Below are 1,153,433 nucleotides of genomic sequence, written 5' to 3'. Positions count from 1 at the left end.
TAGCAGTTCAAATTTAAACCCTGAATTTTCATACAAATTCGAACTAGCAAAATAGGCTAAAACTTTAGTCAGTGCTTTATAGCACATGCCATGAAGAATGCTACTTTATAACCAAATTATAGCTCAAGCAAAAAGAAATAGCTATATAGAAAGAGATGTGGAAAAGAAACACCAATGATGGGATTTTGCGGAGGATTCCCTTCAAATAAGCAGCAAATCTGTTCTTCAGAAGCATTGTCTAAATATCTGCACCAAGCCTGGATTCCAAGCCTTGGGCCTCAGACCATGGAAGGTTTTTTAATCTTTTTTTTCCCCCCCTCAGCTCTGCTTTACAGTGCATTTGGAGTCATCATTGAAAAAACACGAGGTGCAGAAGATGACCTGAACACCATAGCTGCTGGAACCTTGACAGGAATGCTATACAAAAGCACTGGTACAGTAGCAAAATATTTCTCCTTTTTCTTCTCTTGTGCTTATCTTAGTTATTAGGATTCTCATTACTTTTACTAAATACTGTCCTGCTCTGAAAATTGACAGTGTAAAAATGGCTATTAACCCAATGTCCCCTAATTCACGTTTTTCATCCAACTAAGGCTACTTAAGGAAAACTTGCACTAAAAAAAAGTCCAGCTGAACTAAATTTGAGTATTTGAAACTGCACAGGACTAACAGTAACCATGAGAGCCAAATTATGACTGTTGTACATATATACTGAAGAAAAAGTCATTTATTTCCTCAGATATATGGTGAGGTTGTATAAAATACACACCTACCTCATTCCTAGCCATGTTTTCAGCAATAGCAGGAATAAAAGTAATTGTTCCTCAAGTCCATGAGTGGGTGCAGGCAAATGGGAATTACCTTCCAAAGTGAATGGGGACAGGGAAGGAAAACACAGAACACAGAGCTTGATTGCATGAAGATGAAACCTTCTACAAGTGATCCTTGTGATAGTAATGCACATGATAGTGGTACCTGGAGCTGCAAAAACCCTACACACAGAGAAACTGATGTATTTATGAAATTATTACTAAGGTGTTCATGAAACTGTTGTCTTGTGGTAGGATTCTAGTCTTTGCATAGCAGTCAAAACCAATAAACAAGGTTATTTGAGAACAGCATAGATTTAAGGTGAGTTTACTGATACAAACTGAATTGTTTGCAGGAGAGAGAGTCTGAGCTTCATCAGCAAAATGGCTGTCAACACATGTTCCAAGCTTAACAAGTGGAGGTGTCGTCTGTTTTAGAGGATTGCTGGGTAGCACAGGTTGACATTGGCACACGGAAAAAAGTTTTATGTTTAAAGTAACTTAGTAAATGTTTGTCTGGATGACTCACATGCATTTTATGAAGGAGATAATGCAAGAATTAACCTATGCACTTTTGCATATCTAACTGAGCCACAGTGTCAGTGTTCCTGAAGGCCTGCTTCATGTATGGGGCTAAACAGTTTGAGTAACTATTTTCCTGATGGCTTAATCTACCTGAAGCCAAAAATAATTGGCTGGAGCAGCCATCATAAATATGAGACTCTTAATTTTGCAAGGGCACAGAGCTCTCCTGTAATCCATTTCTTCCTAGGAATTTCATGAGTGATATGACAGATTACCAAGAACAGCCAGAAAGGGTAGCATATAGAAGCCTAATATTTTCTGTAGGAGTTCATTAACAAGGAGAACTGTCATCTAATACTCCAGCAGAAGCATCCCCCTTACCTTTCTGAACTATAGAGCTGGCATTATGTGCAATCTTTTTTTGACACAGTGCAACCATGGATAACTACTCCAGTCACATGCACAGTCATCTGACAGCACTAAGGTTTTTATTACCAGAGCACAGTGGGACATTTGTTTTGTAACACAAGATCTACAGAGCTAGTGGCAGCCCTGATAAAAGCAAATTAAATCAGTAAATCTCTATTCATTACAGTATTGTATTTCAAGTGTGTGTTGGGCATATGAACCATAGTGCAGAGAAACTGCTGCCTCTCCTGTCACCTTATGCCAGAGCACCCTTTCTTCTTCTGTATGGTCAAAGTTCTGCCTTTACACTGCATCAGTGTATCTATTTACCTTAAAACCTTGAATATTTAAACCATGCAAAAGATCAGCACACATCTGACATATCAAGACTGTAATAATCACCTGTGTTATATGGAATGCCATGACATGTTGGCATTAAGAAAATGTAAAAGCTTGTCAAGGACACTGAGTTATAAATCTCCATATTTTAGTGTCAGCTGGAAGCTCACACAAACATGCCATTGCAAATCAAGGCTGCTCTGTAGTCCACAAGGGGTGGATACAGAGTTGCAGGCAGTGCTGTTGAAACACACAAATTTCCCACTTCCATCATTCCTGTTTTGTAAAGAGCTCAGGAACATACTTAGGAAGAAATGGGATAATGTATGGCAGGTCTTTTATAACTTCATGCTTAACCATAGCACTGATGGAGGAATCACATCAGCAGCCCTGATGCACTGCAAAACACTCCTGTGTACACTGCAAAACCTAGATTGAATTTCTGAAACCAGCGATTAAACATCTGATGAGTGGACAGGAAAAAAATGTAGTGGGAAGACTTTTTTAAGGTTGAGATTTGTTGCCCCAAACTGGTCCCAGTTTTCACAATTTGTCCTTGTAGAAGTGTTAATCATTACCAAAATGGCAGCAGTCAAACAGAACATGCACGTTCTAAAGCCATTGATTGTGAGCAGTTTTGTGTAAAGCTACTTGACACAGCTTGTGTGGGAGAAGATAAGAGAGGATTGAAAGCTCTGCAAGGGAGGACAGTGGCAATTCAGCCCCCTCCCTGTGTTCACTGGCAGTGCCATCACTCATTGAAACTTGCCGTTGAAGTGACTGAAGCAGTTCAGTCCCCATTAAAAGCAGGTGATGGCTGGGCTCCATCTCAGCAGTACTGCATGGCTTAGGTCAAAAAACACCTATTGAGTGGGAATGGAAAACTGATGTGACGAGTTTTGAAGCAACTTCTTGATTCATCTGACCAAAGTGATCTCCAGCTTTCACATTTATTTCTATTTAAGTTTAATGCCACAGTTACTGACTAGATTTTAGCCCAAATGCAGAAATAAAAGTACATATTAATTTGTTATACCAGTCTTACAACTTCATGGGAGCAATTTTGTGAGCTCACCACTTGACTTCCACGCAGAACATTCAGTTTGGGTAACAGTTAGAAAAAAACCCTTGGGATTCCTCTGCCAGTGGCATATGGAATAGAAATGCTACAGCAACTCGGTTAATTTGAGTTTTGCTAAAAGGGAGTCTGATATCGTAAGTCCACAAGGATGACTTTTCCATTTAATAAGATACTATTCTTCTTCAATTTTAAGCAAAGGCAGAAATTAGTATCTGTTATGCCATGTTTCTTCTGATAAATGTTACAAAAGACAGACATATCTTAAAACAAGTATTTAGCCTCCTTGCATGTGTTTCCAACCTCTTTTTTAAACTAACCATTTTTATTTGGTTTTCTTATAATTGTATTAGTCATGAAAGTGACACAAAAAAATACCAAACAGAAATGATTGTCACTGTGCACGATGTCGCTGTTTTACCCTCCCACCCTGAAAATGTGTGGTTCCAGTTGTCACAAAGGTGCAACTGCCTGAGGCTCCTACAAGCACGCAGGATTGATCACTCAGAAAAAGATACTGAGCTAGGTGGGACTTTGGCCTGACCCAGTGTGACAGCAATTAATTTCTCACTGGAATTCCTGATGGACTTCAGTAAGCAAAAAAGTTAACCAACCTTTACCTCTTCTCTGAAGTAGATCTCCACAGACTGCAGATATTCTTTTTCTTGGATAATTTTTTTCCTCTCTAGGGATAACAGCAACAAAAGTAAACTAATTCTGTGGACAAACAAAATTCCTTTGTTTACTTTTGTGCAGTAGGAACCCAATCCTAGGTACAGCATCTCATGCCTTTGAACAATAGACATGATAAAATTTGGTACAGAAAATGGTGTGTGTCTGAAAATTTACATGCTAGCAGTAGATGAATGTCATTTTAAGAGCTCAGAATACAACCCTGCAAAGTCAATGTGTTATGAATTAGGAAAGGCTAAATGTTTTATTGCCAGCAGTAAAATCTGGCTGGAGCTAAAGATCGGTTTTGTGACATCCAGTGGGTACTTCAGAGCAGATATGTTACCTGACAGCTTCTAGAGCTGTAAAAAGCCTGTTCTCTGAGCCCAACCCATGTTTTTCTTTAGGCCAGATAGGGCTGTTTCCTTGCTCCTTTTGGCTGGAGAGGGGGAGAGAAAAGCTTTTGGGGGAGGGCTGTAGGTACAGGCCTGGGATATCCTACTTTTCTGCAGTATTTAGAAAAAACTGAAGACCTTGCTTGTCATCACTTAAGTTTATGGCTGGCATTTTGGAAATTTAAGAACTCCTTTTCACATAACAAGTCTATAGGATTATCAATCAAGTGATGTTTAGAGAAAGGATTTTATTTTTTTTAATCTGAAATACGGAAGAGATAAGGACAATGTACAAGCAGCACTACAGGTAACAGCTTGTTGAGGCTTTCTTTGTTACTTGAGGACTGATGTCTGAGAGTATGTGTGGCCACTGAGCGCTAGCTCTGCTGGGCAGGAGCAGAGAACTCAGAGCTGCAGGGGTTTGCAGGTGCCATTTACAGTAGCTGAAGTAGCCTGTCAGGTGCTGCTGCTTTCACTCAGCGAGAAGACAGCAAATTTTAATCATGTTTGCAAAGTAACTTCAACAGCTCTAGTATTTCCAAACCAGTAAATTAAATTGTAGATTCCTACTGTTTTTTCTAATTTAGCCTTCATACCACAGTAACTGCAGGAAATGTTCCCTTTTAAGCTTTGTTGTTTCTGTATTCTAAGCACAATACTGCCTTAGCTGCAGCTATATGAAAAAGGAAGATGCTTTTCTGGAATATATCTTGCTTCCAAATAGAAGTTTATCCGTTTCCTCAGTAATTTATGTATCCACAGACTTCCCCACTGCTTAAAAGATTTCATGAAATGAACCCCATGGAGCAGCAAGAGGAAACTCTTGATATTTTCTAATGACATCAGGCCACCCACAGATGTTCAAACAAATGACTGCTTGATGGTTCAGATGGTCTGATTACTGAGCTTGAATATGGAGCAAAACTGAGATTGCTTTGTATACTTGAGTCCTTTAAACCATTTTAAAGTATTCTTGTTCCTGAAGGCCCAGAAGGAAGAGAAGCTGTTTTCTTTCAGAGTATCCAAGAGAGATTGGAGGGCAGAAAACTAATTGCAATTTAAAGATTATTCTTCTTTTGTTTGGCATAAGTATGTGGGTCTGAGGTTTTGGTGAAGGTATTTGTAATGTTTGCTGCTGGATGGTTCTTGCTTTAAACATTCCAGGAACTATCCCAGGACATTGGAGTAACAATCTGAAAATAGGGACCCTAAGGTTCTAAATGGAAGATTCTGCCCTCACAGTTTTACCTGCGGGATAAATGCAGCTCAGTGTTAGGAGTGGCTCCTGCCATGCTGGAATTCAGAGTTGTGGGAATGCTGTGAGCTGTGGCACAGTGCACTGGGATGCTGAGCTGTGCCACAGCACAGTGGAAGCTGGGACCTATTGAAAGGCATAGAGGAGGGACAACACTTGGTGGTGAAAGGGTGCAGCAGCTGAAGCCAGAGAACTAACTTCCCCTTTAGAGAGCATCAGATCTATCTTTGGAAACCCACAGCAGTTCTCAACTCTTGTGCAAGGTGCCTGATCTCAAAATACCTGCTTCCAGAAGTGTCTGTCAGCTGGAACCTTTATCTTACTGGGACATGCAAGATTAGGGGCTCATGGCCATGTCTCAGCAGGCCTTGTCAGGGCAGACTTGGTATCAAAGGCTTGCAGAGAGTGATTGCAGAGGAGGGGTGGGAACATGTTCTATCATGCAAACACAGCTGGGATGGGAGTGGAGAATTTATTTTTTATTTTTGTTAACAAGTCAATTTTCTCTGAGGCCCTAAGATTTTCTGCCCAGCGACGGGGCTGCATTCTAAAGTGCATTACTGTTTGTAGTCTTCCACAGACCTGGACACACTTACTCAAACACAAATCTGACCAGTTAGGGAAAAGAAAGTTTTCTTTCCTTTTTTTTTCTTTTTTGTAATTGCTTTCAGTAGTTCAGAAACCAGGAGCAAGTGCTACAAAAAAAAAAAAAAAAAACACAAAAACAAAAAACACCCCAACAAAACACCCCCAATGTAGCAGAAACATTGTATGAAACACTGGTCAAGAAACACTTCTTGCATGTTTTCTTGGACGTCTTCTCTCTCAGTCATGCACCTGTACCAACTGCACAAGTTTAGTACCCTGTTCATTAAACATCTCCAGAAATGTCCCTAAGTTGTCTGCAGGCCTAGAGATGGCTTTAAGCCCTGTGGTTGACTTTTGCCAGGGGGGGTCAGAGCTGCCATCCTTACCTGACTGGGTCAGCACATGAGAACGCCAATATCTATTGTGGTAGGAGCAGCACATCTAAAATCCTCATACATGGATGCTAGAATAGAGCTTGGCAATCCTAATGAAAGATGACACCTTTCTTCTACAGCCCTGACTTCACAGAATCTGGACCCAGGCTTGATCGTCCTTCAACTACATGTTCTTGCATAGGAAGAATAGGATTTTAAGGGGAAATGAGAGGAATTGAACCTGGGGGGTGAGGAAAGAGCCTCACAGTTCCATAGTGCATTGCATTCTGTGGGGATGTTCTGAATTTCCTCGTACACCTGATGGTCATGAGCCCCCTTTGGGGGTCCCTGCTGTGATCTCTTGAATCCTGATAGGAACAGGAGAGAGTTGGGCTCTAATGTTTTATTCATTTACCTCAGCAGGAATGAAGAGTCAGTATTTTACAGATTATCTCAAATACTTGTTTTGTACAAAGTGTCCTTTAAATTTCAACTCTGGCTTTTTGCCAGACACTGCTTGCACATGGTTAGTTTTGTGTACCCAGCTGCAAGCCCTTCATGTTAAAAGCTTTTTGTGCAACAAATTCAGGATCAATTATCAAACACAGACGTCTGCATTCGCTTTCCTAAATGCTGATTTAGGCACATAGATCATATTCAGTAGGGCTTTTCTTAGAGCTGTGAAATTCTCAATAGCTACAGCAGTGAACTCAGCCTTACAGCCTAAAAACCTCTCAAATTGTCACAGCTGGTCTGTCAATTAAATTTTTAGAAACTATGGCTAGACATGGCTTCTAATACCAAGTCCCATTTCTTGTTTTCATTGCATGCCTGGGCAGAACAGGGGGGTTCTGCACAACTCCAGTGAAACCCATTTAACCTTACAGCACAGTTAACAGTGTCAGTCTAGCTGATGCCAACAGCTTCTTGCCTCACTAAAAGCCTAAAGGCAATTCTGTGAGACAGCTTTATGACCCATAATGGAAAGAAAAAAAAACAAATACAGTCTCTCTGATTACTGAGATATATTTGTTTTCAAGTTTGAGAAACCTGAACTGCACTGCCAGTTTCTCCAATAATGAAAGCAGGGCTTTTTATCTTGCTAGCAGAAACTGGCCTTGTTCTATACACTGTACACATTATCTAGCTTGGTTCAGCTGCAATGATAAACATTGCAGAATCAAACTCACTGAAATTTTCCTAGCATTGAGGGTCAAATACGCAGGTGTTCTGTGCATTTACAGTGCATTTTGGGAGCTCTGTCAAAGCACAGAAGTGTTTTGCTGTTTAGTAAAAGCAACAGAAGTCTCTACTTGTGCCCCTGTGCATCCCAGTCCTTATGTGGATGGAGTGGAGGTAGAATGCTGCCTGACTCCCAGCTCCAGCCAGGTGCACTACCTGCAGGCAGTAGCCAAACTTGTCCTGTATTTCTTAAGGTGCTCACCAGTACCTTAAGATTTCCTGTGTGACTCTATTTTTACAATTGCAAGGTGATAATTCTGATTATTAATAAAAGAATAAAGAAAGCTGTTCAATATACAACACAGTAAATACCTGCCAGTTAACCCTTTTCATCTACTTCCTATTTTTTAATCAAAAAGTTTTAAAATTCCAAAGACACAAAAGCACTTATAGGTTTTGTATGATGGCCCTAATGAATCTCTGGAGCCCAATGTCATGTCCCTATCAGCTGCTGTTTTGTTCACTTATTTGCCTCCTGCCCAGAGCTAATTACCATAACTGAAAACCTGGAGGCAATCTTGTAAGAGGAGGAGAGTGTGTCCAACTGTAAAAAGAAATGTAATAAGGACAGAGAGAATGGATTAAGTAGGACTTGGGAAAAGCCACCTTGGCTTCCAGTGCTCCGTAATGGTTCCCTGAAGCAGTAGTGCTAACACAATTTGAGAGGAAGTCATTCCAGCAGAATTAGTGTCAGGATCAGGAGTGAGTGACCATGAGCCTGGCAGCAGGTGTGAGAGGAAGGTAGAAAAAGCACAGGGACTCTTTCTGGAGAGTTAACTCAAGAAAGAACTGTCCATTAAGATGCCTCTGGATCTAAACAGCTTCTTGGAAGTTGCTGCTCACTGACCATTTCCTGGAAGTAACACTAATGAGCTGCAATGTGTTTTGTTTTTCCCAGGTGGAGTGCGCGGGATAGCACGAGGTGGGATCGCAGGCCTGACGCTGACCGGCCTCTACGCCCTGTACAACAACTGGGAGCACATGAAGGGCTCCCTAGCCCGGCAGTCCCTGTGAGCAGGGCAGAGGACACGCTTGCTTAGTCACCAATCAAATCAGTTGTGAGATCTATCTGGTGCCCCTTGCTATTTTATTTACAATTAGTGTGAAACTGATGGAAGCTGTGCTGGAAGGAACGTCTTGACACCGTGTGGCTGGACTGGCCCTTCCTGCCAGCCAGTTGCTGGACAGGCAACAGTATTTGTTGGACATGCAAGTGAACAGAGTGGCCATGGCCACCGAGACAGTCTCCCTGCCACGCTCCCCAAGCAGCCCTGGCCAGAGCTGCCAGGCGTGCTGGGTCCCCATAGCTGCTCCTGCTCGCTGCCAGGTTTGTTGGGTGCCTGTAAGGTCTGTCCACAGAGCATTCCCAGCACCTCACTGGCCAGGCCAGCAGCACAGCCCCAGTAGCCATGGCACAGGCAGGGCTTGCTATTCTGACAGCACAAGGCAAGCTAGCACAAGGGACATCATCAGAATAAAAAGGGTGGTACTTACTCAATACCATTTCTATCCTTTGCTCTTCCTGCTACAAAAGTGTGCTGCATCCAGTGACCTATTTATGGATTCATTTTAAAGGACCAGTGTGGTGAAATCCTGGGGGAATTGGTGGGTGAGGGGAAGTGGACAAGCAGTGTGATCATCTCTTGATGGGTGGTTATGGTAAGGCACAGCAGGGCTTGACTTCACTCCCTTATTTGCTCTAACAAGTAAGGACCTGGTTGTTTATGGATGAAATACAGTTGCTGTTGCAGAACAGCTGCCAGTTGATTACTAAAACATTTGGGTGCTCCAATATCTGAGAACTCATTTAGCCAACAATTATAAAGCAAACAGTATGAAGACTGCACTCATTACCTATTACAGAAGTTTTAATTGGCAAGAAAGTTTTTGCCTAAAGTGCCATTCATAGGTTATTGGTGGAATAAAGACTGTGATGAACCTACACGTTCTCCAGTGTTAAAATTAAACCATGTACCAAGCATCATTTGCAGATAAACTAAACAGTAAGTTGGGAATTAGTTCAGCAATTAGAGTTACTGTATAACAGCTCATTCTTTCCACATTTAAATAATTAAACAGGTGAATTATTAAAGGAAGACAGGGAAGGCAGAGCTAGGGAAAACCAGGAAACTAACTGGTCAGAAAACAACTTAAAGCAAACCAAGTTTTTACATTTGAGTTTTTGCTACTGAAATGGCTCTTAATAATTACATTGCATACACCAAAATAACAAAAAGCAGTAAAGGGAAGGCAGTAGCTCTTACCTTCCCCCAAGAAGTACCACTTTGCTAAGAAGCCTCATTGGCAGCAAATAACCACTGAGACCAGCTTTTAATAGAGCAAGTCTCCAGCTAACGAGCCCTCATGGGTGAACTCAATCAGCTTTGCTTGGATACCAGGTCAAATTAGATGCTTTATGCCAGCACTTAAAGTAGGATAAAGGAAGCAGGCCTTTTCTCACCCCCTGTGTCAACACTTTTTTGTTAAGCCTTATTTTCCACAGTTCCATAGTGCTCTGCATGTTACTGTTGTGGTGTGAGAGCTGGACTTCCTAGCATGCATTTTTTGAGGGCTGTACCACCAAAGAAACTGTCCCCCACTTGTAGGCTGCAGAGGGGTAACTTGGGCTTCATCTGCACAATGCTGTCACATGGGACATCAGAAAAACACATGCACTTTATCCTGAGCTTTTTCTCTCCCCGCTGGCATCAGTGAGTTCCTCCCCTGCATGTTTCCTGGTCACCATTGGTTAGACTTGTGTTCCTGTACTCGTGCTGGATGAAGGATTGAGAGCTGCTTTGGGGCTTGATGAGGGGCAAAGGTGGCTTTTTAAATGCCAGGAACTGCAATATATCTTAGGTTTTCTAAAGACTTTTTCAGGACTAAAATGTGACCCAGGAGCTGTCTGCCCTAATTGAAGTGGGTAAACCATGAAGTTTAACAAGTATTTCCTTCTTCAGGTGCACTGGAGATAACACAGAAGCCTTTTCAAATTCATAGTTAGCACAACCTTAAGGCTTGGCTGACTCTTGAACAACTTAGCATGTTATCTGTTCTGCAGTGCACCCAGATTTCCTGGAACTGCTCGCTTCAAGGGCAGAGCTGAGAGCATTTTTCTGAAATAGCTGAGTTAGAGCTGTTAAAAGCTTTTGTTTATAATCTGTTTGTATATCGAGTAATCTGTAGCTTGAGCTATGAAACACAACCAGCACAGAGGCAGCAGTGAGGGAGGTGAATTTGTAAGATACAATACAGAGAATGTGTTTACAATATTCTGTGTCATGACATACTGCATTCATGGTTTACTGGCAATCAGTATAAAATTGCTACTTTATATTGTGACCAAAAATATATCCAAGTTCAGTAGGAATAAAAGGATGTAAAAATCAAGTTGAAAACAGGATTTGGCTCAAATTAGAGCCGTTACATGCAGTGTTACATAAATGTGAGCATGGGAGACCTTGGCTGTCTTGGAGGAGGGGGGTTTTGGTGCCAGTTGTGATGTCTTTGCTGATAGATCCAAAGCAGCTTTCCATGCTGTGGCACCAAGTGAGGGAGCTGAGACAGCAGCTATAGTGGAAGGGTTCTGAGTCTTGTGAAGCTGCTGCTGCTTAGTCTTTGGAACAGAAGGGCAAATCCACTTACACCATTCCCTGTCAGCAGGTGACTTCTGTTACCGTTGGAGGAATTTGTTTAAAAATTACTGCTTAGGGTGGAAATCTCTGGACACCCTGAAGCAGAAGCAGATTCTGAAAACAGAAGGCAGAAAGGGTTAGGGTGTAAAAACAACCCCACGTTCATAGTCTGTTTCCTGTGATCTAATCTGGGACTTCAAAAGGAGGGGGGAAATCCTTTTGTATGCTTTAACAGAAGGTTACCCCTATGCTTAATAAATTCTAGATAGGAAACTGGTATGTTTAAAGTGGAGCTTTGTGCACTGTGTGAGTACTGGTCTGTGCTATTCAATGCCAGCCAGTGCAGGGACACCAGAGGGTACCCCATCCCCTTTTTGGTACTTTCCCAGCATGATTAATACCTGCTCTGTGTTCCTCACAGGTATTTCCCCCTTTGTCAGCCCCCCTCTCTCCGTGCCCTGTGGGAACAGCTGCCCCACTCACTCCACAGCTGCTCTGAGGACAAGGAGTTAAGGGGCTGGTGCCTCTGGAGCCTGTGGCCACCCTGCTCCAGGGAGGTGTGGGATGGAAGGAAGTGTTCCTCAGCAGAGGGCATCAATCTCATAGCTCAGCTTGTTCAAAGAAAGTGCTCCAGCCATTTGAGAACCCATGAATAGCATTCTCTTCCTGCTACTCTGTCCTTGTCTTGGGCAAATTGTCCCTTTTCCCCATCTTTGAAAGTTAAACATTCAGGATACACATTCAGGAGTTCTGCATGTGACTACTAACAAAGAACTTCCAGTCCACTTTAAAAAAAAAACGTGTGCACACCCCCACAGGACATTTAAGGTTGAAAGGCTGCCAGGTCCAGCTGTAAACGTTCTCCTGATGAACAATACAGGCTGCAGTTTAAATATGGGAAAATGCTCAGTGGAGGAACCAATCATGCAGAGAGGCCGATGCTCAAACAGCAGGGAGACAGAGAGGAACTCGGTCCAAGTGCACAGGCAGACCATAGATGTTCTTCAGCCATGGGAGAAGGGGACCAAATGCTACTAAAAATCCGTAAATCCTCACTAAGTATTCGAGGGTAGCAAGAAGCAAATGGGTCATTTTGTCCAAGTCTATTTCTTCCAACAGCTGAGTAAATCCCAGGTGACTGAGACACCCACTGCATGGCCAGGGAGTCACATTGCAAGGCAGTACCCACAGGAGTTTCCCACTAAGTGTGTGGGATTGTGCCAGCTCCCAGAGGTTCCCTGCTCTGGAGCTCAGTGCAGCTCCAGGCTGTGGTGAAATGAACTAAAGCACGTCACTCCCACGTGGATGGAAGCACAAGTGCAGCAGCTTCCTGCAGAGGCAAACTGCACATGTGCCACAGCAGGTTGTGCTGGCCATCTTGTAAATGAGACATAACACACACTTGGATTGCAATTATTTTTTTTAATGGAAAAGACTAATCAATGTTTTACATAAATATCAATTAGTGACAAGAAGTCAGTTGAATAAAGGAATACATACCCCCAGGTTTTAAAGGCTCATAATGAACTGACAAAGTAGCACACAATGACAACTACGTGGAATTAATTGGAAGAGGTGGGCTGCACGTCAATCACCTTCATTACGTTCAACTGCTAATCACATCAGGCTGTTACTGGAGTAAGTCACAGTGCAGTCTTCCCAAGCAGCAACAAGGACATGTGTGAAGGGGAAAGTGGACTCCTAAAACACCTCTCTGCCTCCAGCAGAAAGCCCTGGCTATGAAAGTACAAAAGCCTCAAGTGTTTTCCTGATGTTAAGCCCTTTCAGGGTCTGGTTTCAGATGTGCAGTCTCCCCTTCTCGGACTAAAAACTTACTTTTAAATGAATGCACAGGATTGATCAGACAGGAATGTGTTCACACTGCAAAGTGACACCAAGGTCGGCTCTTAATAATTTCTTTCCTACAGGGTTGTGAAGAACTCAAATCACTTTTATTCCCAGAGAGGCTGCAAGGATGGGGAGAAGAGGGGCCTTTTTTCATAGTCACTAAGAGCAATTTGTTAAGTGAGTAGAAGCTGCACTAGAAACTATGGAATTTCACAGTTTTTCCATGGAGCCTGACAGGCATGATCCAGGTTTCCATAACATCTTTGCACTCGTTCCTACAGGCTCAAAAGGCTAAATATCTGAAGAGGTATTGCTCATATTATATCCACAGCTTCAGGAAGATCCGAGTTACTGGACCCCACTTTCACATACATAATCACATGGAAACCACAGATTAAATACCTTTAAACTGCATCAGTGGGAGCCACAGTTTGCCAAGTTAGTGTTTCCCAACTAAACAGCATGACATCAATCTGCTGAAGGCATCTAATTCCCCAAATATTACCTTTAAATTTTAGGTGGCTAAGATGCCTCCTTTCCAGTGGTTTAGTCAATAAAAATTCATTATGAATTATCTAGAACTAACAGAAACACACATTTCATTTTACAGCTTTTTCAGTGACATTCAAATAGTTTGTAAATGCTGGGGATAGTAGGGCCTGATCTACTGGTGCATGAAAATTAACACCCTACCCTGTTCTCTGAAAGGCTCAAAATTCACAAGTTTTGATTTAAAAGTAAGTTACCATTTCTCCTGTCACGTGTTAGGTCCCATAAATCCATGTCTTTTTCAAAGTCTGGATTTCACATATTTAGCTGGGAAATGCACCAACACAGGACGCAAATGAAACCTCTAAAGTGAGCAACTGCTCCATAAAACAAATTGCTTGCAAGTACAGCCTAAACAAGCTGGAACCCAACGCGTGACCAAGTTGTAGCAGCTGAAAGGAACAGCAGCACTTCTGAAGTCACTGTCAAAGGTGGACGTTCCACAGCACCAGGAAGATTCTGCTTTATACCTGCCCTGGCTTGAACATACTTCAAGTGACAACCCATTCAAGATCCTTGTATTCCCATAATAGATACAAATTTGCTAACACCTCTAAAGCATCAGATTGCTTATGGTCAGTGGGTTTACATTTCAGAATTAATGACAACAAAAAGGGATCTTCTGCACCATAACTCTGTTAGATAAGAAATCTTTCTTTTTGTTATAATTTTAGAAGAGAAAGCAGACGGCCAAACACAAAACACAAGCACTCAGCTGGCTGCAGTCACTCAGCGTGATGTGCGACTGATAGCAGGAAAGGGATGATTTCAATACTTCCAGTTCTTCACATCTAAACAAATTTAAAATAGGGTTATTATCTTTGATAAACAACACTTTGAGAAAAAAACAACTACAAGATACCCTTGAAAAAAGTGATATTAACATTACTCCTAGAACTGAATATTCTGCCTTTTAGGGTTTGAAGTACTGCTAAGGACCATCTTCATTAATTTCAAAAACAAGAGTTTATCATCAGAAAGAAAAAACATGATGTCAGCTGTAAATACATTACTAAGGTAAGAAAGAAGCTGCCTGGAGATTGACACATTAATTCCATATCTTGGTTACAGACTTACCACGTGTCAATCAGTTGAGAGATTTACACAAGAACAACAGTAATTCCCTCCCTGGCCTGTGATAAAAAAAGGAGGAATAATAACAAAGGAGACTGGTCCAAGCTGTTAGAAAAGTCTATGAGGGCATAAATTACTACACTGTTAAACTAACATTTAAAGAATTGAAGATGACCATTAGCTGCCAGTGTCTATGTTCTGTACCCCCAAGTGATGATTAGGTTCAGCTGTTCTAACACATTCTGTATCCTACCTGTAAAGGAGACCGATACAGCCATTTTTCGTTATCTCCGCTGAGTTTCATACAGGCAAAAAGGTCACAAACTGTAGGAAGGCCAAAGTCCTGAAAGAGAAGTTACCATAATTACCAACCCCAAACATAAACACATTTTGATGTATCTTCAGCTTCTGTAGTGTTCAAAACCAAAATCAATTTTTGAGTCTTTGACATTAATGCTTTCTTCATTTAGTATAACATATTATCTTGTTTAGTGCTAAGTATCTAATAACTGTGAAAACATTAAAAGAGCCAAGAAACCTAAAAACTTTCAGTCTGTATTATCCAGAAGAGCTACGACGTTGGAAGAGAATGAAGTCATTAGACTCAGCAAAGCAATAAACCTGGCACATAAGACACAAAAGTATCAAAAACTTATGCTCACTTGTGCTTTCTTGCGCAGAAGCCATTTATCTTCCACTGGAGGTGGGTTTGCACTTTCTAGGTTATTTGAAGTCAACACCCAACTGTTTACATTTAAGGGGAGGTGGAATGGAGCCAAGATGTCTAGGAAAGGACTCTTGAAACTCTTGTCTGCTTTTTCCCAACTCTCCTTTTCTTCTGTGCTTTCTGCTTTGTGCTCAGTCTTGGCCAGCCAGCTTGTCAGAGGCCTCTCGAGCAATGCTTTCCAGGGTTCTGCGATCTCTGCTGAATAATCTGCTTTCTCTGCACTCATGGGTTCCCCTGGGAGCTGCTGTGCAGGGCTAAGCCAGGAACTGGCAGCAAACTTGGTCTTCTCATGCTCAGGGTCTGGTACATCTCTCTGGCTGACCAGAACTCCATTTTTGTCCTTTCCATCTTTCTTCAGAAGCCATTTGCAAAGAGCCTCTTTTCCACAGTTTTCATCACACACACATTCTGAAAAGCTGGCGCACAGATCATTAGCTTTGCACACATCTTCCACTTTAAAGGGGGCCTGAGGATGCTGAAGAAGCCAAGCATTTACAGCAGATGTAGTGGGTGATTTTTTTCCATCAAGATGCTCATTCAGGCACTTCAGATTTCCCAGGTTCTCAATTTCCACACTTTTGCTCTGGCTGCCACGACAACTGGTACATGTTTCAGCTTTGAGAAGCCAATCATTCAAATTGCATTCTTCCCTAAAAGGTTTAAATTCATTCTTCCATTTCTCATCTGAAGCAATACTTCCATTTTCTGTGTCAGGAGTAAGCAGCCAGTCAGAAAGGTCCATCTCTTCCTGTTCAAGGGATTCTAATTCCTCCACCTTTTCAATAGTGGAAAAGGATGAGTTGAGAGTAGAGGTGGAGTCCTTGCGACCAGGGGAATCTGTCTTCCCAGCAACATCACGCTGCTGATTGTGCAGGAGCCAGTTCTCCAAATCCTTCAGATTTCCCCAGGCTTGCTCAAAATAGCAGACTTTGGAAGAGTTCAAATCCTAGTAAAGACACATTGAAACACATCTATTAAAACTAAAAGGCAATGTTCAGTAACTGTTTGCATAGTTAGAGCTCAGACCATTCAGCTAGTAAGTGCAAAAGCATCAGCTGAACATGAGGCAGAATGAAGAATTCTGGAGAGAGTTTCATTCCCACCATATTCTGTTTGCAGTCAGATACAGTGTTTTCCCCTCTGTTCAAAACTACGTTAGTGCACAAAAGGTTTACCTGGCTGGGCTCTGACACACACTTTTGTGTAACCCATTCCTCAAGATTGGTGCTGGGAACATAGGGAGCCTGGCGCACACCCACAGGTCTGCTTCCGAGTAACCAGTCAGCCAGCGAGGCACTCACTGTCCCACACAGCATCTGCTGCTGAGAGAATGCCCTTGGTTAGGAGAAATACTGACTGCCGAGCCAGTCTGTGCTGAACATCAACACAGGCATGCAGCAGGCATCAGTATTTCTGCACCAAAAGTAAAAACAGTCCTCTTTAATTACAAAAAAACCCATAGGAATTGGATAGTTCCAACATCAATGAACATTCAATTAAAAAATCCCATCAGTCACACCCCACATACACTTTCATACTCTGGTCTTGCCTGTCTGTTCCTGCAATATCAGATCACTGCTCACCATAGCCACAGCTACTGGCTACTCAAGCATCTTAACAAACAAACACAAGCCATTACTCAAGCTCACATAACATGCTTGAGTTCTCCTCTTCCCTCTAATGCAATTAAACACTCACAGACACAGGGCAATCTTACCTGCTCACAGTTCATTAGGGCACAATTCTGCCCTGGAAACCAGGGAGAAGCATTCTGTCTCTCTGAGGTTTGCTAAAAGAAAAGTAAAAATTAATTTATATCTCCATTTTATCCAGTTTCTAGGACAGATTCTACAATAAAGCAGAAGTAAAGCACAGTTACAAATGCTTACTGCTTTATGGCTAATAATGTTCTCAACATTTACAAATGAAGAAAGATTGACTACCTAGAGCCTGCTTCCTTTAACAGAATTGTCTCAAATAATACAGGAAATATGTCGCTTACGTAAGAATCCCAAAATACGTTTATCACAGAAAGCATCTACAATGTCTTAACTATTGCAATCTAAAGAAAACAGTAACAAATTTTCATTTGATGGAATAGAGTAAAAATGCAGTAGCCATTCCCTCATCCTCTGCCAAAATACATTAAAATAACATGTGTTTAACTAAGCTCAGTGAAAACTACATGCAATAATTAATAAACCACTGTGTATTTATCATACAGCTACAATTATATGATTCATGCACAGGATCCATTCAAGCTGTCACTAAAAGCAAAAGTATCATTTGGAATATATTGCACAATTGAAAAACAAAAATCTCTGAGGCAAGTATTCCAACCCAGGGAAGTCCTACTGCTTACCATCGTTTTAATGGAACCAAATGAGGTAATAGCTTGGCGAAGGTGAGATGTGTCAGCCTCAAAATTTAGGATGGAAGACTCTTCAGGTTTAAGTGTAAGACTTCCCAGTCTGAAAGAATAAGGTGGTAGTTACAGAAAGGAAAAAAAATTACAATCTTCTTCATCCGTCCTGTTTTGGAAGTCGGTCCGTTATTTCATAAAAAGGTTTTCAAGCTAATTGGCAGTAACTAGGTAAAAAAGAAGACTTTTGATACAGCGTACAAGAAAGGAATCGCTATCTACAAACCAAGAACAGAATAAATTGCCAGCAAAACACAAGTTTCACCTTCTTACTTCAACTGCCATCAACAACTAATATTTGAAATAATCTGCATAAATGAGTACCTCTCCTGCTCACTATAGTCCTGGTTTATCACCTCAGACTGCTTTAAAGTTCTTTTTTCTAGGAATTATTAAAAATGTAGGAACAGTCAGATCTATTATTAGTTCTATCAGAATAAAAAATCAGATTAAATTCATAAACTAAAATAAACCAAACTGTGTTAACTTCCATCATAAAACAGCTTTACCTCTCCAGGCAAACTGCAATCTGGTTTGCCAGTTCATTACTGTAGGAGCGTTCCAGCTGATGAATAAGGCAATTGAACTGTCCCAAGTACTGCATGGAAGACAAAACACACATTATTGTTTTGGACTTCAGGAATAAAATTGAGCCAATATTTGCAAGGACAACGTTTGCTTGAAAATGCCAGTGCAGCAACTGACAACCAAGGCTCACCCAGTAGAGCTGCTGCGCCTGCTGCTGCAAGGCCTCCTCTTTGAGCTGCTGGATGAGATCCACCTGCTCGAAGAGCCACACCTCACGGCTGCGCAGGCATTCCAGCTGCCGGCTGATGTGGCTGTGGATCTTGGCCTTGACCTGTCAGAGAACACACACCATGTGTACATCTGTCAAGCAGAGTGAACATACATGTGCTGCAGTGATTACAAACTACTGTTTGTCACTGGCAAGTGATAGTTTTGGAGTTAGTTATTTCTCAAAAATTCATCACAGTCACCCACAGCACCACATGACTCAGGTCAGTAACAGTTCCAAGGCTACCTTTAAAGAGTTATCAAAGAATAATGTTCTTTGTAATCTCTCTCTATTCTGAGGTTTCAATCAACAGCTTTCTGGAAATTCTGCATGCCTAAGTTAGCAATACAGGAATACCTTTATCAAGAGCATAGCCAAATGACACAGCAATGTGTTTGCAAGTTGCTAAGAAAATTTCAGTCCACCATGACAATAGTAAATATTCTGGAATAATAAAAATTCAATTGAAGTCACGTAAGTTATTAAAAAATCTTTAAGAAGTAATTTAAAATTACCTCCCGCCAGTTTTCTTTAATCTGCTGTTCAGCTTTGACAATTCCAGATATAGCTGTTTCCAAGTCCTTCTTTGCTTGAAGGCACTTTGCCAGAGTCTCACTGCTGCAGGAATTTCTATTTCTATCTTGTGGTGGACTCATTCTTGAAGTGTTCCTAAAACACAATGGAAAAAACCGATTTCTTAATAGTTTCTATTCCTCTTTAACAGAAGAGGAAGGGCATCATATGAAGAACCATCTGTTTTACTTCACTATAGAGGTGCACAAAACAGCCTCTAAGACCCTACAAAGATGCAAGTTTTCTAAACATAGATAAAGCTCTCCTCCAGGAGCAATAACAGCGTCTCAAACACCTCAGCCCACGGAATTTGCACAATCACAGGAAAACCAACAGATATTTGACAAAAGCTTCAGCCACAGGAGTTTAGGCAATCCTCCCCTGCCAGTCACCTTCCTCCAGCTTTTATGCCTAGCCGGCAAGCTCCAGAGCTGAGGGGCTGATTCAGGGAAGGTTCAGCAGCAATGCTAAAGCTGGGGGAGAATGGCCTGGCCAGGGACAGGAAATATTTCAGTCATCCTTTTTTCCTCTGCAGGCAAATTAGCTGATTCCCATAAATAAGAAAATTCCAATACATTTTCATAAACTGAAAACCCACATGCTACTATGAAGATCACTCTTTACTAAGGTGCAAAGGCCAGAACTTTTAACAGCTACCCATTATTTTGTCCTGGTCACAGCTGTGGAAACTTAGCTTCAGCACAGTCTCAAGAAAAAGAGGCTCAAATACAAAATTTCTACAAATGTTGTATTATTAAGGATTCTGCAAGTAAGGTGAAAAATATAGTACTTAGTAACTTTTAGTAAAGATGGGAAGGATCAGCGTAAGCACTTCTCCTAAACAGTGGGTTATTTTGTTACTGAAGAGCTTGAATTCTCCTGTCAGTTTCCTGGGATTCCTAAAGCACTAAACATTCATAGTATTTGTTCTATTTAAAACAAGTCCTCAGCAATGACAGCTATGGAAACTCCCAGCAGAGTTAAAAGCGTACACATGTGCCAATCTAAAATGTCAGAGATTTTACCACTGCTCTGGAGGGAACTGAAAGTAGTTTTGAATACGACAAGACAACCATGAGCTTTTGGTACTGAGCAGCTATTTAGTCTGCAATTTCCAAGACCCACGATCATATAAAGTGCAACTCAAAAGTCCTACCCTACAGCCAAGCTTTACCAGACAAATATAATAGTGTGTTTCACACAGGAGAGGGCTAAAAGTGGCTTGCAAGTGGGAGGGGACAGAAAAAGCAATGTTCACCATGGGGCAGGAACAGAGGCTGCAACCCCCTTAGTTCCCTCAACACCGTGGGCCTTCCTGTCTCTGCAGCGCCTCCAAACACAAGACACAGACGAGGCACAGATGCCACCCCAAGACCCTGCAAGTAACTCAATCCCATCCTCACCATAACATCTCATCTTCTAGGAATTGCAGAGCATAAATACAAGAGAAGAGAACTCAAATATAATCTTTAAGCTTATGTTATTTTGCATCAAATCAGCGCAGAAGTCCAAAATACACAAACCCCCACGCTGTGCTATGAATGCCAGTTTTTTCCTGGTATTTGCACAGCCTAGCTTGTTCACAGGTTCACTTCAGTAAAGTTTCATGATCTTCACCATGTCAGCAATGTTCAATAAAAGGTAAGCTAAGCTTTTTCTCACAACACTCCGTAGACTCTGTCTTGCTTTTCAACTCTCATGTACAACCTACAGGAAGTAGGAGCCAACAGTGTAAGTGGGAGCCCTAGCTCTCAGATATAATCTAACAAACAGAATTACAGCAATACACCCAACCAAGAAAACAAGGGTCTTAGATACCTTAAGAACTATCACATAGTCAAAAGTAAATTTAAAAATTCATATTGGTTATTATTTCATTTTTTCTATTCTTACATAATGAGTCAAAGTGTGAAAGACTACATGAAACTACCATCTTTGCTCACACAGTAGTTAACATACTTAACTCTTGTGAAAATTATGTTAACCTACTTTATCTGTATTAGCAACTTCATAATGGCGCAATTTAAGCTTACACACACTTCTCTAAAATGATCTCTGAAATTACTGTTTGTTACTTTTCCTTTTATCGATGATTGCAAGAGACTTACTCCAGAATGTACAGAGAGAATGAATGCTGCCTTCCTCCAGCCAGCCAGCTCCTGTTAAAATGGCTGTTCTTAGGCTTTGTCGCAAATAAGCCAGTAAAACTCGCATATTGCTCATGAGAGCCAATCCTTTCAATTTCCTTTCAATTTCCGCGAGCCTCTAACGAAACTAAATGGAGGCAAGCACCTATTTCCTTGTTCCCAATTACTCCCAAATAGCACTGAGAATTTAGACGTTTTCAGGTCACATGCTCTGAAACAACCGCGATCACACACTTCGGCTCAGCAGTAACTAAATACAATTACTTCTGCAAGAAAACGCACGGCTGCAACACGCCGTCACCTGCTCTGGCCATTTCCTTGCCATCAAACTGTTTCCAAGCACACGGGGGTCCCCACCAGTGCCTGCTATGTGCGTCACGGGATGCACACCCCCAACACATGAGCTCGCACTTACTTGCCGCGCTCAGAAAGAAATCCCGCGATGTCCTCTTTATAAAGCGGCTTCCATTCCCAGGCACGGCCCCCGGAATACTCTCCGGAATGCTTCCAACCCGGCAAATTCCGCTCCAAGCGCTGTCTCGCCGGAGCGGCCCCGCGCCTTATCGGGGCGGCCCAGCCCGCGCCCCGCCCCGGCCACCGCGCCCGGCCGAGCCGCACGTCGGCAGCGCCGGGGCGGGCCCGGGGCGGGCCGCGACCACCGGCCCCGTGCGGAGCCGCATCCGCTCTGCCCCGGCCTGGCTCCGCTCCGCCGAAACACCGAGTGCCCCCCAACATCCCACTAGCATTTCAAACCGCGAAACCTCAACGTTTTGCAACAAAACCGCTATTTCTTGCAACTTCAAATGTGTGGCAATGTGCCTTCTTCACGCAACAACAAAGCAGACCCGAGCGCTGAGGCATCCAGCGCGGATGCAGCAGCAAGAGCTAAAGAGCTGCGGGGCGATTCAGCCGCCGAGCTCAGCCTTCTCTCCCTGGCCAGGCACAGCCCAGCAGTGAGGCTCCCCATCCAACACTGAGCCTGCGACGTGCCGGAAATCCTGACACGGGGCCGCTCGGATACAATTTAGCTCCTGGAATGGCCAAAATAACACACACACATGCACAATTCTTGTCACATCTACTCTTGCTTCCACAATCTCACACACACCGCTGAGGAAAGCACACAGAATGGCCTCGGTTGGAACGGACCCTGAAGATCATCTCGTTCCAACACCTCTGCCATAGGTAGGGACACCTCTCACTAGACCAGGGTGCCCAGCGCCCCATCCAGCCTGGCTTTGAATACTCCCAGGGATGGGCCACGCACATGCCCCCACCTGCATGTAATCAGTAAAAATGTTATAGCCATGGAATCAAAAGAACTGCCTGAATCATGAGGAAGATGACATTATTGTTCCTAATAGTAAAATAACTACGTTTTTACAAGAAGATTTTTGGCTCGTTGGAGAGGTGTCACCACAAGACCCTGCAGCTATAACTCCTGGTCACAGGTGCTCTGTGCAACCTCCTGGCTGCCTACACTCCACCCCTGAGATGGTAATTCCCATAGGTCAGAAACTGCTGGACAAAAATAATTTTAAGCTTTTAATTAAGTATTTGGTGGCTGGGGAGCAGAGGAGGAGACAACACTGCATCTTCTGCACAGTATGCAAACAGGCCGGCAGGAAACTGGTTCTACCAGCTTTTTACTCTCGGCACAACCATCCACACTGCCCTTGAGAAGAGCATTGTTTTACATTTCAAATGGGTGTGGAAAAATCACCTCAAAAACAGAGCTGTGCAGAGCCTTTGTTGGGGAAAAGCTGAAGGGAACGAAGCCTCCCATTGAACAGGCTCTATTTATAAATGTGGAATGATTTCTTCCATTTGGCAGGACGAGGCTGCTCCAAAGGCCTCTCTGACCTGTCTTTATGCAGCTGGCTTGTTTGAATTGAAATCCCCATGGATTTCCATCTAACCCCACCAAAAAAACAGTAGTTCCTCTTAAGAAACACTCCCAAATTAGGTACGTGGGAGTTGTGGTCAGGGAGAGAAGTACTCTAAGCACATGAGCTGAATCTGGGAACTTCCCATTTACATCCAAGCATAACAAGCACTTTGTACAGTGCAGCATCAGCATTACATTCCAGTATCTGTATGGAGGTTCTGCTGGGGAGATTATTTTACTCCAAAACAAGCATATAACACCCTAATTTTAAAGTCACAAGCCATGTGAAGAAGAAAAAGTAACCTTTAACAGTTTCAAGTAAGAAAAAAAGTGAAATAAACACCTTAAGAAATTGTAACAGAAGTTTCAGGTATTACATTTTCTAAAACTCAGGTAGTTTTCACCTGTCTGCACAGTATATGGTCTGTGCCACACACCTGAACACGTGTGACTACCTTTTCTGCCTGTCTTAGCCCCGAAACAGCCTGGCCAGTGCACAGAGACACCCTCACAAGAGCTGGGCTCTGAGCAGTCACAAGTCACTAATGCAACTGTGAAGAAGTCTGATCACAACTTTATTCCATCTATCATAAATATATATTTTATGCACAACAAGCATATTACTGAAATCACAAAGTATCTGAATATGAAGGCCTGAAATCTCTATGCTATAATTACTAACAATATCAAAGAAGATACCACAGAGTGGGGAAGACACACACTTACCTTAATGCAGACTGCACATTACAACGCATCTTCCAGAGTATTGCACTTAAAAACCCTTCGGAAAACAAGTGACAAACCCCTGGTTCTGCCTGAAGCATTTAGCCCCAAAGATACCACTCCCATGCTCTCTGCCCACCCATCTATCCAATATTACGCACTTGCAGCGTGACGAACAGTGGTTTTTACATGGGTGCCAGCTTTCTTCTGCTCCCGTGACTGCATACCTTATCGAAAGTCTCGGGGGAAGGTAATCTTGTTCCTCTGTCAGTTTTTCTCTTTAATCCCAGCCATAAACACCGGGTTTAGAGCTGTCAGGATGCCTAGCACACAACCCCCGGAAGGGCTGGCTCACACCACTTACCAGCATCCAACGACACAGGTCTGCCAAACTTTCAACAAGCACGATGCGGCACAACCCCGACCATTCCAAACCCAGACATTTACTGCTTATATAACCTCTGAGAAGCGCAGCTGCTAACAAAAGGCTTTGCCTTTGCAATTAGGAACGCGGCTTTAGGAGCGCTCGCGGCACCACCTCTCCGGGACACGGAGAGCGAGATCGGTACAAAATCCCGTCTCCGTGTCCCGTGTGAGCCCTGCGCCGCGGAGCGTCCATTTCCCGACCGACCTAAACCACCCAGGCCGGGTGCCTGGGCACTTCCCGCAGCGCGGCAGGGGGTGCCTGCGGGATGCCTTACGCGGTTCCTCGCGGGATTCCTCGCCGGACTGCTCTCGGATCCCCCCGGATGTCTCCCCCGCCGTGCCGGCCCCGCCGCCGCCTCACCGCCGTCCGCGCGCCGCTCCCTCAGCCCCGCGCCGGCCGTCCGTCCGCCCGCCGGCCCCGCGCGCTCTCGCGAGACCGCCGGCCCGCGCGCCCCCTGCCGGCGCGGCGGAGCGGCTGAGGGAGCGCTGAGGGGCGGTGCTGCTGCTGCCGCTGCTGCTGCTCACGGCAGCCAAAATCCGGGAATCACGCCTCACCCCGCACGGCAAATCCTCGGAGCACAGAACGTGTATCATGGGGCGACCCACCGATTTGGGTTTTTTTCGTGTCCACCGGAAATTTCCCAGAGTACCTGGCTTGGTTTGGCTTTCCACAGTACAGGTTTTGTGTTTTCCTTTCCGCAAGTGTGAAGCGCGGCAGAACACCTCCCAGTACTGCCATCCCGCTTTCCAGCTGGGAAAAGGCTCCAGTTACTGCTCCCCGCCCGCGCGCTTTATTTGGTCAGGGGCGAGGAGATCGCTCAGCTGGCCCGAGCGTGGTGCCCGTAACGCCGAGGGTGCGGGCTCCGTCCCTGTGAGGGCCATTCAGGAGCTGGACTCGATGATCCTTGTGAGTCCTTTCCTACACAGACTGTTCTGTGATTCTGTGAGATTTTAGCCTTTCCGTGACCGCCGGCTAGCACATTCGTGAAGTGCTGCCTTTTGTAGGTGTGTGCATAGCATTAAAAGCTTAACAGATACTGTATCCTTTCTTCAAGCAGGAAGGACTTCAAATGGAAATCGAAGTAGCTGACTACATGTGGTAGCTGAGTCGCAATTTCCTACACCTCTCCTCCTCTGGGCACAGATCAAGGAGCCGTTCTTTCGAGCGGGACCTTACTCGCGGTTACAAGTACAAATTATTCAGTGCTGGCATGGAAAGCAGAAGTTCAGCCACCTAATCCCAGATGTGCTGTTACCCTAGGAACAAGCATTTCAGGTATTTGGCTTCCTTGTCTAAACACGTAAGAGACACGGGGTGTGTTATATAATCCTCCTCTGTGTACTTGGATTTAAGAGGAAAAATAATACCAACCCTGCCTGACCTTGGAAAACCAGGAGTGCTCATACACATATGTTCCACCATGCACTTACCCAGCAGTGCTCTCCAGAAGAAAGCAAGCTGCCTCTCCTGGGCCAGCAGGCACACAGGTTTCTGTCATGTCTTCCACGGGTTTGACCAAGACAATATCATAATCCAGATGGTCTGAGAGATTTTTTGTTGGTAGAGTTGCTTCACACAGCACACTTTTTGTGTGGATTCATTGTGGTTAAGGTCATGCCTTCCTAAGAGGATTTGCCCTTTGGATACATCTTCCATCTTACCCCTAATGGAATATCAAGGGTAAGGAACCACATGCATCTTGTAATGGTCTCTTTCCTCCCACCCCTCACAGCAGTACACTCTGCTCCTCCCTCAGCCATAGCCTCTGCCACACCAGATGTGCCTTTTTACACAAGCCTGCATAGCTGATCAGAAAAATAAATTTAAATTGCATCAACTTAAGCAAAAGGCAAATTGGTGATCTACTGAAATAGTGGCAAAAGGTTGGGTAGAGATACAGTTTTATTGAAAAATAAACAGGATAATCTGCTCATATTTAAAAAGCAGCAAAGATAGAGACTTAGTGGGTATTTTCTCAGCACTGGATAAAACTGTGTATCAGTGTTCACAAAAAAAACTCCAACCAGAGTAGGAAGAAAAGGATTTTGGATGCATAAAAGGGGTTTAAATACACGTCAGAAATAGTTAATGAGGATACTTCAGAAGTGTGTGACACCACATAATGCACACACCCAAGATTCAGTGCTATTTCTTGCTGAATGGGAATCCCACTTACAGTTCTGCAGCATAAAGCAGCAGAATAAAGCAAGCTTCCTTGATTTGGCAAAAGCGTATGATTCCCTTGTCACACTCAAAGACATTCTTCCTTGCTCACCTCTAGCATGGGAATGAAGACCAGGGAGAAAGTCATCCCTTCCCATTCCCTGGAAAGGGAGGTTTTGATAGAGAACTGGAAGCTTCTTCTAAGTTTCTTAGGTATGGGCCTGCAAAACTGTACTACAGGGCACTACTCAAATCACAAAGAATTTGAAGAATATTCTCTGGTGCAACGGCTTTAGAGCAAATTTTATGGGGTTTAAAGAGTGGTTCTGTTTTCTGTTCATATTGTTCCTCTTTGAATAACTGCAATAATGTAGTTGAAGGGCATCAGCTGAGTTAACTTCTCTGTTAAGTGCCCCAGAATGTGATTTCCCTGTTCTGCGATGCTACCACACAGCTGAGCAGTCCATCCCTGCCTCTTAAAGGGGGAGTAAGGAAGCAAGCCTGGCACAGCTGTGGGTGCAGCCGGTCGCCAAGGCAGACCAAGCCGCCGGCTGCTCCCGTCAGAAGCAGCAAAAGTCCCAAGGCAGAGTATTAAATTCTAGAAGAGTCGTCATTGTAGCTGTCAGGAAGCCTCAGGCAGCTCCCGTGGGAATCGCTAGTTTCCCCAAGCTCTGCAGCTGGAAAGGGACTGTTTTCCCTTCGTCCCTGCCAGCATGACCCTCCCTCGCACGTATCCTCTCTGACGTGTGTCCTTGGTCCCCTTCCAGGCAGGCCATGACCTGGCACTCGGTCCCGCAGCTGTGCGCCAGATCCCTCCCCTGCCTTCCTGCAGGACCCGTGGCCCCAGGGCGACCTCAGCCCCAGCCCGCCCAAGGAGCCGAGCGGAGCAGCCGCCACCTGCGCTGAAGTCCAAAGACTTCACTGCCCTGCAGGGCACTTTCAAAGCTCTCTGCACTGTATTTACTCACCTTGAATATCTGCTGTTTGTGTCGAGCTACCCCAATGCCAGAGAGGAACTAAATGTTTTTGAATTCTCAAACAAATAGTTTCATATATAGACTGTAAACAGATGTTTTAATAGCCTTTTCCTGCACACCACACACAGCCTTTTTCCTTTCTCTAGTTTAGGGATTTCTCATTTCTGCAAACTTTTTAATTACAATTACGCTTCAGTCTATTCTTCTATCCAACTTCACACTGAACAAATGTACCGACTACACCTAATGCCACACTCATCTTTCATTTAAAGAGGTTCTCAGGAAGGTCTTCTGTAGCTTCTCCAGACAGCCTAACCAAAGGCAGAACTTATGGAAGTAATGGGTTGCTTTTGTGCCTTAGGGTCCCACCACAGACATGAACAAATCTCTTACTTGTTGTGGCCCAAACCTATCAATGCAAAAAATAACAGGCACAGCAACAAAGGACTCATACTAGAGGGAGAGAGGCATGTAAACAGCGCATAAACAATTTTAACTAAACTAAAACTGTTTTCACAAAGCTTCAACCAGCTCCAGAAAAGTTGTTCTATCACAAACAGAGACTGAGCCTGTAGCAAACCAGCAGTGTGATTTTGGTCACTAAATATTTTGCAGCTCCCTCCAGTATATATACACACACACATTCCAGTCAAAATTGGAGCAGGAAAGGACTCGTAGTGCAGACTTGGAACACAAGGGCTGTGTTACAGCTCCAGGGTTTGCTCTCATTTGAATGTGGGAGCAGGTTGTTGAACAACATGCAGCACACAATCAAAACAGATCTCTTCAGCTTTCTCAGAGGCACTTGTCTCATGTTTTCCCAAAATCCTTTTTAAGAAAGCAGTTACAGCAGCATGACAGTAAATCAACCCCTCATTCTATTGTTAGAGTGAGGTTGATGCTGAAATAAACATGAAATTTAGAAAACACAGACCACTACGAACAAGGAAGAAATTACAACATAACGGATTATATAATATTGTGATTTTAAATCAATGTAAAATTTTTTCTAAAATTGGATTCTCTGAGGCAGTGGCATTTATAGGGTTTTCCAGACAATGTGAACACAAGACAGCATTCAAACAACCTGCACGCAGGAATTTCTGCCCAGTCCCATCTGGAGTGCATCAGTTTGCACTACAACCAGCACCAGAGGCAGTGTAAGCAAACTACCTACAAGCCTGCAAAAGGCCTAACTTTTTATGCATGTATCATCACTGAGGGTGTTGTGTCTGTGTCAGGGGAAGGACCAGAAACTCCAGCTCCCGTTGGAGTTGCTTTAAGGGCAGTACAGCACAGGTCAGGTGCTGGAACTCAGGCCCAGACAGTTCTGTGTGCTTCCTGCACCACAAAATCTGCCCGTCAGCGTGTCTGCTGGAAAGCACAAATAAAAGGGTGTTCGAGCAGGATTCACTGCACCCCAAGCTGTGACCCCATCTCTGCTTCACAGTAAAAATTGTCGGAGGTGAGCAGGGACCAGAAGATGCTGGAGAGGAAGAGTGGGTGTGTCCTGCAGAGCTGTGCGGCGGCGCTGAGCACCAGGTGGAGCTCGGAGATCTAATCCTGGCCAGCAGGAGAGCACCAGAGGGCCTGACCCACATTCCTTAAGCCCTATTACCTTTAACACCTCGGGGGGAAAATCTCCCCTTCATCACACCTGTAACACCATTGTTACTGGAGTTGTCTTTAGTGCCCGTAGGCGAGCAGGAGGTGGCTGGAAGGGGGTGGAAGTCTGCAGCATCATTTCCTTACCTGTGTCCCTCCCCTTTGTTTTCTAAGCTTCCTTCACATGCCATCTGAGTGGCATAGCCTGTAGTATACTGAAAGCCTGATAATAAGACAGATGACATCTGTTTAGGTCACATATTTGAAAGGATTAATGCTCCCAAAGACTTACAAGCTACAGCTTAGTACTCTGCTATCTGAACACATTGGCCCTGGTACATGTGATGGCTGCCAGCTCAAGGCTCAGCACTTCTACAGCTCAAGAAAGATGGAAGCCAGACATCCATGCAGCCAAGGCAAAGGATATGCACCATTCCCTTCACGGATGCAGTAAAACTGTGTGCCAAGTCTGGTGAAAGTGTCCCAGGAGAAAGAAACAACTTCATAGCACTGGTTTTGCCTGTGGCAGAATGTTGTCCCACAGAAAATGGACATGCTCATTCCAGCTGGCAGAGGTGAAAATGGAGCACAACCATTTTTTCATGGAACAGAACTGCTGTGGCAAGTTGCTTTCTGAGCAAGAAAAGGAACAGAATTCTCACTAATCCACATCACCCACAAGGCTTACCCATCTCTTTCCCTTTAAAACCACATGGCTCTGTAGAATTTCCCCTGTAAAGCGGCAGGGGAGTGCAATGACCTGGACTACAGCATCCACAGAAAGCACCACAGCTCCCTTCCTCAGCAGGCATGAGTGGCTTGCAGGACACACACTACTTGTGGACAGGCAGTACTTGCAGACACGAACAGCCCTCTGCACACAGGCTCACAGGCATTAGATTCCCCTGTTTTGACGAGGCTCAGCTGGACCTTGCTGCCTGTGTAAATAACAATGCTTTGGAAGGAAGCTGAATTATATTCTCCATTTCAGATCCATAACTCTGAATGGAGGGAAAAGAAACAAAATTTAGAAATCAATCCTAAAGTCCCCTGAAGGGGAAAGACACAAGAGATTGACGCAGCAAGTTCAACTAAGTTATTTAACTGGTACCATGAGTTGATTAGAATTACTTATTTCCAGCTCATAAACCCACATGCTGCCTCTTTCTCTCTTGCCAATTAACAGTATTACTTAGCACTAATAAACTGCTTTCAATTTCAAGGGGCTTAAGAAGACAAATTAATCACCTCAACATGTCTGAAAGGAACAGATGGCAATGAAGTATTAACATTGCAATTTCACAGTTGGAAAAGCTCCGAGAGAGGGGGCAGTAGCAGCGTCTGGAGGACACCTAGCCCTGTTCCCTCTGTGGAGCTGCTGGTCCCTCGATCTCACCTCCACTCTCAGCTTCTGCTTTAACACAACCTCACCACACATTACTTTTCCTAGAGCAAAGCTACACTGTTTTCCTTACTCATTCTTTAATAATGAGTTATATCCTTCTAGAAGGCCTCTTACCTCAGCACATCTCCAGACAGGTCATTACTGCTTTGGATTTGAAAGACTAAATGTCTATCCAATAATGCAATTAGTCCAGCCTGTCATTATTCTTACTGGCTATAAGGAGAGAAGTGATCAGAAAGAAACACATCGCTGTCCGTACAGTGGAGATGCTCTTTTTCTGGAACGTCTTGCTTTCATTTCAGTACAGAACAGCTGACTGCCTTTTCCTCTTCTCACTTGCCCGTCTCAGATGACTGTGCAAAAGTGTAGCTCTGTGGGGCCTTTTGGCTCAGCTGTACAACACAACCTTTGTTAAGCTACATCTGGAAGGAAGATAGGCTTTCTGTGGAACAGGGGTTCCTAAAGCAAAACATCCAGGTGAGGACCCAACAAATAAATACAATTATTTTAATAGTAACTAATATGACAATGACTAAGCAACTGTTTAGTGTGTTGTTTTGGCATTTTTGAAGAACTTGTTTAACTGTGGAAGGTTGTTATTTAAAGCATTGAGATATTTCAATATTTAACCCCAGTCAAAGATTATCTCAAATTCAAACTGCAATGATAATAGTCAGTGTCAAATATCTGACAGGCTTTGGCCTCTCCTCCTGTTAGGAATGGTAACAGTAAATGCTACTTCAGAAGGAAATGAATTATTCTAACACCTTTTAAGAACTATTTCAACAGCATACTGATATTAGTATCAATTGCCTTCAATCTCTGCTGAGCCACTGAGCTAAGCATCTCAGCCCATTATCAATCTCAGCCATCAAGTATCAATGTACAATGTGCAATGAAATCCTTCTAGAGCCATTAGTTAGTGTCCAGGGACAATGTAACATATGCAAAATATTGCATGAACTGCAGCTGTTCCCATATGTTAAGGTAAAGACGGCACACTGAGACATATGGGTTAAGTACCCAGTGTGCCAGTGCATCCCTCCCTGAGAACTCCTGGGAAGGGCAGCCCCAATCAGCTCAGCTGGAACTGGTACCTGAGCATTCAGGCTGGGGAGCAGAGGCAGCATGATGCAATGCACTGGTTTTCAAATGGGCTTGAGAAAATAATACATCCTGATTTCACCCTAGCTTGACAAGCATCTCTGTTCAGCATTGACCCATTCAGTTATAAATCTAGTGTGAGTTTTCCTTCTACTTTATTTATATTTAAGAGTAAAATTTGGATTTTCCTAAGTTAGAAAACATTAAAAAACAGAATTCTCACATTTACAAGAGTAACACTTCAACAGAGAATACTTAATATACAAAATGGCTGCATTTGATTTTTTTTAAAAATTGAACCCAAATGCAAAATTAATCCAGATAGCCTTTTTTTCAAGACTTCAATTGTACAAGTAAAACAACTTGTTTTATCCTTCTAGCTAATATTCAGATGAATGTTTGTTGTTGGGCTTTTTCCTCAGATTTCCATTATATTCTTGCACTTTAAACCTTTCCAAAAGTGTAGGAAGTCCTCAAATATAAACACTATTTTTTGTAAATATCAGCAACCCTGATTAATAAAATGAAGATTCAGAATGCTCATAATGAGTGAACGTCAGTTTTTCTGAACTTGCAAATCATTGGAATCCTTTGCCTTTACTTGTAATTTATTTTTCTCTTCCAGGAATGATAATCAGTGTTTAGGACTGTAGTAGCAAGTCATACCAATATATAAAGTAATGTAATTACAATGTAAGTAAGTGACAACAGAACTGTATGAAATACAAGAATTCCAGGTTTTATAGCACAACAGCCAAAGAATTCAAGGGACTTTGCCGTATTATTCCAGTTCCTTCTGCAAACTCTCTCTTTCTGACCAGTTTGATACTGGTCTTTTATATAATTTTCCTACAACTGGGGTCTTTATTCTGAAGAGATGCTTGGAATGGCAGTGGTGGAAAGGAGAATACAGATATTCCACATGTCAAAGTATGGATTACAATGACCATGGGAGAAAGGTACTCTTGCTATTTTAAAGCTTTAGTTTGACTCTTCCAATCTTTAATTCTCCTGCACACCCAAGGACAAGCTAACAGACAGCACAAGGTTTTAAATCACTATAGTGCTTAAAATTCTCAAAGTGTAATGTTTGATGAAAGAAAAAAAATAATCAATGTTAAATATTCTGGACAATAAAATAAGTTGTATAGAAACTGCTTAGCTAAACCCTAAATAACAGCAGAGTAATTTTATTTAGTTATTCATTTACTTCCTACTTTAGTTATTTATTTACTTCCTTACTCCTATTAGAGCTTCAATAAAAGGAATTTTAACATCCAGAATGATTAGCAGAACTGAGATGCTCACAACTATAGAGGCACCCTGATTAAGGCATTATATTCCAGTGGTTTCATGCTTGGTTTGTATAAAACTCATTTTGAGCTCAGACGTCTTTGAGGCCAAAGTCGCAGGATCTGAATGAAGCCTCCTGAGTGCAAGATGAATTTCACAGGATCCAGCTGTTAAATCCCACTTTGCCCAGGAGGGAAAATTTTATCTTGAACTACTCTACACCATTAAATTAATGCATCACAGAACATTCCGGCTAGGAGGTCCTACATTTAAGGATTTTCTAGATGAAAGTTTAAAGCTGTCTTAATCACCAGAGGTTCCTCTTGATATCAAATGTCAGGTGAACATTATGAGGACAGTCTGCTAACTTACTGGAACAGAAATGAAACCAAACCAACAAAGCATAACCACACACATTTGAAGTAACAGTGGGTAATTCCACAGCAGTAAGTTCTCAGGCACTGCAAATTTTCCTTTGAGACAGAAATGAATGTTTCTCTTTTCTCTCATTTAAAAAAAAAAAAAAAGGCTTATCTCATTCCCCGCGAATCTTAGGTGTTCACCAAAGGCACGTATTACACTGGAAATAATATTCTCACCTTCCTTGACAAACCTTTCACTTAAAACAAGCCCTGCACCATGACTGCATTACACTATCATAACAGGTTTCTCATGGATAACTTGTTTGTGAAGTTGTTTTTAGAAGAAAATAAATCTTTAAGCTGCCCAAATGACCAAGGCACTCAGAATAACCTTAGGACTGTCCTTTGGAGAAGACACAAGGTCTCACTTTCAGTAGATGCCTGACGTCAGACCAGAGAGGGAACATAAGACAGGCAAAGGTTACATGCAAACTGTCCCCTGTGGCTTATGCAAGAGCCAAATAACCACTGCTCAGGAGAGATGCACATAAAAAGAACTCACTGGAAATTATTTTTAATATAAGCAAACCAAAACTGCTTGTGAGTTGTAGGGTATGGTGATGCCACAGACTAATCTGAACAGCTCCCATTTCAGGTCTCTAAAACAAGCATTCAGTAAGTAATTCACGTTACATCAGTCATCTTTGGTAATATTGTACATTTGTGTCAATCACTTGGTAAACATAAGTTCTGGATATTTAGAGTGTAACTCACTGTAAATACAAACTAACTGGAAAGTTGATGGAATGTCCTCCAGCTGTACATGAGCTTGCTAAGGGAAGAGTTCAGACTAGCAACACTGAAATTACTTCACAGTTATGTAGAAAAAAGTTACAATTCTTTGTCATAGAACATTACACTAGTTTGTTATTTTGTCTACAGTTAAAGTAGGCTTATAGTCAGGATTATTAAATGAACAGCAAAACAGCTGCCAAAACAATTTAAGGGAATGTGATTGAAAGTGAAGAACTTTGATTAAAGCATGATTTTTAAACTTTGTTTTCTAACCCTAAATTATTAAAATACAGAAAAAAGTCATCATTGTTTCAAAAAGACACATAATTGAAAAAGAAGTTCCATTCCTTACAATACGGTTTAAAACTAACATAGAAGAAAACAATGCTACATTAAATACAGTCAAGAGCATTTGGATGGCATTATTTAAGTATAATCTTATGTTCTGTGTTATATGGTCCAGCCACGGACTTTTCCTTGCTTTAATGTACATTTGATGATCACTAAACTTCTCCCACTCATCCTGATGTGGGCTGTCCACATACACTGTGTTAACACTTAAGAGTCAGCATTTATGTACAATTTAAGAGCAGCACAGCTATCCTACACCCTACAGCTGCGCTCACTCCACTGCAGTACTGGAGCGAGCACAGCAGCTTGGGTATCTCAGGGAATGCATCATTGTTCTGAAAGGCCTTTTTTTCCCAGTTTTTTCAGGGGGTGGCTCCTCATTACTTTTCTCAGCTGCCTCAGCAGGCTCTGTCTGGAACTGTTCTATTTGAAACTCAAGATGTTTTTGAATGGCTACCCCGAGGACTTCTGGATCCACAGATGCCCCATATACTTCCCATGTCATTCCTTCATCATCCCATCTCACTTCCCGAACTGGAGATTTGGGGGCCTCCAAGTCTTGCTCCAGGTTCACCTCTGGGAACACATGTGAGTGACCTTCTGCTGCAGCTGCTGGGCTTGTTGCCACTGATTTGCATTCCATGGTTGGAAGAGTTTGTACCTCGGCATCTCTGCGCTCCAGAGCTGGTTTCAGGCCTTTGGTTATGTCATTCATAGAGGTCATAGTCCACATATCCTTAGTTGTCACTACTACATCTGCACCTTGCTGGCTGCTCAGGGCAACACGGGCAGCCTTGGCTTCTGGAGGAGCTCTCTCCTGCTGAGCAGGTTGCAGTTGCTCTCCAGAAACATTACAGCACTTCAGGATTTTCTTGGCATCCAGGCCTGATTCACTTACTGAAGACACCAGCTTAGGATATGTCAGAATGTCTGAAGCAGAAAAGGAATTAAAGTAGCCAGGTGCTGCCTGCTCTTTTCCTGTCTCACTGACAGAGCACACCAACCGTGGAACGAGCTGTATGGATGGGATGGGCAAGGAGTGGCAATAGGCCGGGATGGTGGCATCTGCCTTCAAGGCATCCTGCCTGAGACTGCAGGGTCCCACAGAGTTGTTGTGAACTGTCATCACCATGGGGGAATACGCAGAGTTTGGAATATTACCATAAGTCAGACCACCATGAACAATCCCAGGAGCTTGACTGAACATTGTTCTGTTCGGGAAACCATTTCCAGGCATGTGGGGTCCTAGAACAGCAGCGTGAAATGTGCTAGGATCTGTGTAAACACTAGTGTTATGTGGAATACTGCCACTGCCAAAGGTATTTGTGGGTACTTGTTGGTCTCTAGGTAGGACCGGAAGATGAGTTACAAGGTTTTGATAGTGAGATGTATTCTCATTTGTTTCTGATCCATATCTCTGCGTTTGGAAAGACATCCTAGCCACTGGCAGACAATGCCTGCAGCCAGAAGAGTTTAGGCTGGAGTGAGTAGAACTGGTTTCTATGTGAGTGACATAAGTCTGCTGTTTGCAGCTGCAGGTTAGGTCTGAGTGGCTTCTCTGAAGGGCAGTTCCTGATTCTTCCATTTCACACATGCCTTGCTGGTGAACAAAGCAGGCTGAAGAAACATTCTCAACAGTGCTGCTCTTTACACACATCTTAGCATCCCCAGTTCCCCAGGATGCTGAGGACTGTTCAGTGACAAGAACATGGTTTGTATTCTTAGTTCTGCCCTCTGAATGGTCATTGGCTGATGGGTCATTTATGCTCTGGACCTCTGATCCAAGTCCCATCACCCCAGGCTGAGAGGAGGACCATCCGGGACTCCCTGCATCACTCCCTGCATCACTCCTGTTTTCCAGGATACGGCAGATGGTGCTGCTATGGCTTTTCTTCAGCTCCTGTTTGTTTTGCCTTTCCTCTAAACTCCTTGAGTGCCCAAGAGAGGCCAGATTTGAGGAGCTCTTGGATAGGGGGTGGCTGTTGACATTCAAGAGACTGTGACAAGTAGAGCTTAGTGAGTCCTGGTAGGAATGGGTGTGGAGCTGGTAGCTTTCAGATGACATGGCAAAAAAAGAGAGATCTGCAAGAAATGGTGGAAAAGAAAAAGAAGCAATTTAAGTAGGAAATAAGTGTAATGGAAACTTTAATCTCTACTGACCTTCTGCATGGGATTCTTGCCTTTCACAGTTCAAAAACACTTTTTAAAAAGCACAGTACTCTAGTCTAAGTGTACTCAGACCAGTTGGTTTCCATTTTCACTTTCCCCAAAGAGTTTTTCCCTAAATTAGACCCAGGATTTTTTGAAATTCTGGTGGTTTTTTCCCATTCATAAAACACAAAAGGAAAAAATCCTTCTTGGTTTCTACCTTTTAACAATAACTGTCTCAACATTATCAAGTTATCATCTTCCCAAATTCATTGGAGCCATTTTTGAAACATCCAGACATGTCAGGTAACTTAAGCAAAGACAGAGATATTTTCATACTAGATAGCTTTTCACCACAGTGGTCATTAAGCCAATGATATTAACTGTATTGTCAAAACAAAACAAAAAAATTTTTAGTCTCTTGATATCATAATTTCAGAAGTTATCCAGTCATTGATGGAGCTTTTAAACCTTAAAGTCACAACAACTGAACAAGTTCTCCCCTTTCCCCATACCTTTTCTAACAAACTTCTTAATATTTCATGTTACAAGAAGATCACTGTTTTAGTCCACTGCTTTCCCTGAGCACACACAAATGTACAGTAGGTATGGACAAAGCTGTTTCAATGTCCTGTGACAGAGATTACCTGAAACACAACGAAATGACCTCTGCCAGGCCAGTGCAGGGTCGCTGCCAGTGTTCCCAGAACAAATAATGTTGTGCAGTACTCCAGCTTGTGCTCACCTCTGGCACTACAGGAGGTGGCTACAAAGATAGATCCAGAGAAAGGTTGGAGATGAAATTCCCCTCTCTCTGTAAGGAGAATCTGCACCTCAGCACTGCTTCTGTTAAAGGTGAATGCTCTGGGCTCTTGGGCTGCTCACCTTTGCAAATCCTCAAGCTCATGCTGGCTGTGGAAGGCACACATTCATGCCACCAGATACAGGATAAAAATGAAACAAGAAAATCTTTAGCCAAAGTCTTGAAGTTCTTCTGTCCTTTTTTATAGTGTACTCAGTCATTTCTAATTTTAGAAAACCCTTTTTTCTACTAGTTGGTTCAGTACCCTATATGTTGTTAATATTTAGCAGTTTCATGTTAGCAGTTTCACATCTAATGGAAGTTGTGATTGAAGATTTTGAATCTCACCAGATTTAGCTGACTGAATCAGATATTCCACTGATTCACTATACATATTGCCTTGCTGTCACAGAGGTGTTGCAGCATTTGTACAACTAAAGTTATTTTAACACGCTGATACACCTATATCTATCAATCCAAATACATATATGTCTTTTCTACAAGAACTCACTGTATTGAACAGAAATATCCAGAGTACCTGTGCTTTGCTTCCAGGCCAAGTACTACCAGATATCCTGTTGTGCAGATGTAGAGAGTGAAAGCCAGAATTTCTCATTTTGGACAACTTTCCCCCAGATAACCTCTATGTACTCTGTCTCCTTAGCAGGTCTCGTGACAGAAACCTGTACAATTTCTTGTGCACTATATCACTAAAATAAAAGTGCATGTGTGGAACAGGAAAGGTACATACACATGGTGAACAAAAGCACTCTGCAAATGTAACAGGGAAGTTCACTCTTACCATCAAGGACACAGTGGCTGCAAGGGATCACATTCAACCCTCTCAGTGAGAAGCTTCTCATCTGTGATTCTTTTATGTGATATTTACAGGCTTCAAGAGTCATGTACCAACATAACTGAAAAGAACATGCCTTTTGCCACCTCTGCCAACCAAGAGCGCTATAGCTGATTCAGGCAGCTATCAGTGCTTGTAATTCCATTTCCATTGTTAACTTCGGCAGGCTAACAAGTTGCAATTTTCCCAACACCTGAAATCCACTCGTGTTGGCTGTTTTCCATAACAAAATTAAATTGAGCATGACAACATTAAAAAATAATAATATTTGCAATCACATTCTTACAAAAATTCTCATTGTGGGCTGTGTAGCAGGGACTTGTGACCAGCAGCAATATCCTCTAGCACAGGGTTTGCTCCAATTTAGACTGTATGCAGAAAAAAGGTGATTTCCCATCCTCCATACTTTACCTCTCCTGTGGCCAGTTCCATGCATGACAATAGTCTGCCACACAGGGTTCAAAGGAGTCTAGAGGATTAAACACCAGAGCAATAGCTGTCTACAAGGTGAAAACCTTACATTTAATCTCTTTAGAAGATAACACCTGCAAAGGCTCTCACACACACCTGGATGAAACAACACTTACTAATGGAAATCCTCAGACACAAATATTGAGACTCAGGTGAAAGGAAGCTTTAAACATATCTTGTTACAAATGATACAAGGCTGTGGGAAGTTTGAAGGGCTCTCTTACAAAGTTTACAGCATTCAAATATGTACATGTACACAGAAATTAAGGCCTTTATTTGCTTTCTTTATGTAGCAGTAGACTGCAGAAGCCTCTGTAACTGAAAGAAGTGATGCATTTGAAACTAATTTGTCACCTCACATACAACACATTCAGATGGATCAAACAGACCAAATGCAGTGACATCGCAGAAAGCAATATCCAGGGTGATGTTGGCAAGGAGATCTCCAGAGGAAATTCTGAAGATATTTATTTTTGCCCACTGCAGGTGAAATCACGACCAAACATGGGCTGATGTGACATATATTACACATGTACATGTAGAATATATTACACATGTACATGTAGAATATTCTAACCAGCTACTCCCAACAGCATCTGAACTTTGCTGCACAGGCAGACCAGTGTTCCACGCTACCATAGTTTTCACAGTTCTCCTATGGCCTTGGGCTTCCCAAACTCTGCACTTCACAGGTGCACCGCTGGCACCGATTGCTCAGGGTGCACAAAATCCCCTGAGAAGAGGCCCAGCACTGCACACACACCTCCCGAGGTGCCAGACCTCCCTCTGAGCCCAGTGTCCTGCCCACGGCTTCTGGGAAAAGCTGGGAAGCAGAAGGGTCTGGATGATCCTTCCGACACCTCTGCCAGCGAGGGGCTGGGTCTCGTACGGAGAATGAGGGGCCAAAGCTTTTAAAAATCCAACCCCAAAACATGTAACCTCTTCAATGTCACAGCCATGCAACACCCTTTTAGTTTGTGAATCAGCTAATCAGGAATGGATTACCCACATGAAACATGGATAGAAACACACTGATTTTGGGTACATAGGCGCCCAAAACAACTTTCTTTGTGCATGCTGGGCAGAGCAGACTGCTTGGCTTAACTTTAATTTTTAAAATGTAAAAATATAGTTTATAGGAAAATAATTTTACTCCAAAATATCTACTTTAAGTTCTGAGTCTGTCTGAAAGATTTTGATTTGAAATTTCATAGGAAATTCACACCTGAATACACAAACAGGAAAGTATGAATTTTTGAGGCAGATATTCTGCTATGAATACATAGAAAATTGTTAGACAAGCAGAGAAAGGATTAGGATAGAAATGGAATTAACATCCACTATTTTTGGCTTAGCTTCAGATAGCTTATGAGGGGATCTAGGCTGCTTTCACTAATTCCACTGAACTACTTTAAAGCAACAAACGTGTATTTTGCTATGACTTATGATTAAAGTTTTGACCTATTTAATGCACCAGTAAATTCAGTCTCAAAATATTAAATATAATGTATGTTATCAATTGAAAGACATTCACTGTAAATTAACTATGATTCTAAAATCCTTTGGTATTTTTGTATTCTGCACATGTACTTCAATTGAAATTTTCACAACACTCATGTTTTAGTTTGAAACTGTTCTCCCTTGTCCTATCTGCCCACGTTAAAAGTCCTGTTCCCTCTTTTTTTAAGAACCCCCATTTAGTACTTTGTTACTATAGTAAGTTAACAGACAGTGAACCAGTGAGAATCACCTGACATGCTGAACAACACAAGTTTGTTGCAGAATTTGGGAAGGGTCAGAGAAATTTAGTACTACTTACTAGAAACATGCATGCAATGCCAGAGACTTCTCTAAATCTTCCAGTTATTTTTTCTTTATATAACTCTGATGGTCAACCCACAAGTCAACAAGATTTGTAATAATGACTGCAGCTGTTTCACCCATCTTCACTTGGCTAATCATACAATAAAAAAAATGGTTTTCTTAATTTTATGCTTTTAAAACCAGCATCTGACTGCAAAACAAGCTATAAAATCAAAGCCATTTCAGGGGTGAGAGCACTAATATGCAAATGTGGAATTTGGAAAAGCTAAGCTACCTGATCCATAGCAACATTTTTGGATAATGACTGTTATTTTTGGTTGCTGACCGGGACCCTCCATGGCAGGACTAGCCCGTTCACTTTCTGAGAAGTGTTAGGGGGTTGCAAGGTCTTTGTCCTGAATTTGCTCCTCCATTTGCATCATTCTGGCCCTGCAATAACCAGCTCTGCAAGGCAAACGCAGAATTTCTGCAACACCTAACTCCAAGACAAACACAATTATATTTTATACATGAAGAATAGTGCCATTTTAATTAAGAAATTTACTTGAATAGAAGGCTGATAGATAGAGGTTCTTAACTTTATTTAATCTTATTACAAACACCATGGCTATAAATTTGAAAGTGAAGAGCAGTTTATGGCTAAAATGATGGAACTTCAATTACATCCTAAGGGGCAGTGGTCACTTAGCCATAAACACTGCTGACCCCTGCCTGGAGCACAAGGCAGCATATACAGGAAAACTTGCATTTCTGCCCAAACAGCCAAGTTCTCTCAGGTACCAGAAGCAATTCAGTATATTCATACTGGCTTCTCTTCAGGCCTGGCATTTTATAAGCAATGTGGCTTCCTTACTGCAATCCATGACTAAACTTCTAAGATACATGCTTAAGGTGGTAAAATGACATAAAAAGGAACATCACCTAATACGACATTCATTTATTTTAGAGTTGTACTAATTTTAAAGAAACTTATACCATCAAAATTATAATTAAAAAAAATGTGATTATGTCTAAAAATTGTACTTGTGTGCCCACACGGAGAACTACTTGCACAAGATAAGAAAGAGCTGTTTTGCTTTAGACAAAGATTGGCATGATAGCATTATGAGATCTGATGGCCTCTCACTGACTACTACTACTACTACTGAAGGAAATAGTTCATTAACAGTAATCACTAACATTTACACTGGGGGGGTGAGGGGGGCACTTGAAAGGCATTGGCAAAACAGGATTAGCCATGGTAAAAAGCTTAGAGATTCAAGTATCTGGGATTAGGAGTTTTGTTGTTGCTGTTTTTAATTGTTATTTTATTTTGGTGAGGTGTAAGTGAAAAGAAGAAACAGAGGAGTTACAGTAGAGGAAAAGGTATGACTTGTCAGGGAACATAAAAAAATTCCTCTAAATTCTGTCAGTACAAAAAAATAATTTCTCTAAATTCTATCAACTAGATTAATAAAGACTCAGGCTGAGACCCCAATCACTTAACTTTTAATCCATCATCTTTCTGTAGGCTTCCCATTTTGGAATAGCATTATAAACAAACTATGCCTTGTTCAATTTAATCTGCTAATGCCCTTTTGTAAATATCATATTTTCTATCATCCTAAGTATTCCCAAGCATCAGCCAGATCTACAGAACGGACTGGGTTGGGCATCTGGAGATACCAACAGACAAACACCACAGATGAGAGCACACTTTGTATGCAAAGGGATGGGGTTGTTTCCCACTTCTGCACTGCAAGAAGCACTGGGGACAGTGGGGCCATGTCACTGGGACCATAATTCACGAGGGGGAGGGGGAGTACATTGACAGGCTAGAAAACATGAGAGCAGGAGAGCTGTGACCCTCAGTGCTCAGCACTGCCAAAGCAGAGGCCTTGTGGCTGATGCCCTTACAAGGCCACTGGACACAGACTCATTAGTTTCTGCTAGTTACCACTTTGGCCGCTGGGCTTTCCTAAGAGACTTTTGTCTTTTCCCCATCCTGTGCTGAGCATGTTGGGCAGGTATCTCTCTGCAGTGACAAGACTGAGAGTGAAGAGTCCCCTTTACCCTGAGTGTTAATGAAGCTCGGCTCTCTCCTTCTCAAGGGCCACAGCAGAGACCTCTTCCCCCAAACACCGAGGGTGCCACGGGTGCCCTGGCTACCAGTGGCCTCAGCAGGAGACAACAAATGAGTTATCACATCAGAAAATGAACAGATTCCAACATTTGCCAATGCATTCACCTCAGCGTGGAACGACAAGGCCACTGGCCACAGTGCCCCCAGTTATCCCAACAGCTTAGAAGAGCCATGCAGGAAGGTTAAGCATTCTCTTTTAAGGACCAGGCACAGCCCACAGCCCTGGCACAGTCTGAGCCAGCAAAGCAGAGCTGACAACTCTGTAATCTAAAACTAAAAAAAGGCTAAAATGAAAGCGCCATGAGAGAGGATCCTGGTAGGGATGAACCAAAGGACCATTTCAGTAACACCTTCAGCTGAATTCCCAGGAAGGACAATTCACACGGCTGTGTATAAATTATCGGGAAACCAGAGAGAGGTGCACTCTGTCACAAGGGAGGCATGTACTGGGACATTGTCCTAACACCGCCACATGATTTACTACTGCAACATGTGATCTTCTTTGCCACCTCTTTTATTTAATCATCTCCCCCAGAAACAACTTCAAAAATCTCTGGGACTTCATCTTTTTTTAGAAGAATTTTACAAGCAAACATTACTCCCACTATATCTCCATGTGGAGATCTGCCTCAGCATACAAACTACCCTACAATATACTCAACAGAGCTAAAATATGAGATATTGTACAGTCATATTTGATGCTCACTTTTACTGTTTGACCGCTTACTTCTTTAAAGCTCATCTCTTCAGTTAGAAGGTTTCAAACTTTAATTACAAATTAAATATGATGACATGGTCATGTAATCAGCTGTTTTCACCAGCTGGAGCTTAAAAAAAAAAATCAAATATAATGACAGCAGGCAACACTGACCTAGAATCATGCTTACAGTGAATAACGTGTGCTAAAGAAGTGGTATATTAATATAATTGTCTTTCTGGCTTAAGCAGAACAGAATTAACCAAAATGAAACTGTTAATTCAGCTGCCAGGATTATGCTGCTAAGAATTGGTGGCTACTGATATCCACTGGTATTGCAGAAATCCAGCGAAAAAAATACTTCATAGTTTCTTTAGGAATTCATCTTTAATGCAGAGAATATGCAGTGGCCTATCCACATTTGGATTTCTTTCAGAGAGACAGACACTAGTGAGCTTTTTCCTCTTCACAGCAGGGGATCAAATCCAGGTCCTTCACATGTTCCAACTTTGAGGAGACAGAATTGGTCTGGTGTTGAACAATTCATGCTCCTTGGAGCTCTGCTTTTGTACCCACTCTTCAGTTCTAAACAGACCAGCTCCAAAGCAACCCCACTGATCTGGAACTTTGCAAAAACACATAGCTTTGTTCAGCAAGCCTCTGCCTGTCAGAGGCCCAAGCCTGCCAACTGTGTGAATCACAGCTGTCTGGGCAGCAGCATGAACTTAAAAATCATACAGAAAACCAGAAGCTTTCTTACAGCCTTTCCAATCTCAGAGAACAGATGGATATCAGTGCAACTGCACAAGAGCCCTGAAGTTCGCACATCCAACTCCACCCAAACTGGCTAAATTATTAGAATATCTACTTGCAAATTCATGTGTTTTAGTAGAAAATATTAAAATAAAAATTTTTGCTGTTTGCTTGAAAGCTTAACAGCGACAGTTACAGGGAAAGCACGAACTCAGCTTACTCTCCCTGCCCTATGGACATCCCAGCTTTAATGGCTCTGCACTTCTGAGTCTGAGGGCAGTGGGATACCCCTCTCTTCCAGGTGAATGCACCTGTGACAGCTAAAGCTGTGTCACAGCCCATGTGAGTGGATGCACAGTCTGTGTGTGTGCTCTGTGCTGGCTGCAAGGAGGCAGAAAAGCACAGAGCCTGTCTAACATGCCCAACCTCCCCATAAAACTCACTCCCTTGCTTCAGTGTTGTGCCAACAAAGATAAAAGCTTTACAACCAGCTGCAGTGGCAGACAAAGGAAGCTCAAATCTGCCTTAAAAATACTGAATAGATATAGCCGCAAGTACAGCAGCTTTTCATGTTCACATACCATCCTTAATTGAAGGATGGTAATTCCTACAGCAGCATCAAACAGGAATAATGGTGATATAGTCTCCAAACATCTCCATTAGGATAAAGACAATATTTTAGATTGAAGGATGCCGCACCAAAACAATTAAAGATAGTTCATTATTCTTCAACATGTAATAGTTGAATCTCTTTCCTACCTAGAAAAACGTGGCAACTTACCTAGCAAAACCTAGAAACTTACCTTCATTGCTTGTTCCCTTGTTTTCCCCTGTGACTGAACACTATACAAGGGCCACAAAATCCCCTTCAATTCTTTATATAAATAACAGCATTTTTGAACTGTATGCAAAACCTTAGGGAAAAACACAATCCATCAACCTCTAGAAGCTGCTCTCAATGGTGGCAGAGAAAAGATTGACTTCAACATTGTGGACTGACAGAAAACTGACTTCCAGTACTTTTAAAAAAAAAATTACTCAGCAATTAGAAAGAGGAAACAATTGCTTTCTAATTCTGTTTGTGCTCACTGACATAGTGTATGACCTTGAGCAAGTCATTTGCTTTGTGACTCAGTTTACTCATCTGTGACTCACAGATTAGATGCAGAAGCCCCTCATGTAGGTATTTAAAGGCTTAACTCATGATTGTAGAGAATTCTCAAATCCTAGAATAAAAGATATTAAATATAAGATGCTGAAGATAATGTATTCTGGCCCTTCTTTTGTAATATTTGGATTGGAAGAAATAAATAGAGCATCTCTACAGGAAGTTCTTGTTGCACTTGCAGAAAACTCACCTTACCAGTAAAGTTCAGGCACTATGTGTTCTTCAGAAGCATGTTTAAAGCATCCCCTGCAACTTTCTAGCATCGTGAGCGTAAGTAATCTCAAGGATTTCAAATACTCAAACTCAGCAGAGTTTCTCAAATGAGGTGTTGCATGTATATACAATATGCATGCTGACAACATGTATATTGTATGTGCATGGTATATTAAGTAGCAATGAGTAATTATTTTAAGCAGCTTCATTAAACTTTCTAAGCAGAGTTGTCACAACAGACTGTGCTGCCTTGCAGTGCCACATGCACTTGCAGGCCTTTATTTACTATGATGAACTTCTCATGGAAAAGAGATTCTGTGACTAATTTAAGCCTTCAGTTCACACTGCAAACTGTCTTCTCTATATCCTTAGGCTGGAAAAGAGCTGGAAACCTCTATCCAAGAGGCTAAGTGAGTATTGAAAAGAACTAAAGAGGGACCAGATAATCATGCTTCATAGCATTAAAAGTTGCCATTGTAGTATGAGCTTTGAAACTATTTAAACAAGGAATATGGGAAGAAGAAGTTTTCATTTCAAACTTGGTATTTTGTCATAAAAAAGCATTATGTCAAAATTCAATGTCTGTCTCTCAGAAAAGCAACTGCCCCAGTTCATCTGTGGTCAAATTAGACCTATGTGGGGAATTATTATCTATAGTTTTCAGAGAACATCTGTAAGGGATGAAAGGGAGTATTTCTCTACTCTCTCAGGACTGAGAGAAGAAAAACATTAGAGCCTGGCTAGAGGGGAGCCCCTGCCTCCCAAGGCTTGACACCAGAGACTGAAAGGAGAAAAAACCCAAGAGAGAGTAAAATAACAGTCCAATGCAGCAGACTAAAGTTTCCAAATACTTTGTCAAATCCAAGTATGTGAAGGATATAGAGCTAATGTTTACACCCTACTCTACATAAACAAACAAATTTCCCCTCCTCTTGGTTAATCTTAATCATAAAACAAACTGCAGAAGTCTCCACTTCCTTATTAACATTTAATAATGTCAGAATCACAAAGTTTTGATGTATAAATTTGGAACAACTCAAGAGCCACAAGACAATTCAGTTCCTGTCATCATTTAGATAGAGGAAGATCCCACTTGTGTGACATGGACAACTAGAGAATAACTCTTCAGGCATCTGCTGTTAAAACTGCTAGCAACAAGACACTGATTATAAAGAATAAAGGCTCTACTACAGGAATTCTTTGCTTTTCAAATATTAGTTTGACCATATTCAAGACTCACATAGAACCCTAAGAAATCTAATCTGGCCTCATAGTTGTCTCTGCTTCGAGGAGGGCATTGGAATAGATGAATTCACAAGGTCTCTTCAAAAATGACCATTTTTTATTCTTTTCATAAATACCTGCTTTTATCCATCAATGCCAATGAATGTCATGTACCTTTTCAACCTGAGAAGCTGAAATGTGCAGCCATTTTGCAATACTGAACCACTTTTAACTGATAAGTGGAATCTGTACATTTTACTGAAACCTTAATACCTTTTCCTGAGACAGGAATGACTTTGGAAAGGAAGCACAAAGATGATCCTCATATTCTACATGAAAGATGATCTATAGGAAGGATGCAGTGACTCCAAAAGTTTCTTCCCAAAACATTAGCACCTCTCCTGCTACTAAATCAACAAAATCACTCCACCCCTTTCACAGTTTAGAGGCCATTGAGAACCAAATAAAACTGCTATAACAAGATGTATGTTTTTCCTTGATGTTTCACAAAGTACTGATCTACCCTGCTCAGTCATAAGCACTGAACTTTTCCAGAAGATTCTCTGCAGGAAGCAATAATCTTAAAAGTCTTTAAAAAAAAAGTCCCATTTATCAGAGCAAGGGTGGCTTTGTGCATTCTTCATCTCTCTAATTTCCATGTCGGGTTTGCTTAGCTTGAGTTGAAAAGGATCTGGATCTTTCACTTCAGATCAGATGAGCTGGGTTCTGTCAGTCTTCAGAAAGGAGTAAAGCTCTGCAAGTCAAATGAAGGTCTTACAACTGCTCAATCCCATTAACCCTCATTTGCACACTCAAGTGGACCCTTGCTAAAGCTTAATTACCAAATATTCTGCAGATAGAAAAAGACTCCTGCTCCTTCCTCTGCTTTGTATTAAATCCACAGTGCACAAGCCAAGCCATCATTTTGCAAGAACTTCCCCACACAGAGACAGGCCAGTTTAAAGGTAATCTTTCTTATGAAGCTTTTTTTGGTGCAGAATGATGTGTGGCTATAACTCATATGCTTAATGCTCACACACCAAACTAGGAAAGACCTGGCTGATGTCAACTTCATTTAGTTGGCCTGACCCAGTTCCCATGCTCTGAGTGCATCTAACTAAGCAGCCCCAAAGTGATATTTTTTTTGTGGTTCCTGTTGCTAAAGATAATTTCTCAGAGTGAACTTTATTCTGAAGAACTTCAACAGCTTTTCTAAATGGAAGAGGCCAACTTCTTCCCAATAATCCCCTAAGCAATCAGAGAATACTTTTAAAGGAGAATTCTTAACATACACATGAACTACTACCTGCACAACTATAGATTAATTCAATTGTTATAAGGCATCCATATGAAATACTGCATCAAATTACCTTACCCAGAGAAAAGCTCAGCAGTATCTTTCAGTTCACTGCCTTCTCATTGTATCCCTCATGCAGATATTCCTGACCACTGTACTCCAATATTTATTTTGATTCTCCCCCTCATTTTGCTTTTACAGAAAAGATTTCTCTCACCACTGAAACACTGTCCCAACCGCCCCAGGAAAAAAAAAAAAAAAAAAAGCTATTCAAAGTTTGGATAATTCACATCCTCCAGAACCTTAGTATCCCAGGGAGACACTGTGTATGCATACAACTTTACACCAGTTAAAAACCTCTTATTTCTGTACAATGAAGCTGCAAGAATTAGCTAAAAGGCTGCAGTTCCTATGGTGTGGTTCATGGCCATGGGAATTGATTTTTTTTTAAGAAAGAGTTCAGGCCTGACAAGGAAAGTAAAGTGCAAGATCATTTGCAGCCTATGATTCCTGCTGTACTGTTGCTCTTGGGCCAAAATGGTTTGAGACTAGAAGCAATGAAATATCACACACACCTGCCAAAGCTACTTGCTGCAACAAAAATATTGGTATGATAACAAAAATAAGATTTTTTCCCTGATTAATTGGAAAAAACACTTGCAGAACAAATACCATTAACCGGTCTCTTTCAAGTCCCTAGCCTTGGAAAGCATCATTCCTAGGCTGCATTTTCCTGCAAACTGTGTATCAGCTTGCAATATTCAAATACAAGGCACCAGTGAAGTACGTGCCATCCTCATTTACAAACATCGACTCCAGAGCAAAGGAATGAACAATTCAGTCTCTGTAACCTCCAGAAGAGTCCACTGGAGAAGAAGCAGGATTTGTTGCTGTTCTGCTCAGAAATAACCTGCCTGCAGTCAGGTGTAACAGTATCTCACTGGCACAAGCAAATATCTCTGCTCATCTGCAGTGGTTAAAAGCTACCTCCAATTTACCCTTTGTCATTGCCCTAACAGACAAGAAAGAAAATCAAACTTCAGAAGTCTAATGATCATTAACAACAGTTTTCCTCTGTTTTACCCTCCTTCACACATTTTTATTTTTCAAGTGCAGTTTGAATATGCATAGTTTACTGTGGAAGATAAAATGTAGTTTTGGCATGGTTATCTGATGGAAATTTATCACTTTTCATATTATAAACCAACTCTGACACCACAAGGCCATATACAGTTTACTGTTCTTGTTTATGCACCCCTAAATAACTGTCAGATAAACTAAATTGCAATTCCAGCTTTCCCTGGAATACAGTTAAGATAAAATGTCTGGACAATAAAAATCAACAAAACCCTGTAAGTGGAGAAGTGTTTATGGAGTAACCAAGACATGGCATGAAGACATAAAGCCCTCATCTAATCCACCCTCCTAAATGAAAACTTCTCAAAACCTCATTGTTTTACACAAAGACTCCATGCAGAGGTCTCCAAACTCAGATCTGACTACAATCGATGTCCTGCAATTATTCAAACAGCCACTAAAACATGCTAACAACCATCTGCAAGCTTTCATCAATGTCTTGGTGCAAGAAAACCACTGATCGTTTTTACATTTTTGTATGAGATTATTACTTTGAAGCATGAGTCAATGGAAGAGAGGTAGATTTTGATCTATGTAAGGTCCATCTCATTTATGTACGAGATCAACATCTTGCAAAATATATTTATCTCATGGCTACCTTCCCCATCACCTTTCATGCTTACAGTTCGGTAAATGGAAATAACTGCTTGCTCCCTCTCCCTTTTCCCTCTTCCCCTAAAATCCAGGAGTGCATCAGCACAGATTATTGCTTTTAGTCACAACATATACACAAAATAGTCTTCTACTAAGGATTCTGGTATAAGATTTTTAATCCAGTGACAATAAAAAGCCAAACCAAATCAAATTTGTGACTTTGGAAAAATCATGTTTTGACTTAAGAGAAAAAATTAACTTGCCATTTTAAATAGCAATTGACCATTTATCTAGGAAGGAAAAGTGTAAAACAAAGCTGATATGCAGAAAGCACTGAAATTTTCCTCACATTTTTCTAGTATTGGATATTCCTAGGAATTTAAAAAACACGTGGTAAAAATGGTGGAAAACAGTAAGGTAAACAGTTCTCTGGCACATTAGTACTAAAACATAGAAATTTAAAGCAATAAAATTTAGTCTTTTTTCTTATTTTTAATATCCAAACCCTAACATACACACAAGAGATAACCAAAAAGCATCTTCATAAACTCACAGGTGTGCAGAGGAATAAGATGAACAAGCTTATGGAGGGTTTTTTTACCCCAAAGAAACAGTGACACGTATATTCTGGAAATATTTACTAAAAGACAAACACAGACACACGCAAGTGAAAGACATCAGCACAAAAAAACCACCTTCTACAGAACCACATTAAATTCAATTAAAGCTCAGAGTCATAGTTCCCATCACTTCATTAAAAGAGAAAGCTACCATTGCCTGAGATTTTTCAGTCCAGCTAGCAACCCCCTGCTGCCAACACAGCACTTACAGAAGCCTGGGTTTGTCTCTGTGCAGCTCCTCTCCCTTTCCTTCCCCTCATCTGCTTTGTTACTCTCCTGGCAAAACGGAGAGGGCTCGGTGTCCTTACAGGAGACGAGAGAACGGGCAGTGCATGACTTCCGTGGTCCTTACCTTCCCCCCACTCAGAGACTGCACATCCAGCTTCCCTGCACAAGTTACTTGGAGGGTATTTAAAAACAGATGCTCAGAAATCTGAGGAGAACAAAAGCCCAAAGAGTTCAGATTTCCTCTCCGTGATCCGCCTGATGCTGTTGACACTAAAGTGAGCATATGATAAGGGGAAGGAGGTGGGATTGTTAGAGAGCATCAGAAGCAGGAGATTGGGAGATGGGGTTCCCTCTGCCTTGACGTGGAGCCCCTTCCTGGCTCCCCCCTTGGCTGGAGAGGAAATAAAATGGAGTCTAGGAGGGAGGGAGAGAGATAATCCTGCAGCTTCATCTGATTAGAGAAACTGGGCCTGTGCAGAGCTGGCAATGCTGCCAGGCAAGCACAGGGAGGGGAGGCAAACAGGGGCAGGAGGGGGAGGAGCAGGGAGGGGGGGAATAAAACTGTAAGGGTTAAAGGAAAATTATAAAAGGTATACAAATGAACTGACTCCTGGGCCAAGGCATCCTGGTATGTGTCCAATATCAACCCTCATATAAAGGTGAAATCACCAGTAGGAAACACCCATTGCTTCTCTTAACATGGAACAATCAGAAAGAAAACAAATCAAACCCCAAGCCCAGAATGCATCCATCCTGGAGGCACAGACTGGGAACAAGGATGTATCCATGGACTGCAAAGAGTGAGATTGTTTGTGCTGAGCAGGGAGAAATGGAAAAAAAGCAGCATCTACAGATAATTATCTAGTTTGTGCCAAACTGGACACAATTTAGAACACATTTTCTATTGCAAGTCATTTTCCAGAACCTGTTTCCGCTAACTTAAAACACATCTCAGTTGAACCAAAGTGACTTCCAAGGAGTTGGTGCCAGCACACACTGGGGGCTCGCAGCTGAGGCTGCCCTCCTGCGTGGCTCCCACTTGTGCCACCCCTCTGTCCCACACCTGGCACAGGTATTTCTGGGCTCACACAGACCACGGCCATCCCCACCCCTGCAGTACTGCAGCCCTCAGGGGATCCCAGCCTGCCCTGCCTGCATGCAAACATGCATCCATCACCCTCAGCCTGACACAGGAGCTCACCCAGGCATGGGCAGGGTCCTGAGGGTGCTGCCCTAGAGTATCCCCCACCCTATCCTCACCCAACAGGAATATCCTGCCTTGAGGACACAGGCATGCAGGTCCTCCAAGCTGCCAGGTGTGACCTGTGGTGCATCAGGGAACATCAAGGACAGATGTGACTAGAGAAGTCTCGTCCCCATCCACAGTGGCCCATTTGTGTGTAGAATCTCCTCTTTTGCTCACCTTTATGAGGGGCAGTCCTTTCCCAAGGGTCACTCCAAGTTTTCACATTGTAAGCCACTTCTATTCCTTCCTAGCCTATTCCCTCCACATAGAACTTCACACAAGGGAGGGTGGCTGGATCTCTAGTGGGGCAAAGAGAAAGATGCCAAAACATCAGAAAAGAACCCTTTCAAGTCCCGTTTCTTTCTGTTCAGGAAGCAGTTAATAATTGTTGTTACACTTGAACACTTCCAGCAGCTCTCAGTTTGTTCCTAAGCCTTCACAACACCCTCCCATCAGACCTAGCTCAGCTGAGAGAGGGGGATCAACACCCCTCCCAAATGCTTTTAGAAATGTACAATTGCTCCCTGAGTCTTCAGAACGGGCTGCAAAACCAGTAAATTTCCTGTGTGCTTCCAGGCTTTGTTCCTAAGATGCACAGCCCCACAGACTCACTGAGCAATCACACCCTGGGGCTGCAGGTCAGGAAGCATTTCGGGGGTTAAGAGCCATACATGGGTCAGCAGCAGCTTTCTGGCTGTGTTATTTTACCTGCCATGTATTACAGCAGTGGAGCAGAGCAGGCACATGCAGTCAGCTCTTTGTGCTGACCCTGACATCCTTCCTGCCAGGCTGGAAACAGCAGTTCATTGAACCTGTCCCTTCCAGCACATCCTTATCAGCATTCCTGCTGGCCCTAAACCAGGCCTGCTTTTCCCCTAAACCCATTACAGAGCAAAGTTGTGAGGCTTTCTTGTCCCAGATTTTCTATGTCCAGCAAGGTTGACTATTTTCATTCAAAGCATCAAAAATGTGCTTACTGGAAGATACTTGTGACCAACTTTAACATCAACAGGTCTCAAATCTGGGCAGCCATAGTGATGCAATTGGCATACAGCTTTCTCACTCTAAATTTGATGAGAAAAGGTATAAAACTGCTTGAAATTCAGATCTGGAGAGTTTATTCTTGTATCTTTCTTTAAGAAAGTTGATAGTTAAAGGAAGCTGAGTAACCAGTAGCCTACAGATCCATTAGGCCAAATCCAGACAATGCTGATGAATTTCTTTTGAGAAGGACAGCATTCTTTTTCAAGAGAATGATTTCAGAACATTTCTGCCACTGTGGCTCAGCCTGACTAGCATTCATGTTTTCCTGAGAACTCCACCCAGAGAGCTTAGACATGTGAGAATGTGTTTAATTTCATGAAATTGAAGTCCTATGCCCAGCCATGGAAGAAAGCCCTTTCAAAATTACAGTTTACTGATATGGGTGCTTGGGGGTCATATGAAAGCAAGCCACCAGCTCCCTGACTTTGAGTCAGCTTGTGTGAGGACAGGCAGTCAGCTCTGCGTGCCTGCTGAGGAAGGGCACCATCCAGGCAGAGCTGTCAGACCTGCAGGCCAGCTTTTGTCGGTCTCCATCCAGGCAACCAGGGCTTCCACATGCAAGAGAGGAGAAATCCAGTCCTAACCCAATAGCCCTTTATTTAACCTAAAATTCACTGCCACACTTTGACCATCTACTCCTCTTCAGAAGAGGAAATGGGGTAGGAAAACCATCCTGATTGATTGGTGCATCCTAAAACCATGTACAGAAGTCCTTTCACCCCTTCCCATTTATAACCCCACAGTATTTTCTTGCACTGCCTGTTTGCTGTCATTTAGAGCAACTTTTTCCTGCCAGGTGGGTGACCTGGACCTGCCCAGACTGTGCCTCCCGAACTCCTCATCAGCCCTGAACCTGCCAAGCTCTGCTGCTCTTTGGGGGGCAGGTTTGAGTGCCCACAAACACTGCTTGAAATTTGTTCACATCTGCCTGGAGGCTCTGCATGCAAACCCTGGAAGGCTGATATTTGCTGTCTGTTGATTCAAAGCCACTCAAGCCAGTGAAACTGCACCTTTCACCAGGCAGATTTTATCTTAATGCATTTCTGGGATATGTTCTAATCTTCTACAATAAGGCAGCCCTCCAGGAACAATATGCTGTCTTGTGGGTAAAACTGCTCATTTGCCTGAATGTCATCTGCCACAGCCAATTTGGATCAGGTTTTGGATACCTCCATTGTAAAGTATTTTCAAGTGTTTCTGAAGAATAACAGCCCCTTAGCACAGTCTGAGAGAGTCTTCAAGATAATAACTAATGCACTATGGACAAATTTAACTTTTTCAATGCCTGTAACCAGTCAGAAGCTCTCCACTCCAGATGCTACTTGTTCCTTATTGAAATTGGCATTCTGTATGCAGTTCCAGTTTTCAGTTTTTACATATACTGAGACACCCAAAATAATTCCAGTCAGTCAGGTGTAGGAGCTAGCACAGTAAGCGTTCACACACAAACTCGAAGCAACTGAAATGCACCTGAGGCTGTTTAAAAACATGAAACTGACCATCACCTCCCATTTGATATAAACAGCAGGGTTATTTCTTACAGAGATCTATAAAGAAACCAATTCTGTCAGGTAAGTGATATCACATTAACTTCAAACTTTCCAATACATCCAAATTAATCACCACAAACATCATTCCATTAGGCCATGTGCCACATGTCTAACACATCTGTCAACCTAATATGTCTATAAACACTCTATATAGAGTTGTGGATATAAACATAAACACTATATAGAGTGTTTCTATCCAACATGCATCATGACAAGTTCTGCTTCTTGTGCCTGGGAGGAAACAACTGCTGGTTAGACACCCCAATTATAGCAGGCATGATCTCTGAATAAGCCTCTACTCTGCAATTTTATTTTTCTGAGGAAAGGAAGATGATTTGTGTGGGTTTATCTCATACAGTCTCCACGAGATCTGCCAGGTCACCTACATTTATCTTCATTGGGAATAATGCCGTAACACTACTGACATGACTTTTTTCAAGGAGCAACATAGATGCAGCTCTCCTCTTTGCAGAATTAATCTTTTTGAAAGCTGTCAGAATTTTTAGACCCGTAAAAACTGGTGGTTTTGAGCTCTGTCATCTCCTTTCTTTTTCATCTTGGATATAAGACCAGCTTTCTCAACAAAGCAGACCAGTTCTTTTGCCTTTATTTTACTTTGGCAGTTAGCGAGGCAGCCCACTGATACAAACAATCACATGTACTTCAAAGACTTAGCAAATCTCTACAAAGCACTATTTTTAGTTTGGTTATCAAACAAATAGAACAGTAGCTTATGGAGAATGAAAACAAGGTCCCTTTTTTAAGCATGTTTTGCAATAAGCCAAAGATGATATTGCACAAAACCTTACATCTCCTCTTAAATCAAGGGACTATCACATGGACTCTCTGCTCTGCTTCTCCCAGATGTCATTTCCTCCCATGCACAACCACCAGAATATCTTCCCTACACTTCCTTAATATCCATTAGCAAAAAGCAATAAATAATTGCACCAAAAAAACCTCAACCCTTCAAGCCAGTTTTGGGGTAGCTTTAAGCTGCCTTTCATGCAATAAGGGCTTTGGCCTTTTGATAATTTAATCACATGTTTAGCTTCACCCTGCATTTGATTGCTATTCTTCCATCTGTTCTGCACTCTCAGTTGAAAAGGAGGCAAGCCAGGACCACATAAGCAGGCAGGGCTCCCAGGGCCTGCTTCCAGAAAAAAAAAACCACTACAGAACACCACACTTCGAGAAGTCACCACTAATTCTGTCCTTATGTGACTTGCCCACCAGGATATTCTTGTAAGTTTGGGCTTTTTTTTTTTTTTTTTTTTTTTTTTCAAAACTACAATCACATAGATACTAAACCTCCTTGGTTTACTTTTACAAATGGTGTCATTCAAAGAAAAATTATTTGGTCTCTGAACAACAAAGTATCAGAGTCTGTTCTAGATGTTAACTGGTGCCCAGGGCTGAGGGCTATGAACAAAGCCTGCTGTAGAGAGAGTTTGCTTTACTTAATGGGAGTTAAGCATCTAAATAAAGACTTGAACTTTGATGCCTCAATTCCCATATGTAAAATAGTGAAATGGGATCAGCAAGAAGCTGGGGAAAGTGCAAAGGAAAATACTACACAAGAGGAAAGTACTGCAGCCTGGGAGCATAATTTGCCCTCATGCACTTAGAAAAAACGCAGCTCTGCAGCTCCAAGAAAAGTGTGCTCCAGTAAAGGGTGTGACACCTGCAATATTCCCAAATAACTCAGCCATCATAATGTCTCATGGCCTGTGGATCAGCTCCAGTCCACTCAAAATTCCTAATCCAGACTCCCTTTCCCCAGACAACACTCCTGGGTAACATATCCATCCTCATTTCTGCCCTAATCAGCAGGAGCTGCTTATACTGGTCTCCTTGACTTCATCCAGGATATTCTGGGGAGAGAGTATGATGGAAGAGGGACAGAAGCTTCAGGAAAGTTGCAGGGAAATTTGGAGAGGATCTAGGATGCCTGGATCTAGGCCCTGTGGCTGCCTGTAGTGGATCAGTCACATAAGAGGTATGATGATCCTTGGTTAAATGAAACAGAATTATTGTGCAACCAATATACTAGAGTGACATCCCAAATCAGACAGGAGTTGAGAGCAACACCACTGTATATTAAATAAGGCTTGCAGCACTAAGACCTAGATTTCAGAGGAGCCCCACAGCAAGAGGGCAATGGTACTTCAAATGTATCCAGTGTCAGAGGCAGTCCAGCAAGATGGACTGTAAGCCCCAGGCTAGCTTTGCCTGCAATAATCTGTTGGCTTGACTCTGTGACAGATTGAAATGCAGTAACAGTGTTTATGCAACTAAATCTTGTTCTAATCTATTAGTTTATGTAACCTTTGCTCATGGACATACTGACTCATAGGTCTCGGGAATCTAAAGAAAATCTCCTTTAACTCTCTCCCATCCTTCAACCCCTGGTTGCCCATTAAACAGGTTGTCAGAGATCTTGTTCATTCTCCTTGAGGAAAAATTATGTTGGCAATAGGAAAAAAGGTATCAATTAAATTTCTCAAAACCAGCGTACTTCTCCATGCATGCAAATGAAGTTATATAATAAGCTCACCCACGGTGTGCAGGTGTCCTTCAGGTTAGTATTTCCAACCACAGCATGTACCGTTTCAGCCCTAGGCTGGGAAAGGCACAGGAATTGTTTGCTTAGCTCCTACAGAAAAAAACCAAACCACTGCTTTCTAGCATTTAGACTCTTTTTTTTCCCTAAGGAAAAAACAAGACAACAATATCTTGTCAGTGACACTTATTCTTCCTGGCTTGAAAGATTTACTTTCGTCCTTCTCATCTTTCTTGTATTCCCTAGAACATTCTCACCTCTATTTTAAGTGAAGAGCTAACCACAGGAAGAGTGTGCAGCATTCTTTCTGCAGCAGTCACAACTCTAGTAATTATCAGACAAAATGTGCCTGCATCAGCTTATTTTACCCCTTCCTGGCTAGGCTCTAACCTAGATTTTTGTTAGATCAACCCTTTTTGAGATTTTTTTTGGATGTGGGGTTTTTTTGTTTGAGGGGGGTGGGGGGTTGGGAGGAGGATTTGGTGGGTTTTGTTTGTTTGTTTTGTTTTTGTGTGTTGGTTTGTTTTTTGGTTTTGGTTGTTTTGGTTAGGTTTTTTTTCCTTTGCTGTCACTGGAATAGTTCACACAGCTGCTGTAGTGTTTCCCTCGTGACATTTGGTAAGTACCCTATACCTGATTAAATTTCTAACCCTTTGTATCTAGGATTCCGACACAGGCCAAACCTAGTTTGATCGATATCAACTGGAATGGAATTTGGAGCCAAATCTCATGGTATTGGTTGTATTTAGGAGAGATCATTATGTATTGTTGATTCATGCTGGACACTATCAGTACTAGATAAATATTCTGTAAATGCGTCAGGGATTCCTTATTACTTGTTGCAAAAGCAGCGTAAGAATGGGCAGAGTGCCTCTTTCTATTAAGTTCCTTTGCAGGTGGGATGGTGCCCCGGTGGATTCTCTGCACCGTTTACTCCAGCAAAGCCAGAGGCTGTGTCCGAGCGAGGCTGGTCACTTTCCAGCACCGCCCTGTGGGGCTCCTCGCCAAGGAAATCCAGCAGGCACAGCCCCAGGATGGCGCCTGCTGGCCACCTCCTGGCCACTTGGCAAAGACAATAACATCACTTACCCACATGAAACAACGACTTAATTATATGAAAGGTTTACCCCTTTTTCCCTACACTCAGCATTTTAATTTTTTTCCTTACACCATTGATCCTCAAGAGCCCCCTACAGTCTTTACCAGGCTTTTGAGCAACCTTTATTTCTTTTTAAACACAAAATTGTATGGGATGACACCTTTAAATCTGTTGCTGCTATACAGAGAGCGGTTTTTGGTGCATGTGCCTGCAGAAACATCTTTAAGTTAGAGCAAACAGCTCTGCAGTTTCCAGCATCTGATTCCAGATGTAAATGCTTCCAAAAAGAAACATCACCTTTTGCTCTCAGTTAAAAGTTTGCATCCCATAAAGCTGTACCAGTTAGGGCTGTATTACACATGGTATAATTGTTATGCTGCATATATGATTTTGTGCTTCCCTGAAAATCTTAAGATGGATTAGTGTCTATGGATTCACCTGCCTGCTCAGCAATCCCTGCCCATTTGTCTAATTCACATTATGTCTGGCCAAAATTCATTATCCCTCGCTCAGAGAGGGCGAGGTTTAGGAAAAAATGTCTAAAATATACACCAGTCTTGCCTTAGAGCAACTTCTGTTGTTCACTACAGCTGTGTGAACAGTTCATTTTTCATGTGTACACACATAATCTTGCAAGGCCCTGCCAAAGTTATGGAGTTTAGATTATTCTTATCAAGGCCAGGAAGTATACAAAACTGGAACAAAAAGCCAAATATTGCCCCCAAAAAGCTTGAAAACGACGCAAACCAGACCTTCACAAGTAATTTTCTCTGCAAAAGTCTCTATTTGTGCATATTATCTCTGAACTTGGAGTTTATTAATAAAGTCACTTTAAAAGGAACATTTTGTACTCTTATTTTCTGAAAACATCAACAGCCAGCTACTAACTTTCTTAATGCAATTTACACCAGAGAAAAACCCTTGCAACCATAAGAACACATTCTAGTAAAAGCAAACCTGAAATTCCCATTACAAAACACAGGAAAGAAAAGTCACTTGAAAGGAATAAAAGTTCACATTTTTCCATTTTACTTCATACATTAAAAAAATGGTCACCTTTAAGAGAACTTTTTGCTTTGCTCTATTATTTGCACCAAACCTCAGCTTTGGACAGGAGGTGGTGCTATAGCCTGTGTAAATTTTGCTATTAGACAACACCAACAGCTAAAGCTTACTAAAAGCAAAAGGTAAAAAAAGAGAAACATTCTGAATCCTGTAGAGATGCTGGCATGTGGACTTCACCTACAGATGCTTTCATATCAGTAGGTATTCTGTAACAGTGCTAAAAAGATTTGTAAGGCATTCAAATGTTTGTGTCTGTCAGGGATTTCAAATACCTAACAAAAGATGGCTATCAAAGCACAGGAAAAATCTGCCTGACACAGCTCTGTCCAAGCTGTAACTGTTTTTATGTGGCAGAGGCTCTGTTGAGCAGACCTGTGTCGTGAGGAAACCGATGGAACAGCGGAAGATTTTTGCAGGTGCAGAGAGAGCATTCTGTCTGCCTCTCCCTGAAGAATGTCAAGGTTAGCTGCAGGGTCAGTTTCACTGGGCTAAGATGAAATGCCAAAGTAGGAATCCAAACCCCATGGCTAGGTTAATGCTATTTCCCCTCATCTCCTTTCTTCTTTTGCTGCCTTTCTCCTCATGCCTATCTAGAAGCACCAAACATGGCACCTTCTGAAGATTTTTTTTCTTGTTGTCCATGTTGCCCTGTCTCTACCCCCATTTCACACCTGTAATTTTACTGGGGGAGCTATTCTGGGTTGCAGTCTGCTCAGCCAAGCTGAGAGAAAACAATTGTGGAACACTCATTCCCTTGTGGATGCACTTCTCCCATTCCCATCTTTTCTTTAGAAAGGAAAATAACAAATAACTCCCAGAATGGATCTAAAGGATATTTTGTAAAAGAGTAGATCTTTCTTTCACATATTTTTTCTGAAACTGTCTATTATCCATATCCTCTAAAGCCAAGAACTAGGTGTCAGACCAAGGCCAACAGTAAGACTGTGGGAGAAATTCTTATCTCAGTTACACAAGTGTGGATCTGGAGGAACTCCAGTTATTAAACAATCTATAAAATAAGGATAACAATAACTATTATTTCAAAAAGGTTTGTGATGGTTAACTACCAGTAATTAATGCTGGTATAGAAATCAGGAAATGATTGCCTGAAAATGAAAGGCACTATAGAAATTCTAAGTACTCATTATTTCTGCCATTTGCAATTACACTTTTCAATGTAATCTATTTGTTGTAGTCAGGGTGCCCATCAGTGCTCCCTGCAGACCCTAATCTATTGTTCCTGAATAATTCACCAGTCTCAACAACATTTAAAAAAAAAAAATTAAAAAAACCCTGTTTACCTCTCTCTAGATACCATTACAGATGATGGTACCACCAACATGGAAGTAAAAATTCACAAACACGAGGGAGTGGGTGTGAAGGCAGAATAACTTGAACATATTTCACTTGAAATGGATGGACTTGAAGATCATTCTACAGCTGCAAAATGGGATTAAAAAAAAAAAAAAGAATGAAAACGCTCTTATTAAATGAGATCTGTTGAAACTTTATTAATAAATTATAGTAGGAGTTAGACCTCAGTGTAAAATGATGCTACAATTACTTACCTTTCTAAAGACCTATTGATGCTTGTGATCCTACACCTATATCTTCTTTAAATACTTTTCTATCCTTTTATCAAGGGATGTTCTTATAAACAGCTTTAAGTAATTACATGCAATCAAATTAATGGTAAATCAGAAGGGGATAAAAGGGCTTATAGGTCAAGCAAATATTCACAGATTTTTTCAAGGATATCCAACTTAAAAAATACACATGTTGAATTTCACCCAGTCTAGTGGGAATTACATGAATATATGGTAAATTATTTACTGTTACTTAGATAGCTGTCAAATGAGCAATGTGACATTGCTGTTTTTGAGGTACCACAGTTTGGAAAATTGTTTTGTGACAGATTTTTTAAGTGGTCTTTTAAAGCTCAAGGTTTGACTGTAAGATGTCCCTGCACAGGACCAGAAAAATGTGTATGTTACAAAATATGCACCAGAAACATAAAATATTTATAGTAAAATATCTATGTCCACAAAACCTTAAACTCTCAGCTGTTCCAGGGATTTAGGCTAGGAAGGAGACTAGCAACCAGAGATAAAAGACGGTACAGTTGTGTTTCATGTCCTGTATTTATTCTGATTTCCAGCTATTGCAAGAACTCAGCACAGAAAGACTGGAAACAGGAACTTCACAGTGGAGCACAGAATCAAAATTAAAGCTCTCTGCTCGACAGCTTTGCCATTAACTCCTTCCATGGGAGCTCGGGGAGGGTGAGATCTGCCCCTCCAGGTCTGTCCCATCCAGGGCTGACTGAAACAGGAGCTGAATCCGCAGATGGTTACTGGGTATTGCTTCCCAGATGCCAAACTTCCCACACTCCACACAGGCAGCACGGCTTGTATGGGAGACTGTGTATCTGGCACAGATCACTTTACCGCTCAACAGTGCTCTGGGAAGCAATCGGCTGTTTAAAGCTACTGTAGCTCTCCTCACACTGCCAAAACAGTGAGCTCGAGCAAGAACACTGCAAGAGAAAGCAGACTGTTATCTTGCCACACAACTCAAAATTTTTGATGCTTATAGATGTTATCCTGACAAGTGCAAAACTGCTGAGCAAAAAACCTCCACTTCAGTGTTTGCACTCATTCAATGGAGAAATAAGAGTAGCAAAAGCACTGACTGTGCAATATTTATTTAATAATTAACTATCTTACAAGCACAAAACTAATACATATGAAGCTTTTTCTTTTTTGGGTAAAAATTCTCAAAGTACTTTCTTTCTTCCAGAGGACTCAAAAAATTTATAGAAAAAGCTTAACTATGCTACATTTACGGCAGAACATTTTAAATGCAATAAAAAGAATTTTAAGGTTCCACAGAAACAGAGGATATTTCATTTGGATCCTACCGGTTTTAATTCCTTTGCTGTTCTTTTGCTTTTAGATTAAACAACACCATGCACTATACATGCAACAATTGTGAAGAGAACATGTAATACAAACAGCTGTTAAATTTAAGGTGTAGGTTCTCGTCATACTGGCTGTGAAAGAAGCATTAGCAGACAAGAAGTGATGGCAAATACTTTGTTTCTGAACTATGCATGAGTAATTTTGCTGGTTAAGATCTGGTGGGTTGTATTTATTACACACTCAGAGCTTAAAGATCATAACGTTCAAAAATACAAATAGGAAAGGCTGTGATCACAATTGTCTAAGGAGATCCATATTCCTTTGTGCTTACATGTTTTGTTAAAGATATAAAAGACACGCATGTTACTTTCTTGCCCACAGGAATATTCAGAATTAAGCCACTAATACTGAAGAACTTTTCTGAGCGTAACTGCAGTTTTTGGAGCTCTCTCACACAGTCAGTGTGGCACAGGTACCTTTTTAGGGCTGACAGAAGATTTATAATAATTCCTGCCCCATTCCAGCCCTCCCTCCCCAGAAGATCGGCAATGTCTGTCCCTCTCTGGCCGGGCTCGGGGAGCCTGGGGCGGGGCGGAACCTTTCCCGTCCCTTTGTTTTTCCTCCGTGGGGCACCGGGGATGCCTCTCCACAGTCCGGTTCCCAGCCGGTGGCGGTGGCGGTGCGGGGGCGAGGCGGGGCGGCGGGGGCGGGCCGGGGCCGAGCGGCGCTCGGGGCGGTGGCGGCGGGCACTCGCCCCGGCCCGCAGGAGCAGCAGCAGCAGCAGCCATGCCCGGTAAGTGCCGGGCCGCGCACGGGGGAGGGAGGGAGGCAGGGATGGGGTGCCCGGCTCCTCCCGCAGCCCCGGCCGGGCACTGCCGCAGCCCCGCTGGCGCCGGGGAAGGCTCCCCAAAGCATCGGCTCAAAGCTGTCCCTCCGGAGCCGGCCAGGGAAGAGACAGCCTGGAACTGCAGGTCTGGGAGGCACCGCCCGGAGCGCCTCACCCAGAGCTCGGCTCTGGAGACAGACACAGCAAATGCGGAGTCTTGCCTCCACTCCCCCTCAAATATTTCGTTTATACTGTACATGTGCTTAGAACGTGTCTTTATATGGGGATTAAAACTCTTGGTGGAGAACGGGCTGCTCGTAACTCCAAAAGTTACTTACAGCAGAGTTTAAGTAAAGCTTATTAAAAGCATATAACCAGACAGTATGCAAAAAGGGATGCGATCCCAGAGGAGACAGAGGATGCCTGCCAACACCTCCTCTATGCTAGGATAAACCTATTAGCAGGAGACAGTCCTCGGCTCAGGTGGGGGGAGATAAAGCGATCCAACAGGTCTCTTCTATCTCCTGTTGCCATGATCCTGTACCACAGCAGGATACAATACATCAATTTCTCATGATGACAGGTAGTTTTTTTTAAATATACATATTTTCTCCCTGCACACAATGGATGCTACTCATCTCAGTGGTCGATTTTGTGACTAGTGCAACACTGTGCCCTAAGTCACTGGTTCTGTTGCTGATCTAATCAGGTAAGATGGTCTAAAAGTGAGACAAATTCTCCTTACTCTCATTAAATTACAGGTAACTACTGAAATGAGTAAAAATTTACCTTTACAAAAAAATTTACAGCTGTGTAAAGTTAAAAGATGTTAAAAAGTTAAAGTTAAAAGATGGCTATGGGTGTGTCATAAATACTTAACATCATTCTGTTCCGTAACTTAACATCCTAACCTTAAAATCTTAACATCACTGTTCTACAGTGAACAAATTCAGAACATACAAACTAAGAGGCTGGAAACTCATTCTCTTATTCCAAAACCAATGCACACCTCATCTTACTGTCTTTAATGGTAAATGGTGACAAACTGGCTATAGAGAAACACAGGACTGCTGCTGAGAGCATAAAAGACTTGTGAATGAAGAGGACAAGTTCAACAAAGACCTGTACAGCTTGCTTGAAATGTAAACCTTTCAGATACTTATGTCAGACAGTAAAACTACCAGCCAAATAGATATTTGTGTTGTTTATAATGCACCTACATGAAGGAAATCATTCATTTCTATTATGTTCATGGGATTAAACGGAAGCATTTTTTCTGCATCTGGCCTTCTGGGATGCAATAAAATGTGAGTCTGACTGAAGACATATTCGAGGATGCCCTGCAAAACTGAAAGGAACAAACACACAAAATTCCCATGCTCATATGCATTTCCTCATACTGTGTATTCTTATCAAGGAAAACCAATTTACCCACATGACACAACCAGACTTGTTTCTGTATTAATATTAACCCACATCAAGTAGGTGCTTGTTTCCTGTTGCTCAGAAAAAGGATTGTACTAACAGTCTGGCTGAACGCTGGAACCTACTCACTTCACCTACAGCTGCAAGGACAGCACAGTGCTGTTGCTGTGGTGCAGCCATGAGCAGGGTGGCTGCTCCGTGGTGGTGCTGGGAGACACGAGTGATTATGTGCCTCAGGGAAGCAGACAGGCAATTCCTGCAGAGGGAGAAGGCAACACACCTGGAGGGGAGCTGCAAAACCAACTTGGCTCCGGTGACTCTACCAAATGCAGGAAAATGAGTCAGGATCAGATTAAGGCCTTTGAGGCTCTATAGCCAGGTTAATTTTATAGCACAAGGTAATTACTTAAGTGTTCTGTAGCTGAAGGACATTTCATGTCATTTATTGCAACAGGGCAACACTGAAAAAGATCAGCAATATATGCATTTGCAACTCACCTCCCATAGTCTTTACAGCTCTAATGAATAAACTAAATGAAATAAAATTAGTTTTTAACTATTCAAAACTATCACTAGTGTTGACTGATTATTTTGTGCTTTATTGTCTTTATTTTACTTGTACTGTTGTGTAGAGATGGCTTACTGCAAGGTACCTATCAAGCACAGACAGATAAAAAGAAAAAGGAATAAAGCATAATCACAGTTATCTCTACCTAAAAGCTCAGAAGAGGAAAAAAATTCAATACCAATTGTGAGAAAATGCCAGGTCACCTCACTACTTCAGTTTCAGGGGAGACCTTGAGAACTACCAGTACCCAGTACTTAGCTGCTCCTGAGCTGCCTCCCATGGCTGCAGAGTGGAAGATAATTCTGAAGTTTAGGTACAGAGCAAAATTATCTTTGCAGCCTATCCCTCCAGCACTCTCAACAAACATGTCAAAGCAATGAACTGAGCCCATTATCAATTGTCTACCCTTGGTCCAATGAGAAATTCTCACAACAGAATTTCTCATATTTATATTAAACACATTAATCAGGTTTATTGGGGTTTTGGTTTGTTCACAGTAATTATACAAGATTTTGTTGTAGGTTAAGTTCTCACAATTCAGGAAACTATGTTTAACAGATATTTAACTCTGACTTCACAGATCAGGAAACACATGCATCCTTAGAAAGAAAACAACCCATAGGTTTACTTCATCCCATGTGCCATGGTCTAGATTCAATTCAACATAGATGAATAGTTGGAAGAACAAACCAAACCAAAATAATGGTACCTTTCATATTAGGTGTTCCTGGGTTCTCTTTTTCTTCCATTATGCAAGCTCCAGCACTTCTGCCATGCTAAGGTAAATGCTAATGCAAAACAAGAGCCTGAACAATTCTTTGGCACTTGGGTTTTTTTCATGTCTGTAGTTTCTTACATTCCAGTAAGTGCCAGTGCTTCTGAACTGTAATCTGTCACTGTCATTGTCATATGTCTTCAGGTGCTGCACCATGCTATAACCAAGAAAAATGTGCACGTGAGCCGAATACTTCATTTAAAAATAATTTTGGAATGGTTTTTGTTAGCTTTAATATTCCTGTCTACTCACAAAATACACTTTGCTCTTCCTGTGATGTTATATGTGCTTTTATGTTTGAACAGAACAAGCAGTTGCTGTGGCAGGAGGTATAATAGGAGGAATCCTTTTCTTTGTTCTCCTTGGAATAACGGCGTATCTGCTCTGGAAAAAATTTTTCCGCCTCTTTTCTTACGAAAAGCTCATCAATCCTGTCAAAACAACAAATGCAAATGCCATTTTCCATGACCAGGCAAATTCTGAAATTCAACTAAAAAGCACAAGGTACATATTTTAATTTTGTTTCTAAAGCATACACTATGTAATTTATTTCAACTTGTCAAATCTCAAATGAGCAGGTGATCCAAATAATATGCATGTACAGAAATAAAGGAGATCCCTAAATTATATGAAAACATCAGTCATGCTCTGTTTTGTTCCTTTAGGAAAAGGATAAACTATGAAAGTGATGATTATTTCTGATTTATTTAAAAGAGAGAATATACTCAAGTGTAATTGGTGCACGGATAGCATTACCTGTTAGACAAACCCAGCCTATGTTTCAGAGTCATTTCTAGTCTAATAACAAAAGCAATAGGACTTCAGTTCAGGAAGGAGACTCTCTTAGAGAATTAAACATTGCAGGGGTTTTAGGCTCTAAAACAAACAGCTGCAGTTAATTCTTTCTTTTGAAAGATAAATAAAGGGAAGAAAAGTGGGAAAGAGAAGAATCAGTTAGAAGAATTAAGACCTAATGTGCCTCACTGAGTTTTTATGCATTAAGCAATTGATTTTATTTGCTTTTGATTTCATTTTTACCTTTGCATGTCCATAGAATTTTAATATTGTGACATAAGAACAGTAAATTTACTACTCTTACAAAGTTTGGTTTCCACATTTAAACCAGAAGAATCAATAGGCGCTGTTGTCTTGAACAGATCCAGAAGTGTTCCATTTATCATTCCACCAACACTGCATGGGCGAGACTGGATTCACCTGACAAATGAAGAACAGGTTCAGGAAGACAGGGACCCCTACATGACCCCTCAGTCTGGGCCACGGTCATCATTTCATTCTTTGGGTATGGAATTGCAAAAATGGGACTATTTTTAAGGCTAGGGTGGCTTTATTATTATGAAGCATGTATCTTGGGGGCACACCAGAGATAGCATTACACAGCACAAGCCCTGAAAACTCTGAGCACTTTTAAGTGTAAGACTTGGGAAAGAATGTAGTCATTTTGGTCCCAGTGCTGTGATACCTTACACATCTGGCAGACAAAGCAGTCTCTCCTCCCATATTTTGTAAAGGCCAGGAAGTGTCTGCTGTCCCCAGAAACAGCAGATTCACCAGTCGCAGACTGCAACAACAAATAGCTAGAACTAACAAGGTACAATCACAGCAATAAGAGAAAAAAGTGGTGCAGCCTACAATTACTCCCCCAGATTTGAGGGAAAAGGAAATAAAATATGAAATTCTTACCAAAAATTGATTGTTAATAAAGAGGGTAATCTGATTTACCCAAATACAGCAGTGGTTATAAAAATGCCTGCAATGGTTCTTGAGGCTAATCTGAAGGCTTGTTTTGTCTTTTCTTGAAGCTGGAGCTTATGTTGTAGGGACCATTAACCCAGATCTGTACAAGTTTCCTGAAGACAAAAGCGAAACAGATTTTCCTGATGGCAACATTGGCCGCCTCTGGTTCTCCATAGAATACGAGCAAGAGTCAGAAAGGCTCCTTGTCTCCTTGATCAAAGTCAGAAAGCTGCAGCCTCCTGCTGATTCCTGTAGTCCATTTGTGAAAATCTACCTGCTGCCTGATGAAAGAAGCTACCTGCAGTCCAAAACAAAACGTAAAACTCTTAACCCGCAGTTTGATGAAAACTTTGTTTTCCAGGTACTTTTGATGAGGCAGATTTTTGTTTGCAAATATTAACTTGTCAAACTACAGTACATGTCTGTATGTTCACAATGCTTCTATCATGGTAGAAGTTGTTTCCACCAGAGACAGGATTTTTTCACTGGGGCTTCTGGAGATCCTGGGCTACTGAAGTGTGTGGCTCCAGAACTGATCTTACTGCACGTCTGTACCAAAGTTAATGATTCCAGAACTTGCCCTGGGAATAACAAAAACTACAGCTGAGCAGTTCAGCCCATCAGTTCTAGAAGTCCAGAAGGAGCCAATACAGATATATTGCTTTCACAGCTTTTAGTTTCTTTGCTGTGGAAGTAGTCTAGACAGCAGAACATGGGAGGAATGTCTGGGCTGCTATTTGTACAGTACTCTGCAGCTTGGATCCCCATGCTAAGAGGCTTTCAGCACACATAACAAGACAAAAGCTTTAAAACAAAGTTTGTGTTTCAGACAACTAAAAAAATATTTACATATTCTAAACATTCGTGTCTGAAAGTGAATGCATCACACAGCAATAGATCCATATGAGCTAAAAACCCACCAACTAACTTCACAGCTTTCAAACGAACTTGGGTTTTAGCTTGGATCTTGACTTTTACACAGCTAAAACTTCAGGCAAATTTTAAAAGCAGACTTCAAATAATTAAAGGAAATCTCCACCTACACTCAACACACTTTGAAAAATATTTCCTTTGAAGTCATGCTATAGTAGAAAACTGTCAGATGTTTTGTAATTATTAATATTCTTCCTTTTCCTGTACAGGTTTCCAGTAAAATGTTGCTCCAAAGGACTCTAAAGTTTTTGGTTTATCATGTTGATAAACAGAAGAAGCATCATCTCCTAGGCCAAGTTATCTTCCCACTAAAAAATGAAGCATTAACCGAGGACAACAAACTAGTCATATGGAGAGATCTGGAGAAAGAAAACTTGGAGGTATGTGATACCAGGCTTCTTGGCACTGTGGAACTTCTGTCATTTTACAAGTATTGGAAGGATATAGCTGAAGTAGAACTATGTTCTACCAAGTACCTCAAATGCAAAAGTACTTTATAAACATTTGGAACTGAAATTCCCATCTTACCAACCGGCAGATCCGTAGCTGTCGTAAAGAGATTACCCAAACGCTTGGAAAAAGTCACATGAATCAGGAGGTAATTACATAAGAACTTTTGTTATTTGCTTCTCTTTTCAGTTAGTAAGAGCAAAAAAGAGCAGAAGAGGCAAGGAAATAGATGACCCCTAGAAAAGAATAATTCTGAGGGTTAGGAAGACTGATTAATTGGTTCCATCAAACGTTACAACAGCATAAATAAAGCCATTACATTTCACTCACATGCCTTAGTGTAACACATACCATCAGTATGGAAAAGGATTTTTCTCCCCATTTGATGGGGAGAAATGGCGAGAGTTTTCCAGACATATTTGACAGGTGTTGCTCTGCTTCCAAAGCCTCCTTCAGAGCATGGTGATATCCAGTTCTCCCTGAGCTACAATGACTACCTGGGCCGTCTCACTGTGGTGGTTCTGAGGGCGAGGGGATTAAAGCTCCAGGAGGAGAGCCCTGCTGTTGGTGAGTGGGATTTCCTCCCCGCTATCAGTGCCACAATTCCTGTTTTAATTTGCTCCTTCCTCATCTGTCCACCCAGGCTTGTGCTGTGGGACTCTGATAGGAACAAATAAACATCCTGGTGATTTGAGTGGAAACAAGCCATATTTTGCCCTGAGGCAATTAGATTTTGATTGCTTAGTTCTGCTATGTTTGGGGTTTGTTTCATAACAAATGATTTGTCCTGTGACAATTGGTGGTAACTTTTTTCTCCTGTTTCAGTACAGTGAGCAAAATCCTTTTGCTGCTCTCCAGTCCAGAGAAGGCAGCATTTCAGGGGATATTGACATAAACAGTTGCCTCAAGTCAAATTCCCAGAGGTAACAGCTGCAGGACAACTGCTTATGGTGAACAGCTGTCTTGGGAGGAATGGAGTTGGGAGAAAAAATCCCACTTTACGTCAACCTGGCTATTGTTTAAAGGACCATGGCGTGGAGTCACAATTTTCTCCCTTACTGCAGAGAGCTTTTTCTGGTACATCATACCCATGTGTCTCTGGTCTCAGAGATTACCTCAAAATGCTGTTTAAAATCCAAAACTCAAAGCAAAAACAGATGAAGATCCAAACTTGTATTTCAGTCTGTAGTGATTTCTTGCAGAGCTTTGAAGCTAAACAATACAAATGCAAAATACACCTACCATTTAAAAAGAAAAGAGGTTTAGTCCTCTATATACACTCATCAACTATGAAGTTTTTTTGACTGAACAAATTAAGCCTACAAAAAAGTCTCCATCAGATGATGGGAAGGCATAGAAATGTAAGATCAAGGATGCAGGGTGGCAGATCCAAATCTGGCTGCTTATTTTAACTGCACTTAAATTGTAAAGCCCACTGCAAAACTGCACCCTCAGTACTTTCTGTAGTCCCGGCTGTCATGAGTGTTCCATGAATCTTTCACAATCTGATGTTATACTTGATATTGACTCCCAAAAGAAAGAAATTCCTTAATCCATCTCCCACCTGCTTCTTGAAGGTGTCTTTTAGTCTTGAATTTCTTTTTCTCTAAGGTGTGTATGTCAAAGTCTCACTAATGAACCATAATAAATTCATCAAAAGTAAAAAGACAGCCACTCTTCTGGGAACTCACAATCCTGTGTACAATGAAACCTTCAGTTTCAAGGCAGATCAGACAGAGCTGGATACAGCAAGCCTGAGTCTATCTGTGCTCCAGAGTAACAAAGGAGAAAGTAAGTTCCATAAATTATTACAGTCATATAAATTATTACAGTCAAGGTGTCAAATCTCTTACGTATTTGAGACATGTTTAAACCTGAGAGGAAGTAAGTCCTGTTCAGCAATAATCATAAAACAGAAGTGTTTTGGTGTATTTCAAAGGCTGTGTCTTTAAAAGAAGAACAACTTATTTATAGTTAAGCACTTCTCTCTTTCAGAGCCTAAATTTCATGAAAGACATGAATAAAATCACTGTAGGCTAGTCAATGCCAGTACAAGCTGTGCCTCTGTTCCATTCCAGTATCCTATTAAAACAAGCTTATGTGAACATTTGTGTGTATAACACACAACCTCCAAAATTTTGTGGCCATTGCCTCTAAGAAAATCTGAAAGAGGAATAGGAATTTTAATTCTCTCAGCAGTGAGGAATAAGGGAGATAAGCAAACACCTCCATTCCCTGGAAGAAAGCCTGATGCTTGAGGCCACCTCTTACTAATTGTTAGAGAATCCATTAAGGAGTTCTGCTTACAGAAGCACATCAGAATTCAGGATTTCCACTGCTCACAAGAAAAACATCTTCCCTGCAGTGCAAATATGATCTCAACTTTCCCCATTCATAGCTGAAAAGTCCAGGCATGAATAAACAATCTGCTCCTCAGCAGACATCTCAGCTGTCTCAGCAACTGCATTTGTTTTTTGCGAAAATCAATTGCAAAGCATCATATGAATCCTAGTGAGGTCGCTGATGCCCAAAATTAAGGCACACTTCCACTGTAAACCCGAGGTAAAGGGGCAGAGCAGATACAGATATTTGTACCTTGAAGATGTTTTAGTTTAACTGCAGGCAAAAGGACAGGCCTGCATTGACTGAACACCCACTTACTCCCATACCTTTTAATGCTGAACCTCAGCAGGTAGAAGTTACAGAACCTGAAGTCCAGACTTACTTCCTTCAGGAATATTTTGGCTTTAAAATAACTTCGAGAACAGGCAGTACTTGGAGAAATACAGGTTGATATTCTAATTTAGGCAAGGATTTCAGAGAAGCATCACAGATATTCATCACTAACTGCTTTCTTTTTTCCCCAGAAACGCTTCTGCTGGGACGAGTAGTAGTTGGGCCTTTCATGTACACACGTGGCAAAGAACTGGAACACTGGAATGAGATGATCAGCAAGCCCAAGGAACTGGTGAAACGATGGCATGCTCTCTGTCATAGCATGTGAACAGCACTGAGAAAAAACCAACCTTAACATGGAAAAGCTCTTACTATCTTTCTCATCTAAAGGGTACAAAAATCTTTGCTAAGATTTTGTATCCAAAGTAGAAAACAATAAAATAAATTATTTCCTTAACCAAACACAAATAAAAGATTTGGTCCCTGGTAGGCTGGGAGTCTCTCTTTCCTCTTCAAAATATATGTTAAATTTAATTAATGTGCAGCTAAGCAAAAAAAAACCAGCCAAACATGATCTCTCAGTATTAATTATTTTGACTAATAAATTCCACTTCTTGGTCATGAGTTCTGGGCACAAATGATCATATATCATGTAGACAGAGCCCAAACCGACCCAAGAATTGCCAGTGATGATACCAGACCTATCTGCCCATTGCTCCACATTACCACAGTGGCTTCACCAAAGGGGAGAGAAGCCTAGTGAGCATGCCAAAACAGACAAAGCCCAAAAGATACTGACTAATACATGTAGAACTTAGATCTAACATAGAGGCATTATATTTAAAGCCTCTTTTGAACAGGAAGGGTGAAGGCACTGCTTATTGGTCACACACCTAGAAGCAGCTGTTCACATCCCTCAGCACAATGTATTTCCTGCAGTAACTCAGTTCAGGGTTTTCAGCTGACCCCAGCTGCAGCACTTTGTGTTGACAATAAGGGACAAGCAGAGAAGTCACAGAGTCACCAGTGACTGGAGGCTATTCCAGTACTGGAGTGTTGGAATACTCTGAGACAGTAAGATGAAGACCTGTCCTGTCCTTTTATATTTCTCTCTAAACACATCTCTGCTGGAGACAGAGCACTGATTACAAGAGCATTGGGTTTGACCTAGTATGACCATTCTTAGAGTGAAAATCCAATTAGATTAAGGCCCCTGGGCATGTGTCTGTTTTAGTAGTAGAGTCTTCTTCATTAAGTAAATTACTGCTCTGTAAAGTAATTCAGAGCGATTATTCCTAATCAAAATAAAATAGGACATTTTTCTCTTCTTGATTTTTCACTAGGGACCTGAGCTCTGTACCCATCTCACTGTACAGGCATAAACCAGACACACAGACTACTGCAGCAAAACATTTTGCAGAATTGTGTTCCATAACCTCTACAGCTGAGATCAAACCAACGTACTTTCAAACAGGATATGAATTCAAAATCTTAAAAAAGTTAGGCTTCTCTGGGGAGATGAAACCACTTTCCATTGTGATATTTTTATTACCTAAAGGAAATGTTATGAATGAGAAGATACCACAGAGGAATTGTAAGATAACAGACTTCCCTGATCCACCATCTGATATGTTACATGGTACCCTCACAGTCTGTCTTGCTAATTACACCACTGGATACAAAATGAGCCTAAACTCATTACATTAAACTGAATTTGACAAAGTGCTCAATCCTCCTTATATCTTTGCTGAAGGAGTAATACCAGCAACTTAAACCCAAAGAGCTGTATTCCAATTTCAGCCCCACAAAACTACTGCAAACCAATCTGATAAACAAAGTTACTGCCTTTGTTCTGTAGAAAAGCTACACAGTTATCGTACAGCTTACATATTACTAGAATATAATGATTTTACCAATTATATTTTGTCTTTTATTATTTCAATCACACCAATAAAGATCTTACAAGTTGTTAGTAGTGTTTCAGACAGTTGGTTTATGAGCTTGTGCAAGAAGATGCATGCAATGTAGTGTCTGTTAACAAATACCTCTAAGGTGGGAAGTCACCTATATGACTTGGTGTACAGTATGGTCCTCTCTTCTTATACATTAAAGTAACAATACTTTCAGCTTGTATGTTCAGCAATTTCAGCTAAATTGTGAAGGAAAAAATTCTAATGCACTTACCAAGGTACTTGTACTCATGGTCATCCAAGTGAAACAAATAAGAAAGGCCCTTTTTGACTCTTCTTGAACAAGAGCTATTTCAAAGTGAGAAACATCACCAAATAAGGAGATGTAATACAGTGTTTTTAACTGTCACATGAGTAATTTTTTGTACCTACTGCCTTTTATATAATATCCATCTAATCCCGTGCTTGAGACTTACCTTGAGCTGAAGGAGAATGATTATAAGACAATTCTGTTTTACAAGAGAAAAGAGGAGCAGCAAAATTGCTGAGGGTAAATGGCAAAAATTCTGCTGTTAAACCACAACAGCAAAACAAAACCACCAAGCTACAGATAGCGTATGGGACAAAACAAACAAAAAATTGTGTAACTAAAATAGTAGTGAATTCTGTCTGTCTTCCTCTAACGTGCCAGGCAGGTCTAATGAAAATTCAGTCTCTCAATAGTAGTGAATTTTTCTGAGGAGAAAATACTTCAGATACTAAAGAAATTGCTGGAGTTTATTAACATAATTATTAACATAAAAATACATGTATAAAAATATACTTTATGAAAATTCATCAGTATTACTCCCACAGTATATACTATTAGCATATATTCCATACCAGTCCTTTTGATGATTTTGCTTTTTCCATAAGTTAAAACCAAAATCCTATATTATAGAGATTGCTTCCTTCAGCTAAGTCATTTTTCTTCTGCTTCATATCTGTGTGTTCTTATGGTCTTTGTTATTCAGTAAGTGCAGAGGTCAAAGATCAGGATGAAAATTAAGCAGATGGAAATCTTTTTGTAAAGGATAGCTGTTGTCATCTAGCACAAAGTGGCTTCTGATTTCCAACAAATAGGATGCTTCTGTATCTGCCAGCAGTGAATGACACAGATCTGCTACTATTGTGCTGTAAGTTATATCTGAAGAGGGCACTGCAAAACACAAAACAATTCAATTTACACATGATTTTCACAATAGCATGTAACATTGAAGTTCTACCTCCATGAAGCTCCATGGAATTACTGGAAGTGAAGTGCAACATCTGAATAGAAAAGTAACTTTTATTTTTAATTCCTTTTTAAAAACAATGAGCTGAGCCTGTTTCTCATTAAACTGTTCACACCTGTGAATCACATAAACCACCTCTCAAGTGAAACAGTACTTATCAAGTGAAGCTTGTCTAAAACACAGCTCAGTGTTTCAAACCATGAAAACACGCCTATTACTTCTAAAAGCTCCTAAGAGTCTCTATTTTGCACATAAGGAATCCATTTAGTTATTGAATATTTAGGTTTATAACTACAACTATTTAGTTAAATAATAGGTATTCATATCATCTCACCTCCTGTTGTTGCAGCCTCTCCTCTGAAATTCTGAGTCTGCCACACAGCCACTGAAATATTCTTTGATGTTGGTTGTTTAGGGATTTTTTAAACTGTCAATGATTAAAAATTTTGCTTCCATTATGAACTTTACTGCCTGTTTCTATCACAAGTAATTAATGGATCAGTACCTACTAATCTCTTCAGCCAGTCTGCAGGAATATTGAGGAAGATTTTTTCCAGTAATTCAGACACCACATGAACATAAATTTCATATCCTTCATCTTCTACTGTCATCAAAGCAGGTCTAGATCAGAAAACAAAAGTTTCATGAAAGTTACCTGCTATGGTTTGCTTTTTATTGAAGTAAAATTTAAGATAGCACTACAATTTAATCTTACTCTGCAACAAAAACCAAGAAATAGAAAAGTGATAAAATCTCTACGTACTCATCTGTCAAATCTGTAGCACTGGAATCAGTTTGAGGCATACATAAGGAAATGGCCTTAAACTGAGACAGGAGATTCAGATTATACATTAGAAGGGATTTTTTCACTGTTAGGATGGTCAGGATTGCCCATGGAGGTGGTGGAAATGCAAAGTGAGGAGACGAGCTTAGGTGTATCACATGGAATTGTATCATCTGTATCAACATCACTCAATATTATGTCTTAATACATCACTTTACAGCCACATAATACCAAGGCATATCTTTGTACTGTAACAAATACCATATGTTTTCACAAAAAACTGAACAAATAAAAATCCCTCCTTGAAATACTCCCAAGTTGATGCATTCATACTAAACTGATCAGAAAAAAAAAATTCAGTGAAAAATGTCAGGCTTTTCTCTGAAAAAAATGGACATGCAAATTTTACATCTAGAATCTACATTCTCAGGCTGAGAATACAAACATTGGAAATCCTTATTATTTTTTTACCACCTTTTTTTGCAGGAGCAAATTGAGGTCCTTCATACCCACTGAGATTTTATAGTCTTAGTATATTTTATAGTATGAAAGACTGGCAGAACCTTTTCAGTTAAGAAAAAAGACCTCTTTGCACTTAATCCTCCCTCACAGGAAAACAAATAGCACATAAAGATGCAAGACTATTTTGCTTACAGGAAAAATACTAAGTCACTACCTGGTTAGATAAATAGGATATTTAATTCATAGTTCATTAAGTAATAGTATTTAAGCCAATGATTCATTAAGCTCATTATGAGTTTAAAAAGTATTAGAGAAAAAAATTAGATAGAAAATTTACATATTCAAGAATTCTATTACGTCCATAGTTGCCTCCATAAACATTCTCTACCTACATGTCCTTCTAGTCACTATGATAATTACATTTCAAAAGCCCATTTCAAAAGATAAATGTGAGAATTGAACAATTAGCTAATAAAGATGTACCTACATCAACTGGATCCACTTAATTTATCTTCCCTAAGTGTGAATATCTGTGTCTCGCAGTGCCATCTGGTGATAACTCACTATCTCTGCTCTCCAAGAAAGTTTATTGAAAACATTTGTCAATATTATTTCTGCACAGCTGAAACTACTAAATCAGTTTAAAAACATGCTTCTGCATTCAAATGATTTCAGATTTAGGCTGGAATGAGATTCTCAAGGAGTTTTCCTTTGATCCTCAAGCTTCTACTCCCATCTTAGCTTTATCTGACACTGTACTGGGTAAACATGATTCCTGCATGATACAGTACTCAAATAAATTAAACATTTAGATTTAAACTAAGAATATAATGTATAAATAATGACAATATAATACAGCAATTCAAGAACAACAACTGAAAAACTCATTAGAGAGACAGGGATTGCTAACCACACCTTAAATAAAGAATTTTAGATATGGGGGAAATTAAAATAAAGAAAGTTTACTTCCCTAATAATATACATTACTTTAGCTCTATTTTGTTTACCTGTAGAATGTTTTTACTTTTCTGTATGGCAAACATCTAATACACTGCTTGTAGATCATGTTCTCATCTGCCTGTAGCTCCAAACCACATTTGGCACAACCTGAATACGTAATCATAGGCAGAGAAGCCAAAACACTTTCCAGTGAAGTGTCAGCAGAGAAGATGAGTTCCTTGTACTGACCAGTGGAAATAGTAAATTTCAGTTCCAAGATATGGGCTTTCACTTGAATCACTCCTACAAAAACAATTCAAATCTGAATTAAATTTTATTTAGAACTGAAAGCAAAACCAATGGCAACAGCTGATTCAAAACCAAAATTGCTATCAAAAACTTTCTTAGTTTTCTCCCCTTTGTTAACATATGATCAAATTTTTAGATCATGAAAAATCCTGGTGGTTAAATATTATTTTAAAATACATAAAAGTACTACTTTTTCAGGTACTATATCAGTAAATGCCACAATAGAAGGTGCCTGAATAAGAGATCAAAATTGTGCAAAGTGATTTTCCTCCAACTGTTTCAAAGACACTGAACAGCATAGCTTAAACAACTTAGCTTTCCATTATTTACATATAAATTAGTGTTCAATGCTGCAAGAACAACTTTAATCACTTCCTAGAATTTAACACCAACCACAGCAATCTTCTAGGTTTATCTGGAAAAGTATGACTGTGTAAAATGTCATCTTTGTCCTTTTGTAAGAAGTTTTCAATAGCAGCAGCTATTTTACTCTTTACTCTCTTTACTCTAGAGAGTTCTAGTGTTTGAGAAAGACTGATATCTTTCAGTAATTAGTCACATCATTACTGGGCTGGTTGGTGTGGACAAGTCAGCATTTCCCTCTGTGTTCCAAAGCTGTCATCACACACAACTATCTCTCCCCTGGGCTCATGGGATGAAGGCTGCATTCAGTCTGGCCAAGTAAAGAGCAGCAGCCTCCAGAATAAATTCAGAAATTCAGAACCAGACCTTAAAAAAACAGCCATTTTACTTCGTCAACAGAGCATCTATTTTGCCTACTTATGCATGGCACAACAGACATTATAGAGTTATGGATAACATTTACCTGAGCATTTTTCTTCCAGGTGTGCCGAGAGCTTTGTCAACTCCATGAGCGATGTTTGACTGTTCTGAAACTTTTCCTTAAATTCAACTGCCCTTTTGTCATCATCAAACAAGCACTCATAGGATGACCAGGGAGTTGTGTGCAGTTCCAAGTCACCTGAGACAGAACTATGTTGGACCAGAAGGTATTTGAAGTCCCATATGTGGTCTACAGAACAAAGAACAAAAGAGCAAACAGAAGAGTTTACTTTCTATACAGTGGCTAATTTACAGGAAGCCAAAGGTCACTTACAAGACTGAGAAACAAATCAGAAGACATTCTCATACGGTCAGCACTGGCAACTTCATTTTAAGTATGATGACATGTAAGGTTTTTCCTTTCCCTATAAACTTTGCATGAATTGTCCCATAACAGAAATTTCATTTCACCTCTACCAAATTCAGCTGTCAAGACAACTCAGCCTTTTCAAAAAGAAACTAGCTCTGAAATTTGTTGTCAGCTCTAATGCTGTCAATGTCTCAGAGAAAAAAATCTTCATGTAACTAATCAGCTTCCATTTCTTTAATATGTCCGTTTTTTAATCTTCTATCTTTACAATTATCAATTTAACTTAAACCTAGTTTAACAGAACAAGACTAGGAATAAATCAAAATTTGGTAGTAGTCACTGCTGAAACACATTCTATGTAATTCTTGCAAGAGATGCTTTCACTTAGTTACAGTGAATTGGACTTGATCTCAAGACCATCAATATATAAAGCCTGACACAAGGTGGAAAGCAGAAAATGAAAAAAGGAGTAGAAAAAACCCAGCAATTCATGCTAAACCAGAGCCTAGACAATGATAAGGAAGACCCAGCAAAACTGGTAACACACTTAAAACTCATGGATTTTTATAGTTACATAACCAGGCCCTATGCAAATAAGTGCATCTTGTATATAGATTCAAGTTTTTGAATATTTATGCCTTCTCAGTCTTCTAAAGTGCATTCAAATTCTGCTGCTGATGGCACTGCTTCTCAACAGAGGAGACATGTCAGAATTAGCATAAAATATGTTGCCCCTCCAAGGGGAGTATTTAAAGATTGAATGGATAAATGTTACCAGCTGAACACTTAAAAGGAACTAACAGCATCACAAAAATCCTTCTACACCTACCAACAGGTACAAGGACCTTCTTACCTTTTTTCCTCTGAAGCTGGGGGCACCAGGCAGCCCCTGCTCCCCACAGAACCATCCTATAGGGTTGATCTCTGTTCTGTTCTACTGTTAGAATAACTTTTTTTTGGCTGCCACCTCTGTAGCTGTACACAGACTCTGAAAAGAATTGAAATTACCTTACTTCTACAGTGAAGAGCATATAAGCACACAAACCCCATGTGCCTCAGTATTACAGTGAAATCATGGTATTATCACATTTTATGCTATGATTAAAAGCAAAGAAGAATACACCTACAATTTCTTCTGGACAGAAAATAATCTGGTTTCTTCTGCAACAGGAATCCAGTTTGAGGGAGTGCATAAAGTATATTAATTTACTTTTATTCATCTAAGTACTCAGTAATTGGACAACTCCCTTTGAAGCAGGAGGTATCTGAGCATCTTTCAGCTCCTACTCATCCTGACTGGTATTGAGTATAAAGAAATTGTACTTAATCTCTCAGCAACTGCTGTAATTGGAAGTTCCCATAACTTCTGTAGAATACAATGAAAGAAACATTTCTCTAGAACTTTTCACATAAAAGAAAACTATAGTGATGTATTGTCAAGGCATACTAAAACTATTTGTAATAGTTCATACAAATTGCAACAATTGACATCTCTACACTACCCTTATCCAGGATACTGCATGTTTGTTTCAGTTCCACACTAAAACTACAGCATTTTTCATAAATAATTTTCAAAGAAGATGAAATATCTAACTAATATCTAGCTCCAAGATTTACATACTAGAGAAAATTATGAAGATTTCTGTCTTCCAAATTCTGCATTTACAACTAATAAACATGATATTGATGATGTGGGTAGAAATTTGTATTTCATTAATTCAAGATGAGAGTGCAATGTGATCAAATTTTTGTGCAAAGCTTGAAGTCAAGCAGTGAGAAACATTTTGCCTTGCAAAACAACTATTTAAGTTCCACCTATTTCAGAAGTCAAAGTTCAGTGCATGAACTTACCTGTTACCACAGAAATATTGATAATTTTCAGGACTGAGTGCACCAAAGTATTTGGCTGGAGCTGATCTAGCTGCACATACCGAACATCATCCAGTCTCTGAACTTGTCGTTGTGGAATGTCTCTGAAGTGTGGAAATTCTGATGAGATGTATGCCAATAAGCCAAGGAGAACACCACCATCCACTAGAGGATAAACTTATGTGGAAAAAAGGCCAAGTCACATACTGCTTTTTACACTTAGAAGTATATAACTTATGACTTGGAACATGTTTACACTGACAAAATCAAAACAGTTTAAGAACAATATGAAGGTAAGAAGAGATATATAACACTTGATCTGAAATTAAACCGCACTTCAGGGTAGTATCAAGAGGAGGCAGATGAAGCTAACCTAAGTGCAATACTTTAAAATACACAGAAAATAATCTCATATCATAGCTTGGTAAGAAGAAAGCTGTTCTTGATTATTGACCTCAGAATCTGCTGTAAAGAGCTGGCATCTCAATAGCAGACACCACAAAGACAGTAAGAACAACAGTGATACTTCCACAGTATTTTCCCCTCAGTCTTCAATCCCCTTTGGCCTGCAATTAATCACTTTCCCTGAATGGATCTTCTTACTCCATTTTGCAAAAAATTTAATCCTCATGAAATCTCAGACATCACACAACCAGTTCCTGGGATAACTGCTTTTTCCTAAGCTAAGCTTTTTTTTTTAGAGTTCAGAGTAGTAGCCATCAAACTTTACCATGGTCTCCACATGCCTATCTGATGCTATATCCACATCTTGGGTTCAGGTGTTCCTGTCACACTTTTCTATTGTGTTTTGTACCTCTCAGTTGCACACAGTTCCGTTTTATTCCATGTGTGAGACATTGCCAACAAAATGGAGTGCTTGAAATAGCTCTTTTACAGTGATTTTCATGGCAACTGATGCACTAAAATCTTACATTCTTCTGGATTGAGAGCTGAGCAGTTCCCCAGATTCAGTAACTGACTGGTAAATGTAGACTGAAGCATGACCTCTCCGCACCAATGATTCTCATACATTATTACATCTGCAAGAAAAAAGCAACCTTATCAACTCATGTGTCGACAATATTGAAGTGTATCATGTTTTTCTTAAATATATAACCATCTTACATACAGATGTGTAAGGAACAGGGTCTGAAAGAGATCACTTGGAAACACAGTGATTATTTTTTTAATCTACCAACACCATTTACAATGAGCTAAAAAAAAAATTCCCATTAGTTTGATGTAATTCTGAAATTCATTAGCCTCCTAGCAGACACTGCTTAGGTCCGGTAGCACTTGTACTTTTCAGGAACAACTGTTTTAAAACACTGGCACCTTACAGAACAGCCCTGGCTCCCCATGGCTGTGTCTGAGGGCAAACTTCCATGGAATAGTCAATGTTCCACTGGCAGGATGACTGAGAACTCAAATGATCTAATTGATGTAAGAAAGCTTAGCCATAGTTCCAAATTATTTGTTACATTCTTCTACTTTAAACAGGCATTTTAAAGATCCATACTTTAAAAAGGCAAACAAAAGAACTCTCACCTGTAAGCAGTACAATATCCCCAGGAAACACAGTGAGGGACCAAAATGCAGCACCACGCCACAGCACCACCTTTTTCTCAGTTTCTGACTGGTCAGTAACAACAATTGTTGCTACAGGAACCTTACACGAAGATTTTGGTTTAGTCTTCATCTGTATTTCTTTGATATGACAAGGATGTACAACAGTGACCAAAATATTGTACTTTTGATTTTTGCTGCAGCAATTCTTAAGTAGTGATAGCTTCTTCTGGAGTTTCTTGAACTCTGTCATCCTGTCTGGATCCACTCTCACCCCAGAACCAGGTGGAGAAGAATTCAATTTAGCTCTCTTGGATTTCACCTGTCTTTTAAATGCGGAGTGAAAAAGATGAAAGGAACCTTCATACTTGCGGGGTCTTTTAGAGGAGTTCTTTTGAGAACAGTTCCCTTGAGAGCACAGTATTCCAGAACTCAATGGCTCAATATGGATTTCATTTACAGATTGCTCAGCAGGAACATTAAGTTCTTGAAACTTTTCTGCATTTTCCTGAGCACTTTCTTCCTGTCTTGTAGCTTTAATCCAAACATTTTCCCCATCATCCTCGGAACTGAAAAGTTCAAGAGAACTTGCATCCTCCTCCTTATATTCATTTTCAGTCACATTAGTAGTACATGTTCCAAAACCAGAATCACATTGGAAGTGATTATACTGTCGTTCTTCAGCTTTTTTATCTGCTTCTATTTCTGATAGTTTTACAATTCTTTCTTGCATTTCATTCTGCGCAAAAACAGCCACCTGACTCAAAGTCACTACACTACGAAATTCAGTGTCTGCTGACACTGCAGAGTCTGCACAGTCATTCTGTTCTTTTGGTTTGGACTCCAGACTTTCTTGGAAACACATATCCATATATTGACTTAGATGCTCATGATGCTCACTTCTGTGACCTGCCTGAAGTCCCAAGGACTGTAGATGGATGCTGACCTGCTCAGTACTGGCAACCAAAGCAGGAATGTCAGAGCTGTTAACTTCCAAAGGACTGCCTTTTCTCTCAGTGGGGTCTGGGCAGCAGGCACGTGATGGCTTCCCTTGTCCAGCTGATTCTGCACAGCTCTGGGGCAGGTGCTCCCCTGCAGCCTGACTTACACCTGCGGGTGTGCATCTATCTTTGGATACTTGACAATCAGAGCAAGTTAAACTTGTGCTCTTTTTAAATGTGCTGGTACAAGTTACTGCCATAGGGGCAGGAGATGTCAAATCTTTTCCTTCTTTTGCCATGAACCTGCCCTGCTGAGCGCTGGCCCCACTTGCAGGGACTCCTGTGAGTGTGGAGCTGTCTGCCTGGGACACCGAGGGGGCAGCAGCAGCCTGGACCTTTGCAGAAACAAACCCACGTGTATCACACAAACAGTGCAGTTCTCGCCATTTCTCACCAGCAGGGGCTGAACTACTCTGCTCGAACCCCTCCAGCAGGCTCGGAATACTGGGTGCTCCCACAAAAATATGAATCTGAGATCTTTTTGACATTTTTGACTGCTGTGTGAGTTTGACTTTAAATAACGTGGTTTATGCAATAAGAACAATAATAAATAAATACTAGCAAATGCAAAAAAAAAAATTTTACTTTTTCCTTTACAATTTTAAAAACACCTAAAATCCATAGTTTAGGGAGTATTTAATAGTTTAACTGGGAAAAAACACTACTTGACTATTTAAACCCTATAAAATTAGACGTACAAAATCTAAAAAGGGGAATTTATTTTAGAAATATTTAACATTTATTTGTGTCAAACCTGCGTAGAAAAATAAAATTACAGCAACACCTAGTTTCTGATTCTGACACATGGAAACACATTACAGAGAAGTTAAAAGTAAGTTCAATTATTGACCTATTCGTCTTTATTTATTATTGCTAATTAAACAGTCAAATGTGACTTCACTATTCAGTACTTGATTTTGACTCTTCTGAAACAGCATGGTTAGGAGATCATTTCATCTCCCAGAAAATTAGTTTCAACTAAATGATTAAAACACTAGAGCTATTTAAAATTAAAGTTTGCTAGAAATACAGTATTTTACATGCTGTTTTAGCATGAAACTACTGTTTCAGGCTATTAATGATCAATTATAATTATTTAATAATCACTAAGAGGTCAGTAAAGTTTGAGCAGGTGATTTAGCATTTGCTTTAATTCATTTATGTAACAGCAAACTACTCAAGAAATTACTAGCTTTTCTAGCTAATTAAAAATAAGCCCACTAACACAGCACACCAAAAGACCTGTCATTTTTAAGAATTTCTGCTGTATTATTGTAATTTTAAAATATGCAGAAACAGCTATAACTGTTCTTTAAAATGGTGATTACAGCTACTTCTTTTAGGAGTAGTTTTTACTTTTGTTGTTAATAGAAGTTGGTTCAATAGGCAATTCTGCAGATGTAGAGAATACCAGAAATAAATCGAGAGCAAATCCAGCTGTAAACAGAAGGAAAAGACCATTGAAACAAATGCAGCATTGAGAAATATGGAAATTTATCATTTAGCACTAATTAAATTAGCAACCATTTTCCTAACAACCCCACTAGGGGTCGATAAATCTACATATTCATAAGGCTCATTGTAACATGGAAAAACCATAAACATCCTGGAATACTGATCTCTGGTATATCATTGCTATCACTGGAAAAGCAATATACAGTCACTAAAATTAGACAGGGCAAAATATAAAGAAGATACAAACCCCATATTTTATGTTCATGACAAAATAAATACCACTTACAACATTGAAGTGTCCAAACTTCTGCAGTTGTACATTTAAATTTAGTCACAGAAAATGGTAATTTTTAAAGGACAATACCCAAAGCTGTGAAAACTTTGAGTTACATAAAGAATGGTAATATACAAATAGCCAGAAGAACAGAATGGACAATCAACACTAAAGTAGTGCATTAGGTAAGGGAAAGACAAAGCAAAGTAATAGTGAGGTTGAATCCCTAAAGAAGTGATGCTAATAAGTTTTGTAGATAAAAGGCTACCTAATATACATGATGCAAAAAGCCTAGTAACAGATCTGTGAGAAACAGAAAATGTTACTATCAGTTCAAATGAACTTGGTAAATGAACAGTTATATAGTAATTTATCAGCCCCTCATTTTAAGTATCACTTCTCTTTTGCTTTTTGACATGTTTAAAGGCTTCTAAGTTACACAAAATTTCAGAAAGTTTTCCTTAACTTTCCAGTTCTGTAACTTCTCTAAATTTAGGATTTGCTTTCCTGACTCACATTTTGCAGTGCCAGTACATTCAAGGCTGGACGGGGCCCTGAGCAACCTGGTCTAATGAAATGTGCCCATGACAGGGGATTTGGAACTTGATGATTTTTAAGAACCTTTCCAACCTGAGCTGTTCTATGATTCTATGATCACACCAAAGGAACTTTATCTTGATGTTATTTAATGAATGTTTGCAATTAAAATACAGTTTATATTTTCAAAACATAAATTACCTTAGGAATGGTAAGTGACCTCTGCCAACTTTCTGATTCATGCAATAGGTCCACTACTAAATGACCTACTTTGCCAATTTCCAAGTGACTTTTTGAGTCAGAGATGTCAAACTCCTTCCTGTATGAGGAATGACCAGTACCTAAAATCATTTAAGTCTGTAATTCAGAAAAAAAAAAATAAAATTAGAGTTTACATAAATTCTCTGTACACAAAACTATTCAAAGAACCTTTGTTTTGCTGCTTTAGAACAGAATTATTACTCACTTAATGAGTTTTGTTAGTGAAGTTCTGCACCTTGTTATAAATGAAAGTCTGAAAGAACAATTCACTACAGATTTTAAGAGGTGAGCAAAAAAACTATCAATCATTTTAGTAAATTCTACTTCCACAAAAATAATCCATTTTATACTATAGTTAAATTATCTATGGGCAGACAGTGGGTTAACTAACTACACCAAGGATAACAGGAGCTAAAACTCAAAAATACAACTGAAACCTGAATGCACATATCCATTATACCTGTTAATTATTACACCATTTCCTAATTTGTGGAAAGCTGTTCTTTTCCTAAAAGCCAATGAAAGCCAAGCTTTTTATCTCTGAAATGGTCAGAGTCTGATTGATGGGTCAATGATCTATTAAAAAACGGTAACTACATCAGCAAGTTTTACATTTGCAAGACATTGCAACTGATAGTTGTATATAGTGTATTTCCTCCAATTTAAGCAGTATTTTAGTGTATTTCCTCCAATCCCAACAGAAAGACAGGAATTCTAAATTTAAAGGTTTTTAAAACAAACTGTCATTTAACAGATTGGTAATCTCTAGTGTTCTGCGGCACACAGAACAAAACAGCTTTAAAAATCCTCTTCCCATGGTTACTTTTCAAATGTTCTGATGCTACATACATGACCTTAAAGTACCCCTAAAATACCCTAGAAATATTCATCAACTTTATTCCATATTTTTCTATTCATTGATAGTATTCACTCACCATGATAATCATTAAGCATTATGCCAAGGTAATTTAAGAGGGTGACACAACTTCAGCTTCCTATCATTGCTGAATATTCATGGTAGCCACATGTCTAAATCTCTGTTTTGATAAGATACATCCAAATAGTCTCATCAAGTCTTTACTTAAGCAGTCTACACTAAAAGTAAATCACACTAATTTGACCTCCAGTTAAAAGTTTCTTTATGTCTGTTACACACTACAAAGTTTCAAGCTACAAATAGAATTACAGAAATAAAAGACAGCAATGCATCAGAAGACAAAGGACTATAGCAATAGAATGCAAAAGTGTACCTTCCCCTCTAGAAACACTAAAGTTTTAGGAAATAAACAGTGTATTCTTTTAACTTCCTACTTTGATTTGCTGCAGCTTGATGATGAACATCCTAAGTGGTAAGTGGCAAAAGAATTGATCCCTAAAATATGCAAGAAAACATTATATTGTCATTTACCTGCTGAAAAGCTGTCCCAGTATGTAAAAAATACATAAAGTAGGATATTCCTAAAATTCTAAATTTTAACTTCTATTGTGAAACTTTGCCCTCCCTTATTCGCATACTTGACTTTATACTCCTCCTACATGTAGTATAAAAAATTAAAGGATTAATTCATCTACCTTACAACAGAGGAAACTGAATTATTCATAGCCATCTTTGGAGTATTTAGTTTCAGTTCAATTCAAGCTGTAGGGTTGTTTGGCTGGGTTTTTCTTTATTCAACAACTCAACCTGTGAGGCTGTGGAGTAGAAAATCTACAAAGACAGTTGCCAACAAAACGAAAAACAGAAACTCTTCTGGCACTTCCACCTAGCTGCTCAAATCTCCCTCCCAAATTCAACATGATCTTTTTAAAAAGCCAGGTACTGCAACTGCACAGTAACTCTGAAAGAGAAAAAACAGCAAACAGTGTAGTAACAGTTTCATACACTTAGAAACTGAAACAACTGTGGGATGAAGTGATGAATGCACTACACTTTTGCTTGCAACTTGTGCAAGAAAAAGAAAGTTGATCTTTCTGCCAACAACTCCTGCTGGCACTGCAAGTGAATCAATATACCAGCGACAGCACCTATCTACTAAATCAGTAAGCTTGGTCCAAACATATTAAGAGGAACACAATGGAAAATAAAAATTGACAGAAAAAATCAAGCTAAGCAACTTGTAGCTGAAGCAAACTTACTCTACATAAGAGTGAGGGTATCATGTGGGCTTAAAAGAAGATTAAACCTATACATGAACGGCAGCTCAGGGAGATTTATGTATGTTGCATTAGCCAAGGCTGGTGGGATCTAACAAGAAGCCAAGGGAACACAGATGTGGGGAGAACATACACGTACACATGGGCAACTGGGGAAATGGATAGGATAGGTCTTATTTCTGTCACCCCTTGTTTGGTGATTGTTACAATCACCAAATACCTTTTATCTGAATTTCAATACAAGGTTTCAGGCAAAGACTGTAGTCCTGTCCATAACTGACCTGTATAACCCCATGCAATTTTACACCATGATGGTTGTTTGGCTCACATAAGTAACACCATGTTAGCACATGGAATACTGTGCACAGAGGCTGCCAGACCTGTGGTATAGCAAGAATCCTGCTAGTTCATATCAGAATTGATGAAAATCACAAGTCTTCATTTGCCTACAGCAGTATCTGTAATTAGTATAAAGTTACTTCTAAAGGAGGTACTTGGGTTATTATTGACCATAAAATAATTTCTATTAATACTCACTATTGAAGTTAAATAGCAAAAATACTAATCCATTCAGTATTTAGTTTTTCTCACTGGCTGTTACCAGAGGGCTACAATACCATTTGGACTCAAGATAGGTACAGGTGGTTTACAAGTACATAAAACCTGTATTCAGCAACACATAGCCATAAAACATGAGGTACCAAATTTTTTTCCTTATTTGGAGCACTTTCAGTAACAAGATGATTTTTAGCATATGGAACACCTATGGTTTAGGCATCACAATAGAAACCTTCCTAAATACTGCTGCAGCAGCAGCAGGGAAATAATTTAAACATGAAATCAATGTTCTAAGCAGTTCTACAGCCTGACACCGTAAAAAATGTTAAACTACTGAGTAAGGAGAGGCAAGCTGTTCTTCATAACTATTACTGAACTATTAATATACAAAAAGAAGGTAAGCAATCAAATGGCATTGCTATTGCTAATATTTAATGTGTATCTACTTGCCTGCAGGATCAGGGCCTGTGGTTACTAAAGTTGTGCTCTAGAAGGACAATATTTCCCTGGATGTGAAACAAATATATTTCTTCTCTAAATACAAGCTTGGATCATATAAAGACATCTACTGAACAGTTGCATCAGCCATTTTATTTTACCATTATTATTTTTTGGAACCAAGTGATGCAAAAATCTGAACACTGATAATACACTTCTGATTCAGCCACTCAGAGATAGTCTTCATAGTGTTTGAAAATTGGAGTAAAGTTAGTAGGCTTTTGTGACTAACTTGATAATTCTTTCCTCACTGCCTTCGTGCCTTTCAAGATGGCCCCTTAAGTAAATGCTATTTATTGATTTTAGTTTTGCAACACACAAAAACATATAATTAAGGAGATATGAGCATCCAGTGGCTGCTACAAACAAAAGAAGTTAAAAGTTCTAGAGAACACTGACCTTTTGAGTAGAAAAGAAAGATAAAGGTAAAAGGTCAAAGATACACAAACGTGCCATGCACGTTTCGTTGAAGAACGCTCATTTCCCAAACCCTTATTTTTGAGAACTATTTAAACAATTAAACTGATATACTGTCTATCAAGAAAGATATTGTTCCATATATTTCAGCATATAAAATACCTCACAATATTAGGCTTTTTTTATAAAAACTATTTAGCTGGCAGAAAATTTTCCACAGGTATCATAACCAATGAAAACCTATGTTGGGACTGAAACCTGATAAACAGAGGTGGACAAAACAATACAGGACCTAAGATGAAAGCAAAGTAACTGGTCAAAGAAACATCATAATAGCCTGACTTCCATCAGATTAACTGCTGGTAGATTTGACTTATTAGGACAAGAAGATAAATATATAAGAAAAATTTAAAATACAAAGCCACCAATATTATTTTCTCTTTACAAAAGCCTTATTCAAAAAAGATGAAGTTTTATAATGAAAACCTGGATGATGACTGCACGTTCATAACCAAAAATGAGATACTGTCAGTGTTTTGGACAACAGCCATAGGTAAGACTGTCCTTTTGCTTTTGTACTGTGGGAGACAGGGTGTTGAAAAGGTGCATTTCTTAAGTCTACCATGTAAAGTGATCTACTTTATTTTGTTACTATGTCAGTAATCTATTAGTGCCAGAAAAATGTCTTTCACTCTCCACCACGAGTGGTTATGTTAGCAATAGACCTTAACAGAAGCTGCAGTTCCTCTTGCCTTTAGGACAAATGGGATACTTCTCACTTGTCAGCATCACTAAACAATTCAAGTTCACTGTCTGGCAACTGAAAAAATCAGACACTCACTTCAAGAAGTCATATTGGAGCACACAAGTCATCACTAGATCAAGTCAAGTACTTTTATACTTCAAAACTCCCAGCTACACAAGGAGATACAGTGAAGCCAGTTGGCACATGAGCCCGCAAGACACTTTAGACCAACAGCTCAATCATGACTTCATTTACTTCATCACTTTTTATACAGGACCCCTCCAGGAGAGCAAACATTTAACCTTCCTGTAAACATAAATGGCAGCAAGTACTTCTTGTCAGGACTGAACCTATAGCACCAGACCTACCTATCCCCTCCCCACCCCAAACCACATTGTGCACATTTTATCTGTTCCTCTAGTGTGCAGCTACATCCTTTATGTGCTATCATTAGTGTATTTCTGTGAGGATCAAAGGAGCTGGCAATCCAACCCAATCAATAGCTGATCTCCTCAGTGCTTTCATACCTCAGGAAGATGAAAGCTGACTTTACACACTTCTATAGGTCCAGTGTCTCAAAAGAAAAGTTCAAACACATGCTTTGGATGTGAGCATTGTAATTTAAACAAAACACTTGACAGATGTTAACTACATGACAGTACTGACTTTTATATCCAAATCTTGAATTTCAGTCCTTGAAAAGGCAAAGGATTTTCAAGAATATTTTAATGTTTCCCTTTTGCACATACCCCAAGAACACACTTGAGCTGTAAGTGAAAAGGATTTGCTCTTCAATCTGTAAGTCAAGAGGTTTAAGATTTTTTAAGATATAAAGCTCCCTTAAGGAAACATAACCTTCAGACTTGGGCCAAACTGTCTCTGTACACCGATGAACAGCATTACAAAGATCACTGATGGTTCACTGCCCACACCTGCTCCTTGTTGTGGCCACAGAAGGAACACACCTACCAAATTCTTTGCAGAACTGTATGAACGCCAAACACTCCTTCATGGCTATTCCAGCTAAGTAGTAAAGTTGTTAATTTACAAGGGCATTGCAGTAAACCAAGACAAAAAAAAAATCAGATTATTTTAAGTGAGTGAGAACTACAGTGAATCTTCTGGAAACAGAAACAAAGTTTTCAAATCTTTTGGCATTTACCTAGGAAAAAATTAAGATATGGTAAATAAGGAGAATTAGCATTCGTTTTTTAATATATAAGCCTTTACATTCCAATGGCTTAGATGAATGTTAGTTTAGCAAACTGGTTAAGCTTTAACAAGGGAACAGGTAACACTGAGTAACTATCAACATAGCTGACTGAGCCAAAGGTGTCTTTTAGATGCAAATTTCCTTATTTCAAAGCGGTAGCTTCTCTCTCAGAGAAGCTTCTCTTTAGGGCAGCAATGCACTTTGACTATTTATTAAAAACAATTTGACTAATTATACTTAAAAAAATTGTAGATCACAATTTCTATCCTATTGTGCCCCAAAAAGTTAAAGGAAATCATCACAACTGAACAAAATGTGCATGAAGTATACTAATTAAATCCCAGAAACACTGATTTGGCCTGTACCCTTTTCCATGGTAATTCAGCTGTCTGAAAACACCTCAAGCAAAATCAAAAAACTCAAGGTATGATGTAACAAGTCATCCTGGATCTCCCTCTACTGTTCCAATTCATAGTGTGGAACAGCAGGGCACACCAGCATAACCATTGATAAAAACCTTCTTGTAACTTTGTTCTCAGTCAAAGCACATAATTTTCATCACTGTTTTTGTTCAAGACAATACCTCAGTTACTATCTATACAGTGCTATTATTGTTGTGCACCTTCACTCAGCTGCCTTTGATTCAGTAACTTTTATAAATGTTTTTATTACTTGCAGTACTACATAGTTCTGCCCCTGAAATTTTAAGTAAAGTTCCAAAACTCCTGAAGTATTAAGAGTTAAGGATGGAATCTAAAGAGACTTATCTATTTATTCATTTGTCTTCATGCAGAAGCTCCTCCAATCTGAAGTAAAATTGCTATAAATTGCTTCTTTCTGCAATATAATGCAGAGAGAGTAGAGATTAAAGAAATGGTCACCTCATATTTTAACACCTTCTGTTTTGGAGCTGTAATCCTGTTTGCAAATGCAATTTTTTTCAGTCTGCCAGGTGCTGCAAGTTCTATACTTGATTTTCACTAGAATAGAAACAATAGAACTGATGTACACAAGGCCAATATTGGCTACTGGAATATTAGCATTTTCTTTATCCAGAAATCTTGTGAGCTGCTATACAAAGCTAAAATCACAAGAGACTTCAAAACATATTTTATAAAACATTAGCAGGAAGTTTTCACATAGAACAGAAGCAGCAGTGCCAGTGTCATAAATCTCTCTTTTTAACAAGAGTTCTGTTTAATGCCCCAATACACAAATGAGTTTGGTACTAAAGTAACTCTGAAGAGTGTTTTGTAACCCACCCTTATTCCATGTCAAGTGACATCATTTACAGAAAGACAGTTACTGCCCTGTGTGACTTGTGGTGCTTTAGTGCCACACACACACGGAATTTTACATTCTGTAAAAACATGAAAGAGGAAAATTAGAGGTGAAGAAACACAAGAAATTTGCACTCTATTCCATATCAAAGTATCCTATGTATCCAGCTAATGATTTGAGTAACTCCAGGTTTAACTTGCTTGTCTTAGGGAAGCACACAGAATATAAATAAACAGCTAGTGTAGTACTGAGCATATGACAGGAAATGAGCAAATACATATTTGCTTCCCTTCCAATAAATTTCACATTAAAATCTGTTTATATGAGCTTACTTTAAAAGATTTTAAAATTAGCAGATAAAGCAGAAAACCCAAAAAGCTATTACACTAAACATGTGACCCATTATCTTTCTCTGGAGATTAGTAATCTTTACAACAGACCAGAGAGACAGCAATTCAAAAAGCAGTACAGTTTGTTCTGTCTTGGCTAATCTTCTGGGTTACCTGACATTGCATTGCAAGAACTATGTTAACATTACATTTTATATAAAAACTGTATCTTGCAGGTAAAACTAACATACCATCTAAATGGGTGTCACTTTAGGAGCCGTGTGCTCATAAAACAACATTAAGTGAGGTATGGCAACACTGCATGTTAAGTGCTGTGAAACACTAGAGCAGAAGAAAAATTTGAGCTAAATAAAAGACATAAAATGAAATCAAGACTTTTAAGCACAAATCTAAAAATTAGCAAATGGAGATTTAGTTTATATGATGGAAACTAGATTAAAATATAACTGAAGGCATATTTTCAAAAATATAGTCATTCATTCAGTAAATACAAGGTATTCAGAGACAAGTGAGAATCAAAATATTAATATACTTCTGTCAACAGGAACTTTATGACATTGCAATATATAAACAATGTATTATGAAGTTCAGCTACCAACACAAAAACCATGCAGAAAACTGAACAGTCTGATCATAGTGAGAAAAAAATTAGTAAGTTATGGGTATGGATAGAAAGTTTCACAAAATGAGCAAGTGTAAGAATTTGATTTAATGAAGCTGAGAAGAAAAACATCCAAAACAATGTCCATTTAAGTTGCATTCCCCATTTAAAAAAGGCAAATACAGAAGAGGGAAGAGGTAACACGAGAATTAAGAACTGTGCAATCATACTGTGTAGTTTTTAATTCCTTCATACATTATGATATTACTTTGTCACTTCTTTCTCCATATGGCAAACAAGTCTTACTTTACCAGCTCTCAAGGAATTTATTAGTTATTATTAGTTATTATTAGTAGATTCCAATCCCAAATGGGAACCAGCTGTCAAGTCCCTTTACCTACGTTTATTCCATTAACTTGGGAAACACAGTGTTTAAAAAACAAGCACTTACATTTTATCTCCAGGTAAGTTTAAAGGATAAAATTCTGATCCTGGAAGCTATTCTGCACAGTTCCTTTCTCCAGGCAGCCCTAAACTGAAAAGCTGTTTAATGGGCATTTCAGCCTTCTTTGGAGCATGCAAACATGGAGAAGGAAGCTGTCCATCAGCAGCATTCTCCACAGCTGAGCATTGCAAAGCCACTTATACTGTACAGCAGGATAGAACAGTGGTGTTACGTAAAGTTTTTCCTCTCCAAACAGAGCCCAGCTTCTTAAGACTATAATATAAAAAAATGAAAGCCCCTTAAAAAAATGTCTTGACTCACCTTTCAAAAAAAGGAAATTTCACTCTTGCAGCCAACATCAGTATTTTAGAAAGATGTGAGGAAACTTTACCCAAATAGGTCAAACCCTATTCTTTCAAATTCTCAATTGCTCATTTTATATAAATCATAATACACTTTAGTGGGGACTGAAGCTGTTCCAATGTAAAAGTTATTTAGGCTTTTCCACATTACATTGGCTTTCTAGTCTAGTTCCAGGCTCCATGACAGAAATTTGCCACCACTCTTCATGTTAACAAGAGTACTCACGATACTTCAAAAGTAGTTCTATCCAATTATTCTAAAAATTAAATAGTGACTTCTCAGCTCAGGAACTAGATGTCAAGAGCAGAACTATTGGCAGAAAGCTTGCCACTGATCTTTAGGATTGCTTTAGGACTGTTTTACAAGCACTGATGCAATGTGGGGTTTGAGCTTACTGCAGGAATGAAAGTCTCACGCCTGAGAAGTCAGAGCTGTGCCTCCTGTGGTTGCACTGCTGGACACAGGAAGGCCTGGGAACAGCTCAACTGCAAAGTCTGTATTCCCAACAAGTCCATTAGAATTAGCAATCCATGCAGTTACAGAGCTAATAAAGTCACCTTCCTCTATCTCATCTCAATTTCATGCTCTTTTATGACCTAGGGTGGAAAACACAAAAAAACAAACAAGTCTAAGTTCAAGACTGCTTCACTCCAGAAGTGCTGTTCACTGCTTTAAACAAGTTGATCTGACATTCTCAGCAAAAAAGCACAATCATATCTACACTGGCATATTCCCAAAGAACTCATGCCAACCCCAGCATTTACTTTGCTTGTTGAGTAATTCCACTTTACTTGGCATTTCAGAAATTCTTCTAACCAAATACAGCCACAGGTCAAATTATATTACCTACTCTTCACCTGCCATCATCCAATTTGCTGGATGAAGACTCCCTTAAAGACTGACTTCTTTTTAGACATAAGCATTTTCATACATTTTATTTGAAAATAATTCAAATAAAATCTGCTGGAAAAACATAAATGCAATGTATTTGACAAGCATTCCTTTCATCCAAACTGATTCATTAAAGTTGGCTATGAATGAAGCTATGGATAGTATTTGTTATTCCAAGAGAACATCTGCTCATTCCTCTATCACTAATTTCTATGGATTCTTTTAATCCAACAGAACCTGCAAAAGCCTACATAACTTCTATTTTTCATCATCTTCAACATAAAATTAATGATCTGCAGTTCCATTAGACATCCCTATTTCTGTTCCTAGGAATGAGTAAATTGAATGTGCTCTGAAAAAAGGAGAAACATTCAAGACTAGAAGTATTTTACTTACCACTTTGGAAAATAATCTAAGACTTTCCTATATTTCTTGAAGAAAATCAAGTCTGATAAGAAAGAAACTGTATGAGTTTATTAGAAAAGCAAATTCCAGGAGTTTTTCCTTAAGAATACATAGTGTCCATACTTTCTAGCCTATATTCATTCAGATATGAGGACCATACGTATAACCAGCTCAGTTCCAAGCAATACTTAATGTATTTGTCCTCCCAATATTTTTAAGAAGTTGGGAATAAATTATCATCTGGATTTTTTATGGGAACTGAGGCAATGAAAGGTTAAGTAACTTACTTTTGCTTGCATAGCAAATTGAACCAAGTGTAGAACTTACTGAGTGAATCTTAAATACTCATACCTTAAACATTGCACTGCAATTCCCCAGTACATAATCCTTCGCCTTTTTGATAAGATACAAAACTACCCTTTTCACCTCAGCTTTTCACCCTACCTCTTGAGATCTTAACAGTCATCATCCCTGGTTGTTTAATTTCTATAACTACAACTCTCCCTGCAATATGAGATTTATTGTCCTCTGCTGCTTTTATTCCTTACTTGAGGTCTCAAGTGCTGGTTTATAAGCACAAAATAATCAAATTATTCAAAGTCAGGATTAACACAGGGCATCTGATGTAACTATTTTTTTTGTTTAGTCCCTGAACCTCATAGACTATTTGAAGGAAGTTCTCTCTTACCTTATATTGTGCAGAAGACACCCACACAATCAAGCCTTAGTTTTCAAAATGTTAAGAATTACTTTAAATCCTGAGGCAGTGCCTTATATTCTATTGTGACTTTAGAACTCACTCAGGGAGAAAAAAGATGTTTCGCCACGTAACAGACTTTATTTTTTCTTTTCATTAACAGGCCCATTAACTTCCTTAACTTACATAACCTTCACTGAATTAGCCATCTAATAAACAAGAATAAACTGTACCTAAAACTGAGTAACATTAATGGACTTGCACTACAAGCATGAGTTCGGTGCAGGTGAGGGGTAAAGTATTTAGGGAGAACAGAACAGTGAAGGAGATTGGCTTCTAATTCCACCCTTCACCTATTCATCTATTACTCTGAGGTTTTTGGTCACATGAGGAAGAAGCTCAGTTTCTGCTTAGGTAACCCAATGTTAGATTGAAGTAAATGCCACAGTGATAATGTAACCTTAAAGCCTGAGGTGAACACATAACATCCTCTGTTCAAGAAAGCTGATCTCTAATGATAACTGAACAATCTAAAAGCATACATTATTTAGATTGCCATTTAGTGTTCCTTTACCAAACTAAAGAAAAACAGCAAGCTTATGTGAAAACTGATAAGATGAAAGAAACCAAGATAAGCTTCTACAAATTCCATGGTGATTTTAACTCATTTACTCAGAAGACCACAATATAGTAGTCTTTCCAAAACCAGAAAATCTCTTACTAATGACATGCAGACACCCTAACTTTCCAAGCGCTTCAAAATAAACTTAATTTCAACCTACTAGCTTTCAAAGGAAAAAAACCAGAAAAGATTAAGTAGAACAGGTTAGACGTTATCTTGCTAATATTGACAAGATCAGACAATAATAATCAAGAAAAACCTGATACAGTGTTTTCAAAAATTGTTCAAGAGTGCTCAAGAAGGAACAATTTAATTAAAACAGAAACATTTCCTTTTTTGACCTATTTTCTCATTCTGAGATTGCTCTGGGATGACCTATACAACAGTGATTTTTTGCTGGATCTCTACATCCAGTGGACACCAAGAACAATCCCAAAGTCTGTGAAAGATGACAAAGAAAAGATATCACATATACATTCTTACATCAAGCATAACCAGCTATGTTTTAACCCTCCCAGGAAATCCATAATGTGTTGGAAAATACCAGCCAATATATTCGTGGAGTTTTCCAATAATACCAATTTTAATTATGCCAACAAACTTGAATGGCAAATCTTAATGCTTTGTATCTGGACTTCAACCACCAGCATATTTCACAGAAGATTTAAGCATTCAAACATATTTTAACAATCTTGATTTCCATAACCACTCTTCTAAATTGAAAGAGGCTAAAGTTGATTTTGCTAATAGAAACGCAAATAAAAACACTACAGGAGACTAGTAATCTCTAGTTCATAAGAGCTTTAATGTTTGTTATTTAAACAACACACACTATATTTATGTCAACAACTTCTGACTGTCAATTGAATATTAAACCAAGAAAAATCTGGTTTGCAGCCTCTGATACTGTGATTCCGGGCTGGAAAGATCTCGGGTATAATTTTCAGCCAGACAGCCAAGGACACCAAGAGTTGCAAAAAAGATCCATTTCAGTTTTAAATGTTACTTTCATACAATTCTTATTTCACTCCTGGCAAACCACTTTCTACTATCTGTTATTTGCTATGTTCACTGAAGTAGACAAGAATTTTCTAAAAAACAGAATTTCCAGGAAATAATCTGAGTGAAGTACTTTCTTTTCCTCCGAACTTTATTTAAGATAACAAAGCTGGCGTGCTCAGAGTGCATCTGTGGAAGAGTAATGCCTGTATATCTACCAGCTTTCCCATTACTAGATTTTTCATCAGCTGATTTCAAACACACTTAACAGCAGGATGATTTCAGGATTGGGTAACTACATCATGCCCTCTTTTGTATTTTAAATTAGAAATGAGGAAATACCAATCAAAACCGAAAGATTATGCCACAATGACACAAACCAGCTCCTTACACAGATTCTCACTGATACAGGAATTGAGAAAGGGGAAGCATTCACGCTGACCCACAAAAGCCTCTATCATGAATGGCCATGTTGATGGAAGGTGACAGAAATCAGATTAATTTGTAACTGACTTCAGCAAGCTTTGGGTCAAATCTGCATCCTTCAAATGGAGTTAATTTTTGTCCTACACATCTGAAAACCAGAAGTGGTGTTACAGGGGTAAGTCTCATTAAAAAGCCTACTTAAAATCTATCAGTTAGATTATCTGGCAATACTCATTATCAATATATTGATAGTAACAGTACTGAAACATGGCACTGAGAATTTCTGTGTATCTATAGACTGCCTGACCAAGAGATGAGGGCATCAGTTCCCATATACATGAAGAGCTTTTTTTATCTACTCTGTCACAGAGCTGAAGTAACCAGTTGGCAACATCAGTCATCATGCACAGCAACTATATAAACAGATGGCGACAGAAGGCCTTTAAAGCTAATAAACATAAGCACGACCACTTTTCATGGCGATTAAAAATATTTACTCATGAAGTAGTTATCAGAATTTATTCAATATTTTGATTTCAGCAGCAGAATTATTAAGTTAGAAGCTCAAAAAACTTCTCTGAACCACTTACTGAGGGTTTTCCCAAGTAACTTTCACTTATGAATCCCTGTCAAATACACATCCTAAATAATGGGCTAGTAGATCTATTATCAGAATTTTGAAATAAGAATGGTATCTTGTCACAGAAGTTCTGGAAAGGTAAAAAAAAAAAGTAAAAAAATAACAAAAACAACAACAAAAAACCCCACCCACACAAAAAAATCCAACCAAACAAAAAAACCCCAAAAAATTCTGTTTGATGAAATAATAAATTTACACATTATTTTGCACAGCTACAGATTATTTTTGTAGCAATGCCTCAAGTAAGAAAACAAGACCCACTTTAGCCTAGTCCCTACTAGGCTAGACCTAGAGAACTTCCTACTTTACTTGCAGAATTATGAGTTTCACTCCCTACTTTTACAGTGCTATAGACAAGCAAAAATATTACTATTTACAGATAAGAAAATTATAGGAGCTTATTACTTCAACTTAGCAGTTAGACTTCAATTTAGTGCAAAGTAATACATAAAAGCATTAAATAATGTACCACAGGCACCTAAGCATTTCATTAGTGAGACAAAGTATTGAAAGGTTTAAAGCCTTTATCTCAACACAAAATAATCTGAATACCTCTACTCCAATTTTGCAACACTGCAGAAAGCACATCTCAAATTTGCAGCATGTGCAAATTAACTTCTGCAGCCTGCCTGGAAAACCAACAATTTCATGTTCGTTTTCATTACAGGAAAAGCAGTAAACAAAGAAAATGTACAAGTCAGCTCTCTAGATTGGCTATGGCTCAACACAGGTGAAGTTATTTATAGAGAAAAGGCTCTAAATCAATAGATCTCAGTGTTGATAGCTATCAGTAAAAATACTTTTAATAAGCCTTGGTCTCTGATTGTAAACAGATGACTGAAATGAAGATTTCTAGTTAAGTGTTCATTTGGTAGAAGTGCTCATATAGCACAAATTAAGGGGAATCTTCTGGGATTCACCTAATTCATGTGCTGCATGTAACAGCATCTTACAGGCACATCCCTCCAGCAACATGGAAGCCAAGCAAACATCCTGGTTCATTTCTGTTACATCCTTGGCATAAAAAGGGAAGAATATAATCAAGAAATATGGCACTTAAGAGTACAATTTATTCACTAATTTGGAGTTAAAATTAATTTGAATTAAAGTTAATTACATTAACTATTTCTTAGACTCTTTAATCTGTAGTATATTTGTTTCATCAAAAAATACATCTTTAAAAGAACAAATGCTGTATCAAGATTACCTTCCATTACTCTGAAGACTGAATTCTGGTACATCTTCCTGCACATAAAGAAACTGCCATCTCTATTTCCACATCCTATGCCAAAACTAATTAGACATGAAGTTTTTACTTTAAAGCATTGGGAAGGCGGAAAATTAAACGCATGAGCTTGAGAACACCTCAAGCTAAAGATCTGGAAAATAATTAGATTTCTATTTGGCACTATTTTAGTACATTTTCCCACAATATGCAGGCAGCTCCCATGCAGGAGGATTTCTGTGAAGTCCTACACACTTGCTGCTCATCTGCATCTCCATTTAACACAAACACACAGGATTTTAGCCAAGAGGCATGTCAGTAGTACTACACTTACATTCCTATCAGATTCATATCCTCCCATTCACTCAGAAAGTATTCTTCAACTGTCCAAAGATCTGTTGATTCAGAAACTGAACAGCTTCTGCAGCAGTTTGGGGTAAGAAAATAACCCCAGCTCTCACCTATTTAGTTACACTACCAAGGTCTACATAAAGCAGTACAGCATAACATCTAAGCAAAGAAAAAAAGGCCTTTTTTTGCAATTTATGCTGAAATGAGGAAGGGAAACAAATGCTCATATAAGCAATTCAAAGGCAAACAACTTGTTTCAATTTTTATTTGGAATTTATCTCAATCAATTCTTTAAGCAAGGGGTAAGAACTGTCAAGTGCATCATGCAGTATGGCTCACAACTTAAAATGATATTTTCTGAAACAACTGTAATTGCATTTTCAGTTTATTTCAAAAGCAATTTTGTCTTCCCAGAAGACAGTTTACCACAGAAAGGAAATGGTCCTCTGTACAGATGAACTTTTCTCCTGAGTGTGTTGTCTAATGGAGGCTCAAACTCTGCACCAGAGGCAACCCCAGGGTTACCCTGGATTTGAAGGGCTCAGGCAGAGAAAGAGTTATCCAGAGCCCTGGGAGGATCCCTAATTTGCAGCTTCTCTGGTCCTTCTCATCTGCTCTTGTCAGTTGTTAAGAGGACTGGGATGCAAACTGGGAATAGCTATCCTAGTTTCTGAGGGAATTCAGCACCAGTACACCCTGGAAATGTTTTAGCCCAAATAGCTAGTACTTCAAATAACATAATGGATTAAAGCAGGAAGTATTTGATTCTTGTCTTAGATCCTTTTTCTCAATAAAATCTTAAAATCTGACACATAGAAAATTACTCCTCCTGCTATGAAATTGCTAATATACACCTTAAAACACCAGATTGCTTTAGGACGGCACAACACAGTATTTATTATTGTTCTTATCTCTAATAAAAATAATGTTAAAGATTATATATAGGATGTTTTAGAAACAAATTAAATCAAGCTGTTTGTCTCCTTCAGTTATAAGAGATTTTAAACAGAAACTGATACCTGTCATGTACACACAGTTGAAAATTACCTAGCTGCAAAGTCCATGAATCATACAGACAGTTCCTACCACACAAGTGTTGAGTTTTCTCTACTTATGTCTCTCTTCAGATGGACCAAAACTTTGTATGAAATTAATGAAGTTAGTGAAACTTCTGGTTGTGAAGACAAAAAAATTACCTTTTAATCCATCCCAGCGGTGTTTTTTCTTTTTTACTGATGCTACTCAAATCTGAGTCTTCTGATGGCACCTCACATGCTATATGAAAGTAAAGAAGATACAGCTCCTCTTTTATTATCACAATTACCACTTTCATGCCTGCTAAAATTCATTCTGAAGCATGCCATTTTTAATTTACTCCAGCAAACTGATTTTGATTCAACTGCTTAGCACATAAATACTCGAATGGAGGACACAGATAGTGTAATAACTCCTGCCTTGAGAAAGGACAAATCAAACAGAAATATGGTGCAGACTTGCTGAGTTTGACAAACTGCCTGTAAATTGTACACATGATTTCAGTTATAGGAACATACAAAATAAAACTCCCTAATTATCTTATCTCTTACAATATTTAAAGACTAAGAAATTTAACATGCTGATTTAGTTATTCTCAGCATTCAATGCACAGCTTGTTAAATGTTTTACTGTAATCCAGTCTTGTTTAGAAAGGAGGGTAGGCATGGTACTGTCATTGCTTCAAATACAGCTGTGTGACTGAGACCCTGGAGACACCCACGTGGTTCTCACATTGCCACGTCCCATGCTCAGTCTCAAATACATCCACATACATGTGCTACAAACAGCCTGACACTGCAAGCAGCTGATAATTGAGTGTGCTCGTAAATCAGAGAGAACACAGCTGAAAGCAGGATAGGAGCTAAGCACATTAACCTTAAGATCTACATGCTTGAGCAAACCAGCTAATCACATTCTTCATTTAACCTCTCTGTTTGTGCAATGATATTCCAACCTACAGAACAAGGCGGAAATAATTACCTGATAAGGACTAATTGCTACAATACCTCTCACCACCTTCTTTCCTTATGCATTTACAAAATATTTTGTACAGGAATTGAGCTCTAGCTAATGAGAACATGCAGATGACTGAAGTAGTAGCTCAAAGATACAAAGACTGAGAACAGTGCAGTTCTGTGAACTGAAAATTAACACCAAAACAGAAGTTTTCCACAAACCACCTATACTATGGACAGAAAACTAAATCAGTCTGCTTGTTTCTGAAGCCCTGTGTGAACATCCAATGAACAAATCAGCTTTTTTTCCCCCCCGTATCACTATCAAGGATCTTTGTTCTCTAGACTACAATTATAAACCATCCTCATTACAGATAAAAGCCAGCCTTAATAGTGGTCCGGACTTAAGAGAACTTCTTCAGATTCTTAGGACAAAGAGCAACATCAAATCAAGATACAAATTGACCATCAGTTGTCTGAAGAGTTTATGTGAGTTAAAGAATCTGTGACTAATCTCCCTGCTGACAAATACACACAAAAAGTTAAATAACTTTCCCACAAGCCCTGCAGCACAGCCCATAGTGGTTAAAGAGATTCCCACAGTGATAAAGCAACTTCCTGGTAATTCCTGGTTTAGGGGCATTGATCTCCCACAAGCCTAAAAAGAAAAAAAACACCACTGTGTTTTCCAATTAGCAGCCCAAACCGACAGAAAATTAACAAGCTACTTAATTCTTCCAAAATGAACCTAGTTCAATAGTACAGCACACTCTCTCATGCTTTGAAAGCAAATCTTACACAGTTTAAAGAAATATTCTTAAGAGATGGTGCCTGAGCTACATTAAAAAAAACGGACTTGAATGGACCAAGACCCAGCAAAATGAAAAACAGTGGAGGAAACAAAGTAGATAAATCTCAAGGTCTTTTCCAACCTCAGTGATTTAAGGGTGCTATGAAAGCAGCCATGTTGACAGCTTTACTCGAAGCCTCTGTCCCCTCTCGGCAGGGCACTCACTTAAACACCCGTGGAAAAGCTGCGTTCCCTCACAGGTTCCTTTCCCTGAGAGTGCTGAACGCTGTGTGAGCACGCCCTCATTTGCACCGTACTTGCGCTAAGAGAAGCCTCGTTTTTCACACGGCTGAAGGGCGGCACCTGAAGGCTACTTGCCCCAGGCTCTTCATGGGCCGCCGCGCACCCAGCCGGCGCAGGGCCCCGCGGGCCGGGCGCTGTAGCAGCGGCCGCGCTCCCGGCCGGGCGGGCGGCGGGCCCGGCCTCACGGGCGGCCGCGGGAGCGGGAACGGGAAGGGGAAGGGGCGGTGCGGCGAGTGCGCACTGGGCAGGCGCGGCCCGGCCCGGCCCGGCCCCGCCCGCCGCGCCCCCTCCCCTCCGCGAATCCCGCCGGGGGCGGTGCGGGGCGCGGGGCGCAGGCGCGGTCGGGAGGCGCGGAGAGCTCCCGCCCTCCGCGCCCTGCGGGCGCGCCGCCCCCCTGCAGCCCGCGTTTAAAGGCGGCGGCGGCGGCGCCCGGTGCCTCCCGTGACAGCGGCAGCGCCGCTTCGATCCTCGCTTCTGGCGGCCGCCGCCATGTACCGCTACTTAGGGGAGCTGCTAGCGTCCCGCCTGGCCGCCGGCTCGGTGCTGGCGGGCGCGGAGCCGGGCGGGCCGGCGGCGGCCGGGGGGGCAGTGGTGGCGGCGGCGTGGGGCGGGGGCCGGTGTCCCCGGCGGCACTACTGTGAGGCGGCAAAGAAGGAGGACGACCCCAACTTCTTCAAGATGGTGGAGGGGTTCTTCGATCGCGGCGCCAGCATCGTGGAGGACAAGCTGGTGGAGGGGCTACGCACCCGCGAGAGCATGGAGGAGCGGCGCCACCGCGTCCGCGGCATCCTCCGCATCATCAAGCCCTGCAACCATGTGCTCAGCGTCTCCTTCCCTATCAAGCGCGACAACGGCGAGTGGGAGGTGATCGAGGGCTACCGGGCGCAGCACAGCCAGCACCGCACGCCCTGCAAGGGAGGTGAGAGCCGCCGCCTCCCTGGGCCCGCGGAGGGCCGGGCCGCCGTGCCCCCGGCCGGCCCCCCCGTCCCGCCGCGCCCGCTGCCCGTCCGGCCAGTGAGGGCAAGCGGCTGTCTCCCTGTCCCCCCGTGGTATCCGATAGCCGAGGGAAGGCAGGCGTAGGGCGGTTCCTCCGCAGCCCTTCAGCGCTCCGCTGTCCCGGCCCCGCGGGTGACCCCCGGGCCAGCTCCGGTGCCGGGTGTCGCGGCTGCCGGTCGGGCCTTCGCCGCACCCACCGGCGGTCCGGCCCTAGGCATGGCGAGGAGAAGCCTCGCCTAACTGTAACTCGATGTGACTCAGACCTCAATAGTGTTTGTAGGAAAACGCGGGCGCACCATGCTAGAAGTGCCTGCTCGAGTCGAGAGCTGGAGGAGCCGCTGTCCCTTCATACTCAGCCTTCTGTGTTCGCGAAAACCTGGTACTCACACAGAAAACATCCGTAGAAAAAAATTACAAGTTAACTGTGTTTCTCGTTACCGGCTGGATACATAGTTAGACAAAAGTGATTTTTCTGGAAGTAGCTCTCTCAGGGTAGGTAGGTGAGACCAACAACATGCTGAGAGACCGAGAGGGTGAATCCCACTGGAGCTGAGCAGGGCTGGGCTCAGGGGATCGGCCGTCATGTCAGAGGAATCAGAGTCCCTTTTAGTCTGGGATAGATGGCATCTCCTTGAAAAACAAATACAGATGTCCTTCAGCATAACTTACTCAAGAGCTCTGATGTTTGTGGACATTTGAGTCTGGGAAACCATTTCAGATCTGTGCCTCAAACCAGAGCTTCTGTAGTCTGTAAACACTTTTTTTTTTTTCAGTGTACATCAGCTTTATGGTAAATAATGGTTACAGAAAGCAAGTGGTTTCTTATAAATGAAGTCCTCTGACTTCAAGACTAGATTAGGAAGGGTGTTCCTAGGTAAATGTGTTTTTGAGAATCAGTTCAGCTGGTATATATATATGACATGAGGATTTCTCCCTGCAGCACAAATAGTGTGTCCTGTTAATGTGATTCCTAACATTCCAAAATCAAATATCTAATGAGTTTCCTGTGACATGATACATTCTTAGCCAAAAGAGGCTAACTCAACTTTTGGTTGTTTACTTGAAGCAAGAATTAGCATCAGACTTAGTTGTAGCTGAAGTTGGGTGTGGCTGAAGCTTACTCTGTGTGAATCTATGCCATTGCTATGATTTTTTTTTAAATCCTGATGGATATCACACTGCTGTTGTATCACTGCTTCAGTTAAGTTACTCTTTGCTGCTGCTTGCAAAAAGTCCTTTGCTGTACAGCCTGTGTTGCTCTTAAGATCCTGCTTGCATAACAAAATGCAGTTCAGTGGCAAATTAAGTAATGAAATAATATCGATATATGATAGCTTCTAATATTTCACATTAGTATTGCTTCTAAGTGAAGGAACTAATGTTTATGCAACAAATAATTATAAAATGCACTGTACATGAACAAACCCCACCAGCTGGGTAATTGGACACTCTCTGTTCTGATACCTAAATTACTAAATCCTCACCAGAATTGCTTGATTTTCAGTGTCATTTGTTATACCTGTCTGCACTCACACCGGAGCACTTATAGGCAATTGAAAATGACAGCTACAGAAAGGAAGTCTCAGTAGTTTGTCGTTTTCTTGTGTTGCTCCCCCACCCCCTCTGAATTTAGGGAAGGAATTGCAAATGATATTTCCTTTCCATTCTTAAACACAGAGATCATGAATGGATTTCACCTTCTACTGCTCTCTAGGAATTTGCTCACTATCAGGTGACAGATCTGAATTTGTAGTAAATTTAAATGGGATGCATGATAAGCATAGATCATTTGCTTGAAACCTGCTATGAAAAAGGTGTGAGGAAGCAGAACATTTCTACTTTAATGGCAAAGGAGTGGTAAAAGTATTTCTGCATTTATAGTACATTTGATCCACCTGAAATTCACCAACAACTTGAACTTTTGTCTGAAAGGCTTTTTTGAACTAGAATCTTACAACAGTCCACAGGGATAAAAGCACAAAGTCCAATGAAATACAACTCCAAACTCTATATAATGGTATGAAATAGGGAAACTTGCTGAAGTGAGTGTCCCACACACTGTGGACCCCAGTCCAATGCAAGTAATTAACACCATCAAGGAACAGCAGGGGACATAAGGCCCCCTTTTAAAAGAAGGGATGAGTTAACAAGTGAAAGGCTTGCAAAGACTTTGGGAAGAAGACAGTTTCCACATCTTTTCACATGCAGAATTATGACCTTTAAATTTGTGCTTCCGAAAAAGTAAACTTTGGTAAAACAAGGTTACTTGTTTTGCACTTTTTATTTTTTTTTTTTTTGAGTGTGTGTGTCCTTGCTACTAAGAAAGAAATGGTTATTCACTAGAATAGTAAAGTTACTATTAGTTTAATAGTAAAGAAATGAGTTTAGTTACTGTTAGGTGATTACTAGCAAGTGGGGATGCTTTGCCATGTCTATTCTTTCAAGTGGCATTGTGCTTTAAAGGCTCATCTTATATCTCTTGAGGTTTATGTAAACTGAAGGATAAGAGATGCTGGTTACAGAATATTAAATACTGTTCTCTATGCAGATAAAACAAATGATCAAAGTACACTTTAAGATTCAAGTCGCAAATGTAGGAGTACGAAAGTTTTCTGGTCTTTTAAAAGTTGTCCTTTTTTAATTGTTCCTAATTTTTTCAATACATTCATACCAAAATACTTCATTAGTGATTGTATGTTGCTTCTGTATGCCTTTCTGTTTATAAGGGCATTTACAGATTTAACCATGAACTAATCAAGAATTTTAAAATCTTGATTTAAATGCTCTAGTCTTGGAGACAGCTGAATTAATCAAGGAAAGAGTCTAAATAAACATTTTAATTATAGGCACTTTAGCAGCACCTTCTTATTTCTACTAAATATTTGTAGTTACCAGTATAACAGACAATGTTTCTTCTATCACAGATGTCAATTTCTTTGCCTGCTTATTCTCTTCTGGAGTGAAACCTCAATCTCAATTTGGTGTTCCAGCCCAGATGTGAAAACTGCTAGACTTTAAATGCATGGTTTATCTTTATAAGTCTTACATGTGCAAGCAAATGATATCTGCTGGCACAAACCAGCAGTTCCTTGAGTGGTAGTCCTTCACCTACTCTGTGCTGGCTTCTCTTTTGCCTGCAAAGCAGAAATACCTCAGCAGAGTGAATGCCATGAGAGGACTGCCTTGAAAAATCAGGTCCTGAATGCATGGATGACTGTGGCCTGATACAGCTGCATGAGGGAAAATTCAAGATCATCAGCCTTAAATTTTTTGTATAGGCAAACTCCTACACCATGGTGAGAAACTTGACTGTCCTATTTCTATTCAAGAAGTACAATGCTCTTAATACCCTAATTCTAACAATCAAAAGCATTGTTAATAAAAATAGGAAGTTATTTAAAGGCTTATCCTACTTTCCTCTCTCCCCCCAAAAGCACATGTAAGAACACAAGTCAGCTTGGCTGTGTTGGATGTAGCTGTCATTACATAGCAGTGCAGGTGACTCTTCAGTGGGTGAAGAAAAGTGCTTTTCTGGAAAAGAAGCATGAGGTACTGAAGCATGCTTTCTTTTCAATTTACAACTTCTGGTGGTTTTTCACCTTATGGAGAGAACCCAGAAATAACACTTGTTGTTTAATCTTGTGGTGCTTACCAGTTTAATTGTTGTAGAAGTTAATCCTTAATTCTGCTTTGGGGGTTGCAAACTCCTGCAACTTGAGAAGGTGGTGATTCTTTTTCTTAGCAGTGCTTCTCTGCTGTACTTTAGGAATCTTTACAGAACAGTCATAAATATCCCCAAGTGGCAGATCTTGTAGTATGTCCAGCATGCAAATCCAGGTTTTAAGGACACCATTTTCTGCAATGTAACTTTTTGCTAGAAAGGAAAAATCAGATGCCTCCTCATCCCACTGAGAATATGGAATAAGCAGTTTTCTTGTGTGTTGGAACTCAGGTTTCTTACACTCCAAGTGTAGTATTTATACAACTGGATTGATGCTGCCTGGTAGCTGAAGTAATGCTGTGGGTCACATCACTCTTTCCTTTGCTGATGTGGTGACTTGCATGCCAGTGGCCAGTACTAACAGGAAACCACAGCCGCTCTTGTTCACTGCACTGACAGCTGCCTAAAGAAGTAAAACAAACCAAATAGGGTACAGGAAATGAGATGTCTGAATACAGATGACTTTGTTGGATAGTACTCTGGCAGCTCCTACTTAAAATAATAAATTCTAAATAAGTTCATCAGGTTCTATGAAAGGTGTAGCTCTGGTTAAGCTGCTTTTTATGTGGTTGCTGATGGGTATTTATCATTAATTGGTCAGTTTTAGAAAACAAAATAAACTTAATGAATTTTTACCTGCTTAGTAGAATGAAAGTGATTCCATGCTTGTTAGGCAGCACTTACTATGGAAATAATGCTGTTAAGTGGTTTTAAAACCTTTTCAAGCCTTTCCATGTTAATCAGCTGTCCAACAGGTCTGTTATGAATGAAAGCAAATGAATCAGAGCTGGAAACAGCCTAACTTTTGTTTGTGCTCACCCAAATTGCTGTAACCAAGTCTCAGCTGCTTCCTCAATTCAGAAAGGCTTTAAAACCATCCTTAGTTCTGGACTAGATTTAGTATAACTTTCATTTACAGAGGAATTTTACAAAGCTTTGTCAAACATTACTTCAGAGTTCACTCTTTTATGTGAAGACAAATAAGTCTTACTTTATTTGTTCAGTTGACTTGGAGGTAAATTAATTTGATTTCCTGTGTGGTGCTGCCTTGGCTGCTTAGTGGAAGGAGCTATTCTGTACTGCAAAACTTCCCTGTTGTCTGGTCTTGGCTGCTTTTATTCTGCCTGTCAGGATTTATCCTTCTCTCTTGGCTCATGGGTTCATATTAATGAGTTTCTTACAGCATAAGGTGACTTTTATTCATGCCACCCTTGCCGCAGTTTTCCAATTGCAGAGGTCCAAGGCTGGCACTGATCTCAGTGCCCAGTCACAAAATACCCTCTGCTGCAGACATTATTGTGTTGAAAACAGTGTACATACCTGATGATGGAAACCTTACTTGCAAAAGAAAAACTTGCACATGCAGGACTTGGACCAGTACAATCTCATGTGCTGTCTCAACATTATTTATTCCTTTTCTAAGAGGGTAAGGAATAGTGCTGTAAGGTATCTTGGAATCAGCAGAGCTGTTTATCTTGGGGTTGAGTTAATGGCTTTGCTTTTTTTTAAGTCACGCATGGGTGAAAGTTAAGAGCTTGTGCCTTTGGCCTGGGGTCTTTCGAGTAAGACATGGAAATGTACCCTATAGACCATGCAACAGATGGAACTATAACATGGACCATCTGTAACCTGAAATAAACCTTGGAAACTGATCTAACTCCAAAGGAGTGTGAGAGTTTTTTGGTGGGGAAAAAAGATAATTAGCCCAGTTGTGATAACGCTTCCAGTGTTGTAGCTTAAACTTACATGAGTGCCTTACTTGCATGGAATCATTAAGACTGGAAAAGACCTCTAGGATTGAGTCCAACCTTTGACCAATTTTCATAGGTTTCTATTCTGTTTTTGTAGTTTAACTTCACAATTAGTGCAACAGGGGATATACATTTAAATTGCAAATTGAAAAAATAAGGAAAGAAATGTGTGCCTTGTCTGTTACTCTTTTAATATGCTAGTTGTAATGTGAACTATATCAGATTTTTGTTTTTACCTTTGATATTCTTGTAAAAGGCTATGCCTTGCTCTTTTCACTGTGAATCTTTTTAGTCTCAGCTTTTTCATATAATCAGTTCATACCATTGCTGTGGTAGCCAGCTTTGTCCTTGATCTTAAATAGTTGTTTTCCCTTGCTACTGTTGGCTCTTTGTCTATTTATAGAGAGATCATACCTCTCTCAGCATTGGGCTTTCTGCATAAACACGTGTTGGGGAGAGGAATCTCCTGTGTGATAGTCTCCCTCCTGTTCTCTGGGTGATCCTAGCAAGCACTTCTTTGTTGCATGAATTGCAGCAACTCCATCTTGTCAGGAATTAGACTCTTAGGAGGAGCATGGAATTTGCCTGCCTCATGTCAGCACTGTGGTGGCTTCTTGTTTTGTGGCTCCTATGGCATTTGGACCAGCCAGGGCCAACTTGTGTGTTCTTTTCACCCTCTGCACAACCCCCCCCTCCACACGTGATAATAATAATATGTGGGTGGAAGCAGTTTACTGTATCTCCTGGTTTCTGTCCTTGTTACTGCAGTGTTGAGTGCAGTTTAATGAGTGACCGAATCCTTTAGGTGGGGCTGAGGTAGTTCTGTAGGTGAGAGACTTCATAGCCAGATTCTAAGTGCATAAATTCACATCCTATTTGCTTGCCTGGTAGTGTACTAAATTTGCCATATTCACATTTAAAACACTAAGTCTAATCAGTGCATCAGAGGTAATTTTTGAATAGAGAAAATTTTTGCCTTTTCTCAGTATGGATTGAAATAAACATGTATTTTTGAACATATTTCAAGTGCAGCTTCTTAAAAACATACAGTAAGTGGTATACTGAAGTATTCTGTCTGGCTGAGTACCCATGGTCAATTTATACATACTGGTGCTTAAAGCAGAACAGTGGGGTGTCTCTATAGAAGAATTTCTGTCCTGCCCCAGCTTTGTAGCTGGCTAGTGCTGTGTAGGAAGAGATAAATATTTTTATCTCCTCTCTTGGCAGTTAGTGAATTGAATTTAGGAATTAGCGGTTCTTGCTGCTGATTGGTGTACAGTGTTCTTGTTTTCCCATACTGAATTACTCATCTTGCTTTGTTAGGTTTATCTGGAATTTCTTTGTCTTCAATAACTACAAATTGGTTGCTGTGCTGTTTACCACACTTTCCAAATGGTTAAATAAGGCTCAGCAGTTTCCTTCTTGGGAAAGTTGGAATGTTTTTCTGATTACTTTTCTAGAAAAATGTGTGTTCTGAAAGAGTGTATTGCTTGGATGATATGTCCCTACTGAGTTAGGTGTCAGTGAATACTTAGTTTGATGGTAGTACAATCACAATTGCACTTATGTACTTACTAAACATGAAAATATTATACATAATCCAGAGTTAAAACATTAAGGAGCTGGGACTGATACATGGATTTTGCAGAATACATAGATGAGCTTCTATAGTGAAACTCCTTCAGACTGTGGACTTAAGCCTTTGGACAGGGTCAGGCAAGCTGCTAACCCACAGAGCTGCAGCAGAACCCAGCGTTGCTCGTTGGGAGATGAACATGCCTGTAGTCAGTCCTAGAAACTTCCAAAGGAGATCATGGCATCTGTGGTGCTGAGTGCTGTGTGTAGGGTAGCTGCTGCTCTGGAAGGCTTCTTTTGATGAGCAAGCACTTCGCAAACAGAGGTGAGCAGAACAAATGAACCATATTAACAGGAATTGTCATCTGTAAAGGACCCAAATTAGTTCCTAAGTTCACAAGAGCATGACAACCAGAAGAAAACACTAAAGTCAATGCAGGACAAAACCCTTGGTTAGGTATTAATACTTTAGACAGAGATGCAAATGTGTTCCAGGTTCTGGGGAACTTGAAAGACTTACTAAGATTTGCAAGATATTTAGTACAGGAGGAGTAGTTTACCAAGTGTTTTGCTTTGAGCTGTTGCTATGGCAACTATTTAGGGGTTTTTAAGAGACTTTGTATACCTCATGCTCGTTAGTAGTGGGGGCACATGGAGGTACTACCATTTAGGATCACTGCGCGAGAAGCTTAGAAAATAGTGACACGAACTTCCCCAAATAGATTTGTAGGCGTACTAGAAAGGCAGTAGTCATCCTGTTGTGGTGGCTCTGTACACCACATTTTCTAAGGAAGTGTAATAAACACACTTAATGTTACAGAACATACTGAAATCTGTACAATGCAAAATCTAGTAGGATGTATAACCAGTTTTCTTGGAAATCAAGGTCTTTGTTATGTGTATTGTTAGTACACCCCTTGCTACAAAATGATAACACGATTAAAATGATAACTGACTGCTGTTGCTATAGAACCCAAAGTAGCCTTGCTGATAAAAGGACTACTTTAATGTGAAGAGGTCACTGACTGAAGTATAATATTTCCATAATACAGACCATAAAAAAAGTTTTAAAAGCATAGACACTGTAGTGTAGTGATAAAGCCTTCTCTTTTTACTGACCAATGCTAAAAATTTAATTGAAAACATTTCCTCATTTAGAAGCTTTTGTGCTTAGAAAAACAAAGTCACTCTTAGCATACTGTTTAACTTCTTAGGGCGTGGTAAGTAAGGAGAATTCTCATCTAGAACAAGAATTCATATGTTTTCCAATGAAAAGTATTTTCCATGGCCATGAGTCATACTGTAACTTGAGGCTTCCTTCAGACTATTTTTTGTAGTAGTTTGCTGTAAAAGGCACAAGTTTCCAGAGACGTACTGCGTGGGACTTGCCAGGGTTTAAAAAAATTGTAATCTTGCTACCTAACAGTGACTTTGTTTGCTTTTATGCAGCGAGAACCTTAAAAAAAAAGCCAAAAAACCAAACCCTGTTTTTTATCTGTGCATATGGTCCATTTTTAGGCTCAGGCTATTGAATGCATAGTAACACTGCCAAAAGAGTCACACAAATGCGTGGCAACACTCCTGCCAATTTAGGAAGCTGTCAAACTAATTTTCAATGATGTCCAAATAGAATAGAAATTAAATAAGTCTTTTATCTTTGTGCATCTGCTTGCAGATGGAATGTACAGCGTTTTCAGATGCCTGCTTCTCATCAGTCTTAACAGCTTAGCACAAATAACTTCCCTATCAAGAGGTGGCCTTCCTGTAGAGTAATTACAATTCCTGGAAAACAGTAACTGGCTGAATTGTGAAAAGGAATAAAATATTAGCACATCTTAAATGTTATGTACTCCTGCCAGGGAAGGGAAAAATTCATCACACCTGTCAGAGAACCTGGGTTCATACCTTGAACTTCACCTAATGAAAGATTTTACCACATTAATTAGAGAAGACTGACCAGTAAAGTCAGCACAAGTCTCAGAATTGACTGATCTTCCACTTACGAAGATAAAGCCAGCAGTCAAACTATTTTAATTGCAACTGTTTAAAAGCCTGGAAAAGGAGTTAAACCTTATTCAGAAGTACAAAGTTGCGCAGAAAATAACAGTTTTGGCTTCAAGTCCAAAAATTTTCTGTTTTCTGGTATGTGTACATGCCTGACAGATAGGCAGCTCAGTTGAAAGCCTGTCAGTACTTTGTTAGTTTTGGGACTTTTTCCCTATTTACCTTGATAGGAAATCTTAACATTTATTACATCAAAGTTTGTGGTAGTCCTTGATTGTAATACAAGGAACCAGAGATCTAACTTTTTGACATGCACTGGAGTGAGTACATGCACTAGCTACTGTCCTGCTACTTAACTACATTCTAGTTAAAGTGCTGCTTGTTTACCTCTTCAGATCCTATCTTCAGTATGATTTGCAGAAGAGGCTTCCCTCTCTTTCTGTATTTTGCTTCTCTCTTTAAACTGTACAAGATAATTATCCCAAACTACTTAGTCTCCTTGCTGCTTCTCATATATCAATAAATAACATTTTGCATGCCTGCAGGAGTACATTTATAGCAAAACTGCTTTTGTATACACAGCTTGGACGTTTAAATAAGTATATGGGTTGAATAAATACACGGTGATCTAGTTCAGCTGGGGGTTGAGGGGCAGAGTTCACTTCTGGCCAACACAGGCTGTGACTCCAAACTTGGCTGGCTTGAGCAATACTCAGATGAGACCTGTCCCCAGAGTATCTGCTCAACCAAGAGGGAATGATTTCCTCAGGCAGGACAGACAGTGCCATAGGTAGTGTTCATTCTTGCTCAGAGCTTGACAGAAGGATAACTGCTACTCTGAAGGATCAATCTAAGACACATTAAAAAAAACCCAACACATTTATGTTCTAGCTTTGACTGGTCTTTTGGGCTCTGATAGGTTCTACTTAAATTTTGAATATTACTTCTGATGAGAAGGTTATTGAAAGCTCAGACATTAACTCCTTGCAGCTATCTAAGTCAGAAACTACTTAGTTTGCTTTTGGCGACCACCCTTCCCTCATATACACAATAAATTTAAATTCTGTTCTGCAGAGGCATGGTACTTTCTTTTACTGATTGAACTCACATAAGAAAGCAGCACTTGGCCCTCAGCTTTATTTGAGCAGCACTTAGTTCCTTTGAAACTGGGATTGTTTCCAGAGCATTCAGGAATGGCTTTCATAGCAGCACAGTGCTTTAGTTTGGGTAATGTATGCTGGCCTTTTTTCACTCCTTAGAACCTGAATATGGTCTTCTCTTTACATAATAGGAAATTTGTGGTGCCATGTTCTGGCATCTAAGGGACACTCTGTGCCTGCTACAAACCACCGTGCAACTTGGCAGAGCCTGCAGCCAAAGATTTGGGGAGTAGAGATGGGAATAATAAATTATTCATGGCTCTGTTGTATGGTTAGTTAAGGAGGAGAAGCTTGGATGGAAACAAACATACAGTCGTAGGGCCCTTTTGGCTGTGGCCACGTGACTTTGGGCACATGTTGATCTTGAACGTCATGTTTAAGCTTCTCTAGGTCTCTATAACTGCCCTGTCAGTTTGGTTAAATATTTCCTACCCAGTAGCTGTCTTCAGATACATGAATCTTAACTTTGAGTGCAATCAATTTATTGATCCATTTTTCAATTTTTCAGAAGACTGGTAAGAGGCAGGTGAAAAGTCTCCTTACCTTTGTGTAACCATTTTTTCACTCAGCTTTGAACTGCCTTGGGTGCTGGGCTCATCTCTTTTGCATCTGAGCTGCTGCCAGCACACAACAAATTGAATTTGCATTTGTACCATGTGTCAGCATACACTTGCAGCCCTGCTGAGTGACTTGGAGCAGGGAATGCAGGTGTGGGCTGGCTTCCATGTGGATGTGGGATGGGTGGCCTGGTCTCACAAGCTCACTGGTGTAGGACTATTCCCTCAAAATGTTTTTAAAAAATTCAAACTAGCAGAGTGGTTTGTTGCGTTTTGTTTCATGGCTGTGCCAAGCAGCCCGGGCCTTGAAGCCAAGGCTTAGAATTTAACAGGAGCTTGTATTACTCTATCAAAAAGACCTTGATTATAACCTGTACTGATAAGTTATGTTCAGGAAAAAAGTTAATCTTGTATATACAGTGAATGAAGTTCAAAGCTAAAGATATTGTGGAATGCTGAAGAGCTTTATCAGCCTCTTGAAAACTCTGCTCTTAGCTACCTGTCAGCTTGATTCATCTTCAGCACAAGGAATATTCACTTTTTTCCCTAAGGCTGAGTGCTACCATTAAGCTGCTTCTTAGAAAATGACTGAAGTAGTGAATTTCTGCTACATAAAAGATATTTAAGTAGGGAGCAGGGTCTTGTTCTTTACCTCTTAGAGTAAATAAGTTGATAAACGACCTACTTGCACGTTAAAGATTGTTGATGTAGAATTACCCTTCCCAATTTATAAATACTTATGAAGCTGTTAAATGAATTCCTATTTTTTCTCACGTGTCTTTTGCAGGTATTCGTTATAGTATGGACGTTAGTGTGGATGAAGTGAAAGCCTTAGCATCTCTCATGACATACAAATGTGCTGTGGTTGGTAAGTGTTCATTTTTCAAGCAAGATTTCCATCTTCAATTTCAATCAGAGCTGATATAATTACATCAAAAACCAAACATGTAAAGGATTAAAATGCATTTCAGACACTAATCTCTAACTTAAATCTGTAGCAAGGTGGGAAAAGTCTATAGTGACCAAAATAATAATACATATTCCTTCTGCTGTTACTGAAAATAAACTTCTAATAAAGTTGCATTTTCATTTGAAAAGTCCAAATTCTGCTAACTACCCTTTCCTATAGAAAGTACTGCATCTTGAACTCAAATTCAAGTATGACCAACGTGGATTAGTAGGGGACTAATTTTAGGGGGAACAGATGGAGGCTGTAAAGGATTTAGGCAGGGGGAGTTGTGGAGAGAGAAGGATAAAATTCCTTTATGGGTTATAAAGAAATATAATTTGTACACAGCTACTAAATTGTAGAGGAGTTTGGAGAGTCTGCATATTATGTGTAAGAAAATAAAGTAGTTTCCTAATGTATATAGATGTGCTTTGGACTTCCAAAGTAAAATTTTTGAACTAAACCAGTAAAATATAAAAGGTAAAACTTATTTCTACAAGTGTCAAGGACAAGAGATATTTAAGCATAGAAAATCTGAATAATGAATTTTCAACTTTTAAGGACCATTTTCAAAGTGCCTTTAAAGATCTCCCATTTTTATAAGAGTACCTAGATCAGATTATAACTTACACTTCAGAAGCCATGAATGCGGCAAAACCAAAATCACTGCTAAAATCAAAGACATAATTAACACATCTTTCTCATGTGTTCTGCCTTTATTGTTGAAAAAGTAAAATGATTTTCCTTTGCATTCTTGTAGATGTGCCATTTGGTGGGGCAAAGGCTGGTGTCAAGATCAATCCCAAGAACTACACAGTAAGCCTAATCATAGATAAAAATTTGGTTATCTGCAGTACTGAAGCCAGCCAGTTAAAAAAGCTCTTCTAAGGGCATTATTGACCACTTAAAACCTCCTGCCACTTCTGCCTCTGTAAAGGCTGAATATAGCCTGTGCATGCAAATAGGTAGGAGAAGAATTTCTAAAAGGTCTGTGTTTCAGAGGTGGAATACTTCAATTACTTTATTTTTTTTTTCTGAAAATTAGGAGACTACAAATAATTTGGAACCTGGATTTTTTTTTGAAGTTGACGTTGTTAATAAAAGCTTAAATTAAGTTACTCTTTGAAAAAAAGTTAATGTTTTTGTTTATTTTGACTAATAGTTTTATGCTCCATTAAACCATTCTATGCAGTGTTCCAGTGTGAATAATAACTAACTTGGCTTATAAAAGGTTTACTTCAGGCTTGCCTTCTTGCCCTAATTAAAATAACTGGTACAGAAAGGAATACTAGAATACATAACAGATATTCCAAGCTCAAAGCTTCTGTAAGGATTTGTGTCAAGTCGTTTGCTTGTGTTGATTACACAACTGGCCAGGGCCAGCTCTTGCTGCTGCTGGTTGTAAATCGTTCACACGGGATATCAGATTTGCTTGCTGGAAATCTCTGCTGTGGGCACAGGTGGCTCTTCCTGTGCCATGCTCCTGACTTGTCACGGATCAGAATGTACAGAAAGAAAGCCCAATGTTTCTTGTGCTGCCTGAATACCAATGGTCTGCTAGGGAGTGGCATATAAATTATATAAATTATGAATCATCCTTCTAAAAGAAGAGGGCGTTTGCTTCTGCTTGGGCTAAGTTTGAGCAAATACTTGTAAGCATTAATGATTTCTTCTGATATTTATTGCATTTTCTCTGTAGGACAATGAATTGGAAAAGATCACAAGAAGGTTTACCATGGAGCTGGCAAAAAAGGGCTTTATTGGTATGTTGGGCAGCTTTACTATTCAAATTTAGGAATCTGATTTGTTGTGCACTGGCAGTGTCCATTAGGTAATATCCTTAAGTAACAGTATTTTTGAGAACTGTAAACAATTTGGGTACAGAACTTTCAGCAAGAACCACAAAGAATTGAGTCATTGCATCCTACTGCATTTTAAAGGGAACCGTGTCTTAACATTTTCTGGTGGCTGTTCTGCTATGAGAAGCCACAAAAGCTGAGGTCACAGTATCCAAAATGAATCGCATTTCTCTCAGAGCATAAAATGGTGACCATATTTGTTGCAGTTTTAATCTCTAATAGCAAACTCTTCACTGTTACTGTTTCCTGGCATCTCAGTTGAGGCTTTTGGCAGGTATCTGAGGAAAGAGAGGAAGGAAATAGAAGATCCACCCCAGCAAAAGCTGATGGCTTCACCCATGGCAACCAGAGGCTGCAAGGGAAGCGTAGGCAAGAAGCATAGGAGCTTGTAACAGAACCTCTGTTCTGCTTCTGTAATGTCAGTAGGGGCTTCATTCACACTCAGCCCTGAACTGTTCTGGTAGCTTTGCTGTCTGGACATTTCCTCTGCAGAAAGCTGAATATTACCTCCTCAACCTTTAATTAAAGGGAGCAGCTTTACCCAGAGAAGGTTCTTATTCAAATGAATAATGAGGCATGTAGCTAGTTAAAGGTCTGTCATGTATTCCTGATATCTAACTGCCTTGGGAATATCTATCCTTTTATCTGCATTTTCTTGCTCTTCAGACAGAATGTTTGTCATCTGCTCTTCCAGAGTATTATCATCTAAATTAAACTCCTTTATAAACACACTTACTGATGTTACATGTGACTATGGTTTTACTATACACAATGCAAGCTATAGTGATCATTAGTTCAGTGACAATTAAAATGCCTTGATAAAATTGTCTTCCATTTTGGCTCTCTGGTTGGTGCTACACAACTTTGACAAACCTTTTAAAAATACTTAGAAAAAATTGTTGGGGCAGAGTTGCATATAATATCCTGATTAGCAAGTTTCTATAATCTTAAATAGTCTGGGGAAACACTATTTTTAGCTATCTACATAAAACAGGTGTTTTTTTTTATTTCAACAGATGTGAGAGATTTCTTTTAAGGGTTTATTTCATCAAGAAAGAGAAATTAAACCTTTCTTGAAGTAAGTAGTAAAATCAAGTCAAAATCATGTTCTACAGTGCAGTGACTAGGAACAGCCTACCTTCAATATATAAACTTACCCAGGAACAGAAAGGAAATTCTTATGCTGAAGAATCCAGTCAATGTCACAGGAGATAGCACTTTGCCTGCAAAAAAGCCCAAACCACTTTTGATGCATGATTTTTATTGATGAAGTGGCCTTCACCTTTTATCAAATGGCTTATGTAAAGGTTGGAGGTTTTGATAGTATTTTAGAAAGGTGTGACACAGCATCTAAAACTGCATTGAATCCACAAGAATATGTTGGGTGCATAATAAACTGAGGATTAAACAGGAAAACGGTTCTTCTTTGCACAGTTCCCAAGGGAATAATGATTGAAAATAACTATTTGTGTTTGATCCTTAAGAGCTGTTTTCACTGTTGCCAACAGGACCTGGTGTGGATGTGCCTGCTCCTGATATGAGCACAGGGGAGAGGGAGATGTCCTGGATTGCTGACACCTATGCCAGTACCATAGGACACTATGTAAGTCTTGAGCAGAGGCTTTCAAGCAGAAAAGTTGCCTAATCATATCAATTTGTTTACTTCTTCGATCTAGAAATATTCTTGCAAACTGTGACAACCTCAGTGGTGTGAGGATTTTAGGGTACAGCAAAGGAATAATAGCTGTAAGGATAATATTCTTACACTAGCCTTAAAAGAAGCTTCTCTGATACAATACTTATTGCAACTGTTCAACAAAAAGAAAATACAGTTTTTAAAGGCATATAGTCTAAAATGGGTTTCTGTTTCTATATTTTCCTCTGTTTTTCATTGGTACTGTAATTACTAATTTAAAGCTGTTAACTGATAACTGAATTTACAACTTCTATTAAATACATGCTTATGGTTTTGTTCATTTAAGAGACCATGTAAATTAAGTTCACACTTGGTATAACTTGTAAAAGTTTTAAGATTCTCTGCAGTCTCCTAGAAGTAACAGGTTTTATTGTGGACTTCAACGAATTCTTCAGAGTGTAAAGCAAAAGGACACTGACATAGTTTACAGCCAGGGAGGCAATAAAAAAAAATAAATTTAAGTTTTAAAAAATTACTTTTTGATGGTAGCCCTTGGTTTGACATTTGTCCTTGTGTCAGTGGGGTTATTTGTGCCTGTTAACCAAACACTTCTGTTGTATACTTTAAACAGGTCAGTTCAAAGGAAAATACATTTTGGAGAACTCATTTGTTAGTAGCTGTGTATTAGTGTGTTAATGTGCTAATCTATTGCAGATTTGCCTATCCCAGCTCCTTTTGAAATGGAAAGACACTTTCCTTGTACTTTGTACAGTCCTACAGCGGGGTGTGCGCCTTGGGCACTGGTGCCACCCACCACATTCCTCACCCTGGCACATCTGCCCAGGACGTGCCTGGCTGTCCTCAGGCAGTCTCCTGGCACGAGACTTGTCTGAAGCCTTGGACAGTAGGAGGTGGGGTGGCACAGGTTATTATTCTAAGTCTGAAATACATTCTGAGGTACCTTACGGACGGAAAAAAGGAATGTTTGAGGAATCAGCTGTGGCATGCGGATTAGTTGAGTTAAATCACTTTTACACAGAGCTCTCCATTAGGGATACCACTGTAAAACATTACTTGCTTTTTGCTATTCACATAGGTAAATATTTTAATTAAAATTTGATATCTGATAAAAAGCCAAAAATATGACTTCAGAAGGATTTCAACATGCAGGGTTGCAACTAGTTCCCTCAGTCAGAACTTCAAATTCCAACTTAGAGCAAAACTACTGCCACAAAGCACTGAGTTTCAACATTTCACTTATTGCACTAAAATGTGTATTTCACTGTGATACAACAGCACTGTATTATTAAGACTGACGAATAGGATCACAGCAAGTGACCTGCTTTAAGATTTGCTGTATTGAAGAGTTCTCATACATTTTAATACAAAAGCTTCATTTTTTAAAAATGAAACAAAACCCTGATAGAGAAGTCTTCAAATGGATTCATTTCTTATTCTTTCCACTTTATAATTGCACCTTATTGTGTAGTCCTATACATTCTTATGATTCAATGACAACAGAAAAGAATATAACTACTGAGGATTAAAATTGAAATTATACTACCACAGCTTTGTTTTAGACTCCTTCTGTATGGTAGTATCCTATTGAAAAATAAAAAAAATGAGAGGATTCAGGAACACTTTTCTGCAAAGTTAATTTAAAAATGCAAATGGGGGGGGGGGGGGCAGAATGTTAGTTTATTTCATTTTTGTCATGTAGCTTGTTTGTACGCTCAAGAGAGAGTGGTAGCCACAGTGGAACTCCAGAGCTGTTGTGGAGAACGACTAGGTAATGGAGAAGGAAAGTGAGAATTCTGACGAGGCTATAAAAGGGGGAAAAATCCATCAAAACCAGTTTCTAGAGGAAGATGTTTCAGATAACTAGCTGGTTGGGAAATCAAGAGCAAAAAGAAAGGTGATTAAGGAATCCTAAAAAGATAAGTGCCCATGGGGGAAGAAGGGAAGGGGGCTAAGAGCAGAAAATGAGCAACAAATTAAAGAGAAACAAGCCATAATTCCAAACACAGATGGAAGCTGTGCAAGGGACTACATTCAGTGGAGTGGAAAGATAACTCTGGTGAGAGGGATCTGTTGAGATACAGACCTAATGGCTCTGTGCTTGCACACTGCACACAGCTGTGTTCAGGGAGTTTCAAGTGGGAAGGATAAATCAAACAGATAAAAACACATAAGGGAAGTTTGCTCAAAACCTACCATACAGATCCAGGAAGGCTGGAGAGACAAGGAGAACATCATTGGATGATTGGAAAGGGGTTAAGAAAGGAGCAAAAGTTGATGCCAGAACATCACCAACTAAGTTCATGAGATAATAGTGTTGATAGAGAAGTCTTTGATGCTAGCTATAAGCCATTTTTCAAGGTTCTTAGAAAAAGCCGTGCTCTTTGGTTTTCACCCAAGGTGTGTTAAAAGTTTTTGTTTATTGACTTGAAACCAAAGATTTTAGGACTTTGACATCAGATGTGGCTTTTATATGTGACTTTAGAAGACCTGGATCTGCCCTCACTTCATGCTCTGTTTTCTTGACAAACCATGCAAGTTGTTAATAAACTACTGTGTTAACTGTTCCAGAAAATCCATCTGAAGTTGCTGGATCACTGAATTATATATGGCTGAAGTTTTTTATTAAATTAATCCTTTCTGCTCTTCTGAGCTTCCTGACACAATCAACTGACTTTTGGTACACAGGAAAGGACTTTGATAAGTACATTCCTTTATATGGTGGGAAGCTGTATTTCTTCATGTATTTATAAAAATACATTTCCTCTTTTGTGAATGCATGAAGCCCAAAGCATATAAGAGAATAAAAACCTGAAAGTCCATCAAAACATCAGGCCAAGCTGTTCCACAAAAACACCCCTGCCAATCTTTGTTACAGTTGACATGCCACAAGAGGGAGCATACAGCTTACGGAGAGCAGCAAGCTGTATTTTGGGAGGCTGAATTAGGAATTCTGTAGCAAGGCCAGCATCACTTCTGTTGTTCTTAGAGAGGGTTATATGTTAACTCGCTATCGTTTTCAAACAGAAAATAGTTTTAGTCTTCATTATGGCTCTAGTCTCCTCCAGTCCTTCTGCCTCCACTTACTTTTGTCTGCTCCTTTCCTTCCTCTCACCAAGCATCCTGCACCACAGGCATGCAAATGCCTTTGGCACAAGGGATGGAGCAGAGGGAGCCTCCCAGTGAATGTGTGGCTGGTGGAATGGAAACCCATCCGGCTGCTGGCACACTCGTTTCAGTGGATTCTCTTTCATCCCTACTTTTTCACTTGTGTTGGAAGCCAAGCCACCGTGTGACTGTGCTCCCAGGGTGTGGGAGCATGGGAACTGCTGGTGACAGAAGAGGGAGGTCCAGTGTCTGGTTTGGAAGAATTTCTTTCAAGTTATTAATTTCAGTTGGAAAAATCAGCTATGGTTTTAAACAGTGCTATTTTCTCTTGGCTGACTGGCATATGGAAAACTTAATTTTATTGCCACCAAATTAAGAATAGAGGCTTGATTGTAAATGCTGCTTTTCTGAATAAAAGTAGTAAATACCCAGCTTTTCCCATATGACTTTCAAACTGCAGACTTCCTCTGAGAGCACCCTGTATTTTGACTACATTACCTTGTTTTGTAATTGCAAAATAACTGACTTTCTTGTAAAGGAACACTAAACACTGTTTAAAGATAATTAAAAGCTAGTTCAAGGGTATGTCTGAGCCCTTAAAACAATTAAGACTTCAAAAGTAATGATGTAAAGATATTACGGCTGTAAATAGGGGCTGACTTTGAGATGCATTCCTGAAAGCTTTTTGATTTGTTTGCTTGTGGATGTCACCATGATACACAGACTGAAGTTAACATACACACTTAGAGGCAGCAAAAAAATCACACACCATATCCACTACTGCATTACACATCTTTCCTGAAAGAATATTCTGAGGTGTTCACACACAGTGAGGAAGGAAATCATCTTTACAAACTAAGTGCATTTAAGCTATATCATGTCTGACTCTTACAATTTATGTTTTCCCTTATGTCTAAAGTGCACAAAACTTCTTGTTCCAGCTGTTCTTTGATTGATTAATTCCATGTCTCACGAGTCCTTTGCTGTTTTACAGGATATTAATGCACATGCATGTGTAACTGGTAAACCCATCAGCCAGGGTGGGATCCATGGACGTATATCTGCAACTGGTCGTGGTGTCTTCCATGGAATTGAAAATTTCATCAATGAAGCCTCATATATGAGCTTATTAGGAATGACTCCAGGATTTGGAGATAAAACATTTGCTGTTCAGGTAACTTTTTTCCTTGGACTGTAGGAAAAGAAGTAGTACATAGACTTTCAGTAGAGCTGTTTTTAAAACAAGCTGTAGTAGCCCTTAAAAACAGAGAGCTTTAAAACTTCCAAGTTAACCTTTATTCTCAAATTCAACATAGGTGTCCTTTATTTTGGACTGGTTTTTGTAAACTGAAATTTCAATTGCACGCCACAGGCACAAAGCCAAATCTCTGTAGTCTTTATGGTCTTATAAGCTGCAAACACCAAAATGATATACTGTTTTGGGAGTTTTTTAAACTAAGGCATAGCACACTTTTCAGTGAGCTGTGACACTGGCTTTACCTACACAAAATTTGTTGCAATGTTTTACAGTAAAATATTTAAGGAGAGGAGGAATTGAGGGTTATGTTCTTGTTCCATTATGGAATAAACAGTTGGAAAAATAGAAACTAAGACCTTATCCTAAATTTGTATGGTTGAACGTATGTTTTTGGTGTTCCTAAGACTTTGGGATTTATGTAGTTGGACTTTGAAAGCGTTTGATAGTCAGTAGTATGCATTATAATTCCTAAAATTTCAAAGAAAGGAAACTTATTCAACTTTAAACAGTATGTTACTTGGAGGGTTTGAGGAACTGATTTGTTTTGTTGTTTTCAAAAAGTGCTTGTTAGAAATAGCAGAGTAATTGTTACCTCCAGGTTGTCCTCTAGTTAACCTGTGGGCTGGAACAAACATCTTTACCCTGCACAGGCCCAGCAGCACATTTGTCTCCCTGCACTTCAGCATTTTCATGCCTGGCAGAGGACTAACCAACAGGCACTTAAGCAAAACTTAGGCTGAAAACATGGCTGTAAGAGAAGCAGAAAATTTTCGTAGGCAAATGAGCCTAGAGCATTTCAAAGAGACCTAAGGCATGACAGACTCTTCTATCAAGGTTTGCTTCTAATACATAAGTAAAAAGTATAATTGAAGCTATGTTATACAGGAATCGATTATTCAGCTTTTTTTCAGCCCAGAATTGTATGACAAGCTTTCAACATCAATCATATGACTTTTTGCTACGTGTGTTCTTTTCCTTCCAGAACATCAGCATTCTGGAAGTAAAGGAACTTAATGGCCTGGAATTAAGTCAGTAGTCATACAAAAATCCACTATCATAAAGTACATACACAGAGTGTTCCCAAGTTGATAAACATCATAGTTTTGAGAATTTCTTAGCAGCATTACCTCTTCCTTTCTATATTTCCAGTATAAAACACTTACCACAACTGTACCTTGCTGGCTACAGTGCATAAGTTCTGCAATGGTATTCAGACAAGACTCTAATGTATGTAGATTTCTTCCATCTAAACACATCATCTAATGCCAAAGTGTGTCAATAGCTAAATAGATAAATATAAATAAATAGATAAAGAACTATTTAAAACTGTATAAGTCTTAGTAGTAGTCATCATTTTAGCTGGAGGGTTCACTACTTTTCCCTTTCTCTTTCCACCTTCAGGGATTTGGTAACGTGGGCTTGCATTCTATGAGATATTTGCATCGTTTTGGTGCAAAATGCGTCGCTGTTGGAGAGTTTAATGGTTCCATCTGGAATCCTGATGGGATTGACCCAAAGGAACTAGAAGATTTCAAATTGGTATGAAACTTAGCTAAGCAAAGAAAGTTTCATTTTTGTCAGCTTTGCAAGTACACAGAATGACTGATGACTGTAGACTGGTGTTGTGATATTTAAAGCATGTTGCAAATAGTCCTTACAAAATGGCTTAGAAATGTTGATTCTTCTGACTTTCCTTCTTATCCTCAAAAGAATGCAAATGAAGGTGGTACCTTTTTTACCCTTTGACCTGACTCTCAAAATAATGTCTGTATGTGTGCAGGCTAATTACTTTGTTTTCAGAATTGGAATTATTATTATATTGCCTTTCTCCTGCCTAAGCTAGGAAGGATGTCTCAAGGAACCAGGGCAAGGAGGTTTCCTGAAGGATTCCTTACTGAGAATCACAAGCACATGGTCTTTTAAAATGTACAAAGTGTACTTCTGCTGTTTCTCACGTATTGGATGTTTTTGAAAGAACGAAAGCCTGCCTGGCAGTGTGACTTGAATGTGTAGTTCATAATGAAAACTGGATGTGGTCTTTTTATTTCAGTTTCCAAGTGAAGCAGACTTGAGGGGACATTTCACAGGCACTACAATACAATCTTCTGCTTAAACTTTCTTAGGGGCTTTTTTGATGTGTCTTCTTTTATATAGGGAATATTTGAATTTCTTTATCACCCTCTTTCTCAAAAGACTGAAGATTCTATCACTAAACAAAGGCTATCATTGTAGTACTGAATTTTAAAAACCACTTATCTTATGTGATGCAACTTATCCTGGGTGTAGCAGACTAGTGAGTCATTTCTGTTGTTTGAAATCTATTTTAAGAACTGAGAGGGACCTTTTTTTTTCAGTGTCTTTATGCATAGAGCAGTTGTGCTTCAGTCTTGGGAACTGTGTTCCTGAAGCTTTGTTGCTTGCTTTTCATGTCTAAGTAAGGATAGGAATTATGTTATGTGCTGTCCCTCTAGTACTGTTGCTTCTCCCTTTCCTCTCTCTGAAAGTCAGAAGGGAAGAAACTCGTATGAGTGCATAACACACTAAAACCGCTGTGGTTTGTTTTCTTCACACAGCAACACGGGACAATCATGGGCTTCCCTAAAGCAAAGCCACTTGAGGGCAGCATTCTGGAAACAGACTGTGACATTCTCATCCCTGCTGCCAGCGAGAAGCAGTTGACCAAGGCCAACGCACACAAGGTTAAAGCAAAAGTAAGTCAAAGAGTTCAAATGGAAATGAAAACTAGAGATGGTCTATTTAAATACTAATATTCTATAATCAGCATATATAAGCTATAAACTATATAACCCAAATCTACACCTCTGAGTTACTCTGTGCTGTGATTTCTTTCAGATTATTGCTGAAGGTGCCAATGGGCCTACAACTCCCGAAGCTGACAAAATCTTCTTGGAGAGGAATATCATGGTTATCCCTGTAAGGTTCTATCATGACCTTTGAGTTTCATTGGAACATTGAAAAATATTCAAAAGGAACATTTTTGTGAAGAGTGGCAAGATGCTAGTTATTGAAGGCTTTTATTAATGGCCATTCATTCTCTCAAGAGTGGTTTTTAAAAATTGATGTCTAGGAAGTGGGTGTCAATGTTCCTGAAGAATGATAATATTTATTAAAGACCTCATTACAACTGTAAATGACCAAAATGACCGTGATTATTAGCTGACATTTGCTCAATCAAAATGTGCGTTAAACACAGGAAGAAAGAAGAGTAAATATTTTGGCCACTTTGTAGACATGGTGAGTCTGGGTGAAGCTCTGACAGAACTGTGTACTGCAGAGTATATAGAATATGTCTAGTGATAATTTGAAAGAATAAGACCTATCCAGCTATAGTGACAATTTTTTCACAGAGAAAGGGTGTCCTGATCAAGTGATCTTGCTAGATAGATTAGCTGATCTTCAGCCTTTGCTCACTGAGATGGCCTAAGAATGCTCTAATTTTCTTAAACATTTGTGCTAAAATAGAAGTCTGTCAAGTGCATCTGAACTTGATGTGTTCTAAAGTCACAATAGAAGTAAATCAGTAGAAGTAATCCCTAAACTGAAGAAGAGGGTGTTGTCCTGTAAGAGTAAGAAGTGGATCGTCTTCTGTACTGCAGTTTAAAATGGTGCCTCATACATAATACTGCTTCCTTTTGCAGAGTATGATAGTACTGTCTTTGTCACATGGTCACAATTCAAAATATTTATTCTTCCTGTGCAGGACCTTTACCTGAATGCTGGTGGTGTAACAGTATCCTACTTTGAGTGGCTGAAAAACTTGAACCACGTCAGTTATGGCCGTTTGACTTTCAAATATGAAAGAGATTCAAACTACCACTTGCTCAGTAAGTGCTCACTTCTGCTTCCAAGCACTGTTTAATTAATGGACTGGACCAGCAAACACCAAATGTGGTAGAAATGAAAATTGAACTCTTAAATTTACCACAATTTCCCCAGAAGTCTGTAATTGCTGCTTACTAAAGAATAGAAAAGGTTTTATAGGTTAACTGACCTGTAACTCTAATGACTTAAGTTAAATGCATACTTTTTTGGTTATCTTTTAATTCTTTCCTTAGTTTTGTAAAATAGTAAAGTCAAGGCACTTAAGTAAAATATTTATTACTTCTTAATAAATGTCTTTCAGCTGTACACTTTGTATTTAGGAAGCATTCAAAGTTCAAGTGGGTGCCATTGTTCTGCACATACAACAATAAAGGATTTCTATAAAGGCCAATAATATAATAGAGACAGGCACTGGAAAAACCTGCTTGTGGCTCATAGCTCCACTTATGGTCATTCTGTGCTGCCTGCTTTCTGGGAAACAATAACAATTACATGAAGAGAGGAAGCTCAGTGGAGAAGAACTGGAGGATGTTGCTCCATTTTAAACAATACTCCCTAGAAAACCTGAGAATCTTGAGACACTGGGCTTGACAAAACATACACCTGCATAGTTTTTAATATAAACCTTTCTCATAAATCATACATTGTAAGGTGTTTCTAAGGTAGTGGAGAGTTATGGCAATTCTCACTTAAATCCTTTTCTTAACTTTGAGATTGTATAATCTCAAATGCTTTTTGTTGCTGTTTAGGAATTTCAGAATTTCAAGAACTAAGATGAAATAAATATCAATGAAAATACCAAAGCACTGCTCATGTCCTAAGGAAAAAAAAAGTCCTAAAATTTCACATTTGTTAGTCACCTTGCATCTAATTTTTTTTTTTTTTTTTTTTTTTTAGTGTCTGTCCAGGAAAGCTTGGAAAGAAAATTTGGGAAACATGGGGGAACTATTCCAGTTGTGCCTACAGCAGAATTTCAAGACAGGATATCGGTAAGTCATTGCTGCTGGGTTTTTTACTGTTAGGGGAGCTGTACTCTGATATTATAACTGAAATCTAAATGTTACCATTGTAGCTATCATGGAGCACTTCCCCAAGCAAATCATTAGTACATAATTAGCCTGATGGCCAAACAAAGAAAGCAAGCAAATGATCTGAACTGCTCCAGAATATTGGAAATAAGCTATTTTTGATTTTTTTTACTTCAGCCCATACAAAATACCTCCAGTATCGTAAAAAAGCAAATTTTAATACAGATGCATTTTGTATTTTGAAGCTCTTGTTGATATAGTTTGCCTGGTTTTCCAAAAAACTTTGAACAAGATATCACACCACAGACAGTTTGATGTTTCTGTAACTCCAGAATAACAGCTGGGTGAAAAACTTTAGCTTGTTCCTTTAAGAGTGAATCAACAGACAAAGAAATGTCAGGCAAAATTTATTGCTGTCTATTGTGTAGCAACACACGATGGGGAAATTGCCACATGAACTGATGAGTTGTGAGCTCATCCATTTGCATTTAAAAGGAAATTTGAAAGTGATGACAAAATGCAAGCGTAGAAATCTATAGTAATCAATAAGCAAATACAGCATTAGAAATTTTTCTGAATTTTTTTTTTAAATTCTTCATTTCTTTTTTCTCTTGATTCTGCTGTTGTGCTTCTTCTGCACTTTTTTTTCACTCCTGGGTTTCTCAGTCTCCTCTGAGCTGAGCTTCTTGGGGATACTACTTCACGGGGAGTCCCGCTTATTACAGTTCTCTGGGTCAGGACAAAAACTCCAAACCCTGTTAGGATCTTGTTTCTTGTGTTTATTAGGATGTTATCACAAAACTTGGCAGGTCTCTCCAGACTTTCTGCTCAAGTTCAATTCACTGCAACCTGGCTCATTTCTTTCTGATGGTACAAAATGGCCTTCTGGTTCATTTTGGCTTTGAAGGCACAAAATGGTCCTGAACTACAGTTTTTTTATCTTTATACTCATTCTTATCCAATTAACAATAGACACATATATTATTTTTCTTAATGACCCAATGACCCAGCACCTGTGTAGTGCATTGTGGCATTTTTTATCCAATCACCTACTATTCCCCAAAAACTTCTAGAAGAAGATGAAGAAGATAGAAGGAAAAGAAACAATATTCTAAATCCTTCGTCTTGTCTTCTGCTTTCTAAACTATTTTAAACTCTAAACTTTTTCACCCAGTGACTTAAGAAAACTCTAATCTATACATTCACACTTTTAGCTTTTCTATTTAACTTGAACAGTTTTTTTCATGTATCACTATGAAAAAGTGCTCATAAATTTCATGTTATATGAAAATCAGTGTTCTTCTGCATCTCAGAGCTAGGTATCAGAAACAAGGGCAAACACTCTGTGTTTCAGACTCCAACAAAAGGGTAAGACTGGCTAATGATGCTACCATATGAATTCAGAGTGTGCTGCCTTCTGAATACTGTGTGCAGGTTAAGTCTCTGCATCTTCAAACACTGGAAGTGTAGAGAAAGTTCAGAGCAAGATCACAAGGATAGATAAAAGTACAGGAGCTTCTCCAGCATGGAACACTGAACTAACCTAGGTCCTACTAGCCTGAAGGAGGCCTGAGGTGGAGACAGTGATCTGTAGAATGAGGGATATGAAAAGAGGTGGGTAAGAATAGATTGTTCACTGCAGGGAATATTGGAAGAGACTGAGATGTGTTCCAACAAAGCCAGCACAGTGAGGTGCAGAATGAAGAATAAGGAGATGGTTCCTAGAAGAGCAGTTAGCTTCAGGTGTGCAATACTCTGCCAAGGGATACATGGAAACTAAAAGCATTGGTTGGTTTGGTTTGTAAACTCAAATTCAGGAGGAGGAGGGACAAATGAGGAGGGGAAAAAAGTCCAGCAAGTTGTGGAAAACATTAAACCATGCTTCCTCAGGTATAAATCAGGGGAAGTGCATATAAACTTGGACTACAGCCAGATGATAGCAATAGACTTTAGCCTGATTCAGAATGGTGCATATTATACATGTTAGGCTACATGAGTAGCTTGTGTGATGGGTTCTCTGGCTTAAAGCAAATGCTGTAGTTCTTAAGCACAAGCCATAGAAACTGCTCTTGTACTTTCTACTTCCAGACCAAATTAGTATTTGAGGGAAAGCAAGTGTTTTGTGGAGTCAGATGTCAAATTATTAGTAACTTACAGCAATCAGGATGGTGGAACATTGAACCTGTAATGAGTCATCCTAATTCTTCAACTGCTTATTGTTCTGTGTATTTAAAGTTTTAATGGGAATAAAGATGTGGAATTGCTGAGGGCTAATATAATGTGGAGTACATAAATTTGGGATCTATGCCCTTCCTAAAACCTGTCTTCGAAAAACAATTGCAATAGGTTGTTGACTCTTGGAAACTTTTTTGTTGAATATTTACTGTGTGGTCTGAAGGCTGAAAACAGTAATTACTACATCAGTAGATAATGGTAGCAGCATGCTTCTAAAAGCTAGTCTCATAAAAGTCTTCAGTGCTTACACCTGATGTTTTAGAATTGAATTGTCCATAGCTAGCTCTTCAAGTAACACAGTAAAGGCTATTTAGATTCTTCACCCATCATTAGAAGAGTATGAGTGAGCAAGCTTCAGTAATTATGGGAATCCAACATGTCATTGGCCCCAGCACACAACTAGGACCTTTTTGTGTCTTGGATTAAACCTTCATTTTACTCTCTGTTGTTGCAGGGTGCATCTGAGAAAGATATTGTGCACTCTGGGTTGGCTTACACGATGGAACGTTCTGCCCGGGTAAATACTGCATAACCATATATACTTACTTGAAAGAAAACTCTCATGACTTTGGGACAGTTTTTTTAATAGGTTGTACAGAATTTCTTTGCAATTAAAGGAGTAGATAAATAGTACATGATTAATGGAAGTCAGAGTATGAAGCATTTCTGCTGTGTCATCATGGCCAACTTTAACTGGGTATAATAAACATTAGAGATTATTCTGGTAGAAGCTGTAGTAAGTAGAAACTTTTTAGTTGTCCTCTTGTACCTGGCTAATCTGGGACATGTACCTAAGAGTGCTTTACTTCACCATTAGCAGTTTTAGATTAATTCCTCTATGCTGTATGTTTAATTAGTGGGACAAAGGCTACTTGAAACATCTCATCTCTCCCTATCATGAAAAGTGGTAATATAGTAACCTGGGAAAGATGTTCTTCCCTTTCAGTTCTCAGTTGTAAGGGGAATTGAGAAATTTCAGAATTGATCCATAAAGGATCAGAGCTCTGATAACAATCTAGCAGCTCCTCTTACTCCTTACTTGGATCCAACAAGCAAAATTGTTGAGCTATTATGGAGAAACTTGCAGAAACTACATGTAACTTTTTCTGTTTCAGCAAATCATGCGTACTGCCATGACATACAACCTGGGTCTGGACCTGAGAACAGCTGCCTATGTCAATGCAATTGAGAAAGTCTTCAAAGTGTACAATGAGGCTGGTTTGACCTTTACATAAACAGGCCATGACCGCTCCTTGTTGTATCCCACCCCTCGCTGTTAATGTACCCTCTTCTTGAGAAAGCTTATCACAAGTTTACATGTAACCACAAAATTTTCTTTTCTTCTGATATTATAGTGGATTCTATTCTCAATTAGTTTCAGTTCCAAACTAGTCTTTTTTACAATAAAAATCCATGGATTAGGAAATTGTATACAAGTATGTATCTGAAGATAACAGTTCATCTGCACTTGTGGGGGCCATTCTGGGTGTTTCGCCTACAAAACAAAATGGTACATTTTATGTATGAAAGAGTGGTCTTGCCACCTGAGCCACTTCTCAGACTTCAGATCAGATACTGTACTATATGAGCACTTAGCTCATTATTACTTCATGCACTTTTGTTTAATGACATAATTTTGGCTTCAGCACTTTCAGTAAGGCCTTGTATGATCAATGCTGTGGCATTGTCAAAGGAAGAATGGGCCTCCAGCAGGGATTAACTTTGATAGGAGTCTAGTTTTTATTTGTAGTAAAGCTTCAGGCCTGATTCTCTTAAGGCAATATTTTTTCTTTAACTGTGCTACTGTTACAGGACTGCCTTTCCTCGCTGGTTCAAGCTAGTTTGACGATCATCATGACATTTGTAGCGCTGACAGACTAATATTTTTATAAGCTGAAACTATTGAGCAACTCTAGTTATGTTTTTAATCAAGTATCTACATAACTATTCTGACTATAGGTTGTTTCCTTTTTTTTAAGAAAGGGATATTCTGAATTTGGTAAGCAATCATACTTAGGTTTTTTGGAATTCTTTTTCAGTCTTTTCCTTTCAGAGGCTTTCTGAAAATTAAATACTGCCTCAGTGAACAACTAGAGTGAAACTGAACCCAGAAATCATTGGCCAAACCACAGAGGAGCTAGAATGCTGCTATAAACTTAATTCACTGTCTTAACACACACAGCCTTTTTTTTTTTTTTTTTTTTTTGTCATCTTGAGGTCTTGAAAGTTTTGAACATAAAGTATAACAAAATGGACCTCAACAAAATATTGGATCAAGCACAGTTTTTGAAGTGTAAGGCTTTTGTCCCTTGGAGTCCCCTTGAAGTGCCAGATGTTATTTATGTAATGAATATGAATGTTTTTTTTAAAAAGACAATTAGTCCCTCCCAGAAACTCATGCTTTTTCCTAACTACTTTGTAACTGCATGACATAACCTGGAGAGAGAGCAGTTATTAAAAAAAAGTTGACCTTTCCAAACCTACTATGCTGGTGTATTACTGTTTTCTTTTTCATGCAATAGGTTTCTGTAGCTACAATCTGCAGTTCTTCAAAGCACACATGGTCTGTTCATTACCTGACCACTACTAAGATACTGTCCCTGAATTATCTAAAGGGGCTCACTAATATGGATCTTTGTCTCTTGAGCTTGCCTGTCAGCAAGATTTTGAAGTTGCATATATTTAGTAAATCATTTCAGGTCTTTTTAGCTTGTCCTCTAAAATTTGTGTGAAGAGCTATTTAGTAGTTAGCATGGAGCAATAAACCTGTGTGAGGTATTTTAATTAGTTGCTTACTCCATCATATATGCTGGCATCTAGGGTTGTAAAACTACTACAGATTAAATAAGTGCAGCATATATATATATATATATATGTATGTATGTATCTATGTGTATATATATGTATATACACATTGATACTATTTTAAAAAAATATGAACCCTTTGAGCTTGAGAATTATTGTGATCAAGGTATGAATCTCTAAACACAAGATCTATATCATGGATCATATCCTTCAGTGCCGATTTTACATAAACCATTATAAAGTAAAACAAAATTATGACTTTAACAATTCAGCTCTGAAAAATTGTACCCAAAATGTGGGAGCTGAAAGCTCACAAAGAAACAGTTGTATTATAAAAAACTAGAAATAATCTTAAAAGCAGTGTTGCATTATCTGGCAGCAAATCCATTTAACGCAAAATTACTGTTGTTCTCCCTCCCCTGCTGAATTTCCTCTATAGCTAGTAAAGCAGCCCTAGTTTGGCTGAGCAGACTTGACAAATGGAACCCTTTCAGTGCTGGAGCATACAGAAAGCTGCCATAGAGAGCTAGCTGGGATATCTTCTACCTCCTACCTACTTGGAAGGGAAAAAAAGCCAAAGCCTGCACCATGCCTGTATTCCCTGGTTCATTAGCATCCTCTGTTCTTTTGTACACACACATTAACACTTCTTTTCTGAGGATATCTTGAAACAGAAGCAGACTTACCACCTGGCAGGATTGGACTAAACCCGGAGATGAGCCCTTATGGTTCACTGGATCTCTACTCAGCAGCTTGACTGCAGTAGTTACTGACCTCTTGTTAAACAGTCAGTGTTGGAGACATGAATCCAAGCATTTCCAAGGGTGGGTGTAACAACAACTTAAGGTATTTTCAATCAAAGAGTTGAGATCCTTGAGGAGACATGCTTGGAGGTTGACTTAAGAGCACATCAGCTGATTTGTCCTTTTTAGTTAAACACAAGAACCAAATCCTTATCAGTGATTCCAGGCTTCTTGTGATAGCCTACTCTGAAATAATCTTGTACCCATTCTGAGCATTGTTGACCTTAGTCCTAATGTGATCAGTTAAGAAAAAAAAAGAGTCCCATGTTCCTTACCACATTTTGTGCATGTTCCTTTCAACACCTAGCAACAACAGAGAGAAGAAAGTAGCACAATTTTGTACGGTTTCTATGAGTTAATGTGATTTTAGAGGTTTGAGTACAAAGCAGCTCTAGCCTTTTCCCAGCCCAAGCCACAGTTGAAGAAAGCAATCACTCTCTGGGATGCATGTTATAAATACTGGGGGTTTTTTACTAAAACTGTAATTTCAGTTAGGTGTTGGACCCTCCTTACATATAACGTACACACACACACACACAAGTCTTATCTGCCAGCTAATAACCTTATCACTGCTTGTATTCACTTACATGCCACTGGACATTTACTAAGAAACTTGCTGGCAGTGAGCCAGTCAGGACCTGAAGTTAGGTCTGAACAGAGATTTGTGACTGCTCTGAACCACACCTAGAGCAAAGCACATCCTTGCCAGGTGTTTGCAACCTCTCATTCAGCACTAATACTGCTTAGGTCCATAGTTTGTTTTGAAAGGCAGCTCAGCAAGTACTCTAAAGCTGCAAGTGAATCACATAAAGATGACAACCACGGTGCTCAGGGTCATATACCAGCTGCAAACTACTAAATTCAAAATTTTTCTAAAATGTTTCTATTATACAGAAGAGCAAGCAGAATGATAATTTTTTTATCCCAGCAAAGAACTCAGTACTACACCTGTGTTTCATTGATGACAACTGTCACCATCATGAAGAAGTGTCAAAGCAATGGAAATTCTTGCTGTGATTTCAAGATGCTGGGTAAGTAACTTCTAAATTATTGTTACTAATTGAGAAGTCTGTAGTATCAGATTCCAAGATTTCATTTTAAGTTCATATGCACAGAGGGTTCCTGGCTTTTGAGGATTTTTTCTGGTTGTTCATGAGTTACTCAGAATTACCTGGTTCTGATTCTTTCAGCTGCTGTCCCTGTGTGGGTTTGACAGGAGCCCTGCAGATGTGGTCAGTGCCTCCTCTGTGGCACAGGGTGGCTGCCTTGCCTGTCGTGCCTGTGCTGTGCTCTGCTGGCAGCAGTGCAACCTCCTGCTGCTGGCACTGGCTCTGAGTGTCACAGTGTGCTGCTCTACAGCAGTCACATACACCTCAAACATACTTGAGCCTTCCTCAGCACAGGAGCTAACTGAGATTTCACCAGTAAGATCAGAAGAACAAAGAGAGGCAGAGGTTCTTACCTTGTCTGGAGAGGACTGTTGGGTGCTCAGCTTGTGAGACTTGCACACACACACACACACACACAAACACACACACACGCAAAATCCGAATTTAGGCTCAGTGACAGAATGGGAGACCAGCTCTGAAGTGCTTGACTTTACATGCTGCCCACTTTAAGCCAGCCCTTACCCCACCAAAAAAACCAAACCCAAACCAAAAAACATATTTGCATTAGTAGCTTGGCACAGCTCTAGCTGCCTGCTTTGTGCAGTAATCCAGTCTTTCTAGACCAGTGATTGTAAATGTGTTTTTATATGTGTAACCAAAGAAATACATGCAAGCCAGACAGAGTTAAGAATTGTCTTTATTTAAGAGTATATGTAATAGAAACTTGTTTACAAAAATTTCAGTGGTGATACATTTTGATCCTTATTGTCCAAAGCTTTTGCCCCATGAAGTTGCTTGGTTTGCTACATTTTTTACAGCTTTTTCACCAGTTTCAGCAACTTTGTAGACTTCATCAAGTGCTTTTAAAAGAGAAAAAACAAAGGTAACTGTAGCATCATTGCAACACCTTTCCCTTTCCCACCAGGTGTGGGACAATGACCAAGGCAGGGTAGGGGGCCCTATCTGGGATTTCACTGTTGTGACATTTTGAAATAAACACCAACCGTACCTTTCTGACCAGCACTCTTAGCCTGTTCCGCTGCTTGCTGCACAGTCTGGTTCACCGTGTCAACTGCAGTTAGGAGAAAAAAAGTCAATTAAGCAGTCTTTACCCTTCCCCTAATTTCAATAGTCATATTTTCAAAGGGTTCCCTAAATGTTTCAGGGCTTGAAGATGAATAATTATTTCATAAGGATGGGCATCCTGATCTAGTGGTAAAGATGCTATTAGGACTCTAGTTGCAGTTCCTCACAGTATCCATATATCTTATGGTATTGATTGAAGATTATGGATGTAAATGTGGGACATCTAGACTGTCAAGAAAGCCCCTAGTAGAGAACTGGGTGCAATGAAACCTTCCTTTTACTTAGCCTGAGTACACTCTGCTGAGAGCAGTTTGATTGGTAAAGATTCTTTTGCCAACTGCATAAACTGGTGCTCACTCTCTCAACTGACATGCTGTACGAGTAGCACATCAAAAATGTAGTGATTAGTCTAATACTTTCTCTTGTATCTAAAGCAAATGTATTCTATAAGAGACCAGAGTAGTTTTAAAGGCATGGAAAAGTTCAATAGAAGAGACATACTGAAAAATGAAGAACAAGAGGAGGTACTGTCTTAAAAGCCTGCAGCCTAGAAAATAGTGGTAAATATTTGGATGATCAGCTTCCAACAGCTATGATCAGGGAAGTCTTGCTTACAAGAGTCAGAAGTTTGGGGCAAATGGCCTTGCATTGGACCTATATTTATTTTAGTGACTGTATTTATTTTATTTACCTGGCTCCAAGCACTACTTTTTAAAAAACATCATAGATGTGTTCTGCACAATAGATACTGAGGGGGTAGCTGACTGAACAAGGCATTCCTCATGGAAGTGGCAGGAGGGAGAAATGCTAAGGTGAGGAAAAACATTTAAGTGGACTGGGAGAGTCTAAAACTTCAAAGGTCTCCAGGCTTGCATTGAATGTCTCTTCAACAGTGTTTTTTTTAAGTGTCTTTTAAAAATCAGTGACCTATTTCACCTTGAGCTTGTAGGACATTTGCTACTGCTTAAAATACATGCTAATTATCACTACATGCCAGCTTTTGCGTGTTGCAGTTTTCTAATGTGAATGATGTTCACAGCTCATAAGGTGCAGCTAAAGAAAATACTTCCCGTAGAGTCTTGGGTCACAGCCAAGTTGGTGACTCCTTTTAGGACCCATGGGATAGGTGCTAATTTTAGATACTTGCAAAGCCCAGTTGTGCCACTCTGTACTTGGCAGTGGCTCACGGGACTGTGCCTTTGGGGCACGTGCAGGCACAACAGAAGTGGTTCAGAAACAAGGTAATTAGTAGTTGCAAAACCACCAGTTAGCCAGACTTTTTTCAGTTGAAATCTGATATTAATCCCCCTTTATTTTCATTTGAATGGGTGTTTAGAGGGTTCATCTAGAATCCTTCCAGTCAGTGCAGTACTAACAGTGGCGTGATGAGTTCAGCATCATGGGCTGTGTATTTAGTGCCTGACATCAGGGTATGTGCCCATTGCACAGAAGTGGCCAAAGGCAGGCCTGTGCCCCTGTGTTGTTCCAGAATCCTACTCCAGCTGGAAGAGCCATGCTGCAGTGCAGGACTTGCTGGGAAGATGTAGGGGAGGTTTCAGGCAAAGGGCTTCAGACTGATGATATCCAAAGCCCTGGTTCAGCTTCAAATGCTTGGGACACAGGAGGAAGGACTGCAGCTACTATTTATAAGCTTTGCTCTTAGAGTTTGTTGACTCCTAAACACTTCGTTCCATCAGCTGATTGAGATTAATACTCAGCTCCTCTGACAAATATCCCTTCTAAAATATCCATATTGTCTTCTAGCATAGGAAACAGTAGATGTTTCTGCAATGTTAAAGAAGTGAGGAACATCAAAAAGCTGCCACAAGATGCTCATTTCTAGGACAACTGTATGGCAAAATCAGAAAGAAATCTTCATTTGAAAAATTGATGGTTCCCTTCCAATTGCCCACATCCTGGTGTTTATCTTTCATGCTTCAGCATAAAAATAGCTGAATTAAGAATAAATCCAAATTCTTTGGAAAAGAAGATGGCTGTGGGATTGTTCATCCTTCATCTTCCTAGCAAAATGAACCAAGTCATGATAAATAAGTAGCAGGATTCCCACTTGCTTCATTGGGCACATAGCCCACAAGTAATATTTCTACAGCATTTGAAGCAAAATAACTAGTTTCAAGAGTTTACCTAAATGTCATGTAAGGAAATATGAAACAGTTTCCAGTGCTCACATACTAAGCACAAACACTTCAGGAATCTCAGCAGTGCAGGTCTCCATGTTAAAAGCTCCACTAACAATGGTTATTTAACTTCGGGGCCAGTTCAGCAAAACTCTCTGCAGGAGTGAACTTGACTCATGCCCTGAGCCCCAGCAACTGCACTTGTGCTCTCGGTGGGGTGCGTGACTGCGGTGCTGGCAGGGCTGGAGCACTGACATCAGGGCACTTAACTGCGCCTCTCTGGGCAGCACCGAGCGGATCTGAGCCCTCAGAGCTGATACTGCGCTGCTGTGGGGCTTCTATTTGTCATGGCTGGTCATATTAGGAAGCAAAGCCCTAGATAAGCAGCGTCGCCTCCGCTCTCAGCTTTCTGCTGTCCTGTCATCAATGTATCATCTAGGCACCCACGCACTATGAGCCAGAATAGGAAAAGTTGTTGGAAACCCAGTAGTTAACATCAGACCATCACTTACTATAGTGTTAGAGGGCTTGGAGATTACAGGATGTGCTGACCCCACCCTTGAGGGCAGCAGCTATGGAGTTCATGCCCCAGGGGCAGATTTGCTCCCAGCAGCAGGGGTGGGAGCAGGGAAAATTAACACCCAAGGCGCAGGAGGAAACAGCAATTTGTATTTACCTGCCACCTGTGCAGCACTTTCAGCTTGTTGCACAGCTTCCCCAGCGAGCTTCTTCCCAATCCCGAACATGGCTGTGCTCAGTCCTCTCTCCCCGGATGAGATGGGCGAGTGAATCCCTAAGTTCGGTTCTGTTACACTGTTCGGCAAAGTGCAGCTTTTTATAGACAAAGCAGGACTCCTCCCAGTAGTTAGAGGGCAAATGCAAACTGGAACAGGGAAAAGTCATGAGCCCTTGTTGGGTGATTAATATACCAGGCATAAAAGGGTGAAGAGACATTTATGTTTGTTATGCTTTCCTCCCCGGAGAGAGGGCGTGGATTCATCTGTAGAAGTTTTCCATAGCCCAGGAATGAAAGCTTTGTTTTTCCATATCGGGGAGTTGGTAAACAGTGTGCATGCCACAGCTGTCCTGACCAAAGGCTTCAGTGCCGCAGGGGGATATGCAGGCTGGCACAGCCCGTCGTGAACCGGGCACAAAAACGTTGCATTGTGAAACACTCTGCTGAAGAATTGCTTAAATCAACTCTGTCATTTCAAAACCTTACATAGAAAAGTATCCAGTTTCAGATGATTCTTGCCCACGTTCTTTTGATCCCCAGTGGGACTTAAAAATCACGGTTATAAAAAGAAATGGGAGGCACTAACCCTGCTTTCTGAAGCGTCTGATGAAATCTTTATTGTGTTAGAGAAGGCTCATAATTTTGTGGTGTGTCATAATTAATATTTTAACCTCTTATTTCCGTGGTCTGACTCAGGAGAGTAGATTTGTGTCCTTCCCCAGTGTCCCCACAGCAATCACTTTGCAGGACCCAGCACAGCCTCCAGAGTGTCAGGCATCAGCAACAGCTGGTGGTTTTCAGGCAGGCTCACTCCAGCTGCCAAAAACCCTGAGCTGCCCAGCCTTGTCCCCCCAGCTGTAGCCAATGGGATGGGATGTGCAGGATGCAGGCTGCTGAGCATATGGCCCCCACAGCACCCTGCTTCCTCTCACAGGGTGCCTTTATGTTGTCCAGCCACACAGGAGCTGACCTCACCCCAAAACACTAAGATTACTTTTTTCTGGGATCACCAGCTTTCCAGCAGAGCTACTGTTGTGTTCTTTCACACAGAACAGAGGGTTTCACTCTGTTGATCAAATAATTATTGCTGAAAACAGGGTGAAAATGCATAATCTACCTCAGAACAAAAGTTTATTTATCAAACTGTTCTTTATCCTACAGCTGCCACCACAGCAGCCGCTAGGAATGCAATCTCTTGATGCCTGGCATGGCACTCCGTGAACAACAGTTCCTCTGCAATGTCCCTTTCCAGCATTACAGTGAAAGCTCTGTTTTCTTCCCACCACTGCAATTTTTTTCCAGACTACAAAGTCCTATTTTATATCAGTTAAATAGGATATAGAGTTCCTGAGGGTAGAGAGGGGGTTCCCTTTCCCCTCTTGTCTTCTGACAGCAGGGAAAGGATTATTCTCCATATCTGAAAGCAAATTCCATCAGAATATGCTCACAAAAAAAAAAACAGAGGGAAAGTAACAATATTGTTACTAACAATATTAAGGTTGTTGACAAAGTTCAAAACAGACCTGCAACGCAAGAAAAAGAAACAAGCTCAGAAATATTTCAGATAACTCAGACCAGCATCTGACCAGTGGAAATTCTTTGCACAGCAGCCAAGCAGTAAAACGTACACACTGTTCCCAGTGACATCCTCAACTACTCACAGCCAGCCTTGTTCACAGGAAATGGCAATTTCCTAGTCCTGTTCTGCTGCTGCTCCAGTTACTGATAGCAGAGACATGTGAAGAGCAAGACTCAGAGTCAGCAACAGATTTGTGTATTTGCCGAGGTGCGTTTATATTATCACTGAGAGTACCCCTCCTCATCCTATCCTAATTCCAAAGTGAAGAATGGTTCCCACTCACACACACTCCAGTACCACAAATACAGCTTTATTTTTTTAAAGTCACATTAGCTCAGGAGCAACTTCCACGAGTGTGGACTGGTACAGCATCAGCACTGGCTTTGCAGTGAACATCAGCGCAGAAATAAAATTACAGCACCAACTCTAATTACATTACACCGATGCACTGCAGGTACATATTTAATTGTAACATGGGAGAGGAGAGAGTATGTGCCATCACAACACTCCCTACACACAGGTAAAGGTGAAGTTTGCCTCACGGAGTGAAAACACACAGCATTAAAATTCACCGCACTTTTCAAATACAAAAAGGACTTATTTTCTCTCACTACATATAGACCAAAGCCACGGGAAACCATGAGGAGGTGCAGTTCCCTGCAGGCACCAGGCCCGAGCACGTATGCATTTAGGCAGACGTTAGCTTGCACTCATTGTCAGGGTTTCTGCAATCGCAGCAGCAGTCCCGGTAACTGCATTCCCCAACTCCAGCTCCTGTAATGGAGCCCCTGCACCACAGCCGCTACTTCTGCCCTGCCGGGCTCCTCTCTGTCCCCAGCACCTCCCGAGGAGTCCGGCTCGTTCCTGCGTGAGGCTGCCGAGAGCCGGGCCCTGTGAGCAGGGCTCGTCCTGCGGGCGGCCCGGCCCAGCCCGGCCCCGCTCCCTCCCGGCCGCGCCGAGCCGGGGCCGGCCATGCATGGGCCGGCCGGACACAAGGGCTGGAGCTGCCGAGGCACAAACACAAACACTGCCTGAGCTCAGCCACCATCCCGCACGGGCAGACACACCGAGCTGCGGAGCAGAGACGAAGCCCAGCACCTTCGCCACGGGCACGGGCGGCAGGGCCCTCATCCCTCGGGCTCAAGCGCAGCCCCCACAACAGCAACACTCGCCCACCCTCGCAGCCGCCAAGCGTGCCCGGGTCCTACCTGCCCACCATGTCTGTGGTCAGCAGCTCCCCTGGGAATCCTCTCACAGCTCCTTTAAAGCCTGCCCAGCCCAAGCACAGGAGGTTTCGGAGTCAGGCCCTTATTTGCCAAACCTCATGGGGTTTTGATGAAGGGTTCATCTGTGTGATCGGTGGGGAAATGAACTTCAAATGTGAAAGGACATAAAAGGCAACTTGTCCTGTAGGCAGGAAACCCCACTGCCGCCAGGGACCTTGGGGGCAGACAGTGCTGATAGCTCCAAAAGGGAGCTAGACAACATTGTTCATAACCAGAGACTTCAAGGAGTGGCTGGGATATCCTCTCCAACATTGCTAATGCAGCAATCATGGTTACCTGGGAGGTGGTGCCAAGAGGGGCCCAGTTTGCCACATGTCCTATTGCTGCCCTCTGCTGCTGCTCCCCTTTGGGGAGGAGAGAGCCTGAGTGGGGCCACCTGACATTGTTTGAGGCCTGGTGAAATGGCATAACCCAGGCAGAGTGTGCAGCCTGCACAGCAGCTCCAACTCCAGGACAATCCCAGTGGCACATGGGCTACAGCATCCAACACACCAACAGTTTATTCATCTCCAGGTTTCTTGATATTACTTTGCCACATGACAAGAAATTACAGCTGCAAAGACAGGTTTCAGAGAGCTTGGATTCTTGATAATCTTTAGACCATTAATCACAGTATTCACCCACGAGGAGGATAAAATCTGGTAAAATCTGGTAAAATCTATGCCCTCCCCCCATGCCCCTAGCCTGTTGAGCTGTGGAGATGGGGAGGGCTGTTTGCCTCTCAGCCACCCTGGGAAGGTCTCTGGGGCATTGGAGTGGGACATGGAGCAGAGGTGCTTGGGCTTGGCAGCCCAGCCAGGCTGAAACACAAATCCCCTTTGCTCAACATTTCACAGCTTAGGCAGATGCAGGCACGCCCAGCACCAAATATAAGGAAGTTTGAGAACCGCAGTGTTAGATAACTTCACGTGTCTGGGGCTGAAGGCACAGGAGCTGCTAAGAGCTCTAGGGATGTCTGCTTTACTTTTACAGAACACCTGAAGGCTTCAGTTGGGATGGGAAGATGCAGTCCTGGGTTGGGTCATGGGTCCCTGTGTGATGCATGAGCAAGAGAGCGCCTCAAATACTTCCAGACCAAAGAGCACTGTGACTAAGGCACCTTACTTGTGGTGCAAAGTGCTTAAGTTTAGACCTGGAAACGCTTGCCAGCAAGTGACTCAGACTCACGGGTGCCCATGGCACAGCGTGCACCCTCAGGACAAAAGAGATGTGAAATACTCCAATCAGGCTCCTGAAGCAACAAGGGCATCCCTGCACTGGGGAGCAGGAGTCAGGAACTGCCTCTGGGTGCCCCCTGGCTGGATGGATAAGGTGATTTCTACTCTCTCAACTCAGTGGGTGACCTCCAGTAGTCCATCCAGCCAGGCTGTCCAGTCCCTACCCTGCCAACACTGGGCCAGAGCAGTGGGAACTGACAACTGTGTGGTTTTACTGAAGACAGCTGGAATAAGGGGGTACCAGACTGCACACCAGGAGTCAGGGCTGTGTTCCCCATGAACAAAGCAGGAGGAATAGTGTGCGTCATGCAAGGGGACAACAGGCTTTGCTGGTGAAAATACCTGCAAGTACAAATTTTTTAGTAATATTTAAGTGATTTTCAGGCAAAAAAACAAGGTGCGATGGAGAGTGGTGTATGGGTCATGATCATACACAAACACAGCATTGGTTTCTGAAATGCTGAGCCTAAAGAGCTCAGTCTCCAAAGATTTCACCGTTAGGGAGGTAACCATGAAAAGTACTAAATAATAAAGTACTATTGGGGGTTGCCCAGTAACTGAGAGTGTAATAGTCTAATGCTTTTTCTGTGAGCTTGTACTTGGGTAAATATTTAGGCTTTTAAAGCTTTAAATGACAGAAGCCGTTGCATAGGGGCACTGTGCAGAGCCCTGGACTATATTTACTCACAGATGGTCTATTACTTATAAGGTCCTGTAAAGGCTTTTCTGTTCATGCAGTCCTTGTGCAGATTGCAGACAAGGGTGGGTTCAGCAATGAGCCAGGCTCTCCTTGGACCAAATTCACAAAGATTGGCTTCCAAAAAAGCCCTCGACAATCACAGCTCTTGGTCAAGAAGTGCAAGACCGATACCTCAAACAGGCCTGGACTTCCCTATTTCATTGCAGCCAGATGGTTTTGGTCATGCTTTGGTTTTCTTTTGTAAGACACAAATTAGATTCCTACTGTAACAGGCTGGTAAGGCTTCAAAGCAAGAGAGGAAAAAAAAAAGGAAAAAAAAAAGAAAAGAAATATTGCCTAGCAATGAGAAACACCCAGAGGCCAGATAAGAGCACTTACTGTGAATAAGTGGGTATTAGTGCCTTCTGTTGACAGAGGCAGTACTAAGAGGGCATCCTGTCTGGCTGCACAGCCTCTGATTGCCCAGCAAGCAGCAATCTCAAATAAATATTTCCATCTCCTAGGCAAGAAGATTGCCCTCTTGCCTGTGTGGCAACGGCTCCGTCCCTGCACAGGCCATGGCTGGCCGGGGCTGCCTCGGAGCACCCACACAAGGTGCACACAAACCTCAGCTCAGGCGTGGCTCAGCGAGAGCAGAGCACCCTCCGGCATCTCTCGCACCTCAGGGCTCCGCTCGGCCTCGGCAGCAGCGCCCCAAGCGAGCGCTGCGGTAAAGACGCCGGGGTTTGCCCCCAGCAGATTTAACAGATGTGCAGTGGATAATGGAAACAAGACGTTTAGATGGGCACCAAACGTGTAGGAGAAAGGAGAAGGGGTGGACACCACTACTCCGTTCACCCACAGACACCACAGGGCTCCTCTGCAGTGCGGGGCTGTTGGTGTCCATCCGTCTGCCACACTGCAGAAGGGCTCAGTACTCCCCTTCTTACAGTGACCTCACAGGGCTTTGTATCAGAGAGCAAAAGTTTAGCAAGACACTGTGTGATCCTTCACTGAAAGCCTCAGCAAAATAATGAGATTAAATAACAAGACGATCTGAGTAGTGGGAATCTTACATACCTTTATTTATCTTTATCTAAAAATGCAGAGGATGGGAACAAACAAACAACTGACAAGACATATAACCCCAGCTTAAGTTTTGACTATTGGAAGAAGACTCAGTTTCATCACATGACTATTCTGGTGTCCTAATTATGAACAGTTTCACTGGCTTTGTAAATACACTCAGCAAATGTGGCAATAATCACTGAGCTGTTGTAAGAGCAGGGGAACAGCACTGCTGAAACCTTTTGAACCATGTTGACAATTGTGAGCAATGGTGCTAAAAGATGTAATTTTTCTTTGTAAAGGATGAGGGAGACCTTCTGCCTTAAAAATTTGTATTTGAAGAGAACAAAATTATCCAGATATCAAACAGCTTTCATTTTTCTACACAAAGAAGTAGCTAATAGCAGACCAAAGAGATTTATACAAGCAGTACTGTTGACTTGAATTAGCATCATTTTTTAAATCCACATTTTTTCCCGAAGCCAGACATTGCTTCTGCAGCCTGTCCAGCCACCTTTTCTACTCCATCTTGTGCTGTCTTGGAAGCCTTGTCAAAAGCTGCAAGAGAAGGAAAAAGATAAGCAGAAAGTTGGAAAAATGCAACATGGTTTAGTACTTATGATAGAAGAAAGGTGTTAAAATGACTAGACTACAAAAAAAGAGTGATATATCTCCAAAAAAAGATTTTGGACATTTTGCTGCTTCCCCATCTAACATCAACAGGTGCCCAAGCCTGCCCTTCTTGTTACATCCATGGAGCTGTGGAAGGTGTCAGCTTTTAGGGGATACTGCCAGTGCATTTTAGCTTTCATGAAATATTTTAGACCCCAAAATTGCTAATTCTCCCCTCATACTTGAATATTATTAAATCATTAAAAATAAAAAGAATCAGACTAGTTTTTAGTTTAGCTTAGTCACAGTCTCCAGCTGCAAGATGCCAACACTTTCTAGACAAGAGCTTTTCACCTGCAGGATCTGCAATGTTCGACCCCAGCTGCTGCCCCAGCAGCTGCTGGGATCCAGTGTAGGACTGGACCTGGACAGACCCCTGCCCTCAGGGCCAGGGTGGGGGGAGCAAGATGTAACATAGGGTTACTTAATGCTCTTGAAAGAAGAGCTGTCCCCACAAGTTTTCTAAATAGGAAGCCAATGTCTGAACGCTGTGCTTGAGACTCGATGGCCAGGGAGTGTCAGCTACAGTCTGCCTGTACCGTAGCTGTGTGCAGCTACTCAGCAACAGATCCTGAAATCCTTTTGTGAGATTTATAAAGGTTGTTATAAAAACGTTAAAGTTGTTATAAAATATTAAAGGTTATATAAAGTCGTCACTGAAACCAAGGAGTTTCAGGCTGAGAACACCTGTGGAACAGAAGAGAATGAGCACTGGCCGCTTCTGGCTTGTGTTGAGCTGCTCCATCTTAATTTGAACGTCATTGCTCCTACCTTTCTGGCTTGCATCTGTAATCTGGTTGACTGCATCCTGAGTGGCCTGTCCCAATGTGTTTGCTGTAATTAAGGTAAAACAAAATCAAAATCCTTTCCAGCTGTTCGCTTTTCTGGTTACAGGAATTCCGTACGTCAGTCGGCTTTCTGCACGCCTGCAGCAGGCTGTGTCCCTGGCAAGTCCTGGGCTGGTACAGAGCAGGCTGAGGCTGTGCCCTTCACAGGGCACCCTGGGCACTGTGTGCTGCCACAGCAGCTTGCTCCGAGATTAGCACTCACCTGGCACCTATGGTCAGCTGAGCAAATCAATGGCAGATAAGCAGGAGATAAGAAAAGATTAGCAGTGAGTTGGAATGATGACATTTAGCTGCAAGTTGCTTATTTAACACTACACTTGCTTTTATTGATTTTTCTGCCTTATTATGCTTGGGGTAGGTTGGCCATCTAATGTGCATTTTCACTATGGGCTGTTTGGGAGTAGGGCCTATTCTAAAATGGAAGAAAGTGCATTAAACAGCTGGACAGAAGAAGGGAGATTTTTACAAACAAGATATGAATAGAAGAAGAGGAGCAGAAACTAGAAACATCACAGATCAACTCCAGAATATGAAACATTAAAAAAGTGAGATACCTTGTGAATGTAAGATAGCTGATGGTTTATAAAGCAGCAAAGTGCCCCCTCAGTGGCAGGAATATACTCAGGATGCAGCAAAGACTATTTAGTTTTTCAGAAAGGGGTTCTGTCATGTTTGTGGGGCTACTACACATTTGTCCCCAGATGCATAAAACTGTAACTTTAATATAATCAATGATATTACTCATATATTATATATATGAGTATATATATAAAGGAAGTGTTTGCAGAATCAGAATCCAGAACCATATCTGACCAAATTATATGCTGGAAAGAGCTGCAGGCAAACCGGGTAAGGGATATACTATAAAAAGCTACTACAAGCTATACACATTTTGCAACTTTTCATTTGAAGGAAAAGCTTTTATGCTTTGCATTGAAAAGCTGTTTTCCAATGCCCAATGCTTATGACAACAGTGCTCAGCCTTAAAACATGGACATTGCTATGACAGAAATGTGGTGATTACTACTGAAGAACACAACAGAAACACGTCCTATATATTACAAACTATCCATTGCAATCAATGTAGTTATATTAACAGAAGACACTGACAGGCCAAGTGGCAAATGTTAATCAAAGCTTAATTCCAACTTACTTAAAGGAGAGCTGATTAAAAACCACCTCCGAGCATGAGAAAAAACCACCATGAGCAATGCAAATGCTACATATAGAAGGTTGTTATCACCAAAAAAAAAGGCTTCGCTGCTCTAAAAATATTAACATTTTGGAGAGTGATAAGAGTTTGACAATGCTCAGGAGCCACAGAGGGAGAAGTGGGTGAGTGGGTTGACGCAGCTTTGAGAGCCACAGATGGCCTGTGTTCTTCTCCAGGTGATGGCCAAAATTTGCAAAGTGAAGATAAAAGAGAAAGCTGTGTCCTGCTAGCACTGATGCAGCTACAAATTGTAGTATTTAGCAGCTAAGCCCCCCTCCAAATATAGAACAATATTTAATCTTTCTTACCAGCATCTTTTGCTGCACCTTCAGCTTGTTCCTTCAGTCCCTGGAAGCTTTTACCCGACATTGTGGCTTCTGACACCTGTTGAAAGTCCTCTCTTTGATAACGTTGAGCACCTGGTGATGTATAGCACACTATGTGATAGTGTCCTGACTTGTTCTGGTTTTATACATCTGCCAGAAGACCTCCTGATTCTTTTGGGGGTGACTGATACAATGGGTGGAGTTTGAATGTGAAGAATGAGAGGTGAAAATAGAGAAAAGCTGTTTATTTACCCTCCCTGATGAGAGGGTGTGCCCAGATTGAGATTTTTGCTCCAATGCACTGTCTTTGTTAATTTGTGCAGGTTGTTTTTTTTAAAACCAGAACTGCAAAAATACCTGTTCCACCATCACAGGCAGAGGAAAGCCACTGAAGTAAGCTTTACAGAGTGTTGGAAAACTACTGAAGTGCAGTGTGTGGGCATAGCCAACTTTCGTCCCCGCCGGGCTAACTTCCTTCTCCTTGCTTCAGTCCCTGAGCAGACCCTCATGAGAACAGAAACCAGCCCAAACTTGTTTCTGTTCTTAGAAGTTTTAATCACAACCCCCTTTTCCTGTCAGGTGGGATAATGTTAGATGGTGAGAGTTGTTATTTATGTGTATTTTTATAAGAAACTGCTAATCTGATCATCTTTCCAGCTGCCTGCTCAAGGTGGATTGCAAATCTCATCATCACAGAAGGCCTTGCCTGGGTAAAGCAGGTAACCAGTGCCAACACTAGCAGCTCTCAGAGGAAGGGAAGAAAAAAAAGAAGCCAAATTAACAAACTCACATTTCCCTACCGTGGCTTTGTGGTAAGATCCTTTTAGTTCAGAAATTATGTTTAAACTCACTTCCTTTCCTAGCATCACCACATTAATAAAAGTTTCTGGCTTTAACCTCTGGCATTTCCCAGGTTTCCACTAGCCTTTGGAGTTTACATTTCCTGCCATCAATCCCCAGTAAAAAGGTACTTTGTACAAATAAACTATTGGCAGACTCAGGAGCCAAATGGCTCTCTGGTTTTGTGGGGTTCAGGTCCCTTATTGCCTTTTCCAGGGTACAAAGAGTCTCTCTTCGGATGGCCACACTCATACCCATATTTTTCCTCCTGAGTAAAGATTTGTGTTGGTAAACAGGCATGAGAACAAGATGCCACAGATGAACTTGGGTAGGCACTGACCGTTCTCATAAGTTTAGGACTTCATTAGTACCCAAGTGAGGAAGAGTCACAGAAAACAAGGTTCCGAGCATTTCTCTGCTGCTCCTATTCCGCCTGTCATTTCTGAGAGCTCTTGTCAACTTTTGCACCACTCCTTTGTTATTTCAAACAGCAATCCTCTTCCCCCCTCAATGGCCCAATTAGACTTTTAATCATATATTCATATCAGGTGTCTTTTTCAATTCCTTGCTGATTCCTTTCCAGGAATGGTTTTCTTATTTGAATTTGCAAAAACTCAGATAAAGACACCCAGTACTGTGGGGCTCTGGCATTTTTTGAACCAAATCACTAACAGAGACCTACTTATTTTTCCCACCCAAACCTGAGAACACAGCCACAGCAAAGCCACACCAAACACATGGATTTCAGCTGTTCTTAGCCCATTAGGTAGTTTAACTTTTGTGTGAAGTGCTAGCGAAAGGCAGGAAGAAGCTCTCCAGAATCCGCCAGGCAGTTTGTCACAGCTCAAGAGAAGATGTGCCCAGGTTTCAGCAGCAAATACCTTCCAGATGCCCTTCCAGCTTGTTTCCACTGCTGGGTTTTCAGTGCAAGGGCCCTGCAAGTTGCTGGCTGGGTTATCCTGTCTGAAAGGGACACTGGGAGTTTGGGAGAGCTGAAAACTGAAGCACGCTTACATTAAGCATTAAACATGCACTACATTAGAACAATATTTTATAGGCTACTAGTCAGTGCAGGTAAATATTGCTCTCTAGTTCTGCTCCAGTAGATTTCCCCAGCTCCAGCTATTATTCTTCCAAGTAGAAATACCTGTTCAGCATTTTGGACTCAATATGGGTGTCTGATGTGTGCCTGTGCTTGCTGTACCTCCTGCTCAAAGCATTAGGTAGCATGAATTCCTGAGTAAAACCCACACTGCTGGCAGCATGGCAGCATGACTCCTTATCTAATGTAATCTTATCCTTAGCATTAATATCATTATCCTGATTGCAAACTGATAGAAAGAAACGTGAGCAAATTACTGTTGCCCAGACTGGCATGGCATGATCATTATAATGCAGTCCAGAGCAGAATGAAGAGGGATATTTGCATAGTATTAATTCCATATGATGGGACCAATAATCTGTGCATCAGGTGGCTGGCTGAGTTACAAAACCACAACAGAAAATTAATGGAATATATTGCATAATGTTTATCCACTCTGTGAGTTAACATTACTTTTTAGAAGACAATAATAAGTCTTTTGAACTGATGTTCGATATTAATTAGAGTGCTTAAAAATGAGGATCTGAAAGGGTGGAAAGTTAGTTTGGATTTCTGTTCCGTTCAGCTCTCAGTATCTGCTGAGGCTGCAGATCGAAATTCTGGTTAATGCCAGCTGGGGCAGGTACCACAGTGTGGGCAGAGCCACATGCTAAGGTGCCTCTGCAATTTCAGGCTATTCCAAAAGTTACTCCACCTGCTGATGCCAGGGTGCATCACTGACACAGGCCAGGACCAGAAGTTTGAAAGTGCCACCACCCCCAGCAGCACTGTCTGCTCACCTCTGACACATAACATGTCTGGCACCCTTCTCTGTGTCTGAGTCCTTGGCACATTCTGACCTTCACAGCCTGCTGCTTGTGATGAGCAGTTGTTTGTGTTTGGGGAAAAGAAACCCAAAACTGAGTCCTCAAGTGCTAGGAGTGCTCCACAACCCATGGCTACAGATATAGTTGGCAACTCCAAATAGGCAGCTGAAACAGCTGTGAGTTAAATCTGAAGCACCACAGGGAAATTAGAAATTGTTCTGGTTTCCTTTTCTTTCACACATCTTCTGTGGCATTTTTGAGCACCCTCTCATACATCAGTGATATGAACCTTTCTGCTCTATTACCTGATGAAGGTCAGAAGTAATTAATCAGAACTAGAGCTTATGTTTTATACATGGAAAGGGGCAAGTGAAGTTAATTTAGAAGTATTGAAATTTATTTGGGTTTTCTTAAATTTTAATTTTACCAGGGTTGAGATTTATAGATAGGTGTGGTATCCATCAGCAAGGTGAACACAATGATGTGTCAGGGCTAAAAAGTTTCACACAGACCACTCCAGAAGTTTACAAAGTGTGAGTGTTCAGCATTCATGGCTGCTAAAGGAGACTGATGATAGTGTGGAAGGGATGTGATGTTTGTGCCATGAAACAGAACTGTTTTAAGAAATGCAATGATTTGCTCATAGATAATTATTGTAAGTCATTTATTAGTCATTTAGGAGATCAAACTAAAGTTGTTCTAATTAAGTTAAATTAGGTGTTCAGTTCAAATATTGATATACAGGGAGAAAAGTAGGTTTAACTGATTATTCCTTTACACAGGTGGTAACATCCTCCAGGAATCATCAGTCAGCTCTACTTCAAAGCATGAGATCAACATAAGGCCAGGGCAAATAGAGTTCTTTACCTTCTACTTTCTCAATCTTGAGGTAGCATCCAGGTGAAGTGTCATGTTTCTACTGTCATCTGGAGCACCTGAAACCATCCTTAAATACTGAGGCAGCTGTGGAGTCTCACAATATCCTGCAGATTTAGGAATAGAAAAAACAAAAACCAAAATTGTCTGGTCTTACTTACAAAAGCTAGGAAGATGAGAAAGGCTTGACTCCCACCTTAAAATCTGGCATGAGACTGGGGAAATAAATAACTGGTCCTATCTCAGGAGGGCCTGGCTGGGAAAGCTGAGGATGTGAGCTGGGATGTAAAGTCTACCAGAGAGCTGTGTATATTTTCTAGGCACACTGAGAGGAGGGAGTGCTGTGGCTCTGCCCTTCTGGCACACAGCTGTGCTGCCCACCCTACGTGGGCTTAGTGCAAGGGGAAGGGTGGAGGAGCAGAGCTCCTTGCATGCTGGGATCCATGCGAAAAATCAGCACCAAAGCTTGACAGAGAAACTCTGTGCTGCTTCAAACTCGTGTAGGCAGACAATATTGTCTAATATTCAGAAAGTGCAGGTTTAATTTGAGCTTTTTCTGCTATGTTATTAACAGTATGGAGTATCTTGTGATTTGGTAAGGTTTCAATGCATTTATGAAACAGTTAAGCTAAGTTTCAATGTGTCAAAGAGGTGAGAATGTGATTTTATAGAGAACAGTATTTAAAAAAAACAGCCCTTCAGTTTTTAATTGGGAGCTTTGTGAATTCAGTTTTAGGACATGCATTATGCAGACACAAAAATAGGACTTTCAAATGAAGTGGGATTTTAAGTGTATTATTACCTGATTTGCATTTAAATTAGTGGAATGCTGTTTGGGATATTCTGTGGAGAGCCACTGCTTCCTCTCCTTCATCCCAGACATCTTAGAAAAATCAGGCCCTGCATACCCTTCAGCCCTTGGCTAGGACATAACTGGGGGGAGCTCGCAAAGGCTGTAAACTCTATCAGAACAAATCACTCAATAAAGCGTAACTGCAGTTTTACATGGTAAGGAAGTTTTGCTGTTACGAGGGGAAAAAAGTGTTTTTCAGCACTTTGTTGGTCACTTGTATGGTGAGGTTGATGCAACACTTGGCAGCAGCTGCTCCTGGCTCCCTGGATCCCCTCAGAGGTCAGGGTGCAAGTGCCCAGAGTAGTCACTGGGGACAGATGGTGGCCATGCTGTGCCTGGCACTGGGTGCTGTCTCATCACAGTGGGATTAAGTTAACAGCTTGTGTGACAGTGGTATCGCATGTACAAAGTCCTCTTAAATAATTCACAGGGTGAGATGAGTAAAAGAAATGCTTGATCGCCCAGACCTTGACCTGTCAGCAAAAAATGATTTTGCTAGTGTTTGCTTCCCTCAGTACTCACCTGGGACAGGGGGTGCCAGCACTTCCACAGTGAAAGTACCTTCTCCTGTGGGATGTTTCTGGGACATCTCTTCCACCATTCCACTTTTCACCTTCCATCACCTCTCATTACACTTGTCCGAATTCTCATTGAAAGCACAGACTTCCATTCAATGAACCAAACAGATGTACAACGATGTTTAGTTGAATAATTAATAGACAATATTTTCTCTCTTTAATGTAAGACCCTTCTACTTCAAAAGAAACAAGTATTCACCTTTCTAACCTCTGACAAATGTGGCTCAGACCTCTGGCTTCTGCTTCCCGCAGCTGGGTGACAGCCAGTCTGAGGAAGGGACAGGGATGAAATAGAGGCTCACTGAGCCATTGCATGGGCACAGCACTACCCTGTTCCCACCCACTGACACAGGGTACTCACGTGGGATCAAACTGCATGTCCTGGTCCTGTCTCCAAGACTTGTGACTGCTGTGACAGATGGATAAACACGCTGTGGGCTCTGACTGCCATGGGACTAGACCAGACCAGTGCAGGCACTGCACCCGCCTGGGCCCAGAGCAGTGCTCCCCCACGTGAGGGGCAGGCAAGTGCAGAGCCACATCTTTAGGAAACATTTGGACACTTCTGGTGCTCAAATGTTGGGCAGTGATCAAGCAGAATTTTCAGTTCCACAGTTCCAGATACAGGTGTGTAAATACTGGTAAAAACACTTTCCCTCCTACAGCGAAGGAAACACAGAGAGCTGCATGTGATCCTCCCAAGCAGCCACATAGCTCAGTGTGGCAGAGATGTGGCCCCCTATTCTTAGCTCAGTAATTACCATTCTCTCCTGGTTTAAGCCCTGGGAATCAGGGGCAAAGCCTGCTTGAGAGATGGGCATTTGGGGTGCAGCTTACTCCTCCTTTGAGTTACAGCCCTCTCCTGCCTCCCACACGTCCTACATAGTGAAGGCATTCACCTCCTTTTTTTTGCAGAACACTTTTTTGCAAAACACTTTTGTTTGTATCCCCACAAAGCAAAGTCTTTGAGCAAAAGGTTTTTTTGTCTCTCTTTGGCAAGCACTGAGAAGAGACTCTGGCCTCCTGCTGCTGGGCATGAGTATCTCTTTATGTCCTGTTACCTTGGCCCCAATTTTAGTAACTCTCTTTAATTCGCAGATATTTGCAGGACATCATAAAAGAGTATGCATATATCAGATACATCTTCCTTTGAGGTGCCTTGTTACCTCTGCTAGGGCTCTTCTGTTCCCTTTCTGTGTTGAGATCAAAGACCCACTGGAATGGAAATCCTGTGGTCTCTGCAAGGCAATGCTTTACATGCACTGTTATGCCCAAGAGAAGATGCTAGCACACTTGCTAGATGCTTCCATGCCACAGCAACTCTCTTCTGTAATACTTTCCATAGTCATCATCATTTAGCAGCTTAATGAAGATTATTGGTCTGATTTTGAAGCAGTTTAAATCTCAACAGTTTACACTGGCTTCTCCTGGATTAGTGGGTGCTCTTCCTGTAGGTAAATAAAAGAACCCTTTTTTGTATCCATACCTACTGATGTGCTTTAAACATAGCCCAATATTTACACCAATGAGCAACATTTTCCTGCTCTCTACCCTGGTGAATGTGGAGTGTCTCTGCTGCTTGCACTCAGCAGCTGATCTGCAGCCTGACTGAGTGCTGTAACTGATACCAGCTCCGTGTTTGTGGTGCACCAGCAGATTCTCCTTTGGCACCTGCCCTCACAGTCACACATTTCACAGCAACCCTTCCAGTCCCTGCCAGCAGCAGTGCCGTTCTGATCAGTTCAGTTGGGGGCCATGACATTTCTTTAATTACCTTCTGGCAGCTTATTACATCCTGGTGTCAGGACAGCTTTCTGGTGCAAACAGAATAAACTGAACTCAACATCCATTTCCCAATTCTTTACAAATCCTCCTTTACAACATGATTTAAGGCCCTTACAGTTTTGAGTATTCTAATACTGCACTTTTACAGAAAAATGTATCACTTTGGAAGGATCCACATTTTAAATGTGCAAACAAAACCAACAAGACAAAAAACTTGTTCAAACACCTTTTATTAGTTAAAAAAAAAATTCCACAATGCCTAGAGATCCCAAGGGCCAGTGCACATGGATGCAAGACACAGATTCGTGAGTCCAACCAAAATATACAAAGCGACTGGGAGGCCAGAAGGGAGGTTGGGAAAGACACACAGCCCAGTACACACCTGCACATTACTTACAATTACAGGAGTCTGGCATACATATATTGTACGACTGGTTTATGAGGCAAGTGCAAGACTACAGAGCTGAATGTAGTTAGTCTATGGACAGTGGAATTTTCCTGTTGTGGTGTCAGCTAATACTTCCATGTATGCTCTTGGAATGGTCTCTTTTGAGCAAGAATTCCCTAACTTGATGTATCACCTTCAATTTCACCCTGTGAGAGAAGACAGATAAGAAAACAGGTAAATATTTCCAGTGGAAAACATATATAAATAAATTTAGGAGAAAAATCAATGCTGACTGTCACCATGCAAAACCCCACAAACAGCTAGAAAATAATGAGGACCATAGGTGATGCAGAAAATAAATTAATTATCCATTCCTTCTGGAAACCATACACTCTCCTGCTGTTAGCTTAGGGGTTAGGGGAAAACGAGGGTGTGAATTCACATGTGGTGGAAGTCAAGCTAATGTGGGGTTCCACTGGCAGAATTGTCCTGCTTTGTGCTCCTGGCTCTGCTCCTGCCTGACCCAGCCTGAGATCAGCACTGGTGCAGCCATGCAGCCAGTGGAATTACAGGGCCCATTTCTGGGACTGGTTGGGGGAAAGTGGTAGATGAGCCTTTGGGGAACTTTGGGGAGCATGAAAACAGCCTGAGCTTCAGAAAGGCTGAAAACTGTGGGGTTTGGGTGCATGCAGTACTTGTGAAAGGGGCAGACAAAGGCCTTAACACTGAAATTGTAAAGGGAACACTACATGAGAAGCATTTGCCCCTGTTGTCCATGTTGGACAAAAAGTCCTGTTTGTTCAAGAGCTGAATTTGGCCCAGAGACTAATGTTTGATCCAGGGCTTCAGAAGAACATTGCAGGTACAACAGTTCAAAAACTAAATTAACTAATTTAAATACAGAAAAATCTATAGAAAACCCTAACTAGTTATCTAAATCTCTTCTAAAGCATGGCTGCAAACAGGAAAAAGCTATTCCATGTGATGACAGAACTATAGGACAGCATTAACTTTTATATGTGCATTTACATCCCAAAATCAACCCAGCAGTTTGCAATATGTAAATCTGTTACTTATGGAAAATTCCCAAGATAAGGAAGTGGCAAAAACAAGAACAGATGAGCTCAGGTTTTTGTCCAATAACTCAGGGAAGTGAGAACAGTGATGGGCTCCTTGCATGGCAGTTATAGAACCACGGGAGGCAAAGGGGAGATTCTGCCAGGGGGAAACCAGTAACCCAGCAAGATCCCCGGTGTGACACGGATAGCCCGGGGCAGCGGGGCCGTGGCAGCACTCACCTCTCCGCCAGCGCTTGCCGGGGCCCCCTCTCCCTCCACCCTGGGCTGCTCCGGTGGCTGCGGCGCTGCCAGGTCCTCCTGCCAAGTCACAAGCAAGATGTTTGTCCTTGCTGCCACATGCAGAGTCACTGCCCTAATCTTAGACAGACTGCGCGAGATGGGGCTGAGCATTACACACGCAAGCGAAACAACAGCTTTAATAGACAGCAGATACTGCTTGAAATCCATTTTTGTCATGCAGCTGGTTAGAGCAGATATCTATGAAAAAGCCAACTCAATTTCTTACAGCCTGGCTTAGGGTCTTTTTTGTACAGAAAATCAGATCTTCCTGTCACTAAGACCAGAGCTTTGATGTCTTCAGTGTGAAGACTTTGGGAGGAACAAAGAAATTTACGTATAGTAAGGCTATACCCAGCCTTTCCCTGCACTGTCTTACCTAAGAACTCATTGCATAGAGTAAAACTAATCGAAGATATAGCAGTACTGTGGTGCTGTTAATGTCATGCTTCAGATAAAATATCAGTATCAAAGGATGAGCTTTTCTTTTTGTTTGCATCCAAGCATTCACTGAAGTATTTTGGGCTCTTCTAGCTACTTGCCTACATCTTTCAGCTACCTCCCTATTCAAAGAAGAAGAGAAAAGGTTGCACTACCAGGCAATTACATTAAACACAATTTGGCTGCATGGGAAGAGAAGACAAAATCCTGACCATACTGGATGTGCACAGGGGATGGACAGATAGCAGAAATGCAGCTGTGTGGAATCAGTCAGTGAGAGCAGGGATACTCTCCCACATCTCCCAGAGATGGGACCTCTGTAGCCCAGTCCTAAATCGCCAGAGAACTCAACTAAATTAGAAAACTTCTCTGTTCCCTTCAAGCACACATGCCCAGCAGTTTCCCTTGAATGATCATCTTCCCACATGGAGTCAGGGCCACCATAGAGGAAACCAGAGACACATGTATTATGGAAAGGGAAAGTCAATGTTGCATGGAAGGCAAAGTTATGGATTTAAACATTTTGGAAACATAAGGCCACCACTTTGCTTGCTGCTGCAATGCAATGCAAATCAATGTCCCTGCCAAACCTACTGTAAACAGAACTTCATGCTCCATGTGTTTAGGGGACTCTACTTTTCCTTTTGACACATGTCCTTACTTTCCTGTCCAGTCACAACTGTTCTCATCAGGAGGAGAACATTCCTGCCATCGCTGCTGCTTTTTGGACAGGATTTGGGAAATAAAGGTAGTGTGAAGTAAAAAAGGAAAAAGTAGATGGAGTTACATAGATACAAGGTAGAACCCATGAAAATTTAATCTGGAAATTGAACTTCAGATCCATTTGTGGCAGCAAGGGGAGCCAGGAGGTGGAAGCACTGCAAACCTGCTTGTACTACCTATTGGCTTCCTGCTCTCCATGCAAGCTACTGTAAGATCAATCCACTGGAGACAGGAAATAGCCAAATACAAGCTGCAGCCCTGTACTGATGTCCGTCACAGATGCAGGCATTCCCTTCATCTCCCTGCTGGGACCAGAGCTAATTAGTCTGTTTATGGAGAGCATCATGTGCTACTGTCTCCAGATGAGAAGCACAGTGTGATCATCTTTTCCTAAGGAACATGCCCTCAATTTGCACTGTATTGTTGGCTGAAATGATTCTTGCTGGTACCAGCCTGAGCAAGCTCAGGTAACCAAATGACATCAAACTTGCACATCATGGAAGCCAGTTTCTCCTGCAGGGAGACCTGCAGCTCTCCAGGAGAGGCCACTGCTCTGATGGAGCCACTCAGCCACAGCCTTTTTGAAATGAGTCAACTCTCCTGCTGCCAGCAAACAGCTCACTACTCTGAATTTATGGATGCTCATTCAGCCTTAGGATCCAGCCTGTGGCTTTAAAGCACTTTACATTTGCATTTACATTACACTTTGCATATCTACACCTTAGAACTCAACAGCGCATTAAGCCAAAGCAGGTAAATAGCTTCAAATTATATTTTGAAGCTTTACAAACAGCTTTTTGACTATTAGGTGGAAAAGAAAGAAATCTCCAATGCAAGCCACTGACAACAGCTGCAACAGCAGATGTTTCTTTCATAGTGTTTTGCAGGTGCAATTTCACCAGCTGCTGTGTGAAATCGTGAAGGTCAACCAAAGGCCACTGCCTAAGGTGCATTGGGAAAAGTGGAGAACAGCTCCCAGGAGCACAGGGACAGTGCACTCCATCTTTCTACAGGGTATGACCACCTATTGTTCCAGTGGGCAGGGAGCTCAGCTCTGGGAGATGTGGAAAGAGTCCTGGGAGAGAGATACCTTTCTCAGGATCACCCTTGGGACACTGTATCCGAGAGCAATGGGTGGGCTGGAGAATCCCTGTTCAGCTATTGTGCTGCTTGTTAGATCCCTTAGATCGTGCTGTCTGCCAAGACTGCTCCAGAAGGCTAAAAATCAACCATCTATTTATAGAAAGGGAAGCAACTGAGTTTCTGGAGGGTGTTTCTAAACTATGTTGGAGGAACCAGCACAATAGCAGGATGAAGAGGTGTCAGGCCGTGTTAGGGATGTCGCCTCACAGGCTTTTTCTCACGCGCTTCCACCCCGCCCGGAATAGGGAGCAGGAGATGAGGAAGGGCTGCATTCTTCAGCTGGGTGTTAGCTGGCTGGGGATTTCAGGGACTGCTCAGGAAGGCAATAAACAGAGGAGGACCGTGTGGTGTAGGGGTCATCACTTGGGACAGAGACAAAAATTCCTGGGCACCAGCTGCAGCTATAACACTGACTCACAGAACAATGCTGAGCAAGAAAGAAGGGGTGAAAATCCAACTTCCTGAGGGGCAGCAGGACTTTCGCCATTCCTGTCAGTGCTCATCTCCTCATTAAAAGGGGTAACATTTTCTAAGTAAAAGGCATGTTGAAACCATGAAGCAATTAGTAATGCTCCTCCTGCTTTTCAAGGGTGAGCTGAATGTTCCCCCTCAGAAATTACGTACTTTCTTAGAGAAAAGTATTTTAAATGGAAAAAAAAATATTTAGTTTTTTAGGGGCTATTTTCTTCTATTTTTGGGGGGGGCAGTTGCATCTTTTTTTGCTAGTGAAGAAAGAAAAGTGAAGTACTTGAACATAATAGTTAAGTGAATCACAAGAACTCAGAATTCCTTCCAAGAATAGTACACAAATTTTTAAATATTTTGTGTGTTTAAAAATATACTTTTAGGTAGAATATATATACCACAGAAGATTTATATTTATATATATAATACAATATTTTGCTAAGGTTATATACAGCAGGTACATGTTCAGCTATCACTAATTAAAAACTCAACAAATTAAGACCTGCCATTTATAAAAATAATCCTGTGAAATGCTAAAGGTTCTTAAATAGACTGTACTATAGGCTTCTGGGTTTGGATATTTTAATAAGATTTTTTTTAATACTGATTTTAAAAGCCCAGAAATACTGGAAGAAATTAATTACAGTTTAATTCTCTAGGTTTCTCATTTTCACAGGTTCCATGAAAATCCCTTTTTCAGCTCTTCAGCAATTGACTTGTCTGCTGTCTGAGTTCATATATGAAGTAGAATTTATCCTTTTTATCTATATTATCTTCCAGGCCAGTGGGAGTTTTGTTGCTGTCCCCAAATCATAAGATTGTTTACATCCAAATAGCTTCCTTATATAACAGAGAACACAGTCCAAATATTGGATACTGGAATATACTCATCAAATCTCAGCAAGTTCAGTGGCAAGCAAGAGTCCATTATTATTATTATTATTATTATTATTATTATTATTATTATTATTATTATTATTATTATTTATTATTATTATTATTCTTCAGTAAAGCCAGAGAGGTTCTCTGGCAGCCTAATCTGCTACAAATTTAGGAGCCCTCAAAGGGACATCAGTTGCATAAGGTAGAGAGGTTCAGCCTCTTGTAGTGCTCTTGACCTTGGGTGCTGGAGCAAACACGATGCTGCCTGGCAGCATCCCCAAACCACTCCCTAGGAAAGCCTCAGGCAGCTTGGCAGGTCCCGTGGACGAGCTGTCCTGGACAGGTTTCAGGCTGAGTGTGCTCAGAGTGATGCCAACAGCTCTGACTAAGGGATCAACCCTTGACTAAAATGAGTGGACCCATGAACAGGACAGACAGACGGGCATGCAGGATTCCTGTCTTACTCTACAAATCCAGCTAGACTTTTTGGGTGGCTTTGTTTTTATCCAGGTCACAGCCAGACTCTCTGAGTGGCTCCTGTGACTGCTTATACAAATGATATTTAATGAATGGGATTGCTGGGGTACAGCCTTGAGCTATGAAGCACATCCATGGTCTTGTAGGCTTTAAGGTTTCACCAGTGCTACTAACTCAGCTATTTTGCATAGGAAAATGTCTGCTTGGATACACTAATGAGACTGAGAGGGAAGCACAGAAAAAGAGCCTGTAGGCAGAGTGCCCCCTCCACAGTACTTTTAAAAAAACGTCCTGTGTTCCATGAGAGGTGGAAGGATACCACTGGTATGCATCACTGCATCAGCTAAGTACAGGGAAGCTTGAATAAAAAGGGGAACAAGTTTCAACTATCTGTTCTACTTAATTGTTGGGTAGTTTGGCTGTTGATTTCCCTGCTCCTCCTGCTTAGCAGCTCTGCCCTTGGCTTCTCAGATGCCCTTGGTGGCTCTCTCCTAGTGGGACTTGCCCAGCCCAATCCAACTTGAACAGGAAAGTCACTCAGTTTCTGCTTCTAATTCCTTCCGTGCGACAGACTGTCTTTGCATGGGAGGCACTGGAGTGTGTAAGTGAAGGGAATTAAGGCCATGAACAGCAGCCTTTCACATTCAAGATGTGCAGTTGTTATGAAAGAGATGAGCCATGGCGTGGGTGCGGCCCACGTGCTCCAGATCAGGTGTACAGAAACACTGTGATCCAGCAAACGCACCCAGTGGTTGCACGTAACTGACAAATGCTCATTTAATTAATGGGGTGAAGTGAAAAAAAGATCAGACCAAATTCAAAGTGACGGAGTCATGAACTGACAACTAAACCATAAAAACTGACAGGACAAATAGATCTAAAGGGAAAATTTATGTGGAAGGTGGAGGGAAGCATCAGTTACTGGGGAAATTGTTCCAAACCCTGAGGGACATTTTGAGAGCATATGTAGGTACATGGGCTTGCTCCCAACCACGTGGTGTCTGCATTGCAGCAAGCTCTGTGCTGTGTCATACAGATGAAGAATTAATCCTCTTCTAAGACAGGGATATTTAGTGGGTGGTTATCTCACTGGAATCTCTTAATGTCCACCCCTGCGATGGGCATGGGTGCAAAGCCACAGACAGAACACACTTCTGACTGATTTCATTCCTTTCTGTATCAGAAAAATTGAGGAGGGTTTATAATCTCTTCATTTACAAATTTTTTAGTTGATACTTAAAAACTCCCCCAAATGAGTCAATACTTTCTTGTACTCAGCAGTGACCAGGTCAGTGCCAAAGCCCTACCAGGCAGTGTCAGCACAACTCAAGGAGGTTCTCATCTGGAGCTTGGCACCCCTCCACAGGTGTAGGGTTACTTCAGCCCCATTTCCTTCTGCATGGCTCTGAGTGCTTCCCCCAAGGACAGTAAGGAACAGCAGGCTGCCAGGGTGTCCACATTTCAGTGCCTGCCATGATGCAACAAAGGGCTGGGCTCCTTCCCATGGCCAAAATCACCATCTGATACACCTGCACCCCACGGCTATCCTGAGCAAAACTTAATCCAAAACCTTTAGAGTACCCCTCTCTTTCCTAATGTGTGCCTGCCACTGATCCCAGCTGTCAAATGCACAGATTAAATGTCAACAAGCTCGCCACAATTGACATTAATACTGGAAATGGTCAGCTGGGGACATGCCTTCTAGGCCACTGGAGGACACAGACCTGAGTCACCTCGAGCACTGCTCAGTGCCATACATTCACAGATCCCTGGCATTTTGAACAGCCCTTCTATAGCAGGGAACAACACTGGAGACAGTTGAAAACCCAAATAAGACATTGGCAATTGCTCTGAGCAATTAGAAAGAAGGAGGATGGTATGGAGCACAAACAAGTCTCAGGACTGAATGCAACTGATCTCAGGACTGAATGCAACTGGACGCTCTCTCGGACTTCTAGGGCTGAAATGCTTGTGATGATTCCAGAACTGCAGGATTATAACGGTGGATACTCACTGTTTAAACATTTAAAAGCTATACATTATCACTCTTAGTGTATCTCCAGTGGGTCTCCCACATGCATTATAGTGCCTGGTGCTGCTATTGACAAACTCTGAATGTATTTCCATGAGCAAACTGTGTAACACGATAGGAGCAGCTCTAGAGAAAAAGCAGCCGGTGCTGAGAGCCCAGCACAACTCCTTATACTCCTTTTAGGGCCCTCCCTCTGGAGCAGCTTTGGCTCCATGGCAATTATCCATTAGCAGTGGGGATGCACTAGATGTGTGTTGGGGTCAGAGATGCAAGATACATACCTTTATCTGTGATGCCTAACTCTGACACCCAAGAAAGCACTGAATTTCATATAGCACCATGGAGACAACTGTTAGAGTTAAGTAGAGAAACTGAATATGTGTGTAAATTAGAAAGTTTTCTTAAGTCACTGGGTGAAAAAGTTAAAGTTTGGGGTTTAAACTAGTTTAGAGAACAGAAGACAAGATGGCAGATTTAGGGTGTTGTCCCTTGTCCTTCTTTCTTCTTCATTTTCTTCTTCTAGAGGTTTTTGGGTAGTAGTAGGTGGCTAGAGAATGATGCAGTGCAGCTCACAGGTGTTGGGTCACTAAGAAAAATAATTTACTTGACATCTGTTAATTGGGTAAAAAGACATATAAAAGACCTTGAAGAAGATCTTTGTTAGCCATTTTGCGCCTTTCTATCTTGGTGCACATAGCTCCTTGTACCTTGTATACATGTAATGCAGATAAGAGAAGACTAAACAACCAAATCCGAACAACAGAAAAAACTGCCTCCCTCTCATCAATTTCAGTTCAAGGGGAGAAAGAACCTAACCACGAGTGCCCTATAGAGACAGATGTGCACATGGGGCTCAATATTCTCTGTCTATCTGCATCTAAAAGTGTCTAGCTACATGCTAAAGTACAGTGAGTATGAATAAAAGATTCGCAGTCCTTAACTGAACCATACCAATAGAACAGATGAACCCTCTTGTCACAGAAACAAATGTTTTTCCTGACTTTTTTTCTCCTGTGATTTGCCTTGTTTTTCTCCTCCTGTTTTCAGTGTGCTGCCCACCTCTGCTGTTTGGCATGACACCATGATGCTGTATCCAAAGCAGTTTCCTGGCTCCAGTTAGTCTGCCCTTTAGTATGTGGCACATCCTAATTTTTCATTTCTTAATCAATCTCCATTTTAAGTCTAAGCAATTGGACATCAATGAAGACATGAGAATAATATTTCAGATGCTCTGGAAAATCTGCAGTGGTTTGAGCTCTGAGATTAGCTGTAAACTGTAGCTGTTGGTCTTTGAGGTGGGGTTCTCACTTAGGAAGAGGATTGCTGGAGGGGAGACAGTTTGCTATCTGCAGCAGGGATTCCTACCATCAGCAAATTCCTCGCTCTCCTGGATCAATCACCTCATGGTCAGTCAAATGGTAGGAAGGGGTATTCTGGCCCCATGGAATTAGGAACTGCTGTTTGCACTCCTGCAGCCTAACTGCTGTTCCCTGTGGGAATAGAGATTAAATTTATCCCAATGGCTTAGCAGATCTCCTGTATCTGCCCTGTTCACATGCTTTCAGGAGGACATTTTGCGTCACTTGTAGCCGCTGTTCTCCTCTTTTGTTAGGCTATTCTCTCAGGATTTATATGCTGTGTAGAAGTTTTGTTTCACATCACAATGTGTTTATGTGCAGGTCAGGAAATTAATCAGCCGACTATCTGAACAATTAAAACAATTTTGGCCAGCCTGGCTTTGCTTTGATACTGGGTTTGGGTTTGTTGTGACTCATAAAGCTTATGTGGCCATAAACAGCACTGGTCACACTCTCTGAAGAGAGGAAAAATGGGTTTACCAAAGAGCTGCCAAGTATTGGCCTCCTGCTGTACAAATGGGTGCTGTTTGTTACCAAAGCATCTTCTCTAATGATCAACACTGCCTTCAACTAAAGAGCTGTTCTGCTCCTTCAAACGCCCCTTAATCCCCTCACTTGAAGAAGCCCCGTTCATTAAATTAGGCTGGAGGACAGAAGATGCCTTGTCTGAATCTGGCTTAATCCGTACACAAATTGGGTCACATGGCCTTTTATCAATAAGCACTTGGTTGTTGTCAAACCAGCAGGAAGCAGAGCATCAGGGTCAGGCTTTCTGCTGGAACCAGGCTGTGCCTGACTTGCTGCTGCCCTCTGCTGCCTCCAGAGCTGCCGTGGCCAGGGCAAGCCTGTGCATCCCACCAACACAGCACAGGGGTGAGGGCAAGTGCTGGCTCCTGTGCCTTCCCACTCTGCACATCCCTGAGCTCTGACTCAGTCCAGATATCTGGGCTCTCTGCAGCCCAGACACTTTTCTACTCAAGCACCTGGGCAAAATGCTTTTCTACATTCATAAGGAAATGGAATGGCAGACTCTTGCCAGCAGTGCCCACTGATGGGACAAGAGACAATAGGAACCAAGTGATTAATGTGTCCATCTGAACAGAAGGAAACAATTCTCTTTTTTCCCATGAGGGTGGTCAAACACTGGCACAGGTTGCCCAGGAATACTGTGGAGTCTCCTTCCATGGAGATATTCAAAACCCAGTGGGGCAGTCCTCTCTCATTGGCCCTAAAGGGTTTGGACTAGATGATCTCAAGGGGTCCCTTTCAAACTAAATGATTCTGTGACTATATTAGGCATTATAAGATATTATTAAGTATTATACAAAAGCAGATATTGTTGAAAGCCTGTCATTAAATAAGTAAAGCCATCAACTGTAAATGTTTGCAGGCAGTTTAAGTGTAATCCAAAGGCTCTTCTGTTCTGCCCATCACTGAAGAAAGAAACGCACCTTTTTTACAACTCCTGTAGTGGCCACAATGGTCTCTGCTCCTTCTACAGTCTTGTTTGCTACTGTGTTCACGCTGGCTACTACAGCTTCTCCCACCACATTGGCCTGCTCTTTGGTCTTCTCAGCAACTACAGTTTCAAAAAAAGCAGAAAAGTCAGCAAACTAGACACTGCCAGAAGGCTGCCAAATTCCCTGGGATGACAAAATGATTGCATTGATGTAAAAGAAGAAATTAGCCCTGGTGCAGTCCTTGTTTGGATTTTTTAGATGAGATCATGTCTGAATTTAGATTGTGTATGTGAGGATTTTTGTCTGGCACAAACTGCTGCTTAGAGAGCAGCACTGCAGCGTGTCAGTCTTTGTGGGCAACTGGAGAATGAAAAATTCACAATTAGTCAGATACTAAGAGGCAACAAGGTTGTCAACAAGTAAATAAGGTATTTTGCATTGCAGACTGTGCATGACCTCTTCCAGGTTATCTTCTGTTTGTTTTAATACCCCTTGGCAGAAAAAAGCAATGGTTATGAAATTCTCCAGGGAAAGGATCATTTTCCTTCAGGACAGTCCATATGGCTTCTCTGCCTTGGAGCTGGGGATTCCCTAGAAGGAACCCTTTGGGTCCTTGACTCTGCAACTGCCTGGCAGGACTCTTCCAAAGACCACAGTTTTGGCCAGACGGGATCTGATGCAAGTAAATCCTCCTTATGTGCTGGGCTGTGCACCTGACATTGTGAAATGTCTAAATTGCTGTGAATCATCCCAGTCTGCCAAGTAACCTTTGTTAGATTTTTTTCTGACTTACAGTACTGATTAAATATTTTCTCCCATCTGTGTGCACTGCAAATGCCAGACCCTGAACCATCACTCCTGGCAAGCAGCCCCTATTCAGGGGCTGGCAGTGGGAAGGTCAGGCAGATCAGTGGTGTCCCACAGAGACCTCCCACTTGGCAGGGGTGATGGCCTTCCCAAGAGGTCTGACAATCACCACAGATTTCCACATCCCTCCTGGGCTGCGCTCTTACCTGAGGTCACACTTTGCACTACGCCCTCCTTGGTCTTGGTGCCTGTGAAAGGAAACACAATCCATCAGTGCTGCCTGGAAATCACACCCTGATTTCTGGACACAGATGGCTTCTTGCTCCGAGGAAGTGCAGCAGAGAGCCAAAGTGCTGCTGGTACCTCCTGCTCAGACACAAACCATTTGTAGAGTCAGAAAAGAGACCAGCTTCCCTCCCCAGTAAAGCAAATGAGTACCTTTGTGTCGAGAGCTGGAGAGCTTCAACAGCAAATTCTCTGGAGATGCCTAGACCTGAAAAATCTTAATTATGAAAAATTGTCCCTGCAATATTTTCAAAATGAGCAGTTGAGTGGTGGTAAATCAACTTTAAGCAAGTTGTAAAAATGAATGTAATTAAAATCACCTGGTAATATCTCACCTACTTCACTCCTGCAAGACAAGGAGCCACATCCATGACTTTGACCTTTCAGCCAGGATACTTGGCTGCAATGGTCATTTAAAAGTCTCATTCTATACCACTGATAAAGACTCTGGAGAAACCTGAGACTGAATTTACAGAACTGCCTACTGCATACCTACTTACTAGATTCCCAGTTTGGTGCCTCAGCCTAGGCTGTAAGTGCCTGCTCACAGCAATACATAGAAAGCAGATGGTTTTATCTCAAATTATGAAAATACACCATATGTATGCTTACATTGTAATTTATCTTGCTGTTCTCAATGTAGAAAAGCTAACAGGATGTGAAGGCATTCAGTTTGCAACACAAACAGCCCTAAGGAATAATTAGTCTCTGTGATTTTCCTCCACGCTTGAAGTGACAAGCTATATATCCCTTCTACTTGATACTGCTGCAGATAAGTGAAATCAAATGGTACATTGGCAGCCTCCATGGTAGCTAGGGGCTTTACACATTAAAAAAATAAAGGATCAAATTTATCTGTCTTGGAACTTAAATAAACACAAGACAAAATATTCCACCGGACCCACTTTACTGTATATTGCAAATCATCTGCACCTATACAGGTTCTCTTCATGTTTCCCATACTTATACAACAAAAGGATTTCTATGGCAAACTATCAAAATTATAATAATGGACAACAACCAGGCAGATTTTTGACTCCATCATAGTGGAGCATCCATGGGTGTGGTGGGAGAAACGAGCTACAAACCACAACTCATTCTCATTAACATCCATAGAAGCAAAACAGGTGCAGTGCCCTGATAACAACAGGTCCAGCCTAGCTCTGCTGTGCCTGATACATGTTATTGTATTTTTGAATGTAATTCTCCATTCTTGATTTATTTTGGTGGTTGCAATGTTTGCCTGGGGCAGAACAAAACTGTTCTATTACAATCTGCCCTCAACATTTCACTCCACCCTCCCAAACTGTCTTAGAAGTCAAAAGATGAAATTTTTGTATCTTTAACTTGTTACTGCTGTCAGCTGCAGCTCCTAGTGATGCACATGATACACTGTGAACTGGATTTAATAATGGTGCCCATGACACACAAATGTGTGCAGGAGGACAGGACTGAGCAGAGCAGGTGCAAGCCTCAAGCCATGAATGTGAGCCCCGGAATGGGCCAAACACACAAGCTTCAATTCAGAAACCATCCTGCTTTGTTTTCTCTCCCAGTACCATTCCAAGAAAAGACTGCCACAATATTGATGTGACATACAAGGCTGTCTTATATCAGACTCAGCTGCTCAAGCTTAGCCCTTTGCTGGTTTTTGGTCAAACAGCAGTTGATAGGTAAGCAAAGTACATCATCTGTACCAGCCTTTCATGCCTTTGCAGTTTTGCAGTAAATACACTTACTGAGACAAGAGCTGAACTTTTGTATGTTTTTTTTCCCAGACTTTTAAGGTGACTATCTGGGCTCAATCCATTTATGGGGAAGGGGAGTAGGCAGGTGCTATATTTGCAGATGGAAAATAATTCCAGAAAGGAGGGATGCAGACAGAGGGAAAACATCCGAATCCATTCCATGGCAGAAGCAATGTCAGTGGGAAGAGCCACTGCTGCAGCCTGGGGAGAGCTCGCCTCATCCTCCCAGCCCAGCCACACCCGATGACTCAGGCTGCCATCCATTATGCACCGCATGAAACCCGACCTTCCGGCGCACACTCCTGCCAGCAACCCGCATCTGTTGAATCAGAAAGCAATCACCTGATGCTCAATCTCGTTTCACTCATTAGTCCTTGCCTGCAGCTTCTGTACCCAGAATTAAAAGTTCATGCGTCCTGCCTCTTCTGAGTGCCGTGAGTCATCAGCAAGAGCTTTGGGACCGCCAGGGTGGGACCGAGGTGGTGGAATGCTATGCCCTGGGAGAAGTTCTAGACCAGAAAGGGATATTTTGATGTGCATTAAGTCCTGCAGGAATCACTCAGCTTAAATACAGCTCAGTGTATTGGGGCTTTCTGCAGTACACAAGGCCGAAAATCATTCTGGAAAACTAGAAGTGCATTCTTTGTTGAGGCTTCCTGAACCATAGCATTACACAGTACTAATGACTCAATACTCTGATGTGGCTTTTCATTAAATTCATTAATTAACTTCAGCATCACTAACACCCCTATTCAAACCAAATTAAAACAGCCCACTGAGCCAACTGCTGGATCCACACTAACCATACAGGGATCTCCTGACACTTGAGCACAGTCAGAGGCTGTGAGAATTTGGAGAGCAGATGGTGATTTCACCAAGGACAAAGGTGACCCATGATACAGGATTTCTCTCTCTCTTTTTGTACGCTCTCTTCCCTACCTGACCGGTTCAGCAAGGCCGGCAGCAGGGCAGGAGCACCGCATTGCAGGCTCAACGCAGGAGGGAGGCATCTCCTGCTCTGCCATGAGCTCTGGGAGCTGAGCCTGTATGGATCAGAGAGGTGGCCACAGTGTCCCAGTGATGCTGTTCACTCCAGACAGATGCCTCTGAGTGAGCATTATTTTCTTCTCCTGGGTAGCAGCAAGCGACTCACCAGACGTGGTGGTTGTGCCCAGACATTTGGAATCCTCCTCAGAGAGTCAGCAATGAATTAACACAAACCTGAATAAAAGTCAGGGATCCACTTCATCCATCCTAGGTGCTGGGGATTTTGCTCTTTTTCCTAAAGTTCTCAAAAGACCCTTGAGGTTCAATACATTTTTATTCTCTCCTAGCATCCAAAAACTCAAGTCTCATCACCTAATGCTCTAGATGAAGCTGCTGGGATAGGGCTCTGCAAGGGAAGAAGTAAGGAAGGAACAGTTCAAGTCTCTGATTTACTCTTTATGTGGCACAGAATGACAAAAGGCAGCATGAACAACATACTAATCACTCCACTTTGAACCAATATACCACACCTCCACCTTCTCTGGCTATACAAAACCCCCATTTTCTGAGCTAATCAGCATCTGGCCTTTACTTTTCCTGCCTGTGAAAGACTGAATTTTCCCTAAAGGGCTCAGCTTCCCAACAGGAACTGAATCAGGTCAAGGCAAAGCTGTGTCCAGTGCATGACAGGGCAGGAACCAGCAGTATACCAACAAACCAAACCAAGAAAAGGAGAAAGCGCTTAATCCTCACCTTGTTCCTTATTTGATACTCATTCAGAGATGAAGGTTTCAAGGCTTTTAGTTTTAGGATCATAGAAAACTTTATTGAAAAGGTTAGAATCTCCTAAAGAGACCTCTTGGCTGTGCAAAAATGAAAACCAGGTCACAGTGTGGAGCTGCACAACGTGACTGAACAGAGATGTGAGAAAATACGTATAAAAACTCTGAATAACCCCAACACAATTCAGATCTGGAAGCAGGTGGAGCAGTAATGATGCCACAATGTGACACCCACATGTGACATTTCTTAGACTGGTGTTTCACTTACTGTAGTTAGTTTAGTTGTTTACAGGGATGCTGCTTACCTTTCAAGACAAAGACATTACCAGACCTGCTACATACAAATTTTATATTTAATTTGTAACATACAAATATAAATCTGTAGCCATTGGCAATAGAGCAGTTTTAAATATAGTACATAAATACAGCTGTGGATGTTGCAGTATGACAGCAGGAAGAGCCTGCATGTAAACTTTTCTACAAAAAGAAACACTCCCACATCCAGCAAAAATAAAGAGCTGTGTGAAATGCAGTAATCAGCAGTGAGATAATCAGTCTTGGGAACCTAAGACTCTTTAGTTTGTATTATATGGAATATCTGACCATCCAGCCATATAATTGCATGTGCTAGATAAGTGGAGATAGTGGGTTTTGAGGGTGACCTTGAAAAGGGAGGTTTCAGCCCATTAACTGTGAAAGAGGTCTCTAGGCAGGACATCAGGCACGCTGTTTTCCAGATCCTATTCTTTGGGCAAAAGGAATTTGGGCGTCTCTTGTAAAGCAAGATTAATGTGTGCATGGGCAACGAAAGAGGTCGGTGAACAGGAGAAGGATTTCAGGACAAACCCATTTGTTTGTGGGGAAACAGATGCATCCTGAAATCCCCTCTTAACTAACCCTGGCTCCTCTCAGGAGCCTCCTCAGTGAGCCTCTCTCAGTGTGGAGGTGAGGCAGAGACCAGCAGTGCTCACTTGCCTGGAGAGTGCCTGACTCACCCTGCAAACAATCAGTGAATAGTCAAACAAACCTTACACCTGAGCATCTGCTCCTTAACACCATTCTGCTTTCCCTGAAGTAGTGGTTGCTATGTCTAACCTGGGGAAACTGAGGCACGGGGAGGTTGTGGAACCCCAGGTTTACACAGCAACTCTGCAGAGCTCAGGATCTTATCTGGACTATTTTGCTAGTCACTCCCAAGCTTCAGCCACAATGTCACTTCCCCAGACTTTCTCAGAGACAATCTATGCAGCAGTTCATGCTCATCAAAAGTAAATCAAAACTAGTTCTCTCTTACCTACATACATTACCCCTTCTTTGGTCTTCTCTGCAGCCTCTGTCACTCCCTGCTTGGTCTTTTCTGCAGCAGCCACCACACCTTCTTTAGCAATGGAGAAACCTTTCTTAAAAACATCCATTCTTGTTGCTTGTTTGGGTATTATCTGGGATGATCTGAATGAGGGAGCAAAAGCAGCAAAAAGCACCTCAAGGCTGGGACTGCGAGATGCAGCCTTGCCCTCGGCAGATACTCAGCTTCTCTGGCAGGCTCTGCCTTTGCTCTTCCTCCTGTGCTGGATGAAGGCAGTGTGGCAAAGCTCACAGCCCTCGCTGGCTCTTATTGATGAAGTGTGCTGCAGTGTAGCCAATGCCCGTGTACAGCTGATACTGAAATATTAATGATACAGATCTGCTTGGGCAGCTTTAAGAAGGGAGGGGGAGAGGAGGACAACGACAGCAGTAGGTAAGGAGCTGTCTGGAGAATTTCCAGAAAGACAGAGCTTTTAGAATATGCTGCAATGCTCTCAGTGAAGGATGGTCTCAGTGAAGAGGGAGGCTTCAGCAGGAGAGCCGAGTTCCTGAAAGGGCATCTTCCTGAGGCTGCAGCAGGAGCCAAACACCAGCTCTCCTGGGCCCCAGAGGGTGGAGAGCACGTAATGCTGACAGCATTTGTAGCAAACAAACAGGGTCAAGGTTTCTTGGTCTGGCACTTACCAGAACCCAGTCTGCACAAAATGGTAACAAGAACATTATTTCTAATAAATCCTGAGAAAAAGGGAACCAGCTACAGCTTGGTGCTCAGGTGAAGCGAGCTTGAGGTCCCACCTGCTATGTTTGTCAAGTGTGAAGTCATTCTGTACAAATTGTGAGGTTTGCTCAGCTGTACATCCCATTATAACGGTTCATTTCTGAAAAATCAGATGCCTGTTGGGGGAAATCCTGTTTCCTATTTGTTTCTCTGAGTTGCTGTAGACAGAGCCCTGCTCTGTCACCGCAGAGCGAGACAACATCTCACACCAAACACCATCCCTCACGTCAGAGCTGGTGCTGCAGAGCACAGCAGGGCAAGAACTGCCAGCACAGAACTGACTGGGGAAATCTTACAGAGGATCCATCCAGCCTCAAGGCCTGGCTAGGAAAAAATATGAAAACATGATCATTAATCACAGTAGGATATCCTAATGCACTTGCTGTTAAACTCAGGTTAAAGTGTTTTCTGAAGCAGAGCCTAAGTGGCCCAAATCAGCTATTGCCCCATCAGCAAAATTAAGTTCAGTGCTAGCTGTGAAAGCAATTGCTGGTGCAGCAAGGTGATTTTTAATTTATTTTTTTTAATAGTGCCAGATGTGAAACTATGGAAGTCACATTGCATCAGCCTCTGAGCCCAAGGCATGACCTGCTTTGGCTGTTTCTCCTCACCAGGCAAACAGAATATGAAATTCAGAGGCTGAGTTGCATTTTGGAAAGATAGCACACCACAATGTCATGAAGTGCAGTGATCTGCAAGCCACTGCTGCCACGAGTTACCAGCCTGGAAGTATCAGACGGGGAATGACTACACACAAAAAACTCTGAACACAAAATGTTGTATCTCTATGTACATGTACACAAACATAGTTCTTACTGTGGAACTAAGAATAATTCTTCAGTTTTTGGAAGCATTTTTTTTTTACCCCACACTGGAATTATTGAAAAGCTGTTGATCTGGGAAATAACATATACAGCTCTTAATCCTTTTCTCACAAATAAGTCTCCTTACTTATAAAGGAAGAACAAATTTCCATCTGAACATAAAGGAGCCAAATCTCTGTCAGACTAATGAATTTATCAATTGTTAATCTTTAAAAGTGCAGGAATCAGAGGAAGGCCAGCACAGCATACTAATTACTATAGGATCTCACATAGCTACAGAATGTTGCAGCAAGAAGTAGAAAAGGTTTTTCTTATCATCTGTCAAAATTCCCCCTAGGTGGTTGTTGCTATGGCTGGTGCTCCTTCCTGCTCCCAAGGTGCTCTCAAATTGAAGATATCTGCACCTTACTGTGCCATACATACAACAGTGGTTTAACCTCGCTGCTCCTGGAGCCAATCCCAAAACTTCCATTGATTTCACCAGACACAAGCAGGAGTCTTGTTTTAACTACGTTTGTTTTAAAAAAAAGAATTTACTATCTTTGGGAATAGCTCCAGGGCCTATTTACTTTTTCACCAGACTTTCAAAGACCATTAAAGCAGAGCACAGACATTCCCAGGGTTGTGAGTTTTACTGGTATTTTCAGAACACCAAGGCTGATAAGGCTGAGTGAGAATATATCTTGATTTCGTTCAGCTATTGTTCTGTCACTGTGATTTGTACAATTCAATTTTATGTATTTTACATTGCTATAAAAGGTAACAAATGCATGAAATACCAAACCATCCTGGGATGTGAAACATGAATCATCACCAGATTGAATTAGCCAATACTCAAGTGGGATACTCCTTTCCTGCCTTCTCCTGTCCCGATGACCTTGAGAAAGGGCTCACAAGACACATTTCAATGCTGTTGGATCCCTCCCAGCCAGCAGGCAGTTTGCACAGGCATTGTTTTACCTTGAAACCTTTTTAGGAAAGCTCTGGACTAAACACAACATCGTAGGCAAGCATCCATAATGGCTCCTCAATGTTTGCCACCTGCAGGTGATTGCAGGATCCTTCTACTCCAAGCAGAGGATTCAGTTCCAGCTTGTTGCCAGTCCTACCTCAGACAAAACTAACAACAGAGTTAACACAAGCTACCTTCACTTTGAGATTTTGCTAGGGACTTAACTTTCTGCCTGGTAATGTTTCCCCCTTTGTATCAGGTAAGATAATCAGCAGCTAAAGAGAAAGGCTTCCAGCAGGCAATTCAGAGACCCCAAGTTCCTATCTCCCCTGGCATCAACCTCTTTTTCTCTGTTTTCTGCCTTGCAACACTAGGAAAATCCAGTTAAGCCATATCACTGTAAACAAATCTATATCTAAAAAACATTTGGCTGATCTGCATAATACCAAAAGTTGGCTGATCTCCATAATACCAAAAGAAAGCCTTGTCTTAAGTTGTGCAATGACAAACCATCCACTTGCTGTTCATTTAAAGTTTGAATTCTGCTCAGACCTGACCATTGAGCCTCTTACTGGCTAACAGCAGAGTTTCTTGAAACTGCCCCTGAAAGGAACAGTTCCCCACCTCTCATGGGCCTCCAGCAGTCCTTGGGTGTTGGTGGCTGATACCACCACAAGCAGGTCTGTGCAACGCCTGCCAGCAATTCTGGAATATGGGCAAGAGAATTCTAACTTGAGTCTACCTATTCCCAAAGCACTGATGCAAGGCAAAGAAAAGAATGCAAAGCAGAAATCAACATTCCCTATCCTCTACTGTCCTATTCTTGGTGCCTGCAACAGATTAAACAGGATTTTACTTAATTTGGGTCTCTTCCTTCTTGAATTTTCCCAGTTGCAAGCTGCTCCACCCACAAAGCCTTAACCTTGTCCTTTAACAATGAACTTATGCTGGAGACTAACAGCTGACAAAGTAATTTTGCTGGATGAAAGGAGTGTGATTTGGTCATATTCTTCTGAAGAATATAAATTGTGTATGATATTGTTTGAAAGACAGGTAAGGAAAGACAGGCTGCTTTTGTGGCTGGTAAATTTCCTTTGTTCAGGAAGTTTTTTTTATGAAGAATATTAACATTAACAGGATTGAACCTTGCTATATATAAACAGAAATCCTTCCCCTGTCTCTCCATTTATGAAAACTTCAAAATGCAGAAAGGAGAACTGTCACAGATCCGTCATTTCCATGCCCTAATGAAAACAAGCAGTTGTCTGACATCCTTTGGCAAACAGTTTAGGATTTGAATCCCTGCATGTACGTTTGCATAGGTAATGAGCTAATTTCCTTAGCCAGAGAATGAATAACCCAGGGACAAGCCATTTTTCAGGAACACACACAGGGATGAGCCACATGCAGCGCATAGAGTGCTGCCAGTACAGAGATCTTCCGTGACTGATCTCTGCTGTCAAATACCACTGATAGCTTTTGAACAAACCATTAAAAATACAGGCAACAAGAATTCGTCTTCTCCCCATGATGGACAGACCAGCAAAGGGAATTGCTCTCTAGCCCTGCAGTCCCCTCCTGACACTCTTCTCCCCGTGCTGCTGCACACGCATGAGCGCGCATCGGCAGCGGGCAAGGGATGAGACAGCATTTTCCAGATCTAAATCCCAGTGCCTAATGAGAAGTTATCCCCTTGCTGTGCACCTATCAACTAAACTGTCTTCCTAGACATAAAACCCTTTCATTTATTCAGTGTGCTTCAGAGATTCGGAACTGGGATATATGAATCTAAAGCCACACCTGCTTTCCATCTTTTCTTGGCTTTTTAAACATTTTTTCAAGGTTTTTTTTTTTCCTTTTAAATACACAAATTCAGAATTTAAGTCTGCATTTAAGAGCATCACAAAGTAGGGAGTGAATCTGCAAAGACAGAAAAGAAACAAACAAATTCATGAGAATCTATTAAGAGAAAACTGAATTTCGAAGGGTTGTTTCTCCAGAGACATACTGACTGGAACAGCCAGAGCGTTTGCTTCCCAAGTACGGCCAAGCCATTTATCGGATCAGCCATTGATCAAACGCAGTGTTTGGCACTGTTTACTCTGAGGTTGCCCCCTCCTATCCAGACGTAGCTTCAGGGCTCTGACCCTAAACAAAAGGAAAGGGGCCAAGAGAAGATTTTGCACCTTAAGCAGATTACCCAGGAGACAGTGCTGGCATTTGATGACTTGGTTATGGAATTGCAAACAGAACACTGAATTCTCAGGGTGGGCAACATCAGAGGGCATTAAGAGCTGTGTTTAATGGAAGTGGTTAGAGTTATCAGACAAGGCAAGAGCAGTCCTGACACTTATTGGCAAGATCCCAGGGCATAAGTGATCGACCTGGTATAACTGGCAATATCAACTCTTTAAAGACGAGCTTGAAGTCTGAAGAATAGTTTGAACACTTTGAGGAAGAACTTCTCAGAAATACTTAGAGAAAAAGTATTTTCATGAATAAGAGCACAGAGGGAAAAAAAGGCCACTAGTGACTGGGGACGAAGAGTGGAGGAACAGTGTCTTTGGCTAGCTGTTCTTGGAACCAGTAAAAACCTGTGAGAGCCACAAGGGCATCTCCAAACATCCCCACACCACTATTAGTATAACATCACTTACTGAATGGGTTTCAAGTATATTTTTGGAGTAACACTTCACAATAACACTTTCCCAATAATTTTCCAAACTATCTTTTAAATTGATTTAACTCACTCATTTTTTCATTAGAACAGTGGTACCCAGCTGTGTAATGCACACCAACACTCAACTAGGCAACTGAAGAGTGACTAAGTATCTACTGATGTTAGCTGGTACACATCTAGAAATGAGCACACTCCTAGAAGACACTGACCTCAGAAAACAATGAGCAGGTTGTTACAGCAAATGTATGTCTGTTTTCCCTGGTTCCACACTGAGGTAACAGCATACAAAACCAAACAAACAAACAAGGCAAAGTTGTGGTGTATCTCATTCCTGAGTAGGTACACTCCTCATACTTATTTCCCTAGAGATGTAAAAGAAACCTTACAGCTCAATCTGCCAGCAAATCTGATATTTTGAACCAACAGTATAACCTGAACGTGTTATTCAGATACCACAAATTATAACAGCTGTTACACAAAAATCTCAACTACTGCTCAGTAAGGGAATTCCTTTGAATAATGAATGTCTTTCATGTCTTCATGGCAGCATTCTATGTTATGCCTACCACAAGGAAAGGGATCCCCTGCCTTGCTTCATATTTAGCATCCTTCGAACCACTACCAAAAAACAGTCATGTTAAATTATTAACCTGCAAATCTGTGCCTGCTGCACCCACAGGGCAGCACCATTACAAAGGTACAGAGAACAGGTTCTTGCACCTGGAGGAGCAGTAGATGTTCTGATCCAGGAGGATGGCAGAGAAACACTGCCCCACCACTTGGCAGTGATTGCACCCATTAAGAATGACTTCAACACCTTCAGCACAAAGTCACTTCTCTGCAAGCAAGGATCTCACTGCAGGTCAAGTTATAAGCCTGCTGCTTGTTTTGTCTCATGCTTGCTTTAGTTCCTTCCTGATGATGGTCTTAATACGTAAACAAATAAAATGCTTAGGTCACATCCAGTTACTTGTGAGAAAAGCACATTTCTGTGTGAAACATGGCTCATGAAATATTCACACACTGACATGTGTTACAGCAGGATGCACACAAATCTGAAATAAAAGCAGCAGGAAGGAACAGAGGGAAGTCGCTAATTTTTTTCAGCCTTCAGTCCAGACCTTGTGATTTCATCTCCCTGGAGAAGTGACTGCTACAGCAAGAACAGGTCTTCCCTTAGAATTAGCAAACTCTCTCCCTGCCTGGCCCCATACGCTGCTGTCACTGCTCTTAGGCAGCAGTGTCTACCAGGTCAGGAAGGACACTTCTGTGTTCATCTATGTTCTTCCATTAAGCATAAAATTGGGGCATCAGGAGAGGAGTGCAAATCCAGCCAGTGATAAGGAGATGCAAATTCATAGCCTTTAATAACAAGGCTTTCCAAAATCCTGGAGAGACTTTATCCTCTATTTTCAGCTGGTATTGGAATGAATCCATAAAAGCTTTACATTTAATGCTCTGCAGGACATACTGAACTTTGGGCTGCTTATCTGATCATTCACACTGCAAGATGATCTAGCAGTCCTGTGTTCCCACTTGTTTTGTCAGTGGAGCATCATTCTCCTTCACTTTATTCTTTAAAATGCCAGAGCACACCACCCTGCAAGGCAGTGAAAGGAGAAACACAGTTAATGAAAGCGACAAAACTAAAAGCAGCGCCACCAGCAAGGCCAAACCAGTAAGAAAACTATATGCAACCTCCACAGCCTTCTTAAAAAAAAAATATTATTAGAATGTGGTGACAGAGGTAGCTCTTGACAGCAGCTCTTGGCTAGCAGATTTTCTTTTCATGCTAATTAAAAATACAAATAAAAAAAACATAAAACAAAAAAAGCAACCTAGGTCTGACACCAAGAGATGACAACCCAAATAGAAATTCTTAAAAATGCTCCATTATCCTGACCTCCCTGAAGGACAGCTTCATGAAAATCTTCCATTTGGATGGGAACAGACTATGATTCACAGAGCTACTTTGCAAAGGTCTCACAAGCATGGATGTTTGTAGGCTCTTTTTTACTGTACATTTGCTCTGAGTCCCTCAACACCCACAATTTGTTCTACGTACCACAAATACTCTGCTGTTAAAACCAAGGTATTTCAGCCTTTAAACTGTAGGAAAAACTTCCATGTGCAGCACTGGACCAGGCAGGTCTGTGACATTTTCTGGCAGTGCAATGACAATCTGTTAGAGCACTCAGGATTTTCTTTCCTTTCTTTTCTCTTCCTTTCCTTTAAGCTAACATCCTTTTCCTGTGCCTGAGGGAGAAGGCAGCTGATAAAAGCCAAGTTCCTGTTCACAGATAAGTTTAGAAGGCAGGCAAGCTCTGAAGTTCCTTTAATAAGCTATATTCCTACCACCTTTCTCCCCCCCTGTCAGAGACGTCTGAGCCCCACACAGGAACCAGGCTCACATTGTTCAATAGCCACCGACGTTTCCACAGTAGCTGGGAGGGCCGAAAGCTCTTTCCGCTCTTTGTTATAATTTTTTTTTTTTTTCCTTCCTTCTTCCAACTTTCCAGTTAAAGAATATTGCTAGGGCATTTCTGAAGTAATTCAGGCTGAGCTTCAGAGAAAAGAACAAGAGACAGGTGTAACTGGGGGGGAAGAAGCCCAGGATGCTCGTGAAGCTTTTGCTGGTCTGCAGTACAGTAGGACTGGCAAAGCTGGTGGAACATGCAGACCATCATGGATATCGTGATGGTTCCGTGCACAGCCTAAAGCCACGAGTTCATGAGACCTCTGCACATCCCCAGAGAGCTCTGCCACGCCAAGAAGGTTACTGGGAGGCAGAAGGGCTCAGGGAAGATACTCAAGATTACCCTTCAAGTGTGATCTCCTCACATCAGGAAGAGAGAGGGGATTTTGAAGCTGAGAGCCCACAGCCCCGAAATGGGTAAGTACCCCAACATGTCTGTCTCACACATAACAAGAGTGCAATCCTCTCTGATACTTTTATATTCTGTTGATACAGGGCTGTTTTTATTAGAAGTTTCTCATTAAAATACACTAGATTCTAGGGGCCAATCTATATCCAAACAAGAGTGGTTTAAATGCTTTAACTACACAAACAGAAAGCTGAATTGCCTGTGGAGGATGAAACCACAGATGGGACCATCTTTGCTTAATCTGAAACAGCAGAATGGGGTTAGAGATGTGCATACACCTGGCAGAGGAGAAGCCTCCCAGTTCTGCCATAAACCAAAACACTACCTCTGGCAAAGCAGAACTAGAAGAAGTTAATGTACTTACTGTTTCTTATCATCAACCAATGCTGATTATTTCTGTTGAGCATGGCAAACTTTGCTCATTAGCAGAATATGCCTGCCTGCAGACTTGGGCCTTGGAAATGGAGAGGGAAAGAGGATGTTAGCAAAATAAAAATAGCGAGGAGTAAATATAACAAAGCAAGAAATAATGAATAAGCATTAAAATTTCTACAAATTTCACGTCCCCACCCCCTTCCAAAGGTTTTCATGCCAGCAAAATGCTTTTCATGGTAATCTCTAGCAGAAGAGCAGCCATTGTGAGAGCAAAAGGCATGTACTTCAATAGAAATATTCCCAAAACCTATGATTTGTGTAAGTTTTACAGGGCACGTAAGTAGGTCTCTAAATGTTTAAAATAGATGAAAAACAAGCAGGACAGTGGATGAATCTTTTATAGCCTTGATGGATGGGTACAGCAGAGCCCTGCTCAGGAGAGCTGAAACAGCAGCACACTGAGGGCTATTCACAGCTCAGTGCTTTAGGATGCCCTGGTATTTTTCCTTTTAAATGCTCTTGAGGAAAGGAAAAAAAGTGAGATGGAAAGAGACTGTAAAACCTTACTCATGACATGCTTCTCTTTCATGCAAACTGAAGTATGCAATCTTGTTCCTAATCTCATCTGCATGTAAAATTAAGGTCTCTCTTCTGCATGTAATACAGTGAGTGTATGAAAACCTTGCTGTCTTTCATCCTACACCTTCCCACAAATCTGTACCTCCCCCCCTAATAGCCCTGAGGCACTTCCTAAAGCCTGCAAGGCTTCCTGATGGGCACTGTTCGATTAACCAAGTCCTGGTTAATGCAGTTCAGACACTGTCAAAGGAAGGAAACAAGGCCCGAGGGGTACCTTGGGCTTCCAAATTGCACTGCAAGGTGGTAATCATTTGACTGCTAGTTGAAATGCTGCAAACATTCTGAAAACTCCCAGTACTATGAAAATTCAATGCTGTAAAAAGGTCAGCATTACAGGTCAGCAAGATGCTGTAATATATTGTCCTAATCAGGATTTCTTCCTTGGCTCTGTAGCTCTGTTCAGTACCAGCTTGTCTAATTCAGCTCAGTACCAGCTATGACTCATCCTAATTTCCTCCCAAGGAGAGAAATACTTCCTTTTTATGGAGATAGTTGCATAATGAGTCAAATCATAACATTCTTCCCAATTATAAAGCTATGTGGATGACTACAGGCAATCCAAATCAAGCCTGGCAGTAGATTTAAGGTATTCATTGTTTTATAGAGCCATCACACTTAGACCACACACAAGGCCAGGCAGCTGTTAGGTCCTAGGAAAGAAATTCAAGACTTTGAGAGAATTATATCTTAAAGTAAAGGCAGTGAGGGAGAATAAGAAGGGACAATACAATTTCTCTTGTAACCACACTCTGAATTCTAATATGGTTGAAGCAACACACTTCCAGAATATGAAGTCCTCATGTGCCTGTCAGCTGCTGTGGCTGCAGTGCCCTGCTATGCACAGAGAAGATATTGTCATGAATCTGGTATTTCCTCCCTACAAGTGTGACACATTCCCTGGAAAAAAACAAACATCGAGAAACAGGGTTTATATCTCTCAAGAGGAGAACAAGAAGAAAAGGATCAGGAATTAAATAGGAATTGAGAGATAAAGGGAGAGAAAGACATGCCTTAAAAAGCCCAGGGTGTTGGAGAAGAGTTTTCTACCAAAATGACGTCTTACATCTAGTTTGCTTTTGAAATAAGAAAATACCTTTTTTTGCAGAACTAGGAAACAAATGAAGTTTTGGGCTGACTCTCATTATTTAAAAAAAAATAAAAGCAACGTGTGTTTTGTTCAACCACTTCTTATTTTCTCTTTGTATTAGGAATAGTGGTAGTTACAAAATAATCTTATATTTAAAAAAAATTAAGAGTATCATTTTCATATTGCAGTTATTTGAATAATTGAGACCATCATGACTAAGTAGTGAAAGGTATTAGTCAGAATCCTCTGGTTTCTGTTACAACATGTGAGATGAAATGACTCATTAGATCCCAGTCAAATGCTTGCATATGTTATTTTGCTAATTCCTCTAAGAATAATAAAATTTTTCATGCAAGAGTTTTAAAATATAAATCAGTAAGAAGTCTTTAAAGGAAGAACTACGTAACAGTTTAGTATTTCAGCTGTTGCTTGTATCTAAACAAATATGAGAAGCTCTGCATGTTCAAGTGGACAAGTGTCTGTACGTGTACAAAATCAAAACTATCAAAAGAAGCCAACTTTCCAAAGGAAATCAACCTTTATACTGCTTTTTTCCCCCCCCCTCCCCCAGCATCTGTGTCTCATATGAGCTGAATGGTTTCATTTCAGTTATTTTATTCTACTGCTGAGGTAAATGGATTCACACGTACCCAAAACTTTCAGCAGAATTAAAAAGGGAGGTTAAGAGACCTGTACATCAGGAACAGTCAGGCTCACAACTCAGATTTCATGCACTTAGTGTTGTATTTCATTAAAGAAACCAAAACAAATGAAGCATGTCAAAGGCACATGCAGCTCTGACAGCAAAGCCCAAAGCTGCCTGTACGCTCAGTTAGCCTGACCTGTCTGTCAAGTAACACTGTAAACCAGATCACTTAAGCATTCCAGGCTAAAAATAATCTTAGGAAAAAGCAGAGGTTATTTTTAACCTTCCCCCTCAGGAACCACACTGATGGAGCCAGTCCCCAGGTGGAAGGCTCACCCTGTAAGGGAGAAATGGATGGTGGTGCTGGAATGGGAAGGAGCGCAGCAACTACAGTTGGCTTCCCCATCTATCCAAAGTCTCACAGAACTTCTATTTCCAGAAGTGTAATCATTGCCAAGTGGCCCCTGTTCTGCTTCTGCCCTGCAGCTTGGTAGGGGGTTCATTTTAACTTCTTTCTTTTTAATCCATGAACAGTGTCATCTTACAATATAGCTACAAGAAATGGAAAAGCAAAATGAAAATGTCCTCAAACTCTACCACCTGATCTGTTAAATAGGAAAGGCAGAAATCTTCAGCTTAAATAAATCCTTAATTTCATTAATATATTTTGAGTTGTGCTCACACAATTCTGTGAAGTCATTATTGATTAGAGGAAGGTTTCCTGATGCCAGCCAGGTGTGTTTTTATCTCTGAAACACCTCTTCCTCTCATTCCACTTCAAGGAGCCACAAAGAATCAGGCCTGTTCTCATGACTACCTAGTGAGTCAAAACATGTAACTATCCTCCCAAGGGTACACAAGCAGAGAAAAACCAAATCACTTGTTCTAAGGAAAGTCAGTGTTCAGTCTTAATAGCTTATTATTTTTTGTGTGCTTTTACAGGAAGAATCCATTAATTTAATTAAGACCAGTTACACACTGACTCATCCATTTCTTTGAAACAAGGCAGTGGGTTTTGTAGGAAGCTTATGGGATACTGAAGTTTCCCACTAAAGGGGCACAGAACATATTTAAAATTAAATAATGAAGTGCAGCTAAAAGTGATCTTCAGCACCCTGCAAAGCAGTGGAACAGCCACTGAGTGCTCAGCAATAGATTTTGCAGTGCCAAGTGCATCAACAGAAGCAATGGCTCCCTATCAAAGTGATGCACTTGGCTCCTTTAGGACTTCAGGAAATTCTCCAATAATCTCCAATAGCTGCTGTCATTGAGCAGCTCAGCTGCAGGTGGAACAGATCCACACTAGCCTGCTTGATGCAAATCACACAGCTCCATTCCACACAGTGCAGGAGTTATTGAGCCCTCTGTGCCCATGGGATTGATTTGTTTCATAGCTCATTATTGCAAGCTGCAGCAATTAATTTCTTCAGCAGATAGCACGGGAGCTCCTGTCTCAGCATAGCCACAGAATCACTGTCAGCACTGTCCACCACCTGGACCCAACCCCTTCCTGCTTGTGCAGGTCAGGACCCCTTGAACAAGAGATCAGCGAGCAGCCCTGAACAAATCTCCCCTTGTGCCCCAAACACTGTCAGTCCAAACCTCGTTGCACACTGCCTGCACCCTGAGCACGTGCCAGTGGGAAGCTTGGCCTCCCAAGGAGTTTTGACTCCCTGGCATCAGCACAGGTGTGCCAAAGGGTGGCCACTGGCTGCAATTCCAGGCAAGTCTGACAAAGGAGTGATCGGGTTGGACCAGGGGTGAACTTAAGTCTGCAGAAAGCAAAGGAAAAAATCCAAGTGTAAGCTGCCCTCTCAATGGGCTGTAAAGCTGCTATTGCAGGGGTGATAAGAGAAATGAGGCAATGGCTGTGGATGCTCTTGAAGAGGAAAAAACGCTTGCATTTACTTCTCTGAAATAGTTTGTACAACAGTTGAATTTGGCTCAAAACCAGCTCCCAGTCAAGCTTGCTGCTCCTTGAACTCTTGCTCCCAAGTTCAGGCCTGCACTTGCTCGAAAAGTCTTCGCTGCACTATGGTCTTAGGATGTCCTGCAGGATGGGACTAACCCAATTGGTAACAGTCTGTTGGAATACACACTGCATTCAGCCTGGGCTTCTCAGGGTTCTGGAAGATTTCCAGCACTGCATGGAAACCCACACGTTTGAAACTACTACTGCCACTCTTTTCAGTACAGTTTGTTGAGGTGAACTGCAAGCCAATCTGCTCTCACTCCAGTGAAAACAAGCGTGTTTCATGGGATGAGACACAGGAAGATCCCAGACCCTACCTGAGAAGGAGTTCTACTTGCTTTGGGAGTTTTCTTGAGGCAAAGATGGAGAAATATGAGTTTATGCTGTCTGGTTCTAATACAGGGCTGCTGGCTGCCTGGGAAGAGCTGGAGAATTCACTGACAGACCACCAGGCATCACTTGTCTGCTGATTAAAAACCCAGTGGCACACCATGCTGCTTTGGAGAGCCAGTGCCTTCCCCAACAGCTGAACACTTTTTGTATTCCATAAATTATAAAAAGATACGTCTGTCTCAATACTGACATGCACAGTCTTAGTTTAGATTAATTTTAATGTAGTACTTTATTTCTGTTTTATTGAGGCTGCTTTTTCTTGTCAGTGAGAAATTTGCACGGAGGGAAAAACCAACCACAGCTAAAGTCTTGTTCTTATATTCCTCTTCAACTGCTATAAATCAGAAGTCATTCTGTACAAGTCAGTGGAAAATCACTTGTTTAAACTGAAATAACACTCTTCTACTACGTTCCTACAGCACTCTAAGCACGCATTACTGCTTATCTGGTGCCTTTTGTGTTGCATAGGAAAATGTTACGGTCTTGAAAAGTTTTGCACACTGTGAGTAGTAGACAGGCATGGCTAGGCAGGAGTTTTCAAAATAATTATAGACACTGGCTTCCTTGAGAATAGAAATCTGAGGAAAATGATGGTGAAGGACAACTCAGTTGGACCAGTTCAGCCAAAGGAATAACAAAACTTATGAAAAACATCTGAACATCCTGAATTCCTGAAGCTTTTGTTCAGGCAAAAATTCCACTCACCCAGGAAACATCTAAAATTATGCACTGCAGTGGCAATCAAGAGACCATGTAGCAAAGAGAACTAAAGTATGTCAGTCCCTTGCTGAGCTGGGGAGCATTACTCATGCTCACTCACTCACACGCTGTAATTGTCTGTATGAAGGAAAGACACTACCCCACATTCTTCTGAGCAGAGTCAATTACTGCAGAGCAGCCATCTAACCTTTTCTCCTGGTTCTGCTGGTTTTATTTTGTTTCCTATGCTATAAGGTGGCCCAGTCAAATCCTAGAATCAGAGAAAGAAATGCCTCCATTTTGCTATGTTTCAGTAAAAGCAGAACTAGATCCAATGTAAGAAAAAAATCATTTTAGTATCAGTTTCTAAACACCTGAAAGCTTCAAATAAAAAGAGCTTGAGCTAACCTACATTTGCTGAATCTTATTTAAATACAGAATGCTTTGTCACCAGATATATTTAACCTCAGACATAAGAATACAGTCGTCTCAGAATTAGGCAGAAGTTAATAGATACATGTGAAGACTCTATTTAAAAAGATTAATTCATAATTTGAATGAGATCTAGGGGAAAGAAAAAAAACCCAACACCACAGTCTAGCAAAGAAAATTACTAAAACACTTTTTTGGCTGGTTTAAACTACCTGGTTTAAAAAAAAGGGATTAATTTCTTTGGAGTGTGAACCAGGAAAAGCCACTGAACAAATGGAACGTCTGCAGCCCTGAATTTCCGAGGGCCCCCTCAAGTGTTGCTCTAACTTTCAGCATTTTGATAAACATTACTATTCACCAGATTACAGGGAAGGCTTTTCTGTTCTCCTCACATGAACAGCTTCTCTCTGTCCCTCTCTCTCCCTGGCAGCAGAAGCTTGCACCGAAAGGAAACTCTATTAAAGGGAATAAAAGCAGAGGGTGTTAAGTTGGTAACATATTCAGTGAATGAAGCGACATAGTTACAAAGAGGGAAAAAACTGCAGCAGCAGAACACAAAGCTGCTGTGTTCCAGAAACCAGCTCAAGAAAGTGCTATTTGTGAAGGAGCAGCTCTTTGAAATTTCACAGGCTGATTCAGAGCCTTTGCTGCCAGAGAAGTCCTGCTTGCCTCACTGAACTTTAGATCAAGCCCTTCTCAGTCTTTTACATGGTTGCACTTAACATTAAAGAATGACATATTTTCCCTCAAGGTTAATCCCGTTAAGGAGTATTTTTAGTTACAGATAGCAAAGTTTCCCTAAAGGAAGCATTTGACAAGTTGTAAAAAAATACTGCAATAGAAGTTTCATCTTCGGGTACATGCATCTATTTGGCAGCTCATTATAGGCCTTATCTACTTATTTGAGGAAAGAATAAACTTTGATAAGTTTTATGGAACTCAAAACCTCTGAAAGTTTTTGTGATTAAAACAAAAACATTACATATTACAAACAAAAAAATTACATGGCCCTTCAGCTCCAAAAAGAAACCTTTAAGATCAAGTGAGAGATAGCCAGTGAATATATAGTAAAGAAAACTGGACATAAAGAACTGTGACCAGCCTTAAAGGAAGTTTTGATTGAGAGTCCATCATATTCCTCTTTTCTTTTTTTTTTTTTCCTCATGCTATTCATTCTGCAGAATGCTAGTAATTGTCCAAAACATCAAGTTGGGATCAACCACTGATTAAATTTCTTACACAACATAACCCCTTTCTACAAGTTGGAAGCCCACCAGGTACCTCCAACACATTCACATGTTTTGAAAAGGAATCCTTGTGTTTCCTGTTCCATGTGTGTGCACATCCACCTGTGCAATACAGCAAAAGCACTCACAGCCTCACAGTGCCTCATTCTTGCTCACACAGGTTGATTCATGTGCAACACTTGGCATTGCTCTGCATGGCTGACACGACTCCAAGGACTTCTTAGGAAGGACTTGCATATGGTGGGAAAAAAAAATCAGCCTAGATGATGATTCACTGGGTGTGGATTGTTTTCATTAGGAAAGAACAAAACCCTGCAGCCAAAGAATCCTGTTTTAAAAGGAGGTTTCCACGCTGAATGCAGACTCCTGCCTGGATCTGGCAGGCATCCCGCTGGCAGGGGCAGGGATCCTGCACCTAGCAACAATACCAGCCAGCTCCAGCAACAGTGCCTGGACACTTCATTTCCCCAGGAAAAAAGCAGAGAGGATTTGAGGGGGGAAAGCCTCTCCCAGCCATGCTTTGCCAAGCACATGAGAGAGGACAGCCCAAAACCAAGCACAAACCAGGCCTTTGTTTTAGTTATTGAACTGACACCAAATACCAGAAAAGTGCCACAGGCTTATAAAGATCTCAGATGTCACCAGAGCATGTAATGTTGGTCTGCTGGATTTTACTGAGTGGTTTTACACTCTGACACAAGCAGAGTGTTTGACTCTGGAAGAGTAATGCTTCAATAAAAATTTGATGATTTGTCTTCTAGTTCAGTCCTGTAAGAACCAAGACTCCCATTGATTACAGCCCCAGAATTTCCCCCAGTCACTTGCAAAGGCCTCAAAGCTACAACTCAAACAAGTTGTTTTGGCTGGAAATCACTACAAAGGCAACAATCTCCTCTCCTGTCCTGCTTTCCCAGCACTGCATGCTTTGCCAGGTTCCTGCCCTTGCTTCTAGCAGATGAAGAGTTTTGCTTGCATGAGTGCTTGCTGAAATCTCCGTCACATTTTCCTTGAGAAACAGGGGAGCAAAACAGGCTACGGCCCAGCAAGGCTGGTGAACTGTTCCTAGCTAGCCCAGGCTGTCTGCCCTTCCATGCTGATGTTTCCAGCTTCCTCCCCTTCTCCTGGCTCCTGCAGCACCAGCTTCTGCTTTTGTGCAGGACTCGCTTCCCCATTGTTTTGCCAACTCCCTGAGAGGGGCAAACTTTTTCCATATATGCTGATAGTTAGAGATTTGGTTCCTGTATTCCCATTTAAAAATATACTGCCTAAAGTTCAGCTGTTTCCATTATAGTTATTGCTCGTCACTTCCTGCCCCTTCTGGTCTTGGATTTAACCATCAAACAGCAGCCAAGTCTTGACTTTAAAGGAAGAGGTTCACCTACACTCTGGGATTAATAGCTGCCTATGTAATTCTGACTTGGAAAATTAATCAGACTATTAAAACTACTAAAACTCACTTGTCCTTGCTAGAAACATAAAACTAAAACAACCCTTTTCCCCCCCAATATTATTTTCTTGCAGGTGATGGGAGAAATTATTTTGAAGCTAGCCTATTTAATAAAATCCAATCACTTACTATATTACCTTGAAGAAGTAATACTTAGGAAGATATTATTAATGGAGTTAAAGTCAGATTATGTTTGCAGAAGCGGTCTGCCTCAACCTGGTGAGTCAGTCATTAGGCATCTGAAATGGCAATATGCCTAGAAAGGCAATTTGACATTTAAAGTGACATTAACCCACAGGTTATCATGGGTTGGAAATTTCTCCTGCAAAATGAAAGGATTGGAAATGGAACGAATGCATCAAAGTTCAGACAATCAGCCCTTTCATAACAAACTCAGATAAACATCTCAAATGAAAACAAACGAATTGGGAGTGGAGGGAGAAGGTAGAAAGCATTTTCCACTTTCCTCATCATACAGCTGGGAAAAAATACAAAAGTAAAAATAAAGGCCCTTCTGCATTTTGCTTTTTCTTGGCACTGTTACAGCCAGAGACTTAGAGACCTATTTAAAACTCTTTTCCCACGTTTTTCTTCCCTAGGAACTGGTGTTCCTTCACGCAGTCCCGGCTGGTCACATACATAGAAGCCTGCATGAAGGAGAAGTACATTGTCAACTCCCAGCAGCCCTGCCCAAACGGAGCCCCAGACTGCCAGAAGATCATGTAAGTGTCCTAAGTAAAACCAGTGAAGAGAACAGAATTTTCTCTGAAGTATCTAAAGGATGTTTTCAACAGTTCTGAAGCCTCATCATTATTTCTAGGGGAGTTTTAAACAAATTTCTATCTTCCTTGGTATCTGTGACATTTTGGAGTAATGTGTTTAATAATAAAACTCTCTCTACACATCATCAGAATACTACAGAAGCTCAGGATCAATCCAAACCTGATTGAAAAGGACTCTACTACAATAAATCTAATGCCCAGACCTTTCTTCCCCAGGTACAGGACAGCTCTGAAGCCAGTCTACCAAGTGAAACAGAAGGCTTTGAAGTCTTTGCAGTGGAAATGCTGCCCTGGATTTACTGGCAAGGACTGTGAACAACGTGGTAAGCAAAGCTGGAGAACAAGTACAGGAATGAATGACTAAATGCCAGGCACAATGGCAAGAAATGAATTTTCCTAATTTTTCTCTTTTTTTTCAGAACTGATGCCTTGTTTTTTTCTATGCCTTTTTTTGCTATGTCCTAAAACATTGGTACTTTGAGACAAGATATAATTAGCTGCAATTAATAGTTAAATATCATTAGCTACTTACTCTTCTGTTAATAGCACCTTTGTAATCTTTGCACATAGAGAAAGGTATTAATTTGCTGGAAAGCCTGTCAGAGGTCCATCTTAGACAAGTCCATCTAAGAATGCCTAATTCCAGGTAGAAACTGGCGACATCAGAAAACAACACAAGTGTGTGTGTGTGAAATGCCCCTATGGTCAGCACAGGATGAAATCATCTGGCTTGGGAATCACAAGGTGTCCAGGTTCAGAGGAGAGGGCAGCCTTCACTCTGCATTGCTCCCCTGGCTGCAAAGCACTGGCTCCTCGAGCCGGGAGCAGCTCCACAGCACAGGAACAATGCCCAGACTGGAACCTCCATGAAAGCTCCAGGAGCAGCCTTTAGAGTGAACTTCTGTAATCCACTGCACTGTTGAAGAAAGCAGTGGGGGCAGCAGGACTGGGACTGGATTTTGCCCCTCTACTCCATCCTCCTAAGACTCCACTTGGAGTCTTGCATCCAGCTCTGGGGTCCTCACCTTAAGGACATGGACCTGTTGGAGTGAGTCCAGAAGCACCTCTGCTATGGAGGCTGGCTGAGAGAGCTGGGACTGCTCAGCCTAGGGAAGAAAAGGCTCAGAGGGGACCTTAGAGCACCCTTCAGGGCGTAATGGGGCTGCAAGAGAGATGGAGAGGAACTTTTCACAAGAGGATGTAGTGGTAAGACCAGGGGAAATAGCTTCAAACTGAAATAGGGCAGGTTTAGATTAGGTATTAGGAAGAAACACTTTACTGTGAGGGTGGTGAGGCACTGGAACAGGTCTCCCAGAGAAGCTGTGGGTGCCCCATTTTTGGAAGTACTCAAGGCCAAGTTGGATGGGTCTCTGAGCAGCCTGGTGTAGTGGGAGGTTCCCTGCCATGGTGAGGGGGTGGGAAATAGATGGTTTTTAAGGCCTCTTCCAACCCAAACACAAACTTACGATTCTAAGATCTAAGATCTGTGCAGCTGCTAATAAAGAGAAAGGGGAGACAGTGTGGTTTAAAAACTGAATGGTGGTTTAAAAATGCATTGGCAGGATTTAACAAGTAATACTCAAAAGCAGAATTTAAACAGATTTAAGAACTTAAATGGAATTAAAATGGATAAAAGGTAATTCCCTCTAGCAATTAAGGCAACCATAACAAAAAAGGCAAACATATGTCTGAACTCACCTACAGACTCCACAGATAAAAATCTCAGTAGGTTTAGCTTTTCTTCACAAATAGCTTTCATTTGTGTGTTGATCTCTAGATGGTGAACTTCACTCATCATGTTGGAAAGATGTTACCAAACACAGTGCAACTATTTTGGTCTCTCTGTTGTTAACACTCATTGACCAAAGCCAGCACCTCCTTCATTGTCTCCTCATTTGTACAGCATCATTCATTAATGCTGCCACCAGAATGTTCAGGTAACTGTGGAACAAGGAAGAAGAATTTGCACATCTCTAGACGGAATCCCCAGAAAAGAAAAAAAGCCCCATTTATTTGCAATAGACTAATTTCTTATGAGCAATGATTTGGCATGAGATAAAAATCTCCATGCTATACTGCATAGCACTGCCATGTATGCAATGCTGTTTGCTAGTGCAAGGAAAGTGAGTTCTGCATAGAAAGTGTTCTTTCCCCAGGAAGCTTGTCTCCACACCAGTTACATGACATGAAATTCCTGTGTGGCCTTGCTAAAATGTAGTCATTTCTGCATCTAAAACATTTTCACAGCTGTGTCATATCTTGATTGCAGATCCTAATTTTATTCTGCTGCCCGGAACTGAAACTGAAGGACGAGAAGAGTTCTCAAACCACAGTATGTGCTTGAAGTTATTTTGCTTGTCATCCTTTTACCTCTCAGTCACTGATCAGGGGAGTAAAAAAGAAAAAAAGAAAAAAAATTATGAAGCTGTAATTTTAAAGTGATAAGCTATGGACAATCTGTGAAAGCATTCTCTGGGAAAGCTTTGAAACAATACATTTATTGACAAAAATGAGGGCTTTTGCTATAAAACTCTGTGAATGCTCACAACAAAGGATCCCAAAGTTTCAAAGCTGTCTGGTCATCAGTGAATGCCAGCTGGTGCAGAGCCTTACCCCTTTCAGTGGCATGGATGTTAACCCCTTGCTATGCAAAGTGGGTTCACAGGACAGCACACCATGTTCACAAACCTACCAGAAAAACAGTCCACTGAAAATGCTACTTCAGAACAGCCCCTGAGTAGCTGAGATTATGATTACAAGGTACCGTAGATTTATATCTCAGGAACTCCACCCTTGCCAGTGTAGGTAACAAGAAGGGCCTTCCCTTACCACCTGGGAAAGGGTGTTGCTTGCAGAGCTATGAAGTGCCTTTCAGCAATTAGCTTCTGGGAAGTATTGCACACTTGGAAATCTACAGCTCAAATTTAAAAGTATTTATTTAGAAAAACATCAGTTAAAGGGCCCCACCATGAGCTCTGACACTTAACACTGTGCTCCTGATTCCTCAGTGGAACGTCTCAATTGCTCTTCCATCCCCTCCTTTTATCCTACGTTGTAAAGCCTTGCCATCCTTTCAGTCAATGGTTTGAAAAGAGTTAGTATTCCAAAACATTCTAATGGCATGGGGAGATTTCTAATTAAGAGCATTTTACTACCATCACAGTGGTTGTAGCTGAAATTCTCTGCAAATATTTGAATATATTAGGTTCCATCACTGTTGAAAAAAATCCTTGCAGATAAACTGCAATTTAAGGTGCCAGAAATCAACAGACTCCCTAAATGTCAGTGCAAAATTTTCAGAGTGAAAACCATACAGGTGTTCTCAGAGGTCTTGCATGAATACCTGTCACCTGGTCGCTGCACCCTGTTGCATGACTTTGTTTTTCTAATCTCATGACTAGTGTCAACATCAGTGGATTCAAGAGAAATGTTCGAAGTCATTCAAAATCATGAGGCTTTACTGGATGATCTTCAAAGTGATATTCATCAAGCAGCCAGCACCTTAGGTGACTTACAGAGACTATTTGAAAACAACGGTACAAGCATGGTGTTAGAAGTGAACCAGAGCAATTCAGGTGAGAGGACTGATGCAGAATTATCAGCCCATGACAGGCCCTGTGAAACCACATAGATCAGAAAGAAAACGTGAGAACAAATATACCCTGATATTCCTTGGTCTGCTGGTTGCTTATAAAGAAAGAAATAATGGGTGCAATCCCAATGTAAATGAATGAACCAAAGAGTAACTCAAAATGGGAAATGAGAGGAAAGGCAGAGTTCTGAACATGCCTTAATCACAGAATAAAGAAGTTGCTTGTATTTAAAATTTGTTAACCTTACTATTCTGCTTCTATGGCTTCTTCTCTTCTGTGGGGATGCAGAGTTTACATCTGTTCTTTTCCCATATTCATGCTATATGCTCTGATGTATGAAATAGCACACTGGAGTTACATGAAGAAATGAGACATTTGACCTATCTCTGGAACACTCTTCCTGCCATATACAGGAGTGGGAAAACAAGAGCAGCTGAATTTAACCTGCTATAGTGAGCCACTGGCTTGCAGAAACATTTTCTAAGGATACAGACTATGGTACTCAGTGAACTTCAGGGTACTCAGGTTTGAACTTTAAAGTTAAAAACTGAGTGTTAGTATAATTTCCATATAATCCAGATACTTCAGATTTTTCAAGTTATTTATTCCTGACCTGGAATATTCAGCTGCTAGGATACTGTATAACCTTGTGGAGTTGAAAGCATGAGAAAAAGAACATTATGACACAGTCAAAAAAGGAAGAGCCCACCAACTAAGAACTGTTGGGAAAATGGACAGTTATGGCCACTGGAAAAAACACTTGTCCAGGGATTTCCAAAAGCATAATTTTTAAGACATAAATGGGGAAGTCAATACATATCCAAGTTATTTTCTGTGCACTGATTGACACCATGTGCTTTACAGTAACCTTGATTTAACACTAAGCTATTTTTGCAATTGTTGAAATTTATCATTTGAGGTCAGATTCTGGGAAGTAAGATGGCAGCTACTATAGAAAAACACACACTTGAGTTATCCTGGCTAGACTGTGTTCCAAAAGCAGAATTTGATTTTATATTTTTTTTCAACTGTATTAACAGATCATCAAGAAAGGCTTCTGCAGCAAGTTTTGTTTCCTCATGTGGAGAATTTTCTTAGGAGACATTTTAACCCAATGTGGGCAAGCTTCAACAGAAGCTTACAGAACCTCTCCAACATAGTAAGAAACCTGTCCCATGATGTGGAAGCCAACAGGAAAAGCATAGAAAGGTTCCAAGAGAGCACTGTGCCCAAGAAGGAATTCCAGGAGCTGGGAATGAAATTTGAATCAAAAGTCCAAGAAAACATCGTGAAAGTTGATCAGGCGAAAAGAGATATAGAGAACCAAGTGCACATACAGCAGGCTAATATTCACTATAATCTCAGCATGATCAAGGCAGATACTGACACGAAACTCAAGAAGCTTCATAAGATACAGCATTCCCATTTCTTAGCTTTGAACAACAGCATAGCAAACATGAAACAAGAGCAAAACCTTCTTGAAAATAAATTGGAGGCTTTGAAAAAAAATTTAACAGAACTCTCTTCTCATCATGGTCCCAAAGACGAAAGCAGCCAATTAACCATCAAACAAATGAATGACATTCTGTCAGGGCATGCAAAGCAGCTTAAAGAACTTTACATGGAGTCAGATGTGGCCTTTCAGAATATTGCAGTTTTAGAGAGGTGGTTTAAGGAGTTAAAGAAAAACATCTCCAAATATAGGCCAGAAGATATTACAATAAGTTTGGCTGAGAAATCAGTTATTATGGAAGAAAACAATGCAGCAATGGAAAGGCAGATATCAGACCTCAACTACACTCTCTCAAACCTTCAGGAAAACTATTCAGATCTGCTGCGGTACATGGAGGAATGCAATTGCCAGAGATTATCTTCTGACACTGATGTACTGAAGGAAGATCTCAGGAATAGCACTTATTCCCTTGAAGATACCCAGTCAAAGGATATGAAGCACTTGGAGTTAGTTTTCAGAGATTTCTTCAAGAGTGAAATTGAAGAGCTCTCCTCAGCTATTCCATCCATCCACCTATCTCTTAACCTCCGTCAAGAAGAGAACAGACAGCTTCAGTCACAGGTTACTGCTTTTTCAGAAGACATAGGCTTGCTGAAGAAGAAAGATGAAGAAATTCATCGACACATCAAGTACCTCAACAGTTCTTTTAGCTCTCTTTTGAAAGACGCAATGCGGCATGAAGAAGCACTGGAGGCTTTACTGAGACACGAATTTCTGGATGTCTTTTTTGAAGATGACTTTAGTAGCCTAATACCATCAGTATTTCAGCTTCAAGAATCTCTCAGATACTTCTCAGATAAACTGCAAGAACAAAATGTGACTTTAGAATCTCTTGCAAGGAGATTTCACCCCTTGCAGAGAGGCCACCAGAATCATCATGATGCTCACATGCCTCCTAAGCACCCCAAGGAAGAAACACAAACCTCCTCTACTCTACATGAAGTCAGCAGCCAACGCAGCATCATAGAACACATGGAACCTAACTATGAGGCTGCCAAAGATGATTCCTTGGACAGCTCAGCTTATAATGATATCATGACTCTGAAGAATGATATCAAACATCTGAGCTTGGCAATCAAGAGGCATGAATCCAGAGGTGACACGAGTCTCTGCAGCAACCATACAATAGCAAATGCGATTGAGCCACTCAACGCTTCTGTAGAAACTCTCTCTGCAGATTTAGAAACCATCAAACGGAATCTGGAGGAACATCTGCTGACTTTTAAAAAGCTATTTGGAACTACTGAAGAATTAGTTGACTCAAATATAAGTCTGGATGTTACAAAGATTCAGTCAATGCTGAACAAAAAAGGGAGAAGGCAACAGAAAGGTCAAGACAAGCAAAGAGACAAGAAGAGGCCTGAGAAGCACAGAGGAAATACACAAACCATAGGTGGAAGAAACACAGCACAGACAGAACTTGTGGAAAAAGGTGTGTTCTTTTCTTTTACTTGCTCATGTGCAGGTCTAGCTTGTTTCTGGGCCCTGCTGCAAGTTCCACACACAGAGCATATTAGTATTAGTTATGACAACTGTCAGGTATTTTGTGGGATCCTGGAGGGAGAAATTCTGACATTACTTACATTCTCCCCCTCCACCAAAAAAAGCAGTTTGAGTGAGAACCAAGTCAATATTGTGCTGTGTTTTGCTCAAGGCCAATAAAATTACACCCGTTATAGCTGCTAGGAAATTTGCCTTGAACTAATTCAACTTCGGGTGTTAAGAAGACAAATGTTTGTAGATGTTCATGCTAATGCACCAGCAGTTTTCTCTTTGGAAATTGATGTGGAATGCTTCTTTTTCCCTGTTACTTTGTTACTTGAATCTGGAAGGAAAGTACTCAAAGAACCAAATCCTTCCCAAGGCAGACAGATGCATGAAATGAACTATAATTTACATTAAATACTATAATTTGCACAAGTGGAACAGGCAGGACTGACCAGAGAGCATATACTCTCCCTCTTACAACTCAGCTTCAGAGAAAAATTTTCAGCTTATACTTCACTGGGACTGGCCAGTTCCCTTTCCCTGTAAACATGTGACCATAAGCATCTGGTAATTACAACCACCACAGCTTTAAGGCTGGCTTTTATGATTGCAGCTCTTGCTATGGACAAATAACATAGAGCAAAAATCAGCCCCTTTAGGCCATTGTGCTGCAAAAATGTACTTAAGACTGAAAAAGTAGAAAACATATTCTTAACTAATTTATTTTTAGGACAGTTAAAAAATTGCTATTTTTTCCCCCTGGGTGGTCCCACTGTTATACTTTTCCAGGAGTTCCAGGGAATCATTTGATCGACTTCAGTGCACATACCATTTCCAGTGTCTAGCTTTGCAAAGCAGCATACAAAAATCAGGCCTGATAGGGATTCACCTTATCTCCCATCCTGATGATCCTGGAGAGAGAAGAGTGCTCACTCACTGCTAAAATCCTGTTCTCTTTCTTTTTCAGACTCATTGGTGGCATTCCATGTGGGATTCTCAGAAAGAAAGGATAAAGAAAAAACCGTGAGGTTTAATGAAACATACCTCAATTATGGAAACAGCTATTTCTCTGAACACGGCCACTTTAAAGCACCACACAAAGGTGTCTACCTGTTCATCATCTCTGTGGAGTTCAGCACAGGACCAGCACTGGGACAACTCTCCTTCAGCCGTGGGTACAAAAGAACTCTCTCAAGCAGTCAGAGGAAAAGCCCACATGGAAACACTATGACTACTTTTGCTGTGGCAGAAATGGAGAAGGGGGAGACAGTGTGCTTTGAATTGCTGCACGGCTCTGTAGTGAAACGAAGCCCACCTGGGACAACTCTGGGTGGATTCCTAATATCTAAAACTTGAATAACGACATTTATATTTTATTAATCTCTTTCCATAGATGAAATGGATGCATTCACTATTGCCTCATCTGTGATGTATTCAATGCTACTGCATGTGTTTAAACATAGCACTACCCTAGGTTTGTCTTCATGCTTCTTTTCTGGAAGTGTTTGGCTTTTGATTAGTTGCTTATGAGCAGCAATGGGATTTTCCTTCAAGTGAAAAGCTAACAGTTTGGACTCCAGATGTACCAGTACACACATTCCAAAATACTTCCAATGTGAGAATTGCACATCAGTGTTTTGTGGGACTTCACTTTTAATGCAAATTTCTCCTTTCCCTTGGCAAAAGAATATCCTCCCATGGCAAATACCCCCATCGGTGGCAAGGAAAAGATTTTAGGTAGGACTATACACTCTCATGTCGATGGTACCTTAAAACCCAGAAGCCAGGGAAATTTTACCTTTTAGTTCTCTGTGGACCACAGACTATCTTGGAAACTTCTGCAACTCACTCCAATGTTTCCATCTGTGCACAACAGGAACACTAGAAGAGATCCATCAAACCCAGTAAAATTCACTCTACTGCCAGTATTTGCAAGCAAGGATCTTGTAAATGGCCTACTCCTTGTTTCTGGGCCTGTGATGTATTTCAGCTACACTGAAAAAATTTAAAGCACTGTTAAGATGAATTACATTTACATTTGGACACTAGGAAAATGTCAATGATATTTTAGAAGTATTGGTGAAAATGCAGTTTATTTTTACAGTTAATCCTGGAGATTATCATGAATTCAGCCCAGAGTTCAGCCTTTAGTAAGTATTTCAAAACCAATCAAGCAAAACTAAAACCAAAAGGCAAGCTCATTCATCTGGTGTCACTGCTGAATAGAAATCTGTAATTAAGAGTAAACAAAGACTAGAACTTGTGAAATGTAGAGGGTTTGGTTTTTTTTAAATTTCCAAAACTTCAAGGTGACCATGCCTGGTCATGTCTTAAACTTTTTTTCTGTCAAATAAAACTTCCTAAAGACTTTCACTTTAAAGAAGGTCAATTAATGTGGTATTTTTGTCTATCCTAATACCTTACAAAGCAATATTAAAACAATTAAATTTGCCAAAATGAAATGCACTTTGAATTTTCCAGTACTTTTGATGACAATATAAATTCTTATTATGTAAATTGCACCCTTTTAAGGTAGAATTTTTAACAAATCTCTTCTGCTGTTAAGAATTTTCTCCCCACCTACCTGTATTCTAAGCAATGCTAAACTATCATTACTTGTTAAATACCCCCAACAAACACATCGGTACCAACACACAATGCACTTAAAGTAACACTTTGACAAGCAGATAATACATATATCTTTTGAAATAAAGCTACAAAGCAATTTCAGCTACTGACTTGCTAAGAAGATTGCTTTCTCTATCCTGAAAAATCCAAGAAAACTAGCAACAAAAATTGCTCCTTATCTCCTCCTGGCCAATGCTGATTTCCACAGGAGATGCCCAGGCCAGGTGTCCCTGTTTTTCTAGCACAGAGCCACAGCTCACACTGCTCTGCTACAGGCAGCACCAAGTGCCTGCAAACGCAGTGTCCCTTTCTGTCCCACTTTTGCTCAAAATATCTGAGGGAAGAAAGAGAAGAACAAAATTGAAGAGGTAAAATGAAGAAAACAATCAAATTGTAAGATTAGGTTCTTTCAGTAGAAAGCTACCATCCTGGGTGTCTCAGATGGGTTTTTACCAGTGTTCCTCCAATTCCTGGCTTTTGTGGTGGCAGTGTTCAGCAGAGCCAGGCCAAGTGTGCTGCCTAGGTCAGGGTGGTTCAAGGAACACCTCATCTTCAGCACACACCAATTCTGCACCTACCAGCCAAGCTCCAAAAATAAATACCACCGGGGAATTCGTATGTTGCATACGGGGGTTATGATATGCATATATATTTCAAAACACTTTGTTTTTAAAGTTTTGACAGAAAGCTTCAACTGGAATGAAAACCACTTGGAAATGGACACAGGAAGCAGCATTGCAGTTCATCCAGCCAGAACTTCTACAGGTTTGGTGTCCTTCCTTGTGCTTACCAGCATTTACTTTTGTTGAAGAATATGCCAGATGAGTTCAGAGAACACTGACTCTGGAGTGAACAAAATGCTAATTTAAAGATGTTTTTGTATTTTAAAGACATCTTCAAATATGTGCTTAAGTTAGCCAACTGCACATACAAAGAAGACACGCTTGACTGGAAGACTAATTTTTAGACCATGAGGCAAGAAATTAATGAAAGACAATGGGTTAAATCACTCTGCGGGCTGCATAAGCCAGGAAGACTGTCATCCTTCTCAAGCAACAAGAGAATGATGATTAACCTACTATGGTTTTGTTTGTTCAAAGCAATAAACCAGCTTTTCATAAGCCTCCATCTAAACCACTCCTGCATTTTTTTGGTGGGATGGTTGTTTGGGCTTTTTTATTAGATTAACACAGCCACCTCGCTATGACCTGTATTTTTAGGCAAACTAGAGGAACAAATTTAATGAAGATAATTTAAAATTTAAAACATAGCTACTGGTTGGCTCAGTGGATTTTGGAGGATTTCTAAACATGAAAATCAACCTGAAGCTGACCATAGGCACTGAGAAGAGTTGTCTGTAAGAGCTTCAGTTTCCCTCACAGCAGACTGACTACACTAATGTGCCTGATGGCCAGGCAGCAATAGACACAGAAATGTGTGCTCACTCCAGGACACAGATAGACGTAATGTCAATTTGACTCTCATATTTTAAAATAAAAGCTTCCAACAGCTTTTAGTACTTCCTAGAAACCTGCCAGAACATATCGCCACTGCTTCAAGTTTCTTTATTTCCAGCTCAAACCACTAAGCATTGCAATAAGGTAGAAAGCTGTGTATCTTAGGATCTTCAAGGAATCTGCTGCTTTACAAATGCCAGTATTTTATAGTATATTTTAAAATTAAGGTCTCCTAATGTTTTTTTTTTCTTTTCCATTACTAAGACAATCTCCTTACTGTACTCCAAATTCAAGTACCCACTGTATCATATATAAATAATTTTACTTTCTATAGATCCAGCAGTGCCTGAATTCTGCAGATAATACCCACATCTAACCAGAGTCTGAAGTCCATGGAGGTCTCCTCATGAAGCAGACTCAGGAGGTGGTCAGCCCATAGCAGTGTTCCTTCCATGGCTCAGATTCATGGTTGATACTGATTTACTGCATTAACATCAGTGAGAAAGACTGAAGTGGTGTTTTGGGGAAAGGTGAAGATAAAACTGCAGAAGGAATTAAGGAAATTAATAGAATTAAATCTGACCCTTTCTGAATTTAGTGATACTTCTTCTATTTATTTAAAAGCTTGTGATTCAGTTTGCTAACTACTCAGTTTGCTTTTTGGTATGCCCACAAAACATCCATGAGGTATGTATACATATTTCATTGGATACAGCCGTTTCACCTCTTAGATACTGATGCAAGCTCTTCATTAACATATTTTATATCGTGGCCAAACCCACCCATTTATAATGGAGAACATTTTGGTATTTATTACATTCTCATGGCTCAAAACTCCCCGTTTTTTTCCAAACCCTTTCTTTAGGACACAGCGCCACCCGGTGGCCGTTTCCTGAAACAAGACCGAGAGAAAAGGCTGCTCATGAAAACACGGACAGGTGTAAAAACACTTGGCCACAATTTTCATTATGTCCTCCTGCAAGGCTAACATGAAATCCAAGTTTTAAATCCAACCACAACCACTGCAATCAGTGAAGACATTCCATTCTATAAGCAATGTAATAGCCACAACCATAGGAAAAAGGTTTCCTTTGCCAATATGCTAATTTAAGGAGACCAAATCTTCAGGCAGTCTTATTTCCTGGTATTATGTGTTAAGAAATGTTTGAAACTACATCACTAATCTTTCCACTGCACTTGCCAGAACTATACTGCAAGAATCTAACTTGATTGTATAGGGAAAACAAATCAAGGCTTATAATTATAGTATACTGGTAACAGTTTTTATGATGTTCAGATATCCAACTTTTGTAGCTACTGTAAAAAATATGTATTTAAATATAAGATTATTCCTGATTAAATGCAAAAAGATAACAGAAACTGATCTTACTTATTTCTCCTTGTAAACTAAAGGTGAAATTGATGGAGATTAGAAGCCAATACATTTCTGCAATGAGAAGACAAATTCTGACACTTTCTTTATAGTACACACAGGTGAAATATCCCCTTGACTGGTCTTCATTTGCTTGAATCATAAAAAACAGAGTAAATTTAGCAGGATATACAGAAATATCTTCATATTTTTGCAACAAGCAGTATATACACATATTAAACTCAAATCTCTTAATTTGGATACTATTACACAATGAGAACATTGTACCCAGAGGGAACAAAAAGCAATTACAAACTTCCCCATCCCTTTATTTTTTCTTTTTACCTGATAGGCCTGAGGCAAATTTATATGGATAAAACCAACATGTAGTGAACTTGCATATGTTCAAATGAAAGTATTATTTGATTTTGACTTGCTCTTGGGCTTTGCTGTAACACAGGGATAAAAATCAGGAGAGGGAAACATTGTTTCTAACTGTTGCACCCAAATTTAAATTTTGTGTGAGGAATAAAGAGCACCAAGTAATTTTCAGTACCACTGAACAATAAAAGCAGTAATTAACAACTTATTCAGAGGCTGTGAGGGGAAAAAAACGATAAACGAGGTATGAAAAAGTAGGGAATTATTTAGTTACAGTATTATTTCCAAGTCATTACATTTTTCAGGCAAAATCTTATAGTAACAAAACACATTACTAATGTGTACTAAAATAAGGTTATTTACTTAAAAATGATACATTGGACATAATCTGTGTACAGAACAAGCAAATCATGGTAAACTCAATAAGGCACCTTCTAAAGCAGATGCTGTACAAAATACATTAGTGTGTTACATTTTTAAAGTAGTATTCTACACTTCTGGCATATAACACACACAAGAGTGTGACCATTTGTCTTGTTCCACTCTTCTTTCATATTTTATTTACATCTTCTCTAGGTTAACTACAATGTTATTTATTCTTCTTGTATACAATATAGTACATTTCATTTTGGGCATGTCATGTCAGAGCACAAATGTCACTACATGATGTGGGCTTCTATAATTGCATTAAACAGTAAAATATCACAAAGCAACAATTACATTAGATTTGTCCAAAAAACAGAAGTAATGTGCCCTCTACTTCTGCTGTACAGCCAAGTCTGAGCACCATGGTTCCATAAAGCACTGTACTGTGCAACACTGCCAGCTGCTTTTAGACATCACCCCTACTTGGAATAAAGACTGTGGGCACAGGATAAAGACTTAATTCAGAGGCACTGTCAGGAGAGTGAGGAAAGGCTAAATCATTCTTATATTTCACAGAAGACAAGCATGTAACTTCCCTTTAAAAATATCTGCAATAGCAAAAGAATGTTTTTTAACTTTATATCTCTGCTCTTCAAACACTTCTAGACCATTAAAATACAGTCTGTTAAGACAGAGCAGATGAAATGTATCCAAATAATTTGTTTTATAAACACATTCAAATGGTCATTTAGATCAAGATCTAAAATTTGATTCTAGACTACTATGGAGGTAACTTTAATATTAATTTTATATTTCATTCAAGACCTCAAAAAAGGCCAATTAAGAAAATAATTGGGAAAAAGTGATGGGTATTGGTTTCTTGAGGAATAAATACATTAAGTAAAACTCTGAATAAACTCAAAATGTAAGCCTAATTTTCTCTGTAGGAATACCCACATTTCTGATGGAATTTACGAGTTAACCAGGAACACAAAAATTTTCCTTTAAGTTGCTGTAACCATAAGAATGAAGTGACTCCAATTACGTCTATCTAAAATCATATGAAACAGGTTAAATAAGCATAAAAAATCCCTCCATATGAGTGTTTAAGGACTTCCAAGGCACAGGCTTGATAATCCCCAAGCCATTTTCCACACAGTTGATTTTTTTATAAAAAAAAAACCAAAAAAACACATTTGCCAGTTTTGGTGGATTTTTTTTTTTTTGGATAATAGATGCTTAAAATTTTGACCATCAAAATGAGATTTATCACAGTCCAACAGAAGAATCCTATTACCCTCTCTGACCTTAAAGGCTTCTGAACTCTACAGGATTGTATAAAGCAACAACTTAGCTCTGGAGTCTGCATTAATTATGCTTAGTTATGTAAAAATTAATGAGCTGGCTTTGAGAACATTTTTTTCCCCCAAATGATTAAGTATCAGTATAGACATACTTTAGTTTTAACATTTTGTTGAGTATTAGAATCCATGAAGCTCCTTTTTAGCACAGAAAAAACTGCACATGCATGATAAATTTGAGTATGAACAGAGTAACAGAAGTGCTGATAAATTAGGTTTAAGGCAAAAATGATTTTTTTTTTTCCCCTCTCAAAAAATCATCTTTGCAGTAGTTGGCTCCCTCTATGTTAATGTGTAAATCAATTTAGGTTCTAAGGTGTCTAACCATCCTATTGCTGCCTTGAAAATACCTAAACAATGGAAAAGAAAAAAGTGAAAATGAACAGATTATTGAAATTCATACTTCCAGAAGGGGCTTCCTGAAGACTTGGAAAAAATGAACTAAAAAAAATTCACAAGACATGTTTACAGCTAACGATGATGTAGCAAATTCTAAAAGAAACAAGATTCTGCATAGGATGGGGTTAATTTAGACAGCTCTCCATGATTTTAAAGTTTAAGCTAGCAGGGTACTTACATAAACATTTTTTCCTTCTTATTGATAAAAATTCTAGAGAAGGAAGAAAAAAAGCTTATCCCTTACTTTTTTTGGCTTATACCAAAAATTTTCCAACTACCTGTGCAAAAATCATGCACGAAGACATGATTAACAATTGCAAAATCATCATACATTTCTTGGCAATGGACGGAGAAACTTTTTTTTAAAAGCCTTTATCATGAGGATTGTGGCACAATATCATATATCTCTTGCTGTTCTCAAATAAGTTAAAGTTGACACACCTACGAACTTCTCAGCCAGAATACATATTAATACTTAAAGGCATTACTAAACAAAAGTAATGACTTTATTAAAAAACAAAAAAAAAGTCCCTTGAAATAGCTAGTTTTCTATAAAATATGTAGAACTGTTAAATAAAGTCTGTACATCACAATAGAAAATAAAAATACTGCAATCTTTTGCCTGACCATTTACATTATGGGAACTACAGGATTAAAATAAAAAAGTAACATGCTAGAAGGTTGTAATTGTTCACAGATCACATTACTTCTGTGTTACATTGCTTTTTATGAGTTGTATTTTCAAGGGAAATTTAAACACATCAAAACAATCTCCATGTAAATATTTTAAGACAACAAATAATCTGGCATAAATCAATCTGAAATTTTAACATTTTTCATCAATATCGATATTATTCTTAACTTTTTTTATCAAATCTCAACTATGGCGTGTGTGTGCGCATATATCTAATTGTACACATGTACACAGGACTAGGTATTTGTTTTGTTTTTTTTTTTACTAAAGCACAAAACACACTGTATAAATAACTTCCCTTTTTAAAGTTATTTAGAACAAGACTTACAGTACAAAGCTATAGGCACTTAAATTACCAAATAGATACAATGGTTTCAATACTGTGTGTTCAATCTTCAGATGATTCATGCTTTGAAGCTTCAACTTGAGTTATGGTACTATTTTCTAACTTCCAAGTAGAAGTGCCAAAGGAGTTATAAAATAATAATTCTACTTTACAGTACCTCACAGAGGGTTCTGGCTTCTATCCAACTTGTGTGGGTCAGTGGTGAAAATGGGGGAACTTTAGTTTCTCGTGCAGGGCAAACAGTTACACAGAGTGACTAGGTTGGAACAGACCTTCAAGATCATGGAGTCCAACTCATGTCCTAACTCCTCAACTAAGCCATGGCACCGTGTGCCACATCCAGTCTTTTTTTAAACGCATCCAGAGATGGTGACTCCACCACCTCCCCGGGCAGACCATTCCAGTACTTTATTACTCTTACTGTAAAAAACTTTTTCCTAATATCCAACCTATATTTCCCTTGGAGCAGCTTAAGACTGTGTCCTCTCGTTCTGTCAGTTGCTGCCTGGAGAAAGAATTGGCACAATAAAACCAAGTTTTGCAATTGTGCTAACTTACTGTATATATCAAGAATTATTTTCAATGCCATTCCTCCCAAACTTAACTAGAACATACAACACCCACTGATTTACCTTGTCTCAAATCTTCACTTCCACTAAGTGGCCCACAGATGTGGCCTCCTGTGTCTCCATCACAGCAACCCAGCTCCAAATCTTCTGCATGCTGTGGATCTCATCTTTAACAGTTCATGCACTCAGTTCTCCTGGTCTTGACCTTTATGGCATTCTCTGATCTTCAGAGCACCCAGAGCTTCCTGCCTTCCCTCTTTTGTCTGTACACCAGACTTGTTCTCAAGCCATTCTAAACTCACCTTCTGCCTAGTTTGGTCAAATGATGAAAGAGCACATTGCTACGGCTGACAAATCCCTCCCTTCATGGGAAGAAGATCAGAGCATGACAGACACCTATCAGTGGGTTCCAATACAGCAGGAAGGCAAAACACATCATCATTGGTCTTTCTGCTAAGATGTAAAGCATTCTATGGCAAAAATGCTGGTTGCATGTGGCACTATGAAAAAATCTGACAAATTTCAAGGATCCAATTATGGAGCTCTCTCTAGACTGCAAGTGAGATGAGCAAGGCAGCCTACATCTCTAGAAAAGATTGTTTTAAGCTCCTTACAGATTTAGGTGGGCATTCCTTGATTAACGGTTCACATTTTTGCAGTTCTCCTTGTGATCAAATAAAAAACAGAAAACAAAATTCAAACTGTGATTTCTGAAGATAACTTAATGGCAAAAGATTCTGTAGCAAATCTCTGATTGTGGAGCCACAAAATGCACAGAGCCCTGACCATAAAACTTTGTTCATTTAAATGGTTTCTTATATAATCCAAATGACAGCAAAACTATCCTGGCACACACATAAAGGCATAAAGAACTGTTAAACTGAGTAGTATCACAAACAGATTCATAACCTACAGGCTGTTTCACAAAAACTTGGTATGGATTGACTAGGTTTTATCAGGTAGAAGGAAAAAAAAAAAAAAAAGCTTATATTCTCCATCTCTGTTGAATCCATATAGCTTGTTAGGCTTTCACAGAAAGCACTGTAATCTGAACATTCAATTCAGTACCCAGAGTTTTACTGGAGACTCACTAAATATGATTGAAGTCTCAATGCAGCTCAAACCAAAACAAAATGTGTATTGTCTCAAGGCTGTCCATATATGTAGCACGTAGTGTATAGAGGCTCTCAGTATCATCGTCTATGAAGTACTGAAAGATTTCATTAGCAGCCTGTAGAAGTGTGCTGAGAAAATATACTGAATCTCAGTTATTTCCTCTTCTCTGTTTTTATCTTCCTCACCCACATTTGAGTGAAAAGATTTAGGGAGTCCAGCTTTGCTCTCCAAAGTCAATTTCCTATGTCAAATCTTTACATCTTGCGATTCCACCATCTTGGCAAGTGTCTTCTTGATCCTCAAGGCAGTGAGCCTTGAGGCAGGATTATGAGCCCAGCACTCAGACATCAACTTCAATATTGCTCTTAAACACTGCAGAAGGAAAAACAAAGGCACATTATTGTAACAACCACTACACCCAAAGTTATAATTCTGGTTCGCTGTCAAGCTCAAATTATAGAGCTTTCAAGTCCAAAAATGTGCGTTTTCCAAATTTTCTGCAAAATTGTAGGTAGAAAACTATTATAAAGAGATCTACTGAAGGAAAAACCCCCAAAATGCCCCAAACCCAACATCCACATGCCAATTCTTCTTATCCCACCCCCTCATTGCCTAGTAGTGCACTACAGTAGCAGGAACTAACACAAGTGTTGATTTAGTCTCTCAATGATGCATTACCAGAACCTCTCTGTACAACTCTAGAACAGTGGTACAAATATGGCAGTAATAAACAGAAAAATCTCCACATATATGGATGGAAAACCATAGAGAATTCTTCCAGGGAAAATGAAGATGTGACAACAGGTCTTTCAGCAGTCAAAAAAAAAAAAAAAAGAGAAAACTGGGAATTCATAGAAGCCAAGGACTTGGGGAAGAATGGATATGGCATGTTCAACTTGCTGTGTGAAATAGTTACATCTTATTTACTATGTTCAAGCTGCGGCCCTTTAAAAACACATATAAATGAGAGTATTTTAGTTACATCACAGATTGTCCTGGGATGTAACAGGAAAAAAGGAAAGAGGAAATCCACAAAGGAACTGCTTCATCTTTCATGAAATATCTTATGCCACAAACCAATAAGCTATATCCATTAAGACTAATAAAATGAATTAAAAATTAATTTGTGTTCTAGCTCCAATTAAAACTCTGAATATATTCCACTATCTAAAATACATGACTTCAAACAGAGTAGTATTCATACACTTGCATGCTGCTTAAGGGCATTTTCCCCTCAGATCACTGAAAAGATACAGAAAAAAATACAGTATTTTGAATTGATCTTACACATGTCTCTCTCCTATTATTGCTATCAGGTTCTCAAACTATCAGAATGTGTGAATGCAGTCCCTACTTTACATATTAATGAACAAACTGAAGTAGCTTTTCCTCTCAGCACACTCACTTCATCGCTGTTCCATCTGTTTGATACCACTGGGCGCAGGCGTTTGACACACACCACTTCTCTCATGTCCTCATAGGATGGATCATTTGGCACCATGTCATAATATGGCAACTGATACTCTTCAACAATACCTGAAGATAATTGTGAAAGATTAGGAACAATTAAAATAAATAAAACTATATATCTACTCTTGGATTTCCTTAGCTAGGAACAAAAAATTAACTTTGTGCCAAGTTAAACTCACCAGATGGCTTTTCTGTGGTAAAAATCTGAAAATTTCACCGCAATAATTTACCATAAAAGCAAAATATTATGATTATTAACTTTAGTAGCTATGTTAATTCCTTGTAGTGCCTTTGATTTTGTTACCAAATGGTGAATTTGGCTCTTTCTGATTTACTACTTGCTACAAAGAAGCATAGATAAACATAAGATGGAAGAAGAATACAGGTGAAGATGCATAAGGATACAGAAGAGTAAAAGAAATGAAAGGATGAGTCACAAAAATACGTGTCAGACTATTACTACTGCTTTTAAAGAATACAAGTCTGATGACACAGCAAGCTAATTTTATTATTTCCTGGTGAAACATTGCTAGAATGAGAGAAGGACCTGGTAGATTTTATAGAGAATATTTAAAAGTTTACCTCCTGTGACACAGCGCCGAGCCATTTCCCAGATGATCAGCCCAAAACTGTAGATGTCAGCCATGATGTACGGCTGGAAATGGTTTTTATTCAGGCTTTCATCCAGGACTTCTGGAGCCATGTAACGTTTTGTTCCCACTCTGGTGTTCAAGGGAACCTCAACTTCATTTGTGTCACTATGTGAAAACATTAGCAAGTTACTGAATTGTGGACTGTTACAAGGTATGAACTCCTATATGGCACAACCACTAAAAAGACAATTCTCTGCCTCCACAGCCTCCACAGAACTTAAACTAACAAAAGTATTTAATAATACTATTAAAGTATCACATTTTCCATTAAGTTTCGACTGCCTATTTGCTGTTCAAATTTTCTATGAAAAAATTTACATGACTGCAATTACTATGAAAGGCTAGCTTTGAATAAAAAAAAAATCAGTCTCCATTTCCTCTACAAAATTTTTATTTTCCATAAGAAGAGTATTCATTGTTTCTTAACAACCTATTTTCATCACGATGTCTACCAGCATTCAAGAACATTTTCCTCTCAAAACTAAAAAAAAAGAAACCCTGAAAGCACACAACCAAATGATTCCATCTGCCTTTTTAAACTGAGCATCTGGTGCATTAAATAAACAAATTCCATGCAAGTTTTCTCATGACAGAGGATTTTCTACCTGTTAAACTTGACTGCAAGACCCAAGTCTGCAATGCAGCAGGTTCCGTTTTTCTTTATCAAGATGTTTTTACTCTTCAGGTCCCTGTGTGCAATCGCAGGCTTGCCTTGTGTCCCATAGATTTCCGTGTGCAGGTGGCACAGGCCACACGCAGCAGAATAGGCCAGTTTGAGCAGAGCCCTGTTGTCCAGCGTAGTGCACTTCAGAAAATCATACAATGATCCGTTTTCATGATAATCTGTGATCAAGTAAAGCTGTGTCCAGGAGCCAGTGCCTTTAATATCTGCTGCTATGAAACCTATAAACCAAGTTATGTATTTAGTTGTACATAAAATTTTGGTGTAGTAGATTTAGTAATAATTCCACAAGCTGTATTTTCTCATACTGTAGCAGAAGATACGTGTTCCCCTTATGAAAACTATGTAGAAGCTCTGATTCAACTGTATGTGAGGTTACCAGTCCAGCCTTCCAGCAAAGAGACTGCAGACACGTTTCCAACCAGGAGCAGCAAGATTCTACGCTTTCAATAGCATTTTAATAGCACACATTAAGAGAAATCCATCTGGTTATTCCAGAGAAGCTGCCTTAGAACCCCTTGAGCCACCCACTAAGAGCTCCTCCTCCCTCATGCCACCCTCCAGCAGCTGAGCACTGTTCTGCTGCCTTACCGAGGATGTTTTCATGTCGCATGAGAACAGTTTGGTAAATCTCTGTTTCTCGGAACCAGCTGGCTTCTTCTGTGGTAAAAAACACTTTCACTGCCACTTTTTCACCCCTCCATTTGCCCATCCACACTTCACCATATCGCCCTTTTCCAACCTGCCTCACCATCTGAATTTGTTTGGCAATAGTGCGCTGAACCTAAGGAAGACAAAAAACAAATTAAAAGAAAATACAAGAAACAAGAGGGCATAGGACGAAGGAGGGAAACAAAGCAGTTAACCAGGCATCTTGTCAAGCTTGGATTACTTTAAAGTTTGATCCCATTGTAAAATTTGTTCCACAAAAGTTTTTACATTCCAATTTTGGACTCATTATTGCTGCGTCCAAGGTGTAAAAAAACCTGAAAAGATCTAAGTCAACTCAACTTCTAATTGAAGGGTATGTTCTCTTGCATTTTATTTCTGATTTATAAATAGCCATCTGTCTCACTGGCTAATTTTTATGCAAGTATTATATAGGATGGTGAATGAACAAAATTATGAATAATTATCACAAAATGGTTTGAGTTGGAAAGGGCTCTGAAGATCATCTACTTCCAACCCCTCTGTCATGGGTGAGGACACCTTCCACTAGATGAGGCTGCTCAAAAGCCCCATCCAGACTGGACTTGAACACTGCCATGGATGGAGCATCCACAGCTTCTGTGGGCAACCTGTTCCAGTGCCTCAAAGTCCTCAGTGAAGAATTTCTTCCTAATATCCCATCTAAACCTACTCTCAGTTTAAAGCTGTTTCCCTTTGTCCTAACTCTACATGCCCTTGTAAGAAGCCCCTCTCTGGCTTTTCTATTTTAATGGTCAGTGCATACTAAGAAAATAAAATGTCTGAGTTCACTCAACTTGATACTTACATTAGCCATTTCTTGTATTTTTATCTTAATGGATGCAGACTCTAAATTTTCTGCTTACAACATTTTTGTAACAATATATTTTGTAATGTATCTTCATACTTTGTTTTAATTAATTCTGTGAAGTTTGTAATTCACCTTTCATCATAATGGCATATAAAATAATAAGCATTTTGTATGAACAAACTGCTTTGCTCTAGGCGTTAGATCCAAACCAAACTTTGTACATGATGGAGAGCAATTCAGTGAAGAGAAATATTAAGTTTAGGACTTACCAACAGTGGTAGCCCTGATCCACTCCCAGAACTCTGTGACTGGTCAATAAGGTCTTTTAATGACTCCCCAGCTGGAATAAATGCTTCATCTTGTTCCAGGTCACGATTATAACAGTGCCTCTTTGCCATCGACTTACAGTAATGCCTGCAAAAGTAACAGAAGTTAAGCTGAACTCCAAAATACTTAAAATATGTAACAAACTGATCTACTCAAAGAGCTATTTAAAGACAGACATTTTCTCAAAAGAAAAAACAGAGAAGCAGATTTTACTGTGTTTTTTCTTTTCCTGAAATGTAACTTACGTAGCTTTTTAATGTTAAGAAGCTGTTGTAATGCATGTCCAGGTGTGTCAGGTGATTATCGGTCAGGTGGAAACCCAGCATTTTTGATACTCAGCTCTCAGCCAGAGTTACCAGCACAATATGGCTGATTTTGTGTTAAACAGACAGAACCTTGAACCACAGCAGCTGAGGCTGACACAAACCTTGGAAACTACTAGAACAGTGATCATCTCCAGCACAGGGCTGGGGCTGACAGAAGCACCTGAACAAACTACCATAACTCAGCTGGACAATTACTTAGTTTTGAAACAAAATGAAGCAGATGAAATTTAACAATTGAAAGTGACTGAAGACCCAAGAGCATGAAAAACATGAAGATATTCTTGCTTACCAGCTGCTATAGCATCAAAGTTATGTGTAGCTTACAAAACTGTAAATATTTTGTAGCCAGAGGAAAGGATCAAATTCACTTAAATTCTCTGCCATGAGCACTTCATTTTACCTAGTGATGGTGACTGCTATCCACAGAAATGTGAAATTAAGTTACAACTGTTTCCAATCTACATATGATTAACTGAGTACATTTGCAAAATAACTGTTATGTATACACTGACTTGCAAAATTAAAAATGTTGTCAATAAAGAAAGTGCTTTCTTACTTGTAACAAAAGCAGCTAAGTAAGATGACCATGACAATTATGCAGACTGCCAAAGAAATCAACACTGCCATCCAACGAATGCTGCCATCAAAAAGTCCATCTATTTGACAAAAAAAAGAAAGGAAAAAATAGAAAGAAAAAAAAAGAGTTTCCAAAGTCTATTAATTAAACATATATTGTAAACAGTTTATTTAGGTATGGTTTCATATACTGTGTATCAGAGTGAGTATTTATACCACAAAAGCAAAAATAAATTCATTTCGATGACAAAAAAAAAAAGAAAAAAGATTTAGCTTGAGATTTTGGAGTTGTTGATTTTGTTTGACTCTTCCTAGCTAGAAATAGAAATTAAGGATTGAGAGCAGTAAGATCCTGAGAAGATATAAAGTAACAATTAACCAGTATGACTTGCCTCGCAATGAATGAATAAGCACATGCAAAGTACTTTTGCTGGGAACAACAGAAATAAGAGAATGAATTTGCAACAAAAAGGGGTTAACAAGGTCCAAATACTTTTTTTATGATGGCATTCATAATGGTAAAAGCACAGCAGAAATTAAGAAAAAAGATAACAGACTGTGGAAACAGAATAAAAACAGATCAAAATATCACATTCAGATCAAGATATGAGCACACTAAAAACAAGAATAAAAATTAACTTGAAAGTGGCAAAAAATCAAAACTGAAAACAGAAAAGGAAGTGTAGTACAGATCTTCATATAAAAATTACTTAGTAAGGAAAAAAACAGATCTGTGCAATACTGTAATTACATTTTCTCCTTATTTCTACTGTTGATCAGGAAGAACAGAAGCTACACAGCATTTCTTAGCAGAGTGAACATACAGGAGGTGTTTACCTGTACTATCAAGAGGTGGTAATGTCGGCTGCAAATCCTGATTGCAGAAATCAGTACGACAGCATTCAATTGTTCGACGTAACTGCGCTTTAGGTGAGTCCTGTTGAAGGAGAATTCAGTGAACATTTAGATTTTGAAACTAAAACAGGGACAGGAGATGCTACAGTTACAACATAGCACAGACAAAAATGTAAGCTATTTTATTTACAAGGCACCTCAACCACACCATTTAACATATGAGATCAGTCTGCAGTGGCAGACATCATCTAATATCTGAGTACCTACATTTGATCTTGCATTTTTTTATATTTCATGGACTGTTTTTCACTTGTTCCACAGAAATAGACAATTTCTGCTTAAGTTGTTATTTCATACATGGGAAAAGTCTTGAGCTTAGTTAAAACCTGTTAATCATATATTAAATAAATACTGAACTTAAGACAAAAAACCCAATCCCTTTAGAAGTTTTCTTTTTATACTCATCATGGCAGCAGTATTTGCTTTAGAAACAGCTTCAGAATGCCACATAAAAAAGGGAGGGCACAAAAATGAAATAAAGTAAGGCACTGGTATAAATCTCATTTTTTCACCTTGCACTGGAAGTCTGAACCTTCATACTTCATGCAGCCAGAAGCAAGCGTGGGCTCTCCATGTTCATCCTCCTCGATGATAGCAAAGCAATGCCCATTAGTTCTGCAATAAACATATCATGTGTGCTTTACCAGCATGTTTGTCATTTAACAGTCAGCATTAGTTGACCATGAACTCATTAAGAATTCTAGAATGAAAACTTCAAGAAAACTTTTTTAATACAGTGGTCACCATCCAGTTTGAGAATAAAAGACCCCCAATTAGAACACTACAGGGATGCTTTCTCACAAATATTCATTCATTCCCTCAACACAGATATAAGGGAAACAAATTTAGAAATAATTTTGTTTACCAAAAATCTATTTACATTAATTCCAAGAAATGCAGATGTGGAAACCATAATGCCAATAAGGTACCCTGCACGTACACACTGTGTGTTTTTCATTAATAGCTTCATTATCAGCATAATGACCTACCAGTTGCTAGGTCAGACAAAAATTAATAAGGTCTATACAGACTGCATACACTAGAGGGCAATAAAAACTAATAAATAAATACTAAGAGGGTTGAAAGACAAAATACTGGAATATTTTCTCAGTTCAAAACTGTTTGTAAATTACTGCCTGTGTTTACATTTAAAAAGACAGGAGTGTTTATTCTACCTCTTTGGGTTCCACAAAACCTGCCAAGTGACACCTTAAAGAGACTGAAACCTATGTTAAAGTGAATACTAAAAGTACAGGAACAAGTAATATGTTTTCAAATGTGTATTTGAATTCTTAAGGAAGAAAACAGAAGGGCCTTGAACATGGAATTGCAAACAGGGAGGAAAAAAAAGAAAAACAAGGATGTTTAAGGACATGAAGAAAAAAAAAGTACCTTAAGCAAGCACATAACCTGTGCAGAAGTCTGTTAGGCTTCTTATACCTAACAAAGATACAACTTCCCTCCTGTCTCTACATGTCCACAGGCTTTACATTATTTTCTCCTGCCTTTCCTTCATAATCAGTAACTACTGAACACGTAAAAAGAAGAATTCCCGGTAAATGGCCATGTTGTTTACATTACACTACCTTTCTGACTACTAGGTGAAGAAATAAGCAAACAGGTGGTCATGTCAGAAGGCTTAGATTTGGGTCACTTAATACTCACCCAGCTATAAAATACCAAGAGGTTACTTAAAACCTCTGTCCTTCAAAGCAGTTGCTGGGCTTAAAATGACCAGTTGCAAATTGTTCTAAGGTGTGGTGAAAAGAGGGTACTCACAGAACATAATCAATTATGGTCAGATCACCTGAGAGAACATTGGTCAGCCTCCAGAGGTAGTTTGGTCGCTCAAAACCCAAAATTATATTCTTCAACGAGCCTCTCTATCCTGAATGCAACACTTACATGCATGTGTTGTTAATAGCATCATCTGGACAATGTCCTGAGCAGTAGCATTTAAGAAAAGGTAAGGTGTCCTCTGGAGCAAGTGTTACTCCATTTGCTTGTTTCTTTTGGTCAGAATTTGTCTTCATTCCTGTACCATGAAGCATGCTGTCTAGCTTTTGACCTGGACAGAAAAATAAACAAAAAAACCCAACTTTGCATCTCTTTGACAACTGTTCAAGAGTTTTACAGGCAAAACATGACAACAATAATTATATTAATAACTGAAGTATGCAAGGCAATCTCCTCTCCCAAGATTATGGTAGAAATTTGAGTTAGTAATTTTATTCTAGAAATACTTAGCTGACACATTTTGTAACTTAACAGCAGATCTTCCAACCATAATCAATATAAACAGAAAGATATTTTCTCTTTTCAAGGCAGGGCAGAAAAGCAGTGGTGTAACTGGTTAGAATTTTCTGAAGAAAGCTTCTCTCATTCGTGTGTTTAGAAAACCAAAATGCTGAGGGCTTGATAACCACAACAAGAATAATTTTATGCATGATTGAACATACTTAATATGCAATTTTTTAATTTTCTGAAGTAATTTTTTATAGATTCACAGTCCCATGGAAGAGCAGTAATAACTCCAAAATCTCTGGGTTTTTTGATCTCTGTATGCATTAGTACTTCAAAACACAGCTAAACTAAATCTTGTTTGCAAATTAAATTTCAGTAAATGACATGAACATCCATCCAAACAAGCTTTCACAGAATAGAAACAGGGCTACAATCACGTTCCAAGTAGCCCTCAGTTTCTCAACAGTAGCAGAGTTAAACATAATTTGATCTTGTTCATATTATTAAAGTGCTTTTGTGAATGTAGGCATTCACAAGAAAATATTCATCTGTTTTCTTCTTAGTGAAGAACATCCAGAACAAAAATGATGACCATTATCTGTCTCATTTGAAATATGCTATGTGATTACTATATGAGATGAGAACACCTTTACCCATCTCCTTCAGCTTTATCATACACAACTTTAGCAACAGGAAATCTCTTTCTACCACCTTGGCTCTAAATCCTCAAGGTACGAACCAAATACAGATAGAAAGCTGTGAACAAACTATCACCTGCACTGATACAGATTACAGCAAGGCTCTGTGTGAGGTTCACTGTTGGCAAGATAAACCAGCAGCCAAGTCAGGACCAGCAGGAACTTTTACAAATTCAGTTATTAGTAAAAAAATGGAGGTCAGAATAAAAATTTCAGTTTTTCTAAGGAAAAGAAACCTGACCAGGAAACTCACAGTCCCTTGGAACAGATTCTTGGGCTTCCTGTCAAACCTAACAAATATGAGCTGTAGAATGATGAGAATATCAATGTTCTGTTGTACCTTGCTTGAAACATGTCCAGAAAAACTGATTAAAACCCTGCCCTCTGCATCACTCTACTGTAATATCCACTATGTCATTCAGACAACTGCCAATTACATATTTGTAAAAATTGATCCTACTGTACTGAAAATAGCAGACTTGCAGATTTCCTCATCTGGTTAATACAGCACACCTAGTGCACTGTCCAACATAGCAAAGTAATGCAACTGTGCTTCTTCTGGATACAGCTAAGAGAATATCCCAAGAAATACACTATTTAACTAAACACTAACTAAACTGTTATAGGCATCTTGTGACACTATGCTACTTGATGATGTAATTAACTGAACACTGAAATCTCATGTTTATGTGATTAAACATGTTTAATCTTTATTAATATATTATATTAATATATGGTTTTCAAAGAGTATTTCAGTAATGCCCAAGTTAAATAGTCCTGATCTATACAGACTGTTCACATGAAACAAGTTCCAATGCTAGAATAATAGTAGGCTGTAAGTATTTTTGATTTTACGAAGAGGAATCCGGCACAATTGGAACAGCTCCTCCATCCACCCCCTCTCTTTCTACATATTTCTTCCCAGCATAAACTGAAAGGTAATTTTAATACTGTGCTAGAGACATTACACAACATTCTGTATTCACATTTAAGAGATCCTTACCTGCTCAGAGAACAGGTAATTCTGCTTCATATTTAAAGGAAAAGCAACTGCATATGTACAAATATTGTCTGCCTCTCTAACTTTGCTGAATGACTACAGTATCTTTCCTAATTGATGTTATAAATCCCCTCTTATCTTCAGGGACATTCCACATGTTAGAAGTCTTTATGGTACTTTATGATCAGTGTCTTAAGTCACTCATCCATTTTCCAAGCCTGATCTCTGAAGGCAATGTTTTTTCAGTTCATTAGAGGAGAAATCCAAGGAACCCTTAAAGCGCGGCTTCTAGCTCAGAACAGAAAGAACATATTTGTGTATGTCTGGCATCTTTTAAAACAGTGTAAGTCTCTGTAAACTAACACTGAAGCATGACTACAGGTATACCAATCTTTTATACTAAAAGTGACATGAAATACATTTTCCCTCTTCATTTATTAAGATGGATTGCATTACAAGATTTATGAAAAGCACATACCATATAAAATCCAAACCAGATAACTGTATTCTCAAAGAGACAGCATCTTTGTCTTTTGTTCAGTTTCTGTAGGCAAAGATTTTTATTCAAAGCAAGAAAATACTACAATTTCATTATTTTTATTACGTGAAACACCATAGTGCCCTGCTTGCATCTTACAGGTAACACCTGAACTGCACAAAGAACGGGAAAAAAAATCACTTGCATTTTTATTTTCGAAGACTGTATGCAGAATTCTTCTTGGACAGAAGTTTGAGCATCCAGGGAATAGAATAGGGAAATTTTGAGGATGCTTGGGATTACTTCAGGAACCAGTTTTTAATAGCCTCCACCTAGGATACCCAATTGTATCCTTTACAGCAGTGCTGCAATTCATCCTCAGCATTTCAAGGCAGATTAGTATCCATCTTAAAGCTGCTAGGTATGGGGATGGGAGTCAAGCGTGGAAAGACTTGGCTTCCATCCACTTGAGATGTGAAGAGGGCAAATGAAGGCCCTGAACTCACAGGACACTTCATTGTTGTCTGAACAAGAGAGAACTAAGCATAGGCCTAAAGAACATCTTGCTCCAAGGTTTATGTCCCCACCCTCAGAGCTCCAGCTCTCACACATTCATACTGCTGTATCTTCCCCCACAGGAGCAGGATAGAGAAAGGGATGGTAATTTTTTAGGGATCTTGTGGCACTATGATACTTGATGATGTAATTAATCTCTTCCACAACTCTTGCAGTCATCACTCTGCAGTACAGCTACGAAACATACATACACAAATGTCACATAACCTTCAAAGGTGTAAGTGCAGTGTATTGTGCACTGAAATGCAGCACCCACAGATTTCAGGCACAGCAAAGCTTCCTTTCCACTATTTCCTAACCTCCACCTGCAAACTGTACAGAGCTGGTGGGGCAAAAAAACATACACGAGCAACAAATGAGCCATCACACACTGGAGGGCTTGTTCAGAATTTTGGATAACTTCTAGCCTGTTTATCCAGCCTTGAGAATGAAAGTATCACAGACTTGTAAACATACAAACTGCCTGTAATGTGTATTTTACTGAATTACAAAGTTAGAACATTCAACAAAATATCAGAGTAATGGTGGAACATTCTCTTCAGTGTAACACACTGACAAGAAAAAAGCTGATGGAACTTCAAGTTCTGATTTTGTCTTTTGCTCTGCCCCATCATACACTGTGTCACTGTAGAGTTCCACAAGTGTGAACAAGTATTACAGACAGGACAACACTTAAATGGTTTTCTGTTTAAAATTAAACTTTATTTTAATAAAATAAATAAAATTTCCAAAAGTTAATAATGAAACGAATTGTTAAAATAGAACAACGCCTAACAATATATCTTATCCAGCCTTTGATCAAAAATATAAATTATCCAAAGCACTACTCCTTCCAATCACAGAAAATAACTTAAGACTATAAAATATATTTCAAAGAAGCACAGGATATTAAAAATCTCACTGGGTTAGAAATCTAAGTCTACTTGAAAGCATGCTTCAAATATGAATATTAACATGGATAAATCTTAAAAATGTACTGTGTGTGACACTGCAGTGTTACTAATCACTAAAACCCAAGTTAACCTGCTTGCAACTCAATGTCAGGGTACAGATATAATTTCATTAAATCTTCTGATCTAAGAAAAGATCTGTGTCACCCATAAAAAGCCAGCTCTATGAAATGCAGAGACAGCAGTAAGTGAAAGAAGACAAATATAAAAGCAAAATTATGCCTACAATATTCTACTTAATTTTATCCTCTCTTTCTCCACAAATCAAGGTCCAATATGGCTACAGAAGTCAAGTTGTTTGATAGCTTTCTGTATTCATAATATAGGTGTTGCCCATAAAAACACTTCTAATTCCATATTACATTATCCTTTAAAAGGATTTGTCCTAGCAGAACTACAGTGCTAGAGGCATTTCTTTGTAGCAACTCTGATCCATGCTTGTAAATTCCAAGAAATTCAATATTTAAGTAATAAGAATCTTTGTCAAAAGAGCCCCTTCACCTGCCTCTCTGCTGGTGCTGACAGACACTGGGGTCTTTTAATCAAAGATGAAAGTTGTACCAGTGCTCTTTATGTTGGATATGCCTTCCTTATGAAAAAGGCACACCTTGATATTTTTATGTGGTAGTTTTAAATTACTTTTTCTTGCTTTAGGATGCAGATAATGCAAAATCCCCCACTCCAGTAAGCACATTTCACCTTTCTGCCTATCACATACTTTCATAATGATTTAACATTTTCTGTTATGTGAATTAAACCTCAGTACAACAGACATAGCTTGAATACAATAGTAGCACCTGCTCTTGAAAGACAAAAGTTTTTTTAAAAAATCAGAAAAACTGTATGTGGGCAAAGAAAGTATCTTAAATGCTTCTATGAACTCTGTGTTTTGCATTCTAACTCTAATTCTCCCTATAGTGCTTTTTTATATATCAAGGCTGTGATCTCCGAAGACCAGGCATGTTAGAGGTAGCTCCATCCAGCAGAACTGGTTCCTAAAAATCACAGCATGTTCCCAGACTACTGGTTTAAAATCTCTCCTGCCTTTCCAGCTCTCCCAGGAGCTACACCAGTGTTCAACACAGACAGGCAGCCCCTGCCTCCTCTGCTTTCCAACCCACAGCCATCAGCCTCTGCTCCCACTTCCCTTCGCCAAATGTCACTTCTGAAGACTGTTCTGTTCTTATGCACTTGATATGAAAGCCAAAGACATGAAAACTTTGTGTGTTTTCCTTAAAAAAGTATACTGCATTCTAATTTAAATTAAATGGACTTTTAAGGAATAAAATTTCTTAAAACTAAATGCAAAACAAATGGATCAACTTTTAATAATACCTTGAAAGAACTTTAAGCAGACAAATTCACAGGAACATGGTTGCTGCCCATGTTTTAAAGACAGATGCAGCCACTAAATGGGGAAATCGCCAAGAAACAGAACTAGTGGCTTCAAGTAATGAATCAGCTACTGACAACTGTAAGTTCCTGCTATAGCTTTTAGAATTTTGTTTCAGATTCATTTACACATGCAAATTCAGTACTTTACCTGAAATTAAGAAAGTGCATAAAGGTTTTAAAATGTATCTTAATCTACACCTTATCTATATAGAGTATTCGAATAAGAGTAATTAGAGCAGTGAAATAAAATCAACAGGATGTTTTTTTAACTCACTAACCAACAGTGGCAACTTTAAGTCCATTTTAATATTTAATATTAACACTAATTATTTTTAAATTTAACTTTTAATATATCTTCATACATATCAAGTGGTATTAATACATTTTTAGCCAACTAATTTACAAGCATTAAAAATACTGGTTTTCTGTGGTGTCTCTGAAGAATACATGAAGATGTGATGAACCACATGGTAAGTAAACTGCCAGCAATGAAGTACCAAATTTATGAGAACATGTTAAAATACATATTAAGCACTTTATTACTGCTCCATATATTGATCAGACGTGCTCATCAACGCACTATAGCAACAAAGAAAGAACTCTACTTGGAAGTAAAACTTGTTCTCATCATGAAAACCCTGCACTACTGGGCAGACAAAGCCTGTTTAGTGCAGTCACAAGTGCGGCTGAAGCCCAAAACCTCTTGCCTTAGATCAGAAATAGGAGGTGGATGAAGATGCAGAGCAAGTCATAGACTTAAAGCTACTGCAAAGGCCTTCAACAGCAAGAAAGGAAATAGAAAACAATTTAATTGAAGAGGTTGCTATTAAATCCATCCATCTGCAGCCCAGGCTTATTTCTGACTATTTCTCAAAGTAAGTGAAGAAGTCCCAAAGCTATAAAGACACAACACAACCACAACCACTGTGTCACCGTGCTGCATAGTACCAACCTGAGAAACTGCAGCTATTCACCAATGCCATAGAACTGCCTCTGGTTTCTGTTGTTATGGTAAGAATATTTTCACAGTAATCAACACATGCAGACACTTGCTTTTTCAAGTTACCTGTTAGGGAATCTGGTATGTATATATACATGCAGCTATACAGACATACTTGCTTTTATCATTCTCTCAGGTCTTGGTAAGCTCTGAAATTCCTAACATTCTGAAGAAGCCTCCAAAAAAAACCCAAGAGAGCAAACCATTAAGCTGGATGCCAGACACTGAAAGTACACATACTAGTTTCTACTTTCCCTGCTTTTATTTCTGTAAATTACACAAATTCTCTTCAATTCGCCCTAATGAATCTTTTTCACCTCTGTTGATTGATTTATGATGCAATTTTCTAACATCCTATATATCTTCCTTGCTGAAACTTAAACAACTATTTAAACTTTTCACTTTACATTGTCTCTTTCCTATAAAAATTTCAAATGCTTTATGCCTATGATCTTAATTCTTTCTTCCCCCATGAATGTAGGGAAAAGCAGAGAGACTTGACTGGATTTTTCCTCACCACCCCTGGAAACCAAGCATTTTTCATACATTTGAAGAAAAGCCCTTAGGCAACTTGCAAAGAACTAACAACACCTCGATAAGCTCAACTTTTCCATGGCTTTCAGAACTCCCTCCATATTGATTTGAAATTCAGGAAAATTTCTAAAATAAGGCAATTTCTTCTTTTGACACTGAAAAATAATTTTTAGGCTTTAAATTTAATTTATCTATATTACTTATTAGAAGTTATTTACTGAACTTTATTATTTATTACTATTTACTGAATTTATTTATTAATCATCATGATCATGGAAGGAGTTAATATAATTTAATTTTAAGCCACTAGAAGACCTATATATTTGTATCATTATTTCTATTTGTATCTAGAGAGAAAAAATAATCCTTCAGGTGCTATTGCCTATGAGTAAAATGATAAATATTGACTAATTCATATGTGTCTGCTGGACATGCATTGCTGCATTTTTTTATTTTTTTTTTCAATTTGACCCAATTTGACAGAGGAGTTAAAACTTCTAATGATAATTGGATTTCCAGACGTTTTTGGTAATTGGTGTATGGAAAGACAACAGACACACAAATGAGTATCTTCACTAACTAAAAATGAGGGTATTTGTAAATAGTCCATAGCATCACTTTGGCTCATCAAGTAGGCACAACAAGTTAATTTAGATTAACTATGCCACACTACCTCTAGGCTGCTGGGAGCATCAGAAGGTGTGGGCAACTGCACACTGTAAATTCTTCAGTGGGCCAGGTTAAGGGGATCAAATATTCACACATAGCGGAACTGACATTCAGAAAGCCAAACCTTCACTTCTGCTGCTCATCCAACTTGCTCCGTGGTGTACCAGGCATTTCTGGTATTGTTTCTATTTAAGTATTTGCCAAAACAGACCTAATCTATACTTCAGTGAATTACCACTAGAACATCATTCTTTTTTGGGAAGCATTTGTATAGACCATCAGGCTAGTAATATCATCTGCCTGCAAAAGAAACTTCAGAAGAAAAATAATCTACTTCAATCACTGGAAAACACACAACTCTTTAACAAATCAGAAAGACAAGCATATTTCAACTAGTTCATATTTACCTTGAACATGAAGAATGATAAGCAGATAGGCTCCAAGCAATTGCTCATGAACTCTCAATCGAGTCATTGTTCACTTTTAATCCTTCCTGTGCAGGGCAACCAGCCCTTCTGCTCGACAAATGCTAAGCTCAGTCTGTTTGGTGAAGTCTGGTGAGATTCAGTGCTTGACTGCAAGGATGCTCCTGTAGCTTTTCCACCTTTGTTTCCTGGAAAATACAACAAAAAAAATGTTTAAAAACTTCATGTATTTGTGAAGCAAGAAAAAAACCCTCCAGATGGTCATCAAGCTGAGCATAAGCAACAAAACCAACAAAAACCCCCCATTTGTTTATTAACATTAGTAACTGAAAACATTAGCTAAGTTTACTATTTAAGTGAATAGCAGGGTTCTTCTGAAATATAAACTTTTGGTAACAACCCAGAGGGATGTTTTTACATTCCTAAAAAAAAATATTAGATATGTCAACTCATAGGTCACAGCTATATAATTTTAGATTTGCATACAGCTGCTACAGGTAGTATTCAACAGATTTAACATGTAAATCTGTTAGAAAACTATTTTCTTTATAGAAATAAAAACTTCTTTTAATGATTTTAAAATTCAACTCAAGTGCTATAATACATCCATAATACTGGGTGGGGGAAACAGCAACACCATGGTAGGCCACCTGTTGAAACCTGCTGGTAGAGAAAAATTTTATTGCAAAAACAACCCCAGCCTCTCTGCTGGATGAAAACCAAATTTGTATTAAATTTAACAGTCAGTTTGGTTACCTAATATACTTATCTTATTACTTTTTTCTCCTAGAAGAGTACTGCATCTTAAAAATATAAAAAACCAGCACTAACTGCAATTCAAAATCGTGACATCCTGGATTCCCAAGCTGTGTGCAAATTAATTCCTCCTGAAAAATTACACTAGCATATGCACATGCCATTTGCTCCACAAATAAAACATAATTCCACTCTTGTGCAGTGGGTGAACACATGGCTAAGACACCTAAACTGAGCAAGAAGTCTCTTTTTCAGACTGTAGTAGTCACGTGTGGTCACATTCTGCTTACAGAACTTTTCAATGGTGATGCACAAGGGGAGCATAATTGGGCCTCAAAGAACTAAAAAGCAGCTTGAACACCTCAATAGTTCCTTGCAACAAAAGCAAAGCTGCACAAAGATGAACAGAGCCCTGATTTTGCCTCTCCTTGGCCTCATTTCGGTGGGGTTGACCCCCCTGACCCCTGTCAGCCTGGCGCTGCTCATGAATGCCAGAACGGGCGTTCGCTCGGGGATGGGCAGCAATTACTGTTGGTGGCCGCTTCCAGCATCAATAACTCAATCTGTCTGTCGGTGAGACCCAAGAACTTTTCATTTTAATGAGTCTTCTGAGGCATTTAACATGGAGGCAAATTAGCGGCTGAGCCGGGAGGTGTCCGTCAATTCCAATTTCGGCAGGCGCGGCGTGCCGCCCCGACCCCTGGCCTACTTTTCACACGTCTCTGACTTCTCTCTAATGCAGCCACAAAAAGGAGCAGGGTGCCCCGAGCACCATGGCAGCCATGGCCCTGGCCAGGATTATTGCTAGGTTCTGCTGGGATGAACTCGGAATTGTGCACTGTGCAAACGTCCGGAGCACCAGGAACTTCCAAGTAAACTTCCTGGCCAGGCAGAGGGAAAAGCGATGTGACAGCAAAAGTACAATTCTTTAGTGTTCCCTATGCACAAGACACAGCACCAGCTCTGACAGTTAATAAGGAACGTCCTTCTAGCTATAAAACATCAGGCCAGCAACGTGAGCAAGTATTAATGCTTTATTCTGTGTTTCAAAGGCAATGAACTTCCAATCCTCAATAAAACACGTGGAAGTTGAAAACTGCCAACAGCTTTATGCAGCAATAATAACAAAGGCTTTATTTACTGTATTCTAGCAAGCAAAACCAAATAAATCTCAGTAATAGTCTGTTTAAAGCATTTTTAAAAATAATTTCTGTCTTGTCCAGTTTCAGAAGGAATACATACTTGCAGTCTTGTACATTATAAGAGTAGGAGAGTTTAAAATTTGGCAATATTCCCCCCAGTTCATCAGTGGGCACACTGGCCCAGGAACATGTATTTGCCACTGCACCACACAGCATGTTACTAAAAAAGCCCAAGGAAAAATGGAAGAAATAAACCATTTAAATGCAACTCACTCCAATTTCATGGTGATTTTTGTTCAGTGACATACTAAGGTAGTTTCCAGAAATGCTGTCCAAGCCTATTCAAAACATAATGCTCTCCACCAGTATTTTGTACCTCAATCTTCCTTCCAGTAATATTTCCCTTTTCACACACACACACACACACACATATACATATATATAAAATATCATCGTATATAAAACCATGCAATAAAAATCAAAGAGAACAAATTTGAATTCCCCATTTTAAAACAAAAAATACCCTTTCCAGACTCATATTAAAGAGGAAGACTAGCAGCCCCGGCTAAGGCACAAAACTGGAAGAGCAACAGCTGGAATTTCGCCAAAACCTGCCTGATATAACAGTTTAGAATGACACAACTAAATAACCTCTTCAAATATATTGAAGCACCGATTAACACACGGAATGCTACTCTGCCAACAGAATCACGCTGAAGAGATTCAAACCCATAAGTTAATCAGTTTAATTTTGAATTCTTAATTTTGAAATTCTCAATGTCTTCTCTACCACACCCACAAAGAAACATTCAACTATAATCCACTAAAACATAATTTATTCATGGATGCTAACACCTGATTTTTCTGCACTGTATTTTATTATCCTTCGTAGTAGCAGTTTATTGAAGAAAATTCTTTTACTATTAAAACTGTGTGTTTTTTCCTGAACTGGAACTCAGCAGTGAATTCACAGCATTATTACAGCAGTCCAGCCCTATGTTTTGTATGACTCCAAATATATGAAGTTGCAGTGTGCAAAATCTGTCATATGGCACAAACCAAGTCTGAAAGCATGGAGTTCAGTGGTAACTGTTCTTTAGATGTGGCTATGTAATATTTTTAACAGCATGATCCCCAAACCAAGTGAGCTGTGCTGTTTCAAATTTCAATGATAGTGCTGAATGTAACAACAAAGACAGTATTGTATAAGGGGAACACATGAAAAAAAGCCAATCTTAGACTTCACAAGAATTAGAACATACAATCCATTTCAACAGACAAGATATTTCAAGCCATTTGCAGCAGTACATGTAACACCAAGTTAATGTATTTAAACACAACAAAACTAAAACTTACTAAATGGTTCTCTGATGTGTAACTGGGGCAAGAAGCAACTTAGGTAACTGTAAGCATATTACCTCAATCACAGGTACAGTTTTGAACAGGACTTTGAGATGAACAGAATGCCAGAGATAAACTGAACTGTCAGTCTAAGTCAGTGTGCAACAACAACTTCCCTGGAAGATTATGAAAAAACCTGATATGGTGCCACAAAGAAAATTACTCATTTGGATGAAGAAAAGAGGGATTATAAGAACAGTAAAGAATTCACTACAGGGCAGACAAGTAGTTTCAAGAACAGAGATTAGTAGCCTAGTTCAAATGGCATTTGAGGACCTTGATTCTTGATTCAGCTTGACTGAAGAATACTCACCCTTTTCATTAATGAAATAGGCACAGAAAGCAAAAATTTAAAAAAATTTGCTGACAAACAAATTGTCAGTTCAGCTGAGTGTTGTTTTTATGCAGGAAGATTTGGATCATGTGAAGAACTGAAGTAACAGAAATGGAATGAAGTACAACAGCATGAAATTGGAAAAGTCATGCATATTGGTAACTGAGGAATTTCTGCTTCACACAGACTAGAAGCTTACATATAAGAGACAGCTATGTCCAAGGACACCAATGATTACAGAACATCAGACACAGCCATGTGATGTGGCTGGGAGAAGACACAAACACAACTCTAGCATTTCCTAGGGAAATTTCCCAGGGAAAACAGTAAGGCATGACTAGCACAGAGACAATATGATCGACAAATTCAACATCCATCTAGAAGGGTACTATCTCAAGGAAAGAAAGACATGTGGAGATAAGAAGAAAATAAAAAAATGTAATTAAGACCGTTAAAATTGATGGGTGAATAACCACACTTTGACAATATACCAGGAATAAACACAATGAAAGACAGACAGCTATTCAACCTTAAGAAAATTACTGGTTCAACAACTAGGTATGGATTAGCCATTAAAATTCATTTAGATCAGAAATTAGAAGACAATTCCTAACCACTAGTTAGAAGGTTGTAGGGCAGATTTTCAGACTAAATAGACTTCAAAAACTTAATTAAGTCTTTAGTTTACAAAGGCCACCATCTCATGTAGCTACAGGTATCAGGACAGTAATGAACTGATCTAGGACTACATTTCATTATTCTTAATACAAAAATAACTGTTGTTAGCTTCAGTTTATCCAAAGTCAAACAGTCAAATTTAACCAAGCCCGTAATAAGAAGAAAGTTTGAGATTGTGTATTGTGTAATTCTGTCAAATACTTGTACAAACCTACTTTTCAAATGTGCTTTGATTATTCTATTGCAAGGCATGCTTACACTAATTGTAGAAAAGTGTCACAATGAAACACTTGAACTACCTACGCTTGAGTGCTGTCAAATATGTTAAATTAAGTGAGCAAGGTAAATCCACCCCCAAAATCTGTCAAGAAATCCTACAGCTGATGGAGAAGACTGCTGGCTACACAGCCATCAACAGAAACAACTTCACATAAGGCCCTATTTGTTTGGGCACTAATCTGCTCAAGCTCACAAAAATAATTCCCCTGAACTGTGGCTTGTGTAAGAATTATTTCAAACTATTCCTGATTGCATAAATTTAAAAGTCAAGAGACTGTAAATTATACAAAAGTCTTTTCTCCCTCTATAAACTGAAGTGAAATCTGAAATGCTAAATGAAGCACATTTGTATGCATTATATACTTCTCAAAAGACTGAAAAATTAAATCTTACTTCTCTCTGTAATACATATAGAACCATGTGTTTAGAACATGCACTGCAACACATTTATTCATTCAAAAAACACAAGACCCTAAGAACAAGTTTTCTGCAGCAGGGGAGCTCAAAGTCTTCGAAAAGGACTTGGTATTTCTGATCAGTGGGAAAAGCCACCAACTCACCTTGGACAGTCAAACAGACATCTCCTGAAAGGAAGATTTCTCACTGCTGGCAAATATCAAACGTGTACATCACGGCAAAATTTAGAAGCCAAAGTACTAAATTATGATATAGCTGTTTCATAAACAAAGTTGTTAACTGTGAAGAAATTAAAGCCTAGCTGCTTTCTACCATGCCCAGCAAAATTAGGTAATTGGGGACGCCACTCACTGGACTCCTGAATGCCCATCTTACTGTTACTATGGCATTACAATTAAGTAACTGCTACAAAGTTTCTTCAATTAAATTACCTTCAATGACATTCAGCAAAATTGTTTTCTCACTGCAATAAGGTATTCAGACAAGACATATCCTAATGTGTTACAAACGTGACAACTCTCTTAACATATTCAGAGAAAATTTCACTACACAATTTTTATTTACCTTCACCCATTTCCCTCTTTTCTCAACTTCTTCACTTTGGTGATTAGCTGGCTTAGAGCTTTTGCCCTTAAGACAATTAGGAAATGGACACCCATGCTCTTTCCACAATAAATGACATCAACTTCTGCTATTCTACCCAGAAGCTATCCTTCTCATATGTTTTTATAATCTATTTATAATTTTTGCTAGTTCCTTACTGTCATACCAGTCAATGTGAACAAGAAGAAAGGTCTCCACATGCAATGCCTTCCATCTCTAAATTTAATGACTCCAAATAGGGAATCATAACTTAAACCTTTTAGATCTCATTCATAAGAAACATACTTTTGTTCACCAAACATAAGCAGCAAGGGGAAACAATCATCAAAACTGTTAGAAATTTTACACGTCACTATTAAAAATATAAGTCACACTATACTGCCTATGAGGCATCACACATTTTGGCTCCGAGTTTCAATAATTTGACACAATATACTTGGGGTGAGGAAAGGATAAAGATAGGCCTCAATTCTGAATATAGGTTTGCTCACATTTTTAGAAGTGGAAAAAGGACCTAAAATAAGTGTGCCAATGCCTTCAAAATTACAAATGCTTTCATAGAAAGAGTTTCTAATGTGCAACATCCCTTTCAGTGCTATGAAGACTAATGAATGTTTTCACAACCTTACAGTATTTTTTTCATCATTTAAGGGCAGTTATTCATTAATCTACAATAAAAAAAATCCCTAGATCAATAAATGGAAAGAGTAAGCATTTCTTTTACTCAGCTCCAATGATCTTGGCTTGCTTCTGCTAGACCTACAACCTCTGCTCAACCTAGAAGAAGAAATTCACAACTTCTTTATGTCTCCAAAATGAAGGTGATTATGCAAATTAAGGAACTCGCGAGGAAGAGTTCTGCAGAAACTGGGTTTTTGTCTGGCGCTTCAAGAGCACAGTTTTAATTTTATGATGCCTAAGGAAAACAGCCTGTATTTTTGGTCGTTGACTTTAATCAGCAAGAAAGCGTGCTGGACAACCCGCTGCTTTTCCCCTGTGCCAGTGCCATCGGTGTGTCCCAGAAAAGGAGCGAGGGGCAGGAAGCACGGCTGCTCCGTGCCATCCTCAGGCCAGCCCGCAGCTGCGGCTCCCGGCGGCTTCCCAGCCCGAGCGCTTCGCCCACAGGAGGGAGGTGTAAGCTCATTTCCCACCGAGGGCACCTTGCTAAAGCCTACCTCTCCCGCACAGCCTTCACAAAATGCCGCTGCTGTTTAAAAGACACATCACTTGCATTTCAATTTTTGGTACAAAGGAAAAAGCAGCAGCAACAAAGCTGAGACAACTCAACACGGGGTTTGGGGGTTAGCTTTTTCTAACACGAAAAAAACCCCAAGACTATAAACTACTTCTCTCCCTTGTTGCCCTCGCCTCTTCCAGCCTTAACTCTTGTTTTCTAGGTAGTAAGATTTTTCCAAGTGTGCTGGCCAGCCGCCAGCTCCATAAAGCGAGCGGGAGGCGCTCCCCCCGCGGCCCCTCCCGGCAGCCCAAGGCGCCCGGCCTGACATGCTTTTCAAGGCGTGCTAGACTGCAGCGCAGACTTTCTGGCTCCACTTCCATTGTTTGCACGGCTGCTTTGCTCCTTATCCAGAGCCTGGATTAGCATAAGAATACTGTCTTCCCCCTCTGCAAGCCAGCTCCCCTCTAGAAGACCTCCACCCCTTAAGAATAAACATAGGCTTGGGTTTCTTTTTTTGGGGGCTTTACTCTTTAAATCGCCTTTTCCTATTCAGGACTTGTAGAAACCAATAAAATAAATAAAACGCTAAACAAGCGAGACTGACAAGGCTCAGAAAGGCCCGATTGCATAGATTAGTAATTACCAAGGTCAAAAGAGTCAACCTGATAATGCACGGAGCCCTCACTCCTCACACTCACATTGTGGACAGAAAGTTATTAATGGATACGCTTTCCATACAGAGCTGGAAAGAAATAAATTTAGGAAGGAGTAGCAGAAAGGGGCGTTTTTTAAATCCCCCTTCCTTTTAATTTACACCTGGAAGATGGAGTTTCAAATTACCGAGAACAGACAGAAAACATTACTTATGAAGACAACCCTCAGCCAAAAATACAAACAAACCCCTCCAAACTGCAATTGGTGATGTCTTACACAGGGGAATCTGCCTGCTTACACATCTGCAAACCCTTTTCCTCTGGTATGTGACAAAGGGACTATGATGTCCCTTTTAGAGCAAGTGACATGTGATCTAATATTAAAAAAGGCCGACAGAAGAGCATTTCACAAGAGGCAAATTGCTTGCCCTCACAACGCTTCAAACTCTGAACATGGATATATTTTTTTGTTCAGCTACTCAGAAGGTAACAGCTGTCCAAGGTGCATTCATATGTTATTTCATGAACAAGATAAAAACACACTTGTAAATATTACTTCATAAGCAAGCAACATAATTTTTAAATCATCGAATTCAGCACTCCCCACTGCAATGGGCGAGGGATGAGCTTTCTTTGACAGTATTGCTCGACACATACAAACAGCAGAGACAAGACTGGCAAGTTCAACATCATGAAGATTTGCTAATACAAAATGCTGCTTAGCAAGGTAAGCCTTAATCCTCATTTTCTTCACCTGCTTGCCATGCCCATGGAAGCACTGTATTCTGCTGAGAGGAGAAACTCCCTGTCTAGCTGTTCTCACAAATCACTGTAAATAACACACAGATATCCTCAAAGGAGTGGTCTCCATCAGACTTCCAAAGAGGCATTTTAATAGCTGGATGGGACAAATAAGTGAATTGCTCCTTTATGCTGCTCTAAATGACTGCTGTGGCAGGGAGAAGCAATTTTTAAAGTCTTCTTACTACAGAAACAAAATTTTAGATAAATGTAATTTGCAAATTACACTTACCTATTAAGTTTGTTCTTTGCGTTAGTTATATTACTCTTATAACTTAAAATTGCAACCTTTCTTATTCTTTTGAATTTTAATGAACAGTTGACTAACTTTTGTCATCTGTGAGCCTTCACCCTAGAAACTTACGTTGGGGATATTTTCATGAGATTACAAACTCCAGGCACAGAACATGAGGAGGTTACTACCTTCACAGCAAGGGCAAAAGAAGTGAGCAAGTATTATCGGTGGCAAGTTTAGAATAGCCTAAACTAGAATCATTCAGTATCTTACACAGAACCTGCAAAGTGTTCAAACATTCTCAATATCAGACTGATAAATGCTTATGAGTAAAGCATGACATGCTCACCTACAGAGTTACCTCACAGATAGTGGATATACTAAACTACATTGCTATATAAAGAAAATGCTTACACAGGACAAATAATATAAAATTAATTATATGCTGCATTCAGCATCTATTTTCATCTGCAACGTTTAATTTCAACATGACATATATAAGAAAGTATTATTGCTCTGGGAAAAATTTCCAGGACTCAAAATATATGTGTCTGAGCACTATCTTACCCTGTTAGCGTTCTGCAAGTCTTACTGAGATAAAAACAGATTTTAATGCAAACTTCAGTTAAACTCTAAGTGCACTGTAGATCTGCTTGGTTAAATAACTACAGAAACAACATGGCATGCACATGCACACAAATACTCCTCTTAAGTTTGAACAATGTACTTTCATCAAATATAGCTTCAAAGACATTTCCAAACCCAAATACAGTAATCTTTCAATAGGTAGACAAAAACAGTTCAAAGGTAATGTTTACTTCAACAGTTATAATCCTCTATTTCCCTGCACTGAAGTGCTAAAGTAATACTGTTAATTTTTTTTTTTCCCCCACAAAATTCAAATGCAAACGAGAGCTTTCTGGTCATGAGATTGAGATTAAAAATCTCCCATTTGTAATTAACCAACTACACCAGTTCTTTTCTCAGTGCAAAAAAGGTTCTTTTAAACACGCTATGAAACATTTTTCAACAACTGTTGCACAGTAGAACTCAGGACAGCAGGACATCAACATATAGGGTAGAAGCTTGGTTTTAGATTAGGTGAAGTTCACATTCAACTTATAAAATCTGTAAGTTTTTTTTCATTCAATCTCTGTTTTTCTCTCCATATTGTAAGAAAGCAACTGGACTAAGACCTAATGAGACTAAAAAGGTAGACATTATATGATATACTCCTATGAATTTCACTTGGTTCCCTACTTTTGTCTTTGACTATCATGGTGGTTTAAACTGCCCCTACTCAGTATTACAGGGATGACTTGGACACTATTTTTTATTGTAAACATTTTTCCCACTCTCCCATCATCTTTAAATTTGCAGGTATTTCCTCTGAAGTCTCAAAAATTCCTTAAGCTAAAAATTTTAAAAGTGAGACCATGTTCTTCCTAAGTCACCTCTGCATTAACTATGGCAATTAAATTATTCCCCAGTCATTCAAGATCACATTCTTAAAACTGTCTCATTCTGCCTTTTTTTATATTACTTCTGTCAAGGCTGTTATTCCATGTAGGGGTGATTTATTCCTTCCACATCTTCACTATCAAAACCTTCTTTCTTTCAGGATTCTTTAGCTTACATGAATCACCTCTAATAGAATGGAATTAAGGCTGATTCAAATTAAATCTGTGAAGGAAAAATTGAGGTTACAGGAAAACCACAGATTCCATACCGGGAAGCAATTTTTGTTGCTAGTTGAAGAGAATACTGAATTATTTTTGGCAGAGAGAAAGGGGGCAAAAAAAGCCATCATTATTGGACCTTCTCTATCAAGCACTACATAGTGTCTTGTAATCCTTTACCACATCCTAAGTATTTTTCCATTTCCCTTTTCTCTTTTGAGATTTTTCACACATTTGAGTTAAGAACCGTGCTGAAACCAAACCATCTGATGAAAGACTGCAGTAATTTATTGGGCCTGTGTGACCAGGTTTTGGTAGTGGGGGACTAAAGGGGTGGCTTCTGTGAGCAGCTGCCAGAGGCTTGTCCAGTCAATGCCAGCTGGCTCCAGGATGAACCCACTGCTGACCAAGGCCGAACCCATCAGGAATGATAATGCCTCTGAGATAACATATTCAAGAATGAAGAAAAGTTACTGCACAGATGTTCCTGTGGCCAGGGAAGAGAGGAGTGAGAATATGTGACAGAAACAACCCAGCAGACACCAAGGTCAGTGCAGGAGGAGGGGCAGGAGGTGCCCCAGGCACCAGAGCAGATTCCCCTGCAGCCCTTGGTAGGGCCATGGTGAGGCAGCTGTGCCCCTGCAGCCCACCAAGGACCACGGGGAAACAGAGATCCACCTGCAGCCCATGGAGGAGCCCATACCAGAGCAGGTGGATGCCTGAGAGGAGTCTGTGAGCCCATGGGAAACCTGTGCTGGAGAGGGTCCTGGCAGGGACCTGCACACTGCAAGTTTCCTGGTAGGACTTGTGACCCTGTGGCAGACTCCCATCAGAGCAGGCTGAAGGATGCACCCCAGGGAAGATAGACCCACGCTGTAGCAGTCTGTGGAGCAGGGAAAGAACTTTCCTCCCTAAGCAGCAGCAGCAGGAATGTGTGATGAACTCACCAGGAGCCCCATTCCCCATTTCCCTTCACTGCTGGAGAGCAGAGGTAGGGCCCAGAGGAAGGAGGGAGGAGTAGAAGAACATATTTTTAAGATTTCTACTTCTTGTCCTGGTCTGATTTTGTTAGTAAGACATTCAATTAATATCCTCAAATTCACTCTGTTTTGCCTGTGACGGTAACCAGGGAGTGACCTCTCCTGCCTGACCTCCAACCCACGGAGACGGGAGTGGCTTTGGTGGGTACAAATTTTAAAGACCAATAAAGCAAACTTTTTTCCTCTTCCCCATTAAAAAAGTCTTATTAATCCAGTAATTGGTAGTACCACCAAACATGAAATTTACTGAGGGGAGGGGGGGATACCAAGTAGATTGCAAGTGTACATCTGCAAATTCCAAAACAACTCAAAGTGCATGGAACTTCAAGACACCTGTATAAATATCTCTCTCCTCATACACTGCCATCTCAAAGACTTCAGGGACTCTCCTCTGCACAGGCAGACCCCTTATCACTTCTCTTTCATCCCACTGAAAGCCTAGGACTGAACTGTTTCTGTAAAAAAATTTCATATGCTTTACCTGCCAACTGAAACAAATAATTGTTTTTAAACACCAGCAACTTGAATGAGCATGTTTGAACGAGAACAGGAATTTCAGATCTTAGAACAACAAAATGTGTTTGAAACATGGTGAAGTGTAGCCATCTGGGAACCCCTCTACACTGTGGAAATCCTCCTAACAGATGTGACTACTGACCCCTCTACCATTACTCTAAACAGATTCAGATTTTTACTCAAGATATCCTGAAATTCCTTTACTGTCCTGTAAACTCAAAACATACATATTTTAAGGATATGATAAAAATATCCTTTCTTTACATGGACTTGGCTATGGCACACAAGTAATTTTTTTAAAGGATGATACATATACCTGGTTTAGAAATAAGAAAATTAGGACATTTCTATCGCAGTGCCTTTATAAACATTAAGGATTTTATAAAAAGACCCTTATCTAAAGTGGTCTTAGATTTTGGTAAACTAACAAGTAGCTTCTTATTATTTTAATATTTAGTATTTTTAAATACATTTGAAGTTGATCCCTAATTAAATTCTGTATCAACTGCGACACTTCACTTAGAAACACTTCACCTAACATTTCATGAAACTTACAGTACCTTCACAACCTTGGAACCTCTGCAGAAGCATATTCTTGACTTTTAACCTAGTTTAGAGGAACTTGCTCCATAACTGACTACTTAGAATTAATTCAAAATAGTACCATCAAAAAGAAACATGTATCTGCTTTGTTTTGGCTCAAGGGAAATAAGAAGAAAGAAAACAATTCTTGCTAGCAAAATTAATCCCTGTATTAATGTTTGGTTGAAACACACATTTTACCATTCCTCATCTAAACATTTAATAGAAAATAAACAAAAAAAGGCAATCTGTTATGTTTCTAATTACATACCCGTGTTACAATAATCTGGTTGCAAAATACATTCCTATCAATACAAGCATCTTCAGACTATATTGCAAATGCATTCCTTGTATGCTTTTCTCACTGTAAGATCTTAAATTGTTCTCTATTCTACCCCATAAAATTCCCATCCTCAGAAACAGGAATAATATTCAAAATTCACTTCCTTTTACTATACAGGAACTTGTCTAGATTTCTTTGAAATCTGCTGCCCATGACACTTTCAACAGGAGCTCCTGAGCCAATCAGAGCCACCATTAAAATGGAGGCATTCTCAGCAGCTTAATCTGACCTTGCTGAGCCTGACAGTCTTGACCTAGCAGTAGGCAGGCTCTTGTTTTATGTAGTCTGAGATCAAGATGGTGAGACTACTGGAACAAGCTGGGATAAGCCAGGGGCTACGGGAGTAAGGAAAGTCCTGTTAGGAGGACACTGCAGAACAGAGCAGCTCCGGAGTGGATCCACCGGCACTTCCTGTTTTGATCAACTGATTCACAAGATGACATGGATGTCTGGTTCCTCCACTCCTGGAAAATGCTTTGAGCACACTGACCTGTATTTCCCATTTGTGGTTTGAGCCTCGAGTGGCTCACCCTGTTTGTTATGGAATTAACTCCTAGCAAATAGTTTGCCACCAAGGAAATCCAATGACAGCTAACCCAACCTTACAAAATAATTGTTTCCTAACAGAACAGAGGGTATCTTTGGCAGTTTTGATGATTAATAAGAAAATCATTGCAGGAATACCATCTCATCACTGACACCCTTCATTCTGACACACCTGGTATGTGTTTCTGGCTACTGAACGAATGAGCTGCATCACATAAAAGATGTTCCTACCACTACTGGTTTGGAGGACACAGGAAGATGACAACTATGGACAGTAGAAGCTGAAAAGTAGGAAGTTATTCCTAAACTGTCAACAAAAGTTATTGGCTCAGCAGTTGTACTTTAGAGGTCTTTAACATCCTTCAAACTCATGCCTTGCTGTAGGCAAGTCAAACTACGGGAGTATTTGACATTTTAATGGGTGGTGCTGGGAAGTCATCCAAGTCCAGTTTTCAACATCCCAAAGAAAATAATCATACAACCAAAATCTTTCTATTAAATAAAGAGACAACACTATATGGGACACCAGTTGCAGAAGGGAATTGAGTGCACATAACCCTACTGATTATGTGTAATATACTAATCAATTTCTCCAGCTGCATTGCACTGGAAATGCACAAATTCACAGGTATAATTAAAAGAGACCTATTTACCATATTAAGTAAGAGGTAAGAAAATTTTACACTGTCTCACAAAATAAAGTAGAATTAGCAAAAGTACAATGAAGGGTTGTATTACAGAGATTCCATATTAAAGAAAGATAAAATAAACTATTTTGGGAGCTTCAGACATTTGATACTATTCACTAAACCCTAAAATGGAAGAGGCAACCAAACAAATTTAATCCAAATTTCTCTCCATGAACTAACAAATAAACTGTCAGGCAGCAATTTAGATGCAAACAAAAGACACCTTTTGTATATAACCAATATTTAAAACTAAAACACTCACTTTCACTGTTTTTTGCAGGTGTCCAAACTTATAAATGGGCTCAAAGACATACCTGAAAGCAGGACAGGCAATGAAATACAATACTGCTGATCACTCACTCAGGAAGCACATAAAATGTGCTGGGCAATATACCCTGCTCACATCTGGTATTTATAGTATTTCCCTATTTTGGCATTCATGATCCAATTTTTTCTTTTGTCTTTGTCCCTTTGCTATTGAAATTCAGGTATAAAACGTATGACAACAAGAGGCAGTACATTGGAGGAGTAATAATTAGCACAAGGACCTGCTTTTATTTGGTTCTAATTCCCCTCTTCTTGCCATTTTTGTGCTTGACTTAGAAACCCATAATCCCTACTAAAAAGAGAACCAACTGTGTGAAGATAGAGAATTTTTTTGGTGGAGTGGTGTTGCCATTTTATTTTTTGCCAGATCAGATATTTACATACAGGGAAAGCAAAAAACAACTTCCCTCCCTCAACTGCTTCTAATACTACTCATCTTTAAAAAGGCAGTGGACTAGAAGGCAGAAAAAGTAACTTGTGAAGGTGACTGGGGGTGTGTGTTTTATGTTTCCCTTTTTAAAACAGTATTGTGTCCAGAGTTTTCAACCCAACTACTTATGCTCATGCCCTGCCACTTGATGCTGTATAAAGCTTTTACCTGGTCATATCAGTAAACAGACTAAAATAATAATCAACTATAGTATTAGTAGTATATATGACAAAGCAGATTCTACCAAATAAAATTTGCCTGATACCATAACTCTTTTCCAATGTGCCTTTGTACAACAGATGTATGAAGTTGATGCTGATTTGTCTTTTTTCATAACTGAGACATGGACAGACATTAGATCAAACAGCTGTTTTAATATGATAATAAAGACTGTCACTAGCATAAAAAAAGGTGGCTCTGAAATCTTTTGTAAGATATGGTGGCTGCTTACCATATGCTTTTTATCCCTGAAATACTCAAAATAAAATTTTGCGTGCATTAACCTTACCTCTGAATTAGGAAACTGAATAAAACTGTGCTGTACTTCAAACTTCCTCCAGACTGTTCTCATCTGTACTTCCACTTCATTAGTTCAAAGGTGGTATTATGGAAATGCATATTTCTATTGATCTGCAAAACACAAAGGGGATTTGATTAAAGAGATAGTTGAAGAAACTGTGTTGACAGTTTATGTTCTAGAATGTGAACTGTACATTGCAGATACTTGTATCTGGAATTAGAGAAACCATCTCCTATGATGAGCTGCTCCCAGCTAGAGAGAAACTTTCTAGGAATCATGCATATCCAATAGCTGCATGGTTGCAGCATATCTGTAAAACACTGACACAAAAAATAAATTTATTGTTATCAGTAATTGCTCACATTAAAAATGAACCAACAAAAACATTTATATCCTTTAGTTTAAGCACATTTATCTTAGATGAATGGTGATGTCAAGGACAAAGGGTGTTAAAAATTTCTGTAGAGAGTCTTCCTATGAAAATAAGTCTTTCTTGTCTCTCCTCATAACTCTTGGATTCTCCTGGCCAGCCAGATTTGCAAGCCTCCAGACACCAAGTTTCTAATTTCTTTTTTTCCTTTAAAAAAATTCAGCAGACTAGATAATCACAGAATCAACTAGGTTGGAAAATACCTTTGAGATCAAGTCCAACCCATGACCTAACACCACTCTGTCAACTAGACCATGGTACTGAGTGACAGACACATCCAGTCTCTTCTTAAACAACGCCAGGCACAGCGACTCCACCTCTAGGGGCAGCGCATTCCAATGCCCAATCACTCTTTTGTGAAGACCTTCTTCCTCAAGTCCAAAGAAAGGACACACTGTTGGTGACACCAATGGAAAAAGCAAGATAATTTAAAGATAATTTAATCTTTATTATAAACACCAGAGAACAGGTAAGACTGCAGCTCCACACCAAAAATCCACTGCTGTCACACTATAATTTTGAGTACACCAGAAACTGCAATATACCGCAAAATAATCGATAGTTTTTTTGTAGCTGTACACAGGCATGATTACTCCTGGGAACTGAAAAGCAAGCCAAGAATTTGGACAAAGGTATTGGCAGTCAGGTGGGTTTGATTTTTGGTTTGTGTTTTTGAATTGCTGTATATCCCAGCATCAGAGGCAAGCCTGGCACAGGCTCTTACCCAGTTCTCTTAAGGATTGTGAGCAAGCCTGACTTAAGTGCCAGCATTTTCAGATGCACTGTTGATAGCTAAAATGGGCTTATTGGCTTTGTTAGTTTTATTCCACAGTGAACAGATGCCACCTATTGCCAACTTTTCCTACTTTATCAGTGTCACAATTTCTGAATGTTTCTCTCATCCGATGTTTTTAAGAAGATCCTGCAAGAATCTTACCATTTACAAATTCCAGGCCTATCATAAGTGATCATAACCTTGAAAATCACACAAAGGCTAAAACACCACCATTCCAGCTTATGGTTATGTTAAATAACATACAACCATCATACAGTGTAGAGATGTAATGACTTTTGAATACCAAGGCAAACAGGAGGGATGCAAACAGAAAACATGTGCATGGTTTCAGCAGAGAGAGTTCAAGCATCCGCTCTCCTCTTTTCCTTCCGAAGCACCATAAAGACCTTTACCATTACAAGAAGGTCAGAATACTTCTGTCTCCACATCCATTTATAAGCACCGCTCCTCACACACTGAGGTTTAATAGTCTTGGTAATAAATAATAAATTTGTGCTAAATGGTAACCCAAAACCATCCAGAATATCAGATAGCACCAATTCTTAAAGACAGCTGTCTCCTCTGAGCAGACAAGCTGACACTTGACTTATTTCTTCCATGGTAAAACTGAAAAAAACATTCTAGCCATGCAATAGTGTTTGTAGAGATTGGTTTTGCTTTTTTAAGTAAAGGATCTGTAAAATATATTCATCTCTTCTCCTCTCTCTAACCAAGGACCTCAAGTTCATCTTCTGGTAGACTCCAAAAGAACAACAGAAAAAAAGTTAGTGTGCATTCTGTTTTTACAACACCTCCAATCTCCCTGTATCTAGTATTTGATTTATATGAAGTCCACTTTGTATTATTTAAAGAGTTTGCTTTACAAGAGTAAAGACATTTCTGAACAACGCAGCTCAGGGTTTTTTTGCTTTGTTTTTAAAACCATGTCCTCCTTATATTTTTCCAAACTCTCAAACTGATGAAGTAGCTGTTCAATTCTGTAAGCATTCACTGCCTTTCCTGATTCCAACCCCAGGAATAGATAAAGCCCTCTTACTAAACAACTTTATTTTGGTGAACTTCCTGATCTGCATGACTCTAGGTATGTCTATATTAGCATTTAATTCAAATCAGGACTGCACTTTTGAAGTCCATCTCCCAAACAACCCTATTTTGCTTTGCTTTACATTGCAAAGCAGTCATCAAGTACATGAACTAGATTTCTTTTGAATAAAATTAGATCACAGAATGAGCTTCAGGTGTACATTGTACACGCTCCAACCTCCAAGAGGAATTCAGCCACAGAATCAGACCAGGACCAGCTTGAAATAAAACTCTCACCACCTGTATAGCACAGATGCCAGGTTCTCAGCACCTGAAAGATCTGATCTTGTTACACCACACTGCTTGGTAGTGTGGACACAGACTCTTTTATGACTTACTGAATTTTTGTGTCAGTTCCAGATTCATCTCTCCCCTTTTTAAAAGGAAAACTAAAAAACCTCTCTCAGAGATAGGACAGAAATTAATGATAATTATTAAATTATGGGAGTGACCTCCCTGTGTTACTATTTCTTCCACTTCTTCATCAGCATGAAATGCTACTTGAGAACATACTCAATTTTATAAAAATCAATTTACTAAAATATTTATTTTTATATACTTATCCAAACTGCTTAATTATTAATATACAAGTTTTTCAAAATGTTTAGTACTATTCTTGATGGTATCTTTCAGAGAAGTACTATCAAGTACAAAATAAATCAATAAATTATTTGCATAACTATACCTTCACTTTATTAGAATTTGCTAAACTAAAGCAATTATAAGAGACACAGCTTCAAAAGTACATTGCCTCACAGTCCTTGTCACTAGTTACATATTAAATCCAGCTTTACCTACAAATTGTTCTTAGTACCAAGATTAAATTTGAGATTGTCATATACTATCAACTGAAAAATACCAGGACTCAATAGGGGAAAAGAAAAATCTGAATTACATGAACACACTAGCTACTAGATAACCCAGAAAACTGTGTATTTTCTGCCAATGGAAGGCCTCAGGGAACAGTCAGAGTATCTAAATTGAGTAGATTTTAACCTCAGTCAGGAGTGGGGGTGGTTCTCCTGCTAGCAGAGAGTGCAGGAAGCAGTAGCTATGAGCAGGACAGACAGACCGCAGGGACTCGCAGTGGCAAAACTCAAGTCAGTCTGACTTGCCTGGAGGAGCAAACTTACTCAGCTTGTGGATTCCTTTTTCTTGTCCTACCACTTATCTCCAGTTACCGCTTCCCTTCTGAGTAGTTCCAGTTTCTTCAGTTCCAGGGCCACATCCAACTCATTCCCTCACCTGTCTCTTCTTTTGACTCCAAAACCTTTCCTGGCACTTCTGCACTCTGTTCATTCCCACTTTGCTCCAACTGCCTTACCAGTTTTCAGGTGAATTACTTTGTTCATCTTAAACTATCTTTCTTCCTGAAGAAGCCTGCTACTTGTGAAATAGTGTGTATTTAAGGAACAGAAGTTTGTAAAGTAACTTAAAGCAACATACACGTTAAACTAATTTAGTACAAAGTGCAATTAAGTACATGATCACACAAGGACTCGTGGGTACAGACAGGGTTAGATACCTGACCAATCACTCCAACTTCCAGTTACTTCTTTCCTGCTCTTTCACTTCCTCCAGCCATCCATAGAGCACTTCTGCAGGGTGGCCATTCAGGTAAGCATAGCTTTATTTCAATTTATGAAACAGAACTTGTTTTGGAGTTTCTGTAAATTCAGATCATGGCACAGACATAAGCTTGGGTGATATCAGACTTACAGCTATATCAGAAAAAAAAGGCAAAATCATTCAGCATCTGAGACTTGGGTAGAAGCAAAAGGGAAAAGGAGAAAAGAGTGCAGTGCTCACAACACGTCTCTGAGTGCAGAGTTCATAGCCAGCTGACAGCTCTGGTAACCAGAGATGGGAGAGGTTTCAGAAGCAGAATTATTCCTTTTCAGGTAAACTACAGTCCTAGACAATAGGCTTTTTGTTAGAAATCTATGCACAATGAAAATACACTGCAGACCCATATGGCAGACTGGAAGATGCTTCAGTTAACAATCTCATGACTGCCACTAGAAAATACAGCCAGAATTGCTGTAATCTATTGCTTTTATGGGACTACTACAGCTCCAAAATGAGTTGAATTGCAAAGGGAAAGAAGCCATACCAGGCTTCTAAATTTTACTCCATAGTTCATGTCCAGATAGGAATTTATTAAGGAAACCTTTTTCAACAAGTTTACATATGAGTTAAACCCCCACAGCATGCCGGGAAAAGCAAACATCATATTGCATGGCAAATCTGGGGCTTGCTGGTTTTGTCCGTCAAACAGTGAAGAAGTTTAAGCAAGAACATCTCATTGAACAAACAGCCCTGCCAAATACAGTGAGACCAATTTATGAAACAAAATAAACTGGCTGAACACTTTCCAGTCCCTGAACACCAAGTCTTCCAGGTAGAAAGAGGAAAAGTAAGAGCCTGAGACATGGTTCAAGCACCTTTATTTGTTCTTTGTAGTTAAAAATTGTTCAAAATCACGTAAGTAAAAATATACATCCATGAAAGCTAATTTTTAAAATTACTTTTATACCTACCTTTTAATTAACAATCATTAAGTTATTCTTTCAAGGTATTAAAAATGCAAGAAATTATACAACATTCAAGCACTTTATGTTTTACAGTTCTTCACATCGGTATTACAGTAGTTTGGCCTTCCTATTTATCTAGTCAAAACACTCAAATTAGTTCAGGATACCACTGACCTTTCCAGTACTTCCAGGTTGTTCTTGAAAAGCCTATATTTTGTTGTTTTTATTGATCACTCCATGGATCTTTGACGGCAAAGTGCATTCTTAATAATTTGTGAGAACTATAGAAATACTACCATGAAGCAATTTGAAGGAAACAAGATATCACACAGAACAGAAATAATACAGATTGAAACAGTAACTGGGCCATTGCGGTACTAATCAAACCTGGCTGGTCGATTGTGTAGGCAGGTGGAGTAATGAATGAGTGCTGCTGCCACTAATAGAATCAACTCTTGATTGACCTTCCACTTCCAGTCTGACAGAAAATATAGAACAAGTCTGTATAATTAAAAAAACACCTGAAAACCTACATATGTTTTTCTTTAACTCAGGTCACTCTCTATTTTGAGGGAGAAGAAGTTCTCTACAAGAGCCATAGAACTTCATCCTTCCTGACTGTTCTTTATTTCATGAACATGACTAGCTGGAAATTACATCAATGGACCAGGCCTGGCACAGCAAAAATATTTTTCTGCAGAACAGATAGCTCCTCCTGTCTACTCAAGTGGTATCAGAAGACTCCTCACATCATTTGTCCCATTTTCATAGAAGGGGAGAATCTGTGCCCTAGAACAACCCAAGCTTTTCCTTCTGAGGCCTTACAACCATGTAAGCACACACAGACACCCTGAACAGGTGGCATCTGAAGGACCAACCCACCGTTTAGCAGCTAAGCAAGCACTCTCCCAGCCCTTGTTACACAGTTTTGTTTTCATCATCTTCAGTGAATTCTGTGATAGAAGACAAAATGGTCTACATGATCAAGCTCCTGAAATATCATTGCCCCTGGGCATATCTAGAAGTATGAGAGCACAAATAAATTCCTGAGTAAGGTGGGGCTGTGCAGTACCTAACAGAAAAGAAGCATTTTCCAGAGTGACACAAATCTGCATAAATTACAATACAGCATACTCTCCACTGCATCTGGTGGCACAAATAATTCATTACTCGGGCCATGAGAATCCAGGCACAAGGCTCATTCTGCCTCATCAGTAGGGCCAGATAATTCCACCAAGTTTTTACTTTGCCCTGGCAGATATAATTTCCCATACCAGAAAGAGTCTAAGCCTCCTGATTTCTTACAGGGTACCTTCAGTATTTTACTTTGGCATGCCTAGCTACATCATCTGTAGTCATCTGAAGGACTTCACAGGCTGCTGTGCTGTGAGAGCAGGTGCTTCCAGGAACACTGCATAATTCCTCACAGTCTTCCTAAATATGATTCACCATTGAGCCAGTAGAAGCTGAAAAGTCAGCTCACCCTCCATACTTTGGAGGTAAAAGGAATCTGACAACAGCTTGCTGTTAAAAAAAAAAGCAGTTACCCTCAAAAGGAAACCCATCAGCCTGCAGCAGTGGTGACAAATCAAAGCCACCAGTTCATTCTGTGCTGAGAGGTGAAGTCAGAATCTGACTTGTCAAGCTTTGTCAAGTAACAACTCCGCAAAAGCCTTTGCTGAGCAACTCCTCCTTTTATCACATCCCACAGCTCTCCAAGTATCCAAAACAATTTCTCTAACAAATACGCTTGGTTTTCAAGAGATGTAAAACTCAACTGCTTTAGCACAGCTTTGGAGGTACCTGGCTCAAAGCTCCTCCATCTGCAATCTCAGCCTCCTCTTGAGATACTGATGAGAGTGGCCCCACAATTAACAGTCTTCTGCTGGGTCTGACATCCCTGAAAACACAAGGCTGCTTGTGACACCACTGACTACTTAAGTCTTCCCGAGTTGCAAAACAATTTATCAAAAAAAATGAAACCATGCTGTGTTTGACCATCAGGTATATTTCCCAGTCAGCCTTCCTTCCCAGCAAGCTTCAGACAGTCACTGGGCCACACTTGCCACCTGGCTAATAGGTTGCCTCGTGTGGATGGAAGCAACAATTAAATTCGATCACTTGGCACACAGACTCCAAGGCGCGCATTCTTATCGTAATTCTGATCCTGGGAATGCTGCCCAGAGTGCAATTTCTCTCTGACAAAAGAGCCAATGAAATTTAGCTTCTGCCTGTCCCGCAGGACATATTAGACCACATTCTGATAGGCGATCCTCTCCTCCCTCCCCCTAAGATTCCTGCAAAAGGTCAAGTATTTCTTCAATCTGTCTGTTTTACAGAGTAATTCAAATGGTGAGAAACATTTTCAGGAGCCCTTTGATTTAAAAAAAAAGAAAATAAAAAATTCTATTACAACTATAAAATCCCATGGTTTTGTGCACTATCAAAATACTATAGAGCAAACAACCTGAACACTACACTAATGTTCTGTCACATTGCCTTCTACCTCTGTGTGTGTAGGATTGATTAGATTTATACTTTACATTAGAAATTTTTAAAGTTTTAAGTAGTGTGGTGGGTTGACTGAGATTGGATGCCAGGTGCCCAAAGTCACTGTCACTGCCCTCCTCAACTGAACAGGGAGAAGAAATATAACAAAAGGCTTGTGGGTTGAGGTAAGGACAGGGAGAAATCACTCACTGATTAATGTCACAAACAAAACAGACTCAGCTTGGGAAATTAGTTTACTTTATTACCAATCAAATTGAAGTAGGATAACGAGAAATAAAGCCATACCTTAAAAACACCTTCCTTCCATCCCTCCCCTCTGTTTGGGCTCAACTTTACTCCCAAAATCTTTACCTCCTCTTCTGTCTGCATGTGGAACAGGGGGGACAGGGAATGGGAATAGTGATCACTTCATCACACATAGTCTCAACTCATCCTTCCTCTTCAGGGGAAGGACTCCTCACACTCTTCCACTGCTCCAGCATGCAATTCCTCCCCCAGGAAGCAGTTCCCCCAAGAACTTAACCAACATGACTCCTTCCCACAGGCTGCAGTTCTTCATGAATTGTTCCAGTGTAGGTCCCTTCCATGGGGTGCAGCCCCTTAGGAGAAGGCTGCTCCAGCATAGGTTCCTTCCACAGCATCACACGTCTTGACAGCAAACCTGCTCTAGCTCCTCTCTCCATGGGGTCACGGCCTCCTTTGGGCATAAATCTGCTCCAGCATGGGGTTTTCCATGGGCTGCAGGTGGAACTTTGCTCCACTGTGGACCTCCATAGGCTGCAGGGGCACAGCTGCCGCACCATGGGCTACATGGGAATCTGCTCTGGCACCTGGAGCACCTCCTACCCCTCCTTCTCCACTGACCTTAGTGTGTGCAGAGTTCTTTTTTTTTTCTCTGACATATTCTCACTCCTCTCTCCAGGTGCAGCTGCTACTGCACAGTAACTTCTCTCACTCACATGTGTTATCCCAGAGGCCCTTCCACCATCAGAGATGGGCTGATGCTTGGCCAGCAGTGGGTCCCTCCTAGATCTGGCTGGCGCTGGTTTAATTTGACACGGGGGAAGTTTCTGGCAGCCTCTCACAGAAGTCACCCCTGTAGCCCCCCTGCAACAAAAATGTTGCCATGCAAACCAAATACACACAAAATCATATTAAACATGGGTTGCAGGCTGGCTCACTTCTGACAAGAAACACAGGTCACAGGAACACATAGCTGGGAATGAGAAAACCTTTCCAACAAGATCACTGCCTTCAGCAAAGCACTAAGTCAGAGCCATCAGCTCAACAGCTCTGCACACGTGGGAGCATGACAGATTCTTTAAGGATGTCAGGAGACACCTCTGACACCACTCCCATCACTAGAAGGTTAAAGGCCTTCACCATGAGCAGACCACTCAAGTACATAAGTTTTTCTATAGAAAAGTATGTGGATTACATGCTTATATTCAAGAGTAAAATAACTCTTGTGGAGGAACCTTTGGAGTCCACATTCCACGGAGTCTCCTGCTTTCTTTAAATCACTAATTATATAACACTACATAGCAAAACAGAAAGAAAGGCACGTAAAAATACTTCAAATTATTCTAGACAACTTCAGAATTCATTTGGACCACATGTAGTATCTAAAATTTAGATATTTGGATAGTTTCATAGATTCCTTTAGATAAAACTTCAGAAAGTCATAACCCCATAGTTTTCTAATGCACAATGTTACACATGGTTGACTACAGGAATGTTCTGGCTTTCCCCAATTAACTGAAGCTCCCAAAACAACTGCAAGTCTTTGGCAGAGAAGATACACAATTAAATGTTTTACCCTTTTTTGTAATTCAGTGGTATAAACCTCCCCACCTTTCTGTACATAAAGTGAAAGAATGCTCTATAATCCAGATGACCATGTGAAATTGGGAGCCTTTGATTGTATCTCATCTCAAGCTGACTGAACTTTCCTTCATCTGTTTACAGGTACTGTAAACTTCTCCTGATACACTGAGATCAATTAATTATTCAGATAACTGAATATTATCCCCAAAAAACACAAGTCATCCTTTTTTGCAAAAGTGGTTATACACAAGAAAGCTATAATTATGGCATCAACTCTTTTAGTAAGATGTTTCTACTAGGGACTTGCTGAAGCACACTCGATCTCTGAGATTTCTTTAAACATTGTTATTTCAGGGGGAAAAAAAAAAAAACCAACCAAAAACCAACAAATGGAAATTAGAATCATGGAATATTATTCTGAGTTAGAAGGGACCCACAGGAATCATCTAAGCCCAAGCCCTGGCCCTGCAGAGGACCACCCCAAGAGTCACACCATGTGCCCAAGGACATTGTCCAAACGCTTCTTGAACTCAGCCAGCCTTGTTGCTGTGACCACTGCCCTGGGAGCCTGTTCCACTGCCCAGCCACCTCTGGGGGAAGAACCTTTTCCTGATATCCAACCTCAACCTGCCCTGGCACAGCTTCAGGCCATTCCCTCGGCTCCTGTCAGTGTCACCCCAGAGCAGAGATCAGTGCCTGCCCCTCCTCTTCCCCTCAGGAGAAAGCTGTACCTGCAGTGAGGTGTCCCCTCAGCCTCCTCTTCCCCAGGCTGAACAGACCAAGTGCCCTCAGCTGCTCCTCACACGGCTTCCCCTCAAGGCCCTTCACCATATTCATTGCTCTCCCTTAGACACTAACAGCTTTCTGTCTTTCTTGCATTGTGGCGCCCAAAACTGCACCCAGGACTTGAGGCAAGGCTGCACCAGGGCAGAGCAGACAGGGACAATCCCATCCTTTGACCAATCAGTGATGCTGTGCCTGATACACAATTAGAATAAATTTCTCAAGTAATAAAACAAGTTGGATATTTGCTAAAGTATTCTTTACTTACTAGGATTTTAGAAGACATGAGCATAAAATAATTTCCATCCTTAACATTTGCATGATGATACAGCACTTGCAAGTCTAAACTCAGGCCACCATGGCCTCAACATCTGCCCCACCTGAGGTGAATAGGTTGGAGTAAGGCAGTGCTGCCTCACATAGCAAATAATACACAAGGGTAATTCAGTGTAGACACTAAGGTGCTCAAAAATCCTCAGCCATTTCAGCTATAAAGTCTAACAATTATTCATTCTGAATGCTAGAATGTTATACTGCCTTTAGTTCTTTGGCCACCACATTATGAATGCTTTCAACTTGACCTAAGATTTCTAATGACAGATTTCTGAAATACTACATCCAGAATAGACCTGAAGGGCACAAACACAGGGCAGGAAAACTCATCACCAGGTTCCTGGACATGCTGTACAGTTATCTAATATCTAATCTGGCCTCTTGCATTTCCTATTGATTTACGTATTTGGAAGCAATGACGAAGAATTCATCACATCTCAAATTCTCTTCTTCAAATGCACAGGAGTTCTGGTGCCCTCATCAAGGATTTGAAACAAAACTAAGCTGCCTTTTTTTTTCCCCCTTAGCAAGGCCATAATAAAAAACTCATTGTGGTAAAAGGTGGTGACAGGCCACTTGCAGAGAACAATGCAGATCTCTTCTGGTTAACTGCCTGGGAACAGGTTCATTTCATACAGCAACACCACCTTCCACGAACAAACACTAAAGGAGACGGGCTGTATCCTGAAAAAAACACAAACAAAACAACAAAAACCCTTGAAAAAGAATAGCTAAATTAAATCTATGGCTTCTTCAGCAAGGGAGAGATTTTTGTCAACAAATCTCTAAAGGCACCAGAGGTGTGCCTGCTGAGAACTGCAACACAGCTGGTACTCTGCACACACCTCGAACTGCCCTGACAATGCTGAAACAAGCTAACAAACCTGAGAGCTGCTCTCCTTCAGATATCTCAATACTTTAGCTTGGAAGTTACACCATCATCCCACAAGCTGTGGACGGGCAGGGTGTTCCCAAGAGAGACCTGACAAGTACAAGTGATCATCCACTGCTGTGCCTTTTGAAGACACCACTTTTTACAGAGATGAGCACAAAGTCTATGGAAGAAAGGGGAAAAGGGAGAAAAGAAGCACAATTTGATTTTTACCCAGTTAAGCGCTCTTGGGGTTGGAGAAAACCCTGAGATACAGCCACAGTTTTAATATATACTTTATAGCAAAATACACACCAAGTCAGAAGTTATTTTATTCTTGGTACATAGAGAAAGTAATTTAGACTTCACTGTGTTCCAGAGTGGCTTGAAAAATAATATGAAAGCTTTTCCATGAACATTGAGAGACAGCATCAGAAAAATATGAGCAAGTTATTGTAATGAGGTAGTTATTGTTCAATCATGTTTTTGAAAAATTCATGCTTATTTTAGCTCTGGAAAGCTTGTCCTGCTGCAAGAAACTTAAGATACTTGGCATTGTTGCTTTAATATGACTTCTAACAAAAACCCCAACCAACCAAAAAAAACCCCAAACCCACAAAAAACAAAACCCTCTGACTCTAGCAGCTTTTTCTATTTACTGAAGACACAAGAGCCAGCAGCTGACATTTGAATCTCATCTAAATTCAAACAGGAAATACACTTAAAGGAGTTGTCAATTGCAGACTGATTCAGCCTTGATGTAGTGAATTCTCCATTCTGAGAAGACTTGTAATACACAGGTAAAAGCACTAGGAATTTATGAATTTATGTTGTTTCCTTTTGTCCTCGAACAGAAAACAATCCCAAGCAGAATTACTCAAAGCTGAATACAATATCCACACTGCTCAGCCCAACCAAGCAGAGCTACCCATAAACAGGACCAGTCTGAAACCAGTGAAGACAAAGTTCCACTGCACAGAGCATGGACCATCACAAGAAGATTTTTTATTTTTCCATCTTTGTCCCATTTGTGGCTAATTAATAATATTTAAACTTAAAAAAAAAAACAACTTTGTAAAAAGATGAAAATGGAGCTATTTCAGATGTATAAATTAATACACATGTGATGTATATCTTTCAACAAAAATCTAAAAAAAGTTTAACATTATTTAAATTATTAATTACCATAAGTAATTTTTCTTTCTCCCTTTTTCTTTTGGGGAAAAAGGAAACAGAGCATTCTTTTATGTTCCTTTAACTTACTTATTTAATTTCCTACTCAAATAAGTGAATAAAATTCTTGTTTTCTCCAAGGAAAAATAAGAAAATGAGTTCAAATAGAGAGGTAGCCTCTGTTCCTCTCTACACTGAGATTCATCTATTAAACCATCAAGCCATTTATATGTTAACCAGGGTTAACATATAAATAAAAGAACCAGCAAAACGTTTAACACTGGTAGCTTCTTTACTGGCTATGCTAAAGTTCTATATGAATCTCAGCTGATTTAACCCTTCAGATGCATGACATCTATTTTATAAAATTATACAGGCAACACTGCAGCAAAATGTTTTTCCCTACAGACCAGCTGCCACCTCCTCCTCCTCAGCAATGTGGAAAACTATTTATATAATACCAGTCAATACTGAGAAATTTAGGGGAAGGCAGCAAAAATTTCCAAGTAAGATTGCTGGGTTATCTTTTCTTCCAGGTTTCTTTGTTTTCACCTTCTGTAACACAGACTACAGGCTATACACACCACTGCTCAAAGACTGCAAGACAAGGGCCCAAATGCAGACAAACCTCCTTTGGGCTCAAAAGGAAATCAGTCACATCTAGGTATATGCTCAAAACAAACTTGTGTATGATTTACAGACTTCACTAACAGAAGCACTGCTTGGAATATTTTCATCCTTTAAAGGGGTAACAACAGTGCAACTGAAGTGCCATTCTTCAGGTAGGTCCTTTCAGCATAACAATTTCCACTGAAACACAAAGCTACTGAGCTTCCTTAGTCCTTGCAGAAAGAAATTTCAGCCCACTAATGACTTACTGGAACTTCAGCATTCTCTGTTTGACAAGAATGCAAGACACTTGGAAGTGATGATAGATTTCAACACTAGATACTTTCCAAAAGTATTTACTGGAAATGAAAAAGAGTCCCAGTTCAGGGCAGCAGCTTCCTTATTCAGGTAAAAACAGGTGAAAAGCTGTCCAAGAGCAAACTGAAAGTAAACAACAAAAAAGTCTGTTTTTCCTGAAGGATTTTATAAAGGATGGATTGGTTATTTATATTTTGCCAGTTGATTTTATCTTTTTTACAGCAAGATGCATAAATTAAAACTACTATGTATATAAAACATAATTAAACAAGACTGCAAAAAGAAGAGATAAATATACACACACCATCATAACAACTTTTGCTTGTTCAAATCAGAAATACAATTGTTGGAACAAACAATTGCATGAAAAATGTACAGGCTTACAGGCTGTGGATTCAAAATGTCTAAGATTACATGCCTTACAAAGCCGAGGAGGAACAAGTTCAATATTTGTATTTTGAAAAAACGTAAAAGAATATTAAAACTTATTTATGTAGTCTTTTCTTTATAAACCACAGAATCTTTGGAATGACGAAACGACCTTTTACCTTATTATAAGCTGCTTTGAAAATTACTAAAATTGAGACAGAATTACACAGTCTGCAGCAGCAGGTTCTGTTGATAGGAGTTATCTTTCACAGAAACACACAGCTTTCCTTACGATCAGCCCTACCAACTCAGCTCAGAGCCAACAATGGCTTACTTTCTTGGGATTGCTTTAACAGTGGAAGATTCTGTACAAGTATGTACCCCAGGTATGTCCCTGCCTTTACTTCAGGTGATTTATTCAAGTATATGTGAGTGCAAGTCAGGAAATGGCTTTCCAGCACTCAAGGAAGTTTGGAAAGTCTGACTTGGTTCTGCTGTCTCTAAAAGAGTCACAAGATAAAATAATAAAAGTTACTTAAGCAAGCAGAAAAAAAATGAGTATGTTTAAAAAGAAGTTCTGCTGAATAGAAGCAGTACTCTCGCACAATCCTTCTACCATTAGTATATTCTCAGAACCAAAATAGAACAAATATTTAAGTATATTTAAACAGAACCACACAACAACTCAATAACAAGCTTACAGCTCGAAAACACAACTTGAAAGATCTAAGCAGTGTAACTAAATCTTAATCAAAGCAGCATGCAATCATATTCTGGCAGTCACTAGAGCACATGCCTGCCACTAGTGTAATGTAAGCATCTCCATAACCTAACTCCTCCTTATTTAGAAAGAAGAATATCTGGGGTAAGAACAAAAAGAAAAGTCTGGAGTTGCAGGAAACACAGGAAAGGGTGAGTTTAAGATGCTGTAATGTATTTTACTTGAGCATGTATGTCTGGAAATCAGGTGAGACCCAGAAATTCTGAAGTTCTTTAAAATACAGAGTGTCTGTCTCTAATAAACCAGAACATTGTATGATAATTCAATGACCTGATTAAGTGAGTTTTGACTGTCAAACTGCTAAAACCCAGTGTAGATCAAACTATATGGGTCTTGGCCTTTCCTAAAATCAGAAAAGGGAGTGGGGAAATAGGGAGGAAACAATGATGTCAGGGGACAGAGATATGTATGACCTAACCCAAAAACTCCTAATAGTGTCCTTGGACACTCCTGCCAAGGTTTGCAAGGGCATCCAATGCCTTGGGTTATATGCTGTGTTTCCTGAGATAACTAGGGAGGGAGAAGAGGCAACCACACAACACACATTCTTCAAAATACTGCTAAAAAGCTTAAAAATTCCAAGTGTTCAAGAATTCTGATGAATTAAGCTTGCAGGCTTTCCTTGTCTTCATGCTACCTCAGGGGGAAGGTTTATCTCTTTGTCAACAGACCCTAATGCTTTGCAATTTGTACAATGGCAGTACCAGTTCTATGCACAGAGTCCAGCAAACAGGTTTGGCAGAGGTGGGGGGGCTTCTTGGTTGGCTGTAGGGGATGTTTTCTTCTGTTAACTAAGCTGAAAGCTGTTCACAGTTCCTCTTTGTTAAAAGATGTGAAATATTTATAAGCTATCTTAAGAGGAACATTCTTAGATACTGTAAAATAGCAGCAGTTTGGATATGTAATTCTTATCACACTACTTGTAACCCGAGCCCAGAACTGCCAAACTGAAAAGCAGCCTCAGAATCGTTTATCTGCCTCCGGGAGGGGGAGGACATGGAAAAAAAATTTAAAAAGGCATCTGATAATTTGGAAACTGCATGATCAAGATGCTTTTAAAGATCCCGAATCTGTTGCACCAAATCCAGTGAGAACATGAGCAGGATGCAGAATACCCTTCTGTTCTGAGTTGACAGATGAGACTTTCAGAAGTGTATCAAGAAGAGCAGGAAGAACAAGAATTCACCCTCCATCAGCTTCAAAGGTCACAACAAAAAACTGTTTGTCAGCAATGTATATAGGAAGGTGCAAAAATTAATAGCTATGAATATTTATACTTTTTTATACTTTGGGATACTTTTTATACATTGACTGGGATGAAGAGGAGGGAGATTGTTAAGAATAATGAAACAGGTATAGAGAAGATGTGGAAAGAGAACAGCTTTTTTTTCAGCTACTGCTCATCTCCAGATGGAAGTTAAAATACCCCAGAACTCAGCCTACCCAAACAGCAAGGGAGAGACTCACTGCAAAGCTCCTCAGCCTCACTGTGCTGCTTTAGGCACACTGACTCCACATGAGAAACCAAAGTGTCTACTGCACATGAAGTGATGACAAATAACTTTTCCATCTCTGCACAGTGAGAGTACATTTTTTTACAGGTTTTCCACCACCTTGATTACTTAAAAAGTTTTCTACATTAAAAAAATAAAATCTTAGATTTTATAATTTTTAAACTCATCAACTGTAAATATTAGAAGTTTTCACAGCATAGGCTATAATTGTGTATCTAAAGCTCAGTGTATTTTGATGAGCTGCAAGTGCCTATTTTTCCTTATAAGCAGGAGAGGATACAACCCTAAACAAACAGAAAAGCCCATTTAATACTTTAGATTGTTCTCATGTTATGTTTTTAGGAGAAAGAATTGTGTGAAACACCAATCATACAGCAGCAGGATACACAGCTACCACTAAAAAAGAGATAAAAGACTTTCCAAGCCATTGTCGGCAAGTGAAACTAAAATAGTTTATGGAGAACCTAGGAAGTGCTAGATTTCTGCTACTGCAGTACTGCAAAACAGTACACAATTATAACTGGAAGTTCTTTATAATCTAGTCTTATCTTTATTACATTTATCTTACTTTATTTTATCCTCCTTAAAAAGGCTTCCCCAGATGCTACTAAAATCAAATAAAATATAAAAAAATCCACTTTTTACATGAGAAATTTTTCCAATACAGCTGTCACAATAATATCAGAATTATTACAATAATATACAGAATATATCAGTGGAGGAACAATTTTCACTTTATTCTTTAGCAGACTGTCTGCAAGATCACTGCTGTTTTCTTACAACATTTTATATCTTACATGATATTTAAATGGATCAAAACTACTAACATACACAAAATCAAAGAAAAAGACATGGAAGAAATCCCAAAATTCCAAGAAAATGGACTGCTTTTTTAAGCCTGAGTTAATGCAAGAGACCACAAAACAACAACAAAATACCCAGTGAAAAAAACACAGTTGTATTCCCTTGACAGTTTCTTGAGTCTTTGATGAAACTACAGCCCTATGTGAGAAAGTGTTCCAGTTCACAGATATGTTCTCTTTCTCGTTGATGTTGCAATAAATCCTAATTAAAAACAGTAACAAAAATGAAAACATGAAATCTGCAGTTTCAAGTAAAAGCCAAGAAAGACACTAAATGCTTGTATTTCCACCTTCTAATGAGGTTTGGAGGGGGGGGGAAATAGGCCTCAGAAGAGAAGTAACAGTTGCAGAACTGCTGCCAATACACAAGGTAAATAAATAAAGGAACGTGGGGACAAATGTTTTTGCAGGGCTTTTGTGACTGGGCAAGAGGTAATGGTTTTAAACCATGTGGTAGGTTCAGAGTAGATACAAGGAGGATTTGTTTACCTCCTGAATAAACCAATGCAGCTGGTGAAACACTGGCACAGGTGGCCCAGAGAGGTGCTGGACACCTCATTCCTGGAAACATTCAAGGTCAGGATAGACAGAGCTCTGAGCAGCCTGATCTACTTGGAGATGTCCCTGTTCACTGCAGGGATTTGGACAAGATGCTTTGGAGACCCCTTCCAACACAAACCATTCTGTGATTCTATGAATATTCTGGGTTTGGGCTTAACTTACACTCACCATGTTAAAAGTAAACACAACTTGCAAGTTGCCGCTAGTCCTCTGGAGCTATCTCCATATATTTATGTATATGCAGTATAGAAACTGTCATTTTCAAGCAATCAAAACTGAAGGAAGTAGCAAAAAAAGAAGACAGGCTAAGAGATCTTAATGCCAGTACACAGTTAATACCTGAAAAAAAATTACAAAGAACCAGGGAAAAATATTTTTGCCTTTAGTATTTGGGGAATTTTCTCTAGTTTAGTAATTTGCATTAAGACTTCTCATCCTCTACCAAGTTCCAGCATGGTTTATTTAACAATTTGTTTGAAAAAAAATTAACACAAAAAGGATTCTGTGGAGTTGAGTGGTAACATTTACATTTGGTAACATTGCCAAGAAAAATCCAATTGGAAAAATAACAATTATTTGCTTGTACAAGACTTGCAAAAGGCCAGAACACTGATACAAAACCCGTCACAGTTTATTATGTATTATAACAGAAATGACACTATTGCCCTCTCTTGAGTTTGAAAACTTGACATGCATAAATTTATGCTGAAAAAAATGACTGTCAGTTTTCAATTATAGCTATATAAAAATAGTTCCCTACTAGGGGACAACAGGCAACAGTTGACTAGGCAACAGTTCTACCTAGAGCCATTTCATACCCCACCTCACAGAAAGGAAGAAAACTACTCACAGTTCACTTTGAAATAAACTCCCTCATTCTAAGCCCAACAATAGGATTTTAACACTTGAAAAAATAAGGGGACTCAGGAGAGGTACATTAAGAGTTACTCCTTTCCTGGCAAATTATTTGTCATGTTTGCAAACCACTGCCAAATCTAACACCGACAGAAAAAACACTTCAGAACTTCAACATTTTTTAAAGTCTTTCCATTGTTTCAAATATGCTCTTCAAAACAAACAGCATTTAACATCCTTTGCATTATGTTGTCTTTCCTAGGTGACAAAACCCCATAATTTAAAAAAAAGTAGGTACCAACTGCTGTAGCATAAGACTATGTACAGTTTTCTGCTAATACAAATGCTAAGATTTAAAATAAAATAGGAGCCCAAATCTATTTAGACAATCAAGCTGTCAGACTAAAAAAATTTTAAAAAATAAAATGCTAGGCATTCACCCAATAGCTCCCACTGACAAAATATTCAGATTGAGATTTTCAGATAGCCTGTAGCACCAAACTATTTGGCAGCTCTATTGGCTCAGCTCTCTGTACAAAGTCAGATTTAAATCAGGGAATAGAAGACTACCACAAATGAGGGATAAACAGTCTACATAGTTCTTCATTCCCCAGTCTAGATCTTCAGAAAGCTAGAATGCAGGCCATCTGAAATAAACAAACCTTAGTTACAAGGAACTAATTTTAGAAGGGAATAAAAAAAATAAATTGTTAAGTCTCCTTCTAAAGAAGGATCTACTAGAAAAAGCTCTCAAATCTGACCCTAAAAAAAAGGCCAAGCACTCAGCGCCACATCTGTTAGCTGAGTTCTTCCCTCCTGTGATACAGAAGGATGAATGCACACAGAAGTTCCAGTTTTCATTTTCACCCCAATACACAATACAAATGAAAATTTAACCACTGAATCCAGATAAACCAAAATGGTTGGTGTTACACAAGGTCAAACAATTTTCATCCCAATCCTCCATTCAATAACTTTGACCCATTAGGCTGGGTTAGAAATCAGGTGCAATACAATCTGCAAGAGCTCTGGAGAAAAACAGTGTGACCTCTTCACATGAACTGTCAGCCCCACAGAACCCCGCTGCTGTCAGACAGAATGATCAACTCTCACACGTTGGAAGAGACTTCCAGAAGTTGTTCAGTCCAACCCTGTGCCCAATAAAAGGCCAAATTCAATGTTCAGTTAAGCTGCTCAGGACTTTGACAAGGAATATCCTGCACATGTCCAAGAAAGGCAGTTCTGCAGCCTTTCACAGCAATGTGTCCCAAGTACCTCACCATTCTAATTTTTTTTTTTTTTTTTTTTAATCCAGTAAGACATTACCTTGCTGTAACTTGCAACTACTAATTTACCATCCTTTCAACATATACTTCTGGGAAGACTCTAGCTCCACCTTCTCTGAAGACAACAAACATCACTCCTCAGCCTTCTGCAGGCTGAGCAAACACACCTGGTGCGTGGCAGCCCCTTTCCTGCAGGCCACACTACTGCATCAGTCTCCCTCTGGTACTGAGGAACCCACACCTGGAAGACCAAACCTGCAGCCTGCTGGCTGTGATTTCTCTTCCAATCCAGCAGAACATTGAGCCAAACCCAAAAGGCTTCAGCTTGATCCCACTGTTGTCCCCCCAGCTGCAGACCAGAGCTAGCACTGTGTGTAACCGAAGCATGAAGTTCTTCAAATAACTGATATGATGGGTTTCATGTTATTGATCAGGGTTTTTTGTTTGGTTAGGTTTTTGATAGGTTGGATTTCTGAGATCAGGACAATGACTTAACCTGCTACATGGAATATCATAAGAATGAAAGGCACAGACCCACCCATGACCTCACTGCCCGATCAGACAGGTGAACAAATAACAGCTTCACAGCAAAACCAACAGCAGACACAGAGCATATCCTCCATTCCCTAGGCCCTCAGCTCCAACACCATGTTAATTTAGTGCCAAAATAATTTTGTTGCTTGCCACGGCAGATTAAGGGAAGTGTTTTTATGAAGATCTATGCAAACATTCTGCAAGGTAAGCATGTGTGGGCGGAAGCAGCATAACTCAGATACGTGAGTTAACTTACAGTGACTCCAGCAGCTGTGCTCTTTTTCAGCTAAGGCAAGAAATTGGGTGTTGGTGATAAACTTTTACCCAGAGCTGTGCAGTTATTAATTTGCCCTGGATCTCAGCACAGGGCCTTTAGCATCACAGACTACTGGCAGTTTCTGAACTGGCAGAAATACCTAAGTAAAATACATTACATATGTGCATTTATAGTTATTTTCTCATTTCTAGTCAATATACACACTAATCTCGGTATGAAAATGATGGAACAATTTGAACTGTACTGAAACCCATTACAGAGGTACAGTCTGGAAGAGAAACAAAACTGTGTGGTGGTTTTTTACATCAATTACCTTTCTATATTCCCAACAGCAGCTGCATCCACTGCATACTGCTTTGTGTGAATCAACTTTTTTTCAAACCAACAACACACACACATTTTAAATTATAGCACAAGGAGCAGTAAATTGAGAAAACACTGAAGAATTTGGTGAAAGAGTAAACGAGGTGATGAAGTAATTTCTTTTTATTACATATAGTCTTAATAAGAAAATGAGATTCAATGTCAATGTTTCATTTTTTGCTATTATTGTCAGATTTTAATGATCTTAGGGTAAACTTAATCTTAGCAATAAGTTTGAGGCTGAGGTGAAGAAAAATTCGCCAACCTGTACTTCTGCTGGCAGAGACACAGAAGACTCCCTGCAGTGAAACAAAGAATCAGTTGGATCCCTTCAGTTTTGGGGAGCTCAAGGACGCAGCAGCAACAACTCACAGAAAGAATTTTCATCAGAAAAAGATACTCTTCTCAACTGTTTCATTTTAACTAAAACAACTGCAGAGGACTCTTCAATTCAGCGTGTGATGGCTTTTATTTGTGGGAGGAGGGAGGGGAATAAAAGGAATTCCTTTGACAAGAGAGCTGCACTGCAAACCACAACCAGGATCATTTTACTTCTCTAGCTACAAAGAGATTACATGCCATGAAGAAAAATCCCATGATCTAACAGCTTCAAGTTATTTTACAAATAATACCACTCTAACCAGTTGCCAGAGAAGGTATTTTTGCAGCTGATTTGCTTTGTACATTTCACAGCATTTGATACACAGTATTCATCATTAAAGTTCTGATGAATGTGGTATCTCATGCCCTGGCTGAGTCTTCCCACGGACAAAGCTGTACTTAGCTCTTGAACTTAATCTAAAGTCGTTATTTATCTCATGTTTGTGATAATATAGTGAAGGTAGAGGAAAAAAAAATTCAATAGTTATGGACTCCTGATTGGCAGAATGATTTACAACCTGAATTAAAAGCGGTGGAAAGAACACAACACCCCAAACAGCACAAAAAAACATGCTCAGAATTTCAAATTGAGATGTCCTCCTTAGTTTCTTTTACCTGAAAAGATTTATGAAGCCCCACAGAAGTACACAAAACATGCTAATGACCCTGCAGGAACAGTAGGTACCAGCTGATGTTGCTGTAACAACTACAATAAATACTCCACAAAACATTCCGTTCTGAAGTCAACCTGAAACTTTAAATACAAACTCAGCTCTATTATAAAAAGCCTTAATGATATTCTCCTGCAGGTTGTTTTTTTTTTTTATTTTTTTATTAATGGTGAGAGCTCTGAGAAGTGTGCACTAAGTACCCAACCATTGTTCTGCCAAGGAACAACTGAGTACTGCTGCAGTGCAAATATGACACGGAAATCATACGACCTTTAAAACACAGTACTTCAAATCGCTATTTGGTATCTATGGGAAGAGAAGGGAAAACAAGCAAAATACAAAAATCTACACCTCCACGAAAAAAAGCAAATATTTACCTAGAATTTACATAATACTGTAAATACAGGTAACAACTTGAAAAATGAGAAGGCAATAAACGCATCAGATAATAACTTTCTAGCTCTCAAAGAAATATCTGAAGCACAATATAATGCTTCCAGAAAGTCCTTATAACCACTGTTAGAGCTAAGCAAAATTTAACAGCGTCACAAGGATTTCTGATCTCTAAAAATAGTCCAAAACCAAGTTCTTTGCTAGTACGTTCTGATGCTTACTGGGAGCCAAGGCACAGCCCCGAAGCGCTGTGGCGGCGGCCCGGGCCCGGCGGTGCCCGTGAGGCGAGCCCCTGGCGGCGCGGGCGCGGCGGCGGCGCTGGAATGCGGGGCCCGTAACCCGAGCCGCGCCGCCCCGCCTCCCGCACGGCCGCGCTCGCACACACGGAACCTCAAAATGGCATCCCGGCACGGCCTCCCCGGGAGCCGCGCCGCGCCAGCCTCTCCTCAAAGAGCCAGGAAAAGCCTTTCCTCGGGCTCCGGCGTTTCCGCCGCCTGCCCGGCCGCGTCCCCTCGCTGCGGCAGCCGAGGGGAACCAGTGCCCGGCTCCGGGAAGCGCCGCTGCCCTGCCAGGCAGGCCTCCCTCCTTCGGGCCACCTCTGCCCTGGCTCCACACTCACCCGAGGTGCGCTACCCTCAGACACGAACCCGTCTTACTCAGAAACCAGGAACTGGCAAGAGCAGCTCGTCCATTGCAAAAGCCTCGCGTCTCCAAACCAGTGCATTCATGTAGATCCAACGAGATAGATTTCTGGAATGATGTGAATTGTCCCTCTCGAATGAAAGGGACAATTTTGTTATGAATTCACTTAACTTTCCAAACTATAGGCACGTAGTTTGTTTGGGATAGAACAACACTGCAATGTCTCAAGTTCCAGGTCAATTACGTACAAGCAGTTACCCCTCAACAGAAGTGTGAGATAATCTTACAGATAAACTGTCTCCATCTATTTTCTCCAAAAGCAAGTAGTTTTGTACCATGAAAAAAGGCTGTTGCAATTTGGAATAAGTATTTTGCTGTAAACAAAACGGACAAGAATTTTACCATTCTGGACATACTGAAATTACTAAGATGCCATTATGCTACCAGATAAAAGAGACTTGGAAAAAATAATCATTCCAGTGACAGTGCATGTAAGAAGAGAATAACCTGAAAAACATTTTTTCTAGCCATAGTAATTTTACTCATTAAGCACACTACCAAATGTTCTATCAGGAACTGAGGAGAAAAAAGTTCTCCATGTATCTCAGGAGGGTGCAAGTCTTTGGGCCATCAGTGTGGAACCAGGAGCTCACACTGATGCTCTGGTACCACTCCCATAGGAGGTGCTTTGTACTTTTTCTACTATATCTATATTTTTGTACTATATCTGACTCTGCAGAGAACTGCTAAGGGGTAATTCTGCAACTCTACCAAGAGGAGACCTTTGGTCCCTGTACACTGGATAGGTAGGGTCCCTCTGTTCATGTAAAAAAATACCTCACTAGCAATAGACTGCCAGAAACTCTTTGCTGTTACAAAGTTTTAGACCTGGATCTTAAGTCAAAACCAGAAATTCAGAGCTCAATGACTTTTACACAGGATTCCTTCACATACATATTTTCCCCTGTATTGGTTCACAATGACAAAATAGGAAAGAATTCAAAATGCTAAGAGAATTGACCTAAAGCACTGTCTTCACAGTAAAACCTTAGAATCTAGTGAGGAATGCCAAATACCACTATGATGAGAGCTTCCAAAAGACTTTAAATCTGAAAAAAAAACCCGCAAAAACTAGAGTAGGCAGGATGATGAAAATAATCACTTGTTGATATACACCTATCAAAAATCCCCACTATCAATAAGTTATTGCAGGTCAAGGATCAGAAGCACTAACAACTGGCTATCTCTATAATTCTAGGCAAAGTAAGCAAAGAATTGATTATTTTTTGTTTGTTATGTATGAGAACAAAAACCCTACTCAGGTGCCATTGTTACAGAATATAAGCACTAAACAAAGACTTATATTTGCAAGACCTCTTTTTACAGAAGGCAAAATATGGTTAATGTTGCTTCTGTGTATCATACATGATAGTATTTTGTCTCTCAGCTTATGTAAAACTCAGACTTAATTTTTTTCCCAAAGGAGCCTCTTCTATCTGTTAGGATTCTACAGAATTTTGTTTCCAATTTGTAATTTCTATCAGATAATCAAAACTGGAAGTATCTGCTATTTTAACCAGAATTTCTCTTATTAACCTAAGGTAACAGAAAATGTCATACATATAATAATAATAAGCAGCTATTTTTCTTTTAAAATATATTTAATAATGCTTACTCATTGGAATAAAATTTATTCAAATTGTTGGTTAGCAGTGGAAGAGCAAGTATGTTTACACATTAGAACTGAAGCTCAAAACACCATAACATGATTACCTGACAGCTATTAAATGCCCTGCAAGAAGTTATTAGTGTTGATTCTCTTTCAGAAGACCAATATAACAGTTCCACCCTTAGCATCCTCCCTGAAGTTTTACTTTGTTGTGTTTTTTTTAACATAAACTTTCCCGTCACTCCCACAGGTCGTGTTTTGGTCTCAAGACCTATTATTGGGATATTTCACACAACTACATATAAAGAAAATTAAGCCAGTGCTAAAACTACAAAGTAAACCTAAAGGTTTCAACAAGGGTTAAGCCCACTGTGCTAAAAATAACAAGAGGTAAACATATTTTACCAAGGATTCTGTTTTCCAAAAGAGTGGACAGAAAATGCCACTGTGATGTTTTACAAGGACATTCACAAATACCTTCAAGTACTTCAGCACAAGTTTCATGCCAGCAAAGATTAGAAGCAGTCACTGTGGGAGGGAGAGGGAACCAAGGAGAAAAACCAAAACAAAACCAACCAAAAATCCAAACTCAGACTGCCATTGCAAATTAATTTTAACAAATGAAAAGCAGTGTCAGCAAATATACCTGCTTATAACAGTTTCAATATTTCCACAGTCACAATCTTTGAAAACTATAGACCACATATCACAGAAACATACATACAGGGTGAAAGGGTGGTGAAGGGGATACAGAGATTATAGAAAGTACTGTTGGAAAGCACTCTGGAGGTGGAAAATGTCCTTTAATGTCTTTTTGTACTTCTCTGGGTGCATGAGTAACGCAGAGCCTGACAGGTGTGTCATTCTAAACAAAATGTCCTTTTGAGCACACTTTCCTATGAGAAATGTGACTGTGAATATTACTAGCTGTTCTAGCAAGTGCCACTTTATTCATTGATCTCTAACATACCATGGACAAGCAGTCCCACTGAGCTGTAACTGAATGCTGTGTGCCTGGCCAAAGAAAGCTGTGCCAGTCACTGCTTCCAGGAGAAGAGAATCTTCTGAAAGATGTATCCAAATTAATGGTTTAAATAAAGTTGGGGTTTTTTTAAGTATACTTTTAGAAACCTGCATTCTAACTTAAAATTAAAAACTCAACAGGTATTGGCAAATTTCTTTGCATGAGACTAAAATACTTCCTAAAAGCACAAAATTCTGGATGACACTATTTCCTCTGATGAGGAAACTCATCACAGAAGAACAGCACTTGTTAAATCCAGCACTTCCAAAAAACAAGTGAATTTGCAACAAGCAGTTTAAGCGGAATCTGTTTTTTATTACAATGTAATGGGTTCCGTAGGTGGAAGAGTGTGGACTGCAGACATACTAATATATAAACACGTGGCTGCATCAGTACTCCTATGAGCTTGTCAGACATTTCAACACTATTTTTAGATTATTCTCTCATACCAACTGCACTGTTACAGTGGCATTTAATTCCATTATGTTCATTGTCAAAAAGATAATCTGCTTCAACTACAGCAGTTCTTTGAAAAAATACATTTTTAGAGACTGTACTTAATTCTCAATTATATTTCTCCAGTCATAGCCATGAGCCAGCTTAGTGTAATACAGAAAAGAGCACCCACATTTCACTTTCTAGATAGATGCTATGTCACTTCATGCTCCTTTTGACCAAGTCTGTAAAAATCCTTGGATTTGGGAATAGATCACCTGTTGTTATATCTGAGCCTGCTATATAAAGATTTTATTGTGCTTTCTCTCTGTTCTAATAAAGCCTGGTTTAATGAAGAGAACAGAAGAAAAAACTTGGCTGAATTGATCTACTCAGCCCTGGTAGTGATGGCAAACACACAACTATGATATTTCTAGTTCTTAAAACTCAAGTGACTCTTTCATCTCAAATTTTTTTCTTCATTCAGGGGAAAAAAAAGAAGGCATCACGCAACAAACAAATTGCATTATGAGCAACAGACATAGGTTTTCTATCAGAATACCTATGGCTTCTATCATAGGTTTTCTAACAGGCCTGGTTTTCTACTGATTTGTTCTATTTTGGTTTATATATTTTCCCAGTGTAATTGCTCCAGCTCACTATATATCCTGTATGATTTCACTCTCCTTGTCCCTTAGCAATAGATCCATTTCCCCACTCACACACATATTCCTCTAACCACAGTTGTCTCTCCCTTTCCTCCCACATCCTCTGGTGCCAAACAACATCTTGCTGGCTGGACAGTAAAGTGCATATTGACCTCCCTCTTATCAGGCAGAACAAGTTTACTGAACACTTCTGATTGTAACATCCTCCACCTCTGGGGACATTAACACAGCTCAAGACCTTTGAAACAGAAACAGTGTGACATCCACTTCATAATCTGACTAGACATCTAATCTTGAAGCCTGCTGATACATGAAGCTTGTCTTTGAAGTTTTAGTATTACGAGTTTGCCAAACTCCAAAACCTTACAGTCTACATCAGAGGCAGAAAAAATTAACAGAACTACAAAACAAAGGACTCAGCTGTGAAAGAGTGAAGATAAATGTGGGGATGGGAAAGAAAAGATTCTGACCAACCTGTTTTCGCTTTGTAGAGTAAGAATATAGTCAATATACACTAAAAAGTTACATGGGATCACCAACATTCAAGCTCATATTAAAAAAACCAAAAAACAAAAAAACCAAAAACAGCAACAACAACAAAAAAGTCACTCCAAACTGGGTAACATTCCCAAAAAGCAGACTTACCCACAAGCACAATACACTATGATGAAACTGGGCCTGGAAGGGGCACTCTTGTTCTCTACACTAACAGTAATACTTGGTCTGCCCCCACATCCACAGCTAGACTGGTAAGAAGTGAAGCCTACTGAAAAAAAAATTTAAAAGGAAGGCAAAAAAGGGTAATGGGCTCTCAGCCAGTTTAGATTCCTACAGCATCAGAGCAGTGCCAGCCAGTGCTGCTGCAAAGGAAGAGGGAAGGACGCATCAGGGTGGCATGAATAAGGAGTAGAACTGGCCCTTCGAGTGTACCCGGCTGCTTATCTGCAGCACACAACTGCCCTCTCCATCTGGCAGTTAATTATTCATCCAGCAGACATCAATGCAAGTCTACCTGGCTACACTGCTCCAGTCCTTAGGAAATTATATGATCAATCTTTCCACACTAAGCAAAATAAAGTACCTGAACAGAAAATGTTTAAGATAAGGCAGATACAAAAAAACATGTTACTTCACGTTTGATGGCAGTTTTGTTAAAGCAAACCTAAAAAACGTGTCAACGAAGGCAGATGGGTGCCAATGCAGCAAAAAAAAAAAGCTGTAGGCGTTACAGACACTACTAAGTGCAACAGCAGAGGAGCTGACGTGCCTGGCTGCGTGTGGGTGTGATAAAAGGCCTCCGAATTTGCCGCCTGCTCTGTGGCAGATGTCTCGCCCAGCACTCTGCCTGTGACACTGCCTGCTATCAGGAACTAAGGGAGAACAGAGTCCTCCCTGGCTTCATCCAGAAACCCGCGGAGTTCCCGATCTACAAGGCACAAGTGACTGCGCTATTGCCATCAGTGCACACATCCATCAACAAATCAGTGTGATTGCAAATCTGCACAGCTCTTTCATCCACAGCCACGTATTCTCACAGTGACTTTTCAGCTGAAATATTTGCTCTGAGGAAGGGTAATGCCCCATTTTACCATCCTTGTAAACCTGCCATTCCCTTACACTGTGGAGAAAAAAATCCAGTGGTGAAACACTATTCATCAGTTTCTTAATTTCATTTAAAGTTTGACAGATTACCGTCACCATCTCTCTCTCCATTGTTTCTCTTTTCTTAACTGAAGAGGCCCAAGTCTATTTGTAATGCATCCTATTTGTACTGCTGGAAGAAGGAACAATCAAACCAGAAAAAAATTATCTTCTCATTTTAATGGGACTGTTGAAATTGTGTTACCAAAAAGACATTACCTGCATGTCCATGTATAATGAACTTGTACAGCTGAATAATCACATTTTTAAAATACTTAACTGTATAGAATGCTGCTTCAATATTGGCTTAAATTCATTTAAGCCTGTACTGATTGTAAGAAGGGAAGTGCTGACCCTCCTCTCCTCCTACTCTTCATAAGGTACCATAGTGAGCTGCTAATACTGAAAACCTAGGGGTTTTAATGCAGTTAGTTTTCAGTTAAATTAGCAAACAAATCCAATCTTTTACTTGGGCACAAGTACAAAAGTGAAAGTGGAAACAAAAAAGAGGAGAAAAAAAAAATCAACACCATACACAGATAGGTTCAATCTAAAGTAGGCGCTTCAAAACAAAGATGTCTCCAAGTGTTAATACCTCATTTAGAGCCTATTACTGTTTTTGCCTCTGTTTGAATTAAATTACATTGCACTTACTGTACCTCATCCAGTATTTTATCATCCAGGCAGCATTCAATACTGCTCAAGCCAGTTTACAGTACCTGTATCAGCTACAAATTTCACCACCTCGTCATCCATTCCCCCCTTCCACACTATTTCCAAACACACAGAATAAAACAGCCCTCATCGCTTGCTTCCAGTGAGGCTGTTACCACCTCTCTGCCACACGGCTATCTACCCAGTTCTTCCTGGGAGCCCAGAGGCAGCCAGGGCCTTCCAGATGTGTCTCACCAGTGCTGAGCTGAAGGGCATCATCACCTCCCCACACCTGCCCACAGCACTCACCCTTGGAGAGCCCAGGAGGCACCTCCCACAGTGCAGGGCTTTCCACTTCCCTTTGTGGAGCTTCATGAGGTTCCTCTCTGCTCACTTCTCCAGTCCATCCAGGTCCCTGCAAGGGGCTGTGCAAGCACCTGGCCCACCAAACACTCCTCCCAGTTCTGTATTGCCCACAAACTTCTGAGGGTGTGCTCTGTCCCATTATCCATGAACGTTCACTTGGTTGCACTGTACTGGAAATCCAGCTTGATCCCAGGGTCACACTGCTAGTCACTGGTCCCTAGCTGGACTTTGTGCTGCTGATCACAACTCCTGGTAGCTCATCCAGTTTTCAGTCTGTATCACTGTCCATTTGTCCTGTCTGTACTTCCATCACTTTGTTGATGAGAATGTTAAAAGTGACACTGCCACTACCCTAAGGAATTCAAGACAAACAATATCCACTGCTCCCCACTCAATCACGGAGATAACCTCCTGCAGGCACCTACCAACACTGCCCACGCTGGCCTGCTGTTAGGCCTGACACACACCTCTCAACCCACTCCTCCTTCACCCAAAAGGAAGAACTTCAGGAATCTCCACGGCACTCTCACAAAAACCCAATCTTTTCCACAACATACGGAAAATAGTGAAACCCAAATGAAATAATAAACTTAGGTTAAATTTTAGAAATTTCACACTGGCTACACTTTAATAGCCTGAAACCTCATTTCACACTATGACAAAGTTATAGATGCTAGAGAGAAAAATCAACAGTGACAGTGGAATAATAATGTATGGATTGATAGATATGGGAAGAGGTGCTTTGCAGTTATATACAGAGCAATAAGATTAAGAGTTCTGTCACTCCTATCCCAGGTTAGAAGAGAGCTCTGGGCTCCTCTCCCAGGGCTCAGACCCAGCAAGCCTTTCTCACCACACCACTGCTCGTCTGCCCACACTCCCTGTTACCCGAACACAAAGCCCCACTCTGCTCTTTCAAGTGCTTAGGAGACCCTGGGATCTGTATTTACAGCACACCCACAGCTTCTCTTATCAATCAAAGGAACCTGAAGGAGATTTATTTTACCTTCAGTTGGAACAAGTACACACAGTAAAATCTTCCAGTAAACAATTAGTTCTTCCAAAAGCAGAAACAGTTTGAAATCAAGGTTCAAAATAGCTGAAAATTGACATTTCTCTTACACAACCTCAAACTTTTAAATTTCGGTAAAAATTCTTTGAAGCAAGAGTCCCTTTGTACAAAGCAAAAAAAAAACCCACCATCTTAGGGTCTTTCATTAACTAAATAACCCTTTATATCAGCACTCAAACCAATGCTTTTCTCAAAGCTCTACCATATGTAAATCTTACTACTATCAGGTAACTCTGATGAACACCAACACTGTCAAAAGGTACAAAGACAAAAAAGGACACAAATGAAAATGTAAAATTACACATTTTTATAACCTGCTTTGTAGTTCAGAGAGACCTTTTCTAACTACAATTGTTTCATGTGCTATGGATATACACTGCAATAGATTTAATGTGCCTTACAGACTTCAGCTAGCTCCTGGTTATTGGGATGTAGGAAGAAGCTTCCACAGAGTGGTGTAATTCCAGTTGTCTGCTAGACTGTCTTATGTGTTCCTCTGGAGCAATTCTGCTGGCCACTGATGAGAGGAAAGCACTTGAAGCATTTTCTCACTAGTGCACCCTCCTTTCATATACTTTTAGTTGGTTACTTTTCCTGTAACCAACTTCTCCTCTGAAATTAAGTCAGCAGAAATTAAGATATTTATAAAGAACAACCAAGCAAGAAAATCAGAGAATTTCATTCCAGCAAACAACTATACACACTACAGATGCTTAAGGACAAAGAAGGAAATTCTTACATCAGCTCTTCCCTCCACCTCTATTGTCCAGGCTCCTAAGACTATTACTGACAGTATTAGAGAGATGTAAATATTATACAACAGCATTTGAAGCTTTGAGAAAAACTTGAGTAATGCCAGTTCTGCAACAGAACCTCTGGCTAAGGAACGCACAGCTGCTGAGCAGATGTATAATTTCAGCATTTAGATTCCATTATTTCAAGGGGGATTTTTTTTTTTTTACTCCATGTTTTCAGATTTTCTATTTCCATCTGGTTTTTGACCTCCCTCAGCTTTGTCCACTCTTCTCTGCTTTAGTTCATTACACCAAAATAATTTTCTAAATTAGAAACATCTCTACATTTAAAAACTTGTGAATTTAAAGAGAAGTGGGGGAGTGAAACAGGGCCAGTGGCAGAACAAAAACAGACAGTTCAACAGAGGCTTGGGTTTGAATAAAAACTGTCCTGTCTGGGTCGGGCTTGATTTTGCAGTTCCTGGTCTAACCCAAATTGGCGAGCCTCTAATTGCATTCCTTCCATGAAATTTTAAGAGCAGGAAACTGAAGAATATCAGCTATAGGGGAATGTTTCTACACTCTGCCAGAGCCTTTTGCCATAAACTTCTGAGTAAAACAACACTTCAGATTTTGATTCTTTTTAGAGTTATGATTAATTATAGCTGTAAATGTAAAAAAAAATAATTCATCATGCACTAAAAGAGCAAAACATATAAAGATTTGTGCAAACCAGTATGAGTGGTTGTCAGATCAGCTCAATAAAGAATTTATTAATGTAAGAATAGTAAAACATTTAAAAAATATATATCAAGATAGCATTGTTTAGAAATATTTCCATTCATCTAAGTCAAGTAGAGGACTAGGCCATAGAATACTGTCTGTCTTAAACTTCAGTCTACACTACAAGTTTTAAAGATTAATTATCCCTGGTGTACCCACTCATTCAAATGTGACAGATTGGCCACAAAACCTATCCAATTTTCCATTTAGTTTTAGGCTCAGAATAATAATTTGCCTGGGTTGGGAAGGGCACAATCTTCGATCCTAATGAATGGCATACACATCAGAATATTCTACAGGAAACTTTCTATAGAGTATTTTCACAAGAAAAGAGAAGGTAAAATTATTATGAACTAGTAAATATGGAAGATAAAATTATAAAAATACATCTCTACTTTAGAACAGAAATCCCACATTTTTATTCGGTGGGATTTATTGTTTGCTTTGTCTCTAAGAGAGGAGACATTCAAACCAAGTTTTAAAAAAACTCTTTAAAGTGAAACTTCACATTTTTTCCATCACTGGGGACATTTCTGCTTAATACTTGGTACCACTACTGAATTTTTCATTACTGCTAAAATCCCTTCCATAACCTGAACAGAAGATAGATTCAGATAGAGTCAGTGCCCAAAACACTGAGTGAGAAGAATGCCTGCATCTCATTAGCTGGCAGTTCATCCCTGTGCCCTGTCCCAGTCTTGTGCTGTAATTAACTCTCAGTTGTTCAAACCTAACAACTGCAAGGCCTGCTCCTCGCACAACACCGAGAGGGAAACAGGAGGGTTTCTAAAACCTTCTCCAAGGCATTCTGTTAAAGATCATTTTCTCTTTCACCAAGAAGGACATGCAGCCAGGAAGAGCACATTTTACCCAGCTTTGTGGTCTCCTCACTCACATTTCCAGTCACCGAGGTTCATTGTTTTCTTCCGATAAATCCCTCTTGTTCTCATACTACTCCCCAAGTTCTTTCATTCCCAAATATAAAGGGACAAGTAGATGATACATTTTTCATATTTTCAGTATCCATTATTCCTGCTGAACAATTCCTCCCAACCCTTCTGTTTATGCTTCCTTTTCAAGCCCTCTACACCCCTGCAAAACCACATGGAACAGTTCCTCTCCCTGAACACAGCACTGTGAATTTCCAACTGAACACAGGGTTGTAAAAGAATTATTAAATTAGAAAATTTTATCTGAGCTTATTCACCACTTCCATATCCCAGACATTCTGACTCTGAGCACACAATGTGCTCATTTGCACACATCTCATGAGCAGAGTACTGATTCTCTGAAATCTTTGATGACTTCAGTCCTTCAAAGTCATTTGAGCTCTGTCCATCAATTTCTAGCCAAATTTGGGATCAGGCTCTCACAGAGGAAGTAAAAAGGCCTACAAACGGTTCAAGGTGGGATTTTTTTTTTTTTTTTAACAAGAAAAGCAAATTTAAATCATTTCAACACCTGCAACAGTGAAAAGGAAATCGCTTCCACAAACCAGATTATTTCCTGATATCTATCTTGTGAGACTTAGATATTTCTCTAACTTATCCCTGCTACATCTGCTTGTGTTTATCAACAAAAGCATGGCAAGACTGACAGTTTTCTCTTTAAGATGGTGAAGTGAGGGAATACAGACAAAAAGAATTGCTAGTTGCTTCCACATTTTAAATTAATAAAGTTGACTGAAACCACACTGCAAAAATTTATGTGAGATCAAATTTTTGTAAAAAGCATTGCTGCTGTTATAATATATGATGCAAATTAAGCTACAATACTGCAGAGCTGAATTAATAATACTGATTTTTTTTCCCTTTTAATGCAAAACAATTCATGACACCTGAATTACATTTAAATGCACTACATTTTCCTCTGTATTTTGGGGAATCCTATTTTGAGGAAAAAATGAGCATGACAGCATTTAACTGCATGTTGCAGGAACACATCCTGTGAATTGCTACTACACAGATTTTTGTCTAATCAAAATCTTTTAAAACATTCAAAGTTCACACCATCATGACACTCAGAGCACCTCCCCCTCCCCCGTGAAGAGTCATCTCACCAGTGACAGGGCGGTGATGGCAGGGACAGCTCCATCAGGGCAATCACTTTCACTGTAACTACAGGTGTCACTGCAGAAACTCAGAGCTGGTGACACACCTGACCTTCAATAAAGCTTTGCTGTGGCTTTTCCTTTCCTCCTGCTTATACAACCTATGAATATTATCACAATCATGAACCAGAGTTTATCTTCCTACCCTAATGCTGACTGTCATTAGACAGTACTAAACCTAACCGTAACACATAGAATTCCAGTGAAATGGGCTGGCAGCTACAGGACACCCTTTAGAAAAATGGCAAGAAAAACCCCTCTGGATCATAAATCTGAAACAGAATGCCTCTATTTCTCACATCATTTGTGTACAGCTGAAACAATGGAGTCATAACCAGAAACCCAAGCAAGGGTTTTGCACTACCACAAGATGAATGAAATTCTTGCTCTTCTCAAATATATGAACCTAAAATGCTCCAGTGTCCAACCTGCTACAGCGAATTTCAAAATATATATTGCAGACTAGTAGCATAATTGCTTTGTTTTACTTTGGAGGCAAACAGACATGAAATACACCTAATATGCTCTGTAAATATACCCAGCAAAGTCCCCAGAAGCCAGTTCTCAACAAAGTCCATCCTGGCAAGTTGGCAGCTTGTCCCCTGATTTGCTGGTCAGTGGTGGGCCAGCTATTTGTTTTATCAAGTTAAACCTCTTGGGATTTACACACCCCGAATACAATGTACTACACAGATGGTTCCAAATCCCTCACAAAATAGCTATTCCATAGATCTTCTCAATAAGAGCACTGAGATTGCTAAAATTACGTTTTCTGTACAAAAGAAAAATTAGGTGAGTGTTTCAACCTTTTACCCAGTTCCAAGGATCACCTAGTGTAGCCTCTGTGTTATTCTTAAAGGACACAATATAGCAGGGCAAGTTTTTACATTCACTGTCAGTTTAAAACATTTTAGAGACTAACTACTCTGTCTAGTTACTTTTGTGCCAGAGAGTAGTGAACCCTCAACAGCTTTCACATCAACCTTTAACAGATTTCAAGAAAACAATACAGAAAGAAATCACATTTCCCCTTAAAGCACTAACCATCCTGGAAGGCACAAAAGAGACCGCTGCAACTGGAGCCCATCAGCCCAACTGTGGTGGGACAACTGCAGAGGGTTCTGCAGATCTTGTCCAAGAAAGGGAAAAGTGGAACCAATAAAGCAGCAGTGAAAGGAAAAACTTCTTGTCAGGCACACTCTGTGCCTGCCTCCAAGTCTTGCATTTTCAGAATGCTAGCAAAGGAAACAAGGCTTCAAGTACTCCATCTGTACTCACATATGACTCTGACAAGATATACTTTTAAATTACCAAGTTCCTTCTGCCATTTATTTACAGATGACAGTAAGATAAATGAAGAAATCCCAGGCACTGAGAATATGCCCTCTTTTTACTGAGGAACCAAGAAATACCTGAGGCTTTCCCAGGTATCCAGATAGGACAAATTTTCTGACAACTGATGCTTGATAAGCAAGGACAAACACATTTGTAATAGTTTCTCTGATAGATATTGATTGGTCTCCTTCATTCATCTGTGTTTTCCAGCAATTTACCAAAGAAGCTACTGCAGCTCTGTATGTCAGACCTGGTATCCAGCAAAAGCTCGTATATCATTTACACACTCAACCATATCCAGTATTTTTAATGTGCATAACAATTTTCACTGTGAGGATATTGCAGAGCAGTGTCCAAAACATTAGGATTTGGGGTTCCACACACTGGCTTTAAGAAAGTCTGTGCTCTAACTACGTACTGTTTTAGTAAACATGTCTTTAATCAGTGAATTCCAAGTAACACGTTATTTCAGGCCTGCAGTTTACAGAGAGCTTTCTGCTCTGACTTGAACAAAGGCTCAAACAGATAACATCCAGAGGTCCATTTCAAAACTAAATTACTTCACAATTAAGGGAAGGAAATAATTCAGATCCAGCCACATAAACTCTCTGTCGCTGGAAGAGATCAGCCAGCAGGACATACTGAGGACTGGCAGCTGAATCTTGCAGGTGCATGAGAAGACCCTTCATAAAATTTCAAACCAGATCTCAGAGCCTATCAGGTTGTACCTGTCTATATAAATACATACAAAATACACAGCCACACACACACCCCCCAAAGAAAATGTGATGCATAGCCTAAGAAAAAGGTACAAAAGGACAAAAGTGCAAGACCAAACGACAAATACATCGTCAGCAAGAGTTTTATCCAGGCTGCTATAAACACTACAACCTGGAGTATTTCTAGCTGTAGACTGGATAGATAAATTATCTGACTATAAATCGTGCTTATGTTAACTTTTTTATTCCAGGACTAGGTTCTACTGCAAATCAAACAAGACTGTCAATTTGGAGAGTCTTCCTTATCTACAAAAGCAGCTTCTCCATCCCTTCAGGTAACAGGCCTGAACAATCCCTAGCATGCTAACTTGATAAAAGAACTCAAAGATAATTACCTCTAAGCAGAGAACAAAACATGTAAATTCGGAGAGCAATCAATTTACACTGGGAAAAATCGTCATACAACTAGACACAAAGTAACAGGCAACTGCTGAAAGGAAATACCACAGCTTACGACCATTCCCTGCTGCTGAATTCACTCTTAATTTTACCAAAACAACATCAGAGTGTGGTTGATTGAAAGGTGGTAAAAACCCATTTGTGCTTTTGAACGCTGTTCAATAGATTTTGTAATCAGCTATGAAAACCGCGTACATAATCGGTCCTCAACAGCACAATCTTTCACGACTAAGGTACGGACGTTACTTGGGGTTATTATTTCTTCAGACTTTTTTTGTTTGACATCGCTGAACTGCAAAAACCGATTTGGAAAGCCGGCGTCCAGCTTTGTTCAAGGCTCGCACAAAAGGAGGGCGAAGCACCTTATTCCTCGTACCCTTCCCACGACGACGGGCGCTGCCGCTCGCTCCGGCTGGGGCGGCTCGGCACCGGGCCCGGGATTACAACACGGGGAAGGGAGGCAGGAGGGAGGCAGGAGGGAGGCAGGAGGGAGGCAGGAGGGAGGGAGCGCACGGCCGGCGAGCGCCGCGCCGGCCCTGCCCACGCAGGGACCCGCGGGCCCCGCGCAGCCCCCGCGGCGCCCACCCGGCCCGGCCCGGCCCGGCGGCGGGCAGCGCCCCCAGCGCCCCGGCGGGGCAGGGCGGCCGGGCCGGGGGCGCTCCCCGGGCCCCGAGCAGCCAGACCGGGGCGGGAGGGCCGCCGCCAGCGGCAGCGGAGTCCGCCTTCGACGGCGCTGCCCGGGGCCGGCGCAGACCCCGCCGGGCACCGCCCAGGCCGGGCCGCCCGACGGCGGGGAAGGGGCACTGGCGGCGGAGGGAGCGCCCCGCGCAGCCCCGGCAGCAGAGGGAGCGGTGCGGGCGCGGCGCTGCCCGGAGCGCCCCGGCTCTCCCCGCCCGGCCGCCCGGCCGAGGCCTCCGCGGCGCGGCCCGCACTCACCGGCGGTGGGGGCTCCTCATCCTCCTCTCGGGGACGGCAGGCGAAGGGGGAGGGGGCCCGCTCCCCGCCGCGCTCCGCGGGCCGTTCCCGGGGCCCCGACGGCTCCGCTGAGACGGGGGCGAAGGCGGGTGCGTGTCGGGCGGGGAGGGCGGGACGGCTCGGCGCAGGCTCCGTGTCCCGGCAGGCGCTCCCGGCGCGTCCCTGCGGGGCGGGGCGGGAGCGAGCCGGATTCCAATCACTGCAGCCGGGCGCGCGCGCGGCGGGGGCCCGCGGGGAGGCGGGAGCGCGCCCGCCGCCCCCGCCCGTCCATCAGCACGTGCCGTGGGCGGGAGGGCTGGCGGGGCTCCCCGGGAAGAAAAGTTGGCCGGGAGGAACCCGCCGGGCCTGCTTTTCCTCCCCAGTAGCCCCTCCGCGGGCGGGAGCGCGGGCTGCAGCCTGGGCCGGCTTGTCACCGGGCGCCCGGGCCCCAGCAGCGCTTTCCCCGTGAAGAAGCTCCTCTAGGAAAGGGCAGGAAGGCGTGAGGGAAAAAGTGGCCAAGCCGGTGTCATGGAGGCACTGCTGGCCTTGAAGAGGGTCGAGAAGCGAGAAAAGCACAGCTGCGGCTGGATTCGGCTGCAGGGCCGGGAGGTCCCATCCAGATGCCGGTGGGGTTGGTGCCATGGAAAGCGGACAAGCTGCCGGCATTCACGGAGGAGGTGGGATGGAGGGTTACCGTAGCACTTTTGATGGGAGTTCAGGGGGGCTGCGTGTGAGCTGGGGACAGCAGCGAGCAGTCAGCGGTGGCAGGCACGTAGGGAGAAACGAGAGACTCGCATGGGCCTTTTGGCTTCGTGGAAAAGTAGTTCTGAGAAGGCTGACGTTGCAGTGCCGCAGGAGGGATAGGGTTCTATTGCAAAGGACAGCATTGTTTGCTTTTTCCATTTCCTGTATCTATATAAATATGCCCAGTTAGGTAGACTGGAATACTAACTTCTGCAATGAGCTGCTCTGCTTGCTGATAAGGATGCTGAAGGCCATAATTTGCATTGTTTCTTGTTTCAAAGGTCCTTATCATTAGGACAAATTGGAAAAGTAATAATTTGTCTGTCTGTCTTCAAGTGGGGTCTCCCAGCAGCAGTGCAGAAGGAGCTCCAGTGACAAGTGTTCTGTGCCAGGCAGGTGGCACAGCTCCCACCTGGGCTGCTGGTTTTAATCCTTCACTCAACGATGTGACAGCAGTTGTGCTGCTGGTGTCCTCTCGCCTTTCACCTGTCCTGTCACCTGGTTACTCTGCATCAAGAACTTTTCACACAAAGCCAGCTACAGTGGGAAATGAAGATCACGATGAAGATTGTACAAACCTACTCAGTTTCCCTTTGCTGCGCACCAAAACACTCTTTAGGCCTTCAGGACACGCCAGTAATTGCTGGTGTGGAGATGCCTGCCCAGATAAACTGTTTCCAGAGAATAACCAGCTGGGAAGTAATCTGCCTTATTGGTGCCAAATAGCCACATGTGCATGTATTGCGGGAGACATGGGCTTGCTTATTTTGTTGACCTCTCCACAGTGTAGCTCCATTTTTGCATGCTAATATCAGATAGGACTTGTAAATGTTGTGTACTCCACTCCAGAGTTGTGACCTCTGAATGTAAGATGAGAACACTGGCTTTGCATTCTGGCTCACACACGTTTTGCCCACAGATTGTTAGATGAATGCTTCACTTCTGTACTATCCTACACAGCAAAACAAAAGAGGAAGTATAACTTCACACCTGTCACTTTCATAGACTTCTTTAAAATATAGGCAGGTAAAGGCACACCTAATAATTGTATGTGGCCAGATACTGTGGTGATAGGCATTTGAAAATGCAGGTCTTGTCTTAATAGACTTTTGGAAAATTTTTTCCGATCACCGTCATCCAGAAAAATCTGTCAGTGTCCAAAACAAAGCCAGCCTGCAAGAAAGACAAAATCACAGCTTCCATGCCAAGCAATACAGAACTCCTATGCTTATGTTTATAATTTCAAAGGAAAATCTGAGTCTGCTGTTCTTCCACTCTGTGTACTATCAAATTATAGCAGCAGAATAGACACTCAATATGGAATAAGAATGCAACATGCGTGTGTGTGCTCCCAAGCAGAACTAAAGCTGTTAGTGCTAGCATCTCTTCAGTAATAATGTGTGCCAATACAGCCCAGTGCTTGTCAGATGTTAGATATTGATTCTAAGCCAGGATGCATGAATTTAGCAACAGCCACTCGCCTTGAAATGTATTTAACCCTTTTTGTGAAATGGATCAACTTTTTTCATCCAGTTCCTAGCGTGAAAATTCGCACATTGCAGAAACTGCTGTCTCAGCCAGTACTTTTCAAGGCACTTGGGCATTGAAGATACCCACAAGTGAATGTCCCTGTCAGGTCAGGAACAGTGTTGCTGAGGATGAAGTTTGTGTTGCTATGGCAAGTAATGCCCATCTCTGCATTATTGAGTGCTGTTAACTCCTTGTCTTAATCACAAAATAAAGTCTGCAAAAGTAAACTACATTATAATAATATTTGGGCTGCAGGACACCAAACTGGATCTTAATCTAAAAGGATGAATCATAACGACCTTAGAAAGTATTCAGATTGTGATGGATGTCTGATGAAACATCGCATGGGAAATAGGGATGTCTTTCAAAACAGTGCAATACTTACATTTCCAATATCTCTCCCAGGATAGGTAGAGAGACCTTTTTAAACCAGAAAGTGAACACTTTAGCTGATGGGCTCTCAGAAGGACATAGGGTTTCAGTGAGCTAGTTAGCAGGAGCAGATATCTTACCTGGCGAGGATTTTAGGAATTTGTAAAAACTCAAGACACACCAGGTTTAGTAACACAAAGTATTTATTTTGTTAATTGAGCAACACTCAAAAAACACTGAAATATGAAAATCAGAAAATAAATGTAAGTTAATTTGCCATCTGGCCGAGATGAGCTGTGGAAGTCTAACATGAGATACAGAAGAAGCAGTTCAAAACGGACTGTCATGATGAAGAGAGCTATATTAGAAAAAAAAAGAAAAAAAAAGTATGGTCTTCCAGCTGCTTTAGCTGCTTTCATTGTTATTTCCTCTCCAGGAATTTCTTATTAGTTCTTGGAATCACTAGGGAACTACAAACTTGAATATCAAAAGAACAAAGAGGTATATATAGGGAGAAGGTCAGCCATGTGATAGGACTTGATCTTTGTAGATCTGTCTTCCCTTCAGTCTCTGGAATTCAGATGTCTTAAATCTGCGGTCCAAATATATTTTTGAGAACTGTTTGCAATTAGATGAGTATTTCTCTGTTACTGTTACAAAAATAAATATCCCATGTTACATATTAAAAGAATATTGCCCTTCAGCCAGGGACACAATTATTTCACTTAATATGACATGAATTTGGCTTTGTCTCGTTTTCAGAACTATTTTACTTGAAAGCATATTCTTTTGATTATAAATTTATTCAGCTGTTTGTTACTTGCAAAAGTAGTGGATTTTATTAAGTTTTTTAAATGTAAGCAAAACTAATTTAATAAGGCAGAGTCAAATCTATGAAGAAAGGTGTTTTTAAAGAGTTTTTGCTAGTGGATCACCAGTAGTAAAGAGGCAAGCCATGTCCAACCTTGAGTCCAACCAGCCTGGTGTGGAACTGAGTCCAGGGCAGCATTGGAGAGCACTGTGGCAATAATCCAAGGAATAACAGCTCAATGTGCAGAGCATGGGCACAAGGAAACAGAGGTGTTCCCACAGCTCAAGCACTTGGTGTGTTTTGGGGTTACTTGGGGTTCTGCAGGGGATTCTTCCTCAGCCTTGTGCAGGTGGCTGTGGAGGAAGGAGAACACAATGGCTGTACCTGTCCCCAGCAGCTGCAGGGTGGGAGCTGATTCCTCGCTGAACTGAGCTGTGGGGAACTGACTCTCCTGCCGTGACAAAGGGCTGCAGTAATGGGAGCACTTTGTTCTGGGAGACATCTTCCCAGTCAAGAACCAAACTTCCTGCTGCTTTTTCTGTTTCTTCTTCCTGTGCCTAGTTGAGCTGTATGGTTTTGTTTTTATGGATTCACATTTACAAAACCCTTGTTGCAGTCTTCTCACTAGGTTGTAATAAACCCTGAAGTAACTCTCCTTTTAAATACAAATTACTTTGTTTTTATTAAAGCCAGAGCATTAAAAATCTCATCACAGAAAAAGAAAATATTTGTAGGCTCAGCAGAAGCTTCACCAGGGTGCCTCACTCCCATCAGTTTGTTTGGAGAACTAGTAATATGTTTTCCCCTAGATGGATGCACATAAAATCCCAGAAGTCTTCAACTGCTCAGAGAAGATTAAGTATTTAGATTGTAGTGCTGATTTTAAAATTTATGTTCTGAATTATCAGTCAGTGGTGCCAAATGATCTACAAGGAAGTTTGAATTATACTCAGAGAGAAGCTAAATGTTTGTGTTCCTCCACCTTTTGATACAAGAAGTATTTGTTTCTTTGACAAGTTTGAATAATCCTTAGATCCAAACCCACACTGTATTAACAATTCCTCTGTTAAGCCTGATGCTCAGGCTTTGTCCTGAAACTGGAGCAATGCTGAAAGTGGAAATGTTTTTAAAAGCTGCTGTTACACAAGGCAAATTCTTATCAATACAGAAAATTTCTGTCCTGATGTGTATGACAGCTTTGTCCTCACAAGGCATGGATTCAAGTGGATGTGTTTCTGGCAGCTGTAGGAGTGGGTACTGTAGAGATTTACAAAGATGGACATTTATGAGACTGAAAATTCTCTGTTCTTCCAAGCTTGTTAAAATGAAACAGATATGAAACCTATACAAAATAAATGAATGAAATAATTTCATCACTTCCTTTTTTCTTCTCAGTCTAAACATATCTTTAAACATGAATAAATTGCTGTTAAATAAAAGCAAGCGCAGCAAAATAGTCTCATTTACTTTTTTTTTCATATTCTAGTGAAACCAATATAGGTCTACAAAATAACAAAAGAATATCCTCGTATTTCACCTAGAATGTCTGAAAATATATAATGCAGTTAAAGGCATAGCAATGAAGCTTTTCTCTTAGTCTGTAAGGTACTTGGATATTAACTGAAACTGCAACTTGAAGAAGTTAGACTCACAGCTAAAAGCAAATCCCGGAAAACAGTCTATAACTACCTTTGCTTCCAATAAGAAATTGGCCTGTGTCTGCAAATCTCTTCATTTGGCAGCTACACCTAATACAGTTTAAACTCTCACTGGCATCAGCAAAAAATTACCTGATTAGAGATGCAGGATTGGATCTAAGATAATAGCATATTAAAAATCCACTATGGATTCAAAAGCTACTAATGGAAATTAAATCCCTGAGAATATAAAATGTTCCAAGCAGTTGTACAGTTTCCATTGTACATACTCAGAATGCTAAAGAATAGCAGCTATTGCACGTGTGACCATCAGGAAACACAGCTGTGCTTCTTTGTGTTACAATTAATTACTTCCGTTGTATATAAAATTGAAAGTATTGGTACTCTGGGGCGGAAAAAGGATATCCTGATACACTGCTCCTATTTCCTTACCAAGGCCTATTACTGAATGTTTCACCATTAATTCACTTACAATGAATTACCCTGCAAGGAATGAAGGAAGGGTTGATTGGGTGGTTAATTGTCATGCTAAAAGCTACTTTTTCTTTGGATTTTCGCTCTCCTACATTTTTATCTCATTTTACTACTTTTGCATGTTCCCTCTTTGATAGTAATTGTTCACTTTTAAGTAGTTGCACTTAATAATGAAGGTCTAAAATAAACATTTACTTAACTATCTTTTGACTTAAAGATTGTTCTATTAATATTTTTTAAGTTACAAGATCAGAGAAAGCACAGTCTTTCTCACTGTCTTTTAAAGAAATGAACAAAATCATCTCAACTGAAGCATTTGTGGCCAGGTTCTCTGAACTGAAGCTGGCACACAGAGATGCAATTTATATTTTTCTGTGCCAGTGAATTTCCCTAAGCTGGAGGGGAATGAAGATTCTTACCCAGAATTAGGGAGGAGTAGTAACAGCCCTCTGTTATGCTTTTTTTTTTTTTTTTTTTTTTTTTTTTTTTTTTTTTTGTGAGAATTGCATAGGAGCAAAAACTGGTTGAGGTTATACTAAATAGGCAAATACGGAGCCTAAGGATATAGACTAACCCCAAACTTTAATATCTACTTTTTAATAACTGATGCTTTCTTTTTAGAGAACTTCTAAACAGAGAGCAGCTTCTGTGACTGCTTAGGAAGTCAACAGTCTCCAACAACCACCAACCATGTTAAGTCTATAAAAGCTGGATAACGTGTTCTCTATTTGTCTCTGAGAATTTAATCTCTCAGGATGTGTCTCCTGTCCTAGAAGTCTGTTTCAAAGACTGTTTGAAATCTATTCTAGAATGTCAAACACAGAGCTGAGTAAGTTACATGTGGAAAACATCCTTCAATGTGAAAATAAGTAAATTTTGCCAAATGAGCTAAAACCTTTTCAAGATTGAATTCAGACTGGTGTCATGATGCTGTAACAGAAGAATGGCAGCTCAGAAGAGCTCCCATTCCAGAAATTGCTTTACATAATAAAAATGGCAGAAAATCACAACCCAAGAAACAGCCCTGTTGTCCTTTTGCTGCTGCAGCTGGCACTGGGAAGACAATCTCAAAGGCAAACTGTGCTCTGCCATTATTTGATAACCACATGGTTTAGATTCAGGTATGCCCTGAGGCCACAGCTAGAACCAGAATCCCTGACTAGCACTCTGGATTTCTTGCAAGGGCTTTTTGGCCAGAAGTAGATGCCGTGTGGTGCACATGCAATAAAGCAGAAAATTTCAATTAGTGTCATCTATATTGTGGATCCACAATAAATCTCAGGAAGTCTGGTATTTGCAGGATGCAGTGGGCTGAATATACTCACATGAGCAGCACAGCCCACTCTGTCACCTTTTACCCCACAGCTTACAGGCTTGTGTAAGGAACAGGAACTCTGCTCAGGCTTCTCCATATGCATTAATCACAGGGAAATTTACAGTATCTTTGGAATCAGTACAGGGAAAAAATTTGCAGAAAGAAAATCTGTCAAGGAATGTGCAGGGGACAGCAGAAGAATATTTTGTTGTGAAAGAATAATACCTGGTCTTTGTTTATAATGCACAAATAAAAATTTTATTCCCGAAATCCTATTTTTTATGTGAAGCCAGATTTTTGGAAAGTGTGCCCTTTTTTTCTGCTTCCACATCTCCCGTGTTATCAGAATTGTGGAGTTGTTACTTCGTAAAGCACAAACACCTAACAGATAACAAAACCCAGGTCTTGAGGTGCACTCAGATTTGTGCATTATTCTTAAGCTATATTCAATAAATGGACTATATGATAACAATTTAGGCTCACATAAAGCAGGTATGAAACACATCCACTTGAAGGATATCAGAATCTCAGTTCTGAGTGTTTTAATCCACATATATGTCCACACATGCACATAGGAATGCTTGCATTAGTCAACATGAAGATTTCTTTAAATGAAACTAAACCTCGATCCCAGCATTATTTTCCTGTCTACATATGATTAGATCTTAAAATAATTTAAACACTGTAAATCATTCTTTTGTTTTGAAATGAGATCTTTAATTAAGGCTATAGGTTTTTATTAAACTTCCTAAAAATCCAAAACATCCTCTTTAATGTACAATCTAGAACAGTGAGTTTTCTGGCTTCAGTGTAGCAAGCAGCATTCATTCCACAAGCACTGGAAGAATCATCACCCTCATTCAATTCATGGCTATATTTTTATCTATATCTTCTAATTAAAAGAAAATTAAATCTCAACTCTTTTTCAGTAACAGTATGCACAGTAAAACTAAGTCGAAGCAGAAGAATTTCTGTAACATTTTTGTCATTAATGAAAATAATCTGATTTCTAAAGCAGTAAGATTAGAAAATACTTTTGTAGTAGAGGCAGATTTATTAATGATACTTTATCAATTAATTTATTATTCCTGAACAGTTATAATCTGGAAACTTTTAAAGGAAAAATGTTTTGTTCAAAAGTTTAGCTTTGTTAAAAAAAATCCCTTCTTGTCTTTATTACAGAGAAGATTCTTGTGACTCAGCCTGACAGTCCTTATTAGTACAACACACATTTGTTAGTGTTTTCCTTTGATGTAATCTTCCTAAGAGGAGGAGGAACTGTGTTTTAACAGCTATCCAAGAGCACATTTCATAGGAACACAGCACAGAATTTATGCCTGAATATAGTCTGAATCTCATCCACAACTCTGATTTGCCTGGGAGAACAAAGCATTTCATTGTGTATTCAATAATGATTTCAGCAATCTTATTCACACATTCCTTCTTTTCTTAATCAACAGAAACGAGCTGAATTCAAGATGCACGATTGGGAGGGGGAACACAATGCCAAAGCCTATACTTCTGAAATCACCATTTTCTTCAGAGCAATAATCTCTCTTTAAGAATCTCTGTTAAGAATCCCTTAGTGCAGCACTTGTCAAGCCTTTTGCACCATGTCCTTTCCTAATGAACTTTGCTCTATTCACTTTTTCCACCCTGTCAGCTGGCATGGTGCTCTGCTTATGCCTCTATTGCTTCCAGTTCCAACGACTGAACTCTACAGGGATCACAGTGCACAGTTTAGGGAGCACTGTCTTGTGCAAAGGTTAAAGGTCAGAACAGACAATCTGAAAAACAGCAATTTTATCTGACAAAATACTGTGTACACTCTGGGCATTCTTTTCAATTGCATTTCCTTATGCACACTGTAAACAGAAATCAGGGCTGGAAAATAAAATCAAAAGTGCACAAAGTTGTGATTCCTGATGCTGTGCTTGGTAATGGCATCTAAATCCAAGTCTGCCCATTTATTATCTAACTTCTTAATTATGTTTAGTATACTTAATTGTATCTCTAAAATGCCTGCATTTCTGAGGGGTGTGCAACAGGAATGCACAAAATGGCTGTTTTTGTAAAAGACACTGTTATATGAAGTCATCCTTTCATTTGTACATATTTCTTGGCACTAGAGCTCAATGAGGGTGTTTAAAACATTTTGTATATTTTAAATAATTTTTGCTAAGAAATGGAAGAACACCTACCTGAACTTATGTAGTCAAACTTTGTTTGCAGATGTGTCAATGTAACTGAAGACAGGATTTACCCACTCCTTACAAAGTTACTATAAACAGTATTTGTTGACACAATAAGGTCTGGGACTATACAGGTCTTGCTCAGTTACAACACGTACTGTTAGCAGACTGCATCTTTTAAGCATACTAATATTTGTTTAAAGCAGCATTATTTGGTCAATAAAATATTCAAGACTGATATACAATAATGTTGAAACCAATGCTTTTAATTTTTATTTTCAGGTCTGAAGTAGAGAGTACAAGTTTGTGTATGCTTTCTTACTGATATTACATGGCTAAAAGCTGTCAGCTGTTCACATGGCATATTAATAAATATACCCAAATAATAAAGTTTAAACTGTATTTGCACATTGCTTTTATTACTAGACTGTTTTATTCATGTTGGCACAGATAATCCATGCAACGTAATTACTCACATCTCATAAACCACCAGACATTCTGTTCTGAAATAACTAGCAACTTAGGAAAAAATATCTATCTAAAAGCAAGGGCACTTGTGGCATCAAGTCAACATGTCAAAATATTATAAAACCTAGACTTCTAATATATGATCACTGCAGGCAATAAATCACTCAGTTTCAAATTTTGATGTTTATAAATACTAAACAAATTAATATCCACTACCAGGAGACAAATATTGCAAACAAACATTAGTGTGCCCAGCATTAGACACTAATGAGTGTGTTCAGTGCTGTGGACATTCACATTATTAAACATAAATACAAGTAATCTTCAGCAAAACATTTCACCCAAAGTACTGACCACTGAAGGACCAATGGAAAATATTTTTCCTTGTTTTGAATTGATTTTAGAATTGTGTAATGTGTGAATCTAATATAGTAAAAACTAACGAAAAAAAGTCCGAAGACTGTTTTATTTTGTCCAGATAATAAAAGTAGCCTTCTTTGGAAACATTTAATTTGCCCTGTTCTGCAAAAAAGAACACCAAAAGAGAGAAAAGAATTAAAAAAGCTTTTGAATCCTTTGACTGAAAAGTTATTGAACACTTTTTAGTTAGACAAAAGACTGACCTTTTAAATTGATCATTCAGAGGTACAGTATCTTTGATTTATTGGGTAAAACCTCACATTAATTAGAATTAAAAGAAATATTCAAAAGAACTTAGGAGTTATCCCAGGCATTTCTTACAAGACATAAAACATAATCAAGTACACATTATTCATCTTGCATATTTTTGTACATTATTTTCAGTGATAGTTAAAAGGCCATTTTCTGAATTTAGAGATACATATATTATTATATATATATATATGCATTTTACTCTCTCCCTATCACAAAAGTGACGTAGCAGAAGAGTATCAGCAGTTATGTGGTATTCTACCCCTGTGAAAGTTAAAATGCTACATTATTATTCACAAATTTCTGGTTCAGATATGTGCAAAAATTATATCCTAATATAGATATCAAGGGCGGGTACGTGGATTCCCTGTTTTTGGACCACATTATGAAGCAGCACAAGTCATAACAGGAAAATTTTATTACATGACAATCCTCAGGGTATCTCTGTTCTTCATTCAGAGATATCACCGTAGCTCATATAGTGCTATGTAAACTCGCTTTAATCTCACTCGCTCAGGCAGCAGCTGGAGGCAGGGCATGCGCTGCAGCTTCTCTGCCCCAGGAAATCTTCAGCACTCTCTCAAGCCAGCACTGAGCTCTGCGCTGCTGCCCCCCTGCAAGCCAGCTCAGCCCTGCTTACATACCCTGCATTCCCCTTCCTGCAGTCCAGGCTTCAGATTTACCAGATTGTATCCTTGCTCACCCTTCTGTACGTATTCAAACCACCTCTCTGGGCTATCGGGAGCTATTTCTACCCTTATTTCTTACTCGGAGCCCGCTCTCTGACTGTGGTGAGTGATCCTGGCTGCCCCCACCCCACGCCTACTCTGCCATGCCGGCTTGGTGAAACCGGCCCGACTTGGCTGCTCCTCCCCTCCAAGCCCAGCCTCAGGACGGGCTTCCCGTGTCCTCAGTGCCTCATCTTTCAGTGCCTCATCTTTCCCCACTCAGGCAGGGCCCGCAGAGCCCCTGCACTCCGGCTGTCTCAGGCTCTCGCCCCGGTGAGATGGCAGCCTCTCCTCTCCTCCCCTCTCCTCCCCTCCGGGCAGGCCCCGATTCCCACACCCCGCCCCACGCCGGGAACTCCGGGCTGGCCCGGGCCGCCTCAGCTGCCACTTCTGCCCTACCCAGGGACCTGGAGGAAGCTCAGCCCCAGCCATGCTGCCTGCCAGCGCCTTTCCAGACTGTACTCCTCCCTAAGCTGCAGCCCGACATCCCTGGCCAGATCCTAAAATGATTTATCCTTCGTGCTGCCACGGAGAGGAGCCTTACAGGGACACGGAGAGGGAAGGTGGAGGGGAGAATGAGACACACAAATAAACACATGCAGATCAGAGGGGAAAGAGCCCGTGAAATTCTCCTGAGGCATCATCACAAGCCCTTCCCATGGAGCCTGACTCCCTGTTCTGATGTTGCTGTCAGAGATTAGTCCCAGTCAGTGGCCAACACTGACACAAATCTGCCTAAAGAATATCTTCCATGCATTCTCAGGAGAGAGTATGCTGATGTGAATTCTCTCAAAGAACAATTAATAATAAACAGCATTTTGTTGAATGGCACCGAAAAATGAAATGTAGAATTTTCTCACTTGTGTGAATATGTATTTAATGAAGTCAAATAGGAGTGGAAAAATATTTAACTTCCATAATTATGATTTACTCCTCTGGAGAATATTATGAGTCAGATTTTTGGATTTTATAATCTGTGGGACCATATTCACACCAGCCCAGCACCAACTGAAAACAGAAAATTTGCTTACTTATAGAAAAAAAGAAAAAGAAAAAAAAAAGAAAGGAAAAAAGGGCTTTGTGTATAATGTACTAGTGTTTTAGAATAATTCATGCATACAAAAATCTGACCCTGTAGCAATGGAGATCAGATCACTGCTAAGATCAGTGAAAACTAAGATACCTACTGAATAAATACAAGTCATATATGTCAAAACTGCCACAGGCAGTTCACGCTGTTATTTTTGTCCAAGATGCAGACTGCCTGCAGCTAACTTAACTCTTATATTAGAACTCCAAATTTCATTTATTCCTCCCCCAAGCTTTGAATAGTTTTTCATCCCTTAAAAGACGCACAAATGAAATGGGCATTACCCATGGGAGGGACAAGACAGACAATGTTATGTCGTTTTTTGCTACTCAGAACACAAGGTAAAATAGGTGCAGATGGCACCAGCATGTGGCCCACAGAAAGCATCCTCAGCCTCAGAAGTACTAATTCAAAACTGTCAGTACTGCAAGCTGTCAACACACACATCATAATTCTCACTTAAATGAGTTAATAAAGCTTGAATGGTGATCAGACTTTCCATCTTAACTCCATCAGACAGAACTGCTGTCTCCAATATTAAAGTCATTGATATTCAAAAATTCAAAAGTATTATCAGTACTACAGGTATTGCTTATTTGAAAGAAAGAGTTTTATAAAGAACTGTTTGACTAACTTGAAAGTTATTCGCAAACTATTAGGATAGATGCCTGTATGGTTATTAGAAAAGATGACTGTATGGTTATCCTCACTGTTAGAACATAGCTACTGCTTTCCAATGGCAAATACTGCTACAATTCATGATGTGTTGCATTTAAATTAAGGAAAGGAATAGAGTATGTGCCTGCTGCCTTAAGAATTTTTGATCAACATTCATTCACTTTAGGAAAAAGAAAGCCTTTTTCCTAATTATGTGGGATAGAGTAGGGAACTTTTGCAAGCTATTTCCCACAACCTAGCTGTGCTAGATGGATGTGTTTCTTCTGACCTTCACCGGTGTGAAGGTCCAGATGTAGGTTCCTACCTCCCTCTGATATCAGTGGGAATTAGAAACCAAAGCAAGATTGAATCTCCTTTTCCGCAGGAGGAAAGGAAAACTGGTTTTGAATTAAAAGTTGGCCTTTCCAGCCAGCCCTATTCCATTCAATGTAAGAGCAATTCAGAGAAAGCCAGTTGTCCTTTTCCATTATGATTTGAGAGTGAATTATCTACTGTGCACATAGAAGCCAAGTGCACTAGCAAGGCTGACCCAACCATTTTATTATCAAACTGTTACGGATTGTCACCTAGGCTTCCCAGCTACATATGGATCCAAGGAAGACTTGTTATTTGGAAAGAATCTAAAATATCTGGTGCTATGAGGAAGCACCACAACATAACGGAATAGCACTCACTTTTCCTAGAGGAAGCCCTAATCTATTTTATTTCCCTTTGAAAGCTATGGCCTTTGGTTCTACAGATGACTGTACATATGGCACTTACTCATTCTTGCTGTGAAAGAAAAATGACTTAATACAGAAGTATTTTTCCAGTTGTTTTTAAACACCAGTGTGTGGTCTAAGCAGTAAAACTGCTGTGGGTAGTTAGCTTAAAACTATATTTGCACATTACTTTTTATATTAAAGTTTTTAGTTAATTTCAATATTTCTGCCATCTGTTGCTCTAATAATGGATTAGTTCATTAGTTCATTTGGTTTTGACTGTTCATTCAATCGGTTTTTGTATGAACTTTGCAAAAAGCACATTCTGCATTTATGAAAAAGGATAAAGTTAAACTTGAGAAGTACCAACTTCTAGCTTTTACCGAGAGAAATGCTAGCCATGGTTATTAACTTTATGATTGCCCAGTTAGTCATCTGTTTTACCCCAGCATTACTGACTACCAACTCTTCTTTTAAACATTGATGGCATGGGCATGCTTCTTGCACAGTGGCTTGTCCTTCTTGGAGTAGAATGGCTGACCTTCCAAATTCACATGGCAGACCTAAAATTAATAATAAATGCAATCAGGAATAATTAAGGAAAAAGGGATAAAGATGTGACTATCAGTTTCAGCTGTATTGCTCTTCTGCCTATGCATTTCTTTGGTGATCTTTAGAAGTCATGGATTGATTTGCTGTTGATTTAACCCACTGAAGGAAATAAAGTTAGGTCCTTAAAAAGAACCCCACTGTGAGAATTGCATATTAACAACATATAATGAAACTATCACTCCCACAGAAAACAGGGTAGCCATGAACAAGCAAAAAAGAAACATAAAATATTCAGAGAAAGTATCTTTATAAGTGATCAATATTTATAAGTGATTAAGAGCTGTTAGCTTGTGAAGGAAACTTGCTTAATGTTCCATGTTGGAACTTCCAAAATATTTAAGTTTTCACAAGACACATTTTTGCAAAGCTAGTTTAGCTTCAGATATTTATAAACATTTCTATACTTTCAACTATTCTACTTAAATTTTAGACTTAAACAAACATTAGAAATTGTCACTGTTGGTTTGGTGTTGCCAACATACTATTTTTAGCTGATTAGAGATTCTAGACATTATTACTTTTGGAATAATATGTTGCAGATCTGCTCAGTGGTATTAGAACCAGATGAAAGTACTGTTTATCATATGGATTTTTCTGCTTTGTGTGCAGTGTGTGTGAATATGTGGGCCACACGCTAGAGCTATGTGCACACCACAGATTGATGAGTTTGACCAACTTCTATGCTAATTACTATTCCCACTCTCTAAACAGACTTCTTTTTGCAAGTTTCAACAAGCATTCAGCATGGAAATACAAACTTCACTGCTTTGTAAGTAAGATTATGGTTATACTGTTCGGCATGGTGTTCATTTACTTTCAGTCTTGCCCTAGCTTTATTTGGCAAACACTGGAAAGAATAACAGCAATAGTGCTCTTTACTACTGTATGCAATATCTAAAACTGGATGTGTTATTAGAAAACACTCATGATGGTCAAATTTCATAATTCTAGTGAAAGTTATGGAGGAGAAGATAAATTACTCCTATCCTTCTCCAAATGCAAGTAAAAAATTAGATTCCATCCCTCTGCATTCTTAAGCATATGTTACCAGTTATTGCTGCTTTTAGGTTTTCTGATGTTACTACACAATTTAAGAGTATAAAGGAAGGAGATAGTATTTCTTGTAGAACCTACAGCACAAATGAAACAGGTGTCATGCCAAGTGTGTCCAAGAGCTTCAATGAATTTATCTCCAGCTTCAACAGGATAATCACAGCCATGACATTTTGTGCTGAACAAAGCAATATAATCTAAAATGAAACAAAAAGAAAACTTAGACCAAACTCTTAACATAATCATACTAAGTCCAAAAGAAATAGAATGTTTCAAGACAATGAATGTTTTGATTGTTTTTGCTCAGATTCCTACTACATTTACTGAAACGCTCCTACTGAAATTTTCTTTTCTTTCATTATTTAATTACAAGCACAGTCCAGAATCCCCCATTAGTACAACATTTATCATTAAAATGTAGAAGACATACAAAAAGTCCATGGAATTTGAAGTTATGTTTCTCACATTACTTTCAATTTAGCTTTAGTATATGTGGAATCTATTCATAAGACAAATATGGTTATACAAAAGAGTCTAATGACAAGGGAATATTACAAGTTTCCATGCCTGGATTAATGCTCTTTTTCCATAAAGAGAGAAAACTATGGAAACCCCATACTGGCTGATTAATACATCTTTACTTTGGATTTGGATAGGCTTGACATTGAAAAATATTAGTGGAAATTCCAAAGGTATATGGAATTCATGAGAATTATTTGAAGTTCTGACAAAACCTCCAATTTTAAGGGGTAGGTACCCAGTCAGTCATGCTATATGGTTTTTGTTCTTCACCAAGAGCTACTCGGACTTGTAAAATCTGAATTGCATAACCATTAGGAAGGAATCTCCAGAGATAAGTAGGCCACGAGCTCACTGAATGCACAAAGGGAATATAGAGGGAATGCCACTTAAACATTAACCTCCTTCCTGCCTATGTCAGGCAACTCGTTTGCATGGCAAGTACCATTTTGGGAAAACATGGCATTTTCTTTTCCTAGTTGGCAAGAAGCAGTTTGTTGCAGCAGCCAGGAAGCAAAATCTGCACTAGCATGTGCTGCACATCTGTGCAGAGCTATCTTCTCATAAGTGTTGGCTGAGAAATTCTAGGGTGAGGCAACAGCATCAGAGGTCACAGCTCCAGCAACTCAGTGGGATTGCGGGCAGCCCTAGAAGATTAATTTTTCATTTCTGGTGAGCAGAGTCTACCAAGGAGGGGAGTGGAACAAGGGAAGATGTGTAGAGAAAAAAGTACAAAGTATGATAATACAGAAGGGAGAGAAGTGAGGGAAGGCATTGTGGACACTGAGGCAAAGACCAGTGCTCTACCATTCTCTCATATAAACTGGAGAAAAATACAGAGACACGACACTTGTATGTGTGGAGAGTGGAAACAAAATCCATGCAGGATGGGTATCTGATACTATTTTTTTCACCAGCTGCTTTATTCTTTCATTGTTTCCATGAACATGAAGCACACAGTTACTGTGCAGAACTGTCCAGACTGCCATACCTTTCTCACAGTAAGGCTCCCCATCCTCCATGTGGAACAGGCTATTCCCAAATGGTTTCTTACAAGCAGCACAGACAAAGCAACTTGTGTGCCAAGTCTGTCTTAGGGCATGCATCACTTCCTGTAAAACAAACAAACAAGCATACAAAAATCTCCAGCAGACTAGCCAGCCCTGCAACTTCCTCCTGGAGAACAAACACAAGGCAGAGATGCTCTAAATTCTTCCCTTCTGTATCAGCCAATTTCCCTCCTCAAAAGAAAGAATTATGACAGAAATTGGGCTCCTTTTGGAAAGAAAGAGGAAATAGGACTACAAGCTTTCTAGAACAATATATTTGCCAAAGTAAAACAACATGGTTCAGCCAGCAGTTTGTATCAACATGCCCAGTCACTGTTATAGAAGGGATTCTGCACAAAGATTCTGATTATTTTCTCTTTTGTTTTGCCACAGCCAGTATGAACTCTTCGATGCAAGAGTACGATTTGTTAAATAAATTTCAAAGAGCAATTTTCTAAGACCAAGAATAAGTGGTGTAAGTCTGTTGCTTCAAACTAATCTAGATTCTGTAGCAATTTTTTATGCTTCTTATAAGAATGATTCACAAACTAATGTAAAAATCTAAAAAAAAAAAATAAATAAAAGGGGGGGAAGGTTCTTTTAACTTATGTGATTAGTAAAAATGAATCTGCATGTCTGTCCCTCGTCCATGTGTTTATCACAAAAAAACCCAATTCTGTGCAACAAAATTCTCCTCAGAGTATTTGAGTACATCTAGATTTTATCAGCTTCTTACTTCTGTCCAGTGTGGAGAAACCTCTATTCCTGATTCATTCTTTTGTCATAACCAAGTCTTCCAAGTCCAAAAGCTGCTGTAGGGGGCTCTGATACACAGTTACCTGCTAATTTGTCAATCTTACATGTAGCCATGATAATGTTTGTCAGTGCATCTCTGTCCAACTGCCCAGATTTCCAAGGGCCAGCTGCGTAACTGATGTAAATTAACTTTGTTAACTTCAGTGAAACAGCAATGATTTATACCAGCTGAGAATCTAGATCCTATTTTATGTTGCTTCCAATCATACACATAGACTCTCATTCACTTTTAAAGATTGTTTTTAATATCCACTGATTATGACAAAATGGATTGAAGTCCTCTTTCCGTGCTTTCAATCCAGTGAATAGACAAAATAAGTCTAATTTAGAGTTGCCATATATCTCATTAGAGAATCACCATTTGAGATTCATTAAGTTCTGTTACTGTTTGCAAAACAACTATTGCTGATAAATAGGTTTGGATCCATTTATGAACCTCAGTGAGGTAAGAAGCAAAAATAGCTTGAGAAATCTTATTAATATAAATAGAGGCAGCTGGCATCTTTGCTATTTTCCTGATGAAAATCCATAATGGGAAACTGATTTGTGCCAGCATTCATTAGGTAGGTTAAGTCAGCACTCTGCTATAAATTACTCCTTCTGCTGCAGTAGCAAACAAGACTTGGTTGGAGCCAGAGCTTCACCATGGATGTCTGATGCTGCCACTGCTAACTGGCAGTTGCAGAGAAGAGCATCTGTAATGCCAACATTTAGACAGATGTCAAAAGGTGACAGCTAAGCAATGAAAAACCAGTGGGGGTCTCATTGCTTCTTCATTTGAGTCACACATTCAATAGGACTGCATGCATAAATACACTGCTAAAATTATTGATGGTATTCCAACCTCACCACCATCTAAGGCAAGTGGAGAGCAGATTAAATTGTACATTTACTTGTACATGACTCCTTTAAGACAAAGTGTCATTTTTGGCTTTGTGAATTCAGATATTTGTATTTATTCTGTATTTTCTTAACTATAAGAAGCAAGCAGAATTCTTCAACAGCTGTGCTGCTAACTAACAGTGAGGTGCAGCAAGAGCAATAGGCCTCTTCCCAGCATCACTGATTTCTCTACTGAAATTTTGACTAAGTCCTGTAAGAAATAAAAACCCAGTTCAAGTCTCTTACTACAAGGAAGAGAGAGATAAAAGTAACATAGTGGGTATCAGATAACAAAAAACTACCCAGAAAGTGTTACTTATTTTAGATCAGTGAGATGGTACCTGGATCACATATTCTGTCTATGAGCTCAGTAAGGTACAGAAATAACCAAGCCTTCAGATGAAAAAAAAAATTATAAAATAATATGTTTCTCATTCTGAAATAATCAACAACCTGGGAAATAATTAAAAGGATGCAATAATAAAACATCTACATTCACTGCTTACAGTCTAAACTATTTCACTATTTCAGAGATCCACACAGTTGCAGAAAGGGTTAATCTTGTTCTCTTACCCCCATAATCTTAGTGTGGCATCTGGCACAGGTTGGTGCAAAGAACTGTTCATAGCAGCGCTCACAGTACACACTGTTCTGCTCCTCCACAAAGCACATGTCAGCCAAGGATGTCTTGCAGTAAGCACAATTGAATTCTTCTGGGTGCCAAGAGCGACCCATGGCTACCAGGAAAGGACCTCTGGAAACAATCGTAATTGTCTTATTTGTATTGCAAAAAGGTTGAATGACCCTGACTGCAAACTCACTTTGTCAGACACCATGTACACATGAGAAGCTACTTGAATCATGAGGTGCATATTAAAATAACATTCAGAAACCTGAATAGAAGAGGTTTCTTTCAAGACTATTACTCAAAACACATTGGTTAAAACATTACATTATTGTTTGGTATCATACACTGCATTTACAGACAACTGTTGGAAAAATCAATTGTTTTCATATCTGCAAAGCTGTAAGTGGTCTTTGTAAGCAGATGCAAAGAGAATAGGAAAAGGCCAAAGGCAACAGAAGATAATGCTACTATTTGAAAGCATGAAATAACAAACAAATTTCCATCCTTACACACCCACACCTCCCAAGAGCTACTAAAGTCTCCTGCCTTCTTTCTGTCTGAGAGCATTGCATGCAGCATGTTCTAGAAATGTCAGACTATTAGGTGACAACTTTCTGTTTCATTATGTGGAAGACACATTAAATTCATTTTGGTGATTGACTCTGGTGATTGTAGTTAGATATAGTGATTATTACTGGAATATTTCCATTCCAGAACATATAAAGGGCAATAATCAGCACTTCCACATCACCAAACTAGCTCCTTTTAGTAGGGAAGACTGTCATTAAACGTGGATTACTTAAAGTTGGACAGCAGTGCATAGGCTAACAGGAGGCACTGATCCAGCAGAATGAATTGGGAGAAATGGGAGAGGCATGCTATGAATCACTGGTAACAGAGTGTGGGCATTATCTTTCTCCAGACACAAAAGCAACAATTACATTTGGCTGCTGTTCCAAAATGCTGCCTCGTTCCTTTTCTCTCCCCAGTCCCCCCCTCTGCCCCCAGTCCCCTAACTGTCCCAATTAAGTTGCATGAACCTCCTTCAAAGGGTTACCTTAGGACCAGAAACCTCTTTAAAATCAAGCGGGGATTTGCTGCAGCATCCAAGAGCCAAACAATTAGCATGCATAACTTTACAGTGATAAAAAGTGAACCACTCAACAACAGAATGAGCTCTGGAAATGTTAAATGAATGAAGCAGACAACGGACATCCCTGCTAGGTAATTTAACGGAGTCTGAGGCTCTGGAACTGTATATTAATGTACAATAATCAGTCTCTCTGATACTTCTTTTCCTGCTTCATCCCTCTTCAAAGGCCCATGACCTTACCGAATGATGCTGTTACAGTGCCCACAGAGAGGAGTTCGGCTGCTGGCTGGAAAACGCTCCGCCCTCTGAACTGTTCCCCGGGCTAATGCAGGGGGCTGGGAAGAAGTTGAAACTGGAGACGGGTAAGCAGAAATTGTGGCAGGAGATGGCACTGGAACACCCCTTGGTAGGATGTGCTTTGTGACAGTGGTGGTGGATTTTCCAGGTGCAAATTTCTGGGAAAAGGAGTCGTCTGTTACCCAGGGAGGGCGACTCGCAGGCTCCGTGTTGACAGGGGTGTAGGAATGAACTGGTGCTGGCGCTGTTTTAAATATCCCAAAAGAAACCAAGAAGGATTTTAAAGTCTTTCTTCTACTGTCAGTACAGCAACACTTACCAAAGGGTACTCCACGACACACATACAATAAAAGCTTTAGGTGATAGTTAATTATGGCCTGTCCCACTGCTGCTCATTTATTCAGGGCTGAAGCCAAGGGTATCAATCACTGACTTCTAATACACAAGAATTACAGAAATCATTGTCTACTGGCTTTTACAGATTTTATGGAGATCATTGTCAAGATCATCTCTTAATTTTCTAGTAGGAATGGACATGGCAATTCTGTGATAATTTCAAAGACTGTCATATACTCTGTTCAAGATAAGGTTAAAAATAGAAAAGCTGGATGATAAAGTTTTAGATAGAATTCCCCAGAATTTCAGTAAGTTATGCTTAACTTTTGATCTCATTATATTAACTGAAATACAACATGTTCTACAGATGTCACTGTTATCTATCATTTGTAGGTTTATTCCTAGGTTTTTGAAGAAAAACAGGCTCCCACAGGGAACACAGAGATAGAGAGCACTGGAAGCAATACTGAGGGAGACAATTCAGCTCACATGACCAGCAAGATAAAGCCAACAGCACTTAGAGAAAGGCCAGACTTGTGGTTATGACTGATCTCAGTTGAGTTCTGGGCTCTGCCACAAACTTCCTGTATAACTTTGAGCAAAGCAAAGTGTGTCTGTGCCTCAGTTCCTGTGTGTAAAACAGAATATTATCCTTTATCTCTTCCACCCTTTGACTAGCACACAAAACCTTCAGTGCAGCCTGTCTCTGTGTTCGTGTGCAATAGGCTCTAATTTTGGGTGGAGCTTTATCACATTAAAATAAGCAAGAGGCATGGGCCGCACATACTGACAAGTTTTCCCACTGCCCTGTTCTATTCAAAACATCAGATCTTGCATTATGTAGGACTGAAGTTACTGCCCAAGAAACAGCCTCACTCTGCCAACTACAGGAGCACTAAAAGCACTAAAGTTTCCCTTTGCAAGGAAAACAAAGCAAATTATCATGAAAAGAAGCTTAGAGAGCTGAAGTGTTTTGCCCAAATGAGAGAGCACAGTTTTGGAAGCCAGTTTTCCAGCAGTCTGGGCAAACATTCAAGACAGTAGATCCCAGCACTAAGAAAATCATGACCAAATACAACATGTATAGGTTTAAGGGGCTTGCAGGAGGTATTTAATCCAAGAGGGTTCTTCTGAAAGTAACATGGTTCTTTCTGCATAATTAAGTGCTGAGAAGATTATGTTTGACTTAACAGCCCTCCCTCAGCCCACACCCTGCCACATAATAACTTACACTGATAATTGGCAATTGCTTAAATTGCATATAAATGTACACACTGTGATCACTCTCGTGATCTTTTTATTGAGGTCAGAGTTGAATCTAGTGCATTTTCTTGATAAAAATTTCTTATGGTATAGCATCAGCAATGTTTCTATTTCATAAAACTGTATCCCACCTTAGCTTGAGGCTTCTTTTTTTTTTAACTTGGAAATAGTAAATAGTATTTAAAAATTTCAGAACAGAGTTTATAAGCAATCTCTTTAGATCCTGAGGCTCTTGCTATTTATGTATTACAATATTAAGATAGGGAAAATTAGAAGTTAATATTTCATCTCTAATTGGTGAGCTCAAAAGGCTCCCGCCTATGAGGCTAATTAAGCAAGGTGACTTCAACTGATTTCACTACATTCTCTCTCCCTTCTATTTCTTTTCACTCTTCCATTTGCTGCAGTAAAATAAAGAAACAGAAAAAAGGAAAGAAAAATAAAACAACAAAATAGGATTTTTTCCAGTTACTAAAAGGAAGTACTGGAGGAATTATTGCAAAATTACAAATGCTGGGTGTTTGCATCTGCCCAGAGTTCTCTTTTCAGATGTTATAATTTAATTTTACAGGCTTGGTTTATTACAATACATTTTCCTCCTGTGAGCAAGCTGCAATTTCTATTGCTTCAAAATAGCACCACTGCAATATATTAGAAAGATTTCACTAACTTTGAGATTTTAGCAATTGTTATTAAAAGGGAATTACCTTGTTTTCTTAGAACTACATCCCTAAGCTTATATGAACAATTCTTTTGTCTTAGTAGCTACTGCCATACACATTCATCTAGAACATTTATCTATTTCAAAAAGTCTTTCAACACTAATCAGCAGAAAAAAGGGGCTGTTTGCTGATAAAAAAGTATTAAGATTCAGTATATTACAGAATATATTCTCAAAATACCAGTATTGTACAAGTTGACCATTAACTTAAAAAATGAAAACTTCAAATAATTCAGCAACTTAGCCTCTATCACCTTGTTTCCTTCAGCCCTCACATTCTCTTAGAATAGGAAAGAATGAATGGGATTATTGTTATCCTGACAGAATGGCAGGAGAAGAGGTCTCCCTTAACAGGAGTAGGAACAAACCAATTCCTTGCTTCTGGGGAATCTGGAATCCTCCCCCTCAGCTCTTTATTTATGGTCTATGGCTATTTTCTCTCCAGACAAAAAGTCACATTACCAAGACTCATTTAGTAAAGCGAAGATTTATAGAGTCTCAAATGCTTTGGTCACACACTGACTTGCACTGTGAGAACATTTTTATCTTTTTTTTACCCTTTGTTAGTAAATGATGAAAGTATTACTCTTTACTGTTTTCAGTTATTTTAAGTTAACTTAAATTAACAATCACAACTGATATGGCTTGTTCTACACTTGGTGGCCACATCCTTGAAGCCCAAAGTTTTCTCGTATACTTTTATAGTACAGAGTAGATGAGAGACAAAGCAGATGACGTTTTATAGGGAGACATTATTCTTATTTAGGGGAATTAAAAATTAAATGGTGTGGAAGATGCTTCTGCTAAGCTGGAAACGCTTAGGATTCAATATAAAGTTCATTAAGAACTGTGGGAATCTCTCTACCAATTGCTAAAACAGCAGATCAGGCCTTTATGCTTGACCAATTTTGCATACACAAGTAGGCCCAGTTGGACTCAGGGATTTAACAGGAAAGATCTGCTTTCTTACATTTAGGTATTGTGTTACTTCGTGGTACAGAACTGGAGCTGGATTTGCTTGGGGTATGTGAAAAGTTATCCTGGTCTGGAAAAGTCTATGGGAAAGGAATACCCAGGTACGTTCTGCCATCTAGTGGGCCTTGTTCAGAAGAGAAATCTGTGCTCCTTTTAAAAACAGGATATGAAATTTAGGGAAAAGATTTCTGAGTTCATAGCTTTCTCTACTGGAAAAAACTAAAGATCTTTACCAGCAGAAAATTTCCCATCTGAGCCAGATATTCAACAATGCATTTTCATTTTGAGACTTGTTTCAGTTTGTTTGAGGTTTTTCAGTCTGAAAGCTTAAAATAGCCTTGTAAATCCTCTCAGTGACTGATTCAGGTGTCTCTCTATTGGGTAAATGAGCCTGTTTATTGGTGTTTTAATCTGGAAGTTGCTGCCCCACATTTCCAAGGGAAGCCAGTCATTGGCAAAGTTGGATGAGGTTCTGTCTTGGTGGTTTGTTTCTAAGTACTATTGATTTTCCCATCTGTGACAGCAACTGCCATTTCCTCCATTTCTTCCCAAGTGGCAACTTCCCATTTGCTCTGCAACTGTCTCCGAGGCAAGCTCATGTTCCAAAACCACTCTGAAATGCTACTACATCAAATATATAACACTTTAAAAAAGGTACCAAACAAGAACCAAATATCTTCACTGAAATCTCTGCCTGGAACCTCTCTTGTACCTGAGTCACTTTAGGGTTCAATTATGAAGGTATTTTAGAATCCCTTATTGGATATTTCAAACTCCTAAACAGTACAGGAGGACATTTTATTTCTCTGCCAACTATTTTGAGCCTTTATTGAGATGCAATAAGGCTCAAAAACAGCAATGTAAGGAATTGCAAAGGAACACCAGCAAAGTAAGAAAGTGCAAAGAAGATGCCCAACCCAGGAGAAAACCCAGGAAAAAAGCCTTTCTTCTTATGCCAAGTAGAATTCAACAGCCAGCTTTGACTTTACCAGATCCAGCCAAAAATTGGAAATAGCTGCAGATGTATTTCTGTGGCAAGTTTGTATATTGAACTGGAGTTTATACTTCCCCAAATGAGCACAGGGCTTAATGTCAGTCAGTGTATTTAGGAGCTATTTTGACTTGCCACAGTTTGCTCTTTTCTGCATTATAGAAATATATCTGGTGTCATCATCTTTTCAAGTCAAAAATAATAGCATTTGCCTTCAGTGAGAACATGGTATAGACTGGTGCACTTAACCAAAAGCAAATGAGGAGGAGCTGAAGGTTTATTTACATTGAGACCCTTAAATAGCTCATGAGAGCTCTGACTTGACTTTTTCTACCTTTATGTCTCAAATATAAAGATCATTTGATTTTTCTGCTTTATGCCTAACTAAAATTCCTACATTTGTTTAATTTCAGTACATCCAGAAACAGAACATCACAGAAGACAGAGTTTAAGACTGTTAGAATTCTTGATCTTTTCATATTTATTTGACTGTAAAGATATAAATCAACTTTTTAATTCTCTTAAAAATCTAAGATCAGAAAAACCTTAATTTGAAACAGAACTGCCTTTAGAATTATATTGCTGCCTCATTTAACTCATTCAGTTTGAAGGTTCGCATTTTGATCATCAATGGCTTTAAAATCTCAGTCCATTTGTAACACATTAATACCAAGGGAATTTAAATAGTATCATGGAGCATATTTTCCAAATGAATGGTCAAATACATTCCTTAAGTTTCTAGATCTCTGGGAAATGGAATAGCATTATGAGGTGCTTTAATGCCTGATCCTTTATTTCAAATGTAAGCCTAAGTTTGAGAAGTTCGATATATGGTCTTACCTATTTTGCAAATATATCCTATTCAAGCAAACTCCACTTATTTTACCTCCTTCCTGAACTTTTAATTCTTTAGCTGCTTTATCAATTCTGTAGTGTCACTGTCCTCCTAAATGGATACACTGTGTTATTTTGTGAATGTATTTCTGCTAAAAAATCAGCCTACACATTTTTTATTAGACTTTTCCCTTGCTTTTAGTTTTCCCTCAGTTTGTTCTACATTTTACCTCTGAGGCAGAATACAAATACAACATAATCCTCAACCTTCAGACAATCTGAGGAAAAACTAGCAAGATTTAGTCCCATATATATAAATACTTTCTGAAATGTCTGTGTACAAAATATGTGCTTTCTATATTTTATTTTTCCAAAATAAATGCGTGAGCATTTTTTTTTCTGAATCTTTTCAGTACTTTGAAGGCTCCTTACCTGGCTGGTAGACAGAGGGCTTTATGCTGGCAGTAGTAACAACTCTCATTTTTGAAGCAGCAGAAGGAGCAGGACTTTCACTGTAGCTTCCAGAGACTGGCATTGGTGTAAATGACTGGGTTGTGTTTCTAAAAGCAAAATGTAGGTGTGAACAACCTTATAAACAGCAAAAATTACTGCCCATACAGTAACAGACCTGGCAGTGTTCAGAGCACTCCAAGAGGAACTGTCTGTGAGACCTACAGAGAGAATGTTGGGAGATTCATCAGTCTTTATCATTGCTAAGGAAGTCTTGGACAATTCTTTGGACAGAAAAATTAGTCAGATAAGGATTTCAAGCAGTGGCACGTTTGCTGTTGTTGTCACAGAAAATAGCTTGCTGAGGGAATATGACAAATTTGAAACTCTCAGTTTAACAAGGGATGAGGCTTCACAAAGCTGCACACAAAGTTTGTGTTCTCTGTTCCTCTGCAAACAAAAAGGCCTGGTCTTGTCTAAGATAAATCAATGAGGGATACCTAGATTTAGAAATATACTTGCTCAACATAATTACTACTATTACAAATGCTAATTAGTATTTATATACTGTTATACTCTTTTCAAAAATATTGAAGTTACGTTTAAATTTTTTTCTGGAGCTATCTCTTTTCCGTATTTACACTGACACCAAAATTTACATTAATTTTCCTAATGTTCAGATTCATCCTTCAGAAAAAAAAATGTGATATGTAATATTATGATCCACTTTCTTGCAGTCCTAGAATAAAAACATTTGCTCAGGATTCCAAACATTAGTAAGAAACAGTTTTTCTCTATTTTATGGCTTAGATGATGATTCTCAGTTTGATTACAGTAACAGATTAAAAAATATGCCTCTTCTATCAGCCAGTTACCTGGGATGATTCTGTTTGTAGTGCCTGTGCATCACAGACTGCTAAAAGAGCATTACAGTCAAAGCAAGCATGAGAAATAAAGAAGTATGAGGAAGGGAAGCAAGAGATAATGAGATGTGTGCAGTAAGAAAAACCTATTCACTACAGAACATCCTTCTTACTCACCCTGAAAACATAGTTTTGCTTTTTTTTTTCCTTCAGTGTCACTGCCCTGTGAACTACCTACAGATCTCTACCTATTTGTACTGACAATTAAGGAGTTATTTCCATAGTGGGTTTGTCTATAGGAAAACATCTGTCAGCAAGTGAAAAGGAGCATCCAGCTTTGCCAGATTATTGCTCCATCTTGACTTTACTTTCTTAAGAGTGGAACAGATGCCATCTGGAGAAAACACATTATAGTCTTACATGGCAAACCCAGCAGATTTCTTCTGGTAAGAAGGTAAGAGGTAAGAAACATTCTAAGATATGGAAAATTTCAATTTTTAATTTTGAACAGAATAAACCTGTTCTCAATGTAGCTTTTTGCTGCTCTGACAGTGTTTCTACTATAGATCTAGTTTGCATAGCATTGCTGCCTCAGGCTAACTTATTTTGTCTATTTAGCAAGACCTAGAAACTCAGCTATTGCTACAATGACTATAGCTAATTAATTCTGTACCAAGTCCAGGGCTTAGGCCTGGATTTGGGTCCACTATACCATGGGTGAACACAACTCTCCAAGGTAAACTATTTTAGTGGGTTTGTAGTCACTGTAAATTCTGTTGTGAACTGTGCTGTGATTTGTAACTGCCAAAGCTATTCTAGGCACTGTAAAACTTGCTGTTTTCCATTCTTTCCATCTATTTCCTGACGATACCTCCTGTGTGGTGCCTAAGAAGGCACTGTGCTTGGGATCACTGGACAGAGGCCACTGCTCCTGCCATAGCACAGGGACACACACACACTGTGGGCACACTGCCTTCACCCACAGCTTTCAAAACGCCATCGGCTAAACACACCATCTAAAGATTTGTTTGTGTTTTAAAATTTGCTACCCAGGGTAAACTAAACAGCTCAGTGCCCAATATTTACAATGTGGGTTAAAAGATTTTAAAATTATGTGTTGCACAGCCTTAATCTGTAAATGTCATCCAGTCAGGAAAGTCTACTCCCAGGTGCACAGGTCCAGCAAAAGACTCATTTGAATATCTCTTAATGCACAAAATAAATAAAGAAACCCTGACCCAGATTAGTAATACTTAGACTGTCATGAAGAAAACTGGTTATTCAAAATTCAAGTGTTTCCCAAATGTAATATCATAGTAGAGCCATACCACAGATTTCCTTGTGTTCAGGAAAATCAATCTGAAAAATACCCCAAAACAACACCCTCCTCCCCACAGTCATAGTACCAGAACCATAGCAAAATTAAAAGAAGTAACAGAAACTTCTAACCCTTTGCATGTGTATGATGCATGTTAAATACAATAAAGAAGGTAAGAAAGCTTGTCAAAGAGAAATAAAGTGTTACACTACATCATTAAGGATTTAGTGGAACAAAAGATTTATCAGAATATCTGCTGAAGAAAAGGAAATGGCATGTGATTAAAAGAACAAAAAAGAAAAAGAAAAAAGAAACAAGAAAGAAAAAAAGAAATAAAGAAAGAATAAAAAGATGTTGTAAGGACCAAAGATGCTTTAATGGATCAAGAAGCACTGGCATCTCAAAAAGCAGTGAAAGCAATCCTATTGAATTTATCTGTAGCAGTCAATGGCATGTGACAGGCAGCAAATTAAATACCGGCTCTGAAAACTATTAGTTGTCAGAAAAAGAAAGAGTAAATATTTCTAAGCAGATCATTTTTATGTTAACGCTTCACTAGATGCCTACTAGTAGCAATAAACTGGTTTGTTAAGTGCTTTTAAGGTAGAATAGCTGCACAAAACATTTTTATACCTCTGCTTTGACTGGTAGCTGATGGAGGTGGAAGAATGCCGGTTGAAACTAAAATGAGACAAAAGTGGTATTTGAAAAAATATACACAAAAGATTGGGATATCTTACCCTACCATGAATTTCCTATGAGTAAGAAGTGCTCTTAAATGCTAAAATAAACAACATGTACATATTTTTAGTCACATAAGATGAGTATTACATTACATTTTGTTTTCTTATTTAAGCTGAGAATCACAGTGAAACCTGAAGAGGGGTAACATTAAGTCAAAGAGCTGAATATATTGTTCCACAAGTCTCTCTCATCTGATCTTGTTACTTGATTGTGGAACCCTAATTATTTTTATTAGCACAAAAAAGTAAATACAAGGAATTTTTCTCAGTGTCGTAAGTTTACATTGCATCAAACCCGAGAAGCAAACCTTGAATGAACCAAAGGCCAAAGACCAGGGAAGTGCTCCAGCTTATGAAGCAGCTCGGAGAACCCCACAGAAAGGACAGGCTGGCATAGTTGAAACAAAAACATCCACCCACCATGCTCAACTTTTGCCTTGCAGAACCTTTCTACTTCTACTGTCTTAGGTAAACAGGTAGATTTTTTTTTTTCTTGGGGAAAAAGCATAATTTCAGAACAGAAATGAGTCATTTATGCAAATACAGGAAGTACTTGAAAGCCTGCACAATCTATGATCTGAGAAACAAGAGATTCAGAAAGAACAGAGCTCCTGTCTGCAGGGCAGTGCAGAGCTGCATGGCATCAATCCCATCCCACAGAAGCACAGCCCACATTTCCCAGAATCACCAGGAGTCTGCCTTATGCCAGTTATTTTCCTGACTTCTGGAGAAGAGTTCTTCTTCCCTTTACCATGGACACAGTGCTTGGATTAAAATCTCCTGATCAAAAGCTACACTTGACCTTTAGAACCGTAATTGTAACTCTCTCCATTGTTTCTCCTGGTTTTGTATTCCCAGAGTGCTGTTGCACGGGGTGCCCTGCTTTAACCCTCTGGATGGAATAACCCATCCTTAAAGAGCTTCAGGCTTATTCAAAACTCTCCTGCTGTGCTTGCTTCTGTTAAGTGAGATTGTAAGTGGAATAGATAACAGTATGTCAGATTTCACTGCAGATGTAAGAGTAACACAGTCTGTTAAAGGTTAGTGATTTACTTCAAACACTCCTCTTCAGGAACATTATAAAGATTTTACTCATGTTAAGTGTATGCATATGCTCACAAAAGCTAAGTCACTATAGAACTGGATGTACTGAAGGTTAAAATCAGATTTAAATAGTTAAAGATATTAATCAAGAAATCCTCCTGCGTTTTCTTTTAAAAGAAACTAGAAGGAAAAAACCACCAAACACTGGAATAATGGTGATAAAATCTCAGCCTCATCTACCCAAGAATATCCCCAGCCTGTAAAACAGTGTTGTTATTAAGGTCATCCATATTTTATTTTGAAATAAAATTGTATTAAATACGCAATACTCCTCTGGTGTATGTCAAGCTGAAACTGGATTTTTAAGTCTGTATTTTGGCATGCTAAAGCATTGCTTGGTTTCTAAATGAAAACTACCAGATGCTCAACAATTTGAATTATACATCAATTTAGAAGCCAGTTTGAGTTCCTTACATTTGAATACACAAGCTATAATACACACTTTTTAAAACTAACATGGAAGAAGTACACCAAGATATGGAACCTATTCCAGCTGCAAGACAGCCATCCAAAACCAACCAACCAACCAGCTTGCTTCTTGTACTTGATTATCACGGAATCAAATTTTTACAGGTCCTTCAAGTCTCTGATTTGCCTTTATGTCCCTGTCCAAGCCAAGACAATAACATTTGCCTGTTGGCAATGAGGAAGCAGGTGACAGCATCACACTTGTGTCATCCATTGACAAAGCAGCAGTGTATAAAACTGATATGCTGTAGATCTTTTATATGTCACCAAAGTGCCAGGTGCAAGCAAGAGGACTCTGATTAAAGCATTTCTTTTTGAAACGGACAGATGTTTTTCATAGATTCACAGAATATTTAAGGTTGGAAGAGGCCTCAGGAGAATCTGATCTAACCTGCTGAAAGCAAGGCCAGCTCTGAGGTCAGATCAGGTTGCTCCATGTTTTAGCCAGTGACGTCTTGAAAACCTTCAAGATTGGAGACACAGCCTCCCCACGCAAGTCACTTCCTTTCAAAGGGGCAGGAAAAGCAGCAATGGTTCATGCCAATCTAATTTACTAATTTACTTTCAATTCAAATGTCCCAATATCTCAGTGTCATCTTTTTATCCTCATTAGAATTTTGTTTCACACTGCTTAGTCCATACTGGTACGTAACTACAAATGAATTTACATGGATTTGAGGCCTCACACTGCTTCCCCTCTCCCATTAAATGGATATGAAATTTAAGGGAAACAGAAAAAAGCTCAATCAAAAATAATTTTACATTACCTCTAAAAAAGACATGCAAGTAGTGTCAGCAAGTACTGGTTACCTTTCTACTAATTCTATATGTAAATTATGCATAATTTTTGCTTAACTTGTCCCTGTCTATGGAACTAGATGATCTTTAAGATCCCTCCCAGCCCAATCCATTCTATGATTCCATGATTTCCATGGCAGGAATGGAAACAAGCTCTTAGGAAAGATTTAGATGTGTCCTAAGATACAGACTGGTGAAACATGAATAGATGTGCTCTGTCTGGCGAGAGTAGTCACCAAAGCTTCCATTTAACTTCATCTCTTCTGACTGATGGATACATTTCAATCTTCAGCTGAGAGAAACCCTAAAATCAAGTCTTTTCTGTAGCTCAGGAGAAATAACAGGTTTTTAATCAAACTCAAATGTGCACAGTTATTAATTATTGCGTAAAAAGCAAGGAACCTTACCCAAGTACAAGGGGCTTCTTGAAACTAAAGTTACAATTTGTATACTTCCACTCATCAGCAGTTAATTTTGTTCTTACATTTTATCAGCTCCATATTGGGATTACTTCCCCTTTGTAATTCCCATGGCTGTAAACAGACAGGTTCACATCCTAAAACTGAAAACTCTTCCGATGTTTGGTTCCGTAGCTATTTCATTTCTGCACTGGTTTCAGTGGTATGAAGCCAATCAAACTGCTCCTAAGTACTACCTGTGCTGCTCACTTAACTGTTCTGTGATTCTTTTGAGAAAAACCATTACACTTCTTGGTGTGAAGCCTTCAAACTTGTGCGTTTTGTCAATTTCAAACATCGCCTTTGGGTGATTCCTAACTTTTTTTTTATATAAAGATAAGACACACATGGATAATTACAATCTCAGATGTATTGCTGATTGCGTTTTTCATTATTTCTGAAAACTGTGTTCAAATGAGTCTTAAAATCTACTGCTTTTTCCTCTGTTAGTTGTCAAAGTGTTACGAAAGCAGTGAAAAGGCTTAGAAGTGAGGCAGTACAGCAGCATTCTCTCTTTCTAGCGATAAAAGATTCCTGTGATCCCGTATTTTCACCAAGAAAAAAAAAGGTCCATCATTCTCACCCAGTGTCTCTAGACAATTCTCATTTCAGGATGGCAAAAGCAACACAAACCAACCTCTGCTCCAACAGGACCTTGTGGTCACCTACCATACATCTAATACTTAGCTGTTTCCTAGCTGGGCTGTCATGCAGAAGATAAGGAAGGAGCTATTCCTTTAAACACATCGTGCTTTTTCTCTGCCAAGTCAATCCCTTCAGAAACTGGAAACCTCATATCAGAGAGCATAATACAAAATCAAAACAAATTAGGTTAAAAGAAGAGAGCTTTGCAGATATACCTAGACTGAGATGAGATAGCAGATGAAATAGTGGAAGCTGCTAATGACATGTTCTTGGGCCCATGGAAAGGCTTAGGCTGGGAAAGAGAGCTGGGGGCTGCAAGAACTCTGCAGAAGACACATAAAAGCATGAAAGCATGAACAAAATGATTTAACAGGGACACAAATCATGACATCAGAACCAAGCTCTGGCAGGATTCAGACACAGAAAGACTGCTGCATAGTTACCAGGAACAGGTTTTCTCTAGCATACATCTGCAGACTTACAGAAAAGCACAACCAAGCACATTCCTACAGAACACAAGGCAAAATGCACACATTATGGAAAAATTTTAAAATCAGACTCTCTCAATAACTAAGAAAGACAATATTACAGGACAGGACTTTTGTCAATGATACATGCTTTTATCTGAAAGACCTGAAGATGTTTGAGTCTAAATACAAGATAAAAATTTTACTATGCAAGCAGACCCAGAGAGAATATTGACCTATAGAAACCAGAATGAATTGGAATGATTAGTTTAGTAAAGGCATTTTTTTGTCTGAAGCAGATACTAGCTAATACATTTTCTTCATGCTATGGTTTCAACTGAGGGATAAAAATTACTTAAACATTATCATTATTTTATGTGGAAGTGCCTCTCAGGCCAGGTCGGAGTTAGAACATAAGACTTTATTCAAATCTCCTTTGCTGTCCGATTAATGGATTTTCGTGCATTGGAATAAAACCAGTGCGTTCTGGTAAGTCACGGCTAGGTAAAAACTGACTAAAGTGAGAAACTAATTACTTGGTATATATATATATACTGCAAGTCAACTAGCAAAAATTAATCAAGAGGGTAGACACAAGACAACATTCCCAATTCCATTTATACATACCTAAAATATGATACCTCTGAGGTCTCAATTATTTAAAATGGTTTATATTACTGGAAATGTGTTTTTCCTTGGATTTTAAAAGCATGCTTAAATAGACATTATTTCAGATAAAAGAATATTATATACCAAAAGAACTCACTATCTCCAAAATTGCTGTAATGTAAGCGACAGCTGTATAAATCCCACACATTTCTTCACAAGCTGTCTGACAGTTTTAATATACAACTGTAACTCCCACTGTGCTACAAGTGTTAGGAATGCATCTCCTTGAAACTTACTTCAGCTTGTACGCTAATTTTCATTAGAAAAAAAAATAGATAAATCTAATAGAAATGAATTGATTTAACTTACAGAGCAAGTCAATCATCAAGTGTCCACCACGTTTTACTGATACCTGCTGTGACACAGTAAGCTCAATCATGTGAGTAAATGGCATTTTCTGATTTTCCATTTCTTGTCCTACTGCAGAAATACTATTAAAAGAATCTTCATTCACTGCAACTATTATGAGGAGTTGTTTTGGTTTTATTATAAGTGGTGTAAAAACATTTCTAACTTTAAGCCCAGACTCGCTTTCTGAAAAGGAAGTTATTTTTAGGGAGGTTTTATTCTGCAAATTCTATGCAAGCATCAACAACATATCACAAATTAAAAAAAAAACAAACAAAAACAACAAACCCAAAAAACCAAAAGAAACCACCCAATCCCCCCCAAATATATAAAAGCATATAAACCAGGTTACAGCTTTTCATACTACATTCTTAAGCTAAGAATGTGTATGCAGCATGTCCAAAGCCAGAGGGGTATAAAGCAATGGAGCGTTACCTTTGGAAGGAGGATGAGAAAGACTCTTGCACTACTGAGGTGGTGGCTGGTGCTGTCATCGGGCTGGCTGTGTTTGGAGCAGCAGTAGCAGGCTGAGGTGCTGAAGCATGTGGTGCAGGAGCAGCAGAACTGGGAGCCACCGGGGCATGCTCAACAGGGGTACTAATTAGAGTTAAATTAAATAAAACAAGAAGCATCTTAAGAAGGCGCACATTTACATGGAGAGCATAAAACCTACTATGTTTGAACCTGCAGCTGCAAACATAGTAGCAGGCTGGGTTACTGAGGGAAAAGCGCAATTATGCAAAGAAAAGATAGACATTTGTTCAGCCTTTTCCATTGTGCAGTTCTGACTGCAACACGGGGTTGGTCCTGCTTGACTGAAACTTACCCCAGATGTTAAACAGCACTCCAGTCCTGCTCCCACTGATGCCAGGGGTAGGAAATGTGGCACCCAGGACTGAAATGGCTGTGAAGAGCCTGCCACAGTCTTGTCAGCTATATAAATTCCATCAAATATATTGAAATGAATGATAATAATCTAGTCCTGTAGCCTGTTACCATTTCAGTAACATGCTGAATGACTAACGTCTTCCATCACCTCCCTCAAATTTGAGAATTACTCATCTCTTACAGACAGATAAATGGAGGAAAGTTAGCAGGTTTTTTTGAAAATCACGACATCACTGTACCTAGTTGTCTTGTCCATAAGCAGTGGCCTAGAAGAATAATGGATATACGTCTACTTGTTTAGACCTATGTCACAGGTATATTGTTACCTCTCTGTGTTCTTACAAATTACTCCTATCAGGGTGATGAAATTCAGTGATTCTCTTGCTCAAGGTACAAAGCCCAAAATGTTTCTTCCTGAGCACAGCAAGTATCAAATAACAAAAGAAACCTTACAGTTCCACAGCTGTTTCTTCAGCCAACGTTAGCCCTCCAACACCCTCAGCCTTTTTTCCTAAGCAGATTTACCATCTATTATGCAAATTATCTCATATTTTCTTTTGATTCTCTCAGAAGCACTGATTTGACAAGTTATGCTCCTCAGGACCTAGAACAAGTGCTTGGTACTTCTGACTTTGTGATACTCCTTGTTCTCCAAGAGACTGTCCCCTTTCCCCTGTCCTTCACCTCCTCTTCTAGAATTCAATAGTCTACATGATGGTGTCTTAATTCAGCTGAATATTTTGTTTGATTAGCTGAAACAGAAGCTGGTTGTTATACCCACAAACCTCAAAGCTGAATGCAGCCCACAATAAAACCAGGAAATCGGTATTTTCTCCCTATGAGTCCCTTATGGAGATTCATCTATAGTTATGTACATAATAAGAAAGTTCTAGAAAATAATCATCCGGTTTGATGGCTTTCAAATCCTTACACCAAGTTTTGCAACAGTTTTGCAGAAGTTCTTCCACTGTAATTTGCATTTGAGAGTCAGATGACTTCTTCCATCCTGATGCATTTCATTATGTAAGTTCTTCCAATTAACTAGTAGATTATCATTTTCACAGCCTATGTAGCAGAGTGGCTGTGTATTTTCCACCACAGCAATCTGGTACTGAATTTCAATACTGTGAAATTTTCCCTGTGCCACAGGGGGCACCAGAATTACCCCATTAAAAGCAGTCAAGTCACAGTTTCCATCTCACACACTTAGATATCTTTGATTTAGCAAATAGGAAAGGATTGAAATTATGCTGCACATAAATAATGGAACTTAACATACATGTTAAAAACAAACACAAACTAGGATTTCACCTATTTTGTATATTTGCACTGATGTGTAGCAAAGGGAATTTGCTACAGATTTCTAGAGTTCAAGACTTCACATCTTCAAGAGAACAGTGAAGTTAATTAATTGTAACTCAATTGTAACAATTTCAAAAACAATCATAAAAATACAAATAATCAAAATACATATTCAGTGATAAATATTGAAAAGAAAGTGAAAAAACCAAACCAATATGTGCGGACATGTACCTGTGTGGAGACAGATTTGAACAGAACGAACCCATATAAATAAAATAAATGCAAATATACTAGAATACCTTTTAAACTTCTTTTAAAGTTTAAAAGAAATACAAACAAATTTTATCTTGCATAGTGTTTGTAGTATTTCTTTTTATGTGATCAAAATGTTAGAGGCTTACTTACCTTCCTTCATGGCAGAATATATTAATTATCAGAACAAGGAATTGGAATAAATATAAGTGAAGGGGATATAACCATAAAAATCAGAGTGGTTTGGTTACATAAATCATATGCAATTGATAACATTCTCAAAACAGTTTTATAGAAAGAGCTTGAGACTAACTTGACTGGCTTTAAATTAGCAACTATAAATTGTACATATTTTTATTTATACTGTCAAATACAATGGCCATACAATAACTGGGTTTTTTTGTCCTCCTTTCTAGTTCTTCAGTCTGATTTTTCATTTTAGTTCTTCAAATGCAGAAGAATTTTAAGAATTGATAAATGTGAGTGCTGCTTTATAAAATAGAGCATCTAATACAATAGTGTCATTATAATATGCTACAGAGGGTTTTTTGGTTGGTTGGTTGGTTTTTAAATACAATAGTTTTGTAGACTTTAAATCTTTACAGTACTTTTCATGTTAAAAGAAATTGAAAAAATCAAACATCTTCATATTTGTGGTAACAAACATAAAAGTAAGTTAGGTGGATGAAAACAAACACACATCTCTTCTCAGCTGATTTTCACTCATGAAAAGGAACACAGATCAGTAGAGGTTAAGCGGATAATAATGGTTAACAACCATAATGAGAACACAGCAACAAATGCACTCTAACATTTAAAATATAAGTGTAGATTATACTTTTTTCTCTTGGTGATGTCCTAAGTTCTGAGACTTTCTATCCAAATAACGAGGAGTGGATGATTAAAACAGCACTTAGTCTCCTTTATGTAATGCATGAAGGTTTTTGTGTTTCTAATCCTCCAAAAGATCACTTGGAAAGAATCAAAAATACAGAGAACAAAACTAAAATGGATATGAAAAAAAATCTATTATCACATCATTTGTAGAAAAAAAGTGCTGGAGAAAGTATTTAGAGAAAGCTGTAATGTGGAAGGATTTTATATTTGAAAATGGGAATGTTTGTGGAATCCACTGAAAATACAGAAATATCAGCTGCTGTTTCTCTGCTGAAGACGCTTAATGACTTGTCTCTGTACTGTAGGTGTGATCCTATGAGAGCCACTGGAAATCTAACACCCACATGAACCAGAAGTTGCTGGAACTGGAAGAATTTGAATGTCTGCCTTTGAGGCAAGGGGCACTTCCATCTGCAGGAGTTAGAGGTGGTTATTACCAAACCATTGCAAAGCTCCAAACCGGGTCAGTTACGCAGTTACACGGCACAGTGTACCTTTGGTTACTGGATGAAGCAAGAGGGGCTTTCTGGCCAAAACCGGCCTCCCCCTGGCTTGTACCCGCTCCAAGCCTCACAGAGCCCTTGGAGGCCACTGGCTGAGCATTGGCAGTGTTGGCATCCCTGGTGGATGACTTAGGAGGATGCCAAATACTCGAGGTCACATACTGGGGCGCGTGCGCGGTACCTGTAGGCCTGGGTAACAGAGATTACAAGGGCGTTTGTAAATGAGGCACTTCCTGGGTAATAGCAGGGGTTTGAGGAAGAGACAAAATTCCAGCCACAGCTGGAGCTGGAGATCATAATGACAGTGCAGATGAAGTAATGACTAACCTTGACAGCTCATTGGTTAATTACTGCTTAAGACCAGGAAAGGCTTGACAAATTAAAAAAGGTACCTTGTGTTAAATCTGGAAGGCATATTGCTATGAATATCAAAATAAGCAGAGCTGTGATGGTAATGGAGGTGGAGAAAGGCTGTGGTATGACAGATCACACAAGATTAAGGCAACAAAGGAGGACAATAACAACAGTCATATATCAGAAATTGTTCCTGGCAAAATAAAATAGTAGTTAAAAGAAAAGGAGATTTCAGGGAAGCATAGTCCTATATTTAGTTTTACACAAATGAAACTGCTTATGAAAGTCTAACATGTGCTGCTTGTTCTTTACAATTTAATTTATAATCAGGAATCATGGGGTTTATTTCTTTCTTTATCATTAATTTAAAAAGCAAAATCAATTTTCCCAACTGCTCAAGTGCCAGTGACCATTACTTGTGTCATTATTAACAAATAATGCTTGCACTCAGATATTAACTCTACGCAGCCTTTGTTCAAACATAAGCAATCTTAAAAATAAGATCAAAAATAATCTCAAAATAAGAAGTGGTTGCGTATCACTGAGGCAGGAATCAACAACAAAGAGAAAAGCAGCAGGATAAAATTATTTTCATGACTAACTAGTAAGAGGCTTTCTTTGCTCCACAAAACAACTGGTCAGATTCACTCAAGAAATACCTGTGTATCAGTATTTGGAGCTTTAATAAATAAACTAGTAGAAAATAACACATTTCTATACTTAACTGCAAAATGTTCTGAGATCCTTTGGGAGAAAACAACTTGAAATGAAAGAACTTACAGAGGAACTGTTTTGAACCTCATAAGCCATTGAGGATCAATCAAGATCTGACATAAGTTTTCTTGAAAAGATGATCTTATTTAGATTTTAAAAACACCTTGAACAGTCTAGACAAAGTTTAAAATGGAAATTGTTCTTAAAACTCCATCACAAACTGACAGTACTCCATTTCAAGCATATTTGATCTAAAACTTCTTATTTTTTTTAGGTTCAGAAGTTCTGAGAAACACAATCCCCACCTGTTCCGAATCACAGTGCGTGAGAAAGAAAAGCCTAATGAACCCACTTAGCTGAAGAAGTTTCTACTTTCATCTGCTCAAACAGTGTACAAATTTCATGTTTTTGAGGTAAGAACAATATGCAGAAAGGGGATATACACTCTTAACAGGAAGTAAATCAAACACAGCAAACATTACCTGTTTTCTGATGCTGCTGCAATGTTTTCCTTGTCTCTGTGAAAGGAGGGGATACAGCATGAAATAAATGCAATTTCCAGCAGTGGCAAAAATCATCAACCCATAACAACCAAGGAAAAAGAACATGGGTTGGGGAGAAATGTTTGGTTGCAAAAAGCATCCTAGAGTGGTTGCTCATAAATACAGCTGTGAGAAAGCTCTTCAGCTTTCCAGGTGAAACCACCAGATATACAAGTTTGCTGTATGCTTCTTATCAGTTGCAAACAACTTTGTTTCAAGAATAAAGAAAAATTAACAGTTACAAATGAGACATTGTCTGTATGTATACAATTCCAGGAATAGTTTTGACTTTAGTAAGTTCCCTTTTAAGAAAGAATTCAACGGTATTCCAGCAGAACATACTTAGATGCCAAATCCAAGCAGTAAAAATAATCAGAGTTGGGCAGTCCTCATGGACCCAATATTTTGAAGTGATAAGCAGTTAAACAGTTAAAAATTTACACAAAAAGGATTTCTTATGCCTGGCATTACACTTAAAAATTCTCTGCCCTATCCAAACACTAGTTTCCTCTGCTAAACTGGATTAGAAACAATTCCTTCACCTGGAAATCATTCCTTTTTTGAGGTGAGGATTAAGTCAGCCTCAGCTTCACTGATAGAGAACTGGGCTGTTATTCTGTAAACACACATACACACTTAAAAATAACTGATCAGTTTAAATGCAAGCAATTGTTTATCTGTAAGAAGTTAAGACACAAGTATTTTCATAAAGAACAGAATCCATTAGCCTTAAACACCAAAATTTGAAATCCAGATAGTTAAGTAATTGAGATAGTCTCACTATTTAGCAATTTAATTGCTAATTGATTGCATCCCTTCCTATTTAGGGAATTGTGTTGAAATTTCAACAGGTTTAAAGCTGAAATATGCCAAATGAGAACACTTTTCTTAAGTGGGATGTAAAATTACAAATCACAAAGCAAATGTCCTCATTTACCCAACTGAACCTTCTTTCTGAAGCATCCTTTGCAAACAAAAAAAGGAATACATGCACTTCTTGATACAGATTTGCTGGTCTCCAATCATTGAGTTACATTATGTCTGGAAGGCTATTCTTAATATTTTCCACATCATTATCAGAATTGTGTTTATGTACATATACATTTACACATATATGTAAAGTCGTATTCTTTACTTAGTTCAGTTACAATAAAGTTAAAAAAAACCAATCCAATTAAGATCAGCAAAGGCTTGAGCATAGGTGCTCCCTATAAATTTTAAAAACCTCTAACTAAAATGTAGCCCTAAAATATATGAATTGAAGCCAGATGTTGACCTGAAATGCCCCTCAGATGTGACTAAGATGTTCCTGTGGTCAGAAAAGACTGCTTTGAACAGAGATCCCCCAACGAGGTTGATGTGTCACCACTCTGAAGCAATGAGAAACCAAACACCGTCTTATGGTAATCAAACTGTGAGTTCACTGCAATGCCAGCTATGAAACAAGGTGCAGGAGGATGGATTAGAGACTGTGCAGGTGTGGAAAGTGTTAATTACCAAGAGCCATAATCATGCAACAATTTTAAAGAAGACAGTCAGGGCCTGGAAACAAAATACAGCATTATTTATCTCCAGAGCTGCTGAATGCTCTATGAGAAATTACAGCCAAGACCAAAAGGCAGGCAGTTGGGGTCAGGCTGAAGCAGTGCTAAGCCTCTGTTGTTACAATTAATCTGATCCTAACTTTTCTGCTCCAATAGCTGTGGCTACACTGAACAAGGCAAAAAAGAAAAAGTCACTTGACTCAAGGTCCCTTTGAGGTCAGGATTTCACAAAAGCTTTTCCCTCAAGTGTACAGTATTGGATAATGTTGAGTGACAATGGCAGGGAAGTTATGAAGGTTAAAAAGAGAGAGAGTAGTAATAATACTTCCACAAAATAAAAAAAAAGGAAAAGGCAAAGAGTAAAGGGAAAAATTAGTTCAAAGGCACATAACCGTTCTTCATGGTTTTTCTTCCAGGAACTATTTATCTTCCCACTCAATAGGAGCAATTCCCATTTGGCTACCAAGAAGAAAGGCTCAAGATCAGATGTGTCTCTGACTGACAATACTTGCATTTTAAGGAACCAACTATTGGATTTCTGGTCTTTACAATCAAAACATTTTTTGCTAACTAAATTCAGAAATGACTTTACTTTTGAGCCAAATACATCCCTCGGGCAGGCTCAGTACAGTCAATACCTTCACAACATGAAAGAATTTGGCTCAGAATATTATGAGCTGTTTGTATCTCTGTCTACACAGGCTGCTGCAATAACTGACAGTAGTGGATAATAGTTCTGAGCTATCTGGGAGAGATTTAAAATTACTGTAGGGTTTTTTTTTTTTGTCTGCAGTTATTTGTAGTCCCCACTGAAATGGCTTTTGATAGAAGGGCTTCAGTCAACGACTGTTCTGAGGGAACAGTGCAACTCCTACAGATTTCATTAAATGTTGGACGTGTATTGCAAACAAGACTTATTTATGCAATATAAAGTCTTCCCAGTTACACAGTATATTATACAGTGAAAATTATGGAATGTTTTCTTCTCATAAAACATGCCACATGATATGGTGCTAAAGACAGAGTGAAATTATAGAAATAGAGTCTTTCCCTCCCACACACCAACAAGAATTACAATAGTTTGAGTAACAGAAGGCAAAATTCATTTGCAAGCCAAGTTCGTGTACTATTGGATCCTAAAAATAGCCTGGAGAATCTTCAGAGAGTTTTCAATAAATGAGTATGTTAAATCTGAACTGTATGTACTGGACATTGGAATGCTTTCCCATTCTGCTTTATTTTTGGGAAGCAAATGCAAAAGATTCCCAAACATGTACATGTAGCAGGCAAGCTGAAATGTGGAGATGGTGCACCTTCCATCTACCTTCTTAGGTAGTAAAGGATCCAGACTCTCTCTCTCTTGAAAAGCTCTGCTCTATTCCACTAAAATGTAGAGACAGAATCATATGATGGAAGTCCTGGTGACATAAAGAAACATGAGGTGTCCTGAGGGACCACATGGTCCTTCAACTACTCTTTCAGTACTGAAGCAAAAAGTGAATATCCTGATTTTTTTCTCTATACTCTTGTGGAACAAGACTATTTTTCTAATTTTACAAATGAGAGACTAAAACTTAATGGATTTGTTCATGGTCTAAAACAAAGTCCACAGCAGTGTAAAGAACTGAAATAAACTTTCCCAAACACCAGCTGAATATTTAAAGTATCAGTTCATCCTCTTTAATGAGGTATTACAGATTCTTTAATAAATTTATCTGCTCTGTTTATCAGTATTTTACAGTATTGAGAATACAACAGTCTTCTACCAAGTCTGACAGATATACAATAGTCTTTTTTTTAAGGGGGAAATATACCTACAGATTATTAGGGTCTATATTTATTGAAATTAAAAATTCTGTTTTTCTAGTAGTATAGTGTGGATTTTCAGGACTAATCAGACTTATGGTAACTTTCACCCCAACATGTACTTATATTTATATAAGCATATTTTCCTACAAATAAAATTTCCTTTTAAGAAGTAAAATTAACAAAGTAATTTTAAAGAAATTCTTATAGAGTGTCTGTGAGTAAAGCTGTGCAAAAGCTATTTTGTAATTGCCTTCCAAACATTTTTTGTCTTGAAAAGGCACAAGACACCGACACTGTTGGAAACTGGACACTGAGCTAGATTAACTGTTGTTCTGATCCAATGAGGCTATTTCTATCTTTCTGTATTTGCAGCTGAGAATTTTTCCATGGTCAGATGACTGTTGACGTTGCTTGTTTTATTTTCCCCCATGCTTTATTTCTGTTATTTTAACAAAGACACCAGAAGACAAACAAAGAAATGACAGGCAGTTAACTGGAGAGGACAGAAGATGACTATCATGCTGGTTTAGTTAACACTTCAGCTTGGGATCACAAAAAGGGGTAGAAGACCTAGTCTCTCTTTTTCAGCCACTGAAGTTAAGAATGTGAGCAGCCCACGCCAAAACAATTGCAATATATCCTACTATGTCTGCTTTCCAAAACAGGGAAAAACACTTTTCTCACAGGGGCATCCTGGTTTTTGCAGAAAGTGCCACAGAATAGGAAAAGCATTATCATAGATTCAGTGGAAAACAACCAGCAGCTCATTCTCAACATGTCGTATGGAACTCAATCAAAGCAGCTCACTAAAATCCAAGCCAATCCCTCCTATGAATGCATTTTAGTGGCATCTACCGGTTGCTGTTATATTTAACAGTCACAGAATAAATGCAGCTGGACATACAGCAGCATCAGTGTTGGGGAAAGGTAACTCTTGCCCAAGGTTTACATTGTGATATTTAGCATACAAACTCCAGTTTTAAATTTTATCTTCTTGGTAAATACATCACTTTAATAAGAACAAAGACTGCAAGATTCTGAGCATGCGTAGCAGTTTGAGCAGGGATTTAATTCAGATAATTATTCCCTATCTTGGCCTTAAGTGTACAATTTGACTTAATTGAACGTTTCCCTGTAGCTTTCTATAGCTGTTCTGTAAAGTGCAGGGATCTGCCATCAGGCACCTGAGCACAGGATCCAAATTCTCAGTCTGTGTCTGTGACCACTACAGACAAAACCAGTGCACAACAAGTCTGGGTATTGTATGCCAGGAAATGAATCCCCTCTCACTGAAGTGTTCTTTCTCATCGTGACTTCTCTTTTCTCCAGGGAAGCTGAGGAAACAACAAGAACTCAGAGGTTTGACTTTCAGGGGGTAGTTTTTTAGACCGACTGTTGAATTTGTGCACACTGATGATAAGAAAATTCATACTTCCTCTACATGGCATTAAGCTAAGTTTGAAGCTGACTCTGAAACCCAGCTATGCGTCTGTGCAGTTCAGCTCCTGACTCAAACAACTAAGTGCTATGAATTAGAAACGGTTGTCATTCTTTCAGAATGTGGATTAAATTTTATTTCATAAACTGTTTTAAGGATTTTCTTACCTTCCCTCTCTCTCATTTGTAATCTTATAACATTCTGGGTCAGCTACAACACATGCTTGCATGGAAATGAACTATTAGGAAGTTATTAGTATTTAGGGTAATTTTGCTGACATTAATGCAATTTAGAAGCAGAATAAAAGGAAGCAGTGCCAGTGCTATGCTCCAGCTCACCCTAAGCAAAGCTGTGAGCCAGGCTGATGATCCACAGACCCCACAGAGTGCCTCTGAGCTACAATGCTTGTTGGAAAACCTGCTGCATGTTAGAGCTGCTTTTCCCTTGTTGGACTGAGCAATCAGAGAGAAAGGCAGCATTGGTGTCTTGGTTAGCCATCTGCATCAGCTGAAGGATGCACATGAAAATTTTAAAGGTTGCACAGTAGAAATGAAAGTTAATGTTCATTTCTGATCATGCAAGAGTTACATGGTGGACAGGAACATGCAGGAGACTGAGGTGGTAAAGATAAAATGCTACATATAGGTCAATACACCCACACCCAAAGTTTAATTTCAGCTTTAACAGGCTCTGTGAGCTTATGCATTACTTTCTTTATGAACTGTTTTGAGAAAAGTTTCATGGTATTTTTTAATTGCATTTGGAGGCTTCACTCTTTCAATTTTAAGTGGGTACATTCAAGTGGATACGCTGCACCCTACACTATCATTGACGAATTTATTCTACAGGGAACTGACTTGGAAAAAAGGGATTTATGACATCTATGTCCCATAGAACTTCCAGGAGTATTTTGAGGAGGAAAGACTTTATATTTGATCAATTTTCACTTCTGATTTCACTCAGGATTCCATAGAGACAATTGAGTTATTTCACTGTTCCTACACTTTTGTCACTCTTCAGGTGTTAAAAGGTAAGTGGGGATTAGAAGATATTAAATGGATGTGCTTGTTATCTTTTATTATGTTCCTTAAGTGGGAAATCTACCAAGAGAAGTCTGCTTTATTTCACAGGCTGTTGTGGAAAGATAGGGCATGTCTTTCAAAAGTAGCAATTCTGGTAATTTGAGCAGCAGATAGGAGGTTCTTGGCAATTGGGCAGGTCAGCAATGTTAATCATTGGGAGTTCTGGTCAACCAAGGAAGGAAATCAAGATGCATTAGCTTGTCTTGGTGGTGTCAGATGGCTTTGATTAGCAGCCATAGAACAAGGATGTTACTGTGCTTGAGAGCAAGTTTTAGTCAATTAATTTTCATGTATCCTGCAGAAAGTTATCAACTAAAGGCAAAATGATTAAAGAAAGTAATTATCTGATAATACCATGCACCATACCAAAATTCTGACTTAACTTCGCAAACTCAAATTTGTATAAGGATCCATATAAGTTTCTGATACATATAATGGTAATCCCAGTCACTGAATCTCATAGTAGGCACAGCTAAAGAAGCCACAAAATCAACTTAGCTCCTGTGGGAACTGGAGAGCATAAGTGAAAAATTGGTGTCACTTCTTCCACCCCGAGGAAGGCTTCAGAAAGCTCTGTAATGTGCAAGAGTTGGACTTTTGAAAAGTGATAAAGTAGTCCCAGAAATACTTGTTCCTTGCTATGGAAGATATACTCCTCCCAGTTGTGCATAATGAGAGAGAAACTGCAATGAAGTGACCTCTATTACTAAGTAAAAACATACTGTCCTTTCTGTGCAGGCAGGCATGAGGAGAGCGAGGGAAGGGAAGCAGCCACTGAACCCTTCTCCTTTTGTCATGCATGAAAGGAAGAGAGGTCAAGCTGGCACACCCGCTCCCCTAAAGCCACACTGCAGCCACATCCCATCAGCACACTCTGCATGCAGTCAGTGCCTCTGCTGCAAACTGGGCGCTGCAGGAGGTCAGGGGGGCTCTTGGAGCAGAAGGCAGGGCAGGAAACAGGTTAGTTTAGATCAAACAGCCTTATATCACAGCAGAAAAGGAGCAAGTCCCTGTGCCATAACCGGACAAGCACATTTACCTGGAAGGCCTTTTGGTTTTGATTTCCTACTGGCATCAGCTTTGCTGTGTCTTCATTAAATGCTTCTAACTCTATGCTTTATTGGCAATATTGGGAAGGGCAAGGGGTGCATGTGACTACCCACATCCTGTGTTTTACATTATTTTTGGCATGGAGGTTATTTAGAAGCAGTACTGTCACCAACCATTGTCCTCTGCTCAGCAGAGCAGTCACAGGTCAAAACATACTCAGCATGGGACAGATACACCTGCCTATCATCATCACTGGTTTAAAGAATTACATGACTCATCGAGTCTTCAACCAGGAACCTATTTTAAGCCTCACTGCCATTAATTGTGACTGATTTTCCCTTGTAAAACAGCAGACTTCTGCAAGTGCTCAGGAAACACTGCAAGATGGGGTTGGTCACTCAGAAGCCAGGTACAGTGAGATAAGCCTGAACATACTAAAATATAATAGGTCAGACTTATCCTTTTGCTAGAACAAAGCTACTCTTTTTTTCAAAGTTTTAATGCTTTTTTAACGGGGCCAAGTTTGTTACTATCACTAGCAATGATATGGAGTAGCGTGAAAATCCAGGCCAATTTCTCTGTCTTACAGACAAAGTCCTGCTCAGGAAGCAAAACAAGGCCTCTTCAGAGTTATACAGAAAATATATATAACATTCATTTTCTGGATTTGAAGATCACCATGACAACATAAAGGAAGAATTTTTAGGAGTATGAGTTGAGGAATTGCTAGTGTAAATATAAAAAAGAAATTACATAGAAATACTTCACTGGAAGTTTTAATACAAAAAGTCTATCACTCGTGAGATTTTTTAAAAGAGACAGGACTAAGCAGTTGAAGTAAGTTGTGGTAAAAATCTTGATGTAAGGATTAATGAAGGCACCTTCAGAAAAGGTCTTTATCATTGCAAAAGTTCTCAAAGCTACCAGATATTCAAAATTTTTTCCTATTTTTTCCCCCTCCTATAATTGCATAAAGAATTGACATTCTAAAAGCTTGGAAAGTATTAGATTCCATTTTGTGGCCTAATGAAAAAAGGATTAAAACTATTGCCCTATATGATTACACGGTTTCTATGCACTGAATTTGTATCACTAAAACCACTGAAGCAGAGCTAAGCGGAAGGGATTCCTTAATTAAATCTCCATTAATTTCATATCTGATAAAATTATTATTAGAAAATACCTTTCAAAATAACATTAAGTGTAAACACTGAGATATAATCTAGACATTTTCATTCCAACACATGCACTAGGACTCTTGGAAACAAATAGTGTCTGTATTATATTCATAAAACATTAAGGATACACAATTGTTATATAATTGTTATTACCGTGAAGAGATTGTATTACCACTTATTCATAAAACCATCTAATTTGGTTGAAAATTAGACGTGGAAGATTTTTTACTTAGGTACATTTTGTGTTTATGAAAAAAAGCTTAATTATCTATTGGTACATTAAATTCTATCAAAATTTCCTCTACATAAACAAAAATATACCACTTTGGTTCATCAAAAGTTGCTCCTGGCAGCAATCAGGAAATGTTAAAATGTTGTTCTTATTTCGTGCAGTGATGCCAATTTACCATAGGTACTAATAAGATGGTGTGATCAGAATCTGCATTACCATAAGGAAAACATAATGCATGTTGTGAATTAAGTAGCATGTCCTGAAGTGCTCTGGTATTTAGCTAAGAAAAGGGAAATGTATTTTAAAATGTATTTTATGTACTCTGAATTAATACTGAGGAATTAGTTGTTTTATATATGTATGGTAACTCTTTAAACATTCAGTATTTGGCCGATTCTGGCAAGATTCTCCATGAACAGTAGCTTTTCCTTATTTCTATAACAAAGAAAAAAAATGGGAGTTTGAAAGAACTTGGTTCTTGCATGTACTGCTGAGATAAATCTGGAAGCAGAAAAAAGTGTAACAGTTTCAACCTGATCTCATGCAGTAAGCCCTTTGATTGGAATCACTGCTATCAGATAAAGGTACCTAACTCAGCTGCTTTGTCAGGTTTATTCCAATTCTGACAACTTAAAGGTCAATAATAATGATAGCTAATAATGGAAAGCTTTTTGACCAAATGTTGTATTTGGGAAAAAAGTTCTTTCAATAATCAGCTGAAGCAGTTATTGTTTTAAAACAGAATAAAGTACTGTGTGAAACAAGCACATAATTATTTTAGTTTTAAAACCTTTTATTTGAGATAAAGCATGCTGCTATATACAGAAAAAAATGTGAGTCAAGGCAAGAGCAATACAGAATGGGCAACATATTCCTTAAAACTTACAAGATGCTTTTAAAAGCTTCAGTGCACCAGCAGTATGATATATTCTTCTCACTCCTAAATCACCTCAAGCAAAATGGCATTTCCTTGCAGATCCTGAGCAACCCCAGCTCTCTTTTATATAATGATAAATTTAAGTTTCCAAAACAAAACTTACAGCAATGGCTTCAAGAAATGACTTGTGCCAGTATAATATACTGAAATATAACTTCACATTGCTAATACCTTATTTCAAACAGCATCATTCAACTATGCAAACTAAATGTGTTATACATGTAGCAAAGTCTAGGCCAATCAGTTTTCCTTTTCAACTTTCTTTCTCCTATTTCATTACTTTCACATCAGTAAAACTCTGTGAAAATCTCATTCTTTTTCCTCCTAAAGAAGTACTATTAATAACTTCCCTCTCATTTTCTTCTAGAATTAAAGTCAAGAGACTACAATAGTGATGTGTTGCTGTATACTGAAGTTTGAGATAATAAAGGGAAAAAAAGCTAAACTACTTTATCATGAAGAACACGACCTGGGTTCATCATGATTTCACCTTAGGTGACAGTGTATGGCTAAGAGGCTAACAGCAGAAACCTACTGCCTAGCAGTACATCTTTGCACGAGGGGCACGCTCAGGCTCTAAGTCAGGCCAGCAGTTAATGTGTTACTGTGGCTCTCTGCTGTTTGCTCTGACTGGGGCCCTTTAGCTTTTAACATTAAGGAGCTGCGCGGACAGGCCGTGATGCCAGTTGCGCAATTTGGCAAAGCGTGGGCTGTTACGTTCCGTTTCAAACCTCTCCCTGTGGCATGAGGAAAGAGAGAGACAGAGAGAGACACACATACACAGAAGAAAGAAAGGAGGGAGAAAGAAAGGGGTTAGGGACCATGGCTACCACTCCCCTGCCTTACAACTAGGGCAACGGCAATTTATTTGGATTTTTTTCCTCAGCTTTCAAATCAGCATAGTGAAGGCTGGACGATGATTTTTGGACCATGCGTGAAAGGTTTTGCAGTGGTTTATTTCTGAGAACTCGATACAACTTCTTGCTCTTTGACTTGTACTTGGTATTACAGGGCTGCTTTTGCTAGAAATGCAGTGCAATCCCATTGTTTTTCTCCCAGCAGTTTCTCTTGGCTTTTCCCTCCCTCTCACACAACTGAGGAGCCAGTGAAATTTAACTCATACAAGTGCAAAATGAATGCAAATATTCCCCATTCTGTAACACCTAGGTCAGCACATATATTACCTGCTGTCCTTCCTGCAAGGACCACCAACCCCAGGTTTCAGCAATACTTTTCTACAGCTTACTCAGAATTAGTGAGTATTAATGTTGACATTTGCATAGATATTTCTGGTCATTTGTGTCACAAAGCAGAACAACAGGGGATATTCAAAACAAAGTCCTATGAAGTATTGGCCACCTCCTGCCACCCCTGACTGCGGACTGGGGTGCTCGAGCCATGTTCAGCACCTCTCAGGATTAATCTTTTCTAGATGCTGTTTGAATTCAGCTTCTGTACATAAAAAGGGGGACAAAGGAGGATGTGAGATGATAGCACAGTCAAGGAGAAGTATATCAAACAGAATAAAAAACAAAATATTCTCATTATTTGCAAAACTTTTTGCAGTCATTTTTTCCTCATTATTTGCACTCAAAACACAAGACAATTAATTGTGTTAATGCAATGGAACTTGAGAGTGAAATCAGCCAAACAGAAAGGAGCAGACTGGGCTGGTTTTACTCCTCAGGCTGAGGAAAGCACAAAACAATAAACAGAGTAGATGCCAACAAATTCACTGATATTTCTAAATCTTTTGCTCTTAATAACACAGTGCCATGCAAGTAACAGTCCTAAAGGAGTCTTGATGTATGACTTCTCAAACTATTTTTAATGCTTTTAGGTAATTAAGAGATACAAAGTATTCCTAGCTTAAACTTCCTGATGGTATTTTTTTTCCAGCTACACCGGAATATACTCACTCCAGTGGGTCTGATATGTAATTTAAGAACTCCTTACTGTTTTCAAGATACACCCTCCACTCAAGAAAAAGATATTCAGAAACATCTGTTTGGCTTGAAATGGATCCCATCTCTCCAGAAAATATTCCACAACAATCATCACACCAGCAATGAAAAGTTTTCATAGCAAGTTATACTTTTATGTGTGCCTTCAAAATAGCAACAGCATGAGCAAAGGACAGTCATGCAACACACTCATCAATATTAACTGAAAGGAATATTCTGCCACCCGAAAATTCCCAAATTTTATGGGTTTTTTTTTGAACATATGTCATGAAATTGGAATCAGCAATCTAAAAGTGACTATTTTTATGTAAAACAGTTCTGCCAAAAATAAGCTACATCTTTCCTCCCCCCACTCCTAAGTGTTTGTAAGAAACCTGATCACCATTCCATGCAATTCCTGCTGGCTACACTGCAGAGCTGACACAAAAAGACAAGAGAAAGCACCAGAGAAAGATTGCTCACAGCCTGCCTGAGGCCACAGTGATGGATGCCTGCACAGCCAGGGCCCTGCTGCCAAATCCCCACTGGAGTGTGTCCAGTGTTTGAGGTGGGCATCAAGCACCCAGATGGTGCCAGCACTGTCAGTGGGGCAGGAAGAAGACCCCGTTTTATTCCTTGCACCAGATCTTACAGCAGCTGCACTGTCCCTGCGTAACTACCTATATATGCTCCCATATGCCTCTACTGTAAATGCACACCTTAAACCTATTCAGCCGTGCCTAAACAAAACCAGAAGTATCCTTGGGCAAGAAAAGGATAACACAGTGATACCGAAAGACTGCAGAAAATGTGCAAAGCACAGTGGATATAGTCATTTATTTGGAGTTACACTTGGATAGAACGTGCAATTTACACATGTTGATGTGTTATCAGATAATTATAGTCAACTTATCTCACACCATGTAAAGTTTCCACTGTTTTGTATTTCCCAAAGCCATAGATTACACCTAGAGAGATTATTTCTTTAAAACCACATATTACTCTCAGATATGAATGGGGCACTGTTAAGTTCAGCACAATGCTTTAAATCCCATCATAGTAAGGATTTGGGTATGTGCTATTACATCAAAACAGATAATGCACAATACATGTAATGAGAATTAGGCTTGCACATTAGAGGGAAGAAATAAATCCCTGAGGGATGGCTATAATGTCAAGCCTGATGTTCAGGCACCCAGCCATGAACTTGGGCGAACTGCAACAGAGGGTTTATAGCAAACACCAACTGAAAGCATTCTTGTATTCTCACAGGGAAGACAGCAGATATCTTTCTCACTGATTCAACATTTGTAAACTGCATTGTGATCAAAAGATCAGAACCTTTAAAGAACCCAAAGGGCAGTAAAATATAGAATAGAAAAAGAAGAGGTGGATTGAGTACCAAACACATCACAAACCCAGCCGGTGGCTTAGACAAGCTAAAGTGAAACAGGGATTGAAGTATGCAAACAGAAACTAAGGATTGCACGTAGAACGCTCCTGATTCAACTGCAGTTTTTAAGCTCAACATAAGAATCTTTAATACATCTATTTCCTGGCTATGCAGGATGATGATAAATCTTTAAATCCATATTATATCTCTGAACATATCCACTTTTTCAGTGTTTTTGATACATCATATGAAACAAATACATTTATCCATTAGCAAAAGCAGTCCTGTGCTTCCATATTCTACACATTTAGGTCATATTTATTCCAAACAAAACATAAACTAATGATTATGGGTATGAATGGAAAAAACTCCTTTACTGGATTATTTAAGGAGCCTCAAATGTCAATCAGAGGATCATCCAAATAAATTGCTCTCACATTACAGTGCTATCACAGCATTATATATTTTTCTCCACTCACACATTCAAGTAGTTACACAGGGCTTGGAACTCATCACATTCACACACCCAGTAAAGTACAGGAAAGTTGCATGAGCAGAGAGCTTTCAGACTTGAACATACACTTCAGGAATTTTGCAGTTTTTCCTAAAAACATGCTGATTTGTTATCTTTCTCATTCAAATGCCTCTCAACGATAGCACTTTAATTTTAGTGATTTTTAAGTAAGTGCATTAGAATATTTTAGGACAAAAATATAATAAAGGAAGTTCATATTAATGCCATTTTAAAACATTATTGGGTTATCAGGAAGGAGAAAGCTGCATTTTTCACAGGGAGTTGCCTACCTTGACCTCCTCAGGGCTTCTTCATCTGGATCTTGCACTGTAGAAAAAATGTTTCCGTTAAAAAACAGAAAGAAAGGGATTTGCTTTATGCTATTTTAAATTCTTTAGCAACTTATCAAAAGCCTATCTAAAGGTTTTGCAGCAGTGGAATTTGCAAGAACAAAAAGTGGAACAGTTCCCTAGGGACAGGAAGGAGGATGTTAAGAGGAAGGTAGCTATTACAACTACTTTCCCATTCACTATTAGCAATGTTTCACATTGCTGTAGGCAATGATTCTACAGAAAGGTCCTGATGTTTAGTACAAAGCAGAAGAGACAGCAGCAGCACATTAATGGGGGAAGGAAATATTAAGTATTTCCTCCTGACATGGGAAAAGGCCCCAACCTTCCTTCCTCTCTACATCAGAAACCACCTGTGAGCTTAGTACCAGGTAGCCATAAAAACTTTTCCCCAGGCAACAATCAACAAAGCTTAAAGCTCCGTGACACTCATATCAGATCTAGGTTTAGATAACTGGGCTGGCAGAGCCATAGATTCCATACAAATGGTGATTGATTAATTTTTTTGACCTCCAGAAATCACTTCTATGAAAGACTCCTAAAGGAGACATGACTTGTTTAATTTTTGTCTAAAGAATGGACAGCTCTGTGTGTTTAGGCTGCAGGAAACCCAAAGATTGCACTACAGAGACTCAATTTGTAAGTAGGAGTAACTATAGGGTCCCAAATGCTCATTTACTGTACAATCTGTTACACTTTCATGGTGATACCCTTGGCAGATCAAAGAATTTTCTTCATAAAGCATAAGATGAGATTGTTCACTTTGATTTCTAAATACCCTCAAGTTACATCCAGGATCTCCACCCTTGCTGACAACTACATGAGCCTGGACAGGAGTATTCCCTGAGTATCAGTGGTCAATACCAGGGCAGTGAGGAAAGACATGAATCTAAAATTAGGATGAGAGGCATGTTTTGTCTTTCAACTTACTGTACTCAGTTCCAGTCATCTGGGCAAGGATGCGGAAGGACTTGGACTGCAGGTTGGCAGAGCGACGGCTCCAGTCCTCGCTCTCATCCTCAGGCTTGTTCTGAGTTTTAAGCACAGCCTGATACACCGGAGAGGCACTGTCTACATGAGGATCCTTTAAAGGGAGGGTACTGCAATTCAGAAAGGGAAATGTTGGAAGCAGCTCTCTGATCTCAGTTTCTCACCCAGCCATCCCCAACGTGGCTTTGAAATTACCCCTTCTTTAAAAAATACATAGATCAATTTTATGTTATGGCTCATTCTGTCTCTGAAAGGGCCTGTTATCATTCAAATCTGCTAGGAAATACCTGTTCATGATTCCTCAGTCAATGCAGGCACACAAGTGTATAGTGGTTAGAATAATATGTGGTGATAAAGGTGAGTATGCCAGGCAAAACCATTTATTTTTCTGACCATTTTTGTTCCATATTATTTCTTATAAAAATGACTTCATGTTGGGCCAGTGTACCTTAAAGTCGGAATTAGAAATAAATGCGTATTTCATTATAAAAATAATGTGGTAAGGTTTTATAGCTTTTTCTAGAGATGATTCTTTTTTAAACTAAATTAAACTTCCATCTGCCATAGTCTAGACTCATTGTCTACTAAACATGTGAAGCACAGGAAGTCTAGACTTGCACTTCAGGCTTGCATATATAAATAGTATATGAAATCTTTAATGACAGAATGTATCTCAGAGTCTTACATGCTTAATCATCTTGCAAAGTGATATATCCAGTCGTGCACACCTAAAATCAAAGCTACACAGGTCTGTAGCACAAGTGAGGTAGTCTCTCTGATTTATGACACAGGCTAGAAACAGGCTTTGTAACCTCACAGCTTTTTTTTTCCCAGTGAAAATACCTTCTGCATAGCAGAATTAAAATTAACTATTAAGAGAGCTGCACAAATATACACTTAGGGGATGATGTGTGCTTGGAGCAACTTGGCTCCATGGCTGCTCTAAATACAAGGTCTATTTCTGAGGAAGTGATTTATTGTAACAGTTTTATGCTATTCCATAAAGAGCTTTGCAAGCAGGAAGCTCAACTTCAAGAAAACTGAGAAACAGTTCTGTTAAAAGTTAAGGACCATTTGGTCCAACAGTTACTTCCTTGGTTCAGGCTCGAAGTTAGTGCTCTCTAAGATATCACTGTGCAGAGAAAATCTACAGAGAAGTTGGGTTTGTGGTTTCAAAGCCTGAGAGGAATCATGAAAAAAACAGGAAGTATGTCTGACATCCTACAGACAGTGGGATGAAAAATGTTACCTGGTAGTGCTTTAAATATCATTATTTCCCAGCTGACACAATCCTCTTCTTCAGCAGTATGTAATATACACTGGTTTTATGGATTTACACATGATAGCATGTATTTATGTCCTTCATAACCCTCATATATGCAAGCTTTTCACTTTCTCAAGGAGCCACCAAAGTACAAGCCCCAGATAAGTTTTTTGTGTGTTTCAGCACAATCAGCTGTGGGGTGCAACACAGCTTAGAAAGGTGAATTTCGAGAAAAACTTGACTCTTCAGTTTAAGCTCTGCCATTAAACATACAAGTTATGCAAAAAAGTCCCTCAGTGTGAAAGATGGCCTGTAGGAGGAAGCAGTTATTTTCCAGCTCCTTTTTTAGCTCATGTTTCCTAACCACAATCCTTACTCTAGCAGGTACAGAAGGCAGAATACAGACTTGTTTATTTTGGGAAGGCTGTGCCATCAGTGGCTTCCATTAGTGCTGCTCCAGTTTGCAGCAATGGACAAAGTGGCACCATAGCCTTCTTTAGGTGGAAGAGGGGAGAAAGAGCAGCAGTCCTCCTCTTCTGGCCCATCACACATGGCTGAAAGGCTTGCTGAGGCAGGAAAGAAAGCACAGTAGTGAGTTTTGCCTTCTCCTCCCTTCTGCAGGAATAGTCTTTGCATGGAAAAGAGATTCTCTGCAATAGCAACAGTAAGTCACAGCAACACCCTCGGCACTGCTCTGCTGATGTTTCTGACACTTGGCTATGCTGAAAGTTCTGTCACATTAAAGTTCCCCAAAAGATCACCCTGTTTTCAAGTCCCCAAGGCGCTTCAGGGTGCTTCACACCCAGAACCTGCCCCTTATGAATACCAGAAGTGACTGTCTGATGTGGGTCAACAGTTAACTTTATATCCCCACACTAACTTCTTAATTTTGTGGAAGCTTAAAAACCTGCTGTATGGGACAGAAAAATTCCCAGCTGAACACTGTTCTAAAGTGGACAATAAACCACTAGATAGACAGTGCTGCTGATTTGAGCCACCGACCACTGTGGCAGCAGCGGTGTGCCAGGCACAGACAGTTCAAATTCCTCTATTTAAATCCTCTACCGCAAATGCTTTCTTCTCATATTATGACCACTGTACAAAAAAGCAGTTCAACAGTTTATGTATAGATATGCCATTAACTCAAGCATTGTTAAAAAACTAGAGCTGGAGGCTGGACTACAAATTTCACAGTAGCAATGTGTGGCATTAATATGATATATTAATATCCGTATGGTAGATGATTAAGGCAGGAAATGGAGCTTGGTGAATTAACCTCCCCAGCAGAGTAAAACATGCTCATATAAATTGAACTAAATTAATGCAATACATTGGAGTACTTCCAACTCTGTCTTTAATTCAGCAGGCCTTTTTCTTTTTTAAAAAACATAATTATATTGTGGGTGAGCAACTAAGATCTATGAGCCACTCAGCGTGGAAGTGTAAAATAGAGCACATCACTGATTATGAGCATTTCATAAACCTAAATGTGACAGTTGATCCTTAAAGACAACCTAAAGATGCACATAACCATGTTAATACCTCTGTTATACCTCTTTGTAATTTAATTTCTTTCCATCTGGGTGCAGATGTTCACAAATATCATGCATCTTTAAGCATATTTTTTTAAACTGATGCTATTGGAAAAAAACCCTCTTCCCAAAAGGGTTAGAGCTGTTGGAGGTTTTTATTCTAGAGACTAAGGTATTCTAATATGAGTCAATAAAAATAATTTTCCTTTTTTTTTTTTACTACCATTTAAGTCACATATTCTTAACATTAAAACAAGCTTTAAAGACAGTCAAATCTCTGAATAAGCACCAATGGGATTTTATTTTTTTGAGTTCATTATAAATTGTGGTTTACTATGTGAACCACTCCCTGGAGTCATTATTCAGATTTAATTTTGGTAGGTATTAAGTAAAAACTTAGGAACACTGCAGTGTTCTACCCTTGATGTAGACATACAACGAAATATTATGACATCAGCTATTAGATTGATTCCAGCTATTTTAAAAAAAGCTCTTAAGAGATAGAAACCCCACGACCCAACAAACGAAAGTTAATGTAGACTGGAAAATAGCCAGCAAAGTTGACTTATTGTAGAGGACACACAAGAACTTAGTTTGTACAATCACATTATTGATTCTTCTACTTCAACTGTCAAACCTTATCCCTGATAAAGGTGCTGGATTTATGTCTTTATACAGCTTGTGAATTTGGCTAAAACTGCATAATGGAATTTAGAAGTGGTTTGACATGAATGTACTGAAAATGCACTGTCCACATGGTTTTGCTGCAGCCACTTGATTCTTGATTTAGCAAGATCAATTAAAACAGAAAAACAAAGAGTAGGAAAATATATAAAGCCAGGGCATTCAAAATTTTCTACTTTTAAGTTTCAGCATAGAATTTGAGTATGAGTAATTCTGTTCTTCCCTTTATGTTTTCCATGGTGATCCAGTAAGACTTATTTCTAAGTGACAAGAGCCTGACTGAACTCATGAAGTTACAACATCACTGATTTCAAATGGTCAAACTAGAAAATTAGTTCTTATCTTAAGCCTGTCTGTCCTTCATCATTGATAAAATAAGTAAATTGTTCCCAGCTGCTGTCTGCCCTTTAGATGTGCAGTCTGAGTGTGCTTACCACCCTACAGACACTTGGGGAAAATGAAAAGGACTGAGATTATTAATAAAGAACCAAGACCAAATTATAGGCTGGTAATTGAGACAAAATCAATCAGCACACAATTTGCTGCTGGTCAGCTTTTCTATTAAAAACTTCTCATACAAATACTTCCACATTAAGCATAATCTTAACTCAGACTTGATTGATTAAGCAAGCTAAAGAGCATCTTGGTTTCCACTGCAAATTAAAGTTCAGAATATCACAGAGGAAACAAAAGGAAATTTATAAAATGAAAAGGATACACATATTCAGCATTAACTTTATAATCATCTGATCTTTTAAATAGGTACATTTTTAAAACATTGCTATTTGCATCATATAATGCTACAGCACTTAATAGGAAGTGCCAGTGTATAATAAAATGTCTCCTATAATCTATGCCTGTGGAAGATGTGAACCCTTATAAAGAACACCAATGAACTTCTTTGTACTTCACTAATTGGAAATATGAGTCTACTCAACACCTGTGGAGATTCACTGAGTCATGGCCAAAGCCAGCCAAAGGTATTGCTTGTGATCCATCAGGGGAGAGAGCTGTGATGAACAACAGTATTGGTGCAAAAAGTTAGCAGAAAAGAAAAGTAATTATAAAATAGAGAGAAAAATGGCCAGCAAAGGGAGAACAGCAAATACATAAACCATCCTCATTTTAAATAAGCCTCCAGCTAATGAATATGAAAAAGAAACTACGTTAAAGTGTGTTGCTATACCTGTATTTTGGTGTCAAGTCAAAGGAAAGCAATTTCTATTTTGGGTAGAAGTGCACCCAGTAAAAGAGAAACCTGGCTACATTTATTGCATATATAATTTCAGTAAAGTTATTACAAGTCTGGATAAGTAAATCAGATAAGATTTCCAGAAACATGCATTGGAAAAGCAGAGTTATTAAAGATCAGTGGATTTTGCCATAGTCCAAAGGATCTGTGTAAAACACATATACTGTATGTAAACATACATAAAAAAATATAGCAAAACACTCCATCCTGAAGAACAAAACAGTAGCCAGCACTAAATAAATATTTTTCATTCTTCATCTACATCTCAGTAACAATTCCACCCCATTTTTCTGTCCTTTCTGAGCTATGCATGTAATAGTGACTATAATAAATCATAGTTGTCAGGAATGAAAAGCTATCCAATATCATATACAGAGCATTAGATGTATTTTTGTGGGGTTTACCAGTTCTAGGAGGAATACCAAAAAAATCTAGGTTAAATTAAGGTACCCTTTAAAATTAACCCCTCCATGGTAGGGGGTTGGAACTAGATGATCTTTAAGGTCCCCTCCAACAGCAAGCCATGATATGATTTTCTAGTGATCCATCCTTCTAACTTCAAAACAAGAAAGTGCTTTTGGACACTGTCTAGGATTGATACACATTTTTCATGTGTAATATACCCCAGGAAAAAAGAAAAGAAGTTCAGAAAGAGAAAATGTTTCATGCAGGTAGGGATGTTACAAGTACCATGCAGAGAAAGAGCATTCCACAGAAGGAAATAACCTTACCCAGCAAATTCTCCACCCTGGGCTTGTGCCTGGCCTGCAATTGCATCCATGATAGCATCCTGGGAATACATGCTGATCGGGGTGTTATACTGCGCGTGAATTATGGTAGCCTTGCCGCCAAGGCCCTTCACCTCAATGGGTTTGTGGGTAGACAGGGCAGAGTCCTTCAGGACATTGGGGTTGAAACGCTCCGTGAAGTCCGTGCTGGGTTATGCAAGAGTGAGGTTCCATGGGGAAGGGGTGGGGGGGAAGAAAGGAGAGAGGCGTGAAGTTAAGTGAGGGAAGCACCACCAAGAGAGGAGTGTGCACGTCTGTTCATGGCACCTCACCACCAAAGCTTCTCATCAGAGAAGAGCAGACAACATAAGTACCAAGCCACAGCAAAAAGATGGCTGTGCTAATGGATGTAATTTTTGGGTTGGCCCAAAAAGGAAAAAAAAAGGTGAAATAGCTGTCACTGTATTAAAATACCACAAAAAATGCTTAAGTATCTGTGTGATACTTACATATAACAAAATTCTGTTGTTACATGCATGTATCCATCTAAGTGTATACAGACATGCACATGTAATATATGCATGCCCATGGGATGTACATGCACAAATTCACACTTTTTTTTTCCATCTATTTGTGTTTTCAGAAGGGTCTTACAAAGGTCTAGAAAGTATAGTGAAGTGAACAGGTATCAGGTTCTCTATTATTTAGAAGGTTTCAGTACTTTCTGTCTGTGTTATTAATCACAGTGAAATTTAGTACTTGAGCCTTTTAATCTTCAAGGCCTTCCTCACAAAGACTAAATCTTCCCAAAATCTCTGTACAGCCAGCCTGAAGTGCTGCTATGGCATGGTAAATACTCAGTCCCAGATCAAAATACACAACACTGCAACCAACGGGACAAGTGCAGTTGGAAGACTTGCTGCCTTAGTTTCCAGCAACTCCACTTACAAGGAAAGATTTTATATTTGACAGACTGACCCCACAAGCAAGCTACCTGAAGCTCCCATGACACCAGAATGAGTCAGTTTGATGTCAGACTGCAGCCAAAGAGCAGCTGGTTTTCTTGTAGGGCTGAGTTGTGCACAGCTCCAGTCCTAGAGCTGGGACTGAGCACTGCCCAGAGTTCCAATGAACAAGCTAAACCTCAGTCTGTCAGCCACTAATGTGGCTGCTCTTCTTCAAACTATGGGAGAGCAGGTGAATCTCTAGTCTGCTGTTCCTGTCCTGCCAGCAGCAGGAGGATGCCAGCAGGAGAGATTCCACACACTCACCAAACTGGACAAAACTGGGAATTCTGTCCTTTGTGAAATAACAGATATTTCATAAATGTTTCGTTCAGAACTGAATCCAAAATCTGGAAATGGATATTTCTGTCCTCACAGAAGAAATGCCAAATAATTTAATTCCATTTGACTTGAACTATTTTCCTTTCCAGTTCAAGTCATTAGACTGTAAGTTTATTGGCTAATACTGTTTTTCTCTTTACACACACAAGTGTGCTTGTTTACCCAGTGGGTGAGATTTAAAACTGAACCCTCAACCCAGCATGATGGAAAAGGTAAAATCAAGTAAGGCTGGCAGCCATCTGACTTAATTTTCTGGAGATTATCACAGGTACTGTGCCACCTCTGAAGCCAGCCAGGGGATTCTGCTCTGTTTTCAGCCTTTTGTTTGGTGGGATGCCCTGACTGAGGACGGACAGAGAGAGATACAGTCACATATTGCAAATCCTTGATAGAACATCGACAGCCACATGCACAAGGACCAGAGACACACAGGTGCACATGCTGCATTACAGCCACAGACTTCAGTTGCACATGCCAACATTTTAAGGGAGGGAACCAGGAAGCAGCATTATGCATTCAAAAAGTGAAAATTATCTTTTTACAAAGATATTCTCACATTTAAAATACAACTCCCTTAACTATTCATCACCTCTGACAATTCTATAATTACACTGACATAATCTCTTGAGGGGTGATGCGAAGAGATGTGCAGGTTGGTGTACTGAGCATGCATATGCCTGACTTCAACAATATCTCTTTTCTTTGTAATACCCTAAATAATCACATGATAATTACAAACACATAGGTCCTCAAGATCTTGGATTTGGTGTTCTCTTTTTTTTTCACACTGTTGGAAGTACTAAAGAAATTCTAAACCCAAGATCTGAGAAGACTGTGTGAAGGAAAGGACAGAAGTAAAATATGCCACCTTTAAAGAATAATGCTGTTCTAAGCAATTGGTTTCCACAGTCAGAGAGAAATCAAAGCTACTAATTTCAGAACAGCCTAAACTTCCCTCATGGTAGCAGCAGGAATCATTTGGGCTTTCACTTGTCTTTAAACAGTTTTAGTGATGTCTTTCAAAAGGTTTTAGTCACATTACATACATCAAGGCTAAACTTCCCCTGAAGTTAACAGGATTCCCATAAAAATAACAGAAAAAAGTACAGATTGACAACTGCTGAGTTATTTTTCTAACTCTGGAAGCAAACAGAAGATATTAGTGCTTGTAAGGAGTGCTGGGCTCTAAGACAAAATGGCAAAGAGACAGCACCTCTGCAAAATGAATGGGATCTTTCTCCTAAGCTAGAAAAGGATCATGAAAAACAAATCCCAAAGCAAGAAAGATTACAAACACCCCCTATAAAGTGACTTCTGCTCTCTAAGACAATCCTGTCAGAATAATTATTAATGTAAACTGGCAAGGGTTTTTCACTCCAAAGGAGTTACATCATCACACCCACATGTCACTGAAATCAACAGAGAATGACAGATCAGTGTAAATTATATTCACTAAATATTATTTCTTTCAACTTTATGTATTCTACTACTTCTAACTTTGTACTGTCAGTTTAAATTTTACATTTAACTATTAGAAATATTTATTTTATACTCAATTTAACCCAGCCTCTGGCAATTTATGGACAACACTTGGGTCAGAGGCAAAAAGTAAGAGTTTAGAGACAACCCTCGGCCCCCAGAAAACTAAAGGTCAAAACTGAGGACCCTCTGAAATCTCCTAAATAAAGCAGATCAATCATGTTTTCAAATCAATAGTAATTCATTTTTTGGGCAATAGATTTATCAAAGTAAATTACTTTGTAGATTTTTTTTTGCTACTTCAGTATCTTACTAAATCTGAATTTTAGCAGACTTTAGAAATCAATTTAACATTGAAGCTAAAAGTACTTTACTAATAACACACCAAAAAAGGCTCAGATATCTCCAGATTCTGAGGGCATGAAGATGACTTCAAGATTCAAGAGGACTTAAACCTGCCCATAGAAGCAAAACCACCTGAAAGCCTTTAGAAGAACTGGGCAGGCTCAGCTGGCAGCTCCATTCACAGCATTAGAGCATCACCAAGAAATGCCAAGCGGGAGCACTGCTGGACAGCAAGGGCAGCGCAGGGCGCCTGCCACACCAAGCAGATGTTTTAAAAAATACTTGCACTTGCAAGCAGACACAGCAGGAACACGGGGGGGGATCATGCTACCCCAGAAAACACATCTTCACACACACAGCGTCACACAAATATCTGGCACTACACAGAGGTGATACTAACTTGGCAGCGGTGTTGGTTATGACCTAGAAGAAGAGAAAGAGAACAAACAACATCAAAACCAACCACACAGAAAAAAGTCAATAGTTTGTAGACTGCAAAGGGCAAAAAGTATTTACAAAAGATTACTCCAGCTCTTCTCAGACCATCTACAAATAAGAACAAAGAGTAAATATATGCCTAAAATCCCCAACATGATTAAGAAAGGAAAAAATGCAGGGATTATAGTTGATCCACCAGGACTTATTGGGGTACTATGGCATTTTGGCTGACCCTTGAACATGATCTTATTGCTGTGCATCCTTAAAAGTACTGCTACCAAAGTGAAGGGAGGAAGGAGTAGAGGGAAAAAAGGAGGATTTTCAGAGTATATTCTCATCTGAAAGTAGCAAGTGAGTGGTAGAAACTATATTTTTCTCTTAGATGCTGAATATTCAGGGATGAAGTCTGTTCTCAGGCCACCCTGAGAGTTAGTTTTGCAAGACTGATTTGTAAGTCTTGGTACATGCTGGAGAAACTCCAAAGAATATATTAGCAAATGTTTTAAAGCTAAAACTATGCAAAATGCCTTTGTATGTAACAAAGCAATTGCCTAAATATGACTGTACCTACATTATACCAAGAGAAGTGTAAGCCAAGTATGTTCACACTCCATTCCTGCATCTCTGCATAAACCAGTGATGGTGCTTGCACAGTAATTCCAAAGGATATATCCACAGGATAAAGCTGGGAAGCTGGGAGTGCAGAACAGAGTGTGTTCAGTCTGGACTATGGTGCTCTATCCAATAATTCTTTATGGTGGTTGCACAAATAACAGTAATAGGCTGTGATGTTTATTTCAGATTTTTTTTCCAAAGCTTAGAATACCCACATTCTGCTGTTTTCTTGGTTGAAGACTAATTAATCATATTTTGTGCAAAATAAAGAGAAAGAGATCCAGGGTCAGTTAATAAACTTTTCTCCTTACTTGGCTGATTGGAATAGTATTGACAGAACTGGGCACTGAGGATTCTAACTTGCTGCTGTGACATTTCTGTATCTGGGACTGATACAAAATACTGGACAGAAAAGTTTCACTGTCCAGAGTGATATTTCAAGTGAATTTGGCTCCTCCTACTTTTTTCCTTGCAGAACCTTTGATATTACTGCTTCTTCCTACATATGATCCTTTTGCCTTGACTCATCCAACAGCAGTTTTCATGATCAAAAGCACTCTAATGAGCCAAAGCTGCAGTAAAGGCTTTGCACTTCTGCATTTCCATGGTAAAGCAATCACAGATCACCCTCTGTAGCTACTGATCAGACTCCCAGATTTGAAAATATTCTTCTAGCTTTATAAACCCTACATTAAGCCAAATATATCAGTCTCTTACAGGAACTGGTAGAGATATATTAGGAACAAGCTGCAGCCTGTAAGCTGTAGGTGTATGTGGGACAGCTGGGCACTCATTTACAATGAAACCAAGTGTAATGGCATAATTTTCTGACTCAGCTAGGCATCTATCATACATATAAAATAACATTTTCAAGGCAGAACTACCAAACCCCTAAAATACACCTTAATTAAAGGAATATAAGAGTACGTCCACAGAAAAGAAACACTATGTGCACACACTAAGAACAGCTCAGCAGTCATGTCTTAGTAAAGATTTTTGAGACGTGAAGAGGCTCCTGTAGCTTCTTTCAGGAACAGTAATGCTTTGCTTCTCCTTATGTTAAGGATGTGATGAGAAAATTCCTCCCAGTTCAGAACCACACATTATTTTACTTTGATTCTATATAGGGACATGGCTGGAACACCCAGCTCGCTGCTTGCAGAGGTCACACAGTAAGAGGCCAGTAACCCAAGCCACCTGGCACATACTTGTGGGACAGGTATTTACTGCCCTTGCCCTACAGTGTGAAAAATAACTTCCTCTGGAATGAAAAAGAGGCACATGTTACAAACTATGACTCACTGTTCATATTTATTCATACACTCCAGAGCTTTCAGCACATCACGTTCCACACTCCTAACAGGCTATCTCATTTTTCACCTTGGGTCAGAGTGATAAAGCTTTAATGTAAAATTTATCAGACAAACAGATGCTTGTTATTCTTCACAGATCAAGGAAATAATCTCAAAATTTATTTCAGCTTCTTGATAGGATTTTCCAAAGCGTTTAGCTAAACCTGTAACAGCAATTCACACAATTAAATTTAAATAATTTGGTGAAAAGGGCACAGAATTAAAATATACCTTAAGTTCACTTCTCATGCTTGAACTTTCTCACAGCTTTTACCATACAGCTAAGTGCACGTTTGTGAAAGCACAATTAATTCAGCTTTGGAGCACCACAATATCACAACCACGTTGTATTATATGGTTAGAACGTTCCCAACAAAGACCAGAGCTGATTTTGTAGTGCTCACAGTACTTCCTTATTCACATATATGCATTGTGAGATTGAGATTATCATGGATGCCACCACATCCTAAGATAGTTACAGGCTCCATGTTTTTCTCCACAGAGCAGGAGGCAAGATACTTCTTACTTCATGGATAACAGTCAAGTGAGAGTGGGAATGATAGCACTACTGAGCTCTGAATTTTCTCTGCATGTCAACAGAGATGTACACTTCTCTAAATCTCAGAGAAGTTACTTGACAATACACATTTATTTAGTGCTTCTGGGCTCTTTCATCTTTTCAGAATGTTCCTGCACTGCAAGATAAGGTTTTTTTTATTTTCTTGTTTGTTCATCACTATTACAGATAGTAAAGGCAGATAGCAGTTCCCTAAAATTTTGTTCAAACTGAATAGAAAGGCTCACATTGACTTTAGTGAGTGATGGATGCAGCTGTGTTGTATTCTGATAACAAACAGTCACAATGCTGAGCCATCCAAAATTCAGCCCCTTCACCCTCACCCCTGCAGGTATTAAGGAGGGTTATGAACATAGTGGAGAAAAAGACAAGATATAATCCCAGGAAGCTCTGTATATTGAAATAAGACAAGAATTGGTATTCTTCAGAAAACTCTAATTTAAGAGAGAAGTATTCTGAGGTTTATTTTTCTGATCTTGCTTACTAACTGAAATTACTTTCTTTTAAACAGTAATTGCTTTACTTAATTATCCACTATAAGAACGGATGATAGAATTTTCTCAGATAAGTTAATTAGGATTGTTAATGTTGAGTGCTCAAGAGAGTGGCAGTGAATAATCTTAAACTGCTTGAATCATCTAAAACAGGTGTATGTGCTCTTGTAATAAGATGAAATGTCCCTACTTTGCTACAAGTTAAAACCTCTTGGTTTTACTTTTGCAAAGAGCTTCTGCAAAGGGATATAAAGTACTTGAAGATATGCATTTGCTATCAGACCTTGAGCAGATTGTCAGAAGTTTCTGGTTTTCCTTGTATAGCCAAGTCCCTAGTTTAAAAAAAATACTTTTCCCCATATTCCTAACAATAAATAAATTTATTCTAATTTAGAAAAACAACAAACAAAGAACCCACATGTAAGAGACGGTCTGAAGCTTCCCTCATTTGCCCCACAACCGTCACAAGAACAGAGACTAAGACCCTGAGGAGCCCAAGGGACTTTGTACAGGGGTTCTGGCCTGGTTGAGGTTGATGCTTGCTAAGTGACTATTTGCAGGTGTGCTTGCTGTGCTGCCATGGTACCCTGCCTTCGTTCCTGCTGCTGAGCAGGGGCTTGTACAGAGCAGCCTGTTCTGTACCTTACACCTGCTTCCCAGAGCAAGGGGTCTCATCACAATAGCCCAGGAATTTCCCCACCTCCTGGCCAGCTGCCCCTCGCTTTTGAAACAGACTATAAAAGTGACTTTCTAAGTTACTATCTGAGAGAGAGATCTCCCCATGGAAGAAGACACCAGCGCCCCCAGGTCATCTGTTGGTAGCTATAACCCCCCCTTTTCCTCTCTTTTTACTTTGCCTCTTTATCTCTCTCTCTCTTTCTCTCCCTCTCATCTGTAGCATAACCCTTGTTGTTGGCACTAAAATAAAGGTTGCTAAATTATTGCTGTTGTGATTTAAACCGAAATCCCTTGGTGTCCTTTCTGCACTCTGAGATCAAACGAATCTCGCACGACTCCCGCTTGTGTTAGCGGATTGTGACACCAAAAATAAACTAAAAAGTTATATTTTTTTGATGATTTATACATGAAGGCAAAAAAATCAAGAAAACCTGTTTCTTACTGCTTTTTCTCATGTACTGTAGTCAGAACTCACTCCATAAACCTACTAATAAAACAGGTGACCTGCAATACAGGAATATGGAAAACCTTGACAGCATGGGATAAAACTATCTGGGCAGTATCTGGAGATCTTTCGTTGTTACAGCAAAGTTAACATTAAAGCTAGCAGATGCAAGACATTCTTCAAACCGGAGGATTCAAAATATTGCAGTTCTGACTCATTTTACATAGGAAAGCCAACACATTAAGGCAGGAATTACAGCAAGACCTGCCAGTGCTGGTCAAAGTCATTTCTCTTTAGCAAAGTACTGAAGATCAGGTGTGGTTTACAGCAGCTGCTCTGATGTCTGACAGCAATATTTGGTTCTCTGAGACTCCATGCATTAGTCAGAACTGCTGAGTTCTACAACCCTGAGATGATTACAGTTACTTCAGTCCTAGTGCTCCCCATCATGCTCTGCTGACTATTGCTAATCCATGCTGCACTTCAGATACCAACAACCATTGCTCTGTAATGGCAATGTGTGTATGTTTTGGGGGCTACTGGAAAATTTAATGATTGATCCAGACCTTAATCATGATTGCCAGACAAATGCACAATAGGGTAAGCACCATTACATTCACTGTTCAGCAAATTCATTACTTATTGAAATAATTGAAGATGTTACCATATTACCTACCCTCTAGGAAGTCCACCTTCTGAAGCCCTTCGGTTGAGACTCAATTTATGCATCTCAGCCATTTCCCTCAGGGTCTCTGCCGAGTAAAGGCCAATGGGGTTGTTATACTGCCTTGCAGGGCTCAGCTGGTGTGCAGGGCTACTGCCACCAGCCAAAGCAGGGCTTGCTTTGGAACCTAAAGTGCTCTTGGCAGGTGAAATGTCAGAAGTCACAGACTGAGAGGACATGGAAGATCTAACTGTGGTAGTCTTTAGGTAGGAAGAGCTATCTGAAAGGCTGATCTCTTGCTGGTTGAGGTAGCCTGAAAATGTTCCATTGGTTGCTAAAACACTACTCATAGGCCCAGTCGCCGTGTTAGTTAGAGGGCTGAAGGTTGTTCTGTTGCCATTGATTTCCCAAGCAGGTTCCTGTAGTAGCAAACATGCAGGCCAAGAAAAGAAAAAAAAGAAAAGAGCAATCATAGAACACATGCAAAAACAACATATCTGCAATTAATACTGTAATACATAGTCATAAACTAGCAATAAATAGATTGGAGCCAAAGCATTCAAACTTTCAGGGAAGATTTTCAACAAAGAAATGCATTGTTTCAAAATAAGGGAAGCAAAACCAACTCAGGCATTTCTTTACCAGGTTTTAGTTGAAATCAACAATTAAAGCATTTGCTACTAGTCAACCTCACAGCAATAATTTTATATTAAGCCAACACTGTCCATTAATTTCTAGAATAATTAAGAAATCTTAAAAAAAAAAGTCTTGAGGTAAGAATCATTTTAGATCATGTACAACCATAAAAGTCAATGCCATTATAATAAAGACACAATGATTCTAAACCACACCACTCTGTTTTCTATGAGTGCAGTTGAAGTTATGGAAGTTATGCACTGCTTTTCTGGGCTCTGGTTCATGCTGATCAGGCCATGCAGCAGGGTTAGCAGAGACACCAACAGGACTCAAAAACATGTACTGCTCCACAGAGAGGTTGCCCCTATGCTGATTGTTCCTGCTTAATTTCCACTTGAGGGAATGTGTGCTTGAGTATGCAGGTGTGTGTATGATCCTACAGTCCTGTGCCAGATAATATTCCTAACTGGGACAGCAGCAGATATTGCCTTAGCCAAAGGAATCTCTCCTACAATGCCTACACCCATAGAAGTCTGTGCTGATGCTCATATTCAAACAAATCTACCAAAAACTCATCCTGAAAAAACTCAATCGAACATTTTAGTTCCATAAATGATTCATGATAAATGCACTTTAGTGAAACCAAAATAAGAGGCGATATAAATAATGAAAAATGCTCACAGCTAAAAGGCCCAGCAATGCTGGCTACTTGCTGCAGTCCAGCTCAGGGGACATCAGCCTGAAGAAGGAAGGGAGCCCACAATCTGGCCTCAATGATAGCCAGTTCAAGAGCAGGTGGTTGCCTGCAGAGATGTTTTGCCTCATTCACTGGCAATTCAATCATCATCTTTAACACCTTACACTCATCTGCCCCCACAGCCTTGCATGAAATACAGGCCTAAGAATAATTTGGCCTCTAATTCTATACTTTTGCTAGTACTGGTTATCATTAATGTAATTTACTAATTTTGATACTATGGTCCATGAAAAAAAAAATTATATAATTATATATAATATGTATAATTTTATATAATATTTACATATTTATATATAATATAGATGATTATATATTATTATATATAATAATCCTTTTGGATTTTTCTAAATTGCATATATAAATTTGGGTGCATGCCTTTGAAAAAAAAATCAAGATAATATGCCTTGATTAATTAAAATTTATTGAAAAAAACCCCTTAAGGTCTAAGGATATAAATAATCATAACATTAAACACATTTAAGACATTTTCAATCAAAAATATAAGGCAGATAAAATTAACTGTGATAATTTTCCTTAGTGATAAACAGGAAGAGATTTTAGCTGGCATTAATAGCTGCCCGAGGCTGTAGAAACAGATAATCCTAAAAGCATTTTCAGACCATGCCTTTTTAAATAAATACATTTGTAATACATACTTTGGTTATTATACCCTGACACTGAAAACAGCAAATAAAAATCCTTTCCAGTGGCCTATTGAAAGCTTCCGGATATCATTAAATAAACAGAGAACTGGTTCTCTCCAAAAATGCGTTCATAAAGAGGCACAACGCCATGTTCAAAAATTAAGTAATCACTTGGGCAAACCATTTTTACATGCCAGCACAAAGGGACAAAACAATTATCAAATAAAAAATAAACACAGAGGTAATAGAAAAGAAAAAGGATAGGCTGCAGTTATGTTCATTTTTTACCCTGAAAATTCCATGGCTTTTAGTTAACTGTGGTTTTCTTCCTATACCCCAAAATAAAAGGACATGCAAGGAGAGATGATAGTAAAGTATCAATTGCAAGTGCTAATTAGAGAAATGGCAGATATTTCCTTAACCTAATGCATTTTCATAGTCTTGGTGTTACTGGACAGCAACAATAGACAAAGGGAAAATTATAGGACAGTCATAAAAAATTATGGCTAATGATTTTGCTACTTCTTGGAATGAATGTAGCTCTGGTTTTGCTCCTCAAATAATCTTTAGCTGGAATACCAGCATGCTGGCAAATCAGCATTAGAATTCTTAAGAACCCAGCAGTGCCAGGTTAGCAATCTCCACTTTGAGTTCATATTTTGGATAGTTGTAGGGCAGTTGTTTTCCCTGTGTTGTGGGGGAGGAAATGGATAAAACAGGAAATGTCTAAGGGAGCAGCTGTATTACTTCTTCCAAAGAATTACTGCCTCATCATCAGCATATTTAGCTCTTTCCTTTTGTGACTAACAAAAAAACCTCTGATTCAGTTTACTCCTGGGAGAATATTGTAGAATTACGTTTTGTCTCCAGTTCAGTGTCAAAATCATATCAATGGAGAATTTCAGAACCCATTTCTGACTGTGAAGGGCAAATGCCTAATACTGAGCAGCAGTACTGAGCTTTCAGCATTGCATCACACGAAATGCAGCCAAAGATAACAAACGTCCCCCTGTTCCCCATTTCTCATGCCATTCTGTTTCAGTGGCTGGAAAAGCAAGCTGACATTTCCAGCTCTAGGAGTCTGATGCTACCCCTCCAGCCGACCAGGAGAGGAGGCTCTGACACTGAGCAATGGGCTTCCCTCCAGAAAGATAACGGATCGTGCAGCAATCCCTTACTGCGGGAGGAAAACTGCATAATGTCAGGGAATGAGCTTAAAACTAATATATGTAGAAGGGTCTCAAACCTTTTGAAATAGAAGAAAGCTAGGAATCAGTTCAATTTCCATTCTGAAATTTTTCTTTCCATGTCTTTCCATATTATTATTATTATTATTATTATTATTATTATTATTATTATTATTATTATTATTATTAGTTTATAAAACATCCAGTTTTTATGAAAGGCAAATATTTCTTCTTATGTATCAGGGACGTGAGAAACAAATTTATATTGGGAGATACAATACCAGGTTTTTCAGGTCCTCTCCCTTTGACAACTCATTTTCTATTTATCTATTACTGTGACCCTACAGTTATTATTCACCTCTTGCATGTCTGGGAGACCAATTTGAACAGTATACCAGTGAATTTGACCACTCAACGTGCCCAAGAAGCAACTGTTGCTTTCAGAGGAAAAAGGGAATGGAGGCACCATGGCACTGAATGACTCTGCTCAAAGACATGATCAAACTGCTTTTGGCTGAGCCAGCTCCTCCATCCTATACTCTACTTAAAAAGTCAGTCATCTCCATCTATTTTCTCTTAGACACATATGCTCCCAAATTTGGCAGGAAGCAAATCATAAGTATGACAAGATCCTCACTGGGATTCCAAAATAAGTGTGTTCAGTAGTGTTTCAAAGAAAGCACAACATACAGCCATATTATTAGAATTGACAAGGCTGTCAATACCTTCATGCAAATGGACAAATGTTAAAGCCATGCTTACCCCTAAAGCTCCAGCTTGAATGTTTTGAACTGCACTGAGCTGAATTTTCATTTGTGTTGTGTCCCCTCTGAAGAGCTGCAGGAACTCATTGACTGATGGCTTAGTTTAAATCCTTGGGCCCAAGCTCACTCTCATTGTTATTTGAATGCTTTCAACATTAACTATGCCCTTTCTTCCAGCTGTGCCCCACTTGTGCAAAAGACTTCACTAAATCAAAAAGATTTGACTAAACTAAATGAAAATTGTTTCTAGTTTGAGATTGATGTCAGATATAGTGAAACTGAAAATGAACCAAGCCTTATTTACAATAATAGCCCCACATACCTATGGTTGCAGAACCCATATCATCTATAACATTGATCAGCTTTGTGAAAGAATGACTGATCTTTGTGAAAAAAGTATGTTTGTTTTCCTAAAACAATAATAAAAACAAAACAAAAACCACACAGTGAAAGAAGCGCATGCTTGAAAATTAGTGGAAGCTGCAATCAGATCAGCAATAATGTACAAGAGGATTTATGGTTTTAACTAGACACTGATGTTGCACATGCAGATTGTTTAGCTAACATTGCCATGCCTTAACCTTAACCAGAGAAGGGTGAGGAAAGCTTCTCTTGATGTATGAGGATGACACTGTCACAACTGTCTTGTAATGCAGTTTTTTGCTGATTTTTAAAAAATACCATCAAATTAATTTCACATGACCCATCAGTCTAAACACTGTCAAGCAGACATGTGGAGGTGACTTCTGCCTGTGTGTCACAGAATTCTTCATTTCTACAGTGATACTATTACTACAAATAAAAAAGGGACAAGCAAAGGAACCTTGGTTTTAAAGTGCATTTACTGTAACATACCTTACTGCCATATCAGCATTACACTGTTTCTATCAATAAAGTATTTTTATTCTGGATTTTGAGATTTCTCTGAGGGCTCAATGCCTTTTTTCCCTTATAAACAATCCCCAGAGAAGACTTATTCACTTAAAACTTATTGTTGTCCATTAGCATAGACAAGTGACACAAGTGGCACTTCTCTTGATCTGCAAAGGGTCATCATCCTCCCACCCAGCACTCTAAGGTTACCTCTTGACCCTACAGATAAGATATTCCTGAAAACTGCAAGATAACCTGTTTCCCACCATATCTTCCCCTGGATGCCACCCTTTTCCACCAGAAAGGTTCCAGTAATTCTTTTCCAGCTGCTGGTACTGACTGTAGCCTGTTCAGAAAAGGCTGTCTCCAGCAGCTCCTACAAAGCTTTCCTGAGCACCTTGCACAGAATCCTCAGGTGTAAGACAGCAAGCTTCTGAAAATGTGTTGAGTCCTTTGATCCTCATCTCTCTCTGAAGGGTTACAATAGGAAATGTAAAGTGTCTTTATGGCTTTCATACCAAGGGTTCTTTTAGGGCCTTCAAGAAACCCCTGCAGTGCTTAAAGTTAACTTTTATATACAGTAGATAGCTAAGGGAGGAAAGTTTCTGTGGTAAACATCTTTGAAAACCTATGGCAGCAATTTTAAAACTGACACTTGCCAAGGAAGAAATGCACCTAAAATGCACCTCAGAGAGTAAGGAAAACCCAATATATAAAACTTAACATGCCTGTGGACGGAGGAGACAAAATTTTCATACCTGTGCGGGTGCTATAGAGTCCCAAAAGGAAGGTGTCAATCTTGTGTTGGTGAATAACTCTGATGAGACAGATCAACTCAATGCCTAGCAGCATTCTGGGTGGGTCTTCAGGGAAAATGAGAACTCCTTTCCCTTCCTGTCCCTATTATTTTGCTGGCGCAGTCAAACACCAGTTTAAGCAAAATAATGATACATCACTTTTGTTCTAGGAATTTCACAGTACTGTTTGGTGACTCTTCCAATAAGTTCCTCCAAAATAACTTTAAAAATCATGATATAAATAGAAACAATTCTGAGCAAGATAAATTTTTAATTTCATCTTCCCTTGCCAAAAAAGTCTACAAGATCCAGTCTGAAATAATATTATTTCTGCCTCAACTAATAAATGGCCAGTCAGGTTAATTTAAAATGTCACAAGATAAAACCGAATCAAATTATTCCCCCCAGGTGCATTCTCTTCTGCTATCTTGAACCTATTTGCAGCAGTTTCAGGGATGATGTTACTGTCTGTACTCTGAATTTGGAAAGCATAGTGTTTATAAAAATTACTTAAAATTGATCTATGGAAGTTGGTGTCAAAAACAGTAGAAAATCATCTAATTCCCCAAGTGTTTTGATCTACACTGCTTTTATTTATATGCATGCTAGGAATGAAACTGGCACTGACTGCAGGGATAAGTTGCAGCAATGGAAACTTTAGCTCCTGTCCGTTTATCTAATCAAATGCATCAGCAATACAAATGCCCCATCCAGAGCCTGAGCCTAGGGATATATACACCATCTTTCAGGTACCCTTGCTCCTCGGTGTCTCCAAAGATACAGAAGATGAGTTGCCAGGTACAGTCAGTGTTTATTCTAAAATGAACATTTATTTTATGAAAGATGATGTGGTTTGACAATGGAAACCAAGCCATTCATTTCCTCTGCCACTTGCTGTTATTCATTAAATTGACTTATCCTCTTTATTTTTTATTCTCAGGTCTTCTGAATTCTATGATAAGAAGCTTGCATTATATGATGCAAGCTTTCAAATGCCTTCATATCCTCTTTCCAAATAAGTGTCATTTCAGTTGCAGCCAGGATTTGGACTAAGACACATTCTAATGGTTCTCCCCAACAATCTACAAAAGCAAATGTAGATTTTGAGAAGCTTCAGTGGCTTCTTGTAGACTAGATGAGAACAGTTGCTCAGAATTGGTTAGACCAAATCCCATCAGAGGATAGCGGGATGCTTTGGTCCTGCTAATCAGAAATTATCAAAATACTGATCACTAACACATTGCCTTGCAGCAGTTTTGCTGCCTGTGTATTCATGCAACATTTAATTATTTAGGGCCGGCAAAAGCTATTTCCTGTAATAGATATTTACCTTCACAGCAGATAAAAATGGTATTCACTTTGGCTGAGGAGAAATGTGTCACTTACCTTCTGATGGGGAATTACAGCCCTGGGAGAGTCAATTCTGGGAGCTGTGGTTGAAACTGGCACTGGACGTTTAGATCTGGGGATAAAAAAAAAAAAAAAGAGAGAGAGAGAGAAAATAACAGATGTGCAATCTGTACTCCTATTTTTCAGCTCTAATTTCATGCCAAAAAGCTGCTACATCAGGACTGAAAGTTAAGCGTAGCCTAGACTTTTTCTGTCAGTAATCAAGCTTTTCCTACATCCTCATTTACAAAGGTATTAAATGAGAAAAAGTTTGAGAAAGTTTCTCTGAATGATGAAAATCCACCAGTTATGGAACCAACCTCTGACTTGAGAGATCATCTGTTTTCCAATACTTGTGACAAAATGCATTTTCATAGATGAAAGTCAGCCACAACTAGATAAATTCAAATTTGGGCAGCACTCTGGAAAAAGAGACTTAAATATGTTTTAAAATGCAGAGGCTAAACTTTGGTGCTGAGGCATCTCTAGATAACTCCTCAAAAGATTATTATTTAATAGCTTGAACTGTACAACTACAGCTGAAATTACTTAAACCTCTCTTCAAGAAGAAACACGGGCATCATTTCAGACACTTGAGTTTCACAATGAGCAGAACACTACTGAATTAGCCACTACAGGTGCCTGTCTTTCACCTGTATTTGATAAATATATGTCCTTGATCATTTAAATAACCCAAAATAAACCTCACTAAAATGCTCTGAAAACATAGTTTGCCCTTTTATTTGCGTAACAAAGAAAGCACAGTGGCAAATGTCATCTGAAGCACTTCTAGGATGCTCAGGTAAGTGAAGATGTAGTTGTGAGAGGTGTTGTGAGAATCTGCCTAGTGGTGAATGTTCCTGAAATCATTCCAGTACATATGGGATCACCAGAAAAAAGGAAATTAAAAACAAAATAGTCAAAAGAATCAGAATTATACAAATAATATCCCATTTCCAACCTACAGATCAGTATAATGCCTCAAATTCTATTTAAAAAGTACATTTCAAAATTAGGACTGGTACCAGAATTAAATAAAAATACTTAAACACTTACAAATCAAGTAGAAGCAGCTAAGACATTTTGAATTGTTTGCTTTAGACAGGAGATGAAGAAGGGAAGACATTGCAGAGGCTTAGAAAATAATGAATGGTAGAAAAAGGGGAATAAAGCTACTCTTGTGGACATTGAATGGAATTGAAAAGACAACACGTAAAATTGATAAAGGCAAACATCTTTTTCTAGAGAACTTGATTAACCTGAGGTGAAACTCATTGTTACAAGATATAATTAAGACTATGAGAAGAGCAGAGTATCAGAAAGGATCAAACAGTTATACTTAACAACAAAAAACCCCAAGAGCTGCTTTAGATGGGGTATAATAAGTAAACATACAGACTCTCATTTTTCATGGCACAGCTTAAAAGACCTCTGTGTTAGGTTCATTATTTCCTAACTGAGGGCTGTGCTGCACTTTCCTCTGAAATACTTACCAGGGGCATCTATCAGAGAGGGAAAGCTGAGCTCAACAGGAACAGGGCTCATCCCTAGTGGCAATCCCTGTATTAATACCCAGCCTCACCCTCAGCTCTGGTTTAACTTTAGCTGCCACACATAACACTTTTCCATAGGCAGTAGTGAATGTACAAAAAAAGACCACCTAGGAAAAAGGAGTAATTCTTACAGAAACTGGAAGATTTCCACTTAGAAGGTATGGAAATTTTGCTACTTTGAGAGTTGAAAACAAAGCTGATATAATAGATGCCTACCATACAGCCAGGTACTATGAAAATGAACACAGCCTGAGGAAACAATGAAAACTGGCATTTTGTTAAACAATGTGTAATTAACCTGTGAAATTCACTGAAAAAGTGTTCCTGAAACAACAGGCTAGAAAATTTTAATTCATACTCACAGCTGAAATATATCACAATATACTCCCAAGATATAATTATCTGAGAAATAGATACCTTCAAGTTCTAAGAACAAGAGCTACTCACTAACTGCCTAAAACAAACTTTCCTCAGGCAAGTTACCTTCCCTCAGGAATTAATGCCATACTCTTCCTCCAACCATTTTAGCTTAAGAAGAGAAATGATAGATCATATTTATGAGACATGCACATGTATCATGAAAGACAGCAAAAAAGAGAAAAAAAATCAACTGCAGCTCATAACACAGGATAGCTGAAAACTGACAGTGACAGTTTATCAACATACAAAGATGTAGGGGACAATTCTGCTCCTCTTTCCATTATTTCTGAGTAATTTCTGAGTACACCCAGTTACTTCTCTGAAGTGAACTGGTGAACCATGTTAAGTGTCCCCCTGCTCTCCTCACTGATGAATTTTAGTGCCAGAGTTGCTTAACACTGTAAATGTGGTTTGCCACATACAGAGGTGTAGCAAACAACCACACACTGCATGTTTGATGCTTAGCTGAAACAGTTGTATTGCAGGAAAGGAATTTATTTACCAGACTATCCCATCACTTCTGATGTTCTCTGTATGTTTAGTTTTTCCTCTCTCATTACCAGCCCACAGAAGATGATGCTAAAGACCTGCATTTCTTCCACATTAGTGATAAAATACATCTGTCATTCACAGTGTTAGCCAAGATTTGCATTTGACAGCAACTTGGAGTTTTCAAGATGTTACTTGAAAACGATGTTCCTACACATCATTGGATGTTTATAGCTTTGATATTTAAAAACAGAATAATGAGGCTTGCTAGATCTAGCAGAGGCTTGCACAAGAGAAAAGGGCAGAAGAGGTGAAATCAATTTGTGGAATGAAATTGTATGCACTTGCAGAATAAAGTGATTATTTACATAAGAGTCATTACTCCTCCAGGAAAAACATCTGCAAGTTCAGAACATTCTTTTTTTCCTCCCTCTCTTGCTAGATGGATCAAATCCTGCAGCAACAGAAGTTTGCTTTTCAAGTCATTATGATGGTGCTGTAGCGAACATATGTGTTGACATTTTAATCCAGTGATTGCAAAATTATTTTATTTTATTCCAAACACTTAAGGGCATACTTGCTCAGTAGGGCTATGAGAAGGATGAAAGCCCAAATTTCACAGATGACTGTGGTAATTTTAGATTTTATGTTGTAATTTTTCATCAAGATTCTTTTTCATATGCATTTAATTTGATTTCAACTTTCAGACATTTTCTTCTACATTTTCCAAGTTAAAGATGGAAAGAAAAACCTCTTTTCAAAATGAACACTTGGAACAGTTCTAATGGTGATCAAATACATTCTGTTTTGTTTTAAACTCTCCTCCTTTCCACAGATACACTTCTTCTCTCCCTCAATACTGGTTCTGTTTTCTAATGAAGTTCAAAACCAAGATGGATGTAGTTTTGCAAAGCAGTTCAATTCTGATAGCACTGCTCAAATGACTGCCAGAATGTCTTCTTGTTCCCACCTATATAGATCTTTAATTGAAGAGCACTTGACTTCAATCCTGTTAATTTTGTACTCACAACAAAGGTTTATTATAAGCCAACTGCACTGAGGAGTGCAACTGCTGCCTAAGAAAAGGCTGCCAAGGAGTTCTGTGATGCACTATCAGTTTAAATTCCGTCCTCAAGGGAGCACAATATTGTACTTGCAAAGAGGTGACATGATCTATGAGATTATAGCTCTTTTTCATCTTCATGCAGCTTTTTTTCTATTTCATATCTTCACCAGTCAGTGTCTATCTTTTCTAATTCTCAGGACAACTAAAATCAACATTTCTTTTTTACAGTATGCTTTTTCATTTGTCATTTCATGACACGTGAGCATTTATTTACAACTTGGATATCTTAATAACTGTATCCTAGGATTTCAACTACTAGAAAATGAAAAGGCATCACATGCATATGGAAAGGTAATAAAACATATTAGAGTTTAAAATGCTTACAAAATATTGTACGTACTTTAGCTATCACCTAACTGAAATGGAGGCATTCTGTAGTAGAGAAGGTGAGCACATATATATATATATATATATATGTTTTAATGCATTAACATTCCTGAAAATTTGCAGGGAATGATGATGGGAGTGTCAGGGAGAGACGTAAAAAGATGAAATATTACTCATGGTTATCAATTAGAGGTGTCCATTTAATAAATGCTAAGATAGTAATGTGCCAGTTAAATCTTCAGCTAACCAGTGAATTAGGCAGCCAAGCAGAAGCTGCTACTTGTTTCTAAGTCTTGCATGGAAAATCTTGAGTCCCATGATACTGTGGTGTAATTCTCTGTGCCCTGTCTGGGACATCAGCAAGCATTCTTAGTGACTCCAATGAGAATCACAAAGACAAAGCCCTGAGCATTTCACAGTACTTAAATACAACTGTGATCACTCTGGGCCTAGGATCCGACCTACTTTCCCTCTCTCAGGATATCATCTGTGCCTGCAATAAAAATGAAAAATATTTCCACCAGCACTTTTGCTCTGTATATATCAATGGCAAATGCAAATATTAGCATTTGGTTGGATGACTGATTCATTAAGTATTTCCCTGCATTATGCTGCACTCAGATTGGGAGTTGGACAATTACACTTTCCAGACCTAATGTTCATGCCCACAGCAACATAAGGACAAAAGCTTGTTAAGCATAGAAGCTCAAAAGGAAGCAGCTATCCAATAAAAAAGCTGTTTGGAAGTATGAAATATCTATTTTCCCTTAGAAGGAATCTGAGTCACAGGCAAGCACAAACATTAAGGGATAGAAAGGGAAAGTGAAAAGGAAGAAGCCTTGGAGATTTAGTGAAAGGGAGGAAGGGATATGAACTGAAGCCAAGATGTGAAAAGATGAGATTTTTCCAAGGCTCTCCTGATCTCTCTTTGACTCTTTCTGTTTCTCTGGTATGTGCACAGTCCCTGCTGCATCCTCCTAACTCCTCCCCTGCTGTGGAAAACCCCTGCTTTCCTGAACTGCCACACATTCTACCCTCTAGCATGTTCCCTCCTGAATGGAGTCACTGGCTGTCAATGCCTCCATCTGCTCTTAATTGACTTGGTACTGACCCGAACATTCCTCCACCCCAGCAGCTTCTATGGGCAAACAGGGAGGATATCCAGTATCCCTGCAGCTCTGCCCTGGGGGTGACAGTTATCCACAGAGTACCAAGTATGAATGCTGAGCACATGTCTGGCACTCACCCAACACACACAGCAAGCTCCACACTTAACATCCAAGGAGCATGGACACCTTTACTTAGGCAGGTTACTTCTCTGTCTCCTTCCTCCTGTCTCTGCACTGTTTGTAAACCATTTCCAAAAATTTCCTCCACATATCGCTATTGAAAACTTAGGTAATCCATAAAAAATGTGTCCATCCAAAAATCCATTAAAAATTTCCTACTAAGGAAATTTAATTCCATTTCAAAACTTGTTTATGCTGTCATGGGCTGAATTTGTATGTGGATTGCCATTAACACTGTTGAAGAAATACATTAATTTATTTCAAATTTTTGTGCAGCCCAGTGCAGACAAACCCACAATACTCTTGAAATATTCAGAAATACCTAAATCAATATTGATTATAAATAGGAAGCCACTACTCTCACCAATAATAAATTGGTTAATTGCAGAATTTGCATTGCCTAGTTATAGACAATGAAGGACCAGAATCAAAAACAAGAGGCAGAAATGCAATCAGATTTATCAGAGAGGGATCAAGGCTTAATGGCATAAAAACTTCAGCTATAGCAGCTCACTTGGAATGCAAAGTTTGGCATAATTATGTATTATTAATGATTTAATTATTAGATTGATTATTTATAATTACTGAGAGATGCTAAAAATCTACTTAAGGTAAACATATAAATAATAAAAATATTTGTTCATTTAAGATCATCAGAAAAAATGTTTGGGCTAGGAAATTATCTAGTAAGTAAAACAAAGAATTAGTAATAATTAATAAAAAGCAGAAGATGCACTGAAAAAATATTCGGTTCTTTGATGTAGCCTATCATACCCTGGTCTTAAGACATGATGCAACTCTTCCTAGTTATCATAATAAATAAGAATGTTGAAGAATTTAGTATCAAATATTTAAGTAAGTTCTTTAGTTGAAAAATATTTGACACGAACCAAAATTAATTCCTCTGCTTATTCTTCACCACCCATGCAAATAGTGCACCTAAGACTTTGACTGCTCCCATTCCAGTATCATCCGGGTCCTCCTGAAGTCCTGCAACTCTTGGCTTCTTAGCAGCTTCCTTATGGGTGAAAGTCATTCAGGTGCAGATTTCAGAGCAGCAATGGAGACTGATGCAGGGAATTACCCTAAACAGCCAGCTCCAGATTCAGGAAATCACCTCCAAACTCCAAAGATACAACGATTCTCAAAAAAACTAACATCAGGCTTTGTAACTGCCTTCTGTTCACTTAGAGGAGTTCAAGTGTTGTCCAAACCCGAAGAGATTTCTAACATTACACAGAAAAAGTCTGGTTTTCCCCTTACCACTGAACATTTTCTAAAAGCTAAAGCCTAACTCCATATACTTCAAGCATCCTGACCACATTAGTTTCCTGAAGCTATTAATGAAGTGTATTTGCTTAGTTAATTTTCCTGTAACTCCTCTTCCCTGGAATGCAGACCTTACAATCTCTAATGGCTTTTAGAGCACTTCTGATGAAGATATATAGGAGAGAAAAACTAACAAACATGGATAATTAGACCTTAAGTGCAGTTACCTCACTTAGGCCTGCCCTTTCTGTTTCCAAGCTAAAACACTTCAGTAAACTTTCCATTAATATCTGTATCAGAGATTTTGACTAAAACCCTAATTCTGTGTCTTGAGACTAAGTAGATAAAGTTATCCAGCAGTTGTCGAAAGAGTTTGTCTCCCTTGGAGGTATTTGAGTGTGGTTTGGGGTTGTCATTATGTCGATGCAGTAACATCCCTGGGCCAGCCTGGGCACAGTGCTCAGCACTGATGTGCTTCAGCAGCCACCAGCCAGGGACAGCACAGACACCAAGAGCTGCCCAACCCCAACAGTACCCGACAGCCAGGCTAAACAGACCTTGGTGTATCACTGCAAGAAACAATGGGCTGCCAATAATTAAGAGTTTGTGTGAGAAAAAAAAAAAAAAAAATAGGGCAGACAGCTTTTATAAGGGTTGGTGGGAAAGAAACACCATAGTGAAAAGGATCCAAAGGAAACTAAAAAATTCATAGACACAAAGAACATCTACAAGACTGATCTAGTAAAGCCTCAGTGTTTTACCTGATTGAAAAATTCCTCATTCCACATCTAAAAAATACTTCCCATCCACTCTAATTAGCTTTAAGTGTGTAATTTACATTTTTCCATGACTGTGTTTAAGCTAATCAGCATTAATAGGAAAAGGTCCCAGCCTGAACAGACTATGACCTTGTTCTCTACTGTAACATTTTGGCTAACATATCTACTTCCTCCTTGCAGACAGGAACTGTTTGTCTGAAAGAATACAACTGCCATGTATATTTACTAAGCTGTGTCAGCCCACTGACTTCAGTGAGATGGGCCCATGGTAAGTGAAATATAATATGTGAAAGAATTCACATGGAGATTATCTTTAGGGAATACAGAAAATATTTCTCATATAAAATGATGAATTTAAAACTCACCTTTAAGCTGGTATTGGGGGAGAAAAAAAAAAGTGATGTGCACTCTGAGAACAGCTCTAATCCCCAAGTAGAATCTTGTTGCAATGAAAACTTCACTGCCCTTTAAAGCCTTGGCATATATCCACAGTTTCCAGGCTCTTTTCTAAAACTAACAAGGACACTTTATACAGTGAGTGTAAATAGCAATGCACTCAATTAAACAGCTAATGTAAGGAATACATTTGTATTTATTGCAGTGACTGACATTGATACTTTATTTCATTTTCCAGCTGCTCATTAATTTCACCAGCACTAAACCTTACTACTCAGAGAGAGTAGCTCATAGTCCTGTCCAACTGATAGCCTGACATCTGTAAACAAATCCTACTGTCCTCTCCTACCTGCATACAGAGACAACTGGGCACACAATGGGAGTCACCTCTATTTCAGAGGGAATGAGGACCACCTCAGTAATACAGTGTAGCTTCCTTAACCCAGTAGTGAGATGTGTCTTTTTTAACACTTTAAGCACACAGGACTATCAGAAGGAAGGAAAAAAGCCTTGGCTATTGGTGGCAGATGACTCTTGGATGTTCTAGAGTCACATGTCTAAGCAAAATAAGCTAACTAGTATGGCATGTCATATCCACCATTAGTGTTCTTTTTTCTACTTATTATTTTGAATAGTCCAACTAGTTCAGACCATGCTTTCATCAATATTGTGTATATAGTTCAAATTTACCTCAAACTGGGGCAGATACCATCTTATAATTCTTCTGAACATAAATACAGCCCTATTCTGGTTCTGATTTAAATGTGCCCATCAGCAGAACTAAAACATGCACAGAATTGGTTACTAGACCCAGCATTAGACAAAAGACAGCAGTTTACAATAACCACTGAGTTCCCCTTGCTTGCAGTCTGCTGTCACCACATGCTTTATTTATAGTAGGCCTGAAATAAATACTGCAGGATCAGCCATCTTTTGGGGCTGCACAAAAAAGGAAAGCTATTAAATATTTACCATAAGTCTCTCATAGCCTCGTCTCTGACACTTTCCCTTTCAGTAGAGAAAAGAATTATTTAGCTCATGATTTTCCAGCAAAAGACAGCCAATTGTGACTGTCTGGAAGTGAAGGGTAGCATCCCTGGCATGGCCTGGGAGGGGGAAGCTTTGTCAATGTGCACCAGGCACAGAAGTCTCCACCATCCACTGCTCCTCTCCAGCAGCACAGAGTGATGCCAAAGCGGAGCCTTGGAGTGACACAGGAATGTTTGTGCCAGCAGAATGAGGCACACTCATGTTACAGCACTTTCCAAAACTAAGCCAGTACATTTGGTGAATCCTTTCCAAGGAGGCTGATCAGATTACTTGAGTTATGATCAAATGAATATTGTGGATGCTCCAGTGAAACATGTTGACAAATAATGCCACTCTCTTTTTGCATTTACTGTGCATTTAAAAAAGAAACCCATTTGTACAAAATAAAAATAGACTTTGCATGCATTTTGTTTTTCACTATGAACTGAATACTGCACGTCCCAATGTTTATGGCCTAGTATTTGTGGGACAGACAGACAGTTAAAGATGAACTTTGACTGGCCTAGAATTAAAATGCCTGAGGGCAGCTGCGTAGCTCAAGTAACTGATTAGAAACTGATACTGAAAAATGACTGAGAACTGCAGGAGGTCACAAAAAGACTAAAAGCAAAGCAATGTCTTTTTCCACCCCAATCCAGGCCATTTTAGAGTATGATCACAGCTTTCCAGAGCATGGTCCAGCAGAACCAGCACCAACCCCACCTCAGTACATCTAGAGCAATGCAGGTTTCTAAGGTATAAGCTGCATCTATAAAGGTATGTAACACTTTAGAAGATCAGCCTGGTTTTCCTGAGTGCCTCATGGGAGTTCTGCTAAGTAATAGTGCACAGTGCCAAAGACACTTCTCTCCTTCTCCTCTCACTCCTGCTCTTTTCTTCAGCAAAAAATAATTCACTTCCTAGATGTACTTTGTCCCCTAAATTTAAGGAGGCAGTGCTAGTCTGGAGGGTCCCAGACATTCCCAGATCACTGGATCACAGGTCCCTTTCTCCAGGCATCATCCAAATACTTCAACTTCCTGGCACTTGACCGTCTGCATCTCTTAGCTTCCCAGAAGCAGCAAAGGGAAGCACGCTGCAGGCTCTAGAAAAATAGGCAGCCAGACAATGCAGCTCAAGCCCCTAACACATTGTGGCTGCCTGATCAAACCTCTGGCATAGCTGGTGAGACTTCCAGTCTAATTTTGTGAGTTTATGTGAAAACATAAGGTGATAAGAACAATTTGAAGAGGGAGTTTAGGGAAGGAAGTTGCCAGGAAACACTTGACATCCACAAATTGCTGAACCCATGGCTGAAACATGAAGAACACCACTCAGGCCAGCACTGAACATTCATAGAAGTTCTATGTTAGTGTGCTTTGAACAATGCAGCTGCTACTTCCATTAAAACTAAATTAATACACAAAATCACAGAATCCTAATGTTTAGGCAGGCAAGTATGAATGGAGGCTCTTAGCACTTCCCTTTTTTTCTATGATTGATGCCTTGCAGGTGGATGTCCTGCACAAGTGCTGACACCACGTACAGCTTCTCTTGACAGCCAAATTAAAACAATAACCAGTTCCCCACCCTGAACAAAGCCCACAGGGAATGAAGTGTTATAATAAAAGTGAGTAGCAGCAAACACAGTCTAAAGTGTCAGGTAATAAACTATGCTCATGAAACCTTCATGGTCACAATCAATAAAGGGAAAGGCCATCGCACTTGAGAGCCAAGAACCATTAGAAAAATAAAAAGCTTTCTATCTCAGAGCATTTACATTGAGATTTCACATTCTACTGCTTCTTTCATGGCCTTATAGATTAAACAAGCAAGAACAGTTCTACTTCCAGCGCTGCAACATCAAAACCAAGCCACAGATTGCCCGGTAAGTCATTCCATGACCTTGAAACATATTCTGTAGAGCCATGTGAGTACTCCACATACATGTCCAATATCATCACAATTCAGAGCTTAAGTTTTCCTATTGCAACAGTCAATCTCCTAATGCACATGTGTTTTTTCCATTGGAAAGGATTTCCAGCGTTTCCAAACTTTTATACAAATAGGACACGGGAGCACTTCCATCCCTGTGCTCTTTAGGGCAACTAGGGCTACTTTTCCATAGTAGTAGAACACTCTGCTCCAGTTTCATTGCTGCAAGCCACGTCTAAAAAAAGTCAAAGTGATCTCTTAGCACAGTCATTTTCCTGGTAACCATGTCCCAGGAGATTTTGCCTCTCTTCTGTCTTGTCCATATTTGGTTGAAAGTTACTGTCCTTTGTCACTGCTACCTTCTTTTCATGTTAACTGTTATTCCCTTCACCAATCCAATATTTGTAAATTTTTTTTTTGCTGAAAAAAAAAGGATATTGCATTGTAAATTTTGGGCAGGTGACTAAACTGACAATCTTTTTGTCCTTAGGTAAATTAACCCATTTGTGTCCAGGGGAAAAAAATATGTTTTTAAGGCAAGAATAATGTAATTTCCTTATTATAGTGGAGATGCCTTTTGTTCAAGACATTGAATTGATGATAGGGTACACATAGGCCTATGTGTACATCAGTTGGCCAATATCACCTGCAGGGTTTAGCTTCTATTAGTCTGAATTGTGCAAAGCAAAGCCAGCTTAATGCCTCTGACCACAAGTTTTTTTAATAGCCCCATGCCATCTAAGAAAAACAAAAAATGAAAAAAAATTGCTTTTCAATCTTCTTCATTGGGTTTTCCCAATGAGGTTGAATGGACAGCCAAGGTGAACTAATAGCTCACATCATAAGGCAACTGGAGAGGAGACTCCATTAATTGTATAAGTTCAGAGCAAAAACATGATCTGAGAAAGTGTTCATTTGCTACAGAGAGCTGTTTCATGAACTATTTATGTTTACTAGTATTTAATTTTACTTTATGCCATTTTCCTTTTTTTTTAAAATGGATCGTAGTTCATCTGCATCTATTATCTATGCAAGCGTATTTCAGTCTGTTGAAAACTCCATTACTGTTTTCTTTGGTTGTTCTTTATCCATAAAACTTGAGTATCTGAACTATATATTATTGTTTTGGAACCAGGAGACAGGGCACACCTTAAAAAATGGAAGAAACAATAAACAGAGATGAAAGCAATTAATACAGGTACTTCCACTAGTTTTCTTTTTTTTTTTTTTTTGAATGATGTGACCACCATTAGAATTGCTGGTGTTATAATTTAGAAGTCAGCAAATTAAAAAGCACAATGATTACTCAAATGAAATATCCCTGGCAACACCTGATCACAATTACTGTTTTAAGTGACTTGTCTCTGTGATATGCATTAGGACAATCTGGATTTGTTAGTCATGAATTTTGGAAATCCTTCCTCTGTGTGTAAGAAGAGTTGGTTTGTAGCTTTAAACCGTTTATGTGAGGCCATAGAGGCAGACACCAGAGAACTTTTCAGGTTCAATATTCAGGAAAATTAATACCAAATGTGCAACAACCCAAAGCACAATAAGAAATGTTTTCTCTTGGTGCAAAAACACAAAGGTTCAATAGAAAAGCAGACAGACATTCCAAAACAATCAGAAAAGATTTTTCTTTACTTTCAAATAAAAAATATTCAGAACAACCTAAATCTTTGTAAAAAAAGATAAAATGTATATATTTGTAATAACACTATCACTTAGAGTGAAAAAAAAGAAGCTGGAGTGGGTGACAGGATGAGAATTCCACTACATGCATCAAGATAGTGATTTTCTACTCTATCTGGAACACTCAAAGACAAAGCGATGGAGGAAAATCAGCCACACATTTTGCATTATAGTACCCTGTCCTGTCTTGGAAACTTCATCTAAACTCCTTACTCTTTGGCTACTAGTCTGTTCCTGATACTGATTATCTCTACTGCACTTTTATGTATGAGATTCTTTGATATATTCTCAGAAACTGTACTTCCACATTACAGTCTGCTTTCTGTACTTATCTTTGCCTACCCTGTACAAAAATTATCTTCTTCATAATGCAATAAAATTAGCAGCAACTTCTCTTTCTATAATTATAGAGCTTTAAATATTAATGCATTTATTACAGAAATCCTCTGTGCAAGGTTATCTAACTTGAGAACAAGTTTCCTTGGAAGCAACATTAGCCAGCAGAAGTTAAAAGACCTATTAACTACCTTCTTAATGGCAAAGCAACTTTTATCACATCTCTATGATAAAACCTGCCCTCTCCATGTTCTACTGCCTCCCTTTCCTGCACTTGGGCTACACCTTTCTTATTCAGTCAGATTCAGAGCAGACTTTCAAGCTCACAGGTGCCAGACCATTAGCACAAATTCTCCTGAGGTTCCTCCCATGCACTTATAACACTTGTTCTGTCTGTTGTCTCTAGAACAGTTGCTCATAAATTAGCCAAACTAAACTGTGTTTCCCACATGAGAATAACCGAAAGAAACCTCACTGTTGGATTCATTTAACAGAAGCTTGAATGGATATGAAATTACATCTGTATTCAATAGGCAAAATCCCATAGAGACACTCCACATAACCATTCTATTTCTATAGGAATCCATGCTGACTTCTACAAGAATCAGATCAGATTTTGGCATTTCGTCTCCTATCTGCGCCATGAGCACCACAAATATATCTAACTGCCAGGCATAAAACATTTGCAACCTTCAGTCACAAGCTTCATAGGTTGTCCATAGGCATGCAAAGAGTTTAAGTTACACCAACATACTTCTGCAGAGTGAGGCTCAGGTTGTGGCTGGCTGATTTGATCTTGTTCTGGGCCTCCAGGTGGGTCATGCTGTCAGTGTTGACTCCATCAATGGCCACGACAAGGTCCCCCTGGTTCATCTGTGACTGTGCTGCCTTACTGCCAGGGGTGATCTGTGTGGGAGAAGACAAAAGAAGAAGTCTTATCCTGATAAATCATTCTGTATCCAAAACAGTTGAAGAACTCACCCAGAATTATAGTACAGAATAGGTACATCAAAAAATACTCTAATAGATACAACAATAGTTGTACCCATAATTGTATGGGTAGAAAATGAAAACTTAAAGAAATTAAGCAAATCAAAGTTAACTCACACTTCTGCAAAACTCTAGGACACCATCTACTTGTTGTTACTTCCATTTTGAAAGGTTAAGCCTCTGTAGTGGTTCCCTTACCACCTATTATCACTATCTAAAGGGGATAATTATCTCTATACAGCAGCAGTATATAGAGATGCTACTCAGAAGAGGAAAACTAAGGAACCACTACCCACTGCATGATTTTATCATATTTTTCCTCCTGAAAGTAATTTTCACCAAATTAATTCATTTTACTGAGGGGATGGAAAATGAATGCATGTGAGTGGCCTTGGGCACACTTTACCCATATACAACTGCAGCTCCACTACCAACACAGATCGCTATGTACCCATCTCATCAACCTGTTGGACCTCACACTCCAAAGACCAGCACTCTCAGAAGTAAAAAGCCACAGTGCTGCAACCACAAACCCAACAACTGACACAATTCAGAAGTTCAGTTTGTTCACTGTGGCAACACATTTTGTTAGCTCCAGTTAGCTTGTGAACTGCATCTTCTCTGAATGGACAGTACCCTGATCTCAATTTTACACAGCCCTGTCACTTCGATATGAATGACACCAGTAGAGTACTAAATCAGAAAAGCCTTCACATACCATCAGCAAGACAAATTTTAATGGATACATCAGAGATGCCCTCTGCTTTCAGCATCCAATACATAGACAGCATGGATATATGCGATAGGTCTTTGCTATTAGAGACTCCCTTACATTCCTCACTAAAACACCCAAGCATAATCTAAATTACTACAACAAAGGTTGCATTCAAAGATTCTGTTCCTTTAGTACCGTGAACATAAAAGAAAAATGTGTTTGATTATGAGCCAAAAGTTCCCTGTGAATTCAGCCAGGCTGAAACCATGAAGTTAAATTTCTAGGGAAACCAAAACCCAACAGAAATTCAAACACTTGTGCTAAGTGAAATTCCTTAACTTGCCATCCTTAATACAACCTCAAAACACTTATGAATATACACATACTAAAAAAACCCCTCCTTCCAAAACAATTTCCTAGACTGTTTGTTTGTGCACTTTACTGGCAAAGACAAATAAGCAAAAAAAGGAAAAAATCCTTTCTTAAAATGCCATAAAGGTGCTCAGTATTGAGGTCAACTGACAGTGTAGTCTGACAGTGGGAGGTGTCACTTTACTAGAACACTAGCTGTAGTATCAGAGCGCTAGAACACACAGCACCCTGGATACGCAGAGTACTTCAAAGTAAAGATTAATTTGGAATTTGTAATTCCCAGAACTAATTTGACTGGAAGAGACAAGTTTTAATACCTTTTCATTTGAGATAGAAGCAATGAGTTCTGCCTTTTCCGAGTGAAGGACAGCCACAGATACAATGTTCTCATGCAAGTAGAATTGACTGATAAGGGCAGTACTGTTTCCCAGTGTATTTTCCTGGTGTTAAGGAATAGAGGGATGAGGGAAAAAATATTTTGTGGTAGTTTCAAAGATAAGAGTTTTATTCTGCAGTCTAATGCACCCTCACAAGAAAAAAAACCGAAAGAACAAAAACCAGACTGGTGTTACAAGCATAGTTTTCCTGTTACACACACATTAGCTTCTATGCATTTTATTGACTTGCATTGTGCCAAGTACACAGAATTCAGAAGTCCATAAAGAATATGGATTATTTGTACACCCATGTGTACTTATACAGTTACCTAAAGATCCTTCCCTGCTCAGTCCCACAAATATGTCGAGGAACAGAATTTGCAATAGAATAAAGGGTAAAGAAAGGGAAAAAAGCAAACCAAAGCCGAACTCAAACAAACGAGTCAGTAAGACTTGAATTCATCAAGTAGGACACTTCAGTCTTTTTCAAATTATCCTTTTTTAAATAAATAATCTTCACACATCACCCTTTTAAAGGCACCACTTTTAACCTCCCGGTGAAACATACAAGTTCTTGCCACAGACTATTAACTGTGCAATGCTGGTTCCAAATTCTGTGCCACTCTCCTCCACATACACCTTTTTCTTGTCAGATTGGTTTTTGAACATCAACCCAGTTTCTGAAAGCCAAACATCTGCCCTAATTTGAGTATTCTTACTCAACACATCTGTCTCTCCTTCCACTCCCCAGTGATGCCTCAAAGAAAATAAGCCCAGAGAAGCAGAGCTTCCACAGACAGGATAAAGAACTCTAGACCGGGGGCTAATTTAACGCAGCTTGGACACACTGGCTTATCTCTAACTTTCTCTGACTTCTGCTTTTAGCAGCCCCACATGTAAATGCTATACCTTAAAATAAAGACACAGCAACTACAACCCTCCTAGAATTATAGTCGTCAACTTAGAGGGAGGGGATGGTTGTAATGAGTGACCTAAATTCACTTCTTCTAATGGAATATTTTCTACCTAATACTTTTAGAAAACACGACCTAAATGAAAAAACGTTCATCTCAAGATTCTCTCAAACAAAAAGTCCTCAGTAACTCTGAATTTGTGATTTACAATGACTTTCTAACTTTGCAACACTGGTTCTGAGGCAAAGAGCTCCAGGAGAATCATACTCCTGAAAGACAAGGAAACAGTCTCAGTCATGGCTCAGTCAGTCATTATTTAAAAAGGAAAGGAAAGGGATTCAACTTCTTCAACTAAGTATAAGAGTAGAAAATTCTGTGTGTGATTCTTTCATATGATTATATTTCTTCAATTCTGATTTCAGGGGACAGCATTCCACTGATGTCAGTTTACCTCTTAAAATCAGCTTATCCTTACTTCACAGACAGCAAGATTCACAAGTATAAAAGATGGATCTAATTTATTGTATCTGCAATTCAGACAAGTAGTAAGTATCAGAAAAGAATTACTTCTTCTCATGGTCTTCCCACTGGTTAAAAGCACACTAGATTATTTGGTCCTGTAGAATTTTATATAGAAGGCATTATTTAAGACTATATGCATAATCTGTGCCATGTTTCTGTATGAAACATGAAAATCAAAGTACAAAATTATATGTATTTTAGTTAGAACCCGAGAGACATCTCTAGAGATAAGAGGGAGTTCCAAGTGAAGTCACAGCATACATTTCCAGCAGACATTGAGAACAGTCAGTAATTGTTGTGAACAAATACCAGTGTACAGATGGAGATACAGGGCAGACAGATCTGAAGTGTCAAGGCACATTCAAGACTATCTTGTTCCCATTTCTAAAGATCCAGCTGAAAGGAATGGAATGCAGAGTTTATCTTTTATCTGTTGGTATTTTCCTTGGAAAATTCATCTCTGATCTACTAAAACATTTACAAAATATAATCACAAACAGAGAAGAGCTCACTGTGTCTTTGTAAAATCTTTGGTAAATATTTTCTATTTAAAAATATTTTTTGAAAATATTTTTGAAGGACAAATGTTAATGAAACCTTAGAAATAGACTGGAAATCCAGATCTGTCTACACAGCAAATTCTACTTTGCTCTTATCTTAGCCCCTCTTCTATTAACAGAAGTAACAAATTTAGAGAAATATGTTACTGCCAAGGATAAATATGCATTTTTCTATTTGACCACAAATTTTCTTTTTCTTAAAACAAATCTCTGGGCAGATTCTAGACAAAATTATTTGAGAAAACCTTTGTAATAGTCTTAACTCACTTGCTGTGGATTACAACATCACTTTCAGTTGCTAGGTGTTGCAAATGCCTTTATTTAATGCTACAGTGAGAAGCTCATCAGAGTTTCAGGGTACAGCCATTTCTGTCAATTAATTTACAAAATCCAATCCAGGGTACCACCAAAAGATCTAATTTTAATAATAGTTCTTTAGTTCCTCAAGCCCAAGCACAGATTTCATCTTGAAAAGCCAAACATCCCACCTCTCTCAGAAAAGCAGAGGAATACGTGCTGCTTCAGAGATGTGAATTTTCAGCCCTCACAAATTTCCTACAAGACAGACATCTGACTTCCAACATCCCCAGCTTAAGGCAAGTTGGCAGGCTGGAAGTATCACATGTTACTTTCAACACACTACAGAGAATTCTTACTACGCTGTGTTGTGAGCGGATCTGTACACTGGGTGAATATATAGTACCACAGTGACAGCTGAGCCCTAAAAAAACTCATCTGCACTGGGTTCACAGTAGATACTACTTAGCAGGAGCTCTGGGAGGCAGCGTACAAAGAGCAGCTGCTGCACCACCTTGAGAACTGCACATGTTGCCAGCCAAGTCCCCTGAACTCCACTCCAGAGGGAAGAGATAGGGATCAGGCAGCATTTGAGTGGATGAGTGTTTAAATACTAACGAGAATGCTTGTATAAACAGATGGATGGACACAGTTTTCCTACCCCCAAGGAGCTCCTAATTTACAAGGCAGACAAAAATACATAGGGAGGCCTACACAAATGAGAAGCTGTTAATATAGCCTGCAGCATTCGCTGGGGCCTCTTCTTTTTCCAGCTCTTAAGTATGCCTGACTCCATCCTGACATCAACCCCCATATCAACAATTTATATTTTCTGCTTCTCGTTTAAGAATGTCATTTCAGAGAATCAGATATTCACTAGCACCAGAAATGCACAAAAGCACAGGGAATGAATACCGTCTCTTCTTGAAGACCTCTGGAACAGAAGAAATAATTAAAAGGAATGTTCTTTTCCATAATCAGAAAATCAGAGACTATAATATGTTCTTACATGAAAAGGACTGGAAAGAGACTAAGGAACACTAGAAGACACAATATGTTTCCTCTCTGGAGAAAAGAGCATTTAAACCTCCTTCCATCACATTTATGCAAGTATTTTTTTGCACAGAAGATTCCAGCAAACTCTCAGAGTAATTCTAAGCTCTGAGGCCGTAAGTGCCTGCAAAACTTCCTCGCTTTTTAAGGTCTTTTTGAGAACCCACCACAGAACAGCTGCTGAATGCCCACATGAATCCAAGCAGTTACCTCTGGACCAGAGACATCTCTTCCTCTCCCACAGTAAGAAAGTTAATTGAGGAAATTTATATTATTTTTTTCCTAAATGAGTCACTTGCCATCTCTGTCCCCACAATAAATGTATAAGAGCTCCAAAGGGAAAATAATGTTTTTTCTGAGAAAATAGAAGTCAATTTTGGACAAGAAAAAAATGTAAAGAAAATGAGTAAGACCCACTAGGATACGTCATGGCAGAAATTCACCATTTCATTTGACACATTGCTAGAAGGCACAAAACATAAACAAGGAAAGAAACAGCCTAGATAACCTATATCATAATGCAAGCATCCTATGGCTTTGATTCCTTTCTGTGTCAGATAGGAGAGCTGATAAAGACCAATTAAATGTAAAGACAAGACTCTAGGAAACCTGAAACTAAAGCCTTTGCATGTATCACTAGCCAAAACTAAAGAAAAAAAAAATCCATTTTGCAACTAGCATTTGCCAGAATAACATGTGTCATTGTTTTCAATTCACTATTGGGCTTTAATGGTGGGGGTTTTTTTTCTCCTGTGGTGTTTCTTTTATTGCTTTGGTTTGGCTTTTTCTTTTTGTTTTTAATAGGACAACAAGAACTGCCTTAAATGAACACTCATGGCATGTGCAAAACATGCCACTGACACCCCGAAGAGATTCCATTTATACTAAACAGAGCTGCTCTGGCAACCTGAAAAGACACTCTGAAGTGGCCTCTCAGGCTCTGCTTCATCTGTAGCTAGGAAGGGAGATTACAATACATGTGAGAACACCCAAAATAGCTCTAATCTACCTCTCTCGGGTACCAGGAATCACAATGCCACAGCAGCACAGGGATTTTGTGGGATGAACAGTAAAGCACTTACAACTCAGGACACCCTGTGCTGAAATCTGTACTCTGACAGCAGAAGGGCTAGGGGCATTCAAACCAGCCAACTTACCTCAGTCTCAGGAGCCAGGCTGGAGTGATGCCATCTCAATTAACACCAAAAATTTCCCTTACATTTAACACCACTCAGGCTGCTTTTCATGCAAAATATATAGACTCTTCAAGGAAGAAGATGGACAGATGATAGCCCTTCCTGCCTAGCTAATTAGACTCAGGTGATGAAAATAAGACAAATGTAAGACTTTCAGTTATGGAATGAAAGGAAGCATATAGGCAATGCTTAGGGAATTGCCCTAGGCAAGGCTTTGGGGGATGTTTTGAGAGGCAGTGTGAATACACCTGTTGCTATTTGGAAGATCATTTAATTCTCTAGCCCACCTCCATGTTGTTTGATGGAAAAATTTTCAATCCTTTGTTAAAAAATAAAAAAAAAAACCAATATAGTGGACTTTGCAGATTAGGTCGTTAGATAGCATGACTGCTCTATGTTACACCAACTATACAGATGATAGTAAAAGAGTGGTTGTGGCTTTTTAATAGGATATGTTGGTGTAACTAGAAGGTTACACAGCTCTTTACATCGTGTGTGGTATGACTAATAGTAATATCTCTTCTCCCAATCTTTATCCAAATATAGCTGTTAGATCTCTTCAGTCTGTTCTCAGTTAGCATCACACGCCGTGCCAAGGTAGTGTGTGCTGTATATCTCACAGGAATTAAATGGAAGCAAAGAGGTGAGTCATATAATGACAAATGTTGATTGTTCTGTTACAACAGGTTTTGAGAAACAAGTGACTGAGCTCTTATTTGGTATCAGGGAGTTTAATAATCTAAATACAAATCAAAACCAAGAATTAAACTGAGTTACTGATCCTTAGTATTCTGGTAGCCCCTGTGTGTGGGCTGATCTGTCAGCTTCCACAGAACAACCCCCTGCAGCAAAAATACACACAGCTTCCAAGTGCCTGCAGGATCAGAACAGCCAAGTTTCTTCAAAGGTTCCCCATCCTCTTCCCTGCTTCTCCTTTTCAAATTTGAATTCACTTTAAGGCAGTTGTATAAGGCAGGATGTTTCTTTGTGTTTCAAGCAGACAGATCTCAGTCATCAATACTGCCTCCTATTTTCAGCTTCTTGAATTCTACATTCTGTGCATATTTTTAACCTGCTCACAGAAACACAATTTGTCTTGTCTCCCCCTACAACCATTAGCAATAAACTAAGGATTTATGTCTTGCTATTGGCCACTCTGGTAAGATTCTCTTTTTCTGAGTTCATTCTGCTTAATGTATCTCCCTGTATGTAATGAAGCTCACGATGCTTTATATGGTCGCTGAATGGCTTTTGATTGTTTCAGCAACAATAAGGCCTGACTAAAAGGGCATTTGAGACAATACTGGGAGGTTTAGTTTGGCAGTTAGTGCCTTCAGCCACTTCTGATATTAAGCAACTTAAAATAGCTTTGACTTTGAGCAAGTCCTGAGGTTCTGGCAGAGATATGACTGATGGGTGACTCTTCTGCTCCTGCATGTTTGCAAATTAGGGTTCTTATTAAATGGATGCAGGCTTTACATTTAATTGTTTGAGTTCTCTTTGTTTCTGTCCACCAGAATACCAGGGGAGTCATGCTTCCTCTGCTCACTAAAATACAAGCTGCCAGTCTGACACAGAAAACAGCAGTCCTGTCTCTAGATCAGAAGTATTTAGTACTGAGCTCTATGCTTAGCCTAGAGAGGGTAGAAGAGCATAGCACATACCAGCTGGCAGCTGTATGAAGGAAGATGAAATGCAACACATGTCCACACTGACAGAGGTGCTGAACCAGAACTAAACTTGCAGGAACTGCACTTGGTATTGTGCCCTTACTTTAGCACCTAAGGTTTTCAGAGGCCATAGTGCCCAGTGCGAATCAGCTCCAAGTGGAGGGCCCAGGATTAGGCTGCCAGCATACAGCATCAATGTCTCCCTAAACACTTTCTTTCATCACAGGAATAACTGTTTTGTACCTGGAGCATTCATGGAAGCTCTGTGAGAGAATAAACAAAAACACAGGCTTCAAACTTCAGAGTGTGAAGAATTCTTTTTAAGATCAAAGTGAATAAAACAGAATAGAAGCAAAGTTCCCCCGAGAAAGTGCAATGCCAATTTCTTCTGTAATAGGCTGTATCACTTAGTGCATAACATGACATCCCGCCAGGCATCTCAGCAGGATCCCTGGAAATTTAAAGATGTAGCAAGTAAAATAAAATTTTAACATATTTAACAGTTACATAAACTTTTGAATGTTTCAGGAACCTAGAAAACTGCAGAGATTGAAGTTGGTTCTTGTACCTGTTAAAATGTAATGACTTAAACTTTGTTTTCCTAGCGGTATTCAGTTGAACACAGAGGCCACTTCCCTTGGGAAGCCACAGGAACCATGATTGTTTAACAGGAAATAATCTGAATGTACAATCTCAAATCTAAAAGGGAAATCTTGTTATGTTGAAGATTATTATGTTAAAGTAACACAACATGAACTTTTTAAAAGGCAGGATCTTGTTTTACTTAATTTTCAAAAACAAAATTCCTCCATCTCTGAGGAGGAATGTGGCTATTGCTGAGGACAAGGACTGACCTTTATTGATAGTATGATAATGCCAATGCTGGTTTTGGGCATTTTCACCCATTTAAGTTGTGGGTACAGCAATCTTCAAAGATTTCCCATTGAAAGTTTGCATAGTGTAACAACACACACATACACACTATTTTATTTGATAAAGAACGAACGAGTGGCATAGATGGCTCTGGAATGTAAAAGCATCCCTGTAGGTGAATTTTATATCTGTTAGCTTTATAATCCTGTCTTACCTAAGTGCAGTATCTTCCCACACATTTTCAGTGGCTTCAGCACACTGAGAAGTATTAAGCTGACAAGTTTTCAAAATGTGATTTTCTGTGGGTTTTTTGCAAATAGTACTTTCCATAACTCTCCAATAATAATAATAAAAAAAATATGACTTTAGAAAGTCTTCCTATTTACAGACAAAAGAAAGTAATATAAATTAATTGTGGAAGCATACTGTTTGCACAGTCTGTAGTTAAAGGCTATTTAAGACTCAATTTTTTTTTAAAAAAACAGAAGTCAAATTACTAAGACAGAAGAAGTATCATTTATTGAGAAAGATACACTAATTTTTGGTTCAACTACTAATGTTTGTTTAACTTCTGGCCAAAAAGAAGTCAAATCAGCTGTCTGTGCTATACACAAAAGTAACATAGGCTGAGAGTCCTCTTTCTCCGTAGAGTACTGCTTCATCAGCTCCCCTTCCCAGCCTGCACCATTTTCTAGGGAGAATTGGAAGTAAACATCTTTTACAAAACATTACACAAAAAACAAAGACATTTTGTTATGATAATTTACTGAAAGTCTTCGTTAAACACAATTATTGTTTATGAGCCAACACATCCTGGAAAGCACAACTGAAAATACTGCTAAGAAAATGCAACATCAAGAGTAGTGTACTGAAATAAGGTTTTAACAGGAATGTCCCATAAAGCTCAGAAGCCATAAGCAGATTTAGAAGGTTATTTATTTTAAAGACCTCAGCTAGTAAATATTTGCCTGTGGTGAATGGCTCTTCATTTAAAGTGATCTTGAATTGGAAGATCCAAACAATGCCACTCACCTCCACTGAACCATGTCTTCTATTTCTACGTCCTCCAGGTTTCAGACTGAAACTTGTTTCAAAAATTCCCAACCACTAAAGAAAAACTCTTCTTGGGATATTTCATTCTAGAGGAAGGCAGTCTATAATCTCAGAATTCTTAATTCAGCAGAGTACACACAGCCTCGGTTACCTCTGGATAATGTACTGGGTTTCTATTTGTGTTTTCTGCTGCCTTGTTTGTGCTGGCGTGTTTCAAATTCCTCGTGGAGTGACCCAGCACAGGTGTGTGTGGTGGGGGATTCCAACTTGCAAAGCCTATGATCATAACTGGCACTTGAAAGAAGGTATTAAGGCAGGAAGAGAAGCCTGATCAGAGTTTCCTCTCCAGTTGCCATCCTGCTATGGATAGCCCTTCCCCTTCTGTTCTGCTCACCCTGCTGATTAACAGGTGAGGGCTAGAAAGCTTTCAGTCTCACTGGGAATGCTAAGACATGTCCCATCTTAATACATTCTTCAACTTTATTTTGTGCTACATTCCAGTGGCTCACTCAAAAACATCCATTGTTTTACTTACAGACAGCAAAGTGGGCACCTATCAATTGTGAATGAACAATTTCTGCCAAACCAAAAGGCCCCTGTGAAAACCAGCCTGCAGATCTGCCTGTGGTACTGATACTGCTGCTTAGTGACACTTTTACCTGTTAACATGAGGAGCAACATTTCTGCCAATTCCTTTTTAGGTATTCTGCTTCTTTCCTGTTTTATCTCATCTAGATTTGGTGTTCACCACTTACTGGTGTAAGCAGCAACAAGACACGCCAGTGTTTTTCTTGCAGAGCATGTATGCTTACATGTAGTGTTTTAAGAAGGGCCTTGAAGATGCTGACTGCATGTTCCCCCAGCTCTCACTCCTCTGTACACTCCTGTTTCTTTCAGGTGACTACCTGTACTTGGAAACATCAAATATTTCTACCAGTTTGGTAGCATGATCAGTGCTTTAGCAACTTAGTGTGGGTATTCCAAAATGGGTTAAACATTCGTATCTAATAAATATTCTTAGGTAACAAAAGTTAGGAGCATAAATTGTGTGAAAATCATCATTAGTCTGCTTGGGATACTTAACTAGGCTTTAGAGAGAAGAATATGATTCTGATTCTCAGTTTAAGACATACATTCATGCTCAGTTCCGAGCATAGCTCCTTAAGGATCATTAGGCTGTGTAACTTGCGTAGAAGTAACAGAATTATTCTGCAGGGTGCCTCACTTCCATTTCAAAGTTGTACTTTTATCTTTCATTTCTTTAATGATAAGTGCAGACATTTTTCTCTGCACTGCAAGCAGAGGCTGTAATGAGCTCCATACCTAGTCACCATGAGTTTCTAAACTCTACTTGTCTAAATTAGGAATTTTCCTCTCCTGTTCCAGAGTAAATATGCTAATTATGATAATCTGGTTGTATATTTTGTTAAGGAATAAATGTTCACAGGACATCTATTTAAATCCATGGAAGGAATGCAATCAAGTTCAGAATTTGCCTTAACAGTATTTTCCTTGGCTACATTAGACACTGACTATTGCAATGGAATATGTCAAAATAATTGGTTTGGAAGAAGCAGGAAGAAAGTTGTCATTTGACCAAGAAAAAGTTTCAGAAGGTCTGAGGTGGTCTGCCTTTCTGTGTCCATTTTTTCCTTTTTCCTTCATTTGGCACCAAACAGACTGCTGAACAATGAATTGTATAGATGAGAAAATATGACAATTACCTTAATAGGGATTCCTGCTGCTAGAGAAACCATTAGTTTCCTGATGCAAATGAGGAATGAAAGGAACACAGAAAAAAAGATGTTAAACCTCTACCTTGATCTCAAATGAGGACTTAGTTAAACTGCAGGACAATGAGCTTCATCACTGTATTTTATCATCAAGCAAACATCTGAATTAGTAAATTAAAGTGGCATTTTGGACTGCATAAAGAAAAAAATACTTTAACTAAGATCGACGTATTCCCTAACACCAGCATGCAAATATCAGATTCAGCCAGTATTATGACTGATGGAATTATGAAAGTTCTCTATTCTAGGCAGTTACATTTACAGTGATATTTTTCAGAGCTGTATACCCACATGAAAACAAAGTTTGTAGGCATTTTTGAGTTTTATTATGTTGTCAGAGTTTGATCTTGGCCACCCTCTCTAGTTTCATTTTTCATCTGTGTTCTTTTCTTCTTATATCCTTCTTCCTCTTACAATATCTTGTTCAGTAACCTTGCTTAGTTTCATTAATCATGTTTGCAGAGAAAATATTTAAAAATTGTCAGTACTGGAACTTTGATGGGATCAACATCAATGTTGTAACAACTGCAATGGCAGCAGAAAACACTTCTCAAAGTGAATATACACCTATTTATCAAACAGGAGGATTTTACTTCAGATACCAGGAAGCGGAAATGAATGAAAATTAGGAATGCTTGGATGGTTATTGGACAGCTGGGGAGATTCCTGGGGCAGACAAAAGTGCCAAATGGAGTCGTATTAGTAATCTCTCTTTATCCAAGGGTGGTTCTTCTATTTATAGAATTATACAGCCCTTGAAGAAACTATAAGATTGCATACGTAAATGATACAGGAGCAACACATGCATTTTATGTGAACCTGCCCAATAAAATCTAAAGATGCTCCCAAACCTTTAGTAGACCTGTTTTAAATAGTACAACATTATGTCCATCTGGTTCTCTCAGCTGGTGACGGGCATTTTCTTCTGAATGGCCTTCCCCCCTGCATTTTTGTATAATTTTCAGGATTGAAAAAAATTCACCCTCTACCTTCTGCTCACACTTTTCATCTATCTCCTACATAAAATCCTCAGAAAAGAACTCCTTAATTCCTGATGATACTGCTCAGTCTTCTGGGTCATATCCAGTCCAGCGCACATTCAAGTGAAAGGAATTCCCATTTCACACAATTACCTCCTATTCTATATCTAGAAAGCAACTATTTCATGACATAATTGTTCAACAGCTATCCAAAGGAAGAACTAGAAAAAGACTCTTACTGTTCTGTCTTGCACTGAGTTAAGACTGAACTAATTTCATGAGGAATGTCATGAAGTTCATGGCTGAGCATTAACTACTGGAAATAGCTTTTTTACCCAGCAAAATTTTATCAAATTGAAGAGACTCACAAGGCTGCAGAGGAAAATATGAAACGTAAGACAGTAGTTGATATCAAAGCTATATGCATCAACCACTCAGGAAGAACATAATTTAAGCCTAGATTCACCTAGCGGTCTTCTTCGATATGAGACACAACAGTAATTGGAGGAAATTCTCTGTTTTTAAACAGTGAGGAATCAAAGGCTTCTCCACATACTTCAAGTACCGAGTGTAACAGGGCCCAGAACTTCCCAGGCTCTGTACTTCAGGGTAATAAAAGTATGGAAAAGAAAGAATCAGCATGTTTCACAGTGACAAACAAGACATCCAACAAGATTTTGGGCAAATGACACAGGAGACTGGCATTTAAATGAGTTCCTTATAAAAATACAAATAGGGGAAAAAAAAAAAAAGAGAAGCTGAGACATAAGAGAAAGAGAAAAGATATTTTACAAGTTTTCTGGCTGTGTCAGAAAAGAATAAGATATTCTCCACTTCAAAACATTTAAAATCATCTCATCTGCTGCTCTGTGTGAATACCACAGAAAAGCAGAATTAATATGAAAGCATGGATTTCAAGCTCTATGCTACTTTGCTCTGCAGTCTAGGTAATAATTCTAGCATCTTTTGCAGCCTCTGTGAACAGATTTGCATGAATAGTGTAGAGGTAAAAGCTCCATACATAATAAGGTGTTGGTCAAGCCTCTTTGAAGGCCCCTTATCCTTTTTTATCATGCATGACCCTGTAAGAATGCGCAATGCAATCATCCAGAGGAAAAAAAAAAGCACTAGGCTGTCAAGCTAAGCTTTTACTTAGCTTGTTGTTGGCTGCAACTCAAATATGACACAAAGTCATGCCCATCTTATGTAAAAATTGATAAGAAGGCTGTCTTCTGTTTATGGTGTATCAGTGTGTAATTAGAAAGTCTTGTGCTTGTATCAGCGGGTACATTGATAATCGACTCTCAGGAAAAAAAAAACAACAAAACCAAACCAAAGCAAAAAAGCAGAATGGAGAACTGAAAGTGTGAATATCCAAAGTGGTTAAATCCTTCTACAGAAGGAAGGGCAAAGAACAGAACTGCTCTAAGATTAGCAGCTTTTGAAACAGGATTATTACAAGTACACTCCCTAAGTAAGGTGTGAATCAAGCTGCTGTGAAAGTTAGTGAGTCAAGGAGTCTCATGCAGGAAATTAATTTCATTGTGCACATTCTTCCTGTGACCCCAGCTCATTTGCATTGCAGAACCAGAGAACTTTTTCTGTCCTGCCAACACATTAGAAATAAAACTTCAGCAGAGCAAAAATATTATGGTCCCAATTCCCCTTTATTTTCCACAAATTTATTATCTTCAGTGCAAATGCAAGTATTTCAGTTTCTCTGTTAATTGCTTTGCAGTACAAATGCCTTCATAACTGCCTGGCAATGGTAAATCAGTGTGCTCATTTTCACCTCAGGCGAGACATCAATGATTTTTGTCTTAAATCACGTTTGGAAGATACAACTTGAATTTACAATAGAGTTCTAAAAGCTCTTCTATTCCCTCTATAGTTTTATGTTCATGTTGGTTTTATGAGTATGGAAGTAAAATTAAGGATGGCAGGCAGCCTGGCACTCCTGTTCCAAAAAGCAACCTCCCTGTTGCTCTTATCAAAGTAAGATCTTTTAAGTCCACCTCGTCCTTATATCTGCAAACCCCCTCTAATGACTATGGCTAGGGCCAGAGCAAACACTTCACAGAAGAGACTCACATATTACTTGCCATTTTGCAAAGCCAGTATGTAACACACCTTCCTCTTTGTAATGCAGCTGTCTTCTGCTCCAGTGCAGACACTCAAAGCACACTACCTTTCAACTTCTGAACGACATATAAGCTTAAATTACAGAAATAAAAGTGTGAAGTTGCCTATGTTGGCAGAAGGCAGACAACCAGCCCATGTTAGTGGCAGAAAGTCAGAAGAATGCTCCACAGGATCAAAAGGATATGTCTACGTGTCTGTAGTTCAAGAATGAAGCAACTCCTTGTCATGACAAACCTATGGAGCACAGAGATCTATCAAATATATATATACATGTAATGGATGTAGGAGAGACTGGATTTCAGAGTTGTACACTTATCTCACTGGGAAGAAAGGATGACTATAGAACTTTCTGAAGTAAATATGAACCAATACTAAGAAAAGAACATTTTTCCCCTTAAAACCTTTCTTTCCCTTTCTGTAATAAATAAAACAATCAACTGGGAAACATCATCCATGTGTAGATAGTGCATATGCTGTCACATATGTTAATATGCCAAAGAACCTGATGAATCTGTATGTTTTTGCATAAGCTATAGACAAAGTATTTATGAGTGCATAATGCACATATTTCCATAGTGTTACAACATAACATTTTGTTAACCCATCATTGTCAAACTCTATTTGTACTGATAATGGAAAAAGTTTATTTTTAATATAAACTTGTATCTTGAGCTATTGATAGTATTTTCAGTATTTAGTAATACAGATTGATGCTGCTGAAACCTGACTTAAAAGCATTCAGTACAACAGCACTTACCAATATTTTGATTGTCCTAAGTATATTTTTAGAAGTGGAGTTTATTTGTCACAGAAATTGTTTTTCCTTGTTAAAAAGTATGCCTCTATGTGGCCTTTGCTTTTATACATGGCCCTGTTCATGAAGGGCACTAATCCATATTTTTACATGTATTAAATGCCAATTAATTCTCCGTTATGAGTTAGGATAAATGATTATTTTAAGGTGGAGCTACACATTTTCCAAAGGGTCTTTATCACAGCTATGTTGACAGGACTTAAAGTATAGCGGTATACTTAGTACTCCCCTGAAGTAGCTGAAGTATGTGCCACAGCAGGTGCCACAAGTAGAACATAGATTTCCTCTGACATTAAAACAGGGTAAAGAAGCAGTGCAGGGCTGTTTGATGAATTTAAAAAAGCATATGTTGTGAATGGTTTGGAAAAGTGGAGCCTTCAGGGTACAGCATTAGACTCAAAGCTAACTGAATTCAAATAAATCATGCCTTGTCATAGCAACAGTTTTGTACTTCATGACTGGCAGGGTATATGTCACTAAAGAAACATTTTGACACCCTTTAGGAAAAGCTCACTGAAGTGTAACCTTTTGGGGACAGTAAGACCAAACTATTAAAACATGTTCTTTGAGCTTTAAGGGATACATTTCTGGCAAAGAGCTGTAAAAATTATGCTAGCATGTGTTTTACAAAATAGAAAACATAGTTTACATTTCTTTCCCATTCTTGACCATACCCTCTTTGTAAAAACTGAAGTCTTGAATTTTTGCACCAACTCCCAGTGTCACAGGGTGTTGGTAATCAGTGTAGTTCTAGCTCTTTAGGGACAACAAGGCAGAGAAGGTGACAGCTTTCACCAAAGGATCTCTCCACATCTATGGCTTTATGTCCCCTAGACTGACCAATTCACTCCCACAGAGCAGGAGATGGAAAGCCCCTCCTCATTAGCCATAGCTAAACCTCTCTGCCAACACTCACACACTTACTGCATCCACAGGGTGACATTTGCTCCTCTGCTTTCCACAATCAGTGTGAAAATGTCAGTGTGGTTGTGATCTCGCCAAAGTTTTTCCCACAAGATTTTTTTCACCTTACCTAGTACTTTTGGCCTTTGGAATGTCATTCTACAAAGACATTGATTATTCCTTTACTAGTACACCAACGATAGTACAGTATTTACTTTTCATTTTCTTGATCCATCTGCAAAATCAATTTTTGCTTTCTGTGTGAATTAAGGTCACAGATAACTTGCAAAAATTAAATAAAATATCTAACCAGTCTGCTTGATAGTCAGTTTATGGACCTGAGTGCCAAAACTGCAACTAAAATTAAAGATCTGTAAAAAATAATGCAATCATCCCAACTGTCACTAGGAAAGCAGCCTAGGCAGTGTATGTATTTCCTAGATTAGTCCTAAAATATTTACACAGCCAGAAAACCTCAGCCTCACTCATAATTAAAGAAGCCAGAGTTAGATTCCCAGATATTAGAAAAAAAATTACATTCTACAGTGGTCGGTCTCCTTAATAGAGTTATACTAGTTTATTCCAGCTAAAACTACTGCCCTTATCTCAGCGAGTGTAGAATTTCTCTTACAGAAGAATTTTAACATTATGTTAAATAGTATGTTTTCCAAGCTCTTTTTAAACACAAGTGAATGAGAACAGTGGTATTATCCTTCAACTCATAGGGCTCTCTTGACAAGTATATTCCCCTGTAACTTCATAGAACCAGTGGACTTATACCAGGAATAAATCTGTTCCAGTATCTTCAGTTACTCTATTTGGAAACCAGTCATTTGCCTGACCTTCAGTGCAATGCTAAAAACAGAGTTTGTCTGTCATCAAGAGCCAGTGAGATTTCAGATAAAACAGAAGTCATGGCTCCTGCAATGAAATTCCAGGAGTGTCCATCAAAGGCTTGCCAACAATAGCATCTCACTCAAGACTTTCATACTTTGATAAAATTGTGGGAGAGGGGGAAGAGGGGATTTGACATTGGGAATTGGCCATGTCACAGTAACTTAGGGTCCAGTCTCAACTATATAAATCCAAAAGAATTCTTTAATTATATTCTACTAAAACGTTTATGAGTTGAATAGCTTTGGTCCTTTAAAAGTCCAATAATTTCTCACTCTATTGACAATTTACTTTCTGGGTTTTTTTAGTTGGCTGTGAGGTTTTTTTTTACCGCTCTGGGGGAACATTCCTTCCAACTACCAGCACAACAACGTATTTAAAATAACATATAGAGCAACACAAAATGAATCAGGTCTGTTCTAAACATCAAAGTAAATATTGTGAGCAAGCAGTGAAGTGGAAGCGGGACTTCCTTGTTTAAATTACAACAGATTAATCTTGTGTTCACTAGAATAAGAGGACTGTTGTAGAAGGACAATTGCCAGGCAAGATTTCAGAATTCTTCCTCATGTTCCCATGCCAGTATGTAGGCTTAGAGTTCTCTCTCTTCTGTTAGACTGGCATTTGTCTTGACACTACTTAGTCCAAACTTAAATCTCAAAATACCATTGCAGTCCTAGCAGAATATTGCCCAATGCTTTGACAGTTAGAGATGGCAATAGGAAAAATTACCAGTCATTTCCAGATGCAGCTTAGATATCCATCAGTATATACAGTGCCTGCTAACAACCTCACTATCTTGGGATGCATGCTTACATTCCTAGTATTTGCACAGTTTGCTCAGTCTTGGAGTTCCTTTGGTTTCTACTTAAAGGATATAAACTTATATATATGTTGAGACTATGGATAACAGTGGGTTGGAGTGAAGTTAAGAAAAAGAAGTTCATGTAATATGGTCTCCTCATCTTCCAAAATTGACAATGTATATTTTAATCAAAAAATAAAGTCCTGTCCTAGTCTCTCTCACTGGTCTTTGCAATGAAACTTAACCATAAAAAACACACATTATGGAGGTGTCAGAGGTAAGAATGGAAAGGAAAATGCCACTTCAAGACAATATCTAGGATCACAGAAGTGAAAGACATATTTCAAAGTTAAGAGGATGTTAAAATTCATATTATCAATTTTTAAATGCAACTTCTAGGCAGCTCTCTTTCAACATGAGGCCATGGCATTCTCTGTTACATTATCTAATTGAATTTAGGACTATCACAGTGCAACCTACTTGCACTCCAAAGTGACACAAGTCACCAGAGGAAGGGAGGAAAATGCCAAGAGGCTGAGCCAACCACTGGCTATTTGTCCTTGGAATGAAGCTGCACAAAAAGTACAATGATACCATCAAAAAAGCCTTGATTTTACTTATTCTGGTATCAAAGCAAGATAAACTGGGAAAAAAGTGGACCATTAGCATCTAAAGATAAATACACAGGTCTCAGTATACACTCAGAAAGGAAAATAGGGAGAACGCCTTCTGTGTTCCAGAAAATGAGCTCAACTGAAAATGTACTAAGGACATGGAAATCACTGCCCTCTTCATCTATTCTCAGCATTTGATATCTTTCTACAAAACCATGCTTTTACCTGATTATTTGTTGTTGTTGTTAACAGATAAACTTAGGGATTTAATTATTATTACTTTACTCAATAAATATATTAAAATATTTGAATAAATACTAAGAAAAAATTAGATGTTTCAAATTCACCTCTTTCAAGAAGGTCACCATCATCTCTTTTAAGGTGTTACAATTTAGCCAGAAAAAATCTTCTCTCATGACACACTGAGAATATTAATTTTTATTTGGTATCCCATTATTGTCATTGCTGCAATGGTGAGAAGATATGAAAAGCTTCAAAAGATGGCACGTTCCCTTTATTTTCAAAAAAACCTTGGCAGTTTGGGGGGTTTTCTCAATATTTCATGATCCCTATTTCGCTATGGCAAAATTGTGTTGCCTGCAGTGGAAAAGATAATGTTTTAGAGACTATTTTCTAAACATTACAGTACTAGTGTATCCAAAGGCAGGAGCACACTGATGTGGATGTATGGCACAAATAGTCTCAGACAGTAGCCAAGATGCTTTATGAGAAGGCTGAAACCAAATACTTGTGGCATCCAGGCCAGAACATTCACCGTGGATATTCTAAAATTAAGCACCAACAAGAAAAGTTTATTCCTACTTAAACCCTTCATCTACACATTGAACAAAGGGAATTAACAATAAACTACATAGTGAGAACTCTTTCCTGGCCTCCTAAGCTTGCAGATGCATTAAATATTGGAGCCCAATCCAATCTCTGCAAAACTAGTGGAGAAGGAGCAAGACTTAATGGAGACAAAAGAAGTAATATTGTTTACCAGTCCTCTTAACAATACTTCCCTCAGACAAAACTAACTAAATGTCCCATTAACAAGGCAAATAAGGATTAAATTATAATAAAACTACTTCTTTGTGCTGCTTTCTAGTCTATAAAAAGTTTTAATAAAGCAAGATTTAGAGACCAAATTAAGCATTTGAGCTAAATACTCAAAGTAGCAAGAGACAAAGACATCTACCCATATGATCAAATGGCATGAAACTCAGATCCAGCCTGGAATTCTTTCCCTATGAGAAAGATCAGCATCTCACACTGTACTTATAAAATATAATACTGTACAAGAGAGTGTCCTGCCTCCTTTCCAGGTTGTCTTTAGGACACATGAACTCCAGGGAATCGTGGGTGGAATGTATAAAAGATCTTATTGCAGCTGCTGGTACTGCATCTGTTCAAAGGATAAATAAAGCAGCTAAGATCTAGTTTTGGTTTCATACACTGCCAGTCCCTTGACATGCACAGAAATTATATACCACCTCCTCATCTTGTCAATCACACTGCAACTATATCTTCAATATTTGATCACTTTTTTTGGCCAGGAATGTTCCCTGGGAACAAGGGAAGCTGGGATAACCTCCATGACAAGTCACACACACTGGAAAAAAACAAAGCCACTTAATTTTCTTCCAGAGAGCAACCTGTTCATGTAAATTATCACTCTTCAGACTTCTTCTCTTTCTTTCTAGGAAAGTATTTCATCTAGATAAAAATGATGTGAAGTTACAACGGAATTAATTCACTAATTATCTAGACCTTCAAGAAAGTTTATTCTGTTTCCCTTCAACACCACTTAATCCCCATATCTGACATGTGGAATTTATGGAAATGTTCTCATTCACTATCTGCTTGTATTTTTATATATATTTTTAAAGAATATGTTTTTTTAAAGAATGTGTTCTACTATCTATGCTCAGCATATTTTCTTCAAAGAAAAAGTTGGAGATTACAACCTAAAATGGCATTTTGCAGACTGAGGAACCACTGCTCTGAAGAAAAGCACAGATATGGAAGGAAAGGGAATTGTTGCTGACCAGGTTAAATGCATCTTTTTGTGGACCATAGGATGTGTGGTTGTAAAGGGGAGAAAGTCTCTTCCAGGAATCTCAGTGAAGCTGCACTCTATTGTCAACACAGAAATGATATTGGTATTATTTGCAGCTTGGGTTCCTTAACAGAGGCTAGAGAGGACTATTTAATACAGCAACACTTGTAATCAGAGAAACAGGAAACCCCCCAGCTTCACAGAGAGCATGAACTGCTATGTGGCACCATATTTAGCCAGCTCCTTCCTGCACATTCCTTCTCTGTCTCTTCACGGCTCTATAGGACATTATAACAACTTTTGGAAGTTCTAAGTCTTTCACTTCCCAAATGCAGTCTTCATCTTCTTGCTCCTCCACTCTTAAGTGCACTTAATCTGAACAGCATTGAAAGCTGGGAGCAAAGAAAGGATAGCACATTCTGGTGAGGCAGAATGGGGGAATAGAGCAAGAAAAGAAGGCAGGAGAAGAGGCCACATAAGCATTCCTGGCATATGGAAGGAAGAGACAGCAGAGAACAATCTCACATGGAGTGAGGATGAATGCCCAGAGCCATCACTACTTGTCCTTGCACCTGGCTGCTACAGCTGAGGCAAACAGCTCTCAAGGGTGGGATAAAGCCTCCCTCAAAAGAGAGGAGAGCTTTGATGTTCCTCAGGGGTGAAACAGCCAAACAATTCTGCACCTCAACAATTTTTTCACCCTTCCCATGAGGTACCAACAGTTTGACACCCACAACTCTGTGCACTCAGCCTGAACTACTGAGAATTATATGGCAAACCAGCACGTTTCAGTTTTAGAAGTGCTGCCCTGAAAAGCAGTATCAAGCAGTAGACAATCAAACAGGGAAGAGATTTTAGTTCAGGTAGGTGTCGTTTGCTGCTCTCTGCACAACTGATGATGCTTGCAGACTGCTTAGCACTTCTTGTCATGAAGAAAGCAAAGCACACATGTAGTAGAGAGATCCTCATCCACCCCATACATTTGACAAAAGGATTAAAGGATTTCATCCTGCATAATCTGTTAGATAATTTAAGCAAAACAGTGAGGTAAGAATCTTTTAGAGAGGAAAGGAATTTTGACAGTAGGTTAGGAGGATTCTTGAAATTTACAACTCTTGTCAAAAAAAAAAAAATTGCAGAAAGAGTATTATTTTTTTTCCTACAATAATTAACTTTAGCCAATGCTGATGAAAAAAAAATCTTGCTTTGACTATTCATTTTTTAAACACCTGCCATAGTACCAACTGTCCTTAGCCATTTTTGAACTAGCTATGATTAGGTAAGGAGAGAATGCTGACATTGTCAGATAGAGCAGGATGGTCCCAGTGAACCCCAGGATCAAGGAAAGGCAGCCCACATTCACCCTAATACCAGAGCATTCCGATTTGGCACTATGCACCAGAATCTGGGGTTACGTGTAGTATTTTTGGAGTTTTGGATAAGATGTCCCATTCCAGAAGCTTGAGGTAAACGTAGCATTGGTTCCAATTCAAAATAGCTTCCTAAGTTACTGGATGCTTTAAATATAGCATGAGAGTCCCACAGAGGCTTCTCAAGAGTGCACAGCACCCTAACCAGGTATAGTAAGTACTACAATGCATTGCAAGTATTTTTATTCATGCCACAAAGACTAATTGTCACTAACACTGGCTTCAAACTGAGAACCCAGAAATTGTTTAAAGTAAGCCTGTGCCCTTAAGCCTGCTACTTTTAATAAGAATAAGGGTTTATGTCTGTATTAGGTATGGCTAAGCAAGAGAGGCATGGAGCCAAAATAGCCCAGAGGCTGGAATTTGGACTCTGAGCAAGGAAAAGGTGAGAATAGGGTGAGACCATGTGAAAGGCTGTGTTCCTCCTAATCCTCAGCTGCCATTGCTACAAATCAAGTGTATTCAGAAGGATTTTGGAGAAAGGTTAAAACCTATTTATGCACTGTGTCCAGGCACTGAACACCTGTGGCACAGATGATCACAACACCAGCAATGCATGTGGGAGGTGCAGAAAGTAACTCTACCCTCATTGGGGGATTTGCATATCTTTAAGATATTTGGCCCATTTCATCTTCCTAAAAGAAGAGCAAGATCTCGTTGACTTTTTGGGAAAATGGCTGCTAACCACCACTACCTTGTAGGTCTCCAAGAGGAGACACCTTGTAGGAAGCCCATTCAAGATATCTGGAGCCATTCGTAAGCTGAAAATGAATTTTTTGAGGGTATGTTCTTCCCTCTATTTATTGTGTGCTTTTTCTCCTGTAAATCTCTTAGAAGAACACAAACAGCTTTACATTTGGGGGAAATATTATACCCTTCATGGATCTGAAAAATGGGAGATTTTAGAATTGTCCTCAAAGGACACCCAACAGTAAGGCTGACCTAAGCTTCAGGGCCAGCTTTACGTGACCAAACTTTTATTTCTTTTACAACGGGAGTTTTATAATAGTAGCTAAATAAAATACTTTTATAAAAAGATCATCATCTATGCAACACATTTTGACAGGTGACAGCTGTTTGCTTTTAAATATATAATATGAATTATGGGTCAACACAAAGTGTCTTAACAGCACATTTATTGAGATCCTTGTCCTCATTCTGTACCAGCAAAATGTATTTTTTCATGAATTAATGAATGTCATTTATTAAATATCATAGCATACTTCTGTCAAATTAGTATTTAGGAATTTAGACAACTGGAACAGAAAGCCTACTCGTATCTTTTGCTCTCAGATAACCTTTTTATTAAGGCTTTAATTACACTAGTACAGAAGAAACAGCCCTTTAACATGCTGTGTACAGAAACCACTCTTTTACAATTAGCATTATTCATTTCTACTAGCACAGTACTGCTGACATTGCCAGACAAGGTTTTAAATTAATTTATTCCCTCAAAACTTGAAGTTGCAATTGATTTTTACCATGTTCAGCAGAAATTTCCCACCTTCCTCTCCCCTTCTCGAGATTTTTCAACAGGGACTAATATTTTATTCGCACATTGATAATTTGGCTAATCTTGCAACAAAACTCAGTGGAAAAGAGCATTATCTCATTTTACACTAGACACTATTTAATACTATATTATGCATTAAAATGGTAGCACCTCAGGTACCCATGTGCAGAAACTCCTAGTTACACACAAACCAGGTACATGAGATTGTCTTCTCAGATACCTCCAGCCCACCATAAAAGCTAGATTATGATGAAGACTACTGCATTTTGTACACCATTTTCATACTTCCACATTACTACTCAAGGTTGGTGTTATTTTGTATTTGAATACCCACATTTTTAATAGTTATAGTATAACATACACTTTATGCTACTAATTAGACAACAAGATGAGAACTGCTGTTGCTAGTGTAGAAAGTTAATGATAACATATTTGCAGAGCTAATTTCTTCTTGTGCTCCACTGGCTGGAGAACATTTTGCAATAATGTATTCAGAATGGCGATAATGATAGAGTTATGTGCCGTGTTATTAAGACAGTAATTTACAGAGTTCAGATACTAATAAAAAAATTTTACCTGAAAAAAAGCTTATTGTGCATTTTAATTATAAAGCACTAACAGTTCATCAGCTTTAAATTCATAATTTAATGGTTACCTCCAGAAGTTTACTCATTCTAAAGGATCTGCAAAATTATTGACTTCAATAATAATTATGTAAATCTGAAGACATCCTGAAATACTACATCAACAATATTCTCATATAAGTAAACTCTAGGTCAAAGACTGACCAATGTGTCAGGCCACATTATCCAGTTGCCAGAGCACACTGTTAAATCTTAAAATATGTGAAAAAAGGAATATAAATAATCTGAGTTGTGGATCTCTTTCCTTAGGTTAAGAAACCATTTTCTCCCTCCTCCATAAAACCTCAAGAGCTACTTTTATCCCTCACTGTGAACTCAGTTCTTCTCCAGTCGTGAGCCCAAGTTTCCCACAGCTAACATTATATGCCTCCTGTTCAAGGGAAGAGCTGCATTTCCCTTTCTTTTGCAGGAAAGAAAGCTGCAAATTTGCTTTATAACTGACCTGGCAATTGCATAGATATTATTCAGCCCAGTTATTTCACAGAATGAGCTATTTTCACAGATAATGCCACACAAGTTTTGATGATTTAGCTACAGTCCCACTCCAAATTAAAAAGCACTTAGGAAGTGAAATGAAGAAAGGGCTTCAAACCCATGAGTTATGTATTTTGTGTCCGAACAGAACACCAGGTTTGATGATATAACACAATTTAAACCAGAACCTCAGCTATCACAGGCTGTTACTCACATTTATCTGGCCTATATTCTACCAGGGTGTTATATTTCTCCTGAAATTCAAAACAGATAGAATTGAAGAACATAGCCTTAAATAGACAACTTTTGCACAGTATCTGTGCAGAACACATAATACTCCTTATATACCCCTGACCTTCAGCAGTGGGCTTAGTATTTGGTGATTACTTTAATCACACAAACAGATAAGAGAGGTTGCCTTTGTGTTCCGAGTACTTGATTTAAAGAAGAAATCATTTGACCAAGAGCTGTAGCTAGCTACATGCTGTTCTTGAAAGTTATTTTGTCAAGTAAAATACGTGCACTCAAATCACATTGTGTTATCATGCTACAGTTTACATAAAAATTGTAATCAGACTTCAACAAATAAACCTGAGTTTAAAGTTACAACAAACTTCATGGATTTTTCAGAATGTTTTCTGCAAGGAAAGAAAACAAAAGCATCTTACTTGTATCATGACTGTTTACCCAGAAGGGAAAAATAACCCAACTTGTGCTGGAACTGCTTAGGATACAAAATTGGATATTTGCAGAAATCAAACCTTCTCTTAAAGTGTTAGAGGCTCTGGTGAAACAACCATTACTTCTCAGACCTCTGTAAAGTATTTTTGGTCAAGACAGGAAATGTCGTCTACCTCAGAATAATTAATGCCTTACCTCTTAGAGCAGCTGCATAGCCACATTTAAGACTGTTCTGTTTTACTCAGAGCAGAGACTTGAACTGCTTCCCCAGTATCCTGGGATTTTTTGATCCCCAGGTGCCAGAACCCATTTCTCTGGTCAAACAAGTAATATTTAAATGGAACGCAACTATAGAATTTGCTCCCTCTCTCCGTGTCTCACATAGACATGACACTTGTGTTTGATGAGACATGCAACCTTATCATACAAATGACCTGTACACTGAACTGCCATTTATAGGACAGATGCTGTCTACTGGAACATCTCAAATAAACAATACCAAATCAGGAGGCTGATGAGTTACTTGTAGGGCTCAGGCTCGCAGAAACACAATAATTTCTGATGGAGTTGTAAACATACCAGAACTGGTTTGCAAATTAGTTTGAAAGCAAACATACCACCTCAGATAACTAGCACTCTCCTAGGATACTGATGTTGTTTGCATATACAACAAATAACTGTAGGTAATAAAATTCAGAATGCTGTAACTTCAGATGAGGTGACTGTTATTCAAGAAGTAATCAAGAAATTAAACAGATTATCCCAAAGAAATGCTGATGCCCACAGAATAGTTGTTTTATCAAAAAAATAGACAATAAAGTTTTGGAGTGTTCTGAAAAGCTGGACTGGAAATATTTAATTTTCCTCTTACAAGGGACTATTTTGAGTTAAACTGTAAGAAGACTAGAAGAACGTGAAACTGCTCAGGCCTAAGAAATTACTACAGTTTGTCTAGGCATAAGACAGTCATTATATTAAATGGCATACTTCCTTTCCAGAAGCTGACTCAGTCATATGAACTTTAAAGGAAAAAGGAAACATCTCTACTGAGTAATAGTTAAAGAGGAAAACTCTTAGACTTCTAGAGGACACCAGACTTACCTGTTAGTTTAGTAGAATATCCATTATTATAAATACTAATCTATAGCTTTTGGTATTGTGAAGGAATTCTTATTTGGAGATTAAAAAAACCCTCTCAAAGCTGCATTTGCAGCTTTAGGACAGCTACTCAGCAGTCTCATTCACCAGAGGTGGATGCTTAATAGGTGATGCAGCACCAGCACTTCAAGAGAACTTGCTGAATTGTTTCAGTTCAGTCAGTACAGGTAAACTGCATTTTTCTGATTATAGTTTATGTACAGCACCACATGGCCATTGAAAGGACAGCTGCAGAACACAAAGAGCCTGATCCAGATCATTTGAGGCTTCCCCACATTCAAGAATAGAAGAAAAAAGTGAGGAGGGAATGCCTTCCCTCCTCAGTTGTCTGTTGTAAGGCACTGATACGCAATAGCCCACAGGAAATGAATACTCTCACATAGCTCCTCTGAAGCAAAGGCAGTGACAGCCAGAGGATGGCATATGTATGCCAGGGAGTGGAGGAGGGACAGGAAGCAATCAGCAAGAGATGCTGATAAAAAGAAAGAGCCTAACAACTGTGAGAAAAAAACCCTCCTGCTCCTGCAGAGACAGGCTGCAAAATGCTAGACCTGGGTTTTCCCCAGACTGGAAAAGCTGTTTCAGGCTTCTTGTAACAGAGTCTAACTAATTCAATTATTTTTGTAGCAGTGTTTGTTATATTCCCTCCCTGGTCTTACATCATGACCAGATTTCAACTTTTGCATCACTTAATCGAATAAAGAAAAATATTTCTTTAATGTTTTTGTTTTGTTTAAACATTATCTCCTGTTTCAGGCTCTGGCTTTTGATTTGGAACCCAAGATGCTAAAAAACCTATTAGGAAATACAAAACTATATGAATAACCGTAGAGTGAATATACCAGTCATGAACTACCACAGTGATTTTGATAATATTTCTGCTACCTCAGATAACAATAGCTCCTTCACACCTTTCAGCTCATTGCATCACCTGCAAGTAAGCCTGTCTCACTAGAAACGTTCACTGTTCAGAAATAAAGGCTCAGAATTATATGAAGATGTTCTGTTATTGCACCCAACCATGTACAACCATACCATCTTAGGTAACATGGCAACTGAGCACTTAGATAATTAACTATGTCCAAAAGCCTTCTTACAGAGGATTAAGTCTATAAAATTAATGAATTCTGCTTGCTTCCAGACAGTTCAAGCACTAGAGGAAAATAAACAGCTTTGCTGCCCACGTCAATTTGGAAATACCAGATTTATGTATATGATCATGCCACTGGTGACAGCGCTTAGCACTGCCAACAACCTGCAAGACTCATTCACTTCAGCAGGGCTGACAGATGCTCAGCTTTGCTAAGTCTGTCAATACAGTTTTCCTGTGTCTGCTACCTGCTCATAACATCTCATGACAGAATTTGACATCTCATGACAGAATTTTTCTAGTGGGTATGATGGTCTGCAGGGTGGGGACTGGAAAAATAGTTTACAGATGATTTCCCAATGCTATTGTTAAAGCAGTGTGAAACCTGAAGAGTGACCTTAACTCTTCCCTACTTGTTTTTGTCTCCTGTTTTCTTGTTCCCACCCCCTATGTTAGACAAGCATTTATTTTTAGATAAAGAACAGATAAGCAGAACAATCCATTTCAGGGGAGCACATCACCTGTCACCCAGCTGACTGACTGCAACTCCTGTGCTTTATACTGTTGACTATTCAGCAATGAGCTGATCACCTGGGCCTACCTGAATGGAAGAAAATACAGTGTCTCACACCATTTTAAAGATTTCTTTAAAAGTGAACTGTTATGCCAAACAGCTCTGTGTAATTCCCTTCCTCACCCACTGTGTTAAGAGCATTTTTCCTGAACAGAAGCATTAGCAACCCCACAATCCTGTATTGTGCTTTTCTCAGCAGGTTTCAAAAACCTTCAGGATTTCTCCCCTCTCTCCAGGTAAAGAGTGAGGCGGATGGGAATTGTATAGGGCTGGCTGACAGAGTGCAGGTCAACAGGTCTTGTCTATGCACAGGCTAGCTTCATAATGGTACAATACTGGTATCCTCTTTTGGGAGGGTGCTTGGAAACATGTTGGTCTAATACTATAGATGGGATGAACAACCCTGCTGTGTTAGACATCTTCCCATCATCTTTCTCAGGAGCTTTGAGGCAGTGCTCTTGTAGCATGACAGAAGAGCATAGAGCCTTCATGAAAAAGGAGGAATCTTTCTGTTCCCTGTGGCCTACCCACAGACAGTCTAACTAACTGGGGGCAGTCAGAGCACAATGAACATGTCTGCAGGCAAGCCCAGACTGCAGGCTTAGAAGCACATTTGTAGCCAAAAGGGCCACAGCACATCTGACATTAAAAGCAATTATAATAATGTTTAAGTTGAAGTATTTGGAGTTTAGGACTCATCTTGCACATAGAAAGTCTCATCTCAGGGCAGCTGTGGATCAAAATGGCATGTGGATAACTAGGTATACAGCATCCACTAGCAACATTTAGACTTGTGTGCGCTTTCCATGAAGGAGACCTTCCTCACAGTTATCTTTTTACCCCTCCTCCCCACCAGGAATATTTTAAAAATTTAAGAACAGCTTTCCTTTTCACACCACAGTAACACTGCAACTATGGCTGAGTTCATAGGTCAACTCACTTATGACTGTAATTTCTGATCTGTCTGGAGATATATTTATGTGATAGGTGATAAACAAAAAACCATATTACCATCAAAAGTCATGTATTACACCGTGTTCCAATTAAAAACATCACAAACAGCAGGCATAACTATCCTAGCTCCCCCTGAAAGATGCTATGTTAATTCCTGTATGACTGCTTCTGCCCTCATAAGGCAGGCTCTAAAATCCATTTCCATCCCAAAGCTGTAATCCCAGCTAAAAACTGAGCCTCACTGGGAAGGAGTTAAAAACATTTAGCAGTCCTTTCTGACACTGGTATGGCTGAAAATGCAGTCAGCTGTGTGAAGAGCTAATTCCTCCACACCTCTGGGAATTCAGCTGTTGCAGTTTCACTTCTGCTCCTCTTATGCTCTCAAAAGGCCCATGAAAATCACAGAGCCTTGGGGCATAATGTTTACACTTTCACAGACTGCAGTCTGAGACAGTGAGCTTTTTGGGAAACAATTGTCTTTTCATTACTGATTGTGTCATATACAGTACAAGTGCCACAGCCCTGGCCCCTGGCTGACAGACTCGAGGTACCATACAGTGCAGGCTGTAAAGTGTCGTGAAAATGCCTACAAAAATATGATGGTACCTCTCTGTACTTACCTTGGGTGGGATGAAAAAAGAAATACCAAAACTATTTACAGGAGCAAAATTAATCTGAGTTTATGAAGGGAGTTTATTTTTGTAGACAGGGGGTATTTTAGGTAGTCTTTTGCTTGTTTGCTTTTGATAATACTGCCAGAACAGCCTTCTTTATAGTGACTATGTTGCAAAAGGAGTTATGAAAAGGAATCATCATAGGCCTTAGTATTAAGGTAAATGTGGCTCTGTCTTCCAAGAAAGGGATAATATACATAAGAACAAGGGAGATCAGGTGATACAGTTTCACAGGATAAATATGAAATAGCATGGCTAAGATTTCAGAAGCTTACCAACTGACTTTGAATCACATTTGTTGCAGAGACACACATTTTATACCCACGACTTAACAGACTGTATTTTTTCATTACAAAAAACCCCATAGTTTTAAAAGCAGTGTAGGTGGCTTTTTTATTATGATTTTTGCAGTGGAGCAGACCTTTTATTTGCATTCTATTTGTTTGTCTGATTAAATCATTCTGGTATTTCTCTTACTGTTATGTAAGTAACCTCTCTTGTCATTGTACTGCAAAATAAGCCTTCTGCAGGTGGTTTGTGGAGGAAACAAGACCTCTCTAGAAAGATCTGAACATTCTGGAGCAGATTTGAGACTGTCAAGAAACAAGAAAAAAATAAGGGAGCTACCAGAAATCACACAGAGCTATCTCATAAGAGGAAAGTGGGTAACGGAAACACAAATTTCCTGAAAACCTTCCAATGTTAAAAATATTTAAGAAACTGAGCTAATTCAGGTAATAGGAGTACTGAACTGCAACACTTTAAAATAATGCTTCAAGGGGAAGAGAAAAGAAAAAGGCAGCTAGGAGACATATGGCTGTAATTGACAGATACAGCAGGTAATTAATTATTAAATCCATGCTGTTTGTCAGCTGCAAATGGAAGGCTTCTGCATAATTTAAGACAGTATTTTAAGTACTCTTGAGTCTTCTGCTTGATGTGTCTAATTTTTATCCAACTATTGCACCTCATCACAAGAGGGGACACATCCCTGTCTTTGTTCAGTTTTATCACCTGACTTCACATACTTACAGTTACATGTTTATTTTCTAGAAATATAATTCTATAATTCATTTAGAGTTGTTCTACTTCCTGCCCCCCAAGATTGCACCAGTGAGGCCCCTATCAGCAGAAAAAGAGACAACACTGTACAGAATAGAACTGGAAGCTCACTTAAAAGAGACAGTATCACCATCCATAAAAATATACTAACCAGAACTGTCTTCCTGGGGCATTATCAATGCCAGCTTGTACTCTGAACTGGTACATTTCTAGTTCACATTATACTCTCTTTATTCACACCTAGGTGCAAAGATCCTCAATTCTACCAGGCCAGGTCAAAGTGTACATATGACTGCTATTTTTCAACCCAAACAAGCTCAACAAGGTTTTTTTGCACACTTACTCTGGAGATGGTCAAGGGCATGTTGAAGTCCTTGCCCCCTTGCAGTCGGAAGCCCCATGGTCCAGGTCCATTCAGATTCACACTGTAAGCCATGTTGTACCGCTTTCAGAGGCAGCAACAGGGCACTGCAGGACAGAAGGATGGGGCAAACAGAAAGAAGTGTGAAAAAACAGACTGAGAACAGGGAAGGGTTTTACATAATGAAAGCAATTCCCTCTGCCTTGCCTGCTCAGTCGTGCTCTGATACCACCTAAGAATAGATGAGAGCTATAATGCAGATGCTGATATCCCAGCTGAGCAGGGCCCATAAAAGGTTTGTAACCAGACACCTACTATGCAAAGACTTCATGACTCAGAGGTCTAATATAGCCCCCAGGGAAGAGGACAGATCTTTCTAGGCTCCTCGAGCCCCTCATGCTGCTCAGTTACTTTATGGACAAAACACATGTTTTAATAAAACAAGCCAACAAAATTCCATTCTAAAATCCCAAATACCCAAGTTTCTTCACTAACCTGTTAACAACTACAAAGCCATTTTTAAATTCTGCTTCAGCACGTAGGTATATTGCACTGTGACAAATAATAGAAGTCCTTTCTACATAGGTCTTTCCACATGTAGCAGGAAATGCACAAAGGAAGTGTTTGCCTTATTTTGCAATGCTTTGTTGAACTGAAAAAAAAGTATATACTACATGTATTTAGCACCACCAAGAAAATAAATTTAAAAAATAAATTAAGAAAAAAAAATCCCACAACTTCACGTTTGGCTCTTGGTTCCACAGCCCTTGCTTTCCTTAGGAAAAATTAGCATTTCTTCTTTCTGAATGCAGAAAGATGTATCATAGGATACTCCTAAACAGCATTTAATTTCTGTGACAAAAGCATGGTTTCACGACATACCTGTTTCATCATTTCAATACAAGTCTTCTAAAGGTGTGATGCTTGAATGAAAGGCTAAGGATACAAATACTTAGCTAACTGCTTCCTTAATTAATTCCCCAAGTTTTTCATAGCTTACATTGCAGTTCTTAGGAGTTCCATAAAACTATAACCCTTGTTCAGTTCAAATGCTGGATAGCATTTCTGGCTTAGATTGGAAATAGATAAAATACAGAGGGCATGAGGGTAGGGAAGAAGCTGTTGGCAGAAATACAGATATAAACAAAAAGTTTCTGCTCTCAGGGTAAAGCTACAAACATTAAGTAACGCTCACTCCTTTCAAGTCATTAATCTGTGCAGGACCTCCAGAACCCCTCTTCTGTATCCTTGCAGCATTTATACTCCTTCATCCTCTGGTTAGAAAGAAATTGCCATTATATTAGAGAAAGGGGGAAAAAGCCCCCACAGGTTCTACTTCAATAATCAAAAAGACAAGCAAACCTACACAATGCACATGAGAGAAGCAGCTCAGCTTGAACACTGATAATGGGTCACCCTGCCAATACACCTACCTTAAAACATGGTAAATACCTGATGACAAAACAGCAGAGAGCAAACACTACCAGGAACTCAGTCTTTGTCTAAGGAGATGGTCAATAATTTTTCAAAACCATGAAGCAATAAAGTTTTTGTCTAGCATTCACAGTGCCAGAAAAGCCATTTGTACAAGGGAATAATTAATCTCTGCATAGGCACTAGACTAAACCATGTAACCCTCTATTTTAGCCAGCGGTCCACATTAAACCACAGCAATTCACACAGATTTAAATAAAAGTTACGCTAAGCCAGTGGAACTGGCCTCAACTAAAATGAAAGCAAATAGCAAGATACAGCTTGAAAATAAAGCAGGGTTTTGATGTCTCACAAATACCTTGAAGGTACATTTACATTAAGAGTATTTATAACCTGTCCTCTGTGAGTCCAGAACCACTGATGTTTGAAAGATTACTTTAAGAAGAGGCAAAACTGACTTGTTGGACTTAAAATGGCAGAGTTTCCTGGCCTGCCAGTTTATCTAGTACTGATTTATTTTATTTTTTTTTTTAAGATATCCATATGCATACACAAAAGTTTGAAGGTATATTCTCATTGTACTTTTCCTTTTACTTTTCATAGGAATTCACTGCTGTTTTAAGTGCCCTTTCTTGGCTCCATTTCAAGAGTTCAGGAGAACAGAATAAAACCAGGAGTAAGATAAACGTAACAAGTCATTGCTTCACTACTAAAGACAGTATCACATACATATTAGAAGAAAGACCACAGTTTTATGGACTGTGAATTCTGTGCATGTTACCTTTCCATACCTACATCTTCAATCATTTGCGTAAATAACAGAAAAGGGGAGGAAGTAAAACCCAGAACAGAATAAAACCACACAGAAAACTGAACAGAGCTAAGAACTAAAAAACAGAGACGTTGTTTAATCAAACACTATGTCCTTCTCCAAACAGCTTCTGTCCTACTTTCACATCTATAACATGCCATTTGCTTATCAGGACATCTGAAAGGATCTGAGAGATCCTTCAGGCTGAGCAGTGAGCTAAGAAACCAGAGCGGGCATCGCATTCGGGGCTCTGTCATTTGAATGAAATGTTAAACTGAGGTCACTTGTTCCTACTCCTTTGGTTTCTGTCCATGTCTGCCGAATGTTCAGCATAGCTTGGCATTTTTAAAAGGAAAGTGTAGAGGACATGCCAGCGTCCCAACCAACATTTCCCTTCAATGCATTGGGACCACAGCTCTTTCATGTGTCTGCACTATCCCTACCAGGTGCAATTTGGAGAAAGACTATTCCGGAGTTTTCTCTCTCCAAGCCTTTCTCCTGTGTCTGTATCCCCGCTGCTTGCCTGAAGAAAGCTCTGCTCCCAATAATGAAGTTTAAATGCTGCAGAAGCTCATACCTTAGTCACAGCTCCATTTGTTGAGGACACCCTTAGCACAAGTCTCACCTTCTACAGACTCAGTACAATCAGCCTCTAAATAAGAAAGCTGGTGATCTATCCAGATGGCTGTTTCAGCCCTGCCGTGTTTTCAAAGGTGAGACAGTGCAGCAGCTACAGTGCCACCACAGCTACCAGAACAAACCTCAGCAAAAGCTTCTGGAATACCAGAGGCTGAAATAAACTGTGTGTAGAGAAGTGGCAATTTCCTTGTTTTTCAGATGCTTGTGATATTCAGATTGTGTTTTAAGTTGCTTTACATAATTTCCTGCTAGTCTGTTTCAAAAATAATATTTGTTTGCTCAGATAATAGTATTTTGTTTCTCATGGTGTGCCTTCTTCCCTACATTCTCTGGTTATGTCAAAATCTGTGACCTGCTTAAAGCTCCCTCCCTTCAGAGAGAAGCTGTGCTGAGTCAGATGAGGTCACTGATGTAAGGAGTGACATTTAAACAAAAAACATATTCCAGGAGCATGGTGACATTTTCTCTACACATATCAAATCAGAGGATTGTCCAGAGCTCCCCAGGCACCCCCCCCTCCCTGCCCCAAGCTATTCCCAGATGACTGATGGGAACATTTGTGAGGAAGCTGGATGGGTACCAGGCAGAGGAGAGTGTCACCACCTCCAGCAAATGCCTCTGAGCACGAGCAGGGCTGTCCTTCCACAAGTCCAGCAGAGATGTTACGCCAGCGGAAACAATTCACTCGTGCTAGGAGACCATGCTGTGTGTATTACAGTGAACTGACTTTGGGACAGCCACAACTGCATGCTCGGGAGTACACAGACATTAGGTGAATGAAATAAAAGCCACTAGTGTCAATACTAAATTAAGGTGGAAGGAAACAAGTAATGGAAATTCCAATTGTTAAAGTTGCAACTACTTCACAAAGCTGGCCAAATTAGTCAGGGGTTATATTTTGTCTGCTGTGGCAAATGTACGCACAGGGGAGACTTGAATTACTGTTACTGCAGCAACAAGGTTTTATCATTTGGATCATCAAGGTTTGCAGAAGTGGATTGCTTGAGAGTTTGACTTCTGAGCTGCAACAGATTATGAATCTCTGGCAAATAAAAAGATGCATACAAGGTCATGGTTTGAATGTTTTATGTTTAGCCAAGTGGAAGATTTGTGTCACACATGAATTAACTACCATCTCCTCTTTAACAGAATGATATTCAACAAGCTGGATAGACTTTCCTTTAGAAAAAAAAAGAAAAGAAAAAAACAGGCAAAAAGATAGTCTTTCTTTCATCTCCCTCACCTGAGGGATTGGCAGTACAAGAAGGCAGCATTCAGCTTTATGACTTTTTTGTCCCATGGATTCCTGTACTGTCCCCAGTACAATTATCTACAATCCTTCAGAAGAGTGGAAAAGCAAGGCGAACGGAGTAGTTTCTTTGAAGAAACTACTCACTAGATACATGCATGAAGAAAACCCAAGCTTTGAACCAGTTGTCCAATATACACAATCCTAGAGTTTTGAGTCTACCCAATGTTAAGCACATTTCACATGAAATCAACAGTTGTATTTGGGGACTGATCTTCATTGTCACCAACAGGATGAAATGGTACATATTTACTACATATTAGCTAAGTAGTGCTAAGGAATTTGAAATTGACACATTAGAGATGGAAAAAAAATTTAGCTCTGAATTCCTACCTTGCCAGTGGCAAAATTAATGACCAAGAGAAAAGATATTTTCCTCCCAGAAGTTCAATATTGCTTCCAAAGTAAGACCATTCGGCAAAAGAGCTCATCGCATTCTCCTTTCCCTCACTGCTGAGCTCTGAAATAAGTTGAGCTAATCCTACTCCTACTTCCATATACAGCTTTGTTTCACCTTTTTAAAATCCTCCAGTTCTCAAAGACCTTAGGATTTCTGAGTTCCTTTTAGCCTTTTTATCAAGTTGTCCTAAGTCTTGATCTTCCTCAAGCTGCTAAATTTTCTATCACACGTGGCTTCACCACAGTCTGCTTTGTCAATTATTAAGATTGTGTTTTGTGGATTCCAGAAAAAGTTGATAATGCTGGGGAGATATGCTAGAGCAATATAACGATAGCATATTACCTTCCTTCTCTAGAATATAATGCCTTCAAAAATGCAGCTCAAATGTTTTCTCTATGGCTGTTTGCTACTGTCAGTATCTCTACCAATTAACCAAATTTGCTACTTACTCCTCCCTCTAGATCCTTCACCAGGATTATTTTCACCTTTACAAAAAAAACCATCTGTTTTCAGACTTTTTTCCTCTACTGAATGGCCTTTTTTTTCTCTGCACCAACCTCCTTTCGCTACCATAAAAAATTTGGTATATAACACAGTTTAGTCAGAATTAAATTTTAAAAGACATGAAGATTTTTTGGTAACTGTGTTACACTGGACACCTGTGGAGAGACAGATTCACCATGAAAGGAAAGGGGAAGATACACTTAAGTCTTCACAAACAGTCTGGAGAGGTGTGTTACTAAGTTCTCATCTTACGAGTTTTTCAGTCATCGTTTTTAAAGACACTACAGCAGGTAATACTTAAGAATACTATGGCACTTACCTTCCCATGACAAGAAAAACTCTTCTTTTAAGGCAAAGAACACTTAAACACCTGTTGTTTTAACCATGTCCTGCTCATAAACATAACCATAGCACTTAGGTTACCAGCTTTAGGTCAGAAAATGAATCAACAGCAGCAAAATGGATTAAAATGCAGGGCTCAGTTTCTAACGTACTTAAGGCAGAAAAAAAAAGTCCGCAAAATGTGTTGCTGTTCAGTTTTCATTGTGACACTCCAGCTCTGGGCTGAAATCAGGAAAGTTTGCAGCAATCCTGTGACTAGTGTAATCTGTGTCCTGCTGCAGGGGGACCTAACTGACTATTTGGCCTCAGGAAAGAGATAACAGTGACCGAAAAAATCCAAACAAACCCGAAGACATCACCGTCAGCTCCACACAGACCAGGGGCTGAGCGCTGACATCGAGGTCACAGGAGCTCTTAGAGAGCTGGCTTTGTCTCCTGACAGCCCGAGGTCTGGCATAGCTCAGGGAGCGCACAACGAAGCTCACGAGAAGGATCCTGTGTCAGTGTCATTTGGCCATGGCAGATTCCTCAGGGATCACCACAGCACGCTGATGTAGCGGTGCGCCTATACCCAAAAGGGTGCAAGATAACTAAGCAGCCTCCCAAAAGTTACACTTCAGCCTCGCCTACTCACTTCTGCCTTTCCAGAAAGGGCTCCCCGGGATTTAATTTTCCACTACAGACACGCTGTAGTCGCGGCGCGACCCACCTTGCCCGCTCGCAGTGTCTCCCTCACCGGTACCTCCGGGCCGAGCGGCCGCCCCCCGCCCCCTCCGGCCGCGCAGCGCTGCTCGGGCCGCGCCGGGTGGGTCCCGCCCCCGCGGGAGCCGCGGCTGCCGCACCCACGGACATCGGCCCCGCAGCCAGAGGGCGGCCACGACCGCGGCCGAGGGAAGCGCTGAGCCACCCGCCCGCCCCCGTGGCGAGAGAAGAGCCGCTGCCCCGCAGGTGGAGCCTTTAAAGCGGCCGGGCCGCCGGGAGCGCTGCGCTGAGGGAGGCTGCCGCTCCCCGTCCCGCCACGAGGGGGCGCTGGGCGGGCGAGGCGGCGCGGGAGGGGATTTGCCTCAGGCGGTGGCGCAGGGACCGATCCGCAAGAAGCCGCTGCCGGCGGCGTGTAAATATCCGAGTTTGGGCCGAAATCACCTCGGGGCCGCGGTGGCAGAGCAGGAAGGTGACACAGAGCTCTGGGGAGCGGTTCGGCCGAGCGCCGGGGCAGCAGGTATCCCGGGGGGCGGGCGTTCCGCATCTGAGCCCTCGGGGAAGGATGCGAGGGATGAAATGGCGGCGGGAGCGGGGGGGCTGCGCCCGCGGGTGGGACCAGGAACTCTCTGGAAGGCGGCGAGGGCGGCCGGGAGGGGCTGCTGTCCTGCCCAAGTTCAGCAAAAGCTCTTGAGCCTTGTGCGTTAATGCTTTGCGGGCTTGGAGCCTGCAGCCTTCAGCCCGTTCGCTCACCGCCTGCTGCCTTCAGCCCCTCTGCTCGCCGCCGGAACACGAGTGAGAACGGTGCTTCCATTCACTGACCCGTAGGAAATACGGAAGCGAGGTTGTTTTCCCCCACTGATTCACTGGTGTTGATAAGCAGTGGTCGTTTTAGTTAAGTAGAAAACTTAAAACTATGTCCTGAGAGGAGACAAAGGTTTTGGAAGACAAAAAATGCAGAACGAACGATTTAATTGCCCACCAGGATACTGATGCTGAGATGATTTAAGAGATTGAGCCTTGTGGTGCCTTCACATGGTCCTGCTGAGTGCTGTCAAGGACCAGGCAGCTCGCCCCATGCATCCCTCTGTTCAGCACTTCTGTTTGGTTTGCTTTTTTGGCTTCTTATGTTATGCTCCCCAAAGCACCTGCAGAAAGTCAGCTGTTTTCTCAGTGCAATGACAGAGCCACTGCTTTATGAATTTGGTAAAAAATTAAAAAAAGGAAAAGCCTGTTCCCAAGCGTTGAACCGCTGGAAACGCGTGCGGTGCCCCGTGGCATGGGAGCCCGCTGGGATTTGCGAGAATTGCCCGTGCCGGGAAGGTCCCGGGCAGGCGGCGCCGCGCTGGCTGTGCCGAGGGGCCGCGCCCGGTCAGCACCAGGGACAGGGCGGCGGCGCCGGGAGAAAGCCCCGCAGACAGGGGCCGAAAGCGCCGCACGGGCCGGGATAAGCACAGCAATGGAATCGCTGAAATACACGGCCCTTCTGAGAAGATTCTCAGCTCCAGCCTGCTTAAAAGGGCCACAGTTCAGGTTCAGTGTTTCTTGTCTTATGGAACCTCAAGTCTCTTTACACTTTTAAATACTGACTCCTCTTTTGGTCCAATATACAGCATGCACAGACAAGGCCAGGAAAAGTTGATCTAAATTACTTCTGTATTTATATTTGGCCAACATTCATATTCATATGGATTGTGACTTTATGGTAGTTGCAAAAATATTCCACTGACAAGTTGGCTTCTATCCCCAAAGGAAACATTTTGCATCTTGTGATGAGGTGAGCAACCTCGTAAAGTAGCATACTAGGTGATTTAGGCTGGAAAATATGATCCGGATGGTGGGAAATTATGTTTATTTCATGATGTTCTGTTCGATTATCCCATTCTATGTGTGATGGAAAAAATCAGATTTAAGGACCTGTACCCGAGCCTTTCCAAGGCCTTCAATAACCTGATTTTCTGCTCCCTGGTAAAAGTATCAGCAGGGATAACTGGGAATTGTCCAATAATCCTGTTCTGATGAGTGGTGGATCAGTTTTGCTTCAGACTTTGTTTTTGTTTGAAACAGGATGAAATACACAAGCTTCTATACTTCTCCATAAGTCACTCAAGTCTGGGGAACTTGGAAGTATGGGAGCTCTACCTGCTCAGCACTCTCTAAAAGAGCCTGCAGGCTTGTTCCCAGAAACTTGTGCCTGTCATTTGAAGGGACAAAATCCCCTGTCCCATTTTTCGAGAAAGCACTAGTGACAGTATTAAACTCATATTTTAGATGACGTTGCTTCCCTACCAATGGCCTTGGAATAGTTCCCTGAAACACCTCTGGGCTCACCACTTAGGATGAAAAGCTGAGCACTGAGACTGCACTGGCTAGGCCGTCTTGTGCAAACAATCCTATTTGCTTTCTGGAAAGTAGCTTACTGATAGATTTAGCTGTCCATTTTCCTCAGTACTCACTCAGTGTGATTTTCTTTTGACCCATGAGTTTCATTTCAGCCTGGGTAATTTCCTTTTCTGGAAAATTCAGATAGTTCTGCCAAGGGCTAATTTTCTGCAAGTCTTTCTCCTGGTCTTTTATCCTTTCTTCTAATCACAATCTGATCTTCCAAACTGTTTCATCAACTGTTCAGCCTCAGAGCAGTCTCAGAAACATTGCTTTCCTTGTAAATAGGCCCCTTTTTTTTCATAAATGTCTGCAGTAAGGTTTCATTAGGTTTATCAGGTACTTCAGTAAGCTGTCTGCACAGTTTATTTGAAGTAGTTTTAAACTGAAGATGCAACCACCACGGATAGAAACTTAAAAGAATGGCTGCTGCCCAACAAGGCTGGTCTCCTCAGGTACTGAGGGGCTTCTCACCAATGATTAGGAAAATTATCAAGTAAAGTACAGACACTGCAGCACAAAGTATGGATGTGCTTTATCCCGGGATAATGCTTTTGACATCTCATCTCACTCCCTGCCCAGCTGAAGGGGTTCTGAGTTCAGAGATAAACTGGTGAAAGTTTGGCTTTCTGAGAGTCCCGACTGAGGAGCAAGTAACTGGGAAGAAGATACTGCCTTTGGTTTGGATGGGCTGTGTAGGTGTTACTTCTCTGTGGCAACACTGATGTGACTGTTCAGACAGAAGTGCTAACATTGAGAGGAGTGCAGATCTGGCCTGCATTTGCACTGTCATTTACCCAAACTGTAACAGCTCCAGTAAAAGAGGCTGTTCCATTTGTGATTTTCTCAGTTCTTTGCACATGCTGTGTAAGGAGGCAGGAGAATCAGTGTTTTGTTCCTCCTGTCACTGGCAAATAAATGGGCAATTTACAAAACAACTCACAATTTTCACTTCCCTTCTGACAAAAGACTAGGAGGAATTTCTTTAGAATTAGGACTACAGATATGTCCAGTTAACAGTCTGATTTATGTGGTATGTATGCTGGTATTGGCAAAAAAAAGCTGCCAAAGGAATCTAATACTTTGGATCACCAAAACTATTTTGTTTTGCAGAAATTTTACAGAAAATCTTAGGAACATGTAGCAAACACAGTTCAGATGAGGATCATATTTTTATTTCTACTTAATTTTATCCTTGTAAGATAGAGATTCATTGTTCCCATTTTCTGTCTTACTCTAATAATTTTGCAAGCTTCCTAGTGTTGCCCACATATAAGAGCAAACAGACATGCAAACAAAATAATCAAAATGTGAAGCTGTTACATACAGTTCAATAGAACATGGTGAATTGCAGTTCTAGAGTGCTGCTCAAACATGAAAAAGAACACCATCCACATGATAATCTCCTTGGACTGTTCCTGTCATTTCCCTGGGCTATATTATTAGTATAATATTCCTGGTACAGGATGAAAACAGAGTTATGGCAGTAGGTAATTCAAGAGGGACTGTCAGCAGAAATTCTGCATGACTTATAACCCTCACCACTTTCATGCTGAATTTAGGCCAATCTGGCCCCAAAATTTCAGCACAAATGTCTTGTGCACTGATTTTAGATAGAATAAAAGCTGGAATTCTCTTGAATTAATGTTGTCTTCTTAATTCTAACTCACTGTTTAAGTGTAAATACTCAGCTGTAAATGCAGACTTTTTGTTCAGTGGGAAAGGTGAATCTCTTCCCACTTGTTTCCTTTGGTATTTCTCTGCATCCCTCCATTGAAGGTTGATTATCATTGCATCTTTCTTACAATAGGCATTGTTAGTCTTCTGTTTGAGTATGCAAAACCTTCCTCAATTTGCCTTGCAGCACTCCAGGAGTAAATGGTATGGCCTTTTTCAGGTAATCTTGGGCACTAAATTGAATTGCCCAGGGCACAAAAGGAGTTAATGCCCTAGTCTTACTCAGAGCTATCTTTGATACTTACCACAGAGCAGTGTCAGCTGAGTAGCAGGCTTGTTCAGTTTGATTCAGTTTGGTGCCTTCAGTTGGGTCCATTGATTTATTGAAGCAGTTTTCATTGGGATGCCTGAGAACTGGGATAAAATTTGCTGAGGAAACTGTGAGCTAAGTTTAACTTAGCTGCTGCTGGAGTCTGGGTGCTGGTATATGTTTTTCTTCAAAGGGTAGCATCTTGGTGCCCAACCTTGAAGAGAGATAAATAATATCTCAATGGTCAGGTGCTAAATATACATATACATAGATGCTAACTGAGCAATCAGCTCTGTCCTTGCACAATGTTTTCATGCAGTAAGCAGAGTAAGGACTAATAGAGAAAGGCACATCATGTCAAAAAATTTTCTAGACCATATTTGTACAATCACAATAAGTAGAATACATTTATTTTGTAGCTTTATTGGCAGTTTCAGTAACTCAGAGTTTGTTTAGAGTCAGCTGAGTTTTCAAACTGAGTTTCAGTGGTCTAGGGGAGGACAAGTGGGATACAAATTCAGGATCCTATTGTATAAGTTAAATTCCCCAGTTGTTTAACACAGTGCATGGGTTAAGAAGAACAGAGCTTCCAGACAAGTCAACAGGAATGTATTATTCTTTATTCCACTTTTACTAATATTCTTCAACCCTTTACATGCTGGATATAAGTGGTAGAGGGAATAGAATAGACATTTCAGTGATGAGCTTTTTTCTTCTTATGCGCTCTTTCAAGTTTAGATCAAATAAACTAGTAACAGTCACATTTTACTGAAGTCAAATAATTCTGCTGGAGCCAAGCCACTAGCTCTTGGAAGGAGGAAGCAGAGAAAGACAAGTGCCTGCAAGTGAATCACATGTTGAAACAGATACATTATGGGGTCTTCTTGTCAAATCAACATTTTGAGTGTAATTGGTGTAACTTGCACTATATATATGCAATAGCTGTGAGTGTTGCATTTGGGATTTCCAAAGATTTTCAGTTGTTGAAGTTCATTTGAATGTCCTTTGGACCACCAGAATCCCTTTTCAAATCTCTGTCTCCAGTCCTGAGATACAAAACCAAAGAATAAATACTAGTATTGTGAAAATCTTAAGCAAGTAGTCACAGAGACACAAAATGCTTAGTAGAGATGTTGCTTTATTGCCACTGAACTTTTTGTTTTTTAACTGAAAATTTCAGAAGTGATTTATGATCCATCCCCATGAAGTTGTTTAATTACCATGATTTTCTGTTCAGAGAATTACCCTCAAGTAGTGGATGAGAAACCCAGTTCCCATCAGGATCCACCTGATGCATGGCTGAATTCTCTGAATCCTTTGCTGTCAGTCTTTACTGGTATAATGCCATTCCTACTTGTATGTCTGTTTTGATAAGACATCTGGCCTTGACCATCTTTTGGCTAAAGAAATGCCGTGATCCTAGACCCCAAATCCTGGGTTTCCCAGAAATGGCTTCCAGTGATGCTGGACAGTCAGCTGTATTATTTTGAAAACTTCTGCAGTAATTTTATTTTTAAAAGCTGAAATTCAGGCAGCTCACTGCTGCCATGTTCATGAACTGCTGTAGGAAGCAATTGTCTTTGTACTGTGACCCAGTGAAAATGGAACAGGTTCAGCTGTGATGGGACTCTTTCTATTTCAGGAAACAGCACAATGAAGGGAAGCTGCAAGCTGCAGCTCCGTAACACGTGCTGTGGCCTCCTTAGCCCTGTCTCTGGAATCATGGTCTGGCTCCTGCTTGTGAGGAAAATCAAGGATTCAGTGAAAGGAGCAAAGAGAAATCTGACACAAGATGGTAACTCTGAATCCCTTTTCTGGCCCACAAAAGGAAAGAGAAGATGCCTGATTAATATGAGCTTACTGGTTTTCAACATTTTTTGATTCCCTAATTTATTTGCAGTCAGGTTATTTTGATGCAGTGCTAATGGGTATCCTGAATTGTGTTTTCTTATTTGCTTCTTTTGCCTTTGGTCATAGTCTACCATCACAGTTTGGGGTAAGATGAGAATTAAAGTGGGTGTGATTTATTGAAATGAAGTTTCACATCATGTTTCATGGAATTTACATTGTTTTAATTTCTTCAGGTAAAAAAAAGTTATCTCCAGTGCCTAAAGAGAGCAGCTCTTTCTGAGTGAAACTTCTCATCTAACTGAACATAATGATCCTGAACCTGAAAGGCTGGTGTGGCTTTTTCTTTTTCAGAGGAATGATTTTCAAAAGGAATCCATGCAGTGAATGTGATGAACCGCCAATCTGCCTGATGCTACTACCCCAACTCTGTCCTTCATCAGATTAAGTTCTCTTCTTACTTCACTGAGAAGCAGCAGAAAGTGAGTTTTAACAAGTGCATCTGGAAAATAGCACTTCAAATAAGATCTATCAATACACATTAAGGGTTCTGCCATGTGCTTCTGTTACTCAGAGACTTCAGCTGAGGACAGCAGCATCAAAAGGATTCATATTTTTAAATCACAGTTGGAGGTTTATTATAAGCCCAGACTCCATCTGTTTATATGTTAAGGTAGAAGCATAAATAGTTCCTTTAAAACTAGGAGGGAGCTGTGTTTAATTAATGCTGGTTTTGCCACCTGAGAGCATTGGGTCTGCTTGGAAGGGAGTGCTGGAAGTGTGAACTACTAAAAATTAGAGGAAGATGGTGATACTGCTGGGAGGGCGTGAAAGCAGGACTGTCCATGGGATGACTGTCAAGGAATGCTCAACTGCTGGACCTGGCAGGTACCAGGGAGCTGAGTCCTGATCAAGAGATCAGGGTTTGAATGGGAAGTGAGGGGACAAACAACTATTTCTTAGCAACTTCATGGAAAGGGTAAGCAAGGGCCTTCCCTCTGGCCCTGTGGGTTAGCTAGAGAAGAGTTGACTGGTCCCTCTTTGCTGGAAGTAGGGAAAATGAGAAGAATCTCTAAGAGATGTGGACTGAGCTAAGCAGGATTTTTGCAGTCTGCACAAGAGGATGAATGTGGACATGATTTTCTGAGCCTGAGAGAGTTTTCAGCCTGCTAGTGGCTGATCTGTTCCCAAAGGAAAGTTTCCTGAGAACATGTTTCTCTCAAGGACTTTTTTTTGTAAATAGGTTTTTGGTTCTCAAAGCAATATTGTACAGATGTCCTGAGTGTTTTCTCTTGTTCCACCAATGGGACCAGAAAGGTGTTGTTCCCTTTACCAATCATGTTAAACCTGTAGCGGAACACCTTATAAAAGGGGCTGAAAACCCCGAAAGTAAGGCTTCTGCCTTCTTGGGATGAAACATCTGCTGCTGTGATTTGAATCTGCTCTTCTATTTCGTGTCCACTAGCAACAGATGAAGGTGAGCAGTCACAGTGGGAAAGATCTTGTGAGTTTAGATCTTAAACTTCTTGTCAAAAAGAAAACAATTTTTTTGTTTTTAAACTTCTCTTTTTTGTTTTTCTTTAAAGGTGAACTTGCATAGCATACCTAATATAGACAAATGAGGCAAGAGGTATTGCTGAAAACATTATCATATGTCTTGTTCTATGGTTATGTGTTTACAACCATGCCCAGTCTAGTGCATATTAATACTGCTGGGACTCTGATGAGAACTGATTTCCTCCAAGTCACAGGTCAGCACTGGACCTTAGATATTTTGGCATGTGATAATAGCCATGTGCTCCAGCCACTAGAAATGCTTCTATAAGCTTTTATGGGTATAGTCTTACTCTTGCCTTCTTTCCTGCCTTTCATGGTGAGCCTCACTTTATTCTTAACAGCTCTTGGAGTTCAAGCTTTAATGAATTTCCCCATTTTAAATCCTTTGATATTAATGGGACTCTTTTGTGCATGAAAGTAGAAGTTGGTCCTGAAAGTGTAACTTGGGTCTGGACAGGGCAGAAACAACTATCTGATGTTCAGAGCAAGCTAAACCATACAGTGTTCTCTGATTTTCATTCTAGGCAACATTCAGGGAAGTTTGTGGAAATCTTGTCAGTTTGATCTTGTAGTGCTTCCCCCAGTTCATTTTACCCTTGTTTCCCGGATGACACTGCTGGTCAAGGATTCTCTTCTTCCATGAACAATTTCTGCCACATTAATAGAGCAGAAAATCCTAAAAATCATTTGCCACCTGTTAGACTTTGCTCACTCCAAGAGACAAACCTTTATATTTCATAAAGGCCTTTTGATCAAAAACATGTTCACAATTGCATAATACATTTTTTTCTTAGTTACAACTTAACAATAAAATTCCTGATTCTACTTCACTCATGTTACCTGTAAACAACAACTGAAGTCTGTGTGGTGGGCATCTGTAAATTATTTCTGTTGAGAAAAAGAATGCCTATGCATCCCTCATCCCCTTTCAGTAACCATCTGTCTTTTATATGTGATAGTGTAGAGTAGATGTTTTGATAACTGTTCAGTAAAGGAAGAAAATGTGAATAAAATAAATGGAAACAATAAATTCTATTTCTAGTTGTGAATCTTGGAACAAACTGTAAAAGTTGTTTGAGAGTAGCCACATGACGATGAAGAGCATACTATCTCTCTTTCACAGGCAGAAATATTTAGATATAAGATGATTGGGTAATTTTCCCAAGGTCACACAGAAAACATGGAGAAAAAAAAAAAACCTTGAACTTCTGATTCGTCATTTTATTAAATTTTTTCAGGACTGTCATACTTCCTCTTGATAAGGGTTTGCTATGCCAAAGTGCTTGCTGCTTTCTACATCAAATCAAATTTACAACTCAGCTCACCTATCAGTATTAATCTTGGCTTTAAAAAATCTGCAAATTAGAAAAATGTGATGTTCTATAGTGTTAGCAGCATATACTAATCTGGAAAAATGTTTTAAAAATTCACTAACTTGTAGTACTGACCTAATATAACCTTAACTCCTTCATTTTACTTGTGTGTCCTGAGGGTTTGTGTAAGTATTTATGCATATGATTAACTTAGGCATCTGAAAAACTTAATAAGAAAGCAGTTTTACCAGTTTTACAGCAAAGGTTGCATCTGGGTGTGTTTTAGTACATTTTTGAAGAACTGAGGATTTTGAAGGAAATGCTGTTACATTAGAGGTACAGTCACTTTCTTTGTAACCTTTCAGGCATGGCACTGTGTGGAAGGGTATAGATTTTCCTTTTTATTTTTCCAGTCAGTGGAAAACATTGTAGCAATTGTAAGTATGCCCATAAGTCTCCTGCAGCCTATTCAGGAAATATTCTTCTATGGAACTTTATATTGGAGACCACATTCTATACAATGATGTAGTCTCAGATTTTTGTGTCTGTTTCCAAACCATCTTCTTGTACACTTGTGGAAGTTACAGTGAAGTGTAAATGTTGAGGGAAATGAGCAATGGCTTTGCTTTTACGCTGTGGGTAAAACATGCCCCACAAAAATTCTCCTTAGCAAGTTATTTACATAGGTGTCATGTTTACTTTTTTATGTGCATGATGAGCTTTGCTCTCAGGTTATGTCTGTGCACTAGCACAGCTTAACCAGAGCTGCAGCTCTCTCTGCTCTAAACCATACTTAAGGCTTGACTCAAGCCTGATAAAGTTGTACATTCTACCTATCCTCCAAGTTACAGTCAGCATCAGAAGACTTACTTAGGCCATTTTTGCTGGGCTTCTGAGTCATAGATCTGGTGGATTATGGCTGAGTATGGATTGCAGTAAGCCAAATGAAAGTGAGTCTTAAAAGGGTTCTCCCATATAAAGTCTCCTTGGCAAGGGTTCGTTAAGATTTTTGGTATTAAATCTACATAAAATAAATCTACAGGTGTTTAAGTTTAAAAAGAAAAAAAAAAAGAAAACCAAAAAATTTAAAACTATGCAACTCTCCCTCCCCCAGAAAAACCAAATATACAAACAAAAAAACCCCAAACCACCAAAAAAAAATTCACCCAAAAAAACCCAAAAAACAAAACAAAACCCTAAAGTGTCGCCCTGAAAACTCAGCTTCTGAGCTTGCTAACATAGTTTTCTAAAGACTTTCCCAGGACAGTAACTATAAACATAGATATGTGTACATTCTTTCTGTTACATGTCTTGTGATGGACATCTCTCATGGCCAGTGCAGTGAGAAAGTGTTATCCTGACCACCCAATCCCTGGCTGTGGTCAGGAGCCTATAAATCCTGGAGGGAAAAATAAACCTCTCTCTTTCCTTCACCACACCTCGACCAGTGTCCATGTGATCTATTCATCTTCAGTGGCAACACTAAAGTTTTTTAGGGTAGGGGAGAAAAGTTCACTCTGAACAGGGGCGAATTTTTTTCCAGTCACTGGGATAGTTCTACTACTTACCCCCAGTTTCAGGTGAATTTTAATTTTGAGAGCAAATTTCATTGCCAGAAGAGTTTGTAGGGTAATTTTCAAACCAACCACCATGAGTCTTTTTAGTCTAGTATCATGTGATTCTGACAGCTCTGTATTCAGTGAGTGGGCATTTTCGTACACTAAGGTGACTCTTGCAGCATTTTCTTTGCTCTGCAAGCTGGGTATATAGAATTCCTGTGGTGTGTCTCCAGCAGAGCCCTGGTGCTGCCAGAACCACTGTAACTAAAATAAGTGTTTTCCTACAAAACACAAACAAAACTTTTATAACTGGTTTGTATCAGACTGTTAAGCTAGTTTTGCTGTGGAGAAACTTTTCTGCCTTTATTAAGCTTATGCTGATGATCTGCTCAGTCTGTTCCCCTTAGAAGGGAAGTAAATAGGACAGCTTGTAAATCTTGTCAGCTGTGAAGTCTGCATATGTTTGAAAATGAGCATTTATGTTATAAATTCGAGGGGGTAAGGGAAGCACAGTAATCATTTAGTGTACAGGATTGCGGCTCATGTCTGAAGTTGCTCAGAATGACACTAATAAGAATTTATTTACTTGTTTCAAGACTGCTTTTATATAAACCTATTTATAACATTCCTATGACAATAGCAACTCTAAGGCTACAAACACAAGGGTTTCAACAGAGATACTTGTTACCAGCCACTGAAATACCATTGTTTGATACTAACATTGCATTGCAGATAGGGGCCCTCTCTCAGCAGTGGTTTCAGCAGCAGAGACAGATAGGTGCCCCATCAGGGTTACTGGGATGGCAGTACCTTTCACTGAGGGATCAGAGGGTGAGGGGACGTGGTGGCACTTCTTGGGATGGCCTGAGGAAAAAATGGCACCAAGCACCCTGAGGAAAGTGGGCACACGTGGGAATGATGACTTACCTATGTTACACCCTAAATCTCTAGAAACACCCAGAAAAGCATTGAAGGTGTCTTTGTTTACTTCTGAATGTCAAGCTTGCTGTAGGTTTTGAACATTACTTAAAGGAAGATACTGTTTGCTATTCTGTCTTACTTGAGAATGTGTGAAATGTCGATACTCAATGTCATATTCTATGATGACACTTTTAAGTTCAGTGGTGGGTGTAAAAAAGTTTCCAAAAGTATGGAATGTGAAAACACAGGGAGTAAGACCCTGGTTGTATGTGAAAATTGGGAAGATTGGCAATGTGTGGCTGCTGCCTTAAGCAGTCCTTCAGTCTTGGCTTGCAGCAGCCGTTCATTACACTGGCTCTTGGCACGTCCTTTGCAGGTCCAGCAGTAGTGACCAATTGCTCAGCAGTTTTGCAGAATTGCTTGAATGATCAGACCAAACAGTTTTGCTGGTGACCCAAGCCTGAGTTTGTGCCCCCATGAAAGGGCAGAGCTTGTGTGTTTAATTCCCAGCACCGCTTGCCATTGCCTTTGCCAGCAGCCTGCTCTGTGAGCAGCTGCTGGAGTACAAAAGGCCAAAGGGAAGTGTCTCAGATTTGCCCTAGTCCTTTCACACTCCAAGTCACTGGAACATGTCCAAGTGCATGGTAAACTACAGGCGGTCTCTGCAGAACAGCCTGTACAGTTGACTTTAAGTGAAACGTGAATCATCTCAGTCCTGAATTATTTTAATCCAATCAGTCAGTCATCTGTGTTGAAGGGTGTAAAGAGACAGCAAAACCAAGAGAATGGCTGCCAAGTGAAGGATACAGGACACAAATAAATCTGCTAGGATGAGATGAAATATGAACTAATAATGATTTATTCCAAATGCCGCAGGGGTTACAGTGTGAACCACTTGTAGAGATATTCAGATGAGATGAATTTTTTAGGCTTTCCCCTGTATGATTTTTATAGACACAGCAGAGGTGAAGGGAAGGCAAAGCTGTTAGTTACACAGAGAGTGCACACAAGGGTTTTGAAGTGCTCACATACAAATTCTCCCTAATTAATATATGCTTTACAAGTCTCTTGTAAGTAGATGAGCATGAACAGCTGTAGTTCTTTTTATAGATACAAAGTAATCTCTAATACATGTTGGAGTTGAAGGATACAGAGAACAACATGCTGTGGATTCATAAAGCTCTTCTAGCCGTGGAAGTACTCCTTTTATACCCTCTAAAAGTGGAAGAGAATGCAGAAGAGTGCAGAGTGCAGTCTTGAAGAACACTGCGTAGAACAAAATCATGACTGGAGTAAAGGATCTAGCTATTAGTGACATGTATCATACACTCCTTGTTAACACATCAAACAGCACGTGTGAGTTGGACCTATTTTCTTGACAGGTTCAGTCCTTTGTGACCCATATGAAACAGGCAGCATTTGCTAATGTTTCTTCCCATCTTTTAGTACTGTCATTGGCCTCCATAATAAAGAAAGAAATACATGTTTCATGCTTTTAAATATTTTTAAAAGCCTCAGCAATAAGTCATAATAGAACTCCTTAGACTTGAGGAATATCTTTGAACATGCTTCCTGTTTGAAGATGTTTTCTCTCTTCTTTCTCCTTAATGCTAGCTGTTTATATTAGTTTAATATTGTCCTCTGCTGGGAGACAATATCCTGTTTTAGTAAGTGAAGGGAGAGATTCTTACGACTCCTTTCCATCTCTGATGCCTATGATTTCATTTATATGAAAACACTGTGGATTTTGAACAGTGTGTTGCTTTTGGCAGTTTATTACCAGCCTGAATGCCTCACTTTTTCTTGATCTAACATTTATCTGCTGCAGAAGTCATTGTCTCCTTCATTTTTAGTTTTAATAACCTTCCTTTTAATAAACCTCAGTCTGACCTAAGTTTCCAGTAGCTTACTTCAAAACAATGCCCCTGACCTTCTGATTTTAACCAACTGATTTTTCCTCTCAAAATAATAAGCTCATTACATTTTTATTGATTTCATGGCTTTTTCTGATGTGACATAGGGAAGAATCGATTGACTCAGGACAAAATGCTTTGCTGGGTTCCCTCCATTATTGCAACTGCTGGAGGGCCTATGGGGAAGAACTGTTTCAAGAGCGCTTTCTGCCCTGTTCTTTTGGGCTTAGCCCCACTTTGGATTGACTGCTATGATTGCAAATGAATTTTGTTCACTTCCTCATGCAGTCGAAGAGACACTAAGGAAAAGCTGAAAATCAATACTGATAGAACTCTTTCCCTTTCCTTTTAGGGGAAAGAAGTACAATCTTGTGGATTTAGTCACTGCGGAAGAAAACCCTCAGCTATACAAATGCTGCTGCTTAGAAAAGGGGAAAAAGAAAATGCCGAAGTAGGGGTGATGTGGATTTCATACGTCGCTAGAACAGCAATTTTTGGGGAACTAAACCTTCTCCTCCCAATACTTACTTTAGAAAAGCACATCAAAGGGTAAACAACTTTGAAGTATCAGAAAACACATATATTGACTTACCTATAAGACATTTCAGTACAAACATTGCTTTGTATTCTGCATTCTTCTCATGAAACCTGCTAAAGGAAAGTCAGAAGGAGTTTCATAATGATCTCCTATAGCTCTGGGGAAGTTAGCTGAGAATGGGTTATAATCATCTCCTAAGCCACTGTTGGAAAAGAAGCTAAGTATGGAAAGGACCATAGCCTTTTCCTCAAGTGTTACTGCTTTCTCTTTCCCTGTCTCAGAAATAAAAATAAAGCTATGAGGCTTCAAATTACTGCTAAAGTGCATTGCCTTTCATTGGATTGTAGAAGAAAATGGGGGGAAAGGTATCATTAATGAGAGAAGGGATCACTGACTGTGTACTTAAGTTTACATTTGGTTGAGAAACTTCACAATAATGAAGAAACCATCTTCAGGAAGTAATGTACATTTCCCCCCAAATTTCTCAGCTTTAGCTCTGTAGTAGTTTTGAAGTTAATACACTAGGTGAACAAAGCCAGTTTTGAATTATCATACTTCTTTCCCTCTCAAGTTAATCCTAGAAGACTTCTAGGTAAGGTTTGTATAGTGGTGGGAATATACATGAGCAGAATAAAGTCCAAATGAAAGAAATTTTTTCATGAGCTGCATAAAGAAGAAATATTGAAATTACAGTGTGACTCAGATCAAGATGTAATCCACTGGAGAGAGTTCTGTTGCTGAAAAGATCACTCCTCTTGTTTTTATCCTGGCTTGACTTGTGCTGTGTCTTTGTAGGAGCATTTCAGACCAATCTAGGAAAGTATTCTGGATTCAGCCAGTCCACAGGTGCTCCAGAGCTGTTGGCTAAGGTGATGTTCTGACTTGCACCACTCAACTGCTGGACTTCTTGTTCTACTTGTGACTGATGGATTTAGGGTACAGGAAACCAGAGTTGTATCTAGAAGGCAGCTCTACTCCTTGGACACTGCTGCACGTTATTGTAATACTGGGTATCTGGGCTGAAGATGATCCCTGGTGAGACTCTCCTTTTCTTTGTCCAATACTGTTCAGGCTCTCACTTTTCTAAAGGATGCAAAGATTTACAAGAAATGGGCCACACAAACATCTACAAGGAGATCCCACTGAATCATCTATAAAAAATGACATATATTTAGCAATTTGCTACTACCCATGGCTGACTGAAAAGCAAACTTAAATGATGGAGGGAAAAGTAGATGTGAACATTTTTTAATATTTCATGAATAACTTATGAAAAAAATCCCCCACCTGTTAAACAAGCTAATATACTGAAGCATTAAAGACTTTGCATTTGCAATTTAAGTGCTTATCTACTTGGAAGAAAGACCAGGCTAATGACAACACATTCAACTATTAAGAGAAATACTGTGAATATGCTCAGCCAGCCTATTCAATCGGATAAAGGGTTTCTCCATAAAGAGGGACTGCTTAGGGTCTTGGGCAAGAGATAATGTAAAATGTAGAGTTAACAGCATGGATAATTTGAAGGGGGAAGCAAACTACATAATGAGGTAAAAATTGAGGGAAAGATTAACTAGCATTTTTTGATAATAAACCATGTTAGCTGTTGCTTGCACAGTACAAAAAAATCAATTAGGATGAGGCTCACAATAGCTCATAAGGATCATTTCAAACAATAAAGAGACAATTTAAGGTGATTGTATTACATTGGGGTTAGTGCTGCAAAGAAAAAAACTACTTTGTTTTCACCCACCAGCTCTTTTATTTCCATATCTGCTGAGAATTAAGGCAAGTTGACTCACTTGTGAGAGATGTCAGATATTTTTACCCATATGCAGTAGCTGTGTTAGATGAAGAACAAGCAGACACTAGTACAACATACAACATCCTACTGAATAGGTTACATGGCATGTTTCAAAAACTGACCTTGATTTCCTCCAAGCTGCATGTTTTAGATGATTGCTGCAACCCAAAACAGAGAACATTAAACAGTTAATAACATAACTTTGTACAGCAGTCCTTGCCGTAGGACTAAGGCTGTCTCAGAGGTACAGCCATCAGAATGGCTGTCTCAGCTTACCATATACATCATTAATATAAAGATTGCACAAAGTTAATGCTTCCATTCTCCACTAGGGAAATCACAGACCTCATCAGAGGACTTACTAAATTCAAGAAAATATTCAGGTTCCTTGAAGAAGTTGGACTTCAGAAGAATCCTGTAGTACCTATGTTCTCCTGCTTAATTTCGGCAATGATCTACCCTTTGTGGTCATGTTTTCTGCGTTGTGCTGGGAATATTGTGTAATTTTTACATCTCAAAAACAACTTAATTTGTGCTCAGGGACTGGGATTGTCATTAGTTTTGGTTGCCAAATATTAAAATAATAGTTCTTACAGTAGGTGTAGCCGTGTACTCTGTGACATTCAATTCCACCATCAATATGTCATCAGCATCTACAGCTGTCTGAAAAATGAACACAGATAAGGCAGATATAAATGGCATAAAGGTATGTCACAATATCTGACATGCAAAATGCATAGGGAAAAAGAGGACAGCAGATGATTGACTAAAAATCAGTGATACATTAAAGATAGCCTTGTTTTTTACCTCTTACCAAATTTGTTCCTTTGTTAGCAAATGGTGAGGCAACAGAAAGATCGACCAAGTAATTGGGACAGTGAAAGACAAATATTACTAAATACACACTTAAAACCAAACACAAGACAACTCTCCATTCAGATGCTAAGTTCTCTAAAACAGCAGCAGAAACGCAATGAAGACAGCTGAGTAATGAACCAGGCAGGAATAAAAAGCTGATGACCTTTTACAGCATCTAAGTCATTACTCATTGTGTTAACTCATAGGTTATCTGCTTCTTCTTGGCAGGAACCTTCATGATTAATTATGGTACAATGTACAGATTTGTTAACTTGTCAGTTGTCCAAGAATTTAGGTATTACACAGTCTATTACCTTCCCACAATTCCCAGAATCCTGGCTTGTTGATTTGGCTCTTATGTCAGTAGCCTGAGTTGTGTCTTTATCTGTTTCATAGGAAATTTGTCTTCTGGCAAGTCTGGAGAACATACTGGGAGTATCAGTTTCTGTTTCAGTACAGCCCTAAAATTAATACAGCAAAAACATTCATTCTAGGTCCCTTAAACTTTCATCCAATTTGCTCCATTTTTACCTAGACAGAAATCATAAAAGAGACAGGCATTGTATAAAAGGCATTTCACAAAAGTTCTACCATAGAACTTCATAGCTTCATAAAATGTTTAGTTATAAGAAGTACAAATTAAATTATCAAGTCTGTTGTGTCTAAAATTCAGCTTACTTTTTTTTTCCTCCACAGGATGCACTGCAAAATTTGAAAGAAAATAGTATTTTGTTACAATCTATTGTTGAAACTTCTCTAATGCCTTTTGTAGCTCCAAGGAGACAGTGTTTCCATGGTACTACCCACTTAGGAAGTACAGGTGTTTGGAAGAATTAGGGCCAAAGTTTCCAAAGTGGCTTGGGTGAAAGCAGAAATGAAGGAAATGTCTCTGGACTGCAGAATCAGTCCTTTAGAAATATTTTGTTTCAGGACGGAGTCTTGAGTTTATCAACTTTGTTCCACTTAGTGGGAAAACAAAACCATATTACTGAGGGCATCTGTTGTTTTTTTAAGAATCAGGATTTGTAGTGTAAGAGATGCAATATAAAGATGTTCCTTTTCTATTAGTCAGTTTTAAAACCTTCCACCTGACAGGAGGCTACCAGCCAGAAGAATTTAGTTTTGATTGGACTGAAAAGTCAAAGGAACAGAGAGGGCAAAGAAATTGAAATGTCACTGTTAAAAAACAACTATCAGAATTCAGCACTTGGCTGGTTTAGATACAGTTATTATCCTGACTGTGAAAAAGAATTGCCAAGAAAATTTTGTCTTTTAAGTTATTTGGAAATTTAATTTTAAATTACTGCAGTGAACTAACTAATATGCTTATTTAGTTACTAATATTTGAGTTACAGGAGGGAGCCTGGATGCCAAAGACAGCCTGTTTTCAGCAGCTGTGTAAAACATTTGTTTCCACTGAGACTGGCAGCAGCAAGCTGTTGAGGTCTTCTGTGAGAAAGATTCTGTAATGGGTTTACTGATTTATCTAAATCTGATGATTAATATGTTTCCAAATCAAACCCACTTTCAGAAAACATTATCTATTTTATTACAACCTTGCTTTCACTAGAGAACTATTTTGTGACTGGCAGCTTCTTTTTTCTGTGTCCAGTCTGCAAATCTGTGGTCAGACAAGCTCTACCTAGAAGTACGATCAGACTTGCAACTGAGCCCTTGACTCTGCTTCCTTTATTGTTACCCATAGGTAAGGCTTTATAAAGACTTACCTATCGGTAACACTTTACTTCCTAAAATTCCTGTTGTTCCATCTTTCCATTCTTCTTTCAGTGTCACCAATCATCAAGAAGAAAATTATTTGCATTCTACTTTTATACTTCTGCCCTCTGTCTTTAATTTTGATTTGTCCCTCCACTTTCTCTGGAGCTTTTATAACAAGCACTATAATGCATTTCATCTAAAGAAACTACCACCTGGAAAGACTCTATATGAAAATGAATTGCTTTGCAATTAAAAATGGGTGTATGGGAAGTGTCTCCCTTACTGATTCACTGTCAGAGAGAGAAGACAATCTCCTTTTTCCTTTCTGCAGGCCAGTTATCTCAGAAGACTGGCTGGTTACGGTTGCTCGTCTGGAGGAGTGGTAACTGCTGAAGGACCGTGAGTCTTTAGGAGAAACTCTCAGTAGGGGTCCAAGGCAAGGAACATATGTTGCAATGGCTCTTCTAATGGATAAGAGATAGAACCAATCAGATTTTCTTTTCTGTTAGCACAAAAATTCAATCATCATAAACAATTAATTTATTCAGAGAGATGAACTAATACAGCATGGACTGGAAAATTACTGGGTACAAAAAGAGTTTTCCAGATATCAGATATCTCATCTACAATCACCCTGCAAGATCACTTATTCACAGTGTTCGGCAGAACTCAAATTTATTGCTTGGCAGGGATAAAGGCATTAAAATATAACTTTTGGAACTGAAGAGAGCTATTAAAATGATGTTTTATCTGCTTTCAGCTTAATCAGGGCAAAAATAAAATGCTATCCCTTTAAACTGAACCTCACAGAAGTACTACATAATGAATTATTTTAATCTTCCCCTAAGCAGCTATTCTAGCTCCTCTTACACATCTGCTGGCTATCTGTAGAGTTGTACAGAATGTGCATTTATATGACTGCATTACTTTGTTCATATGCAGTGTTAGGAAACTCTGGTCTAGCTCTACTTTTCCTGCCAGCCTTCCCCACGTGCCCACCTCTTCCCTGTCCAGTTCCTCAGTAGGTCTTTGAAAGTGGTGAAACAATAGCCTATCTGTGGCTTTGCTGCCATCTGTTAAATCTTACTGCCTCTATCTGAACTTGGAGTTGTAATGACCTTTCATGTTACCTGTCAGAGGAAATACCACCTGAAGTATGAAAGCCTTGAGAAACATGAAGAGGATACAGAAAATAGGGAAGATGTGGTTTGCCTCACTGTATTGCCTCTCTCACTGGCCTTGTTAATGTAACAAAGTGCTATTTGCAGCACTACCCAATGTCTGCCTCTCATGAAGACAGTTAAAAATTGATGGTGCTTTCCTTTGAGATGGAAAGGTTTCCAACTTTTATCATGCTATAGGTAAATACAGATCAGTATCCATAAGCATCTCTAACTACTATCTCTTCAGTATTTTGTTCCAAGTACAAATTCCACTGACATTTCTATGGCATTGAAGAGTATTCCTGGGGAGGGCAAGGCTGTCCTACAGAGTTAAAATGAGCAGGTAAAGGAGAGCTCAGGTACTAAACCTAAAAAGACATAGAAGTGATAAATTTACTCTCAGATTTTCTTTGCTATATTAAACATAGCTTGTAAGTGTGAACTTACCTGTATTTGGGGTGAGTGATGGCATAAATGATGGGGTTATGGATGACAGAAGCTTTGGCAATCACAGCTGGTATGGAGTTCATTAAAGGTGTTAGGACATGGGAATACCTAAAGTAATACAAATACATCATGTATTTACTATTGAGTTCTGCATTGTCCATGCAGTTATACAGTGCCAAGACAGTGCTTTAAGGCTCTAGACAGAGCAAAAGGGGAGTTCTGTTCCAAAACAGTGAGAAAAAATTCTACATCCTTTGCCTGTAAAGATCAACATCCATCTAATTGCATTTCTGAGAAATAAGATTTTCTGGGGGCTTCTCTGGCAGTACTTCTCTACTATGACGCAGGATTGTGGTAATTCTCGTGTTGTTTAACCTAGGGACAATGTCAGCCCTTAGGAAGGCCTCAACATCCTGGTGAAGAAGCTTTTCATCATACTATGGGAATATATATGCTCTGTGATGAGGTGGAAATGGTTTGCAATTGCAATATAGGACCCATTTTGTCAGTTGCCTGAGTGTTGAGATGCCATTTCACCTCTTAAGGCACCTCTCTTCTGATAAGGATGTTCTCCATGTGCAATTTCAACATGGTTTCTCCTGCTCATACTTTAAAAACATTGAATAGTGGTATAAATCTTCACAGATTCTGGATAACACACAGTGTGACCTTACTGGAATGGAGATTTTGACCCTGAGCTGAGATAATGCTTTGGGAAGGCTGATGGAGAGTTCACCTAAGAGAAACAAACAAAAGGCAAGCAAAGCCTTGTGTTTAAGCTAATTATTCTTGTGTTTAAGCTAATCATTCCCAGAAAATGCAAACTGTAGACCAAAAATATTAGTGACCATGACTGTGTGCTAGCTCACCATTCCCCATTCAAAATATTTTCTAAGGGAATTAAGGTCTTCCTTCCTTTTTCATATGTTTTTGCTCAGTTAGATGAGTTGTCTTTAGTCCAAGACTGACTATAGTCACACACTACATATCTGCCTCCCATATGTAGCATGCAGTGAGATTTTATCTAAGTCCCTTGCAATAAAATTTCACAGCAGACATCCAGACTTGATCTATTACTCTCTGAAAAATCCAGGTAGGATTGCCTAAAAGACATAGTTCAGAAATTGAAAAAATCTGAATGAAGCTATGTTGCTCCCGAGGTATCTTTATAAGCAAAATTTGAAAATGCTAATTTCTAACATACTGCAAAATTATAAAATTGTTCATTTGTTCAGATTTTTGAGAGTGTGAGACATGGAGCAGAAGCCAGGTTCAGCAGGTACGTGATCCTCCTAAGACAGGTGCTGAATCATACTCGACTGTGCAACAGTTCTACTTAGTGGTCAGCTTAAAGCATCCCCTAATTGATTTTCTTTTAAGTCTCTTACATTACTGCAAGGTAGCTGTGCTTCATTTCTGTGTCTCCTTGCTTCTCCTCTGTTTCTGACTGCTCACATGTCACCAGTGGAGGATGTCCAGTAGCTAAGTTCCCCTTTGACAGGCAGTGGGACACTTGGACACATGCAAAGGATTTGTGTTTCTGCATGAGGAACATGTTTACCTTCGTGGAGAAGGTGTTCATTGCAGCTGAGAATTACCCATCTGCATGCAAAGGGAGAGAATTCACTTCCCTCAGTATTTTTTCTTCTTAAACCTAAAATTTTAGAAGTGCTGTGTTTAGGAAACTGCCTTTCTAAGCAGTGTTCGAGACAAGGCCCTGCAACAGCCTCTTCTTTGGGTGTGTAACAAAAATCACCCTTGTCTCCCAAAATGCTCCGTCCTAAGTTAATTTGAGCTATGTGCCAATTATAGGAACACCTACTTTTCTCTGACTTGAAAAATACAAAGAGAAGTGTTTAGTACTGTCATAGGAATTGTCCAGGTGAGGTTTTGCAGGTGACAAGCCTTCCTAAAACAGATAGTCACACACATTTTAGAGAGGCTAAACTGAAGCACAGGAAAATTCACACCTTGAGGTGGGGGAAATAACCACGTAGAGCCAAGGCATCTGGATTCCCAATCCATTACTTTTGTCTGGATTGTGTCAAGTTTCTGGTGTCAAGTTACATGTTTTAATACTCTCATGCTTCCATTGAAATTACTGTATAAAATACTGACAATTAAATAGATTAAAAACATGCTACAATGATTTATATTTATGATCTTTTATATCCAGTATCAAAAAGCTCCCCACACATGTATGTACTAATTTTCAACTTGCTTATACATGTAAGGAATTCCAGCAGTTTGATGTCACAAAAAAAGAATATACTTTTATAGATTAAAAGAAATAGAGAAAAAAGAGAATCAACCCCTGGGAGGATCTTTCTGGAGTGCTTTATTTAGCATTTTGGTGCTAAATAAAGTTCAGATAGTTCAAATATCCTAGCATAGAGAATGCATTCAGAAATCTTCAGCATGGCAGTTTATGTTGTCAGTAACAGTATTCTTGTTTTCTCTCTCTTTTTTTTTTTTTTTTTGTTTTAATTTTCTTAAAGTCAAACTAAGCAAAAATCAGTCAACACCTGCCCCATCTATTAAATAGCACTCCTAAATATGTGAATGTTTTGGACGTGCTTCAGACATCAAACACAACAAGTAGCTTTGACTTTCATCTGTCTTTTACAATTCCACATCTTTTGCTTTCACTGAATATTCCTTTGCTGATACATTTATAATTACCCAGCAAAAGCTACCAGAGCAACAACAGAGTATGGTGACCAGGAAACGACGAAAAACAAGATGACAATCAGTGCAATTTTGGCCATCTTCCATTCATTTTTCATCCTCTCATACTGTTTCTGGAACTCTTTATTTCCACGTTTGCATCCAAATGTTTGAATAGATCTAGGGAAAATAAACATACAACAGCAAAAAACTAAGGTAGGGAAGTGAGCAAATAGCTTCATAAAGTAGGGCAACAATTACTCTTTTGCTACTTTAGGCTAAAATTCATGCACTTCTGACTTGCATGTTAATGCAAGTGCGTGACCCATCCTTCACAATTCAATACTTCTGTTGCATTAATCAATGGCAAAATGAATCATGTGCTTCAATGAAAAAATACCCCTGTACCAAAAGATTTTCCACAGAAAGCAGGTATTCAAGCCAATTGAATAATGCTGAGTTAAAGACAGTTAGAGGAGTCTTTGCTTCCTTGGGTCCTGTTTTGCTACCCTGCTGTCACTTTGTACTTCTGAGCTAAGTGGCCAGATCCGCTGGGGTCTATGGGACTGGTACCTACACGTGGCACATAGAGTGGCAGGCTGCCCTTTACTTTTGAAGTAACAGCTTTTTGTTTCAGAGTCCTAATATTAAATCTTTAATCTTTTCACCTGTTTCTCTTTTTTTAAAATTTATAGTTCAATTCCATCAATTTTTCTGTGAAGTAGTTATTGATACACTGTCATTAGGTGTTTCTGAGGTCCTGTTTTGTTTTCATTCTGGTTGCTTAATTTCTGTACATTTTTCCATGTCATTAGATAATATACTGATAAGCTCAAGCCTAAATTCAGGAATGGCCCTTCTGAGAACCATACTTCTTACCATGTTGAGTATTGACAGAATTCTCGTTTAGTTTTCTGTTTCAGTTGTGCTTACAAAATAAATGCAAGAAACATCGCAATTTTCTTCTGTTCTTTGTTTTAGAAAGAACATTTAGAAATGACTGTTTTAAGAGAACAGTCATTTAAACACAAAGATAAAAATTTAGGACTGTTGGCTACTTACTTGTTGGCCTTCTTGATAGCCTCAAAGATAGAGACATAGCTGTATATGATAGCAATCAAAGGAATGAAAAAGACAAAGCAGAAAAGCAGCATTGTGTAGGCACGGACTGATGGTGTGAAAGTCATGTAGTCCCAGGAACAGGAAGTCAGCAAACCCTCAGGAACATATGCACCTAGAAAGGAAGACAGGAGAAGGCATAAACCATGAAGTGATTGTTATTCTGAGTGTAGAAGTTAGAGAAGATACTCAGAATAACATGGGATTTAATCCTATTCTCTGAAATAGAAAAAAGGGTTTAAAACTATAAACAAATCTTAATATAAAGCACTTTTATATTTTTTTTTAATTTCATTTCCCTATTGTATTTATGTTTAGCAGTCTAAGGCTTCAGAAAACTGAATTATTTTGCTTCAGTCTTGAATATTGTTTAAAACTTAATCATAGTCAAAGGGAATCTCTCTGAATACTTGTTTGGATCTTGGACAGTCTTGGCCTGTATTGTTTTTAAATATCTCCATTTCCTGTCAAAATGCTTTCTTCCTAAGAAGTCAAACCAATTGCTCTGTGTACCAGTTTTCTAAGTGTGTGCAGATAAGAGAAATTTACTGGGAAAAGGAGAAAGATTTATTGTGTAGTCCAAATTATAAATTATTTTGTCATGAAGTAAAGCTGAATAGAAATAAAAAAACAACAAAAGCAAACAAACAAAACCCCAAAAACCAAAAATAAACATACATACCTAATGTTCTGCCTGAAATAAAATATATTCTCTTTAAAGGAACTGTTTTGAGCTGTTAGGTAAATAAATTAGCAATAACAATGTCTTTTTACTTTGGAATTTTAATTTTAATTGTTTACGCTGCTATTTTCTGTTCCACTCTTAAAAATATTGCACCAGATGTTCTCAAATGCATCTAATTACAGTGTGAGAGTTCATACTGTGGGCACTATTAGAATCTAATTACAAGATAATAACACACTTCAAGCAATTATTCCACCTTCTTCAACTGAGAATCTATAATCTAACGCTATATTGTCATTTTGTTATTGCAGCAGCTCCTCACTCAACTAAAGACTGCTTCTGTGAGTATTGCAGTTTGCCTGCTTAAGCATGCTTCATGTTTAGGGGGAGCAGAATGGCAATAATACAACAGCAAGGTACAATAACAAAACTCTGCTGAAATTCTCAACTCAGTACCTGAGTTGGTTGTTGCAGCCTTTACTAGTCAAACATGTCTATGTTCTCACCTCAGTTGGCAGACATTCTCTTCTGGAATTAGGGAGCATAATGGTGGGCTGTGGTTTTGAATGATGAGTTCATTCCAACTTAGTGACTGCAACTGGTGCCTCTTGGGAAACAAACTTAATGGTAGTGAGGCAGATTCCAATGAGGAAGAATAACAGAAACTCGCTTTGACACAAATTGCAATGATCAAGGTGCTGTATGAATGTTTCCAATTTCCGTGTGAAAAGGATTTACAATCACATTTACAAAGGCATTTTAGTTACTACTAAATGCCATGCTTATTGGAAGCTAGTGACAACACCAGTGACTGAATGGAAAATGTGGACCGAGTGCAATTTGTCCATCCAGAACACAGTCAAGACTTACTGAAGATCTCTTGGCACAAATGCTCAGACTGTATTAATCTTTTATGTGACTAAAAAATAATTAGATTGACACCGTTGTCTTAGCACCTTTGGGGATGAAAATTCATCAGAAATAACACAAATACGTGTATTTAACTTATGTAGTGTTGAATTTGATTCAGTGGAAGTAGACATGGGATAATGAGAAGGCACATTCTTCATAAATTTTGGTCACAAATTTATCTACTGTTCTTTATGCAGCAAGTAATATGCTTAAGGAAAAGTGCCACTGTCATATAATATGCTGTAATGTCCACTGCTTTATTTTCTTTTGATTAGAGACCTTCAGTTTCAACATGTATTTCATCTCTTATTTTCACATTGGTCTATTCGAGTCTCGTATGTGAGCTATTAATTCAGCCCTCTTCTGTACCTTTAACTGGTCTTTAATCCAATACTATGAGGGCAAAAAGTTTTATTCCAGTTCACTTACTCCATCCAAAGAAGGGTGGGAGACTCCAAGCCAAAGAGTACAGCCAGACTCCTACCAGGATTATTAGGGCCTTCTTCTTTGACGTCACTCCAACAGAAGCCAGAGGTTTAGTGATGACAAAATATCTGTCCAAGGCAATCACCGTCAAAGTGATCATAGATGTAATGCCAAAAAGAGCTCCGCAGAAGGCATACAGCTCACAGCCTTGCAATGAAGATGACAGAAGTAGCAGTGAAATTAATCTATCCATGCTAATTATTTCTAGGAGAGTTCAAATCTGTCTAATGTCTTCTGGAATTTGTACTGCAGGAAACTTGAGTTTTCCTGCAGTTACAATGCTACTTCAAAGCTGCTGTCTGTCTTGCTAATTACATTATCCATGGAGATAAACTTCAAAGATTTTGTTTGCTTCAATTGCCGGAGACAGTAATACTTAACATATTTTCACTCATTGATTTCTGATGTTTCTAGTGGGATCATTTCAGCAGTCCATTAATATCTCGTTTAACTCCAGTTTTACTGCAGGTCCCATAGAAGCAGCTGTTTTGCTTAACAATGTGATATAGTTACTTTGGTACTGTTCGTATCTCAAGGGCAGAAAAACTGAAGTAAATATGAATATATTAATGACTAATTTAGCTGAAGTAAATATTCAGACTATGAATACATTAATGAGTGATTTTAATTGTTCAGACTACCTAATGATTAAAAGCAGTGGTTTGGATTAGTTTTAACATGTATGCAAATGAACACTTAATGGAAGTAAAATAAAATATGCCTTTGGTCATCAGAGATCAAAATAGCAATTTTACTTCTCTGAGTTTCCTTTCTGTCAGTACCTGTTCAAAAGGCAAAGACTAGTCTTCCTCTTACAACAGTTACATTGGAAGAATGAAAGCATCTTCATTCCACATTTACTTACTACACAGGAAGTGTTAACATTTCTGTTGTGAAAAATCAGGTTTTCCAGGCTTTCTTGCCTCACCTATGCCAGATCCAAGTCCCAGAGGAGGTTATTTAGAAGGGCTTTTAAGCTGGTGTGCTGAGGGTGAGTGCTTCTTTGTCAGAGGACTCTGACAGTAAGTCATGAGGTGATTGGACAAGAACAATGGCAAGAAGATTAGTGCTGTCCCTCATGTTGCCAGTGGTATGGCCCTATGTGGTTTTTGTATCTGTCTCATTAATGTAATTTTCTTCTTATGATGGCAGTGTATTTATTGCATACAGACACAAATATTCAAAGAAATGTTTCGACACTGAAACAATGTTGAGAAATGTTCTCAGTATTGCAAGAGTACCTGAGGGACTGCCACTATTGTAAGAACATACATAATGAAATCTTAGAAAGAATATATACAAACCTTTCTCACCAAAAATCCAGTGTTTGTAGAGGCTGCTGGTGAAAAAAACTGGAGACTGTGTAATGGACATCAGGAAGTCACTAATAGCTAGATTGATGATGAGTATGTTGGCTGGGGTCTGAAGGCTCCTACTCCTACAGAGATCAGAAGAAATGTTGCTAAACACTGCTGCACTGTTAATTATGCTGTTACTCACTCCCATGAGCTCACAAATACCAAGGAACACTACATGGAAAGCTAAAGCAGAGTGCTTCTCGTTTCCTTCATGAGGGAACACAAGCAAGGCTCAGTTTCACACCCTCCTGTGCACTTTACAGGATAATTTTGATGACCAGCTCAATGATGGGGATAAATCACAATGTTCTTTAAATATTCTAACCAGTGCACTGCATGTCCACAATTAACAGGAAGTTAAAGTTGATGTACACTATGGATTCCTGGATCTGGACCATGTTAAGCAACAGGGATTAAGCAAACTCCCTATGAACCACATCAAGCACTTTGTTTTATATCAGTTCTTCTCTGTGACACTCATTTCACTGGCCCAGACTCTGTCTTTAAAAGAGCAATAAGCAGCCTTCAGTGTATTCTGCCTGTTTTTGTTATTCATAATATTACATTACTGTGTTTTTAGTGTACACATCAAAACTCAACCAAGAGCTCTTCACTTTGGGGCTTAGTGTAACTGAGCTCCTTTCTCAATTTCAGGCTTAGACATAATTAAAAAATAGGTGAATAAACCATTCTTTTTTGTACTGGCCCAGAATCAATCACTAGGACCACTGTCCCCTTTCTGTCAATTTAGGACCAAGGAGGTATTATTAGTAGGTGCTTAGGAGTTGTGTGTGTTTGTAGTCTGTGAAGTCACTGAACACATTTCTGTTTCATGCAGCTGGTTCTCTTATGGTTTGTCATTACCTGAAGCTGCTTTGTAAGCACCTAAACTATCTTCTGAATTTCTGATGTACTCGTTACTTAGCTATCAGTATCTCTTTCTGTCTTCATATCACCTTCAAATGAAGACAAGCTGCGTCCTCCAGTGTAAGTGCCATAACTGGATATCCTATATGGGACCAGCCAAAGAGCTAAGCTGGCTCATGTACTTATTCCTCACATATCTGATCTGCGTGCCAACACCTTTTTCTTTTCTTAAAGCTACTGTCATTCTCATTTAAGTGTGGCTATCTACTTTGAATGAATGTGCTGAAACCCACTGCCCAAAAATACAGGCTTGAGACCAAGACAACTTTCACCTACACTTCAGTGATCTAAGTTAACACAGCCAAATTATCCTATAATTTGTTACTGTTATTTTGGTTTATTATGCTAATGCCTAAAGACCAATCACACAGTAGAAGTTCACTGGCTTGAACATCATGTCAATGCTTTGCCCCAGTGTGACAAATCAGACACAGAATGAGGAGTTAACAGGAATGGTGAGCATATGACATTGTTGTCAGAGATCCAACTTCCCTCAGATATAAAAGTTGGAATATGGCTTTAGCTAAAAGGAAACAATCCAAGTGTTGGAAAATGTGAAAAAATGGGATGTGGACACTAATGAACAAGGAGGAAGAAAGAAACTGACTAGTAAGAAACAGAAGGAAGGAAGCATCTAAAACAGAGCAGATTTGTGAGGTACAGAGGTGCAAACCAGCCCATCACTTTAATGCAGACACAGTTAGCCAGTAGAAAAAAAGTCACAATTTTGCTCTGGCTGTTGTTAATGGGAAGAAGTCAGAGGGAAATGGCAGATTGCCACTCTTCCCTACAGCAGTGTCTCTTGGTGCATTTTACCCTGCCAGTAAAGTAATCTGATATTATTGCTGGACTGTGTTTGCAGTGCACAGGATACAGTTCAAGTTCATACAATTGAATATTTAAAAAGACATTCAAAAGAAATGTACCTGCAGAAAGCATAGAAGACCAGGAAATTACCCAGAGTTCCTGTAATCCCCACTATAAGAATGACAACTCCAATTGTATAATGGGCATGATCTGGGACATCCACTGTGGGAAAGGCACGAGGAGCATCTTGCACTGTCATCTTCTGTGGAGCAAATAAGAGGTCATAGGTATGCCAAACTTTTCTGAATAAGCTAGCATGTGCTTCTCTAGAACAGAAAATGGTCAAGAATGCAAAAAGGCAACAAGCAAAAAAAGTTGGAGTAAATTCAAATTCCATTTATTGTTGATCATCTTTGGGGGATAAATATGCCATCATCAGTGCAAAGGGCAAAGGGTGGTTGTGTGCTTACTGTAGATTTAGAATTTTGGTGAAGAAAAGCAACCTAGTTTCTCCCAAAAGAAAAATAAGGATATAGAGGAGAAAAAGAGACAGGAAGGGACCTGTTTCATTGCATCTGATCTCACTATCTGATAATGCAGTGTTTAACAACAAGTAAGCTTCCTATAGGTTTAATTTCAGGGAAGTTTCTGTACCTGTGAAGTAAAATTTCAGTTGTCCTCTGGTATCATGGGTTAGACTTCTCTAACTAAGTAGAAATGTTCTATGGTTAAATAGGCATTTACTCCTATATCAGTATAGCCACTTCATTATTCCCACTGAGAGACGCTGAATTTTGAGTTGCCCTCAAGAGCTGATTACCAAAAGCCTGGCAGCTTGAACAAGAGTCTTTTGGGAACTAAATTAAGGGTCAGAAAAACTAAACCACAAATCCTTTATACCTTATGCCTGGTTTCCACACCAGTTCTGGTCTGCCTGAATAAAGGTATTTTGCTTTCTGTGAAGTATTTCATAAACCACTTGATTGAAGCATTTGTGTCTAAATCAGCTAATAACTCACAACAAAATTCATTAGCCAAGTCTGAAGATTACAGTATTGGAAATGGGTATTTTTCAACAATAGAGGAGGACACTTCTGAATACATACTTATATATATATATATACTTACATATACTTCTGAATACATCTTTGAGGTTGGGCTGAGGTTATTACAGGCAGGGTGTATTTAAAACCAATATGCCAGTAGCAAGAGTTGAACCCCAGGAGTGCCTGGAATTCTGGATGAGATTACTTTGTGTGCTGAAGATCTGCCCACAGCAGTCCTCAACCACCAGAGTGCACTCCCTGGGTTTCTACATTAGCAGCAATGAAATGCTGGACAAATGCTCTGATCTTAGAGAATGAAAATGTAGTTCTGGCTGTTATTGTAATTGGAGCAAAATGTTAAGTTTGATACACTAACTGAATGACAGTATTACAGCATCTATGGTTCAGGTTCCTGCAGCAAAGTGCAAGTTGGCATAATATCATTAACATCAATGGGCATCTTCCCAGCTAGAAATTGCTGTGCTCAACACATTGCCAGTAAACTAACAAAAATAATCCCATACTAATAGCAAGTGGATAGGGAGAGTTGAGATAAAACTCTTTCAAGTAAATGAGATCAGGTGTTCTTTGGTTTGGGTTGGTTTTATTTCTTCTTAGTCTTGTGGCTAGAACATTTTTAAACACTTGCTCTGCAAAGAGTTAATTATGATTATTAGTGGAATGGAGATTTCTGATGGTTTTTCCCTGTAGCTATCCATTTAATCAGAACTGGATCAGTGTAATAGAAGTGAAGCAACTAAAGGAGCTTGTTTTGGCTGTGAAGAACAGATTAAAGTGGCTTGAATTTGAATAAAATTTGTGGAGCACTAAGGACAAGGAAAAATTTGAAAGATAAATATAAATACATGGAGAAATCACTAGAGAGGCAAGGTTAGTTAAGGGAAAGTAGAAGACTTTAAAATTACTTACTCATTAATGAAACAAGTTCATAGTCAATAAAAATGTCAAGAGTGAGAAAAAATAAAGGAATAATATTTACACTGGAGCAGTGTGCTAGGGCATAAATTATAAAACTACATATACAATCAGGAGAAGGTGTATGGTAAAATGAATAAATTAGCATTTTAGTGGACTTCCTGTAGGCCTTGGATTTTTACCAGAGGATACAACTCAGATGTTCTCCAAGAGATAAAAATCAATTATTTAAAAAAAGCTTCACTATTTTAATTGGAAATACAATTATTATTCTTTACATCAAAGAAAGGTACTAGTTGATCAAGAAGGCATTAGATCAGGCCTAAGCACTTCAAATACATCACTAAGTTGCATATATACACACAGCTTCCTTAGTAGAAGACAAAAATATGTGCTTATATCAAGTTCAGCCCTTTGTCTGCTGCGGGGATCAAAAGAAAGGACAGGGAGAAAAAGATAGTGCTTGAAAAATTCAGGTCAGCAGGATAATCAAGAAATCAGATAATTCCCAAAGCCTTTCTCTATTTAGTTTCTTCAGTGCATTAGCCCTGTTTATTTTGTCTTCTATTATCATCACAGAGTACAAATACTTGGTTGGCAGGGGAGAATAAAAATCCCCCTGTTGTCCATATTGTAGCACTTGTCCTTTGAGAATACTGCAAACAACTATTTCAATTGCAGTGATAATACACAGCAGTGTTGCCTTGCATGTTTTCTGTTCAGCCTTCTTTCTATAAACACCTTGTAATAAAGATATTTGGACTGGGACTGGCACTATATAACATTTTGTTAGCAATGGGGGCAGTGGCATTGAGGGCACTCTCAGCAGCTTTGCTGATGACATCCAGCTGTGTGGTGCAGTCAACATGCTGGAGGGAAGAGATTCCATCCTGGACAGGCTTGAGAGGTGGGACCATGCAGACCTTATGAAGTTCAACAAGGCTACATATAAGGTCCTCCATATGGATCAGGACAATCTCAAGCACAAATATAGGCTGGGTGAAAAAGGGCTTGGGAGCAGCCCTAGGGAGAGGGTCTTGGGGGTGTCCATAGGATCATAGAATGGTTTAGGTTAGAAGAGACCTTAAACATCATCTAGTTCCAACCCCCTGCCATGGGCAGGGACACTTTCCACTATCCCAGGTTACTCAGAGCCCCATCCAGCCTGGCCTTGAACACTCCCAGGGATCCACAGCTTCTCTGGGCAGCGTGTTCCAGAGCCTCACATCCTTACAGTAAGGAATTTCTTCCTAATACCTAATCTAAACCTACCCTCTTTCAGTTTGAACACATTACCCCTTGTCCTACCACTATGTTCTTGTAAAATTTTCTTGTAGTCTCTTTAGGTACTGGAAGGCTGTTCTAAGGTCTCATCAAAGTTATCTCTTCCCCAGCTCAACAAACCCAACTTTCTCAACCTTTAGTCAAGTTTAAAATCAGGTTTTATAACTTTGTTTGTCTTTTGCTAGAGCTGTGTAAGAATTTATGTTTTTAATCTCTGGAAGGCATATCATTTATTATTTATTTACATCTTAGTTTTCCAGAAACAATTTGAGAAGTGTCAGACAATCATGCCTGATGAAACACCAGCCTGCCTTTAGCCAGGACTGGGCATTTCAGAGATACCAAATATGCATAATGAATGGTGATGTGGGAATTTAATTTCAAGAAGAGTCTTAGTAATTGATTTGTATCCCAAAACAGCATTATTATCCATTGGAAAGGAAAATCTTAGTCCTCCATAAATTTTAATCCTCCACATATAGGTGTAATCCTTTGCTAAATCCTACTCTGTCATTTGCCTCAATAGATGCAGAGTCAGAATTTATGGAGTTGCTCCGTGTCAGTGTGTTTCTTTCCAGCAGGTTTACGTGTGTCCTTGTGGAAGCACTAGAGTAGAGGGAAGCAGGTAGGTTTAATGAAGTTTGCCTTCTTAAAATGCTCAGTGGTTTCCCTAAAGGAATATTTGTCTACTGCCTACAACAGCTAAACAGCTAAAACAGAACTGTGTTTTCAGTTGTCTTGCAGCAGTAAACTTGCCTGAGACTTACAAACTTGAGATGCTTTCTGGGAGTTTGAAGAAAAGCAAATGTTTTAAAGATAAATATGTCTAAATCCTTGCTGCAGCACAATATGGAGCCTCATTATTCCATATTTACTACTTGCTGCCACAGCTGCTTGCAAGGGAGGCAGAATTCTTCATTGAGGGACAATCTGAGGAACCAGCTTGCTTCTTTAGGAAGAGACAAAGGCTTGGTGCAAGCAGAGAAGGGAGTAAAAATGAAACAGCCACAGGGCAGATTCATTAAGGCACATAGGGCAGAACTTGTTGTTCACTATGAAGTTTGTCAAGACCCTCCAAGACACTAATCTGAGGAGAATTGAAAGGATAAAGAAATTCCTTTGCAATCCAAACCAAAATCACTATTCCTAAGTGATTTGTCCAGGTAACAAGGAAATCTAGATTGGATATTAAACACAGGAATATTTGATGCCTGTGTCTGTTTTGTCTTGGGAATTCATTTATCATAGTTTCCTAAAGAGAATTTTTTCTAAATAGTTACTTCATAATTGATTAAATAAAAAAAAAAAAACCCAAATGAACCAAACCAGCTAACCTCTGAATAAATTCTAGTTGAAGAATACAATTTTTGAAAGTCCAGCACACATCCCCATAGCATGAGGAAGGTATTTGTGTACAAGTGATAAAAGGACAACATCTGAAGAATAGAATTCAGCTATTACTGAGAAAAAACAGCTCTTCTTTTTCAGAGTGAGTAAATAAAATCATATCACTTAATTACCTTTCACTTGGAGATGTTTATTTCTGAAGTCCTTCTAAAGGTAACAGTGAGGATGGTAGGAACAAGGCCATGTAAGCAAATGCTCATAGTAAATATAAGTCATATCTGATATTGGCCACTCCTCACAGTCTCACAAAGGCAAGAGTATAAGATCAAGTTTAGTTATAGCTACAGGGAAAGAAGAAATCCTCCTAAGGTCATTTGGGCATTTGAACATATTTCAGTGCTGATTCTGATTGATTGAGTTGTATGACATCGATTCCAAAGTCAGGAGCAGAAAAAACTGTCAAAGACATTTTTTCAGCTACTCTGCCTGAACATGGCAGAAGAATTGTATCTAATTTGGTGTAAAGACAACAAAAGGGGAAAGAAAATAGGGCGTTCTATGTAGTTGCTTTTATGAATTCATCTTACTTCAAACTGTAGGCACTGGTTTTGCAGGAAGAATGTTAGAATAGAATAGAGCCCAGTTCCAAAACACTGCAAGTTTTGGCAGTCCAGTGTGATCTTTGGTAATATAATAAGTTTCTTTGTTCTTAATTTTCCCACAAATGCAGGTAAGGAAGCCACTTATTTACACAGTATGACTTGCACAACCAATGATAGTGTTAGGCCTTTTACATTAAACAAATTACATAGTTTAGAAAAGTTACCTGACCAGAAACACTGTAATTTCCTGGGGTTCCTTGTGTGATATTTGTACTGCCTACCTACAACAGGCCTCAAACAACTGATGGCACTTATTTTCCTTTACAGATCCTTGCTCTGATTTCTGAGCTTGCCTCTGTGGGCACTTGCTCTGTGATGACAGGCAGCACAGAGAGGAGTGTAATCCCCCCTCAATTATGGTTTCAGCAGGGTGACGCTAACTGCTAAGCCCTCTTTCCAGTAGACAGCAGGGCTTTCCATAGATGATGCTTGTCCTGTTGAGCAATTTGGATAGCAGATTTTGTAGCCTATCTTTGGATTTAATCTCAGCCACAAGCAGTACACACTGCTTTCACTCCTGAAACTCTCTTAAGCCAGTCTTTTTGTCAAGTTAAAATGCAGAATTTTGGCGGTACAGACACTTGACCTAGGGAGAGGAAAGGGACAACTAATTAGATCTTTCAGCAGAATATAGAAAAGATCAATTTTTAATTTTCCTGTGTAAATCACTGTGTCCCCAGAATCCTTTTCCATTTTTCCATGCACTCTCCAGTCCCTTTTCTCCCTCCCTGCTACATTCTGCTATCCTTTTTCACATTATCCATCTAATTTAGTTTTATAAGTGCCTTAGCTCAGGACACTTCTTTATTTTTTGGTAATATACTGCAGATATCCAGGTTTTATTAAATAATAGATTTTAAGAACTTTAAAAATTAGGTTGGTTCATGTTTTCATTATAAACTTTTAAACATACTTTTTTAAAAACAGCACATGAACAAAACCTGTAGTCCTAGTAATATTCTGAGTGACAAAGCCAGGATGAGGACTTCTGAACTCTTTTGGTTCAAGTTTGTGGGGTGGGATGGAGGAAATTTTTAGCAAACCCAAAAAATTCCATCCTGAAATGTCATCACAAGAGATTCTCACTTTCACACTTCCAAGGAAAATGTCTTTCTCTTTAGTATATAAAAACTCAGAAAGAGCTTTGAGAGGACTTACCTGAGAAAACCTTCCAAACAAGTTTCTTGGGTAACTGCACATAACAACTCTTTTAACATTTACATAAGCACTCCACTGCATTTACAGATTATTACAGAAATTATGTGGATTTCCGCCCTAAATAGCAACACAAGAGAGCATTGTGTTTGAACTGCTAAACAGCAGTTTAACGTACAAGACCATCTTGTTTTGATAGTTTGCAACATATTTGATGAACTTTACCTTTAGACATTCCTGCCTGTTTTCTGCCCATGCAACTCTGCTGAAAAACAGGTTGTACAGCCCTTTCTGCATTAAATAAATAAAGGAATGAAAATAAGTTTTAAAAGTTTTTGTTACGTCATTCATTATTGCATTGCAGCATTAAATGTGTACATGCTCCTTAACTATCCATTTACAGTCCCATAAATGCCAGCCTTGCCAGAGATCTACATGCTAAGCTTTAAGTGACAGAAAACACTTACTGTTGGAGCTCTGAGAGGCAGATCCATCGGTGTGTATGCATTGGCTTCCGAGTCATTCCATGCATTAAAGGACTCCACAGTTTTGGTGCTCTTGGTGTCCTCGGAGGGACAAAAGATCCCCTTCTGAGTGGGCTGATTATTCAGGTGAACAAAATCTAAGCAAAAACCAAGAAAGAAGAGCTGTCCTCTGGATTTAAGTCAGCCACTTTACCTTTGTGTGTGTGAAGCAGGTTGTTAGATTCTTTGGAATGGTGTGAGATCCAGTGCAGAGTTTCTCACTAGAGCTTCAGATTGCTTCAGTCCATCATCAGCTTAGCAAAGGGCAGCGGCAGCGGCTTCCATTTAAATACAGGAGAGGGCAGAGTGTGCACATGCCCAGTTCACAGCTTGTTCCATCCTAATTCCAGCTTTAATGACAGCATAAAACTGATGCTCATTTAAAAGTGCTGGTATCCATTTTTTGCCTTTGACCAATGTATGTCTGAATTTTAATGCTATTGCCACAGTATGTCTATGAAAACAGAGAAGTTAAAAGGTGGAGTTTACGCTATCTTCAATATAGTTATTTTTTATCATATTGGTGAGTTAGTTTTTTGTAGTCTGTGTTTAAAGAAGATGCGTGTGTACAGTTCTGCTGAAGTTGTCAGAACTCAAATAGATTCTGATATTTAACAATGTGGCTGCATGCACTTCTGTCTTATAGAATTTAGGTCATGGTTGTTTGTTGGTCTACTTCTAAAAATAAACAAAACATAGGGATAAAACCTGACATCATCCTTTTCTGCTCTTTAGTTAAAAAACCAAACAAAACAAAAATCCCCAAACAACTACCTTAGGCAGAAAACAGCAAATATCCATCTATTTCAAGAGTTGCCTGCTTTCTTTTCAGCTGTGTTTAGGTAAAGTACACACAAACAGATTCTCATTCACACAAATCTGGCTTTACATTCCACTGTGCAAAGACAGATGAATTGCTGTATTCCCAGTTGAAGGCCCATTACTGTTGTAAAGTGAGGTTTAATTGCAACAGAGAATTAGGCACAGTGTGTGAAAAAGCTCTTCTAGCAGATATTGCAGCCTGAGCATCACGGAGTTAGGCCTTCCATCCACTGTCAAAATGACCCTGATGCAGGCTATTAGCTTCACTGCAGTTGGTATTAAAAATAGATGGTGTGAACTGTTACTGGAAAGCCATTGTGGGAAGACTGTGTTAGTAATGGTGGGAATTGCATTGCTCTGCACTCATACCTTTTGTTAAGTGAACACCTGCAGTACCTAATCATAAACTGAAGGTTGCATTTCTTTGTATGAATAGGAGCTGTCCCTCAAATGGAAGGCACTCACCTATAGTGTTGCAGTTTCCCTTGACAGTGATTTAAGGAGGGAAGTGATCCTTGTTGTCACCAGGCCACTGAACATTAATCAGCAGAGACACTGCTTAAACTCCACAGGCTCTCAAACCATGACACCCTAAGAGTAATTATTAGCAGGCCTATTATGAAAGGCAGAGAGATTTCATCAAGTGTCCCTGTCTTACAGTGTTGGTAGATGCAACCAAGCCAGATTTAAACCAGCTGTGGCAGAACTGCACCCAGAAGTGGCTGATCCGGTGACAAGTTCACCTTTGCCAATGTCTGAGATTCTATAGTAACTTTGTAGAGTGTGTTCTTCCCTTCTCTTTGTGTCACGTCAGACACATGAATATCAGGGCAATAGTGGATGTGACATTAATGTACAAAATTCAAAAGACATTGATGTGAACTCCAAATCCATGCCTCTGCATACACAGTGCTTGCACTGTAAGGATGCTGCAGCAAGCAATGGTGGTGGACATTTCGGGGACCAGGACCTTTTTGGAAGATAATTTTGCATTTTACTACTAAATAGTGGGGAGATGTCATTACAGAAAGCCACAATGTGAAACTGGCAAAGGCTCATACTACCTTCAAATGAAGCTTACTAAGGAGTAGAGCAGAAAGTACAGAAATGATTGACATGAAGAGGAATGAGACAATGGGAGGTCTCCCATGCGTGAGCTGTGTACTCAAAGGAGTTGCACACAGTTAGATCCTGATCTTGTCAAACAGATAAGACAAAGTTTGAGACATACAATCTTCAAGATAAGCATAAATACTAGATTAGATGTGATATTTGACTTGACGTGCTCACTTTCTTTGCTTAGATCCTCTTAGTTTTCTGCTTCATGTCTTAGTTTTGGACAATGCCGACGCTTAATTTGTTTACAAACAGCTTGTACATAAAGTTCTCCTTTTCTCTGGGTCACAGATGACATTTTCTTTCCTCTTACTTCCTCTCAACAAGTCAATGCACTGAAAATACTTCATTTCCAGTTAGCCTGGAAGCATTGACTTTTTTAGCATTTTTAGGGGAGCCTATAATATGTTTGGCAGAGTAATCAAACCATAGAATAAATATACAATTTTTTAAAGTAAATTGGACATTATAGAAACTGTCTTCCTGCTTCATTAGATTTGGTGTTGATATACACACCTTTGTGGAGAGATTACTTTAATTAGTTCAGCAGTCCCTGAGAGCATATTATGAAAGAATATGCAGTATAAAGGTCAGAAAGGAAGTTCTTCCATTGGGAAGCAGATACTAGTCAAAGAGGGCTACTAATTTGGTATACTTCCTTAGCCTTAGGACTCTGCTTCTGTGAATCCTAGGCACTTGCAAGCTAGGGAGATTATTTCTGAAAATTGGACCCTAACACTCATATTCATGGCCATTGGAGATGTTCTCATATGATGGTAGTTGTGTGATCCTTTATTTTGGCCAATTGCTAGAGGCAATTCAGCTGCCCTGTTTTATGTATGATGACTCAGCTTCCATGGAAGGAGAGGAATTATCCTAGAACTGTACAAGGTGTGAAGTATGAGACAGCTCATTCTCTGTCCCTAAGGCTTGGGGGGTCAGACAAAGACATGCAACAAGTCACGCACGAAACTTTTTTCTCTCAGGTTTTCCTTGCTTTATATACAGTGTTAAACCAGAGAGAACAGTTCTAAGTATTCTGTTAAGCAATAATCGCTTTTCTTTATCGTTAAGGCTATTTCACTTGAAGTTATCAGAACATTAGATTTGTGGATCAGAAGGGAAATTTGGCTTCTCTCTCTCCCTTGTATATTCTCTACCAAAAGCTTACCTCTGTTGTATGCCTGGGAAGCCTAATGGAGAAATCATATCAGTTTATGACCCCAGGTACTTTCCAAAGGCATCAGCTCATTCTAAAGCTTTCAAACATTTCTGCCACAAGTTCTGTGTGTGAAACATGCAGAAAGTTCATCTGGCTTACCTTGGTCCCAGGTCTGAATTGCCCTCCAGTAACTTCTAGAGAAAGGAAAACCTGACTAGCATTAATCTCCCAGAATTCTGTCCCATTGAAGTATGCTGAGAAAAGCCTTTCCACCCTGAGAGTTCTGCCTTCATCTGGATGTCAGCTGCCTACCAAGTGACTCCATCCCTCCCCCTCTTCAGCAGGATGAGGAGGAAAGGAGAAAATAAGATGGAAAAAAACTGTGGCTCAAGATAATGGAAGTTTAATAAAACAAAAGCAAAAGCTGTGTGTGGAAGCAGAGGAGAAGAAAATACTTATTCTCTACTTCCTGTCAGCAGCAGTTGGCCAGCCAATTCCCAGGAAGCAGGGCTTCAGTAGGCACAGCAGTTATCACAGAAGACAAACATTGTAATAACAGATGCCCCCCACCTCCCTCTTTTTTTTTAGCTTTTATTGCTAAGCAGACATCACAGTGACATGGAATATTCCTTTGGTCATTTGTTGTCCTGGCTGTGGCCCCTGCCAAGAATTTCCCACCTCCAGCCCACAGGCAAGCGGGGAATGTTGGAGAAGACAGAGTTGCTGCAGTGCCAGAGCCAAAACACTGGGTATGAGCAGCACCTTTCTAGGTACCAACACAGCACAGCTCAGCGAGGAAAATGAGCTCCAGCTCAGCCAGACCTGAGGCAACCTCTTGCTGCTGATAATTTACTTCTGTTCACATTTTTTTTTATAAATTACAAGCAAAAATAGCAGAAAGACCAGACTCTGGGACCCTTCCAGGAAACTGAGAAAATTGTCTAGCAGAAAAAGGGAAAGATAATGCCTCAATAAAATTTAATTGAAGTCTAAATGAGTATAAGATTTCTTTCACAATGATGGGAAAAGAACTCATTGTCCTCTTCTTTGGCTGGGAGCTGTGGGTGGAATTAGGTGTTAGCTCATCTACAGGAATACAGAGTGCACTGCAAGAACAGGTAATCTGCTGCCTACAAGATAAACAGACTGCTTTTGGGAAGTGTCAGGAGAGTTAAAAGACCAGGGGCATGGTCAGCTAGGTATTAATGACTTTGCAACACCTTTGCAAGGCTCACCTGGGCTTCTTTAAACTTTCTGAAAGATCACCTAGGCTTCCAAGGCCAGCATAAGGAAAGAGGAACAGACTACTCAGAAATGGGAAAGTCCCACTTTGCTTTGAGTGTAGACACAGGTCTGGGATTTGAGTTACCACAAAGAGGGCATGCACAAAACAAAGGTGTTTGGTATTGTTAGTAAGTTGAGTGATTTTATTTTTTCCCCATTGTAATGTGGGAACGATAGTGACAATTCCTGAAAACATCTTGGGGAAGACAATTCTCATTGCTCAAAACATGCTCTGCTTGCCCTCTAGACATGCTAGGTAATCATATAAGTGATGGGATAAAGGGAAGAACTATTGATTTTTCATTTGAGTGTCCACTCATTTACAGTATCTGCCTTTCAAAAGGCAAAATCACACTATAAAAATCTGAGTCCACAGCAGCCTTCCCCACACAACCTCCCCCGTATAGTGTGAGCCCTGGGTATCTTGTTTGGTATTGCTTCTCAGTGCCTGCAACATCTGAAAACATGTTTATCTCAGAAGCATTTTTAGGGCCCTATTTTTGTACTGGTACCTGCAACAAATATATCTCCTTAGATATGCAGGTGAAAACTGGTTGCTCGTTTTACACAAAACTCTGGTTTCAACCATCTGTGTTCTTTTTGCCTTTTAACAGCTAAGATCTGTCAGAGGGGAGCTCTCTCACTTCTTAGCTGCTCTCAGAGAGTGCACTGCAATTTTGGCACCCCAAATAACAAGGCAGGGAGAGAGTTGTATAATACATACCTTTTGTGTACTCTATTAATCATAAAAATTAAATTTAGTTCTTCATGCCTGCAGCAGCTTGGCAAGGGGACAGGAGGCAAGAAGACCCTTGGTAAATAAAATTGTTAAACTGAATACTAAGTTCTGTATGGCCTTTAGTGAGAGCATACTCTTGGGACTCCTCAAAAATCAATAGATAAAATAGAAAACAGTAAATCAAATGAATATGGTTTCTATTGTGCTGTGGAAGTGAATAATTCACCTTATGGGTAGTTCTGATTTTGTAGGGTAGCCAAGATCTGTAGTGAACAGCAAAGGCACAAACTGTAGGGTGCAGCCAGCAGGCGCTAACACTGGGCTGTTTAGCCCCACAGCAGGAGAGGGAGAACCCCAGGGCTGGGCCAAGTACAGAAGGGCCAGACCAGAAAGGATGGCTTAGAACTAAGTCCCTTCAAACACAAGTTTTTTTCTAATACTTAGCAAAAACAAAATCTTTTCCACTGAGATGAAAAGATTCCATCAGTGGTCTCTCCAAAAGTCTGAATGTAGCCCTGTAAATGGCATTAGGCTGCAAGTCTATGGTAAGGCACAATCCAGCAGCTTCTCTGCCTGAGTTTCCCCAACTGTTCTTCCAGCTTACTCTGGGGGTTTATGGCTTCAAGGCCAGCTAACTTGACAAGGTCAGCCCACCTCTGTCCCTCTTGTCCTTCCTCACAGAATCTGAACACAAAGTAGTTGCACAAAGAGCTCTCAAGACCAGACAAGTTATATTTGCAGTGCCTCCAAAAAAAAGCCTCTTAACCCTGATTTGTGGAGTGAGCTCTCAGATTCATTCTTCCCTGTCTCCTATAGCTTAACCTCTTTGCAAAGCCTACCCTTCTCCAAGGAATTCTGGTTAGCCAAACTCTTTTCAAACAATTTCAGCTGAAAGCTTCCCTACTTCTAGTTCCCAAATAAGAGCTCTCATCCTTCTCACAGGTGTGAGCTAAAGCCAGTTGTGCTGGTGCAGCTTAGTGCCTACTGTTGGCAAGGAGAAATCATATTTAAAAAACAATTGAAAAGTTGCTGTATCATTGCAGAAAAAATGCCCCATCTTTTTGGCAATAATTAGATATAAAACTTAAAGAAAACTTCCCTTATTATTCTCTTGCAGTTAATAAACCATGTCTCTGTCACAGACAAGTCAGTCTACAGTAGGCTGAAGTGTGGGATCAGATCAGCATATGGTGGTCTCAAAGCTGCTTTGTAATTTTTGCTGAAAGCAGGCATTATGAAAGAGATACAGCAGAATTGTGTGTTTCCCAGCTAATTATTCCCATCAACAAGAGGAGGATTATTGACAGAGAAGGAGTGAGAAATAAAATTGCAGAAAAATTGTATTGAGCATTTTCCCCCTACTGAAATGCTGGCTGCCACTAGAAGTGCACACAGTGGCCAGTGGCAGACAGCAGTGCCAGGATTTGGTCAGCACTGGCAGACAGCTTTTACTGCTTACAGGAAGTAGTACCAGTACTGTTTGTTTTTTGATTGTTGTTTTTTTACTGCAATCTGCTTATGTGGTACTTCCGAAATACACAGAACTCAGTGACTTGAGCCTCTTGTGGGAGGGGCTGCAGAAATATCTTGCCAGATAAGACAGAGGACAGTAATGGAGAAAGACAGATCTCTGATGAATAGACTAAGGAATGACAAACAGTATGAAGTAATTTTTACTCACACACAGCAATCAAAATGCAAACTCAGATATTTGAGAAATAATAGTTTATGATAACCAGTGGGTAAACAAAGTGTGGTGTCACTTGGTATTGAAGAGTTATATTTCTCCTTAGAAAATAGCACTATTGTCCACAAATTATCTGCAGAGAATACATTTGCTGCCCTGATGGCTCTATAATTACTTTTTTCTGCCACACACATCTTGTCTTACAACAGCTCTGTGAAGGAAATCTTACAGGTTCGAGAAATACCATCAGTGGTTACGTAGGTGAAAAAAAGCAGGCCACAATTGTCAAGCCACTGCTGGGAGAAAATTCTGTTGGTGCACTAATAAGGAGGCATCTGAAGTCTCAGCAACTCCCAGCCATTGCAGATGCCCTGTTTTGCTGTTTCAGACTGCACTGTGCCCAGTGCTTTCAGAAACTGGAGCAGGATGAGAAGGAAGAAACAGACCACTTGCTAACATCACTGAATTTTCAAAACCTTGTATTTGAATTGTTTCTGAAAAGAGCCTGATGAACAAGCGAAAATTAAAATTGCCAGAGAATATTTTAGCCGAGTCTGTAATAGATTTCAGTGTCCTACACAAGACAAATAGGCCAGCAGTAGCCTGCACCGAATTCTGCTTCAGCTGCAACAGTGTTCAAGATTTGGGCAGGATTCTGTAATGGCCACTGAGAACAGAGACATTATGAGGAGTTTGTCCCAGTTGCAACTTGAAACTCTTCACACAAAGTCTGAAATCAAACAGACCTAATGCTTAAGCTAGAGCAGAATCCAGTGCAGATGTACTACCAGAGGTTCTCAGTGTACAGAAGTGTTAAGCCACATGTATGTTTCTTTATAAACTCTTCTACTAGGGCTGTCATCCTGCCTGTTATCACCATGGACTCTGATTTCCCAAGTACCCAACATGAGGCCTCTAAATGAACACATTCTTCTTTGCTTAGCTCTGTAGTGTGGCCTTTATTAATACCTACTATGCTAAATGCCTCCTCTGGATCCTCATTGACTTCTGTTTCAGTTGCTATGACATCCTTTTACTCCAGCCTTAATTAATGGAGAGTACAGGACAGTTATCACAAGTTTGCAGATAGGATGCAAATGTGCAAGTGAGACTGTTCAGCTTAGTCTAAGTCCTTTCCATTTTGATCCTGTGTTCTCCCAGCTCCTTTCTTTAACTGCTGTTGCCCTGCATCCCCTTCTTTGACAACCCTCCACCCTTCTTTTCTTTCAAATCAGATATATATTCTGGTTTTCACTCTGAAAAGCCTTGATAGATTCCCTATCTTCAGCTTAGCTATCATCTTTCAGACAGCCCTGGCTTGCCAGCTCTCTCATCCTGTCAGCCAGTGATGCCCATTTCCATCATTCCCTGAACACAGTCTCCACCATGCATGATTTGCTTGTATCCATGCAGTTCTGCATGCTGGTGGCAGTAGCAACAAGAGACATTGACAAGGGCTGGGCACGTTGACATCACAGACCTATAATGTCTGATTTTATCTGCCCCTCGTCTGCCAGTACACCTCCGTTTGTTGTCTCCTTGTACTTTGGTAACAAGCTCTTTGGAACAGAGACTTTTTATTATATGCTGGGATTGTGTTCTGACTTGCCTAACATTTGTAAATATTAGAGCAAAGCAAATGTAGTAGGACTTCCATTTTCTGGTAATGCCATGAATTAGCTTTAAAAATATACTCTAAATTTTTTGGTGAACTTGTGAATAATTCAGTATGACTACAAGAAAATGTCAGTGTTCTGTTATAATAAAAATATGGACAGCTGAAAATGGTTTTCAGAGTTTAAAAAGCAAGAGTAAGCCTTCTGAATAGATACACATCTCAAAATCAAACCTGTATGAAGTGATAAACACTGGCACCAATCCTCAGACAAACTGCAGTTTCTTTCTTTAGTTTTAGGGTTCTGCCTACTCCCTTCAGAGCTGGCATTCCTGCTCATGACTTGCAGATGATATTGCAAACCACAAAAACATAATTGGGTGATCATTTTGCTGCACAGCAGACAAACAGACAAACGTATAATCTCTACTTACTGTAAAAAAAATTACTGAAATAATACCCTAAAATTCATATATATGATTGGGAAAGCTGAGCACTGCGCTGTGTGTAAGAAAACACATTAACAACATACAGACTTGGACATGGGCTTGAGTCCTCAGGATGCTTGAGTGACTTTGCACACCACCATACAGTTTCCTTGTCATATAAACTGAAAGTTAAGGATGTCACCAGTGACTGACCTGTCCCTGTGTAATAAACAAGTGGATACATGGAGAGGAGTATCAGATTGAGACAGGCCTTATCTCGCTTCCGAGTGAGTGACTCAGCTACTTCTTTTCCTAGGGAGAGAAAATAGGGAAAGCAGTTTCTAAGCAGTGTTTCAGTAATAAGACTTAAGACCATAGGACACCTCAACAAAAAATGGACATTTAAGAGGAATTTCTCCCTGATCACAAAAACATTTTCTTTGTATGCTTCTACCCCTTCTTGCAGCTTCAGTTACAAGATGTAATTTAATAATTATGCTTGCCTTCTCGTTCCTCCCACCAAAACAAAACTATGCAGCCTTTGCCCTTAACACACATATATTTTACTAAACAAATGCATTGCTGCTGCTTTTGAGTCAAGAGGTGAAAATGCTACTTTTTTAGTGTTCATTTATACTAACTAATAGTCAGGAAGAAGACATAAACAGAAATGCAGTCACTTCTATCTTCACAAATTTAAATGACGCTCAAAACATCCTAACCACACGATCAGGACAAACTTTTGCTATTATATTCCTGACCATTGACATAATTAAAATCCCACAAAGTCTCTTTGTTTTCAAATTCATTGACTTGTGGCACAATCTTTCTTGGATTTCTTTTAGAGTGAGAGAGCATGGCTGTTTATGTCTCAGTTCAGAGAGAAACATCCTTGGGCAACAGTCAAACTTGTTACCATCATTAGACAACTGCAGAGATATCAGTCTGCTCTGGTATACTGCAGACAGCAAGACAACAGTGATAATGGTTGGTTACTCCATGAACAAAAAAAACCTATGGCAGCATTCTTAAGTTCAATACCAAGGAAACTCAGACCTATTTTCTGAGCATAAAGAGTAGAGTATGAGAATGGCCATTCTGAGTCAGTCCAAAGCTGTGTCAAACCCCACATCCAGTGACTGAAAGCAACATGCCAGGAAAGAGTGCAAGAATATGGAGAGATTTCCCTAAAATACTCTTTTAGCCTCAAACAGCATGCAGCTCAACAAATCTGTGCTTCTCAACCCATATTTCAGTGATCTAACTCAAACATTGATAGGGCTTTGTGGGTTTGTAAAAGGATTCAGGATGTAGGTAGGAATGTCGTTTCAAATTGACAGTGTAAAAGTCTGGGAAAAGAAAGGCTGCAGTCTGAACAATGAAGTTATTTTGGTCCAAGCTAAATTGCTCTTTAGCTTGAGCACAAGCACAGAAATCGGAAAGCTAACACAGCCTCTCTCAGAAAGCTTTGTGTAATTTAAAACACAGTCATACTACAAAACCAGTTTTCAGCTCAGCTTAGCAACTCTTCATGGTATGCAAGTGCATTTCAAAAGAGTTGCCAGAATGAACCATCGGAGACCCAAGCTCCCTTTCCTTCATTTCTTCTAATTATCAGAAGATAAATTATTCCTTTTAAAATGAATTCTTGCTTCACCAATATTAATGAAATATTTTATTTTTTTTTAATATTCCAGATAGTCTTATTAAAAGCTCAGTTTTTCAAGGTTTGATGATCAGAACTGAGATTCACATTCCAGGGAAGTGCTTGTAACTGAAGCACCCAGACTACCTGAAGACTTAGGAACGTGGTTTTTGTATAACAATTAGGCCTAAGAATGGAGAGGCTGGATAGAACTAAAAATCTAACACAGTAATGCAGTATAAACAGTCACTGGGAATAGTTTCTAATCGCTGCTGTTTCTCATGCTTTTATGGTGCTGCTGAATTTCATACCTTTGCTTATTGACATTACAGCAGTAAAAGACTTGTCATGATTCACTGACCATAGAAAAATAATGAAGGGGAGACTTTAGAGAGACTATTTTTCATTCTCCAACTATTCCACTGGGACCAGGCTCTTAATTTTTGGTAGTCAGCAGAGTTATGGATATATGAGAAACATCCACTCATAGAGAGATGAGTATTTTAGTCCTTTAATGATCATCTGTGCATGTGCATTTTGGAACCCTGGTTCTGGATCTTGACCTATGTATTTATTGTGAGATCACTTGAGGTACTTTTCTGAAAATACATATGCAGGAGTCAAAGATGCCAATGATCTTTTGCGCAGGGTATTTACCTAACTAAATTCTGAGGAATAATTTGCAATTTGCTTTCTTATAATTAGAATTGAATGAGGCAGAAGGTTGACACTGTTTAAATTCAGTATACAACTCATTTATTTACCAAAAGAAAGAAATTACTCAGCTTATTTAAATTAATTTAAATCTTTTTCCTTCACAGGAAGGAAAATTTTTTTAACCACCTGTGGAACTTTCTGCTCCACTTAATACAGGATGCTTCCCTCTGTCTCTTGCAGAAAAGTAATGGAAACTAGGTGATAGGTCTAACAGAAAAACACCACCCAGACACATGAAACCATGTACATTTAAAACTTCTGTAACTCTTATTTTATAATCACCTGCACTAACTTTTATACGAAAGTCCTAAGTCTTAATTTACACAGGCATGTGATGTTTGTGTTTCTGTCCCACAGCTGATGGAGGTGGTACATTCAAAAAAAGAGAATTAACTTGACTAACTGAATCTCACAGACATTTGATAACCTGGTATTAAAGTAAGATTTTCCCAAATTTCCATTTAAGTACTTAAAACCCCCTAACTTTGAAATATGGTATAGATTATCAGTGCTGACAGCCAAATATGAAATCAAATTATTATAACTGTGAAAAAAAAATAGTGAGGGACTTGTGATGAGCTTTATACTCAACAGAGCAAAATGTCTGTGATCTCCAGGGTCATCAGCCATCAGACAGGTGTAGAACAGTATGTGGAAAACAGCCAAAGGTGCATGACTTGTACTGAACAGAGGTGCTGATGACTGAAGCTTAGGTATTCAACATATAAAGTAATTCAAAAGTGCAGACTAAATGATAGCTAGAACACCACACACAGTGTAATAAGTTACTAGTTAAAAAGATAAAAGGAGACAAAGTTCATAGTCTTTGAATACAAGAGATTGGAGAGCTGGATCTGTGTTTATGGGGCTTGGTGACAAATCCAAAGTGCACTGTATTGCCCTGGATGAATCGTGAGAAATCCAGCACCAAGTTATCCCGTATACCTGGGCACTACAGAGAATCTGGAACGTGGGAGTGGTGGGATAAGGAGCTGCTTCAATGACCAAAGAGCCTGCACAGGGCCAGCAGCAGCCCGTGATCCCTGGGGAGCAGGAGCGGCCACGGGCAGAGTCAGGCTCTGGAAGGAACAGCGCACATGAAATATCACCCTGTTAACTTTGAAAAAAACACTGCTGCATATGCATGAGTTTCCCATTTCTGTACTGCTTTATTCTTTCCAAAGTTTAGTACAAACTTCTCTTACAGAGAAGGCAGATGGAAAGCACCTAACGTTTAACAAAGTTTTAGAAAAAAACATCATAAAAGGGACAGAAGAGAGCAGAGGAAAGGAGTCAGCACAGAACTGACCAAAGCAAGCAGTAAAAATACCATTCATCTAACAGAGGTGCCAATCCTTTACTCTCTAGGAACAGAAATAAATCTACTTACAGCGTTAATCAATAATGCCTGAAATCAATAATACATAGCAGACTAATGGAACTGAAAAGTCATTAGTGGTGTGGGAAGCTTACTAAAAGCAACCTGCATGAACATTGACATTAGCCCTAGTCAGAGAATGGACAATCTTGCCTGTGCAAAACCCAATATTATATCTTCAAGTGATATGAAAAGCAAATTCTGACCTTTTTTTTGCAAGAAAAGAACTGCCAAAATACATCTCTTGATAGGTCCCTTTCAATGTTTTTTGCCTAAAGCTTTTAAACTAAAAATATCTTTGTTTCAAAAAGGTTATGAGAGGATATTCTAGGTTTTTTCAGGTTACATTAATAAAAAATAACTAGTTGAACTGTCTTTTGGTAAGGTACAACAAGGAACTTTTTAGTAAAGCACTAACTAGCACAAGAAGTTAATATAGGAAGCAGTGAAATACAGTGACTGTGCCATGTTGCTATCTTCCCCTTCAGCTATGTGAAAAGCAAAATACTTTTATCTATATCATCTAGAAGAAAAAGCTGTTCCATTACAGGAATGTTTTGTTGGAGAGTTTTTCTTATTCTTTAGATAGAAAGAAAAGAGCTGCAAGGGCTGTTATAAGTCTAGTAAGTCAAATCAAATGTATCTTGTATAAGGAATATTTATTGGCATGAAATATCTTACTAATGGCTCTGACATAATATTTATTTATAAATAAGCATTATCGTACTTATCAACAGACTTTAAGGAAGTCTGTCACAGGAATGATCTCTTCAAAAAAGGGACTCCTCTGAAGAGCAGCTGTTCTCAGACAGGAATAGCCTTTGAATTTCCAAAGCAGATGGAAAAGATCTCTTGCAGGTTTTACTAACCAAAAGACTGATATTCCTAATAATGAATAGCAAGCACACAAAGAGAAAGATATATCCTTCTCATTGCCACCACCCACAAAGGAGGAAAACCAAAGACAGTTTTCTAGAAAAAAATGAATTCTGAAATTCTTTATCAAATATTTTTTAAAGCAACCAGTAGACATTTGAGACTTCCAAAATTTAATGCAAATGATCATGTTACTTCCCTTCTCATTCTAATAAATTCTCATAATAAATTCAAGATTTATTAACTTCAGGCCCCACTACTAGTTTTCTTCCCTTTGTTTTATCCCTTTGGTCCTTTCTTTTTGTGCCTAGAAGTTGGCACTTCCTTGAAAGGCAAGTTAAAAACTAAACTATCTGGAAATAGCAAATTAGGTTAAATCACAGCAAATGCAAATTCTGTTAATAAAACCATTTTCAAAAAACTGGGCAAGTTTCCAGATATAGATAAAAAGCTATAAAATAAGATTGCAGAAGGTCTGTAAGAACCAGTGTGATAATATAACTGGGATCACTTAACCTCTATCAAACCTAATAATGTTATAAAGCTTATGGTAACTGAAACTGAAGCATATGCTAAGTCATGTTGATTTTGATTTCATTTATGTGTGTGGTAGATTAAGGCATAAATAGTTTTAACATCCCTTTTGTTGTCCAGGAAAGTAAATATTAATATGCTCATTTCACTAATGAACATATAGCTTTGCTAAAAAAGTTACGCTGAAAAATTAAGAACATTCAATCCCTACAGGTCTGACCAGAGCCCCCTGTGTTAAACTGAGGCACACTCTGGTAAAAGCAAAACTCTGAGGTGAGTTCTCAGTCACCCTTGAACATGTGGCAAATTCCATAATGGTGGACATTGGAGGGGTTTGTTTCTGTCAGGAGTTTGTATAGGAAGACAATAATAACTTCATATAGTGTTGGACACACTGGTCTACCAGTGCAGAAGATGTTATCCTAGGGGTTGGAGTCCTGCTGGAAAGAAATTGAGTTTAACTGGAAGAAATTAACAGCAAGATGGCCTCCTAATATTACACTCATTACTATTTAAATGGTGTTCTGTGAAAGCTTGATAGTTCAAGCACTAGTTAATTTACTCAACTTCTGCTGTTCTTGTTCCACTATAAATATTGTCTTAGTGATGAAGTATTTTTGTCACCTCTTTCACCTTAATCTGTTCTTCCCATCCCAATCTTTTCTTTTTCCTCCCACCCTTCATTCCTTTCCATTTTCCCAAGCTGTATATCTCATTCATTCTATTCTCTTACTTATCCTTTTTTTCATTTTACTATCTTTCAGTCTTTGAGGAAGAAAAGTTAGTTTTGTAGGAAAATGGAAAAGCACAAAAGAAAGCTCTTTTTTCTTAACAGGGAACCATAGCTACAGCCAACTAATGTGGGATTGTTATTGGAACAATTCTGAGTTTCACATCAGCCAGTCCCACTCAAATTCTGTGTCCAAGAAGTCTTTGCACACCCAGCAGTCTAACAAACACAGACTTTTTAGCAATACCTTTAAAAAGTTTTCACTCAAATACTGGGTTCAGACTTAGGGGCAGTTTTTTGAAAGAAACCTCCTTTGAGGATAATGGCATTACTTAATAAGATGAAAACATGAAAATGTGCCTTTCCACCCCCAGAGGAAAGACATATTACTGTATGTTGCTGCATATAATTCACCAGTTGAATTAGTATAATTTAGAAAATTCTATGCTTATTCTAAAAAATAAACAGTTTAAAAGAAATCCATGACCTGTACTATCAGACTGTCACTACATATAAATTACTTTATAGATACAACTGTTTTGTGAAATAGATGTTGACCTGGTTATTTGTAAATTAGTTCAAGAACAGCCTAATTCTGGCTTTAGAAGCTAGACAAGGAGGGAGTATTTTCTTTAAAACAATAGCATTAAGGTGAGCTTGGTGAACTATTTTAGAATCTGTTTTACAATTTGATGCAGTCTATTGAGCACTAAAAAATAAAACTAGGTTTTGTTCCTTCATTTGATTACATTGTTCCAGCAAATGCAGTCACAGAAAGATTAACTGCCTTCAGAGATAAGACACAGGCCCCAGCCAGAGGCAGCTGTTAAAATTTCATAGCTGCTTCACAAGCAATTATCTGTGTCTAAGTAAAAAGTGTCTTATACAGAAGGGATGGACAATAGCTTGCTGTGTGTGAAGGAAGAGGGCTAATTTTGATTTCTTTGAGTACAGTTTCATTTGAATAGCTATTGATTTTTAATGTGAAAGCGTTGACACGGCACAACACCTCTACTTGCAACCTATTTTATCACATGACAAAACTACAGTGCCTTTTTTCCATCTCTTCTTCAGCAGGATACCCAGTGTATGTTTGCTACGTTATACAAAACATCTATTCTTTTTTTTAAGTGAAATGATAGCTCCAAGAAAGGCTTTCTGATATAATAGAGCAATTATAATAGAGCATTTTTTAGCAAAGAGCTTAAGTCTTTAGAAGGACCTCTTTATTGGTTATCAGTTGTGAGGAAAGACATAAAAGAGCCTTCTATAAATAGAGAAAAGTAATCTTCTCTGGTTGAACTTGTACCTTAACAGAGCCTATGCAGGTCAATGTTTCTCTCCCTTGTTTCTGTTTTGGTAGTAATGTTTGATATAGTCTCAGTTGTACACCACTTTATTCCCCTACTACCACTTGATCTAAGCAATTCTCCGTGCTTGAAAAGCAAGTTGAACCTTACTTGACTTGTCTACTGTTCCTGAATATGATTAGATTATAATATCTATTAGATTCTGATTAATCACTAAGTAGATCTCTAGTACATTCAATTTTAAGAGAAGCATTTACTCTTTCTGTTACTTCAAGCCACATGCTCTAGTGTGACTGGAAATTGTTCAGGTATTATGAAAAAATACTTATGATTTTTCTAGCCAGCTTATTAATTTAATTACAGCAAGAGGAAAAAGCAGGAGAAAGCAACTTCTTAGTTATTGGGAAAAACAGTGAATATTCTGACAGCAATGATCAGGAGAGCTGAAACATAAAATAACTGAAACATGAACCACCCATGAGGAACTTACTTTGTAAGGAAATTTCTCAGTTGGGAGCTGCAGAAGCGAACAGTCTGGGGCATCAGAGAAAGACTGAGAACCATTGCTATAACTCACAGCAAACATCAAATTCCTGCTCATAACATACTACAGAATTGTCCAATTTAATACGCAAATTTTAATTAGCAAAGACAGCAGCAATTAATCTGTCAAGGATCCTGGGGTACTGTCACAAGACTAGAGCTATAGAAGAGAGATCAATTAATGAAAAGTTAAGTTTGAACATGAATAGCCTTTCCTAAACAGGGCTTTGTTGCAAGGGTGACTTTAGCCTAAATAATAGAAATAATTCTCAGTTGCATCTCCCAGAAGCAATTTTTATATACAATAAATCAACACAAGATAACATATATCAGTGGTTCCCACTTGGTATCTATCACTTAGAATTATAAATTGAGAACACTTGTACACACTTTATGAACCCTGTTACCTTCATCTCAACTCGGAAATTCAGAGTTGTTGACTAACTCAGTGAAAGCTTACTTCTCCTTGTCTTGGGAAGTTGAAGGATCACAGGAAATGCTGAGAATTTTGGTTTGCTGCATACCAGGAGGGATGAAATTGTTTATTTACTTATCACTTAATAGCAAATACCCTTGCTTTAAGCTATTATAGAATTAATATTTTATCTCTAGAAAAAGGATTAACACCAATTTGTGTTGCATATAAGAATCACTGCAGCTTGTACAACAGTGGAGAGTTTCACAGATGTAAATAGAAGGCTACTCTGCTAATATATTATTAAAATCATTGAATATGAGATTTTTAATGAAAATTGACTTAGCATGTCTAAAGAAAGCTGACTACAATAGTCTGAACTAGTTTTCAAAGTTCCCTAGGAGGAAGGATCACAGGATGAAAGTCTTTTCACATAAAATGTATTTAGACAGGGATCACCAGTAGAAGTATAACTGAATTGAGCCTATTCATAAAAGCCTTATCAAGTTACTACCACTCAGTTACAAATGTAAAAGAACAGAAGAAACATTCAAAGTATGATTTTCAGCAAGTAAAACTGGTGTAAAAACTCTGTATCACAAAACAGCAAGGGCCAGCAGTGGAAACCAGACAAAGCAGCACAACCAGGAGAGCAGAGACCCCCACCAGCCAGCATCCAGCCCCACTTTACCTGAGAAGCTGCCAGGTTAAGAGACAGCAGCTGGGAATCTAAATCCTTGGGAAATTGTTTTAGGATGTGACTTGGCAGGGTTAATAAGGGCAAGACATCTCAGGGAGCAGCTCTACAAGTCAAGTTGAAGACCCAGGCACAGCAGGACTAGAGCTGCAGCCCAGGAGCTTTCCTACAGAGGAAGAGAAGAAAGGAAGGAAGGAAGAAACAAGCACATAAATAAATAAAAAAACCCAAACCAGAAAAATATCCAGGGCTGAGCTAAATAGAGCTCCTCATCAGGAGGGGTGGGTGGAGGCAGCAGGTGAGGCTGGTCAGGGCAGTTAGGGCCTGTTATTTCACACCAGGTTCTGGGAGCTTGAAAACACTCTTGTTCACCTGAAAGCAGCTGGTTTGCTAACCTTTCTAGCTCTTCTTTTACCTTTTCTTGCCATACTCACCAAGCTAAAAAGTTAAGAAGAAAGTATCTCTTTCAAGATTACGGTGTGATCACTCAAGCTTAAATTACATCCCCAAGTATTTCTCATGTTGCATTTAAATTCACTATAGTTTCTCTTTAAGTTCCTGATGTGACTTGTACAGCAGTGATCTTCAGCCTCTCCTCTGCTATAACTTGGACTTTAACAAGCTGTCAGATCAGTAGACTGTTCGTGCTTCCCCTTCATTTTATCAACAGAGCAAGTGAATGCTCTGAATCAAGGAGAGAACAGAGGACATGTCAACACCATACAATAAGCACCATGCAGAGGTGATAGTTTGGGTTGTGGAAGCAGAATGGAGATATCACAAGAACACTTCTTCCCAGCAAGTTACTGCTGTTGAGCAGAACTTTTCAGTAATGTTAACTGTTCTAATTGTAGTGCTGCACTTTCTTCCATGCCTTCTTTTACCACTTTTAGCTCCTCTGCGTGGCAAAATAGCATATGGTATAGGACACTAAAAATAACAATAACAAAGAAAGTTATACAGGGATAATAGTCAAGAAGCTACACCACCTTATACTCTGGGATGTCCTGATGTTAGGTACACAAAGATCCCTGGTATTGGGAAGGTTACACATGTAGCATGTTCTGCTAGGCACTTTGGGATATTATTTAAAATAGTAGTTGGAGGGAAAGAGAACTGGCCACATTGATTCAAAGCCAGTAGTGTGGGGCTCCTGCCATTTTCAGAACAGTAAATCAAATTGATGCAAGTGAGCATAGGCAGAGAAAAATGTTTTGAGCTGTCACAAGGCTGTGAGGAATGTGATCACATGCTGTGTAGGCACAAGTCATGTGCAGAGCCAGCTGTGCCAATAATCACTTGAAAATTAAATTGTAAGAGCAATGGGGCCTGTGATATCTGTTTGAGACAGTATAACTCCTCAAATATATCCAAGGTCTGTGCAAATACAGTGTTTGCTTAGCTGTGAATTCTCTGAAGAACTGTGTTGCTTTTTTTTTTTCTTGCTTAAGATGAGTGGTGTCAGCCCTGAGTGACAAGGCTTTAATGACTCTAATTGACCTAATCTGACACTCCCACCCACACGCTCTGCCTATTGGCCCAGGAACGCTACGTAAACTCGGGTCTGAGCATGTGTAGTTTTGGTAACTACATTTTTATGTGATATGGCCTTTTTTTCTTAGTATTGCTGCTGGTAATGCTTTACAGCTTGAAGAAATCTCTCTGCTTCTTCTCACCTTCTATGCTTTAGGCTGTCCCTACAGCATGTCATTTATGTAATCTGTTGTTATGTTGCATCTTAAAGGTATGGTTCCTCCTTCCTGTGCAATGAGCCAGTTCAGAGAACTGAAAATGAAGCACCGCAAAAGTGAGTACAGGAAGGTGATGGAGGCTGAGTATGAGTGATGATACTGCTTTATTTTGGCTTCTTTAGATATGCCCATTACATTACTTGTAGTCTTCTTCTTAGCTCTTCTGTAGTCAGAGGGGTTTTGCTGCTTTTACTGCTTCAGAAAGCAATTATAGGGCAATTGTTTTAGCGAAGATTTCTACTTTATTTGCTACTTGTTGTAGCCTCTTTTGTTGAATGGTAGTAATATAATAATTACAGAATAGTCAGTATGGCACTGAATATATTCTGTGAGCATTTTGACCTTGTCTTATCTTAAAAGTGTGAGAAGATAAAGGTTTATTATGGTGTACCATGGGCCAAACTGCACCTCAAATGTGACCACTCTGGTTGTATCAGTGAACTCTACTGCACTTTATGAAGAAGGCCTGCCATGTTAGATGCTCCTCTCATAAAGAAGGCTACTGAGAAAAGGGAAGTAATAACATTCCCTTTTCCCCAGTGACACATTTCTCACCAAAGAATAAGCTCTTTTTAATGGGAAGCTGTAAAAAACTGCAAGAGGCAAGATATTTCCATTCTAAGAGTACCAAGAAAGGGGGTTTTCTCCTCTCTAAAACCACATGGAAGAAAAGGAAAAAAAGGAAGGTAGGAAGAAAGAAGTAGTATCTCATCCCTGAAGCTCATTAATTGGACATGAATTAAGAGTCATGTAAAATTAATCAGAAAGTCCATACCAAAAATAGAGACTGCCTGAGTCACAGCTTTGGCTAGAAGGCTTGCCTGTGCAGAAAGCTATGTTATTCTGGAAAGAAAGAAGGAAATTATTTCTGCCTTATGGCTACTACTGAAGAGGAAGTCAGTAGTAAGTTGTGTGTTTGCAGGTGTGAATTTGCTGAGGGCTCTGAAGCTGCAGCGGGTATAACCTGGTCAGATGGGGACTATGGCAGCAGAAGCTGCCTCAACAGCATGATTATGCAAGACAGACCAGGTGTTTATGGCACAGGGAATTTTTAACAATCAGAGATACAAATGATGATCATCATAGGTGTTGTTAGGGACAATATTTAAAGTGATTTGGTCAACCCTGTCTGACTACCAGATACTCTAGGAAAGGCAAGGAAGGAAAATTATATCCTCTTAGTGAGAAGTAAGAATCTGTTTTCAGTGCAGGACTAGTGTATAAAGTACGTGTTTTTTTTCCATCAATATATAGAGGAGGATGCTGCCTTTAAGCAGGAAAATTACTTTCCTTTTCCCTCCCTTACTTCTGCATTTTTCACTGCCTTCTTCTTACAAGTTGTCTGCAGTTTGTTGTTAAATCACTTTTGCCCCACAAGACACTGGTTTTTTTAAACTGATTTTTAAAAACAATGCTCTGTACGCTTTTTATATGATGGGTAATCTATCATGGAGCCATGGACATAGGAATTAATGTTCAACCTAAATCACCATTTTTTCCAGTTCATCAGGCTAGTGTATCTCAAAGGATACTGTTTTGCACTCAGCCTTCATGCTGTTCCCTATCTTTCTTCAACCCTTTAAAGGTCTTGGTGTTTCCCTTGGGCCACAGTCTGTGAATGATCTCTTCACCTGATCTCAGAAAGTTTTCAATTCTGCTTTTGTGGTCTCTGGTGCAACACCAACAGCCCTTGGCAGAGCAGGACCTGGTTTCTCTTCTCATGCTTTCAGTCCCCAACGCTCTGTGTGAATGAATATCTCATAGTCTGTTATGACTGTATCTGAAGGAACAGTCCTGTTCTCACAGGGAAAAAGATCATACACAGGAGAGGTGTTTCTTTATCTGGTAGAACACTGGGTTGCCATGTTGAAGTATTTTACCAAGGAATATAAAAGATAAACAATAAAATACCTGAGAAGGAATGATAAGTTAGCTATTAACTTTGGCTAGGAGCTTTTTTTTTTCCCCCCCAGTATTTAGGGAAACTGAAGCTAAAAAGGAAGTCTCTTATTTTCATAGCTATTTTGATCTGAAGAAGTATTTTGTGTGTAGAAAAGCCTTTAGGCTCATGTCTATCTTAAATGTTCCCTAATTACTGATGCATTGTAAGCTATCAAATAAATATTAAATACAAATAGGCTTTTATATAAGGACAGACACTTTCAAACAGTGGAAGGGGTAATACTCTGGCACATCAAGGCCTGTTTACAGAGTAGCTCTTAGGTACACTTGTACAACAAGCAGAACCATTCAAACCTACTCAGTAGAAATAATTCTCACCGATATTTGGAGCTGTTATGGGTTTATGACAGGACCTACATGGACATTTTCCAAGCCACAAATTATACAACAGAAGAGGTTGGGAACAAGCAGTGGATTTAGATATTCAAAGTCAGTATGACACAATGCACTGTTAATAAGTAATTGACTATAAATGCAGGTCTCCACAAGAAGATTAACTGTGCTCTCTTTTGGAGCATAATTAGTTGAGTGAACTCCTCAAAGAGAAATGAAGTATTTGTGGGAGTCTTCTGGAGGTGAAAAACCCCTTTTTGGATTAGCACAGGAATGTATTGTTGTAAAATATATATTTCAATTAAGTATAAAGTAATGTTTGAGTAAGTTGCAGTTATCTGGTGATGAATCCCTAGGATTGTTGGCTGTTGAGAAAGTGTAAGCCTGATTCAAATTACTGGCCTGTATGAAGCAAAGAAGTCTGATGGTGTGGGGTGTGGGGTGCTGTGCATTGGGCCAGTCTTTTGCTGCTGGGGATTTGCCTGTGGGGACTAACAAAGCCTTTACTCTAGTTTATTTATTCATTCACATTTGTGCTTGCTTCCCTTTAAAGGAACTGAACCCCAGTGTCTTAGAAAAACCTAAACTCTGCTGATTTAGCCAAAGAGCACAGTTTTATCTAGCTGGATCAAAGCTAAGTGCAGTGATGAAGACATAGCATGAGTGCCTTTGTGTGCCATCCATTTTGCTCTTAAAGATTCAGAGAAGCCAAGGGGGGAAATACAGGAGAATTAGGAAAGGAAGAGAATGAATGTGGTAATGAGAGATGGGTGAGGAATGCCAGAGGCACAGTGATCAGATGAAGCAGACTGAATGAAGAATGGTGATGGGAAAGACTGCATGCTTGCTTTTTGTGTAAGGGTAATGGAGAAGTGTGTGGCTTGCCAGTTTTCACTCCCTGTCTCCAAGATGGTCACAGCTATGACTGTGAGGAGGACTGACACTCAGCAAGATGCTCTGTGTCCTGACTTCTGCAGCTGCTACCTGGTCAAGATAAATATGTTTGGCTGACCTGGAAGTCTGCAGACCATGTCTTTAGTTGCTGTATTTGATAACTGGTGCTCTTGAACCTGTGCAACTGCAGATGGACTTTGTCGTGCAGTCTGAGGAATGTTTGTGCCAGCAGTACTCTGAAGCCTCAGGTGAGACCACCTAACATCTGTATGATAATCCTACCCCACACCAAGTCTCTGGAGTCCCTGCTTGCTAGGTGCAGATTGCATCTTTTGTAGCAAGTGACTGGCTGTTAGACAGCCAGGTCTGACAGAAGGAACAATATATCTCCTGCTAAGGTACAGCAGTTGCACGCTTTCCTCAACCAGGCAGAATCAGGAGTATGCTTTACACAGTTCTTTGCAGGACTACATCACTTTATGGTCCAATTGTCAGAATTTTGAAAAGGCAAACCATTGCCCATTGAAAGGTGAGCATAGATGGATAACCATCACATTGCTCTGGACTTACTGCTTTCACCAGTGTTTCTATATCTGGGAGTCTCTTTGCACTATGTGAGAGCCGCAAGTTAACTAAATGTCACATTGTATTGTGTTGTGTGATGTGTTGGCAAACTACAGTGGAGTGGGACCAGCCATGCCAATAGTGAAACTGTTCCCAGGGAAGTTCTATTTGCATTCCTTGTAAAGTGCTACTGCAGCCTCTGCAGGATTCAATTTCCTTCCTATTTTTGTATCATTTTCCAAGTCTGTGGTTAATATTGACTGACAGAGCCAGCTGAGAATCTTGGGATTTCCTATTACAGATAATTAAGGAAAATACTAATTCATGCACAGACAGATGCCTTGTAAATTACACTGCATGAATAACTTTGCCTTCACTGCTAATTCTGTTTCCTACTGATTACTGAATCTGACTCATTGTATAAGGTGCTAGGGGAATGCAGCAGGTTTCCAGCCAGGAGACTTGTAAAGAAAGCTGCAGAGAAGCTTGATCTTAAGTTTTGTGAAGTGTTCTGTACCTAAGATACCTTGTATTTGTATGCTTTCTTAATGGAGCTTGGAGAAGGACCTGGGAGAGAGAACTGCTTTCATCAATAACTTTTCCAGTTCACCTTATTTATTTCCAGATAGGTGTTTGGGGTTTTTTTTTAGGCTAAATTTAAGCTTCCTGTTTTTTTCAAAAGAGAGATTGCTGTCAGGGAGCAGTAATAATAGGCTGTGAGCCAGAAGCTGAGGATGACAGCAAGGCAGGTGTAGAAAGTGGCCACACCAATCCCACAGGACTTGTGCAGGAAGGGCCAATGGCAGCCACAGCCATTATGAGACAAATCTGTGGTGCTGAGTTGTGTCAGGGTCTAATGAGAAAGATGAGTTGGGGTCCAGATCAGCAGGGCACATTCATTGTCAGCATAAACATGTAACCAAATATTTGAATAAGCAAGTAGCTGGTGATAGAAATACAAAGCTGTCCTCTTCAACATCTTGTGGAATAGATCTGTTTCCTGGGAGACTGGCTGCTTATCTTGTCAGTAAAAAGATCTTATAGTAATCCCTGTTCTCTAGGAAGGAATGTGCTGAAGTCCCCTGAATCATAACTTGCCAGCAAGTAGAATGGTAAATGTTGTTTGTAACATGTCTAAGTGCAATGAAACATGAGTGGAGAGGAAGGAGATCTGTACTTGCACATTCTCAAGTGTCTCCTCCAGAGGGATATGAGACCAGGTTTGCTGGAGCTGCCCTAGTTTACTCCCATCTGCCCACATGGGTATCACCAGGAGGGACATTGACAGTTCTGCGTTTTCCAGTCTTTTACCTGATGAAGAGGTAGTTTGAGTGTGCCGGCTCAGGCCACAAGGAAACACACAAGTACAGCCTGGAGCAGATCAGAGCTTACCCTTCAGCACTTCATCCAGATGAATTTTGGAGTTCTGTTCTTTTAATATCCAAGTTACCAATCTGAGGGCACTTAGGATAAATCAATGCTGCTAGCAGGCATGCTTAACACTAACTTCCTTGTGCTGGGGAAAAAAATGCAGATTAGATTGCTGGAGTTCAGCATGAAAGATGGGAAATCAGTAGAAATAAACAGGACACAAGTTTAATATAATATGAATGTATATGGTTGAGGTTGCTGAATGTCCTTAAAGACAAGGATATGGCAAAGCTCAGTAACTGGGTTTTGACAGACTCCATTGCAATCCCTTCCTTTCTACTTCTGTTGTGCCTCTACTTTTACCTAACTTTATGTTCAGTTTTATGTTCATGTCTCAGTATAGTTAACTCTGATTATGGTCATTGATATCTATTCAGTGAAATGTTTTTTACAAAGCTTTGCTTCCAAGACTCTTAACCCCTAAATGCTGGGACATGCTATTAACTAGTGGTAAAACAAAGGCAATCTATGCACCTCCAAATTGCTACCAATTCCCTATATCCTCTCCCTTGGAATACTGCAAAAACAATGTCTAGCCATGCACACTTATTCTATTGATCTGAACAACCTAGTAAATGCTGAAACTTGTATTTTTTAGCAATGCAGTGCAGCCATCGTAACGTACAGCATTGGTGCTACACAGAATAAGGTGTTCTGGGGGCTTTAGTTTAGGCTCTTAAAATTAGAGAACTGAAGTTAAAGTATTATAATGTATAGGTATTAGTGGGTCTGTATATGTATGCCATTTTGAAAAAGCATATGAATCACTTGGCACTTACTAGCATATGGAGTTTATCATAGAATTATAAAATAGTCCTGCTGAGAAGGGACCTCAGGAGGTCTCTCATCTAGCCTCCTGCTCGAAGCAGGGTAGGCTCTAAGGTCAGAACAGATTGTTCAGGGCTTTATCTAGGTAGGTTTGGAAGCCTTCAAGAATGGGAACTACTGTCTCTCTAGGCACCTTATTTCCCTGCCTGCAAAGGTTTTTCTGTACCTGCAACTGGAATTTCTCATTATTACAATTAAATTAATATTGTGAAGCAAGTGTGTTGGATTGTAGTTCAGGAGTAATGGCAGATGCAGAGCACAATGCTGAGAACCTACATGGGCCACAAGGGAAATGCTGCTGATGGGGACAGAGGCCAATGTCTGTCAAATCTGTTCTAGGCAGGATCCAGGGGCCCTACTCATAGTTCTTAATTGCACATGGAGCTCAGTGTCTAACACAGCCAGAGTACAGGCTGCTACAGAAACAGTGCCATCCACCAAAAGTACCCTGAATTAAAAGGTGTTTGTAAAAGTTACACTTGATTAAATCTCCTGTACCTTGTTTTCCTGAGGAGTTTGACATGTTTTTTTCTCCTGCAATCTAGGCATGATTCGTGTCTCTGTGTGCTGCTCATATCTTTGTAAAGCAGCAAAACCAGCATGAAATTGATGTGATCTTCTTTCATTGCTGCCCAAAAGGTTCTGAATAGCAACCCTGGAACAGAGTGGGCTTGTTGACTTCATTCTGCAGCTGCATGAAAAATCTGCCTCTAACCCTGCAGCTTCAAGAAGACAGCACAGCATCTGTTCACATAAAAGATAGCTTTGAGCTTGTCTTTTTTAAATAATGAGAAATTTAAACTACTGGGTTTGAATGGAAACTTGGAAACAGGTTACTTGGCTTCCCTCATTTGCCAAGGAAAGTTTTCCACTTATCTTTGACAAAGGACTGGATGGATTTTCTTCAATTTAAATAATTTTGCTGCACATGTGGAGAAATCAACATCTAATTTATGAGAGGCTTCAATTTTGGTATAATAATTACGTGAATCTCTGTTTAGTCAAGGTACAAAGTCTGATTTTTATGGGATGGCTCTTTCTCTATGCATCCCTTTATATTCATTTGCTCATTGCCATGATAGCTTCCTATCAGTTTGCCAACACTATGCACTTCACAGAAGTTATGGTTAATCCAGAGGCCAAATGCAGAGTGCCAGGGAGCAGCATCTGGGTATCTGATTTCCATGGGATCGTGCATAGTTCTGTTCTGATAAAGTTTAATGCATCATGTTTAAAAAAAAAAATTACATTCTTTGAGCAGATCTTGAAGTTGCAACATACTGCACTTTCTCTAATATCTTCCTATTCTAATTATGTAAAGCCATTATTATGGATGTGTTTGTAAAATCAATATTGAACTATTGCTTAGCAGATTTATAGTCTGACTTCTAAAAATGTTTCTACAGTTGCTTTAGAAGTGGTTGTTATAGTCTAAATGGTCTTTATAGTCCAGCTTAGAAGTTTTGTTATTGAGTACTGGGAACAGCATTTAATTGGCAAGTATTCTACCATAAAACCAAGGTGCTTGCTCCTTTCTGTCTGCTTTCCAATAACCTATAACAATATTCCTGCCTGTGCAAATCTGGCTGATGTGTTCTGTCAGAAGTGATTATTCAACTTAAACTTTGATACTCAAAAGAAAAGAAAAATTCAGTGCATTCTTTGTTCTGAGATACCTGGGTTGATACTTTGAGAGTTGTGCTGATTTATGGTGGTGGATGTTCATTTCCAGGTGGCCTCGCCACTCCATTTTTGTTGTCCTGGGACAGTTTGCAGTGGAGACTGTCAGACTTAACCAAAATAGACTTTTGGACAGGAAGCTTCAGTTCCTAAAAGGAAGGATATGCAGGACAAAGAAGTAAAACTAGACGGCTTTGTTAAGCATAACTGAAAGGACCTCAGAATTAGAGGGGAAACTAAGACACTTCTAAGCCTGCCAGAGGTAGTAAGGGAAAATTTTCCTGATGCAGTGGGGATGGCTAGAGCTCCATCAGTGATGTTTATGGCCAGTTGTTTGGCAAGACTGTGGTTTGAAAACCTTGCATGTGTAATTTCCCTGTAAATCACATCAGTCATAGGTTGCCTCAAACAGAAATATTCATGTCCATACACTGAACTAATTTACACAATGGAGCCCAGTGTAGAAAGGGAGATGAGTCTGGTGCCCAGAGCTGTAGTACTGCTTTTCCTTGCTGTGTTGCTTCTGCTTCTGTCCGAACTGGCAACCAAAGTGTCTCTGCACATACATCGTGCATATTGCATCCATTTTCTGAGGGTAAAGCCTCGCATCATGTGAGGTTTTATTGAAATTCTGGTCCCACAGCTGTCACTTAGGGAGTTTATTGGCATTTATTCTCTTACAAGTGCTGGCTGAAATGACATTCAGGAATATCTGTATGACCTGCCAGACTAACACAGCTGTGACAAACCAGTTCAGCACTATAAACAGCAAGGAGGTGTCAGAAGCAAAGCTATGAGCTTGGTCAGTTGTTCTGTTCATGAGATCTTCATTTTTGGAATCTGTGCTAAAAGGAACGCACCTGAAAGCAAATGGAGATGTATTAAATTATTTAATTTTTGACTATAGTTATATTAATGAAATCACTAAGAGTAAAATTGGATATATGTCCCAGTGTACTCTATTGAGCCAAAAATCCACTGGCCTATCTACAGCTGCCAGTAGCAAAATGTATGACTTGACAATACCTTCTGAGTGATAAAAATGCAGTTTCAAATAGTTAATAATCAGATGAAGTCAAAATCCAGATTTGAAAAATAAATACACTGTTTCATTAACTCTAACACCTGATTGTAGCGTGGTTCATAGCCTGAGCTGCTACAAAAATTATTAGTGAACCTAAGGGCAGGTGCATAAATTAATGCTGCTGCATTTTCAAGAAATGTTTGGTAACTTCTTTGTTTACCAGTAGGTGTCACTGGAATCCAGCAGAGAGCTATTACTGCTTTAAAACATCCTTTCTGCTTAGTCGAACCTTTATTTTATAGAGAAACATTCAATATTTGTACATGATGACGTACATACAATAAAAATTAACTGTGATCAATGCTCTTTCAACTTTTTTATCCTGCCTTAGCTACTCATAACTGTTGGATAATTCAATGATTTGAGAAAGATTCTGATTTTTTTCCCTCTCCAGCATGACTGAATCTGGTCCAGGCTGATGATGACCAACGTGACTCTTTTATACAAAAATGAAACCACTTAGCAGTGCCTGTATGATTACTCAGCCTTTGCTCAATCTTGTGGGCAAAGTGGTGGGGAAAAAGTGGAAAATTAAGCCAAAAGACCTAAATGCTATTTTTCCCCCCTTTTTTTGGGAGCCACAAAACACCTCTCTGCAAGACTGAGAAAGCATTTAAGGAGCAAAATTTCTTACACATTACGTTAGAAGATGCTGCACTGAGCTGCTGAAGACTGCTTGGAATTGAGCTGAAGTAGAATGGAATGATATTTTCCTTTCGAATGATCTTGTCTGCTGTGTATTTGCTTGACAGCTGATCAGCAAAGGTATTTTGATTGAGATGAGCTTTCAAGTATGCTTAAGTATCTACCATCTGAAAGGCACAAAAAAGCACCAAGTAGACACTGACATGCTGTTCAAGCCACTTGGTATCATCACTAAAAGATAAAAGTGGAATTATGTTTTGTTTTCCCACAGCCATGGTACAAGGCTTATTCCTTACAAAAACCACTGGGGAGACATTTTGATTTAGTCAAAACATCTTAATTTGAGCCTAAACTCTTGCATCAACAATTCCTACTATTTCTTTCAAATCTTTACCAAAAAGAAAAGATACTGTGCTGCACAATAAACATTTATCTCAGAATTTCAAGGTCACAGATCCAGCAGAGAAGTCTAGCATAAGGAGGCTGCCTGCAGGCCAGTGTATTATTAGAATAATAATGTGTTTTTGGACAGTAAATGCACTGCCTGCTCTGTTGCCCTTACATGTGGCTGATCCAGTAATGAGTCATTTCCGTGACATGTCTAAAGAACCAGGCAATGCACAGATGTTTTCAGCCTTTTGTTATCATTAGCTGCTTTTCTGAGTGTACTCTGCCACCACTCATTAACAGGCCCTCTATTTCATGCTGTGGTGTGATCTTTGCTTGTTTCATCTTATGATTATCATCTTATGCAGGGAACCTTAAGTGTGAACAGGTTTGCAAAACTGGCACAGGGTAAGGCTCTGGACATAACAAGGTCTTGTGCAACAGACATTGCAGCTTTCCTCATAGTGCTGCATTGTAGTCTGAGTAAAGGTGAAAGTAATTTGTTTGGGGCTGTATTCTGGCAGGAAACTAATGAAGTAGCTAACTGATACTTTGTTGCCTCCTACATTCCCATGAGGAAATCTTCATTTAATCTTTTTTTTTTCAATTTTCATGTTATCAGCTTAATTTGCTAGCTAGTTAATTCTGTCATGATGTTCAGGGACATGTCCATCCAGACCTCATTAGTTACACGAGTTTTAATTCTCTGTGGATTTTCTTCTCCAATTGTAGCTGATGTTGCCGTCCTTTGTAGAATTGCTCACAATCCTCAGTGGCCACACATCCTGGTTCCAGTGTGTCGCTAAAGGACACTAAATGATTCACACAAACTCCTCTCAGTGTCAGAAAAAAAACCCTCCCTTTATTCTCTGACTCCAGTATTTATAGATTCTTGACAATGACCAGGGATTGGGTAATTAAGTTACCACCTTCCCAAGCACACTGGTCATGAAAAATGTCCATCAAAAGATGTTTCTTAGAAGGAATGTGAAAAACAACTTATGTTTATAGAACTTGTATGGGAAAGTAACTAAAACTATGAAAACATTGTCAGAAGGCTTTAATTTTGCAGGGCGACACCAGTGCACCAACAAATTTGTTGACCTGATATTGCTGGGCTTTAATGGTTTGCAGCTACTATAGTAGCACTTAGTTACTGGCCTCTTTCTAAAATGTAGAAGCAAGTGCTTGGGCAATACGAAGGTGAAAACAAAACTCTTGTGAATTAAAACTCAAAAGGTAATGTTACAGGCTACAGCATCTGCACGTGACAGCCACATGCAAATCCAATAATCAAAACTAAGTGGACCAAGGAAGATAAAGTGTTGGTTGCATACCTGCCCTTTTTAAAAGATGAAGGAAGCAAAGTAGCAAAATAAGCAACAGAAATGGGTGCTCCCCTATTGGTGATGGAGGAATAGAATAGGACAATGACAGTTGCACCAATGAGCTTGTTACAAGAACCAATTTCTTGATAGGTTCCCATGCTTTTCTTTCCCCAACAAGCACTATGTTGACACACTGTGGTAGCATTCCTTAAGGGCTGTTGCTATAAAGACAGACAGAAATTCAATAATAATGTAAAACAGAGAGATTTTAAAAAGAATCCAAAAAGATTCAGGAAGAAGGAAAGGTTGGTATTCAATCTGGTAACCTTACAGGGCTGTGAGAGATCTCAGGTATTCGAGAGAGACAGCACCCTCTTATTCCTTATACAACAATGGAAACTTGCTTTGTTCAAAGGACGGAGGAACCTAGACTTTCCTTGTGGATTTTACAGTGAGGCTGCATCCTCACTACAAATATCTTTGTTTGTTTTTTTTTTTTTTTCTCCTGAAACATGTTGGCACATTGTAAAATCTTCAGTGGGAAACAGCACAGGTGGTTACTTTCTCATCAGAGCTTGCTGGGAATATAATGCATAGCAGAATAAAGTTCTGACCTTGATGACTATAACATGGTGAAAGCTACTTTGTGCTTTCCCACTAGTGTTTCACCACAGGTTTTTCCAGTAGACTTACAGGCGGATCACCTAGGGAAAAAATCTTCACAGAAAACCACAGATAATTTAGCCGTAGGTGAATGACTACTGTTGGTTCATCGAGTAAAACGAGTCTTTCCAGGGGCCCTGACATTGCAGGGATGATGCTGCCTCTCACATGATTGCAACAGATGGGTGTGCAGGCCAGAGAGGAGGTGGAGTAGCACAACTTTTTCTTCTGTCTGGGCCTGATTCAGTAATAGCATGATCCAGGGAACTTCTATTTTTTAAATCATGGAGAGCTGGCCCTTTGCAGCACTCATATAAGCGTTTCTTTGGTCTGTCCAACAGAGTTTGTTTTAACCTTTTGGTTACTAATCTTAATTCCTTGGCTTGACCTCCACATATGAGGAGGCAGCTACTGAAAATTATGATCCAAAGCTGTATAAAGATCCCCTGTTTGAGTGCCTTTCAGTCCTTCTCAGGATTCAGTGTCAGAAATTAGCAGTTCATTATCCATTGGAAATACTTCACTAAGAAAAGTCATATTCTTGACAGAAATTATACTTTGCTGTACGCTGGGTTGCAGATCTCGCCTATTTCCCTGCCCCTGTACTTTCTGCTTTATGGTTTGTAAGGCAAGGTTTTGGTAGCAGGAGTGGCTTCTATGAGAAGCTGCCAGAAGCTTTCCTTGTGTCCAATACAGCCAATGCCAGTTGGCTCCAAGATGGAGCAACCACTGGCCAAGGCCAAGCCCAACAGTGGCAGTGGTAGCACCTCTGGGGTAACAGATATAAGAAAGGGAAGCAGAAAACTGCCCAACTGCAGCTGGAGAGAGGAATATGTGAGAGAGGGGAGGAGACAGAGAAAACTGGGAGCAAAGTAAAGCCTGTGAAGAGGGAGGATGCAGGGAATGTGTTTCAAGATTTTAGTTTTATTTCTCATTATCCTAATCTGACTTGGTTGGTAAAAAATTTAACTAATCTTCCCAAGCCAATTCTATTTTGCCTGTGATAGTAATTGGTGAGTGATCTTTCCCTGCCTTTTTCTTGGCCCACGAGTCTTTTGTTATATTTTCTCTTACCTGCCTAGCTGAGGAGGGCAGTGACAGAGAGCCTTTGGTGGATACCTAGCATCCAGCCTGGGTCAACCCACCACATCTGGCCTGTGCAGACTCTGCAGCTTCTCAGTACAAGCCTGCTGTACTGTGTTGTACAGTACAACCCAGCTGGAGCTGGTGCTGCTGCCCCTCCTCCAGCATCTGAATGGCAATACTAAAGTCAAAGTCACTATTTTAGGAGAAGTTGGCTAAAATACGGTAATTAGTTACTTCATGTGTCTCTTTTCCCTCCCCTCACCTTTGCTGTGCAAATAGCAAGGGGGAAATTCTCACCCCAGCGAATTGAAATGGCAAGGGCCCATGTGATCTCTCCCATGTGTGCCTGTGACATTTGAAGGACAGCAACAGGAGAGCACAGTGACTTTTGGTAAAGAAAAAGCAAAAACCAGCAATATGTTTAGCATTGTAAGTGGTGCTAACTAGGACATGAAAGCACTGCAGCAGCTGTGAGTGCAGCAGGACATCCTCTTCATCCCTATCCCTTCCCACCTGGACAAGAGGCAAGGAAGGAAGTACTATTGGAAGTTGAGAACTTGGAACGCAAATAGTGACTAGGCTGGGATGCAGAAGAACAGGGAAGAGGCAGAGGAGAAGGAGTGGACTGAGACGCTTTCACAGTTGTGAGGAGAGCAGTTTGGGCATGAGGAGCTATGGGGAATGCTTTCCTGTGAGCTTCTCTTTGCTTCTTGGGTAGTGCTTCACAGGGAAACAGGGCAATGGATTATGAGCTTATTCCCTTTTTGTGGGAAAAGGACTGGAGCAAGGGTGTACTATGGTGCTAATTCATGTACTTGATATAAAGGATACTGCTATGGTTCCTTTAAAACCTGTAGTCTCAGTTGTGCTGCCATTACTGTCAAATGCTATGTTTTGTCCATGAGGCAGCACTGAGAAACCTTCCTGACAGCTTCTGGAAGGATGTGACTGTCTTCATCTGCTCCAAGAGTATCTGCTGCATGGGAAACCTTCTATTTTGCTACTGCATTGCCTCCCTTTTCTTTTGGAAAAAATGGAAACAGTTTAAAATGTTTTAATGTTTTTGAAAGGCTCTGTACTAGACTGCAGCTCATTTGGAAAATTCTGTATTGTTGCCCCACACAGTTCCTGGCACAGAACCTCAAAAAGAGAACTGAGAGGGGTCTAGAATATATTAGGATGCGATGTATCCAAATAACTGTTCTGTCCCTCTTATGTTCCTTCTGCTGCTATGCTTTTATCTCTTTTATATCCACCTTTAATGTATTTGAGCTGTGTTTTTCAGGGCTTTCTGACTTTATTATAATCAGCAAAGATGATGGTTTCTCTTGGGGGGACTTGGGGGTGAGCAGTAATGGGAAGCTGTAGGATTCATTTTGATTTCCCAAAAAACATTTTAAGGTAGAAAAACTACAGTTTGAAGATGACTGCTTATCTCCCACTGCTGTTCTCATGAGGACAAATGCTAAACTGGAATATTTAATGGGCTGCTTTTTTTGTGAAAGGGTTTGTGTGGTTGGTGTTTTGTTTTTGGGGATTTTTTTCGTGTGAAAGGAGATGGCAACTATCAGTAATATAGTTTCACAGACAGCATAAAATGCCTGTTAAATTCCACCCTCTGAGAATGAAACATACCTACTGCCAAACACAGATGGGATTTGGCTTTTATTTGCTCTGCCATGGTACTTGCATATTTGAGGTCAGCCAGATGCAAATGGAAATAGAAAAACTTAAAGTGTTAACTGCCAAGCTTATTAAGGTACAGGGTGTCAAATTTTCTAAGTATCTAAAGTATGTTGGGGCAGTAACACTGGCACATCTGTGCTGTTCTTGAACACATCAAGGTTTGTTTTTCCATCATCATCCTAGTAAAAGGCTTCACTTACGGACTTCTGCTGGTACCAAGGATAGGACAGGCAGCACATAAATGAGTTTAATTTATCCTCTGTTAGTCATGGGAAATTCCCTCATGACCATGAATCTGCAGTGGTTTGGATTACTCTGTGTGGGGTTTCTACAAAGACTGGAAATACAGCTAGAAGTATGAAGCTAGCCCAGGGGTATAAGGTGTGTAAGAGCTTTCAAATGACAACCAATTACTATCATTAGACTGCAAAATTCTCTACATTACTGTATAAGTGACTTAGGTAGCCCAGGCTTTACACTGGAAACAGATCTAATTTAATTTCAACTCTTCTAACTACATATCAAAATAGAAACTATTTCCTAATAGTTTCATGGTGTAACTTCTTTACTCTGGCCATATTCTTCACTTTTTCTGGTTTTCAGGACAAACTTTTATGTTGTAAAGAAATTCTCAGAGCCCCAGTGTTTCGAGCTCTCACAGTAGTGTTTTCCTCTGTCTAACAGATCAGTCACCAAATAAGACTATGCAAACTCAAACAGGTTTAGCTATCCATTTTACTCTTAGAGTTTAAATGAGCTATTTAGTAGGTCTGACCAAGAATACTCTCAGGAGAACAATCTCCTCACTTTTTGTAGTCAAATTACAAATTTTAAAGTTTGTAGCCTGTTTTTCAGTGGCTCTTCGGTAACTGAGTCAGGTGGTGAGATACAGATGAGCTTGTAAGCCTTATCTGAAATACAACACAAGCCTCAATCACATTCCAAAAGGAGCTTGTACTTCTCATGGCAAGGCCCCATTGCTTTTATCTCCATTCTCTCCAGCAGCACCAGTTGTATACTGGCTTTAAGAGAGCACATTCACAGCATGTTTGTGCTTCAGCAGTAATGCCTGAAAGCTCCAACACATCAGTAGGGCAAAGACCAGATGTAGTCAAAGGATCATGAAACAAAACCATAGTCTTGCACCTTCTTATTGTGAGGCAGTAACTTTGCATTGGGTAATGTAAACCTAGAGGTATCGAGATGACTCTAACATCTGCACATGCAATCAGCTTTTTAATTAGTTCTGCATTTGAGACTTGTATTTTAAAGCATCAAACAATGGTTTGAGTATGAGCATGTATTGTGAAACCATTTTAGACTCCAAAGTTCTGGAATTTCATATGACTTTTCTGAGTTCCTCACTCCTCTGAAAATGACCAAACTACATCTGTGTGATGTTGTTTTTTTGAATGTTTTTATGGTCGTTCAACCTCAAGTTTTCTATCCCACAAGGACTTTATTAAATACTGCCTACAGAATATAAAATGTTGGATTTGGTGACTGTTTGATGCCCTATGTATTTGCTGCATGACACAATCGTTGTGGAGCGTTTTTTCTCTCTGCACAGTGTGTATCATTAGTTAAAGCCTCAAAGGTGTGCATAAATCTAATGCGTGTGGGTGGATGTAACAGCTTGTGGAAGTGGGAGCATGTGAAAGCCACAATTTCACAGCCTGCACCGTGTTCATTCCGCGGCCCTTCTCTGCAGAGCATGTTTCCTCCCTGGAGCGGATGTGAAGGCCGGGCACTGTGCACCCACTGTGAGTACCAGCCAAGGCGGCCGTGAGCGCAAGGGGCTCGTGTGCCCTGGACGAGGCACCGAAAACTTTTAATGGAGTGCAGGCAGGGCCGCTCCAGCGCCTGCTGCCTTCCTGAACTTCCGGGCGGGGCTCTGACCTTCGCGGCTCCAGCCGGGCCGGGCTGCTCCGAGACCCCTCGACGTCCGCCGGGACCCACTTGGGCCCGAGCGCCATCGGGGTGGGGCCGGCCGGTGCTGCCCGCGGCGGGCCCCGCTGGCCCCGCCTTCAGAGCCTCCGCCCGGGCCCGCGCGGAGGCTGCTGAGAGGAGGCGGCGGCTCTCGCCTGGTTGGGTACTCCCGTTCCGTCCCGGGTCGGGCCGTCCCGCTGCGGGGACCCACCCGCCGGTTCCGGGGGCCGTGCCAGGGCCCGGCGGGGTCCGCGCCGCACCGCAAACTACAACTCCCGCCGGGCACCGCGCGGATGAGCGCAGGCGCGGAGGCGGCGCGGGCGGCCGAGCGAAGCGCGCGGCGATTGGCCGCGCCGGCGGGGGGCGGGGCGCGCACGGTGACGGCAGGAAGGAGTGGGGACAAATGGCGGAGAGATGGTCCCGGGGCCCGTCCCGAGCGCGGCGATAATCCCGGCGCGGAGGAAACGGCGTCGGAGGAGGCGGCGCCGGGGGCCCTGACGCCCGCGACACCCCGAGAGGGTCCCGCTGCCGGAGGGGCGGAGGCGTCCCGCAGGCTGAGCGCCTTTCGCAGGCGGCGCTTCGGCGGCCCGAACCCGCGGCCGGAGCCACATCGGCCGGGCCCGCGCCCGGCACCCGCCGCCACCGCTGACGCCGAGGTGGGTGCCGGGTAAGGGGGCGGCGGGGGCCGTGCGGGCCGCGGAGCGGGCCCCGCTCCCCGCGGGCGGGAGCCGCGGCCCCCGGCGCTGTCCCGCCTGGAGGGGCGTGTGGGGCCGCCGCCCCCAGCCCGGCGCGAAGTTGTGGGGGGAGTTCGCTCGGGGATGAAGTGCGGGCTGGGACGGGGGGGGTGCGGCTCCCCGGGCCGCGCCGCCCGGCCGGGCCGCGGCTGCCCCGGGCACTTGTGTAATGTGGGCCGGTGGTGCGGCGGGGCGGGGGAGGCGGCCGGGCGGGAGGGGAAATGACATCAGGGAGCGGTGGGGTGACCCGGTTCCGCTCGCACCCCCCCCGCCGCAGGGGGAGGGAGGAAAAAAGAAACTGTCACCGTGGGATTTCATCAGCTCCTTCTGCCTCCGTGCATTTAACCTATTTTTCTTTCATTTGATTATGTAAGAGGAGCGGTGTAGAGAGGAGCGATGAGTAGGGGTGGCTGATGGGCTTCCTGGGGAATTACCGGGGTTTTTGTCTCCAGCTGATCCGCCGAGTTAGCGCTGGGAAATGCGGGAGAGCTGTGCTTCGGGTTTTTACATGCGTTTATGTTGCTTGCACTGCTCCAAATGGTGCGGCACAATGCAGGAGAGGGAGGCAGGGAGTGGAAACAGAGTAAAATTGACCAAGTGTTTTACTTCTGAGTGAAAAATCAAGAGACTATTGTAAGTAAAGAGTAAAAATCCTGTTCTTTGGATGCTCTTGTGTAAGGAGGCACCTCATTATGTCCTTAAATTTAATCTCAATCTAAGATAGGAGTTTATAGAAAATTTATGTTTTCCTAATACTTATCTTTTATCCTATGCACATCATATTGATGATTTGGGCTTGATGTTTTGATTTAAATCTTCTTATGAGATGCTCTTAATTATAAAATTTATAAATAAGAAAATGCAGTTCTACTTTCTGCAGATTAATTCTTTTTGACTACAGGAATCTTCTCTTTAGAACTACAAGCCACAAGCTGTAATTTAAATTTACCATTGTCTTTGCATAGGTTGGGAATGTAGTATCAAAAATACTTGAGTACTTCTTATAATACTTATTGTAAGTAATACTTACTAGAGTCTTGAGGTTTTAGGGGAGGAAAATGTGCAAGTGGTGAGTGAAACATTTTTTTCTTTCCTCTAAGTTGTTAGAAACTGAGTTATTAATTAATAAATATTTTACTTTAGTTTCTGTAGCTCAAAAACCTGGCCCTAATGGTCTAAAATATTTTGGTTGCTATTTGCTATCTAAAGTATGTGTGAACAGAAAACAGAAAATTGGAGGTACCTACGGGTGAGGAAAAAAAGCAGTTTGGCAGTGATGTGAGTGGGGAAAAGAGGAGATGGGGTTAAAGAGCACTGTCTCCTAGGAGCCAGGAGCCCTCTGCAGAGTGGGCTTTTGCAGCAGAGTTCCGCTTAGCAGATAAGCACTTGCCTTTATTATCCTTTGGCTGGATTGCTGGGGAGAAGAGCCTTTCCCAAAATGGGTGTTCCTGTGGCTCTTCTGCATTGCATCACCATCGAACTGGTAAACTTCCGAAGTTCAAATTTGATCGTTTTAATTTGCTTAAAATTTTCTCCATGGATTTTTTTCCCATGAATTACTTGGTTCCTGTGATAAGTGAAGGTTGGCCTGGTCTAATAGTGGGAGACTATTATTAGTGAGACAGTCTTGCTTAGAATGAAGTGGTAGAGGGACATTTCTGGAAAGCAGTCTGGCAATTTTGGCAGAAGCGAGACTGACACTTCAGGTTAAGAAACTGAGTGTTGAGATGAAAACTAAAAGAGGAATGACATATATCACATATTTGGGGAGTAATAAAAACAGTTGTATTGAACAAATGGATCATGATAAGTTCAATAAAAATATTTTAACTACCATTTTTCATATACTTTATATGAAGTTAGTTAACACTTCCAAAGTTAGAGTTCTTTAATTCTGTAGCTTAAATAACAGTCTTTTTTAACAGACTTTTTTCCAGTATAGAGAGGAATTCCAAAGAGAAAGATGGACTTGATTAGATTCAGATTGACTATAAAGAATTGCAGTCTTCTGTCCATGTTTGGGCCAAAAAGAGAAATAGTGCTTCACAAAGCAGATATGAGCGTTTGGGGTTTATGTTGTCATTTGTCCAGTAATTTTAAGTATTTGTTTTTGGGTAAAAATCCCCCAGGTGGTCTGTTTTCCTTCTTGAGTTAAACAAAACTAGAAAAAAAACACATGCAAGAAACTCTTGAATGTGTTCCTGTTTAATCTGTTAATTTTACACTTCAGTTCTTCTGAGCAAGCTGTGATGTCGTTGTGCCTGTAGGGTCAGTGAATGGTTTACACTGTCCTGCTAGAGGTGTCCCACTTGTTTTTGGAAATGGATTGAGCAGTGTCTCTGTTCCTCTTCCTTGCTGAATCAGATTTACTCGTGGGGGATTGCTATGCACTTGTCCTGACCAGGACTGATGTGGATGGCAGAAACCACATCATGTTACCAAGTAAAACACTAGCTAAGTGAGTCTGAGTGTGAGAGAAGAACATGGGATGGAGGTGTCATCATTGTGATTAATTAGTACTTAAAAAACATGTAGAGCAATGTGAAATATTCTGGCAGTTTTTGTATTTAACTGGGAAGAGGTTTTTTATGCCATGCTGTGCTATTGGACTCTAGGAGGGGGCTAGCTGCGTGTTCAGATGTGGTGAAAATAGTGCTGAGTTGTTTCATGATGTTTTATGACAGTGCCTTCTATGCTTGAAAATATAAAATTAGAGCAAAGCAGTACCATTCTTAGAAGATTTTTTGGAAGGATTCATTGTGCCATTGGTTTATAAATGTGCAAACTGAACTAAAGCAACTGAATTTGTATTTGTTTTTGTGTATGCTTAATGCAGAACCTTTTGCTGTAACAACAGTTACATGTGAATGAGTGAGTCTAGAAAGAAGCAGATGATGGATCTGTTGCTTGTGTGCAGTGTACGTGCCTGGTGCTTGTAGGCCCAATAAAGGGTGGAAGTAACAATCATTTGTACTAGAAGGTTGGTGAATTGATGTTTCTTCTTTTGTTCATAACAGAGAATATGAAACAGGAGCCAAAATGACATCCCGATTTGGAAAGACCTACAGCCGGAAAGGGGGAAATGGCAGTTCCAAGTTTGATGAAGTGTTTTCCAACAAACGGACCACCCTTAGTACGAAATGGGGAGAAACCACCTTCATGGCCAAATTAGGACAGAAGAGGCCCAGTGTCAAACCAGATATTTCTGAAGTTCCTAAGAAGCCCAAAGTTGAAGATGAGGTAACAGAGGATCCATTTGGATTTGACAGTGATGAAGAATCTCTTCCTGTGTCTTCAAAGAATGTGTCACAGGCTAAAAGCTCCTCTCAGCTGGAATCTGGTGAAGCTGCTCAGTCTGAGGACTTCACTCCTCTAATTGAAGCAAACAGCAGAATTAATCAGCCAGACAGTGGAGAAAATGTTGCTTCCAGCAAGTGCATACCTTTTGACAATACTGTTCCTCTCTTGAAAGAAAAGAGCACAAGCAAAAGTGTGGAAGATGGAGAATGCAAGGGCAGCAGTGCTAAACTTGTAACTGCAGGTGTGTTTGCTCAACTGTCCATATACTTCTGTTTTCCTCTAATTTTTGCTAATCTCCCTGTAGACTTTGTGTTTTCAAGGGGTGGTTAAGTGTTCTGGTAAAACTGTGGGGCAATTCTTAATTTTAAATGATTGTAGAGGATACTCTGTTTAACTAAAAGCATGTGAGGTGTTCTGCATTTTACACACTGCTCTGAGGTCTTTGGTGCTGTAAGCCATGTGTCCACAGATAGTGGTACAGTGCTTTAGCTTCAGTGCAATATGTTAGTCCAGTTGTTGTGCAAGATGGAATAATAACATTCCTTTTCTAAAATTGCTGAGTGCATTTGTGATTTTTAAACACGTATTTTGAATAGTGATTAGTTAGGTAGTAGAATTTCGTGTGGGTATGTGTTTGGATTGATGAAGGTGCAGATACAGCTTAGGCCATGCTTTGTTTCATTATTTGGGTGGAAAAAGTACTTTCCTGAATTTCCAAACAGAAACTTTTCTGAACTTTCTGAACAGAAAAAAACATTTTCTGTTTGTAATTAGCACAACTATATCAGTGTGTACATGAAAAACTTCAGACCTGTGAAACTGCATTCTGTCAGACTTCTTTTGGAGGTGTTTTTGGGCTCTGGAGTGTTTCTAAGATAGCTTAATACTTTTCAGAGGGGAGTTCACGGGGCCCATGGAGCCGAACATCACTGTAATTTTCTTAAAGTCATTCTTGGAAAAGATCAGATGTTGTTATACCTCATGAGAGGCTTCTGTATAATGAGCTGATTAAACCACAGCTTCTATAATTGGGTAGAAGATCACATTAGATGAACCTAGATGAAGATGACACCTCCTGACTTGCTCTGGGTTATCAGAATCAATTTTAATGAGAAGAACTTACATAACTTTCATTTTTCAAATATAGTTAACCCAGGGATTAGAAATTCAAGTGGACTTTTTCAGTTGTTAATGCAGTAAACATGAAGATACCGAATAGTAAGAAGATAGTCACAGTTGAGTTGTTTTTAATATATATGTTAGGGATCTAATTCAAGAAAACCAAGGAAGTGCTGATTTGAACTGTAGTTTGACAGACATGTTGGTAGAATGTGTAGCTGTCTTTTGATCTTTATTTTTGCTGCTAAAATATTTCTTGCTTTTATATGATTTTCAGCATCTGTCTTTATGATTCATCTTCAGACTGGAAATAAAATTTTCAGGATTTTAAAGTTTGAATACAGTTTTCATAAGAAATGGAGTAAGTTCATCCCCCAGTATTTATAAGGGGAAGAAATAGTAATGAGTTTCCTTGGTTGTTAAGGAGAGATTATAGTACAACAGGTTTTACAGTGAAATGGTTTCCTTGTAGATAACCTTTGTCAGAACAGTATTTTTCAGATTGGAAAAGAAAGTGAGAGAGAGCTGTGGGGAGAAAATGTGATAGAGCTCTGGAAATTCATAATGTGTAGAAGACCAAGAGGAACAGACTTCAGCGGTTTCATTGGTGCTTCCTGATTCCAGTCCTGTGGAAAATAATAAAATACAATATTTAGCACAGAAAAACTCGCTAATTTGATGCTTATTTAAATTCTAGAACTCCTTTCTAGACAATACGGTGTATATCATAAATACACAGCTCTGAACAGAAGGAAGCTGATGGTGGATAAGTCCATCCAGCTTGTGAGTGTGATGGTGGTCTGAATGCACAGGGGGAGGTTACTTCAACAACAGTTTACTGGAGGAGTTCTGTTCTGCAAGATTTTCTGAAGTATTTGTTACTGAATGCAGTTCAGCCAGAAGTAGTGAAGGACAAGGTCTGTCTTGATCTGATGGTTCTGTTCTTTCAGAATCTATTACATTCTGTTGACACGCAGTCAAATGAAGATAAAAACCCTTTTCATATCTATTTTCAGAAATTCAGTTCAACTGAGAATGAATCTTTGCTGAGCCTCCTAGGAGGCTCTTTGCTTTCCTTACCCTTATTTAAGGCCTGCAGTCTTAGTGATAGTGTTTCTTTTTGTCAGTTAGTGTAAATAAAACTTGGATGGTTTAAGCTGCTGTTGTGCTTGTGTGTAAACTGATCCAAAATAAATAAAAGTTGTCTCTGAGGACGTTGCTCAGCACACTGAGCAATTAGAGATAGTGGTGTATAGTCAGCCAGTGTAAATGTAGGTACTTCAAAGGCTTCTTTGTTGTAGTGACTGTTGAGTAAAGTTTAATGGGGAGACTCTTTCAAAACTACAGAGAGTTAATTTGATTGATTAGGGGTTGGGTTCTGGAGGAAGAAGGGACTTGAGAGGAATGTAATAGTGTATGTACCTCAACTGCTTATATGTCCTCGCCTTCCTCATAATAATTTTCCCCTTCCTGGTGACTCGTGAACTCCACCAAGTTCAACCAGATTTGTCCAAAGGGCTTATAGATCCTTGAGACAGCAGGCTTGACTGTTCCTGATGAGGAAAGAAGGGAGTGGGGGCTGGGAGGGGAAGCAGGCAGGTAGAGAAGAACATTAATATTCCCAGTGTAAGGAAGACTGCAATGTGAGCTCAACCTTAACCCACATACAGCACTGTATCTCTGGTGTGGGAAACTAGGCTGTGTTGGTACTGATGTTGAAGACAGTGCTCATTAATTTGTTTTAAAGTGCAATTTGTTAGTCTTTGCCCTCATACTGCCTAGGCATTGCATGAATAAAGGTCTTGGGACTCCCAGAGAGCATGAGCCATCATTGTATCTTAGTTCCTAACGTAGGTGAAGAAGTTAGACCGAATTGAAAAATGTGACTTAGCATGGCTATGCACAAACTGAGGGTGCACGTAATTCTGCCCCAATTGTATTATCCTGCCTCAGTGGCCATATCTTTGGGCATTAAAATGGAGATAATGCAATGTCAGTTAATTTTATCTAATGTTTGGTATTAAAAAGCACTTGATTTGGAGGTTTGTTTTAGTATTTGTGCAGCCATGTTACAGGTTGAGGATCTGTATCTTTTATTTAAAATGGTAGAACTTGCTGGTCTTTTTTTTTTTTTTTAAATAGCCTTTAGCTGGTGCTTGTAACAATCGCATTTTAAAGGCTTTGAGAAGCTCTTAATATGGAAAGCTTCTCATAATCTTACCCTAATGTTGCTTGATCAAGACTTAATACTGTCTGAAGAGTGTCTATGAGTAATCCAGTATGTAGCAGGTAATTTGCAGATAGGGTTTTAGGTAAATTTGAAACAACAAAAGATTGTTAAGTAGTAATAGTTACTGTTAGGTCATCCTTGTGGAGGTAGGTAGAACTTGGTAGCTAGAAAGTAACTTGTATGATTAGAAAAGTATCACACTGGTAATTAATATAAAGCAAAAATGCAGCTACTTAGAAAACGAGGTTTTTATGAGAGTCTTACAGTAGGATAAGATGAAAATGTGCAGAGCAATATTTGGATTTTTGAAACAGTCTGGTGGGATTTATTTTTTGTTAATTGTTAAAACTTACTCTGTAAGGCATAACCCCAAATTTCAGGCTATATTCATCTGCACACAAGCTTTGGTGTAAAAACATGGTCTTGCAGGGCAAATTTTGTAAGTTTGCGCTTTTAGAATATTTGTTAGCTTGTAGGTTGAATTAATGTTGTACAAGTTTTCAGATTAAAATTAATGCCAAAGTTTGATGAATTTTAGGAGTTACTATGGCATTTCATAGTTATATTAGTGTGTCATTATGTTTCACTTTGGACAGCTAGTTTACCTACTCTGGCTATTTCAGTTTATGGAAATACTTCTGGCATTGTAGTGTGAGTTTGCATTTTGACTCTGGATGCTGTGATCATCTACTGGCTTTTGCTTTTGTGGACAGAGCTGTAACTCAGGCCTTCAGAGGGTCTGGTCCAAGGGGCCCAGATACTCTTCATCAGAGAAGGCATTTGGGTTGACAGATGTTTCTTACCTCTGCCTACTTCATGTTCTGGTTTATGGACTATGAGAGAATCTTCCTTTTCTGCATTAATTCTAAGTGAAAAAACCAGGTATTTAATCATGCATTAAGGGAGAAGTACTTCAGTTGGGCATGGATTAAGTCTGGTTTGTTTTAGAGCCTATGAATTTATTTCTTGAAAATGTGTTTTGCTTGCTGTGGAGAAATAGGATGGCTTAAAATATCTTTTATGATGGCATAGGAACTGTGTCCCTTTCTGCTGTGTTGTAATGTTTAGTACAGATTTTTGTGGTTATTGTGTTGGCAGTGACCTTTGAGGAGACTCTTTAAGATTAAAGAACAAATTATTTTTTTTCCCCCTAACATTTAGAGGGATAATGAAAACAACTATTCCTCATCTTGTCATTTGTTACTATGTACTGGTATTCAAGCAGGTTTTGTTCTGGCAGTAGTTTTGCTCTTGGTGCTATAAGGGAGCATTTGTCTGTTGACTGCTGTTTGAGTCCTTTGTTTTTCTAGGTAGTTCTTAATGCCCTCATTTTTCACTTGGTGCCAGTGCACATACAGGTAGCAAATCAAAATGGCAAGTGTAGTTCTTAAGAACTTGTGCTTATGCAGGGCAGGAGCAAAGGGATATGGCTGTGCTCAGCTGCTTGTTGGCCCAGGATGCAGAATCTAGTTGTGGTTGGTTGCTGGAAAAGCACAGAGAGTGCAGAGAGTAAATTGCAGAAAATGGATGCCCTTGAGGAAGGAGATCGTTGAAGTCATCAAGTCTGTTCCTGACATACTATCCTGATAGTACCTTAGTGACTCTGTTTGCAAAGCCTCTGCATCCTGCTTATGTGGGTGGGGAGCCCTATCTTTAGAGTTCAGATTCAACTTCCCAAGTGCAGGTTTCTTACATAATTGTATTTGACTGCCAGATTGGTCAGGGTATTCCTTTTCAATTGTTTTTGAACTTGTATTAACGTGGACATTGAAGAGAATAGTTAGGCCAGAGTAATATCTTCCTTCCTCTTCAGAGTTTTTGAGAGTAAATTATTTACTTTGTGAGAAAGAATTTCAGTATAGTAATTTTCTGTCCAAAAATGGAGAAGAGTTGGGGGAACCTGAATGAGGCCTGAGCATTTGGCAGTCTTAGGAGACAGCTGGCAGCAGCCATGATTAAAAAGAACTGCAGCTGTGCTTTGGCTGGGTCATAGCATTAAGAAACTGATAGCAGGGAAGGGGAAAGGTCTGCCAGAAAATATGTGCACCCATAGAATTTCAGTGTTATGAGGTTTGTTTGGATGGTAGTAGTTATGATGGGTATGTGGATAGGTGAGGTTTATCCACAGGTCTCTTCTTTAGTTGATTTTTGGTAAGCTTTCCCCTTTTGAAAATACCCCCTATGACCTTACACGGAGTTTTTTGCTGTATCAGTAGCCCATGTTCAAACTGGTGGGATTATTATTCTTTTTTTTAATCTGCTCCTTCTTTAGTGGTGACTTGTTTTTTCTGGGGTGTTTTTCAAAAGTCTGAAGTGATTGAAATTCTCAGTGTTTATATTTGTTTGCTAAAATGGCAATACAGAAAAATACCCCAATGTTTAGGAAAGAATGATTTCTGCAACATATTTTTCCTAATGACAGGCCAGTTCATACATATATGTCCATGTACAGCGTACAAGGCGCTTTTTTTCTCTTAATATATAATTCTTAAAATATATTCTCTTAATATATAATATATAAGGAAACAAGACTCTTTCCTGTACAACAGTGAATTTTGCAGTTCATACTTTTGAAATCATTCTTTCTTCATGGCCTTGTACAATGAACAGTTTTTAAAAGGTCATACTTTTGACTGCTTCTTAGTTTTCATGGTTAAAAAGTTGAAATAACTTTGCACTGAAAACAGTTGGTCAATGCCTGTGGAAGAAATAAATCCTGTTAAGGTGCATACCTCTCAAGTGGGCCAAAGCATGCAGGTAAGCAGAAACCAGTTGGTAAGAAAGCCATGTCACTCTCAAGCTGCTGAGTTCTTATTAACTGGATGGAAAAAGTTCAAGTTCAAACTTAGTTCATATTTTCATTTAAGAAACTGCTGCTGTATTAAAGATTTTCAGCATATTCATGAGTATTCATGTCTCAATTTAGACTGACTCAGCCTAAGTATACATTCGTTTGGGGTGTGTGAGCCCCTCATGTTGCCCATGACACTTAGTAGTTGTTTATTGCTGGCTTTCTCTTGCTGCTCTGAGCAACAGATGCTCTTCTGAGCTTGGAATGAGGAGGAATGTGTCTCTTTCATTGGACTTTCCGTGAGAGGTGAGCACATGTCAGGCTCTGACAACTCTTGTACTACAAAGTGCAGCAGCACCTCTGCCCGCTGTGTTTTTCCCCCTGAAGGTTTGCTGGGAAGGCAGTTGTGCTGAGCGCACTGTCTCTGGTTAGGCCAGGTACGTGTGTATGGATTGATTCGAAGGTGGTATTGAGAGATGCAGTGGCGTAAGGTGCAATGAAAGATGAGATACCAGAATATCTAGTGATTGCTAGCCTGAGAACTAGAAGAAGAGGGGGTAAGACAATTATGTTGTGTTGAAAGCCATCATGTCATAACATTAAAAATATTGCCTGAGATAAAGGCAAGGGATTAGTTCAATGAATATTTTCTGCACAAGAGGAAAGGTGGACATGTCATCCTGCATCCCTGTGAAATGTTTCCATTTCCATTTAAATACAAGGGCATTTTAGACAATTGTACACTGGCTGCCAGGTGTACCAGCATGACACAACTTCTCAGAATGCCTCTGGTAGCACATCTTCCTAGTGGAAAAAAGTGTACGGGGAATTACTTGTATGGCTGAAACAGGGGTGCAGTGTTAGAAGCAATAACGCTGTGGGCAGGATTCAGCCTTTCCCAGGATGGTCCCAAGGCTCTGGGGGATGTTGTGCCAGCAGCACATTGTGAAAACATTAAAATCTTGTTAGGCTCAGGGAATGAAAATAGTGATCTATTGGAGGTTCTGAACAGTGTGTTACCAGACTGACAGATGCATCCAGGTGATTTGAGAGCTGAAAAGGTGTCTGAGCTATCTTCTATCTCATGTCTCATAGAATGATAGCTAACTGAAATGGAGGTGTAGTGTCATTGAGAACTTAGTTAAGACTGTGTAACAAACAAATTCTTTTTTTTTTTTTCATATACATTGCCTTAGAATTTTGATATTCAGGGTGCTGGAAAAGGAAACAAGACAAGCAAACGATTCTTAAGGAAAATAGTGCTGGCATGGCAGTAAATTAATTCCCATCACTTCAGGGTTTTCTATGATTTTTTTTCTCAGCAAAGGATGGTGCCACTTAAAACATCTGCAAAGAGTCAAACAATGTCTGTCCCACCTGCATACAGACTTGTTGTGAATTCAATTACTTAAGAATTTATAATCATAGCTATGAATGTGGTTCTATAATTTTAGCTATTTTCGAGATTGCCTGCCATGAAACTGGTATTGGGAGTCAAATCTTCCTGTCTTCTGTTCATACCTGCTAACAGGCACTGCTTTTCAAGATATCATGGGCATTAATGGATACTTCATTCAAATAAATATTGCCCATTTAATAAATTGTGTATTTTGTGTTCATGGGCTTTTTTTTTTTCTGAGTTTTCCAGTTCTTCAGTCATAGACAGAAGATGGATCAAAGAATTTTAGTCTGCAATCTTTTCTCCTTACCAGTCAAAACATTTCATTCTCAATGCATATGAAATTTGATCTCTAATTTGGAAAAAAATCATGACTTCTCTGCAGTTCCTGGTTTTCTGACCTAACCAGAGATGACACTGTGTCTCAGTTGGGCTTTCTTCCTGAAAATGAGGGATGTGATATAAGCACCTTTCCTTTAGCCTGGTCAGCTGCAAGTTGCAGAGTGAAGTGATGTAGCTTTATCCTTGAGAACATTGGTGATGGTGTAATGGAGCCAAAATAAATGTTTCCAAGTGCTCAGGGACATCAGGCAGAGCAGTAGCTCATAATGAGCTTAACAAACTGTTCCCTCCATCCTGTGTTAGTGATCTGTCCCTGAGCTGTAGCCTGTTAATTGTATGTGCCCTCAGGAGCTGGAGGGCTCTGAAGGCCCTGCATACAATTCTTGATGTTTTGTTTTCTTGCCACCACGTCTTGGTGTCTGTTGGAAGAGAAATCAAGAAGACTGTAAAATTGGCATCATGCCATCTGCCTGCTCTCAGTATTTCATTGCTTCTACCTTTAATATTTGCAGTGAATTGTGGCTAATAGTAAAAGAATGTGCATTGTGGCCAATACTAAAAGAAACACCATTTGTTGATTTGTTTTCTGTGAATAGTAATCTTCTTTCTCTCAGCATTAAGGTGAAGGCTTATACAGCTACTTACACAGCAGTGAAGGAGCGTAGGGTTTTATGCTGCAAAGGCTATAGAGGACCACGTGCCTTTTGTTTATAGCTTGGAGGATACTGCTTGGCTTTAATTAAGAGAGAAAACTAATCTAAAGTTCAAGTTGGTAGGGCTAACATGTAACACTGGCAACTCATCCGTGAGTACATAGGAAAAAGTAAACGTTTATGATAATATTTTGACATTGTGGGATGGTTTTTTAGCATACCAAGCCTAATATTGATTGTCCTTTTGTGTTCTTCAGTTTTCTCCTAACATCTGTGCTGTTCAACTGGTTTTGATGAAACTCGTGATAAAGGGGTAAAGAGAGCTCTCAAAGACACAGTGCTGTCACAGGTGTCATGCGTGCCCTTGCCTCCCTGCTGCCTGCACGGTGGGAAGGCAGGTGCTGGTTCCCTAATCCCTGGGAAGGCAGCAGTGAGGGCCCAGGAGGCACATGGAGCTGGCACATGTCACGGTGCGTGATCCGCAGCCACAGGCTGGTGTTGAAGAGGCTGCGGAGGATAATGGTTGAGTTGTGGGGCAGCTTTGCCCTGTGAGCTCTGAATCTGCTCAGGGTAGAAATTTACGGTAGGAGACCTTGTTCTCACAGCCCATGATCCTGCTCTGAGTAACATAAAAACAGCAAATAAGGTTCTGCAGCTCTACCACTGAATAGTTAGCTAAAACATGTTATGTTTGACTGTGGGCAATTAGTGTTAGACTGTTAGCGATGATTTGGTTTTTACAGGGCTAAAAATTATGTTTGCAGACTTGGAGCCCAGTGACTTAGTCTTGTAAGTTAATGGAAATGAAAGAAAAGTGAAATGGACTAGGCAAGAGGATAGATGGGCTATGGTTGCTTGGTTTTCTTGCCCAAAAGAGTGTTTAATTTCCTGAAGGATTACTTTATTTTGTTTTGGATACCATTTTGGTATATACTATACCTTAAGGATCAGCATATGAACTTTTAGATCTTACAGCTCCAGTATTTGATTGGGAGAGTTTTTTATCTTTTCTCCAAACCTCAGTGTTTCCTCTGTCAAACTTCTATACGTACTTAAAGAAAAAATGATGTGTGAGGTATTTTCATGACAGAATTGTCAGATGTTGAGCTGAAGGATGTAGGTTTCTTAGCTTTAAAAAAATTAATTTTGCTTTTTTTTAAAAAAAAGTAGGATTTTTTTTTTTTAACTCTTCAGTTGCATTCTTCATTTTGCCAATGACCTTAAAAATGAAAAGGGAGGAGGTAGTACTGCTACCTTTGGTAGTCATGAGGCATTTACTCTTATTGTTATTGAATGTACAGAATAACATTTGTTCCATCAAACAAGTGAGTGCTTATAGTAAGTGTTTGGTAAAAATAAGATAGGAACAGAATATTATCTTTATATGCATCTAGTCTAATCCCTATCAGTATAGATACATATTTGTTACATGTTTTAAGGTTTGTTCCTGAAAAGTGGTGGGCTTTTGATGACTGTTAAGTTCCTGCTGTTCGAGTGTTTGCATGTATTTATATATATTATAGAAGAGTGTAAACTTTGTCTTATGTAGGTTTACTATCTTGTATTATCTGAACTTGAAATTTTATCTCTAGTGGTAACTTTACTAAGGTTGCTTGGAAAAATAATCATCATCACTTACAGTTTTACAGATTTAGCAATATGCATCTTTGTGTGTGTGAAAACATCTTGTGTTTTGTGGGAAAGAGTGGAAGTTTTAATTTGGCTTTGTTTTTTTGTTTTTTTTTAAATTCATCAGCAATGCTGAAGACATCTCTGTCTTGTTAAGTGACATAAACTAGAGCATGAAATAAAGCAATTTTTAGCAATTTAAACAGAAAATGAATTATTATTACCACAAAATATTGTTATGGTTCCTAGGTATAAAGTGTTTGTACTTGGGATGGGGAGCTATATGCTATTGCTGATTTTAAATTACTTGGGGGAATTATTCTGGTATTTGAGCCCCAAAAGAGCCTTATTGCAGTTAAAAATAGGAGAAGTTCCATGCCTCTCTTGGACTACAGAATATCTAGTAATTCACTATTAGTTCCTTTTCTCATATTTTTTTCCTACAGTCATGCTAGCTTCTGCTGTAGTAGTTGCTGCCAATAAATACAGTAATTTTTAAAACCGAGTTTATTGGAATTGCAGTTCCTGTACACCTTTGGGCAATTACAGTGTGATCAGTAGTACTTTCTGGCATTGAAGGTTCAGGCTGACAGCTATTGACCCAATGATGAGATGAGAACAGTGGCTTGACAAAGGATGCGTAAAGGAAGTATTCCTCTAAATGTCACTGCTCCAACGCATTGTGATGATCCGGTTTTAAAGCCAGACTTTCTACCTGGTGTACACTTAAGAGTTCAGTGGTTCCATTTTCCATCAGCCTTGCTTATTATTGGAGATGGAATACTGCACCTCCCTGGTGCAGTTACCAAGACTTTTGAAGTACTGTATGTTACTAAAATTGTGGTGCCCCGGAATCAAGGGGCATGTTAACTGCCACTTTTTTGCTGTTTAGGAGCACCTTGGTGCACTGTATTAAATTAGCAACTGAAAGGTAAAATTGAGATGCAACACTTCGCTGATATTTAGAGAATTTTCTTAGACCACTGAAGGTTCAAAGCTGTTGATGCATGGGTTACACAAAGGCAGCACAAGTCCTGCTGTGAGCATAAAGAGCTGTTAGTGCTCTTTTGCTTTGTAACATTTCTTGGGAGTGTAGTTAGCCAAGCATCAATAAAGCTATTTGACTGGGCTAGAATGGATTTGTTACTTATTAGTCAGTTGAGCTGACTGGAGAAAGTGATTTTGATCACATTTACACATGAGGAGAAACAAGAAGTTCCCTTAGATATGGAACAGTAATGGTGAGGCTGCAAAACAGTGTATTAGCAAGGAAGTCTGAAAATATTTCAAATTTAATTTGCTGTTTTTCATGTCTAAGTGTTGTGGTAGTCTTCAGCTTCACGATAATATTAAACATATGGGAGAAAGGAACATACTGTGCATTGTCAAACTGCCTCCTTGATTACTGCAAGATTCATTTTGGTTGTGCCTCTTGGATTATGGCAAGCATGAGATTGAAATGGGAACAACAATATTATTTGTATAACACATTGATACTGAAAAATAATTACCAAGATTCCCTTGTGGAGATGGCAGGGTTAGGCTTCCTTGTTCTTTGAAGAATTTAGTTTTGAGTTTTCCATTTCATATATTCTGTGAAATGCTTTTCTTTTTTTATTTCTAGCTCAGTATGTATAACTTCTGTGACAGACTGCAGCTGGACTGCAGAAAACTTAGATGCAGTTTTTCAGATATTACTTGTCTTGGTTCCCTGAGGAATTTTAGCGAGGATCAAACCAATTTCCTGCAAAACTGGATTTGGTTGCCATTTTTTACTAGAATTTTCAGTACCTTAAAATTCTTCTATAAAACATATGTGCAGGGATGGCATTTAGATGATGCCATTTTAATTAGAAGATGAGTGAGCCAAAGCCAATAGAGCAGTGCTGGTGCTTGTTTCCCTCATCAGGAGGTTGAAATCTTCTGGTCAGTGCTGTGAAACTTGAGTGCCGCTTGGGTAAATGGAAACTGATGAAATTTCACATGGTCAGGACTAGTGCTAAAGAGATACTTTAGCCTTCATTTTACTGATGAGTTTAGGAAGTCTTTGCCTAAAAAAATTTGAACCTTTGGGGTTGCCTTCTGCCAGTGGAGCCCCTTTTATCACTCTAGTGCTCTGCACGTGTCATCTGAGCACGTTCTCTTCCAGCATTTCTGTTGTCACTTGGCCCTGTTCCAGCTGCTTCTGTGTTTCCAGTTTATCCCATCACGTGCTGCTCTTCTGTGCACCACGGTCTTCTGCATTGTCAGACTTCTTATCTTGCGTCTCCTGGCCCAGGCAGCCATTTCAGTGCCAGCAGTAACGGCAGGCACCTGTGTTCCTGTGCTTGCTGATACTGTCTCAGAAATTTCCAAGAAATTCTTGTCTCCTGGCTGGGTGTCTGTGCATGTGTTTGATGTCAACAACAGAGGATGGCACATGCAGTCATCATGAAACTTCAGTACCAAATCCACCAAGCTTTTGTTGGTCTTCAGGGAAAACAAAGGGAGTGGGTTCCCTACCAGTTTAGAGGACAGCATGTGGAAGACTTAGTATTTGCATTACTTCTTGGCATTACTATAGTGCAGGTGCTGTCTGGATGGAAACAAACCTTACAAAAACTGACTTCATATAGTGGAACTTGTTCTCTTGGACAGTGTAAGATGAGTGTAGCTGTGGGTTGGAGAACTACAAGAAAAACTTTTGATAGGAGCTCTTCTTCAGAGGTGCAGAAGTTCATAAACCTGAATTTCAGAAGTGAGAAAATTAAAATTTGTGATGAGAGTTGCATTTTCTAAATTTTTTTGGAAGTCCAAATATTTTCATTTGAAGCAGGAAAATGAAGTGACAGTTGAAGTTGTTTGCTGTTTTATTCAGTGTACAAGAAGGAAATTATTTTCTTACATAATAAGAGAATTTGTAGATGTTCTTTATCTATATTTATTCACTGTAAGTCACTTGCATGTGAAACTTCAGTAATTGTCTTTTCTGAAGATTTCACCACAGAGTTTCTCCTTTTTTGTGTAATTTGCCTTGGTAAATAAGGGTTTTACCGCTGTCTTTTACATGATGCATATATTTTCAGAGTGACACTTCAAGGTGGTTTTTTTGGTAGAAATTGGATAAACACCTCTAATGGTTTTTTGTCAATGATCACTGAATTTTTTTTTTTATATTGTAACTTTCTAAAGTTGCCCACATGGGTGACTATTTTTTTTTTTACTATTTCATTTTAATAATAAATATATCTTTTCTTGTAGATAAAATCCAGAACTTGAAGGAAGACAATGGGAACAGTCATTTCATCTATGACAGTGCTGGAGACAGTAATAAAACCAATGCTGAGACCACAGACACTTCTGGATGCAACACTGAAGCCAAGGACTTGCCTGATTCTTGGGATTCCCATGTTGGAAAAACAACAGATTCTTCATCAGATACATCTCAGACCAAGGGGCCACTAAGAACTCACTTGTATGAATGGGAGGATGAAACTGAAGACACCAGAACTGGAGAGTATATATTAGCTTTTGACAATGAACATCTCTCAGAGGTGAAGAGCAAGGATGAGGAGTGTGATAAAGAAGATAGTGAAAATCCAAAGGAAGCCATTAGTGAAGAACTTGTGCAAACTATACCTAGGCCAAGCAACTGTAGGACATACTGTCGATCCAACAAAGCTAAACTGCAGGGGGCAACAAATTTTGACAAGCTGATGGATGGCACTAGTCAGTCTTTATCCAAAGCAAATAATGAGTCAAATAATGATGGTCTGAACCCAGGAAAAAAAGTTTCTTTAAGTAGTGGGACCAGTTTTAGAGGGACAGTTGGACGGACTAGAGACTACACTGTTCTCCACCCATCTTGCTTGTCAGTTTGCAATGTCACCATCCAGGATACCATGGAGCGCATGGATGAATTCACCTCAGCAGCCCCGACTGACCTGGGTGAAGCTGGGCGCTTACGGAAAAAAGCAGACATTGCCACCACAAAAACTACAACCAGGTTCCGACCAAGCAATACCAAATCCAAGAAGGATGTCAAATTAGAATTTTTTGGGTTTGATGATCAAGACGAGGGAGGGGGAGATGAAGGTGCCTCTAGAAGTTCTGGGAGTTCCAATTACAAAATCAAGTACTTTGGGTTTGATGACTTAAGTGAAAGCGAGGACGAAGATGAAGAGTGGCAGGTAGCAGAAAGGAAAGCCAACAAAAAGCGAAGTAGAACTGTACCATCTGCTTCACTACAGTCAACCTCTGATGGCAATGAAAACTGTTCCCAGGATAGCCAGCTCAGCACTAATGCAGGTCAGTAGAACTCTTACAGAGTACATGAGTGACATTTAATTTTAATTTAATTCAATATTTTGTTCTTTTTGCAGTGTACTTAAGAATTCGTCAAACAATACCGCTGATTTGGAAACCTAACAGTTAAACTCATTTGAAATCTAACAGTTAAACTCACTTCTCCTGTGGTCTTTTTTGGTGTTTCGTATCTCTCTTGAAGTGTGCTTTATACCCCTTGATCTCTTTCCAGAGGTAGAGGTTTTTTTTCTTTTTCCACAGAAGATTTGTACCTTTTTGGTGTGTTGAGCATAAGTATCTGTGCCTGGAAGGCAGGTATCCTCCCACAGAGCCTCCAGATCAGCCCACAATTACAGAGCTGAGTGTGCACATTTAAGTAGCTCTTAAGAAATGGGAAAGAAAAAGATACTTTTCTGCTTTTGAATGTGTTTGTAGGCAGTTTGGACCTTTCTCAAGTTCCATCTTATCTGAGGATGCATGACTTGAGGGAGAGGCTGTGGGTACCTATGGAGTGCCAGTCAGATAACTGGTTTTGGGAGAGCCACTGCATATTTGTGTCTGCTCTTGTTTTCAGTTTTTAGTTATCTCCTTCTGTACAGATTGGGAGTGGGGTGTGTGTGTACTCACACACGTGGCAGCTGCTGAGCAAGTTCTGGTGGTTAAAATCCTTTGCAAAATTAGACTTGCTTGGTGGTTGGTTGGGTCCTGTGTGTTGGTGAAGAACAAAAGGAATAACTTTGGTGGAAGTTTGCTTTTAACTCTTAAGTTTTGAAAGTCTAATGCCAAAGAATCACTTGTGTTGGAATAAATATTTCAAAACTCTGCTACTGTTCTACAGAACATTTTGGTCCTCCGTTTTGGAGCATGAAGCATGAGAAGTTCTACTGACTCACTGAATTTGTTACATTTTAAGACTTGGGCCAGATGGATTTCATTGTGATAGGGAGAGAGGGTTTCAATCTAGCCTTGCAAATGTTGGAGAAGCTGGGATTTTTATTTTTTTTTTCTCCTACAAATAGCTTCTGCTAATATAATCCAGAAATAAAATTTCAGAGGAAAAAATGTTAATTCCTCTGTTCTAATTATAGCTGTTTCTAAAACCAGAATTTTCTGTAAGCCTTTTAATCAAATGTAAATGTCACTGCTAGGGTATTTTTGTGGATTTGAGAGGAACAAATGGATACTGATATTGTATGAGAAGATTCTGTTTTCAAACAAAAAAGGACATGATTTGTTTTCATAAAATTTACTTACGATGAGACACTTGGGTTCCAGCCTCGTTGGCAAATTTATCTTAACCATTAAATGGTTTATCTTACAGGGCTTCTTAAGAAGTACTCTTAGTCCTGGTCTCTAATGAGTCTTTGTTCAGCCATTTATTCCAAGGGAAAAGATTTGCTTGTACAGTTAATGCAGCTGAGATGCTGACCCATCAGATTATCCTTTTAGCTACTGTCCTCAGAAGTCTCAAAATATCTACACTTTGCATTTGGCACTGCATTCACCAAGCAGGCCTTTATACTCCCAGGTATCACAGATGGTTTCTCTGAAATATTTTCCTGAGATTTCCATGGCACAGGGAGATGTAAATTTGTGCTTTGTTAGTTCTTAATGCACTTCTCCACTTCAGGTAAGAGCTAGCTCTCAGTCCCTCTGCTGGGAGATGCTTCCCCTTTATTTTGCATCTCCTTTGCTCATTTGATTCTTATTTTGTGCTGCTGTTGGTGGGTGAGATTTGACTTGGCACATTTTTTTCTGAAATTTGAAAGGGTGATGTTCTGTAGCATAGATTATGAAAATAGGAAGTCTGATGCTGCCCTAAAATTTGAGGGACTCCTTGCTGAAGTTCTCACTATTTTCTCTCAGACCTTTGTGTATTTTGAGCTTCATGATTGCTCAGAACAATCATGATGAAGAGTCCTTAAATATAGTGATGCTGAGCCTGAGAATTTCTCAAGAACTTCTAGATCTAAGCCTGAAGTTGCAGTAAAATGTGACGTTGCTCTAAGGTATTGTCTTTGCATACTGGAAAAATGGACTTCTGTATCCATGAAAAATGCCAGCTTTGACTCCAAGCCTGAGAAACAGCTTTCAGAACATCTTGCACAATAAAACTCTGTCCTGAAATGATGAATAGTACTGAGAGATGCTAATGCTACCTGAGTTCTGTATGTGCTCTTCTTTCTTTGTACTAATTAGTAAATACCCAGATAAAAATCCAGTGCTCCTGTTCCAGATGACAGGGGAAATACTGAACTGCCTCTCTGAATTTCAGCTCTGGAAAATCCCAAGACTGATTTTGGTTTTCTGTGCATAAAGAATGTTACATAGCACAATCAGTTTTTCAAGAAGCTTGATGCTTTTGATGCATTATCTCATGGCCTTACTTAGCCATAATACTGATTTGGTTACTTGCCGTAATCTAGGTGTATTTTTATGAAATATATTTTATAACCTTAATTTAAAACATCTGAAAGAGGTTTTATAATGGAATATTATAAAGGCTATTCTTTCTAGTCCCTCTGTTCACAGAGGGGAAAGTATGTTTAACAATACATACTTATATGTTTCTACAAATGAAATTTAAGAAAGTGCAAAGACTACAGGAATGGTGTTGTTAGTGCAGAAAAAATTGCTAAACAGATAAATTCAGTTTTGGTTAGACTGTCTTTTATTGAAAAACATTTTCTGTTGTTCACTTCCATGGTAGTCTTTTCTGCTGAAGTGGTTAAAAACCACCAAAAAACCTCAAACAAAAGCGAAGCAAATAAAACCCCCCAACTCTGAAAAAAACCTCCACCTTTTAAATTCCTAGATGCTGTTACCATACGTCTCTTTTTAATGAAAATACTTCATAACTTTATTTCCCTTAGATTTTGCTGATGTGTTGAGTTCTAGTAAAAGTTTACTTTTTATTTTGCCATTGCAATCTAAAATTCTCTCAAATTCCTCTGAAAACACTTCGAATTCATTGAAGCAAAAGCCCCTTTGGCTTTTGAGCCTCCCAGCTGGATTCGGCCAGAATGCCAGGGGTTAAAAGTACTGGTGAGACTTTGCTAGATTTGAAACATAGCTTTTGTCATTTCAGTAGCCAGAGTACAGGATGACTCCAGTGAGGAGAAGCTTTTAATACTGGAAGACAGTGATTGACTTGACTGTAATAATCAATGGGGAGTTGTATCCAAGAGAAATCTGTATTGCAGCTTTGTCTTTTTCTTTGTAAATCTGTTCTCATATACAGCTTAACCTTTGTGTCATTGATTCATTTGTCCTTCCAGTGATCAAGATGAGATTCCTGTAATCTTTTTAGGTAATGTAGCTTTTGTATATCAGCATCCAGCACTCAGTTCTGGTGAGCCAACTTCCCTTTTTCTTTTTTTAATTCCTTTGTATCGTCTCAAAAACTGAGTAACCTTCATTGGGTAAATATTTTAAGCCAGTTAAAACTACATCAAAGTCCTCAAAGACAGAGTCCTGTTTGGACTTCAAAACCTTTTGCAGCATTACCCTGAGACACTAAAACAAAACTACATTGTTGTTCCTGAGGAAATTTACTGTAGTTGTTGCCTTAGTTGGTCTCTGAACATCTTTCCAAGAGAGATAAATTATCTTAAAGATTATAAATGCCTTAAAAATGATTGGACAGAGGAGAAAAGGCCTTAGATGCTGCCATACTAAGAAAAAGGTCAATATGATCAATTTCTCTGTGAGGTGGAAAAACCCCCCTGAAGAAGCCATACAGGAGAGAGCCAGTGGAAATCAAGCTTCAGTAGGGTCACTGAAGTGACCTACTGCTTAACAAACTACTTGTGTGTTTGCTTCACTCACTTAATGTTAACAAAAGATTTCTCCCCCAGACCCTGTTTAGTTTAGATTTAAAAGTCTGCTAAGATAATGTATGCAGAATGCTTTTAGGATACCTAGAAGGCGTCCAAAAGCGCTGCTCAGATAGAAGCATTCCAGGTAATCGTACAGAGCTAGTATGTGTTCAATGTCTTAGCAACATCAGAAAGTGCAGAATTCCTGTTGTAAGTAGGAGCTGAAATGTTTTTATCAAGAAGTTTCTTTGAGTTTATAGTCACCTAATTTAAATGGTATAGTTCAGAATCTCATAGGAGTAGAATTCAAACAAGGAAACTTAAGATGATAGTTTAAATTGTGGCTTAGTTGATCCAAAGCATTGTTAATCATTATTGAAGGCAATGCCATGTCCAAATCTTAGCACAGAGTGCAAGTTACTGTTCTCATTTCATGGGTGAAACATTTTGTGTTTCTAAGAGTGACTTCCATATTTGTCATGGCTGTTGTCAAGTAAATTACTTTTTAGCTTTCAATCTACAATAGGAGGGTCCAGTTCTCTTGGTTTGACTTTCTTTAAGAGTTGCATTCAGGGCCTGGCTTCTTCAGAAATGTTTCAGGATTTGTAAGGATGTATATCAGAGCAATTTGATTTTACTCCTTAAATTGGCTTCAGCAAAAGCTAAGTTGTCTTTTACATAGATTTGGAAGTAGTTTTGCTTTATTTAAGTTAATGGAAATTGGACTGTAGTATTTCCTCAGTTATGCTAATTTTATCAAACATCTTTTAAAGTCACTTGTTGTCGGAGGGGCTGTTGATGCTGTGTTTTTAGGCTCTTGTGCTCACATGACATAATTACACTGAAGAACCAGTGGGATAGAATGTGAGAAGCTGGTTCCAGGAGGTGCCTTGCAGCAGGCATCCTGCCAGTCCTGGTGCTGCCAAGCCTGTTGAAATTTATTGCAATTTGGGAAACTGTGGAGCTTTATTTTAAGAACGTTTCTATTCCTCAGATCAGTTTTGTATCCTTGAGAATGCCATTAGAAATCTCGTTACCTGCTTTGCCTTTGCTTGCCTTGTTACCCAGCTTGGCTAGTCCTATGTACTTGGGATTAGAGAACCCATCTTACCTGCTTGTGTTTTTGCAGTGCAATTTTCAAACAGCAACAGCTTCTTAAGAATAGATTGGTTATCTAAACAGTTTATCAGATGAACCACTGCTTCTCTGTGCATGTCTTTATTTCCATCTTGAAATTTGTAACTTGTGGTGTGTGTCCCTTGTCTCCAAGGAATGATGCTTCAAATAAAACAAGTTTAAAAAAGCTAAGGACAAAAATTTAATTTGATGAGTGAATTGCTGATTTCAGTTATAGGGTACTGGAATCAGTTGTAATGCAAGTATTAAATCCATTGAAAGGCTGTATCAGCAGTTCCTTCTAGCTGACTCTTTCCTGATGACCATATTTCTTTTCTGTTTACAGCAAAACAAGTAAATATAAACAGGCTGCCTTCACGAGAAGTAAAGCAAGATCAGTTCTTCTGTAATTGTACTGTGTTTTGCGAAGTCTCTTAATCTCACACTTTTGAAGAACCCAATCTACTGCTTTATTCATCTGTAGCTCAGAGTTGTAGCAGTAAGCCAGCCATTAGTATGCTCATGTAAAAGGTACCCAGGGATTTACAGGAGTATGGGATGGGAAGCTGTAGCCTGAAGCCTACCTGGTGGGCCAGAGGTGCTCTAATAGTGACTGTGCACCTTGTCACACTTCTATGTATTGCTGCAGTCCAGTCAGCAAACCTGACTGTGCTTGGCATTAAAACTGATTTTTCTGATGAAGGTTGATGGTTCATCACATAATTTCAGAAGCTATACATGTGGAATTGTCAGACACAAGAAATGCTCTAGCAATTCAACAGCTTCTAAAATGGTTGTTTCATGTCTATATTTACCTTTAACAGATCTGGAGTTTTCAGAGGATGCATCTGGTGTGCTTGAAGGCAATAAGAAGTCCACAAATAAACAAGGTGATAAATCTAAGGAAAACACCAGGAAGATTTTTAGTGGGCCAAAGCGGGTGAGTAATAATGCTGAAACCAATACAAAGTTCCTATTTTACTGAGCTCCTCAGTATTGATGTTTCTTCTTATATATGCAACAGGGCTTTTTTCCCAGTTTATATCTGCACTTGAGATCATATACTGGCCTTTAATATTATTTCTGGAAAAGTAAAATATTAAAGTGCAAAATTTTTGTATTTTTTACTGGAAGTTTCACTTTTCAGGTTTACTATGGAGACTGCTATGGAGGACCTGACTTGTAACATAGATGCGTTACCTGGAGATGATTTTTAAACAAAGAATTAGTAAATTTTGTGTATTTTATGTTGTGGTTTGCTGGTATTTGGAGGGGAATTCTTTTGGTCTCTTACCTTTGCTCTCCCAAGAAATATCTATCATATTATAGGATTGAACTTAAAACTTCAAATTTGGCATTGGTATAGTCTTTATAAAGATAAGTGCCTTTATAGAATTTGGTTTAGTGAGATTTTCTTTTAGTTGGAAAAAAAAGTAACCTCCAATCCCACCCCAGTCTTCCCCAGCTGTGTAATACTCAGTATGAATTTGCCCTTTCATAGCTTCAAAAGACCTTATTCATTTTCTTGATCTTAGAGAAATGTGGTTTATCTGTTATTATAGGGTAGTCAGTATTTTGAGGCTTTTAAAAATGCGCAAACAGCAAAAATTGTGTGTAACCACCAGGTAAAAGTTTGCAATAGGGAGCTCCATGTAATCTCCATTAAATGAAGCTTTTATGACCTGAATGTCTAGGATGGACATTTCAAGTGCTCAAGGCCTTTTCATGAGCTTTTTGCATAACTTTTTTGTGTTACCTGGTGACAGCAGTCCCTGTCTCACCATCATTGTAACCCACAACTGCTCTAGTAAGAGAAAGAGGGAAATGAGCTTGTATTGCTGCTTTTCCTTTGAGTTCCACATGTTTTGAAAGATCTGGCAGTTGCATGGTATTTTAGCAACTGTCTTTTACATGTGTTCAGAATGTGCTCATCAGTCCAACAGCTTGAGAAAGTTTTTTTAATTACTTTTTCCTTAGGAGTTCTAATAATTCCTCATGGACTGATTACTTGTGTTATACAATAGTTTCACTTGAAGTAATTTTTTAAGGTGCTGCTTTTTTTTTTTTTTTTTTTTTTTTGGTTGTCCATAACCAGAAGATTTATTATCTTCCCAGTTGTGTTGAGTTATAACAATTTAACAATTTTTCATTTAAAAAAAAAAAAATATTTGTGAGTGGAGAAAGGATGACAAATTTAGTTTAGTTCTCAAAATGTGCAGGCGAATATTTTCATGTGGGAGGATATGTGACCAGTAGGTCCTGTCAGTTGTGATGTCATTTGAAAATGAAATGTCACTTCTTGCTTTGAATTTGGACAGGATGAGAAGCTCCTCCCTCCAAAGTTGGAAGTCAGATAAATGAGGAGGGTATTCTTAAATAGTATTTCTTGAAGATGGAAGTACCTCAGCTTCTGTTGATTAAATAATAATTTTTAAAATTATTAAATGGCAGCTTCTTATGTGTGAACATGTTACAGTACACTGAGAAACAGAAGTACAGGAAGCACAAATTTGACTAGCTTTTTCAGTTGTTTTTTTTAACAGCATAAAAGAGCTGTGGGTGTTCTGCTAAATACAGAAATTTTTAAAAATTTAAATATTTATATGCTGCAAATATTATTCTGTAATTGCATTTCATGTGTTTCTTGTTTAATTTTTATTCTTTAAGTCCCTGAGATTTTATGTGAAAATGGTTCTAATTAATTTTGAATGTATATATCATGAAATTACGGGGAGAAGGAAAAAGCCTTACAGTAATATCATACTATATAAGGGAGAATGGTTTTAATTCTAGAAAATTCTCAGTTGGGGATAAACTTAATTCAAGTGGGGAAGTTGAGAATTAAACAGCTTTTTTGACCCTGTAGTGGTATAATGGACATAGAAGTAGATGTTGCTGTAATTGAGATTCAGATTTTAAACTTTAATGTTCTCTAATCATGCGGCTGTTGCATGGAGTTACTAAAAAAGCTTGTAAAGCTTGTTCTGATGGTAATTAGAGATGCTATAATTACCTTCCTAAAATACCGATATAGACTCTCAATCTTAGTTGTATCTTAAGGGAATTTTCATTCTGGGAATGAAAAAAATAACTAAAAGTATTAACCTGATCGTAGTAACTAAATGTTCTTAAAAGAGAATAATCTCTGGAACTTCTTCACTGTCTCAGTGCCATTTATTTTTTTCTTGTAGGAGCTAGCAGATACAGTATTAAATATTTTCTGTTAGGTGGTGATGTTCAGAGCTGTGACACTGCATCAGACTGAGCTGCCAAGAAAAAAAGCTCTGTTACTCAGGAAGCAGCAGGTGCTATAATTAAATTTCAGCAGATCCAGAAAGCTCAAGTATTTTTTCCAGTCTGTATTCAGCAGATCTCTCACCTATGGTTGTAGTTTTGAAAACCTGACTATTGTCTCCTAATGCTTAAGTCCTGTTCTTGAAACTTTGAGTGTATGTACAGTAAAATATAACCAACATTGTTGGCTTAGTGAATAACAGTGTGTCTTAAACCCTGCTTTTGCTGTGAGGACTGAAATCACTGCCTGGTTGCAGTGGCCACAGACATTATAATAGGCAAGTAAAGGCTCAAACCAGAGCCATGCTTTTAAGCAAATTAAACCTCTTTATCCTGAGCCTGAGTTATAGGAGTGTTGCATTCCATAGCAACATAATTAAGTATGTACAGTACATAAATATTGGCATTACTTGAGTTGCAAATTATGGGTGTGAAGCATACATGAGTAACATCTGCAGAAGTTTGTTTGCAGCTGTTTACAATTTTAATTCAACTGGTTGGGTAACTCATGCTCTAGCATGTCAGTTTGGGAACTCTGGATACACCCACCTGCTGGCCCCTTTGAGCTTAGTTCCCTTCTACAGATGAAACTAATTCTCCATTAGCAGGCAAACCCAGTAGAGTAGACAAGAAATTTTTTCTTGCTATCATCCAAATCTACTGAGAGTAAAGACTTGAAAATAGGGAGCACAAAAATGATTTCCTGAGATTTTTTGCTCCTGCTGCTTTCACAACAGGTTTTAGCTAGAGTCAGCAAATGAAGAGAAGCAGTTTTGTAGGAATACTTTGGAACAGTTTCCTGTGGTCTTATGCAAAATACCTGTCTCTAAATAGGAAAAAAGCCAACTAAAAAGTGTAAGATAAGGAGGACTAACTAGTCTATCCCCAAATTTAATCTTTTGATCTATCAGCCATAAAAGTGAATGATTCTACTTAGTGTTTTGTGTCAGTACAGTGTTTGTGTTGTCCAGCGTGTCACTAGGGACCACCAAGTCCTCTGAACAGCACATTTTCTGGGATGGCCCCTCTGCTCTTAAGCTCAAAATATGTAATGAGTGATCTGCAGCTCTCTGCTGATCCTAGTTCTGCCTGTGGCCATAGGAAGCCAACCTAGACATGGTGAATACTGATTACCTTTGAATATTTCAAGGTAAGAATTTAGATAGAGTTGCAAATTATAGTTAAAAGGTATGAGAGCCTTTCAGCTTGAGGGGCCTGGGATGGGGGAGAAACTATAATTTTTCTGTTACTGTTCTTCAGGGCTGCTGAGGCATGTGGGAAGACTTAGGGAGCTGCATGAATGAGACAGAGAAGATAAAACAGAAGAAAAGCAATGACTCTCTCAAGTTGGCACAACTGGAAGCAGACTCAGTCTTACGTTTTCTCAAAGTAGCATGAAATTTCAATTAGATGAGTGCTTTATCAGGATTTTTTTTCCCTATGCCTTAGAGTAGGTGAATTTTAGAAACAAGTCTTTTGGAATTAGTTTCTTAGATGTTCATACCTTTTGCACTGAGGAGATTTCATAAAGCTTCCGTGTTACTACAGAATGCAATTTTAGCACCTATAAAACACTGAAATTTTCTTGAGAGTTTGAAATGTGTTTTTTATGATTGGTAGGATGAGGAAGAAAGTGGTTACTGCATGGTCAGTCTACATTGGTGATTCGTGGACTACTGATCAAACTAAAAACTAACCTGAAGGCTAACTCATTGCTTAATGACTTCTGACTCTAGTTGAATGGGAATATTCAATTAAATATTCCCTTTTGCAATGAAAATTTACTGGTTTTAAATGACTTGAAGCTAGCTTGAATTTTTTTCTTATTCTCTTACATTGCTATGCCTGGAGAAATGTATTTCAATTTGCTTTTTGAAATCTTAGCCCTAGAAAACCTATCTGGCTTGCAACTGTGTGTGCATTCCCACATGTACCCAGTGAATGGGGATACATCAGCGGGCTTTTTCTTTTCCTCTTGTTGTGCACACTATTGGCTTGCACAGGGAAAGGTATGGAAAAACCTCTTTGCCACTAACTTGGTGTTAATGCCCATTAAAATACTGGACCACAGAGTTCCTGTGTGTGCTGGTTTTGGCTGGAATAGAGTTAATTTCCTTCAGAAGAGCTCTTACAGGGCTGTTTAGGGTTTGTGCTGAGAACACTATTGGTATTGCTAGGATGTTTCTGTTACTGCTGAGCGGCACTTACACAGAGCCTGCTGTGTCAGTGGCTCCTTTCTGTTCCTTATCCCACCCCACCAGCCCAGAGACTGGGGATGTGCAAGGAGGTTTGGAGGGGACAGCTGGCCACAATGACCTATGGGATATTCCATGCCATATGACATCGTTCTCAGCAATATGCAAATCTGGAGAAGAGGGAAGGGGGAACACATCTTTGGAGTGATGACCTTTGTGTTCCCAAGTAGCTGTTATGCCGGATGGAGCTTGGCTTTCCTGGGAATGGCTGAAAAACTGCATGCCCATGCAAAGTGGTGAATGAATTCCTTGGTCTGTTTTACTTGCATTCATGGCTTTTGTTTTCCCTCTGTAACTGTTTTTATCTCTTTGGGTTTTCTCACTTCTACCCTTTGGATTCTTCCCCCATCCCACTGGGGGTGAGTAAGCAAGGAGCTGGGTGGGGCTTAGTTGCCAGCTGGGGTTAAATCACAGCAGTTCTTTTTGGCAGCTCACATGAGGCTCAGTGGGTTTGAGATAGTGACAGATTTGATTGGGATGTGCTAGATCAAACTAGTAGCTGTTAGTGCATTTTAGCTGTTAATTGACAGGTGTCTGCCTGCCATGGGGCCCCCTTGCTTTACTGCGTGGCATGGCATTTGGCTTTCACTGCTTGCTGTCCTGGGAACATTTCGGTAACAGTACTTTTAAAATATTCTTGAAGCTTGGTACACTTTAGTGCACTAAAGTGGCATTGCTTGAAAGTTCCTCCACTAGTTTGGACTGCATTTGCCAGGAAAAGGTGAGATCTTCTTGGATTGTGCATCAAAAGAACCCGGTCTAAAACCCAACAAAGCCCCACCTACTGTAAGGACTGGTTTTACCTGAAACGGGCAAAAAATACTGACAGAAGCACATGGTTATGCTGCTTTTGCTTTTCCTTTGGTCAACCAGCTCCCTCCTGTTTCCTTGTGCCTTCAGTTTCCCCATGCTGTGTATTACTATAAAAATAACTCACTTAAAAGGAAACATTTAACATAAATCTTAGTGCAGTTCACTGGGAAACTCTAAACTATTGTATCTACTCAGTTGAGGGGACCCAAGAAGAGAGATTAAGTCATTTTAGTCTAGTTAAATCAACATTGCAACTGAGAAATGCTCACTAAACACAGTGGCGTTAGCAGGATTACGTGCAGTACTTTGATCAAGTGACGTTAGTAGGGTTAGTCATGACAGTAGTGTCGATTACATGAATGAAAGCATTGCTGAATTCAGACATGGCTTAGCCAACAGACTGCTGCTGAACTTCGTATCTAAGAGAAAAATGTGAGCCACTCATAACCCAGTAACTATTGCTTGTCACGTTTAGTCAAGTTTTAAGAATAACTTCTGTACCCAACAAAGTACAGAAATGTGTGCAAGATTTCCAAGTGTGGTCTTTGGACAGGTAAGTTGGAAGGACATGTTAAATCAATATTGTGTAAAGAGCACTTATTTCCAGTAACAAGTGCTGAACCGGGAAGAAATTTTCTTTATTTTTTCTTCTGTGCAATTTCAGTGTGTTCTGCAACTAGTTCATTATTTAAATGCTTCTTTCTTGTCCTATAGGCAGGTTTATTTTCCATGAGGAGGTCAATTTCATCATGGAAAATAACATACTCCTGTTACAAGGTTAGGCACTGTCAGAAACTGTCAATACCTGGAAAAAACCCTTACGTTTGAGCCTTTGTTTCTAATAGCATTTGTTGTTATACATGTTTTAAGAGTATAAGAGATCTTCTACAGTTTGATGGAAGCTTTCTCCATTGGTGTTTCATGCTGACTGGAAGGAGCTATACATACCACTTTGAAACAAATGCTAGGTCTAAGTAAACCAGAAGTTCAAGATGAAATGCTTATACCTGGTCTTTGAAAGTATTTTGAAATTGGAGAAGTATGAACCCGTACTCTGCCCTGCTCTGGGCTGACTGAGTAATCTTAGGGCTAATGTGACAATGACGTGTGCGTGGGAGGGGACAGAAACTAGGCTGCTGTGGTCTGTAGTTTTCCACTTAGCTTGTGTTATACTGTACAGTAGATGTTTATCAAAGGCATCCTGCGAGTAACGTTTCTTTTTGCTGGCCTGCAAACGAATCGCCATTTCCCCAAATCAGATTTTTAAAGATTTTTCTTTGTTCTTTCATTTTTAAGTTTTAGGGTATGTGAACATCAGTCTATCTGAAGTGCAGAAACTTAAGTGATTTTGCTTAATTACTTTTCCATAGCTTATTTCAAATAAATAATCCTGAAAAAGTAGCAGAGGAATTGTAATTCAAAAGTTTTGCTATCAGTTGTAGACCTTTCTATACATATAATTGTAGGATCAGAGTAGACTGGCCAGGGTTCATTTTAAAAAGAACTGCTTGTCTTCATCTTGCATAACCTTTAGCTAAAGTGTGTCCTACCCTAAGGATAAGCAGTTGTAATAAAGCATTTTTTTCAGTGATAATTAACTGCTGATAACTGCACATTGAGCTGCTCTGTGCATCCTAATTTAGAAAGTCAAAATTGCTTGTTTTTAAGAGGGAAGATTATTAGGCGGTATAAGCTCCATTGAGGAGTCAAGCTGAATTTGGGTAGTGGAAATATTCTGTGACCTCTGAGTTCAGTGCTAAGCCCAGTCTGTCTGTCAGCAGGCTGACAAACAGCGCAGGGCAGAGCTGACAACTTGTGACTGCCTGTTGCTGCTTCTGCAGTGCATTCCTTTCATTAGCTGGTTACTGCTTCTGGCAGATTGGCTGCCCAGTCCTGAACTGAAGTGGCTTTTGTGGGGATTTTTTTGTCCAAATACATTTTGTTGGAATGATAAACAAGAGTTGAGCTGTTATACATGCCAGCCAGTTATCATCAGCTTGTCTATTGTAAGCAATTTTTATGTTGCTGGACTGAAAACAAATTTTAAAAAGAGATAAAATATTATAAAAGATAAAATATTATAGAATAAATCTGTTCATTAGCTGATTTGTTAGAAACCAAAGCATCATATTGACACTATTATTTCACCTAAAATTTGCAAAATCAAATTCTTCTATAAGCATATTTATTTAATACTGGCTTATAAGTGCTTACCATATAGGGACTTTATTATTTTTAATGTAGATAGTCCAAAGCCAATTCTTAATGTGTAAGCGAATAAGCAGGATAAGCTAGTCAGAACTGGCAGGTTTTTAGATTAGTCACCTAAATTGAAGAGTAGGTGCTTTAATTTTACTGAACTGAGTTGGGATTTAGCACCTCAAAACCATCTTGGAGTGAAAGCAAATGCCAGGAGTTGGTCTCCTCATTTGAAGATAATCATTTAATGCTGATCAAAATTATGTTCTCCTCACTCCTTCAATACTAAACCATGGTCAAAAGGGTGTTCTGGTAGATGCCAAGCTGGGATACTTCCACCTGGTAAAATTGCTTCCTCAAGTGTCCTCCATACTCAGATGTTAGGTAGAACTGTGGTAGCAGCATTCTTGGAAATGCCTCTTTTTCTAGGTGGTGTCAGCAGAGATATTGGTAGCTTTGTCTGAGAAGGGTAGAGATGCAAAGTGAACACAACAGGCTGGGTTCTCATAGAGGCAGCGGGAAAAAATGAAAAATAAGCATGGAAATCCTTTTCCCCCTGTGCATACAAGGCTTTTCAGGAAGTAGAAAAATCAAGTTGAATGGAAAATGTTTAATGTCACGGTGGAAATGTGGCATTTTATACTTCCAGTTCCTACTGGTACTAGCTCTAAGGCAAGAAGCAAAGATTGATTAAAGTATTTTTGAAACTAGATTCTCTTTTGCATGCTCACATTCCCTGCAAAAAACACACACACACATCAGTTTGTAGTTCCAGTAATTACCTTATTGTTTTAGTAATTTGGCAATACAGGATGGCTGTGCAGCATAAATGTTACATCGCACAAGCTCTCAGTCCTGTAGGAAGTTCTAAAATGGGAAAAACGCTCAAAGGAATTAAAATATACCAGTTTCATTTGCCAGTGGGAGCTTAATTTATATGCAGATGAATATGCAAAATTGTCTTCACAGCTCCTGTGTACTGTATGAGCATGGCTGGTTCACTCAGCTCTGTCTGTGACTTGGTGTGCATTTGATAATTGCACGATGAAACATGCGCACGTCTTGAGAGGATAATTGGTGGTGTTGAAGGCCCAGTGTCCTTGTTAGACACATTCCAAAGTTTTTACTTTGAATTAGTTTTATTTTGACCTGATGTAGGCAATGGCTGTTAACAGGTGGCACGAATTAGGTGCTCTCTGGAGGTGCAGCTGAAGTTTGGTCACACTGAGAAGCGGTCAGGTCAGCATCCTCAGACTCGGTGATGCAAACCTCAGAGCTCTAACTGGGGACATCGGGGAGATTTATTTGAACAGTGCTTTTTACTGATTCAAATGGAAATGTTTCTGTGGGTGTATGAATACCCCAGCCGTATGACCTCTGGAATTTCATTGCAGTTACAATTTTGTAAGACTTTCCTGTTAGTAGATTGATACACTTTGAGTAGATTAGGATTAACAGGAGGAGGGGAGGGGAACGTGTGTCTGTTTGCCTGCTTCTCTCTGCCTCTGGCAACCAAGAGAGCAGGAAATTTGTGTGAACGATTTGTGCTGGGAAGTACCTGTGCCGGGGTGTTCGTTGAACTGCAGGTTTTTCTTTTTTCTTGAGCAAAGGGTTATGTTTCCAGTATTGTGGTGATACGTCTAAACAACTGTAGCTTGTCCCTTTTGATTGGACTTAATAAAGGTTTCAGGCCAAATTAGTGACCATAACCATATGGCTTCTGCTTCTGAGCTGACCTTTGAATACACTCAGCATAAGCAGCATACAGAACATCATTGGCTATTTCTGTTAATGAATCTCATTTATAGATTGTCCTGTTTCTTAAGTTCTGTTTTCATGTTTCACTTGGGTGTTGAACCCATCATCTTGTTGTGCCCTGTGGGCCTCCTTTTGAGCTTTAAGGAGAAAAAAGCATTTTGCAGTTCTTCAGAAGTTTGGTGCAAAAAACCCTTCAGTGACAGTTTATTCCCTGCTCCTTGTGTTGTCTGATATTTTTAAACCTTGTCTGACTAACAGCTTGTAGTTGTCTGGCTACGTGTGTGCATAATGTGTTTTGTGTTTAACTGGAATAGCACCTCACAATTTAGTGATCCATGGCAATGATTTATTGGCACTAATCTGCTACTTTGATCCAAATAATGGAAATGCAGTTCAGATTTTGAACACTGCAAAAATTACGTGGTGCTGGTTTTGAATGGCTGTTGGAAATTGCTGTCTTATCTGGAGTCCAAATCAACTTTTTTTTCTGTTCTGTAACATGGCTCAGCCTGTGCTGAATTGATACTCCATCTTTCTGTTTTGAAGTGTGATTTCTTTTTCATTGCTCTGAGTGATGTTCATTCCTTTCCCTTTTCAAAAGAAACAGTCCATTATGAATATTTCTGTGCTGCATAACATGCTTGTTAGCTTCTTCCTGTTCAAAGTGAGACATGCAGGACAGGATAGTACTCTTAATGATGATGAATACAGAGTGGTAACTCATGTATTTTGTTTATTGGGTTTTTTTTGAAACTTGTTTTGTCAAGTATCTGTCATAGTGTTACTGAATGCATTTCAGATATAAAAAATTCATTTATCCAGGATATCTGTTAAAAGTGTTCTTGAGTTTTCTTTTGCCATTGTCTTCTTCAACCTTGGAAAGCATTCTTGCCTGCAAATTAGATGCTCTTTCTTGTTTTGCTACTATTTTCTGTGTGACTCATGTCCCTGGCTCTTATTTTCTGCTGTTCTTACATCTATGAATGGCAGGCAGTGCTGCATCAGTATGTGCAGAGTGACAGCTCTTGAAAATTTCAGCTTTGTGTGGCTTTCAGGGATGGGAGGTTAAGCATGACCCATAGTTGATGCCATTTGGAGATGATCTTATACAAGAGACAGCTCTGTGCATTTTGTAAAATCCCTGGCTTTAGTTCTGGTTTTGTATCTGCACTCGCCCCCCAGAAGTACATGCAGAGTCCCACAGTACCATATGCCTTATACCCACCCTGGAATATTTGCAGTCTTTCAGACACATGTATCTCTGTGTAAGCAGCTGTCAGTTCTAGATGCGTGGAAAAAGGAAACTCCTCTGCTATTCAGCAGAAGCTCTTACAGCTGATTAATATTGCAGAACTTATTTGGCTTAAGAACACAGGATTCAAGGGAATTATATACTTCCACTTGCATCTATTCCAAGTTAGTCTTGAGAGAAGGAATTATTAAAGAAAAGTCTGTGTTATTTGAGTAATTGCAAGGTTTTCTTGTCTTTAAGAGAAAGTTTCTCAGATTCTTCCTGCTTAAATATCAATATTGCTTGTTCAGGGAAGCTTGTGACAACAAGCGTTTGAGTTGCCTTAAAAAAAAAAATCACACCAAAACCAAACAAACCAACCTCTTCACTTCTGTGATCAAGCCTTCTGAAAAGTCTTTCTTCACTATCATTCATTTGATCTTTAATACTTTTTCTGACTTCAGTTCTGTCACACAGTAATCCAAAACAAGTCCACACAGTGCTCACTGGTTGATGGATATTGGCACAGTTTCCTTGTACTTGTTCTGGAAATTCATCCTAATTCTGTGCTGTAAGAGAAAATGGGGAGGTTGCTTTAAGAGTTGGTTGGAAAGGAGGGATGTATTTGCTGTTTCAAAGTCCACGTGAGTTGTAAGAGAGGCTAAGTCTCTGCATAATGTGTTAGAACTGATTAGAATGTATTTCTTTGGAAAGTGCTGTTGGATTTTTACAGGTGCGTTTTGGTGGACCAGCTGTGTGCAGGCAGTGTGAGACTAAACAAGATAGTAAATGGTAGGGTGTCTAAGACAATACTGCTGGGAAGGTATGGAATCACAGGCCAAATACTTGTTCAGATCTTTTCTGATTTGAAGTGGAAGATACTACAAGGAATGGTGGCTAAAACTGACCTTCCATAAGTATTTGAGATTTTAAGGATTGCTATTTACAGCTGCGCTTCAGGCTCTGTTACAAGAGAGCTATTAACTGCAGATGTCCTCGTTTCTCTGAACAGGCATTTATTGGTGGCATTACTTGTTTTCTTATGTAAAATGTAGCCTTTTTTCTCAATTGCACTAGTAATGGTTAAGTTGTAAAGTGCCATGTCACAAAACACTTTGGGATGCCCTAGCTTTTGATTTAGTGAGGGATTAAGGGAAATCGGAGAAGAAAAGCCCATTTTTGACTGTTAAACAAAAAGCATGCCATCTTTGGAAGTCTGTGAGCCCTGAGTATTTAGAAGGAATTTGCTTTTATCTGTTTGCCCTGTTGAACTCTTTCCTACGCATCAGCTGTTGCTCTCTGCTGAGGAAGACACGCTAATGCTGTGTGGCCCTTTTGGTTGCACTGGCACAGCTGTTTGTGTATTTTGTTGTAACTCCCTCCCAAACACACTGTGCTTCCTGTGGGCTGGGCCTCCTTGCCCTGCCTGTGTGTGCACAGCAGAGGTGCTCAATTTGGAAAAGCCAGGGAGACTGCAGGTGCTTCCATGGTGTGGTCAGCAAGGGACCGACCCAGCTGCTGCCTCGCCGGGACAAGCTCAAACCCAAACTGACTCTGCTTCCCCTGTGCCAGGGGCTGGGTTTGGCTCTTGGTGGAGCCCAAGGCCTGAAGGAAAAGGAGCACACAGGTGGGGAATAGGCAGAGAATTTTACCCCAATCTAGTCTGATTCTGTAAAATGCAGTACTGTGCAGGTTACTTCCTTGAATGATCCTGTATACCAAAATAGGGCACCCTCTCTTACCGGTCTTAAATATGCACTAAAATGAAGTGTGGAGCAATTCAAGAAACAAAACCAGTGGCTCTTTTCCATTGCAGATATCTGTGAACCTCATATCTTTTTAAAATTTAAAAAAAAAAAAAAAAATCGTTATTTGTAAATTGTCTTTCTATTTTTCATTGAAGATCCCAGATAAATATTTGCTGCTCAGAAAGGTATAGAAGAAAAGAGAGTTAACATCTGAACCATTTTGTAACCTTTACAAGTAGGAATGCATATGACACTTTCTTCCTATTTGTGGGCCCAGATGTCCTCCTGTAACTGCAGTGTCCTGAACATGAGACTGGTTTCTCAGTTAAACTTTTTAAGTAGGACAGATACTGTCTAAAAGAGCTTCCTTGCAAAACTGATGAAACTTAAACATGTTGATGAATGGTACATGAGCACTGCTTCAGGAGCATAATTTAACAATCCAAGTTTCTCATGACCACATCAAAGCACACTCTAGGGTGGAAAGAGGCTTTTCTCTTGTCTGGAGCTGGAATGGTTTAGTGCTTTTGGGCTCTGAAAACTCTTAGCTGAGGCCCTCATTCTGCTAATATTCCTTGAAATGTTGTTTGGTAGGGCTTTCTCTTGTGAAGAATGGAAGGATGCAGCACAGTAGAGTTTTACTCTGCAATAATACAGAAACCCTTGACTTAGAGAATTACCTTTCTAGCTTTTGACATGCCAGAACCTTGTTGCACTTCGTGGAGTGGTGCTCAGTCCCTGGCTGGTCCTAAGGCTTGTCACATGTAGCCCCTCTGTGGGCTTGAGCTGCATTTGGGTTAAATAATTGATACGTTATTTGTATGATGTTTATTTGAAATTATTTTTTTCATACTTAAAATGCTATGTAAGTGCTGTGAGGAAGCAGGTACTTCGAATTTACTTGATACGTGGCATGGTGGGAAATTGTGAAAATTGTAGTGCTGTATTAGTCTGGAACAATATTATGCCAGTAGATTGGTAAACACGAATACTAGAAATAGAATTCTGACTTTGCTTCCTCTAAGGAGCATGTTATGTTTCCCAAAAATTCAAGGACAGTTAATTTTGATGCATTTTGATTTGCCTTGACACATTTTTGAGCAAGAGGGAAAAAATAAAACTTCTTAATTTATTAATGTGGATTAAGGCATTTAGTTTCAGTGTTTTTGTTCCTCACAGCAATATGAGTTCCGCATATTGATTCTAAACCAGTCATATTTCTACTGACACAGCATTTGCTAACGTGCTTTTTCCCCCTGAGCTGTCAGTTTTTGTCTATAGGAAGGTTGCAGACCTTTTGCCTTTGAATAAATTTAAGAGATGGGACAACTGAAAAATTCTTTAGATACATACATATCATGTCTTTTGCCATTTGAGTGGGTCTGTATGTATTTAAAACCATCAGATGCTTCAAAGTATGTCTGATTTTCCAATACATGTGATATTGGGAACTTGTGTTGCTGGGAATTCAGCAGTGAAAATGAGGCTCGTTTTCCTTGTTTGGCTACAGTATTGCTACAGTAATTTTGAAGTGTATAGTGACTAGTGGTAATTTTCTTAAGAAATAACTTCTGTTTTTATCTTCTAGTCTCCCACAAAAGCAGTGTATAATGCTAGACACTGGAACCAGCCAGAATCAGAGGCTCTGCCAGCACCACCAGCTTTGAAAACTCCCAGTGTCCCAGTAAGTAGACTGTTGGTTTTTTCTCAAATTTACTAAATCTCCTTTCAAGATTCACTTTTTTTTTTTTTTTTTTTTTTTAAATTCCAGTTCTTTTTATCTGGTAATGTCACAGTAATTCAGAATGAAGTCCGCCTTGTGGTGTGAGCCATTGGAATTTGATAGAAAAGAAATTGTTAGTGGAAATACTGTAGAGTAGGATCTTTCATGTTGCTTCAATATGGAGTTACAAAAAAACACTTAAAGTTACGTTCCCCAATCTGCTAAACTTAAGCTTTCTAACAATGGACTCCATTTAATTTTCTCAGAGAATTCGCAGGATTAACTTACTAATGAACACAGAAGTTAGCAAATTGCTGATAAAAAAGGAAAAACTTGAAATGAGCTTTTTCATTTATTTTTCCTTTCTAATGGCTTAGTGCTGATTGCTGACTTGAGTCTTTAGATACTCTGAACGAAACACCATTTTCTGTGTACTGTCAGAAATGCTAATACCAACATTTTGGATATCAAAAAATAGACCAGCTCTTTGTCCAAAAGTCAGTGGTTGATTTGAGACTCAAAGTAATTGTTTTTTAACTCCTTTGAGACTCTGAGAATCCAGGGTCTTTGGCTTACATTTGTAGAAGTTGTTACCGATTATGCTAAGAGAGCATTGTATGTTGTCAATAAACGTAATTTCATTCGGTGCCTTGCTGATAGTACTGGCCTGAGAACAGAAAATCAGAAAGTAGATATTTTTTCCAATGATAAGTCTTCAGCTTTTGTTGTCACCAGTTTGTAATTGTTTATTTTTTATTTTTTCTTTCTTTTGGTTTTGTTTTTTGTTTTTGGGTTCAGTTTTGTTTTGGTTTTGGCTTGTTTGTTTGTTTTGCTGGCTGTTTTTTGTTTGGGTCTTCTTAAAATTCTACCCCTATTTGTGGTATTCTGGTACTTCTTCCTCTTTGATTTGTGGTTATTTTTGGTTGTCTCCTCACAGTATTCTGAACAGCCTTCTTTGGATGTTAACTGCAATGCCTAGAAAATGCAGATAACTGATTTGAAAACAGCCATTTCCACTAGAGTTTGAGGAGAGAGCAGAAATTTCAGCCCTGGGTTTTTCCTAAACCCCTTTCTCAATTTAAATTATGTACCTTTGAAGTGAAGGTTTTGTTGCTTACTGAATCTCTTGGTACTGATCTTTGTGAAGTACTCTGATAGCTGACTTAAGGGCAGATTTTGTATGAGTCTTGTCAGACAGACTTTGAATATGGCTTTTTTCAAGCTAGGGAAATGTCTGGATCATTCATTCAGACAGTCACTTTTGTCTTCTGTCAGACTTCCACTTTGTATCTGGAACCATCAGAATATTAATTCAGGGATGTGGTAGAGGTTTGGCTGAACAAACCACTGAGGGGAATTTGTATCTGCTGCTCATGTTATGATGTACATCAGAAGTTCCTTCAGATGCAGTTTTTAGCCCTGATTTACATGTGTGTCATACTTCAGAGTTAAAAGGCAAATGAGCCTTGATCCAAATGTTCAGTGGTAGTTCCTGCACATGTGATCCTGCATCTTTAATTTCTGTAGAAATTTGTCACCTGAAGGTTGGGAGAAATCTGTCTCAAGTTTATGGTGAGAAACTCACCAGTCATGCAAACTGCTTATGCCAAGTACTCATTTAGGGCCTTTCCAAGTGCCCTTGGAGTTTACTTTGAAGGGGCAGTCATTAATTAAGATTTGGATGAGATCCTTCAGTGGCTCTCCTGTGCTCACAGACTGATAAGATCAATCCTCCAGTATGTGCTCTAAACTGGTTTTTCAGCTTGGTTTATTACCAATTTGCCACTGGTGCTTAAGTGAGTGAATACTGAAATGCCACAGTGGTAGAGGCAGAATGTAAAGAACACTAATGTAGTATTCCATAGAGTAATATAGCAGCTTCTTATGGCTTTTATTTTAATTTTGTCTGTCAATGGACAATGCACAAGAAGGCTTTCTCTCCAGCTGTCCCCTGGAGTAACAGGTCATACAGCTTGTATGCCTGCATGTTAATTCTATTTTTCCAGTCAGACTTTTAAAATACTCTCATTTTTCTGTGTAAGGAAGCTAAGTACATGATGTTACTGAGAGATTGAGGATGAGTAAATGCCCGTTGGCATTGGCACTTGTACATTTAGAATTTGGCATTTGGAGGTCTTTTTCCATATGCCTTGTTTGCTGTAGTTTGTCTTCATATCAGATTTTGTGCGAAAGAAGTAATCTGAAGATAAGCTGCACTTCAGCTTGTAGTAGCCTTGAACTAATACAGCAAAGGTGAGGAGAAACCTGTAATACTTGCCTGAGTTGTCTGGAAACCTGTCAGTAGTTATTCTAAACCTAACATCAAGTTCTCTACTCCCTGTAGAACAGGTTTTGCTGTTTTTTGTGCTATGGTATTATGCTCCTAAAATATTTAACAGCACAAATAAGAGAATACTAAGTGTGCTCTACCTGGTTTGGGACGTGATCTGTGCCTCTCAGTACTCTGTGTGGCTTTTGTTGTGCTGCTCCAAAATGTGTCCTGGTAGTGTCCTGCCTCCAGGCCAGGTGGAGTTAGGAGTGTGAGGCTGGAGGGTTGGACAGGAGTGCAGTGTCCTTGGGCAGGCAGGGCCAGAACAGCTGGCACAGAGCTCTGCAGGCCAGGCTGGGCTGGGCAGGGCTGGCTCAGGGCTGTGCTGGGATCCAGAGCCAGCTACTTCCTGAGGGCTCCATAGTGCAGCCAGCGTGGTCATTCCTGGAAGCTCCAGTGCACAGGGGTAAGAGACTTAAAAGAGCAAGAAATAACTGTTTATAAACACTGAATTTGGTTGGTTTACTTACCCTAAAGCTTAGGGAGCCAGTATAAAGGACATTTTATTCTTCCACTGATTTTAGTTTCAGAATTCTACTGGAGCTTTCCTGATAACTTGGAAATGGGTTTTTTTTGTATTTAAGAGTAGACACGTTGTCACACAGCTTAGGTACGTCTTGGTAGTGCAAGGCAAGGACTAAGTAGTCCCAAAATGTGAGTTTGACAATTGCACACCTGTACTGTTTCCTGATGTATTTAGTGTATGTTTTCATGCTCAAAACATCTGCCCATTTTAGCACTTTCTTATTAATAGGTAAGGCTATCTTCAAAGGAGGCAATTCATAAAGATGATGGAGTTTTTAAGGCTCCTGCACCACCTCCCAAAGTGATAAAAACTGTGACAATACCTACTCAGCCCTATCAAGAGATAGTAACTGCATTGAAATGTAGGAAAGAAGACAAAGAAGTAAGTATTCTTAACAAATTTTTAAGATAAAGAATTACTAGTAATCCTAACTACTGAAGGAACAGTGTCAAAACGCAATTTGGCTTTCCTATTAAAAATAATACTTTTATCTAAATAGTTGAATGGCCTTTATTAACATCTTAATGTTTCTTTGCACTTAAAACTGAATAGATTTTTAAACTGTACTTCTTAAGATTATAATCAATCCCAAGAGCAACTTACTTAGGTCAACATATTTGTCTTTTCCAGTTATACACTGTTGTTCAGCATGTAAAGCACTTCAATGATGTAGTGGAATTTGGTGAAAATCAAGAGTTCACAGATGATATTGAGTACTTGCTAAGTGGATTGAAGAGCAATCAGCCCCTAAACACACGTTGCCTTAGGTAAGATATCTCAACACAAAACACAGAACCTGTATTTGAAGGAGATACTGAATTAAATATGCATCAGAGAAGTGACCATGCTTTAAAATGTTATTGACATTTACCTGGCACTTCTGCCATGAAGAGTAAAATTAGAAAATAATAATTAAGATTGTCTCTTTTGAATAATCATAAGCAGTATGGCTATGAAGATGAAATAATAAATTGTGCAGTAAGACACGTCTTTGGCACATTTGCTATCCTTGCTGTAAATTTTAAAAAAATACCTTCTGATAACTTGTTTGTTTAGTGCATTTTGTGTGATATTTGTTCTGCTATTAATGCAAATTCAGTTCTAAAATAAAATCCCTAAGACTGCAGAGTTTGATGAAAATCTAAAACTGAGGTAATAGTGAGATGTTTAACTTCAACTGCCTGTTCCTTATGATCTGTTGAGAAATAACATAACTGTCACCTTTTAGAATGACTGAGGCCTCAGTATTAATTGGGACGTTCCTTAACCTGTGAATATTAATAGTAGTCCAAGACATTACACATAATTGTGAAGTTGGCATCAAAAATGTTAATCTTGCTTTGAAAAAGTTTGTGACTTGATACTGTTGTCAGTTGCCTGGACATGAAAGTAATTGTAATAATGTTAAATAAAATAACCATGCAATTTTTTATGTACCTAAATTTTTCTTTCTGTTCAGTCAAACTAAAAGTTTCTAACTAAAAGTTGAATCCATAGAGAGAGGTGATGGCAGTGGTTTATTTGTGATTTGACTGTGGCTGAGCAAAAGCTTTCTATGCCTCTAAGACAGCTACTTTAAAATTTGTTTCTCAGAAATTAGCAATGAATATTGTTGCTAGCGTACAAGAACTCTATCACCCATTTTGTTTATACACTATGATAAGAATAAATTACTACTATAATGACAGTTCAGGACTATTTTTCATATGAGTGCTCCTTATTTGCTCATGTGGCAAACTTACTCAGATTTTAAACTAATTCTTCACACATTTATATAGTGGAGTGTAACATAAAAGCACAACAAAATCTTTTCTTTCAGTTAACAAATTAAGTGTTTTTCCAAGGGAAATCAGTGTGTAAGGATAGGAGTGAATGTGAAAGATTCAGGTAAGCTCTGACTGGTGCTCTTGTGATTGGAGGCAGGAAGACCACTTGTTCTTATAAACACCTTACTGTGTGAATTTCTTACAAGCAGATTCCTCAGCAGTCATGGAAGGCTCAATTGCAGAATCACTCCCACATTAGTGCACATTTAAAAGCAATGTATTTTTAGTAGTTGTTATGTTGCACTGTGCTAGAAACGGCAGACAGCTTACTGAGAAAGCTAGGGGAAAGCTGCCATTTTTAAAATAAACTCTTATGCTGGTCACTGATTAACTGATACATTTGTCAGATCTTTTCTGACATGTATAGTGTTTTTAGCAATCATAAATGCAGCAATAAATAAAGTTCTATGTGTAAGTCATATCAGGCATAAGTGAGAGTGGTCAGTTAATTAGATAACCATTAGAATAGCAGTGGAAGATCACATTTACAGTTTCTTACAATGCCTTGGTCAATGAGTTCTCACGTCTCTTAATTAGAGCTACATGGCACTTCCAATGAAAATTGGAAAATTTCAGCTTTTTTTTTTTTCTGGAAGCAAATTTGGTCTGCCCTTTAAAATCCTTGTTTCAGCCAAGCTTAAGCTAAAGCAGACATAGTAGTTTGGTGCTGGTAAGCAACTTGAATAAAACACTGCTCACCAATCACTGTTGACCAATTGCAAACCTGCCTTGCACAAATTTTAGAAGAAACATTCCAACAGTTTCCCAGGGTCTGAGGCACATGGTCAGTCTTGTGTTGAATACTTGTTTATCTGCTGTTCTTGTTAAGTGCAGTCATTTCAGTCGTTCTAACCCAGAGTTTATTTTCTCCAGTGTAATCAGCTTGGCGACCAAGTGCGCCATGCCCAGCTTTCGAATGCACCTGAGAGCACACGGGATGGTAGCCATGGTTTTCAAAACACTGGATGATTCCCAGCACCATCAGGTACGGATGCATCGTGTGTTTCATTGAAGTTTGTTGATAACCTGTCCGCTGGGCAGGGATTTTGGTCAAGGTCAAGCATCCATTATAGCATATACCAGTGTGTGTATATTTTTATATATAATATAGTGTGTCTAATGGGGCCTCTGGCATCAGTGGCTCCATTTTAGGAAGCATTCATTAGTGGCATAAAAAATTAGAGCACCTGTGTTCCACTGACCAATTCATTAATCAATAAGTTCCTTATTCCACTGTTTATGTGCTTCTAGCTTGGGAAATTATTTTTTTAAAAACTAGGGATTTTGTAAAAGTGGACTGTGCTTTGGATTGCTATTTTATTTATTCTCTTAAGCTTTTTTAAGAATTTTATTGTATTTTAAATGCTTTCAAATACATTTGAAAGGAATCCTTGCTCCTTATATTTAGAGGTGGTTCTAAGTGTTTGTCTTCAGACTTGCTTGTATGAGAATTGCTACCTCTTCTGTAGCTGTTGTAGGGGTTTTTTCATGTCTTGTGATTTTCTCCTTTGAGCACTGCTGTAACTGCAGTTTTAGGATGCCCTGAGTTTATATAATGATGTGTTGGATTCTAGGAAAGGTAAATTTCATCTATTTATGGTAACATGAGCAGAGAGCTAAACTGAAGTAGTTTGATTTTCCTTCTTATCGATGTTACCTCTGTGGGGTGTCCCTTGAGATACTTTTACAAAAGTTGAAACAATGAGATTTCATTTGCAATGGGTAGTAGATATGTGTATCAGTCAGGTTTATAATTTTCTGTAATAGCTCTAGAAGAATGACATACAATGCAGAATGCAACTTTGCACCCACAGAAATAGACATTTCAGAGATGGTATTTGACATCTTACTGTGGGTGGGGAGAAAAAAAGCCGTAGTTTTAAGTAACTGATTTAGAATAATAGCTTATTTTCCATCTCCCTCAAAAATTAGCAATGGCTAACTGTAAAATATAGGCATCAGGTTCAATGAGCTCATTATTTTATGAGCTGTCAAAATAGTGCCAAGTGATACTCGAAATAAATGAAGTACAGTCACTCTATTTAGGACAGTTGCCACCACTGAGTTGCAGGAGATCGGCAGAGGACAGCTACAGTTCCCTGGAAAATGTACAAGCTTGCTGGGTGTATTTTTGGCTGTCTTTTAACAGTTACCATTATTCCTTCATTTTCAAAAGAGCTAGCACATACAGTTCAAAAGGAAATTGCATGCTATTATTAGTCTGCAACAAAAAGCATTGATTATGTTCACTATTTTCAGTATATTTGATGAAATGCTCCCTTTTGTCAAAGAAAAAAAAATTGATAGTTAACGTTTGAATATCGTTATAGCACATTCTTGGTACAGGTTTTACAGTATTGTGGAATTACTGATTTATCAAATTACTCTTGATAAATGCTATTGGATATGCCCTAATTACTGGCTGTGTGTGCTTCATCACAGTCACCTCTGGATAAGCATGCTATCTGTCTATATTACCCTTTCATTCACTAATTATTTCACTGAAATTTTATTTTTTTTCCAAATGAATAGAAATTTCTCCACTAAATTCCTGTTCAAAGTAACTGAAGAATAATAAATCACACTCGGCTTTGCATGCATGGCTCAAATCCCTGTAAGATAAATAAGGACTGAGCTAAAAACACACAATTGTTTGGTTAATATTTTCTTTAAGTATTTTGAAGATGGGAAAACTGCCACAATGACATAGTTACTGGAAACATATATGAGCTTATACTGCATTCATTTTTGTGTTGCAGTGGAATAGACTGAATGTGTAGGGGACTCTTAACATTTCCGTAAGGAGTGTAAAGTAGCAGTTGCATACTGGCAGTTGGCATTTCTTTAACCAGCAGGGAAAACAAAATAACCAGCTATCTCACAGAGCTATGCCCAAAAATAACCACATGAAAATTACTTGTTCCACCAAATTTTTCTTGCAGATTTTTGCTTAAGCATAAGTTTTTAATTGACTTTGTCTCTTCAGTGCTGCTCTGTAAAGATTTTGAAGCATTATTAATTTTTAAAATAAAAACTTTATTTCCATTGTAGCTGTCAGTAGTTAAGCACAGAAATGTGGTTTTATAATGTCTTCAGCATGAGAATAACTTAAAAAATTATAAAAGTGCATTATATGTAGTGCTGAACCCTAGAAAATAACCATCTGTTCCCACAAGCTGGAGTATAAATAGAGCAAGCAAGAGAAGACAAGGATGAGAGTGGGTGTAAATGGTCTGCCATTTCTGGAGTGTATGTTCAAACTAGGATGTTTTCCTGAATTCTGTAGAAGTATGGAGTGCAAATCCATAGTTAGATAAGCCATGAAATTTATGTCTAGAGAAAATTCTATTTATTTTACTTTTTTCTCTTCTCTGCATTTATTTAGCAGCAGAATGTGTTTTAGTCATCTTGAGGAATAGAATAGGGGAAGCTCACCCAGAAAAATCATTCTTCTACTGCAGTTTGTAAGGGTGGCATTTGGAAGGACTGATTTGTTTCTTTGGCTGGGGTTTTTGTTCTCTTAGAATACTGATCCAGAATGAGTTGTACCAACAATTTTCCCCTCATTCCAAACTCAGAATTGTGTGTATGGTAGGGCATGAGATAGCTTTCAGGCAGCGTGGTTAATAGAACACTTACAGAAGATCAGAGCAAAATGTAGAATTGTTTTATTCCAGATGAAGCCTATAGGGACTAGAGAAACCAGCTTTGCAAAACCTGTATCACTGGAATAGAGCTAAAGCAGATTTGTTGTGTGCTGTAAGCACCATTCACATTTGAGGCTCTTATTTCATATCATCACTATTTTCCTGTTGCACATCAGCATTTGGAGGCTTGTTAGCTTGAATCCCTCCTGTGTATGTGCTGTGGCAGGAGGCTGGCTAGTTGCACAGAGCCAGTCCATCCTTTTTGCTTTTCCAGCATCTCTCCTGCAGCCTGAAACCTCCTGCACCGTGTCTTGGTGATCTTATCACATTTAAGTATCTTGAAACCTGGGTGGCCAGTCTGAAGGGAAATGTTGGCAGAGCTGATGCAGAGAGAAAAAGAGCCATTACTCCCTTCATAATGGAAAGCTGGTTGGGTTGAAAAGAGGAGAACCTGGAACAGGCAAGGGCTTAGTACAGGGTTTTACAGAGTGAGTGTGCTTGCCCTTACCAGATTTTGGAGTATCTGTAAGGCATTTCTGAGTAATGATCTAAGAAGAGTCTCTGACTTTTTGAAATGCCTAAATATTGGCAGCCCAGATTACAAAATCAGTACTTTCCCTCTCTCAGCTGCTTCATACTTTCAAGTTGATAGAAATTCCCTTGGGACCTTGAGGAATTTTTTTAACCAGGAAACTCATCTAGATAATGCTGGTTATTAAAATACAGTTCTTTATAGACGTTGAAGTCGCACATTGGCTGAACAATGATTAGCTAACCTTTGGTTCCTCTGCAATGTCCCCTGTGTACTGTTTCAATCACTGCCATTCTGGAAGAGCCCAGTTCTTAAGGAACTTGACATGTGCAGTTTAAGCCAGCTGCAAGTAAATGAAGAGTAAGCAATTTCTGTAATTAAAATGATAAAATTGCAAGGCTTATTGTAGAAAGTTAATGAAAGTCAAGGGTGAACAATGTATACCCCCTGCAGACAGGTCACATAGATGCTTTCTGCCTTACATCTGGCAAGGCTGGAGGAGTGATGCTTACAGCTAAGAGTTTGTTGTGGGTTTTTCAACCCTGTCTTCATGTATTTGTGAAAGATGTAGATTTGGAAACCCTTGCTTCTTTGCTTCAGTAGTTCAAATGCATCTTTGGTAGGTGGTCAGATTAAAGTCTTTATTCACCTGAGGATTTCCTTAAACTCAGACAGGAAGGAGTTTTGACATAGCTTTTGATAGACTGTCAACTGCCTAATCCTGTTTTGGAAATGCTGATACTGCTTAGTATTACCAGGGATGATTATTACTTACTTCTAAAATAAACAGAGCAGGTAAATGATTGCTCTGGTGGTTGGCTGAACTCAAAACAAGATGTTAATCTGCTATGACACAGAATTCTGCTCTTTCCTGTTAAGCCTTACATTTATATTACAGAATTAGTTTGTTTCCATGTTTAATTTACCTTTTACAGAAACAATTGCGATGGATGCGTGCAGCATATTGACTCCTGAGGGTTGAGCATTGAGCACACACATTCCCCACACACCCCCAGCTCTCAGCTCCTCCAGTTAGTGCCAGAGGTCTCTGACAGTTTTGTGCCCAGCACACCTCTGTTCTGTGAACATATCTCCTCTTTGCTCTAAGTTGGAGCTCAGTGCTCCCAGTGCAAATGTGGTACTTAGACACCAGGGATGGATGGCTTTGCTTCACTGCTGTCTGTCCATTCCTGACAGTCATCTTCTGCCTTGGCTTTTCTGGAGCTTCGTGAAGGTAGAATTTAATTCCTTCTTCAAGAAGAATCAAGTGTTGTCTAGCTAGTTGGATGTGCCTCTGCACCAATTCTGTGTAACACTTGGGCGGTTAGGTTAATAGCATTCACTTACTAAGGACTGATGGGATGGACAGGGGGAAGCTGGTTTGTACTCTGGGTACTTCCAAAAAGCAGAATTCCCCTGGAAAGAAAATGTGTTTATGCTCTAAAAGTTTGGATAAACTATTAACTGACAGACCTGTTTGGCAGAATCAGAATTTATGTCCCCAGGCAGTCCCTCCCTGCAGACACTGTGCCTGTGGTCTTTGGGTTTTTTGGTGCTGTCACCAGTTCATGCACTCAAACCAGAATGTTCACCTACCTTGCCATGTACCCTGAGCTGTTTTACTTTGTTCCCCTGCCATCTGTCTCTTCTTTAATTCTCTGTTACTGGAGTTACTGTTTCTTACTCTGTCTGCAGCACTGAGTCCCTAAAAAGTAGAAATCCCTGCTTTTCTACTAGGGCATTGTAAATATATTGAGTGCTTTATGTCTCAGTTTTATTTGTCAGGGGAAGGCATTAGTAACTTGCTGGAAGGAATCTCCATTTAACAGTGAGTGCTCATGTAAGTGCCAAGACTGGGACCTGTCAGGCATTTTCTTTCACGAGTCTTCAGCTTGTTTATTCAGAAAAGTAAAAAGTCTGCCTAAAATGATGAGTAAAAGCTAACTGGCTTTTTTTTTTCTTTCTTTCCCAACCCAAGAATTTGTCCCTTTGTACAGCAGCTCTAATGTACATTCTGAGTAGAGATCGCTTGAACATGGATTTAGACAGAGCTAGTCTAGATCTGATGATACGGCTTCTGGAATTGGAACAAGATGCTTCCTCTGCCAAGCTGCTGAATGAAAAAGACATGAATAAAATTAAGGAAAAAATTCGGAGACTGTGTGAAACTGTTCACAACAAACATCTTGATCTTGAAAACATCACGGTGGGTAACATGCTTTTATTGGAAAGCCTTGGCAGTTGTGGAATGCTTAATAAAATGGAATTTGCAAGCATCATCCTTCATTTCATGTCCCCAGAAAAGGATTCCTGGTGTTTCATCTACCTTTGATGTATACCTGACTGCACTGTGTTTTCTTCAAATTTGAAATTTCCTTTTTCAAAGGCTGTTATTGGGATAAAGTTAGGATGTTCTTCAGCTGTCTGAGTCTCCATTAGCCTCTGCTAAGAGTAGCTAGTTAAAGGGAGCAGTTGCAAACAAGTAACACCAAGTAATTCTGTGTTTGAGGTCCGTACTTAGATCATTTGACTCCATTTCCTTGCCTATGTTTTATAAGTACTTTTACAAACAGGGGTTCGTGGATGGGAATAAGAGCATTGTGTGCTAAATTAAAACTGTGGTGCAGGTTTCCACTTTTAAAAAGCATCCTATCCTGCAGGAACTGATTTTTCCCTACCCAAAGTGTGGTGGCAGTTCTGTTGCTTACCATGAATGCAGATGAATTTTTTTCCTTCTTTTCTCAAACATACTTGCTCTGTATGAAAATACCTTCAACTGCAGCAGAGTGAGCTGGTTCTGTTTAAAAATAAATTTGGCCATGGTTGGATGCTAGCATCAAGCTAGTTTAGAAAATAAAAAGGAAAAGTTGCAAGGCTTTTTAGAAGAGTGTATTTAAAGAATTGATTGACAGATTGATTAGATGAGTGGCCATAAATGACAAAAAGAAGTAATGTGTCTTTGCTTTTGCCATATTTCACTATAGTGGGTGTTAGCATGATCTTAATTTTTTTACATCCTGTAATACATTCTTCTCAAGATTCTTATTAGTGTGTTTGCCATTTTTTCTGTAATGCTTATACCAAATGGGAGAAGCTTCTGATTTATTACTTACGAAGTGAGCTTGTCAGAGCTTTGTCTGTCCAAGTAATGTTCCAACTCCTGGCAGTAATCCACAGTCCGGATTGTGTTCCATATTCAGACTAAAAGACGATGTGCCTTGTTTAGCTGGCGTTTTCTTCTGTTGCTTTTGGGACTTTTGTGTCAGTTTAGGAAGGTTTATTGGGGTGTTTTCCCTCTAAATTCTGGCTATGGAACAGAGAGCTGAATTGGTATGAAGAGTCACTATTGTGTAGCTTTAGCAAGAGCTGAATTTTGGACGAGAAAGTTAATATCTGTGACATTATTGTTAACTTTGGTAATCAAATTGTGGTGACAGTGGATTACAAATTTCAATTTTAGGCCTGTTTCATACAAACATATGAAAGGTGCCGGTAGGGAGCTTGAATTAACATTCTGGCCTTGGAAATCTTCAAAGAAAGAATGAACATGAAGTTATATTCTCTATTCAGTTTACAGTCTGAAAATACCACCACAGAATGAAATTTGTTCTCTGGGTGGTGATCAGCTAGGATTTGGTATAATCAGAGTCATCTTTCAATGCTGTTTTGGCACTGAAGGCAGCTCACATAGCAGGGTTTGTCAGTGCCAGGATTATCTCTTGCACTATAAAATGTAAGACAGCTCCCTTTATTAAGTATGGAACAGCTGGTGCAGGTTCCTCATTGCTCAAGCATCCAGTCACAAAGACCACTGTCTCCTGCTTCAGCATTTCTCATATTCATAATCTGATCTTGCCTGTTGCTTTTTTATGAACTGTAATTCTGTTCTTGTGTTTTCTTAGACATGGGTTTTAATAGGAGAGGATATATCAAAAGGGTCTCTGTCTTGTGAGGAAGCTGTTCATGAGTAAAGAGCATTAATATCCTAGACCATCAGTTTCAGCTGCTTTATTTGAGGGTTTATCCCTGAGGCAGCTCTATTTCTTAAATTTTTTTTGAGCTGTTGCTGTAAATGCATTGAATATCGTAGTACCTCACAGATGGAAACTGGTTTCCTCCCAGCTGCACCATCTAGAAGCAGAGACTGTATGGTATTTAGAGAATATTTGCAAACCAAATGAGATTATTAGGTTCTCTTCCAGTTTAGAATAGTAGCAATGGTGAGTTGAGACAATAATGAACTTCATATGTTGGAGATCCAGCTGCTTTCATGTAGATCCCTGTCATGAGATACAATAAGTAATCTCTGTTTTGTACTAAATGACAGGCAGAAAATGCAAACAAAAATGCAAATCTTCTGGGGTAAAGAAAGGAAAGCTCTGTGCGTTTTCAGACTCAGACATACTCGGTGAGAAACAGGAGGATTGCAGCAGATGTTTTTATACCTCCAGTCTGTGCCTAACTAGTCACACCTTTGATTTTTTCAATCTTACACCAATCAGGTGGAGGTGATCAATTTGTCTCCCTCTTTCCACAGACAGTGTTGTTTGTGTGTCTGTCCAGAAGTTAGGCTGAACTAATTCTTGAATATTCCAAGGCTCTGTTTTCTTGATGGCTATTTACATTAAGAACATAAACCCAAAAACCGAGACAGAGGTGTGTGTGGGTTGAATTTGTTCCAGGCTCGTTTTGCTGCATTAGAAGAAGATAAACCTGAAGAACTTGGCCTTCACCTCAGCAAATGGCCCTCACCTGTCAGTGAGTGCAGCCCTCTGGAGCTCCTGCTTCTGCAGATACCTCCTCTCTGTTGCATCATAACAAAAACCTTCAGGAGAGGCTTCTCTTTTCAGATGGTGAAAGAGGTTATTCTGGCTTTCACTCTCAGCATAAGGCTGAAATGTTAAGGCAACCATGTTTTGGGCCTTTGGAGTTAAAATTCTGTAGTAATTGACAAAAAATTGAGTGTAATGGATTACTTTACTCAAAAGCAAAAGGGTTACAAGGTTTCATTCCTTTTATTAAAAAGGAGAAAATTAGCATCCTTATGTTCTTCGAGAGTTATTTGAAGTCTTATTGCCCGCTGACAGAAGACTAATCACCATGTTCTAAATGCTGTGTGGCCTTTGAGCTTTTGTGAAATTTATTTAGGAAATAACTGACCTATTGTAGATTTGCTGCTGCCTGTCTTCTCTTGATCCACACACCACTTTGCTGACCCAAGGATGCTTCCCTCTGCCCTGGAGCAATGCTGTTACTGTTACGCTCATAGTGACAGTGTGCTGCAGGGCTTGTTCCTAAAACCCAGAAACAGCTTTGGGTGGTAACTCTTGTTTATCTGATCTTCAACTTTCTTTTCCTCCGTGGAAATCAAGTATTTTGAAAGCAAGGAAGCAGCTGGAGATGCTGGGGTGTGGGGGGAGGGCTCCTGCTCAGACAATGGAGTGTTTGCTCAAGCCTGGTGAGTACTGTTCTACTTCCATTTGCAGGGAGTGGGCTTAGCTTTACTGCTGTTGAATTTAGAGATGTGTTCCTCCTTTTTTCTCAAGAAATGTATTAGTAAATAGAATAAGATTTCCTGTAGTTGTTTGGTTTAATTGCTTTATTCTGTAAGTTTAAAATTAAAAACACAAGACCCCTGCATTGGAATCAAATGTGATCTATGAGCAGCAAAGCCAGTGTATCTGAGAGATTGAGAAGCTGTGTTCACTGGGGAGTTTCTTTGTTTTTTTACTGCCTGGCTGATGTGTCCATTTACTTCTGCCACTTGTTTATTTTGATAACAAGAAACAGAATGTGCTTGTGTTATCTAAGCTATTAATAAAATAAAGAAAATTTGAAAATGCAAAGTACCTTTTTTATCAGTACTGCCATTTTTTTTAAGGTATGCATATTTTCCAGTCTGTTCTTGCTCCCTCTGGTGGTAGTTGTTCTCAGAATCTATACTTTGTTTTTATGGTTTTCATATGATGTTTATTTGTATGACTTGGTATATTGGCTACAGCTGCATATGATGATTCCACTAATTCCAGAACCTCACTCTTTCAGACTGGGCATTTGGCAATGGAGACGTTACTGTCTCTCACCTCAAAGCGAGCTGGGGACTGGTTTAAAGAAGAACTGCGGCTTCTGGGTGGTCTGGATCATATTGTAGATAAAGGTATAGTGAGGATACTGCTTTGACAGCATGAAAAAATAGTAAATTGTAATAAAATGCTTGCTTTTTGTAATATTTATTTCCTGTAGTTAAAAATAGAAATATTACCTATTTTTCTTAGCAATGTTAAAAATGAAATACACAGTTCAATATCAAGTGATTGAGAAATATTAGTAATTTTAATCTGTTGCAGGTGGGTTTGAAAATAGTTCTCTTGTTAAACAGAATGTGTAGAGTGTGTTGCATTACAATGTATGAGAACAAAAATATCTTAAGCTTGGACAGAATGCTGTTTCATATCTCTGTACAGCACACTTACTCTAGAGTACAATCTCCTTTATAGTCTCCCAGAATTATTTTCAGCCCAGATATTTTTAAACTGAATATACCAAAGGAAGTAAACCCTTCAAGAAGAAATGGAGGGGAGGGGAAGGGGAAGGTTGATTTCATGATTTTTTTCAAAGACATGTCTCAGTTACTGTAGTTTTGATCAGAATCTCCTAGGTAGGAAAAGGGATATTTCTAAATGAGTTCTTGACCTAAATAAAGCTTGGTCTTAAGTAAGCAGTGGGAGAACAAAGGAAGGATTGGAGACATGAAAGTATTCAATTTGAAGACAGTTTCAAGTTATGATTTCAGACTTGTAAAGTCTGGGAGGTTTGTGCTTGTCCTATCTCTTTCCTCTTTTGAAAGACTCCCTTAGAGTTAAGGAACACAGTCATGTGCTGGACACTGTTATTGGCATGAGAAAATAAAATGTATGGTAAGGTAATTTGTAACAACAATCTCAAACTTGTAAAGACAAAATTGTAAGGTTTGTTTTTTTCATTCACTTGGAGAAAATGAAAAAATTTGGAGTGCTGATCATGTGTTCATGATTGTTTCCTGCCATTAGAGGTGTGCAAAGTATAAAATGAAGTTGATAATAACTCTTGAGTAGCTGGTTAATTTGTAACCTGGCTTTTGAAGACCTCTTACTTATGGAGGAAAACAACTTCTTTTTGTGTTTAGTTAAAGAATGTGTGGATCACCTAAGCAGTGATGAAAACGAAGAGAAGTTGGTTGCTTCGTTATGGGGCGCAGAGAGATGTTTACGGGTCTTAGAAAGTGTGAGTATGAGCAGATCCTTTGCATTCCTGAAAGCTGCTTCTTAAGTAGTTCTGGTTTACACTCTTCCAGTATATAGTCACATAATAGCTCTATAGGGTTGATTTTTATTTTTTTTATAGACTGTACTAACTTTCTGATGCTTATCAGTGTTTCTGTAATGTTTGAAAATTTAATTTACTATTCTGTGGGTGTGTATTGCATTCCAAGATTATTTTTGGTAAAAATAACTAAATACAACGTGATGCTTTTTTGTAAGTTCCTGCAAAAAGCTGCTGTTTATGGATGTTGTTTTCAAGGCATGAGTTTGACTCTCCAATGTGTGTCTAGTAATAACTGATCATTATAGAAGTGGGATTTTCTTAGAAGCAATAAATCAATGTTAAGAATTGCTACTTTGAACCATCAGCTGGGGAAGTGCTGAAAGAGAAAATTGCCCTGAAAGGCAAATGAGTCCTGTCATCAGTTGAGTGTGTAAATGCAGATGGTAAATATTTCTTTGAGAGCTTGGAAGAAATCAAAACACATGGTGCTTTTATAGAGTTTACTTGACAGGAATAGTGTGTGTGTGTGTGTGTGTGTTTCTCAGCAGTGCCTTGTTTCACTGAGTCTGGTGTTTGTTACTGGTGTTACTCTGTTTCTGTTGCTATACCCTAAGAAAGCAGTAGAGCCTTGTTGTGTTCTAGCAACACATCTCCGCACATGAGAAAACATTTGGGATCAGAGTACAGGTCAATGACTCTCACTCAACACCTTAAACCCAAATTAGAGGGCAAGTAGCTACAGTGGTCACTTGTTTTCTTCACTAAAATAGAAGGACAGACTTAAAGACGGTGTTAATACAAGCTAAAAGCTGAGAAACTTGAAAAACTGTTGAAGGCTGTCTTAAAAGTTCTCCTTACCTTTCTTCTCAACAGTGAGAAAAAAATTTCAAAGTAATTTTCTCCTTTTATATTCAAAAGATGGAATTGCCAAGCAAGAGTAGAAGAGCCTTGTCTGGAGTTAGGATATTCAAATTTGGACTTAGGGGTGTTTTTGATGTAGTGAGATCCTTACAAACTTGGGAGAGGGAACAAAATTCAAAACATGCCAAATCATGCAAGTCCAAGAGAAGGACTTCTGTTGTTTCTGAAAATTGATTCCAAATTTTAGTCAAGGGAATCAAGGAAAACCTTGTGTGTTATGGTTGGATGTATAATAAGCTATCAGAAGTGGTTTTGATGTCAAGTCCTTAAAACACCACATGTATAATTGTGTTCTGTATACACACCTGGGATAGTGTAGTCCCAGAAAGTGGATTCAGGGTTCTGCCATGGCAAAACATTGTGCTGCATGGTTTCTGTACTTTATCAGGGAAGATGGTTTTATCTTCAGTGCCACAATTACTTAGAGATGAGAACTCCAAGGAAATACTGAAAAATGAGAAGTGAAGGTTTACACTACCTAATAGCCAAGAAATGTGGAACTGAATAAAGTATAGTAGTGGTAAAAGGAAATGCTTCTCTTTCAGAGAAAAAAAAAACTCTACTGGTTTTAATACCACTCTCTCCTTCTTTCTTTAGGTAACTGTGCATAATCCAGAAAATCAGAGCTATCTGATAGCATACAAAGACTCACAGCTCATAGTCTCCTCAGCTAAGTAAGTTGTATAAAAAATCCCCAAAAACCCCCGTTTTGCAAAATACCTCACATGATAGGGTAAAAAAATAAATGGTTTATACTGGAAGATTCTAAGGGTGAATAACTCGAAAATTCCCACTGTTGCTTTTCATTAAGAAAAGTTAACGTAGATGGGGGTATGGGCAACTACCTGAGTACTACCAGTGTGCAGGGCTGCTACTGTTGGGTCTGTAGAAGCTGCCAGCTGTGGATTCATCTCCTGCTGCATTAACCAGGAGCACATAAGAGGGTGAAGTGACATTTATTTATTGTGTTTTCATTATACTTAAGTGTTTACTGGAATGGAGCAGAGCAGAATTGACAGTGTAACTAAGAATTAAAATAGTGAAATTTTTTTCTTGGCATTTCTCCCTGGCAGAGATTCTTGTACAAGCACCTCTAAGCCACTTATCAATCTGGGTGAGGTCTCAGTTCACTGGCAGAGCTTGTCTGCCCCTTGTATTGATTGCTCTTCATAAGAGAGCAAATGAAGCTGAAAGTTTGACTCCGCAGACCTCATTGGAAATTTGATTTCATGGTTATAGGTTAGATATTTGGAGTATTTCTTTAAATTAAAACAAAGCAAACCACAGTTTAATATGTTACTTAAATCAGTATATATTTTTGATACTTCTGGTTTTGTTTGTGACTGAGATCAGTGCGGTGGTTTAACATGAAACTGATGTTATGCAGTAGAATTATGCCTGTGGTCCATTAGTGTTACAAGATTAGGATATTACTGCTGGGAAGTCACGTGTCATTCCTTACTGAATGGAAATAGTTCTGAGAAGAGAACAAGAGAACTTTCTGGTAACACTGTCAGAATCATGTTGTGCCTTGTTGGTCAGAGAATATGAGAGGCTGGGTTTATAGGAAGAGGAGATATCTTTTGTAAGACCATGTCATGAAGCTGGAAAGGAAAATTAACTTGCTCTTGAAATATCAAGCGGATAAAACCCTAAGATTTCCAGGTTTTTGTTTTCATAATTTTCAGTTGAGCTTATAAAAGATTTTATAGGTGATAAGTTTAGTATCTGTCCCTACAGACTGGGTATCAGAAAAATTCTGCATAAAGCCCTGTGTTTCAGGTTTTTAACTTGTGAAACAAGTATAAAGGTAGAATGCTTTGTATGTTGTGAAGATAAGTTTGTTCTGCACCTTCTCCCTGCAGAGCACTGCAGCATTGTGAGGAGTTAATCCAGCGATATAATCGTGCTGAAGACAGTATCTGTTTACCAGACAGTAAGTCTCTGCCTCACCAGAATGTAACTAACCACGTGGGAAAAGCTGTGGAAGACTGTATGAGGGCCATCATTGGGGTCTTGCTCAACCTGACAAATGATAATGGTAAGACAAAAATTTTTTTGCACATTCTGTGGTCAAGTGTCAAATAAACTGTTAGTGCAAAATTTTTTTTTTTATTGATTATGGCTTTTCCAGTCCAGTGCTCTAAAGCAGTTTTCCGTGGTAGATATTTGCTTACAGCCCTCAGTAATTTGTCTTTGCAAGCTGGATCAGGAATTGCAAGCTATGAGATGTTCAGATGAGGGCTTGGGCTGAGAGGGGGCTCATTAGAGCCAAAAGGTTTTTATTAGGCTGCTTACCATTATAAATGTGAGTGTTTTCAGTGCTGAGCCTCTGAACTCTCTTTGCAGAATGGGGTAGTACAAAAACAGGTGAACAAGATGGTCTGATAGGCACAGCGATGAATTGTGTGCTTCAGGTTCCGAAGTTCCTACCTCAAGAACAGAGATTTGATATTCGGGTGCTGGTAAGTTCTTGTGCTTCTTACATCAACAGAAAATTATTTGCCTCCTTCTTGAGCATTGAGCTGTTCTAGTTCCTCATTAAGGAATAGTTTCCCCTACAGTGTTCAGTGACCACATATGTACCTAAAGTGAGGTACATAAAGTTTCGGTAAGGATTTGGTGGGTTTGAGCGCTTTTTCCCTGTGTTCAGTGGGAAAAAGTGCACTGCCTGATGAACAAAGAGATTTAGCTAAATAAGTATGTGATTTAATAATTTTGAAACATCTTTTCAGTTTTGGAAATATGGTTGATATTACTGTTTGAGTTAAAAGCTTTGTCAGATTTACCTAAGCTTATATAAAATGGGTCAAAATAGCCTAATAGCACCAGTGAAATTGTGTATGTGAAGGATCTCTTAAAAACATAAGCTGAGGGCTGGACACCTGAATCCCTAACCTGTGTAAAGGCATCCTCAGCTCCAAAAATGTTTTCATGTTCAGAATTGAAAAACAGATTCCAGCATAAAAGGTCTCTTGTACAGGGATCTCTTAAAATATTCTATCTTATATTTCTTTAAATCCTGATCCCCCTATCTGACTGCTTCATAAGTTGTATATTCTCAGAAAGATAAGGCCAAAGTTGTTTATCTAAATAGATGTTTTGTGCTAAATTATCTTTTTTCCAATATGTGTAATCCTTTTTGACTCTTCAATGTTGCAGGGATTGGGTCTGTTGATCAATCTCGTGGAATACAGTGCCCGGAACAGGCACTGCCTTGTCAATATGGAAACATCATGTTCTTTTGACTCCTTGTGTACGGGTGAAGGAGACGAAAGCCTAAAGATAACTGGACAGATTGATGCTGTTCAGGCTTTAGTGCAGGTGAGAAGTGTTTGTCCTGCAGTAGTTCTCATTTCTCATTATCAGACTGTCAGGGGGAGGGGAGAAGTCAACAATGAAAATGTGTCAGTTTTTCTGTTTAGCATTTTGAGGAGTGGAGCAAGGTAGGGGGAAGATTGCTGCTCACAACCCTGACTTCTGCAGTGCTGTCCATTACAGAAACGTCTTCCCTGGTAAAAGACAGTGGTTTAGACATCCAGTAAAACTCTTCTGTTCCCATACAATTTATTTCTGGTTTTATTCTTGCTAGATTTTGTTTTAAACTAGCTGCAAGCTTCTTTTCTCTTACATACTTTGCTTCCATAATTTTTTAAAGTACTATGTTTTTGGGACTTTACAATTTTAATTTAATAAGTAGGATCATCCTTTATAAAAAGCAGTAAAATACAGATGTAATGATTATGGATGTGAAACAGCATTCCTAAATTGACTTAAAAAAAAAAAAGAAATCCACCAGTAAAGTGAAAAAATTTTAAAAAATATAAATTGTTAAAAAAAATCCACCAATAATTTTGGTAAATGAATTTCACCATGCAAACTAAAATGAAAAAAAATTGAAAGGAAATCACAGATGTCTTGCTTCAGTGGAGTTAATTTTATGGATGCTTTCTGCAGTTGTAGTTAACTTTGTGAAACAACTGTCCAGTAGCAGACAAAAAAAAATCAGTAAAAATAATGATCTTAAATATCTTAATATTTGTAGCTTGGTAAAGCAGTATTTAAAACAGGTGACTGTATGGTTTAGGAAGTAATTCATGAGAAATAAGTGCCTAATATGAGCTTCTTGGTTCATTCACATTCTTGGCTAAGTCATTTTAAATAACTCCTTCATATTTTTGCTCTAAGAAAGCCAAGAGGGAATAGTTAGCATGAAAAGAAAAGGAAAATTGGTAGAGAACAGAAATGAGCAGGAAATTATGGCAGCTTTTAGTCTTCAAGCCATGTCTCCAGGAAAGGGATTAAACTTTTACGATGTCCAAGAGGAGCCTGGCAAGTGGTTCAGCACCAGGCAGGGAGGTCTTGTTGTGGAGCACAGGGCTGGTGTTGGGCCAGATTATATTTTCCATTGGAGAAGAAAAACCTATTGTTAAGAAAAGTGTTGAAAGCTAATTGTATTAAGGGGTAATTTGTGAACAGGAACTAAACTTAAATATATTTAAGTCAATGTGTTTAGGGTTTAATTTCTAAAGAAATTCTCCTGGAATTCCCCCCATTAGCTGTTCCTGGAGTGTGAGCGAGCGGCACAGCTGGCTGAGAGCCAGACGGACGAGCTGATTAAAGAAGCTCCCACTGCTCAGCATGATAAGAGTGGGGAATGGCAGGAGACAAGTGGGGAGATCCAGTGGGTCTCCACAGAGAAGTCAGATAGTACTGAGGAGAAGGATAAGAAGGAGGAAGATGATGAAGAACTTGACCTTAATAAAGGTACGTTGTCTGGCTGAGAAGAACAGTGTCATGGCATAAAATTCCACCTTGTCCCCTGCTTCCTATCTACATCCGGTCTCTAGGGCTGGGATTTCCTCAGTGTATCCCAGGTGAAACTGCTGCATAAGTAGGAACCATTCAGATACGAAGCATGAAAAGTAGAAGTCGTTATGCTACTTTTATCTGTTTCTAAACAAACAAAACAAAACCAAAAAGCAAACATCAAAAACAGACAAACAAAAATCCACCCAAAAGAAACAAACAAAGCCCCCAGACATTTTTAGGACACTCCATGTACAAAATATTCTGGAAAGGATGGCTTTTTAGGCTACTGACTCGTTCTTCTGGAGGAGTCCTTGAAAGTTACCTGCCTTAAGTTTGTTTTCCAGGGTTCTTGTTTCAAGCTACTGAAGGGTTGGGGTTTTTCCCGTCCTCTCCGTATTTGCCTCTTCTGTCCCCATATGCTTTGTGTCTGTCTTCTCCCTTCATCAGTAGTATCTGAGGTACCTGTGTAGTGCCTTAATGTGCTGCATCTTAGGTAGTTTGTTCCAGGAATTTGAGTATCTCTGACCTGTTACATAGTTTGTCTCTGGAAATGGGTCTGAAACATCATTCCTTCTTGTTTAATCCTCTAATAGTAGGTTCAGTGAATGATTTAATACATCATTTTTACCTTATGTTAATAGCTGTGGTATATTACTTTCTCCTACCTTGCTTTATATCCTTCTTCCTTTTTGTAGCTCCATCAGCTGGTGTCTGCAGTTATTTGTAGTTTTTCCCAAAATGCTGAGTCATCAGCAAAAAATGCTGTGCCTGTTATCCTTAACACAATAAACTACTTTGGGGGAAGTCTTAGAGGCATGTAGTATCACATGAAACATTTGCATTGGTAGTTTGGGGTGTTCAGCATACAGTTTGAACATTGAAATGACAAATGACAAAATACTGTGCAGCAGAATGAGTTGAAAGTGAATGAAGACCATTTTTCTTGTCAAGAATGTGCTGCTGAGTCAGTAAGTGTGGCGTTTCCTGATCTCTGAAATCTCGGTCCAAAAGCTCATTTTGTTTGAGGAAAAAGCATTCTGGGAAGTGATAATGAAGGGCTGTATTTGCAGCAGTAAAAGATACCAGCTGCTTAGAGAATACAATCGACTGTTGTCTCTTTTACAGCTCTTCAGCATGCTGGGAAGCACATGGAAGACTGCATTGTGGCCTCATACACAGCATTGCTTCTAGGCTGTCTCTGCCAGGAGAGTCCAGTAAGGGAATGAGTTGATCTTAAGTCCAATTTCATGTTTAATTAACTGATAATTTGCTGTATTGAAAGGGGTTTATTAAATTGGCCTCCAGTGTGAGCAGTACATTGGTGAAGCTACACTGATGTATACAGCTTTGGGAAGAGTTGCCAGAGTTATTCCAGCCAAAACAAATTTTCTGAACATCACTGTGTTTATCAAAAACAGTTGGAATTGAATATTTGACCTCTTTTACTTCTCTCCCCTTATGTGTAGCAAAAGAATTAACTTTGGAAAGGCAGACAAAAATTGGCTAAGCCTGTTCCTTCTCAGTAGTTTTAGTAAGCAAGTTACCATCAGACTTACTTGTTCTTTATCAGTCTTCTTTAGTTTTTTCTTCCATTGAAATCAGATGAACTTGTGTGTGTCCCTATTAGTTCCAAATAATTGTCGCAAATTGGAAATATGTAATAGAAATCTGAAGTTAAAAAAGTGGAACTCCAATGGCTGAGAACTCAGTAAAATCTCCTATCAAAAATATGCTCACATGAAAATGAGTTCAGAGCTGCCATCAGGCTTGTGGGAATTTACCATGGTGCAGAAATGGCCTTTAAGGTGCTGTTCTGTGCCTTTGGACTCATCAGTGTCCATAACAGTTTTAGTGTTCAGAATGAGACTGACAGTGAGATCAGTAATTCTCAACCCTTCACAGCTGTAAAGGGAGAGCCTCTCCTTGTTAGGGGAGTGATCTGGTGGGGGTTTTAGTTCTTGATAATATTGTAGGTCTTGGGGGATGTCTGATAGGCTTGCTTTTTTTTTTTTAGGAAAAAAACTTCAACAAACCAAGAATAAAAAATCATTTTAGAAATTGTTTTCTAGAAACATAAACACAGTAAAGATATGAGTATTGCTTAAAAGAGATTTAAATCATAAAGATGGCAGAAAAAGGCATCTTTATGATGTGAATGTATTTGTCTTAGTGCATCTCGCATACAGAGCATTATAGTTCTGTGCCAGAAAAGTTTCCCAAATAAGATTGTTTCATTTCTTAGATCAATGTGACTACTGTGAGAGAGTACTTACCTGAAGGGGACTTCTCGATAATGACTGAAATGCTAAAAAAATTTCTCAGTTTTATGAACCTTACGGTAAGTAATATATATTTCAAATTGATGTATGTAGATATTTTTGTAATTTTGTTTTCTGTTAATATTTCATGCATTTTTAGAAGCGTTAGCATTTTTTAGTTTGTGTCTTCATAAGAGTACAGGACAATATTCTGTTTTTTAATAATGAAAGGCCATTTGTCTGTTATAATTTTGTCTGCCCTTATATTGTGATTGGCCAGGAAGATATTTCTGAATTGGCTACCTGAACCTAGTTGCTTTTACCAATGCATAATTGTAAATACCAAAATTCTGAAAATAGAGTAGCTCTCAGATATTTGAAGGAGGTGCTACAAATGCTTGTTTGTTACTTGTGTTTTCTATTGCATTTCCAGTGTGCTGTTGGAACAACAGGCCAGAAATCTATCTCTAGGGTGATTGAATACTTGGAACACTGCTAGATACTTAACTTCCGCTGCAGGCACTCTAATGCTGGAGCTACCCTTAGACAAAAGAAGAAGTCATGAAAGAAGTCCTTGAAGGATATACCAAGAGCATTCATCTGTGTCATTCGTGTTCGGATTTTTAAGGCTACCTGGTCTCTTAACCATGCATTCAGCATTTTCTAAAAGACAGTTACTACATCAATCTGCAACTATCAAAAATGAGGGGAAAAAGGTTCTGAGGAAAGTAAATAAAGAAACCTTGCTGTTTATGATGCAGTGCAGTATTTAAATATTTTTGGCAGGGTTTACCCTCCCTATCTTTTTTCTTGCTTTGTTCGTGACAAGTTTCAAGGGGAAAAACTTGCTGCTGATAGTGCAACTGCTGTTTACTGTTGAGCCACTGTTTCATGCCAGCCAGGTGCAAAGGCAGCTTAGCTACTGAGGTATCAAACAAATGTTCTAATAAAGAAGTTCTGGACAGCAGCACCGCTCCTATTTGAGTTTAATTTGCTCCTGCTTTTTTTATTACTAGATTATTCCAAAATCATAAAATATAAATTTTTAAATACTTTTGTGATTTTAACTACTGTCTATATTTAAAATTTGTTGGAATCCAAAGAGGCAAGGATTGGATAGTTTATTTTTTATACTGTTTTGATTGAAATTAGGTCGTTGAACTATTTCTCAGTTCTAAAACTCCCGTGGCCCACGTACTGTAACCTGCTAGACCATAACGCTTTGTAGTTCCAAGAGCATGCAGACCCATAAACACACAAAGCCATTGAGGGTATGTTATCCACAAAAAGAATAGTGACTGTAAAAAGTTGTGCCCTGTTTAAAATGCAAATAAAATAAAGAAAGAAAAAAAAATATATTTAAAAAACTCTCAATCCCAGGGTAGTTTACACTTCTGATAAGCAAAAACTTTGAAATGCTGTTTTAATTTGTGTCAAGGAAGAACTCAAGGTGTGTTTTATAATGTTGAATACAATTAATTTGGATGTTTTAGGGGTAAGAATTTTGAAGAAGCTAAAACACCAATGGGGATTAATGTTTCCAGCTGACATAATCTTTCTATTTCATCCTTCTGTAGTATGACAGAGTTGAAATGCATACAACACAAAGCCTTAAATTGCTGATATAGCTAAGATTTTGTTCAGTCTGAGGTCTAGTTCACAGCAAAGCATTGTGTTTGAGGACTTAAGTGGAACAAAGAATCCCAGAAAATACATGACTTTTTTAACAATTTTTTTCTTGCACTCACTATTCAGACCAACAGAATTGATTATTAATTATTTTTATTAAGGTGGTCTTGAATATTTGCAGACTGTTCTGCGATCTGCTTCGTTGACATTTTTAAATACCTGTATAGGTAGTTACATCATGTTACTCCATTGAATTTGTAAAACTTGAAGCCATAAAAATATTAGTTCTATGTATAATGAGGGGGAAATAACAGGAAATCTAACCTGCTTTTAGATCTTGTGTTATCTCCATGTATAAAGTTAAGAACTTGTGCTTTTGTATCAGTGCCAGCTGTAAATTTTTTACATACAGTGGCTGCCTTCTATGTCTTCCTATTTTTGATAATGCAGATTGTTGGGAATTCTGTAAGGAAGTAACTGATTAACGGCAAAAATCTTATGTTGGTCATATTTTTTTGCATTTTCTCTCATCACCTTCTAAAAGTTAGTGTATCAGTGTAACTTAGAAAAGTTTTTGAGGTTGTGTTCCCCTTCTTTAAAAAAACCAAAACGGTATTGAGAGAGAGGGAAAAGGTGTATGTAAGTGATCTGCATCAGGAGGAAATCATTAAATATTTGGCCTATCTAGTTTTTGGATTTTAGACATTTTCAAGTATATAATGAGATTTCAAATTGTTTACGTAGCTTTCTGTGGAGAGATGGCAAGAGAAAAGAAGATGCAAAATGCGTTGATGGGGGAAAGCAGGGACAACTACCTTTCTTTGTTACACTGGTAATTGTTTGGGAATTGATTTACCTCAGTGTTTAACAGGTTTTTTTTAAAATGTAACTAATTGTCAAGCACTGACAAATGCAGATTTTTTTTTTTTTTTTTTGAGGGTGGGGGGAGAAATCACCCTGTGAACTGCAGTGCATTTTTGTGTGTTAGACCCTCAAATAACTCTGCATTAAAGGGTACTTGAGGTCAACTTGCAAATTAAAGTTTTAAAGTAACATTTTTTCCATTGTAAATATTTGTGTAAATACTCTCAATTGGAAATTAGAACAGTAGAGTACTTTTCTGAATCCAATCCTATTTTTATTTTATACAGTATTTCTCAGCTGTGATCTTTGGAGCAAAAGCCAACGGCAGGAAAAATAGTTTGTACCAGTTTCATGAAGTATGTCTTTGGGTTTTTGTAAATAATTTTAACTCAAATAAAATTGCTACTTTCAATACATATCTTGTGTTTTAACATGCAATAAAACACTCCTCTGAGTGATTGCAGAAAGAAGGCAGTGTCAGGTAAATTGCTAAAAGAAAAAATTGAAAAAAAAAAAAAAAGGTATGAAAAATATTATAAAATAGCATCCTGAATGTAGTGCTTTGCTTTTCACCTGTGTGTTGGGACAACCAAATTCAGTGCCTGGACCTGAGGCTGTGGTCAGTCAAACCAGCCAGGGCTGGAGATTTTCTGGAGATGCTGTGTCTCTTGGTGCATTTTGGAGTTCTCTGCACAAGTTGATCTTTCAGTAACAACTCTGGTGAGCTGTAGTCAGAATAACCTAAATATGATAGAGCACAGGGAAAATGGCACAGTTCTTATGGTGAGACTTTTCACATCATGGGGGGTGTTAATGGCTTTCTTAAGTGAAAAGGGAGGAGATTGCCATGAATGTTGCTCTGTTTCTTGATTAATGTGAATGATGCTTTAATTTCAGGATGGGTTTTTTCCTCCCATGGTTTTTTCCTTAATTGGTACAACTAGCTATGGGTACAATATGCAATAATTCATGAACTGTAACGCGAGTTGAATGTGATGTGTCATCTCATTGCCACTTGGAACAAGCAGCAGCATAATGTAACCTTTTCTGTGCTGTAAGGGAACAGTACTGAAGTTTGAAACATGGAACAGTGTGTTATTAGTGTGTACTGTAAGAGGCAAATGCAGCTTCATGTAAGCAAATGTTTTTTAAAAATCTGGTTAGAGTATTTCCTCTTATTTTGTTGGTAGTTGTGTAATGGAAGCATTGTGTGTGAATCCTTAGGGGTGACATCAGCATTTTCAGATTAACAGGATGATTGTGAAGGTTCTACAGAAGATTTGGGAGTCAAAGCCTTTCTCATAAATTATTTCAATCTTTTTTGAAATGCTTGATTTGCATAGGAGGAAGTGATGTGTATGGCACTGATTTATCTCATGTTTCCTTTCTGGACATCACTAAGCAGAAGCCAGAGTACACTTGTTTAGCTGGGGCTGTAACCAGGCAAGCACACATGGCTTTTCCAGTAAAGTTTCTTTTCATGAATGTGGTACTTTTCTTGTTTAAAAGGCATGGAAAACCAAAAATGTGAATTGGAGGTCAAAAGATAAAGAGAACTTAGGTAACTGCCACTCTACTGCATCAAGTCTACCCTTATATAGGATAGCCTGTTAATTGGGTTTTTGAAGATGAGATTGGAATTTTCCCTGAATTCTGATAGCCAATTGTTTTCAAAACCAGGCCACTGTAATTTTTGATGCTGCTGCTTCTCTTCCTCTGTGTAGTGTGTTAATTTGTCTTTGGATGAAGGACATTATTGGGTTCTTTCAGCTGTGAGCAAGATGCCTTTCATACATACTCTTTTTTACTTGCCCTAAAGGTCCCTATCTGAGGGATTGTAATTTCTTAAGATGTGCAGCATCAGTAGGTTCAGATAGTCTTACTGCAAATAAAAATGAAACCATTACAAATAATGTAACTGTAGATGTCCTTACCCAAGGGTAGATTGGTTTACTAATGCCACTGGATCTTTATTCCAGCTGTGCAAACTGAACTGAATTTGCAGCTATAGGTTGTGCTGCAGCTTGCCATGATACATCTGTGTGTGACAGCAGCGCTCTGGTGACACAGAGGGGGCTGTAAGGAGCCCTGGGAGTAGCAGCCTTGTTGGGAGGAAAGGGAGCTGCTCTGGAGAGAGCCTGACATTTGAGAGGCAGATGTGCCACATCTATCACCTACTGTCTTCAGACTGTATCTCCACATCTCCTAAACTGCAACTCAACTTCCAGTTCATCACTTTGGAAAAGGCCAAAGACTTTTTCTCTCTGTGTGTGGAAAGCCACTTTGGTAAATAATGAAGAGTTGTGCAGGCAGTAGTACCTGTCTTGGGAATTCTGGTCTGTTAGGTGGATCAAAATTACTTAAAGGAAGGTTCATTGAACTTTTACACAATAGAATCAGGTGATAGCTAAAAGGGGACTCTCCTTAGGGCAAAAGAATAACAGGAACTTTATTAGATACACTGCTTAATGTAGGAATCCTTTAAATTTCCTGTCTTATAACAGAAGATTTAGTTGTATCTCTGCATTTAGCTTTTTTAAAAGTGGGGAAGAAGAGTGTTAATCTGGAATGTGAAGAAGATGAAATTATGTCCTTCCACCTGTAAAGCTGACCCTGTGATTATGTCCTAGAACAACAGTTATTTTGTTTCTCAGTGTTTCCAGTACATAAGGCATGAAAACCAAGGTGAAAGGCATTACTGCAGAAGTCGGAATGGGAAAGTGAAGGAAGGAGTTGATTTTGTCTGATACCATTCAGGAGCCCTGCACACACCTTACCTCTGGGAATGATGCCAAAGTTTTGGAACTGTGGGGTTTTATTAATGTATTGTTGGCCTCTTACCCCAAACATATGTCTCTTAAAAGCATATCTGGGGCAAAAAAGTTTTAAAATATCCAGGCCGAGTTGTTTTCTGATCTACTGTTAAATTTATAGTCTGAATTGAATTGCAAGTCTCAAGGAAAACTTGGAGTGAGCATGAATTTGGGTTCAAAAGCTTGATATTCAGCTTTTACTGAGCCTTAAAAAGTAGTTCAGTAATGTGCTATATAACACTGCTGTGTAACATCTGGTGTCATTTTGCTGGCTCATATTTTAAATTCATTCAACAAGGAATTTTGAAGGAAAGTTATTTTACCCAGAATAAAAATACCTAGGTTGAAGTGCTATAATGAAATTATACTTTAGCAGCAGAAGTTAAACATTGTAAATTAAATAGAAGTGATACAATTATTGTTTTTAGCCTCTTTTGCCCTAACTATTTTTAAAACTTGACTGTAAATTTTTAGTAAAAAAAAAATTAATATTTTTAGTGGGAAAATCTGTTTGGAATTTGTATGCCGAGTATATTCATTCATCTCAAACATCTGGTTTCGGAATGGGGCTTCATATTGCAAAACAATGGTTTTTTTATTTGTGTTACCTTAGATTACATTGAGAGCCTTACTGAGGCTTTTGTGAGAACAAATTTTTAGCTATTTTAGCTCAGATAATCATACAAGTTCCCCCTTATTTAAGGCAGGTTATAATGGTTAAATGGTTATTCAAGTATAATTTCAAGTGTGAGACAAAAGCAAACGTACAGGACTTTAAGTCATTTATGTACGTATCTTTGTAGAGTATAAACTGAAATTACTGGAGCAAACCAGTACTCTAGAATGATTTGTTAGTCTGTTATACATCCAGTCTAGGACTGTAAAAAAAAAACAAAACAAAACCTAAAATCATTCTGTTGAGAGAACTAAATTTTGATGCTTCTTACAAGAAGAGAAATATACATTATTATCCAGGTGTTGTTATACAATGTTAAGAGGTTTATACAAAGATGAACTGTATGTTAATTTTATGTACTATTTGTGATTAGCCTTCAGAAGTTCTCAGCAGAACTAGTTTGTGCTGTTTGACTACCATACATGATACAGCTTCAGATTTTTAAAATCTGAAAATCCTGTAGAATGGATGTTGCTTTGGTTTCTGAACTTTGCTATCTGGGACCAAGTGAAGCAGCTCTTGAACCACAGGTATCTACATAATCCCACCCTTCTTGCCAGATTCTGCCTGGTCAGTTTTCACAATGCTCAATTCAAAGCCTGCTAAGCTCAGTCAGTCCTGCGTTGAGGTGATGTCTTTAAAGCTGAGCTCAGTCTGTACCTTTTTCTGCGAGAAACCCTCAGCAAATGCTGCGTTCTCAGCAAGACCCAAAGCGCTCTTGCGTCAGCGAGGCCCGGGGAGCGGGGCACGGTGCCAGAGCCATGGCCAGGAGCTGGCTGTGCACAAGGGGTTTGCTCAGGTCACCGGCAGCGGCCGTCTCGGCCTCTGCCTGTTCACAAACAGCTCGAGCTGTTCACAAAGGAGGAGTCGGAATTGGAAGGGGGGAGGGCACCTGCTCAGGCTGTTTCTACACCAGGTCTTCTGATACCAGAACTCCCCCATGTTTCCCAGGCTGATTTCAAAACCCATCTGTGTGCTGAGCCATTGTGAGCCTCATTCCAGTGAGAGCAGCACATGGCACCGTTGCAATGTGCTTTCGTTCCTGGGCCTAAGGAAGAAAACACATGCATTAAGAGTCCAGAAATTATACAGCCAAAGGCCAGAAGGAGTTTCTGTGAGCTAAGATTTCACAAACTGCTGTCATGTGTGAGATTCTACTTAGACTTTGTCAGTATGTGGTTTGCTTTCCCAAACCTCTTAGAAAGATAGAGGTCATCTTCCTTTCAGAAACAGAATTTTAGGCATAGGCAAGACAAAGATGTCTGAAAGAGCAGGACTCTCCAGTACATTGTAGTCACTATTTTAATGGATGGAGTTTCCACAACACCAGTGTCTAATTATTTCAGAAGCATATGGAATTTTTTATGTCCTGGAGATAAATTAAGGATTGTAAAGATTCAGACTTGTAAAATCATGTTTCAGCGATAGCATGCTAAAAAGTTGTCATCTGCCTGTGACCAACTGTGGGGAAGGAAAATAAATACCCTGGTTAACAGACTTTCCCTGGAGATGAAGTCAGAGACACAGAGGTCTGATGGAATGAAGAACCATCACGGAAGTTACAATATCAAAAGCTGGATCAGCAGCTGGGCCTGGTGTGTGGTTGCACAGCACTCCCTGTTCTGAAGAGCCAGGTGCTGCTGAAGGCTCTGAGGGTCCCTGGATGGGTGAGCAATTAGCCCATGAGTGTCTTGTTTCCCAAATGATATTCCAGGAGTACTGCATGCTGTCTAGGATTAAGTTGCAGAACATATCACCTACAAGCAGGTGCCTTGGAGATTCCATACACTGCTCAACCAGAAGAAATTTCTTGCAACATTGAGAACTCGGCTGGGTAAGTTGAGGTCAGTGTTCTGCTCAAGGTTTGGCAGTGCATGGTGTAAAATCTGCACACTTCAGCTCTCATAAAGTTGTTGTCCAGGACAACACTGGCGCTCAGCTGCCAGGTGCCTTCCTTGGAAGCTGCTTTGCTGTCTTCATTAAATGCAATTGAAAATTGTGGTACATGCCTATGAAATTTCTGTACATCATTCTCTGTTCATCTTCCCCTCTCATTTCAATATCACTGCTGAAGGAAGATTTTATAAGGGAGAAGTCCTTTGCAAGGGTACCTGAGAGTTGTTCTTTAGCACCAGGAAGAAACTGATTCTAGAATTTCTCTTCTCTGGGAGCTGGTGAGGAGAGAAGAGGGGATGTGAACTATCCTGGTCTAAAAAGACTCTTGAATCACTACTGTTCCAGAATGCTGAAGTGTTCTGTCAGTCTAAGGTCCAGGCTGTATCATGGCACTTGGTTTATTTGCCCACCTTTCCAATGTCAATTCCACAGAAACACTGAGTACACATGAAGTTTGGAATCCTGAATTTTCACACCACAGACAGAACCAGTACTGACTATTGCATTACACAGCAGTAGTAGAAAATAGATTTACTCAGCAGTAAACACAGCAGCCATGATGTCCAGTTGTAAGAACAGATACTAGAGTAGAACTCTGGTTATTTGAGATGCTGTGAAAAGTGTGAAACTCATAATCTTTTGATGCCAGTGTTTCAGAACAACTATCATAAGCATCAAACTGCAAGGAAGATTACAGGTATTTTGCTCCTTTTACTTTCATGAGGAGAGAACGTTAACAACACAGCTTCAAATCTGTCTTGCCAAAACAAGCTCAAGATCCTGAGCTCAAGAGTGACAAAATTTCATTAGCAGGTTTCATGCTGAGTCCTTCATCTTTGTAGAAATACAGTACCTGGAGGTATGTTATGCTCTGGCATCTCTGATCACCCCTGAAGCTGGCAGTAGCCCCCAGGAATTATCTTGTTGAGTTTCTGTGGCTCTCAAAACACTTGAAGGGTTGTTCTGGAGTCCTGTCCCTGTGATGTTCTGCCCATGGCAGTGGGGGAGAGCTGAGCTCTGCCTGCTGTGCGTGTGTGGGCTAAGGAGATGAGTGTGTGTCTGTGCTGGGCTCCAGAGTGCTTTGTTTATGCAAGGAACTCTGTAAATGTACCTGGAGCCTTTCAAGGAGGATGCAGCACAGGCAGAGCAGAGTTCCCTGCTACTCTGAAGCTGCACTATTGGTTTATGCTGCCCTGATCACACTGGCTGGGAATTGCTCATGTTACTGCTAACAGGTACCACTCTGGTCAGACTGCAGGAGTGTTCAAAGGAGATCTTCTGAACATATGGACTGGTGGTAATAATGTGGGATTTGGGATGGGAATGTGAGGCTTTATGAAAGGTAAGTGATAAGGTGTTAAATTGTGTCCTGCATAGGGTTAAATGGATTATCAAACATGAGAAAAGCCACCAGACCTGCTGGAGTAAACAGGTGACTTTGTGAAAGAGATGTATATGGTGTTTCCTTGCAGTACTTCTGCTTAAATACAGGATTTACTAAGGGAACATCCCCACCAGTGTCTGCCAGACACACAGTGCTCTGCTCTTACTGTTTGTCCCTATTTGCAGAGGATCTCAAGACAAAGAGTGCAGTGATTAAAAATAGACTTCTTGGAAACTTAGCGGAGGGAGAAATGTCTGTCAAAGCAAGAACTGTGTACGTATGAAAAGAGCTATCAATCACTTTCGGTGTGGACCAAGAGCCCTGAAGCAACTCAGCAAGTGACTGTGGTTTATAACATGTCACTTGCAGTTGGAACTAGAGGGAAGACTGACTTTTGAAAGAGCTTCAGAAACAGTCCTACCATCCACAGGCTAGCAAGTTTAACCTCCTTCTGAAAGAAATTGCTAGAAGTTACACATTGTAACAAAACATAGGCAGCTGGTACAGTACTTGGGTAAATTTTGGGAAGAACAAGCAAAACGGTAAGGATTGCTCTTAAAACTCCAGAGGAGCTTATAAGTAAGCAGGCAGGTGTGACATAGATAATATAAAACTATTCAAATGTTTGTTGGGAGAAACTCTGGAGATCACCTACTCCAGCCTTGTGCTCGAAGCTAGTTCAGGTGAGCCCTAGCTTTGTCCCGCCAAGTCTTGAAAAATCTCTAATGATGGAGATTTCACAGCCTCTCTTGGGAATCCACACCAGGGCTATGCTTCTCTCCTAGAGAAAAAAAATAGTAAGATGTACTTGTCAAGTTTAAAAAAGGAAAAAAAAAACCCAAAAAACCCCCAAAAAACCAAAAACACCCCACCACACATAGAAAAAACTAAACCAAACAAAAAAACAGTTTTCACTAAAGCCTCCTCAAACCCTTAAGCTGTGGAGAGAGAAAAAAAGTCTTCTGTTGGACTGATAACCCTCACTCCAAGGGTTTAAAAGAGAAGAGCTGAGCAGAAATAGCAGTTTGATCCCTTCGGGAAAGGAGGACTCTGCTGAGTTACCACCGGCTGTGGGCCCAGAGCTGCGCTGTTGGGTGGGTTCATGACTGCCCTGACAAGAGGAGGGGCTGGCTGGGAAGGGGTGGGGAATGTGGGCGCTCGGCAATCTTGGGCTTTGCGTGTTTGTGGTCAGATACAAACCTGAGTAGCCAGAGCTGCGCAGACTGCAGGCAATGACAGCCTGATTGGAAGCCCAATGAACGTGTCACTGGTAAGTATGGCACGGGAGGAAAAACAGCTCTGTACTACAGCAGGTTAAACTGCAAATTAACTGTTGCCTGCGGGGATGAGTCTGACTATTCAACTCCAACAGAGGGCAGAACGACAATCGTAGCATTAGGTGTAATTAGGAAACAAATAGAAGAAGAAAACAGGAACCATCTTTGTATCGTAGGATGCATCCCTGATGTTGCCTTGTTCAGGACTCAGTGTGGATTTTAGGAAATAGCAAGACACAGATACTTTATCTTCTTTTTTCTGCTTTATACACTAATTCATCAGCAGTGTGGAATAGCCAGAAGAGGTTAAATAGCCCAGAATTCTTCAGCTTGAAGAAGAAATAATGACTGGCACCAGTAACAACAAAAAATCCACTAAGATGTGGAAAACATGAATAGAAAATGACTGCTTCTCCCAGCACTCTCCTTTGTTCTTGTAGCAGGGAGCCCAGTGCAATTGCCAGGTAACAGATTTTGAAATAAGCAAAAGGAAGTACACTTTAACACAGGACAGAATTAAACTGTGGAAATTAAACTGTTGTACTGCCCCACAATCCTGTGAACAGTTTGTGCTGAATAGTAGCCTTTGCATGCCAGGCAGCTCAAGTGCACAGCAGTGCATGAGGGAGCAGCATCAGCTCTCTGCTTTCTGCAAGTTCTCTTCTCTCCTTTCAAATTTTGTCCCAGGTCCTGCTGGCTCTGCTGTTCCTTGGAGGCAGCACCATGGCAGTGTGCACACGCAGCTTTATTGCACCCTAATTCCTCAGTTACCCAGTGGTGTCCCAGACACTGCTTCAGGATTAGCTTCTGCTTCAGGATTAGCTTGGTTTAAAGAGTCATGGCTGGCTGCCAGTCCTGGAGAGGCACAGTGGCCAGGCCCTGCCTCCCTCCGTGGGGCAGGGAGATGGTTTCCATCCCACTGCTTGGGTGGTAGCATGGGTCTTTTCCCATTTCTTCCATGCTTTTGGCATGAGCTCACCAAGAGCTCACCACATGCCTCTTTATTCCCTTCCTGCTTCTTTTCTAGCTCTAATTTCCCTTCACCTCACTGCTTTCTCCCAGCTTCCACCTGCCTGTCACTCCTTGCATAAATAACTTGTATTCTTTTCAAAAATAATCCAAGTCTCCTCTGAATAATCTGCTACACTCAGATTGTGTTTCCAAAAATACTAAACAAATGCCACAGACAGACAGACATGCCTTGGCAGCAAATCTTGCTCGCTCTTTGACCCTGGCTGGAGATGGCCTCAGTGCGGCGGATCCCCCAGAGCAGTGCGGGTGCCACGAGTCCAGGCTGGTGGGGTCCCTCCTCAGCCAGCCCTCTGCTGCTCCCCGCTTGCTGCACCACGTGTGCCTTTCAGGAAGCTCAGCTCTCTCCTCAGCCCTCATTTCCCTGCGGCAGCCCCGGTGACAGGGAGGGATGGGAGATGGATGTGCAGCCCCGGGGCTCAGCGTGGGGCAGCCGGAGCAGCTCCCGTGCGCGCTGCCAGGAGCCGGGCTCGGGGCACTCCGAACGCTGACAACAGCAGCTCACATCCCCAAAAAGTTCACATCCCTCTGAGCTCAAGCCCTGCACTGCCACACGCCGCTTGTTCCGAGTCCATCCAAGGATGTGGGAGGGCTCTGGCACAGTTAGGAAAGTCAGGCTTAATTGCACGTGAAAGTGACCCAAATTCAAGGAGCTGCTGACAGAAATGTATACTGCTCTGCTCCACGGCCAGCTCTGGGTTAATTATTAAGGATCAGTATTTTTAGTAAGCATTTGCAATAGATTCGGTGTGTCTGAAACCTTGTTCCCATGGAAGTTCATCACAATGTCACGTATTTCATCAATTTTAACCTTTATGCAATTAGTAGAAATGTTTCTAGAAACCTCTTCGATTTTTTTTTTCCTGCCCCCTCCCCACTGGGAAGGCTAAACAATGGTGTGAGTTCTAGGCACGCTTTCTAACATCACAGAAGGGTGAGTTTGGCCAGGATATAAATATAAATCCTTAGAAGGTGGGAGGCAGGAAGAGCTGGTTTACAACAAGATGGAGATTCTGTCAGAGAAATGTATAAATATCTAAAGTTAAATTCAATAAATAATCTGTTCTTCTACCAATAAGAAATACACACTTTTAAAAACAAATTGAAAAAATAATTGCAATGTTTGCAATATTTCCTACAAAAGAGAGAAAAATCCTTAAGCAGTGACAGCTCTTAGTATAATTTGCCTAATTTCATACACTGATTTACATGTAAGAGTACATTGCTATGACAACTTTTAAATCTTGCTAAATTCTGTTCTTACTATTTCCATTTTTCTTTTCTTGCTGTACTTTGTAAAGTGTCCTGTAGTCTGGGATCTCCTCCCCACACAAGGACCTTAAATCATATATATACAAAGCCAAGAGTTTATTGTTAGTATGGCTGAAATCTTAACTTTAAGAGTCATTATTAGTCCAGACCTAATTATTACAGGAAAAATACTTCTGCACAGAAAGAACTGCAATAATAATAATAATAATAATAATAATGAAAAAAAAACCAACAATACAGTTAAGTCTCTCATACTCACAGTTCCAGTTCTTGCCCCTTTCCTGGTGTTGCACTCACCCTGCCACTTCTCAGGGTCCTAATGTTGCTGCCTTCAGTGTGGTGGTAGGGGTGCCAAGGCTGCTCACCAGCACATGAGGTCTTTTGGCTGGGAGGGATGTGATGATGGCTGCACCGTTCTTGCTCCAGGATCCACTTGGGATCCTTTTTATGTTTGCCAACAGACATTCACACCTGGCTGCTTCACCACTGGTTTGCAACCCAGCATATTCAAATTTGCTGATGGTGGAACCTCATTCTTTGTTCTGTTATGCTTGAAAAGGTGGTTTTGTCTAACTCTAGGCCTGTGTTTTTACTGGAAAACAATGGTTGGTATGTTTGTAGCTATGGGGTTTCCAGTGGCAAGCCTGTGCCTCATCTTTTGTCATCTTATTCCTGTACTCCTCCCCACTGCACCCTGTGCCTCCTCCTCTCAAGGACTCTGCAACCACCCCAGGTCTGTGTTTTCTCCACGTGACATCATTTATATTGGTTATATCTTCTTCTGCACAGAACAATGACCTGTCTGTGTACAGGACAATTACAGTGATACCATACAAGGGTAAGCAAAAGTAAAACCAAATCATCCATGACCATGTGGTCAGAAGAGAAAATGCTGTTATAGCTAAGCCAAGTTAAAAGAAAACTTGCAGGTAGGTCAGCAAATGTTCTGCCAAAGCAGGCAGGGCGTGACTCAGTGCTGAGGCCACAGAGCTGGGCCTCACGTGGGCTGTCCCCAGCAGCAGCAGAACCTGACACAGGGCTACAGGCCACTGTCTCACCAGCAGGATGCACTGAGTGCTGTAATTCTGCTGTGTCACATTCCAGCTCCAGTTGCAGCCTGACAAAAATAAGGTACAGGTGTCGAGCAGCAACATCTGGGATCTTAATTACTGCTCCTACAATAAAAGAACCCAGCCTGGTGTTTCGGTCTTGCTCCAAGCTGTCTGGGCAGATGTTTGAGTGGAAAAATAGCGTGCTGGTGAGATCAGCCTGTTCAATCCAGGCAAGTGAGAAGAGCGCTCGTTATTAAAATGAAAGGCAAAATGAGGCGATTCCTCTGCCTGTCAAATAACTGGGTAAATCTTCTCAAAGTCTTTGCTACATGTGCTTTTTTAGATTTGGTTATCTCTGTCCTACGAGAGTAAAATATTCTTGGCAGTGGAAATGCTGCTCTCACAAATACCAAGTGCCAAGCTTTTAAAAATTAGTACAATGTAGAGAACATGATTTTATAAAAGGGTTGTTGAAATAGCCCAAGTTTCAGACAAGCCTTCTTTTCTAAATAATACTTTGTCTATTTTCAGGAGCTATGCCTGGTTCTCACTGGAAGCACCTCGAGGCCAGGAACCTCAGCAGCTACAGCTGTACTCTGTATCCAGGGGTGGGAAGCAGCAGTCTGGGCTTGCCTCCAGCCAGGAGGGGCCGAGGCACAGCTTGGCAGGCAGAACATGGTGGTTTGTGCTTTGCCAGAGGCCTCTCAAGCAACTCGGACCAAGTGTCCTTTCACGTTCCCCACCCCGGGGCACTCCAGAAAGTCTGTCCAAGTTAATGAAAGACAGGCTGCACAAGCTGAAGCTTCATTAAACCTGCAGCACGGCTGCTAAGACCATGCTTTAGTTTAATTCACAAATGGGATTGAGTCAAGCGTTTACCAGCTCTCCCTGACCCCAATCCCCAAAGGCTGGCTGTGTTTGAGCTCTGAGCTTAAACGTCTCTGCAATCCTGCTTCTAGGCCAGGCTGGAAAACGAGGACACTCATGTTTCCCCGTGGTAATGGCCAGACCCTTACGTGAGGCAAGAGCTCACAGCTAGCCTGTGCCCTGCTTTCAGCTGGGATGGAGTTAATTTCTTCTTTCTGCCTGTTACAGTGCTGTGTTTCGGACTTGGAATGAGAATAGTGCTGACAACACACCGATGTTTTGGGTTTTGCTACGTCATGTTTATCCTAAGTCAGTTAGTTTTTAATTCTATTTTTTTGTGTCATACTCTGATTTGGTGAGAAGGTGCACAAAGGAAACTGAGGGAGCATAGCTGGGATGGATGACCTGAACTGGCCAAAGGGATATTCCACACCAGAGAACATCATGCCTGGTATATCCTGGGGGAGCTACCCTGAAGTGGGGCTAATCTGGGTTTGGGAAGGGGGAGGGTCTGGCATTGGTCAGTGGGTGGTGAGCAGTTGAATTGTGCACTATGTTTTTATTATCATAATTACTATTGTTAATTATTCTTAACTATTAAACTGTTCTGAGCACAACCTAGAGTTTTACTTTGACTCTCCTCCCCATTCCAGCGGGGTGAGGGGGAGTGATGGGGCTGAGTGAGCGGCTGTCTGGTGCTGTATTTCCAGCCGGGTTTAACCCAGGGCAGCGCATCCCGGCCGCCCACGGGCACCCTCGCACCTCTCTGGCTCCCGGCTTCCTGCGGCAGGTGGGGCGGCCGGGAGCATCCCACCCTCGCACGGCAAGCAGCTCCTCCTCGGAGAGGGATGGAGCCCAGTCACTCATCAGGAAGGAAATGTATCGAATTTAGAATTTAGGCTGGTTTGTGGCTGTCTCTCCCCAGGCATGAGTCTGGGAGTTGGGGAGGGGGGTGTTATCCCACAGCCTGAGCTGCTGCCCGAGCCTTGGGGAACCTCACCTGGTGATGCCACCCCTGCTCACGAAATCCATCCTGGACGGCTCCCTCGGCGTTTCTCTGGGATCCCAGGCTGTGAGGTTGGACGTGAGGCAGGGGAGCGCCTCAGGTGTGCCCTGAGGAGAGGGCCCGGCCCGGTGCTGAGGCAGGGCCTGTTCCCGGGCAGGGCAGGACCAACCCAGCGCCTGCTGCTGCCCACAGCCCGCAGAGCCGGGGCTCGCAGCAACCCAGCGCGGCTGCGGGCTTCCAGCAGCTTCCTCAGGAGGGTGGGCGGGGGCTACGGGCTTCCAGCAGCTTCCTCAGGAGGGTGGGCGGGGGCTACGGGCTTCCAGCAGCTTCCTCAGGAGGGTGGACGGGGGCTACGGGCTTCCAGCGGCTTCCAGCGGCTTCCAGCGGCTTCCAGCGGCTTCCTCAGGAGGGTGGGCGGGGCCCGGGGGCTTCCAGAAGGTTCTTCATGTAGGTAAACCGAGCCGTGTGCATCAGGCAGATGAGCAGGCTGGGCTCTCGCCGCCTCATGGCACTCGCAGTTCCTGGCCAGTGTTTTTTCCCCTGAGTTTTGGGGACAGGGTGGGCAGGCACAGCCCCACGCCCGTGCATGGACAGCCGTGCCCCTGAGGAGGGCCGTGCTAAGCTCACCCTGCGTGACCCCGAAAGGCTCACCCACGGCCAGGTGTTTCGCTGCTTTTATTTGCTTTTGGTAGCCACCAGGGGGTGACGTGCTGAAATTTTAATTTCCGAATTGCAGAAATGAGTCATTGTGTTCTTTAAAGGTCAGAGCTCAGGATAAAACTCTGCAGGTAGACAAGGCGTTTTCTTTTGTGAGCTGGGCATGAGCGAGCTGCTCGTCTGCTGCTCTCTTGGGCTGTGTTTGGGGCATACTAGACACACCTAGTTGTGAATTACCTGTGGAAGATTTCCCTCAAACAAAAAAACCCAATGATCTGTTAGAGCTGAAACTGTGGAAAGATAGTTGTGAATTCTGGGTTTCTTGGTGTGAAGAAGAAGAAAAAAAATATTTATATACTGTTGAAGTATCCAGTTTCACTAATATTTACAGAAATATGTTTATTTCCTGTTTTGTTTGGAAATTTTCATTCTCCTTTTTCTTTAGGAGACCAGACAAAATGAATGAGATGTTTCTGCATGTTAACATTTACACTCTGAAGGTGGTGTGTTGCCTCTGCCCCAGAGTAGGACTGTGGCCCTCCTTATTTCTGTGGAGATTAGAAGAGATTATTTTGGGCATTATTGGATAGCCATAGTAGACAGCTAGGAAAGTTAGTTGGTGTCACACGTTCCTTGGGACCCTGCCAACAGGCGAATCCATGCCTAGTTACATGGTCCATTCAGCTGCAGCTACTTCAGTATCAAACACTGTTGTTCCAATAAGTGTGAATTTCATGCAAAAGGATGTAAACATCAAACTTCAAACTAAACATGACATAGACCCTGGGCCCCAGGGATGCACCAGGGCTGAGGAGGGCACACTCCTCACCTCGATGAAAAGGAAACAAAACAAACAAACAAACAAACAAAAAGAAGGTCGGATTGTTATCATTTGGGCCTCTAAAAAGATTCTTCATTGCACATGTGTAAATAAAATGATGGGGTACTCACAAAAACCCCGATTAGTTGATTTGGGTAGTGATCAGCATGCTTACATCATTTAAGATCTTTGCATAAAACAGAAAATGACCAAATTTAACACAGCAGGAACTAAGGAGGGTGTGATGGTTGAAGCTTAAGCAATTAGTAATTAAGAAGTAGGAAGATACTACCTGAGAAGAAAACAGAATATGTAGCGTAGAAGTGACTGCTGTGGTGCATCCACAGGGAAGATGGGACTCAGACACAGTTTCTGGGCAGCACTTTGTCAAAATGCAGTTGCATTGCAGATGTAAGACTCCAGTGGAAATACGTAAATTGGTAGAAAGGAATCACTCTTTTAACTGTTCCCTTTACTCAGTTTTGGAAGCTTAGGAGGTTTTTGACTCTTAAGGAGTTTCACTGCTGAAAGCTCCCTAATTTCTGTGATTAGGCACAACTTAGATGGAATACACACCTTGCTTTGTGGTGTTTCTATTCCTGCCCATTACATAGGGAAGGAAAAGGGCTCCCTGTTAAAATCCAGGCATGCAGTTTCTATTTTAATTCTCAAGTGTTTGTTTTTTTGTGCTACGATACCGCTGACTTTGCTATAGTTATACATAGTTCCTTGCCCTCTGTCCAAGACATTTTTAAGTCTCCTGTTCTGTTTTAAACAGAACTGAATTGGAGAAGAAACATGCTTCTAATTCAGTCCTCTTTTTAACTTCAGTGGAGATGGATATTGGATTTGCTCTTGAGAGGACAGTAGTAGATGGACCAGAACTACTTAATATCAGAGTCATAATTCATACTGCTCACATCTCATCTTAGAAGTACAAACTGTACTGTTCTTGAAATGTCAAAGCTTTTTCCCAGTTTAAAATAGGGATTCGATCTCTTCATCTTGGAAAAAGAACTTGGTGTCTTCATTGATTTCACAATACAAAATATTCATGCAAAGCCTGATTTCTCAAAGGACTGTGAGGCAAATCTTAGCACAATAACAATAATTTAAATCAGACATTTTATTTCTGCTGAGTAACTTCTTCTTTATCCTGTATGTTTGTAGATAATAAAGCACTCTGTTACAAACTTTTTATGTTCATTTGCATATATGAATATAGGCATAGGAAAGCTGGTTAGTAGGCTGCATTTGGGATATTCAGTTGCAGCTGTGCCAGGTTCCTAATAATAACAATTTAATTGTTACAATCAAGGACTCATCCCAGTTGCTGTGTGAACTTTAGATAGACCCAAGAGCCTACTGAATTCAGTAGGAGTTTCTCTTCTAGTGAAAATTATGAAGGTTTAAAAAAGGTCATCCTCTTGTGGATCCATGTGTGCTAATTGTACCGCTTCCAAGTGCTCGTCATTGCTCCCTGGCTATACTTTCTTGCCTTCACAGCTCATTTTCCAGCTGAGCAGTCCCTGTACAGGTCTAGTTCTGCTTCAGAGGAAAATATGTTAGATTCAGTGTGAACTCAACAGGAGTGATTTTGTCAGCTCTGTCATAGCTAAGATTCTATAGCTGTGCTCGTCCCCTGTTTTTAACTGACATAATTGTGCTGTCAAAATGTTGTTGTGTAAATCAAGCTGCAGTGTGTTTGCCACATCAGTGCTAATGTGGCTGGTCTAACACTTCCTTCTAATTACGATTTACATATTTGCAACAGTTGGCTGAGCTGCAGGAGGTGGTGACATGGCCGAGTCATGTCGGGAGGCTGGGAAGGAGTTGGAGAGCTGGCTCCAAGCTCAGTGTGCAGTGGACACACAGCCAGACAGATCCAAACTTTCCTGCTGGCACAGGAAAGAGGGAGAGGGAGGAAGAGGGGCCAGTGATGCAGGAGAATGAAAGCTTGCACCGGCAAGGACAAGGCCTGGTTCTAGAAAATAGGATTTTGATTGGAAACCTGGTCTGCTGGGGGCAGATGGGCTCCATCTGTCAGAGAAGGGGAAGAGCATCATCCGTCACAGGCTTGCCAAGCTGGCGGGCAGGGCTTTAAAGTTTCTGTGGCAAGGGACCTTCAGCCCATCCCACTCCTACCAGTTGAATGCCAGGGCCAGCAGGAGATGCCCAGAGCCTGGAGAGGGGTCACACATTGGCAGGAGAGCCACTGAAGAGAAGCAAAAATGAAATTCAGCCAGTCCAAAGCTTCACTGGGGGCTAGACTTAAATGCCTCAATGCAAATTCATGTAGCATTGGGAATAATTAAGAGGAGTTAGAAATGTGTACAGATCTGCAGGGCTGTGGAATCACAGACATGTGTGAGATGGATCCTATGACTGGAATGCAAGGATTCAGGTACTTCAGGAGGGGCAAGCAAGGGAGGCAAGGAAGAGCTTGTGCATTACATACATTAATGTGCAGCTGGAGTGCACAGAGGTCTGCCTGGGGATGGGTGAGGAGCTGGCTGAGAGCTGATGGGTCAGGATGAAAGGAGAGTGGGGATAGTAGCATTACAGGGATAACCAGGAAGACTGAGTGGAAGAGGCAGCTGCAGTCTTCATGTGTTCTTTCAACCACCCCAATATCTGTTGGAGGAACACCACAGCAGAGCAGAGGTAATCCAGGAGGTTCCTGGAATGTGCTGATGGTAACTTCTTTCTCCAAGTGACAGAGGAGCCAATGAGGAGAGGTGCCATGCTGGGCCTTGTTCTCACCAACAAGGTGGGGTTGGTGGGCAATGTGAAGCTCCAAGGCAGCCTTGGCTGACCATGACATGCTGGAATGTTGAAGTGTCAGGGCAGTGAAAAGGGTGCACAGGAAAGTCACTACCCCAGACTTGAGGAGAGCAGAGTTTGGCCTCTTCAGGGATCTGCTTGGTACGGAGCTATGGAATAAAGTCCTGGAGGGAAGAGGGTTCCAAGAAAGATGGTTAATAGTCAAGAATCACCTCCTCCTGAGCTGAGTTGACCCTATGTGGAATCCTGTGACAGAGGCAGTACAGTTTCTTAGCTACTTTCTTACTTGGCTACAGAGGTCCTGCAGAAAACTAAAAAGGCCATAGGACAGATTATATTAATGATGGGGTTCTGAGAGCTGTACTACAATACTTCCTGAAAATTTGATGTGGTACATATCAATATATGAGGCAAACACTTTATCAGGCTTATAGCAGTCCTCAAAGAGATTCATTGGGACTGGTAGGGAAGGAAAGAGGTAAATACTTGCCCAGACAGGTTTTACAGTGTCTTTTGTCACATGTGGTACAGAGCAGAAAGAAGAAGCAGACATTTTTCTGTGATAACCATAGATTCTGAAATGAGAAACAGCAGGCATGGAAATTCAGCCAATAAAAGATGGGTACATCTGGCTGCTGTGGAGAGCTTTTAAGCCTTTCAGACCAGTGTCTTCATAACTAAAATGTTATCATGCATAGATGTTGTTTAGCAGAAATATAACTCAAAGAATTTTCACTTCAATGACTGAGACTGATGTTTTCTGTACAGAATGCTTGAGTAGGTAGCACAGACTGATTCCTTTCTGCTCACCTAAAAAAAATCTCAAAAAACTATACCTTGTTAAGTGACTCTCTAAATTGCAAACATCTATTACTATTAGGTTCAACAACAGACTCCTTTCTCCTTTGTTAAGCCCCTCTGAATCTCCAGCATGCAAGTTTTATAAATTCTAGGCTGAGATCTTCATCAAAGCTTAGTTGGGGAACATGGTACATGACCACTGACTGCACCTCTCAATGCAGTTGTTCTGTTGAAATGAAATACCTCAGTTCCTCCACTCTGCACACCTCTCAACCCAAAAGGCAATATCCAGCTTTTATGGTTAGTATAAATTACAATGTCCTTCAGAGTGAAGTTGCTGAGAAATAGCTGCGAACACACATTTCCTTTTGTGTTAAATGCTGTGTGGCCTATAGGTCACAGACCAGTGGCAGCTGCCTTTGTACAGCTCCTCTTGGCTCATTTTGCTTCTCCCCTTCCTTGTACACATCTGCTCCTGGGGAATTCAGGCAGATGTTCCCTAAGGTGATCTTTTGGGATAAGAATGGAAGTGGTGCAGATTTTTGTGTGTCTATCCCTTTCCCACCTTTCACCTCTTGTGTCTGAATTTCCAGCTCCAGAGCATAAAAACAAGTGAAAAGGGGATACAGAAATGCTAAATGAGCATTTAGCTGTTCATTTATCATGGGTAACCCGTTTGTTTGGGGCAGACATTGTAAGATTAATTGGCAGAGAAGCATGAAGCAGATCTGGCTGGCAGAGAGCCCCATAATGCCCAGCACTACGGCCCTTTCTGCCTTGCTTGGAAGAAGACATGGTAACTCACATTCACAGCCTTGAAATTAATCCGATTAGACACTCTTCTGAAAAAAAAAAAAACAAGAGGCATGCAGCTTTCCACTTGGATAAATTCAGCATGAATCTATTGTAAAGACAGCCCCTCCCATCATGCCTTGTATTTCCTCATGCTCTTGAATGAGAATAAGCTTGAGACTGTTGCAACTTTCAACTGTTCCAAAATTCTTGGAAGACAGGAGAGGTTCTGACAGCTTGGTCTGTTTTGCTTATTCAAGTAACAGACCATCCAGGGATTAGAAGATTTATGAGAGATGAAAAAGGAGCTGTCACTGTCCTTGATGATCCCTGATGGATTTCATTCAAGTTTTCATAAGAATAAACCATCCACTCCTGGGGTGAGGGAAAGACCCTTTTCCATAACTGAAACACCCCAGCATCATTTTGTCCAGGCCTGTCTACTTCCTCAGACCCATTTTAAAGCAGGTGGATGTTCATGGGGATGTCTTCTCAGGTACAGATGTGTTATTACCACCCTTCAGGATGGACACCAGTCTTACAGTGATTTACTTTTCTTTGCAATCAAACAGAAAAGCCAAGGGTTAAGAAGAAACTTTGGTCTCACTCAATGGACTGGGAAGGAGAATAACTTGAGTGAAACCAGCACCTTTGAAACACACTCCTAAGTTAGAGTAAGCCCTGCAACAGGAGAAAATACTAAAGAATAAGAGAAAAATAATGAGATTGGGAGGGAAAATGTTGCTTCGGTATTGCTGCACTGAATATCAGTAGTGAGGCTTGCAGAACCTAATTGCAGCAAAATCGTACACAAACTCCACATTTGCAAGCAAGTGAAAAGAAATTAAGTCAAGGGGAAGGATTCCAGACCCTACCATATCTGGAAGGTTTACTGGCAGCAGAAAGGTGGTGATTCTTTTACTTTATGTATGCACAGAAGTGTTAAGAAGTAGGTGTATCTGCTGGATTTCACCCCATCCTCATTAGCTCTGCTCCCATTACAATCCCAGAAATGTAGGCCTTGGGAAGAGGTAGTGTTTGTGTTTCCTAATGCCCTCTACAGGGTCTCAGAAGTAAAACACCAGTTTAAAGTACTGAAACGTATTGTATTAAACGTTATGTAACAGCAGTTTGCACACTCTAAGGAAGAAAGCTGAAATGTTTTAATAAATACTCTGCTGAACAATACACTGCTACCTTTCTATGGCTAAGCTGGAAAATTGCACATCTAAGTAACTTATTGATTAAAAGAGCCTTTAAATAACAACAAAACTGCACAGAAAGTAGAAACTTCTACTTTCTGTTATCAGTGGATGTGATGCAAGCCCAGCAATAGTCTGCACTTTGTGAGGCTGGAACAGGCTCAGATTGCTATTCCACTCTTTCTCCTGGCCTGAAAAGAGAATTCTGTTTTTTTTTAACATTGCCATTTGATACTGTACAGTTTTTGGTAAATCACCATATTCCTATCTGTTAAACAGTGCTTTTTAGTGTGATTTTGGCTCCACTTCTGAGGAGCCAATAGCATTTGAATGCATTCCAGTTTCCATTGTAATTCATGCTTAGAAGTTTGGCCAGGCTGGAAACTTGCAGAATAGCTTGGGTTGCATGAAAACAAACATTGCAGAGCTGAACACAAGGCCCTTAAAATCAATGGGAGACTTTTTCTCTTGACTGCCCTGGGTCTATAGGCCGGCTGTGGTTTGCTCTCTCCTTGGCCAAAAGGTTTCAGGCAACCACTTGCACATTGTCATTTGTGCTCACTGAGTCTCTGCTGGGCAGTTGCAGGGACAAGGCACGACTCAGCTCTGCCTCAGCATTCTCACAAGCTGCATCCTTTCTCCCCAGTATAGGTAGGGCTGCTATTACTCAGTATTATTTGCACCAATTTCTGTTGCAAGAGCATCTCTTTAGTGGTTTATAGCTCAAATAGAACATTTGGTCTGAAATTTATCATACTGATTTTTTTTTTCCCCCCTGGTATATATAGGGTTTTAAAATTACTACTTGTTTGGGTAGTATTCTCTTATTTTGGAACAGAGACTTATAGTAAGAATGATGCTTCATATCAGGGAAAACTTTTTTACTCTGTAGCCAAATTCAAATGAATTTTCAGTTATCAAAAAATAAATAAATGGGAAACTCTAAGCAGTATGATGACATGCAGTCTGTCTGTGAGCACAATGCTTTTTATTGCTAAGTCCTGCTATAATATCAGAAGAGTGTTGAAAATCCACATTGGATCTGATGCCTACCTGTATGTTCTCTTATGTTTTGGACTTGAATAATGTCTGACCATTTTCAAAATGAAAATTGGTTGGTTGGTAGTTTTCTTAAGGCAGATGTTTCCTTTCTCACATAGATGAGTAACTTGTTTTTAACTCACTCATATCAACTTTGTAATACTTCTTGTGTTTTTGGCAAAAACTGCTCTTGGCGTATGGGCAAAAATAGATACAGTAACTGTATCTATCATGCTGCATCATTAAGAGAATAGGCTGAAAAAATGTAACACTCTTAGACAGTTACGTAGATAAATTGCTTTTGACCTATCACTTCCAGTAATCCATCCTTCTTTTAGGAAAATGGGCAAGTGCAACTTCTCTCTCAAGAAAGATTTAATGTCACAAGAGGCAGGGAAACTATGAACTGGTCTGTTGCTCTTTATTCCCTGGCCAGTTTCAATCCTTAGGCTGCTCTATATTGGCTTCATTATCCTTTTACTGCCAGATATTTATCATAGGATTTATTTTTCTTTTGCATTCTTCATGAAACTGTGATAAAGAGCGTATTTTACTACCTTAAGGTCTTTATAACACACAAGATTAGAACTTGCAAGCATTTAGTTCAAGATAATTTCAGAAGAGCAATTAAATTTGCAACTGTACTTTGGAAGACAGCATTGTGGTATTTATTTTTCTTGTACTGTAATAAGTAAATGTGACATAAAACTTCATTTCCATGACATAACTCTCTTGAGAGTGGTATTGGAGGTAGCATTTAAATCAAAGGCTGTAATGCTCAAGTTCAAAGCTTAGATATCAGCTGTGATGTCAAACTCCAACCAACTTTGAGCAAGCTATAGATAAATTAACCTGTAGGTTAAATTCCTGAATCTACCCCAATTTGAGTATTTTGCTGTTTTTTTATATACTTTTTTGCCTATAATGGTGAAACTACCTTCTAAACCAAGACTCTTGGGACTTGCAAGTTCTGTCACATTTTGCTCCTTTTATTGATACACTACTTACTGAAGAGAGCATGTATTGAGAGCTGGCCTCAGCTCCTGCCCTCATCTGCAATCAGGAAGATAATAAAGTCTCTTTAAATGCTTTTCTTTCTTTACCCCTCTTCAAGATAAAAGTATCAACAGGGAATTCTATAGCAAGCTGGGCTGGTTTTGTAATTATAATGGCTGCCTGTTGAATCAGGTAAAATTAATTCACTTCAATTGCTTCTCTATTGTGGTTATTTTTAAGGATTTTGCTTCACAAAATGTGTCTTCACATGAATACATTTTAAAGGAAGTATCACAAAGCATTTTGTAGTGTAAAATGGATTTCTTTGGTGGGTGGGTGACAGCTGAATGCCACAGTGGACCATTGAATAATTGCTCACAACTGGGGGAGCCCTGGTGGTCCCATTGGGGTCAATTACAGAGCTCAGGTCATTTGCAGATGAGTGGCTGAGTAAGTGATTAATCAGGCATGGCCACTGATAGTGGGGGACCTCTGTGTCTCATAGGAGGCTTGAGGGCACGAAGTGGGCCCTGTCCCACTTGAATAGTTCTTCATTGTCCTGACTGGACTAACAATTAGACTTCCCTAAGCTTGTTTCCCCTTACATCAATATCACTTGTGTTTCCTTTGTCTCTCAGTGACCTTACAATTGATGTATTCTCTGTTAGATCATGGCTAGCTGGCCAGGGCCAGGGGGGCAGTTCACTGCAGTCACCTGCTTGTTGGTTTTGCTTGATAATAATTTCCTTAGATTCATTGTTACTAATTTCCATTCAATATTTTAAGTTGGGAGATCAGAAGCAGAGTTGAATGCCAGAATTTTTTAACAGTAATTAGGAAAAGAGATAGAAAAAAAGAAAATTCAAGTTGATCTCATATAAGCTGTAGGATGTCAGATAGAAAGTGTGACCCTAAAGTAAGAAGTGGGTTTTGTTTTCTTTTTTTTTTTAAAGAGCGCTTACCAGCACAAATTGCCATTTCAGACTGTATTATTTTTGATGCTGCCAGATGAGGTTTTTTCCAGACTATTCAGAGATGCTGAGTTCTATGTAGCCTACAGAAAATTGGGATTTTAAGAGAAAGTTACTAATCTGATCACCCAGTCATTCACTCCAGAAGGCAGGTAATGATGGACATATTCAGTGTGTATTTGTGGTTATTCACTTTGTAATTATAACCTCCTTAGACTGGAATAATTTTTTTACCTGCAGCTTTTTCTCACCTTTGCTTCTTTCACCTACTCTGTATACAATTTTAACTGACTTAGGGCATAATTCTTGAATAAAAGCCTTTTTAAAATCGTTCTCTTGAAAACCAGCTTCCTTTAGGTTTGCATATTGTTCTATTGCCTAAAACATTATGGGCAAGGGTCAATGGGAGTTGTTTGCCATTGCTGTGCAGCTTTCTGAGTCATGATTTCTTAGGCTCAAATGACTGTTCCTTCAGCAGATCTGTTTCTGTAATGCATTTCTTTAGATTTTAACCCTGTTGAGTTAAAGTCATGATTTCAACAGTTCATTCTATGTTTTTCTAACAGGGGACTTCCAAATATTCACACATGTACAAGCTGTGCTACAAGGTGTTCCTTTTGGAGAAAAACACACCTATGTCTCAGGAAGAGAAAAATTTTAATCTTTATAGACCTAGTAATGAACCTGGATATGGCAGTCAGACTGAGTTCAGTGAGTCTGGGCTGAGCTCTGCCAATCAGTTTTTAAAACTGAGACACAAAGGAATGAAAGGTATCTTCATGTTCTACACTGGGAATGATGTGTGGATGATCCCATGTGAGATCTTCCAGGTTTTTCCAGCCACCACCACCTGGCCACCATTTCACCCTGTGCACTGACACCACAGCTGTTCTTGGTGAGCTCTGTCGTGTGGGGAACCTGAAAAGTGCAATGGTTTGGCCTTTTCTGATCTCTTACAATTCACCTCGCCTGCCTCTTCTTTATCATTAATCTGAAATGCTCAGCAGAGCTGAGGACTTCAGTATGTTCACCAGGGTAAATTTGATCCAAAATGCTGCCCTGCTGTGTGATAGGAAATATATTGAAGGTGGCTAATATTCTATTCCAGATAGCTCACAGTTCCCTCTGATTTATGTGAGGAGATTTAAAACTATCCAATGAAACATTTCTCCCACTCACTCATGGCTTCTGCTGATCTTTCAGAGTCAGTTTCCCAAATTCTTCTGTCCTTACTTACATCTGCGCCGGGCAGCATAAAACACATAAACATTCTGTTGCTGATGCTTATAATTACCTTACAGGAGAGAGAGACTTTTATGTGTATTCTCCAGGATTCCTTAAAATGTGCTGATCAGCAGATATGCCTGTAAGCCAGCTCAGTAGAACAATTGTGAAATAAAAACACACTAGTACACAAAGCAGACTTATTGTAGGTCTGGGGATTTAGAGTTTTCAAAAGCCTCTAGAGAATTTTGGAAAACAAATCCTTTAGAGAGTCAAAAAGATTTGCATGGTTAAATCCTTTAGCCATTTTGGAAAAACTTCTCATAAATGAGTAAATACAGAGAAAACCAGTGTATTCATTTCCCAAAGAAAGAAAACAAATCCAGGAAATACATAGATTTCAGATGACAACAGGAAAAACAACCTGAAAAAACTATAGATGATATAAGAAGAGAAAAGGTACCCCACAGTTAATTTTAAAATTTATTTTACAAGATATATTTTTGGTGTTTGGATTTTTTTTAAGCATATTTATCCTAACCGATGCCTAAATCTGGACTGAACCTGAGTGTAACTGCTGTGACTTCAGGGGTTCAAATTTTGCTCCTGAAGTTCTAGGGAAATAGACTTGGAGCTGGCTGGAGTATGTAATTCTCCATTATCCCACAGTGGATGTTGCCTTTCATCTGAATACTCTGTGCCACTGTGTTGTATTCAGCACAAGCACATGAATCGCTTGCTTGGGAAGCTGATGCTTGCAGAGCCTGGCTCAGATCATTTGCAGTCTGATACAGCTGTACCTTAAATCCAAGAGTGGAGGATGGAGCCCTTTAGTCAGATCATAGTTGCACCAGCTCTGCTTCTCGGAAGTTCTTTCTGTCGAGGTTCTGCTTCTGTTGCGGTGCTCAGTGCTGGAGAACTGGTGTGCTCATCACAGGTGCTAATGGTCATCCCTCCTTTTATGTTGCTGCAACAGTGCTGGGAATTCTTGCACAGTTCAGATGGTGAAGCCAAAGGAACTATATGTGTATGTTCTTTGATAATTTTTTAAAGAAAACATCTGTTTTTATTGTTTGTATTCCAAGAAAGCTTTGAGGAAAGCCCAAGATGTATCTTAGCTTCTCTTTCAGTGCTTTCCAAACATGTGCAATGAAATTGCTTCGTATGTTTTAATTTTGTCTCAAATACAAGGGGTTTAATTTAATTTTAAATAAAGGTCAAGTTTTCTAATGGATAAGGATGTAAGAGAAGAAAACCCAGAGAACAGGGTACCTTCCCAAGCCTTTACTCTCGAGGAAGCTCACTAGCTCTTTTGAATTTTAAGACAGGATACCCTGCTGTAAAATGTGAAATAAAATAGGATAACTGCTGTCAGAATCCAGTAGTAATTGAAAGAAATGAAATCTTTGAGAAAAAAAAATATGAAAGGAAAAGGAAAAGGCACTTTTAACTCTTAAAACAGGGGAGTTACAATGAAGCATGAAGTTCTTTAAGACGAGTTGCAGTTACATCAGCCTGGAGCTGAGATGTTCTGAGGCCTGGAGTTTGTAAAAGGTCTCTAGGAATTGCAGGCAACAAGAAGAATGGAGAAAAAACCCAAATATATAAATGCATCACATCACCTATCTGAGGGCTGAAGATGAGAAAAGAATGGTTTAAATGAGAGGCACATGTTAGGACTGCAGAAGGATGTTTCAGTCTCTAGCTCAAGGGCTCATTTCACTCTGAGTGGGGGAGTGAAGGACCAGAGGGAGGTTGTGGTGTTTGAGAGATTGGAAATGAACTTTTAGATAGTGAGGGAAAAACAGGAACAGAAATAGCCAGTTGGGAATTGATAGCGTGTGTTTTGAAGGTCTACAAGCTTCCCTTGTGACTAGAAGAAAGAATATAGTAGTTTCTGTGCTAAATCAGAATAGATGGAATTGGCAGTTTGGGAAAAAAGATAAATGGTCAGTAATGGAAGCCACAAGACTGAGCCACTTGAGTGTCACAGAAGTGTCTCTGTATCTGCTCCACAATCTTCATTCTGTCTGAATATTCACTCTGCAATTAAAAGTTTCTTTAGGACTTGCACAGCTCTAAGTCTGTAAGGTCCCACTTTCCTCTACTGAGACACCACAAGCAAAGAGACCAAGGGAATTCACTGGTTTTTACATTGCTGAGTACAGATATGGTTACAGAGCAAAATTCTATATGTGGCTGCCTGACTCCATTGTAGGACAAATTCAGAATACAGCTTTTCACTGAGGAGATGGAGAACTTTGAATTTGTGAGAGGAAGAGGCTTAAAAATGTGTTCTGGACAATTAATTTGGTGGCTCTGTAACCTGAAAGGAGCTGTTTATCTATGTGATAGAGACAGCAGAGGCATTACCAGTACAAAGTACCCTGCCTGCACACACCAGTGTGCCTTTGCATGACTGTGCAAGTGAGTGACAGCCTCTCTGGAGGCACAGAGCTGAGAGTTTTCAGCTCCCTCTGCCACTGGCAGCGTCTGAGGCTGACAGAATGTTGCCAGCTAATGCCAGCTGATAGTCTGGAGAGGCTCTTCAGATCAGGCACCCTACAGCCAAATAAAGGGACTGCTTTATTTTCACAGTAGTAGCTCTCAATGTATTTTCATTCATGCAGAGGGGGTAAAACTACATTAGTTATGCAAAAGAAAAAAAGGGGCAAGGAGTTATTTATCTAAAATTCAAATGGAGGATTATCTGCATTACCATCTGATAATGGAGGCACACAGAATTAAAGACAATGGTACGTGCCTGTGTATGTCAGACCTTTGACTGTCTAATCCTGCCCAGTTGCTGCAGTCAGGATCACAGAGATTATTTTTGTGAGCTATTGCTCAGCAAAAGCAAAACAGATCAACCATAGTTTGTAGAATTAGATCAGCCCTGTCCTGAGGCAGCCAGTACAAAACACAAAGCTTTTGACAAAAATAGAGAGAAATATAACCAGCCTGTCCTCCTTAAATCTAAGTGAGGAAAATGCATCTGGTGTAGCCATAAAATCAGAAATTACTTGTTTTAGAAGGAAGGCAAGCATCAATTTGTCATTCTGTAGCTGTGTTTTTGCAGTGCAGAATTGCTGTAGGGATCAGAGCAGTTAGCAGCAGAGAAAGACTATTAAATGAGTCCACTCCCCTGCATTCATGGATGTAATCCCTTGATGCAAATGCATGGTTTATTAAGGTTGCAGTGTACTGGCTGTGGGAGTCAGGCTTCTAATAACATCATCCCTGGAGCTCTGGGGGAATAATGCTGCTTCTCTTTAGAGGTGAGCTGTGGGTGGTTGTGCACCAATGCTGTACTCTGGTAAAAGAGAACTCTCCTTGCTGCTAAGAAAGGCCATTTGAAAGGAACTATGAATGTTCAGGCTAGCTGTAGGCATTAAGTGCTTTTCAGATATGCTCACTTGAGACAAGCTTAAATTCTCACAGGAAAATGTTGAATTTCAGATTCCATTCTAGTAAAATTCAGTCTGGAGAGGAAAGTTCTGTTGGATGATGTAAGAAGTCTGAAGGAGAAGAAGAGGAGATTTAAAAACACTGGTTCTGGTGGAATCTCCATCAACTAGCTAAATAAAAGACCAAAGGAAGAGTTCTAGCAAACCAGACTGCATGCAGGGAAGAGACTTAGAGAACCAGGTAGCTTTGTATTTATTACAGATCATGTTTCAGTGAAGACTTTTGTCAAGTGCTCTGTCCTCCTTTCTTCTCTGTGGGATGCAGTGACCAACAGCAGAGTTGCAAACACAGATGTCTGTGGTTGTGTCTGGGCCAGAATTTCCTTCCTGCTCCTCCTACTCCAGGCCTTTGCAGCTGCTGTGACTCCCATCCATACTGAAGACACAATGGTAGGAGCACCAGGATCCAGAAGCTGCTGTGTTTGTGTAATGCAATGGACATGAAGAGCCTGAGCTCTAAAACCCAGAGACAGCACTATTGCATCCATGTCTAACTAGCATCACAAGAGTGAGCTTGCACTACACACCACATTTTTAACTCTTGTGATAACAAAAACATTAATTTTTGTTATCACAAGAGACTCAGTTCATCATCATGAAAGTAATTAATCCTTCACTTACCTGCCAGATCCTTGGGCCTGCTTCACCTTTTTTCTGTTGTAGGAGATGATGTCTTTGCAAAGGCAAATGAAATGCAGCTGAGAATGTAATTTTGTTCACTACCTGTTACTTTACAAGCTCAGTATAGCATAGGACAATACAGAAGAGAAGCACTGAAATTTGGATTATTGGTTTTCCCTGTATTTTTGTTGAGGTTTCTGAAAGTTGTACTTCAAGTTTCAATTTGACTTGCTGCCAGGATCCATAAACCAGGGAAGAAAGCCCCAATGCTCAGGAAACAGCTTCTAGTGAAGATGCTGAATTGGTTATTCAAAAATCAAGACACTTAATTGCTACCATTTTTTAAAATATTAGTCTTACTATAAAGCATACTGCTAATTGTTCATCCATGTACATATACACAGTGTTAGAAATTTTGGCTCTGAGATAGTATCACTTAAAAGCTTTGATGTTCACCTTTTAGAAAACTAGTTACAGGCATTTTCCCCCTTCCTAAAATAAATGTGAGAGGAAACATCAAATTAATCATAGGTACAAAGACTGCCTGTAGTGAGGTAGCTCATTAAGCTTCATTTTCCTGAGCTCCACATTTCTTTCAGAATTTTAATCTCCATAGTTTTTTTGGGGTTTTTTTTTGTGTTGGAGTGTGTGTAGTATTCTGCCACAATGGAATGCTTTGCTAGGTCATTTATCATCCTTTGCCTTGAGGAAGGTCTATACAATTACTTTTGTGTTTGTGTTACACTCTGAAGTTTTATGATCCAGAATTTGTGCAGTGGAAGATGCACACTAGAAAAGGTGCATCCTTGCTTCTGAAAGCCCTTCCTTGGAAGTTATGTAATTACATCCCCTTCCATGAAATAAACTGTTTATTTTCACAGTGCTGCTCTTGGGCTTACAGCAAGCTGCAGGTGCAGGTCGGTGTCTTCCTGTGTTTGTGCACCCCCTGCCATGACACAGCTGCAGGTGGCCACCCTTCTGCAGCCCCATGACAGCTCCAGTGACTTCAGCCCTTGCAGCTGGCTGCTGGGAACCATACTGTGGTTCAGTGACTTTGTCTTGGGAGCCACTGAACTTCGCTCAGTTCTGAAGGTTCCCACATCCCATTTATTCCTCAGCTCTGGATTTTAACTAATGAGGGAAGAGGAGACATGGAAGGGAGCCTTTGTTGGCACTAAGGGTGGACCATATGCCAAAATTTGGTAAACTGGTGTGAAAGGCAGTGATCAAGTCCAAATAGAGTCACTGTGGTGAACAAAAGCAGCTTTGTTGTTTCATTAATTGGAAATTCACACAAAATCTTTTGGATTTTTGGGTTAATTTTAAAATTGCTCTATCTTGGTTTTTCAAGTTTGATTACTTAGGTTTTGTGAGAGTAAAATTACTTTTTTATTACTTAATTTATTACTTACTTTGGCAGTGGGATAATTGAACTCCACACACCAAATATTATTGAATCATTGCAATAGTTATAATGGCTTTGGTGGAGTTTTTTCTTCCCTATTTCAGAGTGCAATATTCCTCTCGTAATTTCTTGGCACTATGTGCGGTTCAGGAGATGTTTATCTATAGCTCTCCTGTCAGTTAATCCCTCTCCCTAGTCCAGCTGATAAGTTTTTACTCTGGTGGAAATTGTGATGATACACTTTATTCTTCCATTTCTGCTAAAAAATATATGTTATTTATGCTCACAAAAAGGCACTTACCAATATGGATACACTCTACAGCTCTTGGAACAGTTCACACACTGCTATTGCAATACCAAATGAAGCCTGCATTCATACAGGCTCTTCTCGCTGTTGTTAAGCAGGAGAAGGAAATTATTATGTTCTATTTGAAGAAAACATTGTTTAAATTGGAAAACTTTCAGTGTGTCCCTATGCTAATGAATTTATCCAGTCTGAATTTTAGTTATGGCTTGTTTGATGTACCTTCATGTAATTCTTCTTCCACAGTATCTGTGAAGCAATCCCATTCAATATCTCAGATATGAGCGCAGACAGGAACTTCCTGACAGAGTGACTGACTTGTGCTGGTAAACTTTGAGAAGTATATTGTTGAGCTGCAATTCTCCAGACACTGTTATTTTACTTTTTCTCCCCTCACTTTGTTTTTTTTAGTTATCAAATAGATTTGCAGGGGGATGAGATTCAGTGTTTCAGAATTCAGAAGTTCCTGTTTTTTCAGAACCACTGAGGTTGGTATGGCACAAGAATGTGGTTTCAGGTGAGGAGAATAAGCAGCAGGAAGAAATGTCAAGTAATTATACAGGTTTCATATTAGCTACCATAATAATAAAACATAAACCTCTGAGTCTCAGCAAAGAGACAAAATTGTTTCTAAACTGAGAATAGCTCAAGTTTTGCATAGTATGCCAGGTGCTCTCTTGGACTCTGGTCATTTGACAACCAGATTATGAACTTGTAGAAAAGAAAAGTTTGTTTTAGTAATGTGTATTGCATGCTTTTACTGAGCTTTTTATTCTATGCTGCATGTAAGAAAGACATAGATTTTTTGCAATATAGTAATAGATGACAACTCCAGTCCAATAATTTTAACAAAATCTGTTACCCGAGGTAAGTGTTTTCCATGTCTGTGGGAGCAGCTGTAATAATTACTTAGTTGTTTACCTTGATGTTGTGCAGAAAAGAGGGAAGGCCAAATTATAGCAGATGTGGAAGCTTTAATTACAAGGAAATCAAACAAGGGCTTCAATTTTCGGTTTAAGATGCTGCCAAAGTTTTCTGCAGAGGCTCTGCTGAGTCAGTCCTGTTTTGGAGGAAGTCTTGTACTGTCCTTGCACACATTACAGTTTGTTTGAACAGAACATGTTTTTCTGGCAAGACTCTCCTTCCCCCTGTCCTTAATGATTTCAAGAAGAGCAATGGAAGCATTGCTTTGAGGCCTCATTTAGCTCAGCACCTTCTCTGTCCAATTAGCAAATATTCTGTGTCGCTGATTTTAAGAATTAGTGTGACAGTAGTTCTCTAACTAATTACAGCCTACTGTCTCCATCTTGAAGAGTATTAATTTCCAGTTATCAGGATATATTATATGGAAATGCTAACAAGAAGAATTAGCTTGAATTCTGATACAACTGCTCTTTAAATGAGGACCAAGTGTTGCAGGTCTTGTCCCACTGTTCCCATCTTATCACTGATATTGATATATTCGTGTTGCTTAAACTGAATTGCTGCATGTGCACTTTAAATGCACATTGTCCTCCATCAAGGTTCTTGAGTGGGTTCCTTAGTGTGGGTTTGGGTACATACACATAATTAGAGCAGCTGGAAGCCTTTGTTTGCAGGTTAAGGAATTTACCTGGATCCCAACTCAAGCCTCCAAGCACCTCTGTCCCCTTCAGGGGCTGATTTACTCTGCTTGGTGTCTCAGTTTTCTCTCTGCAGGATGAGGGTAGAATAAATCCACCTGTAAGATGTGAGAAGTGCAAGGGCAGTAAATGCTTCAGCAGACAGGAGCAGTGATCCTGATTTCACAGCCCCCCTAAGTACGCGGTGAGGACTCAGCCTTCTTTTCTGATGCAGCAGCATGTGATGGTGGCTGCCATGGATTTAGTAATCCCACCTGTAGTACAAGCTCTTCATTTCTGGTGCTTTCATCCCTACCATTCCACTGACACAGGATGGTGTTCTGTGTTTAACTGTAGCAATATGAATCTCATAAGCTTGCAGTTAAGATAAGAATTATTATCTTTCTAGAACAGATGAAATGTCTTGGGTACTGGGGGCAAGAAAAGTTGTATCATAACTTTATTTTATTCCCTAATAAGGAGAAAGCGAAATAGAATGATCTCAGGGCTGAGCTCCCTTAAAGCTTATGGGACTACTGCATTTGAAACAGGAAAACTGTTTTATTTTTGTTTATTCTTGCTTACCAATTTTATTCAAGCATTTTAAAAACTAGGAAGTGTTTATTTAAGTACTCAGTATCTTCAGTTTCCATTTCAGGATATATGTCTTCCTGTTTTTTGGTTTTTTAGGGTTTTTTTCCCTGGTTTACGCAGGTCATCTGCAAAAAGTGTGATTAAATTATTCATCTGAGAATCATCCTACTTCATGTATTGGTGCCTTTTCTTTCCCTTGAATTATGGACTTTTTAATTTATTTGTGTTACCTTTTTATTCTATACCCACAGCTGCTTTAATTTTTTAAAGTTGCTTTATAGTCACACCTTTGTCTACCTGAGTGCATTTACCCCTCCAATGGTGAAATCACCTACTAAATTAACTCCATACAAAAACCTCAAATAAGCTACAGGTGAAAATTTCTGGTTTCAAACATATTTAAACAAACAAACCAACATACCTACTGAGAGCCTATGAGAAGTCTTGAACTGCTTGCATTCCTGCAGAGAGCAATGTGGTTTGACAAGTAATGTGTGTTTTACTGTTTCTACTCTGCAGAGCACGTGTGGGATACAGGCAGAATCTGAGGAACACTGAACATATTCACAGCTCTCTGTGCAAAGGAAGTGTGCAATCAGACTGTTCATCATCATGTCATCAGGTTCTCCTTTATGCTCACAGCTGATTCCAATGGATAGTAAGTGCTGGCTTCACAGCTGACTTCTCAATCACAAAAATACTGCTGTCCTTGCATCTAATTGTTCTCACATAATGCAGGCTCCCTCCTCCCAGAACTCAATTTCACTGCCACTGAACCAGTGATAAAACCTGAGCACTGAGAGATGAACAACTGGTGTTCTTGAAGGTAAACAAAGAACCTTATCACTTGGCTGCTGCAGATTGTGACAGGGAGATGAGGGCTGGGTAGTGAAGATTCAAGATGAGAGATTGCAGCAAAGGCGGAAACAAAAGTCTCTGTACTGATAATGAAACTACTTAATAGTTCTGACTTATACAGAACTTTGAGCAAGTCATCTCCCAAATTTTCACATTTATTTACACTTCCTAAGTGCTTAAGCAACACAAGAACTAACACTATTTTTCATTTTTACCTTATATTAGCTTGGATATTTTTACCTGAAGGATATAACTGCAGAGAATTTGACAAGGATAGACAAAAATTCTAGATTATACTGTATGAAGGGCTTGTATTTAACTCTCCCAGCTATCTCCTTTGCTCAGCAGGTCACAGGTGTTAAAACTGGAGCATTTGAATGCAAGTTACTTTGCTTTCTAATGAGGTTGGCCTATCCTTTGTCTCTCGGTTTTTGTTCATAATTTCTCCAGTCCTAGAGAATATATAATATTGATGGTCAGGTCTGAGGCACTGGCAGTGCTAGCTATGATATTAGGTATTTTTTCTGTTTACCAGTATGCCGTGGTTTGGCCTGTCCAGGCACTTGTGTTGTGCTCTCAAGAGAGTTAATTGTGTCACTTGCAAATTCACTCCTGTGCAACTCAGTTTGTAGTTTTATATTTGCCTAGTAGGACTCCTCATTTCTCTCAAATACAAAATCTGTGCTCAGCTGCTGCTTAATCCTGTTCCTGTTTGTGTTTTGGTGCCATTTGCAGCTCTGAGGAAAAAAAGATAAGAGTAGGTGTGAATCCCTTCCGAGTGCACTGGGAGCTCAAAAATCTATGTAGCTGGTAAAGTGCTCTTGAATACTTACTGCTACAGGATTAATATCCTGCCCAGTGCCAGGGAATAGAGATCACAGCTGTCACCTGCTAGGACTGCCACTCCCTAGGGGACCTGCAGTGAGTAACTCCATTAAAGAATTGTACCATGTCTACTAGATTTTACATTATGAAGCTATTTATCATGAAGAGCATTATTTCTTGGCCAAGGAAGGATAAATTAAATGATGCATATCCAGAGCTTAAAAATTTCTCTGTGAAATTGAAAAAAGGCAGAGATATTTCTCATGAGGGAAAGGGAAGAGTTTTAATCGCATTCACAGCTATCACTTAAGGAATGTGAGTTGTTGCTAAGATGCTCATAGGTAAGATAACAAACTGCATCCCCATGTTGTATTCCAATTCCACTTGTTGCATTTCTACAGCCTGTCCCTGAATTTATTTTCTGACCTGCTGTTTGTATGAAAAAAGCTAAGGGAGAGTAGAGCATTAAAACTGTGTCCTCCATTTTAACAAAATGCAGGGCAGTTGTGCCATTAGCACGGGCTGTATCCTCAAGCCATTGCATGAGACTTCTGACGCCAGGATGAGCTGCACCCTTCAGAGCAGCATTGCTGTAATTGAGCCCATCACTGCATACACCCGAAGACTTCAGTGTTCCTTTGGAACATCTCATATTGTCTTTACAGTGAGCGGCTTTCTGCTGCTGTTAATTAACGTGGTTTAAAAAACCTCTTTGTCTGGAAAATAGAGCAGTGTGAATAGGGCTGGCTGCAGGTATTGGTAGGTAATGCACTTTTCGTTTGTTGCTGCTGTTAGAGGTGAAAGGGACTTGTGACCCGTTCCCTTGAGAAAAGAAATAGTTTGCTAAGCCTGAAATTATGGAGGCTTATTTAGAATTTGCCTTAAAGCTGTGCCAGACTCTGTCTGGGGCAGAGGTCTGGACCTTAGAGAAACATTTTACTTTGTAAAGAAAGGCCAGCATTAACTTCATGTGGCTTTCAATTAACAAACTCTTGTTAATCGTACTCAGTATGTAAGTATGGGACAGTTGGCACTGCTACCCATGGTTGAAAATTTCTTTAATGTTTTGGGGAAAATCTCATCCTTGTATGGGACTCAGTACATGTAGAAGCTGTGTGCTGCTTTATTATATGTTTTATATGTATTGCTTATATATTTATATGCTTTATCATTTAAATTCTTAAAAAGCTTGTTTACATTGGTAAAAGTATTTTTGAGGTAATAGCTGGCCAGTTCATGTCAGGAATATTGAGGTCTCTTTCATTCTGTTCTTTATGTCTCCTATATTAAAAAAGCACTGTTATACTAATGTGAAATGAGCTTTGTGCTGCATGGATTACAAGGTGCTAAAGGGCAAATGCATTGTCCAATTCTGCCCTTTTGAATGTTCTTTAGAATAGTCCTCAGGTTCATAATTGTGTTCTATTAAATAACTTTTTGTTTGCTTGTTTAAAAGAATTATGCTTTTATGTAGAGAGTGGATCATCAGACTAAACAATGAAAAAGAATGGACTTTTTTCATATTCAGCTCTTTTTCATGGGGTATTTGTGAGCCTATCTGTACAAGCTTAATCATGCCTTAACCTAGTTTTTTGCATTCACTGTGAAATAAGGTTCATAGAGGCTTATGATTGCAACCTTTATTTTGAATCAAGGGGAAGAGGAAAACACACCTTGCAAATACTGCTTTGAGACAGTGAGATGGAACATTCTCCCTAGTTACACAGACAAACCCTGTCTAGCTCTTGGCAGTGTGTATGACTGTACTAGCAAATTTAAGGATACAAAATAATCACTATTTCAGATGCCTGACCAGATTAGAATCACTTTCAAGATGCATTGTCACATTGTGAGCTGGTTAGAATGTTACCTGAGTAACATTCTAACCATTTTCTCAAGGAAAAGAGACCTGGATTACAAGCAGAATTCAAAATTCTCAGGTTGGTGATCATTCCTGCATCGGGGCTTTCTCAGAGAAGAGATTACTGCAGCACTGAGTAATGGTGGTGAGTTCTGTCCCATTGAGAATATGAATGTGGGTCCTGGGATGGTACCAGATTTTGAAGTCTTATCTCCTAGGACACTAATTCCTATGTCTTCTTTCACCTAGGATGTCTCTTTTTCTGGGATGTTTCAGTGCAAGAAATAAAAGGCAGCTGGGAGAACTCAGTATTTATGTGGACCCTAAATGGGAGATTACCTGTGATTGGCCTGTCACCGTGGGCAATATTCCCAGATGATAGACAAGCAATGTTGTCCCAGGTAGCACAGAACAATCCTACTTCACTTGGTTGCTTCTAGACCTTCTTTTTCACCTTCATTCTTCCCTTTTTGATTTGCAAATGAAATGGGCATGAAGGTCAATAGGGCTTTTCTCAATTTGTTATGGGCTTCTTTTCCTTCCCCTCTCAATGCATTCTTAAACTACTTCTGCATCCATACCCTGAAAAACTGTAAAAATTAAGTCAAAATAGCCACTTGATCTTCTTCTGTTATGAAAAGAAGTGTTTGAAAAAATTTCTTGTGTATGCATGGGACTTTTCTTCCACCTAAATTTCTTCCTGCCTCTCCAGAAAGGGGCAAATAAATTTGATGCTTGAAATTAATCTTTCCTCTTTTGCTAAGTGGAAATTCAGCTTTTGCACTCACTCTCCAGTTAGTTAACACCTTAGGAAATGATGCCATTCTCATTAATGGATTGTTTATTTTGAATCATTCTGAAAGACACTCTGTCATTCTTGGATAGAAATGTTCTGCATAGCAGTACATTTAGTGTGAAATACTTGACATTTTAAAATTTGTTTGAAAAGAGAAATGGATTAAAAAGTTAATTTGTTACAGTTATTTCCATGATGAAAAATGCAGAAGGTCTTGGGTTCCCATTTTCACATCAGGAGAGATTTCAACTTTTACAAATCAAAATAAAAGGGATTTCTACATAATGCATGAATGATGTATTTTGTTGTCCTTTCCTAACTTTTCTTTACTGCAGGTGCAGGAGATGAAGGAATAGGCACATGGGGATGCTTGAAGGATTAATAAAACAGTAGAGAGACTTTTACTTCCACGGTAGATCCTCAGTTTGAATCCAGCAGAACCTGTCAATTCTGAGCACCTGCTTGGTGCTCTTTTGGTCATCACCAGCTCTCTTTATCAGAGGTTGATGACATCACAGTGAACATTAACTTGAGCTTAAGACAAATTGAAAAAATTGGTTAGTTTATGAAGATTCTTCATCTGAAGACCTAGTGAGTTTGTGATATAACCTGGGGAGAGAAGCATCTTTTAGGACTGAAGGGGCTGCTGAATTTCAGCAGCTGTGGAATACAATCCTTGCAATAAACTGAGACTATTTTAGGTCGAGATAGGCTGGGTCTTTGTCTCCTTTGCTCCTTGGAAGGCTGCCTCAGATTTCTCTAATGGCCTTCTTTCCTGTCTGCTTTGGGATGATTTTCTAGACCCATGTGCATTTCTGTCCTGCAGGGCAGATCTGGGACACATCACAACAGTTTGCACATGGTTTGAATAGCACAGTCCAGTGTTAGTAGCAAATGCTCTGGTCACTTAAAAACAGACTCTTGACCCTCTGTGATTAAAAATAATCTGTAAGTGAGTCCAGTACATGGAGTTCCCTTCTGCTTTAGAAAAGCAGAGGAAGAAAACACATGTTTCTTGTTTTGTTTTGAAAACATCATGCCTTTGTAATAGGTGTGACTTAGGAATTAGTTTTGAGTTGTTTGACCTCTGCTTAAATTCAAAATTAGAGTCTGGACATTTCTCAAAACAAAACCACCCAACAAAGAAAATGTTTAAGAAATCAGAAACCATTTAAGAAATCATTTGATGGATTTTAAATTTTATTTTTCTGCTTTGACAACTATTATGTTAGGGATCATTTCAATACTGTTTAGAAGAAGTTCAGTTCTAAAGGATAGTTGTAAGATAGCTTTGTGTTTCCCAGGGGTTGGGAATCATGCATGTAATTTTTCAAATGAATGACAAGACTTGGATGGAGTGTGTACTCTTGGAACAAAACTGTCTTGTTAAAAACCACTGTGTTTAGACAGCTTGCAGCAACAGGAGATTAAATTGCTGGATTTGCCTTTTACATAGCTTGATTGATGAGAAAACTCTGCTGCAGTATTCATTGTTTATCAAATGCCACTCGGCTAGCAGCACTAACAAAAACAAATATTTATTGGGTGCAAGATTAAAAAATGATATTGCAGAAATATGTGACCAGTTTCTGTAAAGATTTCTATACCTCTGCGGGCAAAAAGTTAAGATGTGCTGAAACAATGATGTCAGGCACTGTGCAGCATAACCAGGGAGATATCAGGTGCTGCCACCTTCACAGGGAAGAGGTTCTTGTTGGTGATCTCTTACTGAGGGACATTGCAGCTATAACCTGTATGTGTTTATAACATCGAAAGCTTTCCCTAAGTGCCTTCTCTTCCCCTCCTTCTCCTTTCAAAAATAAAACAAGCCCGCCCTTGATGGATGTTCTGTTGGTGTCACTCTTTACGTGTAGCTTGCTCTGTGAGAGGTTACACCTGTGCATTACAATTGATACCCACCCAGCTGCAGCACTTTTTTATCCACAAGAGGCAATGGAAGCTTATCCATACAATTATCTGCTTTAGGCACTTGAATGTGTTGTTTTGATTAGGGCGGTGCTGTGGGCTGTATTATCGGAGTGAGTGGGAACCTGAAGTTGGATTATCACAGTGGTAACCATTTGGGAAAAACATAGTTCTCATATGGTGACAAGCAAATTTGATATGCTGTCTATACCCCTATGTGTAGAAGAGGATTGGTTTTTTAGTATTTTAGTGTATGTGCATAAGAGCAGATTTGGGATTCCGTTTCCTCTGTAACTGCACACCATGAATAATTAACAGTTATTACCTGCTTATTTGCAGGGGATCCTCTGTGTGTTTGTAGTTTGGGTTTTCTTTTTTTTTTTAACTTGCTTAGCTAAATATGGTGTTTGTAAAAAATAAATCTCATATTAGCTGTAGGTTAATGTGATGTGAAAGACATCCTGGGCAAACATTCCCCCAGCCAGTCTGGAAACAGCTCTGATCTGTGAAGTGTTATCTTGGCTAGTTTAAATAATTTCCCAGGGAGTCAGTTTGAACTCTGTTCTTTTATTGGTTTATTATTTTTCAGAATGTAATTCTTAATACATTTGTATTCATGGCAATGGACAGTAAGTAATTTAACACCTGCTATCTACAATCTCTGTCAGCAAATGGCCTTCTCCTAGTGGGATTTATAGTTACGTTGTCATGTTTCAAAGGTGTAGAATTCAAATTCTGTTTGCTATGAGCAGAGTTATGTTATGTATTTTCTTTCTCTCTGCCTTTTAGTCTGGCCTTAAACTAACACTGCTTCTTTTATTCCTAAACAGAGAGAAAACCTGATCCTTGAAGGGTTGCAATTATTTTATCCTGTCAAGGTGCTTTTTCTCTCTAAAATAGGAAAAGGTAGGAGTGTGGGGAAGAAAACTAAGCAAAAATTAACCCTTGTGCCACCTTACTTACAGTGAATATTTTGTAGGCTTATTGTCTTAGTCTCTGTATTGTGTTGTCTTATTGATTTTTGAGGAAGAACTTGTGTGGGGCAAAACTGACGTGTGAAGATGTAATCCCCAGAGGTAAGGGCTGTATATGTGTGCCTGCACAGTTCCTGTTGGTAAATCTGACTTAAGGTCTTTTGCATTGCCTTTCTGTTCTGTTACAACTTCCAGTTCTGGTTTCATTTAAAAAGTGTAGAGAAAGTGTAAAATGAGAGGGGAGAATGAGTTTTTGTGTTTTGCATGTTTGCTTTTGGGTTTTAGTTTGGGTATTTGGTTTTGGCTGTTTTTAAGAGATAAAGGTATCTCTTAATAGCTCTCATTTGTAATAAGTGAATGAAGCCTTTGTGACTGTTTCATTTGGTTGTTTGGGGTTTTTTTTTCCTATTTTTGTAGTACCTATTCTGTAGAAAGAGTATGTCATGAGAGGATGGTAAGCTGCCTAAGGAGGAGCAGTTGTGCACAGTGCCTGGGTGGAACACTGGCCATACAGGAGGATTGCAACAGGTGGGATGTTTCACACAGGAGCTGTGGATAATTTTGAGCCTATGGAGAACAGCTGCTTCTGCAGGAGACAGCCTGCAGCCTCACAGGAGCAGTTGGATGGAGTAGCTGAGGAGATGGGACTGAGCTGGGGAGTCAGGTCATGCATTGTTGTCAGATCTAGTGGGAAAGGAAGACTTTAAAAGACCTCAGAGAGCTGCATGTCAGAGGCATCATGCATTCCTTAAGTACACTAGAAAAGACTGGTTTGGGTACTGGAGTCCCCTGTCCCTTTTAACTGTGATCCTTTGGCAAGGCAGGCCATGGCAGGGAGTTGGTGTTACTTGTTACTTACAGAAGAAGACTGTCCCACCAACAGGAAAGGACACTGATTTGGGAGCATGTCAGTCTAGCACTGCAGTGCACTAAAGCACACCTTTGCAAGATAAAACCAAACCAACTCCAAACAAACAAATTATTGGATGGTGTTTAAAATAAAGCCCCAGCTCTGCTTTATCTTTGTAGAAGCAAGTACAGTTTATGGTTGCTTAAGGAGGGCTTTCTATTACCATATGCTGAATCTTGCAATTTCTCAGCCTTCCTGCTCAGCATCTGTGAATCTCAGTAGCAGAATCGTTGCTTGGAAACTCAATTGTCATTTTGCATTTACTGCTAGAAAAGAGTTTTCAATTCTGGTAACTTGATTATCATGACTTGTACATAGATCTAAAACTCCTTAGCAAAGGCAGTTTCTTTACTGGCAGGATAAATACCACACATATACAAGAAGTGCTTAACAGTGTTTTCAGCAGGGGTGAAGTTTTTCCAATGTGTTTGTATTGCTATTGAGATATAAAATAAGTTGCATGGAAATTAAGGTATTGTATATGTGCCAGCATCAATGTGCCATTTTGACTATTTTTTTTTTTCTTGTGGAGTAGAAAACCACCTCTGGGAGTATAGATTGCCATTACCTGACTACAGGCTTCTTTGAGAAGTGTATTATGTACAGTTATTCCCAGTTGGTAAGAAGATTTTTGTGGGGATTTTTGGTGGCAATGGAACACTTAATGAGTTTGGTTTCTTAGGGATTCTTAATTCTGAGGGTTTGGTTTGAAGGGAGTGAGAAGGAAACAGTGATCACTGCCTTGTTTTCTGCATTGCTTTTTCCTCCCTCCTCTCTATTGCCTGAAGTAACATGAATTTCACAAACCTTGCAGGATCAATACTTAAACTGCATACTAATGTGTTTTGGAGAACTACAGAGAAGGTGGGGAACATGGAATGACTTTCTTTGTTCTTAGTATGGTTTGAGAGAAAAATAACAGCTGCAGTTGCCACCTTCAGTTGTGCTCAGGAACATCAGCATCTGAAAGTGGCTTTACCAAAATGAAGAAAACTTACCAGGACCTTTGATCTTATTGCCATGTGAATTTAAATACTGGATCTTAGGTTGTGTGTTCTAAAAACATAGCAGGGTTATTTTTCACTCAGCATCCAGGAGTTATTGCAATGACTAAAAATTGAGGTAAATGCCAGAGTAGGCTGCATGAAGTGTTAGATCAATACTGGAAATTGGCACATGGAATGACAGCTTTGAAACTGATGTGCATGTGAGCGTGGTTGATACATGCACTGAGAGCCTTTTAAGAGACGCTTGGGGATTCATTTTGTTTAAAATGGAAGGCAAACAGTATTGATACAACACTCTGTACTACACTTTATGGTAAGTGGTACAAATGAAGGCTTCAAAGAGTATTTAAGTGCTTTATGCTATTTGTTATCCTCTAGAGTAGTATTAAAATCAGCATTCTAGGTTACAGAGCTTGCGGGATATGTTTTCCCTTAGGACAGAGAGGGATGGTAGCTTTTGTGGTTTGGCTGGTGCTTGGATTCTTTTTTTTCCCCTATCTGTGTGGATTTTCATTAGCAATTAAATGTATCTGGACTTAAGAACATCTGTTTAACATGATATGAAGATAGGATTTCTTACATTTGTAACTATTAAAGTTTGGGTATGCACTAGAAAGTTGCCATTTGATCAATATTTTCCCATCATATCTCTTGTAAAATTTAGTGACTTTGACTTTATTTTGTGCACCACGGAATGGTCTGAAAGTGTGGGATGATATCGAGTATTTAATTATCCCAGGTGTGCCAGTGCAGTCAGCAGTCAGGCTATTTGCACTCCTGAGAAAGTGATTTGGCAGTGAACTGGGATTGTAAACAGTAAAAGGAGAAAAATGTGCTGTTTCAGTACTTTGCCATAAAGGGCTGTTCTTGTTTCCTTGAAGAATGTAACCACTGAAAGAGAATTAGAGCTCCCCAGTTATAGCCAGCCCCTAGCTGAGGGCTAGGTTATTGTGTTCTGTTTGTAGCTTTGATGTTTCCAGCCAAGGAGGTAGAAGAGAGCAATGTCCTTTCCTCCTTTTTAAATGTCTCTTTTTTTTTTTTTTTTTTTTTGAGGATCTGGGATCTTCAATATTGGACCCTTAGGCTCTTTTACTACCATCTGAAGTTATTTATTGTCAAGTAGGAGATAGGACAACAGTTCTTGCAGAACATTCTCGCTAGCATTTTTTTCTTAAAATTGATCTGCTGGAGAAGATTTCTTAAGGGCATGTGTTCCCAAGCTCTTTCCTATATGAAAATTGTTGCTCTAACTTCTCACTGGACACTTGGAAATTAATTTTTATGACCCAGTGATGTGTATGTTGGCTATAGATCTTTTTGCTCTTTTAAAAATCACTTAAATAGGGGTCTGAAATTTTGCTTTGCCATAATACAAAAATTAAGATGACCTACCCTTTTCTGATGCAGGTACTGCTGGAGTCATTAATCCAGGTGTGGTTTTAATGGCCCCTGTTGTTTGTATGTGCTTAGCAGGCTGACCTAATGTCTGAGCATGGAGCTATGTTGAAATTGGCCTAAATGAGGTTAACTGGAAAGAAGGGAGCTGTTGTGGGCATGAAAGGTAGCCTACAGAGAGGTTGAAAGTGAAACTCCAACTTGCTGAGAAGTTCAAGCAGCAAACTGTGAAGTACATTAATTAAATGCTGGTAGTGAGCAGGTGGGGAACCTATGTTTAAAAAGACAGGAAGTTGTATGGCATTTTAAAGAAAATCTGAGTAAGACTTTAGGAAATAAATTACTTGCCTTTTTTTTTTTTTTTAATATTTGTTCCTTTGCTTTGTTGTAATAAAATTTAAAATAAAAAAAAAATTTAATATTAAAATATTTCCTCCAACCCAGAGAGCTTTTATGCTCATCTAGAGTTTCCTAAATCTGAAATAGTCGCAGACTCCTGTTGTTGGCACAAGATGGGGAATGACAGTGCCACTGACCACAGCAGAAGGGACATGCTTGGAGTCCTGGCTGAGAAAAGTGTAAGCACAGCTGTAACTCTGTGCTAGTATCTTTAATCATACAAAAAGAGGCTTCTTGCAAACTTGATGATTTTCAGGATCTGTAAATATTTCCAGTTGGGGCTGACAGATACTGAACTTGAAACATTGTGATGTTAAAGATCAACAAAAAACTTTGGGAGGACTGTATATTTTTTCTACCTTTGTTATACTACACCTTTATGTCTAGAAAATGTGCAGTTAAATCCTTGACCTTTCATATCAAGCTTTGAAAGATCCTGTGGCACTTTACATGAGAGTAATGGGACTGCTGTGAGGGGGCTGCTGATTGGTAATTGAATCTAAATTGACTTATTCTGTGATGCACTTCTAAATATTCTGTGAACTTCCTGGTAGCAGAGAATAGGAGTGTTTTTTTTTTTAATTAAAAAAATTAGTTTTTAGTTTTTTTTAATGCTTCTAATAGATTTTGTAGTAAGAACTCCTATTTACTAGAGAGGAGTCTGTCACTACTAGAATGATACAAGTATTTTAAAGATGAAACATAGAGAGAAACGTAGAGAGACACATGCCATACTCACAGGGTATTTTTCTCTTCCATCATGCTGGCTTTATCTTGCCATCTTTTGAAGGTGAAGCTCTCTGCCAGCAAGATTGCTTTAGCTTTGAAGGAAATCACAGTCTTTGAGAAGTGGCTTGAAGTAGACCTTGTTCTACCCAGCGCAAAAATAACAGTATCCTACCCAAAATCAAGAGAGTGTGAAAATGAATTCCCCATATAAAATTTGTATGAATGGATCCTTAGGAAATACTTTTTTTTTCACTTTTCAAATAGCAGCAATAAATAGATAGCAAGGAGTCTGCTGGAAGATGTTCTGCATTTTACCTTCTCTGCTGGAAGACATTCTACATTTTAATTTCTCTTCTGAAACATTTCTCCAGTTTGCTACAGTGGTGGAGTTCTTTAGAATACTTTTTTTTAGTGGTGTCATGTGTATTAATTTTACCACAGAAGACATCAAAGAAGAATTTTCATGATTCTGGTTCCAAATTTCACTTTTATACCGCTCCAGTTGTATGGGGTTCTATTACTAGGGAGTAGAAAGAAAATAAACTGTTTCGGAAAGAATTGTTTCTAAGTATGTAAATTGGACAGCAATAAAGTCCTTCCATGCCTTTGTTAGGATAATGGTTTTAGGCACACCATATACACAATGCTAAACTAAGAAAAGTTGCATCTTCATGTAGGCCTTAGTTTTAAGTTTTCTTCAGTGAGGACAGTGCTTAGGTTGCTTGTGGTCAGAACTCAAAAAGACCTATTGTAAGGCGTAAAAATTTTATCCCATATCTCAAGTAATGGTCTTTCCTCTGTTTAATAACCACCAAGTAGGTGGTTATTCTGTAAGGGAATAATTTAGTAACTTATTCTATAAGGTGTTGCCTTATAGAATATTAACATATTCTATAAGGGAACACAACACAAAGAGGAAAGTCTCAGAACTAACCAGGTAATTCTGTTCAGAAATAATTTGCTGTCTCTTAGGTCCAGGATCTATTTTGGGTTTAGGCTTGTTCTTCAGTTTTATCCTGGAGCCGGAACTGCATAAGTCAATTTTCCCTATGTTAGTGGCAAAATCTATGTATTTTCTTAGTATAAATTAAGCAAGAGTTCCTATAAATTCAGTGTAGGAGCAGGGGATCTCAGGAACATGGCATGAGGAAGTGTCTCTTGGAGATTTGGTCAAATAGTCAAATACTGACTGTTTCTTCCTGGCATAATTCTGCTCCAAGATTACACCTAAACAGAGAGAGAGAGCTTAATAGCAAAATATCACTTCAAAGATAATTTCTCTAGTAAAATGTGCATTTTTAACAGCACCACCTGGTGACTCCCATAGCAATATTTCCTCATTAAATTATAACTGATGAACTTGTTTCTTTGGGATAGGTCACATAGCTAATTCTCGGTCAATATAATTTTGTTTGTAGCTGGGTTTTTTTTACTTATGTGATGCTGGTCATTGATCTCTCTTTATTTGAGTAGGTTGCTCTTATCTTGCTCTCTGTGACTTTCCACTAAGCCACTTGCTGCTGTGAGCTTTTACAACAGAAAACCAGTTTTTAGCCATACACTGTTAAATCAAGGTAATTGCAAAATATTTGAGGAGGAAGAGATCACATCAGTCTTCAGAAAACATACAGATGTCCAGATATGTCTAAGATGAAGTTAACTACTATGTGCTAATTGACAATCTATTGACTTCCTTTGTTTTCTGTGTTGTGTCCTGCCTCCCCTGATTTATTTTGTGAAAAGGCCGTAGCAAGTTAGTTTTGATTATATAACCAGTTCACAACAAAGTGGAAGCTGACTTGCTTAGTAGAAGCTCAGACATTAGCTAGCTATCTGTTGAGGGCTGGGTGTCCTTCCTTTTGCTGTGTCTCACCTATGGAATTTTTTGCCCATTAGTTGCAGGGAAATCTGGCTGCTGGTACTTGGTGGATGCATGAGAAACACAGGGAGTTGGGCTGAGGGGAAGGGGGAACAGAAAAGGGGAGGGCAGGGGCAGCTGGGGGCTGGCTGGTTTCTTGGGCTGGAGAGCGAGACACTCTCTCGGAGCTGTTGTTGCTTGGAGAAGGGAATTTGCCATCACTCAGGCAGAGCTGCTGCTCTTTCCTCTTGTTCTTCCTTGCTGGGCCTCGCACCCCCTGTCCTGCCGGGACGTGTGGCAGTGCCAGGCACCACCGTGGAGCTGCTGATCCACCTCAGCCACCAGCCCAGGATCTCTGCTCATCCCTGCTGTTCCAACTGAGTGTTCCTCAGAGCCCTGCAGGAGCACCGGGACTGACTGCCCGAGGGGTTTGTGAAACAAAGTCTCTCCTCCATCCCTTCCCGTCTCAGCTGAGAAAGCTGTCACGGGGCCCCTGGTTCTGTTTTCTTGTTAATGCTGTAGTTATTGTTGTTTGTTTGCCTTGTTATCCATACAAGTAAAGAACTGTTATTCCTATCCCCAGATCTCTGCCTGAGAGCCCCTTGATTTCAGAATTATAATAATTCAGACAGAGGGGGGGTGTCTACATTTTCATTCCAAGGGAGGCTCCTGCCCTCCCTACCAGACCACCTGTCTTCTAAACCAAGACACTATCAGACTCTGCCTCTAATATAGATAGGATTCTAATAAAATGTTTCAGGCTTATGAAAATAAGAAATAGAATATTTCAGGCAACGTGTCTGTCGTTTTATCATATCCCCCATGAAGTCACTTTATGAGCTTTGAGCTAATACCAGCTGCAGGTTGGAACTGGAACATTAATAGTAAGCTGAACCTGTCATGCAGGGTGATTACCTAGAAGATCATTTTAATACAAGGACCCATAACCACCAAGAAGAAAGCTTGAGGGTTCTTGAAAGTATTGCAGGGACAGCAGTGAATAAAGGGTAAGGCTTCTTTTCTGCTTTTCCTTGTAGGCTTTTCTTCTGTCCTGAAAAGGCCAAATGTGACCTGGCTTGGCAGGGATGACCAGGTCCCAGTGAAGTCCCATCACTGGTCCCCAGAAGGATGTGCAATGTGGGTGTAGAAAAAACAAGGTAGAAGGTCGCTGACAATTTATTTATCCTAGTGAAGCAAGGGGATCACAGCTGCATAAGAACTGTAAAATCTGCTGTTAGGTTGAAGTAGCAGTTTCCCAAGAGACCAATTGTAAGAGGCAATACTTTGGACTTCAATGATTTAAAAGGCTCTAATTCTCTGGATCTATTCAGTCAAAGTTACCTCAATAAGGTTTATATGAGAAAACACAACAAATAAGTTTGCAGCTGCTTTAAAGACGAGTTTGACCTGTGATCAAAACAGGGTAATCAGGGAAACCTCTGACATTTGTGATTTAACTTTTTTTTTGAAGTGATCTTATTGTAGCCTGCAGGAGAGGATCAATAGCAGGTAAGAGAAAAAGACTTGGCCCTGCTTAGAAGGGAGGTCCGCTCTTGGTTTGCAGGACTGATTTAGTTCCATTCTGTAAGAAGAGATTGGAGGAGATTGAACAAATGGCTCTGGCTTTACTTGGACTTAACTGAGAGATGTTTAAGAAATTGGCACTAATGGTGCAATACATTAGTCGTGTGGTATGTGGAATTTTTGGGAATTATTTGTTTGTTGGGAATTTTTTTTTAAGCCTTCAGAGAAGATGACACTTGAAGACAGCACTTAAGTTGTTCCTAACACTAGCAAAGAATGATTAGCTTGAATTTTTCCTGCTAAATGTAGGGAATTGGTAACCGAGTAACGATTGACGCGATCGGCTTGTTGTTTAATTTCAGTTTCTTCTTCTTGTCCTCATGGACAGGATGAAAGTTAGCATCTAGAACAGACAAAAGAAGAAGGGTTCAGAGTAAATGTGTCTTGCACATGCTCTTAGTCCATGCAAACCCCTACAGCAGTCCTGTAAATGAAAAATGCTGTTTGGATACACAACAGTGTCCAAAATTCTGTGGAAAAATACCTTTGGACATACCTCTGCTCACTTACTCCCAAACTTCTTTGGACCCCTTCTTTGTATTGCAATATTAATGTGGGTTTTAAAAACTGAATGTTGAGCTGTGGGGTGTTACAGTTGGTGCAGTGCTTGGGTAGACATTTAGTAAGAAGTGCTTCTTGCTTCCAGCAGAAACAGAAGTGGACATGCAAAGCAGTGGAATAGATGAACAGATTTTCTTCAGGGATGTCTAGAAGTGTGTGGGAATTTCCTCCTTTCTGCTTACTACAGAAAGATGCAAAATGCATTCCCTCCCCCAGACTGCATGCTGGATAATATGAAAACTGAGTTTTAATGTATAATTTGTGGAATGCTTTGCAATTTATTTTGACACAAAGTCGATGGCACTAGCTAGAAAGAATCTTCTTTCAGAACCGAGCTTGTAGGGAGGAATTCCCCAGCAGCGTTCCCACGAAGCATGTGGCACTTGTGTTGCTGCTCTCCGGTTCCCTTCCCTGTCGGTACAGCAGGCACAGGTGGAGCCTTTCTGTCCTCAGCTTTTCCGAGAGAGACAATGACTTTTGTAGACGGGGGATGGCACTGTTGCACTGTAGCTTCTCAGCCTTCCATCCAAAATGTCTCTATTTTTAAAAAGGGTTTGGTATTTACCAGGAAGGGAGCAGATGAACCAGATGCATTGCTGCAAGATTTTCTTGAAATAATTCTGTATAAAATAACAGATTTAGGTTTCTGAGAAGTTTATATGTTGATAAAACCTCCAGAAGAATGTGTCAGCGTGCGTCTAAATTGAATGTTAGCAGTGGACACAGTTTAAGGCATTCTTATTTATTTTTGATTTAAAATTAAACCGGCAAGCACTTAAACTCCTTTCTACATTTCTTTTATTCTAGAAAATGCAAACTTCGTTTGTCGGAAGGTTTAGCATATTGTTTTCTGCATTTCACCCAGAAATTCCTTAGGTCAAGAGGCCAGTTCTGAAGGATGCCTGGTCCACACAGGCAGACACCTGTGCTGGTTGTGGAAGTAGCATTCAGCTTGCTTGTCTTGGCTCACCATGGCTGTAGGAACATGGCAGATGGACTAAAATAATTTCTTTGGAGGGATGGGCTTTTGCCATGTAAGGCAGTGCAGATCTTGATCAGCACCTTCAACTTCAGCTGCTAGATGAGTTCAGTTGGAGCTGTCACTTGTGCACATGACAGCGAGGTATTTAACCCTGCTTCAGTCATGCCATGATCCTCAGATGGAGTGCCATCTGGGATGTGTTAGTAACAACCTCAGTCTCGAGGTGATGAAAGTGTAGGTAACAACGGGAAAGTCTGCGTTCAAAATACAGATGGTAGGAAAAGCTGAGCAGGCTGTTGCTGAAATTAACTCAACAGCGAGGTCCCTTTTCTTGGAGGAGCACAGCCACCTCTCTATTCTAGAGGTGCTCTGGGACTCCCTTAGTTTTACCTGAAGGGTGCCTGTCTCCTGTTTACCTGCATCTTTGTTCCAGCAAGGCCTGGGCTGTAGTCTGAACGCAAACCTTGCAATTTGGATGAGGTATAGCTGTAGGGCTGATACATGTCAGTGCACAAGGAACACTGGCATCTGTGTTTCCTCCCCAGGTCCCCTGTCACTGACCAACCGCTTCAAACTGGCGGTGTGAAATCTCTAGTGGAAAAAGTAAAAAAAAGGACCGAGTCCAAGACAATTGGCAGGAACACCATCTGAAGTGAAAATACGAAACTTCTGAAAAGTTAAACTGCCTCAAAGTCTTTATCTTTCGCCCTGTTTTTAATTTTTTTTGTTTTGTTTTGTTCTCACCCTGAAAATGTATGAGTGACTTAACTGAATCTGTGTGATGAGACATCATGAAGTATTTTTGGGAGGGGAGAGGGAAAAGATACAGATAAATCTGGTTAGACCATTTCACTGGCACTGCATTAAAAAAAAAAAAAAGTTTCAACATGACATTTTATTTCAAAAGTAAATTTAATATGTTTACTATGCTTAGTTTTGGACAACAAAACTTTTTAGCTTGTACCCACTTCTCCTCAACCTTCCTGCCAGCTGTGGGAAGAACCAAGAGAGTGAGATGCTTTACTGGAGCTTGATTTTTCACTTGAAGGACAGGCCCTATTGCTGCCTGATGAGGTGTGTAGGTGACTCAACTCTGAGGCCTTCCTACTCTGAGGAAGTCAATTTGTTTTCTGGACAAGATAAATCAGATTAGAGATAACCTGTATGCTTTTGTGAGAGTATCAAAGGCAGCCAATCAAGCTAATAATAGCAGCATTATTACAAGACACCTGATTCTCATCCATCACTAGAAAGAGATAATTAGCTAAGATGTCCCTTGGATTATTCTAAATCCAGAGCTAGAATACAAGGGTCAGGTGCAGGGAAGGCATATATACGCTAGGAGCAGTTTCACCATCTGCCTTGAGAGAGGAGATGAAATGTTGGTTGGTTATTTTGCTGTACTCTGGTGGTGGTTTGTGAAATTTGAAAACTCTATTCAGCCAGTCTTTCCTGAGGTGCTGATGGTCACTGCTGGCCAGGAGTTTGATACCTTTCCTCAGGAGTCCTTTAGAAAGATATTACTTAGAGGAAGAGGTGCTAAACTTTTGGTTTTTCTCCCTAGGAGTCCTTGAATTTTAGTGAGTCAGTAATTAGTTGGAACAGGCTCAGGGCAAGCAGAGGAGCCAAGGTGCTGTCTCAGATTTCTCATCTACCTGCTGGCCATGCAGTGCCACTACAATCATGTTCATCATGTGTTAGCTTGGTAATAGCATGAATAGAAATGCACTAAAAGAGTTCCAAATTTGTTTAGTGTGGGGGCTTTCATACTAAAGGTAATATTCTTTCAAGTGATGTTTGGAACAGAGCTTTTAGTTCTGTGTTCTCTTTGTTGTTTGGGTTTGGTTTTTGAACTTTGAAGAAACATTCCTCAAAAAATATGTTGGAGCAAAGTGGATTTTTTTGCCTTTAAACTTCACCTGATCATACAATATATGGCTGTGTGTGTAGTTAGGTAATGACTTCTTCTGGGGAATAGGGAAAGGAAAAAAAAGACCTTTAAAGATAGAAGCACTACTGGAAAATTATTTCATTTGAGGTAAATGGATGATCACCAATGATGATGAAACAGGTAAAGCTAGCCTAGAAAAATAATTAAAATTATATTGTAAATCTAGTGACAATGAAGCAATATGGGAGTGAAGAAAAATAATTTAGAGGAAAAATAGTTGTCTGTATTTGTAATGCCAGACACTTTTTTATAGCTATTAACATAGAACTAGAGGTATAATCATTCCCATTTCAGAAAGGGGGAAAGAATGCACAGTTGCCCAAAGACTTCAAGTTTACTCACTACTGCATTACTGCCAAGGCCAGGCCTGCTAAAAATATTAGAACACAATATTACCTAGGAGTTAAAGAAGAAGTAAATCTTATCACTTTAAAAAAATTATTAACTCAACCTAGGACTTCAAACTTGCTGTATGTATTAGAAAGACTCCTATGGAATGTCAAGCAAAACGCAAAATGTTCTGTGTTAGGAACAGGCCAAGGTACTCTACTCCTTCACCTCACTTTGTTCTTTCTCCTGAGAACACTGACATCTCACTGGAACATCCTGTCTGAGCCCCAAGTGTCTCGCCTGTCATTCAGGATGAGGAAGCTCCATGTGAAACTAATTTAGGATATGTGGCACTTATGCATTAAGTGCTGCTGAATTTGAGCTGAGTCAAAATGTTGATGACTTACCCTGCACTGAAATGAGGCTGATGATCTGTAGTAGTTGAATTCTTATTTCAATACTTAGTTGATGATGCACTGTTTATTTTAAAACTATTGAACTGTGGGGTTCTGATAAGGTTTTGAAAGGCAGCTATGAAATGTCCTGATTGTGTATCTGTCACTGCTAGAGATGAATCAGAACCTTGGAGGGAAATACTATTGGATTCCAGTTGTTTAACAGCTAAACTTGGTTCTGAATTGCTGTACCTTAGATATGCATGTCTCTACATGGTGGCCTATCTGATTATATAGAATATTCAATTTTGAAGAATCCTAATTTGGACTTCAAGGTGTAAATTCTGTCTAAGTTGTTTGGATAGGGATTTTGGACATAAACCTCATAAAGTCACTGTTAAAAAATTAACTCTACCTTATTTATTCCTTTACAGAGGGAGTACTTACACCAACAAGATTAGGTTGCAGATTTATGGATAAATACTCAGAATTTTCCTTCCCAACATCATTGTGTTTAGTGTTGCCTCTAAATGTTGCATTTAAACTACAAGCTTGAAATATTAATATTTTTTCTTCCCCTGGATGTAATTTCCTTTAAATTACACAGTATTTATATGCAGGAAAACAAAATAAGGAACAATTTCTTGGAAGACACTGGGTTTCTAAGTTCTGGGTCTGTGACTATGAAACATTTTTATAGTTAGTCTGAGACTCCACAGATTTCCTAGTACAGAATCAATGTTTCCCTGAGGAATGCAAGGCTTTGCTGCTGGGCTATCCTGAACAAGTCCATTCCAGCTTTCTGCCTAGAAGGTAGTCCAGCACGTGGCACATGTGGGTGATGTGGGTGAAGTCATGCCTTTTTTTTTAAAGCATGTGTTTGCCACACATGCCAGGAGCCTGAAGCTTTTTTTTTTTTTTTTTAATTATGTTCATTGAATAACACAGTAGCAGTTTAAACTGAACTTGCTAAAGAGTTTAAAAAAGGCAAATGAAAATCTGTTGGAACCAAGTGCATAAGGAACTGAGCCATTTTTGGATATGCTTTATGACTAGCAATGGTTATTTGAGAATATAATATGCTTTTATCTTACTACTGGGAAAGTCAGTTGCCCTTTTTTTTAATTAAGAGAGTTTTTTGCATTTTCTTCTGAAAGTTTTTTTGTACCAGCTGTATAGTATGAAATTAATTTAGAAATTCTCTGATGTGCTTTGTGAACTGTCTCACAGCGAAGCCTAGTGTGGTACTTAAGCCTATTTACGGTGTCTAGGTCCAAGAGCCATATAAAAGGTTCTCTCTGTTTTGTAGGGTCTGCATGATGACTGCTAATGGAAATTGTGCTTCATAATCTGTTAAACAATTTGTGTTGATGCCTAAAGTAACTAACAGCATGATGTATTTTGGTTGTTAAACTGTGTATTGCAACTAAAAGATCTGTTTCAAGGAACTGGTTGAGTGATCCTGTTTCCCTCTCCCATTTGGTGACTTGGGCTGCCGTGCTGTCTGAAGGTAGCAGAAACAAATGTCTCCCAATGCAACTGTGATTTAAACTTGTGAAAATAAAGTGTGAGTGATGGCCACATTAGGACTGTTTTTCAGGATGGCTTTTTTCATAAAACTCTTACAACCCTCAAATAAATAAGGGCTTTCTTTAAGCCACTTTACCATGATCACTCATAATTTGAAAATAAAATATGCATTTTCACTTCTTAGGATTGGAAATAAGTGCTTCAATTATCTTTTCATACACCTGAGAGTGTTTGATCATCAATTAATACTGCTTGCCTGAAAAGAAGGACTTGAGTTTTGTGTTAAAGGTCATTGAGTTGTAGATGCATAATGAAACTGTCTTTGGGAATGATTAAAGATGCCAAACAATAGTGGCTGTCAGCACTGTTTGGGCTGTTGCATTCCTGCATCCTTTCTCTTTAGAGCAACTGATCAAAAGCAGAATTGACAGGAAAGTCACGTTTTTCGAGACGAGAGGTCTAAGGGATGGCAGGTTCGAAAGTGTAATGTGCAGGGGCTGAGGGAAAAGGATGTGTGGGAAGAAAGTGTGTTAACCAGATGGCTCCACTTTGCTGTTTTTGGGAGCCCTTGAAGACAGTGAGGGGGAGATCAAGGCAGCAAGTTTCTGCCTGAGCAGGGTTTTCAGCCAAAGGGAGCCCTGTGTGCACTCTTCGCCTCGCTGGTTCAACTCAACAAGGCTCAAGGTACACCCTGTAAATAAACTCCCTGGTACTTTACTTTTCATCTTTGGAGCATGCTACTCTTGAGTTGGACACTGTATGGTGCTAATGTGGATCCTCTTTCTGGAAATGTACAAGCTCCTATTTGCCTTTCCCTTCAGATCAGTTTAAAAAAAAAAAAATCCAACTTTCATAACTGTTTAATTTAATGGCTTCTGAAAGTTGATTAGGACTTCCAGTTCTGTGGGAACCACTCAGTATTGGCTAATTGATATCTGTGTGCACTTTGGTGACCTTTAGAACGATCTAATTAAAGCAATGCAAAATTCCCCTGGAGACCCATCTCTCCAGGCTCACAGTGGATATTATCATCCTCTAGGGCTCCATTTAGGGGGAATCCTCTGACTTTTTAAAGACAAAGCAAATAGGGATTCTAGGCTACTGCAAAAGAACAAACTGAAATGCAGGGATGAAAAAATGTTACATAACCTGTAACATTGCTCTAACAACCTTACCAATAGTTACTACTAAAATACTCTGTGGTAAATGATATGCGAGCAGCCTTTAACCTAACAAATGAGAGGAGGGGGGAAAAGAGATATTATTAGCAAGCATAAGATGAATCATGACTATATATTCCCCAAAGTGGTGAAAACAATATCTATTTGTGTTCTACTTGAAAGAGATTTCAGCATGTGCGTACTTTGGTTATTTATTTGCTGCAATTTGAGATAACCACCATTAATTTATATGAGTGTGAACAAACTTTGAGTAGTGCCCTTTAAGTTAATTGCAGGGAATATTTTTAAATTTTCATTTTAGAATAATTTGTACCATTTTAGTTCCTCATCTCAGCTGTTCTTGATATTATTCATTATTCCTCATCTTGTTACTGAATTACATTTCGTGAACTAAGTGAGGTTGCTGTGATTTTTGATGACATATGGTTTACTGAATTGCCATGATCTGCTAAACTTGTCTGGCATTAGTTTAAGACTCTTGGACTTTTATAAGAATACTTCACTGATAGCGAATTGACTAGAAAATGTTTTGTTTCCTTTATATGACACAAATAGCAAATAGGAACTTCTCCATGCCCAGCCCCAAAGCCACAGTCCTTTTGCATTTAGTCTTGATCTTCTGGCCAAATTCCGGTTCTTACTGGATGCTGTGTCTCTGAGAGAAAGGGGAACACCAGTTTGCCTTTTGGATGCATCACTGAAAAGACAGATTTTGAAAATTGTTTGGGTGTCCTTTCATGAAACAGCTTTTATTGTTGTTTCTACTTTTTGTTTGCTTGTTTTGTTGCTGTTTTTGATGGTCTTTCTTAGCCTGAATGAGTGCAGGATATAAAGAGCACGTGTTGCTGCTGGTGTATGAAAAAAATCACATGCAAAGTTTTTGTCAAAATTTTTCAATTTTTCCTCAAATATTTACATCAGCCTGTCTTAAGCTTAACACAGTGACCTCATTTTTGGTTGCAAAACAGGGATTTCTACCATTTCTCTGGCCTCTGAGGGAGAAGCAAATCCTGTGTTCTGGGATGGAAGGCATTATAATCCTGTTGGTTCAGACATCAAACTGCTTTGTCAAAGTGCTGTAGAGAAATACAAAGACGACAGTTCCTGTCCTGGGCAGCTGTTGCTTCCAGTTATCTGACAGACTCTGATGGAGAAACACAATAAGGAGCTGTGGAAAGGCAGGGGTGAAGGCTGAGGCAACAGCAGAGACTGCAGAGGTGAAAGCAATTGAAAGTGCGAACAGAAATTGTAGGTTGATCTCCCTAAGAAACTGCCAAAGTATAAATTGTCCCTGACAGTGCTTAGCTATTTCTTTCTGTGTTAGTTTGCCCTGTGAACAGCCGAGTGTTTATGGGTTCTGTTGGAGGCAGAAGTCCTAATTAGACCAGTGATATAAACCCTTCCAACTTTATGCTGATATGAATACGCAGTGACCCACTTCAAAGAAATCAATCACTATTTCATTAATTGCATTAAACCCAGAAGATTATGCTCTAAGGGAACCTAAGATCTGGATATTGGGCCATTTGATGACTTAATTAGGAATAGAAGTCAATGACAGTCAAACTTATTAGAGCTGATACGCTCTAATATTGACCTTTATTATGAATGTGAGTGATTTCTTTTCATGGTCAATATGTAAGAAAAATTCATCCTTTAGCTACTGAAAAATTTAATGCAGGTATATCTGATTCTAACTCTCTGTTCTAAGAAAGACTTTGTTTTTCCTTTTTGCCTGTGGTTTTGTTTAATTTTTCAGATAAAAAAGAAGTTGCTATTTTTCCTGAAGTTGTTATAGATCTCTGGGAGTTTCTCTCATGAGACGCCTTCTCTCATGGAGATCAAAGAACAAAATCACTTCTGTCACATTTGTGGATCATTGCAATATAAAATTTTGCGTGTGTTGTGCTGTTTAAATGACTGATCGAAATCAATTACATGAAAGTATAAATTGCTTTTTAAGTAGATTAGAATAAGAAGATAGGAGTTACACTATTCAGGATGTGTACCCAACCTGCTTCTTGATGTTGAATGGCTCAAATTCTTGTAACCAAAGGCATTAGTATTACATGTTGTAGCACTATCAACACTGCTGAACTGCAGCTCCTGGAGTCAGAAATCCTATACATTAAAAAGAAACCAACAGATGGCATTTTATAAGCCTCATGCTTCATTGTCCTATAAATAGAGATTATCAAATGCTTAATGAGCACCCAGCAAGAATGATATTCCTTCTCTTTTAACTACTTTATTAATCATAAGCAAGCAACTAATACCTGCTTTGCCTCTTGCTGGTAGTTCTGTACATAATATATCTGGTGTTATTATCATAAGACTGTGCTCATCTGTGAGTTAACATTTGAAGTGGGACAGAGAGAACACAAGTAGCACCCACTTTTTTTTGGTCTTCTGCCTTTCCTATGCCTGAAATGTGCATATTCTGGTATTATGATTATACTGTCATTTTTGTTAAGGATGCATTTCAAATGGTTAGAAATCAGATTTTCTTTTGCTAGAAGGGAGGGTGGTAACTGGCAATTAGGTATAGCATAAGTCTTAGTTGAAAGGAAGTGAAAGAAATTGCTTTTAAAATAATAATAATGCCAGGTAGACAGAGATTGCTTATGGATGGTGTAGCCATCTGTGCAGAAGAAATGTCAAAAGATGGTTATGGGAGCATTTGGAATGTAGAAAAATCAATCTAAAAGGGTGTTACATAAAAACTGCCTTTTATCATGAAGGTGCCTTAAGACTATTATCCTGCATCTTGTGATTATGAGGTTCTTTCTGTTGTAAAGTTGCTCTACATTCTCTCATATAACTCCTTTAATGTTATTTACTGTCTTCTGTAGAAGGAAAGCAATGTGCTGCTTTTAGTCATGTAAGAAGTAATGAACTAAGCCATCCTGTTAAAAGAAAATAGATCAACAAATCAAAAGTGTGCTTTGGAGCAGAGAAGGTATTACACAGAAAAGAACCCTCATTATTTCATACATCTCCTTTCCCTGTGCATTCAGAGCCCTGTCAGTTTATTTAAGGCCTTTTTGGTGCTACATCCATGAAGAGGTTTTGCATCAGCAGCTCCTAGTGATTCCTTGGCAAAGGTTAATCTCTCCCCAAATTACAGGTCATCTGAGACTTCCTCAGCTCTCAAGACGGGACATGGTTCTTACCAGCATTTATTTTGGTTTGTGACATTCTGGATATTGATATGTACACACAGAGAGTCATAATTATTTTGAATATTTCTTTATTTTATTCTAGAAAATACATGCTTTTGTGAGGAAAATTTCTTGCAAACATACAAAGGGAAGCATTTTTTTTTAATTGTTTTGTGGTTTTTGCCAGCAGATAATATAGTGAAAGGAATAAAACTGTTTTTTTATCTTAATGAGGAGTGAGACCAGTAGCCTGATAATAGTTTCATTAATGACTAGTAGTCTGTTAGTCAAAATGCATAAAGAATGATCACAGAGCTGTGATTTGGACCTGTAGCCATGAATGGCTTTTTATGGGGGGAATTTGAGCTTACACTACATTTTTTTTGGTGCAGCCACTCTGCTGCCCCAAGAGCTGAGTTGGTTCCTCCAGGTCTCTCCTTCAAGCCAGAGGCTGTGCTGTGGCCTGGGGACTGTGTTAATCCAACCAGGGCATGGGTTTGGAAAAGGAGTCCAATGCCTGAGCTATGCCCAGGTGAACCCACACACTCGGTTCTTGTGCAGTCAACCAGTTTGCTGCCCTTGTCTAGGAGTGTGATCATTAAATCATAAACAAAGGATTGGGTTTTATATTCCTGTTGCCTTTTTAGAGCAAGGAAATAAAGAAAACTGGATTCCATTCTAACTTACATATCCTTATTGAAGTACTAGAGGCAGCCATACTTTTTGCAAGGATATTCTTGATAAACTTTTCACTGGTGGGGAAAATGAAAAAGAGCTGAAAAGGTGAAAATCTGAGCAACTTAGATTGAGGTCAGACCCGTTTTTGGCCATTTGGCTTTGTTTCCTCACCTATGCTTTATTTACTCTTGAAATCTGAAACAGCATCCTGAGCTGCAGCCCGTGCTGCTTGCCAGGATGGTTTGTGAACTACAGAGAAGCTAGTGCTGGCTGTGGCCTTGTGCTGAAAGGGAATTCACTCTCCCTTTAAACCCTCTCTCTCTAGCATTAATCCAAAGCAATTAATTCTTTTTCCTGTGAGCTAGAAAGCTTATTCTTCTAGTGAGCTGATTAGGTTATCAGTAGCTGTATTAATTTAGTGATCTTATTCTTTGAACCTATTGGTTTAATTGTAACTGTTTAACTCAATTTTTTTCATTGCATTATTCCATCTTTAGTTTTGTAAAACTGTACAGTGAATCATCTTAGAACAACTACAGTTATTTAAATATTTTTTTCTTGTTCAGCCTTGAAATCAAATCCATAATTGCACAGTTCAGATTTATTCCACTACATTGCAGCAAGATGAGCTCAAGGTTACAGAAACCAACAGATGAGAAATTTGCTTGCCTCTTGTTTTTGTTTTGCCAGCAGTGTTCAAGAGTCCCTTTTAGACTCCGTCAGTATTCAGAATTTGTTTCTCCTCTATAAGCAATATAAAGTCTGATTGTGTGCTAATGGAAAATCGTTTGAGCTGCTGTGTTGCCACCTTCATCAACAGAAGCGTGTTTTCATCCCATGCACACAAATTCATGGTTCACTCCTAACTGCAGAGAGTGAGAACTTCCGCTCCAGCATTTAGAAGTCTAAATAGAAGAAATCATTCACTCTGCTTTTAAAATGCATCCTCTAAGGCCATGTTAGTTAAAGCACATTCAAATATGGAGCACAGGACTGATGGAATTGAACAGGCTGCTGCCACCAAGGGACAGAGGTGCTGCCAACCTCCTTGCTGTGTACCTGGTTAGCAGGTGGCATGCAGGAAACCACTCTCTTAAACTCAGTAGGGAACAGGGTGGGTTGCAGTTCCTGTCTGCTTTACACTGTTAGACAAATCCAGGGATTGTTCTCCATCTAGTGGCAGCTGGTCCTGTGGTTGGCCTACAGAGCCAGGGTCTAGAGCCACATAATGGACACTTATGAACTTGTGGTTTTTGTTATAATGATTTAGATAAATATGAATGCATGATTGGCAGATTATCTGTGACTCTGAAGGACCCAACAGATTTTTATCACTGCTCCTGTGGTTTTGTAGTCAGGCAGTAATGTGGATGGGTGGGCAAAAAGAAAAGGAATGATGCTGATGGAGGGTTTTGGCTTATGGGACCAGAAATGCTTCTGCTGAAAACAACACTGATCTGAGATTATAATGTAAAATTCATCTCAGATTATGACACAAAATCCATGCATTCATATCCACTTTCACTTTGAACAGAGAAAAGGAAAATTCTACACTATTAACATATATCAGGTATTGCCAAAATTTTGTTGAATTGAGTGTCTTGGGTATGCTGGACTGGAAAGAAAAACAGAGTAGCAAAAGATATTTCTTGAGTCAGGTATTGGACCTGCAATTATATATGCAATTACATATGCTTGTCAGGTTAGGAAAACAAATTAACAGATTTCTATTCCTAAATGGAGGAGAGGAGGGGTAATTGTGAATGGATAAAGTGCACAAAGAAGCAGGGTTTTGCAGGGATATGTCTTGTTATAATTGTTCCTTTTTATAAAGCTCTTTAGTGTGGAATTAGTGGGAGGTAAAGTTCACTGAGAGGTGTCTGTAATGTATTAAGAGGCTTTTGTGTGTGTAAGGAAAAGGTGATCAGTAGCTAGTTTGCAGCTAGTCCAAGCTTTCAAAAGAAATCCAGATAGGTGCCAGAAAGAAATCCAAAACGGTGCTCTCCATGGTGTAGCAGTGCTGAAAGCAGCTCCGTTCTGCTGGGTGGGGTAAGGACCCCTGGCAGTGAAACAAGGAACCTGTGCAAAAGTGACAATTTCACCGTGGTGATGCCAGGCCACTCTGGTTTTCTAATTTTGTTGCATGGAAATTTTGATTTTGCCCAATGCTGGGGGGGTGTGTGTGTGTGTGTAATGCTGTGTCGACTGTCCTAAATCAAAAGCAAAAGGTTTTTAGGATTCATGAGGAATATTGCATTTGGTACTGATTCTCCTAAACCCCTTTCTGTAAGCCTGGTTAATTCAGTTGACACAGAAGAAGGTGGTAGAGCAGGTGTGGCTTTTATTCATTTATTTTAACAGGTTTGCACTTAATTAAGGGACATCCATGAATGCAGGCTGGAAAGAGAGGTTTGGAGTAAACAATAGGACAGCAAGTGCTGTTATGCCACCTGTCTCTTCTAAAGGCATTTTACTTGGTGAATTATGGGAACTATGTGAAATCATTGAATAATGGATGCATCTTCACTTAGTGTTTCTACTGGATTTCTTTAGATCCTGACAGTAAATCCCTGCTTGAGAGGGAAATGTATGTCTTAATAAGCCCAAGTAGGTGGTGAGGTCAAAGATCTCTGATCAAAACAGGGAGAAGGGTAAAATATAATTTATCCATAATGGGAAGTCCATCAAAAGCTTAAATGACTAACAACAATTTAGAGATACTGTTCCAATGAGGCTCAGAAACAGAATCTTGCTTTATTGTAACACATGACACAAAGATCACTCTGTATCTGTGATTTTGTATTTTGGTGTTTTAAGTTCTGAGTGAAACAAAGGGCTTGTGGTATGAAGGGGAAAGATGGGCTACTCATGTGTTTTCCCCATGTACTGTGTGAGGAAAAGGATGTTTAGCTACTTGGGCAGCAGGTTGTGTGGATCTGCAGGTAGGCCAGCACAGGTGATGGCATGGATGCACTTTCCTGTATTCCTGCAGGAGAAAGGCAGAAGTGGAGAATTATGGTGCATTATTACAAACAGCCCACTTTGCAAACTGGTATTAAGCTGGCAAACCAGTAGGATAGCTAGGAGGGTTTTACCAGCTTGGGAACACAAAAGCACAATCTGCAAAGAAATCTTGGAGAGGTATTTAAGGGTTATGTTTGGAATAGGGCAGGAACTATCCCATGGAAACTGGTCAAGCACTGATACAGTGTTGATAAATCTGGAGGGCTGCTTGAGAGCATGAAAACTCTACAATGATTACATACCCTCAACTTACGTAACTTAAAATGTAGGTGTAAGGATATATATTGAGTTTGAGGTTGGTTTGTGTTTTTTATTTCTCCTTGCCCTCCCACCCTGCATTTTTAATTTAAATTAAATAATCATATTTAATGTAAAGTGTTCTTCTATGAGTGCTTTGCTTACTTGCTTGTGGACTCTTGCATAACTCAGAGCAGTACATGAAGAATCTTCCTATGTTTCCAGGGAACATAAAACCCAACCTTACTATGCTTTGAAAGGTCAAATTCAATTTAATAGGTTTATCTCTCTGGAAAACAAGCATCTTTTTTCAGCTAGTGAAGGGACAAAAAAGATTTTGCATTTTGAAAACATTAATCTAAAGCATATTATAGTTGTGAAGTACTAAAAGCTTCTACTACTGAAACCATACTCGTGTAAATCCTCAGTACATGTTGAAGTCAGTAGCATTATTCGTAATTCTATTATATAGTCTCTGTAAAAAAAGGAGAGCTTCTGGGAAATGCAATTCAAATTTGGTCTTAAAGTGCTTATCTAAGGGCTGTATCCTGCCAGCATTTTAAAAATAAGTGTTGTAATCAATGCCATTGCTTAAGAATCAATGTTGCCCAGTCTAGTCATGTGTGATAATACAGCACTGCAGCAAACACAGCTATTTCCACTGCAGACTTGCATTCAGCTGGATAGCATGTAGCTGTAGTAAAATATATTGCTATATAGTGCAGCACAGTTTGGACTGGGAGCAAGGTAAAAAGGTATTTAGTGATATTATGAAGACACTTTTATTATGGAGAATGTGGGAACTTTAGAAACTGTTGGTCAGTGAAGTTTCATTAGGGTGCAGTGACAGGGACTGTGACTCATGGAGTGCTGGATGCTTGAAGTGGCGCCTGTTTTTTATCCTCCCTGCCCTTTTCATAAACCCTTTACTGCAATGTCTCCAAGTTCTCAGAAGACTAGAAAAAATGTTTAGGCTTTTTTATTATCTTTCTCAGAACTGTTGAGTCGAGTATATGGAGTAATAGCTTTAAGTTTACTTTGAATAAGAATCAGTAAAGAGAGGTCATTGTTTCCAGTGTTGTCAGGTGTTGTGTACCAGGAACCAAAGTATTTTGGAGCTCTTAAACCAATTTGTACTTTTTCTGTAGCTTAAACTTCTACGCTGTGGCAATAACATCCCAATGGTGCTATGTGGAATGCTGCAAAGTCAGGTGGTCCTGGATTTTCCTGTTTCCACTGGCCACACTGTAGACTATTGCAAACGGATCTGTAATGCGCTTATGTTTTCAGCTGAGGCTGTGTGAATGGCAAGGGAGAGGTGTTGAAGGGATGAAGCATCACTAAGATGTGGCTTATGTGACTCAAACCATTGGAAGGGTTGTGAATGCCTGGGTGTGTTCATAGAAATACTTTCTTTTCAAGGAGCAGCATAAAATGCCAACAGAAGATCAACCTGACATAAACAAACTTCTCAACACGGGGAAACCTGGGTTAGAAAGCTGTTCTTGCACACAAGCACCTTCTACAGCCAAAAGCAGAAAGGAAGCAGTGTTCTTTTTTTTTTTTTTTCTCTCCCCCTTTCTCACCAGGCCATATGGAAATATTTCAAGGTGGTTTTTAAGTTTTTTTTTTTTCTTTCTCTTTCTCAGAGAGGTGAATATTCTTCCCCCACTCCTTTTCCAGCACCTAGTCATCAGGACACCCCTTCCTCATGTGGGAGACCTAGTTCAGGTGCTTACTCTAGCAGAACAGAAGACATTACTTGAATGTAACTTAGAGGGGAGTACCATCAGCTTGTAACTCTGGGTGCATTTGTCTCTAGAGGTTTGCTTATCCATCTCAATATAAGGTATTGTCCCCAGTTTCACATAACCCTCCCCACCATGGTTAAAAAATTGAAAGGAAAATAAATCATTAGACATCTGAAGTCCTGTCACTCAGGGCAGCAGTGGAGCTCGGATATGAAAATTTGCATGCAGACTCAGGTGGAATGGCTTGGTCTCAAGCACCATAAAGAGCATTTTCTGTTTGAAATTATTTAAAATAAGGTACTTTCCCCCCTAATCTCTGTAGGATCTACAAACTTGAAATTACTTAAAATTACTTGTTTGACCATCCAAAAATAAATGTACTGTGTTTCCCCTATACCTCCTAGAGAAGTAGGACAGCTGACTAAATTCAGGAACTGAGGAAAGGAACTTGATGTTCTTGTTCACTCTTAAATTGAGAACTGAATACAATGTTCATGCAACAGTCCACTCAATTAGTCATGAAATGAATCGGTGACTGTGGTGGGAATGGAGCCCAGGAATCATGGGCGCTCTGCTCCAGTGGTTGGATTGCACTGCCTTTAAAAAAGTATCCCCATTGAGTAGGAAATTTAAGATACACCATGACACTTTACCCTACTGTTTGGCTTGATATTTTTCTTTCCTTTTTTTTTTTTTTTTTCCTTTCCATTAAGGGACAAAAAAATACAACAAGCAAAGGCTTTGGTAGAATAATATTTTAAGTCAGGCATACAATGAGAAGCTGGAGTTTCCGCTAAAAAAAAAATAAAAAAAAATCTTCATTTCAATCCTTCCTGGAAACGTAAGCATGAATTATGACTCCATTACAAGGAATCTTTACCCAAAGAGCACACAGATCCCTGGGAGAATATATTCTCTATGTGACTGTCATTAATGCCAATGGGGTCACTCAGAAGGCCAGTTCTGCACTTCTTTTTGTACTAATGGTTGCACTGGAAAACAAACAAACCTCAAACAAAAAAAACCCAAGCCACCAACTCCATGACACAGCATTGCAAGACAAAAGAGAGGCCTTACCTACTGTTAGACATGACCCATTGTAAGACAGTCACTAAGCATAATATGGTTTAGAATGGACTACTGAGAAAGATCAGGGATTTTTTTTAGGTAAAATTACTTTTCCCTTAGAGTGGTTTCCATTGTGAGGCTTTCAGAGGGCTCTACGCACACAAACTGCATCAGTATTTAGTGACGGCAAAGGATTGAATTAGTGCAGTTGAAAAGGTCCCTATTCTTTGCCTGAGATGCAGAAAGGGCAGCATTCAAGTTTCTGGCTTGTAGCAAAATATTTCTGCTTACATCACTTCTCAGTGGAGTTTGCAGTGAAGCAGGAACAAGCACGAGATCAGTTACTGGGTCTTGGCTGGAGGGCAGAACTTTCTGAATGTATGTTTTCAGACTTTTCTGGTTCTCTGCTTCACCATGCAGCAGCATCTACTTTACTGGTTTTGTTACTGTAGACAGATGGGTAAAGTGAGAAGTAGCAGGATTGTGACTTCTCCAGAGTCTTCACCCAGCCGAGGTGAACTGAAGGTTGAATTCTAGTGGCTTTCTTTTTCCTGTCTGGCATAACCACCCTGCAGCTTCAACTGACTCTACCAAAGCAAGGATATATTTGTATGGTCGGGTGTTGGGAAGTTTTATAATAGTGGAGGTACTGGGATATGTATTCATAGTGAAGTATCTGTAAAACATAGGTGTCATTCTTGACCTGCTACTACCTGTGATATTGGTCAGTTTGTATTTATGGACAAGGAATAACATCTGGGGCTTTCCCTGATGTGATTTTCGTTTTGGGATGTGTCTGTCTCTTTGGGTTCCTGTGACGGCAGAGGACAGCTGTCCTAGCAGCGTCTCATTATCTGCAATAGGCAGCTCATTGAACACCTCATGAGACTGGACTGTGTGTACTATGTGGATGGATCAATGAGGCATGCAAGATGTTTTTGAATGGAGTTTCCCTGGAGATAGTTTTATATTGCAGAATCTTGTAAATTGTTTTTTTTCCCTCAGATGAATGCCAGTGAAGTTAGTTCCGAGATTATCTTGAAATGGCTACTATTAAATTAGGAAAAATTGACAAACACTTTTACTTGGAGAGCCTGCATTTTTATGCAACTGCACTGTAAAAAAGATGGCAACTATACCTGCTTTTCTTCCTTTTTTTCTTTTAAGAAAAAAAAAAGGAAGGACCTCTGCTCAGGAAAATGAACTTACAGAGTTTAGCCTTCTCCAGTCAGTGTGCAGTGGATATGACAGAGGGCTTGCTTAGAAATGAAGGAGAAAGGGATTTTCTTGTCACACTCCCATCCCTTACAGTAATAACAAAGGATTCTTTGGTCACTTGTGTATTAGAGTCTCAATAAAACACATATTTGTGATATTAAAATGTGAATAAAGAGACTCCTTTTCTTCTGAATCAAAGTGTTAATTAAATACAAATGACAAGATAGAGATTAAATTTACCAACACTGATACAATTTGCTTTGCACTACATTAAGAGTGCATTTATGCATCTATAAAAATGTGGGAGGCTGGAATGGCCTATAGGGACCCTTGTCTATTGTAAAGAAAATGCCCATTAAAGAAAAATAGGATGTGAAAAGTCACAGTTGAAAAAGAGGAGTAGGGAACTATATGTGGATCTTATCAAGATGCAACAGATATTGAAGTGATGAAATTAAGCAAACATAAGTATGTATTAAATCACATCTAGGCTGGGTGTACTCTGCTGAATTAAATCAGGCAAAAAATATGGAAATAACAGTTCTTTGCCTTCTTTATGGCATCTTAAAAGGCATGTCAATCCAAATAAAGTGTTGACTGTAGCAAAGTTTCAGCTTGTTAGTAGGCACACAACAAATTAATCAAGAATGTCAACTGTCCTGCAAAGAACTCTATAATTCAGCAGCCTCTTCTTGCAGACTCTAGTCCATTTACTCCTGCAAGATTATCATACTATGCTATCAACCATGAAAAGAGAAAAGGTGGTTTCAATGAGCTAAAGGAAGCTTCAATAAAACAACTGAAACCTCAGGCTGTCACCACAGGAGGATGACAAAAAATTTTGAATATAAGCATCCCCACACTTTGGAATTAAGTTAGGCTTGAGGTTTTGCATTACTGTTTCTGAAGAGGAGCACAGCTGTTGAATTTCATGGCATTTTATAATAAGAAATTTCACTTTTTTGTGGGTGTGTTAACAGACTTCTTGGCGATTGGGGAAGGAAAGGAGATGGTTACCATGTGTATTAGGATATTTCGTTGTTTTCATTCTTCCAACTCCATAGACTGAGCAGTTAACAATTGGAGGTATTAGCTGCATCTTTACACCTGTTTAACTGATACAGAGGAGGAGTTCCATTTGCTTTCAGAAGGAATAAATCACTGCTACATGTACACAAACAGAAATATACCTGCTTTTATGTGGGGAAGCCTCAATGTAGCTGTAGAAAATGGGAGAAACATGGGAGAAGACTCAAGAAACGCTGAATCTTAAAGCCCTCCATTTATTCTGAACATAGGCTATGATAAAAGTCTCAATCCTGCTTATGAAGCAGTTTTGTGAATGTGAGGTTCTTTCCAGATCCAGGCATATCCTGCAGCCGTGGTTCTGATGATGTCTTTCAAAATGTGCTTCGTTCTTGTTATGGCAGCACAGGGGGACAGAGCCCAGGGCACAACACTCTGAGTGTGACACTGCACAGGCCTTTCAGTTCACCTTTCTAGAATGTTCTGTGTTTCTAATTGCAATGCAGTTTTTGGAGCGTTACTCTTGTTGTAGCAAAACCCATTTGGTACAGGTTCGATGCTACGTTCATTCAGACAACAGAAATGAGCACAGCAATAACTCATGAGAGGTCAGCTTAAAATCACCACAATGGTTTGCAAAGGTGGTAAGCGCTGTCTGAGACACACACAGAATCGCATCTGTTGCCACAGAGTTGAACTGTGATTATGTGGCTGTTGTTTGACTTGGGTTTTTACACTGTGTATTTCTGTTGAGATGTCATTCTTCCATGGGCACTGTAAATCCAATGGTACTGTGTGGAATGAGTTGTCCCCTACATGATAATGATGGAACATCACAGCATCTTGGAACATTCTTAATATGCAAAATGTTGGCAAAAGCATTGGCTTTTTAGTGCTGATTGTTGCACCTAAACAATGTACACCACAACAAAGTGTCAGCGCTCCCCTGACTGCAAACGACGAATGGCAGCGTTGAAAGGAGCGCTCTGGGCTTAGAAATGTAGCATTGATAGCTTGTTTGGAAGGAGGGGAAATCACAGGAGAAGAAGTAATTGTTATGAAAAACATAATCCTAGCCAAAGTTGGGATTTTTTTGTTGTTATTTAGAAAAAAAAAGTGTAAGGAAAGGAGAAAGGAAAAAAAAATACAAAGAATGTCAAAGAAAAGCTACAGCAACCTGAATTAAAAGCAGACACAAAGAAGTTCTGATGTGGCAACTTTTCATCTTGCAGAGATGCTACTGAAGCTGCAATCTTCTTTGCTGTGGTGGATCCATTTAGGTCTCATTGTACTTTGCATGTTACATGTCAGATTTTATAGTATTTGAGATTTCTTCTGTGTGTTTTTCTGGTTTGTTTTTGTGTTCTGATTGTAGCCTTCTGTCTGGTTTTGGGGCCTATTTCAGTTGGTCTGTTTTACTGCATTTTGGTCTCTTGTCTTCTCCTTTCTCCTTCCCTTGGCTGGGACTGGATCCTTTACTGCATTCAGAGCATTTGCTCTTGGATTTCACAGGAAATTTTGTAACTTGTCCAATTCACTGAGTTTAGAGTTTTAATATTTTATATTACTATTTTTCTATTACTAAAATAGCATCCAGAGGCGCCCCAGCTGAGGTCAAGACCTCACTATACAAACTAAAGTAGGAGGCAAGCCTGCTCCCAAGTGCTTGGAGTGCAATTGACTGGTGTTTGGGTGCCTGCATAAATCGTGGGATTAATGGCTGCATATTTCTACAGGTTTTAGACTAGGATGCCAAAGCACTTCTCAAACACAAATAAATTTAGCCTCCTTTCCTCTATGAAACTCAGGGACTTGGTTCTGCAGTAACACTTCCCCCCTCTCTAATTCCCACACATGTACTTGTTACTGACATATATATGACTCTGGTCAATATAGGTGCTTAACTTTTTAAAGAGCCTGTGTAAGTCACTAAGTGCATATTGATTTGAAGCAAATGTAAATTAGAATTAATTTTGACTTGCTAACGTAGTCAAATAAGGAACATTTCTATTGATCTCTGTCCCAGAAGCCAATTATCTGGATTAAGTGTTTTTATTACGTAAAATGCAGAGTATAGTATATATCATTCTGCATTGATCAGTGTGAAATTGCATATTTAAGACAAAGACTGTAAGTAAGAGTAGTTAACAAGTGATTTATTTTTAAAAAGCATATCTTCTTTTATTTACCCCCTGCTCTTCCCTGTTCGAATGCTGTGCTTGTAACTACAGCTGAATAGGAGGTTGTTGATGCATGTGGATCAACAGGGATTCTTGTTCATATCATTTCCATTTCAGCTTCCTTCCCTTTCACTCTGCTCCATCTATACTGTGTGTTCCCTCTCCGTTCTGCTTCCCCAGCCCCCTTATCTGTATTTTCTTCTCCTTAGCGTTGAGCAGTTCTTGCTGTACTATGCTGTGCATGAAAAAAACGCTTCCTACATTGGATAAATACATTGCAGCGATCGGTCCTGCAAGCAAGCACTGCTCAGCATCAGGAGCATTTACTAGAGCACGTACAGGTGATGGTTATAAAAAGTGTGCTGAATACACATCACAGGGATGCTGTAGCCAGTGCCAGGGGTACGGGCACCGCCGGCCCCTTTGCGGCCGCTCTGCCGGGGCTCAGCGGGCGGCGGGGCCCCGCTCCTTCCCCCGCCGAGCCCCGGGCTCGCCGGTGCCATCTCGGGAGCAGGATGCGGCCACGGCGCGCTGTTACCAGGCTTGCGCTTGCAAGACGGCGACCTCCAGGAATCGCTCTTCCTCCCGTTATCCAAACACTGACATTATCTGTATGTATCACTATAGCGGTCCGTGCCTCAGCCCCGAAGCAACTTAATAATCTCGGTAACATCCTGCTCTCAACTCATTCTCTTGGCAGTAGTTTTAATTACGTTTCGGGCTCCTGAATGAATTTGTTTTCTCTGGATCCTCGGTATATTGAGACGCTTGTCACGTTTGGGTGCCTGCGATCACTGATGCGTTTGTTTTACGGGATGAATTAGTCTTCTGAGTCTGAGCATGTCCAATTTATGAATTAGATTTCATTGAAAGCTAGAACAAAAAAAACAAGAAAAGGTTCTGCTGTACCACTTCTCTTCCCCACCACCTCGTCCCCAACGCGGGGATAAAAAGCTCGCATTTCCATTTCTCTCCGCAAACACGGATCATGTCCCGGGCTCGAGCGTGTGGAAGGAGGAAGGGGCATTCCCTCCTCCACCTCCCGCTTCGGCGCGGTGCCGTCGCGCCGCCCCCCGTCGCTGAAGTTGGAGGAGCGGCAGCGGGCGCAGCCCCGCGCCCTTACCTGCGGGGGCGTCCCGCGGTGCCGGGCCGGCCGGGGGCTGCGGGAGAGGCCGCGCAGCGCTGGGCACCCTCCGGCCAGCGGCTGCGGCCCCGCGGAACAACCTGCGCCCGGCAACCGGGAGCTGCCCACCCGCCTCGCATCCCTGCGCTTGGACCATCCGTCCCCTACCCCTCTCTTCGGGAAGACATACATTATATATAAAGATATATATATATATATACATATATATATATAATTCTGGCTGTATCTAATCTGTTCCATCGCGGGCAGCTGCCCTGGCGTGGCCCCGGCGCGGCCGGTGTGCCCCGCTCGCTGCCCGCCCGCCGCGCCGTGCCCCGGCGGCACCGAGCGCCGAGGCTCCGCAGTCACGTGGCGCGGGGGGCGGGCGGCGGCGGCGGGGGGGCCGCTCCGCAGTTCGCGGTCTGCCGGCGCCCCGGCACACACCGAGCGCTGGAGGCTCCGCCGCGCCGCCTGCCAACCCGGGATCTACCTCCGTGATTTTCTAGCCCCGTTTTTTTTTTTTTTTTTTTCCCTGGATTTTTTTTTTTTTTTTCCTTCCTATTGCCCGTTTTCCTCAATCTTGGAAAATCTTGGGGCGCTGGGGGATTTTGGGATTTTTTTTTTCTAAGAGGGTGTCTGGGCATCTCCCTCCTGCGCCCGCTGCCTTGCTCCACCTGCCCTTGCGCCTTTTTTCTTCTTTCCCACTGTCTCTCCACCAAACCCGGGCTGATGTGCTGTGCGAGAGGCTGGAAATGGAAGTGTTGATGCTCTGGCTTTTCCCCTGGATATTTCAGTGCGTTTCGGTGCGGGCGGACTCCATCATCCACATTGGTAAGAGAGGGAGCGGGGGGGGGGGGGGGGTGGTTTGGAGAGGGACGCGGTAGATGAATAAATAAATATATAAAGGAAGCGTCTCGTTTAGCCGCGATAATGTCACGGGCAGCGGTGGAACCCAACTCTACAGAGAGACAGGAGGACGGATGGGAGGAAGGCAGCTGTCTTCCGCCCCCGATTGTAAAGTTAGGGGTGAAATGCCGCCTGTGCGCCGGGCCGGGAGCGGGCAGGGGACCCACCGGGGCCGCCGCTGCGGTCTCCCATGTGGCTGGGGAGTCTGTGCTTGGACCTGTTTGCGTGGAAAGGCTTTCTTCCCCCGCACCCCCCGCCTCCTCGCCACCGAAAACAAAACAACCGCCCCCATCACCCGAGAAGGAGAGAGGCATAATCTGAACGTGCTCGCAGGGAAAACTTTCGGGGAGATAATCCCCTGGTTTCCATCTCCTGCCGTAGCAGGTGTCAGCCAAGCCGGAATACGGGGGGCGGAGGGGCGAACTTGGCTGGGAAAGGGTTAGAAAGGCGAGCTTTGCAGCGGCTCTGTGTGAGTGTGTGCGTGTGTCTGTGTGTGTGTCTATGCGCGCAACTGTTGTGGTTTGAATAAGATCTCATTAAAACCCCTGGGCAGCAAGAAGGCTGGATCAGTGGGAGGAAGAGAAGGATGAATAAGAGGCAAAGGAAAGGCTGATGTGAACTTTTATGGCTTCTGGGAGCAAGGCATGGTGATGTCCGCGGGAAGCCTGGCAAGCAGAAGCGAGGCTCTGCAGTCACCTTTTGGCTGGTGTTGAAAGGTACCAGCAGGAACGAAAATGAGGATGTTTAGGGGCGGAGAGGGGGGGAGAGAATCACTTGTGGAGGATGATAGAGGAGGAAACAGGAGTATGGCCGGGAAATGAAAAGCCGTAATTCCCACCAGTCTTTCGGGGCGGATGGGAGATCAGAAAAAGGAGGGGGCCGGAGTAGGAGCCATCCTGGCCAGGGGAGGCTCCACGGAGACGGGAAGAAAGTCCCGTGTCGACCCGAGGCAGGGAAGGGGAGAAGGGGACCAGCCCTGTTACAAGTTTTCCGGCACCGACAGCTCCGGGGCCGGTGGGAAGGAGGCTCCTGTCGTCGCCACTCGCCTCCGGAGCCTGGGGGCGCAGCCAAGGCAGACAGCATTGCGGAGCCATTAAGGAGATGGGGTCAGCCCTGACCGCAGCGGGGGCTCCGGCCCGGGGGCAGTCCCCAGGGCAGGGCAGATCCCCGCGGCACTGGGGCCAGACCCCATAGGGAACGGCCGGGGTAGAAGAGTGGGTGAAGGAGCTTCTGCGGGGCTCGCTCTCGGCCCCGCTTCTCCTGCCCGTGGACCGTGTCAGCTCGGCCTCTCCCCGCACGAAGTTCAGCCCGAGTGCTGCCTGCTAAGTGCTGGCAGAAAGAGCGGTCCGCTGGGCAGGAGCGGGGAGCTGCTGTGTGCCGAGCTGTGATGTACACGGGCAGTGCACGGAGGCTCAAGCCACAGGCACGCACGGTGTGAATCAGCAGGACTTTTCCAGGCTGGGGAATAATGTTTTTTGCTTGTTTTGTTGCCAGCTCAAAGATCTCCCAGCGCCGCGTAGAGCAGGGCAGTAAGCCTGGCGTGGGCACACACACGCTCCGTGGAGAGGGATTTTATGTAACACACATCGCCAGATGTTTTCACGTTAACTGCATAAACAGGACAGTGAAATTAAAGCTTCCAGGTTACCGGACACAAATCCCGGCTGCACGTTCGTGTGTGCCCGTAAGCCTCAATAAAACCACGGCCCGAAAGGCAGCATCCCAGGGAGAGGTGAGCAGTGAGCAAAAAGTTGTTGGAGTTTCCAAGCCTGCTCCCTTTCCCGTCACTGGCGAAGCAAGTCCATCACCCCGCCGTGCCTCTGGTTCAGGGCACCGTAAATGCCGCTGGAGCAGAAGTGTCCGGGAGGAATGCTGCGCTTCCCCGTGCCCGGGACGAGGCCGCCCACGAGTGTGGCCCGGCCCCACAGGCTCTCGGTGCCCTCGGGGCTGCCCCAGCCGTGCCGTGCGAGCCGGCGAGAGCCCTGCACGGCCCAGAGGGGAGCGGGGGTCCGGGAGCGGCGGGCGGGCCGAGCCCTCCTCACCTTCTGCCGCCTTCCTCCCCTCAGGTGCCATTTTCGAAGGCAATGCTGCCAAGGACGACGAGGTGTTCAAGCAGGCGGTGTCAGATCTGAACCTCAATGACGACATCCTCCAGAGCGAGAAAATCACTTACTCCATCAAGCTCATAGAGGCCAACAATCCCTTCCATGCGGTGCAGGAAGGTGAGCGCCTCGGGCGGCACCCACGGCGCGGGGGGGTTGGCTACGTGGACGGGACGGGGCTGAGGAAGGATCGTGCCGGCCCATCGGCGGGGAGGGGGCGCCCGTGACAGCCCGGACCTGTCCTGGCGCTCGGCTGGAAACTTTTCTTCGGTCGGGGGTTGGCGCTGTCTTACAAGGAAAGGGGAGGAGGAACGGCGGTGTGCGGCGGCGGCAGCGCCGCCGTGCCCAGCCCGGTCCGGCCCAGCCCAGCCCGGCCCTGCCCAGCCCAGCCCGGCTCGGCTCAGCCCAGCCCAGCCCAGCCCGGCTCAGCCCAGCCCAGCCCGGCCGTGCGCGCAGGGCAGCCCGGGCCGGGGCCGCAGCCGCGCTGCGGAGGGACGGCCGGACACGGCAGGGCAGGGCACGGCATGGGGGCTCCCCAGCGCTCCTGGCTCCGCCGGTGCGGAAGGCAGGCCGGGCCACGGTCGCAGCGCTGCCCCGGTGCCACCAGCAGGGCCACGCGTGGAGGCGGCGGGACAGGGCACGGAAGGGTCCCGGCCGCAGGGAGGGAGGGAGGGAGGCGGTGCGGCGGCACCGAGGGGCCGGGCAGGGGACTCGACAGAGGCGGGAGCGGTGCGGAAGGCGCGGGCACAAGCGGGCACCTCTCCCCGAGCATCCAGGGAGGCAGGGCCGGGGCGGCAACGGGAGCTCCCTCGGGGGGCCGGGCAGCGGGGGAGGGAGCCGGCTGAAAGCCTTCCCAGAGTTTGCAAGATCTGAAAAGTAGCTACGTTGGTAAATCATTCCAATTAGGGTTTTTTTTTTTTTTTTTTTTTTTTTTCAGAAGGGAAACATTTAAATTAATTAGCTTGCCTTTACAAATAAGACTTTAAAAAGATATTATTTGTGATTTAATGAAGCGAAGGTTAATTATGGCCTAGGTTATTTAAGAAGCTGTGTTTTTCAGTAGTAATTATTCTAGAAACAGAGAGCTATTTATATACCCAGACTAGAATATTTAAAAAAATGATTCATCACCAGCCTTACCCTTAGTTTTACAGAGCACAGCGAATCTTTCCTGGGATGAAAATTTGCATTAATCCATATGTATTTATGTCTAAATTGTGTACATGCAAATTATGGCTACAAAATTAAACCGAATGTTAATTTTCATGAACTCTGAACAATTTCTTCTGCTCTCTCTTTTCCTCAGATTAGCTGCTAGTTAATATTATCAGGAGAAACAGCAATATATATCTTTTCAAGTGCCACATTCCATTGACACTAGGATTACTTCAGCTGCTCTGAAAACTTAGAAAGGTGATATGAAAAAAAGCCTTTATGAAAATGGGAAAAAGGGGACTTGAAAACAAAATTCCACCCACATATTCAGACACCAGAGGAAAACAAAAATCTTTAAATAATGGTGGGTTGAATTATTGGCAAAGAATAACTGAACAATTGGATCTTCTTACATTTGCAAAAACTCAGTGTCCTATATTGGAGCTTATTCATATTCATGGAAGTGACAGTAGTTGGCTGGCTGAACAATGGCTTTCAACAATGTCTCTTCTCAGAAGTAAAACTGTATGAAACCATTTTGAATATCCAGTGTTCTGAGCTGGCAGTCTGGTGGATGGGGTCCCTTTGCTCAGTTTTGTTAAAAGCAGGAAAGCATGACCTAGTGGAGGATTCTTGGTCTAGTAATGCTTTTTTTTAAAATCGAGTTATTTTCTAACCTCGAAGGCTTGGGTTGCATGCATGAAGACTACTATGAAAATAAATTCTCTGTGTTGAAATTCTATGCTGCATCCACAGAAAGGAGCCTAGGCAGATTTTCATACATTTTGGTACAGGAGCTTTGTGCTACCTGAATATATGTAAATAAAGATGTTTTCTACTGTCCTTTCCAAGATGCTCTTTCACGGCTCATTGATGTCCCTTCCATTGATGTCCCTTTCAAGATGCTTTTTCACTGCCCGTTGCAGTTCAAACTACTCTTTGATGAACTGATACCATGCTGCAAAATTAAGGAAGTGGTTGACAATTCTACACAATTCCAAGAACTTGTTCTCTGTCGCTACTTCATTAAGGCACATCAATGTGTCTTCTTTTGGGAGGACTGCGGAATGATCCTTTCTGCAAAAGCTTGCCACAATGGGAGACCCAAGAAAAGAGTGTCTGAGTGCTTAATTTCCTGACTTGTTTTGTTGGTTCAAGTCAGGTCTTTTTTTTTGACCTAAAATTTAATTTCCTACCTTTGAAACTGTCATCCATGCAGACAGAATAATCCGTGGGATGTACAAGTTTCTGGTCTGTTCTTACTGAGCAGTGTCTCATTGCCCAATGTTACTTGGTGGTGTTCTGACTACTCAGAATCTCATTGTACCTCACTGTATGGGTGTCCTACTCATTTTGGTAAAATACTGCATGTTGTAGTCAGAACAACCTGGAGCAAATCCGCTGCCCAGACTGCTCACAGAACCTTGCTACCGCTACATAAAATGCCCTGACATCCACATTATTCTTCTGCAGCATCTTTCCAAACAGTGCCATGGAAATCAGTGTTGCAAGCCTTAGCTTTACAGGGATGGAACTTCTTTACAAATAAAAACCAATTTGGAATAAAATTAGACCATTGTGATACCACCACCAGAATAGTTCACAGAAGCAAACCAATCACAATTTTTTTATTTGAAGTGTCTTTTGAACTGTCTTGTAAGATGACATTGTAAATTATCCTTAAGTCCTTTTAAAAGAGAACTTCAAAGAGGGACCTTCATTTCAATGATGTTGTGCTGGTAGAATTACAGAAAGTCATTGTTCCACATAACAACGTCTATTACACAACAATGAAACTTTAATTACTGATAGAGATAGTTCTAACATGTGTTTGTCCTGGCATTTTACTGTGTAGTTACAGAACATCTGCATGGGTAGGAAGCACAGAAGAGTAGTGCCAGCAGGGTTTTCTTGGAGCAGCAATGCATTCACAGAACTAAAGGCCAAACAGAAAATACCTTGCTTTTCATGCAGAGTAGTTTTCAGTGCTGGGATGTGATGAGAGGTATTGCTAGATTTTGGGGAAAAAAGCTCAAAAACTCTAGGGACTTTGCTATAGTGAGGTAAGGGAATCATAGTGATAGTCTCTGGTGACTGAAATCAGTAAATAAAATGGAGAGATAGTTTTTCTTCAAAGATTTGGTGGACACTTGTGTTAATGGTTGTGTTAGGTGCCAGAGAACTGCAGTTAATAAAAAGTATAAATTTTGTTTCCTTCTTTGTCTTTCATTTCACTGTATATTCCATAAACAAGATCCTATTGTGCTGATGAATAACGAGATTGTTTTGGTCTCATCCAACTCATTCTGTGACAAAGTGCGGCAAATGGGTGCAAGGAACTCCAGTAGCAAGGGATGAAACGGTAAAGAATGAACAAACCCTGGGGTGTGCATAAAATAGACCTGTTTTGTCTGCCCTTGCAAGCAGTCATTGCATTTTGTAGAATATTGCTTTTATGTATGTGGCAATTACTTGAGGGAAAAATTGTTTTCTCACTGACTGTTATGGGAGGAAATATACATGGGGAATCATTGTTCTTTTCATATGATTTAGAGAAATAAGCTCAAACCACAAACGTAAAGTTAAACTAGATTCTCGCTTCCAAAAGAGTTATGTGCTCAGTTTCAGTTAAGTGGTTTCAGTGTGGGCTTGTTTGTTTGTGGTATGTATTTAAACTAGTACTGTAGTAACCTTTTCGTGATTCAAGGATTCACATAAGCTCAAAGCTATGAGAAACTTTTAAGTTTTTTTTAAGCTTTCCATTTAAATTGAGATTTCTGAGCCTGTCGTTGTTCAGATGGGACTGTGTGCATGACGTACAGATGGCAAGCAGGTTTATGGATGGGCTTGAAAATGTGATGGCATGTTTATACTAGAAAAACCCAAACAAAACTGACCTGTAAGTTTTTAAAACGTTGCTTTCAAAAGGGACATAGTCAGCTGCAGGTCAAAACTGGGACATGAGAAAGCTGATACTGACTGTTTGTAGTGCCCTTAGCAGAAGGGATCCAAAGGAGCCTGTTACTCAGAAACTGCAAAACTTTAAACCCCTTTTTCTCAGTGGATGATGCTTACACATCTATGTAGCTTTCCTGGAGCTGAAACTTGCTGTTCTCTCTGCATAGCAATTTCAAATGAATTGTTTCTAATTTGGGAGGCCTTGTATGTGTGCTTGTTGATGTTAAAATTCTGTCAGTTCTGGAAACCAGAACAAATTTGGAAAATCAGAATGTGATTGGAGAGCAAGAATGGTGTTCCATAAATGGGTTTATTGTCAGTCCCATACACACTGCTGTGGTTTCAGAGCAACTCAGAGCTGCTGAGTTTTTAGGTGTCTGTGCTGTCATACCATTGAGTGAATGTGATCTGTTATCATAGTCTCTAGCAATTTGTAATGATATGTACTTGACATAAAATAGAATAGACAGAATAGACTATTTCAGTGGGAAGTAACCTACAACAATATCTATTCCAGCTGCCTGAATAATTCAGGGCTGACCAAGAGTTCAAGCATGTTGTTAAAAGCAATGTCCAAGTGCCTCAACCGCTGACAGGCTTGTGGCATCAAGCACCTCTCTAGAAAGGCTGTTCCAGTGTCTGACCACCCTTGCAGTAAGGAAATGCTTCCTCATGTCCAGTCTAAACCTCCCGTGACACAACTCTGAACCATTCCCTCACATCATGTCACTGGATCTCAGGGAGAATAGATCAGCACATGGCTCTTAATCTATCTTGTCTCAGCACATATATTTAATGTTGGAACCACAGTTGCTTTCTACAGTTTTATTTGTTGAGAAGGTATAAGCTGATCAAATAAGATGAAATACAGACCTGGAGAAACAGACTCAGCAGCTTCATTGCTATTTATATTTATTCATGAAATATCGCATGTACAAATTACTAGGGTTTTTTTCCCTTTTTTTTTTTTTTTCTTTGTTAAAAAATAACCTTAAGAAACAAGGCTTTATTGATCTGGCTGCACTGGCTTGGGGAACTGGGTGTATAGGTAGAACCTATAGGCTGTACCTAAATTTTTAATGTAAAACATTAAAAAAATCTCATCCAGCAGAATTGCAAAGGATTGGTTTATATCGATGTACTGTCAGTTTTTCTCCAGTATTTTCTCTTGAGTCTGTCACTGTCAGGCAACTTTACCTTTATCTGCTCTTCTTCTATGCTTGAACACCAATTTCACACTGTTTTCATTGGGGTGCAAGGTTTTGTTTGGAAGTTTTGACAGGTGCACTCTTAACTCTCTGGAAAGCACATACTGTTACATACTTATTTTTAAGTTCAGTATCAACTTTTAACAGTTTTTAAAAGCCAACCAGAAAGTGTAGGTAGTGGGTTCCCACCTGTGGTCAGAGAGGCCTTGATGTGCAACTACATGTTTTTTTCTACTGGTTTTCTGCATCTAAAAGCTGTTGCTCAGTGGGGTGAATGAGTTTAACAGTTTTACCTCCTTAGGCCCTCTGAGATCAGACCACAGTTTGTTAAGGACTGGCACAGTGAAGACATCTGTGACACTATCATCTCATTGTGCTTGTGTTTTTATGCTCTACAGTTGTGTATCCTGGCGTATTATAAACAAGAGTGTTTGCAGAGCTAAAGAAAACAGCAAATTAAAATGTCCATCTCCTCATATTCTTGTGTTTTTATGTTGAAAGCAGGGACATGTAGTAGGGAGGAAAGGAGTAGATTGCCCCTGAGGGAGTCACTTTGGTGCTGAGGAGGAAGGCAGGCTCCAGACTATGGGCCAATATCTCTATCCCCTTTTGTTTTGTCGGTTCATCCCTCTTGCTCTTTGTTACTTGGTAGCCAACAGCTGTTCCGTTCTGGTCACAGTTTAACTGCAGGTGCAGAATATTTGGTACTTCTGAGAGGCAGTCCCTGGTACAGTTTGGGTGTTTTTACGGGCTGTACAGGGTTAGTTGCACCCCAGCCACGTGCTCTGCCTTTGCAGAGGCTCCCATCAGTTCAGGCTGGGCTGGCCAGAGCTTGGTGTGACACAGTGTCACACATCGGGTGCTGCAGGCACTCAGGGGAACGAGCGTGTGTCACAGCATCCTGAGGGAGCAGGAGGCTTTCTGTGCAAACACCAGCAGCGTGAATGGGACCTGATCAGAGCATGTGGTCCTGCTCCAGCTTGGGTGGAGTCTGGGGATGGAGAGGAAGCCACGAGAGGCATCTCAGTTCCTGCTTGCTGTAGGATGACAGGGTATACCATATTATTTTCATTCTTTGCAGTTAAAACTCTTAGTTTGAAAGTTTTTTTTTTTTAAATTTTTACTTCTTCCATCTGCATAGCAGGTTACGTGCATTTCTTCTTTCTTCTAATTGAAGACTTGCTAATACTTCTGTTTCTATGTTAGTTGTGGGTGACCCATCCATTTTAAGGGTCTCATACAGAAAATTAGCTGCAGTTTAGGCTACAGTTCTTTTGCAGTGTGTAATGGTCTTTCCACTGATCTTGCTCCTGGTCCTGCTCATTTACCAAGGAGCTGCAGTCGGGTTTCTTATTCTGGAATTTCATTATGGAAAATATGCTACATCATTAACTGATGTGCTAGAAATTATCCCAAAAGATCACAAATAAGCAGTGTTCATAAAAATGTTAGGGAACATATTTCAGGGTTAAATATTTTCTTCGTGTTTCTCTTATTATCTTTTAGAGAAAATAATTTTCTGAGCACTTTGTTTGTCTGTGGCAGCTGTTCTCAGTCATTAATGTGGAGGAGGATCTGTAAAAGTGAAATGAGTACACAAAACCTCCTCAGCTTGATCTAGTTAAAATAATGGCTCAAGAACAGGATCCTGAACTGTGAAATACAATCTGGATATATGCATATACATGCATGCCCATATACTCTGTACAAATAATTTAATTGCTAGACTTCTGTAATGTGTCCAGCAGGGAATATGCCTTGAGCCTTTCTGTGTTCAGAATCTTCCAGCTACAGATGATGAGGGGATTGACTATCTAAGTATTAAATTTTAAATTACATCTTTATACTTGCTGAATGAGATGAATTTAATATTTTGATGTGATTTATCATGCTGAGGTTGAGCCATACAGTGAAAGTAGTTAAAGCAGCACATTCTTTGAACAGAGGGGATGTCATCATGTTTATTAAAACTGTTTGTGGCTTACCACAGTTGTTTACTGGGAGAAAAACAAAGCAAAGCCTCAAAGCCAAGTTATACAGCTGTAATAGTGCCTGACTGTAAGACTGTAGCACACCAAGACTGTAGCTGAAACAGTTACTTCAGATTTAATTTTTTGTCATTTCAGAGCAGCCAAACTCTTTTTTTAAGAAAAAATCAAAATGTTTCTCATACTTCTATTCATAATAAATTCCCTCTGAGGGGAAGTGCTGCTGTGTCTTTGTCTCTGTTATCTTCTGCTTAGAGGTGTTTTTTCAACTTGCCCCTCAGAAAAAAAATATTACTTAGATTGTTGGAATCATGCTGCTGTGTGAGCCTTGTAATTGTAGGAAATTAAACTTTTTTTTTTAAACCTGCAAATGTCTGTGTTTTTCTGAAAGCACCCTGCTAGAATAAAATTGATCCCCAGGGCTGTTTTTTTTTTTTTTTTTTTTTTTTTTTTACATTGGCTAGGCATTTCTCCATAATTTTCAGTTATTTGAGTTGGTGATTTTGAGAAATGGTTTACATGTTCAATTTCATATTTTTGCACTTCTTTTATTTTGATGTAATAGTACTCACAGTGATTTTTCTTACACATGGGCATGCTGTGGGTCCTTTCCTTTTGGAAATCTGTTGAAAGTGTTCAGGTTTCAGACTGAGGAATGACACATCTTATGCACAGGGCACATATGAATCCTGCAGACTTCCTTATACAGAACTGTGTTGACCTGAGAATCCTTTCCATTTCACTTTATGCTGAGGAAAGGGAGCAGTTGATGCTGATCCTTAGTGTAGCTCTTTTCATATTAGGAATCTTGTCAAGAAAACAGAAGTGGGATTGTTAAGTAGATTGTTAAGTAGTATACAACATTTTGAGATACTCATTTTATATCATGTAGATCTGTAGTAATTTCAAAGGCAGGTAATAATGATATGCTAATATTCCAGGTTTTCTTTTGTTTATATTACTTTAGGGCAGTAAATATCTGAAATGAGAATTACATTGAAAGGCTTCCTTTTATGTTTTTCCTAATAGCTTGCATTTAATTATAATTTGGAGACTTTTTTTCTGTATTTGAAAAAGGGTTCAGGTTTGTGAGTTTGGAGTGCATTTTATAGCCTGAAAGATTTGTCTTATCATGAAAAGGCTGTCTGCACTAGCACAGCTTTTGTGAAGTTCCTGCATTCTGACCCTGTTGTGCCTGTCCATTTTCTCCCTTCTGCCTCTTACATATTCAGTTATACAGTAAGAATGGAATACTGGAAAGCACTAACAGCCAGTCCTTAAAGGTAGAAAGAACCAAGAGGCATTAATTTCAAGTGTTGTTTGCCTGCATTAAAACACACAGCAGGGTTTCTGCTGCTTGACCTTACTGAGAACTATTCCCTTAGCAACCTTTCATAGAGGGAGTAAAAGGACAGTAAGAAAACAATTTCTTCCCCATATAGTCAACAGAATCATATAAGAAAATAATTTCTCTCATATAAACACATGAATCTCAAACCAAGAATTCCCGGCGGGGCCAGGGACTCATTAAGAATCCTATTCCTCAGTCTAGTGATTTAATCCTCTGCTTTTTAATTTACTTAGATCTGAGTCTCAGAGATTTTAACTAGTAATGTTGCTGATGGAATGCTTTCAATGTCCTCAAAATCTCATCGACACTCTGGTTTGTTCTTATTTAGAAATTGGATAAAATAATTTTCCATAGAACTGAATGTTCGTAAAATTAATGAGAATTGTCTTTGTCAGTGGATAAATGACACTGCTTTATACCGTTACATGATATCTAGGAAACACCAATTATTTGCTGCATGATAATACTTTCAGTAGAGAAACTGTGTAATGATCTAGAGCATTTCCATAGCCCTTTGCCTTCTTAACCTCTCTGCACCTAAATAAAGGTAAAACTTGGGATGGTGGAAGGAGGAGTTGGCTTATGGGAGACAGAGCCTCTCAGTGTCTTTGTGCATTTGCAAAGCCTTTATTTTAAAACAGTTTATTTAAAGTTAAATTTACTTTGATTTAAAAAATGCTTCAGAACTCCAAACTAAATTGTGGTGTAAATTGAGCATTGTCTTGTGTGAAATATTAGCTGTATTTTAATTGCAAAGACTGATGATTTGCCCAATTTCTATCCTACTTGAAAATATTTTTGGAATGAGAAAAGTTATCTGAGAAGTTTAAAGAAAAGGAACTTAGGATGTGATGTCTGCAAGGGTCAAACCGGAGAGGGCTAGGATGTTGAAGTGCACAAACAATAAAAGGGAGCAACCCAATTATCTGCTTTAAGGTTTTGTGGTTTTTTTTACTGAAACTTTCTTTTTCTTTTCTTTCCTTTCAGCTTGCTTTTGTCCTGAAGTTCTTCAGTTACTGTGGAAGTAACTGTTTTTGATATAGGTAGGACTTAGTGACCCAAACAGAAATAGAAAAAGCTTGTTCCTCCTCCGGTCTGAGCGAGGTGTTTCACAGTATGGGTCTGGTTTTTAAAGAAGCTGCAGAAGGGCAGGGGTGCCATATCTTAGACCAGTAATCATTTTGCAAATAATCAGCCTGTGCAAGGCATTTCACTTTCCAAGAGCAGAAAAGGAATTTCTGCTCCCAGAATGAGCTGGGGAAAGATACAGTGTAGCAGAAGTTGAGGTTGGCAAACCTCAGCTTGTAGAAAGCCCCTTGTCCAGGACAGCATGATGTGAGTGTGCCCTTATCTGGGTTAAAGCATTGTGTAGTCCACATGAAAAGTAATCTCGTGTTTCAGCACTACCTAGCTTTTTGTTTTGAAATACAGTGTAACATCAGATGAAACTGAGAGTCATCTGGGCAATATAATTAGTGATACCTGATTCTTTTGGAATCAAATCTGCAAGTCTAGTTCTCAGAAGGCATTTTACTGTCTTTGAGTAGACTTTTTTTCAGTAACCCAATATTTTTCTCAGGTGGTGTTTCTCTCTGTTATCCATTTGGTTTGTTCTTAGTGTTTTACTGCCAAGTCAGGGACTGTGGAGTTGTAGCTGGTATCTTTATGCCTGGGGTTCTTAACTAAAATCCCAGTTTCTCAAAAGAATCTGTCTGAGGAGACTCCTGTCTGTGGTTGCACTTTCCAGAGCCACCTCATCACTTCTAGCCATGCCCCATTTTGTATGAACAGCAGGTCCATCATTCTACCTTCTGGTGGGAATTGTAAATGTAAATTTTCTCTTTTTTTTTTTTTTTAGATGTCTTTTTTACCTGTCTTCTCTTGTTTAACAGCATGGTGTTTCCCCCATACTTCCCTGCCACTACTCAATAGAATAGATTTTATGAACACGCTTTACATGATTTACTGGATTATTTTATTTCCACTGCATTTTAATCATCGTGATGACATCTGTTGGCAGCAGTACACAGATGCTTTGTCAGAGTATATTCTAAGGTTTGTAAATGCTTACTGTATCTACATAACAAAACTAAGGTTTTGTCTTTTTCATTTACATTACAAGAAGTGGAATTGCATTATGGAAATGAATAGTGTCTCTGCCTTTCAGTGACCAACAGGTGAAACCTTTAAGTTTCATGTAGATTCCTGTGTTACCTGCTGCAGTGAGCCTTGCATTACAGAATTAAGTCTCTCATCCTGCTTTCACTGATATGAAGGGTAATCTTCCTCTCTTTTAAAAAAAAATTATTTTAGATTTTAACCTTTAAAGCTGTCTATCACTGCTATTACAAAGAAATGGAGAACACATAGGGACAAGAAGTCAGAGCTGCTTCTTCAGGGCATCTCTATAGCTCTAAAGAATGGCAAAATATCAGGAATGTATGAAAGAAATTACAGCAGTGGTCAGTTGTATTTGCTATAGGGCATTCTAGCAATGCTAGTAGCTGAATGTATTCAGACTAAAGTGGTAGTTTGCTTAAAAAACACTTCCTAAAACTTCTGTGAACTTGAGGCAGATTATGAATTGTCATAATTTCAAGGTGTTTGTGTTTTCTTTCTTGTGTTAATTATGTTCAAAGAGGTGTTGCACTTTGGGCAGCTCAACATGAAGAAAAGTACTTGGTGGGTATGCAAGAAATATCTTGTTGATCAAAGATGGGAGTTCATGTCCTGCATTCATGGTGGCACTGGGGCTCTAAACCAGACTTTGGTAATGCTGATGACTGGTCTTTGTTTTTGCTGGCCTGCAGGGAGACTGTTTGTAATCTGGAGTCTCGTCTCTTGCCTTGAGAAGTTGTGGGTGTTTGCATTGAGTCAGTGGAAGTGGCACATCTAAAGGATGCTGTAAGAGGAAGGCTTGGAGCAGGATGTGTTTCATGTTTTGGTTCTGAAATATATTTTCTCAGCAGAATAAATGAATAAGCTGTGACATGGGATAATTAATAGGGAAGCAAATTCTCTTAGCTCTCTTGTGTTTGTAAAAAGAGAAAATGTGCTTTAAAATGATTCATTCTTTTGGGCTTGCAGGGGAGAAAAGCTTACAGTCTGTAACTTGTGACAGACTTACAGTGTAGAAAGTTGGTGTGTTTTTTGTTTTTTTCTCTTTTGTTTATTTGTTTGTGGGTTTTTTTTTCTTTTCCAGAAACAGCATTGCTAAATTGCCCAAGGGTGTAGTTTACCTGTGTACAAAACCTGTGCATGGAGTGTAAGTTTACTGTAAAATTCATACACTGTGAAATGCAGCACAGGAGCCCAGAGAACTACTGAACAAGGCCCTGGAGAAAAATATGTATCTTACATACACACAACATTTTACCTGGCAAAATTCACCTTAAACTCAGTCACAAGTAGATCAAGGGACAGGCAGAAAAAGGTGTTAGCCTGGATTGCTCAGTTGACTTTCTGGGACAATTAGGGGAACTAAAAAGGTAAAATTGCTCTGTCTGAGGTTGAAGAAGAAATAGAAGGAGTTTCTCTGAGTGCAGGACAGCACAGCAACAGTTGGAAAGGCTCTGCTGGCTCTAATGCCCCTGAGAAGTGCCTTAAGTCAAACTGAATGCTCTTATCTGTTTGCCATTTAAATCTGTCCCAAACTACTTTGTTGGTGAGGTGAACCAGACATAAGAAGTACAAATAAATATATAGATTTAGAAAGTTCTGTCATATCTTCATCTCTTCAGGGCTACTTTGAACGTATAATTTGCAAATATCTTGTCAGATTATCACATTAACAGGGAAATAGTCATATATCCTAGGGCCTTTGGCAAGTGCACTTTGAAGCTGAGAATTTTAAGAGGCATTTTCAAGATTTAGCATGTTATTACAATGTTAATAAGTAGCCTGAGAACTGAAGAAAAACTTACGATAATGTTGATAAGATGGAACTATCTGAGGAAGCTGGGCTAAAGTTCAAATAGACATGCATGAAGGAAAATGAAATTGCTCCTCAAAAAAGGTCAGTATATATGTAAACTTGGCAATTTTTAAAAAAAAATATTTCTGGTGATGTTACATATATTAAAAAGAGAGGGTTTTGTTTTTTAGCTTTTGATCAGAAAGTTTTCTAAACAGGTATTACAAAATCATTTTCTTTATGAAACCATAGCGACAGACAATGAAGATGTAGTTTGATCTTGGTCTCATAAATTCTAATTTTACAGAGTTCTGTGAGTTTCTTCATGAGAGGTTGTTAATGTGAAGTGTGCCTGTGAAATTCCCAAAGGATTACTACCTTTGTATCCATATTTGCAAATAATGGTCCATGTGGGAAAAGTGTGGCCATCAATGTAGTAGAGTGTTCACACTGCTTTAGAAAATTGTGCCTACAATGCAGTCATCTGAAATAATACTGAGATTTAAGTTAATGGTGGGAAATATTTGCTGACAGGGCTGGCCTCAAGGCATTCTTTTTCTTTCCTAAATGATGATAAAATTTCTTGAAATGTTCTAAAGTATATTGATGGTTGTCTCAAGATGGATATATTGGCTTAAAAAAGGATTTTGCCATTCTTCCCATAATTATATTCTCTTTTTGATGAGATTTTACAGGAAACTAATTTTATCTCTTTTTCTATAGGAAAATATTTATATAGAAAGTAAACTTGTTGAGACTATTAGTTATTTTGATACAGGGAAAGGTCAATTGATTTTTCTGGATGGTGATCCTGGGTTAAGTTTTAAATTGTGGAATTTTAACTCTAACTGGTTGCTGGTGAATGAAAACAGTCAGGTGAGGAGAAATGGGAGTCCCAATAAATTTTCCAAGCTTTGATCCACACAACACGGTTAGGAAGACGGAACTTTGTGACCTCTGTGTGTGTCCTTGGGATTGGAGTTCCCCTTCCCAGTGCTCACAAAGTGTTACCAGATAGTTCATGTCTGCTCCTGACACAAGATGAGCTCCAAAAGGAATCTTCCTCTTGGAAGATAGTTTAAGGTGTTTGGTAGTCTTTAGCTTCATTTCTTATTTTCTTTCCCTGTCTTCTCACTGCCGGTATCCTTTGATCACCGAAGTACCAGAGGAAGTGATGAGATATTTGGTAAATTAGCCTGGTGCACCTCTTGGTTAATTTTGTTATCATTCTGCAGCACATACTTAAATCAAAGGTTAAATCTAAACAAGATGAGGACTTGTGAAGAAATTTTTCTCCTTGGTGAGACAAGTGAGGAACTGCTACTTACTTCATTTTCACTCTGTGCTCTGTTGGTTGTGATCCATTTTTCAGAGTTTTCTGAACTATTTGGCATAAAATGTTTCTTGATATTGTTTGGGGTCAGTACAACAGCCCGAATTTCATCTGCTCTGCTCTTCAGTTGTGTTTTGGTTCTGACCTTTAGCCTCTTTAGCCTCTCAAGTAGACTTTGGCCTGGCTGTAGGCCAGGCTTGTTTTCAAGCTTTTTCCATTTCTGTACCTCTGGAAAAGTTTCTGAGTGCATTGATCATTTGAATCTACTGAAACTTGGTGGTGTTGTTGGTTTTTAGTTTGTTTTTTTTTTTTTAATTGCCTGGGTTGGTCTGTGACCCACAGGTTGAAAACAGTTGTAGAAGATTAAGGAAATAGTCCTTCATGTTCACAGGACCCACATGTTACTAACTTGTTTACTATATTTTCCTGTGATTGCAGAGAATTGCAATCAGTGATCCCAATGGTCTTTCCAGCTTTGTCCCCCTGGCATAGAACATAAGTACAGAATTGTAGAAGGATTTTATTTGGAAAAGACATTTAAGATTATTGAGTCCAGCCATAAAATGACAGTCTGCTCGTTAACTTCATGCTTATCATGCTTATGTTTATTTTCCTTAAAATGATCTGTTTTTTTTTTTTTTTATTTTTTTTTTTTTTGTGGTACTGATGGTTTCTCTTATCATTAGCTGACTAAGAAGACTAGAAAGAATGACTGGTGTTCTTGAACGATAAGCCTTTATCTAGGAGCTGACAAGAAGAGGAACACCCCCCTCTAGTTTGCCAATCTTGTTTTCTGTAGGGAAATACAATGTGAAGGAGGAGAACCCTCTGTCTTTGGAGGTATAAACCTGAGAAATATAATATGAAGATAAGAATTCAGAATGTCTGACAACCATAAGCTCAGATATTTGCCTATTTGCCAAGCATGACTGTTCCACTGTCATAATGCGGGCTAGAATTCTTTAATAGCTGTACTTCAGTGCTTGTAAACCAGTGAATGATTATTTCATCTTCTGTTTATATCATTCATCAAAGCAGTCTGGGCTGACAAGGCCTGGAAAACTCTCAAGGGTTTGCTGCTGTTAATGCAGTGTGCTACAGTGGGACTTCTCTTGCACAACAATGTTGTTGTGTACTGCTAATACCACAGTCTCTATTGTCACTGACTCACTGAATCATAGGAGCTGTGTGTTCCTCCCCATCTGCCTCATTTGAACTGATTGCAGCAAATTCCTTGGAAGTTCTTCCCTCTGTATCTTGCATGTGAACATTTGAAGTTGATTATATTTGTTGCCATTGATAGCAAAGAGTAGTTGTTCAATGCTTTTGTAAAAACTTAGACCATTTGCTTAAAATAGAAAATAGAAAGAATTGATTCTGCAGGTATTTTGATGAACTTAACTGTTTTCAGAAGTATAAATAAATCACTGTATTTGCTAATGTTTTACTGCTCTAATTCATTAAATGTATTAGATGCTTCCTCAGCTTTCTTCGGTTCATACATGTTTAGTCTGAAACCACAGCTTTCTTTCTGTTCACAGAGATTTGAAAGCATAACTTTATAACCATCAGTAATCATGTGAACTTTCACCTGGCTTGACTTTGAGCCATGTTAGAGCTTAGGTTTTAGACCACACATAACCTCATGGCAACTCTTTGTTTCTAACTAGTGCAAATCACTGTTACTTTTTACAAGCAGGCTCAGAATTTGTGCACAAAAGGGCTTTCCAGGCCCATGTGTGTTTAGACCTGATCTGTCACCAAGACAGTGTGAGTGCAGTGAGCATGAACCACATCCAGTCATAGGTTTACTTCTGCCTTGTCTATAGCAGAGCTTGACTCAGTCATGGGAATCTCCTTTGGGATTTATTTCTTCTTTCTTTCCAGGTTAGCTTGGCTCTTCAGCCTCAGTGAGTGTGCGTCTTATACAAGAGAACAACTCAACTGGTTTGTTACTTATGTTTATTGCAGTCATTCAAAGTCTTCTGCAGGTAATTCTGAAGTACACACTTGATCCTTCCACAGGCAGATCCTGCACACTTGTAATATGTTTGGAATTAAAGGCAGTATGGCCCAAGGGAATGGCAAAGGCAGATGTGGCCCAAAGGACGCAAGTGTAGCATCAGCTTTAGTTCTAGCAATGAATTTCTCTGCTCTGTGAGGCTTGCCAGCATGGCCACTGCCCCATGAGAAAGGGTGGAATTTGGGAAAGGCAGCTGTTGTTGAGGGCAGGGTAGGAGCACCCCTCATATTTTCCATTTTCTCCCAACTGACATCAGGAATAATAGGATCTGCTCACTTGAGTGCACCACTGGGACTTCACCTTGGGTTTGTCCTTTTGTATTTATTTCCTGTGGCAGAAGCAGATCGCCTTGACCAGAATTCTTATGTCATCAGAATTCAATTCTACTTAAACTTTGGCTGTGTGGGAATTGTGTATATAGTTCTGAAAGATGCAGGTAATGGGAAAGTAATTCCAAAGACAGAGCTGCACCATGAACAAAGTCAAAACAATGCTAAGTGTTCCCAAAGTTACACCCCTTTAACTCAGACACAAGTGATCATCTCACAGGTGACTGTGCCCAGCTGTGCTGGCTGAAGACAACCAAGGCTCTGTTACTGGACTAACTGCTTCCAGCTAAGTCATAAACCTCAGCAGGCTTGACTGATATGTAAAGACTTGAAGTGGTTTATTCTAAGAGAAAGAACTGCGGTCTGATATGTGTTTTTCAATACAGGCACAAAATAAAGACTGTAGTGGGGGAGGTTATTTGTTGAAAATTGCTCAGTCACCTCTACAAGAAATAGGCAATAAATCCACTTGACTGTCTTCATTAAACCCCAAAACATCTGTTACAACACTTTTTATGGTAACTGAAGCAGGTATTAAGTCTGACTGTAAAAGTTATAGATAACATAGCTTTAAAAATTTATTGCCTGTTTTACTAGTCATTGACAAATAATTTCTGAAAGGAGGCTTTAATGGATCTGATCTGTGAGAGATCAGAGATCTGGGGTTGAGAGTATCTAGGTCTTTGAAGGAGAGTCTGTTTGAAGATTTGATATCAGATGATTTTGCAAGCTCATAGCCAACTATTGCTAAGAGATGAGGAACAGCTAGGCAAGTATGGACAATGGGAGAAGGACAACAGAAAATTCCCTACAGGGGTCTCCCAGGCCCTAATGTTAGCCATGAAGATGAAGCTTGGTATCCCATCTTAAAAATATCTTTAAACTGTAACAAGAGAAAGACTCTACTTACCCCAAATTGTCACACTGCATTTAATAATTTACTGTAACTTCAGAAGTGAATCTGGAAACAAATATGTCAGGAGATATGGCAGAGATGGAGCTGGTGTTACTAGATAGTGCAAGTCATACAGAAGAGTTCTGAGCCTGCATTTTTAATGCACAAGACCTCTTACATGTAGCACAGAACGTATTCCATAGTGGATTAGAGATCCATCATTAGTTTTTGAGCACTTTCAGTGGCAAAATGTAACAAAAGTTCTTTGAAAAGGCATGTAAGAAACCTTGCTCCTTTATCAAACTTCTGAGAAAAATGTCAAACAGAAAATGCAAACAAAATTAACCCCCCTAACTGTTTATAAAAAAATTCATTCAATGAGGTTTGTGAAAGAGTGGTTGGAAAACTCCTTTATTTTGTCTTTGGTATTTTGAAAGCTGAATAGAGTGCAGTTTTTCTGTTACAGACTTCTTATTAAAAAAATTATTCCTGCCTCAGAATGTATACGTTTTAGTGACAGTGATGTTTTCTGTTACCTCTGCTTATTCTCCTAAGCAAAATCCAAGGAAGCCCTTGCTGTCAGTACCAATTCTTCTTGTGGTAAGGAATATTTTTGGTCTGAAAACTAGGTAGCTAATCAATCTTGGACAGAACCGTTGCCTTTTCTTACCTTCTTTAATATATTTTGTTTCATATCATGAGAATATTTTGGAGAAACCCCTAAATTTCCAGAGAGCTGTTAATTCTTTTAGTGTAATTGAATATCTGTCAACAAAGCCTTATTGTAATTTAGAAGACTTTGAAGCAAATGGAATGACTTTGACCTGAGAGCTTTGGTGGGCTTTGCCATCCCTGTTGTTGATGGTTGCTGGTGCCAGGGCTCACTGTGGCACACCTAGGGCTGTCCCAGTGCTGCTGATCTGCTTTTTGTGCAGGCACCCTGGCAGGGAGAAGGGAAAGGAGGCAGCAGAGGAGTGTGTGGCTGGGTCTGCTGCCCACACAACTGGCCAGGGGCTACTGAGCCTTGCACACAACCAACCATTGGCAATATCCACTCTAACTCTGGGCCAGTCACAGAAGGAATCTCAACCTCACAAACTGTCCTTGGGACTCCTTGGTCTAATGAGGGAGCAGGATATAATGGATTGCTCATGACTGATCATCTGGTCTCTCTGTCAAAACTTGTTACTGAAGTCTGTGTATGGGAGCAAAATTCCCTTTTAACTTCAGTGAGAAAGCCACAAACTGAGGCAAGCAAGTCCTGAAATCTGGAATTTGAACCAATCCACATACAGTTGTCCTGTATTTTTCCCACTTTTCATATATATATGTATGTGTGTGTGTGTGTATCTAAAATAACTGCTCACCATTAGGAAGATTATGTCCATATTTCCTATAAGATACATCTTGTTTTATGCCAAACCCAGTCATTACAGGAATGAAATCCTTGCAGTTAGGCTGATTGCAGCCCACCCAGGACCTTGAACAGTAGTTTCTTGAGTACTCTGGTATCTCCCTTGCAGCCCCAGTCTCTGCCAGGCTGGTTTTTGACGAGGTGACCCAGCCATCAGCTGCTGAGGCACAGGGTCCCTGCAGCTCTTGCTGCACTTAACCTTGTGTTTGCATTTGCACTGGAACTCTTCAGTCAGCTACCTACATGATCTTCTCAGTGTCCTCATTTCCCACAGAACACTGAACCCTCCACTTAGTATCTCCTTTCACTCTACTGCAAGCTTTTATGCTACTTGAATCTCAGTAAGAAGTTCTGTGATGCCTAGCAATGTATGTCTGGTAACTTGCTGTAAACTACTGTAAACTTGCTGTAAAGCTCTTGATGATTTGGTGCAACTGAAAGAAGGCATATTTCCATTGAAAGTACTTTTTCTTCCCATTTGTTCAGCCAAATGCTTCAGAAATAGCCCTGGTAGTTGGGTTTACCTCTGCAAGCATAGGTTTTTTGATACCAAGCAATTTCTGTTCAGAAATTACTAATTAGCTGGAGGCTCAGGACAAAACAGGGAGGTGTCCAATATGGTAAGAATCTCTAGGGAGGTTGCTGTGTACCTGCCCTGTGTGTTTGATTAGGGAACACTTCTAAAGCATGGGAAAGAGAGAAGCTGTCATTCTTGCCTCTAATGGGAAGCCACAGAGATGGAGCTGTTAACTGCTCTAGAGACAGCACTGTGGATTTCCCTTTTGAAAGTGTCTTGAGAGATAATTTTCCTTCCCCAGATCCCTGGTGACATGAAGGGCTCAAAAGCATGTGTCTGACTTACAGCCCCTCAAAGTCTTCTTATCCAGAGGAAATCTTCCCTGGAGTCTCCATAAAGATACTTGAAAAAAAAAGATCACGGCTTGCACAAGGCCATAAGATCTCATAAAAAGGAAAAGCTTTGCACAGTAGAGGATTTTTCTTTTTTTCACATACCCCCTAATGACTGAAATCAGTAAAAAAAACCCCAACTATAGCCTGTCACACAGCAATGGAGAGGACTTGTGTTAGACAAAGTTTTTAGCTTTATATAAACCTTCTTTGTGTTTTGTATAATAGCTGTGTGTCACTGTGAAGGACTCTAAAATGGCTTTCATCAAGAGGGATTTACATGAACACTGAAAGACAAGGTGATACTAGTACTGACTTGTTTCACATGTAGTCTTTTTCATTTTAGCAATGTCAAAATTTCTTACAGCCTACATGTTTCAAAAAGGTATTTAGGTACATGTAAATGGTTCTTCAGGATATTTGTAAGTTTCAGGGTTGTAAATCAGAGTTTTAAAGTCTCAGTCTTTATCTTAAAAAAATATTTAGTCACTTTCCAGTAAACCTGCATTTTCTTAAACAGAAATATTTTAGCCATTCTAGACAATTTTATTGTCTGTCACTGTATAGATTCTGATATGGTTGCGCTGAAATAATATAATCTTTCTGCTCTACCTAATTGTAACAAGAACTGTTAGATTAGAATATTCAGCACACTCCTAAGTGTTTTATTCCAAGAGATCTTGCCTTGAAGTGCTTTTCTCTTCCCCATGTGTATTAGGCTAAAAGGTCAGGAAACAGAGTTGCAGTGTGTGACACAAGGGATGTGTGTTCATATGGTGGGGTGAGGGTTGGCTGCCGCACCACTTGTGAGTCTCTGAAATTGCTGTTTTTGTTGCCTTTTGATGGCTTTGCACCAAAAGTTTTCTAAGCATAGAAACTTTTGTCCCTTCCCTACTGGTATCAGGCTTTGAAGCTGAAAGAGAAGTTAATAGCATAGTTTGTGAGAAAACTGTCAAGGTTCAGTCAAAACTGCAACCACCTGGTTGCATAGTGGTACCTACTATGAGAATATTTTCTTCTTTGTCTGCAGTTTTCTGCAGAGCAACCAGTAATACTTAATTAGTTGGTTAATCACAAAAAACAGGACATCAGTTCATATGGATCACTTTTATTTAAAATAGCTCTTGGCTTTCCTAGTAATCATCCTTGGTCTTACTATTATGTTTTTCTGGCTTTTCTTCAGTTACCAGGGATTAGCTACAGGCCTTTCTTTGGTAAACTCACAAAGTTGCCTAGGTGGCAGGCTCTTGCATGGAAGGAATTGATATGATATTGATAAAAGGCTGTGATTGTGAATGTTTTGAGATTGGCAGTATCCTGTAATTTGATGAAAATTCCCTAGCCAAGTCCATCAAGCCTTTCAGTTCTTTTCTATGACCTTTCTCAGTCCTTGTTCTTGTCCCTTTGGTTTACATTTGTCCTCAGAGAGCTATGCCAAAGTAGAGTTTGGCCTTGGTATCTGTCTGTGATTTTCTAAAGGAAAATAAATGACTGCACCATTTCTGTTTACCTTTTAAACTGATCTTCATTTGCTATATATCTTCGATAGCTGCCAGAATGCATTTCCAGCTTCCTCGAAGGTTGAGTTTATCTCCCATCAGATCTCATTATGTTCTGCAGCTTTACTGCCCTAGGAAGCAAGTATATGTATTTCTTCATCATGTTACTGGCTTTTTTTTGCTCCTTTACAAACATAATCTCTTCTATATTTTTTCCATTTATGAATGTGTTTGGAAAACAGAAGTTTTCCAAAACACTTGCTTTGTATTCTGTAAATCATTGCACCACAAACAAATTCCCTTTTTGGCCGTATTGACATCTCTTTGGCCCCTCTTAGTCTTGTCATTACACATTCCTGCATCATGAAGTGCTTTCTTTAGGCTCATCTCTTTCCTTCTCTACCATTCCAGACTCTACTGATGTTTTTTCTCATCTATCCCTTTCTCTTTTTCTTGTCTGCCTTTACTTTTGGACCTCCAGTCTCTTCTATTTCTCCTACCAGGACAGCCAACAGTCATCAGATGTTTGTGATGTAGAATGTCTGTTGCCTTAGTACTTTCTGAAAGCTTATGTGAGAAGGAAAAGAACACAAACCCTCACATTGCTTAGTAATGAGAGAAGTCAATATGCATGGGATCCTTGCACCAGAAAAAAATCCTTGTGTTCTTCACTCAGAGGAAATCTGAGGACTTCACCAGGAGGAAGACACATCCTCCACACCTTTGTATTTCCTTGGTATCCATGTTCCTTTGAGACTGGATGCACATACATGTGCTTATGTGGCAAGTCAAAGCAGGAGCCACAGAAACTGTCTCAGACCACCCAGATCTCAAAATTACTGCATGTGCATCTTTATTACAGCAATCATGCTTTCAGATTTTATATACCTTATCCACATTTTCTCTCTCTCCATCAAGGCTATATTTCCTATTTAAAGTGAAAGAACTGATGCATCTCATCTTTAAGATATTTTTTCCCCCACCTGTGCATCAGCACAGCTGTAACTCTAAAGGATACACTTCAAATGAGTGCTGAATTCTTACATTGTTTGCAGCAACAAGCACTACAGTCATAAAAACACTTCCATCATGGGCTCTAGCTTGGCTCTTGCCTCCCACTGGGCATTCCTTTCATTTCCACTGTTCGTCTTTAAACAGCATATATTATGTGTGGACACAATGGAGAGACAGGCTCTTCAGAAATGTATGCAATAATAATCACCCTTTCTGCAGGCTGTGCAGAGTGGTGAATACTTTGGGATCTGTTCTTCTGTAGAAAAATAGTGGTGTTTCAAATGGACTTTATTTTACAGAAGTAAGGTAAGGCAGCACCCAGGCAGTGAGGGAAGCATTTAATATTAACTTGGCTGTGTGAATTTCATGGGTAAACATGAAATGCTCAATTTTTCTCCTGGATCATGGTGACAATACGATGTTGAATCAGAAAGAATTATGAATGTTAGTTTTTACCTTGGGTCTACAGTGGTGAGTGTCAAACCAGCAGAGTGTCAGTCTCCAGTTTGCTCATGAATGTGGCGCTTGAGCTGGGTAGAAAAAGATGGACTTTTGGGTCTTCCTGATGTGAGGTTCCCTTTCTTAGTGAGGGTGGGGGTTTCATGCACAATTTTCAGTATATTTATCAGTAAGTGAAAGGAACTTCTGTTGTAGGGAAAGGAAGAAAGCTTTAGATTAATTTTTGTTTGCTACCTTTCTCATGGTTATTTTGTTAAGTAGGATAGGTTTCCTTAGATGGAGGCCAAAGCAGGCACAAATGCTCCGTTCTTAATTGTGGACTTGGTACACAATTGGATGTTGATGAATTAACTCAGCAGTTTGGACATTCACAGTAGGTTGTGGTTCAACCTACCTAACCCAAATGCTTTGGTTCTCTGCATGTATGTGGTAAGTGTCAAGCTTTATGTACTCCAGTGGCTTCAAGACAGCTGATCTGGAGTCTTTGTTAGTCAAAACCCATATTTGAAGGCCTCGTGCATCTGCAGACTAATGTTTTTAGCTTAGTTGAGGCTCTAGAGTGAGTTTGTCACCATTAAATGAGGGTTGTTTGCAAGGTCTGAAAAATAACAACTCCAGATCCATGCAGCCATTGTGCATTATGTGAAATTTATTCTGTTTCTCAGTTTTCTGAAGATCTGTGTTGTTTCTGCAGGGAACACCTTATAGAATCCAATAGATATGAAAGATCTGTGGAAAATTAAAGTTACTGGGAAAGCATTTTTTCCCCTCTTCCTTTGGTTTGATTCTCCCTAATTTTATATCTGAGGGAAAAATGTGTACCACATTCTCATTACTGTAAAATAATTCCTGCAGCTAAGCAGTGCAAGTTTGATGTGATCCAGTCAGTGTTGGGAGCATCATGAACTGTATCACACTGTCCCTGAGCATGCTTCTTTGTGTGTCTGTCTTGTTTGGGTTTGTTTTATAGGCTTTCAGTGTCTTCTGTTTCTAGTGTTTGTATTTAAAAAAAAAAAAATAAAAAATTCTTATGCCTTTTTATGAATACAGAGACAGGGATGTAATGAAAATTTGTTTTCAAATACTTTTACTAGGCAATGATCTCTATACTTTTTTAATAATTTAACTGAAATTTAGGATTTTTGAAATAATATAAAAGAAATCTTCATGACAAATAGTAGTAAGAAGGATAGTCAAGAAGGCATCTCCCTTAATTCAGGCTATTCTGTTGAGTACCTCCTTTAGGTTTCCATCAGAGGGTCAAGATTTGGGTTTTGGAAACCAAAACACAGTGGCGGCTTCAGACTTTATAACTTTTGGAAATATGGGCCTTATATGTGCTTTCACTGTTTTTGTTTTGTAGGGTATGTAAAAGATCCAAAGTCTTGAACTTATCTACTAAATTTAATTTTCTTCCATTGTTATAATTAGAAATATGGAAATGCATACAAATTTCACATAATGTACAGGATATCAAAAACCATCTTGAGCTATTGACGTGAACTCTTAGTTAGATACTGGCAGATTTTACACTTGCCAAACGCTGGGGTTTTGGGGTGGGAGGAGAAAATAGATAAATTTAGAGTGAAATGCAAGAAATTTTTCACAGAAAGAAATGGAATTAAAAATGTATTGCTACACTTCCAGCAGTGTCTTCACATAAAATATTTTGACTTTTTGCTTTTGGAAACGATGCAGTTCAGGGATGAACCCTAACAGTTGTTTATGTAAAACTGTTGTTGGGAAGTTTTTATATCTTTGCCAACTTTCCCATATCTCCAGCTATAACCAAGCATTCTATCCCAGTTTTTGGCTTGAAGAGTTCTCCAAACTAAAAGGAGATATTGTTGAAAAAAATTAAAATGTCAAATATAATTTGACATTTGCATTAAATATTTAGTATTTTAAGAAAAAAATGCTTTAAAGAAACATTCCCTTTTTTCCCCAGTATTTTACTCCTGTAGTGGATTTTAATTTTTTTTAAATATTTTGCTAAGCCTAACTCCAGTTATAATTCTAGGAGCTGTAACTGGTAAATAATCACAGGTAAATGAAATATCTCTGCATATTTCTGTACGTGCAGACAGCCTGGCATTCTGATATTCCCTTCAGAGAGGGAATACGTTGTGAGAAATCTAGTCTGCAAATTATCTGTCATAAAAATGCTTTATTTCTGGCAAAGCTACAAATGGGGTGTCTGTGTTGATGCATGCCTATAGTGTCATTAACCATGTTCCTTAATAACTATTAATTAGCTTCACTGGAGCTTTGGTAGTCCAGATTAATTACAGTGGGAGGGCCAAGGAGAGCTAAGAAGCTCCTTTATTTCACTGCTGCTGAGAGTTGAATGCATTTATGGAGTGGAGGCTGCCTTTGGTCATTCTGTAACTGTCGTAGTAATGTGGTTTCCTCAGATCTTTTTACCTGTCATGCATGGAATAGCAGCTATTAACAGTATCCAAATAATGACTGGGAAGAAGGGCACGCTCCTCTTCCTTTGCATACCAGCATGCAGCTTCCAGGACTGCACACAGATACAGTGCAGATACTGTTATGAGAATTTCCTTCATCTCTATATTTTCACATCCAGTACCCTTTGTTGCAAACCTTGTAAACAAAATGAGGACAGAAAAGCAATGTGCTATTGGTGAATGCTGCAGTGAACACAAAACAGGAATTGTAACGGGGCAAGTGAGAGGAATCTTCACAACGTTGGTTTTCCCATGAATCATACAGGAGCTCCCATTACACATCAATCTGCTCGAGGGTGTCTGTTTTAGTATATTCTGGGGTGGAATTCTCTTTATCAGTTTTAAGAACTAGAAACTTGAGAGTTTTTTTGTAGTTCTTCAATAACTATCACAGGATCAGTTCTGTTGACCCAACCCAATGAAATACACCAGATGGATTAGCCATAATTACTGTTCATATGCAGCTTTGCTTGTGAAATTTCAGTATTTTCTCAACCTTTGTCTATTTCCAGTTTTTATCAAACAGTTTCTCCATAAGGAATTAGCCATGTTGAAAGTTAAGTCATATTTTAAAGTTAGTGCTGAAGAGCAGTTGTTTTTCTCATTATTTTATCCCTTTCTGAATGGGTATTTCTGCTTTGTTCTCCAAATTCCTCCTAGCAGTAGTAGTAGAGAAGCCTTGCCTGTTGTTGTGCAGTCACTGATGTCTCCAATATAAATGGTGTGAGTAGCTTGAAGAGGATATTGCAGCACCTCACAGGAGAGAAGAACTTGCCTGTGACCCCTTACTTGTCTACTGTATTTTCATTTTTTTGATTCTTTTATTGCAATTGGACTTTGGATAAAATACAATTTTGGCTCTTTTGCTTCTTGTCCCTGTGAACCTCTTGCATCCTTACACTGAACAAGCATTTCCATGACCGTTGGCTCTTCATCAGACATTCCATTGTTGATACACTGATGTGTTTTAAACAGACATTTACTGTTTAAATACAGACAGTAATTACTGCATGTTTTCTTAATTCTAGTTCTGTTTTTCTCTGATTTGTCAAGAACACAAAGGTCATAGCTTCTTTTATTAATTTTGCAATGTTAGAGTTCTTGTACTGTTTTCAATACTAAATTCCACATCAACATTCACTTTATTGAAAATATAATCCAAAGCCTGATGGTCTGTGTTGCTTATAGGTTTTGGGTTTTGGATTTGGTGTTTGGTTGGGTTTTTTTTAAAAGGTAAGCGACAGAGCAGAACTGTTTGATATGGTTGTCTTGTAATTTATGCAGTAGTAATAGAACTCAGTTACTAATACAAGCTTAAACTTGGCGGGTACATTGATTTTGATAAACGAAGAAGTTGCCATTTAATCTTGAGCTATTGTAGGAAGGTAGGGAGGAAACACTGTCTCATTCAGGTTGTTTCCTAATTAGGAGAGAGGATGGTAGGACCTGGTGAGAATTCTGCAATTCTCACTTTATAATGTAAAACTTAGGCTTCAACCTTCATTTGTATGTGACTTACTCTTTGTGGACTTCAGTGTTACAAAATAGAATAGTCTTTGACAGTTTGCTTTTATTATAATAAATTTGTTCTTGCTTTTATTTTAAGTTTTTATGTATTTTTTTTCTTGGTACCTGAAAGAGCCATTCTTTTAATATAAAACTAAATATGTTGTAAATGCAGGGTTGGTCCAGTCTTCCAGCTGAATTTTGTAAACCAGTAAGGAGCGAATGGTCTTTGTTGTGACTGCACCCTCTCTGTCTGTGTGAACTTGAACCCAATTTAAAATTGGCCTTACTTCTGAATAATTACTCTTTGTGATTTAAAAGCCAGCATTGAAAACATAATTTTTTGTGAAAAAAAAATATAAAGATATCTGTTTAATCTGTATATTCACAGTGTCTTATGCTTGTGTGAAGTTAAATAAAGCAAAAAGAAAAACTTGGACTTCAATTTTCCATTATTTACAAGCAAGAGATATCACAGTGTCTTAGTAGGAGATTGTCTTTACACTGAAGATTCAGAGCCATTCCACTGTACCTTTTAGCACAGACAGGATAAGACCTACTTTGTTCTCATTAGATTTAAAATCCCAGAGTTACTTTCAGCACAGATTGCTTAATGGAGTGAAATTATGCCGACATTAGATAATAGTTGATTTTTACAAAATTGAAGATGTGAATATGACCAAACTTGAATACATATCACTTAGAGCCTTTTAAATTATCTATTAACTCTTGGCTTCAGTAACATAAAATGGATATTAAAATGCAGTTTAGTGATTAATCCTTGAGCTTTTCCATATTCTTATACAAGGTTTTTAGTGAAGTTGCAGTCCTAATTCTTTGTACAAAAACGTTGTACATCTGTTGCTCAGAGTAGGCATGATATTGAAATACCAAACAGATAAATTTCCCCAGCCTTCTAATAGACATTTAAATGTTTTTGTTCATGAAGTGTGGGTATTATTTACCACCTTGTTTTATGAGGTATTCCTTTATGCAATGCTATTTCATTAAATACTGATAGACAATTGGGAACTGAAAAGGGAAACTCAGTCTTGGATGTGTTTTCCAACTACAGTGAAATTTTAGAGGACAGTTTTCTACATGCAGGTTTGTGGTCCTGAGCCTGTGTCTCTGTCACTATTTTTACTGTGGCAGGTCAGCATTAAAAAGGAGAAATAAACAAATGTGAAAATTCTCTTCTGCCATGGCAATACAATTTTGTGGTGGCCTTGTTTTGTTCTGTGTGTTATTCTGTGCAACTATTATGAAGGTAGGTACTTTATAGTATGCTAATACAGAAGAAATGTAGATTTTGCTCCAGTAGCACATACTGTCTCTAGGATGTCATTTAATCCCAACTGTTCCCAGTCTGTAATTCAGTTGTAGCCATGATTGGTGCAGAAAAACTGCTTGGCATACCGTGGTCTTAATGGGCAGCAAAAATATACGGCCAATTGAAAGAACAGCTTGCAGATGTATTGCTGTAAGAAAACAGAATTGCTTCATGGCAGAAAAAAAGCAGAAAAAATATATGTCTATTTGGGTTGTGCTTCAGCGTGGTGCATGAAACCGTGTTACTTTGTCACTTGGAGGCTGATTCTCAGTGAGAGAACAGATGAAATTCAATATGTGCTGGCTTTTAACCAAATTTTAAAATATGATAGGAGGTTGTAATTTTAACATTTCATTATACTTAATGTTGGAGGAAAGCTGAATCTTTGTACTCTTGCTGGTTCACTGAGGCATGTTGTGTAGCTGAAGATGAGGTGTGCCAGTGACATCTACAGAGGTTTTAAAACATCTAATCTGGTCCTCAAAGCCATGTGTAACCCAGTGCTTAACACTGGTGGTGAGGTAATGGCTTTTATTTGTGGTGATGGACTTGATATAGATTTTCTTATTCTAGGATATGAGTTTTTTATCTGATCTAGTGTACTACTGCAAGATACAGTATGGAATTTGTGATGAGTTTCATTAGCAACCTGCTATCTGCTATTAGGTTTAGGGTTGCTTATATGTTATAAGACCACTGGCAGGACAGCTGGGTTTAGTGTTTCTGTAAATCTGTGCAAGCCCACAGGTATCATTTCACAAACAAGTTCCTTTACACTGGGATCATTTGTGCTGTGTTCAAACATAACATGTTCATGCTGAACCTAAGTGGTATTCAAAGTGGGGGTTTTTTTCACCAAAATGATATGGGTGTAGGGATTTTTAAAATGGGAAACAACATTCTGGGATCTTTCTCATTTTGCATTATTTGTGTTAAATATTTGTCATCTTCCTTGAATTATTTGCATTGGTGAAAACTTTTGTCACAACCTGAAAAGCAGCCAGATAAGATGTGAGAGTTGCTGGCACTGTTTGGATTCTTGGAGGTCTGTGCTATTACCCTTTTAAGACTTGTCATAGGCCAAACTGTTTTGTCTGGCCTATGACTGTTTGTCTGTTTAGATATGTCCACATCACACTGCAGAATGCAATATCTGAAGAATATTTAACCTTTGTTCTTTCATACTGTTCATAGGAGTAAGTCTGCTGGAAGATCTCACATCAGTGTAATGAAAGGCTTTATGACTGTAGTTCTACTGTGATTATTTTATAAAAGAGGAATTATAAGCCTCTAAGTTCTGCTGAATTCTGCTGCTTGTTAACAGCTCCCATATAGTAGAAAGCTTATTATTTCCTAAGGGAAAAACTAATACAAATGATATTGTAATGTGCCATTAACAAGAAGGTGAGAGTTTTACTTGCACTATTAGTTTCAGGTTAAAAATCATGGAGAGCAAAATATTTCATGTGCACTTGACTATAATTAACCCCTTATGCCTTTCCCCAGTAGTCATGTCATTTAACAAAGCTTCATTTGCAGCGGCTCAGTAACACAGCATGTGCTCCTACACATGCAAAGATCACTTCAGTGACTCCCTTCTGCTAAAGGTTGCTCATACTGCAGGGTAACTTGCAGGATTAATTAGTCCCTCTCTGAGTTTCTTACTGCTGTTGCAAATTTTAAATGCTAGACAGTAGGCAATTCTGCATTCCCAGAGTCTGTGACTACCTTGCTCTTTTAATTCTGTTTTTATGTTAATTGCTAGTTGCTTGGTTTGATCACTGTAACATGGGCACATACAGGAAAGTAAATGCTGTTTTCCAGGAGAAAAGAGAATGCAGGTAAAATTGGATGATTCTGAGCATTAACCATGTTGCAGTTGGCGTAGAGTTGGTGCCCTGCTTATATCTTACATCTGTAGCACTTGGCTATATTATCACACTATCCTGCAGTTGTCTAAAGCTGAGAAGAAGGGAATTCCTCTTTGTTCCCAATGGGCTGCACAAAAGTAACCCTGCAAGGTGGTTCTGGCAACACCAAGGTGTAAAAGAGTTTGCTGAGTTCCACTGGCTGGGGTTTCTTGATGGTGTAGAACAAAGATCCAGGCAGGATCTGACATGTCATTGGCTTGTTCTGTTAGCCAGAAGAGCCTGACTGTTATAGAGAAAGGGAGAAGAAAGGTACATGACTCAGCACCCTGCAGCTTATATTGCTGGAAGTGAAATTGCTTGAATCGTCTTTTAACTGCAGATCAGTTGTTCAGCTCAAGTGATGCCTACCTGTCTGGTGTCTGTTCAGTATTATCAAGTGTGTTTTAAGTGTATTGTTATGTGCAGTGGTAAAATACTTCCTGAATGCTCCATTTGCATGTTTTCCTTGCATGCAGGTACCATACTGTAGGTTAGATACATAAATAATTTCTATTTTACCATTGGTATTTGCTGTGAACTTGTACATCCATATTTGATGATTGGATCTGTAGTAGAGATTGATTAATGATACAGTAGACTGCAAGAGCAACACAGAAACCACAATGATGTTCTGAGATAAGTATGTCTATTTTTTCCAGTGTTGGAAATTTGCATTTACACTGGAAACTGAAACTATTGCGGCATGGTTGAATTAAAAAAAGTAAGGAAGGAACAGATTACAGTAAGAATACTTCAAATTAGTTCTATTTCAGATTTTTAAAATTAATTCTGTTTAAGAAACTGTATGCAGCATGAAAACTAGTTTCATCCACATGTAGTTTTTCCCTATTGATTTTTATATTAGTTCAGAGAGAACTTTGGTCAGCTCTTAAATTACAGGAAATTGCCAAAATAAACAACTATTCACAAATTGGAGGATAACTGTGAGAGCTGGTAAAGTGTATCTGTACACTGGAACTGTATTCTCTTGTTAGCTGTGCAGATTCACCTGGTCAGCAAGGTCCAGACAAAAAGTCTGAAACTATGTTGTGACTGCTTTGTCCTAAATGAGATACTAACCCTCCCTTCTGCAGCAGCAGTAGTATGACAAACCTGTGTGGGATATGCCGAGACCTGCAATCTTTGTTCAGTCTAAAAGATTAAATCTTGTGTGGGGAATGGTGTACTTCATTTAAGGAGCAATTACTTCAGCTTCTGCCATCTACTTTAGTCAAAAGGAATAATTGATTCCTTTTCTCTTGGTGTGAATCTTGCTATTCAGAATGACATTTTCAAAATTTTCATAATGCAAATTCTGTATTTCTTCATTGTTAAGCTGAAAGGATAACTGTACCTCAGCTGTCTAAGAAAGGTCACAGAGAGTTGATCACAGATTTCTTTTGCTCTCTCTTCCCCAGTCATTTTACAAACCCACATCCTGCCCAGCAGGTGCCTTTGCTGCAGTGAGAGGCAGGACTTTAGACATACTTCAGAATTCAGACTTTCAGTCATCTCCACACTGATGGGTGATTACATCCCATAAACACTGAAGACCTGTAAACACTATGCACCAAGGACTTACTCAGGCCTTGTATGTGAAAAATTTAATGTCTTCTTGCCTGTGCAGTATTTATTCATGAGAAGAGATTTGCTTTTTAAAAAACAATTGCTAATGCTGTTTGACCTCTGAATTGGAGTAAACGTTTAAAAGTGCATTAAAAATCAGGGCAAAAGCAACTTGTGAAATAGAATTCTTTCTGTATGAATAGAAATAGTGGTTGGTGATGTAAGGAGATAGTGATATGAGATGGGTATTCCTTGTTTTGCTGGTGATGTGTCCTTGTGCATTGTGTAGCTGTATTTTTATTGTGTTCTTGCTCCTGTTTTACTTTAAGAAAAATTATGGTCACCTTTCTCAAGTTCTATGAAAAAAATTAGGCAGGTGCTCTTAGAATAAATTATAAAGACAGAGACTATAAAATTAAAATTAGAATTAGTACCTTGCCAGTTTGTGCTGGAAAGGAGTGATGAAAATATAATTTTCTCTCCATCGTCACTTTAAATAGGGAGGAGTTTGTAACAAAACAAAACCAAATTGCTGTTAAATTCAAATTAACATTTCTGCAGTTTCAGTGACACAAAGGCTTTTTAAAAGTTATTGAAGATTGATTTACCTTCAGAAAGGTACATAATGTGCATCACAACATCAGTAGAAAGCCATAAATTCTCCTGTGTAGTCAAAACTACTGACTTTGCTGAAGTGTGTTGAGCAATTTGAAGAAAACAAGCTTTTCTTGCAAAATAAAGGATATCTATCTTACCAGGTGATTTTCTGCTAAATTTACCTGGAAATCTACAATGCCAGTTTCTGGCTGCCCTCTGTTGACACAGCAGGTTAGGAAGGTTCTAACCCTGTCCATGGGCAAACTTCAGTGGGAATTAAAATCTTTTCATTAAGATCTGAAAGATTATAGCAGGGAAATGCCTCTGATTATCAGAAATCAAATAGAATACGACAGTAGTTTGCAAGATAAGATTTAGGGTGTAATTTATTCAGATGATGAAAGCATGAAACTGAAGGATTAGTTTGGTCACCCTCCAAGATCCACAAGTACGTTGGAAGAATCCAAGAAGTGTGGTATGTTCATGAAACATGCAACAGGGTTTTTGTACTCTTTGGCTAACGAGTGTGACAGGTGCAGTATGTTCTAATTGCTCAGAATTACAGTGTTTGAGTTTCTCTTTCTTGTTTCATTACTATCAGATGCCAAGCCTCTAAATGCGTTCACACTTCTAGTGATAATAAAACATGAAATTGTCAGTGTTTGTTTTTTACGTGTATCCACGCGTGTGAATGTGGATATGTAGTACGTGCATCATATTAGCTTTGACTGCAGTGTAAGTTCAGAACTGCCAAGTACTGTCTTTTGATTGAGAATTGGCTGCATTGTGCAATGTAACAGCATTGCATATGTGCAAAACGTTATTTTTGCTGACTTCATGTTTACTGTGAAAGTTTGAAACATTTATTCCTTTCCCTTTCTTTTCCAACTTTTTTTTTTTTTTAAATAATCTAAAATTTGATCATTGCAGGGCTTATTTTAGGTTTTGCAGATACTGAAACATGAAGTACATTTAAGTAACTGATCCAGCTTTAATTTCTGCTAAGCTAATAGTTTTTTCATCAGTCCTGTCCATTTTTCTCTGAACAGAGGGGTATCTGGATTACAGAGGAATTATCAAGCACTGTTATAAAAAGTGGGAAGGGCTGCCTGTGACAACATTAGGTGCTCGAAGGAAAAGCAGAGAGTGTTTTACTGACATCTCATTGTTCAGTTGCAATAATAGCTTTCATGTCTGCAGCAGTACAGTGCCAAGTCTTGTAGAACATACGCATTGAAAGTGTTTATCTGATAGATGAAATAAAGTCTCAGAATCCATACTCCATAAGGCTGGATTTCATTAAATTGCAGTTTATTCAAGAATAAATTTTATTCTTGAATATTTATTCTTTATTTTCTTTATGCTTTGGAGAGGCTGAAAACAAGAAAAAAAAATCTGGTACGATTGCTAGTGTTCACTGACATGGGGGTTGAGTGAGTCCCTCCAAATGAACTCAAAGTTCTTTGGAACAGCATGTTGTTAATGATCAAAACTATATAAGATTAGGCCTGCAAAAGATTGGCTTTATGTAATAAAAAGGTGTCAAGCCACATAGCTGGAGCCAAGAGAATTAAATTAATGAAAGACAGTGAAATCAGGTCTCTAGTGAGTATGGGCATCCACTGATCAATACAGCGCGTTAGCAAGCGCTGGGGAGGGATCTGTTTGGAATGCTAATGGCGAGCAGCCCACTGGAAACAAACACCAGCAGCTGGGGAGCTGCTCCTGTGTCCTCATGTGCCCCGTGCAGCCCGGGGCCACCGAGCCAAGAGGGCTGGCTGAGCCTCCTATGGCTGCTGCTGCGCTGTGCGCAGGGAACGGCACAGAGGTGGGGATGAGAAGTGGGTTGTTGGCTCCGAGTTCATGGTTTCAGTAAGGCCTTTTTCCAAGTGGGGAATGCCTTTGTCTAAATGAGACATGGAGAATATTATCTGTATGGTTTCAGCCAGATGTAAGGGGCAATTGCCTTGAGTGGTCAGCAGTTGCTGCCGGCCCAAGGAACCTTCATTAGGACTTACATAGTTTCACATTTAACTTGTAAAATCTTTCAGGTACAATTTACTAAAAAAAAAAAAAAGATTATCTGAAGCCTTATAGCTTCTGTGCCATAGGGAAATATGTGTGACAGCTGAATTTTGCAGCTCAAGATTTTTTCCTGTTTTCAGACTGTGAAGTAGAATCTGATTATTAAACTGCTTATGCAAAATGCTGCTGCAACTGAGCAGTCCCTTGCAGTGACAATTGTGAAAGGATTTCCCAGTTTGTGAAGAGAATCAGAACTCTGGAAAGTGTAATGGAGTAAACTAAGGGAATGATCTTTTAGAAAGTTCATGACTTAAAAAAGACTGTCATAGCTTTATGTCTTGCACCAAGTTTGTCAGCCATATTACAGAAGTCTAAAATTAGAGAAAGCAATGTTGATAGTGAACGTTATAGACAGCAAGAGTTAGATCATTTTTTTACTGTCTATGTGGAAAAAAAGGCTTAGAATCTTCAGTGTCATCACAACTTTAATGCAAATTAGCTGTTCAATTATATTGACTGTAAGTAAATTAATAAATAAGATGACAATGGAAGTGACAATACACCTGAAAGTTCCAGCAGAGATAAGCAGAAGGAAGATTTTGTATTTGTGGAGTTTTTTTGGTGTTGGAGTAACTGGTAGGTTATTTTTTATTTTTGCCCAAGGTAGGTTGGGAGGGGGAACAAGATTTTTTTGTCTGGGTGGTGATAGCTCTGGTTCGTAAAGAGCCTGAGGTTCACATTGGAGCTTTTCAATTCAATTGTTCTTAAAAATATGAATAAAAGAATTATCTTCACTGTATTTTTATTGCTTTTGTAGCAAGAGATGAGTACAATAGTCTTTCTTACTTTTAGATCAGTCATCTGTACAGAATGCTGCATGTTTTAAATTGTTCAAGTTCAGGAACTCTTTAGAAGTATGTTGGTACTTGTTCCCTAAATATTTCAACGTTTTTAATTTTGTACTTTCATGTGAAACTGCTTTTAAAGAACTTGCCAGTGTCTTTGCAGGGAGCAATAATAAAAATAATAGTGAAGAATTACAAGGAGTATCATTCAAATGCAGGTCTAGGAGGCAGAAACTTGTGACATTTAATATCAGTACTAAAGCTAATCCTTCTATGGCATTTGCTTCTCCTAGGTTTCTCCTAATTTTATTAATACAAGAATTATTTTTATTGTTAACACTCAGGAAGCAATCCTTAGGTTTTAGCAGTTAATCCTTGTGCCTCACTGGAGCCATTCGACAGGGAGGGTGTTAATTTTCTTCACTCAATCAAGAACACGCTGTGATTGCTGGGGCTTGGATTTGGGAAAAATCCTAAAGCCTTTGGTCCATTGTGCTTACAATTTGAGCTATACATGTACACACACTTCATGTATCCATGTGCATGTGTTTTGGTAAGGATTATCTGGGAGCAGAATGGAAAAGGCTAAATCCAACTTTCTTTGATGTCAATGTCAACCAAATACTAAACAAGTTCAAGTATCCAATAAGTATCTTCAAGAAATAGTTATCAATAGTAATCAACAAAGGGTTATCCCAGATTTATTATTTTAAAACTATCTGTGAGGTTCAACGACCAGTTGGTTCAAGAGACTGATTGCCTTTATCAGACTATTCCTTAGGAATGGACTGTTGAGATAAATGCTGTTAATTAAATACAAATCCGTTTCTGCATTGTTCAGAAACAGCCTTGCCACTGGTCCCTCTCCTAATCTTGTTATAACAGTCCCCTGATAGGTCTCATTGGATTGTCTTGTTAGCTGATACAGAGTACTTTTTACAGCAGAACAGACATAAAAGTTAATGAATTATAATGTGTCTCAAACACTAATGTTTTCTCTTATTTATTCACTTTTGTTCACCGCTGTCATCTACTTCCTTTTGTTCTGTTACCCAAACAAAAGCCATGTGTGAAAACAGTAATTTATTTACTTTGATTAGTTTTTATTTAATCTGTCATGGTTTATTTGATTTAATTACTTTTAAATCATTAACTTAAACTGAACGACGTGATGGGGAGAGAAAAGCCCTGAGTGTCTTGTACAGTGGGAATGGGACATGCCATGAGCTAGTTCCCAGTTCGCTTTGATGGAGAATACCATCTATTTTGTCAGGAGAATTTATGGAAATACTGTCGCCTTTAATCACATGTGTGGCATCTTCTCAGTTTCTCTCTGTGACTTTCTCAGAAAGTCAGCTGCAGAGCAGACTTGGTTACTTAAGAGACTCAGAAGACAAAAGCCTCCATTTGTAAAAAAAGAACACTTGTATAAAGTAATTCCAGTATTTGAAATTGTCCATGATTGTGCTAATTGAATTCACTAGATGGCCCTTGGAAGGTGAGCATAAGTAAAAGCATGATTGGTATGGTAGTCTTGTTAACAGAGAATTGCTAACTATCAATAACTCAATTAATCGCTCTGGTACCTATCAAACTTTTTTGTTGCTGAGCTGTTGCTTAGATATTGATATTGGTGTGTGATGTTTCTTTAAAAATTTCTGGCCAGCCTCTGAGACTTTAAATTAGCACACAAGATGAGGTGCAAAATTGTTGTAATTGAAGCCTTGTTGCAAATGTTCACCTTCACTTTTTGTGTAGGACATCTGGTATATTGTCTGCTTAACTGGAGACCAAGAGTTTTTTTGATTTTTCAGAATGATTCCAGCACCCTTCAGAAGATAAGGACCTCACATTTTCCTGTTTCTCAGAAATCACAGTACAGAGGTACCTGCCACTGCTGAGCTCTTTTCTGTCTGGTACTCACTCTTTTCTTTTCCTTCCCTCCAAGGTATCCTCTTGCTTTTGAGCCTTGGATAAAAATTCTGCAGAGTCAGAGTCTGGGGATTTTCCTTTCTTCTTAGAAATCTTTTGATGAAATGAATGTATCCTAAGAAGGTGATGTCAGGTAAATTAATACTCTCCACCAAAGACAGCAATGTTAGGTGTAGCATCAGGTGAATAACTCATCTGTCCTGGCTTCCAAATAATCTTCAAATATAATTTTATTCTCCTGTCTTTCTGCTCCATATTGTGCATATGATAAATCCCCAGCTAGAGTTGGCTCCCTGAGGAGGAATATGGGTGGAAAAAATTATGGCACTCATTAGGCAACACTGCATATTCCCATTTATTTTTCACTTTTGTACGGATATAGTTTTATTCCATTTGGAGCTGCTGCTCTGAGCTTTCTACTACAGCACTTGTAAATATGTCCATGACACTGGCTCAGTGTTCAAGGAGGGAAGGATGAGCGTGTCCTCGGAGAACAGTGTTAGGAGTCTTTGCCAAAGAGCTGTAAGATTTAAGAAGCGACGGCTGATTGCTTGGCAGATGAAAAGTGGGTGGGCTGATTCAAGTGTGGGTGCTGGCACGAAAGAAGAAATAAAGCTGAGAATAAGTACAGGAAACAAGTGTGCAGGTAGGAGGAACAGGGGAACTGTTTACTCAGCAACCTAATAGCTCTTTCAGCTCAGGCAGAACAGAATCACAGTGATCTTAGTGGTTTTTGCTTAACTGGTCAAGCACCACAAGTTTACTGCCCAAGCCTTTTTAAGATATAAAATGTGTATGGGTTTCATTGGGTGGATTTTTGCATGGATTATTATGTATGGTTTAATTTGAATTGAGAGTTTTCATACAAGCTTTTTATGGGTATGACTAAGTGGTTGACTGTTGTTGTTTCTATTAAGTCTGAGTTCAGACCAGGCCTTAAATATCAGCTGGCTTCTAGAATGTGTGGTTAGGCTTTTATCTTCTAACAATTTCATTTTTTTCTGAAAAAAGGTTTTATTTTTTATTTGTTCAGACTGTGCATGGGTACAAGGAATGATAAAGTCTTCACTGAGGCAAGTACATAATCTCTTTAATATATACAGTTTTCGGAGATCTATGTTCAGCCTTATACTGTGCAAAAGAGCACTTGATGAAATGTACTTGAAACACAAAGGGCTGGTAACACTTATATTTTGTCCTAAAAGACAAAATATCTGTCAAAGACATCAAGATACACTTGAACAGCCATTCCAAGTTCTGCCTTCTGTGATGTGTGTAGTATGGGCCCGCAGTATGAAAATGGTTCCCATTTCCTTGGTGAGCAGAGCCCTGTGGGTATTCTGCCTATGAACATATGACGAATTATTCTATGGGAAATAACAAATGTTTCCTTCCAGCCCATATTGGATTTTTAACATGCATCTGCTACTTCACCAACAGCCTCCCATATGCTGCCACAAAATCGTAACTTGCACATTTTGGTCTTGGAAGCAAATGTTACCTATAGGCCTTGGCTTCTGCCTCAGAGTCCCCAAGAACAGTTATAAAATGTTTGAGTAATTAATTTTTTATGGGCTACAGCTTTTGTTTACTTAAAAGATATGGAATGTAATAATATCCAGGTGTCTGAAACTTCTATCAATGCTAACAGCAGAGAATTCACAAGTATTATAGGCTGAATCTTCCAGGAAAGACTGCAGGATCAGTCACTTGCAATATAGTAAGCAGCCCCTGCTACTGCATGAAGACTAAGCATCTGACCACCTGTAATTCCTGAAAGCTGGAGAGTGTTTGGCATCTCCTGTAGACACAGACAGGAAAAAATCCTTCATCTCACCTTGCAGAAGTTCAGCCATTAAATCAAATGGTACTTTCACAGTTAGCTAAGCCCCCATAAAATGTGAATGGCTAAGCTTTTAAAAAACAGTTCTTGCAGTTTTTAAGAGCTGTAGGTTAGGAACAGAATAGAGCCATAGGTTTAGGAACTGAGTTACCCAAATTTTAAACAAGTAACAGTCGAGAATCTATCCCCCCTTTGCTTGTTTGATTAAGTACTGGGTTTTGTACCTCACCCTGTCAATAGAACTGACAGTGTCAGCAGTGACAGACAGAACCTGTTCGTGCTTTCCAGTCGCTGTCAACAAGAGATGTTCAAGATCAACCCCAAATTTCTTTTGCAAGCCTCTGATCACAGTGGTAAGGTACTAAATGACAAATGACTCAGTGCAGAGCCAGCATGTTCCTGTGGCTTCTAGACCAGATTCTCTGAGCCTGACCAAACTCCATCTGGGTACAGTGGAGTGTCTCCTAATGCCCCCTAGTTTTGTCAGAGTTTTCTGTATGATTTACCTCACAAGTATTATTGCCACTTACAGAGGGAGTAGCTTTAAGCTCTTGGTGTCTGTTGTGTGAAGCCATACAACTACATTTGCTTCCACAGTCAGCCAGAACCTGAATGATTATAGCAAATATGGGAGACTGGGTGTACAAACTGCAGTGCAGTAAAAGAGGATAAAGTGTAATGGCTAAAGGAGAAGTGTGTTGGTTCTTCAGATACCAGTGATGAACAAGTCCACAGACTTTCACTGCCTGGTTAATAAACATGTCTCCATTTGGGAAAGGAGAGGGATTTGTATTCTAAGTGCTTTTAATCTAAGAGCTAATAAGATGTTTGATCTGGTCCTATTCTTGCAAGCGTTTTAAGAAATAAAATAAAAACTTACACTAAATAAAATGAAATTACGAAGAGGGGTAAAAAGATATTTATGTTAGTGGACAGGTTTTTTTACTTTTTCAGTTTACTTTTCACTTTTTGAGTTTATTACCTCATGGATTTGTTTAATTTCTTTTTTCCCTTGTGATTTTATTTTTTCATTGTTGGTTTTCTGTATATTTAATTTATAGTGTTACATTTACATAATGACCATAATTATACCTAATTATGTTGTCTTTCCACTGAAACCTGTAATTAGAGTTATGATGTGTAATGACATCCATGTTAAATTTAGTGGGGGAAAATATAAAGGAAGACCATACCAAATTAATCTAAAAATGAAATTATATTGAAATACAATCCCCTTTCACCACAAAGGGGTAATTGAATTAAACCAGTTGAATTGTTACTAATCAGACAAGTCTTGTTTTAGCAGTATTCACTTCTCTTTTTTTCAAATCTCTTGAAATTTTGTTCAGTTTCTTTCTCAGATCATATTTTGCTTTCTCAGATTCAGAAACTAAATTTTAGGATTTTTCCCTGGCCAATAGTTACACAATGTTTTGTCTAAGCGTTTCACTTATGATGTGCAATTAGGTTGAACCAGAGAATTAAAAAGCTGCACACTGTGTGAGAAATAGACACACATTAAAGGAGTTCTTTTGTATCTTAAAATCTTCTACATTTTAAGAAGAAGTAGGGCTTTAGCAGTAGTAAATATTTAATCAACAACCCCAAACTTCACTTAAGACCCAGAAATCACTGCCTTTATTATCCAGATGGAAGAAGGCTGTAACCAAAGGCACAGACTGTAATTTTATAAGTTGATTTTTAATGTTGCAAATGCATTATTAATTTTATAACTCAGAACCCGTTTAAAGGTTAAAAATTTTCTAGTCCTGTTAAAGATGGAATAGCAGATAGATAGACAGATGTGTAGCAGCTGTGGGCCTCAACAGAGACTTTTGAATAGAATTCTTTGTTTCTGGGCACTTTGTGATTCTCCTCTCAGGAAGGTGAAGGACAGAACTGAGCGAGTCACGGAGTTTGTGCTGAAGGCCAGATGTCTCACTGAAATGAGCATCTCTTAGCAGCTTCACAGACTCTCAGGCATCACATGGGCTACTGAAGTACTTGTGGAGCAGCTGAGTACTTGTGTAGTAGCCTCCTCCTTCAGGAGGCCACAGTGCAAAACTTTTCACCCCGCTGTCTGTGGAGAATACAGAATATACATTGCTTCAGGTCATGGTGCAGGACTTCAAATAAACTTGGGAAAGAAGCTCTGGAAATTCTGGTTAGCAGTCTGTGAAGAGGAATGAGGTAGCGTTTCCAATTCATCTTGGGCATGCTCTGAATACTGAAAGGGTGATCTCTTAATTATTCTGGTGACTCATATTTAAATTGTTCTAAGTGATTTATTCTTGGTATGAGATGCAGATCTTTCTCTAATAGAAGAGGTTTAGAATGGGCTTTCCTGAGGTCTTGAGCAGAAAGTGCATAGGCAAGAGATGGGAAAATCCTGACTTCTGGCACATCAGGGTGAGCCCCCCAAAAGGTTTTAACTGTCCTCTGTTGGTAGCTGATTCTCTCAGAAAGCACCAACAGTTGCTTGCAGTCTCCTAAAGGAAGCTGATCTGGCCCAGTGCCACCTTCAAACAACTCCTCTTCTATTGCCTACCGTGAGGCTCTTTTGCCTCATTGGTGCAAGGTCAAAGTTTGACCTTGCAGTGAGTTATCTTGTGACAGATAATTCTGTTCACAGTCCAGTCTTTTTGCAATACAGCCTTGTCAATAGCCTCCTCTCTGAAAAAATGCTTCCAGGGATTCATTTTGCAATCACCACCCCATTTATAAATGGGCTTTTTCAGGCAGATGATGGCTGAGCTGAATTCTACCAGTGAAGCCACATCACTTGTAACATAAAAGGGACTTTCCTCGATAGGCTGGATTTCTGGACTTGTTTATTAAAACACAAGAATTAAAATGCTGTACTCCAGTTCCACTCACCAGTTCTTTATGCACTTCCCCTCCTCTCCATTTCAGTCATTCACTGTAGCAGACTCTTTTGTGTAATTGCCAGCAGCACACGTTTTCCAGCTGTACAAATGAAATTAAAACCTCTGAGCACAGCTGAATCATGATTAAATATATTACAAACTACCAGGAATAGAAGGAACATGCCATGAAGGCATCTTATATCACAGTGTATGTAGAGGGAAAGAATCTGTCAACTTATTCTATGTTAGTGCCATGGTAAATTGGTGTTTACCTACATGTGTGCATGTGTAGGACTTTGTAAATGCATGGAAGAAAAGTTAAATGCCTGTGAAGACCTCTCAAGCTATTGCTCTGAAGTTAGCAAATTACTTGGCTCAAAGTATCTTTCTTGCAAATGAAGTCTGAAAGCTGTTTATGTTTGACTGAAATACCATAATGGAGAACAAATGAATGACACACTTAATTACATCTGTGGAATTCAAGAAAACACACTGCTGGAACATATGCATAAGGGTTGCACCAGAGTTTTATTTTTTGAGAAATTAATTGCTTTTATTTATTAGTCATAAAACACACACAAAATGGTACTTGGTGTTTCAGTTATTTTTTGTCTTTAGCGTATTTTTATTTTCTCTGAAACAAGATTTGTTGAAAGGACTTTTGTCCATTGATGTTTTCAGGACATACTTTCTAAGCAGCCCCCAGGTATTTGATATGGCTCTTAGTTTCCTACTCTTTTTAGGGATCTACCACTGAGTACATGTATGCACAGTTAAAACATTTGTTTGAATTACCTCTGAACTTGTCCATTATACACATGGGACCTAGGATTGATTTCCTTCCCTCCATCTGAAAACACTGAGCAGGAGTATGACAGGAAAGCCAAAGTAGCAAGACAGCAATTTATTATTTGTGATGTTTCATCTCTGCAGTGAATGTGCAGCAATCCTGAGCCTAAGCAGTTGAAGTAGTTGGTTCTCTGTTTAGGTTCTCTGGGAAGTGAGTGAGGAGTAGAAGGGACATTTGGGATTTCCTCTTGCCAGCTGTTCCTTTCTGTGCTCTGTGGGGGTGATAGACTGTTTCCCAGAGCAGTCTCCATGCTGCTTCTTTGCAGAGGACTTCACTCATCCCAATGTAGCAACAATATAAAGCTATGTTGTTTACACTCGGTGATGAGTAGGTGGGCACCAGGCTATGCTGTTGATACACGTTACATAAATCTAGGTGGGCTGTTAATTGACAGAGAGTAAATTGAACATGGTGAAGTTCTAGTCAGAAAGGAGTTAAAGGTGAGTCTCTGAAAAAAGCAAGAAGAAGGGCAACATCATGGCCTCAGTGAATTCTTGGAGAGGAAGCAGGCAAGTCTCTCTGGAAGAATAGAAGGAAAAATGAGGTTGCAGTAAGTTGTACTGCTTGAATGTAGCTGCATGAAGAGCTCAAGCTATGGCTGAGAGCTGCAGAGAACCAAGCAGTCTTGGAGAGGGCTGTGAGGGATGTAGCAGAGTAGAGGAAAAGCTTTAAGGCCATTGCAAAACTCTGCTGTCATTCTTGCTGAACCCTGGGCTCCCCATGAAGGTGCAGTGTGGATGTTCTGCTTCCTTCTCATAGTAGAAGCTATCACAGGGAACTGTGCTCTTGGGAAGTGCAAAGGAGGGATTTGTGTTGACTGCGAGGCTACAAATAATGTTTTCTGTTCTTTTACATCCAAAGCTGCAAATCTGAGTGAGGAAAGCACCAAGGCTGGTTCCTTTCTCCTATCTTCTCTTCCCCTCTCTTCTGTTACTCACTCTATCCTAGCAGCCAGACTGCAGGCAGAAGGACTCCAGAGTGAGCAGTTAGATGTGGCCATTTAAATAGCATGGATGTCTTCTGGTTAGGAATGCTTAACACAGTGGTATAAACACTATCAGAAGGTAAGTTCTGGGTGATTTGGTGTTATCCATCACTGCCAGTCGTTTAATTTATCCATTTTGTCTGTTTTAGGGCAATGCATCTCAGCCCTTGTCTGCAAGTGGGAAAAACAAAAAAATATTTTTGAACCTGTGTATTCAGTTCCATTATGAACTCCCAAATAATGTTAATAAAGTTTTTCTTTTATACTTCTCAGTAATAAAGCTGAATTTTCCATGTAATATTTTTTATTTTATAGTAAAACAGTGCTTTTTTCACAAACTCTTATCATGATGAAGATGATAAGAGAAGATCACTGAAGATCATTTTCTCAGATGGCTACAAAAAATATTTGACATGTGAAGCTCAAAATGGTGTTGATACTATCTAGGAGAAAATCCAAAGTCGTTTGAAGCTGATGATGGAGTTTTCAATATGCTCACTGACTGCTAGGACCCTGACAGATACGTTTTCTTTGTGTGAGTTTCAGAAATAGTTAATTAACGTCATTAATGCAATTTGGTTACCTGTTCTGCCTTTGAATGAAAGCTGATCTGAAATTTGACAGAAATGAAATACCACAAGATAGCTACAGAAGGACCGGGAACCAGTAAAAATGGAATGTCGAGTACATAGTTCATTTGCTTGATTAAAAGGCAATTACCAAATCTGTCGACAACTGGGAAATTGGAAATGTAAGTTGAAATAGGAGGAGTGGACAGAAAAATCACTGAAACCACATGGAAATTTTTTATGCTCCGCTGTGAATTTAAAGTAGGTATGAATGCTTTTGCAATAAAATCTTATGATTTCTGCAAGACTTGCACAAAAAAGTTGATGTGTGGACAAATACTCTCCAACTAATTAAAGTTAGAAAGTGTATGTATGAGTGTATGAGCAGGTGCTTTATTGAAATGCTGGGCACACCCAGGTGTGTGCAAAATCCACATGGCTCTTACCCTCTTTTGTCCACAAAAATCTTATATATTCATATAATTATTCACTACACTATACATATGCATTACCTAACCCCAGCTACCCTCGCTTCGTATTAAAATGAGTTTGAAGTCCTCCTGCACTTGCGTAGTTCTTTCCTCCAAATGGGTTGGTGGGTTTCGAAATGGGTCATTGTCCTCCTAAGATGGAGTCAGGGATGTCTTCCTGTCATTGAACTTTTCACCTTTGTCCTGTTGGCAGGCTCTCTGGTCCCCTGGCCATAGTCCAGACTCCCCAGCTTGGTTCTGGCTGGTTTTGGGGCCCAGGTGAAGTTACGGTTTCTTCATCTTCACAATACCCCATCCTCCCATCCTGACACAACAAAGCCAAGAAAATGTTACCTCCTCTTAGCCCTAACTAGTTCCATCTGCTAATAATTAACTTTTCTACATTGTTTCTACTCTCCTTGCTAAATTCTTAGTCATTGTATGTATTGCTTCTGTCCCCTAGCTAAGCTCTTAACCCTTTATTTCTTTTAGACCCTTGATTTAAAGTGACAATTTAAATATTAAGTCTAGACCAAGGGAATGTTCTGTTTGTCCACTATATGACCACAGTTACCTGTTGCATTTTTAATGACCACTTTGTGCAGAAAGAGTAGCTTATTCCCGTGGTTATTTTGTCAGCGAATAATTATTTATGTGGAAGCAAACTAGGGAACATTTTCTATTCTTGAAGTAAAAGTCACTAAGTACATATGATCCATTTTAAAAATCAATTTTCTTTCATTCCATGTTTCTTGTACTTTAGACAATTGCTTTTTTTGTCATGATGGCTCAGTGTGTCTTTAGGCTGACAAATCTTTCAACATGACAGGGTGCACTTGGTGCTCTGAGGACATAAAATGGGTTCTGTCTATCAGAGTCTTTAGAGAATTATATATATGGTGGAAGCCATGTCAGAATTTATCTCAGTCAAAGCTAATATTAAAATCACTTTCAGTTTCCAGGCGCCTCTCCTGTCTTGGAAAGTGTTGCAGTTGGTTAACATAGTCATGTTTATTGATATGAACTTTTGATGGATTGTGTGAGTAAAAGGAGGAAGAAAAATATTTAGTATCCATTGTACCAAACATCCACATTTCAGTGAACTGTGGAAAAGTATCTATGGGCAAAGTGTGTTATCTTTTACAGTGTTACAGCACTGTATATGAAATAGGAATGTTCTTTTTGCATTGTAATTCTTTAGGTGAATTTCCCTGGAGGAAAAGATAACTGTGTAGCTATAAACTAGAAGATAGTTCCTTGATAGATGTACTGAGTTCCATTTGGTAACAAAGACAAGAATAGATGTGAGTAGCAAAGTTTCACAATCCATACATATTCCAGCATAAATTTGCTGTAGCCACTGTTGTCAGAGGAGTCACCTCATGTGTTAACTCATTTAACCTTTGTGGATGAGACTCCCTGAATGCAGTTCCAGTGCTGACTTGTACAGTGATGGAATTAGAGCCTAGGAAGGGAGGAAGAACATGGGCTTGGAGGAAGGTTACAAGAGACACAGTGAGAATCAGAGGTCTGTTTCATGGAAACACAAAACTGCTTCCCAGCTTGTTAGAGGGAATGAACAAATTTCACTTTCCAGTGTGCATGAGAAAGCAGTTTCAGCATGGGAATATCTTACACGTGCACGAGCGTTGCTCTGGGAGCTCATGCATCAATGTGATTATGGGTGTAATACCTGGATTTACATTTCCTTCCTCATGCAATTCTTGCTTATGTCAATAGGGTAAATCTGGTACACGCCACCAAGGAAGAAACTTACTTCTATTACCATATACAGTGTATTGTTTTGAAGAGGTCCTTTTTGTGTACATTAAAATTAATTAAACTCATCTAGAAGTTAGAATTCATATTCACAGCAATTATATTCTCAACATCAATTACCTCTATCAACACTAAAGTAGGTTCAGCTGGGGAAGAAATGTATTTCCAGCAATATCTGAAACCCATTTTAGGTAATATATATTGGGAGGTATGATTTGATTTCAACATAGAAGGCAACTAAAGGGGCATTAAGTCAGTAAGGATGTGTTTTTACTGTGGGAAGGTTTCACTGCATTCATGCCCAGTGACTTTATAGGGGTGCCCATATAGCACCAGTAGAAAGAATGTCTCAGGTTGTGACTGTTGGAGGATAAACTGTTTGGTTTTTAACAAACAGGAGTCTTTGAAACTCAGTAGCTATCAGAGCTGGGAATGGCACAGCAAATCTCCAGCATCCTCAGAAAAACCTGAGAACAGCACTCACTGTGGTGAAGGGTCTATACCAGTGAGATGCTCCTACCATGGAGGAGCACAGGCCCACATCCTGGTACAGTCATACCTCAGAAAGATTTTGAGAAATAGAAAACAATACACAGATGAAGAATGTGTGAGAGGAATTTTAAGCAAAACTGGGTAAGTGATGAGCATGTGAACAGCAGCATTGCATTGTGTGGAAAGGATACATAAGCTTTCTGAGAGTTACTTTCTGTGCTGAAGTTAAGTGCACTTTAACGTGTCTGCTATAAAAAAAAATCATAATCCAATTTGTATAATGAGTTCATTGTTCAATGCTAATAATTATTCATTTAAAAAAAAAGTCTGACAATTACCCTGTAGTAAGAAATCTGTACAAAGAACAAAATTCCTATTCTTGTTTATCTCCATCATTCACTTGTTCAATTTGGAAAGAACGGCCCTCTCTTTCAAGGGAGAAGTATCCTCTCTTTTTCTTGGGAAGGTATGTCAGCATGATCTATCATAAAGAGAGACACCTTCCAGGAGACCATGTTTAGTTTTGTTGATTTATAAATAAAAGTTTTCAAATATTGAAATATATATTGCCTTAAATAGGTGTGAAGTTGATCCAGTCTTAGAATGGGTAAGGAAGAAAAAAAATGAGCTGAGAAATATATCAGCAGTGAACTCTGCAGTCTTAATTGGTAAACAATAGAGCTGTAACTATTTTGTTTTGATTATATTCACTAACAGAGTAATTATCATTTTAATTGATATGTATGAACAGGTGCTTACACTGAAAGCAGTTTCAAACTGGGATGCGTTATGCTTGAAAAGGAGCCTGGGTGATTGTTCTCATTAGTCAAACAGATGGCTGGACGTTTGCTTGCCATTTTATGGAGAGAGAATTATAATCTGACAATATTTTACATAGTATGAAATATTTATAAATCAATAAAAGATGAAATTTATGCTCAGTATTAGTGTAGAGTAAACGCAACTCACATGCTAGGGAATGGCATCTCCATGATAAATATCAAGCTACTGTTCTAATTACCTCTTCTGGAGGGTTTACTTTCAAGTGCAATGAAGCTGGAGCATTGGCATACTCAGGAGTATGTGGAAGCAGGTCTTATATTACATGATGGATCTTAGTGCCCTTCTCTGGACACCCTACATCTATCTGCTTTTTCTCATCTATTGCGTGGTTTTAGAAAACCTTAGGGCTTCTTAGGAGAAGTCTTGCTTTGCATCTCTGAATGTTAATTGGGTACACTGAATACTGGCTTCTATATTTTAGCCTTGTTGCAAATGAGGTTGTGTGGGGATTTCAAAATATTTAATCTGAATTTACTTTCATATTTGAGAATCCTCTTCAGTTATACTCGGTACACTTGAAGATAGTGCTCTACTATGTGGAATAGTTGTGATGGGTATATTGTGCTCTCTTGTCTGGATAGCAGTGTGGTTTTCATAGTGCTCACTCCTGCATAATTTGAACTTCCTCTCAATTTGTTACTGTACTTGGCAAAAATTTCTGATTTTGAAAACTTCTATTTTATGTCAAAATGAATGTTTGTGGGACTTTGGCTCCCAAAAAATTGAGAAAGAAGATATAATCTGTAAAAAAAAAAAATGAAGGCAATCACTTCTAGTTTTGGAATGATAGAACAGAAACATTAGCGATATCTTCCCGTATTGTCCTGAGTTCCACAGACACTGGGCTAATAACTGTTCTCTGGTGTACATGTTTCCTAGTTGTGGTTCTGAATCCAAAACTTTTTTTTCCAGTGAGACTCACTGAACCATATAAAGTCTTCTCAGAAGTCTGGCTTCCAACCAAAACCAATCAACACCTTAAAATAATAAATCTCAGAAATCTGCATGTTAATATGCAGAGTTTACTTGCTACTTTATAGTTTTAACAAGGTATTTTAGCTGCAGCTGGTTGGTGGTGGCCAAGCACCTGTTAAGTCTTTCAGGTATGACCTCCTGCTATGCAATGCTGTAGCAGAATGAATCTTCTTTATTTGGCACTGTAATACTTCCCAGAATGTTGACTGCGGTATCTGAAAGAGACCAGCTTGAGGGATCAGCAATAGCACTTCAAAAACTTCAGAGTTCTTGATGATTGCATTGCTTTAATATAATGTTCCCGTTAATAAATGTCAGAGAAAACAGAATTATGATACTGTGGCATAAATAGAAAACTAAGAAAAAGTAATTCGTATTGCACAAAACATTTGGAAGTCCCAGTAGCAATTTCTTTTAACATTCAAATGCCATAAAAGCTCACATATTAAATATCCAATTATGGCTGCAAACCTGGAAACACATTTGGGGGAGGTAGGAGGGCTTTTGCTTAGCACTGGCACCAAAACAAAGCTGTAATCACCTCCCCTTTTTAGCCCCTCCTGCTTTTCATACCTCCATAGCCACATGATGAGCCTTTTTGCTTTAGACTTTATTTCAGCCTTGGGATCCAGATGAAACTGCAGCCGCACAAAAAGCCGTGCTGGCATAAAAAGCTCAGAGTGTCACGGGCTAGGTGGAATATTCGGGACTAGAGGAAAGCAAGACTTCTTCTGGTAACAGCAATTTCTTTTGCTGCCTTAAAATATTTAAACTCCTGCTGTTCCTGGAGTCCTTTGAGTACCAGGCTTGGTAGTGGCCCAGCTGGGGAACCCTTCTCTGCAGCGCGCAGTACCCAGTCAGACGTACTGCAGTGTGCTGTCCCTGTGCACCAGGTGTTACTCTGGTAAGGAAGCAGCTGTAAATTTCAGATGCTGCTTAGTTGAATAAAAATGATTTGTAGCCTTCCTTGTTTTCTCTCCTGCATGGGATAATGTCCTGAACACACAGCTTCCAATTATTATCTGTAGATGAACTTGTGCACTCTACACCTGGCTGAGCACTTGCAGCCAAGATGGAGATTCTTTTGCTGCAGACAGACTGTAATGCAGAGTGCATCTAAAACTGCCTCCTCCTTGGTCCTATGGGGCCAAGTGATAAGGCATTTCATGCTAACCAGTGGAGACATTTTTGGTGCTGAACAGCATTCCTCTTCGTTTGCTAGTGCCAGAGGCTTCAGAACAGTAAATAACATCAACAGATTTTCTCATGTTTTAGCCATATTGTTCTCTAAGCCAAACATGAAGCAAAAGGCAAAACTAAAAATGAGTTGTTTCAGTCAAAATATGATGAACACCACACTTCTCTGAAACTAAGTTACAAATCATACTGTCAACAAACTGAAATCAGTTGGCCTTCCAAAGGGGGTGGTCACCATGGTAACAAAGGATCCCAGACGCTTCATTTTTCCCAAACCTTTATTTGTGTCATAAATGGAGTGGGAGCCCATCCTTCTTTTACTGAGGGAACAGGAGAAATATTTTCATTAGTGCTTGTTATCTGTCAAAAAATCCTCACAAAGTTGCACATCACTGGGCGATTCTTGCTGGAACAGGTGCTCCTGCAGATCTGGTATGCAGAGACTTCACTTGACAACGAGTCGAGACCCAACTTTGTAAAGCATTGAAATGGTCCATAAAGGCTGATGAATTGCTGAGGGAAGTGAGAGGAGGAGAGAGGAAGAAGGAAGGTTTGGTACTGCTGATATATGAGTGCTGGAAGATAAAAGCAAACTTTCTCCAAAGCTAGTTTTCTTTATTTCCCGTGGTGAATTTATCATATTTCAAGGGCCCAGAGCTCATAAACACACACCTGGCTCTTGAGTTGCAATTTGTGTATTGAAGCCTCTTGTTGTGAGGTTCCTGTGCTGGAATAGGCAAAGTTGTTTTACTATTATTGTACACACAGTCAGTTCATTCTTAATTTAATTTTATAAGCATCACCACGTATTTTGTCTGCAGCTCTGGTAGGCCATCTGGAGCAGTCATTTTCCTTCTTTTACCTTTATTAATTTCACATGGAATAGTAGCCCTTCACTTCATTGTCCAATTATACTAGAGATTGCAATGAGCCAGAATGAGTCAGTTCAGACTGAAAAGGGATCTTGAGCAAAGTTCCACACTCAAGACTGTACCTCAGAAGAAAGAACAGGTCTGAGCACTGATTTTGATTGAAATACTTCAGCAGAGTCTTTCATTGCAGTAGGGCACAATGCTGTTGTAAAAATAGATAAAAACATTGCCTCTTTTTTTGCCCTTCCACTTTTCCCCCATTATTGTTTGCTCTTACTGCTTTATGAAGAGGATCCTTATCTCAGCTCTATTTTGCAAAGCTGTTCTCTGCTTGGCCCCAAGCAATGGCTAGAGACAGTTCCTGATGGCCTTACTTTACCATGTTATGTATATGTATTTTTGGGGACTATTGTGATGCCAGAAGACTTTGCTTACATAAACAAGATTTCTAGAAGCACCCAGCTGACTTTCCCTCTTGACTTTCACTAGCTGTTGCCTTTATGGAGAGAGTCTATTGTTTAAGCTCAGAAATGTGTATAAACAACTATTTTAATTCCTAGATTCAGAAGTAGTTTTGAAGACCAGCATTGTTTCTAAGTTAGTTTTAGAGAATTTTTTTTCCTAAATCCATTCTATACGCAGTATTTTTACTAAAACCAATTGGTTTACTACAAAAATAAACTTAAGTTCTGCTTTTATAATGTGATCTTCATTACAGATCCTGTATTTATTTTTCATAGTGTGATGTAGTGGGATTTTCTTTCTTTCTTTTTTTTGCTCTTTTTTACATGATTCTTTGATGAAACATTGATCTTGAGGTTTCTTGTTTGCTGTCCTTAATTCCAATATAGACTTTAAATTGAGAGTATGGTATTTCAGCTTAAAAAGAAAAACAAGAGTGTAGATACATAATAACCTGTAGATCGTTACCTGTTTTAAGAAGATAAACTAAACTGAACCAGGAGAATCTTCCATCCACCTGAAGGAAAACAATGGCATAAGAAAGTTGATCACTTGAAAAAGAAGGTTGGGTGATTCCATTCCAATCATTCCAATTGGATTCATTTCACTGTAATTTTTGGTTTCCAGATAGTATAAATTCAGATACAGCATCCTCCAACTTGTTAATTATTTGAATAATCAAGTAATGGTGAGTGTTGTTTCCTGTCTGTATTCTTAAATGGTTCTGTCATGATTATTTTTATTTGAAAAAGTGACTTCTGCTAATGACATAATATTTCAGTGGGAATGCTGTTTTAATTTATTAAGATCCCAACTAACTCCTTTCTATCATGTGCTATTCTAGTAAACTGCATTTTTTGGAAAATATACAATGAAATTTGGATATGTTTAAACAAGTTCTTTCTTTTCTTTTTTTTTTTTTTTTTTTTCCTAATATGCATAAAATTACTGGCCAAATAGGCTGAGTAGGTCTATGGATGAGAAACACTGGCACATGATATGGAACATTTGATTAAAGAGGTTTCAGTTTTTAATATATACTGAGGGTAAAAGCTTTAAATGGGAGTTAAAGGAGAACGTGAGCAAAATGCCCACAACCTAAACAACTGTATATATGTCAAAAACTATAATGAGAAAACCACAAGGAAAAAATTTTGATGCTTTGATAATTTAAAAAAGATGATGAAATCAGAAGTCTGGCAAGATGTTTTTATTAAATGGATTTATATTGATGTAGAATTTGAGGTTAGGTACATTGTGAAGTTTAAATAAATAAGGAGGCATTATGGGGGGGTCAAAAATTAGCGGATGCTCAGGAAAGTCTTAGAATTTATCAGGTTCCTGAACTGACAAGTACTTGTTTATTGATAGGGACAGTGCAAAAATGGAAATCATTCAAACAACCTTCAATCTGATCCAGAAAAATCCAATGCTGAGAAAGTTAGGTTGATTTGGAACTGCTAGAGGAACAGAGAAACAAGGGCTTTTAAGATGACAGACATATAAAACTTCAAACTGGGGGACAGTTTAAGGAAAGCAGAAAGTAAGGGAACTTGCTTTCGAACAGATGACATTACCAGCATAATTCAAAATTATCCATGTGTGGAAGAAGAATAGCAGAGGAAGATTATTAAAGACTAACATGACTGAATCATGAACTCCCCACTGGTTTTATGTAGAAAAAATTAGTTAGTTTACTAAGAACAGCTATAAAAATGTAAGACAGATTTATAGAGAGGTACTTAGAAAACGGAGGCTCAAAATTAGATGTGTTTAGCAAGAACCGTTAAGGATGACAAGAACTACTTCTATAATCAGCAGCAAAAGGAAAAGCTTTTGTCTTCTGTATCAACAGAAAAGAGATTTCACAGGAGATGGTGTTAAGAAGGCCATTATTCCTAAGGTCTTTTGAAAGAGATCAAATATAAATAAGAACAAAATTACTGCTAGCAATAAAAGGAAATGGTAAGTTCCAGCTTGGTTGGGAAATAACTTTGAATTTAGCACTTTGATTGTTAAAAATGTTTTCACATCAGCCCATGTTCAAGATACAGTATTTAAAACCTCTTTGGGTGAACCTCAGGGCCAGGAGCAGCTGTCCTGTAGAAGCCTGTGGAGGGTGGGTAACACTGAAAGAAGACACAGGTTTTTTTAACTTTAAAAGAAGCCATGGAGGACAAGGAGTACAATATTATTAATCTGAGCCATTCAATTCCTACATACATTTCTGAAGCACAAAAGTAAAAGTAAATTTGATGTACTGACTTCACAGGTTGGGAAAGGACTGCCTGTTGGGATATATCCTCTTAGAGTGTGAGTAATTGAGGTACAGTGGATACTTTCATTGTGGTGCCACCCCTCAAAAATGTGTAACTTGATAGGAAGCCTTGTCTTTTGTATCACACTTCAGATAAACTTGTTTCTTTTGCATCTGTCAAGGTTCCGCCTTCATCTTTTGGTCTATTGCTGGAAATTGTTGGCAACAACCAAGCAATAAAAAAAACCAACTATTTATAAAGAAGACCCAGAAATCCTTTTGTTCTGTTTATGTCCTTGTTTGCCACATAACACAGTACCAGTAAAAAAATATTTCAGCAGCCTTAAGGAATACTTCAGCTCTATAGAAGAGGTAAAAAATACAAACTCTGGGTCTGTGAGGTTTTGGGGGTTTCTGTTTGTTTTGGTTGGCTGGTTTTTTCAACACTGTAGCACAGAGTCCTTAAAATAGAGGTTAGTTTTCTTCTAGCAGTCGGAAGAAATCATTGGTTTGATAGAATCAAAAGGACTGCGGACTCAAGTAAAGGTCATTGTTTTACGTGGAGAAGTTAGTAAGAGTAAAACAGCAAGAAATAGAGGTCTCAGAATGGGCCTTGCAAAATCTGATAACAACGGAGAACTTGATAGGGTGAAATACTTGTGGCTGATTGATTTACAATGTTTTTGTTTACTTTTTGCTCTCCATTTCCTGTGAAAATGTGGAGAAATGCTCTTGAAACTCTTAAAAATGACTTTTCTGTGAAATAAGTGCAACATTATGTTCTGGTTGTGCTTCACATGCCAATGAGAAAGGACACTAGTGAATTTTTGATGTTCAAAGTGGGTGTAACAGCTGCAATTGATAGCAAATGCCTGTTGACTAGTACAATAGGCTAGAGGAAGCCCAGGTTAGAGACCCTGTCTGGGAAAATAAGGAAGTAATATTCCAGAATAAAACCTCCTGTCTTGGTAGATATTATTTTTACTGGTAATTGTGAGGTGCCCCCACCCAGGGAGGCAAAGATTAAGTTTCTGATAAGTATTGACAAAGTGAGTGGTGTGGCTTTAAAGCCCAGGAAAAGTAAATTGCACCCTCTGCCTTAGGGGATGGGCCCTGAGAGCCTGGGAAGAGTTGCCCCACCCCAGACCCTCGTAGGGTCCAGGGTATTTGGATTGGTTCTGTGCCCCTGGGGTTTCTCCCTTGCTCTGTCCCTGTTAGTCCCTGACCTTAAATTCCACCCTGCTTCTGTCCCATAAAACTCACCACCCTGCTTCTGTCTGGGGCTCTCTGTCTCTGGATTTAAGCTGAGTTTGTTCCTGTGTTGAATAAATGGTTTCCTGAGCTTAACCAAGCAGAAGCCCATCTTGTTGAGTCCCTTGTCAGTCACCAGAATCCATAACCTCCCTGGATCCTGCAGCTGTGGAATGCAGTAAATGGTGGAGAATGCAGCAGCCAGGGAGGCACCAGGACAGCAGGACCTGGCTCCATGGACACCCCGTAGATCCCTGGCTGATGGCTTGAGAGCCAGCGAGACCCCTGCCTTAGAGAGGAGGACTGGAGAGACCTGGCAGGAGGGCTGGGTTGGGAGTGCCTCAGGGACATGGGGGAAAGGGCTTACGAGCGGGGACCGAGAGCAAGCGATGGGATTAACATCTACCATCACCCAACGAGACGTATTATGGACAGTTTTATTTTTTTTATACATGGGAAGGACTTCAATGGATGATACGAACATTCCACAGGTAATTTCTCTAAAATTCAGCAGTTGGAACTAAAACACTGCCAGATTTATGGTTTTTTGACATGCAGTTAGATGACTGTGCCAAGTAATTTTGTTAAATTTTTAAATTTCATGGTTGCACCCTAATTTTTCCATAGAACCCATATTCCCTTTTTATGCTCAATGGGATATGTGGAAGGTTGGTTGACACCAACATTTGAGCTTAGTTAATTCTATTTTAGAAAACTGAAAAATCAAGTACAAAGGTTTTAAACATAATTACTAGTCAATGTTAACTTCTTAAAAATGACAATACCTGGAGTAAACACCACTAAACTCTACTGTATAAATGTGTATTTAATATGACGGTAACTTACAAAGGAAATCAATTAAAAACAAATATATTCTTGTTATATGTTAACCATTGCATGAGGACTGGATGTTTTTTAGCTGTTTAATGTGTTTAATATTTTTCTGTCATTAACATTCTGTGATTAACATACCGTTAAATCCTGAAGGGTAACAAATTGAACTAGTTAAGCTGCATTTCCTTTCTTCCTCTTCATTACTGCAGCCCTCCACTGTAGCTGGTTAGCATTCATTATTTATGCAATAGATGTTTTTAGCCTTTTTTCTTGTACAGTATTTCTGCTTTTTCCTCTCTGTGGCCTTGTTTTTCACTCCAGATACATGGTTAGGGCACAAAAAGCAGTTTTGCAAATGTCCCCTTGTGCAAACTCTTACTGCTGATTACTGAATGTATGCATTACACATCTGTAACAGTTACAGTTCTGTGTTGGCCTTTCCAATAAATCAGACACAGTGACTTCAACCTTTCTATTGAGCTTGGAGCAGAATTACCAGTTGGGGTATATCCTCTTAGAGGATGTGCAACTGAAAGTATGGCGGGGGATAAAAAAGGGAGAGAAAGGGGGAGATTAACGAATAAGGCTGTATTTGTTAGATCAATGGGATCACAGAATCTTTATTCGAGAGGTAAGAGCTCTCTGACAGAAGATAATTGGCTTTATCTTACTGCAGTAAAAGGTAATATTCCCTGTCCCTGTTAACTCAGGAGCTCAGGGGAGGCTGGGAGCCCAATGTGGCTCTTTCAGAGGGCTCTGTCAGGGTGAGCACCATGACCCTGCTGATGTGACAGCTAGAGCAGGAGATGTGTCAGCTGCATCTTCTCTGACACCTCCAGGTCACCATGGGGCCTCTGCTGCGTTGTGCTTCTCACTTGTGCTTTCCACTGCTACCCTGGCAGTGGCAGTGGCAGTGGCAGTGGCAGGTGAGCAGGGCACTGTGAGCAGCAGTGACAGCCACAGGGTCTGGAGGAACAGGCCATATGCTGAGCTGGTGGGCTGCAGTTCCGGCTGCCTGCAGGGGATGTGGCACTCGCTGAGTGGCAGCCACCCTGGAAGGGACTGCCTTACATTGTTCCAAAGTGTGACAACACAGAGCCTCAGGGAGAGGTGGGAGCACCTCCTGTGCTGTGTGGCCACTTGAAGACAGGGTCTTGTTTGTAGGCAGAGGCCAAGTTAGGAAAAGATGTAATTAGGAGCATGGGAAGACAGTGATGACTGATGCCAGGAGAAATTGCCTGCTCCAGATGGCAAACCTGGGAGTTGAGCAGAAGTGGAGAGGAGAAGCCTTCAGTTACCATAAGGAAGAAAATGAAAGCATGATGAGGAGATTGGTGAGACCTTTGTCCCAAGGAGAACAGGAGGTGAGCAGAGCAGAGCAGAGCAGAGCTCCTGGGTGCCCGTGGCTGTTCTGTGTCCCAGGGATGGGACTTGTGTATTGCCCTACCTGGGAGTGCTTAGGGCCTGTGTTGCAATGTATAATATACCTGGAGGACATGCAGTCTTGTCCTTTCCATCATCGCCAGCCTTGCAGAGTTTGGATATTTGGTGTATTTTTCCTGACTCCTATTACCTCTGCAACATCAATATATAATTTTGTATCTCTAACCACTGTCAGCTGTGTGTGATACACAGTTTTATTTCCTCTCTGCTTTTCCTTTTGTCATCATCCAGCTTCAAGGAATCTATATCTGTTTCCTATTTTATTTCCTTTGCATTTTTTCATGAAAACAAATAGATCTTATCAGATTTGCAAAATTATATAGTGCACGTATTTAACTTTCCTGTGTTTGGGGTCACCAGCCAATATAATGGGCTAGTGGCAATATTCTCTAGTAGTCATACTACTGTTGGAAGTATAATTGAGTTCATGATTACATTTGTAATTTTAGATCACCACATTTGTCACATCACTGAGGAAGCTACTTACCTGTTCTTGTGTTACAGTAACAGTAATAACAATTGCTGTGCTTTGCATTAGGCTGAAGGGAAAAGGTTCTTTCTATTCTTCTGTCAAGGCCAGATAGCTTCTGGCCTGCTGGCTTGTCACATTACCTTAGTTTTCACCATGTGCATTAGCACTTCTTTTTTCTCTTTTATAGGGTACCCAAAAACGGTTATTCTAAGCATGTGAAAAAGTAATTTTCATTGTCAATACTGTAGTGTAAGAGAGACAACAAGCATTTAACTTCCCATTATCCATTTGGCAGGTAAATTTGTTGTTGTTGCTAAGCTGTTTTTTTCTAACTGGTTTTGTCTAACTGAAGAAATGGTGATTTCATGCCAATTAATATTTAAAAATTGATAAAGTATTATTCTTTGGAGTAAAATGTAAAGTTTGAGCTATGGATAAAGGAAAATCAAATGCCTTGTTTTTTAGCTTCATTTTACCAACAACAAAGTTTTTATACTCTTTTAAAATACAGAACTCTTGACATGAAAAAACTACACAAACAAGCTTTTATTAACTCAGCACGGGGTTGGCTCTGCTCTTTTGTCTTTGATTTCTGAAACTGTTGGCTGTCAGTTTTTCATATCCTAGGACATTTTTCTGTTTTATAGGAGTGAATGTTTTCATTGTCTCAGAATCAGAAACTTGTCTATGCTAGCCTAGTACTGCCAACAGAATGGAATGAATGTGTTTAAGACATGGAACTTTTAATTTCTTTGGAGAGAAAGACAGAGGTCCAGCATGTTTCATAGAATATTGCAAGTTTGGTAGTAAAACAGTAGCAGAAAACCTGTAGTCAGGAATGGCATATAGCATAGTGACTAAAGTTAACTCAAACCTAGCTTAGCTCTTGCCAGAATCTTAGGTAATTCCTTTTTATAGATAGGTGGAAACAGTATTTACAAAGGCAGAGGAATGACATCTGTTTTAGAGATGCTGGAATAAATATGCCACAGAGGATTAAAACAGTCTTTGCCCAAGGTCATGAAATAATTTAGTGAAACAAGTTATGTGTAAATATGATATCTACTACTCATGCGTTGAAATGTGACAAACCATTCCCTATTTTCTTACATTCATTATTATTAGACCTTTCTCCTGTCACTTCAGATTCTTTCTCTAGTCTTGCACTTTTTTCTTTTAGGCAATTTCTCTTATGACAGTTTTATGTCCACTTGTTTCCATATACATTTGTTGCCATGGTGTCTGAACATCAAAAATACAGTTAAATAGAGCTAATTCAGGAAAACACAAAGAGAAAACACAATATTTTTTAAATTCTAGGAGTTTAAGATTAATTTTTAAAAGAATTAAGTATTAATATTCTTTAAGAAAAGTGTAATATATTGACCAGAATTCTTTGTTGTCACTTAAAAGTGTGTATAATAAACTATCATTAAATTATTAAAATTAGCCTTCCCATTTAGACACTAGGAACTGGCTCTTTCATAAAGACTTTGGATTTTAAGAGCTCAGCAATCCCAGATGAAAAATTACTGGTGATTTTGCAGAACATAAACTGCAATTCTCTTTGCCCCTTCCTTGAGGCTGTGCTGCTGTGCTCATTCATAGCAGAAGTGCCGGAGCAGGGATGAGAGAGGTCTGTCCTTCAGGGGTGTAAAGGTTGTTGGACCTTTGATGTGGAACAGGTAGTAACAGGTTCCTGTAAAGTGGGCCTCTCTTCCTGCTCTTTCCTTTTTTTTTTCACTTTCTTTAATAAATTATGATCTTTGAAAGTCTGAGAGAAATAGATTTCTTTTCTTTTGTACTCTTTTATGCAGAGTTTTGGTGTATCACTTTCTCCTTCATTATGCTCTCCGCACCAACGATCCTATTTTTGCTCTGTGACTTGTCTACCTGCATTTTATTGTTGTTGACTGGGTTTTTTTGAGAAATCTGTTGAAGTCATTGTATTTGCCCTTGTACTGGGATAGTTTTCTGGGACAAGATCTCTGTTTGCATGTAACATACATTTTTTTCTTGACAGCATCTTTTGATGATGTGGTCATCCAGAGACTGTGTTGACTCCTGTGCTTTGCAAAGGCTGTAGGTTGTTTTATTTCCAAGTTAGATTTGCAATGTAGAAAATAAAATCTTTGTGAATGCACTGTCTGATGTGTCCTCAGTTGTGGAGATTTTTTGATTTGTGTAGGGTGTTTGTTTGTTTGTTTGTTTGCTTTTTTATTTCTATTCAGGAGTTTGGTAATCAATTCTTACTGTTTTTTTTTTTAAATAAAATGGTAATGATTTTCTTTTCTAGTTTTGATGTTAATTTTGTCCTTTTGTATCCACGTGGAAGAAATCTTTCAGACTTAGCAATTTTTATTTATTTATCAATCGATCTGAAAATTAGATGAGTTATTCTCTTGGGTATGACCTCAAAATTTAAGTTCATGTATTTGCATTTAAAACAACGTAGAAAGGGAGTTTTCAATTTATACTGCATGCCTGAACTGTATTTTGTCATGTCTCAAGTGTCTGTAGCATCTTTCAGATGAGATGATCCTTGTTACACCTTCAGCACTGAGATTAACTAAGTCTGGGATTTCTTTTGTTGCTTTGTTTTTCTGAGCTTGTTCAGAGGCTCTTTGGAAAGTATGTGTGTTGGGCCTCCTCTCCAGCATCTTAATATTCTGTGTATTTTTGTTCTGCAGTAATTAATTCCAAATTAATGCAACAAGGTGCTCTAGAGCTATTTAAGACTGCCAGGGAAGGCACTCCAGGTGAGCTGCATATGAGGCTGAGTGTTCCTGAGCAGGTCACAACTTCCTGGTACTCTGAGCAGAGCTTCGTTCACCAGTGCTTTCCTTTGGAGATTTAGAAGGTGACAAAAATTACTAGGAAAGGAGTGGATGTTACTGAAAGGTAGCGATTAGTAGTTAGTCCCTCAAGCAACTGCAACACGATGCCTGCATGGGGCTGGTTTCCCCTTTGTGCACAGACTAAATGCACTAAACTCCCATTAATGAGAATTACATGCTAGTGTCAAGGGAAGGACAAACCCCTCTGTCAACCACTGGAATGAACCTCCTTATTTCTACACAGGAGTGGAGAGGATAAGACTCTCTCTGTTTTACTGGGGACTCTTGCACTAAACTAAAATTCAACATTGGCAATACATAAGTCAGTTTTATAGCAGAACATCACGTGTGCTTATATAGGATTAGGCATGTCCTTGCCATTAAATTCCTGGTGAAATATGAGGGAGCAGATACTGGAAAAAGGTGAGATCCTGGAAAAAGGTGAGCAGTTTGCAACTCTTCTTCATATCCCCTCGGTCAGAGTCATGGTGTCTCATTGCAGTCATTGCCTCCTGTCTCATCCAGTGCGGGCAGTAAGCTCTGTGCCATTGCTATGCTGGAGTGCCAACATCCACAGCAGCTCTGCTCTCTATTGGAACGACTGTGTGACAGTGACAAAATCACAGCATTTATGCTCTAAACCCATATAATCATCTGGAAAGTTTGGAGGTTTGACACAAACCCAAATATTTTAATCCATTTCAAGCAAAATGCACCTTCTTTATGCAGTGCAGGAAGAGTTCCAGTGATGTTCCAGTTCTAAAACACCTGTGAGCATGTAGGTGGTTGTGGGAATACAGCAAGACCAGCAAGGATATAGTGCTGCTGAATGTGCTGGCTTCCTGTGACCCTGAATGGTCTCTCACAGCTTGATAACCACAAAGCAGCGACAGGAGTCTGCATTTTGGCAAGGGGTGCCTCTCTGTCATGATTTTTTTTCTTTCTTTTGAAAGTAGATGAGTAGAGAAAATGTAATGGAGGAAATATATTTTGGTTTTATTTGTTGACAATGCCAAGTGGATGGCAACCAAATGATGTTGATCTCTGGGCTGCAGCTCCGGTGGGTCGAAATAATGTGTGGGAGGTGAACTTATGGCCACAGACATCAGCCAAAAGGGATGTTTGCTGCTTTATTGATTAAAAGGACATTTCAGTAGTACTGCTGCATTATAGCTGGGTAACAGCATTCTGGTGTGCTGATTTTGGTGAAGTCAAAGAACATATTTATGCTCTAAAAAGTAATTTAATATTTATGACACATGCAGGGGTTGTGTGGTAGCTTACTTTATGATGTTTTAGAGAAGACTTCTTTTCAGAGGTGATGACTCCTACCATCTTCTGTTAAGTTTCTTTGTAGTCAGAAGTTCTCAAAGATGTGTTTGGGGCATAAAACCTCAGACATCATAGTAGAATCTTGAATAAGCAGAACTATAACTATTAATTTGAGAAGCATTTGTAGTGAAGCCACAAATTTTATTCTTTTTATTTCCTTGTGCACTTGAAATCCTGCTTGGCAGTAACTGTCTCCAAAAACAGTAATGATATTTTTTTAATAAAATACCTGAAGAGCTAAACAGTAGCAGGGATAGTCCACCTCTTTCCCTCTTCTCAGCTGCTTGCCTTTGGCTTAAATTACAGGGATTAGTTTAACACTGTACTTAGAGCTGTATTTGAAGAGAACATGAGAGTCTTATAAAAAAATTGTGAAATATACTTTGAGTTTTCCCTCTCCATACCTCTCCTGCCAGGTTGAGTAGCCTTAAACTTTGAACTGTGCCACTGGAAAAATGTAACAAAGACGTTGTGCCCCATGATATACTGCCTGTCTTTGCAGTTAATGTGAAAGCTCTCCATGGCGTGACATGAAAATTTTTATGTTGACTGATTGCTCTTTGAAGTATTGTGTACTTCTGTAACCTGGAAAATAATGATGTGGGGATGATAGCTGTGAAGACAGACAGGACTGCTTGTGTCACTCACTCACAAGGGACTCATTACTAGAAGCTGGTTTTGATAGAATTGTGTTGTGCTATATCTGCCACAACTGCACAATCACTGCTTTTCAAAAAATTAGATGTTTAGTTTCCAGCAAATCAAGAAATGCTCAGGCAAATGTAGCAGGTGATGTGCTCTTGACAGACCACTGGTATTCAAGTTACAGTTTCTGGCTGTCTTGCTCTCTGTGTGGGTCATTACGCGCAGAAACTTTGCTCAGTGCTGCTGTGCTGGACCAGTTCTGCTCTGGGATGGGATTGTCCTTTAGGAACAACCTTAGTGCTGGAGAGGAGTCTAATGACTGTGCATTGTTACTTGGACTTGTGTTGTTTCAGTTCTTCAAGCCCTCTCTGGAGGTGCTCTTTCATGGGTAGTACAGATAAGAGTTGCGACAGTTACTTTACAGTATTAAAAATCTCATAACACATAGTGAGAGCTCCAGTGGTTGCCACTTACTTTTAGTGCAGTTTCCCCATTTGCAAAGCAATTTCATCATCTTTCAGTGTTTTCATTATAAGGAATGAGTTAGAATACAATTATCAGAGGAAGTTTTTTAATGGTTATGATAGGTGTCCTCATTTCCTGTCCTAAAATTGCAGTAATTAAATAGCTTATCTTCATCTCAGAACTGGCAAAACATCAGACAGTGGGGATGTGCTTGCCAGTCTTTACATGTCAGTGTGTGACAGCACTTTGAGGTGCCAGTGACCTTGGGCTGTCCACACTTAAGTATAGACACTGCCTAATTCTTCTGCTCTAAAGCAGAACCTTACATTCAGCTAACAAAACTGAGCCTATTAAGTACTCTGCTGTATAATTTTTCCACTGTCCTGAGTGACAAGAGTTTTGGAGGTCACAAAGCTATTGCTCAGTTATTTTGTAACATCAGTTCCTAATGCAAGTGGTTGTACTTCTGTGTTACTTCTTGCTAAAAGTGCACAGAGGAAGGAAAAGAGTAGAATAAAGTGATTGTTCTGTTGAGGCTAACACTATTCATTAAAATCTAATGTTTTTAGTGGCTATTTTCCAGTTTTTTCAAAAAAGCTCTTAAAAATTGGAGTATCAACAATGTATTATGCAAGTTTTTCCTTACTTCTGTTAGCTTGACTATTTCTTCATCTTTTGACTGACTAGTGCTGCTTTTCAGTGAAAAGCCAAATAGTTTGCAGAAACTCCAGTTCCATGCATTGCCTTGAAATCACTGTTTTTAGGCTGATCAATTAAATTTCTTTACTTGGTCTGATTAATAGGTAATTAATGGTGAGAGTTTGGAATTTTTTTGTTTTAATTTTGATTTATTTATTCTGAATGAAGAAACTATGCGGTCAACCTTGAGAAAATGTCATATAAGATGCAATCCATATTATGTTCATCCCAACCAAACTAACTTTTTGAAATATTCATCTGATTCCTTTTGTTACACTCAATCCTCCTTGATAGGGTTGATACACAGAAAATCACAGAAAGAAAAAAATCTTAGTAAAGCAATAGAAGCAGATGAGTGTGCAGGGTGGAAGGAACTATCAGAATGTCAAATTCTGAACAAATTTCTTGATTTCAAAGATACTGAAGAACACTGCTTGCAGTAGTTGAACAGTCCTAATGTTTAATTGATAACACACCTGATTTTAAATAAAGAAGTGCATGCACTTTATCTACCAAAAAAACTAATCAACAAAATATTAGTGCAAAAATAATTGCTCTTAGATCTCCTTGTTGCATAGTTATCACCATTGAGAAATACTCCCCGCTTCTTCAGCTGTTCTGCTATTCATCCTTTTTAGTTTCCCTCCTGAAGTGGGCATGGAAGAACCATTTCTGGTTTCATGGAGGTCCTCTGTTGCAATAGAGAGATGAAACAGTTTTTGGAAGTCACAGAAAAACTGAGCAACACAAGCCTGACTCTTTTCTAAGCTGTATTCCTACTTAAGAATTAGCGAACCTGGCTACAGGTGGTTTTTGTTCTAAGCCTCCTGGCAGTACAGAGGTGGCCAGGATATCAGGGGCTTTCACTTCCAGCTCCTCATTTTGGTGCATGGATGCTCTGAGTCCACGTGTTTTTGTTGTCACTATCTCTTTATAAAACTAAAATACAGAATAAAAAAATAAAAAATATAAATAAAATGCAGAAATAATATACATGACTCTTTGCAGGGACTTTCAGGGAAAGTTCCTATTCCAGTTTATTTCTTTTTCAGTTAATAAAAGTTGAAGAATGGGGTTTGTTTTGGAGAATGATTAAATAGATGTTTTGTTTGAACATGAATTCCCTCCTTTAAATTCAAATAAAAATGGAATTTCAGTCTTGATCAAGTTTAGAACATCCAATAGTTTTTAACATGTTATTCCACTTTCTAAATATAGAACTCAGATAATATATTTTGGTCAAATAGATGCTCATGCTCTGCAGAGAACCTCTAACAGAATGCAAGTGCAAGGCTGTACAGATGCTTGATTAACATTTAGCATCCTTTCTGCTAAGTGTGGGTTTGTTATTTTTTTTTTCAGTAATTGAGGGTTTTATCACCATGTCTGCAGCTCTCTGTGTTTATCAAACTCTCAAATTCCTTCTCAGATCTGTTGCTTCCCTCTCCCATCCTCTTCCAGCTCTGGGCTCTTTTCTGTCCCCCCCTGCTGCACTCCAAAGCACGTGGCTGTACCTATTTCCTCAAGTGTGCAGCTCCCTCTGTCCAGGACAGTCCCATTTGAGGTGTCTGTCCTGTGCCATCTGGATAATTGCACTCAATAATAAGGTGACATCTTTCCTCCAATGGTATTTTCTACACCTGGAAAATCTGATAAGTGTATATATGACCTTATCTCTTGGTGCAAGAATCTGAAGTGTTAAGATATATTTACTGGTTTGTGGCCACCTGTAAATTATTTCTGTTTATTTAGGTATAATTAATGTACTTTTGACCTATTAGGGCATCCATAGCTGCAGAGCTAATTAACTAGGAAATTATTTTTGTATGCATACAGGTGCACTCATTTAAATGTCACTGATTTAATTTAATAACACGCTGTGAGTTTGGACACGCTGCCAATTTGATGGAGTTGTTTGTTTCTTCTTTAATTTATTCTTAGTAAGTTTCTTTGTGTTTTTTATTGGAGTCTCTGAAGAGTTTGGATGATAAATAATTTTCTTTATGACAAAAAGCAGTGCTTTGTTTTTGGTTTTGGGTTTTTTGTTTTTAGATGGTGATTAGATGTTTTAAAATAGTAACTATTGTTTGGGGGAAAAATTAGTTTCAGTATTTGGACAAGAAGAGAAAGAGAACTGCATCTTTCTCAGGACGAGCACTTAACAGAGAAAATGTCTGTTTTTCAGAATTCTTAATAAAGACTGAATAGGTAATGGTGAATTAACATTTACTGGAAGCATCTATTTAATTATACATTGAAGGAATATTTTTTTCCTATTTTTTGTGAGGGAGACATCGATTGTACTGGTGGAAAAATGACATTGCAGCATGTAACATACCTAGGCATGTCACCTAGAACCTGATCTTGAGGCCAACTATTCCCTGCCAATCTTTCCCTGTCCCAGCACAGTTCCCCAGGTCAGGCATAGTCAGAAAAATTGCCTGGCAAGCTGTGTAAAATAATGGTTGTTGGAATGAATCTCCCTGGATGTGCTGCAGGGCTCAAGGACCCGGAGGTTATGTTTCATTCCTGTCCTAAAGAAATCAAACCTCACTCATTGGAAGGAAGGGAAAATTATGTTTTATGTGCATAAGGCTGAGATTAAAACATATCAAACAGCTCTGAGCTAAAATTTTAAGTCAAAAATACAGCCAGTGTCCTTTGTGTATATATATTATTATTTATCAGTATTGTTGGTAGCTTTCTTAGAAGTCAGTTCTGGAGGGTTTAAGGCTTTTAAATTGTTCAGAGGATTAATGCAATGCTCTTAACATCTGAACTAAACACAGTTCAGCTAAGCCAGTAATTTGTACAGAAAGATAAAGTGCTTCTCCTTCCAATCAAATTGCACTGAGCTGAATTTCCAGTTGTCTTTCTTAGCAAAGGATTTTATTGCCTCCTCTCTTCACAGGAGAGCACAATCTCTGTTCGAGCGTGATCTTCGCTGTCTTAAGTTTCAAAGCTTACACACTGTAAGATGTATCAGCCAGTGCAATGGTACTTATTCATATGAGGGAACAATCCTTGACATTATCAGGGAAGAAAATCTAGGATGTGGAGGGAAGAAAGTCTTGCCAAAGACCTTTCTCACATTGACAGAAAACTGAGCTTTTTCAAAAAACACTTCAGCAATGCTGTACAAGAATCAAAACAGCTTTCTTCCCATCTTGAGAGGTATTTAAAGTGCAAGTCAGCATAAAATATGTTCAGTTTTGTAGTTCAAATATACTGTCTTTGCAATGTTGTCCTGAAAGAAGTCTCTCGGTTTTTCAGTGTCTGCTTGGTCAAATCTGTATCTGAAGCACTACTGAAAGTAGGCAGGAGCTATTCAGCTAAGGCACAAATCTTGTCTCTTGTACAGAGCCTGGGTGCCCAAAAGGTGCTAATACAACTTAAATGGGTCTGGCAGGAGGATGGCTCCAAGTGGAAATTCCTGCCTTTCTCTGGACTGCCAAATGACATTACAGCTCTTCCTCAGTATTAATTCAGGGCTCACATCTCAAATATCTGAACAGCACCAACTCTCATCATTCTCATCAGTAGGGAATAGCCACCTAATGAAGTCACCAACCCAAAACTCTTCCCAGATGGATGGTTTATTCCAAATTCCATTCACATTTTCTACTATTATAGTGCTTGTCAAGCTCAGAACTGCTTTGTTTCTTCCCACTGATCCTTAGACTCTCTCTAAGCGTTTTTTTATCCAGTCATATAAAATCCTAAGTGACAAGATCTAAAGCAAGTTCTTTTATTATACCAATGCTTTTCTCCCTACTACTTATTTCTTGGCATAGTTTGAATTTTTTTCATCAATGTCTTTCATTAGCTTAGAAGTAAGAAAAGTTTCCCTCGCTAAGAAGGTATTTATGTAAATGTGTAACTAAGATCAGAATCAGGATTCTTCCCAAACTGGATCTTTTACTAAAAAGAAAAACTCTAGGAGAGAATTTATTGAGTTATTGCTGTCAAATTATGCATATGTTTTATGTTCCTTTTATCCTAGCATATATCAGATATTGCACGGTCCTACTTTGTGACCACCTGCTAGTCACCAATTTCAGTCTCACTGTAATCTCAGCTGAAACTTTTCATTGGTACTTGTTCTGTTCTTTTAACTATAATGACAATACAGATTACCTTTATTTCATTTTCTGAACATTTACTCAATATTTTTCCTGCTTTTAAAATTTATATAATATTTTTTTGTTACTTAGAATACTAGCAGGAGTCCCAAAATAATGAACTTTCTTTTCTACATTCTGTAAATGTATATCCATTCAATTTATAAACACTAATACTTTCACAGAACTTCCTAGAAGCTGTTCATCCATGACTATTGCTAGACTGTTTGTCATAAAGATAAATTGTAATTTTTTTATTATATCAGGAATGTGGAAGGTTATAAAATTATATGTGCAGATACTCACTGTGAATTTTCACGTAATTTAGTATTATTAAGTTCTGATGAACTTAAGGAATGAAAAATGAGCTTGCAGAATATTTTACCAAATTATTTCATAGCTTATGATTTCTGTAATTCAATATTCATAGTAATTGTAAATACTATCCATGAAACTTTTCTTTCTCACTTTTTTGCATTTTAGATTTACACATACCATGTTTATTTTGAAATATCTCAACTAATTTAATAAAAAAAAGTCTCTGTTGCTGAGCTCTGGAGAGTGTGGGGTTATATATTTTCACGTACCTCGACTGGGTTATTCAAGGCTTTGGAGGAGGGTGCATCAGTTCTTATTGATGAAAAGAATTTCCCAGGAAAACAAAATTAAATTTACCTTCACATGAGTAATATATGAAAGCTCAAAAATCAGCTCTTGTTACACTTAAACATATGCTGCCCTATCAAAAATGTTCACTGCTGGGTTTTTTGGCAACTCTAAAGCAATTCTCATCTGATGTTCCCTGGAGTCCTCAGAATTCCTTTACCCTTTTCAGACTGGCTAAGGCCTCCCTCTGTATGCAAAGTGCTATTTAAGTTCTTGTGTTGTCACTGATTCCTTCTGGTTAATGGACTAGTGACAGGTGTCTGTAGTGATTATTTAAACCTCTTAGCAGTCTGCAATATTATTGACCATTCAGGAATATTTGGGGTATTTTAGGACCTTATGAACATTTGAGCTTGTGCTTAAGTAGCTCCATCTCTTTTTTCTTCCATAAAGGAAGAATTCCTAAGTGTGGTGCTAAGCAGATGTGTTACTGATGGGGAGCTTTGTGATCTCAAGTTCCACAGGCATATGCCATCACTGCTTTTGCTGAGATCCATTTGTGTTTGTGATCACCATGGAATATTTGGGGAGCATTGACATAAGGAACTAGATTATGTGCTCTTCCCCAGTCTCTCCATGTCATGAGACCTGAAACAGACTGTTTGTCATCCAGTGTGCACTACAATGTTTGCCTAATCACACAGAGTTTTACAGAGAAGAAAGAAATGTAATTGGTGCTATGTTCTTCAAGAATTTTAAAGGGTTTGAAACTAAACTTTTTCCTGTAGTGATAGTTCTAAGGCAGTGGGCTCTGGCATGGTGTTCTTTATGTAAGAAAATTTGTTCAGAGGTAAGCTGTATAAATAGCTTTTTACAATGAGTCATTACATGACCAAAATATTGCCTCTAAACATTGTGTTGCTGACTTCAGTATTTGAAAGCAAAGGTCTTTCTCCCAATAACTGTGCTTTGCTGGTGGTCATTCTTAACCAATTACAGTGGAACAGTATTTTTTCCATTATGTCAGGAATTCAGTACCCCAGGAAAGTAATGGAGCTGTTCCAAAAGAAGTCAATGTCTGAGCTTGCTTTCTGTAATGCTGGAGTGTCCAAATTCCCCCGGTTCAAAGTGGCCATTTGAGCCATTGGTGATGGCAGTTACTGAAAGAGACCATAGATGTTGTATTTTTGTGGTGTTGGGGCTATAAAAGCTTGTTCTGTGATTTCTGAAAACCTCCATTTTGGAGGTTGGATTTCTGCCCTGTTGTGCTTCTTGTTACACACCTTCATTAATAATGCATCCCTGAAGAAAAGGTGACCTCTAGCCATTGGGTAGTCTGGTAACCACTTGCTTTTCTTCAAAAATCCATTATTGCTTTTTTTGCTGAGGAGTCATCAGCATTGGCTCAGTTTCTGGGCACGTTTCACATGATGCTCTGTGTGATCTCCTCCAGGTTTTGCTCACGTCTCAGGCTTGTGTACAGTGCTGGCAGCTATTCTGCATGAGACCAAGGCTACAGCAGAAAGTGTGTGTGGTGTCACATCAGGCAGTGGGGTTGTGAAAAGCTGTTCCTTCATTCAGGTCTTTCAGAGGCTGGATTTGTTCCTCAGGGAATGGAAATCCCTCGGTATCTCACTACACCAGCTGAGATACTGAATGAGTCCATGTAGCTGTTAGTGGCCTTTACCAAACTCTGCTAGTCTGCTTTAGAAGCCATGTAGTTTATTGAAAGCCTCACCTCTGGCTAGTCAAACATTCTTTCCCTTGGAGTACTCAAAACAAATTGGAAATAACTTCAAAAGGGTAAATGCTAATAATGAGTCACTTTAATTCAATGCCTCTGCTGTCAGAAAATTACAAAAGTGTTTAAATTCTTTGCGTAGTCAGGGTGCTTTAGTGGAGTCATGAGATTGTATCCAAGGGCAAGCTCTGGGAACATTTTTAGAAAGATTTCTTAGGCATTTCATGCCCACCACAACTAATTTTAATTATCTTGTTTTAAAGAAATAGTTTAGCTTGCAATAAATGCTGTGCGCATGTGAATGCTAACGGTTTATAATTCAGGTCATAAAATGTAGTACAGAATACAGATAAGACACAGGCTGAGGGCTTGAGAAGGCCAGTTCCTGTTCTAAAATTATTTAATTTTCTTTTCCATCTTCCTCTTCTTTTTGTCCCCTTCCTCTGCCTTAAAAATTGAGCTAAAGAAACCACCTTTATTTGGAAGTAGACAACTGAGTTAGTGTGCCACGGAAAGTAAAGATACTCCTCTCAAAGCCTGGGGGAGATACCAGTCCATGTTCTATTCATGGATACACCTGTTCTGCTGTATTCTGAACAATAGTGACGTGTGAAAAGCCATGTACCAATATACAGACACGAGGTTAGCATGCAGTAAACTCTGTAGAGCTGACCACATTCTCTGGTGTGTTTGATTTATTGAAATTTATTCACATTATATGGTGCATTTTTATTTTATTTATTTAAAAGATATCCTAACCACTAATTATTGTAAGCCATTTAATATATACACCACACCATGTGGTTAACACAAGCTGTGACTCTCCCCTTTTGTGAGCCCGGTGCTAATGCAGTGCTATTTCTGACTCTGGGTGACATGCAGTTCTATAAATGGAGATAATTTGTTTTGCCTATTGAGACACTAAGTTGTCTGAGCTAGGACTGTTCCCTACTATAAACAGTACTTAAAATGAGGTGACTGTAACATCAGCTAGTGTTTCTGGGGACTGTTGCATATTAATGCATGCAATACACATCAGCTGCCAAAAATGAAGGATTTTCTTATGCTTTAAGGTCCCTAGCTGTCTAATTTTCTCTCCTCTGCCTTTGTATATTCCCACGATATTTGTGATTTCACCTCCTTTCTTCAAGTGATTTTGAAAGTTCAGACCTAATATATTCAGTAGTAAAAAGCCCAAGGCACCAGTGTTGCTTAGGCCATCAAATATTCATGCTTTTTTTCAAACATTTATTTGTATAGTGCTAATAAATTAGAAGACAGGAATGTGACCTTTCCCTTCTTTCCCTCCTTGTGAGTGAGGACAGCTATCTTACATAGCAGCACCTAAAACAGGTCTTGAAAGTGTAATTTCATTAATCTAACACTGTTACTAATTTCTTTCTTGGTGGTCACTCTAGTAGAGGGTTTAGGTTTTCAAATCAGACCTATGTATCAAGGTTTACATGTGAAGTTTTTGAGAACTTGAGTTTTAGGTGAGCTTCATACTTTTATAGACAATGTATTATGAGTTTTAAAATTCAGAAATTACATTTTTTATTTGCATGTGCATTTTCATCTTGTCAAAAGATACTTTTTCGCGTTTAAATCTCTACTGTTAGAAATGCTGTTGCTTACTCGATTTGTGAAGGCAAGGACTGATGTGATAATTTAGGGTTGCTTGTAGTCATGGGTATATCCAGCTGTGAAGTAAAGTTTGGATATGTAAAATATCTTGGCTGAAAGTAGCAGGAGAATTTTCTTTTGAAATCTTTGAAGTAAGTATTGCCAGCTGGAGCTGTTAAGGTGACTACAGACCTCGGGGACTTTAAATGGAGATTCATTCATGAGGCAAAGACAAGATGCTGGGGTTGAAATCTGTCATGGTCACAGATATTTAATAAATGTATGCTTTGTGCTGAATATAAAGCGCAACAAGGTTACCTCTGGTTCTCCATGGAATATTTGTATGCTATTATAGTTCTTGCAAACAGATTATTCCAAACAGTATTGAAGTTGAGGGAAAGACACTGTATTTCAAATGGTTTTGCCAAGGAACTTCAGTAATGTAAAAATACCTATGAACAAAATCGAGTTAGTGTAATGAGGGAAAGTAAACATCCTCCCCTCCAAAAAACAAAAACAATTGAGCCTTCCTTTATACCCAAAGAGTTCATTACAGCTGCAGTGTCGCTTACTTGTAAGTTTAATGAAATGTGGCTGTAGAAATAGACTCAATTCCTGGATTGAGATGATTCAGATTGTTTGCTTATTTCTTAAGCCTATTATGCTCAGTTGTTTCTTGTATTTATGTTCTTCTTTCAAGTAAGAAAAGTGGGAATTTGAATTTGACTCTCCTAGGAAGTGTGGGTCTATACATGAATGTCTCCCTTAACTTACAGTGTAACCCTAAGGACCTTAATTTCTTTTCAAGTTAATATTTTTTATTTCATCGAGTACTTGGGTTTAATGAGGCCCTATTGGATATTGCAGAGATTACAGAATTACACAAGATTGAAGCAAGTATTCAGTGATCTTTCAGGACTTCTTCTAAAACTACTAAGTTTATACAGTCACAAATAGTAATCATTCTAACAATGTATTCATTATTTAGAAGCTGAGTTTGAAAACATGTATTAATGCAAAAATAATATTTTGGGTTTTGTGAGTTTTTGGAAGCACAGATTTGAAGCTAAACAGGGATTAAATTCTGCTTTCTCTTCTTTGTTGAACTCCTTTTCTCTGCAAAATTGAAGCAGGGGCATACAAGGGGCAGCAAATGGCTTATACAAGCAATAAATCTTTCCTTCTTCCTCTGCCCTATTGATTCAGGGGAGAATTTTACAAGATGTCAAGGTTTTGGGGAATGCTGTCAGATTTTGGAGAGGTGGTTTATATGCACCAGCACCCTGCCCAGTGAGAGGGGCGGCACTGATAGATTCTCTTCCTCTGAGTTTTGGTGGCACAGGTATTTTCCTGTAAAAGCTTCTGATTTAGTTAAATTAACTTCTCAGCAAAAAGTTTTCAGTTTTGGTCACTTGCCTCTCCTCCTCCCTTTGTTTGCTTGGTTTGTTTTCTGAGCACCAGTGTATCAGGCAGGCGTGCTTCCAGAGCAGCTTTTCACAACTGACTTACGCTTTTGTTTTTCATTTGAATGCTCCTTACTATGGCTGAAACTTCAGGGTTCTGTCAAGGCTGGTTCAGAAGCACAGCAGTGTTGGTGAACAAACCTTAGGGCAACTGTGCCAAATACAATTTGTGTTGCTGCAGTCTCTGTATGTTTACAAAGTGTTATTGTTTTGACAGTGTCTTAGAGGATATGTTTTTGTTATAAGGATTATGACCAGGTAGCCCCAATTTACCTCCAGATGGTCATATGTCTGCCCTCCATATGACATTTCTATTTACATATGCATTTTTCTGTGTGTCTTCAGGTAAAGGATAAATGTCTGTGTGATGGAAGCACAACCTAACTTGTCAAAATCACTATTTGTAGAGCAATATGCAACTCAGAGTAAGGTCATTAGCATACCTCTAAATATTGAGTTCATTCAGCTTTTTAAATGTATCACATTTATCTAACAAATAATTTGCCTTTAGAATGGAGATAGCATATTCATCTGTTTGAACATTAACAAAAATATTTGGATATAATTTTTCTAGGCCTCCTTAAAAAGGGTTTAGTGTAACTTTATAGGAAATATTCTTATGTATGTGGTGTTGTTACTTGGTTTCTGTGTATGTGTGTGTTTTTTAAAACAAATTTTATTGTTTCATAACAATAACATGATTTTTTTCTCCCCTTTCTCTCAAGTGTGTCATTGGTATCTTATAAAACGAAGCATTGTATGCACACTAGGAAAATACAAATAGTCACAATGCTTTAAAAACCCAAAGTAACAATAGCTTTTTTCGAGTAGAGAATTCCCCATTTCTTTAGGATTGCTCAGGGGTGCAATATTCCAATGCTTAGGGCAAAAAATCAGACTTGCTGGTTGAATGGTGAAATCCTTCTAAAAACCTCATTTTGTACATAGCAGTGAAGGTCTCCTTTCTGCCAGCTCCCAGCAGTTTCATGGGTTGTTACACTTCATCTGTTCCTCGTTCCTTTCCGCAAACATTGCCTTTTTAACCTTTTCTTTTTTTTTTAATAAAGAAGAGGTAAATGTTATATCTCCAATAAAAGATGGGTTTTAAGGTGCTTTGGTATATATTTCTTCTCCTGATTGGACGAGACAAGCGCTCTGTGTGTGCTGTCCTGGCAGAGGTGAGCTCTGGGTGCAGGCGCGGTGGCGGTGCTGCTGTTCTGCTGGACCAAGCTCTCCCTGGGGGTGAGTGACCAGCACTGCCCCTGCAGAGAGCCCTGTCTCACATGGCCAGAGCCTGCTCTGGGAGCACAGCGCTGGAGCTCTTGTCATTTTGCATACTTTCATACCTAAAGTAGTAACTGACCTACTTTTTAGCTTTGATTTAAATCTGTTCCTTTCCCCAACAACTCTTTTTCTTTTATCAGTAGTTACTATAAATTCATCTGGCAAATCACAGCAGATGTAATCCCAACTCTTTATCTTTCTTTGGATTGCATCTGTGTTTTACTGAATCTGGTAATTTGCACTGAAATCTAAGCTTTATTTGCAGTTATTATATTTTTTTACTTCCCTCCCACTTCTGCAAAAGTTTTGGCAAAGAGAAAACAGCAACAACAAAAGAACTGAAATTGATAGAATATGTCAGAAAACAATAAAACTTTTAGAAAAAGTAAGTGTAAGTATAGTAACAGTAAGTATAGTTATACTGTTAATATCTTGGGTACATCCTCTAAAATAATATCCTTGGATTTATTTAGAATGTGCTAAGATGAAAAAGATTTTTTATAGCAAATGTGAGATTTTGTGGAAAATTTCATATTCCCCTTTCAAGATGATTGTCCAAACTCTTATTTCTGTTTCCCTGGTGAAGTTTAAGAGATGAGCCCACCCCTGGCCATGCTGGCTGTCAGTAATGAGACTGCACTCCTGGAAATGGGACTCAGATGAAAAGGTGGATTTGGTTTGTATGTGTGTGTGAATGTGCTCTGAGAAAGTGGAGGAGGTTCTAGAGCTTCCTATGACCCAGCAAAGTGCTCTAATCATTAGGACAAAAAGCGTCTGTTTCTAGGCATCTGAAGAACCTCAATCACCAAAACATTTTTCAAGACAAAGGTATGAGTTTCCCAATTTCATGTTTGTTTTGTTGTTGTTGTTGTTTTTCTTTTCTCTCCCAGAAGGTTATTCCAACAAACCCACAGAAAACAGCTCTTCCAACCTCCTGAATTTAATGTTTGTATTTACAGACATGCACATATACAAAACTGTAGTTTCAGAAAACAGGTTTCTGGTGAACAGTTTATATCCACAACATTGCAAGTGTGTGTCATTATTTCCTAGTATTTCTGATTTTGAGTTGGGAAAGCTTTGTCATTGTTATATTTGTTACTATATTTTATGAGCAAGATGCACAAACTTAACATGGTAGAAATGCTGTTCTGTTATAAAAAGAAAACATTGTGTCTCTATTTATATTTACTTAATTCAAATGCCCAATGCTTGAGAATCTTATATTTAAAGTTAATTTTTATGCTAATAAATTATTTTTTTCTGTGTGTTTTAATATACAGTAATGAAAATAATGCAGTATCTTGTCACCACTGAGCAAGTTGGGCTTAGGAATTTCACTTATTGATTTTCTAGCGATAATTTACTTAAATCACAGTAGCAGAAGCTTTGCTCCACTGAGTCCATGCTAATTTAGTTTTGAAAAAGCAGACTGGATGATGATGATGATGATGGTGATAGTAAGGAAAGAAACAGATACAAGTTTGACAGATCAGGCTGGGTTTTGTTTCTGACCTTAAGAATGGGGAATTGTCTGTCCCAGTTTGCCAGAGTAGATGTTCTGTGCAAGGAGGGCCGTGCCTTCCTTCCTGCAGGGCTCCTTTGCCCTCAGCACGTTCCCAGTGCTGCCCAGAGCCGCACTGCAGTGATCCTGTCAGCTCCACAGCACAAACTCTGGGCAGGGCCTCAATATCACATCCTTACAGGAGGATGAGACTACTGAAATGTTGCAAATTGCAGACACAGTGAAGAGACTTTGATTTATAGGCTTGTTGTTCTTGCAGAAGAGACACGAATGCTTAATTCTGGGTTCTGTTTCACATTATGCAAATTGGGAGGGAGATAGGTGGTTTAAGAGATGAGGCATTGAAGTTTTTAATCTTCAGGTTTCCATTTCAGGTTCTGCATGAGTCAGAGCTGTTGTGAAACCTTGTTGTTTGGCCAGCAGTCCAGTCTCCCCCGGGTTTTTTATCCATGTTACTGGCTTGTCTGTATTAATCAATATGCAGCTTAGCAATTTCAGCAATGACAAAAGTCAGTGTCAATATGAAATCTACTTTTTCAAAAATAAGGATACCTTTCTAAGCTGACAGCAGTGCAAAACTGGCACTGCAGGAAGCTTGTGCTTCTGCTGCCTTTTGAGGACAAGAGTTTGTTATCTAGAGCTGTTAGGCTGGAATCTTCTATTGGTTTCTTCTAATAAATTAGTGAAATCTGGAGTATGGGAAATTGGATGTATTTATGTTAAAGTCTCTTGGTTTGTATTTTCTTCAATACTTTAAAACCATTTGTCTTGATCCACTGTAATTCTCAAAGGGATATATGATTGTATTCTACTTCTCAGAGCTGAAGAATATTTGAATTGACTTATAGCAAAGCCTATATAATAAAGCCTTTTCATGGTGGGAATGGGCCAACTCTGAATGCTCTGGCTTCCTGTAAAGTGACCATGTTTGGTATTGTGTGTAGAAAAGATTAAAAGAAAGATGTTTCAGAGAGTGAGATGCTTTCTTGCTAAAGATGTCCCTTTAGAAGTTTCTGTCATGGTAACATGAGGTGTGGAGACACAGCGAGTCCAGGCTGTACCAGATGGAACACTTTGCTAATTGGTTAATTCTGCTTTAGTGCCTGGCCACCACTTGGCACTGTGGCACAGAGAATTTTACATAGATCCAGCAGGGAAGCTTCTCATTTTTATTATTCTGAAATATGGAATTGGCTTTGATTAAATAAACTGTTTTAGTGAGATTTTTCTTAAATTCTAGCATGGTCTGAAATCCCCCTCTTTAACCCTGCATATGTATCACCTTTTTGAAATTGAAATTAAAACTGGGTCTTTTTTTCTTTCTTTCTTTTTTTTTTTTTTTTTTTTTTTTTCAGTAGGCTTCAGTGTTCTTTTAGTAGTTTTAAGATCATGGCTACTGATTCTGCAAGTGAAAAACTGCATTTTCAGTAAATGTGCTAATAATAGATTTTGCTTATGGCCTGTCATAACTACTGAGTAATGGATCTGTGGACAGGATGAGTGCACTCAATTCTCCTAATTCAATAAAGCAAGCACCCTTCTGGATAGTAGGACAAATTTATTCTTGGAATTATTCCATACACTTAAATGCACTTACAGCTGAGCTGAATTTGCACCCTAAGGTCCTATTTGGAGAAAAATATTCATAATTTCTTCAGTTATATTCACAAAGTACAGAGGCATCTTTTTATTTTTATTATCATATTTAAAGATACTGAGAAGTTCATGGTAACATAGTAATTTTAAACCCTGCAGATCCTGCAGTGGGAACTGGGTAGTGGGAAAGAAGGGGGCATCTTCTTTCTGCAGATGATAATTTGCAGCACACAGTTTTTGATGGAGATGAGATGCTTAACTAGTTGTTTCCTTAATTTGGTCATTCCTTCTGAACTTTCCTAACATATATTTTCATTATTTAAAATGAAGACACACGCTTCCCAAAGGCTTTATTAGTAAATATTTGGTATTGGGAGTGAACAACTTTAGAAGACAAATTTCCTGTAAGAGCAGTATATTTCTCAAACACTTGGCATACCTATGACAGGCTCTTCAACATGTCTTCTATGTTCTGCTTCCATGAGTGTTGCTAGAAAACAAAAACGATTAGGGAATGGAAAATGTAAGAGTACAGGAACACATGCCAGGTTAGCTTTGTCTGGAACATGGAGATGGTGATTTGGATTGCAGAAGTCCTTCTATTTCAGTGCCATTGACAGCACTGCCTACAAGTTACAGAATCAGAAACCAGTTTGGGTTGGGAGGGACCTCTGAACTCATCTAGCCCAATCTCCCTGCAGTGGGCAGGGACTACAGAGGAGATGACAGATCTATCTCTCCAGCAAGTTTTACTCTGAGGAGGGCTAATGGGGGCTTGGTAAAGGATCTCAGAGAAATTTTAGCATGCCCAAGTAAATAGTGTGTTGGAGATAATTTAAAAAGAAGTAGATTCAAGCATCAAATATTCATATGCTTTTTCTAGACCAACATTTATTATATTTTGCATTAGGTGCTTGTTTTCCCTCTTAGACATGTAATTTCCATGCTAGTAGATGATTCCACTTACAGTGTATTTATGTTTTCTAAAGGCACTTACATTCTTGATTTCTTGCAAATATTTTTCTGTTTTGGTGATCGGGGAAGGAAGCAAAGCACCTCTAGTCCTATGGTGAAGTCAGTTTAAAGATGTAAGTAGCGAATTCAAAACAGAAATGAAACAGTTAGAGCAGCCTTTCACCAAGAATTCCTTCCTGCAGGAAGATGTATTTGTTTTTGTGTAGCCATATAGATGCACACATCTATTCCTTATTTGTGTTGGGGTGCATAAAGAAGGAAAGCATACATCAACTCTTAAGAGCTGACCTAGGCTTGTCTTTCCAGAAATTTCAAAGTGTTCCATATCACCATGTTAGTCTAGCCAAATTTTCTCTCTGCTTATTGTTGCCTGATCACTGGCTGAGAGCTTTATTTCTTCTCTGGCATTTGGGAATCCTCTTTGAGAATCTTCTAACCAAAGTGGGCACCATAATGCTTGTTGGAAAAAGGTAATCAAGCAGGTCATTAAGATAACATGCCTAATGAATTTTGCCTAATACAAACCTGGTTCTAATCAGGAAGTAACAAAATTAATTTTCCCACTTCAGTGTGCCAATTTATCTAGTGGACAGTTGTGCTTATGTTATCTAGAAACATTTAAATTTTTTTTGGTTTTTTTGGGTGGTGAAATAAAACGGCATGTTGTCTTTTCTCCATGACACCAGCACTTTTTGAATCCAATTACAAATAATTTGAAGGAGTTTCCTCAGAAAAGAGAGAGGTGTAGAAGAATATGATAGAAGTGTCTAAAACCTTGACTGAGATGGAGTATCTGCTCACTGTTTCTTCTAATGCAGGCGCATTCACCAGGTGAAAGTAGTAGGTGATAAATTTGAGAGAATGTGGCTGTTCTTGCTCCAGATTGCTGCAGAGGTAGGGATGATACAGGGATGTCTTGAAAAGTTAATGAGAGAGAAGAGTACTGAGAATAATTAAATGCATAGAAATCATGTCCAGGTCCTAGTCTGAAAACTGTCGGCTTCCTGAGCTAAGAGCATTAGGTTGAAGCAGGGAAAAAGTTCACCCTGTTCTTCCTCTCTTCTGTAGGAATCCTTTCATGACCCCTGGTGTGGAGAGAAGCAGACAGGTGAGAGTAAGAGTATGGGTAGCAGAAAATAATTTCTACCTGGAAGAATGATCAGCTTGTTCCTGAGCAAACTGGTGATAAAAAAAAGCAGATGTTTTGCCTACGTGGTTTGGAAGATACTTACAAACTTTAGCAGGTCAAGAATGTAAAATATTTCTCAGATAATAGTGAAGTCAAAAGAAAAAGAAAATCGGTTGTCTATAACTTGTAGTCTCTTAATTTTTTTTTTTTTTTTTTTAGTTCTGCAGCTCTTGGGCATAATATACACATGTTGTTATTCATCCAAGATACAAAGCCTGCTTTTGCCAAGCAGTTACTTAATGCTTTGCTATCTATATCTTCTGTAACTGTTGTAGTGGAAAAAAGCAATGGTAGGTTGAATTAGCTGAAAAATGCCACAAAGCAAATGGTGTTCTAAACTGTATAGGGCAAAGTATTGCCAGACTGGGGGAGGATTTTGGTTTAGTAGTGTTGGTGAGACGGTGAACATCTGAGTGGCTCAGGAGAGAGCTTTAGAATGGTTTCAGTGTTAGAGTAATGAGGATGCATATTTGGCTCAACATTTGGACTTCCAATCATGTATTTCAACAGCAGAAATATATAGCAATGTTTAGAAAAAGTGCAGTAACGAACACAGTTCTGTCTATTTTTAGTTTATATCTTGGTTTCAAGTAATATCTCAATGTGAAGGAGAGCAGAAATACAAGCAGATAATTTACACCTGTGTTTCACTCATCTGTAGCACTACAACCCCTTGGAATGATGTCCTGAGCCTGCCACCCATACTGCTGCATCTGATGTTGTCACCAGCTTTGCAGAAATGTGTTATCCCATTCACTTATTTTTTTAAGTTGTCCTTCCCTTTGTAACTTAGGGAATCTTAGGAGACATCTGGAGGGCTCTACCATGCTCAAGAAAGAATGAGGGAAGGCTTTGCTCCAAGAATTTCACTTGTTGGTGCAGAAGGTAATTGAACACCACAAGGTGCTGTGCAGAGCCTGAAGAAGGAATATAAACCAAACATGCCCTGAATAGGACCCTGTCAGAGTGCTTGTCTCCTGTGAGGCTGTGAAAGAATTGAAATACCAGAGGGAAGAAAGCTTTGAGGAGTAGCTGTTTATCACACATGCTTCTGCTTGCTCCTATTTAGAGCTGCTTGCAGCTACTCTCCTCCGTTGGAGCCATCCAAGACACACAGAGAAGCAGATTGCTTACAGGCTGGGAGAATGACGCTTTTTTTAGCACAGAGAGCACTGTATTATCTCCCTTTTAATGCTGTGCATGTCAGTACCTTGCCCAGCTAATACTGCCAACATGTTTTCCCTGGAAAGCTTTAAACAATATGAAAAAGCACTTTGGGAAAGCTTGTAAAATTCAGTCAATTTGTCACGATGTTTTATAGTTTTATCACCTTAGTCAGTGGAGATTGCGTGCTGCATAGCAAACCAAAAAGAAACAAGCTAGAACCATTCCTGCTTTTCCATGTTCTAAATAGTCTCTGACATTCAAACACCATGTTAAAGGGCTGCTTGATATTGACTGTGGTAGTAGACTGATCGAAGACTACACAGCAGATAGGCCACTTGGGCAGCAGAATAGGTATCTGGAGGTGATTATTCTTATTTTTCTTTGTTTTTGTCATCTCAGATTATTATTGCTTAGGTGAATCTATCTAATGTCTTTTAACAGTGAGCAAAACAAACTAAGTAGAACAAAGCTTGTTATGGATTCCTTTAAATGCATGCAAAACCAAGTAAGGGGAGATAATATAACATTATTGGATAACATTAAAATTATGTAAAATTGGTGCTTTTTGTTTTAATAGTAGCTGTTTGGCAGACGGGCTCTTGTAGATAAGAAGAATGTGAAATATGGAATTGCAGAGCTTCTAGGACATACTTTTAAAGATGAGTGTGGTATATAGGTATTTATATGAAATCAGTGTCACTTTGATAGCCTAACAAAGCTTCTGAAATGAACCAAGTGCCAGAGTATTTCTTATCTAGTAGAAACAGTATTGAGGGATATTTTTTCCTATTCTGAAACCACATTTTCAAGGAGTATTTGGTTTTATCTGTGTCTCAAGTGGGCTCCTCCTTTTGCTCCAGAGTCCCATAAGACCCAAGTGGGAAGTGACTTACTGAAAGTCAAGAAGATAAAAAAGAAGGTGTTTTTTTGTGTCTTGATTTGGATGAAACAGCAATGCCCAGGGGAACCCTGACTGATCCAAGTATAGGCTTCACAAGTCAGTATCTTTTTTTGAAACCATCATGCTTCCTATGTCTTAGCTGTTCAGAAAACACCCTAAACCACTTTTCCATTATTTTTCCCTGAGAATGCTAATTTTAAATTAATGTATTGCATCAGATGGTCACAGGATGTTGCACTCTAATTTTGCTGCAGTCATGGCGCAGGCAGTCTCTTACAGTGATCTTCCTGTGTTCTGCCATCCTCTTGGTGTACTGGTTCCAGCAGACCTAGGGCATCACACCTTTCTTTCTTTGTTTTCATGCACCTGTTGCACTGTTCTGCAAGAGTGGAATGTGCAGAGTTCCCTGTCCCTGACACGGTGCTGTGTCAGTCTCAGTGTTTAGGCAGTGCTGGTTGTTGCCCTTGCTCTGCCATCGGTGTCATTGCACTTGCTGCTGCAGTGCTTGGTCCCCTCCCCTGTGGCTTTTCAGGAAGCCACACCTCTGTATTTACAACATCCTCTAATCCTTTGTGTTTCCACACAGAAACTCAAATTCTATTCCAAGGCATGAAATGTGTGCAAAAATGGTACAGCAGGGTCCAGAGGGGTTCATGGCCCCAGAGCTGCCTGCCCCTGATCAGGTGCAGAGGCGCAGGAGCTGTATGAAATACGGCTGTCAATCAGTCACGGATTTCCCAGTTAATGCTTTTACAAGTGACAGGACACGTGCTTTTGTTACTTCTGTTACAGTTTAGTTGCTAACCTTATCTATAGGTTATCTTATATATCTATATATCTTATCTAGAAGTCAAAGTGGGATTCGGCACAGAAATGAAAAATCCTGAGGGTGGGGAAGGATGAAGCGACTACAGAAATTTAATATGAATTGTAGAGGCAGCAGGGCTTCACTTCAGACATTGCTTGTACTTTATGCTGAATTTATTGTCTGTATAGCAATTATGATGAATGGAGAGATAATGGTTATCAGGGTTTTCCTAATTTTTTTTCCTATGTGATTATTGATGATGTTTACAGCACAAAAATTAACAGCTCTAAAAAGAAATAATAGATAGGAGCTGTCAATATAATGATATTATTGTTGGAAGCTCGATGTGGAATAAGTATGGCTTGAAATGGATCAGAAATTGGAGATGAATATGTCAGTGGAAGAAAAAAATTAGAACTGAATGCAATTCACTAAGTTAAATATTTGTTAGCAGTTTATTCTACATGCAGAATAAAAATGCAAAGGTACCAAATCTGAACACTTGCCAGATTTCAGCATGTTCAAAGTATAATGATTACTGTAGTTATTTAGCATAATGACTAAAATAGTTGCCCAAAGTACTTTATTTATAGCAACATTTGTAATTAGGTGCTCGAACATTTGTTATTTCAGACAGGAATGTCCTGTTGAGCTAAACCATGTGAAGTGAATTCTCCAATTAGCGAATTTACATATCATCCTTTTATATGAAAAGTAAAACAATCTTCTTCTTCTTGGCAATTTCTGTTACTATTATTTTGGGGTTCTTTTTAAGGAAACAGTATAACACAACTCCTCCCTGTATTTAATTCTTAAACTTAGCTATTGAACAAATGAGCAAGTGTCACAATTGTTTCCCCGCTGGAACTCCCCAGATGTTATTTTTTCATGGGGAATACTTGACATACTTCTTGATCATGAAGATTCTTTTTATTCTTGTAGCTTTCCCCTTCCTTCCACCCCCCAAAAGAAAAACCCAACAATACCTAGCATAAAAAACTGAGCATGAAATATTTAAGATGAATCAAGTTCATTCCTTGCAAATTAAATATAATCAAATCCTTTAGTAAGTTTTCTCTTTTAGCAATGTTAAAATTAATGTCAATCACAGATTAAAATTAAAGGTGATCGTGCCTAGTGCACAAGGCACATTATGATGAAGGTTATTTGAATGAAGTGGTCTAGAGGCTGGTAAAGGTATTCACAGAACATAAAGGCTGTACCTAAAACCTTGATTTAAGGTTGAGGAAAACTGCTTTGACACCATTTTGAGTACTGGGCACAAGAAGTGAGTTAAATATTTAGGTAACAAGAAGATTCTCATGACCTCTACTGAAATAGTTTCTAACTCTGTGGAGTGGTGAAGTTTTGTGTATTAAGTTCCTCTCAGTCCAGATTTCTGCCACTGGGATGATGGGAAACCTGATGAAATTCTAGTTCCTCTGCCTGCTTTGGGTCAGACTGCTGAACTCGGGGTCCTTATGTCCTGAGGCCTGTTGTGATCACTGATCCATTCAGTTACAAGTGAACATTTCTGACATCCTTTCTTTTTTTTCTGTGTGGCCCAGTTGAGATGCTTTGTGGACTCAGATTGTACCTGGACTCTCTAGAAGCCTCATGGCTCTTGTGATTTGTATTTGTGGGTATGCGAACTCCTCTTGCCCAGTCTGAGGGGTCTGGGTGTTGATCATGGGGCTCTGGGTTGGTGAAGGGACAAATTTGACACTCTGGCTGTGTCCCTGGGGGAAGATTTCTCCATTCTGGTAGGAAGGCTTGGTTCACCCTTGGTACAACAGGATATCTGATTTAAAAACTGCATACTGTGTGATATGTGATGAATGTCTTGCCGATTTAAATGTGGTTTACTACTTTTTTTGGATGAGTCTAACTGCCAAGGAGGAACACCACTATTTCTGGCTTTCCTTTCAAGCTCCCAATATACCTCAAGAGAAATAGGGATGTTGTGAAACCAACTTCTGCCAAAAGCGAAGGAATACAGAATTTGTCATGTGGGACATGAGGAGCGATTGTGATTATGGAATGTGATCTCTTAGACTGGCTGCTGCTTTAAGCTAGTGGGACTGGTAGTGCTCTAGAGTTTAATAGATTAGGTTTAATAGATTACTAGATTTTTAGTATCAATGGTAACAATGCTCAGCATGCTTCATGTCAGTTTTTACGCCTTTATTGAAGGGTGGTATTGACCCAAGCCAAATTAGGAAAGAAAATAGTATCTGGATAAGCTCAGGTATTAAGCATTCACTACTCTGAAAACAGATCATTCATGCCTCTTAGCACTGATGCTTCAGTATAAAGAGGTGGGTTTGACCTTCTATTTTCTTAACTGTCAAATACTGTTAGGCATTAACTTATGTTCATGTTTCAGCAGATTCTTTATTCCTTTTTAAGAAATTCTTCTTGCTCTTATTTTTTCTGAAAAAGCAGAAGAGGTGGTTTCCTACAGAAGTTCACACTTTGCTGCGAAGCGGGGAAATGTATGTTTTCTATTCAAGCATCTCAAGTGTTTCTATAGTCCCTTAAAAACATGAGTAAAAGAATTAATTTTGATCTGAAAATGCCAATTCGTTGGAATGGTACCATCAGAAATAGATACCCAGGCCCATAACAGCATTTCTTTAGAAGGAGGCTGATTCTGCTATTAGCCTGCTAGTTCTGTCTGTCAGTGGCATTTAGGATTGCTTTGCTGTTTCACTGAACATGGGATTTGAGGTCAGGCTATTTAAGGTTGCATATTTAACTGTCCTTTGGGCAGGGCATTTGCTGGGGTAGGAGACCCTGGTATTCTAAACTGATCAGAATAAAGCTAACATGTAGGTAGGATTGGAATCCTGTGGCCATCAGGCTACTGGCTGATCTCTGCATGCCTCTCTCTGGCTTGTAGTTGGTGAAGGCTTTCCTCCTAAAGAACAATATTCCAGAAGTGCTTGGGATGTAGGGTGTAGGTCTCTTATCCTAATTTATTAATGTGTGAAGGGCTAAAGGCCTATGGCTGTGTCTTCGTGATGATGTGACATCTCTCACTTTTGGACCTGTTGGTGACACACCAAAGGCAGAGTTATGGTAACAGGAAAAAGAAACAGATTTCGGTTGGCCTATAGGTCCTGATTGTCAATTTAGAAGAATTTAAAGCCCTCCTTTTTTCCCCTCTTATTTTAATCTATATCTTAACAATTTATTTTAAAGGCTGTATCTTGTAGAAGCAACACTATATCCATAATGGAATGTTTTAGTAAGCATTTAAAATGTAAAGTGTGAATTCTGTGAAATATTCTTTTAGCTTACAGAATGAATTTTAAAAAAGAGGGAATATTTTAATTAAATTTCTTTTTATTTTCTATGCTTTTCCTTTGTGCTTTCTAATGTACCTGAAAGTTAATCTTGAACATAGTCAGATTTCTAAGAAAATATTTTTTGTTAAAAATTATTTCACATTTTTCAGAAATGTCACTTTTTTTAGAGTACAGCTTAACACAGCATGATCACTTTTGAAACACAACATAAACCTGGTTCCAGCCACATGAGTAACTCTGCAATGCCTGATGTGTAATTAATGTAGTACTTCACAATGGGAATGCTTTTTAGAAGGAATAAAAATGCAAGTGCGGTTTTGCAAGATAATTGACAAGTAAAATGACCTGAAAGGGATGTGATTTGACTTACACTGGAGCTAACACTGGCTGTTTTATGGTCGGTAATGTGTACCTCACATACTTGCAGAGTATGCAGTGGGTACTGTGGGCAAAGGCAGTGAAGGAATTGATGTCAAAACTGAAAAAAAAAGGATGATAAATTTCTTTAGTTTGGAAAAGACAATTGGGCATTGTCTGAAGATAACAAAAGAAAAACAGGTTTGCATGAGTTGGTTATTTATAGCTAAACAGCTCCAGTATGTTGAGATTTATTTGGAATGTCAGGTAAATAGAAATTTATTTATGCTTTTACCCTATTCTTGGGATTTAGCACATGATTTTGAGAACTATTTTTTAAAAAGATAAAAAAAATACTTGAGTTTTATACAGGGAGAAGAAGGAATCCATCCTCAGAATACAATGTCTTGTTAGCTATTGTTAATTGGTCGGTCTTTGGTAAAAGGGATTATGATATCAATTTTCAACAATATCAAAGTTCACTTAAAAATTCCCAAACCTAAAAAAAAATCTTCTGAAATTCAGCTTCCCCGAAAGGTATGAAGGTCAGAGCAGCCCAGGAGAAAAGTTGGGCTGGGATTTGAGGCTGGGGAGAGGAATCATGGATGGTTCTTGGACATGACAAAACCCCTGCTCAGACTGGGTTTTTACTTTCACCTCATAGTTGTAAGGTATCATGTGAAACATGACTGAGACCTCTGGAAGGGAAAATGCTCGCAGTCTTTCTCAAGCCCTGCAAGCCTTGGCTGGAAGGAGCTGCCAGCTCCTCGCAGCATTGCTGATCCAGAGGAGCCTGTGTGAGACTGCTGTGGGAAGGAAACAATCAGAGCACCATGCTAGTATGGGAATAACACTGTACAATTTAGTTCAGGCTTGAGAACTGTCATTATCCTAAACCTTGATACATAAATGTTCTTCTCAGTCATTTCCTAGTATCAGAAAGCAGCTACTCTCAGGGCAGGCTTTTGTTCTCATGGATTGCTTCTTCAAATACTGGTAAACACAAGGGTCACATGCAGGTGTGAAAAGCTGGTATGTCACAGTATACATCAAACAGTGTGTTTAGAAGCAGAATACCCACCAAGTAAAGGTGTCTTTTGTACATGTAGCAGCCTAAAAATACACTTAAATAAGACTTACCTTGTAACAGTGCCAGGAGAGTGCTTTTAAATGTTCAAGGGAATTCTAAGGAAAGGCTGTCTTCTCTTTGGGAACTCAAACATCCCAAGTGTGGAAAAACATTGGGTAATCCCCAGACCTGCACAAATGGTAGCAAATTTAAAATGGAGAGCACATAGCAGGTGCTTGTGCTAATATAGCAAAGCAAGGCCTGTGATGAAGGGCTGTTCTCACCATGGCTGACTCAAAGCTTGTGACCAGCTAATTAGTATTTAGTAATTTGTTATTCAGACAGATCAAAAATGCTGGGTTCCAGAGCCAACAGAGGATTATAGTGGCTCTGCAAGTTCATCAAAAGACATGTAAAACTCGTCAAGAAATAAATGCAAATATATTTCTGTATTTCTGTTTTGTGTCCCTGTCTTGATTTAGGGATCACCCCATAACAGTTCCCTTAAATGTGTGCTGGGAAGCAGGGATTCTGCTCCCTTTCCCAAACAGTTCTGTCTTATTTCTGCTTGGCAGTCAAGCAGCTACAGTCACTAGCAAATTTCTCCTCTGCTGTAGGACTGAGGTCAACAAAGCCCAGAGTTTGGCTCATTTGGAGGGCTTAAAGATACAAAGAAGTGAAATGTTCCCCCGACTGTTTGGCGGACTATGTTGCATTTTAATCCTTTGCATTTTCTTTCTGCCACATTCCTGGTTTATGCTCTGCACTCCAGTGTGTTGCTTTGTTTGTTTGTCTGAGTGCACCTGTGCCCCTGCAAGGGTCCTGCTGTGCTCATCTCACTCCTGTTGCCCTGCTGCAAGGGAGAATGGGCTGGGAATATGGTGGGCTCTGGTTACAGGTGCCAAAGCTGCTTTTACTCTGCAGCTGGCCAAATACACAAGTGTTTTGGGAAGCCAGGAGTGCATGGCCATGTAATAGCACTTGGCTGGACAGCAGCTACATAAATAGGAACATAAAAGAAGGATTCATAGGCTGAGCCTCTTCAAGGCTGTGTGGTCTTGCAGCTCACCAAGGGTTCTCCTTGTCATGCAGCCCCAGGTGCTTTCCAGCTGAGGAAGTGCATATGGTTGTTGTCTGCTTTTTGTTCTGTGCATAAATTCACAATCACAGTTACTTACACGCTTATTCTGGTGTCTTTGTGTGCGTATGTAGTCAGAAGAAAAATACCTCTAAAGTGAGAAAGATGTAATTTTGGTGGAACATCTACTTTACTATATTAGCATTTACACTGACTAGCAAACCTTAGAAAACCATATAACTAACTTTAACTCAGCATTTTTATAGTTAGCAAAGGGTACGACATCTGAATTTTGCTTTATACCAGTCATCCCTCCTGTGTCTTGTGTAGAATTCAAATGCACCTTATTCTCAGTTATTTTCTGGAATGTCTTAATTTAATTCCCATTCATTCTCCCCCATGGCCTTCAAAGAAAGGAAAATAGGTGGGGCAGACAAATTGGAAAGTAGGAAAATACTCTGTGTCAGCTTTTCTGATTGTGTCAGGTACAGAAAAAATAATCTACTTCATTATCTCCTCCTTCAAGTGGAATACTAATCAATATCAAGGACTGAAAGAACAGTGTTGGATAAAAAACAGGATGCTACTGAGCGTTCACTTTTTGAAGTGATCATTCTTTTTTAGCAGGAACTTACAATTAACTATTCTAAATACTTTTTAAATGTTGAAGTCTTATAGAGCACTGTATTACTACTTATGCCCTTGAAAAGATGTCATTGAACTGTCCTTTAAGTGTCTTCTCCTCTGCCTCCAAAAAATCAAGAAGGTGATCTTTTATCATCTTTTCAGGACAGACAGAGCAAAAGGAAAAATTTTATAATGTAATTTGTTCATATAGAGAGCAGTCATAAGTTCCCTTATTCTAATGACTCTTCTTCCTTATGCTGTACTTTCCTTTCTGCACCAAGCTTTCCTCTGTTTATATTCATTAGTACAGGGAATTGGTACTAAAACAATTTACTTTGGATGGTTAAAGCAATTTCAAAACCAAAGGAGTGCAGATATCATATTCTATATCATATACATATACGTATCATATATATGCAGGAGTATTTTCTGCCTAAGATAGTGTTTTACCTTATGAAGAGCATTTACTGCCTCCTCGGGCCTAGAATCAATAGAAATCTCCATCTCTAGAAAAAATAACATGAAAGTAACCACCTTCATTCTTTTTTAATATATTCTGAGTTAAATGTGAGCTTGAGAGATCTGTCCTTCCCATTTATCTCTTCTGTTTTCAGCAGCAGAGTGATAATAGAAGTAGCCTGGGTTGGATCAGGAGATTTAGGCAGGTGACAATCCACTTTCTTAGACATGTTCTAATTGTAAATTTGGTCTCTTGCTTTCAGTACACAAAGGTGAGGATTCATGACAGCTCACTTTCCCCTTTAAAGCACTTTACTGTGAATCAGCGTTTTCAGAGAGCTTAGCATCCCAGCATCTGATAACTGTGACAAATGATAATTAATATGGAAATTCTCTTGTCTTTTTTTCAATATTTTTTTTTTTTTAACTGAAAAACTGCCTTCTTTAATCCAGTATTAGGAAAGAAGACTTGAACCCAAAGACATGCAGTTGTAGACACAGAATATCAGATGTCATCTTGATGCTCAGAATGAAGGCATTTTTCTTGTGTGGAGGTTTACATCTCTCCGTAGCTGGCACACCTACAAAGGCCGTCAGGAGGCAGCTGCAGTGTTTGGTCTTGCCCTGCCTTTATGGGTCATTGCTCAGCTGTAGATGATGTGTGCTCCAGGACAACCTCAGACATGGAAAATGAGGTTTGAGCAGTGCCCTTGCTGTGTCTGTGCCTGCTTGGCACTTAGCAGAGTGGGCAGGGAGCTGCTGATGCCCAGCCCAGAGTGCTCTGGTGGGGACTCTCTGGGGACAGGCAGCCTTGGCTCCAGAGCCAATGTGCTCTCAGCAGTGCCCCAGGGAGCAGGCAGCAGTGTTCATTGCTTTACACATGATGATGATAAGGAAATTACTTTAATTCATAATGCCCCTGCTTTTTGGGCTGAGATCCCATTCTGTCCATTCTTTAAAAATGGCCCAAAATTTACACCTTGCATCTTGTCGAGGACAAGACTGAAGCCATGAACTCTCTGGGTCTCCTCCTGAACATTTGAAGATCTCTCTCTCTACAAGATCACTCTTGAAGGAACAAATACCTATTTCTTAGGAAATATTGTTCCCTGTATCTGCCCTAGAAAATAGGGCAGAGGTCTAAGAAGATGTTTACATCCTTGTTCTCAAAGTATACATTGACAGAGTAAGAGATGTTTATTTTCTTTGCTTTCTCTACTTTAATACCAGCTTCTCATGGCTTAATCCTCACTAATGACTGCAGCTTGGCCCTGTGCCATGAATCCACCTATGTTTGTAGACTTCAACCCTCCCCCCACTCCCCAAAAAAACCCCACACAAAACAAAAAACTGTGAAGAATATTGGAAATCTAGCCAGAAAGACCCTCTTTAACTTCCTTGGCAGAGAGCCTGGAAAGGAAGAGAGAACACAGAATCAAAATAAATTACAGGATTCAGAAGTGCATTAAATTAGCCCTAAGAAATTGCTTTCTCTTGGTATTAGTGAGTAGTGGTAATTTGAAACACTTCAGCCCTGGTCACTTTGTAATTTTAAAAGAAAAGGAAATAGAGGTGTAGGAAAAGAAACCTTGAATAATAAGGCCTATGGCTGCATTTCCAAGTGGTAACTTAAAGTGAAATGCTTTTTTAAGATGAGACAACCAAGTGAAGAGTTAATTCTAAGAGGTGTAAAAGGAATCAGAAGATAATTTAGTCTTGAAGGAATTTCTGGAGATTCTGTTGTCGATCCCCTTACTCAGAGCAGGGCCAGTGAAGATGAGGTTGCTCAAGACCTTGTCATATTAAATTTTATTATTTTAAAGGCTGCAGATTTCACAATCCATGTGAGGTTTAGAGGGTGAGGTGCTCATTTCTCACCACAGATCAGAGAGAGGGAAGATTTGAATGACAGAGTTGAATTAATCTTTATATTTGCCTTTCTCTCAGGGTTTTAGGACAGGACTGCATTTTGGTTTTGCTTTGGTTAGGTTTTGCCCAAGTTAATAAATAATACAACCTGTCTCTATGAAAACAGAGAAATTCAAATTGCAGATTTTCCTTGGTTAAATCAATACTGTCTGGCCTTTGTTGAGATGGTCCTGTGGTGCTGTTTGGCTCCTCTGAGCATTAGGAATATCCCCAAAGGTGCTATGTAGGTTCAATATAATGCAATCACTAGTGCTTGGTGCATGTGGGCTGACTCAGCCAGGCAAACCTTGATCAGCTGCTGTGCTCATCAACTTCAAAAACCATTCCCACCAGGAGTTTGAAGCTCCCCCAGCACAAGCATGAGAGCTGTTACAGAGCTCTTCTGGCTGCAAAGATCTTTCCACCAGGTTAGTCTGCAACTTCATTTGGTTTTTCCAAAAATTGACCATAACTAGGAAAAATAATTCAGAAAGGACAGTAATTGCTGTTGTTTTCTCTATGCCTCAGTGGGAAAAAAGACTGTATTAACAATAAAATGTCCTTTATGAAGTATGCAGCACAAAGATTATCTTCTCATTTCCTGTAGGTGAAGATAATCCTATATTTATTGTGCAAATGCGTAATCCACAGGGTAAGGATTTGCTGCAGAAAGGGAAATATTCACCTCAATGCAATAATAAGGAATGAAAGAATAATGAAAAATGACAGAATCTTCACTCCTCATGGTTTTTATACAGTCATTAATCGTGGATTCATTTAAATATACCAGAATAAAATTCTTTCTTGTTGTGCCTTTCTTATCATTTAATGCTTAAATGGAGAGCATTTCTAAGGATGTACCATAAAGACTTTATGAATATTTATAAATATTGAGGGTTTTATCCCCCTGGAAGCTGGGAAAATCCAGGGGGTGCAGATCTGAAAAGGACATTCTTTGGTTCTTGTCTGCCATACTGAGTTTCTGAGTTGCTCTTTATTGACTTGTTCATTTATTGATTGATTTATTAATTGTGTCCTATATATGTTTCACTGGCTGTAGTAACAGAGGCACCTTTCAGGATTTGTCTGCCAATATTGATCTCTTTGTCCTCCTTGATGGCTTTATTATTTGGGCTAGAAGAAACAGTGTTTTCCAAAAGTTGTCTGGATCAGCATCCTGTTGTCTTGGATTTTGGAGATGGTTGCATAATGAGTGCAATGACACAGTAGAAGAGACACATCAGTGGAGGTTATAATTTTTTGAGCAGAAAGGAATAGTGTAGACATTCCTGCTAGTACTGGGGGAGAGAAATGAGTCTCCAGAGAGTAATTTAAAGCAAGTCTTTGGAAAAGAAGGGTGGCACATTCCCCCGTAGTTCATAGGCAGCAGAGAGATAATCAGTGCTCTGTCACATCAGAGAGGGCAAGTAAATGTCAAGACCTTACTTGAGGAAGGTCACAGGCTCAGGGATCTCTAGTCATTTATCAAGGGTATCACTTCAATGCAGCTATGAATTAGAATTGTTGTACTTATTACAGGACAGTTGTTCTACCCTTATTTCATTTTTTTTTTCTTTTCTATAAAATGTACTATAGTTTCTTTTGGTTTGATTTTTGGGATTTGTTTTACACAGAATGTTGTTGGCAATTTTATCAGAGTGGCTAACCTTTGTAACTAGGAAGTATTATCATATGCCAATGTAACCTACAAATGAGTAACTTGAGGGAAAGAAGAATTTCAAGTTTGTTTATATGAAAAATAAATGAGAGATTATTCTCAAAGAGAGATCTAACATAAGTTTAATTGAATATATTTACACTTAGAATGCAAAAGATTAATAACAGTAAATGTAAAGATTTAATGTGCAGTGGTAAGTTGTCTTTCACTGAGGAAAATGAGTTGGAGAAATTTGTGGAAAAAACAAAATAGTATTTCTCTGGGATGCTCACAATGCTCCCTGAATTTTTATGATGTATTTTAATTTGCCTCTGAGACAGAAAAATCCTCTCCTTAGCTAAAAAGTATCCTTATTTTAAAGCTGGGGAGCTGAAACACAAGGTAGACTCTGGCTTTCCTGAGGTGCAGGAAGATGTGTGATACAGAGCAGAAAGCAGCCACTTGGTTACCCCTGTCCCAGGCTGGAAGGCTACTCCCAAATTTACTTGAGATTGCAGAACCTGCTTGCTTGGGTTTAAACAAGTTGTCTGAGACACTGAGAGCAATTTCTATGGCAGAATGAATTTCAGTGCAGCCCAGACTGCTCTGCCTCTCATCTCTGTAGGTTACATCCATGAGTACTGAACTTTATGGGAAGTTTGTTTCATATTCCCAGTCTAACTAATGTAAGGGTAGTTTTAAGGTTACCCATTGCACTGCAGTGTGTTGTAAGAACATCCCCTAGTGTAAAAACCTACCAGATTTTGTGGAGTCAGAAAACATGCTTTTGCATTCTGTATCCTTAATTTATTAAGTTCATGAACTTGATGGTTCAACCAGAATCTCCCAGTTCTGCCACAGCTACCTGGTTGTCTAACATTTGTCAGGATACTTATTTTCTGGGCCTTGCAGTTCTGCTGTAAACTGAAGGCAATGTTTCCTTGCCCTGGACAGCACCACAGTTCATGTCTGTTCAATGCCCAGAGCCAGGGGGAAGACAGTCATAAAAATACACCTCAAAGTACCCATGGCCATTAAGGCTTTGCAGCCTTGAAACAACTCCAACTGCTTTATTGCTATTAAATAGGGAATGAATATTGTACAGTGGCTACATCTTGTCATATCTAGAAATGCAGCTCTGGGAGAGAGCAGGGAAGGATGAAAGCTTGATACTTCTCTTGTTTATTGTTTTAAAACAGAAAAATAAGTTTGTTATTATTACGTTAAAAATATTCTCAATTACTTTCTAGAGAAAGTGTGCATTATGTCTGTCATTGATGTCATTTTCCTGAGGTCAAGAATAGTGTTGTCAAAAAATGTATTGATGAGTTTTCTACCTTTCATTAAATCTTGATTGTTATACTTTGTTGTCTAAAATTATCTGTTTTTTCTGCCACCATAACAGAAATCATAAAAGTTTTGAGAGTGTCATTAATAACCTTCATGTAACCCCACTGAATATGGGCTGGTCAGAAGGCTCTGTGTGTGCTCAGACACATACACACAAACAGATACACAAATTCCAAGGAGCAAAGTGTTAATAAAGGGGTACTCTGGAGCCAGGAATTAAAGTTATGTAACATTTTAGTGCCTTTTTGACTTGAAACAACTTAAAATTGGAACTTATTTTGAACCCCTCTCTCCTTATCTCAGTTTGTTAAAGGCTCCAGGAAACAGGATTTGCAGATTACCTTGTTTTAGACAGAGTAAACAATTATTTTAAAGGATTAGAGAATGGACAAATTTTATTCCTTTTACATGTTGTAGATAATCTTTCTGGACTCCAAAACCATATAGAAGTGATGGAAAAATGATGTGTGACTGTATGGCTGAAATGATTGATGAGAATATAGGATATTTCATGTCATTTTTTAATCCAGACCATGTAAAAGGGTTAAGCTGTGACTGTTGCTCAGCAATCTGTGCAAAATAAAGCAGTGGAGGTTTTACAAAACATAAAACCTTTGCGAAAAGCTTGCTTATGTTTTAGAGCTATTTAGCAATACAAATACTTATTGTAACACCAATGAATGAGGGACCTTCTTAAAGCCAGACTTACAGAATTAAAAAATATTAGTCTGAAATTGGAAAGGAATCACTAGTGGATACCTCATGGAACAAGACTTACACAATCTCTAGCAACAAAAATTTAATAAAATAAAGAACTCGGAGAAGAGTTAAAAGTAAGACAGACCTTCTGATGTTGTGTGAAGACGTATTTTCTTGCTCTCCCAAGAGACTGAGTTAGTTCATTCAGGAAGCTTTTTCATGCTTCATCAAAAGATCTGTGACATTCATTTTGTTATCAGCTTTCTGTTTTTCTGAGCTCTAGTGACAATGTTACATCTGAAAGCTCCTCATCTTATATTAGAATTTTGAGCATTATCCTATGTAAGGCATTCATTAACACATAATGCAACATGCAAATTAATAAATTAGCCCATCACAGAGCACAAAAATAACAGATCTGTTTCATAAGCCTAATGCTTGTCAAGTCTGCCAGCAGAGGCACTCAGATCAGACTTCTGTGCTGAGAGTTACCATGAGTTTCCTGGTTGTGTAATTAAGCAGTCAGCAGTAAAGTTTTGATCATGCTTTGCTTGCTTTTTTATTTTTAATAACTAAAGTCAGACTAAAAAAAAAGTTTTGAGTGAATGTGATATATTTTGTCCTGTAGCTATTCTTTAAAATTATATGTTGCTTGCCTTTTTCATATCTGTCCTTCCCAACCAAGAGTATCGCAGAGTTGTAGTTTAGGATTCTTCCTCAGAAACTCGCCCTGAAGTGATTGGGGTTTTTCTTGTCCCTTGACTGGTATTGGGGAACTTAAAATCTTGGACTCTTATTAATTGATAAAAAGCATATTTTGCATTTCTACATCTCTTGCCTTGATGTCAACATTTGAAAGGAAGAAAAACTCTTTTGGATGAATAGTTTTGAGAATAAAAAATTCCCCAAACCAGATCTCTGAACTGGAGTTGAAAGCCTTCTAATTACCTGGGCAAGAGCAGAAATTATGTTTCATGAATCATTCAGAACAAGCACGCTTTTAATCCTCTTCCTGATTATATTTTTAGTTGGTATGCTGGAAACACCCTCCTTCTTCAGTTCATTTTCTTGGTGATGAGTTTCTGTCTGCTAGAACCAGAGCTGAGCTGCTCCTTCTTCCCTGGCTCTGAAATGTTCATATTTTTTTTCATTTGATTCTTTAATCATGGCAAATCTGCAGTTTTTTAATGGAAAGGAAACATGTCATCTTCAATGTTAAAGAGATGGATGATTATATCACTATTGATTTTCAGTGAGAAAACCCTTTAATTTAGCATATTTATATTTGTATGAAGTACAGATGAACTTTAGCTGTACTTAATTTGGTGGTAGCCTAATTATACAGTTCAATACAATCTAATAATCCAGGCTGAAGTACAGGACAGTAGAAGATTTTTCTTTGTGATTTAGCTGGCAGCAAACACTAATCTTTGTGGTTGTTATCAGAGAAAGACATCTGAATCTATAGCAGTATTTGTCTTTTCCTGGCACTCAATTCCTGCCTTCTCTGTGTGTCAGGGTTTTGTTTATCGTTTCCGGTTGTTCTGGGCTCCAGACATTCATCTTCATTTCTGTGTTTTTTCCCTTCCCTCTGTGACTCACAGCAATAACTTATTTTCCTTTTAGGCTGGTAAACAACACACTGATGTGTATTCTGAGGGTGATGTAGGACATTGCTATTAGATCAGAAGCAGTGACTCAGCTTTCTTTAGCCAGCAAGTGGCCAGTTGCTGATTCACTTTGACAAGTGTCAGGTTTATAGTGAACAGTGACAAATTTGACAGTATTTAAGGAACTCCTGAGTAAAATCACATTTCCTTTTATATTATTTAAAGTGTGATACAGGCACAACTAGAGGGAGAAAAAGTCTGTTTAAAGAGTGACCTTGATCATTTAAAAGAATACATTCTATAAGACAAAAGAAATTTGGATGCTACTCCAGTGTGAGAAGTTACCTAATAAACTGACTTCTTTCTTGGCATAGCTACTGAGTAGTTAAATCAGTAATACAATTATTTCTCCTTGCTTTATTAGTGTACTTCATATATTTATATAAAAAGTGACAGAAAAAATTCTTGCTTGTTTTGCATATGTGCGTATTTTCTTGATTTGTGGTACAGAGTGCTCTTTTAGACTGCATAAAAACAGCCTTTACTAATAAACCTGGATCTCTAATTACTACAGTACAATTTCCCCCCATTCCTCCTCCTTTCTTTGTCTAGTGACTAAAAAGTGATGAATCCAAGTCATCAGTCATCACTAGCATCAGCCTGTTCCAGTAGCAGTTTATATTTCTATTCTGCTGTTTCTGCTGATATGCTTTAGATGAAAGCCTTAATAACAACAGAAATTAAAACAGGGAGAGTCACAGTGACACACAATGTTATTTTATTTCGTGATTCCCCCTCGCTTGCTTTCTGAATCAGGAAGACAATAATCCTTCTTTGGCAGGATAGAATCTTGCCTGTCACTGGTATCTAGAGAGGCTGGTCTCAAGGCCTTGTATGTTTGAAGATTACAAATAGGATAATGCTGTGAGTATACAACCTTAATACATGAAGATGGGCAGGACTAATCAGATAAGACAGAATGGGTTTTTATGCTTTTAAAATTGCCACTTACTATTCTGCTTTTTTTTTGCTTTTTTTTTTTTTTTTTTTTTTCCTGCAGGTAAATGATCCTGTCAATTTAATGTGGTTATAGTTAGATTTTTTTTGTAAAGTAAATGTGATGCTGGTGAGCAACAAATGTAAATGGAAGAAGGACTATTTTTTTCATTAAAAGGAGGGTTTTTATTAAATAAGAATTGTTTGTTCTACATGGATTCAGGATACAAGAACTGGTAGAGTCAATGCAACTGAAGTAGGGCAAAGTTGTGCCATGAGCCTCTTTTCTAGTCCTTTTTTCCTTCTCTATTAAACAAAGTAACATTTCCTAAAGGCAAAATGTAAATTTATACTTTGATATGTTTCTAAATCTCTGGCTTGATTACTTGGTTTCCTATACCAAAGTCTTGGTCTTTCTCTCTTTGCAAATGGGTATTGGAAAGGAAGTTTCATCATCTGATGTTGGACATGCAGCAGTCTTTATTGATATCTGCTCCCCTTGGAGAAGCTTTTTGTTCATAGGGCAGAAGGTCATCTGTGCCATCCTTTTGAGACTGTGTTGAAAAACACCTTGGGAAAACTTTGGCATATCACACAATTTCTGAAGACTTGTGCCTTTCTGAATTGCTATTCATTCCTGAAAAGATTTTCACAGTTTTGCCACTTGTGCTTCACAGACATTTACCTTGCTGGCTTAATAACCGTTTTCCTCATTTTCATACCTCTACAATGATAAAATTGAAAATAAATGAAAAATTGGAAAAATATATATAAAAGAAAAGATGAAGTGATGAAGTGCATCTTTTTGAGTAAGTACAGCAAAGGATCACCTGGTAAACTACAGAGTACCTTCAGAGCAGCTGAACTGTCAAGGAGCATCTTAGGATGTCCTTTATTTATCTGTGGAATCCTAACAACAGAAAACTGTCAGAGGGTATAAGATGTATTCTGTTTCAGTGAGATTCTACTCATTGCACTACTATAAATGTAGCAGTGTCCTGGTGAATTGCAGAAATCTTAAATCCTTAGATTTGGATTTTCAGAACTACCTGTAACTTTTCTGACTACACATTTTATTTATCCTTAATCCCCTAAAATGAATTAATATGTAAAATAAATCAGCATTGCATGACTGAAGTTGGTGAATACATATATTTTGGGGAATTTAAAAAGCAGCAAACAATTTTGTTTAAAATAGTTACATGGACAGTTTGTCATTTACCTGTGGTTTTCCTTCCTGCTTCCTGCTTGTTTGTCTCAAGCAGTTGTTTTATCTTTTCTTTCTTGTTTTTTATTGGCTGTTACACCTTGTGAATTATCTTTACTGGGAAATGCCATTTGTTTTATGTCTGTACAGGGCCTAGCACAAATAGGGCCTAACCTTGTCAAATCTCTGGTTGCAAACAGCAATATTAATAATTAAAAATGACACAGGAAAATTGGATTGAGACTGGAGTTTATATGAAATATAATAGTGAATCTAATAAAAGACAGTCTTTAACATATAAATGGGTTTGAGAAGATACAGCATAATCAAATTCAACTGCATTTTTTAGTACTTTTCATGTCATGTTTCCCAAGGTGCTTTACAGCACAATAATCATGATTAACTCTGGATTTAATCAGTGAACTGGTGCAGTAATTCACAGAGTGGGACAATGAGTTAGAGGAGCCTGATGTTGGTGAGGACCCCAGCGACCGTGCTATAATTCATGAGATGTCAGGGAAACCCATCAAGGCTGGGTGTGGCAGAGTACATGGGGAGGCAATTCCATGTTTCAGGGAAGCAGTTGGAACAAAGTCCATTTATTTGAGAGCACAGTAATCTGAAGATTGGGATGTGTGCTTTGTTTTAGGGTGGTACTGAGAAATCATAAGATGAATTTATACCACATTTTCTGGTTTGCTTCAGTTTTGCTTTTGTAAATGTTTGTGAGTGCAAATATCTCTCAAACGTGAACTCTGTGAATTGCAAGTACTGGTTTCTTGGCAACCACATCAGGACTTTGCTATTTGCAGCTAGAAGGGAGGGTGCATTTTAAAACAGTCTGCAAATTTAGAGGTTTTGATGGCATTCATGGTAACCACGGCTCTTATGGCTTGTGTTTCATCCTGCATTCTTAGTCCTCAGACCCCTAAGGGCACTACACCGTCGATGGAGCGAGTGCCAAAGTAAACTTGAATTACCTAAGGTTCTCCTGCTTATTAGAAGACAGTCTTTAAAATACAAACTTTGCTATTAAGGCTGTTTCATACCAGGTGTGTTAAATAAACTACTTGTATAAAGTGTTTCAGATGGATAATGATGGGAACTCTCCATGTCACCTGGAGATGATGGCAGGAGCTGAGGAGGGTTCCTGTGTACACTCCTTGGGGAGAGGAGGAAGAGGTTGTTCAGGTGTGGAAAGGAACAGCATGGGAGGGGTATAGGGCATTTGATGCAGTGATGTGACCCACACAATTTCAAGTGTAGTTTTCCTCTTCTTTCTACCTTCCTCCTTCATCTCACTGCCTCAAATCTAGGGAGCTTATTCACTGTCTTGGATCTCTGTGGAACACAGATGAATATCAGGCAGAGTAGGCAATATTCCAGTTGCTAGGGTCCAGATGCCTGATATGCAAGCAGTACAATTTCAAGTCTTAAATATGTTTTTCTTTGCCATTGTATATGATTTACATAAATTGTTCTTAAAAAGCAACAGTGTCTGTGAAGAATTAATTTTAAGTATTTACTATGGTGAACAATTAGAATGATTTATGTTAAGATGTTATTGCTGTCTGAGCAATGAAATCTGTTTACAAGAACTGGCTCTGATTTTACAAGAGATTGATTCTGCTGATGTTCAGGTGAAGAAAAGAGAAAGGTCAGTGAAAAAAGGAAAGTAAGATGTTTTCATTCTCTTTTTGTGGATGTTGGTGCAGGCTCTAGAATGCATGTTCTAAATGTGTGTTGGATCAAGGTTATAGACTGTGAGCTTTTAGAATCAGAGAGAGTTTTTAAATTATACCATGAGGGATTTATACCCTACTTTGAATAAATGGTGTAGTACTAATAAAACAGCATAACTGTCATGACTGCATCAAAGTTTCTTATAAAGTGTCTTATTTTGTGGCACTGCAATATGAATGCCCCAGCACATTTAACAAATGTAAATTAATTCTTTACATCAGAGATCAGGTAATGTTCCTACAGATAAGGAACCCCTAAAAGAAGTTTCTAAAAAAATCAGTCCAGTCACTTACAGTGGGGTCACAGCTGGGAACCAGCTTTCATTCTTCATTGCCCTGACTAACCTTTCCTCAGTCCACCTCTCTTTCCTCCTCTTTAGTCCATTTTTTGTAATTAGGCCCCTTTAAAGCCATGTCTATTTTTTTTTTAATTTTATTTTTTTCTTAGTCTTAATACAATTTTCCTTCTATGAAATGGGGAGAGCAGTGCTTATACAACTCTTGAGGAGTTTAGTAGTAGACAGAGAACTTCTTGAGCCAGAGAACTGTGACTTTACTTACATATCTTCACAGTGCAGAAGAAATTACACTCCCTTCATACCTGGAACTTCTGATGTCTCTCTAGATTGCTGATGGATGCACCCACTGCATCATTTCTTTCTCAAGCTCACTCTGCATGAAGCAAACTTTTACCCGTATATTTATTATTTATTAAATAAAACATTTATTATTTTTTCTTATTATTTTCAGAATCTCTTGACACAATTACTAAATTATGTATGCTTATGGATATGTTAGTTTGTGCAGATAAGAAGACAGAACAGTACAGGTTTCAATTTCCAGAGCTAGAATAAAATCTAGCTACATATCTCAAACAGCATACCCAGATGAAGTATCTATTGTGCTAAAGCAAATAGTGTTACTTTTTACTACTTCCTCTTGGAAAAGGGCTATGTTTTTGAGATGAAATCCAGCATCTCAAATGAATTTTTTATATTACTTGATGTAGCAAGATTCATTTTCTCCATCATCTAATGGATCATGTTTATTGAATCAGACAAACTGGAGAATCTGAGTTTTCAGATACAGAGGGCAAAAAATTGCTCATGTTTGTTTGGCATCATCGATTTATCAAGACTTTCACCTTGTGCAGATACTTATAGGTTGAGTTTCCATCCCTTTGTGAAAGTTCCATTATCTTAAATCTTTAAAACCTAGTATTGAGGAAAAAATGATGTTTAAGTAAATCACCAGAAATATTTTACAGAAATTTTACAGGAATGCTATAAAGTAAATGAGTGGTTATTGTGTTTCTGTACATTATTTTGATTCAGGGACTAAGGAGAATATGACTTCTTGAAGGAAAAAGTAGCTTTAGCAAGGTGAGTAACTAAACTTCTGCAGTTCTGCCTCTCTTAAAGATGAGGATACTCAGCTCTTTGGGCTAAAGAAAGCTCTTTTCTTCTGCTGAGAGATTTTTGCATTGACAGCAGTTCTGGTTTAACTGTCTGTCTGGTAGTGTAAAGACTGATTGCTCCCATCACCGTAGGACAGAAACCTGCCTATTTTCTCCTGACACTCTCCTTTGTGAACATTGTGGAATATTGCAGCTCCCCAGCAGGAAAATTGACCTTGTTGCACTGAAATCAGCTGGGAGAGTTACCACTGACTGCAACAGTGGCAGGGTCAAGCTCACGGTTAAATTCTTTGTGCCCATCTGTTGAATCCAGCAGTGTACTGTTCCAGGATTTCTGGCAGCTTTAGCCATGCTGTAGACAGGCCTGAAGGGAGGGCATTTGGGGGCTGGCACAGAACTCCATGTGCAGAGCAGGGGTGGGCTCATCGAGCAGCAAAGAGGCAGCTGTGAGGGAGCCTGGGGAACAACTTCTGGGGAATGCAATTAATTTGCAATACCTGGTGTGGAGGTGCTCTAGAGAGGTGATTGTCTGCTGAAGCTCTGCCTGCCTTTCTTCCTTCAAACAACAGCTCTCAGGTTGGATTTCTGCGTTTTAGCAGTCAGTGGTGTAGCTCGTCTCTGTGGGTAACAAATAAAGCTTACTTACTTGCTCTATTTTGCTTATTGTGAGCATACATTTTTGTATATGTTGGGAGACTTGGTTTGTGTTGGTGAGCCAGGTAGGGCATAAATCCTTTCCAGGACTGTCTGAGAGTGAGAAGATCGATGTATAGAAAATATCTGGGTGGGAAAGAGTTAAGCCTAAATTAGAAGACTGATAAAAACTTATCCATGTTTCAGACCTAGCCCCCCTTTGGGCAGGGGATTGTTACTTACCTGGTATTTAGATGTGTTGGCTGTCTGTCTGGAAACCATGAACAGGTAACTGTTGTATCTCCAGGAAGGCAATTCTATTGCATGTCCAATAATCGCATGTAATATTTTAAAGTAAAATCCACTAGAATTCATATTGATTGATTTAATGCAGCTTGGCTTTTGCATTGGCCCTTAATTGTCAGTAAACTAGATTGAGGTTAAGATTTTTATGGAATACATATGTATGAGACAGATTTTGAATAATGCATAGTAGAAGTTACTTTGGATTTATCTGTTTTTAAGCTGGGTGGTAGCTATTACACCCAGTACTCTATGGATTTATTCTATCCTGCTTGTTTAATGAAACCCTTTGTACCTGTGAAAAGTGGGTGTAAATGGTAGGGAGCAAAATCTGACTTATAATTGTGCTATGAATGTAAGAAACAAATACAAATTGGAAGACAGTACATTGATATTCATGGTTCTCTTTCTGTAACAATATCCCCTTTGGAAAACTAGAGGATCTGTAGTTAGGAGGTTGGTTGGAAAAGTTTGGCTGGGCAGCTGCTAAGCTCTAGTATTAGGAAACTAAGACCAAATATTTTTAAAGTACCAGCTGAATCTTATTGTGGTTTATAATTAGGTACATCTCTCACACATTTTAATAGACACTTCATTTTTATTCTGCCTCTTCTAGAGACTATTTTCATACAAATTACAAGGGTTCAAAATGACACAAAATGTATGCTCTGGGGCTTTAATTGCTAGCTGTTAGTAAACAGAAGTTTCTTTGCATTAACTTATTGCAGAGGTTTCTGAGTAACTGTTCAGGGGTATAGTTTGCTTTTGTTTGGGGAGACTGTTTCACCTTTTGTGAATGCTAATGGCACATTTTGAATTACAAGGATTTATTTCAGAGGCTGCAAAAACTGTGAGGTATCTATCAGCTGAAAGGCAGCTCAATGTTCCTAAACTACTAGTGTGTAAATGAGCTCTTAGATGGTATTTTTTGAGCTCTGTGGAGTGCTGTAGGGTGCACGCGTCCAGCTGTGAAGGATTACTGTTGATCCCACTAGCTCATCTAGAGAGAGGTTTTTACTTTAGCTCCCACTTTGAATGACTGATTCCTGTCTTGATGGGGTACATACGTAACTGGAATCCATTGATTGCTTGATTTCTTACTATTCATATGCAGTATTGATTTATCAACCATAAGCTTCCATCACTGTCATCTCTGAAAGCTCTTATCTGGAGTGCCACTCATAATGAGAGAGTTTATACTGCTGTTACCTGTCTTTGCTGTGGGAGAATGGGTTGCTTTACCTCCCAAAAACATCTCTCCTGAAGGGTGGAAGGAGTGATGCGTGCAGTTATCAGTGGAGTTACTGTAGCTGCCTAGTACCTGCATAGTAGTAAAAACATTACCTTAGGAAGTATTTTTTTTTTTTTCTATTAGACAAATTTTCTGCCATTGAAATCCAACCTTAAGTAGCTCTGGGAAGAGAAAAAGGAGAATAATTAAATCAATGGTGAGTGGTCTACAGAATGCCCTTGGGAGCTCTAGCCAAGCCTTCAGCTCGCAATATAAAACCTGTTTCCACTTCTCACCCAGAGCAGAAATTGAGGTATCTCCTCTAGCCCTAAAATAAGGAGAAACAAACTCCGCTAGCTGAAATCCAGTCTGAGCCAGGGATTTCTTCTTACTGCCCTCAAGTAAGGATGTGGGGAGGATGCAATTGTTCAAACATTATAAAATGTGTTAGAGACTTCTGCTCTCTCTCTTCACTTTTCCACTTTTGATTTCTGTGGCTTAACATCTTCCCTGGTGGATTTATGCAAAATTTCAGGCATCGGGTGTCACCCAGGCATTCCACAGAATAGGACAGTATATTAACAATGGATTTTTAGGCATACTTCAGTACAAGAAATTCAAGCTGCCAGAAGCTGTGTCTTGTCCAGAAGCTGAGGCATAACACACTTCAATAAACAAGTATTTTGTTTTTCCTACATGCTGTGCCAAGTAATTTTAAAATTAATAATTTTAATTGAAATTAAAAGTTAAATCTTAATTTTTTTTTAAGTAATTTCATCAGACTTTTTCTTCTTGCACTTAGTGAGTCAGCCATATATCTATGTTGGTAGAGAAGCTCTTGCTAAATTTTTTAAGATTTACCCATAACAGTTTTAGTACTTTTAAGAATGAATAAATTTCATAGTTTTAGTCTTAAGCTGGAGGTGTAAGCTTATTGTTTTAGCCTTCTAGGAAAAAAAAGGAAGAAAAAAAGAAATTTTTTTTTTTTTTTTCTCAAATCAGTTTGAGATTGGTTATGACTTTTTGTGGAGATCTTAAAAGCTGAGGAAGAAAGCTGATGCATGAAAGCTGAGCATGGAAGCTGATGTTTATGACAAAGACTGATAGCAATATACCTCCAAGGAAGTTTGAGCTCTTGACATAATAGCTTTTTTCAAGTTCATCTTGGACTGATTTTATGCTTTGGAAGGTGAGAAATGCATCATGCAGTGGAGAGCTGGGGGGAGGTTGTGAGGGGTTCTGATGAAGTGTGTTAGGGGCTGTGAAAGCAGCACATATGCTGGAACTGCCTTTGGACCAGCCTGTACTTCTCAGCACAGGTGAAAGCTGTGAGATTGTTTCATTTCTTGTTTTAATGCAGGTAGAGATCCTCTGCACATTTTCTTGGGGGAGCTTCACCAAAAAAAAATTGATATCACAACAGGGACTTAAGAGTGTGAGTGTGTAGATGTGAGTTTAAATCACTAGGTTAATTTTGAAATCACTCTCTGCTCCAGTTAGTACCTTTTGGTTTGTGTCATGAAGCAATTTCAGACTTGACAAAGCAGGCTTTTTCAAATTAAATTCAACAGGAAGATGCTCTCCAGGAGCACTCCCAAAGCTGATAAGGGGCAGTTAGCCCACAGCACTGGATCAGTGCTAGTCCCAAGTAAAGCCCTGTAATCCTATTCTGGGAGCATTTGGTGATCAGCACCAGCTGGTTCACTGCTCAGAGTGCAGGATCTCCTCACACTGTCTCAACTTACTTGCTATTATAGATAAAGCATGGGAATTAATTAATTTTTTTTTTTTTTTTTTAAAGGAGGGTGTTTTTTGGACTAAAGTTGAGGGATGGAGGGTAAGTGTGAAGTATCTCCTGAGATGAATTCAAAGGATTAGAAATGCTTCTCATTTGAATAAAACTATTTATACTTGGATTTTTATTATTTTAATATGGATAAATGAAAATCTTGCCTTTCTCACTGTTCACAAAGGACAAGGGATGATTATGACAGCGTTACTCCATCAGACCATAGTGAAACATGTAGGGCACTTTCCTGAGATGGGAGAAGCATCTTTCAATCTCTTCTTTGATAAAACTTAAACATCTCTCAGCTCTTTGAGGAACAAGGTAAATACCAGCTATGTAAGTGATTATGGGAGGTGGTGGGGGTTATTTTGCTTTTGGCATTTCCCACAGAGGGCTTCCACTTTGCATACAAACATTTGTATGTTTTGTAGATTAAGAAAGTGAAGGAGAATGACTGTACCCCCTGATAATCAGCCCCCAGGTCCCATTCTGTACTCAAGTCTTCTGGTGCAAAATGGGGCAGTTTTAGCAATTTACATTGCACATGTCATGTTCTTAATAATGACAATTAATCTGAGTGCCACTTCTAGGACTGTGTTTAAAGAAAGTAATAGTTTGAATTCCACAAGATTAAGCAAATGCAGATGGGGGGAGGGTGAGGCAAGCCCCAAACTCAGTAATTAAGGTTATATGGATATATTGCTTTCATCTTCCCTTCTACTGTTCCAATTTTTCTCTTCATCACGTTTTATGGATTCTTTTTAATCTGTCTCCTGGGTGATATATTTTTTTCCTGAGAGGTTGTTGTGCCATTGTGACTGTGGGGGATAGTGTGCTATTTCTCCTTTCCTGCCGCTATTTATTCAAAAAGATGAATTGTGATTTCTGTGTGCTGTTTCTAGTTTGAGAGCATGCCAAAGCTTTTTAGGGTTTGACATGCCTGGTGTCCTTTTGCTGTGGGGCTGGACTATACCTTCTGCAGTGATGAAGAGCTGTTTGCTCTAGGGGAGACAGGAATCCAACATACTGGAAAAATCACAAATACCCATGATATTAGCAGTTTTTGTAGGTCTTTCATATCTTAAAATAGCATGAAAACTGTGAAAGGAGCCCTAGATGAAAGTACTGTCAATTGAAATATAAAACTATGTATCCTCACCAGAAGTTACAATAAAGTCTTGTCATAAATGATGCATTTTTTATGCAGAAGTAATTTTTTTTTATCTCATAACATAGGATGCAATTATTAAGGAAGTAAACCAGAGAGTAGTGATTTGTGGGCATCTTTATTCAATCTGAATTACTTTCTTTAAAAGAGTTGTTTCTGAATTCCTTTTTTTTTTTTTTTTTTTTTTTAAATGAAAACTTTTTCTTTCATGAGATGACTGGAAAGCTCAGAGAGTTTTCAGGCTTATATTTTTTCAGAGGTTAAATAATGCTGAGTAGCCAAAAAGGGGGAATAGTATAACTCCTTCTGGCTTTTGTATGTGCATATATATTTATGTTTAAGCATACATACACAGATATTTCCAAAAATGTGAAGTTTAAGACGACTTTGAGAACTTGTAGCATACACAGCATAGTGTAATTATAAAATGGAAACTCATGCTGTGATTTATGCTAGTTCTAGCTAACAAAAATTTTTCATATTACTTTTACCATCGTTTTCCTAGGGAAATTTGTTTGTGTTTACATGTGTATTTCCTCTTCTCTTGTAGTCTGGTTTAATTTCAGCTGAACTTGACAGGAGAGCAAGGAAGAGAGCTGTTTTGGGGAGATCCTCTTAGGATTCCCTGCTGTAAAGGAGGTGCTGTGCTTGGAGCAGGTGCTTCCCTGTTTTTACCACAACAGAATTTCAACAGCACATGAAGAGTCTTGTTTGCTTCTTGGCCATGGAAATCATTGTATTTCCTGAAATAGTTGATGCTTCAGATTCCAGAGTTGGCTCCTGTTAGGGCAAAAATCCATTGGAAATTACTCTGACTAGTTTTCCTACTTACAGAACTATTGTTATATTTCACTCTCATTTATCCCCCTCACTTTCCCTGTTGAAACCACCAGAACCATGAAGACCTGCTCTTGCTGTCAGAAAAATAAATTTTAGAAAGTGTGTTTTGTTAAAGTTGTAGGTGGGTCACAAAATCTGATTCCTAAAGAGAGAATAGCTTGAGTTAATTAAGGTTTTTGTTTGATCATCTTGCTAAATTAATTTCAGAACAACTAAGCAAGCTATTACTTGAAGAAATAAAAGCCCTACTTCAAAAGTTTTTCCTAGATTACCTCAAAATTTGCTGTTGTTGGTATCAACTTTTTACAACTCTTTTCTGTTTAAACTGTGTGTCAGTTTGCATGGAGCTAAATGGGGATGGGAGTATCCTTTTGTGGCATTTGATGTTGAATGACATAGGAAGAACTTCTTCATGGTGGCAAAGCACTGGAACAGCTGCCCAGGGAGGCATGGAATGCTGTGATATTAGTTAAACCATGAGCATAACATGGAAGGAAAATGTAGCTGGAAAAATAGTCTGCATCTATAATAAAGATGATTTACTACTGATTTTGTAATGGACTGGGTTTGAGGAGAAGGAGGTTTTTAAACTTTTTTGGAAGCAACTTGAGAAATACACATTTTAGTAGTAGTGATGTATTATTCAAGGGAGAGAAAGGCTAACCTCATAAAGCAGTGGGAGAGATATTGAGCTCTTTATTGTTTCTTGGAACAATACATGAGGCAGATTACAAATGTTTTGGAGTGCTGGAATCTTGGATGCTGGATTGTTTGATAAAGTACCCATGAGTTGAACAGAGCTGAATGTAAAACACCCAGCTGCTCCACGCTGTGAACTGATGTGTTCAAAGTGCCTGCAATTGTACTTAGAGTTGCCTTATGTGCAATGCTTGTCAGTCTTGGATAGCATTGGAAGCTGGGTTGTAGTGCACCGTGGAACTCCTGTGCTCTTGGGGAGTGAATATTGATGAACTGCTGTTTACAGGTTTCCAGCTGACAGATCTGACAGGAATTGTGCAAGGGAGCCAAGCCAATACTAAAGTTTGCTGGTTGATCTGGTCCAAGGGGTTTTTGGGTACCACCAGAATTATGTTTATCTGGTCCCTCAGGAGAAGACTCTGGCTTTGCAAAATTATGCACTTAGGCTAAAGTTCTGAAAAATGCTTGTAATGCTTCAAACATAACATGCTGATATCTGACTGTGTGATTATTACAATTGTATTAATGCCTTTTGCTTTTTGAACAACCTGTGAAAGGTGCTTGTCATCTTTGGTCAAGGAATGTAAACAATAGAAATTGGGCCCTTTGGTAATGACTTGACAGGTTTATGAGCTCAAACCCTACTTCACTTCTTTAAACTGAATGATGAAACATGTTTTGGTAGATTGAAATCCTCATGCACAATGCCTTCCTGGGTAGTCCACGTGGTATTTGTCCAGCTGCTGAACAGGCATGCACGTCATGACCTTGTGTGACATCAAGAGGAGCCACATGTCTCTGAGCTTAATGTTTGTCTCTGTGTCTAAGAATCCTTGTGAAGCTTTGTGAGAAGAGGAGAGACAGGTAGAAAGCAGGGTGATAAAAGAGGGTGGGGAAATTAGCAAGTACTACTGGGCTTTTGCAACCAAAACTGACATTTTGAATTTTGCCCCTCACTAAACTCAACTCAAAAGTTCTCTCTGTCTTTCTACCCCTTTTCTCTCTTAAACCAACTGGTAATATGAGCAGGAGAGGGAAGAGTGGGCTCTTTTTTTTCCCTTGAGCCAGAAGATGTGGAGACTGGCTAGAGGTACCTTTGCCAGGCCACTTTGGTTGACCTATGGATTAATGAAACTGAGACACAGACTTGTTTGGAAAACAGCCCTTGAATTCCTAAATAAAATTGTAACTGCCAGTTTCTGTGGGAGTGGAAAGCTGTGTTTGACTACCTTGTAAATATTTGTGCTTTGCTAATTGTTCTTTTCAGCATTCTTGTTACTTACCTGGGTATGTCAGGACCTTTGTATGCTTGCTTGCTTTCTGATGATTTGATTTCGTTTTTTTTAAAGGTCTGTTTGTTTGTTTTAACAGTGGTTGTTAACATATATTTATCAGACATTTGGCTTCTCTTCTGTTTATTTTTTTTTTGCTTAAAAATATCACTAAATTGGAAACATTTTATTCAAAATCTTGTGTTATAGGAAGTGACTGCTCTTCTGGGAACACGTTTGCTTGTATGAAAGTTGGTTCAGCTTTCTGCTCTTGCATTTGCCACAAAACTCCATTTATGGGAATGTTAATGGTTTATTGCTGAAATTAAGAATTCAATGACATTTATATGTAGTGTAGGATTTTTTTCAAATGCTGAGTACTTTCTCTTGTTGGGAAAATCTATCCTTTAGAACTACTGTGCTTGATTAGGGTTATATGACATGGATGAAGCTATTTAATTTAATTTGAATGTACACCTTCTGATGATTGTATCTTACTGAAAAATAGTTCTTAAGTTCTTTTTTCTTGAAAGATAAATATAATATTACAGCTTTTTTTTAAAGATAACTACACTAAGTGCTATTTCACCTATTTAAAGCAAGGTATTTTTAGTTTCCTTACACTTTTTCTGCTGGTCTTTTTAAAGATAGAGATGTATGCTGTACAAAACAGAAGTGAATACCTTCACAATAAAAGGTAGATAAGATTTTAAAAAACAAGGTTGTTAATATGATAAAAGCATAATTTTCAACTATGAATTTTTGTTCTTCAAGATAAGTATCTTAAAATGATCTGGAGACTACATGTTATTAACAATAGAATATTTATTAAAAGAATTCTAAAGCCCTCTGAGGAAAATGTATGATTCAGATCTAACCTATCTCTGTAGCTCAGAGCTGGTTTGATCAGAATTGAATCTCTGTAGCTGCACTTTAGTCTCATGAAGAAGTATAAAATATTTTTATTTGAAGTTCTTCATTGGTATTTGTCCTCTCTTCCCTGTAAATAACCTTAGCCACTTAGTTCAGGTATTTTAAATACAAGTGAAAGAGGAGAATTAGAGAGAAGCCATTCAAAGTATTGGAACAAAGGTATTCTAGGTTTGTATGTCGGGGTTTTAAGTCACAATTTTTTCTCTGCATGACAGCAAAAGTGAATAGTAATTTATTGGATTAAAATTTATGATTCTCTAGGTTTGACTTTTTTGTGAAATTTCTAATTCTACATTTTTTCTTACCAATTAAAATCTATTTTATAAATAAAATGTTTGTTCTAAAGTTGTTCTTTTTGAACTTAGAATAAATTATAATGTTGATACCATATTCAGTAGGCTATAAATGGATTCAAAAGTGTCCAAATGTACCTTAAAAAAATTAAACGCTGTCCTACCAAACTAGTTTATTCCCCATTCCTTTATAGAATGGAGTTGAAATATTCTGCAGATTTTTTTCTGTCTTTTTTTATTTAATCTGATCATTTCCTTCTTCCCTACTACCTATAAAGCCTCTCTTCACTAATAACTGGACTCCAAGGGAGGGGAAAATGAAAACTTATAAATTTTAAAACATCTCATAAAGGCAATGTAAACCAGCCTTATGATCTATAAAAATGTTACAGATTGTAAATTATCTATCTGGGGACCTTCCAGAGCGAGATGCAAGCTTTGCTGTTTATTGGGCAGTTCCCATCTCTAATTGCATGGGGGTTTAGGATGCTAAAGCTGTAACCTGTAAATGGAACAATACTGAACGTAGTTTGTTGTTGGTTTTTTTCCCCTTTTCCTTGGAGCTGAGAATAGTATTTACATTTTTAAAATCTGGGGTTGGAGCAGTGGACCAGAATATGAATCATTGGGGTAAACAAACCTTGTGAAAATCTGTGAATCTTTCAGGGATTAGGATTATTAGAGATGTTAGGATGAATATTGCCTCTGTTGGATGTCATGAACTGAAAAATATTAGCAGTATATTAACATGAGATTAAATGCTTCAACTCCATCAGACTTGGGATTCTTGCCTTTTTCTTACTTCTTTTGGTTTAATAGAAACTCCTGTTGTCACTTGCAACAACAAAATCTGACGTGTTCTTCACAATTATTAGGTCCATTAGCCCTATTTCCTTTTACTTAGAAGGTGCTACTTGTTAATTTTTTGCTTTATTAGTTTTTATTGCATTAGGTAAAAAAGTCTTGATTAACCAAAGGGAAAATTGTAACCTGTGGATCCAGATGCAGTTTGTAATCTCCAAGTTTGGTCCATGGGCTGCCTCGGTGAATTGCTGCAGGAGAGATGAGGTCACTCGTGTGCTGGAGTCTTTAGCTTCTCTGTGGAGAGCTGGGTATAAAGGTGACAGCTCTAATGAGGATGTTTTTCTATGGGCTTGTGCTCTGAGCAGCTAAATGCAATCACCCCTTCCAGACATGGCAGAGTAGCCCCCAGAGAGCAAAGCTGGTGAGATTCTGCTGTCAGGGTTGAGATCATTTAGCACCTCAAGATCAGGCATCAGATAGCAACCTTTGTTGGACAGAATTCAAACTACTGACCTATAACAAAAAAAAAGCAAAAAAAAAAAAAAAAAAGCACCTTTTTTAGTAGAGTTTGTACTGCCAAGGTTCTCTTCAAGGTTCTTTTTAAAGCTTGGCAGTCTTGCTTTCACTAGTTGTTTTTCCACTGCGGGCACAGCACTGATCTTCCCCTTGTGTGTGTGTGATGCAGGAAGTGAACAAGGCGTGCAAGATGAGTGGCTGTGATCTCCAGGAGAGCATCACTGACTCGTTTTGTACAGGAAAACTAAAGCTTGAGATGACTAGAGATTATGTGCAACTCAAATCAGTCAAGTCTTTGTTAGTTTGAAAAGCTCTTGTATTTTTCTGAAGTCTTTATCTGTGTAAATTGGTAGAGATTCTTGATCATTCATCAGTGGAGATTATATGGTGATGGAGAATAAATTTTCATTTGACAAGCTTTCATATGAGAAATTGAAAAAGATTGTCACTCTGGGGTGTGGTGCGGGAAGTGGGTGGGAGAAAAAGAGGAAGGAGTCTGGATGTATGTGAAATTCTATGGTCTTCATCACTGCATGCACTTCACAATGTGTCATTGTTACCTAAGATAAAAAGGATACTAAAGAAAAAAGGATTCTTCTCTGTTGTGAACTCTGAAAATACCCATAGGAGGTTCTACTTCCCTCACAGTATAATAGGAGTAGAGTTTAAAATAATTTAGGCCAGTGAGTTTCAGTTGAGTTGTTAGAAAAATTTTAGTCCTTGCTTGTTAGGGGACTGGAAGGCTATTTACAGGTGTCTTTTTGACCTCCCATTCCAAGAAAACTGCTTCAGTACTAGGAAGTTCTCGGTCTTAACCTACAACTGCTAATTATCCCAACTAACTCTGCTGTCCTATTCCTTTTGCTGAATGTCCAGGAGGACACTTGTCCAGCTGTGGTTGTGCCTCCCCAGCCCATGTACTGAAGATAACAGTAACAGGCTGAGAAATTCTTTGGCTATTTGTATGAAACATGTGACATGAAGTTTGTTGCCTTTCTTTCTTGTATTTTTAGTTAGAACAAGCATCGGCCATATGTAATTACTTTCTATTGAACTGAGTCTTCTGTTGACATCATGGAAAAACAAAATGCAAGGTTAGTAAACCAGATGATTATACAGTAGGACTGCATTTTCAATATTAGGCTCAGAAAAGTGCAGAATTTCCTTGGGGTTTTTTTGTTTGATCCCCCCCACTCCCTTTTTATATGATTTAAATAATAGTTAAAACTTAGTTTTCATTGCAAGCCTGTTCCTGAATAAGTCTTCATCACATTTCTCAAAACTCACAAAACACTTTTAGTGATCTCATCTACTCCTGCAGTGAATCAGACATTTATGACTGATTTAGAATTAAAAAAATCAGGCGATGGGTGGGATAAAAAGCTGAGTCCCCCATTGCCAAACATGCTGTTACCTCATATAGAGGATATTGGTTCAAAAGTGGCTATTGCAGAACACTTTTCAATGATACATACCTGTACCAGTTACTTAAATGTGACAAAAAACCTTTTCCTTTGATGAAGAGTTCATTTTTTAATGGTTTTTACCTTTTGGAAATAGTCTGTATTCTCACCTCCATGCTGGTGATGGTTCAGAAGGAGGAATATGCTTTATTTTCATCACATAGAGAACACTGAAGAATGCTGGGCTGATGAAAGTACCAGTACCTGTATCAGATATTTTCTCATTGATGTGACAAAACTGCATGCCAGGTTGCAAGCACAGGGAGAAAGATGAGCCAGAAAGGTTAATTACTTCTCATTTTCTTACCCTTATGTTTATTTCAAATGCTCATCTCTTTTAGTGCCTGAAGGTGGCCAATTAATCTTCCGTACTTTTGTTTCTACCCAAAAGAATGGCTGTGGTGTGTCTGGCTGTTCCTGACAAAGGTGTGAAGACTTCTGTAGTGAGGAAGAATACCAAAAAGAATAAAAATCCGTTTTGCTTTCAGAAGCCTTTTTGAGGGTTTGTTTAATGCTAAAACTTGTAGTGAACTTAGCATGAAAGTTCTTCCATCAGGAAGATTGTGGGTTATGCTTGAAGAGAACCATGGTCTCTACCTTTCTTCAAAACAGAGTCATTTCATTCCCTGCAAGTTGTATTCAGAAGGAAGGCTTTCAAATAGAGACCCAACCCCAGGGAGCTGAGTCACCTCCCTGAGTAATTGTCTGTACTTCTCAGCTTCTCTGCTGTTAAATGATTTGCCTCACAGTGGTTTTGTCACTGCAAGCTCCAACTCTCCCTAGCTGCATGGAACAGGTGATGGAGCTCTGCTTGCTCTTTCACTGTTTATGTCCATAGCTCCATGAAAGCAGGATAAATCAGTGTGAGTTTCTCCTGTGATGCCCTTCAATCTAAAGTAAGACACATTTGTATGTTTTTTTCTTTTATGCTTATTGCCCTCTATTGCATTTTCTATCATCTGAAAATACTTTCTTTGAGAACCTATGCAGAGAATGGAATTGTCTAATAGCAGTTCTTCCTGACTTCTACGGTCACAGTTAACTGGTTTTTCCATATCTGCTACACCAGAAACAAAAATAACTTATTATAACTAATGTAAGAAAAGCTTTCATATTTTTTTCTTTTTAAATTGCTTGCCCTTTTTTGAAAAACAAATTCCATGCTGCAGAATGGTGTTAGTGTTGCTCAAGTACCTGGAAAACTTGGCTTACTCTTCTTTGGGTAGGATGGAAGGCTGTGTCTCCAAAATTGAGAAACATTACTGTATGACTACTCACCTCATGAGATGAGGATGTGCTGTGTAGGCTTTTTCATGTTTATCCTGGAGAAAGGATGTGGTGATAGAATGACTGCATTGAGCACAGGTGGTTTTCAGTAGTACTTAAATAAGCAGCATGCTGATAGGTTAGGGGCTGTGGAAAGGCTGTTTTGAGATATGTGTAGTCTAAAAGGATATTTATTTTCAAGATATGACCTGCAAAAATGTGGCATTATTTCTAAATACATTTTTTCCTGCCTTTGCTTCTTGACTCACTTTTGGAAGGCATTCATTCATGTTGTGCTGTGATGCAGAATATCATGCAGAAAAAGAGCTGGAAAGGAGGCTGTCCTCTATAGGATTTGGTGTCAGATGTACTTGTGCTTTGTTGTTACACTCTGAAAGCTTAATCTGTTGAGGCCTTCCATTAATAAATACCATTTATCAGAGTTACATTATTGTGGTAGTTAGAAGTGGTTGGGTAGTTTAGCAAGTAGAATGTCAGGACTGGTCAGGACTTAGGAAATTTCTTCAGCTTTGTCTCTGCTTTCCCTCTTTGGGGCATGCAATGTCCAGAACAGGGTTGTTTAATACTGTTTTTAACTGTTTTAAGATCTGTTTGAATGTCTCATCCAAGGAGGTACTGTTTTCCCCCCCTTCAAGCTGCAGTTTTATGGGCCGCTTTTTTGATTACTTTCCCATTCCAACCAGGTAATTTCCCTGGACTTGAATTTGATTCATAGCTGTGAAGAAATCTGAATTTTTTTATTTCTTCTCATTCTGCAGTAGAATTAAGATTTGAAAAGCAAGACTTCTCATACTCTTTTTCCTGCAGACCTTTGCTGAAATACAGGGCTGGTCTTCACTGGACAGGATTTAGAATGGATGTAATGAATCTGGTGGGGAGTGGTGAAAGCTTTCTGTATAAAGTAGGAAAAAGGAGTGGCAAGAGCCCTAATGTGATTTAGGTTATCATCAGCCTCACTGGTAAAAGAGATTGCAAGTCAAATGAATGAAGAGTAGGAGCTACTTTCAGTAGACCTTGCAAATGAATAAAAGAGGAATGATAGTTTATTAAAGGCCTCTGAGGCTGAAAATGGACACATTTTCATTTTCAGCCTGTTACAATCGTGCACAAGTTAGCATTGCAGAAGTCAGTACTTATTTATTGTAATGTTCTTCAACTTCAGTGCTTTCTAGATTGCTGTTTAACACACAATAACTGTTGTATCCACTGTTAATTAAATATACAGTCATGCACACTAGAAACATGATTTACAGATTTTTCAGTGTAATGAATCCAAAGTTATTTTTCTGGGTATTTCAAATGTTGGTTAAAAGTAAGATTCAGTGTAATTGTTTGGCTTGTCATAAGAACTGCATCTAATGCATCTCCATTGACCCATCACTCTTCTCTGTCTTCCCTACCACACACTAAGATTTTTAATCTGAAAAACCAGGACTGAATTGTTATGTTCTACTACTTTGAAACCCTGCCAGCCTGATTACTCAGTAATCTCAGAAGAATTAAGAAAAGAGTGGATGGACTCTGTCACATTCATTCACATCATTGTAGCTTGTCACTGGGTCACAGGCTAAAGGAATGATTGCATAACTGCTACAGCAGAGACGGGCATTGTCATTAAGCAACTCTGAACCAAACAGGCTGCTCAAATATGCATGTGTGCAGCCCTTGGGATGATGCTAATCACTAACATCTCTGTATGCTGAAGGTCTTAAATTGAACATTGAAGTCACCAGGAGGCCTCTTTTTTTTTTTTTTTTCCTCCCAAATTCTACTTTAATGGAGTCAGAAGGAAAATCCTTAGATACAAACATAATGTGAAACTCTTCAGTGGCACTGTATAGATTAAAAATGTGCAGTAAGGAGGCAATGCTATACTCCCACTGGAGACACTCTTGCCATGTCTGTACATACTGTACACTTCTAAGTACACTTACCAAGACCTGAGCCTCCATCCTCATCTGGGACAGCATGGCAAGGTAGGTGGTTGCTTTTGATGGTGAATTTGGTTTCCTGTACCTTCTGGCCATGCTGATGAGCAGACAAGAAGTCACTCAGTACGGTGTTGTGAGCTCTGTGCTCAAGGAAGATGGGCTGTGTGCTTCTAATGGGGTGGCTGAGATGGAAGCTCTAGGGGCAAAAATACCCCAAAAGCCTTGGACTGCTTGTTGTCAGGGGTGACCTTGCTTGTTGCATTTGTTCACAAGTTTTTGGGTGTCTGGCTGAATTAGAAGAAACAAAATTGTGGTGATCTGGTGGGAGAAAAGGGAAGGATTCTCTTTGCAACTCTGAACTCTAATTATTTGCATCTATGCTACTGTGAACTTCCAGATGGCATGATGCTCTGTTATTTTCCAGTGCAATGCACCCTTTGGGGAATTTTCCTGAGGAACAATGAAACATATTTGAATCTGCATTCCATCCTAGTACCTTGTGAATGCCTTGTAAGCAAGACTCCCTTGTCTGGCAAAAAGCGTCTGTGAATTAAGAGCAACTTGGGTTAGGAGTCCACCTGCCAAATTAACTTAGTTTTGTTCAGCAGCCCCAACAGATTTTATTTAGCAGGCAGTCTGTTCCACATTTGGATGATCTGCTGACATTATGTGCTATCTTCCTTTAAATCATCCCAGATGAAAACTGGGGCATTATTATGTACTGAACACATACACATTCTCTTACCTGCTAATGCAAGATGGATCTTGCTTATTTTAGGTAAAGCAGCTCTCATCATACCTACATATAAGTACTCATTGTTAAATACTTTCTTTGAAGAGTCCAAGACATAGAACATGCACCAGCATTCACATTTACAAATTTTCAGGCTCTTGCTGCAATATGCTATATGTTATGGAACAAGTATCCTGCTATTTAATATATTTTCGCCTTTTCTTGGTTTCTTAAAGTTCCATTCCCTCGCCTTTCTTTTTGCTTTAATTTTTCTTTACATTAAGCTTTCCACATGCTTTTTGTGCTTATTTTCCTCTATAAAGACATACTCTGCCCTGTGTGATATTACATGTGGTAAGGAAAATGTAGCTAACAGTGATCTTATAAATAGGATTTTATTTTTTTTTAATATAAAAATTAGAAATTGGTATTTTAGTAACAAATGGAATGGGCTGCCCAGAGATGGTGGAATCGCCATCATTGGAGCTGTTTAAGGGAAGACTGGATGTGGCACTTAATACTGTGGTCTAGTTGACATGATGGTGTTTGGTCATAAGTTGACTCAAGGATCTCAGAGGTCTTTTCCAATCTAATTGCTTCTGTGATTATGTGAAATAAGCCCGTTTTCATCTGTCATGTATTAAAAGTAAGGGAAGAGATGTGGGAAGTAGTGGGAGGACTTATCAACAGGCATTTCTCCATCTTGCTTTTTGGTTTATGATTTGAAATCAGGGTCTGTAAGAATTTCCATCCATAAGAAAGCTACAGGTACAAATCTACACTCTGTGAATAATTATTTTTCTCCAGGTTCAGCTAACTGGGTTCAGTTAGGTTCAGCTGCTCTACCATGATAGAGGTGGTTGCCCAGCCAGAGTGTTCTCATTTGAACAAAGACAGCTCAGATTGCTATAGGTGTGCATTCTCCAACTTTCTCTGATACAATCTCCTTTCTGCTTGCATATTTGAGGGAAAAATTGGGGGAATAATGTATTGCATGCCAACATAGCTTTGAATTTCCTTTCCTGGAGTTGGTTCCCAGTTTTAAAAGGTCTCTGAGATCAATATGTTTATTTCATAACAATACTTGAAGAAGAGAATTCAGCTCTTTGTAGAGAGGATTTACAACTCACATAGTGCCTGAGCAGTGGAATTCCAAAATTGAAACTATTGTCTGACTGGCAAAGGGATAAGCCCAATTTAAAATAGGGGATTTATGCTTGTCCAGCTGTGCATCTACTTTAGGGCTACCAGTACCCTGTCAAGTAGCTGGCTTCTTAATGATTTGAAAGATGTTTTCATGGTAAGAATTACACTGTAACTGTCCTATTTTTCAATATGTACATACAGCTTATACCGTTTTTATCTTTGTTTCCACAATAAGATAACTTCCTTTAAAACAAACAAATTTTTTTTACTTTACTTTTCAAAGTAAGGTCTAGTCATGACAGTGAAAATACCTCTGTTTGTGTGAAGTTACTTTGAATGATGGTGGAATGGAATTGTAATAATATAAGAATTACGGCTTTTACTGCCAATCCCCCTTGAGTTTTAGCAGCCCTACAATGCCCTCAAAAATCAGCCCAGCCCCAAGTAGTTCAGGACCCCATCTTGGGTGATAGAATTTACTAGAGCAGAATCTAATGCTTGTATATTGTTTCAGTCATGTATGATGTAATGTAAGAACTGTAGGTGAGAGGTTGAAAATCAGGTCTGTTTACAAATAAAAATTCCAGAGCAGAAAAAAAAAAAAAGAAAAAGAGCAGCAGGTGAAACATCATCATTTACTGTTAGGTGGACTTAGTCTGCCATGGGATGTGTCATAAAGTTCCTGCATGCAGGATGCAGTATGTACATAAAAATTATTTTTTTTTTTATGGTAGTGTCTGCACAGAAATATATTTGGGAGTAGAAAAAAGATCAAATGCTGTTCTGTCTTATCTTTTTTTTTTTTCTTTTTTGTGCAGAAAGTCTGAACAGCCATGCATTTGGGAAAGGGGTAATGTTTCAAGAATTCTACTCAGTTACTGGGCCAGCCTGTGGTATATTTGGGATGTGGCTTTATTTATTTATCATACCCAGTCTGTCCTTTGGTTCTGATCTCCACTAGGGAAGGAACAGTAAAGTCCTCCTAGCTCAGGAAGTTGAAACCATGTGGTAGCTGTTGCTTTATACAAGTAGCTTATAAAAGAAGGGACAAATGTTTTCTTACCTGTTTCCATCACCTATTCCCTCCTTCTCCCATCTGTGTCCACCCCCTACCTACCCTTTTTTTTTGGTTTTTTGGGTTTTTTTGCTGCCAGAGGCAGTTTACCTGCAGCTTGATGCCAGTGAGTAATGAATAAAATGAAAACCCTCAAATGTGTTTGCAAATACACATGAAGGCTGGCTGATGCTGTGCTCTCTGTGTGATTTATACTGATGCCCATGAGTTTTGGTCTGGTTAGGTGCGTATTTTATTTTATGTGGTTTTGTCTGTGGGTTGGAGTGACCAACTCCAGAACATTAATTTAAAGGAAATTTAAAAGGAAACATTAATTAAAAGGAAACCTTATAACCAGTAATGTAAAATAGGACTATTTTTCAAAGGTGTAGTTGAAATAGAGAACGAATGAATGAATAGAATTGGTATCTTCTGCCAAAAGCATTATCTTACTAGATTCATAAGCACCAAACTTAGGGAAAGACTCCTGCCCAGCCTCACAGGACCAACAGCATTGAGTTGCTGTAGGTGTGGCCAGGTGTTTCCTTCAGTCCTGGGTAGACACAGCAGCAGTTTGTATCCTCACTGGGGGAATCAGGAGTTGTGAAGGCTTCCCCTGACCATGAGCAGTCCCAGCAGTACACTGTAAGAAGGCATTTTGTTTCTGATCCCTTGATACCTGACACTGGTGTGTTTTTCCATGTGTAACTTTTATATGGGGTCATGTGCTGGTGTTGGGGATAAATGTTGCTGGTTTTGTGATGCTTTGTGGGCATGAGTAAATTGTGCAATTTTCATTTGCTGTAGATCATAGAAACCAGACTTGCAGGTGCATTTCCAGACTTCTGGAACAAGGCAGCAGGTACTTCCCAGTGTCTGCATTCTATAGACTCTCTGCTCTGTCTGCAAAGCACCAAGGGCACCTGTGGCACTGCATGCAGAACAACTGCGGCATAGAAACCGCTTTGTAAATGAAATTCCATGCTTCACACAGTTGCTTGTACTGAGAAAGAATTACGGATAGCTAACTAGAAAAGAAAAATTGTTCCTTGTTATTTTTGTATGCCCTGCCAAGCAGGGTTCTGCATATAAACAAGCATTACTGCATAATTACAAGACGCATGGAAACTCTGAAAATATATTATGCTGTTCTTTATTGCATCAAAGTACTAGCAATTTTTTTTACTTTAGTTATCTTTCACATAGAACATTTCAATTAATTTTTAAAAAAAAGTTTTATGTATAGTCCAGGGAAGAAGTCTGCTTAAAAACTGCCTGCAGTTATCAATACTCACCCATTTTATTTTGCCTGTGGTGACAAATACTTTTGCTTGCTTGCCTATACAGTGCTTAAGCAAAGGCCAGGGTTTAATTAAGATTCCAGGTCTTATCTTAATATGCATAAATCAGTAATTATTAAAATTGTTTCCTTCCTGCCTCATCTATTTGTTATTGTAACTCGCACTTAATAATTTGAGAGGTTGAGAGCTGTTGGCAGAAATTCAGTGTTTACATGAGTTAATTTACTGGTAAATTTACTGGTTGGTGAATTGAAGTGGTCAGTTCTGCCCCTTCTATAATAAATTTATAATCAAAATATAAAAATGAATACTAAATTACAGGCATAGATATAAAAAAAAAAAATCAATGAGGTGATACAACATAAATAGTAGTATTAGGTTACCAAGTGACTGGATAAGACAACCAGAGTTAAATAAAAGTATTGTGGGAGAGAGTGTTGAAGTCGTAAGCCAAGTCCTTACAAAACATGTTATTTTGTATAGAAAGAGGTGGATATTTTTGAAGCCTCATTTATTGTTTCAACCTATGCCTTCTGCTTTCGTTGGCCATGGGAACAGGAGAATGTAGTGGCTCAAACCTCTCAAACACTACACACCCATTCCTCCCCTCCTTTTAATTTCCAGCTGCAGCATCCTTGTTGAGCTGAGTGGATGAGGCGGTCTTTGGGTCTTTGCTCTACGAGGCAGGGTGGTGAAATAACTGTATGCTGAATGCCTGGATCATAAAGTATGAACAGACTGTCCCTTTGAAAACTGGGAACAGTCTTCAGTGATCTGTAGAACTCATGTGATGTTTTTCCATTACTGTTGTTGCTATGCTCCACTATACCTGCAACAAAAACCATAATTGAGACCAGAAGAATGCCTTGCCTACAGATGCAGAAAAAATAACCCTGTGTACAATTAAAAAAGTCAAAACATCCCCCTGACATCTTCCTTCCTTCTCCCCTACTCTAAACCACAAGCCAAACCCCCCAGGTTTGACTTGGAAGTAATTTAGCTCCATCTGGCAGTGGAGGTCATGTGAACTCATTGGTGTAAGAACAGGTTGAATCCTGGAAACTGCTACCTAAAAGTACCTAAAAAGAAAAATCAAATACAAATGCTTCACTGTGATTTTCATCCTGGGTTGTAAATCACACAAGGAACCTTTTGGGGATTGCATATTCTACCCAGCATCTGTTATTGTGGTTATTATTTTTGAGGCTTTTTAAAAAAATGCTGGAAGGTCAACAGTTAGAAATCTTAGGATCCTGCACGTGAGTCCAGAATATAACACATATAATAATATATAACACTTTCAGTAGCTGTGTGGCCCCAAAGCAGGATACAACCCTGGGACAGAAAAAGAGACTTGTGTTAAGCAGGTGGTGTGAGATGGTAAATTTTTCCAACTGTTTAGATTTGAATGATTTGAAATTAAAATCCATATGTTGTAGGTGTTCCCCAGTCACAAGTTCCTCGGTAATTCTGATTATGAGGTGCAAATAATTTAAAGAGTATCTTATCAAAATTTTTCAGGTTTTTTCCTTTTTTTTTTTTTGGTCCAATTTTGGGTCTTGATTAAAATACGTGGGCTTGGAGTTTCTAACATACATAGTAGAAATGAGATAATTCAAGCCATTTAAAAAAACACAGGTCTGATTAAAAATTTTTGCAGAGACAGAAATAAAACGTATTTGTAGCTTATTTTAACTAAACTTGTGCTTGTTTTATAGAATAATGTAGTACAAGACAGCAATGCTGATCACAGAATGACTAGGTTGGAACAGACCTTCAAGACTGGGTCCAACCCATCCCTAACACCAAAAACTAAACCATGGCAGTAATTGCCACATCCAGTCTTCTTTTAAACACATCCAGTGATGGTGACTCCACCACCTCCCCGGGCAGACCATTCCAGTACTTTATCACCCTTTCTGTAAAAAAACTTTTCCTAACATCCAACCTGTATTTCCCTTGGCACAGCTTAAGGCTGTGTCCTCTCGTTCTGTCAGTTGCTGCCTGGAGAAAGAGACCAACCCCAACCTGACTACAGCCACCTTTCAGGAAGTTATAGAGTGCTCTGAGTCTCCTTTTCTCCAGGCTAAACAACCCCAGCTCCCTCAGCCATTCCTCACAGGGTTTGTGTTCCCAGCCCCTCACCAGCCTTGTTGCCTCCTCTGGACACACTCAAGCATCTCAATGTCCTTCCTGAACTGAGGGGCCCAGAACTGGACACAGCACTCAAGGTACAGCCTCACCAGTGCCAGATACAGGGGAAGAATGACCTCCCTGCTCCTGCTGGCCACACAATTCCTGATCCAGACCAGGATGCCGTTGGCTTCTTGGCCACCAGGACACACTGCTGGCTCATGTTCAGCCAGCTGTCACCAGCACCCCCAGTTCCTTTCTGCTTGGGCACTGTCCAGCCACACCGTCCCCAGCCTATAACACTGCAGGGGGTTACTGTGGCCAAAATGCAGGACTCAGCACTTGGACTTGTTAAACTTTATCCTATGGACACTGCCCATCCATCCAGCAGTTCCAGGTCTCTCTGCACAGCCCTCCTACCTTCCAATGGATTAACACACACTCCCAGCTTAGTGTCATCTGCAAATTCACTAATGAAAGACTCAATACCCTCATCCATTGATCATCATGATGTATATACATGATCAGACGCTACATTAAAGATTTTGAAAACTTCCATGGTATTACTCTAAGCACATCAAGGTGGTAGATCCATTATAACTCAAGTGGAGAAAATGTGCAAAACCTACAAACCATCTCAAAATTTTTGAATTTAGATGAAATTAGGAGAGCCTGGAATAGGACTGTTATGGTCTGTGCTTTCCAAATCTCTCAAGAAATGCTGGTTGGTGAGATTATTCAAGTAGGGCAGGTCATGGAACAATGTTCACTTGAAAATGATTGAAAGTTATGTCATTTTCAAAGGGGTACGAATGCAGTGTAGAGATGACCTGCAGGAATGCAGAGTGGTGACAACCTTCAGTGAACTACGTATTTTCTCAAACTATGGAACTTGTATTTATTTGTGATAGTGGCAGCCTGAAAATATTACCTACTGCTCTTAAAATTTCTGGTAGCATTTTAGTTGTGTTCTCTGAAGCTAAACTAAAGGTTAGAAAGAAGAAACCAATTTATGTCCTGTTAATGAGAAGCTCAAGAATGGTGGTCAGTATTTCCTTGATGTCTGAATTTTGAGATTATTTACAAAAGCTACAGAATTACTCAAGACACAGGAGGGTATCCTTCCAGGCACAATATTCCCCTAGGATTGCTGTAAAATACATGACTTGGGGTTACTTTTTTCAGACGGTTGTGACTTGTTGACATTTGATTGTTGGGCTATTTTTGGAGAGTGGACAAGGGACGTGTCATCATACTTATGCTGTAAGGATTTTTTTTGTCGTTATTTAAGTAGTGCTAAGTAAAGCTTTTCTATTTCCATTCGTATTTTCAAAACCAGACTGTGAAATGTGCTTTAAACATCTATATTTTAAAAGGAGTCTCCTGGGTAAAAAAAAAGAATAAGAGCAGTTTGGTTACCATAGAGATCGTCATGCTCAGTTTGCTCCATACCCTGAGGTATATGGAACTTAGGACTGAGATACTCTTGCAAAGCAACAGGTCTTGGTTCCTGAGATGGTTTGGCATTTAGGAAAAAATGTAGAAAACACGGAAGTGAGGGCTTTGAGAGAAGCTGTTGGGCGTTTCTTCTCTGCTTGAGATCAAGCCAATCACTGGCCAGTTCTCAGAACTCACAGCATTTTGGACCACTGAAAAGTAAGATCACCTTTGTGAATACCACCTTTTAAACCTAAGCCTGGGAATTTCTGTCTCTTTGTTTCCAGCTTTGAAAGGTGACAGAACTCTGGTGCGGCTGGCCCAGCTCCCCCGGGGCCTGTCCGGCCTGGCGGGGGGTGTGTCCGGAGTGGCTCCCAGGCAGGGGATGGAGGCTGTGTGGCGGCAGGAGCCCCTTCCATGGGGGGCTGAGCCCCTCGGGGAGCCCTCCGAGCCCTGGACAGCAGCACTGCCGGGCCAGGCCAGTCCCTGGCTCAGCTGAAACTCTGCTGCTGCTGGGTTTCATCAGAAACTGCCGGGCAGGGGAGGGGAGGCCATCGGCCCTCAGCGTGCTGCCTCTGAGGGCTGGCCTGGCTGCTGAGATCCTGGACATCCTCCCCCAGCACAGCCACCAAAAATCATCCATCGTAAACAGCCCCGGTCGCTGCCCTGGCAGAGATCATGGGAACATCCACAAGACCTGGGCAAGATTTAACACTTTCATTACCCAGATGAGACCTGCAGACTTAATCCTTTCTCCAGAGAGAGAAAAGCGGGAGCAATCAACATGTAAAGAGACAATGTGAAACATTGAGGGCAGTAAGAGAAAGGAGTCAGGCCTCAGATGGAAAGAGAATGAGGAGATGCTTTAATAAACTGAAATATTCTTTTAGTAAGGCCATAGAGATGGACAATAATGTCCTGAAAAACTCCTTTAAGTCATGAAATAGTATCTGGGAGGAATAAAGTATTTCAAAGTGTAGATCTGAGCAAAGGTATCCATTGATGAGCTAAGCAAATGGTGGAGTAGCTGTGATCCCATGAGATGCTTGAACAGAGAGAGAGAAGTGAGAGTTGATAAAGACCCTTGGCCCCCAGGGAGAAAAGGAGAAAACCTCTGTTCCCAGAGATGATCACTGAGACAGATGAATAACTCATCCTTAAAATAATACCCCTTGAGTTCATGGCCCATGAACACACCTCTGAGTGGTGTGAAAATGGGAGGAGGGCATGATGGCAGCTTTTTCCGGGAGGCTGCCATCATGGGAATGAAGAGCCATCAGAAAACTGTTTTCTTGGCGAGAACTCTCCATGGAATGACAAGAGAGAACTCCTCTCTCTACAAAGACTGATGAAAAGACTATTGTATAATTGGTACTGCTTTAACATCCCAAGTTTTGTCTCTATGTTGTCAGTTGGGCAAGGAAAAAAGTTAGGATGAGGAGAAAAGGTTTCTGGAAGTTTTATTTTCTGATTCTTGTAGTTCTGTTAATAAATTTTATTCCTTTTAAGTTTTAAGCCTGTTTTGCCCTTCTCCTAATCCATATCTCACAGCAAGAAATGAGTAAATACTCTAGTGATTTTTAGCTAGTGCTAAAACCACCACAGTTCTTTTTTTGTTTGCTGTCTTCAGAATGCATCAGCAATCCAATTGTTCGGAGAGGGAGCTTTTCTATGTCTTCAGTCCATGCCCAGTGCTTATCCATTATGGCTGGGGAACTATTTCTTCAGGGTAAAGAACTAAGGTGAAGTGCTGCTGTGGCAAAAGGAAAGGCCATTAGAATGCAGACAAGGGATTTAGTGTTGAAATGGGAGTCAGCATGGTCAAGTGGAAACTTGCTTGGCTCTTGCAAACAAGAGACAGAAAGGAAGAGTCATCATGATGGAAGGAAAAGCCATGGCATCATCTTGTCTTTTTTGCCTTTGTCATGCTCTTTAACAACTCATATGATGCCAGTACCTTTACTAATGGCAATTTTAAGATCAGCTCTGGGAAGGAAGTTTGCCTGAAGAAAACCGTGTCTGTTTCTTGTTTGGTGTTGAGAACAATCGTTTGCTGCTTTAGGGCTGTGAGTCACTGAGAACATTATGGGGTGCTTTTTAGGTATGGAATGGGAAACAGGTTTCCATGAAATCTGTAATGATATGAATATTTGAATTCTGTTGCTCTGTAGCAGTTAATCCTAAACACGGTGAGGTAAACGCAAGCACCCCAGTGCCTTTTCAGGACTTTTTGTCAAGCTGTTGAGCTGAGGAGCCTATAAGCTTTGCTAATGACAGTCTTGCCCCAGACAGTGCATGGTGACTTGTTCTTGACTCCTTAATTGCTTTCTGCCTTCTTTAAAAACCAAAACACTGACAAAAACCACCTTGCCAAGCAAACCCCAGAGAGTGCATTGTCTGGTTATGCCCATTCTTACATTAGACAGTGAGGGTCCATGGGCAAGAAGAATGTGGTTTCATCCAGTTCAAGTGTTGATGATACTGAAGACAACATCAGAGAAAGACTTGAGCAAAATCTGGCATGACAGGACATACTTACCTGGCAAGCTTTTAGAATGACAGATTTACACTGTACTGTTTGGTGTGTCTTGTACCTCTCTTGAATAGACCTGTTGCAAGCCCATCTGTATTTGTTCCAAAAAATGTTCACTGAAGAGTTACCAATTTTTTTTTTTCATTTCTTTCATAGTTTACTTTAATTGCTTTTCTGTAGTTCATTCTAATTTCAGGTTAATTGTGTACAATTTGATGACAGTGTGCTGTGTCTACCAAATGCAAATTCTCCAAAGGCTTCAAGAGGCATTTCATCTTAATGAAAATGCTGTTTGGAAGGGAGATATGTGGTTTTAATGCAGAGGTCAATTTTGGCAGCTAATGAGTTGGTGTAAATAAAAAGAAATGTCTTCCTGAAGGACTTTTATTTGTTTAGGAATAGAAAGCCATGGATTTTTTCTCAGTCAGGCCTCTCAGTGAGTTAGGAAGGCAAGATTTTTTTCTTACAGCAGTTTCTGAGCAAGCTTACTTCAGCAAGGCTTCATGAACCTGGCCTATTTCTGTTGCAGATGACAAGTGCCCCGTTTCTTGTGGCCAGATATCTCATTGGCCAGTGCCATGGATAGATTGAGGGGTAGGGGCATGGAAGGAGCAGAGAAAGCAGAAAGCAAGCATATGCGAGTGCTTTGAATAATCCATGGAGACTGAGTAATTATGTATAGCTTTTAAAGAGATGAAGATGTTGATGGTAGGTATCGGGGTTTTTCTGAAGCAAGAAGAAAACTTATGTTCAAAAAACTAAAAAAATATAATGTGGAACTGCAGATCCGTGCTAGCTTTAAAAAAAAAAAAAAAATACAGTGTCAAGTTGAAAACATTTAAGACTTATTCACTTGTCAAGGAAAAATAGTATCAACTGAAAGGGTGATGATTTCCAATTTATCTGTGGGAAATGATCTTGCTGCATGCTTTCCCCTCTTTAAAGGGAAGATAAATCCCTTTTATTCTACATGGTCCTTTTATCCTGTGCTGTTCATTTGTTATTTGCCAGGAAGCAGATAGGATTTGAACATTGCCTTAGCCTGGGCATAGGGAAAAGTGGTTTGTAACTACCCAAATGGAGTGGAAAAGTTTGTATCCCATTAGCAATTGTCAAAGACTAAAGCACCACAGACTGTAATCACTTAAGAATGTGTCTACAGTATTAAGCACATTTGAATGAATACCAATGAATGAGTTCTAAGTGGAGCCAGTTATGAAAGTCATTGGATGTATTGAAAGTCTTTGGTTTAAATTTCAGAATCAAACATCAATTAAAACCCAGTAAAAAAGTATTTTTACAGTTAGTCTTTTCTCTCAGATGGAAAGTAATTTCTTTCTTTGAAGGAAGTCTTGTACCACAAGCAGCATATTTAGTGAATATTAATGGCATTTAACTGGTAGGCTTATTCAAGAATTTTTTTTTTTTTTTATTTTTTTTGCTGAAAAATTTTGAAACAGTTTGGTCTCATGACTTTTTTTTTTTTTTTCCCTTTCTAAGGTGAAACTGTGGAATGTGAGCATCAGAATACAGATTTTTTTTCTGAAAGAAAACTTTTGGCAAGTGATTGAGCTGTGACAGGGAGGTGCCAAATGGGAATTAGGTGCCCAGTTCTCACTGCCTTTGAGCATCTTAACTGCCGTTTGTTCTTTTGTTAATCTCTCTTTTTGATCCGAAGTAATTGGCTTCTGCCTGTGTATCTTTATCTCCTTCTGTGAGGCATGTGTGAAGGGGAATGTGTTGCAGGGAGATTCGGACTGCTTATCGAAAAGAGCATCAGCTGTGTGCTGGCAGCTCGTTGGATGTGCCAGCATGCTGAATGTGGCTTGTCGACCTGCAGAGTGGGAGAGCACCAGAGCAGGAGTCACCTTCTGGTGACCTTATGATGCCAGCAACCAAAATGAGTTGCTCAAATATGTAATAATCAGGTAGGGGCTGGATTCCATGGATTCAGTGCAAGCTCTGTATTGGCTGCCAAGGCATGGCTGCTCTTGCTGATAACCTCGGACGCTATCACTCTCCTGGTATCTACAAGCTTCTTGACTTAGATCCAAGATAAGAGATCTCAATTTTGTTGCTCTTTCAAAGCTTAAAAGAGCTTTCAGCTGCTTCAGAATGGAGAAAAAATATCCCAGCAAAATCAGCTCTTCCCCTCCAAAGAGGAAAAAACCCAGAAAGAGAAAAGAGAAAAAACTTAACAAAATGACAACCAGAAACTAACTAAAAAACTCCCTCAAACAAGCAAACTAGAAAAACACAACCCTGAACACTGAACCACAAAGATCTCTGAGGAGCTCTTGAGTTTGAATGGGAGAATGATTTCTACTGGTTTCAAAAAGACAAAAGCGTGAAGCCTTTTCTCAGTGCATTTGTAGGAAAACTCCAGAGAAATACTAAGCAAATTCCCTAAGCCAAACTTTCTACAGGTTGGTAATTTCATCTGACTTGTCATGGTGCCTTATTTTTTCTTTGCAAACTCTTTTGCAAAACTAATGATCATCATCAAAAGAAGTGAGAAAGGTGGCTGGGAGCTGAGCCTAGGCTATGCCATAGGTAATACTGAGGATCTATATCTGGGTGGATTTGACAGTTTTCAATGTTTTTTTCAATGTTTTGTCTGTTTGTACGTCCCACCATGTTTCTGTTGCCATCACAGAAATGGGGTGGATGACTCACATAGCTGGAGCACTGCCCTGGATGGCTACAAGCTCTTCAGAAGAGACAGAAAAGGGAGAAGAGGTGGAGGGGTGGCCCTTTATATTAGGGAGGCTTTTGACACTATCAGTATTGAAATTAATGACAATGGAGTTGAATGTCTATGGGTAAGAATTAAGGGGAAGGCCAACAAGGCTGACATCCTACTGGGAATCTGTTATTGTCCACCCAGCCAGGAAGAAGAGGTGAACAACTTGTTTATTCTATAAGCAGCTAGAGAATGTTTCAGGATCATGAGCCCTTGTTCTTGTAGGTGACTTCAACCTGCCAGATATCTCCTGGGAACTCAATACAGCAGAAAAGAGGCAGTCCAGGAAATCTTTAGAATGTGTGGAGACCAACTTTTTGTTGCAGCTGGTGAGTGAGCCCACCAGCTCAGTCTCAAGAGGGACTATGTTAGACTGGTTGTTCGAAAATAGAGATGGGCTGGTGGGAGATGTGGTGGTTGGAGGCTGTTTGGGGCGCAGTGATCATGAAATTAGAGAATTCTCAATATTTGGTGAAATTAGGAGGATCATCAGTAAGACTTCTGCATTGGATTTTCGGAGGGCAGACTGGCCTATTTAGGAGACTTATTCCAAGAATTCCTTGGGAAGCAGTCCTTAAAAACAAAGGAGTTCAGGAAAGGTGGCCATGCTTCAAAACAGAGATCTTGAGGGCATAGAAACAGACTGACCCTGTGTACCAAAAGATGAGTTGATGAGGCAAACATCTAGCCTGGATGGGCAATGAGGTTTTGAAGGAACTTAGAAATAAAAAGAAGATGTACCATCTCTAGAAGGGAGGGTCAGGTCTCTCAGGAAATATTTAAAGGAGCTGCTAGGGCATGTAGGAAAAAAAAAATAAAATTAGGGAGGCCTAACTTCAGCTGGCAACTTTTGTAAAGGACAATAAAAATTGTTTTTACAAATACATTAATGTTAAAAGGAAGGGTAAGACCAACCTTTGCTCCTTATTGGATGAAGGAGAGAATTCAGTAACTGCAGAGGAGAAGGTAGAAGTGTTTAATGCCTTCTTTGCCTCAGTTTTTACTGGGAAGATGGCTTGTCCTCAGGATAACTGGGTTGTCCTCCTGGTTGGTAGATTGTGTCAGGGAGCAGAATGGTCCCCTTGTTATCCAGGAGGAGGCAGTCAGAGAACTGCTGATCTGCTTGGATGTTCATAAATCTATGGGACCAGATGGGATCCGTCCCAGGGTCATGAGAGAGCTGCCAGATGAGCTTTCAAAACCGCTTTCCCTCATTTACCAGAAGTCCTGGCTCACTGGTGAGGTTCCAGATGACTGAAGCTGGCCAATGTGACACCTATTCACAAAAAGGGTGGGAAGGAGGATCCTTCTGTTCTGTTCTGTTGTTGCTGTTGAGTTCTGTTGCTGTTGTTGTTGAGTTCTGTTGTAGTACGCTCACCATCCTGTGTGCAAAACTGGCACAATGAGTGACATAATTTTAAGGATGAAAACACTAAAAAAATCCAACCGCCTAGAAAAATCCTGGTAAACATCTGTTTTGGAAGGTAAAACTCGACATAGACAATAAATAGACAGAAAATATTTTTCTTTGTTATTCAGTCTGGTTAGTGAGTTCCTTTTCTCCTAAGTGCCTGGGATGGCACGGAAGGGCTTGTGAGGGGGAAGTGGGATCATAGAATTAACGATTATATAACAATGCAAACAAGACTGAACAAAGCCTGGTTAGGCAATCTGTGCTGTGTAAGTAACTTTGTTTGCAGGGGTGTTTGTGGAGATGTGGGGGTGTTTGTGGAGATGTGTGCAAATCAAAAACAGTGGGTAGCGTATAAACATTAATTAAACCATGTGGTGATTTTATAAGTGAATGCTGTTCAATAACTAGGAGTCAATTACACATTTTTTCCAGAGGGCATTCAGTGACACAAGGTAAGCCACTACATGGAGAAATTCCCTCAGTTCTTGACTCATAGCCATAACTCCCAAAGCAGTAATTCCAAATAGTTACCAAGTGCTCTTCTGCTGTTTTAGGTCATGATCTTTGCAAGAGCTTCCCCTGTAATTTCTAGGTAATGTGGTTTGAGTGCTGTTGTTGCATTTGTTGCAGTTTTGGAGACAGACACACAACAGGACACACTGAGGCAACAACAGCCAATGTTTATTCATGGCTGCCCCCTTTTATGGGGGTTCAGAATTCCCACGCTTACACACGTGGTTGGTCGGGGTATCAATGAAATGTCTGCATTCAGGGTTGAAATGAAATTGGCTGGGGTCCCCTATTGGAGTTCAAATCCATCCTATCATTGTTCACCCTGGCACTTGTGTATTTCTCTTCTATAATGAACTAGGCTGGCTGAGTGTGGGGGTCTCTTATGGCCAAATTTATCTGTGCAGCTTCAGACTAGCTGTAGCGGTGACATGCTGTATTTTATAGTTTTCTATAATATATTTGTACAATTAATTTCATGCACATATTTCAATATATAATATTAAACTATACAAGATATGTAATACTTTGTAGACTTTTAAATTTTATATTATAACGTATTAAGCTCAAAATGCTTTGTTTTAGAAGTTAAAATTTAATTGATTGATGTCATGGATGATAAAAAGCAGAATAGGGTGCTCACATATGTGTAGGGATATCCCAGTATGTAAATGAACCCACTTACCAGCTTGTTTTGTTATGTGTGATTCTGGCTTCTCTCAAGCACAGTTAAAGACTGGGAGGTATTTATGTACAAACAAGAAACTCCAACCACACATTGCTTTAGAAGGCTGGAAAGTCTATGTAGAAGTCTCTCCTTTTCAAAAGCATATTGGTATACATGATATATTAATGTTGCTAATTATTATTAGCTAACTTTAGCGATTCTTAAAATGGAGGAAGACAACATGCATTGACAAAACATGAAATATTTCTTTAATGATTTTGAACAACAGAAAAAAATCTTTAGGGTTAAGTGAAACATTTGCTTGGCCCAAGGAATAGTTTCATTATATTGATGCATTAAATCTATGTCAACAGATGTAATGCATTGTAAATAGAACTTTTATTGCTTTAAAATCAGTGTAATGTAGGGCTTCAAATCGATAGAAGGGTTAAAATAAATCAATGTAAAGGACTAAAAACCAATTAAAAATTGAAATGCTTTTCTAGAAGCATCAGCAATACTTTGCCTTAAAAAATGTGCAGACAGTTTGATTTTATGCAGGCAAATTTTAAAAACTTCATTTATCACCATGTTACTAAATCCTGCTGTTACTCCTACATTCTTTTTGTTTTCTGAGTTGAGAGGAAGGCCTGAACTGAAGCATCTCACCCAGCCTCAACTTCATATTCTCTTGAAGTAGGCAGAGCTATTGTGGGGAGGAAAAAAAAAAAAAAAAAGCAATCTGTTCTGAGTCTTAGAAGTTCTGGAGAATCTACTTTTGCCTTTGATAAAACAGTCTGAGGGTTGATAGGCACTTGGCAGCTACGTAAGTGTGCACAGCAGCCTTTCCCCTTTAGCTGCTCGTGCTTGATTTCACTGTGTGGAAGTGGAAGTTGTTTTCAGGTTGTGCCTTACCCTACTTCACGGCTCAATGCTGTTCAGCTGCCTCAGGTTTGGAGAGGCTGAGAGTGAGATAACAGAGGGATAAGCAGGTTAGGCCTGACCTGAGGCACAGGGAAGGCAACTCACAGCCTGTCCTTGAGCTTGGAATGAAGGAAGCATCCTGCTGCTTGCTCAGGGTTTGGAACTGTTATTTGTCTATCTCCTTCTGCAAGTCAGAAAATCCTATAGCTGCTGGTGTCCCAAGGTGCTGTATGCTCTAACGAGTTATGTACTGTGCCCAAGAAATAACTGACTCATAAAGTAGCTCTGCTTTTGAAAGCACTGAAAAACTGACGGTGGGTAAAGTGTCCTGTATTGCCAAGAGGATAGTTGTGATTTAGAAAGAAAAACATGCACTAGAAAGAAGTACCTGACTCTGTGGCACAAAAGATACTTTGGAGCTTCTAAGTTTCTTGTTTAAGGGCTCTGTTTGGTATCTGAAGTGCTGCAATGGCTGAAAGTCAACTCCTACAAAAGTGGCATAAATCCTGTCAGAATGCAGCTCCCTCTGCCAAGATCTAGGACAGGAAGCTCCTGCTGCGGAGAAGCCACAGTGAGCAGAGTCTGTTGCTCGTGATGAGAAAGGAACCCACTTAACTCAGATTGAGGAATTACCGCTCTGCTGAACTGGATCCAGGCAGAAGTCTTTGTACTTATAAATTACTTAAAGGCTTTTAAATTTCTGAGGGGGAAAACCCCTTTGGTGTGGGCTTTGGTATTGGGAATAGGATGTGCTTCTCTGATGCTACAGAAATAACCTGCAAGTCTCAGTCCAACCTATTCTCATGATTTTTGTAGTGATTTTCTTTCTTACTCCAGAGTTGTCTGTCATTCCCTCCAGGTACCCTTACATCTGAGACAAATGCAACAGAATTGTAGTGACTTGTGAAGGGCTTTAGGCATTATGAAAGTGAGAAAACAAAAGGATAAAAAAAACCGCTTTAAGGTTCTATTACTTGATGGATTATCTTCAGATTCAAACCTTTGGTTAGTAAGTACTTGAGGGAGGGGGGGAGACAGGGAAGAAGAAATTATCTTGTAATGGGAAGTAATTTAGGACTGTTATAAAAGCTCAGTAACTCTGTATTCTCTTGACCCGTTGTAAATCAGGCTCCTGATCCTAGAGCCACTAAAGCTAGTGAGTAAATTTACTCTAATTATTTCGGGAGGATATAGATTAAGTTTGTGCAAGTAAAGGTTTTTCAAGTCTAGACCCATACTGTGTGGCTCACACCTGTTCAAAATTAGCCCTTTAAAACTACTTGCATGCTTTCTCAGAACTACAATTGGTAAAGTAGAAATCTTATATGGGAACTCAGTTACCAAACCTTATATTAATTTTCCCTCTTACTTCCAAAAAATGCTGGGACTATGGGACAGTGTGTGAAACATCCCTGCATCTGCCATCATGATGGGATTCTGCTGACAGACCAGGATGGTCCCTGAGTGCTCTGAGACCTGCCACAACTCTGCTCCTGGGGTCCTGGAGCCAGCTCAGTCAGCTGTGCGTGTCATTGCTGGTTATTGGCTTATGGCAAAGAGTGACTCTGTGGCCAGTTTCCCAGTGTCCCTGTCCTAATCTGAGCCTTATAATATCATATTAACAGATAAATATGACTCCTGACCTATTTATTTTCAGAACGATTTGGGAAGTGCTGTGGGTTGCGTGATGTACAAATCTAAGATTTAGAGGATTACTGGGGAATATTAAATTGTTGTGGCTGGATCACATTCAGTCTAAGAATAAAGATTTTTTTTTTCTGAAAGTTGATACATAATGTAATTTTATTCTTAGTCATCACAGGCTTCTCTTTTTTTGTATTTTTTTTGAAATTATTTGGCTTCTTCGTAGAAACCAATAAGCTAGTGACAATTTCAGCCTCCCATTCAAAGGTCCAAGGGTTTATGAAAATCTGATTCCTACTAAAGGAAGACCAAGACTTTTGTTCCTGGTCTGGTGAGCATTATCAGATTGTGCATCACTCAGATGGAGAGAGGTGCATAGGAATTGCTTCTTAACATGGCAATTTCTTCCACTGTGTTTTCATTAGGCCACTGGAGAAGGGGGCAAGTACCCATTATTTTAATGTAAGTAGCAGCTGGAGGCCTAGTTATTCTGAGAATTTACTTCTGAGTAACTACTGAGCTTAATCATGTTACTAAAGTAAATATTTCCCCAGCATAGACCACATCTGTGTCCTTTAACTGAGTAAGGTTTGATACATAGTGGATAACAAAGCCATCCAAATAATTCCTCTCTTTCTAGGTCAGTGCATCCTTCAGTGTGCACTCGCTTTTTGAGAGGCAGTGGCTGTGAAGTGTCTGTTGGGCTCTGTATTACGTTAGTGGCACGTTTTCACTTTTTCTGTATGTTGTGGATGATGTTGTATCTGCAAAAGCTGTGCTACCAAAGTTGTCAGGCTTCAGCTAACAAAGTGTGTACTCTTCCCTCAGGAGATATCACTCTAATTTTAGACATTTGAAAACAGGGTATAACAGAAGTGGAGATGGGGAAAGAATGTGAGAACTGGATGTATTAGATTAGTAAACATTCTGAATTTACTCAGTAAAAGTGGAGCGCGTAGAAGGAGAAGTACATAAAAGAATGAATGACCTTTGTTAGCTCATCATTACAGCTGTCAGCATAAAAGCAGATCTGGAGGAGATGTGAATCAGGAGAGCAGAGCAGATGGGTATGTTGAGGGTAGCTGAAGAGTGAAACTGAGGACAAGAAGTGGAGGGTTTTTTATGGGAGAAGCGGGCGCTCTGTGGAGTCTGATGTGCCAAATCCCAAGTCCCTGAATATTTGATCGTGTTTAACTATGGATCTGGATGAAAGAATGAAAATGTACTGAAATATACAGTGAAGTCGGGAAGGTTAAGGCTAAAAAGCTGAACTGTCTCATGTGTGAGTAGAATTAGTGCAGAGACCTAGATTTGTGGAGGAACAGAGTAATTATAAGTAATACAACTCTTAGTAGTTGTATTTTTAAAAATGTATTTATTTATTTATATTTTTTGGGGTTGGGAGGAGCGTGTCCTTTTGTCTTGAGTGCACAAAATTAGAAGGTTTTTCTAGTCAAATATCTGTGAGATGGGGGCCTGGATGAGAGTTTCAACTGTCAGAGCTGAAAGAAAAGGTCACTTCCAAGACACTGTGGTCTTTGTTTGTCCTTTTAGTTTTGCTCTTAGGGAAAGCTCTAAATGAGGTAGTACAGGATGAATATGTGGCCCATGAAGGGTTTACAGTGAAGAACAAACTGTATTAAATTAAAATATGCATAAAAACTAAATTAGACTAGCTTATAAAGTGAAGTTGAAGCCAATTATGGAAATTAAGCATGATGTAATAGTTAATGAAACCAGTGTAGCAAGCACAGTGAAGCTCTGCTGATTGCCAAGAACATCTTGCTTTTACAGTACTTATGTAACCATCAGGAAAGGCCTCAGAGTGTTTTTAATAACAATAAGCCTTTTTAATAACACTTCCTTGCTTCTTTTTTTTTCACATTTTTCCCGTGGTATTTTGTGCTGCAGGTGGGAGTGTGTGTTTTAAAAAAAAAAAAAAAATTGTAATTTTCCCAAGCAGTATTCCAGGTTATACATGTATTTCTATTGTCATTGTACACTTCTGTGAATTGTGTGTGTGTACTTCATTAACAAGTTTCTGGCTCTTGAGGATTTTTATTGCCCTTCCTAACTGAATGGAAGATTTGTGTGCTTGTTTGTCTTGATTTGCTTCCGTAGTCAGCAGTCCAAATTTAATTTAATTAAAGGAAAGAAATACCTAACAAAAACACAAAGCAATGTAAGGTTGTGTTGGTTCTGTGATAGTAGCTGTTTTCCAGACTTTTGTGGTTTTAAAAAAATGGCATAATGTGAATTTGAGCATTACTGAACTTGGTTTGTCACTTCTCAGAAAATCTCAGCTTTATTGCTTCAACAGAAAAACTAGATTTCTCTTCACCAAATACTAGTCTCACTGAAGTAATAATCAAATAAGCCTAATGGACAGGAATCTTAATTTTAAAATAGAGATTGCTTCTAGTATAGACTGATAATAGAGGTCTACCTTCTACAGATGGCCTTCAGGTTCTAAATTTCTTCTGTGCTTCACAGATATATGGTAAAAAGTAAACATATGACAAATTTGAGAAGTTGGAAGTTGAGAGATAATTTCTACATGAGCTGCTTTATAACATCTTAGGTAATTTAGGTTACACGTACCAGATAAACATTAAAATCAGAAATTAAAAGATTAAAAAATGTTTTCTAAATTTTCAAAGCCAACTCCTCACAGGAATACCAGGATTTGCCAAAATTTTACCTGAGCAACACTGAAGTAGGACATACACTCATGCACAGGAAAATGAAGTGCTGGGCTCTGCTGTGCCTAAAGCTCATTACTCACATCAGGACAGCCTTTACAGGTGTTTCAAATCACAGTTAAACACTGTAGTGGGGTGCTTATTTCTCAGAATACTCCAAGTGTCCATGCTTTTTATGTTTAGATTTTTTGTAATATTTGTAACAAAGATCTTCTGTTTTAGTATCTGGAGGTTGTTGTTGTGGTACTTTCTCTGCTTGCTGGAGTTGGGAAAGCTCAAGGAGAACATACTTCTCTCTTACATCACGTCATTATCTGTTTTCCTACTGCAACCAACTGTCTTGTTCATTCTGTATTTTCCTGAAGTAGCCCAGTTTTGATAGGTATTACTGGGTGAAAAACAGGTCATCAGAACTAAATTACTGTGTGGAACAAGGGTCTTTGCAGATAGAGGGAGTGTATTTGGACAGTGCATTCCCACAAGAGACTCTGTCTCCTCTGAATTAAAGAAACTGTCTGAGAGCCTTAACCTGAGATGTGTGATTCAAAGCTGCAATCAGTGAATTTTCAGTGATTTTCTAAGAAATACATGATGGATTAAGTAAAAATTTTTGCTCTAAGCCCCACTTGTTAATTTGCAAGTTATCATTTCTTATTTTGAAGCTGATGTGAAATGTTGAAACACTAATATTTTAGGAGAACATGATCCTTGGAGTTGGTTTTCTTGACAACTCTAACAATCTCCAAGTACAGATTCTTTTGGGCGCCTGTACTTGCTCAGACATGTATTACTTCATGTTGTGGAGAAGAATGTCTAAAGAGGGTTGTTAACAGTTTTGCATCATTAACCAGGCTGTAGTCTAAATTTGTGTTAATATCATGCAATAAGGAGAAACTGTTACTAAGTCCTTAGAAATTCTTGTCTCTGAGTTATTATGCACATGGTAGCAAGATACACCAGCTAACTTGTATTTCTGTCATACCTAGATAAAAATATCTTGAGCTAGAATCCAGGCCTGGTTTTGGGTTACTGGAGTTTAAGTGAAGCAGTGTAAGTGGAAAATAACCAAAAGCAGAATGGATAAGGCGGTGCTCTAAAGATGTCTAAGATGCTCCAAAGATGCTCACTTAGAAAAGTGAATTTGTGCTCAGTTAATTCTCAGTCAGAACTCCTGGAATTCTGTGGTAGGTTTTTGATAATGGTGTTACTGTATCTGTGATCCTAGGCTAACTTTAATTTTTAAAAATTAGTTACGCTATTTTCTTTGTTTTTCCCCTCCCTCAGCTTAGGTTGTTGCCAAAACTAGTTTATTTTGCAAATGATTTCTGAGAGCACAGACTCTAGTACACATGAAATAGTGGAAATGATGCAACAGCTCATTGCATTGTATGTGTCTTTTCCCTTGTCTTCTGTTCTGCCTCATATAGCAAACATCCCAAACAAAGGATTAAATAAAAAAGTATAAAAGGAAAGGGGAGTGAAACAAGAATAGGAGAGGAAGCATAAAACAGATTCATATTTTTCTTTTATTTCAGAGAAAAATTGATTATAAATGACACACAAACCGGTTTCTAAAACACTGAATATCACTCACTTTCCTATATTGGCTAAACACAATAGTATTTTGTATCTGCACAGAATCATTAGATACAAAGAACTTGATGTTGGTTGTTTTTATAGGTAAGGTAACTATAATTACTAAAGAATATAATTTCCAGATTTTATTGTAGCTTTATGTAATTAATGGCTTTTTTCTTTTGGCTGTCTGGGACAAAACGCTCATTTTGATTTCAACACAAGTTATACTATTTTCCATCATAGTTAAATACTTTGTTGTAAGATTTCTCTTCCAAGCCTAGGGTTCTGTCTGTGAGCATATTACAAATGTTATTGCCATTTATTTTCTGGAAGGAAGATAAAATAATGTCTGTGTCTGTCCATTTTTTTCTGCTTGCTAGTTACCACTGCAAATTCAGTGTGAAATCACTGCAGAGATAATTCATACCATTCTCCAATAACTTGCATTAAACCAGAGACACCCCAGAGACCATAACATCATCTCTGGGATTACAAACTATGCAAATATAGACTTGCCATGCAGGGTTAAGCTAGACCATGTAATTTGTAAAACAAGAAAAAAGAAAACAGGTAAAGTGTGTCTATTTTTCTTTTGTCCATTCCATCCAGGTTTTCAGCTACTGCTTCATAATTATTCTGTGGGAGGAAGGAGGCTTTTGTTGTTTAGGAAAGGTTCTTGATGAAAAGTGACAAAATGTAAAGCACAATTCAGGCTGAACAAACTTTTCAGTTGTGGAATATGAAGCATTTAAGGGATATGCATGAGGGAGTTTTTTCTGAACTGATGAAGGACATGGTAGCAGAACATAAATAACTGAATTTATCATAAAAAAGGTGAAAATTAGCCTAGAAAATTGTACAATCTTAGTTACTTTCTCAAAAGACCTCTGGTATATTTTGACTGTACTAAAATCAAGAAAGTAACTTCTGCCCTTTGTGACTACACACAGGCTCAAATTATCACCATGTCAGAGATTTCAAAATAATGGATAAATTAACATTTAAATTTTTTGGACTGAAGCAAACACTAGAATCAGAAGTGACCTGCTTAAGGATGCCCTTTTCATTTGTCCTAGACTTCTTGTCTTTGATTATACACTATAGTTTACAATTTGAATAGATATAAAAAGCAATAAAAACTCATTGCTAGTCTATAGGAAGTTTTCTGGAACACCAAATGCTCAGAAAGGAGGAGGGACAGATTAAAAAGCTTATGCAGGCTGCCACTTTGTCCCTCCAGAAGAACCAGCTGACCTTAGTGAACTTGTTTTTGTATGCATGAAATGCATCTCCAAATATTTGCTTTATATGTATGTGTACACATATGTATTAAAAAAATCCCCTTTATAGGTGGCTAGATGTGCATGTGTATTTGAATGTGTGTATCTGTTTGTTTTTCTCATACAGTAATTCAAAAGAAAGTGGGTTTTTGTGTGGCACAGACTTATAATTGGTGACGGTCTTGAATGCATTTTCTGTTTCTGGTGAGTTGGTCAAAGGCTGACTTTCTCTCATGAATTAAACCACTTACAAAGACACAAGTTTATCAGCTTGGTAGTTGAAATTTTAATCTATTATAATCTTTGTCCATGTCAGTATTTATGCTTGTCAGGTATTTGCTGTTTTTCTTCTAGTTGTGATTTGACAGATTTGGAAGCATCATGTGTGAAATTACTGTGCCTAGCTTGGGCAGTATGGAGCATGGTCTAAACTACTTAACATGAGTGGAGGGACAGTGCCTGTGAATTGCACAGCGTGACCACAGCCAGCTTTCTTCATCATGTGCTGAGTTGTACTGTGGTCAATAGTCACAAGACCTGCATCCCATAGGTTGTACAGCTGGGAGGCAGGAGCATTCCAGGACAGTTTGACACGCAGAACCTGAGTGGTTCCTCCAGGCTCTCATGATGGGGTTAGCGGTGAATGTGGCTTAGCAGTTCCCTGTCAGTTTACTTTTCTTCTATAACTGAAAGCTAGCTAACATGAGAGCAGCTATGCCAGGAAAGTTCCAGATGCTGACTTTGTGGTTTACCCAAGCATAAATAAGAGCTGGTACATGACCTTCTCATTCATGGTGGGGAGAAGCAAGAAAATTGAAGGGTTGAAGCAATCAATGGGCAGTGGTTGCTTGAGTTTTGTTTGCAGTTCTTTGAGCATCAAAAGGCGTAGAAGCAAGTTGACAGATGGTTAATTCCTTTTCTTACACATAGCACCCCTTATAAATATAGAAAAGGAAGAAGGAGGTTTGGGCTTATTCCAGGCAGGATCCCAGTTCCCTCCATTTGGTACACGGGTGGTGTTTCCTCTTCTGGCACTTTGGGATTTGATTGTTTACACAGGTTTGCTTAGCGAGTGCACAATTTAAAAAATGATTTGACAAGAAAACAGACTTGCCTGCATGTGTGCACAGGAACATGGAAATTTATATGTTCTGTATGGATGCAGGGCATGGACAAGAAGCCCAGCTGCTGCACTCAAGAGGAATGTGGTCTGTGATGGGAACCTCCTGCCCCATGCTCAGCCTTTCTCCTGCAGCTCCCCAGTGCCTGGATCCCTCCCTGCCAGCTGCTGTTTGCTGGGGTGAGCAGGGAGGGGATGTGGCTGCGAGATGAAGTTATTCTTCAGAACTAGCCAAAATTATTAATTCTTGCTGTAGGTACTTGGTTTGGGGCACTGAAGGCCTGCTGGGGATGAAAGAGGAAGACAAAGCTCAGTGGGTTCCAGTGTCTTGCTGCAGCTCACTCAGCTGTATTAAATATGTGAAATAAATAATGCATTTATTTTACATGGTAGCAATAGTAATTTGTTTATGTGGGCATCTGTATTGCACAGGATGCAGCAGCTGTACTTGCTGTGGTTTTATTGTTCATTGCAATGTAGATTGTTTAGAAAACACTTAGAAGTGTAGAATGCAGAGCTAGAAATACTGTCTATCAATTGTGTGCTTAGGAGGTTATTTAATTAAGTTCATCAGGAGACTCAATATTGCCCTTACATGTTGATGAAGATCTGTCATCTCTTCGAGTTTTGTTGAATACTTAAACTAAACTATTTGCCTCTTTCACATTGTTTTAATGACAGTTCTTCTAAGTAAAATGTGAAAAGACAGAGAAGCTGAATTTGTCTTATATTCATGTAGTTAATCTTATGGTTGCTGAGCTTGTTCTTGTTTCTTCACAATAAACCACTTTAAAAGCCAATTCAAATTTTCCATTTCAATATTAAGACAGTGAAGGAAGAGAAATGAGTACAGCATAAGAGTTGTAAATGGAAGATGTCTTTTTAAAGCCGGCACAAAGTCTAATGTCATAAACAATGCCATTCAAAACTAGATTGTGTAAAATCTTTGGGTGTCACCTGCACTGCTGTTTTAAACTCCACTGGTTGTCCTGTGCAGTCCTCCAGTTGCATTATGTTAGTTGTAGACTGAGTGAAAGAAAAGAAAGATATTTCAGTATTTTGTGACAGCTGCTTCAGTGATTTTGAATTAATCAGGTGAGCACTTCCAGTTGTCTTTTTCTCATTTCTCATTACTCCTTGGCAACACCAATAAAGAAGAATATAAACGGCAAATTAAAGACAAAATGACAATCGTGCAAAAAATTAGATGAACTTTTTCTCTTGGCTCCTGTGGGAGCCAATATTGTGCTCATATCATTTTGTATTAGATGGATATGGTAATCAGATTAAGTAAAATTAGTGGAGGTTTTATCAGCACTAGGTAAGTAGAGCTGTCTTCCAGGGGTGAACATAACATCTTTTGCAATTTGAGTTCTATTTTGAAACAGCTGGGCCAGACACTTGTTCATTCTCATGCCCTCTATGCTTTAACTTTGCCAGCCATGCACTTCCTGCATGGGTGCTTTTCATACTTCTCTTATATCTTCTGGATTTCTTTCCTTATCTATGCCTTTCTGTCACTAACTGCTAATAATTAGCACTCTTCTGGAAACTGAGTGTTACAGATCCCTGAAATTGGTCTGTGTTGATTGTGCAGCCAACAAACAATGGCAGAGCCCTGGCTGTTCCCAAGCTCTGGTGTAAGCATTGCCTGGCAATGTTGTAGCAGCCAAGAACTGGCTGGTTACAGTGGAATGTTTTTCTCTTCATTTATTTTTAAACGGTAAGATACTTCTATGTAACTGTAAAAAATCCAGGCGCTTTTTTGTGTTTGTTTTTTTTTTTTTTTTTTTTTGTTTTTTTCTTTTGGGTTTTTTTTTTTTTCTTTCTTAGTTTTGTTGTGTTTTTGGTAAAGTTGAATCAGTAGAACTTTCTTTAAGAAATTCTTTAAGACTGGTAAGAGCAATGTAATTAGATTGCAATTACATGATCTGATTTAACTTCTGCAAAATAACCTTTCAACTGGCAAACAACCCTTGAAATAATTCTGTTTCAGTGCATCAAATAAAAGGATAAATCTTGGGCAAAGTTCTTTCAGATTTCTGAGACAGGCAAAATACTGTTTTGTATGAGGGTGTCATTTTTGTGTTCTAGGAATGACAAATGACAACCAGTGATTAGGAAATACTTTAGAAGAGTTGGTAGAGAGGCATTTTCTAAGTAAGGAAATTAGTTTAAAAAATGCCAGTGTACACTGAGGGTATGGTTTTAGAAGAGATGATAGCTTTTTCTGTGACCAGTAAACAGTATAGTGTTGAGAATTTATTTGAAATGGAAAGCATGGGACAGGCCAAATAACCTGGACATAGAGTATATATGGAAAAATGTGTTGCGTATTATAAAATGAAAAATTATTATAATTTATTATAAAAGAAAAATTCTCTGTTGATATTAAACTAGCTCATGCATTTCTTTGACTGGAATACATTTTGGTCTGTGTCGTGGAGGCAGTTTGGTCCAGCTGAGCAAGACTGGCTTCCAAATCATAGCCATTTCCTGAGTTGGCGGCTCAGTAATGCTTTCACCAAGCTGTGCTCCCTGTTATTGCTGGCCCTTCTCCTGGGAGCTACGCTTCCTGTACTTAATTAGATGAGAAAATGATGAGCTGTTCCCCTCTCCCTCACTTCAGGTTCATGTCTGGATGGTCCCAATTCCAGTGCTCAGTAGTACAGCTCACTGAGCTGGCTGCAAACCTGAGAAGCCCCCCTTCAGAGGATCTGTTTTGCCTTCTCAGCTTAAGAAGAGAGTAAATTCCAGCTAAAATTGCTCCTTTTCTAGCATCAAACCCAAAACTGTGATTTGGGGAAGGAGAAAGTGAAGTGCTCCCAGTGCCTTGGTCATGTTGGCTATTTTAATAGCTTGGATTTAAAATCTTGCTTTCCTGCTTTGAGTTATATCAATATGCAGAAAAAGATACCATGTTCTCTAATTAATGGTGAAATGAGTCCTGGCAAATACAGTCCTTCATGTACCAAGCAGCCAGAAATGGTTTAAAAGTTCCAGTACCAGGTAATGTCAAGCTTGCCTGGAAAAGCCATCTCTAATAGGAGCTAAGCTGGATCAGCTGAGTGCTTGGCTTTTCTAAAATGATCTGCAAAGAGTATTAATTAGTAACATATCAGCAGGCTGACATCTGAGAATCTTTGGTAAAACTGAAGTGATGGTACTGGTTAGTAACAGTAACACCATCTTGTCACTGAGGATTTAAGAAAGTGAGGTTCAGAGGACAGAGGTTGTAAGCAGGTGATGTTAAATGGGTCAGTGCCTTCTACCCCACACGGCTGGGAGATGGCAAGAGAATGCATAAACAGTTGCTGTGGCTGCTGCTTTTATGTGTAGTTTTGCCTTTTACATTATAACAGAATAATCTCACATTAAAAGGATATCAAAATGAGCACACATGAACAATTTGAAGCAGTAAATAATTATTCAACCTTGTTTATAAAATTATGTATGTAAGGGTTCTTCACCTTTCTAAGGAGGATGCACGGAACAGCTCTTGCTGGCAGCAAGAACAGGACCATGTATTTTTTACACATTGCTTTTGAATTTAGCAAAATACTGAGGGTGAGTGGGAGGGAATCAGCATCATTTGTTGAAGTATTTGCAACTGTTCCCAGGTGGTTACACTCAGGCCTCAGTAGGAGGACTGGGACAAAGTTCCCTCTTTCCAGTGTTGGAAAGGTCACATGCTAGAATCTAGAAACATGATTCACCTCGTGTGCCAAATGCAGATTTTCTGAAAATAGCCATATGCCAGTTTGTTATGGTGATGTGCACATGCTTGAGCTAGTATGTTGCTTCTGATGCCAAGTGTCTGTCTCAATGAGATGAGTAAAGCAGAGTGTCGGTGCAGCGAGTATAATCCGTTCTAATATTAGAACATGGGGCTGCATCCTGCCGGCCCAGCCACGGCAACTGCAGCTCAGGCTGCTCAGGACCTCTGTGCTCCCTGCAAACAACTTTTCCTACTTCTAATTATTTTATTTCTTTTTCTAGGAAGTATGAGTAAAGAACAGCTAATCCCCTCATAAGATACAGTTGCAATATGGTCTAGTGGACAAGTACTGTGTTAAGGTTTTGTTTATATCAATTAATGCACTTTTAGCTTGACAGACAGCCCTATCCGTTGTCATCCTGTGTGGAAAGGAAGTTAGCAAGTGATGAAGGTAATACCATTAAAAAACAAAGAAAACCCCACCCCCAACCCCCCAGACTTAACTTATTTGGCCATGTCTGAACTTGAATACCAAGGTTAAGGACTTCTGAAGATGAAGTTGTACAAGGAAGCAGCAGCATTGAAATGTTGGGGAATAGGTCGGTAGGTTAGAAGTGTTCCTTCTCAGGCTCTAGCTTGCTTTGTTTTAGGAAGGGAGTTTGCCTGCATAACTGGCAGTCAAATATCTCCATCCCACCGAAAACTTTAGGAAAACCCAGCTCAGAGCACTTTGTTGACTTTGAAATGGCAGCCTGGGTAGGATGGACAGGAGAACTGTTCAGAGATGATGCTGCCACCTTTGGGCCAGCTGGAAGTATCTTCCCATGGTGTCATGTATGTCTTTCAAACCACCAGCTGCAAGTAAAATTCCAAATTTCCCTGACCTTAAGAGATTTTGAGCACTAATCTAGCCCAAAACTCCTCTTCAGTGCAGACCTGCTTATTGGACTTGAACTTAAAACCACAATTGCACCTATATCACAATAAGTATTGGTAATAAAATTTAGAGCATCTGATTGTGAAGAGCATGAGTGCTCATTTTCATTGATATTAAAATCTACTCTCTCTTGCCTATGTTTCCTTTCAGTTGATATTTACTTCTAATAAATAGATCAGTGTTGATGCTTAATTCAGTAGTGTACTTGCTTAATATTCATTTGTTAAAACATTAGAATAATAAAAAAAATCTTTTTTCTTTACAACCCCTTTCTGCTCAGCACTTCCCACCTGACAAATCCATCTTTTAAAGTGCTTTTTATACTTTGGTCAGTTATAAAAGCATTAGGACAGAACAAAGATAATTCAAAACAGAATGGAAAAATAAAGATACAATGTCAAAAATGTTTGGTGCTGTCTCTGACTATGGTACTTACAGAAAACTCATCACCATAGTAACTAAGCCTCTGCTAAATAATTACCAACAGATTTGTTCTTTTTTGTCTTCTAACTATGTCTAGCCTTGGCTATAGTTTTAAATATAAGAATGGTATATACATACATGTTAGCACACTGCATTTGGATGATAAGCCAAAGAACTCACCATATTAGGATCCTAATTCTTGATTTCTACGTGTTCATGGCTGCTGTTTTCTCACAGATGAAAGAATAGTGCAGAACAGTTTTAATAAAGGCTATCTTAGTGCTACAGCTATCATGGAAAGTCAGACCTCAGGAAAAAAGCAAGCTTTTTCTACAAAGCCAGAGCAATTCTTGAAAGACATTAGATTTGTGTTTAATAAGCAGCTATTTGAAATAGCAGAGCAAAATTCCCTACCTTGGCTGTTCCACATGCTCCATCAGCAGCACTTGGGCAGTGCCTTACTCTCAGTAGATCAGTGGTGTTGCATTTCAGTTTTTTGTTTTTTTTTGTTTTTTTTTTTTTCCTGCGGTATTGTGCAAAGCAAATGCTCTAATTTGGTTTGGAGGATTTGCTGCCCTGCAGGCTGTGTAACCTGGGTGAACAATGAGCAGAAGAGCCAGCTGCAGACTAAGGGCTTTCAGCATCTTCATTCACTTTTTGAGTTGCTGATGATCCTTTCTCTGAACTCCTTTTATGCAGAGTAACCTCACGTTTGCTTCAGGAGCATTTTGGAGAACACTGAAGTATTTTACAAAATCTGTTGCTGCTTATGGAGGAAGTGGCCTGCTTCTCCTTTCTTTCATTGCCTAGAAATGCTGTTCCATGGGCATATTCCATTTTGACCCCCATTCTTTAGGGAGGAATTTGCTAGCTTTTCATACTACTCTTAAGTGTGAGATAAACATCTCAAAATGTTCTTGGCTTGAGCAGTCCGAAGAGAGCCAGTGAAGTGGCCACGCCTTGCACATGGTCGTGCAGAGCAGCGTGCTTGGGTTGAGTAATGACTTATGAAGTATTTGTGCTTCTGGCTGAGCTCAGTTTCATCTTGTTTGTTTGGAGATTAAATGGGTCTGTTTTCTGTAGTGGCTAATGCAGCTTGGTGCTTCAAAGAGCTGACAACCAAGTGATCTCTGACTTGTAGGTTTGTTTTGTGTGTTTTTCGTTTTGTTTTTTGTTTTGTTTTTGTTTTTTTTTTTCTTTTTTTTTGGTGTGAGAGCTGTTGCTTGTGTTAAACAGGCCATGAACCATTTAGGACCAGACTTCTGAAGCATGTGTTGCCTGTGCTCACAGCAACTAACTGAGGTGAGGCACAGATATATTGATTTTTTTTTTTTTACCTTCGTTTATTTGCGTTGAAACCCACATCTTTCTCTCCTGGTGAGGAGCAGCATCCAGATATCTGACCAAGGTGAACATGCACCTTTTTTCTTTTCTATTTATTTGTTTTATTTATTCTATTTTTCAGACATTTCTTTTATTTTATTAATTTATTTATTTATATTTGTGGGGGCTGAGGAAGGGGGAAGAGGAGAAAATATGCCGAGGGCAGAGATTGTTCTTGACTTTTCTTGTGAAATTGTGACATGAATCCTACAGGTTGTAGAAGTTGGTGGTTTTAGTTGTGTTTAGGTTTTGGGATTTTTTTTTTTTTAAACAAAAAACCCCACAAACTGTGAATTTGAACTGGTCTTTAGCACATGAAATATTCATCTGTTTGAAGTACAGGCATGAGGTCTCTCAAGCCGGTAGCCATCCTGTAGGGTCTTGAGCAGAATGTAGATTACTCTAGAAATAGTAATAGGAGCAAGACCCGTACCAGAGAGGAGCCTGTCGTGATATTTTGAAATCACCACATGTAAGAACAGTAACTTAGGACCTGTACTGTGAAAGTAATTTGTTGCCATAAAACATGTATTTAAAATTGGATTCTTCTAAATATACTCTGTAACTGTTGAAATGGATGTGTGGACTGGGTTAGGAGATGCAAAAGAGTTCAGAGCAATTTCTGTGAATATCATACAGGAGCCATGTATAGATGTACAGTTTTAAAATTGAACTGAATCAATGAGATGAACATTATGAAACAAATTCAGACTGTTCCCCAAGGAATCAAACTTGCAATTTTCAGCACTATCATTCCTTTGAAATCTAGAAGCATAAATATGTTCTTGAACTGGATGTGGAACATCTCTGCAAATAAAAAGGTATATCCACTCAATGTGTTATGAAATTTGTTAAAATTTGGTTCAGCAGGGCATAAAATGTACATGCACAGATTTCATTAACTCAACCCATGTTACTTAGAATGGTGATAAGTACTATCTCAATCCGTTATCTAACAATAATCTTCTAAATTGCAGTATGTTTAAATTCCAAATATCTTTACTAGTGCAATAAGTGAAAGGAGCTTCTCCTCTCTGAAGATGATTCATTTTGGAAAATGTCCTTGAAAAAATCTTGTATCCTAGCTAAGGATATGCATATTAAGTCTAATCTGCAGTTTTAAATTCTGCCAAAGATGAAGATTTATGATTGAGATTAGATTAAACCATAGCAATATGGTTTTGGTTAGTATAACAGCAAAGTGTGTAAGTGAATTTTAGGCTACAGAAAGTACAATTTCTTGTTCATAGTATCTGTGTCATTTAATCTGTATTGGAGAAGTCATGGATAAAGCATCTCAGTCATTATTACTCTTAACAGACAATTACTCTTCTACTGACTCATGTCCCCTGACATATGGTTCGCTGCTTCTCAAGCCACTTCTAGACTATTAAATGGCTACATGACTCTTGAGCTAAACATGTGGACCTTCAATTGTAGCTTGTATTTATGCAGTTGTCTTTTTGTCAATGTCTCTCATTCCTTATTTTGCCTCGCATATTCTAGTTGGTTTTATTTTAAAATATGAATGGATTTAAAATTCTTAAATTTAATTTATTTGGGGGACCTAATTATTAAAATAAATAATTTTTTTATGTCCTGCTGGGAAATACTGAACTATATTTTCAAGAATTAAGTCTTGCCCAACCAGAGTTCTGCATGTTAGTAGTCACCAAATAGAAGTAAGCAGCTTCACAGATTTTTTTCCAGCTTGGTCTTAAATGTTTTGTTTTAGTCTGTTTAGTTGATCACTTAATTCTCTATAACATCATTTGGATAGCTGGGAACATGGATAAAATCATTGGCTATAATTCTGTCTGTGATAACTGGGAGAGATTTTCATCTACTTGTGCTTTAGTTACCAATATCAACTCTACCACTTCCATGTTTGTTCCACCAAGAGGGAAAATAGTGCACAGTGTTGCAGCTGGCTCTTTGACCTCTGCACAGTGTAAAATGTGAGGTACATAAGGATTAACAGGGTCTGGTGTGCTCTGAAAATGGAATTATGTTAAATGATTAAGAAAACCTAATCTCTTGGGATTTTATCAATATATTGTGTAACAATCTGTGTAAGCAAACAGCTACTGAGCAATGTGCTTTTTAATAACAAGGTTGTGTTTGTTTTGTATAATATCTAACAAGGGGAGTCTAAGAATTTAGTGGGAATGAAAGCAGCAACACGGTACAGAATTTCCTCTCAAAAGTCTCAAGAATTAAATCAAGTGGGTTTTTTTTCCGCAAAAAACTTGACATCCTTTATCCTGAGGAATGATTCTCAGATTTTTTACTCTAATGGTCCTGAGCACCCTGCAGTTGCTGATCCTCTTGAGTGTGTGTGGGTGGACTTCCAGCCTCAGCTGCTGTGTCACTCTCTGGATTTAACTGGAATTTGCCCTAAAGGATAACTGGAGAGGATTGAATTTTGCCCATAATCTCTTTCTTTCACAGTTCAAAGAGGTGAATTGCTCTGCTTTTTGTTTAGGGTGGCCATGAAATTTTGTTGTATCAAATTTCTCTTTTGATTAACAACATGAATTTAATAGAGGTGACTGTTGTTCTCTTCTGTGCTTCAAATTAGCATTAGAGGAGTCTGTGTTCTTGGGAGTAGGTGCCAGGGAACTCTGAAATGAACGGCATCACTTCTTTAATGCTGGAATCATTATGCTTAAAAAATATAACTGTACATGAAAACAGAAGTCCATGAAGCTGAATTCATTTACCTTTTTTCATGATTTAAGGTTTCTAAGAAATGCTTTCTGAAGTGTTTAAATCAGTCTGCATGATATGAAAATTTCTAGTAGATTTTTAAAGAGAAGATTGTAGAAAAATAGCTAAAACTTTTTTTTCTCTGTAATCATTAGGATCTTTACTAAATTTTAGAAATGGAGATGCGTTTGCCATTGAATATTGACTGCCATAAGGAACCTTCACTTGATGCTTTCAGATTAATGTTGTTTATTGTAACAGACTTTATTATCATAGGGAATTGATCAAAATTTTTAAAAATAGTCTTTTATATGGGAGCTTGTATTGAATTCTAGAATTTCCCCATATTTACATGAAAACAATAAGATTCATTATGTCTCAAATTGTTACTTACTGCCTGACCAAAGTCATGTCTCCATCAAGGTGATCTGTGCCTATTGTCTATCAGCTATTCGCTACAAAACCACTGCAATGTATCCTGGTTTAAATTATGGGAGAGGTAAATTTCATGGCAGAACACAACAGCGCTTTGTTGCTACTTGAAGCTCATTCTAAATCTAGATCTAAATCTGAATTCTGACTTCCATTATATGCTTATTAAAACCATGAAGTTCAGTCATTAATCTGAACCTCTTACTCTGAGTGTTCAGTGTTTCTTCCTCCCCTTCACCTTGTTTTGTACAAATCCTTTTTCCATTATCCATATTACTGTCATTTTCAAGAGGTACAGGAAAAACAATGTGTTTTCTTGTTGAAATAGATAACACAAAAAAGATTCAGTAACTAATGCCATGGGTATTTCCAAGGGCAGAACAGTGCTAATGTAACAATGAACAAATAATACAACCTACCACAGAGGGATTTCAAGTCTATAAAACAAATAACTTGTATGAATATGATAATAGACCGATTGGGTTCAGAAGTGATTTGCATTGGTACAGCTACAGGTCTGTTTTGAAAAATGTAGCTGGATGTCAATTTGAATATTTTCATGATCTGAAAAACATTACTGTCAACTTCTTTATTCAGAAATTCTTATGCAGGAACTACAAGAAAGCTGTGCTTGTACAGATAGATTAGAAATAAAGACAGTGTAACCAGGCTGCCTGCATAGCTGAATATAAACATCTGGAAGGTGGAAAGTAAATTACTATTTTTCATTTTAATATTCAGAAATTTCAGCAGGAGAGTTTTCTGCTCAACATCAAGATATGCCACAGGATGGCCTTTCTTTCCAGATTTGTATTGAGCCTTGCAAAAGACAGCTGGGTGTAAGGTATGAACCCTTGGCATGGTGAGGTTTCACCGTGCTGTCGCGTGAAGTGGGCTTTAAAGCAAGAGTGAAGTTTTTTTTTTTTGCTCCTTTTACTGATTGTTACTGATTTCTGTTCGAGATGACAGCCTCCTCTCTGCCTCTGTGGCTAGATCAGGTTACCTGCCTGCAGAGCTTCTCCTTAGAGCTGGGTGCTTTTTCTGCGTGTGTAGCCTCCCAGTAAAGGCATGTCATGTGTGAATATATTATATAGAACTCATGGAATGATTTTTCAACTTGGTTAAAGCGGGCACAAAATAATTAAACTTGTTTTTCAGGGGTGAAATCAGTCTATACTAGAAAAAAATCCAACAAAAGAAATGGAGAAATATTAATAAGACTAATCATCCAAAGGGGGAAAAAGCAACTGTTCAGGCTTTGAAGTCAGCCTGAATCATGCCCGCTTTTAAACAAATACTTAAAACAAAGAAAATAATTATTCTTCAATTTTAATTATTTTCAAGCCTGAAAACAAATCTGTATCCTAAAGATACAGGTTCACTTTTTGGTTGCATACTTTATTTTTGTAGAGTCTTAAGGTAGTTACTTAATCTATAATTTACAGCTTTTATTCAGTAAAATACTTTGACAATATACTTTTCTTTTACTTTGTGTGTCATGCTTGCTTTTAAGTACAGCTGCTTTGAAATCTAGTAATTCAAACATATTTCAGGTTAACTGAATTCTTACTCCCCAAGAATTAGTCCATTATGAAATTCAATTACTTCAAAAAAAAATTTCTATCATATGGAACAATTCAGCAATGGAGTTAACACCTCATTCACATCTTAAAGAATTTAATCACTGACTTAAGGGAATTAAGTGCTGAATTTAAATGCAATCTTCTAGCACCGTGTGTTTGGCAACTTGTAGATAAAAGATCAGTTTAATAGAATTGTGGTGCCTCTTGTCTCATATCTAGCAGAGCACAGATGCAGATCACAGTATCTCCTCCATGTGATGCAGCTGTGCAAAATCACAAAGGACAAATACAGTGGAAAAAAACACCTTTGAGGGACTAGAGCAGCCGCATGTACAAAATCATGGGCAAAATCAGATCCGAAAGGAAACTGAGAAGGTCACTTTACTACACCATTTTAGGAGTATTATATCAGTGTAAAGTAGCTGGAAGGTGCCCTTATTATGAATGTTGTGTATGTGTCTGATCAGACTGTCATGTTTTCTGTGTGGAGTCACAGAGCTTCTGGCAAAAAAAGATGAGAGAAATTTAAAAACATACTAGCAAGTATTTTATTGACTTTGTATTGCAATGTCTCTTTATTGACACAAGTGACTTTTACAGCACTTTTGCTTCTGATGCTAAAACTGTATTTGATGTCTAAGGTTTTACAGGTCTTCAGGGAAAAAATGGTATGGTAGAGTAAACTTAAGTCTCTGAATTTAGAAGGCAGTAGTTTACAGAATTGGTAGTGACCCTAATGCCACACTTGGGGGATTATACACTTGGGGTTAGTCTGCCTGTCCTGATCTAAACAGGGGACCAATCTGATGGGTGTGTCACTGTATTGTTTGCTTTTAATGAGGTATTTGATACAGAATCTGGCCACAACTGCTGGTATGTAGCAGACTATAAATCTAAACCCTCTTTGCCGTGCTAAGAGTCATAGTTGGCTGCAGACCAGTGATCAAATCCCCGAGCAGGCAAGGAGCACAAGCTGCTGGTGAAGAAGACGTCGCTGTCTGTGGCTGTTCAAGCCTAACAGAGCAGCTAAAGAGAGCTTGGAGCTGCAGCTGATGAATATAAAGACAAAGTAAACCTGGTTCTCCCAGGGTAGATTTGGCAGTGGAGTATAGGTTAGGAATGATAAGCTGGGAAAACAGCTCCTCTTTTTAAGAATACTGATTGAGGAACTGAACATTTTGAGACCATCATTAGCAGTTCAGGTACTTAGAGGTCTGAGGGAAATTTGATTTAGTTTCATTAAAAGTTCATGCTGGCAAGGGAAAAGGTTGAAACAACTTCTTTTCCTGTTAAGCTATTGTAGAGAAAATCCTTGAAGATTGCCTCCCTGAATGTAATCATCTGATCAGGCTTATATCAAGAGAGTGAGTTCCATAAACACCTTGTTTTTGTGAGAAGTAGGTGGACTGAGATTACTTTTTGGTGAATCAGTTATTTAACTCCAGCTCCAGGATAGTCTTGCAGAGCAAATGACACAAGACAGTGTCTGTCCTGGATGTATTAATTGTGCCTTATCATGAACCACAGGTGAATTCTGGCATGTTCCCAGGACTTCCTCAGAAGCCTCTGAAAACATGTCAGCTCCCACATAGTGAGTTTGTTTATTTCTGTGTATAAACAACACAGGTGCCAGTGTTACCTGAGTGCTGGGCAGCTGAAGAAAGCCAACTGCCCCATGGAATGCAGCATTGAGGGCAGGGAAGCTGTAAGGGGTGCTGGTATCACAGCTACCAGACAGGGCTGCCAGGCTCAGCGTTCTCCCTTTCTAGTTTACAGGTGCTAACCTAGTGAGCACTACATGAGGCACTGGTGGGGTTGGTTGTGTGGTTTTTGAGGTCCCCAAAGTATCCTAAAGCTCTGTCCAAAATGAAAAGCTAAGCAGTAGCATTGCACTGGTCATGACAAATCCCAGCAGCTATTAGAGGGTTAGCAATAGCTAAAGCTGTGGCTAATGGTATCATTTTATTGAAAGAGGCTGTGATGGCTAGTACATAATGATTAACTCCCTCTACACATTTTTGAGAGTCTTAGAGTCCTTAATTTCTCTTTAAAAGTCTCTAGAGGTAAGCAAAAGAGACCTTGTAAGTACTTACCTGAAAGGCAGCACTTTAAGCTGTGCAACTTCCCCATGCTGTGTAGTACACCAGCAGGAGTACTTTAAACACAGGTTTTTGTGAAGATTTCCATATGATTCCCTTCTAGTTCAGCCAGGTTTGTAACTCCTCTGAGCTGGTGTTGTTGATTAAGTGCTTAATACATTCTGTACCCACACTGCTGCTGCTGCTGGGCTTCTAAACTTGAAGAACTTGAAGAAAGTAAAAGGCAACTGGCTTGAAAGACACTCTTCCTCTGATAAGCCTCTTTGCATCACACATATGATTTTTTGGATAATAGTAGTTGTAGGCTTGGCTTACAGTTCACTCTGCCAACTCAATGCTCAGAGTATGGCACTGAAAGGATGTTCAGTCTGCATTAGCAATAGCAAACCACCAAAATCCTTATATAAAGAGAAATGACTGCATACTGCTGGTGTTTAATCCCTGTTGGTTTGGCACAAAAAGTTTAAGGCAGAGAAGTGTGTTCAGAACACAAAGGATTGAATACAGAATGGCTGAACTTTGCTTTTAAGAATACCATATCTGAGTGAGGTGTATGTGTGCACCCACTTGTTAGATATTTGCTTTGTGGAGTAGGTTCAAGCACCTAAATCAGAAAAGTTGCACTGCTTTGAATGGAGATACGTTTTATATTGTAATAGTTTGCTCGGAACTTTGCATGGGCCTGATAATGACTTGGTTAGCTCTGAAAGCAAAAATTGAAAACAATTGGGCTGAGTGCTTTTGAATATCACATTATTAATGGTTTGACGCTATTTTTGTCTTCTTAGGCCCTTCAAGGTGAAAAAATTCTCAGTATTAAATCTTCCCAGTGTGTCACTTTATCTCCTTGAAAACTGATTAAATGGGTGGTATTTAAAGAAATCAGCTTGTGGTCAGTAATTACTGATTACTCTATCAATTTCTTTAGTGGTTGCATGTATTTGCATGTTAGTCTCATTCTGCATCAATAATTTGCACCTTAAAGAGACCCTGGAGCCTTGTGTCAGTGTTAATATTAGAAAGAATTTTTCTTCTGATAACAGTGGGTGTCAGACCCTGATTTTAGGTGTAAATACGTTAAGGAAGATGTATCACTTTTGTGCTCAAATATTAGAGGCTTATGTTCTGAAAATATGTGTTAGGATTCTGCAGCTCTAGTCTATTTAGCACTTGTGCTTTGCTGGATCAGTTCTGAGAAATAGTACCTAAGTGATTTTTCATTTTACAAGAAAAAAAAATCTTTTAATAAAAATCCTTTTAGTAGCAGCTCTAGCAAATAAAAGCTGTTCACATTTACTGTTAAACTGTCTATAAAAGAGACCTTACAAACCAGCAGCAGTAACAACAGAGCTCCTATACTTGAACAGGAAAAAGAAACTTCCAACCTACTAATGTGCTCTTTGCCCCGCTCAGTGGGTCCTTGTTATCTCAGTGGTGCCTGAAATTTATGGTAAAGATAGCCTACTTTTCTTTACTGTGAGCCATGCCGTTTGTGAGCTCTGCTGAATGCTTTGCTCCCTTTCATGCAGCAGAATTCAAAGGCTAAAATGGTACCCTGCTATGGCATGCTGGGCAGCTGGTAGTGGGCTTGGGAGAGTTGTGTACAGTGCAGCCTAAACAGGAAGCAGTTATGTAAAGTGAGAAAAAGCTGTAATTCTTAAGAGTTCAGGGAATCATCAGCTTGCTAGTAATTACAGTCCTATCTCCTATATTGCAGAAACCTGCTAACTCAATTTGGAGGAAGAGCTGGAAAGTGAATTTGAAGGTTTTTATGCCTTTTCTTAAGCTGCAAACAAATATGCTTTGTTTTTGAGAAAAGGAGTACACTGGGGTACTGCTGGGGATGTGGGTTTGTCAAGCCAAGTCACTTTTGAGCTTTTTAGCACAGGCCAGACATCAGCTCAGTACAAATGTTTTTTGATGAGTAATTTCCACATATGCAAACGCTTCTTAATGTGATGTGAAGAAAATAGTTTCATTTTACTTGCTGATTTAGTGTTAGACTTGTTGCTTTGCCATTGCTCATACGTTTTTAGCAGCCAGTTTTTAGTCCAGGGAAAAAGCAAATGGATTTGGGAGGACCTGCACTAACATCGTTTGCTCCAGTGACTCTTAAAGGCAAATGTTGGACGCTGCTCCCCTTCAGCTATTGTCTAAGGCACAGCCCAATTCCTGGCTCCATTTAGCCTTAGGATTATCAAAAGGGTAAAGGTGAGGTTTCCCTGTCACTGAATTTAGTGGCTGTCAAAGAGAGGCAAGTCCTTGGTACTTGATTCTTCACTCTGGATAGTCCCTGTGGAAAGAAGCAGAGCATAAGAAAGGAGAATTTAAGGAGCGAGGTCTGCATGCACAGAAAAATACAAAGATGGCATCTAAAACTTAGGAGGGTAGTTTTTGCTTTCAAGAAGTGATAAGAGCTTTCAAGAGCAAGTAGAGTTGTGTTGCAGTGTTCTTAATTCCCTTCTGCAGTTCTGAAAGCACAGCAATGTAACAAGATAATTTTTAAGGCAATTTCAGTTGTGGAGGTAAGAAGGAATTAAAGCCTAGAAGAGACTTCTGGCAGAAGATGGGAGAAGGTAGAGATGAATTTTGTCAACTTTTCCATGGCTTCTCTTTCAGCAGTAAAGGTTACTTATGCTCAGCACCCCTTTTTTTTGCTGGGAATGGCAAACGGTTGCTTCTACATGCAGAAGATGAGAGTCTCTGGGAGATCTGGCCAGGTGGCAGGGAAGCACCTCCTGATGGACTGAATGACCCTGTCCCCTCAGAGACTGAACGTGGGTGTTGCATCTGCTGACCGGGGATTTCTGTGACTCTGTCTTGCATTTCTGCTGGCTGAGCAGGGGGAAGGCTCGCCTCACTATTGCACTCCGCTCTTTGCCAACAGTGGTCTTGTCAAACCCTTTCTTTGAAGTCTAATAAAATTGGGTGTTGTGGAATGGGGGAATATGAGTTGTGGAAGGTCATGTCCCTGGGCCTTGACTGTACTTATATCAAAGGATACTTTTAAAGTTGTTGATAATCTGTCAGACAGGATGATGAGATGCAGAGTAAACCAGAATCTCTTTGATTTCTTCACTGGTAAGGTTATCTGTATGCATGTTGGTCTTGTTTTTCTGTTCTTAGCCTTGGGCTTTATACAGCTATTGATTTTTTTTTTTTCTGGTTGTTACAACATTAATGCTTATTCAGGTAAAGATATTTGTTATTTTCCCAGGACAGCCTCACCATTCATTAAGAATGTGATGGGCTCCTCTGTGCCGGTAATGACTGCTTTAATTCCAGCAAACAGAATGCCTTACAAACAGCAGGTTAGATATTCACAGCTAGTTCCGTGGTCCATTACAGCAATTCCTTTTCTTTACTGCAGCTAGCATTAGTATTCAAAAGCAGAAAGCATGTTGGTTGAAAGCTACCTAAATATTTATGGACTATTGCTAGGGTCAGAGTAACAAGGGCAGCAAATGAAATTAAAGATTTACACCATGAAACAAAGCAACTTATCAATCACTCTTTGCCAAGTTGCTTCTGCTGTTTAAAGAAGTTATTTTCTTAGGAGATTTTTTCTAAAAATGAACTTTAGCATGAAATTTTGATCTGTAGTTTCAGTTTAATGTCAGCATTATTTCTTCCAACAAGATGAGCTGGTGGAGAAGACCTTGCACGACTGACAGTGCTGGCTGGTGCATAGCTTGATTCTGTAAGAACTGTATTCAGCATCTTTTATTTGGGTACATCAAAGTCTCTGTCCAACTTCAGGTCATAAATACCCTTGAGTCAGTGAGGAAATAAACGAGAGGAGAATCTGAGATGCAGCAATTTCAGAAAATTCCTATGCCAAGTTAGACTTAAGAATAGAAACCAGGATTTGGGTAGGCTTTACATTTAAACTTTGCAGTCAAACCTCAGGCTGGATGTGGAATCTTGCTGTGCTGAGCAGTGGGCAAGCTGAGATGGTTTTGTGTTTTTCTGGAGAGGGGTAAGAACTTCAATAACCTGGCATCTGCATTAAATGAGAAGTGACACTTCATTGTTTTGTGAAAGCATGGCAGAACATATATTTGAAATGGAAATTGTCTTGCTTATTCAAATGAAAACCTCTGAACACAGAAGCTCTGCTTTCATTATTTTGATTAGAAGCTAAGTATTTTGCAAGAGCAAGCAAAAAGGAAAAAAGACAAATTTGAGAGAAGAAAATACTTCTTATTCCTTCAATTTTTAATATTTTTTTGAACTTTGAGACATGTATATTCATAAAAACAAAGCAAACCATGAGTTTTTATTTTTATTTTGTTCTGAGATAAATTTAAGTGATTATCTAGCAAGGTCTCCATAATGTAGCAGCACAATGTGAATAAAGCAAAAATGAACTGAACAGTAAATGGCTTTAATAAACAGCATGCCATCTTTTTCTTTTGAATTTTAGCTGGGGCTTGCATAAAACAGAGCCCCAGGACCTGCCTTAACATTAATTAATTTTCTAGTTTTCTTTCAAAGTTGTGTCCAATAATTGAAGAGAATAAGTCTGTGTGTTTTATTACAGTATCATAATTACAAACTAAAAAAAAATAAATTGCATTTATGTAAAAAGTGCACGTACATGTTCAGAATATATTTTGTTTTAGCTAGGAAAATTCTAAAGTAGATCAAAACCTGTAAGAATAAGCGTATAATCTTTCCAGTTAAATATTGAAATAGCATTTTTTTGCCCAAAGTAGGCTACATGTGTAGCAGTGGCAGTTTGGAATCGGCATTTGTGTTTTGCAAATGAAACTGGTCTCTTTTGATGACTCACTCCAGTGAAGTTGTGTTGCTAATCACCCAAAAGGGATTTTGGATGTGCTTGGAGAAGATACATCCTTGTTTGTTCTAGTGGAGTGCCTGAATGTTAGCATTTGCAAATATTTTGGTTTGCAGTAACTGGTGGTTCTTTTGCTTTCCAGGGAAATAAGACCTTAATGAAGGTGAAAGAAAAAAGAAACTAAGAAATACATTAAGTGATTTTCATTCTTAGTATGTAACACCAAAGATACATGGAGAGGATCTGAAATTTATTGTCTCTAGATGAGGTTGTTGCTGTGTGTTCGGTCTTGTCATCCCCCTGCCCTCAGGAACAAAATATCTGGTACTTTACTGAAATCCTCAAGAGTGTTTTTGGCTTGGTTTCTCCCAAAAATTACATGCATAAAAGTAAATTTGTGTATTTTCCAGTATTGCCAACTGCATTGTGATTTAAACTGTATTATTTTGCTTAGAATCACATCAGTTCAGATCCCGGATGTACCAATCACAGTATGTCATTTGAGTCACCAAAAAACCACAAATACAACAAAGAACTTCATATCTTTAGAAATTCAAGTTGTGCTGATTCTTAGCCTGAAAAGAATCTTGGCCTGAAGAACAAGTTCTATTGCCGAGTCATTAAAGAAAGCTCTGACACATGGGCACTCCAGTCTTATTCTGGCTCATTAATATTGGGCTGATGTTCTGCTGCATGGCCAGTGTAGAAATTCAGAGAACTTCACCAGCTTCAGAGCACCCCCATATTTAGCATTCACAGACATGGCTGTCTAAACATAGAGTCTTTTGTATTTCACTTTAACTGTCTAATCTTTTCCTCAGTGAGGAGGGAGGCGCACACAGCCACAGATGTCCGAGTGAAGTTCCTCTTGCTGCCCTGTGAAAATATTCTGAAAAGTCCCTATCAGTTAAGAATTTTAGATGAGGATATTTACCACTAAGGATCATCAATAATAAATGTTCATGATTTTTTTATTAAAGATTGAACTTGCAACATTTCCTCAACTTTTGAACCTTGTGCAATACCTAATTGAAAATGTCTTTATTTCTCCCACTCAGGATGAAAGACATCTAAAATTTCACATCTTTTTATCTCTGTTAGAGGAATCAGTTTATTTTTCCTGTGAAATTGATGCTTCCTCCAAAGCTTATCTTTCCCTCACTCTCCATTTACTGGCTGTGGTACTGCATGTCTGTCTCAGCCAAGGTGGTGCTGACAGCATCAGTGAAATATTTCAGTGCAAAGACCAAGTTAACCAACAGCTTTAACTAGGTCTGAACGGCTGCAGGGAGTCAGACACTGAACTTATGGCTCTGGCCACCCTGAGAGATCTAAAGGCACATTGCAGAAAGTTAGGGGTTTATGCATTCAGGTACTTCATGCAGGACCCTAATTACAGAAGATTGGTTTAAAAATAATTCCTGATGATGATGGGGGAGTTAGACATGTTGTAGCTCTACAGCAGAGGATACTGACTCTGAGTACCAATCAGTCTGGAAAGACGTGGGTGTGGGGTAGGTTTTCCTTGCTTCACTTTTTAAATTCAAATAGTAAATGCATTCTAGAATATAATGCTTTGTGTATTTTAAAATGTATGCATACCCTGTGTTTGGCTCTTTCCCATGATGTGGACTGTGGAATGGGTTGTACTTTTCCCACTTTGGTCACTCAGCTTGGACAAACTCTTTTCATAAGAAATAATCTAGAGCATTTTTTCTGCTATAGTACAGAGTTTCTAAGTATTTTATATCATGTTTGAAATCAAAGATGAGTCCTTAACAGTGGATTCCCAGTATTTGGAATAATGCTGTATACTTAAACCCTGATATTTGAATTAGCTGTTGTTAGATACTTCCCTAAGATGTACAAAAATGATAAATAAATACAGGTTCCACAGAGACAGGATTTTTTATTTTTCAAAACTGCATTGGAAGAATTGTGGTTCTTTCTATGTGTGATAAGCTAAACACAATTTAGTTCTGTTCCCATCCCCAGGTTTCATTTATTATGAAAACATGTCTGACTTTCCTGAACTGGTAGGTTTGAGGGGGAGAGAAAATGAACATATATGGAATGTCCCGGTATGGTACTTGGAAGTACACAGTATTTCTGTGCCAGTCTCATTCCAGTTTCCATATTGTGTCTGGATTTTTCTTAGTTACCCAACAGAGAGGTGGCTGGACAAAAGTGTTTTTGATGGGAGTGCCAAAGGGTAGTTTTAACTGGCAGGTGCACCAAATGTTATCTGCTCTTTGCCCTATGTAAGGTAGCTCTCCTGATGTCCCAGCACCGGCAGGGGCTTTCTCCTTGGGAACTGCAGGGTGGACAAGGCCTCAGAGTACAGGCGTTTCTCCTTGCAGCAGAAGGCAGTGGAACGCGTGTGAGATGAGCCTGGCTCAGTGTCGTGTTTGCCAGCAATGCAGCCTGTTGGGAGGGCACAGCAGAGATGGACAGCTTGCTGCATGCCAGCAGGGAGCCTGGCTGGAAGCAGCGTTCCCAGGAACTCTCCAGGAGTTGCCCCGTGGAGTGGCATTTGGGCAGCTCAGCCCCAGGGGCTGCACAGTTGCCCTGCTCTCGGTGCTCTTTACTGCTGTAGTTGATTTCCACACTTATTTAAAGAGAAGCAGCTAGAGGCATTATCTCCTAGGGATATGATTTGCATTCTGTCTTTAATTAAAGCATGACAGTTTATGCCAGAGGATTTTAAAATGGGAAACGGAATGCTTTTTGCCAAATATTGGGATTTTATAGAGACTTGGAAATTCATTAGTAGAGAATTTTATTTGTAAGTTGCAGCCTGTTTTGCAGGGCCCATTGAGTCTGGCTTTGTTTTCTTCTGGGTTTCTCTCTCACCGAGTCATTTTAGCATCATGTAATATTGGTGCAAATATACCCTACTCAGTGACAAACCTGTTTGAGAAACAGGCCACTGACCAAATTGTTTTCTTAGTAAGGAGCTGTGCCTGGGGACTGTTAATGAGAGTGAGAACCTCCTCTGCACTAGGTCAGAGGTTTCAATTTGATCACATCAGGCAAATTTTAACCACCATATAAAGCTGTTACGTGGCTTGTAAGAAAAGTGGTGTTTCATTCTGCTTGTTAGCTTTTACAGGACATTTGTAAAAACCTTGTGACCCTGACAACTTCAATGGTAGTCTCAGAAGAGAAGTCAAGTATTATATAGGAACAATCATGTGGATAACTGTGAGGAAATACCATGTACACTAGGTCAGCAATTCATAACAAGGCACAAATATTTATCACCTGCCTTTGTGAATGAGGTCACAAACTTATAATTTTGAATTCAGCTGTTTGCAAATCAGTTCACCCAAAATTTGTTAGTTTTGATTAAGTGTGAAAAGAATATTACATGTACAAATGCATGGAATTTCAGGCCACCTGAAATTTAATCTTTACTGTGTTTTTTTACAAAAGTTTACCAGCAGTAAACCTGATAGAATTCACCCTTCTTTTAATTATAATAAGCCAATGCCACAAAGCTGAGGGTCATTGTGCCCTTTTTGCTGGTTGTGCTGTAAGATATGGCTACCCACACTTCAGCAGGGCACTGCAGTGCTGATCTTTGGAGACAGGCACAGCTGGTCAGCCAGCCCTGTCCATGAGTTATTCATGTGGAGATTTAGAGTTGTTAGAATTATTCAAAATCCTATTCTTTCATCTAAAATTGAGCTGTAAACCATGAAAAGAAGAGACATTTTCATGTGCATGAATTCAATGTCTTTGAAAGTCCTTTTTCTGGGGTTGTCAGATAACCTGCACAAAGCCAGAGAAAGCAACAGAACTCTTGGGGGTTAGGGAGATGGTGATGAGGGTCAGAGATTGGGAAACCTGGTGAAATGTTTGTGTGGTGGACATCTCTCAAGGTTACCCACACATATCTAAAACTTTAATTGATTTGCAAAGGTTTGGGTTTTTTGCAGGTAACTTTGGTGTGTGTAATTATGTTAATACTGCTCTCTTCTGACTGCCTGATGATGTTGAAGGGCTTACCTTGGGTCCAGAGAAGGGAAGGAAGTCCCTATTCCGCCAAGTTTTTAGAGGATTTAGTTTTTAGGATTAGAGCAATTTATACTAGAGTCCATGTAATCCTAACAGGACATGGAATGCTGGAAGTTAGAGGAGGCTGGATCATATTAAGCTCCTGTTTTGGTTTCAGATAATTATCAATGGATTCATTGTGAGAGTCATCTTTTTGAGCTGTTGAACAAAGGAAGTGCGAGTGAACCATCCTTAGTGTGCATTATGATCTTGTTTTACTCTGTATGTACTTAGAATTTACAGTTTTCAGTCTTTTTCAGTTTGATGTTAAATTGTACCTGTTTGATGAGGCTTGTTTTTCTGCACAAGCAATAAGGACTTCTAAAGATGCCCTTCAGGGTGATGTTTCTCTGGAGTGCTGGGAGAAGCTGAATTGGCCTTGCTCACAGGACAAAGGGGAAGGCCAGAAAGGGGAAAGCTGCTGATGGTAACTTGTTCCCTTGTAGTTTTTCCATCCCTATAAATACAGAGGAATTGTACAGTAAATGATGCATTCTGAGTGAATGTTTTCAGTGCCACACCTCCTGATGCTTTGGCAGCACGTACATTCAGGTCTAAGTGTTGGCTGGGGTACTCATCTTTCTCTGGAACAAAGCACTGGTTCTGCACTTCAGGAGGATTTGTAACTCTGGGCTTTGGCAACTTTTTCCTATATATGTAGCTTGTATTTGGAGACTGTAATTTCAGGCGGCCTTGGGAAATAATAGATACAGCAAAGGGCAGGGTTTTTCTTTGTTATCACTCCTTGTTGCAAGGGCTCATTCCTTGTCATTTTAATTTATAGATAGTCTCCTACAAATCTTGGCAGAGCAGAGGAGAAGCCCCTTTCCACTCCCTCTGCCTGTGCTGTTCCCATTCTGCAGCCAGCCCCACTGCAGGAGTTTGCTAAACTGAAGCAAGGGTTGCAAAGCATGTAGTTAAAACCTAATTTCTAATTACTGATTTCATGCAAAAGGGCCAAAATAGTATTTGCAGGTGCTTTAACAGAAAGCTAAGATGGCCCATTATGGAGAAGTTTATTCTATTCTTAAATACAGTTTATTCATGTTAAATTGAATATGGAATTGATAATTTTTTGACCTAAGGCCTGAAATTGGGGGAGTTATGGCTTTGCCTACCATAAGCAGCAAATATTCATGCTTTAAGTAAATTTCAGATTGTACCAAAGTAATTTCCTTTGTAATTAATAACACCAATATAGTTGATTTCTTACTTCTTTCCTAAACTAGAATTGTCATCCAGTAAATTATATACCTGTGATTTCAGTTGATGCTAAAATATTGTCCTTTAATGGCCTACTATGCTCATTCATGGATATCCATAAATAAATCAAAGGAAACAGTCTGTTAAAGTGCACTTTCAGCATAATTACTAACACTGGGTATGAACTACTCTTTGTGCTATTTCTTGTATTCAGAAGATATGAAAGATGTGGATTTTAATCAGTTTCTGTGGGAGAAGCTTATTAAAAAAGATCTTCAGGGATTAGAGAAGCAGAGCAGAAGAGATTATAGTCGTGTTAGTGAAATATCTTTTAAGACATTTCTGTGTATTTTTATCAAACATATTGTAACCTATGGACACATGATGACAGAAGAAACATCATCCAGAGAATATCCTTTGCACTACTGGAAACTGATAAGATCTCTTTTTTCTTTTGTATCTGGTTATATTTCATATTAGTGTGTTATAGCACAGCCTATTACATAACCTCATGACCCAACAGTGAGAAAGGGAGTGGGGGACAGAGCACAAATGTCTGTAATGTAGCAGAAATATAACTGAAAGAATTGAGCAGCACACATATTTTTGTGTGTAACTGCAAATGGTCAGAAAGCCAGGCAGATATAGCAGCCTTTGCAGCTGCAGTACTAGAAATTTTCAATGAGAGAGAAGAATTGCAAATGAGATATATAGAAAACTGTTGTATGGGCTTTTTAATAGACAATACTCATAGCATCTATTCATCCAAATTTGAATATAGAAAATAAAATTAGATTCAGATTGTAGTTAGTATTTTTCTGAAATTACATTTTGGAACCATGGATTCTGTACTGCAGCTGTTTTGTTTTTTTTCCCAGAATCAGTGGGATTTCTAATAATAATGTAAGTTGTTCTAAATTGCCTTTTTAAATTAATGTAGTCTTGTACTTATGGTTCACCATTTAAAACCTGACTGCCATATTTATTTAAATTGTTAGATAAGGATGGGTTAAGTACTGTTCAAAGAAATAAGTCATGGGTGGTCTGATCCTGTAGACGGCCAGCACATGTACCCTGTAACTCCAGGGGAAAAGCATCACTGCCATGGGACAGATGGCTGGAATCAGAGCTCTGACCTGGCCAAGGACAGCTTGCCATCCCAAAGATTGGTCTGTGTGGTTACAGGATTTGTGCTTGCTGCTTTATTGTGCCATACAGGTGACAGTAGCTCAGTGTGAACTAATACTAAATAAATGGCACTTAGTATTAATATAATACTAATAGTATTAATAGCTGTATCAAAAAATGCTGTTTGAGTGTGGGTTGGGCACTGCCAAGATGTTCTTGTTTACATGGCTACTACTATCACTAAAAAATTTTCCATTATCAATACAGATAAGTTAAAAAACTTTATTTTAATCTTTTATGATGTCTGTAATGTGGCTTGCAACCCAGTCACATCTGCAATAGATGTTGAATTCAAATTCAGACAATCTGTGTTGGGACATGCAGAGCCCTAGTGGGTGAGGTGTGTGGTGAAAAGGTCTAATTTGGCTGGGGTGAAGGACGCTCATCTTCCATGTGTAGCGACTGAAGTGCTATGGGTGCATTACCGTACCCTGAAACCTGTATAGACCCACAGGGCTTTTCAAAATTGTGCAGTACCTTTTGGCTTGCAAAACTGGGCTGGAAGATAAATGCAGTCTTACTAAAAATCTATAGGGGGGAATGTTTGTATTGTGATGAAAAAACTTTAAATTTTGGTTCTGATAATAACACTATTATGATTTATGTTACACTGTTTTGCTTATTTTTATTATGAAAGGCGTGTTTTTTAAAATAATGTAGCTAATATTTCATGTTTGAGATTTTGATTTACTATTTTATTCTACCATTGTGTAATGCTGTGAAATGAATATGATTTAGCAGTCTTAGACCTTTAGTCTTTTGTGCTGATTAAGAAAAGATGATCTGAAATGTCAGGATTTCATATAGAATGAAAAATGTATTTTTGGTCTTGTTATTTCCAATTTACTTGTACCTGAAAAACAGAGGAGGACCTTTAACATAATGGGAAGGAGAAATGGAATTCCAGTGAAAGACAATCTCTCTTGAATTTCTCAAAAATTTAAGTTGAACACTTATTCGAGTCTTGAGTGATTGCTAATTGCTTTGAGCTGTGCATCTCTGAGAAGAAAAAAAGAACAGTTCAGATTCTTCCAGGGGAAGGTGGAGAAAAATAACCTTTTTGAGGAGATGAAAAAGGTGAGAATCTGGCCAAGAGGAATGAGTTAGGGAGCAAATACTGAAGGAGAGAGTGGGCAAAAAAAAGATGACCAAAAGCCCAGGTTGCAGAATTGATGACAAAAGAGGGTGATGGGGATGAGGAGTGAGAATGTCTTTGATGGGAGGATTGGCCAGTGTGCTGTGGAGGGACCTGTTGCTTGGTTTAACCCCATCCCAGGTGAGTTGTACCAGTGTCCCATGGTGTATTCCCAGTCCTGAGCAGGGCTCAGGTGTGGATAAATCTCTGCATGAGCTGTGCAAAGGGAAATGCATCCATATCCCCCAAGGTGATGGGCAGTGCCTTCTGCGGTGCTGTGAGACACTGGCACTGGTGTCACCATGCTGTGAGACAGTGGCACTGGTGTTACCATGCTGTGAGACAGTGGCACTGGTGTCACCATGCTGTGAGAGAGTGGCACTGGTGTCACCATGCTGTGAGACACTGGCACTGGTGTCACCATGCTGTGAGACAGTGGCACTGGTGTCACCGTGCTGTGAGACAGTGGCACTGGTGAGTGTCACCGTGCTGTGAGACAGTGGCACTGGTGTCACCATGCTGTGAGACACTGGCACTAGTGTCACTGTGCTGTGAGACACTGGCACTGGTGAGTGACACCGTGCTGTGAGACACTGGCACTGGTGTCATGATGCTGTGAGACAGTGGCACTGGTGGTGAGTGTGTCACTGTGCTGTGAGACAGTGGCACTGGTGTCACCATGCTGTGAGACAGTGGCACTGGTGGTGAGTGTGTCACTGTGCTGTGAGACAGTGGCACTGGTGGTGAGTGTGTCACTGTGCTGTGAGACAGTGGCACTGGTGTCACCATGCTGTGAGACAGTGGCACTGGTGGTGAGTGTGTCACCATGCTGTGAGACAGTGGCACTGGTGGTGAGTGTGTCACTGTGCTGTGAGACAGTGGCACTGGTGTCACCATGCTGTGAGACAGTGGCACTGGTGGTGAGTGTGTCACCTGGAGTTGTTGGGATGGTGCTGGAGGCACGAGGGGCTGTGCTGGGAGCAGGGAGCTGCCTATGGAAGGGCACAGTGCTGCTGGGCTGTGCCTGGGCTGGAGAGGGCCATGGAATGGGCACTGAGGAGCTCTGCTGTGGGAAGCCAGGTGTGATAATTCAGATGTCTGAACAAGGTGTGGAACATTACAGTCAGTATGAAAGGTAGTGTTCAGAGACAACTGATTGTGTCATTTCTGCTTCTGGAACAGAATACATGCCAGCTTCTTAATTTCTTGCTGTTTATTGTCTCATTAACTTTTGTCTCAAGGCTGTGTAATATTTTATTACCTGCTTTTCCAATTCTTGTTATAAACACCTACTGAAGCTTCATATTAAAGTAATCTCACTTCTGACATTCCAGACTAGAGTTCTCAATTCAGATTTACCATAAAATGCAGCCTGTGAGATTATTATGTTAGAGAGAACTAATTATGTTAGAGAGAACTGCAGTCTGCAAAATACTTTAAAAGCTGGAGTATAATTAATTATAAAGTGACCTCTTAAAGAGAGTAGATTTATTTCTTTAGCGTGAATTAATTTCCTGATAGAGATTTTGGATTGCCATCAAAACAGGATTGAATCTGTCAGTGTCTGTCGCTGTTACCCCATCTAGCAATATTTACCAACTTTGATGTGATGGGAACTCTTCTGGGGGAAAAAGGGCGGCTTGGGGGCCAGAGCTTTCCAACCCTTAACTTCCTTTCAGAATGTCACAGTAGTGCTGATAGCTATTGATGTGTCTACTATAATTTACTAGAAACTGTAATGAGATCAACAGCTCCATTCACAGAAGTGGCCGTGTGCCAGTGAGGAGGTGTAAGGCTGGCTCAGTCCAACTTGTACCAAACTGCGATTAAGACTTAAATGATGGAGGTTTGTACTTCTTTGCTACTGCTCTGCTGGGTACCACAGCATTGATCAGTATCCCGTTGTTTTTGTCTTTTTAACTATCTGTGCTGTATCTCTGCAGGAAATGAGAGCTTTTCAATGTATAAACCTTGTTTTTCCTTGTTTTGTTTTTTAAAATACAGCTTTTGTATATAAGTTAGCTAGACAACAGTTCATTTTGGATATAGCCTGTTTCTCTCTGTAGCCACTGATGGTTCTGACTTAAGCTATATTCAGCTTGTCCTTGGTTGCATACTGAACCTTTCAAAAGTGCCTGGCAATAGCCAGCTGATGTGGATTGCCCTTTGCAGCTGCTGATGCTAAAGCTTTGGAAAATAATTGTTTTGGGTGTACATTTAATAGGGGTTCTCATTGTTATTTCAACTGTATTAGTGGTAAGTCCTTTGACTGTAATATTACTAATCTGGCTGAATACAGTGAGTGCATCCATTTAAATGTTTTCATTTTCATGACTGACAGTATGTTTATAAAGATTTTTTTTGGTGTTAGATCTACCTCTCTAGTTAATCTGCATGCCAATGCCAAGTATATGAAATATGTTTTGTTTTCTTCCTTAATCATCTGTACTTTGAAAACATAAAGATATTGTTGAGGAGTGTTTTAAAAGCAGAGAAATGGAATGGTATCCTTCAGACTAGAGTGTTTCTAGTTTGAAAAGAGCTTTGGATATTTAATCTGGAGTAGCTGATGAAAGGCCCTTCTGAATTCCAGGAACCTTGTGCTGCACCCTGGTGCATGAGTATTGCAGAGTTCGTGTGCTGGTTTGGAGCTGTCAGAGAAAAAGGCGTGTGGTGATGTCAAGTTTAGCCTGTTGCTGGTGAGGATGAAGGAAGCCAAACATCCTGCTTTGGATCCTGGCCCCTCTGCTCCAGGGGATAGGATGTGAGAGCAGGAATGTTTGCAGTGAGTGGAGTGTGCTGCCCAGGAGGCCGCAGTCAGGTGGAGTGGTGGCACTTGCACGAGGCTCTGGCCCAGCCACACAGCCCAGGGTGTCCCAAGGAGTGCCTCAGCTTTCTCTGTGGCAGTGTAGTAGTGGCTTTTCAGAGAGGACAAGTAACTCCCACCAAGCAGTGTGGAAGGAGAAATTTCCAGAGGATTCACAGCAGTAGAGGCAGAAGAATATCCTGTAGCAGGTTATTACCTTGGTCTGCTTGTGTTGTGGCTGGGCGAGGCTTGTTGTCTGTGATTTAGGAGGAATTTGTTTTAAGGCCAAGAGAGAATGTTGTTTTTATTTTTGTGCAAATCTGACTGTGCTGCAGGGAGGAGCTGACACATCACAATGTGCTTTGCATTTCTTTGAGCATGAACTTCTCACAAGGGAGTGATGTCCCACTGGTGGATCTGAGATGATTCTCTCGCTAAGGACATCTGAATATAAAGATCAAAAAGAAAGTAGCTAGGATAGAATGGGACACAGAACCCAGATGCTCTGGACAAAGGCTACTGTATTCTCATAGAAAATTTTGCTTTTAAATTTTTATTGCCACAAGGAGCCAATAATGCATACCTTATAATCTAGGGATCCACTTCAATCAGTGGGGCTTGAAGACCAGTTTGCTTATATGGAAAGCTGGTTGCTTTCAGGAAACAATTATCTTTGCCTTGTGTTATTTATGCAGCTACTCTTTAATTTTTGAAATAAGGCAGTCCCTACTGGTGTGATTGAGAAGGGAAGTGGGGGATATATTGTTGATACTGACGATACTGCATAGCCGTAGCCAGCCTGTGCCTCTGTCCAGTCGCTGTAGCCTGTTGCTTTTACAGTGCAAAATACATGCTGGAAAGTAATTGTATGTATTTCTATGTTTGAATGGTTGCAGGAGCCTCTGGGTGCAAGCTGAGTGAGGGTGATTCCCTACTCATTACAGCATGCATTTCAGAGCCAAGAATGAGGGAAGCGAGCAGATGAGAACAGCCATCCATAATTTGTCTTGCTTCCACAATTTTCACAGCTTGACCTCAGAAGCAGCCATCATGCCTGGCTTTGGAAGGAAAAACCCCTACATTCTGTATGTTTGTTGATTTAAGGACATGTTTGTTGTCTAGAATTAATGGGCTGCAGAGCCAAGTGGGTATTGATGCTGATTGCATACAATTCTGATTTGGATTTTGGAGCTATATACAATTGCAGAACTTGTATCAAAGGCAACTTAATTGCCCTAGATTTATTTGTGTTTGTGCTGAATCCTAATGAGAGGTGAGTTTTCTCACATGGTAAAGTTTGTTACACCTCTAAACCCACAAAACTGTTTCTTTTCAGCTTTGCATGTATGGTGATTCTGTGTTTTGCAAGTACAGTGTAATGAATGTGTTTTGGCTGGAAAATGGGAAAGTTAAAAGTATGGTGTGAAAGGCATATCAAACTTGATTACCTTTCTGATAGAGTTACAAATCTGGTGAATGAAGGGAATTCAAGAAATGTAATGGATTTGGACTTAAGTGAAGCATTAATATTACTTCATGATAATGTGCTTCATGAAATCTTACTTGAAAATATTGATTCAAATTTACTGTGATGGAGATACTGCCGTATGTTGGCAGGGCTAGTGAAAATGAAGAATAATCTTAAATAGATGAAGCTGGAGCCTTTGAAAAAGTCTCTGAAAAAGCCTGGGGAATAATGCTATATGTGTTCTAATGTTTAATATCTTTGTTAGTAGCACAGAAAATGAAGTATATAAACTAAATTCTGTGGAGGTACTGAACCATTAATATCTCCAATATAGAGGAAAATAGATAATGCAAAAGACTATTGAGAGTTATTAGAAATAAGGATGAATAATAGGAGGATGGATGTTGAAAAACATAATCTGAATCATGGCTGAAGGGAAGAATAATGCATAACAAAATTCAGAACAAAACAGTCAACTTCAGGAAATAGATTTTCCCTTTCTAGTTAACTCAGATTAATTGGAGGTTGAAAGAATTTTTCTTTGGGGCTTCTCTTTTGTTAGGTAAAAAGACAATCAGCTCCCACAAAAAATTCCACACCCAGCATCACTAAAATGCACTGCTTAAGAGAGGTGTAGTTATACCCTCCAAAGAGTCTGCTCAAGAGTTCTTGCAGGATTTATCACCTAGCAGGCTGCTGTTTAGAAGAAAGCAATGCTATCCATGAAACTGTGACCTCAAAGACTAAAATGCTACTTGTAAAACTTATTTTTTAAATCCTCTTAACCATTTTGTCACTATGAAGCATATGAGTGGAAGAAAAAATAGAAACAAGATAACTGGTAATAAAACAAAACATAAAACCCTGTTATCAATAACTCAAGTTAATTTTAAAGTTTTTAAAAAATAGATGCATTTTGAGATTAAAACTTTTTTTACAAGTGCTGTTTGACAAAAGTGGGTATGAATAAAATGCAACCCGTGAAGTCTTCCTCTGGCAGTGTGCATGTAATCACATCAAAGGAAATGGCAAGGTCACTGTGTATTAATTCTCTGGGTATTTTATGAAGTTGACCTTTTCTGGTGTTGTATCCTAATTAGTGTAGGCAGACCTGCTGAGCAGTGATTCCTGGAACATGTAACCTAACCTCTGAGGTTTTGGAGGTCTTTGATCATCCTATGAATTAGAATTTCTATTCACGTCCCTTCTGAACTATGGGCAAACTGAAACTGGCATTTCTCACACTTACATGGTTTCTCTGTAACTGATGGATGCTGCTGTTACTGTAAGATGAAGGGAATCAGTATTTGAAGGCTGGATATGCATAAATGCAGGCAGAGAGTGGGAAAATGGTGACTTATGTTTTCAATAATTCAGATGCCTACCTGAACCTAACACCCTACTTAGGCTTTTTGTCATCAGAGGGTGTCAACCAACTGTAGTTTCTTTGAACATGAATAATTTTAAATATCTCAGTAAAGAGGAGGAGGAATCATTAAGGCGTAACCAAGTCAGTTTTCAGGTGAATTACATGGGAAATGTCTACAATTATGCTAACTAAAGATTTGTAATTTGGGCTGATATTTAATTATTTATTGCAAAGAGCATTTCGGGGTTGTAGCCATATTAAGTGCTGTGAACTCATGTTTCTAGGAATGCGGGGTATGTATCATACTTACATAACACAGAGGTGTATTTTGACTCAGTAAGCAATATGAGTCATTATCTTCTGTGACTTCTAAGTACAAGCTTTTAAGGATTTGTGGCAGATATGAGTGCAGAATATTGATTAATAGCAGTAGTACCACTGTTACAGTAAGCAGTCTTAAAATATAGCTTTTCTCAGTTGTGTAGGCTTTATGGAGGATATGAGAAAGTCACTGTGCTGAGAACTGCAAGGCTGATCTGACATCTGTGTCTGGTGCTCTAAGAACTTAAAAAAGGTTTGCCTAGTTCAGAAAAAGAAAGTTTGACAATCTTTCTGTAATGACTTTGAGACAATATTTCTGGTAGTAAGTTGCTGCATGCTCGTGTAGAAAAAGTCTTTACAAAATAGAGAAACTGAATTTGGGAAAAACTGGGGCTGGAACAAACCACACATTCTGAAACAGTCATGGTGATAAAATGTTGGATCACTGAAGCTGAGCATGTGGTGAATTGAAGAAGCTCTAGACTTGATGTGAGGGTCATTTGATGAAATTTCATAGCAATATGGTACAGAACCTCAGACTTAATAGCTATAATGAAATCTACTAGCCTTAAAAATATGAAACTTTATATTTATTGTTGTAATTTCTAGCTAGTGAAATGAAGATGTCAGGTGTTTAGAGGGCAAAGTATTATTATCATTGTTTTTATATTATTATTGTCTCTATTAGATTTTTCCAAGTCAGCAGTGACAGCTGCCATATTGACACGGTGGTAAATTTAATGTAGCTTATTTTGGCATATATAGATATTATTTAGCTCAGGATTGCTATTGTGAAGTCTGGAAGGGCATACAATGATTTTCTTGTAATAATGTCATCATCTCACTGGCCATCACCTCCGACCAGCTGCCTACAATAGCCAGAGATTCATGCCCCCCACCCAAGTGTAATTTAAAAATTTTTTCTACTGGTTGTTTTATGTTTTAAAGGCTGAGAACAATAGCATGTGCCCTTTCCCCAGATCTGCTCAAATTGGTGCCTGTTATCACAGCAAGGACTTGTGTTTTTGGTTGGAAAAGGAGTGGGCTGAAGTGTGCCATCACTGTGGAGAGCGCAGGACGTGGGGCTGTGCTTGTGCCAGCTCTGCACCGATACCAGCCTGACCCTGGGGTGGCATGTGCTGCTCTGGGATAGCTGCTGCTGCTGTCCCCTCTGGGGACATTGCTGAGCTACAGTCAGCTGGGAGTATCTCCAGGGGCTTTTAGTGCACCTGCCCCTTAGACTGTTGCTTTCAGACGTTGTGTGCAAAAATCTCATTTTTAAAACATGCAGATGACCTGCCTGAATATCACCTGCTTTTTATGGTGGATCTAATTGCACACCTAAAGCTATGAATTTTTGGAAATGTTGCTGTAAATTTTTATTTGCACAGGTATACATTTATGGATTTGATCATAAGATGATTTTTGCTCTGCAATAGGCAGTGGAGTCTTGAAATTGGAATGACTGAGAATCAAGAAGAATGATTCCTCAAGATATATTGCATCCTCATTTTAGTTTTTTTGATCTTAAGTATGCCCAGTAGCAGAAAGATTTTCCTGGGGGAGAAAAAACCCAACATCCCCACTTTTATTATATATATTTTAAAACAATAATGTAAAGTATGTAATATGTAAGCCTTACCAAATATTGTTTATTATGTGTAATCACAAAAATGTTTAAAATATATTTTAAATATTATTCATTCAAGACTTATTCCAGATATTAAAAACTTTCAGATACTGAAAGATTTTTCAAGCCAAACTAATTTAATCTGGTTTTTAAAGTGTTTCTTGTAATATCATTCTAATTTATTCCATGATTCCACTGCTGTTCATTGTAGACCACTTAACAGTGCATTCATCTTGTAATTGTTGCTGTCACTTCTATACCATTTCTGTGAATTAGGAAAAAAATCTTGCATGACTCATTTTTAGTCAGCCATCCCCAGGCTCTTGCAGGGCCCTCAAGGACTGCTCAGCCTTTTAGAGAAGGTGGAGAAAGAGGTGGTGACCCTTGCTGTGCTGCCATCTGTGGAATTTCCAGTCTCCCATCCCTCCACTGGAGAAAGCCTTTGCAAAGATGGAAAATCACTGACTAGGATTAACATCATCAGGATTTAAAAATGAATGATTTAGTGAATAAACTTTCTAAATATTGATATGAGACAGGCTGCTACATATGTCCAAAGACACACAGTAAAGATGTGTGTTTTCTTGAGTGACACCCGCACAGCTGTGTGAGGGTGTTTTATTGCACAGCATCTGGAATCTGTGTGACCCCTGTGTCCTTTGGGCATCACCTATGCAGTCTTCATCCCTCTGTGTATAGGAGACATAATTCAGCCTGTCTCTATTACCAGCTGCTCCTCCAGGTCCTGCTGTCCTGCTTTTTCTTGCTGTTCCTTCTGTTGTAACCCTCTGGGCAGGTGTCTCCTGTGAGCAATTGAGCAATAAAGCCTCAGCCTGTTGCTGATAAGATATCTCTGACAAATGAAGCCCCTGAAAGACAAAGACTGTTTTCATTCTGTTTGCCATCTTACCCTGTTTGAAAGAGTGTTGGAGTAAATACAGGGCTATCATCAGTTTGTGATACAAATCAGGCTGATCCCGATGGGCAACAAGTGGGTTAAGCCAAATGCTCTGGAGATGCTATTTCAATAGGGAAAGATAAACACGTATACAGATCGTGGTGGTCAGAGGGAGAGTCTAGCTTTCCTAAACTTTTTAATGTGGAGCAATTTGGGCTTCTGAAACAAATGCAGTATTTAAATAAGTAAAGTATTTTAAGCTCCTCCAAACTAGAGTGATATGTAGTTAAGGTTAAAACATTGGCTGGGGATAATTTTTATCTGCTAGGCTTCCAGCTGTGTTACAGTATGAATTTTTGTGCTGCTTGGAAAGTGTGTAAGATGTGCCAAAGAGATGTAGGCAAGTGTAGGAAGTTAATGTTATGGAAAAGCCTTGAAATTTTCTGTTTGTGAATTTAAGGTGCTTTTTCTATTATCTGTTTACAGCACCAGACACACAGCTGATAGTACCTGATTTGAGGATTAGATTAACTTCTTGGCATTTTTTTGAATTAGGGAGCATATAAAGGCCATTTAATAGGAGTGCTTCATTTGATGAGCAGAAACTGAAGACAACAAGATTACACATAGTTCATTCTGCAGATCCTGTTAGGATTGTGCATCTTTGTGATGTTAAGAACAGACTCTGTTGTTCTTTGCTGCTGTGTTATTTTTAATTTATTTGAAACAATGTCACGTGCCTCACTATTCTTTCCTCTCCTTTAAATTAACTGTGCATAATGGAGGATTTATGCTGAATGTACAGATCATAAAATAGTTTAAGGAAATATTTTTCCAAGATGACTGGAATTAAGCTATCTTGGTTTCCTGTGCCTTATAAAATGATTATTAATTTTGCCACTGGGTGGTTCTCCTTAGGCATTTGAGTTCAGTTGTTCTGGTTTGTGGTTGTGCCATTCTTCTCCATCACAGCCAAATGCATTGCTGGAACAAGTCTGGAGCGGGGGAGAGCTAATGTACAAAGAAGTAACTCTCCATTTGTGCAAATAATTTGCAGTGGCAATTTCATAAAATTGAATAAAGTAGCCAAACAGGATGATATATGCTAGAAGATAGAATTACCAACTGGAAAACAAAAAAGTTATTACAACAGATGAGCAGGCCAGAACAAAGGAGCTGGTGATGTAGCAGCGCTCAGTTGGGTGCAAATGAAAAAACACCCAGACAATCAGAAAATACAAATAGAAAAGCTGGCAAGAAAATACCTTCTGGTGCTTCAAAATATGCTGTTTGATTTCACTGAGCAGGTAAAAATGTTCTCAATATTTTCTGAAAAATATGAATTTACATGTAGTGCAGAAAGACTTTTCTGAAGGAACACAGTCATTTATTTGCAGTTACTAGAGACAGAGAGAATTTGACTGTTCTGTTTCTACAGGATATATGTTTTTCTTTCCTAACAAATGCAGTATTCATGCCTGCTCTCTGTGGTGTATCTGTCTAGAGGTTATTATTAGATGTGTTCATCCCTGCTGTCCTGTGTTGCTGCAGTTTTCTTCCTGGTACAGGTGGATGTATTCAAGGTGCAGGAGAAGACTGCAGAAGAGAATCCTGCGCACAGGTGGGAGTGTGGATGTGGGCACACCCACACGCTGGCACTGGCCAGAAGCTCTGTGTGACAACCCACGCCCAGCTGCTCCTCTCACTGCCCTGGAGTGACCTCAAGGTCAAAATCTCTTGTGCTACACAGCCCTTTCCAGTGGGCTTGGGGTACCCTGCATCAGGCTGGGCATTATTCCTGCAGCACCTGTGCTGGGCAGGCTTCTTCAGCTGACAGAGCAACTTACTTGCCCCTGAGCTGAGGGGCTGTTTCTGTTTGAGCAGTCTGAGAGCAGTGACAGATTTCTGGCTGCGTGACAACCCCCTGCAACACGTGTTGTGTGGTGGGAAGAGCATGTGACGGTGATCTGCGTGTTAGCTGGTGAGGACATACCTGTGCTTGACTGCAGTTTGGACACTGGCCAAATACCAAATGTGTGTCCTCCTGCTTTTCAGGCTGTCTGCTTTTATAAATAATAATTTTTGGGGAAGCGGACATAGGGATGGGAAGATGCGTGTAGTTGAGTAATTACTTTGATCTGGTATGACAGATTTTGTTGGCTTTTTTTTCCTAGGCATTTTGTTTTCTTAGCATTGTGGGGCTGTCAAGAAAAATTTTCTGCTACGTGTGTGTTTCCACACAGGATATACATGTGTTCATGTACACAGTAGTAAATTTGAAAACTGTTATTACCATTCAGGAAAGAGATCTTGTGTCTATTGTGGGTATTTCTCAAAAACCACTGCTTGAATGCTTGGTGACAGTAAGAAACGACAAATAAATCTTAGGGATTTTTAGGAAAGGAATGAAGAACAAATCAATCTCATTTTTCAAGTGTACTTCTGTATCTCAGTTTCTGTGTGCAGATCTGATGATCCTGTCTCTTAAAGGTCAGAGTAAAACTGATAAAATCTAGAAGGACAAGAAGGATGGTTAAAGGTGTGGAGCTGCCTGTACAGGAGGAGAAATGCAATAGATTGGGATTGCTGCATGAAAAGATATATTAGTATAATAGTAGAATGCAAAAGCGTGAATGGGGGACAAATAAGAGAAGGGAATGAGAATTATCTGCATATTGTAATATGGGATCTAAGGGGTTTCCAACAAAAATAGATGTTTTAAAATAAATCATTTTTCATGGAAAGCACGGTTAAATTGCAGAGCTTGCTACCACACAGTACAAAGGACAGAAAATTATACAGGACTTAAAATTCGAGAATTTTCATTAAAAAAAAATCTTTTGTAGGCTACATTCAATCCAAAGAGTGGATTGGAAACTAGCTCTAACTCAGGTTAGTTCTGTTAAGCTGCTGGAACTGCTGTCAGTGTACAGGCTGGAGGGTCACACACTACATGCTCTGCTTCATGTTGTTAATTCACTAAGGGAAGGAAAAGGGAAGGTGGTATTGGGATAGGTGGTTTCTTATTCCCCTTTAGTGATTGTGGCTCTTTGGTAGTGCAGGTCTCTTTGTTTTTAGCTGTAAGACCTAAGAGGCAGATATTGTTTTTATTTTTCTAATTTAAAAAAAGTAAATGTGGCACCATTTAGCCATGATATTTCCTCTGTGTCAAAGAGAGATGAGCAGGTTTTGTTGGAATTAGTTTAGTTTCTTTGTAACTGTTGACTGTGCTATTGTTTCTCTTGGATGTTTGTAGCTGGATTGTGGCTGAGTGCACAGCCTACAAAGAATAAATCAATTATTAGGGGTCACAGAAGAGCATTATGCAAGTCAGTTGACTTGAAAATGTACATGTACGTGCAAACATACATATATAAATATTTTAATACAAAGTCCTGTTTTTATTCCAGTCTAGTGTCTCTTATTCCAGCTCTGAATAGTAGACCTGTCTCCACTGATGTAAGATAAATTGAGTCTGAATTTGTGCTCTGTGTTCTCAGAGGTTCCAAAGTGGTGAGGGCATTTATGACAGTACAGCAAAGATAATGCAAACAGAAGAGTGTTTTGTCAGGGGTAAGTGAATACTTTTGTGCAAGCTAGTATGTGGTAGATCAAACAGAGCAGAATCAGCACTGCAAACTCTGAGGCTCCTCTTCAAAAGAACACTTGATGCTGTAGCAAGGCTCTCTATCCATTATTTGCTTGTTATTTTATCCGATGGTGTATGTGAACCCAGCAATTTTAATTGATGCTTGTGGAGGCTGTAAATGAAAACTCTGACCATGATTTTGCTTTCTGCTCTTTGGTTCAGAAAAGACTTTTTTTAAAAAAAAATTCTTTTAAGTTTAGTCTTTAAAGTGCAGTTTAAGGAGTCAGTGTTCTTCACTAGTCTATTGGGGTAGAATACCAAGGTATGTGACGTGCATATGTCTGCACGTGTTTAACTGAACTACAACAAATTTTCAAAATTGAAAATTTGGTACAGCCATGATCCACATGAGATATAAGATAAAGCTTCCTCTAAAACCAGTAACAGCCCTGTAAATATTCATGGTGGTGTAATGAATCATTCAACTTGTTAAAAGGGTTATCCGTACATCCTGAAATTTTGTTTCCATTTAAATGTCTTATGAGGACAAAGAAATGAGTCATAAGGATTCTGCTGCTGACAATAAGCAGCACATGGTAATTTCTTGCACCTCAGACATGAGAAGGAACCTTCATTTCCACTTCTAAGTAGTAAATCCTGGGTGATTTGCATAAAGGAAATTTGTACTGGAGTGAATAACATCCCCTTTCCTCTCAGACATATAATGGGGTGAAGACCTTGTTGAAAAGTTCTGTATAAGATTTTGAAGTATTTTTGAGGAATTTTTAGCTCACGTGTTTAGCCTGTGCATTGTAGAGCAAGAGTAACCTCAGACTAGATCCAACTCAACCCTGAATCATTCCTTTTTTGTGGTATCATTTCCTCAGGAAATGGTATAGGCTTCTAGGGTGGGTTCTGCATCCCTGTTGAATCTTGAATTCAATCATATTTTGCAAGATATTTTGATGGAGGAAACCATTGTAGTATAACAACTGCACTGAGTGCATCAGAAATGTGTGGGACTTACCCAGAATGTCAGACCTTCTGCCCTACTTTGCATTTGTGAGATGTGCCACTTATGAGCTACTCAGTGCACTGTAGCACAGAAAAACCTTCTGTGTGACTTCAAAATGACCTAGCTCATGTACCAGCAACTCGTGTAGCTGTGATCTGCACAGTGTAGACAAAATGTAAAGTCCATTTGTAGGTTATGTTGGTTTGGTTTTCGTGTCTTTCAAGAGACAGCAAGATTTGGTACTACTAAGCCTTGAGAAAACCAGGGATAGCCATATAATCAGCTCACTGTTCTTTTGGTTTTGTTTATTATCTCTTCAAGGGACTGGAATGAGATGTATGAGATGTTTTGCTGCAACATTGCAAGTGCAATTTCATTAAAATAGGACAGTTACAATACTTTTCAGATCCGATGAGACAGCTTGTGGCTTTTGCTGAAGCTGCAACATGATTTCCCAAAGCAATACCCAATTAAACATGGGGTTATAAGACAATGTGATCTTCACCAAAGGTGGAAACACTTGCTCTAAGGTATACTTCTTTTTCAGAATGTTCAGACAAAACTATTATAGGTCAATGTGTTACTGTATGAAAAAATCATGCTCTGGCAAATGCTCGCAGAAGCCAGTGGAATATCTAAGCAGTTCTGGAGAGAATGGAGGTGAGAAGCTGTTGCAATTCAAGAGCTCTGTTGAGGTAGGTAAACACTAATGGGTTAGCACAGGAAAAATGTACAAGTTCTGTACTAGAAATAGTGTTTAAATGTTCTCATCCCTAATCTGGATTTGGGAAGAACAATTACATGTGGGTGACATCCAGGCTAGGGAAGGCAGTAACTCAGTGACTCCAACAGGAGTAGGTCAGTGGGTGCTGAAACTCCCTGCTGAGACTGGCAAAAGTGTGCTCAGGGGAAAGTAAGGAATTTCACAGCTGTATTGGGGTTTATGGAATAAAGTGCCAAAGTGCCACTGGAGAGAGATCAATGGCAATGTGTTAGGAATGTCATGGTTTTCCTTTTTCCTTTCTGGTGACTGTGTTTTGTGAAGATACATGTGATACATACTTAAGTATTCACAGGGAAGTGAAAGCTGATTAAAGATGTGGAGAAGAGCAGAGACTTGGAGCTATTAAAAAAAAAAAAATCATAATTGGAGGAGGGGAAATGGTGATGCAAAGAGAGAGCAAGAGGAACTTGATTTCAACTCATAGGAGGCAGCATCAAGGCTTAAAACCAGCAAGAACTTTGTGAAATCAGAGTTAATGTATTGGGTGCTTAGAATCTTAGTAGGATTTTTAAATTTCCCTTTTTTTTTGTAAGGATTAGACTCTATACAGATAATTAGAAAATGCACGAGTATACTTGATAGGATTAAGAAATTATAAAGAATTTAAATCCTCATGCTTCAGCACAAAAGCCAATGAATATGACAATATTATGAAGAATATTCTTTTATAGGAATTTGGTTTTGTGTATGTCTGCAAAAGATTTTAAAAGCTTTAGAGAGATTGGTGTGGTGTCAGTGACAGATTTGGAAAATACACTGGCCTAGACAAGCCAAGCTAGCTAATATGGTAGATTCAATATTGTATTTACCTTCAGTGAAGGTGTTGCTTACACAGGTACAATATTGAACTCTAACAGAGGAACAACTGGGGATAACAAGTCTTCACAAAATGGCCCAAAAATTTAGTCTCAAAAAACCTTCCCCCTTAGCCTTTCAATGGAACTGTAACAGATAGTTGCAAACCTATATAGTATCACACTTTGTAATAGAAGAGAGCTGATCCTGGACTGCACAAGGACAGTTATTTACTTTATAAATAGCTTATAGGAATTCAGATTTCTGGTCATTTACTTTTTATAGCATCTGCCCTGTTTCGATTTTGGTAGCCAAAAATAATTTAACATAAGATTCTGCTGTGCAGGGCCTGAAATGAAATGACAAGTATTTATTTCTCTTCATGCTGCTAACCACTCCAACAGAATGCACTTGCATGCTTCATGCAAGTACTTCAGGAAGAGCACAAATAAAAGAAATAAGCAAATGACTACACAAATGAAATTAGACCTTGCTATCATTTATTTATCTGTATAAATTATCCATGTGACTCCTTGCCTTCTGTCAAATGTGCAGAGATCAGAAATGGAGTTTCCCAGCTAAATCCAATGGACCCTGAAAATAAAAGTTTAGTCTCTCCTGATTTGTGTAAGTGACATAAAGCCTTGTGCTTATTGTGGCACTCACTCCACTCTAAACAAACACTGGCACTTCACTTCTTGGTGAAGGAGAGAGCCTATCACTCTTGGTTAGGGCTTCTGAGTGGAGGAAGCTGGGGATTGTGTGCGACAGATTCAGTCTCCCTCCAAGCTGGCACGTACCCAAGGTGTACAGGAGAGCTTTATGCCGGAGGCTTTGTACAGCTTGCCCTTGAGAGGTCAAACTTTTCAATAGCAAAGAACTGAAGCAAGAAGTTGCCAGCTGATGCTTGCCCCAAGTGGAGCTTATAGAGACCAATCAGTTGCCAGATTGTTTCGGCTTTCAGACCCTTGGGAAGTGTGACTGTCCTGTGGGGTAAAGTTGCACATGGGCTTAGGAAGTGTCAGGTGAGGGTATTGGTTATTTAACCGCAGCTGAGACCTAGGATCTCCTGCTTGGGATGACAGTCAGTGTGGGTCAGAACCCAAGGGCTCAACCTGAGTCCTGTCAAGAGGGAAGTGGGGAAGCCAGGAATGGGAGATGGTGATGGTGAGAGGAGTGGCTGGTGTGTTGAACTTCACTGGTTTTCAATTTTTGTATTAAAAAAAAGCATTTTTGTTTCCTTCCCCCCCCCAACTATTTAGACTGTAAAATTAAAAAAAAAAGGCTGAATTGAAATGTCAAGGTTAAATTGTTTGACCTTTGTTTAAAAATAGTTTAATATGTTCTTCATATGAAACTTCATGTGTCTGATCTTTTTCCCTTGTAGAGTTTTATATTTAAATGACTTCAGCAAGGGTCAGTGGACAAGAAACTTGTCACTTCAAAATACCTGCCCTTTTTGCATCATATTTGCCTCCTAGTGCATCAGCACATTGTGGGGTAAAGAGATGTTTTAGCTCTGTGTCTCATTGGACTCTGTGTGCACCCAGGTCCCTGATTACGAGTCTGTGTTGGCTCCTGGGCCTTGGTGCAGTTCAGCTGGTTGGATTCTGAACATCTTGTGCTGAATATTAGAAAGGGTATATTCACAAAATGTGGAAATTGTCTTCCAGTTAATGCAAACCACAGATAGGTGCCTTGAGAGCATTGGTAGAAAATATTGCCTTTCTTTTCATTATGCATTTCTAAGTGTTCTAAAATTAGTCTACAAATTGAACATTACCTATCTATTTTGTAGTCTTTCTGACAGTTTAGCTGATGTATTTGGTCATTGCTCACAAAAATATTTTCATTCAGTTTTGATGATCAAAGACACTGAAGTCCTGTGAGTTACCTAATTAGCTGCGGTCAGTGCAGTTAATCAAATGTATCATTAAACCGCGGAAAAATGATAGAAACTTCTGCCATTTAGAACCCCCTTTTCCTAGCATAAGCAAGTGTACAGTGCAGTCTCCTGCATGCACAGAGGACCAAGGAAATTGGGAAAGTCATAAGTGAGATGTTGCCTTTTGTTACAGTGAACAGAAATGTCTTTTACACTGGAAAGAGACTTGGAGTGGAAGTGAGAAAAAATGTTTTTCTCTAACTGCCTGGGTTCTGTGTGGTGGAAGCCTAAATGTACAGAGCAATGACTGTCCTGCTCAGCGGGGTCTGACCCTGCAGCTCGCTTTAACACCTTGCTGTGCTTTGCTGTAGCTCAGGAACAGAGGAAGCAATTTGTCCTTGTAGTGGATGCTGCCCTTGGCCTCCAGGGTGTCCAGTCTGTGTCTGGTATGTGCAGCCACCTGCGCTAGGAAAGGGCTGTGAGGAAAAAGTATTTGATATATGCCTTTGTTACACCTAGATGTAATTGTGTAAAGTGTACAAGAAGGAGCCAAACTTCCCCCATACTTTAACCCTGCTTCAGTCCTGGGCTTCATTAACACCTTCTGTTGGTACTGTGGCCAAGGATAACACATTGTGCCTTGGGCTCCACAGCTAAGGAAACTTGTCATTGTAGTAAAAAAAAACCCATCACTTTTCTCTTGTAGAACTGAGAAATGGTTGTCAGTCTAAATATATATATAAAAATAAGAGTGGTCTCCATGGAGTTTCTGAGACTAGTAAATGTGCAAGGTCGTTGTCTGCCAGACAGACAGTCTCAAGATGTAGATTTGGACTACATCAAAATATTCTTACCATGTGAAAATGAAGAGCCTCTGTGACAAAAGCCCCCTGGAGAAATCAGCTGACATGTCTATCCAGGACATAGTTTTCCTGGTTGCACAAAATAGTTTCAGCCTGTGAGGAAATAAATCAATCAGATTTCATAGTAGTTAGTTTCTGAGATGAATCAAGTCCAAAATGCAAGTGGTTCATAGTATTGCATGCATAATTAATGCTATAGAAAACACTCAAGAGCCGTGTAGAACTCACCTTAGATGATGTAGGGAGGGGCAAGGTGGTTTCTATGTCTATGGTATTTATTTAGACAAAGATCCTTGAATGAAAAACTGTCTTTTGGCCTAATGCTCATGAAATTGGATCTTTGGGAAATGGTTGTTTGAAGAAAATTGGGAAGTTTGGAGACCTAACAGTAACCCCTGAGTCTGCAGAACCAGGCTACAGTGTTAGAGCTCTGAGGCTGTACCTTCATGATGTATCTAAGGATTTAACCTCAGAAGGCAATGCCTCACTTTTGGAGGGATTTGGGAAGCTTTAAGAGCCCACAGTGTCAATTGTGCAGGTTATTATCAGTCAGACAACAGAGTAATGTACTGCCAGGCCTGGGTAGTGATTCCCTGCAGCCCCATACCTTATAGTCAGGTTGCATTAAGAAAACAATTCAGTGATTATGAGAAAAGAATAGATGATGTGAAGAATGTGACAATTTAGCTGGTGTATATAGCATATGTTCTGGATGAGACAGTGATTTTATAAAGATGTCATGCAGTAAAAAGAGAAGAAATCAGAGCATAAGAGTTACACAATGACGACTGAAGAAAGCCCACCTCAGCCCTGCAGGGAATGCCATGGTTCTTGTCAGGATGTCCAGGCTCTCAAGCTGACACTGTGCTGTCTGTGGCATCCTGCTGTAACTTGATTTTTATCAGTCTAGGATTTGAGTGTTTCTCACAGTAAAATTCCCTAATGCTTGGGACAGTGCGAGGATTGCAAGAAGGCTCTAGATATTGTGGCTTTCTAACATTTGAATTTTTTTAACTTGGCTTATGACTTATGCATACAACCATAATACATAGTTTCAGAAAATCTGTATGATCCAATAATGAATGCCTTTAGTGGGAAGATGGTGACCTATGAATAAACAAACAAAAATTCCTCATTTGTACTGGTACTTCTCATTAAAAATTCACTTTTCTAATAAGTCCCATAATTTTTTTAGCTGGTAAAAAAAATATATATTTGAAAGCAGAAACCTTCTCCAACCTACTCCTTCTGCTTCTGTATTTGAGCTGCATCTTTTCCTTTCCTTAAACCAATCTTTCTGTGTGCCCAGCTTGAAATTAAGCACTAGCTTCTTCGTTACCAGGTTTCTTTTGTTAGTTTAAGCGTTTTTCCTCCATCTGTGTTTAACTCTCTGCATCTAGCACTGGTTACTGGTGTTACAAAGTCCTGTAGAAACAGATTCAGAAAGGTGCAATATTGAATTCCTTACTTGTCCCCATGTGATACTGCTTTAGTAAGTGTCTGTTCCTCTGGCCACAGTGCAGTAGTAGCTCTCTTGGTCTTTCAAATGCAGTAGTAAGAGGACAGGGACAAAATTATTTTGGTTTTAGTCTGTGACTGAAGAAAGCTACCTGGAGGTGTTACATAATGAGATTATATGAATGCAAACATAAAACATAACAACCAGTTAAGTGTCGTTAGCAATAACGCCTAAGCAGAAGCTAATAAGAAGTGTAATACGATACTGCTGTATAGATCGTGCCACAGGGCTTGAGTTTCCTGGTATTACCTGTCCACTCTGACAATATGATATTGTATATCTATAATGTAGTTACTGAAATCAGCTGTAGGTGAAGGAATTGTACAACAGCTGAATGTAGAGCTTTTAAGTGAAGCAATAACTTCCTGTGGAATGCAGGGTGTTTTAAAAGTAGATCTTCTCTATGTGGCCTCCTCTAGGTGGGTCTGAATTAGTGTTTCCTGTTGAGTGACTTTCACAAGGAGAGAAACCTTAGGTGCAAGTTGTAAGTAGGTCGATTTTTAAACAATTTTTAACAATATAATATTAAAGAAATATTCTGCATTTCTGCTGGTTTGACGTAAGTCTGATTATCCCTAGAGACAGAGGCTCACATAGTTAAAAAAAAAGGGGGGGTCTAGTTCAAAATGGGAACAACTTCCAAGAGGTCAAGTCTCATTTGAACATCAAAACAAGAGGCCTGGTCTTGCAGCAGTCTCTGGTAAGGAAGTGTGTAAATGTTGAGACTTTTTGAAAATCTGCCCTCAGGTTCACGGTGGGAACTACCAGGTGTTAAACACATTTGAACAGCTGGCTAATTTAATATACTCAGATGAGAACTCCTGACAATTTGTGAATTTTGGTGTTTTCCCCTGATTTGTCTCATGCAGAGCTGAAGGGGAGAGAGAAATTCAGAGTAATACTCCAATAATTTAAAGTAGCTTAAGTAGGTGTTAAAAAAGTTTTGTGTGGTGTCTGAAGTTATTCAGTGGCAACTGCTAAAAGAAAAACTGGAGAATGCAGATTTGCAGTGTTTTAATGCTACCCAGTTTATAGCACTGGATGGCCATAGGGGATTTGAGATCTGCAAGCAAAGTGGTTTTTATATCACGAATACTAGTGCTGAGTGAGGACAGGAACCTTTCCTTAGTAATGAGCAAAAATAATTTTGGCATTTGTTATGTCTTTCATGAGTGAGGAAAGGAGAAAGTGTTCCTTTTAAAGCTGATTTTAGAAAATGACATAGCAGCTTTAGACTGTTGCTAGGCTTGGGATATTTGCATAATCTTTGAATGCAGTTGTAAGTATGTGATACATTGCAGAGATCTTTCAATAGATCAACCCCTGAAGCTTGTCGATAAATATATGCTATAAATACGTACTGAGTCACAACTAGATTCATAAACACTACAAGTCTTTCAGCAGTTGGCATAAATAAATGAATGCTGTTTAGATAAGTGGGCTCCTTCACCACGGCTGTGCTTCCCTGGCTATGTGATGATTTCTGGTGTCTCCTCTGCCTTATGTAATATCGCTGCCCCCTTTGCTGGTAGAAGTAACAGCTGTGGGAGGGGGAAAATCATAGATGGGACAATAATTATGAGTTTTAGAGCTGTGCATTTCTGGAGCTGCTTGTTGGAATATAGAACTTGCTGTCTGTGCATGAGACAATCGTGGCCTTTATGAACTTACCTTTAGCCTCATTTTGCTTCTGGTAGCACAGCAGCTCTGATAGCATTATGTGTGCCCCAGAGTCTTCCTTAAAGTCTGAGGATGTAAAGTGCCTCTTTGGAGTGACGTTTGGGGTTATTTGACTTGGTTGTCTTCAAGTAGACGCTTTAATGAGCACAGTGGCAGATTGGAAAGGAGACTGCGTCAGTGTTTTGGTTTGCTCCAAATGTGTGCGTGAGTGGGAGTGTGCAGGGAGTGGCACGTGCTCCTGATGTGCTGGGGAAACAAGAGGAATCTTCTGTAGGTAGTGCAGAAGCAGTGTTGAGGAGGCTTAGGCTGATGCTCATCCCTCCTGCTTTCAGCTTAAGGTGTGATGCAAAGGGGAAGAGTTTAAGCCTGCCCCCAGATGGAAGTTTCTCTTGGCCCTGCTTGTGCATAGCTATCTTTAGATAGGCAAGCAGGGCTGGGTTCCTCGGTTGTCAATGCTGCTCCGAATCCAAGTGTGTTCCTCGGCACCAAAGAATGGGAGGCTTCATCAGCTTATCTGGAATGGCTGCTTTGACTGCTTTTCGTGGATGGCAGAAGAGCTTTTCCCTTTTGTGCGTGCTCAAAACTGAGCCTGAGCCACACTGACATTAAAATAACACTCAGCGTGTACAAGTAAAATAGTCCCAAAGGAGGCGACAAAGTCAGGCATCCCTGCAGAATGCTAACGAGGGCGTAAAAAATACTTCTATGTCATTGATTTGTCATGAAAGGCAGGTGAAAAAAGGGTGAGAAAGTGCAGCTCATTCTATGTTGAAGGGCAAAAGAAAACATAATTATTGAAGAACTTGCAAAGAACAGAGATCAAATATGCAGTGTTCAGAAAAGCAGTTATGTCCCGTGAATAATTGAGATGGTTTGCAGTTAATTCTACCTCAGAACTAGTGTTGAAGGGGAAAAAGAAAAAAAAAAGTCAAAGCTGATTCAGTTCCACTTAGTGCCTTAAAATAGTATTGATGCCATTGTGATTAATGTGTAGTTCTGTAGAACCAAGCACTATTCAAAATTACCAGAAATGCTTATTCACATTTTTAATCATGCCAAACTATAATTCCAAGGTAAAGTCTCCACTAATGGAGTTATATTTTGTTGAGAAAACACAAGTAGAGTTCCTTTGCAGAATTTCTGTACCATCGAATTTCTTTAGCTGCTCTAAGAATCTTTATATTATTAATTGAGAAAACTAGAAAAGGTTTTTATTCTGGGATATTGCACATCCTTAACCACACACAATGATAAATTGCTTTAAAAAAATTAAGTACTTTTAATACCTACATTATGCAGTCTTTCCTTCTAGATCCACCCAACTGCAAAACCGATAGCAAAAATGAACTCTAAAGCAGTTAGAAGGCTGTTTGTGCTCTCAGAGACTCTTACCCTCTTAGGAGGAGCTAGAGAGCAGTATCAGAGCTGTCTTTTGGAAAAACAAGGCCATCTCTTATCTCTCACTAGTGCTCTCAATTGATGCACTTTCATCAGTGGAGTGTGCTTTTTGCTGATTTCATGGCAGTAGCTTTACCACAAAAAATGCAGTGTGTTCAGTGAAGATTAACCCAAAAACCTTACTTGGAAAACAACTGGTGCATTTGTTGACCACTTGATGGCATCACTCAATTGTGCAGAGACTAAACTGCGCTGTCAATAGAGCAGTGTTACTTGTGCTTGGTGTTTTATTTTGACCATCAAAGAGTGAAGTGAGTTATTAATACACTCCCTTAAGATAAATGAAAGCTAAAACTTTAGTTTTGATCATTGTTTTTATTCTCTGTTGTGTATTACCATTTTGGAATAATTTCTTTGTCTGCATAAATGCAAACAGAAGAATGGGCTAGACTGCTCCTCTTCGTGCTCCTGGTTAATTTTTCAAGGATGGCAGTTAGTGGTTTAGTGGGTTGGTACTGACACAAAGAATGTTGTCCTGCACAGAAATGGCTTTTTGGTTTGTCTTTCCAGTGATACTGCTTTAAATCTCCAATTGTTGCAGTTAATGTGAATGCTAGGGAAAGGATTTATTCCATTTTGGTATTCATAGTAGGTCCTATAAAATGAAAGCATTTTTCAGCCTTGGTACCAAAAGTCTGTGCCAGCCAACAATGAGAGTGTACTGAAAATGCCAAACCAAGCGGGTAATGGAGCAAACAAGGCACAGTGGCAATTATTTAGGTGTAAAGGACACTTCTGGTAATGCCAGGGGAGCTCTGAGAGTTTATACATGCTGAGAATTGGCCCACAAGACACCAGGTTGTAAAATGTGGAGTTGAAAGGAAGCTGAAGATCTAAAACCTGCTTCTCTTGAGCAGCTGATGTCATTGAGCAGTGATGAGGCCCCTGTTAGTGCCCGGAGGAATGGAGCCAGCTGCTGATCCCAGCATCTTATTCTCTTATTCCTACTCCTTAAATAATTGAAAAGCAATGAAAAAGACTGCCCAAAAATTTGGGATGACCTTTGGAAACAATTTTTCCAAGTTTTGTTTTGTAAACACTTCAAAATCTTCATGCTTTCCTTGTTTTTGAGATGTTTTTCAGATGCTGCTTTGTCAGAGGTATTCTGACACAGTGATTATTTGAACCCTTGTGTACACATGCTAATGCATGAAAGTAGTGGTACACCTCTGTCATGCCCTTCCTCAGATTCAGAAGAGGAGGAGGGAGGGAATATTTATTGTTCTCAAATGTTTTATCCAAAAAATGGATAGTTGAGGTACTTTGGGGTATTGGTTGTTTTTGTTTTTTGTTTGTTTTTTTTCCCTTCTTTTTTTGTTTTTCCCCCCTCTTTTTTTGTTTTTCCCTCAAACCACAGAGGACAAATTGTAAATTTTCTTTCTTGTTCTGGGATGCATTTTGTTTTGATAATGGAATAGGAAATAATCATCTTCACTACATATAAGATGATGCAGCAATAAAAGTGCAACATAAAAGGTTTTTGCTGTCTTTCCATGTTATCTTTTCTCTGTATTATCAGTCATAATGTGACAAGTAACTATAGCTTCATGGAGATTTCATAATAAAAGTAATAAATTCTTTATTATTTGTAGAAACATAGTGTAAATATACAATATAAAGGTAAGTAAAAGCCCACAGAAATGAAACAAAGAAAAACATGTTTATTGCTGATTATCAAAAGGAAGAACAACTGAATATCATGTCATTAAGTGCAAATGATGTAAATTCATTATGAATTGCCTTTCTCAGTTAAGAAAAGAAGCTGAAGAGTAAAAACGTTATAAAATGTGAAGCAAGAAATAAATTACTCTTCAGGAAACCCCATTTAGTGAAGCATGAGGTTCAGTGAGTGCTTAGATAACTAATTTTAATGGTGTTCTTAATACACCAATAATAGGAGTGAATCTTTGTATAAATCAATATTTTAGTAGAAGCATTCTCAGCAATGTAGATGAGATTATTGTATTTGTTTTTTCTGCCTGAACAGCTGGTTTTGCACAAAATTATTAAATTGTAAAGGCTTTTTGAGGCCTGAAGAGGAGTAAAATGTAGATCTCTAATAGTCTTTTGCCATTTTTTTGGTGACTGAATTAGCTGTGGGGCTGTGCCCTAACTTTGTGGAAGTTTCAAATTTCTACAGCAGAAACATTCAAGTTTTGCTTAGATAAGTGTGAAAACACTTCTGTTGTTTTTGGTATTTGGCTCTATCTGGAAGAATTGTATCATCTTTCCTCTTGAGTTTGAAATACTGGTTGGTGGATGCAGTCTTTCTCCTTGCATCATTGGCTTTTCTATCTCATTTCAGTGCTCCAACAAACCTCCCAGACGGACTTTTTCCATTTAATTTGAGGATACCTCTGTGGGCGAGTTTCCAACAGACCTTACATCTTGATTCAAGACACACTTTTCCAAAATGATACATTTTTATCTCCTAACTCTTGGTTGTTCTAGTCTTCCACCCAAAAATTTTACATGTGTTTCTCTTATCTATTAATTGGCTAATGAACCAAACTGCTAATTAAATTTTATATCTCCAAATAATAGAATACTTCATTTGTATATAGCACATGACATTCTGCATCTGCTTGCTAGTTCAGTTGGTAGATCTGCTAACTATGCACTTTCAACAGATATTACGGGCTTTGATAATCTCATGGAATATTAGGATTTAGGTTCCCAAAAAGCAGGGGTTTTCCCCCAAAATCTGCTGTATTCTCCAGACTTTGTTTTAATGACAATTTTTTTTTTTCCTACTGGTTTTCAAAGGTAAATAATATGAAAAATTTGTTTTTTCTCAGATTGACTGAGGCAGTAGTACTGAAGCAAGCATGAAGTCCCTTGTCTCAGCAGGAAGGTGGCTTTCAAACCTAATCACAGACACTTAAGTGCCAACTTAGTTAATCACTTCATTGCAGGGTAATACAGCATGTCTGAAGTTATCTTCCTTCCCTTGAAAATCTTTCCAAGCAGAAAGGCAACAGCCTCTCGATTTTCAGACAGTGATTTTTTTAAAATACAAGTTATTTGTGATTAGGATGATTCTCCATTTGCAGTGAAGAGTTCCTTAAGGATTAGTCAAACTGAAAAAGAAGGAAAAAAAAAAAATCAGCTAAAATCTTGAAGAGGATTTATTAAATATGAGAGGGTGTCCAGAGTGAGTAGGATGGTGGTGCCCAGAGGTGAGAGACAGAAAGACATGGAAGTTTGAAGAGGCAGTGTGAATGCCAGTAGGTGGATATATTGTTAGAGCTGAAATTACACTGGCAGCTGCTCTATGGATAAGGGAAGAAACAAAAGAACAAGTTTCTACCCTTTTCTGATAATAGGAAACCACTGAAATGGAGACTGAGACATGGTCATGTTGTCACATTTCCAGGAGCAAGATAACAGTTCCTCTTGGAGTATTTTAATCCCCAGTGGTCTGGGGAGAGAGGGATTTAATTACAGAGATCTGAGATAAAGCTCTTAATGCAGATATCCCCATGAAGATGGTGCCAAATCAGGATTTTGCCATCTGTACCTGTCTTCAGAATTAGGAAGTACAGGAAGCAATGGTAGAAATGCAAAACCTGAAGGATGATTGCAGCAAAGTAGAAGTCTTGCATTGTCTCATGTGCCATGAGGAGTCCCACTGATGAGAATGGTCGTGTGGATAAAGCAAAGTTAAAATTAATAGCTTCTGTTTCAGGCTTAAGTGTGGGTGGTCTCAATGGAATGTATTTGGAGTTAGAGATGTGGGTCACATGATATATACAAAACATGAGTTTCATATATATTTTTATGATGTGAGAGTAAAATTAGAGGCAATAGATGGAGAAGAAAACAGTGTCTTCTGTAACACTGTGATGGATATTACAATTCAAGATGTAAAATATCAAGCAGATGTGTAAAGGGACTCTCTAAAAACAGACTTCAAAAGAATAGGTTAGGAGAGGTACTTCACCGAAACAATTACAAACAGGATTAAACAATAATTTGTGAAACTTCAATGAAATCCAAGAATAAGCTTGAGAGATGGTCTGTTGATGGAGGCCAACACTGAACAAGCACCATGACATGATTTAATTGGCTCAAATAGATTAATGAAATTTTATTCTTTAGGTCTGATGATCATGTTTTCATCATGTTAGACTGCACATTTCTTGCTGTATATTTGTATGTTTGGTTTGTATGTTGTTGGTATCTTCTTAAAATGAAGTTTCATAGTGATAAAGTAATTCTCAGTGCAGTAAATTAATATCTTAAATAAAAGCAGTCAGATCTGGGGGCAGGATTACCAGAACATTTCTGTCTTTTCATCTTTGGAACAAACACTTTAAAAGTCTTATTTCTTAAAACCTATCTGATTAAAGATACCTGCAACATAAATAAATATGGAAATATTTTAGTTATAAGAATATTAAATATATACTACCATAATCATAGTTATATAGTTATATAATAGTTTTCAAATATAGTAGTTGAAAATCACTGAAGTTCTCAAGGTGCTTTGATTCCCCCTTCCTTTATGTAGTTTGATCTGGACCAAAGCATTTCAAATCAAATTTATTCAGCTCGTAAGAAAACCAAGATCAGGATTAAGAAATTTTAATGCAAAAATCTCAGGTTCTTTTGAATGCTTATGAAAGTGCAACTTTCATAGTCAGAATTAGCCATTTATTCAGTCATATAGTCAAGGATATTTGGTTGTTGCTTCAAATCCATACCCATTGTGAAGTTAAACAGAAAATTGCATCTCTTTATGAATGTTAGTTTTCTGTGCAAGAAGCTGTAGGAATGTGGGCGGAATCCTAAAAAATAAAAAAAAAGTGGTCCACCAGAGTTTTCTCCCAAGTTTGTATAGTCCTTGAATATTCCTTGATAAGGAATTTTGAGATGCCCTAAGACCTAATGAGTTTTTTAATGGAGTCTGTTATGTTGTTGTTCCCCATTGTGTCACTCATGTAAAAAGTAATACTTTCCTTCTTTATGTGCTCAAAGCTTATTCTCACCGTTCAGTGCAATAACTGTGGAGAGGTTGAACTTCTTGGAATCCATTATATTTTTGTATAATGAAAGTCTTCTATTAGAAATGACATTTCTGTTTCATATTCTGTAATTTGACTAAAGAAAGAAATTCAGAAAACATGTAACCTTTTTTTCTTTTTTCCCTTTAGTCATTCCAGTTTTTATTGCCTGCTACCTCAAAACAGAGAGGCAGGAGGAGCACACTCTTACTAAGTTGCATATGCTTTCAGCAGACCATGATGAATTGACAAGTATGTCAGAATGTGGAAGCCTATTGACTCATTCTTCTATCTGACCCATGGACACAAACTACAAAACACTGGGAAAATGCCTCACCTGAAATGGTCTTTGCTGAGATATTTCAGCTGTGTTTGGTGGGCTGTGCTGGGAGATAAGGGGGCCCATTTGCCATGATCTGTTGCTTCTCTGGTCTTTCTGCTGCTAATAAGCAGTGGCTTTTTGATTAGTGTCAGCCGCTGAATCAAGGTTTTTCTTGTTATACAACTGGTGATCAGCTCTAAATTGCACAAATAAGTGACTCTCTGAATGCAGCCTCCCATCAGAAAGTGCTTTGTTTTTTGTCTCCTTCTGTCTGGTTTGCAAGTAAATTGTTCCTGCTACAGCCCCGTGTGGCTTGCTGCTCTCACCCTTGGTGACAGCAAAGCTTGCTGGCTGGTGATCTCTGCAGGGGTTTATGGCTCAGCTTTGCTGTTCTCTCCCTCTGTTCTCACTTCTCTGTTCCCTCCCCTACTGTGACTAAATAAATTACCTGTATGACATGTTCGGTTTTCTCTGGCAAGAAGCCTGGGAAATCAAATCTGTTCCCGAACCTGGGTCTCCCATTTGGCAAATATAATGCTTCCCTGCTGTTAAATCAGGTCAGCTCTCAGGAAAAGCAAAGAACAATTTCATATAACTATAATCAACACAGAGTAAATTTAGATAATGCAGCTGACATATGTTTATTGTAAAGACCATCAAGGAAATAATTTTAAAAGCTCTTCATCTTTGTTGCATCAGGATGCATGTTGAACATTCTGTGCACAGAGAGGATCAAACATTTTCTTTCTGTTATCCCATATCAAAGTGAAATATATCTATTTTCTGTCTGGTCTAAGAAGATTTTTGGTGGAGCGGTTCGTTGGTTGTGTGAGAAACAGTTATGCATTTAATTATGGAGGCTTTATGTAATTAATATTAATTGATACTTAACTGTTAATTACTATTAATTATTCATAACCTACTTCCTTTGACTTTCTGGCCTCTGAAAGTGGAGATATACTTAAAAGTGTTTGGAGGAAGATAAAGAAATGACTTTAGTAGATTGTGTTCTCTTTTCTGCCTCTCCAGTGGAGATGAGGCAGCAGGTCAGTGGCAGTGTGACTGCAGGTCACCTGCTGCCACCAGCCCTGACGTGGTGCTGGCAGTCCCACAGCCTGTGCGCTCTCCTTGCGGGGGGAAGCACCAGCATGGGCAGCCTCCCCTCTCCAGCTAGAAGCTGAATTTCCTGCTCAGCTCTCTGTGTGTCCCATGGGGCTCTGAATTGCACCCCAGAGGCTCTTTATTCATGCACCGTTAATGAGCTCGTGCAGACTGCACAGGGCTGTGGAGCATCTCCAGTCCCCTCCTGTCTGGCTTTGCTGTGCTGGGCTGGTGTGCTGGGGGAGCAGAGCAAGGCTTTCCTGTGGACAGGTGCTTGCTGGGGTCTGAAATAGCTGCTGAGCCCCTGAGCTTGCCCCCAGCCCTCTTCAGAGGTGAAGCAGGTGCTTTCTAGTGCCTCTGGAGGACCCACAGGGCTGGTGCCAGCCTAACCTATGAGGGTCTCCAGTGCTGAGCTCCCAGGGCTAACTTTGCTGCCACTTGTTCACTGGAGTGAGTAAAAAGCAGCATCACTGGCTGCCTTACGGTCTTCCACAGTCTTCTCATCACTACTGACTGAAAATGCCCTGGCTGGAAATACTCTTAACTGCAGCTGAGTATCAGGTTGTGTTATCTGGAGAAGTCCTGAGAAGAACACGCCATGTGGGGTGCCCTGAGCAGCAGAGCAGACTGCCCAGGCCTCTCCATGGTCTGTGTTTCAAACTCAGCATGAGAATAATGCTTCGTTCTCAAAAACAGAAGGGGTCAGATGTATATGCTGTGTTTTTAAATGATACACGCTTTTCCAGATCTTTTTAAGGACAGCTACAGTGTTGCTAATAATTGTTTAGTCATTCATGAGTTGTCTTGGTTCTAAAGAATGCCTTTGTTTCTTCATTGCTCTGAGATACATAGTGAATGTTTTCTCTCAGTTTTAAAAATCCTTCAAAACTCTGCTGTATGAGTGAGAATGGATTCCTTGGAATGGAAATTGCTCTTTATTGTCCGAAATCTTCATCCAATGTACCCAGCAAGGATTAAGGGGTTAAAGCAATGAAGTGAGTTTTAAAAAAAAATGGAATTTCAGTTCCTGCATGCACCAGGATGACCTGAAGCAAGGGCCATAATCTCCATCCACATCAGCTGCTGTCTCAAGAACTGACAGTGGTTACGTTATCTGTCCTCAACTTTGGCATATCAGGACAGATTGCAGATACCGTCTCCTACTGTAAAGGCACAGGACCTAACTCTGAAAGGCTTCAGCTGATAGTGTAATAGAAATAATTTCAGCCCTGTGTTGACAGCAAGGGCAAAACCTTCCTCTCTTAGCATCTAGGTTGGCCAAAGCAATTGCTGAGCTTGTTCAAACCCTGCTTTACCTCTTGTCTTCTCCAGCCTGCGACCTGATGACCCTGGGGATCTTAGCCCTGGTGACGTCGACGGGCTGCGCGTCGGCCAACGCGCTGCAGTCGCTGACGGACGCCATGCACATCCCGCACCTGTTCGTGCAGCGCAGCACGGGCGGCTCCCCGCGCACGGCCTGCCAGCTCAACCCCAGCCTGGAGGATGAGGAGTACACCCTGGCCGCGCGCCCGCCCGTGCGCCTCAACGATGTCATGCTCAAGCTGGTCACCGAGCTGCGCTGGCAGAAGTTCATCGTCTTCTACGACAGCGATTATGGTAAGGGAAGGGCAGCGCTTCAGACACCGTTTTACCTTCATTTCTTCTTAACTGGCAGGTGGGGAGGGAAATGTAAAGGGAAGGGTGGAATACAACATGCTGGGTTTTTCACTGACAAAGGAAGAAAGTGTTTCAAGTGGGTGCAGGTCTTTGTCTTGAAGGAAAGGATGCTGTGAAGACTAGTTCTCACACAAGGAGCAAAGTTGCTTAGCAACATCTACCCAGACAGACAAAGTTTGAATCATCTCACACTTTTTCAGTAAAATATTAATCAAGTGTTGACACTGATCAGCAGGGGTCACAGGTGTGCAAGGAAGTTCAGCATGGTCTCTACCTGTTCCAGAAAATGCTTTCTATCAAAGCTGAGTACCGTTCTCATTAAAAATTAATTTTCACAATAACTATTGCTTTTTACATGCTTCTTCAAACTATTCTGTATCTGGACTAAATTTGACTGTGATATTCCTGGCATTAAACTGAAAAGTAGTTAGCATTTTCAATAATTGTATGCATTTCCTTCAGCAAAATTCTGACTTTGAGCTGAAACTTGAGGAAAAGGAGTCTCTGCCCGGATACCTAATGATAGGTGTAAAGAATAATAAAACCCCAAATCTCTCATAGTGCCAGGCTCTCAGAGGTAACTGTGTATAGTTTTTTTTATCTGCCCCCCCTTCCCTGCTCAACTGATATGAACACTGTTCCATATTGTTCCGTATGTTTAACTTGTGGTATATTCAGCACTCCTGACTTAGGTTATAGGATCTGTAATGGGGAAAAGAAATTTTCTGTGGTATGTTTTAAAACCCTGCTAACCTGTTTGCTTTAAAATGTAATGCATAATCTTTTAACGTGGTGATTTACCATGAACAGAATATAAAAAAGGAGACTGAAGGTTATATCACAGTAGGAAAAATAATCTTATGTATGTTTACGCATACAGTTTAGATTTTATACATCTTCCACCATTGCAAAATAAATCTTTATTTGCATTCTTCCTATGTACTATCAGATTTTCAGTGGCAAGTCAGAGACAAATAGCATCTTTGATTTTGAAGTTTGGTTAGTCCTGGTTTAAAATCCCCAAAATCCAATAAGTGAACAAAGGAAAAAACAACAATCCTAAGTTTAAAAGAGTTTTGAAAGTCTTGGGTGCAGATTTCTCCTCACAGTTGCTAGATAGTTATTCGCTGTTTCTTGAACAGGAGCACTGAAGATGATGAGGATGGTTTTAGGTAGGAAATCGACTGAGACTGTAACATCCTTTTAACAACACAGAATTGTTTTAAGCATGAGAAGACTTTCATGATGCTTGTAGAGCTAAGCTGTAGACTCAAAAATCTAGTAACCCAGCAAATAAACTGTCCTGTAATTACTGTCCTCTGTAATGCTTGAACAGTGAATGCTTTGAAAGCAGAAGTCACAAGATACACGGTAGGTGTTCTTTTGGTGGCCTTGTGGTAGTGATAGGGCTGCTCTTTAGCAGGGGTTTGGGTTTAAAAAGTCAACATTATTCTAACAGTGCTTTCAAGAATGAAGGGGAAAAAAATAATCTTATTTGGATGTCTTAGAAGTACCCCAGATGCTCGATGTGAAAACTGTTATTGTTTCTTTTCCCTACTAGCCAACCTACTTACTGAGCTGTGGTATCCCTTATTCTAGTGATGTGTGTGTTTCTTTTCCTTTTTTTATTTATTTTTTTTGCAAAGGCTTAACATCTCAGTAGCAAATCCTGATACCCTTAATTCATGTACCTCTAAATTCAGTTATGATCAAATTTATCTTTTCCATTTGGCACAGGCTGTATCAGTAAGACATTAAGGTTATGGCAGATTGCCACAGGCATTCTTCTCCTTCCAATGAGGGGTGTGATCTGCATTGCAGCTGCCCACGGGCTCTTTCCTCTCCTTCTCCTCATGGATGCAACATCCATCTTATGCTAATTCAAGTAGAATAATTGTTTTCATAAGAATTTGGTGGGAGGGGTTTCTATACAGGAGCCAGTTGAACCTTGCCAGATCTGGGCATGGATTGGTGAATAGAGGATAAATAACCCACTTCCCAGGATATTGCACACTGAGCTCCAAAACAGATGCCTGGCTCCCAGGGCATGGCCCTTTCCTCAGCACTGAGCTCCCACAGAGCCCTGCTCCTGCTTCTCCAGCAGCACCTCCCTGCCCAATGGGCAGGAGTTCCCTGCTGGCCATGGAGAGGGAGGTGACCTATCTGTCACTACAGAGTTTCCAGCACTGGGCTTTTGTGGTTTTCTGTAGTAAGGGGTCCTTCTCTACCTTGTCTCTGAAAGTTGTACTGTTCTTTTGAGTAGTGTTTTAATTTGTTTATTTGCTGATCTCTAAAACCCTTTGTGTCCTCCTTATCAGATTTTCTGAAGACAAAATAGCATTGCATAATTTAAAGAAGTCCCATGTTTATATCAATGCTGAAAATTATTTATTAAAGTTATTACTTGCCCCTTCTCCGACATACATTCTGAATTATGAATTTCTGTGGAAAAGTAATGGACTTGGCTGTTAGAAACACAGAGTAATTTCTGAACAGCCTAACAAGCCCCTGATATTCTTGTGGTTACAATAAAATATGCCTTGTTTTATACTGAAATGACAGATAAAAATGAATGCAGAACTTCTGTGAAAGGATATGGTCCTTTACAGTAAAATGCCTTAAAGTCTACAACAAGAAATCAAGAGATTCCCACTGAGCTGTACCAACAGGGGAAAGGTTGGTTGATAATTATCCATTCAGTTCCCCTGTATGTGAAAATGAAAACAATGAGGAATATTGTCATATTTCTGAAGAGAAATGTGAGTAATAGCTATGTTTTTACTGGATTAACCTTACTACTGAAAAACATTTTTTATCTCTGTAGTTAGATTAGGTCTCTGCTTTCCTTTGTACATGTCTGTATACCCATATTACCAAATGTAAGATAAAATAGGGGTGTTTTATGAGTCCACTTTGTCAACAAAAATGGTATCAGACATGTGAAAAGTAGTTGGGATATTTTATTCTTAAATTTTGGTGTCAATAAGTGAATGTTGTCTGCTAAAGAAAAGTGTTGCATGAAAGTTTTATAGAAGAAACTTTTGAAGAACATTTGACCTGTCAAATTTGGTCTGTCTTTTGTCAAGATCCCTCTGTGCAGGCTGCTACCCTTGCATTTATTTAATTTGCAGAGGAGTATTGTAATGAAAATTTAGAAATGCGTTCATTTTCACAGTCCACATGGAACACTGCAAATCACTTGTGATGTGAAATATTGACTGTCACAACAAAAAAGAAGCAATGCAGAGCATTTGCATATGAGCTACTTTTGCCTTACCTGGTTTAAGTTTTCTTTTATCCTTGTCTGTTTATAACGTAAGTTATCTTCTGCTTTCTGTGTCATGATTTCATGACAACCACTTCTGCATCACATATTTCCACTTCTGCATCACATATTTCCACTTCTGCATCACTTATTTCCACTTCTGCATCACGTATTTCCAGTGAGCACACCTTGCTTAATGTAAATACAGTCAATCTGACACGTGAGGTGTTGAGCCAACTGCACATGTATTGGGTAGGTGCCTGTTCAGCAAATCTGACACCACCAGGAAGAGCCTGACTGTTCCTGCATGAGCTGTGTTGGTAGAGTTTGCATGTGTTATTAAAAATACCTGGTTTGTTTGTTTTTGGGGTTTTTTTGTTCTTGTTTTGTTGTTTTTTGTTTTTTGTTTTTTAATTGGTTGGTGTATGCCAGCTGGAGCTGTTGTGGAGAAGCTAGAATTGAGATTACTGTTTTAATAGTAAGATATATAGATTTTAAGCAGCCAGCTGCAGAGAAATGTAACTTCTTTATGTTCATCAGTCTGCAACAGCAATCATTTAGGGAGGGAATCCTCAGACATCTCTGCATTGATGCTGCTGTGTGAGGTGATAAAGGGGCGGGATAGACTGGGGCTAAGCAACTTTTCACCCAAAAAGGAACAGAATTGTCTATTTATTCTACATAATTTCTGCATTGCCTCGTTATTCAGGTATAACTGCATACTGGATGTCTAGTTTCCAGACTAATATAAAATCTACCTGGAAAAAACAAAGACTTTCCTGTAAAAAGTTTGCATCTTTTGATGTATGATCATCATTGCAGCTGCAGAGAATGCCAGGAAAGAAATAATTCAGCCAAGTTCTCCAGGTCCAACAGGGAATTTGTGATACCATGGGGTAGAGAAAAAAGTTTGACCTTTTGACTTTTACATTGAATTTGATCTGGAAGCTATTGAAGAAATGGCATTGTGTGTTCCCATACTTATCCTTGAATCACTTTTCTGACTGTAGCAGCACTTAAAGTAATTGGTCTGCTTAAATTAAGCATGGATTTTTGTCATTTGTGATGGTATTTCTTTTTATTTAGTAATGCATCACAGTATATAACACCAAATGTAATTAAAGAAAGTCAATTTCACTTCAAATTAATTCTTACACATTACTTTTAGTACTTTGATTTTTAAGGTATGTGAGTCTGTGTGCTAATACCAGCAGTAAGATTTCCCCTTCTCCAACCCCCCCATAATTCCTAGCAAGGTATGAGAGCATGGACAGAGGCTGTTTCCCATAAAACCTAATAAATGCCTCCAGGACAACGTGTGATGTGATATACAAATGATCTTGAAGTTCTGGTACAGCCTTTATTCTCAATATGTACTATCACAGCTCACCTGTAAAGTTCAGTGTTAGCAAAAAACAGTCAGAGATCTCTGGACCATGTTTGGACAGTTTCAGACATCCTGTCTCACTCATAGAGTCAAGGCAAGTTGGGGAAATAATTCTGAGCTTTCAAATAGTTTGAAAAATGTTTTGCAAAGAGATGATGCAAGTTCTTTTGAAAAATTCAAAATCCCCTGGCTAACACTTTTGGAACAGAAAGTTTGCACGCTGTATTCAAAACAGACATTTTTAAAATCACTTTATATCTTAAAAGACTTCAGAAATCTCTCTCTGGGTGGATGCTCATGAGAAAGGGAAATGAAAGGCATTATTAAAAGCAGTTTTCTACCAGTTTTTAAGCTCAGTCATCTGGTCAAAAGTGATTATTAATCTAGTTCTGAAAGCTCTCATTCTTCATCCTTTACTGTCTCTTTTTCAACTCATAGTTCCATTTTAGTGACCAGCCTTCAGGCTCAAAATTGTAGAAACTGGGGGCTCTTGGTGATTCTTTTACCCCCCCCCCCCATATTCTGAAACAGAATAATACAGTGCACACTTTCGAGAGAAAGGGTAGATTTCAGCAGCCTGGAACCAGAGGGTGCAAATGAATTAATTTTTAACAGGGAGCTCTTGGAAAAGTGTAGATGTCATCTGTAGAAGGCCTAAGTTCTTGACTTACTTTCCCTGACTGATGGTAGATCAAATTTCTTGAGTTTAGATGCATGGCATGAAGCTAGCCATGCTTTGTTCAGGTGTGTGAGAAGGACAAGAAGAATCCTGAGGATGATGTGGTGTACTTGAGCAGGGAATCTGAGCACCCCTCAGGGGGTTTCATTCCAGAAGGGAGTCCCCCTTTGGTTCAGATTCTTTAGGGACTGAATCCACTAAGAAATTGTTTGATAAAAGCATAGCTGGAAATTGAACAGAAAGGCAGAAGTTTGTCCTGGAGGATGTATGGAGGGCTTCAGGCAATGACATCATTCTGAGAAAATATATTCAGATATCTCAATTTGCAATGAGCTTTGAATAAGTTCCCAATCCCTACTGGGTTCCCAGTCCTGGCTTTTATGAAAGCAGTAGAGGAGAGGATTCGTCTGTGTGTATACATATACATGCAAGCACACACACACACACACATATACATATGGATAGATGTAGATACAGAAATATATATAGATAGAGATTTTTGTATGAATTTCAAGAAAAATAGTAAAGAAGTGTATGTATTTATACACATGCATGTGTACACACTGATGTGTAAATGTGTACAGGAGTCCATGTACAGAATCAAGGAAAACATATTCCCTCTGCTCCTTCTGTGCCTTTGCTCAGTCCTCCCAGTAATCTTTCTGATGCCACTATGGGTAGGACTTCTTTGGGTACTTTCCTATTTAGAGACTTTCTGGTTTGTTTTACGCAGGTAAGAGTTGATGTGGCTTCTCACAACTTCTGTTTTCCTTATTGAGACAGAAATCCCACTCCTTCTCCTCACGTTTCTTCTATTTAGATCCAGTGTTTTATTTATTTATCTTTCTTATGGCTAAACTTTTTTGTGGGTTTGCTGGCTTTCTTCAGCACCCTGTCCAAATAGTTTTTAACGTCGTGCTATCTGTCCACGGCTGCACAAATTTCACCTCCCAGCCAGAGACCTGTAAAGGGGACAGAGTTTTGCTCTTCATTGAATTGTGCTGTGTGGGCCTTTTATTCCTTCTGCATTTACTTTCTCATGTATTTAATGTTTGTATCTGGTGTTCTGGGAGTTATTTTTAGAGTTATTTCAATCATTTTAGAAGATAATGCATCCTTAGACTGTAAAAATTAAATAAAAAGCAGAGGAAATAAAAGCTTCAAAGTTTGGATTTTTCATTTGGATTACCAATGTAATCTGAATGTTTGAGTTCTATTGGAGAGTGATTTAATATTCATCATCTTATTATAGCATTTGTTTAAGTGGAAATAATTCATTCTTTTTTGTGTACAAATTGAGTAAATAGGATTAGTTTCACTACTGGGGAAAGATGAGTCTTACAGAGATCCATTTTTAGTACTGGATATTTTGTTTTAGTGTCTCTTGGTTTAGTAACCAAGACTAAAATAGACTGCTTCTTACAAAGCCATATGGGAGAATTACAGAGGACTTCAGGAAAGAGACAAAAATTGAGGTGGGACACCCCTTGCAATAATTTCATTGATTATTCCCTGTGATGGGGGAGCACTAAATGGCAACAGCTACTATCACACTATTTGGAGACAGTAGTTGAGTTCATCAATTTAGAATGTCTTGTGGGGTCAGGAACTATTGACAGTCCCCACTTCATTGAATAATTTCGATTGGAAAAGACCTTTAAGATCATAAAGTCCAAATATTAACCATGTCCCTAAGTGCTGTGTCTACAGGTCTTTGAAATGCCTCTAGGGATGGTGACTCCTCCAACTCCACTGCTTCCCTGGGCAGCCTATTCCAGGGCTTGATGACCCTTTCAGTGAAGAAATTCTTTCCGATATCCAATCTAAACCTCCCCTCATGCAACTTGAGGCCATTTCCCCATGTCCTATCACTTGTTACCTGGTAGAAGAGGTGGACCACCAGGTCCACCTGGCTACAAGCTCCTTTCAGGTATTTTTAGGGAGAGAAGAGGTCTCCCCTGAGCCTCCTTTTCTCCAGGCTAGACACTCACAGCGTGCTCAGATGCTCCTCATAGCACTTGTGCTCCAGAGTCCTCACCAGCTATGTAGTCCTGTAAGCACTGTATGATGTCACTCAAGATCACTGTTCCATTGCCTTCCCTGGCATCTTCCCAGCACCCTACCTCATCCATCATCAAGAATCAAACCTTTGGGGGCTAAATCTTCAGCTGTTGCTTAGCAGATGAGGACGGAAATTCAGGATAGTGATTCAGTGCTGGTGTGTGTTACGGCTGGCTTGAATTTAATTTCCAAAGTCAGAGTGATTTCCTCTGTTCTGCTTCTGGCCACCACTTGCTTATATTAACAGTAAAGTATCATCTAGCAAAGCATACATGGGGAGTCAGGAAAATAAATAAACTGTGCAATAGAAGAATGGTTGTTACGTTTATACCAAAAGACCAAGAAATAGCCAGCGCCTGAAGTATGAAATGCCTTCCTTTTGTAACGGGCCATAACCCAGTGATCTCACTTGTCCTAATGCAGTTCCTCAGTAATTCTCAAAGTCATTGTGCTTTGGCCCACTTGTATTAATATTTGACACTGGCATTAACAGGAATTAAGATGTACCTCATCTTCCAAAAGCTATGTAATAACATCAAGGGAACTTTGTTAAGAAAGGAATAATCCATTAACTAGAACCAACATTTCTCTGTAATCACCTTTCTCCTTCAAATGACAGAATCTTTAGAGGAAGGAACTGTCATTTATTTTTGTCATAGGGATAATAATTCCTCCTGCTATGGAAGAATAATTAAAGGTAAAATTCTGGCATTGTATTCATGAGTCAGCACAGCCTGAGCACCAACACCTAACTGGACACCCTACCTGGCCCTTGTGGTGCAATAGAAATCTTGGCTGAAGGAACAGCAGTGTGCTTTTATTTTCAGTGAAGATTTTTCCTGTTGCTCTGCATTAAGGATGCTTTATAATGATTACCTTATGTATGGAAGCATATATGAGTGCATCAAATTATTTAAAAGTAGTTTGGACCACCCAAAGTGTACCCTCCCTATTTAGCAAGGAGCATTTTGGACATACTGTGGTTTTTCTGTATAAAGAAGTATCTGTGGGAGTCTTTGTGGTGCTGTATATCTTTTATTCTCTCCCATCTTGTGCAGCCACATAAGTCTGGACAAGCTGTAATTAAGTCAAACAATATATTACGGTACTAAAATAGGAATAACAAGGGCAGCCTTGCAATAGGAAGGGTGGGAGGTGAGGAAAGAGGAACATTTAAAATGCTGGATTATTGGCCAATTAGTGAGTTTGACTGAGTACTCATGACAGGTGTATTTAAGTTTTCTTTTTCTCAAATCCTAACTAAATAATTGGAAAGAAAGAAAATTCCAAGTGATGGTAGAAGAAGAGCCTGCAAGCCCATAGACAAGTGAATTTGGCAAGTTCAGCCACTCCCAGTAACCACATACTGGCTTCAGGGAGATGTGACATTGGTGTAATGGCAGTGATGACACCAGAGGTTGGAACTGCTTTTAGGGGGAATCTCAGATCATCCTCTTCCTGTTCGGATTCCTATTATTTAGCTGGCTGCCTTTGGATCTGGTTTAAACCATTAACAAATTAGGAGTAAGAGAAATCTTGGATGTTTTTTGGTTATGCCAGAGAACAGTAAGACATTTAGGGTCTCTTCAGATAGATGCATCAGAAAGGTGTTTGATGGTTTATAATGAAAGTGCATGAAAAAAAACAACCAACCACATAGTAGAATTAAGTGGCAAGATAGAAAACTACAAAGTTAGCAGCGAGATTTGTCTGTTTCCCTTTGTGGGCTTAGCATGGTAGAAAGGCTTAATTTCCCTAAATAAGTAAGTCCACTGTAGTTTATTGAAAAAAAAATATATAAATCACTGGTGTAAAAATGAAATAAAAGCTTCACTTTTGGAGGAAGGAGAGAAGGAACTTTGTTTTTAAGACTAATATATATTTTCCTGTTTAAGTTAAAGAATCTGGACTGAGCTGGTTTAAATAAAGATGAAAAATTAATTACTTTCTTTTTCTCAAATTATGTAAGAGCTGATATGCCACTAACTTGAAAAATGAGTGAAAAGTCTCCTTGAAATTGAGATGTTTTTCTAAATTCTGTATGTTTAGAAAATAGAGGTGATCAAGGCAAGGGGGAGCTCCAAACTCCTGCTGAGCAAAAGGTTGCACTGTGAACTTGATTTGCAGACTCTCAGACAGCAAAGAATCAGCCCAGCAGCAGCAGGTGCTTGCTTAGGTTTGACTCCAGGGCTTTCCAGAAGAAAAGGGTCTTATAGAATATCCAAGGGTTCTAAAAGCCTTAATCAGACATTGTTAAAATGAGGTAATCCAAACATCAGACACAAATTCACAGGACTAGTGAGTGCTGCTGCCCAGGAAAAGGTTTGTTTCTGATGTTCCAGTGTTTAATCCCTTTTGTGTGCTACTTAACCTTCTGTGTTTCATCTTCCTCAGCTGATGTCAGGAAGATTCATTGTTATTCTTATATTGCATCATGGATTGGAATGGAGTAAAACATCTCTACAAGAGTTCCAAAAACAGAAGTCTACAGTAGTTATTGTGCTGGTTTAATGTGGTTATTGTGCTAAAAATATTTAAATTTAATAAGGTTAATGCAAGATCTAACTTTCTCTTGTTCACATTTTTAAATTCCTCTGAAGGTGGACTTCTCCTTTGCTTGGGACCTCATGAAATTTATTAATCACTTTATAATAAAACCAAACAAATTTGAGACCTTTTACCACAGAAGGGCTGGCAGTGCCACTTGAGGGAAAGGAACTTCCTTACAAAACTAATATTCACCTCAGGTAGGGGGTAGTATTTGAGGAGCTCTGACCCTTTGCAGGAGAGAATTGCATTTTCATAGCAGGCTTTAATATTAATATATGAAGAAGGATTACTCTTGGTGTCTAGCAAAACAATAGCTATTTAGATGTTTGGTTTTTAATAATGATGAAAGTTAGACAGTCATTTGGGGATTCTGAACGATTGTTTAGAAAACAAAAAGCCTAGTTGAATTTCCTCCTAGTTGTGGTCAGTGCTGCTTTTCAGTTATTGCTTCAGGAGAAATCTGTAGAGACATGTTTTTTGTCATGGATTGATTAGCAAATGAGGAGGTAAGAATACCTATGGTTTTTGCACGTGAGTGGAAGTGATTTTGGAGATGTTTAGATCAATGTGCTCCTGAGTATTCTTATTTGTGTTACCAATCTAACTTTAAAAAAACAAAAATTGATTAAAAATATTGATTTGAGTATTTTCTTTAGCAGAACACACTAAACAAAATAAGCAGCTAAATGTTTTTTTCCCTTAATAATGGTTTAAAGACTGGAAATTGGCAAGCGAAAGGAGACCTGTGGGGATATATGCAAATAGCTTTGTTTTCCCATATGTCTTGGGTGGGAGGATGGCTGCTTTCTATTTAGCTAATTCTTTATGTGTTAAAGAGATGTGGTGTTAGGGGAAAATATCTTTATTTATTTATTTAAAGGAAATACGAAAGACTCTGACAATGATCTGAAGCTAGTATTTTAAACATTTAATGTTTATTGCTGTTAATTACTGTGGTAATTGTATAGAAGTGGTAATGTGTGATGTTAATTCCTAGTTTATTTATTTGAAACATGTTAATGCGTCCACAAATGAGTTTTTCATTAGAAAATCTTGTGTAGGATGTTGCCATGTTGTCAGACACCAGACTCTGCCCACAGCCTGTCTCATGGTGGGGTGTCTCTTACAGAACTTGACTTACTGATATGAAATATCATATGTTTAAAATAAAATTAAGCCCAAATAGTCATTCAACTTCTAGACCACAGAAGCTGGCAAGATGCTTCAGCTCTATGCTTTGAACTTTAATTGCCAAGGAGAAGTAGTTGGACTTTCAGTGTCAGGGAGATGACCAATTTACACAGCTTTTAAAGCAATCTCAGAGCTTGGTTTACAGATTGTTTTGCCTTTTGAATACATTTTTACCAAGACCTTTTTAAAAAATGTGACAAGACATTTTACTGAAATGTAAGGGAATCTTCTATATATCAGTTTAACCTGTCCAGTGACTGCAGGCCCTCATGGAGAAGGATTTATAAATACTCCTTCCAAGCACAATTGCATGTTACATGTCTTCATCATCATAAGCCTGGTCCCATGTGTTGATTAGACTTTATTGCATCTTGTTCTTAGCAATCAGAGTAATTTGCCCTTGGCCTTCATCAGTCAGGTTTACACTTGTGGCCCATAACCTTCTGGTTACCACATTGCAGCAGAAAACAGTGTTCGCATCCTTGTGGCTTTTCCCCAGCTTTTCTGTTCAAAATGTTCAGGTCACAGGTTCTGTGTGGTTTAGATATGTTTGCTTTTTTAAAAGTAGCAAACATTTATCACAAATGAGGTTAATGGCTGTGGCGAGCTTTAGTCCCACCCCTAATGTTTCTTACAAAAACATCAGTAACAGAAACCAACCTAAAATCTAGTTTTAACACCTTTTGTGTGTGAATCCTTTCAAAGAAAAGGTGGTGTGCCCCACTTTGTTATCAGTTTTAAAAATAAACTCCGATTATTGATTTATAATAGGAGTTGTATTTGTTAGGATTCCTGTTGGAGAAAGCACTTCCTCCTCTCTTTGACACCTTGACCCAAAGGGTTTAATTAGGCAAGAGATTATTGAATCAATGGGGATTTTTTTCTGGACTACAGGCTTCAGGAGGGGCCTCACTGTACTTGCAGGCAGTTTTGTTCTCCTTACATTGAGGGTGAGGAAGTTAGATCAGTATTTATTAAGTCTGAAGTGGCTTCTGTGTTCATTTGTGGTTCATCTGACAGCTGCGCACTTTGCAGTCAGTGTTTCTATTTAAGGTACAGGCTTTGTCTCTCTCCTTGCTTCACACAGCAATAGGGCCATCCCTATTAGAGGTAATTGGTAAAAGGCCATAACTACTGCCACACTATGCACTGAGGCTTATATCTCACTTTACTTGCTGAGGCTGCAAGTCAGAGCCTTGGAAATGATTTGCCTTTCTCCCTTTGTAACCACATGCTGCTTCTGAAGCTTCACTGGAATGCAGGTCATGAGGACTGGGTTATGATTCTGTCCTTCACTCGTGAGCTTTCCCCCACATTGGGAAACAGCTCTGGAGTCATTTGGGGAACATTAATTGGGGGCTAATCAGGAGCAGGTTGTCTTCCTTCTCCTGCAGTCTTCCCTGTGGTCTTAGGGACCACACCAGCTGCCTCTATGGCGGCATGGCAGCTGATAAAGCAGAGCCAGCTTTTTGGGAGAGCGCTGTTAATTTGGCATGTCTGTTCTTACAGCTGCCCCTGCTGCTGAGACTGACTGGCCATGTAAAGGATAGGAGAAACACATGAATATACGTGCTGAGACTATTTCAAGGGGGGATTTTTTGTGCTTGTATTCATGTCCTCCTGGTGACACTAAGTGTTGTCACTTATTTCTTTACATATGTGTGCATATATATGTCCAGATGTGTATGTCTGTGTGTAGATGAAGAGCAAAGACAGTTCGTGCTTGTCCTGATGAATGTCACTTGTCTGGAACCTGTAATTAGAAGCTGAGCTTTAAATACAGAGGTAGCAGAAATACAAAACAAAAAAGTGAAAACAGGAGTTTGGTTTGGTACCATTTAGACATATGAAATATGGTGTTTTTTCTGAGAAAAAATGCAAATTTATTGGGATTTCTTTTGGTTTGTTTGTTTGTGGGTTTTGTTTGTTTTTTGTTGTTTGGGTTTTTTGCAAATCAACATCTAGCTTTTCAGGCTCCCAAGCAAGCCAGTTTTATGAAGTTGGAGGGTAGGAGCTTATGCATAGCACTGTCTTTGTAGGAACATAGCTTCATTGTAACTGCACAATTCCTTGTGCTACTTCCTTGGTGTGCAGACAGCACAAATGTGAGGTGTGTGTATCATCTTTGCAAGCTCGTGTTAAAAAACCGACATGGAACCCACTTGGTAATGAGTCCTGTCTGTAGCTGTTAGAGCTATAAAGGTTTTGAAGTTACAACTTTGTTTCCAAGTAACCCTGCTAGCTTTGTTTACCGTTTTGCTTTTCAGATTTAATTTGTTGTGTTTGATCTGTCCTGAAGAGTGAGTGATTTTGGCAAGGTCAGGTTATGTAGGTAATGTGATGTTGATTTGTGAACACCAAGTATGTGGCAAACCCAGAGGAGTTTGTGTGTTGGACTGCTGTGAGCTGACTACCTGTTAGTGTTTTCTTCTCTTCCTGCTTTTCCTTCTCTTTCTCTGGTATATCAGATGGAAAATGTAAGGTCTCCATCACACCACACAGTGTGTGCCAGGCAGTCTGTTGTCAGGGGCTTCCTGAGGTAATACTGCCTTCACCATACACTGGATGTATGGAGTGTCTTGTCCCTGCCATCTCCTTGTTCAGCCAACACTCCCTTATTAATGGATGATACCAACTGGGAAGTGCAAGGAAATGCACGTTACCTGAGTGAGCATTCATGCTTAGGCTTTGCTGAGAGCTTCTGAGAACTGAGTCTGATGGATGTGGTGCTGGAAGTTAGCTCCATTAGCTCCATGCATATTATAATTAAAGTCAGACAAGCTGATAAATATTGGAGATGGTTGGCTGTAAATCCTGACGATAGCCAAGGTAAAATATGTTCTAACTTATGTGATACTGAAGTAAAATTACCTGAGGACTTGTCTCAAGGACAAATTCAACTTCTTTTTAAGGATTAACATTTCTCATAAGTTAAATTAAAAGATAAAAATTAGATGTGATGGTAAGATGTTTGAAATTATGAGAGCGTAGAATATTTTAGTGTGAATTTAATCACATTTTGAAGGACTTCAACCTGAATGTCCATATGTTAGAAGAATGAGTGCCTGGGAGACCATGGAGAGACATTTGCATTGCTGTGTTGGTCTTCCTGCTGGAACACTCTTGTTTATTGTTGTAAGCTTAAAATGATGCTTAAAATGATTGATAATAAAGCCCTCCACAATTTTATTTCTGTCATATGTATTGTTTGATATTGCTATTAGGGCAAGTGACAAAAGGTATACAGGCCTGAAGAGATGTAAGTGTAATACAGCAGTGAGGCTTTCTATGCTAGCTCACACTCCCTGAGACATTTTGATAATTGAGAGCTTGTTTCTGCTTTCCAGTGTGTATTAAAATGGTAATGATTGCATAATCTGTCCTATCATGCCATATTAATTTTGAGTTCCCATTGTATTGGTCTCTGTTTCATTGTACCCAGATCTTTATATGGGAAACATTATGACTGGAAGGTAATTCTGCCTTAGGTAATGCTCTATTTTTCTAATGTCCTTTTATACTGATGATTGAAAGTTTAATATGTTTACACCTAGAGGATCCCTGCATGAAAGTGGTTGTTGTCTTTTGAGAGTGGGGTATGTATAGAAAACAAGTGTTTAATTCATCTTCCTATTTTCTTATGATTAAAGATATTTTTTTTATTACCGAAGATGTCTATCAGTGAAAGGCGGGAAGAAGGGACAGCAGGAGAGTAGGATTTTTGTTTTAAAGAATGTATGGGGGCTGGAATTGTTTCATAGTTCAGCTCTGGAGGATGGTTTGTTTATTAGGATCTTCTGAACAGCATTATCCCTGGACAGTGGGGGATGCTTTAGCGCCTTGGGAATGAAAGGTGGGATGCCACTGCTGACAGCACTCTGCTTCACGCTGCAGTGCTGGGGAAGGGATTTGGCACTGGGACAGGTTTGGCTTTTGGCAGTGTTGGAAGGCTCCAGAACGAGTGCTGGGAGACCCAAATGTCAGGGACCAGGTTATGGAAAAATGGCTTTAGATCTTGGTTAAAAAATGGTCCCTTTCCCATAGCTGTTCTCTCCTCTGTGACAGATTGTTATGAGTTACGTGGGTTCAATGCAAATGGCCAGCACAAACGGGTATGTTCTGCTCTCCAGTTTCACAGTGGAAACCGTGGCTGGGGCTGGGGATTTGTACAGGACAGGTCTCTACATCCAGTAATATTTCTTGCAAGTTAGGGCTGGTGAGAAAACAGCTACAATGAATTGCAGAATGATTGAGATCTGGGTCATTTATATGCTGGAAAATGTCTTGAAAAGTGTTCATGTTTTTTTTCACAAAAGTGAGAAATAATCTTTCATAGTAATTCCTGTCCATGAGAAATGCAGGGACACTGGTAGCTTCAGACATTAGCAAGGAGATGAAACTCCAGAAGTGCTGGCTTTATGGTGACAATATTGACCTGCTGCTGATAAGCACTTGGGGCAGTTGGGCCTATTTTGTCCATGAAACAAATACTTTAATACCTTCATCATGAGTTCAAAATATACAAATGCTTGTATTTTACTTAATTTTTTGATTTATTTTGGGACATTTTGAATCAGTGTATGCAATAAAGAGTTTCAATAGATGCAGATTTCATCTATAGAGGTAAGCATTATTTCTCATGCATGCTGTCTTTCTGAAAACACTTGGGAAAAATAGCAAATAAATTTAATATGCAGATACTTTTTTTTTTTTAATTTTCTTTTTGGTTGTTGACCTTCCCGGAACAGCAGAAATGATTAGTGGTGTTTTGAAGGCAAGCATCTCACTTTATCTCTAGAGCTTTTCTGTATTTCTGAAATGTTAAATTGAAACATAAATGGAAAATGTTTACTTTTATCTCTGTAACTATTTCTCTGTAGTTTTCTGTTTGTTGGCAGGCAGGCACTTTCAGCATTGCACAGCTCCAGTCAGCACACTGATCTTTACAGTCACTTTGTGCACACTTAACCAGCATTTTGACATAATTTTCCTTCCTTGTTTCCTTTTAACCCTTGTATTTATTGAAAAGCCCTTTCCATATATCAAACTGTTATTATCTTTACTGATAAAATGGGTAATAATCTCCAAAAGAGACTAGAAAAACAACGCTGTTTGAGGACTTGTTTCAGCTAGACTTTTGATGATCAGGAACTCATTTTTTTTTTTACTCTATTTTTAATGAGAGAATTACTCTTCAGATTGTTACACAGGAGTATAACATGAGGTATATATGAAAGATGGCATTAAACCGTGGCATGCTTCTCTTCCTACAGGCTTCTCAATGTATTTCTGCCCAGTTTGGAATATTTTCTACTTAAAAAAACCCCAAGAAAAAAAATTCCCAGAATAAAGTGTGTTTTCTTTATATGAGTTCAAGTTGTTCTTTCCAGTTTGGACATTCCAGTTTAAATTGTTTGCATTGAGTACAAAGGATTATTTATTTTATGCCTTTTGTTTTCCAATTTTTAAAAAAACACTAAAAATTTGCTTTTGTTCAGAAATATTCCCAGTTTTTCCATACCTTTGTAGAACCAATTACTTTGATTTTCAGTTTTTCAGTTATTTTAAATTCTGTTGAAATTAGGTAACCTCATAGATATCTTCTAAAAGTGTGTTTGAGGAATTTTTTGATTATCTATGTGAACCTGTATATAGGTGTGAATGTATTTAGAAGTGATATGATTTGATGTATTTGTTAAACTCTTTCTCATACTTTTATGTTTTTCAGAAACTATACTTTATTAGGAAAAGCTTGGGTGGTACCTGATTTTTTTGTAGTAAGTTTGTTTGGTCTGTGGAAACCAATGATTACTGTGGGTAAAAGCAGATTCTGAAGAGCTGGGAGATATTTGTTTATTCTCAATATAGAATCCAAAGTTTTGGACTGAGTCTGTTGATTTGTGTGCTTCTGCCTGTAGCAGAGCACTTTATTGAGGCTTTTTAACACTTGCCCATCAGTCCTTGCTGTTAACCTGTTGTCCATGAGATCATTCAGTGGTGGATTCCTTGACGGTTCTCAAATTACAGTGTAAAAGACAAAATGTATTGCCAGAGAATGAAAGATCAACCTAATGATTTCTCTCTCTAGGGAGTCACTTTCAGAGGGCCAGAGTGCTCTGCATTTCCTTCAGAAATCTCTGTGTTTCATATCTGTAACTGATGAGCCACATCAGTTCAGATCAGATTTGTGCCGTTTGCACCTGCTGGATTTGAAATCTGTTGGAAATTTTCTCCTCTTAACTCTGTGAAGGTGATCAAGTATTGGTATATTAAACTGCAATAGTGCCCAATCCCTTTAATGTGATGACCTCAGTGTTAAAAACAAACAAAACCTCCAAACATGGTAAGCGTAAAGTAGTAGGGTGAGTATGTGTTGAAAAGAGTGTTTGTAGGGCTGTCTGTGGATGTGCACTGTGAGATGAAATTATTATTGCCATATCAATAGGCCTGTGTCCTTTAAATAATTTAATTTCTCAAAACTGTTTGGAACCAAGTTCTCTGCTGATTTCTAGTTAGTGAGGGAAATCTTTGATAAAAAATGAAAGTAGATAGCACAAAAGAGAGAACTTAGTCTGTAGAATATAATATTAGAAGATTGCCTGTAAATTTATTGGTTTTTGGCTCTGCCACCTCTTGTGTTGTCTTCTACAATTTGCCTATATTACCTATCTACTTTTGATTATTGACATTCACAATCAAAACTAGTCTGCTGGTATTGTAAGAAATGAGTCAAATCAGTGTTGAGATTTCTAGCAATAATGCAGTACAAATACTTTTAATAATTCTGTGGAGCCTCTATCTGTTGTGATTTCTGCACTGAGGTGCTTTGTGAGTCACACTGAGAGAAGCTTCAGGAAATCCCAAGATCCCACTCTCTATGTGTATAAATGTATTTATTTTCCAATAAGAGTCTGGACCTGAATACTGAGGTACAATGCAGTGGTTTTTTTTGGAGTGATATGACAGCAATAGCATCTTTTAATTTCATGCCTGCAGATCAGTAGATTCTGAGTTAAGACATGGAGTTTCAGAATGGTTTGGGTTGGAAAGGACCTCAAAGAACATCTGGTTCCAACCCACCTGCCACAGGCAGGGACACCTTCCACTCAGAACCTCATCCAACCTGGCCTTGACCACTGCCTGGGATGGGGGGCATCCATAACTTCTGTGTGCAATTTGTTCCAGAGTCTCACATCCTCACAGTAAAGACTTATTTCCTAATATCTTATCTAAACCTGCTCTCAGTGCGAAGCCATTTCTCCTCGTCCTGTCACTATGTACTCTTGTAAATGCTCTACATGCAGAAGAACTTATGGTTAGGAAGCCAATGTCAATCATTTTTTAGAAGAATATTTTCACTGATTTTCTTCTAGGAAAGATGTCATTTCTTATTTACAGTCTGAGGGAACTTGACGTCACCTCGGCCTTCCAGACCAGAGCCCAAAGAGAGGGGTAGAAAGGGGGAAAGCTCCTCTAATTAGGATAAAGATATAGTGAAAGAAAATATAAAAGTAAGTTTTTCCCTCTTTTCCACTCAGAGTACAGAAGGAAATGGAGTAAGCTTGGGTTTTATGCAAAGTTAGTTTTTAGACAGCCTATACTCAAAAGCTATTTCATTGAAAAAAGTGTGTTTTAACATTGTAATTACTAGTCATTTGCTGAGACTGATTATACTGTAAAGGAGCAGTTTAAAGGCCCAAGGAGAAATAAATGACTCAGAAGGAAAAGGTTGTCATCCACCCATGCAATCACCAGAAATAGAGAAAACTTTTACACAATAACAGGTACAATTGTGGGTTAAGGAGCCAGGAGCTGTCAGCCTGGAAGGCAGCAGGAGGAGAGCCTGCTGTGAGGAGCTACTCCTGACAAATCCCTCTCTGCCTCCATTTGCAGAAATGAGACAGGATTAAAATCAGTTAATGCTCAGGTGATTCTAATTATATATATATATATATTTTAAGACCCACCAGATGAACTTGTTTGATTTGGTAAGTTAGTTGTAATACATTTTTTTTAATGGCTGGGAAAGGCTCTGTGTTTCTAGAAATGCTCTTTGGATTTTTGGTACCACAGCTTTTGAAGGCACGTCCAATTTTTTATGTGGTTAGCTCAGATACCAAGAACAGCACAAGCTTTATGAGGTCTCAGTGTCCTGCTTCTTTAGCATGGTTTTCTTCAGCTGGTCTGTCTTGGTCACAGCATAATTGGTATTTGAGTTTTTCACTTGAAAGCTGGTTCACATATGACTGAGAGCTACAGCCACATTTTTAACTGCAGTGCAAGCAAACTAAATGTGATCACTACAGATCCAGCTGCTATCACACAGCATTCCTGTAGGGGTAAATTAGACCTGCCAGGCTTGTTCTCACCACTTTCCAGTTCCCTGAATTGCTCTGTCTCTTGCTATGCTAGCGTGAAGAGAGAAGCTTCCCAACAGTGTTCTCATTGACTCATTTCAGGAGTTCCAACCAATACCCAGAAAATGCTTTAAATATAAAAGAGATAAGTTGGTCCCATGTATGGCTTGAATACATTCTTGTTTGTGAAAACAAAGTTCAAGGAATCGAAGTTTCTCATGCTAGGAGATGTTTCTCAGAATGTAACTTAATCTCAAAGCTGCTGTGTAAGATGGTCTCTAATGGAGAAGTTTGGGGATAGACATAAGCAGTACCATGATCATCTCCTCAGTGAATGAACCTCATCTCTCCATGATTTATAAATTGAGTGAAGCCTCAAAGGTTTCAGTGGCAAATATTATTCCAGGTGTTAATATGTAAGTTTTTCTTAATGTTTGATAGATAAGTTTTCTTCCAGTATAATGGTATCATTAAGTTGAGTAAAAGGAGCCGTTTCTCAACCTTCCCCCCACCCCCCATTCAGAACTAGAATTTAAGTTGGTATGTTAGGGAGACTTAATCCCACTGTATGTGAGGAAAGCAGATCTTTACCTAAGTCACTTCAAGAAATAGAAAAAAAGAAAACAATTTGTACATTGATATGTACATATAATTCTTAAAAGTTGGTTTGAGTGTGGCAGTTTTGAGTAGCCATCAGCTAAGACAAGTGATACAACTAATTAAATTCTGCTTTCATAGATTAAAGTGATTCCCAACAGCAGCAAAAGTGTCAGGATAGAATGGAACTATTTTCTCTTTTTCAGGGCTCTCATTTTTCATATTGTAAACTTTAGTTCCTAAACTTGGCTGTTTGAGGAGAATGGCTTAAGTTGCAGGGAGCTTCAGGCATTATCAAAGCAGTCAAGAAGATACAGATCTTGTGACTGGAGTTGGTAAGGGAGAAATGTCATGCACTTGCTGTGTCACAGGGGTTAGATATATTCCAGTACAGAAACAGTCCAGACTTGGAACCTCTCTTCTTGATTCTCTGGATTGTGTGCATTAATAGTCACTAAAAATACTTTCACAGACAAAGAAGGGGAGGGACTCAAAAAAATAAAATGTTTAAAGGAAAATTATTTGTGATATCCAAGGATGGTGCTCCACCAGTGTGGAAATTAATGCTCAGGAACAAACATTGGCACATTTTTTAAAATTGATTAAGCTTTTCTCTATCTTTTGAGCTGGAAGAAGTGGTACTGCCTTTCCTTTTGCTCTCTATAAGAAACCAGAAAAGGAGAAGGGCAACAATATGCCTTGCTCAGCAGCCTAAGTTTGAGATATGTCTGGGCTTTGGTTCTTTGATTCATGTTGGTTGTCCATTCAGTTTCCATCTGGGTGCTCCCTCGTGTTTGAATGTGCAGAAGTGTGAATTGTTCTTTTTGGAAGCAGATGAGTTCAGGATCACTTCTCATCAGAAGGAAAAAGAAAGATGATGATCCTGGACCAGTCTTTGTCACAATGATTTGAAGAAGGTTGAAAGTCTGGATCAGTCTGTTTGGTTCTTCGTTTTGTTTTGTTTTTGGTTGCTTGCACAAGTTAGGAATGAGAGCCCCTTTTAATGTAACAGCTGTCGGCTGGTGAAGACTTGAAAGAAGTCCTGTAATATTTTCTGGTTTTACTTTTCAGAAGAATTGTGAATAAAATGTATGTTCGGCCATGGCCTCTTAAGCAAAACCTTGTAATGCCACAAGCCTAGGGTGCCTTCAGTTATGAAGGTTGCAAAGTCTGAATTTCTACATCAGCTGTGTTCTGTATTTTCATAGTAACTGTCATATTAAGAAAAAAGATTATTGGCTGCATGTATTGCACACTTTAATCTGCAGGCATTTAGATCTGTATTTCCAACTTCAAAGGCTAGGTGTCAAGTTGGGATAATTTGGTCAGAATGCTAATCAGCAGCTCTAGAAACTCTCTGGAGAGTTTCTTACAGTCCACTGGAGGAGTAGTGGACCTTAGGATGTCATATTTCCCTCTGTGCTCTTTTCTCATGCAATTCTCCCTCTTTGTTTTCCAAAACATGTTTGCATGTAGCTTGCCCTCGTTGCCTGTTTTGGTTCATGTGCTGTGTGAATCTATGTGATAGCTAAATATCAATGAAACACTTGTCCACTCTGTTCATGGCATGGGAGCACATGTCATGTGACATGTGCCAGAGTTGCTTCACAGGTGAATATGGAAATGTAACTTTTGTGTGGATGTTGCTGACCTGCAACCTCTCTAGCTCTAGAATGCTTTTCTTAAAATAAAAAATCTTTCTGATCAATCCTTTGACAATCCCTATCATTCTCTCTATGGAAGACTTCTTATTTTCCTTAAAAAATATAGGATGCACAACAAGAGCAATTCTGATTTAAGTTATTGATAACCTCTGGAGCCATTGGCAATGTAATCAAAACAAAGTAAGAGAGTTGAACTGTGGAGAAACTAGATGAAGTAACTTTCAGTGCATTGCATGAAAAAATAAGGCATGTTGACTTTGATGCATACACTAAAAGCTGTGGAGACTCCTTAATATGACTAGGATAGACACACACACACCCACCCCCACCCCCAAAAGCTTGGATATTTCATTGTCTTTGGCAAAACTCTCTGTGACTGTTAACCAGTTTAAGAAGAAGCTGCAAAGACTGAGTTTTCTGGTTTATTTATGTGTTTCTTAAGCGACTGGTGGTTACCAGATAGTCCTTGGCATGTCCTTGAGAAGATTAACATTGACTTCCCACTGAATGGATAATTATCCTACAGTATCACGTCTGAATTCATATAGAGTGGGTGGGCTTTTAGGTGTCTGTGACAAAGAGCCAATGTAATAGCTTCAGGCAGGATGCTTGGTAATTGGATGCAAGAGAGTTCAAATGTACTGAGGACCATTAATATGTGTCGAACTTCTCTGCTACCTCTGCTGGGTAATGAGGTGGAAATTTAGAGAGATCATTCTGAACAGTCAATTGGTAAGCCATCATTCTTTATTGAAGACGTTATTTCAACTGTTGCTTGTTTTTCATTTGATTAGCTTGGTTTGTTTTAGATGATGGAGATTGTAATCTAAGAGTTACTTCTCTCTCTTTCTTCATGTGTTTCTTCCTTTGTTTGTTGGTGTCATTTGGATTTGGTTTGTTCTTTATTTGTAGGGAGATGCTTTAGATATTGAGGGGTTTTTAGGAGCTGTCTCTGACAGAAAGACTTACAAGAAACTGCAGGGAGGAGATCAAATCCCAGTTAGATTGCTGTAAAATGGAAATAAATGTCTTGCACAGGTAGACTCACATAGCTGACTTACCATTGCTATTGTGCTTCTGCCCACAAGGACAGGTGCAGTGTTTTGGTCCAAGTGTACTGAGAGAAAGGTGCAGGCTGAGTGAAGGAGGACAGAATGTGTAGAGCAGCTGGCTCAATTAATTCCAGAGGTGGTGAGGAATTTTTTCAGTGTCTTCCTTCATACTGTTCTGCAAATTGATAAAAATGTTTTTGTGCTGTGACTTTTAGAGCAAAGCAAGTTTTTACACTATTTTGTTTCCCAGGAGTGCTAGAACAGACCCTCAGGGGCTTTACAATGTTTTTGTGCTTTTAATTCCAATTGGGAATACAGTGATGGTACCATAATGGAGTTTGCCATCTCTGACCCTCCTCCTACAGGTGAGAGTTTATGAGAAGGAACAGTGCTGGACTTGTGGGCAAAGTAAACCTCCACTGATCTGGCATGTAAAGAATCCTGTGCTGAAAGCAAGAAGAGATTTTTCTGGACAGTCATGACAGGTGCCTGCCTTGTGGTTTGTTTTCTTCCACAACTTATTAATCTTCTAAGCACAGCTCCAGCAAAGAGTCAGGTCTGTTCTCTCCTGGAGAGAGGATATACAGCAAGCTAACAAACTGATTCTACTCTGCCACTGTCAGGAAAAAAAACCTCCTACTCACTTAATTTAAAACAAAAACAAGCCAGAAACCCAGAACAGCAGAACAACCACAAATGGTTGGTATCTCACAGTGCTCCTTTCCTTGTCTTTTAAGACCCCATGGCAGTGTTTCACTGTTTTTCTTCTGAAAAAAGTGACTTCATCTCAGCTTTTGTTGTTGCTTTCCTTTAGAAACAAAAGGGAGACAGGCAGTAAATAGCCTGTTTGCTAGTGATAACCTGATCTGCTCATGTTCTGCCATAGATGTGCTTAAATTATGTCATACTAATGAACTCAGCATCTTGGTCTCTTCACCATTCAGGAGCTTTTGTCACAAGGGGTTAGGTAAAATTTCTCACTATTTATAACAGTATCATGGGACTTAATTTTTATTTTAAAATTTTTTAACTTCAGCTCTGCTAGTTTTTAGCCCATGTATAAAGCAAGTATCTTCCGCTGACTGACAAAGATAAAGCAATATGTACATATTTTCAAAGCTTATTAAGATATTCTTAATCTAGATTTAAAAATTTTTAGTTTAGTAACTCTTGGTCTTCAGGAGGGAATAGAACTGCTGTCTTCCAAACCCCATAAAGCACTCTGGAAGAAAGTCTGTAGACTGTAAACCTGTAAATTTTGAAAATAAATGAAAACATATGTTTTCCTTTGCTATTGTTTAAATGTAAAGACCAAATGGAAGGAGTGCTATTGGAAGACAAATTAAGCAGCACAGCAGAGGTGTTGTGCAAAGAAAGAAAGGTCTTGTCAATAAAAGACTGTGCAGTGAATAAGTCTTTGGTTCCTTTTCAGTGCATGCCTTGGGAAGTGCTAAAGGAGCATGATAGAGAAGTTTGCAAATATATACTGAGATCAGCTTTCGTGGGAGTGGGATTAACCTTTAAGAATTCTTTATATCTAAATGCTTTCTTTGGGGGGGTGAAGAAAAAAAGTTTTATTTTTATCATAAAATGAAGTAGTGCTTCAATCTTACCAGAATATGACCTATTTATATCTTGGGTGTTCAGGGTGTTTACCTTGGAAATGAACTTTGAATTTAGTATGCTGTTTCAGTGGTTAAAACACTATGCTATTTTTTAGAGACATGGATGGTATCTATTGTCCCTGAGAGTAAGGTGGTGGAAAAGAGCAAATAATTATCTTTCTTTGATAAGGTTTGCCCTAGGGTCTTGGTGCCTTAACTAGTCATTATGCCAGTTTTCTCTTTCTGCTTCTTGCAATGGTTAATTACCCATATTTTATTTTTTGTGGAAGCTGACATGATGGCGTTGATGGAGAATACAGACTCTCTGACTGCATAAAAAGACAGTTTATGGACTAATTATTTTTATGTTCTTTTTAAAGCCAGTGGTTAATCTCTTGTCCCAAACTGAGGATATGGTGTCCCAAATAACCAGAAAACAAAGGCAAATAACTAGAACAGGAAGGCATATCCAGGGTGTCAGTGTCTGGTTTAAAAAATTATTTGACAAAGACAACTTCGGAGCCAAAAGATGGTAGTTTACATTCTGTCTTGCAAGATATATTGCCACAAATAGAAAAGCAGGCTTGAGTGTCATTGGCATAACTGCAATACAATTACGATGATATATTACAGACATGCAAAATCACTGAGAAATGCCAAGGAGTTTTAGTTTTCTTCTTTTAGTGCCTGTAATTTCTTTTTCAGCCTCAGGGATTACTAACAGAAGATTACAATATAATATAATTTGAAGGATTTTGCACGTTTGCAAAATGTGTTAACATTGAAACCAGTGTTTATTGAAGCTAGGAACTAGTTCTTGAAGTTTGTTTTTTTGTATGTTAGAACCAGCTTATCTCATATTTTAAAATTAGGATTCCTTGAAAATAAGAAGCAGAGTACTTTTTATACGTAGAAACAGAGAACAGATAAGGTAAGAGAAACCCACTGTGTTCCCTTCTACTTCTAATATAAATAAGAGTTTGCATCAATTCCTTTGGGGTTGGGGTGGCTGCAGTCTGGAGCTGCAAAAGCAACCTCGAGTATTGCTTCTGGGCAGAGATCAGCCTCCCAGTCACTGAGCTTTCCATAGCAGAAGGGCCTTTCTCTCTACAGATATTTAAGGGACTGTAAATCATCAGTTGTAATCCCATGTGTTGATTATTTGAGTAGGGTGGATAATACCACAGGCCAGGCAACAGAAATACCTGTCCTGGGAAACCTGCATTCTCTGTTCATTCCTGCGTCCAGGAATGAGCACAAGCTGCTGCTGCTGCCGTGCATTCACCTCCACGGGCAGAGCTGTCACTGAGACTCCCTCCTTCATCCTTTTCAACACTTTCATAATTGATTAGAAAAGACACTTTAAGGCAAACCTTGAAGGGTGGTGTGTGCAAGTGAATATAATGTCCTTTCATGTGTGGATTTGCAAACAAGGCGCTGACAATATTTGTGGGACTTGTTCCCCTCTTCCTCCTCCACTATGATTAACCATAATTTAAGAAAAATCCTGCATGTCAGGCATATTTTTCTCTTGGATTATAAAGGAAACTAGAATGAATTCTGTGTTGATAAAAGACACCAGGTTAAAAATATTTTGCTGGAAGTAAAAGTAGTTTAATAAAGCAATGGTTTGGGTTTTATTCTTGGGTCCTCTGATGGCCTGTTGTTAATCTTTCTCTGTCTTGTCATGCTTTGAGTTTTCTCAGTGAAAGCTGGGACTTTATCTTTCTTTTTGGTGTTCCGGGGTCTGTTGGGTAGGTGCTTTATGTCAGTGTCTGGGAAATAAAAATCTTTTGTAACCAGGTAATTTGCATTTCATGTTTTAGATCTGTGTTGCTTTCATGTTGTTTATTTAAAAAGAAAATGAATATACAGATCGAAAGCAGATCAAATACTTCAGTACCCAGCTCCTGCCTTTTTTTTTTTCTGTCTTCCTCTTGTGAAAGAATTTCTGGTTTTCAGTATGGGTGTTTTGCTTAAGTGTGGAAATAATAGTGTTTTTTTGTATTTAATTTGCTTGAATGCACATGCTTTAGATACCTGGGCTTTAGTGACAGTAGCAGCTTGAAATCCAGATCATTTGCCATCTATACTGAGATTGTCTACAACAAAGTCTGTTGCTCCAGCAAGACTGAATTCTGATCCAGATTGCACAATTCCTTTGTGAATATAGCTCTGCAGATGAATCACTTGTAAATCAAACAAAAGCAAAACCAAAAGCAGACCAATAAAAGAAACCTTTTTATTGCTGTCAGGAAAGAGGTTGAGTAAATATAATCAGTATTTCTTTGCACTAAACTTCCATCATCAGATGGTATAGATAAAGTAGAAGTTCATTTTTGAAGGCATCATACTTCTCTCAGATGTTTCTAACTTCCTCAGGTAAGATTTCAGAGAGCATATTACTCATACTGTTTTGAAAAAAATGTGGGTTTTTTCTACATAAACATGAAAATACTTCTGAAGTGCTTCAGTAACCCTCTACCCCTTTCATTATTAAATTAAGGATAAAACAATTATGTGTGGTTAAGATATAAATATGCTCTTATATGTGCAGATATATCGAGCAAAGGATATGTCCTTGTGGGTTCCATTTTTCAATAAACTGGAACGACAATATCAAACCTTGCTCAGCAGAGAAAGTGTGAAGCTGGAAATTAGAGATGATTTTCAGCATACACAAATTTCAGTGTCTTCCATTGTGCCCTTAAAGCTGTTGCATGTATTAAGTATATCACGTTAGCTTTTCATATTTTCAGCTTGATCTTGCAATTTGTGAAGGGCACTCAACATTTTGCTGACTGCATGTGATGTCTTTAGTATCTGCTATGTGTATTGGGTGGACTTTTAAATATTATACTGTTTATTTCTGGGCCTTTGAGCTGTTTTTGAAGAGCCTTAGAAAAACCATATTCCTAGGGTTTTGGGGTTTTTTTTCTGTCTTTTTTTACTGCGTGTGAAAGCAGCACAACTCCTTCAAGGACTGAGACTGAAATCTTAGGCTGAAGTTACCATCTTACTAGTAGTACTTGTTGGGCTTTTAATAATTTTATCAGCATTCATTTTTTATGAGTCTACTTTGCTCCATTTCCCACAATTCCTTTGTGCATGTTTGCTTAACCTTTTTTTTCTGTGTCTTCAAGTAAATGATTTTTCTCTGGCAATATGAGAGGAATAATAGGTGCTGATAGAGTGAAAGGAGTATCTTAGCAGTGAAAAGAGGAGACAAAAGAATAGGAGGCTCAGGTAACTGTGTCTGAACGCTGCAAGGAGGGATTTTAAAGATATGTTGGCATCAAATTCCCTGCCAGATTTGTTGGTAATTTACTTTGATGATGCAAATTAAATTCATGACTTCTTCCAGTTTGGTCAATGCAGCAGAGAGCTGAGGTGCTTCAAACAGAATGTAAAGTGCCTTAGGTTTGAGGCTTTTGCCTCAAAGTGAGTATTTGCAGTGAAATCTGACATGAGGATTTTTTGGCATGCTCAGATGTGAACTCCTCTGATGAGCTTTTCACCAAATACATTTCAGCTCCTGGTTTTAACGCATGTGGTGCTGCTGCAATGATATGACCTTATTCAGAGTACTCACTTGCACAGTCAGTCTCTTCAATAATGAGGCCTCCAGTAATGTGGGGAGAGCATTATTAGTTTGGTAATAATTTAGATGTTCTGTGAGGGAATACAAGAAGGTAGTTAGAAAATCTTAAATGCTTTTTCCATCATCCCTGCTTTCTCTGGCAGTCTGACCCTTACAGATGTCTGGCTTCTTACTTACTGCTATTTGGAACTGTGGGCAGTCAGATTCTGGGCAGCTCTTGAGACCTGGGAGGTGGCAGAAGTTGCCTTGGGACAGGCACCCATCTTCCTACTGCTCAGTTTCTAGATTCCAATTCTAGCAGGTGGCACAGTTTTGGAAAACATCAAGCTGCTTTCTCAGCAATTCTCACCTTTGGGATGGGGCTGAGAAAAGGTCTCTGGTACAGAACAGTGCTGTGAGAACACAGGTGGGGCTTCTGCAAGGGATTTTGAATCTGCTGCTGAGACAGGTTAAATGTGTTCCATGTAATTTCAAATGTGTTATTTATTGAGCTAATGTTTTTCTTGTGTGCTGTGCTTGTCATTATGGTAAATTCTTTAGAAAATTATTGTATTTCAGTTTGGTGCTACTTGCTTCACCATCATTTTTTCTGTGCTAACATAATGACTTTAGAGGAAATTAATTTATATTGAGGTTTTGCTTTATTGGACTTTCCTAGATTCCAGGTAATATTTTCCTTAAATTCTTTGCTAAGCCTTTCAACAATTAAAGTAATACATTTAAAGAACTTCTATCACAGTGTGGCCATGATATTTAACAAAGAAAAGTCTTTTTTGTGAGCAAGGAGATTTGGACATTAAAATATTGTTTCATTGCTTAGTGCCTTTCAGCATGCCAATATTAGGCTGAGGAACTCAAATACAAGTAGCAGTGGTAACATGGAATAACAACTCCCATGACTGCCTTGGGAGCTCTGTGTTGAAATGAACTCAAATGATGCAGTTGTGCCTCTAAAATTTAAGAATATTATTGTGCACCAAGTACTTTATTCTAATATTTTGCTCTTTGTCTTATGTTTGAGTAACAGGCTGTTGCACATCTAACTAAATGTGCAGTTGTTCAAATCTCAGTTGCACATTCAGTGTTTGTATATTTCTACCAGTGCATCTTTTTTCCAGCTTTGTTTTGTTGCTCTTCTTTGCTAGACAAAACATCACACAAGGATGTAAAAAAATGGTAGAAAAATTAACACTGACTGATACAGTAGCTGCAGTGTAACTATACCAGAGATAGATATGCAAGCATAAATTTAAACTCGCATTAACTGTGAAACATGAAATGTTCTGAGGCAACTTTCAGTGCTAGTAATAGCTACTTTATTGCTGTTTTGTGTGCTTGAAGTCTCTGCCACTGGGTTATGTCTTTTCATATTAAATATAAATTTTCTGTCATGAAAATTGTAATTGCGTGTGCAATAGATTCTCAGGCAAAATAGCTGTGTAATTGCAAACTTGGACTGGAAAAATCCGCTGTCATAAAAAATACCTGGTAATTTTGAAAATACAAAGGACTACATCTGTTTTCTGAGAACTTGTGTTTGTTCAGAGTTGTTTGTCCTCTCTATAGAAGAATATTCTTGAGCTTTAGGAAGTGATTATTGTAAAGAGGAAGTATTTGGAAAACTTTGAAACCTTCCAGGTACTATTTAATATATTCTTTGAAAAGTACAGGGTGTCCCAGAAAGCTGCATTTTTTAAATTTGATTTTTTTTTTAGCTAAAACAATAGAGCTAGTGATACTTATTTGAGGTCTTGAGAAGAGAATAATACTGGAGAGTGGAGGTATATATGAAAACAAGAACTAGGCATTTAAAATTCCTGGTATGGTTGCACATTTTGAAGCATTGTTTTGAAGCTTGAAAACAGGGAGAATTTATTTCTTACCCTTTTTGAAATATATTACATCATTCTATAAGTTTTGCCCTTCCTGTTCTGTAACCTGTGCTCACTTCCTTCCTTATCTGCTTCTTTTATTAATTCATGTATTTTAAGGCCAGAGAAGATTATCTGATTTGATCTACCTTGAATTCATCACTTAGGTAGCAGACTGGTCGAGTTCTAGCAGATTGCTTGGAGAGTTACCTTAAACAAAGAGTCTCAAATGAGGGAGAAGCTGCCATTTGCCTCAGGGAGATGGTCTCCTGGTGTCACTAATCTGATTCCCACTTCCTTTTCCTGCTTTTTTTCTCTTGCCTTTTTAGGCTTTGTACTTGGTTCTCTCCTGAAAAGAAAAAAGGCAGCCAAACCAAAACAAGGACGTCTTCTTTCTCACCTATTTACTTCCTTCTTTCTGCCTTTTTCTGTTAACCCCTCTGCACAACTCTCATCTTGAATGCATCTTTTATCTTCCTTGTTCCAATAAAGAGGAGGAATTGATATCCCTGCTTTTTGGACCTTTCCTTTCTGCTCTGCTCTTGTTCTTTGATGTTTGGGTCCACGTGTTGGCCAAGGCAGGGCAGCTGGACTCCTTTTAAAGTTTCCTGGAGGGCATTGTTAAAAATGGTGTTTTCATTGAATTGTTTCTTTGTCCATCTGTTTTCATCTGAAGGATCTGGGAACATGGCACAAGGAGAAATGGGCTACTGTGTGGCAGGATCTTGTAGCTTTAAAAAAGGAAAGGGACATTGGCAGAAACCTTGTCGTAAAATTCATGACAATGTGAGAGGCTTCAAAGGTGGAATTCAGAAATCTTTTACAGGAACCACTAACTGTGATTCTTTTACTGCATGTAAAAGCAAATGAATCATGTAAAGGTCACAAAAGAGCATTTTTGGTTCTTAAGCTTACTGCCAACATTATTGCTGAAAATCCATGGAGTTTTCTTCATCCTGGTCTTTGGAATTTGTACACTATCATGAATCATTCTGCTCAGGTGGTTGTTTTGTATTCCTTTCATGGCCCTTTTACAATGACGTAAGTTCTGTAAAACTAAGGAAATGTCCTTTCCTGGGTTGCACAATCCATGCTGGGAAGTGATCTTGTGCACAAAGAGTTATTAGCAGAGTCTCTTAATTGATGTCATACCTTCATTGTTGTGAAGAAAATTACTTCTGAGGAAAAATGAGAACAAAAGCAATGTGTCACGAAAGGGTGGGGTGGCTGAATTGCTATTTGTAAATATTTAGCAGACTTCCAATAAAGGTACACTAGAGGAAACCCAAGATTAAAATGTATAAAATGTACAATTTGTATATGTAAATAGTGAGTTAGTTTAGGATCTAGCGTGTCAAAATTAAGACACTGCATGGGAAAAAAATTGGTGAGATATTTCTCCTTTTCTTTTTAATATGTTCTTTAACATTTTTATTTTTCTTTCTGTTACTGGTTTTTTTTTTGTTTTATTTTGTTTTTTATCCCCCTGATTTCACTTTTCTCTTTTCCTGCATCAGGTCAGATACAGCAGCTGCTAAGGAATTGCAGCAGAAGTGACAGTTTTGTACACAAATGCTGTACTGTAGGACTTGCTTCAGCTCATCTGCAGCTGGCTTCTTATAGAAATTTCTTCTTTCTCTCAATATTCCTTCTTCCCCTGCTATACACTCTTGCTGATCTTCCAAAGCACTGTGTGTGGTAGGCTGGTCATCACGAGATCTGGTGGTTGTATGCGTGTGGTCTTTTGAGAAAATGCTGCTGCATTGCTGCTTGAGAACAAAACTGCAATCCAGGATACCAGAAGCTGCTTTTTCACTAAACGTTCTTTTTTTATGTGTCTTGGTCTAAACAGACCTGTAAAATGCACACTGCAGTGCCACAGTAGACTCTCATCCCAGCTAATTGCTGTGTCAGATCTGCTGTGTTAGAGTTTTCCTGTGATGGCATTTCACTTTGTAGCAGTAATGCTCCTAATATTTGGCAAATGGTATTTTATGTTCCAGGACCGCCTTCAAATTATTTGATTTCAACTTCGAAAGTCTTCCTAGCTTGCTAAGAGCAGTACAGGTAGAGAAATGATGCTATTTCCTTCTGCATGCTGGAAAATGTGAGTGGATTTGAGAATGTGTGGGATAAATTGTGAGCACCTCTGTGAAATATGATCATCATGTAGATGCCTGATAACTGTCAGTGTTGATCTCCTGGGCTGCTGATGTACTGACCTAGCTGAGATCAAGGTAAGTGTTGTACTTGTGAGTTATGTTGCTGTGCACTGAACTGCACAGAATGAAGGAACTGTGCTTTTGAGAGGATAAATGGCTATTACTTTTTTTCCAAGTATCTTATCACTTATATCTGCACACAGTAAAGCATGAGTCAAAAGTAGTTTGGTTGGATATTAAGCATTCCCCTGCCATGTCCATATACTGCTTTTTCAGAAATTGTTTGCTTCAATTTTTAGAAAGAGTGAATATGGATTATATTACTGTTTTTCACCTGTAGCTTTGAATACTGACGTATGCAGTTATGAGGACTTTCTTGAGGCTTGCTTAATTAATTATTTCAGAGTAATTTCATGCAGATTTCATAACTCAGGGCAATAAAAAAACCAAATAAACATTTGTTTAGCAGTAAATACAATAGAAGTTACAAAGTTACAGAAGAAGTTAGTCAGAAGCACTGAGTTTATTCCAATGGTGGGAGGAAGGGAAGAGTTTTATCTTCCTCATGTTTGAGAATCATCTGACTTAGCAGGTGACACTTTGAGTGAACAGTCTAAAAGCCCTCTGATACTTTTTGTTAAGAGTTTTGTAAAGTACTAGAATATATCTACTATAACATATTTCATTAAAGCCTAATTTAATGAGCAGCATTAATCGAAGGTGTAGATTTGTTTTGAAAGCATTTTGCTACAGAGCCTGACAGAAAGAAGTAATTATCTGAGGTTTTTTTTAAGGACACTGGAGAGGAAACATGAAGTCCTGTGTTTCAATCTCTTTTAATGGACGATTATGCATATAATCAAAGTATCAAAGAAAGAAATGAAAACTGGCTTTGACTGGCTGTTGATTCAGCACAAAACTTTTTTGAAGTAACCCTGGAAGCATCACTGCCCAAAGATTACTGGAAGGAAACTGAAGCCTGAGGTTTCCTGTTCAAGTGCACAAACTGAGGTGATCCTTGTGCTGAGCATCCTTGCCCAGCCTATTGTGCTAATTGTGTTAGTGCCTTTATGCAATCTGCTGGTGACTGGAGTCACAGAAAAGAAGCCAGCTGCACCTTCCCGAGAATAGCATCACTATTTCTGGCCTGGCCAACTGAAGCCCAGGGCACAGATTTGACTGGTGATTGGCTCTGAGCCCAGAGCTTACACAATGTGTTACAATCGCCAATCTCCTCCCAAAGTTTTCTCTGATCTTCGTACTTTCTTAGTTTAAAGAAAGACACAGTCTTGTTCTTCTGTTTGTTCATATTTTTCACTTCAAGATCAAGCAGGTAGGGGGTTTGGATCTCCGAGGTCCATCCAAACTGAAAGACAGTAGTCACAACCATGTGGTGTGTTTTATCCCAAGAAAGATGACATTACTTACATGTGCACTGGGCCAACAAAATACTTCAGATTTTCTTCTGGCAATAGTAAACATTTTACAAAGTAATTAGGTGAAGAAAGAAGCTTGGACAGCAAGCAAAAAATAAAAATAACTGAAGGTGTAATTCTGAGAAAGTAAAGAGGGTAATTCTCAAGTGCTGCTGAACTAAACAGCTCAAGAATTTTAACATGGAGGAAGTATGAGAATTCTTTAAGGAAATAATACACACAAACATTAACCTGGATGAATAATTGCTTTAGAACTTCCTTTGGTGGAGGGGCAGAGGGGAGAGAGAAATAGTAATCCAAAGAAGGACAGACTTTATAAGTCTACATCAAAAAGAGAGGTAGAATTTGGAGGATGGAGAGTGTATTTTCTTTAATGGTTTTACATACATTCTTATGTATGTAAAAAAAGGAAATTGTATGAAAACAGATCACCTCTGAAGGCAACGCGTGCTAAACTAACTCGAGGTCTTTCCTAGGTAAGTGCACTAATTGTTTAGATCCAAGAAATGCAGTGGTTATTACACATCTGTGTTCTGGCAAAGTTTCCCGTGCTATTTCATGTGGAAAATGTTTGGTTTCAAAGGGGGCTGAGACAGGACTGGCATCAGTGTCTCAAGAGGAAGGGGTAATCTGTTGTGCTGAAAGTGATATGTAAAGGTCAGAGAGTTCTTTCTGGAGCCTGTCTTATTTTCTTTACTGACTTCAGAGTGACGTGAGTTAGTGGGTATCTGAACAGGCCCTCACTGTGTGCAGTGCCCATTCCTGCCTCAAAAACCAGGCTGAAGCACCTGCCCAGCCTCTGGAACAGGCAGCTGGCCTCCTTCTAGGGGCTCCTGAGCTTTCTCCTGCTCTCAATCACTTGTAATTTACTGTGACCTTTGCCGCTGCTTCTACAGAAGAGCCGAATGGGAGCCAGGATGGAAAATGTGGAACTGATGTATTTCTAACAAAGGTGCCTGGGAAGATCCTGATGAACTTTTTCCAACACCTGTTTTGGGAGATGTCTAGAAATAGGCCTTCTATTTTTTTCTGTGTTAGGATATATGTATTACAGAGTAAGGAAGTAAGTACTCCAATATATTTTGAAAACGGAGCTATTAATCTCTAATCTTCCTTAAAGGGATGTGTAACAGCTGGTATGCTGATGACAATGGAAAGATAAAAATAAACCAGCTCCATGACAAAAAAATAATGCTGACTGACTTTCTTTTGTGGGGTTGTTACATACAACTTTTTGTTTTCCACATGGGAGAGTTGTTGCGGATGCTGCTTGCACAAAACCTGATAGCTATTATTAGAGTGAAAGAGTACTTTCATGTGGTAGAGTTCATAAAGAATGTAGATTGATGACATCTTTCTCTCAGGAAATTTATAATCAAAAGTGTAATCCCTACCCACGGGATTTTCCTTCTCTGTACTGCTGATAAGCTCCTGTCTTGAAGATGTTATCATGGGAGATTTAGATGACTGCTCTGTGCTTTATAAGTACAGGAATGGGCAGCAAAGCATTATTGCAATAAATTTTCATGCATTTTAAAAGCTACCATTTGGGATGGAGCGTTAAGGATTCGATAAAATTCAGGTTGTTATCATCAGAGGAATTATTTTGGTCTTTTCAAAGTCCCCTGTCTTGTCAGCAGTGTATTGTCAAGCTCTGTGAATTCATCAAGGGTATTGTACTATTTGGTTCCTTCTCTTCCCATTCCAACTCCAAGAATTATAACAGAATGTGATTGCTGTAACTCTTATTTGCTTGTTTATTTAACATCAGTATCTCCTGTGAGATATGATTTTTATGGAAGTGAAAAACTTCATTGCTAGGAAATCCATCTGTGAGATAAGGTAAAGGTAGAAATAATTTTGCATGTCTCCCACAACTATCTGCGTTTTTCCAGTAAGCACTACGGGTTTTGGAGTCCTTATTCTTGGATGGTTGAGAGTAGAGATACAGACTGCACAAAGTTATAAAACTATAAAGGATGATATCAGTACTAGGAAACACAAAAAAATACCTCAGGGATCTTCCCTGCTGCTGAGTAACCAGAGGGTGGTGTGACATTATAGGTGTTTGATGCATCCATGGTTAAAAACAGTGAGGCAGGGCCATGCCAGAGAACCAGGGAGTTCTCAGCTGTGCAGTCTTTCTGTAGGTCTCTACATTTTTATTAGGTGTATTTTTGGAGGAACGTTCCTCAAAGTAAATATTGACTGCAGCATTTCTGTTTGTCAGCACCCCATGTACTCCCCTGGTTCTGTAAAACCCACTGGGCAGCTGTTGGGGTTTGGGTGTCCTTCCTTTTGTTCCCTCTCACCTGTGGAATTTTTTGTCCATTAGTTGCAAGGAAAATCTAATCTGGCTGATGCACTTTGTACTAGGCAGGTGTTCATACCTTGGTTAGGGAAGTGCACATTACAGCCCAGGCTCTGTTCAGCAGCATCCAGATGAGCTGGAGTTGAGATGCTGGCTGGGGCCACTGGGACCCTGTATGCCTTTGCAGATTCCTTCAAGAAAGTCACCTGCATGGGAAGCTGCTGCTTGCTAAGGCTGACAGGTATTTCATCTGTAATACTCAGTGGAATTACACCTGATTAGCCCATCCCTCCCTGCCCAGTTCCTGTGGAGAGGTTCAGCAATGGTTACTCACCATTATATCAAAGTGATTTTATCAGTTCCATGGATTCTCAGCTGTTAATGTTCATTTTATGGTTCTGTTCATAATCTGAACAATTGAAGCCATTGATTGGCACTGAAACTGAGTCATCTGTGAGGTGACTGTGAGATGTGGAATAGATTTAGAAATGCCTGAAATTATTCAGGAGCAGTCAGCTCTGAGGGGTGAATATGAGCTGATTGTGTGTATACAATTTTGAAGTGGTAAACTTAGGATAAACTATTGTCAAAATAGTCTGGACTGTGACTACCTCAGTGGTGATTTTGAAGCAGATATTAAAAACTTGAAACAAGTGATGTATCTATTCTCCTTGAGGTTTACTTTTTTCTTCCAATTTTTACAGTATAGAAAGAAATTGTAGCAACTGTGCATTAGTGAACGATGGCTGTACAGGCAGAGACAGTCCAGATGTTAATTTGTCTAGAAACAATTGTAATATGGTTTAAGTCTATGTTATATAAAAAGTTTTTAAAAACACACAGCCTTTTTATGTCAGCTCTGTAGAGAGGAAGATAGTCTACATTAAAACACCATTTTATGTTGAAGATATGGAAGGGACATGGCAATAGTGGTGTGGTATAGTTTCAGATGTTTTCCTACAGGAATTTACTTACAGGCTCACCCTTTTTGAAAGTTCTCTTTGTTTGGTTATGCCTCTTTTCCTATGTGGGAGACTAATGCTACAGGGGTTGCTCCTTTATTTCTTTTTGTGAAATGGTTGCAATGTGGGTTGCAGTGTAGTTAGAGTTGTTTTTTGAGCTTTAGGGGACTCAGGTACTGAAATGTGAGTGGAGCTGAGCACCCTGTCAGTATAAACAAGCCTGAGCAGTTTGTGGGGACAAGCTGTAATCACCACCTGTGTTTTCAGTTCACATGTCACAGCCCATGCTAATGTCCCCAAAAGCACACCTAAGCCACCATGACAGAGGAGGAACTGCATACCATGTGCAAGCCCAGATTAGGTGAGTTTGTGATGAAAATGTAGGATTTAACTCTACTCTGGTGCAACCTCAAGCAGGCATTTCCAGTGATAAGAGGCTTGCGGATGCCCGGAGGCAGATGAGAGCCTGCTGCACCTACTGCGATCATTTGATTTCTTGCTTGCCTGGGCTCTGGGAGTCTGCAGGCATTTCATCAGTAATAGTAAACCTGCTGAATTCATTAAGAATGAGAAGTGAGTTCTCCTCATGTATCAATGAAATTAAATGTAGAAAAGAGTGTTTAAAAAGTGATAATAGATTTAAACAGTCCCATAATTTGGTAGGAGGCAGAGAACATGATACTATCACACAGCAAGATCACTGACTTTTGTTGTATGTTCAGATCATTCCTGTGCTTAGTGCAATTGCATTTTCTTCATGCTTCATTTGCTTTAAAGAGCTGTATGTTTGTGGATGTGAATATTAATTGTTGTCCTGAAATTTCATGGAGCAGATGTTCTTGATCACAGTAGACTCCTTCTCCATAAGTGTCCTTCCTTATTTCGTGACTGTTGTGCTTCTAACATGCTTCACAGCACTCACAGGTCTCCTTTAGAAATCAGCTTAAAACAAAAGGTAGGTGGGTATATTTTACTTGCAAACTCACTTTTTTTTTTCCCCATGCCTGGCTAAAACCCTTAGCTAGCCTGTTTCTGCACATTATGTATTCTTCATTATTCCTCTCTGCTTAACTAAGTATCTCTTGATTGAAAAAGCAGCTGCTCCAACTGAACACCCTGTACAACCTCTCTGCCTTCTCCAGGAAGGACTGACATCATTCATAAAGCCCCAGTTAAGCTCATAACCGAGCCAATGAAGCAGATAAATAAGGTTCCAGCCTTAACTTCCAGTGGTTTTTGAATATTTTTAAAGCCTGAGTAGAAATCTCTCTACTGGATGGAGTCAACACAGCAGAACAGCTGCAGTATCAGGAATAAATACTAAAAACTTCTGATGTTTTCACCAGTTTGCCAGGCACAGAATGTTTCCTTTTGAGCAAGTGCTCAGAATGTCCCTGTCTTCATAGAACTGGGCCCATGTCAGTTTAGGCTTGTTTTGGGATCCCAAACTAGTGTTTTCTGAGAGGCACAGCCTCGCTGCTGCCTTGCTGGCAGTGCCAGCCAGTGCTGTGACTTTGGGCACTTTATTTGTTCCCCATTGCCCAAAGGAACAGGGCACCCCTGTGGCTGCAGGCCTGGGGCTGGTGTCACGCCCTGGCAAAGAGGAAACTGAGCGGGCTTTCTACTCATAATCACTTGTCCCTTTTTTTTCAAACTAGAGCCTTGCCTCTTGGGTTAAAATGACTGTTTGTGATTTGTCTCTTTGGATCCTTGTATCCTGCCTACTTCTCACTGCAGTGGAACAGCCTTGGCAGAGGGGACGGGGGGAGTGGATGGACCCAAGGCAATAAAAATGAAGCTTGACAGGGGTGCAAGCAGGCTGAGAAGTTGCTTCCCTCCTGCTGAGATGTGTTGATGTTTCAATGACTGTACAATGATCAGACAAACTTATTATTTCTGTAAAGCCCTTTGCAGAAAGCACGCTAAAAATAGAGTTTGTGCTTAATAATCTAATTACTTAAAGGCTGAATTTGTTGAGAGAAATAAGTAGTTTCCAGGTAAATACATGGCAGGAGAGATCTTGTGGCTTCATCTATGTTATGTGCTAATGAGGTGAGTTAGAGCAATGGAATTGCGTAGGTATTAAATTTAGATGCATACAGAAAATGATAACAGCTTTTAGCTTGTCCGACTGCTGGAAATGTGGGCTTCAGTTTCTTTTAGTGTTTGTCTCAGGAAAAATTAAATGCTGGTGCCATCCCGTGCTGCTGCATCCTGGTGAGAATGGTGTGCTGCGTGCTTTTACCTGTGCACCAAAGAGAGGGCACCGTCTACCACATTCATAATTTATTATTTCCATGGCAACTAGCAACCAGTGTCACTCAGAATATTTCCCCAGTATAAACTTTGTGTTTCATATACCACCCGGATCAGACTAAGGGAAAGGAACTTGTCTGTCAAAGAAATATAGTTGGGTTCTTATTAGATTGTGATTGTATCATGTTGAAATCAGTCAAAGGTTTTTTCCAGTCTGTGCATGGATTACTGGGTTCAATTATTTTTTCTGACAGTGACATTTATACTGTAAAGGTCAGAAAAAAAAAAAGAAATAAAAAAAAAGAAATCGATGCATTTTAAAGGATAAAAATCAGTGGTGAAAGAACCCCACCAAACTGAAACTCAGGCTTTAAGAAGCAGCTATTGCTATTAGTGCATTTGCTGAAAGGCACCTACCACTTTCTAAGGGCACACATTAGAATGAAAGGAATTTCTCTAGTGAGGTATATGGAGAGAAAATTCAGTTACATCAACTTTGGAAACAAACAGGTGGAACACGGTTGTGAATTTTAAACATCACTAGAAAATAAGCTGCCAGTATTAATAATGCTTTAGTTTGTGTGATTTGATTTATAATATATTTTTATATACTTACAATACATACATTTAGAATTGCAAATCGGGGAGGGTTTTTCTTTATGTACTATTTTTTTTTTTCATGCAGAAATTCAGTGGTATTAATTAACTTGTGGCTGGAAAAATGCAAGATGACTGACTGGATGGAAAGTTCGCTTTCTTGTAGAAAGCTCTCTGTCCTCCCATTACCATGAAAACTCCAAGCTAGGTTGTCTAGGACTTGGAAGAGACAGGTTAATGTGAATTACTCTCCCTTTGCCTTTTTCAGTGTAGATAGGGCAGTGTCTGCTACATCCACTAACATGTTGAGTTAAAATCTGCTGGGCTATTTACATAGTGGCTAATACCTCCCAAATCCTGGTTTAGAGAAACCAGTATGAGGCATTAGAGGGAACTAATCTTTTGTCCCAGAAATAAGCTTATCTGAACAAACGAGACAGTCTTCATGCTGTTCCAGCTTCCGTTGTCCTGCCAGTGTCCCCTGCAGGTCTGCTGTAAAACATTGACATAACTGTCAATCAAACATCTTTCATCTATCCCAAACTGCCTTAAAAGTTGTCACAAATTTGCGTGAAAGTCACCCCAAGAGAATTAGGAGCCTGGCATGCAGCATTTTTGAGGTCAGTATTATTGTCAATATTAGTATTATAGAATTCTTTCTGCTGGAAAAGACCCTTTAGATCAGGCAGCCCAGCTGTGAGGGGACCTCTCTTCAATGTGCTGCCCTTTACACCGCTCTGACTCTGCCACACAGGGCGGCTCCGCCTTCAGCCTGGCAGCAATTTATCCCCTATTATCCACAGATTCTCTGAGCTGACACATGGCTTGTCTTGTGGAATGAATATAGAGAATTATGTAGTTCTTATTCTGAAAACGATTTCAGAAGACAAAGTTTAGCTGATTAGATTATAAAAGTGACCCAGCTGAAAATAGTAAAACATGAATAATGCCAAATTCTTGGTGTATTTGAATTACTTTCAAGTGTCTGTTCAGACTATCAAAAAGCTTTGTGGGAGGACTACTTCTTTTTTGTGTCTATAGTTATTTTACACTCTGACCAGCAGGATTAAACATCTAGACTCAGGGCTAGACATTTCTGCCCTCATGTTGTGCATATGTGCAGATGAAGAGGTTACAGTTACCTTTCTGTCAGAAGTGAGTGCTACAGAGGTACCAGAAACAAGTAAACAGAACAACAGTTGTTCTTTTTAAGTCAGATTTGATTTATTAACCAAGTAGTCGTCAAAGTATACCAATGATAAATGACTGCTGGAAGGAAAACCCTTAATTTTTGGTTCCAAGAGGCTTTTTCAATGAAATAAAACGGTTAGCAAAGGACTGCAGATAGTGATGGATTAGGTCCTGAATGTTCACACACTGGGGATTCAGAAGGTGTGCATAGCTTAAGGACAATCTGGCATTTTGTTTTCTTTGTTAGTGAGGTTATCAGCCAGTCTAGAATGAGCTGCTTTCCTCTTCACTGAACAAGAACATTTTCTTTCTTTGGAAAGAAGTAGTTCATTAGGTCTGCAGCATATAGGGAAGAAAATGAGAGGAGAGATGCATCAGTAGAGGTGGGAACCATTTTATTATGTGGTAGTTACTGTACTTGGACTTGTTTTCCATGTTTTCTTCTTCTCTTTCCAGTACTTTTTCTGCTGTTAAAGAGCAAGGAATCATAGAATGGAAAATTTGCTGCACATCCCTCTGTCAAAAGAGAGCTTTTTCTGCTTCAGAATCTGATGAAATCCTGTATGATTGAACATTTGACAAATTTGGTCTTTCTCAGTGAGGCAGCAATTGGATTCACTCTCTGTAACTTACAAGTTTTGCATGAAATTTGTTCGTTTTGAGACCAAAACAAATAAATTCATACATTCCAAATAGTTTATTTCCTAAGTATGGAAAAATATTGTTATTCTGAGAGTAATTGGAGAGCACTAATTATCCCTTACTTTACATTAATAATGACAGTATGTTTTTTCCATCACCATCTTAATTTGGATTTCCATAGACCCTTAAATTAGAGAGTGCTTTGAGTGCATAATTAATACCACTGTTTTAACAAGCTGTGACATGTAGACTGGAGTTTTGTCATTTATGGCTTTGTGAACTGAGGTTCTGTTGAAGTGGTTTTGTATAACCTGTGAAAATATGGAGATAGTAACTCTGTAATTAAAAATAGCTGGTTTTAGATGTCTGGGGTGTCTACACTGGCCACCTACACAATCTTCTGTCAGGCCGCCACAAAACAGGCAGGAGTCATTTGCAGACCCTGTGTTTTATCTCAAATGTCATGAGACACCTATTTGCAGATGTTTGAATTGGTCCTAAAAGGTCTGACAATCAAAAGCTTCATTTAAATATGGGGAACAGACAGGGATAGTTAATTAGTCTCTATTTTATTGTTGGCTTTTTTTTTTTTTTGGTTGTTTTGATTTTTCTTTTGTGTGGAAATTAATTTTAGACACTACAGGATATACTGAATGTACTGAATGAGATCCACAAGTAAAATTTCCAAGTAATAACACTATTTGGTTCTAAGATGCGATATGACTGCATAATTTCTTTCTTCTTTGAGGTGCTCTGGATTTTTCCATAACACTTAAATGAATGTCCAGGTATCTTCAGAACATGGTTTGAATTTTGGCCTCTGAGCAACTCCACGTTGTTTTGTCACTACTCCTGATAAAGAAGGTCCAAACTGAGTTTTTCTGTGCCTCTTCTGGTGATGGCTGTGCAAGTGGAAATGTGGCAATCCTAAATAAAAAATCCTGATGTTGTGTGCAATAAAACTACTCTTGGGCAGCACAATGTGGTGACCTCTCTCCACTGAACTTTTTGGTAGATAGGGAAGGGCATGGAGTTCATGTAGGTCCAACCACTGCACTGGGGCATGTAAAGCAGTTGAAGGCCGTAAGTGAAAGCAAATTCATCAGTTCTCAAAATAATTTCCACTGGAAATTTAATTGCATAGATCATAGAGAGAAACAGCAGAATATAAGAGGATTCTTTCAAACAACAAGGGATAAATGTCAAATATTTCCAGCTGTAGAATGTTTAATAGCAAGTGGTTTGTTATAACCATTCAAGTTAGAAAATGGCAAACGTGTCAGACATAACATAAGCTTTTTTCTTTCCTTCTTTTGTCTTTCTCTCTTCTTTAGGGGAATGCTACATCCTTGCACTGATGTGTGTTCTGTTCAGAACACACAGTGCACAGGAATGCTGGCTGCCTCACTACCTTGTTCAGTCTCAGGGAAAGAAATACAAAGAAAACATCTTTCCACATCTGACTTGCTTATTTTGCCAAAAAGGAAAGATATGTTTAGAAATAACAGTTCAAACTAGGTAGGAATACAAAAGAGGGCACTGGCATTTGAAACTTCTCCAACTTAATAATCCTGCTACAGAGTCATTTTATAGATCACTTGCACACCACAACCCATTTAAATCAAAGTGTTGTCCAGCTACTAGAAACAAAGGAATTAATCTTGATCATCAGCCGTTGTGCATTCGCTGGTGTGATTTTGATGGAGGCTGAATAAGTATCTTGTAAAACTCTGGAAGGGAGTAAAACCCAGGGTAAATGCTTAGCCTCAGGCAAGGATACTTTATTGGAAGATTTTTATAATACAGTCCAATAAAATTTTATTTTTATTTGGAATTCTTATTGTAAACAACATTGTAAGGTATTAAGGAAAGAAGAGATAACCTACCCAAGCACTGTTTTTCTAATAACTACAATAGAAGGAGAACCTGTGGAGGTAAGAATGTGAAAAAACCAAAAACAACCCAACAAAAAAACCCTCAACCCAACCATATATTTTTGATAATCTGATAAATTAAAAGGAAGGTGAGATGTACTCTATTGCTTTTGTTTAGAAATATATGGTTGGTATTATTCTGTATGTCTTTTAAGAGTGAGGGTAGACTATGTTAGAACTTTCCGTTGTCATCAATACATCAGTGATAATGTGGACATGAATATAAATAATTGCATTGAAAAGTGCCATGTGCTTGCCTGCTTGGCAAGGTGAGGGACTGTTTTGCTCTCTTCAAGGTGTTCATTTTCTGAAGTGAAGAGATACTGAAAGCAAAGGCCTTTGGAGATGTCTGTTTCCTGCAGGTGTCTGAGGAAGGCTTGGTGCTGCGCTGCCCACAGTGAGGCAAGCGGGTGTTTGAGTGCACTGTACATTTCCTACAGTGCAACGCAGTCTTCACTCTAAGCTCTTGTTCTTGACTGCTTGGCTTGGGGAAGAGGCATAATCACACCCTCTCTTTTCCAGAGTTCTGGGGTGATTTCAGGTAATTTGACAGTTTCTAGAGAAAGGAGTTGGTGTTAGGGTAAGTGAGATCTGTGTCTGTTCTCTGCCTTTGTGGCTGACTGGATCAGAGGAGAAGACACAAATTTCTCTTACAGGCCACCCAAAGATGCTTCCAAAGTCAGGTATCATATGAAGACAGTGCTTCCTGCCACACCCTGGTCATTAATAGAATACATTAAAAAAAATCTTATTGCACCTGTTAAACCAGATGTCCAATTTTGTCACGTCTAAAGAACAGAGCAGTGGGTATTCCTCTAGCTTTTGAGTCTGACCACAGTTTGCATGGCTCCATCACAGTAACATCACTAGGAACTTCTGTGACTGAAAAACTGGAATTCTGAGTTACAGGGTAGAGGTGTGGAAAGTGAAAGTCCTACCTCAATGAGCCACCACCACCTGTTCCCTTCAGAACACTGCAAGTATTTGCTGTAGTAACTAAACAGGTAAAGTGTGCTGTGTAACAAGGTTGGTTTGTTAAAATTTCATTTAGTTTTATGTACATACTTTTATACTCACTAAAGAGACCTTCACTGTGTCAGTCCTGTCTCAGTGCTTGCTGTTTCCTCAGCAGTATGAAGGCTGGTGCAGGCAGCTGTCTAGCTCTGACATCTGTCTTGTTTGCCTGTAAGGCACCGTGCACACCTGGGGTATGAGCTGCGTAATAAATAATGGTAATAACTGTGATTAGAAGCAGTTGTCACGAAATCATAAACCCACTGAATACAGCACAAATTTCCATTTAGGCATTTGCATATACATGTGCAGAAATGTGTGTGAGCAAACACAAGCAATCTGGATGATGTATAATTGGTAGGGTGTGGAGAGAAACACATTGGCTTGAATAAAGTAAACCAAAATTTATGACCAGTATTGTTTGTTTAAGCTTTCTAAACACATTTCACAAAATTTGATGGGTGCGTGTTTTTCAAATGTGCTAAATATTTATATATTGCTTTCCTAAATACTGAAACATGGAATCAGACAGACTGTCTAGAGATGTAATTTGATGCAAAATGTATGCATCTACCAAGGAAGGTGTTGTTTCATTTTCTGAGGTAGTTCCAAACATAGAAGGTGATTTTATTTGGTTTTGTTTGCCTTTCTGGTTGTTTAGCTGTGGGTTTAGCCCTCAGAGGTGAACTGAAATTCTCACCACTGGTTTGACTTTAAAACAATTAAACTTAAAAAAATCAGTAACATGTAGGGATCTACTCCATGAGTCAGTGCTGTGTAAGAAATGCAATAAAGTCTTATTATATTTTGCTGGTGTCTGAGAAGTTAAGACTCTTCCAATTTACTTTCAGCTCTGTTTGGTTTTAATATTAAAAACACCTGAGGGTCTGTAAATACATACAGTTGCCTTTGAGTTTTTCCTGCTGCTGATTTCTAAGTGTTTTTTTATTTTTTTCTTCATTTTCCTGTTTTCTTTGGGGTCATTTACATTCAACTTGTTGATAAAGAGTGGTTTACTACCCTATGAAAACTTTGGGTTAAGCATTTATGTATCTTTGATTCATCCAAATAACATACAGGAATCTTCTGATAATTAGTCCAGTTTGTAACAGCTCATAAAGATTTTTATAGCAGTTTTTACTACTGAGGGGGATTGCTGGCTCTTCTAACTCTGACTATTTGAAACAACTGGTGTGAATTAGAAAATTCCATCTTCTTCAAATGTCCATGTATCTGGTCTGAATAATTCTGTTATTTTAGAAATAGGATACAAACTCCTTGATGTATAAATGCTTGTAAATTTTCATTTGCAGGACTGAACATTCTATTATGAACTGGATAGCTTCTTGTCCTTACAAGGCAATGGTAAACACTAATATTTGAAGTATGTGACACAGGTTTAGTCATCCATGTGAGTTTTGCTTTTAGTTAAAAGCTCATAGTAGAAATTAACCTGGAACTAAATATATGTTGGACCCTTAACTGAGCTGAGTAAATGAACTTTGTATAAAATGATCCTTGTGGATCAAAACTGAGGCATGGAGAACAGCAGAGCAGCAGCTTGTGGTAGAGTATTTTATGCTGTATTTATTCATGAAGTAAGTGGAATTAATCTTTTAATGCTGTTGTTTGGTTTTTCCTAGCTGAGATTTGAGGAGCACTGATAGAAGTCATGACTTTTGAAACAGTCACTTGAAACTCAGTAGTTTCCTTTAATCTTGAGCTGCAGCCTGGCACAATGCAACAGTTGCACTTTGACACCTTGGGTTAATGTGAAACTCAGGATCAAGATTGGGACTAAGTGGGTTGAAGCATTAAAATAGGCTGAAATGTGAAAAAAAAAAATAAAAATCTCTTGCTCTTTTCCAAAGTTTTGTGCTGCTGTAATGAGTGGCTGCTGTTATAAATTCCTCACCTGAAGTCGTAGATGTCACTTAGTGGCATCATTGGTTAGAGCTAAAATAATGACTGTGTCAAAATCCAGGAGTGCAACTACAGGGGAGGGAATCAGCAGCAGCAGATTGCAGCTTGCCTCTTAAATCAGATACAATTGCTTTGCAAATGTCTTTTGAAATATTAATAATTTAAGAGCCAAACTGTGGTTAAATGCTTGGGGAATGCTAGAACCCTTAAATATCCTTTTAGGTGAAATTGTTATTTATGTTTCGCTTGAACTGTCAGTAGTCTCTAATATATATGTTCTGGTTTGTATCCCAGCCTGCCAAGCAGAAGAGGCATTCTGATAAACTCAGTGAGGCTTTGGTCTTTTGAGCTGGAGGAGGATGCTGTGTAATGAAATGGATGGATTTTGTCTTTGGAGGGGAGAGTTTTGGCTGCTGTTTTCAGAGTGGACAGGGTAGACAGTCAAATGCCATTTCCTGTTAGACATCTGGTCAATCATGGCCTGCCCAGCCTCTGAGCTGGATAGCTGCTCCTGCTAACAGAGGAGCATTTTGTGCAGTGCAAAAAGGACTTTTCAATTTTTAATCCAGGTGCACACTGAAACACACTTTGTCTGCTGGGGAAGGTGGGTGCCTTATAGACAACGTAATTTGAATCCAGCTGTGAAGATGTTTTACAAAAGACAGCAGAGACTCTCAGCCTTGTCAAAACAGAGGAACTTCTCTGATTGCCTCAAGTGTATTGTTTTTCTTCTTATGGGGGCCTGCATGCTCACTCCAAAGGAGAATTGGCACATGTGCATGAAAACAGACCAGGGCAGAGCTTAGAAAACTATGTCTGTCATTTCTAGCTGTCAAATGGTATGTGCTTGTCTTCTCTTCTGCTTGAAGTCAGCATTATTCTTGCATCTGCCCTGCCCAAAATCTGAAAGCTGTCAGAGAATCATAGAATGTGATCTATCATACTAACACAACCTTTTTTCTTTCCTTGAGAAGCAGGCTCGCCTTACATAGAGATAATTGTACCAATTTTAGTTCAATATTTTGGCTTGAGTCTCAGTGGACTGTGGGACAGAGGTGGTTTGGGACCTGAATGAGAGTGAAAATACAGATGGAGTATGAACAGGAGGCAAGGTGGCAGACCAGGAAGCCCAGGAAGGACAGGGATCATTGTAAGGATGGGATTCAGTAAGGAGAGAGGGGGCTATGCTAGTGGGGGCTGGAGAAGGCTCCAGAAACTGAAATCCACAAGGTGAAATGATGTTTGTCTCCATTGTTCAGTCTTTATGCTAAGGAAAAACTTAGCCCTTATTTTTGTAGCCAACCCCCCTGCCCCAAGAAGGAAGATATGAGCACGTATGACACAAGTGCAAAATTGTAAGTATGTTTTTTGGTACTTTGGTGCCTCTATTCTCTGACTCCCTCTGAGCAATTATTATCCTCATGGTTCTCTATTGATATTTTTGTCTGTCCCAGTTGTTTTAGAAGTCGACCCCTAAGTCTCAGACCTAAACTGTTCTGTGTGGAAGGCTTGCTGTGAGACATGGGAAGATCCATCACAAGTCCCTCTAGGACAGAAAGAACTAGAAAATACAGTTGGGAGTTTGTTTTCCCCTTTCCCAGCACATTTTCCTAGTTTTTTTTTCTGTAAGTTCTTTGTGCTACAGCACCCACTGGATGCTATTGAAGCTAGTACTTAACCATAGGAATAATTGGTTTGGATACTGGAGACCACAGTATACTGCATATAAGCAAGCTAGGAAACTGGAAAGGTTGTTTTGTATCTGGAGACAAGCTCCTCAAATCAAGTTTATTTCCAACAGCCAATATTATGCAAATATCCTCTGGTTTTTGGGTGAGGTTTTTTTTTTTTTTTGTTTTTGTTTTTTTTTTTTTTAAATTTTATTTTCTTATCTTTGTTTTTTTAAATTCACAGCTCCTCTTTTATCTGGAGTGAGTGGGTCCTCAGCTACAAAGTTGCAGTCTGCACTTTTGTGTGTGCATTCTCTACTATTGCATTTGGAAGAGAATGAGCTGGAAACAAGTGTTAGGCAGACTTTAGAGCAGAGGTCAGATTGACCTTTCCTTGTGTCTGAACTATCCTTGGTCCAAAGTGCTGTTAGAGCAGTAATTGAATGGATCTCACAGTGAATAATAGGAAATGAATCATGCTTTTAAAATTTTTTTAAACTCTCCACCAGCCTGAAAAGAAATTAATCTGGCAGAAGTTGCACGTATTGCCTCTATCCCTTCCTCCTGAGTTCCTGCCTTCCATGATTACCATGACAGGGCATAAAATATGAAAGATGAAGGAATCCTTCTGAGCTCCTGTTGTGCATGCTGCACGTTGGGAGCGTGGCAGTCCCACAAGGGGAAGTGGAGTCCATCCAGAGGGGAGTGGGTGTGAGCAAACCCCCAGGGGATGGCACAGCTCTGCTTCCCTGCTCTTGAAATGGTATTGTCCTGTCTGAGGCACTGCATTGTTCAGAAATGTAGAGAAAAACAGGTCCCTTTCTGTTAAGTCTGACCTCATTTTGGGGAAAGAGACAGGGAGAAAAAGGAGATTGATTTAGTCTCTGTGTATCTGCCATATGCTGAAGGAGCATTAGTCTACACCTGTGAGGTGGCAGAGGTTGAAGGATGTGAAGCCTGAGTTGGTGGAGTGATGGGGAGAAGGGATGGAGACTGTAAAACAATTTGTTTAGGAAGCCCATGCAACATGTTGCACTGAGGGGTTAATCTAATTTTATCTGTCTTACTTGTTTACTGAATCATGTGGTGTGGTCCTATTTATCTTCAGGATAATGTACTACAGAGGGTGTTTTTCTAGCACTACTGAAAAGTGGTTACATGCTCAGGGGCTGTTTCACAGCCAGCAGTAAGAGCTGATGTGGTCAGTCAGGTGATATTAGCCTCACATTTTCAAACCTCTGTCTTCATTTTTAAATGTACAAATCAGTGGAAACTGTAGAGCTAAGTGCTTGAGAGCTAGTGTTGAAATCTTCAGGATTATATGTTTAAGCCAGCAAAAGGAATTTGCTTCATGAATGCTGGACCAGCATGCTTGAAATAAGCAAGCAGGAAGGAATCATCAAATAGATGATTGGGATGTGCTGGGTACCATGGTGACAAGGACGGCATAAATGTTTCAGTTCAAATCATTAGTTAGTTGCAGAATTCCTGGAGTGTGCAAGGCTTTTCCAAATAAATAAAACTTCCAAGGAGAAATCATTTAAAAAGCAACTGTTAAGGGGCCTTATTAAAAAGGCTCCAATCAGTGGGGAGCTCTGTATATGAATTCATAGATTTGTCCTTAAATAATGTAATGTATAAATGGAACATGGAGCAGGGTGTCTCAGCAGCAACCTTCCCGGGCTGGGATTGCTGATAGATTCATATCTGGTCCTGAAGGAAGGGGGGTTGGAATTCGGAGAGGTTGAGGTTGTGATGGTCTGTGGCTGCCTACAGAGTAAGCCAAGAAACAGAGCAGCTCAGTGATGATGCTGCTGCTGCTGGGGGAAATATTTCCTTCCAGGAGTTTGTCAATGCAGAGCTATTTTCAGGAACAATCCACTAGAAATTGCAAACCGAGCCGAAGTCAGTAAGGTAATAAGCAGATAATAGGTCTTTCAAGTGGTCCCGTCGATCCTTTATTTTTCCTGTTCCATCTAAAATGGAAAAAACAGTGAAAGAATCATGGTATCTGATTCAGAGGAGATTAAAGGCCTTGAGAGTTTTTCTCCTTAGCAGGGAGATGACTTCTTGATTTTTTACAGTGTGGTTTTCAAAATGAGGACTTTCTTGCTCATATTGCTATGTTATTTTTCAAAGTGGGTGCATATAACTTTTGAAAAGCTAGGGTCTCACAAAATCCCTTCATTTGGTCCATTTAATGCAACTTTGATTAGTCAAATAAGCTTTGTGCTGCCTTTCTACAAACTCCTCTGAGTTGTGGAACTGGATGCTCTCCTAGGTGCATCTTTGCTGCGTTTCCACCTTGCTGAGGGTGGGTCTAAACACTGTGGTGCAAAACTGTTGTGAGCTTTGCACTGCAAGAATGACAAAAGCTACAGGGTGTGCACTGAGCCATATCCCAGACAGTTCAGGTGCCTTTCTATTCAGTGCTACTGGTGGCCATGAAGTGGTACCCACTGATAAGAGCCAAAATCTCACTCATTCTACATTAGGGGTGACAGTAGCTTTTGTTCATCTTAAATCGCTGTTGAGTTCCCAGACATTAAATAACTGGTATCAGACTTCCTTTTGAACTTCTTAAAGTAACACAAAAGCCTGTGTGTGTATAGATGTGTATAAATGAAATACATGGGAGTGTATTAATTTCCTTGTTTTGTGTGCATCTGTAATCAGTGATGATATTGCTCAGAGATTTCTGGCTTTTCTGTAAGCAAGGCTCATGTCAGGAAAGCTGTAGTGTGAGAGGATGAAATTCTAGTTTTAGAATTTTCTAATTTTAGAAGTTCCTGAAAGTGCAGCAGAAGGTACAGGTGGGTATATATCAGGATCTTGCACACTGGCAGACAAAATTGATTGTTTTGGTGTAGCACATTCAGGATAACACTGCAAAAGAGTAGAGTGGAAAATGGAGAGGGAGCAGCGTGAGGAAGGACACTGCTCCAAGCTTGAACTAATAGACTATCACTTGTGCTGCTGAAAGTTTTCCTCACAGGGGTGATACAGTCTAGCTGGAAAATAACCAGCATTTTGTGTGGACTGGAAAAAGTGCAGTGGCTGTTAGAAAAGCTCAAAAGAGGACATATTCGACATCAAAAGTAAGAGAATAAATCACAGTGTTGACAGGGGACAGTAAAAATATTGCAGAATTTGGAGCAGCTCCTTTTTGGCTGACCCAATGTACAGACATTAGTCTCCAGGGAAGAGAATGGAGAAACTGCTTCTGCAGTTCAGCCAGAGAGAAGGGGATGAAAGAAATACCACATGGGAGGGATACTGGAAGATGGGATGGCATTTGAGCAGGTCAGAAATGTTAAGGCTTGTCTACAGAAAAATGTCTTATTAGAACATGCCAATTTTCTTAAATTTATGATCATGTATCACTTTGGATAGCAAATTCTCTTACACTCTTATTCTAGTCAAAATGACAAGCAGAATTTTCCAAGACAACCCTTCCGAAGATGATGGGAGTTTCATGCTCAGGTTGTTGTTTAGTTGGATTCCCTAAACTTCTATTAATATTAATGCTTATTGTGTGCAGTAATTGGAGACAGAGTTCAAATGGCATTTAGCCATCTTATTATATTTGGACAGTGTATTTTGTTTGTTCTCAAATGTCTCATTTTGAATTAGAAAAGGAAGAGGTAAGATGACCTTTATGCAGACAGAGGGTTTTCAGTTTCTTCCTACTTTAAAATATAGTGGTACTCCTCACTGATATTTATACTTGGAATTTGAAGAAAGAAAATGTAGAACAACTAGGTTGGCATCATAATTATCACTGATCTATAGTTTATGATGGAAAGCAGCAAAGCTGAATTTGGAATTTTAGAACTCTGCTAAGGACTTTGATACCTTACTCTGGTGAGCTACTGCCAAATAAATATGCAATGGAATATTTTTTTTTTTAATTCTAGATTACAAGATTTGAAGTGAAATAATCATATTTCACTCTGAACTGAATGTTAGTGCTACTTCTGAAGGGAAAGAATAATTTTAAATGCTTTCTTGGATATTCATTTCCTTTAAACTGGAAATTGCTTTAATTAAAGTGAGAACTCTTGACATTGAATTTAATTGAATTTGTCTTCTGTTTCCCACCATAACTTTGTTTAATAGACATCTACAGTTTACTGGGGAAAAGCCATTCTAATTCCTCACAGGAAATGATAGAGATTCCTCTGTTAAAAGTTCAGCCTCTGTGGTGAATGGAGGTTAGACTAGGAAACCGTGCTTCATGATTTGCCTCTCACAATTTATTGCATGGAAGTTGAAGACTTCAAATAGATTGCCTGAACTAAATGAGCACACCCTGAAGAAGATTTATTCCAATTATTGAATTTAGATTTGCTTTTTGAAAGTGTAAGTATAACATCATCCATCCTGTAAAGTCTTTGCATCAGGTATTTGTCTAAAGCACCTTGTCTATGATGGTTCTTCAACACAGCAACTAAGACTGTCAAAATAAGATGCATGGTTGTGGACATAAAAATGATGGTTAAAAAAACTCTGGAATATCTTGGCAGATTATCTAATGTGATATTACTTGTTGAATTTTCTGGACATACATAGTGAAATTTTCTTTTGCTGTAGGCTTACATTAGACTTAAATTGTATTATAGGCCTAACTGAGTCTGATATTTTTAAAATTGAATTCTTGTTTGTGAGTATGAGTAGCCTGAAGTGGACCTTTCTCAAGCTGAAAAATGGGCAAATAACTTGGTTCCTGTATAAAATCCATTCCCAGAGCCTTTGCTTTCTGAGGCTCCTGCAAAGCAGCCACCAATTATATTCTAGTAATTGGTCATTTTTTCTACCTGAATAACTATTTCACAGCTAGAACTTCTTCCAAGGTCATTTGCTTCCTCTGATGGAGCGGTGTATAACATCTCTTTTGAGTAAGCTTTTAATTCCCAGTGTCTGAACAATCATGCTCTCCCATACACCTTAGGCCATGCAGCTTTGCTTCAGCTGCATCTCTCTTTTTTGCTTTTCTGTCTTTTTCAGTTTGCTTTAATTAGTTGTTGTGTAAGGTTGTATTAGTCCTGTGCCTTCTCTCTCAACTTTTTGTTTGCTGTTTACTAACATCCCCTTCATCATGAATAATCTGAAATGCATGTACTGGACATGGCAGCACCGTTTGCTCTCAAAAGATTGATTGTAACCCTTGAATCATAGCTTTGATTTATTGTGGGTCTGGGCAGTGACTGTGGGTGATGGATCATGATGGTCATGGTATTTCAGAAGTAAAGTTCAAATTATATTTTAAAAGAATTTTCCCCTCCTTTGAAGCATCACATTTGTAATCATCCCATAGAGTTTATGGCAGCAGATGATTATAGTGATTGATTCTTCCAGGATCCTATTAGGCCAGCTTTATTTTGCCAATATAGCTTTTTAATTAGTGGTTTTTTTTTTTATTTTCAGCAAGAATTGATTTTTTAATACAATCACTGGTAATATTTCTAATAAGTCACTCTAAAGACTAAGTTCCTTCATTCTGGCAGTAAACAATGTAAGGAAATAGAATTTGTCATGGGGTGTAAATAGTTTTAATCTATCAGTCTGTGGATATTAAAGATTTTTGTATTCCTTAATTTTGTCTTAATAACTGAAACCTAGCTACTATTTAATTTTCAAATTTAGTTGATGGTGCTGTTTTGATTGTCTCTTAGTACTGTGGGGTTGAAAATCCATTCCTTGGGTTAAATTCTTGGGCTGTTCTGAGGCACGACAGGGAGTGGAACAGCAGGAAATGTTGCCAAAAGTGAAATACAGTGGATGACTTGTATAGAGCTCTGGCTGGGATGGAGTCAGCTTTCTTCAGTCCATACACTGCTTTACAGAAGCTTATGGCAACACTTACTGATGTTCCAGGGCAGATTTGAAATAGGGAAATTGGGCTAAGAGAAAAATACTTCTTTCACTTAATTAAAAAATATCTCTGTGTGCAGCAGAGCACATTGCTCTGGTCCAGGAATAGCTGCTGAAATATTTTTGCAAATGCATTGTAGTACAAAATGAGAAGCCATATTCAGCTTTTAACTGGGCTATGCAGAGGTACAGTTGGTGGACAAGGAAGAGAGGACAAAACAGATGATTTGTGAATGCCTTTCCTCTAATGTGGTTGGCTTTGAATGGAATCATTAAGGTTAAAAAAGACCTCTAAGATCATCAAGTCCAACCATTAACCGAACACTGCCAGGTCCACAGATGCTTGGATGTTAATGAAGATAAAATGCAAGGGATTTCTGAGCCTTTGGATGTGTTTCTTAATGATCTATTTAAATTAAGTGAATATTGCTGCTGTTAATGTAGAATCTGGATAATTTACTCACTTTAAAGCATTTTGTCCTTGCAATAACCATGTAAAATCATGCTCTAAATGACTTAAATGGAGAATGGAGGCAGAGACATCCAGAATTAAATTTTAGGGGTTTGTTTTTGAATAGTGTTAAAAGCATGCTGCAGCTTAACAGCTTTATTGGGGAATAGGTTGGAAAGTTCTGAAATTGTCACAAATGTCACCTCTTTACAGCATCTAAGTATGTCAGAGAATATGATCCTGTGAGACTTGCCAGAAGCCAGAGATGAATAGCTTAAGTGTAGGAAGCCTTTAAGATCTCCACTGGTTTACTTCTAATGCAATTCTAAAGACTAAATAATTTTACTCTAATTTTTTCTTTCCTTACTTTTTGTTTGGATATGTAATTCCTCTGAGAATTAATCTTGTCTCATGAAGTGCTGACAAGACCTATCATTGGGTAGATGACACACAAGTTAGGTTGCCACAAAGAAGTATATTCATGATAACTTGAAACTGAAAAAAAAAAACCATTAAGAGCATTGGCAAGTTATTTATTCAAATGTGTATTGGATATTATGTGTTTTTTTTTTTATTTCAAGATAAAGCTAGATGCTAGAATATTGAAAATATTTACTTTTCTCCCAGTAGTAGTTGGGAATTACATATCTAAAATCACAGTTATAGATATTACTTTGCATCATTTAAGCATTTTTAAGAGTAAAAATGGAGTCTGTAAGTGTTCCCTCTTGTTTTCTCACTCATTCCCTTCAGGATGTCTTTTTAAATTTAATAATCATGTGTAATAAACATACAGAATTTAGCTTTGTAATGTTACAGTTATTAAAACTGATTAAGACTAGTCGCTGTCAGTGATATAAATCACATTTTAATCACAAGTTAAACTTTTGCATTTCCAGGCCTGTTGTTACTGGTGGTCAGAATACTCAGCTCTCTCTAAATGTGCCTTATCTGTATGTGATGAAAAGACTGAGTGTTCTTATCACTGAAGTCATGGGTCTGTTCACTTGACAGCATTTTCAGTTTTTGCCTACATCTTTTTTATTTCTTTCACCACAGCCCAAGCATTTGGTTAAGGCTAATATCAGAACATAACTATTTATATGCATGATAATACAGTTTCTTAGATGAGTAATAGAACTGTTTGTATTCATCCCATGTATCAGATTTAATAAGCATTATCATGATCAAAGTCTTCTAGTACCAAAAAGTTCCTTGCCATTGCTTTTCTAATATTATTGCCTTTGTAAAATAGTTGGATGATGCTTTCTGGGATGGCCACCTGCAGGGAAGGGCATGTCAGCCTGAGGAGCACAGGCTGATGAACACAGTTAGCTACAGATTATTCAGAGTCAGCACAGCAGGGAGCTGTGAAAAAACCCCCATGTGCTCCTGTATGGAGAGCTGGCATTTTCTCTCTGTGAGCTGGCCATCCCGCCTCTATCCAAATGGACTGGCTTTGCCTGCTTCTTTCTCCATCTGGAAACGTCAGACCAAGCTGTCTTTTCTGATCTTAGGCCTCTGTCAGGCAAATGGAGAGGAAGCAGAGGGAGACATTGAGCTAAGAACTTGTGCACACTGTGCCTCAGAGTCCATGTGAAAGGGAGGGTACCATGTCACCCAAAGTGATGGGGATTTGGAGGTCTGCTATGGAGTCCTACCTTCCTAATTCTGCAGCAGTATATAAAAATAAAGTACTGCTAAACCTGGAAAAACACCTCTTCTGAATGTATTTGTTCTTGTAGGGAATAATCCTGGCCTGATCATTATGAGCTATTAACCCCTTGCACAAGTTTGGTGCTGCTGAAGTGGAACACTGAACCCTCAGGAGCTGATTGTGTTCCAAATTACAGCCAAGTCCCGTCCTACAAGGTGGTGGTTCTCCAGTCTGGGGGATGCCTTTGCAGAATAAACCCCTCTGCTTCCTCTCCTTCCCTGCTCTCACAGCCCTCTTTCCTTCTCCTCCACCCTGCCATCCCCTGCTGCAGCAGCACTGGGAGGTGTGGGAAAAGCAAAGCTCACGTGCAGTTGACAGGAACTGCAGAGACCTTCAGGGACACAGGATGGGATTCTGGCAGCACTGGTAATGAATGCTGCAGTCACCTGTAACAAGGGCACTTCTGGGGTAAGATGACCTGCAGGAGTGACACCTTGTGAATTAGGAGGGGCTTTAGGAGCTCTCCATCTCCCTGCCTTGCCAAGTTCCTCATAGCTCAGTGGCCATCCTGGCTGTGCTTGGAACAGCTCTGCCTGCTGTTCCACTGAACCCCTAAGGGGACCATGCTCTGTTTCAGAGACACTTTAAAGGGTGGAGCAGAGTCTTTTTCGGGAGGAAAGGAGAGGAAGCAGAGTGGTTTATTCTGCAAAGGCATCCCCCAGACTGGAGAACCACCACCTTGTAGGATGGGACTTGGCTGTAATTTGGAACACAATCAGCTCCTGAGGGTCCAGTGTTCCACTTCAGCAGCACCAAACTCGTGCAAGAGGTTTATTAACGATTTCATGGGAGGGAATGACTGAAATGTGAGTGAGGAACAAGAGTGAGGGTGCTCTGGGGTGGAGGTGAGTAGACGGGGGCAGTTGAATCCAAAGAACTGCACCAACAAAATGACATTAAAATTTGATAACTGTGGCTGTGAAGAAAAATAAGCTCTAACTTTATTAAGCTGCCATTATATGTGCCATATTATATGTGCCCATTGAAAACAAAATTATAAAATTACTGCTTTCCGTGTTACCTGATCAATAAAAATTGTATCAGATCCATTTAATAAAACTGTAGGATATGATAACTTTCATTTTAACATGACTTTCAGCTACTTGCTGTAGAGCCTAAAAGAAACCAGGCAACTTTAAGAGGAGCTTGACCCTTATGTTTGTAACACTAATCAGATTATATGAAATCTATAATTAGAGCACTAATATGAGACATTCAAATTAGTTGAAGTGCAGGCTGTAACAAAAATAGACATCAGACATCTGATGAGCCTGAGACATCAGACATTTGAGAATGTATGTAGACCTTTGGAAAGTCTATAACAAGGAGAAAGTAGTAGTATCTGTCTGAAAACAGAATTATATTCAACCTTGAGTTTTAAATCTCCTTAACATAACCTGTTCTTTTGACTCTCCAGTTGTATTATTTATGTAGAAAATGGAACAAACTTGTTCTTGCTTGTATCTAAAGGCTATATTTGCAGCTTATTTTAATCTTTCCATTGACAGTGTCACACTAAAATTGTAAATACAATTAGAAGTTAAAAAAAAAGAAAGTTCAAACCCTTGTCTTAAATAAAGTACCTTATGGAATATGAACTCTCATTTTGTTTTTATTATTATTTTTATGTATATGTATACAGAATATTTTATTTTATATATTATATATATATATATATATACAAAATCCTACTCAGTTGGCTGAAGGAAATTGTAAATCAAAGTGTCTATTTATTACAATGGGAGTAAGAGATAGGTTGGATAAAAAAGGGAAGAATAGAAATTAAGATATAAAGCATCAAAGTCACTGCCAGATAAATTTAATCAAAAATAATTTGTAGGAGTGAATTATAAAATCAGAAAAAATAAAAAAATTTTGAAGAGTTCATGTTGGTTATTCTTAACTCCTTTTTGGTTTGTGGGTGGTTTTGGATTTTGTTTGTTCATTTGTTTGTTTTCTTTCTTCAGAACCAGGTGAAAAATGTAAATGAAATATCAGGCTTGAGGATACGCTTCACTTTGTGTTGGTTCTTTCCTTTCTGTTCTTTAGTAGTTGCTGGAAGAATTTGCCTCAATATTCCCATGGCACTCCTCAGTGTCCAGTTCTTTCATTTTCACAGTCAACCTTGCTATCTCTCTTCACATCTCTGTAGCCCATGGGACCATGCACTTCACTAAATCCACTGCAAATTTCACACGATTCATTTTCTTCTTTTCTAAGTAGATTTTTTTTTACTCCCTGTCTCTTCAAATTGTCATCAGCATACTGCAAAGTTCAAGAAGTATCTTTTTTTCCCTGGTATGTTTATCCTCAATTAACTAGTCTATATTCATTCTAATATTCTTCCCTTAGCTTCTGCACTTAAACTGTACTGTGGCTGCTCAAGGGAAATGCTTTTATTGCTTGCTATTTATTGATATAGCAATGGAATCCTATTACCCCCTCCTGCTTCTTGTGCTACAGAGATTTAAGCAGATTTTCATGGTTTTGGTCAAATTTATCCTTGTGAGGCTGGGAAAGAGTCCTTGGATATACACACACACACAGACACACACATATTATATATAAATATATATTTATATATAAGTATACAAATATATATATATATTGTGTGTATATATTTACACACATATCTATACATACCTATTTATATATGTTCTATAAAAGTAAATCATCAATGTGGAATCAATAAATCAATCATCCATCACTTAATCTAGAGATGAGTGGGGTCTCTGTAAGAGGAGAATAGGGGTTTATTTCATTCAATAAAGGTCAATTGAAATGGTATGTTTCAATCATTGAAGTATAAATCAGAAAAATTATGATTTAAATTCAGAAAGCACAGGAAAATGTCTGCTTGTTTGGGGTTTTTTTTTGTTTTTACTTAAGACTTAGTGGTAGGGAGTGAAAGAAAGCATAAATCAGAGTACTATTATAATATAACCAGAAACTAATAAGCTGATATTTTTAATATTAGACTCTTTCTACATAAAAAAAAGAGAAAAAAAAATGATCCTGCTGTCCAAAGAATGCATTCAGTTACCTTCTAAATCTCAAGAGCTCAACTTCCAGCTCTCTCTTTTTCTGATGTTAAAGCACATTTTCCTGATCATTCATTCCACTCTTTTGAGCAAAAGAGGTCTGTTCATACAAACACTGAGCACTTGTTTCCAGGGGAAAAAAAGTGTCTTTTTCATGGGAACAGTAGCTAGTGCAATAAAGCCTCGGAGGTGGCTGGGATGTGTGGTTTGAAGTACTGTCACTGGATAGGCACAGCGGTGTTTCTGGGGACATGTCAGAGGAAATGAAGTGTGAAACTGTATCTGCAACCTCTTGCTAGAAGGTTTTGAGATCAGGGTGTTTCCAGCAGCTTACATGGCTGTCTCATTCCCTGAAGTTTACAGCTATATTGTCTCCGCTGCTGTTGAAGCCAGTGAAGTGCCGTGTCAGGAAATGCATCCAAATATATCACAGAATATTTGCAGCTGGAAGGGCCCCACAAACATCTTAGGTGAATTGCCCATACAGGGATGTTTAGGGTGGGAAGGAAGATGTTGCAGGTGAAATCTGTTCATGTACTCTGTGACCAAGAGCAACCTCTTGATGGTGAGAAAAATGATTATATGAGTGATGAAGAGATATGAATACCTGAACTGGAATGAACCTCATTTTTGCTCAAAGGAGGAAATTAGAAGGATAAAATGGCAAAGAAATCTAAGCAAATAAAACCCCATTCAGTGTTATTTTGCCTTCCAAAGATTTCCAGCTGGCATTTTTAAGTGATGTGGCCTTTCAGAGATCTGGGCCGCATTTTCCCAACAAGAAGTCTCTAACCCTGCTTCCTCCTGCCCCAAGTTTTTAATTGTATTAACCAAATACATTTCAGATGCAGAAGTGCTTGAACATATTCTGTAGGAGCAAAGCACTATGATTATTGTGATCCATAAACTAAAACCCTAAGACAGTTGAAAGAGGCCTGACCTATACTTGGTACATAAATGAACTAGTAGAATCAGAACTGTTAGTTCTCATCTGCTCTTTTTATGATTAATTACGATATGTGGAAGTTATCTTAAAGCTATAAAGAGGCAGATCTTGATGTGTTGTGTCCCCAGAATAAAATCCTGAGATTGATTCTGCCTAGAGTGAAGATCAGAATAAAAGGTAAAAATAAAAATGCTGTATGGTTCATCTAGAGTTCAAATAGACTTTCCATGTCTTTATAAAACATCACATAGTTGAATTGTTCCTGTGAACTCAGCAGATTTAGATTTTTTTTTCCCTCAGAAAATGGAATATGTGAAAGTAATGTGAATTTATTAGCCACAGTTTTAATACTTTTTGTTTTCCTTTCACTGCGTTGTAGCAATTGTAATCCTTTCTTAGGGAGGGGTTTCTGTTTTCCCCTTTCCAGCTTCTCCACAAGAACAGAAAAAAGAGAAGTCAGTAATTACATTAGTCTTGTCTTTACCTGACTGATGGATTTTGAGATGTCTGGCAGTAACATATTATTCTATCCTTTCTGGCACAACATCTTGTCCTCTTCCAAGCCACTGATTTATTTAAAGTAACTGAAATTAGCACAGTGTCTGCTCCTGTGAGCTATGTTCAGATATGTGGATTTGCCAGCACCCACCAAAGATAGCAGCACCTGCGTGTTGCTCAGCCAGAGATGTCCTTCACATCCTTCTCTAACGACATTTCCTCTGGTGACTTCTGGAGTTGCCTGATTCCAGTAAATTAGAAGACATTAGCTAAGGAATTAAGTTAATTAGGGGGGGAAAAAGTAAGACCTCTTGAAATATTAACCTTAGGGTGTATTGGACTTCCTAAATGGCCTTCAGATTAATGACTGTGATAAGTGGATGAAAGCTTGTCAGATTTTGGGGGAGCTGCTTCACCTCTGAGTCTTACAATCAAATTTAAATTTTCTGAGGCAGATAGATCTCTCAATTCATTTACTCATAAATACACATAAAGGAGATGCTATAGGAAGCCCAATTTCATAAACATGCAAATAGACCTTCCCTGCTGCCACTGAAGTAGACTTGCTTTTGGATGTGAAGAGCTGACTCCTCAGGTATCTGTTTACCATTATCCTTTTCTGTAGCTGGGTATTTAATGAGGAGACACTGTTGTCCTAAGCCTGCAAATATTTCTCTTTGCTGTTGCTCTGTAGAAATAAAGTAAAAAGAAGAAAAAAAAGTTTACAGTGCCTTCACAAAGGCCACATATTCCTTCATGAGCATAGGCTGTTGAACTATCAGGATTGTAACTTGGAGAGAAGAGTTGCACAGGAACAGTGATTAAAAAGCTGAGAAGCTTCTTTTGCTTGTGTTTCTTATTGCTATTTTGGGAAAGAATGGCTTCATATCCAGAAAGATGTGTGTCCTGTGTGTTTTAAGTGTTTGTCCTGATTAGCATCATCAAAGGAATAAATTGCAGCGTGTAGTAACTATGCACTATATTCACATGTTGAGAGATCTTGTACGTGGGAGGAGACTTGGCATTGAGTTTCCTCATACAGAGCAAAATACAGACTTAAATGGTTGTGGGACTAAGGCCTGCAATGTCTCATTTTTGTAAAAATGGTTTGTAAAAATGTGCTTATTTAGTTTACAGTATGATGAGTGGAGAATCTTGTGACAGTAGTCCTGCTGCAATGTTCCACCTCCCAGTGGCCAGCTGTCCTGTCTTTACTCGTTATGTTCCTAAAGCATGGAGCTAAGAGAGGGATGCCTGAAGAGGTTTTGGCTGATACAAAAAATGAAGACAATCTATGTTTTTATTCTTTAGCATGTTGGCTATGTGTTTTTTCCCACCCCTCTGGGTTTAGAATTCTGTTGTTAGAGAATGGAGTACTTGTATTTGCCATTGTACTACAGTAGTTGTCATAATGCAAATGAATAATTGGCAATTGTTTTTATCTGTTAGTTATTGGCAGATTCCTACAACAGGGAGTAATTGGTGGTCATTATATGTGACATGAACTTAGTTTTTATTTTCAGCTCCCTCTTTCTTCAGCCAAGAGATTTGTTATCTCAGTAGAGATCAGTCTGATGTTGCTTTTGGGAGAAAACTGAGGAAAAGAGGACTCTATGATTTTTTTATCCCTTTGCAGTTTTCTGCAGAATTTTATGGAAACAATATTGCAAAAATGGGCTTTAAAAAAAAAAAGTAGGAAATTGAAGAATATAAATACTTATTAAAATATAAATTAAAATAAATACTTTATTTTATTAAAAATTAAAATACTTATTTTTTCCCTCATTTTCTAAATTCAATCTCTGTATAAAAATGCTCTTTGTGAGTCAAACAGCTATCCAAGGAAATCAAACTGCCAGTACTACCACAGTCATTGGATGGACATCATGTAAATAAAATAAAGATTGTCCAAAGAATCCTTCTTCCCTGTTTGTGAGCTAAAAATACACGCACCGTTGTCCTTACCTTGCCAGCACGTGAGCAAATATTGGCCAGGTTCAGGATGGGTTGGCAGGGCAGTGAGCTCCGAGCACCTCGGGCTCCTGGTGAGCCAATGTCCATCTGGTGCCTGTGGTGTGGTGACACAGAGCCTTGGTCAGAACTGCAGCCAGGTGCCCGGCCAGGCAGGGAGGGCTCCTGGGAACCAGGCTCCTGACAAGGACCAGGCTCAGTGGCCCCAAAGCACCTTGTACTGAATGCTCTGGAAATTTTGGAGCTTTGGAGTGAAACTGTGGCACCTGCCTGAGTGCAGTGCAGGAGATAGCACAAAATAAACATCATTAAGGACTTGGTTATGAAAAATCTGAGACTGGTAGAGAAATGGTAACCTTAGAGAGAATGTTTCCTCAGTGAAGACTCCATCCCTGGAGGGTGCCAACAGCATTAGAGCTGTCAGCTCTGAAGGCCTTTCTGCTCTTTGTGTGCCCAGACACAACTTTTACTTGAACCTACAGAAATGAGAGAAAGTTTCTCTAATTACAGAGTTACAGAATAATCTGAGTTGAAAGGGGCACACGAGGATCATTGAGTCCAACTCCTGGCCCTGCACAGCACCATCCCCAAGAGTCCCATCATGTGCCTGAGAGGATTGTCCACATGCTCCTCGAGCTCTGTCAGGCTTGGGGCCATGACCACTGCCCTGGGAGCCTGTTCCACTGCCCAGCCACCTCTGGGGGAAGAACCTTTTCCTGATATCCAACCTCAACCTGCCCTGGCACAGCTTCAGGCCATTCCCTCGGCTCCTGTCAGTGTCACCCCAGAGCAGAGATCAGTGCCTGTCCCTCCTCTTCCCCTCAGGAGAAAGCTGTACCTGCAGTGAGGTGTCCCCTCAGCCTCCTCTTCCCCAGGCTGAACAGACCAAGTGCCCTCAGCTGCTCCTCACACGGCTTCCCCTCGGAGCCCTTCTCCATCCTCATGGCCTCCTTTGGACACTCTAATAGCTTTATATCTTATATTTTGGTGCCTAGAACTGCACACAATATTCAAAGTGAGGCCGTTCCAATAAAGAGTTGAATTATTATTTGCTGACATGTAGTTAAGTAGACAAGAGCAACTAGCTCCTGTGGCATGTATTTATACTTTTTTATACTGTCCATGTGTTTATAAAGTACATTGGGATCCTTAGATGAAAGGTGTTGTATGAGCACAAGCAATAATTACTGTCACACATGTGAAAGAATAAGGTCTTCCTGCCAGTAGCCTTTCTTCAGGGGGTGATTTAATTTCTTTATCTGCGGTAATTTCATTGCCATCTCTCTTGATACCAGAATGTGCAGTATTTAAAGCTGACTTAAACAAGAGAGAGACTCACTCTGCAATCCATTAAATCCAAAGGGGTGAGCTTCTGACTTCTCTGCTGGACGCTTAGCTATACACACACTTAATCTCTTAGATTCTCTGCTGACTTCTGATTTTCTCTGAATGAGAAGAGAGAACATTTGTCTCTCTATTTCAGGTATGCCCTTTGCACATTTGGTTTGTTTTGGGATGCTTTCACTTGCATTTGCTTATCCTTAGTTTAGTGTTACTGGTCTTATTTCTGAAGGGTGTTCTTCATATGTCAAAATACAATAACTAAAGTTAACATACAGTAACAGCTGCATTTATGTGAAAGCTGACAGGCTTACAGTCCCAACATCTTAAATGGGTACTATTAATTCAGATATTCATGTAAAATAATGTGGTTTCAGAAAACTGCATCTCAGCCCTTCAAGAGAAAAAGTGATACATTTTCTTTAAGGTGCTGGTGGATGGATGTTTCAATTTCTGGTACACAGTCATAACAAATATTAAACTCAGCAACTTAATGCAATGATTAAAATTAGCTTGTGTGAAAAATATTTCATTTCAACTGAGGCTATACATCAGCAGAAGTGTATTTTCTGCCAATACAGCTATTTTTGGTCTCATAAGAAGAAACAGCAGTTGCACTGCGTAGTAGTTACACTATGTCTTGAAAGGTATTTTAATGTATAAACAGCAGTAGTGACGTGAGAAGCTATTGCAGCTCATTTCAGTGGTTTACCATTGGGCAAACAGCTGGCAATTATTGCATTTGGAAGAATCAAATGGATGATTTGAATAGAAATGCTGGTTCTTCAGTGAATTCCCTTTTTACATCAATTGTAGCGTATGTCCACATTTTTTCCAACAGTAATGAATTTCCTGAGGTGCTTTCCCTTGTGCTTTTGAATGCTAAGTGTTAAAATCCAGCAGGAAAGATCTGTAGTTGACCTTTCATGCTAAATGTGAAAGGGTTGTTGTAGCCTTTAAAAGGCTTTTGTGCTTCTGGGCCTCCTGAGAAGCTCCAGTTACCTTCAGATTGGATCAGCTGTTTCAGGTGTGAAACACCAGTTGTGCAGAGTAACTTAAATATTTTTAATCTCTTATGATGAATCTAGACGCATCTGTTTATGCATGCAACACATCTGGCTTTATGGTGCATTCTGTCCCTTTTCCATCTGTTTAGGAGTGAAAATAACCTGTGATTTGACTCTATTCAAAGTAGTTTTTATCTCTGAAAGTCTGAAAATAATATTGATGTGGGTAGTATCAAAAATTTCTGCAGCCACTGTTGAAACTTCAACCTTTGATATTGCAAAGAGTTCAGAGTAGAAGTTTGCATCTGGTTAATCCTGATGCTTGGCTTGAAACACACATGGTAGAACTCCCTGTTTCTATGGAGAGGTGGTCAAATGTAAGGTGTGATTTCTGTTTAAATGGTGAATCAAAATTCTGTGCATTTTTCAAAGTTTAAGTTTCTGATAGCCTGCTTTATTTTTTTTCCCTTGAAATGTCTCATTTCTTGCTTTTCTCTCATGTCTTTGAGAAGGGACTATGCAGCTTCTAGGTCTGTTTGGTCAGGCAGTGCAGGTGCTGGCATGTTGCTTTGTGTTTGATCCCTTTTAGTAGGACTGTTCAGGAGAGAAGAGTAAAATTGGGAAATGAGAGATCCAGTGGGAGTCTGAAAATTCCCAAGTTTTTATGCTGGTTGTCAACTGATTTGGATGCTCAAAGTTTACATTTGCTTAAAGGAAGCTGAGCTGTTCTGTGTAGGAGAAACTGTGGAGGGTTACATGGACCATTAGTGCATAGAAATACAGAGAAACCACACCTGTCTGAGGAATTCCTTGCACTGCAAACTGAATTGTTGGGATAATATTCAAGGGAAGTATCCACAGTTCCTCCTGGTTTACACTCTGTGTCAGGGACATGGAGCTCAGCAGAAATTCCTGTCTGGTCTCATTTGGTCCAGCTGATCTCAGCTGAATAATAAAAAGTATCAAATTTAATTAATGAATTTATTGTACTTGATATTATATCTGCTTGCTATAATAATGACTGCTTACTTACTGAGTTCATTTCTTTATAATGAAAAGGCAAAGAAATTGGGATATAATTGCAGAGGTGATACTGTGAACTCTGGCATATCTAAAAGCATGCAAGAAAACAAGGATTTTCTTTTTAGTAGAAATTTCTTGAAATAAAACTTAATTAGGAGTGAGGTAACTAAATTAGACACAGTTTGAAATTGTGAGTTCTAATGTTTGTAGAAAAAAATTATCTTAGCACTGATTGTGGGAATATGGCAGGCGAAGACACATGAAGAAATGATGTAGGTGAAGTGAGAAATACAAGCTTGGAGAGACATTGTAAGAGCAGAGAAAAAAAAGTAGAAAATATATTTTACTTATATAATTTCATATTTGTACTTGGCTCCAATAAGTATTTATGTTCTAATATTATTGCAGTGATATCTATTGTAACAGACTATGTTGTTATATTTTCTGGTCTCATCACTCTGTTTGAGCACTTAAAATAATTCTGTGAGCATTTTAGATTCAAAGTTTCAGTGTTTGCTCAAAGTTGGATTCTTCTAGATCATTTGGACAAAATAATTCCCTTTTGGAAATATTTATAATAGTCTTCTTTCTAGTGTATAGAGAAATAAAATTTTGTTATTTATTGACTGAAGAATAAGAGCTGCTTCTGAAGTATGTCCACTTTCAGTTTTTTAAAATTCTAGAATATGTTCAAATCCTTCAAGTAGGTTATTATCTACAGCAAGGACACAAAGATGGTATTCAAAATAATTTATTCAGAAAGCTGACAGTGCAGCAGGAGTCTAATCATCAGGATATGTGTGTCTGTTTCTAACACCAGGGATATTATCCCTTATTTCTAATGCAAACAATTTGCCATTGTGACAATTAGGGAGAACAGGCAATGTAAAATAAGAAGAATGAAATCCACAAAACTGAAGTGGTTTAGAAAACATGTTTCAGAGTGCTTATATGTTATCTTTGAAATCAATGAATCCTAGAAATGTTTGTTTTATTCTTCGCCAAGAAATGAAATAATTGTCCAATTTGAAGAGAATCAAAATGACAATAAAGCATATCTTTGAATGAGAGAGAAGAAACAGTATTTTCTTTTTCTTCCCTTGGAGTTTAAATCTAAAGAACAATGCCTTGAATATCCTTGGAAAAGGTAAATACTTGGAATAGTAGAAAGGTGAAGACTTGGAAAGGGTAAACTTATTTTTATATGTGTATAAATGCTAAAATAATGAAACTATCCAAGCCTACTTGACACTCTTCTCAGTACTTTAAATATCATCAAAATAATGCTCAAATAAAACTGACACTGGGGGAAAAAAGTGTGAAGTGTAGAGCCTGCAATCCGCAAATGAGAAAATTCCAAACCTCACCATCTCCTGCCTGATCTCATTGTTTTTCACACTTATTTATTTTTCCCTTTTACAAATATACCAGTGAAAGGATTTGCATAGGTTATTTGAAAACAGAACTCGGTAACAACACTTAGTGCTCCCAGGATCTGCTTGGATAAGAATGACAGGGTGTGAAGTTATATCCTGGTGCTTCTTTAGCTGTGCTTCCAGCTCCAACTTGGTACTTCAGTTTGCTTCCAGCTGTTTTCCACCCAAAGTAAAATGTTTCCTGGCCATGTGCTGCCTCTATTTCTGTCAAGTGGGGTTAGGAACTGGTGTTGAAAAGATGATATAGTGCTCTTTACCTCCTGGAAATTCCTTTCTGCAATGAGCCATCCTAAAAGGCCAGCTGTGCCCAGCCACACAGCTGTTTCACACAGAAATAATAGCTTCAAGCTCTTTCGTCAAGTCCAAGAATCAGATCCTGTAAATTTATGAAGGATGAATGCTACAGTAAACTCGAGGATCTTTTTTGTATGAAAAAATTATAAATGATGTAATAAAAATGAAGTACTTTGTACGTGACAATAAGCTTTACAGGTAGCTAATGTCACATTTAGTACTATTCTTTTATGTTTGTGTTCCAATCAGCCAGCACAGTACCCAACCTAACCTCCAGCAGGAAATTATATATTCCATTATTTTTTATAGTACAATAAAGCCCTTATTTATGGCAAGCATTAGTTTTGTAGTCACAGTGACAGAATTCATATCTTAGGAGTGTATCAAGGTTTTCCTTCTCTCCTTGTAATGGTTATCCCTAAAATTGTCCTGTTCTTCTGTTGCCAGACCTGCACATGTGGTTTATCTGTCAGCATTAGGAAGAAGGCTCTCAGACACAGAGATTCTTTTCTCTCTCTGGTCAGATGTAGCAGAAGAGGCACAAAGTTCATAAGAAATTTTCTTTTTTTTTTTTCTTTTTTTTTTCTTCTCACTTTTTTCTAGTTCCATTTCCAACCTGCTGATTCCATGATTGGGGTTGACACTGGAGCATTGTAAGCATACCCAATTATTGTGTGGTGTTATGGATCCATCTATGAGAGATGCATTTTCTCTAGTGCAGTTTTCCTTCTGAAATGTTTCATCCTCTTCAGGAAACTAATGTTCTCTAAGAGAAATGTTCAAACACTGCCTCTGAAAGTCCTCATGCTAAGCAGGCACAAATCAGAGGAGAAATTAGAAAATTAAAATAAGATTATGTGATTTCAAAGATCAAGTGTAGGCTACAACCTGAGAAAAGTAAGTGATTGTAAGGCTGAAGGCAGAGGTAGCTGTAGGTTGTGTACCTACAAGAAACCAGTCTATCCTTTGTTCTAGACAGAAGTGAGAATTTGGATTGCTATACTTTGCCTAAAAATTGTAAAATGAATGGGCACAAGGAATTATTTCATTAGTAATGGTCTGAAATAACTCTCTAATGTTAGAATCCAAAATTTCAAATAAAAAACCACTGTTAAGACCACAAGGGATGGGAAACAATTGTATTTTAACAGACAAAACTGTTTATAGGACCCTTTATTTTAATCAAATTCTATGTGAACTGTATCAAACTCCTTTTAGTGTTGAAGAAAATGAAGGATTAGCAGTCCTAGATTATGAGAAGTGGAAAGAAATTAATAACTGTACCTGTGAATATTTCTGTTTCAGCTGCTGTGGAACAAAGCTCAGTTTTTCTTTAATGTTGCATGGACTTGTGATGGACTTCTAAATGGAGGGAAAAAAAAAAATGAGGGCACTCACTTCCTTGTGTAATGGCAGATAAAATAAGACTGAGCCTAATTTATTATGTCTTATAAACAGATGTTCCTGCATATGGGCATGTGTTTGTGTATTTGTGTACCGATACATTTTAAGAAAAGATTACCCTCTTGGTAATTGTTGTGAATAATTATTTGTAAAAAAAGATTCCATTATGTAGGCACCTAAAGTTGTTAGTCACCTCTTGAAACAATTCTCTTCAGTTCCCACTTCCACCTTTGAATTCCCACCAAGCCTTCTTCTTTTTCCCGGTGTCCGGCAGGAGCAGGCATGTCAGCATTCAGGAAGTTATCATCACACAGTTCTTGCTAATTGCCAACACTGAATAAATTCACATTCACTTATATCTGTGAAGAACTCACAGACTGTGCTTGCACAGTTGAGCTTGGACAATCTCATCCATCTCAGATTTTGCTTTCTCACCAAGCTGGAAAATCTCGGAATCCTTTCCATCCCTCAAACTGGAAAATAGGCTGTTTTCCTTGGGGAAAAGTTTATAAGGGAATATAAAATGCACTTTGAAGTCCAGATAGTCTTACCAAGAAATATTTTGCACTTGTCTACAGGAATATTTCTAACTTGTAGTTCATCAGGTCAGCTGAAAACGTGAGGCGAAAACCCCCCAGAGCAATATCAGCACAGTTAATCTTTTGCAAACAGCTTTGCTTTGGAGGCTTGCACAAAAAGACAAGTCATTACTAAACCATGAGAAAGGGAATTTTCTTACTGCTTGTCAAGCACTGGAGTAATTTCGAAGGACTAAATATCATTGAAAGAAAAATCTCTGTGTTTTGTGTCACACGTATCCATAAAGTTTGCATAGGTATAGTAATGAATGCTGTCTAATGAATTTAAATTCACAACATCCAAACTTACTTTGACAACTTTAGTGAAATGCTTTAACTTGTAAATGATGGTTGTTTGTCACTGTCACTATTTCAGCCCACCTGCAATATTTAGTAGTTATACACACATTGAAGTCCTCTGTTGCTTTCCAGAAATGCCTGCATAACAATAAACACTTCCTTTTCCCCCTGACTGGGGTTTGGGATTTTGGATGGTGAGCAAGTTTTTGACAGTGGGACAAAGCTGCTATATACTTGCCTGAGCTGAGCAGCAGAAGATCAGCACAGCCCTCGTGAGCGCACCTTTCCTGATGGTGTGGCTGGATGGCTGGCTGAACACGCCAACTAAACCAAAATTAAAAAGTCAGTAGGGAGTCCACTGTGCTTGGCACAACCCAAGCTTAGTTTCTACTATTTCAGATGTCTCTCTGCAATTCAGCTGATTTTTGAAGCAGAATTAATCACATTAAGAAGCATTCACATGTTTGGATAGACGTGTGAAGCTACTCAAGGCATCTTGTTTTTCTTTTGGATCTGATATTTGCTGGTTGACCCTAATATACTGCACTTGTACATGAGCTAAACTGGTGTATCCTCACAAGATGTTACTTTAATAGTGTTCCATACGACATTTATAGGGGGATAAAAAGGGCTTCACATGTGTATTCTGTGGCCATGAAAAGCACCATGTTTGGGGTGATCTGAGAGCCCACTCAGGTGTGGCAGCAGGGAGTGCTACTGGCTGCAGCTGGGCTGGGCTCCTCTCTTGGGCAGTGTCACAACCTGGTTACTGCAGGGTTAAAAAAACCCCAAACTATCCACCAGCTGTTACAACAGTTTTATAGAGATTGTTAGTTAAAGTGGCATTTTCTGAAGAGTAAATGTGCTTCAACTTCCACCATTTGGCTTCACCCATGAACTGAAATTTAATGACGAAAGTGTGAAATGAGAGGCTTCAATGCTTTCTTATTCATGACAAGTCAGACATTTTTCCCATAAAATTAAGGGTTTCTAAGGACATGGTACAGCTGTGATCAAGTCACTGCTAATTTTGAGAGCAACCTGGTTCAATATAAGCTTTGACTTTTTTTTTTTTGTTCTAAATTTCACTGCAAAATAAAACTTCAGACATTTATAACAGACAAATGCTGAGAGCCATGAAGACAGAGTACAGTTTGAACAAGCAGATTTCAGCATGAACTTATGAAATGTATTCCTTCATGTTAATGCCCAAAAATGTGATTAAGGAAATACATTTTTTCAAATCATCCTGAAGTTGAGGCACACAGCTCAAAGGAACATGTTTTGAAGGGGCTTGTTTGCATGATTTCTTTTCTTTCAACCACTTTTTTTTTTTTGTTTTGTTTATTTTTTTGTTTTTTTTTTTTTTTGTTTTTAAATACTAAAATATTGTAATTATGCTGGGACTTGGTGTATTCTTTTATGAGTTAAAACTTCTGGTTAGGCAGGTTATTTCCAGGATAGGAAAAAAGGGTAAGTCAAAAGGAAGGCTGTGTATGTTCTGGATATTGTATTTTTTCTTGGGAAAGGCAGCTGTGTGAGGTTATAGAAGGTGAGAAGTTTACGTGTGAGTGATTTATCCCCTGCTCATTTATCTGCTCCTGGATTTCTGCATTTGACCTGTGATGCTGTTGGGGTAGGACTTCGTTGTTTGTGCAGTGTTAAACCCCATAGCCTTGAGCCTCTGGGGAGGTTTGCAGAGGCACCCAAATGCATGAACTGTCTTTTCCTGAGAGTCCTTGTCAGACTTCAGGGGAAGGCAGGTAATTGATGGAGTTTCCCTGTTGGCACTCACTATGAAAGGGAGCTATGGAAAATGGCTGTGTGGAATACTCTTCTTCAGAGGGCACTGCAGGAGAAAAGTAAAAAAAAAGTCATTTCCACCTAATTAGTGCTTCTTATTTAACTGGATGAGATTGGTGCAATGACTTTTTTCTTTTCTCTTTTCTCTCTCTCTCTTGCTTTTTATTTTTATTTTTTTTCCTTTAATTTTCCCTTCCTCCTGTTACAGATATACGTGGACTGCAGGGATTTCTCGATCAGGCCTCCAGACTGGGACTTGATGTATCCTTACAAAAAGTGGACAGGAATATCAGCAGAGTATTTTCCAACCTTTTTACCACCATGAAAACGGAAGAGCTGAACCGCTATCGGGACACGTTGCGAAGGGCCATCTTACTCCTGAGCCCACGGGGAGCCCAGACTTTTATTAATGAGGTCAGTGTTGAGGTTTTTTTTTTTAATCATCAACATTTCAGAAACATGTAGTATGACCCATGTTTTGCCCTTTTGACAGTGCTGGTTGTTTAATGTCACGTAAGATTGTCAGACTTCCGGGGAATTGAAATATCACATGCTCCAGGGAATGCTTGCTTTTTGGTTAATGCAAGTGGGGCAACATGGGCCAGATATTATATAATATAATATAATATAATATCCAGCTCTGGGGGGGGTAATTATTTTTTGTCTGGTTGTCTTCTGTATCAGTATTTTTTTCCTGGATTTCAACCACTGTTAACAAGTGACCAGAAAATCTGCGATAATCTATTATAAATGAAACATAATGTGCACGAGAGATCTGTCTTTGCTGTGGAAATCTGCAAATTTGTATTAAAGGGGCATATTATTGATGTTTGAAAGTTGAATCAAAGAGATTTTTATGAAATATGAAGTTGGAATTATATGTTTGTCTTCCTTTCTTAGTGGTTTCTTGAAATCAGGGATGCTAATTAGGACAGGGAGGTAGCTGCTGGGCAAACTTTTAATTAACATGCTGTGGGCTAAGTTTTGGCATTAATTAGTTTTATCCAGCTTTCTTAATATTAAATAATGAATTATTTTACAGTGTTTTGTATGCCAGAGTTGAGAATCAGAATTTGAGCCTCAGTTCCAGTTTGTGTATTCATTAGCTAAGATTTTGGCAATAAAGTAGGGGTTTGAATTTTTTTTTAACTAACCAGGGATATAACTGAACCAAGAAATTTAAATGCGGAGGGGACCTGTTTCTATTATCAGTTTTGCTGCATCAAAGCCTGTTAAATTAAAAAAAAAAAATCAACTCAAATTAGCTCATTAAAGGTTTTTTTATTTTTTTTTTTTTTTACCATAAGAACCTTAGTAAATTATCCACATTTGTGTTCATCAGTGATTTTTTAAACAACAAGGTGAATTTTATCCTAAGTAAATGATGCAGATAGGTGTTTGGAAAAGACTAAGCACATTCTCCTCAGATTTGTGCACACACAGGTATTTCCAGTAGAAGAGTGCAGGAGTTAGTGCCCTCAAAGTGTGTGCAGCCCTGCACAGCTCAGTCAGTTGTTTTCATAGGAGACCTCCAGCAGAAATGAACATTGCTTGGCTTTCCACAGAGTCCTGACAAAGTATCCAAACCAGAGTAAGAAGAAATGTTTTATTCAGACCCAGCTGGGTGGAAGTTGTGTCTCCCTGGGGATGCAGGGCTCTGGGATTGTTTGGTGAGTCAGGTGAGTGCCCTGTCAGAGCCCCAAGGTGTCTCCAGAGTAGGGGCCAGCACTGAACTGTATTAAACTCTTTGACTACTCACTTCACCTTAAAGCACTGTGTATTATAGGCATTAAGACTAATGACCCTGATATATTTCCAGCTCCCTGCAGGAGTTTAACAGTGGGCAGAAATGAAAAGTAATTTATTTGGCAATCTTTCTATATTGAATCTTGATAGATTCAGAAAGGCTTTATAAGAGGAAATTTAAATCTTAGAAAGGAATTCTCAGAAGGCTTGAGATAGGAGATGCAGAGTGTAGGGGAGAATCTAAGTAACAACACTAGAATAAAATGTAAAGATTTTATTTTTAGATTTTGCACATACTTTCCTTTTTTTTTTAACTCCAGTTAGAAAAAATAATTGAAGAACAAAGAGGTTTTAAAGCCCTGCTTCTGGAAATAAAAAAATTTAAGTGAAAAAGAGATTTCTTATTAAGATTTTCAGTTTTTTTGAGTTGATATTTTGTAATAGGGAAAGAATGTCTGACAAACTTCAACCAGATTTTTGTTAAAATGTATTGGCTAATACCATATCTTCATGAAAACCAAATGCTGACTGCCAGTCCTCTGGTGAAATGCAGAACAAAAATAAGAACAGTGTTCGGATTATGAAACCTGAAATAAACAGATTTAACAGATTTTTCTTAGCACAAGTCATAGATATCAGCCATTGGAAGCTGGTACAAAATCTATTTTGCCTGGTTTGGAACTGCAAGTGATACATATTTTTTGCTAAAAATACAGATCCAGGTTTCAGTCTCATAATCTCTTGGGTGGGCCAGAGAGATCTCATGTGATTTTGGATGTACAAAGTAAGGGGACTCTGCCATCTCATGTGTAAAAAACTTGTGAATCATGGAAGAATTCAATTTCTCTAATTTTTATTTAGGCATGGTTTTCATTTAACTGTCTTAACATCTCAGTGCCTGGTTCTGTCTTGTGTCAAAGTTACTGCAGTAGAAATTATTGACCTTTTGTAAATTTTCAAGATTTAGTATTTTGCTATGAAACTGCTTTGACTGTAAGAATGGGGAGGAGAAGGAAAAAAACCTTTTCAATGGTATTGCTATAATCCTGGAGTCAGCCTTTATTCAGAACAGGGAGGGTAAATGCATTTATAAAATGTTAACTATCTTAGAGTATGCATTAAAAGGGCATTTAGGGACTGAAGTAAACCTAATCTAAAGAGTGTCCCTCCTTAAACAGTTGAGAAAAATGTTCCTTTCTCCATCTGCAAAAATCCCAGATATATTTGTCTCAATTGTAATAGGTGTATGTGTGCCAGGAAAACAATTTTATATTTTGAAAAGCATGTGATCCTCTTGCAAGGTGATAAGAAAAAACTAATAATTCAGAAATGGGAAGATTTAGCACTTTCACCTTTTCTGTTAGTTATTTTGGCCCAGACACAGGAATCTGAGACTCAAAAGGCTCCCTCCTTGAGAGAGTGAGAATTCACTTGCCTCTTTCACTTTGCAATGTTTTTTCAATTGCAAGTAGAGGTATTATTTGTATGGACCGCTTTTATCATTAAAGGCTGTACAGTGAAATAAATGGAAAAAAGTTCAAGGAGGTGACAAAAATGATGAAAGGATGGGAGAGTATGACCTCTGAGGAGAGGCCTTGGGAACACTCTATATACAGCCTGCCCGCGGGAATAGAGCTGCCAGGTACTTGAGAGGAAACATGAGTGGAGGAGGAGGAGGAGGAGGAATTATTTAAGGTGATCATGGGTTGTGTCATAGGAAGTAACAACCCAAAGTTAAACAGGGAATGCTTTCTAACAGGGAGGTCAGTTGGACAGTGGGGGTGCTGGGCTGGAGAGTTCCGGGAGGCATCGTTCTGCACGGCCTTCAAGAGTTCAGTAGATAAAACACTCTGGTAAATCAGGCTGGCAGTTTGTCCTGAACTGCTGTGCAGGGTGTTCCAGGTGACTCAGGAGCCCTTCTGAAGACCTGCCAGGAAACACTGGTTGTGTGAATAAGTTTGGAATTTGTACTTTTTATATACAACCAATCTGAAGAGGAGGAAAAGGTCTTGTAATTCAGCGCATCTCAAGTTTCCTGTGGCAGATGTGCAGTTCCTGACCTCTGTGGAGGGTTTGGTTTCTTAATTCTTCACAGAACACATGGTTTATTTGGGATATGTATTTTAATAGGATTTGTCTTTATAAATACAGGTCGTGTCAATTGCTTCATAGACTTTACTCTTCCTTTGCAGTATTTATGTACAACCTTTGCTTTAGAGCACCAGTGAAATGGAGGCTGTAACCCAGTTGCATGTAGTTGACTTGAAAAAAGAAGGCATTATCAGCTTTATGAAACCTTTAACTTAGCATTACTTGTATTTTTGGCAGCTTCACTGAAGTGAAAACTCCTTTTGTTAAGGTGGATGTCTGAAAGTGCTGTAGTTCTTTGGGAGCCTGCCTTGACTATAAGCTGGTGAGCTGACTGCAGGAAGGTTATATGCATATCCCTGCAGCAGAGCAGCCTAAAGCAGAACTCTTTGCATGCCTAGGGTAGTAAGTGAGTTTAAAAACAGAAGCCTATAATAAAAGAGAGCAGATTAATTCCTTTAAAAATTAATACACAACTGCTGTATCAATGCAGCAGGGTTACGTGAATCGCAGCAATTCCAATTTGAGCTGAAGTTAAAAATTTCCAGTATAAGACGGTGTTAAACAGCTGTAATTTATCTCTGCCCTGTTTATATAATTACCTCAGTGTCCTCATTGGAAAGCAAAGACTTCTCTGTTTCACTTTCACCCTAGTTACTGCTAAGTGTTCTGACTGATTCTTTAAAATAAATATTGATATCCTGCTTTTGGTTTGGGTTTTGGGGCTCATTTCACAGTGATTTGTGGCCTTCCTTCAGTCCTGGTCACTGAAGATGCTGAGCTCCTTCCTCCCAGAGCACTTGTTAGAGAACAGTGCTCCAGCCTTCTCTTTTCCCTTCTGCAGCTGGTGACATGCTATTACTTGACTGGAGCTGAATTAATTATTTATGGAATCTTGAACAATTTGCACCCACAAGCAATTGTATGAAATGGTTTTCCAGTGACATTCACTCAGAATTTAACAGGAAAAAGTTCAATATTAATTTTCTGGCACTTAACACTTCCTCTCTCTCTCACTTTTATTTATTTATTTATTTTCTTCTTTTTTTAATGTTGCAAACATTCAACATTATTAGTCCATATATCTGTTTTATATGCAGTATATAAACATCTTGGAATATTGTTGAATAATTTTGGGAAAAAATATTATGCCTCTTCTGTTTTTAGAAGGCATTTTCTCTGTTTAAAGAGCTGCTAGTGATTTGTGAATGCTGGTTACAGAACTGTAGAAATAATACATTCTTCTTTCAATAGTTCAAGTTAAATTATGCCCGCCTTATTTCTTCTAAATCTTCCTCTGGTATTCTATTTCTTCCTTAGAGCTAAAATCTTGTCTGCTATTGTTGACATTTTCAATATGCTAAGACTCTTTGTGCTTAAAGAGAATAATAATTATAATTAAAGCCCAAGCAAACCTCATTGAATTGCTAAAACCTAAGTGAAAACAAAGCCCTCCCATTCTGGGATAAATTGTCTTTGAAGCAAGTTTCTTTCCACTGGGCCAAAAAACCTCCCAAAACACAAACCCTCCTACATTTTGCTTCCCTATGACTAATCCAAAGGATGGGGTTATTCTCACAGGGATCCCAATCAAATGTGTTTGGAACACTCAATTACATGGATTTGTAGACACTGTGAAGAGGGAGAAAACACTGTTGAACAAATGACTTTATGAATTGCTTATTTAGCTTTATTTAAATGACATTCCTTTTACTAATGGCAGATAGAAGTGACAATAATTTTAAATTACCTTTTTTTTCTTTTTTTTTACTCCACTAGAATGTTGCATGAGATTTTGAACCTGAAGGTTGAAATCATGAGAGACAGGAGGCTTGCATCCACTTTTGTGTATCTAACAATAACTGATAGCAGTTTTGTGAGGCCTTATGTCTCAATTGAGGAAAAAATACAGAAATTGGATACACTGGCCAGAGGTACACAAAGCCCATTTGAGTCCAAATACTGCTTTACTGGCAGTTTTACCAAGTCTCTCAGTGTCAGCAGTGATGTGTGGTCTGAAGGAACCTGATTGCTGAGCTCTTGTTCTGAATCTGGTGACTCGGTGCATATATAGAGAGGCTTGTGTATTTTTAAATGTCATTAAATCCGCACGTACAGGAACCAGGCATTCCTCCTGCTCCAAATGCTTCATCCTCAGTGCACCTTTGGGTCCTTGTTTCATTGCAGGTGTTCAGCTGCTAAAACATGACTCATTTCAAAATTTTGCTGCTGTCCACACATAAGGATGTCAAGTCTAAAGGAAACTGTACCAAACATCTAGCTGAAAAAGTTGTTAAAATACCTTGAATTAACATTCATTTATGCTGTGAGCTCCACTAATTTTTTTTAACAAACCAGTTTTTTCAACATTTTTTATTTTTTTCACTTGCTGACCTAGAACTCTGAAGAGATTTAACCTCAAGATAAGGAAGATTCTAGCTATTAGGAGAGGCTGCATTTTTGTTTGGGTTTTTTTTTGAGGAACAGGATTAATTAATGATTTGGAAACGTGTTGTACTGGGGCACAAACAAGCTGCTTTCTTTAGTACTGCCTTTAAAGCACTCAGTGCTGGCTTGAGACAAGACAAATCTAGTGGGTGCTAAAAAAACTAGGCTATCAAAAACTAAACTCCCCTCTGCCTACTCCTTCATGGATCCGTTTTCCAAATTATTTCACTTCAGGTTGTTTGGGTGACCCCATGAATACTGTGCAATTTAAAGATAAAGTTCCTATGCATTTGTATTTTTAGCATAGTGCAAAGTGGAATTGAATACTCTGCCATATCTGTGGTCATTATAATGCATAAATATATGCAGAATGTTTTTCTGAAATGCTGCAAAGTAGATGACTTTAGCATTCTCAGCAAGGATAATTTTCTGCAATTTCGATATAATTTGCCAGAAAGGAGATATTACTAATTAATTATGGATGATTAATTTTAAAATAGGCTCCTGCAGTTACATTTCATCACTATAGCACTGTTTGCCTATTGTAAGGCACTGGCAGAAGCAGCACAGGTAGATAAGAAAATGTTTGCCTTACAAAAATCAGAAAAAGTAATGGCCCTAAAAAAGCTATTTACCATCTCCCAGTTGTACTTCTTCATATAAATTTAGTGAATTCTTTAGCTGACTGTTCTGGGGGAGCTTGGCTTTGAGGATTAGAAAATACATACTGTAATTATTCAATAGTAAGTTTTTGGGCTTACACCAATGTGTACACACCACAGGTACAGGTTGACTTTTTACACGTTTCTAAGCACAGGGACTGACTTGGGAGTACAGGACTCTTCACAATCATCTCTGCCCTAAAATGCACTTCTAGACCTGGTGTGCTGGACTGGGAAATCACTGATTCATTTTGCTTGTTGCTCCAGAGATCACAAAAGAAGGCCATTATCCTTGGAAGGGATGAGTAATAATTGCTGATAATAATTTGCACCTGCTTGGCATCTTTTCAGAGGAGGTTTTTAGCAACTTTTAGCAGGTGAAATAAAATCATATTTACCCAAGACTTATTTTTAGTTTCAAACTAATTAAAAAATCTATTTAAGCCTTTACTAATTGCTGGCAGCACACAGCTTAGTGCTCTGTAGGAGAGAAGAGCTCAGGTGAGATTTACACGGGTTCAAGATTAATCCCAAGGAAGGCATCCTAGGACTGGTGCTGTGCTCCTCTTCCAGTTCTGTGCCAGGCAGGCAGTGCCCAGTGTAGGTGTGAGGAGGAGCCTTGTTGGGGCTCTGCCCCATCTGGGAGACAATACTGAATGTTATGTCTGTTCCTTCACAGTTCAAAGGGTAGAGTTCCTAAAAAATCCAAAATTGAGGGTTGAGGGAGTGCTCTGCAAATGCAAGGGGAGAAATGTTTGGGAGCCTTGTTCATCAAGGACAAGCTGTTAAATTAAGCTTATAACTTGAGACAGTGTGGTAACTGTGCAAGGAGATTACCTTTTCCTGAGGCAAAGAGTGTTCTGTGTGAGAGGAATAGTACGGAGTGTCGTCAGCTCAAAGTGCCAGGTGTCACTTCATTTACCCAGTACCAAAACTAGCAAGGGTTTAAGAGCTGTTTTGGAAAGGGAGTGTAGTCCTAGGCTAATAATTATTTTTTCCTGGCGCTATTATAACTGGTGTGCTTATGCTTGCTGTACTTGAGTGGTTTGGTATGAATTGGGATGTTTTACTGGGTGCTGTATGAATTTGTGTCCCTAAAGAATTTGCAGTGTGCAAGAAATGACCGAGACATCTGTGGAGTAAAAGGGATTGATGATGAATGATGTTATGTGACACAAATAGTGTCCCCATTCCACCATGTTAGAAATTTTGATTTTGAAAAGAAAAGAAATTAAACTGAAATAAACTAAGGATTTTCAAATATTTGTGGAAATGTTTTTATTAATAGGGGTAGGTGAAGGACATTAACACTAAGGCCAGAATCTTAATGATGAATGAGAGATAACCTGAAAGATTGGAATAAAAAGTGTGCAGTATTGGAAGTGAAGATGGTTAGCATATCTTTGATGTGACAGGTAACAAGGGTGCTATTGAAGCAATATGAAGAGTTGGATGAAATGATCAAAGAAAGGGGTCAGAGATCATCTTTGCAGCAGAAGTTTCACTGAGATATGAGAGGAGCTTTTGATTCTTCAGGTCAGAAAGATGAACTTGGAAGTAATCAATATGTAATATCATCAGAGCTGGGAGAGGAATTTCTGCATTACAGATGGACTAAAAAACCTGTTTATTAGAAAGATTATGTCTAAAGAATCCCTGAGATTTTGGGCTTATCTTGGATGAGAAGTAAGAGTCAAAGATGACACTAACGTTGTAGTCCAAATTGGCAGGTGTGATATTCTGGCTGTCCATTTTGACTGAAAAAAGGATTTTCTTTGCCTTTTGAAGGGAGAGTGTTGAGAAATTTCCTTATCCACATGAAGCTTTTAGGGATATGCTGAAAGCAGTCAGTTTAGACTGACCAGAATATGAAAAATGTCTCACAGAGAAGTAGATCAAGACTCATCAGCATATGAATGATGGGATTTTTTTGATAGTTTGCTTGCTGGATGGAGTTAAGAAAGAAGATTACAGAGAGAATGGGTGTGGGACCCTCCTTGGGAACTTGGAGAATTTCACAGAAAGTATTCCCTGGAGAGACTGTCCTGGACGAAAAGCAGAAAAGAGGAAAACCGGGAGAGAGGTGCTGGGAAGAGGAGGTTTATTAAGAAGAAATGTGATCAACTATATTAAGAGCACCTGGCAATTCCAAGAGCAGACAATAACAGTTTTAGAGTGTGGCTGGAAAAGTGAATGTCAGTAGGAACAGTTTCAGTGAAGTGAACCATGTGTTAAAGGGTCTGCAGGTGGAAGGGAGAGGAAGAATGCGGTGATAGGTGTAGGGACTTGAAGAGAGTGAGAAAGGACAGGTCTGAAACACTTTCTGGTCTTGCGACAGAGAAACAGGGTAAAAAAAAAACTACTTTAAAGGTATGTGGTGATATCTTCTGATTCTTATAAGGGCAGTTGTGTGGAAGGTGCCTTCAAAGGTTCCAGAGGCTGGAAGGCACTGGACATGTGGGATGAAGGGACAAGCTGGCAGTGGGAGCGCTTTGTGTGGGCTGGGGTTTACATCACCTTTTTGGACGGGTGCTGTGGGAGCTCTGTTTGTCTTTGCAGTTCTTATCAGATATGCAGCTGCTTTGTGTGCTGTCCTTCAGTCAAAGCTGTATGTTGGTAGACAGTAGAAATTACATGTTTTTGTTGCTGGTTGTTCTACTCTGGGCATAAATTCTTGAGAGAGAAAAGAGAGTTTTTTAGGTCTTGGAGCGTTTCCTTTGCAGGGTAAGGGCTAAGGGAATAAAAGTGGCTCTGACAGGGGAAGAACTTTGTGTCCTATGGATAATTTCTGATAGTTTTCATTTTTAGTAATACCTTTTTACTGAGTAAGTCATCATGCTGAAATTTGCAGAGAAGGAAGTATAATCAGGTTTCTGTACAGAGATTTTCTGGTTTTGCCATTGTTTTTGTTCACTGCTTGTTCAGGCATTTCTTAGGATGTTTTCATAGTTTTTATTTGAAGATCAATTTCCAAGGTTGATCTCTTTCTATTGAGACAGGTACCTAATGATTATTGTTACAGAACATTAAATGTGGAGGTAGAGGGTCATTAGTCCCTTTTTTACCAGCTGGGGCATGGGGTCACAGAGAAAGTAGGCAATTTACTGAGTTCACCTGAAACAGGGATTGAAGTTCTAAATGTCAAACCAAGAACTTGCCCAAAAGGTCATCCTTTCATTCGATACTGCCAGGTATGTCTTTGCCACCATTGACCCCTAGTTGTTTCATTTAAGAGAACTGATTGTCCTGTCACTCCAGTGATCCTTTTTTCAGACATGCAGCCTTTGACCCCTACACGCTGTGTCAAATATTAAAACCCTCTTTGAATAGTGTGTATTGGCTTTAGTTTCAGGTAAAGAATGCAGCTTGCACATACAGTCCTACTGAGCATTTAAAGGGTTTCTCAGGTAACTTAAAAAATCTGTATTTTATTTACTGAATTGAGTCCGTTCATTGTTATGGAGTTATAGTTCACTATAGACCGTGCACTGCAAAGGAGATCAATTTGTTTGGCACTGACCCATCCATTTAACTTGAAGCAATCAGATTTAAAAGCTTTGCACTTTATTAATGTGTGTGCAAATAGAAACTGGGTTCCAAGGACACTCTAGGAAAGCACCTTGAGTGATTTGTCTTGATATATAATTCATATTTTGTTTCCAGCTTTCCAAAGGAAAAAAATCACATTAAAATTATTTTTAGATAATACTGTAAAGGGAAAAGACTTAAGCCTTGATGTATGACAATGACTTTGTGTGTTTAGTGGAAGTATATTGACTTGAAAATGTTACAAGTTCCCTAAAAAGGTTTTCCATAAAATTATTAAGGAGTATAGAGAATATTTGGAGATGTACATCAGCACGCTAAAAAGTCCTCCAAACAAAACTCATTGCACCACAGTGTTCATTTTCTAAACTGTACTAGCATTCAAGGATTTTAAAAATCAATGTCAGTTCTGAATGCATCTTGATTGAGAGTAAGAGCCACCTAGCAAATAGAGCATTTCAGACTGGATATGTTGTTATGAATTCTTAATAAAAGTGTGCAGTTGAAGACAGGCTCATCCCTGATGGCTCCCATAAACAGGAGGCACCCTAACACTGGAAATGCCCCTGTGTAAATGAGGTGGTTACAGCATCTAGGGAAAATAAGCAGTGGAACTGTCCAATTTGAAAAAATCGGTGGCATGTTGAAGTGCTAAAAATAACACCAAAGAGACAAAAAAATAGTAATAAAAGGAGGACCCTAAAACCCTATGAAATTAATTGTTAATTAATTAATAGAGCAAATTAATAGCTATTGTATTTATTTATTTAGTGATGAGCGTGTCTGAGTAAAATATATGTGCTTATGTAATATAGATAAATGTAAATATAAAAATATGTGTGTACTGTATGTGTTTTATACACACACACATACACACGCACACAAAAACTTGCAGATTATACCATGCCCAGGTCAGTCACTTAAGAAGGAATTTGTATGTCTGGAAATAGAGAAGAACAGAGAGTAAATGTTTGTGTTCTGTGCAGCTGAAAAAAAGAATAAAGATATTGGAGCAGAAATGAGCCAAGGAGTGCAAGCTCTTCAGGGTTTTTCTGTTTCAGCTCATTAAGAACATACACATTCTGATGTGCTCTACTGATATTTGCAAATAGTGTTGGCACCTTTCAGCATAAACTGGGTGAAGAGCTGTGTTTTTAAAAGCCTGTTGGTATTGGGCATTATTCATGCAGGAAGGGGACTTGCAATGCTGACCAAATGGAACAGGAACAGCGTAGAAAAGCTGCCTCACTGAGGCTTATCAGCCCTGAGTTTTCTGTGAATTATGAAGACACAAAAAGTTAAATAAAAAAACCCTTACTATGAGTGAGCAGAGAAAAGCTGTATCCTGGAAAAGTGCAGAGATCTCTTAGGGAACATGAGGAATGCTTTAGTGTGAGTGACAACATCAGCCAGGCTTTGGTCCCAAAACTCTGCAGTTTACTGGTGACTTGAGCAGAAACTGCTATTTGTGATTTCCAAATGAAATTTGTGGAATGCTGCTGTCCCAGATGATAAGGAAAGCAATCCTGAATAAAATGACTCAGTGGCAGTGTCAAAGCATCAACAAATTTTTGAATAACCTGAGGCTGAATAGTCAATTTTGGCATTTCAAGGCTGGCCCTCGTGGCATCTGCAGAGGAAAGGCCCGGTTGGCTACGTGGAATTAGAAGTTACTGAGAAGGTAAAAGGGAGTGTTGAGCTCTATAGTCTTTTAAGTAGGAAATCTATGGATGTGTTTAAATCAACCTGGCTGTACTGGCGCTTGTGTTGCTGATAGCAGCTGCCTCATATGCCAGGAATATAGCAGTCACATTGATGTGGCTGCAACGTGGTGTGCATAATCCTTATCTCTGGTCTGCTTTTTCCTACTTTGAAAAATGAAATTCAGCTTTGCTAGCTGGAGAATTTATGTTTTTTCTCTTGCTCCTTTTATTTCACTTCCCTTTCCAGAGTTTCCCTTTGTGATAGATTTAACTCACTACTTGTGGTAAATAAAAGTTTCAGAGATCCTTATAGTAAGTTATAGTGCTGCTGATGTTAAAATGATCTACATAGGCACTTAATGAGATACATTTGCACTGTTATAATTGGTAATCTAAAATTAGAATTAAGAATACATATAAATCTTTATAGAGAGGTTATATTGTGTCCAGGAGCTTTGCTTATGTATGAAGCTCAAGTAAATTCTTGTCACTTTGACCAAAAAATTATTAAAAAATAAACCTCTCTAAAACCACAAAAACCCACAAAACCTTGCTAAACCACTGAAGCTTTCATGCTGGCTACTGTAATTAAAAGTGAACACTGGGAACTGTGTTTTACCACAGCACTGGAGCTGTGAACACCCTCAGTGGCTGTGGGCAAACATTAAAATCAAGACCAATGGTTCTAGAGCAAAATGCAACCTCTCAATTTCCCACTCTGGTATTGATTTACAAATGAATATACCTGTTTGTTTATTGGAATCACCGTTACTTCAGCAAAGTGTTCCAGTCAAGGTGCAGCGAGTTTCCAAGGGCTCACTGTCAGCTGCTTGTGGAAGAATCAGGAGACCTAGCAATGGAGACTTGGAATAAGTAAGAAACAACCCACCAAACAAAGAACTAAAAGTTGTGAGCTAGGAAAGTACTTTTGTACTCAAGTTCTTAAAAAGACAAAATGAAATTTAAAGAATAAGAATATAGCAATGTTTCAATTGCTTTAATAAGGACAAAGTAGTGTCCTTATTAGTGACAAAATAGGGAAATCAGAGCATGTGTGCCACTGCTTTTGCCAATGCTCCTTATTCACTTGTTAATATAAGCAGTCTTAAATTAGTTGCTAATCTTCTAGAACAAAACTTGGGATATGGAGAACCTGTTTGCAGTAGATATATCAAATATATGAGTATTTCAGGGATAACTTCTTCCTATCACAGGAAAAGTGTGAGGATAAAATCCAGTGATGTTCCTAAGAAGTCAGAGAGCAAAGTAACAAGAGCAAGGCAAGCTAAGTGGATGGGGTAGTTTAGATGATTCGCAAGTCAGATGTTTGTGTCAGTGTCTTGGATATGAATTATCCGTATAATGGGTGTTTGAGAAAACTCTGAAAACCCTTTTTGTTAATCAACAAATTCTTAATTTATCTAGAATGACCAGTTTCCATACAGTATGTTAATGTTAGGAAGAAAATCAGTGATTCTGATGCCCTGCCCTTCTCCTGAACCTGCCTGTTTGTTACTGTGCACGCTGTCCCTCAGTCTTGTGCTGTTCTCCCTTGGTCCTGCACAGTAGTGAAGGCAAGGGAATGGGGTTTGTCTTTTAAAAAGCTGGGTAAACTAACATCATCAGCATGTGAGACAAGAGTAAGAGAGAATGGAATAGTGGAGCGCCACATGTGTCTTGCCCTCATTCAAGTAGGGAATTTCCACTCATCAGCTGAATCTCCTAAGGAATGTCAAAATGTCACTGGAGAAAATCCCATGCAAGCTCCCTCCAGCACTTTGTTGCTCTTGACAAAAGTACATGAAGTTCTCTAATATGCAAGGGAACTGTATCAAAATGGCTGGGTTTGTGCATTTCCTGCTGCTGTTTGGCAGTACAGCTTCTGGAAAGGTTAAAGTAGAGCCTATTCATCCAGAATTCTGGCAAAGGTAGCCAGAGTTTTGGTGCCAGTCCCCTCATTTGAGTTTGACCTTGCTTTCCTCTTGGTGCTCGCTGTAAAGTTTCTCTGTTCTGATACTCAAAATGTTCTTGGCTTGAGAGGTTTCCAAACCGTGTGATAAAACAGATACTTCCCCTTTGCCCTGTGTCCCCACTCAGTCTCTTTAGTTCCATCAGGGCATGTCACCAGGCTCCTGGTGTCAAGGACCACAGTTAGGCTGAACAAGGTGTTGAATGGCAGTAAATATCTCAGTGGATCTGTGGAAAGTGGAAATTGCCACTTTTGCACCAGGTCTGTACTGGGCTTTTGAAGTGCTCTCCATTGCTTTCTCTTCTGAGGGCAGCCCTGTTATTTGATGCTAAAACAAGAGTTCTACAGGCAGAGGTGAGGACCATCTGTCTTTTCCTTCTCAAATTAGGAGTGTCTAGGCAAAGGAGACTCTTAGACATCCATGTGAACAGCCTTCTGCTTGTGTATTTACTGCCATTTTCTTCAAAACAGGAGCAGGTTTTTTTCTGAGAGCAAGAAAGGAGCTGTTTTATCTCTTGTTCCCTTGAAAGTCTTCTAAATCATTTGGGAGAAAATATTTGGAAGAAATTGACTGTGCATCAAAGACAAAATCAGGCCTCATGGGACAATAGCAAAAGAGAAAGTATAAAGATGAGACTTCAGAATGTGAGGCCGAGGGCTCTTGATGGTGCTTAAAAAATAAGTTCGTAACAGGCTAAAGAGCATCAAGAGGGGCTGTAGAGTCACAGAATTTTGATAGAATTAGGGGAAATGCCATCTGCATATTACCATTATATCTCATTTTTGAGTAGGTCAGCAGGATTAAGTGGAGGCTGTCTAAACAAGGATGAATTTTACCCTTAAGCCCTCTGGGATCAATAGAAATCTGAAACTGCAGAGACTGGAAATTGAGGACTACTTGTTTTGTGTAGAAAACATGAACACTAATAGAGAGACATGAATGTTTGGAGACATCTGTTGATGTCTAAGAACAAGTGTGCCATGGAGGGAAGGGGTTCAGCAAACATCTTGAATCTTGAATCTTCTGCTTCTCATAATTTGAATATTTCTGGAACTGTTCTGCTGTTTTATCTGTATTCCTATTATATAACTTTACAGCATTGAGAAGGCAAACTTATGATGGAAAGCAAATGATAAATTTGGAGAGAGCAGGCAGAGACTCGTATTTGTTTTTTGGGAGTGTTTTTGGTTTGCCTTGCAAGAATCCTGTTTGTATTTAATTTAAATATTTATAAGCAAATAGTGAATTTTAAATGTAATTCAATGAGAAGGGTCTGAGTTAGCTGCTAGTTCTGCCAGTAAATAGTAAATTCCCTTCAAGATTAGCAAATGAAGTATGATATAAGCTATTAAAAATACTACCAATAGAAATCTGATTCATTAGCTGTGTTGCTAAGGTTACAAATGAGTTTCTTCAAATTGTCAAGCAAATTTTATATACATGTTTATGTAGAATTGAATTTCTGGTTTTGTTTATATGCTATCCCTAGATATAATAAAAGTGGTGCATATTGACTTTGATTGTAGTCAAATAGTATGAGTATGAATTTATATGCATAGACTATAAGGACTGTAAGAAAATATTTTAATTTAGGGGTTTGATAGAGAAATCAATAAATGCAGCTAGTAAAGTGCTCTGCCCAATAAAATGTATGAGTTTTGGTAAGGGCAATATTTTATTTTCCTCTGAAATTTGGGTTCTGCTTTACCTCGTTTGGTCTATAATTATTCCCTCTCTGAAGTCATCCCAGTGTTTGTCCTTGTTTCCCAGACTGCAGTTCTCAATAGTTGGTTTGGAGTAATACATTAACGAAGTATAGCAGAGACTTCCACACTTCCTTTCTCTGATTGGATCTCAAAATTGGATGGATGATCCTTATTTATAGGATCAAAACCAGTTTCAGCCATGAAAATGCTCCTTTTGAGAAAATTAGATGATTGAAAAATGCTAGGAGCTCTACTTAATGGCATGCCTCTTCCAGTGAAAACTGATGATAAGAATTTGATATTAATTTATGAATGCTTTAAGTCATATTTTGGTTCAGATCGCACTTTCTTCCTTTAGATGTCAAAGAAACCAACACAACCTTGTCATACCTATGTTGAGCTGCCTACAGAAATGTGTGCAGAGAGCGCCAAAGTCATTGGACAGATTTTATTTTACTCTCTTACTTCTCTGTTTTACCACAGAGTGTTTTTTACTAATAGGAAACTTAGTATCTAGGTTATACTAAACTGAACTAATCTCTGATTTAACCTCTTGGCTTGTTATTTCCATTTGCTCCATGACCCATTGGATGTCCTGCCTGCCCACAAGAGCTCGGCCGGGTCGCGGGAGAAGCAGATCAATAGGGAACACTTGGATGCAGGGTCATTTACAGATGCAGCTGTCTCACACACCTGCAGTTTGGAACTTTCTTTCAGGTCTTTCTATCACTTCATTTGTAGTAAGGCTATCCTTAGATCATGTTCTTTCTACAATAAAGTGCAATGCAGATGCTTTATTTCCTTGTCAGTGAATGTCACAGGCTTTGCACTGTTTTTTTGGTTGATCCTAAGAAATCAAGGTGCTGGACTGTTGAATTGAGCCAGCTTAGCAATGGGTTTTTTTGTGGTGCTGAGCCATGTGGTTATTGTGTAAGAGAAATTAGATAAAATGGAGCCCTCTATTAATAACACAGAACACCATAATTCCATTGCTGCAGTTTACCTTATTGTGATTACTTGGTTTTTAGTGCATTATAGCAAAAGCTTAGGTCATATATAAATTAGAAAATTGGTTAAATCTGACTCCCTGACACTTGAAATCGACTCAGTTTGTCAATCAGAGATAAATGCCACTGGGGGAAAAAAAAAAACCAACAAAAAACAACCTCAAAGTAATCTTAGAGGAGGAAAAATTTAGATGAGAAGATGACTCTAGGGTCTTACATAGCAGTGCTACATCACAAAGACCTTCCTTCTGTGGAGTGTAGGAAAAAAGTAATCATTAAGAGGGTGTGAATGGATGAACTTCTAGCACTTGGTCTGGATTTCTGTGATCTAGTTTATCCTGTGCTGATACTAAGGCATTCAGGGCTGTAGGTTATAAAAATTCATATTCAGAAAGGGCCCAGGGGAATTTCCAGTGCCAGGTCACTCTTCTGTGCTGACTGCAGGCCCAGGGAAGGCCCATCTCTTACTCTTGTGTCACATACTGAAAAACTGGGGGGTTTTGTCACAACTGGTAGAAATAAAAATTTACTGCAACTGTAACACAGGGTTGGATTCCCTTTGTCCCTCAGACCCTGGACATTTAAAGGCTTAGGAGCTTCTGCTTCTATCAGGACATAGGAAATTCTGCTCCTCTGGCTTTAGGTGATCTCTGTGTTGACATCTACATTAACTCAAATCTGAGACAGACCCCTTACCTTTTGCTAGGCCAGAATGCATTCATATTCCCAGGATAAGTTTGCATTCCTAAAATTTGATTTCAGATTAGAGGCCCTGAAAATCCTCCTCTTAACTTTTTTGACTTGGCTGTGCCCAGGTTTCCTTGCTGGTGCTCTCAGTTCCCTCAGAAAGCGAATTCCCAGCAGTGGTGTAGTGGGGGCAGTGCTCCTTCCCCAACAATGGGCAAATAAGGTAATCACTTTTTATCAGTGTGCTGTTTTTAAGCAAACATTTGTCAGACTGTAGCAAATAAGCTGGTATTGACCAAAAGTAATTACCTCGTGAGAGATGATCGGTGTGGCAGGCTGCTCATACGCCTGAAATTAGCCATGCATTCCCTGGAGTGCATAAAGCAATTGCTGAGACCCAAGAAATGAATCATTGTGATCTCAGTTCTCCCTTCCTGATGGCCTCAGATGTCCTGGGATGGGTGAATTGATGCTTGGTGCTCTGAAGTCCTTGCAGGGTAGCCATGGCCTGGCCACACCAGATCCCAGAGACGTACCAGCTGGGAAATGAAATGAAATGAAATGAGGCTTTTCTGGTGCCCAGCACCACATGGGCCAAAGGAAATAAGGAGTTCTCTGGAGATAAACCCACATGCTAAAGCAGCTGATACTCTTTGAGAGAGGACCTGCAATATTAGATTTGCAATCATTCCCAAAGTATGTATTATAATTAATTATTTTTTAAATTCTGCATATATTTTATCTGAGTTAGTGTCAGTTATTTTCTTTTAAAGCTCACTAAATTATTGATCTTGATTATTTCTGTAATAAGATTTTAGTTTACCTAATGTCATGTGAGAAAAATGTTCTATTATTGTGCTATGAGGCAAAAAAAAAAAAAGTTCAAAGGCTGCTGTCTCTAGACTTTTTGTTGCTCAGAGTATTTCTATTATATCTCCTCTTGTTAGTCATCTTGTTGAATACGATTTCATAATTTAAGTTCTTCTTTCTACTAGTTTTCCTTGGCTTCTGAGAATTCTCTCACTTGGAGTTCAGGTTCTTTTACTTAACACAGAAATGCTGTGGCTTTGTCAGTGCTGTTCTGCAAACTGACCCCATCGATGAGCTCTAGAAAAGACATTTCTTTTTGAAATATACCAAGAAATTGAATAAAGGGAGGATAAAGTATGTTTGCAATGTGTCTAATCATAAGGTGATGAAGCAAAGTGGGAAACAACATGAAAGAATATTACTGGGTGGAAATGACCAGAAGGAAAGTGGTGTAGCACAGAAATGACCTCAGATAACTTTCTTAAACTCTCATCTGATTTGAACCGGGAACAGCATGCATTAACCAGCCAAAGACAAATTCAACCTTTCATTAAATACATTGACTCTGTTTTAAATAACTCTGTAAAGACTGATGGACTCATTCAAATGTACTATTTGTCTTTGGAGCTTCTATCAATGAATCAATGTCCTTTATTTGACTGGCTGACACATATTTAATTTGGAGTAATATATGATACATGGAAAATGCCTTTCAGTTTGAAGCATTAATGACTGATAGTTGCCATCATTCAAGTTCTGCCTGCTTCAATTTAGTTTTTTCTATACTCATCAAGTTTACTAATAATGATTAAAGATTTTCTTAGTTACATTGTCTTTGACAACAGTGATGATTAAAGACATGGGCAACTTGTTGTATAGAACAGTTCACTTCTGTCCATCATTGATCTTCCTTTCCATATAATCTGCCAGTTAGACCTAAACTAAAGAAGTATGGAAGAGCAAGGTTATTCAGCACATTTGAATGAGTAATTGATGAGTAGACATCAGTTAACCCAATAAAATATATATTTTAAAATCTGTAATCAAGGGAAGGATATTTCATGCTTATGGGAATATTGGCATTACATTGGAAATTAGATACTTGCAATTAAGGTGAATAATGTATTGCATTGTAATAGATAGTACAGTGGTAGTACATGGGTTTCAGACATTTAAAACTGATGCTTCATTTGCAGTTTAGGACTTTCTTGTGAATTCTCTATCTGGTTTCATAGATATCCCTCTGTTTTGTATATTTTTGAGGGAGGTGGGAAGAAATACTTCTGTTTCTTAGATAAAAGGACTTGAAAAATACATGAGTACATAAAAAAAAATAAATAAATTTGAGCAGGGCATACATAACTAATCTGGAGTTTTATTTCAGCACTGTGTCCCTGAACACTGTAAGTGTTCCTGAGCTGAGATGTTTAGCACTTGACTGGACTGAGCTGCCTTGTTTTCAGCTCCCAGCTCTGTGGCTTGCTTGCCTGGACCCAGGCAGGCCGTCACTGGGCTGTGTGCCTGCTCCTTAAAATGTATTGGAGATCAAAGACGTTCCTATGGACAACCACAAGCAATGGCTGCTCTTTGCACCTCTGTTTAAAATACATACAATTTATCCTCACACCAGAAGTTTTCTGGTTGGTCACTGACACAGAAACAGAGCTTTCTGTCCCAGCCTGTGGCAGAAGGTCTAACTTCAGGAAATTACTTTATCTTGCTTCTGTTTCTTCTGTTCCCATCTGCCAGATAGGAATCATCACCTTTTTAAAGTGGTTTAGAACCTATAAGAAAAAAAAATGCTGTACAAGAGATACAATTTACTTGTTCTCTGTTTTCAACTTTGTGCCCTAAATGGCCTAAATGTCAATATTTGGGGAGGCTTCCTTAAGGGTTTCAGTTGTACTGGAGTAATGTATAAATATTAAGTTTTAGTACATAAATGAGCTTCTACACCACATTTCTCTATTTCTTTTGCCACTTTGTAATGATAAGTTTCAAAATTCACCACCAGTTATACTTTTAAGCCATCATTAATACTTCTAGTTCAATAGCTTCAGAGGGAGAAAAGTGTAGCTGTCTGGTTAGTGATTTATACCCAGTTTCACATCTTAAAACCCTATCTTATTTTTGCAAATATGCATTCTAGCAAAATTGAATGATAAATCAGAATAATTTAAGGCTTGTTTATCTGAAGTAATAATGTGCTTAATGCATTTGGATATCATTAATCATTTTCTTACAGATATTTGAGTGCTGCTTTTGATATATGGATAAACTGTGATACATGTATGAAAGAATACTTTAAAATATATTCTTAGATATATTGTTTTCATATTAAATAGACATCATGGATGTATTAAACATTCTGTAGGGTACATGTACTTAAATAATGTGTATTTTTCCATATACTTTTTACTGAATTAAATAAAAAAACCTACAATAAGCCACCAAAAACCAAAAAAAGACCACCAAAAAATCCCATGTTTAGAAGAGCGTTAACCACACAGACTTTAGATTCTTGAGAAGAAAATAGGTAAAGATTAGCAAATACACCTGTATATTACTGCTTTAGGCATCCATAGTGGTAATTATTCTACAGTCTTTGTTCCTTCTGTTTAAATTGACTGTGAGTGAGCTCTTAAGTCATAATACAAGGACGTGGGTGCATTCTGTGCATGAATGTATTTATTAGACAAAAGTTCTAGATGAGGATGTAGAAATATTCTCTTTGCCTTGAGCAGATTTTCAGGCATGGATTCAGAAATACACTCTTGCCTCTTTCCAGAAGTTCACCACACCTTAATAAATAGTCAGATAGAGAATATGATGTCATTTTCTGTCATTTTTACCTGGTTCATTGATGGTGGGTGGGTGGGTCTGTCACAAAAAGCTGAATTAAAACCGGTCTGTTTACAGAACACTGAGCAGTGCTAGGCTGCTTCTTGCACTGAATGTTGATTTGCATACTTCAGCTGCAGTTCTGTCCTTGACTGTGTAGTACTTGTCTGATATTTAGACATTTCATCTGGTTTTTAAACCCATGGAATCATGCCTGGTTTAAAGTTTGCTTCTTGCCATCTTTAATTTTCTTTTAGCTGCAGTCTTTGCACAGAGTTTGTCTGGCTGGACACTCGGGTAGAAGAGTGCTACTTTAGCACCAAACATGGTCATGGTAAAATGGCTCATATCAAGAAAAGAGAGAACAACAAAATGAATCTGAAGTATTTTCTATTAAAAAAAGAAGGTATTTTTGAGGCTACAGCTGAGAAGGAAAGGCAGAGCTGGTGGTCAAATTGGATAAAATAAATGACTGAGCTCAAAAATGTGTTTTCAGAGAAATAGCAATAATAATAACTTAAATTCCCTACTGGATCATACCAACATTTCCAGCATTCTCTCTGTGATGGTGGCAGGAGGAGATGTTAGGGGACAATAGGCAAGCCTGGCCACCCTCTACTGCTCAACATCTCCTCAGCATCCATTTGTTGGATGAAGAAAATTAAAGAGAAAAGGGAAGAATACACTCTCTATCTCTCTCTCTCTTTCCCTTTCTCTTTAATTTTTTTTTAGCCTTTTATTTATTAATTTGAGCCTGTGGGAAATGTTTGCCTCTTCAGACTCCACAGCAACAAATTCTAGTTTGTGACCCAAGATGTAGCCCCTAAAGGTAAGAAAGGATATGTTAAAAATTTATGGTGTGTGATATTATTATTATTATTATTATTATGGGTGTGTGTCTGATCCTGATGGGCCAGATGACACCTAGCAGGACCTCAGTCCCAAATAGAAATATTAAAGGTGGTGTCAGCCTGCAGGGTCAAAGTCATCTGGGTTTTGGGAATAAGTGGATTCAGAAAGTGAAGCATAAAAACCCAGTACAAGTTAATGATGTGGGCATAGAATGGATTTCAGCAGTTTTCTGCCAAATATTGAATAAGGGCATGTTCAGCTGTGAAAATTTAAATGAGTTTGTCTGTAATTTGGAATAAATTTCACTACATGTTTTGTGAAGACTACGTCACATACTTGTGTTCATTTGTGCTCAGCTGCCACTTTAAAGTTTGTGACTAACTTAAGACAGGGAAAGGTAAAGAGGCTGATGGGTAAAGAAAGGGCTTGGCCTTTGGGATTCTGGTATCTGTGGGAAGATTTTGAAATGCCAGTTTTATTTGGTTGCTATCCCCATCTAAGACATCTAAGACAATTAACAAAAGTCTTTAAGAAAAGTATTGTCCCACCTTGATCATTGGCCAACCTCAAAACAACTTTCTTCATTGGTTTATGAGATACAAGTTTATTTCCCAGAATTAGCCTTAGCTCTCATTCTGTTTTGTATGATTTTTTAAAAGACAGTTCTTAGGATGGAGAGATTTGCAGCGTGCAGCTCTTCTGTAATGTTGCAAAGGTAAATACCCTTATTGTAGAGCTCAACCTATTGCCATGAGTAAACTGTAGGGCATTCCTGTTTTAATCCTTGATTTGTCTTTTCTAACATTTTAGTCGTGGTCCTTCTGTGTAGTTTAGTTCTTTGTGGTTATAATTTTTTCAGTTGCTGATGCTTTTGAGGCCTATCATTCTTGTAAAATGGGATGATGCATGTGAGTTATATAGGCTAGCAAAACCCTCATAAAAAAAAGAGAACAAAGGAAGTATTCTTGGAGATGCCTTTGATTGCTATTTGCAGGCTTTGAGGAAAACAGATGTTCATTTGAAGATTTTAGAAGAAAACCACAAATGTTTTTAGTTCAGCCTTAAATTGGAAGTAATACTTGACCAAATTAACGTGAAGTGATAAAGAAAAAAAATATCTTTTGAAATTAGGGCAATAATTTGATTATATTAAAATGCACCTCCCTGCACTAGTGAGGCATTTAGATAATTTGTTCTAATTGTCATTCCTTCTCATAAACCAGTGCCTAGAATTAAGAAATGTCATCTTTTTTTTTCCCTCCACCAAATTTACTTCCTTATAATATCATGTTTACTCCATCCAAATTTGGAAATAAGAACAATGAAGCCAACAGTGGGTGATAACTTTCTCGCTTTTTGCAGATAAACATATTGCAGGATTGGGATCTGGCTGCTCCAGATGTGTTTCAGCTACAACTGCTTTTCTGCCAGTGTTTAAGTCGTTGGACTGTAAAGTGTTTTTACATAACTAAAGTAGGACTGGCTGCAAAGAAAAGGAAAAGTTCCATGTATCTATCCTCTGTCTAAATAGTGGACAAAATATTTATTCTATTGGGCTGTTTCTAAGTGCTGTGCTGTAGATTTAGAGAGGTACTATTATATCCTGTAGTAGTTAAATGGAGTTTAGTGATTTCTTTTATTCCCCTGGCTATTCTGTGAGAAGTTCTTCTGAAAATACATCACACTGATGGTATCCAGTGTCTAGAGCCCTTCCAAATGTACAAGCTTACTCCTTATTTTAGTTTTTTGTAGAATAAATGTGGTTGTAAAGGGACTGATCATTCATTGAAGTACTGCAGTGGGTTAATTTATTGTAGGGACACAACAATGGGGTTCTCTGTCAATAAGGGCCATTGTTTAGAATTTCATCCACAGCAGCAGTGAAACAAAAGACACATTATTTTTCAGGCCATAAACTTCCTTATTGGTATTTCTGTATTTCAGTTGCAGGCTCTGCACTGAACAGTGTGAAAAAGGACCACTTGGGCTTCTGTTGCATCCCAAGTCTGATGAAAATCTGTAAACTGTTCTGCACAGATATAGGGGAGAACGCAGTACACAAAATGCAGTTGTTGTGTTGTGAGTCTTATCAAGGCATTTCAAGGCTGGGTTTGTAGCACTGACATAGCACAGCTGGGGTTCAGTTCATCTGCTTATAAATGGGCTGTCTGGGGTGCAGCTGGTGGCCAAGTTGCCAGCACTGCTTAACTGGGCCTGCAAAATGTGCAGACAAGTTTGATTTTTTTGTGGATGGGGAGGATAAAATATAAAAGTATTGCAGAATGCCATGTGTATGGATAAAAATACATAAATATAATACATATATATCTGCATGCTGATATTTTAGGTGTTCATGACCAATGCTTCCTTCTTGTTTATGCCTTCTTTTGGAAGTGTGTTTGATGTCAGCACCTCACAATGACCATGTTTTAGTTTTCTAAGCTTTTTTCCCTTGGTGATGTGTTTCTGCTCAAGAATGGAAGTTTTATTTTGTCTGGAAGGATGTGAGGATAAATGCTGTTCAAAAACCACAGAAGTTCATGGGCAGACACAGGCATGTTTGTCAAACTGTCACAATTGGCTTTATTCCCTCGATTCCAGCAAAATTAGAGGACAGCACACGGAATTGGCCAGGACTGTTCACTAGACCAGTGGCAGCCACAGAATCGGCTCTCAACCGTTTCATCTCAGCCCAAAGCAGTAACTCCTAGATTGCCTTGCCTTCTCAAAGAAACCTTTTCTAATTATATTAGAGCTCTTGGCAGACTTCAAGGACTTGACAAAAAGGATTTGTTGACTCTTTCCTAGAAGTGGTTTCCATGGCTTTCAGTGGGTATGTTTCTTTTCCTGACGGATCATGAAAGCTGCTACTGAGATAGTATTCTGCAGACACCAGTGTGTATTCTTTTAAGTCCTGTTTTTGATGTTGATAACTGAATAATCACCTCTGTTATAATCATCCTCTGAAAAACTATCTGGTTCCCACAGCAGTCTTGTCAATGGAATTCTACATTTTCTTGTTGCAAGGGAAGCAAAACACGCATGCAGGAATTACAGATATGGAAACCTAAAAAATGTTAAATACCTCTGACATTTCAGATCATTTAAGATTTAAGATTGAAGTTTGTGTGCTAGGGGAGCACTGCAGTAGTTTATATCATCCTTTCCTGCAGGCTCTACACAGTCATAGGGACTTCTGTGATATTTGACTGTGACAGGGCACTGTCTTAACATTCAATGCATGTGTGGGTGTCCTCATTATGGAAACTCACTCAGTTGTTTATGTTCGCTTTTGGCTTTGTTGAAAGGCTTAAGCTGTCTTGGAGTTTGTTGAAAGACTGAACTGAGTAAATGGGGAGAATAATGGATATATTTCAGTTTTTGAAACGTAAAATTTCTCCTGGGATTCAGCTGAATGCCCTTTACTCCAACAAATTATGATGAGTCAGTCCTTGTTTTTTACATTGATTATTTGTTTGATGCACACTGAGCTTTTGAGAGAGTGCCTTTGATGTTCAGCTGTAGCTGTGTCTGGTGTGATCCTTGATGCTTCTTCATGAGTGGAAAAAATTTGGTTGTTAAAAGATGGACAAAATCCCATTTAAGGTCATTATGTTTCTATTGAATTTCATGTTGTACTTCTATGTACATGTGGTCAATTGTCTTATAAAAACAACCACACAAGAAAGCTGAACATATTTGCATTTCTTTCTTCCTTCTGTGAACTCTTGACTCTTCTACCTTGGTTTAGTCTCTTATTTACAAGAAGCAGCAGCTTTATGTGGCTTCATCAACTGGCATTAATAAACTATCTTGAAAGGTTTGGGGACATCACAGATTTTAAGAATTGATTATTGCATAATTGAAGTGATTTTGCATTTTGCATTGACTTCAGTAGACCAATATTCCTAGCTGAGGACAGCCATGTTCGCGACATTGCATAAAGCCCCGCAAGAGGAAATGGAAACTAGTTTCCATCCATCTGCCTTGCTAATAGATTAATATTTTTAAATGAAGCCATAAATTAAACATTTACCACTATTAAAGTTTTCTGGGTAATAAATCTGTGTCAAAGCATGCTGAACAATGCTGACACTGGTGCTGTGTGTTGTACAAAGACAGCATTACAAATAGTTGCAATTTCAGCCATGTAATGAGGTAGCCACAAGCAGCAAAAGCCCTCCCTCCTCTCCCCTCAAATACTCATTCCATTTCAATATGTCCTTGTAAAAATTATTTTCCCATAATAAAGACCAAACTGCCAACTTTCAAAGCTCAGGATGAGTGTAATTGAAAAGGATACCTAGTTTTAGTAAATGTACCTGTAATTGCCTCCCTCCTTTCAGACAATACTGAGGGAAACAAAATTAGCTGCAAATAACACATCCAGAGAATCTGAATGGAAAACAAAAAGATAATAAGCAGTTTCATGGCATTTAATTTATATCATGGATTTGTAAGCAGAAAAGCAGAAACCAGTGGACAACAGGGTATGAATCCACTGTTATATTTAGAGATTGACAGCCCTATCTTGCAGCATTCATGAGTTGTATTTTGGAAAGTTGAAAATAGAGAATAAACATCATAGCTTCAGATCTGGACATCTTTAGGAGCTCAGACAGTACCTGATTGAGTCTGTCAGAAACAAGACATTGGACAAACAGCTGTCGAGTTCACTTAAACCTCCCTGCAGTTTCTTTGAGCTGGGGTTCAGTTGAGTTTACTGCTATTTGTGAGCTTGTATGTGTAGTGCCCGTCATTTTAAAGGTTGTTTTACAGCAGAGTTTAGGTCAAGATAATTTTTTCCAGTGGCCAATTTGTTATCCTCAGTTTTTGAATTATATATTTCTTTAAAGTGTGCCTTTCCATCTTTACAGATGTTTGTCTTCCTGTTATGTTCAGTTGAGGTTATGCAGTAAAATTGTTTTGGTGCCACAGCCGTATCAGTCACAAGCAGTGATGTGGAAACTGACTGGCTCCACTGCTCAGAGTGGAACTAATGAGGAATTAGTCTGCAGTCAACACTTACACACTGAATTTGGGTATTTATTTGTATGCAGCTTCACCAGGGAGAACTCAGATACTGTCAGGCAGCTGTATTCACCTGGGACTGAAAGGAGACCTGCTGCACTGGCATGTCTGGTAGATTATATGAGATTTCCTAGGTGCATTTCCTACAAATGTTAAGACTTCAGACATAGATACATTGGCTGAATTCCTGTTAGAAGCCCTTCAGCCTTAGCACTAACACTTTTACAGCATTAATTCAAATTAATTTTTATCAGGCTTCTCTCTTCAGCAATTGTTCAGTTGTGTGAAGATCACCTGGAATACAAAAGCTCCAGAGTCTATGAATTCCTCTGTCAGAGGAATGTTTTGTTAATGTGATCTTTGTAAATGCTCCTGTCCCAGGGAGGGGCAGCAGCTGTACCTGGGCTGACCCTTGTGTCCACTAGAGAGGGGCAGCCTCAATATTCCAAGGCCTGGCATAGCTGAGGTGCCCAAAAGAGCTAATGTCTCCATAAAGAGAGATTCACATCCAAGGTAAAGCTCTCTGCTCCTGTGTCCTCAAAATTTTGGGATGCTTTTTGTCAGTTTCAAAGCTGACACTTGAAATAAATGCTTCCAGAGCAATGCCCTGGCATGCAAGAAAGTCTTCAGGTAGAGGTAACTGCAGGGCTTAGTACCTGTTGGCTTTTATTAAACGTGAGTGTCTCTGAAGAACGTTTTCCTACTGCTCTTTCTGAAGAGCTCATGCCATATTTATAATAATCACAGAGGGGTGAAAAGGTTACACATAGTGTTACACAGCTGATTTTGCATTCACTGGACTGGATTTGAGTGTGTGAAAAATGTGTGTGTGTGTGTTTACATTTATACTTGAAGCACCTAGGACATAACCTTTACGGAAAACAAAACATCCCTAAAATGACGTTTGTTTCCTCACATTAATTGGAGAGAAAGTTGTGCATAACACGATACCAGATGCTCTCTACCATCACAAATCACTCCAGAAATAAAAAATGCAGGCATAATTATCTAAGGAAATAACAAAGCTAGAAGTTTGGGGGAGTAATTTGTCAGGTAAATGAATCTCAACATGAACTGTATAAGCATGGGCTGACACCTTATTTGTCAGAAAGCTGCTACCTAGTGAGGAAGACAACTGCTTCATTGCTGTTGTTCTTTGCTTCTCTTCCTGGCTTTCCATTATGCTCTTCCTTACCAAAAACACCCATCTTGAAGTAGACAACAAAACTGAATATCTGAAGTGACAGGTGTGAAAAACTCTGGATGACATTGAAATAAACACTGATGGAGAAGAAAACTCAGATCCTTCTAGCATTTAAAGGACTCTGCTTATAACTGAATGAAGAGGATAACACAGCCAAAGGATACTGCTTCTATTTTCTTATTCTTGCTGAAATATTACTCGTTAGTAGATTTTTAAAAATGCCAAACCTCACCTAAAACCAAGCTGTTTGCAGCTTTATTTTGAGTTCAATACACAGTTGACCATCTGACAGGGGAATTCTTGATCTGTAGTCTGAAAGTCAGATACAGAATCATTTCAAAGTGAATCAAAGAATATTTTTAAAGTTTCTTAAAGAAAAAAAAAAAATCAGTCCAAATAAATAATTTTGTTTTGCACAAAATGAAATGTTTTCATCTAACATAATTCCACACTTCTATTTGTCATTTCAAACAGTATCTCCTCCCCACCCACACAAACACACACAAACTTTTTAAGATGCTAGACAATCAGAACGAAGCAAGACTATGTAATGAAACCATATGGGACTTGTCAGTCTAGAAATTTGAACTTGTTGACCTTTTTTATCCAGATTTGAGGTAAGAAGCAGAAACATCAGAGTTGCTACTTTCCATCATGTTGTCTGGGAGGGAGAAAGGGCACAGCAGTGTTTCTAGGCCTGGCCCTTCACTTCTAAAGTTAAAGCCAGAACAAATGTAGCACTTAAAATGATAGTATTTGCCTTTTAGAATAAATGAGCCAATCAATCCATAGCTGAGGCTACAGTAACATAATGCACTTCCTCTAAGTAGAGATGAATACAATTAATCAAAATCTTTATCTTGGATGAATCTAATTACATTGGCTTAAAAATGTAAATTGTTCATTTGTGTCAGCCTCCTGGTTTCCAGGAATTCAGACTCTGGGAATAGAAACAACATGTCAGTTAAGCTGCTCAGAAACAGACATATCTGAGTTTTAAGTGACTTCCTGACATTTGCCTCTTATGTAAGTTATTATGTAAATAGGAAAAGGTTATTTTAATGTACTCATGAAGTACACTGTGATGTCCCTGTGTGTGAGCCACGTTTCTCGGTCCAGCTTCCCTGAATGCTTGTTTTGGCACTTGCTGTGGAAGGGTGCTGCTGCTCCTAAGATCTTGCTGGGCTTCTCACACTGGTATGCTGTAACTTCTTAGTTATAATTACATGCTGTGGTATCCCAATCAATTCCTTTCAACCAAAGCAAAGGTTGCCCGTGTTGGACTCCTAATTGTGGAGGCTGCTGCTGCTCTGCTTGTAAACAGCAGTTGCATTTTTCCCTGATTTCCCTAATAATAGAACAAATATGTGTATGTGGGCATATTTTTGCAAGGAGAAAATTAATCTCAAATAAAAATGAATATTTAGATCTGTGGGTCCAAATTTTTTTTTAATTAAAAAGGGTAAATACACCATTTCTCACTTTCAGCAAACCTCAGAAATCAATGGAGCGAGTTTTGGGAAGCAGATGTAGCAGATGTGAACACAAGCGCAACAGAAATGGTGTGTGTAGAGAGGAGTACAGCACCAATTCTTCTGGAGATTGCAAAGAATAGAAGGTTTTTGCACAATAGAAAAATGTAATTTTGAAAAATAAGAGTATAATGGGAGGTATTTTGTATTATATGGTACACATTTCTGGGAGCAAAATTTCCAGTTTTCTATAGGCTTATTTGTTCAGATCAAGTGGCAATATTAAACAACCAGGGCAACATGATGTATGCACTTGTATTTATAGGGTGTTATCACCTGTTAAATGTAATACTCATGGTAAGTTATTTGCAGTTACTGATGTCATGAGACATAATGTTAGGTGTAACTTTTTAGATGGTGTGCTGACAGTCATCATTGAGAAAAAAAATGAGTCAGGGAAGAATCATAATTGGGAAAAGAGAACAAAAGTTTTCAGAATGATTTTGGTAATTAACTCCAGTAGAATGAGGATGGGAAGGAGGACAGAATCCACTTCAAGGAAAAAAAGGAATGAAGCTGTTGCAAAAAAAAAAAAATAAAGTTGGGATGAACTCACCTGGGATCCAAATATTTTGAAACTTGAAAGGATTTCTTTTCTTTTGAGGTTCACTCAAAACAGTCTCTGGTGCATTTTAAAACCACGTTGCTAATTGTTTCTCCCACAATGCCTGACAGTCAGTCAGACTTTTAAATACTCTTCCCAATTACTGCCACAAACTCCTTTGTATTCTATCATTACAATAAAGGAGTTTTACTGCACCTTGCTCTGATGTAGCAAATGAGGTTTCCTGCATTTCTCCTGTCCTGTGTCCTCAGTCAGTCACTGAAGTGATGTTTCAGAGAACCTGCCTTCAGGTCAGTGGAGACACAGTCCTGCAGGGGCTCTGGGATGTTACCAAAGAAACCAACACTTGGGATCTCTTGGGAATAAGGGGGAAAAGGATTGACACATCTTTATGTACTCTCCTTCTGCTCTCCCCTCCTGTGGAGGCATGAGTATTTCAGGCACAGTGTAGGTCTGACTGTAATCCATCACAGCTCCTGTCATCACACTGGCTCTCTTTGAAGTGAAGCTTTCCTGTTGAAATGTTTTGGGAAGTGGCTGGAGTGTCATTCCTGGGGGAGCTCCCTACAATGTGGTGGGTTAATGCTGCAGGGAGCAATGAGGCATCAAGGGCCCACCAGGGCAAGCACAGTCAAAAGGCAGAAAGCAACCCCCATTTCACATCTTTCCTAATTTAGTGTTTTGACAATGTGATGAGGACTTGAAAATTGAAAGAAATTAATGATGGTATAGTCAAATAATTATGTCTAATTTCTTTGTGTATTCCCAGGAGGGGATCATGAAGCTACTGGTCAACAGTGAAATCTAATCATTGCTCTGTTCAAAAATTAAGAAGTCTAATATGTTCTTCATCCTCTGATATGTTCAGAGAAGCTTAGGAATAAGTGTTCATAGAGAATATTGATTAGATTTTGATTTGGCTTACTGTTTCTCTTCAGTTGGTTAAGGAGGGCAAGAGCAGCTCTCAGTTCAAACTTCCTGTCTGATTTTAGCATCAGTTTATTGCAAAGGCATCTGACACTTAGCACTGGGGATTCTTTTATTTAAATTTTGTTTATTGTATATTGCAAGAAGTGATTCAAATACAGGATTAAATGGGATACGGGGCACTTTGGAGTGGAGGCTTTGGATGTTAGATGTCACCAACTCGTGAGATGGTGTAAAAAAGCAATTTGAGTCTCTTTTGTGCTTACCAGTAATGGTGTGCGGGAAAAATGACCATTCTGAACCTAAAAATGCATGTGAACACAAAAATATGAAATGCCCAAGATTACATAGTATGCTCTAAAGAGTTCTAAAAATATCAGAAGCTGGTTCCTTGAACACATAGACCCTCCTCCCTCACATTATATTAGCAAGCACTATTTTTATCTGATAAAAATATAATCCAATCAAATAATGTGCAAGATGTCATGCAAAGGGTATCTGTTGTTGCCTAGTATGTGCTAACATCTGTTTATCCCATATGGGAAGTTTTACAGCAGTCTATATAGAAATGATTTCGGTAACTGAACATATTTTGTTTCTCCTGACTCATTATTTATTTTAAGAACTCCTGTTTGGTATAGCAGCTCTTTCTTTCTCAAGAGCTTCTTCCCTTATTATAATTAATATTTATCTATATTTTGCTTTCATTTGTGAGCAACTCTCGTTCCTACAAAAGTTTAGCTGTGATGTGCTGCAGGATGGCAGCTTGAGGTGAGGAGCAGCAGTGGGGAAGAGCTGAACATGGGATGGTGTGAATGGCTATGGGCACGGGGCCAGTCCAAGGTGGGGTTGGAGGCAGACCATGCAGGGAATGTAAAAGAAATGGGCTGTGTTTACTCTGTGTCACAGATCTCAGCACCTTGGCTGTGATGGCAATGAGAATGTTATAAAACATGTTCAGTGCTGCTGGACCTTGTGCAGGAGAAATTTTCACCCCTAACAAGGCCTTACAATTCAGGCAGCGCAGTAGCAGAAGGCTGGTAGCGTGGAGCAGATCTCATTCCAAGCCTGACCGTGTTTTGTGTCAGGCATTTGTCTGTGTTGGGAGTGAGCAGAAAAAAGCCTAACAAGACTGCCAGGAAACACGAGGGGAGTCCCTGGCAGGCCCCTGACCCACGGGCGGGCGCCGCCGCGTTTGCTGTGTCTCAGCCCATCTGCCCAGGTGTGCTCGCTGCCACAGCCATGGCAGCAGCTCCACAGGGCTCCTCACAGCCTGGCACAGCTGTGCCAGGGCACTGCAGGCTCCAGGGGACACATGGCCACTGCCCAACGGGGACCCTGCTCCTGCCACACTGCTGAGCTGCTGCTGGCAAGGGTGGCTCTAAGCAGCGCTCCCTCCTTCGCTTCCTTCTGGCACCTTTCGTTTCATGTATGGACACATGAAGCCCATTAGCTCTCTGTAGGAACTTTCCATGCACTCATCCAGATGAAGGCTCATATTTATCATCTATAGAGGCTTTTTACAAGCTCTTTTTATCTGTACGTTTTCATTCAGGAGCAAGCTCTATAACAAGAAATTCTATGACTCTGCTAAATGTCTGATTGATTTATTTAAAGAAAAATGACAAAATCTATTTTTCTTTGAAAAGCCAACTTTTATCCCCTGTTGCCTCTCCATTATAACTCCAGCTTATGTACAGATGATTCCCTTGTAAGCTCTGATCATTTTGCATAAGTATTAGAAAACTGAAGCTGACCTTGAAGTGTAACTGCTGTATTTATAAATGGAAAAAAGATTGTTTTATAAAAGATTTGAAAAGATTTTTTTTGTGGTGTTATTCTTAAAAAACACAACAAAATTACCCTACAATACTTCATAAAAATGCAAATAATGTTCTTTCAAGCCTTGCTAAAGGAATAAATTAATTTGTGTTATTAAAAAGCATAACTGGAACAAAATGTATAAAACATACCAGGTAAAATGTAGGTACTCTCTAATGAAGAGCCAATTGATGCTTTATTACCTGTTTAGCTTATTGTTTATATTATAATTGTGTTGCTTCCTAACAGACTATCCCTTTTGTAAAAACAATTTAATATATAAACAATTGTATCTCAAACCTTTAGCTGAGTAATTATATACATTTTAATTTTAGCTCTGGAGAAGTTTTACGCCTGCTGTTTGGCAAAGATTTTCTTTGCTAATTGCTGACTGGAAATGTTATTATGTCAACCCCAAAACAATAGAAGACTAAAGAAAAAAAAAAATGCCAGCTCTTCAGAAAAAGAACTTTTTAATTGAGGTGAACCTTTATCAATTCTATATAATATAAATGGTAATAACTTTTGTGCGAGTGGGAAGGTACTGCTAAGGATGAATAGGAGAGTTGTAGTTTTGTATAGCTTGAGCTGAGGAATGAACTTCAGCAGAACATTTGTAGCAGAGGTGCACACTACAGAGTGCTAGTATTTTGCATAATTTTTATTATTCTGCTTTTAGCAAATAATCAGGAGACTCTAAAGACTTCTCTACACAGTGTGGGCCCAAACTGTGAAATTTCTGCCCAGTTTTTGCTTTGTTACACTCACGGTATATGTAGTTTACCTTTTGGACTTCAGTGATGTTTTTCAAGTCTTGTTTATCAAATGTTTGTGGCATGGTTTGTTTAAGACCCTTCCCTTTATTGGAGTGATAGACTTTGATAGGGCTTTAGTAAAATTTAGATCAGCCTTAAAAATTTTAGCAGATTACTTTTTTAATTCTAATATTTGTCCCCCAACTTGTCAGCTGAGCTTCAATTCTAGTAAGGCTTGTGCCATCTAGCTTATTGCCCCCCTATGAAAGGCATCCTTTAGAAGAGCTGAGGGTTAAAATGCACTTGCCTCAGAGTATGGAGGTAAGGGCTCACTGCTCTTCTCGGCACCTTTGCATTTTTTTCTTTCATAATTTCATCTGTGAGCTTGCTCCCCTAGTCTGAAAACTTACTGCAGAATCTAACTAATTTATCTGTCTGTAATTGCTACCCTTGAAGGCTGCACTGATCACTTCTATTCCAGAGGATGTTAGCACCTCTGACAGAGTACTTTGCTTTGTGAGAACATCAGAACATTAGCCCAGGGAAAACAGGTATGCCACCTTATAGCAAAGTTTGAACATATTGACATTTATTAGGGCTTCTTTGTGGCAGCAAGTGATGTTTTCCACTACTTCTGCTTTAGTTCATGCCATAAGTAGAAACCAGCAGAAGTGGAACAAATGTACAGTGCAGGTCTGCCTTTGGGAGGGATGCCTGGTGCAGGCCTGGTCTGGGGGATGGGGTTCTTTGTGGGGCAGCACGGTGAAGGGCACAGTCCCTGCCTGGTCCATACTGCGTAAGAGTGACTAAAGTGTGGAAGGGAGGGCACAGAAGAGAAAGGAAGACGAGACATGATAATAGCATATTCTGCATTAGAAGGGACCCACAAGGATTATTGAGTCCAACTCCCTACATCACACAGGACCACCCCAAGAGTCACACCATGTGCCCAAGGACATTGTCCAAATGCTTCTTGAACTCAGCCAGCCTTGTTGCTGTGACCACTGCCCTGGGAGCCTGTTCCACTGCCCAGCCACCTCTGGGGGAAGAACCTTTTCCTGATATCCAACCTCAACCTGCCCTGGCACAGCTTCAGGCCATTCCCTCGGCTCCTGTCAGTGTCACCCCAGAGCAGAGATCAGTGCCTGTCCCTCCTCTTCCCCTCAGGAGAAAGCTGTACCTGCAGTGAGGTGTCCCCTCAGCCTCCTCTTCCCCAGGCTGAACAAGCCAGATGTCCTCAGCTGCTCCTCACATAATCTTCCCTCTAGACTCTTCATCATTTTCATTGCCCTCCTTTGGACACCCTCAAAAAGGTTTGTATCTTTTATATTTTGGTGCCCCAGCTGTCCCCAGAACTTGAGGTGAGGCTGCCCCAGTGCAGAGTAGAGCAGGACAATCCCTCCCTTGCCTGGCTGGCAGTGCTGGGCCTGATGCCCCCCGGACAGAGCTGGCACTCCTGGCTGCCAGGGAACACTGACACATGATTCTCCTCAACGAGGTTTGGGAGGGAAGGGGTGGCACAAAAAAGATGTGCAAACATGTAAAAAACCCTTGAAGGGAGAGTTCAGCATCATTAGATGATTAAGGAGGGAGAACCTCAAGCTCACATAGGATCCTGTACATTTGGGCGGAAGGGGCACAGTTGGTCCTGCTGAGGGGTGTTTAAATAAATTTGAGAGAGGGTTGGCTGATAGCAGTGGGAAGTGAAGCATCAGTGCAGAATCAGTGATTAAAGGGAGAATGAGAAACAGAGATCACATAACAGTCTGAACATTCTCTCTACAGGTTGTTGGAGGGGCATCCCTGTCAGGGAAAGGGCAGGCAGATGCTGCAGGGGACACTGGTATGCGATCTCTGATGTGTGACAGATCTGGTCTGTGATGCAGTGTGTGGCTTCCTGTTTCTTTGTTGTGATTCCCCTGTTATCTTGTTTCATCCCTCCCTCCGTATTTTCCAATAATTCCTCTGTCCTGCAGTGTTCACCTTGAGCATTTGGCAGCTCATGGTTCACTTGTCCCTGTCCCTAGAAGATCCCTTGCTCTTGTGCCTGTTTGTAAATTGTGCACACCTGTCACAGGGCAGCACAGCAGAGACTGGCCCAGAAGGTCGGTGTTAAACAGTGTCTCTGAAAAAACCATAGGAGGGTGAGGTAGCTGCACTTTTTTCCTCTTTCTGTTTGGCCTCAGACGCTTGCTGTCTAATTACTGAGCACCTTCTGCACCGAACCGTACAACTGTCCTTTTTAGTGAGCTTGTAATTCAGGCGCTGAATCATACTGACCTTCCTTTTTATCCTCTTTCTGATGTATATATAAACTTGCTACCTGTGCCTGAGACAGCAAAAATTATTCTATAATCTGGACTTCAAAGATGGTGAGAAAATTCAATTCTCAGTGATTTTCTTTCTCTGCAAAAGTAAAGCTCATCTACAGCTCCACTTTGTTCTGCTGCATCACAATAGTACTGCATAGGAACTGAGGGCCAAACCTGTTTAATAGTCTGATTTAAAACAGAGCTGAACTTTAAATTTTGCTATTTATGCAAAGATACGAGAAAATGTATAATGCAGGGAAGTGGTCCAGCAGAGCAGCACCTGTCAGCATTTAGCTTGCAGGTGTAGGTGCCAGTTTCCTTTGTCACACGCCGTGTGGTGTGAGATCCATGAGCACTGAAGGTGCTAAACCCAGGAGCACCAGATCAAATGCTTGGTTTCAGAACACCACTTTCAGTCTAAACACATGACATCTCGTCATTGTGGGTGCTACATAGAAGTTGTTTTCCCCTATGTGTTAAACCTTGGGAGGGTTTCTTACTGATTGCCCTTTTCTGGCTCTTTGCTGGCCACTGATGAGCTTCGTGGGTGATTGGAAAGCTCTGTGCATTTGGAAGTCTTTTCCACCCTCTTAGAAACACAAATGTGTCTATGTATGTATTACAAAAACTCCCACTATTGTCAGCCTCACACTTAGAGATTTTTAGTTGAAGAGAAACAGGTTAGAACAAAGACTTGGAAGTTTTCTGGTCAGTTGTAGAACATAATGTATTTATTCCCTCTATTTCAGAAGATCTCACAATATATCTTTAGGGTGAGGGAAGAATCCTCTAAAACTAGAAGACTGCTTCTATTAACAGATATTTTGAAATGCACTGTTGTATCTTTGGAAAAATATTAACAAATGTGTAGAAAATAGCTGTGAGTGCAAAATACTCCCCTGATTCATTAATTTATGATTATTGTTTTCCTTCTAACAGTGGTTTCCCCCATCATTTGTATTTCCCTCTCCAGTCCCACTATTAGCCTGCCATTAAATTGATTGTACTTTTCTTTCATGAGCTCTGACAAAAAAACCCCAAAAACTATCTCAACGAAGTATTCAGCAGTGCAGATCTGGGCACTTCATTATTTTGTCTGTAGCAGCTGATCAGAAGGTATTGTTTGCTTTTTTTTTTTTTTTAATGAAAAATGAAGAATTTTGAAGGTTTAAAAGTGCATGTACTCAAACATGAGGTACATAACAATATTGTACTAATGGCATCTGCTGTGGGTTGGACCCTTCAGGAGAAAAAATGAGAGAAAGTCACTTGCAATTCCACATCAGATGATGCTCTCTCTCCTTTTGACAGCATCCATCCTTCCTCCTGTAGGCATCTGCTGCTCTCACGTGCAGTTTTCACTCGTGGGGGACAGGCCCAGCAGTCTGTTCTGCCCTGGGAGATACACAGTGCTGTGTGTTTCTGCTTCTGGTGGCAGGATCTGCCTGTGCTTAATGCTCCCAAAGAAAACCTTGGTTTTCCTTGGCTGTCTTGAGCATCCCTACACGGGATCTTTCTTAAAATAAAGACATCTAAAGATGGTGCTCAGGAGTGATCATTCTCCCTTCCTGATTTTAATGGAATCTCATTCGTCTCCTGGAGACCTGAGAGCTTTCTGTGACACATTTTCAGACCTTTTGGGATAAATGTGTGCCTCAGTCCACACTGGCAGCAGTGCTGTTTGTCATGGACTGGAGGCTGTCCGTCATGGGATGCAAAGAAAAGGTTTGTTGGTGTCAGCTGTAAACTGTGAGGTTTGCAAGGGTGCTTTTTGTAGCTTACAATGACAATTTGAGAATCTCTCTGGGGCAGGGATTCAGAAAATCCCCCACTGTCATTAAGGACATCTTTTCCATCTTCTGATTTCTGGACATAAAGCCAGGAGCCAAGATGTTACCAACTTTTTTTGGTGCATTTTTGGGCTGCTGGGGGCTTCAAAGGGTTGGCATGTCTGGCAGGGGGAGCTGCAGCCTGCACAGGGACACAGGCTGGGTTGGGGAGTTGCTCCAGTAGCCACTGCCTGTGCTGGGGTTTGCAGGCTGGAAAAAGGTGCTTGCAAGGAAACTGAGCTGCATCTGTAGAAAACAACATCTAGGTCTTCATGGCCTTTTTTGGCTTTTGTGCTTCTCATTTCCTTTGTTCTTGTACCTCCTTTGACAGCTTTTTATGGCAGAATTGAAGAGTTTTCTGTCTCAGGTTCTGCCATTTCCCTGTGCATTATATTGACCCAATAAAAACACCTGGAGGCAGCTGTTTGGTAGCCAGGTGCTGTAGCAATACCCAAAGAGCAGAGGGAACAGGAGGTCCTGGCTCACATGAGGACACGACAGAGGCTGTGCTAGAGCACACCAGAGGCTTGCAAGGATGAGCTGCTCACCAGTTGCTGGCAGCAAATGGAAGGAATTACCTAATAGCAGGTGAGGTGCTGGGCTCCCAACACATCCACACAAGTCTGGGGTTGTGTGAAGATACTTGTGAGAATGGACAGTCTGTAGTAATCATTCCTGGGGGTGTCACCAGTTCCCTCCCTGGGTCTGATGGGGTGTAGCAAAAGGAATGAAGTGTTTTAACATTATAATGAAAACTGAGTGATGCTGGATGTGACCTGCTCTCCCTACAGTAATTTTGTTGTCAGAGATATATCGAAACTTATCCATATGAAACATTTTGTAAAATATAATGGGAGTAAGTAGAATGCCTTGAAGGCATAAAATGTTTTTTTTATTTCCAAGGTTTAGGCTATGAATCACTCCCTTGATTTGCATCCCAACAATCTGATTTATACCCATTTGTTGTTTACCTCTGTTTATGTATAATCTGTTGTCTGATCCTGGTTATCTTCTTTTAGGGCTAAGAGAGGATAATAAAGTTGGGATGCAAAACAACAAAAATGCTTAATTCTTCAAAGTCACCATTTTTCATGCGTTGCAATGGATATAATATAGTAAAAAAATGCAATAAATTATGGCAGCCAAAATGTTTGTATTTCTTCACTTTTCATGTAACCATAAAAATCATAACATTCTTATTTTAATTGATAGCCTCCATTAAAATAGAGATTTTCCCCATGAGTCAGTACTGGACTCTTTAGAAAGGAACCACTAATAATAATCATTAAGTGATCAATTAATAATATTCACACTCCAAGACTTTTAAAATCAGTTATTCCTTACACTTTTGGGTGGTGTGTGGCTAGATATATTAAGTTCATTTAATTATTATTAAATGCTATTAACTGGAGCAGAATAAGTTAAAAAAAAAGTTTGATTTTCTAGTAATTATTTTAGCTTATAAAAAATGAAATTTTAAAACACTCTGTGTAAAGAGATATAAAAAATTACATATTCAACAAAACATATCCTTTAGTCCCAACTAGAGTTTTCAAACTGGATTTTAAGCAAGTTTTTTCGGTTTGTTTCATGAAGTCAAAGCTGGTACAAGGTGCTGAGGGCCTTGGAAAATTTGCTTGGCAAATTCAATGTCCCAAATTTGACTTCTAAAAGTACAGTCAAATTAATATAATTCTTATAATCCAATACATTTTCCATGTATTCTCACAATTTTGTTGGAAATTCTTAGTCCTGAGAATTGTATACCTGGTTGTGTACATACAAAATATTTTCTGAGTGCCATCTTTCTAAGAATTTCTCCTGGGTTTTTTTTGTTTGGTTTTTTTTTTTGTTTTTTTTTTTTTTTTTGTTTTGTTTTTGTTGTTTTTTTCTGAACAAATAGATGAAGCAAATCTTAGGCAGAACTTTGAAAAAAATATTCTAATGGCCTGCATGCAATTCATGGCACAGGAATGTCTGACTTCTTGCACAATATTACTGTCAGGGTGTGGGGTTTTTAATGTTACTGTGTTTTCAGGGATTTTTTTTAAGATAAAAAAGTTGAGAAAGGCTTGTGACAGGATGTAGAGAGGAGCCAAACCATGTAAGCAGTAATTAATAGGATTACAGGACATAAGAGGAACCCACAGACCTGTTCAGGGTCCTGACTGGGTCTTTGAGAGCCCTTTTTCTTTATGGTCACTTTGGTTTTTGCAGCAGGAGCCTTTTCCTTACTTGTAAAATCAGAGCAGTAGGTACAGCTCTGAGAGACTTGACAAAGGTGAGCTGATGTGCCTCCCTCTGCTCCCTGTGGCTGAGTCCCTTTCGGATGGAGAGGGATCCTTCCTCAAGGGTAGGTTCAGCAGAAAGGCTGAGTGATAAACTGCCCATCATCTGGAATTCTCTTCCCTCTCTGGGAGGAGGCTGTGCTTTGCCATTGTGGAAGAATGCTGAGAAAAAGGTAAAAAGGGAAGGAGGACAGGAAAAAGTGAGAGGAGACATTTTGTATTAGTGTTATCATTTGAACTGTAAAATTACTGAATGTATTGAGGGTTCTTTCATTTACAGTGCCTTTACAAATACTAAATTCACTTTAAATGGTGTGAGAATTCCCTCACTGAGCCTTTATATGCTGAGTTTCTGCCCAGAGCAGATTTTTATGATTGTTATAAGTCCTTAATAAAAAACCTTCTGCAAGAAATGTCAGATATTTAACTAGAACATCATGAATAAAGTTGAGGAGGAAAGTGTGTTGAATAGAAAGGCAATGGTATGAAGTTTGGGTTGTGGGGAGTAATTCTCCCAATACTCCTATAGTAATAAAACAATTAAAAATCAATGCCTCATAAAAAAAGGGAGTGATGTGTGTGATGCTGGACAGCTGTGCTTGTGCTACTGATATTCTGCTCAGTACCCACATTGTTCATAGGCTTTAGCAACAGCCCTGTCCTGTTTAGGATTCAGTTCATGTTCCTCTGCCACGTTCTGCAGCCATCACATCACCTACAGAGGCAGGAGCCTCGAGTAGCACCAGGATGGAGCAGCCCAGTGACTGAGGTAACATCTGTTTGCTGAAATAATGAAAAGAAGATGCTCACAGCCCCCTCCCCCCCACAGTACTGGCAGGTCTCTGTCCCCTTCTACAGGAAATTGTCATTGCAAATCAAGAAGAGATTCAAGTGTGGGGAGTTGGTGTGCTCTTGCACTTTTTGAACAAAGGATAAGTGAACATGCTCCTTATGTTCCAGAAGAGTAACAAACAATAATTTTCTATGCAGGGATGGCATAAAAGATGTTTCAGATTCACTCACATAGTCGACCATTGCTAACTCTTTTTCATTATTAACCCAAAATGACTACTTTTGCAATTAATGCTGTGTCTGATTTGCTAATTTATTACACTTTATTGATTTTCTTTTGATTGGAGCAAGACTGATTGCTGCCTTGGAAAACAAAGTTGTCCTTGAATGACACTATTTAAGTATTACATTCCCCTAAACATTCATTAAGCCTCATGCTTTAATTAAACCTAAGTATAGCCAGTAAGTGTTGGAGGTGCTAAAATTGGGGCAGCAGCAACTGGACATACCTAAGGACCTTCTCACTAGAAAATGTCTAAATTGCTGTGGAAGAAAATAAAAGCACTCAGGGAGGGTTTTGAGTTTTGGGTGGGTTTTTGGTTGTGGTTTTGTTTCGTTGTTTGGGGGTTTTTTTGTTTTATTTTGTTTTGTTTCTTTTTCTTTTTTGAGCTAGACATCAGCTATAATAAAATATGGCTTTTTTACTTGTCTTTCTTCATTATATGGTTCAGGAAACACTTTTTAGCACTTAAAGGGAAAATCTGTTTTATATATGTATACATGGCTTTTGATTGTCCTTTTAATGACTCCATGAAAGCTAATGAGGGTTTGGGCAAAGAAGTAATCCAGTCTGGTAGGCTCTTGTTCTAGATCCATAAGGTCTAGGCTCTGTTTCTCTTACTTACCTGTTACATGATGTTGGAAACACAATCTTTTCTTCTTGCATTTCCTCTCCAGCCCATTTTGCTGCAGCCTTAGGGCTTTTGTTTAGTGGGAACCTAGCTAAGTTTGTTTAAGCTTGTTTGTCATTGTTTTCTTCCTTGCTGCTTTACAGGCCACTGTATTTGTTTTGCATGATACCTGTGTTAACTTCTCTAATAGTTTTGGCATGTCCCACATACCTCTGTCAGTCACTGCAGTGCCACTTCTCACTCATCAGTAAGATCCACTTCCCTTGGCTCTGCCACACTGCTGTCAACCAGCATTCCACTTATGTGCAGAAAGAGCTAAAAATACCCTTTTTTTTTTTTTTTTTTTTTTGTGTAGAACTTTTTAATCTGTAGATTTAGAGTCATTTAACAGTTCCCATCTCTGTCTCTCAGTGTCATTACAGCAGTGCAGAGAACACAGGCTAACTTCCCAGGGTCACGCAGCCAAATTAACAGCAGAATAAAATGCTGGAAGCAATCACATGGCTTGGCCTGCTTATGAAAATGTTTGTGTACAGGCAGGTACCTTAATGTTTGGCACAGCTCACATTCCCTAGCATGAAGAAGACTATGTAATAAGGATGCATTTCCTTCTGTCTTTCTTATATCATCATATATAAACATAGCAAAGCATTTAACATAGCAAAGTATTTTGCTAATATTTTCTGCATGACACATCTGTGCCTACTTAAAAATTTATCCATTCTGCAGCAAAATAGCTGCTGTTGAATCAGCAGTTTCCTAATACGATGTAATAATAAAGAATGTAAGAGATTTTGGCAAAAGAATTTGCTTAGTGTATGCTGTTTTATGATTAGAGGTGGCACTTGGGCTTTCAGGTGAAGTGCTTGAAGAATTTAGATAATAAAATGCTGTGTTTTGTGCACTTTTGCCTCCTAAAAAGTGACATGTACTTGTTAGAAACAAATAGAGAACTTAAACATCTACAAATTTGCTTTGGTCTAGTGAACACTGGAAAAATAGGGAGATTTTGTCTGTTGCCTTTTGTTACTTACCATTGCTCACTCAGGTGAGCAGACTCAAACACTGCACTTTCGGCATTTAATTTACCAACAGTGCTATCTGTAGAAAGTGTAACAATATCCATTATGAGACAGTCATAATCGGAATTTGATAAAGTTTATTAATGCCTTATCAGGACTTTGGAAGGCTCAGCACACATGTACTCTTCCTGTGCTTTATCTCACTTAATGAAATTTGAAAGCAGCCTAAGCTAAGGTGTTCTCTGCGGCTCATTAGCTCCTCAGAATTTTGTCAGGGAGACATTGACATGTCAGATAAATCAACAACATGTAATGTGAAAAACCCATGAGATTTACTTTTAATTGTATGACTGCAGTGAGGGATGGGTGCAGAATCAGTGTCATGGCTGCAGAGGGAATCCGTGTTTCTTGCCCTGGGTGATGCAATTTCTGTGGGTAAGCTAAGGGACTGTATTTTTTCCCATGAATTCAAGCTGTGAAAAACAAAATGCCATGTATTATTTTGTAGGAATAATTGAGACTGTATGATACCTAAAGCACTGTTTAAATCTGGTTCTTAAAAGACCTCAGCAGACAAACCTAGTGTAACTGAAAAGTGTTATGGTGGTAACAGGTAAAATCTGACAGAATTTATGACAATTTCTATTGGTAGAAGAATTCCAGTACATATAGGAAAGATCAGAGTGAAACTTGACTTAAAGTATTTTAATGAAATAGAATACAAAAAGCATCTCTTCCTTTTTAGGTGGATAGTCTAACTTATATGAGAGAGTGTGGGCAAGGGAACCTAATAACTTTTAACCAACCATTAAAGTTGGAACATTTCATTACAGTGGCATCTTCTCACGGAAAATATTTTTAGTGAGGACTGACAAGTTTAATGGTTGTGTAATCCAACACAATAGAATGTTAAAATTTTCCTATATGAGTTAATACTTTCTACGGTAAATAAAACTTAATTTTTATTTAAAGGATTGCACAATTTCATGGCTTTAAAATGTTTTTAACGATCTTTTCAAAATATTCTGTCAATCATAGAATGTTGTCAGTTGAAACATTGTTGAAGAAAAATCTACATTACTTCTCCAGAAGTAGAGGAATCTGAACTAAGGAAACAAAACTGTATTGTTTGGATTGAATTTCATTAATCAGAACTCAAGTCTTATGTACACGCTTTGAACAGTCCCTTCTAGTTAGCTAACATTTAGAGAAGGTTTCTAGGATATTGGACAGGCTTGACCGAACAAGAGTAAATCAAATTGACTTAATTATTGGAATTTTCTTGGGATGGATTGGCTTCCAGTTGTCAACCTCAATCTGTATTTCTTTGTGATAGCTGGAGTAGCTGCCTCTCTCTTTGAGCTCTTGATGAGTTCTCACCAGATTGGACATGCAACTCCAGCAGTGTCAGAGGGAAGATCCAACTTCTGATCTGCCCCCAAATTCCCCAAAGCTGTGTCCACTCCTTCACACTTGTGTGAATGATGTAGCTGATGTCAGCTGGACTGCACAGTTAGGGATGTGCTCCCTCTCACTGATGGCTTTCAACATGGCTTGCTCATTGCTCTATAATCTTATGGGGATTGCTGGGTTTGGGTATTTAGGGGATTCTCTTTTTTTTTTTGCTCTCCCATTACTGTTAAATTAATGATAAATCATTCTGACAATAATGGAAGAAAATGCATCTCTTCTTCCCTTCTCTATTCTCCTTTCAACTGAATTAAACCAAAATTTTACATGCTTTGCTGACTGAATGGATTTTCTACACACTTGTAAACAAAATTTTACCTATAAACAATGTAAGTAATGAAGCAAAAAGATATACAGCATAAATTCTGTCTGGGGACTCCAGTGCTATAATAAGCTTTAAGACAGGTTTTTTTCTGATGAAAATTACTTTCCAAGAGTTAGCCTAATTCTTTGATTAACTCTGGGAGGTTCATTAAAATTGAAGGTTTTATCTGGGTTTGGGGGGTTTCCTTTAACATGGTTACTAAATGCTTTTGCCTTTAATTGTAGCCCTTGCATATTACTGCTTTTAAACATTTGTGTGTATACTTATGTCTTATAAAAAAGAAGAAAAGATCATTTAACTTGTTAATAATGCAAATTCAGGTGCTCATCATGTGCATTTCACACCACTCAGAGAATGTTAAAAAGGCTGGTGTCCTGTGGAGATATTTCTGAAAAAAAAGGCAGGGAGGAAAGACTCTGTGATATTGACAGCTTTGAGTGCTTTCCTCTGCCTTCTCCCACACTGAGCTCAAGTGCTTTCCTAGATGTGCTCTGCTGTTGTGCCTTCTTCCACCCCTGCGCTGTCTTGAAAGGCACTGAGGCAGTGCTTGAAGGTAGTGTTCTGTTCACAAATAACAGCTGTCCCAACCTTCCTTCTTATGGCTCTGATTGGGCAAATAAATAATATTTAACATACTGGTCATATAAATGCTTGGTGCGCAAAACTAAGCTATAACAAACTGATGGTTAACGGGACTGTCTGTATAGATCACCAGTGGTTATTAGATAAGTAAATATTTTATATGTGAGATGATTTTACACTAATTTAGAAGATACCTCTTTTCCTTGCTAGACTGGGCTTGTAGAATTATTTGTATTCACTTACATAAACTGCAGACTGTTGAATTTGAAATGCAATTTAGTTTTTTGCCCTGAGACTTTCTGCAGCTTTTTGTTTAGTAGATAGAAGGAAAAGTAGTAGGAAAAGCCTTTGAAGACTGAAAGATAGGGGGCTGTAAAATAAAGAGTTAAGACTATTAGGCTGAAAAGTAAATTATGGTGGTCCTGCCAGGAATAGTAGAAAAAACTGTAATGACTGTCAAAGAGACAATAAAGAAACCTCCAGTCTTTCCTATCTAATTTTCATAATGTTTTTAAGTTTTGGGTGTTTGAAGATTCAGAGGGTTGGTTTTAGGTGGTTAAAGACTTTGCATGACAACCATCTTTAATTAATGTGGGTTAGACAATTTCTTAATTGCAATTTACTCTGTAACAATGGAAATGTTGGAAAATTAGCAGGACAAAGAATGGTGTTTAGAAAGGTAATGAAAACGTTCACTAGGAGTCTTAATTAAGCACCAGACTGTGTGCACTGCCCTTTAGGAGCAAGTCTTTTCAACTTCATTCTTCAAAAGAGGTAATTGCATCTTTCTCAGGGCTGCTGCAATACTGTAGCATAGGGCCAGAATCATTAATCACAATAATGCAGCATAAGTGATTCCAGGCTTGTGTTTTTATGATTTGTGCTCAGTTCCCTGAATATGAACCTTCCACTTCACTTGTTCCTGTGTGTTTGTTCAGTAACATATTTGCACGTTAATTTAGATTTTGTAACTTCCGTGTGCCCAGGTCTGTGTGTACCAGGAATACTGAGCTGTTCTCCAGAGCTCTCTCCATATCAACATGTTTATCTGCACCCAGGAAATTATTTAGCAGTTGAAGCCATTTTGCATGTTTCTGCTCCAGTAGAAAATGTTCCTGTGTATCCCACTAAGTGAAGCTGATGCTGAGAATAAATAGCTGCAGTCAATCACTTGTTCTGAAGTTGAAAGATTTGGCTTCGAAATCTCAGTTAATGTTATATCATCTGAAGAGTGGCTGGTCAGACACCCAGAGCATTACTCATAGCTCTAAAATTCAGTCCAAATTTTGGAACATTTGTGGCTAATTTGTTTTCAGACAAATATTTGTACTATTTTTCCAGAAACAGAAAATGAAGTTCTAAACACCAAAGAGAAGCTTGTAGACTTTTTTCACAGTAACTTGTTTCTGATTATCCATATCTAAACATATATTAAAAATGTTAATTAAACAGCTTGTTGAATCTAAGAACATGAGCAAATGCAATTTGAGTGTTGTACAGATTCCCTCCCTGCAATGTGTTTATGAAAGTCTGAAATGAACTTTTTTACTGTTATGGCTTCCTCTAATGTCATCTTTTCTTCATTCACATCTGCTGCTCAACTTTCAATATTGATTAAATGGCAACACTGTCTTTGCTGTAATCAAATTATTTAGCAAGTCCTGCTAAAATGCATGAAAAATAATTAAAATAAAAACCTGGACCAATAAATGCATGAAAAATAATTAAAATAAAAACCTTTTTAATAAAAAATAAAAAATGAATAATCAAATAGCTAATGGAATAGTTTTGTGTGAACACTATTTATCTATGCATAAGTATGGAACAGAATTGCAAAATTCAGTCTTGTATTTTGTATGCATTTATAAATAAGTGTGAATAAGAATATTCTATGCAACTCCTCAGAGAAATGCTGATGTATTATTTCTTTGTATCATTTTTAGCCTTATGATAGCCATTGAATCTAATCAGATAGCAATCTCTGGTTCAGGAACATTGTCCCTCTTTTACACAGCAAACTGAAGCAGAAGTTAAATCATTTTTTTCAGATGTTTTATATGAATTTGCTTGCACTGGTGGAATTAAGTAAATTCATTACTGTCGTTAGATGTAGAAAATGGATTTCTATGTTCAAGGCGAAATAGAGCAGCATTTTTCTCTTTATATAATTGAACTTTATCATGCTGGTGAATTGCTCTTTAATAATGCAATCTTTTTTATTCCCCCTCCCAGCCAGCTTTGTTCCTTTGCCTCATTTTGTTGCATATATGAAGGTGTTTTCTGCCAGCATCTTGATGTAATGTTTAAATGTAAGCACATGCAGATCCGTGTTCAGGTCAGAGAACTATTCCCACAGGAGAACAGCAAGCAAGGGAGAAATTTAACTGTGTGGCAGAAAACACTTTATGGCAGAGATATATTAGGTTGTGCAAGAGTCATCTTAGGGAAATATTATAACCCAATTCACCTGAGACTTTTATAACTGGAATTGATGAAACACTAGAAAATGGTCTGTAAAGTGAAACTTGTGCAGTGCAGAGCACTAGCTGAAATGGGAAAATAGAGCTTTTCAATCTTGAAATTCAATGATTTGGGAGTAGTGAGATGAATCGCATCTGTGGTGTGTATACTTCTGATTTCACGTGTTATCAACACTATCTGAAAATTGACCCATTTAGACACTGCACATCTGACTTGCTTTTCCTGTTCTCCCTCGATAGCTGGCTTGAAAGAAATAGTTTGGATCATGGTAGCCGACTCCATTTTCAACATGTGATGATGCATTTAAGAAAGTATCTGTGAAACTGTCCTGGTATTGATAGACTGCTGGGGTTTGTTCTGGCATTTTTTGTTGTTGGTTTTTAATTTTCACAGTACCATTAAGCTGCCTGTTGCAGTTCTCTTTTTTGAACTCTACTTTTATGTCCAAGTATGAAAATCAGTTCATTTTTGATAGCTGGAATGACTCAATCTTAATGAACAACAGCTTTTTTTGTAGTATTTGCCTTACAATTCCAAGTTACACCACTAGCTTGTTGATGCTCCCTAGCAATCTTTTTGACCAGCAGAATTTTCTATATTTGTTTCATCTGCAGGAAAAAATAAGAACCTAGTTATTGACTAATTTTTTTTTTCTTAATGAGTTTTAAAAATTACTTATATTATTTCTGTGGTGCTAGGTGTTGGCTTTTTGTTTAGTTGAGTTTTTTCAAAAAAAGAAGAAATTTGGATTGCTCAGAAACTCCCAGTTTCAGCTCTCCAGAGCCACTGCAGCAGTGATCAAAAGTCATTGCTATCGGCAGGAATTTGACAGGCTTGTTGCTAAATTTGCACAAAAATTTTAGGAAGTTATTGTAAAAGTTGTGAAGTTTCCTTAATCTAAGGTTTGTGATATGAATCCTGTTAAGGCATTTGAGGCAAACTGGATGTGTAATATAAACATAATTTGGTTTAAAAGCCTTTAAAATGAGTGCCCTGAAAGGTGCTCTGGTAAGTTGTGCTTTAGTCTTTAATGAAAACCCAATTTTTAGCATTTTCATGCGGGTGCTATTTTAGTACAAAAGCCATGGAATTTTGCCTTAAGTTAAAAATTACTAAAAACAGTCTCATTTGCCTATTTGCTCTACTTATATTTTCTTTTGATCCCTGTAGACTTTTCTTGTGCAGAACTTTCATTTGCTGCACTTATCTGATTGAGATACGGGGTCAAGTTCTGATACTACAAATCTAGAAATAGTACTAAAGCCCAAGATAATTTTATTCTGCTGATACTTGGATAACTTAGTAAACTTGCAACCTGAAAGTGCTTGTTAATTACAAATCAGTGGGATTTCAACTTGTAGAGGTGCTGGTTGAATTGAACTGAATGGATGGTGGATAAATTTCCAATGTGTTACTCTGAGACATACAACTTCATCTTGGAAAAGTAGATGTTTTCAGAATCGGACATACTTTATTTTTTGGATTAGAAATCAAATCAGAGCTGAAGTCTGGATTTGCATTCCTGCATGGCAATGGAAATTTCCCATGATGCTGGGAAATTTTCTGCTTAAGATCGTGGAAATTGCGTGTGAATACAGACTGGTTGTGCAGTGAAGCAGGATTGAATCTAATATTTGGGAATGCTTTTCAAAACCTGGAGAGGTTTTGAAGAAAGTTCACTTTGGCATGTTAGCATGTCTTTGCTAAAACTTCCCAAGAAGATGTAATGAGGAATAGTCTGTTAGGTCAAGGTGGTTTTCTCTCTCCCAAACATGCTTTGGAAAATTTTCACTTTTTATTCACTAACAGAATTTAAATGAGGACTTGAAATTCACTGTAAAAGATCAGTAATTTGTACAAATAAAAATTCCGAAGAAAACCCAGAGGTTCAGTCAAAAGTTTCCAGAGAATTTCAGTGCTGATAATTTTCAATGCTGGAAAGACAAAACGCTGCTTTGGTAACTGAATTGTTATTTGTTATATTTGGTAATTGAATTATTTTTTCTTTCCTGAAACTACAGTATCTGTGCTTCATATGAGTGGCTGGGAGCTCTTGCTACCACTGTACCAACTTTTGTCTGCTCAAATCTTGCCTTAACAAGTTTTGTCTGAGGTGATGCTGGGCTCACAGCAGCAAAATCCTGAATTGTATTGTACAGCACTTATTTTGTTTGATTTTTGGGTGCCTGTCACAGGAAAACATTCTCCCAAACCAATAGGTTGTAGATACTGTTTCTCAAATGTAACTGCATAATACCATGAATTACCTCATCAATTAGTGACTAATTATAACATGTAATTTGGTGCATGCATTCAGGTAGAGAAGAGTATGTCTAAAAATATTATTTCCTTTCCTGAATGCTGCACTGAACTAATTGTGCCTTGTGAGCCTCGTGTTTAATGGGAAATGATTCGTGAAAGGGCTGTACTCCTGTTGCCAGATTAGTGGTTTCCATGGAGGGGGTGTGCACACATGCAAGTAGTGACAATTTGTAATTTCATATTGATCTTCTCACCATCAGGGACTCTAAATCCTACAGTTACAATGCAAAATTGATGGCTTTGAACATCAGGCTGTCAGATACAAATGTTTCAAATACTGCACTCGCCTCAATCACACGCAGAACATTTGTCCAGAAGATTTTGAAATGGCAAGATTTTTCTTCTGTTAAAATGCTTATACAGTTCCACAGAAGTTAAAACTACCAAATTAGTGAAACAAAGAGATACCTTTTAGATTCCTTTTTAGTTTATTGTCACTATTTGTCTTAAAGTACATTGATGAATAATGTAGTTGACATGAAACTTGTGGAAGTTGAAATCTTTCAGACTTATTTATTCAGTTACATAATGCCCTGTCAGATGTAAACTGAAAAAATCAAAATAACTTTTGAGAATGAGAATCTTGTTGATAAAAACTAGAATATTTGTAGATTTGGACAGCAGAACTAATACTGCACTGGCAGCACTCTGCATCTGTTCCCAGCTTCTGAAAGCAGCAGTTTAAAATCTGCCATCTGTAATCACCAACTGCGTAAAAAGAGGACAGTGACTGCTATCAGCTATTAACATGGATCAAGACATTTAAAAGATCTTGTAAGCCAAGCTGGGTGACATTTCCTCAAGTAATACTTTATTTATTGGGAATGTGCTGTAGGTACCAACTGCATCCTGCTCTGTGTCCTGTCTCTCCTACCTCATAAATTCAGTAACATGTAATATTTTCTTTGTTTTCAATGACCTGAGACTCTGCTGAAATAATTAATGCTTGTTTTCGAGTTCTTTTTATGTTTCTGGTCACCTTCTCCTGCTTTTCTTGCTGGTCTGTTTATTTCCTGATGGAGAGAATTCTGCTCAGGACATTTCTGCCACCTATGCTTGTTTAACCTTTTTGATTGTTGAGTAGCAATTCTGCCTTTAGACAGATCTCCTGCTGGTGGTGTTAAATTGCTGTAGTTCCTATATGGTTGGGAAACAGGCCAAAACTATTTTTCTATAATAACAAATAAGGCTAATAATGTGAAAACTGTGTAGTGCTTAACTGGAAGTTTCTCTAGAGGCTTAAATTTCCATCCTCTGTGATCACAGAACGTGCTCTGAGCTTTTTGGTGACAGATTTGTGAACATCAGTTTTATCAGACATCAGACCACAGTAGCTAAAGGTATGTTTAGGTCTCCAAGTCACCTTCGTGATTGCAGCACTAAGTTTTTAATTTTTGCATAATAAACAAATGTGAAAAATCTGCAGCTTCCCACTGGGGTGTACAATAGCTTTCTCCAATAAACTGTTTTAATTTCCTGCATTTTAATGAAAGTACATTCTGTGATGGAAATTTTAAAATTTAGCAGACTGTTAAATGGTTGGTGCAGTTGCAGTAGTGGTGGGAAAATGCCATTTTGGCTTAACAGAGGCAGGATACCTTTTGAATTCCACTGCCATGTATAAAACTATCTTCAAAAATGTGCAAGTCTTTTGGAAAGTGATGCCTGGGCTGTGTCAAATATACTTGGATCTTATGGCCAGTGGTTTGTTGTTATTTTTTTTCTTTTCATAATTTTAATTGCTGCAAGAATTCGTAACAGCTTAGAGAAGAGATAAGCTGAAAGCTGAAGAAGTACATGACAGGGAGGGTAAAGTAGAAGGAATTTATTGGGAAAGACTTTAGAGAGCAATATTTACATAGTTTCTATTATAAATCTACAAAAATGTCTCACATGCGGGAAAATTTGACTCACACCTGAAGATTTATATCACAGAAGTTGTAGGGTTTAAAAATAAATGCATAAAAAGTGTTTATGTTTGAAGGCAATATCTACTGATATTTGGCTGATGCATGATAGCGTGGGGATAGATGGGAAGTACCTTTTCCCATAGATTAATTCTAATTATAGAGAACTCAATTGTGTACCTAAATGGATTGCCTTGATTGAATTTTAAAGTGCAGCACAGTAATGCCTGCAGCATGGCAGCCAGTAATAGATGCAGTATATATATGTAAATAAAGTTGGATTTATACACCAAGAGATAAACAAAGAGAAAGAGTTATGCTGTAAAGAAATAAAGGAAATTATAAAAATAATTTTGGAAGTAACTCCAGAGTAATATATGAAGCTTTTACATGACTGGGAGTCTGGAAAAGCAGTTTTGATAGTAAATTTCCTGGACTTTTCATTGGGAGCCTGAGCAGCATAATGCAGTGCTGTGATTGCCTGTCTCTTCATTTTGTAACCCTTCGTTTGGTTTAGGGTTTCTTTGGGGAGGTGAGGATTATTAATAACAGAAAAGTCCTAGAGAAAATCAACATTGTTGTAAATATCTAGTGAAGGGTGGCTTTCAGTGACTGCTGAGGGAACATGCATCAGACGAGAAAGTATGTATTAAAATTCTGGCATGTTCTACCTGACTATTTTTAACACACTGCAGAAAATGTGGCTGATTCCCCTACCTGCTCACACTTTTCTCTTTGAGCACTGGCTGTCATAGCCCTGTCGCATGCACCACATTTTTAATGGGTTGCCTCCTTTTCACTCCATGCCTCCTCTTATTATTCCATTATGGAGATTTTAAACATACGTAATTGATCTCAAAATAGAATTACCCAGTCCTATTAACTTGCTGACTAAGAGAGGTGTGTAAGGCTCCTTATTTTCATGTTGTAATTTTGAATCTGATCCCATATTGATAAATTTTTTAGTTTGGATCGTTTGAGGATGATTAGCTGATCGTTTTAGGTCTGGTTTTGTGTTGTTTTTTTGTTTGGTTGTTTTTTTGTTTTCTTTTGTGTTTTTTTTCCATATGAGACTACTTCTGACTTAGAACCCTTTCTGGTGAAAAATACAAGCACAGAAATAAAGAATTTGGACTTGTCTTTGCCTTTTCATTTTGAACAAAATACTTCAATTATTTTAGACTCATTTATGCAAAAGGCATTTGGAAAAGTAACAACCATAATTATAAAGAAAACTTATGTGGATTCTGTTTATTATGGATTGTGGAAAATAGAAATTTTTTGCTTGTGTTATGAGTAATAAGTTCAAATGCCATTGGTTAGCTGCTTGTATTTAGACAAAAACATCTTTGATAGCTTCATTCATCATCATATGTGGAATTAAAATAATATCCGTGCTTTTTCAATTCCATCTCAATATTTATAAAGCTCAAAGCAGTTATTTATTTTTTTTTCCAGGCTGACTTTTGAAATAAATGGTAGCACGAGCACTGTTTCTCCTTAGGTAGAGTTGGCTCTTTTGGCTTTACTAATTAACTGCTATTGATTAGTGCAGCATACTGCAAATATATAATGTGTCAAAATCTGAGCAAGTCTCATTTATCTAGACAAATGTTGCTATTTTGTTAATTTTCATCCAGATTCAATTTCACTTGAGAAACGTTATCATTTGCTTTAGTTTTGATAGGCTGTATCTGCAGAAGTTTCAAAGCATGTGATACCAACTCATTAATGGCAACAGAATGAACTTCTTTCTGGCTTTAACAAGATTAGTTCAGGTGCAGAATACACTGAAACTACAGAAAAATATCTTGCTATACCAAGATATTGAACTGGGTTGTGACCTGATTGTGTTCTGAGACTGTGGCAGTGCTGCTGTGGCTGGAAGGGAGCAGCACTGCAGCAGGGAGGCTGATTCCAGGACAGGGAGCCTTTCCTTGCCCGGGGGCTGTGGGCAGGGAAGGCCGGTGGCTCCACACCAGCCTGCAGCAGGCAGAGTAGCCCCTCATGGTTTATTAATGTATGAGCCACTTAGAGCTACTCTTAGAACTGGAGTCTTAAAATTAGATTTTATCTTTAAATTACCAGTAATACCATAATAATAGTAACAAAATCTCTGCAGTTTTTCTTTTGTCCTCTATTTCTCTCCATTATTCACCAGTAGAGAGCTAAAAGCTTTGCTCACTAAAAAGAGCACTTGGTAACTTCTTTGTATGGGATGAATTTTTTACAGTCAAAAAGAATTTACGGTAGCAGTGTTCAGAGCTGATTATTGACCACTGCTCTTCACTGGGCAAGGCAGGATCCATAGAAGAGAACCTGGATAATGCTTGTGATGTTATGAAATACTTTTTAAATGAGCATAATCTATAAAAGAGTACAGAGCATGAGAATTATTGTGTGTGTCAGCGATTCTTAGAAGTTATTTGAAGGAAAAAATTATACAGCCACCAGCTCAAGTAAGCAGGGACCCCTATTAGTTTAATGTGTATCAGCAACTCAGAAATACTTAGTTATTCTAGAAGATCTCACTTGAAGTCAACCATATTCTGGCGGGTAATGCTTCTTGAAACAGAGGAAGGTATTTTGTGCTTTTATTTCCTTTTAATTCAAATTTAATTAGACAAATGAAGATTGAAGTAAGCATGCAATGGAATTAGTATGGTTATGTTTAAGTGAAATCACTGTTCTGATTTCAGATCTATGTTAGGCTGCACGTGACAAAACTGCAAGCTAAGAACCAGTTATATTGAAGTCGAAGAAGAGGGGGAATCCTGTCAGTAGTGGGATCTCTGAGACAGGAAGTCCCGATGGGGAGTGTGATGGCCTTCACTGGGGAAAGGAATATCTTTCCTTTCATGGCCTCACGTGCTTCCAGGTCAGCGAAGCTGTGATTGCAGTACTTGTGTTCAGGGGACAGTGACCTGAACAAAGGAGAAAACCCAAATGAAAGCAATCATTTGAGATGTGTCACCATCCCCTCACACAGCTGTAACACTTTTTGTAGATGCAATTCCCACCTGCACACTGATTCCTTTGGAAGGATCCTCTTTATCTAGGCACTCTCCAGGAAAATGCTGTGGGCAGTGGACTTATCAGCAGTCCTCTGTGGACCCACTTTCTCCAGACATGGTGGAGCTGAAGGCTGAGGATGAAGTCGACTGCAGCACTTCAAGACCCCTTGAGCAGTCTCATGGGGTTTCTGGATGAAACGATCATAGCCTCCCATATCTTTGTCTATTCCTAAAGATTTAAGGCTAAGAAGCAGTCTATAAAATGACAAATTCTCATGATATTCTGGAGATTCTTAGGATAACAGTGACTCTTATTTTTCCTACAATTGCATATTTCTAGCAGTCAACCTGCTGATTGGAGAGACATGCCTATCATCACATATTTATGTCAGAAGCCTAAAGAGAAATATCCTTGGAAAAAGTTATAAATGAAAAACAATTATGAAATCCTTGTTTTCCAGGGATGCAAAACCAGGGAGTTAATCTTTCAGTATGAGTGGCAGGCAGATTAAAAATATTCATATCTTGAATTCAAGTACTCATCAGAAAGATATTTCTTTTTAGTTGCTCAGTTAGTTCTTGTTGTAAATGATTCAGAACAAGTGATATATTCCAACAAATGCTTTAGTTATGTCTGTGTTTCCCCCTTGTGCAGTATGTGTTATTGTTAATTGAATATTGCCTCAACATCTTGATTGATTCTCCTTACTCTTTAAACCCATTTTAACAAATCTTTGATAACATTTTGAATTTTCTGGAAATAGCTAAGTTCAACACAACTCCATTATGTAGCAGGGGAGGAAAAAATCTGTCTAATTATTGCATGGTAGAAAAAAGGGAAATGTTGTCTGGGACTATAGGAAGACACAGATCTAGGGTGCATTTCTCTTATAGCAGGTAGAAACTCCTGAGACTACTTGGTTTTTGTGGAGGAAAGAAATCCACATGCTTAAGTTCATTTGCTGTATACAATTCCCTTATTGGAACTTTTTGTTGGGCAGCTCCTACTAGGGATTATCGAGTAAGGTTCAGCTTTTAGGGGAGAGCCTGATTTATCCCTTTTCTTTTAGAAATCCTATAGTTTGATGGCAATGTTAACTTTGCATTGTGCGTGTTGTTTTCTGGTACATCTTTATTCTTAGCTCTGGGAGAATGAATGAATAAATAAAAATCCACTGTTCCTCTGCTGCTCTGCTGCCATTTTAATCCCTATTTGTCTCACTCTAAGATGCCAGAGAGGAAATTTAATGTTGAGTATTGGTTCAATAAATGTCAGGAAGGGTAGGCAGTTTATATCCTCTTTTGCAATAAACATTTAGTTGCCCTGACAAAGACAGCATTGGAATATCAGGAGGGGAAACTGGTCTAGTGGCCTCTGCTGCTTTCAGCAGCTGAAAATGTGGAGTGGTACTGGTGACCAAGCAAACAAACTGGAGTCTCCAGAAGTGCTGGATATGCTGGGATTCTGGAGCTTTCCTGGTAAAAATAAATATTTCTTGTTTAAGAAGTTGAACTATGTGAGACTGGGGCTTGGAAAATGTCTGCAGTTTTCTTCTCATCTGTAACTATTTTGTAGACATAAACTTTGCATGGACATGGTCTCTTTGCACATGCTATTTTTTGTATGCTTTATTTGCATTTAAATAAAAGAGAATTTTATCTCTTACTACTCAGTTAACAAATGGCATGAGACTAAACCTGCCTGTATTAAAATGCAAGGTGGTTGTTAGGAAAAGGCAGAAATACACAATTGGAATGTAACATCATGCAAATTATCTAAGCATTGTTGCCATGTCAGGTGAGTTAAGATGACAGGTTAAAGAACTTGCTATGCAATTATTTGTTTTATGCATAGTTAACATGTGTCCTGTGTATTTTACAGTGAGGAAAATAAGGCAAAATGGAAATGAAGGTTTTTTTTCTAAAATGAAATGTTTATCAGTTATAAGCAGTGAAGTTAAATCTCTTGAGTACAAGAAAATGACCATACCTATTGTATTAATCCTTTCCTTCTGCATCCATCAGGAGACTTTGGAGTAACCAAGCCTAGTTTCTAAGGGAGCTTTGCTAGGGTGATGAAGTGGTATCAAAACATCATTGATATTTGGAAAAATGTAAAAATAGGTTTATAAATTTTTTAGAATAAACTATTATATCACATACATAATAAATATAAATATAAAATGCCTGATGTATATTATATCATAGGTCTTTTATATTCATTGTCTGTACACAGTTTCCCATACATGTGTATCCTATACATTTGTTTGTGTTCTTTGCCAATACCTGAGATCTTACTAGTGAGCTTTTCAAATATAAGTAATTAAATATTAGTCTCAGTCTTAAAACCTAAGATTTCTCATCTTCATATATCCCTATGACTGATACTCTTAAGAGACTTTCAGAGCTTTTCTTACCACATTTCTGCTTTTGCTTTAAGCTTATGTTTAAGAACAGGAGAAAAACTCAAATGAAGACTGCAATTTGAATTAAGGATAGAATTAGAAACACACATGTAGAGAGAGACAGACTTTCATGGCTTAGTATGGTGAGTCTTTCATGCTAAAGTTCTTCTGAGCACCTGAATGCCTCCTGCAGAGAGAAAGTTCGAGAGAAAAGGGGAGGAATGATATGACCAGGCATTGACACACAGTCAAGTATGGTCATGGCACTGGCTGGAGATTCCTTCTTGGGCTCTGTTGAGCAGGGTCTGGTAGATTTATGCAGCCAAACTGGTTCCAGGACCTCAGTTTAGCTGGGGTAGAAATGGTGCATCAAAATTGTCCTGAACAGTAGCAAAATTTCAAAGTGAGGAGAAGCGTGAAGGCTGTGGAGTGTGGCTGCCATTGGCCAGAGTCAGGCTGCACTGGGGTCTCTCTCCTGTCTCTGGGGTGCTCTGTATTCAGGGGGTGTTCTTGGATCCTTCCCCAAGCTTGCAGCCACCAGCAGCCACATTCCAGAAGTAACGATCCTGTTAAATATCATGTAAGTGTGTCATTCAGGCTGTCAAGAACACGGAGGCCAAGCATGATAATTTCTTTTCCCCTTCCTCTCTCCCAATTAAAGAGCTTGTTACATCTTTTTGATAGTTTAATCATTGAAAATTGTGGCCATGAATCTTGACGAGATGCAAATGAGGGCTGCCATCTGTTGATGGAGCTCGCGCTCCCCGCGCCCAGCGTTGAGTGGAGAGCTGGTGCTGGGTGTGCTTGCTCTGTTTCCCCTGCACATGGGAGTTGTCACACAGGGAATCTGATTCAGAGGTTTGGAATGGGTGCTCCTCTCTTCACCCTACAATGAGTTTATTTCAAACAGCAGAAGGACAGGTTTCCTTACAGTCACAACAGGACAGCCAGGGGATGGAACACAGCCAGCAGGGGTTCAGGACAGGCAGGTCCTGCCTGGCCAACCTGACCTCCTTCCACAAAGCTTTGTTGATGCGGGAAAAGCTATGGATGTTGTCTGCCTCGACGTCAGTAAAGTCATTGAGACTGTTTCCTGCAACATTCTCCTGGAGAAACTGTCTGCTCATGGCTTAAACAGGTGACTCTGCTGGGTAAAAAGCTGTCTGGATGGTGGAGGTATCACTGTTGTGAAAGTGTCTCCTCCAGACTTGCAGGCAGATTTTTTGATCTCTGCTCATTCTTTGGAGGTGAGTTACTTTAACACTTTAACGTGCTTTGTGTGGAGAAGTGGTTTGGGGATTTTTTTAAACAACAGGCTGATAACATCATTTTGCTCTGTCGGGTTCCTGAATTGTGAATAATCATTTCCTATCACCTTTTCCAGGCTGTTTAAAATTTTAGAATGGTAATCCTACAGCCTCTCAGTCATATATTTTCCAGCTGAAAAGCTACATTCTATTTAGCCTCTCCTCATGTGGAGGAGTCAATTGACTGACACAGCTGACTTCTTTCAAGTTTCTTCACTGAGAAGTTATTATACTGGAACTATTTTAGGTCATTATAAATTTAGAAAGTATCATGTTGTATTTGAAATTACTTTAAATATTGTGCTCTACTAACAAAAAGGCTGCATAAATGGTGTACAATCCTAAATTGCTGCTTTCCCCTTTTCTCTCTCCCACAAGAAATCCCCAAATCTAAAGACAGCCCCATGTACAGTAATTCAAAAGGAAGTCTTATGTACAGTAATTCACTGTGAGGATATCCTATCAGGTCTGCTGCTTCCATCTGACAGATTCATCTAACGCTTACTGACATTTAGCAGAAGTTCTTGCTGCAGGTTGAAGCAGAATAGAACTCCCAATTTCATAGTAAATTGTTTATGGATGAAGCAATGTTTTCTATAATCTACCAGAAAAGGACCACTAAAACATCAATTTTCTATTATGGGATGATATGATAATTGATGTTTTAGTGGTTCTATTCTGGTCCAATCCCAGGCTCAGAACAGGCTCGACTTAGAAGCCAGCTCTGCACTTGAAAGATGGATGAGCTTTCTCATGACCCTGGCACACTGGTGTATATACTGTCTTTTGGGTTGTATTTGCTTTTTTATTTTTTTTTCTGATTTTGATGTTTAAAAGAGAAAGTTGTCTTTTCTTGCTTGAATAATGTTTTTGTAATCTGTGGGTTTTGAATTGCATTTATAAACATGAATGCACAATGGGCTACTTTAGACTTAATTGTTAACTATTTTTAAACTTTAATATATACTTCTTATTTTAATACTTGGACAACAACCATTAGTTTAAATCTTGAGAGCAGCAACATGGTTTTTATATATCTGAGCTTATAGATGCTCTCAGGATCTATTTTATGACTCTTCTCAACAACGACCTTTCAGGTAGGTTAATTTCTGCTCTGCTTTTCCTGTCTGCCTTGGAGAGAATTTTTGGACAACTTTTAAGGCATAGTAGCCACATAGCTCCTGTGTTCTGCATTTTCTTCTGGAAATAGAGTAGGGAAAGGGAAACCAGCTGTAGTGTTTTTTCTGAGCTGAAGACCCAAAAGGTTTTATGTTCTTTTTCTGTTACAATAGGATGGCTCAATGTATTTTGCCATGCTCTGTTAGAGCTGACCACCCCTGCAGAAGCTGATTGCTGGTTTCTCCAGCAGAACTGGCTTTGAAGCTTTCAGAGGGACTAGCCTGCTATGTCTGCTACCATGTATTTTGGATTTGGTCTGTCCTTTTGTGACTCCCCCCCTCCCCTTACAGTTTGGAGTCTTTTTGATGGTTGTAAGATAGCAAATCAAGTGCTTTCCTCTGTGGGCTGAGAACAGAGAAGAAGGAATTAACTTTATTATCACTTTTTGGTTTTTTCAGAAGCTGGATTTTCACAGCATCCCATGTGGGAGAAGTCCCTAGACCCACATTTCCTACAGTAGACACAGGGTCCAAAGTACAGCTTGCACTGATAAAAGGTTCATTCTCTGAGGACCAAGTTGTCCTTTGATGCTGCTCTTCAGTTAAAATAAATGCAGTTTTGTTACAGTGTAGAATATGACCAACTGCAATACAATCTAAATTGCTAATTGGAAAAACACTAAATTGAACATGGTTTCTGGTTAATAATTTTTATGGTCTGGTCTCACATAGCTCCTAAGTGTCTTGTAAAACAGGATTTCTGTGCGGAATGACTGTTATTGGTGTTCATTTGGAAGCCGAAAGTCTACTAATACTAAATGCACAAGGTTAATAATGGTTTATAAAGATGCCAGAATCCTGGTATCAAAAGGGCCAGCTGTATTTGAAACACTTGGATTAAATGCTGCTTAGGAGCTTATATAACCTACTTTTTCTCCTATTTTGATAAATTGGCTTTGCTGTCAGTTAAGTAGTGAAAACTTGGACAAGGGAGTTTCTTGAATTCATTAACTTAAAAAATGGTATTTTTAAGAGAATGAAAGTTAGTTTATAGAACAGAAGTCCCCTGCAAAACAACAGATGCAAATGACAAAGCATCAGAGATTTTAGTGTGGGGTTTTTTTCCCATATGTACTGGGGTAGTGAATCTCTCTAATATGTGTCTGGACTGATAAGACAGACATTACAGCTATTTTGCCCTGAAGTTTGATACTGGAGAAATTATTCCCCTCTCAGCATACAATAAATAAACAGTAAATTTATGACAATGGACTTAAGCTGATGTAAAAGTTGGACTTAATAAACATATTGAAGTTTGGCTGTTTATCTAGATCTTTTTGGTTTGTTTTCCTTGGAGAAGTATCAATATTTTCCTTTGACTAAAATATATTGCTCAAGTCCATCATTCTGGCATGGTTCCTCTTTTAGCCTTGTACCTAAACATAGCCATTTACCTAAAAAAAAAAAAAAAAGTTATATTGCTTTACCTAAGACAGTTTTGTTCTGAATGCATCGCATCTAATCTTTCATCAGTTGACTTTTTCACTCCTAATTTGTGCCATGGATGGTGATGGCACTGCAGAGACAGTTGGTTGTTCAGTATTTAAGTCTGTGTAGCACAAAATTGACAAAGTCCAGAGATTTTGATTACAAAAACATTTGTAATGCAACATTTACACAAATGCAACATTTACACAAAATATTCAGCCAAGCATGCTGGCAGTTGTTTGAAGGTATTATTTTTAATGACACTGAGGTCGGGTCTGACCTGCCACCATTGCAGTGCTGTGGAATAAGCAGGCTTCTTTTCACTCAATGTGGTGTTATTCTGCAGGCAGTGCTTTTTCTGTAAATGCAGGATGTACTTCTTTCCTAATAAAACTGGAGACAGTCATAATAGCTAATAATGTGTCAACATGTGGCTGACAGTGTATGCTTTGGATAGCTCAAACTTTTGGAAAAAAATCCCCACAATGAATAGAATCTTTTGTGCTCTTTTTTTTTTTTTTTTTTTTAATTTTAAATTGAACAGTCTGTTTTAAAACAAATCAATATCCCTGATTTTTTGCCATCCTGCACAGCATTAGAGAAAACCAAACAGAACATAAACATGCCTAATATGATTCATTTTCTTTGCCAGATACAACAAGATACAAGTTAAACTAACAGTAGTTCATAGAATTGCATTTATTTCTTTGCAGCGTGACTTTTAAATGTCACCATTCTTTTAAATTCAGTTGAAATCAAAGAATCAAATTTACTTTTTCATTATTATTTTTGCATTAGGCTGTGAGAATTTATGGCTTGTTTATTCTCTTGTTTCCCTCAATTCTTCAGTCTCTGAATTACATTAGAGCTGTTGAGATTGTGTAATGTTCCTGGCAGACACATTTTCTTTGCATTCCACAAACAATGCATTTTCTGTATTTCTCCTTGTTCTTGCTCTAATTACCAGGAAAATTTCCATAAAATGGGATTTTATTTCATAAGAATTTAACCCACTTGTGCTACTAAATCTCATTATAGTAAGAGCACAAATGTCAAGGGGATAAGTAGGAAGAGAAGATGAAATCTTATGGAGAAAGAGTTCCATTTAAAATAAACCTAAATATATGTCCAAGAGATTTGTAAATTATCTGCATAGGTGAAATATTGTACCCTCACATCTAAAAAATTTTCACTTCCCTTCAGGAGTGTTCACAACATGGAGTTTTTGTTCTCTTTTATTAACACACTTTATGAGAAAACAGAATGTTCAGAAAATAGTTCTTGCAATATTAGAAAGAACCCATTAATTCTTATCTTTATTTGTTCAGTATGCAATTCTACAGAAAATTATTTTTATTAAAATGGATATGAGCTCTGAGCATATTTATACCTCCCATTGCTTCTCAGGTTGCAAGTCATCATTGTATTTTGACTCTTTAGGAGTCAAAAAAATGGAAAAAAGGAAATTCTCTGGCTAATGAACATGTGAAAATGTGTGAACTTTTTATGTCACTTTGTGATTTGCATCTTTGTATTTTAGCATTGTCCACAAGAAAATTTAAATTCTATCTGCCATGTGTTTTTTTATACTGGGCTACCAGTGTGAGGATATTTTTACTCCAGTTTAATGCTAACTAAGTTATGGCTGATGGGCAGACATCTTTTGGTTGACCTAAAACCACATTTTTCTGTAATGGCTGTGAAACCAGTGAATAAGAACTGTTTATGCAAAGTCTCAGGAAGCCTTTATATGTTTTTTTTAGAAAACTCATTGTTGTCAGGAGTTGAGAGAAAAATTGTATAAAATTTATGTAACATGAGTGCCTGCCTAGGCTTTGGGCATAATATAGAGTTATAAAAGATAGTAGTAGTGATGGGGATATGCTGCTTTTGTTCACTTAAACAAAACCTTGTTAGAAATCAGCAATATCTTACTGAGCCCGAGTGTTGTTCTCCAGGTTTTATAGTTTGGGTTTTTGTTGGTTGGGTTTTTCTGAATTATATTTATTATGGTAGTCTATTTTTCCCTTTCTCATTTCTCCCTTTGTAAATCCCACTTGTAAGAATACAAAAGTGTTTGGAAGTTTTTCCCAGAGAACTCTAAAGCAGGAGATATAAACAAATGCTAAGGTCAGAGATTTTACTCTTTGAAGTGTTGTGTGTGTTGTAATTAAGGCTGGCACTTACAAGGGGCTCAGTGTTCCAGCCAGGATCGCTTGTTGCCATGGCTCTCCCATCGCCCTGAGCCACTGCCATCCCCTCTGTTGCTCGTGGGAGACTGTCAGCTGCCTTGTGACATCTTGCTTCCCATTGCTCTGAAGCTGTCCTGGGCTGATATTTTGCAAGAATCAAAGTTGCTTAAACAGCACAGAGAAACTGTTATTTATCCCTTTAAAACAGGAGAAGAGGCCTAGAAGCAAACAGCATGAAATGGAGAACTGCTAAAGAATTCTGTGTTCCCTGCTCAAATCATCTGCCCATTAAGATAATTCTGTGCACACATGCCTCACAACCCCACCTCCCCTCAGAGATCCAAATTACTCTTAATGTCCTAAAGTTCCTTTCCTGCCTCTTCAGTGGGGAAGCAGGGGACAGAGACAGCAAATGACTCGGGCGAAATGAATCATGTAGAGCACAGCTGTAGTTTATGGATTCAGGCTGCCTTTTCAATCCCAGACCAGCATTTGTTCCCAGCACAAAGAGGCTTGTGGTCACTAAAACCAGGATTTTTACAGACTGCCATATGCTGTAGAGGTCTTCCTGCACTGAAGTGCTCAGCATCCTCAGCACTGAGGATGTTTATAAAGTCATTAATATGTGCAGAGACTCTTGTGCTACTTCTGTTCCCTCTGTGAAATGGTAGACAGAAATATTGCTGTTTCTAAATTTAGAGTACTTTTGGTGAGCTTACACTAAAAAGGTCACCTACATATTCCTGTGGTGCCTTGTGCCAGGGAATAGGGTCTCTAGGCACTACCATGAAAACAAATAGTATTTCCTAATTATAACAGAAACCAAGGATTGTTGGAGGTGGAGTATGAGTCACAAGTCTCCAAAGTACAGTAGATGTTATTTAACATTTCCTCTGCAAAAATACTTATAATCATTTATAAGATTGTGCTCTTCACTAGAATAGACTTGCAGCATTTGAGTGAATGACTGTCCTATTTCACTTCAATAAACTCAATAAAAAAAAAGAAAAAAGCAGTCTACACCCTCTGTACAATAAAATCCACTATATTTCTATTTATCACAGACATATTTGCATCCTATTTGTAGCCATTTTCTTTCCTGAATGTGTTCTAACCATATCAGGGTGTTTTTCTGTGGTAGCTGTGAGGATGTGGTACAGCTGACAGGTTTGTCCAAGTTTCAGATGCTGTGCTGGCAGAGGCATCAGCCAGGCAGCTTTTTAATAATCTCTTTTTATCTGTGGCTGCAATATTAGCAAATAGTGTTGAAGAATGATTTCCACTCTAGCAGGAGCTAGCTTCTTCATTTTACTCCTAAAACTGCTGGATCCCTGCCTTGCTAATTTTTTTCTCTCTGTGTTTTCTAACTATGCTTTTTGCTACATTTCTGTTCATTGTGTTTGTAACATGATGATGCTCAATCTCGACTCGTCTTGCTACTCTGATATTACTCTGAGTTGTTTAATCATAAAAGAATCTCAAATTAGTGTGGTTGGGGTAGACAAAGAATTAATAGGTGGTACTGGTGTTGGTTTTTATTCTCTGACATCATTTTCACCAGTTTTTTTGCATGATGCTGCTCCTGACAGTGTGGATTTCTCCATTTCAAATATTGTTCCTGAGAGTCAAGTGAAAACATATGTTCTCAGACATGCATGTGTTCTCAGACATACAGTTTGTTGTTGCCTCGTTCCCCTTGCAGTCCAGGAAGGTGTAACGAGAAATATCCCAGACTACAGGTACCCATATAGGTGATGTACAGACTAAATAATCTCCTTTCAAAAAAAGGTTGGTTTTAATTTATTTATTTTTTTTTTCTGTTTTCAGAAATCAGAATTGTCTTACTGTGAACTGTACCTGTTAGGGTGAACTCAGAAGATGATCTGTCTTTTTATTTGGAGGTGTCTAGTAGTATTTCACACTGATGAGCAAGAAATGAAAACTCCTCTGACAGAACAGGAAATGCCTCTTCATCAGAAGCTTTGTCCCTACTGATAATGCAGTGCTTTAATCTCTCCAGATTTAATATGAATGTATATCCTTAATTTTTGTTATTTGTTTTGTTCTTGTGGGAGTTGGTAGTTGTGACTTTTGTGATCAGTGCAATCATGCCCTCACTGTGTAGTTGAATTACATCCAATGAGAACAGTGGTGCAGGGAAATGACCCCACCCATGTAATAGTGCCTGCCTTTGTTCCCAAAGCCTTGCCTAATTTGGACTGTGACTGGACAAACATTTGGATGGCTGGAGGTAAAAAAGTGGCATGATGCAAATTCTGGTACCTAAGCTGTTTTCTTACCAGAGCATTGATTGGCTTCTGGCTACTGAGAGCTCACATAAGTATTTGGCACAGTGTTTGGGGTAAACCAGACAAACTGAGTGTCTGTCTGTCCTTATCACAAAGAAGGCCTTGGAGATCTGAATGGAGCCTCTGCTTGGGACAAACTCTCTGGGTATTTGTGTGCTGGGGCCAGGGGGCTCCCTGGCTTGCAGCTGTGTGTCTGTGTTTGCACGATTGCCGAGTTCATCACACACCTTTCCAAATAATGCACTGGGCACTTACACTGAGGTTCTCAACAAAACATCTCAAGGCATAAAAAAACTTTCAAGAGCAATATTCTAGGGATTAACAGCAGTGTGTGCAGCACCAGAGATGTAGGGCAATATTCTAATGCTAACTTTTTCATTGAACTCTGTCATCAAATTAAAGCTTGAAATCTTTGTCAGGGTCTTTTTTTTTTTAAGAATGTCGTGCTGGAAAAACAATCAAAGTTGCTTTAACATTTGCTAGATCAAGCCTCTTATTAAAAATTAGTTGTTACATTTTTTTAGCAAAATAATATTTTTACAAACATCAGAAAGGAGGGAGGGGAAAGTTGAAATTAAATTTTCATATGAGATAATAAAGTAATTTAATCAAGGCTCTAGGATATGCACAGCACCAAGGAAGTTAATTAAGTCTATATGGGGTAGGAATACAATGTACTCCCAACAAAAGCTTTGCTCCCAACATCTGTAGCTTCTCTTTATTATTTTAACCTTTCAGTAGCCCTCTCATAACTAAAATTATTATTCATTTGTACATATCATTCATAGATTTGATTTCATAGATCATAATTCCTTGTGATTTCGAAGTATTGTTTGGAATATGTATTTTGCAAACAGAAATATTTTATTTATTGATTTACAGTAAAAAAAAAAATTGTCATTTTTTGATCCCGTGATTAAGCAGAAAGAAACTAGAAATTCAATCCTATGCAATTTCATGCATGTGATGCACAATAAAAGCCCTCTTAAAAATTACTCAACGAATAATGTCAAATCCCTTCACTTATTTCATATTTGCTGCAGTAAAGTAGTAAAGCATTAAGGCCTATCTATCATTCAACTAAATGATAACATGAAGGATAATTTCAGATAAATATAACTTTTTGAACATTTGGTGGGAAATATGGGTAGTAAAATTTTGCTGGTGGTTATATATCAGTAGGAATCTTTGCTTGCAAGAATTTGCTAAATATCTTGAGTACTAATATAGACCATTCAGTAGTAAAAACAGTAAATTTGAACTTCCAGCATGGGTAGGAAAGCTCAGCTTAAAGCTAAAGGGCACCTCTTCTATCTCTGCTGGTTCCCAACGTGACCTTTATAGGACCAGTTATGCTTTTTAAATATACCTGATTTTTATAAGTGTGGGAACATCCTAAGACCCAATGAAGTGAAAAAGCATCTTTGCCTTTCTCTTTTGTTGTATCCTCATGCTTCTTATTCCACTTGCTTTATCTTACTTTCCCCAGCTTTTGTTTTGGTTGTCATATCTTTGAACAAAGAAATCTGAAATACATCCAGAACCTCCTAATACAAATCATTGTTTTTTTGTAACATGGATGCTTTTAGTCCACAGACACAAAATGTGTCTCTGCCTGTTCTGGAATTAGCAAAGCCTTGGCAGGAAAGGAAAATTTCCAATGTTGATAATGTTTGAGTTTCCCCTGTTGTTGGAATGAAGCCACTAATCCATCACAGGAAGGAAAAGATGATATCAAAGTAAATACTTTTTGTAACGTACATTAAAATGTCATAGCTTCGACTGCAGTCATGAAGCTGTGTAAATTTTTTGGAGTTTCACATTTCAGGTGCAATAAAAGTGCTAAATATTAATTCTAAATCTGTATATGCTAATATATACAGCAAATTTTTTCCTTCTGTCACCAACAGACAAGGGATTTTGTTTATTGCTAGGCAAAATGTGACATTTTCTCTTTAGAAGATTTAAAATTTTGAAAGGTTTGGTTTCATTTCCTACATGCTTGAGGCAGAATTTTTGCTAGCCCTTGGGAAGGAAATGTTTCACAGCAGTTTAAAGCCTCATTTGAAGAAACAAATTAAGAGGTCTGGTCATTTTTTGTAGTGTGAGGCTTCTTGAAGTTCTCAGTTTATGAAGTGGTATTGGATGGTGACATTTTATCCCTGGAAATTATTAAAGCATGAGCATTAACAAAATATAAGGTAAAACTGTCAAGAGCAAGAACTTACTTTTCCTATCAACAGTTACTTGAGGCTTCTTAATTGAAACCCAGCAGGTGAAAATACCTGATGAGAGTTTAAAAACTGTGCATAATATTATACTTTCATTTAGGAGTTGTATAGGAGTAATGATCTACACAGTAATACAGAGGAAATTCTGGTGAGCTTTTCCCCAAAAGAAACATTCGCTTTTTCTACAGAGCCAACAGTGGTGAAACCTGTTCTTTCCTCTCTCCAGAATCATTGATGTTATGTTGTTGCTATCTTCAGTCAAAAATAGGGGTCAAAAAACTATAATTTTTTATCATGCAATTTTTTTTTCTCCTTGAAGTCCTTACAGCCTAATGAGGTATCAGCACTGAAAATTCAAATCTGGAAGGAGGTGCTAAATAAAGAAATACACAAGTGACAATGAGAAAATGAAAAAGAGGACATTTAAGAAAGCTAAATTTTGGCTTAGCTCTTTTGAAGCCTTTAGTAAAATATTTTTTATTTTTTTCATAAATAAAAGACAATTAATAGTAATGTGTGCCAAAATGAATGACTGGAATACCATTGCAAGAAGAACAAGGCCACAGGGGGAAGTACTGACCCATTGCAAGTTGTCTATGGAGGTTTACTACCACTCTTTAAAATGCTGTGGCCTGGCCCAGTCTTATCATCTTATCGTCTTCAGTTACCAAACTTTTATTTTTCAGCCTTTTGGATTAATATTGATACGATGTGGAATTTATATCAAGTCCAAAAGTTTGTTATATAGGATGTCTGTTGATTTGTCATTACATGAGTTAATCAATGGATGAAACTCAGTACACGGTATTTTTGAAAAGCTTTTCTCACAGTGCCTAATGGATACTGGTGGGCAGGAGGGAAAACGGTGTCCTGGGGGAATCAGGCACAGCATCTCCAGCTGGTCAAGGGAGGGACTGTCCTGCTCTGCTCTGCACTGGGGCAGCCTCACCCCAGTGCTGGGGGCTGTTTTGGGCACAACAACATAAGAAAGATGCAAAGCTGTTAGAGAGTGTCCAGAGGAGGCCATGAGGATGGAGAAGGGCCCTGAGGGGAAGCCGTGTGAGGAGCAGCTGAGGGCACTTGGTCTGTTCAGCCTGGGGAAGAGGAGGCTGAGGGGACACCTCACTGCAGGTACAGCTTTCTCCTGAGGGGAAGAGGAGGGACAGGCACTGATCTCTGCTCTGGGGTGACACTGACAGGAGCCGAGGGAATGGCCTGAAGCTGTGCCAGGGCAGGTTGAGGTTGGATATCAGGAAAAGGTTCTTCCCCCAGAGGTGGCTGGGCAGTGGAACAGGCTCCCAGGGCAGTGGTCACAGCAACAAGGCTGGCTGAGTTCAAGAAGCGTTTGGACAATGTCCTTGGGCACATGGTGTGACTCTTGGGGTGGTCCTCTGCAGGGCCAGGGCTTGGGCTTAGATGATTCCTGTGGGTCCCTTCTAACTCAGGATATTCCATGATTCTCTGATGTCTTCCCCTCTTGTCTAATGCAGTACAAATGCCAGTATTATGCTATGGCTAAGCTCAGTGCAAATAGGGATGGGAAAGGAATAGAAGGGATTTATTTCACTTTCCAAAGCCCTGTTGTAAGCTGCTTGGCGGACTTGTATTGTTATTTGAATTTATGTATTTTTTGTAGCTAAGTCAAAGTAAGAACTGTACTGAAGCACCACCTCCAACTATTTTACAGTCAATCCCTCTGCTTAAAATACAGGCATTATTGGTCATTTCAGAATAAAAGAGTATTTCAGATAAAAGAGAATGCTTTGATGTTTTTTAACTGCAGTGTTTTGACTTCTCTCTCATTTTGAAAGAACATTTTGTCAAAAAGAGAAAAGCAGAAACATTTTAGGACACAAACAAATCTCTTCATTTGAATGACTTTTGTCAGTTGACCTAAAATTTAATTTCTCCTTATTTTTAAAAAGTTTTTTCAGAAAAACTTTTTTAAAGAAAATACTGTGTTTCAATTAAGTTGAAACTATTTTATGTATTTTAAAATTGCCTGCCAGGAAACTAGACAAAACCCCCACCATTATTAACTGAGCTCTAAGCAAAGGTATTAAAACATAGAAATTATAGCAGCATATAACTTTCCTTGCAGATAAGGCATATCTGTTCATCTATAACCTGTATAAAAAACAGATTTTGCATCACTCATGAAAAAGTGTATTTTTTGTGAAAGAACAAAGCATTTTCAAGTGTCACGTAAGTAAAATATTTGATGTCCCTAATCATATATATAACAACCCCCTCTCTGTCTTCCTCAGCAATTGCTTTTCTGAAAAGTGATCTTTAATTACTATGAAGTAATCCTACGGTTAAATTATACTAAGGATAAGTGGAGGTGCTTTTCTTTCTTTTGCAATTACTCTTAAAATAAAGGGTTTTGAACACAAATAAAAAAAAAAAAAACAAAAAAAAAACAAAGGAGTTTTCATATGAGTGATTCATTACTCATTAAAATTTCTACGCTAACAGTCTCCTGGAATGGAAACATCAGTATATTTAATTGGTGTATTATCCAATTATTTTGTGGAACTATTACATGAGAAAACTGTTGTATTAAAGATATGTCACATGGTCCGTGTTGCTCTCAAAATTTTAGCATGGATGTTATGAAATCCTCAAATATTTGTTTTCTTGCTGGGAGGGAGAGAAACTGCACAAGCTGTTAATGGTATTAGAGAAATTGTGCTGTCATAGAGCATCTCAAATCCAGTTTTGCAAGATGATATTTTCTTTTGAGGCTTACATGGTATTGTATTACCTGGTAGACTTTAAACTTTAATAGCACCATTATCTATGTATATGATTCATTTTTATTTGTTCTGTAATAGAATTAAAAATATAGCACTCTAATCCAAGTATGGTTTTGTGGAGGCGTCTGTTTGGAAATCCTTCTGCCTTTACAGAGATGGTCAAGCTAAGGAGAGAAGCTGCAGAAAGGCTACAAAATGGAAGGGAGGGACATGTCTTAAGGAACACAAAAAGAAATAAAGTTTCACAGCTTTCTTCATAACTCTTGTTGTGTTGCCCTTTTAAGTGGAATTCTGATGTTGAAGCTTTTTTTAAGGCTCCTTAGTTTAAACCTTTTAAGTCTAAAACTTTTGTTCCTTATTTTGGATTAGTATATATTTTGCATAATTTACAACAATATGATTATTTTTTTTTCCACTAGACTGTTGCATTTTTAATACCTATTTAATGTTACATTCTTAAGTGGATGCATTTTAAGTTAGCAAATATACGGCCTTTGAATTATACAATATTGCACTTTCAAATTTAAATCAGTATTTAATATGGAGTTTATGGTTTTAAATGTTTATGATTCAGGTTTTCATATTATATGCATTCTTGCATTTTCTGCTGTACTAACACAAGAAATGTAAACCCAGGAATTTCAGTTAAAAAGCAGATTCTTGTTCAGGAAAGTACCAAAGTGTGCATTTAGCTGAAAACAAACAAAGAGGTATCTTCAGAAACAGGACTGAGAGTAACTCAGAATTAATCATGATTAATTTCTGGATCAAGGGCATGGCTGGCAGTTCTGGTGTGGTTCAGGCAGGAATACATTTCTTCTGTATCCTTTGTAGTGCAGGCGGTCACAAGAAATGTGTTACAGTGAGATTTCCGTTGTATGACTCATACCACAGTTGTTCCTTAATAGTGTGATTCACACCCATGAAAACATTGTTTAATGAAAAGCTGTCCACTTTGTGAAATTACAAAATGACAGCTTTTCTCCTTCAGTTTACTTTTTTTCTTTTTTTTTTATTGTATCTTCAACAAGCAACTCAGTATTTGAAGACTGCTCACAGATTTTTCTACTGTGCATTGCATAAATATGCAAATGTCTGTTCTAGATGGTCTTCACATTCTGTGCTCATTTTGAGAGACCCTTTTGGCCCCTGCATTACAAGTCCCTCTAGAAGTCTCTGGTGGTTGTTTTTTTCTTGCCTTCTGTTAGCACTGCTCCCTTGGCCATCACTGGGTCTGCACCTTAGGGCTACAATGCAGAGCCAGAGGTCCTGTCATTACAAGTGGAAAAAGAGAAGAGCCATAATGGAAAAGACTGGGAGAACTATACTTACTGCTTCTACTGGTCCTGCTGTGCTGACTTGACAGTCTTCGTTGGAGATGGAGATAAAAAAATGAAACTAGGGAAATGTAAAGTAGTCTGGTCTTCTCTAAACTTCTCAGTGAGGTTTCTTCTGTAATCTTCTCAGTAGAGAGACACCTTCAAAGGGTGATTCATTAGGCTTGTCTTTAATTGGGTTAGTCACTCTGGAGCTACTGACTTAGTGAGCTGCTTGGGTGAGGAACCTAATCCTACATGCCTGGAGTCAGCTGAGGGAACTCTCTTAGAAGTGCACAAGAAGGAAAGACTAACATTTCTAATGCTGGGAAAAGTTGTTGCTGGAAATAAAAAGTTGCTCATTGCTCCATTTAGCTTTCTTACCTACATGAAAAGTCTTTAGGTGGTGCTGGGTGCTGTACAAATCTATGTAAAGGACTGGGGCTTGGACACCTAGTGAGATGGGATATTCAGGCTTACAGTAATGATCATTTCATGAAAATTGCTTGCAAAAAGCCAAGTATTGGAGTCATAGTATCTTAGACTCTAAATAGGACTGAATGAAACATAGAAGAAACCTAATTGCGCATCAAGGAAATATCCTTGGCTTTAAAAGGGGTTTAATATTATGAGTCATTAGTGATATTTTCCTGAGCAGTCTTTTGAAAACTTCCCCCTTTCTCTTCAAGTGAAAGGACATTATTTTCCTGTGAACTAAAGAGCTGGGCAGTTAAGACCAAAAGGCATTTACAGTGTCATTCAAACTGAATGTCATTTGTTTTCTTTTAAACCAATGTTTATGGGTCAGAAATTGGCACTTTAATGTAATTACTTTTAGGGCCTTTTGGATGGACTAGTGAAACCATAAAGAAAAGGAAATAACATAAAAAAACAAAGCAAAACTAAACAAATGGAAAAGAGATGGCAGAAAAACGTAAACCACTCCATTAGTAGATATAACTATCATTCTTCATACATCCAACACTGACTATCTCTGACCTTGGAAAAACACTCCATCTTCCTGTCTTTGCCTGTGTCCTTGGCTCCACTGTTAGTGGGAATTAACTAGAACTTTGAATTTCCACAATGCACTGTGGAAGGGTGGAACCATTCCAGGATGCCCACAAGGCTCTGTATATGCAGTCTAGAAGGGAACTGGTGGCATTATCTGATAAAGGGACAGCTCAGGAGTCTGGGAGTTGTGCTACCCAATAGCAGAAATGTCTGTCCTGTCTCAAAGACTTCAGCTTGTTTCTCAAAATCCTTTGCCAACAGCAGTCAAGGTTGGTATTCCCAAGTATGATGGCATTAGTAGGAGAGGGTGCTCAGCCATGCCAGTGGAACCAGATTACTCAGTTTTGGACATTGTCTTTTACAGCCTCAGCAGCAACTGAATAGAGTGGAATAACTGGGATAGTGTTTGAGTAATTTTAAATATACCATGTGCCTTTTGGAATCAGTGAGCTTACTCCAGCTCTATTTGTGTTGTAAATATCCCAAGTACCAGAGCACTGACATACAGTGCTAGGGGGTCACAGGAAATATTGCACAAAGATTATTATTGAATGAATTTCCTTTTTGTGTGGAAGATAATCTACAGGTCCTATCAAGAAACCATCATAGCCAGACTCTACTTAGTTTCTCCTTGTATGATTCAAAAATATGCTAAATGTAGATACTTATTCACAGCAACTGATCTGATATAACTTCGGCCAGCAGAGATCTTGATATTACTAGACACATGCTCAGTGATCAGTATTGACCAGGACTGATTCTGATCAGTCAGATGTGAAGAGGTCAATGCTGTTTTTCTGTTCACAAGTGGAATGAAGTCATGTTTTGTTAAAATATTGAAGTCATAAAGATGATTTTTTAGTTAATGATAAATACAGAGATTTGGAGAAAGGCAAGGACTCACATTTAGAGGAATATTTCTATTTAAAAATCAATAATACATATATAGAATTTCTATATTCATTTACATTTCTGAGTAATCAAGCTCTAAATTTTCCATGGTCTAACAATTGCAATGCATCAGTTTCAAAGTAGGAAGCACACAGGTGGTAAATCTCAACCGTCTCAGCATTCATAGAGCTATTCAAAAGCTGTAGACCAACAGGTCTGAGTGGTTACTTTATCCAATAAAATGTCATGCATTTTTTTTCCACTTCCAGATGATTCATCCAAACAAAAAAAATCTTGCAGGTTGTTTTTTTGTTTTTTTTTTTTAACATTTTTTTCCAAAATTAAGCTGTTAGTGATCCTAATAACTTCTGCCATTATATCCTGTATCAACAGGTCCTGCCCATCCTTCACTTTTAGATATCAGACATTACCCTTGTGTATTACTTAATTATGGGATACTCAGCTTTTCTTTAGAGCACATTGGAAGCGCTGGAGGGACTGCGAGCTTTGCATCAGCTCTGGAGTCATTCAAGTGTGAATTGGCTGTGAGTCTGCTGCCAAGTCTGCAGGGGAACACAAAAGGTCTGTTTTCATTTCCTGCCATGAGTAAATTCTCAGGGAATTTGTGCATTCCTTTTGGCAAAGAAAGACTTGTTCAGATTGTGTTCAAATACGTAAAAGTCCACTTCCAGACAATTTTTCAGGTGTTCTTGATATTTCTCTGTAGCCTTTTTTTTTTCAGTAATCCTTATGAACAACACTTTCATGAGATTAATATCCTAGCTCTAGATTTGAGTATACATATATTGAATGCGGTGGTTTTTTGAAAGATCCTTTATTACGCATTCTTCTGGTGATCTCTTAGCACATACATAGCTTTAGATTAATGTTCTCGAGGGAGCTGCTATTGGAATACCCAGAACAGAAAACACCTAAACCCCACTGAAAAAGAGACTGCAAATTCATGTCTGAATACAAACTTTGTAGATGAAGAAGCTCACGAGAATTGCTCATTCCAAAAATCTGCTCCATTATTTAGCCCTTTTAAAAAGTAATTACTTGGACTTGATGATTTTGAAGGCTTTTTCCAACCTTAACCATTCTATAGCAGCTGGATAAATTCTGAGAGGGAGGAGTGAGGGAGAGAGGGTAAAGAAACAATAATTCCATCCCTTAATAGGTTTTTTTGCCTGTTGTTACTAATTGTTGCACATGTCATGGGTTGAATTAGTCACTTGTTAAAAGCAAGATATTTTATTGAAATGTACTAACCCAGCCCAGCCTGTGTGTGTCCAAGGCAGTAGACTTTGGGGCAGACCTTCCCTACATTTGCTGCTTAGAGGCTCACACCCTGACCCTTGCTTTCCTTGTGCAGCATCTGAGTTAACATTCCTCTGTACAGCTAAGTCACAGGCTCTGGGTGTTAGTAAGGTCCAGCCTCACTGGTATTTAGGCAGTGCCTGAATTTTGCAGGAAGGTTTAAACCATTAACCCCCCAAAATTACAGATTGTTTTTTAAACACATTACACTTTACCCAGTAGAAATCATGTGCAACTGCCTGTAGAGGAGCTGTGTCCACAGTCAGTTGAGTTTCACGTATTTTCATGATTTGGGATTCTCTTCAGTCCAGTCTTGTCTTTGGCATGCTGCTCAGAAAAGACCTTGGCTTTTCCAAGGCTTTCCAGTCTTCTGTGTCTCATGATTCTTCTGATCAACCTTCAGATGCTGAGATACAATTATATGGGGAATTTATGAGGCAAATCAAAACAGTAGTTAGATATTTTTATCTTCTACACATACAAATTTCCAGACTGCTTCAGCTACTAGAGCTGAAGATTTTTTTTAAAATGTTGAATTTGCGATTTCTATATTTATATTTGAAATGAGAACTTTGTAGCATGCACCTATGTCTTGTGTGCTTTTCGAGATTTTGCATTTATAGGTTCCGAGCCCTTAGGAAAAATAAATTTTATTCACACAGCACCTTATGATCTAAGTAAGCATTTCTATGCTCTTTTGCTCTGGCCAGCAAAGTATTTGGATATTGAATCACATGTTCAAGGTTGCAAATCTGTGAAGGTCAAGAGATTTAAAATAATGTGTATTAATCTCAGGACAATTGCTTATTTTTACATGGTTATATTTTGCTTAAATAGATAAACATTTACAGTAAAAATATTCCAATCTACTGCCTCTACAGTCATGTGTTTTTTTTCCTGTATTTTTTTGTAGAAGAGCTAGATGCTTTCTGATACACTGAATATAGAAAGTAAATTGAAGACTACCAGTTTATATTTATTTTTTTCCCTGATGAATACACTGTGCTTTGGAATGGAGCTTCAGTTTGCAATTAGTATTTTTAGTCACATTAATGAATGTGCAAATTTACTTTTTATCTAAAGTATAATAATTTAACTGAATTTCCTCCCTGTAACCTGTAGTCTTCATGTATCAGAAATATGGATTGTTTTGTGAACAATCACATGTTTTTTTCTAAGTACAAGTGGCAAGAAGTACCTTTGTAAATGCTGCTTTAAATATTTCCTGGAGCTGCTGTGAATCCAGTAACACCTTTATGCTGGACAGGCAGGTGGTCAGAGATGTCTGGATTAAAGCATTTCTAACTCTCTCTGAGTTTGCCTCAGTACTTTATATAACTTCACAACATATAACGCTAAAGGGTGGCAAAAATATAAGCTAGCCTTTGTGGTTATTGCAGGGTGTCTAAATTATTCTGTATTTTTTAATCAGAACTAGCACAAGGAGAGTTAATCAGTCACTAATCATTCCACTGTTTGTTCTCCCAAATATAAAATCTCTCTTAAAAGCCTAAATACTGTATATAGTTGAAGAACTTGGATCAGTAATTTAATTTTCTGAATCTTACCAGTAACTGTGTTAAAGGAAAAAAGTGCCTCTATATAGATACTCTTAAATATCTAATTATTGTCTTACCAGTTATAGATAAATTTTTTTGTTACGTGACATTCGTATAGTTACATATTATATTGTTGGCTGTTCGCAAATATTAAAATGAATGTTATGTGTATAAGAATGGGAAATTTTGTTGTATTAACATAGTTTCCTTTATTTCTGTTAAAAATAGTGGTATAACACATATATGTTAAGCTATGACATAGCATTAAAAAAAAAACTGCTTTTGTCTGTATAACCCAAAGACTGAAAAAGATAGCTGGAGACCCCTTTTTTTTCTTTTGTAAACTCTCTTATCCAGATGAAGACAGCAGTGACCAGAACTCTGGGGGGAGGAATTTATTGCATTTCTGATATCAGAGAATGTAAATCTCAATGGTGCCAAGAAGATTGATCTATTGGGAAGGGGGCAAGAGAAAACTAAACAGAAGAACACCAAAGATCCTAAGAAGAATGTATGAATATGTATGAGAATTTATGGATATGTAGTAGGATTCTGTTTTTAAGGGACAATCCTTTGTTAGTAAGGTGTGTTCTCTTGGCTGAATGCAGAGACACCCAGCCGTATCTGTATACTTTACTTTATTTTTTTCTCCTAATTGGCTTTTTAATTAAACTTTTAAATTCTATAAAAATTATGTGAACATCGTTTTTCACATGAACATCAGGATTGACCCATGGTATACAATTCTCTACACCCCTTTATTGTTTTGTATTTGTATATCTTAGAACTGTTAATACTTTGGGTATTTCTGGGCTTTTTGAAATTTTTTAAAAGCTGAAATTACTGGTGTAAGCTTCCCATCAGCTAACTCCTTTAAGATTCTGTTTTGTCTTTTTTTATTTATTCATAGTACTGAAATATTTTTCATTGCATATATTTTCTGAGCTTCCATCATCTAGCAGTTGAAGATTCTTCATTTTTATCTATTAAGATTCTCGAGGAAAGATTGCTTTGAACACACTGCCAGACTAACACATCCCATTCAGCTTTACTGAGGTAATGCGTGTACACTATGTTTGGGTTACAGAAGATTTAGATGCACTGCCAGAAAAGAAATTAAATAGCTGTTTTGAAAAGCAGTTTTTAAGAGGATGAATTTGTAATATCAAGGAGATGGAGGAGCTTTTCAGTGTATTTGAACAAGTAAATGAATAGGGGGAGAAAGAGAAATCTTTGAATTATCATTAGATATGAACAATTTTCTATCTTGTAAAGCCTTTTCTTCACGTATCTCTCTGTGGCTGCCTGTCAATCAGAGTCAGTTTGCTGAAGGACCTGAAAGAGGCTGGAGTTTGCACTGTGTTTGTCAAGTTGGACAATTGCCCTTCCACTTACCAATGTAGGTTGGATCCCTCCTTTAACAGAAGTGGGTTCATAAGGAGAAATACGCTCATAAGGAGAAGAAAGCTTGGGCCTGTTACCTCTGCTGATAACACCTTGGGTAGCAGCCCACACCTTGCACAAAGACCTCCAGGTCTGCTAGGAAGTAAGCCTGGTTTCCATGAGATATCTCTATGAATTCACAGTCTCTTGGGGAAAAAAGAGGGTTGGCAATTGGCATTTTTGCTAACAGTGGTAAACAGGTTGTTTTCCAGTCTTGCTAATTGTAAAGCCAAGACTTGTGCAATGATAGGTGTATTTCAGCTGGAGATAATCTGAAATTTAAGGCGAGATAGAAAAGCCGCCACTTGAAGCAGAAATGTTGCCGCAGCCTCTCGTTGCCACCTTAGGTTTTTTGAAGGGAAAAGATTTGTCCTGTTCTCCCTAGCTTTGGCACAAGGGAAAAGCATAACAGAAAGGGGAGGATGTGGGGCTTGTGACAACACACCAGAAATCAGATGGTCTGAATCAGGTTGGGGAAGAGGATGATGAGAAATGTCAAAGGATGTTCTCAATGTGCTGCTGGAGCATCCTCAGCATATGTGTGCAATGAGAGCATGTGAATACATGAACACTCCAGTGGTGGCTTTTGTCCCACAGCCCCCAGCCACACTGAAGGATCACTCTGTTAACTGCTGCATTGAAAACCATTCTTTCCTGCAGGGGACCTAAGAAGGCTTAACAAATTAGTATAAGAATACAGAGTATATGAGGGATAACAAAACAAATATTAGAGCTAGTTAGCAAATGATCCGAAATGTTTAATGCCTCAAATAAAGAGATTTATTTTGAGGGAAAAAACCACAGAGCCAGCTGCTGTGCCTCTTGCTCACCTCTTCCTCCCTGCTTCCACATACTCTTGTTTTCTCAGGGCAGAGGTGGGGAAAGAATGTTAAAGCAAAATTGAGAAAAGTGATACTTTCCTACATGAAAGTAAATAAAAGAATGTGAGAGATTTGAGTTACAATTTCACACTTTTGTAGAATTTTGTAGGTAAACATTATTTTTGGACAAAAATGGGACTTTTATTTTGCCATTTAAGATAAACTGAAACTTTATTTCAGTGCTAATGCACACCCTTACATACATTTGTAAAGGACAAGTAAGCAAAATAAATGTCAACCTTCCTTACTGCTTTGCTGTTGGGAGTTTGTCATCGTATTATGATAGAAGAGTTAAATGGGATTTGAAGGATGATAAGATCTTGCTTTTACGTTTATAAAATATGTGTGTCATACATTTATATGCAAATGAGAAAATTCTGCTATGTGACAGAAGGAGAAAATTGTATTGGTGCTTTCTGATTTGAAGAGGCGTTTGATTTATCATATTTACTGCAGTATATTGTTCCAGCTAATACCATACCTATTTAAAAAGGTATGAAGTCCTTTCAAATTTCTTTACAATGCTTGTGGTCAGCCTTGCATGAAATACTCATTTGTTCTTCTCCTATTAAAGCTTGTGCTTTCATGTAGTTCTGAGAATTTCCTATTACTGTAAATTAATTTCACTTCATTAAGTGGCTGGGTCACAGGCAAGGGAATAATAGCAGCCAGAGACACAGGAGATTACTGGTTTGAATAAGCATAAATTGGCACCCACCACTTTCTCTCTAATATTGGGAAGAAGCTTCTGGCTGTCAGAGCCATTCAATTAATCAAAAAAGCCTATGAATGTGAACTTTAAAGTTAGACAAGATAAAATTATTATCTATACAAACAACATTTTACAGTGTAGAACAATGGATTCTAGTCCCTGTGGGAAACAGTGGTAAAAATTCAGTTCTCTGTGTTACTTTGCTGTTATTTCAGGTCACTTGTGATTATTCAAAGTCATCAACTCAGCAGTCTTACATTATGCATAGAGGGCTCAGTTGTGAAGAGATGACTCCAGAGCATGGAGAGTTTATTATTTAGATATTAATTTGTCCTCTCATGTAAATGATCATTTCTTCTGCCAAGATGATTACGATAGGGTCTAATAAAAAAACTCTTGCTTTTTTCATATTCTTTTTTCCAAGTCTGGCCCCATGTTTGTTGAAAACAACTGAAAAGAGACCCACTAATTTCAGTAGATTTCTGCTGAAAGCACTAATATCTAAAGAAAGCTGAAGGGAGTAATTTTTCCATTATCTACCTTCCCTTATACTGAACAGAAAGCACAAAGATGAATTGAAAAGTATCCTCAGCGCAGGTGTTTCCGAAAGGGCTGTAAACCTGCTCCTTGAGGAGCAAGCTGGAAACTACATGGTCACAGAGGCTGAATTCAGGGAAGTTAGGCAGGTGCAAACAAGTTAGCAGGTCCCCAGAGCTGTTGGAATTATGGTGGATATTCCTGCAGCATTTTCTCTGAAACCTTCCACAGGACAAGTGGAAGGGAATTCCTGCTGCTCTCTTCTCAGCCATCCCCAGCTCTCTGTTTAAACAAGGGTGAAAATTTCAATTATTGCTCTTTCTGCATCAAGCACTGCTCCTGCTATCACGTCTGTCTCCTCAGCCTGGAGTTTTATGTGGCACAAAAGCTTTCAGTGTTGCAGTCCTGTCTGCGAGAGAGAAGGAAGATGATGGGTCTTCTGAAAGCACTTTGATGGTGGCAACACATTGTCAGCTCTGTCAGAGGGTGGAGGCTGAGGACAAGCTGACAGGTCTTGCCTTGCTCTGAAAATACAACATGGTATTTATTCACTTTGTGCCTTTGACACACTCAGATGGAAGGAGTGGTGGTGCTTTGTTCTGATTTTCTCCTTGTACCCATGCTTGTCGTAGGATTACTTGAAAAGAAAAGCTTGTTGTAAAGATTGATCACTAATTTATCCATGTTTCTATCTTATCCAGACCGTATATGATGTATATCATGTAGCTAAGGGTGGCATAATTACTTGGATAATTCTGCAAACATTTACATATGTAAATTCAAAAGGGGAATTTGTATCAGCCCAATTAGTCATGCATTTTAAATCCTATTGATTTTAAAAGCATGGTACTGAAAATTTATAGCCATTTTTGAATTGCTGTCACTTTACTTAAAATGTCGAAGGAACTTTGATTTTTGCATCAGACAGATGCTTCAAACATCTCTGGGTTTGTTTTTTTTCCCAAGGCTCCTCATTTTCTGTGGTAGTAATTCAAGAAGTGATGAAAACAAGACATTTCAGTTTATTTCAGTTATTACTACAGTTATTCATCTGAGACAGGTTTTGAGCCTTCCTTGGCAAATAGGATGGAATAGGAAAGCTCAAGATTCCATGTACTGGTTTCCCAAGCTGCACAGGCATGGAACTTGAAAGCAGAACTTGAGAAGCATCAGTATATTGAGCAATTCATAATCAGTTACTAAATGAAAGTTCAAGTTTTGTTAATTAATAATGTTCAGTATCGAGAGAGAGGGATTCAGGCACATGTGAAGGTTGTGAAAGCCATATGATGTCCTAATTGTTTTTAAATTACAGGAATAAAACAGTTAAAAATCCATCCTGAGTTTATGCTTTTTTGGTTGCTCTTAGTCTACCACAGGTTCTAGCAGTGGAGTTTAAAATGAGAATTGTGTGACAGTGCCATGGAGTAGTTTTGGTTGTTGTTACTATTTTGGGTTTTTTTTAACAAGTAGGGTTTTTCTGGCAAATTTCTGGCACTTGGCTTGGCTGAAAGGTGGACCCTGTTGTAGAGGGTGTTTGGCAGAGTATGCACCCCTATTGGCAAACCTTTTCCTCAACTAAGTATCTGTAGTTATGCTAAATGAGAATTGCAAACTGCAGTGGCTATTTATTGCTGTTTACTGAGCCCAAGGAAAGAAATGTCCTCCCCATTTTTTAACTAGGTTGGTAGGTGGAGAAGAAAGTAATTTTGTTTTGTTTTTAAAGCTGGTTAAGACTTGTTCCACCTGCTCATTTCTCACGGTGCAGTTCCAGGTGGTGTAAGGTCACATCTCTGAACAAAAGAATGTGAGCACTGGGGAATCCTGTCATTGTTCTCTGTCAAGAACAGAGACAGAGGTCTCTGGACAAGAAGGCTTGAGTACAAGGAGAACAGGTGTTGAAGGAACCAAAACTGAGAAAATGAAAATTTATGTTACAGAGTAATCTTTTTTGAGTACACCTTACTGAGCCTAGTATACCTTATTTAGGCAAGACCCAGAAAACAACAGACACATGGCTCAAAATTCCAGGTGTTCTTTCATTTTAAAAAGAGCAGGAAAACCAATGGTCTAGAGTTTTCACACAGCTGCAGTAGACTCTCCAATCTGTCTGTGGACACATGGGGCCAGAGATGCTGTAGAGAGAGAAGAAGAGTTTTATGTTTGTAGAGGTTTATCTACAGCTGGGGGCAAACAGCTCCATCTGTCTCTGGGTTTGGAATGGAGTAAATAGCTGGTGAGAGTTTCAGAATGAAGACAGGCTGTGTACTTTTAATTAATTTGGGAAATAAATCTTCCTGTGGAATAGGAGTACAGAGTAGCTGAGGGAAAGCAAAGTAATGGTATAGGAGTGTGCTGCAGTGTTCTCACTTGACTGAAAGGTTTTTCTGTTTCAGCAGTACAGCACAGACAGGTGAGCAGTGTCTTGTGCTTGTTGAGAGGGACAGGAAGGAATCAACTGACAGAGAGACAGCCAAGACACAGATTTTAGAGAGAACTGCTGAATAGATTTAATGAAAAGAAACAGGGAACAATGGGAGGTGAGGGAGGGCGATGTTTGAGCGTGGTACGAGGCTGCTGTGAGAGGTAATTTAGGCAGAGCTCAGCCATGTGCTATCTCATCTGACACAGCCAACTGAAGTGCTGAAATGTGCTCCTAAAGGCAAGGCACAGAGAAATCTAGCCGGGGAAATGGCTCCTTGCCACTTGTCCCAGAAGTGTCGCCCTGGATGGGAGAGGCATCTCTCTGCCAGAAGCCAACAAATGGTGACATAAAAATGTACTTATTCAAACGATTTCAAAAGGACTGCCCTCCTCTGTTTTCTTTTTCCTAAAGCCACCGAAGGGAATGAATGCATGACACATAAATAAAACAAAAACAAACTGTGTGCCCTAATAATTTACACTGGATTTCCAGGTAAGTGCGTGTTTTAACATATAAATCCTACTTAGATATAGCCAAACTTAAATCAGTGGCCAAGACATGTGCAAACATTTTTCACTTGTTAGCATATCTATTATGCTACATATCTAGCATATCTATTGTAATACAATCCTGCTGTTCTGTATGATCCCTGAAAAGTTGCAATAGTGGTTTTCCTACAGGGATCAGTCCTAGATTTGTAACATTTTATGCATGAGTATATGTATCTATCAAAATGCACATGTACGCTATCAAGTTATATCAGACTTGAGAAAATTTGCTTGCATTTTCCCAGGAATTGTATGATAAATCCAGAAGTAAATTTTTTAATCTCCATTCAAAAATTGTCATGAGAACATGACTGTTTAAAATACCCTTTATGCTTTGGATGTCACTGCTGACCTGATTTTCTTCCTTCCATTTTCTCTTTTTTCTGTTTTATGTGCCTGTCCCTAGACAGATGTGTGGGTTTGTATATGTATTTGTGGGAGCATAGCCACACAAATGTGCATATTTACCCGGGGAAGGGGCAGATACAGATTATGGATTGACAGTTCTGGCTGTGAGCTTCAGACTCATGAATGCTTCTGCTACCTTCCAGTGTTCAATTAACACTCCAGCCCCAGACTTGGGAACAACTGCAGGAGTGATGCAGAAGGGTACAATTTGCAAGTGCAAACTTGCAGTGATATAAGCTAAGCTTTAGTTTTCAGTTTGAATGCTGTAATGGAGAAAGTGGTAGAAGGCACAGATAAATGTAACACATCTCTAAAGCGCTTTTCAAACAGAGATACCAAATAAGCCAACAGTAAGGATGTGCTTCTGGTCAGGGCCTCTGGGACACTGACTGTGTATCTCCAGGAGAATGCTCTCTTTTGCTTCTTCTGTGGCAGAAAGCAGCAGGTTCAGCACATCCTTTGCTGAGTCAAACTCTTCTACTGAAGGCAAGAAAGATTTCAGATTTTTAAAGCAAAGATACTGTTGAAGATCTTGAATAAGGATGAATGACTTGAGCTCCTTCTTCTGTCACATGTGGGTGATGATCATGCACTTTATCTCTCTGCCCTAATTTCTAACTGCAATAAAAAGTCTCATCATACTGTATTTATGTTTATTTCCCACTCTTTATATTGAAAACTCTTCCTATATCATTTTGGTTTTCTCCAGTGGGAGTGCTATCAGCCTGATTTGAGTATCATGGTGGGTGGGTGGGTTTCCCCCCTCCCTAGAACTCTGCCATACCTACTTTCATCAAGAAAGCAGTCACAGATTTCTTTACTTAGCTTTGGTGGTTTTTTGGTTTGTTGGGGTTTTTTTTTGGTTTTTTTTGTAATAGATAGTCTTTTATAAGGACCTATTAACTGATTTACTTTACTTACACATCTGGGAAAATTTGGTCTCAATAGTCTTCTAAATCCATCAGTACTCTAGGATTTGATGCAATATTTGAGAGGAAAAAGACTCCTGAGACTGAAATCTTGTCCCCTTTGATTTGAATAGAGCTAATATTCATCCCATATTATTTTATTAATTCTTGGATCAGATTTATTTTTGTGCAAGTTCTTCATATCTGAAATAATCAGTCTTCTTTTCCCAGCCCCAAATTCAGAATATAGCAATTCAGCTGCATAAAAAAATGGACTTTGAAAAATGAATTCCTTTTCTTTGGCAGTCAAGCTTTAGTAAATAATAAACATTATGGTAGACAATCCTTATCACAACGGTAAAGGATTACTGCTTTTGTACTTAATGCTTTAAAAAATTAGAACACCTTAATCTTTTAAAAACAATTTGGGTTTGGAAAAACAAATTATATTGAAGCTGACAAGTTACATTACATTGAAACTTGCCAAGTTCCAGGAGATGCAATTTACAACATCTGAGATATTAAAACTTGAATGCCTGAGTTCCTAATAGAAACAAGGCCTCAGTATTAACTCTTTTAGCTCTGCTGTAGTCTATTACACATAAAGTGCATATTTTTGTGTCTTTCTCATAAAACCCAGGAGGCTGCTGCTGGATTTCTATACTGTCTCAGTGGTACAAGATAAGAAGTGAACTCCTGGCTTGCACGCTTCTGTCTCCTGAGAAGAGAGGCTGTAAATACATAAATTTGTATTCCATAATCACTTTTATAAATTGATCGTGCTCCTGAAATGAAACTGTGTGTTTTGGCCTGCCACTACTGTTGTGAGGTGAATATAGAATCTCCACACAAGACTTAGAAGAAACCTTTTTTATTCTTGACCAGAATATATCTATGATATTACTTGTATCCATATATCTTTCTTCTAGCATGGTCATGTGTTTTTAGCAGGTGGGATGCTTTCTTTTCATCCTCTTGGGGTCCTTAATATAGTACTTGAAATACAGGAAATACACTGTGTTATGATTCTGCTACTCAACTGTCCAAACTTAAGCTCTGCTATCAACCTATCAGTGACTTCAGGAGTCTCTCATTTTTGGTATACTTTCTTACTCTATTGATGACACTTCATCTGTTATACATATCTATCTATCTATACCTATTTATGCAGTTATATCTATATATATCTTGAGGTCTAGTTGTTCATGGCTGTGCAGTTTGCTAGACCACAAATAATGAACACCCCTGGTGTTTTTCAAACTGATCAAGTTCCAAGTAATAGACTTTTCTTTGTTATCTTGAGTGCATGACCTTATTTTTCATAGTAGTGAATTTCAGCATAATTATATCATCTGGCTTTAGAAATCATCACTTTTTAAATGCTCTCTAAGGTCTTGTGTATCATATTTTCCAGTTTTCTATCATAGTTAATTTTTTTGATAGTATTTGTCAGATTCATTGCTGATAATATTAAATAAGCAACTAAAGCTCTCATGTTTCAAAGGAATACCTGCTGAGTAAACTGGATACGTGAAAACTTCAAAATCTAAGGATGGCAGAGGAAATTTGGAATTTCTTGAGGTCTCTATTGTGAAACTGGGAATCTTGATTGTATTTAGCTTCATTTAACTAATGATTTTACTTTCTTACAAGATTATTACTATTAGTATTATAATTGCTATTATTATTATTATTTATTATAATGCTCTGACTTCAAGAATGTTTTATTAAATATGCACCTCCGCTGCAGAACATTTTAATAGGTAAGGATTATTCTTCTATGTTCAGCTTTGACTGTAGAGCTGCTATCCCAAGACATCTTTCTTTACTTCCCTCACGTAGATTCCATGATATACCTGTTTATTTTTTGTTGTCCGTTATTATGTGTCATTTCCTTTCTGAATAAAATATCACCACACTTGTATTCTTCTTATTGCTGTTTTTGCATCTTGCACTGCCCTCTTTGGTACTGGCTGTTAATATATCCTAATTAAAAAAAAAATATAGTCTTACAAATTAAAAGTAGTTTTAGAGACTGCAAGCCCTGTATGCTTTTTAATATTTAATTTTATTCTATTAGTTTCAGACTTAGTCCCTCAAGCCCAGCACTGAAGTATTATCTAAAAGAATCAGCTAAGAAATGTTCACTTAGTGAAAATACTTTTCAGTGGTTGCGTTTGCTGACCACTTCTTTCTATCACAAGTTTTATCTCTCTGTTCCTCTTCATTAGCTGCATCCTGCTTCAATTTACACTGTACATCCATCTCACCTATATATAACTCTTGCTTTTTCCAGAAGTAACTTTACAGTGACACCTGACCTAAGTGAAGAAAGACTTCTTTTTTCCCCTCTTACTTTATTATTTCTTTTCTGTCTCAAGGCTGTATTTCTTGTTCTAGCTAGCTGACCTCCTCCCTCTGTGCTCTCTGATGGTGGGCCAGTCAATTTGTCCCTCATGCAATTCAACAGTTCTTGGGATTGTGTGTATCTCAAATTTTCTCAGATTTATTTTTTCTTCATGTGGTTTATGGTTACTTCCTACCTCCCCTGTCCTCTTTTCCCTCTTACTCATTTATGTTTTTTAATCTCCTGTGTGTTGTTCTCACCACCCATAGGTCTTAGCCCTTGGATTTTATCTTCCTCTGTGCTTGCTGAGTTCTTCTGGTCTCTTTATTTGCTTGTCTGGTCCCTCAGCATCCGTTTCTCTTTGCAGAGAAGGGTATCAGTTGCAGCCCAAGGTACCTGTAATATGTGGTCAAATGCATGGCCTTGCTCAAAAGTTTGGTGTGCCTAAGATTCTGCAAACAGAGAAATCTGACAACAGCATAAACCTTACGAATAGAGCTATCATCAAATAATAGGCTTGATTCTTGTTTCCATCTCCCATAGATTTTCCCTCGAGGACGGAGTTAATGCCAAATTCCTTGTTCAGCACTATTTGTTGTATTGTTACACAAGAGGTTGCTGTCACTTCAGAAAAAGAAATTAACACTTGATGGATGCTTCCATATATTAGCCTGAAATTTTAATCCATTTTAATGGAATAGACACTGAAACAATTTTGTGTTTTCTAGTTATAACTTGTCACAAATGCTAAATTAAAACTCTGTACATTCCATAATATTTGGGAACTGGTTTTCTTTCTCTAAGCGGGTCATTAGAGGTTTTAAACATAGACTAATAGTCCTCTACATAAATAATCCTGCATAAATGATGTAACATATAGTGGACTTCAAATTTTGTCAGTGAGGTGTAGGCTACTTTAATTAAACATAAAAGAAATTTCCCTTGTGTATCCTTTCATACCTGCATGGATTGAATGATAGAAATCAGTGCTAAGGGTAGTATATCACAAGTCAAACCACTCATATTTTAAAATTCAAAACTTATTGGTTTCCCTTTCTCCTCTGAATTTGTAGAGTACATGTCAGGTACATGGAAATTCTAAAAAAAAAAAAAAAACCTGTGTTTTGTCTAAATTCTGCCTCAGAAACAATAGGGGAAAAATTGCACTACTTAAAATGCTAAAAATTACTTAGTTTCAAGAGCAGAATCAAGGCGTAGTCTGTAATGTATGCAGGTGTCCCTTGAGCCAGAAGATAAGCTGTTGCTCCAGACGGTGTGGAAAGGTTCGTTCTCAAAACTCCATTTGTCTATAACTTTGCAAACACTGTGTGAGCTTGTGTTAGTTAGATGAAGCAGAAATTTTTTCCAAGGATGAAATATGTTTTTTTTTTAAAATTAGTAACTTCACCATACATTTCTGAATAACTATGTGCAAGCCTTTAGGAAAAGTAATTATGTTTTTCTGTCAAATCTGCTCATGCCCTATTACTGTAATGTATATTTTTAATACCATTCTAGCTGCCAAAGATAAAGTTGATGCAGACTGGCAGTAATGAGATCACCATGGGGCTTCCAGTGTATCTCTGCAAGCTTTGAAAAAGTATAGGTGCAAAACATGATGGGATTGGACCCAAGCAGTGAATGTTTGAAAGTGTATATTTGTGAATATTTGAAAGAAAAATCTGCAAACAAAAAGTGAATTTATTTGTGTCTGCTTCTGTTGGCATGAGCTGTACATGCACACCATGCTGGGTGGCTGCTGCCTTTGTGTGCCCTTCATAAGCTCATGAGGCCTTGCATAAAGTCTTTAAGGCTGTGGACATACTGAGGGAGAGGAAGCCCTTCCACACCACCATCGCTGCTCCCCAGGGGTTTCCCTCCTCCTCCAGCATCCTGAGAGTTCTGGCAAACGCACAGCAGGGCTGTATCTTCAGGCAGTGTAAAGAACAGCAAATATTCATTCCTCTTGGCAGGGCTGGTCAGCAAAAGTCATGTGGTTTGAGATGGTTAAGGTGATCTTTAAGGTGCTTTTTAATGCTCACACAGCCTGTGGCACTGTTTATGCATGTAAAGTACCCTGTGACTAACAAGAAGGTCCTCAGACCTGTAAGGATTTTGCTTTATTTATGTATTTATTTTGCAATTTAAAGCAGAAGAGTGCTGTAGGCAGAAAAGCACTGTTTTGAAAGGGATTATGTTTCAGACTGACTATTGCCTTCTTACCTTTAAAACCAGACATGATTTTAAAAAAATTTAAGAGAAGAGATAGAATGTGTGTGAACAGATGAAAATATGGATATTGGACAGGGTAACCTTTGATGTTGATACACCTTTCCAAGTTCACAGAGTTTAAAACCCCATAACCTATGTTAAGTAACAGCTTTGCAGTGTGATTGGCAACTTTGTGCTAGAGGCAGTAAATTAGAATTAAACTGTAAGTTCCTGAAAATTGATGTGGTCTCTTCACCCTACAGCTGGTTCTTTCAATTGAAAGCTTGTGGTAGATGACTCTCAGAGTTTCAGCTATCGTGCTATCAGGACAAAGTCTGAGCCTTTTGGAGGAGGGAATGGAATTAGGAATGTGTAAATTTTGTTTTCATTGCTTGGTGTTGGGTGTGTGTCAGAGAGGTAAGAAGTTTGGATCATTAATGGAATAGTTACTGCCTGCTGTTTATACCTGCAGAAGGATCAAACTCTGGGAAGCTCTGTGTGAATTACACAGTTGAACTTGCAGTGCAGGCTGGAGCTGGAGTTTAAGCTGTTGTTCTGAGCAGAGCTGAGAAAGCACAGTGAATGGGACTGGTGATATGAACTGAAAGTGTGGAATGGTGCTCATTATGAGGATGGAGAGCAATCCTCCTTGCTGAAAATGGGTTTCTTTGCCCAGGGTCTGGGCCTGAAAAAGCATTTTCAACCTTCAGACCAATGTCCAGTCAATCCCTTGTAGGCATTCCAAACAGAAGACTTAAACTGCTATATTGTTTCAATGGAAATACCTTCTCTTGTTGGAAGATAGGTGGAGAATCAAATCAAATAAACAAACAAAAAAAAAGCCAAGTGTTCTGGGAAGTTCTGATGAATTTTGGTTTACTCTTTTTAGTGTGACACAAGTGTACAGTTCCCAGCAAAATGTTACAAAATTCTTTGTAAACGTCTCTAAAAAGCAGAGGCTTTTTAAATTGAATATAGATGTACAAACCTGTTATTTAAAAAAAAAAAAAAATAAAAGCAGTGTCAAAGTGAGCAATATTTATTCTTTTAGAATAATTCATTGAGTCTTCAAATTCAACTTGGCATGTGGCTGTGGTAAAATTTTAAGTACCTTATTTCTGGGAGGTTTTGTTCTTTAGTTAACATTAGATTCACGTCTTTACGGACATGTTGTTTTCTGACAGCTGTGCAATTATCCGGTGTCATTACTGTGCCATGTAGTTAAATGGTCAGCAGTTACCATGTTTATAAACACTGTGTGACATTTGAGCTTTGAAGAGTACATTCTTACTGAATGCTTTTGGAAGAGTTCCATATACGGTATTTTCATGCATCGTTCAGTGGAATGTGCACTAAATGGAATGGCCACGGAGATTGCCTGTAGTTAGCATTACATATGAAATGGGAATCAGATTAAACAGAAATCCCAGTGCATTACATCGAAATGATTAAGGCTAAAATGATAGGCAATGCCACATATATTGCAGTAGTTACTCAAGAACAATACAGCTGTGTAGCTAGAGGAAGTTGCAGCACTCTTCTCACAACCTTTCTATAGTTTTCTTCATCTCCAGTATTTCTCTTGATTAACATTTACCTTTCATGTAGGTTTCTTTCAGTGTATTTTTTTTCTGATCAACTATGACTTAAGTAACAGGCAATTAGTACAGTGCAAACTTTAAATTGTATGTTGTATTTTGAGTTGTTATCAAATTATATTGATAAATGCAAAATGTCAGGTACACCTTCTAAATAGCATTCATCAACTCCAGGGGTTTGTGCTAAAAGCAGATGAAGGTTTGTGTCCTCAGTTTACTCCTCTTTGTGTGAAATGGCTTGTTAACAACCAAATATGGCATTCAGTTGTGGATGGTATTTAGGAATTTGCTCAGGGATGTATTTTATCTTTTCCTCTTTTCTTTTTTTTCCCCCCACCCTTCTTTTTTATTTTTCTTCCCCACCCCATTAGGCTGGGCTGTTTATCTTGTGAAGGAACTGAGACAGAGGTCAAGACAGGACCATCACATATTGTTTGGAGAGAACATAAATGAAATATTACAGAGTTTATAGGGAGCAGGAACCCTGGAGAGCTGACTCAGACTAATGAGAGCATAGAGATCTCTATGACCGATTTGGCCTCTCTTTAGTGGGAGATTCAGGCCAAACATGCCAGGTTTATAGGCTTGTATTAATGGAGGAGCCTGGAATGGTTAAAATGCCATTGGATCTTGTGGTAGCCTTTCAGTTATTACTTGTGCTTCACCAGGACCACAGAGGGAAGAACAGCTTTTCTCAGCAGTGCAGTTGTGCAGAAGTATCAGGCTTTATGTTTTAATGTAACAGTGCGTAACTTGAAAAAAGGCCCCTGCTGAGAAAGGGCCTTAGCAACATCTTTATAGAGTGTAGACCGAGAATGAAGTCATACACATCGAGAAATATCAAAAAAAATGGATGTTAAAGGCATGCTATGCTTGTGGTTCATTAATGGCTTGTAGCCATTGAAGCTCCTATGTACCAGGATTCAGAACTGACAGCTCGTGTAAATGTTGTAAAATGAATTCCATCACTGCCATGAGGTGTGGTGATCAGGGAAACACAGGTGAGCCCGCTAGGTTCTTTGGGAAAAAAACAAACATACACAGTTCTAGGAAAATGTTCAGAAAGAAGGAAGAATATGGAATTTCTGGCAAGACTTTTTTAGTAAAAGTTCAAATTATTGGAAAATGAGGTTTAGTTAGAAAGGGACAGGAAATTTTCTGTCTGAAAATATATGTCATGGAAACTCTTTAAATTTTCATTTTACTATCTAGAGAAGAAAAAAAAATCCATATTTCACTTTGAAATGATATTTAGAAATTTCAGCTAGCCTGTATTAAATAATAAAAATAAACCTACAAGCTTTTTCCAGTTTACTGCAACTGAATTTTTATCTTCAAGATTCTTAGTCTGAATTATCTTAGTTTTATGAAGTTTTATCTAGAGTTGGGATGTTATACTGGAAATTTTTGTTTTGTCTTCTGTTCTAATGGTACCATTAACAATTAAACTTTAGAAATAGTTTGGAGTGCTCTTTATTATGCTATAAGAATTATAATATTTATATAAATAATTTATTTATTGTGGCTAGTATTGCTTACTTTATTTTTAATCTAATAGTGCTCCTCTGGAGATACTGAGCCAAGAGGTATTTATTTAAAATATAGAGGAAAGAAGGTTCTAGGGAAATACAAAAATCTCAGTTACTGGTACAGAAAAACTTTTTCTGTGAAGTGCTATTACCTATGCAAGTCACACCTGGACGAGAACTGCACTATTTTAGTTGAAGAGATTTCTAAATATGAGTTGGGTATCTATGGGATATAGAATGAACCCATCTGTTCTACCAAAATTGACTTTTTCATATCTGCTATCTTAACTTATTTGTATCCAAGACATACACAAAACTTCTCAGATAAGCAGGTGCACTTTGATATTGTCCAATTAATTACTGTCAGTTGTATTGCAGTGGAAACTTGGTCTGTAGCTCTTCTTTGGGATCAAAACCAGTTTCCTGATTCTTAGGATGTTTTCATGGACATTTAAATCAAGAACAAAGCTATTTATAAAAATCAAAATCTATCTCCTGCAGTGAAACCCGGCAGCTGGACCTGAGTTTGAGTCAAAATGATAAAAGTGATAAGTTTGACACAAAATGATATACAGAAGATATTGACTTTTTTTTTTCTCCCCTACTGCAGTTTTACTACAGCAGATTTCAAAATGGTTCTAATAAACTTATATTATTTGTGGTGGATGAGGGAAAAAATCCACAGTAAACAAATAATTTCTCCAATGCAGTGAAGGGAAAAGGAAAAGAAAAAATCTCCTTTTGGAAGCAAACTTACTTGGGACAGGAGCGGGAAACAATTTTCTTTTGAAACCTATTGAGGAGCTAATGTAAATTGAGCAGGTAATGAATTAGTGAGACTGGTCCCTTATAAAGAATTTTCAAGGAGCTGAGCTTTAAACATGACTACTTGCCAAAACCCTCCTTTGCTCACACCTTATGTACAATAATTAAAAATAAGTTTTAAAAAGTAAAGAATGGGTTTATCTGTCATTGTCATGCTGTTCTCTAGGAAGAACTCAGCTCTTGTGCAGGCTGTTTCCTCAGATACTCCATGGCCAACCGTTCTGTGCCTGGGTTTTGCTCTCTGTGCTGAGGGAGACATTTGGTGCAGGAGCTCTGGGTGGGAGCCAGAAACCAGAGGCCCTGAACTGACAACCCTTGACATGACAAGAGGAACAGGGACTTGTGGCCTGGCCAGCTGAGGGGCACTAAGGGACATGGCAGAAACTAATGACCCCCAGACTTTCCCTTCTTTACACTGTGAGGGGATAAAACTCAGGGGTTCCTTTGTTTGAGGTCTCTCCTCAGATGCATGAGCTCAGGGTGGTGTTATTTTATTGTTGTACCAATATTATTTTAAGGTTTGGGATGTCTGTGACACTGCCATGGGAAACCTGGGACTGAGCCAGTAAGGAAACCTGGTCTGTGTGAGTGCAGGGGTGCAGGTGTGAAGGGGTCTCTGTCCCTCAGCCCTCACTCAGGTGCTGTGGGTGTGACAGCCACAGGGCTCCTGGATGCTTGGACAGGCAAGGTTCTTTAACATGGGCACCACAGCGCTGGCCATGACCTGTGTGTCTGCAAGGTAGGGGCTGCAGTGGGGCAGGGGGAATGCAGCTCTGCAGGGGGAGCTTTGTAACAGAGCCTTAGGCCTGGAGCTGGGGTCTAGGGACGATTGGTGACAGAGCACTCACTGCAATGCAGGTGCATCTGCTTCCTGATGACAGCTGTAATTAGTCATCGGTTCGTGCCCTGCTTTCAGCTGGGATAGAGTTAATTTTTCTTCCTAGTAGCTGCTCAGTGCTGTGTTTTGTATTCACTGTAAGAACAGCACTGATAACACCCTGATGTTGTAGTTGTTGCTAAGGGGTGCTCATTCCCAATCAAGCACCTTTCAGTTTCTATCTCTGCCTGTGAGGAGGTGCACAAGGAGCCAGGAGGGAGCATGGCCAGGACACCGACCCATAGTAGCCAAAGGCACATTCCACAGCATAGAGCATCTTGCCCAGTGCATAAACTGTGCAGAGATGGCTGGGAGCACTGATGGCTGCTCAGGAAAGGGTTGGGCGTTGGTCAGCAGGTGGGGAGCAGCTGTAGTGTGCATTATTGTCATTCTGGGGTTTATTTTTCTGTCTTTTGTTCAGTCCCTATTCATTACAGTTATTTTTCAAAGATTTTTTCGTTGTTGTTATTAAACTCTTCATAACCCACAGGTTTTACCTTTTTTTTTTCCTGATTTATTCCTCTGGGAGGGGTGAGGGAGGTGAGCAAAGTTGCTGCATGGTACTTAGTTGCTGGCTGGGGTTAACCCATAGCAGTTGGCAAGAGATTTGGTTTTGAGTTCTTCCAGAGTCTCTTAGGACATCCTTTAAAAATTATTTTCTGTGAACTCCCCAGTTTACCCTTCTCTACTTTGTTTTTTCATTGTGGAAAGCTATGATGCTCTTTATCCTCACCATTAAGTAAAAGGATGTGCAAGTACTAAATTTTGCTTCTTTGGTGTCCCTCCTAGCAAAACAGTCTGTGGTTCTTTTATGTCATGCATTTCAGGGTGGCAACCTTTGTTTCCAAAAATTGACACACAACAGGAACATCTGTGTTGCCATCTGCAAGACATTTCCTTCTAGGATCCCAGGGTTGGTTACAGGGCTTTCAGACATTCCTGCTGCCTGTTCCCCTGGGTGCACAGGGAGGAGACAACAGGTTTGTAATATAACACTGCTGCACGCAATTCTGAACTCTTGAGCACATCCTGCTGTCACTGGACACAGCCTGCCCAGGTCTCTCTGAACACCCACCACATCTCCTCTCAGTTGTGTCCAGCCACTCATCCCTGCATCCCTTTTTATGCAGCTTGCTTTTTGCTGTTAACAGCAAGGTGCTGACCCTGGCAAAGCAGCCAGGTATTGTGGGAAAATGCCTTCTCTATTATTGGCCAGCCATTATATGCTTGGAGAGGTTTTCAGTTTCAGACTTTTGAGAAAGTCAGGAAAGGACTGCTTCTGTTCCCTTTTTTTTTTTTTCCCCCCTCTTTCCCTCTCCAGAATTATTTCTGAAGATAGCAGTATTTACTACTTACTTTTCTAACTTCTTTTAATCCTGAAACTGCCATTAGATAAAATAATGAACCAAGTCACTTATTCATAAAGGCAGTGTAAATATTTGTATTCTACTGCATTCCAATAAAATAATGCTGTCATGGATTATTGGCAGTAAATTATTTTAAGTTATACGTTTAAAAGTAAACAAAACTATATACATGAAACTATCTTTGATTATTTTTCATGATGCTTCTTGCTCTTTTTTTTAACAGTCTTGCTATGAGATCTGAAATCCTAATGCTTGTATTTTGGTTTTCAATGTCTTCTTATTTCATTTCTATTGCAAATGCTTTCTACTGAGGAATTGTAAACAGTTTCCTGCATTCACTGCTCCATTTCCAGTCCTGGCCCGATTCTGATAGTATCGTTTATATGTTGCCACTTGTACTGGTCCACTGACTGAATTGGAATTCTCTTGTTTGGGTTCTGTATTTTACATTTGGTTCTTGAAAGGTAGTGGGGGAGCAAGAAGGGCACAATCTCAAATAAACCTTTTTTTCCAAATTTGTAGAAGTTATTTGCTACTCTGAGGCAAAGGAAATGAAAGATGGATGCTCTTTAATTTTCAGTGTGCTGTTTATCTCAAAAGCAGATTTTCTATTTGGCAGCAATAATTTGAAGCATTACTCCCAAGTGTCACCTAGACCCCATCTATGTAGAAAGCATAAAAATGAACCAGGACATTTTGCACATATATTAATATTTTTTTCATATGAAACTGTAGCATATTTCACTATTGGGGAATCCTTCCCCAATAGATGGCAGTGCTTTTACTTAGGCAGTGATTTCACAAATTCATAGCCTACTTTTTTTTTATAGGGTACATTTATCAAATAGGATGGACTAGGTCCTTCAAAGATGTTTCCTAGATGATTTTTTTTTTCTTTTTGAATGGATGGACACAATCTCAAGCAATTGGCAAGATCCTGTACAGCTTGAATAATTAAAAATGGGTGACCATAATCTCCCAAGTGCTGATACCTTTTTCCTCCTTAAATTAAAAAAAAAACCTTACTTTGAGAAATCTCAGTAAATTTCTTTTTGATAATACAGTACTCCAGGACCTTGCTTTTCACACTGCTTAACTTTCATGAGCCTCTGGCAATAGACTGGTGATATCAGAAAGTTTAAACCTGAGAGTTTTTCAATAGGGTTTTATAAAGATTTTTTTGGATTGCAAGTCTGTAAATATGGTACAAAATTTGAAACAGAAAATGCAAGAAGTTTCAGCTTCCTCCCAGCATGTTTTCCTTTTCAGTAATGGTTCATGCTATGTGTTGCAGTTCTGAACAGAAGATATTTAGAGCAGTTTAGACTTGACTACCTACGGTGATGTTTCTAAATACATTTCAAGCTATTAGAATGCAGAGCCATTGGCTCTGTAGGAGGAGCACTGAATGGTCTGGCACTCTGATGACTAAAGATAAACTCGTAGCAGCCTAAAATTAGGCACCTCATTTTAAAAACTTTGGCCCAGATATGTGAACCCAGAAGAATGAGATTCAATAATTCATTTCAAATTCCCTGGCTCTTGCGTCTCCCCAGACTGAGCATTTATTCATACAAATTGCTCACTGTTGCAGATGAATCATTAAATTTAGCCAGTGCAATAACTCTGCACCTGAGCATTATTTAATTCTGCTAGCAGCACTTTGCTCTTTCTCTATATGTTACAGCACCTGGCTATTTTGGCTTTGTCTGTGTATATTTGGGAGGTGAATAGGGAGAAAATGTACACATTTTTTGCCCTCTTGTTCATCACTGCTGTCTTTCCTATGAGCTGCTGTTCCTCAGGAGGTCAGCTTAATGTTCTTCCCAGCTTCAAAGAAATGCAAGGGAGGCAATTACCAAGGGGACAATTTTTTACTGCATGTTTAGGAGAGGATTATCTTGTTAGAAGTGTTATCTCTAGTGGTTCTCATCTGCTTTGACACCAGGTTTCGTTACTTTCCTATACTGCTCTTCATAATGAAGGGAATTACTCTGTTCTGTCTGTGTTGATTTTCCTCTTTCGATGAGTTTGCAGTTTCTCTTGGGATTTTTTAGTCTCTTTAAAGGAGTATTTCAGCTTGTGGACATGAGAAATAGATGGAGGTATACGTGTTGCCCACAATTTTCTCTTGTGGTTGTGTGGGCTACACAAATAAATGAAATTTTAAAACACAGTTACTTAGGAAAGAGATAATTTATACTTTTTTTAAGGACACAGTGTAAGCTAAGATTAATGTTAAAGTTGCCGGTGTTGGCCACTTAGTGAAGTTTCACTTCATATTTTTGAAAGGATCAGGTATCCCTTAGCCTATATTAAGGATAGATCTCTTGTCATTCCACTGCAGCCTTAGAAGTTGTGGGCGTTTATTCTAAGCCAGTCATCTGTAGTCAGTGTCATAAGAGAAGGTGATTCATCCCACCTGACACTAAATATCTGAGAGGCTTATTATGCAAATGTGTTCTGAAGAGCAAGGTGGTTGATAATGTTCCTGCTCAGCCCAGTGCTACAGTCTACAAGCCTCTCAGTACCACTGCAGTAGTTTTTAAAATACTGTGGAAATTATCCAGGTTAAAAACCAGTAACTGGAAGTATTTAGTTAATTTGTATTTGTTTTTGGTTTTTTTGGGTTTTTGTTTGTTTGTTTGTTTGTTTTAAACTGGGTTAATTTCAGTGATTCATAGGGCCATTTATAATAAAGAGAGATAAAAATATCTGTTCAATAAATGAGGTCATACTGGCACAGAGGAAAGAAGTGGTTGAAGGCAGGCACATTCAAAACCGTGTAATGAACTGCCTCCTGAAATACATGTGTGCGCTGTTTTATTAGGAGACACGAGCACACTGTAGTAATTGTTTAACCGTGTATTAAGCAGGACATTAACAATATCACTGGCAGTGTAGTGTACATCTCTCCATGCTTGCTATCACTTTATTAGACTATTAAGTGTCTTGAAGTGAGCTTATATATGTCTAACAAAGGGGACACTTAGGAACTTCTGTGTATATTGCGAGATCCTTCAACTGAGATTCTCTCTCAGTACCAGTAGCACAATCTTCTCCAATTTTAGCTTCCCAGAGGGTTATACATGTATGGATAAATATGCAAACTGCTGAGATGGGATGTTTCTTTATAATATGTAGTGATTATCCAAGTTCATACCAGGAGGACTGGTATTTGCATGGTTAAAAAAAAGTGACCATGCAAATCATAACTTCACCTTGAGCCTTATATAAATATGAAGACAGGATGAATTCTCTTATAAATGTGTGAACTTCACTTGAGCATCTCACTGACAAGTTTTTAATTAACTAGGTTAGTTAACCTAGTTAACAGAGGTGTAGTGAGCCAGAGGCAATATATTTTGGGAGGCATATTGAAAAGAAACACAGCTGAGTAGGAGGTATTAGATATACCACAGAGAAGTTAGATCTCCTGAACTGCATGTTCTGTGCAGTTATTCATCACAGGATCCCTTATGCTGATCTACCACCCTGCCCCAGTGTGCTTTAGTAGTACATGGACACGGGCAGGGTACTTTGGTTCAGGAACTGAAGTCAGAGAAAGGTGGCTACCACCAATTAGTTACTGTTCCATGAAGCAGCAGAGGAAGAGATGAAAAGAACTATACTGAAACAATGTCAGTAGCAATGAAAACAATCAAAATTAGCTTTATAGTACATTTTTATATAAATTTATTTATTTTTATTATTATGTTTCTTTTTATTTTTGTAGGCTGTGGAAACCAACCTTGCATCAAAGGATAGTCACTGGGTCTATGTAAATGAGGTAAGAAAGTCAAAAGAGAAAACACAGCTTGCTACATTCACTCATCACCATCTTTTGTTTCATATGTTTTGACACACCAGACTGAGCATACATGTAGCATTTTTCCCTTTGAATGGCACAAGGTTCAAACTCTGTGGTGTCATTGCTTGTCTGTCTTAGTTGAATTGGCATAGATTGAACACCAGAGGTCAAGATAAAGCTTCCAATATACCTCAGAACAGCTGGGAGACTTATTTTTACCTTCCTGCTGACACTGTTTCATTCTCTACTTAGTAAACAGAGAATATCTCAAAAGAAATCTCAAATACAGGCATCTCTCTGGCAGAAGCTCACCCTCCACTGCTGTGAAAGCCTTGTGAGCTTAGTCCATTCAATTACGTATTTACATGATACACAGGCTTTCTCTAGTGCAGAACTGTGTTAGTGTATTGGCCAAGATCCAGAATAGCTTAAATTCAAAGTATAATGTTTCCCCTCTGCAGCAAATGGGACCCTGTCCTGCTACAATGATTATTTTACCTTAGTGCCATGATGCCCTAATGGGAATCTGTTCAGATTCTTATTTAAAAAACAATGAAATGTTGTACCATATATAGTAACTTATAAATCACTGGTAAATTGCAGTATTTTATAAATTCCTGGTTTTAATAATGATTTATTTAAAGATAACAAAACATCTAATTAAAAAAGAACAGTGTTCACTGTCTTATTTTTATCTTTTAAATGCATAGTGTCTAATTTAATAGCCAATTCCTTTGCTAATTTCTCACTCCTTTCTTTGCACCTAGCTAATAATTTTGGATAAGCAACTTTTAATAGTAACTATAAATTGTATTGTGTGGCATTAGACAGGCTCTGTAATTAAATAGGGGTTAGGGAAATTGAGTGAAATCCCTGCTTGTGAAGGCTTTGTAAATTCTTTCTTGTCCTTGTTATATTTAAGTACCTCCTGGTTTGTCAGCTGCTGTAATGACCCACTACAAAGCATCAGCAAGATGCCCAGAGAGTCAGTGTTTATATTCACATAAAGATAATACAGGGCATATTTCCCTAAACATTTATAGAGAGGGAGCGATTGTGAATTTTTTACTGCTGCTGTTATTGTTGAAATGTTAAAATTCACTTCACAAAGCCTGAATCTGTAAGATCATGGTAAAAGCCTTCAACACTCATGCAGTTATGTGTGCACACTCCTATATACACAGACAAATCACACAAGGTGTCAGTTCTGCTTCTCTTTTGGAAGCTTTTGTTTTTTCTCCTTTGTAGCTAAAGACTGGGTAGGGAAGCTATGAGAACAGCATGTGAATTTAGAGTATAAATTTCTAGCTAAAAATATCAGTGCACATAATTTATAGATATCTCAAAATGCAATTAAATCCAAACAGACAATTGGAGAAGCTTTTCAGATTCACAAAACCTTGAAGAAGTTTTTGCAAGCAAAAGGAAGGGGAAATGTCTTGGCTGTCCTTTCTTTAACAGAAGTGTGGATATGTGAGTGCTTAAAGCTGTGAGAAGAAGGTACATTGAGCATCTCCATGGAAGCATCTATAGAAAGATGGAGGTTCCTCAGGGCTTGCTTCTTATTTAAGTCTGCATCCCCCCATGGGGGATACACTGATTAAGCTTTCCATGTACATGTTTCCAATTAGTGGTTGTGGAAACTGCATGAATATTTGATGGAAAAGATGATTCTTATTCTTACTGCGATTTGCGGAATGGTGTTAACTGTTAATTACCAACGGTCAAATCAGCTCTTTTTGATGTGTTTATGCAAGAGTAGAAGTCCATTATGCAAGTGGACCAGAACCTTAGCCAGTCCTTTTTCTTGTCCCAAGGAGATTGAGGACCCTACACTTCCCTGTTCACCCTGTGACTTAAGGATCCCATTGCAAGGAAAGAGAGCTGCAGGGTTGACTGATTGAAGGGGCAGTAGCAGGAAGAGAACAGAGGGACAGTTCTTTCCATGGGGGTTCCCTGTATGAAGAGCACTGGATTGTAAACAGGCTTTTCAGGCCTTTTGCACTTCAGGGAACCACTGAAGGGCTTTGGACAGCTTGGACTACTGAGATCTGATGACCCAGAGCACTTTTCCATGTACTCTGTCTCCCACCTCTCATCAAGCTAACGAGGACCTGAAACTTGCACTTCCCTTGCTATAGTAAGAATGATTATATAGCATGGTATTATTTCAATAAGAGATTTTATTATCTTACTTTAATTAAATCTACTTTACCCTCTCTGCACTGACAATCCAATAAAAATTTGTGTTTGGTTTTTTTCCTCTCGTGCACCTTCCCATGTGGTAGAGTAGGAGTTAAGTTTTAGAGGTGGAACAAATTTTATCACTTAAATTTTGTTAGGTAAGCAAGATCACCAAGCTTTGGATGAGCTAACTTTAAATCTATATGGCTGGTAATTACACAGCAAATGAACAAACAGCTGTACTGACAAAATCCTGTTTGCTAGTTTTCAATAACCCAGGTGTCTGCTGAAGTATCTGTTCTGGTTGGATGCCACTGCTGGTGAGAAAGGACTCGGTCATCTTTAGAAAAAGGCTGGTTAATTGGGAGTTAAATTTATTTTGTGGGGTTGGAAGGCTGAAACATTACCTGGCAGGTTTTCTAGGGTAAGAGGATACACAGGGATGGGTCTTTTCAGGCAGCATCATGCCCTCATATGCCCTCTTTGCAGCTGAAGTAATGAAAACCTTACTGCTTAAAAGTATATATATTTTTGTGTCCATTTTTCTGGTTTGAAACAGGTAATGTTTCAATATTGCAATAACTGTCAAAAGTAATGAAGATTAGAAGGAAAAAAAAATAAATGTATTTCTAACTACCCACCCCCTTTTAAATTTATATTTCATAATCTACACTTTTTGTTTTTATTTATCTAGAAATGCTAAATCATCCCTTGTTTTCATTTAGGTAGTGATTCTACCTAAATTCTAGGTTAAGTGTGCCAGGTAGCTTTTGAAAAGCAAGAACACTTGTGATTCCTGTTTAAATCTGTGTAAAAGCAAATTTTTTCAAATGATGGAATTAGCGGTGTCTCCAGAATAGTCCAGAACATTTTATTACCACAGACTGTGTTTGGAGTTGTCAATGATTTGCAGGTTTGACCCAATGGAAGATCTGTGAGAACATATCTGGTGTTCTGCTTGAGCCCTTTGCTGTTTATACCTTTGATGGGTGAAGTGACCCACCAGCTTTGATAGACATGTGCTGCTTGCTGCTTCTTTTGGCAAGACAGGCACAGTTACAGATGTCTTCTGGTTTTTGGATGTTTATTTCCTGTTTTTTTCCCTAGTTTTCTTTATTATTTTTGTTTTTCTCTTTTCTTTCTCTTTCATACCTGGCATTAAGCATCTCTGTTGGCTCCTCATGACATTTTTTTCATTCTCCCCCTTCTTTTTTTCTGCCTTTTCTGAGAAAATGCTGTGCCTTGCCCAGGGCATGTGTCTGTGGGAGATGTACAAGAACAATACTTGAAACTGAATTTGGATGTGGTTGTACCAGGAACAGTGCTCCAGGAGCCTGTGACTGCTTCTTTACTAGCAGCAGCAGTAGGGCTGGGGGTATGAATAGAATTAGAAGCCATATTTCCCTTTTTGTGGAACATTTCATGGTTTTGGAATTGTCTCCATTCCAAGGGTAAAGAAAAGATAAATTATCCTGCGGAACTGGAATATGGAACAAAAATATAATCAAATTAAACACAGCATTTTATTCCCTGATATTAATATATTTACTTCTAATTCAAATTTTCTAAACATTCACTATTTTTACATGTAAATTAGTACAAAGAGCAATGAACTGCTCTTCCTGGAAGTAGAATGGTACAGAATTTGACAGATAATTCAAATTAGTTGTTTCATTATTATGACATTTCTTTAATTTCTTTTTTAAGTTCTTTTTTATTCAGTGGTTTAATCAAAATCTGTAAGACATGGTCAGGCAAAGCACAAGACTACTCATTGTTATGGGAGGACACTTTTTTTGAAGGGCAGGTAGGGATGAAAAAAAGGCAATGTAGTGTTACATGTCAAAATCATCCATACCCCCTCTGAAGCTGAGGAGAGACGAGGGACAAACTTTTGCCTGGAAATACAGAGAACACACTGAGGAGCACTGTTTTTGAAAGTGCATTTTTTTTTGGACAGAAATACCCCAAAGACAAGAAATTAAAATAAAGGAAGACTTCAATTTTCCTGGCAGTGGAGAAAGAAGGGTTGGGATACAGACAGAGCTTCACAAATTTCCTTTGATTGACGTTATCTGTACATGTTTAAAATGCTAAGGCAGCCATCAGTTCAGATTTATCATTATGGCCAAGGAAGAATGGGCTAAGGAAGCCAGAAGATAGTTGGTGTGAAAGTGATCATGCCATGGTAACATGCACTTTTTGGTGAAGAGGGAGGTGGGAAAAGGACCATGGGGATATTGGACATCAGAAGATTGTCCAGCTTCACAGTTTGGGAAACAAGTAATGCTTTTGGAACGTTAACACAGTAAGTAAAGGATGGCTAAAGAACTGTGGGATTCCCTGAAGATGAAGGCATAACAAGGTAGCCTTATGGTGACAGTGGGTTATCTTCACAGAACTTGAAATCAGAGATGAATTCTAAAGAAAAAGTGATTTAAGAAAAGGGCTAGGTAAGAGTGTAAAGGTGTAACAAAGTAAGGGATTATAAAATAAGGCTGTGTTGCAAAATGACATACTGAGGATCATGAAAAGTAATAAAAGTTTAGATATAGCAGAAGATGAAGAAAAGTGAGACATGATTACTTGAAAAATGAGGGTTTAATGTTTTTACTTAGTTCCCTGACTCTGACTTTATAGAAACTATTAATTATGACCAGACTGTTGAAAACATATTGTTGTAGTTCCAGTTATTTTAGATGAATTTGAAGCACTCCCCCAGGTGAGATTTAATATAGAGAAGTGCTTTTGCGTGTGGCTACAAAATGAGGTATAGGTGGTGTGCATCTGCGGGAGCAGCTTAGAATCCTTGTGGATAAAAACTAAAATGAGCATCAGTGCTGTCATGGTCCTGCTGAGTTAGCAAATGTGGTCCCCAGATACGACACCAGAAACATCCATTGTAAGATAAGGGAAGCAATTATTTCGCTCTGTTTGACATCAGCTTGGCTTTGTTGGAACAGTACTGTGAGTTTTGGGCAAAACACTTTAAAACAGAACAAGATGTGCAGAACAACATTGAAAATGTAGAGGAAAGCACTTAGTGTGTTGAAAGTTTGGTAAAATATGACACGTCATGACATATGTAAAGGCTGAAGAACTTGGGTACAAATAAAACAAGAATATGATCACATCTTCAATCAGGAAATATAAGGGAAGTACAATTTAACCTTCTGCAGTGGAAATTAGATCTACTATTAGAAAATGGTTCATGATCGGAGTGTATAGGAGCAACTTAGTTACCTTCTTCCATCCCATCATCTGTCTCTTTTCATACCTGGTTTTGGTCTTATTTTTCATTCCTCATTTTTCAGCAGCCTACTCACATTATATAAGTCAGCTAAATAATTTCAGTGTCAGTATGGAAAGACAAATACAACTGTGTTTTGAATGCCACTGGGTATTTTCTGATCTGCACCTTCTGCTTTAGGTCTCCATATATCTTTTTTCAATATGCTTATGACAGTGACAGTTTATGCAAAGAGTCACTGAATATACTTCTTACTGAACCATTTATTCAGTACTTTCGGTGGTAAACATGAATGTATGAGATCTGTGACTCATGGTTGATTTCCAGCCATCACAGAGCTCCATCCTTCTCTGTCTGGTGAGTAAGCTGGAGTGACTGTGTTTGAGTAGATTCTGTCAGCCAAATCCACCCTAGGGGCCACCTCAGTGATTTGACTTAGCCAGGGATGAACTGAGCATTGTGTTTCCTGATATCATTCATTTGTAATGGAGGATTATGTTGTAATTGTGTGTGCTTGGCATAGAAGAATGCCTAGTGATGAATTACTTGCACTTTTAGGGTTTTAAAAATAGATTTAATTGTAAGGTGTAAAAATAAGTCTTGAAAGCTAAAGATCAGAGCTCCCTCAGCTACACTTTCCATTTGTTGCTTTTACATTACACCGATTCTCATTGATTTAGATCAATCCAAAGAAGAGAAGATAAAAAGGACCATTTGTCATTAACACAAAATAACTTCTTTTTTAGTTTTAGGATCACCACATTCTGTGCCATATGGACTAACAAATGCTGAAATTCAATATTCACTTCTAATTCTCAAGCTGCAACCACGGCAATAATGGGGAGAGCTAGTAGAAATTTCACTATGCTAGGTTTTTTACGTCTAAAAGATCAGGTAGTCACTAGAAAGGAATGTACCGTGGGGTAAAGAAGTCCTTGTAGGTTAAGTGCCAACCCCTGTCGGTATTTCTCATGGCACAATGATTTAAGAAGTGAGGAGGTGCTCACAAAGACTGCTCAGTGGGTGACTAAATTTCTGTATTCCTGTATTTCAACATACAGTTTACTGCTATGCAGACTAACTTGAATCTGAGGCTGAAAATGAGCTCATTTCTTTAGCTCTTAAAAAAAGTTGTGCTGTTATTTGTCCCATTTAAAAGCAAACAAATGAAAATCAAACAGCTTACACTACAACGTTGTGTGGTGGATAACAGAAAGGTAAGTTGTATTTGTAATGGCCCCTGCAAAAATATCCTTTTTTTGGTAGATAGAATGTAGAAAACCAGTTGATCCTCTTGTACCAACCTGGCTTAATAACTGGGGCTTTTAAAAAATCATCAATAGCTTTTACAGTGCTAAGCAAAACCATGCTTAAAAAAAACAAAACAAAACAAAACAACCCCCAAAAAGTCAGGGACCAGCTTTTTATTGGTGGAAATCTGTTTTCAGTAAGATATCTGAAACAAACAGCTGTAGAAGTAGAGTATTATACAAATTCCAAGTCCATAGGAAAGCATTCAGTAGTTAAAAACCAACTGAATTCTTGTAAGCTTTAATTAAAAAAAAAGCTAAAGTCTGATGAACACCCAGAAAAAACTGCTTTTGAATATTTTCTTTTTTCAGTCCTCAATAAAGATCCTGATTTGAAAAAAATTGGGAGTCAGTAAGCACAGAGAAACTACTAAAGCAAATGCAGCTCTAATATATTTGGTTGAATTCTTCCCAACTATGATGATATTTGTCAGAAAAGCCCTCTTAGCTGAGAAAGAAGGGAAAAGTGAAGTGAGGAAGAAAAGTTCTTGGAATTTTTTTTTCAGAAAAAGTAATAAAAAATTTTGGAAATATAGAGAGAATAGACAATTCATCAGAGAAGCCTTAGACAGGAAGTTAGAGTGCTAAGGGACTTGGGGAACTCTGGGCCGTGTGGAGATGACATTGTCCTCATCACTTGAATACCAGTCAAAAATTTTAGACAGCAGTTGACCTTATTCTTCCTTTCTGGACAGATGACGCTTTCCAAATGATGCTGGTGGTGCTGCCAGCAGATTAATTTATAGATCTTCAGTGGACAGATAAAACTTTCCCAAGCTCAGCCAGGTGATCAGTCAGGGCACAGTGCAGAAAAATGGCTATTGATGCTTTTCCTTTCCTTTCTCAGAACATTCAGAGCATCTTTCTGCTAATCCTTCTCTCTGGACTCAAGCTCAATTCTTTTTTCTGCTGTTTTCATAGGTCTCTCTTCACCACTGTTTCATTGTCTATAGGAGGCAGTTTTCTTTATGAGGGACAATAAGGTGTGTCATCAACCCCCTGGTGTCATGTATTTCTTACTTTCCATTTCCATCCTGCACTTCCATTGCTTCTGTCAATATTTGTTTTCTTTCCTTTCACCGCATCAGATGTGCCCAGTGTGTCTGTAGGTACGGTCCTCTTGTTTTGAGAATCACATGGCTTCTCAGCTGTCATCTTGGCACTTTATTATTTTCTTTAATACAATATTTTTTGAAAGTTGGTAAAATGAGCAGAAAATAGAATAGTAATTATCAGATAACATCTATCTCAGCCAGATACTTTTTTTCCCCAAGGGCAATATGAAGGAAGGTGTAAGGTAATGAATGATGAGCAGAGTTTTCTTAGCACATGGCTGTAGAGCAACATTGGGAAAACTCACTTTGAGAGTAAAAGACCTTTAGAATGTAGTGGTTTTTCCTCACTCTTTTTGAGAATATTTTCCCAGAAATGTCTATGTTACATGCATTTTGGGTGATCAACAGTTAGTCCCGGTGCAAATTGTTGTGGCCTAGTTTTTTCTTGTGTAGAGACAACACTGGGGTTCTTCTCACTTTTTCTCTTTATATGGAAGTGCCTAAGATTATTTTATTTGTTTAAATTTAAAGCACCAAACTGTGTAATGATATTTGTGTTTACTTTGATAACCAGAAGTTATCAAAGTAAACATCTTTAAATAAATATCTTTAACACTTCCCTATATCTTAATTCTTGGAAAAATTCAGATCTTTTAATGATCATTCATGAATGCAAGTGGGGCAAGCATTCTAAGATATTCTCAAATCACAGAAAATACAGAGTAAAAAAGTCTAAAAATTGAATAGAAATACAAGAAACACAGTGTGGAAATTTCATAATATTTGGGAAATGACACATTTCAATGCAAAATGTAGCAATTTGCAATTACAATTTATTCTAATTGTATTCCAGGTACTCTATATTTATTACTTGCCTAAGGAAATCCTACTTCTCTCCTTTTGGCTGCGATCTTTAACACCACAGCATTTATATTTATTTATTTATTCCCACAAAGCTCTGTGAGTTTTCTTTTCCTGATAACTGCTTGAAAGTTATACATAGACTTGGGACTGTACTGGATATGTACCTGAATCCTGCCCAAAGAAACGTGTAGGGTTTAGAACTGGCCTGATTCTAATGCAGTGGAATTACACAGAAAAAGTCTCAGTCAGCTAGGAGCAGGGTCATGGATGAGCTTTGATGAGTTGTTTTATCCATGAATTCCACACTAATAACAATGGTGGGTTTTTTTGTTTGTTTTGTCCAGCTTTTACTATCATTTTGTGTAGTTTTCTTTTTCCCCACCTCAAGAGAATTTTTAGAATGGAATAATAATTTGTTAAATCAGAGGATCTTTTACTATATAGGCACTCACTATAATCTGAGAAAAACATCAGGACACCCAGTCTTTATATCTATAAATGAGCTAATTAAATTAAATTAAATTATGACTATGACCATGTAGAGACTTTTAGGAGCATTGGGTAAAAAGAAGTGAGGTGTAGTACTGGGTGTATGGGAGGACAGTAAGGATGGGAGTTGGACAGGTGATTGTGCTCACTTGTATTAGAACATTTTCTGTGGTAGGAAAAGTGTATTTTTAATCCTTTCTTTAAAGGATTAATATTTTTATTTACATATATGGGTGTGTATATACATGTGTGTGTCTGTCTGTTCATGTGGATGCAGTGAAGCCAGCAATTTGTAAATGTTGAATAAATCTATCTACAGGGTAAACTGCAGTGAACCTTCTAGAAAAATAGCTAACTGAATGATGTTTTCTGGATTTTCAACAAGTGTACATTTATAGATGTAAATAGTGCATTCAGGGGAGTTAGAATAACCTACCAAACAGCATTGATACTACTGAAAAAATACAAATAAATCTCTACCTTGTCTCCATGAGCATCCTTGTTCTCACTGCTGATCTGTTTAATCTTCCAGTTTTCTGAGGGATATATTTTCTGGAAATATGTTTTGGTTCTTTAAATTATTAATGTCATTAAAATTTATAATTTTCTGTCATTACCTCTAGGAAAATAGAGATTGTAATGTGAAACATAATTGTCTCATTTCACGATTTGTGTTATGACAGTTGAGCACAACTAAAGCGGATTTAAGTATTCCCCTGAGCAATGTGACATGGTATCGTAAACTAACTGAAGTTCTGTGTGTGCAGATAAATAAACAGATAAACCAATTCCACAAATGACCAATATCTGTGTTTCTGAGACATCTTTGAAAGGCTGTGTATCACTTAGAGGGGATGCAAAATGTGTGTGGTGAGAGCTGAACTGAAGGTTTGGATGATTTGTGATTCTTTTTTTTTATTTTGGTTTATGGCCATTTGGTCTGAGTGTGCCTACCAAGGGATACAGCCTAGGAGGTTATGAGTTAAAGCTGTGCCATACAATTGTCTCTTCCTGTGACTTCAGCTTAGACACGATGTGTGGTTTTAACACCCCTCAAATCCACAGAGGGGAAATCTGGAGGGGTCTGTAGAGCTTGTGGGTCTGTGTCTCCTTGCAAGGCTAGAAAACGCTGCCCAGCATTTCCTGTTAAGCCTCAAAATCTTTTGTCTCCTATACGAATATATTTGTTTTCTGATTTATTGTTTTCATGCCACACCAGTTGGTCCATCATTAATGCAATGAATTTCACCTTTTTCAAGGTTAAAAATTCATATTCCTAAAAAAACAATGGGAAATCAGCAAAGAAGCACTAAATTGAGCCAAGATACAGTACTAGTCAACCATAACAAGTAATTATTATAACCCCATGGTCATTTCACTCACAGCTTGACAGAGAAAATAGCAAGAAAACAAAGTATTTTTTTCTTGAATGTTAAATGTTCAAGGCCAGGTCCACTGATGATGATGATGCATCACAAGGCATGGGCCCTGTTGACCATGTACCTGCAGCCACATAAGTAATTTGTAGCCCCCTAAGCTGCAAGGGGCTGAGAGAGCCCTGTGCAGGCTGGGCACTGGGCTGGCCCAGCTGTGCAGCCAGGGCAGTCCAGCTGTGCTGGGGACAGGCTGATGTGACTTGCAGATGCTGCTGGTGGCCCTGCTGATGAGCTCAGATGGATGGCAGGTGCCTGGCAGCAGTGCCTGCCTTTCCTCACAGTGAGCTCCTGCCAGGGTGAAAATATTGCAAGCTGCACTTTTGTTATGATTTCAGGATCATCTAAGCCTGTGATTTTCAAACTGGGGTAAAAAAAAAAAAAAAAAGTTTTTGGTTTTGTGTATTTCTTTAAACACAAAATGTGGAAAGCATGGAGTTGAGCTGGTTTCAGTCTCCCTATAAGAGCAGTAGTAGGTGCAGGCTCCTTCTGGAGCTTGAAGTCTGATGGATTAGGAGGTTAGGGTGTAAAGGTCTGCAGAGAAACTTTAGAAATTGTGAAGCCTGGAAAGAAAAGCAGCCTGTCCTTGAGGTCTCCTTATATCTCATCCCAGATTATTCTGTGTGCAGAAACTGATGTTACTAAACGTGTCAAACCCCTCCATAAAGTTTCTCCTATTTTTTATTTCCTAATACAGACAACCTCAAAAGACTTCCATGAGTCATTATCAGGATTAGTCTGTAGAAATGATCTACTGTACTTGTGGGAAAAGTGCTTTCTTGTAATGTTGTTCACAGGTGAAAGAGCCATATTTTCTGAAGACTGTTATATTTTTCGATTGTTATTTTGTCCTGAGGATATAGTGAGGTCCTAGTCTGTCAAACTAAAGGTCTTACTATATAAATTTCATTTCAAGGCTCTTTTTCTAAAATTTTTCTTAAGAAATCTATTGAGACCATTTTGGTGCTTTCCTTTGAGGAGCTACATCTGCAAAATTGTAGTATTGTCAAAATAGATGTTACTGTGTTAGGCTGTTGCTGTTTTATTTTGTTTCAGATGATGTATAAAAAAACAGCATTGTTGGTACTAAACACAAAATACTGTTTGCCTAACATGTGCGTCTGTAATATTTTTCTCCTATTGTCTTTTAAAAAAACATTTAACCAGTAATGAAATAAATATATAAAATGTCTGGACAAATATATGTTTTTAAATGACTGTGTCTCCATTCACAGGAAATCACTGATAATGAAATATTAGAGTTGGTGCATAGTGCTCTGGGGAGGATGACAGTAATCCGGCAAATTTTCCCTCTGTCAAGGGACAACAACCAGAGGTGCATGAGAAACAACCACCGGATATCATCCCTGCTGTGTGATCCACAGGAAGGCTATCTTCAGATGCTGCAGGTCAGTAGCTGTGCACAGCAGAAAAATGTCCACCTTAGGAATTTGTCATGGGACAGTTTTCTGTGGCTGTATTAACTCAGAGGAGGAATGAAATGAATACAGATAAATCTGAGGATGGAACCCTTGGTCAACTTTTCTTGACTTTATTAATTTATTTTATTTTCCAGTGTTGAATGCTTTAGGTGTGATGTTACATCCATGAAGTATCAGCAAGTGGTTGCACTAATTCAGAGTTGATTTTGCATATTTCATTCTCTTAAGAATCTTCTTATATTTGAAAAATTTTGTGCCATCACAGTCCTATGGCATTTCTGCTTGCTTACTGTATTTATGCTTATTAGACATCTGTTGTGAAAGAGTTAATCTGGGAGGATAATAGAACTCTGATAGGTATTGGGCTGCAGAGCATTTCATGTTTAGCTAATGGACTGAATCAAGCTGATGTATTCAGTCTGTCCCTTTTCAATAGTCTCAAAAGTCATCAGCAGCTGATAATTGAGTGTGTAAAATATGCACTGCTAGTTCAAGTTTCAGGTTTTGATAACACATTTGACTCTGGTGTTAGCAGCATCTTGACATTTCTTGGCAATTTGTCCCAGATATCAGAATTTTTCTTCCAGTAATTTAAATATTATCTAATAGGTGCTATTTCCACTGATAGTGCAATAATTCAGAAACAAAGGCCTTGGACTTTCAATGGGACTTGTATACTTTGGTTTACTTTAGACACAGTTAAAAATCTCATTTGTATAACTGTGGAAGGTGTTGGATATAGCTATAAACTTTAGTGGGACTTAGAATATAAACTCAGTTAAAACCATTTAATTGAAAACTTAGTCTTAAATGGGAATGGGTTGAGTGAGGACACAGTGGTTGAGCCTATGGGCTCTCCAGTGTGGGTGTGCGTGGTGGAGTCATTGAGAGGGGCTTGGTTAGGCTTGGGGAGGGGCTGTCACCAGCCTGGGCTGCTGCAGCCTGGTCAGGAGGGTGGTGTGGCGTCAGGGCTCCTGCAAGATGGAACTCCTGTCCTGGGCTGGAAGACTTTCAGATCAGGAGAGGCAGGGAGATTGTCAGGAAGGGAAGTGGATTAAGATTTTCCAAGGGATAGCGGTGTTAATTTTACTTATTTGCACCCTACTAAAAAGTTGTAGCTGCAGAGACTGAAATCCTTTAAGGGACAGATATGAACAGTTCCTCCTTGAGGAGAAGCTCTATTGGCTCAGGTTCTGTCCTAACCATGGCAAAGTTTGGGAAAAGCCAAACACACCCCCTGTAGTTCTGAGCATGGCTGTATTCTTTCTGCACAGGGGAAAGTCTGTGTCTGCCTTGGCTTAGAAAGAAGAGACACTTTTGATCTTTGTTAGTAACTCTGAGGTATGCTGTAATGAGAACAAAGGCCGCTCATTTCAGAGGATCAAAGCAATTTCCAGTATGATGAAAAATTATCTATGCTGCACCAACAAATCATACATTGGGGAATAATCTTCCATTAGAGCAGGATTTTGAGTATTGCTGCCTATGCTGGTTTATGCATAATCTAATTCAGACTCATCTGAAGGACTCATCTGACAGGCCTCTGTGCAAGTTCTAATTTGCAAATTTGCAAACTGGTAACTGGTAACTGGTTTGCTAGCACCAGCAGCCTCATGTCCTATTACTAAGTTTCATTGATAAGGGCTTTTAGGTAAGGACTGTCTTCCTGCTGATTTTCAGATGTGGATTTTAGGAAACAAAACATTTCTCAGTTTCTATCTTCCAGAAACATTATGCCACCTTAGAAACTGTCTTTGAGAGAATGGTATGGTAGTGTTATGCTTTGCCCATTAGTTCCTTCTCTATGAACTTAAAAACAAGAGATATAAAGAAGTACAGAGGTGAAAAGTTTCTAGCAGCTGATTCCATAATTTTCATGTCCAATTAAATTGGCATGAAAGACAGAGGGGGCATGTGAGAGTTCTCCAAATTAACTGTCCCCAGTATATTTTTAAATGTCTATAGATTGAATACTGGATGCTTTTATCATGTGCAGGTACACCATAACTGCATTTATTTTTCATAGATTTTGCCAAAATACCTTATGTAGCACCTTGCAGACGTACAGCTCATATTAATTTGAATGTGACTGACATGTTATTAATGGTCCTGTAATTCAGGTACTTGCAATTTTCTGTTTCCTTTTTCCTACTTAAAAAAAAAATAGTGGTGACCTTTTGCTGTACAGAAGTACATCACTGAATTACCCCTGTTGCCAGAGGCTGCAGGAGCTCCAAGCCCCATGTCAGGCTGCATGAATCCACCAGAGGCAGTGACCGCCTGCCAGCGCTGAGTCTTTGTGTTACTTTGAAGTACTTTGATAAACACCACAGTTTGGAAATCCCTGCCTCATTCTCCCTTGGGCAGTCTCATATTAATAATTGTTTGTTGTCAAGGTAACTTACCAGCTATTGTTGGTTAATTATTTATTTAATGACTTTGAAAAAGAATAAGCTAATCTCTGTCAACCTCTAGCTGTAGTATTTTTCTAGGGGAGAATTTAGCACTTTTAACAAGCTAGTGAAGAAAGAAACATTTACGTCATGGATTATTAACTTTGTTCTGGCTAAATTAATGAAAATCTTTTTGGAACGATTTTGTTCTCTGTGTCTTTAGTACCATATCCTGGAAGGTTGTTTTTCAGTGGGTGATCATCCCAGTTTGGCATTCTGACAAGCCTTTTAAAGATCAGGCTGTTCTGCAAGCTCATCCAAAAACTCATCTGTTCTGAATGCTTTGTGGAAATCCAATCTTATTCCATCAACCCACTTGTCAAAATTTTGCTCATGCCCTTATTTCTTGCACGTATAATATACTCAGCTGGGTTTCTGCTTCAAGTGGAGAAAAAGCTTTATAAAGTTTCCTGTCTTGATAATTTTATTTGACTTCAGAGGACTGCATTTCTCTCTGTCTTATTCTTCAGGTAGGACTTTTTGTGTCCATCTCATTTATTTTTGGTAAATGGAAAAGACACAGTTTAGAACTTGCTTTCTTCTATTGGCCACTCGTATCCTGTGGTTTGGGCCATCAGTGTTGTCAGTGTTGCCTCATCTGGAGAGAAAGCACTGAAGCACTTCAGAATTTATAGCTAAATCTAGTTAGTCCTAGTCAGACCTGGCATGTATCCTCACATGGCATTTGAATGGTATATAGTGGTATAATTGATATTAAACATTTTAGATTATTTCAGAAATATTCCTACAGACTCAATTTGAAAAACTTTTGCTGTATAACTTGATTATTTCCAAAATATTTCCCTTTAGGTATTAGTTTTGATGGCATTCTACAAACTTGATTTTTTTATGAAGGTATTTCTTTCTTTCATCAGGTTAGTCACAATGCATTCATAAATTCAAAATCAGATTTTTTTTGGTTTATGTTTTATCGAGAAAGATTTCTCTTTAGAAATGTTCCCATTACTTTGTTTTTGCCCTTGCTTACCATTTATGCAGTTGATGAGTTCAACCAATGTAAGATTCTAAACACATTAAAATGTATTACAGGGACACAGTGTCATTTAGCATGACCCAAAATACATAGTAAGATTTAAAAGGCAAAAAGAAAACCCCACCATACTGTGTCACAAAATTGATGAGGTTATTCCTGATTGAGAGTCCAGCCTTTCTGCTGAAGAACTATTCCAGGCATTACTTGGACATATTTGAGGAGATATTGAGAAGTGTGGGAGGGTATTCATTGAAAGAGCTAATCTTCTGCTTGAGTAATATTTCCATTCTTCAGTGATATGTCCATCAGATATCTCTGTAGGCATCTCAGCAGTTGCTCCTACAAAGCTGGGTTTTTATTTCTGATCTATTTTCTGTTTGGGAATCACTGCAATTAAACTACTGTAAGTGAAGGTATTTTTTTAGGATATGTTTGAGTGCCTAAACTTAAGGGCCTGATCTTGCAGTTTTGTCCAACTAAATGGCCTTATTCTCATTTGGCTTGTTAACAACTGTAGAGTGTTACTGAGGGGCAGTAAATATTGATTAAACCCTATTAAAGCATTCACTTTCTCCCATAAAGGATTGATGAGCCACATTTTTCCTTTTCCTCCAATGCAAACCTATATTTGCTATTCTCTTTAGCAATGTTTTATTTGGATTTTTGGCCAGATGTTCAGTCACAGTGAAATTGTTTCTGAGTACAATGTGAACGTAAAGTATCCTTGAACTGACTTTACTGCCCATTGCACAGCACAAATCTCTCCCCAAAGCTCAATGACGTGTGTTTTCTATAAGGTGTGTTAGCAGAAGAATTCATTAAAAACCCCAAAGCACTGCATGTGTCCCGTGTCAATGGGGGATTTTGTGATCACACTGGAGGCTAAAAACCTCAAGTAAGCTCTGCAGTGGTCTTTTCCTCTCTGCCTCTATTGACTGCTGGATTTTTCTGTTTGCATAATTATTTCATTGAATTTTTGTTCACTGCTCAATCAGGAAGCAGACACTAGCAGCTCAAAGAAAGCATCATTTTTCATTTGTTATTGCCTCTGAAACCTAATTTGTACCTATATTTATTTATAAATGAGGTAGGATAAAATTATAATCTTGTAAGCTGTTTTGCAGTTTCAGCATTTACCTCTTGTTCTTCTGTTTGACTCTTGGTTGTGCTCAGTTTTCTTTATCAAGGCACTCCTTCTAGACTTTCCTTGCATAGTTAGTGTTCTCTGTGCCAAGTTCCTGAGATGTTTAGTGAGCGAAGCCAATGCCTCCAGCTAACAAACTTGAGCATTACAGGGTAATCCAGGCCCTGTATCATTGTTGACATGTTGTTGCAAAACATACTGGCAACGTAAACACTCATAATGGTGTTAAATGCCCATAATAAATAGCTGAAGGACTGTGAGCATTCAGAGAATAGAACCTGTAGGAAGGGAAGAGTGTTGTGATATGTGTAACCACATAAAGAAAATTAAAAAGGAAAGAAGAGCTGCTTATCAATTAAAAAGAGATTCTAGAGTTCAGTCTTGCAAAGAACTCTTTGAAAAGCTCATTGAGAAACTTAAAACTAAAATGGGCAAAACACTAAATAATACAGTAGTTAGAATCCTTACTGTCAGAAGGCTTGAATAAATACACAGTTGAGGCCTGTTTTTTTGTGGTTGTAGGAGAATTTTAGTAATATTATTTCATTTGCCTTAGGGATAATAAATAAATAGCCCTTTGGAAGTTTGAAGCTGACATTTGAGTCTCTAATGAATGTTTGTTTTTGACTGTGTTTCCCACGAATGCCAGACTGCTGGCTGTGATTTCGCTCTCCCTGAGCAGCAGTGTGTATTTATAGCAGGCACTGGTGCGCTGTCTCACAGTGGGCTCTGCCCACGAGAGAGCCTGATGGGTGTGGGCAGGACGAGGACAAACAGCAGCCAGCCCCAGCCTCCCTGGGGACAGCGGTGGCCGGGCAGGGATGTGGTGTGGCACCTCCTGTGCCTCTGCCCAGCTGCGGCTGCTGAAGGGACAGGCCGCAGTCTCCAGGAGTGGCCGGGCCCCGTCTCCTGGTGCAGGGAGCTGCCCGAGAAAGTGTGTCCAGGCACACAACCTCCAGGCACAGAACCTCTAGATACAGAACCTCCAGGCACAGAACCTCCAGATACAGAACCTCCAGGCACACAACCTCCAGATACAGAACCTCCAGATACAGAACCTCCAGGCACACAACCTCCAGATACAGAACCTCCAGATACAGAACCTCTAGATACAGAAACTCCAGATACAGAACCTCCAGGCACAGAACCTCTAGATACAGAACCTCCAGGCACAGAACCTCCAGATACAGAACCTCCAGGCACACAACCTCCAGATACAGAACCTCCAGATACAGAACCTCCAGGCACACAACCTCCAGATACAGAACCTCCAGATACAGAACCTCTAGATACAGAAACTCCAGATACAGAACCTCCAGGCACAGAACCTCCAGATACAGAACCTCCAGGCACAAAACCTCCAGATACAGAACCTCCAGGCACACAACCTCTAGATACAAAACCTCCAGATACAGAACCTCCAGATACAGAACCTCTAGATACAGAACCTCCAGATACAGAACCTCTAGATACAGAACCTCCAGGCACACAACCTCTAGATACAAAACCTCCAGATACAGAACCTCCAGGCACAAAACCTCCAGGCACACCTGGCTGAGCTGCAGGAGGCTGTGGAAAACGAGGAACATCAGGGAGGCTGCGATGGAGTTGGAGAGCTGGCTCCAAGCACAGTCTGCAGTGGGCCCACAGCTAAACAGACCCAAACTCTCGCACTGGCACACCCAGGAGGGAGGGAGGGAGGGAGGGGGGACAGTGATGAGGAGAGTGAAAACTTGCAAAAGCAAGGATCTGCAGGAGGAAGAGACTTTCCCCAAATCCTGAAGTGCCCTTGCAGAGCCACTTCACCACTCGGCAGGCTGAAAAGACCCTTCACATCAGGGGAGAGGCTGGAGCTGATTAAGGCAGCCTCATCTGCTCCTTGTGTAGCACCCAGCTCAACTAAGAAAAGGCAGGAGGTGACTTTCTCCTGAGGGATGTGGAGGCACCTGGCTGCTGATACAACACTGTGCCAGGGATGTGACTGAGAGACTACCAGGCCTCATACAGCCCAGTGATCATTATCTGCTGCTGTTGGTCCCTGTGGGCCTCAGTGATACAGCCAGGAGTGGTCTGAGGAGGATCCAGAAGGAAGAGGAAGTCAGTCAAAAATACCAGGATGACTGCATGGATGAACAAGTAGTTCCTGGATAAATCAAAACACCAGAAGGAAGTCTATAGAGGCTGGAATCTGGGACAGGAAGCTGATGAGAAATACAGAGAAATTTTCTGAGCAGTCAGCATGTGGAAAACTAAAGCCTTGATAGAATTAAGTCTGGCCACAAATGTCTAGGGAAAATCTATAATCTTCTATATGTACAGTTAGTGATAAAAGGAAAATGAGGGAAAATATGAACCTTCTCTGAATGGAAATAGGAGACTTGGTTACTCAGGATAAGGAGAAGGCTAAGGTACTCAATTTATTTGCCTCAGTCCTCATTGGCAAGTGCTCCAGTCAGAAGTTGTGAATGCCCCATCGCTGGCAGTGTCCAAGGCCAGGACGGACAGGGCTTTGAACAGCCTGTCTAGTGAATGGCATTCCTGCCCACACCAGTGGGGCTGGAATTAGATGATCTTAAAAATCCCTTCTAACCCAAGAAATTCTGTCATTCTTTGAAACATATTTAAGAAAATGAAACAGGTGAAATTTTCATCCCCTATGCTCTAACAATATCCTTGTTAGCACACCATTATACCATAAATAAACCAATCTTTGATGCCCCCAGTAAGATGCACTCTGTCATTAGAGACACAAATGTGCAACTGCACCGGGCAGTGCTTGAACTCTGAAAGCTGACACACCGTTTTAGGGCATGCTGGGGTGTGCATAGCAGTCACCATGATCTCTCTCAGGCAGCACGCATTTCTGGCAGGCTGCACTTGCTCTGAGCTCCTCTTCCATCTGTTTCATCCTTGGAGCTGACTACTGTGGCTAGTCACAGAGTGATTTTGGCAATAGCAAGGTACAGATGCCCAGCTTGGGAATGAGTTTTTGAAGTAGTGACATCTCAGTGTCAGCTTGCCTTCCAGCTAATCTCTTCAGCATTCTCTGGCTGGACTCCTGGCTCTGGTGGCCACTCAGGAGCTGGGGTCAGTCTTTGTGGCTTGCTGGCCTTTTCAGAAGAGCACTTGTCTGTGATTAGTCCCTCTGAAGGAGCTAAGAGCTTTCTTCATACATAACTTTAAGTAAAATAATTTAAAAGATCTCATGAAGTTCACAGAGAAACTTCTATGAAATTACATTTAATACTGTGATAGATTTAAATTCTTGAACATTTCTGCTGTGCTCTACTAGTGTATGGTGGGTTTATTTCTTCAGTGCAAAAAAGAGATTCATAATGTCTGAAATAATTTCCAGAAGATAAACCAGAACATGCCTAAAATTATTCATGTACAGGGTATATTCTTTAACATATTGGTGAAGCAGTCACCATCATTCTTATAGCAGATAGATCAAAAACCGTTTCAGTACCTCCAGCTCTGACCCTGTCAACAATGGAGTGAAAGAACTAAAAATTACTGTCACTTCCTCCAAACATGACCAAAATGAAATACTTTGTTCTAGTCTAGGAATTTTTATTCTGTTAAGGGGAATCTCTTCAGACAGATATATGTCCTTTCCTCCTCTGTTCCCCTGTGAATATCCAAATGGGGGAATTAAAAAATGCTTCAGAGCTTTGAAAACCCAAAGTAGCCAAGTATGTTGCCTTGTTCCGCTTCTTTCTTGCTTTACTACCAATTCTGAATGCTACCTGAAGATGAATGTTTTAAATTAACTATTTGCTCATGACTCTGACAGTACTGATGGAATCAGAGTATAACTGAGCCCTTGGGTATCTCAAAAATTCCCTTTCAGTGGTCCTGTCCATACTCATAGGGAAGTTGACAGTTCACTGAAAATTAAAATATGTGTGCAGGTGCAGTAACAAGGGCATATAGGCCATGTCTGCTGAATTCTTTCTCTTTTCACAGCATCACTGTTCTGGAGGCTACAGCAAGCTCATGTTGCAAATATGATTTAGGATATATGAAGATATTTTTCTGTATTTAAATGTAATAAAGAAAATTATTATAGCCCTGAATTTACTGTGAGATTAGGCCAGAATGTTTGTGTCTTTTTTTTTTCTTACTATTACAGATCCAGCCTTAGTTGTGAAAATTTTGTTGCTGTGTTTTTCCTAGCTTGCATATTTTCTGTTCTAAAATAGAAGTGTTGATTGTGTGAGTAAGATGAAACTTACTCTTCCGTAGGATATTGACTCTTCAGTGAGTAATGAGTAAAATGTAGTTATGCATGCATGTCATTTTTACTGGAGTAAATAGAGTATGATTATATGAAGGAAGGAATTTTGCTGATTAACAAGCACCATTTACTCATGTTTGGGATGAGGCTTTCAGCAAAAGAGAACCAGAGTGGCAAAATACCGGTGGATAATACAACAGAACATACAAGAATATTCTTTCAGTGACAGAAAGTATCTTGGTTTATTCTCTGCAACATTTTCTTCTGTCTTGGTACAGATCTCCAGATGAAGAATAAGGACAAATGTAGTAGAAGACTCCTTTTGTGCAGAGCCCCTCTTGCTATCTCTCAGTTCATACCATTCTTTCAAAAGAAATTAATGGAACAATACTGATGCAAAGTCCATTAAAGGTCTAGCTGAACTATGAGGATTAGGTTGTGAAACACAGCATTGTTTTGTTTTGGTCTGCAGCAGGAGGTAATTTGAGTTGGGTGCAAGGTTGTGCAGGCTGAGATCCTCAGTGCAATTCTCTCAAGCTCTGTCAGTCACATGTGCAGAACTGTGGTGTCTTCTCCAAGCACACGAAAAGCAGAAAACAGTGTACCCAAGTGCATCTTATATTTTGCCTTAAAGCTCTCTGCTAGCAAGCCAAGCGCTGTTTTTGGGAATGAGGCTGCAGTTTTTCAGAACTGCAAAAGAACAGTGCCAAACAGAGAAAACACAAAGCATTTCTGATCTGTGGGAGTTCCAAGGCAACAGACAATTAGTTGTCAGTTAAAAGTGAGTGTGTAAAAACAAATTCGGTTGGGAGCAAAGAGGATCATGAAGCCTTATAAGAAATGGCATTTTTCCTTATGTATGTAAAATCTATTTCTAAGATGTGGATCTTGTGGTGTGTGGTTTGGGGTAGTGTATCTTGTGGGATCTGAGGTTTGTTTTGATTTTTTTCTGTGAAGAGTTGTTTAACCCAGAAGAAAAGTGCCCTTTTGAATAATAAGGATCCGCTTGGTTGCTTTATTTGAAAGTTGTTTGGAAATATCTGCAGAATAGGGAAACAAATGCAATTGAGCAGAAGAAACTTGGTTGCTGGGACTCTTATTAACTCTTCAACTACTTTTCTTAAAACCAGAGGACCTATGGCAAATAGCTACTTCAGAAAATATTTTAAAAAGAAAAGGTTTAACTGGCTATGTGGAATGTTTGCTCAGCAACGCTGGAAAGAAAAGAAGGGAAAAAAGGTGGTAATGCCAGATGAGAGATTCTCCCTAATAGTATCTCATAGGTTTTGCATTGTTTTCATGTTAAGATTCCTGTTCTATGCTTAGTAACTTAAATAAATGTGTATTTGCAACGTCTTTTTTTCTTTGTATTTTGATTCTTTCAAAATTAATTTTTGCTTATATATCTTTTGTTCAGATTTACTTATACTACAAGATACTTCAAAGTGCCTAGGTTTTCAATTTATGTCAAACTCCAGATTAGGGAACAGGAAACATTTTGTTTCTGAAGATTAGCATCTTACAGATATCAGTTTACTTGCAGCCAGTGATTCAACAGTAATATATGTTTAAGCCTTCACAGAGTGACACTTTTATTGGGATGCTTAGGAAGTCACATTTATAGGAAGTATGCAGCTGAATTAACTTCTACATGCAACCCTTTCCTGGTCTCTAGGCATTACTTTCTAAGATAAACAAGAAAAATCCAGGAGATAAATGGCAAAGTCAGGGATGACCATAATTAAAGCCTACAGCTAAAAGAAATATTATTATTATTATTACTGTTATTATTATTATTAGTAGTAGCAGCAGCAGCAGCAGTAGTAGTAGTAGTAGTAGTAGTAGCAGTAGTTATGTTGTTGTTATTGTAGTATTAATAGAAAAAGCTGTATGTGGCCAATGGTTTAAAGTGAAGATTTGAGTTTAGTAAAGACTAAATCTAACCCCAACCCCATGTGTATATGTTTGAAGAAGAGGGCATGTGAACTCTGGGAACAGGTGAAGAGTATCTAATGATTTTTTTTAAATCACTTATCTTAGCCAGCTTCCTCTGCGAAAGTTTTGCCATTTGAAGTGGATACCACTGCCTGTCAATGATCTAATTATGTATTGCTAGCCATGCCTTAGTTTAAAAAATTAAATACATAGCTCAGCATTACTAGTGTGCTGTTCTGTTCTTACTGGAGTCTTTGTCATAAATTGTTTATTGTATGTTATTGTATCTCTCATGTAAATTGAAGAATAAGGAGGCCAAATTCAGTATCTCTGGAGAAAGTGGCACGTAACCAGTCTCATGTATGTTTGGTGGAAAGAGACTCTAAGACCAAAATAATACTGTCATTTCTCCTCCTTCTGTTCTAAAGAGTTGCGTGTGTATTGGATTTTGCTGTGCCAGAAATGACCAGCTGCTCAAATGAATAAAACGCCCAATACCCTAACTCCATTCTACCTTTCCCTCCTTGCTGAAAAGGACTGACAAAGTAGCAATCATTGTCTTACATTGATAGATAGCTGTACTCCCTCTGTAGTTTGAGTTTATATGTGGAATGCTCTTTACAGCACTGCATTGCAGTAATGCTCAGTGTGCCAGAATGCATTGGACAGAGGGACCCAGCAGCACAGGAATTTGTCTCAAATGCTTTGACTGTTGAACATGTCAAACATACCCAGCTTTTAGTTCTTATTTATATCTTATTTTGTTTTCTTTGGAAGGTGCTCACATAAAAAAAAGAGGCTCATTCTTATTATTGTTTGCAGGTTTCCAACCTGTACCTGTATGACAGTGTGCTCATGCTGGCCAATGCTTTCCACAGAAAACTGGAGGACAGGAAGTGGCACAGCATGGCAAGTCTGAACTGCATGAGGAAATCCACCAAACCTTGGAACGGAGGAAGATCTATGCTAGAGACTATTAAGAAGGTGAGAAAAGACAAACCACCATTGTGTGAGCAATTGAAAGAGCTGCTTCACGTCTACTTGAGCATTTGAAGAAGGTTTTAACTTCTATTCAACTTTTCTTTGATGCATTACAAGCAAGTGATCTACAGTGACCAAGGACAAGCTACAGCTATTAAACAAGCAAATGATTTATGATAAACAGGCTACAAACAGTGCAGTGTGGTCCAGTGGTGTGTGTTCTACTTCTGTAGTTCTCGTAGCTGCCTTCTGTGGAGGAAGTAGGATCAGGAGTACTCATGGGAATTGATTAATGCATTTTTGCAAGAGGATAACTTTAGGAGCCTGGGGGGGAAGGAGGGGAAACCAGTGACGAGGTTTATGACTTATGTTCCATTTTCTGCAGCTCAGATAGCTTTGTAAGTTAGCTGAGCATTGGTAAGGATCTATTTGTGTATTGTAGCCCAGAGCAGACAAAAAAAGGATCTGATTTGGCTAAGCTGTCACTGACAGTTACATTGTCTTGCACAGTGCAAAAATACTCAAATATGGACAGAACTGTGGCTTTGCAGACACATGGCAGTTTCTTGTATGAAAGTTACTTGGTCACAAGCAATAGTAGAAAAAAACCCAATTTTTTTACTATACTAACTTTTGAAATTGTTTAGAAGAAAACCCCCTGTTCCCAAATATATACTGATGAAATAATTTTCCTCTAATAAAATGATGCAATTTGATCATTCTGACAAGTCCTAATTATGCCATCCTTTGTTGATAAATTAATTCGAACTTTTGTGTCACTTCAAACTTCTTTGCTACAAAGCCAGAATCAAACTGTGATAGTTTGATGCAATTTTATCTTTCCTTCATGCCTCTCTTGAGAGCACAGCAGGCATACCCTCTGTTTTGGGCTAGGAGTTCATGCCTTAGTGCTCAAGCTGAGAACTGAGCCCACTGCTCTCAGTTACGCTGGGAGGGCTGCTGTCTCTCAGTCCACTAAGACACTTCTCTTTTTCTTTGGGGTCTGTTTCTGTGGACAGTAATGACCTGATGGTTCATAAACACTGTGTGTGTTACTGCTACAGTAATTTTATTAAAAAAAAAATAAAAACAGAAGTCTTTTGTCTAGTGCTGGGTTTGAGCTACTGAAAAACATGCAATGTCCACATTTAAGTTCACTGTAAACATGATTAAAGCATCTTTGGCACACATTTTATGCAGAGTGTTTATGAAGGCAAATGTCTTCTGTTCTGAAATTTCTCAAACTTATATCCTTAGGGCCACATAACTGGGCTAACTGGTGTTATGGAGTTCAGAGAAGATGGAGCCAACCCCTATGTCCAATTTGAAATACTGGGCACCAGCTACAGTGAAACATTCGGCAAAGATGTGCGGAGGGTAAAGATATGCTGCTTCCTTCTCTTTTTTGTTTTCCTCTAAATAATATACATCTTGCCTCACAGGAGAAAATGTTATTCTTCAAGAATGAATTAGTGCTATGCTGCAGAAGACATTTACTCTATGAGAAATATTTTCTAATTTATTACACACTTAAATCTTGAAAACCAGTTTTATATTGGTAGGCAGGAATCCTGCAAGTTATTTTTCCTGTGCAGTAACAATGTAATGCCATAAGCATCCTGTGAATATAATAGTGAAGACTGCACAATTTAGCTTATGTGTTTTATTATTAATTAAGATAGGGTTGCTATAATATAAATATGAAAGATGCAACACAATTGACATGTCTTACTAAGGAAGCTAGCCGAGTATATAAATTACATAAACACACTGGGATGTTTTAAGTATAGCTGCTGCAAGAATTTGAGATAAATAAATAAAAAATTCTAGAGAAGATAATTTCCAAAGCGAAAGGTGCTCTGCCATGAAAAGTAAAGATTGACCTGTCAGTGGTAGCTGGTGGAACAAGGACTGCCAAGGATTAGAAGGCAGTTAAAGTGGTTCCATGGGATTATAAACATAAATTGTCTTTTCGGCAAAGGATACCTTGAACACACTCAGGCAGAGGGGAGGCTACAGAAATATATGAAACTCCCAGCGGAACAGTGAGGTTCTGATTGGAACCCATGCTGTAAATAGTTTCTAAACTGCTCTGATGGCTGAGATACAGACATTACCATGGTATGATCAATGGCTCCTACACTAAAAAGAGCTGACCAAAGAGGATTTCACAAATAATTAAAATATATTTGATTTGTTATTTTCATTTGGCCATTGGTTTCTGTGATTTGCTTTGATTTGTCTGAATTGCAGAAGTGGAAAAACAAGCAAAGAACTTGTGTTTACATAATTATCTTTATCAGCTAAACATGAGATTCTTTCAGAGTCTAATTTGGCACAAGGATTCTGGTCATGGAGCCAAAGTTGTGCAATATCTATTAGAAATTCAGCAGAAGGGAGACAAGTATTTGAAATGCATAAAGTTCCAGGAGATATAATTGAAAATTTTTGGTTGCCAAAAATATGCCCCTGAACACTTCACTTTGGCTCTTATATTGTCGTGACCAGAAGAGGTTATTTCTTAATCCACTTTCATTTCTAGAAGATTGAAAATGAGGAAGTCTTATGTATCAAACATTATGTGAATTAGAAAAGATTATTTTATTGTCTTAATTTTGGAAAAAGTGTTGCCTATTTAATAAAACAAGCTTGGCTTAGGAGGTGTAGGAATCAATCCTGGTTCTCAGGCATATGCTTCTCACTTTGTGCACAAGTATTCAAAACAGAAATATCTGGTGCCATGCGAGATACTGTGGACTACCCCACTGTTTCCAGCTGCCAGTCCAGAAAAGCCTGTGTCCTGTCAGTGCTGTGTTATCCCTAGCACATGGATGCCATGGGGCATTAAAGTTTGATCCCATTTTGTTACAGAATTCCCAAGTGACTTTGCTTAAGTCATAATTACCTTCCAGTAAAATTGGCATGAACACCACAGAGCACAGGTTTGAGCTTTACAGGCAAACTGGGATGTGTGAGTATACATTATTAATGTGCATTTCAAATATGGTGTCACAGATAGAAATGCTCTCACTTTGGTATGTGCAGACACTGACCAAATTGACACCTAATCCAAAGGTGTGAGGTGGAGATAACTAAAATATCACTCAAAAGCGACCACAAGGCAAAGAAATAGGTAAAATGATTAAATGGGAAAATTACTAAAATGGCTGACCTGGTATACAGCTGATTACTTTTGATCCCTAGTGTGCTGCTTTGAGGTTGTGCTGCTAGGTGGTTAATATAGGAAGGCTTTATATATAGGAACACTCTTTGGGTGTTAAATGTGGAACACTATAGAGTTCCCAAGAATTGAAAGGGAGTATAATTCTAAATGGGTAAAAAGCTAATGGCTGTGGAATACTGCTCTGAGCTAAAATGAAGTTCTGGAAATTATCCTTTCAGTGTAATATATAGAGAGAGTAAAAAGTCAGCAATATGCTACAGAAGTTCAGAGAAGAACTTGGAAGAGATGATTCCTCTTAGAGCAAAATAACCATGGAACTACTGGAATTCAATTATTTAGCCAGACTTTTTATTATTGCAGCAAAAATATGTTACAGCTTAGAAGTACTTTTAAAGGCTCAGAAAGTCATGCTTGTTTTATTTATATTACTTGAGTGAAAGACCAGCTCTGATGTATTGTCAGTTGCTTCAATTTCAGCCTTTGGTCAGGTTTAGCTGTAAAGGTACGTATTTTGGGTAGAAAACAGAGAATTCTTTCTGCGTGGTTTTATTTATGTATGGAGAACATCTGTAATTATTTATCCCTGTCCAGACCCTACAATAAATCTTTGCACTTAGGACCAGTGACAGGATAGGTCAAAAGACTGTAATGTTGAGTGTTGAACCTTAGAGGGAATCCAGTCAAAAGCTTTTAATTGGACTTTTAACTTTCCTCATCCCTTACAAAGTTTCTTGGGAATCATTTCCACCAGAACATTTCCTGGGAGGAAAGTAATCCAAGTCAGTAACTCAAATCTGCAGGAACTTTCAGAGCTATTTTGCAGAGGCATCTTGACTCTCCAATTTTCCTGAGATCTGGTCTTTCTGTAGACCATTTTTCCTTTCACTAGCTGTGATTTAGTTATGATTGCACCTAAATATATGTATTTCATGCTGAGTGTAGCTTCTTTATTCCACAAGTCACTTTGTCTCGTCCTTTCTTACTCAAGTCTAACACCATGTGGATTTGGTAAAGGCTCACAGAGGCTTTTGTGTATTTTGTGTGTTACTGTTTGTTTTTCCTTTTGGTGTGCTTTAATGAAAGGGAAACTTCAGAAAATGCTCTAATTTCTTTGGTTTAAACATAAAAGTATGGGGTATGTCCCTTAACATATATCACCTTGTTTTACAAAAGGGTCAGGTAATTGCCTTCTCTTCACTGTGTACATGTGAAAGTTTAGAAAGCATTGTGTATTCATGTTTAAAATAAAGATTTGTGTGGTGGCTTATTGGGGCATTTGAAAGTTGAAGATTGCTGGAGAAACTGAAGAGGCTTAAATGTCTACTGCTTGATGATTACCACTATGATTTACATTCCTAGTGTCTATAAATAACTTCAGAAATAGCAACCAGAGTATCTGTATATTAAAATTAAAAAAAAAAAAAAGAAAAGAAAAGGAAGTGGATGTAAAGTGATAAGGAAACATAATAGATCAAAAAGGCAAAAGCAGAAATAAAGTTGATGTCCTGCTTTCACATTCCAATGGTTGTAGAAGGGGAAAGGAAGGCAGGACTACATTAATTCACTCCTTAGTGACTATCTATATTATTAACTTTTGTTAATGAAAGCCTTGATGGAACTTTCAGAACATCTGGGCTGCTTCATACTTCTTACGTTCCTGCACTTGGGTAGATTTTACACAATATAAGAGCTGGGTGATCCAGCTGTGAAGGCAAAACTAAGGGAGTAGAAACTCCTGGGTGGCTTTAATAGCAAGTTACCACATCACTGTGAGCTCTTAAGGTGTAAACCTATTTATTCTTGTTTGACCACGTGTGCAGAGAGAACTGTAACAGTTAACACACCTTGCAGGGATGTGATCAGGCTAAGTTAGATGATGCCTGTAAGGAGCTTTATGATCATCTTCATCTTTGGCAGGAAGATCTTCTGTAAGTGTGAAATGATGTGGGTATTCAGTTTACTTTATGACAGGGGACATAGTTTTTCTAAAGCAATCTGCATTTCTTTCCCAAGCTGGCTTTAATGAAGGCAGAATTAATGGTTTGAACATATTTTGTATTTCATGAGAAGCGTTCTGTTCAAAATGATAATGTTTATGATTGGTTATTCATTTCTGTCAGTTGGTATTTTTTTTAAATTAGATTTTCTTGAAATATCATCAGCTTTGTAAACAGTTATAGTTGTTTCCTACAGCACTTCTGAGGCAGACTGGAGAAATCACTGTAAGTAGTTTTTGTGATATGTTTCACAGTTGTTGAAACCACATTTTTGAATTCCAATACCATGGTTTAGTAGGGATTGTTACTTTTAGACAAAATCTCATTATTACCATGATGACAAATCCCATACTTCTTATTCATTGCAAAAATGAATGGTATTTTTAGACATCTGCAGTATCAAGTACTTTCACCCCCAATATTATTGCCAAATCCCATCATATGCTGCTAAAAGTTATATTTACACCAAAAGAATTATGTGATTCCTATCATAATTGAGTCAGTTTTACTTACATGGAAAAATACATAACTTAATTGCCTGGGTTTAGATGTAAAACAGATTCCTGCCTCCTGTTTGAGCACGTCATTAACAGACTTTTTTTTTTTTTTTTACACCAAAAACTACTTAGGTGTATGTCTCCCTGAAACCTAAAGCCTTCTGATAATGTTTTCATAGTTTAGTTACTTTCCCATGAAAGTTCTATAAACATAAGTTATTTATCACTTTCCTTCTAAGAAATGTCTTTTGATGGACATTTGCATGACCAGTGTGCTTGGGAAGGCGGTAACTTAATTACCCAATCCCTTGTCATTGTCGAGAATCTATAAACACTGGAGTCAGAGAATAAAAGACCTGTTTTTTGTTCTGACACTGAGAGTGTTTGTGTGAATCATTTTGTGTCCTTTAGTGACAGGTGTAGTATTTCAATTTTACCCATTTGGCCCAAGGTATCTTTCAGCATAAACGTAAGCCTGAACTTATGGCTACACTTTATCACTAAAATCCCTCTGTTACTTTGCAAAGGGAATAGTCCTCTCCCTCTTGGTAGACTGCAATTTCCACATATTTACATTTGGTTAAACTTTTTCTTTCTGCTTGAGTTGATTAAGTGTCATGGTGAAATAATTTGGAAAAAGAGCATTGTGATTCATCCTACAACCACGTTGTGTCAAACCGAAAAAACAACTGAAGTATTTTACTCAAATTAATGAACCCCCTTAAATTTTTATTTCTTATTTTCTGTGCATGATGTATGTGAGGAATGAAAGTAAATGCATTCCTTTCATATTCCATAAGTTGAATTATTCATGGTGAAAAATGCATCTTAACATATAGGAAATGGCTATGATCAATTTTTAAATCATAGAAGAAAACTAAAGAAACATAATAACCTTGAGCATTTTGGTTCGTTTTTTCCCTGAAATAAAGTGGGGTCAGCATGACTTGCTTGCCCAAGTTCTGCAAATTGGACTTTTTTTTCTAATTGAAATATACTTAATGTTGTGTATGCATTCATTGTAAAATTCTAGCTGAATTATTTCACTGGAGAGTGGGTAAGTAATTTTAAAAAAATGTATTTTCTATTGCAGATATGTGATACATAGTTCTTTAAAAGTTTTTTTTTTAATTTTATATTATGTTTTTGGAAAGCACTGCCAATGGGACCTATGCTTGTGCATAAACTGTTACTTGTATTTGCAAACTGTGCCGGTGTCAACACCAAGTAAAAAGGATGTCTTGCAAATTTGAGTTGGAATTTCTCCAGGCATAAGATTGTGCTGCTCTTCCCCTTTGGAAGACTGTAGATGACATTTTCACAGTGTGAAGCTTGAGGGTAGACTTTAAAGAGCAGCCCTATCTGAGGTAAGAGTGAGGCCAGGACAATTAGGTGCTGCAGAAGTTTCCACAGCCACATGCACCACTATCTGTATATTTAGAAATTATGTTTAATTTCTAAGTCAGATACATATTATATCATAACTACCAGGTTATAATGAATAGTGGGTATAACATTCTCCTTTTTTCACACATATGCAGTAGTGCATAAAATTGGGATAATAGGATTGCTAAAATCAGCCTTGTAAAAACAGTTGCATCTTTAATTATGGAGTTTTCACCAAAGCTCCTGTAATTTATTGATGAATTCTAGGAGGGTATTCAGAGTGGAATGACAAGAAAAGCCCCTTTCTGTAGCTCAGCTCATGAAGAATCTGTGCTAAAGTGTGGACACTATGAAAAAAACCCAACTATTTCCATACAGCAACAGGTCAAGATTTACTGAGCTTAACAAAGAAAAAGAAAAGAAGTCTTTGAAAAAAACTACACGAATTCTTTTTACCATTTTAGAAATCCAAAAATGGAGATTATTTACAATTTTCTTTTTCACAGTAACAATCTTGAAAAAAGGCAGTAAGCTCACTACTCCAGAAAAGAGGAACAGTCTGTTTATTTTTAATTTCCTGCCCTGAGAAATATCTTTGATCAATGATTGTTTAAAATGCACACCTATTCCAGAACTTTCTGTTGAATGTCAGAATAACTTTTTTTAGTATAATGTGTGTTTAGCAAAACTGCTTTGAAAGAAAACTACAATAATAATAATAATAATGCCTAAATACTATTATCTTAACTGTCAGATAGAATAGATGTCATCTTGGCTTTTATAAGGACATAAACTAAGGAGATCTAACATCCCTTCATTTACAGCATGATCTCAGTGTCAGGGACAGTTGCAAGGACTGTATGTTGAGGGAGACCATTCAGTTTCTTCTCTGCAGTATTGAAAAATGTATTTAATTCATCTAATGGTTGCTGTCTTGTATCATTTGATAAACTGCAAATGCATGTAAGCGAAGCATAATTTATGAAGTAATTTATTTCAGCAGTAATATTAAAATCCAGGGTAACTCTTGTGCCTGCCTGTGAATATTGCTCTGATATATTCAATATGTCCAAAAGTGGATCTTTAAATATAGGTAGTTAATCTATTTGGCCATGCTTCCATTGTAGTTATGAAAAATGAAAGAACTTTGTGGTTTCTCTTTAGTCTTATTAAAATAAACAACATAAATAGAAGTTATCTAAATTTCCCTTTCTATTTGTATTTTTATTTCTGCCATTTCATGCCAGATTAAATTACTGTATATGAAGAAATATTTTCACATGCAGGTTTTCAAAAGACAGGTTTAATGACAAGATTTCTTTGTGACCAGCCCAAATGTGGGACATGAGGAACCTCTCTGTCACCAAGCAGCAAGAACTATCTGGCTTGCTTTGACTTGGTTCCTTAATTTCATTATCCTTAAAAAAAAATAATCCTAATTCCTAAATTTACCTTTTTGGAAAGGTACTTTCAAAAGGGCATCAGAGTTCTGACTGAACTTCTTTGTCTTTACTGGCTAATTCATTGCCATTACAGTACTTGGCAGATGCTGCTGTTCCAGTTCCTCACAGAACTGCCTTTAAATTGAGGACTCCTGTTTTCAAACTACACAGGAAACACTGGGTCTTACCTTAAAATAGGTACAATGTATAATCAGTGTGAGCCAAGGAAAGAATTCCAGAATATCCCTGGTCCAGTACCACAATATATCTTGCAGTGGGAGTGAATGAGTTGATGAATTTGGATAAAGTATGCAGATGACATGTAATAAAACTTGTTTTTCATTCTGAGACAACATCATTTTACTGGAATGAATACAGGCTTACATAACAACTAAAATTAAATATTCTTTCTGAACATGCCATAGTATGTCTGTATTTTTAATGAGTGTGATGTTCAAACATCTACTGAACTCACAACAGTATCTTTGTATGAAAAGGTAAATTGTAGGCTCCCACAGACTTTACTGATAAGGCCTGAAGAAATTGAGAATACTGGGCTTTGTTGGAAAGCAGATGAAACGAGGAGTAAAGGAAAAACAACAAATAATCCAGACATTCTCTGTTATAGTGAAGGAGTTAAGGAAATATCCTGCTGTACAATATTGACCAAAGCATCTAGCCAGACACGGGTTCTCTTTTAGGCAAAGAAACAGCATAAAAATAGTTGAACCTGCCACCAGTTATTTGCTTTTACTTTACTTGCTCCCTGAATATGAGCAGAATGAGAAGAAAGAGAGCTTGCTTGGCTATGGCAGTAAATTCCTGTCAATTGGAATACCACCAAAAGGTCCCAAAAGGATATGCTTTACTTTGGACAACACTTGCAGTTGTTCTCACTGAATCTGAAATTTGTGTGTTGTCTTCTGATCATGCCCTTCCTCCCACCACAACAGGACTTTGGGAAGAAAAAATGGGGAGTCAAATTCTTCCTCCTAGATGCCTTGTGTATGCCTGTGTATCTGGGATAATGTGTCAGGGGTGAGAGTGGCAGCGGCATTTTGTGTTAGGTGGCTAAGGGACCGGTGATTCCACCAGCCTGTTGAGGGATTTGCTGGATTTAGCAGGTTGACCACAATATCTCCCTGCACTGTTCATTGTAAAGTCTTACATTTTTCAAGTTTTATGCATTGCTATTATTTTTTTATAATACTCTGAGAGAAGTGGGTATGTTTTAAAGTCGGTGAAATAGCAAAATCTAGGGATGGTATCTGACTGATACCAGTTCTTGGGCATTTCTCTGGGTTTTTCAGTAAGGATTGTTATCTAAATATACATAAGGTTGGCAAAATTCAAAAACAGGTGAACTTCTACAAAGCATTCTAAAGTTTTCCAAATACTGTTGTTGGCCAGGGAGGTGACTAAAGGTATCAGTGCTTTTAGTTCCTGGAGCCTTACCAGAAAGTAGTCCTAGACAAGCGCAACAATGAGCAATTGCTTACATGGGAGAGAAAAAGTTAATATTTAGTAACTAGGAGCGTAGGTGATATTTAATTGTATGAGATCATTTCAGTTTGAGTAGTTCTGGCACCATCTATAATTTTCTTAAAGCTTTATGTGCAATTTATTCTGCCATAAGAATTATAATACAGCAAGGCACAAGTTTGCGCTACAATATTGCTGCCTGAGCTGTATTGAATCTAAACTGAGTTCATGCTCTCAAGATGCTGTTCAATACCAAACTACAAGGCCACAGTGTCTGTTTACATTTCAGTAGCACCTGGAGGTTGTGGTTTTGTTATACCAAGAGATATCCAGGTAATTAAATGTATATTTATTGTGCAATATGTAAACCATGTGGCTGTGTTCAGAAATCTGCTACTGCTATTTTGCCATTCGGACAGGAAAATGCTGTCATAATCTAAGTTTGGAGAACATTCAGTATTGGGACTTCTCCAGGGCATTTGCTAAGATAGGGATGAATATTTCTCTGGATCAGGTGTAAGGGTAGATATAGCAAACGGTGCTGCTCACGGCTCAAACTTGCAGAGAAAGCAGCTCCCTTCTGGAGTAGTGTCTGCTTTTTTCTTTTTTTCTTTTCTCCCAAATTTTAAAATAATGTGAGTGAAGTATTTCATAATAGGCTTTCCAGACTTTCTCAGTAATACTACAAGGTATTTACACTAGAGAAACAAATGTTATTACTCCATGGCTTTTGGGTTTTCTTTCTAGGGCAAGAGAAGGCAAAAGAGAACACAAAATATTTACTTTATGAGCATGAGAGGGGTGCACTCAGATTTTTTTGTTATTTTTCATTAACTCTGATTGGTTCCTGAGTCTTCAGTGGAGGACTGTTCCTCGATAGACTCACTGAAAGACCATTCAGCATTCAGGGCTTTCTTCTTTTTTTTTTTTTTTTGAACACAAATATGAACATAGTAACCAGTGGAGCAAAAAACACAGATTTGCTGGCTGAGCTGGTTTAAAATGAAAAAACTAATCTGAATCTAGGGTACAGCCCACATACTCTGCTACTCTAGTGTGGCTCTTACTACAGCACATTTCAGTTCCCTTCTTAATTCAAACAAAATGTCTAATCTTGTAGAGATCTCAAGAAGAGTCTCTTATATCACAGGCTTTCTCTCTGGGTTTGCTTCTCTTCCTCTCATGCATGCTCCTTTCAGACCTAGCTGATGGTTCTCACTTGTGTGTTGTGTTCTGTGCCCCATAAACTTCTCTCTGCTGAGGAGAGAAGCCACCATGCCCCCCATTTTGGCAAGAAATCCAGGGTGACTGTGTGTGCAGACTGGTTCTGCAAGACTGGTACCTTCCTCTGCTGCCTAACCACAGCTTTTTAATAGAACTCACATATTGTCATAGATTAAACAGACTCCATCCCTTCTCCAAACCTATATCTATTTCCTTCCTTCTTCTGTTTTGAATGACAGATGAATTATTCAAAGATCTATAGCTAACTATGGTTTGATTTATTAGAAAAGTAATGAAAAAAATGAAAAATGCCTAGTGTTAAATCTCAGAAGAAGAAAGAGAAAAAAAAATCATATATGTTTTCATTCTTTATGTAGTGTGCTTCTGTATATTTTCCCTATGGGTGGTATTACAAAACTTTATTATCAATTCTGCTGTGCCAGGCAGGGCTTAATACCATCATAACATTTCATCCATGATGACTCCTGTTGAATCTTTTTAATTATCCACATACCATGCTCCTTTTCTATTTCTTCCACTCCCAAGTTGCAGTGCCAAGCAGTAATTTATTGTAGCCAGTAGAGAAGACCAAATGAGAAATATGGATTGGATGGTCTTTTGTGATTATATTCTTTTGTTTTTCAGTGAGGGTCAGATTTCATAAGGAAAGGAGCTCAGATTACACTAGAAGGGCATTTTGCAGAACTAATCAAAATTTTAAGGCATTAAATAGTTTTGGCCTTAGAACAATTATTGCAATTACATTAGTTTTTTAGTATAATTTATTATGATTTTTCAAATTTACAAGAGAGAGTAATGACTGTCTGAACAAGCACGCTGCAGACAAAACACAGAATACCTTGGATTGGAAGGATCCAAGGATCCAGGATCTTTGTCCTGTCACTCCATATGGGTAAAAAGTCCCTCTTCAGCTTTCTTGTAGCCACCTTTAGGTAGTGGAAGGTGCTGTAAGGTCTCCCTGGAGTCTTCTCTTGTCCAGGCTGGATAACCTCAGCTCTCTCACCCCGTCTTCCTAGGAGAGGTGCTCCAGCCCTCTGATCATCTTCTTGGCCTCCTCTGGACTTGCAGCAGCACGTCCACATCTTAGTTTTAAGTTGGGGACCCCAGAGCTGGATCCTAATATTATCAGGAAACAAATTTTCTTGCTTAAAATATATCGGTTGCCAAGAACAGGTACATCACAGCCTGTTTCTTCATAATATACAGCACTTCAGAGAGGATCTTCACCTGCCCGCTGCTCCTGCTGCCTGCCAGATTACCTTTGTCTCTTCTCACAGATTTTGAGCAAAATATTCTTTAAGAATCTGTGCTCATTTTGCTTGTCTCTCTGTATAGGAGGATTTATGGTAGGTCTTTTGAGTATTGATACTGGATTTTGAAGATAAGCTGCCCTTTTTATTGGCAAAGAAATATGAGTTAGAAGGATTGCCTAGAAGGATGGGAAGAATTGGAGCAGCAAGGATCTCTTCAGCTTCCTTCCCTCCTGTGTCTCCCAACTCAGCCTGCCCACATTAACAATCCCCATTGCTCCACGGCAGTTAGTCAGGCTGCAGCAAAGATTAAATATCCTTTCCTGTAGCTGAATTAACTTTCTAGATGTAGGTGGTATAAAATAGGTACATCAATGTACCTACTGCCTCTCTGGCTTTAATTATTTCAGAAATGCTATTCTGAATTCATAATAACTGTGGGTATTTCCTGGCTTAAAAGTTTAGGATCAGACTAGCAGCAAGGCTCTGTAGAGCCTGACTTTCTAGTTGAAGAGGGCTGTTTTAATTCTGATTTTGAAACACCACTCTCGGATATCTCCCTTCTGTAGCTCTGGCTTTCTTCAGCAGGTATTTCATGGTCCAATCCAGAAAGACAGTATGTGCATTAATACTGCTCCAGATCAGAGAGCAAAGGAAAGGGATTTTTTTCTCCTCCTTTTCCATTAGAAGTAAACACATTTTAAACCCAAAGCCATTTGTGTACAGCCACAGTCCTGCCCCGTAATTGCTTCAAATCCTTCCCTGTTCCCCATGCTTCCTGTCACCAAAAATAAGCATATAATGTCTTCCAGCTTCAGAATTGGGTGGCTGTTAGTTTGATCTATCTTAGTTCCAGAATTTCTTTACCTTTTTGTTGGCATCTCAAAATTACAGAATCACAGAATGAGCTGAGTTGGAAGGGACTTAGAAAGATCATAAAGTCCAGCTCCTGTCCCTGCACAGGACCAGCCCCAAGATCACTCACACCATGGGCCTGAAAGCATTGTCCAAACACTTCTTGGTGCTGTGACCACTGCCTTGGGGAGCCAGTTCAGTCACCCTCTGGGTGAATAATCGTTTCCTAGTATCCAGCCTAAGCCTTCCCCAACACAACCTGGGGCCATTCCCTGGGCTGCTGTCACTGTCACCGCAGAGCTCAGCCAGGCAGCAGCACGGTGCTCTGTGGGGAAGTGCACCAGGAGCACAGGCTGTGAATTTGAGCAATCCCACAAACCTGGGGATGCAGTGATTCATGAGGAAGGGACCTCCAGCTGGCCTGCAACTTAAGCAAGCTGACAAAGTCTGTTGATTCAAATACTGGTTTGATTGACAGCATCTCTGCTGAAATCCACTTCAGGACTAGTTCTGTTGCCTTCCTGATGTATTTGTACTGAAGGATGTCTGGTCTTGGCTGCCTCAGACTTCTTTATGTCACAATGTGCTCGACTGTAAATCCAAATGGTTTCCCTATTTTTGTTGCTGTTTTGTAAACCATTTGCATAAACATTCTGGATCTTTAAATTTTGGGCAAGACTATAAAGGTTGCGAACTCTCATAAAGGCATACTGAATCTCTAGATTTCACTGTCTCTTAATTTTCTCTGTGGCATATTAGAATCTGTTTTTCATGTCAGTTGCCTAAAAAATACAGATCAACATAAAGAAATTCTTCTGGGAGCATTTTGAAGGCTTTATGTGGACACATTTTTAGGATGGAAAAAGCACAGCAGTAAGGGTTCATTATTTTACTTAGATGTCCTGACTAATGCTGTCAAAAATTCAATGTTGAGAAACAAGACATGCCGAGTGGAAATGCTAGGATATGAGAAAACCAGAAAGAATTTATGGATACTAGTCATCAATAAACCTGACAGACAATATCAGTGCTTCCTTTAGCTGATTACAAGCTAGAAATACAGCTATGCTTTCCGGACTGTACATTATATTATAGAAATAATATTGCTGTGAGGAAGAGTTTTTCTGGATTATCTCTGCACAGTATTTTGCAGACAGTTCTGCAATGTCCCTTGCAGTTCTCTGGGCTGGCCCAGCTGCCTGGCTGGAGCACAGGCAGGGCTCAGCTCTCACCCTTCCCCTCAGCAGAGGATCTGAGCTCACACCAGGGTAACACCTGGGGCACTCCTGGTCTGGTTACGGCACAGAGAGAGCAGCCTCACATCTGCTCGGGGAGGGCAGAAAACTGTAAAGCTGGGAATATTTGGGATGCTCCAGTTACCTTCAGTACAGGAAATTGTTATGGTCCTGTATCACCCACCTATCAGCTGATGAGGATTTGATAGATATTTTTGGACAATCTCAAACAAACAAAAAAGGCAACAAGTTGTCTAGTAATAGTTTAGAAAGAAAAATAGGGCAAATTTGGATATAAAGAAAACACAGGCTAGCTTAGCACGTGCAAATATTTATTAAAATCAGATGGCATTTTTTAAAAGAATACAATTTTTTTTTATAGGCTTAATAAATAGTTCATCTTCTAGGTCAGCTTTTTTGTTCATTTTCATAAAGCTAAGAAATATTTTGGCCATCATTTTTATCTACATGTTTTTCAGTTTCAAGAACTAATTCCATATAGGGAATTTTTCCCTATGTGTATATATACATACATTAGCTTGGTTCATGTAGAGATAACTAAATTTTACCCCAGTTTCACCAATAACAGGCAATAATTCCTTCCCCTGTGACTGGCAGGCAGTGAGTACAACCAGTGCAGGTGGGGGTTCTGTTCTAAGAAAGTGGTACATATAAGGTCATCCAGATAAACACACCAAACATACAGCTGTCCTTTAGCTTGTTTTTCTCTACCTGTTGCTGCTCTTTTCAGCCATTCCAGACACCTTGGATTGCCTGTGCATCATTATCAGGCATGTATTTACCTCAGCTGAGAGTTTATTAAAACCAGAGAATTCTATTAATGAATGTGTCTCTGATTCTAATTTTAAGTCTCCTTTATTAAAGCTTACTCTCACTTGGCATTTCTTTTCATTATGTGAGAGAAAAATGCACAAACTTTTTTTTTCCTTTTAACTTTTTTTTTTGCAAAAACTAAAATATTGAATTCTAGCTAGCTGGAATTCTAGCTAGCTGGACTTTGATGTCTTTCTTCCTACTTCTGCCTTTTGTCTTCATAGAGATATGGTCTCTCTAAAGAGAGAGTTACCTTAATATGAAGACCTTTGTACCTCTGCCCATCTTTATTTTTCCTTAGTGGAAAATGAGGCTGCCTCAGAAATGGGTTTTGAATGGATTTTTAAATTCTCTCTTCCTCCAAATGTGGTGTTGCTTCACTCTGTATCATTTAATAGTTTTTAATAAATATTTTCTCCTATTGTTTTGTAGTAATCTGCTTAAAAGAATACAAACCTGTTAATTTGCAATGACAGATGATGTAGTCTGCCCAGACATCTCCCAGTTAGATAATTTCCAATTCTCTTAATAGGTGTGTTTGGAAGATGGTGATTTATATTGAATCATGGACTATCTTGAGTTGTAAGGGACCCACTTATATAATCTAAATTATTAACTAAATATAGGGGACCAGGATACAAGTATATAGAAAGCACATTATTTACAAAAATTTTTCTAACTACATCAGTAGTATAGGTTTGTTTTTTATGCAAGTTTTAAGGGATTTACCTGGACAATATGAGGTGGGGGAGAAAGGACATCTGGGATGGGCAGCTGCCTGGCTTCTTGTGAAAATTAGGTGCCTTTAAGGTGGCCAAAGTCCACTAATTAAGTGCAAATTGATTTGGATCTGATCACAGTCTGTCCCTTTCCCTTTCCCTAGCTTGTATTTCCTTTAGGTATATAATATTGACCATAATCTCTTGTTTAACTTTCTTGCTTGTATTACAGTGCAAATTAGCCCATTTGTGCCTAGCTAGTTTTTTCTTGAAGTTTATTCTCAGTTGTGTTGTTTCTCTGAGTTTGAAGCAGATTCATAGCTCTGTTAGTTAATTTGTGATGCAAATTGACTTCTATTGAGGAATGTAAACTGCTAGTTCCCATCCTCCTGAAAACTCCCTTGACTTTCCCCTTCTCCAACTGTTGTGTACTTTGAAATGATTTACCTGTCATGCCTCAAACTGTTGACATTGTGAAGTAGTTGTTACTTTGCACTGCAAAAATTACTGAATACATGTGCAAAAAAATGAAGAGCCCTTTAGGATGAAAATCTCTATACTACAGTGATTATGCCAACTGACGAAACTCTCAACTGCATGTGGTTCTTTTTTCTTCAAAACAAGAAAAAAATAAAACTATTAAAACTTTCAGATGTGTTATAAACCTCTGATGTTGTTTTTTGAAAGAAAAATGGTAGACATCTACCTCAATAAGGTTTTAAACAGTCTTTCAACTTCAGCACTTTGTTCGATTATGCCCTTAGGAATCTATTCTTATTATAATTATGACCCAGAGGAAATATTCTTGAACAGTAAGGTTTTTCCATGCTAATAGCACAGTAGATGTAATACTGAATTCATGATTGTTTAAAAAGCTTTCTGCCAGTATGAGGTAGAATGAACCAGCATCTTTGAAACAAGATACTAACTTTGGGTTGAATCAAGAACTGTAATAAAGGCAAAATAAATTCTTAGGAAACATGTTGAAAATTAGTACTTTGAAGATGAAAAGAGTGAAATTATTAATAAGAGGGTTTCTTTCATTATACAACAATAGGTGCCATTTGTGCTGTTGGGAGATTTGTGGTTAAAATCAAAGGATCTGTGTTCACTCACTGCTGTTCTCTTGTCACCTTTACTTCAATGGCAGTGAAGAGATGTCATGGGGTCAGTTTCATAACCAGAGAATGCAGTGTTTAGTTAATGCTCAGGGTAGTTTGATCGATATTATCAACACCACAGTCATAATGATTATTCTGTATTCTAGAATTCATATTGGACAAAGACTGCAGAGCAGTGACACTTCCAAATTTGTGTGTGTGTCTTTTTCTCTGTTTTTAATATGGAGAAAAGTGCATTAATTTCCTCTTCAGTTTTTCTACATGAGGAAAATAAATGGTAGAATAACCTATTTACAGACATGAAATTTCCATGAGTTCATTTATCAGGTCAAAGTTAGATGTCTCAGAGACATTCTATTATTTTCATAGAGACTGCAGGCCTAAGTGTTTATCTTCAAACAAAATCCAATATGGAGTCATTATAGTGACCTCTTCTGGTGTTAAAATCAAGTTTAACATCTCCAGAATCTGGTAATGGAACTGTCTTTCATAGCTGGTCCCCACCATAGGGAAAAAGCCCAATGTTTTGGATTTCAGCTGCCCCTGATTTACCTTGTTTGGGATTTCTGTTTTTCAGCTCTGAATCAGGTTCAAACCTAAAAGTACATGGAAATATTGATGTGCAGACAAAAACTCTCTAACTAATTAAAGCTAGAAAGTGTATGTTAGGACTCTGGGCACGTCCAGGAGAAATCTCACAGCATGTGCAAAATCTGTGGGGCTCTTGCCCTTTTTTATCCACAAAAATCTTACGTGTTCATAGAACTATTAACTATGCCTATACATATGCATTCTTAAACTCCGCTTACCCTTGCTTCATATTAAAATGAGCTTAAAGTTCTTCTGCACTTGGGTAGTCTTTTCTTCTAAATGAGTTGGTGGGTTTTGAAATGGGTCAGTGGTCTCTAATGAAGTCAGGGACGTTTTTCTCGTGTTAAACTTTTTACCTTTATGTTGTTGGCGTGCTTTCTGGTCTCTTGGCCATAGTCCAGACATTCCTATTCTGGTTCTGGCTGGTTTCTGGGCCCAGGTGCAGCTGTGGTTTTTTCATTTTCACAATGGCTCATCTTTCTTGTCTCTTTCTACAAACACAACTAAGTCAAGCAAGTAATATATTGTCTTAGCTTTAACTAGGTCTATCAGGTAATAATTAGTTACATAATTTTTACTTCTTTTGATAAATTCTTAATCAAAATATATTGCCTTTGTCTTGCTAGCTACATTCTTAGCTTTTAAGTTTTTTTAACCTTTTTATTTATTTATTTATTTTTCTGATATTTTTTGCCTTACTAAATAGAAAACTTTGTTTCAAAAGTAGGTATTCTTTGTCCTAGTGTGAGACTGGAAACACTTGGAGCTTTCCTTTAGTAGAAATGTGTTCACATTTTTGTTTTTAATTCTGGATTCTGGAATCTACTCAGTTCACTTTTTTCCTTTTCATTGTAATAGAAAAATCAGAAACCCAGTAGTGACAGTACCTAATAGCTGTACATAAATAGTGGTAACAAAATATGGGCTTGCTGGCTTCTTCTCTCAGACTTGATCTATGTGTCTTAATTTCATGTTGCAGAACACATATTTAATATAAAAATGCAGGAAGTGAAAAGCTGGTGCATTACCTTGGTGGTTTTTTATATACTCTTTGAAAATTTTGATTTTTTTATGTATTTTGAGCTACATTTTTTTTTTTTTTCTGTGTGTTATATCTGCCCTGAATATCTTGCTTTGTAATACATGTAAAAGTCAGGTGGTAATACACCATTTATATGTGAGTGTTCAGAATGTCAGAAACAACTTATTTCACTACAGCAGTACAACAGAAGTTGATGTCCCTGATGAGACTAAGTTCTGTCAGGGTTTTGGCCTGACATTTCTCTGTATCCCTCCCAGGTTTTCTGTCCTTGCTTTCCCCCTCTGTGGGCTTCCCTTTAGTGTTTGAGTTTGTCCAGGAGCTCATCCATACAGGCCTGATGGTGTTTTTACCTGGCTTCCTCTTTTTGGATGCATCACTTCGGAGCCTGAAGGAAGTGATCCTTGGATCCTGACCAGCTTTCCTGAGCCCCTCTTCCCTCCAGGACTTTATCCCATGGCTCCGTACCAAGCAGATCCCTGAAGAGGCCAAACTCTGCTCTCCTCAAGTCTGGGGTAGTGACTTTCCTGTGCACCCTTTTCATTGCCCTGACACTTCAACATTCCAGCATGTCATGGTCAGCCAAGGCTGCCTTGGAGCTTCACACTGCCCACCAACCCCTCCTTGTTGGTGAGAACAAGGTCTCCATAAACTGACTTGGGGAATAAGTAGAGAGAAGTGTGGGGGAAGATACAGAAGTGACTGAAAAGGGGAGATCAGAGCTGGAGAAAATTAAATTTAGAAAAGAGAGGATGAGTGGCAAATAATTGTATTTTTAACCAAAATATAATTTAATCTCAAATACAAATTGCAAATAATTGTTTGTAACCATAATTACAGTTAATTGAAGCAGTATCTAAAATACATTAATCTGGAAAAGAAAAAAAAAAAGGATACCAAACATAGCAGTAATAATTACTGGAATAGACCTTTGATAGACAGGTCTAAAATTAAAGTTTGTCTTATTTATGTAGGTTGCAATAGAATGTTTGTCCCGTGTCTGTTATTAGAGATTAGAAGACATTATTGACTGTTCTTCCACAAAAAACTGATAGCAGCAATCTCCTGCAAGGGGAAGTCGGACTCCTTTAAACGAGATGATTAACCTTGTCATATTTCTGCTGGTGTAGTGGGTAACACTGTCAGATGTTTAGATGCTTCTTCTGTATTCAACATCTTTTGATGAATTGAGGGGAGAATTGAGGAGATCAACATAGAAGAGAAAAGAAAAAAGACTACTAATATTCTTATTTTACTCTGAGTTTTTGGAATGTCTTGAGCAATATACTGAGCTGGGTAAACATTACATTTAAGACTATATTTGTAAAAATTCTTTTTCCTTTCATACAGAAACCTTTGGAAAAGTCTCTAGATTTATAAAGTTAAATGCAATTTTATTTTGTGCTATAGTTCCAAACTGTCCTTTTCCTATAAATGGAATATCACGTTGACAACTTTGATTGCATTAAAACAATTTAAGACTCCTACTGTACTTTAGGAGGTGTAGAGAGATTGGTTTGCAGTTCACTTGTATTAGTGGTAATTTAAGAATGACCAAATGAGGCCAATAAAATGCTTTCAAAAAAAGAAAGCTGTAAATAAGATAATTAATCTGTAAGACACCAGTTTCAGAGAGATTTCACTATAATACTTTGGTAGTGTAATCTATGACATGGATGTCCAGACTATTCTAGCAATAATTTAAGAACCAGTTCCTGAAATGTTCCTGTTAACAAATACAGAAATTCACGAGGAGCACTTAGCAAAGACATCACTGGTAAAGAGCGAGCTGGAACCTCAGTTTTTGTACAGTCGTGGAAGAGCAGTCAAGTCAAGGGATATTGATCAGACTTTGCCAATTAAAGATCTTGCCTGGAATATATTCCCTGTAGAATCACAGCTTCTATTCACTCTGAGAACATTGTAATAACAGTTCACCTAACCATATCTAATCTAGCTTTAAATTAGCTTAGGCATTGCTAGTTTTATTTCCACAACACCATGAAATTCATACAAAGACTGCAAAACCCACTTATGCTCCTGCTAAAAATCTAGCAAGTGCAGTTATGTGGATGCAGTAAATACAATGCAATTATTGTAAACAGGACTGTTATATTAACTGCTCACGTTCATGAAATTTTATGTTCCTTTTGGCATTATGCTAATAAATGGAGGTTAAGTAGGAGAATATCAATGTTCTACTAAAATATTTCGTTGTCTACAGCACATTATGTTCCCTCTGAAAAACCTGGAGCTGTGGGATTTGTCTGTCTTACACCTCTTGTGGTGAACTCAAGACTGAGTGGGGGGTTTGAAGACTAGAATTCTGATCTATTTTAGGCCTCTTGTATTCACATTTTACCTCAGTCATGCTCACAGTCAGTAAGCATAGAAAGCAGCAGCATACCAAATTCAAAGTGAGGGCTGTGGTTTTTTTATCCAATTGATTTTATATTGCTCATAACATTCTGACTACCCAAACTAAGGTTTATTTTGTGGGTTTTGTAGTTGTCAGATTTCTCTGAACACCGCAGGACTTATCTAGGCAGCTTATGAAAAATGCTAATATTGATATTTATTTGTTATGATGTTTAACACTTGAAGGAAGGGGTCCTGATTCACCAAGGCCTTTAACCTGAGTCTAACCTAAAAAAATCAGAGTGACTGTTGGAATGTTTAATTTCTTTGCTGAGCTGGGACTGAAACTTTGCCCATTGTTAACATCCTCACTTCTTGCTGATTCCAGTGAGAGCCTCATGCTTGTCTCCTAGGGCAGATGGTTGATAATGCCTAAATTCCAGTCCACAGAGAAAATCTGGAGTGAATGTGATGACTCTGTCAATCTACAATGTAATCACCTTGCAAGCTCTCTTCACCCTGTATTAGCATTTCTTGATATCAAAGGATAATACTGTTGGTTTATGAACGTGGGAGAATTTACGTAACTTGTTTATTGTACCATAGATGAAATTATAATGTCAGTGCTACTGTTATTGTTCATAATTGAGACATTTTCCAAACTAACATCTCCAATTTCAAAGAAAAAAATGGAGAAAATGAACAGAAGTAGTATAATTGTGACGTGTCTGCAGTTTTCCTTTGACTATTTATTCTGCAATAGCAAACTGATATTGTCTAATACAAATCAGACACATACTTGTAGAGGTTAATACTTGGTATTTTATATTTTGGAGTTCTGCTTACTCTGCTGTAGAGAAGTTTTACTGTTAAAATACGGCATTTTTACCAAGTAATTTGAAGTTTGTGACATAATTGTGGAAGGAAGAACCTTGAAGATGTCTTTATTAGGTATCTCATCAGAGACACAGCTAGTAATATTTTGCCATGACATCTGGAGGGTGTTCTGGGAAGAACAAAGAATCCTCTCTTTCTAAAGGATGCTGTTTAGTTGCTAAGCTGGACAGAGTGTCAGGTGCAGCAGCAGTAGGCGATGCTTCTGCTGACTGCCATCAAGGAAAAGCTGCATGTCCTGCTCGCCTGCCATCTCTCCTGTGCTGTGCTATTCTGTCTGTTCCACCCTTAGTGCCTCTTCTTTTGTCTCCCTCTGTGCATCTTCCTTCCACCTACTGGCCTTCTTGCTCAGTTTTTCCTGGGCATTCCTTCCTCTTCTTCTCAACCCTCTGTGCTACTGCTCTGTGGGATTTAAACTGCGTCCATACAAACATTCATGTTTTCTCTTTTATGTCCATCCACTAGATAGTATAATTAGGTGTATCAGGTCCCCATGAACCTCCTGTCACCTTTTCTTTTCTGGCTGTTTTTCTTTTAAAAGCTGTGTCATTTTCTATTGCTTCTATAGTAAATTAGTATTAAGTTTGTCAGTGTACTTTTCAAAGGAAGTGGTGTGTTTGTTTGTGGTTTTGTTTGGGATATTTTTAAATATGCATTTACTTTATTTTACTCCTCACCTGGAAAACTTGTCTTACAGTTCAATTTTCTTGATAAAGAATGCTTGATCCCCACTTCTGGGGAGTTACCCATGTCTAGTTAACTGCACTGTCTTAGGAGAATGGCTCTGGTATTATTTCACAGATGATAACATAGTAGGAATTTTACACAGTGAACAATTTGATTGTGAAAATTCAAAATTAATATTTTTATGTGAAACTTTAAAATTATCATGGAGAGTTGACAGGGAACCTGCAGGAGGAAGGCACGTAATGTGCAACTGAGATTTAATCTGCAGAGTTGATGGCTTTTGTTCCTGCTGAAGGTTCCACATTTTTTCATTCTCTGCTTTTATTCTTGTGTATTAGAGCTTTTCCCGATGTATGGATAGCAGTGGCCAGATCTTTATGGAGGGGAAAGTTGATAAACCCAATTATATTACTATTTAGGTTCAGCAAGAACTCAGATAGGACCTGCAGATGTTGCCACTAAGTCAGCTACCACTGGCACTTCTGTTTTTCCTCTGACTTTACTTATGTTCTTCCCTTCATTATCGAATACTTTGCTATAGGGAAGAGGGTAAGCTGAACTCTGAACATGTTTTGAGTGTCAGTACCTAAAATCTTCTGTTTCTCCCAGAAAACGCATTTGATTCCTCTTCCACTTTCCAAGAAACATTTCCCTTCATAGTTCCGTGCAGAAAGAAAAACAGGAAGATAATTATAAGAGATTTTCGATCTGTCTCTTGAAAATTAGAGATATGATGGCCTTGTAATCATATTACTCTGGCATCTGGAGACTCCAAAGCTTTTCTTCTCACTTGCTGGTGACATTGGTTTGGGGTTCATAAACTAACTCATAAAGCAGCTAACCTCCTGCACAAGGCAGGAGCAGAATGACTGCCAGTGATTCTCTCTTATTTTGCTACATTACTTCAGCCAATAAAAAAAAAAAAAAAGAATTTATATGCATTCTGAGAAAATTTTTGTTCTGTTAGGTGGCAGAAGTATGAAATAGGCAGATTTTCTCAGACTTTGCCCAAAATGTGTTCTGCCATGTCTTTTGATGCAGTTTCAATACCACATATTATTGAGTGCTGATCATCCTAACAGTGACATTTTCCTGGAATGTCACTTCCAGGTCTGTGGCCAGCACCTTTGACTGCACAAGCAAACCTTGCTGACAGTAAAAAGGACTGACCCTTGATAGCTGAGAAATCTTAATTAGTCAAGTAGACTGAAAGAGAGCTTTTCAACATGGTATTTAGAAAAAAATCACGTCAAGATTTTCAGTTGTAGTGATAGCTATAGTTGGCATTTGGCAATTTTTCATTGAAATGATGTTCTGGTGGATAAAGTTACACAAAAACCCCTTTTATTTTGGTAAAAATATATTAAATTTAGAATTTTTTAACTGGCCTGAAGGGTTTCTTTTTGACAAGATAATTTAAAAAACAGCACAATATTGATCTGCTTTAATATCTTCTGCCTTGTTTTGTGGGTCAGGTTCACTCATATATTTCCTGTGCATGGTGGTCCTGAGGGACTGGAGTGCAACTGGAGGAATTTATTCAGTGGGATATGCAATATGCTTAATAACTGGTCCAGAGAAAGAAATCAAGAACTAGAATTGCAATGGATACAAAACAGGGAAATAGGTTTCAATACTGGAATGGATGAGATCTGCAAAGGCTTTTTCCAAGGATTACACTTTGTCAAAACATTTTACTTGAATTAAAAATGTCTAAACAAAATGTTTTGACACTGCACAACTTAGATGCCTCTTTGTGGAAAAACATCTCATTTCAGGAGGAAATTAAACTTCCTGGCTTCTCGGATGGCAGAAGTTCCAGCTTTTTCTCAAGTCCATTCATCACTCCTCTGAATATATTCATGAATTAGTGTGATGTTTCAGACGGGAGGATTTCTTGGGCTGCTCCTGGAAAGGCAAGCATTCTCCTAGAGGAGTTTTTAATATTTTAATATTGAATTGGTTCTGAAAGGGTTCAAGAGCACCCATGTTTTGGGAAGGAGGAAGAAAGAGGAGGTATCAAGGTGATCAATTAAACATTCCTGCTTGCTTTCCTCCCCGTTTGAGTGGTCCTGTGCAGCGTAGGTAAATCAGTACACAAGGAGTGCTCTAACTCAGAAGCATTTTACTAGTGAGCTGCTGTAACAAAGGAAGGCTATATTAAAGTATGCACTGGGGATTTTGGTTATTATAAATTACATTCTTTGAAATCTCATTTAGAACCAGGAACTAAAATGATGTTGGAAGGCTCAAAGGATTAATTCTTCCTGAACAATAGACTGTCACTGATCACTCTGTAAAGTAATTATACTAAATTTAATTATAATACAAGTGCATTGTATGATAGTCATAGTGTGCCCAAAAGAGGGTTTGAAAAGGTGCCTCACAAGCATATGGACTAGCTCTGGGATCACAGTGGCAAATTACAGATGTTGTAATTGAGTACAACTTAATATCAGGCTTTCTTAATTAAAGGTTTGGGGTTGTGTGGGGTGGGTTCTGGCTGGCACACTTTGCTTTACAACATCATCAGCATAATGGAACATATGAACCCTTCCCATTTTATAGATTCTGCCAAAAGCTCTTATGACTTCAGTGTCATTAATACACTTAAATCAATTCCAATATCACTGTTGTGTTGAAACCAGAAGAAATCAAATTGTTACAGTAGTGGAAGAACACCTGTTGCTCATTCTGATATTTCAGCTGTAGGAACTGAGCATACATATCAATATATCTTACGCTGATGATATTTCACAATAACCCTCTCATGAAATCGTAAGCTCCTACTTCCCCATTTCAATCTTCTCTCCTCACTTTCATATCCATTTTCATGTTGGATTTGGACTAGTTATGAGATCTCATTGCCCCTTGAAATATAAAATTAGGGACTTTTCCAGTTTCCAGTTCCACCCTGGTGGCAGGCTGGAGCCTAAGGTGCTCCCTAAACTGAGGGAGACACCTGGAACACAGTCTTAACAGAACTGGTCCAGATTTGGTGATAAGATGCTTAGCCAGAATCTTGGCCATGAAGAAAGTCCTATATAAGCAAATGAAATGAATGCCAGTGCTTGGGGAGCAGCTGGAATGGCATGGTGCGCAGTAAGCCTGAGAAATTTCCTGCTCATGTTATGTTAGGGCAAGTATCCTGGGAGAAAGTTAACAAGATTTGGAGCATGGGTATCAGGAATTATGACACAGGAATGGTGTCAGTGAGAGGTAGATGCCTTTGGTTTATGTTGCAACGTATAACGTGTTTGTTAAAAAGCAACAAAAAGGGTTAGGACTACAGGTCAGCACAAACAAAACAGGTGCAGATCTGTTGAAGTTCCTGAATGTATTCACAGCAGGCTTCAATTTAGTTTTGCATTTCAGTGGAAAAAGTTGGAAAATCTGTGAAGAGCAAGAAAGCCAGTATAGTATGTCTACTTCTTTTCCTTTTTACCTTATTTCTTTCATATGAAACTGCTTTCTTACATAGGAAATATTTTCAAAATATGAGTCTGGTGTTAGTCTTTTTACATCTACTTGGCTTAGTGTGATAGCCTGGAACACATTAATAGCGAGTCTGCAGCAGTAATTTACACCATCATTGAAATGTTTATCAGATCCTAAGCTGTGTCTGCCAGAGATGGGAAGAGTGTCAGTTTATTTTATTGAAGAATATTGAATGTGAAATCTTGCGTGAGCAGTAGTGTCAGCACTTTGTCCAGCATCCACGAGGTGACCTTTAACGTGCCTGTGAAGAAATCTGTGTTGATATGGTGGGCTGTTAGGGGGATAGGGGTGATATGCTGGTGTCTGTCATTGTTTGATGTGATTGCTGGTCTCTTAGTCTTGTAAGATTCCTTAACCAAAAGGTTCTGACATATTGCTAGGCAGCCTATTATACAATTAAGCCTTGGTTCTCTTTGATTTTCCATGTGCACATACAGCCTCTGTAATGTTGCCAGGCTAACACAAGTCCTGATGAAAGTCATTAACACGAGATTTACTCACATTAACGGCCAACTCCTGCTTTTGAGAGATCTGATATTCTTTCTCCTAACTGATGCGGTACCAATTCAAGACCAGGAGATTTGGCACAAGGAGATAGAAGGATCCCAAAAGGACAAATAACTAGGTTAAAAAACCTATGAAAACTCGTTAGGAGTATTGAGAAAAATACTTTCAGTCCTGTAAGTTTTTTTAAATTGTAGCTCACTATAGTGACTGCGACATTTAGTACTGAAAGGCAATTTAAACTCAGCCAGATTCTTATGAGGGATAACTGCACAGGCTTTTTTATGCATACATATATATATATCTGTCTACATATATCATGTATATCATATATATGTTTAATGACAGCTGTGTGTTTCCTAAAGGAGAGATGAAGAAATGCCATTTTTATGACAGCCCTAGGTGAATGTGGGAAGGGGTATATTTTTTCAGGAGTACATTTTAGCTAATTCATTTATGATCTTAGAGTTAGCCTATGTTACTCAGCAGGGTGAAGGAAAAGCCACCCACTGGGGGAGCTGTCTCTAATCTGCCTTTTGAAGGAGCTCCCAAAGAGTTGCATCTTGTCACTCTTGGGATGCAGGGCCTGTGACCTGGGTACCCATCTTTCTAGCCTTCAGGCTTTTCAATATGTTTTGGATGAGAAACAGTCAAATCTTTTTCCCTTCCTGGAATTCTAAAAATGACTGTGTACTCATGCTAGTACCAGCCTGACAGCCCTCAGTGTAGGAGGCCTTCTTCTGCTTCTGAGCAATGAACAGATGTAGTTTTGTATGGTCTGAGCTGCCAGTTCTGGAAGGGCCTCAGCTATTGGAGTTTCTTCCCAATCCTGGACTGTGTCAAGTTTATAGGTCCATCAGAGCCCAGATTCTCAGCTGTCACCTTGGCAGTGCTAATAAGCAGCATTTTAGTAGCACCTCCTGGGCTGATGTGATGATCATATTTGTCACCCATTCATTTATCCCTCCCTGCAGCTGCTGCAGTTTGAAGTCTGCAGTGAAGCTCGTTGTCAGTCTCTAATGCAGGCCCTGAGTGTTCAGTAATGGCCAAGTTTTCACTCAAGTATCACAAGCTGCTAAGTTGATGGGCAGCCAGCAGGTGTAAGGCCTTTCAGCCATCAGGGCTTGTCCTAAGCCTGCTCCAAAGCAGCTGGGAATATTTTGTCATGGAGATGTGGATAAACTCACATAATTATTAACACACTGTTAATTCAGTTTCCTTTAATTAATTGGATTTGTGAGCAAAGTCTGTAGCCTTTAGACATTCTGGGATTTATAAGGCAATTCTGTGAGTTACAAAAAAATCCACGTTGCCTGGACCACTTGTAGGGGCCTGATGTACTTTAGAAGAAAGTAGAAGAAAGAAATACTGGAAATTCAGCAGTTGCTGCAAATTCACCTTTACTTTATTAAAAGTTGCAGGCAGTAATTACCAACAAATTATTTTACTGTAGACCTAGTGAGAGGAGGGGGATTACTGCAGGCTCATAACTTCCTACTTTGCCACCTTCTGCTTATGCAAGGGAAGGGATTTAGGATGAGTTCCCAACAAATACAGTGGAGCATGTTAGCATTTTTTTAGACTAAACGAAAGTGCTTTTTTTTCCCCCCAAGAAACATTAAATGATTCTACATTATACTGTGCATGTGATAAGTAAGAATTTACTTTCTATTTCCTAAGTATATATTATCTAAATATATACAATTTCTATTGGTGACATTTGCCTTTTACTTTCCTTGTTCAGCTGTTTCTGCATTTTAATGCTGTAATGTAGTGTTGAAGATTTCTAAGGCAACTCTTCTAAGATAATTTTAAAATACAGGCTTAATAATGCACTCAAAAGTTGGCTTTCCTAAGTCAGTTTTCCAGTTTTGCATGGGCTGTTTTTTTGGCCAGTCTCTATAATTTGGATTGAGTTGGGGTTTTTTTTGCAATTTTTATTTCTTTTCCCCTTTCAGAAAATATATGGAAGAACTAGAAAAGATATAAGAGGGAGAAAGGTGACTAGAGATATCAGATTGCTTCTATATGAAGAGACATACAGGCCACAATTTTTCAGCTCAGTAAGCAGACAAAAGGAGGGAGTGTGTCTAGGTGCTTAGGAAATATAGAGATTAAAAGACGAAATGGGAGAAATTATTCATTTTGTCTTGTAATGGAAACCTAGATGATACTTAATAAAATGAACTGGTAGGCAGCTTTCAACCTGTAAGAGGAAGTACATTTTCAGAGACTGCCCGCTTATATTTTGAAATTCATTGCCACACAATGTGTGGAAGAGAGGAGTTTAAATGGACTCGGAAGACCTTAGGAAAATGAATGTCTGATGGGTCCACTGAGGAAATGGTCTTTATATTGCGTTAAGGAGATATTTCTCACACTTTGAATTTCATGAGAGGGAATACTGATTTTTTTCTTTAAATGTATAAATGGCTGGATAACAATCACCATAGCAACAGAAAGAATATCAGGTTAAGGCAGTAAGAAAGAGATTTAATGAATGTAACGTGTGTGGTTTTTTCCTTCTCAGATACGTTTGTGGTAATTCTTTGCCATATTTCTGCATCCATATTACTCTGAGGGTATTGCCCATTTTAGCCCTAATTCTAGGTACAAATGCTCTGCTGTTCATAGTTGAAAATCTACCTGCCCTGCAGTGACCAAGAGCCATTTAGAGTGTAGAAATAAATCTTGTTATGTTTTAAGGTAGTGTGATCTTCAAATGAGGTCTTCACTGGGTCATTCCCAGAGAGCTGCTGCCGTTCCCTCAGCAGAGGTTCTTCTGCTCTGTGGCCCTCCATGGGCCCAAAGTGTTTCTCTCCCTCCACTGAGAAGTTTGGACTACACATAAATCATGTCTTGTTTTCTAATTTGATCAGCTTTGACCTTTCTAGAAGCTTTTCTCAAGACTTGGAAAACAGCAATGCATCAGGTGCAATATTAAATAAACTCTGTAGTAATTACATAAACCTACTAAATTATTGAATCCTCCTAAACAAATGATGTAGGGCACTCTAATAAAGCTTCCTGGAGATCTGTGTTTATTTTTAAAGCTGCAGCAAGGATTCTGAAAGTAGAGCCTTTAAGCATTACACACAGTACAAGCTGTATTTTTTACCTGCTTTTATTTCTTACCTTTGACTACTTTGCTGCAATTACCACATCCTTTCTAGTGATGGAGTTTTGCTGGTACGTGGCAGTTTGTGGAGCTGGGAGAAAGTATTTATAACTCTGATCTTTCTTATGCACCCTGTGTGCACTGTCTGTCACTGCAAAATTTCTCAGAAGTTCTCATTGTCTAGTATTTTTTTAAAAGCTAAAAATTCTCCTGAATGTTGATATGAAGCAGGGCAATAGGCTGGAAGCAAAAGATTTGTAAATAGTAACATGGAAAAGTACTTTCCATGCTTACTGCAGTTTCTCTATGAAGACTATGCAAAGATTAGCTAAGTATATTGTTATGTTCCTTGTGAATACTTATGTACAACTGGTACATAGTTTATATAAACTGTAATATCTGTGGATCTGGTGTTTGTATATTCTCTGCTAATTGGCTTTGTGAGCAAGCTGATTTTAATTCCGCTACAAAACCTGTTCTATGTATGTAACAAAGCCCAAGGGATAAATATATTTTTGAAAGCTGTCTCAATATAGCTTGCTGTTAATTAAAACCATTAAATGCCTATCATTACAGAGAAGAAAATTCATGTTTTCCTTAATACTATCTACAGTTCTTCCGTTTCTTGGAGAGGCAATAATACATTACCAAATACTAAGTTATGTTTTTGGTTTTTTTATTTACTCGGTGACTTTTGTTGTAGAGGAAAAAAATATCTGGAAATTGTTGAAGCCATTTTGTGTCACTTTCTGTGAGAAGCGAGGATAAAGATGAAGTCATATTGTAAACATCAAAATAAGAGAAAGTTCAGTAAAAAATGGAACTTTTAAATTTATTACAAGAATTTTCAGTGTTCTGTAGATGTGGATTTAGATTCCACTGCCAATAACCAGAGCTGGTCAAAATTCACTTAAAATCTTTAGCATGAAAGCTTTGGCACTTAGAGTTTTTGCTGATGTCAGGAGAGAGTATTAACTTGTCTTAACAGAAATTCTGATAAAATATTATAGGAGTTTTTTTAATTTTAATTTTTAAGTATCAACATTTCGTCTAAGACTTTGACCTCTTTGTGTTTGAGTTTCCAGTTTGGTTTATAAATTACATTTATGAATCCACATCTTTTGAATGCAAAGTGGCTATCTTTTTCTCTAGAACATTCACCTTGTTATAGCAAGGCCACAAAAATATCATGACGTAATTAGATAATGCCAATACTTATTTTTTAAATAAGTTTCTACAAAAAAAATTACTCTTAATATTGTGGAGCTTTTTGTAAGTGTCTGGAGTTTAAGAGAAGAGCAGTTTTCAATACAGGATTGAGAACTAGCATGATAGATGATACCAGGGTGTGGACTGAACTCTGCTTTTATTCTGAGATGACTCAATGCCTGTAGCCAGAATCAGAAAGAGAGTTCACACTGGCCAGGCTTCAGAAGGTGAAAATCACAGCTGGTGAAATCATGCAGTGGTCTGTACCTCAGGGGCCAGGCTAGGAAAAGTTCTGTTGTTAGAACTGCAGAAATACAGATGGGTTTCTTGACTGTGATACATCAAAAGCATTCAGCTCAGATAATATCCAAGAATCCCAGTAAGGAATTGCCAAAAAAAAAAAAAAAATAAAAGAGCAGTTTTGACATAGCCCGTTGTAGCGTGCCAGTTAATTCCTGTGTGCAGAGCTCTTGTGTAGAAGGACTGGAAAAAATAGGTCCTGACAGCTGTCCAGCTGCACAAGCCTCTCTTGCTCTCCCTCCCCAGTAAAATTCTTGGAACAGCACAACAGGGAGTTATTTGGTTACTGCACTCCATAGAGCAGGACAGGAACCTATAGGAAATCAACATGAATTTGTATTTGTTGTTAGATTCAACTTCTCAATGATGAGGGTTTTTTGTTTACAAACAGTCTGCTGAGGTCACTATTGCATAAATAACAGGGATAGTTCTGCTCTCAAAAGCTAGTAATTTTCTACCAAAAACCATTTGGAAGCTTTGAAAACAATCTGTTCTCTGTGTGAAACGGATTTGTTTCCATTTTACCTACACATAATGAGTAAAGGAAATTGGTTCATTTTGTCCACAAGCAGCTATTCCTGAGCTACCTGATTTTCAGTGATTTCCCATAGCATTCGGAGTATCCTTGGAGTCCAGGACATGTTGGATTTCACTGGGCAATGGCTTTGTCTTTTAAACTGCAGGAAAGGGAAGAGGGGCTTGTTTGCCTTTCAGATAGGTAGCCCAGTGGCAATGTGTTTTTAGCCAGTAATTTGTGACAGCTGTTGAGGACTTTATACCTGGATTGGTCTAGCTTTTATGATTACTTATCAGTTTTAATTTTATGCTTAGAGACTTGGTTATTCATATCAAAGGGTAATTTACAATGTCCCTGGGAAGTGCCTGATTCAGCAGTATCTTGGGTACTCACAGTTAATTTATTTGACCCTTAAAAGAGTTGTGGTGTTGCACACACATCTTTTGCTATAGCAATACTGCCATCTGATTCATCAAGAGTGTTTCTACACTATGGCACATTGTTTGTATCTTAAAGCCTTGAAAAGTGGCAAAACTGCAGGAGAACAGGGGTGGAAGTTTTTTGCCTGCTTTTCAAGAGAGAAGCCTGTGAGAGCCTAGTAGAAAATACCTCCAATTTATTTTCAACACCCTTCTTCACCATATTTTGATTTTATGTCAGGAAAATGAAATACAAAAATTTTGGTATAGAGTAATTCTTCCCTGCCCTTCATAAAGAAGCCATCAGAGGATAAGATTCTTGTTCATATTGTTTTCATCACTCTCATGATTGCTTCATTGAATACTACATCTTTCTCAGTGCCTGTATTGCTGCACTAATAACATCAGCATGTTGCAGTCACTGCTCCTTCAAAGACTAGTATTAATTGAAGCAATTTATTCTAGCAGAGCTGAAGATGGCCTATTTATACTTTTATATAATGAATTACAGAATACATTTGTCTTGTCATGTCCTTTCAGCTCCTTTTTCTGCCAAGTGTGGATTTGCTGCCCCAGACAAATGTTGCCCAAGCTCAGCACAATGGAACACAGGTGTTTCTCTGTGTTGTGTAAGAGGTCAGAGATGTTCACCAGTTATCACAATATGGAAAGGGGAACAACCCTGAATTGTTATCAATGCTGCTTCATTACCTGCTAGCAAAATAATGTCTCATTCTGCCACATAATGGACCAGTGTCTTATTTCAGCAAAAAAGATAATTCTCATAATTGATGCAACATAATATTAAACGTGATGGATATGCAAAATAAAGTATATGGTGCCAATCTATTCCCAAGGGGTATAAGAAGTCTGGCACTGTATTAATAAAACCTACAGGGTTAGAAAGAAAACCATTGCTTCAATTCTGCATGAAACTCCTCATGATTATGTAGAAAGCAATACATGAGAATACCTTGGCTTCCTTAAGATTATAAGGCATAATGTGTCTAACCTTCATTTATGTTATAGAGCTCTCTTATGTGCAAAGTAGTTGGCTTTTAATGGTATGGTCATTACATTTAATTGGATTGATCTTTGGCTAATGAAAAACATAAGGGAAAACATTTCGTCTCACATCAAAATATTTGATATTCTCTGCAATGAAGGACCATAAAAATAGTGGAGCAAGATACTGATGAGTTATGATGGGTAGGGTCGAAATTGTTAGTTGCAGTGAATGGCACAATTTCAAGAGCAGGACCTGAATAAATACACAGGCTTCTAGAGAATAAGAATATTAATGCTGAAATACCTCTACCAGTGTGTCTGCTTGTAGTCCTCTGTCCTAAACTATCCCCACAGTTTTGGGTTAACTAATGAAGTTTTTCCCCTGTAGATTTTCCTTATTTATTGTGTAGGAATTATTGTATATGACATGGAGAGAGAGATTCCATGTCCATATCCTATCTAGTTACTCTCTAGATAATAGCAGTTAAGTACTGTCATTAATCTTGCATGGCAAAAATATGTTTCTGATACTAATTTACAGTTTATTTCATTGCAATGGAATATTTGGCATTTTGCATTGGTTTTGAGCTGTTTGAATTAATTTGAAATTTTTATTCCAATTTGTGTAAATTCTTTTCTTGTTCCTATGCAGCTTCTTGCCAAAGTACATTTGGTTGGCACAATTGGAGATTCGTTTTCTTAAATTCTAAATCAGTTTCACGGGACTGTCTAGGTGGTGGTGACTCTGTTAGTGCTGCTTTTCTGTGAGCCCGTCCCCTCACATTTTTCAAGGGCGTTGTGCTGCTTCAAGGGCAGACTTCATGTGGCATCTCAGTCCTAGACATCTGCCATTTGTCTCGCTGGCTGCTCAGGTGAGCAGTGGTGTATATCTGTTTCCTTAGATATGTCAGTTCAGGTCAATTGCTCTTTCCTACTCAAATCCCTCCTTCAGCGTTCTTGAACTTTCTCTATTTTCTATTATAGGTCTATGCTCAATTAACTTTGTATAAGTGTGGCTCTCGGGACTCAGTGGTGTTACGTAGGCTTGTGAAGTTAACAGTTGTAGGCTGGAACCTCAAATTGCTCCTGTGCACTTTTGACAGAATTTCTCCCTGGCAGAGTTCTAGGAATGGCTTTGTTTCAGCAGTAGGGAATGCTTTTTTCTTTTGGAGATGAGGTTTTCAAGTATTCTGGAATGATGACATTCTTTGAAAAGACTATACCAGTACCTTTTAACTTTGTGGATAATATGCCCCTATACCAGCCTTAAAGATGGCAATCAATCCACTCACCAGGGAAATGGCAATCTGGGAGGATCACAGGTTAAACCTTGCACTCTAGGACTTTGATGAAATTGTTCCACGTGGGACAAAACCATCCTAATCACCTTTGTCTGGGATCCAGCATTATATGAAACAATTGTTTGGATCTGGTATCTCTGGTGAATTCAAGAACCACCAGAGAGTTCTTTGATTTCCTTTATCTATGTACTTCCTGATATCCTGGATATGCCAAGCCTTTCCTGTGAAAAATTGTTTTGCTTAGAAATACTTAAAAAATCCCTGCCCTTTTATCTATTTCTCCTTTAACAGTCTGCACTGAGAATGAATAAATGTTTCTAGGAAACAATTTGTATTTCCTGTGAAAGGGTCTCTGTAGATTACAAGAAGTTTGCAGCAGTAGTTCTGTTGCCTTATATCTAGTTTTCTTTCTAATTTTCCCATTTCTTAGTTACCATTATCTTAAATATTCACAGTTGCATCTTTCATCCTTTGTATTAACTGAATCCTCCATCACAGCAGCAGTTGTCCTGTTCTCCCTTGATATTCTTCCAGCATGCCTAACTCTTGTTCAGACAGATGCTAACCACAGTGTTGACAGTACTTCTTCTCAGCTGTGTTCTGGATGCTCTGTTTAGCCCATATCATGAGATGAGGAGTCCAGGACCACACTGGAACTTGTGCAGCAGTACTGTTTTACAGGCTTATCATCATCGGCATCTCATCTGTAGATTTGTAAATGGTTTTTTTGTAAATTTAAGGTGCTATATTGATGATAATTAAATTTCTCCAGAGAATCATAGGAAAATGAGCATGAGGCAGTAAGACTTAAAAATTACCAAGTTGTTCCAGAAAAGCTTGACTGCTTTTTCAATAGTACTGCAGAATTAAAAGGTAGCTGAAATGAAGAGGACAATATGCTTCTATCTCAATTTTAGCATTATTTTATACAAGATCTTATAAACCCTTACCTACAGCAATTTATTTCCTGAAAAAGGACAGTGAGATGCATTATCATCATCACCTGTAGATTTTGTAAGGCGTTTTGGCAAAAGTCTTGGCCACATGCCTAGGACAAGCAAAAAAGGTTTAAAGAGTAAGCTTTCTTTAGAGATTTGAGACACAATAGATACTATACACACCTGCACTGATCTTTGAAGTCTGTTGAAATCAACCATGTTGATTTATGTCGAGGAAAGGTCTGTCCATTTGTTTTGGCAGTAGCAAGGGCTGAGGAACATCTGGAAATATTTCAGAGCAAGCATCTAAATTCAAATTCAAAAGATACCATGGCTACAGGTATTTATTTGCCTGTGTTGCTGCAGACACTCCTCTGTCACTCCAAACTGCCATCACAGGAGAAGAGTGTTCAATCTGAGATATTTTAGCTTTCAGGGGTGTCATTATAAAACTGAAAATTATTCATACATTCTCCTCCTCCATCCTCGAGGTCATCTGGATAAAAGGAGGTGTACCTTAAGTCTTTCCTCTCCTGCATTTCAGCTTTCAAGATTTAGTGACTGTGGGATAATTTGCATCAGTTGTGATAGTTGCTGAATATTCACAGAATGTCTTGTTCTTTTCTAGTTCCCTGTTTATCAGTTTAATGCAACAAAACAGAAATAAAACTATACAGATCTCTTCCATCACATTTTATTTGTTGATTTGATTTGTGAGGCTTTAGGATAAAACTGAAGTCATAGAAATAAATCATGTAAGACATTTAGCCATAGGCATTTTCAGTGAAATAAGTTCTTTCCAAGAAGATTTTGACTTGTTACATGAAAATTAGCTTCTGGCAGGAGGAATCCATATTTCACAGATCTTGGACTGTGTTTAATTTCTACAGGGCATGCCTTCAGCTAACAACACTGCTTCCAAATATGTGAGCATAGTATTGGTGTTTAAGAGTACAGCTGAAAAAAAAAAGAAGAAAACAGTTTCTACTTGATACTATTTATGTCTCTTCTGAACAAAATGACACTGTGGATTCTGTTTGAAGGCAAGAGGGGTGTCTGACTGCTGCTGCCACTGCTCAGGAGCATATTTAGTTTGAATAAATCAACGGTTACTTAAGTTTGTCTTTTCTATTGAACCTGTTCTATTGAATTGCACTGTATTTCTCTTCAGAAAATGCAGTAAAATTAATTTTTAAATGATACATTTAATTGAAAAATAAAATATTTAGATGTAATGTTCCAGGGAGAGATACCCTGAAAACATGCATCTGGTACATCTGGTAGATATGAGATACTTGTTCATCAGGAGCCTGGGAACTCAAGAGTGTTTAATTGTTTTAGAGATCATGTAGAAGTAGGGCATGAGCAGAGAAAATGGGACTTAAGATAGAAGCTGAAGAAAATGCAAGTTGAGACAGTTTGACACCATAGAACCTGTGTCAAAAATTTATGACTGTAGGTGAGTTAAACACTGTAAAAAAAAAGGTTGGTCTTTAATAAACACAGGGTATTTGAAAACAGAGATCTGAGCAGAGAGGGAAATCTGGGATAGTGCAGCCACAGGTAATCCTGAGGACTGTCAGGCAGTATAAACTTACCGAGGAGAAATGTAATGTCAGAGTGAACTAAGTGAAATGATATGATAAATACTACAGATAATAGAGCATTTGTATTGCACACATCTGTGAACATACATTCAGGCAAGGTGCTTGTTTATGTCTGACCTCTGAATCGCACTAATTCTGATTCTACATTTTAAAAAAGCCACACACCTGTCAATCTCTCTCTATCAATTCTGGATTTGGTGAAGCTGCTGTTAAACATTTTGTAAATGCTGAAAGATTCCTGCCTGGCAGTGCTTCAGACTCTCTGTACTTTCTGTTCCAGTTGGCGACATGGGACTCTGAGAAAGGACTGAATGGCAGCCTCCAAGAGCGACGTCTGGGCAACGACTTACAAGGAGTGACACTCAAAGTGGTGACTGTCTTGGTATGATCCTTTCTGAGTTCAGGAAACAAAATGCTCAAAATAAAAAGGATCTGACTGAATATTTTCGGCACTTCCTGCAGTGTTTTCCCCTATCATTTTCAGTTCTGTATTTTTGGATGATCTGTTACATAAGCAAGAAAGATAGATGATGGTGCTTTATTATTTTATATGAAGCTGTGCACTGTCAGTGATACAAGAGCATTTGTTTGTTTGCTTATGCTGTTTTTCTGCATTGTAATTCCAACCAGGCATAGAACCAGCACAGGGCCTGAGTGCACAGGGGTGCATTCCAGATACCATCCTCCAGCTTGGATTGGCAGTTTTAAGCATTTCATGGATTTTAAGATCAGATGGGCCAATTATGATGATCTAATCTTGGCTCTTGTACACTGCAGGCTGTAAAATTTAATCAAGTGTTTCCTGCATCAAGCTCATAAATTCCCATTGAGATAAACTATATCTTTTAGAAAGGTGTCATCTTTCCAAAAAAATCATTATGCTTTTGGGCCTGTCTATTAAACTCTGGAGTGGTAAAGATGTCCTGTCAGCCAAATGCTACATTAGGGGCAAATTAGGGATTGCATGCCTTCCTGGCTAAGATATTGAAGTCTGCAGATTGCAGAGTATTATGTCTTTTTTTTTGTTTTCAATTTTCTATTTCTGAATCATGGTACAAATAGGCAGTACCTAAGAGTACATATGTACATGAAGGCACTCCCTCCAGCCCCCAGTTTTCTTTCCTCAATTTCTGCTGTAGCTGGTGTGAGAGGTGAGCAGATCCCTTCTGTGACAGTACCAAGCTACAAAAGCAGCCAACTGCAGTGCCAGTGCCACCAACACCCCTGGGATTTCCCTGCGGGAGAGCAGAGAACATACCACAAAATGCTAAATTTCCTTGGCCCCAAAATAGACTTCTTAAATTAAAACATCCCAGAAACTAGCACCCATGAAAGTTATTCTTTGAAAATTCAAAATTTTAAGTGTTCATAAAATTGCGGTGGGTTTAGCTCGTGTTTTAGTATGTGTCCTGGATAAAAGATGAGGCCTTGTGTATGTAAAAGATGGCTTTCTAAATCAGGGGTTGAATTTCTTCTGGAGCCTCTGCTTGTTCTCCAGAAATACCAAGGCTATGGATAGGACTCAAGTGTTGAGGCAGTGGTGTCTGGGTGGGGAGCTTCACAGAATGCTATATGACCTACAATTTTTGCCTCAGAAGGTTACAGGTGCCTCAAAATCTGTTTCAAGTTGTCCAGAATTAACTCAGAAAGCACCATTTTGCTCAGAGAAGCAAACTAAAAATCTTGTTTCAAGTGTCAGTTAAGATATTGTTTTGTTCTCAGGAAGAACCTTTTGTAATGGTGGCAGAGAACATCCTTGGGCAACCGAAACGATACAAAGGATTTTCCATTGATGTCCTGGATGCACTGGCCAAGAATCTGGGCTTCAAGTATGAGATATATCAAGCTCCTGATGGCAAGTATGGACACCAGCTCCAAAACAGCTCCTGGAATGGCATGATTGGAGAACTCATTAACAAGGTACACAGGGAAGACGCTGTGTTTAAGAAAGTTACAGGAGAATGAATTAGGATGAAGGCACCAGTGCAGAATGCTTCTGAGCTATGAGTGATTTGAATGTGTTATAAACTGAAATTTAAGACTCTGTATACAGGATAGGAACTAGAGAGTCTCCTGTTTTATTTGCTCCCAGCTGCTCTCAACATACATTACATTGGTGTAAATCGATGTGTTTACATTACTATAAAAACAAAGGTCATGTTCGTGTGTGTGAGGGAATGACTATGGAAAATAGAGAAAAAATAAGGTATTCTCCTTAAAATATTAACTACTAGTATTTTATTTTTTGTTATTTTGTCTTTGAAAGTTGTTTGTAGAGGGGACTTTATTTCTGTCATTCTGTGACAATGTGTTTAATAAAGACCAGTGAGTAATGACAATGAGTTTGACTCTGAAACAGGCAAAGTAGCCCAGTAATAGGAAATCAGAATTTAAACTGGTCTCAAGATTATTCATTTATTTAAAACTGAATTTTAAAACTAAAATTTCTTAATTATAGTATTGCAAATCCAGGAGTAAGTTAATTGAACTCCATTTAAGTAAATGGGTAGAGTTTGTAGGTTAGAATCTCCCAGAGAATGAAATGAGTGTATTTTGTTCATGTTCTTGCAACCTGAAATGGGACAAGCATTAATTAAGAAGAAGAATCAAAGGAATTAATATTCCATGTTGCTGCTTTTTGTAGAAAAGGTTGCTCTTCTGCAGTGGAGATTATTACTGAAAGTGAAAGCTTTCTCATTATCTTTTAAATAGGTGGCTCAGTATCTGTAAGGAGATGTTTAGGAAGAAATACAAGCAATTAAGGCAATAGCAAACATGTGTGGGATAATGGGATGTTCTTGGTTGGTGCTAGGGAACATAAAGAATTTTCAACTTACTTTGCATTGAAATACACTGTTTGAATTTGTTTGATTTAAAAATAAGGTAAGAACTCCTGTTAAATTTCTTTGGAAATTGCTTTCTTTGAAGGAATGAAATATCTATTATGGTATTTTTTAAATGGTATTTTTTAAATGGTATTTCTGCTACCATTTGTTCCACAGACTCAAAAGGGTTTCAAAGCAAACCTCCCTTGTCTAATATTTGCTTTATGTTCCCAACTCAATTAGAGATAGGAAACTGAATGTATATTCTGGTTTTGGTTTGTTTTTGTTTTTTTTTTTTTGAAGAGAACTCTTTTATTGAGACAGAAAATATTAAAATATTAAAAATCTAATTGAAGCTCTTCAAAAGCTTTGGGAATCTTATTTATTAACTCCTATCTTACCCTTCATCAAGTGTGCATACTCTTTAAGGATTATCTACATGCAAAAGCTACCTGTTTTAAATATTGAAGTAAAAGCAGTTTCAGGAACATAGTTGCCTTTGTGCATTCTTCCTGTTACGAGCTTTTTCCATCACTTTATTAATCTGAAAAAACAAACAAAATCTTCTCCCTAGTTTTTCATGAAATGTCTTCATGAATATGGAAAGTTGGCAATTCTGCAGGGAGAAAACAAACATTAGCTCTTCCCACCCTACTATCAAATACACAAGCTAAATAAATGGTGTTTCTTTATTGCTTACAGTGCACTGGGTTAATATGGTTCGGAGTTTTAGGCCTCCTTTGGAAAACGAGTGAGGGATAAAGATTAAGTAAACTACCCTTCTTCCAGAGAGAAGTCAGGGTCACACTTTCTGCTCAAGAGTACCTTGACAGGTTATGTTTCATTACCCTTCTGTAGACCAGTGCAATTAACTAATGTTCAAATGGTGAAAATGATTCTGGTTTTATTTTTTAAAGACTTTATTTAAATGCATCTAAATGCTTTAAGTTATAGAAGGAAAGGCACGGAGTCATTTGGTTCTTAAAAAGCTTTTCCCTAAAGCTCACGCTGGCCAAACTCCTGGTGGCAGGGAGCGATGTGATGTGCTGTGTTTGTCTTGCAGAGAGCAGACCTGGCCATCTCAGCCATCACTATAACACCCGAGCGGGAGAGCGTGGTGGACTTCAGCAAGCGCTACATGGACTATTCTGTGGGGATCTTAATCAAGAAGCCCGAGGAGAAAATCAACATCTTCTCTCTCTTCGCTCCTTTCGACTTCGCGGTGTGGGCGTGCATCGCCGCAGCCATCCCGATCGTCGGGGTGCTGATCTTCGTGCTGAACCGGATCCAGGCCGTGAGGGCGCAGAGCGCGGCGCAGCCCAGCCCGTCCGTGTCCTCCACCCTGCACAGCGCCATATGGGTGGTGTACGGCGCCTTCGTCCAGCAAGGTACCGGCCCTTGGCACGGCTGAGCTCTGCCGGGAGCGGCCAGGACAGGGCACTCCTTCCCAGAGCGGCCTAAAGATGGGAGAGAAGGCCGGGATGGGGAAGTATTGTGTTCTATTAGCTCAGCTGAGCAAAAGTGGGAAAGGTAGGCAAGTTTGGGGCTTTATGTCTTTTTACGGCTTTTCTGTCTCTCAGTAAGTCCAGGAAAAGCACTACCAGGCTTTTCCTCTTTGGGAAAATGGTTACACTAGAAATAAACTACAGAGCTGCTTGGTGCAGAATCGCAACACTTCTCCAGCTCTGAAACTAGCACCTTTTTAATTGTTTAATATATAACTAGAAATAGAAATTTATAGGTTTTTGAAGTCATGTGAGATAGTTCATCTCTTGGTTGTTTGAACTGAGTATGTAACTAACTTTACAATCAGGAATCTCAAGAGAGGCATGGGACTAATCCTACTGAATTCAATAGGACTGCTGCCATGAACAAAGTTATTTTTGTAACTAATTGTTTACAAAATCTACCCACACAGTTTTTGTGCCATTTCTATAATGTTAGTTGTATTCTTGGAAGGCAAGTTTTATTGAATGCTGTAATTGAATGCTGTACCCATGGAATGGGTAAAGATGTTAACTTTTTTCTACATTTTTTTTTCATTGTGACTGCAAGCTTCTAAAGCTTCAGCTGGAAAATCCATCCTGTTGCTATGAAACTTGGTCCCTCATCTCATTAAGGTGGCAGCCTTGATGGGTTTAAGTGCAGTAAAATATAATCTGCACAAACATATGCTGAAGTAAGTAGAACCAGCTCTATGGTAAGGGTTAGCCTCCAACGATGCTCAAGTATAACTGTGCTTGAAGACTGCTGGAAAGAAATCTTCACATGATTTGAAATCTTGTAAAGGGTAACAAGTAATGACACTAATGCTTCAGTCTTTGCAGATTTAAATACTTCAAGGATAGCACACAAACCATTTGGCAATTCTGTGGGGCTTTTTTTTCCAGTTCTGAAAGGGCAATTGAAAACAGAATATTGCTATATTCTGAACACTGTAATGATTTAATTCCTGCATATTAGTTGTGCTTCACCATTCAACTTCACTTAGAACATTTTTCATGTTCTTTAGATTTAATCCTCAATAATTCTCAAAGGAATATTTTGAAAGATGATTTCCTAGAACACTGTCTAGGTCAAGAGGTTGACTGGAGAAAATACTTGCGAATTATCAGCCTTAACAGAAGCAGTGCTTTTCCCACAGTGAAAGGGCAGACTGGAGGGGAAGCAGAGAGGAACTCCAACAGAGTTTAACATACCAGGGCACACAGAGGATGATTGTAAATGGAAGCTGCTGAGAGACCTTCCATTTCTCTGTTTATTTGTAGGGGGTGAGTCCACTGTCAATTCTGTGGCGATGCGCATTGTAATGGGAAGCTGGTGGCTCTTCACCCTTATTGTGTGTTCTTCCTACACAGCGAATTTAGCCGCATTTCTCACAGTATCAAGGATGGATAATCCCATAAGGTAAGAGCCTCTTCTTAACATGAAGCTGGAAACCTGGATTTCACAGGAAGGTATTATCCATTTGAGTACTCATTCTTGCAAGAAAGAGATAACTCTAATAAAATACTCTGATTATTTGCAGTGGCTGTTTTTCTCTCCTCTCCCTCTCTTCAGTTTCACTCCAACAGCCCTCAAGCAGTTCTGATGGAGGTGACAATGGCACATTAATTCTGTATTTTTCCAGGAGAGAGGTCTTTCATGTCCTGCTGGTTGTTTGGTTGCAATTTGTGTGTGTGTGTGTGTGTGTGTATAACTTGGGTTTTTTTCTGCAAATTTAAAGGTTAAAGGTTTTCTTTTTTTCTTTTTCTCACAAAATGTGGGCAAAATGTCCACCTTCATGCTGGTGTGGAGTACTGGGAGGGCTACAGAAATTTCACACTCAGTGCTGACAAGGTTAGAGACTGGTATCTCATGTTTGATGTGGTAGTGATGGAGTGGAGCAGTAGCAGTGCAGCACAGGCTCTTCTAGAAAGTGCCAAGCTAAGGATTTCAGATGTTACAGGGTGACACAGTTAAGCTGTTGCTCTCATTTGGGATTGCATTGGGAAGACTGGCACTGAATGTTTGTGTTCACTTCCTGAAACAGAAGAATTGTCACTGAGGTGAGGCTGGCCCTTGAAAAAAACCTGCTTTTGCCTTCTCAGTGGTTTCTGCATAGAAGGATATAAGTCCATTTCTTCTAAATATGAGTTCAACAGAATTTCCATTTTTTAGCTTGCCAATGTGTACTTGCAGATAATGTAATGCTTTATGATGATATATCATCATCATCATCACCATCATCATCATCATCATCATCATCATCATCATCATCATCATCATCATCAAACCAGGCCAGAATGATAACAGGCTTTGGTTTTAAATTCACTTTCTGTTAGTCTGGCCATAGTAAATGGGTCTACACAGTAACAGAGATAAGTACTCTAATATCAGAAAATAACATGAGAAACTATGTAGAATAAAACTATCTATGTGTGCTGCCTGGATGTACTGGGAATAAGGTTAAGCTCAGTGAATAAATTGCTCTTGAAAAGCTAGAAACAAATAGCTATCCAGAAAGCTTGACTAATGATATTAAAAAATTCTGAAGGTTCTATTTCTTTCACTGCTGAAGAAATTTTCTGTTTGATCTAATCAGCACTTTCCAAAACTCAGCCAAGTTCAGAGGAGGACAAAAGTTGGAGTGTAATTATGTGAGGAATCTCCAAAGAAAGAGGTTTAAGAGCAGAACTGTGGATTTTTAGAGGCCTTCGAGTCTGAACTGTTACAACATTTACAAGGGATTTTAAATCCCCTTCTTATTAAAATGAAAGGACATTGCTAAGAATCCTGAGGAGGATAGAAGTTTTTTGGGTAAAGGAACTGCTCAGGATTGTTTTGCAAGTATAGAACTGAGGCACCCTTCTACTGTTAGAGATGGCAACTGGAGAATAGTAATTAGATGCCTTTCTATACCTAATGGTATCTGCCTCTTCCCAGGTTCCTTTATCACATCCCCTTATACAAAATGAGGATGTGGAAGTAAGAAAACATCAGCTGATCAATTCAGGTGCCAGAATGTAAATGACAAAAGAAGTTTTAAATTACAAAAAGTTTCACTGTCTGTGTTCCACCTACTTGGCTGTAAGGGCAGGGATCTCTAGTGGGTGTTGTCAGCTACAACGTGGGCTGTTTAAATTGCCTGAGATGTCAAAAGTGGTCCTGGATGCTGTGATGCTGTGGCTTTGCTCCCAAATCATTCCTGAGGTGCCTTGGAGAGAGAAGGTGGGGTAAAGAAATAGTTTCTCTGTAAACTTTTGTTGAACCTTCATCCATCTCTGAGCTATGATTTTCATGCCCCCACTCTTTAGGCGAAACAGCTTATAAAATGATTTGTCAGATTTAGAACTAGTATTTTTTTTCTGAGAAAGTAAATTACTGCCTTTCAGGAATTAATCGTGGCCTTGTGCCTCAGCTCCCCGTTCTAACTGGCTTCACATCGAATGATGTGCAGGGGCTGGTTTTGCCTAACTGCCACTCAGCTTGCCTGCATTCTGTATTTCATGAACCCAGAAAGGAATACTTACGTGAAATCCATTTTTCCCATCCAAAGAGCCACAATGAGCTAGAGCTGAGTATTTGCTCACCAGCTGAGAACTGCCAAATCCATCTGTGTACACTTCCATTGTTAAGAGAAAACAACCCCCATCTTTTCAGTAAATCTGCTGTTATCTCTCCCTCCATAGAGAAGTCCTCTGGTGTTCAGTGCTGCTGCCTCCAAATTGCCAGCAGGAGAGAAATAAGTATAATGGTGCTGCAGTAGCTGCAACATAGTTAAGATTTTCATTACAAGACTGATTTTCTTCCCAAGCCCTCTCCAAAATGCTTAATAGAAGTTGTTTCAGTATCAAATTTGGCACGTGTGGTCTGTGACTAGTGAAATAGAAGTATGTTTGATTGAATAACTAGGTGTCAATCATCCCAGTGATCACTGCCTCCACAATTTCCCTGCAAAACAAGTGTGTCATAGAAATCATAAACAATATTTATTAGAAGGGGCTTGGTGGGACATTCACTGAAGCGAAGTTGCACTGTTGGAAGGCAGATATTAAGAATTATCGTGTCAGATAAAAGCCTGCTGATAAGGGAATGCTTTATTTTTTGGTTTTTAAAACTGGCATTGGCAAGTCTCACAAGGCTGTTCCACCCTGCTGTGAGTTTCAGAGGCTTCCTGTGGCTCACGGAAAGGTGAAATACCCAGAGTAGGAGGAATGGCAGAAAGCAGCTTTGATCTGCCACCTATATTTGTTTCCTGGCAGATACTTTGTAAATCTTGAACAGGATTTTTTTGTCCAGGTGCCTAGATCCCAAGTAAGAAATGTTCTTAACTTGGAAAGAAAAATTATTCTCCTTGAATTTTCCTGAAACATCAAGGGCTTCATCTCAAGCGTGCTAACAAGAGCAGGCACTGGCTTTCTGGTCTGGCATGACAGCATGAGCTTCCTCGCTCCTCATGTGTCCTGCATGCCCATCATTCACCCTGCTGTCACATGGTGGTGGAATGGGTCAAAACGTGGAGTTTGATTCCCACATGAAGACCTCTATCCCTTCAGGAGTTCAAAGATGACAGGAAATATGGTGTACCTTCCTCGGCTGTCATTGTTTCAGCTGTTAGTGGTTGGTGCTTCTTGCTCCCTGTTGATCTTTTAATGCTGCTTCTTAATCTCTTTGTCCTGATTATCTTCTGAACTTCACATCTTCTCTGTGCCCCACCTCCCCACCGGGGAACAAAGGCAATATCGTGATTATCTCGGGATTTCTGTGTTTGTGGAGATCCACAAGCAGGGCAGTGACAGATCGAGCAGATTTCCTGGCCCCTTATAGGCAGAGGAGAGAGACATTATCCAGTTCAGTTTGCAAAAGGGAAGGCAACTACTGGTGGCAACTACTTTGGAACTCAGGTTAGGAAGCTGTGATCCATGTTCTAACTTTGTAAATGATCAATTCTCAATTTATTTTTTTTTTAATAAGAAATCTAGGTAATGTTTAGAGCCTGTGCTAATCCTCAACAAACTTGTTTAAACCCAAGTGATTTGAATTTATTATTCTAATATTTGCCTTCAGTACTTTGTATAGCTCAGGAGTCTTCTAATGGGTCAGTCTGCTAAGTAAGGCAGAATTATTACATGTGAGTTTGTTCTTTCTTTTGTCTTACTACGTTTTCAAACAGCTCTTGATCTGCTGTCTGACCTTCCGTTTGTAATTATGAGTTTAATTAGCACTGACTTACATTCCAGCTTCATTTCTTGTTAACAAGCAGACTACATGCAGTTCAATAGCTGCACAGATATTCTGAGACTCAGGTTTAGGAGAGCTTGTCTGACAAGAGGTTGAGAATCATGCAAGAAAAATAGGACATAAAAAAGGTATTCTATTTGCAAATTCAAAAGAGTTTAAATTTAAGATTTATCAAATTGATCCTTAACATTTGCACATGCTATGGATGCCTGTATTATATGTGTTCATGGACTGCATACAAATGCATAATATATCTGCTTTAAGATCCCAGCTGTTGTTTCATGATTTTGGTTTTCCTTATTTGTATTTTAATCCCCCAATTTCTTGTGTTTTGGTGACAGCTGAAGATTTAGAGCAGCTCAGTTGGGGTGATAGGCCGTTACTTGGAAGACTTGGGTGTAAATTCTTTTCAAACAAGCTTTGTTTGATCTTGGCAAGCTTAGCCTCCTCTCTGTCTTGGTTCTCTTTCTTTATAACACAGTAATAATATTTTCTTATATTGTCAGTTTAGCTGTTTTAAAGATGATGGCCATAAATGACCATATTATAGCAGCACTGCAGGTATCAGAAAAAGATTTTCTGGGTTGCATACAAGACAGAAGCAATCTCAAATATTTTAAAATAAAATGAGAAAAGTACTTGGAAGATGCCAGCCAGAGGGAAGTGAACAAACATTTCATCTGCTGTAGTTAAGTGGATTTGATAGGGTTGGTGGCAAGAACCTCACCAGAATCCCTCTGTATTCACAGCAATTTTGTCTTGAAATACCTCATGTTTGAAAACAGCCTTTCTCTTGTTAATATCAGATGTGTCTTTTTAAATATTTCATTGGATTTTCTTTTGTTATGTTTAATTTGTGCTGTGTTTTTCAGTGTCTGTGTAGCACCTCAGGCGTGTTGGCAGGAGGCATGTACGAATGAGCATGATAAAAAATAATTATTGTGATTAAAGGCCTGTGAGCAAAAACTTCAATCATTAAATAACTAGATTAAGTGCCTCCATAAAAACAAAGGCTTAAAAAGAGTGTGAGAAAGATGCAAGAACTCAAAACTTTTTTTCCTTTCCAGAACATTCCCTATCTGGAGCACAGGGGTGCAGTTTCCTGGGAAATGCTCTGTGCAGCAGGGCAGCAGTGCTTAGGGGCACAGCTTGCCAGCATTTGCCTTCAGGCTCTGTTCAGGACAAGGCACTGGGCTGCTGCCAGTGCTCCAGCTCTCATTGTTTGTCTTTTCATTTCACTCCTATTGATGGTGCTGCCGGGAAAGCCACAGAGTCTGGAGCCTTTTGAAAAGCTTTCTGAATGTTGGCATATGCCGTTCAAGCACGGCTTAAAATGGATCCTAATTACTCCTCTAATTGAACAAGCAGGCAAGCATCTAAGTGCAAATATTTCCCAGGGACATTTTTCGGAGAAAAATGAGAATGCACAGCTGAAACTCAAGCTTGCATTCCATGTCTCCAGTTTCCATTAGAAATGTGGCATAGATTGGAGATCAGTGGCAAACCAAGAGATTTGTGATTCCACACCTCTCCAGCTTGACTTTTGAGAGACCTATATCATAACATCTCTTCATTTGTTCTGGTTACTGAAAAGTTCCATGACTGAGGTAGGTTGAGGCATTAAAATTCAGATGCATGCACAGTTTAGAGAAGGAAATGATTTGGATATAACATTAGCAAATTCTGCCATCTGTGCAGGTAATAAAATCTTTATTATTTTTTTCTTTTGCTTTGAAAGAACAAAAATCTAGCAAGAGTAGCAGCCCTCAGGACAGCCCATCAAAATGTACAAGGATTGGTTTAAATCTGATATTTGATATGCAGACTCTCCTCGGCTCGGGCTGAGTCACCTTTTGGGTCAGATTGTCTCATATTAATATAGGTTATTCCACAGAGTAGCTGTATGCTTTCTGCATGCATAAATCCCACCGGCCCCTGACTTACACCTTCCTTGTTGTAGGATGAGGTTTCATTTTTATTACATGGATAGCACCTGTGACTTATTTTGTCAGGTTATATTTTCTATTTGACTCCTAAGGGATAAACAATACATAACACTGTAATAGAAGATTTTTGCTCAATAGGATACTTAGATTTCTATTACTTTTTCTCTAAAGAAGCTGATTTAATGTCTTATATGAACTGATAATACCATCTAATATAGCAAGATATTAAAAAAGCAAAATAATTATTACTACAGCAAATCAAACAGAAAGGGCCTTAAAGCTTCATACATCTCCTAATGGCTCAATCCATCATTTCTAAAGACAAAACAGGAGGAAGAAGAAAAACTCCATAGAGAATTCTCTTTTGGAAATAATTCTGTGTCTGAATCATTAAGAGGTTGGCCAATGGGGAGATTTTTTCACGTTTACAGGCAGATATCTTAATGATATTGTGAAGTGAAGCAGCTTCCTGCAAATCAAACCAAACCCCCTTTAAAATAATGTGTATTTTATATTATTTATCTGTACTGCTCAGAGTCATTAGTGTAACAGTGGGTCCTATTATAAAAGTCATGCAGGTTCTGTTACAGGGTAATATAGTGACTATTACTACATAGGTTTCCAAATTGCCAGAAAATCTCTCTGGGACCATTCCTGAAGCCAGAACAAGTAAATTGTATTCACAAAACTAACACTAGTTAGTAGACACTTAATCACAGTAACTTCATTCCTGCGAAACCATGAGATGAAATTGAAAGTCACTGTTCTCTCTTATATGAAAGAGAAGTTGTACCTGTCTTTTTAATTACTATCATGTCAAACAGGGCATACATAGGCTTCCAACTATACTAATCTCTTGAAATATTTTGGGAACTGCTTCATTTGTTCATGTAAAAAAACTCTCTTCTCACCTTGCACAATTCCTCACCAACATTCCCACATGAGCAGCGGTTCTGTCATTTTTGTGCCATGAGGGTTCAGCATTAGATTTTCTCACCCTAACAGCAATTTTCCCATCTTCTGCTCTGGACAGTGGAACTTCAGTCAAGGGATGACACAAATCGCTTTCTGCAGTGACAAATCATGAAAACTAAGTTTATTGATGTGAGGATTTATGCTTGCTTCTTTATTCTTTTTATCTCGTGCATTTGCACAATTCCCATATATTTATAGTATGTATAGTCAGCTAGTTCAATGGCTGCTACTCTTTAAATTGAAAGAGAATAATTTTGGTTTTCTAGGTCCTGGAAGAGATCTTGCAGAACCTTTTGCAGCTTCTTATAATTTCTTTTAATAGTTCCTCATGCTAAGATAGTTTGCATCTGCGTCTTTGATATGGTATCTTTCAGGAATTGCCAGCCCTTTTGTATCCTTTATCCTTTAAAGCACCACCCCAAGAGACTTTCTCCTCTAGTTCTTGACACTTGTTGAGTCTGGTCTTTTGAAATGTATTATTTTTATGTTGTTAATCTTGTTTGGGTTTTTTTCTGCCACAGGATATTAAACTCCAACATCTTACAAGCACTTTTAATCTGGATACTTTTCTCTTTGACATTTCCATTTAAATCTATCAGATCTAAAATAGCCACTCCCCTCATAAATGTCTCCATGATAGAAAAGCATTCATTCTCACACCAGACACTCTTAACACCTTAACTGATATATAGGATGATATTTCATCTGCTGAAAAAAAGTTGTTCTAATACATTCTAAAATATTTATCGACCGTCTTGACATGAAGTGGAAATCTGTAAACTTGCCATTTAAAGAAAGGCTTTAAAAATTGAGTATCTTTATAAGGAGACTTAGAAACTATTCCTGATGATGTAAAAATAAACCCAAAACAAACTCACGAACCAAACAAAGCAAAAAAACCAAAAACATAACCAAAACAGCAAAAACTTTTTAATCAATGCTGGTTATGGATGTTTTGGGGAGAAAGGAACTTATTTTCCTTGGGAACTAAGATGCAGTTTATTACCATGAGTGCTATCCTCTTGGTTCTTATATTGCAAAATATTTTCTGGAGAAAACTAAAACTTTTCTGGATTAGTACTGTGTTGCTAAGAGAAGGATTGCATGTGTTCTTTCAATTTCCTGGGCTCATCTGCCTTACTGAGCAACATTCTCTTCTTCTGCACATGTGATATAATACAGGATATAATACACACTTTATGATATAATACAGGAGTGTTTCCAGACTCATCTGGAGAAGAGGGAGAGAATGGTGTTGCCTCAGAAAAGCTGTTTTGATACAGCTGACAAAGTTTGTTGCATTACAAGAAATGTAACAGGCATTGAAGTTGTTTGCCTTCTAAACCATTAAAACCAGCCTGAGAGAATGTGCCACTGATTTAATTTAATTGATTTATGAATAGTCATGTCTATCTAGAAAAGAATAGAAAACCATCAGTCAGAATGGGGTGGATGTTAAATACTGTGTTTCTTACATATGGCAATAATGCAATTTCCAAGCTCATAATTCAAGGTATAAAATTAGGCTACTCAATAAACTAATTAATCTCAATATAATGAGCAGCCAGTTGTTTTTGATGTGCTTTTCTGGTGCTTTTTAGTATGAGGTTCAGTATTCAGAGAGCCTTGTGTTCAGGGTGAGGAGAAAGAGAGAGCAAAGGGTAAGGTCTCTCTTCTTGGTTCTCTTCCTGTACATCAGGATGAGATGGGAAGTGCACCATGAACCATGAACATGAGTTCAGTCTGGGTCCTGTGAGAAACAGGCATGTGGGCCTTCAGTCTGAAATATGCATATGTAATGTATGCACTTTAGACATCAATAATAACTGATGAATGCTATATGTGCTTTCAGTATTAATGAAGAGCCCTATATTTTGATTTCCCAGGGGTATGCAGCAATCAAGGTGCCTCTTCAGAGCCCCCCTGTTTTCTTCTCTTCTTTCTGTCAGCAGTGATAGCTTCTGCTTTGCTCCCTGTGGTAAGGGGAGGGTTTGAAGCTCTTTTCCAGCATCACGTTGTATCTTTGACAGATCTGAATTCATACAGCCCCTCTACCCCAGCTATGAGACTGCAGACATGCAGGACTCCTGATAAATCAAAACTTAATTGTGTAGGACTTTACTCCACACTGGAATTTCATGGACTTTAATGATATCCTAACAGTCATTGTATAAAGTACCACTAACCCCAAGTAAAGGCTTTCTAAACCAGCACCAAGAAGCCAAGCTTATCTCTTGCCCACTCCATTTAATTAAAAAGCTACTCTTTGTCATCTGAGCGCGAAACAGAATGGCAGCATTATCAGTACTTAGAACAGCAGTGGAAAAGGAAGAAAGCAATTTCTTCCTTCTCAATCCTAATCATTAATCTTCATTAGGATTTTTAGCTTCTGAATGTGAGCGGTAGAAGACATCAGCCTAGCAAACAATTTAAAGTTCATCTGCATATATAACAGGTAGTTTGTTATTTTCATTACAGGTAAAAGCATGTGTCAGTTGCCAGATGTGCTTGATTCAGACAATATGATTTTCATGCCAACTTTATGATATGTTTGATTTAGGTGAAGTGACTAAAATCTCCTGTTGGGACTGAGGTGCTGTTAAACACCAGCTGCAGTTTTTATTTTAATTAATAATTTAAGGAGTAGAATACCTTGCCTTAATTAACATGTTAACTCTTTGAGCTACTCAGAGTAAGGCCACAATGGCAAAGTGGTTTAAAAGTAAAGGAACAAAATGCTCAAAGGAAGTCCAAACAGGAGTATACTTTCCTCCAAACATGCTCTTGAGTTGTTTTCACCTTTTCTTTGCATTTTAATTTTTTTCTCACTGTTGAATGGAATATGGAGTATAAAGGGTCGAGGATTACCCAGATTTTTTTAGCAGAACTGATTATTCTGGCTTTGTAGGGTGAACAGCAACTGCTCGTAACTGGTCTGAATCCTGTTCCAGACTTTTAACTGAATCTGCCAGTGTTGTACAGATGTGCTGTTGTGCCAAATCTTTCCTTGATCTGTTCTGAAAATCTGCACAGTCATGTAGCAGTTTAAATGTGGATCTGAGCATACAAATTAAAGCTCCAGACTTGGAAAACCTGGGCCTGTGTCTTAAAAGAGACTCTAATGTGTTAAATACTCTGAGTGTCTCTTTGTCAGTCTGATGCTTTTCATTGTTATATTGCAAAATGGGCAATATCTCAAGGTTATTAAGTTTTTAAGATATAGAAAAATGGGGTGGTGAAGAGGGTTATGCAATAATAAATGCTCAGCCATGAGAGAAACTTCATCCAGGGATTCCAAGCCATGGGGCCCCAGTGGATCCAGCTTTGAGATGAAAATGCTCAGAAAGTAGTTTCCATTGCTATCACTATTAATGAAATAGTTTATTACGCTATTTTTTGATTTTGAAAACATTTCAAGCAAAACAATCATAACTTCTTCTGTAAGGACCATCATGGTTTCTTTCCAATGAAATTCAGAAATTCAGAATTCAGAATGGGACATCCAGAAAGAAAAAATAAAGTACAAATAAGTTAATGAAAAAAAATCAGCAATCTAAGTGACTCACACTTTTATTGTCTGGGGGAGCAATTTATTTGGAGAGGAGAAGGGTTGGAAGTATAGTTAGAAACACTGGACAGGCAATCAGGAGATGTTTAGCCTATTTCTAGCTGTTTAACAGATTTCTTTATGTGCAGTGCTGGAGCAGAGCCAGTGTCAGCTCTAGGCAAAATGAACTTTTAGGATCCAGTGACAAGTCAAGTCACACTCACACAGATCACTGCAGATGATTGGAGTTGCTGAGGTGGTCCTGAGGGCATAATTTAGAAAGAGCAGTGGATAGGAATACCCAGAGGTTTAATTTTGTTTACAGAAGAACCTGTTTTACTGATTATGATGAGAATCCAGTTTGATTTTTGGATCCAAATTTGAGTCTCACAGCCGGAAATAATGTTAAGTCCTTTTTTGAAAATGGGCATGTTTCCTAAATAAACTGCTGGGAGACACTAGGAACTTCTGTGAGCAATGGGACACAGCCTACTTGTATGGTGTTTTGTCCTACATCCTCCACACTTTGACTTCATCAAAAGTGCTGCAGATTGTTCTGAGATGCGTAAAAAGTGGAATTTCAAGTGCTGGTAATTGACTGTAATTTTGCTGCATCTCAGACTCTTAGTACACACACAAAGCCTCCAAATATTTTGCCAATACAATATGTGTAAATAGTGATTAATTACTACTAAAATCATAAACATGACAGTGTATCATTTATTAGTGGCTTGACTATCTTTGCATTTCAGTGGGTTTACATTCTGTTTGTTCCCTTCTTTTAAAATTCAATCATGCGGTAGCTCTGCGGGAACAGAGCCCCAGTGAAAACACTCAGTCTGCAGGGAAGCCAGTGCTATGTCAGGAGTGAAGAAAACAGTTTAGTTTAGTTTACTTGTCTTTCCCTTTACATGTAGGAACAGAGGCTACTGGAAGTCGTTTGAAAGAAATGAAATCAGTTTGGAGGCTGTACGAGTTCAGTGCTTCTAGTGCTTTGTGTATGTATTATTTGGCTATTTTGTATTTCATTTTTCTTACTTGTTTGTATTTTTGTCTCCAATCCTGGGAACCTTGAGCATGTGCTTTTGTGTGCATGACTAGTTTCACTGATCTCAGCAGTACTGCTCTATGCATTGAGTCTGCTAGGTAGCCTACAAAAGGAGTTTCTTCGGGGACAATAGAAGAGAAAGGGTCCTGATGCTGCACTGGTGGGTGACAGAACTGTTGCCATCACACGTGGCATACAGGATGTGCAGCAAACCCCTTCCTCCTGGGGCAAAAACAAAGCTGGCTTTAGTGTCCTCTCCCTAGAACTGAATGTTACATTTTACTTTTGGTTGCACCTAATTTAGGGCAGCGAGTCCCAGTCCAGTCAGAGACTCAGAGATGCCACCACACTGGCAGCAGTGACCATTATAATCATGAAAAAAGCTGCTGCAGTGCCATTACCTGCTGAGGAGTTCAATCACTATTTGTTTTAACTATAGGAAGAGTAGGTGGTTGACATGGCAACATGTTCTGTGACACATGTCAATTGATTGGTTTTGCCACTGGAGGAAAGTCCCTGCTTCTTTGAAATCCTGTGTATCAGCTGTTCCTTCCCCACTGGTGAGGACAAGAGCGACAAATCTCTGTCTGTCTGCACTGTTTGTCTTCTGCTGTCAATTGGAAAGGTTCAGTCCTGGTGTGAAGGGGCTGCAAATCCACTGATTCAGTGTAGTTTAATCTGTCAATACTTAGGGCTTCCCTTGTAGAAACTCCCATGAGGTTTCTTCTGTTAAGGCTTTTGTTTAAAGTGGATAGTATTTTTCATGGAGAGCAGATAAAATGACTTTTATATGAATTAGTGCAGAACTTGACCCAGAAAAGTGTATCCAAAGCATGCAAGTACTGCTGCTGATCTCTACTGGAATAGCTCTGTTGCTGAAGTTAAAATTTTCCTTAGAGTATTTGGTGAAGAAACACGTTGCTCTGCACATCACTGCAATGGGACAGAATTATGAGCATTTAAAGTGACTTGCAGTGAAATGGAACAATGCAGAATTTGATCACGTCATTACAGAGAAGTTGACAATTTAAGGATTGATATAAGAGCTCAGTTAATTATTCATAATTTCAAAGAAAATCTGAGATGCCCAAATTAAGATCAAGGACCCAGTTCTTCTGAAGTCTAAGGTTATAAGAAGTGGAGATAAACTTGTTTTCTTTTTAATTCTCTCTACCAAGGGTACTGCCATTCTAAGAATACCTTGAACAGTTTTACTGGTCCCACTAAGAATAATCTTTAAAATATCCCATCTTATAGTTTTTGTATGTCCAGTTTAACACACACTAATAACATTCCTATATGTACCTGGAACAAACATTGAAAAGCTACCAAAACATGCCATACTACTTTTTTTTTTTAAGTATATTTACTTTTTAGACTTGTAGGTGCTAAAGATAGGTCAATACTAATGTTACCTCATTGTTCAGGCAATATATCTTGCTTTCTTGTGCAGCTGAAGGCTAATGAAATATCAGTTGCACTAATGTTTAAAGACACTAACTGCTATACTCTTCCATTTTTAAGTGGGCTTGTGCTTTCTTAACTTGCATTTAGCAACACAGTGAAACTCTTCATGCAAGTCTGAGCCAATGAGACTATCATCCCCTAGTGGTACTTTATATCCATAACAGAGGGAGTTATTTTTTTTTCCAGCTCTTCAGCCAGTTAAACTGTTCATCTTGGGTAGACCAGCTCTAGAGAATGTCCTTTTGTGAAAGTTTAAACTCAGTTTTGGATGACTGAAGACAAGCTTTACCCTACCCACTCAAATTTTACTTAAAACTGGAGCTCCAAAGATTGTTCATTTGTGAAAAATGGAATGAGGCTCAAATCCTTTGCCTTGCAGACTCATAAATGGATATAAAAATTAATCAGGACTCAGATCAGGACTGAGGTTCTGAATGGTAAGATCTGCTCATGTAGACATTCTCTGTACCACCACAGTACCGTTTCAACCTTGATTCAGCTTTGCAGACTTTTCTCTTGGGGGACATCTAAAAATGAGATTCTGATCTGGCAATGCTTGCTTGGCTTCCAAGTTCAACAACAACTAACACCATTTGCTTATTTGTCCTCATTGTCATAGAAAATTCTCCCTTGGAGGGAGGAATTCTCAGCAATTTTAGGTCTCAAAATTCTGCACTTTTCTGCAGTTCACAGTAGGCAGAATTCTCTTTCAATTTGTTGCTTTCCACTGGGTATAACTTTATCCAATAAATCTCCTTTCAGATAGGATTTTATGTTCTAGGTTTCAGCTCATAGGTGTTTCTTAGGCTTACAGTGGTGGTATAAGCTTTTCAAATCAGTTCAGATACTTCTATTTTTACTTTGAAGTTTACGGGGTTTGCCATTTTTCCAGTGTATAAAACACATATTTCCCTTTTACATAATTGTGTGGAGAAAACAGCTCTTGTTAGGGACTGAACTTATATTTAATTCCGAAGATGTAATAAATTACTAACTTTTGGATGAAGAAAGTTTAAAGGAAAATAAATTAGCCTCAAGGCATTTAAAGATAGAAATTTAGGACTTGCACTATACATTTTATGTATGCATTTTTAAGACTTCATTTAGGCAGAGCAGCTTAAAAAGTCTCATCATCTTTGAGACACTTTATCGTGATGGCAGCCATCACCTAGAATATTTTGCTGCATTGAGCAAAAGTCTCAGGGTCACTACAAAAAAATAAAAATTCACTCTTTTTTTTTTTTTTTTTTGAAATAACAGGAACATGTTTTTCTTTTGAAAAATACTTTGATCACATCTGATGATCCAGGTGCCTCCAGCTGAGTTAATTGATCAGCAGTTACCTCAAAGCACCTGGTGTCAAGTTTAGTCTGTCACTTATTATTCATCCAGAAGTCTTGGGCATATAGCAGCAACAGAGTAAAATAAACCCATACTGGCAGCATATTTTTAGTCTGTATATCTACAGCTACACAAGGCTTTTCCAAGTAAGAAAACATCTCCAAAAAGTGGATCTTAACCAATATTTTTATTGTGGCAAATATATATATATATTTTTTATTTAAATATATATATATATTTATTATAATAAATATAATAATTAATTATAAATGCTAATACCACTATTGCTTGTCTGTGTCCTCTGCAGCATTTGTTTTATGTCAATAAGTTTCAACAAACAAACCAAGCAGAGAACCCAGTCTTCAGTTGACTCTGCATGAAGTAATTGCAGTTCCACTGAGAATATATATCAATTGTTGTGTTCATGTAGCAGGCATAAATATGGACATTAAATATTTTGTCTGGTAATACAGGTTTAAAAGACATTTTTCTTTAGATTGACTTCAGATACATTTACTTAAATCAATTGGTTTACATGTACTTGTCAATTATAACAATCACACCATGGATGTATTTATTTACAAATTGCAGTTATGCTCCTGTAAGTTGGGGACATTGGCTTTTTCTGGTTTACTGGCTTTAATCACACTTACAAAGAGCCTTCAATGGCTTGTGAGATCCAATAACTGAGGTGGTAAGGTTAATGGGGCATCATGTTGTGCTGCACATTTTTGTTGCAAATTATTTTGAATATTAAATGCATTAAATCTTTGTCATAGGAAAGTGAGAAAAGGACTTGAGTGGGTAAAGGAGATGGGTCCAGCTAACAGCTGGTTGCACAAATAAAGCTTAAGAACAATGACAGCAGCTGCCTTTAGACAATGACACAACTGTAAGATACAGACAGCATCTGAAATGTAGCAGTGAGTGATTTTGTCTGGCAAAAGCAAATTTGAGGGAATTAAAGTAACGGTTTTGATTACTATGCTTGTGATTATCTTGCTTCACCCTGTAAAAAGTAGGAGATAATTCATTTCCATCCAGTATTGTTTATGAATTTGCCCATGCCCACCATGCCCAAATCTTCTGAGTGCTTCTCTAGCCATGGAGGTGCTGAGCATCACCTCCAATTCCAGTGCAGAATAACAGCAGAGGTGGTTTTTTTATACAGAGTTAGAAGTGCGTCTGAGAGCGCTCCCTGTCGGGATAATTCCTGAGCTAGGTTTTTGGCTAAGTGATTCAAATCATCAGTGAAGAAATACTTAGAACACACAATATTCCACATTTTCCCACAACACAGGGAAACATGACTCCAAGGAAATGCTGCCAGCTAAAGGGCTTACCTCACTCCCACACCCAGGCCAGTGCTGTGCTTCCCTCCCTGCACCTGTATGCTTGTCTGTTTATTGCAAGCACTTGATTTAAACCCCACATTTGTTCTCTCTGCCCTGTGATGCTTAGAGAATTGAACAAACTGTGCTGCTCGTAAAGCAACATGTACTGTGCTTTTGTGCAGTACTGATTGTCAATAAAATGTAATTTAGCTAAAATAAAAATACTGATTGCCAATAAAGTGCAATTTAGCTAAAACAAAGTGCACATTTCTTAGTAAAAGCTTCCATGGCAATAAAGGAAAACAGAAAATACTGATAATATTAAAATTGCAAGTTTAATTTTTTTTTTAACTATCCAAACCCTCATGATCAAACTTTCAAACAGAATAATGCTATCAGCAGTAGGCATTTGTAAAGTTGTTACCAGCTGAAACCTATGTTAAAGTATATTAGTTATTTCTGTTATATTTCTGCACCTGTCCTTCTACCAAACATGCTTTCCTACTCACACCAAAATCTCTACACTAAACCTGATGGGAAAGGATTGCCACAGAAGACCTTCCTGTGTATATTGAATGGCTTTCTTTGCCCTATAGGCAGAAATATGTCTTGTAACTGCTAGATCATCCATTCCTGGGCTTTAAGCAATTTCCTGGGATATGATGAAACTTACTTTAGAAAATAAAGACTAAATGTAGCATGTAATCATGTAGATCAAGACTGGAGGAAAAACGGTTCCATAGAATGTACAGGAAACATTTAGGGGAGCAGAATAAACCTTTCAGGATTGTTAAAGAAAGAAATAAAATCTGAACAAATTCTCCCACTTTTCATTAGCATTTTGAATCTTCAGTAGCATCCAGGATGTTTGTTTAGTACTTTATCAATTGTCATATACAGAGCTAGAGAAAAACAGGAAGTTTGGGGTTTGGTGGAACTCCTAGAGTTAGCCCAAATCCACAAGTGTACAATGTATATAGACAGAAACTGTTCACATAGTCTTACTTAAAGCTGCTTAACAGCTTAAAATGATAAAAAGTCCTTAACACAATTTAAGAACTTAAACCACTTACACTATTTGAAGCAGCTTGTGAGTTTGAAGAGTTTGGGGTGGGGGGCGTGCTGAGAGGCAGCCCTTGGAGCTGCAGCCTGGGGACAAGGCTACCACACCAGGAGTCCCAGAGGAGGACACCTCTTGCAGCTAAGCTTGGGAGGCCTGGGGGTGATGTGAAGGAGAAGAGGGAAGAACTTTCTACATATTCTTATGTGGCATTGTGTATATGCCCAGATTGCTTTGCTTTAAATAGCGTAGCAGGGAATCTTACAGGCATGTGAGGTGTCAAGAGTGGCATCTCCCCAGTGAAACAGGGAAGAGGGTGGCAGAAAAATATTGTCTATGACAAGTCTTCAACTGTGTAAAACAGCTTTGGCTCATGGGCCAAGGGAAGGCTCCTCAGGAGCATTGTGAAGAAATCTACACAAGCTGCAATCCAAAATGCTCTGCTTTTATGGCTTCAGGAGCTGAAGGTGTGGGGGAGGTGGCAAGAGTGGGCCTTTTAGATCTATTGATTGGGAAGGTTTTGTTTCTGAAAGATTGTTTTTGGGAAATAGAAATGGGGTGAGGCAGGGAGGGTTTCTTTAGTTTAACTGATGTCAAGCAATGTTTATTGGTTATATCAGAAACATGTTGTTAATATATGTAGTCACACGTTTATAAAGCATTTAAAAAAAGATGAGCCATTATTCATGGGATTCAGTTTGGTTCCTGCTGCTGTGTGTGGTCATCAGTGGTCGAATGTGTGTTGTATATTAGTATGCTCAGATGGAAAAATGGTGGCACCGCACAGAGGTGATACTTGAGAGCAAAGGAAGAAGGCACAGGAATGGGAATGAACATCTGAGAGGAAAAACAGCCAGGATGCTGCTTTTGATGGCAGTGATGTCACATTAAATGTTTTGAAGCTTGGGCTGGTTTTCATTGATGCAGGCAGTGATTTACACCTTTCAGTGCAGAAAAGGCTGTAAAACAGGAGTGAATTACATTTTGTACAATTTGAAAATAAATTGTGCATTCACAGTCACTCAGGGCGAGACCCATTTACACTTCCAGAGTGGTATATGATGAGTAAATGAAAGTTAGGCCTCTGTGTGAATGAAAAATGCCTGTTTTACCAGAGGCTGTGAAAAGACAGAGCAGGAGAGACTTAGTGGAAATTGGAAGCAAGATTTTATTTGTTTGTTTAAAACAGTAATACTGATTTGGAGTCAGATGGAGCATTGGTATAACTGCAAACTAATTCCACTGAATTTTGTGAGGTATTTCTGGTGAAGTTGATGGGGCTGGAAGTTTATATTTATAATCCAAGTTTTTCTTGTGTTCGGGTAAGTGTTTATCACTGGGGTGAAACAGAGCTTGGATGTAGTTAAAATCATATGTTCTCAGTACAATTAAATGAATACTTGGCTTTCCTTTAGACAAAGAATGAAATATGGAAATGTTACTTGGTGAGGGTAAGTGCTTTCTGACGAATAGCAGACATAAAAAGAAACCATTTAATTAATGAAATCTTGCTAATGTACTACATAATACTAATTTCTCAATATTGCTTTAATTTCAGAACATTTCAGGATCTGTCCAAACAAATGGATATATCTTATGGTACAGTCAGGGACTCAGCAGTGTATGAATACTTTAAAGCAAAAGGGACCAACCCTTTGGAGCAGGATAACACATTTGCTGAACTGTGGAGGACTATCAGTAAGAATAATGGGGCAGATAATTGCGTATCAAACCCTTCTGAAGGCATCAGGAAGGTAAGACTGGACTACAGGGGTTTTAATTTCATTTCTGTATTCATGTTGTTTCTATGTGTAGTTAATGTTAAATCACAGGAAAGAAATTACAGTCATTTTATGCCCCCCCCCCCCCCCCAATTCCTATATAAAGTTCCTTTTAATACCTCTATGGCATAATTTGGTGTCACTGTTCTCAATTTAAGTACTTCAGCTCTGCCTAAGTCTTCAGTATGTAAGTCCTTTGGATCTGGACATAAGGTTTCTCAGTTTTGTGGGAGCTTTGATAATGCCTTTTTGGATGTAATTCTTTGCATTATCCAGCACTGACTCCTGTCCTTTGCTCATTTGGGTTTGTTTTCTTTTTTCTGAGTTCAGGATTGGAAACATGAATAAGAATTAAGGGATCCACAGAATGCATACTCATTTCTCTTAAAACAGAAATTTAATGCAAGATTTTTATCTGTTTATTCCAGAAAATTTGAAAAATACATTCGCACGACACTGTTTTACCAAAATGTTATTTCTCTCAGATAAAAAAAAACTACATTTTTTTTGTGGAACAGAGAATTAATGTGGATTCAAGGACTGATGAATATCAGCTTAGGATGCTGCATCTTTGTTCTGAGTCCTGTGATAAAGAGTATTGGCCATTTGAAATGCCCACTTTCTCTCATAGACTGCCTCTCCCCTCTGCTCCCCCTCTTGAATCTCAACAAAACCAGGCAGTACCTTACATCAAACACATGTCCAGGAGTACATTATGCAGAAGGGATGCAGACATGCTGAAAGCCTTGATGTGCTGCTGCTTTAGTGAAAAGTGTCCTCTTCATCTGTCAATTGATTTTTTTCCTAAAACAAGTTAACAGCTTTTATTACCATAGTGAATGTCTGATCAGAGATACTCTTGTCAGTGAAACAGTAATTTACTAGTTCTTTATGCTTTTATAAATGGGACATAATAAAATGGTTTTGGCTTGAATTTCCTTTTTGTATTTTAAATTTTTGGAAAACTTTTCTGCACAGTCAGAGGGGCATTATCCAAAATCTACTGCTTTACAGTGCCATGAAGAGGATGAACACAAGTAATGCAAGCCATACCATTTCCCAGTTCAAATTTCTTTAGCAAAAGATTCCCAACTCTTTGCTCAATTTTTGGACAAAATCTTTATGTGGACACTCTTATGTCTTAGCCTACAAGTATTCAGTCAGAAGTTTGGATTGACCCTGCCCATCTCTCAGATGAGCCTCCCCAAAGCCCTCTGCCCTCAGCTCCAAAATTCTCTCTTCCTTGAAGAAAAGGTAGAGCTCTGGCAATAGCAGTCTGCAGTGGTTGTTTCTGGGTTTTGTTTTCCCTTAATCTGCTCAGCACTTTATGAAAATGAGGCCTCTTTTGAGATGTTTTGATAGCATTTGGAGAAGAAATAGAGACATTAAATACTTTCCTATGTACCCTAGCATTTTAGCCAATAATGTAACAGTTTACCTTAGAAAAATATACAGTATTTTACTCTTCTTTTTTCTAACATTCTTATGGCAGTGGATGCTCTTTATCCATGAAATTGTAAATACTCTTATTCTGTAAGCCTAGTGCATGCTGCCATTTATGATAGCTACATTTGCTAAGCCAGAAATGTAACTGTAGATTGGCAGGCAGTTGAGAATACCAATTATATTGTCTGTATGGAGCTGGCAGCTCCATCCTGTCTATGTGATAATAACTTTTTATACTAAGTTTGATTTCAGTGTTGTAGGGTGATTTTTATATAACTAGATCAGCTCATTCAATTAATGTCAACAACAACTAAATTTTACTTCAGTCCCCAAAGATGACCGAGGCCGCTATTTGATTAGACACCTACATAAATTGGCATTAATATTTTATAACATTGTCAACTAAACTATTGTGTTTACAGTTAAAGTGTCACTCTTCCTAGCTCATTGAACTCTCTGAATAAACAGACAAGTTTTCTATGTTAAGTATTATGGCTAGAAATTCTGAGTTTATTTCTAAAGAATTGATGTCAGCCAAGGAAATGAGAGTTTCCATCCGTAAACACGTACTGCTGCATGAAAGAGATGTAAATGTGCTTTACAAATGTATTTTGTAGGAAATGGGAACTCTAAATCTCTCTAGCATAAAAAGAATCATAAAACATTTTTCTGAATGAGGACTTGTCTGACACAATGCAAAAAAAGAGAAAGCTCACCACTATTCTTTCTTCCCTCCTTCTCCTTTCCATTTTCTTCAGACAGTATCACAGTTCAGCTGCAGTTACAAATAAAGCAATGCCACTTCAGTGTAAAACAGAGTGCTGGTTATTTATGCCACAGACAGAAATTTCAGGTGTTTCTCCCTATTCCATTTATCTTCCTCCATTTCATGGAGATTTTCCTACTCCCTTTGACTGTCTGAAAGCAAAGGGATGGCAGTGAAAGAAAGTCATGTGAGCTTAGGTGGCGTTGGCTGCCCTGGCAGAGATGTCCCTTCAGACACAGCAAGGTCCCTGCAGCCACAGTGACCATTTCCCTCCCATGGGCAAGGCACAGCTTTTGTAGCACTGGGAGAGGCTTGGAGAAGGCAGAAATGCACTGCAGTGTCACATAAGTGACAGGAGGACTCTTGAGAGCCGAGGGTGGTGGGGGCAAGGTTGCTTTTGCTGTATTCTCAAGATAGTTGAAAGTGGTCATTGAAGATGGCAAACCTCCTCCTCTTCAGCAGTACCTCTGCACAGCACAGGAGCAGAAACCTCACAAACCACCCGTCCATACAAAATGCTGTTTTCCACTTTGAGCTGTCTGGGACTGTCACAGATGAGGATTGACTAATGCTGTCAAAGGAAAGTTTCTACAGCCAGGATTTCAGTGAACTGTTTCCTTTACGTCCACTGGCAATTAGGATAATTATTGATTGCAGCAACAGACGTCATAACCTGTGTTTTTTATTTCCTTTGGTAGCACCCATTTTTGCTTTGAAAGAATGAAGTAATATGATCCCCATGTGATCCTGCATTTGCTATATATACAGATAGGAGAATTAAACTCATTATTGCATTTTATAATGCCCTGCTTTGGTTGAGATTATTTGTTCCCCCATCCAATCAATTTGGTGCCAAAATTTCTCAGAATTGTTTCTATTCTTCCTGTGTATCACTTTTGATCAAAAGTGATCAAAACCAAGTAGAGCACAAAATGATAATGCATCATTGATTTAGGCAATGGCACAGTAAGAATTTCTTCCTTCTCTTTTTTGTTTCCTTAATGATCACTGAACATTAAATCAGAGCGATCTTCTCTCTTCATTCTAATTTTGAGAAGTAATTTAAAAGTTCATTCAATACGATTTTTTAAAAACTACTTTGTCCACAATGAATTTTATATGGTGAATTGTGATTGCTCTCATAGAGCTTCATAAATTTCTCCATTTCTTGACCAATCAGCCTTTGACAGAAGAGGAAATGCTTCCTTAATCTTTAATCTATTGCATCCTGTAGTGGTTCCTTGATTATTTTAATATTTGAAACATTTCAACAAGATTAAATGGCTTGCTTTTCTTTTTATTTGAACTGTGTTGCTTCTTTTAAAGCGCTTTTATATAGATAATAAATGTTATCCAGCCGTGCTTTTGAACTGCTCCACTAAGGCCAATGTAAAGGTCACTTTTTGGTATTTCTGTGGTACCAGCCCTATAATGGGATCAGCTACACTCATGCTCTGTTCCAGCATTAAATTAATGATGCATTTTGCATTATTCTGGCACTTCTGACTTAAGTATGATAGCTTCTTCATAAGTTTCAGATAAATCACAGATATATCAGTGATTAATCTGGAATCAATCTTTTTCATGTTATTATTATTTCTTATCATGCTTTCTTTGAAGCAACATTGTTTAACCATCAGTAAGCCAGGACCCTTTGAACAATATTCCTCTATCTCCATCCACCCTGAAGAGTGACATTATGGGGTTGTTTACTGCATTCCTGGAATATTATTTTCTTTGTGGTCCTTGTCTTGTCTAGGAAGCAATCTTCTTTGGCATTTTAATATTTTTAGGATTATGAAGAAGAAATTTTTTTTTCAATATAATTGCCTAGGGGGTTCTTTTTTCTTAAATCTCTTAAACCAAAGATAAATCTGGTGTCCTTGATATAAGCCAAAGTAGTTGTTCTACCTAGGTGGAATAAATGAGTGCTGTTTTGGCTGACTTTCTGATAAAGAGGTTTTTGAAAGTTTAACTAAATTATTTTTGTTTTGTTGAGCAGCATGCCTGTATACTGAGAGTCACAGTAAGGCCATAGCAAAGGAGCAAAATATGAAGTACAAATAGAAGACTGAAATATAAATTTGAGCTCATTATTCTGTGTTTTTTCAGTAATTTTTTTATTTAAGCTATATCACCTGTTCTCAGCTGGTGTTTGCCACAGGCCCTTTTGCCAGTTTTCCTACATTCATGGCTTGGAAGTTAAGGGGCAGACATATGTGCACAGATGGAGTCTTTCATTAAAAAACAAAAAAAAAAGAAAAAAAAAAGGTTAAACTACATTTAAAATTGAGGTTGATTTTTCATTGAACATAAATGTCAATTTGATTTTATTTGGCTTTTACTGCTTGCCTAGCGAAGGAATATAAAAAGTCAGCCTACTTCAAACATACATACATGTATGTGTGCATTTACGTATCTTGTACATGTGTTTTTCAAAGTTTGACAGCTTTTCCTTAAATTGAACAAATGATACTGCTTAGCTGTCACAACAGATATTAACAGGGAAGTGAAGGATGCTGAATTTAGACAGTAACTAAACATTTTGTTATAAGAAAACTTTCCACGCAACAAACACACTAACAGTGTGAGGTCTTCACTCTTCAGGGAAGAAAATTTCATGAGTGGATGAAGTTTGGAAAGAACTAAGTCTTCCCTTAGAAAAAAGGGATCTTTGGAGATTTTGATTTTGGCCATCAGAGAGGGTGGGGATGCAGCCTTGCACCCAGGGTTTCTGGGAGTTGAAACATATGCACAAGCAAGAGTTTAAAAGTCAGATTCCTGATTATGCTAAAATGATCAGGCTGTCAGAGAAATAATGCTCTACAGATGTGATGACATTGGATAGACTGATTTATGTCATTAAAAATATGTAAAATAGACATGAAGAGATCTGACAGACTTAGTTTATTGACCATTTACAGTTTCAGGATGTTATTCAGGATAGCAGCACTACACGCACAAGAGAAGTAGACCTTTACAAATGATCTGCTGTCCAGCATTGAAAGTCAGTGTACAAAGCTCTTGTTATATAAGATAACATGGAGAAAACTGAGGATTGAAAAGCAGAATCAATAATGTGTTTTTTTAATTTAGCCAGTGCATTGTAATAGAAGTCTAATATTTGAGGAACATTGTGTTCCCCAAGTATTACTAAGAGGTATATGAGGAAAGTATTGTGTTGTCAGGGTTCTTTTCTAAACTGTAAATTTGAAAACATGATTTACTGATGAGTTTTGAAAGAACAGAAGATTAATACATCTCTTTAAACTGGACAAACCACCAAAAGAAACCCAAAAAACAAACAAAAACCCACCAACTTCAAAACCCCAAAACAAAACAAAAACAAAAACCCAAACCAAACAAAATAACAACAACAAAAAAAGAAGACAAAAATTCTACCAACCAACATAAAAATACCCAGAGAAATGTAAAAACACATTTTACCATCGTGACTTGGAACAAATCTTTGTGGGGTGTCTGATTTCTGTATATCCATCAGGCAGGACTTTCTTTTTTTCTTTAATATCATGGATTTTGAATACATTCTGTGTACAGTAACAAGTGCTGCTGGTTTTGATCCCGAGGACATATTTTTAATGCTGACAGTTTCCTATAATAGATAGCAAAATCCTATGTAATATTATTTACCATGGAACACAATATGGCTGAGTAATAAAAATGATATTTTCCTAGGATTCAGTGGACAGACTCTTCCACATCTTACCAAAGAGAAAGGATATAACATTTCTACTCTGTTTTAACCCAGAAGCAAATGAATTTGTGGATCTTTGATTGCCTCGATGCAGATTAAAGGGAAACAGGGAAAAGAGGTGGATAGCAGCAAGTACCTTACAGAAAGTCTAGTCAACATAATTTAAATCTTTGTTTCCCTGAATTCTGCCTCCTAGAAGATACCTCATCCATTTGATTCATTGTCATGTGTAAGCAACTGTAAGGGACTTTGGAAAGGTACACTTTATGTCAAACTATGGTGAAGTAAATTATCTTATTTACTCAACTGAGGAATCCAGTGTAATGAAATAACTGATGGAGTCTTACAAACTTACAGGTGAATCCAAAACTGAGCTTAGAAAAGAATTGGAAGGATGAACTAATTCTGTGCCAGAGCTGTAGCCATTTGCCAGGGGAGCTTTGTGAATCACTTCCCATAAATAAATACATACAGGACTTCAGCTACTTAAATATACTAGGTAACCAGTGGTTACTTTAACCAACAAAAAGGTATTTTATTTTACTTTACTGAATCCCTATCCAGATATGTTTCTTACATCTTATGTTAAATAAGGTGATTTACATTCATTATATACACGGTGTGCAGGCCTTGGTTTCAGTCCCAATTAAAGCTGGTATTTAAGGATATCTGCATGGATGTGTGTTAAAATACTATTTATCCCAAAACTGAGATAGTAGTAGATGCTTGTGAATCTTCTTGCCTGTGAAGGAAAGAGGGATCTCTTTCAGCTTAGTGTGTGCCTTTTGTTACAGGACTCTCAGAAGAGCTGTGTTTACTTGCAAGGGAAATTTGTTTGTTTATGTTTGTATGAGCAAAGCTGCAGATTTTGATGCCTGTGATGCTCATCACTTAATGCTCATACTATGCCACTCTTGTCACTTAAATGCATGGAACCAGTTGCATTCCATGTCTCCTACAAAATAAGCGTTGAATTTCATAATCTAAAGCAATGACTTTCATTTATAATTAATAACCTGTTACATAAACCTCACCTACACTTAAAGTTGGCTGTGTTATCCTATGTGCATCCTAAAAAATGGAAGATATTTTAGCAAGGTTTGAAGTAGGTGAGGTCCTGCTGGGAGAGAAGACTGTTAGAAATGTATTAAGATATTGAAGGTCTACATATTAACTGTGACCTAATGAAATACCTCCAAGGAATAGTGACAAGATCTGGATTTGTTTGCTGGCTTAGGTTTTGTCCTACCTAGAAATGCAGTTTAATTTAGACTGTGTTGTGTTCATGCTGTATTTACAGGCAAAGAAAGGAAATTATGCTTTCCTGTGGGATGTGACAGTGGTGGAATATGCTGCGCTGACAGATGATGAATGCTCTGTGACAGTCATTGGAAACAGCATCAGCAGCAAAGGCTATGGGATAGCACTCCAGCATGGAAGTCCCTACAGAGATCTTTTCTCCCAGAGGTAAACTGAAACAAAGCTTGTTTTATAGGATTTCTCTCTATAGCCAGCAACCGTTCACATTAATTTTGGCATTTAATTAATAAAAAACAATGACTACATGACAGCAGAGAGGTTATGAGTTCAGGCTCCAGCAAAGCTGCTGCTTCTTCTGCTCCATGTGCAGGGAGGAGGGGACTGGAGGTGATGTGTGGCCTCACACCCTTAGGCAGCAAAGCCTCTGGCAGAGAGGACCCATGTCCTCAGAGCATGGTGTGAGGTAGAGAGCTGGAGTTCATGCCACATTCTGCATTCTCTGAAGAAATGTGTTGCTCCCTGTAGTAAGCAAGCAGCAATGCCTTGTATTATCCTTTAGGCTGGAGGGACAGGTCAAAGACTCAAAATAGTGCATGGAAACAAGAGTTGCAGAGAATTGCTTGGGACTGACAAGACCAGGAGACTATAAAACTTTGCTGTTCAGTGATCTCTGGGTTATCAGCTGGGTATCACTTGTCCATGTGAATGTGTACCCTGAAATGAAGACACGCAGTTGTGCAGGCATGTGTGGCCTTAGCAGAAGGTGAGCGGGTGCTCTGCTCCAGGCAGGGAGCTGAAGCAAGATTGCCTCATCTTGTTCCTCCTTTATAAAAAGGAGCAAAACTCCTGCTGCAGAACTAGAGACAAAGCTGTCTCAGGCGAAAAGATTGTTAGTAAACAGCTAAAACAGTTATCAAACCAAACCCAAAATGAATCATTCATGCAGAGAAGGGACACTTCACAAGAGACAAAACAATGATTAATTAGCAACTGTTAACACAGTAATTCAGGCATTAAGTAACAGCATTGAAGTAAAATCCTTTTGAATAAACCACATTTGCTAAAGTAGATGAGTTGGTCGCTGCTTAAACAGATTTGTACTAAGTGGTGCACAAACAGTACCATGTTTAGCCTCACATATTTTTGGAATTATTGTAGGAGAGCAGCAGTGGAGTGGGTTGAGCTTTTCGCTAGTGGGACCAGCTGCTGCAGCTGAATGTAGCCAGACCAGGCATAACCCAACTGCTGTAGTGATTTCCCTTGGAAATGCTGTTTGCTTTGCAGTGGAATTTTTGACAGTCTCTTTTTTTCCTAAAGTTACCCAGTGGAGTTTACCTGCTGATGTGAGTAGAAAGAAATCTTGGTATAAGGAGTTTCAGATGAAGAATACAACATGCTGGTGGTGGAGGGGGATGGAGTTTTGAATTGTGGGATGGTAAACTTAAGAGCTGTGAAGCATAAGGGAAAGACAAAAAAACCTGTAAAAAAGTGTCATTGCAAATAATGCTTGTCTTTTGAAATTTCTGCAGGATCCTAGAGTTGCAAGAAAGTGGAGATTTGGATGTTCTTAAACAGAAGTGGTGGCCACGGATGGGACGCTGTGACCTGAATAGCCATACCAATGCACAGACAGATGGGAAGGCACTCAAGCTGCACAGTTTTGCAGGGGTTTTCTGCATTTTAGCAATAGGCCTTCTTCTTGCTTGCTTGGTGGCAGCATTGGAGTTGTGGTGGAACAGCAACCGTTGTCATCAAGAAACGCCGAAAGAGGTCCATAACTTTTATTCTTATCACAATTAAAAGTAGAAAACACAAAAGAAAGAGAGAGCAAGTGGAAGTTGTGGGATTTTAGGTGCTCTCATGCAATAAATTTGATTTATTTTGATTTGCCATACTAAGCTTTGCATATAACTTTTTGGGTGGTTGTTTCTAAGAAAATAAAAGCAAACAAACAAAAGTGTCTTTTGTGCACATGGAAGGTGCCAAACTGACAGCCCTGGAGACTAAAGTCCTCTATTTATTTGTAGAGCAGATACAGCATGGGCAGCAGCAGTGCAAACTTCCCCTCATTGCCCCACCAATGTGCCTCAGCCCTGACCTGGAGAGACCACCTTTAGGGGTAAGAGAGTGGTTCAGAAACATGTCCTCGGCCACTCTGCTGTGAGTGACGGGGAGGCCAGTCACGGGCACCCGGCTGTGCCATTTGTGGTGATGTTTTCTCTGATCTGAGCCCCCATCCACTGGCTGGGAGACCCATGTCCATCCTGCACAGGCTCTGCAGCTGCCAGACGGCTGGTGGCTGCTCTCCTTCATGGCTGACCTAGGCTGAGTTTGAAGAGGTACACAAGCAATTAAAAATAAATCAGCTGGTTAATAATTGAATAAGCCATATTGCCATGACACTGTTTAAATGCTTCCTTTCCTTTGAAGTCAGTTTTATTTCTAAAAGTAGGAGCCTCTGAGGAAGCTGACCTTCATATAGCAAGTTTTATCTAGGAAATTGTATCTGAGAAGTTCTTGGATTTGAAGTTTCCATGCACAGCAGCCAGCAGTAGTTAGCAATGCTAAGGTAGAATAATCTGTTCTCAGATCTGTCTTGCATGTAGCCTGTATTTGTTTACATAGATTAAATGTTTAACAAACTAACCTCTTGTAATTTTGGAGACATCGAGGCATTTGTAGGTGCTTTCATCTTGGAACAGATGCTTGTTACAAGCAAACAATAGCATGTGAGCTGTGCTACTACACTACAGCTGGAAAATAGTACATAGCCCACCAATTCTAATCTCTCTCAAGTTGCAGGAGCAGTAGACTAATTGACATACCTGTCACCTGTAAGCAATTTTGGAAAATTGGAAACCTGGTCTAGTGGATGGTGTCCCTGCCTGTGGCAGAGGGGTTGGAATTGGGGATTGCCAAGTTCTCTTCCAACCCAAAAAAGTTCTCTTCCATATCCTGTGATTTTGCCCTGCTGCCTGGTAGAAGTTGCTCCTGTTGTGACTCCAAAGGTTCCCCCGCAGAAGTGTTGCAACAGCCTGAAGCCCAGCAGTAGGTGTTGCACTGCACACTGTGAAATCCTGCAGGGCGAGGGCAGGGATGCTTTCCAAAGTCCTCATGCTGCGTGCACAAGCACTTATCTGGCCATAGTATGTGGTGTGTTCCCCTCTCTATGCTCAGGGACTTGCCTTGGTGTATCTTTGTAGAGTGAGATGACAATATGACCTAAAGGCAGTTTCATATAGCTAAGGTGAAGTAATTGGCTCTTTTTTTTGCAAGGAATTTGGAATACTCAGTTTCCATTGCTGAAAAAGGACCTGTCTTCCTGAGTTTAAATATTTTCTTTTTCACCCGTCCCCTTCCTTTCTTATTTTAATAACTTTAAGAAGGATTATTGCATATTTGTGCCTACCCCATCCCATCTTTCCTCCCTTTCCCATCCTTCTCCTCCTCTTTCCCTCCAGGCTGTTCTCAATGAAGATTGCTCTTGTGTGTCTATAGTGCTCTTTTGGCAGTTTCTTTGTCAAACATAGAATACTTTTAACCCTCTGTGTTTTAAAGTAAACTGAAGTTACTCCCATGGTAGAGCTGTGCTTGGGGAGAGCACGGTCTGTGGGGCTGGGCCTGCCCTTGGAGCAGATCTAGGCTGGGTTAGAGGCAAATTAAACTTAAACAGTGCATGGACAGGTTCCAGAAAGATCAGTGATGGGGTTGCTGCCAGGAGAGGGGAAACAGAGTCAGCAGGAGTCCTGGCACCGCAGGTGTAAAGGCTGGATGAGGAGGTGCATGTTCCCAGTGAGGGGGCACAGGGCTGGGCCGAGCCGGCTGGAGGAAGGTGTCCGGAGGGTATGCCAGGCAGGATGGGCTGGAATGAGGGGTCCCATGAAGGGGACAGCTGGGTGCAATGCCAGGCAGCCACATAGAGGCACCTTTGGGTCAATCAGAGCAGCCAGAGGGAAGGGTGATAGATGCCCAGAGCCAGGGACAAGCAGCATCCTCAGGAACCCTCTGCCTAGGACAATGGCCATGTTGCTCTGGCCCTGCTGCACACCCAGGGGTTGGGGGCTCTTGTCACAGTGACCACAACATCCACTCAACTAAATTAGTAAATGAATGTAGCAGTATTTCCTGGTAGATTAGTGGCCTGACGTACTTATGTACTACCAGTGAGGAGGGATTGAAGTGGGACATCTGATGGCTGCTGCAATTAAGGTAGGAAACCAAGTTTTGAAAGAGATGGTGAATATAGGTTGAAGGTTTTTGACGTGTTTAGAAGAACCAAGTTTCAAAACTATGGGAAGGACAGGATCCAGGGCTGAGGGGGTGTGGAGTCCTGGGTGCTCCTCTGTTTGAGCCAGGAGCAGTGGCTGAACCTGGCATAGGGCTGAGCCAAACCAAAAGCACAAGAAGGAGTGTGTTCAGGACAGCTCATTGCTAGCACTGTGCATTAACCAGCATTTCTACAGCAAGAGCTATAATGGCACAGCTACAGGATGAGTTGCATACACCAAACATTAAAAACTGCCTTTTAGCTGCTTCTGGTACTCCAGCCAAGTCATTAGTTCAGTAAGAGCTGCAAACTCAAGTGATGCTGCTGATTTTATTCTGCTTTTAGGAAGGCTTTGGCAAAACTCAAGTGTTGTGATATCACCTAAAAGTTGTGGGAACTGGGATGTCTCTCATCCACTTCCTTCTGTGAAGCAGAGCTTGTGGAGGGTCACAGAAAAGGCTAATTTTCTTGCAGTCTGAGGTAGGCTTTGATGTTGCCTATGAGGCGAAGAGAAAGTGGCAGCATTGGGCTTCTGTAACCCTTACCCTGTTAGGAGCTTTATAAATCCCTTGGAAAAAATTCTATTGGAACCAGAATTGAACAAGGAGTTCTCCTGACTTATGAAGCCCTTGTGTAGCATTCTCACTTTGACATGACCTACTTGGTTGGTTGTATCATGTCAACAATTGCCAACTCAAAAAAAAATAAATTTTGGGACAATGAATATACAACTACTGTGGCAGATTTATGACAGAGTTGGGTGGCGTGCAGCTTGCTGGAGAGAGAGAGAAAGCATTTTTTAGAGACTCTTACTTTTTATGTCGAGGGTCTGTGAAGTCTGTGGCTAGAAAAATGTGCATTGCCTTCATTGGCATTGGAGTAATATTTTCAGCTGACATTAAGGTGGTGTTTTTTGCCAGTTTGTTGTCTTTGCTTTTTCCATTTTGTATTCCTTAGGCTTTTTTGGAGGTTAGGCTGAACCAATACACTGATGTCCAAGGACTCAGATGTCTGCATGGTATAAATCACAGCTCTTAATTACACTGAGTGTGAAGAATGTAGGATTAACTATGAGATGAACAGAAGCCTGTCTTTTGAAACCCAACAACATTACTTGGATGTTTGTATTAACCTGAACTACATTTGTAGACTTCATAGGAAGAGTTATGTCAAGGAGATGCTGCTTCCAATTAGAATTTTTTTTTTACATTTTTCACATATGAAAAAACATAACCCCACAAAAATTATTAAAAAAATAGTATTGTTCCTATGCACTAAGTCAATTCACTAAGACAGTCCTCCAGGAAAGATGAATTACCTTTATTTTTCTGTGTTGCCATTGGTTCACAATTTTATCTTTCAAGGAATAGTGAAATTTCTTGCTAGAAGAGCAAACGCTGGGTTGGTCTTTTTCAGAATGTTGATACAAGATATTTTTATTCTATTTGATGGATATTTGTAAAAATGTTCCTAATGAGTCCTCATATACAAATTTTAATGTTTTCCCTATTTAATCCCTATCAGATCAGATTAACAAAAGAAAGATTAGCTCCAGCATCAGGAAAAAACACACTGCTGCAACACCATGCCACATTCTTCTATTAGGGCTCAAGTTTGCAATCTTTTCAAGATGGAAAATATCTGGTAATGTCAAAATTGCCTTATTACTTTCTAACTCAGAAAAACTTGCACTAGGTCATCTTTTTCCAAAGAGATATTCTGGAATTTGTAATCACCCTCTACTCATTGTTAGTACCCAACCATCCAATACCCACCATGAAATTGAGCCAGCTCATACATCTATCTCTGTGTTAAAATCTTGAATTTACACAGCTGCTGCTCAGCCTGAAATACTGATACCTAATCTTTTGACTTCAGAAAATTAGGGAGTTGTGAAAAATTAATATTTATTCTTGAGTTTTTGTTCAGTCGCTTTAAGTCCCTGTTAAATGACTCAGCAATCAGATAAAGTTACTAAAACCTGGTACCATATAAATGTCGACCTTTTGACAGTTGCCTCTGGATTTCTTTAACTTTTTGTGTGAGTCCTATGCATTTATTTAACAATATCAGTAAGCCATAATGTAATTTGAATCATTTAACAGCCAAGGGCTTTGCCACACCATCAGATTGTTGGTATCTTCTATCCCCTTTGAAGGAATGAAAGGCAGTTTTCACATCTTTGTTGTCACTATGATCCAGTGTGGCTGCTTCCTGCAATGGGCTCCCCAGCATCCTCTGTGCTTTATCAGCTGTGCCTTTGTGTGATGTGCTGTTCCTCTGAAGAGTATTACTTCTGAGATCTCATCAGGGCTGTGAAGAAAGCATTCCTAGTTCATCCATACACTACAAAACAATGGAAACTTATATGCAAAGATAAAATATCCTACTATTCATGGAAAGAAAGTTAATTCTCATATTTTTCACTGTGCATGAGATTTTTCACTAAAAAATTGAAAGGCAAGCCCATGTTAAACAAAATTTGTCATTTGTGCAGGATGATTTTTTTGTTTTCTGGGATCTGATACTTGTATCTCTCATAAGTGGTGATACTGATTCACTTATATTTGATGTAGCTCTTGAGAGACAATGTTAGAATGACCCTAAGAAATTCTGGGTTTGATTCTTTCTTTGCACAGATAATATATATGTTTAATCAAATATCTATTTTTCCAAACCAGCTGTGCTATTCCTAGCAATGTGAGTGTTTCAGAAACTGGATCCAGTGTGTTTGGGAATCTGTAGTGCAAGAAGATTTGGGGGTTTTACTGGTTAAGGCACAGCATAGTTTTCCACCTCCTGTGTTGCTTCTAAGTCATTGTCTTTAACTTGTGTCAAATTTATAATTCATTAACAATCAGTCTTCACAGCTTAGGTTGTGATTTCTTTCCTTTCTTATGCTTCTGCAAAATCATTTTACTCAATAGACTCTTTTCACTTTTCTGTCCTTTTTATTTTTTTAATTATTAAAAGGTGGTAGTTCATTTACTGTTCAGAGTGGTAAGGGTCTTGTGTACTAGTAACAGCACCTTATAATTCCTATTTCCTGCTACTCCATGCTTAATAATGTCTTGAATCTCGAAAGGTCTAGACTCTGTGAGCTCTATGAGACTGTGGGAGGTAGCAAAATTATTCTAAAAATTGTCACAAGTATTTTATCAGTACACAGTGTGAAGTAAAAAAAACAAACCTGTATCTCTGGCCAGGGAAGCCTTTTTGTGATCTGCCTTAAACTCCCTCACTTCTGTGTCCACTGATGTGCAAATTCCAGCCTACCTCAGAAATCCATTTTTCCAGTTTTAGCGGTCATGAAAGTTACCCACTAAAACTTCTTTGGGTATTAGAAGAGCAGGAATCCCAGTGTACCTTACAAATGGAAAAAGGAGCTGGCAGACACGAGGCCAATGGATCCAGTTTTGTCACTGCTAAGAATTGTGATTTGTACTGTGTTCATCTCACTTTAGTTCTCCAGCCAGACACTATTCCATGGCAATCAAGGCTTCTGTACCTTCGGCATGGTGTCAGCAGTGTTGGTTTTGATTATTAAAGAGTCTCTTGCTTTCACCATTATTTTCACTTTCCTTGTCTTTCCTTGTCACTTCATTTACCTTGTCTCCTTTGTGGTCTTATCTTTTTATGTGATAATTTTATTTGCCCCAAGATGGTTCCTTTTGAGAGTGAAAGGAAACATGAGATCATCAAATCGATATTTTATTTTCCCTTCATTGCATGTTCTCTATATTTTATCTTGTTTTTATTTTAAATTATTTTTTCTGTATTTTAATGACATGTCTGAAATCTTTGTACATTTTTTGCTCAGTTGCATATAAATTATCATTTGTTTGTACTACTGTATTGTATTCTACTTTTCTAAGAATAAATAAAGGTTTGTTTGGGGAAAATAAATCACGTAAACATTGGCAAAATAATGCATTTTAATGCCATCTAGAAATTCCGTTTCAAACCGGCTTTGAATGTAATAAGCTGAGGAACTTCATTTAACTAGCGTTTTTAAATCAGCAAAGCACTGTTAGGAATCAGTCAACCCAGAATGCAAAGTTTTATGTTGTTTGATGATAAAGTATAAGCTGGGAGAACCAGTCAAAAAAAAAAAAAAAAAAAAGCCAATATAATATATAAATTACCTTGTACAGAAGATGGTAATAGCTGGAAGGGCATCTTAACTAACTCCATGTTGACTTTTTATGTGAGGGAAGGGACAAGATTTTCTCTTTGGAGGTGCCTATAGTGAAGCAGATATTCTGTAATTCCTGGTCCCAGGCAGGGTGCACATCCAAAATCCAACGAAACCGCTCAACTCCTGCTATTGATCACTATAGATTTTGGTCAATGCTGTAATGGATTTAACAGTGGCATGTCATCCCTGTGATTTATGGCACTGGGCCCAGGCTTCTGCTACCCAAAGCAGTGGTGAAGCAATTGAGTTCTGTACCAACATATTTCCCTAACTGCAAAGAAGGGATTTTTATGTTTGGCTTAATTTTTCTGTGTCATATAAGAAAACTCTGCTAATGGGATCCTTAGGGATATAATCTGGATTTGCCTGGTATGAACCGTAGAGGGGGAAGAAAATTATTCAACAGAAATAAGCTTAAAAAATGAGTGTTACCATGCAGGGAAATCAAAAAGAAATAACTTGTTTAAAGTTTCAGTTTGGTGATGAGTGTAAGTACTTGCTTAATTTGCATTACATTACCTATCCCAGAGAACTTCTGTGGCTACTCATGAGCTTGGCATGAGCTTATGTATTTTACTGAATTGGAGCCTTAATGTGTCAGAGTATTTTAGATTCTTTACACAATGTTTACACAGCTAATTTTTGTATGTCTTATCTCAGCCTACAGTGGTATTTTAAAGTTGACTTTTTGAAGGGGGTGTAAAATAACAAAATCAGTAAAAGTTTAAAATAAATAAAGCATAAAATGTGACTTTTTTCTCAAATTTCTTTTTGCATTTTTGTGGTCTATAAAATGCCTTAGGTGTTGATCTGACTAAGGTGCCTTAGGTGTTGATCTGATTTAAGCATGTACATAAAATTAAATAACAGGTGTATTCTAATCTCACCCAGAGCACCAGAACATTTTTATTCCTTTTAGTGGCATAGGATCAAGCTTCAGTTGCTTTGAAACCACCATGTATGAAGCGGAAACTGGGAGTTATATGTGCATCAAAGTTATTTGGTGAAGATTGACCTTACCATGGAATGATATTAACATGCAATATATAAGCCTATTTATCAATTGAATTTAAATAATTTTATAGTACCTGAAATAACATATGGGTAATGTTACCAAAATATTAAGGTATCACAGATACTGATACTGTGCAAAATATTTTCTTCTTTTTTTTTTTTAAATTAATCAATGGCTTGGTTATGATTTTCATAAGTCCAGACCCATATTTATAGGCACATATATAAAAAAGAGCTACACAAACTCACTCAACATAACAAGTACTATTTCTTCAGAATTATTCAGTACGCAAGAGTTATCTTTCAGGCAACTGGTGGCCAGATTTTTATTGTGCTGAGCTATTTTAATGATTTGGCTGGTCATGTCTTATGTCAAAATAGGAGCTTGGGCAGTTTCCAAAATACAGCCCTGAATGGGGGCACAGAAACCTTTTCAAAATTCAGTTTTTAATTGCAAAAATTGTGGCTAAGAGTCAGGAGTAAGGAATTTGTAAGGCTTTCATGTAGCTGGAGTGGAGACGAGAGGCTGTGTAAGTCAGCTAACACTGGGCATCAGACAGGTTGTAGAAGCATTTCTTTGTTTCCTGTGCCAATCCTCTCTTGTACTTCTGGCATAATAGGAAAAAATGGGAACTTTTGAGATTTGGATGTGACTAGACAGGAATGGTGAAGAAGGAGGGTGTTGAGCAATCTGTTATGCCTGATGCTCCAGTAGAGTCATTCAGACTGTTAAAGGATAGCACTGCTTTGATTTGGGCTCACTAGGGTGAAAAATTGCATCCCTTATGGACTAGATTATCATTTAGGATTAAAAAAATGTGTAAAGCAATGTAAAGAAACCATTAAGTTTTAGTGAGTTTTGGAATAGAACCTTCATGAATTTAATTTTTTCTTCTAAAAGAGTAATCTGTCACCTCACTGTGTAATTTTAGATGATGTCAAATTCTGAAAACACCACTCTCTTGAGGGCCATCATCTTTTTAAGCAATGCTATTTCAGACCAGAAGTATAAGAAATTATGAGTACATGTTTGCTGAAGAGTGTGAAACATTAATTACATTATTAGCCTCACTATCTTGATCCTTTTTTTTTTTCTTCCCACATCTTCCTTTCCATTTCCATCTGGAGATGGCCAATGATGTGAGGCTGGGCCTCAGAAGCATGGTGAGAATTTATAATAAACATACAGATGATTGGTTTCTTGTTGAAAATGCCTGCACAGATGAATCCCTGTTAGTTTCCTCCTCATCTTTACCTGCCCCTGGAACTCCCCTCGATCCTAACCTCTGTGTTGTTGGAAATGCCTGTAACTGCAGCCTGTAGTGTGTACACAGTAGAGGTTTCTCCAGTTGCAAGTTCTCCTTTCTCCCAAGTTCCTTTGCAGAGACATTGGCATGCTCATCAACCAGCACTCATTCTGTACTGCATTTTGCTGCTTGTGTTGAGAAGTGTTTCTTTGCATTCTCTTGTTGTCCTGTTAATTTTTAACATCATGAAAACTGTGGAAACATCTGTACCATGTGAACCACTCACTCATTCTCTTTCTCATTGAGTTACCAGCTGGTGAACCAAGGTCGGTAAGGATTTTAAAGCCTGAATATCTCAGCATGAAGCTGAAAGTCCCCTTTCATATTGAGTAACAAATGAAAATGCTATCACAGCCTCCTCCCTGGCAGGTTTGGGCCTGTTGTGAGTCTAGACTGTGCTCTCTGTGATTGCACTTGGTTAATGGATGGTGGTAAATGTGGGAGCAGATCACTGCAAGACACTGTGGGGTGACCTGCTGTTCCCCCATCAGGACTGTGTCCCATGTCTTTATTCACAGTGACAGGGGTGCAGTTGAAGAGGATAAATAAGACAAAGAGAGAGGTTTAGCTGATTTAAAGTGGTGTGCATTGTCAGCTTCACTGGCCTGCTGGGGAGATCTCTGTCTGGGGTATTTGTGGCGAGGCTCACAGCTAGGACCTATGGGACACCTCAGAATTAGACCCTTGGTTAAATATGATTTCAGGTTAGATAAATCCAGCCTGGGTAAGGTGTGCAACAGAACTGTGGGAAGATGTGAACTGCTTCATGAAGGTTCTTGCTACTTGCACCAGTTCTAGTGGTGACTAGCAAGTCACTGTTACTTGTTTGGTGTCTAGGCTTTTGGTAATAATTTATTTAGCTTTATTTTCTGGCTAAGGGTAGCTGGAAATAAACTTTGGCAATGTATTTGAAACAATTTTCTATCACATTGACATCAATTTTGCAGTACTCTGTAATATCTCACTTTTTTTCAGGTTTACTTAGAAGGAAAAAGAGTGTTACTCTCTCTTCATAAAGGAACTTCTGCTCTCTGCTGAGGGAGAGCATCACCTAGGGAATCAGGTGGCCTCTTGTACATAATTTTTTATGAAGTTTTGTTTCTTTGCAGATGATTCCACATTGAATGAAATTAACGTACTGCAAACCTTTCATTTATTTTATTCTTTTAATTAGGTAACAGCCAACTGGACCTCACCTGATGTCAGTCTCAGTGCCTTCTTCTAACAGCTGGTTTATGGATGATAATTTAGCTAATTGCTAATTTAAAATACATGGTAGAGCTTCCACTTGTAAGAGCAGAAGCTTGATTGCAGGATTGGGCCTATTTCTAAAAGCAGGTTTTCAAGTATACTCTTGAGGTGCATCCTTGCATATTTCTAATAAGATTCTGTTATGGTCAAACCAGCTTTGAGCAGAGCACACTCAGAAACCACTCAGCAAATTTTATGTAACATTAAGTGCTATTTGACTGGGTCAGTTGTCTGTGTTAAATTAATGACAGCAGACATACATCACCACTGCATCTGTTTACACATCTCTGCATTTCACTGCATTGTCGGCTGCGGAATCTCCGGAATAATGAGTGTCACACAGTGAGTCATATTAAAAAGGGGTTATTTGTATTAATGTAACACCATACTGTATTGTCATTGTTTTGCAGCACATGTATTAAATATATCATCACTGCTTTTTCTTCTTGAGCAAGCCAATTATGCCTGGTTTTACCAGTCTGTCAGAGCCTCTTGGAATAAATTAAAATTACAGCTTTGCATATGCAACAGCTATAACTGAAAGTAATGATAAGGACCCTGGGTGAATACAGGATTTCAAAATAGTCCTAAACAATTGTACATATGCAGAGCTGCTACTGCTTTATTTCCCTTTAACAAGCTAAATGTTTGAGTCCACGATGTCTGAAACCCCACAGACTGAAGTTGGTTGCTGGGTGGAGCTATGGGGTTTGATGCTGAGTAGGAAGAGAATAGTTTGTGGTTACCTGAGCATAGAAACTTTACTGTTTCCATATTTTTTTTTGCCTCCTTTTTCAGTTTTGCAATGTGGCTGGTCTGTGCCTGGAAGTTCCTCAGTGTTCCTTTCTAACACGGTACAGGTGTGCCTTCCAGAACCTGTGTCTCATGACCTGTGACACCTGTCATTATGACACACATGTATGAGTTGAGAGGACTTTTATATGGCTGGGAGAGATGTTTCTGATCAAGGGCAGAAGAGGAAGTGTCTGTTAACACTGGGGTTTGTCTCAACTTTTTAAACCATGTCCTAGTCACAAAATTACCTAATTTTTAAAAAATAGTTCTTGCGCAGAATGAAAGCGTAATATCAGCATGTGTGTCTTGGTCTCTTTTTTTCTCACCAAAGATAATCCTTCATGTTGTCACCCAGGACAGGAAACAAAAAAACAAACCAGAAATGTGCCCTGATTGATGATTAAAGCTATATTACCTTAAAAGCATTGTTTCTGCGTATCTCCTGAGCCTTATTAACTACTTTAACAGGCTTTTAATTCTTGGCACAGTTACAAGCACCTGACTGGGAGGTGTTGACAAATGTGAGATATCCCCTCCCTGTATGAGCCTGTCTGCCCACACTGGATATGTTTCTGAAATTTTAGTCCTTCTGGGGTCAGGACCACCAGTCTTTTTCTTCTCCAGTCTAGTGTGCTTTTATTTGCATGTATTGGATGCCGATCCAACTTATTACAGTTTTGGCATAGTTTTAGAAACGCATTTCTGCAGATATTAGACTTTCCTGTTTGGGCATTTATCTTCCTTTTTGGCCTTTCTGGAACTGCTTCATCATCTTGTAGCATTTTTATGTGGTGAAGTGGCTTTCCTTGAACTCTGTGATAAGCTCACAGGAATCACAAGTGAAAAACCAGACACTACAATGGTGTCTTTAATAAAAATATTTTTTATCAAAATTTTTTTCCCTTGGAAATCCCAAGTGTTGCAAGCCAGTCAACTGAGCAGTATTACCTTAAAATGAATTGTGTTTAGAGTGATGTAGGCAATTTCTTAAAGACATCAGCCTTTCCAACACCCTTGAGTTTGATCATGTTAACTGACTCCAAACCTCCCAATTAGTAGGATATTCTTTCAATATAGCCCACAGGCTGTTAGAATTCACTGTCAAGAGTCACAGAAAATAAGCTAGAAAAAAAATATTGATTACTCTGTAAATCATGGTGTCTGCATTTATATCTTGCCATAATCCCACCCTATGAAAAGTGCAGACTTGGTTAGTCCTGAAAAGTAACCACAGTTTCGTGCAGGTGTGGCCTTGCAGGTTTAGTCATTCCCAGATAACTCTGCTGAGCATCCTGCAGATCCACTCCAAGCCCGGGTGTGCTCCTGCTGTCAGTCATAGGCCATTGAACCTGTTGCTCATGGTCAAGTGCTTGGGACATATCAGAAACCTGCCCTTCAAATGCCCTTCCAGAACTCAAACTCACCGGGGGACATTGACATTTCACTTGGTATTTATGAATAAGAGAATTTCCTGACCAGGAGCAGTGTTTGGTTAGCTGTTTTCCTTAAGCCTGCAGAGGATAAGCCTGGGTGTATAATTAATTTTCCTTAGATGTTTCTTTCCTTCACTGATTAATTTCTTCAACTGATCTATTTGGAGTACAACATTAATATTGAAAATAGAATTACGAAGCCAGCAAAAGAAAAATACTTTATTTTCTTCTGGCAACGCAAGCATATACTTGTGTCCAACACAGTCATAGATGAGAAGTAAAGTTGAATTGGCATGAAATGTCTGAGATATGACATATTTATAATATTAACTAAGTTTTATACACTAAGTGCAAAAAGAAATTTTAACAAATTACTGTTATTTAATGAGAAGCACAGAACTAAAAATAATGGAGAACATGGAGCTGACAGTGGAGCAAAACATCATAATTTTTAAGATTTCTTGTTCTGGCTTTATTGCCATTTAAACCTTTTTCCATTTAGCTTGTTAGTTTTCAGTAACATATGCTATGTTACTGAATTTCCCAGAAGAACAATAAAGGAAAAAAAAAAAAATTAGGTTTACAGAATTTACAGATTCTGAAAGGTTGACTTGTCACATAAAGCTATCCCAAAACCTCCGCTTCTTGAATCTTGGGATTCAAAGCAGTTTTATGGTGTGCAATGACAAATGAATCTTTTCAAGAGTTTCTGAATTTTATTTTAGGGTTGTTTTTTTTTTAAGTATTTGAAGAATCTTTCATTCACCATTAAGATAGACTCATACAAACCTTGACATTTAGTTATTTAGCTGCTCTTTGTCTAATAAGACAAAGAAAAAGGGAAGAACCTTTAAAAATGTGGTTTGATAATTCCTCAGAGACAAGTTGTTTTCCATAACCTTTGCAAACATTTTATTTTGACAATGAAAAGAAGGAATAGTGTGAATTCCTGGTCTGTTGAAAGCCTTTAAAAAGTTTTCTCTGATCTTAATAAGGCCAGCAAGTTGTCCTTAATGCTGAAGAAAGAGAAGTAGGCAAATTAAATCATCACCCCTACCTCTTACAGAGATCCCAAGTGTTTAATTCTCCATGTACTTCATAAAGTCATAAAGTGTTCTGATGTAGAATGTGATGCCTGTGTGGAGGAACTGGTTTTAATCCTTATAGAGAATTTTAGCACAGTGAAACATGAGTCTGTATTGTGAAACATAAGCAACTGCAAATGCACCATTGCCTGGGGAATGCTGTCCCAGGGAGGACTGTGCAGAGCAGAGGAAAAGGCCTGTTAGATCAGGAGAGGGGAATATTCCAAAGGATGTGGTCCTTAATAATCCCTGTGGTCTGGACCCAGAGATGTGTGTTATGAGCATCCCAGCTGTGGCTCTTCATGTCCTAAAAGGGCTCAGCTAAATATGTAACCAGAATTAATTCATGCTTTGAATTTTATGACCTTCTGTGCCCAGATGCTCCAAATGAAGATCATTCACAAATTAATTTTGCTCTGTAAACAATTAATATTTAATTGCTTGTTGCAATTATTGAAACCTTACCTTTCCCTCTGGCTTGGCTTTGTCCAAGTCACATTTCACTTGTTCCACTAGCAAAGCAGGATGAATACACTTGGGATGTACTTGCAATCAAAAAAAAAAAAAAAAAAAAAAAAAAGTTGTATATTTTCACTTGAAATGTAGTATTTGGCAAAAGCTCAGAAAAATGTGAAGGAGTCATGAGCATTTCACCAAAGCCTCATTTAGAAATAATTTGCTCTACTATTTTTCAGTTCTAACCCAAGTTCTCTTTTGTTTTCTTATTTTGTAGTGGAGGTTTGACAAGAATATGAGTCCCAGATACCCAGAATGCCAGCTAGGAGTCCACATCCCAGCTAGTAGCATCATTTAGAAAAGAAGTAGTACAGGGTACCTGAGAGGCATTGCATAATGGGCTTCTGGGAGTAAGCTCCTTAGACACAATATCATCATACATGGTGCTAGCTGAAGTTTGTGGACAAGCAGAACTTTGCAGCAAGCATTTGCTGGTAAACAGGTGAGGAAAATGCAGCAGTGAGTGCTTGGACATCTGTTCCAAAGGAACCCACCCACAGAGGTCGAGCTCTTACTCCCATTGGGGAACAATGTAAGAACTTTTCTCATGTTTTTCCCAGGTCTACAATTTTACTTCATGAAAAAAGAACTGAGGAGATTATTAATTAAATCCATGTAATCCTCTGGCCACTGTACCATAAATCCTTAAGTTTCCTAGCAACAGAATTCAGGAAAAAGCCTCTGAGTTAGCATCACCTTAGTGCATTGTCTAATGTATTGAATGAAGGGCCTGACAGGTCAGGTGTGTTTGTTGTCAGGAAGGACTTAATATTGCTGCAGGGGTTATCTGATCAACAGTTGTGTGATCCCTTCATGTCAAAAAAGTTTATTTTTTATTTTATTATCCATTGATTTTTCTCTAACTCAAAATTATCTGATTAGAGGTTTTGGCTGAAAAAGAAGGATTTTTAAAAAGTTATTTGTTTCTCTGGTGAGGAAGATTATATCCCCCAGGTTTCTGGATGCTTCATTGGGATTTTGGTGAATTTATGACATAAATTAAATAGGAATTAATTTTCCACTGATTAGCAAAGAATTTGCAACATGCAGCTCAGCCCTGTAATTGTGGAGCAATTGTATTCCAGTTGAAATCAATATGGATTTAGCCTAAGCTAAGGACACAGGTTTGGACTGTACGTCATGTAACACTGATTCATTTCCAAACCATGCAGGGATCAGAAAATTCAATGGTTCTTGAGTAATGTAGAAGGGGTGTTAAATCACAAGGTTAGAATTGAATCTGTAGTTGACATTGACTGGAATCAAGGACTTTGGAGTTGGCTTGTCAATTTACAGGGGAAAGGAAAGTTGCCTAGCAGAGGATACTACTGGAATAAGATTGTAATTCTCTGTGCTCCACCTGAACATCAGTGATGAAAGATTAAGCAGAGTGAGTGGCAGTGACATTTTGTGCTTCTTCATTCCCTGAGCCTAGATCTTGGTATGAATCAGTAAGGCTGCTGGTGCTGGGTCAAACCAACATTTAAGCACAGATTGATCTTGGGCAGTCAGGGATTATTGGAACAAAGAGGTTTTGGGTAGTCCTGCTCCCTAGGTTGGAGTTTTGCTGTCTGAGTAATGTAATTACAGGTTTCTGTTGGACCAGGGAATTTCTCCAGTTCCAGGGTTGTTGGGCTGTTATGTTTTGCTGCTATTCTGCTGTGCATTACACTTGCATCAAATAACTACAACTGCAATCATAGCTGTGCTTTATGAAATGTAGAGAAATTATATAATGCAATACCTTTTTATTGGCAATACAATGCTAGCTGTTGAAATTCAGCCAGACAGCATCCCAGGTGGTTGACTTCACCCTGCCAGTTTTGTTGCCTCCCAATTTGAGCATCTCGAATGCCGTGCTGAGGTGATAAACAGCCCACTGTAGGTCTTTGCTACTTCAGGATTTAAAGACAACTTATTTTGCTAGATTTCCTTATGGAAGCTACAATGTGTTGAGTGAGTGGTTCTGATAGTCAATTGAAGAGACCACTCTGGGAACCTTAGGTAATGCATTCTCAGAAGATGGTGATGCATTTTCTAAAGACCAACAGTGTTTTCCTGAGCTCTGACCACAGACTGACTTCCAGATGATGTGTCAAGGTGACAGACATCTTATGATCTGTCATGCAACTGTTCCAAACACAAATGTGTGGTCCCCTCTCCCCAGGGCTCCCAGGGTAGGCCTCTCTCAGTGCTGTTCCAGTAGGTTTATATTCTGTGCCACACAGGTGACTCCAAGGCTGCCTGATGGAAGGCAAGAATTCATCACCATCACAACCCCTGGCCAGTAGATTTTGATACATTAAGCTACTACCCTGAAGTCAGGGGTTTTTTACTGACGTGTTCTTTAGAAAATGTTCTGCAGATAGAGGAGACAGTGGTGAGCTGTCATGTGGTGACAAGGGGCTGAGCTGCCCACTGGAATTTGGAATCCCAGGTAATTTGTTTGCCTGCTATGGGCTTTTTTTTCTGAGCTTGTGCAAGGTGAGCCAAAGGTGTGAGGGATGTTCTGGTCTCTGATGCCAGCCCCTGTTAACTGAAGCACAGCCATCAGTTTACCTCCCAGGAGGATGGGATTGACAACATCAGGAGCTCCAGCAGGTTGAGATTGAGCTGGTGTTTTCTTCAGCGTTTTCTTCAGCAGGTTTTTCATCTGGAGATGTCGCTGGACCTTGAGATTTTGTGCAGGCACAGTTAAAATCCAAGTGATGTAATGAGCAACTCTGGTCACACAGAGGAAAGGAAGGGGGGCCGGATGGGGTTGGAGATCGTGTTTGGACTGATTGTTCTGGTTTCTTCCTCACTAGGACAAGGAAGTGAATCTGGAGCAGGTGCACAGACGCATGAACAGTTTAATTGATGAAGACATAGCCCACAAGCAGATCTCTCCAGCGTCCATCGAGATCTCAGCGCTGGAGATCGGTGGCATGCAGCCAGCGCAGACCCTGGAGCCGGTGCGCGAGTACCAGAACACGCAACTTTCTGTCACCACCTTTTTACCAGAACAGACAACTCATGGTGCCAGCAGGACACTCACAGCTGCCTCGGGCAGCAACCTGCCGCTGCCCCTGAGCAGCTCAGCCACCATGCCCTCCATACAGTGCAAACACAGGTCACCCAACGGAGGACTATTCCGGCAGAGCCCCGTGAAAACCCCCATCCCAATGTCATTCCAGTCCGTGCCAGGGGGAGTCATTCCAGAAGCAATGGAGCCTTCGCATGGAACATCCATATGACGAAAACAAACAGTACAAACAACCAGCAGAGATTTTTAATACAAAATTTAAAAGAAACAAAAAAAAAAAGAAAAAGAAAAAAAACTCTTACATTTTTCTTGTATATACTTGTAAATAATGAAAGAATGAAGTGGGGTAAAAGTGTATTTTGAATATTCCCAATTTTCGAAGTAAGTAAAAAACAAAACAAAAAACAAACAAAAATGTATGAATGACTTTGTAAATTTTGTTCTATATGAATAAAAAGGCAAACTACTTGTGGTCGTTCTCAAGTGCCAAAGAAGACCTGTTACTGGGACTGAGGGCCATACTTTTCTTTTTTCCCATGGATTTCAACACTTTTTCCCTTACAGGTATGTTTTTTTTAAGAGAAAAAAAAAATATCTGTTTCTTGCTAGAAAAATTCACCATACTCAGATCTCTCCTTTCCCCAGAACCCTGTTTTATAGCCAAGATGACAATTCACTCAGAGAACTTAGCAGCTGGTATTAGCATAGCAGTAAAAAATGCTTTAAAGGTGAATTATAACTCAAATCCAACAAACAATAAACAGAGAACATTTTCCTTCTAACAAGGATTTAAACTTCCACACAGTTTCTAAATTTAAGCACAGGATTATTGGATTGTGTCTTTAGATGTCTGCTGTGCGGCTCTTTTTATTTAACTTTCTGTGTTTTGTTATACATATATATATAATATATATTATATATATGACGTATATATTATATATATAAATGCTTTGATGAACAGCAGGTTTTAGATTAAGGGGAAAGCTTTTAAGAAAAACTGCTCAGCTCTTTTTTGTTGTGTACATGACTGAAAATGGGGAGGAACCAATGGAGTGAGGCAAGGAGGAACTGTAAAGGCAGGAGATAATGGCACTGCAGTGACTGTGCCCTCTGGTGCCATCTCTTTCTTTAAGATTTCACAGAATTTGTTGCATAATGGATGCAATGCTCCCTGTTGAAGTCATATCCCTGAATGACAAGACTATAAGCACAGCTCTGCTTTTTTTTTTCCATTGATTTTTGTAAAGAGAAACATTTTAATGGCCAGGTCTGTATCATGGTAGAAATGGCTGTACAAAACCTTTTTTTTTTTTTTTAATCTGTGAAACACACAGGACAAAGATAGAGCAACACATATAGTTTATTTAACTTCTTGTCATGCAAATATTACCAGTGCAATGTCGTATGACAAGAAAAAAACAAACCAAAATCTAACACATTGTTTCCTTCCCAGTCAGAAGTTTGAATGCCAAACGTACTGGACCTCTGTCCCCCCTCCTCCTATTCATGGACCATCACTCTCTTTCAAAATTGGGATAATTTAGTGTCTTCTCAAATGTATCCCTAATACTAGGTTGTAATTTCCCGTTGTAGCTGGATTTCTTCCTTTTATTAGAACACTGCTATTTGGAAAAGGCTGTGGATCCTGGTGCAGCAAAATCACTGTCTACATTAAGGTGAAAAATTCTGTTTGAACAGAAGTAAAAATGCTTTCACATCCCAGGAAAGTCAGCAGGCAGTCTGGGTCAGGTTTTTAGATAAATAAACATTCCATTCACTGCTCCTAATTTGATTTGCATAATTACACAACACGTATATTTATGGGGTGATTAAAGTCCCCACATTTTTACATTTCTACTTTAAGCAGTAGGGAGGAAAACTCAAACTGTGACATAAAACCAGCCTTATGGAAGAGTATACTCAGCCTACCACTTTTTAAATGAGGAATATTGATGGTGGGCTTACAGAATGAGTACTCTTGGAGGGATTAATTTGTCTCAGTTGATAAACTGGTTCCTCATGAAGATGATGCAGTTTTGTAGCTTGGCACAAATTGCACTATTTGCTTCACACTAATTAAAAATTAATAATAAAGCTGACTAGATTTATGCTACTTAGATGTTTGTCCCACAAAAATTTTGGATTTTGTTTTTTCTCCTTTAGTCATATTTTATTCTTTTTGTTGTCTTAACAAACCTATGGCCACAGGAAAAAATATCTTCCATAAATACACTAATTATTTATGGCAGAAACAGCTGCACTAAAAAAAAGCTGCACACACAGGAACCTGTACAGATTCTTTGGAGAAAGAGTGCAAGGATTTGCTTTGGAAAAATCTCGTGTTTCATGACTACTTTAAGATTTTAGCAGCAGCAGAAGAACGTGCTGCAGAAAAGGTGCAAGGAGGTGCTTGAGTGGCTACGAGGGTGCACTCTCTTATGGCACACAAACCTGCTGGAGGTTTCCTGAGCTGATGGTGTGCTGTTACTCACAAAACATGCTGCTGAGTTGCTGCAGCAAAGCCCAGAGCAGGTGCTTGAAACCGTCTATTACTGAGGCATCTTTGCTTTCACATTAGATCTTTTTCATATTCTAGACTAAAACACTGTAATTTTAACTGACCTGCACTTGTGGAATAAATTGTGAATACAATATATTTTGGGGATTAACTTAAGCATTCTTCATATTCAGTGTTCTTCTCCTGACTTACTCATGCTATGTGCTGTAAAGTTTGGAAGTGTAGTTTTTACTTGTAAGCAATGTTAGAACTCCTTTATTCTCATGCACAGGATATGACTCACCTGCTTGAATGCTTTGCAGGACTACATCTAAGATAAGCAGGATCTTGAAGAATCAAACCATGCAGCCCTCTTTCAGAAAAGTATTTCAACATGTGTGAGCCCTATAGGGAACACCTGCTTTATGCACAGGTGAAGTGCATTGCTGGTTCATGATGGAGTTAAAACACACATCTCAAATTAAATATGTGCCTAACTTTCAGCAGGTGAATGAGCTGGCCAAACTCCCTGGGACTACTTAGCTGCTTCAAGTTATCCTTAAGTTTTGAGTGCTTTGCTGCACCAGGGTCTCCACTGAAAAACTAGTAATCTGCAATGGATCTCTCACTGTCTCGTAATTACTTGTTTATATAAAAGTTACCAAGTCATAGCCTGGGCCTGTCAGCCCTGACAGGAAGCTGTTCTGTCCTTCATGTGCTAGTGGTCTGGTTTTAGATTATTTAAGCAAATCACCAGGTTCTCCTTGAACATAAACAATGTTTCGTTCCCCATAACTTTCAGTTTTCAAAGTAAATGCAGAATGTATGATTTTCATATCCTGTCTCCTGTTTTATATTTGTATCTTCCTCTTGACAGATCAAAGCATTCACTTTCTATATAATATGTATTCACCACACACATGCATATATATATATATACATGTGCAATTACTCACAGAAGAAGTGAGAAATATAATTTCCATGTGATGTAAATGAGCATAAGGTGAAAGCTCTCACAGAGCTGTGCTTATTTACACCACCTGCAGATTTGACCCTTCACCTTTAATATCTGACAAGTTGAAATACAAAAACTGCAGAAGTTTCTGAAAACTTTGAAGACCAAACTGTGTTCTGGTTTTTCAACTTAAAATAGGGAATAATGTATGATCCCAAATAGTGCAACTCCTCTGGAACGTTTACATTGCAAAGGTGATTGTACATGAAATGTACCTTCCTTTTATTGTGCTCTTTTGATGATGAGCTTTCACAAAAGTGACAACTGTGGCACAGCACTTCTAACGTGTCTTGTTCTATCAACCCATTAGTTTAGAAATTATTTTCTTACAAAAATGTGACTCAGTTTCTTCTATTTGCTTGCAATCCATGGGCAATCTGCTTTCAATCTGAAGAATGCATTGCTCTTATTTCTTAGTATGTCATGTTTTCCTATTGCAATGGGGGAAAAAAAAGACTAATTGTGCTTTTTAATTTCAGAGTTGAAACTTGATAGAATGCTTTTATGCTGAGTTACAACTACATGTGTGCAATACTTGTCTTGCAAAGTGAAGTTCCCAATATCTGCCTTGCTTTGATAACCATTGCTGCATTGTAGGTGAAGTCTCAGCAAAACAACTCACTTTTTCTTAGTCTGCTGATAGAATAAACCACTTAAACCTGGGTTCTCACCTGTGTAAATCAGCTTCCCTCCAGAGAATGGGTCAGGCATACTGACTTTCAGCAGGTGAAGGTTTAGCTCTTAATACTGGGCTCAAGAGCATTGCTTTCCATAAACTAATATTCAGGGGTAGTTCTCAAAAGGAAAATGTCTCAAAAATTAACCTGAAAGAGGAACTTCATTGAAATTTTGAGCATGTAACATGAATTACAATTTAAACTTTATGTTGGGGTTGCTCAAAGAAAGAAAACTTCTTCCTAAAATCTGTGTAAATTTCAGAATAGCTCTGTTCTGAGACAGATTTAAAGCTTTTGGGTTGGTGACAAGTGGAGCATTCAGAGAAAATCATGTTAGTGGGGTGGTACAGCAACCACAGTGTTCAGACCTTATTACTTTCTTTATTTTGCTTTACTGACTTGAACTTACATTGTGAGCAGCTAAAGAGTGACATAAATCTGAAAACAACATATCTGGGGGACCCTGTTGGAAATTTCTCAGACAAACCATATCCTTTGGCATCATCCTGGGAAAGGCAAGGAGAAAGTCAGAAGAAAACTCTGAAGAAAGGCAAAATCAAAGGTAAAAACTGACATGTGCTGAAAGGGGAGGGAGAAAAGGATGGTTACAACTCATGTTTAGTAAAGCTGTGTTACTTGTATGAGAAGCCTCAATTCCCATCATACAAGCAGTTGCCTCAGCTAATTATTATTTTTCTTAATTTTTAGGAAACAAATAAAAACAGCATTTGTTCTACCAGAAACAGTTGTTATATTATTTAAGAGTTGAAATGATTTGTTTGGCGGTGCCTGTTTTTTGGCTTGATTGTTGCTCAGCTGGGGAGAATCAGCTTTAATCAGTGATTTCACCCAAAGCAGCTGTGGGCTGTTTGCTGGGAGATGCTCCCAAGGGCTGTTTGGGTTTGCAGCTGGGACAAATCAGCTGCAATCAGCTCCAATCAGCTCCCCATAAAGCTCTCACTTCCCCGGCTGTGGGGAAGAGTTTGGGCTTTGTGCTCTGAGCTGCACATGTCTCTGAACTCGGATGGTGCTTTTTCTGGTGTTGGAGAGAAGCAGAGCAGAGTGTGGTTCCCAAGCTTTCAAGGTAACCAATAAGAGAAGCAACTAATGCATAAAGCTTTAGCTTTTTACTGAATTTTATTTTTTCCAAAGTTTACTATCAGCTTTAGTAGAGGTTTACTCATTTATTTATATTAACTCTACACTTTCAGGTACAGTACCTAAATTATTTTGTTTTGTGTCTATTGAAATTGATAGCTTTCTTTGAAATCAATTAATGCTGGTAGAAACTTCATGTTCTGTTGTAGTAGAGCACAACTGTGGAAGAGTTGCTTTGTGTCCTGGGATGACTCCCTGAACCAGGACACTTTGTCTTTTTGAATTTATGTTTTATAGGTATCTTTGAAAGATGCCTTATCTTTCAGTAACTAGTTCTGTTGTTGCAGTTATAAAGTTCTGTAGTTTTGAGGAGGTCTGTTTGGTCTCTATGTCACATAAGGAGGAGGAGGAGAAGTCCTCAGAATCATGAATACACAGCAAGGTAAGGAAAGAGTTTGAACAAAAATCAAAACAAAAAATCTCAGCCCATTTTTCCAAAGCTTTAAATGCTTGGATGAGTGGCTGGGACAGAATTTGACTTCTGAATAATAGACTACATGTGACTATAGTTTCTAGGTGAAAACTCCACAGCTCATTGTGTGCCCAAGTTATTTACAAGATAAAGAATTTTGTTTAAATTTTTAACTGCTTTGTTATAGTGTCATAATGGAAACTGTAGAGGAGGGGAGATGGAACCTCTGAGGGTTTATTACTTACAGCTGTAGGTAATTATCAGTCTGCTTTTAGACTGGATTCTAAAAAGTCACTCAGTCATTAAAGGGAGCATCCTGGAAATTTTTCTGCATTTTAGTATTTTTCTAAAATTCTTTCCATTGTGTAAAATGTGTGTATTTTTTTTTTTTTTTCTGATGGGATTATTTCCAAAGTAGTTAAGTAGAACACAACAGAGCCTACACTTTGGGTGAGAATTGCAGCTAAAAGAAAAAAAGGGATTGAGGGTGGAGTTAAAAATGAACGTTTTAAATTAAATATGTTCCTAATTTTAAGCAGGTGAGTGAGCTCTTTGACCTCCCTGGTACTACTCAGCTGCTTTAAGTTAACCTTGAGTCTTGAGTGCTCTACCTACACCGGGATCTACCCTGAACTGCAAGTCTATGCACCATGACAACTGTGAAGAGAGAGCCCAGATTTGAATAGCTTTTTCTATATATCAGAAGAAAAGAAATTGACTTTTGTTTAATGTGTTTTTATATGATTTATATTGAAGCAATTCTGTCAAAATAAATATTTACCAGAAGCAAAACATGCCAGTTTACCAAAGTGCTGAAATGCATAATTGCAAGTAAATGGAAGCAGCCACTGAGGTGTTTCTGTGTTCAGTCAGCTGTAGTGGCTGTAGTTACAGTTGCAGACCCTTCCTCATCTTGGGGCATTACTGGGGATTCCTGGCTGCTGCCCACTGCCCCCAGCAGAAGGGATGGGGTGAGGCAGTGGAACGTGTCCATGTGTGCTCTGGGTTTTGCCCATGTGTGAGGAAGATGCTGCTTTGCAGTGTCGGCTCTGTTGCTGCTGCTGGGCAGAAAACAGGACAGGAGGAGCTCCTGACAAGTGCTGGGTGTGGGCAGGCAGAGCATTTACAGGCTGTTGAAATTTAGTAGTGCCTTAATTTCAGCTGCTGTTTCAGGGCCCAGGAAAATGTATTGAAATGTTTTGTTTGATTCTAAAGCCAGCTTGGATGATGGTGAGAATCTTTTGGGAGGGTGCTTTGGTCCTGAGAGCTTTCAGCTTCCAGTCTAGCAGCCACTACCATGGCAGTAGAGCTGCCAGCTCTGGTCACAGTGGAGGGAGGTGGCATTTGAAGGCAGTGTTTGCTGCAAGCTCCCCAGAGAGCTCCTGCCTGCTGCTGTGGGAGCAGCACTGCCATGGGGAGCTGCTGGGTAAAGGAAGTTGCAGGTGACTCTGGAGAGCAGGGGGGGAGCTGTGGTCTGCAGCTCTCCAGAGAGGAGTGCTGAGGACCATCAACAAGGGCTGGTGAGGCCTGGAAATAAAGTGGCAAAAATGCTTTATTTGGAGTATGAATGCACCCTGGCCTATGGACCATGGAGCGCTTGAGTTGCTGGATGCTGCTGTCATTGTTTGCCTAAAGGTTTCCTGAAATTCATGTGATGTTATGTGGTAGAAGTTGTTGTTAGACTTTTCCTGGCACAGGGAGAGAACAAGTAGTGGTTGTATTGGGCTGTGCAGATCCTATCAGGCTGTTTTAAGTTCGTGCTGTCAGATTTCCCCTCCTGTTCTGTGTCTGTAGGTCAGCTCACACATCTTTCTGGTCTGTGATTAGTTGTGCAACATTTACCAACTCTTTGGCAGGAGGAATGTGCTTTTACAGCACAAGAACAGTTTCTTCTTGTGCATTTGCATTCCTAGTTTTGTCTTGTCATTCATGTCAAAATGTCAAGCAGAGAAGCATATGCTTTCAAATGGAGTTTCTGCAAACCATTTGGATCAATAAAGACTGTCTGTCTGCATATTTGTAACATCTGCCACAGAGGAATATGAAGCTCTATCAATTCAGTGGCTTAGTAAACCGTATTTTACTCCAGACTGTAGCTTGTTGACATTCAGCGACAGAAAAATATCGCTGCTCTGGGCAATGCAGAGGTCTATTGTAAAGCAAATCCTGCTTTTTGGAAAGTAGGTGTTTCATCTTCTGCACACAGCAAATACATGCTATCCTGACAGGCCAGGCCATTAATCCACAGACATGTCATTTTTGGCTCCTGACAGCTCAATTCAGCTGCTGATCATCCCTGGGCTGCTCTGAAGGCTGGTGCAGTCAGTAACTTCAGTTATTGTGAGACAATATCTGAACAACTTTCAGAGAGAAACCTGGGGACAGAAAGAGGGGTTTGGATTGGAGAGAGTGTCTGGCCATGTTCTGTAGGAGCACAGAAGGTGAAACTCCCCTGTGCCCTGCCTGGTTAGCTTTGGATGTTGTGGTACACCTCTAAGGGCTGGAATGTCACATGCAGAAAATGGTGTTGAAAGGCAGGATAGGAGAAAGATCTCACAACGAGGGAGAGCCAGTGCCAGAGTGTGGGACAGGTAAACAGCTTGCTTTGTCCCAGAGCAAAGCTTCCAATAGGGCATAGGTATTTTGCCATGAAAAGCCATGAGGTTGCAAAAGAAGCATCCTAAAGTGTCAGCCTGGATATTAAATGGTTGGGCAAGTCCCAGACCTTTAGTTATAAAGCTGCTTAGTTCCACAGTATTAAGTGCCATGAAAAGTGTATTAAACCTTTTATTAAGAACTCAAACAGCACGCAGTGGAAGCACGCAAAATGGAAACTGTTAAATTAGACTGTCAATTTAATTACTCTTTATCATGTAATCCCTTTACCTGTGTGGCTTGTTAAAGGCAAACCCTTCTCTGCTTTTCAGGGAAGAATTGTGGAGGTCCTGCGGGGGAGAGGGAAGGAGGGGAGCTGGGGAGTGCTGCCCCACAGTGTGGTGGGGGCAGACCTGAGGAGGAAGCAAACCTGGCCAGCAGTGAGGCTGGCTTTCCCTTTCCTTGTGGGGGAGCAGGGCAGGAGGCACAGAGCCCCCAGGCGGGAATTACACCCCTCATGGGCTGAGCTCTTGGGGGTTCAGCTCTCCAGGGTGGGGAATAGGAGCTGGTTCTGTCTGACCCTGGGGCAGCAGTGCCTGGCAGGGTACCCTGGTGCCTTTGGCAGGAGCAGGTTCAACACCAGGCACTTGGGACTGGCAGAGCGCTCACCTCCGGGGCTGGGACTTCAGATTTGTTTGGCTTGACCTCAAACTGTTATAAGAACAAGCATTAAGACAGCTTTTTAAAAAAAAAAAAAAAAATTCATAAAGTTTAAGTGAGAATTATTTTTCTCACCAATGAAGTGCTAATTTTCTCAAAGACAAAAGCCTCTATATGTGGGATTTGATGAAAAGATAACAATGTATTGAAAAAAAATACCAGAAAAAAATTTCCTCCTCTGCAGCTCCTGTGCTTCTGGATTTATTTTTTTTTATTTTTTTTGCGTTGGAGTATATTATTTGAAATTGTCTAAAGTTGACATTTGAGCAAAGCTTATAATGGAACTGAGGGTCTGTAATTCATCTAGCTGGAAATTGTATAGGATTTTGATTTTAAATTAGCTGGTCAATATTATATAAACACCAGTGAAAGTCAAAATGATTACTCTGAGTTGCAAATTAGAAGTATTCATAGTTGATAAAAAAAAACATTAAATTCTCACTTTTCTTTTTTGTTTAAAAGCAGTTAATTGGAAATAATTAGCATTAAATTACTCACCTGGCTTTAGTTATGATGGGTTTATTAAGTTGTTATTGAGAGATTGAATGCTGGCACGTGTTGATTATGTTTAGATGTCACTTGCCTTTGTTTTTTCAAGCACTAGAAAGAAATAGCTCAAGTCTTCTGACAGCCAAGAAAAAAAAGGTAGATTTAGTACTATGATGGAGTCAAAGGCATTTAAAATCTCCCAACTATTAAATTTCAATGGGACTTTAAGCTTAACTCTACAGAGCCCCTTTGATTGTCCCTGATCAAAGCAGAAGTCAGTTCAACATTATCTTGTGCTTGTCACGTCAGATGCATGGATTGAGATGTCCAAGCTGTTTCACTAATTTGGATTAAAAATTCAAACCCCTCACCCTAAAATTTATGGAAGGTGGGGTTTTTAATTTTGTTTTGGTTTTTTGTTTGGTTTTGGTTTTTTGATTTTTTTTACTTTGATGAATTTATTTTGAATATGTTTTCATCTTAATAATTGGAAAACTTCAGACAAGTTTCGTATCCATCTGCAAGGAGAGAATACAGAGACGAGGACACAATTATTACCCAAATTATATTTAAACCACAATTATTACCCAAAACACCAAAAGTATTTTCAGCCTTATTCTGGCTCTGGGCAGAGGCTCATACTTATGAGGCCTTTGGTCTCTTTTGTGGTACAATACATAATACAGAGAGAGATGTGCATTTATGAATTCTGATAATGTAAAATATTTTAGAGTGACTGAATCTTCAAATGCTTAATGTTTGCTTGTCTCCTATTAGATATCCTGTATAGCCCGTCTTTGTGGGCCATAGAGACCTTAAATCCTATGGAAAAACCCAACTGTTCAAAAATAAAAGCAGTGCAGAAGCCTTTCAGCACTGTAAACAGCTATTACTTCACTCCTAATGCTGTGTACAGAGAGAGAAAGTGCATTTCAAGGACTATTAATGCAGAGGCCATTAAATAAACCACAGTAAATATTGCTTATATTCTATTAATGCTAATGTTGTTTGTACATTTTAGTCCTCTTTAGTAAATTTAGTTCAATAATATCTGCAGCTTCTGATGGAACAGATTTTTAAAATATTATATTAGTGTAAATACACAAAGGTGATATTACCTCTTTCAAAGGGATAAGGAAGGAATATTTATTTTTAACTGTTTGCTCTGTTGCAGCTATTTATTCACTTACAAAAGACAATTCTTTGCGCTCTTAAAATTAGTGGACTTTGAAAAATCTGGCTGAAAAAGAAAAAGCACTTTTGAGCAATGGGGCACATAACAGGGTCCTCCTGCCCTTTGGAAAACCTTGAAATTAAAATGCTTTCTTATTTAGGTAGATTTTTAGTTTCCCTCTTAAGGGTTAGAATTTTATATTTTTTAATTTTTTTTTTTGCTTTCATCTTGGATGGGAAGAGACAAAATGTGCGGTGTTTCTCTTTGTATGTTTATTTTTAAGGTGGCTGCAATACATGTGGCATATGAAGATTTTGGGGGATTGTAATGTTGGGATTGTTGTTTGTTTGTGGGTTGTGTAAGTGTTCCTATTGTTGTGAAGAAAATGGCTACCAGGACTCAGCCTTAAGAGCAGGGAGTTATTTTCTGTCTGGTAGGATCTGTCCTCTCTGTGACAGTCATAATCAGTTCTTACTCATCTTTCTGGAGAACTAAAAGCTTTGATGTATTGCCATGGCTGGTGTAAATGAGGATAATTTTCTGTGGATTGTGATCTATCACTCAGTGCCTAATTATGTCACCTTCAGGCTTGACCCCTCTGCACTGCCACAGGCACAGTTGGCAATTTGCTCAGATGTTCCAACCAGAATAAAGCCCCAACTGGTTATACTGGAAGGAAAAGCAGAGCAGTGGGGAAGAGAAGCATTCCACTCCTGCCAGTGCTACTGTCCTGTGTGCTGGCTGTCAGCTGTGCCTCCTTACTGGGGCTGCAGGTGGACAATGGCTTATTTGGCAGCAGGATTTGCTGGAGCTGGAGGTCTGCCTTGTTGAAGATGAATTTCTAACTGGGCTTTTTCTTTTGTCCGTCCCATGTACTTCAAAAATCCCAGCCGTGGTTATCCAGGAGAGCTTATCCATACTTTCCAGCTGCTCATTGCTTCTCTTTTTGGGATTTGCCTGGATGAAAATCCTTTTCCTTCCTGAAGGAGTGATCTGTTGTACATTTGATGTGGCTCCCATAAACAATATTTCTTCCACTGGAGTCACTTATTTTTTTCCACAGAGTAATTTGGGGATTTAGGAATACCTATATTCTTGTTGGTTGATATCCTTGTGCAGCTGACAGAGTGGAAAAAGGATGAGGGATGTGTGTGGGGCAATTCAGCAGAAAATTAATAGTAAACTATTTCAAAACCTAAATTTCAGTGTCTGGGGATAATTCTGTTTAACCAGTAAAGATTTGCAGCTTTGCCCTTTGGGTGTTATATTAGCAGTTTTGCATTAAAATAATCATTATTGTAAGCAAGAGGATTTCTCAGCCTGCTTCTCCTTGAGGTTGGTTTTGTAGAGAGCAGCTGTACCAGAGCATGGCCTCCCCGTGGGGTCAGTGCTGGATGAAGTGGTAAACAAAGGAAGTTGTCATGCTCTGCAACATGGCAATTGCTGCTTTCTTTTCTTGTGTTTTTCTTTTTCCCTTCCCGGTTATTTACCTTCTCAGGTGTCACAGAATCCCCTTTGTTGTGAGTGTGGCAGGCTGGGGTGCCTGGGCAGAGCTTGGCTGGCTGTCCCTGCACACCCCAAGGGCTCCCAGCTGAGCTGGGGCAGCCAGGGCTGATCCCAGCTGTGAGTGCTGCAGTGCTCAGGCTGCTCCAGAGCTCAGGCAGTCGGCTGCAGTCTTCATCTACCACTCTGAACACTAATCTCAGAATAGAATTTTTCTTCTTAGGTTTTATTGTAGACAATAATCAGATATTGATGAAATTATAGGCTGGGTGTATGTCTCCGTGGCTCTTCTCTGAACTTACATGTGCAGTGTAACTCATTCGTGTTTGCCGGTGTGGATTTGTTTTCTGCTGGGTAGTTCAATTTGCATGTGTGAAATGCCAAAGTTTTGGTTGTGTGACCTTTTTAATTGTTTGGCTTTTACATGTAAATTGGTTCTGTGTCAGCCAAATACTACCTTAATTAGAAAACAAAATATGCAGCCTGACACCTAATGTTTCTATTAGCTTGTTTAAATAGTCTGGAGATTTGGATTTGGGCCAGACTGTTTATTCAGAGTGCATTTTTAATTGGATTATTGGTATGTAATAATTGATATCTCACTGATACATTATTAAAATATAGATATGTTTGGAATTGTTCTGATACATTCCAATGGTGTTTAATTGAAATATTTACTTATACAGCAGTATAGGCCTTTCTTCTTTCCATGATAAATAATAAAGAAAAAAAAATTTTTTTGTGGTATATTAAAAAAAAAAAACCCTTTGTCAAAAATGGATTAGTCTTTTACTGCTATTTGAGATGTACCTTTGAGCTTTTTTTATGTATAAAGAAAGCTATTGTTTTCCTCTTAGACCTTGAGAATTGATACTCATATTTTTGAAGTATAAAGCTGAATGAGGACTATTTTTGGCCAGAAACCTAGGAAATAGCTTTTCTTGGAATGTGCTTCCTTTGAAAACTGACCACTTGCTTATCCTTATTTCTTTATTTTTCAGTCGTGTAAAGAGATAAATTGCTAGAAGATTCATCCATTCTTAATCCAAGAAAAGATCTTTTTGTAACTCTAAGCAACTTGAGTTTCACACTAAGAATCACTTTCCAGAAACAGCTTCAAATGCTTTTTTTGAAAATGCACCTTGGTTATGTCAACTGGCTCATCATTTGTGACCCTTTCAAAAGGACACGAGGTTTAACAAGAGTGGCTTTTTCCTCCTGAAGAGCTGCGTGCAGGGTTTTTGTCCCACCTCACACCCTTGTTCCTGCCCAGAGCCTGCTGCATGGGCTGTGCTGCTAATTCCAGAGGATGGGACTGGAGAAAGAGCCCGGCCTGAGTGTTTCCCTGCTCGGTGGTGCCAGCTTGCAGTGGGGCTGAGGCTGTGTAAAGGCTCCTGGCTTTGCTCCTGCCCAGCTCCTGTTCCCCTCTGCCATGGTGTTGTGCTCTCCTGGGCTGTGTCTGGCTGGGTCAGTAGAACAGAATTGGTGGGCCTGAAGTTGATTCAGAAATTTTCTGGTGAGGGATGAATGTGTGGCAAACAGTACTGGATGGTATCTTCGTTACTTGGTCCAGCCTTGCATCACTTTAACTTCTGCTTTTCCTGGCTGTAGACATCTCCCACCCCATAAAGCTTCTGTCCACAGTGAGTTCCCATCCTCTGAACCTTGTTAGCGTTTGCTTTGGAGATTTCTGGTCCAAAATACTTCTTGGCTCAGAGCTAAGCCAGTGCCTCTGTGAGAAGAGATTTCATAAAGAAACTGCCTGTCTTTGTGTTCTTGTCTGGAAGGATGTAACAATTCCCTGTCACTCAGAGCTGCTCTGTGTTTTGGAGAGAGTAATGATATTTTACCACACTTCTTGAATGACGCACTGAATATTATTTTTTTAAAGTAAAGTTCATGATAAAGCTAAAACTGTTTAAAGCAGACATTGGCTTCCAGTAACTGTTATTTGTCAAGCCGGAATCAGATGGGTTTGTGTCAGTGTTTTTATTTCAAACACCCATATAAAAGTGCTAGCATAGTTAAAACCCCTGCAGGCAGGCTTTGGAAGCTCTTCTCCCCAGAGGAATAGCGTGTGCTAAGGATAGAGCCCAAGAGATCACCAGAATGTTCTCCCTGGTGCTGTATTTAAAGCCCAAAATCTGAAAGCTTGGGTTGCACAATTTTCAGCTGTGACCAGCCTATACTGCTGGGGAGAAATCTGATTTGTTTCAGCTGACTTTAGTGCCTGTTATGTTGATGGTTATCTGTGTGCTTTCAAAAAGAAAAAGGGGTGCAGTGGTGAGAAACTTGCTGTCTTACTGCTAGGTGGAGGCTCCCCTCTGGAGTGTGCAGGGGTAATGATCTTTTTGTGTTTCCAGCTGGAATCTGACCCATAGCTCACTCTGTGCTTCTGAGTAAAGAGTGGCCGAGGGTACTGAGGCACAGAAAATGGCAAGAAGCTCTTCTGTCCCTCACTGGTCATCTTGTGGAAACCTTCTCTGTCAGATGCTGTTAAAAATCTGACCAAGCTAAAGAGTGGTTTTGTTGTCCTTTCAGTCTGTTTGGATTCAAAGCTTTTTTCCTCTTCCTACCACGTATACCTTGCTATCTTTTTAGCTATTGTCACCTTCTATATGTCTACATCCTTTCAATGCTTGCTTTGATAAACTGAAGTCTTATGATTTGTGGTTTTAGGGTAAACCCTCTGTTTCCAGTTCCTAGGCAATATACTTTTATTTGTACCAGTAGCTAATTAGAGGAATGACACCTATTGCTGAAGACTCACTGCCCCTATCTGTGAAACAGTGATTCTGATGGATAGAAGATTAATTATTTTTAGTCCAGTGTAATGACAAATCCATTCTGGAATATCAGTTTATCCTCTGTAACATTCCCTTTTTTGCCTACCAAAGTCACTGGATTGTTTTAGTCTGAGGCATGTCTAAAAGGCCTACCCTGCTATAAAGGTTAATTATGGAAGAGCTGGGCCTGGGGACCACCTACTGCTCAGGATGAAAAACCAAAATGCCATTTTTGTAGCTCGTTAACTGCTGTAATCTGCCTGTTCTGGCCAGGATAAAGAGCCCTTGCCTCATCTGTCACTTTGTTTGGCTCAGGTTTCCTTCAGCTAGAAGCAGTTTACAGCTGTTGCCTTCTCTATCCCAGGGCAGCTCTCTAAAAGCTGAGGCTGTCTGTGCGTGTATGCTGAGCACTCGTGGGTACAAAACACTTTGGATGCATCTCAAAGCAGGAAACTCTTTCCCTGTTTGAGATGAGAACTCAGTTACTGTCACTGTGGTTTTTGCAATCCCAGTAATCATTTTGGGTGTCACAATTAGAGTATGGCAAAGGTCACTGCTAAGTGGGAGCTGATTGTCAATGGAGAAAGAGAGATGTATATTAATATAAGTATTTTTTCAGAGTGTTCTTGCTGAAAGGATTTCCATGCTGCCTATGAAATCTGAGCTTTTATAGGATTCAGAGCTCCAGTCAGGGTATTTCTAGAGGCTAGGAATGGTAAGAAAATACAGTCATTCCTAGCATACAGAGAGCCAGCATTAGGTGTTATCATAGTTCTTAAACATGAAAAAAACCCCAACAATTTCTGTGTAGAATGAGGGAAGATGCCCTGGAGGATTACACAAATAGAGGATTCAGCTCTTGCCTCAGAAGGTGAAAGAGTGAAAATATACCAGAGGTACCTTCTGTTCACATATGGCACGGATTCACTTATTCTTCTATCTGTAGTAAGGCCAATGGTCAATTGAATCTGAGGTCTTTTAAGACTAGGGAAAGCTTTGGCACCAACATCTCTAATTCAGCCTGATATTTCTGGAAGGCACTATTTCTTTGCAAGAAACTATTTTCCTGAAGAAAAGAGCAATTAATACCTAATAACCCTGCCTATATTCCCAAATACTATTGTTATTATTACAATGTTGCCTGAGCAATTTGGGGTTAAAAATGCTGGGGTTGAGCTGATGAGGAAAGCTGGTCTGGCTGTGAGTGTGGGATGTGCAGGAGTCGAACAGGACCTGTCTGGTCACTGGAGCTGCCCAATGTGGAGGGGTTTCAGCCCTTCCCAGCAGTGAAAATCTGGGAGTTGGGACTGTGACTGCCAGGGAGTCCTGGGAATGGTCAAACTGGGAAGTTTCCTTAAGATTTTGGTGACCAGGTGGGACACTAGGCCACCACCTTTGGGGCCTCCCTTCTCCAAACATCCAACTGCTGGCACTGTGTGAGTTCACCTGGCATCTTTGGGTTAAAATTCCCTGAGCAAATCCTGGATTTGAGTCTCTGTTGATGTAACACTTTGTCTGCATTTATCAATCACTTTTTGCCTCTGGAAGACTCCCAACAATCTCTCTGCAAGTCCCTGTGCCTGTTCTTCAGCCAGGATTTACAGTCCTTGCTAGGTTCCCAGCACCAGTGTGCTGTTCCTTAAATGAATCTTAAAGGGCTCATTTCCTTAGTTATATTCCCAATTTTATTTAATTACACTTCCTGAAGAGAAGCCATTCTATTTTATGTTTAATGCTGCTGTCTGTATGGGAAGTGAGAGGTAGATGGAGCTGGGAAAAGTCTGTAGCAATTAAGCTTTTTTTGACAGTAATGAAGCTGTGACCATGCCACCATGATATCTGGAAAGTAAATTTCTCTGGTATTGTTTTATTTTGTTTTGTTCTTTGAAAGCTTTTTATATAAAGTATTTATTTAAATATTTTTAGAAAGCAATGCTTTTTTTATTTTTCCCAAGGTTTTACTTGCTGTAAAATTTCCACTGGTTATAACTCCTCTGTCTGAAAAGCTTGAAATTGCTCAGTTGAAATAAGTCTTTCTGTGAATCCAAAGGGGAATTGAGTGTTTGCTCCAAAAGAGACTGTGTTTAACCCTTTATATGTATGAAGGAAGGTTAAAGGAAAGAGAACTGATCTTTGAGATGCATCAGCTGCAGATTCCTGAGATAGAGTCCCCTGTCTGTGAGTGTGTGATGCAAACAGTAGGTTTCCTTGGTATCTCTGAAATGCCCATCATGATTTCTGTAGCCTCCCCAGCAGCACATACTCTCCTTTAATCTAAGCCCTGACAGATAGCAATCAGCAAAATTGCTTTTCCAGGTGATGGCTGTGGGCAGAGCCTTGCAGCAGAGATAAGCAGCTGGGGCAGTGCCCATGATACCCAGGGCAGGAGCACCTTCAGCATCCTCGGCACTGGGACCTGCAGGCAGGGCTGGAGGCTCCTCAGGGACATTGAGTCATCCTCAGCCCTGTGGATTTGTTAATTTGAGCTGCATGGGGCAATGCAAGATTTATCTTAATTTAAAGGCAAAATTTTGGCTTTTTTGTTATGATTTTGGGGGGAGTTTATTTTTAAAATGAAATTCTGAGGGTGGTTTGGTTTCCTTGAGTTGGTTTGTTTGTTTCTACTCTATGTGAACACTTTATATTTCAATTCATGGTCAAAAATTTATCCATTTAAAGTTTTACAAGTTCAGTGAAGAATTTCTAAGTACATGGTGCCTCTGTGGAGCCTGTCTGGGGATAAGCTGAGCGAGTTTTATCACTACTGGAAGACTTCCCCCCCAGCCCCCAGTTAAAATGGGGAGCAAATCCAATTTTCTTAGAATGAAAGTTATTGGGAAAATTTTACAAAACATGTTAGTTTATTTCTGTACTGAGAGTTAACAATCAAACTGAAATAAAAGAAACTTTGCTGGAATATTTTCTGCAGCAAAGTCTCTGCTTTCAATGAATCTTCCTTCTGAGTGACAAAAGCTCTACATTATGAAGGACAGCTGAACTGCATGCCAAAAGACAGTGGAGTCATTTTTGGCTGCAATAAATTCAATAGCTGCTTCCTGGGAAATGGAATGGATGCTGGAATAATGGTAGCAAATACCTCAGAATTTAGTTACTACAGGTTATGGGTTGGGAATCACCTAAGAACACTCTTTTGGGATGCTGTAAAACTTGGAGCCTAAACTTCTTTCTGGTTACCCTGGAAACCCACAGTGATATAACCAACCTTTGCACAGAAAACCTTCTGAAGCAAGTCCAAGATTCCTTATGTTCTCCTCTGTTGGGTGAGATGAATGCATAATGAACATTTCAGGTTAATTATTAAAAAGGAAAAGAACTAGGGAGTCACCTGATGGACAGCATTTGTTGCAACTCTGACTGCTTCACTTTGCACTGAGACTGCCCAAAAAATGGCCAGGAGGTCCATCAATGTTAACCATATTATTTTTGCTGGAAAAGGATGACAAAAAGTGAAGGTGTACCAAGATTAGCCTCATTCAGAAACTGTCTTATTAGGACTTAATGCACAAATAGCACTTTAAAGCATTTGTCAGCCCTATGTCTGGACAGTAATCTGCTTTTTGGGGCAAGCTGGTGCAGCTCCAATGATGCTGTAATTTGTATTCACCTGTGCTGGATATTAGTGTCTGCAGTAGCAAATGGAGTTCTTGTGGCCTCCTTGGCATCCTCAAAACAACTTACCTTCCCTCTGAGTGCCTGCCCTGTGAACATCAGGGCTCGAGCTGGCAGGCTTGAGTAGTTTTTATAAGCACACCTCCACTTAAGTGTGACGGAAAATCAGCTGACGTGTAATCAATTTATTTCTCTGGTGCGAAGAAATAATAGGTTGCAACTGGTTACCATTTTCTAATGATCTCTGTGCACTGAAAGAGTCATCAGCTTTGTTCCATGTAATTGCATTCTCTAAATGTGGCTATTTGTAGTAGATTACAGCTTGCAACTACAAGCACATTTGAGTAGGAGCTGATGAAGTCCATTGGTTCTCCTTTTTAGCCTTACTCAAGCAGCTTTCTTGGTTTTAGTGTGGTGACTGCTGGCTTAACTCCATGAGAGAGGAAAACAGTGTCTGAGGTGCTCTTCAATTCCACAAAATATATCCCATTGTCTTGGCATGGGCCTTCAACTCTTGGAGTTACATAACTACAAAAACTTCAGTGTCCACTGCTGTGAAATACTCCTTAGGAAACTGCAGAATTAGCAAGGAATGCCATGCAAAATCTCCAAGCACCCTTTCATTATGCAATACATATTCTATGCAACCTGTAAAATACAGGAAAAAAAAAAAGTCAGAGCTCCTGTATTAGTGCAGTTGGGAAAGGTCTTCTCTGTCTTTGCTGTAGGTTGTATCATGTTAAAGTCAACACTGATCCTATTTTCAGTGCATCAGGTAACTTACAAACCCAAAGAGCAGAAGTTGCCATTTTTAACCTTTAGTTCTTATGCAGTAATATAGGCTAGTTAGCTATTTTTTCCGATTTATTTTTTTCCAATTTATTATAAGACTTGAGCATTAATTCAGTCTTCAGCTCAGTGACTGCCAATTACCAACAGAAACATGGTGATGCTGCTTTAGCAATTACGATCTCAAGGTTGAACAGAAATGAGAACTGCTCGTTTCAAGGTGCCCAGGCCTGAGATCTGTAAATGTCCCTTCCAAACACTGCTCTTATTTCAAAATAAATCTTAATAACAAAACCCCCTACCTTTCAGACTTTCCCAAAATCTTAAAGGCTATATACACCTTCTGCTCTACTTTTCCAGTGCTTATTAATATTACGTGGATGCCTCTGGATGGAAAACCTGGGCCTGTTTCCTACTGAGCTCACGGGGAATGCCTTCCCCTAAAGTACTCAGCAAGCAGGGTCTGTCTTTCCCCTGTGCATGTGAGTGCCTCAGTGCACACACAGTGTAAGTGCTGGGCAGGGGGATGCTTCCCCCATGGTCTGGGGCTAACCAGCAGCTACATTTGCTGTGTGGAAATGTACTGGGAAAGTGTGATCTCCAGAATGCATCCCCACCTGTGTCCCTGTGCAGCAAGACACCTCACCTGGAACTGTCTTGCACAGAGGAAAAAGGTATTAGGCAGCTATTGCCTCTTACAGAAAAAGGGTCCCTTTTTTCTCCTCACTAAAAAGTGGAGATGTCTAGATGAAACCCCTATTTGTTTATTTCCACATGCTAAGAGGTGTTGACTCCCTGAACAGTAGGCCCTTCTCCAAATGTTCTGTCTTGATCTTTGATTAGCAATGACCTTGGCTTCCAGCCAGGAGACTTGTCTTTCTTCTAAAAGCCTAATTGTCTTCAGCTCTAAAACCTCTCTGGAAGGTTATCCCTATTTTTTTGTGCAGGAGCACTTGTGTCTCTGAAGGCCAAGCTGTTTGAGAATCCAGAGGAAACTCTACTATTCTCAAAAAAGCATGGATTCAAGGATTGTGCCTTACCTGGGCAGGAGGAAAAAACAGAGAAGGTGCTCCATGCAGGCTATGCTCTGCAGCACATCATGTACATTCCTAGCTCTTGTGTACCACAAATCCTGTCTCTTAAATCCACAAGCCCTGGCTTCATATCTTAGCTTCAATCTGCTGCCAACACATGCAAACTTAGATAGTAAATGCAGTTTGGTTTTTAAGAGATTGTGCTAATAGCTGCATGGAAAAAATACCATTTGCAGCACTTAGAGGCAATCTAGGAACTCTTGCACTTAAATTTCAGTAGCAGATGGCAGTGGAGTGTTAGGAGATACACAAAGTCCAGGTCTAGTAGCTAAGCAATGCCTTGCCCTTTGGAGAGAGGACTCATGCTGGGGGAAGAACAGCTTGCATTAGTGTCAGAGCTAAGACTTCCACATCCAGCTCCTTACCTTCTTTTACACAGTTGCAGGAACCTTTATTTTACCTTTTCCAGCTCCTCATGGCTGTTCAGAGGTGCTCCCTCCATGTGCAGATGCTGTTTGCGGGAACACCCCGTGGTCCTGGCTGGAGCTGTGCAGCCCTGTGCCAATGTGAGCAACCCAGGTGCTCATGGCTGTACCCTGTCCTGCCACCCCTCCCTGTGCAGTGACATCTGCTCTTGACCAAGAAAATTTGTCACAGTAGTTCCTGTTCTCTACTGTTTGGTCTTGGTTTAAGTTACAGCATGAAAAAAGCAAGTGAAATAATTTCTTTCTGCCTCTCGCTTCCTTAATCCACCCTAAACCCCAGTACGCTGAACTGCCTGGATTTGTATTTCAAGTTTGCTCTGAGGGAGTTGGGTGCTTTTGAGGAACCTTAGGCTGTTGTTAACAAGCATTCAGTGCCACTGTGAGAGCTCTGTCTGTGCCCTGTCCACTGGCCAACCCTACCACCATGGGTGCTGCTGTCTTTCTCAAGTTATGGTTTGCCTTGGGCATTGCTCCTCTAGTTGAAGTTGGTTTGGAGCAAAGGCTTTGATATCAGAGTGGATGGCACCAGTTGCACATCTGGTCTACTAGAATCACCTCTTAGAAGGAGTATCTCCAGAAGCTCCCCAAAACACCAGGAATATTACATCACCTGCTGGTTTTGAATAGGGTGCTGTGTCAGGACCTCTGTGTATATGATCACACAGGTAGGCCTTGAGGATTGTTTTTGGCTGTAGTCTTGCAATTGTGAAGTGTGGTAGAGGTTTGTTGATTTGGAGAAATGTAGAGCCTTTTTTTGATTTTCATAGAAAAGGAAGCAGTGGTTATTTACCTTTTCCTTGAGAAAACAAAACATATATGGACAGCCAACATCTTGGAAAATGCACAGCAAACCCCACCGAGGGAATCTAATGAAGTCTTTTCTTTGAAATTATCCTTGGTGAATCATGTTACGTGTCTATCAAATTAGCTATTATTTATTTATAGTAAGATGGATGACAACAAAAAATGAACCTAGATTGTAAAATCCAAAATTATTAGAAGGAAAAAAATACTCAAAATTTGACCCCAAGAGGTACCTACAGCAGAAATAAATTTCAAGCATTAAAGCCATGTGTTTCCATGCATGTTATCCTGTGATTTTACAATATTAAGTCCTTGGTGAAAACCTTGTACTCATCCTTAGTGCAGGAAACAGACTGGCAATATTTCTAGTTCACATGAAACATTGCTATTTCTTTATGTACTGTTAAATGCTGACCATAAATGCTTCATTTTAGTTCTAATTCATATTTCACATAATTTTCAAAATCAGTGAAACTGTTCTCATATTTAGTTAAGGAAGAAGGGCTGCAGTATCCCAGGAAGGTACCTCCTAGTGCTGCTACCTGCCTTATTAGCAAAAGTATGAATGAGGCAGCAGCCCCTGACAGACAGGAGTGTATCAAGATAGATTACCAAACATTTACCAAATAGATCAAGCAGAACAAGAACTTTGTTTGAGAAATGTTATATTAATGCTTCACTAGACAAGCCTAACAACTGTAGAGTATTAACAAATGAGGTATTATTTGTTAAATACATGGTGGGTGGGTGTGGATGTGTGTGTCCATGCCTATATATTATAGAAGAGCATTTATTTTATTTTATGGAAAATACACCCCTCTAGTTTTCAGGAACAGGGGCCTCTTTCTAATTGATCACAGTCACATGTTACAGAAATACCCAAAGTCACCCCAAATGCTATGAGATGTTTACCTGAGTTATGCATTCATGTAATGGATTGGAGCAGAACTTGGCAAGTTCTCCAAGTCAAAAAACCCCAAACAAAGAGACATGCACCCTCCCCCACCAAAAACCAAGGTAAAAAATCCCAAACCAAAAAAAAACCAAACCCAAAATCTGTCTGGTTTGAAGCTAACCTCCAGTGCTGATAGCAGCCTCTGGTGTTTCCTCTCCATCCTAGAGAGGGATGCTCCTGTGGTTTGGGGTGTGAAACATCAGCTGCCAAATGGTGGCACAGGGCTCACCAACTCTCAGTGTCCTCCAGACAGCAAAAACTAGATGTAATAGCTAGATACTTCTGTAAGCTTTTCCAAAGGGCCTCCATTGTTTTGGAGAGTAAAGAGGAATAACTTCACATGTTCAAGGCTACACTTGAAAGAGATTCACACACTGCAATTGGTTTTTCAGCTCCAGGATGGAACTGGACCTGCCAGTGGCTGACCTTGTGATGCTGTTCATATGCATGCACTGTTTCCAATATTTTCCTTTTGGCAAGGAACAGATATCCACACCTGTTTTTACATGTATCTTTGACATTTCATGGTGAGTGCCTTGGTTCATCAAGTGGATGTGGTTTATAGGTACCGTACATTTGTGCTGTGCTGCCCTCGCTGTATACGAGGGACTGCCTGAAACGTTGGCAGCAGCAGAGGAGACTGTGGCTAATCCTGGTAATCCCTCTGACTTGTTTATGCTGCGCATATTTATCCATTGTAAATGTATGTTTGGTGGGCCAGGGGTTCAGCAAAAGAGAATTTGTGTCTGACCTTGTAATACCACAGCTGCTGCCAAATCAGCTCTCGGGTAAAGAGGTCTCTGCAGGCTGAAATGCTGCTGGGGGTGCTGCTCCCTAGCCCTGCTAACATCCAAATGAGCCTCCTCTTGGCAAACAGCATCTCTGTGCTGAACTCAGGGTGAATTCTTTGTGGTTACACATTGACAGTAAAGCTTAGGGGATGATGTGCACCTTGGGATGGTGGCTTAGTGCTATGTCCAGCCTCAGCTCAGCCTGTCTCCTAGGCTGCCAGCAAACTCTATTATCTGAGTTGGCTCAGGCCACCTTTGTACCTATTACAGAGCTTTACAGCAAACCTGTGCCTCACAGAATGAAGCAGGGTTTTACCAGAGACTTTGTGAGTTCCTGCTCACCACAATAAGGGCACTGCTGCTGCCAGTCCCATTATTACCCAATGAGTTCCTACCTGTCCTTCCCCAGGCTGCAGCTGCACAGGGACAGGGCTGATGGAGGAGCCTGAAAGCCTCTGAGGAGAGCAGAGAAATGTCAGAATTATAGAGCTGGGCTTGGCTTGAAAAAAAACTCCCACTGAACCAAAAGAAATATACAGACTTTTCACCCCTTTGTTTGAATTCTCTGGAGTTGAGATTAAGCATGTGAACGTTCAAAATTCTGAGGGTCTACAGAAATAGTGCTGGAGTTTACAGCATCCCAAGGATAGAGATGCCACATTACTGGCAGCTGCCTTCTTGGCAGACAGGCTGGGGTTTAAGTCATGTTCTACTCAGCTGTCAGTATGTCCAGACTTTTTTTGGGGGGGATAAGCACTGGTCTCCATTTAGAATGCTGGCCTGAGAAATACTTTGTTCTCCAACAGATATTTTGTCACAGAAAGCTGCTGCTTTAATAAATCCTCAGATTGAAAAGGGAAAGAACAGCAACTCCTTTTTGGTTTTTTTTTGTGGAAGGTTTTTGACCTGCTGTATTTCAGAGGATGTACTACTGTGAAGGCTTGGATACCACAGACGTAAAGCTCCTGCTATTACTTCTCAATGGAGAGCCTAAATCCTTTAACACTTGAGAAGTGAATCAAAGCTCAATTGAAGTGAGAGTCTGAGGCTTTGCTACTGTGGGGTGTGATATTTCCAGGGCACCTCTCTGGATGTAGGGAAGCCACATGTAAGCTGTGATGGCTGGAGTTAAAGGCCTTCTCCAAAGCCCAGTGATTTCAATAGGTTCCAGATTAGCCCTTATGGTGAGCTTTTCTCTTGGTGGGGAGCTGGAGAGAAGGTCATAAATAACTTGGCTTGGCCTTAGGAAGCTGCTTTGGATTTGGCTCATGTGTGGATGAGTGCTCTTGCTCCTGGAGAATGCTTTCTTCTCACAATGCACCAAGGACGATGAAAATCTGGGTGCCACATGTATGAAAGGGTGGTGATAAAGATCTGATCCCTGCTCAGAGGTGTGAGTTGATGGAGGATTGAGCACATTTTGGTAGGCTGATGCAGAAGGGTGATGAGCATCTAAAATCTCATCTTGGCCTGGAGCTGCTCAGCACCTCCATGCTTGGTTTATCTGCATGATCAGCACCAGCCTGACTCGCTGCTTTGTTATTTACCTGTGAAGTGCAGTAATGCAGCATAAGCTCTAAGGTTCCCTAAATTCCCTGTGCTCCCAAAGAAGGTACAACAATTGTAAAGGTGCAGTTTTTCTGCATACAGAATTGTTATCTGAGAAAAAACCTACCTGCAGAAATAAGTGCCAGAAAGATATTTGGGTTTTTAGGCTTTTGACTAATGCTTCTTTAGTGTTCAGTAATAATAGAAAAATGGTACTTTGGGGCTGGAGTAGGTATCACCTCTGCTACTGGTGGTGGGGGGAAATAGAAATAAAATCCCTATGCATTGGTAGCCATTTCAGGTGAGGAAATAGTCAACATGGCACTAATTTGCCCCTGGAGCAGAAATATCAGAAGGGATTGTGAAAAAGCACTGATGGCAGCAATTATATTGATAACCTACCATTCCCAGAAGTACAGAAATCAATCTTGCACTGCCAGGTTCCTGAAAAATTCCTATGAAAATCAGAAAGCAATCAATATTAATTGTGGGACAGAAACAGTGCTGACGACTTTCTTGTTTTGCATGGTTTCCCCCTTTGTGTTTTTTCCTCTTTCTCCAAATGGCATGGTTGAAAACACTGTAAATGAGAGAAGTAAGAGAAATATTAAAAGACCAGTGTTATTAGATTCATGGAGTGGCCACCTGGCTAACCTGGCTTTCTTTATACTTAGCTTTATATAGTATTTAATAGCTTTGACATTTGGGAGTGCTCTCTGTGAGTCCCTTGTTCTGTGCTCAGGAGTGTGGGGGGCCACATTACCAACATTGAGTTTTACACCTTTTTTTCCCTCTGACAGCTCTGCATCAGAGGATTAGAAACAATTTACCTTTTGTCCTGCCATTAGTTAATGAGTTCATTGCTTTGTTAAAGGAATACCCTCCTACAACTTCACCTGATCCTTTGCCCACAGCTGTGTGTCAGGTAATAATTTGGTAGTAAATGAAAAGTTTTGATGCTCCACAAACTTATCTTGCCTCCCCTTTTCAGCACTGCTAAAAAAACTTTTCAAATGCTGGTTTCCAGCCCTTTGGTGTGTCACCAGCCATACACTTTGCACTGCATTTCATTTTCCTTTTCACACTGTAGTGTATTTTTTTTAGCTCTAACACATATGGAAAGGAAGATTTTGGACCTCAGGAGAGCTCTCCAGTTTGAAATGTAAGTGAATTTGTGATTGGGAAGCTGAAATAAAAACAAATTGCTTTGAACACACTGAATGTGTGTGGTTTTTTTCTTCAGATTTTCAGTTGGCTCCTCTGAGAGTTTTCTTTTTTAACCCAGTTTGTAGTGGCAAGAGCTGCAGAATTGTCCTGTAGGTCTGTGAGCTGAAGTGGGTCATACAGGCTCACAGTGATGAAAATAAGGGAATGAAGTTCCCTGTCCTGTCTGCGTTCTGCTGCTCCCTTGTTGCTCACTGTGCTGAGAACAAGGCATATTTGGCAAAAATAGGTAAAGTGAACATGAAGCTATCTGAATTCTGCCAGATTAGAAATGATTGCAAAAGATATATGAAAGAGATGGTTAAAAGTCCATGAGGTGAAACCAAATCACATACTATTAACTGAAACCTGACACTTTTCAGCACGGTGGGCAAAAAAACCAGAGGCTTTGGAATATATTAGGTTGGGACCATTAAGTTTAGCTAGAAATTGAAAAATTAAATGTTTTAATAAAATCTCAGAAAAGAAAGAATGTTTTGTTCCTCAAAGCTGTAGCTCCTAGGAAATGTATATACAGCCAGCTGTCTGGGCAGACTACTGACTCTGTATTGCAAATTTTTGTGATGGAGATATGTGACTGAATTGCTGGAGAGGTCCAGAAAATACCAATTTATTCTTGCCATGACTAATAACCCAAGGATCAGGAGGAATTCTAGGGCTGGGTCTAGAGCCAGGAGGATGTAGGTGGGAGGAAAATATCCTGGTATTGCAGGAGCATCTGGGGTTCAGGGGGTGCCTGTAGTAGCTTGATGCATAGTTGCAAGAATGCTTTTTCCAGGAGCAGGGTTAGTTAAAATAACCCTGATATTCAATATCTACTGTCCTCTTCAATTCATCCTCTTTTGTCTGTCTAATCATTGGAATTTTAAAATAATCCTGACAAGGGGAAGCAGTAGCATACTGCTATGAGGGTAGTGCCAAGCAACACAGATCACCAACCCCACTTTGTTCTACAGTAAATGGATTTAAAGGACATGTAGCTGCTGTAATTAGAATATTGCAACAGTCTTTGGAAGCCTTAATTAGCATCACCAGATTAGCGACTCAAAGAAAACTGTAATGCCAGCACCTAACGAGCTCCTTGAGTCAAAGAAAGCTAATCCCGAGTCACTCACAAGTGACTCTGCATTGTGAACACAGAGCAGGGGAAGTGACTCCTAAAAAACCCAAGTAATTGTTCCGGTGGAAATGGGATCAAATGAGTTTAGTTTGCCATGCAGAATCCTGTGTATGAGAATTGCTCCTCAGGTCAGCAAACTCGTCTGGTTCTGTTTTCAACAGAACTGGTTGCTGAAATGACTCTGTAACGCAAAATAATGTTTTAAATGAGAAGGTTTAAATTCTGGATCTCAAATTAGCATGAATAGCCCGTCTTGGAAATTTTCAGGAGTTCAAGATGCCCAACAGACACCTAAATCAAATTCACTTACAGCACTTAGGTTAAATTAGAGTTAAAGAAACTCAAACTATCTTCTGAAGAAAAAAAATGTGTTCTCCTTTACCAAAAAGAGCTGTGCTTAGCAGGGTCATAATATTCCATTCTTTCAACTAAAATATTTAAAAAAACCCAGCAAATAAAACTTCCTATAAGTGACTCTCTTTCCACAAGTAGCTGAGCTTTAACAAAGTGTTATTTTCTGGTGAAGAAATGTCTCTGTAAAAGCAGCAAATGATGTTCCATAGGAACTGGTGCATTTTGTTTTGGTATCCCAGTGCATTTTTAATACTTTCAGTAAAGCAAAATGTGTGTTGAACCGGTCATGCCTGGAATATTCCATGTCATGTGAATGTTTCTGTTGTGTAGAACCATAATGCTTGTGTTTTTCTTCTTGTAGTATTTTAACATGCTTTGGCACTCTTTCTTTCTTGTTGAGTGCATGACAAAACAATTCTTTGTAGCTTGAAGCTCAGAAGTGGAGGTTTTTCTGCCTTCCAAGGCGGGTCAATGTCGCTGTCTATAGCTGTGCAGATTACTTGGTGGCTGGTGGTGACCGGGTGTAAGCACTGGAAACACAAGAGCAGCACGGTTTATTTGTTAGAAAATACATCAGCATCTGGGCTCTGAACTTAAGGACTGCTGACTGGCCAAGCAGGTTGCAAACCCTCTTCTTTATAGAAGTCTTTGCATGTGGCAAAAAAAATTGCAAATATGCTTTTCAGCTTTTCCCCATGAAATGTGTGACATTGGTACACAAAACCTCTTTACGTTAAGAAAAATGGCTCTGATTTCCTCTGAGCAGAGGCATTCTTTGCATTGTTTCATGCTTTGTTCTTCTGTGGACTTCTCTAGTCCAAACATTGTCGCTTTTCTTTATTGAACCAGGGCTGTTTAAATTCTGGGAAAGCTGTCCTTATATTTGGCAGCACCAACCCCTGCCAAGGCAGTCCGCTGAGCATGGTATATCTGAAGAACATCTATTATTCTATGTCCATGTGAAAACCTAGCACTGGATTTTTTTTGGAGACTAATGACTTATTTGACTAACAAAAAAAATAACTGATGCCCATGCTCATGAAATTGTTCAATGAGTTTGTCCATTAAATATACTGAGTTTTATTTTCAAACACAGATATTGCATTTTACTATTTAAGTCTATTAAACTCTCTCTTTAAGGCAAGTTTGGCATTCCTTGACTTTCAAAGCAGAGATAAGTAATCAAAATAGTGCTGAAAGAACAAAGGGGTTTTTCTTTACAGTTTTCTTTTCCTTAAACCTAGCTTAGTTATCTTGTTCTTGAGCACAGAAGCGCTGACTTTCTTGACTGAGACTAGAAGATTGTCAAATACAGAGGTATTGCTCAGGTTTGAGGCTGAGGATATGGAATCTTTTATCTTCCTTTGCTAACTCTTTTGCTATTTGTTTAAAAATGATGTTTGGCTTTGGTTAAATTTCTGTCAATTAATTTATTTTTTTGGTTTGTGCTTTTTCCAAAGCACTGTCTTAGCATTTTATAGACAGCATTTGATCTCTGGTAAAGAAAAATAAAGAGTGAAAATTAAAAACCCAGTATCTTATCCAACCTCCTATGAGTTAAAAACTTCATTCAAACTGAAATTTCTCCAGGCTTTTGTGTTAGACCTTGGTCCCCTCTTAAATAAAGAACCATCTCTATTTCTGCTAGAACTTCTCCATTTAACTTTTGGAGCAGAGGTCTGAAAGCCGCTTGACAAACATTTGTCCATCTGTTGACGCTGATCTTTCAGTACTTTAGCAGTGTGGGTGGAGTGGTAGTGTCCTCTGAGAACCACAGCACTGGGTCTCTCAAGTGTTAATTTTCTACATTTTGTGCATAGCCTTATGATGAAATCTTCCTGCCCAGATCTGGACTAAAGGTTCTTAAATATCTCTTGTTTCCATTTCAAGGAATGGCCATTTACTTTTCTTTCTGAAATGGCCTTTGGAAAAGTCAACCATATGCCTCATTGCTTATAAGAATAATAAATACCTTTGGGCTTTGGCAAATCCTTAGCTAAATGACTCGAAGGTCAATTTTGTCTAATAGACTTAGTCATTTGGTGCATGCTAATTTCTGAGGGAAAAGGAACAAAGGAAATTTCTGAAGGAAAAGCCATGTTGAAGAGTGACTGTATAGTGGTTTTCATGAGTGTGAAAGATTTCACTGTAAATCCAGAGAAAGGCTCTGGGCCCTGTTTGACCTGCCTCCACCTGACCCTTCTCAGAACCTGTTCCTGGGCACAGCAGTTGATGGTGAATTAAATGGAAGTGGGCACTGACCGTATTTCTCTCTTTGGGTGCACAGGAGCCAAGTGCTCACCAGAGACTGTCACTGATTCTGTCAGGTTTTAAACCTGGCCATGGAGGAAAATCAGACCAAGCTCATCAGAGGTACCTCACCTGTACCTGAGAACAGGGTCTGAGCTCAGTGCTACCCTTCCCTGTCCCCCTTGCTGCTTTGGCCGATGGGCAAATGGCTGTGTTTACTGGGAGAGCTTTCATAAGTTACATTTGATGGTGCTATTGGTTTTTCCAAGAACAGCTTGGAGTTTCAAAGGTGCATGTGGCACTGATGGTCAGTGGTTGTCAAATGAAATGGAATGGCAGTGAGGAAAGCAGTGCTTCAAATGGGTCTGTCTTGGGCATGGAGAAATGAGCCTCCAGCTGAGGTGCTCCAGACATCCTTCCCCCTAAGATAATTAGTGAGAAAGATTCAGGAGCTTTCCTTTGTGTTCAAAGTTTTGTTTCTCTCTCTCTAGTGATCCTGGTAGTGGAACCTAAAGCAAGCAGAAACACTGGCACTTGGAAGGAAGGTTTCTGAATGCCTATGCAGGGACTGGAAATATTTCCTTGATGCTTTTCTGTTTGAAGAAGCACTCTGGAGGTAGCAGCTTCTGCAGGAGTTGGTGACAGTGGGTCAGTGCTTTTGATACCTGAGTGCCATTAGACCCAGTACAAACCCCTCTGTGCAGCAGAGGTTTGTCAGTGTGTGCAGATTCTTTGGGCTGTAATTGTCCCTGGGGACTAGTTTGATTGCTGAGAGAGTGTCTGAGTCCTCCCTGGCCCCTCACCAGTTTACTTTGCTGTGTAAGACCCCCTGGGATTACGATCTCCTTGAAGGCAGCAGCTCCAAGACTTCCAGGTCAGCTGTCTGTCTGGGTCTTCTCACTCCATCAGTATGTTGAGGGGGAGACAAAAATCCAAGAACTCTGCAAAAGTGTGTCTGGTGCTCTGGGGGTCCTGAACCATTGAAAGTTCCTGATATTTCCAAACAGGAGTAAAGCAAAATACTAAAAACTCCCCAGCTCTCTGGGAATTATCGTTCTCTGCACAGCTCCCAGATAAATTTAGAAAATTAATTTCAGGCTCTTTTGGTTTCAGCTTTTTCCTCTTACTTCTTTAGAAGCCCCCAGAGCTGAATTAACTTTCAGGATTTCAGTGTGAATTCAGCTTCTAGTACTGCTGTAGCCACGAGCTGAGCACTGTGTGAAATGAATCCCTGGTCTCACAAGAGTCCTCTCCTGGCAGTAGTCATTGTCTCACCTGATGTAGATTGGCTGTTTCAGCTGGAGTCTCATTAGAGATCTATGAATAATGAATGAGCCCAGGAGATGAATTGTCCTTTCCTCCCTATTACAGGATAAAGCTAGGTAGGAACTGAATGTTTTCAACAGGGCAGAAAGAGCTGCTCTCTAGATAAATAAATTATTTTAGCTTAGGGAGTTGTCAAACCAGAACTTAGGACCTGTGCAGAACTGAAAAAGCTCCTTGGCACAGGTGCAGGTGTAAAATAAACTGAGGGGGAAAGGTGCCCTGCAGAAGGCACACAGAGGAGTTGCCAAGTCCTCCTGCTGTGGTCTGTGCTAGGCAAGGCACAGCTTCCTCTTCCTCCCATCTCTGACCCAGGGCCCACAGTGTTGTGTCCTACAGTGGTACTGTACAGAAGGATTTTCTCAGTCATGGAATAATAACATTGGAGAATTTCATGTTATAAGAAGAAACATAAGAAAATTTAACACCAGGCATGACACCTGGGAATTTCTTTGTTTTAATAAAGAACAGTATCTTACTTCCATGGTGTTTCTGGCAGGGCCAGCTGCATTAGAAGCAGCAGGTATATTCCATTGCTTTGCAGAAACATGTCCCATGTAAGTGAAGAGCATTCTCTTGGGGGTTTTTTAGGGGGCAGACCCTGACATGACAACTTTAGATGACATAAAAAAATGTATGGGTCTATCTTGTCAGCATTGAACTGCGGTGCCTGGAATAGTCTCTATTTCATATGCACCTCCCCTGGCTACACAGGAAATTTAGGTACCTGCTTTTGAAGCTTTGCAATGAATGTTGGCTCTGAGTGAGTGAAGAAATCCTGAGCTATATGTTAGCACCAGCACCATTGCTGTGATATATGATGGACTGATTTTGGTCACTCTTTTCAATTAAGGTCCTGCTTTCAAAGTCAGGTAGAGTGGAGTTGTGGTTATTTCCTGTTATTAATGATGGATCATGTGCCACTTTATTTGTATCTCAGCTGTTGTTGATGTGAGAAGCAAAGAATTGCAGTGCCTGGGGAGTGCAGATTACATTGGTTTTGTGAACCTCCCACTCTTTTTCTTTTTTTTTTTTCTTTAATAATGCTGTTGTGGAGTTGGTTTGAGTTTTGAGTTTTAAGTCCTTCACTGATCTTAAAAATTATGGAGAAGGCTGAGGAGATAAGGAAAATATTTAAACAGTGCTTTCAACTGCAAGTGGAAGTTTTGGGGGGTGGCTTAAGAAAAAATGGATGGAAAAAACCCAACAGCAGCTACACTGTATAGAAATACCCCAAATCTAGATAGAAGTATAGAAATGGTAATACATTCCTTCAACTATTTTAACAGACATACAAAAACCAGTAAAATTCAAAGATGAAAGCTAAACCACAAACATTTCTCAAATTAAAGGCTGAGTCTTTTATAGTCAAGAAGAACACTGTATACTCTAGACATGCTCATAAAAGGATGCAAAATAAGCACTAAAGCATCACTGACTGTAGCAATAATTGGAGCAGTGTGTGGTTCAAAGGAAGCAAAAATCTGGGGAAATCAAAGCTTAGCTGGAACTGCTAAAATAAAGGGGGGAAATCAATGTACAGTAAAGTACAAGGCAAAACAAGAACAATTACATTTGCTGAACCTGTTGAAGTGCTTGTAATTGTCCTGGTGCTATGTGATGCCAAGGCAGAGCTCCTGGTGAACCTGCACCCTGGCACTGACCAGTGCAGGGATGGTAGCTCAGGGCTGGGTAGTGGTACCAGGGAAAAGCAGAGTCCCCCTGCATGGGCTGCATCCAGCACAGACTTGGCTCAATAACTTAAAAATAGCTCAAATGATAAGCAGGAATATATCTGTGAGAATGGCAGCTGGTGAGTTTCATCCCAGGGTAGATAGAATTTTGTGATTATGAGATGTGTGGAAAATCCCATCAATTGAACCAGGAAACTGCTTACATTGGGTGTGACCCAATTCTTCCACCCTTGACTGAGGTGGGATCAATTGAAGTTACCACTCATTCAGGATCTAGGCAAATAAATAAATATTTACCTTGAGAGTTGAAAAGCCTGCTCTTTCTTCCTGACTCTGCTCCAAAATTAATAGGTGCAAATGGCTCCAGATGTTGTCTGCACTGGAAGGTGCTTTGATGATCCTTGATCTATTTTTGGGAAGCAGGGCCTCATGCTGACAGGTAAAATCAACAATAAAGCTTCTCAGCCTCTTAGGCTACATCTTGTGGATGTTACTCAAGTCTTGGCTAACAGATGAGTGTTTCTCAGACACCATAATGCTGGGGGGCACCTGCGGCAGAGGAACAAAACTTTTCCTCATTACTGTGCAGATGGCACAGGCAGGGTGGCCTGTGTAGAGGTGTAAAGGGAGATTTCTTTCTTTCTTGTTTGAACAGGCTGTTATTTCTTGATTGCATTTAATTTTTATAAGGTTTTCAAACTCATTGCGGGCTGTATTTCCTTTTCCTTGACAAGGAGCCCGAGGCTATGTTATTCCTTGTGATAGGTACATTCTCACCAAGGCTGGAACTGTTTTGTTCACACCGTTCTGCCGTCATCTCTTCCACAAGTGTCAGCATGAACTGTGCCATGGAGGGCTCACCACAGGCATCCAGGAATCTTCTGCACCTTCTACACCTGCATGGAGGGAGAAAAGTCCATGGGGATGTGAGGAACATGGTGCAGAGCTGGATGGCTTAACTTTTACTGGAGATCATTTTGGTGAGGAGAGGGCAGCCAGGACATTGGCTTCAGAGGTGACAGCAGAGCTTTATTAGGGTCCAAAGTGCACTGCACTGTGTCTAGTGTTATGGAGCAAATAAAACCCTGTAATGAATCTGCCTGAAAAGAAAAAGCAGGTGTGAGGACTGCTGGTCAAGGTTTTAGTAGTTTTTCCCTCCTCTTCTATGATCTACCTTACTCTGAGTTGTATATGTGTCAGAAGCTAATAATTTTACTTTTTTTTTTTTTTTGGTTTTCTTTTGTAAAGCTCAACAAAAGATGTTTATAATCCTATACATTTGATATTTTCAACCAACTTAGGGCTGTGGTAAGCACATGCATTACTAAAAGCAATCACTCTTTCCAGATGCCCAAAAAGATTATTTGGAGCTAATTGTGATTACATAGGTATGACAATGCTCAGTAGTGCTTGACTACTGGAAACGTAGAGTGCAGTGGGGATGAGAGATGAAAGCAGAAACATGCCAAGCAGTAATACCAAGCTGAACAATATGCAAAGAAATCAATATTTCCCACTTGTGCACCTCCCACAAAGGGAATGAATGGCAGTGATTTTCTCTGTTATTGTGAAAAGCATAAAAAATAATTGTTGCTATGGAAAGGAATGTATTTAAAAGAAGTCATGGGGAAATTTGCAGTGATGGGGAAAAAAAAAGAAAAACAAAACAGGGTTCAGATTGCCACTTCAGCCCTGTAGGTGTTCTGCAGTTGGACTACATTGGAAAAGAGGTTGCCATGCTACTTGTTCATCTTGCAGGTCCCCAGCTTGGTCCCCAACTGAGTCCAGGCTCATTTGTTTCTTATGATCAAAGCACAGACCCCTTCAGTAAGTGTAATGTGGTGATGAGAGAACATTTACCCCTGCACAGCTATACTGCACTCCCAGCCAATATCAGATGTTGGTTGGGGTTGGTGTCAAGGACCATGCAAAAGTTAAAGATGAAGGGGGTTTGGGGCTTTGCTAAATTATATACATTTCTTCCTGGATTTCAATCACAAATTAGTAGAATATGGAACCTGTATAGTTAAGAATTTATAAGAAAACATCCAGCACACACAGTGTTCCTGTAAAAAGACTAACAGAGTAGCCTTGCAGAAATCACTGGAAGGCCTTCAGGACAATGAGTGGTCAAAGACAGCAGATAAGCAGCAATCAGAAGATGGCAAATAATCCAGTGATCTTGGCAAGCAAGTACATCTCAGAACATGCATATAGCACAGATGGCAATATGCATTTCCATGATGTCTGGCTTAGATCCTTTGCATGCTGGAAAGCTGAAAGAAGTATGGGCATTTAGCATCACGGGTTGCCTTTTCAAATCTCTGCTTTTGTTAAAATACAGCAGGGAGGGTAAGCAGTAACAAGTCACCTCATTCATAGCTTGTTGATCACACAGTGAAAATATTTGATGATAGATGTGTGAGTGGAACTGGGGGCAAAGAAGAATTGCTTAGAGAAATGCTGCAAGAGCAAATATTCAACTTCCATACTTGTTCTCTTTTGCATTTCTTTCAGACTCACATGTTTAAATAGTATGAAACTTGTCTAGTCAGACCTTTCTTTACTTTAATTCTGTGAATTCTGGAAGATGCTCACTGGGTCATATAAATTATGAGGGAAAAAATGCCCAGGTGAAGATTTCTTAACGTTTGCTTAGAGAATGAAGAGGGACATGAGAGTTGTAGAAAGCATTTGCTGCTGTTGGCTTTTTCAGATTTCAGAGAATACAGGGAGTATCTGCAAGGACTGCAATTAGCCATTTTTGCAGTTCAAGATGTTTCTTGTTAGATTATAAGTAAGTTATCCAACATCCTGCCTTGGTCACCTTTGCAACATGAAAGGCATTGCTAACATGTTTACTTTCTCAGAAGAACTGCATGAACTATTTAGGCTGCATTTCAAGTTAAAAAAAAATTAATTAAAAGATGGAAAGCACTTGTAATGGAAATTAGTTTATTTTCTTTACCTCTGGTTCAGAAAGGGCTATTTGAAGGCACAGTGCCAGTGTTTTTAGCAGATAAATGGGTGGTTAAAGAAATATTGTTAGCGAAGTAGCGCTTTGTCTGTCTAAATGAATGGTTCTTTTAAAAGTCCTATTAAAAAAAAGAGTAAAAAAGTTGCTTAACTGTGTTTACATTAGACTTCATTTCTTTTATGTCAAATAGGAGTGTGGGGAAAGGGCTGCTCTGGGCAGGGCAAAGGAGAGCAGGAATCCTGTTCCACTAAAGGACAGCTGTCTGCCTACCCTTGCAGGCATCCCTTGCCACGTGCTCCCGAAGGCCCTGGCTAGGAGCAGAGCTGCTGCAGGCAGCACTGCCATCTGCTCCTCGAGAAGCCACAGAACTGGTGGCAGGGATAAAAGGTGCCGATCATTTTCCTTTAAATAGGGTTATGTCTTTTTGTGTGTGCCTTTCGCAAGGAAGCGAAGTATGTGCTCCTACTGCCTTTGTCAGATACAGAAGTGCAGGGTAGGTCTCAGACTCTTGCCCAGGGTTGTTTATGCACAGTGACAGGCTTCAGTAATCCCAGCACTGGGCTAATTTCTGCCAAAATTAAGGCAGCCTGATCATACACAAAACGAAGCCAAATTAGGTCCACTGTGCTTTTCTGCATCCAGTTTTGGATGGAACTCAGATCAACAGTTTTGACTTTGCTGTTTTGTTTTTGTTTTTTTTTGTCAGCCATGTATAAATTTCTGGAAAAGAGCTATTAGTGTAGAACCAACCACATTCATGTACTTGCAGAAGATGCACAGGTTACCATTTACTCCACAGAAATAAATGGGATAATTAACAAGTGCAACCGTGAGAAGCTGAAGGGAAGGAGTTGTCTCTGAGGCGCTTTGCAAGCTTGGAAGACTTTGGCTGGTAGCCATTTCCTCTCTTCTGCTGTTTGGTTACATGCTGACACCACCCAAGAGCGCGTTTGGTCTGTGTCTGCAAGGTCTGGGCTCTCCAGGAGCAGGACAGGGGGTGTGTGAGACCTGGCCCCAGCTCGAGCAGTGGAGGTGCTGCTGCTGAGAGTTCCTGGCGGATGCAACCTTGCCTGGCTCTTGCTCTCAACACTGCAGTGTCACAGTTGTGTTATCTGACATCATCTAGAGATTAAAGAAGAGTTGTGCCAAGACTTGCAAAAATATGTGGTGAGAAAAAGCCTCCTGAAGAACTTGTTTCTAAATAAGAAAAACTTGTGAAGAGTCAGAGAGGACACAGGGAAACAAAGCCTTGCAAAAGGTCTCACAGCAGGGTCGGTGGCAGAGCTGGCAATGAGCTGGTCAGAAAAGTCAATCTCTTTCCCACTGAATGTTCTCCTTGAAAGCAAATGAAATTTCAAGAGCTTTCAAGGAGCTTGTTGGAAGCTAAACAGCCTGACCCTTTGCTTTCTCAGCTCTCTGTGGTCTCTCAGCTGTTAGAGAGGTATCCAAGCCTTGTTTAGGGACAAAACATCGCTTAAAATTGTATTGAAAAGCACAAGACAGAAACTCTAAGTGCATTGCTATTCATCAGCAAATCTCTTCACAGATGTGAGGTGTGCTCACCGGGTACTCAATGTGCTGGCTGCTGTGTTTAGGAAATCATGTATATTAGCTGGCTAAATGCATATTTTTTTAATGGGTGAGGGAGCATTCATTGTCTGTCAGCTTGCTGGGAGCTGACTGACTGTAACATGAGTGAGATTCCATTTCAAGAGATTTCTGTTGAAAATAGTCAACACAACTACAAATTAGTGCCTAGCCATAAATGGCAAGTGAGGTAGCAATATACAGGATTTCTCTACTCCACATCTATTAATTGAAGGGTTAGAGGGAGAAAAGCAGACTGACAAAGAAAGAAATACACTAAAATCCAGGAAATCTGCCTCTTTTTACTCCTTTTGTGCCTCCTTTTGTCCTTCCTGGAGGAGACCTTAGTGGGATCTTATTCCTCTCTAGAACTACCAGAGGTCAAGGTGAGTGTCAGTAACAAGTGACAGGAGGAGAGGAAATGGACTCAAGTTGTGCCAGGGAATGTTTAGACTGGAAATTAGAGAAAATTTCTTCCCTGAAAAGGTGATCAAGCATTGGAACAGGCTGCTCAGGAAAGTGGTGGCATCACATCCCCTTTTCATAAGGCAGGTGGATGTGGCACCTGGGGACATGGTTTAATGGCCAGCATTGTCTGTGTGGGGTTAGCAGTTGGGCTCGGAGACCTGAGAATTCTTTTCTAGCCTTAATGATTCTGTGATTCTATCTTAGGTGAGCAGATTTCATCCACACCAGCCTGGAACTTCAGCCTGGGATTCTTCCCACAGCTGTGCCTGCCTAAGGACCTTGTCAACCACGCTTAACTCCTGAGGCTGGGAGAACCCCACTGCTGTGCAGACTCATCTCCCGCTCTAAGCAGGCCACTATTTCCAGCATTCCTGCCACCCTACCACAGCTGAATTTACCCCTGCTGAAATCCTGAGAGCTGCAGGAAGGTTTGTGAAAGCATTCTTGCCTCAGCTCTCCCCCGTGGCAGCCTTGTCCAGCCACCCACCTTGCCCGTATCCGACCCAGGAGCCAGCGCCTTTGCCAGCTCCTGCTCCCCAGCCCTGCCTGCTGCTGTGCTTCAGTGGGGCTCGGAATCACCTGAATCCTCACTGCACACAGGAGCTGCTCTGGATATGGAGTCTGTTGCCTCTGTTTGCTTCTCCAAAGCTGCTGCCAGAGCTCCCTCTGGGCGGGCACTCCACCCTCTGGAGCTTTCAGGATTCCCCATTCCCTGCATGTCACCAGAGGCATGAAGTGACTGAGCCAGGCTGGCCTAGGCAAACGTCTGCCTATGTTAAACATTGGTTTAACTTCATACTTTTCTCAGGCATTCAGAAACATAACCCTGTAAAAAAAAAAAACCACTGTACTTCTATCAGAGGCATATTGTAACTTTTTCTCTTCTCCTTTTTCTTTTTGTCTTTTGAGAAGGTGATTCAAAATCAATCAAAAATAATAAACTCCTTTGAGTTTAATCTTGTAGATATATCTAGTTTTGTTGATACAATGTTTGATAAAAGATATTTCTGCTAAGGAGGTCAGTGAAAATATTCTTCAGGGTGATGTTTCAGGCACATCTTTCAAGGTTTATGTCACCTTGTACTTGACTATAAGCCAGTTTTGAATTGAAATCATATTCTGAGTGGAATAAAAGTGGTGGTTTTAAATTACTTTTTTTTGTTCACATTTTCTCTTGAACACACTTGGCAAGGTCTGTTCACCATTTGTGTAGCCTCATAACACTGACCACATTTCAAGGAGCTTCTGCAGGAGGGCAGAAGAGATTGCCTGCTATCTGGTTCTTGGAAGATCAAGCAGTAACTTACCCCTTTGCTGAGGAAAAGTCCCTGGGAATCTCTGTTTTCCTTCTGGTGCTCATTCATGTTTCTCAGAGTGTTTCACAGACAGCTGTTCTCAGCCATCTGTTGCGCAGTCTGGGATGCTGCTTGAGCACATATGGATTAAGCTCTGGTGGTTGGGATTGGGGCTCTGAGTGCCAGCCTGGTGCTGAGCTCAGGAGCGCTGCCTTCAGCGCAGAGCTGGGCTGAGGGGTCAATGGATGCAGCTTTGGATGCAGCAGGTCTGTGTCTGCTTCCCACAAACTATCAGAGATAACGTGCCTTATCTGGAACAACTCGCTGGCCTTCCCAGACTTGAGGCAAACCCTTGACTTAACTGAGATAAGATTCTGCTGTGTGTACATGTATGTGCTCTGTCACAAATGAACCGCCTTGGGGGGCCAGGGCCGAGTGTGGCTCAGTCTGGTTTTCTGGGGAGAGATTTGCATTCCGTTGGGAGCAATGAATAAAGTGCCCCAGATTTAGAGCAGAAGCAAGCAGAGGCTGGTTACTTGTCTGAGGAAACGACAGGCAGAGCTGCTGTCTACCATGCCTGTCTCAGCCCCAGGGGCTGGGAAAACCTTTGTGGAGTCTAAAACTGCTGCCCTACATAGGCAGTGTATCATGGGTATTTCAGTACTGTCTCCTTTCAGTCTCCTGGGATAATGATTTGGGTTTTCCTGAGTTGCTTATGTTTTGACAAGGAATGTGGAGATCTCTGAAGGACTGTTCCCGAAACACACTGCTTAAGACTGACCCTAGACTATGACCACAAGCTGGATCAGGTTCATATGTCTGATACTGATTCTCCTTTATTGTTACAACTTTTGTTTCTTAAGTCCTGATCCCTCCGAATCTTTTCCTTTCAAGCAAAGTAGTGGCTGTCCCTGCTGGTAGGCAGAACTTCACTGGATTTTAGAAAAGTTCAGGGAAGTGCCAAACCTATGAAGGATTACCTTAAAAAAAAATAAAAATCAATGAGTCAGAATAATTGTCATAAATATAGCTAGTGTTTACAGCCACATCTATATAAGGAAGTTATTTTGGGTCACCATGGTATAACTAAAAGCGGTATAAGTAAAATGTTAACATTTTTGCTACATCCTCCAACTCATTTTCCATCTTTATGGCTGCATCAGATCAGTGCAAGTAAAACTGGGAGGGAAAAACCGAAAACAGCATTTTAGGACTGCAAAACACAATGACAATGTGTGGGGCACAGGTCACAGTGCAGCTTGGATTTGAACTTTGAGTCCAGGGTGAGTAAATTGGTGAGGAGCTTCCTGCTTTGGTGTCGATTACTGCTTGGCTTTGCACTGGATGTGCTGGGCCATGCTGGGCTTTGCTAAACTATGCTGCAGGTATGACCACACCTGAACAGAACAAAATAAACATCAGGTATGGATGAGGCTGCAGAACAAAGCACCTAAAAGAAGAAAATTGTCTGTCTTGCATGTCTTTTTATTGTGTTACTGAAGTGAGTGGGCTCAGGATACTTAGCCTGACACCATCCCAAATATCAGTCAGGTTTTGCGGAAAATATCTAATACTGATGATGTCCAGATATTTTTAAGTTGCATCATGTAGTTCTAAACATTATTTTTTTCAAGTGTAGTTTGTTTTGTGGTTTTGGGGGTTTTTGTTGCTGTTGTTTTTGCTTTGGATTTTGTTTTAAAAATAAGCTTTTTTGATTTGTTTCTCAGCTAGGGTAAATGTTCTTTTCCACGGTTTTCCAATTCCCTACTGTTCTTCCCTGGCCACTAACAATTTTTGTACCTCCTCCTTTAATGTCTGCTAAAGCTCTGTAACTCAGATGTTTCATGTTGCTTTCCTCCCCCTCCTTTACCATGTTTAGATGTAAGTACCTATGTTGCAGATGATAAGAGCTTGCTGTGACAGATGCTGGAAGGAGCCCTCTTCCCAAGTGCTCCCAGCCTTTGCAGTTCAGCACCATCGGTGCTCTGCTCTGCTCCCTTGTCGTGCAGTTCCCTGTCATTTCACTTTAACTGGAAATAAAAGAAAATTCCTAAAGCAGTCAACCCACTTGCTTGTGGGGTGAAGTGAGGTCATCTCCACTGACACATGATTGAGATCAAGAGGCAAAGCACAGGCTAGAAGACGGCAGGTTGGAAAAAAACAAAATCAGGATTAGAGTTCACATTTCAGAAGAATCTGTGGGAACAGCCATTATGAAAATAATCTAAATTGCTCCATGTGCCCACTGCTTGGATGCTGTGTTGCCCTGGCCTGTGAATCCCAAACTGCCTCCTACTGCAAACACGAAGGACACACACTGAATTTAAATGAGGGTCAGTCAAGATCCATCCAAGCGCACGCATGACTGTCCAGCAGGTTTCAGTCCGTGCCAGTAAGACACAGAGTACAGCCCCATTATTTCTTCATAGCAGAATAAATCCTGCTGTAAAATGTCCCCTTCCCACGTGTCCCTGCTGTCCCATGCTGTGAACTGAGCATTTCCCATCAGCTGGAGTGAGGATGTCACTGCTGGCCCTTTAGGCAGCAGCCCAGTTTTTCTCGGGTTGAATTGCCTCGGCAGCCTGGGAACAGGGAGTGCTTTACCAGGGCTTTTATTCATTTAGCTGTTGGATACATTGTGCCATTTCTTTATTTCCTGTCACATCTTCCCTGTCTTGCCTCATGAGGAGCCCCCTTCTGCAGCAGGACCCTGGGATCTGTGGCAGGAGGATGGAGGCTTTGCTCCATGCAGCAGCCAGGAGAGCAGTGGGAGCATGGCACATCTGGCATTTCTGTGCTTCCCCCCACTGGCTGTGTATAATACATCTTGAAAGTCCCTGGGCAAAAGCACAAGAGTCCAGCTGACATCCCACAGTTTGAACGGTAGTGAGACAAAACATGAGTACTAATAGCTTAAGTAAATTGTGCCTGTAAACTTCTTGGGAAAGAATTACACTGAGGACACAGAGCTAGCAATCGTCCAGGACTGCTGATGTCTACACTCTTGCTCTTTGATATGTTGGTATTTTGACAGTAGTGGCAAATCACTTCAGAAAGCAACATAGGCAAGCAAAGGGTATTACAGTATTGCAAGTGATAACTGAAAAAAAAAGTCACCAGGAAATATCTTTACGTAACTAGCAAATATGTCAAAATGTGCTCCACACTGCAGATCCAGCATTAGCAGGAGACCTGTCATTGGCTGAGTAAAGAAAATCACAAACTAACTTCTGATGTGTGCTCTGCAGTCACAGACCTAGCAGGATCTGAATTAATAATACTGAATTTAAGAGGTCTTTGATGCCTAATTTTTCATGTGTGTAAATGGTGGTGTGTGGAGCAAACTGGTGGAGAAGTTGGCAGCCAGGATTAGGGTCTGTGGATTGGATTCACCTCTGCTTGCAAATGCCAAAAAGGTGGTGGAGCGCTGTGGAAAAATCCTCTACTGCTGAGGAAAGAAAACACTTTCAGAGCTCAAATTATTTACTTCAGACTGGTCTATCTTGGGTGCTGGTAAATTCTTAGTTTTATTCCATACTGATGAAAAAAAAATGTAGCTAACCCATTCAGATGGAAAAAACTATATTTGTCTATATTTATATTTAATTGCACCCTGTGTGCCTACAGCTACCCTGAAAACAATGCCAATTACCAACTCCTGGGGATTTGAGCCTTTGTGTGACATCTCAGCAAGGAAAAAAACTACCTGCACGCATTTAACTCTGAGAAGAATGCTGAACAGGTTCATGCATCATGAAGCATCTTTTTTATCACAACTTTGTTGACTAAAAGTAGACTGGTTTGTAAATCCTGGGGGGGAAAAAAGTTCCTGTACACACTCATCCTTCTTTCCCTTCTTTCCCTCTTGTTGTCCTGTAGTTGTGGGGGAAATGGAGCAGGACTGATATCCTCATTAATACTGTCCTGAATCATCTTCTTAGGATTTGATTGTTTTATTTTTAAGTGTCATGAGAAAGTTGGTATTTTCCTGATAAAACTAGTTTAACCTAACATGTCCTCTCTTCCTTTTGGAATTTCCCCTCCATTAGAAAACTGTAATGATTATTGTTCAGAATATACCATATTTGATTCTGGATTTTTGATAAACATGAGGTTTCTAACTACATGACCATTCAGAATTGTATCCAGAATTTTTTCATCCACAGGAAAATGATGATTTTCCAGAGTGAGAGCACTTCCTTCAGATTCCGGTGGGTTGTGACTTCTGAGAAAGTAAAAGCTGACAGCAGTAAGTTTGAGAGATGTTTTAAATTTTCTGTACCTCTGAGCAGAGTACAGCATGGCTTATTTTAATTAAAGCCTGGTTTGCAGTTGCAAGGATAGAAGAAATGGTTCCCATAAAATTTTTTAAGACTCTCTAAAAAGTGTCTTATACAGAGTTTTGGCTGTCCTGTAAAATAAGTTGCATATGTAGAATATACAGCAATCCTATATAAAAAAGGTTTTATTGGCACTTGTAGTAATGACTTTCATAACTTATTCATGAGTTCACTGCTCATGAGTAATTTGGTCAGCCAAAATACAGGCCAATAAAACTTTTATACCACACTGTCATGTCTTCTCCTCTTGGGGTGGAGAGATAAACAGGGACATAGTAGAAAACACTTTGTAGATCCTCTAAGGGAAGAATTAAAATAGAGACAAAGTTCAGCTGTAATTAAAACAAAGTGATTAACTGACGAGGGGCTGATAAAAAACACCAAGACCAAAGCAAGTGTGTTCTGTTTTTGACTTGATAGAATTGATACCACTTTTTGAAATGTCTGAGGCTATGTGTAGTTTTGGATCAGAAAGTGGTGCTTATGACATTTGCTGTATATTCTTGCAGATCTATGCTCCATTCTCCCTTTAGGTTTTGTATTTAGGATGTTGGTTTTGGTTTTTGTTTGTTAGGTGGTTTCTTTCTTTTTTTTTTTTCTTCTTTTCATTCTTAGTGGGTGGCAGAGGGACATTTCTATCACTACAGTTGTATTACACTGGACTTTTTAATGTCCTCTGAAGGTGTTCAGGAGGGAACACTTCTGTGCAGTTGGAGCAACTAAATAAATCCAAAAATCCGACTGTATGCCTACAGAGGAAGTGATCTCTTATAAATCCAGTTTGACACAATTCCCTATTTTTAGCTCTGTGGTACAGTATCACATGACAAAGTGCCCCGAGGGCATCTGCTGCTCCCTCAAAAGAGGAGGGCTCCCACTCCCAGAAGGCAGGCTCATATTTGCTTACTGCTCAAGAAATAAAATGAACTCCTGACTAAACTCACATTTTATAACCAAGAAAACATTTTAAGTACCTGAGCTTGAAAGTAACAAATTGATTACCACTTATTTCATTTCTCTGTCATTTTAAACCAGATATTTATCACGCTTAAGCTTGCTTCTCTAACTTTTTTTTTTTTTTTTCAAAAAGCATCTCCTGTGCATATTGTCCAACCTAGAGCAGGGTGTGTGTGTGTCTCTCCCACCTGCCACTCTTAGACATTTCTGAGGCAGAGGCCCTTCCTTTGACATGAAGAGGACAATCACACACCAGGTGCATTTGTGGAGAGAGCATTGTTCCTTTAGCACTGTGGTACCACTGACTCCTTACGTGAACCTGGGAAAGGTTGCGAAGAGGAAGGAACCCTTTGGCAGGACTGGCAGAAAGAGGGGTGGTTGCACATGTGTTTTGCAAAGTACAAAAGAGCTCCCTTGCCCAGTAAATAAAGGAAACTTTTCAGCCTGGGTAAAAGGACAAGGATTTTTGCTTAAGGAGCTGAATGGCACTGCCTCTTTTTATTTGCTATTGAGCAGAACCTGACCTTGAGGCTGTTTCCTTGGAGTGCCTGGTATTCACCATCCTGGGATGCTGAATGGAAGGCCAGGCTGTAGAGGAGATAAAAAAAAACAGGGGGTAAGGGAACGGAAATGTGCAGCTCTAAGGAATTCACAGAAATCTGTTCACAGAATTCCTGGTAATTATGTGGGGTCACCTGAAAAGACTGCAGATTCTGATTGAAGATAAACCTTGTGGTGAATATACCCTCCATTAACATAAACACTAAGGATATTTGCCAACTAAAGTGCTCCAATGCTATTTCTGTAATCCAGCAGGGTCACCAGAAATGTCTGGCTCAATAAAGCAGAAGCCTAAGCCTTTGTGAGGGTCTCCCACTCTTCAGACTGGCAGTTCCAACTCATAAGTGTTGTCCATAGAGCCCTGAGTGCACTGGTGAGGGGAGTTGGAGATGTTTCTAAGCCTAAGGCTGTTTTCTAAGTATTCTAGGTGTTGAAAATGGTGTCTGGTATTTACAATCTTGTTAAAGTGGTCTCATTTTATTCGAACAATTTTTCAGCAAAGACCTTGTCGCCTGTGGTTCCTTGAATTATTATACAGATACACACACACACATCTACTGTTCCTAGTCTTTTTTTTCCTCTCACAGAACTATCATTAACCTTTGTAATTTACAGTGGTTCTAGCAGAAACTGTGTACATCATGTCCCCATTTTACTGCAATCTGAATCAGATAAAATTGTGCACCAGACAGCTTGTGTATGTCCACACCACCACATCCTATGAGTAAAAACACAGATGCAAGTATTATGTTAAATCTTCCTTAAGGCAGTATTTTAAAGGACTGTTTAATTTATCTTCTTTTCATGCTCTCTGCCAAGGAAATGTGTGTATCCCTCATGCCTTGTGTGGAGTTATAGCTACTGCACTTAACAAGGTAGGAGGTCCCATCAATTATATTTTTCAATGCATGCACATGGATGCTGCAACACTCAGACTTCTGCACCCTGCTGAAAGCCTGGGAAGTTGATTGTCAGTCCTCCAACTGTACAAGTGTCATTTGCAGGTTAAAATGACTGTAAATTAATTATGTCTTTCTGGAAGATGGGGGGAGTGGATAAAAATTCCTAGGTTGCATAACTTGTGACAGCTCTCTGCTGTCTGTGAGAAGGGTTATTAATTTTCACCTCCTTACCTTTCCCCCCACCTTTTCTGAAGGTCAGTAATGACGGCACTACTTTTGCAGCAGAGTGCCTGTCCCATTATTTCTGTGTTTTTTTGGTTTTTTTTTTATTTTGTCCTCTGAATATTTAATTTTTTTTATAAATGGTTGAGGTAAATTTAATTTGAATGATAGGTTTGTAATTTGTGACTTTCTGGGAATGAAGGATGGGGGAGGTGAGTTTTTCTGGAATCTTCTGCTGGTGTCCTGGGCAGAGATCATACACAGGCTTACCTCCAAGCAAATATCATCCTTTATTTTTCCACTGTTTTTGCCTCCTTATTGGCAACAAAACACTTCTCCAAATAGAGCAAAGATCAGATCCACAGGGAGAAAATGTCTTGTCTCTAATGGCTTTCTATGTGACAGAGTCCAAGACATAAAGGAACCATGGACTACTTTTAATTGTGTTACTGATTGTGGTTCTCTTAGCAAAATTACTTTAGTATATACAGTTTTTCTTCAAAGTACACCTAGAAAAATGCTATAAGCTAGGCAGCTGGAGCCTAAGGACTCTCAGGACCTACAAACCCCACAAAAATTCCTCTTCTTCAGCTCCTGCACTGAGAAATCCCAAGCCATGTTTACATTGCCAGATCCTGTATGAAACGAGGGACTTCTGTGCAGTGAGAGATGTCCTTGGAGAGCCCTCCTTCCTCTCCTGGGGACAATCTGTCTGCTGCCCTGTGTGAACTCTCCTTCTGACCAACTCTAAACCTGCTGACTCTCCTCCTGACCAGCTCTGTACCAATCTGCTCTAAACCTGCCCAAATTTGTGTGCTGAAGCTGTTGTGTTCTGTGTGATGGTAGTGTGTATCACGTGCTGGGCATTCAGGAGTAGTGCATCTGCTGGCAAGAAATACAGGGTAGGACATTGCCACACCCACAAACACTAATGTTCAGTGAAATTTGGTATTATTAAATTAATTTTCAAAAAGATTGTCCCAGTTCACTAAAGAATGCCTCGTCCTTTCTTAAAATCAGGCCTAGCTCACTAAGTCATTGATAATAAAGAGTACTTGTTTTTAAAACACAAATTCATGAAAGAAACGCCCTGAGGTGAACATTAAGATACTGGAAAAAAATAACAAGATCATTTTTACTGTCACTCTCAGAAAGGTATTAACGATACTTCAGTGGTGCAAGGAGACCAGTTCTTTCAGTGTTTGAGATAAACCATGTTTATTTATTAGCAGTCACATCTGTGAAGAGAACTGTTCTCTCCCCTTACCCACATGCTCTGTTTGGCTGTAGTCTGCATACCATGAATCATGCATAAGGTAATAATAAAGTTTTTTATTAATAACTTCTTCTGGAACTAAAGTTTTTCTTCCAGAAATACTGCAGGTTGTGCATTTCTTTCAGCTGTTGCAAATACTTCTCGGCTGGTATTTATATCATTGATAGAAGAGACTACTGGAAAAAATGTGGAACTTTCTGTAAAAACTTCAGCTGAAAATATTTTTTTGTTTTCAGTTGCAAATCAAAACCTGATATATTCCAGTAGCAAATGAAAAAAAAAGAAATATTTTAATTCTGAATTACCGCTGTTTCCTCTGGGGAGATGATTTAAGTACCTTGGGTTTGTCTGTGTCTTCCTCAGGTTCTATATTTAATAAAGCATCATGATTTTTCTCTTGTGATGGAACTTAGTGGAGTGTGGTGCTAGAAGTGTGAATGTAATTTAATGGTAGATAAAGAAGAGAAAGGAGGGAAAGACACATTCATTTTCTGTGAAGTATTGGTGATTTTTTTTGACTTGCAGATATTTTACTGTTTCTAATTTTAATAAGAAAATGAACTTACCAAAACAAGTAATATTTAATTTTTTTAAAAAAAAAAGCAAATAATAAAAAACTGCTCAGTTTTTCAGTATGAAAAAGTGTTGACCTATCACAGCACCCAAGAACACCGAGCTGTGTAACTACTGTCAGTATGCAGAACACATCTTTTGGTCTTAATGCATATGCATGAGAAAATTATCCTGTGAGAAGCATGCAGTGAAGAAATCTTGATTGCTTTCTGGTGTTATTTATATATTTAAATCAGAATTTTAAAATTAGTATATGCAGAAAACAAAGGGGTTATTTAGGACTTACCAAAACGTTATGATAATACTCTTATTACTAATAATTAGCGTGCTGGAAATCTGATACAACTTGATAAAAGTTGCTTAATTTGAACCAGTGTGAAAAAGCAGAGTAAGACATTTAAATTAATTTTTTAACACTTTTGGTCTAAAGAGGAGATTGTCTCCTAAGTTGCACTGGGTTGGACAGAAATGCTGTTGGAGTAGGCTGAACAAAAGATGTTTGATCCAGTGTCGGTCTGTATCTGTTTCTGACGTGTTGCACAGAAGAAGCTGTTCCATGCTGACAACCTTTGTCATTAATGGCAAGAAAACCCATGAGTGCCATGGGGCTTAGATGGGGATCCAAAATGTGCCCTGTGTCCCCCGGTCAAGAGTCCTGCTCTGAAAAGCAAGCTGTGCAAAAGTGGATATGAATGGAGAAAACATCTGCTTTGTCAGGCTCCAACAGGAAATCCTTGATTGTCCCTATTTATCACAGAGCAGTAGCTGCACTGATGTGAACTTCTTTGCTTTACTTTAACTCTTTCTTCTGCTGCCCTTTCTCCTCTCACTTAGATGGATTTAGTCACTTCAGAAGGGCTTCTTTCGAAACCTTTAATCATAATTAAGCGAATTGATTTATACGTAGCACTTGTAATCATATTCAAGTGGATGCAAGAAGGGCTTGGAAAGGACTTTCAAAAGTGCCAGTTAACTGCAGGCTACAGGCACTGGGTGATGACTTATGTGCTGCTGAATAAATCAGTCTCTGACACTGTAAAATCAATTTTGCTTCATGTTGTTCATCAAACAATTATCATAAAGAACCTGATTTCAAAACTCTAAAATCAGTTTTGGCTCGTGTTGTTTTGTAAGGCAATTGAGACAAATGACGCAACTTCAAATGTCACATGAGCCACTGCATCATCAGCCTGAATATCACCAAGGAGCCTCTGATGGCCTGAGCTCAGCTGCCCGTCAGGTAGTGCTTTGACTATTGATGAGGCTAAAGAAAGGATGTAGTAAAAATGAGGGTGGCAATCCAAGTGAGATTCATTGCTTCTATTCCCCTCCAAGAGGAAGTTTTGCCCAACAGACTCTGCCATAGGCTCTGTAGCTGCAGGCCCTCCCTCGAGACTTAGCTCATAATTTCTTATTTCTATACAAGCAAGACACTGTTCAAATAGTTTCTTTAGGATGTGTTAACAGAGGTAATATTTGAGGAAAGACAGTATCCTTGCCGTAGGAGAGGGAAATGGATACAAATCAGGAAAAGGAATTTAGAAAAGTTTGTGGATACAGAATAGAAATGTTTACATAGGCTGATGGAGGTAAACAAAAAGAAAGAAATGTTTAATTTTGGGATAGATCTAATTTTGTCTTTCTCAGCCTTAGCAGTGACCCATTAAGAGACACTTTCTGTGGGAGGGTAACATGAAGGATATACATCTAGCAAACTGTAAAGGTAAAATTCATGGACGCAAAGGGCTGAGTGGAGCTTTTTACATGAAACTTTTCCACAAAATATGCAACCTTGACAACAATATAACGTTTTGCTAATACTTTCTGACATCAGTAATTTTGTTTTTCTCTTTCTGAAAGATTCAAAACTCTAGTCTCAGCATTTAGAAGAATGTATTGACTTACAGGGTTTATATGACTTTAAATTAGAAAATGTTTTTAGTAATATTTTAAAATATGTGAAGTAAAAGAATAATACAGTAGAAAAAACTTAGTATGATATGTTTCCTTTTTTACAATGATAAATTTGGCATGGATACAAAGTCCGTTTTCTTTCACTGTGGTCTAGTTGGTTCAGGTTTTGTAGGTGCCTACAGACTTTGCCAAACTATTTTTTGTTGCTCTAGGAACCAATATAATAGTAATAAGTAACCATGAAAATGGAAAAATAAAGTCTCCATGGAAAATGCTGAAAGGAGAGCAGTAGCAAGCCTGAGGCTGTGTAGCACATGTGGGTAACACATCACAAAAACCTCACCAGATGTAAAAGCTGTTGTTAGGCAGGTGCATGTCCTGATTGTGGTCCTGAAGTGCTGCAGGTGCCACGGCTGGCTCTGAGCTCAGCAGAGGGCTGGGGATGGCACGGGGTGGCGGGAGCAATTAGGAGTGTTTGGGCTGCTGACTTTGCCCACAGCAGTCACGTTAATGTTGGTTTTCTAAGCATTTTGCATGGTGTCAGTAAATCTGTGCTCCCTGCCTTGCAGCTGATTGGGGGTACCCAGGAGCTGCTGTTCTTCTAAAGATTCTTCATGCCTTTATTTGCCCTAGAGAGAAAGAAAAAGAAAAAACGATAAAGCAGATCTGCCACTGGAAGCTCAGAGCACGCTCCAAAGGCTTTTTAGGCATGATGACAGATGTGGTGATGTGCTCTCACAGCCCATGGAAAATCCTCAGACGCTGCTGTGGGCTGGGGCTCCTTTCACTAGCTCTTAGGGAGGGCATAGGGAGGGCACCAGCTGGAAAGCTGGGAAAAAGGAGAAAGGAAAAAAGCTTCCCAATGCGAGACTGCTATGCCAGGTGGAGCTGACACAATGGGCAGGTCAGAACTGCTCCTGCCAGAGGACTGCACTTTAAAGCAGAGTTTAGTGCAACATGTCCTGGGGTGCATCAGACACAGCATCTCCAGCTGGGCAAAGGAAGGACTGTCCTGCTCTGCTCTGCACTGGGGCAGCCTCACCCCGAGTGCTGGCGGCTGTTTTAGCTGCCACAATTTGAGAAGGGTATAAAGCTGTTAGAGTGTCCAAGAGAGGGCAACAAACATGGTGAAGGGCCTTGAGGGGAAGCCGTGTGAGGAGCAGCTGAGGGCACTTGGTCTGTTCAGCCTGGGGAAGAGGAGGCTGAGGGGACACCTCACTGCAGGTACAGCTTTCTCCTGAGGGGAAGAGGAGGGGCAGGCACTGATCTCTGCTCTGGGGTGACACTGACAGGAGCCGAGGGAATGGCCTGAAGCTGTGCCAGGGCAGGTTGAGGTTGGATATCAGGGAAAGGTTCTTCCCCCAGAGGTGGCTGGGCAGTGGAACAGGCTCCCAGGGCAGTGGTCACAGCAACAAGGCTGGCTGAGTTCAAGAAGCGTTTGGACAATGTCCTTGGGCACATGGTGTGACTCTTGGGGATGCTGCTGTGCAGGGCCAGGGGCTGGACTCAATGATCCTTGTAGGTTCCTTCCAGCTCAGCTGATTCTCTGATTCTCAAACAGCACTTGGGAACCTGTGCAGATGCAGGTGGAATGTGTGTTTTCAGGCCATGTTCAGCAGAGCTGGGAGCAGGGTGCTGGCAGTGCTGGCTGGGGTGTGGGTTTGGGATCCCTGAGAGCTGAGGAGCCCTGTCCCATTCCCACTGCCTCAGCAGGGAGCTCTGCACACAGAGCTCGATGTTCTGGAGACACAGGTCTGTGTTGGCTGATCAAAACTACAGGCAATGCAGATTTGCTGCTTTCTTGTATTTAGAAATGCATGTACTTACATTGGCTGATCTTCATCTGGTTTGGGGATTCATAGCGTGATCTCCCATTGACTGCTGTTCTGGATATATTTGTAGTAAAAATTTCCCAGTAAAATATTAATTAACATTTATATTGCAATATTATCCTTGAATCCCCAAGGCTGCTACTTCTGCACAAACTTAGACTGTAAAAAGTGCTTCATTCTCATAGAGGTTACTCTTATTATATGTAATTTTGTAAGACAAAGAATGTCTAAAGAGGCATTATCTCCATTATTTTCTCACTCCTATTTCAGATGGGAAACTTGAAACTTTTTTTTTTCCATGGGTCTTGAAGAATCTCATACAAGAGACTGGGAATTCAGCCAAAAATACCTCAGATTGTAGACCGTATCCATAAACAATCAGTTATTTTAACAGTCCACATAGGTATTGATACTGAGTATCTGTAAATATATACATAAGTAGCAATAAAACAGTGCAGTAGACGGAGTAAAAAGAGATTACAGTGTTTTAATCTGCAAGTCTAGAATCTAAAATGTGCTTTCTGGCATTTCACAATTATTAAAGTTCAAGCTAAAAGTTCAAGTTATCTTTCCTGGGTGGAGATCTATACTCTTAAATATGTCCTACCTGAAGCTAAAACCTCAGCCCTGCAGAAACAGATTACATTTCTTAATTTAGCAGTCTTTCAAACTCTTGAGATATATGCACAATACATAGACTACCCTGAATGCATTTGAAAAGGGAAAATTTTGTTTTGAGATGCTGCTGTCGTTTTTGCTAATTACCATTGGAGATGCTGGCTGCAGGTTATCACCCTGTTTTGGTGAGGGGCTGCAGTCCTGTCACCCCATTCAGCAGTGAGAGGGGTGCCAGGATGTGATCTCTGCTTCCAGCAGGCTTTGGGCTGGGACATCCCCACACCACTTGGGCCATGGCTGCTCTAGAAAGCTGCACAGGCTGGGTTTGGGAAGCTCTGCTTCTCTGAGGATTTCACTGAAAGACAAACAATACTTTTCCTACTTCCAGTAGCCACAGGAAAGCCCAAAGCCCTGGGTTTCAGCCTAATCAGAGCAACATCTGTAACGAAGACCAGGGACAGCCTGTGCTGTAGAAAACTTGGGTTACAGTCTGTTTTGTACACCACAAGTCAGTGTTTTGCTTACAGCTGAGCTGATTAAACAATACCCATCCATTTTAATAGATCCTCAGTGAGAGTTTCAGTGCAATCAGTATGAGTAATAAACTCCAGCTATGACTCAGGTGGAGATGTGCGTGTTTCTGTGGGAAGAGGCAAGTGAACTTCTGGCTTAAAAATTTTCTTCAAGGGATTTTGAATGTGGACTGTTTGTTTTGTTGGCAGGGCAAAGCTGTTAAAGGCCTGTGCCAGGTTTCAGTCAATGAATTGAAGAAAATCTTGGCAGGATGCACAATGAAAGTTGCAGTAAAACCCTCTGCTGAAGTTTCTAGCATCCTGGCAGTACCTAATTTCAAAGAATACAACCTATTTCATGCTTATACAGTAGTTATCTTTTTACTCTGGGGTTTTCCCCAAGTAACATATGAAGGAAATTATTATTACAATTGAGGTATTTGCCAAGAGAAGTTGGAATATGCAGGGAAATAAATTTTATCAATTACCACATTCCTGCAGTCTGAAAGAAAAGTCTCAAGTTCCTTAAACCAGGTAGAAAATTGTTGGGGTCATACCTCCTCCAGACCTGCTGAACAAAACTCTTGTTTCAGCTAATTTTCCCAAATAAAGCTCTAAATCTGGAGGGCTTTAACATAATCCATTGGAGAAGTGAGTTGGTTTCTAACTTTGAAAAATTGTTAATGAGAAAAAGAGGAACCCCCAGGAATGCAATTGATGGTGTTTAAAGTTACAGATATTGAAAACTGAGTATCTGAAGGCTTCAGGGAAAGGCTTCAGGGAATCAGTGTCATGAATGTGCTGGAATTGAAGCACAGCCCTCTCCGTGTGCTGGACTGCAGCCAGCCAGCAGCTGCTGGACAGGAGGGCTCTTGTGCCTTCCAGCTCTTTAGGAAGAGCTGCCATCCTTGGTGTTAGAGTCTTGGTTGGGGCTAATTTTAGGAGTTTGATGAACCATGGTTTTCCTTTCATTTGCTCGTAGGAGTTGTAAATTGCTAATGATCTGCAGCAGAAATTAATTATTGCTAATTATTCCCTTTCAGCCAGTGCTCAAATCTTCTTTTAGCACAGTGTGTGGATGCAGGTTAAATGAAGTCCAAATCCCATTCCCTTTTCTGTCCTTGAAATTAAGCAGCAATTCCTGCCTGTTCTTCACAACCAGACTGGCTCATGCAGGAATGCACAGGAAGGATGTTCCTCATGTTTTCAGAGGCAGAGAGGATGCCTGTAAAAAAAAAAAAAAATCCCATTTTAAGGGATAAGCCTAAAATGGGACTAAGGCCATTCTTTTATCACAGGTTCACTGTTTCTTCTAGGGCTTTGAGCAGATCAGGGTGACACTGATATCTCATCAAATACATATTCTGAAGGAGATTCTATTTCTGAGGAGAACAGTGAATCTGACTTGTTGTCAATGAAGGTCACGATAATGCTCCATGCAAAATGATGTTTTCTATGCAGTCTGTGTGGAAACAGTTGAAAAATATAACTTTCAAAATTTAAAAGATGCAAATTGCTTATATAAAGTGACTCCAAGATAACTGGTCTTGAAGTAGTAAGGCCAGCTAAATTAAATGTTAAGCAGTCTATGGCTGCCTTGCCTAAACATGTGGCTGTAACCAACACAGAGGGTGCAGCCTTGTATTACCACTGCCTCTCCCATCTGGACATGGATTGGGAAGTACAAAAACAACTCCCAGCTAACCACAGAATTTTCAGAAGACAAAGAGCAGTTGGATTATGAGAGTTTTTTCCCCACCTTGTCCCAAAGTTACTGCCACTTGGTGTTGCAGTGAACCCCTTCACTGGGGCTGGCACACACTTGCTGGCCGCGTGATGCTCTCCCTTGCCTCACGTTGGAAACACGTCTGCTCTAAAGGCACTTAGGACATTTGCTGGCAGAAAAGCAAGTGCCTCAGTCTCTGTTCCATCACACACACAGTGGCCTGAGTACTGAGCTACACCCTTGTGCTATGGCAGAGCCATCTGAGCAGTGAACGTGGCATTTTCTGGGGCAGGCCAGCACAGCATGCTCTCTTCACACAGAGCAGCCCTGAGCAGCTCTCCTTTCACTTAATAGTTCATAGCTTAAAGAATCTGCAAAGGAGATTTGAATCTCATCTCAGCTCTGACTCAGAGCTGTTATTTCAGCTAAAATAAAGCAATGATCTTTGAGACAGGAAGAGTTCAGGTGGTTTGCTTAGTTTGTGGTAGAAGCAGCATGTGATTCAGTGAGTATTTCTGCAGAGGAAAGCTAGGGACACCAAAAGCCCCAATTTTTAGGTGTTGTTATTTTAAAACAGTCCCCCTGTTGAATGTAGCCTCCTGTTGACTTTAAACCATCAGATGAGAAGCTGCTTCTGCTTCTTTCACCTGCACCTGACCTGTCCTCACACAACTCCTGTGCTGTCATTCATTCACTGGTGGGAATTGTGATAATTTTGTCTGCATTGCATTTGAAGCAGGTTAACAATCATTTCTCCAGCAAATCTCATTCTCTTGACACAAACTACATAGCCAGAATATTCATTTACAGAAAGGGACAGCATTATTATCTGAGCAGTGACAGCGAGTGCTGTTAATTCCCACATGCTGCTTGATGACACAAATCTGTTCTAAAGAATGGTTGTTTCTGTGGAGCCAACTTTTCTTCACCTCACCATACGTCTCTATTATAAACTGCACAGAAAATGGAGCATGCACTGGTCTTCAGCTTCATCTCTTGTAGTGTGGGAGGTACAAGAACAAATCTCTTCATCAGAGGGTTGCTGGGGAGAGTAGTGAGCTTTCCCCTGCCTGGTGTCACAGGAGGGAGGATGGCTTAGACTGGTGACAATGCTGGACATCTCCTCTAGTCCCTCCAGCACCTGCCACTCCTCTAGGAGGACCCTGAGTGCGGTTCCTCCTCTGAGCTGAACACAGACGCTGTACGTAACCATGTACCTTGAGAGCTCATCTGCAGACTTTATTACAACAATTACTAAGGATCATTTGACTGTAAACGCTGGTTCCCTCCTGCTATGAATCAATGTCATTAACCTTAGCAGTATCGACGTGTTCTCCCTATGCATTTCAAGCAGTTTAATAAACAAGTGAAGAGTTAAGAGCCTGTTCTGCATGCTGTGATGTATTCCTGCCTTACTCGTTCTGGATAAACACAGTGACACTTCATTGTACTCTGAGATTTATGATGGAACTACAGTGTGGGAGAGAAGGGGAAAGAGGCTTCTGCTGAGATGTATGGATAAAAGAGCAGGGCTTGACAGAGAAATGGGAGTAACACGTGCTCAGCTGAAGATCAGGTAGTTGACAATGGCCTGACACGTGCTAAGCAGGAATCACTTTCAATTCCTTCTGTCACATCACTGGGAATCTCAATGACTTTGAGTAATTCTGAGAACAGACATCAGTATATTCAAGGGAAAAGAGGAAAACAAGAAGGAAAAAAAAGCAGATTCATGAAATTTGTTCTTTTTGATGTGTATTTTTATGTAATCATAGTTAAGAGAACATGCTTGAATCATGTCAAAGTATAGTTCTGTGTGTTATGAGGTCCTTGACTATGCTATGGCACTCTTTAATTATTAAAAAGACCCAAAACAAATTAAAAAAAAAACCCTGAGGAAACAATGGAGTCATCCAGAAACCAAATTTCTGATAGTGTATAAAGTGACTTGGAGGTCTCCTTTCCTCCCCTTTCCAAGATATTGAATATCCATGGTTTTAATTATTTCTTGGCCAGCAGCCCCCATCCAGAGGTATGAGCCAAAGAGATTCCCATGAGGCTCTTAGGGCATCTTCTGGAACAGTATCCCTGTGAAAAGTGCAGGTTGAGGAAATGATGCTACAAGCAGAGCTGTCACTGCCCAAGGTTTCTGCTTGGAACGGGAAGGGTTGGACATCTCTGCCTGGGGGCATCGCAGCCCAGCTGGCAGGTGTGGGGAGGGTGACGTGCAGCCCCTGGGAGCAGAGACATTGTGGGTCAGTGCCACTCACCAGCTGACTCTCACAGCAGTGCCAGGACCTCTGCCAGGCAGCAAAGTCCTGTGATGTCAGCCAGAAATCTGTGAGGAGTGAGAGAACAACCTGCTCTTCATTACCTGTCGACTCCTGGGTAAATCAGGAAACAGATGTGACAAGCACAGCGCAGGACACTGGGCTCCTCCACCCTGCAGCTGGCCGGAGGTGCAGCCAAACTTTCCAGCTCTAATCAGCAGAGAACAGGCACCAGCTCTGAAGATGTCTAAAACAGGAGTTGTGGAAAAAAAGTCCTTCCCAGGAAATGTGAAGCATTTCCCCGAGCCTCTGTCTAAACGGTAGGACCTGAGTCTGCAGGTCCCCAGCGGGGAGCAGCCTTTGTGAGTGGATTCCCTCCACTGAACAGCCACAAAGAGTGTGCCCAGATGCCATCTGGAACACCTGCCTGTTCCAGTGCCTGTGCACCAAGCATCCTGGAGCTTGACAAGCCACCAAAGGGCTTGGCAGCCTCATGTTCCCTAATTCCTAACATATGTAGAACTCAGCTATGACACAATCAGTTTAAGCCATTAGTGGGAGCTGGATCTGGGCCTCTGCAGAGCTGAATGGACTATATTTTGTGTTTAGGAATGCAGCCTATTCTGCTGCTTCTGAACAGAGGCTGCAAAGGTGCCTTTGGGTGTACCTCTGTAAGCAGACCTGTCGCTGGGTGAAGTACCCCACATTCTCACGGATCTGCGCGTGTGGATCACTCAGAAGTCAGAACTGTGCAGGCACAAGCACCCTGAAACATTCCACATAGGGAAGTATTTCCAAGCAGACTGGGCTGAAGCACATTCCTTTATCTCATTCATCTCTTTTCCCCTTTTTAAGCATGTTCATTCAGGTCCCATGCAGAGACCTTTTAAATGGCCTCCAGTTAACTTCTCTGTCATGAATATGATTGTATTTGCACCAAGTTTTCCACAAGCATCTTCACAAAATCATGGCCACTAAAATCAGCAACTGGAGATTTAAACAATCCCCATGTATGCACAAGAATTTAAGTTCAATTTAAGTTTCTGAATAATATTTTACACTCTAATTAACAGATATAAATAATTTTTGAAGTATATCCTCCTGAGTTTTAGACTTCTTAGCTGGTTTTATTTTACTGTCTTAGTCTATAGAAATATATATAGATATTAGATGTATTTATAGCATAAGTAGCTCTTACACCTGAGTAATTTATACAGATTTTCTACTTTAGATGTCATTAGACAATCATAATTTTCTTTACCAGGTCTGTGTCTTACTTTTATGTAACTATACATATTGAGTTGGAACTAAAAAAGAAAAGAACAACAAAACCCCTCTGTGAGTATCTCAATTTTCATTTGATCTATACTGATTAGTTGTGTTTGGTCAGATGTGTAATATGACATTGTTCTTCTGCTGTGACTGGATGAATGCACAGATAATCATGATATGAATCATTACATTTGCAAAGCAAAATCCATTTTCTACCATAATGCTCCCTTGACCATATTTTATAGAGATAAATTGCTGAAAGATACTATTTTTGAGTATGTTGGCCATTTTTAGGTGTCTCCCTTGAACAGCTTTAGCAATTATTTGCACTTGAGTTCCAATGGAGCAAAGGCGCTGGGGCTGGGAATAGGTGTTGCTTGTCTGAGTTGAAGGAATGGAAGGTGATGAGGTGGGAGGAGAGGGCCCACCTGTCCCATCCCATCCCCTCCTACAGCCTGGGCACCGACCTGCTCCAGAGGGGCTCCCAAATTGTGCGGGGAAAGCTGTTGCTGTAACAATGCTTATTCTGTGGTAAGTGGAAACACAGCACAGGGAGTGATTTCCTACTGACTTCCTCATGGAGGGGGATGCTGGGACTGAATACTCCTGTTTCATCAGTGCTTTCTGCCTGAATTGTCTTCAGTTTAGAGGCTTTCTGTCATATTTTTGGGGATAAGTTTACCCAGAGCAGACGAGCTTGATGGCCTGAGCAAGCTAAACTCGAACAGATTTGTACAGGACGGAAGGACACAGGGATCAGAGGGGTAGATGGACTTGTAGCTACTGGAGCTCACCAACCTGTTTCAGATGCTGTCTCTGGTTTCCTGGGTTACACCAGGCATGCAGGGGAGAGCTTTCCTCCTCTCAGCCTGCCTTGTACGTCTGTCTGTCTGTCCATCTGCATGGTCAGAGGTGCACTGTAATAGAAATTACTCTGGCAGAGCATCTGGTGCAATTGGGACCTGATATCACAGGGTGTGGTTAGTCTCCACAGCTATGCATGAATGTCCAAAACAAAGCACCAGTTAATGCAGGGACAGGGACACACATAGAATTATAGTGCTGACAGCCCTGTGCTGGTAGAGATTAATATCTCATAAGCCTCCTTGAAAGCAGAGAGAAATTCTAGCTCTTGTAAATTTTTGTGTAATTACAATGGCATTTTATTGCTATATTTAAAGAGAAAAAAAAGGAGAGATGATAATTAGTTGCTATATTATGTCATAAATAATAGATGAAAACTTTGAGGTTTTAAGGTGCCTGGAGGAAAGAGATGTGAAAGGGTTTTTCTATGATTACACACAGTAGTAAGAACAACGTCAGGAAACCAAGAACTTCAATTAAGACCACAGGAGTGGATTAAGGCTTTTGGAGATCTCAAAGAGAGTCAGATGCCTTAACCACCTATGGATTTAATGCCAAGTGAAGAACTTGTGGGTTTATAAAAGAATCCTTCTCTGATCGAGAAACTGGAGAGAGAGCGCACAGTGAGAATTCTCAGCAACCCAAGCTCTGCACAGCAGGAGAGTTTTTCTGGGTGGAGAATGTCCTGGCTGAGAGCAGACCAACACAAAGGAGTTCAAGACACTGATTAGAAGACTCTCCCTCAGACTTTCATGAGGAACAACCAAAGGAAAAAAATAATTTAAAAAGCTCTGGTTCTTGAGGTAGCAAATTAAATTACTGTTGGAAAAGAATAGTCACTGGTAGAAGTGTGAAGTGTTGATCTTATGTATTTTTTGCACATTGTAGAGATCCTTAAAGGCTGTCAGCATTTTAATTAAATATGACAGCTTGACAAAAGGAGCAGCTAGGTGTGAAATGCATATACTGCTGGAGGGGAGCTTTCTGCGCAACAGTGACCTGGAATCGGGAAGTCACTGACTGTGACCTTCGCTGTGCTTTGAGGAGCAGCCAGAGCTGCAGGCAGGGTTGTCAGCTGTGCAGTCCCCAAAAGTGACACACCACATTCATTACTGCATGAGTCAGGCGTGGTGAGAGCACTGCCACTTGCTGCTACTCCTGCTTGCTGGCTCAAGCAGAGAAAAGGGCTGACCCTTCCCCTTGACATGCAAGCTTGGTTTCCTCTTTATGTAATGGACCAGCCCGGAAAAGTGATGAGAAACTGCATTTTTCCACCTTCTTTCTGTTGGGGGAAAAAAATCAATCTTAGTTGCAGGATTCTGACACTTATTTTTATCACCAGAGACCAGCCATGACTGTAGCCTGTAACAGTTCTTCCTACCATTACACAGCTTTTCCATTAACTGCTCCCTCTAGTGAAAGGCTCTCCAGCTCAGTAACACTTTGCTGCATTTCAGGCATCTCTATTATTCATTAATTTGCTCTTTGCTGTAATAGATCCCATCACAATTAATTTATTTAGCACAATATGGGTATTTCATGTCTTCTGATTATGTGTCCTTGACCGTCTTAAGGATTTCCACAGCACCCTCTGACATCCTGACGCAGCAGATCCTGGCCTGTATTCTATCAGCAGCTTCTGATCTTTAAAGGCTCCCTCCAATGCAACCTATTCTATGATGTTTTGTGACTCTTCCAGCTTCCTAGCTGCAAAATCCACAGTCAGGTATTCTCTGCCTCAATGAAACTCCTGTGCTCCAGTTTTCAGACCTGTATAGCCAGTGCCGTAACTTTCTTGAGCAGTAGGTTAAATCTAGTTTCATGATATATTACACTATTGAAATGTTATCTTTCATGTAATTTATGAATTAAAATTTGATTTAAATTCTGAGAAATATCTGGATTGTTCAAGAATAGTAGGTTGTGCATTAATTTGTAGCTCAGCTTGGTCACTACTGTGAAAACTATTTTAGGTAAGAACATCTATTCAAAGAGGAGTGCACATTCATTTACATCCTGAAAAGGAAGGAGGGGGAGATTCTGTACAGGAAAATTTAACAGTCATTGTACTTAGGTGAATGTAATTTGAGGTCTACATCATGGTGCATGCCTTGGAGAAGCTGAAGAGTTCAACAAATTTTCACAACCACACAGTAATTGATCATTCATTATTATCCCAGTAGATTTCTAGCACTCATTCTGCCATAATTTTTCACTCTCATATCCTTAAGCATAAACAGTCATTGATGCACAAAGACTTAAACAAACAGCCTTTGAAAGGAGCAAATTAAACATTAGGTATCAGTAACATTATGATTCAGTGATGATTATTACTGAGCAATAAGTATGTTGTTTTGTTCCCCTACATCAACATATAAACAGGGTGATTAATGACAAAATCAAAAGTTTCCATTCTATTCATGCACTAATACTCATACCTACAAGCAGCTTATGATTTGTTGCTAAAACTCAAAAAGCTGTGCAACAGAGACAACTCCTGCTGTGATGTTGGTGACGTGGAGATGAGGTGGATGGGGATGAGAAATGCACTGGGAGCTCTGCCAGTGGAGTTCAAGGTAAGCTG

General features: G+C 39.3%; 13 protein-coding genes and 2 long non-coding RNA genes across 60 annotated transcripts in view; 7 read left to right on the top strand and 8 right to left on the bottom strand.

Annotated features, from left to right (window-relative positions):
* LOC131580232 (mitochondrial import inner membrane translocase subunit Tim23) overlaps positions 1 to 9,183 on the top strand; it is a 17,740-nt gene extending 8,557 nt beyond the window's left edge. Inside the window, exons 6-7 of the mRNA XM_058841228.1 lie at positions 323 to 433; positions 8,584 to 9,183. Of these exons, the coding sequence (XP_058697211.1) occupies positions 323 to 433; positions 8,584 to 8,699 (227 nt within the window). The 3' untranslated portion in view covers positions 8,700 to 9,183. The remainder of the gene's footprint in view (positions 1 to 322; positions 434 to 8,583) is intronic.
* A 3,539-nt stretch (positions 9,184 to 12,722) lies between these two features.
* On the bottom strand, positions 12,723 to 25,374 carry NCOA4 (nuclear receptor coactivator 4). 5 transcript variants are annotated; one of them, XM_058841222.1, is made up of 10 exons: positions 25,144 to 25,374; positions 19,252 to 19,405; positions 18,659 to 18,799; positions 18,450 to 18,538; positions 17,881 to 17,989; positions 17,236 to 17,307; positions 16,694 to 16,840; positions 15,454 to 16,464; positions 15,045 to 15,134; positions 12,723 to 14,508 (listed from the first exon to the last, which is right to left on the bottom strand). In XM_058841222.1, exons 1-10 carry the CDS (start codon positions 25,230 to 25,232, stop codon positions 14,503 to 14,505), a joined length of 1,908 nt encoding a protein of 635 aa, XP_058697205.1. In that variant the 5' UTR covers positions 25,233 to 25,374; the 3' UTR covers positions 12,723 to 14,502. The 5 variants fall into 5 exon arrangements, with proteins under 5 accessions (XP_058697205.1, XP_058697206.1, XP_058697204.1 ...); XM_058841223.1 differs by lacking the exon at positions 25,144 to 25,374 and adding an exon at positions 24,769 to 24,927; XM_058841221.1 differs by lacking the exon at positions 25,144 to 25,374 and adding an exon at positions 24,071 to 24,428.
* Positions 25,375 to 33,567: 8,193 nt separating this feature from the next.
* LOC131580231 (GRIN2-like protein) lies at positions 33,568 to 52,250 on the bottom strand. 2 transcript variants are annotated; one of them, XM_058841226.1, is made up of 2 exons: positions 52,127 to 52,250; positions 33,568 to 36,631 (listed from the first exon to the last, which is right to left on the bottom strand). In XM_058841226.1, exon 2 carries the CDS (start codon positions 36,612 to 36,614, stop codon positions 34,821 to 34,823), a length of 1,794 nt encoding a protein of 597 aa, XP_058697209.1. In that variant the 5' UTR covers positions 36,615 to 36,631; positions 52,127 to 52,250; the 3' UTR covers positions 33,568 to 34,820. The 2 variants fall into 2 exon arrangements, with proteins under 2 accessions (XP_058697209.1, XP_058697210.1); XM_058841227.1 differs by lacking the exon at positions 52,127 to 52,250 and adding an exon at positions 37,443 to 38,642.
* Positions 52,251 to 62,910: 10,660 nt separating this feature from the next.
* On the top strand, positions 62,911 to 72,085 carry LOC131580607 (synaptotagmin-15-like). 3 transcript variants are annotated; one of them, XM_058842008.1, is made up of 8 exons: positions 62,911 to 62,984; positions 66,091 to 66,289; positions 66,943 to 67,085; positions 67,606 to 67,901; positions 68,683 to 68,853; positions 69,370 to 69,490; positions 70,535 to 70,714; positions 71,791 to 72,085. In XM_058842008.1, exons 1-8 carry the CDS (start codon positions 62,978 to 62,980, stop codon positions 71,925 to 71,927), a joined length of 1,254 nt encoding a protein of 417 aa, XP_058697991.1. In that variant the 5' UTR covers positions 62,911 to 62,977; the 3' UTR covers positions 71,928 to 72,085. The 3 variants fall into 3 exon arrangements, with proteins under 3 accessions (XP_058697991.1, XP_058697993.1, XP_058697992.1); XM_058842010.1 differs by having other exon boundaries at positions 70,584 to 70,714; positions 71,791 to 71,920; XM_058842009.1 differs by lacking the exon at positions 70,535 to 70,714.
* LOC131580609 (uncharacterized) lies at positions 63,929 to 67,621 on the bottom strand. The gene is made up of 4 exons (XR_009277904.1): positions 67,487 to 67,621; positions 66,824 to 67,000; positions 65,720 to 66,216; positions 63,929 to 64,365 (listed from the first exon to the last, which is right to left on the bottom strand). It is a non-coding gene; the product is annotated as an uncharacterized LOC131580609 (long non-coding RNA).
* Positions 72,086 to 73,965: 1,880 nt separating the features above from the next.
* On the bottom strand, positions 73,966 to 103,592 carry SHLD2 (shieldin complex subunit 2). Of its 10 annotated transcripts, none has more exons than XM_058840728.1 (11): positions 103,198 to 103,592; positions 101,471 to 101,549; positions 85,334 to 85,489; positions 81,848 to 84,303; positions 81,232 to 81,339; positions 80,282 to 80,476; positions 79,284 to 79,418; positions 78,104 to 78,310; positions 77,037 to 77,271; positions 75,289 to 75,404; positions 73,966 to 74,707 (listed from the first exon to the last, which is right to left on the bottom strand). In XM_058840728.1, the coding sequence occupies exons 4-11, from the start codon at positions 83,352 to 83,354 to the stop codon at positions 74,535 to 74,537; spliced, it is 2,676 nt and encodes an 891-aa protein (XP_058696711.1). In that variant the 5' UTR covers positions 83,355 to 84,303; positions 85,334 to 85,489; positions 101,471 to 101,549; positions 103,198 to 103,592; the 3' UTR covers positions 73,966 to 74,534. The 10 variants fall into 10 exon arrangements, with proteins under 10 accessions (XP_058696711.1, XP_058696708.1, XP_058696712.1 ...); XM_058840725.1 differs by lacking the exon at positions 101,471 to 101,549 and adding an exon at positions 86,966 to 87,231; XM_058840729.1 differs by lacking the exon at positions 101,471 to 101,549 and adding an exon at positions 86,966 to 87,085.
* A 174-nt stretch (positions 103,593 to 103,766) lies between these two features.
* Positions 103,767 to 133,540, top strand: GLUD1 (glutamate dehydrogenase 1). Its single transcript, XM_058840736.1, has 13 exons — positions 103,767 to 104,277; positions 115,910 to 115,990; positions 116,832 to 116,887; positions 117,771 to 117,834; positions 119,439 to 119,533; positions 123,687 to 123,866; positions 125,352 to 125,489; positions 126,524 to 126,661; positions 126,804 to 126,884; positions 127,672 to 127,795; positions 128,691 to 128,782; positions 131,511 to 131,573; positions 132,172 to 133,540. The coding sequence occupies exons 1-13, from the start codon at positions 103,848 to 103,850 to the stop codon at positions 132,289 to 132,291; spliced, it is 1,662 nt and encodes a 553-aa protein (XP_058696719.1). The 5' UTR covers positions 103,767 to 103,847; the 3' UTR covers positions 132,292 to 133,540.
* Positions 133,541 to 155,675: 22,135 nt separating this feature from the next.
* SNCG (synuclein gamma) lies at positions 155,676 to 192,155 on the bottom strand. Of its 4 annotated transcripts, none has more exons than XM_058840711.1 (5): positions 191,636 to 192,155; positions 167,199 to 167,240; positions 166,177 to 166,304; positions 157,148 to 157,225; positions 155,676 to 156,055 (listed from the first exon to the last, which is right to left on the bottom strand). In XM_058840711.1, the coding sequence occupies exons 1-5, from the start codon at positions 191,733 to 191,735 to the stop codon at positions 156,026 to 156,028; spliced, it is 378 nt and encodes a 125-aa protein (XP_058696694.1). In that variant the 5' UTR covers positions 191,736 to 192,155; the 3' UTR covers positions 155,676 to 156,025. The 4 variants fall into 4 exon arrangements, with proteins under 4 accessions (XP_058696694.1, XP_058696692.1, XP_058696693.1 ...); XM_058840709.1 differs by lacking the exon at positions 191,636 to 192,155 and adding an exon at positions 172,089 to 172,708; XM_058840710.1 differs by lacking the exon at positions 191,636 to 192,155 and adding an exon at positions 167,598 to 167,800.
* Positions 179,635 to 200,233, top strand: MMRN2 (multimerin 2). 2 transcript variants are annotated; one of them, XM_058840691.1, is made up of 7 exons: positions 179,635 to 180,226; positions 189,755 to 189,877; positions 190,154 to 190,260; positions 192,207 to 192,269; positions 193,339 to 193,512; positions 194,571 to 196,475; positions 197,499 to 200,233. In XM_058840691.1, exons 1-7 carry the CDS (start codon positions 179,949 to 179,951, stop codon positions 197,885 to 197,887), a joined length of 3,039 nt encoding a protein of 1,012 aa, XP_058696674.1. In that variant the 5' UTR covers positions 179,635 to 179,948; the 3' UTR covers positions 197,888 to 200,233. The 2 variants fall into 2 exon arrangements, with proteins under 2 accessions (XP_058696674.1, XP_058696675.1); XM_058840692.1 differs by lacking the exon at positions 193,339 to 193,512.
* A 2,670-nt stretch (positions 200,234 to 202,903) lies between these two features.
* On the bottom strand, positions 202,904 to 276,286 carry BMPR1A (bone morphogenetic protein receptor type 1A). 3 transcript variants are annotated; one of them, XM_058840705.1, is made up of 13 exons: positions 276,148 to 276,284; positions 238,773 to 238,894; positions 223,619 to 223,824; positions 215,573 to 215,735; positions 214,180 to 214,282; positions 213,590 to 213,689; positions 212,733 to 212,832; positions 211,793 to 211,937; positions 210,617 to 210,809; positions 209,949 to 210,246; positions 209,273 to 209,448; positions 208,626 to 208,756; positions 202,904 to 207,592 (listed from the first exon to the last, which is right to left on the bottom strand). In XM_058840705.1, exons 3-13 carry the CDS (start codon positions 223,683 to 223,685, stop codon positions 207,467 to 207,469), a joined length of 1,602 nt encoding a protein of 533 aa, XP_058696688.1. In that variant the 5' UTR covers positions 223,686 to 223,824; positions 238,773 to 238,894; positions 276,148 to 276,284; the 3' UTR covers positions 202,904 to 207,466. The 3 variants fall into 3 exon arrangements, with proteins under 3 accessions (XP_058696688.1, XP_058696689.1, XP_058696690.1); XM_058840706.1 differs by lacking the exon at positions 238,773 to 238,894 and having other exon boundaries at positions 276,148 to 276,286; XM_058840707.1 differs by lacking the exons at positions 212,733 to 212,832; positions 214,180 to 214,282; positions 215,573 to 215,735; ... (1 more) ...; positions 238,773 to 238,894; positions 276,148 to 276,284 and having other exon boundaries at positions 213,590 to 213,683.
* A 9,215-nt stretch (positions 276,287 to 285,501) lies between these two features.
* On the bottom strand, positions 285,502 to 401,987 carry LDB3 (LIM domain binding 3). 11 transcript variants are annotated; one of them, XM_058840695.1, is made up of 17 exons: positions 395,909 to 396,016; positions 395,684 to 395,808; positions 364,245 to 364,396; positions 350,848 to 350,923; positions 343,816 to 344,222; positions 329,851 to 330,020; positions 328,861 to 328,897; positions 315,391 to 315,426; positions 313,832 to 314,029; positions 308,730 to 308,837; positions 304,932 to 304,979; positions 302,100 to 302,227; positions 296,491 to 296,791; positions 295,103 to 295,283; positions 292,774 to 292,894; positions 291,345 to 291,460; positions 285,502 to 290,161 (listed from the first exon to the last, which is right to left on the bottom strand). In XM_058840695.1, exons 2-17 carry the CDS (start codon positions 395,774 to 395,776, stop codon positions 290,072 to 290,074), a joined length of 2,262 nt encoding a protein of 753 aa, XP_058696678.1. In that variant the 5' UTR covers positions 395,777 to 395,808; positions 395,909 to 396,016; the 3' UTR covers positions 285,502 to 290,071. The 11 variants fall into 11 exon arrangements, with proteins under 11 accessions (XP_058696678.1, XP_058696680.1, XP_058696677.1 ...); XM_058840697.1 differs by lacking the exons at positions 304,932 to 304,979; positions 308,730 to 308,837; positions 343,816 to 344,222 and adding exons at positions 310,434 to 310,595; positions 335,374 to 335,577; positions 338,941 to 338,963; XM_058840694.1 differs by lacking the exons at positions 304,932 to 304,979; positions 308,730 to 308,837; positions 395,909 to 396,016 and adding exons at positions 310,434 to 310,595; positions 401,850 to 401,987.
* A 117-nt stretch (positions 401,988 to 402,104) lies between these two features.
* Positions 402,105 to 416,147, top strand: LOC131580058 (uncharacterized). 3 transcript variants are annotated; one of them, XR_009277812.1, is made up of 4 exons: positions 402,105 to 402,359; positions 408,411 to 408,538; positions 409,643 to 409,686; positions 415,672 to 416,147. It is a non-coding gene; the product is annotated as an uncharacterized LOC131580058 (long non-coding RNA). The 3 variants fall into 3 exon arrangements; XR_009277811.1 differs by having other exon boundaries at positions 409,643 to 409,807; XR_009277810.1 differs by lacking the exon at positions 409,643 to 409,686.
* A 622-nt stretch (positions 416,148 to 416,769) lies between these two features.
* Positions 416,770 to 437,827, bottom strand: OPN4 (opsin 4). Its single transcript, XM_058840708.1, has 12 exons — positions 437,707 to 437,827; positions 430,929 to 431,071; positions 429,022 to 429,155; positions 427,661 to 427,864; positions 425,578 to 425,749; positions 424,531 to 424,695; positions 421,849 to 421,956; positions 420,522 to 420,702; positions 418,834 to 418,980; positions 418,256 to 418,324; positions 417,784 to 417,819; positions 416,770 to 416,940 (listed from the first exon to the last, which is right to left on the bottom strand). The coding sequence occupies exons 1-12, from the start codon at positions 437,731 to 437,733 to the stop codon at positions 416,770 to 416,772; spliced, it is 1,557 nt and encodes a 518-aa protein (XP_058696691.1). The 5' UTR covers positions 437,734 to 437,827.
* A 36,248-nt stretch (positions 437,828 to 474,075) lies between these two features.
* On the top strand, positions 474,076 to 537,271 carry WAPL (WAPL cohesin release factor). Of its 5 annotated transcripts, XM_058840689.1 has the most exons (19): positions 474,076 to 474,368; positions 477,464 to 477,987; positions 491,150 to 492,196; positions 497,952 to 498,067; positions 512,014 to 512,109; positions 515,232 to 515,384; positions 515,634 to 515,770; positions 517,703 to 517,814; positions 522,987 to 523,214; positions 527,054 to 527,165; positions 528,174 to 528,271; positions 529,832 to 529,908; positions 531,100 to 531,275; positions 531,584 to 531,699; positions 532,397 to 532,558; positions 533,794 to 534,001; positions 535,172 to 535,260; positions 536,289 to 536,384; positions 536,738 to 537,271. In XM_058840689.1, exons 2-19 carry the CDS (start codon positions 477,486 to 477,488, stop codon positions 536,801 to 536,803), a joined length of 3,591 nt encoding a protein of 1,196 aa, XP_058696672.1. In that variant the 5' UTR covers positions 474,076 to 474,368; positions 477,464 to 477,485; the 3' UTR covers positions 536,804 to 537,271. The 5 variants fall into 5 exon arrangements, with proteins under 5 accessions (XP_058696672.1, XP_058696673.1, XP_058696668.1 ...); XM_058840690.1 differs by lacking the exon at positions 515,232 to 515,384; XM_058840685.1 differs by lacking the exon at positions 536,738 to 537,271 and having other exon boundaries at positions 536,289 to 536,697.
* Positions 537,272 to 546,340: 9,069 nt separating this feature from the next.
* Positions 546,341 to 1,092,122, top strand: GRID1 (glutamate ionotropic receptor delta type subunit 1). 8 transcript variants are annotated; one of them, XM_058841710.1, is made up of 17 exons: positions 546,341 to 546,836; positions 550,728 to 551,514; positions 611,840 to 611,995; positions 809,025 to 809,309; positions 881,239 to 881,444; positions 980,448 to 980,501; positions 992,343 to 992,516; positions 1,004,138 to 1,004,299; positions 1,005,554 to 1,005,673; positions 1,041,812 to 1,041,913; positions 1,043,254 to 1,043,451; positions 1,045,420 to 1,045,744; positions 1,047,125 to 1,047,263; positions 1,065,356 to 1,065,551; positions 1,072,806 to 1,072,972; positions 1,074,295 to 1,074,535; positions 1,091,439 to 1,092,122. In XM_058841710.1, the coding sequence occupies exons 2-17, from the start codon at positions 551,460 to 551,462 to the stop codon at positions 1,091,865 to 1,091,867; spliced, it is 3,009 nt and encodes a 1,002-aa protein (XP_058697693.1). In that variant the 5' UTR covers positions 546,341 to 546,836; positions 550,728 to 551,459; the 3' UTR covers positions 1,091,868 to 1,092,122. The 8 variants fall into 8 exon arrangements, with proteins under 8 accessions (XP_058697693.1, XP_058697694.1, XP_058697695.1 ...); XM_058841711.1 differs by lacking the exon at positions 546,341 to 546,836 and adding an exon at positions 549,045 to 550,275; XM_058841712.1 differs by lacking the exon at positions 546,341 to 546,836 and adding an exon at positions 549,045 to 550,499.
* Positions 1,092,123 to 1,153,433: the final 61,311 nt, after the last annotated feature.

The sequence above is a fragment of the Poecile atricapillus genome, chromosome 6 (genome assembly GCF_030490865.1).
Source record: "Poecile atricapillus isolate bPoeAtr1 chromosome 6, bPoeAtr1.hap1, whole genome shotgun sequence".
Classification (NCBI taxonomy): Eukaryota; Metazoa; Chordata; class Aves; order Passeriformes; family Paridae; genus Poecile; species Poecile atricapillus.
Note: the sequence above shows the minus strand (reverse complement) of the source record. Positions and strands in the feature narration are given on the sequence as shown.

Bases quoted from the DNA above. Each gene is read 5' to 3' on its own strand.
- LOC131580607 (XM_058842008.1), top strand. The intron at 67,086-67,605 runs GTATGGAATTGC...CTTTTCTTGAAG, and splicing joins GTCATCATTTCATTCTTTGG to CTGGAGCTTATGTTGTAGGG. The intron at 69,491-70,534 runs GTGAGTGGGATT...TTTTTCTCTAAG, and splicing joins GGAGGAGAGCCCTGCTGTTG to GTGTGTATGTCAAAGTCTCA.
- MMRN2 (XM_058840691.1), top strand. From the start codon at position 179,949: ATGCTCGTGAAGCTTTTGCTGGTCTGCAGTACAGTAGGACTGGCAAAG. The intron at 192,270-193,338 runs GTATGTGCTTGA...TCTCATGACTAG, and splicing joins AGAAGAGTTCTCAAACCACA to TGTCAACATCAGTGGATTCA. The intron at 196,476-197,498 runs GTGTGTTCTTTT...TTTCTTTTTCAG, and splicing joins GACAGAACTTGTGGAAAAAG to ACTCATTGGTGGCATTCCAT.
- LDB3 (XM_058840694.1), bottom strand. From the start codon at position 395,776: ATGGCTTACAGTGTGAATCTGAATGGACCTGGACCATGGGGCTTCCGA. The intron at 350,924-364,244 runs GTATGTTGGTGT...TTTTATCCCCAG, and splicing joins CTGAGCCTCACTCTGCAGAA to ATCTAAACGTCCAGTGCCAG. The intron at 310,596-313,831 runs GTACACTGTGCC...AACTCTAATTAG, and splicing joins GCTTCATCCAGTAACCAAAG to TACCCCTGTTGAGCATGCCC.
- LOC131580231 (XM_058841226.1), bottom strand. From the start codon at position 36,614: ATGTCATCTGAAAGCTACCAGCTCCACACCCATTCCTACCAGGACTCA.
- OPN4 (XM_058840708.1), bottom strand. From the start codon at position 437,733: ATGGATCTGCCTCTCAGAGCTCCAACA. The intron at 427,865-429,021 runs GTTTGTATATAT...CTTCATTGCAAG, and splicing joins CTGGATTTTTGGTGAGAAAG to GCTGTGAGCTGTATGCCTTC. The intron at 418,981-420,521 runs GTAAGGGAGACA...TATTAATTTTAG, and splicing joins CTCTCTCTGACAGTGAATCA to GGCTGTACTGAAACAGAAAC.
- BMPR1A (XM_058840706.1), bottom strand. From the start codon at position 223,685: ATGACTCGATTGAGAGTTCATGAGCAATTGCTTGGAGCCTATCTGCTT. The intron at 215,736-223,618 runs GTAAATATGAAC...TTTTCTGTCCAG, and splicing joins TATCATTCTTCATGTTCAAG to GTCAAAAGCTAGACAGCATG. The intron at 213,690-214,179 runs GTGAAAAAATGA...CTCCTTCAACAG, and splicing joins GTTCAGACTTCCAGTGCAAG to GACTCACCTAAAGCGCAGTT.
- NCOA4 (XM_058841221.1), bottom strand. From the start codon at position 24,168: ATGCTTCAGGCAGAACCAGGGGTTTGTCACTTGTTTTCCGAAGGGTTT. The intron at 18,539-18,658 runs GTGAGCCTTGGT...TCTTCCATGCAG, and splicing joins AGGCGCAGCAGCTCTACTGG to TACTTGGGACAGTTCAATTG. The intron at 17,990-18,449 runs GTAAAGCTGTTT...TTATTCTTTCAG, and splicing joins ATTGCAGTTTGCCTGGAGAG to ACTGGGAAGTCTTACACTTA.
- GRID1 (XM_058841715.1), top strand. From the start codon at position 609,620: ATGGAAGTGTTGATGCTCTGGCTTTTCCCCTGGATATTTCAGTGCGTT. The intron at 1,043,452-1,045,419 runs GTACACAGGGAA...TTTGTCTTGCAG, and splicing joins TTGGAGAACTCATTAACAAG to AGAGCAGACCTGGCCATCTC. The intron at 1,047,264-1,065,355 runs GTAAGAGCCTCT...CTTTAATTTCAG, and splicing joins AGGATGGATAATCCCATAAG to AACATTTCAGGATCTGTCCA.
- WAPL (XM_058840687.1), top strand. From the start codon at position 477,486: ATGACATCCCGATTTGGAAAGACCTACAGCCGGAAAGGGGGAAATGGC. The intron at 492,197-497,951 runs GTCAGTAGAACT...TACCTTTAACAG, and splicing joins CCAGCTCAGCACTAATGCAG to ATCTGGAGTTTTCAGAGGAT. The intron at 531,700-532,396 runs GTAAGTTCTTGT...TCAATGTTGCAG, and splicing joins GATTTGATATTCGGGTGCTG to GGATTGGGTCTGTTGATCAA.
- GLUD1 (XM_058840736.1), top strand. From the start codon at position 103,848: ATGTACCGCTACTTAGGGGAGCTGCTAGCGTCCCGCCTGGCCGCCGGC. The intron at 104,278-115,909 runs GTGAGAGCCGCC...TGTCTTTTGCAG, and splicing joins CCGCACGCCCTGCAAGGGAG to GTATTCGTTATAGTATGGAC. The intron at 125,490-126,523 runs GTATGAAACTTA...TTCTTCACACAG, and splicing joins AACTAGAAGATTTCAAATTG to CAACACGGGACAATCATGGG.
- SNCG (XM_058840709.1), bottom strand. From the start codon at position 172,209: ATGGATGTTTTTAAGAAAGGTTTCTCCATTGCTAAAGAAGGTGTGGTG. The intron at 166,305-167,198 runs GTAAGAGCGCAG...TTGAAACTGTAG, and splicing joins AGTGCAAAGTGTGACCTCAG to TTGCTGAGAAGACCAAAGAG. The intron at 157,226-166,176 runs GTGCGTTTCTTT...GTGACTTGGCAG, and splicing joins CTACAGGAGTTGTAAAAAAG to GAGGACCTGGCAGCGCCGCA.
- SHLD2 (XM_058840728.1), bottom strand. From the start codon at position 83,354: ATGTCAAAAAGATCTCAGATTCATATTTTTGTGGGAGCACCCAGTATT. The intron at 77,272-78,103 runs GTAAATGTTATC...TTGTTTTTGTAG, and splicing joins CCTGGAAGAAAAATGCTCAG to GAGTGATTCAAGTGAAAGCC. The intron at 74,708-75,288 runs GTACTGATCCAT...TGTGTTTTGCAG, and splicing joins CTGGCTGAAGAGATTAGTAG to TGCCCTCTTCAGATATAACT.